Source organism: Pleurodeles waltl, chromosome 5 (assembly GCF_031143425.1).
Source record: "Pleurodeles waltl isolate 20211129_DDA chromosome 5, aPleWal1.hap1.20221129, whole genome shotgun sequence".
NCBI classification, from domain to species: Eukaryota; Metazoa; Chordata; class Amphibia; order Caudata; family Salamandridae; genus Pleurodeles; species Pleurodeles waltl.
In genome coordinates, this window is record NC_090444.1 from 157,412,741 (window position 1) to 158,527,058 (window position 1,114,318).

Below are 1,114,318 nucleotides of genomic sequence, written 5' to 3' on the forward strand. Positions count from 1 at the left end.
CCTCACCGCCAAATCCAACCTCCACGAAGGTATGAAGGCCGTTGCCGAATCGATGAGGAACAGCAAACTGAAGCTGAACTCAGACAAGATGGAGGTCCTCATCCTCTGCACCAACCCCTCAGCCTGGGATGACTCCTGGTGGCTGACCACTCTGGGAGCAGCCACAACACCCACTAACCACGCACGCAACCTGGGCATCATCCTCGACTCAACAATCTCCATGACCAAGCAAGACAGCGCCGTCTCCTCATCCTGCTTCAACACCCTCCGCATGCTCCGCAAGATCTACAGATGAATTCTCACAGATACAAGAAGAACAGTCACCCAAGCTCTCGTCAGCAACAAGCTTGACTACAGAAACACCCTCTACGCAGGAGCCCTGGCCAAACTCCTCAAACGATTGCAACGCATGCAAAACGCCTCTGCACGCCTGATCCTCAATGCCCACAGCCACATCACTCCCCTTCTGAGAGACCTACACTGGCTCCCTGTCAACAAAAGGATAACCTTCAAGCTCCTCACCCACGCACACAAGGCGCTCCACAACACCGGTCCAGCCTACCTCAACAGACAACTCACCTTCTACACCCCGTTCCGCCAACTCCACTCACCCGACCTCGCCACTGTCCCTGGCCCCCGCATCCGAAGAGCGACTACCGGAGGCAGATCCTTCTATCACCTCGCCAAGACTTGGAACACCCTTCCCTTGCCCCTACGACAGACCTAAGATCTGTTGACTTTCAGGAAGCGGCTCAAAACCTGGCTATTTGAGCAGTAGTAGCACCCCCTCAGCGCCTTGAGACCCTCACGGGTGGTAGTGCGCTTTACAAATACACGGATTTACTGATTGAGTCTACAGGTAAATCAGTGGCTACCACAACTTTCTTTGGACCAGTAACCCCCTCCCCCCCCAGTTAAGATTCACAACAGCCATGGGGTGGCTAAGAGTGTTGTTATGAGCATCAGTCACTTGGTACTGCTAACCAAGTAGATGTTGATCAGGGTGAACCATTTCTCAATCAACATAGTGACACTGGCTCCTATATCCCTGTAGGCCTCAACCTCAACACCATTTATTAGGGGAAGTTGCTTGTACTTACCTATATTAAGGGGACAAGCAACCAAGGTGGCAAAGTCAATACCACCATCAGAGACTAAAACAGCCTCTGTGGTCTCCCTAACAAGACCAACCCCAACTATATTTCCAATGGTGAGCCCAGCTACACCCTTTGATTGGCTATTTGTAGTAGACTTCCCACCACCACTGCTATTACTAGGGGCACTAGAGGATGCAGTTGGGGTTGTGGTAGTGGGAGCCTCTGTGTCTGTGTTTTCTTTGGACAAGTGGAATAACTTGCCCAATGGCCTTTACTTTTACATAAATAACAATTCTTTTGATTGTTAGAAGAGGATTTGGACCCACCTCCCCCAGAGGATTTTTGTGGGCCTGATGAAGACTCAGAATGATTTTTATCTTTGTCCCCACCCTTGTCAGAAGACTTACCATCCTTCTTCTTGCCATCCTTGTCACCACCTGTATGAGCTTTTATGCTCATTCTTGTTCTGACCCATTTGTCTGCTTTCTTTCCCAAGTCTTGGGGAGAGATCAGATCTGAGTCTACCAAGGACTGATGCAACAAGTCAGACACACAGTTATTCAAAGTATGCTCTCTCAGGATTAGATTATACAGGCTTTTATAGCCAGTCACCTTACTGCCAGGTAACCATCCCTCCAAGGCCTTCACTGAACAGTCTACAAAATCTGTCCAGTCTTGAGAGGACTCTTTTCTGGTATCTCTGAACTTTATCCTATATTGTTCAGTGGTTAAGCCAAATCCATCTAAGAGTGCATCTTTCAAAACTTTGTAATTGTTGGCATCACTTTCTCTGACAGTAAGGAGCCTATCCCTACCCTTGCCAGTGAACAATAGCCACAATATAGCAGCCCACTGCCTTTGAGGGACCAACTGTACCATACAGGCCCTCTCAAGTGCAGCAAACCACTTGTTTATGTCATCCCCCTCCTTTTAAGGGGGGACAATCTTGTGCAGGTTTCTTGAATCTTGTTCTCTTACAGGATTACCATCAATAACACTGCTGCTGCCACCATGGGGAACTAACCCCAACTTCTGTCTTTCCCACTCTACATCTAGAGATTCCCTGTCTAAGGCCAACTGCTGCTGTCTCAGCTTCAGTCTGGCCTCTTCCAACCTCAGCTTTCTGAGTTCCCTGTCTAGGGTGTTATCCTCAGGGTGGGAGGCTTGGGAATTTTCTGACACAGAGGTGAGATGGGAATTAGCAGAAGTGGACCTGTCTCTAACTGCCTGAACGCTAGTTACCTGGCCTTTTGGAGTGAAAGGTGCCCTACTGATGTGTGACCCCCTCCCACTACCAGCTTCACTAGATGGCCTGTTAGCTGACAGGTCTTTGGAAGAACCCTCCCCAGAGTCTTCAGGGCCTTCCCCTGAATCTTCCTGGGTACCCTCCTCCTCTACCTCCTGTTCCTGGGATAGGCCAGACTGGTTCTGGCCACTTTCTAGGAGAAGGCTAAGGATAAGATCTTTGGTAGGGTTCTTACCAATGCTTAAACTTATTTCTATGCAGAGACCACTCAAATGTTTAAAGTTTAAACTGCCATAGGTTGCCTGGACAACTTTGGGAGTGGCCTCTACTAAAGACATAGTGGCAAGAAAGAGTTTAGGACAGAGAGAAAAAGTTTAGAAACTTTTTAAAGAGAAGAGAAAAACTTTTTGAAACTTTTCCAAACTTTTTTCAGAAAGAGAGTTAGACTGTTTAGGTTAACTGTGTATATCTTTAAGTATTTGGAATATGTTTTTCTTATGAAAAGCACCAATGACAAAGTGGTAAAGCAGTTACAAGTACTTATCCCACAGCTGCACCACCAATGTAGGAGGCTGGCCTGGCTTCTAGTGGGTACCTGATGGTACGTACACTTTGTGCGAGGTCCAGTTATCCCTTATTAGTAGATTAGTAGTGTTCTAGCAGCTTAGGCTGATAGAGGTAGCTATAGCATAGCAGCTTAGGCTGAACTAGGAGACATGCAAAGCTCCTACTATACCTCTTATATCATAAAGGTACTATATCATAAGAAACACAATACTCAGGGTTACTAAAAATAGAGGTACTTTATTTTAGTGACAATGTGCCAAAAATATCTCAGAGGATATACTCCCTTAGGAGGTAAGTAAAATACACAAAATGTATACACAAACCAAAATCAGGTAAGTAAAACAGTCCGAAAGTAGTGCAAACACTGTAGAATACAATAGGATGCAATAGGCCTAGGGGCAACACAAACCATATACTAAGAAAGTAGAATGCGAACCACAAATGGACCCCTAGGCTAGTGCAGTGTGTAGAGGATTGCTGGGAGTGTAAGAAAACACTAAGGGTGTCCAAGATACCCCACCCCAAGACCCTGAAAAGTAGGTGTAAAGTGATACTACTTCCCCAGAAACACACTAAACTCGTGATAGGAGATTCTGCAAAGTCCACAACAGACTGCAATGCACTGAAAATGGGTTCCTGGACCTGAGGACCTGCAAAGCAATGGGACCAAGTCCAAGAGTCGTGAAAGTGGTCGGGGGGGCAGGAGCCCACTAAACCCCGGATGAAGGTGCAAAAGGGCTGCCTCCGGATGGAAGAAGCTGAAGATTCTGCAACAACGAAAGGTGCTAGGAACTTCTCCGTTGTGCAGAAGATGTCCCATGGAGTGCTGGGGGATGCAGAGTTGTTTCCTTGGAGAAAGACCACAAACAAGCCTTGCTAGCTGCAAGGGTCACAGTTAAAGAAAAAGGGTGTTGCCCGGGCACAGGAAGGACCAGGAGGTCGCCACTTGGAAGAGGAGACAGAGGGGGCCCTCAGCAACACAGAGAGCCCATGCACAAGAAGACAGCACCCGCAGAAGTACTTGAACACAAGAAAACTGAGCATGGTGGTCGTCTCAACACTACAAAAGAGGGTCCCACAAAGCCAGTTGTCAACTCAGCGAGTTGAGCAATGCAGGACAGAGTGCTGGGGACCTGGGCTAGACTGTGCACAAGGGATTCCTTGCAAAACTGCACATAAAGCCCTAGCAGCTGCAGTTCATATGGTGCACAGGATTACTGTCTGGAGAGGGAAGGCAAGGACTTACCTCCTCCAAATTTGGACAGTTGGACCACTGGACAGTCTGGGTCACTTGGGTCCACCACCTGTGTTCCAGGGGCCAAGTTCATCAGGATGAGAGGGGTCCCAGAGTACCAGTGAAGCAGGGGGAAGATTCCGTCAACCCACAGGAGATTTCTTTGTGGCTTCCAGTGCAGGGTGAAGGCAGGCAGCCCTCAGAGCATGCACCACCAGGAAACATTCGAGAAAGCCGGCAGGATTAGCCGCTACAATGTTGCTGGTAGTCTTCTTGCTACTTTGTTGCAGTTTTGCAGGTGTCCTGGAGCAGTCAGCGGTTGATTCTTGGCAGAAGTCGAAGAGGGAGATGCAGAGGAACTCTGGTCAATTCTTGCAAGTCGTTATCTGAAGAAAAACCCACTGTAGAGACCCTAAATAGCCCTCAGAGGAGGATTGGCCACCTAGTCAGGTAAGCACCTATCAGGAGGGGTCTCTGACGTCACCTGCTGGCCCTGGCCACTCAGAGGCCTCCAGTGTGCCCTCACACCTCTGGATTCAAGATGGCAGAGGTCTGAGACACACTGGAGGAGCTCTGGGCACCACCCCTGGGGTGGTGATGGAGAGGGGAGTGGTCCCCTTTCTTTTGTCCAGTTTCGCGCCAGAGCAGGGACTGGGAATTCCCTGAACCGGTGTAGACTGGTTTATGCAAGGAGGGCACCATCTGTGCCCTTCAGAGCATTTCCAGAGGCTGGGGGAGGCTACTCCTCCTCAGCCCTTAACACCTATTTTCAAAGGGAGAGGGTGTAACACCCTCTCTCAGAGGAAATCCTTTGTTCTACCTTCTGGGACTGGGCTGCCCGGACCCCAGGAGGGGAGAACCCTGTCTGTGAGGTGGCAGCAGCAGTAGCTGCAGAGAAAACCCCAGAGAGCTGGTTTGGCAGTACCTGGGGTCCATAGTGGAGCCCCAGGGATGCTTGGATTGACACCCAATACCAGATGTGGCATGGGGGGACAACTCCATTATCTTAGACATGTTACATGGCCATATTCGGAGTTACCATAGTGAAGCTACATATAGGTATTGACCTATATGTAGTGCACGCGTGTAATGGTGTCCCCGCACTCACAAGGTCTGGGGAAATTGCCCTGAACTATGTGGGGGCACCTTGGCTAGTGCCAGGGTGCCCTCACACTTAGTAACTTTCCACCTAACCTTCACTAAGTGAGGGTTAGACATATAGGTGACTTATAAGTTACTTAAGTGCAGTGTGAAATGGCTGTGAAATAACATGTGCGTTATTACACTCAGGCTGCAGTGGCAGGCCTGTGTAAGATTTGTCTGAGCTCCCTATGGGTGGCAAAAGAAATGTTGCAGCCCATAGGGATCTCCTGGAACCCCAATACCCTGGGTACCTAGGTACCATATACCAGGGAATTATAAGGGTGTTCCAGTGTGTCAATTAGAATTGGTGAAAATGGTCACTAGCCTATACTGACAATTTGAAAGGTAGAGAGGGCATAAGCACGGAGGTTCTGATTAGCAGCGCCTCAGTGACACAGTTAGTCACTACACAGGTACACACATTCAGGCCACAAACTATGAGCACTGGGGTCTTGGCTAGCAGGATCCCAGTGAGACAGGCAAAAAAACCTGACATATATGTAAAAATTGGGTGAACGTGCGAGGCAAGATGGTACTTTCTTACACTCCCATATCGGCATGTGGGGTCTCGGACTGCTGGGATGTAGATGATTTTACAAACTGCCTCTGAAATTGTGATTTGTCTATCGAGACCCCCTCCCCTTCAGACCTCCCTTTCATATCCTCAGTTTGTTGGACACTATGGGCATGATTTAGATCTTGACAGTCACACCGCCAAACTGCGTCGGGTCAGCCACGGACCCGAGAAGACCTCAAGTCGACAGTCCTCCGCCCATCGTATTTAGATGTTACAGTTCTGTAAGCGGATTGAATGGTTACGGATTACTGACGAAGGGAGACAGCGGCAGGTCCGAATGGCAGGGGCAATGGAAAAGAGGTAAGTGACACACACACACTTCAAGTTAGCCATATGTGCACCACCGCACTACACACTACACAACACAACACAACACATCCACACAATAAGTCATTGCCATTCTGACACAACACAACCCATAAATGCAGAAAACACACAATGACATACATATATGCCACATCATACATACACCATTGACACCCATACACACAAACCACAACAAACAACACAATTACATATTCAGCTACACAAACACACTCACACACATGCACAACTACACACATCACAACAGCCACACAACAACCACACTCACCTGAATGTGCCACACAGCAACATAACATACACAACATTGGTCTCACATGCAGACACAACCACATCACCCACTCTAGCTCCCTCCACCTCACCCAGCCAAGTGCATTGCATACACACATACATGTACTCACTCATATACACAACAAATGAAACAAACCTACTCATACAGGTCCCCTTGCAATGCGCACACATGGATACCACTGTCCAGTGTGAGTGTACCATCACTGTGGTGTCAGCATTAATTTTGCAATGAATGATGACGCCACAATGAGTGTTGTGTATGTTTGCGATATACATGCTGTGCAAGTGTGCCCCTGGCCACGTGTTACACTATTGCCTACCCCACATATGCATGTCACAGTAATTTAAAACAATACTGTGACACGTATATGCCTGCGGTGGTCACCATCTCCCCTGAAGTACCCATCCAACATACCCTGGTAATGTGGTGTCCCTACCTTCGAGTCCATCTACAGGGATGGAGGAGGTTGTGTTTTCCCTGTGGCAGCAATGATGGCAGGTCTTGTCCAGTCGAAGACAGGGCAAGAAGTGGCAAAAAGTTGAGTTTTCACCCTTTTTCTCCCAATCTACCAACTCAGACATTGAGGTTGGACTGCCACTTTTGCTTTGGTGGTAAGGCACATCCAAATCTGCAAGGCGGAAAGGGTGTCTGGGGTCCGGCTGGAAACCCGTTTTCCCTCTCCTGCCATTGACGCGGATGGTATTTCTTGGTGGAGACGGCGGTTCCAATGCAGGCTTTCGTCTGTGGGACTGCCAGCATTTAAATATGGCGGGCGTACTGTCATGACAGCAGACTGGTTTTCAGTCGAACAGTCAATGGTGGGACATTTACCGCCAAGATCTAAATCAGGCCCTATGTGACCAGTCGCTGTTCTGTAAAGCGAACTGTCATTGCTTAACATTCTACATGCCTGCCTGCTATGCCTACATACCCCACTGTGTTTTGCTCTGTTTGACTAAAAAGCAAAAAAATGTATATCTTTCAAAAATGTTGGTAATTGGCTACCGCTGTGAAAAATTTGAGTATGTGCCACCTAGCGACACAATTGGAACACATTCAAACAACAAAAAATGAGTGTGGGACCCAGCTCTGGGCACGTGTGTTCCACTTAGGGTGTCACTTGAAAGCAACAAAAATTGTTAGTTTGAATGCTAAGATAAGTCCCAGCCACCAGTAATCATTCTGGACTTATTCTAGTGTGTTGCTTTTTGCTCACAGCAAACCACAAATAGGGAGCAACCATATGCTAATCAGTCTTGTCCTGCTCAAATAGGAGCCATCCAGACAGTAACGCTAGGCGACACCCCTTGTGATCAGCATACAAGACAAGCAACACCACACTGGTTTTAACCTTGTCGGGCCTCATCGCTAAAGTGCAGCTTGAAAGGTATGGCACTGTGAGCCTGACACCTATGTCTGAGCACATAGGGTGTGTTAGAAATGGGGTGCTTGATTGGCAGTCAGGTTACCCGCTGTCCAAGCAAGAACCCTCACTCTAGTCAGGGTAAAGAAGAATCACCCTCAGCTAACCCTGCTCCCCCCCCCCTTGGTAGCTTAGCGCGAGCATGCAGGCTTAACTTCACAGTCTAGGTGTAAAGTATTTGTACCATCACACACAGTAACTCAGTGAAAACACTACAAAATGGCACAACACAGGACACAAAACAAGACCAGAACAACAAAAATCCAACATACACAAGTCAAGTTAATAATTTTAAAAGCAAAAAGAGTCTTAAATCCTTTAGTAAACAGGAAAAACATTATTAGCATTCAAAAGTACCTGTGTAGCACCAAAATAGTACTCACGGGCGAGTGTGCGTCAAAAAAGGTTAGAGATGCGTCGATTTCTCACCTGCAAGCGAGACTGTGCGTCGTTTCTCCTTCTCTGGTTGGCGTGCGTAGTTTTTCATCTCCGCAGGAGAGCGATGCGTCGATCTGGGCAAGCACTCGGGTCCAGGCAGGCGTTGTGTCGTTTTTCCGCACCCAGCAAGGTTTGCGTCAAAAATCCTGCCCCACGGTATCAGCAAAACCAATGCAATGTGGGTTGCGATGTTATCAGCCTCCGTCAGCGGGTGTTGCGTGTCGTTCTTCCAGCTACGTGCGTCGATTTTCCTGCCACGATGCCGGTGGAGCATCGATTTCTGCTGCAAAGCCGGCGGCGCATTGTTTTTCAACCGCGTCTCGGGAGGTGCATTGATATTTTCCCCGCACGGTGGTCTGTGTGTGGATTTTCAGTCTTGTTCAGCCAGGTTCACCTTCCGAGGCCCCAGGAACTGGATAGGGCACCACTTGGCAGGGCAGGAGTCTCAGCAGAGAGTCCAGGTGCTGGCAGGAGAAGTCTTTGATGGCCCTGAGACTTCAACAACAGGAGGCAAACTCAGGACCAGCCCTTGGAGATTTCTTCACAAGCAGGAATGCACAACAAAGTCCAGTCTTTGTCCCCTTGCACAGGCAGAAGCAGCAACTGAAGGATAGCTCCACAAAGCACAGTCACAGGCAGGGCAGCACTTCTCCTCAGCTCTTCAGCTCTTCTCCAGGCAGAGGTTCCTCTTGATGTCCAGAAGTGATCTAAAGTCTGTGGTTTTGAGTGCTCTTCTTATACCCATTTTGGCCTTTGAAGTAGGCCTACTTCAAAGGAAATTCTTTCTTGTTTGTGAAATCCTGCCTTGCCCAGGCCAGACCCCAGACACACACCAGGGGGTTGGAGACTGCATTGTGTGAGGGCAGGCACAGCCCTTTCAGGTGTAAGTGACCACTCCTCCCCTCCCTCCTAGCACAGATGGCTCATCAGGATATGTAGGCTACATCCCCAGCTCCCTTTGTGTCACTGTCTAGAGAGAGGTGCAAATGGCCCAACTGTCAGACTGACCCAGACAGGAAATCCACAAACAGGCAGAGTCACAGCATGGTTAAAGCAAGAAAAATGCTTACTTTCTAAAAGTGGCATTTTCAAACACACAATCTTAAAACCAACTTTACTAAAAGTTTTAAATTGTGAGCTCAGAGCCATCAAACTCCACATGTCTGTCTGCTCCTAAAGGGAATCTACGATGTAATCATTTTTAAAGGTAGCCCCCATGTTAGCCTATGAGAGAGAGAGGCCTTGCAACAGTGAAAACAGAATTTGGCAGTATTTCACTGTCAGGACATATAAAACACATTAGTATATGTCCTACCTTAAACATAAACTGCACCCTGACCATTGGGCTACGTAGGGCCTACCTTAGGGGTGTCTTACAGGTAAGAAAAGGGAAGGTTTAGGCCTGGCAAGTGGGTACACTTGCCAAGTCTAATTGGCAGTTAAAATCTGCATACACAGATACTGCAGTGGCAGGTCTGATCCATGTTTACAGGGCTACTAATGTGGAAGGCACAACCAGCGCTGCAGGCCCACTAGTAGCATTTGATTTACAGGCCCTGGGCACCTCTGGTGCACTGTACTAGGGACTTACCAGTAAATCAAATATGCCAATCATGGAAAGCCAATTACATACACATTTTATACAGGAGCACTTGCACTTTAGCACTGGATAACAGTGGTAAAGTGCCCAGAGTAACAAAAACAGCAAAAATAGAGTTCAGCACACATCAAAAACCTGGGAAACATAGGCAAAAAGTTAGGTTAGACCACACCAAGGATGGAAAGTCTAGCAAGTGTCCCCCCAGCTGAAAGTGGGGAGCAACTGCCCAACCTCATGGGAGTTCTCATCACTAAGGCGGAAGAATCTGGACAGACCATCAGCATTGGTGTGTTCTGTACAAGGGCGGTGTTCCACCGTAAAGTCCATCCCCTGTAGGGAAATGGACCACCTCAACAGTTTTGGATTCTCACCCCTCATCTGCATTAACCATCTACGGGGCCTGTGGTCGGTGTAAACCCAGAAGTGAGTCCTAAACAAGTAGGGTCTTAGCTTCTTCAGCGCCCAGACCACAGCAAAAGCTTCACGTTCTATGACACTCCACCTATGTTCCGTGGGAAGTAACCTCCTGCTAATGAGGGCTACAGGTTGATCCAGGCCCTCTTTATTAAGCTGTGAGAGTACTGCTCCAATACCATACTCTGAGGCGTCTGTTTGCACAACAAACTTCTTGGAGTAGTCAGGTGCCTTCAGCACAGGTGCTGTGCACATGGCAGCCTTCAGGGCATCAAAAGCCATCTGGCAAGACTCAGTCCAGGTCAACTTTCTGGGCTGCTTTTTGGATGTCAACTCAGTCAAGGGAGCAACAATTGTGCCATACCCCTTGAAAAACCTCCTATAGTATCCTGTGAGACCTAAAAAGGCTTTCACGTCAGTCTGGGTCTTGGGAAGCTCACAAGCCAGAATGGTATCAATCGCTGGCTGTAGGGGTGCCACCTGGCCACTCCCCACCTGGTGTCCCAAGTACACCACAGAATCCTGCCCTAATTGACACTTGCTTGCCTTAATAGTGAGGCCTGCCTTTTGCAGGGCCTCCAACACTTTTCAGAGGTGTTGCAAGTGTTCCTCCCATATGGAACTGAAGATAGCAATGTCATCCAGGTAGGCGGCACTGAACTCATCCAGTCCAGCCAACACCTGCTTGACCAACCTCTGAAAGGTGGCAGGGGCATTTTTCATCACAAATGGCATCACCTTAAACTGAAAGTGCCCATGTGGGAGTAGAAAATGCAGACCTCTCCTTGGCCCCCTCAGTCAAGACAATCTGCCAATACCCAGACGTTAAATCAAATGTGCTGAGGTATTTGGCAGCTCCTAACTGATCTATGAGCTCATCAGCTCAGGGGATGGGGGACATGTCAGATTTTGTGACAGCATTGAGACCCCGGTAGTCCACGCAGAACTGGAGTTCTGGGGTGGCACCAGGAGCAGCAGCCTTTGGGACCAAAACCACAGGGCTAGCCCAAGGACTGCTGGAATGCTTAATAACCCCTAGGGTTAACATCTTGGATACCTCATCTTTGATGCTAGCCCTGACCTTGTCAGTCACCCTGTGAACCTTTTGTTTAAGGGGTGTACTGTCCCCAGTGTCCACATCATGTGTGCACAAGGGTGTGACCCCTGGGATCAAGGTAAACAGTGAGGGGAACTGTCCCAACACCTGGCGACAGTCCCTCTGATACTCTGCAGTCAGGGAGGGGGAAAGGGTTCACTCCCTCCACAGACCTATCTTTCTCTCCTGCAGACAGGAGGTCAGGAAGAGGCTCACTCTCCTCCTCCTCCCCATCATCTGTCACTAGGAGCATGGACAACTCTGTCCGCTCAAAGTGTCTTGAGCCGGTTAACATGCAGGACCCTTAAAGGGTTTCTGGGAGTCTGCAAGTCCACCAGGTAGGTGACTTCACTCTTGCACTCCACCACCTCAAATGGCCCAGTCCATTTGTCCTGGAGAACCCTAGGATCCACTGGTGCCATCACCCACACTTTTTGACCAGGTTGAAACTCGACCAGAGTGGCATTCTGGTCATACCAGTGTTTCATATCCTCCTGGCTTGCTTCTAGGTTCTCCTGTGCGAGACTCCTGAAGCGGGCAGTCTGGTTTCTCAGAGCCAGCATGTAACTGAATACATCCTGGGGGGGTTTACTAGGAGCTTTTTCTAAAGCCTCCTTTACCAGACTTAACGGTCCCCTCACAGGGTGGTCATAGATCAGCTCAATAGGACTAAAGCCAAGTCCCTTTTGAGGCACCTCCCTGTAAGCGAACAGAAGGCATGACAAGAGGACGGCCCACTTCCGCCCCAAGGGCTCTAACAGGCCCATGAGCATTCCTTTCTCTCAACCAGACCATTGCTTTGGGGGTGGTAGGGTGTCGTGACCTTGTAGGTTACCCCACACACCTTCCACAGAGACTTCATATCTGTTGATATGAAGCTGGTACCCCTATCGGACACCACTTCCTTGGGGAACCCTGTGTGGGTAAAAACTCCCATCAAGGCATGGCCCACCACAGGGGCAGTGATTGATCTTACAGGAATGGCTACTGGGTGGCATGGTCCACCAAGACTAGGATAAACCTGTTGCCCATGGCTGTCTTGGGATCCAAAGGCCCCACAAACAGTAGACCGGCAAACAGTTAACCAGTGGTTATCACGGTCAGTCTCTATTTTTATATTGTGATGCCTTCTATGTTGTTTTAAATTTCGAAAATCGCATTTTACCTCCTTGCTGCCTTTTAGGACCGCCATTTTTATTACCCTTCTGGTGCCGTTATAGAGACGCCATTTTGGGAAGGGCTCTAGTTGTTTTAGTTGCTCTTTCTTGCCTAATTAGTTCCCTATTTAAAAGCCGATGAGTCAGGCGCGCAGCTGACCAGAAAACAGTTAAGCAGTGGTTATCACGGTCAGTCTCTATTTTCATATTGTAACGCCTTTTATGTTGTTTTAAATTTCGAAAATCGCATTTTACCTATCAGGATGCCCGTGTTCAGTGGCATCCGATAGGCATATCTTTTTTAAATTACTCAGCTGACGTTAAGTTAGTGGCCTCTCTCCTCCTTGCTGCCTTTAGGACTGCCATTTTTATTCCCCTTCTGGTGCCGTTATAGAAACCCCATTTTGGGAGGTGCTCTAGTTGTTTTAGTTGCTCTTTCTTGCCTAATTAGTTACCTATTTAAAAGCCGATGAGTCGGGCTCGCAGTGGATGTGCGCAGCGGGTGCACCGCTGGCACACCCAAGGTGCGCCTAAGGCAAGCCAGTCTGGGCCCGTCCATGCCCGGACGGGCCCAGGGGCCAGAAACTCTACCCTAACTAATTCAGGTAAATTGACTTACTCCTCAAAGGAATTGTTAGACATTAGGAGTCATTCCAATCATTTTGGTAAAGTATGTCAGCACTCTATTCATCCTGATTCGCCTATTATAAGATGTGACTCCTGTCAATGGCTCCCTCAGCTTAAACTGAGCGTGGGCACTGCTTGGTCTGAGGCTTCATATCAGTGATGCAAGCACTATGTGAAACAAAAAAGTGGAGTCAAACTACATGTTCAAGAGTGCCACAGAACTCTTACAAGACTAGCAATGGTGGAGGCGGTCTTCGAGATGTAGAGTACAGGTTCCTTCCTAGACAATCAATACATCTTGAACCTTGCTGCCAGAAGAGTGGAACTCACTACACTTTCCATTGGCGTTATTAAAGACTGACTGGATACAGAGCAGTATTCTGAAAAACACTTGACGTCAAGGATTTGGACATCAGTCCAAATCCATTCTTCAAAAACACCATTGCACTTGTTATTTCACAAAGGTTCCCGCAGAAGTGCCTGTATCTGTGTCCCATTTGGGACCAGAGACTCAGAAAACAGCCCATTTGAAAATAGCCAGTCTTAGGAGTTGCGCAGACAGGTTTAAGATCACTTGGGATGGAACAAGTACTTCCATTTCAACCCCTTTAATAATATTCTTGAAATATATGTGTGTTGTGTTTATGACCACTGATACAGTACTTTTCTTCTCTAAGATTTGTTGAGCCTTTCTCTTAACTAATATCAGGGGCCATATTGTCAAAGTGCTTCCAGAGTGTAAGGGCCTGAACATGTATTGTAATGCTCCCATGGCACATTGGTATTACAGAAGAGGCTACAGACCGTTGCATCATATTTATCTCAATAAAGAAGGTTCCCTAATCGAGCCAGGTAATTACCAACTTATTATCCTGTCAGGCGCCAAGCCTTAATATTATGCCTCATTAAAATTATACAATATACCATGGTGGGCCATGGTTGGGTATCTCAGACCATGGTTCCATACACGATTTTGGCGTGCAAGTGGCACTGTGGATAACATACTTTCCCTTTCAGTGCTCATCCAGTAGCATAATCAGATACGTAATGGCGATCTATAGACTTGTAAGCTTAAAAAAAAACATTTGACCTAATTGACAGGTGCAGGCTGTGATAAAAGTTGAAAGACTTATATCAATCCTTACTTAAGACAATTTAAGCCTCTATCAAGACACCTGGGGTCAAGTTTAGATGGGGAACAATGCATCCCTTAACAAAATAATAAGCTCCAATAGAGGTCTAAAATAGGGGCACATAATAGCCCCTGTGTTATGTAACTCCTATATGGCATTGATTTAAAAAAAAAATATTTTTGTTCAATTTAAAATCTGTAACAGTGGTGAATTACGGGTATATTGTGGACATATTCAGTACAGAAACCAGACTCTCGCAACAGTAGTAGTAAGGATCAATGGTACCAACAAAATAATTATTCATAGCCATATTTTGTTAGGTTATTGAAGTACAGAATATGTTGGCATGCTATAGCGTACACATATCACCAGCACAAAATAAAATGATTAAGGAAGGAAAAAATAGAATTTGAACCCTAAACAAAAATTAAACCCCATACCCCTACCTCATTCTTCCACCTTAATAGTTACTTGCAAATTATCAAACTGGAATGGCATGATCTTTAACGTGAGAAACTGTTGTATGTTTGTTATAGGCATAGGGTGCCTGTGGATAATATATTCATACTGGTTCCAGCCCGCACACCAAGTGAGGGCAAAAGCAGCCCAGATCTTGACTACTCCGGAAAGAGGGCAAGCATATAAATAAAGAAGAACTTAACGCCAGTAATGTACATTACATCACTTGGCTTCGATCAATGGTGGGGCATCAACGGTATTCTGGTGGAGGAGGGTCTTGCACCATCTTTCCCAGCTTCATCAAAGTATTCTATGAGTTTGTTACAAAAACTAGCCTTTAAGACTTTTTTCCACTTTGCATGTGTGCTGTACAATGCAGAACACATGCAAAGTAGTATATTGTAAACCCAGGATGGGTGCACCATAAAGGCACTTCAGGTGCAATTTAAGGCTAATAACTTTAAGGTAAACATTCAAAAGTTAGTTGTTGTTTTCCGCAAAAGCGGGATGAACAAGGAAATTGTTTTTGGTATAGTAAAGAAGTAGTCACTCTCACATATACGTTTCCGGGAATCAGGTTTCATGACATTGATAAATACCAGTGCTATCTTGATTTCCTGAAATTGAAAGCAGTGTCATTTATTTTCTCTATGATATGGATAGTACAAGAATAGTTGAGCCCCTCTGCGATAAGAATCTAGAATTTCCAAGGGTCAACATTCATCCCAGCTCTCACGTACAGGTGAAGGAATTCTTCTGAAGATGTAAGGTCTAGCTTGACCTAGAAACATATAACCTGATCAAGAATTTGTTTCACCTTCTTTCTTCTTCTAGCAAGGGTCAAATTGGCCTAGAAATTGAATTAGTTAAGCAGTTACTGTCCTTAAATACAAGAGTTTTACAAGTGTGGGCTTGTTAAATAGCACCCAGTGCTGGTACCTTAAAGTCTTTGTTCAGGTGGCAACTGTGAGGTGTATAAGTCAATTTGATTATAGGCATCTACCTCCTAAAACCCCATTTGATGCTCAGGAAATGCTTGCTTCCTGTGAGGCATCAATTCCACAGAATAAATTTAAAGCAATTTTGAAAAAGCAGTTAAAGATAGGAAAGACAGAGGCAGAGGTGTCTGATCGTAGGTTTGGGAATACTATTGTGTAGCACAAGAGTAGTACAAGATTTCACATACTACAAAATGTAGTTTGTGGATAGGCCCCAAAATCTTTAAAGCAATTGGACAGTGAAGAAGAAGAAGAAAATGAATCTGATGAGAGTAAAGATGTGGATTGTGTGGTAAGATTTAATGAAGAAATCATGAATGTGATGAGTGAAAAAGGTTTTGTAAGCCTATTTGCGAAATGAGCTTTGGAAGAGTTAAGATGGACATTGTGGGGATTTCTGTGCCACCTTATACTATAATAAATAAAGAGACGTTTATCAAAATGTTGTGAGAATATTTAGAACCTCCAGACATAAAAACCTGAAGGTTTTACTGATGAACCCATAGAACTACTACGTTTAAGAGAAGTGTTTAAAAACAGAAAGGTAGTGAGGAAACTGTAAGTGTCTGTCAGTGGAAGAATTTAGGGGAACTGGACATGATGTTGGACCCCAAGAGCCGAGAACCTGTTTTACTAGTGAATGATTGCAAATTATTAGAAATACAAATTTGTATGAACTCCCTGTAGTATGAGGTATTTACAGGTAAAATTTGCATTTTATAATGGATTGGTATATCACACTGACTTCCAAGAAAATGCTTTGCCTTGTTTACATAAGGTGAAGAATATACCTATTTTCATGAGAGAAGTCAGAGTTGAACTGGATACATTGAAAAATGATTGGGTCATTGAACCAATAGAGTAATCTGACTGGATTTCACCTTTGGTGGTGGCCAGATGAGGGAATGGCAAGGTACGCTTTTGTGTTGACCCTACGGAATTAAACAAAAATATTCTTATTGATTAGTTTGTTCTACTAGAAATCTAGGGAATTTTTTCAATGACTAAGGGTATTAAGTGGTTCTCACCAATACATTTAACGGCAGTGCACTTCTGCACAAATACAGTAAAGAGATGACAGCTTTCTTTTTGCCATTTTCTGTTTTCAGTTTTGCAGAGTATCCTTTGGATTAGCATTGGAACCGGCTATTTTTCAGAGATTGAATGATAGCTTTCAACAATTTATACATTATGTTCTTCCAAGATGATATATTGATTATGGGCAAGGCAAAAGAAGTGTAAAAGAGGTTTTAATAATTGTACAAACAAAGGAACTCGCAGTTGAATTAACGAAGTGTAAATTTGCCAAACTAGATGTCACTTACATATGTCATGATCTTAACAAGTATTGTATTAAAACAAAAAGGGAACTAATTCAGGACTTCTCAAATGAACCACCTCCAAAGTGTAAAGATGATGTTCAAGCATTCCTTGCATTCTGTGAATTTTATGTGAACTTTTTGAGGACTTTTGCAGAGAAAACATATGACATAATACAGTCATAAAAAAAAACAGGGTACAATTTCATCTGAATCAATCTAGTCAAGATGTGTGTAATAATATGAAGGACATAAGTAGTACTCTTTCCTTACAATGGATTGACCCGAATTTAGCAACTATAGTGGCTATGGATGCAGAGGCATAAATTGTATATGCAGCCCCAGAAAAGTCATGAGTCAATAAATCAATTTGTAACTAGATTACGGAAATTGGCTATCAGGTGTGAATTTGGTGACATGACGAAAAGATAAACAGGGATTAATTAATTGTGCAGTTGAAGAACAAAACATTGCAGGGAAGGTTATGGGCTGCAAGAAATCCTACTTTACAAGAAACGATTAGCATGCAAAAATAGTAGAAGAATCTGACTAGTATGGAGGAAAAGCTGCAAATTGATGCCAGGAAAATTGAGGAACTCAATGTAGAAGGCAAAAAAGAAGGTGCAATGAAATCTTTTAAGGGCACATATGTCAAAGAGAAAAACTATGCAGAGAAAATAAAGGACAGACCAAGTAGAATTTACAACAAACTGGCAATTAAGGGGTGTTACAGATGTGGTAGTGTGGTATATTCTGCTGACTTCAAGGAGATGCTTTGCACGTGATAAGGACTGTCCCAGATTTGGGGAAAGGGAACATTTTGCAAGAGTATGCAAAGATGTGTCCAAAGGTTGAGTGATTTGTGTAGATGGGGAAGATGACATTCCAGAACGGCCACTTTGCATTGAAAATAGAGGATATGCAAGAAAGCACAGATCGAGAGCGAATTTTAGTGAATGGTCAATCATCAATCAATCAGCATTTATAAAGTGCGGCTTATCACCCGGGTGGGGGGGAGGAGCTCAAGGCGCTAGCTGGGGGATGCTGGTCCGTCAAAGAGCCAGGTCCTGAGGTCCTACCTGAACTGAGCCAGCAAGGGGGACTGCCTGAGGTGGAGCAGCATTGTGTTCCAGGCCTGCCCGGTTAGGTAGGAGAAGGATCTTTCTCCTGCCGTGTTCTTCCTGATCCTGGAGATGGTGGCGAGGGCCAGGTGAGCAGAGTGGGGTTGCCTTCAGGGTGTGTAGAAGGAGAGGCGGTGGTTGAGGTAGGCAGGTCTGATGTTGTGAAGGGCCTTGTATGCGTGTGTCAGGAGCTTGAAAGTGATGCGTTTGTTGACTGGGAGCCAGTGTAGGTCTCTCAGGTGGCCGTGGTGGCAGATGTCCAGAATCAGTTTGGCTGCGACATTCTGTATTCTCTGAAATCTAGTTTGGAGTTTTGTGTGGATTTTGGCATAGAGAGTGTTTCCATAGTCGAGTTTACAGCTGACGAGTGCGTGGGTGACTGTCCTTCTTGTGTCGATGGGTATCCACTTAAAGATCTTCCGGAGTAGGCGGAGCATGTGGAAGCATGCGGATGAGATGGTGTTGACTTGGTGGGTCATTAAAAGTGACGAGTTGAGGATGATGGTGAGGTTACATGTGTGTTTGGTAGCAGAGGGGGCAGTTCCGAGGGGCCACCAGGAGTCACCCCATGCAGTGGTGGTGGGGCCCAGGATGAGGATCTCCATCTTGTCTGAGTTGAGCTTAAGACAGCTGTCTCTTATCCAGTCGGCAACTGCCTTTATTCCGTTGTGAAAGTTCCCTTTGGCAATTGATGGTTTGTCTGTGAGGGAGAGAATGAGTGTGTCATCGGCGTATGAGATGATGTTGAGCCTGTGGTGTCTGACGATTTTGGCGAGCCGGGTAATGTACAGGTTGAAAAGTGTGGGGTTCAGGGAGGATCCCTAGGGCACTCTGCATCTGGTTTCTGTCGGCATCAAGGTGAAGGGTGGGAGTCTGAGTCTCTGGGTTCAGTCTGTGAGAAAGGATTGGATCCATTCCAGGGCTTTGCTGCAGATGCCGCTTTGTGTAGTCTGGTGCACAAGGTGGTGTGGGAGAAGGTCTTGAAGGCGGCGGAGAGGTTGAGGAGGATGAGGGCTGCTGTCTTGCCATAGTCCACTAGAGAGCGGATGTCATGCATGGTTGCAAGGAGTGCGGTTTTGGTGTTTGGTTGCTCCTGAATCTGGACTATGAGGGGTCAAGGATGTGGTAGGTCTTGATGAAGTTGTGAGCTGTGCATTGATCACTTTCTCAATTACCTTGGCTGGAAAAGGGAGACGTGATATCTGCCTTTACGGTTGACCCAGGATCAATGTATACCATTATTCCAAAAGCTTTAGTTTATAAATTGGGCCCCAGCACTACTTTGCCATCTTGTAACATATAACCCAAATGCCTAGATTATATAGAGGGGAAGATTGGCTGTAGATAAAAATTTAGATATCGCAGGACGGTCCTGCCATTTTGACGTAGGTTCAGCAATATGATTTACACATCATCCTTGATCCCAGATCCAATTACAAGTTTTAGTTATACAGGTCAAGGAGGAACTAGAAGTTATATTGGATACATTTGTGTATGTTTTTAAGGAGAAAATTGAAATATTGAAGGGCTATGTACACAAAATCAGACTTAAAGAGAGCGCAATGCCAATAAGACGTAACTTAAGGAAGGTTCCCATTGTGGTTTGGGATGAAAATGTTAGTCGACATGTAGAATAAGGCGATCATAGAGGCTATAGAAGCCTCAGAGTGGCTTTCTCCAGTGGTGTTCACAAAAAAGGAGATGGTAACCTAAGATCTTGTGTTGACTTGAGGAGCTTGAACCAGAGCATAGTGATAGAAAGTTTTTCTCTTCCAAGTATATCTGAAATTGTTTTGCTACTAAATAATGCTAAATATTTCACTAGGTTAGATTTAAAATCGGTGTATCATTAGATCAACTTACACTCCAAGTATCATACTGTTTTCATCACTATGGAAGGGGTATTCCAGTTTACTAGACTTCCTTTTGGTCGGCATCAGCATCAAGCGTTTTTCAGTGCATGATGAATAGATCGTTTAAAGTTATGTCAAACGTTCATTTCTTCCAGGACAATACTCTTGGTTTTGATTTAACGAAAGAGGAACATAACTGTGTTTTGGTTAAGGTGCTGGAAGTATTAAGGGAAGCAGGTTTAACACTTAGTAAAGAGAAGCATCTTTTGTTATTGAAGAAAACTGAGGCCCATATTTATACTTTTTTAGCGCCGCATTTGCATCATTTTTTGACGCAAAAGCAGCGCAAACTTACAAAATACAATTGTATTTTGTACATTTGCGCCGATGCATCAAAAAATGATGCTAATGCAGCGCCAAAAAAGTATAAATATGGGCCTGAGTATCTTGGTTATACCATTCCAGGATGTGGAGTCAGGCCCAAAGAAGAGTTGGTCAACTCTATTACACTTGCACATGAATGTCATTTAGGACAGTCACCTACTAAGAAGTAAAGGTTTTGGTGGCCTGGCATGGATAGTGATGGAAAGGAATGGATTGAAGGATGTATATTACAAAGAGGGAGTGAGAAACGTTTCAAGGTTGATGTTGAGGGCATGGATTACTTAAGTAATTGAGAAAGTGCCTGGATGAAAGTGTGTGTAGTTTTATTTTATTGGTCCTATGGATTATTTATGTGAACTCAAACATTTTGCTGTGGTGATGGTTGATGTAGTTTCAAGGTGGGTTACAGTCGAATGTTTGAATAAGTTAACCTTAGAGAGTGTTTTTAGAGTGTTTGATAGGATATTCATGAGAGAGGAATATCCTGGGATCATCGTAACTGATAATGGCACAAAACTCACATTCACAGTGTTGGACAGTTTCCTAAAAGAAAACACAGAATTAGACATGTTTGCACATCTTTGTATAACCCCAAAAGCAATGGCTAGTTGAGTGGGCTAACTACAGGGTACTATAAATAAGCCACTCAGTTGAAGGAAGGGAGTTTAGGGAAGCTGTCGAGAAAATTATGTGGGTGTACAACACCATCTTGAATGGAACCAGGGGCAAGACGCCTTTTGTGAGCATGTGGCACATTTGTTAAAGAATTGGCAAAGATGGAATAAAAGGAGAGTGATGCTGTATTGTAAAAGAAGTGACGAAGTTCAGAAGCGATGAGAATGAACATGCATGCAGTTGTTTCATTTTGGAGTATGCGGAAATGAAGGACCTGGAGTGAAATGGAGTAAGAAGGTCAATGATGGGGAAAAATTAAAAGAGACAGGAAAGCGAAATGGTAGAAGAGTATTGCCGAGGGTGGATGATTGTCAATTTGCATGGAGATGGCCACAAGCAACCTTGCATCCCTGACAGATGTCATGAGTTTGTAATGAATTGACTCATTAACTATTTCAGTTATTTCTAGAATCGTGTTTTGTTGTGTTTGATATTTGTTTGAAGTTTATGTAGTTGTTCGTTTGGTGCAGAGTTAAACTTTGTTGGAATGAATGGGGATGTGGTTAGATATGAATTATCTTCTTATGGAGCAATCAATTAGATATGAATTATAGAGCAATCAGTGAAAAGTATAATTTTTAGATTTTCTGCAGGCGAGGGAGATCCATGTGGCAGGTTTGTGTAATAATATTTTATTACATTCATCTCTGGCTCTGAATATCACCTCACCCTTCTGTTTCAAAACAAAGCACCCTAGCACCGTGCCCAGGATTTACAAACATTCTGCACAGTGTTTGCTTTATAAAAGAAGGAAACCCGGGCAAAAAATGTTTTCTGTTATTTATTTTCCAGCGTGTTACATGGGTGGTAAATGGACATTCCCATGAACCCACCCATTTATTTTGATGCAAAACCCTATCTACTAACATTAGTAGAGAGGGTTTTGCACCAAAAAAATACTGCACTTTAAGGCAGGCGTTAAAAAAGAGAAAATCTTACATTTCTCCTAAAGCTTCCCACTTTGCATGTGTGCTGCAATGTACAGCACACACCCAACGTGGGAAAAGTTTTAAAGTTAGTCTATACATAGAGACATATTTATGACAAAGTCACACACCGCAGCTCAGCAAGTCACCTTCCTGTGATGCGTGACAGGGAAAGGGCAGGAATGTACTGTATTTAATTGCGCTGGTGCTGTTTTGGCTGCCTAGTGCCAACGCAGGCACCTTTGCATCATTGTGCAAGGGTTCCTGCGTTGTAAGGAGGATTGTTTTTGTGCAGGAAGGGACACCTTCCTGCACAAAAACAATCCCAAGGCATTTTCCTCTGTGTGCTGCACAATGCAGCACACAGAGAAAGAGGAAGTACAGAAGAGAAATAAAGATATTTCTCCTCGTTATGCCTCATCTGGGAAGTTGTCGCCTTTCGGCGCATACCCAAGCCTACCACTTTTGGTAAATATGGGGATGTGTCAAAATCCATGGCTGTTGCGTGGGAGCACCCACGCAAAACCCATGGGACGCCTCCCAGGGGCAGAGTAACGCAATATAGTGATCTGTGGTGCACTGCATTACTCTGGATTTATCAAGCCACTCAGGGCCACGCGTGGCTTCATAAATCGCATTTCGGGCTCGTGCAGCACATGCACCACGTTGCATGGTGCAAGAGCGATGCAACCCCACTCCTAAAAATGCTGCATCGTATTTTGTACTGGAAGGGTACCATTCTAGTACAAAGCCTATGCTAGACTCACCACACACCCTTGGATTATGACTCAAAGGTGTGTGCATGGCACTCAGCAGTCTGGTTGTGTGCCGGTGTTAAGGAGAGTGGCATATCTATGTAGATACGCAAATCAGCATTTTTAGGTGCTGTGCTGCTGTTTGTATTTACATTTTGTATATCTGGGACTTCAGTTAATAATCATTGGAGAAAACAAAAGTATAGTCATACATAAACACAAGGTGGCGCTGTTACGATGCTTTCAGAATAGAACTGGAGCAAGACTTGCATATCACCTGCAAAAAAAGTCTTTAGTGATATGCCACAATGACAGTTGGAAAACAGACTAGCAAAACGCATCGTGGCTCATAGGTGTTTCTTTACATTTACGGGATCAGACACCCCATGACATTATCCACCCTAACACATGCATTTTATGCTGGGCGAATGCCATTGTGCCCACAGTTATACTGTTTGATAACAAAAGGTGTCTCGACATTAAATGGTGATAGATTTCAAGAAATCCCCGAAGTAGTTCCTTGGCAGGAAAACATTCTGACGCCAGCAAGGATAGGTGATATGGTATATGAAATCCTCTCTTCTTTTTTACTTCGCTGTAGGGCGTAATTGGGTTTAAAAAAAAAAAAAAAAATCCGCTCCATAGAACTAGAAAAAAATATGGCTTTTGTGCCCAACCTGAATACAACCATTTGCAATGCAGTAGTTCTCGAATGTGCTTGAGTCAGAGCTATTGGCGTTGTAAATGCATAACTGGACTTTTCATGCCACATACGTTGGTTAACCCTACCGCATAACTAGGTCATCTCTGCCACATAATTCGAGTGACACTGCATATCTAAAGCAGTTGCTAAAATGTGAAAACATCACGGAAAACTACAAGTACCAGAATTCAAAGCGTAAAATCAGGCCAGGGCTGGCTACTCAATGCTGACATGTGATCTCTGAAAACTCGCGAAGCACTAAACTCTGGCAATTCACTTGTTGGCGACCTTTATGTTACATTATATGTGTTATATGACACACATTCACACTTAAAAAATACACATCCTATTGGAGACCGTATGTTGTTCATGCCGACACGAGCAGCTCATCTAGCCGTATTTTACTTCCTGGCATTCTGGGGCTTGAAGTCTTGCACTTATGATTGAAAACAAAACTACAAATACCAGATCGTGGTGGTTAAAATAAGCAACCTGTAAATTACTGTGGTCTGACACAGAACAACTTAGGTGGTATGACAGTGTATGTCTCATTTGGAGCCATACCGTTTAACAGAGGAAGGGTAGATCCACTTTAACAAATCGTGAACTCGTGGGAAAGATGGGTTCACAATGAAAGCCTGCCATCGGCCTTGCTAAGGAAACGCCACATTACATTTTTTAAGAATTCTAATGAAAGTAAGCATCTTCCCGGCTGGATAGCCTGCAGCATACCCTTGTGTACGTTAACATCATAAACAAGAGTGAGTTATCAGTGCCCATCTGAGCCCAGACGTCCAGTGTCATGTGAGAATTCTTAGACTAGTCCTGAATTTTTGGCCATCTGCACTTTACATCCTGTTTTTGATGCAATGTTTACAATGTTGAGATCTAAAGAGGTCCTCGAAAGTGAAACAATAAGTCCCAGAAGTCAGTGAATCGATGGTTAAAAAGCAGGACGGTGAAGTTGTCACCCGTGAGGGGGGCGGAAGGAAGTCTTGTAGTGCCCAGGAGATCTCTCTCCACCTCCCACCCCATCTTCGTTTTGTACGTCGAGTGATTGCCAGCATCTGAAAGACCCAAAACTGTACCCCGAGTTAAGGATGATTACCGCTTTCTTCTGCAAATGGAGGGTGGCAAAGCAGGAGAAACTCGAGGGGGGAGAGGGCATTGTAAAACTGCACGGCGCACTACAAATGGGAATCATCCCTCCCAGGGGTAGGTCATATTTCTGGTGGGGTAGGGGAAGTAACCACTGATCTGGCTGGCAAGTCCTTGAATTTAGAACACTGTTAAATGTGCAGAATAAGGCAGCTTTGTCCCATAGAAACAATACCAACCCCCTGCAGAACACCACAACACAAATTCCTTATGCTGAAGCACACCACTGACGCGTCTCAGTGCATCCAAAAGTCCACGCATATGCCTTAGTTAAACAATTACACGCAAAAGTTCTGGAACTGCATATGCTGCAATCGAAATCCCAGTAAAAAATTAACACCCGACAATGACATTCAATTTCCTTCTGGGATGAAATAAAATACATATGGGCTGAATTTGTCACCACCATTCAAGTTCCTAATTTCCCCTTGTTGTGCAGTTTACCTTTACCGCGGCAGGGCGCTTGTGAACCACTTCTCTCCCCCGGGCTACAGAGAGTAGCGGGAAGCCCCCTCACCGTCCAGCAGGAAGGGGATAATCCACCCAAACACCTCTCAATCCCACAAGCACTTGTGTCCTAGAGGTGGCCTCGAATGCGCTCCAAAACTGAAACAAGCACAAGGCAGTTCACAGGCTGCAGATGGGCTGCGGCATCATGGCACCGAATTCCTGCAGCTGATAAAAACCCGCCCGCAATGAACTACAGTGTAAGCAAATACTTCTGAGGAGGGTTAGACACATCCATTTTCTTCACAGCTTTCTGGGCATTATAATAAATTTTGCGAATTTCTACACACTTCTTTTCCTTTTCACTACCACCCTTCGTTGAGTCCCATGACACACTTCCATCCTTACCCCAGTGCAGCCACCCTGGAGACAATAAAGTATTGTCCCTTCTTTCTCTAAATACTTCAAAAGGGACGTCTCCTGTATTTGTGTGACAAGAAAATCCATGTGCATACAAAAATATCTTTAATATTTCTTTGCAATTCCTTCCAGCACTCATTTCCAACTGAATGCATTCCTTGACTCCCCTATTCCATTTTTCAACAGTACCATTTTCTTCAGGGTGGTACAATGGTCACTTTCTGTGCTTTATTCCTTTCACAAGCAAAAATTCCCCCATCTAAGCAGACACAAATTAAGGACCGTTGTCCGTCAATATGGAATTGGACAAACCTTCATGACTGACTATTTCACTCAGGAATTCAGTAACTTTCTTAATTTCAATACTACTGACAATTCCTATGTCTGCCCAGCGAAAGAAAAGATCAATCAGTATTAATAGATAATTAAAGGCTCCTCTGGACTGCAAAAGTCCAACTATAACCACAGCCACCACGTCCAAAGGTTTGGATGCAGGATCTCTACAACTCATGGGAGGATTTCTCACTTTATATACTTTCCATCATTAAATCCATCCTCAGCCACCAATAGTAATAGAGACATATTCTTGCCTTGGTCTTGCTCATCCCTTGATTTCCTCGATTACCTAAATTAATGATTCTTTCCTTCAACCCAGTGGGTACAACAAGTCTTAAACCACGTAAAACTACCCCACCATCAACTGACAATTATTATTTCACTTTCCAGTAACTTCATAAAATGTGATCCTTTTCATCTCTGATTTCCACCCAGTGCATAAAGCCTCACTCACTCATTGTAAGACTGAATCATAGGCAACAGCTCTGATCTACTCCTCCTACGACGATCCTTCTGTGACACTGAATACTTTCACTTCCTCATTCTCCTCCATATTTCCTTCCTCAACTACAGAACTGAATGTTGAAAGACAGTCAACCATCTTGATTTTAAAACAAAAACCCTGGAGATCCACAATCCATTTGTAAATCTGCATGTATATCATGTCAAGCCCCTTTTTAGCAAGTACCTCAACAAGCGGTTTGCAGTCAGTGTATATGGGGAACTCTCTTACTCACATAACATTTTTAGATTTTCTAACTGACCAAAAAATACACACTTACAGCTTTCCTCTTAATCGTCGAGTATTTCTCTTTCACCCTACGCAACAACTTTGAGATGTAGGCAATAGGTCTAAGTTCGGCCTCTTCTCTCCTTCTTTGCATCAAAACGGCCCCAAGAACCATATGTACTAACACATTTTGCGATAGACACAGAATGGGATACACCTCTTCGTACGTCAGTCCCGAAGTCCCTTGGTTTGCTAGCATTATCATTATGACACAATCCTTCGCAGGATTGAATCAGCTCAGATTATCAGCATCAGCAAATTCTCTTTTGATGTTCAAAAACTCTCTCCCACACTCATCATCCCTCACAAGCCTGGTTCCTCTCTTAAGTAGTTGTCTCATATTGAGTATTTTAGATTGCAAATTTGGTAAACTATTTGCATGGAATTCCACCATTGCCAAGTATGAGAACAGATCATCTTTTTTTCTGGACTGTGCAGATTCACTTTAATAAGTGATCAAGACCCTTTTTGGAAATAGTCCATCAGCATTTACCCTGTGACCTAGGTACTCAATTTCATTTTTTTCCAAAGGAATATTTACTCAACATGAAATTCAGCCCATTATCTCTCAATACACTCAATACTACACTGACCCGCTCATTGTGTATCTGTTTGATGTCACTATAGATTAGGTAGTCATCTTAGAAGCTCTTGACACTCAACACATTTCCAAACAACTGGTATGTTACATGCTGAAAAACAGCGTCAGCTGACACTAAGCCAAAAGGTATACGCAAAAATTGATAAGTGCCATACCGGGTTATAGAAGTGCTATAGTCCTTGAAGTCAGGATGCAGTCCAATCTGGTGGAAAGCTTCAGTCAAGTCCAAGGTGGTGAAGTACTTAGCACCATGTAGTTTTGTGAAGAGGGAAATGGTCACTTATTACACATCTATTGAGAGCCCTGAGATTCACACACAACTTGATCTTGCCAGAATGTTTCTGTGCAACCATAATGGGGGCAACCCGTTCAGAACTCTCAACAGGTTCAATCACACCCTCTTAACATAACCTCTTAATCTCAACTTCAACAACAACTCTCATGGAAATAGGAATGGAGTGTACCTTTGCAACAACCAGCATAGTCTCCTTGCTTCAGTTTTATTTGGTATACCTAACCATTCAAGCAAGCCATATTTTTATAGAAGACTTCAGGGAACTCATCACGAAAACTAGTTGAATCATCCCCTTTCTGAACTTTAGGTTTCTGTACATTACATATTTGCAAGTCTTATATATAGTCTTCCCTTATCATAACAGGAGTAGGGGGATTGGGATCCAGTATAATCCCTAGCTCTCTCTGATGTGGCCAACTTAACACACTATCACCTTTCACTGGAACATATACTTTCCCTCAAATTGCATTAGTTTTGAACCTCATATCAGATTCAAGGTACCTCTAAGGTCTATAGTTTGTCCTCCATGGGCCTCGGGCAACACCTTCAGGATCTTTCAGACTGATCTTACCACTAAGTTCTTTGTCAAAATATTCATTAGCAATCAAAGTGAGCCACGCTCCAGAATCAAATAATGTCTCATTTTTCAAATCTTCCATCACAACCTCATCTTTTGGATGTTTCTTAAACCCTTCTTTGGTAAATACAGACAAAATGCAATCATCTACAAATTTCACTGATTCTTGAGTGATTCTTTTGGGCTACTGGCAACACTTTGCAAAGTAACCCTTCTTGTTACAAATTTTGCATATAACATACGATGCACAACATTTCTTGAATGAAGCAAAATGTCCTAAGTTACCACATACCTTTGAATTTAGTTTGTTGTACCTGTGTTTTGTGCATGCTATCATCCTTAGTCTTACACTCATCTTCTTTCACATCCAGTTTGCTAGCAGCAACCTCTTTACCCTTTTCCAACTCCCCCACACAAGCTAACATATGTTCAATGCATTTGGCAATGCAAATTGCTGTAGGAGGCTGGCCCTCTATGTAGTGTGCAAAGCTAGGCACTGTGCAGGGGGTCCGGGCGACCACACGTTAGTTTACAGAGGTAAAAACTCGACCACATAGTGCTCTAATTTTTATGGTAGCTTGGTCAAGCAGTTAGGCTAATCTTGGAGAAGTGCAAACCATTTGTAGTACTCGCAGCATCAACAAAGCACGACACACAGTCAAAAGAATAACGCAACACCAAATTACAAAAATACATACGATTTTTATAAAATTGTTAAGACCAAGACCATCAAAATCGGGTAAGTACCTTTTAAACTATGAATTTTGAAAGTTTAAATAAAGTTAGTCTTTTTGTGCATAATTATGTGCCATAGGAATCAATGGAGAAATACTTTGAAAATTCACAGTGAATCAAGCACTGCATTTACCATTGTCTCTTTTTGCAGGTATGTTGAGTTCATCGATCAGTACCCTGGACCAGCTGGAGAAGTTTGGGCGAATCCCTGTTCTGGTGGGAGCAGCTGCAGAAAGTCGATCGAGCTGGTGCCAGGCCACTGTGGGGCACCACTTGGAAAAGCACTGCACAGATGGACTTTAAGGTAAGTCCAGTGGGTCCCATTGGGGTGTCGAGGTGGCCAGGGGGGTGGGGCCCTTGGAGCACAGCTTGATCTTTGGTGTAGGGCACGGGGCAACGGATGCAGAGAGAATCAGTGAGCCCAGAGCTATGCGCAAAGGTGCCCTTGGAAGCAGCAAGTAGGTCACTTTTAGGGTCGCTTGCAGGTCAGCAGGGGCACTCTGATGGGGGGTCTAGGTGGTTCCTGAAGTCCCTCGACTGGGCCTTTCTCCTGGACTTTTTCAGTCCGGAATGGACTGCCCCTCTGGGTGTCCAATGTGAGGTGACCAGTACCTGGGGCTATTGCACGGTCTGGACACTGGAGGTCGTAGTTCCACCATACTTGGCACACTGGTAGGTTTTGTACTCACGGTACGAAGGGTGAAGTTTGGTCTGGCTGCAGTATTCAGTTCCTCAGTCAACAGCCAGTCAGTGAAGTGGCATTCACTGGTTCTTTGATTCCTTGGGGTTGTAGAGGGATGCCTTCACTCTGGAGGGAGATCTTTGGCGATTTTCAAACAGTTGAGGTTTGTACAGTCTGTCCGATGTCCAAGCAACCCGTCCGCAGTGATTGTCAAGTCTTTTGAGAAGCAGGACATCAATTCTCGAGCCTTGGGTCTTCTTTGTTGCTGGTCTTCTTTTGTCCTTGGAATCTGATTTCTTGGTCAAAGGTTTCCCACTAAATACTGTATTTAGTGGGTGTTTTAATGGGGAACCTAGTATTGATCAATGGGTCATCTACCTTAGGGTGGCTACACTCACTAAGTGACCACCTCCTGTGGGCAGAGGTCACTTCCCTACACCTGATTGGCTATTTTCCTTCCATGCAAGATGGTGAGGTCACCTTGCATGCAACACCTTAGGGGAGGTGCAAGCCACGACTGACCACTCCTCCTGCCCTTTCCCACCTTTGCTCCCGCTAAAAGTGGAGGCCTGCAATAGCCATCTGCTAGCAGGCCTGGGGGTCAAGTTTCAAGGGTGGTAAGCCCTTTGAAGCTTGGTAGCAGGACAGTACACGTTCCTGATGGAGAGGGTGTTAGCACCTCTACCCAGGACGGGCTTTGTTCTGCATCCCAGAGAGCAGGATCTCTTACCCCAGGGATTCAGACTCTTGTCTGGTGGTGGCAGGTAGGTTGTGACAGGCCAGCAACCATGCCAGGGTAGTTAGCTTTTGTAGGGGGCACCCCTAAGGTGACCCCTGGATACATTTTGCAATCAATCCAATGCATGTACCAATTAAAGATTTATCATTCTAAGGTGTTTGATACCAAACAACTCAGGGTTCAGGGTAGTCATTATGTAGCTGTGAAACTCGTACTGACCAGTGTCCAGCACATGCATTAAAATGGCTGTCCTGTTCACTTACCATGTCCCAGTTTTGGCAAGGACACAGTAGGGGCATAGTTCTCAGGCATCTATACCCACTCATACCATATTGGGCACCCTGCCTTAGGACTGGAAGGCCTGCCAGAGGGGTGACTTACCTATAGGGCGTGCAGTGTATGGTGGATATGGCACACAGGCTGTGTGCCATGTCAAGTTTGTCTTTTGGGTTTGCAACAGGACACCCAGCCTGAAATGGCACTGCTGGGTGCACCTGAATGCATGGCCCTAGAGGGTGGCACAATCAGTGCTGCTGCTGCCCTCAGGGGCCTACCCTTAGTACCCCATGCCCTGGGTACCTAAGTGACATTTACTAGGGACCTATAGTGGAAGCTAAAGGTGTCTCCAATTGTGCCAATGCATCCCAACAGTTTTGGGGAAAGAGATGAGGCCCAGTTAACCTGGTTAGCAGGGGCCCTGGGCGCTAACAACTTTAAGGCTACATCATTTACCAGGCAAAATGTGGGGGGACTAGCCATGTAAAAAGAGGCCTTTTCTCACAATTACTTCATGTAAGGAAGGATAATCTGTTATCCACAATTCATGCCTGATCTGGTCACTGCGACACATCAGCATAAACTGATTCCTGATACGTTATTCTAACGTATCTCCAAACTTGCAGGTGGAAGCACATTTTCTCAAACACATCACACACTCTTCCACACTCTCATTAGACCTTTGTTCTCTCATGCCAAAATTACACAGTTCAAGTATGGTACTATCCCTCTGGACGATAGTACAAGTCTAATTTCTTTATGCACATTTCAAATTCATTTAAATCCACCTGCCCATTTCCCACCAGTTGCGTGGTTAACCTGGAGTAGTAAGAAAAAAGGGTGAACATGTAATGTTTTGCATGGTGCAGACTAAAGAGTATACAAAATGCACACAAAAATTGCCTAAGTATGATGCGAGAAATGCAAGGTTTTGTCAATAACTGCTATTAAATTGTACTTTTTTCCTTCGGCATGCCTATCGCCGATGCAGAAACAAAGCACAATGGGGTTCCGGGGGAGGGGAATCTGCCGAAGAATGAGGTCTCCCCCCCGGGGTGTTTGGGGAGGGTGGTACAGCCCGCGACGGTATTTGGGCTACCTTTGGGCGTTTGGGTAGGGGGTATATATGGTGCCATTTTGTTTGCCGGCCAACATTTTGTCAACAGGTGACACAGTGGGCGGTCTGTTTTTGTGGGAAAGTTTTTTCTCGCGCTGGGGCGGATTTTTGAGCATTTTGTGCACAGCTACAAAAATATATATGTATATATATATATATAAATATACATATATATATATATATATATACATATGTATATTTATATATATATACATAATACTAAAGTAATACACGTACAATAAAAAATAAAAAAATAAACCACTGATACGCGGTATCCCGGGTAAAGTAACCCTTCTGCGTTTTATGTTTTTTTTTGCATTGTAGAGGCTTACCGCGAGTGTGCCATGGAAGGCGACTGCGTGAAGAAGGCACTGGCGCTCTTAGAAAAGGCCAGGCGCATGGACCTCGTTAATCGTGAGGCCCTCTCTGCGTTGCGCCCGGCTCGTAAAGCGGCGCAGTGGGTCGCGGCTGCGGTTCTGGCGTGCTCGCCGCCCCATTCCCCTATCAGGGCGGAGCAGGTGGGTAGGCAGGGGCGGGCCCTAGGGCAGGCCTCAACCCCGAAGGCAGCCCGCGTGGTTTTGATGGCAGCTGGCATTAGGAAGGGAGGCGGGGCGTTGCTGCAGCCTCGTAGGGGTGGAGCTGGCGGCGTGAGGGCTACAGAGTCGAGGCCTGGGGGGGTTGGAGGACACCCATGGAAGAGTAGAGAGCGGGGGGCCAGCGGGGGGATTATGGGACCAGCCAATGATCGTGGGGTTTCGGCGTAGGACATAACTAGTGCCAGTGAAAGGGAGAAAGGTGGGGAGGGGTCAGGGGGGTGGGGATTAGTAGTGCCAGACAGGGGCTTTTGGTTGATGAGAGCCAACAACGGGGCCTAGATAGCCCGATCAGTGGGGGAGGGGAGGAGGCTCTTGACCAGGATGCGGATTTTGACCCCTTGGTTCCCATTTCCAGGAAGTGGCCTACCATTCTAGAGTGGAGTGCCACAGACAGTGAGGGTGAGGGCCAGGTGGACAGCCATGGGACCCAGGGGGAGAATCCCTCTCCCCCCCTCCTCGCTGTAGATTTCCACTGCGCGTCTACGGGGACCAGACGCCCAGGCGGGAAGGTAAGTCACAAGTAGGTGCACTTGGGAAGCCGAGTGCGTCGGGGGGAGCCTTGGGGGAAGGGCATCGGGAAGGAGTTTTGCCAGGGGCAATGTTCATACCGGCACATTGTACCTTTGTTGGCAGGAAGGGAATCGTCGGCGTGCTGAGCCAGGTGAGCCTCGAGCAGCTCTGATACCCTGGCGGGAAGAGCAGACGGAGCCTAGGGCGGCTGACCGGAGTTCATCAACAGGCGGACAGGCGAAGAGGATTTTGGCTGCGGATGCTCCTGAGGGGCGGTGTGGAGGTATGGGTTTTGCGCCCGCCGGCATCGCCGCCTCTAGGGTGCAGCATCTAGGTCCATCAGGTATGTGTTGGGGTCCTTCCGCGCGGCTCGCGGATTTAGGTGGCGAGTGGCAGCCAAAAAGGGCCCTGGCAGCGGGGGTGCAGAGAGTGGACCTATGTTGCGAGGAGGAGTGTGTTTTGGATTTTGAGTAGCGCACCATTGAGGAAGAGGAGCTGGTGGACGAAGGAGAGGAGGACAGTTGTGGGCGAACAGTGGGGGGCTTGGGGGTGGGGAGGGGCCCGCTAATGTTTTTCCTCAGTCATTTCAGGGGTCTCGGCATGTGCAACCATGGTCGGTTGGAAGGGCATTGGAAGGAGCCCAGATGGCGATGCGGAAGGCACAGGAGCGGCCACCATCGTTGACTTCAGGTGAGGAGGGGAAACAAGGTAACATGGTATCGGTAGCGGTGGAGGCAAACGAGGATGGGGAGAAGGGGCAGGGCATTTGGTAAAGGGAGTTTACGTGGCGGATGCGGCGTCGGGACGGACAGAGGGGCAACAGCACTGGAACCGGTCAAAGGGGAAAACAGGACTCAGGCGGTAGCTGTTGGGGGGGTTCAGGGGAAGTGGGTGCAACAGCGGTTGGTGACACTCAACAAGGGGATAAGGCAGAGCAGCCAGTTTCTAAGCAGGCACATTTGCCCTATATGGGCACTGCTAAGCCTTTGGGGGCCCATCTAATGCAGTCCACGAAAGAGAAGATTTGGAAAGGGGAATATGTAGAGGCGCTCAAACTCCTGCACAGGGAGGTGCGAACAAAGGAGGGTTCAAAGGAAGAAGAATTTGAGCTAGCTAAGCGGCAGAAGGCACCCGTTAACATTGAGAATTGGATGGCGGCATTTCTAATTTTTTCCCAGCATCTATTGTGAGCGCTTTCCGGAGAGGTCAGTCACACTGTTTAAATACATGTATATAATACGGAAGGCACAACTCAACTATGGACGATATGTGTGACGGCAGTACGATGAGGAGTTTAGAGCACGTATGGCAGTGGATCCGTAGGTAAAATGGGGGGAAATAGATGCAGATTTATGGCAGCACACCATGGGCCTGGCCAAATTTGGTAAGACCATCTTTACAGCCAGTGGGCTGCCCATCACTTATCGGCCCTTTCGGGAGCACCCCACCCAAGGGGTGGGGAATGGGAGTGCCAATCAGGCAGGGTCAAGCACATCCGGCAGTGGACAGACGGGGGCATGCTGGGACTACAACAAAGGCATCTGCTCCCGGGAATATTGTAAATTTCAGCACAAATGCTCAAAATGCTCAGGAAGACATCCGCTCATTCACTGCTGTGGGCAAGCTTCCACTGGAGCTACGGCGGGGCAAGGACAACGGACGTGGGGAGGGCAGCAGTCAGGAGCGAGTGGTTGGGACCAGAGGTTTAGACAGGGCCCTTCTGGAAAGGGCTCGTACTCCGGTTAAGGTGGACAGACTGGCTCTGTGGTTGCGCATATACGACAAAAAGATTGACGCAGACTTGCTGCTTCGGGGTTTTTCACAAGGGTTCCGGTTGAGCTACACGGGTCCGCAGGAGCGGCAGTGGGTGGAAAATCTGCGGTCGGTGAGGGGCAAGGAGGATCTGGTCACACACATTGGAGAAAGAGGTGGCTGAGGGTTGCATGGCTGGCCCTTTTTGTCAGTGGCATTTGCCGAACCTTATCGTGTCCCCCATTGGCGTGGTGCCCAAACGGGAAAGAAGGCAGTATCGATTGATGCACCATTTGTCCTGGCCGGAGGGCGCCTCGATCAACAACTTTATCCTGGAGGAGTTCACGAGGGCGTCGTACGCGTCGATTGACGTGGCTATTGGCATGGTGGAAGAGTTGGGGCATGGAGCGCTGATGGCCAAAACGGACATTAAGTCAGCCTTTTGCTCGCTCCCGGTCCACCCAGATGATTCTGAGTTGCTGGGAATTCAATTTTGCGGTTGCTGGTATGTGGACAAGGCTCTTCCCATGGGCTGCGCAAGTTTGTGTGCCCTGTTCAAATGTTTTAGCACATGCCTTCAATGGATTTTCATGGCAGCTTCTGGCCATGTCCACCTGACGCATTACCTTGATGACTTCTTTTTTGCGGCGGCGGCTAACTCTCCGCGGTGCACGGAGGTGTTAAAAACATTCTAGGAAATAATGGGGGACCTTGGTGAGCACTTGGCCCCCGAGAAGACAGTGGGGCCCGGTACGGAGCTGTCTTTTCTGGGTATTGAGTTGGATACGGTGGCAGGGACAGCTCGACTGCCGGAGGAAAAGGGGGTGGACATGATCCACAAGACTTCACACTTGCCGAGGAAAGACAAAGTAATGGTTCATGAGGTGCAGGTCCTGTTGGGCCACTTAAATTTTGCATGCAGGGTGGTGGTGGCTTTAGCTTTATCAGGAAAAACCCTGCCCAATCACCATGTACGTCTTAAGGCGGGCGTTCGGGAAGACCTCCGGATGTGGCTTTCGTTTTTGGAATCTTTCAATGGCATTCCGATGAGGGCCTGGCAGGAGTGGGAATGGGATGTTCAGATATTTTCGGACGCAGCCGGGGTGACAGGGTTTGGCATTTATTGGCAGGGCAGGTGGTGTGCAGAAGAGTGGCCGCTTGAGTGGAAGAATGGAGGGCATAGCATAGCCTTTTTGGAGCTACTTCCCTTTGTTGTAGCAGTGTGCCTGTTGGGGGGTGCCTTGGAGCACAAGAAAGTTTTGTTCAGGGTGGACAATATGGCAGTGGTACATTTGGTAAATAGGCAGTCAGCAAGGGAGTCCTAGGTTCTTCACCTGCTTCGGGTTTTTCTGTTGCAGTGTTTAAAAAATGATATTTTGTTTTGGGTGCAACATGTGCCGGGAGTGAACAATGACATTGCAGATGCTTTGTCTCGTTCAAAGTGGGACAGATTCCATGGGTTGGTCACGGGATCGGCATTGTGCAGGACGGTGATGCCAGAAGTTCTCTTGAATATAGGCACTCGAGGATGCTTCAACTGGTAATAGACTCTCTGGCGCCTTCCACGTGTCGGGCATATGCGAATGCATGGGAGGAGTTCAGGCAGTCGGGAGCACGCAGGAGGATGTGGCCTGAGGATGCGGTGGAGGATGTGGTTCAATTCATTATGACATTGATCGACAAAGGTCAGTCGCGGGTCACTATAGCGGATAAGCTTGCGGCATTGGGTTTCATGGGCAAGCTCTTATGGGGTTAACAGCCGACGGCGGGGGAATTAGGGCAGGGAATCTTGGAAGGTTGGGTGCGGGAGGTGGGCACTTCGGGCCGTCGACAGCACCCGCTGGATTTGCGCATGTTAAAAGACTTGTCAGTTAACCTGCGGGAGGTCTGTTTTAACGGGGAGAGGTTCTCCTTTTTCAGACTCTTATGTCTTGGATGTTTTTTGGTGCTTTTCGGGTGTCAGAATTGCCTGGGTCTCAACACACGCCAGGTATTTGCTGGAAGGATGTTCAGCTGGGCGGCCAGGGAGTGGCATTGTGAATTAACAGCTCAAAGACGGACCAGAGGGGCTCCGGGGTGGTTGTATTTCTCAGGCGTTACCCAGTGACTGCTATATACCCGTTAGCTTTGGGTCAGAAGTGGAGTCAACAGGCTAGCGATCAGACGGGTGCTGTATTTCGGTATGTTGACGGGAGCAGGGCCACTTCAGCCCAGTTGTTGGCAGTGATGCGAAAGGGGCTGGAATCCCTGGGTCAGTTCCCCCTCCATTTTGGCACACACTCATTTAGGATTGGGGTGGCGACGGAGACAGGACAGAAGGGTTGGAACAGGGAGGCTATCATGTCTTTGGGGAGGTGGAAGTCGGATTGTTTCCAGAGATATGTAAGGGGGCCGGAAGCTACAGGGGGGAACAATTGCTAACTGTTTGTTTCTTTTTCAGGTGTGGTGGCAGGCCCTGAGGCGGAGTTCATTCACATATGGGTCATCGGCCACTCCTTTGTGAAATGGGCTCAGCGACAAGCACGTCGGACGGCAATGGGGGAAAATTTGGGGTTAGATTTACATCGGTATCATGTTCGTTGGTTTGGTAAGGACGGTATGCGTTGGGAGGAGCTATTACCGCGCTTGCAGGGGGCACGTGGGGGGGGCCTGCCCGGATGTGTTGTGTGTGCATTTGGGAGAGAATGACTTGGTCATGAGAACGGGGTTGGATCTTTTGAAAGTTATGAAAAGAGATTTGCAGACTATTCTGTCACAGTGGAGTGGCTCTCACGAGTTGTTCACAGGATTTGTTCCACGTCGGGTGTGGAGAGGGGTGAGAAAACCAGGGGCGGTTGAGAGAGCGAGGCGTAAGATCACTAAGAAGATGAGAAGTTTCTGTCTAGACAAGGGCATTACTTACACTGAACACAGAGACTTGCATTTTGAAGATGTGAAATTTTTCAGGGACGATGGGGTCCATTTGTCATTCATGGGGATGGAACTTTACCTTTTGCAGTTGAAGGACACCTTGAGGATGATGTTCAGGGAGACCTAATAGTTGGGGGGGCAGAAAAAGGCCATGTGGCTTTTTCTGGTGGCATTGGCGAGGAGTGTTTGCAGCCAACAAAACAAATGCGGATAGGCAGGATGGCATGGCAATTTTAGATAGTGTGGGGGGGGCAGCAGCAGGTCGCGACGGGCAGGAAAGAAGATTGACAGTGTTCAGGAGGCAAAACAAACTGGCATGATTGAGAAGGAGCTAAAACAAGAGTTGAGAGGGGTGGCAGGAGAACCTGGCAGGAAGTGGGGAGGTTGGGGTAGGAGAGGGGGAGGATTGTGTGGTTAGGTGTTTTGATGTCTAGTGAGGCTTTAGTTTTGTAAGGCAAAGGCCAAGGAATTTTTGTTGTAAGTGCACCTGTTCCAATAAAGCGGCCTTTTACACACAGCAACAGTGTCGTGGTCTCGTTCCCTCCTCCCCAGAGGTACTTTTCCCTTCATAGATGTTCTTACAGTTTAATAGGCATGCCTATCGTCAACAGTAAACGCAGGATTAACAAACAAATAAATAGCAAATGCCAAGTGTGCTTGTTACCTTACATCTCCGGACATGCGTATCGCCGAAGAATGAACAAGCATACACTAGGTTCACTAGCCGTGCCCTTCGACGATGTTACTATTGAGAAATACTTCAAATTTATCAGGCCTGCCTTTCACTGACGTGAAAATAGGCACCAATAAGCACAGGTGTGCTCATCGCAGTTGAAAACAATAGATGAACATTCTGAACAATTATGGCTGCCCATACCTGCTGTACGTGGTTTCAAGAGAATATAGGCCTTGTATTTCCAGTGTAAACTTCAGAAGAAAGTTGACCACACAGTTCTTACATCGGGCAGAATCTTTCGATGAAGGTGGCTCGCATCAGTTGGATGATAGACTCATCAAGTAGAAGCTCATGGGGTGGGGCTAAAATGTAGAAGTTTAAATGATGCAAGTATTGGACCTGTAAGTAAACGTTTTGCTGTACTTGCGGACGCTCCACTGTGCAGTGCAATCCACTGAAGTACAGTCCTTACTTGATAAAGCGTCTAGTATATTTATGAAATAAGGAAGATGTTTCCTAGTACATTTTAGTCAAGTGTGAGATAGTTTCCTTGTAGTCATTCCTTGTTTCTTTGTAACATTATTGAGTAATGCTTGGCTAAATCCTTGGTACAGATCCAGTACAGTTAGTATTTGCAGTTCAATTTACTTTACTGATCATGATATCTATTCCTCATAGCTACTTTCACCAATACTTATACACTAATGGGATCAAATTCACCTTTTTTCTTTCGCTAGCACCATTCTCTCTCCCTTTAAACAAATCACATTCTTACAAGCATGTATTCTTTTTTCTTGGTGACACTCTCTTTCAGGTTAGCCTATTGTATAGGCAGAGGATCATGGGACTATTATTTTCTGTCTCGCCATCCTCTTCATCTTTTTTATTACTGGACCAAAGGTTCTATCTCACGCTGCTTTCTCAACCTCCACTCAGTCTTACTATTTTATTGCTCAACTGTTTGATTCAAGTATTACTTATCATTTAAAGCCTTGAAAAAGTCCCAGGTGAACTAACCACGAGGGGGCGAAACACGTGTCGGCTGCTTTTCTGTTACATGTTCAAGATTTCTATATGGAAATAAAGACACTTAAGTTTTACTATCATTAATAAATGCACTACAAACTGAACACAAGGATTTGAAGTCTCATTATTGAGGAAGCATTTTTTTCAACATTGACACTTTATATGGGTGGGCTATCTATTTTCGTGGAGCTTGACTTATGATTTGGGGCAAACTGGTCCATACCCCTATTGATAACCCACCTAACAATTGAGAATTGGGCATTTACAAGGATGGGAGGATTGGACATTCAAATTTGACATTTGAAATACTTGAATTATGTGTTTATGTGTGTGTGTGCAGAATATTCCAGTGCCAGCCAGGGCTGAGGCATTCTGTGATGCCATCACTGGAATGATGGGCATGGTGCTGAGTTAAAGGAGGACACATAACACTTGGTAGAGAGATGTAAATATGTGAATTTGAAGTGAATGTTAGATCAGCAGCTGTATCTTTTTTAGTTACTATTTCACGTGTGTTCTGTCTACACGTAGGTTAGCATCAATCTGGAAGAGACTCTGGCATTCTGACTGAGACTGCAGGAATGCTAAGGCTGTTACATCAATAGTGCAATTACTTTACAAACTTGAAAAAAAGCAGCTCATAAAATACTAACTCATGAAGGAACTAGATTGTAGCAGTTTTTGCTTTTATATGTTATTTTTCTTTCTTTTGCTGATTTTGTCTCGTGCACAGCTAATTAAAGGGTTTCATCCCATGTGGCTAGCAACCATAGGCCTTTTTCAAATCTGTAATATATAATACAGTTTGCAAAACACATTTGAAAATATATATACCAAGATATAATAGGCAAATCCTAACCAAGTATTGGAGTAGTGCCCTGAGGTGACCAGCACTTTTGAACACAATTCAAACAAGCATTTGCAATGCAATAGGTCTCGCATACATTTCGAACATGTTAAAAGTCATCTTTTGACAACAGCGCCCACGAGCAAAAACAAAAAAAAAACATGAGTGAAAACTGAGAAAAGATGACTTAACAAAATAAAATAAAGTTAGCTTTAAAAAACAAAACTTTGCAATTTTGTTTGTCCTGACGGGCGCGTTTTTGACAGTCACACGCCTTCTGTTTACAGGGCACTGGAAGTTAGAACAAAATAGTACCTCAGTCACGTCGGGAGCAGCGGACGGGCACTAATTAAGTTGAAATCAATTAGTGCTTGATCCCTGCTTCACACAGAGGAACAGAAATGATGCCAGACGTGTCTTGGCGAATTACGGGGCTGCAAAGAAGAGTGCCATGCAAACCAACAAACGGTGAGTGAAAGACGGGCTCCAAGCCCATTACTGAACACAAGTGTCGCACATGCGCTCGTAGGCTCGACCCTAAAAACTGCACAACAGAAACTCATGTGCACCGATGTTTAGCATTCTTTATTCATAGTGAAGATAGCACTGCAGACATGTGATACAGATTTATATAACACAATCATTTTTCAAAGCAAAGTTGGTAACGTACTTGTGGAATGGAAACAATCCTTAAACTAGAGAGACAAACATGTGGTCCTGGTTACTAGTAAATGTTATCCATACTTTGGACAAAGGAAGCATGTTAGAACCATAAACAGAATGTGCTAGGAATTATTGACCCGGGTGCTGTGGACTGTTTCTTATTCACAATTGCAGAGCAAAGTAGTGCAAACATTTGGCTAAGAACACAAGATATAAGTGAGGAGGGGCAATAAACAGGACCTAGAAGGACTATGGTAGATAATCTAATCAGAATGAGTTTCCTGTTAGCCTGAGTGTGTGACTATGTAGAAGCATTATACAGAGAATTGAGAATTATTATATGTACATTGAAGAATTGATAGAAGAGGCAACAAAACGTACAGAGTAATTCCTGTTTCTAGCAAAATCATTTTGAGGTCCTGAACCAGTAATTAGCTCCTACAAGTGGTGAGGTCCCTAAAAAAAAAAATCTGAAAGGGTTGTCAGATCTCTTACATACTACAGCCCTCACATGTTTGTATGTTATAATTAAAATCCTCGGTGGGCCAGTTTATTGAGAATCATGACTTCCTAAAAGTAGCAGTTAATACATGCTATGTTTGTGTATCCAGTCTGTGATGTGGTGTGTTATGAATGGAGTGTGTGAGCCGTGTCATTAGTCCTGTTGTTATGAGGAGACAGACAGTGCTGCAGATCATACTGCCCGAAAGAGGAAATAGTTCCAGATGTATTTAGTGAACCTTGCTTGGGAGGTTGTGAACGCCACTGTGGAAAATGTGTAAAATGTCTGTGTGTCGCGATTGTGGAACTGGTATTCCCAGGGGCTATACTGTGTGTGGGGTCTAGAATAGTCATAAATATAAGTTGGGAAAAGTAAGAATATGGATGGATGTTTAGTCTATATTAGATTGAAGTTGCCCTGACTAGGTTAGTGGTTTATTAGCTAAATGCCACCCAGGATGTAATTGTTTAAAGTTGTGTGAGCATTGCGACCCTATGGGATGCAGTGAAAGTGGTTTTCAGGGGTGAGTTATCTCTCACACCGCAGCCTTTGAAGGAGTGAATAAACTTCGCCAACAAGAATTAGAGGCTCAGATACGAAAAGCGAGGCATGCAATAGGGAGGGGGTTCCCACAGGACTTTAAGGGACCTACGTCAGATGCGGGGTGAGCTTGAACACCTCTTAAAGAAATTGGTGGCCAAACAGCTACTTTACATTATTCAAACAAATTACAAAAAAGGGGACAAGGCAGACAGACTCCTAACGCACAAGTTACTCATCCACTCTACCCGCAACCACCTTAGAGAATTAGCATACAAGGAGAGTAGCCTTTGCCGAGAGATGGAGAAAATCCTGGAGGTTTTAAGTAACTATTACACTCCTCTGTATCAGGTCCAACAGCTTGACGCCCAAAGACAGGATGATTATCTGAGCACCTATAGTCCTCTGAGCACCTGTTGCCCGGTTAGAGTCATTTTTTTTTACTCTAACTGGGCCGTAGCGCCGGCTAATGTCAATCCATAAATAAGGCGCCCGCCAGGCGCAATGGAATGGCATTAGCCGGTGGTAAATTCTTTGACGCAAACCAGCACTGGTTTGCGTCAAAATGTATAAATATGGGTCTAAGTACTATATTGGGCTGTTATTTGAAAATGAGTACCTCCCTGATCCAGTGCTTAATGTGTGCTGGTGGTTGCAGGTGATGGGCATCGGCACTTGTTTTTGAGTGTCTGCAGTTATTTGTCATCATCACAGTTAAACCCAGAGTAACAGTCAGAAAAGGAAAGAAGAATTAGGAGTTGACAAACAGGAAAACGATGTTGGGGGGGCTGGGATGAAAAAGAATTAGATACTGCTGATCAGAGAGTGCAACTGGGCTGCTCATTGTTGATTTCATCTGCAGCTGCACCGTATCCCGCATGGCGACTGCTTCTGAACAAGGCATCTATTTTGGAATGGTATTCTCCATATTAGAACATTGGAATGTTGAGAGTTCCGCTAGAGATAATGGAGTAGCTCCAGGCTCCTAATGGCTGGTAAAAGCCCAGAGCCTCCACATTCCAATTATCCTTGTTCACAGCAAAAAAGGCCTCCTGAAGCCCGGGGGGGGGGGGGGGGGGGGGGTGGTTCAAACCCCTCAGGCTCTGTGAGGCCCTTGTTTTATTAATTACAACATTCTGCCCTCAAGCGGCGGAATGTTCTAATAGCCTTACGGCCCACTGTAGCGGGTTATACCTTGTTAAAGGCCCTCACCTTCAACTTAGGCCTTTAATGCTAGAGTGGGACTTTAATGGCCGGTATAGCCCGTTAAGGTGGGTTATAAGACTATAATCTGCCATTTTTTTACCGTTCCAAGATGGCCAACACATTGCTTCTAAACTTGGTGGCAATGATGGAACTTTAAAACAAAGATTAGGCACAAATACCATCCCACCACAGCCACCACTCTGTGTCTTTTTACTACTACTTTTGCAAGATTTAGGTGACATATTTCTTCTTTTTTCCTACTCTTATTCTTTTCACTTCCCTTGCATATGACTGTTGAGCTTGCATGTATCTTTTATTGTCGATCAGTAAGAGAGTGAAGGCAAGAATGAGTCTGTGAGTGGATAAATGGATGCATGTTTGCAAGGATGAGTGAGAGAATGTCTGTATGGTTAGTTGAGTGCCAGTGTCTGAGGAGGTGGTTTCAGCTATAAAATAGACCTACTGACATTGGCAATACTTGTTTATAGCATTAGACAAAACTGTGTTTTTTTGCCCTAGTCTAGCATAAAATAAACACTTATTTTTCTATGTAGCGCTTCATAATGTGAAAGGTTGGAAGGGGTTAGAGCTCCCGCCCCGCAGAGCGATGCGTACCTCAGCCATGAGTGCTTAACTCACTGAAGCATCCTGCCAGCACACACAGCCGCTAGCCTGGGTAACGTTTGTATTGATGAAGCAATAATTTCTCTAATGTGTGTCTGTGATCCCTTCCAAAATAGCTTTTATCTCCTTTTCACTAAAATGGCTCTTCTGTATGTTTACTTTAGCAAAAAAAAGTAATTTGACCTTAAATGAACCACAATTCTAGGAAAACGGCTCATGCCGAGGGAATCATTTAAAAAATCGATGTGCATTTAAAACCTCAGCTTTTACGTGATCTTGCTTCAGTATATTACAGAGGATAATGGGCCCGTCCCTTCGGATAATACAAGAAACTGGATGAGGCAGATTCTGGGGGAAATAAAAGAAATTGGAAATAATGGTTAAAGTTGATATAAGTTCAGGGGTGCAGCTTTTTTGCAGAGGAGGACAAAGCCGGTGATTTATAATGTGCAGACCAGGTTTTCCTGTTCCTCCCAGTGCGGTTTAGAAATGGAAATGCACTGTTATTAAGCTGCAATAGAAAACGTCAGCAGGCCGAGCCACTGAGAAATTAGTAAATCGTCAGCCTGAGGTCTACGAACCCCATAAGGGGAGAGTTGCTCATTTTTGGAATTCACAAAAGGGTAAAATCTGGAAACTTCAGCCATTCGATGCCTTTCACAACCTGAAAAGCAATTTACTCCTTTCTTTGGCGAGAGTAAAATTCAGATCAAGGTGGATGAAAACATGTAAATTTTTAAGTGCTCGTGATGTTCGCTTTTGTGGGACACATTATCTCCTTCAATCAGTCTCATTGCCAGTACCTCACATGAATTGCGAATGCAAGGTAGGACCTTTGTGTTTATTTTTCCCCTCTGACACTTTTAAGTGAAAGGCGAAGACATTTTCAAATAATTTGGAGTAATTTTACTTCTTTAAGTTACTATTTTAAGTATGACATGACATTTTATTTCATAACATTTCATGGTAAACTACTATTACCATGACATTTTATGAAATACAATGTCGCAATTTGCATTTCTGCACCTGAACATGTCTGTGTGAATAAATCCATTTATAAAGTGTTTTTTTTAATTGGAAAAGCAGTTTTGCGCTTCTAAATAAGGTTGTTTTTGTTCGTAATGTTTGTGTAATTCTGTTATTTTTGAGAATCAGACCCATTAATTGTTTAATTCAAAAACAAATATTGTGAATGGTGCCTCTGCACGTGGGCAGGAAATGAATGGAATGTATGCATAGGCAGGTGCTGCATGCATAGGTGTAGACTGGCTTTATAGCACAATGATGCCTTTCAGCAGCTTCTAGTTGCTAATCAAACAACAGTAAGCATGCTGGGGCCTGTAGACCCATGCTCACAGTGGGAAAAATACAGAACAAATCATCATGAGAAAGAGGACTGATTTCTGCAGTGTACTCTAGGCGAGAAGACTAAATAACAGCTACATATTGCGCCTTTTAAACCACCACTGCTACAGGTGAAATTGTATGCCGATGGGCAATTTAAGACAATGATTTGTTTTTAATTCAAGTATGATCGAATCCGATGAACGTTTAAAACCTAGCAAACCTAACTCAATGTAATCATTTTCCTAGAAAAACACATTTTTGATTTGAAAGAATACAAATAGTGTTTGATAAGTGATACAAAATGTTATTTTTTATAGAAACGTGGCACATAGACATTATATAAGTGCAGGACTCATGCACCAATCCATCGCTTCCTTCCATTTACTTAACTCGGTATTTGGGGGTAGAGTCGCTCCCTACTATCTCACTGCGTTTCTCCTCACCACCATTAGGCCCACAATTAATAGTTTTTTGAGGGATGGGGCTTCATCCCCCCCCATATGTTCAAAAGGAGTAACTTTTCTGTCTCCTCTACCTATGATTCTGTGATTTACCCGAGACATTCCTGCGCTCCCTCTCGAAATGCCCACCCAGATACAAAACCATAGTGTGTGCTCAACGTTCCCCTACGATTGCATTCTCTAGTTTAACTGTCAGTGTTGGTATTCTCAAGTTTTGTCAATAGCTTTCTAGAATAATAGGGTGTGGGTAAAATCCGTGGCTGTACTAGCTGGAACTCTGCACTGATTTTTCCACGCGGCTCAAAGGGCTCCTTCCCCATTTTTCATCTTCTAATGTGCCAATGCCATGCTCCCAATCACTTCTCAACTTCTCTAAGGGGTTTAGAGAATTATGAACTCTTGTTTTGAGGACCAGGAACATAGGCCCAAATTTAAGGATAGCCTTGCGCCATCTAACACCACACTAGCATCATTTTTCTGTCGCTAATCTGGTGTTAGATTGCCAAAAACGCCACACCGTATCTACAAAGTAGTGCAATGCATGCATTGCACCACTTTGCACCCCTTTGCGCCATATTATGCATGCGCCATGTATAATGTATTCCAAGGGGATGTTCCGGCACAAGGAGGTGCACAAAAATGGCGTAATAAAATCCACAAGATTTCATTGCACAATTTTTGGCGTAATTTTTTGCTTTCAGCAGGCATTAAAAGGGTGCCCTCATTGAAATCAATGGGCCTCCTTGCACTTTGCCCACTAGCGTCAGAATTTTCGACGCTAATGGAACAAAGCGCCACAATAACATTTAAATGTTGCAGCTATTGTACCTAATACCACCATGGTGCACATATCTTAAATACAGCGCACACATGGTGACGTTAGGAGGATGAAGGGGGGCGCAAGAAAAGTGGCTCTTCACGACGTGAAGCGCCACTTTTCTTAAATCTGGCTCATAGTGTTTTTCAAAAGCAGTTCAGAGAGAATGCTATCCTATCTGGGAGTAGTCTTCTGTGATTCATATGGGATGCAAGTACGTATCTGTGTCTGCCAGTTCATATTCTCACCTGGGTGACTCTAGGGGTACTGGCCCTCCTCCTTCCCTGGCGTCTCCTAATTTGGTAATTCCGATGTGATCCCATTTCAGGAATATCATCAGATTTCCCATTTCTTTTAGCATGCTGTTATCATAAAGTGGTGTTTCTTTGGTCAGTACTTACTCTAGGCACAATAATTTATTTGTTTTGTTCCATACTTTCAATACTAATGTGCGTGCGGGCAGCGTCTTAACTGTTTTGGCCCTGTAGAGTGCCCTGGGGTATCCCTTAGGTCCTACTGCATGTCTATAAATCCACAGGGCTGGTTCCTCCTGAGATTCCAACCTGTGTGTTGATCAGCACTAGCTTGGCCTCCCAAGGGTATTTGTGTATATAAGGGCAATCCCCCCATTATAGACCCTCTTGTCAGTTTATTGAATGCTATGAACTCTTCTTTCCAAATGCACAGGAGATGCCTAACTTCCACTTCCAACTTCCTAAAGAATGCAAGAGGGATTGAGTGTAGATTATTTCACAGAATGTCTAGAAATGCTAGACTATTGTTAGAAATGGGGTCTTTGGTTGGCAGTCAGGTTACGCCCTGTCCAAGCAAGGACCCTCACTCTAGTCAGGGTAAAGGAGAATCACACTCAATTAGCCCCAGCTCACCCCTTGGTAGCTTGGCATGAGCAGGTAGGCTTAACTTTAGAAGCAATGTGTAAAGTATTTGTACCAACACACACAGTAGCACAGTGAAAAGACTAAAAAATGACACAACACAGGTTTAGACAAAATAGGTAATATTTATCTAAACAAAGCAAAACCAAACAACAAAAATCCAACATAGAGAAGTCAAGATATCAATTTTCAAAAGAATAGGAGTCTTAATCCTTAGAAAACAGTGAGAATGCTGTTGTTACACAAAGTACCTGGTTAGCGTAAAAAATAAAGACGCACGGGCGAGCGTGCGTTGGAAAAGGGTAGCGATGCATCGATTCCTTACTCGCAAGTGAGGCCATGCGTCGTTTCCTTCTCCAGTCGGGTCGGCGATGTGTCATTTTTCTCCCTCGCCAAAGAGTGATGTGTTGATTTTTGCATGGGGCACCTAGGGTCTGCGCACAGTCGGGTTGACTTGGACGCCCAGGGACGATGCGTGGAAAATCCGGCTGCACGGTGTTCAAAAGCCACACTGCGTGGGCTTTGCGCCATTATCAGCCTCCATAAGCGGGTGTTGCACATCGTTTCTCCAGCCGCACTGCGTCGATCTCCCAGCTGTGATGCAGGTGGAGCGTCAGTTTCAGACACGAAGCGGGCGGCGCGTCGTTTATCAGCCACGTTGCAGGAGGTGCGTCGAAAATTTCTCCGCACAGCGTTCTGTGCGTGGATTTTCAGTCTTGTCTGCCAGCTTCACCTTTCAAGGGCCCAGTGACTGTACAGGGCACCACTTGGCAGGGCAGGAGTCTCAGCAGAGAGTCCAGGTGCTGGCAGGGGAAGTCTTTGATGGAACTGCCACTTCAACAACAGAAGGCAAGCTCAGTTCAAGCCTTTGGAGATTCTTCTCAAGCAGGAATGCACAACAAAGTCCAGTCTTTGTCCCCTTTCACAGGTAGAAACAACAACTGCAGGATATCCCAAACAAACCACAGTCACAGGCAGGGGCACCACTTGGCAGGAGTCTCAGCAGAGAGTCCAGGTGCTGGCAGGGGAAGACTTTGATGGCCATGAGACTTCAACAACAGGAGGCAAGCTCAGTTCAAGCCCTTGGAGATTCTTCTCAGGCAGGAATGCACAACAAAGTCCAGTCTTTGTCCCCTTTCTCAGGCAGAAGCAGCAACTGCAGGATAGCCCAACAATGCACAGTCACAGGCAGGGGCAGCATTTCTCCTCAGCTCTTCAGCTCTTCTCCTTGGTAGAGGTTCCTCTTGATTCCAGAAGTGATCTAATTTTCAGAGGTTTTGGGTCCACTACTTATACTCCTTTCTGCCTTTGAAGTAGGCAAACTTCAAAGAAAAGTCTCTCTTGTTTGTAAGATCCTGCCTTGCCCAGGCCAGGACCCAGACTCACACCAGGGGGTTGGAGATTGCATTGTGTGAGGGCAGGCACAACCCTTTCAGGTGTGAGTGACTACTCATCCCCTCCCTCCCAGCACAGATGGCTCATCGGGATATGCAGGCTACACCCCAGCTCCCTCTTTGTCACTGTCTAAAGGAGAGGTGGAAACAGCCCAACTGTCAAACTGACCCAGACAGGGAATCCACAAACAGGCAGAGTCACAGAATGGTTTAAGCACGAAAATGCCTGCTTTCTAAAAGTGGCATTTTCAAACACACAATCTAATTTATTTTTAACTAAAATACGTATTTTTAAATTGTGAGTTCAGAGACCCTAACTCCATATTTCTATCTGCTCCCAAAGGGAAACAGCACTTTAATAATATTTAAAGGCAGCCCCCATGTTAACCTATGAGAGGGATAGGCCCTGCACAGTGAAACACGAATTTAGCAGTATTTCACTGTCAAGACATATAAAACACATTAGTATAGTTCCTAACTTAAACATACACTGCACCCTGCCCATGGGACTACCTAGGGCCTACCTTTGGGGTGCCTTACATATAAGAAAAGGGAAGGTTTAAGCCTAGCAAGTGAGTACACTTGCCAAGTCGAATTGGAAGTTTAAAGCTGCACACACTGACACTGCAGTAGCAGGCCTGAGCCATGTTTAAAGGGTACTAAGGTAGGAGGCACAACCAGTACTGCAAGCCCACTAGTAGCATTTGATTTACAGGCCCTGGACACCTCTAGTGCACCGTACTAGGGACTTACTAGTAAATCAGATATGCCACTCATGGAAAGCCAAGTATACATACATTTTACATAGGAGCACTTGTACTTTAGCCACTGGGTAGCAGTGGTAAAGTGCCCTAAGTATCAAAAACAGCAAAAACAGATTCCAGCACACATCAACAACCTGGGAAACAGAGGCACAAAGTTAGGGGAGACCACCCCAAGTCTAACACGTGTCCCTCCCAGCTGAAAGTGGGGAGAAACAACCCAACCTCATGGAAGTTCTTATCACTAAGGCGGAAGAATCTGGATAGACCATCAGCATTGGTGTGTTATGTGCTAGGACGGTGTTCCACCGTAAAGTCCATTCCCTGTAGGGAAATGGACCACCTCAACGGTTTTGGATTCTTACCCCTCATCTGCATTAACCATCTGTGGGGCCTGTGGTCGGTGTGGACCCAGAAGTGAGTCCCAAACAAGTAGGGTCTTAGATTCTTCAGTACCCAGACCACAGCAAAAGATTCACGCTCTATTGCACTCCACCAACGTTTCCTGGGAAGTAACCTCCTGCGAATGAAGGCTACAGGTTGATCTAGGCCCTCTTCATTAAGCTGTGAGAGTACTGCTCGCATACCATGTTCTGAGGTGTCTGTTTGCACAACAAACTCCTTGAAGTAGTTAGGTGCCTTCAGCACAGGTGCTATGCACATGGCAGCCTTCAGGGCATCAAAAGCGGCCTGGAAAGACTCTGTCCAGATCACCTTCTTTGATTGCTTCTTGGAAGTCAACTCATTCAAGGGGGCAACAAATGTGCCATACCCTTTGACAAACCTCCTGTAATAGCCAGTGAGGCCTAAAAGGCCCTCACCTTAGTCTGGGTCTTGGGAGGCTCCCAAGCCAGAATGGGGTCAATTTTTGGGTGTAGGAGGTGTCACCTGGCCACTCCCTACCTGGTGACCCAAATACACCACTGAACCCTGCCCTATTTGGCACTTGCTTGCCTTAATAGTGAGGCCTGTAAGTGTTACTCACAAGTGGAATTGAACACCAGGTATGCTGCGCTGAAGTCATCCAGCCCAGTCGACACCTTGTTGACCAACCCCTGGGATGTGGCAGGGGCATTTTTCATCCCAAATGGCATCACTTTGAATTGGAAGTGTCCATCTGAGGTAGAAAATGCAGACCTGTCCTTGGCACCCTCAGTTAAGGCAATCTGCCAATACCCAGACTCAGATCAAATGTGCTGAGGTATTTGGCAGCTCCCAACTGATCGATGAGCTCATCAGCTCGGGGGATGGGGTACGCATCAGTTTTAGTGACCGCTTTGAGGCCCGGTAGTCCACACAGAACCGGAGTTCTGGAGTGGCACCAGGAGCAGCAGCCTTTGGAACCAAGACCACAGGGCTGGCCCAAGGACTGCTGGAAAACTTAGTTACCCCTACGGATAACATCTTAGACACCTCATCTTTGATGCTAGCCCTGACATTATCAGTCACCCTGTAAACCTTCTGTTTATGTGGGCACAAGTGCGTGACCCCGGGATCAAGGAGAACAGGGAAGGAAACTGACCCAATACCTAGCGACAGTCCCACTGTTGTTCTGAGGTCAGAGAGTGGGAGAGGTTCACTCCCTCCACAAACCCATCTTTCTCTCCAGCAGACAGGAGGTCAGGAAGAGCCTCACTCTCTTCCTCCACCCCATCATCTGTCGCTAGGAGCCTGGACAATTCAATCTGCTCAAGGTGTGGCTTGAGGCGGTTCACATGTAGGACCCTTGAGAGATTCAATAATGAGAAGTACTGCATAATACCTTAAAAAATTGTTAGGTGTTTACAGCTGGGTGCTAATCCCTTGGCCATTTGTATCAGACAGGATCACAATGTAAATTGAGTCCTAGTGACCCTTTTGAGTTTTCCCGTTGGGCATTTCCCATTTCAATGTACTGTATGTGTTTAATGTTGAGACACCGTGTTGTGTAATTTATGTATTAGTTAGTAATATGATGTGATATTATTTATGTTTTTATGTTATCATGTTGAGGTACACACTGCTTTTTGAAAATCAATTAAATAAACATGGGAAAGTAATTTACCCTATTAACCAAAAGTGAGTACTTTGGTCAGTATAATTAATGATTTGATTTGTCCCTGCCTGCTATTGCTTGTGATTATGCTTAGTTAGTACCCTGAGCAGGTTGGGGTTATAGGGTACTCCCCTTCTTCTTTGTGAACAAGGTGTGGCTTGAGGCGGTTCACATGTAGGACCCTTAAGGGGGTCCTGGGAGTCCCCAAGTCCACTAGGTAGGTGACTTCACTCTTGCACCTCACCACTTCAAATGGCCCAGTCCACTTGTCCTGGAGCACCCTAGGCTCCACTGGCACCATTGCCCACACATTTTGCCCAGGCTGAAACTAGACTAGAGTGACATTCTGGTCAAACCACCATTTCATGTCTGCCTGGCTTGCTTCTAGGTTCTCTGAAGCAGGCAGTCTAGTTTCTGAAGGCCAGCATGTAGCTAAATACATCCTGGGGAGGTTTATTGGGGGCTTTCTCTAAGCCCTCCTTCACCAGACTCAAATGTCCCCTGACAGTGCGGCCATACAGTAACTCAAAAGGACTAAATCCAAGTCTTTTTTGAGGCACCTCCCTTCAGGCGAATAGAAGGCATGGCAAGAGGGTGTCCCACTTCCGCCTCAAGGGCTCTGACAGGCCCATGATCATGCCTTTTAGTGTGTGGTTGAATCTCTCAACCAGACCATTGCTTTGGGGGTAATAAGGAGTGGTGAACTTATGCGTTACCCCACACTCCTTCCAGAGACTTCATATACGTAGATGTGAAGTTGGTACCCCTATCAGATACCACTTCCTTGGGGAACCCCATGCAAGTAAAACCCCCCCATCAATGCGCGATCCACCACAGGGGAAGTGATTGATCTCAGAGGAATGGCTTATGGGTACCGGGTGGCATGGTCCACTAAGACCAGGATGAACATGTGGCCCATGGCTGTCTTAAGATCGAGAGGCCCCACAATGTCAATACTGACCCTTTCAAAGGGGGTACAAACCACTGGAAAAGGTTGGAGGGGAGTCTTGCTTTCCCCCCCACTCTTGCCACTTGCCTGACAAGTCTGGCAAGACCTGCAACGAGCATCTGAGTGCCTGCACATTAGGGGCCACTAAAAGTGTGTGACAAGCTGTTCAAAGGTGTTGTCCTGCCCCAAATGTCCAGTTAAAGGCACATCATGAGCCAGACCCAGTAAGAAGGCTCTGAAGCACTGTGGTACAACCAGCACACAGGCTGACCCAGGCTCAGAAACCTTAGGCTCACTGCACAAGAGGCCATCCTCCCAGTGAATCAGGTGAGAACCTTGCTTCTTGCCAGCCGACTGGTCTGCAGCCTGCTGCCGCAAACCCACTAGAGTAGGGCATGTCCTCTGTTCCTCACAGAAGGCCACCCTGATGTGTCCCCCTTCCTGCTGCCACTGTGACAGCTCAGGGACCTCACAATGTCACCAGGGTACACAAAAGTGTACGCATAGAAGTTCATATATGATATCAAGTAACTCGAATTGAAGTCTAAGACACGTCACTGTAAATACTTGAATTGTATCCCTTCCAAAGCATGGGAGGTCCAAGAAGGCAGCTGAAACGTGTTTGGTCATCCAGAGTTTCTGTAGGCTGTGAGGATCAATATATATGTGAAGACAAAAGGTAAGAAATATTTACAATAACAGGGATGCAGGGCCTTATATATTGCTACATAGTGCTGTACTTAAGAAGAACTAGATGTGTTGAATTTGCACTTAAGAAAGATGCATAGATGCATGTGTGACCAAGAATGCCCTCCCCCAGCTCAGACACCTGTTCCTCTGCCTCCTCCCAGACAGTGGGAACTTCTGGGGCTGGTTTCCCAAGCCCCTTGCCCTTCCTCTTTTTGCCAGTCCCCTGGGCGACTGTTTCAGGCTTCAGGGGCTTCTGACCATCCTGATGGGCTGCCATTGACCTGGTGGATATGCATACCCACTCAGGCAGAATCAACATCTCCAAGTGTGACCTGTGTTCCACCTCCTTCCAAGGGGAATCTTCCAGGTCATTGCCAAGCAAACAATCCACAGGTATGGTTGGACTCACAGCTACCTTCAAGGAACCTGAGACCCCCCAATTCAAAGGGAACCTGTGTCATTCTGCACAGACGCTCTGAGTTTTCCACTGCAACTACTTTGTGAATTACACAGGGATCTATCTGCTCTTGAGACACCAGGTGACTCCTCACTGTAGTTACACTGGCTCCTGTGTCTCTCAGAGCCTCCACCCTCTGTCAATTAATAGTCACCTACTGTCTTTACTTCTTAGTGTTCTCAAGCACGAAGGTTCTCTGGACCATCTCACTGTCCCCTAGCGAGACAAGGCTCATCTCTGCTGACACGCACCCACCTGGAACCAACTTCTCCCCAAGCGCTACACTAGCCAAACCCAGTAGGTGTTGGTGTACTCTTTGGGCATTTGGGGTCCCCCTCACATGACCCACCTGGTCACATGCATAACACTTACAAGGGGGACCCCCTTCCACAGGTTTCCCTTTAGAGAACCATGGTTTCTTTTCACGGGGGGGCTGGGAATCCTTACCCTGGGAACTAGGTTGGGGCCCTTTATAGAACTCCCCCTGTCTACCCTTCCCCTTCCCCATTCTTCTGAGAGGGACCCTGCCCACCCTTGGCGTTGTCTCCCTCATATCTCTTCTGGACCCTGGTGCTGTCCCAGTGGTCTGCTTCCTGTGCAAGCTCCCTGGGGTCAGTCAGCTTGCTGTCAATTAGGTGTTATCACAGCTCTGGAAAACATAAATTGTACAAGTGCTCACAAGCAATTAAATTGTAAAGTCCCTCATACGTTGTCACTTTACTGCCCTTCACCCCACCATCCAGTGACCATCCAGTGACCTGCAAAAAGAATCAACACATTCCAACCATGTTTGGGATTCCTTCTTCATATAGGACCTAATCTTGTCCTTATTCTTCTCAGGGGTGAGACCATACCTTGTGAGTAGGGCATCTTTCATGATAGAGTAGGTGAGCCCCTGAGGATCCCCTAAGCATGTCAGAGTATCCCTCCCCTCTACCTCAAAGTGCTTCCACAGACTCGCCCCCCAATGAGCTTCAGGGACCAGATTCATAGGGAGAGCAGACCGATACCCCTTGAACCACAAGAATATGTCATCTTCCCTTTTGTAATACTTTATAAGGTCCTTAGGAATGTGCACCCTCCTCTCAGGCTGCACTGTGATATTGCTGCCACCATCCCTACTGGACTGGCTCCTCTGATCCAACTCCCTCAAGCTGAGCTCTTGAGCCAGCAGTATCTTCTTTTCCTGTATGGTCATCCTCCTTTCTTCCTTCTCCCTTTGCGTCCTAAACTTTTCCAACTCCAGCTGGTGAGCCGTCTCTGCCTGTGTGTCCTGTAACTCTTCAGGAGTCAGACCCTTGGATGACACACTGCTACCTGCCCTGGAGACTCTCTGTGTGGATTGCACCTCCTCACCCTCATCGTCCTCCACCAACTCTGTGTACACCTCAGCTTCCGTGGCTGTCACCAACGCCCTCAGTGCCTTCTGCAGTTCCTCCTTCCTGGTGGAGCCCTTAATGGGACAGGCAAGATTTTTACAGAACTGCCTCAACTGAGTAACTGTATAGCTCTCCAGTTTCCCTAAGTCAAAAGCAGCTCCAGCTGATGCATCTCCAGATTGAGACATGATGAAGAATCAACAAAAGTGGAAAGTTCCAAGGCAGAAAAAGATCAGCAGAAATATGGAAGTAGGGGAAAAAAATACAAAAGAGAAAAAGCAAAAACAAGCTGTACGTGGTCACGTAATGGTCTGCACTGAAACAGTAGTGTACACTTAATCACTGTATGTCAAGTACAAATACAAGTTCAAATCCTCACCGCTGATCAATGTTAGAAATGGGGTCTTAGGTTGGCAGTCAGGTTACGCCCTGTCCAAGCAAGGACCCTCACTCTAGTCAGGGTAAAGAAGAATCACACTCAGTTAACCCCCGCTCACCCTCTTGGTAGATTGGCACGAGTAGGTAGGCTTAACTTCAGAAGCAATGTGTAAAGTATTTGTACCAGCACACCCAGTAACACAGTAAAAACACTACAAAATGACACAACACAGGTTTAGAAACAAGACCAAAATGACAAAAACCCAACATACACAAGTCAAGATATGAATTTTGAAAAGCATAAGAGTCTTAATCCTTAGAAGACAGTGAGAATGCTGTTGTTGCACAAAGCACCTAGTTAGCGTCAAAAATAAAGCTGCACGGGTGAGAGTGCGTTGGAAAAGGGTAGCAATGCATTGATTCCTTCCTTGCAAGTGAGGCCTTGCGTTGTTTCCTTCTCCGGTCGGGTCGGGGATGCATTCTTTTCCTCCCTCGCAAGAGCGCGATGTGTCGATTTACGGGCGGGGCACCTCTGGCCGCGCAGTCGGGTTGACTTGGACGCCCAGGGACGATGTGTGGAAAATCCAGTCGCAGTGTTAGAAAACCTCGCTGCATGGGGTTTTTGTCGTTATCAGCCTCCATAAGCGGGTTTTGCGCGTCGTTTCTTCAGACACGTTGGCCCTCATTCTGACCCTGGCGGTCGGTGATAAAGCGGCGGCCAACCCGCCAACAGGCCGGCGGTCCAAAATATGCAATTCTGACCCTGGCGGGAACCGCCAACACAGCCCGCCGCATTAACACTCCGACCGCCACGGCGGAACAAACAAACAGCGCGGCGGTCACCGCCAACAGCCAGGCGGCAGACAATGTACCGCCCACCCTATCACGACCCACCAATCCGCCACCTTTTACGGGGCGGGAGCACCGCAGATAAAAACACGGCGGAAACAGACTACGAACGGGAAAACGCTCACCTCCACATACTCCACGCGAGATTCCGGCAGTATGGAACCCGAGTTACAGGTCATCCCCGCACTCCTATACCTGCTCCTGTACCAGGAGCACGCCCGGCGGCGCGGAAGACATCGGTGAGTACTGCACCTACGACACAGGGGAGGGAAAAGATTACCGGCACACACCCACCCACCCACACCCACTACAACACACACATCAATGCATTCCCACAGATCACTGTCACAACCCACAAACCCCCCCCTCCGAAATAATGCAAAGACCAAAAGAAGAGATCTTAAACGGGCAGATATATTGAAAAATGGACAGCAGTAATCCAAATAAATAAATAAACTATGTACAAAATATATACATCTACTATATGTAGTCCAACCACTGTCCGTGGACCACAGAGGTCCTGAGCAAAGGGGCAAGGCCCAGTCCCACGACAAGAACTCCACGGAGAGAACACTGCAGGGGCATCAGAAAGAAAAAAGGACAGGCACCTCAGGGGGAAGGGAAGGGGGGGCACCTCAGCCACTTGAGTACACGACGCCAGATCCACGAGGGGACTCCATGACCACTGGGCCATCCTGGGGAGTGCAAAGCCACAGTCCATACAGTCCATACAGTCCATACAGTGGGTGGCCTGCCCACTGGGCCATCCTGGGGAGAGCAAAGCCACAGTCCATACAGTCCATACAGTGGGTGGCCTGCCCACTGGGCCATCCTGGGGAGAGCAAAGCCACAGTCCATACAGTCCATACAGTGGGTGGCCTGCCCACTGGGCCATCCTGGGGAGAGCAAAGCCACAGTCCATACAGTCCATACAGTGGGTGGCCTGCCCACTGGGCCATCCTGGGGAGAGCAAAGCCACAGTCCATACAGTCCATACAGTGGGTGGCCTGCCCACTGGGCCATCCTGGGGAGTGCAAAGCCACAGTCCATACAGTCCATACCGTGGGTGGCCTGCCCACTGGGCCATCCTGGGGAGAGCAAAGCCACAGTCCATACAGTCCATACAGTGGGTGGCCTGCCCACTGGGCCATCCTGGGGAGAGCAAAGCCACAGTCCATACAGTCCATAACAGACTCCACTGCCACTGGAGGAGGCATGTTGGCCAGAGGACATCCTGCAGCCCTGCCCGAGACAGATCCTGCCCTGCCACGTCTGCCAAAGGGCCAGCGGTTCATGCCTGGAAGGGCCCAGTTCAGCGGTTCTTGAGACGGCGGTCCCCAGCGGAGCGGTGCTGGAGACGGCGGGGCCCAGTTCAGCGGTTCTTGCCTTGAAGGGCCCAGTTCAGCGGTTCTTGCCTTGAAGGGCCCAGTTCAGCGGTTCTTGCCTTGAAGGGCCCAGTTCAGCGGTTCTTGAGACGGCGGTCCCCAGCGGAGCGGTGCTGGAGACGGCGGGCCCAGTTCAGCGGTTCCTGCCTTGAAGGGCCCAGTTCAGCGGTTCCTGCCTTGAAGGGCCCAGTTCAGCGGTTCTTGAGACGGCGGTCCCCAGCGGAGCGGTGCTGGAGACGGCGGGGCCCAGTTCAGCGGTTCTTGCCTTGAAGGGCCCAGTTCAGCGGTTCTTGCCTTGAAGGGCCCAGTTCAGCGGTTCTTGCCTTGAAGGGCCCAGTTCAGCGGTTCCTGCCTTGAAGGGCCCAGTTCAGCGGTTCTTGCCTTGAAGGGCCCAGTTCAGCGGTTCTTGAGACGGCGGTCCCCAGCGGAGCGGTGCTGGAGACGGCGGGGCCCAGTTCAGCGGTTCTTGCCTTGAAGGGCCCAGTTCAGCGGTTCTTGCCTTGAAGGGCCCAGTTCAGCGGTTCTTGCCTTGAAAGGCCCAGTTCAGCGGTTCTTGAGACGGCGGTCCCCAGCGGAGCGATGCTGGAGACGGCGGGGCCCAGTTCAGCGGTTCTTGCCTTGAAGGGCCCAGTTCAGCGGTTCTTGACTTGAAGGGCCCAGTTCAGCGGTTCTTGAGACGGCGGTCCCCAGCGGAGCGGTGCTGGAGACGGCGGGGCCCAGTTCAGCGGTTCCTGCCTTGAAGGGCCCAGTTCAGCGGTTCCTGCCTTGAAGGGCCCAGTTCATCGGTTCTTGAGACGGCGGTCCCCAGCGGAGCGGTGCTGGAGACGGCGGGGCCCAGTTCAGCGGTTCTTGCCTTGAAGGGCCCAGTTCAGCGGTTCTTGCCTTGAAGGGCCCAGTTCAGCGGTTCTTGCCTTGAAGGGCCCAGTTCAGCGGTTCTTGAGACGGCGGTCCCCAGCGGAGCGGTGCTGGAGACGGCGGGGCCCAGTTCAGCGGTTCTTGCCTTGAAGGGCCCAGTTCAGCGGTTCTTGCCTTGAAGGGCCCAGTTCAGCGGTTCTTGCCTTGAAGGGCCCAGTTCAGCGGTTCTTGCCTTGAAGGGCCCAGTTCAGCGGTTCTTGAGACGGCGGTCCCCAGCGGAGCGGTGCTGGAGACGGCGGGGCCCAGTTCAGCGGTTCTTGCCTTGAAGGGCCCAGTTCAGCGGTTCTTGCCTTGAAGGGCCCAGTTCAGCGGTTCTTGCCTTGAAGGGCCCAGTTCAGCGGTTCTTGAGACGGCGGTCCCCAGCGGAGCGGTGCTGGAGACGGCGGGGCCCAGTTCAGCGGTTCTTGCCTTGAATGGCCCAGTTCAGCGGTTCCTGCCTTGAAGGGCCCAGTTCAGCGGTTCTTGCCTTGAAGGGCCCAGTTCAGCGGTTCTTGCCTTGAAGGGCCCAGTTCAGCGGTTCTTGAGACGGCGGTCCCCAGCGGAGCGGTGCTGGAGACGGCGGGGCCCAGTTCAGCGGTTCTTGCCTTGAAGGGCCCAGTTCAGCGGATCTTGCCTTGAAGGGCCCAGTTCAGCGGTTCTTGCCTTGAAGGGCCCAGTTCAGCGGTTCTTGCCTTGAAGGGCCCAGTTCAGCGGTTCCTGCCTTGAAGGGCCCAGTTCAGCGGTTCTTGCCTTGAAGGGCCCAGTTCAGCGGTTCTTGAGACGGCGGTCCCCAGCGGAGCGGTGCTGGAGACGGCGGGGCCCAGTTCAGCGGTTCTTGCCTTGAAGGGCCCAGTTCAGCGGTTCTTGCCTTGAAGGGCCCAGTTCAGCGGTTCTTGAGACGGCGGTCCCCAGCGGAGCGATGCTGGAGACGGCGGGGCCCAGTTCAGCGGTTCGTGCCTTGAAGGGCCCAGTTCAGCGGTTCTTGAGACGGCGGTCCCCAGCGGAGCGGTGCTGGAGACGGCGGGGCCCAGTTCAGCGGTTCCTGCCTTGAAGGGCCCAGTTCAGCGGTTCTTGAGACGGCGGTCCCCAGCGGAGCGGTGCTGGAGACGGCGGGGCCCAGTTCAGCGGTTCTTGCCTTGAAGGGCCCAGTTCAGCGGTTCTTGCCTTGAAGGGCCCAGTTCAGCGGTTCTTGAGACGGCGGTCCCCAGCGGAGCGGTGCTGGAGACGGCGGGGCCCAGTTCAGCGGTTCTTGCCTTGAAGGGCCCAGTTCAGCGGTTCTTGAGACGGCGGTCCCCAGCGGAGCGGTGCTGGAGACGGCGGGGCCCAGTTCAGCGGTTCTTGCCTTGAAGGGCCCAGTTCAGCGGTTCTTGCCTTGAAGGGCCCAGTTCAGTGGTTCTTGCCTTGAAGGGCCCAGTTCAGCGGTTCTTGAGACGGCGGTCCCCAGTGGAGCGGTGCTGGAGACGGCAGGGCCCAGTTCAGCGGTTCTTGCCTTGAAGGGCCCAGTTCAGCGGTTCCTGCCTTGAAGGGCCCAGTTCAGCGGTTCTTGCCTTGAAGGGCCCAGTTCAGCGGTTCTTGCCTTGAAGGGCCCAGTTCAGCGGTTCTTGCCTTGAAGGGCCCAGTTCAGCGGTTCTTGCCTTGAAGGGCCCAGTTCAGCGGTTCTTGCCTTGAAGGGCCCAGTTCAGCGGTTCTTGAGACGGCGGTCCCCAGCGGAGCGGTGCTGGAGACGGCGGGGCCCAGTTCAGCGGTTCTTGCCTTGAAGGGCCCAGTTCAGCGGATCTTGAGACGGCGGTCCCCAGCGGAGCGGTGCTGGAGACGGCGGCCATTCTATGGCCAACTGCTCATTGCCTGGTGGTGCCCTCCTGGGCAGCGGGGATGGTGCTCCTTCAATGCCCACCTGGGCTGTGGGTGGTGGGGCCCTCCTGGCCAGCTGGGCTGGGTCCTCCCTGGGCAGCGGCTATGGGGGTGGTGGGCTCCTCCTGGGCAGCTGTGACGGGTCCTCCATGGGCAGCGGCTATGGGGGTTGCGGGCTCCTCCTGGGCAGCTGTGACGGGTCCTCCATGGGCAGCAGGCCTGCTGCCTGACTTCTCCGCCTTGCTGCCCTTGCCCTCCTTAGTCGGGAGTCTGTGGCCCTTTCCTCCCTTTGGAGCTGTGGCTGTTGACGGTGGCTAGCTACTGTCCTGGGGGGATATAGAACCCGGGCTCCTGCGGCGGCCCTTCCGCCTTCTGCTCCTCTTCCCAGGGGGTGGGCTGGCTGTCCCCTTGCTGCTGGGCAAAGATCCAGACCTGCGGGCTGGTGGGCTCCAATACCCCTGCACCCTTGTCAAGGGGGCTGCAGGGCTGGTGGTGGCTGAGGTGCTCTTCTTACCCCGACGAGAAGGAGGGGGGGCTCAGGGTCAGGAAAGAAGGTAGCAGTAGAGAGATAGATTTTCTTGGGACAATGGATAGTGGTAGGTACAGTGGGTATGGGAGTGGAGGGAGAGGATGTGGTTGTAGGCGAGACAAGTTTGCTGTCTTTGGGTGCAGGTGCAGGAGCGGGAGGCTGTCGTGAGGTGGATGGCTGTTGGGTGGGTGGGTGGCTGCGTTTGTGTGGTGTGGAAGAGGGGGTGACACAGTGGGAGAGGACACAGGGGACGTGTAAATGGCAGTGGGGGTGGTGACTGCACGTGTGCGGACTGTACTGGAGGGTGTGCTGGTGATGGAAACACTGGCTGATGGTGAGGTGAATGAAGGTGTGAGTGTAGACGTCACAGGGAGGGAGGAGGGAGACGAGGAGGTGGGGGTCACAGAGGTGGTAGTGACTGTTGGCATGTCTGCATCGGAATGTTGCTTGTGTGAATGTCTGCGTGATCTGTGGTGCTTATGTTTGGATGAGCTGCTCTTGGGTGTTGAGGTGTGTGCAGGCTGGTCTGATGGTGTGGGTGGGACAGGCAGAGGAACAGGAGACTGGGAGGAGGGAGTTAGTAGAGGGAGGCAGGAGACAGGGACAATGGCTGCCGTCAGTGCTGAGGCCAGAGCCTGGAACGATCGCTGATGGGCAGCCTGACCCGAATGAATGCCCTCCAGGTACGCATTGCTGCGATGAACCTCCCTCTCCACCCCCTGGATGGCATTCAAAAGGGTAGTCTGCCCAACAATGAGCGTTCGGAGGAGGTCAATGACCTCCTCACTGAGGGCAGCGGGGGTAACAGGGGCAGGGCCTGAGGTGCCTGGGGCAAAGGAGATGCCCGGCTTCCTGGCAGAGCGGGCACGGGGCGAACGCTGAGGGGCTGCTGGGAGGGCGGAGATGGTGCGCTGGGTGGCGGCTGTACCTGTAATGGCTGGGGGCACGGATGGTGCCACCCCCGCAAGGGAGCTCCCTTCCGAGGACGTGTCCGTGTCGCTGCAGGGTCCAGTCGTCCCCGTTGTGGAGCTCCCCTCGCCCTCCGTCTCACTGGTCCAGTCAGACTCTGTGGCATGGCCCTCCTGGGCCATGTGAGATGCAGCTCCCTCCTGCCCCGATGCCACTTCTCCTCCGCCTGATGATGCTGATGCACACAAGCACAGAAAGACAAACAAAAAGGGGGGGGGGAGAGAAATAAAGAGATTTTGAGTACATGGATCACCGGTACAGTTAGCGGACATGACAGACACAGATGCCCCCTGCACTAAGTTGCGCACTTGGGGTCCGCTACGCATTCCGTGGAACATGCCCTACACGCCTAGAGTTGACAACTGCACCCATGGATGACACTGCCCAGGGATGGCTGTACTGGCACACTACTGAGGGTGGTGGCTGGGGACACAGGGGCTTACGGGGGTGCCCAGCCTACAGATATCGCCCTGGCCTAGGGGGACCCACAGCCCTCCTCCCCCACCCAGACACCTCCACTGCGCGACAACAGAGTAGATTATGCTTGTACTCACCCCCTTGTGTCTGCTGTGCTGCCCTCACGCGCCCATCCAAATCAGGGTAGGCCACCGCCAGGATCCGGAACATCAGGGGGGTCAGTTGACGGCAGGCACCCTGCCTACGTTGGGAGGCCATCCCCAGCAGAGACTCGGCGGTCTTCTTGGTCCCGCGGCGGATGTCCTCCCACCTCTTGCGGCAGTGGGTGCCCCGTCGATGGTGGACCCCCAGGGTCCGGACTTCCTTGGCGATGGCACGCCAAATCCCGATCTTCTCATGGGCGCGGACCTATGTGACACGTACAGGGAGGGAGAAATACCACGTTCAAGTTTGTCTGCATTTTCGTTGCCAGTGGCCCAACGCCCCCCATCCCCGCCAGGCCCCCCGCCATGCCCAACATGCCCCCCATCCCCGCCAGGCCCCCCGCCAGGCCCCCCGCCAGGCCCAACATGCCCCCCATCCCCGCCAGGCCCCCCGCCAGGCCCAACATGCCCCCCATCCCCGCCAGGCCCAACATGCCCCCCATCCCCGCCAGGCCCCCCCGCCAGGCCCAACATGCCCCCCATCCCCGCCAGGCCCCCCGCCATGCCCCCCGCCAGGCCCAACATGCCCCCCATCCCCGCCAGGCCCCCCGCCAGGCCCAACATGCCCCCCATCCCCGCCAGGCCCCCGCCAGGCCCCCCGCCAGGCCCAACATGCCCCCCATCCCCGCCAGGCCCCCCGCCAGGCCCCCAAGCCAGCCAGTGGCCCCAAATCCATATTGAATTAAACTCACTTGTTGGTCTGGAGGACCGTAGAGTAGCGCATACTGGGGGAGGACCCCATCCACAAGTTTCTCCAACTCTTCTCCAGTGAAGGCAGGGGCCCTTTCCCCAGGCGCAGCAGCCATTGTCCCTTCCAGACCGAGGTCACAGCAACACTTGCAGTATAGGTCCTCTCCTGTGAAAGTTCAAGTCGCGAGTGAATAAGTAGATAGAAAATGGCGGTCACGCCCGCGGCGGTGCGTACCGCGGCGGTGCGTACCGCCACCGCCGGCGCCCTTTGCCATTGGCTCCTGAAACCCATAGGCTTCAATGTTAACCAATGCGGCTTCGTGCCGCGGTCTTCGACCGCCGACCGCCGCGGTGTGCCACGCCAGCGCATTGACCTCACATCCCATTGTCACACTTCACAGGTCAGGCAGCCGCCATTTCGAGGGTCCACATGGCTCAATTTCAACTGCGTCACACAGGCCTAGGCCTTGCATAGCCACTCAGACACGCCATTCACTGCATAGAGAATCGTTTACTGTGCAAGCTGTGAGTACGTACCTGTGGGTTGCTTGACTGTGTGCTCCATGTTGTCCTTCCTAGGCACCGTCCGCTGTGTTTGGCGAGGAGACGGATGAATCCTCCCGTGTACAGGCCGCTGGTGGACCTGTCGACAATGGAAGCACGCCACATTATCCTGACCTACCGGCTTGACCGTGCCACTATACATGAACTGTGTGCCCAGCTGGAGCCCGACCTGATGTCCCCCATCCGCCAACCCACAGGGATTCCCCCTCTGGTGCAGGTCCTGTCAGTACTCCATTTCTTGGCAAGTGGGTCATTTCAGACAACAGTGGGAATTGCTTCTGGGATGTCTCAGCCCATGTTTTCGAAGGTGTTATCCAGAGTGTTGTCTGCCCTGATGAAATACATGAGGAGCTACATCCTTTTCCCTGAGGTGGGCGAATTGGCTACAGTGAAGGGTGATTTCTATGCCCTTGGACATATTCCCAACGTCATTGGTGCCATTGATGGGACCCATGTGGCTTTGGTTCCCCCAAGAGACAGGGAGCAGGTGTACAGGAACAGAAAAAGTTACCATTCCATGAACATCCAGGTGGTGTGTTTGGCTGACCAGTACATCTCGCATGTAAATGCCAAATTCCCTGGGTCAGTGCATGACGCCTACATCCTAAGGAATAGCAGCATCCCTTACGTGATGGAACAGCTAGAGAGACACCGTGTATGGCTATTGGGGGACTCTGGGTACCCCAACCTGTCGTGGCTACTGACCCCAGTAAGGAATCCCCGGACCAGGGCAGAGGAACGGTACAATGAGGCCCATGGGCGTACTAGGAGGGTGATCGAACGCACCTTCGGCCTCCTAAAGGCCAGGTTTCGGTGCCTGCATATGACAGGTGGATCCCTAATGTACTCACCTAAGAAGGTGTGTCACATCATCGTGGCCTGCTGCATGCTTCACAACCTGGCTTTGCGCCGCCAGGTGCCTTTCCTGCAGGAGGATGGTCCAGATGGTGGTGTTGTGGCAGCTGTGGAACCTGTGGAGAGTGAAGAGGAGGAAGACGACGGGGATGAAACAGACAACAGGGACAGAATCATTGCACAGTACTTCCAATAGGACACAGGTAACAATTCAAACATAATTTAGTAAATGTAAAATACTCTCCTGCATCTCTGCTGCCTGTCTATTTGCCCCAGTGTATGATGACTGAGTTGTGGCTTTTCCCTCCCTATTTCAGATCTGGGGTCCCCACTACGAGTCCTGTGCTTCGTTTCCCCATGGACTACAGCTTTGGGGCAGCTGTTTGTTGACTTCACTATGTACAAGGACATATTTGCACTGTCATGTCAATTACAATATTTTGAAATCACAGCCAGACTCCAGATAGTTTTGTGCAAAATAGGTGTTTATTTCAGTGCTCAAAATGGGATGGGTGGTTTCAAGTGGGTGTGGGCTATGGTGAAGGAATGTCCATGGCAGAGTCCAGAGTAACAGTCACACAGGTGCATTGTCCATAGGCCTGTGGAGAGATGGAGCATGGGCAGTTCAAGGATGGACAGGGTGACAATGTGGGACAGTGGGATGACATCAGGTGGTATCCTTTGCTGGCGCGGGTCTTGACATCCTACTCTGTCTTCTTGCGAGATCTCAGGGCCCTCTTGCGGGGTGGTTCTTCTCCTGCAGGAGGTGGGGGTCTGGTGGGCTGCTGTTGTGCGGGGGCCTCCTGTCCACTAGCGCCGGCGGAGGTGGTTGGCTGTTCTTGGTCCAGGCTAGTGGCAGGGGCCCTTTGTTGTTGTTGAGTGTCCGTCCTGGTGTTGATGAGTTCCTGCAGCAGCCCTACCATGGTAACCAGGGTGGAGGTGAGGGCTCTGATGTCCTCCCTGTACCCCCAATAGTGTTCCTCCTGCAGTACCTGGATCTCCTGGAACCGGGCCAGTACCGTCGCCATCGTCTCCTGGGAGCGGTTGTATGCTCCCATGATGGTGGTGAGGGCCTCGTGGAGAGTGGGTTCCCTGGGCCCGTCCCCCCCCTGTCGCACAGCTGCCCTCCAAGTTGCCCTGTTTCCCTGGGCCTCTGCCCCCTGGCCGGTGTGCCCACTACCACTGCCCCCAGGTCCCTGTTGTTGTTGGGGTGGTGGGTTATCCTGGGTGCCCTGTAGTGGTAGACACACCGCAGATTGACGCGCCCTGGAGACAGAGGCATGGGCCCGCTGGGTAGGAGCTGTGCTGGTGTTCCCAGAGGGGTTTGGGTCTGTAGTGGCCTGTGCCTGTGTGAGGGGAACCGACTGTCCAGAGGTCCCCGATGGTCCGGGCTGGTCATCAGTGTCCAGGTCGACAGAGCTGCTGTCATCGCTGACGGCCTCTTGGGTGGGGGGTGTGGAGAATTCTGGGCCCTCCGTGGCGGTGTGTTGGCGGTCGGGTCCTGCAGGGGTATAGAGGTATGGTTATAGTTTCAATGTGTGCCATATGGGTGTATCTGTGGGTTCCCGTGTCCCCAAGTGCTGGCATTCGTGTGTGGGGGCTTTGGTGAGGGTGGCTTGTGGGGGGGATGTGTATATGCATTGGGCATGCTTTGGTGATGGGTGTCCATGCTTAGTGGACGCATGCAGGCCTAGGTTTTGGGATGTGTGGGTTGTGATGGTGAGACATTGGCAGGGAATAGGTGTGCTGGGGGTGGGGGTGAGGATGGTGGTGGGGGTGAGGATGGTGGTGGGGGTGAGGGTGGGGGTGAGGATGGTGGTGGGGGTGAGGGTGGGGGTGAGGATGGGGGTGGGGGTGAGGGTGGGGTTCGAGGATGGGGGTGAGGGTTGGGGTATGATTTGGCATGCAGGTGGGGGGGAAGCAGTATTGAAGCTTCAACTTACGAGAATCCATTCCTCCGCCGACTCCTGCGAGGCCGTCAGGATGCAGGATGTTCAAGACTTCCTCCTCCCATGTTGTAAATTGTGGGGGTTGAGGTGGGGGTCCTCTGCCAGTCTTCTGCACGGCGATGTTGTGCCTGGATACCATGGAACGCACCTTTCCCCGTAGGTCGTTCCATCGCTTCCTGATGTCTTCCCGATTTCTGGGGTGCTGTCCCACAGCGTTGACCCTGTCGACAATCCTCTGCCATAGCTCCGTCCTCCGGGCAATGCTGGTGTATTGGACCTGTGTGCCGAAGAGCTGGGGCTCTACCCGAACGATTTCCTCCACCATGACCCTGAGTTCTTTGTCTGAGAAGCGGGTGTGTCTTTGGGGTGCCATGGAGTGGTGTGTATGATGTGTGGGGTGGAGTATGTGTAGTTAAGTGTGTTGAGTGTGGTGGTGTGTGTTGTTTTGTGTGTGGATTTTGTGTGGGTGATGGTGTAGTGTGCCTCTGTGTGATGGTGTTCTGTGATCGCTGCTGTGTCTCTCACTGCTTCTTTTTGGATTTTGGTCGAAGGGGTTTGTGGGTGATGTGGGTGTGTGTTTTATATTGTATTGTGTGTGTGGGAGTGGTGTGTGTATGTGTATCAGGTGTGTGGAATTCAAATCGTCCAATGTGGCTGAGTTTTGTTCGTTTGTGTGTATTCTGACCGCGGCGGTGTGTACCGCCAATGGAAAACCGCGTTTGAAAGACCGCCGCGTGGATTCGTGGGTCGTAATGGCATGGGCGTATTTCTGTTGGCGTGACGGTGGAGGTTTGGTCACCTCCACTTTTCCGCCGACCGCTGGTCTGGTGGTCTGTTGTGGCTGTCGGATTTTCGGAGGTTTGGCTACTGCGGGTCAGAATGACCGTGGCGGATTACCGCGGCGGAATTATGGAGGATTTCTGACCGGCGGTAGGCGCCTTTTACCGCCGAGGTCAGAATGACCACCGTTGTGTCAATCTCCCAGCCGCGATGCAGGTGAAGCATCAATTTCAGCCACGAAGCAGCCGGCGCATCGTTTATTAGCCACATTGGGGAAGGTGCATCAAAAATTTCCCTGCACGGTGTTCTGTGCGTGGATTTTCAGTTCTTGTCTGCCAGCTTTACCTTTCAAGGGCCCAGGGACTGGATAGGGCACCACCTGGCAGGGCAGGAGTCTCAGCAGAGAGTCCAGGTGCTGGCAGGGGAAGTCTTTGATGGCCCTGAGACTTCAACAACAGAAGGCAAGCTCAGTTCAAGCCCTTGGAGATTCTTCTCAAGCAGGAATGCACAACAAAGTCCAGTCTTTGTCCCCTTTCACAGGCAGAAGCAGCAACTGCAGGATAGCCCAACAAAGCACAGTCCCAGGCAGGGGCAGTACTTCTCCTCAGCTCTTCTCCTTGGCAAAGATTCCTCTTGATTCCAGAAGTGATCTAATTTTCAGGGGTTTTGGGTCCACTACTTATACTCCTTTCTGCCTCTGAAGTAGGCAAACTTCAAAGGAAATTCTCTTTTGTTTGTAAGACCCTGCCTTGCCCAGGACAAGCCCCAGACACACACCAGTGGACTGGAGACTGCATTGTGTAAGGGCAAGCACAGCCCATTCAGGTGTAAGTGACCACTCCTCGCCTCCCTCGCAGCACAGATGGCTCATCAGGATATGCAGGCTACACCCCAGCTCCCCTTGTGTCAATGTCTAGAGGAGAGGTGCAAACAGCCCAACTGTCAAACTGACCCAGACAGGGAATCCACAAACAGGCAGAGTCACAGAATGGTTTAATTCTAAAAGTGGCACTTTCAAACATACAATCTAAAAACAAACTTTACTAAAAGATGTATTTTTAAATTTTAGTTCAGAGACCCTAAACCCCAAATTTCTATCTGCTCCCAAATGGAATCTGCACTTTAATAATATTTAAAGGCAGCCCCCATGTTAACCTATGAGGGAGATAGGCCTTGCACAGTGAACTGAATTTGGCAGTATTTCACTGTCAGGACATATAAAACACATTAGTATATGTCCTACCTTAAACATACACTGCACCCTGCCCATGGGGCTACCTAGGGCCTACCTTAGGGATGCCTTACATGTAAGAAAAGCTTTTAGGTGTAGCATGTCGAATTGGCAGTTTAAAACTGCACACACAGACACTGCAGTGGCAGGTCTGAGCCATGTTTACAGGGCTACTAAGGTGGGAGGCACAACCAATGCTGCAGGCCCACTAGTAGCATTTGATTTAGAGGCCCTGGGCACCTCTATTGCACTGTACTAGGGACTTACTAGTAAATCAAATATGCCAATCATGGAAAGCCAAGTACACATACATTTTACATAGGAGCACTTGCACTTTAGAACTGGATAGCAGTGGTAAAGTGCCCAGAGTATCAAAAACAGCAAAAACAGAGTCCAGCACACATCAACAACATGGGAAACAAAGGCAAAAAGTTAGGGGAGACCACGCCAAGGATGCCAAGTCTAACAACTATTATTTTAAGCATGGCTGTTCAGTCCAGGAATGCTAATGGTAATGATCTCCAATCTCTCATATCATTTTAAAATGTGTCTAGCAGATTACATAGGTTATAGCAAAATACCTCCTCCAGTTCACTGGTGATGCATACCCTCAGGTACGTGAAGCATCTTAGGTATACGGTTAGTGGGTACTCCTGGAATTTTTGCAGCGACCATCCAGTCCAGGATAATAGAAGGGATTTCTCCCAATTCATCTGGCATGGAAAATATTTGTCAAATATCGTGAAGACTTGCATTTGTCAACTCAGGCTGTGCTACATAAAGGAGCAGAGCATCCACATATAACAATATTTTCTCATCAGATTAGTCATACGATCATTGGCCCTTTAGAAGTGGACCCTCTTAAATCCAGCATGCCAGGGGTTTCAGAGCCAGCAAAAAGATCATGCAAGACAGGGGAGCCCTCTGCCTTGCCCAACACGTTCCAGTTAGAAAGCGGAAATTGTCATTGACCTTCCCTGGCCACAAGCTTTGGTAACAGCAAATTTACCCACTGCCTGTATTGTGGTCAAATGCTATACTTGCTAGGGGTTCAAGTATTTAGGACCACTCCAAGGTGTCAAAGACCTTGGTGCCGTCAAGTGACGTAACTACCACCAGTTCTGCCAGCCTATTTGTATATTTCATGCATACATAAAGCCACCTTAGATTACGTCTGGTGCTCGTGCTGGGCATGAAGCCAGATTGGCCTGGATGTACAAGGAGGGACATTACCTTTCTTAATGGAATAGCTAAACCTTTGCCAGAATTTTGATCTCCACTTTAAGAAGGGAGATGATTCTATGTGAGGCGCTGTCATCTGTGGTTTGTCTTCTTTGAGTATTGCTACTATCATGGCGAGGCACTGAGCCTAGGGCAGCAAGGCCTGGTAGTAGGCGTCTGTAAACATCTGGAAGTATGTGGGGGGTATATTTACTTGTTGTCCCCTTTTAGACCTCCTCAGATAGACCTTTAGACCCCTGTGCCTTACCGGATTGCAAGTCTCTAATTGATTCTGTGATTTCATCTGCCAATATGTCAGCATCGAGGGCCATCCAATCCTTCTGTGAGAGTCTAGGTATTTTAATGTGCCTTAAAAAGATACCCATCTGTATCATCTTACTTTGAGACCTAAAGGGGAGTCGGTAATAATTAGCAAATTTCTGCATGGTAACAGTGTTGCTTTGGTTCTTATACCCTTCCCAGTCATCAGCTTGTGCGCCCAGTTTTTACTGCATTCTCTGTGCTCCAACCATGCTAAAGTCTCCCACTTTCCTCTGGGAGGAGAAGAAACAAATACGCACCTTGCTTGTTGCCAGGGCTTGATATTCTTGCCGCTTCGCACAGAGCTAGCGACATTGTGTCTTCGCATTGGTTGACAAGTATTCAGTTTGAAGTGTAAGGATATCTGCCACAAGTGGGGTTGCCTGTTTCTTTTCTTGCCCCTGCTATAAACGAGATGGGCTGGGCCCTGGTGACTGTCCTGTAGGCCTCCCATACCTTTATATGTGCTACACCTTGGGGACATTCTCAGAATAAATATCAGGTCTGGAGCTACTTGAACATCCCACAAATGTCCAGAAAGCATAGTAATCTCAAATAAGTTATACTGCATGCATTGGAGTTGGGAAGCATTGGAATATCCCCTGAATCTGGAGGAAAAATCTTGAGGGTAAATCACTGGAAAAATCTCCTCCATCTTATCATCCCTAAGAAGCAAGGAATGTCTCCAGTGGAATCGCTATTGGTTTTGCCATTTTAGGTAAATCACTAAAGAAATAATCTTGTATACCACATTGCCTCTGGGATGGAAGCAGTTCCTACAGAGGAATCACCTCTAGTTTTAGAATTAGATCTATTACTATAACAATCTCCTCTACCATAGTGACCTTGTGATGGATACATTTTCTCTTGTGGATTCCCCTGTGGTTTTAGCCTCTACAAACTCTAACTCATGTCCAGAGGGGTCCCATCTCAGATTTGACAGCCTGGCCGTCCAACTGCTGGTGTAGCAGAGACCTTCATCTGCTATATCAATGCAGCTGGGCCTCTTGTGGCGAAGCCTGCCTCAAGTGCAGTATGATTTTTTCTCTGAAGTGAGCCACGCCATGGAGAAAAATGTCCATGGCAGTAGGACAACCATGTCTTTATGGCAAGGATACATATACAGCTATTGTGATAGGCACTCAAAAACTAGGAGTACATTTCTAGAGCCCACACAGAAATTCTCCTGACTTGCAAGGAGTTCTCTCCCACAATGAGGGTCATAATCAAACATCTCTGTACAAGACAGGGATGGTTCCATCTGTGTCAAGCACAGGACCGTTCATGCCACTTCCTCCAGTATCACCCCACTAAGTGGATGTGCCTCATGGTAGAGTCAGCAGTGGGGCCACCCTGTGTAACTCTTCATTCTACTGCACCAAGAATAAAGGGGTAAAACATTGAGGAAAACAGAAATGACATCAGCTGCGGTCCGTCCTTTAGGGTAGAGGGGCCATGCCCCCCCACCTTTTGCCCCTCAAGAAGAGTGCGTGTCAGGCTGAGGAAAGGTCAGCCTGACAGACACTCTTCATTTTCAGATCAGGCAGCCAGGAGCAGACATGCGCGATTTGTGCAGACTCCTGGCTGCCTGAGCTGAACTTTGCTGGGCTGAGGAGGTCACAGCTCCTATGGGTGTGACCTCCTCAGCTCAGCAAAGGTGCCTCGAGGCCCTCCCCTCGGTGACGAGGGGAAGCGTCACCCATTGACTCTGACCTGGGCACTTCAGGTTTAAGCCCTGAAGCGTCCAGGGCGAGTGTCAATCAGTTACACCTCGTCACAGAGTGGGGAGGGGTCAGAAGTCTCACTGACCTCATCCCACTCTTTGACAAAGTTGGGATGCTGACTTTCCTCACAGGCTGACCTAAAGTCAGCCAATGAGGGAAGGCTGCAGTCCCAACCCTCCTGGGACCTCCGAGGCAGAGCGGAAGGTAAGTGTGTGTGTGTGTGTTTTTTTAAATCAATGTCTGGTGCGTGCGTGTATGTTTGAATATTTGATGAGTGCAGTGAATGGATGTGCTTGTGCGCGCATGTTTGAATGAATGAGTGTGAGTGAGCTTCCCGACTGCCCCCCTCCCTCCTAAAATTACCGGCTGCCACTAAATGACATCTTCCTCTTTTGTTGAATGTCTAGTTACTACTCTCTTTTAATCCAGCCCCTAGGTCTTAATAGGTACTTTTGTGAAACAACACACAGATTAAGAGGAGACTCGACTCAGAGGTGAGAATTTGCACACTGCATTAGAATTTCAATGGAACGGACAGATAATACTGCCACCTCGTCCCAAGCCAAATATTACCTTTGGTAGGAATTGAGCCTCAGCCAATCCAACTGAAACAAAACCATAACTATTGAAGGGTTATTTACCAAAAGCAGAGCTAGCTGCATGCTGCTTTCTAAAGTACAACCACACTCAATGCTTTGGAACAGCGGTTCTTAAACTTTTGACTTTTGGGTAACACCATTGAGTCATTACTGGAGTTCGGAGACCCCCAGTTAAGTCATTATTGAAAGCCTGGGACCCTCGAGCTAAGCAATGTCTGTGATTTGAACCTCCAAACAATACACAAAAGTATGCACCTAAGAAATGCTCACATATTGAAATATTTTGTTGAATTCACAATCAAATATAGAAAACATTTTCGCTTTTTTAAATTGTGCTTCTGTATATGTACATACTTCATTAAAGTATTAATGTTAACATTATTTAATTTTGTAAAACAGTGGCGGGAACCCTCAGTAGGCCTTGCAGAGCCCCAGGGGTCCTCGGACCACAGGTTAAGAACCACTGCCTAAGACCTGTAAGTGCTAAATTTATGAAACTTGATCAAGCATCTCATTTTATTACCTTACAGCTAAAGTGCAGAAATACCACAACCAACATTCGCTTAAAATGCGAATTTCTATTCAGAAATGAGCTGCATCCCCTCAATGCTGTTTCTCTGGTGCTGCGTGTAATGTAAGGAGTGCAACCAACTACTATTCATCTCTTTAATATTGCCTAATGACATCATCCCATTTGCTTCTCGTGCTCTCAGAGCAGCATCCATCTTGCCAGACAGAATTATGAAAAGGTCGAAGAGGGACAAAATGCTGCACATTTTCAAGCGCACTTAAATCAATTTGACGTGCCCTGCTTTTGTGGAGGTCATTTTCCCCACCTTCCTGTTTCTGCTGCCAAAATGCCACTGCTCTTTTGTGCGAGCTTTTCAGTAGATTCATTGGCCCTTAAAATATACCGCCCCGGTGCCACGTTGGCACAGCTTCTTTAAAGTTTCAAGTTCCTCGGTGTTAAAGCCTCCACGTTGGGCTTCCTTTTATGCATGCATGCCATGGCAGGAATGAACATCACTCTTGAGCCAGGACATGTTAGGATGATGCTCTGTGTTACTCAGTACAAACACCGCTCTCTTAAATTGCCTGCGTGCCCTCCTCCCAGCGCCTCTTTCCTGCCAACCTGCCATCTCAGCCTCAGATGAAACATGGTGTACTTTTCATTAACACCCTGTATGGAATGCTGAGCCTGGATCAGCCAATTAAAATGCGTCCCTTGCTGGCGCCAGCTACTGCTGGGAAAGAACACTCCTAACACTGACTATTTTTCTAAACCTGTTAATTCTCCTCCTTAGATCAAAATTGAGTTTCTTTCCAACCTGCCCGCACCTTGCCCAAGCTGTATCAGTTTTCTTCCTTGTTGATGTTTTTCCTCTGCTTTTCAAGACCCAGACCTTCCCTGTTCTCTCCTTGCCTTCACCTGATCTCTCTTTTCTTCTTACTTGCAGTGAGAAACAAAAGGTCATTAAATACTCCCCAGGCCCAACTTGCTTAAAATTCGGTCCCTCCATTTGTTGAAAGGGTGGAAGGTGGACTTTCAGATTAAAAATGTGTTTTTGGTTGCCTTGTTTTTATCTCACTTTTTCCTCTGATTTCAGGAGCCAAGCTAAACAACAGTAGTTTGAACTAATGAATAGTTGTTCAGTTTTCATGGAAACATTTTTTTTCGTTAGTTTCACCATAAGGGAATAATTGGTTTCTGGCAATGTGGAATCCCATTCTGTACGAGATAACTTCTGACGGCCATGCAACTGAAAGCTTCCTTTGTGCAATGCCCAAGAAAAATAGTGATGACACCTTATGGACAAAGTGCTGGTATTTGATTGGTTCCCACTTCTTGGGAACTGTGGGCAGTGTAGTGTTTGTTTACATTGCATGTTTTAATTGGGCATTACTGAGCTAGTTAGTTTCAGATGTTCTTATCTACTCGTAGACCCTAAGCTTATTTTGTTCCTTCTCATAGAGTTAAACTCTCAAGCAAATCGATTTCCTTTTGTCTGCTAAAACCTTCATTTGGTTCTGCCTTTAGAGGCTTTACTTGCTGACACCTGCTGCTTAAAATTCCCCCGACCTCATACAAATCCTTTATTCCCTTAAAGGGATCTGAATCTTACTCAGTTTGCTTATGGCATTCTTTAAATAACTTATCTCTGTAGTTGCGATTTTGGCTTGCTTTGGACTATGTCCAATCATGCTTTATTGAGGTGATTACTGATTTACAACTAATTTGATTGTGTTGAGTTTGTAACTTTGTTGATCTGCTAGTAAACCTTTATGGTTTGCAAATCTACTTTTAGCTGTCGTCCTTGTGGGGCAAAATATGCCTCACTGTCTTTGATATAGTATTTTAGTTTAACAACCTTATTTTCACTTTATTAGGAAATACAATGAAAAAACAGAAATACATATATAAAACAATATGTTCCTCCACCAGAAGCAGGCAATGCGATACATAAGTATACACAAATATACTAAATATATATAAATATTGGCTACGGGTGATGATCCTAGGATATACCATACAGAGAAAACTGAGAAAATGATCATTCAGTTTATAACATATTCCCAGCGTGAGTGATCTCTCCAGCAACAGCTTCCTCTCGCACCCGGCCTCAGACCAATTTCACCCTATCTCAGTCTACAAGGCCTGCAACAGGACCTGCATGCTAACGCCTGTCATTCAGAGTTATCTTTCACATATGTCAAAAAGGGGGTCCATATGCTATCAAAGCACAGCTTTATGTCTTGTACCACAGCTGTCAAACTCTCCATGCACATAAGTCCCAGATTTTGACCCACCACAGAGCCGTAGTAGGGATCTCTGGGCCCTTCCCCCAGAAGGCAATCACCTGTCTTGCGGCCAGAAAACAGTGTGTGATCAGTTTACCTGAAGGGGGGTTGAGCTGGTAAAGTCCCTCCTGATCCTGCAGCCCCAGGAGCACCTGAAGGTGGGTGGGGAGTGAGCGTAACATTCAGGATCTCAGAGATTTGGAGAACACCTGCTTCCAAAAATCGGCAACCACTGGGCACTCCCACCACATATGTGCCGGAGCCCCACATCCCCGGCAACAAATTTTGCTCGTCCCCATCATGTATGGCAGACGAGACAGGGTGAGATACCAACACAGGAGCAACTTATAAACACTTTCTTTATATTGGATACATATTGAGGTCTTAGCCGCTCTCTGCCATAATGCGCCCCAGTAACCTTTGTCTATTTCCATATCCAGATCTTTTGACAACTGTACAGTATATCCAACCTGAGTAAAGTTAAGGGGGTTTCCCACACTCTATAGAATCAAGAAATAGCGTTTTCCTTTTCCCAGCCACTTTTTCCTTGTCCCCACCACTCAAAATATCTTCTAACAAATGTGTCTCCCATGTCCCACGTTGGATATGGTTGGCCTATCGAACCCAATAGATTAGCTGAGCAACTCTGTCTAAGTCAGTGGGAAGTAATGAGAAATCAGTCTGTAGTCTTGGGGACGCCATCCACATTTAAGTCTTGAAGAGTGAGGTCTGCACCCCTGTTCCACTGTGGAATCTCCTATCCAGTATACCTGGTAAAAAGTCCATGTTACCAAGAACTGGGGTGTGTGGGGGTATAGCCTAAACTGTCAAGTTCGGACAGCCTTCCTCCAATGGCGTAAGGTGGCCACAGTAGAGGATTACAAGCTGCCAACAGAGGGAAGGCTGTGTTGCGATAACCACGGTAAATGATTAAGGAGGGGGGCCTGCACAAGAGCTGTTCTACTTGAACCCACAGCTTGCACAGCCAGAGAACCAGTTTAATACCGGAACAATTTGTATGGCCATAATGTAGTGAGCCACATTCGGGACTCCCAGTTCGCCCTTCCACAAGGACTGATTGAGGGCCGCTTTAGCAATTCTAGAGGGTTTGCTGTTCCATATAAAGGTCCATAACTTCTTCTCGATGAGTGTGATCACTGCTTTCAGAATCTGAAGCGAGAGAACTGTAACTGCATATAAAAGTCTCTGTGAGAAACTAATTTTGGGGCAGCTGACGCTGCATATCCAGGAAGTCTTCTGTCAACCCCATCTATAGAGGTTCTTAAAGAGTGTCCAGGAAAGGCAGGATGTTAAAGAGGAATACATCAGAAGGGTCCCACAGTATAGAAGCCCCTAAATACTAAAAATTGTTATGGGTCCATGCAAAACCTCCAGATATGACCTGCTGTTGGAGATCAGTCGTCAAGGAACTCACCCCCATACCAGTAAATTTTTTGTATTTGATTTGAAAGTCAGATACCTCCCTATTCTCTCAGTGTGGCTTCAAGTGCGTATAAGGAAACCTTGAGGTTAGTCAGAAAACAGAGTGTGTCATCCATGGAAATTGTGATTTGTAATTGTTTATCACCCATAGGAAGCCCTAGTAAGTCTGGATTCACCTGGAGTTTCTGTATAAGAGATTCAGCACAGAGGGTGAACAGCGCTGGTGACAGGAAGCACCCCAGACGGGTCTCCCTGGATAACATAATTGGGTCTTTGATATTGTTGAACTGCTGCTTTTAAGCCTCAATTCAAGATAAATATCGTCCACTCAAGGGCAGTTTGTATTTGAATTTGCACCAGAGATCTGCACGGTGTAAACCCTATCTGGCGCAGCTTCACTCATTGAGGAAGCACTTCCGTCTTGTCAACAGATTTTGCAGCAGGCTTCAAGGCAATCACTTGGGTGCTTCCTTATCCTTCCCAGCTCTTGGACATGGGTTTGAGAAGATGGGAACCTGAAATGAATTAAAATAGGCCCCAGGCCTAAATGTGTCTACCAGATAATTTATAAGTCCATATTTTTGTTGAAAGAAAAACTCCACTAGATTCTACCAAGAAGATCCAGCATGGAAGCTTTATAATAATCCCTTGGATGAAACAGGAAACACCAATGGTGGACTACCAGGAATGCTCCAGCTAGATTGTGGGATCTTAAGGCCATTGTATTGCTCATTGAGGAAGAAGCAAAGAAGAGCATCAGCAGCAGGAGGCAGGTTGTTAGAAATGGGGTCTCTGGTTGGCTAGGGTATGCACCTCAGACAGCCAGAACCCACCCACTATAGTCAGGGCGAGGGAGTTACCCACACCCAAGATAACCCCTGCTCACCCCCTTGGCAGCATGGCACGAACATTCAGGCTTATCTTAGAGGCCATGCGTAAAGCGATTGCACAACACATATAACACGCGTGATGCAGTAAGTACATCACAAAGAAAACACAACACCCAGTTATATAAAAGTAAATGGTATTGCATAAAACCTTATTAGACCAAACACAACATGTATCAGTAATACCCTGGTACACAAGCAGGTGTCAGAACATTACACAGGTTACTAGTACTCTGCGAAAATAGGCAGTAGTCAGGTAAACATATTGGTAAACATATTGGTAAACATTGGTATTCTGCAACACAAGCAGTAGTCAGGTTGTCATTATCTCCAAAAAAGGCATATGTCAGAATAAACACATTATCAGGAATGCCAGGACATCCTCATGAATGTACATACAATGAGACCCTCATATCTGGTGCATGTCCTCAGAAAACGTTACCAACAAGGCACATGTCATAATGACGACATTATTATAAATGCCAAAACATTGTCAGCACTGCAGGTAGGGAGTAATATGCACGTCATCAATATTTCCTTCCCTGAGTATAGGTCAACCCTCCCCATGCCTTTACTGTAGCCCCTAAAATGCTTCTCAGTGCAGCACCACCCGAAGGGGCATAACTAATTGTTCCAGGTCATGACGCACAGCACACTAGAGGTAAGACAGTATACTGTATACCCGTGGAATATAAGACATTCAGTGCCCATCTTACAGTATATACGGTAATACTCGCAGAGGGAAGCAGCCCGCTCCTGTCACGGGGGCTGAAACCACCGAGATTACAGATTATCCCGCCCCATGCCCCGGGATTGCCCCTGGCAAGGAAAGGACAGGGGAAAAGCATACACCCACCGCTGAACTCTGCGGTGTAGAGTCGCAGCCACAGTGACCTAACTGTGGTACAGACTCTCCCAATGGCATATTGCAATTGAGGGGAATGCTGACTTCCCCTCTATCATTCCAGGTTGCCCGTGGACTGATCCAGATGACGTGTGAGCCAATAAAATGGTGTGAGGCTGCATGTGCGAAAGTTAGAATAGAGGACAAGGCATAGGCAGTACACCAGTACAAAAAATTCAATGTGTTTCGAGTGTTTATTTATAAACCTGTTATCTGGGTGGCCCTTATAGTGTTGATGAGTGGATCTCACAAGCAACACAACACTGGCGACGAGGGTTTGCACACTGAACCCTGCCTGTATCGAGGAGGGCACTGTGAGTTCGGCCCCCGACCGAGTCGCGGCTCCGTCTATTTTGGTGGCCCCACCCACACGGGGTGAGCGTCTGCAAGGAGGTGGCAGAACAAAGTGAGGCCTGCAGGCATTCGACGGAGTGCCCGTCTCATCTCCTCTGTCAAAGGACACACGCTGAAGAGGTCAGTCACCCCGGGGGGCCCGATATGGCAGCTGCTGTTCCTCATGTTGCACACGGTGTAGCTGGTGATCACTACATGTTCTCTGGCCAGTGGGGAACGACGCTCTGAATCCCCACTAGCTTTGGACACCTGGCCTGGCACTGCCGTGCCAGGCCAGGTGCAGCAAGGAAGGCACTCCCATCCAGCTGGTTTGCAAGTGATCCCGAGAGTGATAGCCTGTCCCTGTAAATAAGGGGATCTGTCTACAGAAACTAATCAAAACCTACCTAGTGAGCATAAACGTGAGTTGAGTGCCAAACACAATACAACATCATACATCACCATGGCGAACATACCACCAATTGAAACATTTGTCATAGAGGGTGCGCCATTAGCCCATCCTCGAGGTGGAAAGACTGGGTGAAGAGTGTCTTCCTATTTTTCTGAGGTACGAAAGTAGAGAAGGCACAAAAGCGGGCAATGATCCTTCACCTGGGTGGAAAAGACATTCATAGAATTTGATGGTTGGGAACCACGCCACTCCGGCAGTGGTTGACACAGGGGCCTCAATCAACATTATGTCTGCAGATGTTTACCAAGGGATGGAGCCAAGGTCTGTTTTGAAACCCCCATCAGTCAAAGTGTTCGCATATGGTCAATCAAACCCTTTGAAGATCGGGGCAAGTTCAAGTCGAAGATCTCCCACGGATCGAGGTCCATTGAGCAACAAGTGTATGTGGTAGATGTCGGTCACGGCATGTAACTGGGGTGTGGTTTTGCTGAATCTCTGTGCATAGTGACATTTGCATTCAGAGTGCACGAAGAGTCGATCGCAAAATGTTACAAGAGTTCCCAGAATTATTCAATGGCATTGGCTGCCTAAAGGGCCGAGAGGTCAAGCTGCACATTGACAAGACTATCCACCCAGTGGCACTACGCCATCGCTGCATCCCTTTCCATCTTAGACCGCAAGTAGAGCGATAGCTCGACAAACTGGAGGCCTCTGGCATCATTGAAAAGGTGAAGGGGCCCACGCCCTGGGTCTCCCCAATTGTTGTTGCCAAGAAGCCCAAGCAGCCTGGGGAGGTGCATATCTGTGTGGACATGAGGCTGCCCAATGCGGCCATAAAAAGGGAAAGACACCTCACACCTACTATAGATGATCTAATAGGAGAGATGAGTGGAGCCCTTTGGTTTTCCAAGCTAGACCTCACATCTAGATACCATCAGCTTGTGCTTCATGAGCAGTCGAGATATATTGCTACTTTTTCGACCAATGTGGGGCTGCGATGCTACCGGAGGCCGAACTTCAGAATATCCAGTGCTGAGGAGGTATTCCAAAATGTCATCCACAAACTACTCACTGATCTTCCAGGTGTCATCAATGTCAGTGAAGACATTCTCGTCTATGCCCCTGCAGTGCCAGAACACCATGCTTAGCTGAGAAGCGTTCTCCAGCGGATACAAGACTCAGGCTTGACTTTGCAAAGAGGCAAGTGCAAATTCTTAAAGGACAAGTTGAACTTTTTTGGGCATGTGTTCTCTGCATCTGGCGTCGATCCTGACCATGCAAATGTCAGGGACATCCAGGACGCTCCACCACCAACAACAGCAATGGAAGTCTGCAGTTTCCTGGGAATCGTAATCTACTGTGGCCGATTTATTAATAAGGATCTCATGCTGCTGACTCAACCGCTGAGGGACCTTACCAAAACCGCCCCTCCATGGGCATGGGGCCCGGAGCAGGAAACCGCGTTTCAGGAAACAAAGAAGGCCCTATCGGCAGACACCACTCTCAGATATTTTGGCCCTAAAAAAGAAACTACTGTTGTGGTCAACCCTGGTCCTAAAGGACTTGGGGTGGTGCTACTCCAACACTGGAATGAAGTCAAGTGGGCTCCAGTTGCCTATGCCAGCAGGTCTCTCACCATAACTGAACAGCGATATTCGCAAATAAAAAAAATAGCGATTGCCATCCATTGGGGGTACAAGCATTTCCATCTGTATGTTTATGGACACCCATTTATAGTTATGACTGACCACAAGCCTGTAGTTTCCCCTTTTAGAAGGACAGCCTCCAAGCCTCCGCCCCGCATTCAGAAATGGATGCTACAGTTTCAGGAGTATAACTGCCAGATTGTATACAAACCAGGATCCCATAATACGACTGATTACTTATCACGACACCCTCAGGCAGCCACCGAAGAGGAAGAAGAGGTCAACAAGGTAGAGGAGTATGTCCGATATGTATCTGAATGATCTAAGTCCCTCCCTATTTCCACCGACGCGATCCGCCATGCCACTGATAAGGATGAATGTCTGCAGAATGTGCTAAGTGACAAGCAGTGGTCGCTTCTTGATCCAGAATCACGCTGCATCATGGAAAGTCTGCACCACCTATGTGATGAACTGACCATAGACCCCGAGGAGTGTTTCCTTCGTGGGCACCGTTTAGTCATCCCCTCCAGCCTGACAGACCAAGCGATCAAATTGGCTCATGCTGGCCACAAAGGCATGGTTAGAACCAAGAACCGTCTAAAGAAGGTGGAGGCCCTCATGAGGTCATAAAGCTGGTGCCAAGCTGCTGGCAGTCCTAGCCCTCCGGCTCCGATAGAAACCGAGCAGGGACCCTGACAACAGTGGGAATCGACCAGTCTTGACTTTAGTAGCCTGCCGGATGGTCGGCATATGTTAGTGCTGACTGATGACTATTCCAAGTATCCAGAAGTCAAAATTATTCCAGCACTGACCGCTCGTGAGGTCATTATTTTCAAACTCGAATTTTTTTTAGCCAGTCATGGCATCATGAAGGAAATCAAGACTGACAATGGACCTCCCTTTTTAAGCCAAGAGATAGCCTCATATCTAACCTCAATGGAGATCCTACACCAGTGCTTAACACCTCAATAGCCTCAAGCCAATGGAGAAGTTGAGAGATTAATTCGAACTTTGAACAAAACCATTTGGATTGAGGCTACCTGTCAAAACAGTCTGGAAATGGCCATCTACACGTTCTTACAAAATTATTGGCTCACTCCACACACCACCACGGGATGTGCGCTGGGACATCTTCTGATGGGTGCCCCAACCCCTGGATGAAGGACGAACTTATGAGCGACGTAAATCAGTGAATGACAAAGCTATTAGGCGACGAAAGGCTCAGGTCTCAGATATCCAAGTGGGGGATTCAGTACTTCTGAAAGATCAAAACTCCCGGAGTAAGTTTAGACTGCCTTTTGATTCCCTGCCGTGGACCGTGGTAAAGAGGCAAGGCACTTTGATTGTAGCCCGCCACGGAGCCGAGGAAGTCACCAGAAACATATCGACATTTAAGCAGCACTATACTCCTGTCTGTTTACCGAGGTCACCACCCACAGCAGAGCCCCTCAGAGTGAACCGAAGTCTTATCCAGAAGGAACACTGCCTTACCCTACCCAGTCAGAAGACCTGGGGACTACCGACCGAAGTATCTGTCCAGAGGGCAACACCACTGCCGAAATGACTGCCAGTCCCTCCTCACCTCCTTGCGACTGAACCACCCGCACCCGGTACAACCTTCGTCAAAGCCCGGTGCCCTCTACTCGGCTGCGAGACTATGAGGTGTGAACTCACTGAGCGCTGATTTTCTCCACTAACAGGGTGGCTCCTTTCTTGCCCTCGGGTGAAGACTCGAAAACTGGTGTTTCTTCTTTTTGTTTGTTTTAAACATTTTGGAGGAATGTAGAGTTGCGGCCGCAGTGACGTAACTGTGGCGCGGACTCTCCCAATGGCATATTGCAACTGATGGGAATGCTGACTTCCCCCCATCATTCCAGGTTGCTCGTGGACTGATCCGGGTGACGGTGTGTGTGTACAAGGGACTTAGAGGTACATTAAATGTGCCAATCAGGTGTAAGCCAATTATACCAAGTTTAGAAGGGAGAGCATGTACACTTTAGGACTGATCAGCAATGGTAAAGTGCTCAGAGTCCTAACGTCAACAAAAAGGGGTCAGAAACAATTGGTGGCCGAAGGCAAAATATTTGGGGATGACCCTGTAAAAAGGGCCAGATCCAACACAACCCCCCACCAGCCTAAAGCCAGGGGAGACCAATCAATACCTTGATGGGTTTCCCTGCTTGGGGCGATAGAACATGGACCCTGGCCCGCAACTGCAGATCTACGCCAATCTGAACCCAGTTAGATCTGTCTGTCTATGCTTCCCAGACAATCGAAGCTATCCCATGGGGCCTCCCTAGTTATATGTGGCCAGAGCCAGGCCCCAGGCCAATCTCACAAAGGCTGGCTGCATGTCCCGTCTTGCGTATAGCAAAGTGTGAAAAGAATCGCCCGAAGGTATACTGCCACTGGAACTCATGCATAGAGCAAACTTTTGACAGCCGTCCTCCTCCACATGGAAGCAACTATCTGCAGCTCTGGCTTCCTCTTCAGCCACACTTATCAGGGGAGCACTTCCGGGGCCCGCCATGGCCAACCGGACTGCTACCTTCTTCTCTGCACTGAAGCCCAGCCGGGGGGAGGCCTCTGGCATCTTTGGCTGCAGTCCGCTACTACGCTCTTTATGGTGGCCCAAAACATCCAACAGGAAACTCCCGGCGGTGAGCTTTCTCCCATGTGGAAGCCTGCTTGTGCCACGAGGGCACCAGGCAGGGTATGCCATGATCACGCTGGAGGGGATGCAGCCAGAGAGCTCCGCAACACTCTTCTCTCACCGCAGTCCTCTTGGACAGGGGAAACGGTCACCGTAGGTGACACGTCAATACTGGGATAGCGGGGGCGACCTCCACGCGTTTCTGGTATACTGGGGGTCCAGTTCAGCCAGAAGTTATAACGCTTGCCTCATGCTAGGAAGCATGAGACAAGAGGGGAAGAGAGCGTTCTTCATGTGCTTAGGGAGAAAATAAGGAAAGCACTGTAATAAGAAGATACACAGCACTCTTAATGCACTTCTGTCTGAGGTATAGCACTCCACAGGCCCCTGAACTTTAGTTCCAGGACCAGGGAACCAGGCAGCAGGTCTTGGGAGAGCGCTGGGGCACATGGGATCCCAAGCAGAAGGCCAGCACATCAGGGTCCTTGGGAAATGTTGCAGTCCTCCTTGTGCCTTAACAGGTCACAGGCCAGCACCCCTACAGGTCAGTCCTGATGGCAGTCCCTTGTTGCAGCATAACAGTTCCTCCTGGCAGGTCCATGCAGTGTCTCTGAATGTGGGAGAAAGCCCACTGTAATATACTAATTTTGCACAGCCTCCACAAAAGGAGGAGAGGGGGTTCCAACCAGCACTAACTGGTTCCAGGACTGTCCCCTTTCTCCTCCAGCACTGGCTCCAGACATCAGCAGGAGGTAACCGAGCCCTTTGCGTGAGGCCAGGGCACAACCTTTACAAATGCAGGTGTGCCCCGCCTCTACCTCTCCCAGCCCAGGAAGACCATTCAGTATGCCGATGCACTCTTGTGACACCTCCACCCTCCCTATGTCCAGGCTGTCTGAAAAGTATGCACAAAGCCAAACTTGGATTGGAGTCAAGCTGCAAAACACCAGCCATAAGCACAGAGAAATGCCCACTTTCTAAAAGTGGCAATTCTATAATGGTAATAAAAAAAACACCTACACCAGTAAGCAGCAGTTTTCATTACCATTACAACCATACCAAACATACCTACGTTGCCCCTCACAGATGAGATAATACCACTTAGACACCAATGCAATCCTATGAGAGAGGCAGCACTCACAGTAGTGAAAAACCAAATAGGCTGTTTGTCACTACCAGGACATGTAGTACATAAAGACATATGTCCTACGTCTAGCATACACAGCACCCTGCCCATAGGGCTAGGTAGGACCTAACTTAGGAGAGACTTATATGTAGTAACAGGGGAGTTCCAGGCCTGGCAAGTGAAGATAAATGCCAGGTCCCTGTGGAAGTAAACTGCGCACCCAGGTTCTCTGGTAGCAGACCTGAGACAGGTTTGAAAGGCTACTTCTGTGTGTGGTGCAAGTTGCACTGGAGTCCCACTAGTAGCATTTCATTTAGAGGCCCTGGGTATAAGGATACCAATGTACAAGCGACTTATAGGTAAATTAAGTGTGCCAATCAGGTGTAAGCCAATCGTACCAAGTTTAGAAGGGAGAGCACATGCACTTTGCCACTGATCAGCAATGGTAAAGTATCCGAGTCCTAACATAAACAAAAAGGAGTCAGAAAAAATAGGAGGAAGAAGGCTAAATGTTTGGGGGTGACCCTGTAAAAAGGGCCAGGTCCAACACAGTTCCCAGACATTTCATGGCTCCAGACAGGCATCTGGAGCGAGGAAGAGTTATTAAGAAAGAAGAAACATTATCTAACTGAAAACCGTTTAATGAAAACCTTTGCAAGAGGACAAACATCCTGTTCCTTTCAACCAATCTACCGTATGGCAAAGGCAGGGGACTTTAGTGGTAAGGGACAGGGGATGAAGCTGAGAACTTCCTTTGAAAAACTTTATCTTCCCTAAATATTCTTCAAAAGCATATTTTTCTAAAGGCTGAAAAATAATTGACACGGATCCTTTTTTTGAAACAAGAGGCCAGTGGGACCAATTGGGAGAGGGGGTTGGGGAGTTGGGGAGGGGATAGGGGTCACAATAGTCAATTAGTAAGGCTACCTAATGTTGAAGTGCTGGTGCTCACTCCCCATACCTATACGTCCTTAGTAAAGTGCCATTATGTGTCCCCAGGGCCTGTAAATTCAATGCTACTAGTGGGATTGTGTCACCCACATAAGTAGAACTTTAACCATGTCTCAGGCCTGCCATTGCAGAGCCTGTATGTGCAGTTCTACACTGCCATGATGACATGGCAAAATAACTCTTTTGCCAGATCCTAACCTTCCCTTTTGCATATATTTATCACCACTAAGGTAGGCCCTGGACAACCCAAAGGCCAGTGTGTAATGTATTTTAAAGGCAGGACATGTATTTTTTAGTTCTACATCTGCCAGTGAAAAACTTGTCTTTAACTACTGCATGGCCAATTTCTCACATAGGACAACATTGGGATTGCCTTATACATCTTATAAGTGTAAGTTAAAGTCTGGAAGAAATATACTTTTGACATTTGGTGTCACTGGAATCACAATTTAAAATCACAACTTATGGTGAATTTGAATTTTACATTTTAATTCTGAAAATGCCATTTTTAGAAAGTTGGCATTTTCTTACTGGAGCCATTTGGTGCCTGCTTCCTGTCTCTGATCACTTATCTGGGGTGGTCGACAGCAGGGCTTTGTGTATTCCCCCTAGACAGCCACACACAATTGGAGCTCAAGTGTGACTTGACAGGCCCCTCTGGCAGGTTAGAAGGAAGGAACTGGCCACAGCCTCACTTACACCTGAATAGGCTGTGTCCTACAAAGGGCTGCATACCTCCCTCTAGTGAGTATAGAACCAGGGCAGAAAGGGCAGGACACCTGTGCACTTTAAAGGCCTGTTTTTAAAGTCTCACCCACTTCAGGGGCCCAACTGGGTATAAGTCCTGGACTTCTGACACCATCACTTCAGTACACTTCTGAACCTGTGACTACTCTGCCAGGAAGGCCTGCTGTGCTGCTGAAGGACTGCCCCAATGCTGGACTGCTGCTTTGCTGGACTCATGCCTTGCTGTGCTACCCTGCTTCCTGCTGCTTCCTTACCTAGGTGAGAAGGAATGGACCTGCATCAGAGTGACTCCAAGAACTACCTTTTTGGCCTCCTGATCCTAAGCCTCAGGGACATAAAAGGCTTCCAATCACTCTGTTCCTGCACCTGGACTCTCCCATCTATGAGTCTGCCCTGCCTAGCCACCCCAGTCCTGGAACCGTGGAAGTGGGCCTAAGGTGTTTGCTCCAGCGGAACTGACGCATCATCTGCTGCGGGAGCAAAAATCAACGTATCTCAGCTGTTGCACGGAACTGAACCAGTGCATCACCACACCTACGTGAGTCAGGACCGAAGCAACCAGACTTGCATTACCCCTGCACATCACATCTTTAAACCAGTGCATTGCCTTAGGAACTGATGCTGTAGCATTTTTCTTGCCGCAATGCCCTTCTATCACCATTTGGCGCAAGTCCCATGTTGTCACAAGCTCCTGTGCCTGGATCCTCAAAATCAGTGCATCAGGAACCCACACTGTAGCCTTGTTGCATCTCAGACCCGTCACATCTCCGATGCAATGCTCCACAACCAGCATTTTAGGTACTTTTGTTCAGCTGACCCAACTAGGTACCTGTAGCCGGCCCACGCTTCATCACGGTCAGCCTGAACTATTGACTTTGTCCTGTCTGGTGCAACCAGATATCCCCAGTTGGTGCTTCTTGCTTCAAATTACTAGTCTAAAATGTAATCTTTTATAATTCATAACTCAAGTTCTACTCATTGGATTTTTGTCACTTTGGTCTTGTTTTATGTTTTAAATTCAGATTTATTTTTCTAACCTCTTTGAAGTGTTGCACAAATACCTTACACACTGCCTCTAAGTTAAGCCTGTGTGCTCTGTGCCAAGCTACCAGAGGGTGAGCAAATGCTATTTTAGGGTTTGCCTGACACTTACCCTGACTGGGATTGTGGTTGCTGTTTGACAAAGGTTTACACCCCTGTCAACCATCAACCCAATTTCTAACAGAAACCCTATCAATATCTTATTAAGTATCACTATTATTAGTGCCCAAGAAGGGAGACTTGGGAGAGATGCAGCGCGCTTCACAACAGAAACACTAATCAATCAATCAATCAAACGTATTTATACAGCGCGCTACTCACCCGTGAGGGCCTCAAGGCGCTGGGGGGGGGGGGGGTCGCTGCTGCTCGCAGAGCCAGGTCTTGAGACGCCTCCGGAAGGCGAGGTGGTCCAGGGTGGTCCTGAGGTGGGCGGGGAGGGAATTCCACATCTTGGCTGCCAGGTAGGAGAAGGATTTCCCCCCTGCAGTGGTTCGGTGGATGCGAGGGACGGCGGCGAGAGCGAGGCTGGTGGAGCGGAGGTGACGGGGTGGGCGTGTAGAAGGTGAGGCGACGGTTGAGGTATTCGGGGCCCTTGTTGTGGAGGGCTTTGTGTGCGTGGGTGAGGAGCCTGAAGGTGATCCTTTTGTTGACGGGTAGCCAGTGCAGGTGTCTCAGGTGGGCGGAGATGTGGCTGTGGCGGGGTACGTCGAGGATGAGGCATGCAGAGGCGTTTTGTATGCGCTGAAGACGTTTCTGAAGTTTTGCGGTGGTTCCTGCGTATAGGGTGTTTCCGTAGTCCAGGCGGCTTGTGACGAGGGCGTGGGTCACAGTTTTTCTGGTGTCGGCGGGGATCCAGCAGAAGATCTTTCAGAGCATGCGAAGTGTGAGGAAGCAAGAAGACGAAACGGCGTTGACTTGCTTGGTCATGGTGAGAAGGGGGTCCAGGATGAATCCGAGGTTGCGTGCGTGGTCTGAGGGGGTCGGTGCGGTGCCCAGGGCCGTGGGCCACCAAGAATCATCCCAGGCGGACTGGGAGTTTCCGAGGATGAGGACTTCCGTCTTGTCTGAGTTCAGCTTCAGGCGGCTGAGTTTCATCCATTCTGCAATGTCTTTCATTCCATCCTGCAGGTTGGTTTTGGCGGTGGCTGGGTCTTTGGTGAGGGAGAGTATCAGCTGGGTGTCATCGGCGTAGGAGATGATGTTGATGTTGTGTTTGCGTGCGATGTTGGCGAGGGGGCTCATGTAGACATTGAAGAGAGTAGGGCTGATAGAGGAGCCTTGTGGGACGCCGCAGATGATCTCAGTGGGATCCGAGCGGAAAGGCGGGAGGTAGACTCTTTGGGAGCGTCAGAGAGAAAAGAGACGATCCAGTCCAGGGCCTGTCCTTGGATACCGGTGGAGCGGAGGCTGGTTATTAGGGTGCGGTGGCAGACGGTGTTGAAGGCAGCCGAGAGGTCGAGGAGGATGAGGGCGGCTGTTTCTCCGTTGTCCAGTAGGGTTCGGATGTCGGCGGTAACTGCGATGAGGGCGGTTTCCGAGCTGTGGTTGGCCCGAAATCTGGACTGGGAGGGGTCAAGCAGGTTGTTGTCTTCGAGGAAGTTGGTCAGTTGCTTGTTGACGGCCTTCTCGATGACTTTGGCCGGGAAGGGGAGGAGCGAGATGGGGCGGAAGTTCTTCAGGTCGTTGGGGTCCGCCGTAGGTTTCTTCAGGAGAGCGTTGACTTCCGCGTGTTTCCAGCTCTCAGGGAAGGTGGCAGATGCAAACGAGCTGTTGATGATGGTCTGGAGATAGGGGGCGATGCTGGCGTCGGCTTTGTTGAAGATGTAATGTGGGAAAGGGTCCGAGGGGGCACCGGAGTGGATGGTGTTCATGGAAGTTTTGGTCTCTTTGGCGCTGATGGGTGTCCAGGCGTTGAGGGTGACGGCTGGGGCTGTGGGTTCCGTGGTGGTCGGCGGGATCTGTGGACCGAAGCTGTCACGTAGGTCGGTGATCTTTCGATGGAAGAAGGTAGCGAGGGAGTTGCAGAGTTCTTGTGAGGGTGTGATGGAGTTGGAGCTGGCGTTGGGATTGGAGAGATCTTTGACGATGTTGAAGAGTTCTTTGCTGTTGTGGGTGTTCTTGTCCAGTCTCTCTTTGAAGGATGCTCTTTTGGTGGCGCGGATCAGCTGGTGGTGTTCGCGGGTGGCGATTTTGAGGGCTGACATATTTTCTGCGGTGTGTTCTTTGCGCCAGGTTTTCTCGAGGGTACGGCAGGTTTTCTTGGATTCTTTGAGGGCGTCTGTGAACCATTGAGGTTTCCTGGTGTTGGTCTGTCTTGGGAGGCGTCTGCGGGGGGGCGAGGTTGTCAGCGCAGTTGGTGATCCACTGTGTGAGACTGAGGGCTGCGTTGTTGGCGTCGGAGGTGATGGTAGGTTGGTTGTGGTTGAGAGTGGAGAGTAGCTGTTCTGTGGAGATTTTGTTCCAAGGTCTGTGGGTGATAGGTTGTGTGCGAAGGTGGTGAGTCTTGCGTCTGAAGGTGAAGTGGACACATCTGTGGTCGGTCCAGTGTATTTCGGAGGAGTGGCTGAAGGATACGTGGTTGCTGGCGGAGAAGATGGGGTCGAGCGTGTGTCCAGCGATGTGGGTGGGGGTGTTCACCCGTTGCTTGAGACCGAGGTTGGCGAGGTTGTCGAGCAGGGTGGTGGTGTTGGTGTCGTTGTTCTGCTCCAGGTGGAAGTTCAGGTCTCCGAGGAGGACGTAGTCTGGCGAGGCTAGGGCGTGCGGGGAGATGAAGTCTGTGATGGATTTGCTGAATAGGGCGCGTGGTCCAGGGGGCCTGTAGACGAGAGTTCCTCTGAGGGTGGTCCTGGGGTCGGTGTGGATCTGGAAGTGCATGTGTTCGGCGGCGAGGAGGGTGTCTTTGGTGGAGGTAGTGACGTTGATGGAGCTCTTGTATATGATGGCAATTCCTCCTCCGACTTGGTTGGTGCAGTCTTTCCTGGCGATCTTGTAGCCGTCGGGGATGGCTATGGTGATGTCGGGGGCCGATGAAGCGTTCATCCAGGTCTCAGTGATGAAGGCGACGTCCGGTGCGGTAGAGTCCAGGAGGTCCCATAGTTCAATGGCGTGCTTGTGGACGGAGCGTGCGTTGATGAGGATGCACTTGAGGTGGTTGTTGGAGCGTGGACTGCTGGACGGGATGCAGTCGCGGTGGAAAGTATGCTTGCAGGTTTGACAGGCGAAGGGTCCATGAGTGCGTTTCGGGCTGGCTTGGTAGCAGGTGGTAGTACGTCCCGGGTTGAGTGCGTGGAGGGAGGCGGCGTCGTAGCAGTGCTAGGGGTTTTGGGAGCGCTGGGGGCCAAGGGTTCTGGCGCTGGGCGCGGTCCAGGTGCGGACGGGTGCAGACGGGCTTGCCTTTGGCAAGCCAGCGGCCGCACAGCGGCCGCCATAAGAAGGGGGGGGGAGGAGGGGGAGAAAAGCTAATAAGAGATGTGAATGAGGGGTAGTGAGCCCTTGAAAACCAGAAGCAAAAACAGAAGCAGAGGAGGGCTGTTTGTAAAAGGGACAGAGAGCTTGACAACAGATCTCAGAAAGGAACATAGAGGAGAGATGCATGTGAGGGGACGGATAATTTAATTTGCACAAAGGGAGGCTGAGGAGAGGTGTGTTTCAAGGGTGGCAAAGAGCCTGAAAAGAGGATGCCCAAAGAATGAATGAATTAATGAATACATTAATGAATGATGGAGTTTTATAGAGTGCAGCAGCAGCTCCAACCGGAGCATCCAGGCACTAGTTGCCAAAAAAGGCCAGAGTCTAGCAGAACCCATTTATGGACCAAGAGATTCCATGAAGAAAATGTAAAAGAAGCATTTGCAATGCAATGTATCTCGCATTTGCTCGAGTTAGAGATATTAGTGTTGTAAATTCCTAACTGGACTTTTCTTGCCACATAAATTGAAAATTAAAAGTAAAACAGTTGACATAAGCGAGCTGATTCAAAGCGCCATGGCCACCATGAGCGCGAAGGAGAGACACAAAAGGAAAAAGAAGTTCACTCACAGTCAAACATATCAGCAAACGTGCAGTTATCCATGTAACAGGGTCGATGGCCAAGGCGGCAACAAAACTGCCCCAAGGAGGGACAAACGTAAAGCATTTACCAATGATAACTAAGGATTTTTGAAAGGCAAGCCTGTGAACGAGTGATAGTGATGGGTGTGTGGTGGGTGAGGCTAAAAGCCCACAGATAGATTACAACAGGCCAGAGCGCTTGCGCTCAAGACCTAAAAGAACGAAAACCCAATGTCAATCACCCCATTCTGTCTATTAGTCACTTATAACTTACTATCCCATTAAATCATATATAGTAAAGAATGTGAGACATGCCATTTGGATTCATTTTTATGAATTTTTGTGGTGAGGGGAAGTAAGCAACTCCTATATTTTGAGGACCCTTAAATCAGTGGATACAGGAGACTGATGTAATTTTGCAGATTTGATCAGTCCATCACATGTACCCAGTATAGGAAGAGGCATTCACACTATTCTGGTTCCTCCTGCAATATTAGGAAAGTGTCGATGATGACGCAGCTAGCCAGTTGGTAGACATAAACCACCATGGTGGTCTCTTACGTGAGGCACTTCCTATAATTGTAATCAACATTCCTCTATTTTGAGGTGTAGTGTCAACTGGCACCAGACCTTTAGGCTCTAAACATACCCGCGGAAGATACCCGGACTAAGCTGTACCTACTCCATCACTGATCTGTACGTATTCAAGACCTGTTCCGCCACCTGTCAAAGTAGGAACAGGCAGCACGAGAGCGCTGGTGGCCGAAACACTAAGGCCCATATTTATACTTTTTTAGCGCTGCATTTGCGTCATTTTATGACGCAAAAGCGGCGCAAACTTACAAAATACAATTGTATTTTGTACGTTTGCGCTGCTTTTGCATCAAAAAGCGGCGCAAATGTGGCACTAAAAAAGTATAAATATGGGCCTAGCTACCTCAGACAGCCAGTGGAACACAGGGGGTCATGAAATGTCCAGACTCACAATCTGGAAACTAAAAAAAATCAAAGAGCTGTGAGCACCAATTTCCATAACAGATTTTTTGGCGATGTCAGCCTCAACCAACACTCCAACAGTTCAGAAAGAAGTTGAAGATTTATTTTTGACAGCACCAGTGAACAGTTAACAGTATAGTTCCTCCAAACACCACAGGAACAGGCGTCTAGCTCCCAATTACTATTTACTGAATGCAATCGTGGCTGGAACCGGTCCCTCCTAAAATCATGTTTCAGTACAAAATCAAGAAAAAACGTATGCAAATATGAGCAAAGAGGTCAAACAAGTCCTGAAATGGCATTGTTTTAAAACTACAACTTCCAGATTCTAAGTATCACAAGTCATCTTAAAGCGGCAGGCCACTAATGTCTCCCTGAGCCCTCACACCACCCTCTTGCTTGGAACGGGACTCTTACAAGCGTGGCTGATGCTCGGGCTTCTGCTTTGCTCTTAGATTTGAAAGGCTACCCCCAGGAGGTCCGCCTTACGTCTCACCTAGCTAGTCAAGCTCCTGGCACTGTGCTTAGAGCCTCGTTTTGTCCCATTCCCATATGAACAGCTTCCCTGTAGCTTTAACCTTGGGTGGTGCCACTGTTTTTGAGCGTGACCACCACCCTCTTCATCACGGGCACTGTTTCTAGTCTCGGTCCAGGACCATAACGTAGGCTCCTGCGGTGCTGGGGGCAACCCTTCAGGGACCACCCCATCCTCCCCCCAAGACCCCACCTGCCCAAGTCTAGTTAATATTTGTGATCTATGGAAGACTCCGCGGCCCCCTTCTTCACATTCTGCATGGAGGAGGCTTCATTTTCCATTACGCCGCTGTCTCAGTCTAAAATGCATTGTGGGTGTTGAAGACTTTGTTTGCTTTCATTAAACCAATTCGACTATAAGGGCGGGTTTAAAGCCAGGACTGGAACCAGTGTGGGTTAGGACCTGGTCCCCGATCATGATGTAGAGGTAAATTCCAATCCCCGCGACAACAAGGGCACGCCATGGACAGGGATTCTGGACAATGCGGAAGACTGCACCCCAAACATCTGCCATACGCAAATGTAGGCAGGTCAAACCTGCGGATATATACAGTAGGAAACGGCAGTAAGTTCTGTGCTGAATTCAGCACGGGAAACGGGGGACAAGTTCGTAAATTCTCACTTTCCAGCTGAAAACTCAGAATATGAGGTATTATTGAACCCTGTAATTACCACGCCCAGCGGTGTCGGTATGTACCCAAAGCAGTAAATACCTCACCCTTCAGCCCCCACTTCATAACAGAGCCATGGAGTAAGGTTGGCAAGTTATTGTTTCGTCACTCACCAAAGCAGTGACGTCCCAACTGTCATACAGGCGACACCAGCCCTGTAGCAGGACAAGCCTTGCTGTGTAAACAGGATTGTCCCAAAGCAGGACTCGACAGCAGCCAGCCCCACCCCCAGGCCCCGGAAACGCCGTTGTGACAGGTGGAGAGTTACCCACACTGCAGAGACTCGGGCACAGCAGGGCTCAGGTGAAGCTGTTTTGTATAGGGCGAGGAATGTTCTGAATGAATGCACCTGAGAAATGCAGTACAGAAAAGGCCTCATGCACCAGCGAGCACTGCAACTGCATTAACAAGCGTGGAACAGGCAGTAACACTTCACGGTGCCCGATGGATTGTACGCTGATGCATTGCACTGGTCTCTGATGAAAACCAATCAAGACACCTGAGAGTGGTACCGTTGCCAAAACTGTTATACAGTAAAATAATTTTATACTTAAAAAGCAGAATGTCTTGCTGCATTTTAGCCACAAGTAATAATGGTTTAAACTCTCCAAAAAAGTTCTCCGTAGCTCTATACTCAACAATAAAATGGTGGCATTAGAAGCGAGATTCTGAAAGCAACTGGAATTTCCATCAGGGGTAGCGGACTCCTTCTAAACCAAACACCTGTTAAAAACACTGTACTCCTGCAACTTCACACACCAAGGAGAACAACGGGCATACCCACCCAGCAGGGCCATGTGTCACAGCCTGAAGCAAAAAGGGAGAGAGAGAGAAACAAAGCGGGCCCCTTCTGTCACTTCCTGCTGATAATTGTGGCATTTTATTGTCCCATCGGGTTCGCGCGTGACAGTTCAGGACTAACTTATACTGCCTCTGTGTCAGGCACATTTTAAAAACACACTTTTATACCAATTTGTCTGAATGTATTAAGGTGGAATGAGAAACAAGCAAAAGGCAGTGTAATTATGTTATGGTTATATAGCGCATACTCCCATAGTCAAGCAGTTATTAGGCGTAGAGAACAACATGCTACTCCTATGACTGTCTGTATGTGACCCAACATGGTCCAAACCCAAGACCTTCAGGTTGCAAACGAGCCTCAGCCACGATGGCTTAACCCACCCAGCTATCCTACAGGCGCAAGTGGGTATGTAGCTCGGGGCTGGCGAGGTCAGCAGCACACCATTCCCTGCATCAAAACACATAACAAGCCCTCCTCAATGCAATGCTTAGTTTCGGGAACCTCGTGGCTGGAGGGCCATGCTGCGTCGTGTTACAATCTCTGCTTTGTCCACTTTTCTTACTCTATGCACCGCTTCACTGCAGGGAGTTGTGTATATCAGCGCATAACCCCAATACATCCCAACACAAACAGGCATTTTTGCCTCGCATTTCAACAAAGCTCTAATGAAGTTAGCAGAGCAGTCTGAGAAGATACATGGCCCCAATAAAGGAGATAAGCAATGCCCTGTGTGTGATGTCATGAGTGCTGACAGGGAGGGGCCCTGGGGAGAAAGACTCTCTGCGATGCAATGCGAGGGAATATGGTGTTTGTATAGTTAAAATAAGCTTATTTTAGGAGCTGTGTTTGTTTAGTAAAATAAGCTTATTTTAGGAGTCGGGTAAACTAGGAGAGCACTGAAATAAAGCCAAAACAAATGTCAGTGCCATGGGAGAAGATGGGAGGAACGTAATGCTGCAATAAAATGCAGGCAGCTACCACCCTAAAACACGCACAGTGAAAGGAGACCACCAAAGAAATGTAAAAAGAATAGTCTGTCACAGCAACAGATAAAGAAACCAAAGTGGAACAACACAGTAATTGGTCACTGCACTGAAACAGAAAAAGGAGGGCGAAAAAGACAGAACTGACCACTAGCGCGCAATAATTTTTAAAGGAAATTGCAACCAACAAATGAAATTGCTTTAACCTACTGTATAAGTATACTTAAGTATACACCAGGTCGAACGCTTACGTTCAACCTAAAAAGACCAAATACAAAATGATTTCTCTTTAAAGTGCTGGATTTTCAAACAAGCCTTAAAACGGTCTCGGAAGTAATGGTTCGAAAGTGATAAGGAAGAGGATTCCATGTCTTAGGAGGAGGCAGATTGAGAGATGAGTATGATGGGGACAGAGAGGCTGATATCAGGATGCACAAAAAAAGGAGGCAGAGGAGAGATGTGTGTGAGGGGGATGGAGAGCCTGACAACAGGATGCACAAAGGGAGGTGGAGGAGAGATGCGTGTGTGTGTGTGTGTGTTGAGGGGGCAGACAGCCTGACAACAGGATGCACAAAGGGAGGCAGGGAGTAGAGCTGTGTGTTTCCAGTGTGGTAGAGAGTCTGACTACAGAATGCACAAAGGGAGGTGGAGGAGAGATGCATGTGAGGGGGGCAGAGAGCCAGACAACAGAATCCACAAAGGAAAGCTGAGAAGAGATGCGTGTGAGGGGGATGGAAACATGACAACAGGATGCACAAAGGGAAGGAGAGGAGAGGTGTGTGGGGAGGGACAAGAGTCTGACAACAGGATGCACAAAGGGAAACAGAGGAGAGATGCGTGTGAGGGGGGAAGAGTGCCTGACAACAGGATGCATAAATGGAGGCAGAGGAGAGATGCATGTGAGGGGGCAGAGAGCCTGAAACCAGGATGCACAAAGGGAGGCAGAGGAGAGATGCTTGTGCAGGGAGGGGGCAGTGAGCCTCACAATAGGATGCACAAATGGAGGCAGGGAGTGGAGAGGTGTTTCCAGGGTGGCAGAAAGCCTGACTACAGAATGCACAAAGGGAGGCAGAGGAGAGATGCGTGTGGGAGGGGCAGATAGTCTGACAACAGGAAGCATGAAGTGAGGCTTGCGTCTTTGGGGTACAGTGAACTTGATAAAAGAACGCGCAATGGAAGGCTGAGGAAAGATTGTTGTGTAAGAAGAGGTGGGGGGGCAGAAAGCTAGACAAAAACGTGCCTAGGGAGGCCAAAGAGAATTCAGCTTGGGATAGTCCCTACAATTAGTTTGCTTTCTAAACATCCAGGAATTCTGAAAATACATAAATACGCTGAGTGTAGTTTGACGTACGTTGGCATTCTTTAGGAAACATTAATGTTCATTTGACTATCATTACTGTAGATTTGTCCTTATTTTCCTCGAAAAAGAGAACAATATTTCAACACAGCAATAACGATTCAACATGGTCGTGGCATTTTCCATTTACTAGTCAGTAGCATTTATCTTGAGCTTGTTTACTTTGTGTGCTGGTCTGCGGCCCAGTTCTAAAAATAATAAAAAAATAAAAAGATGTCCCTGGGTGCCAGATTCCCTGCACTTTACATAAGTTCTTCCTTCTGCGGTGAAGGTTGACAAATTACAGCTGCGTTTTAGCATATCCTGCGTGTGGTCTCAGCTAAGGAGACTCATTCATAAATACCCATGCTACCTCTGCTGCTACAGGGCCGCAACGCGCATGCGCCAAGCTTAATTGCAGTTCTATTCGGGTCCCAAAAACTTGTTTATGGAATCGCAATGAATTCTCCTCAGTGGAGAGCCACTGGTACACTGCTCCTTCTGTGACGCATGTCTTGTACCCCATAACATTGACATTGTGGCGACGGGGTGGGGAGGTGGCAGGGTAGGAACTTATTTACCGGATGTCTTAACCATAACTTGCCTCTGTGCCAGGGGTGAAAATCTTTCCAGCAATGAAAGTATAATGTTTTGATTAGAAAACTCACAATTTTATGTCATGATTTCAGACATAAACTCTAAATATGATTCTCCGTTTTATGAGCAAAGAAACGTTAACTCTTTGTGTTGAATTTTTTTGCTTAAAATCTGCATGACGTAATTGACAGCAGAGCAGAGTCCAGAACGTAAGGTAACATTTTGTAAAAAGAAATCATAAAAATCCATGCCTAAATATTTGGAAGGCATCCTGCTTTTTGGCAAGTCTAAACAATGCGTATGCTTGGAGAGAACATTAATTCCACGGTGTGTCTTCCGTAGGCCTGGAAGTGTGCCTATACATAACGTAACGTGTATTTTGTAAAGCACACTTTTATCTACTTTGGAAGGATGAAGGTCTGAGTATGGTCCTAGTGGAATGCAGACCTGTGACCATGAGGTCAAACAAATATTCCTGGAGCGGAGGCATTAGTCCACTCCACCAGACCCTGACAAAACTACCACGTGCGGTTAGGGATGCCATGAAGGCTCCACTTATCAGTGACCTTTTAACATACGCCCCTTACGAAAACTGTGGACATATTCAGGTCGAACCGGCATTTAAACACACTGCCATGTAAAGAAGTTCATAGTTTCTCGCATTTTCATTTTGTAAGTATTGTGCTTTTCGTAGCTTCGAGGGCATCACAATAGACCCATCCTAAGCAGTGGCTAGGTCTTGCAAAAAGCAAAGTAGTAAAAGTAGACGCCATTTTGTAAATAATCTCAGCAACTTTATCAAAGTCACACTTTTCATATGATGTACAAAATACTTTGAGATTTAGGCAGTTTGCACATAGTTGTGCTATGTTTCGTGAACAGTTCTAACTACATGAATTCGTCTGCGGAAATGATTTGAAGGTTTCCTTTCCTGTGGCCACCCTAGTGTTTTAAGTAGATAGCAATGCTTGAAATCTACCACCAGACCCTGCTCTTTGCGAAGGATGCCACACAAGCCTAAGCTACACAAGTAAGCAGTTCCCATGCCAAGCACCTGACCTAGCCACCACTTCACACCCAGAAAGTAAAGAAAATCAACAACTTCTCTACCTTCCAAAATAGCTACACAATACCCAGGCAGCAGCAGCATCAAACAGAGCAGTCTATGAAACACCAAAAACCATCCCAGAAACGCTCCTTCCACCACAATATTCCAGTAACAAGGGCCTACTAATACTTATGCAATAATCTGACCAGAGGGACAAGACAGAAATCTCACCAACCCTCAGACCCTCGCCCAATCTCACCGACTCAAAATCCCTCCCCTATATCCTCCTTGACCAGCCATTAGCAGGACACCACCACTCAGATCTACCAACCCTCCCTGATCAACACACCAAGCGCCGCGCCAAACAATGCTAAATCGCTATGCAAAAGCAGAAACTACATCTACGCGCTACTGATGAATCTTAAACTAGACTTCCCTTTCATCACTGAAACCTGAGTAAGTGATGATATGGCCCCCATTCCTCTAAAACCAATCCCAGACAGACGCCTAACAATCTTTAGAACTTGGCCAAATGGGAAAACTGACGAAGAGCTTCTGATGAGCTACAAAAATAGACTTACCATATTCTTAATTAAGACTTTGCATTCTCAAGATGTGAAAAAATGCTAATTCGCTGCTCTCCATCAGTGCCCTGTTTAGTCACCTTCTTCCTTATATTCCATCTGCTGTCAACTAACCCTGCTTTTGCAGAGGTGCTGGTGGACTCTATAGTAGACACGTTGATGAAACATGGACTTTGTATTCTAGAGGACCTCAGCATCTGGTTCCATAAGGCAGGATTGAGCTGCACATGTGGCCTCTGTGACAATGCAAATAACCAGATAAGTCATTGAATAGGTCCACTTGGCAGGCGACACCTCCTTTGAGGTCAGCCACAGGAAACACTGCTGTCATTTAGAGTGATGCCACTTAATCCAAGTTAAACTTAACCTTCCTTCAGAATCCGAGCTCTCTCAGAATACAATACAAACATAACATATAGATCACTGAAAAACCATAAACTAATCTTGAGACAACAAAAACCCTCTGCTTCGGTCTCTTCTGAGACACAGATGCCAGTAAAACAGTTCAGTCACTGGCATTTGGTGTGGCAATTACTTTCAAAATAGCACACCAGAGCACCACAAAAGGAAAACTTAATGGTGTAATCCACAAGTAGAACTACAAAAGTAAAACATAGATCCCTCAAAAGAATATGGCGGAAATCCGCTTAACGTGATTGCAAAAAGTGATCCCACGGTCAGTAAGCAATCCACAGCACTTCTATCAGAAAGGAGAAAATATCTCACCCAGCACATCACTAATGCAGCATGTCATACCAAACAGAGCTTTAAAATAGTCAATTAATTTTGTAATCCTACCAGTGCCCAAACAAGTATAAAAGACTATTAGGGGCTCTGTGGCATGTTAGCAACACACATTATTAAAGAAAGGTACTACGCTTAAATCTCAACTTTCATTCAAAGGCAAACAACAGATATAAATCATCACCCTTCCAGTCCAAACTGGTTATGAGTAATACACAACTTAAACTTGTCATCCTACTGACTGTAAAGAAGAAAAGGCATAAACTTGGCAGGTACCCCCTGGTTACCACACATGCAATACCAGGCTTTGACCTTCACACGTGGCATTACATCGTGAACCTTTACCACCCATTTTACTTTTTTTTAGCAGTGGGGGTTAGCTGCCTGCATGGGGGTTGTGCGCAGAGCCTCATCACAGCCTATGTGATTGGCTGGCCTCTAGGAACGCTCCCTACAAGGACCGGGGGGGGTTCAGGGCCCCCCTACCCTGACCACTTATGCGTTGTTTTAGTTTACTTTTTAGGACACGGGGTCCCAGTCTCTGAGTGCTTTAATTGCAGGTGAAATACTTCTGTTCATGTTAGGACCATCCAAACAGAGGTCAGTCACTTGAGACGGGTCCCTGGCCTGAGGAACCAGCCAACTAGACTGCTCCATTTGTTGTGTTTTTTTACTCGGTACTCCCTCTGTAGTAGTGCGCTGCTAGATATCTATACATTTTGAGTCCAAATTTTTCTAAACGTTTGAACAGACGTTTTGGCTTTAGCGTTGTTTAAATTTCCTATGTGAAGCTGCATGATGAAAACATGTTTTGGGACCCCAGGAGGGGTCCCAAAATGTGTTTTCCCCATTCATTTTTCCATAGTAACTTTAGACGCAGCTACAGCCCAAACATCTGAATGGAGTTACACCACATTTGTCATAAAGCTAGATCTTGGCTTGGTCCAGAAAGAGTGCATTTTGTGATTTGGTGTAAATCTGTCTATCAGTTCTTGAGCAATTATTGGTGTATATTGCACGCTTCAGAGGCACTGCAGACCCGACAGAGCTCATGCTGGGATCTGCTGAGTCCTAAAAAAGGCAAAAAAAGACTTAGAGAGGGTACCCACCTTGGGACAAAATAGTTTTTTAAAACATTGTTTGCAACAAATCTGTGGAAAAGTTCAAACAAATATATAGGGGCTCCAACACTACTATTAACCACCCCCCAGGTGGGCATTGGTCCGGGGGAAGAAACAGAAATACTCCTTTTGGGGAGGGGGGCACATGCTCGCCCCTCCCTGACCCACTAGTAGGCCTCAGGAACCCCATCCCCCAGGGTCATCATGTGAAATAAAGAGAGAGGGGTTTCGCAGTTCTACTCCCTGAGCCTCAAAAGAACCTGGGAACTCCATCCCCGGGGCAAAACTTAACTTCAAAGGAATGGGGGGGGGGACACACATGCCCTCTCCCCTTAACAAATAACTTTTGGATGCAGGGGATGGGGTCCCTGGGACCACTATTGTGGTCCCTTAGTTTAAAAAAAGGCCCAGGGGAATTAGGTCCCCCGAGCCCTTAGTGGATCAGGGAGGGAGGCGACACGCCCTATTCCCTTAATAAAAACATGCCCAGAGAATGGGGCCCCGTCGCACTTAGTGGCTTGGGGAGGGGAGCCATGTGTCCCTCTTGCCTTCATAAAAAGCAAGTGAGATGGGGCCCTGGGGCTGAAAGTGCCTCAGGCATTGGGGCCCTGCACCAACCTCCCTTTAAAAAAAGGCCTCAGGGAATGGGGACCCTGGAGCCCTTAGTGGATAGGGGTTGGGAGCCACACACCCCATCCTCTTAATGAAAAAAGCCCCAGGGGATGGGGACCCTGTGGCACTTAGTGACTTGGGAATGGGGCCATGTGTCCCCCTCCCCTTCACAAAAAACAGAGGCCCAGAGGATTGGGTCCTTGGGACTCAAAGTGCCTCGGCAGTGGGGCTATGCACCCAACTCTTCTTAAAAAAAAGGCCCCAGGGATGGGGTCCCCGGGTCCCAAAGTTGTTTGGGGAGGGAGCTTCGCCAATGGTTCAGACGCAGGGTCTGGCCCCTGAAGGCCATGTGTAGTGGGGGGTTAGCTGCCTGCAGAGGTTGGATGCAGGGCATGGTGGCAGGCCGGGCCCTGCAACCAAGTCCACACTTCACACATCCGAAGGACAATCCTGAGCTGTGCATGGCGGAAGGCTGCCTGCAGGGGGCTGGCTACAAAGTATAACTCGTGCCCTGAGGTAACTGTAACTTTGGCCCTCGCCATGGACTGCTAAATACCCCACCACGTATTACATCACTCATGACGTCTTCCTTGACATCACTGATAATATCACTGCAACATTTGCAGTGAAATTATTGAAGGGAACATTGTGGGGGCACAAGTTAAAGTTACCTTAGGGCACAAATTATAGTTACTTGAGATAAATATAACTTGTGAATTGCAGTTGTTTTGTATGTTGTCACTGAAGTTTTCACCTAACTATAACGTTACTCTAACCTTTGGTTAACCTTGTTATCTACCAAACCCTAAACCCAAAAATTACCCTTACCTCTACCCACCCCTAAAGCCCCATAACACAAGTACCTTCCTTTACCTCTACCCACCTCTAAACTATAAAATTATCCTTACCTCCTTTTAACTCTATCCACATCTATACTCCAACAATACCCTTACCTGTCTTTACCCACACCTTTAACCCTTTCTTTAAAAAATAACATAGAATATTATGTTATTAAAAAAGTAATAAGGCCTTGTAAAGTGTTGTATGATAAAGGTACAAATACTTAACTATTTGGTAAATGCATGACTGGTAAAGGCAAGTGTGGTAAAAGTTCTGTTGTAAAAGCTGTTTTCAGAATTCATCGTCTGTATTTCAGACACAGACAAGGTTGGCGATGTCATCTTGCAGCTGTGTACCTTATATCTGATACCAATGATCTGGTCCTAATCCTAGAAATTGTCGAAAAATCATCTGTTTCTAGCATTTCACTTTTTCTCTGTCTTCAAATGGCACATTTTTGCTACACACATTTTAAAAAGCCTAGTTTCCATAATCCTCGTGGAACACTCATAGGTACGTGGTTGTGTATCACCAATTCAAATATTGAGGCCAATAATATCGACCTGCATTCAGTATTGAACATCAGCAGATTGTCAAGGTAAGCATAAATAGGGAAGTATAGATTCATCATTAACTCCATGTTAATTTATTTTGAAAAGAGTTAGTATAAATGCATCTCAGTGTTAAAACCAGGTAGCCCATTCATTAATCACAATCACACCAAGCTTTTACCCCGTGGACTGGCTACATTATAGACTGTAGGGCTGGTTTAGAGTCATGTCTGTAGCAGATCACCACTGTCCTCCTTATTAGCCTCAATTGGTATAAGACCTTCGTGCTGCATCTCCTTCATCCAAGTGTCCATGTAAACAGATGCTGCCCCCTAAAGGCATCTCTGCAAAGCTCATGTTCACAGTCTGCAGGGCTGAGTGAAAGAGGTTCTGCATGGGCTGCTCGAGACATCGCAGGCTGGTCCTCATTGCACCTCATATTTGAGGTACTCCTTCTTCACAATGTTCTCTGCAAATTGCCCAACTGCTGCTTGGAATAAGAGGTGTGGAACAGCAAATACCTGCACATACCAAAAGAAAGGGGAGCTGTCAGAAACCAGCATTTAATGAGCAAAAAGAAAAGTTTTGGGTTCGTAATGAGAGAAAGGAAAGGCAGAAAGCATACAGGCAAAACTGTGAGATGATTCATAAAGGCAGGTTTGCATGGGCAGGTGTCACCTCTGTGCAGCAATTATGCTATGCCTGCTGATTTGTCTATGTACATAGGTGTTGGTATCTGGGGACTGTTAGAGCAGTGGTCAGGAACATGCAATGAAAATCAGGCGAAACCTGGCAAAGTTGTAAATTTGTGGACATTCCAGACATAGGTAATACCTCTCCCATACTTGTCTGCACTTCTAACCTTGTCTGCACTTCCAAACCCATACCTGAACGAACCCTGTGTACGTGGTGCAGAAAGTATGGGAAATAACAAAAGTGCCACAAATTTGAATACGAGTACCTGCAAATTAATAAATTGTAGACTTAGTCCAAATTCCATTTTAGAAGATATAAAAAAATTCCCTGGGACTATCCATGTAAATTTAGGAAAACCACAGATTTCAAATCTACAGACTCACTGTTAGGCCCCAGGTGCAAATGAACGTTAAAATTTTTCTATTTTTCTCAACCTAAAGAGTGTTTTTCCATTTGGTAACTAGCCTTCTCCGAAAAACCCACATCTAACCTGTACACTTATGCAAGCTATAGCAAAGTGGCCACTCTTTTGGTGGTCAACCCCAGTTTTTCACTTTTTTGGGGCTCATCAACTAGTAATCTTGAACTCTAACACTTGATCACTTCTAACCAGTGCCTTGTTTATGTGCTCTGACCCCTAAAACATGTAAGAATTTGCTTAAAACCTATTTAACTTTCCGATAAGGTCATAGTGCGCAGAAGTATACCCCTGGCATGAACAGTTAATTACCACTTGTAGACTGCAGCACCTATTGTGCCATCCACTCCAGTGGCAGTGAAAGCATGGTCTCTGGTCTACCCTGTGGCAGCAGCAGCCTGAACCCTGCCACATGAACTGGTCAAAATCACCATTTTGACAGGAAGAAAACCCTGATTTTAAATATTAGATGCCACCACTTAGCACACCTTGCTGCCCATAAGAAAGTTGCATACCATTAAAGAGTGGAACATGTGTCACATCAGAAAAGGCATGTTCTCCCAGTGGCTAGGCCCAAGACGACATTGTCAATGGTCAGATGGTAGCTAGCACATAGGAAAAGTAAAAACATAAATTATGCACTTTCATCTATAATTTTTAAACTGTATCAAATACAGACCCCAGTCAAAGACTTATTTTTATATTTAATACAATTTCAATCTAATGGTAAAGTCAGGTTTTTATATGGAAAATGTAACTTTTACAAATTTACCCTTACCCTGCCTAAAGCAGCTGGAGGTTAATTTGCATTAGATCTACAGTAGCTGCCCAGCCTGTGCTTGGCTGGAGTTTGCTGTGAAAGAGGTGTGGAAACTGCTCCCAGAACAGATACAATGACCTTGGAGTGAGGTGTTTTCTTCCTCCTGCAGGAAGATAAGCTGGGGTGGGGGCAGGAACTTAATTAACTTTAAAGGGGCATTCCCTGTGTCAGGCAAATATTAGTTGGCACTTGGGTTTGGTGTGAGCAACTGGCAAGCTGGCACCAAGCCCAGTGGGAGGGAAGCTACCTCCAGAACCTCTTTTGAGTGACCGTAGAGGAGGCATCTGTTCATTAACCTGGCCACTCCTCTATGTGGGCACACAGATTCTGAACAAGGGGAAAAGGGTTTCTCCATCCTGGATTCTGAGAGCAAGGAGTACTGTGGGATCCTTTGCAGTAGGGAAAACAGGAATACTGAAAAAGTGGTTTGAGTTGCTCCCAGGAACTTTACTCCATTGGTTACGCAGTGTATTGGAGTCACCCCTAGACACTAGCTGGTGCCATGCATAAATGTGGCACCCCAGGGCATCTCCACCCACAGAACACTTTCTAGACCTGAGGAAGATCAGAAGTGTACTGGACCTGCTATCTCTGACCTTAGAGCAACCATGAAGGACTGGACCTCCTCCCTCTTGAATTTAGGACAAAGAAGTGGACTTCAAGTGTCAGTTGGTTGACCTCTTGTGGGGCCACAGGGACACAACAAGCCCCTCAGGTTGTCTGGGCACCAGACAAAAAAAAGTTTGGGAACATTGAAAAAGATTTCCTCCAGAGCTTCAGCAGGAAAAAGTATCTGATTGGCAGTTGCACGGAGTCAACTTGAATTTCAGCTTCATCCTTGGCACGGCTCAAAGCCGCTCCGAAAATACAACTAAGTCCCATACTGCATTGGGGATTGGAAATTTTTCAGCAAAAAATCTCCAAAGCTCCGTAGCTCCAGCTGGACCAGCAGGCTGCAAATATCTGGCCTTTGCTTCCATACAACAGCTACATTTTCAGCAGTGCCGGATCAAGGAGGATTTTTCTTCTCAAACAGTGACAAAGTTCCTTTCTGAGTTTGGACTTAGAAAGTTTTTGAAATATTTTTGTGTTCTAGACTTTCACCGCCACCAATCCACTTGTATCAGACCAGGGCTTCTTAGTGGGTGGACTCAAAATGCACCTAGGTCCCTGTCTAAAGCTTCATTAAGGCTTTGCGCTTTTTGGTGATAGTTTCACTTAAATCTTAACAAATCATATCTCTGGTTTCCCTTATAGGATTGTTGTGTTTTGGTCTTACTTGTCTCATAATACTTTTCTCTTTATTTTAAAACTCGTCTGACTTTTTCTACTGTGTGTGCACTGCTCAAATATTTTACACATTGCCTTACCTAGAAGCCTGACCACTTTGTGTCAGGTTACCACGGATAGAGTAAAGGTTTATTTTATTAAGTTTTTGTGACATCTACCAGATGGTGGCCTTATCCTTTGAGTTGAACATGTGTCCATCCCAACTAATAATCCACCTTCTCAGAAAAGCATCATTTGTATGTGTATATGTATGTAGGTATTGGTATTTGTAAAGCCCAAACCTAGTTTTAGACTAGCAAAGTACTGAACCTGGGGCACAGCCCTATGAAAGATATAGTTATTGGGGGAATTTCAAGCGTAAGCTCTTGGGTCAAGGGTAGTGCTCCTTGACGAGGTGTGTCTTCATCTTTTTCTGAATTGTAGCTTTGTTGGTACTCATCTGAGTCTTTTGCTATATTTTGTCTCTGTTCTGGGTATATACCTGCTCCTGGGTTGGGGTTGTCCTCCAGACATGGCTAGTTTGTTTGCCAGAAAAGCTGGGGTGTTGTTTTTGAGGGCTTTATAAATGATACAGCTGTTATTAGATATAGTCTGGACTAGAAAGGCAGCAATTGTAGGTCTTTTAATTGGGGGTCAAATAGTAAAATTTCTCTAAGCTGTTGATGAGCTGTGCTACTGCACTGCCTCTCTCAGATGGTAGAGGAGTAAGGCTTGTATAATTGTTCTGAAGTCAAAGTTCAGGAAAATGGGTTGACTGTCTTCAGGAAGGAGTGTCAGAACCCATCTTAGCAATTAATATCAACAATTGGAGTAGGATGGTAGCAGAAAGCTTTCTATTTTCTCAAGAAATTCCAAGCAGCGTTCAAATTAGGATTGTCCCTAGTGTGCTGTCCTTGTAGTGTAGGAAATTCTGCTGGTGGATTCTCCTCCTTCACAGTTCGCTTCAATTGAAAAACCTCATTTAAGTGTAGCCAGGGTCACTCCTACAGCTCTAACTCTTGCAACCATTCTCTGCCAACAGATTCCTTCTTACAAAACCTCGCAGGTACCCACTTGTATGATGATATTTGCAGCCATTGCACTTGGAAGGCTGCTGAAAGCTTGGGACGTTCAGCACTGAGGTAAGCAAGCTTCTAAAAATTAATGTCTTGTGCACGTGGGAATAAGGTAGCTGTCCTCTCACTCATCCTCCATGCACACCAGGAAGATGTGCACTCGTTCTATGGCACAACAACTGAGGGATGGGAAGTCATTCTAAGTGACTAAAGGTAAAGTAAACTAAAGTAAGGTAAACTGAGGTGGTTTCTAAACTCCATCATCTAAATGCATAAGTAAATGATGAGAATCATATAACTTTTTATACTAGGGCCACATGTCATCTTTTCCCTTATAGGGACACATGACTGAATGAATGTAGGCTTGACACTGAAGAATTAATATGTGGAATTTGTATAATGATACACTACATCGAATATGCTTTATAGGCTCCTAGGGCCGACTTTAAGAAAAGTGGTACTGCATCCAATACAGTGCCACTTTTCTTGCACCCGCCCCCGTGTCTCCCTAACATCTCTATGTCTCTGCCGTATTTAAGATACAGCACACCATGGCGATAGTTAGAACAATAGCATAAAAAATGTTGATTCTAGTGTAGCAAAGTGTAAGAAGGCCCATTGATTTAAATGAGTGTCATTTTAACGCCTGCTCTGAGCAGATGTTAAAAATTACAGAAAAAATGGCACAGTGATATATTTTAAATTTCACTGCATCATTATTTCGGGCCTCCTAACGGGGGAACAACCGTCCTGCAAACATTATGCCGGGTGCAGGCATAATGTGGCGCAAGGGTTTACAGAGTGGTGCAATGCATGCATAGCGCCACTTTGTAAATATGGCGTGGGGAAAAGGCCACCTGAGTGCTGCCTTAGTGTAAAAAAAAGGATGCTAAAGTGGCGTTAAAGTGGAGCAAGGCTCTTAAATCTGCCCCTTAGTCCTCATTTGGAGTGATCGCCTTTTAGCCTGCAACGTGAATCAGTTTGCAGTATTGATTGGGTTCATGTTGAAACCACTTTAGTCAATAGTGTCAAATGGCATGGCAGTGATGCTATACGGATTGACAGTTCTTAGATGAGAGAAGGAAGACAGCGTGGATTTCAGAAATCACATATATGTCACTTGTGACCAAATACTTTGAAGCCTGTATGTTTAAAACAAAAGCTTTTATTTACTAAAAGTTGTGCACAAAAGCACAATTTAGTGCTGCATTCACACACAGGCCTTTAAAATAGTTAGTAAATCAACTCTACTTTTTGCATTTCTGGAGCACCCTCGGCAAACTCTAGCAAACAAGGTCTAAACATTTTTTGAAGTTGACAGTACGACAATCCTGACCTCACTAAATGATTAATTTTTCTCTAAATCGTACAATGTGTGAACACACACCCTATTTGTGCATGATGAGTACTGCATTATTTATAGGATATGAACATACCTTCTGGACAGTATGTCAATACTACTCGTGATGGAGTAGCAATGTTTAAAATACGAATAATTAACAAATTCTTATCAGTCCATCCACAGCAGGGAAGACCAATGTGATCCAGTCCCAAGATTCTGTATAGGGATTGTCCAACCAGGGGAAAAACATCATCTGCCTCTTTGTTATGCTAATTAAGTATTAGTTCTGAACGAGATGTAGGGGAGACAGTTAAAAGTAAGGGCATATATTTTTGTTGCATAATTTGTTCCTGTTATAGCACATTTCACTCATCTACAAAGATATGTCTCTGCTGCTGTCTTCCCAAGAGCTGGTGCACTTTCTGGATGCAAATGCATGTGTGATGCCTAGGATTTGTTTTGGAAGGACACTCTTCCAGTACAAGATACCATGCTCAAACAAACGTTAACACTTTGTTTGTGTGTGCTGGACAGTGGGAAAAGTTTACAAAATAAGATGCTGCTATTTTGGACCTGGCTTCAGAAGGCCTATTATTTTTGCACAAGGCTCTGACTTCAAATGTTATTAGATTGGAACTTTGCACCTAAAACCATGGGTGGTAGCATCAGAATGTCCATGTACCACCCATTGGACAACCCCTTGCCACAATGTAACACATACCGCTACTTTGTGTTACTTATAAGTAACTTTCCAATGCAAATAGACTTTTGCACCAGTTGCATCACTTTCTTGGCTTTGCAATTAGTGTAAATAAATCTGGCCATTACTATTTACATTGATCTTTACCTATGTACCTATGTGAAGTTTTGCAAATCAGCATCGTGGAGTATTTGTTTCATTCATTTAATCTAATCATTTGTTGATTCTATGTTGCTGTATTGCCAAGGTCCTATAATAATAACTTGTTTTTAGGTTTAGTCTGCACAGCACTTGTGCTGTGTTTGTGAAATCTGTTGTATTCAATATAAATCTTAAAAGGGGGCTTATATCCCACCCCCTGGCTTTTCATTGGTTCCTGTGCTTGCCAATTACTTTTCCTCCATTTCTATTGTTGTAGCATACTATTTCCTGTTGTCCCTCTCGTATATTTCTCTTATCAGTGTCCTGAGGCCCAAGTACTGTTTTTATCTGCTTTGCGGGAACTTCTTTAAAGCTGTCAGCACCTCAGCATGCTCTGCACAACAGGCACTCACCAGTCCCACCAGGGTTGAAGCAGGGACCCACTCAAGTGCTTTGCAAGTCTCTCTCTTAAGCACGATCGCAATGTGCACTCACTAGTCCCTTCAGGGCTGTAGCAGAGACCTATGCTAGTGCTCTGCATGACTCTCTTAAGCGTGATCTCAACACGCACTCACCAGTTCTCCTGAGGCCAAAGCAGGGACCCACTTTTGTTTTTTGTGATTACCATAAGAAGCGAGCATGTGCATACGTGATGCTCGGGTTCCTTCGTGCATGACACGCCATACGGTTCCATCTTCCTGCTCTGTTTTCAACAGTGTAACTAAAAAAGTCGTACTCTCCCTGCCCTCCAGCTCCCTCGTGCCACTTTACCCTTTCCACTGCTTGTGGTCCCTATCACCTCTCTCTCCTCATTTTTTTCTTCAACACATCAAAGGACTAATACTCTCAATGTAGCATGGAGCCTCTGAATAGCAGCCCAGACTGCAATAACTGATGGAATGTTCAGAAAGTCGAGTGTCACAAACTCTGTGTGGCTGTAATTTCCACCAACCAAGAAGTCACAGTCAGTGTTCTGCCAATCATCACTTTAAGTTTTGAGGCATTTGAGTCAATATACTACAACACAAAGTGAGCGTTTCTCAATTTATGTTTTATTTATTGAACTCTTACGATCTATAACCTCCCAAAGACATTCTTTCTTCTTTAAAAAAAAAATCCAGAACTGTGTTAGGGAAGGGTTGCATGGGGGATTTGTTTTGCAGTCCGCTTTTTATGTCATTGGCACTATTGTTTCCTGGTGCTACTGCTGTAATGCTCTGATGCCTGCGGAGACGCAGGGAGCGTGAGCAAAGCAGAAAAGGCATCTGGCTGACGCTCAACCTAGCCATCTTTTGCTGTAGAGCACCACCTACGGTATCCACAGAAGCAACAGGTAAGTACGAGTTATAACACAGCCGAATTCAATCATGGGTCAGGATTTGTTCTGGAAAGGGGTTTTTCCTAAAGTGGAGATTGTTCAAAGTGAAGATTCTCCATTGTGGTATCATCAGAAATTTGCTATCCCATTCCTTTTTCATCGACAAGATGAACTACCGCATTGCTGTGCCACTTGTTTGTGTCCTGATTTGTTCCTGAGAGTTCCCTGACTTATCTGCATGTACTTTTTGTGCCTCCGCAACACTTGCTGCTGTCTGACCCCACCCATGCAGCCTCTGCTTAGATCCTGGTCTGGTGTGCCCCTCTGCAGTCCTTCTGTAAACCTTGTGCCTGACTTGCAGAAATTCTGTGTGACCACCGCTCCCTGCTGCCTATATGTGTGTTGTCCTGCCTAACCGGCTTCAACGGCTCCCCTCCACTCTCTCTGTATGGCCAATCACCCCTCTGTAGCTTCCATCGTCCTGTAGCTTTTATGTGCAGCTCTTACCGCTTCTGCATTTGCTGGTGCCCCTCCTTCCTGCCGTCCCCTATGCATCCCCACGCCTCTCTCGCAACCTCAGCATGCCAATCTGCCCAGCACTTTCTTGGTCATTTTTATCCTATCCTACAACTTATAATACCTTGGTGGTCACCCAGCTTGTCCTGCACCCTCCTTCTAGTCTCCCTGCCCCAATCCCTGATTAGGACAAGGGCTGGGCCGCTGGTGGCTTAAATAGTCAGTGGAATGCCACAGAACAATGCACTAGTCTATAACGCCCTATATACAGCTGCACACACACCTGCTGCCCTATTTCAGCACAATTAGTGCTGCACCAGCATGCCTTCATCACAGCTCCATTTATTATTCTTTTCTGCCTCTCATCCCAACACCAGGAGCCTGCGACAGCATTTGAACCCACCTGTTAGGGGTAGTAATACATACTTTACTCAGTTGCTTGCCCACGCATTTTCTTTGCACCATTTTATTCTCCATGGCTCAGACTATTGTAATGTTGTCCCTTATTCTCCTAGAGTGTGCCACATTATTTTTATTACATCTATCAGTGAGCATTCACATCTTTTGCATGTCACACCCGTACCTTCTGGCATTCAAGTACCCATGTCTAAATATTAGTTCACCATATCAGTTTTATACCTGCTCACCAAGCTAAAAAGTACAACAAAATATATTAATAATCACATAGACTAAAAGTATTGCATTTACCAATGCTTGTTATATATAAAGCTTCCTACTGCATGTCTGTCATTTCTAAGTGCTGTAACGAGCAGGTGTTACTACTCCCCCAATGCACATTTACTAACCTAGGAAGAATGAATTATACAGTTGAGGCTGTCTGAAGCTTTGAGTCGAAGTAGCCCAGATCTGACTTGTCACACTTTGTGCCACGGCGTTTTTCTTCGTGATTCTCCCATCTTGATAAAGCTCACAGTGTGCACTGTATAAAATGTATGCTCCATTTCTTGTAATTTTCCTCTTTCGTCTCTACAGCTCTGTGATACGACAAGTTGGCAATAATGTGGTAAATACATAAATAAATATCAAGTTGAAGATGCCATCTATTTTTCCACCATGAATTTAAAAGTTCCCTCACACAGGGATGGTGTTCTCCCACCCCCCCCCCCCCCCCACAACCTGTTTACAAGTTGTCAAGAAAGTACTGATCTCACCATCCTCTCCTTTACTTAGCAATTGTTGGCAGGATCCACACCAGCTTAGATGTACCACAGGAATCTGTGGTGCTAACTGACCTTTCGGTCCACACTGAAGTCTCCTGTGAACTGCTGCAGGGCAGACTGAAAGGACTGATTCATAGACCTGCTCTGCAGTGGAGTCAGAGGAGCTGCAGTGTTGTCATCCGCTTTTATTGCAAAAGTCAGCATGGCTATCTTGTGTCTTCCCAACACTACGTTATAAAAACGTATCTCTATTGTTTTTGGACGTAGGATTTCCTCATGTATACGGATGTCACATGGGGAGTGTAATCCATTATATTACCTATGCACCCAGGGGTGGTTAGCAGCATGTTTCTTCCTTTCATATGCTTGTGGGATGGATTATTTGCCACTTACCCCTCCCAGAGGTACAACTTTGAGACCCCTGGGTTTTGCCAAGGGCAACTGAGAGGGACACAAGAGGCTTTGGCCAGGTCATTGTTGTTGGGGCACACTGATGCTGTGTCTCTTGCCTAGGAGGCTGTGCAGGAAGCTACCCCAGAGGGGTATCTAGAAAGCTAGATTTATCATTATCTGTACTTTACTACTAATTAAGGGGCTAGCTACATGAAAACCGGATCCCATCTTCTCTGTAACTCTTTAATCTACCCAGAGACTTTGTCAGGATCAAGCAGTACGTACCACTGCTCAGTTCCAACATGGAAGATCCTGGAGCTGTGGAAGAAAGGGGGAATGGTCTTCCAGTGAGACCCGAGGACTGTCCTCTTTTCCCACCACTAAATCAAGCAACAGGAGGTGGGACAAAGGTTTGTCGGAGCCTGGCCTCTCCTCCCACCATGCCAAAAACAGCCTTTAAGCATAAGGATATTTTTAACCAAAAAACATCAAAACTCACAGTCCATCTGAAAAAACGTGGCTCCTGGGCAGAGGAAACATTTGTAGACAACAGCAGAAATCAATATCACACAATATAAAATTGAGGTGATATTATTATGTGAATAAAAGCACACCAGATGTATTATCGAAATGACAATGTTAAAAATATAAAATGAGGGGAAAAAAACATTAGACTCACAACGTTTTGAAAAAGATTAATTGTTCTTCGCAACATAAACACTCACCAATCCCGCAGATTGATAGATTAAGGGCCTCAGCACGACGCTGCGCCAAATTTTGTATCGCATCTCTGCTTCTCTTCAGAAATGCAGTGATGCGCTGTATTTAAGACAATAAGGCACACCCCTGTGTTTTCCCTAGTTCTGGCACTAAATTTAGCAGCCTAGCACCAACGCAGACACCCTTGAACTACAGTGCAAGGGAACCTGCATGGCAGGGAATGATTGTTTATGTGCAGGAAGGTGTCCCTTCCCGCACATAAACAATCAATAATGACGATTTGTTACTTCTATGTGTGCTGCAGGTGATGACGCAGAAATTAAGGTTTTACATTTATTAGCGCATAAACGTAGTGCCGCAATAATCAAGTGTGACTTTAACCGAACTAATAAAGATTGTACGGGGACAAATGTGCCCTCAGAGTAGTTCGCCAACATTTATAAGCGTGCTTTATATAACGTGATGTATTAGAATTGTACTAATCTGACATAACCGTAAACGTGTGCCATGATTTGCTTGTTTGAAATGTTTTAACTTAGCATAACTTTAGTGGAGGCTTCGGCCTAGTTGCCTTGTCTCACGGTTTAGATGCTCGTGTTTTTCTAATGTGCTAATAAAACGTGTATTCTTGCTTGAAGCTGTACTTTTCCAGTGAGATCGGTTCACATGCTTATCTTTAAGGTTTCGTGCCAGCCTGGCATCTTCTTCTTTGCTCCAAGGTCAATCTGCAGGTGCAGATAATGGAAGCTCTGAAAGTGAGTTAATTGGTAAAATATGTTGCAACTTACGTTCCCGACTCCAAGGATAATGTATGCCTAGGTAGAAGCTTGTGAATTGTTATTTTTGATTGGACAATTTGAAGCCAACCTATGAACCCTCCAATGGAAGACCCTACTGGATTTGAACTGTTGTTTATTTAAACCTGGTGCACAAGAAGAAAGCGGACATTACCCATCGGACATTGGCCATAGCCATTAGCCATTACCCATTACCAGCCATTACCCGCCATTTGCAGGACATTGCAGCCATTATGGCCCATCTTGCCGACCTCGTCATTTTGCCATCTTCTACGATGCCAATTGATGTTCGACGCCATTTTGAATGAGACTTCAATGCTTTCTCTAATCGAGAGAAAGAGACTTTAAGTAATTCTCGCCCTAGAGACTTTAACTTTGATTTGCCCCTTTGCATAAAGTAGTAGTTTTGTCCTTTTATCTTGCCGCTGTGAGGCAATTGCCCCGTCCACCCTGCCCCTTTGTCCCCGTCCCATGCTGATCGAAACCGGTACCTGTGAGACGAAGACTTCCTTGAATGCTGATTGAATTTGGTAAATATGAAAGGAAAATGTACAATTGCATTGTGTTTCTTTTTAGGTAACCAACTGCTGATTTTTGATAAGAGCCCTAGTTAGGAGTTTTCCAAATCAATGTTGCTAAATTGTTTTTGCATGAAGTCCCACATGCAGATGCTAATTTGAGGTTAGATGAGGATTCATTTGTTGCACGATGCAATTTGAGACCTTGTTATGCTGACTAATGTATGCAATTAGCCCATTACAGATTATAGTTTTAGTGGTTTGCGTTGCTATTATCGAATGCATTGTTATTCAAATGCTGCATAGATTGCATCTTTTTCGCCGTTATGGACAGCTATTAATGTTCATTTACATATATCATTTGGTGTTGAGACACATTTATATCGTGCTAGCTTTGTTAATATAGGGAAATAAATTCATTAACTTTGAATGAACTGGTGTGGTTATTCATGGCCGAAAGGTCATGGTTCGCCGAAATGTTTTCTGGATTAATTGTGAAGTGTTATGTTGATCAGGGCATTGCTTATGTTCGTTATTGATTATTGATTTGATTAAATTGACTAATCTCGGGTGAAGAGAGCCCCACTTGGTCAAAAGATTCATCGACCCAAGAGCGTCCAAATACAGGTAATTTATTAGGACGGAACGCTCTATCAGTACATGGTAGCAGAGGACGGTTTCGCCCTTTGGGACCCCACTCGAGAGGTATATGGTGTTGAATTGAAGGTTTCGCCCTTTGGGACCCCACTCGAGAGGTAACGGTTTCGCCCTTTGGGACCCCACTCGAGAGGTAACGGTTTCGCCCTTCGGGACCCCACTCGAGAAGTATATGGTGTTGAATTAGATTTTTCTTGGGTAAAACAGATTGAGATAATGATGATGCCCTAAGTCCCCCGCGACTTTCCCGGGATCTCGGAGCTTGCGAATGGAGAGAATGGAGGTGTGAAATCGGCGTTGGCAGTACTAGTGACGGTATGAGTGAAGTTAGGATTTTGCGCTTGCACAGCTTATTGCCGCAGATTGTTTGAAAAGGTTGCGAGGATTTTAGAGAATAGCGGAGGTGCGACTCCGAGTGTGAGAGTAGGGAAGTCGTCGAACTTCATGTGCATGTGGCACTTTGTGCAGAAAAAGGTCCACGTGGTTGTTGTTGTTGAGACGGGCCCTGCGAGGTCAAGAGACTCCGGAGTATGTTGAAAAGTGTATGAGACACTTGTTTTATGTTGTGGTCTGGTCGGTTTAATAGGTTGACCGGGCGTGGTCAACGAGTCGGTACGTGTGTTAAGGGAGTGAAAGAAAACTTCGACTTCGGGCTTTGACAAATTCTAAGTGCACTAGAATAGATCATTGACAAGTTGAGAGCAGAGTCTGCGGGTCAGATTTGCTTGCGAAAGTGGGGACCGAGAAAGATGGAATAACTGCCGAGGCTAGTGAAAAATCCCTAAGGTCCTGAAGCGATTGTGTTACCCTTCCTGTAGTAAACCGACAGATCTGTTTTATTATTATTTGGTTGCTCGCGATACATGCTAGAAATTGTTACGAGAAGGGGCTGAGTGAAGGAGGACAAGCCGCGAGGCTTTGTCAGCCGCAGTGTGTGTGAGTGTGACGTCACTAGGAGCCGCGCTGGGATAGGTTGGTTGCAGAGAAGGGCCGCGCACGGATTGGACGCAGTCCGTGGGGCTCGATTGGAAGGGGAAAGGCAAGCGAAGAGTATTCCGGGAATTAAAGTCACTTATTGATTACAAACTTTGTGAAATAAAAGACGAGAAAATGAAATTTTTTAAAGCATTAAAGAGTGCGATGAAGGGGGAGTCTTACATTAAAGCGAGCATAGGAGGGGAGACGCCACCCGAAGGTACACCAGCTTACATTGTAATGGAGGAAAGGGGGGTAGCTCCGTGCCTTTGGCTAAAGCAATGGCACAAGCTGACAGAGAGACATGGGAGCGTAGCGTTCCCGATCCATGGGACATTCAATATAAGGATCCTAGAGAATTTGAGATTCGCGATGTACGACATGAAGGTACCTCCAAGGCCAGCACAGTTTGAGGCTCTAGCGATTTGGGAACTAATGGCTAGACAGCAACAGCAAAAGAAGTTCGAGGCCAGGATAAGAAAGGTAGAAAAGACACTAGCGGACGCTAGGTGGGATAATGCACAGAAGGTGTGGAGGTCAGATATATTGCAGGGGATAAAATTGTTTCCCGCAATTGTTAAGGAAGAAGAGGCGACAGGCAAGAAAGCTACCTGTAAGACAAACAGGAGGTGTTCCAAAGATAGAGAGGACGAGGAACAGTTAAGGAGAGAGGAGGAGTCAGAGGATGAGGAGTTCATCATGCAATTGCTGAACGACCGTCCACCACCTTATGCAGAGAGTGAACAAGGTCCAAGTACCAGTTCTGCCCCTCCGGCACCGGTACAGAATAATGAAACTCCGAATTCAGAAACGCCATCGGGATCTAAGGACCCGAGTTTACTGTTTACCCCGCAGATACCGCAGGTTAGGAGAATATATCCAGATGTGCCTATATTGAAACCAGCAGAAAATTATCAGCCGCAGGTCCCAAGGTACTACAGCAGTGACAACAGTACGGGAATGATTCTAGATCCAACCGTAATGGGAGTACAGAATGGTCGCAACCCAACATTGGCACAAGCTGAATCAACCCAGCTTTTGATGCCTCAAAAGCAGATGCAGGGGGGAACCGCACATGCTCAGATGACGGGGAGTCAGACGGGCATGCCGGCAATGATGACCCATAGTGTGGGAATGAACATGCCTCAGAACATGGGGAATGGACAGAACCCAGATGCGATATCCCTACCCATTACTGTAGGTCCACCGGTACCTTTGTACATTCAGCCTAACTCAGGTATGAGCGGTCAAGGATCAGTGGTGCAGAGTGGGACGGAAAGGAGGTGCATAGAAAACACTCCAGAGACAACTCCGATAGCGGCTCTGCCAACTGGATCTGGGTCCTTGATGGAGTTTAGTCCCATATGTGCTCAGTCAACAGTGGTGAGGTCGAGTCCCCCACTGATGATACCGCTATCATCGAACACTGAAAAGTTGCCGCAACCATCAATGGCAGTCGATGTGAATGCTACACTGATGGGGTTGAATGAGCAACAGCTGACACAGTGGTTCAACAGTCTGAATTCCACACAAAGCTCAGCCAGTGGGAAGGGAGAATACTATCTGAATAGGGTCAGGTTGAACATGGAAGCAGAAGAATTGGTGGAAGGGACTATGGGTTTGAATAGGTTAGAGTCCTACTCTGAAGAAGAGCTGAGGTATCTATGTCCCAGGATTACGAGAGAAGTGAACAAGGTACATAGAAGGTTGCAAGAAATAGCTGACAAAAACGGGGTTGAGATAGACAAGACAAAACACTTGAGCAGGAGCTATAGATTGGATTTCGGGACCACAGACTTTGAACACATGAGGTCAGCAGGCATGAAAACGCACCTTAGAGAATTGCTGCAGAGTGCACAAGTGTGGGGGTGCTTAGACAAATGGGAAAGTAGATGGGCAAGGAAAAAGGAAAAGAAGAAAGACAGTGTCCCAGAGCATAAGGAGAAAAGACCACAGAGTAGTGATGCAATAACCATGTTACCAATGAGGGAGACAGCAGGGGGAAAATTAATACATGTACCGTGGCACAGAAGCGACATTCAGTCTTTTACGGATGATTTTCCCAAACTGAGAGAGAAACCGATTGAATGGTATCAACAGACTGATAGGTTTGTGAAGCTTGCAAAATGTCTTTGGGAAGACCTGAACACCCTCTTTGAGATTGTGGTTCCGGCAGATTTGTGGGAAGACTGCAAAAGGGCTGTAGGTTGGCCGACAAGTGAACCAGAGAGAGACAGGGATACGGGTGCACCATCATCTATGGTAATGAGCTTGTACTATAAGGTGATTGAGCATTTGAAGACGAAGGTTGCCGCGAAAAATGTGGATTGGCAGAAGATTGATCGGACTGCCCAAGAGGCTAAAGAGTCGATTCATGGTTACTATGAGAGGTTGTTGAAGGTGTTCAAGAACTACAGTGGCACGGAAACAATAGAGGCGAAGGACATGCTTCATTTTGTGTTTAGATTTGTGGAAGGGCTGAGACCAGAGATAAGTCAGATGATAAAGACGCATTTGATTTGTTGGCAGTCGAAACCGATTGATGAGGTGTTGAATTATGCGAAATACTGTAGCGACGAAATTGAAGTGAAACAGAAAAGGTTGAAAGAGAAAGTGATGATGATGCAACTTAAAGCAGCTCAGACAGGTTTGCAAGGGTTGCAAGGGTTCCAACAGCAGGTACCGCAGCCGCAGCCGCAGGGAAATATGGTGTTTCAGCCACAGGCGAGAGGCAGAGGCAGAGGAGGCTTTGGGAGTAATGGTCCGGATTTGAACACTGTTGCGATTCCGAATGGTGTGCAGGCAATGAAAAGGGTGATGCCGTGTCACGTGTGCGGAATCGTCGGGCATTGGAAACGCGAGTGCCCGATGGTGGTGCAGGAAGGTGCAGGTGTTGGTCAGCAAAACAATGATGTCAATGCATTCCAGACAATGAGGGGACCGAAAATGAGAGGTCCAAACCCAAATTTCCAGACCATAAATCAGCTGCAGGGATTACAGCCCATGCAGCCGCAGCAGATGCAGATGCCCCGTATGCAGATGACGCAAATGCAGCCAATGCAACAGCAGTTTCCCATGGTACCTAATCAGCAAATGCAAATACCTTTGGCACCAGTGAGTCAGCAGCAAGTGATGGTTCCTCCACAGGTCTCGGGTCAGGTGATGAATACAAATGGCACAGTACAACAGTTCCCATTACACAGTGAGAATGGAATAAACAATGTATGGGAGAGTGAAAGTTCAGAAGAGGAGGGAAATTGTGTGCTTGCAGCATCCTTGGAAGTTGATCAAAAGGGTCCGTATGTGGAGGGAAGAGTTATGGGTCATCGTGTTTCATTCTTGGTTGACACAGGAGCCACACGTTCAACTGTTAGGAGCATTGAAGTACCAAATTTGCCACTCTCAGGGAGAACAGTTCAAGTAGTGGGAGTAGCAAACAGGCACCTGACGAACCCAATCACAGATCCAGTACAAGTCAGAATTGGTAACTATCAAGGATCACATAGTTTTGTGGTATGTGACTCAAGCCCGATAGCACTGTTAGGGAGAGACCTATTGTGCAAATTGGGATGTTCGATTATGTGTTCGAATGATGGAATTAGAATTCAGACGAGCAGTGATGGGGAAGAAGAGGACAGTGTAGAAGGGGATGAGATGGAAACTGTCGATGAAGAATATCCTCTGATTAACCTTTTTCCGATGATAACTGAAGAAGATATTCCAGCTGAATTACGGGAAACAGTCGGAAAGGAAGTGTGGGATATGACAGGAAAAGAGGTGGGATTGGTGAAAGGAGTGGAACCAGTGAAAGTGACCATAAAACCCAATGTAACCTTTCCCCAGACCCCACAATACCACATGGCACAAGACACCCTCATGAAAGTCGCCCAACTCATTGACGAGTTTGTAAAACAGGGAGTACTGAAAGAAGTGTTAAGCAGTCCATGTAATTCACCAATCATGGGACTAATAAAGCCGAGTGGAAAGGTCCGAATAGTGCAGGACTTGAGGAAAATAAATGACATCATAATTAAATGCTGCCCTGTAGTACCGAATCCAGCTGTGATAATGTTTCAAGTCCCTTGCGATGCCGAGTGGTTCTCAGTCATTGACTTGTCACAAGCATTCTTTTCGGTGCCTCTTCATGAGGACAGCCAATTTCTCTTTTGTTTCAAATTCTTAGACAGAGTTTACAGTTGGTGTCGAATTCCTCAAGGGTTTTCTGAGTCACCGTAAATTTTCAATCAGATTCTAAAGAAAGACTTGGAAGCGTTAGAATTGCCATTCGAGTCAACCCTAGTACAGTACATTGATGACTTACTCATTGCATCTAAGACAGAAAGTGGCTGCACAGCCGACACCATTGCTCTACTGAACCATTTGGGAAGGAATGGACACAAGGTGTCTCCTTCAAAGTTGCAGTTCTGTCAGAAGAAAGTAAAATACTTGGGTCATCAAATAGAGAAAGGGTCACGGAGAATAATGAAGGAAAGAATAACAAGTATACTTCAAATGAGTCCACCAAAGACGAGGAGGGAGGTGAGGAAGTTTTTGGGGATGGTGAGCTACTGTCGCCAGTGGATTCCCAACTTCTCAACTCTAGCAAAGCCTTTACTGAAACTGACCCAGAAGAATGCCTTGGATGAAATTGAGCTGAAAGGAGATGAGATGGATGCTTTTATTGAATTGAAAGAATGCATGTGCAGGGCTCCAGCTTTAGGTATGCCTGATTACACAAAGCCTTTCACATTGTTTTGTCATGAACGTGATGCATGTTCTTTGTCTGTCTTGACCCAAGCCCATGGTGGCATAAACAGACCAGTAGCGTATTTTTCAGCTACTTTGGATCCGGTCGCAGCAGCACTGCCAGGGTGTTTGCGCGCCGTAGCAGCAGTTGGTATCAGCCTCACTCAGAGTGAAGGAATAGTGATGGGACACCCATTAACAGTCATGGTCCCTCACTCAGTTGAGATACTTTTGACCCGCTCCCGAACGCAACACATGACTGGAGCAAGACTCACAAGGTATGAAACAATAATTCTGGGCTCACCGAATGTGCAGCTGAAGAGGTGCACTACGTTGAATCCAGCAACCTTGCTTCCCGGTGAAAATGCTGAAATTGAGAACGCTGAAGACGTCGAGCACGACTGCCTTCAGGTGACTGAATTTTGCACAAAACCCCGACCTGACATTAAGGATACTAAGCTTGATGAAAATGACCATATTATTTTTGTTGATGGTTCATGTCTAAGAGATGCATTGGGAATATTGAAAGCAGGATATGCTGTATGTACTGTAACAGGTGTCTTGGAAGCGTCCTGGCTTCAAGGAGTCTATTCCGCACAAGTAGCAGAGCTTGTAGCCCTTACAAGAGCATGCCAACTGTCTACATTGATGAAGGTTACCATTTACACTGACAGTCAGTACGGGTTTGGAATTGTGCACGACTTTGGGCAATTATGGTCACAGAGAGGTTTCCTGACCTCTTCAGGGTCCCCAGTGAAAAACGGGGAGAGAATAAGGGAATTGTTACACGCCATTCAGATGCCAGCCGAAATTGCAGTGGTAAAGTGTAGTGCTCATACAAAAGGACAGGACTATGTTTCCCTGGGAAATGCATATGCGGATCAAGTCGCAAGATTTTGTGCCTTGAACTGTATATTGCTCAGGGATGAATGGAATTTGATAAGTGAGCCAGAGCTCGAACCAGCTGAAGCATTTGCCTTGAAGGTCGTGGATACAATGGATGAACTAAAAGCATTACAGAATAGCGTCAGGGAGGATGAAAGAGCTTCCTGGATTAAGTCACAATGTACAAGGAGACCAGATGAGTTATGGGTTTCAAATGAAGGAAAATTTGTTTTACCAAATAGTCTCTTATCGCAGCTAGCGCGGTTCTATCATGGGCAGGCTCACCTAGGGAGAGATGCCATGATAAGATTGTTCAAAACTGATTGGTTTAACCCCAGATTCCGTCAAGTTGCAGAAGCAGTTTGCCATCGTTGTGTCATTTGTCAGCAGATGAACCCAGGAAAGGGAACGGTTGTGAACATGAGCCACATTGGCAGGGCGAGTGGCCCGTTCAGCAGAATGCAGATGGACTTTATTGAGATGCCTGTGCATGGAGGTCTGAAGTATGTGTTGGTGATTGTGTGCATTTTTAGTCACTGGATTGAGGCATACCCCACACGTAGAAATGACAGCCTTACAGTTGCAAAACTATTGTTGAGGGAGTTGATACCACGTTTCGGATTCCCGATCTCTTTAGAATCAGATAGGGGAAGTCACTTCAATAACGAGGTGATAAAGTTACTTTGCGCAGCGCTGAACATTGAGCAAAAACTGCATTGTAGCTATCGCCCTGAAGCCTCAGGACTGGTGGAACAGATGAATGGTACACTGAAATCAAGAATGGCGAAAATATGTGCATCGACAAATTTGAAATGGCCTGACGCATTGCCTTTGGTGTTAATGTCAATGAGAAACACCCCTGACAGAAAGACTGGATTGTCCCCGCACGAAATTCTCATGGGCAGGGCCATGAGACTTCCTGCAGTTCCCGCAAACGCGCTTTTGAATATTACAGATGATATGGTGTTAGACTACTGCAAAGGTCTGGCTGACGTGGTTCGCTCTTTCTCTCACCAGGTGGAAGCAACCACCTTGCCACCGATCCAAGGTCCAGGACACACACTGAAAGCAGGTGACTGGGTCGTGATAAAGAAGCACATGAGGAAGTCGTGTCTGGAACCCCGTTGGAAAGGCCCTTTCCAAGTGATCCTGACGACCACTACCGCTGTGAAGTGTGCGGGAGTTCCCAACTGGATTCACGCCAGTCATACAAAGAAAGTGTTGTGTCCCACAGATGAGGAAGTTGAAGCGCTGAAACTGCCAGTACCTGATAACAAAGTGCCGAGCGCTGAGACAGAGCAAAACAGAACTAGAAGCGAACAGGCAGAAATAGAGGAGAGAGAAATATTCTCTGAGGACGAAACAACCGATTCACTTGGGGAAGACCAAGGAGAAACCTCAGACAGCGACGAAGCAGCTGAAGGTAACAAAGAGCCTGAAGCAGCTGAAAGTGACAAAGAGCCTGAAGAAAGTAACGGTGACAAAGGGCTCGAAAGAGGTGAAGAAGCAGGAGAGCCTGATCAGAGGAGGGCTTTCCCAGAAGCAGACGGTACAGAAAAAGAAAAGGAAAACCTGATTGACTCCCCAGAAGGAGGGGACAAAGCAGAACAGAACGAAACTGTTCAAACTTCCTCAGAAGAGATCGCAGGTCCATCAAGTGGACACAGTGCAAAGAGGAGACCAAGTATATCACCAGAAAAACTAAGAACTAGAGAAAAGTTGAATGACAGTGAAGGGCCAAGAGTGAAAGAGAAAAGAAAGGAAGTGTCTGTCGTGGTACCAACATCAAGTGAAGAAAAAGACTTGGCCAAAGAGGAAAGTACCAGTGAGGCAGAATCAAAGAGAGATGCAAAATTGAAAAGGAAAAGGATACCAAACAGGAGATATTCCGGTCCAGAATGGGCATATGTAGTCAATGACGATTGGACCGACGAATTTGTATCTCTTAGCCTCGAGAACGAAGAAGAAGAGATACCAATAGAAAAGAAAAGTTTTATGGACACTATTGATTGAAAAGCTGATAAATGACATTGCTTGCTATAATCTAACGTGATACAACCAGCTGAGACATTGCTAAACCGGATGAGACATTTGCTAACTTAATAAGACTTTGATAACCTGATTGACTCTTAAACCCGATTTGAGACAACGTTGCTAACTGATAAAAGACTGAGTTATTGCCGAATTGAGACAAATGCTGCTAACCGATAAGTGACTGGGCTCCCGAAGAAAACTGTGTGAACATTGCGCTCGTTCAGCTTTGTAACTAATTGCTAAATCGTTTCTTTATAAGTGCTTCTAGCTCTCTGATTCTATACAGATCATGACTAAGTACGCTACACAAAACAGTAGAGTGAAATATTGTAAATATGCGTGTATAGGCTTGATAACTGCATGTGTACTAATAATAATGGCAATAGTGCTTGCAACGCGTGGTAAGGGTGAGAATGAGAAAATTGATGCTTCTACTTCTGCTCCTGTTACTGTCACTGAACTAACCGCATTGAAAAGACTAGAATTAGATGAGAGACACTTGCATGATAAGAAGGAACTTTCGTATAATGTTTTCTATCGCCTACTAACAGAATATGTTGAGACTATGGATGCGAAAGATTGTTATGTGTGTACACAGATACCGACATCGGTAACGGAAGGGGTGACTTATCACCACATGCCTCTTACATATGGGATTACATGTAGTTTAGTAACTTCTAGATTTTATGGTCAAACTAACATACAGTATTTTTATTCAAATTATGATGTTACCTTTGCATATGTTCCTATAATAACGCAACTAAGCCAGATTGCTAAAGATTGGGATGCTAAAATAATGAGGGAATTTTTCGAGCCAATGCAACCTTTTGAAACAGCTCACGCTCATAGGGAAAACCTTACCTGCTCGCTCTCTGCAGTAGAAATAAGCTTTTTAGATCGCACAGATGATAGAAGGGCACAAATGAATGCGAAATTAGAAAAGGAACTAAGTAAGAGGACTTCAGTAGATAATTATGCTTTTGCCGCAGTAAAAACACAAGGAAAAATAGCTTTAGACGCTTGCCATGTAGGGAAATTTTGTATATATCGTGGTGAATCTTATTATGATAACATTTTCGTGGGAGCGAGTGAATGTAAACATACGTTTATCTTTAAGGCCAAATGGACATTCATGCTGAACGGACTTGACCCTGTCATACCTGGTGTATATTACATTTGTGGGCATAATGCCTATTATCGTCTTCCAAAGGGATGGTGGGGGAGATGTTATTTGGGTATAGTGTTCGCAAAGGTTTATCAACTGGATGACCTATCGGTGATTCCAAAGACGCCTGGATCTCATCGTATCCAGAAAAGAGAGACCGCAGCTGCTGTGGTAGGAGATATATTTGGAGCCATGATTCCTTCATTGGGAGTTGTGTTGAATTCCATCAAAATAAGAAAGTTGTCTACTATAGTGGATAACATGTTGACAAAGTTTTCAGGTGCTATAATCCTGATGGATGCTGAACTTGCAGCAGAAAGAGCTATGACTCTTCAAAACAGGCTTGCCCTACACATTCTTTTAGCAAAGGATGGCGGCGTTTGCAAAATGCTTGGTGCGCGTCACTGTTGCACGTATATACCAGACAACAGTGTGAAGATTAAAACAATGCTTGCAAATCTAACAAAAGAGAGTGCAGACTTGAAGGAATTGAAAGAACCAGGAGTTTGGGAGAAGGTTGGAAAGGGAGTTGCTTCAGTGGGAAATTGGCTTGGTAGCATATGGAATGGAATATTACTAAAAATAATACAGGGAATACTAATAGTACTAATTTGCATCTTTGGGATTTGGGGAATAAAGAGGGGAATACTAATGATTATGGCAAGAATTAAGAGAAGGAAGGAAGAGAAAATGATGAAAAGAATGGCAGAAGAATACAAGGCAAGAACAAGGGGAACTAAAAGGCAAAGAGAACTGACAGAATTTTAATGGAATAAAATTTGTGGGAATAGTTTTGTGTGATGACAAATAGTCATCAGAGGAGGGATTGATGACGCAGAAATGAAGGTTTTACATTTATTAGCGCATAAACGTAGTGCCGCAATAATCAAGTGTGACTTTAACCGAACTAATAAAGATTGTACGGGGACAAATGTGCCCTCAGAGTAGTTCGCCAACATTTATAAGCGTGCTTTATATAACGTGATGTATTAGAATTGTACTAATCTGACATAACCGTAAACGTGTGCCATGATTTGCTTATTTGAAATGTTTTAACTTAGCATAACTTTAGTGGAGGCTTCGGCCTAGTTGCCTTGTCTCACGGTTTAGATGCTCGTGTTTTTCTAATGTGCTAATAAAACGTGTATTCTTGCTTGAAGCTGTACTTTTCCAGTGAGATCGGTTCACATGCTTATCTTTAAGGTTTCGTGCCAGCCTGGCATCTTCTTCTTTGCTCCAAGGTCAATCTGCAGGTGCAGACAATGGAAGCTCTGAAAGTGAGTTAATTGGTAAAATATGTTGCAACTTACGTTCCCGACTCCAAGGATAATGTATGCCTAGGTAGAAGCTTGTGAATTGTTATTTTTGATTGGACAATTTGAAGCCAACCTATGAACCCTCCAATGGAAGACCCTACTGGATTTGAACTGTTGTTTATTTAAACCTGGTGCACAAGAAGAAAGCGGACATTACCCATCGGACATTGGCCATAGCCATTAGCCATTACCCATTACCAGCCATTACCCGCCATTTGCAGGACATTGCAGCCATTATGGCCCATCTTGCCGACCTCGTCATTTTGCCATCTTCTACGATGCCAATTGATGTTCGACGCCATTTTGAATGAGACTTCGATGCTTTCTCTAATCGAGAGAAAGAGACTTTAAGTAATTCTCGCCCTAGAGACTTTAACTTTGATTTGCCCCTTTGCATAAAGTAGTAGTTTTGTCCTTTTATCTTGCCGCTGTGAGGCAATTGCCCCGTCCACCCTGCCCCTTTGCCCCCGTCCCATGCTGATCGAAACCGGTACCTGTGAGACGAAGACTTCCTTGAATGCTGATTGAATTTGGTAAATATGAAAGGAAAATGTACAATTGCATTGTGTTTCTTTTTAGGTAACCAACTGCTGATTTTTGATAAGAGCCCTAGTTAGGAGTTTTCCAAATCAATGATGCTAAATTGTTTTTGCATGAAGTCCCACATGCAGATGCTAATTTGAGGTTAGATGAGGATTCATTTGTTGCACGATGCAATTTGAGACCTTGTTATGCTGACTAATGTATGCAATTAGCCCATTACAGATTATAGTTTTAGTGGTTTGCGTTGCTATTATCGAATGCATTGTTATTCAAATGCTGCATAGATTGCATCTTTTTCGCCGTTATGGACAGCTATTAATGTTCATTTACATATATCATTTGGTGTTGAGACACATTTATATCGTGCTAGCTTTGTTAATATAGGGAAATAAATTCATTAACTTTGAATGAACTGGTGTGGTTATTCATGGCCGAAAGGTCATGGTTCGCCGAAATGTTTTCTGGATTAATTGTGAAGTGTTATGTTGATCAGGGCATTGCTTATGTTCGTTATTGATTATTGATTTGATTAAATTGACTAATCTCGGGTGAAGAGAGCCCCACTTGGTCAAAAGATTCATCGACCCAAGAGCGTCCAAATACAGGTAATTTATTAGGACGGAACGCTCTATCACAGGATAAAAGTATTTCTCCTCGTATGTCATGCTAATGCCACCCCTGGGGTGGCGTTAGTTTTTGACGCTGCCTCAGGTTTACAATTTCTCATAAAACTGGGGCAGTGTCAAAATGCAATAGGTGTTACGGTGGAACACCCACAGCAACGCTTATTGCACGCCCCTTTCACGCTAAGTGATGCGTGTAAAGGGGCCATATTTACCAGGTGGTATTAAGCCACAAAAAGTGACTTAACACCGTCTTGTAGATATGATGCAGGGCATTGCGCCACCTAGCTTCACTAGAAGTGATGCTCCTGTGGCACAAGGGGCCTGCAAATAAGCCCCTAAGTGTATTTAGGTTATAATGTAACTGAGATATAAAAGAAAAGTGTGCTATGAAACAAAATACTGATGTGTTAAACTAAAAACCAATACACAGATTTATAAAAAGAAAAGATAAACACTGCAAAGAGCATCTGTTAAAATATAACAGACAATATATATATATATTAAAATGCTTCAGTGACATCCTATACACTGTCAAAAAAAAAGTACAATTGTTCTCTTTTGTTTTCATTATAGCAAACTAAACAATATTGTACAGTATTAGATCAATATTTATCTGTTTTGTATCAACTAGATCTAAACTAAACTTATTTAAGAGCAAATCATGTAGTCTGGAAAAATGCCTAATGTGTGACATATTGAACCTTGGGGTTTCATTTAATACATTGGAACCTACAATTCCAGTATAAAAGCCTGTCTTCAGGCTTGTGTCATTTCTAGTCTCATGTAATAATGAAATGACGTGGCTGCTCAATTACAATAGCATTTTACAGTTGAGCTGTGATGTCATAATTGCTGAGCCAGCGGCTCAAATGTGAATGAGATCAAAGAAAATTACAACAGCAGCAGTTTAAACAACAAAAAGGAGAATTTCTTTTTGGTTTTCTGATCTATTTTTCTAAAATGAACAGTAATCTCTGCACATTCTCAGCTACATCCCTTTTTCAACTCCCTTACTTTACAATGAATTGATATATTTTCACAAAATAATACAAACTGCTTTTTGGTGTGTTTAATCTCACACTACAGGTTCCAGATTTGCTCTTCATGTCTGCAACCATACACCAAGGGTTTAAGTGGTTTGCAGGAAGGGTAATGACTTGGCTATGTATTATAAGAAATAAAACACACTCAGCCACACACTGATCGGATATTGCAAGTCAGCTCAGAATTCCATTACCTTACAGAGGAACTCTGCTTTCTGCTTTGTTCTTCTATGTTGCAACAGAACTCCTCAGTGACTTGCCAAATACCCATAATGCACTGCAAGAGGTGTTTTATATCATATATCACCAGAACTCATTAATTGCATTATATGTATATTACAAAATGTTGCCTTTTGTGTACTCAGGTCACAATATAAACATGCGGAAAATTGTCTTCCTTTGCAAAAGATGGATTTTGGCTCCAAAGATTGCGAACCGGGTGACTTTCCATGAACTAAATTCGCATCTTTTTGACTACCTTGACATACTTAGGGTGGACATAAAAATGTTACACTCCTAAGAAAATGATTAGAGAAGTCACTGTAAAGGTCGCAAAGAACAGCAAAAATGTAAATGGTGATGATCCAAAAAGACAGCAGCCCTTGTTTTGTGGTACCGTTTGGGGGTCCTGCACACACCATGGGCAAACGCCATGCCCTATGCACAGTGTCTGCTCAGCATGGTTTCATATCATGCTGTGCATTAAAAGGCAACTGAAATGACAATGAGAGTGCAACACAGCACTTCAGAAAGACACTGTGGGTTATTGGCGTTCTGGGGGAGGGTTGGTTTCCCACATGCTACCAGGTGGTAGTCGACCTAAAATGATTCTGCAGCAGTATGGCAGCACACCCTCACCCTCAGCGCCAGTGATGAACAATAAAGAACATGAATTGCATGTTACACTTTTCTTTTTTATTGTTTCAATGGCTGTGGTGAAAAATCAAAATACAGAGCTGAAGACTACACAATCCAGAATGCATTTGGCTCATACTACATGCCAACACAGATCAACCAATCGTTGTGTTTATCAAGGCGTTCTACTTGCACAGGTCAAGGTATGTATGCAGGCTCCGTGCACAGTGCCCCCTGAACATGGCCAAAGACCACAAACTGAAGACCACATACTGTGGGCCACTGCCAAGAGGCATTGTGGAAGATCATGTCAGGCCTGCAGGGTTATCAGGGCCCTTGAGGTGAACTTAGTTGACCAGGAGGGGTCCCAGGTTCTGGCCAAGAAGAGCATTTATTATGTGCCTGGAGAACAGAGACAAACGTCAAGCTGAAAATAGGCCTTTTTAGTGAGCAAAAACTGAGTGGCACTGATTCACTCTGTAATGAGCCATCAGTAATATCTTTGCAACTCGTCCTGGCTGGGAATAAGTATCAAAGTGGGGAGCGAGGGCTCTAAATAACCCTCAAAGGTCCCCATTTCAGAGAAAGAATCAGTCTGGGTACGTTTACCCTTTCGAGAACACCTGGCCATCAATATAATGCTGGCAAGCATGAATTTGATAGCATTTTAAAAGGAATACCTACAATGTTTGATGTGTTAGATATGTTTGGATCTGCCATTTTTAAAGAATAATTGTGAGGGTTCAATGATTTGTTAGCAAGAGGGGGGTGCTGCATTAAAAAGGTTTGAAGACCATTGCCCCAGGGGTACTACTGGTCCTGGGAGCACTTTGAATGGTGAACTGCTCACATTGCATGGCCAAGGACAATGCCCTGTGAACTGTGTCTGGCCCTACACCTGAAGGGTTTTTAAAGGAACTTGTAAGATTTTTCACAACTTAGGATAACATGTGACTTTGCATAGTACCGTAGCATTCCAAGACTTATGCACTTTCAACATAGGTGTGCAAGGGCACAATAAATCCTCTTGTTTTAACACATTTTCTGCTGTTTGCTAATCTGCATTTAAGTTTCCAAAACAATTCTACCTCACGTGTTCAATCCTTTCATGCAGATTTGTGGCAGCTGGGGCAGTGAGGGGAACAAAGGCACTGTTGGGTTAACAAACCCTAATTTCTCCAGTTTAATTCATTCTGAGATTGTGGCCACAAGCTACATAAAGACAACTGCTGGGCGAAATGATACATATCTTGGCAGGCAGACGGGGTCCTGTTTCTCCGTAGGCTTTTCTATTTTTGGCGTAAATATATGTTGCGGTTTTTATGTACATTCAAATTAAAAATGTGTATGGATAGCTGGGCAGGAAAATGTCAGTTCAGTTTTGTGGCTTTAGAATATCTAAATGAATTTGGAATCTGACTGTCTGACATTTTGCACCGTTCACCATTTTCTAACCACTGCAGACCTGGAAAAGTTTGCACTTCTTGCTGTGAAAAAATAACTCCTGGTACCATTGTCAGGGCAAGGTGGTTGCCGCCAACATCAGTGAGGTCCCCGAGAAGAAATGACTGTCTTTCGCTGCAGGGTCAGCGTGCTCTCCACTGACAGTACTCCACTATTTTTCTTTCAAAGCAAACTTAGGGTCATAGGGCATTAATGTAGCTCTACCGTATAATTATAACCTAAACGCTACGCTGGTACCAGTGTGTACTGTCTATGTAGCCACTGTCTGACCTCACCTGATGGCACCTTCCTGCACAAAAACAATCCTGAGAGGCTTTTTCCTCTTTCTGTGTGTGCTGCAGAATGCAGCACTCATAGACAGAGAAAAAAAACGAGAAGAAATAAAGATATTTCTCCTCGTTACACCTCTCCTGAGGACGCGTATCTTTTTGGCGCATTCCCAGGTGTACCAGGTTTGATAAATCTGCAAATGCATCAAAAACCATGGAAGTTGCATGGGAACACCTAAGCAACGCCCATGGAACGCCTCCCTTGCACAGAGCAAGGCAACGCAGCAATTTGTGCTGCCTTGCCTTACTCCATATTTTTAAAGCCATTCAAAGCCACACAAAGTGGCTGTGCGTGGCTTTAAAAATATGACTTAGTGGTTTGCAGCACGCATGTACCATGTTGCATGGTGCAAGCATGGCGCACACCGCTCATTAATATGACCCTGAGGCCCATATTTATACTTTATTAGCGCCGGATTTGCGTCATTTTTTGACGCAAAGGAAGCGCAAACTTACAAAATACAATTGTATTTTGTAAGTTTGCACCGATTTTGCATAAAAAAACAACGCAAATGCGGCGCTCAAAAAGTATAAATATGGGCCTGAGTGTTCTAACCTTCCCCGATCTGTCTCTTAGCGGCCCTCATGCCCATACTCCATGATTTAGTAGCAATCCCTTTTAAGATAAACAGGCTTATATAGATTACATAAAGAGAAAGAAAATCCTGCCCTATTTACACCATGTCCAACCAGACATCATCCTGCTATAGGAAACCCACCTAGCACCAGAGGATTGTTAAAATCTGAAAAGAGATTGGGTAGGGAGGGAATATCATGCACATAAAACCATACGTATAGCGACCCTGCTCTAACATCTAAGCCCTGCAGCAAAGGGAATCTAGTTTATAAAGACCTACCTCTCAAAATTCCATTGGTATGGATGGCTCAAAAAGGGCACTGTATATTCCTTAAAACTAATATAAAGCATCAAACATTAGTGTTAGGTTTGATTTATGCCCTATTGGGGGACAATAGGGACATTTTCCAAGCATTTATCAGCAATTCTACTTCACTTATCTAGAGCAAATGTTTTAATTGGTGGAGACCGTCTGATCACCAAACAGTGCAACAAACTCAAGACAGATGCCTACTGGAAACACTATGGATGACCACTCATTTTGCACACCATCCATCAACAATGTTGTGCTAAGTGCCCCACAGAGCTACCATGGGCAGACAGATTTCCACCCACCATCCCAAAGTGTGACTAATCATGCCAACCGCACGGCATAAGAACCCATATTGACTATTTCTTGGTAAAGCTTTCTCTTTTAAACTTTTTGGCATACACAGACATCTCCTCAAATGGTACTTCAGAATGTGATGCAATGAACTATGTAAATCTTTAGGCCTGGTTAAACCACATTGGGACCTTAACACATCGTGTCATAAACTTCCCACTGATAAAAAAAAATTATGTACTATATACTACAATATGTCCAGCAGAAAACCAACCCTCAGTATCCTCTTCTCTATTAGGCAGCCGGTAAGGCCAGTGTACGGGCTGAATTAAAGTGCAATTCTGCACCTATCAAGTAGAAACTCAAAGCTGAGCAGCAGGTCCTTGAGGAAAAGGTCCGCACTCTAACGAGGCACTAGCAGATAACACATTCCTCACTCACTCCTAAGAGGATAGTATGACCTGAAAGCTGTGTACACCTTGCAAACTCAAAAATGTCTGTCCTGCCTCAGCAACATCATTTTGAAATGTGAGAAAAGGGGTGATGCCTACTCGCCTTTCAGTTGCACCAAGAGGTTACCTACGCTATCTGAGCACAGTGAGACACCAGGAGCCATTTAGCTGCCCACTCGCTGGAGATACTTTCGGAGTTTTATGATTTCTACAAGATCTTCTATTCTGCAGACTGTTAGGATCTCTCCCAACAGAAGAGGCAATGTTTCTATTCACTGAATTTGACATCTCTGTCTCCAGGTGTGGCCCAACAGCTAGAGAGCAATATCACTAAATATGATGTAGGTCAAGTAATTGATGTTCTTCCCACTTTTAAAATGCCCAGAAAAGTTGGGTACCCAGTGGTATTATATAAAAACAATAAGCAGCAAATGGTACATCTGCTGCGTAAATTATTATCATTAATACAGGAAGGGAATCCCTCCACTTCCGATGTTCAATTAAGCCAAGATCACCCCAATTCTTAAACCGGACAAAGACCCTCTAGAATGCACACATTTTAGTCCCATAACCCTCATTAAGCTCAATATCAAGCTACTCCTCAAGGTATTAGCCAACAGGCTGAAAACATTTGTGCAATCGGTGAGCCATCCTGACCAAGTTGGATTCATTCCACCTCGCACATTGGTGCTCCATTTGAGGTCACTAGTCATGTCCTTTTAAAGGTAAATGATGACGATGATGAAAAGGCAGCGCTCTCACTTAACAGCGAATAAAGATATTTGACCGGGTAAAATGGGGTTAGCTGTTTCCAGTCTTGTTGTATATGTGGATTGGGCTAGACTATTTGAAGTAGGTGAAGTGGCTTTATTGGAGTCCCAAAGCTGTGGGAACTTGTAAGAGTTATATGAGTTTGCTCGGATCATAAGGCAGGGCTGTTCCCTTTTGCCACTGCTCTTTGTGCTGGTTTTCAAACCACTGGCAATCAATCAATCAATCAAAGAAACTTATCGAGCGCACTACTCACCCGTGAGGGTCTCAAGGGGTGGGGGGGGGGGGAGATCACTGTTCAAAAAGCCAGGTTTTAAGGCCCTTCCTGAAGAGTAGGAGGTCCTGGGTCTTGCGGAGGTGGGTGGGGAGGGAGTTCCAGGCTTTGGGGGCCAGATAGGAGAAAGATCTGCCTCCAGTGGTGGTGTGTTTGATGCGGGGAACTGTGGCGAGAGAGAGGTCGGCAGAGCGGAGGTGGCGTGTGGGAGAGTGGAAGGTCACTCTTTCGTTGAGGTAGGTTGGGCCGGTGTTTTAGAGGGATTTGTGTGCGTGGATGAGGATCTTAAAGGTGATCCTTTTGTCTATGGGGAGCCAGAGGAGGGAATTGAGGTCTGGTGAGATGTGTTCATGGCGGGGGAGGTCGAGGATGAGGCGTGCTGCTGAGTTCTGGATTCGCTGTCGTTTGCGCTTGAGTTTGAGTGTGGTGCCGGCGTAGAGGGCATTGCCGTAGTCTAGCCTACTGCGGATGAGTGCGTGGGTGACGGTCTTTCTGGTCTCTGTGGGGATCCATTTGAATGATTTTTTCACTTTGCAGAATGTGGTAATTGCCCTCAGACCGTACAAGGGTATTAGAGGGATAAAAACCCAAGCGAGGGAACACAAAGTCCTCTCAGTGGAGAGGGTTGGGCTCTGCAGCCTCTATTGGTTGTCTCACTGCTCTTGTCTCAAGATTCACAACATTCTCGGGATACTGTATTAATTGGGGGAAGTGTGAAACTGGAGATGTAACTAGGCGAGCTGTGATATTACCGATAAAGGGCCACATTTTAAAAACATGTATGTAGTTTAGCAAACCAGCTTGCTGCAAATTGTTCTATCTCAAAAGGCTGTTTATCTTCGGTCTCATTTCTAGGGCTGACATTATTGTGTTAAGTGGGATGAAGGGAGGGGTGAGAGTGTCACGGGGACAGTGGTTCTGGGTGGGTAATTGAGGACTTAGGGGATGGTACAGGTTGATATGATTAGATGGAAGCAATTAGTGATACTCTGTCTTAATTTGCAATAGAAGTAGGGATAACCTTGGCCATAAAATGTGATCTATTGACCTGTGGATCTGAATTTGACTGATGTCACCATCTAAAAATTTGAAATGTGTTTCTGTTGCACAAATTATATAATTGCTTGTATGTGCAATACTTTTGGACTGTTTAATGGTATTGATATTGAGTAGATTAAATGTGTTTCACACATTGGGTCAGCCTATGGTTTTCATTTATTTGTACAACTTAATATTACGCACTATTTATGTGACTTTGGCTTTGCGGTTATAATAAAGTTTTGAAACTTTTCACAAATTGGAGTTTTGTTTCCGTGGCCAAATGAGTCATGGTGTTTAAATTTGTTGTTGTATTGATTGAGATTGGAATGATGAATGTATTTGATGAACCACACTGTTCACTGGGTCCAAAGATCCCATCGACCTCAGTGAAAGCGTTTTCTAATCATGACCTGGAGAAGAAAACGTGTTAACAATTGTGCTGCTTTGCATTACTTTACATCGAGGAGAGGTTTCATGGGTGGAGCATGGGTGTTCCAATGCACAGGCCTAAGTATTTTCACTCAAACCCAGAGTTACTAAAGGCAGTAAGTATGGTTTGCACCAAAATGGTGTGCCTACCAGAGACTGGCATAACGAGGAGCTATGTTTTCAGTGACTTCCTCTTTCTTTATTTGATGCATTCTGCAGCATGCATAGTAAATGGAATATACCTTTAAGGATTATTTTTGTGCAGGAAGGTATTCCTATCTACACAAAAAATAATGCTGTCCATAACGCAGGCAGCTTTGCACTATGGGGCCTGAAGTGTGCCAGTGCTATGAGAGAGCAGAAGTGCTCCATATCCTTGTAGATATGGTGCATTTCTACTCTCTCTCTTTCATGCAATGTAGCACAGAAAGTTACCTTTCTGCACGGTACTGAGTGAAAGGTTAGTAAATCCGTCCCAAAATCTTTATCACCATGAAACTCTAAGTGGCTTCATCAATTAAAGACTGGTGAGAAGGCTTGTTTCTTCTTTATCCCTCTGTCCCTCCACCACCCCCATATTCTCTTCACTTTCAGGTAGCAGCACCTTAAGATCAGCATTAACCATAAAGGCACAGTTGTTTTTGTTTCTGTAAAAGGTGAGTCCAGGGGGTGGCTGGGAGGAGTCCAGCAGGGTTGCATTCAGATGCAGAGTTTTGATCCTCTGGACCATGGGTATTCAAAATATGGCCCGGAGGACGCATGCGGCCCCCCTGACCTTTGTGTGTGTGGGCCCCTAGGCAACAGGAGCACAGGGCTGATGTTGTAACAATAAAAAGATATTAGGTAGACAGGCAATCATTTATTTCAAGGCTAACTGGTGTTAAAGAAAGAAAGGAAGTAACTAGGGAGCCCTGAGGTTCACTTTGGAAACAAGTTCTTACGGCAAAATTGTAAAAATAGGACAGTCGCGGCAAAATTCACAAAGTGTATTTAGTTAACTTGCAGAACCTTATAACCCAAGTACAATTTATTATATCAGTGCACTGAGAAGTATTCATTTAAAAGTGATAGTTTTCAAACATGAATTTAGAAATAGTAATTCTTCCCCCTACCCTGATAACAACGGCAATAGTGAATTAAAGATGCAAGCCAGTTTTTATGTGCACTTTTGGGTGACCTGGGTTCCTATTATATATGAACAACATTATAGTTTATAAATTAAACACAGGAGTACAGTGCACACCCTGAAAGTATGTATTTCTTATATGTGATAATGAAGAAAAAAGACAGAAGGTGAAATTAAACAATTGCATAGGATCAAACAATTTTGACAAGTGGGGAAGCCAGGATTAATCCCATGTTTTCTGGTTTTACAAAGTTCAATTCAGCCAATAGATACATATCCTTCGATTTGCCTACACCTACCTTATTGCTGATCCCCCCAACACCCTGGCCCAACCACCACCCCGCTGGCATTGATCCGGCCCTCTGGCACATCACAGCTCTAACCTTTTGGTCCCTGGGAAAATGTTTGTGAGTACCGATGCTCTGGCCTCTGGGCTATCACTCTGAAACCATTTGGGTTTCAGAGTGATAGCCCAGGAAAAAGAGGAAAGGAGAAAGATCAGTGGATAATGTCAAATGATGGCCCAGAAGAAGGGGCATTATGTGGGGACTCATACTTTTGCTTACAAATGCACAGACAGCTTCCTCAGAGCTATGGCTCCAGGGAAAGTGGAAACCTATGGGGACCTGTTTTGTTTCCTCAATACAGCCATAGCCATACTGCCAATAGTGCATTAGTGGTGCAGGTACTGGAACCAGAAGTGTAAGTGGCCAGTTCATCCCAATTATGGGTGTATTATTGTTAAAAAGTCAATTCGGGCCATTTTTCTTGCTAGCATTAGAGCCCAGGTCACTCTTGCTGTTCTTTGTTTTTATTCAAAGGCAGAACGTCTGCTTTGGACCTCAGGCATAGGGATGATAGCCCAGTGGAGTGGGCAGAGCAGACAGCCTACGCTGCAGGGGCATAGATATAATTGGTGCTGCAGGTGCAGTGGCACCAGGGCCCAGTGGTACACGTGGCAAACTAAATCCTAAGTATGGCTCTCTCTTTCTGTCCTTCCTTGCTTGCATTAGGGCCCAATGCAGACTTGCAGTGGTGCTTTCTGCCTCACAGCAGTGGCCTATGGGGGTGGAAAATTGAAGCAGATGAGACACCTTTGTTTGGGCGTCAGAGAGATGGTAGAGTGGGGGTATGGAGCAAGACGGTAGCCACTGGTTTCAATAAATAGCAGAGGAGATAGCTCTCTTCGCAAGACAATAGCTATCATTAGTGAAGAAGATGCAATGGCCCTGGGGCTGCGGAGTCTGAAGGGCCCACTGCATCACATTTATAACTGTCTTACAACTTTTAAAAAAGGGTACAAGGACTTATATTCTTTCTAACATAAGGGCTGATAGCACCATTGCTGCACAAAAGGGGGACATGTGTGAGCTCATCTTTTTCTGATGGGGCAGAGAGCCTGTTTTAACATTGGAGTGATGGCCAGGCATGATGGGGAAGGTAAAAAAAAAAAGGGCTAAGGAGACAGCCTGTACTCAGGGCCGCAGTTATTATTAGTGCAGCAGGTGCATTCGCATTGGGCCCCAAAAGTGCGAAGGGTTCACAACACTCCGATTATGGGGAGCAGTATTTTGAGGTCAGTTAGTGTTTTTGTTTGATATATTTGCTCTATTATAAGTTTCATGTGCAGTATGGATTATGAGCTATTGGGAAATAACCTTATTAAATGACTTCATAAGCCCCGCCCCTGTGTTCAGCCCTTCCACTGCTGCTCCACCAATCCTTGCCATAAAGTTTTAGAGGGGGATCCAGACTTCAAAACATTTTGCATGGCGGGATCAGAGCAAAAGGTTTGAAGACCTCGGCTTTATTACATGGTAACAATGGGGAAACAACTTTTGTTTCCGCTTTTGCTACCTCAGAGCAGTGGCTAACTGAATTTAGCTCCAGTTATTCATGCTAAAGGCTTTCTGTGAGCACTATATATATGTATATATATATATATATATATATATATACATACATACACACACACACACACATATATGTATATATATATATATATATATATCAAAAACTAAGTTGTCCTCATGTGAAAGCGCACTCCCAACAGGTTATATAAACGGGAAGAAAAAGCAAAGCCAGCAAGTCACAGTGAATTCTTTAAGCAGTTTCATTAGTCCAGGCCTTAAGTTATAAAATCATCTCTGGACACGTGTTTCAAGGTCAATCCTTTCTTCAGCAGAGAAAAATATAAAAGTGTTTCACCCTCGTAGGTGCAGCCAGTGCTGGAGGTGTTCCAGGCATTTCTTTCTTACTGAAAAGACCAGCATGGCTTCAGCTTGTCTAATTACAGGCACCTGATTAGTCTCTTTAAATACTGGTCCGCCCCAGTGGGCCTCTCAAGTGAGCAGTGCATGCTGGTTGTGGTGGTCCTGCAATTTTTTCATTTTGCCCCAAGTGGGTTGCTGGAGCCAAACGAAATAATGAACCCAAGTGCAAAACCTTTGTAGGCGAATCCAAAGTAAAATTGTCAGATTTGCTGTGAATTACCCAACCTGATTGCTCTTATGTGACAATCCTTTATATAACCTGTTGGGAGTGCACTTGGGGCAAAATGAAAAAATTGCAGGACCACCACAACCAGCATGCACTGCTCACCTGAGAGGCCCACTGGGGCGGACTGGTATTTAAAGAGACTAATCAGGTGCCTGTAATTAGACAAGCTGAAGCCATGCCGGTCTTTTCAGTAAGAAAGAAATGCCTGGAACACCTCCAGCACTGGCTGCACCTACGAGGGTGAAACACTTTTATATTTTTCTCTGCTGAAGAAAGGATTGACCTTGAAACACGTGTCCAGAGATGATTTTATAACTTAAGGCCTGGAATAATGAAACTGCTTAAAGAAATTCACTGTGAGTTGCTGGCTTTGCTTTTTCTTCCCGTTTAATTAACCTATTGGGAGTGCGCTTTCACATGAGGACAACTTCGTTTTTGATATATATATATATATATATATATATATATATATATATATATATATATTTATATATATATATATATATATGTATATATATATATACATACATACATATTACATATATACAATTAGAGACGTGTAACTGAATAGCAGGGATGTTTTTTCAACAGGTGGTTCAGAATGACATCAAATAAACAACAAGAGTGAAGCTCGTTATCTAATTAGTCACTCTTAACCTCAAGGTGAAAAACATTTCTTTCCTTGACAGTTACCCATCTTTGCTTTTATGTTTTGCATGGGCCCTTTAATCCCTCCACCAAATGAGAGAGCTATACATGACATGGCCTCACCAGTGCCCAGTAATACCCATATTAAACGTGGTGTCTTTCCACCCAAATCTACCGCCCTTCCCTCTACCATCCAATTTTTAAATATGGTACCTACAATCCTGCCACCCTCCCAACTGCCCCTTAGCATTAGCCTCCACTCTCCCAATATTAAAAAAACATACTTGGGCCAGATTTACTAACCTTTCATGCAACGCAACAGAGCAAGGGAACTAGCTGTGCTGCATTTCATGAAAAACAAAGAACACAAATGTGCCATATTTAATAATATATGGCACTCTTCTGCTCTCTCCTTGCCCTGGAATACTTGTTGCAGCGTAGCACCAGCACAGGCACCCTTGCACCATGGTCCATAGGTACCTGCATTGTAGTCAGTATTGTATTTGGCTGGAAGGAATGTCTTCCAGCACAAAAGCAATCCTTAGAGGCGTATCCCCCTTTGTATGTGTGCTGCTGGATGCACCACACATAAAAAGAGGAAGAAACAAGAAGAAAAGATATTTCTCCTCTTTACGCCAGCCTCACGAAGTGCGTCATTTTGGCACAAGCCCAGGTTCACTTTTCTTAATAAATCAGGACTGAGGTCAAATATATTGGTGGATGCACAGGAACGCCCATGCTCCACGCGTGTAATGCCTCTCTGATGCAAAGTAACATAAGGTAACGCAATGAGCTGCCCTGCCTTACGATTTAGGGGAAATGTGACACAAAGCCATGCACATCAAGATGTACATATCTTTGTAAATCCCGATTAACATTTTGCATCACGGCTGCACAAAAAAGTGTCACAACCATGATGGAAAATGTTAGTAAATCTGGGCCTATGTACCCTGTCCCCAACTCCACCTCTTCTGCATATAACCTATATGACCTGCCAAAATGAAAAACGTGGGTCCAAATTTAGTAATTTATCATGTGACACAACAATTAAATTTGTTGCAAGAGGAAAAGCAGAACCACATCTACTGTACCTGGCCTCAGTCTGCTGTCATCCCCTGCGATAGCACCCTAAGAATGCTCCCTGTGTGATGCACAGACTCCCACCATGCTACTGAGGTGACATTGCACTGTCTAGCATAGGATTTGTGAGAGATGGAAAGCCGCACAAAATATTTTTTGTTCTGACAAAATTGCATCTTTCTAGTGCAAAACACCTTTTGTGCTGGATAGTAAATTCCATGTGCCAGTTTGCATTGCTTTGCACAGGCGCAATGCCTAAATATTGGCCTGGTGTCCTGCTACCCATCCCCATCTTCATTTACCTTTCTCTATGACAAAATTGGGGGGAAACAGGTTCCTATCAGCCATCCACGCACTTCACCATCTCTTTGCTCCAAAGCAGAAATGTGTTATTGGGAAAAAAAATGGCCCTCACATGCTGGGCCTTCTCTCAGCATGTGCAGGTCTGCAGGTCATTTCTTTTTTGTCCCGTTCACGACTGCCCGACTTTGCCTCACAGCCCCGAACAGGAAAACAAAAAGTGCATCGGAATGTCCACCACAAATAGGGAGCACTCTCTGAGGTCCTTTGACCTGACCGAAGGCCCAGTGCCTGATTGGCTCTCCTTCAAAGGTTTCTCCACCAGCGGAAACACAATGGTTCCCCCCCAACTCTGGTAGCGCAGCGGAGCCATAAGTTTGGCGGACAGGATATCCGCAATGTAGCTGATCTTGTCTGCTAAACTCTATATAAGCTGTATTTTGTAATTGATTTGACTTTGCAACAATAGCAAACACTTTTCATCGCAAATGAGGTTTTTTTTAACCGTCTAGAATGTGCTCTCATGTCATTGCTGCTTTTCAAACACCTTCTAGGTCTCTCTGTAGGATACTTCTGTACTTTTTGACAAATAGGGTTTTGAGGGCGTTTTTGAAGGTCTTTGAACTAAAAAAGATGTTTGGAAAATAAATATTTTTTAATAGGTCAGTCAGTTGTCTAAACGTTATTGAATACTCAAGCTCTGCTGCGGTTTTATACCTCCCACTAAATAGCTATACATTTTGTGTTAAATCTATCAATACTTTGCACCAGTGCAAAGTCACCAAAAGTGACGCAAAGCGTCATAAAGTGTTAAGAAAGTATCAGAAATTCCCTGATGAAAACACAGTTAAAGTGAAGTTAAGGTTATGAAACAAAACCAAAATAAAACTTACATTGGCCAGCTTTTGCTAGGTGGGCAAACCCTAACTGGCTTCTACTACCTACTGCTCACAACACATGACATCACTGATGAGAGAGCTCATAAATGATGTAATCAAGATGTCATCAGTGATATAACGTACCTTATTTTGTTCAAGCTTGTTGCGTATGAGCACACTTCACCTCAGACTCTTGAATGTGACAACAAACAGTGTATGATCAGGTCTTAACTAGTCACCACACTGAGGGAGAAAGAGGATGAACATCCCATGCATGTCCTCCTAATGCATGCATGTCCTCCTGATTATACACAATCCCAAAGAAGAGTGTGGGTATTAAGTGACCAAAGGTAAGAATGCATACAGGTCACTAACGCGTTCGCCTGCAGGGATGAAAAAGATATTGAGGTGTTGCCTCACCCACAACTTCTTGTGGCATTCTTCTTTATCGGTGGCCCCCCACACAGGAGTAGGAGAGTACAACTCAGGTGGAATCAACCATAGAGTTCTTACATATTTTATTTTTTAGGACAAATACAGGTGTAGTAATTAATAATACATAAAAGTGCACCTAAAAAACCTTCCTTTATCAACAGGAGCCCTTGGTAAGAATAAAACAAAAATCTACCTGGTTCAGTGGTGGAATTAAAGGATCACCTAGCCACATGTGGTTAGGTGATCTATAAAGAACTCCCTTTATGGTGGAGTCTGATTTACAAGTCTTAACTAGGCCTGGGCAAAATTTGAATTACAACGGTGTTATACCACGTCGCATAATTACACACCATTTATGGAAACAATTTACTGCAAACACAAGGATGCAAATGACCAGAGGCTGGTGCTCGAGCCACTTGTGTTTTTCTTGTTACTTTTTTACTGTGAAATGGCTCTTAGCATCAAAAACTGAAAAAATTATGCCAGGATGCTTTTCACTTTAAAATCTAGGGCTAAAGGATGGATTTGCAATTTGCATAATCATAATATTTTGCATAATTTTCCCAAAATTCCATACAATTAGGCAAAAGAGAATTATATGAATTTTCCATACCCCTAGCCTCAACACCTCACAAAACATTGTTTGAAATAAATGTTTAGAATCGTTCTTGGTGGTCTGTATTAGATAGTTGTTGGAAATGGCCCTTTCAGCAGGGTTATCCCAAACCTTTTGTCTTTCTTCTCCTATTTTTCTGACCCACTTTTTGTTGACTTTAGGACTCTTGGCACTTTACCACCGTTAATTAGTGCTAAAGTGCATGTGCTCTCTCCCCTAAAACTTGGCATGATTGGCTTACACCTGTTTGGCATATTTAATTTACCTGTAAATCCCTTGTAAAGTGGTACACCATATACCCAGGCCCCTTAAATTAAATGCTGTAGTGGGAATGCAGCACTGATTGCGCCTCCCACAGAAGTAGCCTTTCAGACTGGTCTCAGGCCTGCCACTGCAGTGCCTGCGTGCGCAGTTTACTGCCACATTGACTTGGCAATTCAAACTACTTGCTAAGGCCTAATCTCCCTTTTTACTACACCTAAGTCACCCCTAAAGTAGTAGGCCCTAGATAGCCCTATGAGCAGGGTGCTGTTTATGTAAAAGGTAGGACATGTACTTTCATGTTTTACATGTCCTTGAAGTGGCAAACAGCCTTTTTCATTTTGTCACTACTGTGAGGGATGCTCCTCTCATAGGTTGGCACTAGGAATTCCCTTATATATTTTTAAGTGGTATTTTCTGAACTGAAAGGAGTAGTGTGGAATGGTAGTGAGAAATCCTGCTTACTGGTGTTGTTGGATTTTACATTACTATTTTAGAAATGCCACTTTTTAGAAAGTGGACATTTCTGTGTCAGCATCTAGGGCATAGTGACAGCTACACTTTGTGCATACATTCCAGACAACCACAACACAGGAGGGGCTTGGTGTGACAGGAGAGGCATCTGCATCAATCTGCATACTGATGGTCTTCCTGTGCTGGGAGAGAGAGAGGCAGGGCACATTTACATTTGTATAGGTTGTGTCTCTGCCTCACACAATGGGCCGATTTACCCCCTACTGATGCCTGGAGCCAGGGCTGGGTTAAAAAGGGTTGAGTTACACTTGAAAGGGTTCCTTTGAAGTTACCCCTTGAACAAAGACATTTTGGAGTATAAGTACAGGGGCTCTGACCCCATGATTTTAGAACACTTTTTGGAACTGGGATGGACTGGGACTGACCTTCTGTCAGAAGAACTGCTAAGCTGCACAAGGGACTCGTCTGGACTGCTCTTCTATTGTTGCTCTGCTGCTTGCTATCTGCTGGGTGTCATAAAGGACTCACTGGGTTGCTTTTTGCTGTGTTGCCCTAATGCCAGCTACCCCCTGACATTATTCTGCCCAGGTACTGTGTGGGACCTTTAACCAGACTCTGTTGGCTACATTGTTGGAGGACTCCTGGACAGCCAGGAAAGACTACCAACAGTATTATTTGCTTATGTGTTGGCCCTCCTCCCTGCCACACCTCTGCCCCCTCCAAGTACCCTCTCAGGAGCCCAGCGCATGGGGAGCGCTGTCCTCAGCTCCTGCCCTGTCTCATCAAACCCAGAGCATGGGGAATGCTGTTTCCTGCCAGCAGTAAGTGCATAGTGAACGCATTGTTCATAGCTCCTGACCTTTTGGATTCAAATGCATGGTGAGCGTTTTAGTGGCTCTCAGCACATATGGAGGACTTCATTCTCTTCCCTCATTTCCAGCAGATGAAGAGCGCTATACACTGCCCTGAGGGGCGTGTGAAGGGTGTTCTTTGACTCCTGTGCCGGAGTGGAGTCTGTGCCTACTGCTCCCACGCCCCCCTGTGTAGCTCATTGCAGCATTGCAGGAACCATCACACTTGGATCAGCGCATCGACTGAGTTGAAGCGACCACCGTAATATTGTGAAAAGTGGCAAACAGCCTTTTTCATTTTTTCACTACTGTGAGGGATGCTCCTCTCATAGGTTGGCACTAGGAATTCCCTTATATATTTTTAAGTGGTATTTTCTGAACTGAAAGGAGTAGTGTGGAATGGCAGCAAGAAATCCTGCTTACTGGTGTTGGTGGATTTTACACCGTAATATTGGAATCCCCCTAAGGGTGTCCCCCTCTGCTGGAAACGTGCTGCACATGTGTTTTGCTTGGTGTGCACAGTGCCTCTCTGCTGCTCGTCGGAACTCTCCTCAGGGTGGCCCCCTCTCTCCTGGATATAGCTGCCCCAGGGACGACACAGGAAGAACCAACCCCGACCTGTCTACACCATCCTTAGGGGGTCAGAACACAACATGACCCTGAAGTACCAGTGCCTGCTCCTCTGGCTGCCTCGAGTCTACCACGCGGGCCCAGTAGCTATCCCCAGAACCGCTGCCATCTCCCTGAGGCCGAGAGTGAAGTTGACCCCTGAAATGTGGAGGTACCGTTACCACTGCGGGCAGGCCCTGGCCTGGGGGCACCTTGCCCCGTCTTGTGGTTGGGGATAACAGTGTCTTTGCGAACTTCATTTACCACCAGGACCCAAGAAGCAATGGTCCACCATGGACCAAATGAACCCTTTTCTCTTGTTGGGGTGCATCCATACAGATCGTAATCAGTACGCAGAGGCTCTCCGGCCCTACCTGGAGTCTACCATTACCGTAACGCTGCTAGTAGGAGCGCCGATGCACTCTGCCCCTGTCAGCTGGATATTTGTCTCACAACCGGTTGCATTACCTACAATGAAGTTATGGGGAACTGGTGATATAGGAGGGATCCAGGTATACTTTACAAATGATTTAGGTCATTACTATCCTAAGCACTCGTGTGTCGGTGCGTTTTTCTACAATCGTTACCTTTTCATGGCATGATGGAATGTCATGTGCCAGGTTGCCCCTTGTACTCTTGGGATACAGAGTTACGTTGTGATAAGGGGTACAACTGTACCATGCTCCTGATCTATTGTGTGTTTCATCCTTACCAACCAGCATTTGATACCCTGATGTAGGAGTGTATTCTTGCTCCGACAGAATAACAGGTGAATTATGTTGTCTATGATCAATGATACATATCTACAATATAAGATACATGTTTTTTACAATCTTGTGTGGAGGCTCTTTTGTGGTGTATTTACTGTGTCCCTGGTGTGAGTGTGTTTCGCAAATGCTTTAGGCATGACCTCTGGAGATGAGCCTGACTGCTCTACGCCAAGCTACCAGAGGGGGAGCACGGGTTATCTTTGGTGTGTAACTCCCTCGCCCTGACTAGAGTGGTGGGTTCTGCCTGGTTAGGTGCAAACCCTAGTCAACCAGAAACCCTACTTCTCACAACAGTTCTAATGTATTTAAGTGTACATATAATTACGTCCATGCGTGTGCTGGTACATCCTTTTCTAGACTAAATTACAGGTTCTCTGATCATTTACATTTGAAAATCTGACCCCTGTCCTAGTGGCAATGCCGAGGTGCACAATAAGTCACCTTAACTTACCCACAGTTCGCACTATGCTGTGAACTTTGCTATCTATGAACCCGGCGTTACCACAACGGTGTTATCGCACAGAGCGAAAGAGTTTAATGTGGACTGGAAACTGAAAAACCGATCCAGCCCTTAAACCACTTTCCTTCGTATGTGCAGACACTCCTTAAAATCGTTTTCCCTAAAAATGATTAATACTTATAATTAATGTCGTGAGTTATATATATAGATGATGGTTCTGATTAGCACCATTCTTTTTTTATTACTTAACTAAATACAGCCTTGTCAGACAGAATTATTGGGTTTCCTCACAGTTTAAACGGCAGTAAAGCTGAATGGCACTTTACTGCCCCTCCAAGCACTAATGAACCAATATTTCATAGTAATTGGCATCAAAACAGTTATGCATCAAGCCATTCAGAGAGGAGGGCGTGCTCAGGGCATAACTCCGGTTTAGGGATTCTGGTCCATAGATGACTGTTTCCTGGTGTGAGTATGCTTTTGTACGTCCCCAGAGGGCTTCTCCAACACCCATAATAAATCCAGTGAACTGGGCTTGGCAGAGTTAATGGGGGCTGTTTTAGGCTCGTTTTGAGAAGTCATACATTATTTTTAAAAAGCGCTGCACTTTGATAGTAATTGATGGTAATGTGTAAGTAGTGCTAATGACAGTGGGCCCCGATTAATCAAGTCCGAGATTCCAAAGTTGCAAATTACCTCGGTGTCGTAAATTTAGAGGAGTAGCCCAATCACTGTTGCGGAAATTTGCATTTGTTCACGTGTACTGTTTATTCCTTAGTGGTAATATTTTTCCCTATAGAGTAACCTCTTTCCATACATCCTAGAGTGTTCCCCTTTCGCACCCTGGCTGCATTTACTAATGGTTTTCACAGGATTCGTTTTGTATGCTTTCCAGGGTCGGAAACTACCCACAAATTCTTCGCTGATGAGAGTGTTCTATAGCGGTGGTCCCCTACCTTTTGACATCTGTGAAACCCAATTTTATCATTACTGAAACCCGGGGATATCCACTAAATAATTATTGGAATCCGGGTCTCAACCCCCCCCCCCCCCCCCCCCTACTGAGTCATCAGTAGCAGCCAGAAGTCCCGTGTAAACATTGTTGATGATTTGAAACACAAAACAATAAACAATACAGAAACAAGCATTCATCAAATACGAACACAAATGACACCACATTATATTTAATTTGCAAACAAATATAAATAAATTAATGTTAATAGGAATTTTTGAGCTTTTCTAAATTCAATTGAAGCCACACATCGTCCATACTATATTCTGTTTTGATGTTCCTGCAATGCCCCCACGAATACTAATTTCATTTGTAGCCTCCTATTTCAAATTCCTTGGCATTTACAGTACGTTTTCAAATTTAAAATGTTCAATTGTCCTTTTAGCCACTTTATTTATATCCATTAATCTGTTATTATGTAATTTTCTAAGCACTCACAGTCCCCCGAGGAGGCTTTGCGGCCCCCCAGGGGTCCCCTTACCACAGGTTGGGCACCACTGTTCCACAATATTAAGATACTTCGACCCCGCCACACACCCCACATTCGCGCCACTGCGCATGCACGCACACAGGCATAAAATCCAACGTTCTGGCAGACTTCCCAGGTTCATAAGTGTCACTCATAAAATTTCTTTAGTCACTGTCTTGTAATGTAATTTATTAAGTCACTATCATATGAATCTGGTATCTGCATACCAAAATCCAGCAATCACACGATCTGTCCCCAAAATTAAAAGGAATGACTACACAGATCTGGGAATGCAGGGCCCTTTGCTTTCTGGCTTCCACTGGTTCTGTGGCCAAGTTGGTTTCCCCGATTCTACTTCAGCAGCCGGTGAAACTGGATCTAGCACCCCTGGGCCCAGAGTCATCCCTTTCAGGGTGTGTGGTTTTGGGATAAGCAGACCCAGAAATTCTGGCCCCAGAGACACTGGACAGACTTCCTCTCGGAATTTTCGCTCCAGATGGAATATCCCAACTTGTAATAAGGGCCGTGGTCGGTAGCCATCAGCTTCTTTATTAAGATCGGGGTAAAAAATTCCAAAGGAATAATGCTCCAGAACTAGAAAAGTGAGCTTTTATGGGAAAAATCACACAGGTTCAAGGAAATTTGACCAGTCCAGTTCAGATTTAAGTAAGTGAGTAACATACACATGTTTGTTAATTCCCAAACATTTTAATAAGGTTATGTGTGTAAATTGTACATGATCTAAATTGTTCTTGCAATTGTTTGTGATTTTCACAACCAAAATGCATTCGGGCCACAGACACTACTCAGTCTTAAATTGTTAAAAAAAACAAAAAAACAGGTGCCATGGCCCTCGTGGGGAGGCCACTGCAGCGTGCACAACTCATTGCCTCTGCCAGCGCCGCCAATGACAGTACAAACATAGCTACCAACATCACACTTCTGCAGGTATGACGATTCAGCCTATACCAGGTCCCCAATGCTGTAAGAATGGCTTGGGTGGCATGCATTAGCCATTTTCAACAAATATTGAACTAATAAACAACTATTGTTGTACTCATACTTAAATAAGACAAACAGCGACACCCTGTGGCAGACTGTCTTGAGTGCCCGTGGTGGCAATTAAGAAGTAGGGCGTAGGAAGAAAACATTGCCAGTGATCAATGACAACCAAAACGCTTTCTGCTAGTTTACTGCATTTTTCAAAATGAAGGAATAGTTCCTCTTTTGGAGAAAAAATTATAACAATATCCACAGTAATTGTCTCAGATTTGCCCAGGGAAAATTTCAGGCTTTTTTTCCATATTGAAATGGGTCTAGAATAGTGTTAAAAAACAAAATGTCCTCTACCTTTATTCAACCTGATTTGATATTCTTCAGTACTGGAATGCCGTGAAACTCCCCATGAGTATGCCCATATTTAGAGAGTGTAAACCTGAATATGATACATGGCTACTTCACACTTCAGGCCCTGTCAGGCTTCCTGCACTTGAATAATTTAAAAGGACCTTTTCCCATAGTCAATTAGGGTGACATTCTGTAAGGTGCTAATCTCAGCTGGAATGCCTCTTCCCAACTCATACAAATAGCCTTTGCTAACTGATTACTCTTATTCATAGTTATGTTGAATCTTTCTACTACTCCATTGTTTTCTGGATGGTACAATATGTTTTTCTTGCTTTCTATACTAAACCCCTTCAGAAAGTCTGCTGATTCCCTCAAGCAGGACTGCACTCCAATCGCAGTCCACAATAATCTGCTGAAAATGTCCCTCTTGAGCACTCTTCTAAAAATGTTATCACTTCACTCAAAATGATGTCACCTACACAGAAGACATCTTGGGCCATCTTGAGAAAAGACCCACAAGTACAAACAGGTATGGTGTACATGTTCACATCTCAACGGCCCCAAATTATCAAGAGCTTCCACCACTGGTGAGTTGGGTCATTTACAACACTGTAATGGGGTGTTCTAGTTTTTAAATTAGTGGCATTATTGAAACATTCACTGCATTCCCAGATGAGTTTCACAATTTTCAAATCTACTCAAAGTACAACAAACTTTTTCTTTGGAATTCACTATATTCAGTCCTACCATGTACTTTGCATCATGGGTTAAGCTAACGCATTTTAGTGCTGACGTCTGCATCACCTCACTAAAATGAATTAGTCATGCATCAGAGATAGAAAAAGGTAATACAACAGGCAACATCATTATAACAAATGGAATTGATGAACTTAAGAAACCCGAAGAACTGGTGTATGATGAAATGAACCAAAAACGTGAACTAACTATAATAAATGACATAAATAATACAAACGTTACATGAAGTAATGAGCTTAATATATCTGTTTACATGCAAGTAAAAATCCCCTAGTCTGAACAACAGCCATACTTGCCGAATGAGGTTAAAAAACTCATAATAGTTGGGCAGCAAGACGGAACACCAGGGCCAAAAGGCATACCACAAGCAATCTTTAAACAGGACCCTTAGTTCTGGGCAAACGTGTTATGTGCTTTATATAATGAGCCCCGATTGACGGGCTCTGTTCCGATGAGCTGGCGAGGCTCTATAATAAATCTGTTTTTTAAGGGTGAGGATAGATCCAATCCAGCTGAATACAGGCGTATAGCACTAATAGACTCAGAGGCTAAGTCCTATGCCTCCCTAATTCTGGCAGACCTCATTGAGTGGTCCAGTAAGAACAACATGGTCGCAGTTAACCAGACTCGATTGAAAAGAGGCCTCCGTACAACTACGAATATCCTAGCAGTTTCCTTAATTGCAGATAAATGCAAGCAAATGCGAAAGAAATTACACCTTTGCTTTGTTGACTTTAAAGCAGCAATCAACCGTGTAGTTCGCAGGATCTTATGAAAAAAATGAAGTGGAACTTTCCAGACAAGATCCTATGAGCTATTGAACAACTATAATCACAAACCTGGATTCAAGGCAAGTTGGGATGTGGCACAAGGCTTTCGAGGAAGATTGCTACAGAAAAAGGCCTAAAGCAGGGGTGCATGTTGGCACCTCATTTTTTTAACTTGCTCATGGCAGACTTGACATCAAAGTTTGATCAGGTAAATTCCTATCCATCGCGCCTGGGTGTCTATCACACTTGTCCTATGTGGATGATGTTGTACTGTTCAGTTTAACAAAAGTTGGGTTACAAAGGTTAGTCACCGCACTGAAAAAGAATATCAATGTCAACAAACTGGAAATCAATACAACTAAAACTAAAACAATAACCATTAGGTCCCCAGGCCTCCAGTTAAGATCCACTTGAATGAGACAATTCTGTAGAAAGCCAACAGCTATAAATACCTGGGAGTATGTATAGATAACAGAGCAAACTGTTCTGAGCAAAAACAGTCCATGTCAAAGAAAGGGAATGCACTAATCTTTCGCACAATTGCTAAGAAATTGGATGTCCCCTCTTCTAAACTCTGTATGCAAGTGTTGCAAGGCCAGGATGCAACCCTTTTGGACAACCTGCAGGTCAGTGCTTTAAAGAGGATATTTGGTCTTCCCCAAAATGCCTCCACGCCGCAGAATTTGGGGTTGCACATCAGGTATTAGGAAAAATGTACACCACCACGTGCTGGTACAAAACTAGGTTAAATCAAGGTAGCTTATTAAACAACTCATTATGGACAGCACTAAAAAATTATCCACAAGCCAGCTAACATAAATACTGCTATACTTCATGAAAATTGACAAAACTAACTGAACTCTGGAACAAAAACCTGCCCTTTTCGATCTTCAGGCAAGTGGCAAAAAGCTGCAAAAATGCACATGTATCTGAATGATAAAAACAGATTCAGCTATTGTTTGCATGCCTGGATGGTGCTTAAATTCCAGCCCCATATATAAGTCTTACATACTTAGAACACATAAAGAGAAGGTTGATTGCTATTAGTTGTGGCCAATTACCATCGCTGGCATGCCAAACGACCTGGAAATATAGCGGCTCAACATCATGTAGGCTTTGTGGAGCCGAGAAGGAGGACTTTATACATGTTGTTTGCACATGTCCCTCCTTACCTATGCCATGTGTTATTCTACTACAATAGGGCTCTAACGCTAGAGGCATATGTACATGCAGGGCAGTGGTAATAGAAAATCTTAATCCTGCTGACCCTCAAATGCTGATTAAATATTTGTCATTGCATGATAAGGCAGTACAATTTAAATCTGAATAAAGTACAAGCGCTTGTAAGTGTGGACAGACACCATCATACATGCCAAAATTTTAGAAGAGAAAAGTGGTGAAATATCTATAAAGAAATGATGAGAATGTATTTCCCCCACTGACTTCTATTGGGGCCTGAATCGGGTTACTGTTATGTATGGGATTTGCAAGTCTGCTGCTGCAGGATCAGATATTAGATACGCAAATGTAAAAAAAAATCCCTCACCTGTTAGGAGCACGGAAAAAGTGCTATGGCAGGCAGAGAGAGCGTGATGCAGGTGCTGCGCACTGGCCTGCAGAAGCAGGTTACTGACAGTGCATCCTCCGAGTTGCACAAGCCCAGGCCCTGTCAGCTGAAGCCCGCAAAAGAATCGGGTTTTTACATGCAGGAATCGGGGGGCAGGAGACTAGCCTTGAAATCGGTAGTCTCCTACCTGAATCAGGAGGGTTGGCATGTATGCACCATGCATAAAGATTACATAGATGAAATATTGAAGAGGCTGCTAGCCAAGAGCACAATCGGGCTAACCTTGGCTATCCTGTTAACAGCCTGTGGCAAAACTAGATAGAAATCCCTGACAATTGTTTGCATTAATTAGATGGTGGTTTGATGTCAGCGATATTGCACTTCATCCAGTTGATTTTATTGCCCTTGTGACTCCTGACATTGCCTTTGCAACCCCTGGCCTCAGAATTGTTGTAAAATTGTATATATTTTTTTATAAACACATATTCTGCACATCAACCCGCCCACCCACAAACAAAGCTAAATACCTCAAACCTCCAAAATTGTACTCACCCCTACTAAAACCTATAAACTACTATACCAACCCTATTCTACAAGAACTAACATAGATTAAGCTATAAAAACATTTTACACTAAAAAAACTATATACAAGAGGAAGGGAAGAAAGGGTCCCTGTAGCTCATCTGGGGCATGATTGTCTCACCACGGCCTGCTTGATTTCAGTGAGTAGCAGAATCACATTATCCATCTTATGCTCAAGCCCTGCCACTCTGAATTTAAGGTCCGAAATTTCTTTCTGCATATCCTGCTCAAAGATGCCAGTGGGTCCTGTGTGCAGAGAGTGGCATAATGTGTTGTCCTGTGTGTTTGCTGGTGGATGTGCTCCAACCAGTCCTGCAGAACCATCCTGGTCTGCTACAAATGCCTTGCCTTTGGTAGGCCTGTCCACTGTAGATGATTCCTGTGGAAAGACACCCCATTTGCCTGATGCGTTCTCCACTCCAAATTTCTTAGCCATTACCCAATATGATTTGTTGACAAGCCAGATGTGGCAGCACTTTTCCTCTCAGAGAAAGTGCTGCCTCTTGAGCTCCAGAGTCACGTTACCTGTTTAAACAGAAAGAAAAACTGTCATAAAAAGGGTAAGTAGGAACTGTTATAATAATGATCATATGTTAATTCTATCTTCAAACATCACATGTTGCACTTCCTATACCCCAAAAATATCTTGAAGGTCTAAGTGAGCATAAATCTGTCTAATAACTATAATCTCATAATTTACTACTGCCAAAGTACCAAGAGTGAGAAAGGGCCTCTTAAGACATGGTTACCCCCTACCTTTTGCCTGGGTTTTGATGTGGCTTCAAGGTTGTTAGAGCACAGGGCCCTGGCCAACCAGGTTTCCTGGGCCAGATCTCTTTCCCAAAACTATTGTGATGCATTGGCACAATTGGTAACACTTTTATCTGCCTAGTAAATGGTACTTAGGTACCCAGGACATGGGGTACTAAAGGTAGGCCCCTGAAGGCAGCAGCACAGATTATAACACCCTCAGGGACCATGCATCCAAGTGCACCCAGCAATGCCATTGCAGGCTGTGTCCTGGTTCAATCCCTAAATTCAGAACTGACATGGCACCCGCCTGAGTACCCTGTCCACTACACATTGCATGTAATATAGGTAAGTCACCCCTCTAGCAGGCCTTCCAGCCCTAAGGCAGGATACACTATTCTGCAAGTGCGGGCACAGATGCATGAGCAATATGCCCCTATTGTGTGCTTGCCAAACTTGGGACATAGTAAGTCAAAAGAAGAGTCATTTTACGTTCATGTGCTGGACACTGATCAGTATGAGTTTCACAGCTACATGATGGCCCCTCTACACCCTGGGTTGTTTGGTACCAAATGAATCAGAATGATAAATCCAAACTGGTGGATTTATTGCAAAATGTACACAGGAGCCACCTTAGAGGTGCCCCCTGCAAAAGCTAACTACCCTAGCATGGTTGCTGGCCGGTCACAACCAGCCTGCCACCACCAGACAGGATTCTGGAGCCTGTGCTCTCTGGGTCCACAGATTAAAGCCCTTTCTGGCCAGAGGTGTTACACCTCCTCCCCCAGGAATGTGCACAACCCTACCAGCGAGCTTCAAAGGGCTTACCACCTCTCAAACTTGACCCCCAGCCCTGCTACTAGCAGCTGATGGCCGCCCCCATTGCAAACCCCCACTTTTGGCAGGAGCAACAGCAGGCAAATGCACAAAGGACAGGAGAAGTGGCCACTCCTAGCTTGCACCACGAGAAGTGGCCACCCCCAGCTTGCACCACCCCTAAAGTGTTGACCTCTCCATTTCATTTTCCTCCATCTTGCATGGTTGGAAAATAGTCTTTCAAGAATAGGGAAGTGACTGCTGCCCACAGGAAGTGGTCACATAGTGGGTGTAGCCACCCTAAGGTAGATGACACACTGGTCACTACTAGGCAGTCCCCCAAACGCCCACTAAATGCAGTATTTAGTGGGCACCCATAGACCTACAGATCAGATTCCAAGGACACAAGAAGACCAGCAACAAAGAAAACCCAACGCTCGAGAACTGCATTTCTGCTTTACAAAGAAAAAGGCACCAAACCCTGCTTGCTGCACCCAGGACACGACAATCACCGCTGAAGGGTTGCTCTGAGATCGGGCATACTCTAAAAATCCCAAGAGGACCTCCACTCTTCTGAAAATCGCAGAAGATCTCCTTCCAGAGTGAAGGCATCACACTTACAACAAAGACCGGTGAAGTCCAGTTCACTGACCGACTGCTGAACAAGGAACCAGGTGCTGCACCTGGACCAAATTTCACCCGACAGACCTGAAGGACAAACCCTGCAAATGTGCCAAGTTTGGTGGCACTGCACTCTCCAGTGCTGAACCGTGCAATAGCCTGGAGTACTGGTTACTCAACATCAGACACCAAGAAGAAAAGTCCACAGCGGACTCTAAAATGACCGGGAGGAAGCCCCAGTTGAGGGACTTCGGGAACCACCAGAACCACCCACCAGAGTGGCCCTACTGACCTGCAAGGGACCCTCAAAATGACCTACCTCCTGCTTCCATGGGCACATTTGGGCACAGCTCTTGGCTCATCTATCTTCTCTGCACCCAGCCTCCCTGGGCCCTGTACTGGAGAACAAGCTGTGCTCTAAGTGTCCCTCACCCCTTGTGACCTCTAAACTCCAAGGGGACCAACCGGACTCGCCTTGAAGTCCACCTGTTTCCTTCTTTTCCAAGTGGTCCCTCGCAGTGGTCTGCACCGGCTCCAAGGATTTTTCTGCAGCTCTTCCCACCAAAACCGGAAATTCCCAAACTACTCCGGCTCGCCGCAAGGACTTCTTAAGGACCTCAACCTAAGATCAAAAGGAGACATTGGGAAACGCATTGCCTGATTTTATATGCATTTTTAAAGTATTCTTCCATTAAATCCTATGGTGCGTAATTAGGCAAAAAAAATGCTATATTTGCTAAGCTTTGAAAAATTCATAACTTAAAAAGTACTTACCAGATTTTGTTGATCTTGGTCTTAAAAATGTTATAACAAGCTGAAGTAATTTTGTAAATTGGTCTCAAGTTATTCCTTTGAGTGGGTGTTTTGATTTATTGATACTGTGAGTACAACAAATGCTTTGCACTTCTCCAAGATTGGCCTAACTGCTCCACCAAGCTATCATAAAAATTAGAGCACTAGGTCATCTAGTTTTTACCTCTGTAAAACAATGGGTGGCTGCCTGGACTCTGCGCAGTGGGTCTGATTTTGCACACCACATAGAGCCGGCCTCCTACACCAAGGCTAAGCAAATGTAGCTTGATGCAAATGCACCATCTTGGCTCATCTAGGTATGACCATGTCAGTATTGAATATGTCAGTGGTTTCCAACCTGTGGTCCGGGGACCCCTGGGGGTCCGCGAAGCCTCCTCAGGGGGTCCACAACTGCTAAGAAAATGAAATAATATTAACAGATGAGGTCCCCAGCTTTCAGGGGGTCCCTGGATTCCAACAATGATTCAGTGGGGGTCCCCAGGTTCCAGTAATGACAAAATGGGGGTCCACAGAAGTCAAAAGGTTGGGAACCACTGGAATATGCTACATATATGGTACAAATTTCATGTTTTACTGATCATTAGTGTCCCTTCTGAATCCTGCAATGGCCTTGATTACATTGGTATTAGCCAAAGTAAGATGAGCAAGGTCTGCAAAGTACATGTATTATGTCATAACATTCGGTGCCTGATATGGCAAGGACCCATATCTGGACACATTGCTACCTAGACTTAACATGTGCCAGGTATTAGATGTAAGAATGGATGGTGGATAATTCACTCACATCACAGAGAGATGTATGAAAAATATCCTATATGAACTCCTGTAAGTCCATGGTGGACCATGCCACTCTTTACATACTCCCAATTTAATAGCATATGTCTCACTACACAGCCTAGTGACTGTCCCAGTGTGTCAGAAATGAATGTCACCTTGCTGCACACCAGCACTCAGCACATCCATTTGATGAGTGTGTTCATGCATGTCCTACATCTCATCTGCACAGGTATCTTGTGATGTAAATAGTTATTGCTGTCTAAAGTGTTGTCCTGTGTGTGGTAAAATTTGGAAGACTGTTGGATGACTATGCTGTGCAGACATCCCTCCAGTCTAACACACCTTGCCATATCTTGAAGATGATAGGGGATAGACATTTTGATGTATTCACCATAGAGTATGGGGAATTACACAACATGAGTGAGACCTTCAAGTGCATTACCATGTGTGGAATGTTTAAATCTATCCTTACTACATTTTGAGGCTTATTCACAAGTCCCTCAGCCCCGACAGAACCTCACTTTTCGTGGGGGTCATGTGGCGCTCACATCAGGGCCATATTTAAAAGACTATATGAATCCACCCTTCATGGTTTATTGTGACCTTGTAAACATAGTATTTCTGCTATCACTGTGGTGTGAATTCTCCCCTACTGTGTGGAGCAGCCATACACATCAGACAGAGATTCCAATGTGAGCAACAGCAGCCGATCTGTGGATCTGAAATGCATTTGTTAGCTTTCCCACCCCCAGTCATATTCAACTATGAATCCACTACCACCTATGTCATTGCTCTTCGGTCAGACCATCAATCATGTGGTCCCTCATTTTAGCAAATGTATCCATCTTGACATTAGACAGAGGCAAATATGCATCCAACAATTAACATCTACATTTCTGTCCAAATCTTTATGTTACAAATATTTTATTTAGTGTAAGGTATGCACATTGAACATGGCATTGTACAAAGCATCCAACATCATACACAATGCTTGCACTACACAATAAGCATTCAGGATGACACTCACTGGTAACATCCAGATCCTTGAAGCTCTCCACCTCTTCACCTGTGTAAGGCTCAGGTACACCTACAAGACATAACATGATACGTTGCACTGTGATTGTAGAACATATACACTGTGGTCAAGTGCAGCACAGTACATATTAATAACAACTCTTCTGGTTGTAACAAATCAAATGGGTCATATGAAATGCCTCAATAAGGGAGGCTGATGTACACACATATATGATGAGCCAAAACATGCATCAGGTGGGCACATTGCACCACCAGTTAAAATAACTCACTACTACAAAATTTCACAAGGGTAGCAGACTTTCATGGCTTTCTGCACCTAAAGAACTCACAGACCACACTCAGCAAGGTATAGCAATACCTGTGCCTTAGTCTTTTATCTACATGCATATGACTACACTATATATCCATCACATAGTAACCATCCTTGTTCCTTCATTTAATGGAGATCAGTATCTGTCAGTGGTGTATGGATCTAGACACTGATCATATATGTCCTGTGCACCCCTAAAGGTTAACTTTTGGAAATTGAACATCAACATGTATGAAATATGTTCAGATGTGTAAAATCCTACCTGTCAAAACTTTGGCTAAACCTACCTGTTAGAACAGCTCTTGAAAGAGCACATACACCAGGGCAGCGCAAGTTAGCAGATCCCCTGGGGGCAGGCCATGAAAAGGAAAGGTGCACACGCCTGTTTGCATGTGCACTGTGTTGCAAACAGAGAATGTTCAGTAGGTATTATAGGGCCAATGGTCAGTGTGGGCTCATGACAGCCCAGTGTTTGAATGCCTCAGTTGCATGCTTCGCCTATAAAACAATGTTTTGGGGGGGCATGGCACTTTTGTTCTAAAATATATGTGATCCACAGACACTATGAGCACAAACCATCAATATGGGCAAATGAGACCCATCAAACTATGTGTACTTATCAACACTTCATCTAACTTGGATCCCAATGTAATGCAGGGGGTCACGTTACTGGCTGATGACATCTGCCTAGCAATGTTTCAGTTGGTGGGTTGTCCAGTATACGTCAAAGAGCCACTTCATGTGTTACTGGACCTTCTCCCACCTGAGCCTCCGTGCCTCCATCTTTTAGCCCTGGATGACCCATCCACCACTAGATACCATGTTGGGCAGGAAGTAAGCCATAGGAACCCACCAAACCCCTGAGCATTCATAGTACGTGCCATTCCAATCCCTGACATATCCCTCCCCAAGCACAATCTGCTACAAAACAAACCCCCCAAAACCCAAAATACTCACAACTACCCCTAACAACAATGGTACCCCTAACGTCATACACCCAACAAAACACAGCACAACACAATAAAATAAACAATTACAAAGGACAATTTCCACGTTAGGGACACTACAGGGACAGCAGACAGTACAACAATCTCCAACAAGACCACTTCTCTCTCCAGCACAATCAAAACACACCTTCTCACAAGCACAGACCAATGGACTGTGAGAAAAAATGAAAATGAAAGTAACTTCACAGTTTGTGGTTTGCAGCATGGCTGACCTATTGTATCACTTCCTGTGCAGATGCGTCACGTTTTCAGCTAATGCACCATATTTTTTGACGCTTCCAGCCAATGAGTGGATTTCACACAAGGCCTGACAAAGCACCCTGCGGTAATTCAGATGCGCTGGGTGGGATGTGTCATTTTTGTCCGACACAATTGCTGTAAAAAACATGCATTAGGCTAAAGTGTCTTTATTTTTTACCCAATGGTGCAAATGTGTGTTTTTCTGTGTAGTGTGATGTTCAATGCATGTAAACATTTACAGGAATTACTGTGTTGCCTGTGAATGGTAGAGGTGACCTGCTTACTGTCTTTGCACGTGTGTAATGTGTGTGTTGTTAGTGGACATATGTGAGACTATACGCATTACTAGGATCATACTACAAATAGGGCCTATCCCTATGTTTGTGTAACAGCACACTTTACAAGAGGTCCCCTGTGTGCCAAATAAGTATTGGCACCAGATTACATTGCTGGAGATACCCCCAGGAATGATACAAAGTTGCACGGGCCTGGGCTCAGAGCACCAACATCCAAGACAGTGCAGCCTTCTGCCAATCTATGTCGTGTACCATTGTGCAGGCAGGAGGCTGTCAGGCAACTTGGGGAGAGGGTTGAAGGGTTAGTTTCCCTTGCAGGAAAGTGCAGTGATTTTCTGGACTCACCTGGAAAGGGATGTATGAATGGGACCTTATGGCCCCATCCCCCCTCCTGGGGGCTCCCATGAGGGGACACACTGCCAGCACACCTCCAGAAGAGTGTCATTTTGAAATTTGCTTGTAGATATGTCTGCATCAGTTCTGCATGTTTTTTTTAAGGGGGAACACCTACCTTGCATATCATTGTCATTATCTGGCGCAGCCTGATCTGGTGCAAGTAAAAATTGACACAGGAGTGAGAAAAGTGGTGCTAGAGGCCTCTAGTGTCACTATGTAAATATCTTGCTCTGAATGCTCAGCCGCTGCATCAAAAAACATGAAGCAGCGGGGGTGCAAGCTCCTTTGCCTCTGGACCCTCATCTTACATACATCGAACAGTCCAAATCAGATTGATTTTCACATTACCCTGGGCCAAAGCACCCCTGCACAAGAGGGTGCACCCTCTGTTCATACCACAGCCAGTATAAGTGTCCCTGTCTCACAGCTTTGCCATGAATGTCAGCACAAGCATGCGCAGCACCTTCAGGCATTTCCAGGGACCTCAGGGAACCACAAAGAGTGTGCAAAAGCCCATTGTGCATCTGTGGCACTTCTACCAAACAGCATCTGGTGTGAATACCATGGCACTTAAAATGCTGTTTTCAATTTGGCTAGCATGTGGAGGTGCCCAGGATAGTCAAATTGTCATCATTTGGGGGCACATGATTCTCACTCATGCTGATGGTGCAATGCTAGACCATCATACATGTCTTGGCGTGTCCTTCGAAATATTGAGGACAGCAAGGCAGCGTACATCACACCATTACTACATTCTGCATCAAGGCGGCATTGCTAATGCGTAGCAGTGGGTGTTCACATGCAACACCCACATAGTTTGACACTGTGACAGGTAATGAGACTCATATGGACCTGGCATAGTCCCAAACTTGTCAGACATCCCCAGTAGAGTCTGAACAAGGATGTATACATTGATGTGACCTTGGTTCATCTGTTTCCATGTGTCCTGCATTCTGTTGCTGACACTGGCCCTGTAGGACTATTCCATGAACGGTTAATGTGCAGGAAAGTGTTGAGAGAACTGTAATGTAAGTTGACAGCAGATTGGGTGAAGGTATGGGCCTTATCTACAGCCCCATGTTGGCATCCATAAGTTTACATGAGTTATCCTGATTATCCATGGGGGTTGCCCAGCAATAACGCACTGACAACGTCCCTGTGTAATGGTTTACACCCATTACACAGAGTAACACTAGGGAGCCTCTTGGGGTGGCTTCATTTACTCTGTAGCTATGAGTCCATGATGAGCCAAATGGCTAGACTTTGCATGGCCTCATGGATATTGTTGAGAGGCTTGTGCCACCAGATGGCCCAGGAGTGGTGTGACACCAGTGCCACTGGCCTGTGGTACCTAGGCCCATATCTGTATAACTTCCTAAGATGCCTTTTGGTTGCAGTACACCTACGCAGGAAGTGACCGACATTGTGTGTTTCAGCCACTCTACAGTGTAAGTGGCATGCAGGGGGCAAACTGGCTCTCTACATTTGCTATGTATGTGGCATTATTGACCCATGTTGATATGTGCATACCAATGGTTACCAGAGAGCTTTCAGAAACACACACCATAACATGTTGTACTACACAAACATCGGCTGTCTGGCCTTGTGTTATAGAGGACGTGTGTTGCACATTCACATTCCAATGGCTGCTTGTCTTTACCCACAGGCTTTCTCTATAATTTGTGGATCACGAGGTCAGCTTGTCTAGACACTAGTTAGGAGTAGTCCAATCATAAATATGTTTGCCATCACAGTATGTGTCTATAATGTGTGATTACTTTAAGTTGGGTGATGGGTATACATTCAGACACAATGTTCACCTACAAATATCTTGGGATGCATCCGTACCTGGTACCTTGGGTGAATGAACCTTGCTTATTGTGATTTCTGATGGACACATGTTACATACTCAGCTTCTTGGTGTTGTGTTTTCAAATTCGCACTAAGACTGCACTCATGGGAGTGAAGCCATTGTTTGTATCTGAGTGCAACTCACCAAATGGGAGACTACATCACTACTTTTTCCATTGGCATATTGGCCTAGTGGGGCAGATGTGGGCACATTGTTACTAGGCATACACTCTTGCACTGGCAAAGTATAGTATTTAGCACTTTTATGTGTGATATCAGATCTCCTAATGGATATGATATGTGGTTGCAGATTTGTATGTTATATAGGTAGACTGTAGGGGTTGGACTGTGTTCCCATGCACATACTATGTGCACTACTTCACAGTCATCATACAATGAGTAAACTCTACTATCCTCAACAACTATACGGCTGTACAAATGGCTAGCTGTACAAGAGACACACACAGTAATAGCATACTATCTACGTTAACACATCATGTTTATTGTGGTTGGCAATGGAGGACTATTTGGTACAGGTTGTTGCCAAGCACACTATTTTGGATGTACCAGATGTTGTTCAGCGATGTTTGTCACATATAGCTACATGTGTTTTCTGTGTGGCAATTACTAACAGATGTGATGTGAGTGTTCAGATGTTTACTGTGACTATGAAGTTAACTTGCCTAAAATCTGGTAGTGCTCATATATTTATTTTCATATATGTACACGGTTTCATTTGGTCATAATCTTGTGACATTGTAAAAGCCACTCACGCATTGGTGAAAACATTTTACACTGAATGGTCCCCCTGCCGTGTTCCTGCAACTGATGGGACATTTTGTTGTTGCTCCTCATCATCTTTCACTAGCTTCTCCTCATTGGCATTGGCCCATGGTACATTTGTCCGCACACAAATATTGTGCAATATGCAGCACAAGAGTATGACTTTGCATACCATTGGTGGCGAGTAGAGCAATCGCCTCCCAGACATATCCAGAGTCCTGAAACAGGACTTGAGGACTCTGAAAGTCTGTTATACCATGGACTGGGTCCTGCTTAGGGCATGATTAAAGGTCTGCTGGGCTTCTGTTTGGGGGTGTTTACAAGGAGTCATCACCCAGGGCTGCAGACAATATCCTTGGTCAGCTGCAAAGAAAGGAAGGATAAAATTAGTAAATAGTCATGACAGGTGATGGCTCCACATTCATAGACATTCTGTTATGTGTCCTAATTGCCAATTGTATGAGACGTGCTATGACATTGTTTGGCATACACTCAAGTTGAATTTAGATTTGACTGACACTGTACTACATATACAGGTGTACGGTCCTCTGTGCTACTTCCTATTTGTGAGTGTCAGTGCCATGAAGGTGGTGATTTGTCACCAGTAAGGAGCGTCAATGAGCCACTGAGGAGGCAAATCTCTCACACTCATCTGTTGCCTCTGTTTATGACTACTATTTACATTGCTGTACTGATACATGTCAGAATTTTCTACCTGTAGTTGGGGCTGGTGATGTTGCATACTTCATTCACACAAATTTGGCAGTGAGAGTTGGAGTCCCTTTTGTTCAGTAGTTACTCCCCTGGGGAAGGTAGTGAGTGGATGTCAAAGTGGGTCATGATAGTGTACACATGGAAGTGCACTATGTCTACTATGTTGACAGTACACAATGGGTTTGAGATAAGTTGGAGTCTTGTGCTGTACAGTGCAATTGGTACACTAACTACACTACACTGGTACTCTGCTTGGGGAGAGTGTAGGACATATTTTCCACATGATTCAGTGTACCGGGTTTGCTGCCTGCACTGTCAGACAATATGCGGCATTGCTCCAAGACATGCACATTATTCCCAAGGTGACTGTGTGCCTGCCTGTCCAGTGAGATGTAGTTAGTGAATGAGGCTATACCTTGCTGCACAGTCTGAAGCCTTGGAGGACTAATAGAGTGGTTTGTGTGCCACAAAATTGTGGGCACATTGGATGAGATGTCTGTATATGATGATCACTGTAATTTCGTATGATACACATGATCTTCAGAGGTTACAATATGTCTATGCTTCTAATTTCACAGGTCTGGGATCCATCACATACCTCATGACCATGGGACACAAAGACAAAAGAAAGCGAGCCCTTCCTTTCAACACGGTGTTTGGACACACCATTTCACATAGTGTAGCATCAGTGAGGATGTTTTAAAAATGTGGATGCACACACAGGGACTCATTTACCAGTTATTGCCATAGGGCAGCACAGGATGTCACTTGACTGCACAACCCAGCATATAAAGGGAAAGGCTGGAATATGCCATATTACTAACATACAGCCCATCCATGGTCCGCCTGCATACACACCATCACATATTAGTGACTATCGCCAACACACAGTCTTGCTCCATGGTGCACGCATGTCAGCATTGTGCCCTCAAATAAGTTTTGCTTTAGGGGACAGATTCCTGCACCAAAAACTATCAAGGGATGCAATTTTCTCATTCTATGTGTCCTGCAGAATACAGCACAAATAGAAATTAGTAATGACAAGAAGACATGTTGTTATTTCTCCTCATTAAATCTCCCCTGGGGCAACACACTAATTGCAAACAGTCCCAGGGTCACAGATCCTTGGATCTGTGAAAATGTGTAAGATCATCATTGGTGTTGCATGAGAAAACCCACTGCAAGGCCCATGGAACACATCCTTGATGTAGAGTGAGGCAACACTGCACTTTGGTCTGGCTTGCCTTACTCCATATCTATGAGGACATGCTAGTGCCCACAAGCTGTCTTTGCATTGGTACATATATATGAATTGGGGACCTCCTCCACCAGAGCATAATGGACCTGGATGATCCAGCAGCACCGGCCACTTGTATGTGTGGTCCACAGAGACGTAGGCGGTCTCAACATGTGTAACTTGTTGCACATATGCCAGGTAGTATGGTGCAAGTATGAGGGTCCACACCTGCTACTTATGCATTGTCTCAGTCACCAAACACAGAGATGGCTATTTTGTTATACATTACTTACTGTTTTAGGTCAGTCATGTACTTCAGATGTACTTACCAACCAGTAGGCCATTCCCATATCTCCCATTCTGGAATTGCTAATTTATGATGGAATTCCAGAAGATGACGCAATCATGAGCACTCCATGGGTACTTTGCAATGACATTGATGAAGAGGCTCTGATGGTCCACGATTGCCTTCACTTTCATGGAATGCGCGTGGTTCTGACTGCAGTACAGTTGGGCTGTAGCAGCAAGAGACACCAGTTGCACATGGATGCAGTCCATTGCCCCCAACAGATGTGGAAATCCTGCAATAGCATAAACACCTTGCTTGTTTTCCTGTTGTTTCTGCAGTGTATTGGAGAAGATGAGGTACTGGGGTGTGAAGCTTATGATTGCATCCAGGATGGAGGGGAGGAATGTCGAGAAGAACAGCTGGGATACTCCTGACACTCTGGCTGTGGTGGGTTTGAATGGTCCAGTCACCAATCTCATGCAGGAGCTGGGCAATGGACTCCCTCCTGAGCCTGTAATGAGCAATGAACTCCTCCTCCATGAGGCCAATGAGGGTAACCCTCTGCCGGTGTGTCCGCTCCTTTCTCCTGCACAACCTCCATAGTGCAGGTGGTGGTGATAGTGGTGATGATGGTGGTCTTCTTGGCGCTCCAAGCTGCAGTAGAAGTAGGTATGTGGTGTCCTAGAGCTTTCCAGAGTGATTTGGGTACGTTCTCCTTGTGTACCAGTGCAAATGTGTCATTTTTATGCCTGGTATGATGATGCATTCAATTTTTAAAGCTATTGAGACTCTGTGTATCTTTTGCTAAAGAAGTATAATTTTGAGATTTCCTTGTAGATATGTCTGCGTCAGTTCTGTGTGTTTTTTAAGAGGGAACACCTCATTGTCATTATCTGGAGCAAGTAAAAATGGACACAGGAGTGAGAAAAGTAGCGCTAAGGGCCTCTAGTGTCACTATGTAACTATTGAGCTCTGACTGCTCCACCGCTGCGTCAAAAAAATGAAGCAGCGGTGGCACACCCTCCTTGTAAATATGCCCCTCTGACTCCTCAGCGAAGCAGTGGTGAACAGATCATACAACTTTCTCTCAGTTACACAAAGTCTCAAACATGCTAAGGCAGACAAGAAGATGCAAGATAGGTTTCAGTGCATTTGTTGAAGCAATTGCATCTGATTATAAAACGTATGAGCTGTGATTATTAGGCAGATGAAACATAATACAGTAATGATTGTGACCATTAGAGTAAACAATATAAACAGTCCCCCCATTCTGATCTAATCATAAATCTGGTGATTCCTACCTACACCCTAATGTCTAAACCTGAGAGCACTGTGGTGTTAGTGTCAGGGAGACCAGATCCTCGGGGTCTGCGCACGTTCCCAACATGTCCACCACCAGACAGATCCTAGACTCTGATAGAATAATCACAGAGACTGAGAGAGTCCAAGCGGGGGCAAAGAGGATTAGGATGGGAACAGCTGGGAAGGAGACCTGTAGGAAACAAAAGGTTAAACACACACAATATCAAGATTATATCACATTAATCTTTACTAGACTATGATTCTAAGCATTGTCATGCTGTAACCATGGACAACTTAAGCATGGACTAAATAACTAGGCCTCAAAACATTTGTTACCTGGGAAGGAATCAAGAATGATTAATACAACTTCTCAAATGAATCTCTTAATGAAAAGTTACACATTGACTAGGAACATAAGAACCGTCTAGAATTATGTTTTCAAAATCAAACATGGTCTTTTTGCATGAGGACAAGAAAATAATCTGAACGTTTTCTGGAACACAATAGGAGTTGTATTAAGGGACTTATTATGCACATATAATGTAACATCTAGAATTTTAACTCTTAGTTTTAAATGCAGAAACATGAATTGTGCACATTGCTGATCAATCGCGATCTGAAACATCAAGTTTTAAAATTGTGAGAATAAATCACGCGTCTTGCCGATTCAAATGCCACCTTGTAAATGCCAAAAAATGGTTACGCACAATGAGTATCAAGAGTTAAAACACAAGGAATGAATTGCGCGTCTTGCCGATTCGAATGCCACCATGTTAATGCCATGAAATGGTTGCGCACAATGAGTATCAAGAGTTAAACACAAGGAATGAATCGCACGTCTTGCCGATTCGAATGCCACCCTGTAAATGCCATGAAATGGTTGCGCACAATGAGTATCAAGAGTTAAACACAAGGAATGAATCACACGTCTTGCCGATTCGAATGCCACCATGTAAATGCCATGAAATGGTTGCGCACAATGAGTATCAAGAGTTAAACACAAGGAATGAATCACGCGTCTTGCCGATTCAAATGTCACCATGTAAATGCCAAGAAATGCTTGCGCACAATGAATATCTAGAGTTAAACACGAGAAATGAATCGCGCATCTTGCCGATTCGAATGCCACCATGTAACTGCCAAGAAATGGTAGCACACAATGAATATCAAGAGTTAAACACGAGAAATGAATCGCGCGTCTTACGGATTCGAATGCCACCTTGTAAATGCCAAGAAATGGTAGCGCACAATGAATATCAAGAGTTAAACATGAGAAATGAATCGCGCGTCTTGCTGATTCGAATGCCACCATTTAAATGCCAGAAAAAACAAACAGCACATTCACACGCACAAGGTAAATTCTCTCAACATGAAAATTAGGCCCAAGAACTCGAATGCCTTCGAAAACAGGATCGGGGGCCCAGCCCGACCTCCGTCTTACCGCCCTGATCAAGGATCACCAATACAAGGAAGGGCAAGGCCTGGAAGATCAAATTAGGCCTCTGGAAGAGGAGCTCAGGAAGTTGCTGCTGCTCTGCACCGGGACCTCTGAATAGTGAACACGTGGAGCTGGGCTGGCTCCCTTATATAGAGTCTGGCCCAGCCCACAAACCACACCCAGTCATGCTGCAGAGAAAGCTTCTAGAAGGCCCTGGAAAGGGACCACACCCTGACACACTCTGAAAACTTGCAGCAATACATTGCAAATGAACAGTATCTATAAGCACCTTGAATATAAGTCTTCAGGATTAAACTCTGCAATGCAAAAGGTTAAACAACAGCATATCAGCATAATGCATGAATTACGTTATCTCATAAATGCTGGGTTTTTGCATTCCAGTCGCCCGTAGAGCGCGCACTGCCCTGATGTTGACAGTTAGCTCTTCTGCCTATCGCAGTCTATGGGAAGAGCCTCAACCCCATACCTGAAAGATGGACAATGGTCTGCCTGTGGTCTGCAGGCAATCCTCCCGGTTGGCTGGAAAGAAAAGGCCAGGATCAGCAAAGCTGTCAACAAAATGGTGTACACTCTCAGATGGCCATGGCTGGAATGCCTTTGACTCGCCTTAGACATATGTGGTGTTTATATAGCACAACATGTTGTGTTCTAAGAACAGGCCTGATCTGATAATATCTCTATGATTTAGGGTTGACTCCATCACTCTTGGAGCGACAATACTAGGTAAACTATTGTGTACAAAACATAACAGACTTAAGAATGGCACAGAATGAAATGTGTGCCAAGGACTGATAAGTGTAAAACACGAACAACTAGGCCTTCTCAGAATGCTAAAATATAAAACAACAAGCCAAAGAGTGAGCTGTGATTAAATATAATAAAATGAATAAAATGTGTATGCATGTTAAAGACACAGGCTATGAGCCTAAAGCTAAACTTATACTCAGCTTGTCAAAATGTACATTATAAGTAGCAATGTGAGTCACAAATCTTACTTTTATCCCATGCATTGGGGGAAAAAAACATTCCAGCAAAAAGTCACAATCTGAGAGACCAAAATCACATAAGCGACATCTGGTCTCTTCCCACAGCAACCTTGATCACTCAGCAACAAGTAACTCTTATTCAACCAGTGTTTCAGTTACTTTCGAATGAAAGGGATTGGAATACCCTTCAGAAGCAGGCTAAATTCGTAATGGATGTGTTACATGTGCAGTGCAAAGCCATCTGTTTGCAAACCATAGAATGGCTTAAAAACATTTCACATTCTCTGCTGCTAAGAAAAACCTCTTTGTCACGTTTAGACATTTGTAATCAAAGGGCAGCTCCCACACCTCATGGATGTAACTGTCTCCTAACTGCTCAAACCTGCCTACAGCAAAATGTTTCAGAAACAAATTGAATTGGAATGTTGATATTGGCAGAGAGGTCACTCCATGTATGTCCAACTCGACTGCATAATGGCCCTAAGCTGACTCTGTCCATGGTGTAAAAGTAACACGCCATTTTGAATGACATCAGTAGCAGAAGACTCAATGTTGTTTAGTGTGTAAATACGGTTAGACAATGGTTTCATACTATTACCGACAACGACTAAAGCTTTCTCTAAATTGTCCTTGTCTATTTGCCTTAAACATGCAGCATCTTCCACTTGCGAAAACTTCCCTATTTCAATATATACTGCATATAAGAAAAGCTCTGAGCATGGCTTTCTGGGACCTAACAAGAAGTCTTGTAAATCTACATCTTCAAAAAAGAGACTAAGGTGTTCTTTTACAGCTGTTACTGTGGAAGATTGTAACCGTTGTTGACTAAAGTTTACCAATGCCGCATGTGGTGACAATACCAGAGTGTTGTTTGATGAAGTAACAAGGGTCAGGTGTGCTAGCTCTAAAAAAACCATGTAGAGTTAACAAAACGTGCATGACAACCATTTGTGTCCACAGGCCATCCGTTGAGACCTGAAAGTGATGAATTAAAGGTATTGTTCTGAACCCAATCATTGAGCTGTTCTTCTGTGACATTTAAAATCTTTTGCCAAAGAGGGAATACTAAGCGCATTCATTTATTTTATTTTTGCTAACCCTAGGCAAGTTGTTTGCTGTACAGTGTCATTCAGAAATATTATTTGCAGTGGAATATGGCAAGTTCTAAATAAAGCTTTTTTGCCTTGTATTTGCCACTCTCTCGTTCCGCACACACTCTTCAAATCAATTGATTTCTTCCAATACTCATAACCTTCTATAGCCAACTAGGTAACAAAGGAATCTGAATAAAAATGTGGGTTTGGACAGCAATATTTTTCTTGCTTTTGAAGGAGGTAATTTGAAATAGTAAGACACAGCATTTTTAACATCATTCCCAGTAAAATAAAAAAAACTTTTCCACAAATGTTTTTGAACACCCCACTGGTGGAGTCAGACAATGTTCCCACTGTGTATAATTATAAACAACTCTTGGGGTATTGGCTCAGTATAGACAAATGGTGTCCATAATGGTGATAACAGAACATTTCCCCATAATTTGCGGTATTCATGTAAAATCTTCAGTTTTAAATACAGCGTAATATTCAAGCTCAGAAAGCATCAACTGTTTTTACATCCCAGTCATCAGAAACGATCCCAGGTGTAATAATATAATTGACTGACACTTTAAACACTGTCAGGACTAGAGCAGTGCTCAGTCTAGCACCCAACCCCCAGCACTCCTGTGGCAGCTGTTCATTTGTCTGTGCCCACTTGTGTCAAACCTTCGTGTGGGACAGTTCATGAGGCAGTCCTCTTTACTGTGGTGGTAGTCCCACTGTTTCTATAAACGCTAATGTAGGGCTGGTGATCATCGTATATCATTGTATATGTTATTGCTCCTTTGATGTTCACATGTCCCCTTGCAAATGTGCATAACCTTTTTTTCCAGGCTTTGTGCAGTCAGGTAGAACTACATTTCCCATGTTCCCCATTGGCAGCCATATTGGGTGTGGCAGGCTATTTAAAACCAGCAGCACCCTCCATACAGTGCTCAATATTTTTCTGGCACCGTCCGAGTTGGAGCTCTTCCGCTCTCACTTAGCTGATTCCTGGAGCAGTCATCACAAAGATACCAGAGTCTCCGCGCTGGCAAAGAAAGGTTGCCTTAGCCTCCTGCTGCATTCTAGCTGGCACGTTCTGCTGTCTAATGCTCAAGTACAGCCTGTGTTTTGGGACTGAGATTTGTGCATACAGCTGTGCGAGAAGAGTGCAGGTATTTCTGGAAAGAGAGAGGTGATTGTAAATCATATTTTGATTTTCAGTAATCCAGTTTGCACGCAATACATATTGCTTATGAATATCTCATACCTTCATGAGAGTTTATTGTTTGTGTTTTCATTTACTATTACTGTTTTTGCTGAACGAATGTGAGCTTTCGGCTTGGGGAGAATTTGCATATCGACAGGTGCTAAAGTTGGAAGAGCTGCAATTTTGTTCTATGTTTATTCTATCCATTGAGAACTTATTAATAGATACTAAGGAAGTCATCACGACCCTGGAAGTCCTCTGATGTGGTGGTTGCGCCACGGTCAGACCGCCAGCACCGCCAGTTTTCCTCCACAAGAACCGCTCTGGGGATTACGACCCACCGCCAGCTTTTACATGGCGGTAGCACCACCATGTAAAGGCTGGTGGAGACGGGGTGCAGGGGGCCCCAGAGGGGCTCCTTCACTGCCCATGCACTTGGCATGGGCAGTGCAGGGGCTACCATGAAAAGCGCAACGGGTGCTGCTGCACACTATGCACTGCAGCATTTCCACCGGCTCAATCATGAGCTGGTATCAATGTTGTAGGTTTTCCACCCCAGGGCCAGTGGGCAAAAACACAGTTTCCACCTGCTGGCCCAGGGGGGGATTCACAATGGGGCCCGCGGGAAGGCGGCCGCACTGGCGTCAACCTGACCGCAGGAGTTTGGCGGATGGCCTTTTCCATCCGCCAAACTCATAATGACCCCCTGTGTCTCTAAAGAAACGTTTGGTAGGCCTAATCGAACACACTGTATAATCATTAGTGCATCACTCTCTATTCAGAGATAGAGATCATTTGATAAGGAACTAATTGCTTCATACCATATGAGAAGAGTTTTCTTTTGAATTCTAACATTTTACTTTTCAGATATCCTTCCCCACTGTAACTATCCTATTCCCTTCCCTTCACCTGGCCACTCTAAGACTCTGCGCTATCAAAGCATTCAGAGTTGGAGGTGCCCGGAGGTGGGCCTCGTAATGTCTCATACAGATCCTGAGGAAGGAAACTGTTTCCCTGACAAAAACATATAGAATTTGAATAACTTCTGTGGGGCTGAAGATATCAAATGGTATTTTATCCCAAACAATCCCATCAGGACCTGGAACAACTGAAATGTTCACAAGGGACAAGCCTCTTTGGACTTTATGTCAGGATAAATAAGGCTTTAAAACCTCATCCACCAGTTCAACAGCAGAGCATTCAGGAACATAATGACCATGTATCAGTAGATAGAAAACATTGACAAACCAATCCAAAGAAGAAAGGCAAGCAGTATCAATAGTATCCACAGATAGTTCCATGGACGGACCAAGTAAATATGTTGAAGCCAATTGAAAAGCTTATGTAATTTTGATACAGGCACCGAAGCTGTAGCTGAAGATTTTGAAGAAAAGCTGTCAATGTTTGCAAAGTAATCAGAAGCAATATGTGAAAAAACTGGAGCTGGTCGAGGTGAAAGTGACCTGGTAGATGTACCATAGGTTGTTCATCATAGACGATTCCTTCCATTTCTGTTGCATCGGAAAACTGCAAACATATATTCTGGACATTTCTTGTCAATGAAGTGGTGACAAAATGTCATTCTCCACCCTCCCCAACTTCGGGGAAATAATTTCAGCATGGTTTAGTGCTTGAAGAGGTATATCCTGGATGGTAGTGAGAGGGAAAAGGGAACTACCTAGGAATCCTCATGGTCTACTGTGCATGATTAGCCACATGATGCAATTTGATGCTGTCAACTGAAACAAAACCGCTGTCTTTAGAACCAGGTAGCAGTGGTAGAATAACAGTTCTGGTACCATGTATTCCTAGAAATTTAACCAGTGCTTAGTAAAATGGGCCAAACTCCTTCTTCACAGGTATCTTCTCACAGACTAGATCTCCAAGTTTAGGAATCCAGCCTGTAGATGGTGGCAAATCCCTCATTCCCAAGGTGGCCGCATGCGCTGAAGAATTTTCATCACACAACTGTTGTATTTCCTGCAAGAAAATGACACGTTCATTTATGTCAAAAGGTGTTTCTACCACCACTGAGGCAGGGCCATCAAGATCAGGGGTGTACATAGGTAGCCCAAACAGGACTTCATAGGGGGTGCGTCCTCCCAAAGTCCTTCTAGGCATAATATTTAGTGCTCTCTGGACCGCATACAAGTGATGGAGCCAACTACGACCTGAACCTAGTACCCTAGCTGTTAAGGACTGCTTTAAGTCTCGGTTCTTCAGCTCAACAATCGAATTTCCCTCATAATGATTTGGAAAGAAATAATGCATCCCAACACCCATCGTTGCCATAGTGTCCCTGAATTCCCTAAAGGCAAAGGCAGGGCCTTGACTCAAGTGTAGTGCTGCGACTGAATAGATCGTGATGAAGACTTGCAAATCTTTAATGACAGTTCGAGCATCAGCTGATCGTTGTGGCCACACCCATAGAATTCTAGAGCATGAATCAACAGCAACAAGAATATATTTGCATGCAACATCTGGTTGTACACGGCCACAGTTGCCCAGGTGCACACACACTGCAAAGGTGTATTGGAAATTAAGAGAGGTGTCTGCAATGGGCATTTTACGGTTTATTCTTTCATTTGTTAGCAAATGTCAAAACTAAGGACATACTGCTTGATCTGTTTGTATAGACCAGGCCACCAATAGCGCTTCTGTAGTAGTAAGATGGTAGCCGCCACCCCAGCATGGGAAGAAGCAACACTCTCATGAGCTGCTTTACTCAGATCTCGTCTGTGGTCTTGGTTGGGGATCAGGTGATCTCCCACCCTGGGGTAGTTGCCAAGGCAATGTTTTGGGCTCTTAAGTGGTAGGAATATTTTGCAGGATATGCTTTTGGTAAGGGCTTTCCGTCAGCCAAGGCTTTCACAGCAGCCAATGTTTCATCATCCAACCTCGTCTGAGAACGAGGTATCGCAGCAACAAAAGCCACAGCTACTGCAGATTTGGCAGCTTCATCAGCCAATGAGTTTCCTACGATGTGTATTCTACAACGTTGATGACCCAGTATAATGAATGCGTGTATGTCAGTGTGTGAATGAATGCGTGTATGTCAGTGTGTGAATGAGTGTGTGTGTCAGTGTAAGTGAATGGGTGTATGCCTGGTGCGTGTGGGTGTCTGTGTGCGTGTATGCGGAGAGGGGGGTGTGGGGTGAGAGGCGCTGTGACTGTAGTTGGGGTTAGGGGGAGAGGGTAATGTGTGCGTGTGTGGCTGTGGGGGGTGGGGTCAGTTGTGTGGTGTGTGCGTATATAGGGGTGAGTGGATCGGAGAGGGATGGGGTGAGTCTGTGGTTGGGGGGCGTCAGGTGAGTGTTGGTGGGAGAGTCGCCTACCGGTGACAGGGAAGGAATTCCCTGTCACCAGTACAGCCTACCACCAAGGTTTTCGTGGTGTTGGTAACACCACGAAAACCATGGTGGTAGGCCGGCTCATAATGCCATGGGCAGTACTATATCGGCCACCGGGCTGGAGATAGATATCTCTGGCCCGGTGGCTCGTACCGGCATGGCGGTATGAGTGGAGAAGTGGCGGGTTGGCTGCAGCCAACCTGCCAATCTCATAATGTGGCGGTATACACCGCCATCCTGTTGGCGGTGATATTGCCACATTAACCGTGGCGGTAAAAAAAAAAACAGGGTTAAAATGAGGCCCTTAGTGTTAGCCTTCCCCAGAAGGTTAATTTAATGGTGTGCTCAATGTCTTCCTCATTTTGGATCCTTAATCTATAAACCCTTTTGGGTGGGGAGACATGTCTGTCCGCAGTTTCAACTTAAGGAAGTTGTTAGTTGCTGTCATATCCAGAAGCAAACTTTTGTGCCCGCTGTTGCAGTGGCAGTTGGTGGCAAATCACACTGGAGGAGCGCAAAAAATATACATATAATAATTTACACAATAATATACACATTAATATAAATATAAACATAAAAAACACTCTTACCTAACACTGCCACTCGATGTTCTGCAGTACGTCCTTGCTGTTCTGCAGCATGTCCTCTGAGTGTGAATCCCACAGCCAACTCTCTCATCCAATCAAGACACTGTTCTGATGCTGTTAAGCAGCATGAGTAAAGCATCTTGACTGGCTGGAGTGGGCCGGGTTCACACTCCAAAAGGCACTGTAGGCCTGTGCCTGCTCTCCAACCCAGCTGTCCAAGACAGCAGGATTTGACAGGTTTGAATTGTGCATGCCAGTTTGGCCGTAGCAAGGAAGCCGTCCACCCCAACATTCGCACTTCAGACTTAAGTGGCCACTCCTCACTGCTGCCAATTATTGGCAGCAGTTGTGCATTGGCCTCGCTCTTCTGCCCTCGCACTCCGTTTGCTGTGCAGAAGGCATCAAAAATAAAATGGTAATAAAATCATTTTTTTTTTATGCCTTTTGCACAGCAGTGTGGGGTGGGAGAGGGGCTGCCTGGGGTCTGTTGCGCTGTCTAGCAGAGTCACTGCCCACACCATGAGCTTCAGTAATCCTCTCCGTACGTGTGGCATGTTCAACCAAAATTGCCTAAACCTTTTTCTTTTTGAATTGGTTTTTTTAATGGAAGTTTCTCTTCCTTTTTGACCGAAATCTCCGAAGAGCATTGTGGCTCCTATTTAAGGTTCACGTACTTGTTTTGGTTGTCTGACCATCCTCCTCTCTTGCTTCATTTGTCGAGTGAGTCTTGAAAGGAACAAGATGGGCGTGTATCAGTATATTGATATCTGTCAGGAGGTTTAAATTATCACAATTTCTAAGATTGTATCTTTTTTCTGAGGTCTCTGAATGTGGAGATTCTCCTCTTTGGTTTCTTTTATCTTTATTAGATTGTTGTTTATCCAGGTGTTTGTTAGAGTCCTCCTGTAATGGCTTAGTATTATCCTTACCAGAATTACTTTGTAATTGTGGTTCGTTTAGTCTGACCCCCCAGACTATCCTACCTATACTGGTATAAGTTTCAGAAATAATCTTCAGAAGCTTGCATTCTTGATCATGTTGAGAGATGTCACTGAGCTGCTGGCATATTGCCAAAGCTGCTGCTTCTCCTTTAATATTACTTAAAATAATTTAGGAGACTGTAGCAAAGTTGCCCATTACATTCATACCCAAATGCAGGGCAGGGGCTTTCCTGTGTTCATTTTGAATTTGTTTTAACATTTCTGGGAGATTCGCAAGTGTTGTGGTGTATCATGCATAGTGGTATAGTTTGCAGTAAATACTGAGCCCCAAGTGGCACAGTTGTCTATGGAGGGAACCATTCCAAAAAGCAAGTACATTGAGAGAATTCTATGTTTTTTGGGGGGTCTCGTATGGGGAAACACTGCTTCCAGTTAATTTGTTTTTTGTTCAATCCAGAACGGAATTTCCTCTCATTTAGTGGGTGCTTTACCAATTATTGTATGGACAGTTACCAGAGTTATCCCTGTTACAGCCAATTGAGGCACAGCTGGAACTGCCCTCATTTTGGCAGTGTTTAATGTCCACATTACAAATTGTCACATCTATATATATATATATCAGCAAGATTGCTGTATAAAGTACATAATTCTGCTACTGGCATAATTTGTTCATTGGGATGTATATGTAGCCAGTACTGGCCATGTAGGCCCATCATTGCTTAAGGGATCTTATCTAACGTGTTGAATTACATGTGAGAGGGCACCTTCAAACTAATTTTTGGGTATTCTTGATAAGTTAGAGGTATTTCTAAATAATGCTTAGCTCTGTAAGGTGCAGGTACATTTACAACTGTGTATGTATGAAATGTATGTGTGTGTGTTGACTGCAGGAAAGATGACCCATGAGTAAAACATTTCTGTTCTGTACGAATCATATGCCTTTATCACAAATGTAACATCCCCACCCTCATCAGGGAGCCCGTTAGCAAGTAGATACTGTGTGACTGGTTATCTACAGTTTACTGTTACATTTACTGGTTCTGAATCCACCATATCGAAAGATAAGAATCAGAGTGGGTAACATCAAACGAGGGATCCTTTTAAGGTTCAAGCTTGAACAACCTGCAAGCTAAGATAAGTACTACCTATTTAGCTGAGGAGGATTGTTCCTCCACAGACGTCTCCATATAAAGGTAATTAGGGTACCTTTAGCATGCAAGAGAGCGGTACTCAATAGATCTGTTAAATTTGTGCCTGCCCAAACGTTGGTGGCGCCATGTCGTAGGACTCTTACCTTGAGGATAAGACTGCTTAGTTTAGGGCGGCAGCACCACAGAGTGTGTGTGACTGAGTCAGTCCCACAGTGACTGAAAGCTGTCGGACTGACTTTGTCGGCTAGCTAGCAGCACCTCACCCAAACCTAGAAAGTAAAGGTAATTTGTGGCAGCCTAGAAACATGACACTCTGACTCCTCAGGGAAGTCGTGGTGAACAGATCATAACCCTTTCTCTCAGTTCCACAAAGTCTAACATATGCTAAGGCAGACAAGAAGAAGCAAGATAAGTTTCAATGCATTTATTGAGGCGAGTGCATCTGATTGTAAAAATCATGCACTGCTATTATTAGGCAGATGTAAAATAATACAGTGATGATTATGACCATAAGAGTAAAAATATAAACAGCAGGACCATCCTGATCTAATCATAAATCTGCTGATTCCTACCTACACCCTAATGTCTAAACCTGAGAGCATAGTGGTATTAGCCCTTCTGCCTATCCCTGACAAAGGGAAGAGTCACAACCACATATCTTAAAGACGGGCAAGGGTCTGCCTGTGGTCTGCTGCCAATCCTCTCAGTTGGCTGGAAAGAAAAGGCCAGGATCAGAAAAGCAGTCAGCGAAATGGTGTACACCATCAGATAGCCATGGCTGGAATGCCCTCTACCCTCCTTAGGCCTATGTGGTGTTTATATAACAAAACATGTAGGGCCATATGTACGAACACATTTTCCCATAGACACAAAATGGGTAAAATCCTTTGCTACATCTGGCCCTTAGTGTTTTAAGAACAGGCCTGACATGATAAGTCTATGGCTGAGGGCTGACTTTGTAACTCTTGGAGCGAAAATATTAGGTAAACCTTTGTGTACAAAACATGACAGCCTTGAGCAAGGCACAGAGTGAAGTGCATTCGAAGGACTGATAAAAAGAAAGAAGCTGTGCTGTCTCAGAAAGTCTGCTTATAAAATATAAAACAACAAGCTGAAAAGAGAGCTGTGCTAAAAAATAAAAAAATGTGTATGCATGTTAAAGGCAAAGGCTATGGGCCTAAAGCTAAAATAATGGTGCCAAATCTAGGTGCTAAAGAGAATCCACAACATAGCCAGACTCACAGTACAGAATGGATCAAGAAATCACTCTAACAATTCAGAAGGTCTAAAAGAATATTTAGAGGTGGGATGTGAGATCACATATAGGCAGTAATTATACTGCATACTGAATGCTGAATATCCTGGATCGAGAGTATGGTCCAAGGCACTATTATGGGGAGGGCCCCACAGATTATGTACCTCTTAAAAGTCTTTTTAAGGACACTTCAAGTGATTGGAGCCTCCGAACTCATCCCGACTTCCAGGTCTGTCATCCAACAGATAATCCAGCCGGTATGACTTTAAGTGTTACAAAAAGTCTCTGGGTCTTGAGGAAGAGGTGAGTAGTTCTGCATGTATTTCTTTACATTTGGGGGCTCTTCCTCTGCCCCACCTACTGGTTACCAATCTTTTTGCCATCAACAGGGTCTGGGATATCAGATTCCTGTGTGGACTTAAATTTCTTTCATGTACCCCAAGAGGACAACCTTAGGATCCAAGGGCCACACTCCGTCCACCATATTTGCTTGTGCTGTCCCCACCTCTATCAAAACGTGTGGTTGTGTATTGCAGGTCCACACCAAGAGCTGGCTTGTTTAGGCTTGTAGAACTAACCTAAACTACACAATTAGCTAGCGGCCTGGGGCTGAACAAACCTGTGGTTGCCCACAAGACAAAGTCAGAAGGCTCTGACATTTGTGCTAAACAGAGAAGCTATGCTGAACAGAGGCCGTAGGTGAACCAGGCTGTATTTCCTGGGCCAATAGCAGGTTGGGATCTCACTATCGGAAGGGAACCTACCTTGGACTGACCTGGCCTGCACTAACCTGCGCATCAGAGCACACCCCATCAGTCATGCTCGACCCAAGGGCAACGAGTGGAGACAGGGTGACTGGTGACTGAGGATTATGGAGCAGCTGTTTTGACACTTGCCCTGGGCAGACCCAGCTAAGCTGGGGGGATACAGCAGCAAATGGGCCCAGGGCCATCTTAAGGATTTTGAGTGCCCAGGGCCGAACATATTTCAGGGGCCCCTGTTCAGAACAGCTTTGAATTCATGGTCCAATTTCAGCTCTTTCATGCCTCTTTAGCCGGGCCACTGACAGTGCACAGGCACACTTATCTAAATTCTAAAGCTGTTTCATTTAATAATTAGGGATAGTGCTATGTTTTCAATATTGTGGCACAGTAGCAGCTCACTAATAGTACTGCAAATAATATGTAACACCTTCTCATTTCTCATATGTGAAGTCCTTTTTTGATGCATATTTTTTATGGATATTTCATGAAACATAAACACAGCTTATCCCTGCAAAATTTCAGCAAAAGACTCTCACATACCTCTCAATTTAAATATAAATTATAGGGAAACAGTATTTAAAACCATTTGTTTAAGAATTATTCAACGTCATTAGGGTAAGACAGGCAGAACAGAACTGCTCTATCGGAGGGTGTCTGAAAGGCTGGGGCCCCGGGCCAGAGCCCACTTTGCCCATGCCTTAAAACATCTCTGAATGGGCCTCACTCTGAATTGAGAGTGGATTGAAAAGGGGGAATACAGGAAGGTCCAGCCATTGAACATTGCAATCTGCTCCTGGCAAACACATAAGAGGGCGCAGGAGTGCCTAGCCTGTGGCTGATCCTAGCCTGGCCCGGCAGTGGCCCAATGGAGACCTCACGGTCGCTTCTGTTTAAGATAAGAGGCTCTCTTAGGGGGCCCTTGCCCCACCTGTTGAGGGCTACATTTGTCTACTGACCCACCAGAGGAAGACAATCATCAGGCTGCTGGGTTTAGGCCCGACCACTGCCTCTGCTTTCGACAGACAGCTGGCTGAGGATACCAGCCTACCCTCTTCCTTCTCCTGCTCCCTCACCTCCCCTTCCTGCTATCCTGAGGTGAATATCTGCCACTCTACATTGGCAACTCGTAGACTCGGAGGGGGCAAAAATGGTGGAACTGTAACCCGGAACCTACACCTGGGCTGCAGGCTTGACTTTCTAGAAGGCAGAAGGGGAGACAGTCCCAACTGGAGCCCCAATATGGTCAAAGACAATACCTTGGGACTGGGTCAAAAGGCCTAAATTTATAAATTCACCAGGCCCTTGCAGGCCGGAGAGTGGGATGATCCCCTATCAGACGATCTGGATCCCTCAGTAGAACCTGTGCCCTCCAAGATGATCCTGAAGGCAATACAGGAAACACAAAGATACTTGAGGATAAAATAGAAGGAGTCAGTAGGGAGGTCTCTCTGCTGCACCAGGATCTGCTAAATCTGGCCAGTCTAATCGAGCAGGCAGAAGATCAGATATCACAATGGAGGACCACCTTCAAGCTCTCACTGCAGATTTACACAAACTCAAAAACACCACACTGGAACTTGACTGCCAAGTGGAAGATGCCGAGTCCAGGTCCTGATGGAACAACCTCAGGTTGGTGGGGATTCCTCAGGGTCAGGAGGGTCACCGTCCTATGTAATTTCTCTTGGACTGGGCCCTGGACAAGGACCTATCCCCTTATTTCATCCTGGAGTGAGCTCACTGTGCACTGATGCCCAAGCCACCACATTGGTCTTTCCTTCTCCCCATGACAGTAAGGCTCATGAACTTTGCAGATAGGGTGCAAAACTCAGAACACATAAAGATGTGTATTGCAATTCCTCCAAATGACTATGCTTCCACAGACTATACCACCAAAGTACAGCAACAACTTAAATCCTTCTAAGAAATGAAGGAAAAGCTGCAAGTACTACTTCTCCAATACATGTTGCCCTACCCTGCAAAACTAAAGGTGATCCATCAAGAGAAGTTACATTTTCTTGAAAACCCCTGAAATGCCTGGAAATGGGAAGAGGAATTAGTAAACACTCGAAGTGTACACAACATGAGCGGAGAGGGTGGGAGAGTTGGTGTGGTGGGGAATGCAAGAACAGTAAGCCAAAAAGTCAAAGACATTGACAACTGGTTTTGAAACAGCGCAGGTTCAGGCAGAGTGGCAGACCTGATTCCACTTACTCTAGTCGGGATGAGGTAAGCAACACGGAGGGGAGGTGGGTCAGTCTCCCTTGAAAAGTGCTTAGTGGGGAAAGAGAGGAATCTATTCCACTGGTTTTATTGCTAATCATTATACACTACTGAAAGATAGGAACAACTGCAGTCATCAGTGTTCTTCGACACAGATAGAAGTTACCAAGTTAACATTCGAGGAGGACAGATGGTTCAGGTTTGGAAGTATGGGGTTGAGGGGGCGTTGGCTTGTTAGTCTGAAGATGGCAGAACATGGCTCTTCAGTCATGGCAGGGTAAATAACTTACAAGTGTTGCTTAAACTATAGAACATGCTAAGGCAGCTGAGTTTAAAGTCAATGGAAGTTAGTAGCTTGAACAATAAATTCAAAAGAGGACCTTGACTGCAATACGTCAAACCCCATGGCCCAAAACTGATCCCAATTGACAGTAACTTCACATTCTATTCCAGCGCACATGGGTCACACTCCAGAATAAATTACTTCTTTAATCTTGTGGTGGAGATTCAGGGGGTTCTGAGCTCCCCCGTAATCCGGAGATGTCTTCTGATCACTCTCCAGTTGAAATATCATTAAAGTGTCTGCCAAAGTTAGAAGACAGCCACTGGCACTTAAACTCTTGGAGGTTGTTGGACGGGCACTTTTCAGAGCCGGTCCAAGAGGGAACACAAGATTGCTTAAATTTAAACAGCGCCTATGTCCACTTGGCCACTATGCTATGGAAAGCTTTGAAGGCGATAATAACTGGGAACATAATTTCATCCAGAGTCGGTCACATTAAGGATGTGGAAAGGGCCATTTCAAGCCTCAAATGCTTGCTCACTACACTAGATAAACGGTATATACTTAATAGGGGAGGGGTAACTCTACGACTGCAAGGTGACAGCATTGTCTCTAAAAGAAAAAACAGGCAAGTTAATTTATTGGTTGGCCAACTGAGAAATAGAGCTTAGGACAGTTGCTGGCATACAGGACCCCTCGAGGGCCATGATAACCACCATCAGCACAGGAATTACTGGAAGCAATCAAATCTATGCCATCGGGGAAATCCCCCAGGCGAGGAGAGTAGTCACCCCACATGAGGTCATTCTCAAGCCCACAAAGGAAGTTACTAAATGTGCCTCCTACATATCTAGTTCCCTCATCAACACTGAGCCCAAAATAATGGCTAAGGTCTAAGCCACCAGACTGTCCGGAACAATGTCATCTCTGGCTAGTCTGGACCAGAATGGTTTTATGCCACCTCAGGAAACCATGCATTGTCTCTGGCGCATATAGGTTGCCCTCACTTATGTCCAGAAATATCCCAAACAGCTGTGCTGGTCACAACTGATTTCAAGAAGGCATCTGACTCAGTGCCCCAGACCTTTTTAGACTCACAGTGAGGGCAGAAACATGTTGGCGTCCAGAGACAGTTAGGGCAAATAGACTCTTATTGCTGTCCCAGCATTTTTAATCATACCCATGGACACCACTAATAAAAGTGAATTGTATCGGTAGTCCATGCGGTATTTTTAACTCTATCTGGATCCCTGTTATTGTCCAGCAATTTTTATATAAGACCTCCCACTGGCATAGGTCTTACCAGCAGGTTGAGTCCACTCTGGTGGCGTCCTACCAGGGTGGGGAAAGATGGTCAATGATGAAGCATGACCTAAAAAGTATATGAAACCACCTCTTCCATTAAAGAAAATTCCACCTCAAATAACCTAGCCTTCCCTGAAGGCATCGGTGCTCAGCAACAAGTCCTTCTAAGCAAAGTAGAATAATTGTCCCTGTCTTGGTTCCTCTCCGCCACACCATTTGTAATTGCTATCCCCAGAATTATTCAGATCATTATTATTTATAAAGATGCCTCTGGCCTCAAAGTCAATTGGCATAATTTGATATTAGTCTCACTGACAAAACCCGAAGGGATCAAGGCATTTACTGTCCCAAACCTATAAGTCATAAGTGGTCCTTTCAAATAACTGGGTAGGTATATTACACTAACTATAATGCAATTACTGCTTAAGCTTAAACACCAAGGTGGTCATTATGACATTGGCGGTGACTGTAAAAGTGGCAGTAATACTGCCAACAGACTGGCGGTAATTACCGCCAAATTATGACCATGGCAGTGATAACACCCATAGACAGCCAATGTACCACACCAACAGTAAGGGCGTAAACACCACTGACCAGGGCAGTAGCCATCAACAGCCAGGCGGAAGACAAGGTACTGCCTATCATTTATGACATAGCAAACCGCCAGGATTTCTGGGGCTGTACCCACGCCATCAAAAGCCTGGCGGAAACACATTACAGAAAAGAAAAGACTCACCAACAGAGACACAGACAAGATCAAGGCCGCCATGGAACCAGAACTTCAAGTCTTCCCGATGCTCTTCTACGCCATGCTCCACCTGGAACACCAATGCCGACGAAGACGATGACGGTGAGTACAGCCACCTAGCACACAAGAGAGGGAGGGAGGAAAAGGAGAGTGACACACACACGCACAACACACACCAGACACACACACCATACACACAACCAGCTGCAGAGCAAAACCTTTCTTTCTCACAGGACACACATCATATAAATGGAAGGACTACAGTTATCCAGAACTGATAGTGTAATTTGATGCAAACAGCCACCATATTGTCCATGTGAAAAGATATACATGAGTCACTGTTCAGAAAGGGCCAATGGCCAGTCCAAAGTACAAAAGACCCACATTGCCACAGGGCACAGTCAAGGCCCAACTTGTTCCCTGACATAATCTGCACCACACTGTTGGGAATGGGCAGGCACCTCAGGGGGAAGGGGAGTGGGAGGCACCTCAGCTGAAGTGGGGTACATGCCCACTGGTTTTAGAGGGGGCTCCTTGCCCATTTCACTTTGGTGGGGAGTGCAAGGTCACAGTCTCTGAGTTGGGGTACTTGCCCACTGGTTCTGGAGGGGGTTCCTTGCCTATTTCACTTTGCTGGGGAGTGCAAGGTCACAGTCTCTGAGGTGGAGTACTTGCCCACTGGTTCTGGAGGGGGCTCCTTGCCCATTTCACTTTGCTGGGGAGTGCAAGGTCACAGCAGTCTCTGAGGTGGGGTACTTGCCCACTGGTTCTGGCGGAAGCTCCTTGTACAACAGTCTCTGGGGGGTGGCCTACATGCCCTCTGCTGGAGGTGAGGGCTGCTGTGTTTCAGCTGGTGGTGAGGGCTGCTGAGTGCCAGCTGGAGGTGAGGGCTGCTCTGTCCCAGCTGGAGGTGAGGGCTGCTCTGTCCCAGCCGGAGGTGAGGGCTCCTTGCCCACTGCTGTTGGAGGGGAAACCCTGCCAGCCTCTCCTGGAGGTGAGGGCTGCTGTGTCCCAGCTGGAGGTGAGGGCTCCTTGCCCACTGCTGTTGGAGTGGAAACCCTGTCAGCCTCTGCTGGAGATGAGGGCTTCTGTGTCCCAGCTGGAGGTGAGGACTGCTGTGGCCCAGCTGGAGGTGAGGGCTCCTTGCCCACTGCTGTTGGAGGGGAAACCCTGCCAGCCTTTGCTGTAGGTGAGGGCTGCTGTGTCTTAGATGGAGGTGAGGGCACCTTGACCACTGCTGTTGGCGGGGGGGGGGGCTCTTGCCTCTCCTAGTTGGTGGAGTGGGAACCTTCCCTTTCCTGGGTGGTGGAGTGGGATCCTTCCCTCTCTTGGGTGGTGGAGTGGAATCCTTCTCTCTCTTCGGTGGTGGAGTGGGATCCTTTACTTTCTAGCCTCCATGACTAGGATGTGCCTCCACTGTCCCCGTGGACTGTTTGGCTGAGGTGCTGGGCTGGGTTGTTGTGACCCTGCTTTTACGGGCAGGACTATGGGGTCGTGTAGGTGGGAAGAGGTAAAGTTGGGCAAGGAAAAGCTTTTTAGGGACGGTGGGGCGGGATGAGAGAGGAGGGATGAGGGATGGGAGTGGAGGTTGAGGGAGTGGTTGCTAGAGGTGTATATCTGCTGGACTTGGGTGCATGGGCAGAGTGCTGATGTGAGGTGGATGGCTGTTGGGTGTCTGTGTGTGTGTGTTTGTGTCTTTTAGGAGGTGGGGGCAGACAGGGTGGGAGAGGACACAGGGGACGCGTGGATGGATGTTGTGGAGGTGTTTGCAAGTGAGGTGTGTGCGCTGCTTGGTGTGGTGATGGTGGCGGTGGCTGTTTATGCAGTGTATGCAGGCGTAAGTGTGGATGTGACAGTGAGGGGGGAGGAGGAGGAGGAGGAGCAGGGGGAGACAGTGAATGTTGCTGTGTGTGCTACTGCCTGTTGTCTGTGTGAGAGCTTGTGGCCTGAAGTGTGCGGCCTGTGTTTGTCTGTGCCACTTGTGTGATTGTTTGTGTGCATGCTTGTATGTATGTGTGCATGGGATGGGTTTGGGGTTGAGGAGATTGGGACTAGGAAGTGGAAGTTGGAGGGGGCACAGTAAGAACAGAGACAATGGCTGCTATCAGAGAGGAGGCCAGAGCCTGGAACGATCTCTGTTGGGCTGCCATTACACTGTGAAAGCCCTCCAGGAATGTATTGCATTGCTGCATCTGGGAGGACAGCTCCTGGATGGCATTCACAATGGTTGACTGCCCTAGAGAAATGGATTTCAGGAGGTCAATAGCCTCCTCACTGAGGGCAGCAGGGCTGACTGGGGTAGGGACTGAGGTGCCTGGGGAGAAGGAGATGCCCACCCTCCTGGGCTAGCGGGCACGGGCAACTCAGTGAGGGGCTACTGGGAGGGCGGTGCTGGTACGGGGGGTGGCAGCTATACCTGTAGCTGGGGTGGTCCCAGAGGTGTCCGCCACCACCAGGGTAGCTGTTTGGAGAGAGAGACCACCCAGCAATAGACTTTATTTGTCATATGTGAAAGAAACGGAAGTGATGGCACTCCTATATAGCAACAAAACCTTTGAGTGTATCCTATCAGTCTTCAGACTGTCCCTTGAGTTAAGTTCAAAGCTCTGAAATGGACTGCATGGATGACGGAGTTAACCAAACTGACACCCTTATGGGTGGGTATTTTGTGGCCTTATCTTGGGGCAGGACTGATATTACCACATTGGTGAATGTGTAGGCATCTTCAACACATCAAATCATATGCCGATCTATGTGTTGAGTTTGAACTGCAGATACTCTACACTCTTGAGTACTATAAAGAGACCCTTGACTCCAGCCCTGACATTAATCTGACTAAATCTAAAAACTGTCCTACAGGGTCCTGAGAAAAAGAAAGTCTGACAACTCTTTAGTGCATTAGTGGGTAATACACCAGATCTGTTCAAACTCCTGAGAGACAGAAGGTCTGTTGACCTTGCTATTCTGGAGGATGATGAGTTACCTTAAGCAAAATTGCATCCAGAATAACAGCAAACTTGGCTAGGCTGGCTTTTGTGCAATTTAAATATTTCCATAGGATTTTCTATACCCTAAAACGATTATATACCATGGGCACATCATCTGATGCAGTGGTTCCTAATGTTTTGACTTATATGGACCCCCAATTAAGCATTACTGGAATCCAGCGGTCCCCACTGGATCGTGAATGGAACCAAAAGGCCCTGGCCTATGAAATTGTGATGATTTGAACCACACCACAGTACATAAATATACAAAAAAATGTGTTCCGCAAATAAATACACAAATGATTACATATTTTATTTAATTCACAAACAAATATAAAGAAATAATTTTAAATGGAAAGTTGCAGCTTATCTAAATTCAATTGAAGCCACCCATTGTCCATACTGCAGTACCTTTGATGCACTTGCACTGCTCCCACCCATCACTCAGAGGACACCAAGTTAAATTTTAGTCTTAAGTTTCAAATTCCTTCAGATTTACAGAACATTTAAAATTTTCAGTTTTATATTTTGCTCCTTTTTTGTTTGCACTTTATCAATCAGTTAGTGGTATTTAATTTTCCAAGATTTTACAATGTTGGAATCGGGATGAAGAAAATGCTAACGCTCTAAAGTGCACAAAAGAGGTGGGCCCTTCTGGACTCCTCCAGAGTTTAATGGAAAATAAACTCAATGTTTGCACACATATGGCCACCAACCAGTATTTGAATGCTGTTGTTAAAACATTTCCAAATCAATATGAACTTTGTGTTACTGCTGTTAATGTTTATGGGGTGCTTGTCATTGCATACAGTTTCTGTAAGCACAATGTTTTGCCTTTCCTTCAAGTTGTTCAAATCACTGTCCACTGCAGGACTTCCATTTCCTCAGCATAGAAAACCCATACAGTTTTAGTGTAAGAGCATTTTTCAGCTCCATTCCATAAGATCATGAATGGTTGCACGCGTTCATCTCAGGTCTGAAGCACAATTAGCCGCTCAGTTTACACTTACTCAAAATAACGAAAACAAATAAAAAAAAGACCATAGTCATAGTTAGAGTCATCTCAAGTAACTAGAACTTATGCCCTAAGGTAACTATAACTCACCCCGCCATGCACAGTTTTCCCATCAATAATGTTATTGCATATGTTGCAGTGATATTATCAATGATGTCATAGAAGATGTCATATGTAACATGTGGAGTGACTAGCAGTGCATTGCAAGGGTGCGAGTTATAGTTACTTTAGGGCATGAGTTACACATACTTTAGATAACTAAAACTGGTGAATTTCTATGTGTTTTAGAGTTTAAAACTTTACCTTGTTACTGAACATCTCTTCTAACTATAACATTACTTTAACCTTTGTTGTTTTCAGTGAAATTGTAGTTTTTTTTTTTTTACATAAACTAATATTTTATTACCATACCTAAAGCCAACCCTTTGGTCAGGCACTGTGGCCAGCCCTCTCCTCACAGTCGGCCAATCCTACATTGCGCACAGCTGTGTGGCAGGGGGAATCAGTCACAGGGCTTGGCCTGCGGCCAGACCTATTGGTCAACCAATGGCCAACTCTCTCTCCACCTCACCCAATATCCTGTAGATAAAGCAGATCTAACCTCTTGCTCCAAAAAGTACCAATATTTTTAATCAGATGCATATTTCAAAACTACAAACAATACAGAGTTTATTATTATGAATTACTATAGAATAATATGTGATATAGGTGGTCATTCCGCACCGTCAACAGGCTGGCGGTGCTTCAGGGGCAATTCTGACCGCGGCGGTAAAGCCGCAGTCAAAAAAGGGAAACCGGCGGTTTCCCGCCGGTTTTCCCCTGCCCCAGGGAATCCTCCACGGCGGCGCTGCAAGCAGCGCCGCCATGGGGATTCCGACCCCCTTCCCGCCAGCCTGTTCCTGGCGGTTTACACCGCCAGGAAGAGACTGGCGGGAACGGGTGTCGTGGGGCCCCTGGGGGCCCCTGCAGTGCCCATGCCACTGGCATGGGCACTGCAGGGGCCCCCTAACAGGGCCCCATTAAGATTTTCAGTGTCTGCAAAGCAGACACTGAAAATCGCGACGGGTGCCACTGCACCCGTCGCACACCAGCAACTCCGCCGGCTCCATTCGGAGCCGGCTTCATCGTTGCTGGGGCTTTCCCGCTGGGCGGGCGGGCGGCCTTTTGGCAGTTGCCCGCCTGCCCAGCGGGAAAGTCAAAAAGACCGCCGCGGTCATTTGACCGCGGTACGGTCTTTTGGCAGTCTCCGCCCGGCGGGCGGTGCCCGCCGCCCTCCGGGGTCGGAATGACCCCCATAATGTTTTATTAAAATATATGTCTGTGACTTTTTTTACATACTTTTATGATTTCATTTTTGGGCTGAAAAATGAAATGTGAAACTAAGTAGTCAGAGATATATTATTGTTTAAGAAAAATGCGGCACTGCAATTCCAGGTGTAGGGCAAAAATTCCAGCCTGGGAAATGCTTTTACAAAATATGGTAAATTCTCCTGGGGTCATGGTTACAATGACCCAGGAAAATTATGTTTTTTTCTAGTGCTGCTGGGGGGCCTGCAGAACTCCCTGTACCCCACCCAGCAACATAAAAAAAATGTGATGTCCTTGCCCCTTCTAGGGACATCAGCAAAGACAAACTATATGTAAACAGCCATCTCAGTGCATTGAAGGATGCTCTTTGAAGGAGCTGTGAATTTTAAATGAGCGTCTGTAGCCACTCATTTATTATTCACTTTTTCTTTTATTTTACTTCTTTCCTGGGTGCCCATGTTCCACCCAAGACACTCGGGCCTGAATACGACCTTGGTGCATAGGATACTTTGTCACAAATGTGAAAAATGTGACAGACAAGTTCCATTATATCCTCTGGAACTTGTAAAACCGCAGGCGGTATATCCACAACATTTGTGAGGGATTATCCCATCTGCCAAGGTCATACACTGGCATTTTTCTTAAAATTTTAATTGGCGAGCCCTGGTGCAATTCCGGGGCACACCACAATTAGTCCCCTGTGGGGTGTTGCGGTGAGAGGCCAAAGGCCCCTCATAGCCCTGTTGGCTCTCTGCTCCTGCAGGAGTCAGCATATTTTTGTTTTAGGTGGCATACCCCGGTACCCACCAGAGGCATGCCACAACTTGTCCTGGCATTTTTTTAAATGGGTGCCCAGGTGCCCACTCGGTGCACCCCACAACTAGTCCCTCATTGGGAGCTGCAGGGGGAGGCCCAGGGCCCCTGCAGTACTGCCAGCTCCTCTGCTTGCACCCATGGTGGGTGCAGCGGGAGCAGGCTATACACCTACCCCTCTGGAGAGGTTTTGTTTTGATCCCATGAGGGGCAAGAAACTCAAATCACATCCTTGTCTGAGTGTGTGGACAGGGAAATGTGTTGTTCTCCCAACAGCTTCGTCCTCCCACCCAGTGGGAGAACAGTAGAGGCAGACATAGAGGTCTGCCAACCAGATTTAAATGTGAGCGGACCTTTGGTGTAAGGACAGCAGAGACTGTTACATCTATGCTGTAGTTACACCCCTCTGGCAGCCTGACAGAAGTTTATTTCTATGTCTGCACACCTAATTTAGATGGGTGGAAATACAGGTATGTTTTCACTGTCTGTCACCGCCAGGAAAACCCTAGCAATAAGGGGCAATGGAAACTACAAAATGCCCTTCTCATCATGGAAGATAACTCCCATGGCAAGAGGGGATTGTCTTTTTTTTATTTGTTAAATCAAAATCTTGCTTTGGTGCTGTGTTTTAAAATAATAAAATTAAAAAATTGGAACTGTGCCATACAGCTCCGCCATGTTTGACAGAGCTATAAGGCACAGTTAGGCTGTCGGAGGGGTGTAACTATGGAGGAGATGGAGTGGTCTCTGATGTCATTACACCAAAGATCTACCCACATGTAAATTGGGTGGGTGACCATTATGTTGGTGGAAAGGATAATCTGTTGCCAACATATAAATTAGGCCCTTTGTCTGGCCCTGGGCCTCAGATCTCACTGTGCCTGTTTTGTAGATCAGTACATGATGGTGGAAGGTTCTATCCCACTTGCATGGCTATTATTGGGTATAATAAATTGTAGTGGCAAGTGAAAGTTTGTTTGCCTTTCAGAACAGGAGCTAGAGTGGAACCCGCCAACTTTGGTGTGTACTCTTGGCCTTCCATTGTGTAAGGCAACTACAGCAGATCTCTGGTACATGTACTCACGACTTGTGTGAGGCTTTTCTTCACTTCACATTGCAGGCTATAGTGTCTATGTGGTCGCATCTGTTTCTCAGGTCTTGTGGGACACTGAGTGCAGAAAACAGATGATAAGGTGCAGATGCAGGAGACATCAAACTTTGGGGGCATCTCCCTCTGCAAGCCAATATTTAAAAATGTGAGTTCCTGAAAGAGTAGGCAGATCTAACATTATATCTTTCACTAAGTATACTGTAGTAAAAAAGTGACTAAAGACCTTTCTTTGTTGCTTGATGAATGGGACTGTGTGTTGCTGGACTCAGGTCCGCCGGTGATGATCAGCAACCTAGACCATGACATTCTCTTGCATCATCTAAGCACAGTGGCAAGACCGATGAAAGAGTCCCTCGCATGTTTTAGATCAATACTTATGGATAGGAATTTAGAGCAGGTTAGGAAGAAGCCTTTTCAGTCTTTCTGCCCATCATTCGAGTGCCAAAGAGAATTTGGCTATCCTTATAATGTAATGAAATCCTGTATCTTCTTTGTGCTGTTCTTAGAGCCTCAAGGGTCGGGTAATATCTATGCAGAAGATAACCAATTATGCATTTGGTGATGGAGACACCTTGCAGGTAATGCACGGTTGGATTGATACGGAGAGGCTGGTCCCTGTCTGTAATGGCACACAATCACCCCAGTATTTCCCAGTGGCAATAATTCAGTCATCACCTTTACTTTTTCCGCCACATGAGTGGTAACTAAGGGATGCAGAGCAATGAGAGCATGTAGCCTCCTGCTTCCTAAGGACTAACTGGTGTTCATTTATAGTTCTGACTTGATTAATCATTGGTACATAACCGTAAAAAGCATGGCAAACTGAATGAAAAAATTGCGGTCCACTTGTAAACACATAAACGGTGCCTTGGGTGTCTAGCAAGCCTGTAAATATTTTTCCATGGTACGATTTACAAATAGTTTAAAGACATTTACTCAAAGCATTAAAAATAGTGTGCAAAGTTGCACAGTTGGCTGTTGACGTTCCACAAACAGAGGTGGTATTCTTTGCCGGCCTGCAGACACTACCGACTCCACAGACCACAGATGACGTTTCTAAGGTGATATTTGAGCTGAAGTACATAAATATAGCACCAGAATGTATCCCCTCCCACCTCTCCCTCACAACAAAATATAAAGGCCTATCATTCATTATTTAGCAGCGAACATCACCAAGGCTGCATTAGTTAGTCAGAGGTCTTTTCATCCGGAGTTCTTTATGCACAACAAAGGTACGGTTGGTGTGCTTCCTCTGCAGCCCGCGTCTCTTCTATTATTTTGGTTAAAAATGTTAAGGCTCCCAGGATTTTGTCATCATAACTATGAATAGCGACCCAGGGCCTTTAAGAAGTGCCCAGCCTCGCCTGGAATATTTCTTGGACTGTTTGATCGCTGGCAAAAATGTCTTGAAGCTAAATAGGTGATCTTGAAAGCAACACCAACATATCCTGACCTCAGTTCCAAATTAACATAAATCGCAGATCACTATCCCAAAATTACGACTGTGCTAACCAATCAATAAACTACTTACATACGATGGTCTGATGGGAGAAACGGGGCTAAGCAGTAAGTATGTGAAGCGGAAAGCACATTTGACAGGAAGGTCATGGGCGATCCATAAATGATGCTTCTAGTCGTGTCTGCCACTCCTAACCTCGGGGGTCTCAAAGGATCTGCTCTGCCCACTCTGCTCTTCAACATATACCTACCTCAGCGTCCTGACCGCAAACATCCTATCTTTGGGGCTCCCATTCTGTAGTTAAATAAGTGAAGTGCTGATTGGACTAAGTCTCCAGGTGCGTCCAGGCACATGACGTGCACCCTTCCTACGTAATTCAAGCCATGAACAAATGGTTGTGCAGGACTGCTTCAAATGTAATCCTTCTAAAAGCGAGATGTTTGTGTTCAACTCTATCAAGAGAAGAATGCACTTGACTGTACTCTCCTTGTGGGTGTATGTACTAGAAGGACTTGGAGGCCCTTCGTTGAAGAACCCACACTGCCAAGTCCTTGTTGCTGCCTGACTAATCTATGCTATTAACTCATACATTACAGTCCCCTCGTCTAGGATGAAGCCCAGAATTCAGCATATCCTCTGACCGACACCTATGGTGCTTAAACCAGTGGTTCCCAACCTTTTGACTTCTGTGGACCCCCACTTTATCATTACTGGAACCCGGGGACCCCCATTGAATCATTATTAGAATCCGAGGACCCCCTCCACTGACTGCTGGGGCTTAATTTGTTAATAATATTTAATTTTCTAAGCAGTCGCGGACCCCCTGAGGAGGCTTTGTGGACCCCCAGGGGTCCCCGGACCACAGGTTGGGAACCACTGGCTTAGACAATAACACCATGGACCTTAACTCATTACATCAGTTTATTACAATCCAACAAACCTAATTCAAAACCATCGGCTAATTGCAATCATCCTACCATAGCCATGACTCCTGATAAAGAAGAGTCAGCATGATACCTGGACTCCAACATACATGCAGTTGACACGCGCCTGCTTCAAGGACCTCGAATATGGAAAGCGCTAATGTCAGCGCGCAAACCTATCCTAAAGGATCACACCAAAGGCACACCAGCAGCGAGGACCGGGAGACCAGGAACAGTGTAGTGCCGATGCAGACTTTAGTGCTCCCCGATTGGACCCGTCGCTACCATAATTATGATCAAGTTCAATAATTAATGCTGAAACATTCTCAGAAGAATGCCAGACAAAAGAGGTTGTTTGAATTTTAATGTAATGACTTATTATGCAATATACATGAAATATGCCATCAGTAAGTTAGGCAGCAAAGGGTACAGCTCATAAGTACAAAGAACTCAATACAGTTCTACACGAAATCTGGCTTAGATTCACCCTTTAAAGGTGGGGAAAATGGGTTCCTAGGGTACAGAAATGTATATGTCCTTCTATAGGGTTTTAGACAAGGACTTTCATACATTCTACACAAGTACATAATTCTCAGGATATGCACCAATAGGGAACAAGCAAGAAAAATCATTTTACTTCAGAATACATTCGGAGATTCTTCCATAGTAGTATTACATTGAAGTTCAGTCACTGTCACAGTTTATTCGAGCAAGCTAGTTGATACATTGTATATCAATAGCCTGAGAGAGTTGGGTTGTCCTTTGCTAGATACACTTCAGGAAAAGTCTCTGGGAACGCTATGTTTATTAGTGTAAAACTCAGAATTCTTTATGTTACAGAAGTAGTCATCACGTGTAGTGACATTGATGTAAGGGGGAGGACAAGATAAACACAGGGGCTTATTTACAAGGAGCTTGCGCCGCCAATGTCTAAACATTTTTCATGCATTGGCGGTCAGTCAGTACTCCATATTTAAAGGTGATGCATCTAGGCCGATGTGTCACTTTCAGTCCACTTGCATCGAAAGTTACCTGCGCTGGATCCTGCTGTCCAACGTCATTATTAACGTATGCAAGGTAGGGGTTCTTGCGTAAGTTTTACCTCAAACCTCACGCATGGATATTTACAACAAAAATGAATAGTGACATTGTGGATGGGATTTCACCGCAAGTGTACATATGCATCAGAATTCCTGCACATCTGTAACCCAGGCGTAGGAAATGACACATTGGCAGTGGAACATAAAGAGAACTCAGACAGAACAGTCTGGTAAGCACAAAGGCAACATGGAGCTCCTCATCCTGCATCTGGGAGTGGCTAGGAGAAGACCACATGAGCAGCCACCCCAACCATATGTACCTCGCTGCGCAGGAGACGGGAGCGTGTATATTGGCAGTGGATTAGCGTCCTTAACGTAAGGAAGGTTGAGGTCATCACCCACTACCAGATCAAGAGGCAATAAATTGTCAGATTGCTACACCAGATAGTACCTAGACACCAAACAACAACTGGCCAGGTCACCAAGCTCATGGCGGTGCCCCACATGTTGGGATCAGGGTCTTTCCAGATCACCACAGCTGCAGTGGCTGGCATTTCCCAGCCATCATTCTCTTCTACCCTCAATACTGTCCTGGATGCCATCATATCCTTAACACCGTAATACCTCATCTTCCCCAACACACAGCTAGATTTAAAACAAGGGTCATGGACTGCACACATGTGTATTTTGTTCCTCCAGCAACTATGGCACACATATACTGGAACAGGAAACACACACACTCCATGAACGTCCAGGCCACTGTGGATCATTGTGGCCTATTAACCAATGTCCTGGCCAAATATCCTGAGTGTGCATGATGCAGATATCTTTCGCCACTCCACCATCAATGACAGATTGCAGAATGGCTAATATGGGAATGGCCTACTGGTTGGTAAGTACAGATGAGGTACAGTACTGACCAAACAACAGCAAAGGTCGAATGACCCAATGGACACATTTGTGTGTGTCAACTCACACAGGGCCTTATTTTCAACATCATTGTACTGGTCAGTGATGCAGGGTCTTTAGCTTAGGTACCCTGTGTCCAAAATAAAGAGTATTAATGTACCACAACAATGACATATGGCACATTCCTGTTCTCAATGCATGTGCGCGCAAAACTTGGTACTTGGTGCTAACACAGGTACATGTGCATCATGATGCAAGGGTGTTTGCATTGTTGCCACAATTGTCTCTGTGCAGGAAGGGATACCTTCCTGCACATAAATATTAAGGCCCTCATTACAACCCTGGCGGTCGGTGTTAAAGCAGCGGTAATACTGCCAACAGGCCGGCGGAAAAAAAATTGAATCACGACCATGGCGGAAACCGCCAACATAGACAGCAACTTTAACACTCCGACCGCCACGGCGGTAGAAACAAAAAACGCGGCGGTAACCGCCAACAGACAGGCGGAACACAAGGTTCCGCCCACTGTATTACAACACGCCTATCCGCCACCTTTTCCGGGGCGGTACCAACGCTATCAAAAGCACGGCGGAAACAGGACTTGGAACGGAAACCACTCACCTCTCGACACCCAACGAGGAACCAGGACGCCATGGAGCCCAAACTACAGGTCCTGCCCATGCTGGTCTACCTCCTCTTGTATCAGGAGCAGGAAAGACACCGGCGATGACCACGGTCAGTACTGCACCTAGCACACAGGGGAGAGGGGAGGGAAAAGAGAGTGACACACACACGCAACACGCAACAACCCCATCCCCCACAACACCATACACACAAATACATGCAGCAACATTACATATACACCCCGTCAACCCCTGGCAGAACGCAAGGACAAAAGGAAATGATTGTAACAAGTGTAATCAATAAAAACCAGATAGGGCAAATTCAAAACTTAGTATATACAAATATGTACACCAACTGCACAAGTCCAGATATAAATTAAATAATTGTCCGTGGATCAGTGTCCCAAAATGCATGGGCCTGACTCGAAATGGAGAGAACACTGCAGGGGCATCAGATGGAAAATAAACAGGCACCTCAGGGGGAGGGGGCAAGGGTGCACCTCAGCCGGATGAACGGATGACGCCACTGCTCCACGAGGGGGCTCCATGCCTACTGCTGTATCCTGGGGAGTGCAAAGCCACAGTCTCACAAGTCTTACCAGTGGGTGGTTTGCCCACTGCTCTATCCTGGGGAGTGCAAAGCCACAGTCTCTCAAGTCCTTCCAGTGGGTGGTTTGCCCACTGCTGTATCCTGGGGAGTGCAAAGCCACAGTCTCACAAGTCTTTCCAGTGGGTGGCTTGCCCACTGCTGTATCCTGGGGAGTGCAAAGCCACAGTCTCTCAAGTCTTTCCAGTGGATGGTTTGCCCACTGCTGTATCCTGGGGAGTGCAAAGCCACAGTCTCTCAAGTGGATAACAGTCTCCACTGGTTCTGGAGTGGGCTTTGTGCCCAGAGTGCTTCATCCTGCCAAGGACTGAGGTAGTGCATGTGATTCAGGAAGTGGATGTGATTCTCCACTGGTTCTGGAGGGGGCTTTGTGCCCAGAGTGCTTCATCCTGCCAAGGACTGAGGTAGTGGATGTGATTCCCCACTGGTTCTGAAGGGGGCTTTGTGCCCAGAGTGCTTCATCCTGCCAAGGACTGAGGTAGTGGATGTGATTCTCCACTGTTTCTGGAGGGGGCTTGGTGCCTAAAGTGCTTCATTCTGCCAAGGACTGAGGTAGTGGATGTGATTCTCCACTGGTTCTGGAGAGGGCTTGGTGCCCAGAGTGCTTCACATGCAGTGTGGCAGGTCCCATTCCCTCACCTGGGTGTGTGTGCCACGAGATTGCCTGGGAACAGGTAGCAAGATACACCATGGAGGCAGAGACACACTCCACCCTGCTACGACTTCACCTACCACCTGCAGGTACAAACAGTGCTGGGAGTCATGCCTCATGTACGCTGGGCAGGGTCCAGGACATCTCCTGCAGCCTCGGACGGCTGCCCACTGGGGATGATTGCCATGTCAGCTGTGGTGGCACTGTCTGAGCACGTCGCGGGGCTGGTGGCGGTGGTGGTGGCGGTGGTTGCGGCGGTGTCTGTGGCGGAGGTGTTGGCGGTGGTGCATGTGCCTGCACCTGTTGAGGGACACAACAGGACATCTCCTGCAGCCTCGGATGGCTGCCCACTGGGGATGATGCTGGGGACTGTTTCTGAGGCAGCAGACGTGCAGGTGGTGGTGCTGGTGGCAGTGCAGGTGGCGGTGTCCACCGCCGTACAGGTTGATGTTGTGGTTGACAGAAGGGGTGACTCTGGTCCCTCATCCGGAGCCACTGTGCCCTGTCCTGACCTGCTCTTTGGCTTGTGTCCCTTCCCCACCTTTGATGTTGCTGCTGGTGCCTTGCCACTGTCCACTTTTGGCTTGGAGGAGCCCTTGCTTGCTGGTAGGTGCGGCTTCTCCCTCTGGCATGTGGGCACCTTATTCACCTTAGAAGGTGGCGGAATGGCCTGCTCTTTGGCCTCGCTAGGTGCCACACTGGCAGCCCTGATGGCTGGCACCCGCGATGAGATCGGAGTTGCTGGGACCACTGTGCTTGAGTATTTGGTGGCTGAGGTGCTGGGCTGGGACCTGGACAGCTTGGCCCTAGGGGAAGGACGGGGAGGGAGGTGTAGGGAAGAGGTCAAAGTTTGTGAGGAAGAGTTTCTTAGACACACTGGGACGGGAAGATGGAGGGGGTTTGGGAGTGGAGAAAGAGGTAGTGGTTGTACGAGGTGTACGTTTGCTGAATTTGGGTGAAGGTGCATGGGCCGGAGGCTGTTGTGAGGTGGATGGCTGTTGGGTGGGTGTGTGCCTGCGTTTGTGTACTTTGGGAGGAGGGCTCACAGACACACTGGGAGAGGACACAGGGGATGTGTGAATGGTAGTGGGGGTGGTGAGTGCACGTGAGCGGTGTGTGGTGATGGGCGTGCTGGAGGAAGTGGCTGAGGATGTAGTGCATGCAGGTGTGAGTGGAGACGAGACAGGGAGGGAGGAGGAGGACGTGGAGGAGGGGGACACAGTGGAGGCATTGGATGTTGGTGTGTCTGCATGGGGATGGTGCTTGTGTGAGTGCCAGTGGGATGTGTGGTGCTTATGTTTGCCATGTCCACTCTTGTGTGTTGATGAGTGTGCATGCTGGTCTGATGGTGTGCTTGGGATAGGCTGGGGTACAGGGGATTGGGTCTGGGTGGAGGAAGTTGGAGCGGGAGGCTGGACACAGGGACAATTGCTGCCATCAGTGCTGAGGCCAGAGCCTGAAATGTTCTCTGTTGGGCCGCTTGGCCAGAATGAATGCCCTCCAGGTATGCATTTGTTTGCTGCAAATGCCTCTCAACACCCTGGATGGCATTCAAAATGGTAGATTGCCCAACAGTGAGGGATCTCAGGAGGTCAATAGCCTCCACACTGAGGGCAGCAGGGCTGACTGGGGCAGGACCTGAGCTGCCTGCGGCGAAGGAGATGCCCACCCTCCTGGGTGAGCGGGCACGGGACACATGCTGAGGGGCTGCTGGGAGGGCGGTGCTGGTAGGGGGGGGTGGCAGCTGTACCTGTTGATGCGGTGGGCACAGAGGTGCCCGCCACCGCAAGGGAGCTCCCATTAGAAGAGGAGTCGCTGTCGCCGGTGTATGCTTCTGTCCTCGTCGTGGAGCTCCCCTCACCCTCCGCCCAACTGGTGCCTTCAGACTCCGTTACTTCCCTCTACAGGGCCATGTGGGATGCAGCTCCCTCCTGCTCCGGTGCCACTGCTCCTCCGCCAGATGATGCTAATGCACGCAAGAACAGGGTGACAAAACAAAAAGGGGGGGGGGGGGGGACAGAAGAGACACATGGTCAATGCATGCAACACCACTACCGTTGGCGGACACAACACACAGGGAGCAGCCCTATGCACTAAGCCATGCACTAACAGTGCAGGGGAAAAGCACATGCCCAAGGGGGACTCTGTCTAGACCCATTTCATGCACAGCTGGAACCCATGGGAGCATGACTAGGTGTAGAGGGCAAATACCACCTTTGGGGTTGGAGTGGGAATGAGCCTGCAAAACAATGGATCTACCTTAGCGCGTCTGCCCTGGCCTAGAGGAACCCACAGCCCACCACCCCCACCCAGACACCTCGTCAAGCGCGCAGAGTCAGCTGAATGAGAGTGTACTCACCCCCTTGTGGCTGCTGTGATGCCCTCAAGCGCCTATCCAACTCCAGATATGCCACCACCAGGATTCTGTACATCAGGGGGGTCATGGTGTGACGGGCACCCCTTCCACGTTGGGAGGCCATCCCCAGCTGGGCCTCCGCCGTCTTCTTGCTCCAGCGGCGCAGGTCCTCCCATCTTTTCCGGCAGTGGGTGCTCCATCTAAGATAGACCCCCAGGGTCTGCACTCGCTTGGCGATGGCACGCCAAATACCCTTCTTCTGGTGGGCGCTGACCTAGAGGAAAAGTGAAGTTAGAATGGATGTTACTCTCCAGTACAGTTCTTCTCACACATTGCCCACAAACCTCCCACCCTGGGCCAGACATACATACACACACACTATCCTCACATGCCGTCCAGTCCCCCCCTCTTCCATCCACGACACTCCATACAATCATGAGCTATCCACCATGCTCACAGTGTACTCACCTGTTTGTCTGGCGGACCGTACAGTTGCATGTACTGGGGGAAGACCCCATCCACTAATTTCGCCAACTCTTCTGCAGTTAAGGCAGGGGCCCTTTCCCCAGACATTGTAGCCATTGTCGCTTCCAAACACAGTTCATAGCAGCACTTGACGTGTAGGTCCTCTCCTGTTGAAGGTCAGGTATCAAGTGAGGGAAATGATAGAAAATGGTGGTCACGTCCGCGGCGGTGTGTACCGTCACCGCTGGCGTACACATCGTCATTGGCTCCTGGAACCCATAGGGCCCAATGATAACCAATGCTGAATTGCGCTGCGGTCTTTGACCGCCTACCGCGACGGTATACAACGCCAGCGCAGTTACCTCATTTCCCCTTGTCCCACCTTACAGGTCAGGCAGCCACCATTTCAGGGGGCCACATGGTAGGCCAAATAACTGTGTCACACCTATTTAGGCCAGGAATACGGACAGACAAAGGCACATAGAGAAAATGTAACGTGTTTTCTAAACAGCCTTGTGATACCTAAGTGTTGTATGACCCTCTGCTCACCGTTCTCCTCCATAGGGCACATCCGCTGGGGCAGGTGATGAGATAGCGGCATCCTCCAGTGTACAGAACCCTGGTGGACCTGTCAACAATGGAAGACAGACACATAATTATCACTTACAGACTTGATTGTGCAACAATCCAGGAACTGTGTGCCCAGTTGGAGCCTGACCTGATTTCAGCTATCCGCCATCCCACAGGAATACCCCCTCTAGTGCAGGTCCTGTCTGTACTCCATTTCCTGGCCAGCGGGTCTTTTCAAACAGTAGCCATGGCATCATGGATGTCCCAGCCAATGTTCTCTAACGTGTTGTCCAGAGTGTTGTCTGCCCTGCTGAAACACATGCGCAGCTATATCGTTTTCCCTCAAGTGGAGGATGCCTTGGGACATATCCCCAACATCATTGGTGCCATTGATGGTACACATGTGGCATTTGTCCACCCCCACAGGAATGAACAGGTGTACAGAAACCGGAAGAGCTACCATTCTATGAATGTGCAGATGGTGTGTATGGCAGACCAGTCCATCTCCCATGTGAATGCCAAGTATCCTGGCTCAGTGCATGACGCTTACATTTTGAGGAATAGCAGCATCCCTTATGTGATGGGGCAACTCCAGAGGCACCGTGTGTGGCTAATAGGTGAGCCTAAAGTCCCCACACAGTTTCATTTGCTGTCTGGGTATGGGAGATTCACTAATGTTTGGAGTATGTCTAACAGTTGTCACTCGATATTTGCAGGTGACTCTGGTTACCCCAACCTCTCATGGCTACTGACCCCAGTGAGGAATCCCAGGACAAGGGTAGAGGAACGCTACAATGAGGCACATGGGTAAACTAGGAGGATAATAGAGAACACCTTCGGCCTCCTGGAGGCCAGATTCCGGTGCCTCCATCTGACAGGTGGCCCCCTATACTACTCACCGAAGAAGGTGTGCCAGATCATAGTGGCCTGATGTATGTTGCACAACCTGGCTTTGCGACGGCAGGTGCCTTTTCTGCAGGAGGATGGGCCTGATGCTGGTCTTGTGGCAGCTGTGGAGCCTGTGGACAGTGAAGAAGAGGAGGCAGAAGAAGAAGATGTAGAAAACCGAAACAACATCATCATGCAATACTTCCAGTGAGACACAGGTGAAAAGATGGAACTGCTTCCCACATCTCATACTATTGTAGGACCTAGCATAAGTCTGCCTTTTTACCACTGTGTATGGACCCTGACTTGTCATTTTGGCTTTCCATTTCACAGATCTGGGTCCCAATTTGCACCCTCTGCTACGTTTACTCCTGGCCTACAGCTGTGTAACATTGGTATGTGAACAAGTACATTGACATTGCTATACTCCAGAGATTTTGAAATTACACATTTGTGAAAGCACAGACTGACTCCAGATTTTTGGGTGATTCAATGGTGTTTATTTCTGTGCAAATAAGTGGAGGGAGGTGTGAAATGGGCTGGGGTGATGGTGGAGGAATGTCCATGGCAGAGTCCAGTCTCTTGGTCTCACAGTTGCATTGTCCAATGGGGCATAGGCAGTGGAGCAATTGCAGTTTAATGTGACAAATGGGACAGAAGGGTGACATTCAGGAGGGTCTTATTTCCTGGTGGGGGTCTTGGCAATGTTCTCTCTATTGTTCCTGGATCTCAGGGACCGTTTGTGGGGTGGTTCTCCTTCTGCAGGTGGTGGGGTGCTGGTGGCCTGTTGGTCCTGTGGCGGTGCCTCCTGTCCACTAGCGCCGGCAGAGGTGGAGGGCTGTTCATCGTCCAGGCTAGTGTCAGGGGCCTTTTGGTGTGCCACTGTGTCCCTCATGGTGTTGTCAAGGTCTGACAGCACCCCTGCAATGGTGACCAGGGTGGTGTTATTGGACTTCAAGTCCTCCCTGATCACCAGGTAGTGTTCCTCCTACAGCCACTGGGTCTCCTGAAACTTGGCCAGTGCCGTGCCCATGGTATCCTGGGAATGGTTGTAAGCTCCCATGATGTTGGAGAGTGCCTCATGGAGTGTCGGTTCCCTGGGCCTGTCCTCCCCGTCGCACAGCAGTCCTACCAGCCTCCCTGTTATCCTGTGCCTCTATCCCCTGAACCGTGTGCCCACTGCCACTGACCCCAGGTCCCTGATTTTCTTGGGTTGGTGGGTTTGCCTGGGTTCCCTGTAGTGGTTGACACACTGCTGATTGATGTGTCCTGGGGACAGAGGGATGGGCCCGCTGGGTGGGTGCTGTGGTGGTGTTTCCTGAGGGGGGGAGGTTTGTGGTGGCCTGTGACTGGGTGTGGGGAACCGACTGTCCCGAGGCCCACGATGGTCCGGGCTGGCCAGCTAGATCCAATTGGACAGAGCTGCTGTCATCACTGTGGGCCTCTTCTGTGGGTGGGGTGGAGATGTCTGGACCCTCCTGTCTGGTGACGTTGGGTAGTGCTCCTGCAGGGGTGTAAAAGCATGATTATTGCATCTGTGTGTGTCATGGTGTGCAATGGGTGGGTGACCATGTACCCCAGTGCTTGCACTCCTGTGTGGGGGCTTGTGTGATGATGGTTAAGGGGGGTGTTATGGGTATGTGCAGTGGGCATGCTTTAGTGATGGGTGTCCATGCTTTGTTGTGGACACGTTGGAAAACATAGGCTGGGACATCCCTGATGCCATGGCCACTGTTGTTTGAAATGACCCACTTGCAAGGAAATGGAGCACTGATAGCACCTGCACTTGAGGGGGGATCCCTGTGGGATGGCGGATTGCTGACATCAGGTCTGGCTCCAACTGGGTACACAGTTCCTGGATTGTGGCACGGTCAAACCTGTAAGTGATGATCAAATGTCGCTCCTCCACTGTCAACAGGTCCACCAGCGGTCAGTACACTGGAGGATTCGGCCATCTCCTCACATGTCCCAGCAGACGGTGCCTAGGAAGGACAACAGCGACCACAGAGCCAAACTCAGAGGTATGTACCCACATTCTACATAGAACACCATTCATACACAGAATCTGGCCTGTATTTGTGTTGTGCGACAAGGCCTAGGTCTGTGTGACGCAGTTGTGAATCAGGCCATGTGGGCCCCTGAAATGGCGGCTGCCTGACCTCTAAAGTGGGACAATGGGATGTGAGGTAACTGCGCTGGCGTTGTAAACCGTTGCGGTTGGCGGTCGGAGACCGCAGCGCAATGCTGCATTGGTTAACATTGGACCCTGTGGGTCCCAGGAGCCAATGACGATGTACGCCGGCGGTGATGGTACGCACTGCCGCGGACATGACCGCCATTTTCTATCTGTTCAATCACTTGATACCTGATCTTCGACAGGAGAGGACCTACACTGCAAGTGCTGCTGTGACCTCGGTCTGGAAGAGACAATGGCTCGTGCATCTGGGGAAAGGGACCATGACTTCACTGCAGAGGAGTTGGAGAAGCTCGTGGACAGGGTCCTCCCCCAATACACGCTACTCTACGGTCCTCCAGACCAACAGGTAAGAACACAGGAAGCACGTTGTATGGGCTATGCCTGTGTGGAGAGGGCTGGTTGTAAGAAGGAAGGGGGCACAGTTCTGCGTGCATGAAGGACTGCGAATGCATGTGCCACATGGCAAGGCTAGGGATGTGGGCCACTCACTTCGACGGTGCAGTTGGTAATGACTTCTCTTCTTCCCCTGTACATTTCATGTAGGTCAGCACCCACCAGAAGAAGGATATTTGGCGTGCCATCGCCAAGGACGTCCGGACCCTGGGGGTCCACCACAGACGGAGCACCCACTGCCGGAAAAGATGGGATGACATTCACCGCTGGAGCAAGAAGACGTCGGAGGCTCAACTGGGGATGGCCTCCGTGGGAGGGGTGCCCGTCGAACCATGACCCCCCTGATGTTCTGGATCCTTGCGGTGGCCTACCCTGAGTTGGATGGGCGCTTGAAGGCATCACAACAGACACAAGGGGGTGAGTACAACATCATTCAGCGAACTTTGCGTGCAGTGAAGGTGTCTGGGTGGGGGAGGAGGGCTGTGGGTTTCCCTAGGCCAGGGCGAGTTCCGTTGGCTAGGCCCCTCCGTAATGCAGGCCATGTGGAACCCCACCCCACCTCTGTAGAGTGCCAAGTACAGGTATACATGCCCCTGTGTCATCTATGTGTGCAGATGTCGACCATAGCCATGTAGGATATATCCCAGGAATTGCATCTGTAGATCCCAACAGCGCGGCGTAGTGCAGGGGGCTTCTGTGTCTGTATTGTCTGCCAACGGTAGCGGTAAGCCATGCACTCAACCTGTCTTTCTTCTGTCGTCCCCCCCTTTTTGTGGTCTCCCTGTTCTTGTGTGCATCAGCATCATCAGGCGGAGGTACAGTGGCACGGAGCACGAGGGAGCTGCATCCCATATGGCCATGGAGGGCCATACCTTGGACTGGGAATACACCAGTGGGACGGAGGGCAAGGGGAGCTTCACGGCGGTCACAGGATCAGCAACCAGCGACACTGACTCGTCCTCCGATGGGAGCTCCCTTGTGGTGGTGGCAAAATCTGTGCCCCCCACTTCTACAGGTATAGCCGCCATCCCCCCTACCAGCACCGCCCTCCCAGCAGCCCCTCAGCGTTCGCCCCGTGCCCGCTCACCCAGGAGGGTGGGCATCACCTTCCCCCCAGGCGCCTCAGCCCCTGCCCCTGTCACCTCTGCTGCCCTCAGTGAGGAGGCCATTGACCTCCTCAGGTCACTCACTGTTGGGCAGTCTACCATTTTGAATGCCATCCAGGATGTAGAAAGGGAATTGCAATACACAAATGCATTCCTGGAGGGCATTCATTCTGGTCAGGCTGCCCTTCATCAAACCCTGCAAACTCTGGCCTCAGCACTGATGGCAGCCATTGTCCCATCTGTCTATAGCCTCCCCCCTCCAACTTCCTCCACCCAGACCCAATCCCCTGTACCCCAGCCTATCCCAAGCACACCATCAGACCAGCATGCACACAAAGGAAGCTCAGGCAAACATAAGCACCACACATCCCACAGGCACTCACGCAAGCATCACACACACTGCCTCCACTGTGTCCCCCACCTTGTCATCTCCCTCCTCCCTCCCAGTGTCGTCTACACTCTCACCTGCATGCACTACCACTACAGCCACTACGTCCTGCACCAGCACACCCACCACCACACCACGCTCACGTGCACTCACCACCCCCACTACCATTTACACGTCCCCTGTGTCCTCTCCCAGTGTGTCTGTGACGCCCCCTCCCAAGATACACAAACGCAGGCACACAGCCACCCAACAGCCATCCACCTCACGACAGCCTCCAGCACATGCACCTTCATCCAAAGTCACCAAACGTACACCTCCTACAACCACTACCTCTTCCTCCACTCCCAAACCCCCTCCAGGTACCCGTCCCAGTGTTCCTAAGAAACTTTTCCTGACCAAGCTTGACATGTTTCCCACCCCCCCTCCAAATCATAGGTCCCCTACAAGCACCTCAGCCAAAAAATCTCCGGGACCAGTGGTGCCTGTTGTTACAGGTATGTGGAGTGCACCGGCCACCAGGACAGCCAGTGTGACACGGAGCCACAGCACAGCCAGCCCCCCCCCCGTGAAGCACCAGAAGTTGGACAGTGCCCGGCGGGAGAGGGGGAAGACTCCAGCCAGCAAAGCCGGTCATAAGGGTCCCGGGGGGAGTGTCGACTCAGCTGTGACTCCTCCCAAGGTGGGGAAGTGGCAGAAGAAATCTCCAAAGTCTGGGAGGAGCAGCACGGCGGAGAAGACCGCCATCATCCCCGCTGCCCAGGAGGCCACCGCCAGCCCGATCGTCACTGGCCAGGAGGCCACCGCCAGAGTCAGTGCCCAGTAGGGCAGCCCGATCGTCACTGGCCAGGAGGCCACGCCAGAGTCAGTGCCCAGGAGGGCAGCCCGATCGTCACTGGCCAGGAGGCCACCGCCAGAGTAAGTGCCCAGGAGGGCAGCCCGATCGTCACTGGCCAGGAGGCCACTGCCAGAGTAAGTGCCCAGGAGGGCAGCCCGATCGTCACTGGCCAGGAGGCCACCGCCAGAGTAAGTGCCCAGGAGGCCACCACCAGCCACAGCCCAGCTGCCCAGGAGGGCCCCAGCAGCCACAGCCCAGCTGCCCAAAGAATGACTGCCAGCCCCAGCCCAGCTGGGCAATGAAGGACCGCCATGGCAAACTCCGCTGAACAGGGCAAGCACTGCTGAACAGGTCAGAAACTGCAAACTCAAGCACTGCTGAACAGGGCAAAGACCGCCATGGCAATGCAACGCTGAACAGGGCAAGCACCGCCATGGCAAGGTCCGCTGAACAGGGCAAGCACCGCTGAACAGGGCAAAGACCGCCATGGCAAGCACCGCTGAACAGGGCAAAGACCGCCAACGCAAGCACCGCTAGCCCATGGGCGGCAGGGGCAGTGACGCAGCTGGGACCGTCACGGGGTGAGTGATGCACTCTGGGCACCAGTCCCCCTCCAGAACCAGTGGAGACATGCATCCACTCCATCTGTCCTTCACAGGATGAAGCACTCTGGGCACCAGTACCCCTCCAGAACCAGTGGAGACTGTCATCCACTTGAGAGATGTGGCTTTGCACTCCCCAGGATGGTACAGTGGGCAAACCACCCACTGTAGAGACTTGAGAGACTGTTGCTTTGCACTCCCCAGGATGGTAAAGTGGGCAAACCACCCACTGTAGAGACTTGAGAGACTGTGGCTTTGCACTCCCCAGGATGGTACAGTGGGCAAACCACCCACTGTAGAGACTTGAGAGACTGTGGCTTTGCACTCCCCAGGATGGTACAGTGGGCAACCCACCCACTTGTGAGACTTGAGAGACTGTGGCTTTGCACTCCCAGGATGGTACAGTGGGCAAACCACCCACTGTAGAGACTTGAGAAACTGTGGCTTTGCACTCCCCAGGATATGGCAGTGGGCAACCCACCCACTTGTGAGACTTGAGAGACTGTGGCTTTGCACTCCCCAGGATACATCAATGGGCATGGAGCCCCCTCGTGGATCTGGTGTGGTGTACTCATCCGGCTGAGGTGCCCCCCCTTCCCTTCCCCCTGAGGTGCCTGTTGTGTTTCTATCCGATGCCCCGGCAGTGTTCTCTCCGTTTTGATCAGGTATCTGGTGTGGGCCTCGCTCATGCATTTTGGGCCTAGTGGTCCAGGGACAATGAATGGTGCATTACCTGCACTACTAATCATGATGTATATTTTGTTTAATGTGTATGTATATATATCTGTATATAATTGGGTACTGTATTTTGATATATTACAATGGTTCCACTCATTTCCTTTTGTCTTTGCATTGTTCCGGGGGGGTCGGGGGTTGTTACTGTAATGTCTGGATATGCATTGGTGTGTGTGTTGTAGTGGGTGAGGGTCGGGGTGGGGGTTGGGATGTTGGTTGTGTGTGTCCCTGTCTTTTGCCTCCCCCTCCCCTATGTCGTAGGTGCAGTACTCACCGTTGTCTTCGCCGCCGGCGTTGATGATAGTCGTATAGGAGCAGGAAGACTAGTGCAGGAAGAGTATGGAGTTCCGGCTCCATAGTGTCGTCGTTCCTCGTGGAGTGTGTAGAGGTGAGCGTTTTCCCTTTGAAATGGGTGTTTCCGCCGTGTTTTTATCCACGGTGAATCTGCCCCGGAAAAGGTGGCGGATTGGTAGGTTGTGATACTGTGGGCGGTACATTGTCTCCCGTCTGTCTGTTGGCGGTGACCGCTGTGCTGTTTGTCTGTACCCGCCTTGGCGGTCGGAGTGTTAAAGTGGCTGTCTTTGTTGGCGGTTTCCGCCACGGTCATAATTCCAATTATTTTTACCGCCGGCCTGTTGGCGGTCTTTAACACCGTCCGCCAGGGTTGTAATGACCCCCCAAGTCCAAAAGCTTGTCATTAAGAAGAAATTGGGTAAAAAAAAAACTAAATGATATTGGAAATGACACATCAGCTTATTTCCAAGCAATGCATCAGAAAATCGACGCTTCAGTAGGAAAAGTGATGAATTCTGATAGGAAGTGATGCTTTTGATGAAAGGGTAGGAAATATGAGGCCTCAACGTGCAACATGACGCCCTTGATGTTTGAGGCAGAAAGTGACATTTGTGCCTCAAACGAGTTGCTTGAGAAGCATGCGTCATAAAACGTTATGCTGTGGAATCGCATTTTACAGTTCTTAGGTATGCTATGCCTGGTGGCCCCTGTGATACACAATGACAATCTCTGCACAGGCCTATCATTAAGTAAAGAGGCCTACAAATGTAATTCGCTACTGCTAGGAACGCATTATGTTGCAAGGCTTGCTCTCTGAACAGCCACCATGAAATATCATCGTCATTGCATGCTAACTGAAGCAATATCCCTTCTAGAAAGTACCAGTCTGAGTACGTGATGTTCTCAAGTTCTGTCACAAGATGGACCATGTGATATTAGGCACGTAGACCACCTTGTGTAAAATCCTTGTCTATGCTTTACATTGCTATATATGGTGTGATAGGAAAGAACCACCTTCCGCCATAATGTAGAAATAATCATACGTCAATGCCTAAGAACCAATAGAACGTCAAATTATGTTTGTGGTTTAATGTTATAAAAGATCGTGTATTACTTCCTTTAATCAGGCTGTTCGTGTACAACTAGTACAGAGCATCCTCCATGTACATGTCTTTCTATTCTATCGCTAATAAATTCTTTATGTTTATCTAGAAGAGCTGGCTAACGTCGTTTGTATCTGGATGGGTGCTGAATAATTAGGCTTCTACAATGCTTCCTTACGAAAAGTGACACTTTTGTCGGAAAAGTGAAGCTTTCTTCCAAAAAATGTGAGCTTCCGTTGTAAAAGTGACGCTTCCTCCAAAAAACATGACGCTTTAGTCTGAAAAGTGATACTTCCATGAAAAACGTGACCCATCCACCCTAGAAGTGATGTAATGGCTCAGACATGCTGCAAACCAGGTGAAGTGTTAAGTCTCTTCTTCACTTTAGAGTCTTTGTCTCTGTGCTGGCTGCAGGAGATGTGTGGTGTGTGCTTTGTGAAAGTGGTGTGTCTTTTGGTCCTGTTGGGCTGTCTGCTGTTCTTTTTGTCTACGTTTAGTGCCCTTTGTGTCTTGTAATTGTATATTGTCCATTGTATTGTTGGGTGTCTGTTTTTGGGGGGTTTTATAGTTGTTGGGGTAAGGGAAAGGGGAATTTTTCTGGGTGTTGTGGGTTTAGAGTAGGGTTTCTATTTTGGGAACCTGTGGGGCGTGCCCAGAGCCAAAAATATATCAGAGGAGGAGCTTGAGGTCCTACTGTGGTTGATGTACCACTACTTGCCTAAAATAATAGGCACTGGAGGCTGGGTCACCAAGTGATACCCTACTCAGGAGAGGTGGCAGCGTTGGGCCAAAGTACAGAACCAGATGGCCCGAATATTCAACATTCATCAGAGCTTACACCAACTAAAATATCATTGGGCAGATGTTGCCGGCTGAGAGGGCGGATCTCCTTGACCACCTGGGGATCGAAGTTGGTGAACCTACTGGTAAGTCCAAAAATTACAAAATTTTGTAACTGTGTGTTTGTTTATGACAAATTTAGTGATTGAAGGAGTATATGTCCTGAATTGGCTGCAGGGCAGCACTGCAAGCATTCATGCTGCACAGCTCTGCATCTGAAGAAAATACCAGGAATGCTCATAATATGTAGGAAGATGAACTTTTCTTTCTTTTACATTAGGGCTTGTGCACAAATGGCTGCCATGTGCCAAGGCAGGCATCCCTGCACTATGTTGCAAAAGTGTCAAAGTTGAAGATATGTGTGCTCTCTTGCAAGAAGGGTGAACTTCCTGCACAAAAAAGGGATGTGATTTTAACATTGTATGTGTGGTGCAAACTGCAGCACACATAAAAATATGTTAAAGGATGAGATGTAATTTGGCATCATTGCGCCTCCCTCATACCTCCCCTGAAAGGGCTTAGGCTGATGACACACTCCCAGGTTTACATCATGTAGAAAATAGTGACATGACTCAAATGGCATTGGTGTAACATGGAGACATCCATTGTAACGCCCTTGGCACAGCTAACTATTGCAGTTTAGTCAATGCTGCCACCTGCGCTGCATTGCCTCACTTCATATCTACAAGGTCATGAAAAGCAACACTGGTTTGTATGAAGTGGCCTTGTAGATATGGGTCTGAAGTGTGCTCCACCCTCCGGTTATTGAGAGTGTCATTCATGTGCCACACAGGGGTTTGGAAAAAGCCACCTATCATGTATCATTATGGTAGAGATGTACATATTTAGGTTATGATGCCATGATACGCTGCATGACTGATGTCTAAAAATGACATGACACAGTGGTTTGTTCATAGTGGCCGTACATTTGCAAAAAACACATCATGTGGTGAGGTCTAGGCCTACAGGTGCTATGTGAGACAGTGGAAATTGTTATATCAGTATTGACATCCAGGGGCTTAGTTAAAAGCCCTGGCACCAATGGTGTGTCACTTTTACATGGGTAAAAGTGACACACAGGTGGCGCAAGGGGCTTGTAAATAAGTCTCCCAGCCTCCTGCACCTCATACATAGGTGTCAAGTACTGTGTAAGAACCCTGCAACCTGGGAAACAAACATCCATTATCTAGGCCTTCACACTTAGTCCTATGATACATGGTCAATGTGCTGGCAGTAGCAAGCATGAGAATTGTCAATGTGCTGTGCTACATATGTACACAGTGTAGATGTTCAGCATTCACACAGCATTGTACCTTTTCTTGTCTTGCAGGCGGATGTGCAAACTACACCTGTGGTGAAGTTGACAGATTTCGGAATCCTAATGCTACCAGTGAGTGTCTCCTGATTATCTACACAGTTATGAATGTCTGAGTTCATGTATGTTGTTTTGCAGGGAATGTGTAAGATGCATCATAAGTCAGCTGAAACAAGCTTTTGCTGGCATGTTGATACACCACAGTAGTATGCCAAAGTGGCATGTACAGTACAAAAGGTAACTTTGCATTGTAGTATAATACCCTATGTAGCCAGGCACACATGATGGTTGTATCAGAACCAGAGGTGCTGTTGCTGTGCCAGCTAATTTGATGCTTATGGGACATGTACCATTGCCTCGCCTATGTATCTGATGTGCATTACTGAAAAAGTATGTGACACATAATATGGACAGGAGATGACTACCAGTTACCCAAAAACTCTGACAAACTTATGGTATGGCACAGTCTGATTGATTGGAGGCTTGCTAGACCTTAATGCATCACAGTATGCTATTTTTTCTGAGGTTCTATCTAACATGTACCAGTGGTTTAGTGTCTAGACAACGTAAGTACTTCAATGGAGCCGGCTGACCATGTAAGTAGGCTCCGCATCGCTAAACATGATTCCGTACTAGTGTAGATGCTGCTGAAGTATTCCTGATGTGGCATATTCAACATGTGTCATTCATTATTGCTCAAATAGTGTGTGAATCACATTACCAATGTGTTGCAGTAAGTAAGTCTACTGTCCATAGCAATGACACACTTGGCTTCACCCCTAACCACTCGTTTATCATTAAGTGTTGCCACTGTCCTCACAGCATCATGGGTACATGTGCATCACTTTGAATACTGCGTATCAGTGATATGTGACCTAGGGTGACTGAGGATCAATATCAAAATGGCTTTTTTAGAACAAAATATGTTCAACTGCTCCACCACAGGGAGTACATGCTACACCCGGGCCTAGCTCCAGTATGGACCAGCAGGCCAAAGATGACATTAGGCGGAGGATGGCAAGTCTTGAACTGTAGATTGCCACTATCTTGTTGAAGACAGACAAACTAACAAAGTGTGCAGACACGATTTTGGCCCAACTTTAGTGGACTTGGATCTGTTGCCCCTTCCCTGTATTTTTTTAATTGTTTTTACATCCGATGTTTGCATAGTGTAGTACAGGGATTAGTTTAATGTTAGGATATGTAGTTTTTAAGGTTATTTAACTGTTAGTATTTCATAGTTGTTAGTTGGGCATATGGGTGGGTAGTTTATTTAGCGGGTCGGGTTTGAAGTTTAGTGTCTGTATGAAAAAAATAAACATTTTGAAAAATATACAAAAACATATACATTTGTTTAAGTTTCAATGTTTAGTTAGTTTATGCATAGGTTTAGTGTATGTGTGTTTCAAGTCCTATTGTGCATAAAGATGGGTAGGGGGTTGATGGTTAATAGGTCCGATGTGGTTTATGTGTAGATATTCATAGGTTAAGAATAGGTAGTTTAGGTTGTTTGTAGGATAAGGTAGGATAGGTTAGTTAGCTTAGGTTAGAATAGGCATAGTTAATTTTTGTTTTATATATTATTATGACAGTACTGTGTATAATAAACGTCTGGGAATGGCTTACAATACTGCTTCCTTACTCACATTGTGGCAGTTGACATATATGACTTTGCTGGATTAGGCCCATGATGTTTGCCTCCATTACATGACTTCTAAACATGGTTGACTGGGTCAAGGACAGAGACTGGTGAGTTAGATCTAAGTTAGATCTGGAATGACTGAATGGGTTGCCCCATGTGGCTGTGGAGCAGAAGAGGCATTTCTGCGGTGGATGGACAACATGCCAAATACAGGTTCTCATCCAAATGTTGTTCTGTGTGCCATAAGTGAAGCTTAATGTAATGTGACGGCAAATGCTTGATGCACATCTGAGTTGTCAGGTATGTGTAGGCTCACATATTGTTCCCCTGAACTTCCTCACTCTCGCTTGCAACTATTATTCTACACATCATGGTAGATTGTTGGCTAGCATGCATTCATATATCTGCCACCTGGACAATCACATATTTCTGCGTGACAGATTTTATTTCTAAGAACTTCATACATGTAATCTTCGGTGATTACTTGCTAGTACAGATGCACATATATTTCACATACACTTTTAGCCTTTCCCTGGTCTGACTATTTCATTTGTCAATTGCATGCAATCTGTTTTGTGAATCTGTAGAGAATTATGGGCCACCACAAACAACATGGGATTCCCCATCTTGTATTCACCAGACATACAACAACTGTTTGGGGGAAGTGATTTTATTTACAAGTGGACATGGAAGCAAGTTGAAAATGGCAGTCTATGTTTCAACAACCCCACCATTTCATCCGAGCTAGGGAATGTCCATACAGAGTCCAATGGGGGATCCATTACAATGTACGTATGTGGAAGAGGAGTGTTTCAGTGAGGAAGAGAATGGTCAAATTGCCATTATGGATGAAAGCCACATTGGCCATACTAAATTGTTTGAGGTCAGCAGGTGTGACAGCAAAATGAGGTCAGTAGCAGTTGTCACATACACTGGAATGGCTGAACACCAGGCAAAGGAGAAACAGCCATTTTGGCACAGAGAGATGCAACCAGGCAGTTTTACATTTGGATTAGTTTAAGTCCACATCTTCCTCCTCTGATGCGTGTGCTATTTCCTGTGAGGGTGGTGTTGTAGGTGCCTGAGGCAAAGGAGGCACCCACACATCATGGGGGTGAAGATGTGGATCCCATGTCCACAGCAGCATTTCTCTGTGTCAGAAATTGAGGCAGCACTGCACTGAGGAGGGCCTCCATGTTTGCCAGCACAGCACCAACATCATGGTGTTAGGCACCCATAGTGGCGATGTATATGTCCTGCTTCCGTTCCATGGATTGCAGGATGCTGCGTATTTCCCCCAGCTGTTTGGCAACCTCACTGGTGCCACTTTGGCAGGGCAGTTGTTTGTGACTATGCCACCAATGACATCAGCCAGGGACTGTTGGAGTCCACAGAGCTAAGTGTAGGTGCCTCATATAGTGGACAAGAGGGCATATTTATACTCTGTCTGTGCCGACGGGGCATATTTATACTCTGTCTGTGCCGAATTTGCATCAAACATTTTGATGCAAATTTGTCACAAACCTAACACCATATTTATACTATGACGTCCGACCTCGCGAACGTCAAAATTCCTACGTGTGCGTCATTTTCTGGATGCAGGAAACCGCCTTGCGTTAATGACATGCAAGATAGGCGTTTCCGTCCCAAAAATTACTTTAAGGCCTGTGCGCCTTATTTATACTCCTGCGTCATTTTGACGCACAGGAGGGGGCGGGCCTTAAAAAATGGCGCACAGCCTGATGTGCACCGTTTTTTAAAGCATGGGTGAGGGCAGGTGTTAAGGGGCCTGTGGGCTCACTTCCATGGTCTGACCATGGAAGCAGTCCAGAGGTGCCCTTCCCTGCCCCCTTCCACCCTCACCCACCCCTGGAGGACACCCATGGATGGGGGGACCCATCCCAGGTAAGTAGAGGTAAGTATAATTTTTTATTTTTTTAAAGTAGCATATCTTGGGCCCCCCTACATGCCACTGTGCCCAACGGCCTTGCCCAGGGGACACAAGTCCCCTGGGTATGGCCACTAGGCAAGGGGGCATGACTCCTGTCTTTGCTAAGATAGGAGTCATTTCAATGGGGGTTGTGCATCCAAAAATGGCGCAAGTCCGGTTACAGCGCTGATTTTTTACTCTAACCTGACTTGCACAATTTTTTGACACACAACCCCCATTTTTCCCTACGCCAGCGCTGCCTGGTTAGAGTCATTTTTTTTACTCTGACCAGCCCGCAGCACCGACTAACGTCAATCCATAAATAAGGCACCCACCTGGCATATAGGAATGGCGTTAGCCAGCTGTAATTTTTTTGACGCAAACCAGCGCCGGCGCTGGTTTGCGTCAAAAAGTATAAATATGGGCCAATGTCTAGCATGTTTCGTTGGACTCCTACCACACAGTGCTGAAATTCTACTTGCGGGTCTTCAGAGCCCAGTGCTGGGATTAGTGTGGCAGGTGTTTGTGGTCTGCTGGGTGGATCCTCTGGAGACTCTGGTATGCTGTTGGCCCTTCTCACAGCCGGAGATGTTGTGTTGAAGGTGTCTAGGATTTCCCAGAGGGTGTCTTGATCTAGAGTTGGCAGGCTGTCATCCTCATCTAGATCGTCATCCTGGGCAGGCAGCTGTTCAGGAGTAGTAGGTACTTCCTCTGCAGTGTGAGAGAACAATGTTAACGGTATCTTAGGTCAGATGTTGACATGATTAATGTGAATGTCTTGCAAAAATGTCTAAATAATTATAATATTGCAACATTGAGGCATGGGAAGTATGGTGTCCAATTTGCACTTACATTGCCTTTCAGATGGCAGTATCTCTACAATCTTAATACAACAACTGTGTGACTGACAATGCAGACTTTTTTGTCATAACACATAGTACAACACAGTTACACAGGTCACTAGGCCTTCCATTTCTGCAGTTGAGAGGCGATCATGTCCACATTTGACAAGGCAATTTGCATTCTTTCATGTGAAGCCTATGGCGACTGTGTCTTAACATGTGGACACTATTTCGGGTCAGAATCAAAATAATCCCTATCGTAGCTGCTTTTCCTGTGGCCATCATCCTACCCACTGCTCCTGTGCAGGTAATGTGGAATTTGTCCAACATGTATGAAGAGTCTGCCATCTGAGTTTCCTACTGTACACTATGGCACTGTGCCTTGTTGTGCTGCCTTGCATGCACATTGTGCATTCTTGTGGGCAAGGGTTGATACACACCAAAGAAACATTGAGACAGCATGAATCAGTGATGACATGTGCTTCCCATGTATTTCCTATATCTGTGTTCGCCGATTGAATGATTATATTCAATTTTGTCAACATCAATGCGTGACAGTGGGCACTGTGTCTCAAACATGGGGCTGTGGTAAATGTCACACTAAGTAAGTTACTGGGACAGACACTCAGCCAAGTTAAGGTTTACAAAATGTGGGTGTCTGCATATATTGACACATCGTTTGGCATAGGACACCTCTCTTGTACTTGTACATGTCTCCTCTGCAATTACTCATTAGGGCAAGGGACTCAACTTACTGCCGCACAGTGAAGTAACCCACATCACAGATTGACTCAAATGCCTACAGCATCAACAATATGTGTGTCCAGAGTTCTGACATATCTTGCTGTTTTTGAGGCCTCTGGATCAGGCTGTACCCCACATGGTAGTGACTTTTTTTAGAAAGATATGTGTCTCCCAGTTTTATACATGACTGTGCACATCCATCTCAGTCTCCAGCCTTTGCTGACTGGTGCCCTTTGTGGTGGTGGACTAGTTTTGAATTTCACTTGACGGGTCACTATTTCACATCGTTCAACTCAGACATATGTGGCATTATGAGACAATTTGCATTCAGATTCTGTCCCGTCAGATGCTACATCTTCATCCATGAGCACCTCACATGTAGAATGTGATACCCCAATGTAGCCTTACATGCCATCCCTTCACAGCTGCAACACAGGTGTGACACTGTCAGACACAACAGCACATTTGTACAGGTCTGGCTATTTTGCAATCAACTTTTCCATTCTGACCACCTTGCCACACCATGTCCCCACATTCAGACACAGTGGTTGCTCTAACTACTCAGGCAGCAATTACTATCCACTGCACACCCATGGGCCCACCAGGAGAGGACACCAGTTAAAAGTAATTTTTCCTCATTACGCCTCCCCTGGGGAGGACGTAGGCTTTTAACGCATTCCCACAAAGTTATTTCTCCCTGTTACGCCTCCCCTGGGGCTGCGTAGGTTTTTGACACATTCCCAGGTTTATGAAATCTCGTAATTCTGGGAATGTCAAAAATGCCATGGGTGCTACGAGGGAACACCCACCGTAACACCCATGGCATGCCTCCCTATCGCAGTGTGAGGCAATGTAGCAACTTGCGCTGCATTGTCTCACTCCATATCTACAAGGACATGTTAAGCCATGCAGACTGGCTTTACTAGGCAGTGCAGATATGGATCTGCAGTGTGCACCACCGGACCATCATAAAAGTGACGTTCCAGTGGCAAAAAGGGGCTTGTAGATAAGCCCCTCGGTCTGGCTTTTCATGGCCTTGTGGATATGGAGTTAGGCAACGCAGCTCAAGTCACTGCGTTGCCTTACTTTACCTCACAGAGGCATTCCAACTGGTGTTGCAGTGGGTGTCCCCACACAGCACCCAAGGATTTTGATACATTCCTTGATTTACAACATTTTGTTATCCTGGGAATGGTTCCCCAGGGGAGGTGTATGGGAAACGCAACAAGGTGATATTCCTTTGTTTCTCCTCATTTTTTAGCTTTTTCTATGTGTGTGCTGCATTCTACAGCACACATAGAAAAGGGCAATGCCTCTCATGGTTGCTTTTGTGCAAGAAGGTGTCTCTTCCTGCACAAAAACAATCATCCTTGCAAAACAAACCGCCTTGCACCACAGTATAAGGGTGCCAGTGTTGGCACATGAAAGCCATTGTGCACCAGCACAGGGGACAAGGACATGAATGTGCCATATCTTAGAGATGCAGTGCATTCCTGGCCTTTTATTTGGTCACAGGGCAACACAGCAAGAAGGCTTGCAGCTCTGCCCTGTGCAGAAAGGTAGCATATGAGGCCCATGGTTATCGTGACCCATATTGTGTATTACATTGCACATGCCAGTATATCCTGGTTGACTGGTGATGCCCTTCACACATGTAACGTTTAGAAGTGTCACAGGCTGAATAAACGGTGCAACATATTACTGGACAGTGAGAGTGGCATTTCAATGTAATTTAATGTAACATGGTCCAGACTCCGGCCTATTGCCCTGCAGACAGCACAGTGTAGCGCTGGGACATAGATAACAGCAATGCACAACATGACTTTGTTGCCCACATTACCCCTTGCTGATATTTATCCTATGTCTGTGGTTGTCCCTCCTGTGTTGCACTGTCATATCCAGGGACTCCAGCCACCAACTCGTCTGGAATGTCAGCTGCTACCCACTCCTCCAAAGCATCCAGCTTCTCCTGGGGCGCGGGGCTCTGTCCTCCGGTCTGCATTGCTGCCTTTAGGTTTTATGCCAGTCTCTCCTTTGTCCTGTGCATATAATCGTGCCACCACTTCTTGCAATCAATGACAGTCCTTTTTGTTTGTCCCACGCTATTGCCCCCACAATAGCCTGCCAAATGGCTTCTTTCCCCCATAGTAGCAAATTAGAGGTCACAAGTAGCTGATGTTGGTGCTCTGTCTCCTAAGTGATCAAGATTTCATATTCCTCCTCACTGAAATTCGATTTCCTCTTCTCTTCTCTTTCTCTTCTGTGAATCTGTCTGGATATCCTGGCTGGTGATGGGGTTGTTGTCCTTGCTGCTGATGTATGCTCCACGAATGCCTTCAGTGAAGTTTGCCATTGTTTTCCCACCGATGCATCACTGGTATTTTTGACTCATTCCACAAACAAAAGTGACCCATGACCGATCTGCATCACTTTTCATGCCACAAGTCATACCTGCATCACTTCTGCAGCAGTACCGTCAGATTTTCCTGCGACACGATGCACACAGATGCATCATTTTTTCTGCTGCAGTCAGGTTCATTGCACCATGGTGCCCCATATTATAAATATGGCGCTTCCACGGCATAAAAATGTGATATACCGTAGCACAAATATTTTTGACACATCATTGCCGCCAACGCAATGATGCGTCATTTCTTGTAAATGAGGACCCCAGTTTAGATTAGAGTAAACTCAATTCATAAGTGGTTGGTGAGGGAGTGTGTGAGTGGATGTATTTTTTTTCCACTGTGCTCCAGATCCGCTGCAAATTTACACTGGGGACCAGGCTGAGACAAGAGGTAGATCCGCAGACTGGCCTAAAAAAAACTTTTAGGCAAATATTGGCCCTCGAGGGGTCCCTCTGGTACCCATCCATCAGTTCTATGGGGTTGGGATACCTCTATACTGACCCCATATGTAATTTTTCATTTTTATAGACCCAAGATGATGCACAAAATAGCGGCTGCAACTTTTCTTTCAGGCTGTAGCCAGCCAATCAGGGCCTTGCTTTGGTGCGAGGAGCCACAAAGGATCTGTGTCCCCACATAGCTATTTTTCTTGTTCCTCTAATAACGCCATCTGTCCAGCAGTTCGAGCTGTAGTCATGCCTAAAATCCTTATGGGAAATTGCACAAAGAAAATACTTTTTGGACTCACCTTTTTCTTGGCCACCGCTTGACGAATCACCCGAAACTTTTAAGATAGCAGCTGAAGTAAGGGGCAAACTAGTTTTGAAAATGTTGTGAATATCTGTCAAACACCACCAAAGTTATTGGCAAAACAAAAAAAAGCTTTCCCTATGAAGACTAGGTACCAACTATAACTACCTACTGGTGACTGCCAGTAGGTAATAGATATATATATATATATTTATATTAATTACCTACTGGCAGCAAGGACAACAACTCCATCACCAGCCAGGATATCCAGACAGATTGACAGAAGAGAAAGAGAAGAGAAGAGGAAATCGAACTTCAGTGAGGAGGACCTAGTTTCCACAGATAAAGAGTTTTTGACTTACCTATATCTTTGGCACCGTTTGACGAATTTTCCCAAAAGTTTCCCACAAATTGCTCTCTAGAATCATGGTGTGCATGGAAAGTTTTGGGATGATCAGTCAAGCAGGGAAGGGGGGGGGGGGCGGCAGGTTAAAAAAAAGTGTGTTTCCCATGTTAATTCCCATAGACTCTTGAGACACACCTGCAGCAGCCCTAACTGCTTGACGGAATTACACCAAATTTAGCAGAGGAAGCTTTTGGTATGCAGATAAGTCTTTATTTCATTTGGTGTAAATTCGTTCAGTAGTTTAGAAGAAATTAAAGGAAATCCAAATTTGTATATCTACGGTCGTTACAAATTCATGAGTTCTGCCGATCTTGTGCAGAGACCTAATTAGCATTTTTTTTTAATTCACTGCAAGAATCGTGACTATTCACAAATGTAGTCATGGATTTTTTTTTAAAAAGCTGGCGCGGTCTCTATTTTGCCCCTGGGTGGGCCAGGTCCCGTGGGCATTCACAAAATATAGAATGGAGGGGTACATGGGCTCCCTCTCCTAGGGTTTATCATCAAAGCCCTAGGGACCCCCACCTCCCCATGCTAATGCCATAAGATGTATGCTGGGGGGCCCACACGGCACCCCCCGCATCCCAGGGACCACCACCTCCCCAGGGCAAATAGTCTTTAATGCATGCCAGGGGCCCATGCGGCCCTCCCGTGGCCCGGGAGCCGCCACCTCCCTAAGGCAATAAATGTTATGCATGAGGAGCCACACAAGGCCCCAGGGACCGCAACCTACACCGGGCAATGCACATAATGTATACTGGAGGCCCACATGGCACCCCCACACACTAGGGCAATGCAGGTTGTGTATGCAGGGGGGCCGGTGCAGCCCTGAGCCCCGGGAACTGCCACCCCCCCCGGGAAATGCACTGAATGTATGGATGGGCTTTGCACCCCCCCACGCCCGGGGGACTGCTCCATCCCTGGAGCAATGCATAGAATGGCACTCTGGGGGCAACCACCACCCTGAGGCAAGATCTGAAAGTAAATAATAGGGGGGTCCTGCAGACCCTCCCAGGGCCATGGGAACCACCACCTCCCCAAGGCTACAAATTAATTTAACAAGGGGGTCTGTCACAGACCACCTGCCCCAGTGGCTCCTTACTTGTCAACTGCTGCTATGACTCAACCCCCGCCATACACGGACGAATGGCGTGCGTGGTTCAGTGTTGGTGGTTATAGGGGGTTGGCCACAGGGCCTGTCGCCAATAACCGCGTGCACGGGCACGTGGTGCAGGATTGGGTTGGTTATAGTGTAGGTAGTTGGTCGCAAAGCCTGGCTACAGGTCAGACCCTGTGGCCAACCCAGACTACGGTTGGATTAACGTATACTAATTAAAATTACTGTACGTTAAAAAAACTTTAGAAATTCACAGGAAAAAAAACAAAGGTTACAGGGACATTATAGTTAGGAAATAGAATTTTTTTAAAAATGAAATTCAATTAAAAAAAAAAGTTACAGGGATGTTATACTTTGGCGCACATTGTAAATGTGCAAAACCATAGAAATTCACCAGCTATGGTAAGAGTTTTCAAGTAACTATAACTTGTGCCCTAGAGCAACTATATCTTGCCCTCTCCATGCAATGCTAATTATGCCAGATATTACAGCACTCATAACATCATTGATAATATCACTGTAACAATTTGCTGCAAAATTGTTCATAAAAAAACTGTGCATGCGGGGCCGCAAGTTCTGCTTGACTTAGATAGTGCCATGACCAACAGGCACCAAATGGAAGGGAAATGGGATGAATATCTATAGGTGAGCAGGAGCATAGTTCCATGGGGTGTTTGGTATTTGGGGTGTTTAGAGTGTGACAAGCCCCAAATAAATACGTTTGGCTTAGTAATTCGATCTGGGGAGCCTGAGTCGGGCCTGCTATGTTAATTTTGATCTTGTCATCATGATTAGCCTGAGAAGTTTTAACTTGTTCATTTTTTGGATCCAGAACTAAAATATATTTAGGCCAAGATTTACAAAGAGTTTGCATCACTTTTTTTGACACAGCCTGACGCAAAATCCTTTTTTGAAATTTACATAGCCATGAAATGAGTGGTTTTGTAAGAAAAAGTAACACAAATCAGTGCATTGCGCTGCCTTGCGTTAGTTTGCGTGAGGCATGCGTTCCATGGAAGGTACATAAGTTTACCCCCATGCATCTACTCATGGATTTTGAAGCAAACCCACATTTATAGAAGCCCAGATTTACAGTGGTCTTGTGCATGAGTTGCATCACGTTTTTGGTGCAGCCCTGATACAAAATCCTTTTTAGTATTTGTAAAGCCAATCAAATGTTGATTTGCATGGCTTTGTAAGAAAAAGTATTGCAACGCAGCAAGCTGGCTTGCATTACTTTGCATCAGGTATGCATTCCATAGGTGGTGCATGGGTGTTCCCATGCTACACCCTTGGGTTTTGACACAAAGATGGTGTGTCTGCCTGATGCTGACGTAACAAGGAGAAATATCTTTATTTCTCCTCTTTATTTCCTCTTTGCATGTGTGCTGCTGAATGCAGCCCATATACAGGGAGGAAAGAGTCTACAAGAATAGTTTTTGTGCAGGAATATACCACTTCCTCTGTAAAATCTATTCTGACCATAATGAAGACACCTTTGCATTATGGAGCGAAGGTGCCTGCAATGGAGCTAGGCAGCCCAAAGTGTCCCAGTGCATGGAGAGAACAGATCAGTGCCATTTCTTTGAAGCTATGGAGCAGTTCTACTCTCTTCAGCATACGCAATGCAGCTCAGCAACTTTGCTTGCTGCACTGCATTGCACCAGTTCTCTGTAAATATGCCTATTAGTGACTAGTTGAGCAAAAAAAGTAACAATTTGGTACCCACATAAGTATTCCTGGAATGAATGCAAATGTACTACTTTTTAAAATTCATAAACATTGGCAGTAGTAGGCTTGGAAAACTACACCAGTTTCAGGTTTCCAAGCATATTACAAGCAATCAAAAACTCAAAATGTGATGGAACGAATTCTTGCAAATAGTCTAACCACTGGCAATCCCTCTGGGTAGAATTCTAAACCACTCTTGTTTGTCCACTATGCCAATGTAGACAGAGAGCCTGATATAAGATTTAGCTAATGGAGTAAAGGCAGACAGGTTGGCGGGTGACTTTACTGCTTTTACTCCACTTGCCAAATTTAGAGAAGTCTGGAATCCCGGAAAATATCTCAATACATTGGCAGGAACCACCATCATAGCAGTTTTTCTGAATGAAGGAAATGTTTAACAGAGCTCCATTAAGAAAGACAGCTGGCCATCAAACTTTTCCAAAGTTTTTTATTTAAAAAAAACCCCTTCCAGAGTGAATTTTCCTCCGTCAGCGCAAAACCTACAGTCCACTCACTCAAAACTGGGGAGACAGACCTTGAGTTTGGCAGACAGGGTACTCTGTTGCAGCTGCAACAGAGTATCTGTTCGTAAGATCTAAATCAGCCGAGACCCACCTAATGCAAATCAGTACTGATCCTGCTTCTCATGGAAATGGTCCATTCTGAACCTTGGTCACCTCACACATTCACCCTGTGGCCAACAGATATTTTAGCTGGGAAATTTGAGATTCAGACACCGCCCACCTCCAATTTCTCAATGACCAAGCTACGCCTCTGTAGATGAGTGTGACTTGGAGCAGGAAAATAGCTAAATGGGCTTGTTGGATCCTTAACTTGGTAGATAGTGCAGCAATTTACTTTGTTTAATCTTACTTTCACAGCTTGCAATGTCTCCAAAAACTGCCTCATAGTGGAGGTAAGTACATATGTCCTTCCTGAGCGAGGCCAGCAAATTAGTTTTTTTCTGGCATGAGGTAAGAGAAAAAAATAGTATGTCATAGGCAAAAATAATGACCAGTGGCAATCAGGGAAATGGTCACCATTCCTCAACATACACTGTGAGAACGCTGCAAAGTGAGATGAGCTGTAGATCAGTGGAAAGTCAGAGTCTCTCCTCCAACCTCATGCCTTCTCTGGTACCAACAGACCCATAGAGCACGCTTAGAGGGTTGTATTGTACCTCAATTCCGAGCTGTAAATATTGTGGGTGAATTCTAACGTGGAAATAGAGCAGAGAGCAAAATATTGGGGGAAATTATATGTATTTTTAGGGCCAGCGTACGACCTCTTGTATACTTTTAAGTATACTTCTTCTGTGGCCTCCCAGCTATTTCATTTGTTAGTTTCAGTGTCATTTAAAAATCCTTGCTTGCTAGTGGTCAGCCATGCCTATTTGTCCCTCCTTCTTCTATTTGGGAGCAGGGACTAACTACTGTATAATTATGCTTTGTCCGGTGTATCTGGTCTGTAGGGGACTTTTTTTAAACATTATTTCCTGCTCCTGTCCAGGGAAGCTTCCCCTTTCATTTGCAGAGCATTCTTCCTCTGAACTTAGCTGTAAACAAGGCTATAAATCAGGCTGTCATCTTGGTCACATTTGGTCTTTGTGGGCTCCCTGCACCCTCTCTCAGGTGCCTGGCTCCCGCCCTTCTTTGGCTTGGATTTTCTTTACCAAGTGTGAGTGCCTGTGTGCTGAGAGCGAGGGCAGAGTATTGCTTGTAATTGCTTATCGCCTCGGCACCCAGATCTACCAGGGCTCCGCAATCCTTAGATTCAGTGCCCACTTCTGCTCCATACTGGGATCCCACTAGCAGGTCCATCAGTGCAACTCATTTCACATACTCCAAGCCCTCAGCTGTGCCAGTGCCAGAACCCCACAGGCTGTCTGCCAGTGCACCCCAGTTCTTACAGTCAGTACACTCTGCTGTTCCAGTACTGGGACCTTGCGCGTAGCTCAATCAGTGCACCTCAGTTCACATACTCCAAGCCCCTCAGCCATGCCCGAACCCCACACTCAGGTGCTCATTCCGAAGTTGGCGGTAACCGAACCGCCACGCTGATGGCGGTCTTGTGATCGCCAGCAGGGTGGTGGTGCAGACCGCCAAATAACAAGTAAGGTGGTGAATCCAACGCAATACAGACAACTCACCGCCAGCCCTGCCACCGCTGACAAGCAGCATCCGCTGGTGGAAGACAACTTCAGGCAGGAGGCAGCCAACGTCCCGCCCTCCATATTCCGAGTAACCACTCTGGCAGGATATCCGGTGGGGCCATACCGCCATGAAACACCTGGCGGAAACAGAAAGTATAAATGGCAACACCAACCTCCAGGCACAGAGACGCCGCCGCGGCTGCCATGGAAAATGAACTTCTAGTCCTCCCAGCGTTGTATCTCGCCATACACCTTCAGGACCACTGACGACGACAAAGACGACAATCGTAAGTATACCTAGCACAGAGGGGAGGGAAATGGCAGTGATACACTCCCCCACAGAACACACATCACCCACACACACAGTGAAGGCCACACACATGCGCACACAACATACATCAGTGCCAAATACCCAATACACACAAAGCCATGCAGATATGTGCCAAACATACAGCACAACACCACCAACACACCCCAAAACCACACAATAACAACCACCCCACAAACACCTCAATGATGGCATAGACGGGTATGTTGTGTGACACCACACATACACACACACCATGAACTCCATGTAGCAATGACACACAATCAATAGCTGTGCACACGCATCAAGTCAATCATACAGGTGACACAACAAGTACAACCAACAATCAAGGAAATGCACACATCCACTAGACACACAGACGCACACAACACCCCATACAAACACACAAGCAAGCAGACACACACATCACAACATCCCCATGGCCTAAACCATCTACCAAGCGCATGCAACATCACAGACACAATCCACACACAGACATCACACAACTTTGCAAACAGATGTCACACCACAATGTCGAAGGAAACCAGGACAAGCATCTCATCTTGCCAACCAAAGCAATGTGAGCAGTTGTACTGAAACAATAAACTGTGTACAAAAGAGTCTGTTGGAAATGGCCCTTCTTGCAGTGTTATCCCCAAACTTTTTGCCTTCTTCTTCCTATTTTTTTAGGTCTGTTTTTGCTGGTTTATTGTCTCTGCGAACTTTACCACTGCTAATCTGTGCTAAAGTGCAAGTGCTCCCTATAGAAATCGTACTTTTGATTGGTTTATCCATGATTGGCATATTTGATTTTTCTAGTAAAGTGCACTAGAGGTGCCCAGGGCCTGTAAATCAAATGCTACTAGAGGGCCTGCAGCACTGATTGTGCCTCCCACATTAGTAGCCCTGTAAACATGACTCAGACCTGCCATTGCAGTGTCTGTGTGTGCAGTTTTAAACTGCCAATTCGACTTGGCAGGTGTACCCACTTGCCAGGCCTCAACCTTCCCTTTTACTACATGTATGGCACCCCTAAGTTAGGCCCTAGGTAACCCTATGGGCAGGGTGCAGTGTATGTTTAAGGTAGGACATATAATAGTGTATTTTATATGTCCTAACAGTGAAATACTGCCAAATTCGGTTTTCACTGTGCAAGGCCTATCTCTCTCATAGGTTAACATGGGGGCTGCCTTTAAATATCCTTAAAGCGCAGATTCCCTTTGATACAAATGTGGAGTTTAGGGTCTCTGAACTCACAATTTAAAAATACATCTTTTAGTGAAGTTGGTTATTAAATTGTCTGTTTGAAAATACCACTTTTAGAAAGTAGGCATTTTCTTGCTTATACCATTCTGTGACTCTGCCTGTTTGTGGATTGTCTATCTGGGTCAGTTTGACAGTTGGGCTGTTCACACCTCTCCTCTAGACAGTGACACAAAGGGGGGGCTGGGGGGTAGCCTGCATATCTTGATTAGCAATCTGTGCTGGAGGGGATTGGAGGAGTGGGCTCTCACACCTGAAAGGACTGTTCCTGCCCTCACACAATGCTGTCTCCAACCCCCTGGTGAGTGTCTGGGGCCTGGCCAAGGAAGGATCTTGCAAACACTTGAGACTTTGCTTTGAAGTTTGCCAACTTCAAAGGCAGAACTAGGTATAAGAAGAAGACCCAAAACCCCAGACGTGTAGAATCTTTCTGGAATCAAGAGGAACCTCTGCCCAGGAGAAGAGCTGGAGGAGGAGTACTGTCCCTTTCCTGTGTTGCTTTGCTGGACTGGCCTGCAGTTGCTGCTTCTGCCTGAAAAGAGTGGAAAGGGTGAACTTTGCTGTGTGTCCTGCTTGAGAAAATTCTCCAGGGGCTTGAGTAGAGCTTGCCTCCTGTTGGAACACTCAGTGACACCAAAGACTTCAGTTTCCTCAACCTGCAGCACTGGGGACTGTGTGCTTTGTGCTGTTCAAGAGGAGAAACCACTGCAACGCCGCCAACCGTTAGCCTGCACCGCGACCTGCTGACGCCACACGGAATGTCATTGCCCCGCTTTGCACCGCGACCCTGGTCTCACCGACGCCTTCATCGGACGACTTCACCGAGCCGCTGCTCGCACCGCGACCTATTGGCCCTGCACTCCGGCATCACCTGCTCACACCGCAGCCTGGGCATCCCCGACGCTGCCTCTCCTTATGACACCGGCGCCGCTGCCTGCACCGTGGCCTGTGGACACTGCTCGTGAGGTACATGAAGCACCGTCCCATCCTGCACCGCAGCCCCGGACGACCGACACAAGCACCATCTACTCCTGTGTCGTCACCAGGCATCCTGCCTGCACCGTGGCCTGTGGACACCGCTTGTGAGGGTCACAAAGCACCGTCCCGTCCCGCACCGCTGGCTTGGGCCTACCAACAACAGCGCTTCAGCAATGCCACCTCCGCTACCTGCACCGTGACCACCACACGTCGCAACGCTCCGCTTCACACCACAGGCCTGGTGTCATCAACACTGCTGGACACCGTCACCGAGCCGCTGCCTGCACCGTGACCTGTGGGCACCGCACGTCGCATCATCCCACTTCACACCACAGCCCCGACTCCATCCACGCCGGCGCACCTGACTTCTTCAGCCTGGAGTTCAATCTGCAACGCGTGTGACCTTAAGGGCCCGACGACACCTGCACCGACTCCGGACCAGACACCGCGCAGTCAGTGACACCGCCTCCGGAGCTCACCGCGAGGATCACAACACCCTGCAAATCCAAGGTACTGTTTGCGGGTCTTCCCGACACCTTAGCTTGCCCGCAACGCCGCAGCCTGCCTGAACTGTTGGTTTTTGTTGATCACGACGCCGTGATAGCCCCAGGTGGAGCTATCGACTTTAAGGAACTGTAGTTTTGAGTAAATCTTGCATAATTCATATTTTTCTTACCGTATGTTGGATTCTTGACGTATTTGGTCTGGTTTTATATAGATAAACATTGGCCTATTTTTCTAAAACTGGTGTGGTGTCCTTTTGTAGTGTTTTCACTTATTACTGTGTGTTATGTTCCAAATGTTTTACACATTGCTTCTGAGGTAAGCCTGACTGTTCGCAACCAAGGGGGTGAGCAGGGGTTATCTGAGCGGGTATTTCCCTTATCCTGACTATAGAGAGGGTCCCTACTTGGACAGGGTGCAAACCAACTGCCATCTAGAGACCCCACTTCTAACAGTGTCAATGGAAAGTTCAAATGTCCAATTTTGCAGGACACATTGCCCATCAAGAATGGCCCAACCTGACTCCTGACTGAAGCTAGGCCTCTACTTCATAGGGGCAGCAATGGGACAGACAGGTACCTCAGGAGTGTGGGGGTGGTGGGGAATGCTTGGAAGTGGAAGGGGCACGTTTTGGCGTGGGCTTGGGAGGGGTGACCTTGGCACTGGGAGGGGTGGATTTTTTGCTGGGTTGAGGAGCAGGGGAAACACCAGAGGGGGTACCCAAGGAATGGGAGGTGGAAGGGCCTGAGAGGGGCAGGGGGACATGCTGTTTACGAGGAAGACAGGGTGGAAGAGGAGTAGGAAGAGGTCAAGGGTGGCAAGGAACACTCTCTTAGGTACACGGGGCGGTCACATGATTGAGGGAGAGGAGTGGAGGTAGAGGGAGTGCTCGTCTGATGTGTCTGTGTGCTGTATGTGGATGCTGGTGTGTGCAGTGTCTGGATTTGTGTGGTGGCTGAATGTTGGGTGGGTGAGTGGATATGAATGCATTTCTTGGGAGGGGGCAGAGATGCAGGAAGAGGGAATGGGTGATGTGTGAGTGAATGTTGAGGTGGTGTGTGCAAGTAAGGTGGATGTGCTGCAGGTGGCAGAGACGGTAGTCGTGGTGAGTGCGGATGTGGTGTGTGGGGTGTGTGACTTTGAGTCTGCTGTTGTGGTGATTGTGGGGATCACAGGAATGACAGCAGGACCAGTGTGTGATGATGCTGTGCTGGCAGGTATAAGTGGCGATGTCACTGTACGGGAGGAGGTGGTGGGACTAATGTCTGATGTTGTGGCTGCAAATGTGTGTTGAGTGTGTGCATGCCTGTATAAACATTTGTGAAGGCCATGTCTGTCTTTGCGCACCTTGTCTGTTGTACTGGGTGTATGCGTGTGTGTTGGTGTGCCATGGACGGGTGTAGGGAGAGGGCTTGTGGATTGGGATCAGGTAGCTGGAGGGGAGATGGAAGATGAAGGGACACTGGCTGCCATCAATGAGGAGGCCAGAGCCTGAAACAATCTCTGGAGGCTAGACAAGGCACTGTGAATGCCTTCCAGGAATGCATTGGTCTACTGCGTCTGGGATGCTAGTCCCTGGATGGCATTCACAATCGTTGTCTGCTCCACAGAGACAGACCTCAGGAGGTCAATAGCCACCTCACTGAGGGCAGCAGGGCTGACTGTGGCAGAGGCTGAGGTTCCTGCGTCGAAGGAGACGCCCACCCTCCTGGGTAAGCGGGCACAGGCAACTGGGTGGGGTGCTACATGGAGGGCGGTGCTGGAAAGGGGGGTGGCAGGCAACAATGGTGTTGGTGTGGTACCAGTAGGGTCCGCCCCTGCCAGGGAGCCACCATCAGAGGAGGATTCTGAGTCAATTGTGGTAGCTCCTGTCTCCACCGTAGTGCTCCCCTCGCCCTCCGTCTCACTGGTCCCCTTGGCTTCACTGCTGGCCGCCTCCTGGGTCCCGTGGGCTGCAGCATCCCCACTCATCGGTGCCCTTCCTCCCTCGCCAGATGATGCTAATGCACACATAGACAGAGAGAGGAGAGAGAAAAGGAGGGAGGCAGAAACAGAAAGGGAGGAAAATTTTAGAACCTACACATCCACTTCACATACAAACAATGCAGATAACAGTCCCTGCCTGACAAACATTGGACAATTTAGCAGTCTTTACCAAAAAAAGTCATGCAAGCTATGTCCAAACCCTTAACAATCCTGCAGATCGAAACTCCAGCATGAAAACAGCTACATGCTCATCAATGCCACAATCATTACTCCTAGAATCAGCCCTGGACTATAACCAATCACATGTCATCCGCTCCAGGATGATATTAATCTAAGGAGAGAGGAATCAAGACACTAACTATCTGATAGGAATGTGAGGAGTACATGTGGTACAGAGGATCCATTGACACAGGAAGTGATGCAACTGCAACCATCACGTAACATGCCTGTCATTACCCATCTACAGTGCCAGTATTGCCACTTCAAACTACTCCAGTACACGCAAGGATGGAGGATGCAGCCATTAACATGATTGCAGACTTGAGAGACCATACCTACAGCTGGACATGTGTCACTGTATCACCACTACTCATCCTACATGGCTCAACATAGCGTCCATCACACACTCCTACCTGATGGGTGTGGCAACCAGGACTGTACATTCCCTATATCACATCTGACTACATTCTTTCCAAGTCCAAGGAGGGTGACAGTGCACAACCATGCAGTAGTGACCTGACAGTCAACACTTACCCCCTTGTGGCTGCTGTGCTGCCTTCAAGCGTCCATCTAAATCAGGGTACACCACCGCCAGTATGTGGGCCATTAGGAGGGTCAGGGTCCGATGTGCACCCCTCCCTCATTGGGAGGCCATCCCCCAGCTGGGCCTCCGCTGTCTTCCACACCAAGCGACACAGGTCCTCCCACCGCTTCCTGCATTGGGTACTCTGCTGGCAATGGACCCCTAGGGTCCGCACTTCCTTGGCAATGGCTAACCACAACCCTTTTTTCTGGTGGGCGCTGACCTGATTGGGGAATATGAGAAAAGGGGGGACATGATGTAAATGATAACAATCCAGCAGTGAGCGCAGGTGACACACAACAAACACTGCTGATGGACACTGGCAATGTCCCACACATATCATGTGCATGCTACACACCTGGTCAGTCATGACATGTGAATGTGCACACACATACATCGTCAAACAACACACAACTCGTGGGACCATGGATGTTGTACTGACCTGTTGTCCTGGAGCTCCATACAACTGCCCATACAGGTGTAGGACCCCTTCCACCAGTTTTTCTAGCTCCTCTGTTGAGAAGGCTGGGGCCCTTTCCCCTGCAGTGTGTTCCATCGTTGCTCCAAGAGAGAAGACACAGCAGCACACAAAGTGGAGGCTTGTATCGCCAGAATGCCAGGAGTCAAGTGAGCTGTCTCACACAAAATGGCGGTTACGACCGCAGCGGTCATGACCATCACCGCCGGTGGCGATCTTCATTGGTTGCAGTCTTCCATTGACATCAATGTTAACCAATGAGGAGTTGCACGGCGGGTCTGACCGCACTCTGCTATGACGACTTCCGCCGGCGGAACAATGTCACTTCCAGCAGTCCAATGCATGACGGACACACGGATGCCATTTTAGTTTGTGACATTACGGTCCTGATTTTACACACCGTAATTACCTGCCTGTCGACACAAAATCAGACTTCAGGTCTGACATGGTGAATATGGACACATGTAGTACGTGTCTAGTGAAATGTACCAACTTGGCAGAACAATTGTCAGCATTTTTGACCAGTAAGGTAAAACACAGGAAAGGAGTAGTTGTACATGTCCTGTATACGTCCATCCACACAGTAATCATGTGCCATCGTCTTTTTAGGCATAGAGGGTAGAGTAATGTGTAATGACACATTACAGGCAACTTGCATGACTATTACATAATGTCTGCCGTGTGTCATACTGTATAGCCTACATTGTGACAGGTATCCTGATTGGTGTTCGTATCCCTGCACAGATTTGGCCAGAATGGAGTGACGAGGAATGCACCAATTTTCCGGCCACTCGTTGATCTGGAAACCATGGAAGAGCGCCACATCATCCTGACCTATTGACTGAACCAGGGATCAGGGAACTGGTCGCCCAGTTGAAGGCAGACCTCCTTCCGGGTTTGAGGAATCCCCATGCCATCCCTCCAACAGTCCAGGTGTTGTCAGTTCTGCATTTCCTGGTGAGTGGCTCATTTCAGAGCACAATGGGACTGGCTGCAGACTTTTCGCAGCCCCAGTTCTGTAAAGTGTTGCAGGATGTGCTGGATGCCCTACTCAAGCATGTGCACAGGTACATTAGGTTACCACTACCTGAAGATTTTTCCACTGTGAAAGCAGCCTTCTACAACATCTCAAATGTCCCACATGTAATTGGGGCCATTGATGGGACTCACATTGACCTGGTACCTCCGAGGTTCAATGAACAGGTTTATAGGAACAGGAAGAGTGCATATTCACTCAATGTACAAGTGGTGTGTCTTGCAGACCAATACATTACACATGTGAATGCTAAATTCCCTGAATCAGTACATGATTTCTACATCCTGAGGAACAGCAGTGTCCCTGCAATGATGTCACAGCTACAGGGAGAAAGGGCCTGGCTCATAGGTATGTGTACTGCTCTCCATGTCCGACATCTATACCCCTTATGACTCAGTCAGCACTCCGCCTAGCAATGTTACCCATGGCCATGTTTCCTTTCCCACATAGGTGACTCCGGATACCCCAATCTGCCCTGGCTCCTGACACCTGTGAGACATCCAACTACATTAGGGGAGAACAGGTACAATGAGGCACATGGCCGGACGAGGCGCGTGATTGAGCCTACTTTCGGTCTCTTGAAAGCCAGATTTCGTTGTCTCCATGTGTCTGGTGGTGTACTACAGTACAATCCAGGAAAAGTCTACAAGTTCATTGTTGCATGCTCCATAATCTGGCCTTCAGAAGGCACGCCCACTGTTGGAGGAGGGTTACGTTAATGCTGGAGCTGTGTTTGTGGCCAGTGACTCTGATGCTGAAGGGGAGGTAGACGAGGATGAGGCACATGACAAGAGGACAGAAATGATTTGGCACTACTTTCCTTGATATACAGGTATGTCTGCATTACATATCATCAGTGCATGGGAGATGTATTGTTGAAGGCAAACTGTAGGCAGTATTGGCATGCATCAATGTATGTGTGGGGACTGGAGCCTTACATATTGGTTAATGACCTTGAAGGGTAGGTGACTCACCATGAGAGGTAGTGGAAATGCAAAGGTGCTAAGTTAATTTGTGGTATGCTGGTGCTATTGCGGTACAGCCTTCAAGTTGTCCTGAAGGTTTAGGGTCCTCAGACTGCCTATTTGGGGTTATATTAGGGGGACTTCTCACTCTTGTCCTGCTGCATAGGCATATCATGCTTTGACATCTGCTGGGTGTCAGGTACCCGTTCATGACTACTAAGGAAGTTGTGCAATTGAGGATGTTACCTATGTATCATCTTCCTGTACCACACGTGTGTGAATGCCAATGCAGTCCCTTACTTATGGTGCAACATAACTGCTGGGACACACATCCTGTGTTTGTGGTCAACTGCTATTGATTTATGACTGTAGATTACATTCCTTACCACCTTCTACCTCATTTCAAATATTTATCCCTCTTCAGGTGACATCTCTGTTTGCAGTTTGCTTGCTGATTTGCCTGATGGTGTAGTTGGCAGTGGATGTTAAAACAAAATGGATGTACTTACACACCTCCTGGAGTATCACAATACATATATAACTTGGACATCTGTGTTTTGTAGACCTGTGTATTATTTTGTTGTTCTTCAACATATTTTGCAATACTAACAATAAAGAGACAAGCACCATGACTTGTGATTGTAGTTGTTATTTAGTGTTGCATTTCACAGTCCATAGGAGTGGGGTAGTGGTCTAGGTGATGAACAGAGTGGGTGTTCCAGCTGTTACGTTCATAGGTCCTGAGACCATTAGCCTCGGAATTATGTGACCTTGGTGTTGGACAGCCAACAGGGTCTTACAGTGGCACACAAGGGTGACATTTCAGAAGAGGAATCACTTCCTGGTGAGGGGATTGGTCAGGACCTGGGGTCCTGCAGGATGTCTGGATGGGCGACCTCTTTTATGGGGGGGTTCCTCAGCTGCAGGGGTAGGCGTGCTGTTGTTTTGTGGGTCCTCCTGCTTTGCCTCCATCCCAGTAGCAGTTGCTGATGTTGAGGGCAGTGGTGTTGACTGCCTAGTGGATGGGGCCTGCTGTTGGGTGGAGAATGTCCGCTGGATGCAGTTGAGTTCCTTGAACTCCCCTAATATGGAGGCCATGGTGGCATTGTGTGCCTGCCACTGCTGCCTGGCCTCCTGATGGTAGTCCTCCTGCAGCCTTTGTGTGTCTTGCAAGGTGGTGAGTATCTGGGTCAACTGGTCCTGGGTTTGCTGGTAGGCTCCCTGGACCCTGGAGACGGCCTCCTGTTCAGTTGTGTCCTGGACCACCCTTGTCCCGTGCACCGGCTGCCACCGGAGAGGTGGTCTGAGTTGTGGCCAGGTTGAGGTTGGTGGTGGTGGACTGACCACTCATGCCTGATGGGCCAGGTTCATTGTCTGAATTCGAACTTGCATGTGGCTCCTCTTCTATTGGTGCTGCATCCAGGCCTGGGCGTCCTGTCACTGGGCTCCTCTGTTTTGTGTCAGTACTTGGGAGACCTGTGAAATGAGAGGTATTGTGTCAGATGATGTTATTTTTGCGGTGACACACATGGTTGTATGCCGTCATTTACTGTATTTGCAGGGCAGTAATGGCATTGACAGTTTCCAGTCCACTGCTTGTGTTCCCATCAGTGGAAGATTGCAATGGTCCTAATTTGCAGTACAGTTTACATTTGTCTTGCTACTGTCATTGCCATGTACTGATGTGCATTCCTACCACATATTGGTCATGGGGAGTGACATGGTTTAACATGCAATTGCAGAGATGTGATATGGACGTAGCAGTCAGGCAAGGGTAGGGAGTGTTGCATTGTGGTAGTTGTGGTACTTTCTGCTATGTGAGGCATAAATGCACTAGGTTGTGCTGTGAGGGAATTGCGTCAGTGGAGAGATGTGGCATGCAAGTGTGGATATAGGGCCAATGATGGGATTGTGCACGTTCAGGTGGTTTGAGGGGTTGGGAAGGTGGTGGGGGTACATGCTGTGCACAGGGACATGGTGGCCAGTGAGTACAGTGGACTTACCAGTGTCCAGTCCATTAGTAATTCCCATCAGCCCTTCAGGATGTAGTATGACCAGGACCATCTCCTCCCACGGTGCCATTTCTGGGGGAGGTGGTGGTGGCCCTCCACCAGTCCTCATGACGGCCACTTGGTGCCTGGAAACAATGGCCCGCACCTTCCCCATAAGGTCGTTCCACTTCTTCCTAATGTCCTCCCTTGTGCGTGGATGGTTCCCCACTGCATTAACCCTGTTGACTATCCTCCGCCATAAGTCCTTCTTCCGGGCTATGGATGTCTGCTGGACCAGTGCTGCAAACAGTCTCGGCTCCACTTTGACTATTTCTTCGACCATTACCCTGAGCTCCTCTTCTGTGAATCTGTTTTTTTTTTTTTTTGTGGTGCCATGGTGCTTGTGTTGTGGGTGGGGTGTATGGTGTGCAGGGATTGTGAGTGTGCTGTTTTTAGTTGTGAATATGTGTAATGGTATGTGCGTGTGCTCTGTGGTGTTTGTGTGCAGTGGTGTGTTGTGTGCTGCGCGTTTAGTATGATGGTGCCTGTGGTATCTAGGTGCAGTGCCTCCTTTCAGTGTGTCCTTCTCTTGCTCTGTCAGGGTTTCTATTTGCAAAGGGTTCTGGGTTTGCATGGGGGTGTGTTTTGTAGTGCTGTGGACAGGTGTGTGTATGTGTTTCAGGTGTTGCTATTGGTGTTATCCTATCTGGTGCAGTGTTGCTGCGTTGTTGGCTAATTATTTTTCTGCGACGGTTTGGACCGCCAATGGATTACCGCCATGTTGGTTTCCGCGTTGCTGATTTGTGTATCCGAATTTGGTGGGCAGCATTTTCTCGGCGTGGCGGTGGTGAATGTGCAACCACCTCCTCATTTTCGTCGTTTGGGCCAATGGTGTTGTTTTTCTGATTCAAAATTTGGCGGTGTTGTGCTGGTCACTCGCTGGTGTTGTATTGGCTGCCTTTTGCAAGGCGGTCTTTGGGTATGACCACCAGACTCGGATTGAGCATGTCAATGTCTGCCAAAGCACCTCAGTTCTTACAGTCAGTACACATTGCTGTTCCAGTACTGGGACCGCGGGCACAGCTCCATCAGTGCACCTCAGTTCACACACTCCAAGCCCCTCATTCATGTCCATGCCAGAACCCCACACATGCTGTCTGCCAGAGCACCTCAGTTCTTACAGTCAGTACACTCTGCTGTTCCAGTACTGGGACCTCGCGCACAGCTCCATCAGTGCACCTCAGTTCACACACTCTAAGCCCCTCAGCCATGCCCGAACCCTCACATGCTGTCTGCCAAAGCACCTCAGTTCTTACAGTTAGTACACACTGCTGTTTCAGTACTGGGACCTCAGGCACAGCTCCATCAGTGCATCTCATTTCACACACTCCAAGCCCTTCAGCAGTGCCCGTGCCACAACCCCATACACGCTGTCTGCTAGAGCACCTCAGTTCTTACAGTCAGTACACACTGCTGTTCCAGTACAGGGACTTTGGGCGCAGCGCCATCAGTGCACCTCAGTTCACACACTCCAAGCCCCTCAGCCATGCTAGTGCCAGAACTCCACACACGCTGTCTGCCAGAGCACCTAAGTTCTTACAGTCAGTACACACTGCTGTTCCAGTACTAGGACCTCGCGCACAGCTCCATCAGTGCACCTCAGTTCACACACTCTAAGCCCCTCAGCCATGCCCGAACCCTCACATGCTGTCTGCCAAAGCACCTCAGTTCTTACAGTTAGTACACACTGCTGTTTCAGTACTGGGACCTCAGGCACAGCTCCATCAGTGCATCTCATTTCACACACTCCAAGCCCTTCAGCAGTGCCCGTGCCACAACCCCATACACGCTGTCTGCTAGAGCACCTCAGTTCTTACAGTCAGTACACACTGCTGTTCCAGTACAGGGACTTTGGGCGCAGCGCCATCAGTGCACCTCAGTTCACACACTCCAAGCCCCTCAGCCATGCTAGTGCCAGAACTCCACACACGCTGTCTGCCAGAGCACCTAAGTTCTTACAGTCAGTACACACTGCTGTTCCAGTACTAGGACCTCGGGAGCAGCTCCATCAGTGCACCTCAGTTCACACACTCCAAGCCCCTCAACTGTGCCAGAACCCCACACACGAATCTGCAAGAGCACCTCAGTTCTTACAGTCAGTACACTCTGCTGTTCCAGTACTGGGACCTCGGGTGCAGCTCCATCAGTGCACCTCAGTTCACACACTCCAAGTCCTCAGCCGTGCCAGAACCCCACATGCACTGTCTGACAGAGCACCTCAGTTTTTACAGTCAGTACACCGTGCTTTTCCAGCACTAGGACCTCGGGTGCAGCTTCAACAGTGCACCTCAGTTCTCCCCCAGCGAGGTCATTTCCTTTCCTATACTGGGAACCCGCTCACAAACAGTTACATTACAGCAGCTCAATTTGAATATTCAGTCCCACTGCCAAGCCAATGCTGGACCCAAAAGAGCAAAACACAGCTCAGCCAGTGCACCTTAAGTCTAACATCCAACACCAATATTGATGGGAACCACCACAGCTCCACCAAAATCCATCAATTCTAATATTCAGTGCACATTTCTTCTCTGTACTAAGGCTCACACACACACACGCTTAAGGCATCCTCGCTTCAGAGGCATTGCCACTCTCATACTGGGCCCCACTTGCAGCTTCACCAGGGTATCTCTAGGCTAACACTCAGCAACACTGTCACGCCAATATTAGGGTCCACACATAGCTCCATTATCATATCTCACTTATGACATTGTGTGCCCGTTACTATTCCAGTACTGCAACCCACATACAACTGTCAGTGCATCTCAACCCTAACCTGAAGCGCCCCATTTTTCCAATGCCAGGAATTACATGGCACTCCATTTCTCATTCCTCACCCCCTGCCTTTCTGTTGTTCCAGCACGGGCCCGTGACACAGCTCTGTCTATACCCCCAATCCTGATTTGAAGTACCCCAAAATCGCTGTATTGGGGTTCACACAGAACTCTGCTAATGCACCTCCTGCTGTTCTGCAGTGCCCCAATGCTGTCCCACACTCGGACGTGGAGGAGCCAATTAAATCTATTCTTAGCTGCCATCTTTATTTGGAGGGTCTGTTTCGTCTATATCACCCCATTCTTTCCTTTACTCTGTTAACTCTCAATGTTTTCTTTCTCTTCCACTTTTCTTTTTCCAGCTCTTAAAATCCATGTTAACAGTTTTGCTCTTTCTTTCAACTGTTTATTTCTACTACTCTCCCTTTTTCATTTATTTCCCTCTTCCTCTTGCTACCTCTGCTTTCAAACTCGCAAAAATGTGGTTATTCTTTCCTTGTTTCTTCTCTTTTTTCTTCATCAGGCGTTCATACTTTCACTATTTTTCTCTTCCCTTCATTCTTTCTTTCTTTGTCTTTATTTTCTCTTTCCTTTGACTCAGTATTCGTCCTTTCACTTTTTTTTAGATCTTTTCTCCTTCCTTTCTCTGATTTCTTTGTATCTTTATCTGTCAATTCCTGTTTTACTGTAAACCCTCTTTTTCCCGTCTGTATGTCAAAGCCACAAGTTATGTCCGTGGTGTGTCAGTACATACATGCTCTGGTTCTTTCGCTGCTTGTTTCTCTCACCATCTCTCTTTTTCTCTAATGTTCATTTTTCTCTTTCTTTTCACACTTCTTTCAATATTTTTACCTCTTTATCTTTCATTCGCTAGCTTCCTTCCCTTCTTTTGTCTCACACATTTGCTCTATTTCTTCTCTTAATTGTGTTTTAATTTTCTAATTCTTTCTTTCCCTTCTTTCTTTTATATCTTTGCAACCCCTTCTCTTTCTTCCTTTTGTCTGTTGTATTCCTTTCACTTCTCTTTTTTTGCCCCATCTGCTTTCTCTCCTGAGGCCTAGTTATCAATGGAGCAACAGGTGCAGTGGTACCAGGGTCCAAAGATCTATGAACCTCACTCAACTCTAATTACTGCTGTAAGTTCCTACCGAAACTGTAGTCAACCATTTCCCTTTCTTACTCCAAGACCCATGACACAGTTACTACGCCACTTATTCCCTCCATCTTTACTCCTGACTCTCTCTTTCCTTTCACCCTCCAATTGTCCCAAATTATATTTTCGTTTTGGTGTTTTGAGCATTAGACTCTAATGACAAAAGGTTTATTTCTGGTAAAGGTTTATATGATAATTGTATATGTTTTAAGATAGATTAAGAAGGTAAATGGAAGTGCTTTATTTAAATGCTGGGCCACTGGAATTATATGGCAGGAAAAGACGAAATTATGAGGCAGGGTAGACCAATTAATGTGGCAAGAAAAGTCCAGTTATGAATTTACAATGCCAATACCTCTAACTCAAGAAAATGTGAGACCTATTTGTTTTAACTTTTGTCCAACATTAGCGTAGTTCAAAATAAAGTTTATATAAATATTGTTGTGCTCTATATAGTTTGCAATAATATCATAGTTTATGTTTATAGTTAATATTTTCTGTAAGCATATATCTCATTAAATGTTTTTAAGCTTATTTAATGTTTTCAGATATCAGGGTTATATTGGGGATTAGCATTGGAAACGATTAATTAAAGGGATTAAAAATATATTTCGGGATACAAATGTAAGTTTGTTTTGTGATTGTTAACATTTATTAGGGTTATTTTATTTTGAGCTGTAAATAATGTCTTCCCGGGGTCTGGGCTATGTTAGGAATTTGGGAGGGATGTGGTTTATTATAATTAACTTTTTTAAATATATTGTTTTGGATTCCAAATGATTTTGTGTCTGGGGTAATATTTACGTTTATTGAAGTTTAATTTGGGTTTGCATATATTTTGTTGTGTGTGCTATATGTTTCTAAGTGGGTTTGCAGTTGTTATGGGGATTGGGTGGGTTCTGTATTTCATTAATATATATGGTATATATATTCTGTTCTTTTTAAATAATGGGGTATGCTAATATTTTTCTGTTGTGTTTTGGGGTGCAATCCAAGTTAAGTAGTGTGAAAAGGCTCTGGTGTTTCTAAGGAATAGTTTGTGTAGTGATTACATTTATATTATTCTAATAATATTATTTTCAAGGGGTTATAGTGTAATGACTTTTTTTTTTCTCCCGTTTTGGGGGTACATATACTTAAGGGTGAGTTACCATGTTTAGGGTAGATATATTTATGGGATACTAATATATTTACATTTCTAGTAAATGTTAGGGTTTATATTGGTGTGGTTGGCTTAAGTTTGGGGTGCAAGGCTTAGTACTTCATGCATTCCTGAAATTAACAGTTTGCTTTTTCTACTGCTTTTTTAATACTAATTGTGAAACATTTTACCTTTTGAATTGTATTCAATGTTTGTTGTTATTGGGGATGTATTACTAAATTGTCACCCCTTCATTTATGCATGTACACCACTGTCTGTAGAATTGGAGCTAGAATAGTAAATCTCATACCAGGTATACACAATATATGGACTTACCCTACTATTAGGCCAAAGTTAGAATAGTAAATATGCCACCCCTCAATGTATTCACTTAAACCAATGTTTGCTGGATTGGAGTTAGAATAGTACACTTTGCACCCTTACTCCTCAATGCATGCACTTACCCCAATGTTTTTTTGGATTGGAGAGGGAATAATACATTTGACCACCCACAATTTATGCTATTACTCCCTGTATTTGTAGTTTGGCATTAGAATAGTATATATGACCCTCTTAAACTATGCTCTTACACCAATGATTGTTGGATTACAGCTGGAATAGTAAATTTGACCCTCTACAATTTATGCATTTACCATTTTGTTTACTAGAATGTAGTTAAAATAGTAAATCTTAAGCCATAATGTATGCACTTACAATGTATGCACTTACATCACTGTTTGTTAGGCTGAAGTGAGAACAGTAAATCTGACCCTATCACTTTATGCCCTTACCTCAATGTTTGTTATGTTGGACTTATAGTAGTAAATCTGTCCCTTCCATTTATGCATGTTCTGCTATGTCTGTAGGATTGCACCCAGAATATTAAATCTACTTAAACCCAGTATTTGGTGTTTCAACAATGGTTGCGCACAAGTTTATTTAAAGCATTTTAATTCTGTATGTTTTGTATTTCTTTTAAAATATTTGTTACCAAAATAGTTATTTGATTTATTTTTTCAATATACATATATCATGTTATTATTCATTTTTCCTGTACAGATACCATCACCTACAACCTTCCTGCCAGCAAACAGGGTAGGTACCTGCAAAAGGAATGAAGCCCTTCAACATTTTAACTTCCCAATTCCCCCACACTACTTCCCTTTTCTGACCCCGGGGAAGCCAAGTTGGTACACTTTTAACAGACAACATCCACAATATTGGTGCCGTGGGTTTGAATAGGGTGTTGGTCCAATAGAGTCAGGGCATGTGCTTGTTGTGCGTCACATTGGTGTGAGTTGAGAGAGGGCTTCTGGAATGAAATTTAACACTTCAATATATCTGGGACGCATCAGTTCACTGAATTCTTTAGTGAGGATATTTAGTAAAGACGACCAGTCAGCCTCAGAGGACTTAAGTCTATACGACTGTGAGAAGGTGTTTTTTTCCTTGCCAGCATGACCCACAAAAATATTTAGTAAAGACGACCAGTCAGCCTCAGAGGACTTAAGTCTATACAACTGTGAGAAGGTGTTTTTTTCCTTGCCAGCATGACCCACAGTTGGGCCTGCCAATCCCTCGTCATTGGTAATGTTTGCTTTCCCATTAGTGCTAGCTTAGTTTGGGTGGTTGAGATTAAGGTCAGATACAGCTGACCTAGCAAGCCTGTTCCTGGCTTCCTCAGGATCTCTACTTTGAACACCACTCCCACCTCACCAAGGCCTCCTCCTAGGAACTGATTAGTTTAGGTCAGTATTTCTGTAAAGATAGCTGTTGTCTTGCATCCCCTCCAGCAGGATTTCATTATTGTTCTGTCTCATGCTACAATTTTTTATGGGGTGTGGTACCAGTATGTTAGCAATCTGTCGAGTGTTTCTCTCCCTCTGACATTACTTATGCCAGCTCACCCTCCCAGCGTCCATTGCTAGGCTCCGACCCATAGGACTTGATCCTTGAATTACTTTACAAAGAGCTGGTGTCACATATTTGGCATGACATCCTTAATTTAGTCACCTTCCAACTTGGTGAGCACCCATGAAGCTCCACCCCTAATTGATGGTTGCACTTCCAAGTGTCGGACTTGGAAATATTGAAAGCATCCTTTTCCAGTAGGCTATACTGCCTCTTGACCTCCTCAAATTAATTATGAATATGACCGTTATCAAAACCCATCTATGCCTCCCTCCAGCATCTAACTTTATTTTTTCCATAGTCAGGGTGAATTCTGTATTAAATTAAAGCATATGGGCATGATGAGGAGGGGAGTCTGAGGAGTGCCCCACAATGCAAGTGTTGTTCTAGTAATGGACATGGGCCCTCTGTGATCTCCCAAGTCCGGAAGGGCTAGTCCTACTTGTGAAGTGGGCCAATAGAGGTGTCTTCTAGCCATCTTCTGGCTCTTCCCTTCCCATACAAAGTCTTTGAATAGAGACTGGAACTGGTTGATCAAGGATGGTGATAAAGACAGTGGGATTGCCTGGAACCGGTACAAGTACAACAACTTGGGGAAAACTCTCATCTTAATGATGGCTGTCTGTCCCAGCAAGGAGAAGAGGTTTACATGCCATTTACAGAGGTCCTTTCTCAGTTTTTTCAACAAAGTGACATTTTTGAGCATCATGGTCTGAGACAAGGAGGACACTATTCACATGCCCAAGTAGGTAAGCACCTCAGTGTCCCACTGGATAGGAATCAGTTGCTGTATGGCTTTCTCCTGAGGTGAGGTTGGATTTAGTAGCAGAGCTTCAGGTTCAGTGAGGATGATCTTGAACTCCAAAAGCACTCGATGTATGTCCAGAATGGGGCAGTGAGGTCAGAGCTCTGTTAAACCACCATGATGTCATCAGCAAGCATCATCAGCTTAAAGATGTGCCTGGTTATCTGTACCCCTTTAATGCGTTACCTAGATATGACAGAGGTTGTTAGTGCTCCAAGAGTTTGCTGGCAAAGGGGGAAAAGGGGAGACATGGGACAAACTTGATTTGTTCCATGCTTGATGTTGATTTGTGCCAAGTTTATGACCCTAATGTGGACTTTTGGTGGGATTGGTAGTTTGCCAATAGACATTTAGTAGATCACACTCCAGAACCCAAGAAGTGTACTACTTGAGTCATCAATGTCTAATTTACTGTGTCAAACACCTTTTCAGTATCCAGCGAGAGCAGAAGGAGAACATTTTCTCTGGGTGTGCTACAGGACGGGTATTAGTTCCACACTGACAACCAGCATAAAACCAGACTGTTCTGGTTCCACTATGTCTAGTAAAAGGGCCCTATGCCACACCACTAGTATGCTGGTGAAAATATTGATGTAAATGTTGAGTAGTAATATAAGTTTGTGTGAGGCTCAGAGAGTTGGATCCTCAGTAGGACAGGGCCAGTGATCTGAAGGGCATTTTATAGAAAATGGTGGAGCAGTCATATAGGCCCAGGAACTTCCCAGATTTGAGTCTATTTGTAGAGCTTATTAAATTTTCGTGGGCGATAGGGCTATTGAGGGACTCACCCTCTCCTGTGTGATGGGACTATTGAGGGATTCAGCTTGGTTTGCAGCTATCCTAGTGCCTAAGGGGAAACTCGTTCTCTCATTGTAGAGATGGTGAGAGAAGTCCCCAAAGGCACATGCTACTGCCCTTATCTGTTGATGTTTCCCCAAGGCCATCTTTGATTTTTCTTACCCTGACTTTGCCTTTCGTAAGATGCTAAGAGTTTGTCTGGCTTACTGCCAGAGAAAAAGTGTTTTTGCTTAGTCCTAAGGAGGGAGTACTGTATTTTAAGTCTGGTGCATGTACATTGTACCTTATTACCGCCACCTTGTATCAGTCTGCTGGAAGTAGCAGTTGCGCTCAGGCTTCCAATGTGACCAGTTGGCATTCTAATTTCCATCTGCTCTACACTCTAGTCTGTTTTCACAGCTGGGTTGCCGCTGAGGTGCATATGTTCCAAAGGACTGTTTTGAATGATACTCATGTGAGGCAGTTGAGTCTAACCCTACATTATTGTCCACCATGAAGTTGTTAGATTTTAATTTACGTAGCAGGGTTGTACAGGAGAAAGTCATTTAGATCCCTATTTATATTTTGCAGGAGAAGGTGCTCCGTCGCAACAGCGATGAAGTACCTTCTTGGCCAAACTTAAGGTCCATCCTCTGCTGACATACACTTCCAACAGCCGTCAGAGATAGCGGTGTCAGAGGTTTGCCCATTTGCTCACCTGCCCTATTTAGAGTGGGCAGACAAATGGCCTGTTTTCACTCTCTGTCACTGTCAGGTAAAACCTGGCAATAAGGGACAGTAAAAACTGTAAAGTGACTTCCATGCCATGGTAGAAAACTCCAATGGTGAGGGGGGTCATTGTTTGGTTTATTTTCAAATTGACAATAAATATAACATTTTCTATTAAAAATAAAAAAAACACTGAAACTTTGCTGCATGGCTCCATCATGTTCACATAAATCTCCATCAAACTTTCAATGCATTTACAGGAACCAAAATTATGGCAGTTGCTGTCAATGAAAGAGATGTCCCCTGAGCCCGTGGACATCTCAAAATTTGGCAGGGGGCACTCCCTCAGGGAGACGGGCTACTTTATTCCATTTCGACGGAGTTAAATTCCTGTCCCCCAAACTCTAAATCAGACCCTTAGTCTCCGTGTAGACTCTGGCCATGGGGTAGTGCCGCCAATATTGTGAATGTGATTGGTGCCTTGCTAGACATGTTGATATAGTCAATTGAGGAACCGTCAACCAGTGATTATAAATGCAGCCTTATCTGGAAGTGGTCTAATCTTGAGTTCAGCAGTGTCACACATCTGGTGTGAATGATCTCTAGCGCCTCCCATAACTTTATTAAGGTCACCTCCCAAAATAAGCCACTCCTCTGAGTGTCTGAGAGATCTTCTTCCAGAAATTCTTCTTGACTGACGGGAGCATATAGAGTAGTAATTTTACAGGTGGTAGCCCCTCATTGTATCACTATGCTGAGGGATCTTCCAGCTTAGTACAGTATGACCTTTAGTACATTTCCCCGAAAGCCCTGACAACACAATATTATTCTATTCTATTCTCTTCCATTCTAACATTTGTACCTCATAACATTAACCCTAACTAGAGCGATGCCTTCTGCTTTAGTAACCTTAAGTATTTGCTACCCCCTGCAGCCTAAAGGACCTATCCACATACTGCATTTTGTTGTACATTTGTAGTATTACAATTGTATTTCAAACATACTACAAAATGCTATTCACATATGTACGTGTGGAGTTCTATCACTACCTCATCTATCTTTTTCTTTACAGAGTTCTCCACCCCATCTACCAAGCATCTGCACATATACGTCGAAGTTTTTTTAGCAAATGCAGGAGGTACAGAAGGGAGTAGCTGGAAAATGGGAAATACCTAATATTAAAGTGGAGGAGTTAAGAAAGGAGTAAGGTGGGGCTAAGAGTAAAAGGTGCAAAAGAGTAAGCCCATTCTTAGCTCCAAACTGCCCTTCTAAACTTACTACAGGCACAAAAAAAAGACAAAATAGCAGTAAATCTGCTCCAGCTCCGACATGGGGTACGTCCAGCACCACACATGGTCAGACCCTGGTGCTACAACACCCTCTCATCGAAATCATTAAAGCCAACAATAGCTGCAGAAACATATTGGCAAATAAAGCTCATTTGTAGGCCGGGGAGACATATTGTTATCTTACCTTGGGCTTAGTTCCTGTCCATTGGTTACTACTGGTAGGCTCCATTGTCACTCTAATTTGTTTGCTTCTTATTCCGTCTTCTACTTGAGTTTGCCCCTCCCCTGGAGCATGGATGCATTACTATGTCCTCCCACTGCGCTCTTGTTCAGGTGCTACTTTTTCTTTATGTTTAAACAATGGACAAGAGAACTTGTGTTTTACCACAGTATGTCCTCCCACTGCTGGCTTGTTCCGGTGCTACTTTTTCTTTATGTTTAAGCACTCTACAAGAGAACTTGTGTTTTCCCGCAGTCTCCCTGGTGTTTCTCTGCCCCCTGCTGTGCTCCATGTTATTCTCTCTTGGCTGTGTACTTCTCCCCATGATGCCTTCTCACATGTGTGCTTTTTCTCCCAGCTCCATGTTGCTCTCTTTTGCCTGTTTGATCCCCATCCACGGCCCATGTGGTGCTTGCCCCACCCATGCTCCCATTTTGCTTCTTCCCCTGCCACACCCCCGTGTTGAATCTGTCCCTGTGTTTGTCCCCCATCGGCAACTCAATTTAGCTTCCACCCCTAACTTCCACATTGCTTCTGCCCCCCACCTGCACCCTCATGTTGCTTCTGCCCCTCCTTTGTCCACCATCTGTTTTTTAATTTAAAAAAATGTTTTGCACATTTTAGTTACCAGTCCAACTCAGATGGGTAACTAAAAAGAAAACAAAAGTGGCTGCATCGTTTTGTAGGCATGCATGCATAGTGCGTGCACCTACAAAATTATGTGGATGCAGCATCAGAATTTGTTTTTGCATCAAGAGAAATGTAAGAAGAAATGTATCTTCATCTCAAATAACTGCTGTTATTGTAGGTACTAAATGGTACTAGGGATTTAAACAGCCCTAGAGTAATTGACAGAGATAAAAAAACAGATGGGATAGTTGGAGGACAAAATTCTGAACTGAAATGCCAAATGATGGTAAAGATGCATTAAATTATCTACAAAATAGCATTGATGACCTTTACTCACTTAATCTGAGTAGGAAAATAGAAGGCACTTGGAAATATGACAAGTAGCAGGTCTACCCATATTTGAGAAATGACTAGTACACCTCATAGAACATTAACTGTCAGGACAACAGATTAGGTACATCTAATATCTGGAGAACAGTGACATTTTCAGATACATCATTTAGCTCTGATGACCTGGAAGAAAAAGATTCAAGTAGTTTTGGGCCATCATATGCACATTCACCAACTATAGAAAACTTTTAGGATACAGTGGCCAACAGAAAGGCAGTAGCAAGTTGAGAGGAAGTGGCAGAGGTTGGCAGAAGGGACAATACCAACGTAGAGAGAGGTAGACGAGGAACCAATCTTTCAGATGATAAATAAGGGCCCAGAAAACACATCTGTATCACCTTTGTTTCAATATTTTCTCCCACTTACTTGACCATGATTAAACTAGTGTTGTTGAGTGGGGCCTAGGTTTCGCGCTGACTGAAAGTCCCGGTTTCTTTAAGAGCAAGACTGACATTTAATTTTTTTTTTTAGGTAAGTCAGACTTAGGCATTCTTTCAGGGACAAACCTTGTAACAACAAGGGATGTATCTGCAGCCACAAGGGACTGATCTCCAGCTTCCTTCTACTTTTTACCCACCCTCTCATCTCATGCCAGTCGAGATCCTCAACTTTGAGAATTTAGTAATAAAACAGGTAAAAGTACTATAATTTAAAAATACGTACATGCATTATAACATCACTAAAGCAGAGAAAAGGGTTTTGAGGAACTAGAGCCTGGAGATGAAATCACAATCAAGTCGTTTGACAAAGGTGGGGCAGTAATCATTCAGTACTCTAAAAAGTATGAGAGTGAGATTCAGAGACAAATAGACATTTAGGAACACTATAACCAATTCATAATGATCCACTTCATAGTATTCAGGATGAGGTCAGGTGTGTTACTGATTTTGGATTGAGCCTGGGAGTTATTACTGGAAAGGGACATGTATGTTACTTCTTAAGCCACATCCCAGAACCCCAGTTGTATACACATTACAAAAGATACAAAAGAAAAGCTATGAACTCAAAGCACACCGGTAATCTTGGGCTGTAGTTCAGAAATCGGAACAGTAATGCAAATTTGATGATTTGTATATAAAACAATAGATACCTAAGATAGCCTTGCAATTGAGGGACAGCATGGATGTCAGCTGTTGCACTGGAAGAACCAATTTTGCAAAGAATAAACATGTTATTCACTCTTGACACTGAATATCCATATATAGTAACATCCGACAAGAGCTGGCGCCGGCAATCATAAAGAAAACTTTGAAATAAGATAGGGATAAAAATATCTCTATTAATTATATCTTACAACTGTCTGAAATAGATTTAACTAAGAACTACTTCCTATTCAAGGACTTCTTTCAACAAAGGAAGGATGTTGCTATGGGAGTCTGTTTTGCTCCACACATAGTAACCTTGTGGTGGCTTAATTAGAAACTAGCAAAGTCATATGCCCCTTTAACCCACACCGTTCCAATTGCATTGTATGGCAATGATATATGAACAACATCTTTATGGTATGGGACAGCAAGACATTGTTATTATTGGAGTTCTCCAACTGGTTTAATAAACAAAGCACAGATTTAATATTCACATGCTATCTTAACCTCTTACGGAAACATGACAATGATGCACCTTACAAAACACTTTAATAGAAACCAACTGTAAAAATGTCCTTGCACACAGTCACAAACACTAGCCACTCACCTCACTGCCTATCACTCTCTCCTGCATACTCCTCAACACCTGATCACTCACTAAACATGCTACAGAGATCTGAGACCTGCTCAACCACCATGCTCTGGACCTGCCATCCTTCACGGAAATCTGTCTGACTCCCAAACTGGCCCCCAACATTGCCACAGTTATCCTTCCTGGCTCCACGGTCGCCACACAGGAGAGACAACACAAGCATGGTGGTGGAATTGCCATGGTTTTCAAGGAATCCACTAGCTGCATCACAGCCGGGACACAACCTCCAGCAACCTCGAACAACTGGCTTTCAAGCACCACATCACAGCCAACTTCACCATGAGCAGCACCCTCATCTACAAACTCCCATTCTCCAACCACACTAACACCACTGCAGACTTTATCACACCCCTCATCCTTGGACTAACCTAAGGAGTGAAAGGAACCACTCACTCTGCCTGACCAGATATTTACCACCTTCAAAAACATCTCAGTTAATGAGCCCACACGGGTCACCTGGACCGACCATGCCCTCATCTAATTAACCATATCCGTTCCGCAACACCATAGAACTACCACTGCCAAGCCAGACCATTACAAACACCTGCCCGCTAACAGTAGCTGCCTACCCAATGACTTCCATCTAAAACTTCAACAACAGACTAAACGCCTGCACGGACACTGACTGAGTTCTCCTCAGACCCAACAAAGCCACAAACTCCAGGTCACAACCCAGCTGGTACTCTAAGGAACTCAGGATGATGCATTGCCACTGAAAAAAAACTGAAGTGCTAATAGACAATGCAAATAAGAAAACACCTTCAAATCTGCCCTCAGATGCTACCACCACAGATCCGTGTAAACCAACGTTCCACACTCACTGACCGCATCAACAGCAGCAAGGAGATATTAACCAGCATGGAAGATTTGGCCACCCCAGCAGCCTGCTCCACCACCATCATCCCCTCACAGGACTTCTGTACTCTGTTCTGTCAGTACTTTTGGAGTAAGATAGTCAGCATATATGACAATTTCGACTCCCAACTGGAACTGACAAACCTTGCTTCAGGACTCCCCATCTCTCCCAAGGAATCAACATTGACCGTACGGCTCACCGTCTCCATGGATGAAACCGCCTCCACCATGCAGTCCATCCACTGCTTGCTTCCACCAAATATTCGCAGAAGGACTCAAAGACCGCCAGGGCTGTTTTGGAGTTTGTACCGCCAACAGGCTGGCGGTACAAACTGGGGCATTACAACCGCGGCGGAAGCGCCGCTGTCGCACCGCCGGGACCGGCGGTTTCCCGGCACTTTTGTCCCCGCGGTTGTAATCCCCCAGCGCTGCCCAGGGGATTACGAGTACCCCTCCCGCCAGCCTTTTCATGGCGGTATGAACCGCCATGAAAAGGCTGGCGGAAAGGGGAGTCGCTGGCATGGGCAGTAGAGGGGCCCCCTGCCACGGCCCCATGGAGCTTTTCACTGTCTGCATAGCAGACAGTGAAAAGCGCGAAAGGTGTAACTGCACCCATCGCACCGCCGCAACACCGCCGGCTCCCGTGTTGCGGCCGAGATCCCTGCTGGGCTGGCAGGCAGAAACCAGGTTTCCACCCGCCGGCCCAGCGGGGATCTCCAAATAGACCCCGCGGGAGTGCGGCCGCATTGGCGGCCGCCGCCCGCCAATGTTGAAATGAGGGCCTTCATCTCTACACCCATTTCCAAGACACATGGAAGCATGTCACAGCACTACTACTACTCAAAAAGTCTTCTGTGTACCCAACAACTCTTGCCAACTACAGACCCATTTCCCTACTACTGCATCTTGCCTAAGCCATGGAGAAACTAATCAACAAACACTTAACCAACCATCTCAACATGCACCAACTCTTTAACATCGCCCAATCCAGCCTCAGCCGTCATCGTCGCTACAGATGTCATTCATATGATACTAGACAGAGGAGATACAGAAGCCCTCATGAATGAAAGAGGAATCCAAGGACCCTCTTTCCACTGGATATGCTCCTTCCTGATGGGAAGAACACAGGCAGTCAGTCTGACCACCTACTGCTCAGACGCCCACAACCTCATCTGTGGAGTACCGCAAGGTTTCTCCTTCAGTCTGACCCTCTTCAATGTATGCATTTTTTTAAATGTGTTTATTAAAGGTTTTACCTGCTTCAGTACAGCATCTGAAAGTATAACTCCAAGCATGTTAATACACGAGCAAATTTTTTAAATAAATGATATCAATGTGGTGAAACAGTTAGCACCACTGGGTTGCCACTGAAAAACATCAACATCAAGTGCTTAAACAATAAATTGCAGAGAGAAGAAAGTGAATAAGGAAAACTCTTCTATGTTTGCATGATCCCGCAAGCCCACATCATCCACTCCCACAACGTTGACAGTCTTTCCTACTCGATGAAGACCAACTGTCTAACTAAACCCCTACAGGACTCAGGGATGTGGAATTCCTATCGCCCGACACCCAGGACATCTTGTTTGGGGTCAAGGGCAACAAGTTTTTATGTTTACTTTGTCCTTGGGACAAGTAGGCCCAACCCTCTGCAGCACAAACCCTTTTGCTGCCTGTTTACAGAGAGTGGAACTCTATGCTGTTCGAACTTGTATTTATGGTTCATTATTTGAAAGCCTTCATTATTAGGGTGAGTGCTGTAAATAAATGTCTTAAGGCTACACTTCACTACTGACGTTGGTTCCAGTACAAAAAAAACAAAAAAAACGTGTATACACATGTTTGAAAAGTTTAGGCTATGAGGCTAAGTATAATGCTCCCAGAATGCTCTCTGATTAGATGCAAATGAAGTGTCATTTAGTAAAATGTTTTGATGCATGCTAGTATTTCCCAAAAATATTTCTAATGGAAAATCAGTGTAACCATTTTCAACACGATTATGGGAAGCATGAAAATAAACAAACACTGACAAAGCCAACTGATCTGAAATATTTTTATAAGTCTTTTAGTTTCATCAATGCGTGTCTTGTTTTGACATGGCTTTTGAAACACTTTATTGTTGTGGGAGCTACCAGGCCCTCAACATTGTAACAAACACTGGCAAACCCCCCCCTCCAAAACGTTTTTGAACTCTAAAAGCACACGTTGCCACCAGTGGCATAACAAAGGCCCGCAGCCGCCCTTCAGCACAGCACCTGCCCTGAGTGAGTCTGGAGAGGGGGCTCCTCCATGTTCTTTGCAAAGGGGTACCCTCCAGTTTTTTTACGTCACTGATTGCCACTGTAGTTCCTGACAATGAACAAAACTACTTTGTGTGCCAATATGCTCCTTGTGGAAGAGCAGAATGCGATCACTCACAGTAAAGCCAGCCGAAAGAGAGAGAAATAGAAGTTTAATAAAAACAAAATGTCTTTGTCAACACCAGACCTAATTAGGGACCAAGACCCACATGTAGGTAGCTTTTTGTATGTCGCAAACAGCGACTTTCGCTGTTTGCGACATGCAAAAAGCACATTGCGATGCACAAACCCAGTTTTGCGATTCGGTAACCTGGTTACCGAATCGCAAAACGGGTTTGCGACTCGCAATTAGGAAGGGGTGTTCCCTTCCTAATTGCGACTCGCAGTGAAATGTAGGATTGTTTTGCGAATGCGGGCAATCCAATCGCAGTTTGCACCCATTTCAAATGGGTGCTAACACTTACGCAAAAGGGAAGGGGTCCTCATGGGACCCCTTCCCCATTGTGAATGTCACTGTAAAAAAAAATTCAGAGCAGGCAGTGGTCCTGGGGACCACTGCCTGCTCTGAAAAAATTAAACAAAAACGTTTCATTTTTCGTTTTTGTAATGCATCTCGTTTTCCTTTAAGGAAAACGGGCTGCATTACAAAAAAAAAAAAACTGCTTTATTGAAAAGCAGTCACAGACATGGTGGTCTGCTGTCTCCAGCAGGCCACCATCCCTGTGAGGGCCGCCATTCGCAAGGGGGTCGCAAATTGCGACCCACCTCATGATTATTCATGAGGTGGGCATTTGCGAAGCCCTTGCGAATCACAGACGGTGTCAGGGACACCATCCTACATTCGGATTTGCGGGTCGCAAATCTGAACCTACCTACATGTGGCCCCAAATTCTTAAAGAAAGTCACAAAAGTGCACCCATGGTATATGTCGTACCCCTATAAAATATTTGTGAACTGTATTTTAGCATGGGTAAATACGCATGTGTAGATTTGCTCATGTGAAAATCTATTGAGCATTTGCAAGTTCATTTTCCCTCCAACCACTTTCTTCCCAACCCTGGAAGAAGTTCTAATTCTGCCATTGTCAGGAGTAAATGTCCAACCTTTCTTATTATGGGAAAATATTAGAGAGAAGCTAGTGAAAATCTTTAAAACATGCAGGTTAGTAGGTTTGCAGACTCAAAGGCATTCCAGCCCTGGAACTATTGCTTACTGCTTCCTCCAGCCCCATTATGCAGATCTGCAGAAAGGTGGCAAAATAAGGAAATTGCTACAGTAGGGATTGAAACTGCAAGAATTCAAGCCCTACTGTGGTAGTAGCCCTGGCATAATCAGAAAGGCTATTATCAGAGCTCTTACAGAATGAGATTGCTGCCATAATTTGGCGCCACACTACATGGCACCAAAGGGACAAGTAGATATTTTTACAGGACAAGTAGATTTGAGAAGCAACCTGTCCCCTGGACAAGTAGATATTTTAATAAATTCCACACCCCTGCAGGACAGAAGACTTGCTCTTTCAGAAGAACCCAACAACATGGGACTACACATGGTATCTGGCCAAACTCAGACCCCCCCCCCTCCTGCCCCCACCAACCATGCCAAGATCCTTGGGATTGTTATCGACAACCAACTCAACATCACATCCCAAGTCATCTCTGTCACTGCTTCTGCCTTCACAATAGACCAAGTCACACTCAACCTGCCACACCGCTTGCACATTACATCTTACTTCAGAGAGCTCCATTGGCTCCTCAATACACAAACAAGTCCAGTTCAAACTCCTCACACACACTCTCAAAGCTGTACAAAACAAAAGCCCAGCCTAACTCAACAGCCAAATCTCTTTCTACACACCCACCAGACTCCTCTGTTTAGCTGGACTCCTGCTCATACACAGCCACAGAGACAGCAGTCGTTTTTTTTCCTACTTCACTCTCAAAGTCTGAAACAACTTGCGGCTACACATCAGAGCCGCCTTTTTCATCCCTTCCAAGAAGCTGAAGACCCATGTCTTCATATAGACCGACTCACCAACCCTTACCCAGGCTAAACATGCACCTGCTTTCAGCACCAGGCACGCACCCCTATTGGGTGATAGTGCGCAACTAACATAACAAGTAATATAACTTGCTCTCATACAACAGTTATCACCCTAGAACACTTAGAGATAAGTTGCCCAAGGGGCATTTCCTACAGATTAGAAAATGCTTTTGCCACAGGAATGACTTTTTCAGAGAAACTGAACCTCTCAGTATCAAATTGGTGTAGAGAAGATACCCATGAAAGTAGTAGAATGAGAATGAAAACATGATTATGGTCTTCGCTTGAATTAAAACCAGCAACTCTATTAAAACAATAATTAAAGACACTGGCATTTGCTGGGTGAAAATAAGGGAATATGAAGTGAGAGCATACAGAAACCACACAAGACAAAGGCTATAACCACAATGTGAGGTCTTTTTCCAGCTGTAGGTTACTTCAGATGCAGGAATTGCAGAGCCTGCAAGTTTACAAGTAACTTTAAAGTAATTAAAGGTAGATATGGACAAAGTTCAATTACTGCCACAAAAGAAAAAAGAAAAATGTGATTTTTTTAGCTAAATTTGAGGTTTGCTGGGGATTCTGGGAAAGAAAACACTGGAGGATCCATGCAAGTCACACCTCCCGGGATTCCCTTGGGTGTCTAGTTTTTAGAAATGTTTGGGTTTGGTAGGTTTCCCTATATGGCTGCTGAGCCCAGGGCCGAAAACGCAGGTGCCCCCGCAAATACAGGTAGTATAGTATTGGATCATTTTGAAGTGTTCACATAGTGTTTTGGGGCATTTCCTTTCGCGGGCACTAGGCTTACCCACACAAGTGAGGTAACATTTTTATCAGGAGACTTGGGGGAACGTGGAGTTGAAGGAAATTTGTGTCTCCTCTCAGATTCCAGTACTTTGGCCAAATTTTGAGGTTTGCAAAGGATTCTGGGTAACAGAACCTGGTGAGAGCCCCACATGTCACCCCATCCTGGATTCCCCTAGGTGTCTAGTTTTAAAAAATGCACAGATTTGGTAGGATTCTCTAGGTGCCCGCTGAGCTAGAGGCCAAAATCCACAGCTAGGCAATTTCCAAAAAGCACGTCAGTTTTCAATGTAAAAATGTGATGTGTCCATGTTGCGTTTCCTGTCGCAAGCATTAGGCCTACCCATGCAAGTGAGGTACCATTTGCATCGGGAGACTTGGGGGAACACAGACTAGCAAAACAAGTGTTATTGTTCCTTGTCTTTCTCTACGTGTTTTCGTTCTAAATGTAAGACAGTGTATAAAAAAGACGACTATTTGAGAAATGCCCTATAATTCATATGCTAGTATGAGGACCCCGGAATTCAGAGGTGTGCAAATAACCACTGCTTCTCACCACCTTATCTTGTGCCCATTTTGGAAATACAAAGGTTTCCATGATACCTATGTTTCACTCTTTATATTTCACCAAATGAATTGCTGTATCCCAGGTATACAAGGTAAACCCTTTGCAAGGTGCAGCTCCTTTATTGGCTCTGGGAAACAAGAGTTCTTGATAAACCTACAAGCCCTATATATCCCAGCAACGAGAAGAGTCCAGCAGACATAAAGGTACATTGCTTTCACAAATCTGACAGCGCAGGAAAAAGTTACAGATTAAAACGTGGAGAAAAATTACAATATTTTTTTATTTCAGCTGTTATTTTCTGTAGGAAATCCTTGTAAGATCTACACAAATGACACATTGCTGAATTCAGAATTGTGTCTGCTTTTTAGAAATGTTTAGCTCTCCGTGATCCAGCATGGTTTCATACCCATTTCTGTCACTAACTGGAAGGAGGCTAAAAGCACAAAAAATAATAAAAATAGAATATGTCCTAGTAAAATGCCAAAATTGTGTTGAAAAAAGGGGTTTTCTGATTCAAGTCTGCCTGTTCTTGAAAGCTGGTGAGTTTAGCACTGCAAACTCTTTGTTGATGCCATTTTCAGGGGAAAAACCACAAGCCTTCTTCTGCAGCCCTTTTTTCCCATTTAAAAAAAAAAAAAAAACTAAATTTTCCCTGTATTTTGGCTGATTTCGTGGTCTCCTTCATGGGAGCCCACAAACTCTGGGTACCTCTAGAATCCCTCAGATGTTGGGGGAAAAAGGACGCAAATTTGGCGTGGGTAGCTTATGTGGACACAAAGTTATGAGGGCCTAAGCGTGAACTGCCCCAAATAGACAAAAAAATACCTGGCAACTGAGGGGGAAAGGGCCTGGCAGCAAAGGGGTTAACTGGTGGTATATCATTAAATATTTGTACAATCCATAAATATGTATTTAACTGTTATTGTGTTAGAAAAATATTAACATCCTATAGTCTTTCCTTTCACACCAGGAAGATTGTCACCAGGACTGTAGCTTCAGGGGGCTGTGTGGGGTGCTACACTCCCCTAGTAAATGAATTTTCTAATAAATAGTTGGGTACAGATGCTTTCAGTCGGGTATGGTGAGATGTCTGCTGTATTTCACAAGAATACTTTACATACATTCAGACAAAAAAGCACACACACACTCAGTTTTTAAAGTCGTCAAAAATATTGGTAATTTTACAAAAAAATTGTGTTTTCCCTCACTGAGTACCTCTACCAACCCACATTTCCCTCACTTTCCACTACCCCTTAGACCCCTCCCATGCACCCTGCTTGTCATATAACGTATTGTAACAAGATATGCCAGCCTGACTGTCGAAAAACTGAAGCTCACGCCCCCTCACCAGTCTTACTGACCGAGCTACACCCCTGATTGTCACATAATTCACTTTGCAGTCAGAGAAACAAAAGTGAACTCTAATCTCCATGTTTAAGGAATAAGCAGTAATTTGTCTGAAGATAGCCTGACATTTGGGTGGTCATTACGAGTTTGGCAGTCCTAAGACCACCACGGTGGCAATCGCACCGCCGACTGCCCAGCGGAGAAGACCGTCATATTATGAGCATGGCAGTGTTCCCAACAGAACACAGCCAATACACCACCAGTATCGCCAGTGCAGACGGACCGCCACGGCTGATGGAAGGCATCTCCAGGCCAGTGGAAACCATGTTTCCGCCATCCATATTATGAGGTTGCACACCGCCAGGATTTTCGGGGAGGTCTCTCCGCCACGAAAAGCCTGTTCGAAACGAACAACAGAAAAAGGAAACACTCACCTTCTGGAAAACAGACACATCCGCAGCCACCATAGAACCAAACTTCCCACTGCTCTTGCCGGCCATACAACTCCAGAACCAGTGACGAAGACAACCACTGTACACCCACTTAGCACACACTGGAGGGAATGTGATTGGTAAACACCCACACACAACACACAACACACCACCCTGGTACGGCTACTGTGGGCCACACACGCGCAAATATACACCCGTTCCAACACACAAACACACCATCCATTGGCAGAGAGGCACGCTGCACACCTCCAAAGGAAAACACATACTGGCAGCAACACATAACAACAGCACACAACCAATACAAACAATAACACTGCCAAACAATGTGTCATGTCACATGCCACATCCACACAGCATACAAAGTACATCACAGATGCATCACAACATACACACAACTATCACACAATGCCACACAACACCAACACAACACATCACAACAAGTCCAAAGCACAACTCACCCACACAACTCATGCTGCTACACAAACACATCACATACACAGGACACACACACCAAATCGAACATATGCCACGCATACATGTGGAAGGAAAGGCAGGACAAGTTTGTAATCCTCGACACTAACGGTCCACTGGTGCAGATATAATAAATATATAAAATATAATGTCCAAAAAACTATGTACAAAATGTGCCTACTGGCCAGTCCAATTGTTCATAGTGCCCAAGGCACACTGGGCAATGTCTCTAGGCCCTTCTTGACATCTGACTGCAAAGTGGCCTCCACATGGCTGGGGCATCAATGGGGCAGGCAGGCACTTCAGGGTGATGGGGGCTTGGGTTTGGGAGGGGGTTCCTTTGTTTTGGGTTTAGAGGGAGTTGCCCTTAGTTTTAGCCTGTGGGTGAAGTTCTTTGGTGTTGGGAGGGGTGACCTTGGTTTTTGTGGGGGTAGAAGACTATGTTGAGGTAGGGGCATGGGCAGTACTAGGGGGGCCAAAGGGGGGCTGAGAGGTGGAAGGACTGGGTTTGGGGAGGGTAACAGGGCACTTGGGTGAAACAGGGACTGGGCCAGTGGGAGGGAGCATAAATGGAAAACTCATAAAGAAATCTTTTTTTAGGGACACACTGGCGGTCATGGGAAAAACATTTGGGAGTGGAGGGAGAGGGAGTGTTTGAGAGGTGTGTACTTGTATGTGCCTTGGGTGCTGGTGCGTGGTTGGATGCCATGTGTGTGCTAGATGTCTGTTGGGTGGGTGAGTGCAAGCGTTTAGGTGTACTGGGAGAAGGGGGGAGGAGATGCAGGGAGATGGCAGGGTGGATGTGTGAGCGTCTGTTGGGGTGGTGTCTGCAGGTAAGGTGGATGTGCTGCATGTGGGGGTGTTGGTAGTCATGGTGAATGCGCATGTGGTGTGTGGGGTGGATGTATGGGGGTCTGCTATTGTGGTGACCGTGGGCATGAGGGGACTTGTGGCTTGATCTGGGAGTGTTGATGTGCTGATAGTAGGTTTGAGTGGTGTAGTGTCTGAGGGAGAAGGTGGTGTGGGAGTCTGTATAGGGAGTGGATGTTGTTGTGTCTGCATGTGTCTGTTCTGTGTGCATGGCAGTGGTGGGGCTTGTGGTGTCTGTGTCTGTGTTTGTCTTTGCGTACCCCGTCTGTTGAGGTGGATCAATGGTGGTCTGACTGCGTGCTCTGGACGGGAGAGGGGTGTGGGATTGGGCACAGGTAGCTGGGATAAGCGGAAGACTAAGGGACACTGGCTGCCGTCAACGAGGAGGCCAGAGCCTGAAAGGATCTCTGCAGGGCAGTCAGGGTACTGTGAATGCCTTCCAGATAAGCATTCGTCTACTGCATCTGTGATGCCACTCCCTAGATGGCATTCACGTACCATAGAGTTGGACCTGGGGAGGTCAATGGCCTCCACACTGAGGGCAGCAGGGCTGACTGGGGCAGGTGCAGAGGTGACTGTGGTGAAGGAGACGCCCACCCTCCTGGGTGAGCGGGCATGGGCAACTAGGTGGGGAGCTACAGGAGGGCGGTGCTGGTAAGGGAGGTGGCGGACAAGGATGGTGCTGGGCTGGCCCCAGATGAGCCCGCCAGGGAGCATCCATCGGAGGAGGAATCCCAAGAGGATGTTGTAGATCCGGTCTCCCCCGTGGCACTCCCCTAGCCCTCCATCCAACTTGTCCTCTCGGCCCTGCTGGTCTCTCCTGGGTCCCGTGGGCTACAGCTTCCCCACTCACTGGTGGCCCTTCTCCTTTGCCTGATGATGCTGATGCACATAAAGACAGAGGAGGAGATGGAGGGTGGGTGGGAGAGAAAGAAAGGGTGCAATGGGTCAATACCTACCCATCATTCACACAGAGTAACAACCTCAGATTCTGCTGGTATGCCATGGCTTTGCATGCTTTTACATTGACATACACAACTGTGGGAAATCATAGGGGGAAAAGCTATGCAGTTAAAACCTGCTAATGTGGGAACATTGGCACTCATTGACTTGATGAAACGTCATACAATGCACAGTAGCACAGTACTTGGCACAATCCCATGGTCATTTACATAGACATACCCTGTACTCCTTACTCCACCGATTCCTGCATGGCAAGGTAGCATGCCAACAAATCTGTAAATAACGTGGCAAGTAATAGCTTGGCCCCCTGCAGCCATCTACACCTACAGGTTGAGGCAGCCGTTTGAGAACTCACCAACTACCTCTGTCATACTGGCAGACTTTTACTGATGGCAATGCCCTGACACATCAGGTATACTGATGCTGATGGAAGGAGCTGGTCACTCAAAAGATGTGAAAGGTGTCCAGACAAACTCAAACATGGAAGTAAGCCCTCTCATAAGTCACTGTCTGCATGGTTCTAGCACACATAATCGAGAAGAATCGTGCCAGGGTGGCTCATACCCATAGTCAATGTGCAACTACCAATGATCTACACTACATCTTCCCACTAGTAGGCTACCCAAACCCATACATGCCTACCATTAGCGAGGTGCGAGTGTGTACTTAACCTCTTGTGGCTGCTGTGGTGCCATCAAGAGCCCACCCACCTCAGGGTAAGCCACCGCCACAATGCGGGCCATTAGGGGGGTCAGGGTCCGATGGGCACCCTTTCTTTGTTGGGAGGACATCCCCAGCTGGGCCTCAGCGGTCTTACGGGCCCAGCGTCTCAGGTCCTTCCACCGCTTTCTGCAGTGGGTGCTCTGCTCGGCATAGACTCCCAGAGTCCGCACTTGCTTGGCGATGGCACGCCAAATCCCCTTCTTCTGATGGGCGCCGACCCGCATGGGTGACACAGACAGAAGGAGAAAGTCATGTAGAGTTGCATCACAGCAACAGCAGTGGACTTCACACATCAGACACATCTCATGACCACACAAAAGTGTCTTTACGGCACTAATGCACCAACTCCTTTGCCATCTGCATGCATCTACTCCGTGTGCGTCGTCCCAATGCCTTTCAACCCCACACACATCACTATCAGACAGGACAGGAACATTGGACTCACCTGCTGCTGTGGTGCCCCATACAACTGTCCATACAGGAGTAGGACCCCATCTTCTAGTTTCTCCAGCTCCTCCTGGGTGAAGGCAGGGGCCCTATCTCCTGCAGGACATGGCATTATGGCTCCCAGAGACAGTACACATCAGCTCACGCAGTGGAGATCTTGCCTGCACGAGTGTCAGGAGTCAATTGAGGTATGCAATAGAAAATGGCAGTCACGGCCACCTCGTACATGACCGTTACCGCTGGTGGTGATCATCATTGGCCCCAGTCTCACATAGGCAACAATGTTAGCGAATTAGGAGTTCCACGGCGGTAGAGACCACCTACCTCCATGACGACTAATGCCAGCTGAATTAGGTCACTTGTATCTGTCCTGTTCTTGCAGGACAGGCGGCTGCCATTTTACATGTAGTTAGTGTATTGTAGGTGAATGATAAGTGCATCATGGTTGATTTTTAGTGATGTGAATAGATTGACTATGTTCACACATCACAGCAGGGTTCACACATGTGATATTCATATTCAGTGTAGTTAGAAGTACTGATTACTATGACATGACATGTGCAGTCACTTGCTACCTCATAAACAGGGTAACCATATCTATATGTTCAAATGTCACATTTTTCCGGGTCGTTCGTTTCTGAGGCTAGGTCCAACAAGCAGGACCGGTGATTACTATTGTCACCTTGAGTCCTTGAAACGTACCACCCAAGGAACCTGATCTCGACTAGGGGTCGGGTACCTGTGTTAACCAGTTAACTTCAATGTAAGTGACCGGTATCTATGTATCCTTGTCTGTGATACCCACTTTGAAGAGGTCTGATTATTTAGTTGTATAGGTCCTGATGAAGCGTCAATGAATCCGGCTGGACCAATAGACGCGAAACATGTCGACCAGAGTACAGAGGTTCTTTTAATGTTAAGGACTCTCTACTAGATTCATAACCTTTGAAAGGCTTTGAGCACAATCCTCAATTTTTCTTTCAAGCTTTTCTATTTTAACCTTGGTCTTCATCCTTGTTATATCAGTTTGATTAAATGATGGTGTTTAGTGGATGAATAACCAATTTTAACCTCTTTATCATTTTTCGGTGGTGACTTTTAAGCATTACGATTGGATAGTTGAACGTACCAGTCACTATCACGATAGTTCTGCTGAGAGCCCCCCATACTGGGGTGCCCACTAGGCATTGCAGCGCCAGCCTGGTGAGGAGCATTTCCCAATGATGATGCTAGCCATCCAATGTGATGCTTGAGGGTTCCAGCTCCTGAGATCACAGGTCTCCTGGTGTAATTGCTTTGATTGGAACAGTGTACCTATATTTAATTACTATTGATGGGAGATTGTACACTGGACCATAACACTCCCGGTCCCTCCTCTCCTTGTTTTGTGTTTCAAATGTCACATACACCTTATTACCTGTGGGAATACGGTGTTGTTACATGGAAGTGTCAAATATTTTGTGTGTGACAAGCTGTCTGTCTGGGGCTGCAACTGTCATCAACAATGGCATACACGCATGACCAAATTGATTCAGTGTACTTCAGCATTATGTCCACAGTACTCTTGTGTGCTACATGTATAGAGTTCAGTGGCTTGTGAATTGTCGACATCAACTTGAGGCTATTCCTCTCTCCTATTCCTAGATACCGTGCAATAGTGAGAATGACACATGCATCGGTGTCCGGACCCTAGTTGACCTTGCTACCCTGGAAGAGAAACACATCATCCAGACCTATCGTCTGAACCGTCAGACCATCATGGAGCTTTGTACCCAGTTGGAGCTGGATCTCTTGGCTGCCATACATAATCCCTATGCCATCCCTCCCACAGTACAGGTGTGCTACACTTCCTTGCCTCAGGCTCATTTCAGATTACAGTGGGCTTGAAAGCAGGTGTGTCACAGCCCATGTTCAGTCTTGTGTTGAAGAATGTACTGTGCGCTTTACTTAAACATCTGGATAGCCACTGTTAAAGTTGACTTCTATGATGTGGCACATATCCCTCATGTGATAGGGGCCATTAATGGCACCTACATTACTTTGGTACCTCCCAGGGCCAATGAACAAGTGTACAGGAACAGAAAAAACTTTTACTCCATCAATGTCCAGGTGGTGTGTCTCGCTTACCAGTATATCTCCCAGGTGATGGCCAAGTTTCCTGGTTCTGTGCATGACTCGTACATTCTGAGGAACAGCAATGTCCCATACATGATGGCACAACTACAGAGAGAGAGGGCCTGGGTCATTGGTATGTATCCAATAGTATGTGTGCACTTGTTATCTCACCTCTCTTCAGATTCTGCCCTGTCTCTCTACTGGTATTGTGATTGGTCAAACCTTGGCTACCCTAACCTCCCGTGGCTGCCGCCACCAGTGAGATACCCATCCACAGATGGGGAAGACCGTTTCAATGAGGCCCACAGCAAGACGAGGTGTGTCATCGAGAGGACCTTTGGGCTACTGAAGGCTAGATTCTGGTGTCTACACATCTCAGGAGGTGCCCTGCTCTACAGACCACTAAAAGTCTGACAGATCGTTGTTGCCTGCTGCATACTACACAATCTGGCCCTGAGATGTCACATCCCATTACTGGATGTTGAGGAGGTTGCAGCTAGACCAGTGGCTGATGATGGTGACATAGATAGTGATAGGGAGGCAGATGATGAGGATGCAGCTGACTCTAGAACAGAGTTGATGCAACAATACTTCCAATTAAATACAGGTAGTGTTAAGTGTGTTGTATGTGAACTGTACTACTGTCTGCCTTGTGACATTGTCCTCCTGGTGTGTGCCATCAGTGGAGGTGTTAAGTGCAGCTATCTCTCTGTGTAGGTTTGAGGGAAAACATATTGGCCATCAGGGGAGGTGTTATTGTTCTTACGTCAGAGCTATTTTTACTATGCTGTTGTCTAGTATCACATCTGCAAAGACTTGGGCACGCTGTATGTTGCCTATACTGCTATGTCAACTGCACTATGACTGCCAAACATAGTAGTGTTATCAGTATTGCTACTTATCCTTACTGTACACAATGGATGATTAAAGAACATAACTTTTACTGACAGTGGAACTTGCCTTTAGTTGAGTTACGTCAGCTGTGAGGGATGGACCAATGGGAACACATGTCTGGAAAATGTGGGTCTGCCATGGTAATGTGTGTTAACATTCCACTTGCCAATTCGCACTAGGGAGGTCGACAATGTACTGCATGTGTGTTGAGTGGGCAACATTGACTCCTAACGTGATGGTTGTCCCTGTCTTGGTCTATTTGCAAGTCTGTTGGGTGGTGCAACTCTGGTTCCTGCCTTGACTGGTGGCTCCCTTGACACATGATTTCAGAATATGTCTGTTCTACTGTCATACTCACTGCACATTGCTCCCCCTTCTGCCCATCTTTCAGACTTTTTATGGTCAATGGGTTAACTGTAATGACATTGTACAACAGAAAATCTTACTTGATACTATAAAGACAGGTAAGCAGTAGCTGTGGTGTTTATTGTGATTCGCAAGTGCAATGGTTGATGAGTAGGGTCATGGTGGATGAAATCATCAGAGTAGTTGGCTCAGCTGTAGGTAGTACAGGTCCAGTGTCCAAGGGGCAATAGGAAAACGGAGACATGACAGTGGGCAGTCAACAGGGTGTCTCAGTGGCACACAAGGGAGAATGTTCAGAAGAGGGTCACTTCCTTGCAAGTTCTGCAGGGTGTCTGGATGGACAACCTTGTTTGCATGGAGGTTCCTCGGCTACAGAGGGAGGGGAGATGGAGGTCTGCGGGTCCTCTGACAGGGACTCCATTCCACTAGCTGCAGCATAAGTGGATGGCTCAATTGGTATGTGGCTAGTGGAAGGTGCCTGCTGGTGGGCGGAGGACGCAAACAGGATGGTAGTAAGTTCCTTCATCACCCCAGCAATGGAGGCCATGGTGGCACTGTGAGCCTCCCACTGCTGCATGGCCTCCTGGTGGTATTCTCTCTGCAGCCTTTGGTTCTCCTGCAAGGTTGAGAGTATCTGGCCCATCTTGTCCTGGGATTGCTGGTATACTCCCAGGACTTGGGAAATGACCTCCTAGCCAGTCGTATCCCTTGGGGGCTCCATCCCTTAGCCCACAGGTGCTCCCCCAGTGCCCCTGGCCCCCTGTGCCTCTGGCACACTGTGCCCACTCCCATTTAAACCAGGACCTTCATAGTCTTGGGTGTGAGGGGTTGACTCTGCTTCCTGTACTGTGGGGCACACTGCTGATGGTACAGTCCTTGGAACACAGGTTTGGGGACGAGTGGCTGGCTGTGCTGTTGTTGCCACTGGGGTGGGAGACTCAGATGTGGGCAGGGTGGGGCTGGTGGTGGACTGACCAGTTGTCCCAGATGGGCCAGGTAAGTCATCTATGTCCAGACATCCACTGGGGCCTTCATGCTGGGGAGGGGTGGCTGTCCCTGGCATTCTCTTTAGGGTGGCAGTGGCAGGGGTACCTGTGGATGGAGAGGGAGAGAGTTACATTGTGGAGGTGTACTTGCTAGTTTCATAGTCTGATGCATACAGTGGCAAACATTGTTTGTGGGAGATGAATTGTGACATTGTTTCCATGTTCCATTGAGGGTTGTGGATAGCATTTCTTTCATTGCCATGTAGTAGTATGCAGTCCTAGCATCCAGTATGTGTAGCATGTGCAATGGTTTTACGTGCAGGTGTTCCACTGTGAGGCAGGAATGGCATCTTTTCATGTGTATGGACTAATGCATTGTGGGAGCTGTGGTGCTTGCCTTTGTGAGTGCTATCAATGCACTAGGGAGGGACTGTGTGGGGATAGTGGTAGTCGGGTGGTGTGGCATTCAGGGGAGGGGCATCAGGTGATTGAGGGGCAGGAGTGTGAGATGGGGTGAATTGGGGAGAGATGGGGTGAATTGGGGAGTGATAGGGTGGTGGGGACGCATGCTGTACATGAGTCATTGGTGCCAGAGGAGTGTTGTTGACTTACCAGAGTGCAGTCCCCCGGTTATTCCAGTCAGGCCCTCTGGATGCCGGATGTCCAAGACCTTCTCCTCCCATGATGTGAACTCTGGGGGAGGAGGGGGGTCCACCACCAGTCTTGTTGATGGCAATTTGGTGTTGTGAAGCCATGGAACGCACCTTCCCCCGTTGGTCGTTCCACCTCTTCCTGATGTCCTCTCTTGTACGTAGATGGGTGCCCACTGAGTTTACCCTTTTGACGATCCTCCGCCAGTAGTCCATTTTCCTGGCTATGAATGTTTGCTGGACCTGTGCTCCCAGCAGTTGTGGCTCAACCCTGATGATTTAATTGACCATGAGGGGACATGGTGGTAGTGATGTGGTTTCGGGGGGTGTTGTGCACAAGGGTGGGATGTTTGGAGCTTGATAGGGTGTGGGTGGTGCTTACTTTGATGTGCTGGTGTGTTGTGGTGTTTGTGTGCAGTTGTGATGTGCATATTGTGTTGATGGAGCAGTTGTGTGGTGTGCGATGCGTGTGAAGTGTATATGTGCCTATGGTGTATCAGTGGTAAAGTGATGGGTTTGTGGGTCTTCGCTGTCTGTCTGTGGTTGTAGTTGCAAAGGATTGTGAGTTGTGTGGGGGGGTGTTTTATAGTGGTGTGTGTGGGTGTGTGTAGTGTGGATATGTGTGTCAGGTGTTGGATACTCAAACTTTTGCACCGCTGATGGTTTTCCACCATGCAATGACCACTTTGCTGATTTGTGAGTCATAATATGGAGAGCAGAATGTTGTCGGCGTGGCGAGACTGGTGGTGGGACCGCCTCTCTCCAGCCTTCAGTCGGCCTGGCGGTGTCAGAATTGTGGCTGTTTTTGGGCAGTCTTAAGTATGTGACTCATTATACGAGGGTCGGGATACCGCCATCACTGGTGGTATTCTGGCGGCCGCCACCACAGCGGTCTTCAGTTAGCATCGCCAAACTCGTAATGAGGGCCTTGATGTCTGGCCTTGATCACTCAGCAAATGTAACAAGATAAAGACAAATTCAAGGCACCATTATAGCTTATCAATCTTCTGAATTCCAGCATGGCTATTTCCGAGGGTGCTGCAGCACGTCCCTCTCCCACTACACTCCTACTTCCAGCACCTATGATGGAGCTACAATACACAGAGATCGGTCCATGGTGGCTAGTGTTTGAAGTGGTGAGACCAGACACAAGAGCCTCAAAAGTTTAGTGACCAAACTCAGTGACACATGTGAACTAAGAGGCCTGGCAGCATCACTCTGATGACGAGTATGACAACCATAAGCTGCTACACCATTGGCTTGGACTTGACAATGTTTGTGTATCCTAACTTATCATGACATTTTAAGTATTTGGGTTGACACAGAGAACGCACCCATATTATATCAACATTGATCATTATGTAATCAGGAATATTTGTACTTATCTAATATATGTAGACTTTACTGAGGGTGTTATGGTTTTCCTGTTTAGATAGGTGTACAAACATTAAGTGGATCACTTTTGATGCACCACTTAATTGATCTATAATTTTACCACACTAACAAACCCACACTCTTTCAGTATTTCAGGACTCACATAAGATGGTTGCTGAATCAATGCTGATGCTCTTTACTGGTTGTACCAAGATAAGAGCAATCTGCTTTTCCTGCGTTTTAAAGCATTTTCAAACCACTGTACAGAATATCTCCATAAGTGCTACGTAAGCACATTGATTATTGAAAGGGAAAGAGCAGAAATGCTCCATATGTACGAAGATATAGGGTATTTCTGTTCTCTCCTTGCGCAGGCACACTGTCTGCTGCCTAGTGCCAATGCAGGCACCGTTGCACTGAACTGCAAGGGTTCCTACTTTAGGGGCAGGTTTCTTTCTGTAGAGAAAGGAACACCTTCTTGCACAAAAACAATTCTTGAAGGCATTTTTCTCTTTCTGTGTGTGAGACAGAGGAAGTAACGAGGAGAAATAAAGAGATTTCTACTTGTTACCTATTACTAGGGAAAGCTTATCATTTTGATACATTCCCAAGTTTACAAGCTTTAGTAAAACTGGGAATTTGCCAGAATCCATGGGTGGATGCATGGAAACACCCAGGCTCCACCCATGGTCCATCCACGCTCCATCAATGGAATGCCTCCCAGACTGAAATGTAACATAACATAATCCCCTGCTTTGCGTTACATTTCTTTACAAAGCCATGCAAGTCAATGCAAATCAATCAATCAGGATTTATAAAGTGCGGCAAATCACCCATGAGGGTCTCAAGGCGCTGAAGTTGCTAGCTGCTTTGCGGTGTTCTGTTCATTCGAACAGTCATGTCTTGATATTTTTTCTGAATTCCCAGAGCCATGCGGTGTTCCTGAGGTGCAGGGGAAAGTTGTTCCAGGCTTTGGCCGCCAGGTGAGAGAAGGAGCGTTCTCTGCAGTTGGATCGGCAGATCTAGGAGGAGTCTGTGTGGAAAAGGGAGGCGGATCGCAGGTGTCTGGTCGGTGGTGGAAGGTCATTTGTTTGTTGATGTATGCTGGTCCTTCATTGTGATTGGTTTTGTATGCTTGTCAGCATCTTGAACTGGCAACTCTTCTGGATTGGGAGCCATTGTAGCTTCTTGAGGTGCGGGGAGATGTGAGTCTGTCTGGGGAGGTCAAGGATGAGTCTTGCAGCTGAGTTCTGTAATGTCTATAGTCTCTCCAAGAGGTATGCAGTGAGTCCTACATAAAGAGTGTTACAGTAGTCCAGCCTGCTGGTGAGGAGGGCTTGAGTGATTGTCCTTCTGGTGTCAATTGGGAGCCACCTGAAGATCTTACAGAGCATGTGTAGGGCATGGAAGTAGGCGAATTAGACTACATTTAGCTGTTTCTGCATCGCCCTCTGCATGCCTTTGTAAATATTACTGAAGCCTTAGTGTTGTCTTCACGTTGCCTTGCACAGCGCAAGGTCAATGCTTGATAAACGTGTCCCTAAGACTAGAAAGCTTCTCTTCTGAAAATGAGGATTAGTTGAGAATGTCTTCTTACAAGTTGAGGGCTCAGTTCCAAACCCTTTGCAAACACTTGTTTGCATAGGGATCAGAATTATCAGTTGTGTGATAAATCTCTTCCATTTATCAGGTGCCTGTTATTACAGGGTTACCAAGTATGAGCACTGTTGGGCCAGCATTGTACACTTAGATTCACATTTAGATACTTGTTGCAATCTGGTTTGTGAGCTGAGTAAACACATGCATTTTTGTTGCACTAACTGGGGTCCATTTGGCTGTGTTTCTTTCACCACTCACTTGCCTGTATTTAGTATTGGATTACATACAGCAACAGCTTTATAGAAAGGGGTTCCAGTAGATGAGATCACCATCCAACCATGGACAAAGAAACATTTTTATCTTTTTTTAGTTTGTGTCCAGTTGATGTGGTTTAGGGCTACTGCTGTGTAGAGATACCCCTGGTGAGAGCTTCATGTTTTTACAGTGTGCTCTTTGAACAGCCATGCACGTGGCTCTGTAACATGGCAACCTCTACATGAGTTTGAACTGACTACTCCGCTCAATTTGGAGCGATGGATTTCTAGTTTCCCCTGCATCTGAACGACCTTTCGCTGTCTCTCCCACTTAGTTTTATGCCAGATGGCATTTCTGGCATGAGGAGACCCCTTTATTTGTTCTGGATTGGAATATCATCATCTTTGCAGGTGTGGTCCATGAAGATATTTCTTTACCGCCGGGGAACAATATTTTAAATGAACTTGAAATTAAGGAAAACAGGCGACATGTCTGATTGTACATATTTGTATCATATTGTATAATTCACTTCACTTCCACCTATGAGCGCCCGATCATCTGCACTGTTGCTACATCAACCAAGGTGAAACCATGAATACATTATTTGTACTTTAAAGATCTCCATTGTAGTTTTTGTCTAATGAATTTGTTGGACAAAGATTCTCATGCAAGGTTTAGGCCAGTATACGAACGAGACCCACGGAGCTGCTATTCTGATTCTTACAGACATCAATATCAGCACGCTTAAATCACAGGCCCGTGCATCAAAGACAGTTCACTGCAACCACAGATCCATGCATCAATAACTGCAAACTACAACCACATCACCAGACATAAGTAGCAACATGCTTCAACCACCGACTTATGCATCAGTGGCACCATCCTCATCCACATATCTATGCATGGTTGTTTGACATAACCCTCAAGAGCAACATTACTTTGCTTAACCTTGCCCCTCGAGAGGCAAGTGAAAACGAAAACCCTGACAGTCTACTTCTAAACACTTTCTTCAACTAAACGAGTTTGATCTACAGTGAAGGTTTTTGTCTCCAAAAAGCTGGTGGAATTGCCGTTCACCACTCGAGTGTGAAAGCTGACTTGCACCTTGTACCTGCGTAACCACTACCAGCAACACCACACAGACTAAAACAACTATGCAAACTGAGTTCCCAGCCTGGGTCAAAAACAATTATGTGATCTGCAAGGATATCCACTCAAATACCAGAGTCATAAATAGCTGAAGTTGAATGTCAGAAATTTGTTGCCAATGGATTATACCTACATTTTCAGTAGTCTTCATAGAAATTGAAAAAAGATCACAGGAGTACTTCAAGAAATCTAAAACAATCATAGATTTTCTCTGGTGTGTAAAGTTTAATCAAGAAGATCTTTGACAAGGTAGAAATGTCTTACTCTGTAAATTTATTGCAAACGTACATTTGAACGTGTATTTGAGTTAGCAAGGAAAATATGTTTCTCTGTGCATAGGTATCCCCCTACATTGGCATTAAATAAATGAATAGCCCATCCCAATTCATCTTTGCAACTGTTCGTATTCCTTCCTCTGATAGCCAAACCTTGGAAAACATAGGAATTTGTGGGTGTTTGTCTGCTTATGTAAAGTGTACCCTAAGGATTACCAAACATCTCACTCTAACCCTACACATGCAATTAGGGTATCCCACCATACTCTCAGAATGTGTTTCCACATTCCTCATTCGTGTGGATCAGGATTGTGAATGTATATTGGTCAAATCCTTTTTAAGCAACCAAGTTCAATATAAGTGTACACAAAAATTAAGATTTAGTTCTAAACAAACATAACTATCTTTCACACCAGATCCATATCTTCCCAGACCTCCGCAACACTAACAGCTCATCCCTCGTTTGACCAGAGACTCAAAAAGCCTAAAAGTAAAAAAAAAAATTAAAGCCATCTTCACCTAAACCCTTTATAGTCTGCAATAAGCAAATCACTCCCCATTGTAATGTTTCAGGACTGGGCTATCGTCCACTACTTCAAAATATTTGTCTCATCCACCGACTTACTCAGCGTGGCCTCCACCCAGCCAAAGTTACAAACAAATGAATAAAAAGTTCAAGCAGGACCATTAAAATGTATCTCAGCTCCACAGAAACTGAGCCTCAATAAGCAATGGTAAGAGATCTTCAAGCACAACTTGGATTGCGCAGCTGAAGTAAATGCTGACTAAAGTTGCACTTTGATTGGGCGGTCCAGCTGAGCATCAGTTGAGTCAGACTATCAAATCCATCATATGTCTGTAATTACTCATTTAAAATGCAAATACACTCTTGAAAAAGCATAATATCCTGCAAAGCCAATCGCCTCAGGAAAATGAGATTTACTTGAGCATTGTTTTGATAAACTGCTGATCTCTGTGTACTCAGCTAAGGTCAGCATTTCATTGGGGTTGTTCTCGCGGTTCAACGTTCTGTGAATAAGTGGTTTGTGAGAGTTGTTTTTTTTACTTTTTGTCATAGGTCCCATCAGTCCACCTTGTTCACACCCTTAATGCACAAAATGCTTTTAAAAATGACACCTTGCTGATGAATAACTCAGATGCCTTATTTTACATCTCACCTACACAGTGCATGTGCTGTGCTGAAAGACACATCATTTACAATTCAGTGCACTTTCAATCCACCCACAGCATACCATTAGTTGTTTTCGTTGTCACACTCATTTACAATCTTTTGATTGCTTATTTCCCGTAGGCTTCCTTTCCTTTCTTGGGTTAGTTCCTCCCTGGAGCATGGGGCAAGTACATGTGTTTTTCCTTGTCTTTGTTCTTCCTCATCTTTTTGCAACATACTATTTTTTATTTAATTTATAAGCGTTTTGGTATTATCCCTGAATGTGCAATGTGCTTTTCTACTTTTAGCACAGGCATACAGTTTCTTATTTATGTTGCTTTCCCCATAACTGCCATCTCTATGGACAATTTAGTTACTTAAACCCACAACTATACTACTCCAAGTCACTCTACTCTGTGGCTCCTCCACTCTACACCACCCTACGCCACTCTAATCTGTGCCTCTCCACTCTGTGCGACTCTATGCTACCCCACTCTACTCTACACCACTACACTCTACGTCACTGCACTCTATACCACTCCACGCCACTCTATGCAACTCCCCCAATGCCACTTTGTGTCACTTTACACAACTCTACCCTGTGCTACTTTACAGAACTTTACTCTATGCACTCCACACCATGCCACACTACACTTTGCCACTCCACTCAAGCCACTCTATTCCAATCTATGCCCTTCTCTCTTCACCACTCCATGCCACTATATATCAATCAATCTTATGCCACTCTACTATACATCATTGTACAAAACTTCAGTCCAGTCCACACCACTCCATTTTATGCTACCCCACGCTACACTACTCCGTTCTATGCCACTCCACTAAGTGACACTCTATGCCACTCTATTCCATTATACAGCACTGTATGCCACTCTATACCACTTTAATCTAAGCCACTCCAGTCTATGCCACTCTACTCTTTGCCACTCTACGCCACTTCATTCTATGCCACTCCGCTCAACGCCTCTCCACTCCTCTCTACCATAAGTCACTTCACTGTATTCCACTGTACTCTATGCAACCTTACAAACGTTTAGCCATTCTGAACAGCAGCCACGGCTAAAATATAACAGCAAAACCAACAGCTGTCACAGAGGCACGACCTACTGGCTTTACCAATGCTTGTAGCCTATGCTTGGCTGGAAGATGGAGTGAGTCTAACAAGACTGATACTGAGCATTGGTGAAAACAGCGGGGTCAGGCATCCGCTATGCCATATTACTAATACCGCGTTTTCACTGGCCTTGGCTGAATGGGAAATCACTCGCGGCGGCTTTTTATAACAGCATTTAAAATCCAAAATGTATTTCCAGCATCAAAAAGTTGTATAGAGTTCGTTGTCGTATTGAAAATCCAAGTTTAACAAGAAAGTAGCCCAATCAAAGTGCAAGACACAGTGCATTAAGGTTTTTAATTCACTTTTTATAACTGCAAATCGTGGAAACTCACAATAAATAAAAACGTACATTTAGGCTCACAAAACAGACTTTTTGTGGACCTAACTTTGAAGGCAAATGGCAAATGTCACCCCCACGGGACAGTGCAGTCACCGGAGTGATGTTATTTCACTGACTCAGCCACATACACTGACTCATCGACTATTTCTGAAATTTCCCTTTCTTTTTAATTGACGAATGGAAGACTCGGCTGCATTCATCAGCGCTGTGCCCGCCCAACAATTAGCACTGCAGCCTGCAATTACATAAATAATAATATTGACATGGTGTCAGAAAATAGCTTTTCTGCCAAAACCCCATGTTCTGCCCTAATAAAGCGCAGTTTCCAAAAACCATGTTTTTATGAAGGAAGATCTGTGTAGGAAAATATGAATGTTTTCTAAGCATTTATGGTGAATGTGATGGCATTTTGGACTGCCAAGAAATACATCATGTTAGGAGGTGCTTGAGAACATGCAGCAGCTGTTCCTGTTAGATGCAATCAACTCCTCTCATCACTCAGGAATTCTCCAATGTGAATGTACCGCCTTCCCTCTGGAAGTAAGGCCTACATCTTCACCAGCCTGCCCAAATAGGCACTCTCCAGTTCCTGCACTGAACTTGTGACATTTCAAATTAAACAGTGTCTTCATTTTTTCCACCCACTTAGCCATTAAGCACGTGAACCAGGTGCGGCCCGTCTTTTAGGGCACAGGTGCCACGCCCCCCCACTTTTTGCCCCTAATGAAGAGTGCTGGTCAGGCTGAACGAAGGTCAGCCTGACAGGCACTCTTCATGTTCAGGTCAGGAGGAGCAGACATGCGTGGTCTGCGCAGACTCCTGGCTGCCCTGAGCTGAACTTTGCTGAAGAGGTCACAGCTCCTGTGGGCGTGACATCCTCGGCTCAGCAAAGGGTCCTCAAGGCCTTCCCCTGGGTGACGAGGAAAGCGTCACCCATTGACTTCGACCTGGGCAGTTCAGCACCCAGGGCGAGTGTCAATCAGTGACGCCTCGTCACAGAATGGGGTGGGGTCAGCAGTCTCACTGACCCCATCCCACTCTGTGACGAAGTTGGAGCTGCTGCCTTCCCTCACTGGCTGACCTAAGGTCAGCCAGTGAGGGAAGACCGCAGTCCCAACCCTCCTAGGACCTCCAAGCTGAAGATAAGTGTGTGTGTGATCTTTTTACATGAATGTTTGGTGCATGCGTGCATGTTTGAATGTTGATGAGTGTTGTTAATGGATGTGCATGCGTGCGTGCGTGCGTGTGTGTGTGTGTGTGTGTGTGGAAAGAATGAGTGTGTGCTTCTCGTCCGCCCCCCTCCCTTTAAAACTGCCGGCCACCACTGATGTGAACATCCAGTGCTTAATTTGTGCAGTTGCTCGGACAGGTATTTATTTCAACGGATTGGCACTTATTTATAACAGTCCATCACATGGTGGCGCTGTCTGATTTTTGTGAGCAGGGCAAAGTATTCAATATACTTTTAAAAAACATAAGCCAACATGTAGGTTCAGGTCATTTTTACAGTACAAGGTAACCTGGAATAATCCATAATGTCACACTTGCATTATGCGATAATATTTGTGCTGGCGGGCACAGTGGATAGAGTGAATCACTGCGGCCTCCTCAGAAATTCCCCGGTACTTACGTTCTTACAAATTAAGTATTGTTAACTTCAAAGGCTTTCTCCTGGACAATCTTTGCTGGGACTTTACAATTACATTTGCCTTTAACCAGTGGTACTGAATCCCGCTTCATGTTCTTCAATAAGCTATGAGTTTTAAGGGAGGTTTATAGTGGAGGGTCTGAAAACTTAGGCCTTTTTAGATCGGAGTTTGGGTCGCCGAGCACATTTTTGGTGGGTCACGAAAATCCAAGCAATAAACAAAGACACCTTTAAAGTCTGTATTTATCTTATCACATTTGTTGTTCATTTAAAAACAGAGGCCAAATGTCAGGCTATGCCTTCTAAGAAATTGTTTTTGTGATGTTAAATGGGGATTGGTCTTTACAAACTCCTTTCACTTTGCAGTGAGAGAAAGAAAAGCTGAGTGAATAAGGTGGCAATCTTGCTGTGCCATAGCAAGTAAGAGGGGAAAGGCAGCAGGATGTCATATTTTAGTACTACACAACAAAAGGTACATGCCTGTAAATGAACTGTACACATTCAGCAGTTAGGAAAGTAAAAAGGATGCACATTTTTCTAATCCTGCAATGTGATGGAAACAAAGAGTTCAAGAGGATCAAGGCACTTTATTTGGTGATGCAAAAATTATAATTATTCATTGAACCCACAATTTGCAGATGTTCTCATTTGTGTGCAATATAGTTTTATCAGTAAAACAGTACGTCTGTGCAGGTTTAGTGGCCATTTCAATTGAAAATATGTTGCCTGAAATGACAGAATGCTACCACACCATGCTTTAGTTACATCAAAAAAAATCGCATGCTTTGCATCCATTAAAGCTAAATGGGTCGCGAAAATTTGTTGCTCTAAAAACTGGCTTTTGGTTCTATAAAGTTTGAGAAGCACTGTTTAAGTGATTTAATATTCTACACACTGCAATTAATTTAGCTACTTATGGCCTCATTTACAAGCCCTGTGCACCACCAATGTGTCACTTTTTTTTAACACAGTGGTGGCGCTAGCACTGCCCTACACTGCTCCATATTTACAAACTGACCCATTTGGCCCAATGTGTTAGCTTGTAAAGCCCTGTGTCACATTATTCCTGCACCAGATATAGGGGGTCATTCTGAGTCTGGCGGGCGGCGGAGGCCGCCCGCCAGACTTCCCCCCTCCAAAATACCGCTCCGCGGTCGAAAGACCGCAGAGGGTATTCTAAGTTTTTCCCTGGGCTGGCGGGCGGTCGCCAAAAGACCGCCCGCCAGCCCAGGGAAAAACTCCCTTCCCACGAGGATGCCGGCTCGTAATCGAGCTGGCGGAGTGGGAAGGTGCGACGGGTGCTGTTGCACCCGTCGCGTATTTCACTGTCTGCCAAGCAGACAGTGAAATACTTGTAGGGGCCCTCTTACGGGGGCCCCTGCAGTGCCCATGCCAGTGGCATGGGCACTGCAGGGGCCCCCAGGGGCCCCGCGACCCCCCCTACCGCCATCCGGTTCCCGGCGGGCGGACCGCCGGGAACTGGATGGCGGTAGGGGGGGGTCGGAATCCCCTCGGCGGTGCAGCTAGCTGCGCCGCCTTGGAGGATTCCAAAGGGCGGCGGTACACTGGCGGGAGACCGCCAGTGTTGCCGGTCCGACCGCGGCTTTACCGCCGCGGTCGGAATGCCCTTGGGAGCACCGCCGGCCTGTCGGCGGTGCTCCCGCGGTCATTCGCCCTGGCGGTTTTTACCGCCAGGGTTAGAATGACCACCATAATGTGTGCATGGTGGACGTTCCCATGGGAAAAGCCACGCAGAACTGATGCAGTTAAAGTTACATTTCACTGCGTCATTCTGCGACTTTCACTTCCTCAAAATGTTACCGCCTGCTCAGGGCAGGCGTAAAATTGATGTTGTTTTTTTTTTTCTATGGGAGACTTCTCAGATTGCTGAAGTTGTGTCACTTTAATAACACTGCTCCAGCAATGCGTGAGATTAGTGCCAACAGATGCGGCTGAATTTCTGACGCATCTCTGAAAACGTGCGACATGGAGCTCTGTATTTTAAATACAGTGCATCCATGGAGTCATTAGAGAATGTGGGAAGCACAAGAAATCTGACGCATCAATGGCAATACGTCAGATTCTGGTAAATGAGGGCCCCCAGTGCCCCCACCCTGTTGTAAATTGAGTAACTAAGTAAACACAATGCATTCTTTCTCCAGCTGTGTGGGGAAAACAGTTGTCTTGTTTACAGATACAGAATGACCATTCCAGGTAGAAATAGCCAGTACCTGCATCCCAGAGTAGCAACCAGCGTATCAAATGTACATGAGTGAAAAAAGTAGGCGGTACCAAGAATGGCATGTCCTGCAGGATATACTGGAATCTCGGCAAGGACATTATTTTATACATCGCTGACTTCCCCTTATAATGAAAGCCGGAGCTTTTGCCAATGTGCCACATCTTTCTTAGAATGCTCTACTGCCTCTTGAAGGTTATATTACTCCTCAGTGTTCCTCATGTTATACATTTCCAGGTACCAGAAGATGCACAATGATGTTGACAACGGACAATGAAAGTTGACCCTCAAAATCCAGGTTGTAAAGGGATGCAAGGCGGAATTAGGCCAATTAATGAGAAACCCACAGTACACTGCATGCATATTAAAAAACCTCCAGGACCCTGTTGATGGAGTCCTCCAGGTCCGCTAAAATGAGCTGTAAATTGAGCAATACGCTGTTCCTATTATCAGAGTAACCACCTTCCCAATTTAATTCTGTAATTAGGGCATCCTATCTAATCCAGCACACTACTGGCCCTTTGTCAGAGCTGCACCACTTATGCAATGTCCACTTATTGATGTCGCCTGTCAATATATTTTGTTAGCACATGGTGAATGTAATATGGGGAGCATGTTGTTTAGGTGTATACCCAGGAGGTACACAAACCCCCAATAAGATGAAGTATAGTATTTGATATTTTAGCCAATCTGGACTCAGCAATCAGTGTACAAGTGTGTCTGTCCTATTCTGGGTCAATTGCAGTACACTTGATAACTTTTTTCGTATCTGGGTACAGATAAATTATTTAGCTGCCTTGCTGAGGTAATAACCAGAGGTTAAAAGGATGTTGTAGTTAGGTGAAAATGTCAGTTAAAACACAAAGGGCCTGATTCTAACTTTGGAGGACGGTGTTAAACCGTCCCAAAAGTGGCGGATATACCACCTACCGTATTACGAGTTCCATAGGATATAATGGACTCGTAATACGGTAGGTGGTATATCCGCCACTTTTGGGACGGTTTAACACCGTCCTCCAAAGTTAGAATCAGGCCCTTTGTGTTTTAAATTAACAAAACCACTGAAATTACCCAGTTATAGTTATCTCAAGTAACTATAACTTGAGCTCTTGCCATGCACAGTGTTGTTATCAATGATGTCATTTCAGGTGCCATTAGGGATGTTAACAATGTAGTCACTTAACGTGTCATCAATGATGTAGCATGTGAGGGTCCAAGCAGTGCATGGCGAGGGCACGAGTTATAGTTCTTGACTGTTCACTGACATTTTCATTTTCACCTAACTATAACATCCCTTTAACCTTTGTTTTTTCAGTGAATATATAAAGGCACACTCTTTGGGTAAATGACTGGGTTTCTGCCAGAGTTTATGTTATTTCACTCAGCTGAATGGTGGAAATGCATTTTGGGCCCCTCTTTTTCTTGGTCCCTGTTTGCCAAAGCTGAGGTGGATGAGACTTTTTTTGTGAATTCTTGTGAAGAAAAAATCTATTTCTTATGGAAAGGTGGTCCTAACTATAAGAACTCAGTGGGTGGAAAAAACAAAGGTTAAAATGCTGTAATAGTTAGGTGAAAATGTCACTTAAACAATACATGTTGAACTAAAAAGAAAAAACACTGAAATTCATCAATTATAGTCAAATAACTATAACACGTCGTGAAGCAACTATAGCGCGCGCCCTGCGCCATGCACTGCCTACACCCTCACATGTGATATTACTCGTGATAGGTTCGATTTTAGGGTGGACAACCACTGATGACATCTGAAGCTATACCATTTGTGATAACATTGTGCACAGCAGGTGTGCGAAATATGAACATTCCAGTGTTGGTGTTTACTTCCGGCTAAGTGCTGTCTGTATACATGCTTATCTTATATGGAATAATGCACCTGGTTACACGAGACGCCCTTACGGTGCCTCCTTTCACCCTATTAATATGTTAGCACTCTAAAGTGGAATGAGCTCTGTAAAAAATAAGAATGAGCCCTGCTCACTCCCCTTTTCACTGTGGTTGTTAACGTTGACACTCACTCATCCTCTGTCGTTGACAGCAAACACCCAAAGACCACACAGCAGCCTGGCAACCCTTTCATCCCGAAGACATCTTCCCAGAACCAAAGAAGAAGCTGGGCCTGGGGGGGGGGGGGAGGGGGGCTTGCAAAGAATGACTCAGACAAGGTGTAGTGCCCACTTACTTTCAGACGGGTGCCAGCCGGGGCCGGAGTGGTGATACGACCACTCTGGTATTTCCGAGGTTGGTTGCGGGCTTTGGGGGCTGCTTTAAGAACTGAGTGGGCACCAATGACCCATGCACGCCCTCATTGCCCCATTGTAAACACGGCTTCCGTCAGTGTTGGGTAGAACATCTTTGCCAAGGCTCATTTTGGTTTCGAGTCCAGCCCTGATAGCTGTTGCAGCACAAACTAAGCACGTGTCCCGGCGCCTTTCCTCTCCCCACGCGCAGGTGATCGGGAGCTCTGTGTGGCCTTTGATGTTGCCAGGGGTGCCAGCACGTGTAACCATCCTGTTGAAGTATTTGGCCGGAAAAAGAGACAAAACCAAGGAAGACGTGTCAACCCTGATGCGGGTGAGTCGAACAGAAATAAACTCTCCATAGCAAGTTATCAATCAGTCCCTCAGCCAGCCTGGAGGCTGTCGTGTTTGTTTTTGGTTTGGCTCGGCAGACCTCACATACCTCATTTCCTGTCCGGGCCCTCCAATAAAGAGGGCGTCATAGTGCGCTCTTAAAGGGCACAGCATGAAGGCCAGGAACTGCAAATAAAAGGGGGGAGCCCCGGCTCCACCTTCAAAAGACACTTTATGGCTTTTTATAAAATGAGATCTGCCCTTAATGGACCTAATGCTTCAACGTCTATCCCCCAACCCTAAATCAGACAAACCCATTTCCGGAAGAAAAAAAAATCGTCTCAAAGAAGTTCTGTTACGTGGGAAAGTCTACTTGTTTACCGTCATCCGGGTTTTTTTCATTACTGGCCAGGAGAAGTTCTGTACAAGCAAGTATTCCTTAAGTAAGGCTGGTCAGCGACCTACAGAAGAAATTGTGTGCTTTTTGCATTAGATTATGTCTCTACGTGTTATCAATGCTTAATCTATACATAAAAACTTGAAATCTCCTCTGAAACACGCGGCTGCTGCATTTAAATGAGCGAGCACAGAATACTAAAGCAGCGTAATCCTGGAGCCATCTCGGGCCTCTTCAATCCATTTGCAGACACCCCCTGCCCCTTCAGCTCACTCTTGCAGCTTTCTCCCTTTTGGGTCTCTTTTCCATATTTCTATTCCTGCGCCTTTCCCACATGTCTCTTTTGCTCGCAGTAAATGCCAGACGTAGACCGGCACCGGAAACCACCGGCTCAAATTAAGTACCGCTTTACATTCCCAGAAACTCTGAAAAGAAAGGTGTGCTCATTGGATGCACAGACCACTACATGTATATAGTATGCCCTTTCATCTGCCTGCAGCAAACACACAGGCTTCACTTGCCTGCACCCTTCAAACGACAAAAGGCCCGGCTTTAAGTCTGAGAAAACTTAAAAGACACAAAAAGCGGACGAAAGATGGGGTTGATCAAAGGGTAGTGCAATCTGAAATTTGTGTTAACGATTCGGTATTTGGAAGGGGCATGTTCAGGGCTTCCCTTCCAAATACAGAATCGTAGTGGTATGTATGAATGTTTTGTGATCCAAATTACAGTCATATTTACCATTGTAAACAGAAAAGGGCCCCCAAGAGACTACTTGTCCTTTGTTAATGTTGAAAAAATAATTCTTTTTTATGAGCAGGCAGTGGTCCCGCTGCCTACTCTTAAAAAAAAATGAAGCTTAAAAGTTTCATTTTATTTTTTGAAACGCATCCTGTTTTCCTTAAAGGAAAATGGGCTGCATTACAAAATATGATTTATTAAAAAGCAATCACAAACATGGTGGCCTTCTGACCCCTAACAGGCCACCATTCTTGTGATGGCTGCAATTCCTACTTAATATTTATGAGGTAGGTCATTTTAAGAGCCACTAAGAATCACTATTTAAAACGTCAACATTTTTTGTACATTAGGAATTGCAATTTCCTAACAGTGATTCTGTAAAAATCACAATTAGAAAATCACAATCCCTAAATTCTGTACATATGGCCCATTCTGATCAGACAAACACTCCAGGAATGGAAGATATGGCCTTAAGTACAAAGCATTTTAGCTGGTCAGTTGGGCCGTTTCTGATCGCAAAAATGCTTTTACATATGCTCAAAACACAAGTTGCAGTTTGGTAACATCTTATCAAATCACAATTTGCGTTTGCGGTTCGGTGTTTGAAAGGGGTGTGTTTTGGGTGTTGCTTTCAAATACTGAATCTGAAATGGACGTATTGCAGTTTTTCAGACGGAATTCCGGTCTAAAACATTAATACTTTACCAACAACTTGAAGGAGGTGGTAACCCATTCGAAAATGGGAAGCGGTACCAATGGGACCCTATGCCCTTTGAGAATGGAAAAACAATATTTTTTAAGAGCAGGAAATTGTCCAAAGGACCACTGCCTACTCTGAAAAAATGAAACTTCAAAGTTTCATTTTCTTTTTTTTAAACGCAGCCTGTTTTCCTTTAAGGAAAACCGGCTGCACTTAAAAAAAAAAAATTAAAAAAAAGTGTAATTAAAAATAAATCACAGACATGATGGTCTTGTGACTCTGGCAGGCCACCATCTCTGTGAGGCCTATCATTCCTAATGGGTCATAAACTGCAACCTACCTCATTATCGTTTGTGACGTAGGTGGATTTGCGACCCACTAGGAATTGGTATTTGAAAGATGTAAGTTTTCTTACATCAGGAATTGCAATTTTCTAATATTTGGTAAGAACTGTAACCAGGAAATCGCAATTGTAGTTTTTGTACATGTGACCCCATAATTTGTTCAGGTGACAGTCAAGACACTGTGTCTTAACACCAGAGAAAAATAAAATCCAAAGTGCTTTGGCATTTAAATGAAGGAACTGTGAGGATCCCAATGGTCATCTGAAAAATATGTGTATGCAATGCAGACTACATGTAGGGTTGAGTTGGGGAGATTATTGTGCACACTGTGAAGCCCTTAAGCCAGTGATAAAGGGCAACTTGTTGCCTTTTTTTAAATTTAAGACTGGCTGTCACGAGAGCCCATTTGTAGTGAGATGTTCTAGTTATTTAGGATTAATTCATCTGGCACTGCCAGAAAGGTCATGGAACATATTGGATTTCAAGCCATTTCTGTATTTTGAAAGGTTTTTTCAGGCAATGATGCAGGAGGAAGAAATTACAGATGCTACCTCTGTGTGAGTGGACCCGCCTTCTTCAAAAGCGCTCTGTCCTTGCAGGGCAGATGGAATTTTTTTGGGAAGGGAGATATGCACAAGGGCAGTGTTGATTTACATGGCCATAACAGTTTCATGAGGTCATCTTGGGAGGGACCTTTAATTACTTGGTGTGCAATGCACATGGTTGTTAAGTAGACAGATGGCACTCAGACTCTGATGGAAAATAGTCATCCTTAGACAGTTCGACCTTTAAGCCTTATAGGTGTGTTGGGTAGGGGGAATGCGAGGGGGCTGAGGGTAGGATGAATGAATATCTACTTATCCAGATTTCTTCCTGTCTGCGCCTATCGGAAGATCTTTCAAGTCAAGATTGTCTGTTAATAGAACCACAAAACCCTTACATTGTTTCCTCTACATCCATTACTGAAAAGTAGCAGAGGTCAAAAACATTTGAGGGTATGATATGTCTAAAACAATGGACTGCAATCCCCTTTTAAGACCCTGGGCATAAATATAGAGAAAGTATATAAAGTTGCAGAACTTCCATTTAAAGGGAAAAAAGGCCTTCCTATGAAATAGAAGGTCTAGAACTGTCCCTTGCATATGTGGCATCAGTCATGCTAGTTAGCGAATGGCCATTTTAATAGCCAGCCTCCTTGCTGCAGTGGTTGACATTTCTGTAGCTAGGATCAGACATAAACAGGCATCAAACATAAAAGTGTTTTTTTCCTGTATGGAGCAGAAACTTGAAGAACAAAGGTGACCACCACCAACAAAATCCAGACCCTCCTCAACAACTGTCTGAGGAAAATCCTCCAAATCCACTGGCCAAACACCATCAGCAACTATGACCTATGACAGCAGACATCCCAACTTCCTGTTCATGAAGAAATCATGTAGACTGCGACTGGATAGGTCACAGCCTCAGCAAACCTGCAAACACACCAGGCAAAATGAGAAAAGGAAGACCAAGAAACACCTAGCTTTGAGGCCTCAAGGCTGACTAAAAGAACATGGGTTACACCTGGAGTCAGACTAGAAGAAAAGGCCAGGACAGAGATGGCTGCAGAGTACCGGTTGTATGGTGTATAGCCCAAGAGGGGTAGCAGGCATAAGTAAATTGCCGCAGTGCTGACATGTTTGCAGGAGTAGCTGACACCTGCACTAGTAGTGTGAGAGCCGTTACCAAATCTCCTGGTAAAGGATTGTTGAGGCGTTCCATTGGTGGAGCATGGCTGTTCCTGTGCATCTATCCATGGATTTTTGTGCATTACCATATTAACAAAGACATATTAACCTGGATATGTGTGAAAATGTTACACTATCCCCAGTGATGCTTAACATGGAGAAATATCTTTATCTCTCCTTTTTAGTTCCTCTTTCCACATGAGCTGCACTTTGCAGCACATACAGAAAGAGGAAAATGCTGTTAAGGACTGTTTTTGTGCAGTGTGCTGATCACTTACCATTTGTTGGCTTTCCTATTTCTCTCATTTCCTTGATTTCCATTGGTTAGGGCATGCGGTTTCCTGTTGGTTTCCTGCCTCCTTTCATGTGTTTGTGATTTCTCTGGAGCATGGACCAAGTACCTCTTCCTTTTGAAGTGTTCAACTGTTGCTTTCGCTATCCATTATTCCCCATCTCTGCCCTCCTCCTGCTGTGCATTGTCCTTCCCACCCTGCTGTCCATTGTCCCACACTCCTCAACTCACATGTTGCTTGCCACTCTCCCCAACCACCCAGAGCTGTTTTTTGTATATGTTGCACAGCAGCCTGAGGTGCTGTGCAACATGGCTTAAAGGAAAAAAGTGCTTTTAACTAACGACCACCCTCCTGCTGCTGCTTGTTGTCCCAAACTCCCCCACCCTTCTCCCTTGTGTTGCTTGCAGCCCTCCCAACCTTGTGTGGTTTGTTTTTAGTTTTTTACATGTTGCACAGCAATACGGGATGTTGTGCAACATGGCCTACGGGGGGAGGGGGTGGAAGTGCTATGACGCAGTCAAAGCTGGTCAGTAATCACTTTTTTTTTTTACTTTAAGCCATGTTGCACAGCAGCTCGAGCTGCTGTGGAAAATGCAAATATTTTTTTTTTTGACAAAGTCAATAGACCTCGCATAGGTAAATAGGTAAGCAATACAATGAATGGCTGGACGTTTTACTCACGAATAGTGCGACTTGGCATCTATTTTTATCCAGACCTTGGGCTTACCTTTTCTCTATTGGTTCCTTTGACACCGCCACCTTCCTGAAGAGCTAGAAACACGCCGAAGTCAACGCCCTGCTCAAAAAACCCAAGGCAGACCCCATAGACCTCAAGAACTACAGGCCCATCCCCTCCTCTCCTTCCCAGCGAAGGTCATCGAGAAGATAGTCAACTATCCTGCTTCCTGGAGGACAACAGCTCACTCAACATCTCCCAATACGGCTTCCGCAAGGACCACAGCACCGAGACCGCTCTCATCGCCGCAACCCACGACATCAGGATCATGCTCGACAAAGATGAAACCGTGGCCCTCATCCTCCTTGACCTCTCGGCAGCCTTCGATACCGTCTGTCGCCACACACTTCGCACACGCCTCCACGACGCCGGGATCCGCCACAAGGCCCCGGACTGGATCACCGCCTTCCTCTCTGGTAGAACTCAGAGAGTCCGCCTCTCTCCGTTCCTGTCGAAAGCCACCAAGACCATCTGCGGAGTTCCCCAAGGATCCTCTCGTAGCCCAACCTTTTTTAACGTCTACATGGAGCCGCTCGCCAACATCATCCAATCCCACAGCCTCAACATTGTCTCCTACGCGGATGACACCCAACTGATCCTCTCAATCACTAAGGACCCCGCGACCGCCAAGATCAATCTCCACAACGGACTTCATGCCATCGCCAACTGGATGGAGATAAGCCGCCTCCAACTGAACTTGGATAAGACTGAGATCCTCATTCTCGGCTCCAACCGCTCAGCATGGGACGCACCAACTCCCACCACCCACGCACGCAACCTCGGCTTCATACTAGATTCATCGCTCACCATGACCCAGCAATTCAACGCCATCTCATCCTCATGTTTCAACTCCCGCCACATGCTTCACAAGACCTTCAGATGGATCCCCATCAAAAACAGAAGAACGGTCACCCACGCCCTCGTCAGCAGCAGACTGGACTACGGCAACACACTCTACGAGGGAACAATGGCCAAGCTCCAGAGAAAACATCAGCACATTCAGAACGCCTCCACACGCCTCATCCTCAACCTCCCACCCCACAAACACATCTCAGCCCACCTCAGAGACCTTCACTGGCTTCCTGTCAACAAGAGGATCACCTTCAAACTCCTCATCCATGCTCATAAGGCTCTCCACGATGCAGGCCCTGCCTACCTCAAGCATCCCAGCTTTCACGTTCCCACCCGCCAGCTCCGCTCCGCCAACCTCGCCCTCGCCACCGTCCCCTGCATCCACCGTACCACAACCGGCGGCAGATTCTTCTCCCACCTCGCCGCCAAAACCTGGAACTCCCTCCCCGTCAACCTACGTTTGACCGAGGACATCCTGACCTTCAGGAAACGACTCAAGACCTGGCTATTCGAGCAGTAGCAACCCCCCCTGCACCCCTACCCCGCGCCTTGAGACCCTAACGGGTGAGTAGCACGCTTAACAAGTGATTGATTGATTGGTTATAATGTTAAGATAACAGATTTACTGTTTTCTGTCTAATATTGTATTGTCTGCTGATATGCAAATTCACTTTATCATATTGCCACAAGTTAGAAGTATGTCATGTGTCCGGTTTTCAAGGAAGAGGATTGCCACCTCGCTATATTTCATCCAATCACTATTGTTCTCTTGCCGAGCTTTTCCGATACAAATCAAACCAAGACTACAGTTTCCAGAATGGATTAGATTGTCAAATGAAAGTGTAGGTCTTGAAACCGGACACCCTAATGATATGGAACAAGGTGGTAACCCTTCCAAGGATGAACGTCCAAATGGGGATGTCACAGATGCTCAATTAGAATCCAGCAGGCTGTCTCTCTCTGTGGACCAGGCCTCTGGAGCTTCCTTTATTTGCACCTCATACTTGCTTTTTAGGGCTGCACTCCGGGAAAGGTCTAAAAACCCCTCTTCACAGTATTCTCACTGGTCTAGAGTGCCCACCTCACCACAATACCTCTCCCCGGGGATGCTGTTTTGATCCCTTTGGTATTTTACGCACTCAGTGCCCTCATTGTAAAGGTAGCTGTGTATCCTCGGATGCTGGCTAGATATTCTGTTAGTAGGTTCAGTGGTTCGACTCCTCCGGGGGTTAGCATAACACTTTATAAATGTCTGAATAAAATAGAACTACACCACCAATGGAGAGCTTGAGTACCTCTGACAATGGTGTCGTGGTGGGTAAACTTCAGTGTGTAATCTCAGTTCTGTCAAGACGTAAACGCAAGTGGCTGATGATCAAACCGTGTCATGTGCTAAAGCGGATTTAGGCAGGCAAACCTTACATGAGAATCACAAGAACATAGATGTAGAATATAGATGCACCAACTTTACTCCTGCTAAAAGTATTCACACATTGCTGAGGTGCATTTAGACTGCTCAGGGGAGTATCAGGGTGACTCAGTGTATGACTAAGCAGTATTTCACTAACCTCGAAGAATACCTTCCTTCATATCGATTTTATATCGCTCCAATGCAGGGTGACTTGCAGGTCTGGGCTTTCTTGCCACGAGTCATTTTTATGTGGTGTATTGTTTCGAAGCCAGCAGAGACTACAAGTACCAGGATGAGCTTATTTGTAAAGGAAAAGACCAGGATTGAGTAAATTATGCTCTAATATAAAGCCATATGGCAACACCATCTTTACACTAATCTGACCTCTTAATGCACACTCATGGACTCTGCAAGAACTACAGAAATTCTACTACGTATCCCTTTATTTTATGGCTAAAAAGCGCTATGACGTGGTCAGCGCTGGCCATGTCTTAGCGTTTTTTTCCATTGACTTCAAGCCATGTTCCACAGTAGCTCGCACTGGGTGGTGCAAGCAGCAGTGGACTCCTGATTAGGGCACTGACACTTTTTTTTGTTTAACAAATTAAGCACTGCCTGTGTCAATTAGAGCAGAAAGAGATGTAACACACCCTGCACTTGTCACTACTTCGCCATTCGACTGGATTCTGCAACCGGTGAAGATTTGACCTATGGCATGAACCAAAGGTCTCTATTCTGCCTCACAACTACTGCAATTTGTAGGCAACCATTCATCTGTAATTTGTGAGGCTTCCCAGCGAGTTCCCTTCTGGCTCCTGTCATTGCCAGTGAAAAGTAGAAACAACTGAAAGGATAAAGTGCTTTTTATTCAGGGCCAGGACGAGACAACCTGTCTGAAGTGGAGAGGGTCGCCCAGATGTCAGAAACAGAATACTCAGGAAAGATGACATACTCAAGTCAGCACTCCAGACGTGGCTTTTAGCCGATTCAGAGTTGCTGGATCTTTGGTGATCTCAAAAGATGTACTAATATTGGAAAACAGGTCTATCTTTACTGTACTAATCTATGCCTGGGTGTGCATGCATTGGTACATTTAAACAAGCCCAATTAGCATTGTAATTTTTTTTTCTTTTTCTTTTTTTTGTTTTTTACACGCAGCACTCAATCCAGCACCACCAGCCATGCAGTCGAGTAGTGTGAGCGCGTCTGGGCTTACTTGGCCTTTTATACTTTATTGACAAGGGGATGCGTTAGAGGTTCGATGGACCTTTTGACTGCACTTAGAGTGACTCACCATGGACACCAATCTTACCCATGACTTTAACAAGTAACAAGATGACAAATTCAATGAATCAATTTCGGGATGTCTGAGTCAGTTCACACACCATGACCTATGTGGCCATGAATAACCAACCACACCTTTTCAAAAAGTTAGAAAGTTTATTTCCCTATATTAACAATGTTAGGATTACGTAAATCAATCTCAGTACCAAATGATAAGCTTATACAAACATAGGCTGACCAAATCGGTGGAAGAATCTCAATTTAGATAAAGCATTTATCATCAAACATTTAAGGGTTATGGTACAAACTAATAACAACAATAACTGTGAGAGAAATAGCATATATTTGTCAGCAGACAAATAAAACAATCCCCTATTAATAATTATTATGACAGTGACACACTAACTAACCCTCTAATTTGAATGGCATGTTTGGACTTCATCCAAATAGAAAAATAGACAAAACCATAATTTGGAAAACATCTGACAAGGGCTCTACAATATTAGCGGTTAGTACTTGAAATAAAGACAAAATCTACAACAAGAACATCTGCACTTGTTATACCTCTACTGTGTGGATCACCAAGCAGCGACTTCTTCGTCAGTGGGAAACCCGTCAAGTCTTCACTTGGCAAGGGAAAAGTGAAAGGGGATTGGCTCAGCCACGAAGGGCTCTAAGTTAACTGAACCAACGTAGCAACGGCAACAAACTATGGGAAACAGCATTAATATTAACAATCAATGGTAATAGTAAGTACGCAATGAGGCTAAAGGAAAAGGAAGGAAGGGCATCCGGAACTCTATCTGTTAATTCTGCTCCTTAATTCTGCTAAATCTCTTCGAGGCAGTCGGGATAAGTCAGAGTCATAAAGTAGTTTCTGGATCTCTCATTGGTCCATACATAGTGTGTTTTCAATATAACCAATAAACATGAATTCCTAAATCTGTGATATAGTTAAACAGTCTTTCACACATCGATGATTGGCTCCTCTTCTCTCCTTCCCATCACCAGTTGTACTCATGTAACATTTTATTGCAAACATAACTCCAGTCAGTAGTTCCATTGTCATGTCCTGGGAACATCAGTTTCTCATGCACAAAAGATACAAATGTATCTATGGTTGGGACATAGTAGTACAGAACAAGGGTCTCACAACAAAGCTTGAGAAATCAGTTTGTTCAACGTTGCAATATTACATTTTGTCAGCACTGTGTGAACAAGTGTATTTTCTCTACTGCGATAAAAAGCATTTACGAACATTTATTTATGCCATGAAGCTTAACATGAGGCCTTGTCGACTAGGCCCATTATTTCACCATTAGTCTATGCCTAGTGATTTTAAGCAAAATATTTCATTAATACGTTATTATGATCCACATTTTGTTATAGAGGTGAATATTATTTCTAAAAAGTTAATATAAATTTTTATTAATGTCGTACACGTTATGGTTACCACCTAGGGGGGCACATTCCTCCAAAACAAAAATAGATTTTACTATTTCAACATAATTCATGGTAATTCAGCATGGCTACTCATTGAAATATGTATTAATACTTATTTAGGCTTTCACAGTAGCACATAAATGAAGCTGGGGTAAGCAAGCCCAGGCCTGACACTGAAACAGCTCAGAGGGGGGCCAGGCCAGAATAAGTGCTATTTTTTATGCCAAGTTGAAATTATCTGCACAAACATGTCATTTCACTGCATTTTAGAAAGAGTGCACTATTTCCTGCGACTATATCGCCTGTGGTAACAAGAGTCTGTGCATTTCAGACCTCACAGGGAATAGTAACTCAAGGAATCCACTGGCGTTTAAAGAGTAATGGTAAACTTATTGAAATAGATATTTCTCTATGCTGGGCCCCACTTCCAAACTGCGCATGCGTATAGCACTTCGCGAGCCTCCCAGACTTACTGCTGCCAACCTAACCTGCTGCAGGGGGTTCTCTCACACAATGCGCACGCACGTTTCAGGGCCTTAGAGGATATTATTAGATTTTGGAAGCAGGAAGGTAAATGCAGCTCGAAACCATTAACATGGTGTAGCTTCCTTGCTCTGCGGGCATCCCCGGGTGGGCTTTTCTCCAAACCCCGAGTGAGCGCCAGTCTGGAGGGGGGCACGCTGGATGAGAGTTCAACACCAGGAGCAACATCTGCCATTCATCAGTGATTTTTATTCAACTGCTGGCAGTGTGAAACTGGAGCTAAGGCGAGGGTTTATAAATGCAGCGCACTTTACTATAGCTGCTGCCCCCATCAGCTGCACAGGCATTCGAGTTGCAATTGCTAAACGTTTTGCTGAAATATAAACCTTTCTTAAACTCATGTGGTTAAAAAAAAAGTGTTGCACGTAAATCTGCTAAACCTCTTGAAAATTCGCTTAAATGTCTAAGTAATTCACTATAAAGTCACTGAAGTGGGGGATGGGAGGGGGGGCTCCTACAAATAGACAGAGAGGAAATGGTCTCAGAGGCTAGTTAGTGTTAGTGCAGAAAGGTGCTCCTTCCAGCACAAAAGAAGGTCTGGAGCACTTCTGCGCTCTCCAGGTGTCGCAAAGCAGAACGTTTTGCTTTCAGCGCTGCACACTTCCTTGCAAGTACACCCCTCATTTTCAAGTAAAGGTGACATTGAAGCAATGCTGCAACAAAAGCCAGCTCAAATAATCCTGAAGAAAAACCATACAGCGCATTTTACTATAGATTTGCCAACAAGCAGGCTGGCATATAATGTTAAAATGCATTACAGACAAGCAGGGAGCGAAAGAGGAGATTAAGGGGCAGCAGAAAAGGAGGGGAATGTGGATTGGCAGGGGTCCTAAGTGAGAGAAACCACTTTATTTTTGTGAAACAGCCAAGATTTTGTCAAAGTCTTTCCCCAAACAGAGAGAGGGAGAGTGTGTGTGTTTTTTTTCTCTGTGTGTATAAATTCCTGGTGAAATCGGGCAGACACCTCACCATACCCAAGTGAAAGCAACCGTACCCAACTATTTATCACAAAATACGTTTACTGGGGGGAAGCGCCCCCACCTCCCGAAGCTACGCCCTGCTGTTTTGAAATAATTTACAGAATTGCCATGTTTTGTTCTCAACCAATAAAGTCGCAAAACAGGCCTCAACTTATCAGACTCCAAGCGGTACCTCCCCAGCCTCTCCTGAAGTAGATGCAGGGAGAGGGATGTAGTGGCTCCTCTAGTCCACCTGTAGGTAGGTTGTTTTTTGTTGCCGGCTTTCCACCGCGGGCGACGTGATCCGCCTTACGGGAAGTCTGGAAAACTAATGAAATATGGATTAATTGAAACTAATGATCTGGAGGTTTTAGGAGAATCATGAAGGTGTGGATCCCTAATGAAGTCCTATTGTAAGGACACAACGCAATGGCTGGACTGAGGAATTGTTTTGGAAGATGCAAGAATAAATAAATTAATTAATTAATTGAATATAACATATACCCGTTTTCTGGAATCAAGGGACTGAATGTGGAAGGAGTATACATTTGGGCTTTTGATATAATAGCATCTATACTGCAATCATGGATTGAATTGTGCATTTGGTTACTTTTGAAGTGGTCCCCTCATTGCTGTATGTATTTGCTGGTAGGTCTTCCCTGCTGTAAGGATAAGACACAATCACAGGAAACAATGCTTAGTTCCTGTCAACACTACTCTCATTGTATATGCAGGGTGGCAGAATGTTATCTTTTCTGTCTCAGAATACACAGGTAGCATCCCTCTCCACATTCAAACAAAGTACACTAAGAACACCCAGGTCTTTTTAAACTTCAATTGTACCTCAACCAAGCAATTTCAGCAGTACAAAAACAAGACCTTGATATCCATTGATTATGCCCAGGCACAGACAGAGGGAATAGTAATTGTGGGTGTTTATTTCGACTCCTAATTGGGTGAACGTGCTACCCTAGTGCTGTCTAGTTAGATGATGTATCTGTGTGTCCTCATCCACCACTGTCACACCGTGGAACTTATGGACTGTGTGCAATCCCCACAATGGTAGATGAGGCAGAAAGATTCAGCCATTCTGTTGGAAAAACTGATTGCAGCATGTCAGAGAATATTAATCCAATTAGCGTTGCTGATAATTTTAAATTGTGAACCATTGGCATATCTTTAGATCCCACCTGTACAGAAAATTAGACCTACATTTCCAAATCTGGACTGCTGATTTTTAATCGTAAATCTCACAAAAAGTACTGCTTTCCAGTGAGTCACAGTAATTCTGGTTTGGTAATGCAATCTGAATGGTGATTGGGCAATCATAACTGAACATTGCTAGTGTTTCTGAAATGATATACCCTTTCCTGTGGCCACAGAGGAAAGGTGCACTCAGCTTTTGTCTGCGCACAGTGGGGTCACATTACATGGTTAGGGTTTCGGTAGAATTCGGTGGGTTTTTGGGGTCAGAATTGCCTCTGGCCAAACTCAACACCCAGTCTTCACAACCCTGACTCTGATGTTGTGGTCTTTTGCCATGTGCAGAAGTCATGGGGCAAAACCTAACCCCACCATGTTCAGCCTTCAGCCATGCACCACTGGCAAAGAGGGTGGTCCTATCCACGCCCTGTGCCATGTGCTCCTGGACTCAGCCTCAACTGAGGCTTCAGTCATTCTCTTTGACCACAGGGTGCAAGCCACGGCCTGTACCTGCAGATGCCCAAATCTTCTACACCCAGATCTACTGAACATTGCATTTAGGAGTGAGCTGTTGACACTGGGCACAGTGTTCGGCCTTTGAGTACACCGTTTGCCATATTCTCTTAGTAAAAACGATAGACACAGGTAAATAACCTCAGTGTTTACAGGCAGTTAACAAGCCTCAATCAGCCTTTGCAATAATGAACAATAAATTAATGGACATAGACAGTTATTAGCATTAAGCAGTACGAATGGGACAACAATGACCATGAACAGCCCCAGGTAGTAGAGCTCATGAATGAGATGCTCAATGGTCTTTGACTGTAATGAGCATCTGTTGCTTCAGCCTGTAATAAGGCGCAGCATTGGCACCAATCTATCATCAGTATCAATGGCCCAAGGAGCATCACTATCATCAGGCAATTATGAGCATAAATGAGTCCAGACATTAATGATCCTAAAGAGCCTCAGGCAGTCAAGGTCATAATTAGCCCAAGGCACGGATGGATGACATCATTTAGTAATGAGCATTTTTCTTAACCAAATCAGATATGCACCAATACTGGCATCTGGCTTTAACACGAATCCATAGCCCTAGGCAAAAGGACTCTCAGTGGACCCAGGCACCGATGAGCCTCACTGGACCCCGGTTGAAATAGTTATTAAACCCTCATGGATTTTGCACTTTAAATAAAGCAAATAACAACTTACTTACCTCTGGTAACCATCTTGCTGATGGATACTCTAACTTCAGATTCCTAACTTTCGAGTTCCCCGAGGCATCAGACAGGAAGCTCTTCCATTAATTGCTGTCATCATGCTATCGTCATCAGAGTCCACATTGGTCTTCTTCTGGCTCCAGAAGAGTCAGCACGGGGCTGTATATAGGCAACACCTCTGCACACTGACATCAGTTAGTATCAAAGCACTACACATCTACAGACATGGAGCATCAGTACAGATCAATAACAGTCACAGCGTGCACAATCTAATCTGGAACCTTATTAAATCTAGAAAACTACTCCACAGAATCAGGAGAAAGATGGACAGTGAGGAATCTGCGGTTGGGTAGAGTATCCACTAGCAAGAGCGTTACTTAAGGTACGTAACTTGTTTTTCTGATGAATATTTGCAGATTTCTTACTTTTTGAATAGATACCAAAGTAATACCTCCCAAAAGATGGAGGTAGCTTGCTTTATACTAGGAAATCCTGAAGGACTGAGTGAGCAGAATGGCCCTCTCTGCAATCCTGAAAATCAGGGCAGTAATGTATGGTGAAGCTCTGGATGTACACCCAAAGTCCTGGCCAAGGCTGTGGTGGCGGCATGAACTATGGTGGAATGAGCCATAGGTCCTCAAGAGGCTTCTTCTTGGCCAAGGATATTTTTATCCAGAAAGGAATCCATCTGAATAGGGCCTATTTCTGGACTCCCTTTCACTTCTTCACACCTTAGAACCCCATATAGAATTGGTCAACTCCTTGGTACAGTTGATATAAAAGCTGAGACCGCTCTTGGGGTCCCGCAGATGAAGCTTACCTTCCTCTTTAGTGGGCTGTAATGGAGAGAAGGATGTAGGAAGCATGACACATTGCCCCACATGAAGTGTAATACTACCATTGGTAGATCGGATGCTTGAGTCCAGGCTACTAGGCTTGTTCAGAAAGATGATGGTATGTAGTGGTTGTACCCACAGCCTCTACAGCTAAGTGACACAGCACAGAAGAAACTCAATGAGGAAGACCCCTTTTAAGGGTCAAAAATCTCAATGAACAGCTTTACATAGGTTCGAAAAGTGAGCATATCAAGAAGGTCGGAACCAAGTTAAGGTCCCATTGTGGTGTAGAAAAAAAAAAAAGAAGCAGAGGAAATATATATGTAAGCTTTTTTAAAACATGCATAACAATTGGTAGCCTAATCAGGGAGGGCTTATCATAAAAAAACAGAAAAACCAAGACAGTAGCCAAATAACACTTAACAGTACATATGCCCAAACCATGCTGGACCATATATGTCAACCAATTCTCAGAGTAAACAGACTTCATTGGTAGGTGGCATGCCATCAATATGGCATCCATAACCTTTACAGGTAGGTCAAAACCTCTCAACTGGTTCCACACAATCTGCATGCATGGACTTGTAGGTGGTGGAGCCCCGCTGTTGGCTTCTGTCCACCACAGATGTGACAGAGTGGAAGGCAAATGCTCTGCAGCTCAGAATACTGCACTCTCAGAGCCCAGTCTGGAGCATGGGTGTTGCTACCATTGGTGCAGCAGGTGCAGTGCACTGGGGCCTATTAAACCCTGATAATTCCTGTATTTTACTACCCCAAAAATAGTGAAATGGGCCATTTTCCTCGCTTGGACCAGGACCCTGGCATTATTGCTACGGTACTGGTCTGGTGCCATCAGGATGACCTTAGCCTATTCTCTCCTGATCTTCTTCAAAACTCAGAGATAGTGGCAGAGATGCAAATGTGTAGAAGAGTCCCATGAAAAGTGGAAAATGTTGCCCAATATTCCATGCTAGAAACTATGGAGCACAAAAGGCTCAACAGTGAATGTTTATGGTAAGATCTACCTAAGGCAGGCCTTACTCGGCGATGATGCCTTGATCTGCCTCTGGGTGGAGACACTAGCTATGGTCTGCTAGATGGAGGATGCTGAGCTAGTCCACCCTGGCATTCAGGGATCCAGTCAGATAGCTGGCAGTAGGCGAGATCCCCTGAAGATCCTACCAGCCCACAGTCTCAATACTTCCGGTCAGTACACCCATGACCCCTGACCACGCTGTCTGTCGCAGTACCACATGGCAGCCATGTTGCCAGTCAGAACTTTGCGACGTGGCTCCTCTTGATAGAAGGCAGAAAGGCATGAGAGCCATATGGATGGCACAAAGCTCCAGAGGATTGATGTGATGCCTCTGTTCAATGGAGAACTCAGGCTTCTGAACTACACCTCATTCAGGTGGTCTCCGCAGCCCACAGTCACTGCATCAGTCAATGCTGTGACCTCTGGGAGCGAAAAGGGAAGGGCATAACCTTAACTGACAGAAACCACTGGTCTAAGGTAACTGCACACCATTTGGGTATGTAAAAAGATATTCTGTCCTTGATTGGCCACAGGTGACTCATCTAAGGTGGAATCAGAGTAGTGCAGTGTAGTGGTAGCAGCGAACAGGAAGGCAGAGCTTCTGTCAAGCTTCTGTGGGCCCTGTCCGCTTCTGCTACCATGTCTCCTGCAGCACTGAAAGGCATCAGCAGGCTGTTGGATGGGCTGGGATACTTTTCTTTGGCGACAAGCCAGGTCCCAAGAGTGACCCCTGAATTTCCAGACTTGATGGTGGAACTGGGGAGTCAGAGATAGAAAGCCCAAGAAGGGAGTCATAGCATGTCTATCTCTAAACTGATACAGAGATTAATCCACTTGTCGCCAGCGAGTCAGGAGACAATAAAAGCATTTCCACAAGGGACATCTGCACATCTCAGAAGAAACCCATGGGACATATCCAAGAGTGATGACTGATTACCACACTAGCCTATGCAATGTGTGGTGTCCAGACCAGCCCGCAAAATATGCTTTGATGCATCCTGGTCATCAAAGACTGTCGGGCAAAAGGGTTGTGAAACTCCTTGGGAAGAGCAGGCAAGATCGTGTTATGCATAACCCAGAGTGTTTGGGTGTATCCGTCTGGTAAACAGACTGCATTCAAGCAGCTTAAGGCCATGCTGGCAAGCAAAATACTCTCTTGCGAAGTGTGTCAATGCACTTAGATTCTCTGGTAGGTGGAGCAGTAGGAAAGGCGTTCAGGTTTACCTTGCTGGCTGAATCTCGCACGACAAGACTTTCTGGTGAAGGATGCGGAGTCAAAAAGGCAGGTTCACCAGGCGCAAGTCAATGGCACTTCACTATAAGACAACATAGAAGCAGTGCCAAGCAGGCACTTTCCCACATCACAGCTAAGGCATCTGCCGGGGCCTCACTGAAAAGAATGAAAGGTTCCAAAAGTGAAGTGAAAAATCTCTGTCAGTATATTGGCCTTAGTTTCAACAGAAGTAATAGGCAGTTCTAAAATCTTTGCTACCCTGTGAACAGCCACAGCAGTGCAAGCACTTTCCTTGGTAGATAGCCCCAGTGTGCCCAGGTTGCAATCAAGTTCCATTTCAAGTGAGGATAAAGTCCATCATCAGTATTGAGTATGGTCAGTTTGCCAGCCCCTTCCTCATCATTTCCTTGAGTTTTGGGACTCTCCCATACATGTGTGTAAATGGCAAATAAGGCCTTGGGGAGCTAATAATACTGGTGATGAGGCAAAGGCACTGCCGGATGATCATCAAGCAATATTGGATTAGCCTTGGTGATTTTCCAGCCAGACATTGGTCTGGATCTAATGGAATTGCATTGGGGTCAGATCCAGAACTGCCATCTGTGAAGCTAGGGCTAGTGGCAACTTCACTGGGGTCAAAGTAGCTTTAAGTGGAAGCATGGTCTGGCAATGGCGCAAGGCAGGACAGTGTCCAAGTGATGTCAGTCTGCAGTGGGGAAAGTGCACACCAGCAGGGGTTTGACAGAGGCCACAGCAGACCCCTAGCACCCCAGAGAGACCTGGAATTGTCCTGAAAATTTGAAACATTTCCACTTTACAGTCCTTTACCCAACTTAGGGTGCATCGGCTCCAACTGTAGAATGGGGTCAGAATTTGAGGATCTGCACTGAGTGAATACTTACTGTGCAACACCTCCCAGTGCTGATTTATAATATTTCCTTAGCCTCGACTGTACTACTTGCAGAGTGGAAACAAGCAATTGTGGTGCCTCTAATCAATAAACCTGATGTGGATTCTAACATACTTTGTAATTTGCATCCAATTTTTCTGCGCTCTTTTTCAATAAAGGTTGTTGAATTGATCAATTTAAGAAAGATTGTGGAGGAGGATTGTTCTGCTGTCTTCTCCTTTTATACTTTCCCACTGGATTTAACACTCTCTGACCTCACACCTTTCTACACCAGTATAGGTCAGCTGGAAGTGAAAGGTTTTGCAAAGGCCCCCATAGCATCTTATAGTCAGAATACAACCGAGACTATCTCCATTTTGCCTTTCTATCCATGTTCTATTTTTTTGCAACATTTCACAAGGGTCCTCCCTCACCTTCACTCTTCTTAGCCTGAGTGTCTACTCTTTGCATGTCCTTAGTCATCCATGTGTTTGTGCTACACAGATAACACGGGTTAGCGAGTGTCTACTCAGGAGTGTTTTATGCACTGCATAACTACTGGTGCCCAGTGCATACTCTACAATTCATTAGAATAAAAGTGACAGAGCGGTGGTCTCAAACACACAAAACGTGATGGAAGGATGCTTACAATAAGTCAAACCACTGGCAGTCGCTCAGAGTAGCATTCCAACCCGACGTTGTTTTGCCCACCATGCCATCTCAGATTAGTCCCAACCATATACAAATCAGTCTTAACCCTGCTCGAGTAGATGCAGTCCCATCCAAACTGCCAAGCCAAAGCCACTTTGAACCAACACACAAGCAACCCAAGACTGGTTTTGCCCTGATTGGGGTGCTTCAGTCGGATGTAGCTTGGTTTTAGTGGTACAGTGAGTAAGCTTGAGGTCTTAATCATCTGTGGTGTTTAATTAGTTTGGTCAAAAAAACAGTAGTCATCTGAAATAGGCACAACTCTTCATCCAGTTAATTTTAATCATAATGTAGGGATTCTTTTCAATAGTAATATTTCCATCAGGACTCAAATTAATGAACCAACTTTTGTTTGTTTCCTTACTTTGAAAGTTCTGTATAAAGTATTCCCAATTCTCCTTATTTATTGCCAGAAATCCATAGTTCAAGAATTAATCTCGTCCCAATAGGGATGTGATAATTCTCTGTACCTGTCTCTGCCTTATGGTACAACAACAAAACTGTAGATGATTTATAGTGGTTCTTAGCCCACCGCGAGCTGAGACTGTATTTAAACAATGTTACACCTGCATTGGCATCCATTGGTGAAAAAAGCTTTCATTAAGTGCGTGTGTCTTTGCCATAGCTAACAGCTGCAACCAAACCCCTCGTAGACAGGCAACCCCAAGCTGTGCTCAGGCCTTGTGTCCAACTGTCCACAGGCAGCCAACCCCATGCACAGAGCACAAAGTGGGGTTGGCTGCAGCTCAGGCCCTTTGCCTAACCCCCACTGGTGCCCAAACACCCCCAGAGCCTTGAGACCCTAATGGGTGAGTAGCCAAGAACCCTGATTGATTGATTGATTCATTGAACCATGCGCAAGCCAGGGGTAGGGAGCAGGGCCTGCAGCCCAAACTACAACAGGAGCACATGGCTGAATACAGTATAAGGAGTGTCATTTTAAGTGAGACAGAGCTACTGACTTTGTCGATGGTCTAGAACTCCAAAATATAAAACTTGGGCCTATTGCTTTATGAGGGGGGTCAGAATAGCACAGGTAGTGTCTTTGTCAGAAAATGACCAATAGTTTTGATGAAAAGACATTTAATTAATTTCAGTGTTTGATAAAAGTGGCTGTCATACAGAAATGTAATAAAGCATTATTAAAAAAAAAATCAGCATGTCTTTGAATCTTTTTTTAACATTTTTCAAGCTACAAGTACAGCCATACAACCAACCACAAGGGGACTCTACACTCCAGATGAAGAGCATAGAGGTCCAGCTAGGAGTGCTTTAAAAACATGATAAGCTCTACTGGGATCATTGAGTCAATCACCCAGGAGACTTACTTTTTTGTTTTGCTATGGGGCTGCTGTACTCACTGCAGCCCCCCCCCCCCCCTGCAACATTAAATACATGTTTGGTGGTGGTCCTGCCTCTTCTAGGGGCACCACAAGCCTGCAAATATGTTATATATTAAAATGCCCTAGAGCATTGTGGGGCTCCCTCTTGCTAGAAACGGTGAATAATAAATGAGCATCTCCAAGCTCCTGCAGGCAGGGCAGGCATGTTTGCTTCTACCTGGCGGGAGATTTAAAAATGCTCCCGCAAGGTAAGAGCAAACATGTTTTCCTGTCTGTGCTCCTGCGGGCAGATAAATTAATGTGTCTTGGGGTGGGCTCCCTCAGATACAGTCTGTGTGCTAGCCCAGGAGATGTGGTCCCCAGGGCCTTGTAAGGCTCAGGAGGGGGGTTTCATGCCACAAATCCCACTATTTATTGTTTGGCCCCGGGGGATGGGGCCCTGGGGGCCCTTTTGAGGTTGGGGAGGGGGGCTGTGAACCCCCCTCCTCTAATCATTGTTTAGCCCCAGGGGTTAGGGTCCCCTGGGCCCATTTTGGCAAGGAGAGGGAGGCTGTGCAACACTTCCCCTTCAAATATAGTATTTGGCCCCAAGGCATGAGGTCCCAGGACCCATTTAGGCTCGTTGGGGGGGCACATGCCCTCCGCCTTTTCAAATAAAGATTTTGGCCCAACTGGATGGGGACTTAGAGAGGGCTTGAGGTTCCACAAGACGAAATGGGCCCCTATGGTGAATAGACCTGAAGAAAACAACCTCTGTTTTATCCGAGTTCAATTTGAGGTAATTCACACTCATCCAATTACCAGCTGTCTTTAAAGGCTCCCAAACTCCTTCTCATTGAATGAAAGCATCAACTGTGTATCATCAACATAGGAATTAATGCTTACCCATGCCATGGACGTCAGCTGCAGCATCCACTTTCCTGTGATCTAGCAAAACCTATAAATTGTGTCAAAAGTTATTTTATCAAAAACCGTTTAGAAAATGCTTACAAGCATCTTAAGGCTAGCCAGATCAATATTGCATTGCTTTATTCATGCTGGCAAAATCCATGTACAGTAATAGCCCATATTTTCCCACACATAAAATTTATAGAAGGAATGGCTTGATAGTCTCAACAATGATAATTTGTTTCTCTCCAGGCACATCAACAGATGACCTAATGAGTGAAGCCGGGTACAACCCAAAAATAGAGAAAGCCTCTCCTCAATATTTACACAATTGCAATCTAAGCATTTGTTACATAGTGTAGAATTTGTTTTATATGGTCAAGAGTAGCTGTTCAATAACCCTTAACGCCTCTTAGCTAGTTTTGGTTAGAAACTCAACAGATAAACAAATAACAGTTATAATCAAACAAATGTATCCGAGAAACACTAGATTTGTCTTGGAGCTTTCACGGATGCTACAGAGAAATACCACGGTTGTTTTCTGGGTAAAGTCTGGTAGATTTACAGAACAACCATTCAGACTTCAGACTCGGTGCCAGTAATTTTCCACTTGCATTCCAAGTTGTTTACACACTCAAAAATAAGCTCAAAAGCTATAAAATAGCTAATAGCTTTTTACAATCTAAATGCTATAGCAAAGGTCTCATGTTGGTAAGTTTGTGTGGAAATCCAGCCCTGCTAAAATTTTTACTCACAGCGAGACCTTAGCTAAGAAGGCTATCTTTTGCATCACTTCTAAAGATTCATGGCTGCAATTTCAGACTTTCTTGAAATAGTCTAAAAGATAATGTCCCAATGTCAGATCATCAGTACCAGGCTCTGAAGAAACATCATCATCTTATTAAAAAACTAAGCAATAAACGTATATATTCCTAGTTTTTAAAAATACATTTTGAAGCAGGCTGGAGAATTTACAGGGTGAAACGATTCCACTAATCAGCAACTTGTAGAGCATGAACTGAAGGAGGACGTTCATAAGATACATTTGATATCCCAGTATCAGCTGAAACAGTCAGGAACCAAAATGCACAAAGACAAGGACATAAGAACAAATTAAACACAATTGGACGCAGAAATTTTAACCATCCTAAACAGCCCTGTGACAAAGCCTAGCTATCCTCGTCCATTCTTCAGAACGTTTCAAACTACATTCTACTACTTTTTAATCCACGGGTTGTAATAAAAAATATGCAGAATGTATATACTCCCTAATCTGAACCTCCACTGTCACCAGCACCTTAGGAGCCTGCACCATCCTCAGACACTTTTGTTTACAAACTGTGCAAGAACATCAACCAGCTGTTCAGAAAAAACACTGAACTGTTGTTGAATAATATTGTCTGCCTCATGAAATGAGAAAGGAGAGTTAATCTACCATGGGCAAACAGTCAAAGAATCTATCATATGTGATACATGCATTACACACTGACATACTCCTAAATGGCAGAAAATTCTCAGAGGCTGGCAAATGTTTATGCAGGCTGTTGCAAAAATGATATTCCTTCTTGCATTGTAGGTACTGTGACTAACAGAGAGCTTTTAGATTCAGGGAGCTTTGCTCCCTGTTATGTGTTATGCTGCTACTTCGGCGTCCCGGCATAAATTTATTTCTCACTACAGGTTGCAAGCGGGAGGTGCTTCCTCCACTGCATTTGCAGATCATGTGTTTTCTGTGGTACATAATGTCTGATTTTTGTGTTCTGCATTGATTAAACACTTGGTGTTGCACTTAAAGTTTGGTGTGTTTTTTTGTCTATGACTTGTTGAACCAAAATGTATGAGCTATGGTATTGGCTCATGCAGTAAGGAAGATGTACGAGGAGGTAATGCCCGGCTACTTACCAGTAAACTTCATTACTCCGAGTACAGGTCTTTTTGCACCTCAGTTCTGAATTCCCTTACCCCGGGTCCCATCCTGCATTTTGGTTCTTTTAGCCTTGGAAATATTGGATGTGGTTAGGTGGGGACTTCCTGTTATATGGCATGCTGAGATAGGGGTGACCATATTGGGTGTATTTTCTGGCTGGTTAAGGTAATCAATTTCTGTGGGAGCAGAGAAGTGAAGGAGAGAAGTGGCCCAATGGTACATCAAGGCCTGCAGATTAGCAAGGCGTGCCCTGATGGATGGAATTAAAGGAGGGATCAGAGCTCCAATACAGGTAGCCAGGAGAGGAAGGAGAGAAGTGGCCCAATGGTACATCAAGGCCTGCAGATCAGCAAGGCGTGCCCTGATGGATGGAATTAAAGGAGGGATCAGAGCTCCAATACAGGTAGCCAGGGCTTCTTATAAAACCACATTAGATAAGGGCCAAGGAGATCATGAAATAGCCAAAATGGCAGTCACTACTGTTGGCATCAAAAGGGGAAAGGTCGCCACTCTTTTTGGTATGTTTTGGCAGATAAGTGTCTTCAACCTGCTGCCCCACGATCTAGTAATGTTGCGGCTGCCACCTGGGTTGATCACTTCACAGGTCTTTATGCGCGTGATCTGGGGCTGAATGAGGTGGATAATCCATTAGCTATTGGACCCATAGCGAGTCCAGTAAGTGTAATTTAGGCCAGGTATGCCAGGTTCATGGTGTTTTTAGCCCGGTTACTGTGAGTGAAGTTGCTAATGCTACAGACTGGATCACCCCCGGGAAAAGGGCTGGTCAAGGTTCCGGGGGACTTGTTGAAAGTGAAGGAGATTTGGAGCCCCTACTTTGCCCTGTATTTAAACAACATTATGAATGGGCTTTCTATGCCATGGGTAGGGGCTGAGATCATCCCAATTTACAAAAAAGGGCCAAAGGTCCCTTATATCCAATTATTGCCCAATTAGTCTCATCAACAGCTCACAGAAGTTTTTCAGTCAAATTCTGTTAAGCAGATTACAGGATTGGATAGGGATGTAGGTGTTTTGATGCCCTTGCAAGCTGGGCTTAGACCAGGGACTAGCACTATTGACCAAGTGCTTCAATTGCAACTAATCCACTGGAAATGCGTTACTTTGGAGGGCGGTCTTCTTAATGTAATCTTTGTTGATCTCCGGTTAGCATTGGACCTAGTCCCAAAAGAGGCCCTGTGGAAAGTTCTGATCAGATTTGGTGCCCCAAAATATTTAGTACATGTTATTAACAGGCTGCATATGGGCAACTTCACACAGCTCAGGTGTGGTTCTTTGGTGGAGCTGACAGACTCCATCTCAGATACTTGGGATGTTAGGCAAGGGTGCGTTTTAGCCCTGACCTTGTTTTTGCTCTACCTTTATGATTTGGTGGCATATTTAGAGCATTGCACACAGGATGCCCCTAGTCTGGCCAGCAGGAAGGTTCCGGCGCTCTGTTTGCGGATGACAATTTGCTGGTCTCGAAGTCCCCTATGGACATCCAAAACATGTTGGACCAGTTTGGTGTCTTCTGCAGGAAGAGAGGGCTGAGGTCAACTTTGATAAAACCAAATGCAGGGTTCTGAATCGCTGCCATACAACTCGATCACACCCAGACTTTAATGGCGTTCCTCTGGAAAGGGTCCATACCTTTTAATATTTAGGACTTACTCTTAATGAGCTCTTTGGCTGATCACCTCAGATCCATAAGTGCAGACTTAGGCTGGAACACTACACAGGAGGTATTTTGAGGGCTCTGCATGTCTCTAGCTTTCATCCTATAACTCCTGCACTACAAATTTACAAACAACAGGCTCTAGGGAGGTCATTATATGGTGGGGAACTCTGGGGGCATAAGGACGCAAGTGGCATGGAATTGGTGGAGAATTGTTTTTTGCAGCTCCCCACCAACCTTCCTGCCAGCACTCCACTTGTCCCCCTCTGGCTTGATTTAGGAATCAGATCCCTTGTCCACAGTAAGACTCAGATTCTTGTTGTACTGGAGGAGAATATGGACCTCCATAGACATAGCACCCTACTGGATGGGTTTAGATGAAATCTTAAAGCTCCCGGGGGCTGTAAGGATACCATGGTGGGAGTTCATCAAACGCTGCTTAGTATAGATCGGGTGTGAAAATCTCTGGGAGAGCCTGGAGTCTGCTTGCAGTGTATCAAAGTCCAGACTCTAGGGGATGTACTGGGGATTCGTGGATGAAGAACTCCATAGGACCAGGAGGGTGGGCTTCCTGACAGTAACCTTTTTGGAGTTCAAAGATGCCCTCACACTGGAAGCCTACATGGATGCAATTGAGCCTCCTGTTGCTAGAATCCTATATATTTAATTGATGTTTTAGATGTTGCCAGTACAAACTTTTCAGCGACATGGCGTCGACCCACTTCCGATTCAGATATGAGCTGTCCGTTTTGTCCCGAGACCAAGGAATGTATAGATCATGTCCTGTTTTTTTGCCCATCATACCATGCTTACAGGAGGGTGTGGATCCAGCTGCTGAGCCGCAACATGGGTGTTAGGAACTATAGAATTGTATCAGGGATTCTTAGATCTAACACAGCCCCACCAATTGTTTTTGCTGCCTCCCGGTTTTTTAAAATACATGTGGAGATGCAGACAGAAAAGGGTTGATTAGTTATAACGTGATTAGGTTTGGAAAACTTGTATGCATCTTGTGTCCCTATTTTACAACTGATGGCCATGTATATGCTTTTATGTGGCCCTACCTGGATCAAGAGTTATTTGTCTGAAACTCATGAACTTAAATTCTCTATAGCATCATGAATGATTGTCTTTTGTATTCTGCTATTTCCTGTTATTTGTTTGGATTTCTTTTATTATTTATCAAGCTGATTTTAGTTGTTTTATTTTATTGTTGTAATTTAAATGACGTGCTTTGATGGCAATTTGCAGAGTAACGAATTGAAATAAAATGCTTCTAGATTCTTTAAAAGATCTTGGCTCTCAGCCAGGTGCTAAACCAAAGAGTCCTTTGCCAGTTGTTTTTCAGGCTTATTCACCCATGCCCACATCACTTTTCTTTCCACTAATAGGACCAATGAGAACTGATATGTTTAACTGTAGACCCAAGAAGAAACATTTCAAGATAAAAATGTGGCTACCTGTTAACATTATTTTAGGTCTCATGCATCAGGCTTTTGTTATATATCTGTATATATATCTATATGAGTGTTTCATTTTCTAATTCTGATTTCCTCTCTGTACCTTAAGGATTTCAGGGCCAGATGTACTAAAAATGGATTTTGTAAAAGGAGTTGGAAATTGCTCACTGACGTTTACCGAATCTACTCTGTTTTTGCGCACCGACATATGTACTAAAATGTACGTAGTGGGTCGCAATTTGACATACCTCACTAATATTCATGAGGTAGGTCGAAAATTGCAACCTGCTATTAAGCCAGCCGTCAGCAGATCACAATGACTGATTGTTTTTAAATAAAGCAATTTTCTTTAAATGCGACCCGTTTCCCTTAAATGTAAAAAGCCATGCTTAAAAAAAAAAAACATTAAAAAAAATATATATTTGTTTTCAACACTCACAAATGGAAAATGGGTCCACTCAGGACCCCTTCCAGTTTTCGAATGCCTTACCACTGCCTTTCAGTAGTTGGTAAAACATGAATGTTTAACGACCGGATTTCAGTCAGAAAACAGTAATAAATTCCAGTGTGATTCAGTAGTTGGAAGGGATGCCCTAAACATGCATCTTCCAAATGCCAAATTGGTAGTGGATAAGTGCCTTGCCAATGTGCATTTACTTTAGGGCTCCTTTTCTCCCCTTTCTGGGTTCTGTTATTCTTAGGATTTTTCACCGTGAATTTGTAGCTACCAGCGCTCCAGATGATGTTGGTACCACTTTTGGTTTACTTGGCATTATTCTGTATTTTGTACTTCTACCTCTACTGTTTTAGCATTGACCTGTTGCCAGAGCAATCCCTATCGGCTGCCACTGTTGTTTTTCTTATGTGATAGCCGGCTCCTCCCTGAACCCCCCCTCCAATTCCCCTTCTTTCCTGACACCAGGCACTCACCCTCTTCCACCTCCTTTGTCTTTTCTGTCCCCCTCCCTGCCCTTCCACCCGGTTACTATTAAGGCAATAAGTTGATCAATGCTCCGGTTAACTTTTGTCAGAATATTGTAGGCATTTCTGACTATAAACCCAGCCAGCATGCTGGATTTTGTTTCTGTTGAGCCTTACAATTGTATGCAGGTGTCCTCCTGTGGAACCTTTTAGGTTTATATGGTGATTGCCTATTTATAAGCTATTATCCTATTTTTGATACATAATCAAGAAATGTTGCAAACCTCCCCTCCCCCAGTCCAAAATACCAAATTGGCATGTGGCCGCAAACTCAAAATATATTACCAAATCACAATTTGGGGTTCTTACATACCAAAATTCCATATTGCAGTTGCAAGTGGCCCAATTCTGCAAATCAGGCTGTTTACTAATGCAAAAAGGCTAGGTACATCTGGCCCAAACTTCAGTAACAGCTGTATTTGAGCACTTTTGAAAATAATAAAGTTTTCGTATTTCACAGTTTCCTTTCTTTTTCAAATCAATGGAGGCTTGATATTGGAAAGCATCAGACACTTTGTGCTCAAAATGTCACAAACACACACATTAAAAATATGGTATTTGCCTGTCTAAAAGAAGTACTTTTCAAAATTTGTAAATAATGGATTGTTACTGATATTTTAATAAAGGGTTTTATTCTAAAACTACACAATAATACAGGTTCAGGATTACACAACAAATCAGGTTAATTTGTTTTACATTTTTGACAAAATGTGTAAGCACTTTGTATGCTTCTGTTGCACCAAGTGAGTTTTTGTTCACATATTTAATAAACATAAACAGTCATTTTTGCCAAGATCTTCTGAGTGCAGTTTTAAGAAGTTTCTAAACTACATGCCCTCAGAAATTTTACTTACAAAATAGAGAGTACCCACCACATGTGGCAGCCAGATTATCATGGACTGGCACTTTATTGTATTCAAGCATTTTTGTACAGATCTGCTGGCAATGTGCACACATGGACACAGTTGGCAGGTAAAATGTATGGTCATTTTGGTGCCAGCATTTATTTGCCAAAGAATACTGCAACCATAATGACAGCTGTGTATGTGTGTGATATATGTTGTGTGCCAGTGTGTCCCCATCCTTGTCAGTCCCACTCGTGTCCCTGACATATACATTTCACAGCGATAAAAAACATTAATGAGAGATGTATATGTCTCAAGTGGTTCCCACGTTCTGTGCAGTGTCTGCCTAATGTACACTTGTAATACGGTGTCCGCACCTTGCAGTCCATCAATAGGGGGGGTTGTGTTTTCTCCATGGGTCTGTGGCAGCAGCAATGGCAGGTGTTGTCCAGTCGAAGACAGGTGGGAGTGGGAAAAAAGGTGAGTTTTCACCCCCTACCCCTCTCCAATCTGCCAACTAAGGGGGGGAGATCAGATCACCACTTTTTCCTTGGCGGTAAGGCACATCTAAATCTGCACTGCGGGAAGGCTGGCAGCGGTCCTGCCATCATCACCTTCTCCCTTTCCCGTTGTCGACGTGGTTGGTGTTTCTTGGAAGAGGCGATGGTTCAAGTGCAGTCTTTAGTCTATGGAACTGCCAACAACTAAATACTGCAGATGGACAGTCACTGCAGCGGGCGGGTTTCCAATCAAAGAGCCAAAGGCAGGGCCAACACCTAAATCAGGCCCTAAGTATATATTATGCTGTGGAACATCTAGAAAACTTAAAAAGCTGCCAAACACAGTTACTGTGTCCTTATATAAAAACAAAGCTGCCCAATGAGTTCCTTACATATGGCAGGGAGTCTGTGACAAAGATAAGAGTAAGAAGCCTTTTTTTACATGAATCACAGGGAGTGTATCAATCGAAAAAACACCTAAAAAACTGGCATTGCATTTTTTTGGGCTGCTGCAAAAAAATTGAGTATCACCAAACTGTAATTTTTTCAGTGTTTAAAGATAAACAAAATCTGTCTAGTGTGGCTGATTTGGGGTACATTTTAAAATACAGAGAACACCACCATATTCATGTTCATAATACATGGTTCTTTAAAATGCTTTTAGGATTTCAGGTTTCCATTTGTGATAAGGTTATAATGACCGCTATCTTCCATATCAGTAAACAAAAGTAAATAATGTTCACCTTGCCCCATATCACTCTCTGGAAACATAATTTGCCCCATAAATGTGTCTCACTTATTTAACCTAGACTGAGATATTCACAATCAAAACTGCTGACTTCAAAGCTTGGTGTGTGAGGCTTTGCAGCCATCCAAGCCCCATCATTGAATAGCACAGCATAGGTGATGTCATAGTGGTTGAAATGAAATGCATTTGAGGCCTACTCCCCACTAAAGGCAGAAATGTAATCAAAGCCTATAATCAGGAGCTTCTGAAGATTCTAAAAAATGCATTTTGTTTCTGGTTTAAATGTGTCCCCGCAGGTATGCTCAATATCTTCAAAACCACTCTCTCAATAGTGTTCTTGATGTTTAATAGTTGCAACTCTTCAGTGTGTGACAATCTGAAGCTGGTCAGCGGTGATGAGGCAAAAAATCTTTGTTGCGGGAAACGTTCGCCGTGAGATCAATCCTAATAAAAAGTGTTTATCTTGGGGAAAAACTGAATGTATTTGGCTGAGAAGGTCAAACTAGTTGCAAAGCTGGCTCCCCTTTACAAAACATTCAATACCACCCTTCAGATCTGTAGCTTCAAAGTGAAAAATATGTCTTTATTGATGGGCCCTATAGATAGTTAGGTATTTAGGTTGTCATTGCAGTAATTGAGAATACTCTCAATATAGACTGAATATGTATATATTATCTTTTTGGTAATTAGATGATCACCCAAGGCGATGCCTACTTGGTTAGAAATAGTAGCAAAGGGGTAGGATATCAGCACAACTTTGGCATCCACAACTATTTTAGACCCATTTGCTTTTGTTATTTTACAGACCAGTTGTAAAAAGAGTATTCCCGAGATCCATATACATGTATGAAAGCTCAGATTGAAAGAACTCCATTGATGCCAGAAGTGTTAAAGCCACTAGAGGTGAGACCTCTGCTAAAAAAAACTACTTTCAATGATGGTCTGAGTGGGTATGAGGGCAAACAAGTCTAACACCCACTTGGCACGTTCTCTGAAGGCACAGTGTAAACAGGCCATTGTTATTGCTTTTTGAGTTTAGGAATTTGTACAAGGGCATGTGTTTTCCTGTCTCCGGAAGACCTTTCTGACTTTCTGATCTTCTTTCGTGAAAAATGTCTAATGTTTCACAGTAAAGGTAGAAAGCCTCGTTGTCAGGAAATATATCTGGCAAAACGTTTGAAGGTTAGGTGATACAAAATGATGTCTATTTTTTTAATTCTTCAAGAGCTTTGAATTCTTATCTCCTTCACCCAACTGTAAAATGTTTCAAGCTATCCCTACTCTTTGCACCTTTGCTGTTCCATTTTAAAACATGTTCTACCTTGTAGGTACGTGCAGGGCGTTTTGTAAATCCGCACTGTAAAAGCCACCTGAAGCAACTTTGCTATCATAATCTTGTAAGTGGTAAACAAAAGCAACTTTAAGCTCTACCCGCACCACAATAAATAACTAATTGCTAAACATCTGTTGATAAACCTTGCTAAGTAGAACAAAGCTTAGACACTCTAAAATGATCACCCTCTTGTAGAAGGGCCTTCTATACTTTCGACATGACTCAATCGCCCTCTTGCAAACAGCTAAACCATTCTACGGTGTCACCGATTCTGGTAATAGACTTGATATTCTGATGGTAGTTAGCATTATAAACACTAGAAATGTCTGTAATACATTCACATAGCAGTACGTGTTGTTAGCTGTGAAATACCTCAACATTTTAGAATTCGATTTTCTGTTAATTGCTCTATTATCACAGTTTTCATTTCTGTGTGCATACTAATAATAAAATAGTCAGTTAAGTGCTGTTTTAACAATCTCTGAAAAGGCTTGTTCAACAATTTTTTCCCAGCATCCATTTGTAGTTTTTGAGGTGTTCGTCCTTTGCTAAAAATGGACCTAGAGGCTGCAGCAACACCTGGACCAGTCTTGGCTTCTAGCAGCTCTGCAGAGGTATACATGGATAGAACATCTACGGCAGTCAACATACATTCTCCACCATGACTATTATGCTCAGCAACATTCTGAAGACAAGTTAGATCTGCTTGCCACTAATAGCCTAAATCCTCCATGACTTTTACTCTTCTCCTAAACCGGTTTATGTAGAGAACCTGCATCTTCCCCGGATAGTCACTCCTTCACTAAAGTTTCCCAACAAGCTCTTTTTAGCACAGATCCTTTTAATCAGAGCTTCAGCACTTCCAAAACGTCCAAACCCTTTTTTTCATAATAAAGATTCCTTAGTGCACCAGCCATCTTACTCATATGTGCAATCCATAAAATGAAAGACAATTGTGTTGTGTAAGGCTAATTTAGTAAAGACAATGAACTTTAAAAAATGGCTATCGGAAACAAATCATTTACATTTTCTAAAATGTGTTTGCAGATGATAGGGATTATTACATTATACTGACAGCTGGTCACCGGGCCTATCGCGTTGTGTTCAGAGCAGGACACCTTGTGCATTTATTACTCTGGTGCTGACTGATGTGTCGACGTAAAGCCACCAGTTTTGCTACTTTATTTTATAATATTAATAGCATAAAATAGGCTATCCCTCTCTTCACGCCTGTAGTGTTGTATGTATACATAGTGCACTTGTGGCATGCATTAGTTTACATATTTCTCTGTTAAGTAGTACATATCCTTTATTACTGAAATAATCCACAAGCAAAATCTCGAAAGCACCTTACATTCGGGCCATCGGCGTTAAAGTCAATCCATTTATATGGTACTTTTAAAAATGACAATATTGATACAGTGTACGGAAACAGGTGTTTACGCATAGGTTAGGATTGCACATTAGGCTATTGCACTGTAGAGTATCTGGTGGAGCACAAAACTTCAAATATTTCAAAGTTGCAGGATGTACTTAAGCTATTCTTTCTTTAAGCAACGGGTATAGGAATTTTGCAGTGACTACTTATCCAGGCCTTATAAAAGACTCCGGGGCCAGATGTATCAAGCTCCCAGTTTGCATTTCTTAAATAGCAAATTTTAAGAAATCACTATTTTAGAAATGCAAAATGGGATGTATCAAAATTGGGAGTCAGTATTTGCGATTTCTTAAAATTCGCAAACGCAATTGGCGATTAGCAAATACCGAATCGCAAATCATTTGCGATTCGGTATTTGAAAATCGGAAATTGCGAAAACGGCAACATGGAACAGCCTGATGACATCACAACCAGGAAGCGAGTCAGCCCATGCTGTTTCCAGGAGCCACACCCACAGGAGCAGGCAGGGAGACACAGCCCAGCACCAAGGAGCCAGCCTTGAGATCCAGCCAGGAGCAAATTGCAACATGGCCACTGATGGGAAGGTGAAGGGCAAGGGAGACAGGAAGCACAAGCTCAAATTCAGTGAGCAGGAATTGGAGGTGCTCACTGAGGAGGTTGTCAGGAACCATGACAAACCCTTTGGGGGGAATTCACTACAGCTCCCTGAAAGTGAGAAAAGGAAACTGTGGTTGGAAATCCAGACAAAAATTTGTGCAGTGGGAGTTGCGCAGCACTCTGTGGAGGAAATACGCAAGAGATGGTATGACCTGCGTTCCTGTGCCAAAGAAAGGGTAGCCAGCAGGCTAAAGGAGGCAAGGAGCACCGGAGGAGGACCACCCACCCAGACACCGTCCACACCAATGGAAGACAGGGTAGAGTCCACACTGCTTCCAGAAGCCGTCAGTGGTGTCACTGACATTGACACCTCAGGGACACCCAGCACCAGCAAAGGTAAGGGCAGTAATGATGCGTATCCCCATATGTGCATGTACAAATGTCCCCTAGAAATAGCTGTTAGCTTGATGCAGCGTTATAAGTAGTCCATGCCACATCTTACAATGCCTTATGGGAGTGATAGTCCACAAAACTTAGGTCAATAAACCACATTAAAAGCAACTTGGTGTTCAGCCACATAGAGAAACAACACACAAGTCACAGTGATATGATGTCAGAGTACAAAATGTACTCTTGTGCTACTTATTGTGAGATATAAATAAATGACATGCTGCACATTGTCGTTGCAGATGTCACAGGCCCTGCTGCAGCAGAAGGTGGAAATGTAGGGGATGTTGAAACACAGCCACAGTCCAACACAAGGGAGTCTCTCAGTATTGCACCAACCAGACGCAGGGCAAGAGTGTTACCTCTCCCCGAGTACAACCTGGACTTAGGTGAGATGCCGGATGAACTCCCCACACCACTATCAGAGGATAGGTCCACAGGAACACAGCAGTCCTTGCCCCTGCATCAGTCAACTCCCCTCAGGAGGCATCACGATGCAGACAGACAGTGCACAGAGGAAGGAGAGGGCCAAATCTTTCGCAGCCTTGAAGCTTCCATGCTGAAAGGGCAGCACCTGCAATGAAAACACATGAGGTCAATGGACAGACAGTTGGGGGGTCATTTTAACCTCAGCGGTCTTTTCCAAAGACCGATGAGGGACCGCCGTGTGGAAGACCGCCAGTGGTGGCGGTTTGCCGCTTGGCCTATTATGACCGTTGGCAGCTCTCCGTCCTTTTACGGACGGAGAGCCACCAACAGCCATACTGGCGGGCGGCGGGGAAGTGGAGGTTGCTCCACCTCCACTGCCACGCCAACAGAACCCCTCCCAGCGAATCACGTCCTGTGATTCGGCATGGTGGTGTTCTGTTGGCGGTGTGGTGTCGGCGGAGCAGCCCCCATGGCTCCCGTCCCCTCCTGGAGGATCGTCGGACCAGGTAAGTCGATCGTCCGTGAGGGGAGGGGGGGGTTGGGGGTTGTTGTGTGTTGTGTGCATGCGTGGGGGTATGCGTGTGTGTATGTAGAGGGGGTGTGTGAGTGCGTGTTTGCTTGCTGGGGTGTTGTGTGTATGGGAATGAGTGCGTGTATGTCTGTAGTTATGTCTGTATGGATGTGTGCGTGTATGTTTGAATGTGGAGGTGCATGTCTGACTGTGTGTGGATGTTTGCATGTATGTCGGTGTGTGTGCGTGTGTGTTGGTGGTGCCTGTGTGCGTGTCGTGTGTGTATGAGTGTTGTTATGTTGGGGGTGGGGAGGGGGGTCCTGCCACCTTTGGGGGGTGGCAGGGGTGGTGGGGGGGTAGGGGAGGGAGTCAGGGTGGGGGTGAGGGAGACCCCTATCAGTGCCAGGGAAGGAATTCCCTGGCACTGATAGTGCTTACCGCCATGGATTTCATGGCGGTTTCAAACCGCATGAAATCCATGGAGGTAAGCCGTGTCAAAATACCGTCGGCGGTATAGTGATGGCCGCCGGGCTGGAGACCATGGTCTCCAGCCCGGCGTTCGTCTCCGCCCTTGCGGGCGGGACGGAGAACCGGCAGATGACCATGGCGCTAACCGCCATGGTCATAAAACAAATAAAAGGACCGCCAGCCTGTTGGCGGTCTTACCGCCGCTTCTCCGCCTTCCGCCAGGGTCGTAATGACCCCCTTGGTGTCATTCAATCAGAACATGGGCGCAATGAGCAAGCAGTTGGAATCACTGAATGAGGGACAGCAAACAGCAGCTGAAAACACAAAGGACCAGACAAATGCCATTAGGGACCTCTGCACTGAGATTCAGCAGGAGCTTGTCAGCCACCGTAGGCACCATCACCAATTTATGAGATGGTTTGATGGGTTCTGCAGATCAGTCAATCGGCTTGCTAGCTCAACTGCCATGATGTCACGACGTGCTGTGGGCATAAAGGTGGAGATGGCACACTGCAGTCTGGACGTTGCACAGGGCTTGGTGCAAATAACCAATGTCCTGGATGCAATGCAGACAGCACGCAGTGCTAGAAACAGCAACCTGGGTGATGGAGATAGCAAGGAGTTCTCTAGCCTCAGCAGTCTTACAGCCCATGTGATGGACCCTGGCATCGCAGTACCAGACAATACTGCCAGTGAACCCACTACATGTGGTGCCAGTGAGCCCACTGAGCACTCAAGTGGAGTGCGTGGACGTAGGAAGTAATTTTAAGCCCTACAGGGGACCACCGTAACATGTAGCTGTACAGTTATACTATGATGCTAATAGTGTGACACTTATTTGCACATGGTAGCCTATGGTTCATGGCTATGTCCTATTGACACATACGAGACATAAAATTGCAGTGGTGTTGTCATTACTTACATCAGAAATGTTTGTGCGTGATGTCAGCATATCTTTGCCTGCCCTCTGCTGCACTGGTCCTGTCTACTGGGTGATGGGCTGGTAAGGGATCACCATCTTCATCTGAGTCCGGCTCCATTGGTTCAACACGTATGCCCCTTCTCGTTGCAATGTTGTGCAACATTGCACATGCGGCCACAATTTTACAGGTCGTCTCTGGGCTATACTGTAGTGCCCCTCCTCTCTTATAGATGCACCTGAAGCGGCTCTTCAGGAGACCAAAAGTCCGCTCCACCACACTGTGTGTTGCCGTGTGTGCAGCATTGTACCAACTCTCTGCAGGCATTGCAGGGTTCAGGTAGGGCGTCAGTATACAGGCGCACACTGCGTAGGCACTGTCTCCTGGAATGAACAGAGGGTTAAATGAGTAATGTTGGAATCTGCACTCAGTGTAACTTCAATGCAACATAGTAATCTATTACTTTACCCAGTAGGTATCCTTCACCAAACTCCCCAGCTAGCAGTCTTGTGTGAATCCCACTGTGGCGAAAGATGCACAAGTCATGTGTGCTACCTTGGTATCTGGCCACAAGATCGATAATGATGTTTGAGGCATTGCTAATCACCTGTATGTTCATAGAATTATGGTTTTTACGGTTGCGATAAACGTACTCGGTGGCAGATGGTGGACAGATAGCTACATGTGTCCCATCGATGTTACCTATGACATGTGGGAATTGTGCAATCTGATAAGAATTGATTTTCGTTTGCTGTAATTCCTGTGGGGTGTTGGGGAATCTTATGTGCTCTTGTATTTTGCTCAGCATGGCATAGAAATGATTTGAAGAATCGTGAGAGAGCACTCTGTGAGACCCATCCTGCTGCTCCTATGACCCTTTGATAGCTCCCCGAGGCTAATAGGTGCAGGGAGCATAATACCTGCACATGGGTGGGTATGCTATTGGTCCTGTGTGTGGTACGCTGCAGTTAGGGTTGTAGATCAGCTATCAGGTCAAGTAACATGGCTGAGCTTAACCTGTACTTCTCATATATCTCCTCCTCTGTCTGGTCAAAAAGGGTTATGCGCACTCTAAAAAATGTGCTCCTGTCTCCTCCTACCTCTCCTCAAACGTGCCAGGATCCTCATCCTGCTCGCCATCGTGCAGCCATTGTGGAAAAGCGGCTGAGTCGTTCTGGGCCTCTTTACATAGGTTGCACTTGGTTACCACCTGATTTCAATTTGTGGCAAATTGCATGTGCAAAAGGCCATTCTGTTTTTCACAATTTGAGAATTTTTGAGGCATCCCATTGCGACATGGTTTTGCGTGTTGCAATCTGTGTATTGCAAATTGCACCAGGATTTTGCGGATCAGTTTCTGCAATTCGCTAAACTGTGTTGCAGTTTGCGTCTCGCAAATAGTGAGTCGGTATTTCATGTCGCTATTTGCAATACGCTGATCGCGACATGCAAAACCATGTAATTAGCTAAAAATCACAATTTTTGCGATTCCGTATTTTCACACTGCGAATGACTTTCATACATCGCAGGGACCATTTTTGCATTCGCAAACAGCTGATTTGTGCAATTTGCACCGTTTGTGAATGCAAAAAAGTTTAATACTTCTGGCTCTCAGTCTGTGTCCTGTCATTCTGTAACTCTTCCTAAATGTTAAGCATGTAGACATAGGTAACATCAACAGCTTGTCATAGCTATTTTTTATTTTTAAAACAGTCTTTGTTAGTCAAACAACCTTGAAGACATATCTTTCTATAGCTCTTTCAATCAATCTTTCACCAAAAGGTGACCTTGCATCCACTTATGTTTTCTGCAAGGGTTGCATGCAGATTAAATCTCTTTGAATGGTTTTGACAAGATCTAAATCATATTGGCTTGCACATTTTTTCCTATAAAATTATACAACAACCTTACCAATATGTAAACTTTGTGAGGTACTAATAAAAAATATATACGGCGAATAGTTTTGACATGTATGAGGTTTGTATACACTCATGAGCATCCTGTTGAGGTTCACTTATGTTAATGTCCATAACAGAGCATTTAAAAATAGTGCTTCAGACAGGCCTTTAGAACATTGGCTGAAAAACAATCAACCTTCCAAATGCCATCATAAAAACAGTTCTTACACGTCTCTCTGCTTGGGTAGTGGAATTTTCATTCAATTTGAACAGAATAAGCAGAAACAAATACAATGGATGTAATGGTTAGCTGTGGATCCTCAGCCCACTGATTTCAGCTGATGCTTTTTGCAGCTCAGAAAGAAATACAATCATTCCTTAATATTAAAAGTAGAATGTGTATATATAATATATTATATATACACATACACACACACTTTACTAGGAATGTACGACAGCAGCATTAGGAATCAGCTCCCCCCAAAACACCTAAAATTCATAAAACCAGGGAGTTAGCAACATTTATAGATCCTTCAATGATTTCCATTTCAGTAAAGTTGTTTTCTGATTTTTTTATTTATTGGAGGCATCACGCCATTGTTCAGCCTCAATAGGTAAAATCAGCAGCTGCACATCAGGCATAATAACTACTGGCAGACCTCTTCCTCAAACCTTATGACATATTGGCCCAGATCATTAAATATCAGTTGCTGAGACTCCTCTTAATGCGATGGCTGTACTAATTACCATTAGTATTCACACCATCGGCACATGGCAACTTTTTGTCGCAGTAGCTATAGCTCTTCATACTTTGGGTTGATCTCTTTCATATATAGAAGCATGGGCTTTGTCTCAAGATCTCCTTATATATACGCACCTTTAGCTCCAAAAAAAATCTTACTTTCAATGATAATCACATGGGCCAAGAGTGACGTTACTTCATGGTTATGACTTCCTGAGCATGGCCAGCTTCAGAAGAGGGTGCAATAAAATTTCAAGGTGAGAGGTCCTTGCAGACATTTTCAGGGCAGGACTTCTGGTTCAGAACTCATGGATGACATCACTTCCCAATCAGCAGGACTTCTCGGTTAGGGATTCATCTGTGACATCACATCATGGTATGTTGGAATTTATGGGTCAGGGGTCACTTCAGGGATGGTGTGGTGGCAATTAAATTCCCAACTTAGTGGTCACTGGTGCTGATGCGGTCATTTTTGGGGTGAGAGAGTTCCAGGTCAGACGTCACAGATGACATCACTTTCTGGTCAGATGGGCCTGAAGTGACACCACTACTGGGGAGGGAGTATTAGGATGTCGCCATCTGTCATATTACATCACACACAAAAATTGGTGAAGATGTTCCTTCTGCTTTCATTTTGGAAGCGATGCTGTCACCCACTTTCGTGACATGCTTCATCACCAGGCATGCTTCTATACTCCCTGTGCCATAATGAATAGGGGTGGAGTTCAATCGTATACTTAAAGCTGCATATTACAGTAAGGAATCTGGTACTAAACAATTAAAACTTTCTTCAGGGATACCCATTTAGTTAATCCTGGGTTCCTCAGACAGGATTAATACCTTGAGATGGATAATGTCTAGGTATTATCACTCAACCATTAAAGAATTGTATGTCAACATGTTTCGGGCAACCCCTAGACTCCACTGAGGGTCAATGGCCTACATCAGGACTGCGAGAACCCTCTATTTATTCACTGTCCTAGAGTATTAGTTGTTGTTTCATCACAGACAAAGTGTTAGCCATACAACACACAAATACCTTCCTATTGTATGTATTGTTAACAATGGAGCTTTTCTTCAGTCGTCCAATTAGAAATTCCTGACCTGGGGAAGGAGCGGTAGTATGACCCATTAGTCACACATTTGTGAAGGACTCAATGCCTCTACTACTGTCGCTCCAAACCCTTCACCAATCAGGTGTGATGCGGCAATAGAAGAGGCGTCAGACCCTTGACGAATGTCTGACTACAGGGCGATGCTCCTACTTCTACCCTGGGTTAGGAATTTCTAACCAGACGAATGGAGAAAATATCCATTGTCAACCACATACCAATAGTAATGAAATGAACTGAAATGAAATACAATTTATAAAGCTCGCAAATACCTGAAGGTGTCAAGGTGCTAAACCCAAACAGTGAGAAGTAAGACAGTGACCAGCGGCAGCCTAAACAAAATGAGTAAAGAGCCAGGCTTTAAGACTTCTCCTAAACTGCATATGATTATCAAGTACTGTAATGTGGTGAGGCAGGGTGTTCCAAAGTTTATCTTTGGCATAAGAAAAAGATCTGCCACCCCATTGTGCACAGCAAATTCTGGGCACAACAACAGTCTTACCCATGACAAAGTGAATGTTCCTCTTGGGTGAGTTGCGCTGAAATTTAGATCTAGAAAATTAGGACCCAGATTGTGTAAGGCCTTGTATGCTAGACACAAAAACGTAAACATAATGCTTTTCCTCACAGGAGCCAACGCAATTCATAGGCTCCTGAGAGACTGATAAATGCGAATGTCAAGAAAGAGCCAAGCAGCTGCATTGTGTACAGTCTGACGTTTGCTGAGAGAACCTTGATTGATATTAAGGCAAAAGGCTGCAATAATCCAGCCATGAAGAGAACAAGGCAAGAACTACAGTTTATGGAAAGAAACTGGAATGTAGGAAAATATTTTCTTCAAAGATCTAATGATATTAAAGCACGAGAAAACAGCATGACTGACTTGGGAGTCATAGGTAAGTTTATCATTAAAAATCACTAAGATTTCTTTTAGCAGACCTATGTGTAGAAGGGGGTGTGCCAAGAGCCGCAGGCCACTGGATATATGTCCAGACAAAGTGCTGCCTGCCGAAAATAAGAACATCTGTCTTGTCTGCATTTACTCCTAAACAATTTTTTTCATGCAGTTGTCTATTTCCCACATGGAGTTCCTGACATTCAAAGCAACTGAATGGACATCATCAGTAATAGATACAATAATCCGCGTGTCGTCTGCATCTGACAAGACATGGAAACCAAAAGCCTAAAAGAGCCTAGCAAGGATGCACAGTTTAAACATAGTGGGACTTCACAGGGCAACGAATAAGGTTTCGAAAAGAAATGTCAACACTTTACTGATTGGGTCCTATCTGATTGAAAGGATCCTAATAATTTAAGCACCTCACCTTTAATCCCCAGCTGAGAAAGGTGGGAGACTAAGCGAGGGAGAGACAGTGTCAAAGGCTGCAAGCAGATCTAACATGATGTGTGCTGCAGGATCAATAGCATCCAAAGCCGACCTGACACTGTCCATCGCTGCCACCAGCGCCGACTCAGTGCACAGCTCGCGTTTGAGCACTGTTGAGAAGGGTTCAGGAGCTCATTCATATATAAGAGTCATCAGTTCCTAACTGAGATGTTTTTCAAGTATCTTAGCAGGCGTAGGCAACAAGGATATAGGGCAATAGTTTTTGTAACTTTTGGGATCAAAATGATGCTTTTTAATAAGAGGAATAACTATTGCTTCATTTGACACCCTCGGGAATCAGCCAGGCTCTACAATAAAGTTGAGCGCTGTAGTCACGGATTTGGCCACAATATTAGGGACCAGTTCCAAAATTTGTAGAGGACGGGGATAGAGAGCTGATCCTGACTTAATGTTAAGAATGAGGGCCTTAAACTGTGAAGTGAAGAGGAGAAGGTGGACAGAATGGTTTCATTAAGTATCTCTGCAGATCAGGCAGCAAAGCTTGACTGGTCAAGATATTTTATTGAGAGAATTCAGAGTAGATATTGCATATCTTTTTTTGAAAAAAAACCTGCCAAATTGTCACAGAAAGACTGTGAGACATCTGGATTAATGGGACAGGAAAGCATATTAAATATTCTGAAGAGATCCTTCGATGAATTATGGACATTATTCATTTTAGAAGTACTCGATTTAGATTTTGCCTCACAAATAGGACATTTATAATTGTGAATTAAAGACCCGTCTTTTGCATTTTCATGAAGATCATAGCCTGTTGTTGCCTTTTTTCGTTCTAAAGCTTATGGTTATCTGAAAACCAGGGAACAGCGGGTGTTGTCCCTGTGATGACTTACAGTTTTAGGAGGTGCTATGGTATCCAAAACATTACTGAGCCACTCTGAATATTCTGCTGTGCCCTGGTCGGCATCCTGGTAGAGAACGGGGGATCTTGCTGTTAGCGCCCTACTTAAATTTTACATCAGAGATGTTTTTCCAAGCAGGGGTCTTGCCATTTGGGCATGAGGCTCTATGGTGATCTACTACTGTGAGCAATTTGAGAAACAAGTATACTGCCTAGTGATAAGACCCATTGGATGGAAGCACTTTCCCAGCGTGAAAAGTAGACTGTATGACCAGGCACATGAGCTGGAGAATTCACAATTTGCATAAAGTCAAAACTCGCCATGGGGTCAGAAAGCCAGATTATGTCCATGCAGTAGGGCGCCTCAAGATGGAAATTAAAATCCCCCAGAATCTTAATATTCATTTTAAGCAGGAAAGGTTCTAAAAAGGTGTCTAGTGACCCCAGAGGACAAAAAAAAAAAAAAGCAGGCCTAAAATTGTAAAAGTATCATTAATGTTTTACATTGAATGTGAAGGCCTCACAAAAAGAGATGTGAAAAGCACAACAGTACATTGAAAATTATTGCTGAAGACCCCGCCTAATTTGTTCAAGTGATTCTCCCTAGAGATGGCATTTCCAGCAGGGAAAGCATCCGCTAAATCAGGACCTGAATGGTCCTGAGCCCATGTTTCAGTTTTAAATATACAGTCAGGATTATGAGACTGAATAAATTCCTTGAGTTTAATTTTATATTTCTCTAGAGAGCGAGCATTGATAAGAAAGCAGACCACGTCATTACCAGAATTCAAATGCCCGATTGAGGATATCCTCTGTGTTTACGCATTGGAGAGGCTAAAAAAAGTGAGACTTTTCAGGCAAGTATGGAGGCCATATGTTAAACAGGTGACTCTCCTGGCAGAACCCAGTGCAGCTAGATTAAGGAGAAAGCAGTGTAAACCCTTACTTTCCTCCCGAAGCTCCAGCAGATGGTCGCTTATGAATATATACAAAGCTCTAACCGGGTCTATTCTACAGCAGTGGTTCCCAACCTGTGGTCCGGGAACCCCTGGGGGTCTGCGAAGCCACATCAGGGGGTCCACGACTGTTTAGAAAATTAAACAATATGGTCCCCAGCTTTCAGTAATTATTCAGTGGGGGGTCCCCGGATTCCAGTAATGATTCAGTGGGGGTCCCTGGCTTTCAGTAATTAAAAAGTGGGGGTCCACAGAAGTCAAAATGTTGGGAACCACTGATCTACAGGATCCAGGGATTCTGGTGCACAGCGCAGTCACGCAATTAGAATGGGGTGTGGCTGGGCCGTGACCAACGCATTGGCTGAAAAAAAGGGGGTAGAAAATAAAAGCCAACTGGAGCCTAGCAACTCCAACTTGCATTCATAAGCTTCCTTATAAAGCAAGTTTACTTAGAAATCAAAACAAACTAAAACAAGTGCGAAGGCGTTCAATAAAAATATAAATTAAAATATAATTATTAATATGATAGAATGAAGCTAGGCCTAAATGCAGTTGCTTTGTAGTTATGAAGGCGGTTGAACTTTGCATAACATAAGCTGCCTGTCTTGCAAACTTGCTGGCATTAACACATCCCTTCAACAAATGTTTCACTAATAACCTCTGCATAAAGTAAGTGTTTTAAAACTTTCTCGTCTCAAACAATGGAAGCAGTATTAATTCTATCCTTTTGCTTGTTTACCTGATTTGGAATGCACTGACGTTTATAAAAATATGTAACAAAATTGCATCTTATATGAACGGCACAATAAGTGAATGTGGCGGGAGAGGAAGTGGCTATTACATTCATGTATGTGTTTTATTGTTACAGACACAAACTATGCATGAGAACTTAAGTTGATGTAGCCGATCCCTCTCTGACGGTGAACAAGTTCATTATGTTGAATTGCAACATGCCAGGAAAAGAATTACATTTATTGTATACTGTTGCATTTGGAAAATGTCTAAAAGTGTCTGAGGGAAAGAGTAAGGGGTTCCTAATGCAGTGTAGGATAGCTACGAGAGGGTGCTGCTTAGGGTCCTGGCATTGGGGCATGTCGCATGTGCTGTACACTCTGCTGTAGAGTGGTCCCGTTGACTATTGCTTGAGAGGGACGGAGAGGAGAGCTGGATAGACTGTTGCACTGCAGCCTGATAGCTGAAGCTCATCTGCCGACAGCTGTGGGAAACTGTATTAGTGATAGAGAATGGAATACCTTTTTAATGTTTTAACAACGCTCTCAGACTGTTATAATACAACCAGGCAAGTTACTGACTCATCGTTGTGGAGAATTTCTGCTGTTTGGACCGAGACAGTAGAACAAAGACAGATTTAGGACACGCTTCATGCATCGGCTCTGTATATTTCAGTTTACTAATACATTCATTATTACTATAATAAATACTTTAAAACCTTTTCCAACTCTCATCACTGAATGTTAGAAATTGTTAAGTATAATGTATGTTGCAGCTTATTAATATACCTAACAGCCACCGAACAAGATCCATAGCAGGGCATAGAAGGAAATAAATAATTATCTATAAAGGTACTAGAGAGCAAAAGCATTGACATCTTTGGCCTGTCCATTGGGGTAGGAATGGTAGTAAGTTTGACTTGTACAATGTTTACAATCATTCCGTTCAACGTAACAAGGAGTCTCCTACATTACAATTACTCGTCAAGCATTTTTCTGCCAGACCAGATAGTACTCCACTTATAATTGCTGGTGATTTCAATACTCCCTGTGAGCCTCTTGATGGTCTGAAGTCTGCAGTTGGTCTTGAAGATGAAGCTAGAGGTATCCCTTCACTGGAATGTAAACCCTTATCGTCATGGCCAGTCTCCGCTATTCAACTTGTATCTATAACTTTGAATCATGGTATGAGGGCATGTAGTGGGAGGTTCAAGTCTGATATACGTTGTGCCTATACTTTTCACAGGGGAGATACCAAAAGCAGAATATATTCTTACATCTTCATATTTGGCACATGGCTATTAATCCTAAACAGATCTGATAGTGATCATAATCCACTAAGGCTCAAAATGGATGGAAGTCTGTCAGGAAACTCCAATGTGCTTGGAGTCAGGTCACAGACAATTGTATCATTAGGCAAGAACAGAAAGTCTATTAAATGGTCCAAACTTTGTCTTAACAACAGAACCTTAATTGAAATCTATGACACCTTTAGTGCTATTTCTAAATCATTATCAGAGCACCCCTTTGATATATCTTTGATGTTAGGCCACCATGAGGAATTTTGCAAGGTCTTACACCAGCTTTGTACTTAGGATCTAAGTAACAAAAAGGGCCCTCCCCTGGAGGCTTCTTCCTGGTTCAATAAGGAATGCCGCCAGGCGAAAGGGCAATTAATCAAAGCAGTCAAAATGGGTTCCCGTGAGGCAATTTCTGTTGCCCGAGCACACTATAAATGCATTATTGGATCCAAAAACAGAACTGGATAGACAGTAATTGGTTAGCTTTAGTTGCTGTTGCCGGAGAAAACAACTCCCAGACATTCTGGCGTATTTTCTTGCATGGCAGCGCTACTACTTTTACCCATCTAGAGCTCTCAATCGAACCACAGCAATGGGTTGAACATTTTGCTTACATTTATGCCCAAACTAATGCAGGGCTGATCCCAACACTAATAGTGCCATGAGCTTGGGAGCCACTGTTATCAATGGCTCTATTCGCTTCACCCTTTCTGAAAGTCTTAGAGATATCCAGGCCCTTGAATCCTGGGAAAGCTACGGGTACCGATCAAGTCCCCAGTGATCTGTTTCATGCTGAGCCTACTGTATGGGGATCATATATTAATGCTCTGTCTAATTAGATACTCACAGGAGGAAAGATTCCCGAGTCCTGGCATGGTTCTGAGACTATACCTGTGAACAAAAAGGGTGACGGGGTGCTCCCAGCAATTATCGTCCCATCAAATTCATCAATAACCTTCAGAAGATCTTCTGTCGCCAGGTTCTGGCTAGACTCTTGGAGTTGATTTATGAGGTCTCTATTGTGTCCCCTTAACAGACAGGTGTTCGTGCCAAGGTGAGCACGACAGATCAGATTTTTTGCTTTGACCTAATCATCTCGAAATATCTCAGCTTCTCCAAGAGTCATAGCCTTTATGGATCTCAGGCCAGCCTCAGATCTTGTGCCTAGACAGAACTTGTGGTCCACCTTAGCATCCATGGGGCTAGATCAGGTACTCTTTGACACCTTGGTAACACCTTTGCCTAAGTCAGATGGGGACTGGGTAGTGAACTGACTGACCGTATATCTGTTGAGCGCGGGGTGTGCCTAGGCTGTGTACCCGTACCAACACTATTTTCAATGTATGTAAATAATGTGGTGGAGTATTTATGTAATTGCGTTCACGACTCCAAGACTGGGAGGGTGCTAAATACCTGTGCTGCTTTGTGCACATTACAACCTCCTACTCTCACGAACCCCATCTGAGCTACAAAACTTGTTGAATAAATTCATGGAACACTGTGACCTTCGTGAGTTGGAGGTGAATACTCAAAAGACAAAGATTGTGCTATTTAATTCCAATAGAACCTGCAGAGGCAGGTCTATATGAAGGGATCCACTCTTCAGGTGGTTGAGAAATTTAATTATTTGGCAATTAGAATTGACAAATTTAAGAGATGGAACTCCCAGTTGTAAAAAAGTGAAGTAATACTGCTACACAGTGCAGCTGCAATTGCTAAGAGGTTTAAGGTGACCACCCCCAAATCTGACTCTCCAGCTACTTGACGTTTACAGGACTAAAGCCCAGGCTGCTGCACTGTACGGGGCAGAAATCTGGGGGGTTGCAAATTATCAAGGGATATCATGAAAGGAAAATAGTTTCATGAGAGCTTTTTTCAGTCTTCCTCAGGGTACCCTAATTATTCCTTTATTTTTTGACACCAGCCTAAAGACAGTCGGTGACCTGGCTGCATTGAAACCCCTTTTATACTGGGCCTGACTGTGATCTACCCCAAAACGTTCCCATTATAGTGTAGGAGCAGAAGAAGTGTTGAATATGTGTAAGTCCAATCTCCCACCTTGGTTCCTACACGTTACACTCTACCTTTACGACTTAGGCCTGAGGGAGTATTGGAATAATACCTTGCAAATTACCCCCAGCACCAATGCTATTATAAAACATGCCTACTGGGACAGTATTACCATTGGCCAACATGGTCAGGCCAAACTGGGAGTATGATGGCTGATTTCTTATCTACAAGCCCACACCCGCCAAGGACCTATACATTGACATGATCCAGTGTCCCTTGGCTCACACGTAGTTGACTAAATTCAGGTTGGGATCACTATTAGTAAACACATTTATAAATAGATGGAAAGTCCATTGTACTGTCATCAGCGTGAGCATTTTGTAATTATAGGATTGAGGAGGTTGAACATGTCCTTTTTTTTTGTCCTGCGCATGATAGGCAGAGGAGGATCTGGCTTAACCCACTCTGCAACTCCTTGGGTGTCAGACAATACACTGAGGCCTACTGTATTTTATGGTCTGACACTAGCCAACTGTGGGTATTCGGCATCAGCCGATACTTGTATATGAGGTGTGGCTACTCAAGAAGAGGGTGGGAGAATTGTTTTGAAAACATCATAATATAAATGCTCTTTTTTCCCCTCCTTTTACACACTGTTTTTGATTTACTGATTAATTAAGTGGGCGCATTGTGTACTGTATTTTCCAACTTGCACTTATTTGTTTCCATCGGCCTATTTTATGCAGCTATTTATTTACCTGTTTTTAGTATCCCTATCACTTTGGTAGCTTTATGAGGATGTTTTAACTTTAATTGTTTTTATGTGAACTTTTTATGTCATAGATACTTATTGATCTGTGTAATGTTTGATAAAATTGTTTGTCTTGTTTTATGGGCCAGTACCCTAAATAAACAGTTTTGATGATGACAAAATAAGTAAGTGGTATTAGAGACAAAACTATATGATTACTGATTTGATCTGACTGAGATATCCCCGGGTTTTAGATGAAAGACCCACCAAATATGGTTACCAGAGGATAGTTAGGGTGCACGGGACCTATAAGCTGCAAAATATAACAGACGTCAGGGAGCAGGATAAAAATGCTAGTGCCCAATGCCCAGAGCCTGATTGCGAAGATGGACGAAGTACGAGTTCCAAAGTAGTTGCAGTCGGCGGTTGCAGAGTTGGTGAACAGATTTAACAGGTGTGATAATGTATTAATAGGGCCAATACGCTGAGAGATATGTGGAAACAATGTTTTTGTTGCATGTTAAAGTTTGAATTGTCGTGAGAGATTTAAAGTTGTGAAGTAGATAAAGAGGTAATCGGACTAAGAAGTAGTTTAAGATCCTGGGATAGATAGATAATCACATAACTGCTAGGTAAAGTGTAAATCATGAAACGTTGTGAACATTACACATAGATAGAGACTTAAGAAATCTTTGTTGTGACTGTACTAATGGTAAAATTGTTGGTTGGGAAACCTGATGAGCAAAGCTGACTCATCACTAATTAGGTGACTTCCCACAGGTCAAGAAGTCATCCAAGTGAATAGTGGATTCTTGTATAATAAGGAATCGAAAGCTAGTTCCCATAGTTGAGAATGTATCTTTCGATTTCTTTAGAAGAACCAAACAAGATTGAAGTACTTTTTGCATTGTTAGTAGTGAAAATATTTGTTTATTGTTATGACAAAGAGAACTGTAAAGGAGGATGAGCTGCTACATGGAGCGAGTTGTGATGTAACAGTGTGCAGCGCTGGTACTGGTCAGTTGGTGAGCGGTCGTACTGTGGTTGGTCAGAAAGAGAAAGGTTGGTAAAAAGTGCATTGCTATTGGAGGGTTGTGCATTGAGTCCTATTGTGATTGAATAAAAAGTGGTGTGTGTGTTTTGACGTATATGAAACAGATTTCGGAAACATTTTGAATTGAAGTTTTATTAATTAACATGGTGTGGGAGGGACGGAAATATGGCTTCGGAGGCTATGTTCTTTGAAGAATGTTTATTTAAAAAAAAATTGTTGTATAAAGTCGGATGTTTATAACTGTTGAACACTGTTCTTTTCTTGTGAGCCTTGAACGAGGTCAGGTGGTAATGTTCTTCTCCTTTTCAGATTCCTCAATGTATGCCCGCCAATACCCTTGGAGGAAGGGAGAAACAACGCGTTAATTATTCAGGTACTTTATAATTATATTCGGCCATCACCAATACTCCCAGTAGTGCTGAGGCATGTGGAAAAGGTAAAGCAACTCAATCTAGGCCCGTTTTACTCCTTAGAGATTGTGAAGAAAACAAAAAGAAAATCACTCCACATCTAATCAACTTAGCGTATTCTATTTCTTCAAACGCTTATGTTTGTTGTATCGTAATATATCCTATCATGAGTGGTGTCTGCATCCACTTGGAATAGTGCCCGTGAGATATGGGAGAATGTGAAATAGCCGGAAGGTAAAGGGGATAAGGCGCACTGCGTTTACTATTGTTTTTCCCACCCAAACATGCGTCTCAGGCTGTTTATCAGTGGCAATAGCTGGCCCCTTCCCCAGTCACTGCTGGTTGCCACAACTCTCCATGAGGTGTGGCGGGTGTTTGCATGGTGTCCGGTATTGTCGGGCTCCACCAATCTTAGCACAACACATCTCTTCCTCGTCTGGCAACTCTCTGTCCCTCTTGTGCACAGGGCCCCTTTGCAGTGGTCTTCCTCTCACTGTCGGATTCCATCCAGGTCTTCTCTGCTCTTTCTCTTGCTCTGCAATTCAGCGTCTCCTCTTTGTCCCCGTCTCCTCATTCTGCCTTCCTTTTTTATTTCCTGCTTCTTCCTGGGTTCGCCGCTCCTTTCCACCCCTTCCGGTTCATTACTATCCTCCAATCGAGGTTCTTGCTTGGTAAATAGTCTCTGGGTCTCTGTGGCTGAAATTGAAAGCCCTTTGTTACTGTTGTGGGCCTTTTTGGAATGTGAATGTTCTGACAGGCATTTTCTTTTTTTTTTCCTTTTAGATGCCCTTCGAGTCGCATTCCGGGAGCATGACCCAGGCTCGAAGGGAAGATGTGTCAGGTAAGGAGAGGGTTCAGTTTGGCTGTTCTTCACACTTATGTAATCATGACATTTTTGAAAGCCATTAGAATAATAAGAGGTGATGTAGTGAATCCAGTTAGAGAGGGCGAGGAGACTCCTCCTGAGGCTACACCAGACTATCATATGATGGACGAGCAAGGATTACATACATGTCTGGCTTTGTGAATGGTACAGGGTCACCCAAAAAACGAAACCACTGAGATTCCCAAGGTGGGGATCATTCAATCTTGATATCATTGGTAGACTGAGAGAAGTTTTATGTGATTTACAGCCGCCTCCAAGACTCATGCAATTTGAGGCTTCATGTGAATAGGAAAGAATGGCATTAAAACACAACAAGGAGAGGTATGAAAGAAGAATGAAAAGGGCTGTGAGAAATTATGCTGATGTAATTTGGGATCATAATGCTCAGGTATGGAGGAAAGGTATAGCTAAAAGTACTCGGTTGTATCCCTTACGCACAAAAGAAGAATTAAACCAGACAAAGGACTGCAAAAGGCCCCCTAGAAAAAAGTTGGAGAGAAGCAAAGGACGAACCAAAGATAAATACTGATTCAGATTCTGGAGATGATATATTTGAAGGGATGGTGTTCACACGTCCACCATCATATACAGAACCTAGGGCCAGATGTATCAAACTATTTTGCATTCGCACCAGTGCGATTCGCAAACTTCCACTATTTGCAAATGCAAAATTGCCTTTCACAATGTATGAAAGTCATTGTAGTCCCATTTTAGGGAATTATAATTTTTAACAATCCCCTAAAATTGCAAATCTGAATAGGGAATCGCAATTTGCAATTCCCTAAATAGGAAATCGCAAATAGGAATTCCTATTTGCGATTCCCTATGCACATGTATCAAGCATTTCCTATATGCGAACTGGGCATTTAGGAAATGCAACTACCAGCAACTCCAAGTTGGTGGTAACCATGTGCAATTAAAAAAAGAAAAATGCATTTTTTAAAGTGCCATGTAGCGCACACGCACCTGGGCATGTGTGCACTTTACATGTGCACAATTTTTGGGGGGGTTCATCTAAGGGGGCCTAGGCCCTCAGCACCCTTGGTTTTGCATTTCCTAATTTGCGAATTCCTTGAAGTAAATTAGGAAATTAGGAAATGCAAAACCATTCACACCTATCGGCCTTCAAGGCCCATAGGAACGAATGGAGTCTCATTCCGCTATTAAGGAATTGCTATTTTATTACATTTTATTTTGCAACAAATGCAACAGCCCCTGTAGATCCTGAACTATCACAGATTACTAGGCAGATGCAGACTATAATGCCTGTGACAAAGCCTTCCATTTGACTCAGAGACAGCTAATTGCTACACAGCAAGTTGGTATGCCTCCCCTAACACAGCAAGCAGTTAGATGAAGTCCTGCTCAAATCGGAACGCCTAAGATGATACCTCCAGCAAACGAGCCAGTTACGTTGGTCACTGTAGCAGAGACTACTGGGGTAGTCACACAATCGACAGAACCCATACAAATCATGCCAACTACACAGACACAGAACGTGGACTGGGGATATTCCTGTAGCTTGGTTTGTCCTGACTTTTCAGAATTCACATATTGTTGTGTGTACTCCACCATAACATATCCAAGCTTTAAAAGAAGGTAGTTGGTTTGTCTTTACGACGCAGCTGAAGGGAGTGCAAGAGAAAGATGGGTTTCTCAATGGATCGAAGCGGTCATTCGGACCTGTGCAAAAGTGGAGGGTGTAGAAAGCCCGAGTACTAATACAAGTGAAGAGGCCGGCCCAGTTACTCAAAAGGAAAAGCCAGTGAATGTGCCACAATTGAAGGTTGAATTAGAAGCAATCCTATGAGGGTGTTTAAATCTTGAACACATTGAGCAGCATCAGGAAAAAGAACTGGTTTAATTATGTAAAGAAATTATGAGAAAAGCAGCAATGGTGCATGATCAATTATCCTGACTGGCAAATAAATACGATGTGGACATTTCTAAAAGAGTACCATTGCAGAGAAGCTTTAGAGTACAATTAGATGACAAATCAATTGACAACCTGTTCTCCAGGGTTGTAAATTCATCTCACAGAATTAATTAAATGTTATTCAGTCACCAGACTCAGAGCCTCCAAGAGAGCCTGCTGTTAAGGTACCATCACTTGTGGTAATGACCAAATTTAATGAGGCCATAACATTTTTTGAAGGAAAGAATACCATCTAAATATATATATTATGTTAAGTTGAACAGAATACAACAGGAAGTTAAGGAAATGGTGCATGAAGTTTATGAACGATTGAAGAAGGTTTTTCAGCAGCATACAGAGCAGACTCATTTGGATCCAGGAGAAATTGTTTTTTCCCATTACAATATTTGTGCTTGGTTTAAGACCCGAGATATGTCAGCATATACAGCAGAATGTGATCTGTTGGCAGATGAAGTCTTTAGACGACATTCTGAAATATGTGCAATATTGTAGTAATGAGCAGGCGATGAAGCAGCGGAAGATTAAGGAGAAGTTCATGACAGCACAGACCAGGTTTGCACAAAGGGGTTTTCAGAATTCGTCAGGCGCTTAGAATGTTGCTGCAGTGGCATAACAAAGGTCTTTACGGCCCCCACCGTGCTGGAGGGCCCGAGCTCCAGGGGTCTCCCGTCCCCAAGCACAGCACCCTGGCCTCAGAGCTCCTGAGTGAGTCCCTCCATGTTCTTTGCAGGGGGGGGGCTCAAGTTTTTTTATGCTACTGTGTTGCTGCCGTTCTGGGTGTGAGAGGGGTGTCGTTGAATGGAATTCATTCAGGAGTGCAGGTGTTGCCAGGAAGAGGCCGTACCATCGATTCACATACAGGTATTGACGTTGCAAAATTGAAGAGGATGACTACTTGTCATGTATGCAATAGGGTGGGGCTTTGGAAATGCGAGCGCAGGTTTAATCCAGATAGAAATCAAAAATAATCAGACGCAAGATGTGAGTCAAGCACAGTTGTCAAATGTCCCCATGCAAACAGCACAGATTCATGCACAAAATCAGACTCCATTCATACCGATGCCGCAAGCTCCTGTAATTCAACCTGTTTAATGAGAACCAGTTACCAAGAGTGAATCGAAATGTGGCACGGACTCAAAATCCCAATGTGATTCAACAATTCCCAATGATTGATAACAGCTGGATGCTTAACTCCGGCACTTCACAGTGACGGTGACTGAGGGGGGAGGCAGACTGCATGCATGGTGGAATCTTAAAGGTAGACCAGAGTGGACCATAACTAGATGGAAATATGAATGGCCACCAAGTAGCATTTCTTATTGACACAGGAGCTACCCATTCCACTGTGAGAACAGGGGAAGTGCCAGACCTACCCCTCTTGGGAAAATAAATACAAGTTGTAGGGGTTGGAACACACAAGTTAACAATCCAATTTCAGAAGAAGTACCTGTAAAGATAGGATCTTTTGAAGAAAAACATCAATTTGTAGTGTGTGATTTGACTACTGTAAATCTGCTAGGAAGAGATTTGTTGTACAAGTTAAATTGCACCATCAATTGCACTCCAAATGGAAATGACTTTCAAGCACATAATGATGATGTTGAATTGCAATTTGACCCAGGGGAAACAGAAGAGTTCTGTCCCATGATAGTTCTATACAACTTGCCTAATGAATTAATTGAAAAGGCTAACCCTGAAGTGTGGGATGTGACAGGGGTGGAAATTGAACTGATCAAGAGCGTTGAGCCAGTACAAAAAAACAAAGCCAGATGGAGTCTTTCAAAGAACACCACCGTACCCAATGACTCCAGAAGAAATTGAAGGGGTTACACCCCTGAATTACAAGATATTAGAGAAAGGCGTACTGAGGGAATCGAGTGGGAGCTCATGCAACTCACCAATCATGGGAGTAGACAAGCCCAATGGCAAGTTTGGGTAGTACAGGATTTGCGAAAAATAAATGAAACCGTAAACCCATGTTGTTGTCCTGCTGTACCAAATCCAGCCACCATACTTTATCAGATTCCATGCACAGCTGAGTGGTTCACAGTGATGATTTGTGTCAGGCCTTCTTCTGGATACCTTTACATTAGGACAGTCCATTCTTATTTGCCTTTGTGTTCAGAGAGAAGGTATTAACATGGTGTCATGACCCACAGAGGTACATGGAGAGTCTGTCCCTTTTTACCCAGATACTGAAAAAGAATCTGGAGTCTTTGACCATTTAGTTGAAAATTGACATAAGGTTTCTCCCAGCAAATTGCAGAACTGTCAGAAGGAAGTGCAATACTTAGGACACATAACTGAGAAAGGTGTGAGAAAAGTGTCCTAAGAGAGAGTTGAGATGGTTTTGAAAATGAATCCCCCAAAAAATCAAAAAGTCGTCAGGAGGTTTCCTGGATGGTTGGATGCTGTAGATAGTGGATACTCAATGCTTCCCTGGTGGCAAAACCTCTATTGAGGATGACACATAAGGATGTAACTGATCCAGATCCAAAGGACAAAGAATGCATGAAGTCTTTTCCGGAGCCGAGAGAAAGTCTTTGTCGAGCCCCAGCATAGGGAATGCCAGATTATACAAAATAATTAATCCTGTTTTGCAGTGAGAGAGAGGGCTGTGCTCTCTCGGTGTTTAACCCAAATTCATGGAAGTTACAAAAGACTAATTGCATCCTCCGACTCTCAACCCTGTGCTGGCTGCTTTGCCTGACTGTCTGAAAGCAGCGGTCGCAGTAAGTGTGAGTCTTGAGAAGTGTGAAAATATTGTGATCAGATTTCCTTTATCATGGTTCTGCATTCGGTTGAGGTGTTATTAACAAGAACTCACAAATTTGTGACTTACAAAATAAAAGCAACATTTTCTATCTGGAAGTAATGTGGTGTTAAGGAGGTGTCAAGTTCAAAATCCTAGCACATTGTTGCCCATACCTGAAGAAGCTGGATTTGACTACTTTTACCATGATTACCTTGATGTCCCTCACTTGCGCACCAAACCCAGGCCTGACATAAAAGATGAACCCTTGAATAATCCAGATTTTGTACTGTTTGTTGGTGGCACATGCTTAAGAACGAAGGATGCTTGAGAGAAGCATATGCAGTATACACCATTCAGGAAACAGTTGAGGCTTCATGGCTGCAAGGAATTGTGTCAGCACAAGTATCGGAAAGAATTGCCCTTGCCAGACCTTGCAGTCTGATATCCAAAATGAGAATGACGATTTTGACAGACAGTTAATATGGGTTTGGTGTGGTCCATGACTATGGGCAATTATGGTCACAATGAGGGTCCATGACCTCAGCTGGTACGCCCATTAGAAATGGGCAACAGGTGAAGGATTTATTGCAAACCATGCAGGAACCAACATAAATTGTTGTAAAACGTGCAACACATAGGAGCGATTGGAGCTTTGTCACCATCGGAAATAGGTACGCTGTTGAAATGGCACGCTACAGTGAAACTATGTCATGTGGATCATACTTGACAAAGAGCTATGAGGGAAGTCTTCTTGTTATGACTTTGAGAACAGATGACAATTGGGATGAACTGAGGTGAATGCAAGAGGATGTACCAGATGAGGAGAAACAAGGTTGGATCTGGACAGGGTGTAGAATTGATTAAAACAATGTACGGGTGTCAATGGATGGGAGACCAATACTACAAGAGAGTCTACTTATCCCAATGATAAGTTATCTACATGGTCAGGCCCTTAAGGCAGTATTGGTGTAATCTCAGAGCACAGGCAGAAGAAGTGTGCAATCGGCGTGTGACATGTCAGCAGATGAACGTAGTTAACAGAACATATTACACTGAGTCACATAGGGAGGTCAGGAGGGCACTTTAACTGAATGCAGATGAATTTCATTGAGATGCCCATCTGCATTGGATTGATGTACATCCTAGTGATTGATTGTATCGTTACTCCTTACCCAACGAGGAGAAATGATAGTCTCACTGTAGGGAAATTACTTCTCAGGGAACTGATACCTTGGCACAGTATGCCTGTTTCTCTGGAAATCTGATTGAGGTACTCACTTCAACAGTGAGATTATTAAAATGTTAGGTGCAGAATTACAAATTGACCAAAAGCTCCATTGCAGTTATAGTCCAGACGCTTATGGAATTGTGGAGCAGTTGAATGGCACCATTAAATCAAGACTGGTGAAAGTTTGAGCATCCACATACTTGAAATGGCATGATGCTTTACCTTCGGTATTCATGAGTTTGCAAAATACACCTGATCGAAGAACTGGTTTGTCTCCGCATGAAATTCTAATAGGGACAGCCATAAGATTACCTGCAGCTCCAGCAAATGCACTTTTGAATATTACAGATGATATGGTACTCGATTATTACAAAGGACTGGCTGATGTAATGTGTTCTGTATCTCACAGGTTGAAACTGACTGAATCTCCAAACTAGGACCAGTGCCACGACTTGAATCCTGGTGATAGGTGGCTGATTAAAAACCATGTGAGAAAGTCCTGTTTAGAGCCCACTTTGAAAGGCCCCTTCCAGGTGATATTGATCACCAACACTTCTGTCAAGTGTGCTGGGATTCAGAACTAGATGCATGCTTCGCATACCTAAATAACAAGTGATCCACATGAAGAAATAGTGTTATCAGAATGATTAGAACCAAGAGCACTGTCGTGCGCACCACTGTCCTTTGTAGTGAAGAAACTCAAAATTGTGATCAGAAACAGCAGGAAGAAAGTAGGGGTGAATACATTCTAACAGGTGAATATATTCAGTTGCCAATTGTCTGACAGAGTGAAGATGGAGAGATAATAACTAACTGCTGAAGACGAATATCTTGAATCAGAGGCAAGGCAAGAAGAGCAACTGGTGACCCAAGAGAGGGTACAAGTTCCGGAGATTAAACAAGGAGGAAGCAATCTGATGAGAGCTGGCCTCAGAACATCAGAAAGAAACAAAAATTGAGTGTAAACCCTGAATCACTACCACTGAAATCAATAAAGGAAGAGGAAGATTTGAGTGGTACCAATGATGGAGAAGGAGAACTAAACACACACAGAAGATCAAAAATAGCTTGAGTACCTTGTCAGAGATACTAATCACTTGAATGGACTTACTATTTGAGCCAAATCTTGAACATTCCTATCTCTGATATACTTGACTGGAGCAAGGAACTGCAAGAACCTCCCTGAAATAAACAAGTTCTAAGATAAGTTAGCTAAAGACAAAAGAACTGACAAAGCATTAATAAAGAGAAAGAACTGTGCAACAAAAGAAGATTTTTTTTAAAGATTACCTATCCCCGAGTTTAAGAAGGAAAAAAAATAGGGTTAACATTTTAGAAGAACACGGAGTAGAATTAGGGATTGTTTAACAAAGATTTGGTTTCTAAAATTAATGATAACTAACTAAAAGTTGAAAAGAAGACACATATATATAAAGAATTGAGCAACTGAACAAGTTGCTGCTGACACTAACAAATTGCTGGTAGTGGGTAAAATTTTAGAGGCGTGTATTGCAAACAGAAATTGAGTTAAGGTGTTTTTAGGGATTTTACTTACACTTATATTTGTGATAGGGATAGCAATAGTTTTAGTTTGTGCCCACATGTAATCTTCAGCTGACAAACAGGTTTCTTATCATCACATTCCCCTTATTTATGCTACATCTTGCAGTATTCTCCTTAGTTTAGTATATATACTGCAACATTTTGAGTATTACTGTTCACATATCGAGATGGTGCTTTCTAAAGTACCATTAATGAAAGATATAAATTTACACACACACTAAAACATTTTTCCCTATAAATACTATTATAGTACATGAAAAGAACCGAACTTGTTCAATGAGTTTGCAACAGACAGTTTTCATACAAATGTTAGAAGAGAGAAATGAGAAACCTGCAGAGAGTGATAATAAAAAATAGGATGTACAAAGAAATGTGTGGAAAAGAGAAAATGAGTTCAGAAAGAAGGGTGGCTGTATCAAAATTTAAATGAGAAGAAAGGACAAGAGGAAAAATGTGTGTTCAAAAGAGGAATACGTAGAAAGAAAATGCCAGTAGCAAATAGTTATTGTAAACATACATTTGAATTATCAGGTGGAGAATGGCAGATTGTACAAGAAGATGATCCAACGATACCAGGAGTGTATTTTTTATGTGGGGGATATGCATATTTTAGGTTGCCTGCATTTTGGAAAGGGATATGTTATGTGGGATTGTTATTTCCTAAAATGTATCATGTACAGTCGTCAAAAGCATTGACAATGACACCAGCATACACAAGGTACACACAAAGTGCATTAGATATTCTTTTAGCTGAAAAGGGCAAAGTCTGTAAGATGCTGAGAATTGAGAACTGGTGTGGTTACATACCAGATGAGAACCAGAAGATAACAGCATATGCTAACAATATAGCTGATTTAGAGCTTGATTTAAAACCTTTAGAAAATCCTGGTAAAGCACAAAGCCTTTCCAAGGGATTTGCAACAGTTGCAACCTGGCTAAAAGGATTAGGAGGAGGCATTCTTAAAACTATATTAGTACCTATTATAGTAGTAATGTTTGTCTTTTGGCTACACTAGGCATATATAAAGCTATTAAAATGCTATTAATCAAGAAATGAGAGAACTCAACAAGAGAATGAGAAGCGATTTGAAACCCAGTGACAGAGTAAATGTAGAATATAAGAAAATAAGAGAGAAAGAAAATTGGAAAGAGAGAGGTACGAATCTGGTAATAATGGATGATTACAAGAAATGCATTTGTTGAAGTAAGGTTATGATGGTTCCGAACCATCAAGGGGGGACGGACGCAAAGGTGTTTAATAAAATTAAAAATTAAACTAAGATTATTAATAGGAGAGAATGAAGCTAGGCCTAACTGCAGTTACTTCATAGTTATAAACGTGAATGAACTGTGCATAACCTATTTTGCCTGACTTGGAGACTTGCCAGCATTAACACATTCCTTTAACAAATGTTTCACTTATAACCTTTGCATGACTTTCAAGCGTTTCAGAACTTTCCCATCTTAAATATAGGAAGCAGTATTAATTCTATGCTTTTGCTTGTTTACCTACTTTGGAATGCACTGATGTTTATTAAATATATAACAAAACTGCATCTCGTTTTAATGGCACAATAGAGTGAATGTGGTGGGAAAGGAAGTAGATATTACATTTATATATGTGTTTTATTCTTACAGAAGTGAAAACTATTCATGAGAACTTAAGTTGATGTAGACTAGATAAGTTACTGACTCATACTTGTAGAGAATTTCTGCTGTGTGGACCGAGATGAGTAGAACAAAGACAGATTCAGGACACACTTCATGCATCTGTTCTGTATATTTTAATTATAACACAAACAACAGGGGTGGAGAATGCCTAAAGTGCCCGCACATCCAACTATATGTAAATACAATGTCTTTGAGAAAGGTCCTTTGTGACAGCAAATATCAGAGATAGGGTGGGTGCCAACCCGGTAGGAACACTTGTCCACCAAAGTGTTCAGAGTTACTGACTGCGAGGGCAGTCAGGAATGACGAGTAGGTATATGGAGTACCAGGGCACACCGCAAGCAGTCCTGTGTGATGGATCCGAGTGGTCGTAAAATCAAGGTCGAGGACAGCGACTTAGGTGCAAGTAGAGTTTTATTGACAATGTGCAAAGGTAATGCCAATAATCAGGCAACAATCCAGTGTACAAGTCGTCAAATGTACAGCAAAACAGCCAACACGTGTTTCGTCTCCTAGACTTTGTCAAGGCTGATAAAGTGCTGATCAAAAAGTGTTCGAGAATTGGAGAGAAAGTCCACCATCCAAGGCAGATAAAGGACCCAGCCCTGTTCGGCCAGGGATATCCAAGTGGTAAGGAACGAAAAATGGCCCTGATAAGCCACGTCCACCAAGTGTGACCGTGCCGGTTCGCGTCGGTATTCGGAATACCACTTGACGAGATGCGTTGGCCAAAAAGCAAGGAGGGAGAAAATAAAAGCCAACTGGAGTTCAGTAACTCTAACTTGCACTCAGATGCTTCTCCCCCTAGGGGGCAAGTTTACTTGGAAATGAAAATGAACTAAAACAAGTGTCAGAATCCCTTTCAGAGGGCCACAGGGCGCACAAGGGCTACTGGGCCCAACTGTGGTTGTGGAGTCCTTTTGCTCCTGTACTCCTGGGGCCCGACCAACTATGGATCCCATTCAGCTGGGCCAAGAACCCCTTCTGCACTTGATTCTCAGTGGTAGTTGTGGTCGAGCAGCCAAGACTTCCTCTGGGGGGATGTAGTTACAGGACAGTGAACACAATTCATAACTCAAAGTGCAAACAGAATTAACAATACTTTAATGTCCAGCCAAATTCTTGGCTTTTATAAGGAAAAGTAGTAGTTTATTTCTAACTCTCCACAGAGAAAGAAATGACATTCAAGTGTAAGAACACAATTCCCCTTGTGGCCGGGGTGCCAGTAGTTGTCAGGCGAATCCCTGTCGCACTCTTCATTGTGTAAGGTGTTCAGGGTTATTTCCCATTCACTGTGGCAACATCAGGGAATGCGTACTAAAGGGTTCTCACTTTTGGCCCTTTAGTAGTTTAGTCAAAAGTATCTCTGGTGCCGCAGCAATGTTAGCAGAGAGTTCTCAGGGCACAAGTGGCCCAGTTCAGGTCTTACCAGCTCTTGCAGCACAGAAGAGTTCAGCGATGCAGCGGAAGACTTCAAACGCACACCAGTGAGTCCTGCTCATTTTGGAGAGGTTGGGCCGCTCGTGGCCCACATTGCAGTACCTGGGGGCCGGGACTCTCTCTTGAGTGGCGCTCCTTAAGGCCTCTCAGATGCCGGAGAAGATCCCTGCTTGCAAAGACACAGTTAGTTGACTTTGCTTAACAGGAGTGAAGGAATCCTTTCTTCAGTTCCTAATTGGGGCCAGAGAGGGTGTGATGTCATCCACAGCTTCTCTAACGGTCCTCATTGGTGATCTGGGGGGCATTCCTTTGTGAAGTGCCGGTCCAACCACAGAAAGCAGCCTCGGTTTCTCCTTTCGGTGCTGGCACGAATCCTTTGGTCAGGCTGGTCCTGGTAGTCCCTCCTGGCATATTCAGTTGCCACACTACGTGGTGATACAGGCTCTTACAGCCTCTGTCCTGTGGCCTAGACAATCACAAGTCTTGGCAGTCCTTGAAATGGAACTTTACCAGTGGCCCCCTCTGGCATACGGGGTCATGGCAGTATGGGCGTAGCAAGACCTGCATGGCACTCAACACTCTGCTCAGTCTACGGCGGCCTTCTCCTGGCATACAGGGGGTCACTGATTTTGTTTTTACACATAAGCAATGGTATGACTGCAGTTCAGCGAACTGCTCACACCGGGAGTCCTCACGGTGGGTCTCCCCAGTGTGCCTAGCTCCCTCCAACAACTTCCTCTTTCTCACAGGGCACACTGGTCTAGGAAAGCAGGCAGGAGCTGGTGCTCCAAGCTCCAGGACAGGTGGCCTTGGTTTCCCTGGGTGATGCAGGGAGGCTAACAGGCCTTGACCCCTAGTCCTGTCACAGGCAGAAGTCTTGCAGAGCTTCTCCTCACAGAGCCCGTCAGACTGCTTGGCAGGTGACAACATTTTAGGGGCTCCACCTCTCCAATGTATAGTCCTTTTCCAGGCACTAAATGTGATTGAGGGTCTGGGTCTTTAAAGTTTTATGTTGGGGTTCTGCTTCTTTTTAAGTGGGCACTTGTCCTTTTCGTCTTCCTTCATGAAAGAGGTCTGACAGCAGGCATGACTCCGAAGCTGATTGTCCACAACACAGTTCCTGGGAGTGACCAGAGCTCACACCTGGATGTCAGCCACAGTGAAATGTGCATCACAATGTTAATCACAGACCCCAGCCCTACTCTTTCTGATTCTTTTATCATCCCCATGCCCCTTCCTTCTGATCTATCACTGATTCATAGCGCATAAAAGAAGTCTCTTCCTTTTCCCTTCAGTGTGTCCCCACCCAGCTCACAGCAATGCAGCAAAACATAACTGTATGAGTTGATTCCTCTCCTCTTCATGTCTTTACCAGGCACGGCTGGCCCTCCCAAAATGGAATCCAGGGTCCTCCATACAATGTGCCATTGCTGGCACACTCACTCGGTGTACTTTCACAGTGCACTTTCAGTCCAGCACTTTTACTCTTAGTCTGCATGCTCTGTTCATCATGGAAGCTTTCTATATTTAACCAGGATGTGCTCTTTATAAACACACACACACTGCCAGCATACATCCTTACTATGTGCAGGCTGCGCAACACTTCAACCTTCATACTTTACTCCATGCAAACACATATACACTCAACACATGCTTTATCCACACATGCACTGCACAGTAATGCATCTTTCACGTAATGTATTCCCCTCTGCATACATACCCCCAAACATGTTCTAACCACACATGCAATGCACAGTACCGTTCCATGCCTATACTGCCCCCTTCACGGGCACACATATAGCTAACTCAGAGTGCTAATCCTGTGCTGCGCGGCTCTCCAAAACGTACCCGATGTTAGCCAAGGATGACAATTGCACAGCAACAGACCTTTTAAAAAGGTGAGTGAGCCTGTAGGCCTCACTCCAGTGACACCGAGTAAATAGGCTCTGTCCACTACAACTGATCACTAAACGCCATGCTGCTACCACTGCACTTGTGCTGCTTAACTCCTGGTGAAGATGGTAGCCTTCCACCACTATGAGGGTAGTGCTCTGAGCCACCCTTCCCGATCTGACAAGACTACAATGCATGAAACAGGCCCATGTCATGGTGCACATGCATGATCCGTGTTTGCTTATGCCAAAACAATCAGCATTAGGAATCCCAATAACAGTACAGTTGAGCACTCAGGGAAGGGGTACATGACTTTAAAATGCAGAGGACTTTTCTGTCTGAACAGCCAGCGTTAAAAAAGCAAACCAGAAACATAACAATAATGACAAACTATCTCATCCATGAGGGTACATACTAAAATCAGGAGACGGGCACCTACATAAACCAGCACTAAATGCTATACAAGGAATTTAAAAATGAAAGTAAGGTAATTGCATGATGTATGACTAACACTTTGTCTATGACAAAACAACAATTGACTCACTAGAACATTAACCCTGAGTTGCATATTAGGATTGGCTGAAACATTTTGACATATAATTCAGTGATGGTAGGTTGACAATGCTCAGAGACCATCTGTCTGTTGTTTTTAATCCTGTTGTAGGAACCCGCGATTAAAAAATTAAATTGATTGGGTTCTCCTTAAGGCAGTTTTAATTGCTTAGTACCAGATCCCTATCTCTAAGATACAGCTTAAAATATATAATCAAGTTCCACCCCTGTTCAGTATGGCACTGGATGTGTAGAAGCATGCCGCCCTATAATGAAGTATATATGAAAGTGGGGGAAGACATAGCTTACAAAATGAAAAAACTTCACTAGAAGGCAGAATGGACTTTTTCATCAATCTTTGTGTGTGATATATTTAGAGCTGGGAAGGTGATTGATGATCAGCTACTTCTCGGCTCCCTGTGTGTTGTATACACCTCTCACATTATGCAAAGCCACCCACTTGTTAGTTTGATGAAAGGTATCCTACTTTTCCTCTGACATGAGGAAAAATCGACCGTGAAAGTCCAGGTTTCCCTTTTGGATTTTTCTGATCTTGAAAATGAAAATAACCAGTACATCTTTAATAGCTAAACTAAACATGCTAAGTCATGAAAATGCAAAAATGCACTTCAGTAATAAAAGGGTTAATTACTATACGTGATCCATGTAACTTGCTAGAATGAAGCCACATTTTCTTTTTTACTCGCACACAATATATAGATACGGCTATAGAGATGGTATTGTTAGGGATACAACTAGGGCACAGTTTCATAAAGATATTGCTTTAACATACTTTTTTAGTATGCTAGAAATTCAGGAGTAAATCAGGATTACAATTGGCTTTTTCCTGAAATTCTTGAGTGAGCCAGGACCAGGGGCTCTGGTATGGAGGGGTAGCGTCGCCCCACTGCCGAAAGGCAGCAGAAAAATAAAACGATAATAAAAGCATTTTATTAACATTTTATTTTTCTGCTTAGCCACTAGCAGGCCCCTGAGTCTAGGGCGGGGCAGGGCCAGCATCCTCTGCGTCAGCAGGAGGAGGAGGAATGCTAGGTGCACTCTAAGTGTGCATGCCAGTTTGGCAATCCTTCTTATGCCGGCCAAACCAACATGCACACTTAGAACTCTCCATTCGAGCTGTGTTTAACAGCCGGCTGGAGAACCAGCGCAGTCTCCCACTCCCTAACTGAGCGGCATTTCAGCCCGCTCAGGCCAATCCCAGCGCTTCACTCATGCTGGGTAACAGCATGAGAGGAGCGTCTGGAATGGTTGGGAAGGTTAGCAAGAACAGAAGAACCGAGGGAGCTGGAGCAGAGGAACATGAAGGGCCGGCAGCTGCAGGTATGTGTTTTTTTTTATTATTATTTTTTTTTTAATACCACCCATCTTCCACCCCACCCCCCGGCATAAGACGCCCCTGGCCAGGAGTACTGCAAGAGGAAGTCACACCAACTTCTACAATAATCTTTGTGAATCTGCCCAACATTTCCAGTGAAGTTTGGAAATCATTTTTTTTGTTTCAAATTACAATCAACTAGCACAGAGTTCTAGATTTTGGCAGATTTCTCACAGGGTATCAAAGAGAGGGAGGGGTCAAAAGAGAGTTTCCTATTTTATCTCCCATGCAAAACTTGTTGTCTGCTACAAAAAGGGGCTGAATATAATCATTCCAAATGAGGATGAAAGTATATCTTTAGCCAAAGGAGCATATTTGTTTGGTGTGAATCAATTCAGTTTTGTTTTTTTTAAAGAATTTGAGTTACAAAAAGGGCGTCATGCAGTCTATAAAGGCTTGATTTGAGAAAGACGTTTGTTTATCTTGACCATTAATTCTCAGATACGTCGAGGATCAGAATCCTCGTAGGATAATGCATTTGACAATTAAACAAATGCAATTGGAAGAGGAAGTATTTTTTTCTTTGTACAGTGCAGGTCTGCAGAAGATTTGAGCTTCAGGTGCTCTGACTGCCCGACAGCCACTGAGAGTTACAGGATGCAGAACACTGAAGACCTCCCTGAAGAAAAAAGTGAGAAGGGTAATTGTGGAAGCATTTCCTAACCCTAGGGTGATTTGGCGGGGGCAGTGAAATAAGTAAAGGCAGATAAGGACTCCAAATTTTTTTTAAATGCCACTATTTTTTACATGGGATTCACTAATCTAATTTGAGGTCCAGTAATCAGTAAAATCACAGGTGTGTCCGCATATTTGTGTAAAAAAAAAAGAAAAAAGTGGGGGTGTTTTTTTGCAGATCCAGTACAACAACAAATTCATAGTAAGAACGTGCCTAGGAAAGACCATTGACAGTGAGCACTATGAATGAATTTAAAGCTTATAAGCGTACTGTCACTCACAATGGAGCATCATGGTGCTAAGGTTGAATCTGATACTCCGAAGAAAGGGAAGATAAGAGGACGTGGAGGATAACTAAATAATGGAATAGCAGAGTGCATCAGGGTCCGGGAAGTGTCAGGTCTTCAAAAGCTTTTTTTGAATAGGGTTTCCGATTCTGTAAATTTCAAAGGGGTGGGAAGTTGGTTCCATGCCTTGGATCCTAGAACAGAGAGCGATTTACCACTTCGAGTTTTTAGTCTGAATTGAGGGGGCTTGAGAAAATTAGCATGGGAGGATCATAGAGTTCTATTGGTTATGTAGTGTGTGAATCTGGCAGTCAGGTATTTCTTTCCAGTGGCTCTGAGTGCTCTAAAATATAAGGATATTAAAGAGGAACCTTTTATGTACTGGTAACCAGTGTAAAGTTTTTAAGACAGTGGAGGCAGAACTCCATCTGGGGAGTTTAGGCACAAGTCTAGCCACTGTGTGTTGCACCATCTGGAGTTTGTGGCGTATTGGTTTCAAGGCTTCTACTTAGAGACTATTACAATAATCAAATGTAGAAGTGATGAGAGCAAAAGCAACTGGTTTCCTGGCAGCTAGTGGGAGAAAGTCAAAGAGCTTTCTTAAAGACTTAATTAAGTTGAAACTCATTCCTGCCACTGCAAGAGCTTGAGGGCAAAAAGAGAAGGAGGTGTCACATTTTGCTCCTATGTTCCTTGCAGATTCTACTGCTGTGGGAGGTGAGGGCATGGAATTCGGCCACCACCGGATTGGGGAGAAAAGATTGGATTTGCTGAATAACAGGATCTCGTTTTATCTGTGTTGCATTTTAGATGGCTAGATTGCATCCACAGGATGATTTCGGTGAGGCAGTTTCTGAAGTTTAGTTCTGAGCCAAGGGACCCTTTCTCCAGCAATAGAATCAGCTGAGTATCATCAGCATATCATGCAGTGGCAATCTGAAAGAAGCTATCAGGGGGATTTATATATTGAATAGTGCAGGGCTGAGAGATGAGCCCTGTGGAACTCCTGGTGCTACTGATCTTTCTGTTATGGTAAAAGGACCAGGGGTGACAGCTTACCTGCAACAGGTTAAAAAAGATTTGATCCAAGCCAGGGCTTTGTGAGAAATGCCAGAGTTCTTGATTCGTTGAAGGAGTATGGAGCATGAAATGGTGTCAAACGCAGCGGAGAGATCAAGTAAAATCAACACCACATTGTTTCCCATGTCCAGGGTCAGTTTTATGGTGTCAGAGAGACTTCCAGCAGGACTGATTCAAAGGAACTTTTGGGGCAAAAGCCAGATTGCTGAGGATGATCCGCATTGGAATTTTCCAGAAAGGAAATTAGTTGCCATTAACATATTTCTCAAGCATTTTGGTTAATGCAGCGAGCAGTGAGACGGGGCAGAGGGTTAGACAGTGTGGTGGGGTCTGCAAGAGATATTTTTGCATGGGTTTCACGAGTGACAGTTTCCAGTCTGAGGGGACCGCAGTCATTGATAGTGAGGTGTTGACAATGTCAACCTTATGAAGAATGGCAGGGTGACCGGGGTTGTTGTGGGAGCCTGGTTTACACGAGAGGATGGGCTGTTATGACAGTGACAGTTAATCTCCTGAAAGGATGCCAAGATTGAAGTCCCTGCCTTTAGGGGGGTATCTAATAAAACACGATCAGAAGGGGTCATGTTGGTTAAAAAGCCCCTTGGAGTGGCCTGTATTTTCTCTTCAAAGAAAGAAGAGATATTGGGAAGGGGGAATGTCTCTAGCCAGTACCTTTGGTTGTAAAATAGATTTTGAGATATTAAAAATAATTTGCGAATTAAACTGGGCCTCTTCAATCTGTGTAGTGAAGTATACTTTTTGGGCTGCCTCAATCTGGGCATGGTAGGCTTTTTTGTTCAGTTTTAGGGCTAATTAGGTCCTCGGGCTGTGTGCCTGCCGCCATTTGCATTCTAATTGTTTGCAGAGTAGCCATTGCTTTGCTACAATCCGAGAGAGCCATGGAGCTGAGGGGTGGGATCTGTACTTCTTAGCAGATTTTACAGGGGCTAAATCATTGGCTGTATTTTTAATCCAATTATTAAATAAAGCAAGATATTCAGCTAGGTTCGCCTTGGGAGTCGGAGCAGAGGAGGAAAGACGTGAGGTTAAGTTAGGATCAGTAATCATCTTGCCACATTTACATAGCGTGTGAGGGCCCATCGTGGTTGACAGGGGTGGACTGTCTGGGTTATTGAAAATTCAAAGGGGCATCAGGTTGTCATCCGACCGAGAGTGATGAATAGGGGCTTCTGCTACCAGATTGGGGTTGTTAGAGCAAACCCCATCCAGGGTATTTCCTGCGACATGCGTGGAAGAAGTTACTAGCTGATTAAGGCCAAAAATGTTTAAGGTATCAATAAAACTGGATACATCAGGGTTGCTGCTGATCTCAAGGTGGTAATCCAAGACTCCAAGAATAGTGAAATTTGCATATCGAAGTAAAATGAGTGCCAGTGCTTCTCCCAAGGAAGCGAAAAAAGTAGATCCTTGGGCCAGAGGACAGTAGATTAGACTGCCTGGAAAGGATTGAGTGGGGCTGATCTGAAAACAATAGCCTAGGCTTTCTGCTCCTTTCAGGAAGTTTAGATCAAAAGTGCACCATTGAAGTGCATCACTTAAAATGATGGCAAGGCCACCTCTGCATTTCCCACCTCTGTCTTCCCTAAGAATAGTATATTATAGAGGAAGAGCAAGGACAGTGCCTGGGTTATACCATTCTTTAAGCCAGGATTCTGTAATAAAAAAAAAGTGTAAATGGAGGTTCTTGATCAAGTCGTGGATCTCTTGTGCATGTCTGCTAAGAGAGTGGGCATTAATAAGCCTGCCTAATAATGACTTATTCTTGGGACTGTGGGCCTGAAAAGAAGCAAAATATGGCTCTACTAAAATACCAAACTCACATTTTGAAACATAATGGACCCTCGATACAAGATGTGTCCCAAACGTGGCTACAGGTAGGAGCAAAATGCTTACAAGATTTCAAATAGTTTGAAGAAAGAGAATTACCTGGGGTGACATGGACAGGGTCATCTAAGACCTGACAAAAGGCCTAGCTACAAGCCAGGCAATGTACCTAGAGTAGCTCGTACATGGTTGAAGGTTATGCACAGTTGTTTTGGTGTCACCGGGCCTAGCGAGAAGCCACACGTTGCAGCATGGCATGGAAAGCCAAAGCACTTACGCACCCTGTGCGATGACATGGGCGGCCATTTCCAAAGGCCACTATTAATAACAGAACGCATACAGGTACGTTACAAAGCCCAGGAAGGGTTGAGGGTGCGGTCTGTTGCTAGCCCCTGTTGTGTATGGTCAAATACTGTGCTTAGTACAGTTGAGCTTGCAAGAGGTTTTCAGCAGAGCTCAGCCAAAGAAACTTTGAGGAAGACCCAAAACCGTGCTGGAGGACCAGCAAGAATAATGAGAGGTATTACTAAACCACTATAAAACAGTTCCAATACAAGCAATAATGCTCTTGTATCAACTTGACGGATTGCTTTTTATGTAATAAAGCCTTATAGGAGATTTGAGGAATGCAATCCTCTGCAGCTGAAGAAAATGTGTTTTTCACAGGTGAATTAGAAAGATGTCAGAGAACTCTAAAATAGTTAATTCTTTTTTTATTTCTCCATATCAAAAGTGGAGCGTTCCATACTTATGAAGAATTATGGTCGTATACTATCTTGAAAAAAACATGCTTCTCTGCAAAGAGCAGGTATATTAACTGAATTAAAAGAATAGTTGAAATGATCTTTGAAAGTCTTAAACAGGAACGTCCTCCTCTTTCTACATGAAACTCATTAAATGTAAATTACTATCAGGCTTTGCATAAGGTTGTAGTGAACTAGGATGCTCTTTGGCAGTGCTTTATCACTTCATTTATATGTATATATCCTTTCCCTGGAAGGTTAGATGTAAGGGGTGCATCTCCAAAAGACACAAAATATACTACACACATCTGAGATGGTGAAATGGTAATTTTGCCTTATTGTATGAACCACATCTCACAGAACCCCTACAACAAATGTTTAAAGTGTAGATGGAGGGGACAACTGTATTGCCCATCATACTCCGCCTTTCCGAGAGGTAAGGCCATGCCCAAACCGCTGCGGTGCTCGCAATCAGGAATCCAGGACAGGAGGAGGAGCTCTGTGCCTGAACAGCAGAACACTTCACGCGCCCCGCGGTCAAGACCTTAGTGACTTATCTGTTGTACCCCAGTGTTAAGGCCCTGTAAAGAGAGAAAAGCAACAACTGTAATAAAAAACATAGCCTTCTATATTAAGGTAATGCGCAGGCGCTTAATTGCATGAACATAAAAGTTTAGAGAATTCAACTTACCTGATGGCTTTCCAACTTCAAGGAGTCCAGAGTACAGGATTTCCAAAGGGAGAGAAAGAACAAGAGAAAGATTGTTTTGGTACATTGCTCGTGAAGTAACGAATGCAACGCCCTGCATAACCGACATTAAAGCAATACGGAATGTACGCTTCGTGCAGAGACACGCTGTGCACTAAAGAAAGAGTGTGAGGATGTGACTCAAACACCCAAGTGAGACTCAGGGCCTAAATTAGATCCTGGCTGGCGGCAACGGAGTAAATTACTCTGCCGTCCTGGTGGAGGTACTGTCAGCTATAGAAATGACTGCCAAGCAGCAGATCATTTCTTAAAACAATGCCAGGAACCGCTGTCACAGCGATTTCTATCAATGATTTTTACAGTTTGGTGCAGGGCTCCGTCAAAATGACGGAGCCCAGCACCAAACTTGTTTCTTTCCTTTTTTCAATAGGAGAAACCCAAACCGGGATTTTATTTTTGAAAAACAAATGGCGAGGGGATAATTTTGTGTTTTTTACAGTCCCTTACTGCCAGGGTGTGCCACGTAGTGGCAGATACTAAAAACAACTGTACGTTCATCCATTCTAATTAGGTGGATGGACATAAGCCAATTCTTTAACTGCGCTTACCACGGCCGGCCGTCTGAAAAGATGGAGTAGTCACCACTTTGGCCAAACTATGGTCCGCCTGCATTTAAGGAGGGCAGACGACCATGTTGGCTCGGAGGGAACACAGTCACTGTTGCAACAGAGTTCCCTCTCCGCCAACATATAATTTAGGGCCTTCATTTCCTCCAAGAACGGAGAAGGGAGGTATTAGTGTTGGTAGCATAGTGTGACATTAAGGGGGAGAAAGAAGAGGTCCTTGTGGTAACCCACGCCTTATGTTTCTTCCCTTCCTCAGATGATACGAGAGCCCGGGTGGGTAGAGTGAGAGACAGTGGATCACATAACAAGTAGAGTAGTGGGGCTCATAAGGGAAATTGTTGTTGACTTGTTTTCTTTATCCACAACCCTCCCGTGAACACATGCAAGGCATCAGACGGCTACTGGTAACAAAAAACAAGAGTCAAGCAGGCTCCGGCAAGGACCTAACCTCACCAGTAGGCTCCAGACTATGCACTCTTTCTTCTTGTCCCTTCTCCTTGTTTTCTAGCACACTTTCCCTCACTGTCCTGGTACTAGCCTAATATTTTGTCATGGCTGGTTCAGGGAGGTGTAGCCAAGGTAGGTTCAGCAGCTCTGCAGATGCCCGTTGCTCCTTTAGGACACCATGCACAATGTTTTTTTTTTAGTTATATAAACACATTTTTATTGTTTTTTTAAGGGAAAGAAAATGCAGGGAAGACACACCTTCCGTCCGCATAACATTAACAACATATAGACAGCTGGAAAATTCTCAGTACAACACCCAAACGCACTAATGTCCTGCTATTGTTATGCAACAAATATTCTACATCCCTCATTGTTCATTGGGGGGGGGGGGAGACCTAAACATTTCCTCCATACCTTTGTATATTTGTGAGGGCATCCCCTCACTTCATGAACCGTTTTATTCTATCTTGCACACCAGTCGACCCCACGCCTCCATTTCGGGAGGGATGGTGCAGTGGAGGAGTTCCAGCTGCCTGCAATGTCTCGTTTCACCACCATCAAGGCATTTCCCATGAATGTTCAGTCAGCTCTCCACCCCTCTGTTCCCTCTACTATACCCAATAGGACCATCGCTGGGGACATCTGTTGCCAGCCATAACCTCATGAAACCACCGCATTAAGCTCATAAAGTATCTTTCTCCAGTATTTTACAATGCAGCGGCATTTCCAAACCACGTGAAAGAAGTCTGCAGAGTCCTCTGAGCACTTGGAACAGCGGGAAGTGGAATGGAGTCCTGCTCGATACAGCCGGACAGGAGGTATGACCCATACAGAAAATACATTTGTATCAGTCACATTCTAGATGATATAGATATTAGTCTTGGCACCATCAGTGCACATCCTACCAGTCTGTTTCTTCAAGGGGGCCCAGCCATTCCTCCCATTTAGCTCTGAGATGGTCTAGGTCCCCCGGAGCATGATTAATTAACATTTTATGATTTTGGGGCACAACTTTTTTCCCCAAAGCCCCCATGAGCAATTTGGCCTCCAGTGGACTATATTCAGGTAATGTGTCAGTGTGAGACAGGTGTACATTAAGGGCATGGCGAAGCTGGAGGTATTTATAGAATTGTGTATGCGAGAGATGATGCGCGGTCTGTAGGTCCTGAAAGGACCGCATAGATCCCTCCCCCCACACATCTCCCAACTGTGAAATGCCCACCAAGTCCCATTTCCTGAACCCGCACAAGGTAGCCAATTCCTTCAGCCATGTGCCCTGCAACAAGGGGGTCTGCTGGGTGATGACGTTGCCCTAATCTGTATGACGTAGGTCCACACACCAGGGAAGGAAAACCACTCTAGTCACTGAACCTAATTTGTGGGGGAGCCGGGAGCCATAGAGGAGATCTAAAAATTTGTGGGAAGCTAAGTGTGGTTAATTCAAGTTGATATACCGGGTCAGCCCAACCCCCACTAAAGTAAGGGTTGGCCATGCCCATCCCTCCGTTGTACACCCTCCTCTGGCAGTGTTGCAATTCGGTGTCTAGTTCCACGCCACAGAAATGAGGTTGCTACTCTATCTAGTGGTAGGAACCAGGAGCGTGGGACTGGAATTGGGAAGTTCAAAAGCACATGTAAGATATGCAGCAGTATCATCGTTTTGTACAGTGCCACACAGCCCAAAGCATTTAGTGGTAATGTTTGCCATCGCATTAGGTCCGCATTGGCCCGAGATACCAGCGGAGTAAGATTCAGAGACCATGTCAGCTCTGGCAGGAGGGCCACCCAGATACCTAAATATTAGGCACCACCTCCTGCCAGGCAGAGCACTGCCATGATGGTGCCAATGACACCAGCACCGACTTGGCTGGGTTAATTCAGAGCCCCGATGCCTCCTCAAAGCAACGCAGAAGATGAAAACTCCATGGGCCAGAATCTCTGGGTTCTGCCATATATAGGAGGATGTCATCGGCATAGAGAGCCACCTGATCTTAGTATGCGTGATCCCAGCTCCACCCTCGGTACAGTGGATCTATTCTGATCAGTTGTGCTAGAGGCTTAATGACCAGGACAAAAAGAAGGGATAAGGGGCAGCCCCGACGCGTCCCCCGGCAAATAGGAAAGGCAGGAGATAAGATACCATTAATCTGAACTCGAGCCATTGGGTTAGTGTACAAGGTGTGAAACAATCGACAAAATCGGGGTCCCATGCCAGCACGCAGCAGCACCAGGTGCAGATACCCCGAGTACACTGTATCGAAGGCCTTCTCAAAATCAACAAAGAGACGTGCCAAATCAGAGGGCAATTGGTGACTTCATGCCAGGGTATCATGAAGACGATGCACACAGTGCTGTGTACTTCGATTAGTCATAAATCTACACTGATGAGGATGAACTAACAGTGGCAGGACCCGCTTAAAGCAGGACGCAAAAATCATGGCATAGATTTTTATTTCACTATTAATAAGGGAGATTGGCCTGTAATCAGAACACCGCGGGGGTGGTTGAGTTTTGGGAAGCACTACAATAGTGGCCATGTCTATTCCCTCTGGAAAGGAGCCTAGTTGGTCAACATCATCTAAGGCCTTAAGGTGAGGCGCCAGGTCGTCTCAAAATACTTTGTAGTACTCCGATGGAAACCCATCGGGTCTGGGAGTCTTTCCGGTTCCCAGTGAAGAAATTGCCTCGCTTACTTCCTCGCTTGTTATGGGTTCATCTAGGATATCTGCTTCTGCCTGGGGCAGTTCAGGGAGGGGAACGCCCGTCAAAAACTAACAAGCATGATCTGGATTAAACATCGGGGAGACCCTGTATAACACCTTGTAATAGGAAGCTAATGTATCTGCACACATCTTGCAGCTTGGTAACCGTTTCACTGGGTGTATCAAGAATTTCAGGGATGATTCTAGAAGAATGGTGGAGCAAAACCAACCAGTAAAGTCGTTTCCCGCTTTTGTCCCCACCACCCATATACTCGGGCATTAGAAGCACGCCAAAGGTGTTAAGCAGCTTCCAAAGAGTGATCACGTATTTCTTCCCATATAAGCAAAAGCTGCCGGGTTACCTTATCACTCGGCTGCGTAGATTGTTTAGTTTCCAGCTGGATGGCTCAGGTTTCTAATTGGGTGATGTGTAGCATCTGGGCCTTTTCTTGAGATTGGAGGAGTCCCTTGGCCATACCCCGCACCACCGCCTTGCTCGCCTCCCAGAGGGTACCCATCGATGAAACTGAGTCTGTTAAGAACAAAGTATTCCTGAATAACTTTCTGCAATTGTTGAGTATAGGGTTTGTGCCACACATTCATCCACCACATCGGGCGGACCACTGCCTGAGCGGATCCCACCACAAACCGGAGTGGCGAGTGGTCTAAGATACCCCTAAGGAGAATCTCAATGTGAGTGAGGTGGCAGAAGTCAGTGGCTGGTAGGAAAACAAGATCTATTCTGGACTGCGTACGGTATGCTACAGATGTATGAGTAAACTGACAGCACAGAGAGGGCCAAATCCTCCATGCATCACACAGCCAATGACAGGCCCGAGGCTGCAGGCTGCCTATGACTCGAGGGGGGTCCCGTCATATCCCACAGAGGGTCAACAACTGTGTAAAAATAGTGATCCCTTGGGGCAAATCTAGGAGCAGTTTGGTGAGGTCATGAAGAACTGTGGGAATGGCAGCCGAAAGGTCATATACACTTACAGCATTAATGACGAGTCCTTCAACTGCCCCGTCAGGACCGCCCTTGTTGATCCCGCTGTATCTAAATGACTACCATAGTGAAGGAGCGGTGAAGCATTACAGCTACCCCCCTCGATCCATGAACAAACCCGGCATGATAAACCTGTCAGAGTTAGGAAAGGACAATGGTCCCCAAGAAGGTGGGTCTCTTGCAGCAGAAGCATATTGGTACGTTTGATCTTATACCATTAACGTTCCATGAAATAACTCGTAGTGGACCCATCATGTCTGTGTGCGCCAACCAATGTAACGCCCCGATGAGGCTCTCTCTCGGTCTCGGATCAGATGAATGGGATTATTGCCCTGATATTTACCATAGTGCCTAATCAATAGTGGTGTGCCTAAGTCCCTGTGCATTTGATATAATGAACAAACAAATACCGATCCTCAACAACAACAGGAGCTGCACAACATAGTGCTGAGGGACAGCTAGACACCGACCTGCGCTGCTTTCTGTGCCTCCTAGAACGCGTACGTTGCTGTTGATTTTTGGAACGTATTAGCTTGTTATCCAAGTTTGGTACCCACTGGCCCAGTGGGGAGCCGCGGCCATAGGCCAGTGGGATCTCCGTTAGCCATGTCCAGGCCACTGTGGGAGTGTTAAAAAAAAAAAGTTTTTATTGTCGTGAACCACTCTAAGTATAGCAGGGAAGACGATAAGGTACCTCCTTTGCCCTCAACTTCTGCTTAACCTCTGCATAGGACCTGCGCTGTTGCTGGACTTCTCTGGTGTAATTCAGGAACAGGATTTGCTCTGTTATAGCTCAGCTCGCCCCTAGAATGAGCCTCCTGCAGCATTGCTTCTCTGTCTTTGTAACTGAAGAACCGGAGTATCAGCGGTCTTGGCGGGGATCCAGGAGCAGGCCTAACCTGTAGAGCCCCTTGAGCTCACTCTATTGCAAACCAAGGTGTGAGGCGGTTTAGTGGCACCCAGGTTTTAAACCTGTCTCCCAAAAAGGATGCCATGGATGAGGCTGCTGTATATTCGGGGATGTCTATTATTCAGATGTTATTGCATCTTGAGCGATTTTCAGTGTCTTCAGACCTGCGGTGAAACTCAGGCGTCCAAACCAGCAGCTTAGACACTTGAAATTTAAGAGCATTCACTTCATCTTCCACACTGGATATTCTGGATTCATCCTCCGTAATCTTTGCCGTTGCGTTGTGGAGTCTTGCCGCACCAGTGCCACATCAACTCTGACCCCCCCCCCCCCCACCACATATTTGTCTCTACTGGTGTTTGGGAGGCATGAATAGCCTGGAGAATGGTAGCCAAGTATTCTGCGGGTAGGGATTTTCCACCTGGCCCAAAGCCCCCTATAGAAGTCGAACCCGGGCCCGTGGTGAACTTTTCCATGCATGTTTGCGCTGAGATAGATCGGGCCGGTGTATCCTTGCCCACTGTGACACTCCCTAATGTTCGGCAGTCCGCGACGGCAGGAAGAAGGATTCGGGCTAAGTCTGGGTGGGCTCATCTGCTGGATTCCACAGTTGAGTCGCGCAAGAGCTGTGGTCACTCCTGCCTGGGGAGCTGGTACCATACCCTCCCATGTTTCATTTGAGCCTCATGGATTTCTTCGTCCCTCTGCCGGGTTGTGATTGCCACATATGTTGCACCTAATGTCCGTAGGTAGCGTCTCTCCCTTACTTGAATCATCCACTCGCCTTTCTGGCTCAGACCTGGACCGCAACATTGTTTATTTGGGCAATGGTGTACCGCGAGTGTTGCTGACATCATCGTTCCCCCGTTGCTAGCTGAGCACCGTCTCCAGTGTAGACCGTTAAGGTGGCGGGGCAGGCACTGGGGCACCTCGATGGCCCTCTCCGTGACCTACGTATGTTCCCACAGTAAGGGGGTGACACTGCGTCCCGCTGAGTGCCATCGCAAAGATTGACCCTGGGATGGCGGCTCGTTCCCCGCACCAGGGGGGCCACACCCAGGGATCACAGCCCTGCCTCGCTCCCCCATTCACCTTCTCTCTGGACCAGAGCTCCCCAGTTCATGGTCAATCCGAGTGGGCCGTGTTCCCGGCAGCACTCCGGTATCCGGCCCGATTGCAGGCCTCGCCAGCAACCGGGTCTACACGGTCTTCAAGTCTGCTTCGGCCTCAGCTCTTTTGTCAAGTTGCACGTCAGTCCTGCTCCCACGGGCGCTCTGTGCGGCGGCCAGTATGGCCCTCGTCGCCCCACCTCCGGTAGTTCTCACCAGATCTTGCCCACCCTCACCGGCTGAGTGGGCTCCTCAGTCGTGCTTAGCAGTGACCGCCATTTTATGGGATGGCCTACTCCTCTGGGAATCGGCACCTCAAGAGCCGTCGGTTACTCGGTTTCTTCAGCCGATCGCTGCTCCAGCGTGCATGAAGTACCCTGGATTTGTCTGTGTCCAGGGTGCGGGGAAAAAAGGGCGCTAGCAAAGGGGGATGACGGAGGGGTCTGGAGCACTTCTAAAGTGCGACCGCCATCTTGACACCTTGGCCATGCCCCCATGCACAATGTTAGTGCACTGTTTCTGACACACACACTCCATGCATACACTGAACCAGATCCAGGTGATTGGGGGGTTCTTGTAAATTGCTCCTAAAGCATGGAGCAACCGCGCACCCCACATCATTCAAACTTTGAGGCTTTGGACACTGTTACAATACTATCTTCTGCCAGCCTGCATGTGTGGGTGGGTGGGTGCAACAAGCTCAATCAATTGGGCAGATTTCACATTTGCAACAACATTTCACAACTTGGTATACAGGACACAAAGCATAAACTGCAACCAGGACATCATAATTTATGATGCATAATCCACATACGAGGTATACTGATGGGCTGATACAAGGTATATGAACTCACATCTGGGATTAGCGATGCCATTTGGAACAACACAGGGCTGAGTGACATGAACAGTGACAAACATTCATGGGGTTTTCCCTCCTCAAGGATGGGCATCAGAGAAGCAAGGTTCAGACAGGGGCAATGGATAAAAGTGATGTATGAAGCAGACAACAATAAAAATCTCATAGTGGGATAATCTGACTGGGTTTTGATGGTGAGTAGGGTAATAACAGCACGGGATACAGCCACAATGAAGAACTCAATACAATATTTTCAGAGGTTTCCACTAGATGTGCAGGCCCAAGGATGCAGATTAATAGACAATGGATTTTTTTTTATAGAATGATTCCCCATTGTCCTGGACCAGTACTCCAAAGGCAAAACCTTTGAGTCCACTGGCAGTACAAAGCAAAGAGTTTAGCAAAATCAAAAAGCCTTAGAGTGGGCGCAGAGGTTAACACCAGGTTTTATTTGTACTAATACATTTTCAGACAACATTACTGGAAGGTTTCAGGGCGTATCTTCTGACATAATACTACAAGGGCTTTGCCATAGCGACGTATTCCAGAATCCATTGTCTACAGTATCCAGCCATACCCAGAAAAGTAAGTACCTACAAAACAGTCAGTGGACAGGACAACTTGTTAATTGTTTCAATGCAGTCAGGTGACACAGGGTGTTCATAAGCAAAGATTTCGTGGCCAAGGTACAGCAATCTGGAAGACAAAGCTGTAGTTTCTCTTGTGAAGTCCTGTGTCCCTTTTCAGCCAATTCAGTCAGGAGGTAGATTGAGTCCAGTGGCATAAAGTAAAATACCAAAAATAAATCATCAATTTATTAAACCGGAGTAGAACGCCAAGGGTAAATCAACATGTCTAGGTCCTTTTTTAAAGCTTAGGAAAACAAATTGAAGGAGAATCTATAAAAGATTGATGAAAACTGTAAATCTTTGAGAAAGCCTCTGCCACGAAAGTGGAGAACCTCAGAATGAGAACGTGAATAGCAACTGACTCTTTGCATTTTGGGATGGATAATAATGGCTATTAAAGATCTTCAATAGTAATCCAATGGGTGATCACGGGGTGCGGAAAACAATTGTAGCAGGGTTAGAACCCCAGAGTCATACTATTGATCATGGGCAGGTCTTGTAAGAACATGTAGACATTAGCCATACCTACTCTGCATATCGGCAAAATCGAAGCATTACAATAGGCACCAAAACCCCTTGTTTAAGCAAATCAGCTATTACAGGACAAATCCCTGACTCAGCCTCTGGTTCTAGTGGGTACTGAGAAATCATATGTAACTTTTCCTTTGGGTGGGCCTTGATTTTCACTGGTGATATGAAACTCACCTAATTGGCCCTTTTGGACAACAATGGATTACGTGAACGGGAATATACGTCAGAACGACAAATGCTGGAACCACGCATGCCTGAACAACGTGGTCGGAACAATGACCACGTTGTTACCACTAATGCCTTTACCACGAATGGCTTAACAACGATTTTTCGTGGTAAAGGCATACATGGAACGACATGCATGGTTCCAGCATGCGGCCCCCACCCCTAAAAACTAAAACTACCCTAACCCCCTAAAACCACCCGACCCTAAAACTACTGCGACCCCCACTCCTGCAACCTAAAACTACCCCAACCCGCCACTAAAACCTAAAACCACCCCAACCTTCCACCCAGTCACTAAAACCTACAACTACCCCGGCCCTCCACCCGTGACTAAAACCTAAAACTACCCGGCCCCCCACCCCTGCACCTAAAAGCTAAATTTACCCTGACCTCCAACCCGCCCCTAAAAAACAAACTACCCGACCCCCCACTCCCACCTCTAAAACTACTGTGACCCCTAACCCCCACCCCTAAAACCACAAACTACCCTCACCCCGCCCCTAAAACTACCCCCCAACCCTACCTCAGCCCCACTTACCTGACTGCGTCCTCTCCTGATCTCGAGTTTGTTTTTCTCTGCCTTAAGCACGCATTTTCATTGTTCAGGACATGCATGGTTAAGGGAGAGAAAAACAGAGTTGTTCACAAAAGCGTTGTTCCCCTTTTGTGGACAACGCACCTCGTTTTGGAGTCATGGTTTAGGCTGTTTTCATGTGAACGGTACTTAGGAAAGTAAATTGGTTAAATCTGGAGACATTTCTTTGTCATTTCCGTTACATTGACAATTAATGTTCTTGCATAAAGGGGAGGGGGTAAATAATTTCCAATTGGCTGGAGTACGTATCGATCGACTTTGGGGTGCAAAACAAGGTTAATTTGCAAAGTCCTAACAGATTAGCTGGTGAGGTAGGACAAAGTAGAAAGGAATGCTTATCACTGATAGGTCCCAGGGTGATACAAATTGAGTAAGGAATGTGATGGGAAGCACATTGGTTAGAAATACTGACTGCGCCTATGAACAAACCAAAGAGAGGTAATAAGTGGTACTCAGAGGTTTTTAAGGCAGAATGGCTAGCGCCATTGTCAATGAGGCAAGTGGTGCATTCACTATTAATAAGGCAATCTACAGAAGAGCCTTTCTGGTCTTTTAGAATTAATGTGTTCATGACACAGTTGGAACCTCACAGGCTGTCCTGAAATTCAGGATTCAAATTTTGAGTAATTTGGTGAAATACAGATTGCTGAGCATGACCTGGCACATTTGACAATGCATTTGGACAATCCTGCTTTCAGTGTACCAGAATACCACAAGCAAAATAGGATCCTCCATTTCCCGGGGCTCCCCCTCAGTCCTGTCCATTTCCCCTTCCAAAGCCCCTTTCACCTTTCCTTATTTTGACTCCTTCTCTTGCCCCCCGCCCCCTTTTGAGGGGCTCTCCACCCTCTTCTGCGTATTTTACAATTTCAGTTTTGACTCAACATTCCCTTTCTTTCTCGAGAAGAAATGCAGTGTTTCTCAAGGGTAACTAATTTCATAAATGTATTTAGTTTGCATCCATTACATAGTCTCATAAGTTGGCTTTTCACATTCAGTAACAATGCCTGCACAAAAGCTGCATCTAAAGACTCCTGAGACATCTTTGACAGATGGACTATACCTGAATATTCCAACAAATCCTTAAGCATGTTTAGGTAATGTGCGGGTGCTTTGCCATTATTCTGATTACAATTCAGGATATTTGTCCAATCAGTTTTCATTGAGCACAGATTCTCAACCACTTTGAACAACGCATTCATTGCAACATTCACTGCCCCATCATTGCCTGGGTCGCGCCTTGTCATGCCTTTTTTCTAGTTCTAATTCTTTTTGGATCAGGGTTGGGTATTCTCTAGGGAACTGCTTTTTAATAATCATTAAGTCCTGGAACATGGACCATGATTCTAATCCCGCCCGCTGGGTAGTCCCTCAAGTGAAGGAGGGTACTGAAGACCAGACAGGGAGGGATCCTAGTCACTGGCGTTACTAAAATGTGGAGAGGGAAAAGTTCTCCTAGTCAATCAATCTGCTATCCTTCTCAAGCTTTGCCTGGTAATTGTAGGGCTGCAATCTTGGAGGTCCTGACACCCCGTGGGGAAAGATCACACTTGACCTATGGACCGATGCACAGTAGTGCTCTACTGTCAGTCAATCTGATCACAGTGCATGCATACAATGCTCCATTCGCTGGAGATCCCGCAGGCACTGCTTTATTTCTAGGTGCATCTGTGGCTGCATCCCTCCCGTCCCTGGCCTCTTCAGCCAGTATGGGGAACATGCCCAGCAAATCCTCCAACCATGGGGTTTTCAATCTGGTTCTCCTTCTCTTGTGGTTCAATGATCAAATAGGGTGGAGCTGGAGCACAAGACCGAACTCTGTCCCTCATGCCATTGCAAAAAGAGTGGCTATCGCTCAGCATCTATCTTAATTTTAGCATCCTTTAGTTGATTTGTAAATTCCTGAATCTCTCATTATCAAATGTACAATGTTCAGGATAGGAGTCCTTGCCAGTTCGGAGGGTGCTCGCTAGGTTTAGATTTTCCAGTCCCCATCACAATTTATTGTTGTTCACCCACACACAGATAACAAGGGTCTGCCAGACTTTTGCCTACAGTTCATCCTCTGGAGGGGTTGGAGAGGAAACGGAAAAGTTGATGCCTCAGTAATTCTAACTAATCTCGTGGAGAGGAAAGATATCGTACAGTCACCCTCAAAGGTCTTGCTTTCCCGTGATCTTTGGTGGGGTACCTGGAGGAGCTAGCGGAAGGGTTGGGGGGCTATATCAAAGGGTCCTTTCCTCTTACACAGTCATCCTTTAATGATCTGTGGTTTTATTTGTGGTGCTCCTGCCTATGTTCCTTCTCTTCTGCTCTATTTCTAGAGCCTGCTTGCTCTAAACCATGGATTCACATAAGCCCTTTCGTTCTCTGGACCCCTTCACATTTGTTTCAATGTGCTTAGGGTGTCTGTTTGAGTCACCAAGTCAGCGCTGTCCCATGCTCCACACTAGTTCCCCTGAACAAAGTTCTCCCATTCATCTGGCACCTGTGTGGAGTCTGATCTAGCCCTTCACTGTACACTGCACATAAACAGTTCCTGGCATACAATTCAGGAGGCTGTAAAAGAAGAACACAACACTCGGATAGACTATAAAGTCTAACATCCGAAGGCAAAATAGCCAATATACTAGGAAAACAATGACAGTTGCCATTTCAGTGGATCAATTGGAGCTACTAATTAAAAAATCCACACATACAAGGATTATTTTTACAGTTTTTTCTCAATCCAAATGAGTGGAAATGAGAGCATGTGATCAGTGTTCCAACTAACTGATACTAAACAGTGAGCAGATGCTAAGATCTTCTCACTGGAAAGAAAGTCCTTGAACTGATGCTGAAGTCACAAACGTACACTGACTCCATTGTTTTCTAAACTTCTCGCTTCGTGGTGCCACTCCTCAGAAAAAAGCTATGCTTACTATACAGTGCATAACATGTGCAATTGTATAGGACACTGAATAAAATGGCTGTGGTGCATTAGAAATGTTATGCAACTTAGTAGGCATTCTAGGATTTTAGTGCTCTGGAGGCTGACACAAAAATGACATAATATATTAATAAAATGTATCAGTACATGTTAAGGTATACATGAGCATTAGCATTTTTCGTAATATATGTAATGCTGTTAAGGCATGAAAACAAACAATTCTACTTTTTCCCTGCATACCAAGATGGCAGCTTCAACCTACCACACGCCTCAGAGACAAGATCCAGTCATTCTTTGAGGAAAACATGGGTTCAGTTTGGGATACCTTAGTTTAGTGGGAAGCATTCAAAATGTATATAAAGGACATCTGCATAAATACCTTATTTGGATTCAGACTGGTAGTTTACAGGGCGCTAAACACTCTAAAAGAGGGAACTGAAAACTCTTAAGACAGAAGTATAGGTTAGCTGCCCTGGAGGGTAGCATTTACACAAAAGGAGGCCCAGTATGGAGCTACTTGACAGATTGTGGATCTCTGATGCAAAGAATACACCAGCAGGCAGCATTCAGAGGCCAACAGGGCAGGCAGCTTACTAGCCAGATTGGCCCCAACTGAAAGTACAATCACTGATCCCAGCAGAGAAACAATGAAGGGCGTAGCTTCGGGGGAGATGTTTGGGGTGTTACACCCCAAACATAGTAAAAGCATGTTCTCATAGTTTGTCGTTGTTTGGACTCTTGCTCTGGGCAAGACTGCTGGTTAAAGGATGACCGTACTTTTGTTTGTAGGCGACTACGCCTTTCCTACAACAAGTCGTAACTGTTGTCCCAACCTTACCGGCTCACTAGCAGCACCTCACCAGGAACACAATGGTAAAAGGTGATTTGTGGCAGCCTTTACGCATGGACTCGAGAATAAGACATCTCAGGGAGTGTCGTGGTTAAATGAAGATCACCCCTTTCTCACAGATATATCATGTCTCATACAAACACAGGCAATGACAAAGATGCAGTAAAGTTTCAATAGTTTTTATTCAACATAACTGCAATTTGCAACAAGTTGCATGGGCTGCAATGATTAGGGTGATGAATAATGCAAGGAACAGTATTGTGAAGACGAGAGTCATTATTACAAAGACCCCCACCATCTTGCAATGTATAAGAAAGACATACGAGATGTAATATGTCCTAATACCCTAATGTGAAAGGCCTAACCTCCTACCTAAAGGAGAGCTGGGTTTGTTAAACCTAATCTGCCAATGCCATGTCCATGAGAGGAGCCTCCAACCCTTGTTACCTTGGAATGAGGTCTCGATCTCAGACTCCGATGGGACACGAAGAGTGGGTCAGCGTCAAGACGACTGCAGCATCGGTATCAGCGATGGTGGCGATGCCCTCCTGTCTGAATCCCTCTGATTATCTGTCTAAAGTGTGATGTATTTATACAGATCTACAAGGACCCCTGACGTAGGTGTGTTCCCAAACAATAGATAACAGACATGCTTGGGACAGCAATTAATATAAACAATCCCTCAAAAGTATAGAGAGGGAAAATCCTTAGGTGTGAACACCTACTGTTTGTTTGTCTCTGTTGCTTGATCTTGACGCCTTAGTGCGGTGACACTGATAATGTAACTCATAACAAGTGGCTTAACTATAAACAAGGCAGCCATCTTAGAAGAAATAAATAAGTAAATGTGCTAAGACAGAGCAAGCTAAGTAGGTTAAAAGTCACTAGGTGACGGGGGCACGAGTCTGCAAGCCAAAGGCTAAGCTAACTCCTGTTATCCCATTAAAACGAAGTAGGATTCACTACAGTTGAGTACAGCTGCAGTCAGTCGGGTATGTTGAAGTATCTGTCGGTTTCACCAGGAATGTTTACATACAAACAGATAAAAAGGCACATACTCTCTCTCTCTCCCTCTCTGTTTTTTTCAGTCCCCTTAAATCTTGGTTATTTTACAAAATATAGTGTTTTCTTTCACTTAGTACTCCTACCAATCCGCAAACCTCCCCCTTTCCATTGCTCCTTAGGCCCAGTTTTGCACCCAGTTTGTCCTATAATTTGTTTTAACATTATATGCCAGTGTGATTGTTGTGAAAATCTGAAGCTCACCCACCCTCAATCTTACAGACCAAGCTACGTCCCCGAGTATTGCATGAACATACAGGTGTCAATAAGATCTTTACTTCACAATGCTGTACTCACTCCTCATGGCATTCTACATAACAAACAAGTTATTAACCGTCAGTAATGCTCTCTCTGGTTGCTCTGTGTAATCGCAGATTCCTCACCTTTTGAATATCCCCAGGTGTTACACAGACGTTTTTTTTTTTTTTTACAGTACTTACTCCTGTGTGCTGGCATATGGCACCATGGGACCCCGTGGCTACCTTGCAATGCCTCAGGAAGTGATGACTCAAAATTGCATCTAAGCACTGCCCTTGAGAGCCAATTACAGTTTATCTTGAGCTTTTCCACACCCTCAAACATGGAACAACCATAAAAGACTGGCGATGACACAGTGCCAAATGTAACTTGGGACCTATTTAGAATCACAGGACTGCTCCCCACAGATTGGAGGGTGGGGAGCAATTGGAGCAGGTTAGAGTATCAACCAGAAAGAACCTTGCCTACGGTAAGTAACTTTTTCTTCCCATGGATGCTTATAACCACAGATATTTCACCATCTGGATACCGAAGTAGTATCTCACAAAAGGTGGAGGGTCTGAGCAGTGGATTCACACCAAGACCTTCCCAGGACGTGAAAAGACCCTCCCTGCAGACTTAACTGTGAAGGCATTATGCTTGGTGCACATATGCAGAGACTCCCTTGTAGCAGTCTGGTAGATGTTTAGTACTGGAACACCCATCACCAATGCAACCTTGGCTTGGGTGAAATGAGCCTGTAGGCCCTCAAGAGGCACATTCATCTCTAGGGTATGGCACAATTTTAAGCAGAGGACGATTCACCTAGATGTAATTTGTTTCTGCACCACCCTTCCATTCTTAGCACTGCTAAAGCCCACAAAACGCTGGTCATCAACTTGGTACTCTGTGCACTGAATGTGACAAATGAGAGCTCTGAGTCCAGCCAGTGAAGACTTGCTACCTCTTTAGAAGAATGCAGAAGATAGAAAAGGGTGGAGAGGGTAATGAAATGGCCCACAAGGAATTGCCACACACCTTTTGGCAGAACTGAAGCACATGTTTGCTGCACCAATTTGTTAGAAGATTGTGTATGGTGAATGCAATGACCGCTCCTGCAGCTCACTGATATTAGGTGCAGAACCTGGACCTGGATAACAGAGCATGGTCACACAAGCACAGAACGCTGAACAGGTGCTTAGTGTTGTGCACAACCTCTGCCACCACAACATCCTCTTCAGTCACAAAAGTGCAGTACTGGCTGCTGCACAGCTTGTGAAGGCTGTGTCAGCTATAGGCAATACCCCAAAGATATTCTCTTGACTTCAGGTACTGATGGTGAAACTAGCTAGTTGAAGCCCTCAGATCAAAGGAGGATGCTATAAGCCTTGTTTGTCCTTGAAGTGTTCAAACAAAGAAGCAGCTTTTCACTGAAAAATCTGGAGCCATACCTGCATGTCCTCAAAGAATCTTGTGGCCCACATCCATAAATTGTGTTGGATCATCTCAAAGGTGGTCCACTGCATATCCGACACAATCCATTGCATCTATGCCAGTTCTCAAGATGTGCTTGTCTGCATTTTGACAGCATTGGATTGTCTATATAAGGCTGCGTGAATTGGGCGTGGAAGATGGCAGCTGCAACCTGAAGAGGCTCTGCTGAACTGCCACAATTGTCCGGCCTCATCCGACACTGGCAAGGACTGAACGCATGACGCCCGGTACCCATGAACACTTAAGATCAACCCTGACTCCCAGACGTGCCCCGCTGCACAATACAGGGTTGGCTTCACTCTGTCCAGCTGCGACACCTCAGTGGCCGAACGCAGATCCTCACAGATCACCCTCAATGAGTGAGGCCTCTTCTCTCCATGTGCTGAGGACGACGCCCTCTGCCTAGTTAGTAGCTGCATGGAAAGCAGGAGCCCCAGAGGGAAAATCAGTTGCACATGGAGATGCCAACAAGCGCAACGCAGCAGGCGAGGCCCTTTCATCCCCGCCTTATGAGACAACACACATTATATTCGTGGGGCAGTGCAGAGACTGCGGCCCATAACATGACTGATTAGGTCACAGTACTTTTCTCCCCCAGCTTGACATGGACTGGGCCCAGCTAAACCGAAGTAAGGAGGAAGCAGTGGATCCTTGGTGGCCTAGAATGGGGGTGGCACAGTGCCACCTGAGACCACATGAGACCACAGGTAAGCCGGTAACTGAGGCCACTTCTCCCTCCTCTGCAGACACTGTTGTTGGAGGCATCCTTGGCTCTCGCTCCTACGTGTCTGATCTGTGTGGCCGGCGGGCTCTGCCCTGTCGGGACAAATCATCCCAGCATTGCAGCAGCAACGGGCCCCAGTAGGTTGGCTGTTCATGCCGCCACGCAGAGACAGGGTGAGTAAGCGGTGGCTGGAATGCAGTGTGCATTGTGGGGGCGCTCATTGCGGCAGCCACCATGGGAAAACAACAATCCATATCTGCAGTTACCCCATCTCCACACCTGGACAGTAGTGCTGACTGCATTCTGGTGACTTCAGAAACAATTAAGATGAGAACGACGCTAGCACTGGCCCACGGCACACCCAACGCAGACAGTGCTGCTCAGATACTAGAAGCAGTGAACTCCTCCAGGACCTCACGGATGGCCAAAATCCACACCTTGGTGCCGGAGGTGGGCCTGCTCCACGAGGACGAGAAGAAACCTGGGGGAAAACATAACTAACAGAGTCTGAGATACAAAACTACAGCCACAGGAGGAGGATCTCCAACACGTTGTACCAGAACTCACATACAGCGTCCGGGAGCTGAAAAACTGAGCTTTGAAATCGATCAGGAATGGCCGGCAACATCTCACTGGCTATGTCCTACGAGTATGTATGTATCATGGTTCTGGATCAAAGATAGTCATGAGGCCCAGACGCAGTGCGGAAGTGGTGCCAAAGTGGAGGCCAGTCCTGGAAAGGATCTGGGCAAACGCACCACAAGAACAGTCAGTGCTAGAGCCGAACCCAAGAGTAAAAGTCCATCTGGGGTCCTTGTGACTCCATGGGGCAAAAAGGCACTTGAGGCAGAGTGGGGAATCATCCTGAACAGTGGTAGCCTGACAAGGGACATGCCGGGACAAGCACTGGAGCAGGCTTGTAGTATTATGAAAATGGCACTAAACTATTGAAATTTAGCTTGTTGACTGTACTGCATGTCCCCGGTGTATAAGGGGTGAAATGGAGAAGAGTCCTGCTTGGACTTCTTGCACTTGTGCTGCCATTTATCCTTGGCCTTTGTGCAAGTTGAAAACAAACGCATGGGAACAGGGCTGCAACTTGGAGAGGGCTTGATGATCAGTGTGCAGCCTGCCTATCTTTCTGTGCTCTGCAATGTATAGTTTCACCTTCCCACTCACTGATGGCATTAAGGTGTCTCAGTGAGCACTTGTTGCATGACTACATCATGCCTAGACTCTAGACACCACATACAGACAACCTGTGGATCCATGACAGACATTTTGGGGGAAGCATTGTCCGTTACACACCGTGAGTAGAATAAAACCAACGAAGCAGAGAGCAGAGCTCGGCGTCTGTTGTGGAAGGGCAGGTAAAGAAAATAACTTACATCAGTGTGCAGAAGTGTTGCCTAGATAAAGCTCCACTGTCCAGTCCGGTGGCTTTGCAAGATTGCTCCAGAGTCATCTGCTACCTTCTGCCAGAACATGGGAGCATTTATCATGAAGGTTTCTGGATCCAGTCTGACACGGGGGATATTCAAAAAGTGAGGAATCTGAGGTTAGAAGTACCATAAAAAATATTCACAGGAAACCATCTTAAGGGTATTATCACATGATCAGAGAGAACACTGGGATAATCCACTTACATTAGCCAAAATCAATTTAGCAATGTCTCAACTCTCCTGTGGTGAAAACAATGGGCAGTGATGGCTTGCATTGCGGCTAAGACTAAAACCTTCTTACCTCCAACTACCTGTAAAGTCATAATTGTGGTTCTACCAAGACAAAGTTGTAATCCACTGGACTGATCCTCTAATCACCCTCTGTTGATGATTAAGCTGGATTGGAAAACCTTGGTAATTACTGGCTAGACCCATTTCTGATACTACCTGATGGTGTATGCAGACCACAGCGAGTCTGCCTGGCTGAAGCTCCTCCGCCCATGTCATTGTTGGTGTCTGAGACTTCATGGAATCAGGAGTGACTTCCAGTAATATGGAGAAAGATCATTTGGTACCATGTTTTATGTTTTGGGATGACTGATCTCAAGACTTTTGAATCAAATAAGGTCTTGAATTCAAGACCCACTCAGTGTTAGAGCAGTTGACAGCATTTCTAACCCTTGATTGGGGTACTTATCAGGGTGATCCGCTGCCCCCTTGTTGTTTGCCCACACAATGAAACCTGGAAAATCACATGAGATGAATGGGCATCATCTTTCTGTACGTGGATGTCTGTGTTCATACGTCATTGGCTTAAAAAGAATGATACAGCATTTGGGGATGTTAATGATCTTAACATCAAAGACAGTAAATCCTGCCTTCTTTCTCTTATTCCTCACAGCTCACATATGTTGGCAATGTGATGTAATTTAGACTTGGGGTGGAAACCACATACCTTTAAATATTAACTTATAGTCAACGGGAGGATGTCATATCTTGGAATGTTACTAAAGCTATTTGTAAGACATTGGGTTATTGGTTGAGTGGGGTGGAAGCCTCACTTAAGCAACAACCACAATCCTTCTCAGGGTGAACCACAAAACTCACTATATTAACCTGTGCTTAACCCTCTGGTAGCATGGCACAGTCAGGCTTTACAGTTGGAGGTAATGTGTAAAGTAGTTAAGCAAGCACACAAACCATAATAAATTTAAAACACAAGTTAAATCCCAAACTCAAAAACCAATTAAAAAAACAGGCAATGTTTTAGTAAATAAAACAATACCGGAACAGTAAAAATCCAATCAATAGAACCGAAGATATTGAATTTTAGGCAAACCTTGCCGCAAAAAGCACAAGGCACCAACTGTAGTTATCTGGTCGAGCTGCTCTGGGACAAAGTCACAATTTAGGCTGATCGTGAAGCAGCGCAGGTAGGGCACACAATCGAGTTCGAGCACTGGCAGAAGAGTACAGCTGGCTGGGACAAGAAAATGTAAACTTTCGAAAAGTGGCATTTCAGAATTGTAACTTAAACTATGACTTCACAATTACAAAGGATTTTAAATTGCAATTAATCTGAGTGTACACAGCACATCTCTATCTACTCCCAATCTTGAGTTAGAGCTCATTAAATTTAATAAGGTAACCCAGTGTTAGTCAATGGGACAGATAAGTCTTACAACACTCAAAAATAAATTTAGCAGTTTTTACTGCCAGGACATGTCAAATTTAGGTACACATGTCCTGTTTTTTTTAAATACCATGCACACTGCCATATGAGCCTTTAGGCTTACCCTAGGGGTAACATAAGTATTACAAAGAAAGGAATAGGCCTGGCAAAAAATGGCGTCTTTAGTGGGTGGCACAATGAGTGCTGCTGCCCACTAGCGGCATTTAATGTGCAGGACTGGGTACATGAAGTACCAAATAGTAGAGATTTACAAGTAAATAAATAGTAGGGACTTACAAATAAATTAAATGTACCAATCAGGTAGATGCCAACTGTGTCATGTTTTAGGGAGAGAGCACAAGGACTTTACCAGTGGTTAGCAAGGACAAAGTGCAGAGTCAGCAAAAACTGGTTCAGCAACAGAAAGCAAAACATCTTAAGGGCCAGGTTAACACTACTACAGTTGCCTGAGCTTCATTTGATTTTTAAAAAAGACTTCCAGTGTCTACAATGGGCAGCCATTTCTGAAATGGGCGTCAGTGCCCCAGCTTTCATACTATTTGATCACAAACCCAGGATGACAACCAGAACTTGTTGCAGAAATTAAATGCTGCATTGGTTGGCCTTTAATTGGTATCAGGGAGGCACAGGCTCTCATTTGTAAATTACTTATGCCAATTTAAAGAGACTTGCTAGGTGGTTCTAACTTTGAGTCCAACTACCTAAAGGCACCACTCCATTGGGCAACAGGCTGGTTACAATGTGGGTATCAACACAAAAATGAAAGTCTGGGGAGCACCCTGTCTTAAGAGTGGCCAAATGTTCCTGGAAAAGATACCATAGTATGTTGGAGCTTAATGCAGTGTATGTCCAGAGATACCCTTGTGGGTCCATTTCCAGATTCCATGAGATGAAGGTGACTGCAGACTTAAAACACTGGGTCAACACTGGGTTCACTGGACTGTGAACCCAGTGGGAGATTTTTTACAAAACTTGAGAGCTCTAAACATTTTTAAGACTCAGAACTAAATTTTATAGGCAATTTTAAACCAGTGCATCATTAATGAGGATAGCCAGACTTATATGGCTGTATGAGTCATCAGAATCTGCCACCAATGCAATGCAACAGATGCTGTATGCATTGGATAGTTTCAGGATACTAGTGACTATACTGTACTAGGCAATCAGGGGAAACAGAAATATGACTTGGCTGACCTACAGGGGGAAGTGGAAACTTAATTCTGGGTGTGGTCTGTCAGATCATGAATGGGTTGCAGAACTGATTTTCACCACTACGGAATTCCTTCCATTTAACTACGTATAGCCCATATATCTAACACAAAAGCAGCTGCGCAACATGTATCCCAGAGTCCAGAATTCCTGTCCTAACCATAGGGGTGAAGTGGCAATCCTTTTCCATATGGTGAGGCTTTTTCCAATGCTACAAGCATTATGGAAAGCAGGCTTTAACCGAAAGGACTCTCACTTGTAGCCGCAAGGTGTTCCTCTTCAGACTGATGCACCACCTAAAACTGAGAGGTCTAGTAGTAGATTCATTGAGTTTGTGCTCCTGTTGGCCCAACGGTCAGTGGATCAATAGTTATAGTTAGGACCTAGTTTCCAACAGGAAGTGTTTTTTGTTTTGCCAATAACTTTGGCGCCGCTTGTCGAATCTTCACTAAATTTTCCAAACTAATACGACAGTCAGTTCAGTTGCTGGCTTGAAAGTTTCAGGGTGATCCGTCATGGGGGGGCTGAGAAAAGGGGGGGGGAGAAACATGTTTTCCCCGTACATTTTTACCATAGGGATTTTGAACACGACTACAGCCCGAACCACTGGACACAATTACACCAGATGTGTCAGAAGGCTAGCTCTTGGCCCTGAAAGCGGTCCTTTTGTGTTTTAGGGTAAATCAGTTTTTGAGATATTAGAGTTAAAAAAATATGGATATTTAGTGATGCAGATCATCCGCGGATCCAACTACCTCTGTGCTGATATCTGATTGGCTGCCCACACGTCAACAAGGAAGCGTTGACAGCCATTTTTGGACTCTGCTTCAGCAAGGCCCACAAAAAAAGAAAGAAAAAAAAAAGTGGCAAGGGTAGGGTCACCTTAAGCCCCTAGCATAGGTCTAGGGGGCCCCTAGGAACCCTGCCAGAACTAAAAAACATTTTTTTTTTTTTTTTAAAGTCTCACACAGGGCCAGCCACCTCTCGGGAACACTGTAAAATAAGTATGTGGGGGTGCTCACTCACAGCTACTGACACACCCACACAGACACACACACACCCACTCACAGATGCACTCAGGCACCCACCGACAGGCCCTGCTCAGGTACTCACGTGCCCACTCACAGACCCACTTAGACATGCCCTATGGGGTTGGGTGGTTATAGGGCTTGCCCTGCAGTCAACCCCTGGGCCGTGCATGGCAGAAGTTAGATTAACATATAGTAATTAAAATTAATTTACGTTAAAATAACCATAGACATTCACTAAAATAACCAAAGGCTACAGGCACGTTATAGTTAGGAAATAGAATTTAAAAAAACATAGAAATTCACTTTAAAAAAAACAAAGGTTACAGGGACGTTATAGTTAGGTTCTGAATGTATTCGCACAAAACCACAGAAATTTAGCAGTTATAGTTAGTTATTTCAAGTAACTATAACTCGCACCCTAAGGTAACTATAGTTCATGCTCTCGCTATGCACTGCTAATTACCCCAGATATTACAGCTCTCATGACAACTTTTATAACATCAATAAAAATATCAAGTAAACAGCAGTCAAATTATTGTGAGGGAACAACAAAAATCCCACCAGCGAGAGTTCCAACACTACCACCTGTAAAAACAGTATCACACATCTGGGTGTTCCTACTGTAATGGACATGAAAAAAACAAAACTATGACTGTGAAGTCCGTATACAGCCAACGTGGTCTTCACATGGTAAAACCATTTGGAGTTTTCAACCTCCTGCACAATAGGTCCACTCACACATGTTGGGTGAAATGTGGGAACACTGGCAGCACTTTTGCCATTTGCTGGACACACTGCAGTTTTCAGTCAAGAAGAGTAAAAAAAAAAAAAAAAAGTTTCATAACTTGTGCTTTGACATTTGCAGAGCATTCTTAGTATTCAATCATGTGGGTTTCCCAGATGCCACATCACCCTGGATTAATCTAAGTTTATACTTTTTAGAAATGTCTGAGGCCGGCAGGCTTTCCTGGGAGCAGTTAACCCCAATCCAAAGACTACCGACATCTCCTAGGCAAGCTGCCACTGCTGACAACTCCTAGGCAAGCTGCCACTGCTGACAACTCCTAGGCAAGCTGCCCATCTAAAACATTTACTGGTGTCTAGCACATGGATCTCTGCTCACACCCACTGAAAACCCATGCATGCCAGGCTGTCCTGTAACTCAGGGAAACACACATGGGGATCAAACCTTGGCAGTGATCCCTTCCTGGGTGAGGAACACTGACCTTGTTTTGAGGGGCAACTTGCTGAAACGTTTACAACTGTCAAGTTCAATGTATTATCCTGATTAGTCATTAAGAACAAGGGAAGTCGGCACCCAATGATAGAACCTTAGGATATGTATATGTATTAAAAAAAAAAAAAAAAAGTTTTGTTGTGCTGTCGGCACAGAGCCTGGGGGTTATAGTGTGACCAAATGAAGGGTACCCTAAAATAACATTCCGCTTTTAGTTGCTTTTCAAATTTCCAAAATTCACTGCAAATAGTTTATCCCCCGTGGACACTTCAAACCCAGGCAAAACCTATATGTGTGGTAAACCCACATACTGGAAATGCAGAAAAACACAGGTGGCAATTTAGTCTTAGTAGGAATATGTTCCTGCAGGAGTGAGTCTGGATGGAATTACCATGATTTGAAAAGAAATTCAAAAACAGCTTACAAAATGGCATGTTCTATTTGGTTTGGCAGCCAACTAATCTGGGTAATGGAGTTCTGGAATCCAGCAATAGAATCCTTAGGAAGTGGAGATGTTAAAAATGAATGGTTGTGATGTTTTGTACAACCCATAGAGGATACCTGTGACAAGACTTGAACTGGCATTTTGATTTTAGTTGCTTTCCAAATTTCCCAAATTCACTGAACCCAGTTTATTGCCTCTGGCCGTTCCGCACATATAAAAAAAAAAACATACGGGCCCCACATTCAGAAGATCCAAAACACAATTTGAGGTCAAGCATTGGCAGGAATGTGTTTGGGGGCTGGAAGGAGACTTTTGGAAAACAAGTGCTAAAACTTTGACAAACGTCATGTTCTAGGTGTTCTAACAGCCAGCTAGACATGGTAAGAGAGGTCGTCTGGCTTGCACCAATACATTCTGTTGGCAATACATAATAAGAAAATATATAGTTTTCACATTTTCTATATAGTTTCAAGTTTGATATCTTTCATGATATCAATAGTGTATCACGAAGAATAATTCTGCTACAGTTTAACATTCTAATTGGTTGTACAGACTACATTCCTTACAAAAACCCACACATTTTGTCAGACTAAAGACATTCCGGGCACCAGTCCCTTGGTTAGCATTCCAGAATTTATCTTTGTCCATTTGAGAAATGCAACAAAATAGTGAGCAAATCTGTTACAAAAAATGAAAATATCTCTATGTTTTATGATATCTTCAAGCAGCAATGAGAGAGTGTGCGGCTCCACAAGGACTACTTTCTGGTCCGAAAGTGACGATTGAGCTGGATGTAAAAGCCACCCATGCTCCACAATGTCAGTTTCTTTCTTGAGCCTGTCCACACCATTGGAAGCAGAGCCCAACAATAATCAGAGATATCAGTGTGCAGATCTGTAGTGTGGGACTGGTTTAGATGGGGAAAAGAGACAATTTCACAGAACGGGGAGGAAGAAGGGCAGTAAAAAATCTGCAGTTTGATAGAGCATCCACTAAAAAGAGCGTTACTGAAGTTAAGCAACTTGCTCTTCTGAGGGATGCTTCTACCTATAGACCCTCACCTTTAGAATAGATACTAAAGCAGTAACTCCCAAAGCGGTGGGTTAGTGGAATGGGCTCAGATAAAAAGTCCCTTAGGACTGAACAAGGCAACTGACAGTCCTTCCCCTTCAGACCCAGCTGTCGAGGCACCTGTACTTCGTGAATGGGTGTACTCATGCCCACATCACGGCCGGACATCAAGAATAGGCACTCAGTGTGCTCAGACAGAGGTAATCTCCTTGGCACTAGTGGAATATGCCCTCAGTCCTTCTGGAGGCTCCATCTTGGACAGTAAGTAGCAGATATGAATGCAGAAGACTTTCTACCTTTGCTGGCAGGAGCATGCTAAACATGTGTAACTACAACAACACAAGCTACGAACACATATGCATGTTGCCACTTTAACCCCTTCGCTGACAGGCCTTTTCCCCCTCAGGTGCCAGGCCTTTTTTTTGGCTATTTGGGGCAGTTCACCCTTAGGCCCTCATAACTTTTTGTCCACATAAGCTACCCACGCCAGATTTGCGTCTTTTTTTTCCTATGGATTCTAGAGGTACCCAGAGTTTGGGAGTTCCCCGGAGGAGACCAAAACATTTGCCAAAATACAGCAAAAATGTTTAAAAAAAAAAAAAAAACAATGGCAAAAAGGGCTGCAGAAGAAGGCTTCTGTTTTTGCCCCTGTAAATGGCATCAACAAAGGGTTTGCAGTGTTAAAAAACACCAGCTTCCAGGAACAAGCAGACTTGAATAGGAAAACTACATTTTTCAACACAATTTTGGCATTTTACTGGGACATACCTAATTTTTCCTATTTTTTGTGCTTTTAGCCTCCTTCCAGTTAGTGACAGAAATGGGTATGAAACCAATGCTGGATCCCGGACAGCTAAACATTTCTGGAAAGTAGACAACATTCTGAATTTGCCAAGGGGTCATTTGTGTACATCCTACAAGGTTTTCCTACAGAAAATAACAGCTGAAATAAAAAAAGATATTGAAATTGAGGTGAAAAAATAACAGCCATTTTTCTCCACGTTTTACTCTAACTTTTTCCTGCGATGTCAGATTTTTTTAAAGCAATATATCATTACGTCTGCTGGACTCCTCTGGTGGCGGGTATATATTGGGCTTGTAGGTTCATCAAGAACCCTAGGTACCCAGAGGCAATAAATGAGCTGCACCTTGCAAAGGATTTTCATTCTACACCGGGTATACAACAATTCATTTTCTGACTTATAAAGAGTGAAAAATAGGTATCAAGGAAACCTTTATATTTCCAAAATGGCACAATATTAGGTGTTGAGAAGCAGTGGTTATTTGCACATCTCTGAATTCCGGGGTCCCCATATTGGCATGTGAATAACAGGGCATTTCTCAAATAGCCGTCTTTTTTACACACTGTCTTACATTTGGAAGGAATGTAGAGAAAGACAAAAGGCAATAACACTTGTTCTGCTATTTTGTGTTCCCCCAATACAAATGGTACCTTGTGTGGATAGGCCTAGTGCTTGCGACAGGGAACGCAACATGGACACATCACATTTTTACATTAAAATCTGACGTGCTTTTTGCAAAGTGCCTAGCTGTGGATTTTGGCTTCTAGCTCAGCCGGCACCTAGGGAAACCTACCAAACCAGTGCATTTTTGAAAACTAGACACCTAGGGCAATCCAGGATGGTGTGACTTGTGGGGCTCTCACCAGGTTCTGTTACCCAGAATCCTTTGCAAACCTCAAAATCTCACCCAAAAAAATTTTTTTCCTCACATTTCGGTTACAGAAAGTTCTGGAATCTGAGAGAAGCCACAAATTTCCTTCCAGCCAGCGTTCCCCCAAGTCTCCCGATAAAAATAGTACCTCACTTGTGTGGGTAGGCCTAGTGCTCGCGACAGGAAATGCCCCAAAACACAACATGGACACATCACATTTTCCCAATGAAATCAGAGCTGTTTTTTTTTTTGCAAAGTGCCTATTTGTGGATTTTGGCCTCTTGCTCAGCCAACACCTAAGGAAACCTACCAAACTAGACCTAACGGGGGAGGGGCACCTGTGTTTTTGGTCCTGGGCTCAGCAGCCAGGGAGGTGTGACTTGCGTGGATCCCCCTGTGTTTTCTTACCCAGAATCCTCAGCAAACCTCAAATTTAGCTTTAAAAAATCTGATTTTTCCACCATTTCTCTGTAGGATCACCGCACTGAGACACATTTCTTACCACCCAACACTGCCCTCAGTCTCCTGGTAAAAATGATACCTCACTTGTGTAGGTGAGCCAAGTGCCTGTGAAAAGGAAGAGCCAAAAACATGTCAAAATTGAGGGGAACCAAAGCGGGTCCAAAAGGTCAGTTTGAAAAAAAAAAACATTTTTAGGCTGACAAGTGGGGCAGAATTTTTATCGGTATAGATGCGACAATGCTGGGTGGTAGGAATTTTGTAGATTCCTGCAGATTCCGGAAGGTTCCATCACAAAAATGCGTGATTTCCAGCAAATTTGGAGGTTTGCAGGGCATTGTGAGTAAGAAAATGGCGTGGGGTGCATGTGAAGCACACCACCCTGGACTCACCCAGATGTTTAGTTTTCAGATGTGTCTAGGTCTCGTAGATTTTTCTACATAACAGAGTCCCAAAGTACAAAAAGTGCAGCCCTCACCATTCCAAGTGAGACTATTTTGAGAGTTAGAGAAGCTCTCAGGGCCAAAATGTAAAACCAAAACGCAAAATCAAATGTTCTCGTGCTTGCCGTGGGATAAGATGTTTTAGTGTGCAGAGGAGAGCTGAAAGACTGTTACCCCCTTCAGTTGGGGTGGGGACATAACCAGGCCCATACTGGTTTGCAGCCACCACCCTACTATTTTTAATGAATTCCCTGGCATCTAGTTGGCTTTCGCCCCTCCCCCTCCCTTTCCAGGGGAATGGATCAGGAGTAACTGCCCCATCTGCCCACCAGTCAGAACAACTTTGCCCCACTTATTATTTTACCGCCACCCTCTTTTTCTTTTAAAAGAAATCTTTCCTGGTCTCTGGTGGGCTTTGTGACCCCCTTGGGGGCAGATGGACCTTTCAAAAATAGGCCGATCTGCCCCCAAGGGGGGCAGATATGGCCAACAGTAATGTGCCCCCATGGCCCAGGGGCTGCCCTCCCCAAACAAAACACACACACACCAATCCCTGGTGCCTAAGTGGTTTCTACCCCCCCCTCCCGGGGGCAGATCGGAGAAATAAAAATATGCCGATCTGCCCAGAGGGGGGCATAAATAGCCTAAAATAAATTTGCCCCCCAGGGGAACAACCCTTGCCTAAGGGATGGCTCCCCTTGCGTAAAATTGACAAAAAAAAATCCCTGGTGTCTAGTGGCCTGGAGCAGAAATGGCCTAAAGATAATTTTGCAACCAGGGGACCGACCCTTGCCTAAGGGGTCGCTCCCCACATCAAAAAATAAATAAATAAATAAATAACCCCTGGTGTCTAGCGGTTTCAAAACAATGAAAGTACTGGGTTCGACCTACTTGTTCGCCATAATTACACAGATGACATCCATCCCAAGGCCTTCGACCAGGTGAAAGCCATTTTAGATGTTTTAGATAGTGTCATGCTGCCTTTCACAGCCCCCATGTAACAGATTGTATTTATGCAACACTTACACCAAGGTGCTTTACTGGCATGTTACAAAACTTGGATAAAAAATTACGAGAATCAAGTGACAATGAATTAAAAAAAAAAACAGTTGGCTGTTAGGGAACAAAGGCAGTGGCAAAAAGAGAATTGGGACAGTCACTGATGCGGCCTTTATCACATATTTCAATGAATAAATAAGGTCGTATCTATGAATAGAAGATTGAATATATATTTTATTAACATAAACTTTCGCTGGAAAGCTCTGAATGCGTTAACACAGCAGGCACATTGGCTTCAATGTTTGGCATTTGACAGTCGGCAGAATTGCACTTAACTGTTAGACGTCTGTCACAGCACTGTGAACTTTCATGACAAGGCTCAAAACCAGACTTCCTGGCAGTAAAGTTCATTGTTAGATTCTGGTCATTTTGGTTTATATACTTGGCAATCAGAAGGGAGTCAGGCTGTGTAGTGTTCTGGTCAGTCATGCCCTTCTTTTTGATTTTAGATACACTTGTGTCTACGGTGTCATTCACGGTTTCCAGTTTCTCTCTGAACTCGCACTTTGATCCATTTTTGTAGAGTCCCCTTTGGTTTGCCAGCTGCAGAGTGCGCTCTGACCCAATCAGGAAAGAGCAAGGTGTTATGAATGAACCGTCGCTTCTGCACACGAAAGGCGAAGAGTGTGTTGCAGTTGTTAAAGTCCTAACATTCTCATCTGCACAGTGAAGACTCTGTCCATCCATCTTGTTTAAACTTTCATTGGTCGGAAGCTGATGCACTGAATGGAGAAAGAAATTTCTGGGCAGAGAATTCGGCATGATGGGCCTTTTGATTACCCCTGCTGAACAGCTGCAATGCTGAACTGGGTGCACAATGAGCTCAGAGAGGTCTGGTAAAGCTGGACTCCTGGAATGTTTAATTTGCAGAAGACTTCCAGATGAGGGCACACACTGATAGCAAAAGCCATCACCCAACTGCTGACATGAATGGGGGTTCCAATTCATTCGCCTTTCAGGGTATCCACCTGGGCAACCGCACTCCCTGTTTTGTGGTAGGAGCTCGTACATGCTGTGCTCGTCAACAGATGTCTGCAACATAGCTGAACAAGACTCTGCTTTGTGGTCTGGATTAACTTCTACTTTGTTATACGGTGCAAGTACGGGGATGCTTGCATTCTGGGGTCTGCCATTAGGTAGCTCTGAGATTGCATGTGGATCCTCATATGTTGTCTTCTCCAAAGTAGTGTGACTATGCGAAGCCAGAGGCTCCAACTCATAATGCTCATGTTCGACATCTGATGTCGGCACTCTTGCATCCAGCTGATATTTGAGTCCAGAATGCAATTTGCTTTGAACCTGTTCTCCAGTGCCCGAAGACAGAGCCTGGGAAAAGGCTTTAAACTGTAATTTTTTTGGGAGAGGAATTTGACCACAGGTTCCCTGGGGCCCAAGGCAACGGCACATGCACTGGAAAAAGAAGGTTGCGAATGCCCAGCTGATGCACATTATTAGCATCATGAAGGTACCTAGCTGGGTGTATGCTAATACGGTGGAGGGCATCATCATAGCTCCAGCGACAAAAGTGGTCAATGCAGCCATTGCAATAGCAGATCCCATGCGGCTCAGAGAGAAGACTACTTTTCCCTCTCTGTCCGGTTCAGGAGCTAAACGGTAGGCAACCCCGTAATGGACAGCAAAATCCACAGATAAGCCAACAGCTACAGAAATGGTCACAGATTCTAACACATTTAGCTCCCAACCGAGCAGGACCAAGGAACCTACTGTAACAAATATGGTTCCAGCGATTGAAATGATTGCATACAGACTTATAATGACATTCCATGTCGTAACTAACATTACGCTGAAGGCAACAGCCACTGACAGCCCCATCGCAATTAAAGTACCATCTGAAAGACTGTCCTGCAGGTCATAGAATTCTAAGTTGCTCACAAACCAACCGTGACTGAGACCCGCAGGAGCAGTTGCTAGCTCAGCTGAGATCCAGGAATCCACTTCTTTGTAAAATCGATGCATTTTCTCATAGGCTAGTGTGAAAAGATAGGTGCTTTGGAACTCCAAAACTACAGCTCTGATAGTATCGTTTCTATCAAACCTAGGACCTGGAGTCTTGCTGTCTAAATGGTATCCAGTACTTCTTTCAATTTCCATTATTGCTCTCTTTATGCAAAGTTCAAACACTTCTTGTTTAAAGGGAAATTTTGTCTGGCTGCAGCAGGGGTAATGAGAAGGCTCATCACAGTCATTTTCCATCCACTGTTTAAAAGTCTCGATGAAGCAGCTGGTGAAGTCTTGCTCATCTGGTTGGTGAAAAAACGTTTGGTTCCTCAACTTTTGGCAAAAATTATAAATCCAGATCTGTGATTCTTGGCTTGCTATATTAAAGCTACTGTCCAATTTCAGCTTTCCTTTACTTTTGGGGTTCAAGGGATCTCCGTTGTCTTCTGGAGACACACCCCAAATTATGGTGATGGGCATATGAAGTTCTTCTCCATGGTGGACACGTTCAAACATGAAAAGTTTTTTGTATTCCGCATCATAACGCTCAAAAGGATGAGATGACCTAAAAACCTGAAACTCTGAAAGCTCTAGTGAAGGCAGCTTCATCTTTGGATTAATACATACAATATATGCACCACCAACAGTTAAGGCAAGAAACCAGAATAACCAGATGTACCGAAATTTGATGACAATGCATGGTAGAACTTTTTCAAAAAATATCCGAGATGCTTCGGAGACTGCAAAGAGAAGGTCTTGGAACTTTTGGCACAAAAGTGTCCAACAATGTTTATGGTTGTATACATGCTGCTGAGGTTTTCGAAAGCAATCAAATACATTGAGAAGATACCGCTCATGGAGCACGACTACTGCAGGTAGCCACGTTACCATTAAAACATAATTCACCAATATGGCTGTGCCGGCATAAATACCAAAACACCGAATTGCAGTGATATTGCTCACATAATTGGCATAAAAGGCAGCTGCGGTGGTAAAGCTGGTAACAAACATAGAAAGAGCAGCATGTTGCAGGGTGATGCTAACTGTTTCAGATGTTTCAGCATGGGGTTTGTCAAATTTTGTGTAGTTCCACACGTCACACAGGACAAACGCATCATCTGCTCCGATTCCAACAAGTATAATTAGTGCAGTAAGGTTCATGAAAGGAAAGAACTCAAACTTAAATACTACTCGATACAGAAAGTAAGACACAATTAGAGAGCTAATTATTGCAAACATGGTCATTAGCGTGATAAACATGGACCTAGTATATACACACATGACTATAAGAACAATTGCAATGGCAATAGCAGGATACACAGTATCCATTAAAAGATAATCCTGGAATAAACTATGTTTGATCCCAAACTCAATTCCTGTGATGGTGGTTATCCCATCCGAACAGTTCCAGTTCTCAAAATTGTCCAAGTAAATGTTCATCATGCTCTCCCCCTTTTCTGTTGGTGAGAAAAGCATGCTGTACTTTAAAGCTGGTACGACATAGTCGACTGTCTTTGGGCTTAAGAAGTCTTTGTCCACCAAGTAGTGAAGAACCTGGTAGACGGCGTTGTACTTGGTACATTTACGAGGCACGTTTGTACACTTCAGCTGGTCTTTTCGCTTGGATGCCATATCCCAGCAGTCTGACCCCAGGGTACCATTGTAGTAGTATTTGGCACATGTGCGAAGTAGCTTCACAGTATGGGAAACATCACGCTCTACAATTTTCTGACAGGATGATCTGTTATTAAGAATCGCAATATAGTTTCCGAGTGTCCAACTAGGGCAGCACGAATCGGGAGTAGCTCGCTGGCACAGATCACCGAACTGAGGATGGGATCTAATCTGTGAGAAGAGAAAAATATAACTTGATTTCAGTTAAACGTTGTGAGTATGTGTTAATTTACGGAGGAAACTTAGTGGCACATTAACATTTTAGTAGACACTATACATTATTTGAAAACAATTTTAATTTACAAGCAACCATAAACCAGGACAATATCTGTTTTTTATTTATTTTTGTTTTAGTATCTGGGAAGGAGTGACAAACATTTGACGATATCCTGACACTGCGTGGCCCTGGATTTAGAAAAATACTCACAAAAATTATTAAAAACTTAAAAGAACAATGGTAGTATGGAAAACTAAAGAGTACATATATAAAGGGTCCTCAACACCTTTTCAACCATCTTATATTGGCCTATTGCAGACCTAAATTTAATTATGGTGTATCTGTTCTTGGTAAGGCCCTCTTTCCCAGTGGGTTCAGTTTACAGTAATGAGCTACAACTACCCAATAAATAAAGACAAATACATTGTCACGGATATACTTAAATTTACAGGAAGTCATGTCAGAAAGTATACAAGTGAACCTAGGAAGTGAGTTACTACATATTTATTTGTATTGTGAACATATTAGTTAGATGACTAGCCAACACGTGTTTTGCTCAATACTGGGGCTTTGCAAGACTGTGGACAGTAAACAGACAAGAACATAGTTGGAGGCACTGGTCATTTGGTATTTGTTTACACACCATGGGAAACTATCCGATCTTCAGTAATTTCATAAACCTTTAAAGAAAGGAATCCTATCTCAGCTGTAGATGCGTCTCATTCCAAAGCTATGGCGCCGAAATTTAGAATGCTCGACCTTCAAGGGAAGTTTGCTTGAATCGTGGAATGTTAAGAAAATACTGATTTTGCGACCTCAGTGCCCAAATATTGTTTGTAAAAACCTACCAGACAAAGGATTGTGGCACAGATAATAAACTGTTTTATGCACAAGACACAATGATTTAAAGTAGTATAATGTGGCCAGAGCAGGTGTGTTAGAATCCAAATGTCCCATGTTCGATGTCATTGTTTCTGCAGCAGTTTGTTAAGTCAAGCTTTATAAATGGTTATTAATGGAATGTGAAATAGAGGACATTGTAGCAGTCAAGTCTTGCAAAGATGAAGGCATTAATCAACTGAATTCTTTGTTAATTAGTAAAAAGAAACAGGCGCTTCAAAACTGGAAGATGAACTGGGCAGGAATTGGCGAACAAATTAACCTACTACTCCACTGTCTAATATTGGTTTAACTTTTTAACCAAGCTTTTATGATGTGGGCGTGTCTGGGCATCTGTCCAAGGAAGTTGGGAAAGAAAGAAAAACTCCAGACAGTTCTTTGACAAAACATGACCAACTTTTGGTTTTAAAGTGGGTAGGAGCTATCCAATATTGTAATTTCTACAAGCAGTTACAAATGGTTCAGCAGCGTAACTGGATGTCCGATGCATCGCAGAGAGAACTTGGGTGTCATTTGAGAAAAGCCAAGTGACTGAACTCAATGGGCGAATGGGACAATATATAAATGAAAAAGTAGTTGGGCCCTCTGTGGTACTCTATTAAACATTTAAATCTGAAGCATAGGGACCTACCTTAACTTGTATTGATCATTCAAACTGAAAATTTAGAAGCCACAAAAATACTGTACTGCAGATACCAAAGGTCACAAGATGCTGTTATATCATCTGGTGATCAACACGATCAAACGCCGCAGAGAGGATTTAATTAGACTAGCCCCATTAAAGTAGAAATACTATTGGTCTAGATTATCAGATAGTTGCAATTATGTACTTTGGGGCATGACATCATCAATCTAGTGGAAAATTCAGCTGCCACTAATAATATAGCTGGAGAAAGACATTTCGACAAACTCAACATAGCCTCAAGTGTAACAAGGTTACCTGCCATGAAAGGTGTAAACCCAACTGTTTTGTGATCACGTGTAGCCCACCAGCTTGAAGCAGCAGTAGCGAATTAGGACTTTGGCACTTAATAGAACTACTGTATAGCTGCTCTTATTTTTATGCTAATTATCTCCCTATTTGAAATGTATTTGTCAGTGTAGTTAATTATTGATAATACTTTTACTCTTGGTGTCAGGTCCACCGCCAGCAGAGTGGTACCGTTCAATGAGTGGTACTTTACCAAACTTCCAATCTGTGGTACTGAAAAGGACCTTTCCCAACCCATATGTATGCGTTTCTACCAGAGTGTATGGCGGGCCCTATCTTGTTAGTTTGGTAGAGAATATGCAGTGCCCATTGCATTTCCTCACTATACACTGTATTAAACACAATTGTGATTAGTAGTTGCAATTTTGAGTTTTTGTCTTTAAAAAAAGTGTATGTACAAAACAATGCATTCAAGCAATGTCTGTATGCTCAAACACAGAAACACACATTATAAATACTCCAATCTACTTCTCCCCTTAATGCTGCAAGAAGTAGGTCAACTCATGCATAGGAGCCCGATCTCAGATGACGATTAACATTCCGACAATTTGCCTCATATTGCTTTTTGTAATGGGATTGTGTAAGTGGGAAGACTCGGGGGTGGGGGGGAGGGGTTAATACATACTTCACACCAAACTGTGATTGTTAAAATGAATGTAGATATTTGTGGAGTTCGGGTGATTTACTATTACTGGTGTTACACATAACACAAAAGAAATGTTTTTTTTTTTTAAACCATAGGTGCTGATATTTTCCCCAACCGAATGAATCTTTTTTGGATGTTTGGGGTAGTCTGCACTCAAGTCTCCATAACTTTTTTCCCCCGACAAACTATATTCAGGTGGAATTTGCCTATTTCTCCTTACATGCTGGGATTCTACCCAAGTTTTTTTTTTGTTTGCCTGGATGGAACAAGAACATTTTCAAAATGTGGAAAAATGTGGGACTTTTTGGAAAGACTGTAAAAGGAGCTATGCAAAGGGTGTATTTTTTCCCCTTGAAAGATGACAATAACAAAATGCGTCCTGTGCTAAAACCACCTTTTTCCTTGCTCTCAGGTACAGAGAAGCAAAAAACATTTCTACTAGTTTGTGCAATTTGTCATCTTTTTTGTCACCTCTATCTACAAGACGTTTGTGATGAAAGTAGGTGTGAAAATCTACTGGTTTTGTCAAATCAACTAATCATTGCAATTTAAAAAATGAAAATAAGTAGGACAAAAAAAAAAAAAAAAGTGACAACTTTTTCATCTGCAATTTTTCCCCAGTGGCTAATATACAAAAATAATATACTGTTCATCAGACTCTTCTGGTGGCAGGGATGTAAAGTGTTTAACATTGTGATAAACATAACCATCATCTAAGCTGTAGCTTATAATTATTTTTCATTGTGTACAGATTATGCATCATAAGGTAAAATCGAATGATCAAAAATAGTTATGACTGAAACCTCTGCATTTTTTAATTTTACCCAATATAATGAATCCAGGAATGATGGTAATTTGCACAACTCTGATTTTGGGATTACCCATAATGTCATATGAATTAGAGGGCACTTTACAAAATGATTGTTAATTGAAAAGAACAAGCATTCTACGAATCTGCGTTCCCACGCTACCCCCAATAAGAACACTACCCCACTTTTGTGTGGCTAGTCCTATTGCCCGGGCCAAGAGGGGTCCCAAAGTGCAACAAGAACAATAGCAGGCATTTGCTCTTCAAATTTAACCATTCTGGAGATGTGGCTAGTTGCAGTATTTGGGGCTGAGCTCAGATCGCACACAGGAAAGCAGATTAATTCCAGACATTTCTGAAAACCGGACACCCTGGAAAGTCCAAGTTATGTGACTTGCATAGATCCTGCTTTCTTACCCAGAATGCCCGTAAACATTAAACTTTGGCTAAACTCATCGCTTTTCCGCACATTTCTGTGAGGGAAACTTTGGATTTTATGGCAAGCCACAAAATTCCTGCCACTCAGCTGTCCCACACTTTACTCGATAATAACTGTACGCTCCGCTTGTGGGAGTGGATCAAGTGTTCTCAAGAGGAACAGGTCAAAATTTAGGATTAAGTTTAGTCAATATGGTGTTAATGAGGTCTTCAGATGGTTATAGTTTTGGTTATAGTTCCTAACATGAGCGTTAGGTTGACCCAAACATAGAAGGTAGCTTTCCCCCAACTGGAGAGTGTGGGAATGGTGGGTGATAAAACTTTGCCCACTGGCTGAAAATGCTAGAGGTTTCTGTAACCAAAATATTGACAAAATAGTATTTTTCTCCCATACTTTGATATTCACAGGGAATTGTGGGTCTTCAAATGGCTGGGATCCATGCAAGTCACACCATTCCATATTTCCCTGGTCCTCTAAGTTTCATGAAGTCCCAAGGCTGGTAGGGTTCCATGGTTGTTGGTCGACCCACAGCTCAAATACTGCAGACATTCACCATGGAAAGTAAGTGGAAATTGGGATTTCTTTCAGAGTAATTTTGACATATGGGGCCAGATGTAGCAAAGGGTTTTACCCATTCTGTGTCTATGGGAAAATGTGTTTGTACATATGGCCCATGGAGTGGCAGAGAGGGGATATACTTGTCTGCTCGCTGTATTTGCCGCACCCTATGGCGATACTCTTTCCTTCTTGGAAGACTGCTTTCACTCTTTTCTTATCCTCTGGTAGCTTCTTCATTAGCTCCTCAATCTTGTCCCACTGTTGGTGGCCATATATGTTGAGGAGAGTGTTTGAGTTCGCTATACGCCAATGCGTTGCAGCCTCTTTCCATCCTCCTCCCTACGATGTCCAGCCTCTTGCTTTCTTTCTCTGGAGGAAGGCCTGTGGAGGTGTGCGCATTACTCCTCCTTCTGACAATAGTGACAATTATACAGTCTGCCACTGTGTTCCCCTAGATGTATTTGGGGTCCTTTAAAGAAGGTTTATACTTCTTTCCTATCCTTGGTGTCACACCTTTAGTTGACGCAGGTTCTTTGACAGCCTCCTTGCCTTGGTCCAGTGTGCTGGGTAGCACTGGGAGATACAGATTTCCCTTGCTTGATGGCATATGAGTTTTCCAGGAGAAAATATGAGTCTCCCTTTTCTTCCTCTAGAGACACTCCATACGTTTCAGCTACCCTTTTTATCAGCCTATTGTAGAGTGCAATGTTGTCAGGGGGTGAAAGCCTTGAGGGGTAGTTGCTGATCTTCTTCTGAGCTCTCTGTGTTGAGGTGATTCCATTCATCCTCTTCCACTTCGGGGTCATAAAATTCCTCCTCAGCCTCCTCTTCGTGGGGTTCTGGTGTCACGGGGGCCTCTAAGGCAGCCTCTTCCTCTTTGATGTGTGTGGTAATGGGGGGCTTACTAGGAATCCTCAATTCCTTTAGTTGCATTGTCAAAATCCTTCTTGTGTTGAACGACCGCTGCCATTTCTGCCTCTCCTTCTCTACCTTTAATCCCCTTTTGACATCCTGCATCAAAGAGGATCTCTTTTTCAGAGTAGGTGTTTTTTCATCAGATGGTCTGGAGGTTTATTTTGGGGTCTCTGGAGCCGTGGTGGTTTTCATCGATTTCGACCCTCTGCCTTCATTGGTATCTCTGGGCTGGGATCCATGGGCATCCTTTGTTGGTGGCTGATCCTCGTTTTCTTGGCCATCAGGGCTGTCTTGTGTGACTTTCTTGGGGATCTTAGCCTCCAAGATTTTCCTTTTCTCGCCTCTTTTCAACGCCCTTTATCGCTTTCTTTTCTGCAACCCCCTTGTGGATTTCTATGTCTGATCCTCCGTGGACTGATTCTGCGCCCCCGATCTGCTCTTCATCGTTGCTGGATAGGCCCAGGTCCTTCAGAGATGCTTGTGGATTCTGGTTGTACATTGCTGTGTAGCGCTCTTCCCTCTGGTTTCGGCGCACCCTGAGTGTCTTTTGCATGAATGCAGTGCAGTGCAGTCCTTGTGGTCTCTCGGCAGACAGAGGATGCAAGCTTTACACGGCTAGCGCTGTCGCATTTGTGAAAGCAGTTCGGATAGAATTTAAATGAGGTGTTTTCCATGACCACTACCTTGCTTCGCTCTCCAGCCTTGTGTGTATTCCGGCAGGGTCCACCGCCACAGTGCGTGAGTGAAGGTCCCCCTTTCTCTTTACCGGTTGCCTTTCGTTCAGTAATTTTCCCCCCCAAAACTCCACTTTTCGGGGTTCGTGGACTTTGTTTAAAAAAACTTTAGAGTTCCTCCTTTTGCTTCCAGACCCAATGGTGTAAAAAAGAATCTTAAAATGGCTGGCTACCACGCACAGGAGCTTCTGGGGTGTCGTCTGATGTCACACAGGGGATGGACCAAGTACCAAATGGTGGTCGACGATGCCCAAGGAAGAGGGGTGGGGGAAGGGAAACCGAGACACCTCCAGACCCAACCACTAGACTCCCTCGCCCGTTACTCTTTTTGTATCTGTTTTTTCCACTGGATTTTTTTTAGGTTTTTGTTTATATAATTCATTTAATTGTCAACCCTCTCTGTGGTGGTGGTGGGGGGGTTGGATGCAGGGCCTGACCTACAGTCATGCCCTGCAACAAACAAGGTGCAGAATGCCAACCCATGCAAATGATAGCAGGGCTTAGCCAAAGGCCAGGCCCAGCACTCAAAGCAAATCAACATGAGAAGCCGAACCGCACTGTGCACAGCTGTTGGGAGACCGAATTAATGATGCACCTTAGCTTATTCTATACATGCAAAATCAAGAAAGGGATCGGCTTAATATAATAATTGTAATTCTCTACAGGAAGTGGCACCCTTAGTTTCCGGCCAAAACAATCTTTAAAAGAAGCCAGACAAGCACACTTCATTACCCTTCTGCAATAGCCCCAGTAATTACTTTTGAAGTGTTCCTACGTCAGGACAAGAGAAACGTAACCCGGAAGTAAGCTGGATGCTGAACCCACTCACCCACCTAGCAGCTATAAAGGGACAGCTTACCCAGCATCCTTCCCGTCATTTCTCCTGTTGCATGACAGATGAGGATTTGGAGAATGGGATCCCTGACGGGCTTGGGTACAAGAAGTCGACTAGCTCTTGGTTAGGCATCACATTTGTATTTATAGTGGTATAGTGGTAAATTGAGCAACTATCAACTATCAATGCTGCGTGGGATTACCTGACTTAACGCTTGTATTTTGCAGTAGGCAAGCAACACCTACACAAGTGTTTCTGCCTTTTGCACACCTACCTGCAAACTCGGTGTCAGTAGCAGAACATATTGCAGTGCAGGCTGGGGGTGAGAGAAAGTATTTCTCGGTCTCCCATTATCTGGGCCATGCAGCAATATCAAATGAGCAATTAATTATGTTGTCCTAGACCTAGAACTGTGATGAGGATGACTAGGACTATGAATAATGACTATTCTCGGTATGCAAGTGGGACCTTCCCCAGCATTCACCTCCACTACAAGTGAAAAAGAACTCAACCCATATTGGGAAATCAACAAAAATGTTTACCTTGATATTTAATGCCTGCATGAAGAAACCTTGATCCGTTTGAAATGCTAGGGTCAGACAAAAATTAACGATGTGGAAATATACCACATTGGACTGGTTAAACCTATTGCCCAAGTATATGTTTTTATTCGTCAGAGGCTTTTGGCCCTATGTAAAACATTCTACCAGATTAAGGCAAAAAAAAAAAAAAAAACATACAGCTATTGCTGACCTCACTTCTCACGGATGTGCATCCAGTAATATGGAAAAAATACACACTGGCCCCTTTGTTTAAAAGCTTAACCTTGACCATAATATCCTTAATAGATTGTCCTACTTGACAAGCCCTCCGTCGCCACAAAAAAAAAAAAAAAAAAATGGAAAAATTAGAATTTGCTCAATCACATTCATTTCTTGGAAATGAAAGCATTTTAAGTAATTTTCAATCTGGTTATAGACAAAAGTATGAAACATAAACCACGCTGGCTGCTGCTCTGGTCCAGTCAGATGAACGGTAGCATGCTGTATTCAACCTTCTTGACACACTGCTTGTCATTCTGGCTCACGTCTAAGGGATACCTAAGGAGATATTCCAAATGTTCCTATCCCAGTGAAAGAGTGATGAAGGGTTTTCTAGAGTCCATGGGGACTGGAATGTCCCTTCCCCCCCCCCCCAACTTTTTTTTAAACTCTTTTTATTCAAACGGAGCGTGTGGTACAGCAAGTATACACTGATACAGCAGATATTTGCAACGGTAGTTACTGTCCACAAAGGAATACATGATCTGCGGCATTACAGCACTTTTACGGCCTACAGTAATGTCTGGTGAAAAATGGAACCACAGCATCCCCACTGTTGTGACTTCTTCCTTTTTATTAAGACCTAGTGTCCACGGAGCCTTTAAAGTTGCACTTCTGCCCCCAGATTTTCTCCCATTTTTTGAGGCATCCCAGCTCTGATAAACGATCTTCTCTGCCCTCTGACACCCGTCTAGATCCGATTCCCACTCTATCAGTAGCAGTGGAACAGACATGCCCTAGGACCATGCAATGTCACATTTGGCAACCCTCATTGCCAATGTTGCCCAAACGTTTGGGTGTTTTGGTCAAGTTTAATCACCTGCTATTTGCAGTAGGATCCACTTGTCGTTCATGGGGACGGTATGTCCTAGGACCCAAGAGATCCTGTCTACTAATGCCCTACAGTAAGATTGTACCACTGCGCATGCCAATAGAATATGAAAAAAGAAACCCTCCTGCCCACAGCCTCGAAGGCACAAGGGGGTGGCGGCCCCCCTCTTAATTTGTGCAGGAGGGGCCCTCGAGAAGTAGGATCTACGTAGGATTCTTAACCATATGAGCCGAAACCTTCCATGTATAGCTATCTCCCAGGAGCTCTACAATGCTTCAGTCAATCACTGTCATCCAACACATCCAGGTCTCGAGACCACGCCTCCCGGAAGGACACCAGAGGGTCTGGGGCATTACTCACTAGTTTCCTATGGATTATTGAGATAGCCTAGTATGGTATATGCTCTGTAAGCAGTCTGTCCTCAAGAAGGGTGGCGGCTGGTAATCGTTCCCGTTCTACAATATGGCATCGCAGAGCATGACCTAGCTGGAGGTACTTGTGTCTTTTAGACTCGGCCAGCTCATATTCCTGCAAGAAAGTCTCAAATGGTAGGAAGGATTGGTCTCTCCAGATATCACCCAGTCGCATGATTCCAATCAATCCCCGTTTGGAGAATCCTGTCAGCCTGCCTACTTCCTTTAATAGATCACTGTCCCAGAGGGTTGTCATTTCAGTAAGTACATCTTTCCAACGCGGTGCACCGTTGTCTTCTTCCATACCCATACCACCATGTCGGTGTGAGCTGGCAGCACACACTCCTTGCGTCACTGGTAAAGTGCTGACACATGCTCCTTCTTTCCCATCACTGCCCTGACCAATCGATATGCCGGCTCCTCACAGTCAGAGAAGACTACCATCTGCAAAGCCCATTAATCCTTTTGTGCTGCTAACAGTAACCGATAGGCCTCCATTGTACACTCCTCTCTGGAGTTTGCATTGGGCGATGCATGGGGTTGTACCATTCCAAAGGCGGAGATGGAGTGCCTGGTCGATCTTCCAGAAAATTTCCGATAGGATCTGGAATAGTGTGTTCTGGAAGATTTAGAGGCGGCGAGGAAATTACATTTTATAGAGCGCCACTCTGCCCATCAATGACAATAGCAGAGACCTCCAATGTGCTACATCTTTATGAAGGCAGTCTATCTGTGGGAGTAGGTTCCTTTTAAGGAGGTCCTGCATGTCTCTAGTGATGTGGATCCCAAGGTACTAAAAGCTGTTCAGCTCCACTGGCGCCTCACCGTGTGGGGGAAGACGTGGGTTACCACATGCCAGCGGAAAGATAACGAATTTAGACCAATTTATACTATATGCCGAGTGGTTTCCAAAGATGTGGAATACTGCAGGATCCTGGCAACTGAGAAGGTTGGTTGGGTAAGGTAGAGCAGCACATCATCACCGCAGAGAGAAATATGCTCCTCCCAGTCGCCACCCATATGCACTCCCAGTGGGTCTTGACGCAGCCATGCCGCAAGCAGCTCTAGTGCCAGCGCAATTGTCATGGGGGTGAGAGGGCAGCTCTCTCTCATGCCCCTGTGTAGGGTGAACACGCGTGACACTTTAACCCTTGCCAGTGGCCTTTGATAAAGGAGTTTATCCAAGTTACAAAATTTAGGACCAAATCCCAATCTTGACAGATATGTGAAGATATAATTTCATTCGAGGCTGTCAAATGCCATTTTGGCATCTAAGCCCATGACAACTGTTTTCCCTGCACTGGGGCTACTGGTCATATACAGTGCTCTGTACAGGTGGCGCATGATGTGCCTAGTGCTTCTATGGGGCATGAAGCCTGACTTGTCAGGGTGGATTACTGTTGTAATGATATTACGGAGCCTGTTTGCAAGGGCCTTCACTAGGGCTTTGGCCTCAAAGTTTAATAAGGATATTGGCCTGCAAGAGCTACATTTTGTTGGTGGTTTACCTGTCTTGTGTATGACAATTATTGTTGCAATACGTTGATCTTTTGATAGAGAGAGTTCCTTCCGCACTGCCTGGAATATGCCTAACGTGTGGCCACCTTGCATACTATTCTTTTATAGAGCTCCACTGGTACCCCTTTGGGGCCCACAGCCTTCCCTGACTGGAGGTCTCTTATGGCCACTGCTATCTAAACTACAGTGAGGTCTGCATCCAGGGACACCCTCAATTCACTAGAAAGCAGCCGAAGGTTAATATCGTTTAGGAAATACTCACAGTCACTGGCTGCCATTGTAGATTTGTATAGATCCTCATAATATGTGGCGAATGCGTTAGCTATGCCAGTTCTGTTAATGTGAAGCCCTACCCCGTCACTATCTATTATCTCAAGTACCCAGGACCAGTCTTTGTCCCGCTTATCTAACCAGGTCAGAAGTTCTCTCCCAACGTTAAACCATAGACCTCAAACCACTGACAAACTCACGGGACGTTTTTTTTTTTTTTACTCCTTTTCTGATGACAAGCAAACTTAGCTGCATGTCAGGCGAGAAAAAAAGGTGATTTTTGTCCAGCGGTGGACCACTATCTTTTATCCAAAATGAATGCACGCAAATGGGCTGACAATTTATAGGTGAAAAAATATGTTTTATTTTGCGCACCACACTATTAGTGAACTCAATACTAAGATGAACTTCCCATACATTCTTTGGAGATAGGCAGACGTTTACAGTTAAAGATTTTTTTTATTTTTTTTTAAATCTGTGTTGTCTCTGAAAAAAATCTTCTCAAATAGGGACTGAAATTGGACTTTTTGGGTCAAGCATCCATAACAATGTAAGCTGTCTGGTAACAAAAAACCTACTGTGCGCTCACCAAGAACTTAAAGTGGATTAGAGCAGTTGAGTCATATAATTTTTTTTTTTTTTGCTAATACTTACACAGCATCACCAAAGTCCGCACATCCTAAAAGCAAGACTTACGAGCTGGACCTTTCTGCCACTCAGACCCAACAGCCTCTATTGCAGCTGGGTTGTCTAATTTTTAGGAAGAATACAAGAATCAGTGACCGTGCTTTCAAAGTTCTAAATTGACTACCTATCAGTAGACAAATAGAGTTCAAGGTGTTGTGCTTCACATACAAATGTATTTCTAAAATAGCGCCAACATACCCCTGCAAATAAGATTCACATTATACCAAAATGGGCACTCCGCAGTCACTCAGTCATGTCATTTTTCTATGAAATCAGATTTAAAATAAATGCCCTCCGTTCAGGGCACTTCAACTTTTAAATGCTCTCCCCACTGACATCAAATGGATACACCGCACTGCTCTTAAGCAGTTCCAAAGGCCAATAAAACCCTACCAAATTCATCAATATTCTCACAATTAGTCACGTTTCTTGCGATGCCAGTTAATTATGGCGGGTTTCCAGTGTCCTGAGGTGATCTGAAAAAGTTACTTACCTTCTTAAAGGATCTTTCTCGTGGATACTCTAGCTGCCTACAGATTTCTCACCTTTTGAATAGCCACAGGTCCCAGACTGGATCATGAAACGTTGCAATAGCTCACATTCACCAGTAGGTGTCACTGGCTCTATGTCAGTGCTGGAAGTAACACAGATGTGGATCACTGGAGCCATATTCTGCCACCCTGGTGATCTGTTGCAAATTCCTCATCCATACTTCACAAGTACTTAGAGCAGAGGTCTTCAAACCTTTTGATGCCGTGACCCGCTCTCAAAACACTTTAGGCCTAAGGACCCCCCTCCTGACAAAAAGTTCTAGAACCTGGTACTCCTCATCGACAATCATAAACATCCCCAATTCTCACTGCAAATCATTTTTTCGTTGAGGAAATAATATGAAACAGTGTTTAGCAAACCACAGGTCAGTGAGTGTTGGGACGTGGTCAAGGGTGTGGCTAAAAACAAAGGTCCTCATTTATGAGAAATTGGCGTGGGGCAGTGCCGCAAGTCTTCTTGCTACATTGCACTAGCCAAATATAAAAGGGCAAGTATGCACTGTATTTATGAAATATAGTGCATTCCTGTCCGTACCCCATGCGCACAAATGGCGGCTATGCGCCAACGTAGGCAGGATTGTTTTTGTCCAGGAAGTGGCACCTTCCTGTACAAAAACATCCTGAGAGGTGTTTTCCTCTTCCCATGTGTGCAGCAGAGTGCAACACACATGGAAAGAGGAAAAAAGTAGGAGAAAGGACGACATTTCTCCGCGTTATGTCTGTGTAAGTTTTTGGCACTGCTCCAGTTTACGTTGTTTTGTAAAACCTGGACAGTGTTAAAATCCATGGGTGTTGCATAGGAACTCCCACTGCAACGCCCATGAAACACCTCCTTGACACAGAGTAGGGCACCGCAGCGGCTTGCACTGCTTTGACTTACTCCATATCTATGAGGCCATGCAAAGCCGCTTAGGGTGGCTGTGCGTCGCCTCGTAGGTATGACTGAGAGGCTTGTTCTGACGGAGCCCCAATAAAAGTGATGCTCTGGTGGTGCAAGCCTCTCATAAATAGGTCCCAAAATATTCTGTCCGTTTTTTTTAGGTCTTTCACCGTCAGGTACCTACATATAAAATAACAGGCGGCTTAAAAGAAAAATAAATAAAAGAAAGTGGTTACTCATTGGGAAATGCACTTCAGTGCATTATGAAACCTATATTAGTTAATGCACTGCAGAGGTCTGTGTGTAACACAGAATAATATTTTGGTTGGTGCAGTGGAGAATAGTGACTTGTGCATTTTTAGTGCCACAAGGTCACAGCCTGTGACAGAAAGCACTGTGAAAATGTAAGTCATTATTTTATATTTGCATTACGCACTGTCTAAGATAGGCCACTACAAAATGCACAAAAAAGGTTTAAGATAAAATGGTGTTTCCAAAATGTAGATTTAAGTAATACCAGACCATATGTAATACATTTTTTTAATAGCTGTCCCGTCAACACACCCTCAGGGGTATTAAGCACTATTTATATACAATTACAATTAAAAGCACACACTTACCAGCCCAGTTGTTAACTCTTTGCACTCACTCAAAAAGAACAAATCTTTGTCATCACAAAGCTTTGAGTGATTGAATCATTTTGTATATTTTACCATTTGCAGATCAACTCGTAGCTCACATTTGCATTTCATTCAGGAAGCAGGCGCCCTAGCAGAAAGGATTCTTTAGCTATCTGTGCAGCTTCATGTCACTGCACAGGAGACTCAATTAATAAAAATTCAGCAGAAGCATTTTATGATGGCTGAGGGAATGCACGACCCCCTTACCAGGACTCCACGGCCCCCCTGGGGGTCGCGACCCACAGATTGAAGACATCTGACTTAAGAGGAAGAGACATCAGCATCGATGTGCTATGCAAGGAACTAAGATGGAATCATTCATTTTCAAGAGTTTATACCCATCCTTCAGAACGTGAAGGTGGGTGGAATGAGAAGTCTGCAAGTATACAGAGCATCCAACAGAAAGATCATTACCAAAGGAAAGCAACTTTTCCTTCTGATGGGTAATGTACCTGCAAATTACTCACCTTCTGAATAGATACCAGACTAGTACCCTCTTCCCAGGTTGTGGGTCTGAAGGAACGGTTAGACAAGTAAATCCTGCAGCATAGAATAAGCAAAATGGCCATCCCTTTCCACTTCCTTGTCCAAGCAACAGTGCTTCGCAAAAGTGGTAAAGGAGGCACAATTCACTGGTGACAAATCTCCGCTATGGGTGCTTACCTGGCAAGTAGTGATTTTGAAGACTTTGCTCCAGTGGAATGAGCATAGATTCCCTCCAACAATCCCTTTTTAGCAAAACCATAACATTTTAGTGCAGAGGACAGTCCACCGCCAAAAGGCCCTCTTGTAAGTCGCCTTGCCCGTGTTGCTGTAATATTCTACAAAGAGATGGTTGCCCGATCTGAGCTCTTGTCTCGTCAATGTAATGACGATGTTCTGTAAGTGTCAAGCCGATGTAACTATGGAATTAAGAGTATGCGGGGGAAACGCATAGTGAAGAGGGAAAAAACTCATCAACTGAAATGCATCCTCCAAGGTTTCCTACAATGGAACTGGAGAGCACAAAACTGTGGCAGTAGACACTGCACATTCTCACAAGTGCACCAGTGGAGAGCCTCAAAGAGAGATGATGGTCTAGACCACTTATAGATGAAGATACCACCTGTAGTCTCCAAGATGACGTCAACTCAGCCTGTCAGCTATGGTGAGGTGGTAGCCTGACAGGTAGTTGGTGATAAGCAAGGTGATCTTTCAAGATCGGGATGCGCTGACCAAAAATGGAGGGTAGGAAGTTTTTTTTGAGGGCCAAGCAAATTGCCCGCAGCTCAAGGAGGTTGATGTGCAACACCTGCTTCTCCAGAGACCAGAGCCTCCTGATCACAAGCATCTTCAGATGTGCACCCCACCCCAAGGTCATGTATCCGTCACTACTGTGGCCACTGGTGACGGTTGGCAAAATGGACTCTCTGGTGTTAGATTCTCCTCTTCTGACCACTATAGCAAATGCAGTGCAGTGTTTGGGGGAACTGTTGTAATATCCAACAGACCACTATGTTGGAAACAGAAGGACCTCCAGAGAGCCCTCATATGCATGCATGCGTGACTAGTAGAATACAAGAAGCCAGCAGGTCTAGCAACGGAAGAACCATCAGGACTAAAACTCAAGCTTCCTCCCAAAATATTGGAATCACAATATGAATGTCCAGGACATTTTGGATAGGAGGGAAAGCCTGTATGGATGCTGCGTGGTGTACTATGAAAAGGAGGTACTAAGAGGGCTCTAAATGCAACTTGGGCAGGTTGATGGAAAATCATGAGGCAAACAGCAGGGATGATGTGGTCTTTAGATGGTCTGGCATCAGCTGTGGTGAGCCCGAATTCAGAAGTTAATTGTTGAGGTCCAGGAACACGGATATCCATAACCTTCACAGATGGGCTACATTCTACAGGTCGAGGAACACAATCCAGTCGTCCAATGCCTGTGCCAAAAGTACCTGAGTCTGGGTCAGCATCTTCTATTTTTCCAAATGTAAAAGTTCAAAAGCCTGAGATCTCGAATTGGAAGTAGACCACCATCCTCTTCAGTGCCATCTGCCCAATCTCCTGCTGCAGAAGCCAAAGGTGATCCTCCGACTGAAGTAACTGAGGGGAATAAACTTAGAGAGGCCTGTTGGAAGAAAAGGGTATATCCCCTTTCTATAACCAGAATGATCCGCTGGTCCTTAGTAATAGCCACCTGGGTCCATAGAAAGGAGTATACCCTCCCCCAACTGGCTGTGTTTGTTACCTAAGAAGGAACTAAAGCAGCTTTACAAGGGATATGAGGGAGGATGAGGAGGTTGCTGGGCATGTCTGCCTTTTCCTCTGCCCCTGCCATGCAGGAACAAATGGCTCGGCTGTTCAAAGAATTTAAAGAGCTAGCATTGGTGAAAGGGGGACCCTTATAAAACAATACCAAAACTTCCAATGTTGTGTGTAGTCTTGGGGTAGAGACACTAGTACGAAGTATCGGGTGGTTGCCCTAAACAGCTCCAGGGCTGAGTCAGCTTATCCACCAAACAGGGGAGAACAATCAAATTAAATATCCATGAGACGTGTCTGCATGTCTCCAGAAAAGACAGTGGAGCTCAGCCATGCATGACGTGTTGTGGCTACCAATCAGCCAAAGGCCCTGGATTTGAGTCTACTCTGTCCATCCTGCCTTGAGGCAACCTGGTCATCTCTTCTACAAACTGCCTCATTTGATGTTTGTCATTTCCTACACTGCCTGGTTGTACCTAGCGAACATAAGTGTGGCATTCATGGAGAGCAGGGCTAAACTTCCCGCAGAACGGACCTCCACTCCCCCTTCCAATTTCTTAGATTCTCTGTCTGGGGAAGCGGTGGGAAAAGTCCCAGCATTCTGCTTGTTGAAGGAAGAAGCCTCTGGAGCCAAGCTTTCTAGAAGGGAAGTGTCAGCAAAAAGGCAGAGTCCCATGCAGCCAGTCTGTGCCAGCAGACGTTCGGTCTGTTTACTGCCAGGACAGAAGTGGGTTTTCCTCAAGCCACCTTGATGAGTCAAGCAAGGGCTTGTTAAAAGGCAGCAGCAGTTCCTATGCTACGGATGTGGGTCGTAGTACCTGTTAAGATGTAGGACAGTTCCTACTGTGGGTATAGGCAGTGCTAACATCTCGGCTGCCTTCCTCAGGGCTACATGGGAGTAGGCTACTGAGGAGGAGGCGGCCCTGAGGAACACTCCATCTCTGTTTCCAGGAAAGTATCAAGACTGCTGGCTTTTTGTAGTTCAAAACAATCCACTGTATCAGAGGGTCCATGGGGCAGCACGTTGGCTCCCTCACTGCTGACATTATCATGATCATCAAAAGGTGTTACTTGTGGAATCTGGATGTGGTTCGAATCAGACTCAAAGATATCAATTGTCTGCCAGGACTGTTGACACTGGGATCCCTTCCAGCATTGAGCCCTTCAGCCAATCTTTGCGCTTCCCTACTTAATCTCATCAGAATGGCCTTGGTTTTCAGGGCCTGTTCCTGTGGAGGTGGCAGCCCCAGCTACAGTGTTGACACGGGAATCAGCGAGTATGGAGGACCGCAGGGGGCTTGGCACTTGTGCGGCTTCAGCAAGCGTCAGTGGTGTACCGTGAGGAGGGCCTTTGGGATCCAGTGGTACAAAGGTCGACCCTGCCAGCAATTTCCCAAACGGAGCCACCAACTGCATAATGGGGCACATAGATGCACCAGAAGGGGGTCGTTCCATTCCTGAGGATCATTATCAAGGGACGAGAAATCTATGCTGGATTGGTATCCGGAGTAGGTGATAGAGCTAGAATTGCATCAGGGCTGGGCCGGGCAGAGGAGCCGGCATGGACACTGCAGGAGGCAGTAGCTCTGTTGGTAAAGGTAGCTAGGGTGGAGTGATATCTACCAGTTCTGGCACTGAAAAGAACTCCCCTCAAAGTGCAGAATATTGAGTTGCCTAACCTTGTGAGAAGGACAGACCTTGAGATGAGGCGTCTCCCTTTCTCTTCTTCTTCTTGAGCTTCCTTCTCTTCAGACTACCTGGAGGATGGAGAAGAGCGTGACGGCGCCTGACCTCAACTGTGAACAGCGTTGGACCACACGCCTGTCATGTGCGCCACAGAAGGCTTAGCTTCATGCTCTTTGACAGCCTTACTGTGCATGAGGCTGCGTTTCTCACATGACTCGTGCTTCGCACCCAAGGACCACACGCAGACCTCGTGGGTGATTCAGACGTGACACTGGATGTGACGCAGGTTGCACCACTTTATACTGGCCTTTTAAAGGCGACATCCCAAAAGAACAGCATAAGAGATTTTTGGTTGAAGAAAAAAGTTGAGAAAACATGAAAACTAATGGAGAGCAACTCTGACTCCTGCCACAGAAAACGAGAACTAACATTGTGGCAAAAGAGTACCGCTATATGACTCCAGGATGTGACATCAGCGCTGTTTCCATCACCGAGACGGAGCCAGCCCCACCTACTGGCGAGGGAGATCTACTCCGGAGTGACAAAACCTTTGATGGTTCATAATCAGTTATAGGGCATGCTTTCACTTTGGTGAGTGCAGATAGTTAGCTAACATCAAGATACACAATTTAACAATATTCCTCCATGACACACCACACTAGCAAGGGATTAGGTAGTTCAAAACTACCGCAAAACAAAGGCTGCAAATCTGCACACTTCTATTTCTAGGTGTTTACTTAGAGAACACCACTGCTCTTACTTTGTGAAACACAGACCATTTTACAAGTGAGAAGATTACAAGAATCATTCTTGGAAGCATATTCTGTGAGGTCCTTTTGCTAGCTCTTCCAATCTGACACTAGACACAAAAAATGTGTTCACCACCCAAAGTCAAACTTTATCTTCACTGGCTGTATTAACTAAGTCTTGCCTTTGAGACCTACTGGCTTTGCCGATGCTTTTTGGTGATGCTGAGGAGCACTGGCAAGATGAGATGCCTTTTTTTTATGATGGTATTTAGTATCAGCACAAAAAAAGCGTAATAATGAGGAAGGTGTCGGCAGTCGCGTTATTCAGGAGGCACACGAATGCGTCACCACACCAACACCCCGTACAGAATAACACAGGAACCATTTTCTTTTATATTTTATTGACTGATTTGAGATGGGGGATCCACGTAAATTGGTCAATAAAACATGTAAGTTTGTGAAAAGTGCTTTTGTGGAGGGCCAGCAATGATTTGCTGCCTGGCCCTGCAAAAAAACATTTTAAAAAAGAGCAGCAAGGGTGGGGGCAAAGGACGAGTGGGTGGGGGGAAGCAACAAGACGTGGGTATGGGGAAGAAGGAGCCTCACAGTAGTCTGGGGGCAGAAGCCACAAGGAGGAAAGCAACACGTAGGCAAGAGGAGAACAACATGAGACAAGGCTGACCAAGCCGTAAAATAACAGCCAAGAAAATGAGTGACAAAGCCAATCAATGGTAAGCCCTGGGCGGGATGTCAGCACCTGTACGTTTTGGGTCAGCCCACAATAAATCTTTTGCAAGCAAACATCTTGCAGTGCCTGGTAAGCTCGGACTAAAAACCTATACCGCGTAATTATAATGTAACACAGCAAAAATAAAACACACTTGACCGACCTGTCTAGAACAACAAACGAACATCTAGCTACACCGAAAACATCCTTCCCCACCAGGGCACCGGCATGAGAAGCTAATGAGGGCTCCAGTGACCCTGCTGTTCAAGCCTCGCAGGAGCCCCTGCTTCCGCTGTCAACAATTCTTGTTTGGAGACAGTTTGGTGCATGTGGATTCTATCAATTTGTGAAACTATTTCTCAATAATAATGAGCTGGGGGCTCGCCGCAAAAACTGGGATGATTCACCTCTGATTGCTTCCAGAGGAATGCTGCACACAGGAGGGGGCTCGTCCGGGGGGCGCAGGGCATCGAGGCGAGCCCGCCAGGGGGCGCTGGTCCTCGCTTGGAGGCAGAGGGCAGCCCAGGACAGAGGTGCCATTAAAGTTAATGTCCGCAGGTACAGAGGGTCACCTGCAGGCGACCTGCTGCCCACGCACCGCCGCCACATGAAGGGAAGAGGCGGCTCCTGTCAGCAGGGGAGAGAAAGCCATCGGCGCGCCAACCCAACCTCCAGCGAAAAGAAACTTCAGACGCATCGAAACGCAGCAACATTTGCCGTCTGCGAGTCTGTCAAAGTAGATTTGTACAGTAAGCCCATTTGGGACCCCCGAAACCCCATGAGAAAAAGAAACTACATTAAACAGATGTCCGCCTGCCAGATGGATGACTGGTGACATTCCCCAGAAGCATTCCTGGAGCCCTTCTCCACCCTCCGCAGCTCCGAGACACTCCGAGCCGAAGAGTGCTCGTCAGCCCACAAAGCAGAGTAATGGCCTCTCCGAATCCAACTTCAATTCCTCTTCTCTCTTCTGTTTCTCTGAACTGCTGATTTTTACTCATTTTACGGACACTGTCAAACTGCTCCACAAGAAATACTTCCTTCTCAAAGTGAAGAACAGGAGCAAGCCGAGCTCTGAATGTAAAGCACAGACACTATTAGTGTATATTAATGCTGTCCAGGCTGCAGATGGGCCTTCTGCAGGCCGATGCGCTTACACGTTTTGAATGCACGCAAAGGAAGCCATGATGTCTTAAAGAAGGTGAAGCTCGTGGTGCGACTTCTCTGATCTGATGAATCTATTTATATATGTGAATACTAGAAATGATTAATTCAAATGATAGTTCTTTAAATTCACAGTTGGTCGCAAACTTGGGTGCAGGCAGGAATGCGCACCACTGCTGGAATGGACAGGATAACATTTCTGAACGAAACCTATAACAGCATAATAAATGGAATTATGACATGCTTGTTTATTAACTTTCTATAATTCGCTGATGGTTTTCTGCACATTCGTGTATGCTTGTAGGAACAAAACAGGAAAGTAATAATTTAGACTAAATTCGACATAACTCAACAGTACTGGGTGAAATCCGTGAAGTGGACATACACTGGCGGGCCATCAGCTCATTTAATGATAGATACTCTCAGAGGACAGAAGAGTACCCATAAATGCAAACCTATGTGCCCTAAACCAAACCATCTGAAGATGAAACTGGGCTCTTCTCTCTTCACACCCCTCACACTTCTCTCCATCAACAGCCCCTCGAGAACAATTCCTTTCTGAAGCAGGTGCTCGTTCCAGGAATAACTCCTAAATGTGAAGAAAGAACTTGGCGAGAAAGAAGAGTTGGGAAAGACCAAGACCAAATTCCATAAATGCATACCCGAGTAAGACAAAGCAAAACGTGTCTTTCAAACCACGAAGACCACTTGCCATGAGTTCACAATATGTAAAACGGGACAGGCAGCCAACAATCCCCAAAGGCCCATCCCAGCAGTTGTGCAATGGAAATATTACCCTTTCTAGCTTCATCAACAACAAAGCTGGGAGTTTTATTGACATTCAGAAATGTCTGTTGCCTAAAAAGAAACAAAGCAGAAGCTTCTGTGCTGACCACTGACCACCACCAATCCGAGGACCAACAGAGACTTCCAGCTAACTGCACTATTGAGAACATTGAACAAGCAAGACCCAAGGCTCATCAACCGTCGAAGGGAACATACTGAGTTAGTGGCCCATTCTAACTTCTATTTACAATAAACTATGGAAGTTGCATGAAAACCGACGGATTCATTACACAGCAGTCAGATTCTTGTTCCGTCTGGTGCTACTAGGCAGGCCAGCTAGTTTCAAAACCACTGAACAAAGGAACTCCCGTGCCGCCTGCAAGACATGGAGAGGGCATAGGAAGCATCACTGGGATTGGTTGAGCCTTTCTTGTATCACAGTATTTTCAAATTCTCCAGGGAAATGCCTCCACCACAAAAGTTAAGATGCCATGGATTTCCACAGCTGGAAACCTCAATTGTGCCACAAGTATGTTGATACCGCTAAGATGTGACTGCAACCCTGAGTACAGGGCACAGGCAGCAGGGACGGGTTCCACAGACCGTTGGCCATACACAAAACTCCATCAACAACATGAATTTGTTCACAACAAAGCCTCTTGTGATCTAATCATTTCTTCTAATTCTTGACCAACTTTTTATGTTCATATAGGATTCTAGGCCACAGAATCTAGGAAAGTCAAATACATGAGCACCTTTGTTCAGACGAGGACATAAGGTCCATTATCCAAACATGGATGTCTGCAAAACAGGACTACTTTAATGCACAGTATGTAAATATCATTAATGGCAGAAAGATAGCAAGGATGCTCTCTAGTGAGCTTTTGTCTGTTCTCATTTTGCAAGTCTACTCTTAGGTGAGGGGAGGCAGGTGTGAGGTCTCTTGCCTGGCATTGTGGTATTAGCACTTAGATTTTATTTTCCGCAATCCCCAACAATGTTTTTCAAGAATGAGACGAATATGGCAATGCGGTTCTTCTGCAAGGAAACACCTTTCCCGGGCGCAGGCCTCAGGAGACAGCCTGCTACAGCTGGAGAAACACCAGCCTCTTTCATCTCTCAAATGGGTGTCATCAGGAGTTTAACGTTTATAGCAATGCAATGATTGGCATTTTACAAATATACTTCAACTGTTTCACTTTCCTTCAAGTATATCAGGAAAATATAGCAAATATATCTACACCAGTTTGATTGCAGATCATTCAAAATAGAAGACATGTGCATGTATCAAGAGTGATAACGATACTCGCCTCAAGAGCTGGAAGATGTGACCATGTACACTCAATGGTATTGGCATTACATTATTTCCCTGGGTCCAAAATACAACAACAACAAAAAAAAATGTTTTGATCCTAGTCTGCAACCCCCTACACAAGAATGGTCCGAAATCACCACTACAATTATGACAACACTCGCCCGAGCGAAGCCTGTGATACCTATATTCGATAATAATGTCATTACCTCCAGCTTATGAAATGAATGCTTTGTAGACACACCGAAAAACATGGCTTTCAAAATAACATTTGCTTTACATGTCCTCAACTAAGTTCTTCTCAATATGACAGGCTGCCCCCTCAAGGCCTAGGTAACAAGCGCGTCTTCCAAGCACCCCACAAATAAGTAAAATAAACTTGGAAAGATGGGGCTTTGAGCTGAGCAGCTCATTATGGATCTGACAAAGGGTATATAGATTGGAAATTAACATCCAAAAGGGGTGTGGATAACCACAAGTTGCAAAACTTAATTTAGGGTTTTACTTGTTAACCATATTCTGCTAATGATATGAAATACATCACCCACACGCTCATCCTCTCTAGGCGGTCCAGATACCCAATAAATCACTGCCAAATCATTTCACCACTAATGTTATCATTCCAACTTGATCCATTTTTGGTGCTTGGTTTCCACATCACTTAAAGGCAAACAGAATGCGAAAGGGAACTAGCATGGTTGGGGGTGGGGTGGAGGGGTTGGCTACACGCTGAACCTTACTCAAACAGTTCGCATCTTCCCACGAGGTAAAAGTGATCCCATATCCTGGAATAGGAAAGTCCAATGATGTAGGCACACAATTCTATTTAGGGTCCTTGGTTTACCTTCCCAAGCACCTCAGTTGGGTCTTATTTTCTGAAACCTCTACAAGGAGGTTCCACCTCCTAAACACAGCGATGTGTTGGAGCTAAAGGGCTGCTTCTTGAGGCAGTTTGTACATGTTCTTCTTTAATATTTGTGGATGAAGGTATAAGGCCATCATAGACCCAATATCTCTCTTGTTCCGAATAAGCTTTCCGTTCTGTCATCAATGCTGCAGATTCCAGAGACTATATAGATGGGCAGGAAGCGGCTGAACTTCTCATCCACAAAACGTCCATTAAAGCACACTAATGTGGGCTTGCTGGTCCACAAACTCGCCACCAGTCCGGTCAAGGTCAGATAAATGAAAATAGCAGCAATCAACTTTAAAACCCTTACGGCTCCTTTACCAGTCTGGAAGGGATAGATTCAAGTCGCAGGGCAACAGCTTCATCGACTAGTTAACTATGATGGACAGGAACAATCTAGCCACCTTAAACACAGAGGCAAACTTAACGACAGCATATATGTCGCCACTACATCATCAGACTTTAATGAGATGCTTCACGTGGCAGCATTTTACAATTTTGATGTAAATCAATGTAATTTATGGACCTGTCTCTTTAGCAAGCACAGTAGGACTGCAGAAAACTAAAACCAGCAAACACCATTTAAATTCACAGCTGAAACAGCAGCTGTAAAGAGAGTATACACTATTATGTCAGATGTTGAGCAGAAGCCTAGCAAACCATAAAAAATAGCTGTTTTAAAAACAAAGGGTGAAGTACTTTCATGACAATAAAGTGGGCGCTTCCCACACCTACATCGATTAAAGAAAATGAAAGTACTGGAATAAAGACCCAAGCTTGTTTGTGAAAAAATGAACAATATGTTTGAAGGGACAAACATAAAATGTAAACTAACACCGCAGGACGCGTTCCCAAACTGCGTTATTGAATGCTGAATGTGATAATGCGTTGATCTATATGGGATCAAGACTTGACATTTTCGGAAAGTGCGCGCCCATGTCGACAGATGTCAAATGTCAGAACTCCCTGGCATTTCACAAGAAGCGGACTTCCGACTGTTAATGTTTGTAAACCAAATTTAGCAGCCTTTACACATCTGCATCTCGTTAGCTGGGGCAGCAGAACTCACCTTCAAACGCATGGGCCGGACCAGCTGCAACGCTGGAGCCGAGCTCAGATCTAAACCTGCTGCAGCCCTCGCCGGGGCAGTCTTGGGGGGATTAGGGGGGCTCTTTTATGTTTTCATCGCGGACGAGGCGGAATGGGTCACGTCTGTTGTTTATGATGATACCTTGCACATTTATGGCTCTCAGAGCCAACATGTGTCCAGAGATGCCTTGTTTGCACGAGGAATTGCCCCTTTCCAGTTTACTGTTTTGTGCCCTCTCTGTGCTGCAGGAAGATGGTGCCACCCAGAGGTACCCGCCTCATTCCCAGGGCTGTCTGAAGGAGGGTGAGATGCACAGCTTGAGCCTTCAACAGAGATGCAGCTGCATACTCAATGTGTCTCTGGATAAAGGTTGCACGCGCCCCTGGGGTCTGAGCTTGCACCAAACTGTTGCTATTTTGCCAGTCTCTCTACGTCCTCTCATTGCTCCGGGCTTGCACATTTCTTAGCAAAATGTGGAACATGGAACTGTGAGATGAACGCCGGGCACCAGGAACCCTAGAGGTCGGAGCCTTGCGTGTTCCGAGCATTGCTTAATTTGCGCTTGTTTCCGATGCTGAGCACCGGCACTTATTTTTGAGGGCCGGTGCTTGGTCTACTGCCTCAAGCATTTGCAGCCAGCAAAAGACACGTTTGGGAAAGACGGAGGAAGAGAAAAACGAAAAAGCGTCACAATGAGAGAAAGCAGAAAGCTGCAGGTGTGAGTTGAAGGGGCAGGGGGGATGGTTTTAAATGGATTGAAGAGGTCGGAGATGGTATCTGTGTTCGCACATTTAATTGCAGCAGTCGCGTGTTTAAGAGGAGGGCTTTGGGCACCGGCACCTTTGTATTTACAAATTAAGCACTGGTTCCGAGTCTCATCTAGACCTAAGCCACAGACCAAGTGAGCGGATCTTACAGAGCATCTCACTGGCGAGACTCATCAGGGCTGAAACTTGTCTGGGGTTACCTGTGCTCAACTTCAGCCAAGACAGCCCAGGAGTGAAGGTGGCCTGACCCTTTCCGGGCATCACCGCAACACCCTCGCTTATGGTTAACTCTGGTCAGCACAAGAGTGGTAAAAACAGACCGATGCAAGTATTTCCACCCATCGCTCTTAATAGAACTACCGGTGGTGCATGAAGCAGGCTACGCTGGTTGGGCATAACCCAAAAAAAGGAAACTTCTGTAATTTCGTGCCCACATACATGCATTCTTTGGCAAGTAAAGAAAAGCCAAGAACAGTGGAAAGTTTTCTGTTAACTGCAACAAACAGCAAGAGCGAGGGCTGGGCAGTGCATGTATGGGGAAGAGTTGCTAAGCATGTGTTTTTCACTGTTCCTTACTCTGTGGCCAGCAGACGTTTGCGGCTGTTGCAAAGTCAGCCAAGATAACTCCAAGTAAGCCCCTTTATTGTTGAATAATTCATTTCATACAATGACACGAGAACGGAGTCTTTCCAGATGACTTCTCCATAGGCATGTCTAGATATTCAGAGACACTACTTGAACTGGCTCAAATAGTTAAGATATTAGTAGAAAATGTGCCTATTATCTATCAGATTTGCTACATTCCCTATCACTGCTTGAAAAGTCATTTTCAGCAACTCTAGTTGTACTTCTGTTTAGACTAGATGGAATAAACCAATACACAACTCCTGCTGCTCGATCATATTTAGACACGGGCTGTGAAACTCAAGGGAGGTAGCATCACCACTGATAGCGACTGGCTTCTTAACCCAGGTCTCCTGTACGCAAAGGAGGTCATGAAAAGTGATAACGTTAGACATTTTGCAAATAGTCTGGATAAAGTTAAGAAGAGATGGCTTTCACTTGGCTAGAGGATGCTGGAATTATGGACCTGCTGTGTAAATGCAGAGGGTGCTTAAATGAGACGTTCATGGCCTTCATATTTGGGATTCCATCGTGCTTTGTTTTAAACAAGATGTGTTTGTAGGACGGATATTTAAGCTGTATTCTTTAAGCTATTATGAAGAGAAGCTGATGGCACACTAGCTCGAATATATCCACACGTTTAAGCCCCCCACAAAAGGATGACAATCTGCCCTAAACCCTAAGGACGAACGTTGCAGGTTTTCTTAGATAAATTGCTTCCTTCAGGTCATACATCGGAATTACTGCTGGAGGAAAAAGTCGGTAACCACAAACCGCATTGGATACTCGCAGTTTCACTAAAATAAAATATAACTCAGATCCCCGGCAATCCCGTTTAACCCTCTGAGAGCTGAACGTAGTTCGCAAATACTGGGGTTCTGTACCCCTGCAGGGCCTCGCACGCCACAGTGGCCCTGACTTGTATTTGACTCTGAAGACTAGAGGAAGTCGATTTGCATTTCCATCTTTGAGACTAAGGAGGCCAAACTCATCCTCCTATAATCAGTGTCCAAGAGATGCAGCCAATCAACGCTTATGTCAGCTTTAGCTTGGGGAAATGCCCTTGTACCGCCTGACTTTCATTAACAGACAGAATTAGCAAGTGCAAGCAAGGGGGATTGAGAACATAAACAAGACACTTCAGAATCTGCTCAATCCATTCCTCATTCAGAAGTTATGTCTGCTTCAGCAGTGGTGACTTGTAAGTGAAGTCACCAATTTTCGTCCTTCCAGTCCCTGCAGACTTTATCTGCACGACAGCCAGCGCACAGAGAAGTAAAATAAATAAATACATACATAATTTTCTTTATACACACAGACACACCTACCCACCCGCTTCAGAAATCACCAGCACATCTTTCTTTTTAGCGGACGCTCTAGTAAGCATACCTACCTTTAAATTATCTATATTGCACATCGATTTGATTGCTTGCAAATTCCACAAGTTCTCCCCATCTGCAGACGTAAACACCACACGTGAATAGTGGTCACCTAGGGACAAGAGTGAAAGAAAGAAATGTTCATAAATCACACGGGAAGCAGTGGTTTGAGAAACTGACAAATGAACTTCCGTTGTTTTTGGCAAAACCCCAATTACTTTAACAAGAAACACATCTCAGCTTTAGAGGTTTTCTAAAAACAACGAATTAAAGAACTTTCACGAAACTCTCCATAAATTCCACTAATACAATCAATTAAACTGCACCACATCAAATTGGTTCTAAATCAGTAGTGTTGTCATTTCCTGGAACCAGGAAAATGGATACTTTTTCCTCGTCTCATTAAAAACATCACTCTTGCAACGTGGTGGAAAAGTTTAAAAAAAAAAAAAAAAAAACTCTCAGAACTATAGTCTATTTATGTGTTTGATCTACACATTTAGCCATACTCGTTTGCTTAAAAGAGGAACTAAAAGATAAGGTCAGTTAGAAAAAACCCCGAGAAATTAGAGGAAGAATTAAAATAAATATATTAAATAGCCTGTTTTACAAAAGGCTTCTTCATATATCACTATTAAACTATTTTTAAACTGTTACTTTGAACACTGTTGGCAAATTATTTTACCACACATACGCAAGGAGCTCTTTAAAGCAGTCCATTTAAACGTTAGGAAATCAGTCCTAGGAAGACTCCTCAATGCATTCAATGGTCAGTGTCCTGGTTTGGACTCAATGGGTTCCATTTACCGACACAATCTGTAAAGATGCAAAACTACACTCCTATACCACTTCCTTCATTTAAAAAAAAAAAAAAAAAAAAAAAAACTTTTACAGAATTCACAAAGAATTCTCAAGGAACCACTGAAATGGTAAAATCACGTGTCTAAAGCACTTACAACTGAGTTTGCAAAATTTGCTTTTCTTTTCTCGTCCTTATGGTGTGCCTTGCACCCACATGAAATATGTGGCAGAATCAAAATAAATTTATTAAAATAGCCTATTTTACAAAAGGCTTCTTTACAAATCACTAATAATTAAAAAAAACAAATGTTAGTCTGTATGTTGGTACACTTTTGGCAAAGTATTTTACGACGCATACGCAAGTAAATCTAAAATTTCAACAGAAGTATATTTAGATACAAACATGACATTAAGTGCTAAACTGGATTTGTGGAATTCTCCCGTTTCCATTTGAAACGGTTTTTCTGAAAGCTGTCCCCTTATTTCAACTGGCCGCATTCATTTTCCAAACAAATCATATCTGACATGTACCAATGACACTTTTCCAAGATTGTAAGTGTCAACCCTCCTGCTTCTGGTGGACGGTTGTGTTAACAGAACACATCACTGGAAGGCTTCACGTAGGATACTGTGCTCACTGCCACAAGACAGGCAGAGATACAGATATGGAGACAGAGTAAAGATTGGCTACTAACATGCTCAGTGATGCACATCATATGCACGACAACCGAGCCACGAGGATTTAAACAGTATGTGGAATGAGAGATTTGAAATATGAAAAGATTGACATTACAAATGAAAACACTGGAGCATAAGTAGGAAAAATGTTTAGGGATTGTGGGCTGATTTTAGATGATGCACTAGAAGACTTCCCAGGTGAAAGTGAGAGGACCAGTAACAGTGAATGAGCTCCAGAAGGCCGAGGACATGCAGAAAGGACACTGGCGGGTAAGCAATAAATCAGGGGACTAATTTAGGTGTGCAATGGGGAGGCAGGATAGGCCAGAGAGTCTCACTGCCAGTCACATTATACGGGTCCTAAGCTCACTGCTGATGCGCAATGGTTGCCAAAACGGAGATAGCCACTGAAAGAGCTTCTTAGTATAGATGTTGCTGCATAGTAAGATTGGAAGGACTAGGGATGCAAAATATCACAAGGAGGGCACAGACATGCAGAAGGCAGACTAGGGGTTTCTGGAGACAGAGGGAAACGCACAGGTAGGGAGTCTATGACTGCAATCTCCACCTACATGGTGACACATCCTAGCAGGGCAATGTGAGGCGAGTTAGTGTCTGCTGAACTTACTGGGGACATCGCAGAAGAAGCTATCCTTATGGAAGTTCCAGTCCGCTTGCCTCTTCTCTCGCTCCCCCGGCCACCTGTCATCTTGGTGACTGAAATTGAAGGAACATTATATAACCATTACATACAGCGATCATATTACTGGTATGATGTTACTGTAAGAGTGTTTCTCGAAAGATCGTTTAAGTGTCCTACCACACTGTGGGAGCGAGGACACACTGACTCACTATACAATCATCGTAAACCACTTGGAAACAGTAGAAAGAAATACAGCTCGAGTAAGAATATGCAATCTTCTATACATCACAAATCACTGAAATCAGCACGTGAATATATCCCATGTCTTTTTTTAATTAAACTTCCACAGTATACACTTAATCACCAAGCGATGGATGTGTGGTGGAGTCTACTCAGGTGAAGTTGCACATGATTTTACACCGGATCCGATTTGTTGACCTCCCAGTACAACATGGTGTGTCTGGGAGGCTGCTGAACAAGTTACTTACCTTCGGTAGCGCGCTCCGGCAGAGTCTTCACCTTTAGAGTATCCTAAAGAGCCAGACTGCATAGGGAACGAGTGCTCCTGCATACCAGCGGGCGGTATCGTCTCTCTCCTTGGTGAGTCCATACCGCCCTGTAAGTGACACAGAGAGCCACACAAGTGCCACCCCTCTGCGCTCTCAGTTTCTTTCTTTATGCTCCTTCCGACAGGTATTTGGAACTCCATTCGCAAAGTGACCAGTCTTCAGACTGTTCCAACATTCTCCACCAGTGTGTCAGCGATACAGAGTCACAGCAAAACCACAAGACGATACCTATTGACGCAATACTAAGAAAAATCTGCTTGTCCAGTCTGGCATCTAGTGACAGAGTAAATGTGAGGAATCCACAAGCAGAAGTAGCCATCAGAATGCACATTTGTGTAGGGTAAATAAAGTTGCCGATCGCATTATGGACATGCTGGGCTACCGCCAGGCAATACAAACTGCCCACTCCTCTGCTTGTGGGAATGCTCGTCTTATCACATACAACAACATTTTGAACTCCTTGGCTTAGTTTAATTAAAAGGCTTTTCACTGCCAAACTCTGCCCTTCCAGACAAGCTATCAGCATATTCACGTGGGTATCAAAGGCAACACCTGTAAAGAAAATATCAAAGTACAGGCAGAATCCAAAGGATCAGTCTCCCGCCGTTCGCCTGAGAACCCAAGATTATCTCGAGGGTCCCCCAAGGATCATCTCTCAAGCCCCAACCTCTTCGACCTCCACCTAGCTGACACCGTCCGATCGCACACGCTCAACATCATCTCCTATGCCGATGACATCCAGTTCAACCTCTCACTGTCTGAAGATCCATTCACCACCAAAGCCAACTTCCACAGATGCATCAATAACATTGCACACTAGATGAAAGACAACTGTCTCAAACTCAACATGGACAAGACGGAAGGCTTCATCTTTGGGAACACCACCTTGCCAGGGAATAACGCATGGTGGCTCAGGGAACTTAGCTCACCCCCTGTCCCAACAGGCCACGTCTGCAACCTTGGCATCATCCTTGACAGCAAGCTATCCATGAAGAACCAAGTCAACACAGTCTCATCCGCCTGCTTCCACACTTCCGCAAGATCTTCAGGTAGCTCCCAATAAACACCAGAAGAACGTCATGCAGGCTCTCATCACCAGTAGACTGGACTACGAAAACGCACTATACATTTGCACGCCTCCTGAAGAGACAACAGACAATATAAAACTCAGCGGCAAGACTCATACTCGACCTCTCCAAAAGAATCCACATCACACCCCATCTCAAGTAACTACACTGATTCCTGATACAGAAGAGATGCCAGTTCAAGAGGCTGACCCATGTTTACTTACAAGACCTTGCACAATGAAGGACCAGCATACATCAAAAAATGCCTGAACTTCCACCAATTGATCAGATACCTTTGATCTGCTTCCCTCTCCCTTGCAGACATCCCAAGGATGTGCTGAGCCAACAGCGGAGGACGCTCCTTCTCGCACCTGGCAGTCAAGGATTGGAACGACTTTCCCAACACCTCAGGACCAAACCGTCGCTCCAGTGATTCAGGAAAGACCTGGATGTCTGAATGATCAAACCTCCATGCAGCACCCAAACTTCTCTAGCCCCTTTTGGACCCTCACGGGGGGTTTGCAGCACTTTCTAAATGCTTGTTGATTGATTTTAAGTTGTTCATGGTGTGTTTACGTTTAACAACCAACACAGGAAGTTTTAGGTGAGTGCACCCTGAGGGGGAAGAAAGAGGACTTTGGCGAGGACTCTGTTGGTGCGACTCTGATCATCAAATATATTCAATGCCTGCTTTTGAATAGGGTAGCCCTTTCTGTGCATACGCAGCAGACGTTCTAGTTGGAGCTAGTCCAAATGATACCACATACAGAGCAAATATGCACCTTCTCACTCATGAGACAGACAGTAGGACGCTCAGCTGCTATACGCAGCTGGTTACATGATGCAGCACTTTTATATAGGTGGCCATGCAGCAAAAGCAACCTGAGCAGTAGGACATAGACTAAAGGTGAAAAAGCATAGGCAAATCCAATAGGTCTCACCTATACAAGAGCTATTGGCTTTGGCAATGTGTTTTGCTATGTTGTACATTAGTGTGGCTGCTGTTCAGTACAGCTAAAAGTCAGTGGCGTGGAGGGTCAGAGTAGAGTGTGGGAGTACAGTGTTGTAGAGTGGATTTGTTGGAGTGTCAGAGTGGAGTAGGGTGAGCAGAGTGTCGCAGAGTGGAGTAGGGTGAGCAGAGTGTCGCAGAGTGGAGTAGGGTGAGCAGAGTGGAGTAGGGTGAGCAGAGTGTCGCAGAGTTCAATAGAGGGAACAGAGTTCAGTGGCAGAGTGTGTAATAGAGTGGGATGGGGTGGAATAGAATGGACTGGATTGAGGTAGTGGGGAGGATTGGACTGGAATATAGTTGGGTGGATTGGGGTAGAGTGGGGCGTATTGGATTGAGGTAGAGTGGCATGGATTGAGTGGGGCGAAGTGGTGTGGGGTGGACTGAAATGGGGTGAGGTGGACTGGATTTGAGTGGGGTGGATTACATTGGATTAGGGTGGGTGGTCTGAAGTGATAGGGCTGGGGTGGATGTGATTGAGGTGGATCGAATTGGGGTGGAGTGGAGTGGATGGGAGTGGGGTGGACTGCACTGGAGTGGAGTGGCTAGGATTGGAGTGGAGTGCAGTGAACTTGACCAGAGTGGGGTGGTTTGGAACAGAGTGGGCTAAGTGGGGTGGGGTGAATTGAACTGGGATAGATTGGGTGGGTTGGAGTACAGTGTAGTGGATTCAGGTGAGTGGGGTGGGATGGATTGATTAGAGGTGGGGGCTGTAGTGGAATGGAGTGGATTGGAGTGAGGTGGATTGCATTGGAGTGGAGTGGCTAGGATTGGGGTGAACTCGACCAGAGTGGGGTGGTCTGGGTCACAGTGGGGTGGTCTTCTGGGTCACAGTGGAACGGAGTGGGGAGGACTGAACTGGGGTGGATTGGAGTAGTGTGTGGTGGATTGGAAGTGGGGGCTGTAGTGCGATGGATTGGGGTGGGGTGTGCTGGAATGGAGTGGGATGATTGCATTCAGGTGGGGTGGACTGGAGAGAGGTGGGGTGGAGTGGGCTGAAGTGGATTGCAGTGGGGTGGATTCGAGTGAATAGGCATGGGGTGAACTGGATTGGGGTAGGCTGGATGGACTGGCGTGTGGTGGGGTGGATTGGAGTTGAGTGGATCGGAACGGGGTGTACTGGAGTGAACTGAAATGGGGTTGGGTAGGGTTCACTGGGGGTAGGGTGGATTGGAGTGGGGTGGATTGGGGTGGGGTGAACTGTGGTGGATTGGAGTGGGTTGGATTGGGTTGGTGTGGATTGGATTGGAGTGGGGTTGACTATGGTGGTTTGGAGTGGGGTGAACTGAACTGAAGTAGGGTGGATTAACGTGGACTGGATTGCACTGGAGTGGGCTGGATTAAAGTGGATTATACTGGAATGGGATGGATTGGGGTGGATTGGAATGGACTGGGTGGACTAGGCTGATTGGAGTGGGATGGGTTAGGGTGGGATGGGTTGGATTAGGATTTGTTGGATTGGAGTGGGGTGGGGTGGATCAGGCTGGAGTGGGGTGGATTAGACTGGAAGGCGGTCGTCCAGAGAGGGGAGGATTGCATTTGGGTGAGGTGTATTGGATTGGAGTGGGGTAGATGGAACTTTACAGAGTTGTGGTGGGGTGGATTGGATTAGTGTGGGGTGGACTGGATTGTAGTGGAGTGGACTGTAGTTGGGTGAATTGGGATGGAATAGGTAGATTGGATCGGGGTGAAGTGGATTGTATTGTAGTGGAGCAAATTGGAGTGGAGCAGGTAGCTCTGGATTAAAGCGGGCAGATTGAAATGGATTTGAGTGGGGCAGGCTGTTTTGGATTGAAGCGGGGCAGATTGTTTTGGACTGGTGTGGGGAAGACTGAAGGAGGGGGGTTGGAGTAGGACAGGTTGTGTTGTATTGGAGTGGAGTGAACTGGAGTGGGGCAGATTGTTTTGGATTGGAGTGGGGCAGATTGTTTTGGATTGGGGTGCAGCAGATTGGAGTAGGGCATATTCTGGATTGAATGGGGCAGACTGTTTTGAATTGGAGTGGGGCAGATTGTTTTGGAGTGGAGAGAATGTGAGGGGGGAAGATTAGATTGGGGTGGGGTTGGAGGAAGGGAGTGGGGTTGAAATGGATTGGGAGTAGAATGGATTGGTGTAGGGTGGGGTGTATTGTAGTGGGGCGGATTGGAGTGGGGTGTACTGCACAATTAGGTGTTAAAGCATAATTTCAGAAATTACACATAAGAAACAATGTTTTGCAATATTTAGAACAAGGTAATAGTCATCTTTTGAGAACAGCGCCCACGAGCAAAAACCAAAGAAATGATGAGCACGAAGTAAGAAAAGACTTGGCAAAATAAAACGAGCATTTGCAATGCAATCAGTCTTGCAATTGTGAAAGTAAGAGCTCTTGGTGTTGAAAATGGCATTTTTTTTTTCACTTTTGTTTTTTTGTATGCAGTGGAGTAATGATATTTGTATTTTGCCATTCGTATGACCTTGCAGCACTGGAGAACCATAAAATGGGAAATAGGCTATGAGGGAGGGGAGACAAGAGTAATATGCTGGCTGAGGAAAAAAAGTCAGTAACATCATCATGGAAAAAGCAAACTCTCAGAGAATGCAAGATTAAGTAAAATATGTGAAATGTAAGCAGGAACAACATGGTAACATTAACGCTTTTAGAGTTATAATTGGTGGGCTGTAACAAATCTGCAACATTTACGGTTCTAGTGTGCATGAACCAGGGAAAGGGTGTAGTACCACAGGCTGTCCCTAGGTGTCCCTTGGTACCTCCTTATGTCACATAAGGTACTTTGTTATACACAGAAAAAAGTGCTTATTTTCTATTGGAATTTAACAACCAAGTGCTTTACTTTGTAGAACGCCCTGTTCCTGAAACTGTTCAATCTTAAAAAAACATAACCAGTAGAGTTTATTTGCAAAACTCAAAAACTAAAATAAAAACACCAACAGTGTTAAAAAAGCAATTTGGACTAAAACACACACACAACATAAGCAGGAAGTTCTAAGCACAGCAACATGAGTTTAAAAAGAACAAACCACATAGCTAAGTGAGCTGAAAACTCCATGTAAAAATGTATGAAATGAAGCTGCACGAGACTGCCGCACCGAGTGTTGACTGCAGGTGGCGGTGCCGTTTTTGCAAGTGTATTATAAGTTTAAAAGCACCTGCTGTTGCCATTTCTTACCACCATCTATTTTCAGGCAAAAATAAAAATGTCAACATAACTCCATGCTTAATGTTCTTTGTGGAGAGAGATCGGAAATCTGTCTAGTGGAAGTTTTGACTACGCAAGGTAGCGCAGAGAGCTATTACATAAATTATGACAAAGCAAATCACAGAAAACACGCAAAGATGATGATTACTGTGTCGGAATTGTAGCAACCTGAGCACCGATCGACTGGGAATTCCATCAATATAAGCACAGAATCGGAATCCTAGCAAAAACAAAACGTTCCAAAACCAATAATAAAATTGTTTCAAAACGAGTGAATTGCATATTTAAACAAAATAAACAATACAAGTAAAATACAAGCCAGCATTTGTAATCCTATGCAAAAGCAAACAGTCACAAAAGCATTTTGAAAGACAGGCCCAGGAACGAATGAAAGTGATGGGGGTGAGATGGAAGGGGTTAAAGCCCACAAAATCGATTACAACATGTCAAAGAGCAGTTAGCTATTAAAAATAAAAAATCTTTGCAATTTTGTTGGTCTTGCTGGGCATATTTTTGCCAGTCACAAGCCTTCCGTTTGCAGGGCACTAGAAGTTAAAAAGAACCAAATAGTACCTCAAACATGTCGGGAAGCATCAGACGGGCACTGATTAAGTGGAATCAATCAGTGCTTGGGTTCCTGCGCTACAGAGGGGAAAGGAAAAGGTGCTTGGCCTGCAGTGATGAATCACACGGCTGTAAAGAAGAGTGCCTCGCAAGCCCCAAAATGGTAAGTGACAGGCGGGCTCCAATCTCTTTACTATACTCAACAGTCTCGCAAGCGAGATGCATGCGCTAGCGCATGTACTTGCAAGCTCGACCCTAAAAAACCCTGCTAGAATTCAAACCTTGAAATAAAGAATTGCTCGGTGGTCATGTCTACAAACTAAAAGAGAACTGAGAAAATAATATCCAGAGAAACTGAGATTGGAATATGGTTCTCTAGAGCCATGAGTCACATAGGATCATTGCTATAGTTTAGTAGCAGAGACTGAGGGAGGTGCATTTGAAAATGTTTAGAGGTGTCTGTGTGCACCAGTGATGGAGTCAACATCACAGCCCCAAGCTTAAAGGAAATAGAGTGCTATTTCACTACTCATTTGCCACAGGAAAGTCACACATAAGTGCTTTAAATGGACCACTGGAGACCATATGACTAATGTCACCTCTCCCAGCTGGCCTCCCCAACCCAGAGGCGCTGCATCCATCACCACTGTTAACTCTGGTCAGGGAAGGAGAAGAGTCTGCCACTGACCACTGCATGTTGTTTGTGGTCTAGTCCAAAATCTGTGTGTGGTCACAGAGATTCCCCGGATGCTGTAACCACTGGGGCTTCAGGTCCCACTACAAAGCCTGCATAAGTAGCCAGGGATGCTTGACCTGCAGGAGGCATTTCCTGCAGCTTCAGAGTCATCCTCACTGAGATTCAAAACGAGGATGAAACCTCGGGATCATAACCTGAATGTCCTAGACTCTCCTCTCTGGGGGCAAGGCATGAAACTGCACTGTACACAGAATAACTCAGATGAAAGGAACATTTGTGAAGCAGTAAGGTGTGATTTTAGGCAAGCGGATAGTGAACCCCCAAAGACAAGAGTTTCGACAGTCTGGAGGTGGGTGACAACTGGCTGGGGTGAGCCAGTCTTCAGCAGCCAGTCGGCAAGGTAGGGGAATACTGAAACCTCCTACCTCCGAAGGTTCACCCCAACCACAGCCATTTCTTTCATGAACACTCAAGGGGAGGTGGGTGAGGCCACAGGGGAACACAGCAAACCGAAAATGCTCCTGCCCCACCAAGAACTGCAGAAAGCGATATGGAAATAATCGTTTTGCTGGTCCAACACTGTATTCCAGTCTCCAGGGTTGTGGGCAGGGAGGACCTAGGCTAGAGTGAGCATTTTGAATTTGTCCTTCTGCAGAGAGGTGCTGAGAGGGTTAAGATCTTAATTAAGGCCTCTGCCATCAGCATAAGAAAGTAGGGGAAGTAACATCTAGTTCCTACTTTCAAGGCTAGAACTTTCTCTATGGCCGCTTTGGCCAAAAGGGCCTGCACTTCCTGCTGGAAGGTGGCAGATTGTTTTCCGTCAGCTGCTGTGAGGATGGTGGAAGATGCGTCACAGTTAAAATACAAACAAATGTCAGGGTGTAGGCCTGCTGGACAAATTGCAGGACCCACTTGTCTGAAGTGATGGCTTGCCACCCCGGGAGAAAATTTCAAATCTTGCCTTTAACAGGATTGGCGTGCACCTAAAAGAGCACACTAGGGAGGTTTTGCAGTGGGTTGGAGAAGGGGATTAAGTTGCTCACTGTCCACGTTGTCTCTAGGAACGACAGCTTTGGCCACGAAAAAACAATATGGTTTGCTGTAGTGATGCTGAAATCCCCTACCATAACCACAGAAGAGGCCAACCTGCTTCCGAAGCTTATGCGTTCAAGCCGGAAGGCCCAAGAAGCTTACTGTGATCCCTTTAAAGAGCTTGAGGCCTGGGTCTACCTTCTGACCTAGGAGACTAGAGCCATCAAAAGGCATGTCCCGTAGGGATGATTGGACATCCCTGAAGAATTCTGCAGACTTCATTCAGGCATGTCTTAAGTGCCACATTGGTGCCAGCTGCCCCACCCAGGCAATCAGTAGCCCAAACCACAGCGAACCGTGGATTTTGCTGTATCACAGCCATCCTGAATTTCTTGTGTAATGGTGGGACTCAAGTCCTCCAGTACTGGAAGTAGTACCTGAGCAATGGAATCTGAAAGGGCATGACAATCACAGCCCAATAGGAAGCTGGCATTGAAAGACCATAATGCCAGGCTAGTGGAGGAGAACATATGTTTGGTAAAGGTTTCAATCCGCTTGGGGTTTCTAACCGGTGGGTGGTAGGTAAAGTGTTGGGGTTTACCCTGCTTATAGACGCTTGCACCCCCAGGCTTTCTAGTTTTTGATGTTGCTTTAGAAATGTCAGGTTACCCGGGGCACGGCACTGGAACATTACTGTTTGCCTATTTACCACTTATCCAGAACATGGTTTGCCCAAGTCCCAAGAAGCGCGCCAGAGAGGGTCTCATTGAAAAGCAGAAGAGGCTCAGTAATAATTTGACCACTGCGGAGAACTTCATAAGAGCATTGTTTTTCACCTTCATAGTAAGCAACAAGAGGTCAAGAACCTCAGCCATCCTTCAGGTCACTACTGTAAACAAGGTGTTCTCTTGCGCTTTCTTTAGTAGCCTTCCCAGGTGGAGGGCCAGACCAGTGTCCGGAAAAGTATACAGTCCACTAGCATCTTGCAGCTTTTCATACCAAGTGCCCTCACTATATGCTTGAGCAAGTTCATCTCCATCATAATGGTCATCAGAGTCTGTGCCAAAAAGACTGTAGGCCTTTCCTAGAGGTAAGGGTAAAGTATATGTCCGACTGGTTGCCGGAAGGCTGCAGTATAATCAGGGAGCTACTCAGTCCAAGCGGAGTAAGCTTGGAGTAAGACAGCACTATCAGTTTTGTTTCAATATCCAGCATCAATGCTCTGAGGTTTTGCAAGGGTTGGAGTGTCAAGATCAATGTCAGTACTGAAGCTGATGCCTGTAACGGGTCCAGCCGTTCCAGCGGGCTCAAGGGGGGACTCGCAGGCAAAGTTCTAGTTGGAGGTCCTCACTGTTCCTTGGGGCCTAGAAGCACACCAGAGGGAGCTGGCAGCATGCCACAAAGATGCAGCAGTGCTTCACGGCACTTGTGGACTCAATGTGGTGTCTCCAAGGGGGACCCAGAAACTTGGGTTGCCCCGGGAATAGAATCAGAATCGGCTAGAGGCATGTTTATGCCCTCATGCCTTCTCAGGAGTTTGAGAGTAGCCAGAAGGGCCTGAGACCCATCTGGACTTCTTATGCTTCCTTTTTGACTTACTTGAGGACTTCGATTGCACCAAAGAGCTGTAGTGGGAAGGTGACTTTCACATCAACCTTGGTGACATACAGCTTTGCCTCGCAGCCGCGAGTGGCCTTTTGATTCATCAAGGTGCACTCACCACAGGTCTTGGAGTCGTGGTCCAACCTCAAGTACAAAAGACAAACCTGGTGGGTATATATCACAGACATTTGCTTCCAACAAACCCTGAAGATTTGAACCCTGTGGTTTTAAGGAAAAGACCTTGCACACCCGTATTGAAAGTCAATTTGAGAAAGCAGTCTATTAAAGAGACAAGGTATAGCTCTGGATCCAAGTCTAGTGGTCATAGAAAGAAAGAGCAAGTTGGCTCATGAATGGGGCTTACATGCGGCTCTACACGTCACTTCAAGAGCGGAATGTTGTCGGCACACAGCAGCACACTACAACTTACTCATAGTGGTATTGTTGAAGATTTTCTAGATCCAGTTTGATGCCTGGGGAATATTCAAAAGATGAGGAATCTATGGTTTGAAATATCTATCAGAAGCTGTGAGGCACAGAAGGTAGCTGCTAATGCCAAAGAGGGGCAACAAACTGTTGTAACATACTGCCTCATTATGCATGCCTGCAGAGTGTAGGAGATGGAACAACCCGGAGTATCCAGCAACCAACGGACGGGTCTACTGGTCTCTGCAGAGGGTCACCAATACTAGCAACTGTACTCAAAACCTGCAAAGCAGTGACACTGAGACATCTCAATAGCATACACTGTATTTGAAACAGGACACCTGTCAGCAAGGTGTCCCAAGGTACACAGGAAGGGAGCAACCCCAAATTAGCAGCCAAGGGTGCCCCAACTTGCACAGGAGAAACATGCCAAGCATTGCGGCTAAAAAAGAAAGACATTTTTGCTATTGTACTAGCACATTAGAAGACACAGAAGTAATAACCGAAAAAGTAAAAAAAAAAACACAACATCGCATCAACTCTCATCTCCTTCAGTGCTGTGACTGGAAAAAAAGAAGTCTGTGCTCTAAAGTTGCACAGTGCAAAGGCAATAAGGAACACACAAATACCACACCAGCAATTCCCATGAACCTAGGGCGACATACCAATTCACTCTTAGTCAAAAAACATGAACCAATGGAAAATACACACCAGAAGCCTTGACCCTCAAAGGGGTGCCAGAGCAGCTGACATGTATCGGGGAAGATAACCCACAGGCAAGAAGCAATGGGTACCACGTTAAAACCCTCAATCTCTTGAACGCCCTGCAAACCTATCAGTCGAAGATCAGCGAGGAAAGAACAGAGACAACAGCAAGAGGACATCTCACTTTTGCAAGGATTACCTATTACTACAGCTCAGAAGGTAGAGCTGTCAGAAAGGGCCTCGCTATAATAGCTGGCCAAAGCATACAATGGTAAGTAGGATCATGGAAGACTGTGGTCGGAGATAGGAGTGTGAGGATTTATTAACACAAATGGGAAGGAGCCCAAGGCCACTAATGGAAAGACAATACTAAGCCCAGACTCACAAAGAGAATAAATCTAAAAAGTACAGTGTGGGCTGAGGACTCACCCTCACCCAGGACTGTGACAAGAACAGACAAAGTGAGTGACTGTGCAAGAAATACAGGACATACAACATGATTGTGGGACTTATGAAAATGTTACCACCCCAATCTGATGACTCGTGAAAAAGCAGGAGCCAAAATACTAACACCCTGAGGGAAGTGTCATGTCGACTTAAGCATATTATCCCCTCCCCCCGGGGAGGACTGGAGTGGAACATCTGGTGGCTAGCTGTCACAATTCTTATGCAAACCTTTGCAAGGTACCCAAAAACATAAATTCAAATAAATAACTTGCAATGGTTAATACTTCCTACCTCTTTGCTTGTTCATCAGCATACTTGAAGGGATAGTTTGCTAATGTTGCCTGGTACCCAGTGTTTTTCACCATATTGTTCCACGTGACCAATCTCTGGCCTATCGCTGTCCCCCTTGGTTCAAAACCCTACAAAACAAATATAAATAAAAGTCACGTATTGCATTTCAGATTCAACAGCGATTTAGTCCTAGTAATAAGTACAGCAAGTGAGATTCATAATGTCTGTTTTAATACTTCTCGCATGTTGGAGGTGCAGGGACCATATACAGTGCGCCAAAATTTGAGCAGCCACTCACAGCTAGGACGGTCACTACAGAAAATCTTTTTTTGCCACAAGTTCGTGGAATTTCTACGCTAGGAGTTGGTACAGCCATGGGATGCACACATTCCCCACAGTATGTCCCTGACACTATTTCCTCTGAGGCTTATGCTTTCCGTGCAAATTTTATTGAGCCTATTAAAATAATCTGCCAATCATAAGTAAAGCAGGACAAGAGGAGTAGCACTGGTAAAAGCAGGAAGTCTTTTGTTAAGAGTACCAGAGTGATTACCTAGGTGAGTAACCGTTCCCTACTTTCATGTCTGAGCTTTCAGTGCCGGGCTCGTTGCCAGTAACAGCAGATGGCTGAGTGAGTTCAGCCACACGAGTTTTAATCCCAGCAAGGTCAAGTCAGTAAAATGAGTAGCATCGAACTGAGCAAAAGTAATAACTGTTAGTTACAGTTCTGACAAGCACCAAAATGAGAGTAAGAATTCCTACAAAAAACAAGTTAACATTATTATCATGACACGACAAGGTGAACACCTCGAAGGCTGTGATATTTCAAGTTCGGTATCAGTAACCAGACTGAAGGTCTGCTAGCCAAGTTGGGGAATGGCTCTAAACCTGTTTGTGCTCGTAAAATGAAGGAGTAAGTCTGCACAAATGAGAACAGGTTGTAGAAAGTTACTGAAGCTGCATTTCTTCTCCAGTCGAGTGGTCGTGAGCACCATAGATATACATCCCTCCTTGCACTGAAGTACGGCTGAATGTCGAAATTATGGAAAATTCAGGATACAATCCAGAGATGAAGAGCATGGCTGGTTTATAATGGACATATGTCAAAAGTTATCATCTCCTCTAGGTATGAACAAAACAAAGAAAGTCAGAGGATTACTATGAAGATTCACGAACCCCATGAATTGTCCTGAAAGTGCCGACGCCAAGGAAAGAACACCGGGGGAGACAAATTGTAGTTGAAATGGAAATCTAGATCACATCCAGATCAACAAATGAAGTACCTCTTTTCTATTGATAAAACTTGTTTAAAATGGTGTGGTTCTGAATCGAAGTGCCTGGAGTTCAGTGGCTTACTAATTCCCCTGATTTAGGAAGTTAGTACACAGGGGTGGGGTAGCAGATTACATTTGAAACCGTTTTGCCGGCCTTTATCGTGACTGTTGCAAGAAATTACTTTATAAGTTACAGCATTCTTCAGTCTGAGACTGCACAGGTCCACATGCTGAGCATATTTCTGCTATCTAGTGGTTGGCACATAACATCAAGTAGTATCCTAAGGCGGAGGCAGGCCAGAGGATGAAGTAGTTCTCAGCACAATGTAACCACTACTTGCTCACCTGTAAATCTTTTCTTGTATTAACACCAATAAAACAATTTGTTGTGAAAGTCTGACCAGAGCTCTGAGCTGCATCTCTACCAGTTTCGTACAAAGGAGTATTTGCCACAGAGGCAACAGCGAATCACTGTTCTCTCGATGAAAGTGATGGCTGTTTCTTTCGTAAAGAATAATAAGATTGTATATGTAATACAATCTATAAATGCCTGTATTAGAATTCAGCAGCTACATATCAGAGGATCCATAAGCAATGTACCTAGCCTTTCTAACCTTCCATTTTCTTGTTCACATAGTAAATTATGGCACTTTTTTCATGGCTTTCAGGTCTGGCATTAGCAACGACCTTGATTTCACTAAAATACTTATTTATAGGGGTTTTCAGCCAGCCCTCTTTATCCATTGGTCTCTGCACTGTCGCCCACATTGTATTGAAGTCCCCGAGCAGCATGGGGCGTTGCGTCGGCCCACCCCCATTCTGTGTGAGTGGGAGCATCCTGCTGAAGCACAATGTCATCCCCTACAGAGAGTAGCCCCCTTCAGTGTCAGGACTTCTGGGCCCTTACACGCTTTTACAAAAAACATTCTCTCATTTTATTTCTCTCCCGCTCTTTTCTTTTTTGTTTTTACTTAGCAAGTACCTGGAGAACACTGCATCCCATACAGATGCTGCTTGTAGACTTGATATTTGTAAGTAGATTTCCAACCCATTCACAGATGACATCAAGTGTGTGCGCATGCATGCACACACGTGTGAACACAAGGTGGGCTATCTGTGAATACTTTTCGAAAACTTCACTAGAAAAACATCTGCCTATACATGCACACGCATGGATGGCCATTTTTTTCCTTCAAGTTAGACCTCACCATCACAATCTTGGTGAAGGACACGAAGCGACCAGGAGCAGTGGATCCTTCAAGATCAAGGCCTCCTGCAAGCGTCTGAGAAACCCGTTTCCTTATCTGGGTGTAGAAGATCCAGGTTACGGTGCACTGAAGTGTCTCCTGTCTCCTGGGAACAGTGCAGGCGGCCGTTTCTGGTCCTGGGCACTGACCCTGGTCTGAAGTCTCCGGTGACTTGTAATGTGGAGTTGAGCCCGTCCATTCTGTGGGTGGTCTCCATTGAAGTAGCCATCTAGAATAAACTATCCTCCAGAAACCTGCTCTGCCCATACAGCTAGGCCTGATTTCTCAAGGATGGAAGCTGTCGAGGATAGCACCAATCAGGAAACCAAGAACGCAGGCACAGTGTGCCATGCTGTGTTAGATACATTTAAAGATTTCATTTCGGGGAACAGGATGCGTAAAAGGAAAGAAACACTCTGAGGTGTCAGCCTCATTACAGCTAGCCACCAGATGTTCCACTCCAGTCCTCCTGGGGGGATCAGGAGAAAACCAGGGGCAATACAGCCACTACCTACTGTGCTGATCCATTTCCTTGAGAAAGAGAACTTTGCACTGATTCCTCTGGAACAGCACTTATGCTCTTAGGAGGTAACTCAGCTTTAGCTACCTGCCTCACTGGGATGCATACCATACCAGCATTCCTTCTTTCAGTGTTTGTGGACTCCATGGTGCACAGTTCACATTCATCCGACCACTTATACAAGTAGCAGCTGCAGAAGAGTATGCACCCATTTCAGCTGCAGGATGTGCCTCAAGTTGTCCTCCAGTCTTTCCTTTGACTCCTTCCTGGGTGCTCGGAGTGCAAAAGTTGAACGCTAGAGACTCTAGCAGATTCTCTTCTCATAACCTTGGTGTTGCTACTGTGGGCTCCATAGCAGCTCGGCTTCCAGAGTGCCCACAGCAATCGACTCCCTCACTCAGCAGACTTCATCCAAGATACAAGAGCAATCTTGGTCCCAGCCGCAACTGCTGCTCCGAACAGTGGAGGTCCAGAAGAGGTCCCGTTTGGGAGAGATAGACAACCACTGAGAAACATGTACTGGTAACCAAGAGTCCCTGCACCCATAATGGCCAAGGTGTTTGAGATACTGTCCACTGTGACGGGCACCATCCTGACAGAAGGAAGGTACTTAAGCCTGGGTGGATGCAATGGTGCCCATTGCCCCTAAGCAAAACTTGACCGAACATTAAAGCATCAAGTAGGCCCCAGAAAATGGGAACAAACCTTAATCTGAACTGGTCTAGCCTTTGTGTCCAAAAATCACTAGATCAATCAATTTTGGTCACAGCCGATTCCCAGACTGGTGAAGTAACATCTTTCATCATGGACAGTGAGATGAAGAGTCTACAGACGTGCAGGAAAAAGATCTTCCAAACCGTCTGTCTCTAACGATTGAGGTTCTGTCACTGGGAACTTATGAGGATCATCCCACCTACATGTTCAGTTGAGGATGTAACTGGCAGAAACAATAGTGCAAACATCTCGCAGCCACGGTAGCCCACCTGAGTAGGATAGATACATTCTTCTCCAGGGCCACCAAGCCATTAAGAAATGGGCCTAATGCAATTATATCCCTCTGGTGTGTTATTCAGACACATCTGGCACCTTATTCTGTTTCTCCCAGGTTGATAGACAGAGCTTTCAAGGCAAACTCATCCTGCAGCCAGAAACTGCCGATTGTCTAGTGCCTTTTTAATGTACATAACATAGGTCAGGTGCAAAGGTTTGCTTCAAGCTCTATCGACCTTGCAGTAATCCACAAAACTGCACAAGGGCTGTATATTTTCTTCTGTCTCACTCTTCCTTCGTTATGAAAGTTTTGTCAGAGTTCTACCTAAATGAAGAACTATTCTGCTAACCTTCTTTTCCAGTCCTCCCATGCCTCCTTGGCCAAGATCCTTCTTGGACATGAAACATACTGTGTACTTTTATTTTGACCGAACAATAGGACTTATGTTCTCCAGATCAGCCTTTTTTTTTACCCTTGGGAGCAATGTTGCTGGTCGAGCAGAAGAAGGCACCACTTCCAGATGAATAAAGGCATGCAGCACCTGCTGTGCAGTGGCATGCTATAGTATGGGTAAGGTGGAAGTGCATGTCTGGCAGCAATCTGGGCTACCTCACACTCATTGTGCTGTTACTATGCTCTAGAGTCTTCCTCCTGTAGCTTTGCAAAACTTGGCCAGGAGGTTCAGAACGTGCCACAGGTGATAAGAAATGAATCAGGATGTAAGAGCAGAACAAACTTGTCTTAAATTTTAACAGTAATAAGTGTATGTGTGTGTGTATACATATATGTATACATATACACACACACACACACACACACACACACACACAGTGCACCTACACCAACAATGGTATTATGGGGACTATCGTTTTTAAGGCTGTATAGGATCTTTCCTATTATGAACACCGCCTGCTGAACCCTCTGTCATTAGTATAACACAAGGACACTAATTGGCTCCTTTGTCAAACAGAAGCGAAGTGGCGAGTGGACTCATACATGTACGGACAAAGACATTATGGGTACGTCGTACTGGCACTTGATCTCCAAATTTCAAACAGTTATAGGAACTCCTTCAGGTCCTGCCAGGAACTGCCGCAAATTGAGAATGAGGAAGAGCCTACAGACAGACTAACATCATGAAGGCAACGTTATCTACTCTCATCAGTATTCTAGACTATGCCATCTTTTAAAGGATACGTTTGTTTAGAAAGTAAGGCAAGCTATACCTAAAGCCACTCAGAGAAAAGTCTTTTGTGGGTTGGGAATTAATTTTGACTCCTTTTTCTTGACTGCAAACCTCATTTTGTGCAGAGGGCACAATGACCTTTAAATAGGTCATGATTTCATGCACAAAAATAAGCTACCTCCCCCCACTGTCAGGAAAAACTGATATACTGATGAGGTATGATCCTCTTGTATGCTACTCCTCTTAAAAAATAAAATAAATAAAAAAGCACTATCCCCTCTCCTGTCTTACTTCATGTTCATTATTGCACTTGTTTCGCCTTGATGGTGCCTAAAAAGATCCGGATATTACCCGTGAAACTCAATGGGTCAAAGTATGGGCAGACACGGAGGCTTGCTTGTGGAGGTGGTCTGACATCTAACACGAAGCCTTTTGCTGAACAGCTTGCTGCAGATTGAATTAGTAATAGCCTTGATCAACTGTAAAACTAAGCCTCCTGTTTGTGCCTTATGTACAAATTTGCAAGTAGAAGTATATTGTTGCTATAGACATAAATATTCTGTTAATGGGTACAGGGATGATAGTGCTCAGCATTAATCATTCAGTAATGTATTTTTTTGCTTTAACTGTGTGGCAGTAGTTCTACAACTTTATTCTCTGGGTCATGACTAGTGTGGTGTGGCCGGTTCTATCAAAGGGAGGCCACCTGCGAACTCATGTCATACAAGCACTGAGGAAGCACACATTTCTGTTAATAATGCATTTCCCGTGCTCCATCGCCATCTTCTACAAATATTTTTATCAGGAAAGCTTTTATAATGTTGTCACAAGATTTTTTGCGTTTGTACGGCACAAACTAGGAAATTGTGAAATGCATTTGAAAGTAACAACAATGTGAACTCACCAGCAATGGATCAGAGAAGTCTGGAAGATCGGGCACTAAAATTCCAGCCAGTGCACAGACCACTATTAACAAGGTGCACATGCCCAAAACTACCACCGGCCAATCAGCTATCAGGGCAGAGTAACTACAATGAGAAGAAAAGACACTTATCAGAGTCATGTCACGAAAACACCAAAATAGGATTCTGAAACGCTTCACTATACATATTTAGCATTTTTTGTTAGCCACTGTCTGAAAACAAACGGAGTCATTTAATAAAGCGAGTAACCCGCAGTTTGCGTTACTGACTTACACCAAATAAAATGCTATCCCTGCACTCACAGGGTTCACATTGACATTCGTTCTACCGAACCGTGAATACTGTCAAGTTAGGGACATCTCAAGCAGGGGCCGTTGGAGATTGTTATCCTAAGAAGAAAAGGCTGATGAATGCACTTACTAAATAGCTTTGGAAAAATATAGCATGAGAAAAGAGAAATACTTTACTGCAAATGAACTTCCAAGCAGGGTGGCTGCTTCTGTGGGGTGGTTGATGTTTGGGGCATTACAAGAGCCGGTGTGTTGATCTCAGCAGAGCTTTGGTGAGGCATGCCTAAGTAAGGTATTTATGGTTTAAAAATGTCTGTGCCATTTAGTACATGCTACCGGTAGGATCACTGTGGGCTCATGTTGCTTGTGCACATTTCTTATGACGAATGGGGCGATGAGGTAGCATGCTGGGGACCGCAAGTTCTCTTGCGCAGGTTCAACGTGTTCGACCTCTTTCCCACTCAAGATGTAATCAGTCGGGAGTCTGTGTGGGGCATCAATTGTCACAGTGAACATAGCAGGTGCCCTCATCGCTACAGACAGCCTTTCCCCCTTCAAAGATGAGACTCCCAATTCAGACTGCCCTGGGTGCTCCTGTGAAACCCACAGCTTTTCACCCTGGTCCACTGTCCGCATGCTCTGCGCATGTGGTTTATGATGTGCACTTCCATGAACTGAAGGAGGTGAGAGTCTACACTTTAAAACACGAAAACCAAAGAAAAGTGAAAACAAAGGTAATAGGGTGCGTGGACCTGGTGTGAAGTTTCAGCATTTCAATTCTACAGAACAAATCTCCCAACAGGACAAACATATCGGAGGCTGCAAACAACCACTTCATTGGTCTAATTGAAATTCCAGAGACGGATCTTGCATCAAGGCAAAAATAGGTGACCAAAGAGGACACGACTGGCAGGGGAAGGCCACGCTACCCTAACAAGAAACTTAGGGCACTCCTTTGTCGAAGAGGAGGTAAAATATCACAATAAAGAGGCAAATCTTTGCACTGGTCGTGGTACTGACAACCCGCCTACAAAGCTGATTATCAGCAAACTATAGATGCTTGGCACACAATGTTAGGAGTGGTCTACCTTGCAACAGAGGCCAAGGTGGGCTGGTTAAGTAGGGGTTAGTGCAGGCCCACTGTCAAGAACTGAAGCAGATGGGCAGGAGTGGCTGGAGTTGGAGAGCCAGCTAATTCCGTATGTAGGCAAGCAGGTTAGAGTGAACGGACATACACACACGCCTCTCGTGTGTCAGCACACACTCTTAAAGGGATGGGAGAGTGCACCGCAAAGTGCCCTAAATATGCTTGCACCATTAATTCACACTAGAGGTCCTTTAGAAGGTAATGTTGATATCATCTCCGTAAGTAAGGTAAAGAGGCCCTAGATATAAATTTGCAGATACTGGTCCAGTATTTTAAAAGTGCAAAATGTGCCACAAAAACAGTGAGAAAAAACCGGTCTAATTGTTGTCAGTGTTGGCTAATTTTCTTTTTGTTGCCTGACCTGCTTTCTTTGCCCCAGTCTGACCTTGCTCTATAGTGGTGCAAAGCATACATAAAATATTTATATTAACTGAACATGGGACTTAACTATCTAGTTCGAATCTTAGAATGCAAAATATGTAACAAAAGTGTTGCTACATAAACAATTTAAACCTGGTACCACATGAAAACTGGAAATCTGAAAAACAACTCATGTCTAGCTACCAATGACTAAGCATAAAGTTTCTTTCTTTTCGGTGGAGTTTTGCAGCTTGAAGAATTTTCTGGATTCACGTGCTGTGCATTATTCCACCATCCAGTGGGTGGGTCTGGAAATGCCTCCAAAACTTGTTGTCCTTTCTTTATTTTTGTGTTTGTGGATGTTGGGGGGGGGGGGGGGTCAACATACCTCCATTTGGTGTCCCTTGTGATGTCATCCCACTCTCTCCAGCTTCCTCTTCATTATCTTCTTGGCGGAGGTGGGTGGGTTACTTGTGAATCCAGAAAATTCTTCAAGCTGCAAAACTACGCCGACTGGTAAGAAACTTTGTTTTGCGGTGTGAATCTTTTCTGGATTCACCTGCTGTGCACTGACTTTGAACGGATGGGTTGAAGATGAAAACTGATTACTAAACAGATGTTGCAAATTTTTGTGTCCCACTTGAGCTTCATTATTCATTTGTACATATATGCAGTAATGTTTAGTGACTGTGTGAACTGATGACCAAGTTGCAGCCATACAGATGTCTTGTAACGGTGTATTTGCTAGCAAAACAATAGTTGTTCCTTTCTTCCTTGCTGAGTGAGCTCCTGGAACTGATTGCAATGGTTTCCCTGCATTCTTGTGACATAATTGAATATCTTTTGCTATCCATCTTGCAATTGAATTCTAGGTTACTGGTCTTCCTAGGAATCTGTTTGCAAAGGAAATAAATAAAGAGTTGTTTTGGTTTTCCAAAGGGCTTTGTTCTTTCAGTAGAAAACACAATAGCCTGTCTTGCATCTAGTGTGTGCAATGCTCTTTACACATGATTCTTTTAAAGTTTGAAAGAAACGTGGTATTTGTATAGTCTGATTTATGTGGAATCGTGAAGTTACCTTAGGTAAGAATTGAGGATCAGTTCTTAACACAAGTCTGTCCTTGTGTATTTGAAAATATGGTTCTTGTAAGGTGAGCGCCTGCAATTCACTTACCCAGTACAATGAACTTATAGCCACTAAAAAGGCCGTCTTTAAAGAGAGCATTTGTAGATCTGCCTTGTGTAGCGGTTCAAAGGGACTCCTCATTAACTGTGTGAGGACCACATTTAAATTCCAAGCAGGGGCTGGTACCGTTTTTGGTGGAGCGATCCTTTTTGCCCCTTCTGAAAATCCTTTTACTACTGGTGTCATGAATAAACTTCTCTCTATGTGTCCTCTTGCGTAAGGCACTATCGCAGCTAAATGTACCTTTAAAGAAGCATAATTTAGATTGCAAACTACAAGGTGCATTATATTTTTCAGCACTGTCTGTTCCTTTGTATTCTTTCTTAGAATACCTTATTTATAACACTAGCTAAATCACTTTCTAGTTAATGATTTCCTTTCTTCTTTCAGGACAGCCATTGTCTTTTCCGGCAGCTTTAAACGCCCAAATTCTAAGTCCTCAGGAGCCATGCTGAAGTTAAAGGATTCTGGCTTTGGATGTAGAATCCTTCCCCCATTGATAACAGGTCTTATTTCTTTGGAAGTTTTATTCTCCCTTGTGCCAGTTCAATCAGCTCTGAGAACCATACCGGTCTTGTCCACTGTGGAGCAATTAGAATTAGTAGCATTTCGCTGATCTTGCATTTTCTGATCACCCTGTTTATCAGAGGTAATGGGGGAAAATCGTATGCAAATCTCCCTAACCAGTTAATCAATAGTGCATTCCCCAGTGATTGGTTGTACGATCATCTGGAGGCAAAGCATTGACATTTTGCATTCCAAGGTGTTGAAAATAGATCTGTTTCTGTAGTTCCCCATTCCTGAAAGATGCTTTGAAGAAGGGACTGGATGACTTCTTATTCGTGAGAGCATGAAACTGGTCTGCTCAATCTGTCCGCTTTAAGATTGTTCTTCCTTGACAGGTGAACTGCTAAGTAGGTCCATCTTCCTTTGGATTGTCCACCTCCAAATATCTTGTTTTTTTGGATAGCGGTAGTGATTGTGTTCCCCCTTGTTTGTTGATATAGAAGATGGCGGTTGTATTGCCTGTTTGAATGAAAATTGATTTTCCCCATATCTCTTTCTTAAAGGCTTTTAAAGCTAGGAACACTGTTTTTAGTTCCAAAATATAGATACGTTGAACCGCTTCCTGATCCTTCCACACTCCTCATACTCAGATTGTCCAAGTGTGCCCTCCCATTCTTTATGCAAAGTGCCTGTTGTGATGGTCACTGTAGAAGTTGCTCCCAAAAATGTTTTCCACCGAGTAATATGTGCTCTGTTCTACCACGCTATATCTTCTTCCACTTTCTGTGCGACAACAACTAGATCTTCCCAACTCCCTGTAGCCTGTGACCACTGATATTGCAGCCACTCCTTTGATGGTCTCATGTGAAGTTCTGCATATGGAATCCAAGGAACGCAAGTAGCCATAATTCCCAGCAATTTCTCCAACGCCCTCCCTATCAGAGCTTGCCCGTTCTGGTAGCACTGATTTTCCATCAGTAGGGTATGGATTCTCTTCTCGCTTGGAAAACGTTTCCTTGGATAGAGTTGATCCTTACTCCCAGAAACATTTTCTCCTGCTCTGGTTCTGCCGATGATTTCTCCATATTTATTGAGAATCCCAAGGTGAATAGTGTTTTCATCACCTTCTGCATGTGTTCTTTCCATTTTGTACATGAATTTGCTCTTATTAGCCAGTCATTTAGACGAGTATAAACATGAATGCATGGTCTTCGCAGGTGTGCTTTCACCGTCACAAGGCACTTTGTGAATACCCTTAGAGCTGATTTTATTCCAAAGGCTAGAACTCTGAATATGTAATGCTCTTTGTTTACCACAAATCTGAGATGTTTCTTGTATTCTGCATTCTTTGTGATGTGCAAGAAAATGTATTTTAAGTCTACTGTTGCCATGCCATCTCCCATTTGTAGTTGTCTCTATCTTGTAAAGTTGTCATTTTGAATTTTTGTGTTTTTATTAATTTGTTTATAAATCTCAGGTCCAGAATAGGTCTTAGTGATCCATCTACTCTTGCTTTATTGACTACCTTTGGAACCTGCTCTATTGCATCTTTCTCCAGTAAATTGTCCACCTCCTTGAGTAGCCTGGCTGCATCTTTCTCCCGTAAATCATCCACCTCCTTGAGTAGCCTGGCTGTTTCCTCCTTTGAAAGAGCTCCTGCCTTCGCTTTTCTTGGTGGCGTTGTTCTTACCAGCTCTAGGCAATATTCAAAATTTAATTACGTTTATAATCCATTTATCTGATGTGATCTTTCTCCACTCCTGAAGAAAGTTTATTATTCTTCCCCCTACTGATGTTTTGTATAGGACAGGGTGTTCCTTGTTTTCCTCCCTCAAAGATGTTGTTTGAAGGCGCTTTTGAAAAGCCTTCCAGTCACTTATTTGAGTGAGTAGCCCCTCCCTGTGGAAGTCATCTTCCACGGGTCCTGACACAAAAAGGCTGTTTTTCCAGATTGTACTGCCAACTTTGCTGCGGTTGTGTTAACTGACCGGCTCCCTCTAATGTCTGATGTGATGTGCTTGCTTGGAAGTTAACCCTTCCTGCAGGTCTTCTTGAAGGTGTTGAATTAGTCAGATCCTTTCATTATGGTCTCTTTTTAAGTCTTGCCTACCAGACAGCGCTAACTATCAGTTTGCGAAAAGATCTATTAAGAGCTTACAGTGGGTCTAGATTCTTCTACATGCTTAGCACTGATTGGCGTTATTGTCACTCACTTGCTTGCTTTTTATTAATTAGCTTGTGTGGGCTTTCTCTCCTCTTATTGTGTTTCCTGTTACCCTGAAAAATGGTTTAATTACCAGTGTCCTTGCTAAGATTTCAAGTGCTACTTTTTTCTTTTCTCCCGCACACCACTCCAAAATGTGCTCACCTTTGTGTGGTTATCCCCATCACGGTGCCTTCTCGCCCTAGTGCTTCTCCACACGAGCTCTCGACCACATTTACCTCTCTCATATCCCAGCACTCCACACTGCTCTTTCTATGTGTAATGTACATTTGCCATCCTAGCAAACTCATTAGAAAGTGGGCTACTGTTTTCTGTTCTGCCTGACCATAGAACATAAAAGTATTTGGTACATTTGAGAAAATATGGTTCACAAATCAGCCTGGGTAACAGACTTAAGATAACAAATGCTCCCTGTGAAGAAAGGCAAGATAGAGGAAAATTGTATAAGAATCAGTCATTGGAAAGTAGGAGCACTTCACTACTCTATCAATGTGGAAGCCAAGCTCAGGGTGAAAGAAACTTGTTCTGTACCATGACCTAGTTCTGGAGACCACAGATCAAGTGACGAAGGGTGGCTTAGCAGTTTCAGCTTTAAATTGGTTTAACTTAAGGCAATTTGAGTTCATGCAATTAGAAATGGTTTTAAGAATGTGCAATATGATGAAAAGAACGGGATGTGCATTTTTCCAGTGGATGCACCTCAGTGGCCCCCTTTAGGGGTGTACCTCTCTAGCAGAAGGATCTACATTACATATCTGCAATACAAGTGTTTTTTCAAGCAAAGGTTGAAAACACGCATGCAAAGATAATGAGTTAGGCTATCGCAAACTTGTGTGATGGTTACACTTTTATATTTTCTAATTGTCAACATATGCCATAAAAAAGGGAAAACACAAATCGTGGCATCAGCTAAACCTGGTGGCTACATGCTTTCAATACACATTTTGAATACAAAAAAAAACAATTACCATCACAGAGTTAAGGTAGAACAGTATGAGTGCTTCAGAAAAGATGAAGAATAGAAAGATAAAAACACATTCGTCGACTTTAGTGTTGGTCCACCAGCCCTGGCACTGAACTGCACTTCTTTTTAGGCAGTGTAATTACATCAAATGCTGTCACTCAGTGCAAGAGAGCATAAGATAATGACATAGAGATTATCCTTTTTAATATCTGTAAGCTAGAATTAATGCAACATTAGGCTTTTTAGAATCCTTTGTAGGGCATATTTAAAATATTCTAGGATCAAATAAATAATGCTATATTACAAAGGAGGCATGAACGGAGTGTAAATGTAAGATTTGTGAGACAAAAAAATGGGTTTAGAATCCACGGACTCTAAGGCAGGGTTATACTGGAAAAAATAGACATTATTAAATTGTTATGGGGTCTTCCCGCTGCGTTTTTTGGAAACTACATTTCCCCATGTGAACCCCAACAGAAGAGAAGGTGTGAAATTAGAGATACTGTGCAAATACAAAAAATAAAATTCAGAAAGTAAGAGCTTTCCTGCCACTTCGCTAATCCATTTTACTTTCTGCATTTTATGTTAGATCTAAAGCAGTATTAACATGGATTGTAGTGGGGAATATTGAAACCCAAGTACTGATGACAGAATACTGTTACCACAATACTGAGCGACAACTACTGAAAGGGAGATAAGGATTTGCTATACTTAAATTTCTTAAACCCACATAAGTTCCTTGAAAAGAATACATATATATATATATATATATCGGGGTGTGGAATTTATTAAAATATCTACTTGTCCAGGGGACAGGTTGCTTCTCAAATCTACTTGTCCTGTCAAAAGATCTACTTGTCCCTTTGGTGCCATGTAGTGTGGCGACAAATTATGGCAGCAATCTCATTATGTAAGTGCTCTGATAATAGCCTCTCTGATTATGCCAGGGCTACTACCATAGTAGGGCTTGAATACTTGCAATTTCAATCCCTACTGTAGCAATTTCCTTATTTTGCCACCTTTCTGCAGATCTGCATACTGGGGCTGGAGGAAGCAGTAAGCAATAGTTCCAGGGCTGGAATGACTTTGAGTCTGCAAACCTACTAACCTGCATGTTTTAAAGATTTTTACCAGCTTCTCTCTAATATTTTCCCATAATAAGAAAGGTTGGACATTTACTCCTGACAATGGCAGAATTAGAACTTCTTCCAGGACGGGGAAGAAAGTGGCTGGAGGGAAAATGAACTTGCTAATGCTCAATAGATTTTCACATGAGCAAATCTACACATCGTATTTACCCATGCTAAAATACAGTTCACAAATATTTTATAGGGGTACGACATATACAATGGGTGCACTTTTGTGACTTTCTTTAAGAATTTGGGGCCACATGTAGGTAGGTTCAGATTTGGAACCTACAAATTGCGAGTCGCAAACCCTATTGTAGGATGGTGTCCCTGACACCATCTGTTATTCGCAAGGGCTTCGCAAATGCCCACCTCATGAATAATCATGAGGTGGGTCGCAATTTGCGACCCCCTCGCGAATGGGGGCCCTCACAGGGACGGTGGCCTGCTGGAGACAGCAGACCACCATGTCTGTGACTGCTTTTCAATAAAGCAGCTTTTTTTTTTTTTTTGTAATGCAGCCCATTTTCCTTAAAGGAAAACGAGATGCATAACAAAAACGAAAAATTAAACATTGCCACTGCCTGCTCTAAACAAATGTTTACAGTGACATTCACAATGGGGAAGGGATCCCATGGGGATCCCTTCCCTTTTGCGAAAGTGTTAGCATCCATTTGAAATGGGTGCAAACTGCGGTTGGTTTGCGCCCGCGTTTGTGGTCACAAAACAATCCTACATTGCACTGCGAGTCGCAATTAGGAAGGGAACACCCCTTCCTAATTGCGAGTCGCAAACCCGTTTTGCGATTCGGTAACCAGGTTACCGAATCGCAAAACTGGGTTTGTGCATCGTAATGTGCTGTTTGCACGTCGCAAACAGCGAAAGTCGCTGTTTGCGACATGCAAAAATCTACCTACATGTGGGTCTTGGTCCCTAATTAGGTGTGGTGTTAACAAAGACATTTTGTTTTTATTAAACTTCTATTTCTCTCTCTTTCGGCTGGCTTTACTGTGAGTGATTGCATTCTGCTCTTCCACAAGGAGCATATTGCCACACAAAGTAGTTTTGTTCAGTGGCAGGAACTACAGTGGCAATCAGTGACGTAACGAAACTGGAGGGTCCCCTTTTGCAAAGAACATGGAGGAGCCCCCTCTCCAGACTCACTCAGGGCAGGTGCTGTGCTGAAGGGGCCCCGGGAGGGCGGCTGCGGGGCCTTTGTTATGCCGCTGGTGGCAACGTGTGCTTTTAGAGTTCAAAAACTTTTTGGCTGGGTTTTGCCAGTGTTTGTTACAATGTTGAGGGCCTGGTAGCTCCCACAACAATAAAGTGTTACAAAAGCCATGTCAAAACAAGACACGCATTGATGAAACTAAAAGACTTATAAAAATATGTCAGATCAGTTGGATTTGTCAGTGTTTGTTTATTTTCATGCTTCCCATAATCGTGTTGAAAATGGTTACACTGATTTTCCATTAGAAATATTTTCGGGAAATACTAACATGCATTAACACATTTTACTAAATGACACTTCATTTGCATCTAATCATAGAGCATTCTGGGAGCATTATACTGAGCCTCATAGCCTAAACTTTTCAAACATGTGTATACACGTTTTTTTTTTTTTTTTTGTACTGGAACCAACGTCAGTAGTGAAGTGTGACCTTAAAACATTTATTTACAGCGCTCACCCTAATAATGAAGACTTTCAAATAATGAACCATAAATACTAGTTCGAACAGCATTATGTTTTGGAAACACATTACCTCAACTGCAGAGAGTTTCTCTCTCTGTAAACAGGCAGCCAAAGGGTTTGTGCTGCAGGGGGTTGGGCCTACTTGTCCCAAGGACAAAGTAAACATAAAAACTTGTTGCCCTTGACCCCAATCAAGATGTCCCGGGCGATAGGAATTCCACATCCCTGTATATATACACACACACACACATACATACATACACACACACACACCATAGAATAGGTGAGGATGGGTGAGCCCCCATCCCTTTTTAGAAAACATATATAAAAAAGCATTTGCAATAAAATGGGTCTGGTGTTTGCTTGTGTTAAAGCTATTAGCGTTGTAAATTCCTAACTGGACTTTTCTTGCCACACAAACTGAAAATAAAAAGTAAAACAGTTGACATAAGCGAGCTGACTCAAAGCGCTGCTGTGAGCGCAAAGAGAGAGATAAAAGGAAAAAGAAGTTTGCGTGCAGTCAAAGTTATCGGCAGAAGTACAATTATCCATGCAACAAGGTCGACGTCCAAGGTGGTAACAAAACCGCCCTAAGGAGGGACAAACATAAAGCAGTTATCAACGAAAACAAAGGATTTTTGAAGCGCACGCCCATGAATGAGTGATAGTGAAGGGCGTGTGGTGGGTGTGGTTAAAAGCCCAGATACATATCAACACGTCGGAAAAGCAGTGCTTGCGCGCTGCTGTGCTCAACCTAAACCAAATGTTATACAAAGAAGATATGTGTTTAGATACATCAAAGTTATTATGCGGACCACAGATCCTGTAAAGTAAGTGTGATAAGTAATACAAATAATCTAACAGAGTAGCCATATCGCTGAGGAAGTACAATTTACTATGTGGCTGCATGATCTGGAATGCAGCTTTAAAATACCTCTTTGCGCTTTGGTAGCTATTCAGCAAAGGTTACCACAAAACTACTTGGATTTTTTATTTTTATAAATTTTACGAGGATCTAAATACCTTTGACTGGAAAGAGAATTGTTTGTTTAATCATAAAAATCAAAGTTTTACAGACAAGTTTTATAACTAAGAATTAAATTACTCTCACATCAAAATCTTATCTGGAGCGCTGTTTAGACTCTTCTTAAGTGGTGTCTCGGGAAAAGCAGAGTGCTTCCTAGTCTGTTTTAATCTTGAAGCTTTTATTTTCTAGATTGCAGTCATAATGCACTTATCTCAGCCTAAAGTGATAACCCGGGAGAAGGATTTCCATATGCTCCCACTTTATGACATTTGTTAAACCCTCTGAGGAGACTGGCACACTTACCTTTTTGGCAGCTTGCATGGTTTTACTGGCCTGAAAAACAAACAAAATTCAAAGTTAGCTAAAGTACAAATATACTATATAATGAAAGGTATGGATTAGTCACAGCCACTGATGTTTTTGCTGATTACGATGTTTAAACAGTGACCTGCTTGCATACAATGCATCACATCAGAAGCAGCAGGGGTGGGTAAGCTGTTGTACCTGACATTACTAAGATGACCTTGTTGAAATGAAATGTCCATGTGTTGCTTAAACCCACAGGTACATTTTATATTGACGTACAAAATTTAAAAAACGGAATGCTTCGAATGGGACATGGCAGTGAAGGTTTGCAGCAGCCAACATTTATGGAATAGTATGATTTTGGTCTTTTTCTGAACCGTGGTACCCCTGGAGGGTTATCAGACAATGACAACCTCTAACAATCTTCGTGCCTTAACTATGCTTAAACCCAGTCATCTTCAGATACCAGCTAACAATGAAAATATACTTTGTCAGACTGGATCCACCAGCACCCCTCCCAATATTTAGTATTAATGAGTTTAACACAGGGCCACAATCAACAGGTGGTTCAATCAACTCAACAAATTATAAGACCTAGTTGTTCTTGTCCTAAAGCCCGAACTGCGGGGGACGGGGTATCACTTATTATTCACAGTGACTTTAACTTTAGAGTAGGTGATGTCTAGCTACTTGAGGCCTAGCACAGTAGAAAAAAAATGAAGTACGGGGTAAGCCTCGGCCTCGCATGTTCAAGCCAAAGCAATAACTTCTGGAGAACATCGCCAGAAGGTTCTGCGGTGGCAACAAGGCCAATTCCAAAAAACATTTGGGCACCTATAGTAAATCTACTAGGCTCCTACAGCCTCAAGAAAACGGAGGTGTCAACACTGGTCCTCAAGGTGGACCCAAGGCAAAATTTCAAAATATCAAAATGACGCAGTTACAAACAACAAATGGGAATCATTTGCACGGTCCGAGTTTGGTCTGTAAACTGTCTGAGCACAGGACCTTCATCATCAACATGGGACCATTCCTGTACTAGTTCCCTGTCCTATCACAGTCTCCACAAAACAACATTAGATGTAAACTATTTGAGATTCACGCAGTGGGCTGGGGTAACCTGTAAGTGGGTTAGCGTCACAGCCTCACACACCCATTTATGCCTCCCATCTCCGCTACAGTCTCTTGTCCTCATCACTGCCTCTTGTCTCTAATATTTTGCAAAGCAGGCCTTTTTCGATTATCAAGAAAGCATTATGATACTCTTTCTTGTGTCCCTTGTAGTACACTTTGTCCTCTTTTCAATAATTTGCGCCCCTTGAGCTGCTGGCTCATTTCAGCTCAGCTTATTCCACACTAAACATTTTTTTTTAACTAGATTTGATACCCATCTTTGTTTACTTTTTGGGTATTGGCCAACAAGGTGACACATATGGGTGTATTTTGGGGTCAGAAGGGTTGACTTCGATAACACTGTAGGCTAGCCTCATACTCGTCTATCTAGACAGTTGTACAATGCGTGGCTAGTCTGGGTGGCAAGCCACATCTATCAGGGTGGGACGGTAAGCATGAGAGGTAAAATTATATTAAACAGTGGAGCCACCAGATCTGTGTCTGGACAGGTAGCGAAGGCGCCGTGGTAAGTCCGATTTCCCTTATTTGAACTACACAATGATCCATGCAAAGGAGAAAATACTCTTGCCTGTGAACATGCTCCAAGTTACTCAAGAATGGACACAAGCCAAGAAGGCTCCACATCTAGTGTCCCTTCCACACAGTCCCAGTGCCAGGGACTCTCCAGGGACCCCTCAAGTCCAATAGGGTTCAATCACAAAAGCGAGGTACCAATTCACCCAATTTTTGTTTTTTATCCCATTCCTGGAGCATATCTGCTCAAGCAACTTGATTAGATGTATTGTTCACCTCCGCTACTACGAGGGTACTTCTGTGTCATTTTTCTTTCAATTCTCCATGGAGAACCTGGCTTTCTAGTTATTTTCCTGCTTACAATGCCCTCCCCCACTGCTAACCCCACCCTGCATCACTGATTGTTTCATTATCTTTTTTTAACAGTGTTTATATCACAGCCTGGCAGCTGCAACACTGCTACCGGGCTGCTCGCATGCACCACTTAACCACTGTTCTCCTCACTCTCCTCCTGTTTTATAAATGTATGTGTTTCTTGAAAAATATTTTTGCTAATTAATTTTGCAAAGGCCGGATAGCTGCACAGTGCTACCAGGCTTCTTTTAATTTGTGTGACAATTAGTGCAAACTTTATTATTCGATTTACAATTCCTAAATGAACGGTGATCATCTTGCAACTGTAAGTAAAAATAATAATTCCAAAATGACCACCGATGCTTCAGTAAGCACGCACATGCATGGGTGGATATATTGGAATAGTTTTAAGAAAAAACATTCTTGGATAGCTCCCCCGCATGAGTATGCATGAAGGGGCAGACGCCTTGGAATGTCTTTTTGCCAAAAGCTCACAGGAAAAAAAATCAAATCCTAAATGTTAGCGCGCGTGCACTTGCACACCAATGGTAGCCATCTTGCAAATGTATTCTTTTAAATGTACTTTTGGGATGGAAACAAGCAATCAGAAAGACAACCGATTTATGCCCCGTTATAAACAGCGACATTAGGCTTTGCTGACACTTCTTTTAGTAATGTGGCACAAAGACCAAAACACACCAGTGCAATCTTACTGGTAATCTGGGGTCCAGCCCTGCACTAAACGACGTTTTATGTTACAAAAGATGCATTCAAATTGTGCTAAATTTTATCTCAGTACTGCAGGGCCATCTTTAAGCTCTGGTGACGCCAGAAATCACTCAACTTTCCATGTCAAAATGTCCTGACGGCCTAATAGCACTGTTATTCACGGCTGTCAATCTACAAAAGCAAATACTGATCCCCGCCCTAGCAAAGGCATCAAACGCCAAGGTGCACACCCCCTGCCCCCACATAAGCTTTACTTCGCCCCGAGACATAACAGAAAATAATTGCCGTGTTCTGCTTACAGGTCTGGGGAAGGGCTTTCTGACAATACGGTTCTCCAGTTGGGAGAGGTGAAAGGTCACACCTGCCATCATTAAATGTTGTGCTTCAAAAAGCATGCACACAAATGCGGGCCTACCAAAGGAATTCCGACGCTGTAACCAACACCGTGCAGCTGCTATAACGAGGCCTTCGTTATTCCGCCTAAGAGGCGACGCTATACCCCTGAAAGCAGCTCCGAGAAATCCGTTCGTTCTGCCCTGGGAGGAGTGCGCCTCTTCTAGGCGCCGCGTGAAGTCGGCCCCTGCCTTCAGGGCGCAGTTCTTCACTGCAAAACCGCATTTACCCGCTGCGCCACTTCACTCTCGAGGAGCGGTTACAAGGAAAATACTCCTCTATTTCCCTGCTCGGGGGCTATCATTTCACTCTGCCCCTTTCTCTGGGCTCTAACGCACATGTATTAGTCACACGAGCCGCCGCGGACGAGCAAGAACATTCCGGGCTTCTGGCTGCTAAAACATTCAGCGCTTCAAAGCGCAAAGGCGGGGGTGATTTATTGGAGCAGTGATGGTAAAACATTTACCGTTTTACACCCCGTGGACGTTAAGATTTACTCTGCTTTAATTATATGGCAAACGTTGAGACTGATGCTCATGGCGGATTTTTCTACTGACTACAGCGCCTGGTTTCTATGCCTCTAAGCACGGCGTGAACGTGGTCACTGCCCGGCAAAAAAAAAAAAACTACTTCACTGAGAAAGGCGTGTTTCACTGCCATACACCACCGAGGTAAACCCTGTACCTGGAAGTCCAAGCTTCCCCACGACTAAGCACGGGTCCTGCCAAAAAGCAGCAGAGCACACGTGCGTGTGTGTACATGCAAGCGTGTAACTTTCATTCTTACACAGGGGGTGCTCGGACATCTTACTTCCAAACACTGCTGGGCGGGGGCAGCAGACGCCGAAGTGCAAGATTCCCTTGTCCAGGTACCAAAGGGGTGACCCCGACGAGCGCAACCAGAGTGACAAGGCAGCTTGAGAGGTTTTGTGCTGGTGCAGAATACATAAATACTTTAATGTAATAAATAATAATAATAATACATTATTTAATAATAAATAATAGGAAGGTGCATAACATTTAAGCGGTACACGTCTAGAAAAACCCTATTTAGCCAATATTGGAATACTGGGTCTAAACCTCAATGCCTCAATTTTGAGGCCACCTCTGGCGCACTGTGTCCTACTCTGAAAGTTACATCAAGAGTACTGTGTCCCGCTCTGAAGGTATCTTACCTCTCCTACCTTCGGAGGCCGCCTCTGGCGCGCCCTATCCTTAATTCCAGATGCCCTTTGGACATTTCGTGCCTGGTGCTGAAGCTCTCACCTGGAGTGTCGTGCCCTGTGCCCAAGGCAACACCTGGCCGTTTCTGGCTGGCACTGGAGGCCACATCTGCAGTGCTTGCCCAGGGCAGGGGACCACCTCTGCCACACTGTGCCCAGCCGGAGGCAAGGCTTCAGCAGTCATCTAAAATACCGTGTCTGGCACCAGAAAAGGTCCCTGGGGTAGGGGAAGGGAGGGCGATTAAAATATATGGATGCAAGCATGTATAGCGAATGAATGGACCGTGCATCAGGAATGGATGCTGAATAGGCAGGTGGTGGGTGTTAAATGAAAGATTAGCAATGGATGCGGTATCAACTGAGAATGATTGGGTGGAGGTAGACGAGTAGTCAATGGATGAATGCTGAATGCATTCTGCGTGCCGCATGAATTGTGAATGGACGATGAATGATGGACGAACTGAGGGCGGTGAGGTGACATTTAGTGATGCAAATATGGTGTGTGGCCTGGGACTGGGAGCAGGGGTGCACATTAGCAGCACTGTAGAGTGCAGAGAGGAGAGGGCAGGCAGCACGCCAAACTGCATCACTGTGATGAATCGGAGAGACACGGATGCCTGACAGCAAAGGTAAGCACAGACCTGCGGCCACACCAGGCAGCGAAGCAGGGGATGCAGGGACCAATTAGATGGGAGGAAGAGGGGCAAATGACGGAATCCGAGAGATTCCAGTGGCTGAAAGCGACTAGCTGCCACGAGCAGGTAATGGAGTGAAAAAGTAAATGGGACCCTGAGGTTCATCTACCTACTGTGCATACCGGAAGCCAACACATTGACAAGTGACGAGCATCCCTCACGAAGCATCCGAAAGACGGGGCAGACAGAAGTCACCCTCCAGAGGCAATGGCTCCCAAAACGTGACGGTGTGTTTAGTTTCAGGAAATTAAGAATGCCGGATGCACGACAGCGCTGCCCCACGCGAGCCTTAGAAGCCCCATGTGCTAGTGTTATGCTCTATTTCGCTGTATTTGTGTTACCAATAATATCACAAAGTAAAAGAGGGTATATAAGTCTCCCACGTTTGCTCTTACCCACCCACTCTCAGTTTTTCAGTCAGCTAGTAAGGTGCTTTTTTTTTTTTTTTACACCTCCAACTAGAAACGGAACAGTAGTTTGTCCTTTGCCTTCCCCGTTGTTTGGGTGCTATAAGGGGTAGATTGGTTAGACAGTACTACCCTTTCTAGATTCTGCACACCGTTAGAAATGGGGTCCATAGTTGGCAGTCAGTCTGCACCCTGTCCAATTAGGGACCCTCACTCTGGTCAGGATAAGGGCGATACCCGTACAGATAACCCCTGCTCACCCCCTTGGTAGTTTGGAGCAATGTGTAAAGCATTTGCACATAACACACAGTAATACAGTGAAAACACTACAAAAGGACACCACACCAGATGTACAAAAAAATAGCCATTATTTATCTATATAAAACAGGACCAAATACCATAAAAATCCAATATACAATAAATAAGATACAAATTTTGCAAGAATTACTTAAAAAGACAGTTCCCTGAAGTCAATAGCTCCGTCTGAGGCTATCACGGCGTCATGAACAACAAATCCAACAGTTCTGGCTGGCCGCGGCATGGCGGGCTCTGTGCAGTGTCCACGGGTCGCCTTGCAGACAGGGACGCCTGGTGATGACACAAGTCTATGGTGCTGGCATTGGCGGACCAGGGCCGCGGTGCGGGACGGTGCTTTGTGTACCTCACTAGTGGTGTCCACAGGCCAATCTGCAGGCAGTGGCGGCGGTGTCAGCAGGAGCGTTGTCGTGAGGGATGCCCAGGCTGCGGTGTGAGCAAGGCGATGCCGGCGTGCAGGCCCACAGGCCACGGGGAAAGCAGCGGCTTGGTGGCGGCATCAGATGGCAGCATCGGTGAGACCAGGGTTGAGGTGTGAAGTGGGTGGGTACGGCTCAGTGCGGTGTCAGGTTACGGTGCAGGCCTGCGGCGTTGCAGTGGTTTTTCTTCTTGAACAGCACAGAACACACAGTTCCTAGTGCTGCAGGCAGATGAAACAGAAGTCTTTGTTATCCTTCAGACTTCCAAGAGGAGGCAAGCTCTATTCCAACCCTTGGAGAACTCTCTCAAGCAGAATGCACAGCAAAGTTCACCATTTGCTTTCTTTTAAGGCAGAAGCAGCAACTGCAGGCCATCCCAGCAAAGCACACACAGCAAAGGGGTAGTGCTTCTCTTCCAGCTCTTCTCCTTGGCAAAGGTTACTCTTGATCGAGAAAGATTCTAAATGTTTGGGGTCCACTACTTATATCCATTTCTGCCTTTGAAGTAGGCAAACTTCAAAGGAAAGTCTCTGTTGCTGACACTATCCTGCCTTGCTCAGGCATTGCCCCAGATACACACCAGGGGGTCGGAGACTGCATTGTGTGATGGCAGGCACAGCCCTTCCAGGTGTAAGGGACCACTCCTCCCTCCACTCTAGCCCAGATGGCCCATAAGGGTATGCAGGCTACACCCCAGCTCCCTTTGTGTCACTGTCTAGAGGGAATTCTCAACAGCTGAACTTTGAGTCTGACCCAGACGTGGAATACACAAGCAGGAAAGAAAATGCCCACTTTCTAAAAGTGGCATTTTCAAACTGACAATCTAAAACCCAATATTACCAAAAGCTGCATTTTTAAATTGTGAGTTCAGAGACACAAATCTCCACATTTCTATCTGCTCTCAAAGGGAAAGTGAACTTTAAGAATATTTAAAGGCAGCCCCAATGTTAACCTGCGAGAGAGAGGCCTTGCAACAGTGAAACCCAAATTTGGCAGTATTTCACTGTTAGGACATGTAATACACATCAGTACATGTCCCACCTTTAACATACACTGCACCCTGCCCATGGGGCTACCTAGGGTGTACCTTATGGGTACCATACATGTATAAAAAGGGAAGGGTTAGGCCTAGCAAGTGGGTACACTTGCCCAGTTGAACTGGCAGTTTAAAACTGCACACACAGACACTGCAGTGGCAGGTCTAAGCCATGTTCACAGGACGACTCATGTGGGGGGCACAATCAGTGCTGCAGGCCCACTAGCAGCGTTTGATTTAGAGGCCCTGGGCACCTCTAGTGCACTTTACTAGGGACTTACCATTAAATCAAATATGCCAATAATGGATAAACCATTCAACAGTACAATTTCTGTAGGGGACACTTGCACTTTAGCACCGATTAGCAGTGGTAAAGTGTGCAGAACCTGTCGTCTCCCTTTAACTTTTGTCCCCAGTATGGAGGTTCAGAAAAGTTGGCATGCAAGACGTTTGCTAACTACGCCAAGTGAATGCCAAATTTGGCACAACTTCATCTCTTGCATCAAAAGTTGAAAGCCACATTAGAAGATTGCCTGAACAATAACAAATACATTGGATAAAAAATCCTGCTGTACATAAAGACAGTGAAAATCACCAAGAGCTGCATGATCATCTAGAAAAACAGAGAAAGGCAGAGTTCCTTTATAAGGTCATGGAATGCTGAGGTGACTTGCAATATCCTTTTAACATACGGCAGAGGGTATTTTATTCATTATAACACAGGGCCACACTATCACCCTTTCCTCAAATTGCCTAAATACTCGGTGACTTGCTCTTTCACATTCTTTGCAGAAAAGAAGAATAAAATCAAAATCGGTATTGTGAAAGTAAACAGACCAAAAAACATTTAATGATTTTTGCAAAAAGATATTAGAATCAGGTTAATGTAAATGAGATTAAAAAAAAAAAATACTGTACCTCAATATGTGGAAAAACTCAGATTCTAGGTTTCTTATACAGCCCTATAGTGTTTAAAAATTGAGCAGGTTGCGATAAATCTCTTTCTTATCAACACTTTATTTTTAGAAAAAGATATCACAAAAAGGGAAATGAGCTTCCCATCTAACTTGTTAAAACCACAGCTTTAATTCTGTACGTGACATGTCTTTCCCCCCGTCTCTGGCAGAAGGCACTGACATCAGAAGATAATTGTTATAACTCATTACAGCTGAGAAGCTATGTCACTTCCTTGTTACAGGTGACTAGAAATGTTAGAAGTCACCTGTATTAAGGAACTTCAAAAATGGCTGAACAGAATTACACCAAATTTGGCAGAAAGCCAGATCTTTACTCCAAAAGTGTGCTTTTTGTAATTAGTGTAATCCTGTTCAGCCACAGGGAAAAAAATGGTGAAACCTGCATTCTGATTAGTCTGGCCCACAAGATCGAACAATCTAATTGGCAGCTGCAACATGAAGAAATATGCTGCAGCCTCCAATACAAACAAACACAGATGGACAGAATGCAAAACCAATCAAACATTCACCCCTAGTCACAGATCTGGGTTTAATCCACCAATTCTTTTGCTCACCATGCCACCCCAGTTTGGACCTAGCCATACGCAAAAAATAGTCTTGACCCTGTTCCCTGTGGGAACGTTTCAGCCCGAACTTCCAGGTGAAGTCCTCCCTGGACAGGAAACAAGCATCCTGGGACCAGCTTCAGGGTATCACCCTTCATCAGTTCTCACGAATCAACATTAGAAGTGTGAATACTCTCCGTGTTTCGTTTTGATGTCTGTGTGAAGTGAACCCCCAGCAGGAAGGGTGCACCAGTTTGGTAAAGTTAACGAGAAGGTCATGCTCGCGCTGCATACATTGTCAAACACAGGAATAAGACTCGTCAAAGGACCTTGCTTACCTGACATTTTTGTGACAGTGTGGAGTGGATACTCACCAGTAAAGAGAATTCCAATGCAGTGAAATTAGCACAAAGGTAATCAAAACCAGATGGGAGGAGGGGTCATCACAAGCTTCAACAGGAGGAAGCGTGATGTAGTGTGATGGCCAACCAAAATGTTTGCGGCTGGGATTAAAGGCAAAATCGAAACAGAGGAGGGGCCATCACACGCTCTAATAGGATGAAGCGTGACGTAGTGTGATGGCCAACAAAAATGTTTTCTTAGTGAAACAGCCTAGGAGGGAACTAAGCACACAGAGGGAGGAACATTTAGACAAATGCACCAACAAAAAGGAAGCATTTAAGACAAGCACAACAAAGAACGAATGGCAATAGTGGGCATCGTTAAAATCCCATAGATTGACTACAGCATGTCTTGCAGACAGCGCATGTGCGCGGCCTAGGCTTGACCTAAAAAAGGTGAATATAATACCTGAGAAGAGCTGTGTGACCATATGAATTTGGAAAAGAGGGTGCAGTTGCTGAAGTATGGCATATTAGTAGGACTGGATTAGATAATTTGTTTTTAAATATTATTTATTTACCAACCAAAGTTACAGTTAACTTTTATTAGCAGAAGATTGAGCCTTTACATAAGTATGAATCCTCGTGAGACTAGATCTGTGGTCACATCTAAGAAACAGGAGTGGAAGAATTAACAGTGAGAAAGAAGCTATTTTAAAACTCCATTTCGAAGCATCCCTCTTGAAATGCTGGAGTTCTTTTCTGCAGTTTGTAACTTGTGTCTTACAAAAGGGAGCCACTTACAGGAACCACGGAAAGTGTTTTTACTGGAAATCAAGATGTCCACATCATTCACCAACCAGCTCTGTAGCATCTCCCTGGTTTTATTCCCTCAAGGTCTATGGAAAAGAACATGTTTCACAGTCAGTAATAAACTGTCTCTCTTTGGATTTTTTGTTTCATGAACTCATCACCTACAGTCCAACTCACAGTGGCACAGGCAGTCAACTTTTCTTATTTGACTAAAATGCAGATGTTTTCTAAAAATAATTGCAACACTACTCCTCCAATGTCAATCATTGTAGCAGAAGTTGGTGGGGAATACACTTACTACTTTCTGCTACTAATAACCTGGCTGAATGCTCACAACTGCTGGTATTTAGGAAACGACAGAGACCTACAGACAATGTAAAATGAAAATACCCGACAGGTAAAGGTGAGTGGCAGTTTGAATACCGTCCTTTAAGTACGGACTTAACTCGCTGTGTTTTCCATTGCCAAAAACATTGTTAAACAATCTCGCAGTGTAGGCCTGTCTGCAGTCCATTTTAGCACATGTGCTAGAGTAGTCGCTGTTCTGGAACCATACTCAAGACAATGAAGAAGTACTCCACAACACTTCTCTCTTAACTATATACTCTTCGTGCTTTACAAAGTTTCAGACAAAAGCAGGACTAGACATAAGAACAGTAAAAATGTATGTTTGGATAGCAGCAGAAAGTAACGGGTACAACAGCAACGTACCTAGACATGGGAAAGATTGTGATACATGTAATTCAATAAACAAACAAGCTGATTTCTTTTTGGGGACTGGCAAGGAGTAAACAACTCCGAATGAAAGGCATAATGTCTTCCCAGATTAGACATCACAAGGATGAGGGAAAATGTGTTTCAAATCTGCACTTCCACCAGTAAGCTATCTGGCAGCCTAATAGCGTTTGTAGCTATGCTATTGTGTGCTGATGGGTTCTGCTCCCTTGAGATGCAAGGTGGGTAGAAGTTTCTGCGGACAATACTGAGTACGTTAAGCAGACCATGCTCTAATGGACTTTCACTTTAAATATTATAGGGTAAGCTTTACGGAGCATCACTAAGAGAAAGCAGCGTTAAAGTGAAATCTCTGGACCACCCTCTTACAGGGCAAACAGTGAAGGCTTAGGGCCTTGGTAGTGGTGCCCATGGAAGTAAACATTCTCTGCCAAACAAGGAGAGAAGACATGGTGGCTTAGTGAGGAGGACAGGATCCATACCCTTACTTCCATCCCAAGCCAATGACGAACCTCCTCCTTGCGTACAGGTGGATTGCTTAGAACCTCAGCCCCAAGAGCCCTATCTTCCAGTGAAGATGGAGTTTCAAGAGTACAGCCAACTGGTTTACCTAATCGATTGAAAGCCACAGGTAGTCGATCTACTTGATGGGTATAGACAGAATGCGTGAGGAGTGGCCAAGAGCCTATCAGAAGCCTTTAAGGAAACACTGTGAGGAATGGATGTTTTAGGGTACCACAGGGGAATAGCCACCGAATACAAGCAAGTGGCAAGAGCTACTGGAATCTATCACCCCACAGAAACAGTGAGAAGAAACGGCTGGCAGTGAATATTCACTGGAGTGAGGGTGGGTAACGGTATTACTGAAGTGAAAAAACACATTAAGAATTGCCTGTAACTGAAAATACCCAATAAAACTGCGCACTTTACTTGTACAAACCAACAAGTTTAGCCCAACTATTGTTACCTGGGTGGACAACTGCCTTGGGAAACCACCATTATGTACTCCAATGTTATCTTCAGGGATGCTTCAGCACTCGCTGCTAACCTCAGCAAACTCAAGTTTCATCTGCTGTCCATTCTTCTTACCCACCAGTGAACCCGAAGATCTTCATGTGGCCATATAAGATGGTTACACTACAAAGCCTCAGTCTCTTAGTAAGTTACAGACACATTATTTCAAGTGTTAGGCACTTGATGTGCCATAGTGCAAGGAAGCAGTGCTTTGATTCTTTCTGACCCGATCCAAAGCAGCAGGTACGTGTAGATGGATGCAATGGGAGACATTCCACTGCCAAAACAATCTAGTGCCACCCACAAAAACACGACCCAAAGTAGCAGGTAGGGAGACAACATGGTGAAACTAGTGACAACGCATTAAGAGGACGTATAACGCACAGGACATGAAATAGCAGAATGGCAGCTAACAATGTGAAAAGTCCTACTAATAACAAGAAACTGCACTGAAAAGCCACAAAACTAGTAACTATGTAAACCTTCATGCATCTGAAACCCTGAATACACAGTGCATTGGGACAATGAAAGAAGTGTTCACGTTCAATGTAGAATCACGCCTCACTTTACACCTAAAAATTGGAAGCGAAAATACACTAGAAACCCCAATTGTAGGGCTCTTAAAGAGCATTATAGAGAGCACTTAAATCTAACAAGCAGTGTTCCAGCGGTCCATCTGTTGAATCAAGCAACACAAGTAAACAAATTCTCCCAACCTATAATATATGTTTCTGTATTTTATTCTCCGCAATAAATCGAGGAAGTGGAAATATTTCAAATGCAACCAAAAATACACAGTACCATTTGAGTCGTGGAGGTTTCACCAAAATAAGCAGCCTTTGTTTTAAAGTCGGTTGCTTTCACTTTAAAATATTTCACGATATGATGGGGAAAGCGTGTTGCAAGAATGGCACCAGCAGAGGGTATACAATGGAACTATAAAAAGATGACTGGATCAGCAGTACAAGGTACATTTGTTGTACTGCTTTATATTTACTAAGTAAAATATGTTTCCTTGCCCTTTCTAATGGGATGCAGCCAAACAGCGTTTTTGAATAAGATACCAAAGGCCCCAAACCTATTGTCCTCAAGCACCTGAAGACAAGGCTGCTTAAAACCTCCCACAATCTGCGCTCTGAATTACCGGTGCTGATTACTGGCGTCTGGTGCGGTCACATGTATGGATATTATGCCTGAGACGAAATGTATGTATGGTGTCTGTATTTGTTATTCTTTGCAAAGTTTAATACATACATAAAAAAACGTTTACAGTGACATTCACAATGGGGGAAGGGGTCCCATGGGGATCCCTTCCCTTTTGCGAAAGTGTTAGCACCCATTTGAAATGGATGCAAACTGCGATTGGTTTGCGCCCGCGTTCGCGGTCACAAAACAATCCTACATTGCACTGCGAGTTGCAATTAGGAAGGGAACACCCCTTACTAATTGTGAGTCGCAAACCCGTTTTGTGATTCGGTAACCAGGTTACTGAATCACAAAACTGGGTTTGTGCATCGCAATGTGCTTTTTGCACATCGCAAACAGCGAAAGTTGCTGTTTGCGACATGCAAAAAGCTACCTACATGTGGGTCTTGGTCCCTAATTAGGTCTGGTGTTAACAAAGACATTTTGTTTTTATTAAACTTCTATTTCTCTCTCTTTCGGCTGGCTTTACTGTGAGTGATCGCATTCTGCTCTTCCACAAGGAGCATATTGCCACACAAAGTAGTTTTTTTCAGTGTCAGGAACTACAGTGGCAATCAGTAACGTAACAAAACTGGAGGGTGCCCCTTTGCAAAGAACATGGAGGAGCCCCCTCTCCAGACTCACTCAGGGCAGGTGCTGTGCTGAAGGGGCCCCCTGGAGGGCGGCTGCGGGGCCTTTGTTATGCCGCTGGTGGCAACGTGTGCTTTAAGAGTTCAAAAACTTTTTGGGGGGTTTTGACAATGTTTGTTACAATGTTGAGGGCCTGGTAGCTCCCACAACAATAAAGTGCGGACCACTGCCTGCTCTGAAAAAATGAAACGAAAACGTTTCATTTTTCGTTTTTGTTATGCATCTCGTTTTCCTTTAAGGAAAACGGGCTGCATTACAAAAAAAAACAAAAAAACCTGCTTTATTGAAAAGCAGTCACAGACATGGTGGTCTGCTGTCTCCAGCAGGCCACCATTCGCGAGGGAGTTGCAAATTGCGACCCACCTCATGATTATTCATGATGTGGGCATTTGCGAAGCCCTTGCGAATCACAGATGGTGTCAAGGACACCATCCTACATTCGGATTTGCGACTCACAATTTGCAGGTCACAAATCTGAGCCTACCTACTTGTGGCCCCAAATTCTTAAAGAAAGTCACAAAAGTGCACCCATGGTATATGTCGTACCCCTATAAAATATTTGTGAACTTTATTTTAGCATGGGTAAATACGATATGTAGATTTGCTCATGTGAAAATCTATTGAGCATTTGCAAGTTCATTTTCCCTCCAGCCACTTTCTTCCCAACCCTGGAAGAAGTTCTAATTCTGCCATTGTCAGGAGTAAATGTCCAACAAGTCCAAAACGTGTACACACGTTTGAAAAGTTTAGGCTAAGAGGCTAAGTATAATGCTCCCAGAATGCTCTCTGATTATATGCAAATGCATCAACACATTTTACTAAATGACACTTCATTTGCATATAATCAGAGAGCATTCTGGGAGCATTATACTTAGCCTCTTAGCCTAAACTTTTCAAACATGTGTGTACACGTTTTTTTTTTTTGTACTGGAACCAACGTCAGTAGTGAAGTGTGACCTTAAAACATTTATTTACAGCACGCACCCTAATAATGAAGGCTTTCAAATAATGAACCATAAATACAAGTTCGAACAGCATTATCTTTTGGAAACACATTACCTCAACAGGCTGCGGACCACTGCCTGCTCTGAAAAAATGAAACGAAAACGTTTCATTTTTCGTTTTTGTTATGCATCTCGTTTTCCTTTAAGGAAAACGGGCTGCATTACAAAAAAAAAAAAAAAACCTGCTTTATTGAAAAGCAGTCACAGACATGGTGGTCTGCTGTCTCCAGCAGGCCACCATTCGCTAGGGAGTCGCAAATTGCGACCCACCTCATGATTATTCATGATGTGGGCATTTGCGAAGCCCTTGCGAATCACAGATGGTGTCAAGGACACCATCCTACATTCGGATTTGCGACTCGCAATTTGCAGGTCACAAATCTGAGCCTACCTACTTGTGGCCCCAAATTCTTAAAGAAAGTCACAAAAGTGCACCCATGGTATATGTCGTACCCCTATAAAATATTTGTGAACTTTATTTTAGCATGGGTAAATACGATATGTAGATTTGCTCATGTGAAAATCTATTGAGCATTTGCAAGTTCATTTTCCCTCCAGCCACTTTCTTCCCAACCCTGGAAGAAGTTCTAATTCTGCCATTGTCAGGAGTAAATGTCCAACCTTTCTTATTATGGGAAAATATTAAGAGAGAAGCTGGTAAAAATCTTTAAAACATGCAGGTTAGTAGGTTTGCAGACTCAAAGGCATTCCAGCCCTGGAACTATTGCTTACTGCTTCCTTCAGCCCCAGTATGCAGATCTGCAGAAAGGTGGCAAAATAAGGAAACTGCTACAGTAGGGATTGAAACTCCAAGTATTCAATCCCTACTATGGTAGTAGCCCTGGCATAATCAGAGAGGCTATTAATTGCTGCCATAATTTGTCGCCACACTACATGGCACCAAAGGGACAAGTAGATCTTTTTACAGGACAAGTAGATTTGAGAAGCAACCTGTCCCCTGGACAAGTAGATATTTTAATAAATTCCACACCCCTGCAAATGGCAATACCGATGCTCATTGACACACTCCTGTACATGTGACAATATGGTCTATTCCAGGTCAGCTGAGCTATGAGAATTTGATGGATGTGCTGGTATTTTTTTATTTATTTATTTATTTATGGTCTTTAAATGCTCTGCTGATGTCTTGTTTAAACAGACAGATGTATTGTTGGAGCATACATTTTAGTAATGCTTTTATAGACCCATTCAGCAGAAGGTGACATTTTGTTTCATGTTTTAAAGCCTGACATAGAAAGCCGCACTGACACGTATTTTAAAAATGTTCCGCTTTCATCTGTTTCGGTCACAATTGTGCCCACTTGAGTAAACAATGTGCTAACGTGATTTAAATGATGTCAAAGTATATTTTAAGCATTAGAGTAACTGCTAGTATTGAAACAAAATTAATCATTATAGTGTTTAGAGTGTGATTTATGAGTTTAAATAGACCTGCACATAAAAATAAATGCACGTCTTTGTCATATCTAACGTGATGTCTTAACCAGTTTACAATTTTCTGTCTTTTCTATGCTGTCTGATGATATATTATTAATGTTGAAATTATAAGTCTGAATATTAGGTGTGTTTATAAACGAATATATGAATGCATTTATATTTCTTGCGTTAGCATTCCTAGGCATGTAGAACTCGTATTTTCAGTCATAAAAGCGATGACTCATTGGTCTTTCTTTAACATGAACTTTTCCATTAGGTTTCATTCTCATGAGTAGCAATGGGTTCTTTGTTCAATTATACAGAGACCTGCATCTAAATGACCTTGGTTCTGAAACATTTAGACCTGTGGACTAAACATGAAATAAATTGTTTCTATTGGTTTTACATGGGAAGATGAAGAGTCCATTGTATACCCTGGGAATAATTCATATTGTTGCAACTGCCATTAAAATTGTAATTGACTGTTGGATTTACACAGAAAGAGGAGAGGACTTCAGATCAAATCTGAGAAAATGTTGAACTGTTTCAACTTCAATTCGTATTGTAATTCTGATTGGACATAGTCCCTATTACGTGATGTGGGACCACTGAACTGACAAATCAGAACTATTGTTCTTTTTAATATAGAGATTGGACTTTGTAAGTTTCAGTTAGTTATCGTCAAGAAATGTTGACTTTGTGCAGCTTGTGTTCTGCACTTTCCTGATGATGCTTCTAACGGACTCTGCTGATGATCTACATGCTTTGCTGATGAAGAATCCTTAAATGCTGACCTTATGAGAAGCATATCTCCCTGTTGATGCTATTTCCCTTGACATGCCCTTTTTTCTAGAATAGAAGCTAGCATGCTAACACTCACCTATTTTATTTTTCTAGTTAGTTTCTTTTAGACCGAGAGTGAATATTTTCCAAATTATTTTTGTCTGCATGTGTTAATCTGTTCCCACACATGCATGTCCTAATTTGGTTAGTTGTAGGGACAACCTATGTCCAACCCCAATTTGTGATCTCTGTTTAATTTAATTTGACAAATGCTAACAGTCTGATTTGAGATCTGTAGCGCAAATAATCTCTTTAATGATATGTATTATTCTTCTTGAATGCTTAATTGTGTAGATGCTAATTAGATGAAACTTGTTTCGCTGTTTTGGGCAACCAATGGTGCTGACTTATCTTTACAATTTGATATTGCACACAGTTTATGTGACTTTAACTTTGTGGATGTGAAATAAAGCCTTAAAACCTTTATTGATTGGACTTTTTCTTCCAGGGCCACATTGATCATGGTGTTTAAATGTGTTGGGTGGGTTTGAATTGATTGTTATGGTAAACCACACTCCTTACTTGGCCAAAAGATCCCTCAAGTGTTTCTATTCATGTGTGAGATGAGAAAAAACATTAACAAATTTAGTAGCAGAAGATGGTTAGGTCCCATAAGAGAGGCAACCATATTTTTTGTTCAGTATGAGGCACATGTTATTGTTTAGTTCAAAATTTGCCCACCCTGTAATTTATTCTAAGGCTAGTTCGAGAGGGTGATGAAATTCCAGCATTGTGTTTACAAGTGTTGCGCTGCATAAGTATAAGTAGGGATTTGTGCTTTCAATGCTTTTTGCTACAGATTGCAGTGAAGTGTGATGCTGTGAAGTGTTCTGCACAGTCGTCATACTCAAAGTGATTGTGAGGCTTTGTGCTCAACAATTGTTCACGGTTGTTGTTGATGGGTCCGTTGAGGCCTACGATTTCGGGATAACGCACAAGTGTAGAAGACACTTGGTTCATTTAGTTCAGTGAGGCACGTTTCATGAGGCATCACTGACAGTGCCATTAGTTTTTCTTGAGTGAGTGAGAGTTGTTGGTTGGTAATAGGTGAATCCTTAGTGCACAGGGAGGATCCATATCAACCAGGTTGAGAATTGCTGGTCAAGTTTCACTCGTGTGTAATTGAGAAAGTCATAGTCGGAAGAGTAGCCGTAAAGTAAGTGCTAGAACCCTAACTGTAGTGTGCAGACAGTTTTTGTTTTTTGATTTGCTGGCAAAATTTAACATTAATGTATGGGTGAGTAATTGTGTGAGAGAATTGTGAAGCAACTGCAGCTGCTCAATGATGTGAGTGTGACATCATTTGTACCGCGCTGGGATAGGTCCTTTGGTGAGGAGGCCACGCTCATATTGGTGGACAGTACTGCATTGCCATTGGTTGAGAACTGCTTTACAAGGATTGTGGGATTGAATTTACTTCCTGCTTTCATTGAACATCGTGTTATCGATCAGATTTGTGTGAAAATGAAATTTTTCAAGGCTTTAAAGAGGTGTGATGAGAGGAGAAGTGTTTATTCCAGTCAGAGCGGGTGAACAGGTAGCACCAGAAGGAACACTAACATATGAAGTGTCAGAGGCAAAAGGAGTTTCAGCATGCATTTGGGTCAAATAGTTGTGCAAGGTCACTGAGAAAGAAGGTTCATTAGCTTTTCCTTGTATGAAACTCTTAATTTGATAATTCTAGAAAATCTGAGAAGAGTACTGTGAGAATTAAAACCTCCTCCAAGACCCGCACAATCTGAAGCCCTTGCTATTTGAAAACCTGTTGCCAGACAAAAAGAAACAACAAAATTTGAGAGTAGAATGAAGAAATCAGTTAAAACATTAGCAGAAGCTAGATGGGATGCAGAACAGAAAATGTGGGGAGCTGAGATATTAGATGGAGTAAGAATGTTTTCAGGTATCAGAGGAAGGTAATGGGAGTACAAAACCTAAAATGAGAAAGAAACAGAGCTAAGGCAGAGCAGACAGCGGATGAGGGTAAAAAGACAGCTAGACTTGAAAGTGACTCAGAAGATGAGTTAATAAATCAGCTTTTAATGAATCGTCCCTGCCATACCATGAAGTTGAAGGAGTAGTGCAGAATGTAGCCCTAAATGCGTCGACAAGCTCCAGTTTCACAAAGCCCGATTCAGGTTGCTCCAAGAACACCTATAAAATCAATGACTCAAGTGCCCATGATTGATCCACCAGATCCGGACGTTAGCACAGCATAGCACATTACAAGCCCAGTTACTAATCAGGAAATGCCAAACCCTCATGTGGACTAAAAAGGTGTCTAAACCTACTGTGCCTACACCTGTGCCAAACTTTAGTGAGAATCAGACTATGCCAATGTATACACCAGTGCAGACAACACCTAATATTACCTCGAGTCAATCAGGGCAGACCTTCAGTCAGTTTTAACATGTCAAAGTGCTGGATTAACAATCCCACACAATCAGACAAATTTGACAGGACCCGATGCATTAACAGTTCCTGAGAATGCAGGTCCAGTGGTTCCATTATATGTTTCAGGTAACCCTGGAAGTAATACCCAAACAACAAACCCCGTATCTGCAGAGATGTCTCCATGTACGTAAACACGTTTTTAATTAGTTAATTAAAGCCATAAACTTTTCCTTCCACATAAAAACTTAACAGCAATTTTAGTGTAATAAAGCAATTACAGATCTTGAGTTTAGAATGAAATGGTATATAAGATTTCCTTCCACATAAAAATTTAAAAAAAGATCTTACTTAGTGCTATAAGGCATTAATAATATTAGGGCAACAGAACAATCTTTGTCTAGATAAGGCAAATAAAGCGAAAAAAGAAAAAAAGTCCTGTGTTTAAAATGAAATGATATATAAAATGTCCTTCCACATAGAAATTTTAAAAGAGAGCCGTAATAGACCAATGAGGCATTAGTAAACATAAGACAAGGTGGGAAGAGACCTTCTATCGATTTTATTTACACCTACTCAAGTCTGATGGTTAGTACCAGACTTTATTGCAGCACATGCTAAGCAACCCAAATGAACTACCTAGAAGCCTTCCCTTCTTTAAGATGGTCAGAGTAGGTTATAGGGATTTTGTTATCATTTCCGACCTCCCTATGACTTGGTTATTTCGAGAGGCTGTGATTTTGAGCGAGAAAATTTCCACAAATTTAACCAGCCTAATGTTCAATATTGTATTTCAAGGGTTAAAAGCTGCAATTAATGCATGTCTGCAGGATCTAATTCTTAAATCGTTTAATTCTTTTTTCAGTAAGAGTCTCCTTTCAACCGCCAAAGCTGGACAAATGCAGACCACATGCACCAAGTTTTCATCTGCTAGATGACAAAGACGGCACTCCTGGGAGCCTACTTTCCGCTCCTTCTTCCATTTTGGCATGAGGTATAATGTTGGGACTTCACCCAGCCTAAGTCTGAGAAAGGATTGCTTGATTTTCCGTGAGTAGGAGCCAGCCATCAGTAGTGATTCTTTAAACGTTTTGTAGGAGTTAAGGATCAACCAATTATGCTCCCTTTTGGTAAATGAGACCCTATCTTCTAGCCAGCTCTGTAATTTACTTGCTTTACTCGTGTGATTTCATGTGATATGAAGAGATCAATATATTTAAACAATTTGGAGATGGAAAGAATGGCTTTGTTTGTCCCAACCATGGCTCATACACAAACTGCAGACCCTAACCAGATATTAAATCAAGCAGGACCTATAGTAGATGTAAAGTGTCAGCAGGGAACTCCATTTCCTAACATGCCTACACCAGATCAGATTGCCAGTGTGCATTGCAATACCCCACAAAGTATGACCTAGAGAAGCAATACTAGTTTGAAAGGTTTTTCAGCGCAACAGTTAACTGAGTGCACTGTGAGCCAAAAAGGAGCAACAGGTTCAACAAGTAGTAGTATTCGAACAGAACAGACCCCAAAGAGAGAGACAGAATAGTGAATGTTCCCAGATTAAAATGAGAATTAAATGAGTTAATAGAGGGAACATCTGAGATGGAACAATTGGAAGCACACACTGAAGATGAATTGCGTTTCATGTGTAAAGATGCTACACAACGTGCAGAACTGACCTATGAAAAGTTAGTAAAATTGGCTGAAAATTATGACGTGGATTTAGAAAAGTCAAAGCCCTTAAAAAGGAGCTACAAGTTAGAATTCAGTACCAAAGACAATGCAAACATGCGATCACTCAGCATGAGAATGCACATTAAGGAATTCATTACAAACATCCAAGTTTTATTAAACAAATGAGAAACTTTTTCCTATGTCCATTTAAAAATGAAAAAAGTACACTACCTAGTATGTAAACCAGAGCAACTCCCAAGCCTCAAACATGCAGGCAAGAAAATCACTTAGATCAGTTAAAGTGGATGAAAAAAAGCAGAGTAATGGGAGGACAGTCTATGAATTACCTAATGCAGTAATAAAGTGAAATAAGAGGGATTGATAATTGAGGGAAAGGTAGCTATCGGTAAAAGTGAGCTCAACTGACTTAAAAATCCCCATTTAAAGGGCACTGCTAAAGGACATAGCAGGTACCTTTTTTTTATTTTTCCCACATGTGAATTCCCAGCTTAACATGAGGGACTATTCTACTAGCATGTTGATCTAGAAAAGATCCAATCCTTGTCAATTCTGGGCGTGTTCAAACCTTAAATAGAGTAACAATGAGCCCAGAATTAGCTGATACCTGCACTTTCTCCCGTCAAAGTTCAATAAGGAAACCTCCTTCACGATAAACAGAAGATGAAAACAATGACTCCAGAAGGCAGCCTCGAGATGTTGGCCAGAGGTTTTTGCTAAACTCAAGACAAAACCTGTGGTGCACCAGACGCTTATCATTAACTTCTGAGAATTATTCTTTTTCAGTACATTTATAAAAGCCCTTGAAATGACAAAGGAAGAGTCTATGTGGTATTTATCTGGTAGAAAAACAGACACTGGGTTACATTTCTATCCTGAGACAGAGGACGGAATTCTTTTAATAGGAGAACCAAACTGTACTATTGTCACTTTAGCACTAGTTGAGAGCACTTATCCAGGAGTTCTTTAAGGGTGGGTGTTAATAGGTTTCCTGGTTCTTAGACATATGCATTTTCTTAAACCCTTGCATTCAACTCACCCACCTCAATCAGCATTAATACTCAGGCGCTTCCATACTAGAGTGGGGGTTTATTATACCGAAACTGAAGCATTACCCGCTAATGTTCCACTGAGTAATTTTTGATATCTTTTGAGATAATTTCAGAGTACAGGGAATTAAATGTCTTGATCTACTTCAAAGACCCTTTGCTCAATGGAGATTAACTCAGTGTCTTCAAATGAACAAGAAGACTATACTATATTTCTCTGTAATCTAAGAACAATTAGTTTATATCATCTACCAATGCCTACAGTGCATTGTACCCGCACACAGAGCATCGAGAAGTGGGAAGAGGTTGATGCTTGATCTTATGGGATCCTTGAGCTGGACAGCATTAAGTCAGGTTAGTGTTTTATTTAGCATAACTTTCACCGAGGCAACAGTGTCATGATGCTTAAAGAAACCAAGTTACAAGCAACATTCAGTGACGGAAAAAAGGGGTAGCTAAAGGTACAAAGGAAACAGCCAGGTTTTCAATAATTTCCTAAAGGTCTTGCAGATTAGACTTTATGTAGCTTGAGGAGTAACGAGTTCCCCTTCTATTCAGCAAGACTAGAAAACACTGCTATCCAGTGTTTTACAAAGATACTGGGGGATACTTAGGAGAATTATCTTTGGATCTTATTATTCAAAGCAGCCCAAAGAGATGCAGTTTTCAACTCGAATAAAAATAAGTATTCTCAGGTTTTGTTGTAAGTATATTAACTTAATGCCCTTGTATCCCATTAGTAGAGAGGCAACTAAAATCACATACCTGTTACTTAAACTAAACGATGTGGCTCGCCCCCCCCTCATTGATCCGTGCGTACGGTCAACAATGCTCTGTGAAACGTTTCTGATTGAAATATTACACTAAATAAATAATTTTAAAAAACATCTACTAAGTGAAAAACTGTATTGAGCCCCTTACTTTGGCATAAACCGAGGACACTTTATTGCTCCTTCTGTGCCTACAAAGGTTGGGTTTCTGTGGCTCCTTAGTATAGTATATTATTTTTTGGACACTGGTCAAAATATATGGTGGTTCTACCTTACTATACCTCTGTCCATAGATGGTTTGTATCTGCCTGTGAAACTGCATCTATTCATACACACACTGCAATGCATGATGCATAAATCAGCTATTGAAGTATCACTAGGGTGACCAGACGTCCCAGAGTTCCCCGGACAGTGGCGATTTTCAAAGGGCTTTACTTAATTTAAAAATGTAAAAACATGTCCCGGTTTCTTGGGACAAAGGTCAATTGATGCTGCAAAGGAGAATTGAAAGGTATGCTTTTGTTAAATAATTTACCTGTTTCAGGCAGCGCAGGAAGACATTGGCTACATGCATGCTGCAGCAGAGTGGAAACAGAGGTGGGCAGGACTCAGGGTAGAGGTTAGAAGTCTTGCTGTAGCTAAAGGTATGTAAGTGTACCTTGTAAATATGTGTGTTCTCTCTCCCTCCCTCCTTTTTATGTTCCCTCCCTCCTTTTTATGTCTGGTCTGTCCCGGTTTTTGCTTCTCAAAATCTGGTCACAGTAAGTATCACCACCTCTGGATGAGGAGAACCATGCATTGTGCATCTGTGAGCCATCAGAAAAGAGCTCGGAGGATTATTTATAAAGCTAAAAGGGCCTTGGGTCATGAGCATAGCTTCTGGTAACCCTTGTTGAATGCAGCTAAATAGGTCTTAACTGTAGGCTAGCATATAAACACTGATCCTTCGATTCCTTTGCTAGAATATCAAGACATAGGGCCATATGTACAAACACATTTTCCCATAGACACAGAATGGGTAAAACCCTTTGCTACATCTGGCCCATAATGAGCTTGTCGGTTGATCGTTTAGCTATTTCTAAAACTAGCAAAAAACACTGTTGCCCCTCCTGCGGTTTCCAAAGAACTGATGGCATGAAAACACTCACTCTGAGCAATGGAATGCAGCCGAGAAAAGACCAGGGTACCATGGTGAAAGCAGAATGGGATAAATTCAACTACCTATAGAAAAAAGCAATTTGGAAAGCAAAATCTTCAAATTATTCTAAAGTTATTTAATTCTAAGATAAAATCTCTTAGAAATACATTTCCAAACACACAAGCGCCATTTTATAACAATATACAACAACCTAGTTCAGATCTCCCAAATACCCAACAGCATTATAGATCCTTGCGGGGTCTACTCTGGGCGAAGTTCTGGACGAAGTTACTGAACTGACCGTTCTGTCCGCCTTAAACCACCTGTTACTTTGCCAATTCTATCATCTCCGTGGCTTTGGTTTCATTAGACCTCTCAGAGCTTGACACCATCTGTCATCAGACTCCGATGCCCAGATTGTCTGCCTTGCGCTTAAAGGAAGTAGCTTCACCCTGTTTAGATAATTTTCTTTCAAAGTAATCCTTTCAGATATTTTCTCCTCCCTTCACTTCGGCCAGGCACTTCCAGCATGGCACTGTCTGAGAATGTTTTCTCTTGCCCATGCTGTTCAATTTTTGCATGTTCCAGTTCGCTTACTTTAACTCATGTGGGTTTGAATTATTCCTCTATGCTGTTGACATTCACATTATTGTAAAGCTAACAGGCTATTAATGTAGTGTGGCAGACAAAGTGGACGATTGCGAGATTGGAAGAGCTAAAACCACCTATAACTTAATGAAGGGAAAGCATGGATTGACTTAATCGCCTCAAATCTAAGAATGGGTCTTCAGTGAAACTCTCTTTAGTCCGGGTCTAGATTAGTTAACACGTTCACTCAAAGTGGGAACAGATACTCCAGCCAGCTTAGGAAAGCCAAGTGCTCATTTATTAAATTACCTTGGCCGCGGTCTTGTCATGCCTTCTGGACCTGGTGGGTCCAGCAGACAAAGTACACTGCAATGAAGATTTTTTTTCTTTAAGGCATGACATAAGCAAGCAGAATAAAAGAGCCACGTGACCTTTGAGTTTACAAGTTTTCATCAGAACATTCTATTTCACCATTTTGGGTCTTAAAACTTGTCAAATCATAAAAATGTATAACATAAACATGCTAAATGGTTATTTCATAAACGTCTTGCAAACCCTGAATGGAGAAAACAAAGTAACGCAGAAATGTTTTGAAATGTAGTTTATCTGTAGCCAAGGTTACAAAAGAAATCCAGAGTTGGCCCAGAAGACTATGGTTAATATCGGCTGGGTAGCCGTGTCAATAAATGTTTTAATTGGTCCTAAAATCTCAGTGGTCACGGCTTGCGACTCCTTCTGTATGGGATATGGCAACTGTATTATTGAAATGAATTCCTGAAAAGTGTTCAGATCATGCATATGATATGGAGAGTTGCTATCTGACCACAATTTTACACTTTCAGCAAGCTCTACTGTCTCGGATACTCACTCTGGAGTACAGATTCAATTTGGACAGGCAATGTTGTAAAAACTATCTGCCAAGGAAAGCTTTTACTTATATCTTTCCAGTTCACTGGGTACTGTCTGGCATTCTGCTAAAGATTATTGAAACATGGAGAAAATATTGGGGCTGCGGGTCATTTACGTCTTCTGAGCGGCCCTTTGAGAGAGTAGCTAGTATCCTCTCGGAGTGATTGGTCGCCAAACTGTCCCTAACCTCTGGGTAGCTCATCTGAATATACTGGCGAGACTTAGATATTGCATTATTAGGTGGACGCGGGCCTTTATTGGATTGCAACTCGTAGTGGCCATGCAGGATATTCCCTATACTGGACAATGGTATAGGGAGCACGCCTCTGCAGAAGCAAGCAGGGCTTTCCGAAACATGAGAATATAAGGGGAGAATGAATGCTATACCAGGATGTCTGAGTAGAAAATGTAATAACTGTCTTCACCGCCTATGGATTATCATCAACTGTCCACTGACTTCTACTGTAAATTGGGATGTATCGCATAATATATGTTTGATTGGTATAGAAAGTGCTATTGCTTCGTTATATGCTTTGTCTGCAATAATATGTCATTAAACTGGTGTTGAATGAACATTAAGCCATGAAGATATATTAAGAGAAAAACAGGTTATTTAGTGATAAAGATTAGACCCTGGAATGATTTCTCAATGCTTCCATGTGACCCACAATCCTTGAAGAGACCCTGGCCTGAACAGATCCAGATTCTTCTGCACAAAATAAGGAAAATAAAGGTGCAATGTCCTACCATGACATCCAATGGTAGGTGGGATCTCCGCATCCTTCCCAGACAGACTTGATACCGGAAATCTCCTCCTCTGCCTTCCTTTACAGCCACTGATGTCAGGCGGATTTAGGCAATTTGTTCAATGTAATCATTAAGATTACAATTCTAAGAATGCACCATTTAAATCAATGAAAACAACTATTGCATACTATGAGACATGGGGGAGGGTTGCTACCCTTTTCATTGCTGTGTTCTATTAGCCCTGTGGAAGCCTTCTGCTCCCCTCCCACTGGTAGGCCATGCATTTACAGAGCGTGGAGCCACATGGAATACATTAATGGGAAGGTATACTGCAACTGCTGTTAATTTTAGGGAATACATTTCTTAGTTGTGTGAATAATTATCATGATCGGGGTCCAGAACCACTGAATAATTGCTTAAAAAAATATTTGAATCACAGCTTCAATACACTAGTTGCTGAAGTGGACTCAGGACAGTACAAAGATGTGCATGGTTATGTATGCTGCACTGGAAGTAGCCGAGCACTCGTTTATCAACACCTAGCTGCAGCATAACCGACTTGTTGCAAGCTTAGGAGCTATTCCCTACCCAAACTCCCTCCCTTAGCCCTGCAATCTCCTATTCTGCACCACCACTCCAATCCTACTACAGTCCTGGCTGTCCCCACTCCTGATTTAGTAACCTGAATCATCACTCCTTTACCCTCTCTCCACCCACCCAACTGGGAACGCTACTCTCTTCAATCATCTTCCCATTGCTTCATTATTACACAGTATTGCAGATGCATTTATTCAGGTCTCCATGCTCAACCGCACTGAGGATGGAGCGCAGGAAACATTTCAATGGCTTAGCAGGTGGAATGTAATTGACGTGATCTGTGGAACGTCAGCAGGGGTGCAGGTACAATCTATAGGACTAAGCATTATGTGGACCGCTGAAGTGAGTGTTTGAAGAGTCTACTGAGCTATCCAGGAATAGGAATGAGTAACCTTGGGCTAGGGGGGGGTTGTACAACCAGTCAGTAAATGGTTTGAGGGGACAAGCGTGGAACAGATGAGGCACAGCCGACACACAAGTAATATGAGTAGCCAAGAAACCCCACCAAGGAAGGCAGTAATAAGAGCAAAATAGTCTGTAAATATGTCCCCCCATCCCCTCCAGTATAAGTTAAAGGAGCTCACAGATAGTAACAATAAGCGCAACCCCATAACACGGAGGAATTATACAACCAATCATGGTTTCTATTAGGAGTACATTCTGCAGTGGCAGGGAGCAATTCACTGCAATGGGCATCAGTCCACCGGCCAATGTATGAGGGTCCACTTGGGAGATGAGAGGAACATTCAGTAGGAATCAACCCATAAGAAAGGGCTTTGTATAACCAGCACATAAGGATGGGCATTAGAAAACCAGCTTTAGCATTTGACCAAAACAGAATCTCAGAACAATAGCACTGGGTGAACACTACGGCATATGCCTGAAGAGTGGCAGCTGAGCAACCATCATACAATATTGTTAGAATAAGCGGCAGAGTTTCATGCCTAGGAGTCACTGAGAGCAGCAGTTACTGCTGGGCATCCTAAAACCAGCTGCAGTGTACATCTGCGAAACCCATTCAGGACATGGAGTCAGTATATTTGCCTTGACATGGTAGGCGCTCTTCTGGAGTACATCCAAGACCGAGAGACAGTGCCTGCCCTACAGAATCCACCTGCGTACCCCAGAGGCTGCCTCTGGATGTCCCTCCCAGCCCCTGGGGTCGTCAGGTCTGCTCATGGTGGCATCATCTTAGACGGAGCCAAGTCTTTACAGCAGCTCCTTATAGCCCACTCTGCATCTCTTGCGCATGTCTTTGGCTCTCCACACTCATCCTGTTGCCTCATTAAAAACCTCACTCTAAAATCCTCCAACATACAGCACTCTTTTGGTTAGCACTTTATACATCCCATAAATCGACTCATCCATTTTATTTTTGCCAAATATGGAGATAATATCTGAAGAAAATAGCACCGTCCCTCGACTCAGGTGCATCCCGTCACTTTGTGCTGTGATAGGTGTGCAGTGTGCACCTTTGTGCCCTTTCATACACAATATACAAGATGCACAGAAATTATCAGTTCAGTCCTGCAAGAAACTATTGTGTTAGCATCAATCACAACGCATGTACAGTCCTAATTGCTAACTACTGTAAAACTGTGCACTCCCAGACCCTAAAGTCTTCAATGACCTCCCAAGCCTCTAGCATCACACACCCCTAAGCAGTGCTTAATTTGTAAATAAAAATGTGGCGGTGCCCAAGCCCTCCTTCGAAAAACACGGCTGTTCCAAATAAATGTTTGAGCACTGAATACTGAAGCAGCGTAATCCGGAAGCCATCTCGGACCTCTTTAATCCATTACAGCCACTCCCAGCCCCTTCCGCTCACTCTTGCAGCTTTCCACTTTCTCCCTTTGACGCTTTTCCGTCTTTTTTCCCTCGTCTTTCCCATGAGTATATTTTGCTCGCAATAAATGCTTGAGGCGCCGGCCCCCAAATATAAATACAAGTGCCCCCACCGGGAACCACCGGCTAAAATTAAGCACTGCCCCTAACGTCTCCAATGAAACCATTTCCCGTTTCCTCTACCTCACGCAGTCCATTATGCCTGTGTAGTTCATAATTCTTCCCCACTGACTATCCAGTTACACTAACGTTACCGCAGCCACAAGATGGATCAGTTGGAAGACACCCATCTCAGGGCTTCTTTAACTCAAACTCTCCGCTTTGCCCTGGGGAAGCATCCTCCTTGTTGATAGATTTTCCTTTAAGTGGTGATAAAACTTTGCTTTATGTCATCGACTGCAGTCGAGCATCACCTCGGGTTCTCGTTCCGCGGATCTCCCGCGGCTCGTCAATCAGGCACTAAATGTAGCAAGAAAACTGTGAACTGCATATTCAAAGCGCGTCCACTGTAGCAACCTGCCAAGGCCAACATCCACACCGACGAAAAGGAAGCGCAAAACTAACTCACTGTCATAAGGCGTCATTTAGGGGAAAGATTGATTTAAACTGGAAGCCACGCCACAAGTCTGCGCAGCAACCGTACACAGTGTTCCTCACCGCAGCATCCCAGACAAGGGCCACAATCTGCATCATCTTTGACTAATCCCAACCGGTGCAAATAGATGAAAATAGTAATTAGAAAGATTACGTCGTGCACTTTTACACGCCCGTGATTTCAGACCGTACTGCGTGGCCACGGGAGAGCAATGCAGGCGCCAAGGACCACGCATTTGGTGAACCACCTGCCGTGGCAGATGCAGAATCCCTTTAACCAAATGCTTGTGGCAACACACAGGTGATTGCTGATCGCTCAGGGGGCTGCAACACACAGCAGTACTACAAAAAAACTTTTTTTTTTTTTTTTTAATTGTAAATATCTTTACTCTTCCTTTGTTAGCAAATGACTCGTACTTTTTTGCATGCTTCCAGCACGTTCAACATTTATACAGTAGATCTCTAACAGAGCCCACTCCTGCTATGTGCCCTAATTTACTGCAAACTCTGACCTGATCAGTAGAGTCTATTCCCTGTCGTTTTATTCCTTTTCGTTGGTGTCCCCTTCCTCTGACTGGCACAGAAGGACGCTCAGCAAACCATGGAGGCCCACATTCCTGATTTTCACATTTCTACCAGGTGTTGGTCCTTAACTCCCCGGAACACCCTTTAGACACGAGCTCAGGGAAGAGCACCCCAGGAACAGAGGGTGGTCTTTCTTATCACATGCCTCGTCCATAATGCCCAAGTCCACCTCCACAGCTGAACACGTAAACACTTATCTACAAACAAGCACTGACATAGCCAATGGATCTGGCTTCCTTCAATAAGTTAAAGTACACCCGCATGCACTGCCCAGTCTGTGTGGGTGAATCTGAGAATGAATCCATGATTGGATGAATGTGAGCACGAATGGTTGCGTGCATGGATAGATGAATGCGTTACAAACTGCAGGGATGCGTGAGTGACAAGTCCAGGGCACCGACTGGTGGCTGCATGAATAGAAACCTGTATGTATACTGGAATACATGAGTGACTGCAATGATGAATAGGTTCATGTGCAGATGGATGAATTTATAAATGGTGACAGTCTGGAGGTGTGACTTGGCAAGAAGTGAATACGATGCAGTAGACTTTTGTACCTCAATCCCCAAAACACTGTTTGTCTCCCCTCCACGTTTTTATACGTGATTGTCTGTGAAACCACTAAAGCGAAAGTGGTGTCCACAATATGTTAAAACCTGAACCTTTGCTTTGCACCTCTGTAGGAGGCTGGCTCTCTATGTAGTGTGAAAAACCAGGCACACTGTGCAGAGTCTGGGCAACCACACGTTGGTTTACAGAGGTAAAAACTAGACCACCTAATGCTCTCATTTTTATGGTAGCTTGGTCGAGCAGTTAGGCCAATCTTGGAGAAGTAAAAGCATTTGTTGTACTCACAGTATTATTAAATATGGAGACACTCAAAGGAATAACTCAAGACCAACTTACAAAAATACTTCAGACTTTTAAGACCAAGATCATCAAAATCAACTAAGTACTTTTTAAGGTATGATTTTTTAAAGTTTAGAAAATGTCTTGATTCTGTGCATAATTGCGCACCATAGGGATCAATGGGAGAAAACTTTAAAAATACATAAATCAAGCAATGCATTTACCACGGTCTCCTTTTGCTTTTAGGTCGAGGTCGTCAGGAAGAGCTGCTGAAAAGTCCTTGGGGCTGGTGCAGGACTAATGCGGGGACCACTTGGAAAAGCAATGCACAGGTGGACTTCAAAGTGATTCCGGTGGGTCCCCTTGGAGTGTAGAAATTACAAGGGGTGGGGGACCCTTAGAGCACAGCTGGTTCTCCGGTGCAGGGCCCAGGGAGGCACGGGGCACAGCAGACAGGTGAGCCAAGAGCTTTGCACAAAGGTGCCCTTGGAAGCCCAAGGCAAGTCACTTTGAGGGTAGTTTACAGGTCAGCAGGGCTACTCGGGTTGGGGGGGGGGGGAGGGGGGAGAGGAGATTCTCACATTTCCCGAAGTCCCTTGGCTGGGGCTTGCTCCTGTTCCTTTTCAAGTCTGGAGTGGACTTTCCTTCAGGGTGTCGGACATTGGGGGTCCAGTACCCCTGGCTAATGCACAGTTCAGCCACTGCAGGTCGCAGTGCCACCAAACGTGGCACACTTACAAGATTTGTCCTCCGGGTCCATCGGGTGAAATTTGATCCAGGGTGCCCATTAACTGCTGCAATGAGTGGGAGTTTAGGGGAGTACCTAGTAGTGACCAATGGGTCATCTACCTTAGGGTCGCTACACCCACTATGTAACCACGGCCTGTGGGCAGAAGCCACTTCCCTATCAATGATAGGCTAGGTTATCTTCCTACCATGCAAGATGGAGAAAAATGAAATGGAAGGGTCACCTCGCATGCAACACCTTATGGGTGGGTGAAAGCTGGGGGTGGCCCCTGTCCTTTGTGCATTTTCCCGCTGTTGCTCCCGCCAAAAGTTTTTTTTTTTTTTTAACAGGGGCAGCCATCTGCTGCTAGTAGCAGGGCTGGGGGCAGAGTTTCAAGGGCGGTAAGCTCTTTGAAACCCTTTTATGTAGGGCTGTGCACATTCCTGGGGGAGGAGGTGTAACACCTCTGCCCAGGAATGGCTTTGTTCTCTGGACCCAGAGAGCACCGGCTCTTAACCCAGAGTTCCAGAATCCTATCTGGTGGTGGCAGGCTGGTTGTGACCAGCCAGCAACCATGCCAGGGTAGTTAGCTTTTGCAGGGGGCACCTCTAAGGTGACCCCTGGGTACATTTTGCAATATATCCAATACTGGTACCAGTTTCGGTTTAGCATTCTGAATTGTTTGATACTAAACAACTCACGTTGCATAGTGCCCATCATGTAGCTATGAAACTCGTACTGACCAGTGTACAACACATGCATGTAAAATGGCTGCTCTGTTAACTTATTATGCCCTTGGTTCAGTAGGAACACAGCAGGGGCATATTGCTCATGCATCTAAGCCCACACATGCAGTATAGTGCACCATGGCTTGGGGCTGGAAGGACTGCCAGAGGTGTGTCTTACCTATACTGCATGTAGTGCGTAGTGGAGAGGGCACACAAGCTGTGTGCCAGGTCAGTTTTTCATTTTGTGATTGCACCAGGACATGCAGCCTGCAATGGCAGTGCTGGGTGCACTTGGATGCATGGTCCCCGAGGGTGGCACAAATCTGTGCTGCTGCCCTCAGGGGCCTACCCTTTGTACCTCATGCCCTGGGTACCTTAGTACCAGTTACTAGGAACTTATAGTGGCAGCTGAAGGTATTGATAATCGTGCCAATGCATCACAACAGTTTTTGGAAAGAGATCTCGCCCAGGGACCCTGGTTAGCAGCGGCCGGGTGCACAAACAACTTTGAAACCACATCTAATACCAGGCAAAAAGTGGGGGCTAACCATGTCAAAAGAGGCACTTTCCTACAACTTGTGCAAGCATTCCAGGAAAGAGTGCACTTTAAATAATAAAAAACAATACAAATGATAAGAATTACATATAGTTGTGGTCTTCCGGAGTGTATAAAGCCAGCATGAGTTCCATAGGAGATTCATTATCACATAGACTGAGGTATGTGGTCTTCCGGGTAATGCGACAAGGGAGGCCAAATGCTCGCAAAGATCACAGAGGTCGATACATGGTCAGAAACATCTAGCTTCACACATTGGACAGACAGTACCCAGCATGGCATGCAGAAAATGCTTAGCACGCAAGAGCTCCATCAACAATCAGCATACAGGATGGAGCGGCACTTTAGACAGGATCCACTGCTTTCACCCCGCAGCCTATTTCCATATTACATGTGATCTGCTGAGGTGGCCTTTGGCATGACAGGGCCCTATTCGTCCCCTTCTTTTCTTCATCAGCATGTCCCAGGGCCACAGAGATTAGAGACTGTCACTGTGGATGTTTAATTAGCCAAACAGGCTTGGAGTTCTGGATGAAACTAGATCCTCAAGATGCAAATGACTTATTTCTGGCATTTGCTTCAAGGATGCCTCAAACCTCCATTCACCCTCCCTGGTGGTGTAAGTGGAGGAGCCACGGTGGTGTCTCCAACCTCACACACTTCCCTTGCAACACAGCAGCTCTGGGCAGGACCAGCATGCGGGGGGCTGTGCTTATCCCTCCTGATGCTGCCAATGAAGCGCTTGTGAAATGGGGACAGACGAGGTGGCACAGATACTGAACATGCCCATTATTCCTCAATAGAGCTGGAGCGCTAGGGGGCCTTTAGCTGGCCAGAGCACAGCAGGTGCAAGGGAAGCCAGCTGCAGGGGGCTGTGGCAGCAAGAGCACAAGGATGCTGTTCAGTCACTAACCAAAGTGGAAAAGCTAACTCTACCACTGGTACTGAATCATTATTTTGCTCTGAGATTTCGGGTCATTATGTGCTACTGGGTGTTCTTTAGGACTTGCCATACATTTTTACTGTTAGTCTTATATGTTTTTTCCCCCATTTGAACCCTCCCCAACCTTTATTGGGAAAAATGGAACAGCACGTAGAAGCAAAAACACAACTTTTAAAGCGTTTGCCAAAATAATGTCAGAGTCACAGTCAGTGCTGACAGATTTAGAAAGGGGCGTGATGTTTAAATATGGAAGGACTGCAAGACACCGACACTAAAACTTTGGGGATACAAGCGGACACACTTCTCTATGGGGCATGTGAAGTACTAGAAACTCTCCTCGAACTGTCAATCTATATGAAAATCAAGAAACCCAATGCCATGAAACTATTAAATAATTTGACATAGTTTAGATAAATCTTTCAGGACGCTCTCAAAAATGTTCATTCCTCAACCATTAAAATTAATTCAAAGATAACTTATCAATTATAAGGAGAGAATGCTACTTCAATCCAACTTCTAGGAGTTTATAAATTACACCAAACCAATCTTCAGTCACTGGTGAAATACGAGCTGCCACATCAATCATAAAAACTGAATCAGTCCAGCCAACACGTTTCGTTTCCCACCAGAACCTCAGCAGGGCTTAATTCTTTCGTTAATGATCATATTTGAATTCTCCTGTATCTGCTCGTAAGGCACAATTCATTATCTTGCTTAGATCTCTTCTGTTCTCCTGGGCAAACAGCCAGTGGAACCAAGTATTCCCAATGAAATCGTTTTTGACGTTATCTGAATCTAAGGTGTGCTCCATCCAACACGCACCTCACATGGCGATGGGGCAGTGTGTTCTATGTTCGAGAGCCATCACTTGTATCGGGTTTGGCACCATGGCTTTTCTCCCCTCCCCCCTAACATCTTGTCCTGCGCTGAGCTAATCCCCTGTATTCCTCTGGAGTATATGCTTTGTCCATCACCAACACCCCATACCTAAAAATCACAGGTATGATATTTGAGGATTTTTCTCTCTTGGCAACAGGTTCTTCGGTTATGTATACCAGACTTAATTGTTTTCTATCTTTAACAGCATCTAGATATCGAAGATAAACAACTCGTTCTCCTCATGTAGGGCCACACACATATACCAAGGACCTAACTGCCTGGAGCCTCTCCTAAGTGCTTAACTTAACTTCTGTTAACACACCTGATATAGTAGACACTGCCTTCAAACGCTGCCCATTCCAACAGCCATCTGCTCTTCTCTATACCTTATCTCATAAACGAGACAACCGCAGCGCACCATAATGGCTTCACTGATTCACTCAACCAATCAGATCTGCCTCCTCAAGCTGGTGTCCTTGTTGCTGCTTTTATATTGATGATGTACTTGCACACACTTGTATCCCTTATAGAAGGCCTGGCTACTTATTACTACATTAGCTAAAACTGGCACCATCAGGCTTGGAGGTAAGAATCCATCTAGAACAGGCTTCTCCAGCGAGTAGCTCGTGAGCTACTGGTAGCTCTCTAGCTACCTGTAAGTAGCTTTTCTCCATCTAGAACAGGCTTCTCCAGCGAGTAGCTCGTGAGCTACTGGTAGCTCTCTAGCTACCTGTAAGTAGCTTTTCTATGTGCAGCCCAGTCTACTAAATTAGAAGCTTTTGCTTGGTTGAAATATAATGTGTACCAAAACTGAGTCTGTACTATAGATGAAAATGTGTGTAGTTATAGAACTCATAAGCTGTTTGAATAAAAACGCTGAACTAATATATTTAAACCCGATTTCCGAGTAATACATCATGGAATATTGGCAGGACGTAGTCCTAATATTATTTACCCGGTTGCCAGGCACACCATAGCTATGTTTATTATTTATTACCCAAGGAAAGGTATTCAAAACTGGTTATGTATTTTTAAATTACTGCTGGGAACCCTGCCTATTGCACTGAGGTGATCACTGCTAGCAATCTTGCAAATGGTGGCCAGTAATCTAATATTGTCTGATGTGGTCACTATTACAACACTTATAATGTTAATAGCCCTGGATGATATTCATTGAAATTAAGTAGCTCCTTTTACTGAAAAGGTTGGAGACCCCTGCTCTAGATCACAGACATATAGCTGTATACTGACTTCACATACCAGGGTAAGTCCCACCAAAACCTCTCACACGATCTACTGTGCTTAATGTTCTACACCCAGTACAACTAAATGAAACCTACCTAATTGTTACTAAATCTTATTGCTAACTGCTACTTACTTTCTATTGAATAATATCACTAAAATGCTCACTATTTTGTTTCATAAAATCTTTAACATGCTTTCAAAAGGTCATTCGGACCCTAGACTAGCTTGCCATAAGGAGTTTGATCCTTCTGTCAATATTCTAACAGAATTTATTTACCATTCCAATGATAAACTCTGAACTAGTGTTATATCAACTTAAGTTAATACCTTGAGAACCCATTGTAATTACACAACCAGTTGTAACGGCCAGAAAGCACTTGTTATAAAGAGGACTGCAGTTCAGCGTCTTTCTTATACAGGCCACGGTTGAGATCTTGTTAGAACATTGGCATTTGACAGCATGCTAGTTTGTAGCTCTACAATATAGATATGTGTACAACTTAAGAAGTAGGCAAAACTGGGCCAAAAAGTAGCAGAAGTACTTAAGGACTTCAAGACTGCCTTAAGAGCATTAGCAGTGAAACATGTCCCAATATGTTTTGAACGAGGTGTGCTTCTACGCCATGGACTTACTTTTGTCAAAGACTTGCAGATGTGCCTGCCAGATCCTCAGTACATAAAACTCAACCTTTGTGCAATCTTACCTGGGAGTAGCAACAACCCCCTGAGAAGGCTTGAAGAAATATTCACAGATGCTGGCTGTGCAGATCCAGCCACCACTGACTCCACATAGCTATCCACTCATATCCTTCTCCGTTCAGCAGACAGAACTCTCTCCCACTGTGGAACTGAACACCGGAAACGGAAGTGTCTTTGCTGAGCATCACCTTCATGTGTCTGAAGCTTCGAGACAACAACTGAACAAATCATAGAGCAAGGAGTCCATGAATCTCGGATTTTCTTTTTAAAGCAAGCCTGGAATATTACCAGCTAAGCAATATTTGCCAGAGTACCAATGGCCCATAATTCATCATGCCAAAGTCTGTGCGCCTCCATCTCCTGGAAGACGCATTCAGTTTCTTTTTCCTGCTCGTTAGCACTGGGATCGATATATGGGGCAGAGGCAATGACAGTCGGACATCCTTTAAAGACAGGGGGTTTGGAACTAGGAAAAGAGCCATAAAGATGTGCACCCAACACTTCTCCAAGCTTTCCAAAGTAATATCCTCCCTAGAGGATGATGGACTTTGCATTATTCGCACACAGCACTTCATCAATACTTATGCTGCTATTTAGCTGTTTTGGAAAAAAAATTAAGGTTTTGGTTGTAACTGATATTTTAAGGTTTTTCTACAGGTGTGGCCCTGCTTCCAGAATTGAAACATCTATTGGAGGGCTGCTGAAGGTGCTTGGCCTGCACTTCTAAGAATACATTTTTAAGGTTAACTCTCTTAAAGGACAGATGATCTAACCCCATCTGCACATTTTTCAAAGCAATCGATCATCCAACTCCTACACAGATCTTAGTGGGTGTCGATGCACAGGATTTAACCGCCAGGTAAAGCGTCTGATCTAACGCAACAGAATCCTACATTGCTAAGTGTGCAGGTATTAGTGACTAGCTGGTGCATCTAAACTCTTAGCTCCGGAGTAACAATCTTCAACCATGACATGGAGAATAAAGAGGGGCGAGCAGCTAAACCCCTCCAGACGGCCCATTACCGCACAGATACACAAAGGTCTGTAGTTTGTTGGAAACATATTGGCCGCAGTTTATTGAGGGATTATTTACAGCATGTCAGCCCTTCTTTTATGAGGGCCATAAATCAATCATACGTGTTGTTGTTAAGGGCAATAAAATCATTATACCTTTGATACATTTGTGTCATAATTGCTTTCCTTAAACAACTTTCTCATTAGAAGATAACTATCTTATTACATGCCGCTTGCTCTTTGTTTTCAATCAATCTCCTGCGTTGTCCGTTATTTTTTTAGCTAGGAGGGTACTCGTATTTTCGTTTAGGCTTAGCTCGCTACCTTGTTTTGGTCCTTGTGTCCCGCTCTCCAGTGGACCCGGGCTGCGAGTGCCGTGTTACCGAGTACCTCCCCTGACTGCCTTACCCTGCCCAGAGGCATCCCAAGGTAAGTAGCCTTGCCACCCCGCTGCGCTGGGTGTGGCCTTTGTAGTTCTTTTATCCTTTCTTTCCGCCACGCCGCACTTTGGGTTATCGCTCAAGGGCGGCTCCCCCTTTGTCTGAGTTAGCTGCAACCGGTGAGCCGTAATGCGGCCCACAGGTTGTCCCAAAAAACTTCCGTCCCCTGCCTGGATAGGTGTACCCCGTCTGATGCAAAGTATTCCGGTCTTTGCAGGTTGATTAGCCCATGTCTGATACTCTCCCAGCCGTTTTGGATGCAAAATGTTTTGGCTGCAACGTTTAGTTTCTTCCGTGATCTGTCCAGTGCGCCAGTTGATATGGCCCCCCTCCATCGTTGCCTGGGAATGATTTCCGACCAGATCAATGTGGTCCCACCCATGCGTCTGGCCGCTGATGTGAGATTTAACCTCATGGTTTCCATCAGGACTTTCCTCCCCAGTTGTGCCAGTTCGTTCCCCCCCAGGTGGATTACCAGGACGTCGGGCGGGGGCTGGGAGGCCATGAGTTCGTTGATTCTGTCCATGAAGTGCTCCCACCTCATGCCTGGGAAACCGAACCATTTTATGTTTGTCCACCGTGGGCGTTGCCCGCTTGTGAGGGCCAAAGATTCCCACCAAGATTTTGTTCTGTGAATGAAGGAGTGACCGACCACCCATGCCGTTCTATGTGTACCTGTGGGTGGAAGGGGACATTGTGGGGTGACTGTTAGGGTATTTAGGGGCAGTTACCTCCTTGTTGCTCCCTAATGTATCCTTTGTAGGCATTGGAGCGCCATCTACCGATTGCCTTGATGCCTGGTTCTGACATGCTGTGGCGGGCTGCTGTGGTGGCTGCCCCTATCCTGAATGAGTGGGTGCCAAAATTACTGGCGTGTAGCCCCACACTGGCCAATGCCCTCCTGAGTATTGATTTGAATTGGAATAGGCTCAGGCACTCCCCATTCTCGTGTGTTAGGAGTGCTCCTTGCGTTTCGGGGGGTGAGCTGTAGTAGCTCCTGTGTGTTGCAGACTGGACATACTTTGCGATCGTCTATGCATTTCAGCTCTATTTTTGCCCCTTTTCCCAGTTGGTCTGTTTTGGACTTTCTTAGTATGATTAGCATCTGTCTTTGGCCTATATGCACGTTGTTTCTCCGAATTCCTGCATTCTCGTGACCTGTTTTTGCCGGGGCCACTAGCTCGCTTATCCTGAACGCCCTTTTGGGCCAAGGGAGGGGGGCAGCAGATGGGTTCGCTTTGTTGACGATATGCCCGCCCTGTACACTGGAGGGTCGCGTCGCTCTGATGAGCGGTCCCCTCACAGTGCTTCTTCGGTCGAGGCTCGTTTCCGACGACCAAGGGTTGGAGGATCACTTCGCTCCGGTGAGCGGTCCCCTCAGGTGGTCTTCTGTGTGGGTTTCGTCGGTCCTCGCGTCGTCTTCCTCTCTTCCTCCTCTTGGCTGCCCGGTCACCTGTGTTGACCAAGGTGCCGGGCAGCCCCCTTTTAAGCGTCCTTGATGCGATCCCCTTATTGGCCGCTTGCTCCCTTGTTGGCCCCACTCCTTTGCGCTTCCGCCCAACGTTGCCCCTACGATGGGGCCAGAAGGAAGGGGTGGGGGGCCTTCCGCCCCCCCGAAACCTTTTGTTTTGCGCGCCCATTTTGGCACGATTTTCTTGCTCAGGGCCGCGGTGGGGTTTCCGCTCCGGCCATTCTGAGCTCCCGGCGGTCGCGGGCCTTCACCCCGAGGCAGCGTCAGAGGTCAATTGTTGTTAGTCCGAAAGGGTGGTTGGGATGCAGGAAGAGGGAAAGGCAGAAAGAACGCATTGAGCGATGGCTGCGTGTTGTGCTACACAAGCCACATGCTAAAGCTGGCCAATCTGGGTAGAGGGCATTCAGAGACGGGTTATTTTTGTGGGGCATAGAACTTCCACTCACGTCCATGTGATGGGTCTGCCTGTCGGGATAATCACGTCTGTGGGCAGGGAGGTGATAACCCGGCGACGCCTCATTTGTTCAGCAGCCCTTCTGCATCCTATGAGCCACAAAGGATGGCTCTCCGGGTCTTCGGGGGGCTTGCAGCTTGTGCTACCGAGTGTAGAGGGCGGGGCAGAAGGGCTCCGAAAGCTACGGACTCTGAAACGCGGCCCTACTTGTCACATAAAGGAACGGGTGTGTCCAAGAACATGCTTAATGCACAGGCGAGCACAGCTGCCGCCGAAACGCGGGGAGCGGGACTGGGGCTTAGGGGCTCCCGGGTGTCTTCCCGCAGCTCTGGGCAGGGAAAGGATGGTCCACTCAGGCCTGAACGTAGGAGCCAAAACTGTAGCTGAGCAGTACGGACGGTACCACTGCAAGTAGCCGTGCAAACCTGTTTATTTATTTTTCCTCGTAACTCTTGTACCGAAGCAATAACAAATGTAAACCGCACTGGAATGCACGTGAGGCCGGCGGGAGTTTACGGAACCCCAACGCCTCTGTGTAATTGCCAAGCATACTCCAGGCCTGCTGGCCCCGACACCCGGAGCGGGGGCTGACAGATGGCTCATCTGAGGGTACCAGATAGGGATCATCGCCCACGGACACCACACAAGGAAGCAGCCGCAGGGGGAGAAATGGTTCAAATACCGATCCCTTTTCACACATAAAAATGCAAGACAAAGCCTGGGCTGGATACTTACCAGCGGATGTCATATGTTGATAACCTTTGACCCCGGTGCAGGTATCACTCTTAACAGGAGAGACTGCTGCTCCTAAAGTTAATTCCCTGCCTTTAGACACTGCACATCTAGGGCTGCGGAACTCCTAACATTTTCCACTATAAAAACACGAACATTATGGATGTAAGTGCTGGTGCGCAGAAACAATAGAAAGTATATTTGTATGGCATCTACCTGTGTTATCGGAGAACAAAACAATAGCACACATTTAAATCCGACGGCACTTTTTTTCTCAAAAATTCATTTTCGGAAAAAAGACATGACTGATGCATCTGCAAAGTTTCATTTTGTTTGTGACCAAATTGACCAATCTTTGCTTCTTAATTCACCTCTATATCTGATTAAAGTAGTTGCCCACCTAAAGAGCCGTCTTGAGTTTGTTTCTCTGGTAATTGTTTGTAAAGCGCAAAGACAAAAATGCAAGTCAACTGGGAAAATATCTAAAAACAAACATCTAAAAACAAGCACTTGCAAAGTCAATAGGTCTGGCGTTGTCTGCCAGTCTGTTGGTTTTGCGAATGCGCGTTTTGTATTAGCATGGCTTTAGTAAAACCTGATGTTGGGGGAGCTGCCAGGCTCTCACCAAAATACAGAAAAATAGTAAAATATTGTCTAAAGCAAAAATATGTATATTCTTTTTTGTCTTAAAAAGCACACGTTGCCATAGTAGCCTCTGGCATTAAAGGAGCTACGCTGTGTGTGGATGTACACCTTTGTGAAAGGGCAGAATGCCATCACTCACACTGGAGCTAGCCAATGGCGGGAGCAGCCGTGCTGAAGACGTAAAAGGCAGAATGTGTCAATGAACGGTAACACCACACCAATGTTTGAAGAGGGCTTGCTCTAAACCTCTAAATGTAAGTAGTTATAATGTAATTTTAGTAAAATCAAAAGATCTTGGCTAGCAAGACCTAAACATAGGTTGTTTACTGCATCAAACTTCACATCGCAGGTGGCAGTTTGCACACTGAGACCTAAAAAGTCCTAAAAGGCTAAAGAATTGTTGAACACGTGCTACATAAAATGTGCAATATAATATTTTTAAACCTGTAAAAGCGATGCAAATTAGGGCAGGCACGAAGGAGGATGTAAACAGGCGGCTGTTCAGTCAACTTCAAAAGTAAACAAAACGACGTCACAGCTAAAACTAGTTGGGGCTTAAGCTCGTCATTGAGACTGAGCACTTCCTGCTTCGTGTGACTGCTTCCAAGCGCTGGGAGACACGGCAGAAACAGGCACCTCAATGATATCTCTTCAGTGCCTCAGGTAGGCCGGAAATGTGGGGAGCCCAGGGGCATTCGGATTCCCTCCATGTGTCCAGTAATGAGCTCTCCCAAAGGGGCTGGGCCACTTCTAGTCCGCCACTCACCCACAGGCGAGGGGGAGGGGCATGGGAAAAGCATCTTAACCGCACAGCTCCTTTGACACTTGTAATGCAGAGGTCACGAGAGCAGGAGCCTGAAGCAGTCACCAGGCACAGCTACAGACATCCTTTCAATAACTGGTCATTTAAAATAATGAAGCCGGTGGGTTAAATGGGATGAAAAGCTGGCAAGAGGGGACGCTGACAGCTGACCGCGCACTACTGAATATACAAATAGGCGGATTTTAAGTCACCTTTTAGCCAAACAAAAACACACACGTAAAGCCTCATACGTTGCTTTTCCGAATCGATTACATGGCCATTAAAGGGCAGTCCGGTCAGTTTCGTACAACTCCTTTTACAAACTCCGCCTACGGATCCGCTTTAGCCCAGTTAAGAGTGTAAACATCGGAGGTGCCCCTGAAGGCCCCTGAAGGCACGGATCTCGGTTTTGTAGTCATCTGGGTGTTCGTAGGGACCCCCCCAATGACTTGTGGACACGGGGGCTTATGACAACTAACATGCTATCTGGCAACAGCAATGGTTTGGGAGGGGCGGGGGCTCTGGCACGTCATTCACAGCAGGCATCTTTCATTGATATGGCAGCGGGAGCCAATAGACTCCCACAGAACAGCATTTACAAAGCGCTAGAGACGAACTCACCCGAACAGGACTAGAATCCCCTACGGATGAAGGGTGCACGAATAATGACAACTCGTTCACAGGGTTTCGTGTAATCTAGGAGCGGATCAGAAACCAAGAAATTGTTTCCGGGGCAGGACCTTAGCTCTCAGCAACGCTGCAAACTATTCGAATAGACGGATTCTACACAGCAATGCAGGACCTGCGACAGCACCGGCGGGAATGAGGCGGATGGGACTCCATGACAGACAGTGCACATCACCACAACACCGCCGCCAGGGAATGTGCATCCCAGGAGGAGGGAGCACATGTAGGGATGTTTGACATGATTCGCGGCCAGGATTCGTGCAGTTATGGCAACGTATGCAAGTATAAAACCATGAGCAAAGTGAAATGATCACGCACCTGTGTGTGCGCGAGAAAAGGGATGTTTACCAGCGGGAATGCGCAAGAGAGCATGTAGGGGAATAAGGTTGAGAGAACGCAAGTCCAGCAACAACATGTAAGTCTACTCCTACCCCACGGCAGTGTTAGGTTCTGCTGAAGCACATGTACCGTGTGTATCCTGGGCTCAGCTAAAGATGGATAATCATGGTTGGGCCTTTGACCCGGGCAGCTCCAGCTCCTGGCCTATACTCAGTGGGTCAGCTATCTGAAACACAGGCACGGATGATCATTCCTCCAGTGGAACTGGAAGTCACAGTCGCACCTTGACAACCATCATCATGGGGAGATAAAATACAGGGGGATTTTTGGGATGAGCACCGATCCTGTGTCCCAGATTTCTGAAACCGAGAGGGATAAGTAAGTATGAGTAGTCTCCGAGCACCTGCACATAGTGAAATACTTTATTCCAGTACCCAGCACAGTACCATCAGCACAACCTCTCACACACTGCCTCTGGGTTCGTACAATAATGCACATACAGGAGTGAAAGCACCAAAGGTGTGCTCTGGGAACACTGCAACAATCTGTAGGCCACAATCACCCTGCACAGCAGCGCTAGGCTTGCACGGGCCGCTTCTTGTGATCTCAGATGCACGGGTTGGATGCTAGACAGAGGTCATTGTGCGCACACCTGCGGGCTAAGCGCATCTGTTCCGGAGCTGGACCAGTTTTTGATGCGGCCCTTCACAGGCACAGAATGGAACAATGTGCTTCAAAGAAACAGATTATGTACAGAGGCGCGGCACACCTGCAGCCCAGCCCATCCCTCGCCAGGTGAGTAACCACGGCAGGGCTCGCCTGCACGAGGCACAAAGAATGAGTTTCTAGCAGAAATGTGGGATGTATGTCCATAAACAAGGCTAACTACCATCAACAGTACGGCCGAAGCACCCCACTGCGAAACAAAAGAAGAGTAAGGCCAAAAATGAAAATAATTTGTCACCTTTCCCCCCAAAAAACAAACCCTGAAGTCACTTCCTTCGGCGTATCAAAATGGAACCAGCCAAAAAAATAAAAAAAACATTCTACACCGCCTTCCCCACCAAGTGGAACACAATCAGGACCACTGGAATTATGCTGCAGGGGAGGTCTAAATTACGTGGAAGGATGTAGTAAATCATATGTCAAGAAAAAATGCAATTAGGAGGCATAATGCAGCACATCTTCTGATAGTATTACCCCATTATTTTGTCATTTTACAAATGTTAACACTTACTGGGCAACTGTTTCAACTCATTATTACTAGTATGACATCATAGTGCGGCAATAAGCAACAGACTGATGACCAGTCAACCTTTGCAAAGGGCTTTCAACTGCTCAGTAACAAGAGTTGCTGTTTTATCAGTAACTTTTCATCTATTTGAGCTAGAAACATTTTTTGTTACAATCTGCAGCTTATGCAGCAAATGATGGAAAATGTGGCAAATCCATAATTTTTCCGAAGAGGCCATGGCTGCAAAATTGCGTAATTCCTCTGGCCACACAAATAACAGACCAATCCCCCCTTTGCCAAGTGGAACACATGCCATACAAATGTAATTAGACTTTGCAACCTAAATTGTAGAACTGTAACCCATTTGTATATGATCCTATCCTGTTTTTTTTTTTAATTTCGTGTCTGTCCTGTGCATTGCATCATGACAAAAAAAAGTAAATATACATATGTGTGAATATACATTAACAGTGAACGGAAAGTCTGGGAAATCTTAAGGGAAAGTGAGGGATCATTAGCACACAAAAAAGAATGCAAAGAAACAAAAGAGAACGGCGGAGAGGTAAAGGTGGGACAGACGAGGAGTATTCAGGTTTAGCTCTGGGTATAGAAGACAACCAGATCGGTTAATCAAAACAAACAAAAGGAGGGAGAACACAGCAGATGGAAAGGCAAAGGCAGAAAACAAAGAACGTATTTATGTTTTTGATTCTCCAGAAGGAAGGCAGCCAAATGAGCTGTGAGTCTACTTTTGAAGAGCAGGAAGGAGTATTTGGCCTGGGACCATTGGCCCAATGAGAGATCTCCCTCACAAATGACCTGGGTCTGCACGGATCCAATGACGTCTTCCAAACATATGCACGACTTTGGTCTTACCTTTTTGGATCTGTACCATTTTTGAGGATCAGGCAGCCTGTCACGAGATCTCGCCTTGTTTCATGTATTCATTAGAGTTCTTTACTAGCTGTTGAACCCGTGCAGAAGAGACATCCTTGAAGTTTTACAGGGTCAGAGAGAAACTGTTCAGAGCCATCTAAAAAGTACGTAATTTGATTTTTTTTAAATGGCTCTCTCAATGAAGAGTGCTACCACTTTTGCCATGTCATGACACACCTTTTTTTTAAATGCGTTTTTGTGCCTGTTTGAATTAGATTTTTTTCCTCTCTTCAGGATAAACTCCTGCCATCTTGGAAGAGTAACTACAAAAAATAATAATGAAAATGGCAGCCAGGTCAAGCTGTAGGCGTGCGCACACTTGGTGACAAAATATCATCACATGGAGCCTCCACACATGCGAGGTCTGAACGGAGGATAGGATGCTTGTAATAAGTCTAACCACTGCCAATCACTCAGGGTAGCGTTGCAGCCATCGTCCTTTTGCCTGCCAAGCTACCTTAGATTACACCAAGCCACATGCAAATCATCATCGCCATGCCCCAGTGGGCACAATTCAGCTTCAGGCCGGGCCCTCTCTGAACCGGAACACAAGCAACCCAAGCCAGTTTCATGTTGACTGGGGCTCTTCAGTCAGGTGTAGCTTGGTCCAGAGACCGTGTGCCAGGGACCCACGTCCAAGCATACCCTCGGCCACCCAGGGCGCTGCATAAAGCACACACAAGGTGACTGGAGGATGCTTTCAATAAGTCTGGTCACTGGCAATCGCCTGGGATAGCATTCCAGCCCATCGCTCTTTTGCCCAGGACATTGTTAAGATGCAAGGACACTGCTGGTGAAAGGTATCAGCCTTCCTAAGTGAGCCTGCCATAACCTGATCCAAGCGCATGTTCTAGGCAGCTCGGTTTGTACGGAGGATCTTTGCAGCTTGAGAGGGATTACACATCTGTCCAGAGGCTTCCAAGTCTTACTCCACAAGAAACCAGCAAAGGACACCACGTTGCATATTCATACAATACATATGTTACACGGTCCCAAAGTGCTGGTGATCACTTGAACTATGATTAGACTACCTAAACATGGAGAAGGTCTGCATTCTAGGTAGATATGGCTACAGTTTGGCATTTAATGTGAATATTACACTTGATCAATGCAAGAATTGTAAGTTTCTTTCTGAAAGTTGCAGGTTTGAAAAGGGCCGCGTCAGAGGTCTCTCCCTCCAGCACTGAGATTATTCCACATGGCCACCCTTCCTTGTGAGGTGCACCGCAGCGCGCATCGGATGTACACGAATGGCTCCCGGCACAGGCCACAAGGCCAGCTAACGCAGCAGCGGCATGTTCCAAAGACATGGTTTGTTTAAAGGAGGCCGCGGGCCCGCCGCGGGGGTGGCACCGAGCTGCTTGTGTTATCTTTCCCTCCTCAGATGTGGTTCAGGGCGCCACGAAAGACAAACTCTGGAAAACCTCAGAGTAAACCAGGCGCAGGCTGAACAGAAGGGCCCTGTTCCGAAGCAGGCTGTCCGTGTACGGGCCTCCAATGGCTGGCAGGACCGCGGCCCTGGAACAGCAGGCGGGCTGCAAATTAAGGCAAGGTCTGTTCTGCGCGGGCAGGATTCAAATTGGATCTGACACCAGCGGATAAAGTCGCTGCGACTTCGGTCCTGCTTTCTCTGGAGATAATCGGCAGAGATAGAAAGAACAGACATTTTCAACGTGGTGAACGATAGGGGCCCTCATAAAGCTCGGTACGTGGTCATCATAGGACAGACAACAAAATAAAAACTTAAAAAGAAAAACGTCATGGAGGCAGGCAGCCTGTTAGCAGCAGCGAGGATGCCGCGGCCAGGACTGGGCCATTCAGGAGAGACGGAGAGCCGCCTAGTCCTCGCATCATGGTTGAAGGACCCACCATCCAGGCCTTGCCGGGTCTTACAGGCTGATGCTGAGTAACACCAAGACTGGAGTCTGTGGCCAAAGAACTCCCAAGGAGGTGAGGAAGGGAGAGCACGAGAGCATCTGCAGGCCGTCTTAAGGTCGCTTGCGGGATTTCATCCCATAGGAAAGAACAGATCCTCAAACTCTTGGGCACCATGATTGACCCACTAAAGAGCCTGACTTCAATACTGAACGGAAATATTTTTGCTCTTTTCAAACAGAATCTGCACTACGTCACATACAAACTCACTTTATCATGGAAGAGCTTCCTAAAGATGTGCAACCATGACCATCCTCCAAGAAACCTGTCCACCCTACTTTAACATCTGGCGCTCCATCGCTGGAGCACCAGGAAGGTGAGACCCCAAGGTCATCATGCAGACTTATTTTGGAGTCTAACTCTCATCGGTCACAGCAGGCGGCACATCCCTCTTTCAATGGCAACACCCAGGATCCTCAGAAAAAAAACAAAAATAGGGACTATTGATCTTATGCCATTGTCCGCTCTGAGATGAAACGCGCAGAAGCTACCCTCAAGCTTGTCTTCTCAAGTGCTGCACAAGCTTCTCTGCTCAAGTGTAACCATCACCTATCACCCACTGGCACGGTCTGCTCTGTCACAAACCGACTCTTCACTCTTTCAGGTCCACTCAGTGTACAAAGCCTCCCATGCAACATGCTTGTTGTCCAGGATGGCAGTACTAGGACCCTACCCGTATGCAACCGCCTTAAAAGAAAGGTGTCCCTTGGTCAAGTCAAAACAACCCTTTCCAAAACAACCACCATTCACCAAAAAGTTGGGCATCCTGCAGTAGCACGCTATGCTTCATGGAAGACACTCAAGAGCACCGATTTTTAGGAAGGAGAAGTACAGGAATAAGTGTATTCAGGAAGATTTCCCGTGCTTGAGCAGAGGGAAGGAATTCAGTGGAAGTCCCATACTTCACATTAACACTCATGCAACCAGTATTTTATTATTGCTTGGGGGTGTATTCATTCTTCCTTAGGACACAAACATCTGATAAACCACCGGGTGGATTAAGAAAGAACAATGACAATGTACTGTGCACCTTCATACCGATTCAGGCTGGTGTAGAGCAGACGTGCAGAGCCTTAGGTCAGGGTATCAAATTCATGCAGATCTAATCAACTGCTGGACAGGTTTATAAACTCACTACACCACTCTGCCCGTAAAAAACATAAAAAGGTCATTGCACCGACAGTGACACTTCTCTACTCGACATCTCTACTAGACGGTAAGCTGAGGAGAGGTTGTCGGATGGAGGAGACTCATTGGCTGGACCTTGATAACCGTAGTTCCACTTACACGTAGACTGAGCCTTAAGGTTCCACCAGAAGCAGTGGAGAACCCACCTCGATTGGCACCGCATCTCCAACCCTTCTAATCACAGGTGAAATGACTCCATGACAAAGGAACACGCCTGCGACAGGGTTCAGAGCCACAGACGGGGACTACAGGGACTGTGATAAATTGCATTGCGCTCAGTTACACAGATGTAAGCAAACAAAGAAACGTCAAGGCCGGGGATAACAGAAGAACTTTTCAACACTTCTTTAAGCTTTTACAATGCGCTAAGTTCGTTTTGCCTTATATAGCCAGTACCGTCTTCGGCTACACTAGACGACTGACACTACACACAAATGTAACGAGATGCTACCTTATTTCTGGATGTATTATGTCAGGTTGGGGGATTCCGAGCAGACTAGCCAATGAAAATAGCTTAAACTTCAAATTGGTTTTGATGGGTATCACAATTCTGCTGTGAGAGAATACGTGTCACGAGGCAGATTTTTCGCAATGAATTATACTGAAACAATATTGTCAATGTTTTTTCTTTAATGTCTCTATAACCACACACAACACGTCTGCATTGAACTATCCTCTTACAAAAAGTTTATGCTTAGGGAAGGGTCTGAATGGCTTTTGACTGTGGAAAGGAACCAACCATCCTACACACTAGGATGCACCGTAGCATGTGAATTAACAAAGAAAATAAAAACTGTCTTTTATCCATTTCAACAATGTGCATTCCGTATGCACCTCAAATGTCTGTCTTGTGTAAGGATGGATTATCATCTCGAAAGCATGTGAAAACAATACATTTTTTTTTTTTGTAATATTTTTAATGTGTTCATGAAACTGAAGATGCCTCCTCTTCCGGCCACACCCAGGTGCTGCTATGTGAAGCCTCTCGTGCAACTCCTCGTATGTAAAAATGACACTTTGTATCCAATATCTGCAGAAATCAGGATACACCAATAAGTCGTGCTAATTCTGAGTAATATGCTTACTGACTTACAATCATTATACCTGAATTTATTTAAAAGGTGCTTTTGTGCAGAAATGCCTTTTGTATAAAAACAACAAAATTGCATAAAATTACATGAACAAAATAAATTGAGAGAAAAAAACAGAAAAAGGTTTCTTCAAATATTCTGCCAGCTCCTTTTCCTTTCTGCTGCTCATTAGAACCGGTCTGATACCTATATTCTGGAGTCTCTTCTTTCATGGCTCTGTTTGACTAGGTATCAACCTGTACGTCTACCTGCTGTCTCAGAAATATCACTGAGGAGGTAGAATATGGAGGTCTTATCAGCCTCTAGCTAGCTTTGGACAAGATGTGTTCAACTGTGTTTCCTTTGATTGTTTCGTAATGAGGACATTTCAGCCAAAAGTGAGGCAGGTCCTCGGTCAGGCCACAAACAGTCTTGGAGGCCCCTAGATTCCTTTTCTTTAGCTGGTTCCCCGGAGGAACAGCTCCCCTTCTGGACATATCCCATAGTCTCATCTTCTTTGGAGATGTTAATTTCGTCAGATAAGTTTGAACATGCTAAGAGATGGCAATGAGGTCGGATTGTCCTGCTGGATGAAAAGTGTTAAAGCCTCTGAGTTTTGATTCAAATGAAAGTTTTAGAAAAAGTTGTTTTACTATTGTACAGACTCTTATTTGGTATACCATCCAAGGTGCCTGCTGCCAAGAAGAGGTCAAGCCGATGTGCCTCCTAATCCAAAGACAGAACATATTTTGATTTGGTATACAGGGAGACAAGTGCCTTCCAGGCACTGCACAACACAGGTCCAGCACACTTCAACCACCGCCTCACCTTCTACGCAGTGCTTGAAATGGAAAAAATAAAGTGCAGGTACTCTGTGCCAGAGTACCTGCTTCTTTCCGAGAAGTGCCGGTACTCTGCAATTAAAAATATTACGGTTTTCTTGAGAAGTGCCGGTACTTCCCTTCTCAAAATAAAAAAGTGCCGGTACTCAGTACCGGCCCATTTAAAGCACTGCTTCTATGTACCCAATAGGCATCTCCGTTCTTCCCAGCTCGCCCTTGCAGCCGACCTAAAGATCCAGAAAAGCACAGCAGGAGGAAGATCCTTCTCCTACCTAGCAGCCCGGACATGGAACACACTACCTCTCAAGCTCAGGCAGACCGCATCACTGAGGCAGTTCAGGAAGGACCTCAAGACCTGGCTCTTCGACTGAGCAGCACGCCCACAAACAGCGCCTTGAAACCCTATGGGTTAATTAGCCGCACTGTACAAATCTCGGACTGATTGACTGATGCACTGTTCACTAGATTGTTTCCCAGTCTATATTTAAATTGCGACATTTCACATGTATTTAGTATGGAGCTTTATCTGATTCCCAGTTCCAAAAAGATATTGGTAAAAGTCGGCTGGTAACAAATAGCGTCTTCTGATCTTTTTTTGTTGGTGCCTATTTTTATTGTGGTGTTATCCAGGCAAAACTGTTTAGCACCATAAACAATTTGGCTTCCGATCCTGGCCTGCAGCACTTTCTCAATCTGATGCCCCAAAAAAAAAAAAAAAAAAAAGAGTAACAAGTGAGCAGGCACACCTACCAATGGTACTTAATGAGGCCTCCGATTTCTACATTTCCTTTTGAATGTGTGTGGCCCACTTCAGGTTACTAGTTATAATCAGTCCCAGGTATGTGAAGGTGTTGAGTCCTTCAATGTTTGTGTCTCCAATGGTGAAAACTTTATCCAATTATTTCTTTAAAAAAAAAAAAAAAAAAAACTTTTAGAAAAATTGTCTTTTAACCAATTTTAACCTTTTGTGCAATTGCAAGCTATCCTCCATCCTCAGCAAGCAGGTTTTAGAACATATCACGGCACGGAGGTGGCAAAGTGCTGGAAGATCCTTTGCAGGAGGGAGAGTTTGGGAGGCTGGCACCCTTGTCCTTTTACATCTGTCTGCCGCATTTGATACAAATGCGGTAGGGTGAATGGTATTTTGTCTTAGTAGCAATCATCAATCATTAAAACGGTTAAAATCATTCTTGCCAAATTGGATCCTATCTGTGGCCCTGTCACCTTGGCAGTCTAAGACCAAAACCAAATATGGTGTCCCTCAGGGTGCATTGTTTCCCCATTTCTGTTTAACATTCGTTTAGCAAAATTGATTTAAGATAATGGAGTCAGCTTTTACATGTAGGCAGATGATATGCAGATCATTTTTGATGTGCTTCATACTAAGGATAGGACTCCAAATAAGTCTAACCCGATCCTAGCATGTACCCTTATTCTCTCTAACATTCTGCAATGGATGGCAAAACAAACTTTAAGCTTAATGCCTCGAAGATGGAATATCTAATTATTAAACACTCAGTGACCACACTTCAACCAATCTATCACCTGGCCTGATTTAGTGGGTACATGTCCACCACCCACAAAAGTTGTTTGCAATTTGGGCATAAGAATTGATGGGGAGGTTAGGTGAACTTTCAAGTGTCAGCACTTGTTGCCAATTGTTTCTGGGAACTTAAATTGCTAAAGAACGCACTGCCTTTTATGTACAAGGTCATCCATATGCCAGTGCGCTCATGATTGTAAGGTAGGACTACAGAAATTCCTACTATTTGGCCCTTCCAGGTGAGCTGTTTAGAAGACTTCAGTTAGTCCAGAACACCGATGTCCACTTACTTAAAGGCATTCCACATGGAGAACACATTTCTCCAGCCCTCTGAAACCTCAGTTGGCTGCCAAATGGGGCAAAAGTTTTGTTCAAGTCCTTAACATTGGTACATAGGATGTTACTGGGCACTGCACTGATTGATTTTAAAATCAAGTCACAGTCCTAGGCATCTTTAAGCGCTCTAAGGTCCTTCAGCGTAATTGAGCTCCTTGTCCTCAGAACCAAAACAAACATTTTTGGGGACTGTGCTTTCTCAGTGATGGCAGACAAAGAATGGAACAACTTACCCGACACCTTTCGCAGTGTTCCAGATTTACTAAGTTTCATTAAACTCCTAAAATCATACTTTTTTAAATTCACAATAATTCTTGCTTTAGCCTGTCTCATCTGTTTTCTGGTTTTGGTGTCATGAAGCTTGCTTGGGAGAAATACAATACAAAATCGTCTTTGTTTTCTGGCCGTTTATCTTTAGTCCATTTTCCGTGCAACATTTTTCTGTAGCTATTAGCTCCCCCCCCACCCTCTGAGATGGAGGCAGCAAGGAGGGAGCTGTCTGTATAAATGAAAGCTGGTATCTAGAAACCGTCGACCCATAGCTGATCTTGGTAAGCTTCTATAACCTTCTGGTAGATGTTGTTCATGTGGAGCCACAAACAGTGACCGGTTTGACTGCAGCAGCAACAGGGATGTGTCTGTTGAAGATTCGTTACTTAAGATACTGCACTGGAATTCAGCGTAGTTATGAGGGATTACATGGCTGGGTCTGGGCTCATGCCTGCCAACTGGTTCAACAACCTGTGCCTCGGCACAACGTTATAGGCCGATATGAAATCAAGGAAAGCCACATAGAGGCTTTTTAAGTCGAACCTACCAGGCAATGCAAGCTGTCTCTTTGCAAAACAGACATTATGTCGGCTTTCCAAGAACATAAAACGGTTTGGACCCCGCCCATTGCTTACCGGGGGCTGTCTTTCCCGTCACTCACTGGGCGTTCTTTTTGTCAAATTTAGTTTCTCCCTCCCATGAAGCATGGTCTCTTTGGCCCTCTTTTTGGTTGGCTGGTGTCTACGCTTGCTTTTAGGGAAGCAAGTTTTTTGTTTTGTTTAAGCACTTCATGAGAGTCCATGCGGTTTTCCCGCTGTCTCCCTTGTGTGTTGTTCTCCCCCCCAATGCACTTCTCTCCCCGCCTCACCTGCACTTGTGCTGCTCTCGCCTCTTCGCTTCTGTCCCCCAGCGCTCCAAGTGGCTCTTTCGCTCATGTCAACCCCTCGTTAATTCTCCCCTTACCATCTCCATTATGAAAAAAAATGCTTTTGCGCTATGCTCTGCTCCCCCTTCATTTACAGATTCATCCTAGATTGGCAAATTAAAAATCATTTTTTTCTTTTTCTTTTAGCCATACTAACTAGCAGCACTACAAAAATATAACAAATACTGGGAAACAATCCTTCCCGCTATGTGGAGATATTGTTTCCTTAGTTAAAAAGGTGAACCAACACTGGTTGGTAATAAGTATTTACCAGGCACAGTAGACATAATCCTCTTAAAATGTGAATTTTCATTGGGGTTTTTTTCATTCAAAATTGCATGCAACCTTCTGAGAAAGCGGTCGATAATTATGCCGTTTCCTGGAAGAAGGGGACGGAGCTATTCCAGAACAAGGTCTAATTTAGAAGACTCAGGACTTGGCAACCGAGCCCACATTTCTCTGGCTTTTCTTAAACAAGAGCTTCTTATTTGTTACTGCGGAGGAGACGCCTGCCAAGTGGCTAAAAGTACACTGTCGAAAAAGATAAAAGGCAGCGAAAGATTTCCCTTTTCAGTTCGCAACTTTTACAGGCTACAAGTTGTGCGCAGCAGCGTCCGAGTCCCTTTTTCACGGTGTCCATTTTAGAGAAAAGGTTCGAGGCGCTGGGGCCTTCTGAAAACCCAGAATGTGCGAACACAGGGCACCTTATGTTTTAATCAAGCCCAACAATAAATCAAAGGCCTGGAAGCCCAACTCTGGCCCTGCCAAAGGACCAGGCCATTTACTTTCAATTGACAAGCGCTGGCACTCTGCTAAGGACAACGGCCCCCACCACTGAGGACTTTCCCAGATGCAGGCAGATGGAAAAACCATTAGTAAACAGGTTACACAAACACAGAATCACTACTCGTTAGTAATGAACTGCCAACCACACTCAGAGCTTTCAAACACACTCGCAGCGACCCTCTGCCGGGTTTACACGACCACAAACTAATTTTACAATTTTTAAGGGGATAAACGTTGTGGAAGAGACTTGCAGTGAAGTTAGGGTTTAGGTAACAGACCTAATATCCTGGGATCCAACGACAGAGCAACCCCCCTTTGTCTTACAAAAACAGAGAAAACATTTTGGGATCCAAGGATATGAAGAATCCCGAACTGCCATGATCTTCATTCAGATGGGGCCACCTAAAGCAAGGTTCAAACAGAAATTCCTTCTCACCCCCTATTACCCCCACTGCGCAAACTATTCTTTTGTTTGTAGGTCTCAGGGTGCAATTTCTCGGTGGCCATCTTTTTCTCTAGCCAATTCAAGTGATGGAAAGACGATCGTCACCGTGCAGTTCAACAGCAGAACACATGTCCACTTGCGTGTCCCTGAAGAAGGCCTGCGCCAGATGTCCACGAGTACCAGCTCACCACTCATTTTAGGAGTGGGTTTTTCTCTTCTTGAAGGATCGAGAAATTAATTAAGCTTCCAAAAGGGCTGTGCGTTGGAGGAACAGGGGAATGAATATGTTTATTCTGCTTTAACTAGTGTGATAGAGGTGGAAATACACTTGATAGTGACTATAGTGTTCTTAGTATGCATGATCCTTCACATAACTAACATGTGGAAGCAGCCACCAGAAGATGACTACCAAACCAATGCGTCATGATAACAACAACAAAAAAAACATCATGTTACTAAAGATTCCTTCCATGTTATTCCTGTACAGTCACGTCTCTTCCCATATACTAACTCCGGTCCAAAACTACAGTGATGGTTAAGCCAGAAGTTTGGAAGAAAAAAGGGGCGGAGACTTGGAGAAGGGTGATAGTAATGTGATTAAAACATGATTACGAGTAGCTAAATCACCAAAAAAAGGTAATAAACCTACGCTTCCCGGGAATCTAAATAGAACGCCATAAGTGCTCTGAAAACCAAACTTTTCAAACGGGGCTTCAATTAAGTCTAACATGGCTTTGGGATTGACAGAACAATGTTCTAAATTCATCTATCCATCAGTCTGGATTGTAACTTCCATACTGACAGAACTTTACTTTTCCTTGCTTGTGTCTTCACTGGTGGAAGGTGAAATGCATTCCTTTGAGTCCTAAATAAATATTCTGAGCGTTACACGTACTGGCTGCCATACAGACTTTCATATTAGAAATATGCATGGAACACGCTACTTCTCAAACTCAATTATTACAAATGAGGCAATCCCATATAAACCTTAGAACTGGGTAATTTAAATAACAAATACAAAGTAGGTCAACTCAGGGGAAGTATATACCTAGACTCCCGCAGCATTTAAAAACAAAGGCCTCTTAAGAAATTTTTTGGTCAGATGAAATAAAAAAAGTTACATGACCCAATTTGAGGCTATTAAAATTTTAATATAAGAGGCCTTTATTTTTAAATGCCGTGGGAGTCTAGGTATATACTTCCCCCGAGTTGACCTAATTTGTGTTGATTACTTCTCAAACTCAGGCAGACCGCCTCACTGAAGCCGTTCAGAAAGGACCTCAAGACCTGGCTCGTTGATGGAGCAGCACGCCCACAAAAGCACATTGAGACCCTATGGATGATTCACCCGCTTTAGAAATCATGGATTGATTGATTGATATGCATGTGGAAGTAATCGAGGTGACCTTGACAAACCTCCATTAAAATGCACCATGGGCTAAAAAGTACCCCTGAATTTGTTGCAGCAAATGGAGCTGAATGTATGGACAGTGACACCAAATTTGAGTGGGTCTCTTCAGGTGTGCTTGAGTGAGGCCTTACAGAATTTGGGAAGTTTATCTAAATGAAGAATATCTTAGTGACCTTTAGCGATAAATACATGGTGGGGAAAAGGCCATAGATTAGATGCTGAAGTGCACATCTCATTCTGGCAGAAACACAAGCCCAAAGTATTTTGCTTCCCCGTTTGTGAAGTTTCCTTTTTGGGGTTGAGAGGTATTGAAATGTTAACAATTCCTAGGACAGTCAGGATTCTACTGTGATGTATTTTCATGTATTCAGTGTGTCAAGTGTCTATTTGGCCTAATAAATATATGTAATTAAATGACCCTAATAACAGATATGAGGTCAAACAGAGATAAAGTAATTTCTTTTTGTACGAAAAATCTCTTTTTAAACTTTTTTTTAGAGACAGTATACATGAAAAATTAATCTGCAAGTTATTTAAAATATGTTTATATACGCATATCGCCCCTTTAACCAGTGAAATTAGGAATATATTCATGTAATGTAATGTAAAGAGGATTTATAGAGAAAAAATAATACCCTCCAAAAATGGGCTTCTAGGTGCTGAAACCAGACATAGGAAGAATGAGAGGACTGTCAAAAAACAATGTTTTTATTTCTTTGAGAAATATCGTCTGAGTCTGTATGGTTCTGAGCCTCAGTGGTAGTTGATTCCACAGACTGGCCCCTACAACTGCAAAGGAAGCGCCTCCTGTATGACTCAGCCGGTATTTGAGAGGGATAAGGCAACGAGATTTGGAAGCGTCAGTGTTCTCGCAGGAAAGAGACATGGAAAACAGCTACTTACAAGTAAACATTTCAGCAAACAAGACTACGGCCTAGACCTATGCCCTTGTCCCTGTCACCCCTAAGCATAACCTTAGGCCAACAATCTGCATCATCACCTGGTCCCCCTGGAACTGTTGTCAATATTCACAAGGGAAAAGGGTCCCTTTTACGAATGGGTTACCATCCGATTTGGGGGTGCCAAGAATTAGTATTGCATATTATTGATATACGTCACATCATATTACTATCTAGAAGGAAAACTACCACAGCACACCTCTTGCAAATGGAGATTCGTTAAGGAGTCTCAAAAACGTACTGACTCCTAAAATACCTTTAGTACATTGTAAAAACGTTTGCAAACAGCACTTCAGACTGTTTGCGACTTTAAAACATGTTTAGCAGATCTGGCCACAGGCCATAATTCAAAGAGTGCACGGGTAGTATTTCCTCTAGCTGCTGTTGAGACTGCTCAAGTATTACTGCGAACTTGAAGCATTAGGAAGTGTTGGGCAGCTCAATAGTTTGCATGTTTTTTTGTTCACATAACTGTGCTGGAGCAAGAACAGCCGCCAAAAACCCAAGACAGTAGAGGTGAAAGCAAAAATGGTAGAGTGCAACTCATCGAATGATGATTTTAGTAAAAGGTCCAGGAGAGAAGCTTTGATTGCGGTCTAGCCCTTCATTTTGCAAACAGATTCTCCTGCTGACAATACGAACAAGTTGCAATGACGTGGGTCACCGTATTTTGCAAGTTAATCATTATTTGCCATACTTTCACACTGCCCAAAAGGCACAGGAAGGGACTTCTGAATTCTTTGTATGAGCGAATGTACAGAGGCTCACAGGATCCAGAATGCTAATGATTCAGATGTTGAGCGTCAAACGCTGCCTGTCAAAGGAGGCAGTAACCCTAATATTGATGACTAATGGAAGCTGAGAAGTTCCATAAGTTTAGCTTCATAGACATCCACTGAAGCTAGAAGATGCTGCTCCTTTGTCACGCTCCATTAGTTTGCATCTGTAGAAAGAAGGGAGCTTTACACCTAGCCATGAGCTACTATCAACTTTCCTCAGGATTACAGAGGGAAGGGAGGTAGAGCAACCGCTCCTGTCCAGAATCGCTTTAGCTAACTAGACTGGCAAGCCTGGATAGGTCTCCAGGATGACTCAGGTCTTCAATGCAACTCGGAGTTTTGTTTTTCCTTTAGTTGTGTGGATGCAGTAATTCTACAGAGGGGAGTGATGCAGATTTTTAACTGGACCTCACAGATGCCCAGTTTAAAGCTTACCAGAGCTTGCAGGCAACATCTGCAGTCTCAAATAGTCCATACTCTGTAATGATGCATCTATAATACCTTGCTCGACACCTGCAGTACTACACACATCCGTATGCAGGATCAGATTCCAAATAAGCATGCAGACACGAGAGAAATGCATTTTAGCAGTTTTATGAGAAAACCCTATTTTACACTCTTATTATGTTTGAGTGAGTTTGAAAACATAGCTATCTAAACAAACCTGTTTACAATATAGATACAGTGGTTTTTAAGTCGGCCCTCTTTCAACCACTGGCTTTTTTGTACCAGCCTCTTTAAGCCATTAACTTTGTCAAACACGTTTTGGCTCAGTCCAGAGAAGTATTACTCTCACCTAATGCTACTGGCTATTTGGAGACATCATTCCGCCTTCAATGGAGTAAGACTATGTTATGTCTCCCAGCCTCAACCTCTGTTGGTTTCTAGCTGTGGATGTGCAGAGATGTGTACTTGGGTATGCCACCCTTAATATGAGTTAGCACATAAAACTCAGACCCTACTTCCTTTGCCAATGCTTGCTCTTGGTTACAGGTTGAGCACCACAGACTGCAAGAAGAATATTGACAGATTAAGTTTACGTGCCATCAGGAGCCAAATTCACCTGTCTGCAGTTACAACGCATTCGTTAAATGTTTCTAACACCAACATTTACTCTAGTTAATCATGCTGGTAAATTATTTTGTAAATTTTGCTCTTATGATTGTACCAATGTCAGTGCTGTTCAACGCCATTAAATCTTAGCTTTACAAACAAAATATGAACTGTTTATTGCTCAGATGGGGAGGAATGGCGGAGCGGCTGCTACTAAGATATGTGTACACTAAGCAAGGCAGTTTACGTTAGATGGCCAGCAGTCCAAGTGTCATTTCATGACTCCTACCCCGACTATCTTTTCTACTTGCACAGGATTATCCTTCATACTGAAGTCTAATCCAAACTCCACCCACATCTTCCCTTTCACCGTATGACTGGACTGAAATTGATGAGGGTGGTTAAGTGTACCTTTACCAATGCCTCTCTTCACAAAATGAACACACAGGCGGGTCTAAAATGAACACTTTTTGTGAGTATAGATAGGTTTCTCTGCTCGCAATGTGCCCGCTGCAGGTCAGGCGCATTCATCAGCACTAAAGGTCCAAGTGATGTGCCATTGTTGCTATGTATACACCAAGAGTAAATGCAGGGGACTATCTACAAAGGATAGAAACATCTCAACCAGGTTCTCCTTTGTAAAGAAACTGCTGCTTCCTTCTCCAGAACTGCGCTGCAGTGGTCCTATTCTTCACTTATTGGTGAGTTTTTTTGGTCCATCGAGGCTAAAATGCAGCCCTTACCTTGGCAATCTTTTTCTTAATTTTTTTTAATAAAGCGTTTTTTCACTCATCGATTGTGGACAACTGGAGTCTGCCACTGTTTCACACCCGGCATTATATCCCTTTCTGGTAACTATCCTCCTGCAACCCACTCTTAAGAATGGCTTAGCACAAGAAATTCTCTATTCATGCCCCAAAGTCTACCATCTACATCACTTAGGGTTCTGACTTCACCACACTATTGGACTACTTGCCTTCAAGAGCGTTACACCAATGGGTGACATGGATCCACCTCAAATCAAATGCCTCTAAAACTGAAATAGTCATTTGTGGCAACTGGAAAACCTATGACCCTCTCCTCGCCTAGCCCAAAGGCTACGACCACTGCCAAAAATAAACTTACAGCAAGAAACCTCAGAATTACCATAGACACCAAGATGACAATGAGTGCACAGGTGGATAAGTTAGCCAAATCAAGCTTTCTTACAATGAAAGCACTGCAACACATCTTCCCACAACTAGTATTTCCTCACAAGGCTCAAGCTACCATCTCTTGTGTACAATTTAAGATGCATTATGGTAATGGCCCATACCACGGCTCACTTAAATCAACTATGGCAAGATTAAAGAGAATTCAGAGCATTGCTGCTAGACTCATCCTACATGTAAGCCACTCCCCTGCCTTGAAGTCCCTACACTGGTAACCAGCTGCCAGAAGACCAGTCTTCAAGCTACCTTTTACCACACACAAAGCAATACATGGCAAAGGACCACTCTTCATCAGGAAGAAAATGAACTAATTCATACAACAAAGGAACCTATGCTCGAGAATGGACCCCTTCCTCAACATTCTACAATCAAGAAAAAAACAGGTGGAATATCTTTCTCTTTTCAAGCAGCCAAACTAAGGAATTACCACACACATGATCCACTGACAACCATCTTAACTCCAGAAGATTAGTCAAGAGCTAGTTATTCCCCTCATGAAAACTATACTCACAATACAACAGTATTCACAGACATGACAAATGATGCTTCTCACAGCATAGAGATGAAGTTGCTATTATACGTGACATAGTACATTGACTATGCTTTCTATTATAAGCAGATACATTTACATAAGGGAAAGAATGTACATTAGCCCACAAGATACATGTGTATATAAGACAACGTCATAAATGCCGCTACAATGTACATATAGGTTAATATATAGAGATCTGCAATCAAAACCTTAAGAAATGTCATCAATAATTTGCTTACTTCATCACAAGATAAATGTGCACAGACTACGGAACTATTGCTGCCTATAGGCACATATGGGTATTTATATACATGCAGAGATGTGGAATTCCTATGTCCCGACATCCAGGACATATTGTTTGGGGTCAAGGGCAACAAGTTTTAATTGTTCTTTTGTTCTTGGGGCTAGTAAGGCCAATCCCCTGCAGCACAAACCCTTTCAAAGCCAGTTGACAGGGAAGGGAAGGGTCTGTAGTTGAGGAAATATTTTGTATATATGTCCATGCTGGTAAAACTTGTATTTATGGTTCATTAATGCAAAGCCTTTATTATTAAGGTGAACACTGTAAATAAATGTTGTAAGTCTGAACTACACTGCTGACAGTGGTTCTGGTAAATAAATGTGTACACACACGTTTGAAAAGTTTAACAAAATGAGGCTACATGTAATGCTCCCAGAATGCTCTCTGATTAGATGCAAATGTTTGCAGAAGCCTGTAAGCCAGACTGATGATTCGTTGCTTTCAAAATAAAATGTTCAGAAAAAAAAAAATGCAACTAGGAAAAAAAAGCGTTTCTAAATTACTGTGAAACTTTAGGTACCATTTCTTTAAAGAATCATTTAGTAACGTGTTGATACATGCTAGTTTTAAAAAAATATTCATAATGGAAGATCAGTGTAACCAGTTTCAACAAGATTATGGTAAACATGAAAATAATCAAGCACTGGCAAAGCCAACCAATCCGACATTGGTTGTCAGTCTTTTGGGTTTCGCAATGTGTGTCCTGTTTTGAAATGGCTTTTGGAAAACTTTATTGCTGTGCAAGCTGCCAGGCCCTAACCATTGTATCAAACATTGGCAAAAAGCAAAAATATTTCTTGGTCTCAAAAAGCACACACTGAAACAGCAGTTCCTGGCACTGAAAAAAACTACTTTGTGTGCCAATATGCTCCTTGTGAAAGAGCAGATTGCTATCACTCACGGTAAAGCCAGCTGACAGATGGATAGAGAGAGAATTAGAATTTTAATAAAAACAAAAAGGTCTTGATTAATGCCAGACCTAGTTAGGGGCCCAGTCCTTGAAGAAAGTCACAAAGTGTACCTATGGTATATGACTTTGCATTACTGTAGAATTATGGCTTTCATGAATTCACAAGAACTTACATAGGTAGACCAGGAAATCGTACTCCTAGAAAATACTTGTGAACTGTATTTTCGCATGAGCAAAAATGTATATTTAGATTTGTTCATGCAAAAATCTACTGAGTGTTTACAAGTTCACTTTCTCTCCAACTACTTTTTTCCCAGCCCTGGAAGTACTTCTACATCTGCCCTCACCAGGAGTAAATTTGCAACTTTTCTGAGTATTGGAAATGATTAGAGACAAGATAGTGAAAGTCCTTAAACATGCAAGTTAGTAGGTTTTCGTAGACTCAAAGACATTCCAACCCTAGAACTATTTCTTACTGCTTCCTCCAGCCCCAGCATGTGCATCTGCGAAAAGGTGGCAACAAAAGGAAATTGCTAGCATTCAAACACTACTATAGCATTAGCCCTGGCATAATCAGACAGGCTATTATCAGAGCTCTTATAAAATGAGACTGCTGCCATGCGTCGCAGCACTACGGGGCAACAAAGGGACAAGTAGATTTTTTATTTTTACAGGACAAGTAGATCTATGAAGCAGCCTGTCCCATGGACAAGTAGATATTTTATTAAATTCCACACCCCCGTAGATGGGTTTGCCCTAGCCAATAAAACCTTAAGTGATCTGCTATATATATATATAAAAAAATCCTCCTTTCAACCTTTGTCCCATCCCTCTTCTCTCTGATTCTGATACTCTGATTCATCCCACATCTTACCACTATGAACCCAAAAACATCCTTCTCGAACTTTCATTTCTTTTTTTTTTAAGCCAAGTCACCCAAACTAACAGGCACACATAAACACTACTTCGATTTCAGATTCAGATTTATAAAATTATTTGGGTAGTTAATTGAAACCATTGCAATTAAAAAAAAACCTCTAAGTACTGTAAAATTAATCAAATACATCAATAAGATTCAATTCGCAGTCATTTGTTCATTAGCAGTTAAAACTTCAAGTTAGTATGCAATATACAAAACTCCAAATACAAGTACAAATAATTTCAAGTAAGGCAGCTAATATTCTCTCCCAATAAGAAAGAGACTTTCTGTGCAAAAGTGATTCACAAATTGAGGGGCGGGGGAGGTGTTCTTTAGGTCGTGCCTAGACAGCGCATATATGCTGTCTGCAAGACCTATTGGAAAGAGTAAAGGACCTTGCTCCCGCCTGCCACTGCCTGCCGGTTACCATAGGTTGAAGGCAGCGTTGCTCTTGTTTTGCTGCCTCCTAACTGGTTTGGCAGCCAATACATCACTTCCTGTTCTTGGCTGAGGAGCACCAGCCAAGTACAGTTTAATTACGCCTGGATTGTTTTTCTGTTGCTTGGATGGACTATTTTTTTGTTTCCTGCCTCTATGGCGCGGTCAAGTTTTAAACAGCGAGACTGCCCGCTGTACAAAACTTGTTCTCCTTTCTTTTCTCGCCCTGTCACCTTTTGTTTCCCCCCCCCCCCCCACCAATACACACCTCTCCCATGGCTAGAAAAGTCCAGTTAGGAATTTACAAAGCTAATTGCTCTAACTTGAGCAAATGCAAGACCCATTTCATGGCAAATGCTTTTTTACCTTATGTTCTGCCCTACCCCGTAGGTGCGAATTTGTGATTGCAGAGCCAGAAACCCCCTTTACAGCCCTTTGGGAAAACCATCTACACAAAAACAACTTAGCACTTCCCCTTTCAAATCCCTTCCCATCATCCTATCCCTTTTCTAAACTCACACAAAATCAAGAGCCCAAACCTAACACAACTAATGCAAAAAATAGTAAAATAAAATAAAAACGAAACTACTATTAGCATCTAATCTTAGGTTCCACAGTACCTGGTTATCTGCCGCAAACATGTCAATGCCTCGTCAGGGGTAATAAGCGCTATATAAATACCATTTACAATTACCAATTACAACAAACCCTTGAATTTGTTTGTACGTAGGAGCATTCCACCAACGAGTTTCCACTCAACAACCAATGTACATTAGACCTACATATATTGATGGCATTATTACTTGGATTTTCCAAACAGATGCCGTAGTTGCTGTTCACCAGGCGCGGAAGTTGGTGGATTGTCCACTGCCTTAGCCCCTCTAATTTCTCAAACCTTACTGTAATGATTTGTCATGCTGTTCCCCTCTTTAAAGAGCAAAAGCTAATCAGGCTCTATAGTTTGTTAATTTTACTAGCACTGTTTTTAATTTTACTAACCCTTGACTGTATCCCCTGTATCATCTCTACATCCCAAGACCTTGCACGCCCACCAAGTCCTTTTTTTCTAGCTCTCCTAAAATGACGTGTTTCTGCCTCATTACAAATACTTCTCTGAACCCTTTCCCCAATCCAGTGCTCAACACAAGCTGCCGATCCTCCATCAGCTTGAGCCAACTTCGCCACTCATCCACTCCGTGGACGGAGGATCCACCTCAAAGCATGATCCGGCCATGGGCCTACGCACCTTGTAATATTTCTTGCAACGAGCTGTAAAATAACTTGATTAAAGATGGCTATGCTGCCTATTCAGTTTAACCTTTACAGTAATTATTTTGATCGTAGTTTTAGAAAGGTTTTGCAAAAACAGACTTTGCATATGTGCCTAGAACCTTCTCATGGCACACTGCTGCAACATATTTTACGATCTGGTGCCCTTTGGGAGAACGTACAGCAAGTGGAGAGTGCTAGATGTGAAATGTGCTGTGCTCTGAAGGGTGTATATCTTTGCCACTGTACGTTTATGTAAAAGGAAATTATTGAGAAATAGGATTAGTGCAGCATTATTAAAAGCTAAACCTAAACTGGTTTTAGTGACCTGTTTTGTAAGCTTTAGAATTGTAGTTTTCACTACACAGGCCTAAAGTGTGCATATGTCTGCTTCTCACAAAAAAAAATGTATTTTTGATTGCAATCTGTTGTATTATTTGGCGAATAGCACTGTATAATTCACTAATATATATTTTAAAAAAAGTGTTAATAAAAACCATATAGAAGGCATGAGTTCATAATCATGCATTTGTGCTTTCATTTTCTATTGCCTATAATGCAATAATTTAATTTATTAAGCTACTGTTGCTTCTGCGTTTTTCATATTTCCTCATCTGCCAGTTACTTAGCTAGTTGACCCAAAATGCGCATATAGCCTTTAGCTTTGAAACAGAAAAGACATGCTTAGATCCACATTTATAACCACCTCTACATAGGAAGGATATTGAAGAAGTTTGCTCTGCTCCCAAAGGTAGAAGCAGAGTTTTACAAAAAAAATAAAGAAATCAGAGACCTTAAAAGACTGTTATGTGCTCCAGCCTTGGGAAGGGTTATCTCGGTGGACAGGTGCATCAATGATCACAGCCTAGACCTGCTCCTTCCACGAGAAATCATGTGCCAGAGCCTTCGAACACGGACTGCGGGCCCACTGCAGCATCACTCACACAACGCTGTGATGTGGACTTGACACGTGTCTCCGGATTGGTTATAAAACAGCAAGTGTAGGTGCCATCACACAACTACAGCAGCCCACACCGGGATGAGTACCTCATTAACAACACACTGCAAGACTTGTAAAGCCTATCGTGGCGCAACCTCCATAAGGATTTATAGCAAGATGTGTTTATTCTAGCACGTAACTGTAACGTGGGAGAGACCTTCCTGGGAGCGCTGTAATGGGACAGGACAATCAATCTGTCAATCTTGGTCTACGAGGATAAGCCAGTAATCCCGGGGACCCTCTATGAGGACTGCTTCTTGTTTTGTAGGGGTGAATGTTTAATGCGACGCCATATTACACCTAAAGGTGACTTCAAGAGGTTAATGTCTTCTCATCAATCACCCAGGCATAGCTAACAGGAGTTTGATAGTTGGATGGTGGAGCAGAGCAAGATTTTCACACCCTCTCACCTAAAAATTTGCCAGAAAGTGCGATTCACATAAATGGTTTTCAAACTTGCATTCACAACCATATGAGTCCAACTTTGTTTTTTGTCCCTATTGACAGTAACGATGTGTAACAGATAAATGTTGACAGAGCTCACTACGAGAGAACAAACACCTGAAGATGGACAAACTGCTACGGAAGCGCATTCTTGTTCGAGACACAGTGTACCTCAAAGCTCTGATGCGGTGACAACATTTAACCAAGCTAATACATGCATGCGATCAAGCCACAATAAGGAGGGGACCAGGACAGCACCGTGAGGGGCCCCGAGCAACAGACTAACCAATGCAAAACTGGCCTGAAACGAAGATTTTCAGTTAATGATAAACATCTCAAACAGAATTTATTTTGCAAAGTGAAAGAACAACTGACAATTATAAATGAAACATCATTAATGGTCCCCATACGGAGTACGCTAGATCAGTGGTTCCCACCCTGTGGTGCAGGGACCCCTAGGGGTCGGCGAAGCCTCCTCAGGGGGTCCCTGACTGCTGACCAAATGAAATAATATTCACAGATTAGGTCCCCAGCTCACCCAGTGGGGGTGTCCCACGGACTCCAATAATGATTCAGTGGGGGGTCCCAGTGTTCCAGTATTGATAAAGTTGGGGGTCCACATAAGTCAAAAGGTTGGGAACCACTGTGCTAGACAGATTAAATGCGAAGCATCCCAACCATTCTGAGGAACACTATTTGGTGAGCTAGTGGTGTGATTCCTCCCTAGGTACTTTCTGGATTTATGAATCTGAGCAGATACCTGTATAGAAACTCCAAATGCTGATTCCTCAACGCTCTTTGAAAGAGGGAGACAGATCCACTCAGATACAAATCCAAAATACCTAAGCCTGGAGGACTCTCTGGCATCTGATAAAAAGACTGGCTGGGCAACCAGGCCAACACTTGATCTGCTTGCGCAGACCGCATCCATCACCAACCCAAACGGCCCAAAACAATGAGCACCACAGGAGAGAAGGCCGAGGCAGCAGACATCCTCAACCCTCATATATATCTACGACTACATGCTACACCCTTTGGGGGACCAAATGAAAATAGCCAATCATTAAATTATTTTTAATGCAAGACGTGTAGATGACCTGAATTCCCTCTGTCCACCGGAAGCTCGCCCTTCCCTAAAATAAGACAACAAAAAGAACTACTATGCAATTTATAACTTAGCCATGAACACTGAAACATAATACAACAAACCACCCCTAATAACTCCAAACCCAAAGGGTTGATTGGGTGGAAAAAAGCAAGGCAGCTGGTGGCAGTCGAGCTGGGAGGTGGCTAGTTAAGAGGGTGCTTGACCTCGGCTCCCCCACCCTCCAATCATCCAGGCCCCTCCCTCTCACCTTGCCACCAGAAAGCTAAACTAAGTTAAACTTTAGCATACATCCCCTAGGATCAAAAGTGGCTGCCTCAGGTGAGGCTGCCATGTACAAGCGAGCCTCACTCCACAAACATGTCTAACCCCATTCAGGGTGAGCCTCACTTCATTTATACACCTTTCAGGAAAACCATACGCAAGACACCATATTGCTTACTGGCAAACCACACACAACGCCATGATGTTTAAATATTTATAAGCCTGCAGTCAAAGGTTTATAAGTGTAATTGGTTTCGCTTTTCCAACTCAATTATGGCTCCCTCAGTATATTTTCTAACAATATATAAAAAAATTGACATCATCTAATTGCAGTGGGAGTAGAAGAAAAAATCGTAAACCCAAAATGAACCAAAAAGTCTCACAAAAATTCTGGAAGCCTTCCCAACTGTAAAGGAGGGGTCAATCTTTTAGGGAAAATGAAAGGAGGCTCATGAGCTGTTGATTACTCACTAATACATATTGAAAGGCCTGAAGCCGGTCTGGAAAACCTTACGGGATACTGCTGGATTTCAGGAGGGTGATGCTCTGCGCTCACTTCCACCATCAGTGCCCCTCTAACTTTCATTTCTGTCCGAGATGCTCAAAGTGAAGGCATTATCAAGGCATCTATCGTCTGGTCACTGGAGGAGCTGGAGGAGAGTGGAGTGGGTTGAGGATGCCCTAGAAGAGGATGAAGGGATGTGAACTACAGAGGAACCTTTGGAAATTGGCTTAAATTGGTGTGGAGGCAAACGGGGGTCGTGCCCCTCACCCTCCCCAAGTAAAACAACAGGATTAAGTGTATGTGGGGAAAGAATACACTTGTGAGGGTGACTTCATCAGTAGTGATGTCATGCACAGTTGTTTTCATCAAGCGTGAAGTGCCAGTAATTCATGCTGTCAAATTATGTCAGAACCACATAACAAGTCATTTAGGTCACTGTTGCAAAATGAGTATTTATTTCAACAAAAGAAAAGCCTCAAAATTACAATAGATTCATTTATGTTACTTTATTTAAACGGATAGGTTAATGTATACATTCGCTGTTACACGTTCTCTGGATACAATTACTGCTTAATTTCTGAAGCACCTCTGCTCGGTCACACATGCAGAAAGATTGTAGACATCAGGGTTACCTTTTGGTATAAATAATGCATATTGAAAAACAAGCATACCCCAGAAAAATGCACTTAAGCGACTCTTGTAACCCACTATAATTCTATATATTTCTATTTTTTGGCCCTGGGTATGCAAAGTTGGCGAACCTCAATTCGCCCAATTCAGGTTTTCTTTTTTTTTTTTACCAACCTCTGGAACATTCCAAAGTGTATACAAAAACAATAACGTGTACAAATATTCACACAAAAAAGTTTGTTTTCAAAGAATAAAAAATTCTCATAAGACTCTTTGCAAACCGACTAATAGAATATACGAAAATTTCGTAACAGCATTAGGTTGCCAAAGTGTAAACGCTGCACATGTCCTAAAGCAGGATTTAAATTCTGCATCTCAAGTGAACATGCGTCTAAGAAATGGATTCCGACAAGGAGGACAGAACTGGGTCTACGCCCTCTTGGATATCAACAGTGGGAATGAGGTTGCACTGAATGAAGCCAACACGCCAGTCATGCAAGGCGCTTCACAATGCATCACATGTGCAAGCGCAACTGCTTAAATGCACGCTCGGGCCCACCGTGAACACGACACTTTTAAACACACACCAGCAAAGTGTAGCGTGCTATCAGGGTGGAAGAGCACCCCCTCCCCCCGCCACCGGTAAGTAAGCGCTACACAATCTGCAAATAATGTCTCTTTCTACAGTTTTACATCCTCAGACCGCAAGGTCTTTCAAAGCCCCTAACCCTTAAAACTCTGTATGAAACATTCTGCTCGACTTAAAGCTATTCTCTCTTCTATTAAATGACACTCTCCGTACCGTTTAACTTCAGCATGCCTGCTCTTTCGGAGCATAACCTACTTTAAGATGCATGCCTGTCTGCCATATTCTGTTATTGCATTTTTGCCAATTGCCCACATCTCGCTTTATCAATCACGACGTCTTCTTTGAAACCAATGTCCTGAAACCCAAGAATAATACATCTCCTCGAGCCTATCAATTCATCCCACCAACTATCTGCATAAACCTATACGCGCCTCCACTAATAATCACGCCTAACCTCTATTCAATTAATCTACTCCAAAAAGCAACAGCTGGGATAGCCTTAGTTTCAGGAGTAGTGGGCTACTTGCCCCAAAGCATGTATGTGTCCTTCTATAGCATGAATCTAGCCATTGGAGTCCACTACAAGGTCAACAACAAGCCTAAAGGCAGCGAGTGATCGGGGGTGGTCTCAGGTAGTAAGTGTCAAGTAAATGCAATGCCAAGATTCGGTTCATGAAGTCCTAAGTAACTCTAAAACCAAACAGATGCATTTCAAGGCCGAAAGAAAGCATGGCCTTACGAGCCGCATAAGGTATCAGGCAGGGCGTGGAATGCACCTCAGACTTATTTGCACCTGAAAATGGCTCATTTACTGTACAAGACAAATAATTATTTTGGCAAACATAGCATGATCCCTCAGAATATGACCTTCAAACAAGTCCAAATGTTGGAATGTTCTGTTTCACGTTGTCCTCCAGAAATGAAAAGCCGTGCTGATATTTCACAGATGAAATAATAGCACTAGAATAGCAAGCCAGTCGAAAACAAAGACAATTGTCAGTCTGGGTGACCTTACAATGCGTGAGCAGGCTCTCTGTGAGCCCCGATTTGAACGCATTAGTTTTACAGGAATACACTGGATGAGCTAGAGACCACTGCCAAGAAAATATCAGCCAGGATGAACTCGCCACTAAATTATTACATGATCAATAAACTGATGTAAATTCAAAAAAATGTTCGCCGGAAACCCACAACCTGTGGGGTATGGGGGCAGCAGGCAGGAATAACTGAGTCACAAGGGCAGAGTCACGAGGAGAACAGTCGGTGACAGTCACTGTCTAGGCATCTCCGCTCTCAATGGGCGTGTACCAGTAAAACTACTGTGGCTTACAGGTCGCAGGTGGAGCCCACTTTACAGAAGCATAGGGGAATACGGCACTTACTGTGGGCGCCTCTCTGCTCTCTGATGCTGCCACAAGAGGTGGTCAATGCACTTGCTGCCGAGAGCTGGAGTAGGTGGGCATGAGATCAAATCACTGCAGGTACCTTAGATGGTTGATGTACTTGTAGTAGATGATTGCACTCGAAGTGGAGCTCTCAGCAGGAGAGCTCAGTGTCTTAATCTGTTTCTTGCAGGTGGTTAGCCTGTAGGTCACGATTACCTATTTGGGAATAAAAAGCTCACCGGGTCTGCGTTACAGTTATCCCTGCCGTGTAACTTGCCACAGGTGAACTTGAATTCTTTAAGAATTCAACTCGCTCAATGTTTCGATTGACTAAAGTTGACAAAATCAGTATCACAGAGTTGCATAACAAATCCTATGGTTAAGTCACAAACAATTATTTAGTTTCATTTGAGTGTTCGAGAAATGGTCATTATTAGAGTTATTACATCTAGAGGTCAGGATATTTAGAGAGCTTCCGAAAGTAAATTGCTTTCAGATCTTTGTTTAGGTCCTGGAAGCTTTGAAGTGACTCGCAGACAGCATCCCTGCTTCCGCTGAAGGCCATTCACTCTGGTGACCAGAAATAAAAGATCTGGTTGTACGTACAGATCGTCAGAAAGTAAATCGCTTTCAGGGCGTGGTTTACCTCTTGGAAACTTCTGAGTACTTTGCAGAGCGCATCTCTGTTTCCACTGAAGACCGCTCAGTCTGGAGACCAGGAATGGAGGTTCTAGCTGATCAACCTTTGAACTCTGACAGCAGCCTCGTAGCCCGGAAACACTCTGGACCAAAGGAATTATGGACTGAGTGCTGCGCTGGTTGGTGTGGCCTGGTAGCGGGACGCAACTGTCCCCCTGCTACGATCCCCTTTCTTCGACCTTCTCCAAGCAGGCGGCCGCTTCGGAAAGCGAAGCACACAATGGAAGTGCCCCAGAGACAGCACGCCACACTGGTAAACACAGCGAGGCGCAACGACTTTCCAGTATAAGAATAGCCGCTGCAATCCAGATGGGCCCCACTTAATACCGATAATTTCAACATCCATAAACCACGTGGTTCAGGTTCATTAGCTACATCCTTAATGCAAAACACCTGCAAATCCAGAAACAGTTCAGGATAAGACACTGGCCATGGCCGCAACAAGGGAGGAGGGAAAAGAACTTGGATAGAACTGAACTACGCAATTTAGCCTGAAGATGGAAAACATAGGAATAAACAAAGCCAGTCTTCTAATCATGCAAAAAGAAACAATTACATCAAGCAATGAGCGTTGCTCCGCAAGTCAGGAAAACTATTTTTAGTTAAAATGTTTTCTTTTTCACTTAACCCTATTAAACAAATCTAAATACAGAACATGTGCCCCCCCCCCCACCCTCCGATGTTGTTTAGCCGGGCCAACACTCTGCAGTGCAGTCGACTCACCTTATATTGGCAACGTGCTGCGGCACAGGCTGATGCTGAAAATGGTCAGGCCACTGATGATGGAGACAAAATGAGGGGGAATGTTGGAAACAGCAGGCAGTCTGGTACATGGGGGAATGATTCTGGCAAACAGATGCTGCTGAATACTCGGTGTGGGTCTGCAGGCAACAGGAAGTCATAGGAGAGGGAGCCATGCTGCCAGCCAGTGAATGACAATCTTGCGGACTGTTGTGGCTGGTGAAAGAATGATGGTGTGGACAATGGTGAAAGCACGGGGAGCTCATGGCTGCAGTTCTTTGGTTGTCTAGAGGCAGAGAAGATGGCTTCACTGTGCCATTAAGATGCAGGCATCCATTAGGACTCACTTTTGCTCTTGGAGCGTCCTTGGCTGCGAGCAGGTGGGCTGCTGAGTCTCCGTCGCCGGTGGCTGGGAAAGAGAGGCTGGTGGCATTGGATGGGATGCTGCCATTGCCGAGGACCACACACTCACTTGTGGCCATCCTCCAAGTCCTCAAACAGCCAGGGGTGGTTCTAAGGGAAAATAACATAAGTTTTGCATGGGGTGGAAACATGACTTCAGCAACTGTCAGTGTAACATTTATAAACAAAGGCTATATTAGAAAACGTCTTAATAAAGCATGACAGGCTGCTGCTGAGAGACGTTACAGGCATTAAATGCTCTTTGCTTGAGTTGTTGGCCTAAGGCATTGAGCATATAGAAGTAGAGAGGTCAATTAACAATCAATGAGCCAGAACAGCTATGTTATTAGAACATTTTATCCATTGATGGCAGAATGTTTTGCAATTAATCATGCAGAAACAGAAAAGGAAACATTTGGATTTTATCTAAACAGTTTATTGACCATCTCTGAAACGACTTTCTCAATGGAGTTAGCAATATACCATTGTTCTAATACTGGCTAGGATCACTCAAAGTTATCTTAATAAGAGACACACGTCTTTATCGCTTCCATGTGGTGTTCTTCAGGGCTCTTCACTGAGCCCTACACTCTATATTTACATGGCATTCTTGACTGCATAGATCCACTGACGACACACAACTTATTGTGCCAATCAGTGATGGCGTTGAAGAAACTGCACATTGTTTTAATAATTGCTTAGGAGCTACAGTAGGCTGGATGAATAACAGTCTTGTGCTGAGCTCTAATAAAACAGAGGGTTTGCTGCTCAGTAAAGACACCACATTTTGGAATCATTCATGGTGGCCACAAACACATGGCCCTTTTCTATCCCAGTACCTTTGGTTTGAAATCTGGGTATGTTCTTTGATGCCAGTCTTTCTTTTAATACAAAAGCTAACTTTCTTCCTTCTGCTATTATCAACTTTGTGTTCTTAAAAACTTTCTTCCTTTCACACCATACAATTTGCAAAAATCAGTTGTTACTGCTTTGATTCTATCAAGATTGGACTATTATAATGCTTACATTTGGGCATTCAACAGTGCTCCTTATGTAAACTTTAGAGTGTGCAAAATGCAGTGGCACAACTTTTAAAGAAAATCCAGACATTTGAGTCAGTGTCTGAGGCACTGCAGGAGCTCCACTGGCTTCCTGAAAAGAAGAAGTTGTGTTTAAAGCCTTATGAGAGTACACAAATCACTATATGGCAAAGCCTCAGCCTATTTTGCTAGGCACTGTATCTGGTATGTTCCAATGATACCCCTCTGTTTAGCACTTTCCAGGTTTATTAATGTTTCTAGATTTAGAAGAAGCTGCTGTGGAGGTTGAGGTTCTTTTGTCTCAATTCTGGAACAAGCTACCCTTTTTGTTGAGAAGTCAGCCTACCCATCTTTGCTTTAGGAAGCTTCTTAAAACATGATTGTTTTCTCATCCTTAATTCTTTGTTCGCCATTAGTAGTTGCTCTGCTTCTCTGTTCCTCTTTCTATATATGTGGACTTAGCGCCCCAATGCCGTTTGGTATTCATGCGCTTTATAAGAATTATCAATAACGAATCACAGGTAATCAATGTCAAGAACTCCATGCGTTAAATATATATATATATTATAAATAGTCAGCAGTCAATGCTTTCTCTCAAGTTCAGATGAATATCATCGAGGAGCACCTAAATTATGTTGAAACTTTTAGACTGACCTAAAATGTACCCACAATCACAATTGTCAAGAGCATTCTATAGTGAAAGTTACAGACCCACATTCCTAGATAGAGGGTAGTTATAAAGCCCCATAACTGTTTTCTCTTCATAAATAATGGCATTGGATGGAGTCAGGGGTGTGGAATTTTATAAAATATCTACTTGTCCAAGGACAGGATGCTTCAGAAACCTACTTGTCCTGTTGCAAATTAAAGCCTCTGTTTTGGTGCTATACAGCAAAGTATCAAATTATGGCAGTGTTCTTATTGTATCAAAGCTCTGACAACAGCCTCGCCAAATATGCCAAGGCTCTTATGTAAAGGCTTGGATGTTAGCAGGTCTCTAATTTTCCCATCTTTCTGGAAACCAATGTAAAGAGTGACAAGCAGTACTTCCAAGGTTGTAATACACTGCATGTCATGTCTGTGCACTCCCACAAACCTACATGTTAAGGTATTCAACAACTCCTTCCAATCGATCCCACACGGGAAAAGGTTGGGAATTTACTTTAGACAAGCACAGAGTAAAATGCATAATTGGGTGAAAAAAGGAGGTAAAGTGAAGGAATTTACAATCACCCAGCAGATTTTCACATGAGAAAATATGTCCATGCCTACGTCGAATTCTTGTGAGCTCCTAAAAGTCGTAAATCAGTACCTATATGTGTACTTTTACCCCCTAATTTACTTTCATAGTGCTCCTATTGCTGCTCTGGTGCTCTTTCATAGATTATCCATTATTAATTTATTTTTCAAGTATTGGCAAGGATCAAACCTATTTTACTTAAATGAAGACTCAGAGAGAAGGGTTTAACACTGCACACTAGTTTAGGAAAAGTTTTTTCTGTAGTGCACATTTTAGCCTGAAAGATAACAAAGACCAATCCTCTTCGTGTATTTGCACATAATCAGGGAGCATAACAAATAGTCTCAAATTGTTAAACGCAAGGTGAGGTCACAGAATTTGCTTAGAATGGTCACCCTAATTGTAGACTTTTGCATTAGTGAATCATATACACAAATATGAGCATCTTCTGCATACAGACAAGTCTTGGGTTAGTGGCTGACAAACCTCTTTCACAGACTTGTACCGTGCTACTGTAAATTGACAGCCAAAGGGTTTGTTCCGCGGGAGGTTGGCCTTAATTCTCCAGAGGACAAAATAAACATGACAGACCTGCTGTCCTTGATCTCAAACAATATGTCTAGTGTGTTGGCACATGGAAATGCCACATCCCTGAAGGAAAGTATCAAAGTTGAAGGGAGACCCTAAAAGTGTGTTCTTCTATTAAAACCTCTGTAAGGACTTTGTCGTTGGCTAGTGAATGATATCACCTAGGTTTTCTAAATTTGGAAGGCAAATAGTTGGCTTGATACAGTAATGTTTTGCATGAAATGGAGGCATTCTGTTGACAAAAATGACAACATATTAAGTAAAAGGAATACTCAGTTAGCTGCCCACAACAACATATTTTTTATCAACATTGTATCAACACTTCATAAAGTAAAATTAATTTGAGTATTACAGAAGATGGAAATTTAAACGAAAAGTGTACACTTACATATATTCGGGTAACAAAGTTGAAAAAGTTTCACAATTTGCTGGCTGTGGTAAACAGGAAGCTTAGCTCCTGCCCACTCCTTGCTCCAATCTAACATAAATATCCGCCGCAAGTGGCTGCTTAAGTACATAAGCTAGCGAGTTGTCAGGTTTTGCAATCTTTAAGTCTTGCAGCTTAAGTAGTAGTTATTTATGGTGGGGTTTTATAGAAGCGCTGCGTGCCACTTTTTAGCTGGTTCCGAATCCTACCAAGAGTAACAGAGAAGGAATGTCCGACAGATTGAGTCCAACCGCTAAGAGAGTGCCTAGTCTGATATCCAACGCAGCCTCCTCGTACAGGAGGTTCTGCTGAAAGCAAGCTTTCATATTTCAAACTTTACTGTAATGCCGGCACCAAGGCTAGGCCTTAAGACTTGAGCTCAGTGTGTTCCAAAATCTAAGGTCTTAACTGCCAGGGTCCCTTGTTGTTTTATCCAGGTGTTTGCTTTTTAGGTAATTAGATGTGCAGCTGTTGAACACGAGGAGTGCATGGGGTGTTGTTTTAGAATTAGCTTGGCCATTTGAACCAGTAGGCCTGTACAGAGCTATAAAAGTAATCCTTGCTTGTACTGAGAGCTAGCGTAGAACTTTCAAGGCGGACTTTATAGGGTTTCCTCTCCATGTTAAGCTTAATCTGGCTTCTTGGTTTGGTACCTTTCAATGTAGTCTGTATTGGGACGGGAATTGCTTACAACTCACCCAGAAGAATATCCTGGTAATAAAGCAGGAGCTGCATGGGCCAAGCCAGTGTCAGGGCTACGTGAAGAGCCACGTCTTCCGCTTCTTCTGATACTCATGAATGAAGGAGAAGGCTCTAAAGTGCAGAGGCCAGTCATTCCAGGCTTAAGGTGGGAGGTGGAAGAAAGCTTGACTCCCTGATCTGGTTCTCTATGTGTGTGTGCAAGGCGTGGGTGCAAATAAAAGTCTGGCTGAATGGAAATATCTATTAGTGTTGCAGAAGTTAATGCGGTTGTTATGGTACGGGGGGGCCAATGTGGAATAAGACTTTGCATGTGTGCCTGAGGACCCTGAAGAGTGCTTGTTTGTGGATTAGTAGCTTGTGGAGCTCTTTAAGGTGCAGGGCGATGTGAGTACGTGGAAGGAGGTTGAGGATAAGCCTGGCCACAGAGCTTTGTATGGTCTTGAGTCTTCTACCAAGTTGAGCGTTGATTACAGTAGAGAGGGCATTGCCATATTAGGGCTTGCTGGCAATGACAGTTTGGGTGATGGTTCTGCCAGTGTTAGTAGGAAGCCATTTGAAGATCTTCTTGGGCATTTGGGAGTAGGAAACTGAGACTGCATTCACTTGGCCGGTCATGGGGAGTTGGTTGTTTAAAACTATTCAGAGGTTCTTTGCGTGGCCTGCCAAAAGGGGTGTACGACTGAGTTAGGCAGGCCATCAGGTGGACTTCCAAAGTAAGGTGTTTTTGCCAAACATTATTACTTCCATCTTCTCTGTGTTGAGCTTAAGGCAGAAGATTTTCATCTATCTGGTGACTTCGGTCATGCAGGTGGAGAAATTGGTCCAAGTGTTTGGCATCTTGACACAGAAGAATCCATTTATGTTTGCAAGAGTCTACTCTTACTATTGCCAAGGCTCTTGTCAACTCCCCCCAAGGTACGGTTGGATGAGTATGAAGATGGTTTTGAATAAGAGTTGCAGGTGGAGTACTTGGACCACTGCTTTAGGGTCATGGATAAATGACAGCTGCATCAAAAATGACAGCCATGTTCCTTATTTTTAATACTGTAGGAGGCGGTGCTCCGAGGCTGGAAGCTTTGATTTCTGTTCTGCCCAAGACCAAATTCTTCCATTCGGACAGACGAAGTTCTCAGTCTTCCAGTGAAATACATGGTTGAGTTTAAAGGCGAAATCAATCTGGTTTGTAGACTGATCTCCAACTGACAGCACACTTAGTACATATAAATATATCATGCCACATTATTGTGCATGTAAAAATGCCAATATAGTCTATCATCACTATGTTAAGATGCTTGTGTAGTTGGAGCATTATACAATGACCCACCGGGAGTGCTGATAACATGTTTACCACAATAGGAAGTGACTGTGACAGCAATGTACTGGGTGACAGCAGGTGAAGAGGTAGATTCAAAGAACAGCATGAGACACACAGCGTGTGCAAGGACTGCTCCCTTTCTCGGTCTCCGCAGGACATCATGTTTCAAGTTACAAGTCATCATACACAAATGTGGTGGGCAATGGAAGTATAAAGGGTAAACCTTCAGAAGGCTTCATCTCATCTCATGAGAGCCAAGGAAAGGTGGAAGGGGGTGCAGCTAGTGAGACAGTTCTGCGGGAACAGCTGAGAGGGTGATGTCCTGGGCCGCAGCACGGACGGAGTGCAGTCCGGGGTTACAGGGTACAGCGCCAACAATTGACCAGGTACTGTGATAAGGAGCCTGTTTTAACCACATGCCCTAACCTGGATTGCCTTTGTGATTCTACCATGGAAGGAACGTTAACATTTTTCATATGTAGTCCTAAAGGGTTTTTTGGGGAAGGCAGAGCAGCATCTCGAGTGATGGTGATAGCCATAGCTGTGGGAGCCACTGGGTGTCCCGGTGTAATCGTCATGGCCCACTAACACTGCAGAGGTGTGCAATCCCTGCATCGTTATTTGCAATACAGCTCACGGTGCACTGTTTGCAAGTAAGCATCAATTTTATTTATGGATTGTATTATAGCGCAGACTCCACTCAGGTGGGTTTCAAAGCACTGTGCAGTCTGATATCCAGATAGGCCAGCAGGACATAATTCCACAAAGGTAAAAAGGCTAACAATGGTGCATTTGATAACAGGAGGATGCGTGCTACCATGGACATATTTAGTACTGGGTAAGAGAAACGGGTGGTTTGGAAAAGCAGCATCACAACTAATTTTGGTTGCAATCAGATGAGCGCAAATATTACAGGGGCACTGAACAATTAAGTCAAAACTTGGCAACCCATGGAGTCCATTCAACAGCAGAAGCCAGAACATGTTGACATTAGCAACACAGAGAACTGCTCAGGCCAAAAAGGAGCATGGAGAGTCTGATAGGGGAAAGATTAAAGTACACAATCGAAGAAATGTATACCGTAGAGAAGAATAGATAATAATGAATACAGAGTGAAGGAGCAGTCCTAAAGGGCGAGGGAAATGTCAGGAAACTAGGCTGGCTCAGGGGTTGGGACATAAAACACCAAGCAATCAACACTGCAATGTTACATAATGGAACCACTCCACCGTGGACTTCAAGGTCATTAGAACGCAAACTTAACTTCGTTTACAAATTATTAGCACTCCACTGTGGAGCCTATTACAACATGGTAGTCCAAACTCATGAAAACGGGCCATGCACACCCCATCCTCGAGGCTCTTCATTGGACCCTGGTGCATGCCACTTCTGAATCACAATGTATTCTTATAGATTATGGTTATTAGCACACCACTAACCCTATGCAAAGAAGTTAAGATGAAAAAAAGAAGTTGGGATCAAAACAAGCCTCCGTGATACAGTAACAAAAGGACAGTGGGCACGAGGAGAATAAATAGCTCAAAATAAGGTGCCCCTACCAACCACTGATGGCCCAGCTGAGCTGGCAGGAATACAGGAAAGATCTTAACACTTGTATGTGGGAATTCTACTCACAGTCAGGGACAGGGTCCCATGGAGCCCCAAACTGCCACGTCCGACACACAAATTCACTCTCCCCTGGATGAGTCTATCAAGTGGATCTACTGTTGCCCTAATAAAACCAAGGAGACTTCGGCATCAAACAGTCTGCACAGTGGAACCTCTGTAGATACGGACCAAGACAACACGCCCAAATACAACCAAGGAGACTTCGGCATCAGGCGGTCTGCACAGTGGAACCTCTGTAGATACGGACCAAGACAACACGCCCCAATACAACCAAGGAGACTTCGGCATCAGGCGGTCTGCACAGTGGAACCTCTGTATATACGGACCAAGACAACACGCCCCAATACAACCAAGGAGACTTCGGCATCAGGCGGTCTGCACAGTGGAACCTTTGTAGATACGGACCAAGACAACACACCCGATAAAACCAAGGAGACTTCGGCATCAGGCGGTCTGCACAGTGACACCTTTCTAAATATGGACCAAGACAACACGCCTCAATACAACCAAGGAGACTTCGGCATAAAGCAGTCTGCACAGTGGCACCTCTGTAGATACGGACCAAGACAACACACCCGATAAAACCAAGGAGACTTCGGCAGCAGGCGGTCTGCACAGTGACACCTTTCTAGATAAGACCAAAACAGCACTCCCCTATAAAACCAAGGAGACTTCGGCATCAGGCGGTCTACACCTTTCTAGATACGGACCAAGACAACTAGTTGTGTCAACACGCACCATTCTGAAACACCATCTTTAGACTGCACAGACATCTTATTGTTACTAAAGTATAACTCATATTATATACAACAGGTCCACATTCTAGTGAACTTCAGACACAAAGTAAAGGATAGAAAAAAAGACTTAAGAAGCAACAATCATCATAGCAGTGTGGAATATTTTTAAGTACGCTGCATTAAGTCCATCTCAAATAAGAGGATCTTGGGGAATTGTAAATGTATTTTCGCTGCAGACCTGACAGAGGATAGACACTGGGTTGCTCGCAAGCATTTAGGGCCAGATGTAGGTGGGTGGCAAATTGCAACTCGCAATTTGCTATGCAGAACGGTGTCTCAGACACCGTCTGCGAGTCGCTATGGGGTCGCAAAGACCCACCTCATTAATATTAATCAAATTGCGGCCCCATACCGACTATGGGCACTCGCAAAAATGGAGGCCTGCTGTAGTCAGCAGACCTCCGTGTCCGTGACTGCTTTTAAATTAAGCAGGTTTTTTTTTCAAAGTGTAGCCCGTTTTCCTTAAAGGAAAACGAGCTGCACTTAGAAAAAAAAAAAAGAAACCTTTTGTTTCGGACTTTTTCAGGGCAGGTAGTGGTCCCTTGGACCACTACCTGCTCTGAAAAAATAATTTGGGGTCCAGTCACAAAGGGGAAGGGGTCCCATGGGGACCCCTTCCCGTTTGCGAGTGGGTTACCATCCACTTCAAGTGGATGTTAACTGCGACTCCATTTGCAACCGCGTACGCGGTCGCAAATGGAATTGCATACCACTGCAACTCGCAAATAGGAAGGGAACACCCCTTCCTATGTGTGACTCTGAAATGCATTTTGCGAGTCGGTTCCGACTCGCAAAATGCATTTCTGCATAGCAAACACACGTTTGCGACTCGCAAACGGCGATTTTAGCCGTTTGCGACTCGCAAACTGCTTGCTACATCTGGCCCTTATTTATCAGCACTCTCTTTGCCTCTCACAACGAATCTGCCTCAGGCCGTGGCCGCCTCCTTTCTGTGAACTTCGTGTGAACAGTGGGGAAATGGAGAAATGTCCTTCAGCAGAGTCAGTACATCTGGGAAAGTTGAACACCAACGGGGGGAAAGTGGAGCCGAGCGCGCCAGCTCAGGGTGACTGTTCTCACTTTAAACGGTTTATTTTCACTTTCAGAGATGTGGAACTGGTAACGAGGCAAACTGCACATGCAAACACAGACGCCAGCTAAGGAGGATAACCTTTTCTCTGGCGGAAACATCCCTCCCTTTGTTAAACAACATGGGATAATCTTTTTAGCAAATGTTTCCCACCTCCCCGCTCCCTAAGTGCCCGTTTCGTCGTGAATTGGGCCCAAAGTGCGGATTCCATTGGGGCACAGGAAATGCAGCGGGTTGCATTATCATGCAAAACCCCTTCAAGTCAACAAGGCACTGAAAGGCCCGAGGTGCAGCTTCCTCCGAGGGCACAGACCGCGCACCCCACTGGACGTGGCCATCTTGGGCGGGTTTCTGCTACAAAACCCTGTCAGATGAATCGGCGAGGCCTGGACATGGTTGTGAGAAGGTGCAAAACGTATACAAAAAAACACAACCTAAAAAAAAAAGAAAACAACATGAAAAAAAACCGGCTTCAAATCTGCTGGTGTATTTTCTACAATCTCTACCAAACCCAAGTTACGTCAAGCACCCTAAGAGGTCAAAATGCAGCAAAAAAAAAAACAAAGAAAGCAATCTAGTTGGCAAGCCCTGCACCAACAATAGAAAATAAAAAGAATTATGGAACGCCCCTGTGATTGGTGATGCTTGGGTTCGGAGGCCGGGTGTAGCCCCTTCACTGCGGCGCCGGATTTGAAGCTAGGGGTGAGTCTTCGACATGCTGTCGCCTCTGTGTCTCAGGCTCTGTTAGGGGGTCAGGGCTGGATTAAGGTGCACTGTAGTGGAGGAGGGTAGAGTAAGTGACCCTGGGGCTCAATAACTGGGGTCCCCCAGGCTTGGAAATTCCCCTGATGCACTATTGCGTAGGGGCGCGCAAAGCCGCGAAGTTCTTCTCCCACAACCCCAGATCTGTAGTTCCGTTTCCTGCGCGTTTGTCTTGTCGTTAAAACCAGAGTGTCTGCGCCGCTGGAATTCGTCAAAAAAATATCGCCAGCATCCATTCAATCTTAAAGTAGTGGGGAGAACTTTAAAATGTAACTCGCCACAAAAATGGCGCATCATTTTTAGCGTCAAGTGCAGTTTGTGAGCAGAAACTTCTAAACGGCAGTTTGCTTCCATAATAAAATCTTTGCAGAAGACCAGCTTTCTGTGAGTATTAGCACACCTTCAAAAAACCTGTAGCACCTGCTATAATTTGATGCGTAAATAGTGTTCCAGTATTCAGAAATATACCTTTTACAGATTTGTTTGTAAAAATGGGGAAGGGGTGTCGTACGAAGGCCCAAATGTTTGATTTACTATGTTCTCCATTTAGACAATACAAAGCTTTATTTTTCATCTAGGGAGGAGTCTGGAAAGCCAAGCCAGGAAGGGCCTGGGTTCCATTAATCCTATAAAGACGTAGACGTTTGAGAAGTAGTTTGGGGCTAACACTGCCCACTGTGAAGAGACTGACAGCTTGAAGGGTACCGTGCCAGCCGGCCGGCCCCACGCTGGAGAAAGTATGACTTCATTTCCTGCCCTGGCAGCTGGATCACAGCGCAATTTGCTGTGACGTCTTGTTTCCAGGTGCGAGGGCGCTTGGCGTGTGAATTCAGTCTCACAGTGAGTCCTGGCTAGTTCTGGCCAGTATTACTTGGTAAGCCAACCAAGCGATCCTGCCTGGGCCAGATTTGCCACAGAGTACAGCAGCAGGGTGCCAAGGGCCGAACAAACGACTTATCCGTGCTTGGGCTGGCGGTGGCCAAGACTTCTGGTTTTACAAGTTACATGATGATAGTGCTACTGATGAGGGCTTACCGCCAGCCTGCTTCATCCATTGGTCTGTTGTTGTGTCAGTCACATCTTTCTTCCTGGCACTACAGGAAACAGCATGGGTTAAGAAAAGGCACCCCACTTTCGCCACGTGGTAACTTCAATGTGCGTGACAGCAAGCTGCCTTGTCACAAGGAGCACATTAAAAAACTGAAGTATTTCTCATCAGTGCCAGAAACTACTATGAAAAGTACGTATTTTTGATTCCAGAAAACTCTATTACTTTTTTTAGCCACAGTTTTTTATTTAGCAGAACAGGACCCCAACAGCATCCCCAACAATAAAGTTTTGCCAAAACTCATGACAAAACCAGACTAGCACTGACAAAGCCAAATGTTTGACAGCGAGCGGCACAATTACTGGCCAGCGTGCGAAATTAGGATGTGGCCCGTGTAGGAAGGACTTCGTGTTGGTGCGCAAGGGTCCTTGCACTCACTGCAGCGGCACCTTCAACCCCCCCCCCCCCCTCCCTTCCCCCAATCTTTCCCGGGTAAATAAACCTTGTGCTCTCAAGGGTTCTGCTATCTGCCTAGTTTCATACTTCATAAATACCATCTTCGGTTTAAAAAAAAAAAAAGTTACTTTGGCTTCAGGAGGGCACAGAGTGGTCAGTCAGGCCCTGTGGATGTGGGGGCGGGTGTACTCTGCTTTACAACAGGGCCAAGGGTAGAGTGCTGTGGCAATCACAGCAACAAAGATTAAAAGCGAAGAGCACAAATGCCCCCAACAGGGTTTGGATCAAAGAATGGTCGGGTAAGGACCCCTCATTCACACCCTTCGGCGAGGAATGACCGACTCTTTGCAGCGATCACCACCTCCTGAGGGCGCCTCATATCAACACCTGAGAAGTCCATCTCGGGGCCCAGCAAAGATTTCCATAATTACAGTGCTGTGCACCTCCCTTGCCCTCGAGCGATACCCACCTAACCAACAACTAGAAGTATGTCCTCTGCAAATACTAAGTTGTATATGTAACAATGAGTACTCTCGGGTCAGGTCACCTGGACAGAAATCTAATAACATGAAACGCCGGCCCCTGCTTCTTTGAATACAATTCTTACGTATGAGGGGATTCAAAGCTCCATCTAACGAGGGCCTTCATTGCGCCTGGGGGTGAGCGGGTGTGCGCACACGCGGGGGAGTGCATCGAGGGTGACCAGAATTTTAAAGCCAAAAACCGGACATTTGACAAAAATAGAAAAGGGACAACACGTTTTCTTCAACGAAGCGCCCAGAATGACAGCGTTCATCAACGCAGAGCTACAGAAGAGGCACTAACACTATAAATCAAATGCTGTTTTTAAAGCCAGTGTAATTCTGGTTAATTAAATTGCTTTCTGATAACATCTGCACAGTATCTCTGCTTTGAAAAACAAAACAAAAAACAAAAAAAAAAACGTATTACGGTTTTCAGGCGCATCTGCGGCCAGCTGGTGAAAAACCGGGACTGTCCTGACAAATCCGGGACGTCTGGTCACCTAAGTGCATCACGCTGACCGGGCCCACGTCGCAGGCCCCGGGATGCTGAACCCTCAACGCTTCCTGCGCCCGTCCGGCCGCGTTTACACAGTTTACCGACCTGCCGCTCGGTAAAGAGCCCCTTTGTAGCCTCCGAAACAAAACGCCAGTGTCCCAAAACGGCCCTTAAAAGAAGGCAGTGGTTCTACCGTGCGACAGGGGCGTGCGCTGCCGGGGGCCCTCAACACTCCGGCCTGGGTACCCTTCACCGGACGGAAATATACCGCCGTCGCCCCGTCTACTTCTGTCCCCGGGGCACTTCCCTCTACCTGCCGCCACTCCTGAGCGCTCCAGGTTGTGAAGCCCCGCAGGCGGCTTCTCTCTGCAGCGGGGGAGTGCTGGCGGCAGGGTAAGGGGCTGCTCTGGGGCAGCCTACAGTACAGGCGCTATTTTTGCTCTTCAGTGCGCTGTATGTCCCAAGTCGGTACACAAGCAAGTCAAACACGTTGAAGAGAATCCTTAATTTAGGGGCGAATGTCCAAAGAAGAAATACAAAAAAAAAAAAAAAAACACACACACAAACCTAAACGTGCGCTGAAAAAAAATCTAACTGCGAAAATGATGCAGTGTCTGTTTTAACGTAGCTAAGGAGAAAAGTCTGTGTAACCTTATTTTATGTTGACACACAGACTGAGCCCCCTCTATGCAGTTTATGCGCTAACGAGTATAAACTGCATAGAGGGGGGTCAGTCTGTAGGGTTTTATATATATATATATATATAACTAGGCCAATACGTTTAGCGTGGGGCACAAACCCATATTGAGGTTTTTAACCCTTTACGCAGGGCTCTGGACTTACTTTCAAGTTACACCGCAGCAAAAAAATGCAAAACCACACAGAGGCCCACGTGCAGCTTTATAAGCCTGCGGCTCATAGAGAAAGTAAGTGTGGTGAAAAAATAACAGCTATTAGATGCTGCCTCTAGTATTTACACTGCCCCCCACTCCCCCCAGGACGCCACCGCAAACTAGGGGTGCAAGCAAGGCATAGTGGGCAGATGCCGGTGTTTGTGGCCCACGTGCAACTGCTTCGCAAGGCTCCAACCTGAAATTAAAATAATCCTTTTTATGCAAAGGGTGGAATTAAAACCAGGGAGGAAGCCTACCCAAAAGAGGGCCCAGCTGCTGCCTCCGGATTATGCAAACAAACACATGTAACATGGCATTCTGAGGCCAGAGACAAACCGCTGCCTGGGAAGTAAGCACATGTACTTAACGAATTCCGACCCAGGAGTGTTTGTTTTCCAACATGCCTGCGAGCTCGCGGCACAATGCTGCTGAAACCCGGGCATCCCAGCCACTTGGCCAAACTCTTGCATCTCTTAATTAGGTTTCACGTCTCCGGAGCCTTTTTGTAGAACATGCAGGGGGTTCTAAAATGCGCATATTTATCAAAGGCTGAAGAACCAATCTCTTGTGTGACAAATCACACATCAGTAAGAGCTCAAAACCACGCGGCGTCATGTCGAAGATGCCTTCTTTTCATGCCAGAAAGGAGTGTAACATGCACGTTGTCCCCAGGACCCCCAAGCTTACCCAGGTACTCACAGTGCAAAAATGTAATAGGTGCCTGACAGTTTATGTCAGTCCTCCTCCAAGACAGTCACACGCAGCGTCTATAACATGCAAACTCACCTTGAAACAAAACTGTACTGCTAAGGAAAACATAGATTTATGGACCAACCCTCACACAGCACAATCGCAGCTCTAAATGGAATTCTGACTGGGCAGCGCCAAGAAGGCATCTCTGAAAAACTCCGACACTTCACTGTCAATCCGTGGCTAGACGCCAGGCACAACGATTGCATTATATCGGATAAACACACAGCAGTTGATTCTATACTGTGTAGATCTAAGGCATCGGAATCGAAATACAAAAAAAATGCAGCACAAGCAACAACGTCGCATTCAAAAGACAGAATCGATTTTGCCTGCTTTTGGCACCTTATTAAAATCTATCACACACACATTCCCATTCTCGTCTGAGGAGTCCGGAGCCAAGGAAACTTGATACTGTAAAATAAACAGCGTCAACCTCATTAAACGCACCGCGTTGTGCTCGCTTGCAAACAATAAAACAAATCCCCAAAACTTGTTTTCATGTGGATCTGCATTAGGCGTGAGCTTTTTCTGTAGAACAAACTGTTCAGATGAAAAAAAAAGTCAGTTGCATAGTTGAAGCTCGCTGCTGTAGGCAGAAAAGAGGCTTGCAAGCCATGAGACAGACACTGTGGCGCCCTACCTTCGCAGCTGATCCCGTTGCCGCGGACGCACAGCTGCCCGCCAGGGCGCTCTCCTGCCCGGTGTAGCGTGGCGGCAACAAGTTGTGCCCGGGAGCGGCCCGCAGCGCTGCAGACAGAGGCAGGTCTGGACTGACAGCGCGCGCCGGGTGCCGGGTGCCCGGGCTCCAGGGAGCGCGCGCCACCCGTCCGCGCGCGGGGCGGAGACCCCCCTCGCTCCGCCCCCTCCAGCCCCGCCACGGGGGCCGCGCTCGGCGGCAACAGCTGGGGCTGAGGTGACCCGACGCGAGGTGGGGCCGCCGGGATACTGAGGTGACATGTCACTCCCAGCCCCCTTCTGCGGGAAGCGGGTCAGTAGAGGCCGCTGGCACTCACCCGCGGCTTTGATCTCGGGTCAGCTCGTGCACGGAAGGCCGGCCCGCGCCCTGCGCGCGGCTCGCGCTGGCTCGCGCCGCTGTCACCTCGGCACCGCCGCTAAGGACGCAGCCGTCACGTTATGGGCGCGCAATTTGAATCATCCTCCTGTGACTCTACACCAAGCGAATCCTCGCCCTCTGGCTTCAGAACATGTGCTCTGCAAACACCTTTCTGATTACGTATCGAGTGAGTAAACCACTTGCTTGTGGTAAGACTATTTGTAGAATAATTCTCGCCCCGTTTAAGCCCGAGTGTACTTTCCTATGGTCACTCGTTCAAGGCGTCCACTGACCTCGAGAAACACTCCGACCCCCGCTATCGGACCGAGAGCGTGACACCGTGCGTGACACGAGAGTATAACAGGCAGGCGTCAGTAAGCAGTGGCAAAACATAGACCCTCGACCTCTTGGCTGAGTGCGAAGGCCACTCCCCATGTACCTTGCAGGGAGGGGCCCCTCAAGTTTCCTTACGCCACTGTCGGTAAGGGTAGGCGAGACCAGACTCTTGCATCAGTTTCTATAAATCAAACCTAAAAACTGCGCATTTCAGTCACCCAGGCTACCCACTTGCAGCTCCGAGATATCAGGGGCGCTGCGCCGCAAGGGAAATGAGAGAGATGACGAACAAGAGAAATCTGGAGAAAGGCAGACAACGTCAGAGGTGCAGGGAGTGAGGTCAGGGTGACACGGGCAACAGGAGAACGACGGAGCTAGAGAGGAAAAAGACGAGAGGAAAAAGACGGGAGGAAGATGCAGAAAAGACAGTGAGAGACAGAAGATGGAGGGGGCCCCCATACAGTGGAGAGACAGATAAGTCTAATATAGACTGAAACGCCTGGGAGAGACAGTCAGAAAACAAAGGCAGAGAGAGAGAGAAAGCCCGTGGAGCAGTGAGAGGTTGAAGTAGAAAGAAGGTGAGAGAGAGAGAGACATGGGGAGAGAAGGACCGACATAATTACTGGGAGAGTTAAGGCATGGGGAAAAACGAGAAATACTGAGTGAGAAACAACAAGAGAAAAAGACCGAGAGTAAAATCAACATACAAAACATAGGAAGAGAGAATTAAACGGAGAGGTAGACACATCCCAAAGATATTTTTTCATCTTTCTGTCTATATCGCTAGCTCCATGTCAATCTCTGTCTATCGATCCATCTTTGTCTACTGCTGTCTTTACCTCCATCTATCTAGCTGTTCACCTTTCTACCAATATTTATGTCAATCCGCATATCTCTATGGTGTGTCAGGGGAGTTCTACTCAGATTCTAATGCTAATTAATCGAATACAACTGTTTCTTTTTTTCCATTAAGTCCAATCATTAAATGGTTATGTTCCAATACAGAGGAAGTTGAGGTTTGCACTTCCCATTCTTGCACTGAACTTAGGAGGAGGCTATAGTCGACAATGTCAAATGCTGCTGACAAATGGGGCAACATTAGGGTAATGAGGACACTGGATGCCAGAGAAGGTCATCAATGTCTGTAACCCTAACCACTGCAGATTCTCCGATACAACTGTAACCACTGGAGATTCTCTGATGCCACTTCTGTTTTCCAAGAAAGAGCGAAGCTGGTTTACCACATGTTGTTTCATTAGTTTCTCTACTGCTGGCAACGGTGTGATTGGACTATAGTTAGGAAGGAGTACAGAGTCCAAGTTAGTTTTTTTCAGAAATGGTTTAACAGCTTCCTCAGTTTATTAAGGAAAATGCCATACTACAGTGACACATTTATAATATCTCCGGGAAGCTTGAGGTACGAGTCTGACTGAAAAGAGGAGTAAGTAATGCCATTAAGAGCGGCTGTAGAAAGTGATAGGTTAAGCAGTGAATGTTTTGCCTGTACTTAGGGAACGTATCTGGTTATTCTTGTCTGGCAAGAACTGCTAGAATTGACTACATAAAAACTTAGATGATTTCAATATGGGTGACAGCTGACAATTCGTAAGATCATCATCTAGAGAGATAATTCAATCATATAACTTTTTTGGGGACTTTTCCGATGGCCATTTTATAATTTTCCAGCTGGCCTTTAAACAGTCTTTTTATTTCAAGGTTATCATAATGATGCTATTTGTGTTTTATTGATCTAGTTCGGTAATCGAGTGGAAAACCAAAGAAGCTGTCTGGATAAAAAGTAGGTTTTAGAGATGTTTTCAGGTCCAACCTGATTCACTGCCGATTTAATCGAGGAGCGAAACGTAAGAGAGACAGAAATAAACAAGCATGTTCAATGCAACCGTCTCATTTGTTCGAGTTAGAGCTATTAGCGTTGGAAAGCAAAAAAAAAAACGCGACTCCAGGCTGAAAACATCATGCCCCGTATGTTTTTGGTACTTTACTGCTGCTGTGTAGGTGGACTAAACACCGGAAAAGGCATGATGTATGCATGCCTTTCACAAATGAAAGCAAGCGGATTTTAAAAGGCAAGCCCACAGACCAACGTAAGTGACTGACGTGGTTTCAAGCCCAAAGAGAGATTACAGAATGGACTGGATGGAGCATTTTGTGCTCGGCCATAAAAAGGGAGGTAGTAAGAGGGTCTTCAAAACAGTCAAAAGAGACTTTATTAATCTGCCTAAATTTACTTCTAACCAGAGAATGAGGGGAATGGGTGTGAGAGCTCGCCCAAGAGAATGCAGTGCAGGAGTGGTCAGTCCAGCACACAGGTTCACCTTGATGGAAAATAATTTATTAAGAGACAAAACAAGGCTCAGGTTGTGTGTCCTGCTACCCAGGACCAAAATATGTTGGGTGTTCTAAAACAGTGGTTTCCTGAGCCCGCATCTGCTGCCTACGATATCGTGCCCTGAAGATGAGGTAGGGTTCGATCCCCCAAAGTGCTCAGAGGCTGTGAGGACAGGCCAGGAGAGGCCCGACGTGCTCTAAGGCAGTGGTTCCCAAGCTTTGACTTCTGTGGAACCCCACTTTACTGGAACCCGGGTACCCCCACTGAATTATTATTGGAATCTGGGGACCCTCCTCCCCACTGAGTCATTACTTAAAGCTGGAGACCTAATCTGTTAAGATTATTTAATTTTCTAAGCAGTCGCGGACCCCTATGGGTCCCCGGACCACAGGTTGGGAACCACTGCTCTAAGGGGATGGAGCAGTCCCGCAGCACAGGTGCTCTAAAATAGTAGTTTCCTGAGCCCGCATCTGCTGCCTACAATATTGTGCCCTAATGCTGGGGTGGGAGCCGGTCCCCCTGTGTGCTCAGGGGCTGTGAGATGGGGACAGGATAGGTCTGACGCACTCTAAAGCGACAAAGCTGTCCCACAGCCTGGGTGAAGACTGGGCCAAAAATGGCCCGTCTTAGACAGGTTGAGGCAGGGCCACATCTCTAACATCATCATCCATGGCCTACAGCGTTTAACTTTGGAAAGTTTTCTCATTGGTCACTCATTGTGCTATGAACTCTACTGGGTAAGGTGACGCTTTATAAATGGGCAGGAGGAAGGAGAAAGAAAGCCTCCATAGGGTGCAGAAGATGGCAAGAATACATTGGAGGCTAATGCAGCACAGAACTGTGTGGCTGATGATACTGCATAAAGGAGGAGGAGTCTTTGCTTAATGGCTAAACTTCACCTAAACACCCTGAACCTAGAAGGAGGCTCCCGGACAGCTTAAAAAAAGAATAAGTCTCTGTCCAAGAAACTGCTGACTGCATCACTAAATCCTGTGGATGGCAACGAAGCAGGATGTACAGTCAGAGAGGGTGTTGCTGGGTCGGGCACCTCTGACCCAGTGCCAAAAAGCAACAAATTAGAAAATGTTTCCCTTGTGAACTCATTCACTATGGGTATAGAACCTGGAATTACATGCTCTAACCGTTGTAGCCTGTTAACCCACCCACATAATGTTCACAAGGATGTCAATGTGGTTAATCCTGTGGTAAAGGGAAACAATAAGGAAGCCCAAGGAGAAGCAACCAAACGCCAGTTGTGTATGCCATACCAAAGTGTCCTCTCAAAGAAATGGTTAAAAACTTGTCAGTGTCATCTCTGCTATGTGCTTAATTATAGAGGAGTCAGTCAACAAAACTGACATAATACACTTACTTCAAAAAAAGCAAAAGAGGTACTGGATCCCAGGTGAATGGGGAAGCAGCCCACTAGGGTACTGTAGGAGGCTGGCCTGGCTTATAGTGGGTACCTGATGGTACGTACACCTTGTGCCTGGTCCAGTTATCCCTTAATAGTAGATTAGTAGTGTTCTACCAGCTTAGGCTGATAGAGGTAGCTATAGCAGAGCAGCTTAGGCTGAACTAGGAGACATGCAAAGCTCCTACTATACCACTTATATCATATAGCACTATATCATAAGAATCACAATACTCAGAGTTACTAAAAATAAAGGTACTTTATTTTAGTGACTATGAGCAGAAAATCTCAGAGGATATACTCCCTTAGGAGGTAAGCAAAATACACAAAATATACACACAAACCAAAATCAGGTAAGTAAACAGATAGAAAAGTAGTGCAAACACTGTAGAATACAATAGGATGCAATAGGCCTAGGGACAACACAAACCATATACTAAGAAAGTGGAATGCGAACCACTTAGGGACCCCAGGCCTAGTGTAGTGTGAAGAGGGTCCCTGGGAGTGTCAGAAAACACTAAGGGTGTGCAAGATACCCCACCCCAAGACCCTGAAAAGTAGGAGTAAAGTGACCCTACTTCCCCAAAAACACACTAAAGTCGTGATAGGAGATTCTGCAAAGACCACAACAGACTGCAAAGCACTGAAGAAGGATTCCTGGACCTGAGGACCTGTAAAAGAAGGGGACCAAGTCCAAGAGTCACGAAAATGTCTGTGGGCGGTGGGGAAGGGGGTGGGGGGGGGTTAGTGGGCCAGGAGCCCACTAAACCCCAGAGGAAGGTGCAAAATGGCTGCCTCCGGGTGGAAGAAGCTGAAGATTCTGCAACAACAGAAGGTGCCAAGAACTTCTCCTTTGCACAGAAGATGTCCCACGGAATGGTGGAGGATGCGGAGTTGACCACAAACAAGCCTTGCTAGCTGCAAAGGTCGCGGTTGAAGAAAATGGGTGCTGCCCGCGCCTAGGAAGGACCAGGAGGTTGCCACTTGGAAGAGGAGACAGAGGGGGCCCTCAGCAACACAGGGAGCCCACGCAGAAGAATGCAGCACCCACAGAAGTACTTGAACACTGGTTCAAGAAAACTGAGCACGACGGTCGTCTCAACACTACAAAGGAGGGTCCCACGAAGCCGGTGGTCAACTCAGCGAGTTGAGCAATGCAGGACAGAGTGCTGGGGACCTGGGCTGTGCATGAAGGATTCCTTGCAAGAGTGCACAGAAGCCCTAGCAGCTGCAGTAGACAAGATTACTGTCTGGCGAGGGGAGGCAAGGACTTACCTCCGCCAAATTTGGACAGATGGACCACTGGACTGTCGGGGTCACTTGGATCCAGCTCCTGTGTTCCAGGGACCACGCTCGTCATGATGAGAGGGGACACAGAGGACCAGTAAAGCAGAATTTTGGTGCCTGGGTTAGCAGGGAGAAGATTCCGTTGACCCACGGGAGATTTCTTCTTGGCTTCCAGTGCAGGGTGAAGGCAGACAGCCCCCAGAGCATGCACCACCAGGAAACAGTTGAGAAAGCAGGCAGGATTAGGCGCTACAATGTCGCTGGTAGTCTTCTTGCTACTTTATTGCAGTTTTGCAGGCATCCTGGAGCAGTCAGCGGTCAATCCTTGGCAGAAGCTGAAGAGGGATATGCAGAGGAACTATGGTGAGCTCTTGCATTAGTTATCTGAGGAAAAGCTCACAGGAGAGACTCTAAATAGCTCTCTGAGGAGGATTGGCCACCTAGTCAGGTAAGCATTTATCAGGAAGGGTCTCTGATGTCACCTGCTAGCACTGGCCACTCATAGGCCTCCATTGTGCCCTCACACCTCTGGATTCAAGATGGCAGAGGTCTGGGACACACTGGAGGAGCTCTGGGCACCACCCCTGGGGTGGTGATGGACACTCCCGTTTTCTTTGTCGAGTTTTGCACTAGAGCAGGGCTGAGGGTTCCCTGAACCGGTGTAGACTGGTTTATGCAAGGAGGGCACCATGTCTCAGAGGAAATCCTTTGTTCTGCCGTCCTAGGACTTGGCTGCCCAGACCCCAGGAGGGCAGAAGCATGGCTGTGGGTTGGCAGCAGCAGTAGCTGCAGTGAAAAAACCCCAGAGAGCTGGTTTGGCAGTACCCGGGGGTCCACGCTGGAGCCCGGGGACGCATGGGATTGGCACCCCAATACCAGATTTGGCATGGGGTTACAATTCCATGTTCTTAGATATGTTACATGGCCACATTCAGAGTTACCATTGTGAAGCTACATATAGGTATTGACCTATATATATAGTGCACATGTGTAATGGTGTCCCCGCACTCACAAAGTCCAGGGAAATTGCCCTGAACTATGTGGGGGCACCTTGGCTAGTGCCAGGGTGCCCTCACACTTAGTAACTTTGCACCTAACCTTCACAAAGTGAGGGTTAGACATGTAGGTGGCTTATAAGTTACTTAAGTGCAGTGTAAAATGGCTGTGAAATAACGTGGACGTTATTTCACTCAGGCTGCAGTGGCAGTCCTGTGTAAGAATTGTCTGAGCTCCCTATGGGTGGCAAAAAATAAATGCTGCAGCCCATTGGGATCTCCTGGAACCCCAATACCCTGGGAAACCTAGGTGCCATATAATAGGGAATTATAAGGGTGTTCCAGTGTGCCAATTAGAATTGGTGAAAATGGTCACTAGCCTATAGTGACAATTTTAAAGGCAGAGAGAGCATATGTTCGGAGGTTCTGATTAGCAGAGCCTCAGTGACACAGTTAGGCACCACACAGAGAACACACATTCAGGCCACAACTATGAGTATTGGGGTCCTGGCTAGCAGGATCCCAGCGAGACAGGCAAAAACAAACTGACACACAAGTAAAAATGGGGGTAACATGCCAGGCAAGATGGTACTTTCCTACAGGTACATTGCCCTAATGAAAGCCTTAAATGTCACCAGTCAGCGATAGAGGAGGTCACAAGGCAAAGGGCAGGCAAAAGTCAAGACCAGCCAATTTCTACTTCTGGGGGCACCATTGTGCGCTAAGAATGATGCTCACCAAGATTTGTGGCATTCCCCTACTCCTCATGGTTTGGGTATTAGCAAGAGGTCCCTTTACTACACACAATACTCAAGATGGAAGACTTGGTTCAAACCCCTGAGGGGGATCAACTGTCTTTGAGAAACAATACTGGCCACATGCCAGAAATGCATCATCCCGGCCCTGTGCCACTATGGGAAGGCAATAGATGTAGCATACACATGAAAAATGTCCCTAAATTATCACCAAGAAAGCAATGAAACAAGGATATTATTTAATAGGGTCACCCACTGGATTAGATAGAATAGAAACTGTCAGTCTATAATAAGGTCTGACATTCTAGCTGCCAATCAGCACTATTACAGTGATGAATTTGACTATATGTCTCTAGATTTAGTCAGTGATGCACTTGGGGCTGGTGCAGTAAACTTAGATCAGCGTACTTCACCTCCTAAAGGGTCAATAAGTTCCTCTCACCAGGAAGGAGGATGGTACAGACCCTTAGTGGCCCTATTCTGATGTTTAATTCAGTGGAAACAAGACATGGTGATTCTAGACTGTACAACCCCCAGGGGAAGGTGGTGTTGCCAGGTCATGGTGGGAGGAGGGATTGCCTTCCCAAGCCAGGGAGATCAAGTTGACCCAAGTGGGCAAAAAGGCTGGAAAATTTGATGGTAAAAATTTGTCAACCGCTCTCAATGAGATCTCTAGATTTGATTGATCCACTATAAGCAGCCAGGAAAAGCCTCAAAATTCTATCCTGGAACTTAGCAGGTCTTAAATTGAAACTCAACTGTGAAGAATGGGGGAACCTCATAGATGAGGTTGATATATGTATTTTCCTGGAGACCAGGGCCACAGATTTGGTGCCCGGGGGTGGGGGGATGGAAGGCGGGACAGGACTGCTTCACAAATTTTAGCACTGGGGCGTCTCCCTCTATAGCCGGCCAGGTTGTTGGATGCATAATCATTATAATCATTTGGATAAAACATAAATGAATTGTTCCATTAAAAACATCACTTAAAATATAAAGACAGTTTTTGGCTTTAACACTCTCAACTGTCTAAGGGAAGGAATCTATTATTTTGGTAAATAAATACAATAGATTAACCGCTCAGACCCAGGACTCACCTACAATTTTGGCCCTGAATGAGTTCCTAGAAAATATTGAGGATGATGGCTGTCTGCTACGTGCTGGGGACTTGAATGTCACCTACAAACCTCTTGAAATGTTGTCAATCCTCACTGAGGACGAGGAGTGGGGGATCCTTCAACTGATCCAGCTTAGCTTTGTCAGAAATACCAAAGTGGCATTTCAAATAGCATCCCTTGCTTTAAAATATGTCCTAAGAGCCTGTATTGAATGCACTCACTGAGATCAAGATCTCAGTTACACTTTTAAGCCAGTAAAGTGTCAAACAAGGATTGATTACTTTTTGTTGGACACTTTGTATTTGTATCTTTTAATTAACATGTAGGTAATAAAGCGTTCAGATAGTAACCGTGATGCCTTGGCACTAGAATTGTATCACATTTTCAGTTCATCAGACACCAATAAAAGTGACCAAACTTGACCCTACAGTGCTGAGCAACAAAAGAAGGGGTAAGTGGTCCACAATCCCTCCTTGTGTCCACTTCCTTTGGGGAGGGGGGCACACTCCTATCCCTACTGGTCCCTGTCCTCCAGACCAAGATGGAGGATTCTGCAGGGAGGGGGTCACTTTAGCTCTGGACACCTTAGGGGTGGTCCCAGCTGAAGTGGTCACTCCTCCTTGTTTTTCCTAAGTTTCCTGCTGAACTGGCTGCCAAAAGTGGTGGCTTGCCCAGGGGCGGGCATCTCCACTAGCTGGAGTGGCCCGGGGCACTATAACACGAGGCCTGAGCCTTTGAGGCTCACCGCTAGGTGTTACAGTTCAAGTAGGGGGGAGGTGTGAAGCACCTCCATCTAGAGCAGGCTTTGTTTCTGGCCTCAGAGAGCACAAAGGCCCTCACCACATGGGGTCAGAAAATCATCTGCTAGCGGCAGGTTGGCACAGACCACTCAGTCCTACACTAGAGGATTGGGTAAAATACAGGGGGCGTCTCTAAGGTGCCTTCTGTGTGCATTTTTAAACAAATCCCACACTGACATCATTGGGGGTTTACTGTGCTCAGAAGTTTGATACCAAACTTCCCAGTATTCAGTGAAGCCATTATGAAACTGTGGCATTCGTAATGACAAACTCCCAGACCATATACTTAATATGGCCAGACTGCACTTACAATGTCTAAGAATGAACTTCAACACTGTAGGGGCATATGGCTCATGCAGCTATGCTCTCACCTGTGGTATATTGCACCGTGCCTTAGGGCTGTAAGGCCTGCTAGAGTGGTGACTTACCTAAGCCACAGGCAGTGTTTTGTGGGCATGGCACCCTGAGGGGGATGCTATGTAGACTTTGCCTTTTTTTTCTCCCCACCAACACACACAATCTGCAATGGCAGTGTGCATATGTTAGGTTAGGCGTCCCTTTGGGTGGCACAACACATGCAGCCCTTAGGGACACTCTCTGGTCACAGGGCCCTTGGTACCTTATACCAGGGACTTGTCTGTGTGCCGGAGGTGTGCCAATTGTGGAAACAATAGTCCATTTTTAGGGGGGAAAAAACACTGGTGCTGGGGCCTGGTTAGCAGGATCACAACACACTCTCAGTCATGTCAGCATTAATATCAGGCCAAAGGTGGGGAGTGGGGGGAGGGAGGGTAACAAATGCCAGTTTCCTACACTACCATACCACACAAATAGCCATGTACACATATGCACAACTTCATTCAAACCTTGGAGGATGTAATAGCCCTCTCAGGGCTCAGGAAAAAATGAAATTATGAATAAGCATAAACACCAGAAGGGCACCCTATGAACTCTATAGAGACAATTAGTCAAAAATAGGCAAGATTTCACCAAGAATGTGCTAGTCCTAGTAAACAATATGCGATATTGAACCATATTCAGTGTCAGAGGCAGCTACATCAAAACAAGCAAACCACAAAATGAAAATATCTCAAAGGAATATAAACTAGGTTAAATATATTTATTTTATTGTAATTACTGGGGATGTTCATAAAGCACAAGCCTAGCCCCAGAAGACAGTGGAAACTGAGTATAGCCTAAAGATACCTGACCAACGGGCAAGGATACAAAGACTTTCAGGAATGCTGAAATTGAAAACTCAGAATAATATTCATACAAATATACACAACATTGGAAACACAGCATCAAGGAGGGACGAGGTGTAGGAAAGAAGAATTACACTGTAGGATGGTGGGAGAATCCTAAGATGTTGTTTTCCTGAACTGCACCAATGAAGAACCAAGTCTGAGGTGGAATGAGGGATCATTCCAGACTCTCGGGTCCAAATGCATAGAAAGAGTGACGCTGAGAGTCTTTTAGTCAGGACTGGGATCTTACTAGTAATGAATTCATTGGACATCTGGAGTTTCAAGGTTCACTCATGTAGAGTGGGATATAAATTAGATTAATAACAGGCAACCGTGTAGTATGGTTCAATGCTGCCATTGAGTAGATCCTATGACATCACAAGGCTGTAGACCAAGCGGTTTGTAAATGCCATCAGAACCTCAATGTTAGAAATGGGGTCTTCGGTTGGCAGTCAGGTTACCCCCTGTCCAAGCAAGGACCCTCCCTCTAGTCAGGGTAAGTCACACACAATCCAAATTATCCTGTACCCACCCTCTGGTAGCTTGGTGATGGGCAGTCAGGCTTAACTTAGAAGGCAATGTGTAAAGTATTTGTGCAAACACTCATGCAATAACACAGTATAACACCACAAAAATACACCACACAGTGTTTAGAAAAATATATATTATTTATCTAGTTAAATGCAGGTCAAAACTATCAAGATTTGATAAGTACACGTTAAAATATCACTTTAGAGAATGATAAAATGAGTCTTTAGTCTTTAAAAAGCAACAAGTGTCTCTTACAAGCACAAAGTACCTGGTTTGCGTTCAAATTCTCTGCAAGGGACCACAGACGAGGAGATGCGTGGAAAACAGGGAGGTGTTCGTCAGTTTCTCCGGGTGCACACAATGCGTTGATAATTTTCCAGGGAGGGAAGGCTTTGCGTCGATTTCTGGCGCGCTGACTTGGATCCTCTTCGGGTTGCGGGGTTTTCAGGCGCCCTGGGGACGATGCAAAGAAAACCTGGGCATGCAGGATGAAGTCACAGGAGCTGCGTCGATCCGGTGGGCGATGCAGGGAAATTTCTGTCGCACGGCAGGCACTGCGTTGATTCTTCTTGCAGGAAGTCGGGCTGCATCTTTGGGCAGCCAGGCAGTTCCTCTTGGCAGGTTGCAGGGTCTGGTTCAGAGTTTCTGCATCAGTGGTATCTTGTCCAGAAGTGTCTGAGTTGGTAGGGTCAGAGGCTCTGTTACAATACCCAAATGTGCCTTTGAAGTGAGGGAGACTTCAAAGAGTGGCTTACAAGTGCACCAGGCCCCCTTTCAGTTCCATACTGTCTGCCAGGGCCCAGTAGGGGGTTTGGCAGTCCATTGTGTGAGGGCAGGCCACTGTCCTTTAAAATGTAAGTGTCGGGCCCTCCACCCTCCCAGCCCAGGAAGACCCATTCAGTTTGCAGATGTGTGCAGGTGTGACTGAGCATCCTGTGTTTGGGGCTGTCTGAGTGAAATGCACAAGGGAGCTGCCAGGCGTGGATTATAAGGCACAGAAGGATTTAAGTGCAGAGAAATGCTCACTTTCTAAAAGTGGCATTTCTAAAATAGCAATATTAAATCCAACTTCGGCAAGATTTTGTATTATCATTCTGGCCATACTAAATATGACCTTGTTACTCCTTTCAGATCAGAATCTACCACTCACAGTATATGAGGGTAGCCCTAATGTTAGCCTATGAAAGGAGCAGGCCTCACAGCAGTGTAAAACGAATTTAGGAGTTCTACACTACCAGGACATACAAACTACACAGGTATATGTCCTGCCTTTTACCTACATAGCACCCTGCCCTACCGGTTACCTAGGGCCTTCTTTAGGGGTGACTTATACGTAGAAAAAGGGGATTTTGAAGGCTTGGCAAGTACTTTTAAATGCCAAGTCGAAGTGGCAGTGAAACTGCACACACAGGCTTTGCAATGGTAGGCCTGAGGCATGCTTAAGGGGCTACCTATGTGGGTGGCACAATCAGTGCTGCAGGCCCACTATTAGCATTTAATCTACAGACCCTGGGCACATGTAGTGCACTTTATGGGTACTTACAAGTAAATTAAATAAGACAACTAGGTATGAACCAATGTCACCATGTTTTAAGATAGAAAGCATATGCATTTTAGCACTGGTTAGTGGTGATAAAGTGCGCAGAGTCCTAAAACCAGCAAAAACAGTGTCCAAAAGTGGAGGGAGGCAGGCAAAAAGTTAGGGGTGACCAACCTAAGGCTTTCAGGTCTAACACTCAAGATGGTAATACAGGACCACATTACATGTTACACATTATGCAATTTTTATATTGTACATTTACTTTTGGATAGTTAGGGTGAAAGAAATGTTTCTGCAAAGTCCACCTAAAATGGGCAATGACTGGAATTAGAGTATTTAGGTTTTATTTTTCATGAAAAAGTTGTTGATAAAGCAATGGTGAAGACCAGTGGATTTATGGTATATTTTAGTTAGTCTCTATCCCATAATTATTGATTTACCACATTTGCCACATAATTAGCACCACTGTTTGCAGATTTCACAAAACTGCTGTCTTTAGCTCAAATACATAAAAGTAATACTGCCAGAGAACGTGACATGATGCACATTTTTGTAGTATAATTTAGATAACCTTGCTGTGAAATGAGTCAAATATTTTTGATATTTCATGGTCCTTTGAAAAGTGTGAGAGTATATACATATATTTTACCTAATGACAATCACCAGTAGGTATAGTTATGTCCTAGTTTCCATAGAAAAAGGTTTTTTTGACTTGGCTAGATGTATGGCGCCGTCTGACAAATCTTCATGAAATTTCCCAAAATAAGTGTCCTCTAGGGTTTTGTTCTACATGGAAAGTTTCAGGGTGATCCGTCAAGCATGGGTAGAGAAGAAAAAAAAGGGGGGGGGGAGGGGGGGCAGTGTTCCCCATGTTAATTCTCATAGAGATTTTAGACACGGCTACAGCCCTAACCGCTGGACGGAATTACACCACATTTGCCAGAAATGTAGCTCTTGGCCCAGAAAGCGACCTTTTTTTGTTATTTGGTGTAAATACGTTCTGTAGTTTTGAGGGATTAAAGGCAATAGAAATGTCTATATCCAGGGATGCAGAGGCTCTGCAGATCCCAGAGATCTTAGGCTGAGATCTGATTGGCTGCTAACACTTCAACCAGGAAGTGTTAGCAGCCATTTTCAGACTCAGCTTGAGCCAAATCCCAAAAGAAAACGTAAAAAAAAGGGGGGGGGCAGTGTAGGAATACTTTAACTCCCTAGCCTTAGTAGTGGGGCCTCCCACAGACCCTGCCAAATGAGCTAAAAGGAAAGTAAAGGAGGGGGTCCACGCAGACCCCCGACCCCCAAGGATCACCACCTCCTCGGGGCCAATTACTATTTTAGAAAAGGGAGGGGGGTGTGGGACCCCGATACCGGGCCACATGTGGCCAGGGACCACTATCTCCCTGTGGCCAGCCCATGCTTTGGAAAGGAGGTGGACCAGTGGGTTCTTTTCGGTCATGTGCTGCTGAGACCAGAGATCTTGTTCTCCCTTTTAAAAACTACAAGTATGTAAAATGGCCTATGAGTCCCGCCCTTTTGGCCCCACCCCATAACCATTAATAGTATGCAGCGTCTTGCTGGCATTTTCTCAGGATGGTGGACAGCTGACTAAAAGGATCCCATGAGCACGATTCCTGCTGATTCGTTCCGCCGATTTATAGTTCCCAAAGGGCACAAGTTATAGGTACTTGAAATAACTATAACTACTGAATTTCTATGGTTTTGTGAGAGTAAATTCAAAACCTAATTATAACATCCCTGCAACCTTTGGTTTTGTAAGTGAATATACGCACAAACACATATACATACAGTACCCTTTCAGGCTTAAAGTGCCTGGCGTGGTAAACAGCTTTTGTCATTTTTCAGCTCGGCATAGATGGCACTTTTTAATCCTATGCTTAAAAACTCTACTAGAAAAACAGACAACTAGGTGAGCTGATTGAGTGTTGGTAGTGTTGCAGGGTGCTCCATATAAAGGAGCTGTTCGCCATCTAAACCTGGGAACTACCCATTTATATATTTATTACACAGTGGCGGTCACCACTGTATATTTATAAATAGGATGGCGCATCCATAGGAAATGGATTATTTGGTTTGGTAGTAACTTTGAAGATCATCACAAAACTCTCCCAAAAAGAAGTTAATCCACTTCAGCCCGAAGGTTTTGAAGTGATCTATTGAGCTTGTTTACTTAATCTGTTGTTGGGGGTGAACTCTTTTTTTTTTTTTTTTTTTTAATTCTTGCAGCACAGCATGCTCTGCTTTATCTTTAACTATGGCGACCGTACACACCACCACCTCCTGCCCGTCGTTCCATTTGTTATTGGTAGTTCACACTGTGATTTAGTATTTTTTATTTTTATTTATTTTAACCGTTTTGCACGTGGCGCTTATGTTTTCAGTCAAGTCCTTCCTGTGTTTCTTCTCTCTCTCACTGGTGAATTTGTGCCCTCACCTCTATGCATTATGAGACCAAACTTACGTTGTGCCAGCTTATGGCTGATGTCAAAACGTTACAGCTTTGTAAAAGGTCACTACAGCTTTTAAAACTCATTCTTACTCAGACCCCGAAAGAAACTGCTGTGTAGGTGTAAATATGTACCTGGACTGACGCTCAGTCTGGCATGTTCTGCATTTTGGACAGTCGCTGTATTGTGTCCTAGATTATCGCTGATTCAAAATATATATTTGAGATAATCGACAGAGTAACTAGGCAGATTCATGGGCCCGGAGCAGAGACCAGTGTGCATCGGCTTTGCCTTTTATCCGTCATGAAGTCAGTGTTGGCGAATGGAAAATAGGCTCTATGGTTACAAATTCTGAATGCGCTTTCACGCAGCTTTGTATATTTACTCGCCATTTACAGAATTTGCGCACAAGGTGCAGACTCTGCCTTTCATCTTTCGGAAGAAAATTAAATGAGTATTAAGCAAAACAGTTCCAGACACTAGTACTGCACTGTATTGATAAGGACAGTGTATCGGAAAGTACCTGCAGTGCGCTACACAGGAGGCACGTTTGGTGGCACATAAGAGACGCAAGGCCGAGGGCTCCCGCGAGAGCAGCGATGTACTGTGCGAACAATAGCCGCATCATATATTTGATGAAACGTGCACTTTACCTTCTTTAGGGACATGTGCCGTAATTGCAGATGCTGGTATTCTCCGACTCAATAGTTATTCCAAACCTAAACACATAGATAAAACACATTGTCAATTACAATGCCAATAGCTCTAACTCTCGCAAATGCAAGACCTATTGCATTGCAAATGTTTGTTTACCCTGTCGTCTGCGTCGCTCCTGCAGGAGTGAGAAGCTCTCACAAGTCCCCCAGTCGCTCATGCTGATTGGTTTGCCACAACATGAAGAAAAATGTGGTGGCCACCATTACAGGACACAGGGACTTGATTCCCACGTCGTGAAAATGAAAAACAATAACCTATAAGGAGGCAGGGTAGGGGGTACAATGACCCTTTTCACCATATGGGGGGGGGGGGGGGGGGTGGGGGGGGGGTCACAGAGGGACCCCACCTGGGCCCAAATTAAAAACAAACAAAAAAAGATGGGTTGCCGCGATCCTGCGGGTGTCTAGCAGGTGCCTGGGTGATCCCCTTACTCCTGCAAGAGTCCCGCAGTTCAAAAAACTATTTTTAAAAATTGGGGTTGGTGTCCTTTGAAGCTGGTCAAGTCCTGCGGACAACCCCACGCCACATACAGCCAAAGCCATGGGCGTCGGTGAACTGGCATAGTTACACGTAGCAATGAAATCTTACTTTACGTTAAAACAAATCCTACAAATTCACTGGAAGAAAACAAAGGTTAAAGTTAAGTAAAAAATGTCAGTTTAAGTGTAACAGAAAAACCTGAAATTCACTAGTTATAGTTAAATGAAGTAACTATAACTCATTCGCTTGCCATGCATTGCTTACGACCTTGTATATTACATCACTCACACGTTCAATTACATCACTGATGACAATTGAAATACCATCATTCATGACATCACTGTGCACAGCGAGGGCATGAGTTATAGTTTCTTCAGTTAACTTTAACCAGTGATTGATTGTCAGTGTATTCTTAGTTTCAAATGTTATGTTGAACTGACATTTTCATTCACCTATAAAGTCATTTTAACTTGGAAACTGATGTTGCTCTTTCATAGTAGGGTAGATGTGAGCAATTCTCTGTATTTTAATTACTCCACCCGAAGCATGACGAATGGTTTTGATTGGTGAGGATTCTGGGAGACTAGTGTGCAGCAGTTTGTCACTGTTGATGAGAGAAGACTATGGGTGGATTAGAAGTTCATAAGAGGAAGAAAAGCTCAATTTTGTTATTTAACAATATCTTGAACCGTGCTGGCTGGGCTTTTTCTTGATTTGGTCCTTAAAATGGCAGAGATGAGTCAATCATAAAGCCTGCTTGACTTATCAGAAGATGAAACAATGGTGAAGGCATCATTTCACTTCATTATTTTTAGCCACTCATGGAAGAGGGACATATCGGTTTTGCCATTAAGGAAGAAAAACTCAGTCTTGGGGTGAGTTTCAGAACAGACGTAGTAGAGACATTCAGGAGGAGGACCTATATGTGATGCTGCTTATGAATGACAGGTGATGCGAGAGCAGGGAAGGATAACTGGTTGCAGCATAAGTTCAAGGGAGGTAGTGGGATGTGGTTAATCGGGGGAGCAGGGTGGGTTTACAGAAAGGAGGGGGACTAAGGGGGGCTGGTGCTTGACAAATAAGGGGCACGAGCTGGCTGCAAAGCGGAGTACTAAGGTCACTCTCCAGAGAAGTCTGGTCACTTCTAAGAAAGGCCATTACTAAAAAAACGTGTTCTTGTCCAGTCAAGTTGCACAGCTAAAGTATTATTCATGAGGGAGATGTATAAGCAATAGTTGCATCTTTACTGAAATGTTGAGCTTTTCTCAGGCAACCAGAGAGGTTAGAATCCAGACATTAATTACTGTGGTTTGCCTGCATTCTAAGCTCAGTGAAAGACTAAAGCGGGCCATGGAGTAAGCAAGGTGAGATGCTTTGTATAGTTGCTTGTCAAGAGGCAAGTTTGAGGAGGATGGTGCTTAAAAAGACCTGACAAACATGCAAATTGTCTATCTACGCTCAATGCACTACTGCATGCCATGGATAACTGAGGGTGGGTAAGTTCACTGCACAGGACAATAAGAGGTCCCGTCCTGGGCAGGGACTTACCATGGTGGACTCAGGTGGAGTCAGAACTAAGGCCCCATGGTAAAGTCAATGCCTAATCTACCCAGAACAACGTCTACCTTGGAATATCATTGTTCGGCACAGCACTGCTGTTATAAATTGAACCACTGGCCGTTTTTTAGCATAATCCACAATATGTTTTATAAAACATGCTTTCATGGTGGCTTTGAGGTGGAATGTCACCTGAATACGTGTTGCATTACTGGCATTGATTAGGCAGCAGTCTTAAGTTTTGGAAGTAACAGACAACGAAATGCTAGTGCATCCCAAGCGTTCACATACGGTCAAGACTCAGGGTAACCTCACCAATGCATAATAGATATTCTACAACTTTAAAAGAAGGTGCAATGAGGGTCATAGCTGCCAGATGCACATCGAATGAGAGCTCACCCCCACATGCAGCCATTTTTAGACAGGTTTACATATAGAAGGTACATGGGTTGTCTCTGACGTGGCTTGTCTCAGTATTTGGCTATGATTGTAACCGACTAGGAGCCAAAAAATGTAGTGTACAAATATTACACAGTTGTGTGATTTACCAAGAATAACACTGTTGAACTGGGTAGATGGAAAATCCCACTACTGCCAAGAAGAATTTCCACAACGGGATGGAAGCCGTCGCCGCCTGGATGAAGGGCAGCTGTCTCAAGTTCAACTCTGACAAGACCGAGATCCTCATCCTGGGACCATCCACATCAGCCTGGGATGACTCCTAGTGGCCATCGACCCTCGCACCCCGCCACCCCAACAAATCACACATGCTACCTCTGCTTCATCCTGGACTCATCGCTCACCATGACCCGCCAAGTCAACTCAGTCGCATCCTCCTGCTTTCACACACTCAGACTTCTACGGAAGATCTACAAATGGATCCTAAAGAGCTGCCGCAAAACCGTGACTCATGCCCTGGTTACCAGCATACTCAACTATGGCAACGCCCCCTACGCCGGTACCACCCTGAGGAAACTAGAGGCACATCCAAATAGCCTCTGCCAGACTCAACATGGACATTCCCCGCTGCAAACATACCTCCAGTCACCTAAGAGATCTCCACTGGCTTCCTATCGAGAAGAGAATTAACTTTAAGCTCCTTGTCCATGCTTACAAGGCCCTTCACGACCTAGGACCCGCCTACCTCAACCACTGCATCGCCTTTTACTCCCCCACCAGACCTCTCCGCTCAACAAGCACTAGCCACCCTACCCAGCATACAGAAGACCTTGGCTGGTGGAAAATCCTTCACCTACCTCGTGGCAAACAGCTGGAACACCCTGCATCTCAGTCAGTCAGCATCGCTCTACATCAATTCAGGAAGGACCTTAAAACCTGGCTCTTCAACTGAAGCTCAGAGGAAAAACCCCTTTAGAGCCTTGAGACCCTAACGGTTGAGTAGTTGCACTTTATAAAGCCTGATTTGATTTAGATATCAACGAACAGCAAACATCTGTCTGTCCGAATCAATACAAATGGTGTTTGGTAATCAGCTCAACAACAAATCTTAAAGAATAGGGCCCCTACTCCCGGGCTCTTCTTTCACATATTTTGTTTTTCATCTTTCATTTGTCACTCCTTATCTTTTTCCATTCTTCATGTTCTAGTTCCACTCAACAGCTCTTTCTACCATTGTCTATCTTTTCCCCGCCTTCAGACTATCTCTTCAACCTGCCCCATCTTTCTCTCTCTCACTTCTGGTTTATCCAGTCTCATCGTTCCTCCTGAAGTCCCGCCAGTTTTAGGTAACACAATATTGGAAAAACACCTCCAAAATCGGGGCGATTGTTTGACAATGTAATAATTTCCCAATTCCAATAATTGTACCTATGCAATAAAATTATGGAGTAATTTCAGCAGTTTGAGAGAGATTTGGCGACAACTTTAATTTCCTGCCAATATTATTTAATGATGTATCATTCAGTGGAATACATAAAAAAATTCAGGGACACTCAATCAACGAGGGGTGTCTTCTGGTGGCAGGGGGTCCTGTATCAATTGCCTACAACCTATTTGAATTCTGAATGAGACTGCAGTTGTCCAAAACTCCACACTAACCACTGCTCCCTACAAACGTGCCCAATGACTCCGTTTTTAGGTGGGCCAGTCTTGATATTTTGGGACTGTGAATGCGGTCATGCTGGTCTTGAATGAAGTGTGAAGAATGCATCTGCTCTAAACACTGAACCATCCTGTGCACACAGGCCCATAGTCTAACATTCTCTCTTTAGGATTGAAGATTCTGATGCTGAGACCTATCAATTTAATTGGAGGGACAGGACCTTTCTAAACTCACAATAGCACTCATTACAAACTTTTGCTTTTGTCTCAATTAATCAATCAGTGACTTCTAAAGTGTGGCTGATCGCCTGTAGGGTCTCAAAGCACGTTTGTGGGCGTGCTGCTCAATTGAAGAACCAGGTCTTGAGGTCCTTCCTGAAGTGCTTCAGTGATGCGGTCTTCTGGTAGCCCAAACACCACTTGGAACGTCTCCCTTCTGCATGTCTGTCCAGTGGCCAGAAACAAGTGCTGCAGCTAATGCCTGTGCAGGATCTCTGGCCATGAGATCAGAACCAGGATCAACTGCAGGGGACTAACGGTAAGTGCTGACTTAGCGATAAGCAGGTTTGAGGCTCCCGCCAGTGACTTTCTAGACAGTCCTGGTGACACTGCCAGCATTGGTCACGTGTCTGCTTCTCATATCCATTGAGTCTGTTCTCCTGCCTCCTCCTGGGAGCATGCACAGGCCCCACTAGACCTTTCCCGTCTGAAGTGGTAGCCATAGAGACATTCTGCACATGATATGTATAGGAAGCACCTATCTGGATCCTGCCTGGACTACCCTGCGTTGAAGGCAGACTTTTATAGGGCAAGTCTGCTGTGAATTGGCATTTGGAGGTCATGCATCAATTGTGATTTGTAGGTCATGATCTGGCAGGTCTGTGTCAAGAGAGAAGCGTGTTCAGTGATTAAGAGGTATTTAGGATTTATTGTCACAAGACATTAGGAGTCTTGGAACAGTGGGGTCTCTTTGTTCACAAGACACTTGGGAAGGAGAACAATGGAGCCTGGGTTGGAAACGGCAACACTGGGATGTAGGTTTTCTATATTCAGGTATTCCTGTCTTTGTGTTACTGGGAGGGCTCACCATTCTCCAGATTAGGTTTGGGGGTTACGGTTGTTTGGGGGTATGTCATAGGAGATGCTGCCACACACCACAGGTACTATCCAGGCTGGATGAGAGCGTACACAAGCGTGGGCTGGGAACTCAGCAGGTGTTACGACATATGAGGAGGGATCTGGGCCAGCTAGAACTTCCCACTTTTAATGCTTGTATTCACACCCCCCCTCCCTTCAAAATACATCCTTGTCAGAAAACCCTGTAACACTTCTTACCATCCATTTGGAGTTGTCTCTGAAGTCGAACAGTGTTCAAGGATGGGTACCAGAATTGGCATGGGTTTGGCTTCATGCAGAAATGCTACGTAGAGAGCAGCTGCTTAGTCCCTAACAGAAACATAACCTCACTTACAAAAGTAGAGCAACAGCTGCTCTTAAAATATGACCATCCTTGTAAAAGCGGATCCCAGAGCAGTAATGCACAGGGCACTTGAACATGTGTTGCCGCTCTTATTCCAATGGGACTTGACGTCACTCCGAGCAGGAGCACACATGGAGCTTGGGTTCTGGTGTGAAACATTATAGGAATTCCGAGAACGGGCATCAGGCTGCCTGTGGAAAACACAGTGGGAGTCGCAGAACTGTGGTGCCATTATTACATTTTGGGAAACAGAATATTACTGGAACACAATCATGCCTCGTAAAAGGAGTCCTATCATTTCGCATTAGCATCACTTGAGAATGGACAAAGATGTGCGTTTTTCAACTTGTGGCCTGCTAAGTCAATGGAAGGGGGTGGGCCATGAAATGCTTGCCACATACTATTCCAGCAGCAGGCATCAGCAGACTCACCAAAGCCTGTTTGTTTCGACAACAAAAGCACAAACAGGCTCCGGGTTCCTGGCAGTGGCCGCGCTCCCCCCATATCTGAGAAGTAGGTCAGGCTTGGTGGCCATCGCCGGCACCTGCGCTTCTCCTTCCGACTGCCCTCTTCTGTGCAATACTGTACCCTTTGGGGGGCAATGGGGCATGATGCACTGGGGCAACACCGAGGAAGTTGCGGCGGCCAGAGGAGGGAGAGCACAGAGCTCTAGGGGCAGATGTGAGACAACATCTAACTCGTGGTACAGGTCTCACCAGCCCAGTCACACCCTCGACTCCATCTACAACTGCTGCCCTAACAGTTGACTAAGTGAATGAAGTCAGTCACAACCCAATATCGCGATAATGCCTGGAGATTCTGCAGCACCCTGAAAGTAGAAGATTCCCTATTTCTGAACAGTGTGCAGCAGGGGTAACCCCAGCACTGATCTGCAGCCTCCCCTCGCTCTACGGTGAATTTTAACAAAATCACATACATTATTAAAGCCGGCCAACTGGTGCGTGGTAGGGGGCTTCACCCCCCTAAACAGTGCAAGTGCAAACTATCATTCGGAAACACAGTTTCCATTGTGAGGGAGGGAGCTCAAGCAATAAAGATCTGATCTCCACGCGGGCTAATCATTAAACAGGATGAACTTTTTATGCAACACGATTCCTCTCAGACTCTCTGCTCCCAATCCGGTTCTTTTTCGGAGAACTCCAAGGAAAGCCGAGTTTTTTTCTGTAGCCATTCCCAGAGGTGGACTTTCACGGCCCGCGGAGTGTGATGTCGGGTCAAGCGGGGTGTGGCCACGGCGGATCCCATAAACCGACTGTTTTTTTGGAGCAGGGACTGATGCACACACGGCAAGAAACGGCTTCAAAGGCCCCGGGCCAGAGGGAGGGTTCGTGCATTCCAGGTTTTACAACCCCGGGCAGCCCGTCACTCGTGTCATGCCTGGCATGCTGGCAGCCCCGGGGCACAAAGCTCAGTTTCAAGGCAGACGCTGGAGATAGCCCCAAAGGGACGCGCCGGGGTATTTTTAAACTCGTTAATTGTCCTTAAAATGGAGGCAACATATTCTAGGTGTCCTGGCAGGATCAAAACAAGAGACGTCACAACAAAAGCCGTGCACTTCGAAATAAACATGTCAAACACAATTATTTGCCTAAAGTTAAAAAGGCGAACGCGTACTTAGTTTACTGAAACAGCTGTTTGATAGCGGTTTCTAGATAGCTCGTCTTTCGACGCGCTGTAAATCACAGGTACTCATTTACACCAATGTAACGGTGCTCAATTTACCTAACACCGGAGGGGTCGGGGGGGGGGGGGGGGGGGTTGGGGGCAAGGTTCGGGTGCCGGGATTCAAACGCATGACCTGCTGATTACTACCGTGTTAAGTGCGAGACATCTGGACGAGTTCTGATGCTTTTGGAGAGGATACATGTGACCCTGGCAGGGTTCCTAACATAGGCCACTGATAGTGCCAAAGGGACAGAGAAGGCGGCCAGGGAATATAGCCAGAGGCAAGAGAAAAGGGAGTCCTGCTTTTCAAATGCTCCCAACACTTCTCACGGGAAGTGTGTTCCAGAGGGAGGAAGCGAGCAGCGAATGCACGACAACCTTCATGTTGGATTTTAAACAGAGCGAAGGTCAGGTGGGCAGTCAGCGGGGCACAAAGAGTGACTCTTCCGTAGGGAATGATTTTGCCCTTGTTCACTATGGTTATCAGGGCGCAGGGGGCACGGAAACCCTGGCTCTCACGGGCAGCCAGGGGCGTCAACAGAGCAACTCATTCCGAAATGCCTGGAATACGTTCAATAAAACGGGGCGTCCAGAAAGAGTGCGCAGTAGTCTAGACTGCTGACTGCCGACGCGGTCACAGCTGAGGTGTCCATCACAAGAGCCCGGGGAACATCAACAGAAACTGCGGAGACCCGAGGGCCCATAGGCAGTTCAGCATAGCAGCCCGAGCCCACTTTCAAGGCAATGAGAGGGGCACCACCTGGATTAAAAGACCAAACTTCAGGGACACTTAGTCCCATCTGCCACCAACAATCAGGAGCTCAGTTTTCTGTTTAACCCCTCTCCCATTCAGTCATATCCATCTATGTATATAACTATACACGTTAAAAAACAAGAAATTGTTGTTTCGCTAATATATTTGGCACTGTTTCCTCAACCTGTATGGAATCTGCCAGAAGCTTGGCCCATCCAAGATCAGGTCATTATTTTCAAATTTCGTGCCGCCCCGGCGACTGATAGGATTCCCAGAAGGGAATGAACCTGGCGGGGGAAATTAGCTACAGATAATGTGAATTTAACACAAGAGGGCATTGGAAGGAGTATTTATTTTATTACAGGTTTTTAATTATGAACACTTTGGAAAACAGAGGGCAGACACTTTAAAATAATATAATAATATATATTTGATAATAGTGGGACGTAGCAATAATAGAGAGCAAAATGACTTAATAAACAGAGGGGATCATAGAAATAAGGGTTAAAGTGTTAGGATGGAAAGTACACAGGTCAAGAAACTCAGTTTAAAAGGAGGAACATCAAGGAATGGACGAAAACCCAAAAGGGAGCTTTCATAACGAAAAATAAAATAAGTTTTTAAAATACAGAGCTTCATAATATACCTCTTCATATTTCTAACTGCTGTAAGTGATATCTTCTATTACCCAATTTCTGGTACTAAGAATACTTAAAAGTACACAAAGATGTAACAAATCAGAAATGCGTTTGGGAGATAATCTATCATCAAAACAAACCATCAGTATCAGAGGGGAGGAGGCTGGCTTCGGTATCAGCTGCCCGATTACGATTACAAACGACGAGATACGTCAGAGAGGCGCTTCAGCGGCTCATCTGCAGCAGTGGTATGTCTATCCTCGCCCAACACAGAGGGCCACGGCTGCTGTGGAAACAAGACACCTGCTGGTTGAAACAAGGGGCAACTGCAGCACTCGGACTTTAACACAACCCTTAACATTGCCAATATGGGCGCTGGTATACAGTGGCGGCCCGTCCTTTAGGGCGGAGGGGCCACGCCCCCCCACCTTTTGCCCCTCATGAAGAGTGTCTGTCAGGCTGAACAAAGGTCAGCCTGACAGACACTCTCCATGTTCAGCTCAGGCAGCCAGGTGCAGACATGCTCGATTTGCACACACTCCTGGCTGCCTGAGCTGACCTTTGCTGGGCTGAGGAGGTCACAGCTCCTATGGGCGTGACCTCCTCGGTTCAGCAAAGGTGCCTGGAGGCCCTCCCCTGGGTGACGAGGAAAGCGTAACCAATTGACACTCTCCCTGGGCACCTCAGGTTTAAGCCCTGAAGTGCCCAGGGCGAGTGTCAATTAGTGACACTTCGTCACAGAGTGGGGTGGGGTCAGCAGTCTCACTGACCCCATCCCACTCTGTGACGAGGCTGGGAAGGCAGCAGACCCAAACCTCCTGGGACCTGGAGGCTGAAGGTAAGTGTGTGATGTTTTAAATTGAATGTTTGAGTGTTATGAGTGTTGTTAATGGATGTGCGTGCATGCATGCGTGTGTTTGTGAAAGAATGAGTGTGTGCGATATTTTAAAATGAATGTTTGGTTCGTGCGTGCATGTTTGAATGGTATGAGTGTTGTTAATGGATGTGACTGCGTGTCTGTGTGTGAAAGAATGTGTGTGTGTGTGTATATCCCACCCGCCCCCCTCCCTCCTAAAGCTGCCTGCCGCCACTGCTGATATAGCTGGACTACCAAAGTCAGAACTATAGCAAGACAGCACTGTAATCAGTGCTTAATTTGTGCTTGTTGTTTCCGGTGCTGAGCACTGGCACTTATTTTTGAGGGCCGGCGCTTAGTCTTCTGCCTCAAGTATTTCCTGCGAGCAAAAGACACGTTTGGGAAAGATGGAGGAAGAGAAAAACGAAAAAGCGTCACAATGAGGGATATCGGAAAACTGCAGGTGTGAGCTGAAGGGGCAGGGAGTGGCTTTAAATGGATTGAAGCGGTCAGAGATGGCATCGGGATTACGCTGCCTCAGTATTCTGTGTTCGCAGATTTAATTGCAGCAGCCGTGTTTAAGAGGAGGGCTTTGAGCACCGGCACCTTTTTATTTACAAATTAAGCACCGACTGTAATCATGTACAAACAAGTATGGGCAGGATAAATGTAAAGATGCATCTAGAGATCTGTTCCAGAAAATGCAAAGTGACAGAAAGCTGGAGCACAGTAACGCTGCCTCATTAAACACTAAGCTACATGTTGTTCAGATTCATCAAAACCGAGATCTGAAGAAACGTGACAAACAAAAAGAATACATTATTGGAATGAACTAGTCAATATTTTCCAAGTGCAAGTAGCTGAACAATTATCTAAATCACAACTCTTCAAGACCAGATAAAGTTCCGGTGCTGCATGCACACGGTGTCATGAATGTAGGCCACAAACTTCCAGGAGAGATGGGGGTAACATGGGCCCTATTGTAAGAACGGGGGTCTTTTCCCACTAGTGTCCCAGGGCCCCTGTGCTGAGGACCCCTTTAATGGGTCCAAGAACATCCTTTTAGCACTACACTCCGAGTAGCGAGACAGATCCTTTCAAAGCTTCCCCAGGGGAGGCGCTGTGCTGGCTAGAGACTAAGAAACAAAAAAAAACTTAACAAATAGCTGTCCAGTCAGTGTTTTTTTTTTTTCTTCACTAAAAGGAAAAGTACTGTCTGCACACACTACTAAACACTATGCAGACATTTACAATATCGTACAGGATAGTGTCGCGTGGGCTCTCATTATCCTAAATGAGACCACTGGATTTCTAGGCAGCAGGATCGATAACGGTGTGGGGGACTGAGTCTGACCCACGTGTAAGGAACTCTGTCACCCTAAATCCGGTTGTTGCTCCGGCTAACTAGCAGTGCCTCATTTCTCCCACTGGGAAGAAATGATTGGGCAGCCGAGCGCATGACATCTTTGGAACTTCTCAGGGAAGTCGTGGTCACTCAGATCCAAACCAACTCTCTCATTCACAATATGGTCTCATATACAAATGACAAAGACAGTATAAGTTTTATATAATGTTTTAATAAAACGACTGTATTTTAGATATTAAGGCGTGAGCCGCAATAACCAGAACAATACAACATAGTAGGATGGATATAGTAACCAGGAGAGTAAAACATAGAAATAAAGCTATCATAATTCCTAACCGTTTCTACTCTCCCTCTGCTTGTTCTATTTAGAGCACAGCATGTTAAGCTTTCAGCTTGCCTTTCTGTATCACTAGGGAGACGGATACACTCATACCTGAGCAAAGGCCTGTGATCTTGGTTCAGCATCTGCAACGAGGCAGTCAGCGTCAAGTTGTGGTTCCCTGGTCGGAATCTCCCTCTTACGTGTACTGGGACAAGGAAGTGATTTTATAACTAACATGTCAGCGAGATCACAAAATGTCCCTACGCAGGAATGCAGAGTCTAAACTCTTACCACGTCTATCGGCAATGTACCAGACTGTATCCTTGACTGAAGCACAGAGTAAACATGTTATGGAGAACTCTAGTGCAGAGTAGGCACAACAGTGTGATATGAATAAAAAACAACACCGTAGAACTGGCTATTTGAAAAATAACAGTACGAAGCCTAATAAAAAGCATGTAGAGCAAAGTGCACAGAGGCTCTAAGCTATTAGCAAATTAATAAAATATATTCAGGGCAAAATGCACAAAGGCCTAAAGCCTGAAGCTAAAGCGCAATGAATACGTAAAACTAACCACACTACACCCTCCCCTTGTCGGTAGCAAGTGGTTCCAATAACATAAAAGGATGCCCTAAACATAAACCAAATCTAAAACAAGTATTTCGACAAGGTGAGAAGACAATAAAGTCATAAATTTAGGTAACATGTGAGCACAACCAAATTCAAGATAGTGTCAATTTTGTAAAAATCCAATCATCAGACAGAAGCAATAGAACGTAGGAGTTCCTCCACCTCGATATATGTCAATATCGGAAGATCCACGCCACAAAGTACCATCGAGCAGGTGTGATCCAAAGCCCCAAAACCACTCAGGGCGGCACCCCGTGCAGGGCCTATGAAAGAGACAATACCATCTTCCTCCAGGAAGGGAATCTCATAAACTGCCTCACGAAGCAAGCGCATCCGTAGTGCACAAGTCTGGGAATGAGCCCTCATCGGGAACATCAACAGATCAGTATCGACCATTGGAGGGCGCTGCAATGAGAGACAGAGAGCCAGTGTGATGTTCAAACGAGCACCAAAGGCATCGAAACACGGGTTGCACACAATCCAAAACCGGTCTGAATGACAGAGACCAGTTGCACTCCAAATGTCCCAGGAGTGTTGCTCCAAAATGCTGCATCATGCGTTCACGACACAGCTGCGCTGATGGGAGCAGCAGTACAGGATCTCGTCGTGACGGGACAGCCATTGCGAAAAAATAGCAATAACAGCAAGACTCCAGCCAATAAAGCCAAAGTAATCGGGAAACCCCCAAAAATGCTTCCGAAAATAGAATGTATAGCCGAAGGTATCAAACCGAATATGGAAGAGAAGGTATTAGCAAAACCAACACCAACGACTTTGAAAAAATGTGCAATACCAGCAGTGCTGGATGCATTAAATATACGTCCCACAAGTTCACCGAAGTGAGTCGGAAAGTTAGTATTCAAAAGGGACTGTATCTCCGCCGATGACCTTGCCACCTGAAGTGCGTAGGTCTCGCTAGCAGATGTAAGGGCCACATGCTTTTGAAACAATAAAGCTTTTAGCCGACTCAACTTGTCGAAATCAACCTTGGAAGTAGCAATATGAGGCCAGATGTCCGCTACCTCCCTAATTTGAGTGGGGGGAAACAACACATTCCCGCAGCACGTAACGGCCTTGTTGACAACGACGATGTAAACTATTCCGGCACGCATGCCACAGCATTGTTCGCTGTTAAGAACAATGTAACTGCCGTTAGAAAGCACCTGGAAAGTGTTTTTAATAACCGGGACTGGAACTCCCTTCAGATAACAAGCTAAGTTAGCAATCGAAGCGTTACACGCCCCGTGCAAGGACAGCTGTTTACAAACCATTGAATGGCTGACAGAAGCTTCGCATTCGCTGCCGCTAAGAAAAACCTCCTTCAAACCATTAACACATCTGTACTGAAAGGGAAGGTCCCACACCTCGTGTATGTAACTGTCTCCCAATAGTTCATATCTACCCACCGGAATGTGCTTCAAACACGAAGTAAATTGCAAAGTAGAGATAGGCAAATTAATAACCCCATGGATCAACCATTCAGCTGACGGAATCTCAGCTACCGTGAAAGGCAGTTTCTCTAATTTTTGAATATTTAACATAACATATGTCGCTTCCTTTTTAGCCATCAGTTGTTGTTGACGAGTCAAATTAAAAGAGATAAAGATCTCTCTGGCACGAACGTGCTGCCATGGAACGCGACCCGCCTTCAAGGTCTGAAGAGTCCAGCCCAGCTGCATGATGGATCGTGTCTGACTCTGCCCATGATATAAAGAAGACATGTCCGATTTAATAATGTCTATAGCAGAGGACACAATGCTGTCAATCGTGTAAACACGTTCAGAAAGGGTATGCATGCCATTATCAACAACAGACAAAGTCTGCATCAGATTTGCTTGATCAATCTGCCTCAACCGGGCTGCAGCCTCTTGTTGTGAAAGCTTCCAAATCTCATTATAAACCTCGTATAAGAACCTTTTCTTCCGTGGTACTCTGGGACCTGACAAAAAATCTTGTAAATCAGTATTATTAGACAGTAACATGAGATGTGACTTAACTGCATCCAGCGTGGAGGACTTCAACCATTGCTGACAAAGCTTCCCCACACTGTATGTAGTTATAATATCAGCATGTTCTGGTGAAACGTAACGAGGGTCTGCCCTACTAGTCCTGAACCCCCCTGAAGAGGTGACAAAACGTTGATGACACATATTAGTGTCTATAGGCCATAATAACCACCCGCCTGGATGTAACGATGAAGTGTTAAGTGTATCATTCTGGACCCAATGTGTAAAGTCACTGAAAGTAGCATTCACATAGTGCTGCCAATTTTCTAATTTAGAAGGGACAGGTATACTAGGCAAAGTTAGTTCCTTAATCGTCGCTAAGCCCAAACAGCTAGTCTGTTGTACTGTGTCATTGAGGAAAATCATCTGCACAGGGATAATGCATGCTCTAAATAACGTGTCCCTGCCTCGCATTTGCCAATTTTTCGTACCCCAAACACTTTTTAAGTCAACAGTTTTGAACCAGTATTCATATCCCTCGACCGACAGTTTAGATACAAACAAATTAGAATACAGTAATTTAGTATCGGTCAATAACATTTGCTTATTAGAATACGGTGTAACTTTAAAATAGTAGGACCTAGCATTACGCGGATCATGCCCAGTAAAATATGCAAATTTGTCATAATACGTTTTTGAACTCCCTTGTGGAGGAGTCGAGCAATGTTCCCATTGCACATAATTAAACATGGACTTAGGGCTACTAGCTTTATGAATAAAGTGGTGTCCATAATAGTTGTAACAAAACATGTCACCATGATTATCTCTAAACTGGTAAGCATCTTCATCGTCATAGACAGTATAATATTGCAAATCCGTTAGCATAGAATCTACTGTCTTCACATCCCAATCATCAGAAACAATGCCCGGTATAACAATATCATTCATAGACAATTTGAGGACATACGGTATTTGAATCAATTCAGTGGGACCATATATATCAAACATTACTTTATCCCACACAATTCCATCCGGAACTGGTATAGCAGATATGTTCACTGTGGACAAGTCTCTTCGAACCATATGAGACGAAAAATGTGGTTTCAACACAGTCTCCACGTGCTCAATGTCAGATCGATCAGGAAGAAAATGACCATGTATTATTAGAAAAAAGTAACCACAAATCCCAACCATAATAATATAGTCATCACGGCCAAAAATAGCAAAAATAGTTCCAAGGAAAAACAAAATATGTTCGTTTAAGCCATCCCAGCAGCCGTTGTGGACCGTGGACAGAAGACATCGAAGACGAAGAGCCGGACCCATCATTATCAGCGTCGTTGAAGCAGCCAGAAGCAGTTCTAGCAAAAGGTGCAACTCTGAACGAAGAAGCAGACGGAGGCTCCCGCCGTGGCACGCTATAAACCACATGTTCAGAAACATCAGTAGAACGTACAGCAATTTGATCACAAGATTCCATATTAATCGCCGTCGGTGGAACGATCGCAAGATCATCATCCACCCTCCCCAAGCTCGGAGAGGAAACAGTGTCGGTGAAAATCACCTGCAGCGGGACCTCATCCCCAGTAGTGAGAGGGATTCCGGAACTACTGGGTGTCCCTCTTGGTTTGCTGTGCAGAATCGGCCACATGTTGTAACTTGACATTATCAATGGAAACAAAGCGATTTCCTTTGGCCCCTCGCAGCGGCGGTAAAATCACAGTTCTCGTGCCGCTTACCCCTAACACAGGGACAGGTTCTCGATAAGAAGGACCAAATTCCTTTTTAACTGCGACCTTTTCACGCACCAGATCCCCAATCCTGGGTATCCAACCAGTAGGTGTTACTGGCTCATCCTTAATTCCTGAGGAGGCAGCATTGGCAGAAGAGTTATCTTCACGGAATTGTTGTAAATCCTGCAAAACAGTGACACGATCATTTATGTCAAAGGGCGTATCTGCCGCCTCCACACCAGGACCATCTAGATCAGGAACATACATTCGTGTTCCGAACAGGCACTCATATGAAGTACGACCCCCCAGTGACCTTCTAGGCAAGTTATTAAGTGCTCTCTGTACTCCATACAGGTGGGCTAGCCAACCACGACCCGTACCTATAACTGGCCGTTAAGGACTGCTTTAAATCACGATTTAAACGCTCCACCACAGAATTTCCCTCGGGATGAAATGGAGACGAGAATTGGAGTTGGACCCCCAACGAAGCCATGGTGTCCCTGAATGCCTTAGAGGCAAAAGCAGGGCCCTGGTCCGAATGAAAAGCCGCAACTGCAAATATATCGACAAAGATGCGCAAATCTTTAATAACAGTGCGAGCGTCAGCCGAGCGTTGTGGCCATACCCATACAAATCTGGAGCACGAATCTACAGCAACCAATATATATTTGTATGCACTATCTGGTGTCAGCGGACCACAATGATCCAAGTACACACACTGTAATGGTTTGTTTGAAATCAGAAGGGGCGTCTGCTGCGGGCGTCTAGCCGACAATGTCTTAATTTGTTGACAAATGTCACAACAAAGGACATACTGTTTCGTCTCTTTATAGAGACCAGGCCACCAGTAACAAGCCTGTAAAAGTGAAATTGTGGCAGCCACCCCAGCATGTGCAGAAGCCACCCCCTCATGTGCTGCAGAAATCAATCGAGGTCTTTCAATTTTATTGGGAATTTCACGTACACCAATGCCTGGAATTGTAACAGTAGCATGTAGCGCACCATTCAAGCAGTAACTATATTTTGAAGGAAATCCCTTAGGAAAAGGCGTGCCATCAGCCGAAGCCTTTATGGCAGCTGAAATTTCTGTGTCTGGTTTTGAACTCGAACGAGTCACTGCGGCTACTGTGGCGACAGCCACTGCCGATTTCGCGGCTTCATCAGCCAAAGTATTCCCAGCAACGTGTATTCCAACGCGCTGGTGTCCAAGAGTATGCACAACATGGACATTAGGAAGCGTTTCCTTTAGATCCGCAACCTTACCCCACAACATTTTATGCTTAATGGTGTTGCCTTTAGAATCTCTGAACCCATTCATCTTCCAATAGTGTAAATATTCGTTGAAAGACTGCACACAGTAGTAGGAGTCACAGACCAGCAACGTTAAAAGTGCCGGATCCGCGTGCTCCAATGCTAACAATAGAGCTTTGAGCTCAGCCAGCTGTGCCGTGCAATCTCCCACGGTTTTAGTATAAGTATGTCGGGGGCAGAACACTTCCCCCTCCATAGTGCCGCTCACCACCGCACATGCAGCAGAATATTGTTGTTTAGTCCCAACCGCCGGTTGCGCAGAGCCATCAGTATACATGACCACTTCATATTGGTCAATAGGCAATGTACCAGCAGGAACAGGGTATTCTATTTCGTATTGAAGAAATTCTTGAGTCTGCAGTTTAGGGTCAAATACATAATCTACATCAGTGGCTGTCAAAGACGTAGCCCATTGTATCCATTGCGGGTGTAGAGCCTTCGAATTAGGAACACTCGCTTTAGTAACAGCCTCTAAGGCCGGAACCGGGGAAACGACAACAATGCGTTGACCCTGGGCCAGCGGTCTTTCTTTAATAACAGCCATCTGTACTGCAGTGAGAATTTTCTCAGTTTGCGCAAAACGTTGCTCTGCAGCCGAATACAAGTGAGATTTGTATGCAATCGGGACAGTCTCCCCTTCATTAAAGGTGACATAAGTAAACCCAACAGCCCCAGGTATTACCCTGATCACTAAATGTGTCTTATTGTCCCGAGTGTGTAAGTGTTTAACTGCTAAAAGATCACTCTGTAATTCTCGCAGTATGTGTGTATGTTCAATCGTCCAAAGTTTACTCGAAAAATTCGGGCGAATCAACCCGTATAATGGTTTTATACGCGTTGCATATTCAGGAATGTAAGTTCTGCCAAAATTCAGAAACCCCAACAATGACTGGAGCTTCCGAACCGTATTAGGAGGCTGCAATAAAGCACATTTCTCAAAAAAATGTGGCGTTAAGCTCTTGCCCTCACTCAACTCATATCCCAGGAAAATGACGCTGAAGAAAGCAATCTTTGATTTCTTAAAATTGAACTTATAGCCAATATCTGCAAATCCCACAACAATGCGCGATACACACCTTAGATGTTGCAGAATCTCAACATCTGTCAGATATATGTCATCAACATATGATAATGCTTCAGGGTCGAACTCATGCAGCATTTCAGTCACACGAGCCGAAAACAGTCCTGGGCTATTCTTATACCCCTGAGGCAAACGAAAAAAAGATTCTGAGAGCCAAACGCACTAAAACAGGTATAGTCCCGACTCTCGGGCGCTATATTCTGGCAGAAAAATCCATTCGAGATATCCAATGTTGTTTTGTATTTTTTACGCACTATATTATTCATAAGCGCTGCGCTATGTGAATTCTGTATTGCATATGTGCGTGTATGACTATTCAAATGTCGGTAATCCACCACTATCCTATATGAATGGTCCGGTTTAGCAACTGGAAACAAGGGATTATTCATCGGCGAGACACAGGGCTCAATAACACCCTGATACTCCAATTCAGTAAGAATTTTCCTAACCGATGCCCTAGCCTCAAATTTGATAGGATATTGCGGTTGTGGCTGAGGTTCGCCCTTTATCGGTATTACATGATAAGGTGATTGTCTGTCCCACCCCACGTTATTTCTATACAAGGCGGGAGCCTGTGCTAGAGCCCATGATTCACTATAGGACTCCGCGAGTTCTTTTGGAACAAGTGGTGAGAAGGAAGGTGTAATAACCTCCTCCCCAACTGGACAGTCGCGAACAAAGTCAGGTGGCCAATCTTGTTCGGCCAACAGAACATCATATGATTTTACCACATGGTCCCAAAAAATGGCGTTTATAACACGGTCAATGTCCCCTTCCAATCGCAGAGTTACTTCATATACTCTATCAGGATCAGAGACTCGCATATCCGCCGTCTCGACTTGTATGAAGTCATCAGTTGCTTTCACCTCCAGATGCTCTAGAAGACTCCGGCGAACTATTGTGACCTCTGCCGCGCTGTCTAACAGTGCTAACGCCCATGTCTTGTTCGTCAAGAGAACTCTCTTCTTGAGCGGCATGTCTAACTGAGACAGCTGCCACTTTCTTCTTTTTGAATTGCTGTTTCTGTTGCAGCGGTTTCTCTTCTTGTTTAATAGAAACCTCCGCTGAGCGTTGTGAATCCTGTCTCGGTTTCGCGTACTCCGTCCTCCGATCTGACCGCCCACCTCTCTCACTTCTCTTTTCCGAGGAGTCCTGAAAGGAACGAGATTGGCGTGTATCAGTATATTGATATCTATCAGGCGTCTTCAAAGTATCCCTATTCCTGAGATTATACTTATTCTGAGGGGTCTCCGGCTGCGGAGACTGCCCATCATCCTTCTTAGGTGTTTGCTGTTTCTTTTCCCAGCGCTTTTTCGAACCCTCAGGTTGTTGCTGTTTAGCATGATCTTTATTATTTTTACCCTGTAACTGGGGTTTTTGTGGTCTAGCCCCTAGGCTATCACGACCAATACTAGAATATGTTTCCGCTATTATTCTCGGAAGCTCCTGCTCCTGTTGAAGCAGCGGAACATCCCGAAGACGCATACGCACTGCTAGTGCTACTGCCTCTCCTTTGAGATTACTCAAAATAATAGAAGAAACTGTGGCAAAATTGCCCAGCAACTGCATGCCCAAATCCAAGGCAGGGGCAGCCCCATATTCTTCCTGTATCTGCTTAAGTACGTCCGGTAAATTAGCTAATGTCGGTGTACCGTGTGCCGTAGTGTAGAGCGCGGCAAACACCGTGCCCCAGGTATTACAAAGGTCCACTGGAGGAACCATCCCGTACGGCAAACACATCGTCAAAATTCTATGTTTATCCTGAGGTCCCGTATGGGGAAATACTGCTTCCAGCGTATTAATTTTTTGCGCCAGCCAAAACGGAGTCTCCTCTCGTTTAGCCGGTGCTTTACCCATAACTGAGTGCACAGTGGCCGGATTAAGACCCGGAACCACCGCCTGTGGGTGCGCTGGAGCAGCACGCGCTGCATTCGTATTTAATGTCTGCATCACAAACTGAACTAATCGTCTATATGTATCCGTTAATTCTGTATATAAACGACGAACTTCAACCACTGCCAATTGAGCAACCGCAGGATGTGGTGTATATGTGGCCAATAAAGGCCAGGTAGGACCATCATTACTCAGTGGACCTAACCTTACTTGTGCTATTGTGTGTGGGAGGGCGCCATCAAGCCAATTATGGTGTTCTTGATAAGATAGAGGTATTCCTAAATAAGCGTAAGCCCTGTATTGTCCAGGGGCATTCGCAACTGTGTATTCGTGAAAAGTATTTGTTCCCCCATCCACTGCTGGAAAAGCGACCCAAGAATAAAAAAGTTCCGTTCTATAGGCTGCATGGGCGTCCACCACAAAAGTGACTGGACCCCCCTGGACTGTCAGTCCATGTGTCAATAGATGTCCCGTGAGCGGATGTCGCATATTAACTGCGATGTTCACTACATTAGGATTCGCCATTTCATAAAAAACGGCTGCAGGCCAGAGAAGGCACACCAATATCGGGGTTATTTCCTTTCAAAGTTCAAGCTTGAACAACCGACCACTAAGCAATAGGATGTACCCAACCTGTGGTGGCGGAAACCCTCAGCCCCACGGACGTCTCCGCATACGGAACCGAGGAGTCAAAATATATAAGAGACCGAGAGAGTCAGTCGGACCCAAACATTAGAGCCAGACCAAACGTTGGCGGCGCCATGTCGCGTGGGCTCTCATTATCCTAAATGAGACCACTGGATTTCTAGGCAGCAGGATCGATAACGGTGTGGGGGACTGAGTCTGACCCACGTGTAAGGAACTCCGTCACCCTAAATCTGGTTGTTGCTCCGGCTAACTAGCAGTGCCTCATTTCTCCCACTGGGAAGAAATGATTGGGCAGCCGAGCGCATGACATCTTTGGAACTTCTCAGGGAAGTCGTGGTCACTCAGATCCAAACCAACTCTCTCATTCACAATATGGTCTCATATACAAATGACAAAGACAGTATAAGTTTTATATAATGTTTTAATAAAACGACTGTATTTTAGATATTAAGGCGTGAGCCGCAATAACCAGAACAATACAACATAGTAGGATGGATATAGTAACCAGGAGAGTAAAACATAGAAATAAAGCTATCATAATTCCTAACCATTTCTACTCTCCCTCTGCTTGTTCTATTTAGAGCACAGCATGTTAAGCTTTCAGCTTGCCTTTCTGTATCACTAGGGAGACGGATACACTCATACCTGAGCAAAGGCCTGTGATCTTGGTTCAGCATCTGCAACGAGGCAGTCAGCGTCAAGTTGTGGTTCCCTGGTCGGAATCTCCCTCTTACGTGTACTGGGACAAGGAAGTGATTTTATAACTAACATGTCAGCGAGATCACAAAATGTCCCTACGCAGGAATGCAGAGTCTAAACTCTTACCACGTCTATCGGCAATGTACCAGACTGTATCCTTGACTGAAGCACAGAGTAAACATGTTATGGAGAACTCTAGTGCAGAGTAGGCAAAACAGTGTGATATGAATAAAAAACAACACCGTAGAACTGGCTATTTGAAAAATAACAGTACGAAGCCTAATAAAAAGCATGTAGAGCAAAGTGCACAGAGGCTCTAAGCTATTAGCAAATGAATAAAATATATTCAGGGCAAAATGCACAAAGGCCTAAAGCCTGAAGCTAAAGCGCAATGAATACGTAAAACTAACCACACTACAATAGAAGGTGGAAATGGCTTGGTGAAACCTTCCAAAGAGCTCCAAAACCGACGGGGGTGCACCCCAAGAACAGGTCCTACATATCAGGTAACCCCCTAACTAGACCATGTATCCGTTGTGCTGGACACACTACTCATGAACTTCACATTAGCAAGCATTATACTCCAAAACTGGAATACCCTCCCAAAGGTGCTAAACATGACATAATATAGTGACTGCAGTTAATACAAGTCAGGCTTACTGTCTTTGTCCCAGTGTCACTATTAAAAGTGAAATTATAAGGTCAAAGGCAAAGCAAGCAATAGTTAAAACATTTCAGGGTAGTACAGTCTCCTAATAACATTCAACATTATGTGGAATGATTTACTGTTACTACCGTTATTGCCAATAAAGCATTCCATGTTCATTAATGCGCAGCGTATGAGTCTTTCTTCTAGCTTTACACTTGTTGCAACTTCGCCTCAGAAACAAAGGCCCCTGCGTTCCACAGCGATAAAACCAAGTCCCGGCTCAGGGAGTGCTTGCTAAAGGTAAGGAAAGCCTCCCCAGGCCACTCTTCTGTGTAGATGGGAGACTTCAGGCGACATTCTAGATTGTAATGGAGAGGTCTCCCGTGGTACCTGTTGCCCTCCTGGCAGTTCCCAGAGCCAATCTCACAAGTTGGTGGCGCACATGCCCTTTCCTGGGAACCACAGAAACAAACATGCAACTTTGCTCAAGCACCTGAGAGCCTTCTCAGGTGCTCTTTTGGCTCTCAGGCTTTCATGTGTCTGCAAAGAATTATTTCTAAAACGAAAGGCAGTCTTGGGAGCTGTACATATTTTTGAAGACCCAGGTGCCAATGCTTCTTCAGTTGGGGTACCGGGGATCATGGAACCCCAGGGGATGAGCCGGGGCTTAAGTCTGTGCGCCTGGCCACCACTATTGCCTGTGCGAGCTTAGGAACCAGTAGTCTGTGTTCCTGCTCATGGCTGGATTGCTCAGTGCATTGCTCTCCCAAGACACAGGGAGCGGGGCAGGCAGTGAATCACCATGCCACGAGGGCTCCTGCCATCCCCTTGAACTACCGACCACGGAGAATGCAGCAAACCACGGTACCCCTGAGGCACTGCCCTTGCTGGGGGCACTTTGAGGATCAGGGGAGCGCTAGGTGCGCAGGTTTTCAGTGCAAACAATGGAGTGCAAGTCCCACGCGTGCCACTCCTCATGGGAGCCAGGAAGACAACAAAGGGATTAGTGAACCCAGGGCCGTGGGGGTCCTGCCGGAGGATTTAAGCAAACTAGAGGAGGAAGTCAACTGCTGCTTTCTCCACCACGTTGCTTCAACCTGGATTGGATTTTCAGTGTTTTGCTCACTGTGGGGTTCTAGGAATGTTAATTAATGATCTTCTGGCCCCTAAAATCTTAGAAAATTCCTGGAGCCTATTTCGCCACTGCTGTCCCTATGATGAGGGAGAGCTCAGGGCCTGCCCTCCTGCCAATCAGTTCTCACACCCAGGACCTGTTCCTCTATCTCGATCCTGGTACTTACCTTAGCCCAGGATCTTTCTCTACCAGCGCCCGCAGACCTACACTCCTCAAGCCCCATGGCCTTCTGTCCACTTGCAGGGCGCTTCAGTGTCCAACTGGTGTAATGAGAGGGGGTTGGGGGTCATCCATCTATAGGACCAGCCCACAAAAATGTCAGGTGTACCCTCTCTTCAGGGTTCCCCAGCAAGTCCACCTCCCTACGGTCCCACAGAAGGAGTTGGGTGGCCAGTGTCCTGCAGAACCCGGTGCTCCACAAGGTCTCTCCTGTGTGCAGGGGATTTAAGGTGGAGGTGAAAAGTTCTAAAAAGTGGGTATCACTCCCAATCAACAGATGACACAATTACTCCACTCTATCCAATCCTCCTGCACAGCATCAGGAACTCTCAGATTAAAGAGTCAGTAAATGTAATATTTGCTCTCTTTTAGTTCTCAGTTGAGAGCGCTGCCGTCTGCAATACCTATTGATTAAAAAATACATCGATTGGGGTTTGGGTCAGCCCACATTGGCCACTGAGTTAGCTCGGTCAGTCTCGTCAGTCTCTTCAGCTATTTGCATCAGACTTTGTCAAAAACATCTTGGCCCAGCCCAGAGAAGCATGTTTTTCTCACTGCATGTAATTGGTTGTCAAGTGTATCATTCTGTCTTCTAGGCTGTGCACCTTTGCAATGCATGATACACACTCCTGCCTCCGCCAGGATGACAGTGCCATTAATGAAATAAGAGGCATGTCAGTTATCATGCGCATCCTGTATGTGATGTGGCCTAGATTATTTTTACAAAGAGCAACTTTATAGTTTAATAAATCAAAGACGAGAGGTTTTTGCACAGCGCAGAAAACTCACAAGTTTGAAGGTACTCTAATGTGTAATACTGTACAAAAAAGGAATGTCGAGTAGTGATTGCAGATTTTCCAATTTCATGCTGTGCAATTCAGCCACTAGATGACTATCTGTTTCTGCTATCAAATGTTAATGCTTTGTCCTTAATTCTTGAAAGAGGCGGTGACAGCGCGTGGGTGACAAACAGAACCCCATTTCATTTTTGGGTGGCTTCACATAAAGCAAACCTTGCCCACAGAGATATGAACGCTTCACAACAAACACAGACTACTTCACACTTTTGTATTTTTATGACACAAGCAGATTTGCCAGATTACAAGGATGTGGAGGTTTGGCCTATGTTACATGGTCTGCAGATGTAGCCACTAGGCCACATTGCCTCCCCTGAAAGCTGGCTCGTTTTGGGCTTGAGGTTCCAAGAGGAGCTTGCGCTGAGCCACAGCCAACCATCTCAAGCCCGGTTCGAGATTTCAGTGGCTCGCCCACCCCTAACTAACACCAATACTAGGCTCACCACAGATAGCATTAAATATATTTTAAAATTCCCACTCGTTTTAATTTCAGCTGATTGATATAGCATCATCCAGAAGGCCAAGCTTCCCTCATAGCAGGCTTTGATTTACAACAGGGCAGCATGCCACTGTAGCAGGGCTACTACTGGAGTGCTGAAGGGATGCTAAGGGAATGATCATCTGCACCCATCCGGCCCAGGAGCCCTGGATCTTCTAAACCTTGTAATACACCTACTATTACATACTCAAGAGATTTTCTCCTTAAACTTCAAGGTAAGCCTTTTAACAAGGGCACCCCTTTTCATTTTTCTAACAAACCACACACTGGCTGTAAATACTGTGGCCCGAAACTCATACCAGCAGTCATAACATATTACTCACCTACTATGAGCCAGAGTAGAACACTTAGCAATCGTATTCTGAGCACTGCTACCTAATTAATATCAGAACTTTACATAAAGAGTAAGTTAAATTATTAAACTTTATAGATACTTACAAAACCTGATGTGTTATTTCATATCGAAACTTGGTTCAATCAAGTCTTAGGGCCAGATGTCACCATGGCCATTCCCCAAATTATTCCACTACCTAACGGGACTGAGAAGACAAAAAGGAAGTGGGCAGTGCTGTTGCCTACTTTGAATATTTTTCATGTTCTTTGGAACAGTACCCTGTTACATCCGCCAAATAATTGTTTTTTTTACCCTCAAACCAAACGTAAATAAGTCCAATTCAGGTATGTCGATGCTATCTTACCCGATAATCTAAGATAAAGTGTCTACACAGGACCAGAAACACATGTTAACCTCATGAACATATGAGGCAATGTGTCCCAACAGAAAATGGTTCAAAAGCAATAAAACAGCATAGTCAAGCAAATCAGCCTTTAGTCAAGAAAGGACTTGAGTCTTCTAGAAATTTTAAAATCATGAATATTTATTAAATAATATAGAGCAATACAGAAGGCAAAAATAAGGCAAGGTCAAAATGCAAGGTTAATATAGAGAATCAGCATAGGGCTCAATCAAATGCAGCACAGAGAATGATATTGGAATCAAGTATCTGGGAAGAAAATGTTCTGAGTAAAAATCAAGAGACTGACAAGGGTCTGCTCTACAAAGTCGAAACAAACCAGACAAAGCTTCACCTTCAGTTTCTGGGCTTTTTATAACAAAATACAAATAAAAAAATCACACTGGCAGCACAGGTGATCATGCTGTTGCACAAGATTGACAAATCAGAATACAAACTGTAAAGCATCTTCACATAACTGCATCCGCTAAATGAATACAAAACCACCTTATAGACCTAATGTCATTTTCACCAACCATGAGACTATTTTAAACCATTGCCTCCAATATGTTCTGATCATTTTGCAATTCCTGTTGGAATTACCATTCCTTCTGCATAACCTGCCACCAAACAACCTAAAATCCCAATTACCTCCAGAAAGTAGAATAGAATGAATCAAGCTAACTTTAAGGCTGCCCTGAGCTGATTCCCCCTTCTCGATTCTGAAAATTGGGTAATCTTGGCACTCAAAAAATGTGGCCCCTGTTAAAACCATTACCCTTACAAGAAATAACCCCTACTTCCCCGGTACTCCAAACAACCTTAAAGAATTAAAAAAAAAAATTAAAAAAAAAAAAAACTCTGTAGAAGTAAGAAAAGGACCTGGAGGAAACACTGATATTACACATCCTTAATACCCGATGCAAGCAATTCCTCAAAAAATATTTTACCATTATTGCCCATTTTAGCAATCCTAGAGCAAACAAAACTGTTATCACAATCTTCAACGCCCTATGCGACAATCTGGCCTCCTTCTTTAGAGAGAAAATTGGGATCATCCACAGGAAGTTTCCTCCTAATACAACTGATTTTGTGCAAATTCTTACCGCATTGTTGGGTACCTCTCATCACCACTATCTTGTGGAATTCTCCGCATTTTCTGTGACCCAAATTACTAAACTTTCACAGATTATCGAATCTAGGCGACCACTAGATCTATGCACTCCCTAAGACATAAACTAGCTTTGAACATAGTCCTGAATCACCAAGATTTGTAGTCTCTCTCTTACTTCAGCCATCGTTCCATCAACTTGTAAAAGGACCAGAAACACCCCTCTTTAAAAAAAAAAAAAACAATAAAAACCACTGCTCATCCTTTTAACATCCTAACTACAGACCTATTTCTTTACTTCCTCTTCAGACCAAAGTCAGAGAAGCAAGAGAATAATCAACTTCTTCAATACCTGCACTAGGCTTCTTGTCTTGACCCATCTCAATTGGCCTTAGACAAGCCTGAGTACAGAATCAGCTATTCTCGCCATGACTGTTACTCTGCATATTATCCCGGATAGAGGTGGCTCTGCCGTCCTGGTCTTTCTAGACTTCATGCAGCATTTAATCCCTTGTCCCATTCAGTTCTCATAGGCAGGATTTTTAAGTTTGGAGTTAGTTGATCTGCCCTTAAATGGCTATAGTCTTTACTGTCAGACAGGCAACAAACTGTTTCCTGTCCTGCCTTTATTGCCAAGTCAGTTGTCTGGAACTGTGGAGGTTCCTCAAGAACCCTTATTGAGTCCCATTCTATTTTTCTATTGGCAAATATAGTCAGTTCCTTTGGATTCAATATAATTTCCTATGCTGATAATACTCAATCACCACGATTTCTAAGAACCACTAAACTTTCTGTCTGTAAATGCATGGTTTCAGTAGCCAAATGATTGGCTCAGAATGATCTCAAACTCAATTCTCATAAAACTGAGAAAGTTCTATTTGGCAAACAAGCCTGGCTCTTTGTTACCGTGTTGGTGGCCTGAACAACTCTTTCTTCCCCGGTGGAATCAGCATGGAATTTAGGAGAAGTGTTCAACAATAAATTACTTTTTCCAAACGTATCAACTAGGTGGCTGCCAATTGCTTCCTCGCCCTACGTCTACTGTGGAATATTTTTCCTATGATACCCGTGTCTTCAGGGAAAACAACGGTAGAAGCACTCATCACTTTCCATGTTAACTATGCCAATTCACTTTATTTTGGTCCCCCCAACTCTAATCCACCAACTGCAAACTGTCCAAAATGTGGTGTCAACACTTATTCCTAAGTTTCCTACATTTCCGTTCACTAGAAACCACCTTTACCATCTCCAAAGGCTCCCAGTTCAGAAACAAATTCACTTTAAAGCGTGAAATCTACGATCTAGCTCAGTAAACTATCTGAAAGTTTCTACAATTAAGAATAGTAAATTAGGAAACAGATTCTTCTTATATTTAGCTGCCACAGCATGGAACATTCTTTTTCTACATCTTAAATCTTTGCAAAATCACCTAGCAAAAAACTGAAATGTGGCTATTTAGCGGCTCCTAATCACCCAGTCCCCAATGAAAGTATCAGGCTGCAAGCTGACAATACTGATACCACCAACAGGTATGCTGCAAAGCATATGTAGAGGCAATTAGACTGGTTTTAATGTACTACTACATGAAACATAAGTTCTGCATGACTGTGTTTGTGTGCGCTGTCACAATGAAACCTGACCTATTGGTTTTACCAATGCTTGTTTCAAGTGTACCCATCCTGACTAGGAAATGCAGGTTGATAGGCTCCTCCACAGCTTTAGCAAATCCCTGAGGCCATAACTTGTTGCTCAATATTAGGACTAGGCATTATATTCTGGATAGTAGGATATCTCTTAACATCATGATCACTGTTAAAAGTGTCTTTGAGATTATTCACAGGAAAAGTCTACTTTTGTAAGTATTATTTTGACCCATCATAACATCATCCAAACCAAACAAAGCCAGTTATTAGTGGCTGATGAGGAATTTAAGTATCCGGCAAAAAAAAACTGTAGACTGCTTTATAAGGCAATTTAAGCACTAAGGAAAGGCTGTCTTTAGATGGTCATAAAATGCTCAGTATCGCTGGAGATGTCAGAGAAATAAAGAGTTCTTGCTAGTAATTGCTAATTGCAGTCCGGCAAAGATCTGTGAACCAGTGCCTAACCAGGCTGTGTCGCAAAGCATCTCTCCACAGGAATGGAATGGGTAGGCAGCAACTAATGAGTCCAGGCCTTTTCATATTGGACTGCCCACATCAACAGTCACATACAAACCACCTGATTTCAGTTTGATTCATAGTGGCCATACAATATTTCACCTGCACTGCTATTCCTCTGCTACCAAAACTATTTGATAGAATTTGAAAAAAATCTTTACAATGAGATTGTAAGCACATAAAAATAAGTCTGAACTACTGTGTTTTAAAGAATCCGGGGGAAAAAGAGGGCCTTTGAAAACATTAGAGGTGTAAAGATTATATTACTTAATGTGTCAGCATCTGTTCATAACATAGTGCTATATATTCACAATGTCGGCATTCTCCTGCCATCTAGTGTTGGGCTCGGTGTTGCAACCTTTTTTTTCAAAGTAGTATGTTTCGAGTCACAAGGTCTCACTGACTCCTCCTCTGGTAGTTAGTTTAGTTTAAGGATTTATAGAGAGCGCATGGCTACCTGGAGGCTTCCCAGCGCTAGGACAAGACTAAAGGCCTGAAAGAAGGCCTATGTCGTAAATAGTAGAGTCTACAGTTTCTTACGAAAGGAGAGCTCTAGGTCATCTTGACTGAGCTCCAACGGAAGAGAATTCCAAAGGCTGGCCACTCTAAATGAGAAGGATCTGCCTCCATCTTGCTTTCTTGACCCGCGGAGTCTTGATTAATGGAGCTGTTGAGGACCTAAGCTATCTCTGCGGAATGTAAACCATTACAATTCGCCTGAGGAAGACCGGACCCTTATTGTGCAGGGCTCTGTGCACCATGCACACAGCTTTGAAGTTGACGTTGTTCAACAGGGAGCCAGTGAAGAGAGACTAGGTATGGTTTAGCGGATATATGTCTTGGGATGTTCATAAGTAAGCATGCAGTGGCATCTGCAGTCTCTTTAGTACATGACGAGGAGAACTCAAGAAAAGAGCATTCCCATAGTCTAAACGTGACATGATGAGAGCCTGGACAGTAATTCTTTTGGCAACAATGGAAGTAGCTTAAAGACTTTTCTAAAAAGTCTTAATAGGCTGAAACAAGTTGCCGTAATTTTTTTGGAGTGATAATCCATCGTGAGACGAGGATCCAGCCAGAAGCCCAGGCTCTTTATATTCTCTTTTGACAGAGGAAGGTCTTTCAGTCCTTCTGGAACTGAAACAGGAGATCTAGAGAGGGTAAGATTTTCTACCAGCATAACTTCTGTTTTATCATAGTTGAATTGGAGTTTACAGTCAGCCATCTACCTGGCAACAACTTGGAGGCAAGATGTTAAACTTGTTGAATCAAACTTGATGTTGGTAGAGAAAGAAAAGACCAACTGGGTGCCGTCAGCATAAGAAACTAGCGAGAGAACGTATGGTTCCACGTTCTCAGCCAGTGGTGACATATAGATAATTAAAAAGGATTGGGCTCAGGGAGGAGCCCTGTGGTACCCCACAAATGAGAGAGAAACTGTCGGAAAGAAAAATTGGACTTGGTCAAGGACTTGGAAGGTCCTATCTTTCAGAAAGGAGGAAATCGACTTCCAAAGTGATCCCCTTGATACCTACATGTGAGATTCTGTGAAGCAGCATATTATACCGCGCTCAAATCTAATAGGATGATTGCTGCGTATCCCCCTGAATCTAACCGTTGTCGTGTATCTTCCGTAACGGTCAGAAGGGCTGTCTCAGTGCTATGCTGAGGTCTAAAACCCATTTGAGTGTGATGAAGAAGCTTATTGTCTTCAAGAAAGCCTCCCACTTGTCTATTGATATGTTTTTCGATTATTTTCGATGTTATGGGAGGGAGTAGAGGCTTGACAATCGCGCGTTTCCAGTGAGGCGGTATCCGGCCTCTTGTTAAGGATTCATTAAGGACATTGGTCAGAACAGGAACCGTAATGTCGGAGCCTAGAGCCAAGCTATGAGGGGGAGGCCGGGTCCAGTGGGGATTCAGATTTTATGGTGCATAGCAAATTAGATACAACATCTTGCATCAGTGGCAGGAAAACTGATAGTGAGGCTCTAGTGCTAAGGACTTCCTCCTGACCTTTCATATCAGCTTTCTGAAAGGACCTCTCCGGGAAGGTTGCATGGATGTCAAGAATTTTCTGTTGGAAGAAACATGCCAATTTATTGCTATGTTCCTTGGAAGCGTCTGTCCAATCAATGTGGGGAAGCTCCTGAATCATCTCTCTAAATATAAGGAAAATTTATTGTGGAGAATTAGAGGACTCTTCTATTTTGGTTGTATAAAAGGAGGCCTGTGAGGATTTAATTTCTGCATGGAAGCTACTAATCGCTTTCGTATATTTATGTTTGCAGGCGTCATCATAAGATTTCCCCCACTTTCTTTTTGAGTTGTTTCAATTCCTTTTTTAGCTGCAGCAATTGGGGAGTGAACCATGGCGCTTTCTTATGGTATAGTTTTTACAGGTAGTATAATATCTAGATAGGTAGAAATCCACTCTTTAAATTTAGCCGCCGAGCATGGCAGAGGGTCAGAAGGGTTGGATCGGATATTTTCAAGGGTGGCAATCCATTTATTACGGTTCAATTGTGCCCACTGACGACCGGTTTGCTTATTTACCTGTTGATATCTGCGAGAAGATGAGATGGAAAGCGTGAACGTAATTAGAAAATGGTTCGACCATAACAGAGGGAGAGGTGTCTAAGCTGAAAGGTCACCAATATTGCTGAACACCAAATCAATTGTATGGCCTTTAGTGTGCGTGGGGCTGTTTACCAACTGTGTCAGGTCTAGTGCTGTAATGTCAGAGAGCAAGGTTTTTGCGGCTGTGTTGTTCGCCTCATCCATGTGAATGTTAAAGTCCCCGAGGATGGTAAGGTTGGAATTCCTACAAGCTAGATCCGCAACCAGTTCTGGGAAAAGCATGTATAAACCTCTCGTAAGGGCCAAGGGGACGATAAATCAACACTCCCGAGAATGTAAATGTAGAGTTTACTGCTAATGAGAAGGACAAACTTTCACAATCCGGTATGTGCAAGGACTAAGCAATACAATTGATGGCATTTTTTTTTTTTTTTTTAAATAAATGATGGCTATACCTCCGCCCCTTGTGTGTGGTCTATCTAATCGATGTATTGAATAGTCTTGGGGCAAAGCCAGGGTCACATCGGGGGACGATTCCTCGCAAAGCCAGGTTTCTGTTAAAAATAGGGTCTCTGGGGCATAGTCACTCAACAATGAATAAATATGAAATTTATGGGCAGGTAAGAAACGACAATTAACTAATACAAATTTGCCAGCAGATTCCTTGCGTTTCCCCTAGGACTGCCATAGTCCCAGCTGAGGAGCCCATTGGCAAGTATTAGAGGCCTTAATCGGGAGGGCTGGATTAAAAGAATGTCGACAGGAATCCAAAGTAGATTTACTAAGTGCACAAAGTTGATTGATAGAATAAACTATGTTATTTTCGTCATAATGGGCAGCATTTCTGGCCCCTTGGCCGGACGCAGATGGGCACAGACGAGAGCAAATGGGCTTGACTTAGGTGCGCCTTCGGAGCATCTGCCGCATAGCGCCACTTATAAGGATCCGAAAGGCAGCAGGCAACACGACTAGACCGCCAATCAAAATGGCAGGTCTAGTCGGGACCAGCAAGGGGGGGGGGAGGGAGGGATAGTGATTCGGGAGGGAATTTAGAAGACTGGAGCCCTGACCCCGATAATGGAAATATCCTGGTGGGCCCAAGTAGAGCGCTAATAGTGCATGACTGACTTTCTTAGGGAGAACCAATATTGAAAAGTTAAAAACAATGCTAAGAACTGCTAATAATTAACACATGCCACTGAACACGGGCATCTAGAGACAGCAAAGTTAAAAAATGAAAGTGACTGACGTGACATGGGCGTGGTTAGAAGCCCAAAGAGGTTACAGCAGGGGACAGAGCACCTTGCGCTCGCCCCTAAAATGGCACAAGTATAATAAGAGCAATTTTAAAACCACACAGTTTGTTACACGTTATACAGTCAGAGTAAAAGAGCAATAATCTAGGCTCTAAGGTCTGCTGCCTGTCCGCCGCATAGCACCCCTTATAAGGGGTCCGAAAGGCAGCAGGCGACGCGACTAGACCGCCGGTCAAAATGGTGGGTCCAGTTGGGATCAGAAAAAGAGGAAAAAATGGCGGTTCAGGCTGCAGTCCCGACCCCGATAATGGAAATATCCCCGCTGGGACCAAGTAGGGAGCTAATAGCGCATGACTGACTTTCTCAGGGAGAACCAATATTAAAAAGTTAAAAACAATGCTGAGAACTGCTAATAATTAACAAATGCCACTGAACACGGGCATTGAACAACGGCAAAGTTAAACAAGCATTTAGCATTGTAAACTCCTAACCGGACTTTTCTTGCCACATAAATTGAAAAGTAAAAGTAAAACAGTTTCACATAACTAACCTGACCTTTCTTGCCATATAAAGTGAAAAGTAAAAGTTACACATAAGCTAGCCGACGGCCACCATCAGTGCAAAGCGGACACACAAAAGGAAATAAAAGTTGCTTGCAGTGAAACCTATCGGCAAAAGTGCAATTATCCATGTAAGCGGCAAAAGTGCAATTATCTATGTAACTGGCAAAAGTGCAATTACCTATGTAACAGGATCGATGTCATGCAAAGAGCTTTACTACTGCCCAGTGAGATCGCGCTGCAAAATAAAGCGAAAAAGTAGTGCAGAAACCAGGCTGAAAACATGGAGCCTCGTATGTTTTCAGTAGTTGGCCGGTGCGCGCAAGAAGGGCTAAACACCAGAACAGGCATGACATATGCTTGCCATTCAAAGGCATGCCCACAAACCAATGGAAGTGACTGACGTGACATGGGCGTGGCTAGAAGCCCAAAGAGAGATTACAGCAGGGGACAGAGCACATTGTGCTCGCCCCTAAAATGGCACAAGTATAACAAGAGCAATTTTAAAGATCAATTTTAAAAGCACAGTTTTTTACACATTATACAGTCAGAGTAAAAGAGCAATTACCTAGGCTTCAAGGTCCGCAATGGCAATGACTCCATTGTTATATTGTTTTTCCCACAGTGGGTGAGAGTAGGTTTGGAGTAGTAAGTAGGACAGTATACCGACCACAAGTGTTGTATAAATAACTGTATAGGTTGACGATATCTGTAGAAAACACTGGCTTCTGGGGAGGAAGGAGCAAGCATGTGACACTACAGCACTAGATACAATAAACAGGTGCTTACAGGGTAAGTACAATAATCCATTTGTAGCATATGTGGCTGTATATACACATGGTCTGCATCGACTGTAAAGCAGTACTCTCTTGAACAGTGGCTTGCCAGTGGATGATGCAAAGCTCTGAAACAGAGTCTTATGGACTGGATGACAAACTCTAACCTTTCGCCTTGCAAGAATATCCAAACAATAAAATGTCTGGGGCGGACTTCACCATACCTTAAATGTAGGGAGAAACTGGAGGGGATGCTTGGTTCTGATAACGTCCCCACCAGGAAGTCGTCATCCTCTCGGGTGACATGCATATCTACCTTGTGGTAGGCAGATGTGCACTGAATGAAACCATAATGTGCAATTGCATCATCCGGTGAGTAAGCCCTAACAGGGATCTGCCCTAGGTCGGGTTCCACTGATGACTCCATGTCATGGTTCTCCCAAAGATCATCTGTAGGGTGTGGGTAGACGGGAGCCCCAAAGTCTGCTGGAGAGCTGAGACTATCGGAATAAGAGCTGGAGTCGGAATAAGAGTTAGGTGAACCCTGAGGGGAAGTTGAAGGAGTTGAGGGATGAGGAGGTAGAGATGGACGAGGAGGGCTTGCAGCCTTTTCCTCTGTTCTCTTGGCAGACGCAGACTGTAGAGGAGTGTCCGGCTGTGGAGTGTACTTGAAGGCAGTCTCAACTTTTTAGGCAAAGTCTTTTTAGTAGCAGAGATCTTACCTATGCAAATCTGAATAATGATACATCGCTGCATGCCACTGAGCTCCTGTTGATGTTTCTTGACAATGGGCCTCTCCTCAGAGTTGGCCGTGTATAGTTTCAGAGCAGCCACTGATTTTGGCATCAACTGTGCCTTTGGCTAAGATGTCTTGGTGCCAACGTGTACTCTTGGACTTGAAGCCAGATTTTGGGGGGGGGGGAGGAATGTGGAAATGAGAACAGAGTGTTGATGCTTTTTGTTGGATCCCATCTTGGCTCTGACGCCTTTCATCGGTGCCGTTGCAGGCCACTGAAGGACGAGGGCGCCCAAGCTCTGGTGATGATATCCAGAGCAAGTGGAGAGAAGAAAAGGAAAACAAAATGAAACTGGAGTTGCATACTTATCAACGGAAAGGAAACAACAGGTCCCAGGACCATGATGCTGTGTCAAACACATCGAGACCAGAAGTAACGTTGATACACTCTGAACCCAATGGCAGAGAAAAACAATTTAACAATGGAGTCAGTGCCCATGCGCACTCACTAAAAGAGGAGGAGTTGTCACTCAGACCTTGTGACTCAAAATACTTCTTTGAAGAAAAACAAGTTGCAAAAGTGCGTGCCCAACACTAGGTGGCAGATGTATGCAGAGCATGTGTACCTGCAGCTACACATGCTCTGAAAATGGAGACTCTGTGCATTACCACAGTGAAAACCTGCACTACCTATTCGCGATTAGGATGTAAAGCAGATATTGCTTGTTTGTTTGTCTTTGGCAGCTCGAACAGCCAAAAATGAAAACAAGCATGGGTACTTTTCAGTTGCTCTATTTAGATACTTACAGTTTTCACATGCACACTCCAGTTAGCTAACACTGGGAGGAAGGTGCGAATATCCATCCGTAGAGTCAGCTTCAGCACACTGTTTTGTTTTGTTTTTTTCTTTACGGTGAGCAACAAGTACTCACAAGTTGAAAAAGATAAAAAGTTCTTGTGTCAAGAAGTGACAATCTGGACTGCTGCAGTGACCACAATACACCCCTGGTCACTGCCGCACGCCTTCCTGCGCTTGTTCAGTCGAAGGAGGAGATTAGGACTTTAAAAAAAGGGAAAACAAGGGACAGTACCTTACGCATGTCATGAAGTGCAGTGCCTGCTAAGCCCCGCTTAATTCAACCTCCTCTGAAGTACCAAAGAGACCTGGGCATCACTTACATACAGGACCACTAACTGTAGCTCTATAAGCATAGACAGCGCTGGGGGGACTTTGAAAATACAACTTTTCTTAGCATGAAAAGCAACTCTGATGGAAAGCGTCTGTCACTTTTTTGGTTTGGTCTAACTGTTGAGTAAGCTGTTGGAAAAAAAGGTTTGCATCGGCAACGCAGCTGTACATAAACATGATTTTTAATCAGTGCACATGCAGCTCGGAGGGAGCCCCATGCTCCTTTGTAAAAACACGGCAGCTGGAAAAATAAGCAGCCTTCATTAAGTTCCAGGCATCTGTTTTCCCCTCGTTTTGCCCTACTAATTTGAGACATTATTCGGAGTATTTTGCCAATGTTGCACCTGCTAAGACATTGAAATACAAACAGAGCCTGCCACACGCAGGACCCCAGCACCTGGCTAAGCAGCCCCTGCGCCCCCTTACACACACCCTCCCCAGCCAGCACTTGGCTCACCCAGCCATTTCACTGAGCTGGCAGCATCATGTATGTCAGCCAAAGCAAATATGAAGGGTGGGCTCCATCACCACATAATGACGCCGGAAAAGCAGCACTACTGCAAAACATTTTCCAAAAACGCAGGCAACTATGAGCTCAAAACAAATGGGGTTCTCAAAGTTGGCAAGCTTTCTTTTGCTTGGAAACATTACAGATTTTATAAATATAATATCTCCTGGTCATGTCCTCTGCAAAAACGTGGGGGTGATTATCCAGAAACACACAACAAAAATTAAAGCATCCAAACCCTTAAAAAAAAAAAAAAAAAAAAAAAAAAGGATGTGAAGGTGTGTGAAGTTCTAGAAAAGCAGAAATATAGCTATTAAAATATGAACATGTATTTAATAGACTGATTAAAAAAAAAAAAATGTGAGACCCACAAAAAGAGGGATCAATGGAGAGAAAAATATGTTTTTAGGTCGAGGCACGCAAGCGCTCTGGCCTGTTATAATCTATCTGTGGGCTTTTAAGCACGCCCATCACTATCACTTGTTCATGGGCTTGCCTTTTAAAAATCCTGAATTTTCATTGGTAAATGCTTTACGTTTGTCCCTCCTTGGGGCAGTTTTGTTACCGCCGAGGCCATCGACCCTGTTACATGGATAACTGCACGTTTGCAGATACGTTTGACTGCGAGCAAACTCCTTTTCTCTTTTGTGAACCCTCTTTCGCGCTCATGGCGGCCAACTGTTTTACTTTTAATTTTCAATTTGTGTGGTAAGAAAAGTCCAGTTAGGAATTTACAACGCTAATAGCTCTAACTCGAGCAAACGCGAGACCCACTGCATTGGAAATGCTTGTTAATGTTTTGACACCTTTCGAAGTAGCACTCGGGTGTTAAACTATCACCACCCAGGTTGTTGTACTTATTTAAACCAGTGATAGATAACACACCCTTGCAGAAAATATTAATTTAAGTCTACATTTGTAAACAGTGTCAAACGGGGGCTGTCCCTAAAGCAAACAATATACAGCAGTTTATGCAGGAGGCTTAGCAGTGTATGTACTGGGACTAGAAATCCCCCTGTATTGTACAGGAACGCACACCCCTGCCTGAATGACCCAACCACATGTGAAACTGGTATCCTGGCTTTTTACTGGCTCCTGGTAGTGTAGCGTGTGCGCTCCAGTGTAAGCCTGTTCATGGTAATGCCAAGGTCCAGAATTGGCTCTGTAACCTGGCGAGGCAATTCACAAATGCCCTTTTTATCAACATCAGGCTACTATCCACATCCTGGTTTGTTGACAAAGTGGTGGTGGCAGCATACCGATTTTTGTGACTAGTCTTAAACAAACCTTTTTTTCCTGTGTCAGAGAGGAATGCAGCCCCAGTCAGTAAAAGTTATATTTTAGTGTGAAAGACCATTCTTTGACATTTACTGTGTGGGTACATAATTGCCATGGCGACCTCGCAAGTGCACCCACTTGCCAGGCCCTAACATTCCCTTTTATTACCTGTAAGTCACCCCTAAGTTATTCCTAAGGCAGCCCCCAAGGAGGGGTGCATTGTATTTAAAAGGTAATTATCAGGACATGTACTGGTATAATTTACATGTCCTGATAGTGAAAAACAAATTTAGCAGTATTTCACTATTGCAAGGCCTATCTCTCTCATAGGGTAACATGGGGATTCCTTTAAATATCTTTTAAGTGTGATTTCCCATTGGGCGCATATAGAGATTTGGAGTTTGGGGTCTCTGAACTCACAATTTAAAAATAAATCTTTAGGTGAATTTGGATTTTAAATTATAAGTTTGAAAATGCCACATTTAGAAAGTGGGCATTTTCTTCCTTAACCATTCTGTGCATCTGCCTGCCTGCTGAATACATTTCTGGGTCAGGATGACAGTTGTGCTGTTTGTAAATTCACTCTAACCAGTCACACAAAGGGAGCTGAGGTGAGCCCTGCATAACCTGATAGGTCTTCCACAGCTAGAGTGGTGGGAGAAGCGGACACTTGCACCTGAATAGAGCTGTGCCTGTCCTTAAAATAATCAGTCTCCAACCCCAAGAGTGTCTCTGGGGCCAGGGCAGTTAAGGCAGGGTCTTGTGCACTACAAATACTTTCCTTTGAAATTTGCCTGCTTCAAAAACAGAAATAGGTATAAGTACTGGACCTCTGACCCCACAAAGTTAGGATCGTTCTGGACTGAGAACATTCTGCCAGGAAGAAGAGCTGGATGCTGTAGGAGGGACTGCCACTCTGCCTGTTGATCTGCTGTGCTGGCCTGCTGCTTGCCGCTTCTCTGCAGGGAGTAAAAGGACTGGACTTTGCTGTCTACATCCTGCTTCCAACGGTTCTCCAATGGCTGGAACTGAGCTTGCCTCCAATTAAGAGGTCTCAGGGACATCAAAGACTTCATCTGCCAGCACCTGGGTTCTCTTGCTGAGAGTCCTGACTTGCCAAGTGGTACCAAATCCAGTGCCTGGGCCCCTGGGAGCGAGTTCTGATTTAACAAAGAAGAAACAAGCCGATCGACTCCACAGCGACTTTGGAACCGGTGCCGTTGTCTGACTCCGCGTCGCTGCCTGTACAAGAGCCTTGGTCCCCACTGAGTGCAACGACCATGACCGATGACACAGGGCCCGTGCGGCGGTAGCACCTCCAAAGTCCCGCCACAGCATGAGTCCCGCGTGCTGCGTCACCGATGTCCATGAGACCCGACTCCGCCACAGCACATGTGGCCCCCCATAGTGGGATTGCGACACCGCGAAGTCGATGCCTCGCGTCTTGACCTGCTGGATTCATTGACCCCGCCTTGTTGTTAAGGAACGGATGCGTTGCCACTGACATTGAATCACCTCCTCTGCAACCATAAGGAACCAATACCTCAACTCCCCTGCCTAGAAGTAAGGAACTGATGCCTCACCTCCCCGGTAGCAGTAAGAAAACAATGCCCCACCGGCTCCTTCGCGCCTCACCTGTCCTACCCCGTGCAACGTCTTTGGTTCCTTGTTTTCAAAGGTACTGTACTTGGGGTCTGTGCGACTACGTGACCGGCCTGCACTCCCTAACGAATGGCATCAGACTGTTGGGAATGACTCTGTCAAGATGTCATGATAGCCCCAGTTGGAGCTATTGTATTTCTAAGCACTATACTAAGAATTAATCTTTGACAATTCGTATCTTTGCTTGTTTATGTTGGCTTTTTGTCGTTTTGGACTTGATTTACTCAGATAAATCTTGGCTATTTTTCTAAACTGCTGTGGAGTACTTTTTTAGTGCTTTCAGTGTGTTGTGTGTGTGTGTGTGTGTGTGTGTGTGAGAGAGAGAGCGAGAAAAAGACAGGGAGAGAGAGACCAAGAACAGGGGTTATCTTAAGCTGTGTGACTCCCTTACCCTGACTAGAGTGAGGGTCCTTACTTGGACCAGGTGCAAACCACTGCCATCTAGAGACCCAGTTTTTAATAGGCTGCCAATTAGGCTACTTTGTTAATTTTTAAGAGAGCTGCAAAAGGGTGTGCAATATACCCTGTCCAGTAAGTGTAGATACTGCAGTGTGAAGAATCAAACAAATGATTTAAATGTCTAATGCTCAATTTTCTCTGGAAAATGAGTAAATATGTAGAAAATGGTTGCTTTCCCCACTGAATTTGGCATGTTTTGGAATTTACTGCATGTTCTCCCTTGATAAATTTAAGCAGGCTTAAGCTGCTGAAACGTATCCAGGTAAAACTATGGATGAGGTAAAACTATGGAGCAAGATGAATTTGCTGATCATCTTGCCATACTTTCCCATCACCACCCCCACCTGTCATCAGAGCCTTAGTGTGTAGGTGTGTCCCATTATCAATCTGCGAGTATCCTGAAACCTAAAGGCAAGACCAGAAAACACTTATGTAGTTAGAAAAACAGCTGTGCACAAGTGCTCTCTAAGAATGAGATTACTAAATGCACCTTGTTTGTGCTTCCTTCCAGGTTGTTCTTTTATAAAAAAAAAAGAGCCAGGCATGTATTTTGGTTGCTGTCTGGAGGAATAGCAAAACAGCATTGATAATGGGAAATAAAGTATGCATTATTAGTAACTGTCATCATAAAGGTAACTTTATCCCAATTCTACGTCCTGGATATTTCCCATCATGTTTAAATTGTGGGTAAATTCCATAGTAAAAAAAGAATCAGGAAGTGGAAAGAAGAGAAAGGCAGCATTATGCCATTAGTTCTAGGCAAACAAGTTGAGAACTTCCTGGCCACATACTTTATTGCTTCTGGACGAAGTACGAAAAGAGTAGTCACGTCGGTAATCATGTAGGCAGGCCACACAGCTGTCCAGCACGTCTCTAACATGCATATGCAAGGAGAGAGCCACTGACACCTTCTTGGTCCTGGTGAACTGAAGACTGATGTTTGACTGTTTAACAAAAGACAACGCATGACGCTATCCATCTAGCAATGACGACCCTAGCAGTTGTTCAGCCACAGCTGGTGCTTCCAAAGGTTTACCAATGTCTTGCCTAACGAAAGCATGATGCTGGTTCAATAATGCATGCCTGTATGCAATGTTTTCTGAGTCATGGAAGCATGGACATGAAGAAAGAATATCAGTAGAATAACCTCTGCACTCAAGAAAGCGACGTTCTGAGAAACACCCTATCTCTGTGAAAGACTGTTTAAAGTTCAAAGAAGCAAGGGTCTTGCAGCTCAGGTATGCCACAGATGATGATATAGTCACTCAAGAGGAAGACATCTCTGAAAAAAATGTAGTGTCCCATCAGCCTATCGTCTCCAATCTTTGTGTAGCAACCTACCCATCACCAGGTTTAGGTTCCAGAAGGCAATTGCACTCCTCGCCAGAGGCCACAAATGCATTTGGACAGTCGGATGTCATTTGAAAAACTTAATGGGAATAGAAAAGGACCATCTAGGTCTGTTCATGCAGGCTTCAATGGTTACCAGTTAAGTCTTCAAGGAGTTCACAGACACTAAACAGAAGCCAGACATTGGGGAAAACAGCATGACATCACATGAGCAGCTTCATATACTTCGCTAGTGCCCAGTGGTTGAACCTCAGGCATAGGCTTTGTCCTTAGTTCATGTGTATGATGTCCTAGCAGCTTTCAGAATTCCCACGTTCTCCATCACGAGGTGTGCAAAGGTTAGCTCTTCACAAGCTACGCACTCAAATGGAGCAATTGTAAGGGTTGACACCAAGCTCGTCCTCTCTGCACAGACACAGGAGTCCCTCCTCTAGGAAGGGGTGTGTGATTTATCTAGAGAGAGAGAACTGCTCAGAGGACTTGACTTGACTAAGCAAAGGAAGAGCCATTAAAATGACCAAGTGTTCTGGGCCTTCTGTGATCTTCTGTAATACTAGCAGATTCGGGTTTGGAGGAAAAGTATACAGAAACTCGGATAGCTGGCGCAGCGTGTAACTGCACCGGAGCTTGCTGGAACACTGCCCATAGTAGCAGGAATATTTTGAGTGACAAAAAGTCTGTGTTCATGGACGAATCTGACTTGTTCCACCCAATCCCACTCAAACATAGGAGGTATGTGATCAATATCAGAAGGTTAGGACCATGGAAGGCAAAACTGTGATCTGCCTTTATTTGTTGCCCGGTAGCTCGTCTTGAGGACTCTGGCCGGGGTAACAACACAACCAAGGATGACAATGCAAAAAGCCTCTGGAATCTCCGGGCAGTCATGGTCTCATTGCCATCTCTGGAAGAGGGAGAATTTATTTTATTCTTTCAAGGTTCGGTTGTTCCCTTATGCCGATGACACCCAGCACCTTGGATTGGGAAGGTATTGGGGCTGGAGGGGCTCCAGCCCTTGGCTGAATGGCACAGGGACCGGTTTCACATCTCTGGCATCAGCCAAAAAACACGGGATCATCACAGGTGCCAACCTCTGCAAGAGCGCTGAATTGACCATTTAGTCACAAGCTTATGCTTTGATGGGATTAAGAGCCTTTGTGAACATTTTGCCCAGTCAATCATTTCCTTAGTAAGGCTCTGCAATTGCAGATTCCATATTTCAAAATGGAAAGAGCAGGTGACAGACTGTCCATGAAGACAGCAGAGAATATCTGTGCAAACGGCGGTGATGTGGAATATTTTAGTTGAGCAAACCATCTTCGTTTTAGAAGGCCCATTGGGACTTTGCTGTCTGCCTCGGTGCCGAGACATATTCCAAGGCGTAATCTGTGCTCTGCACTGTGCTAACAATGCACACTGGCGAGAGAGGTTTGAGAGAGAAGGTGCTTCACGATTGTAAAGGGGAGGCTTTGCATTTATGAAACAAACTGCTATACGTGTCCAAGGTATCCGTTCCTGGTTAAAGAAGAAATCCTTCCATAGGTAGGAGCTTAAATTGCTGATGCTTTTTTCATTGTAAATCTCCCTCTGACATTCTTATATGCTGCTAAGTACAGCTGTGATTAAGGATCCACGTGCTCGGTTAACTGGGGACCTGGCAAACATACTTGACTGATATAACAGTTCATACTTCACAGGATACTTGCTGCTTAGATCAGAGGTGTTGGGGGGCTGAAAGGAGGTTAAGAGCCCATAACCCAATGCACCTCACTGTTTTTGCAAGGGATTTGCTGAAGTACTGTTTAAACCTTTCAGTAATGGCTCAAGAAAGCACTTTCCGGTTCTGTATGGCGTGTACCCCCCTCTGCACCCCTCCGTTTTAGCTCAGACTGCTTTCTTCTTCACAAAAGCCCTTCCCAGTGCAGGGACACTGCTCAGCTCGCACAATGTTTTATTTGATCTGGGCCGTGCTGAAAGCCTCGATATAGACCGGAGGCCGACGAGGCGAGGGAAAATTGTATTTGAGCACAAATCTAACGTTTATTCACTAGTCTGCTTTCCTTTGAGGGGCTGCCCGAGCTTCGGCGGCGAGAAGCCACTCTGCTCCCCGGCTCTCGGCAAACAGATGGGCCTGGGAACGTCTCCTGCGTTCAGGGTGATCAAGGCGCCGGCTTCTCAGCACCAACCGCGCCAACTTTGGACGCAGGTGTCAAATTTCTCCAGGAACCTCTGATTTCACGCCCAATCGATGTTGTGCCTGCAAAGAGAAAACCTGCCTTTAAGAGAATTAATTCGCGGGTCCTGAACAGAGAATCAAATAGTTTCCACAAACCGCGGTTTAAGAGCAACAGTCGCGCGCCGTTCATCTTTTTAACACTCCACTTGGTGACGAGTGACAGGGCCGGGAAATAGCTGTGCCCGAAAGAAAGTTCCCAACCTCTTGGCCGAATTATTTTGAAACATAATGTTCACTTTTTTTGCAAAGGTACTTGACAACAACCGCTGTGCAATGCAACCTCTTTCAAAGAGTCTGCTAAATGTTGTTTAATCCCTCACTCCAGCGACTTCAAGAACAGAACTGAACTTTACTCATGTTTTTTAAGGGATGTTCTGGAACAGTCTCAGAAGATCTCGTGGTCTAAACAGAGGCGTTAGATCAGTTTCAGCATACATTTTGTTTTACATCTTACTCTATAGTTTGTGCGAGGCTTTTAGTGGACGGTGGACATCCAAAGAGCTATTTAGCAGAACAGTGATCTGCCAACGATCTCAAGGTGAAAAAACATTTACAGTTCTTGGGGGTACAGAATTTACTTTTCGAGGGACACCTACTTTATGGAGGCCAAACCGACCAGGCCAATATGTTCGCCTTTGAGTGTAACATGGAGGCGGGTGGGGAAAAGCACCCCATGCAGAGAGCACCAAGGAATGCAGAGGGAGAAAAAAGGGAGACAGCTGGAAAAAACATGCACTCCTATGGAGTGCTTAACCCACAAAAAATGCAGTGCTTTGAAAGCAAGTAGTGGAAGCTTAGAAGACAGCCAATCAAAAAAGATGGTAAGAGGCTATGCTCATTGGGAGCGCAAGCACAAGATTGGTAAACCTGGACATGAATAACAAGCAGGCAAACAAGAGTGGCAGGGAAGCCAACAAATTATACGCAATCGACAGGCACTAAACCCCTGTATTTTCTTTCTCCCAACAGACAGTACGTATGCTGTCTAGTAGGCAAGACCTAAAAACTGGTCCTGCTGGGCCATTGCTTCCTGCATAAACCTTCTAACCAGATCACTGCATAGGTACCTTTCTTTCATTTGGTACTCGAACTTCTCACCAAATCTCCATCTATGAAAAATGATTGAGGAGGACTGGCCTTGGAACCAAGAATGATTGACACACTGGCTCCATGTGCATAACTGTGTTATCAGCATCACTTGACATTCCTGTAAAGGTGCAGCTCTAACCAACCCATTTTACCTACGTCATCAGCAACAACACAAATGAGAACAACAAGCATTTGCAATACAATAGGTCGAGCATTTGCTTGAGTTAGAGTTATTGGTGTTGTAAATGCATAACTGGAATTTTCTTGCCACATAAATTGGTCAAACCTGCAGCATAATTTGGTCCTCTCTGCCACATAATTCCAGTGGCCCTGCATATAACTAAAGCACTTTCATTTACCTTCTTCCTCTATCTGCAGCAAAAAGTGAAAATATTGCTGTTATTTATTACATTTATATTATTATTTTGGTGTCGACCTAAAAAGTCCTGCTCATTTATACCCCTCATCCCAGTATCACTTTAAAAAGTGCCTTCAGTTTTGGGACCTCTTTACAGTTGCATTACATGACCTTTGAAAGCACCCCTTTCCCATTAAGAACCCGCCCTACAGCACAGGAAAGTATATTTTATATTTATGTACATGTTTCTCTCTAGGAAACAAATAAGGATTCAAGAGATCAGGGCTTAAAAAATGCAACATGATTGGAATCCTTCTAAAATCAAGGTGTCCTCTTAAAATAACTGCTCGTTTAAGAACAAGGTCTGTGATATAAACATGCTTTTGTATGAAAACGAAACAATCATTTTTTCATGCTACAATTCGATTAATTTTACACCCTGTTTGAATGACATTTTCTTCTGTTTTGCTTCCTGCTTTCAGACAAAAGTCCTATAGTGGCATGTCAAATGGCCATGCTACCATTGTCTGAGCAAAACTGTAACCTATATTAGTGAACAAACACAAAAATGAGCAAATGAAAACCAGCAAGTTAACTTTTCCAAAGTGAAAGACAAGGTAATGCACCCCAAGTGTTGCAATTTTAATAGCTTTTGAGCCATTTGCACTATAAACATTTTATGGATAACATCTGCTTATTATGCAGCAGATGGCGGGTTGTGTGGGAGTGTGGCAAATTCACATTTGTGCATAAAATGCTATGGGATCACATACGTTCTGTTCTCCTGGGTTTCAAGGCATATTTGTGCAGCTCTGGGTGCATGGCTCTATATAAAGTGTTGTATTATATGTGTGTGTGTCAATAATGGAGCAATCACGCGCCTATGTCGTACCACAACCTTCTGCCTCAGGCTCTCTCATCCTTCCCAAATGCTGCAGTGTTACTAGAGGTTCTGTCATGCCCCCCATCCCCATGGCATTGCTTCTCCCTTCCTATACGAGGGCTCTGTTCAATGCTCGTGATGGGAGAGTAAACACCAGCACAGTGATGGTAGCAAATGTCTCACTGGCTATCGAGGACAGAGCAGAGACAACGTTCTCCGTCAGGTGTCTACAGTCAGACTCAAATGGGAGAGGGCAAGTGGTGTAGTTTGAGACACCCACCATCACACCATTCAACTGAGTGTCAGAACAGTACGACTGATCTGCACCTGACCTCCTACCATCACATCCCTAAGACTCCTGGTCGCCAGGGTGAGGCTGGGAAAGCTCCTACTTGACTGAGAAAGCAATGTTTGTGTCAGCGCTGTACCAACGCAGTAGTAAGCAATAGAGATATTAGCTCATGAATCATGATCATCGTTTTCAATAGGAGTGTATAAAACGTGCGTGGGAGCGGAAAACAACAACGAACAACAATCTTCTCTTTACTCTTTCATGCATTGTTTAAGAAACCGTAGCAAACTTTAATAGCCTAGTAGACAAAAAGAAAAACAACGTAACACAAAAGAAACAAGGCTCCATTTTCAGTTAACGGCCAGAGACAAACTTTGTTAACAAGAATCTTAACAACAACCACTTGCGATTGTGCCACGTGACACTACGCAACACCACAGAACAAGTCGCTGATTAAAATGGAATAGAGTCCTTCAATGAAAACCTCCTAACAGGAAGAAGCCACGGAGAACAATGAAGAAATTAACCTGAAGAAGATAACGTAGCCCGGACAACCCAGAATGGAATATTTGAAGCCAGCTTTCAGCATTTGCATGAGGAAACTGAGAACAAGAAAACTCATAGCTCAACAACATGCTATATAAACTGTTAGGGAAAGCAGTGAGTATACAAAGAATGGAGGAAAGTCACTGTCTAAGATGACCTGCGATCACACAGATAGGCTATTTATTACTCGATACGCCAACGTGTGCCTCCCTACAGATAAAAACTGTTGAATGTGTTTACTCTAATCACAGGAACTTGTCACGATCATGAGAAAAGGGCTAATTAATTATTCACGCCAAACCTCATAGAAGATGTGATTAACCAAAACAGTTATTGACTGGTATCAGCAACAGGCTCTGAACATTTTACATCATTGTCCCTAATCAGAAAGCAAGATTTTATGATAAACACGAGTCTATCACAGCAGCAAAATTGTGGCTCTCCTTGAACACCTTTCTACAAACTATGATCTACATAGGAAACAAGTTTGCACTCTATGAAACTTGAAAGCGGAACGGCCGCCACAGAGCGCGAAGGAGAGACAAAAACAATGTGACGTACCTGGTAGTCATGACACGCGCTCAAATATCGCTGATCGAGTTCACGCTTTCTGAAACTTCTAAGTGCCATGGCCGCCATGAGCGTGAAGGAGAGAGACAAAAGGAAAAAGGAGTTCGCCTACAGTAGAACATATCGGCAATCGTGTAATTATGTATGTAACAGGGTCAGTCACCAGGACAGCAACAAACCCGCCTCAAGGCGAGGCGGATGTAAAGCATTTACCGACAACATGAAGGCAGTTTTGAAAGCCTATGGAGAAATCATAGTGATCGGCGTGAGGTGGGCGTTGTTAAAACACACACACAGATAACAATAAGGTGGAAAGCAGCGCTTGCGCGCTGTTACGCTCGACCTAAAAATAGTAAATGTATATTCTGTAATATAGAAAGATAATTGATGCCAAATCTGCAGCATGGTAAAGAGTGGTCCTGAAAAAAGTAATGGTAACTAAGGCATTTTTGTAATCAATTCTTACTCCAGCAGAAAGATGTCCAAGGAGGTAGCAAATGTCAAAAAGGGGGTCGGGGAAACACATGACAAAGAAACATTTAAACCATTAAATGCTGCAAGAGTGCATGCCAAAAAGTGCTTTCTCTTTGGAAAACCAAGCAGCAAAGCTTGGAAAACATGTGAAAGTACACACGTTTGTTTGCTAAAATGTTCAAGAGCATAGAATTCTAGAGAAACCTATGCATAATCACTTAATCTAGAGCATATTGAGCAGTGTTCATTTCCAGGGTATCCTTTTTGCTAATTCCAAGCAGACATTTATGCACAAAACAATCCATTTGAAGAGAGTCTGTTTTGCAATTGCCAAACTCTCTCTGGTCACTGCCGAACATTACAAAGACCTACCCATTTAGCGAAGTGCCCTTATCTAGGACTGATGCGCGAGTTGGGTGGGCTGTTCTGCGTTCTTTCTGGATGCAACATACAGAACGTCCCTCTAAACCCCTGCCAACTGCTATAAGAAATTTCAGAACAACCTCATGTTAGAAATGATTTACTCATTCTGCCCTTGCCCTAGCTACAAAGATAAATAAAAACAATCTGCACATATAGCCTGGCACCCATTAAGTTCACTGGCTGGCGTTACTTAGATCAAGTTAAATGTCTTCAAATGCGTATTTAAAAGACAACAAATGTAGCAGCTGGAAAAAAGGAAGGTTATCATCATACTGGGCAGCCTGTTAGACTTAGCTGGAGTTCTTTTTGTCAATCCTTTAAGAAATTGTAATACAAAAGGAAAAAGCACAGACCTTATTGCCTTTCAAAACCAGAAATATGTGCTAAAATGTTGGCAGTTCAAGCAATGATGCCATCAAGCACTGTCAAAAGTATGCACTTACAACCTTAGGAGTGAGTCGGGACAATCAGCTTTCAGTATTTTGCAAAGCACAAAATCTCATCCAATGTTCAACGTAGACTGTTCATATACTGGGCCCTGAAACATGGACCAGCCTTCAATACATCAGTAAGATCGCAGTCAGTCCATCTCAGCATCCAAGCATGAAGGAACAGGCTGCAGAAGTTCAGGTGATGAATCCACTTGTGAAAGACTGACAACCCCTCTAAAGAGGAACTTGTAATGGGAGGCAAACGTGGAGATCCAAGTGGTCAACATACCAGGTCCTCCTCCTAAGGAAGTCTGGGATAAATATCATGGCACTGCAGCTTCCATAAAGACTGCGGAATTGGGTGAATACAAAAATAAACAGATGTGGGTGAACATCTAATCCCCTGGCATCATTTACAGCAACGATGCAAGCTGGGAAAATGTCCTTGAGCAGAATACACTGCAAATCTCGTTTTTCTGTAGGGGAACCTAGTCATTATGGAGGTGGCTCACTTGCCAAAGAGGACTGAAACACCTCTTGCTGAATTCTGCACTTGTGAAATCTCATGGACTATGGATCCCTAGAGGGCCATCCCATTACATGTAAGAACCTATATACTCTGATGCCCAGCCCCCTCACCACCATGACCATATCCTTTCTTTCTGTCCTTTGCAAAGTATTACTTAAAGATCTGCCAGGCATTTTCTTGGTGGCAGCGGCATAGGCTGGGACCTTGATAAATACTTTACTAGATTCAGTTAGAATGAGGTGAACCCAACTTCAGACCTTCTCTAACTCCACTGGTCTCCTGGACACAGTTGCATACTCTATCCAACATCTAAAGCCTATATCTTTATCTCATGTGCTCACAAAACCTTTTTGAAGCCGGACTCTCTTCATGCCCATAGCAGATTCTCACCTGGTCACAAAGGTGGACCTTATCACCCATGGTATATTCATGGTATCCGAAGGCGGGTGGTGCAGGGGCGTCAGGAAGGAGGGCCATAAGTTTTGCTTACCGTTAAGTCAGGTCCAATTACGAGAAAGCCGTACCACAAAGCTGACTGGCTTTTAAATGGAAATGCTGGAAATGCTGGATGTTATTACAGAGTGCTGGCACTGATTACTTCAGTCTGCGTGTATGCAAAAAACATGCAGCGGCAGTGGACTGTTTCCCTGTGGGCCATCAACTGCTGCTTGCCTAGAGAGACAGTAGTCATCTTGGATCTTCAGGTTTATCCTGTGATGCGTTGTCTCCTTTCTAGGCGATCATACTACAATGTTCCTGTGGCCAGGACCTCGTTACATAGATACTGGACTTCAATATCAAGCCCTCTTGTTTGCTAAAGGATTGTAAAATAGTCATTGTGGACTACAGAGAAGTATTCTGAAGTTGTGTGTAATTGGAAAAAAAAGAAATCTTTGAAACATTTCTTGCACATTTATTTTGAACTCTAAAGACTGGGTTATAATTATCTGCACTCTTAACACTAGAGTTGTATATTCTGCTAAGAGTTCCTGTGAATATATATCAAGAGTAGGAAACCATAGGGTGTTGTTCCTAAGTCAACTAGAAACCATACTTACCTTCGATAAAAGAGCACATAGTGACACAGCTTTAGGCAGTTATTCTAAATATAGGGAAAAGTTGAGTTTAAACTTGTTTAAAAAAGTTGTTTATCTCTCGTCTTTAGCTTTCATAAATACCTAACTACTTACTTAAGTATAGAGAATTGGTCGTATAGAGATATTGCTAAGGTATATCTATTTACAATTTTATGTCAAGACCGGAGGCTCCTATTATGCATTCTTATCTTGCTTTAATTAATACAGCAGCAGTCAAGAACTACAAATCCCAATGGACTTAGCGACAAGCTACCAATGGGAAGAAAAAAATTAAGAACAATAGGCACCAATAGGGTAACAGTTGACACTATAGAGTAGACACTTGACTGCAAGCAGCCCTCTTTTCTTGCTGCTCGCAGTCAAGATAAGTACTTTTTTACTGTTATCTCAGATACTTTATTTACAGTATATTATATGTGTGCATATGTGACTTGTTTTACTTTTAGTTTGGAACGTTCGTTCCGCTTTTTTAGTTCGCACTCCGTGTGTTTTGATATCTAGAGCCTCCCGCTCCCCCGCACTCCCTTCTTCTCCCCCTCAAGCGTCTGTACTACACGCATGCGTTAACGGTTCTAACCGTCGTGCTACTTTACCATTTGGGGTCTTCTCTTCATGCATTTACATTGCGCTGTCCAGCAAGTCGAACTTGCTGCTTTCTGCCTGCTCCTTCGTTCCAGTAACAACAAAACTCTATCTGCCTAGGACCGCCCTAAGACGCCCATTCTTCTACCAAAGGGGCGCGGCTCCAATTTTCCTTTCTGCTTCAATCAGACAACATTCTACCAGTGCACACGCCTCAGGGGAGTGTCTATTTGTTTATTCCCGCCCATTTTCACTCCCATTTTTTCTTAACCCTTTTTCTACTGGTTTTCCCTTTCTGACATTCAGGTGTTTGCCTTTTAACAATGGAGATAGATAGTTCTCCTTTAACCCCTGATAATAATGACGATGGGGAAGCTTTTAATCAGGATTTGACTGATTTTATTCAGTCCTCTGTACAACAAGCTTTACAAGCTTCTATGGAAAAAATGTCAAAGAATATTGAGCATTCCGTAAGGAATATGATGTCCAAAACCTTACTGGCCCATTCTGCAGGGGAAACCAAAAAACACAAATTGTCTCCTATTATAAAAAAAGAAGTCTTCTAGTGGCGCACAACTGATGAGTGAGGTTTCCTCACAACAGATTGAGGATTTAATTCCTCCCAGGCCTCCACGAAAGGAGGGGATTATCTCCACTAATGTAAATAGCTTGAGTTTGCATTCTAAATGCAAATTAAAAACGAAAAATCATTGATAAAGCGCCCCAAAAGATCATAATCTCAAAGATATTGGACACTGATGGTGATTTGGACGATTTGGTCCAATCTGATGCCTCTGACAACACTTCCTCTCCTGCTCCTCCAAAGAAAATAAAATTATCCAGTTCTAATTTCCACTCTATTTTGGATACCGAGGGAATTCCCATGTTTGATCCTACTCTGATACATCATCCCAATTCAACCGAATGGCTACCTGCTTCCCACGTCGGCGATTACATTTCTTCACAGCTTCGTCTCCCCTTAGACAAACAATCTCGAGCAAAGTTAAAATCTGAATGCCCCAGACCTTCCCTACCATCTCACATCACTTCAACGCCTTCCATCGATCAATCCTTGATTACCTTTTTTACGAAATCTGGAAAAGACCCTCGCAAGGGGGTAGATAAAGGTTGGATAACTTGCCAGGACAAATTACTGGATGTGGTTTGGCCTCTCGCTCGTAAACAGCCAGACTAGACAATTCAGATATTAACCCTACAGACCTTTCCCTTTGTGTTCAAAGGGCTTTTTGACTCTTGGGCAATGCAAATTCGGCCATCATTCACAAAAGAAAGAAAGGATTACTCCTTAAAATAGACCCCAGGCTTGCAAATCTTGCTACCTTTGATCCTGGAATACAAGCAGAAGGCCAGCTTTTCGGGGATTCTTTTATTAAGGATCTTAGTCGTTACGTTTCCACCATCTCGTCTATTGACAAGGCTCAACAGTCTCTGAAGAAAGTGTTTAACCAGCGTGTTTTTTGCACGGGTCGGTAGAGGCAGGAGCCACTTTACCGGCCGTTCCTACCATAACCAAGGTTCAAGAGGCTCCTTCAACCCTTCCTACAACATCCAAGATTACAAGCCCCAATTCTACCCACAGAGGTCCAGAAGTTTCCACGGCCACGGACAACAATACGTCAGGACAAATAATTCTCAAAGTAAGCCAGTATTTTGGCCTTCCCGTGGGAGGGCGCCTTCGTTTGTTTCTCCCAAAATGGTGTTCAATTACAACAGACCCCTGGGCGCTGGATACAGTTCAGGGTTATTCCATAGAATTCTACTCCCCTCCGTCCCAAAATGTTTTTCCTCCTCCAAGATCCATGACCAATCTCCACAGAAATTAAAGTTCTTTTGCAGAAAAGTGCTATTCACTTTCTCTTCCCGATCCCACGGGGTTTATGAGCTCTCTCTTCCTTGTTCAAAAGAAAACAAGAAGTTAAGACCCACATTCAACCAATTTGTAGTACATCACCATTTCAAAATGGAGACCATAATCCATCTCAGGGATATTTTACTTCAGTACGACTGGCTAGTAAGACTAGATATAGAGGATGCCTTACGATTCCCATTCATCCTTCGCACAGGAAATTTCTACAATTCCAATGTCAGTCGAAAACTTATCAGTTTTCTTCTCTTCCTTTCGGTCTTTCCTCAGCCCCTTGGTGTTTTACAAAAATAATAAAACCAATTGTCGCCTATCTCAGATCTCTAGGTATCAGACTTATAATCTATCTGGTCGATATCCTTCTTATGAACCAGAATGTCCAAACACTTTACTCTCATCTCAAGCTCACCTGTTCTCTTCTTTCGGAGCTAGGTTTTCTAATAAACTAGGAAAAGTCTCTAATGATCCTTTCCCAACGAATATAGTTTTTAGGCTTCCTAATAGATTCCTCCTCGGCCACCCTTCATCTTCCTCCATCAAAGGTATCCCCAATCAAAAAAACTTCTTCACACTCTCCTCAAAGACCAGATCTCCCTCAGATCGTTAGCAAGCATAGTAGGACTCCTTTCTTCCTCTATCCAAGCCATTTTTCCAGCTCCTCTTCATTATCAAGCCCTCCAATGTTTGAAAATTCTTTATCTCCGCAAAGGCCTTGCCTTCTCTGATCTGATAAAATTAGACACAGACTCTCGTCTGGAAATTCAATGGTGGATACACCATTTAGACCCCTGGAACGGCAGAACCATCTTCCCCTCAGCGCCCGATCTTGTGTTAGAATCAGGTGCAAGCCTAACAGGTTGGGGCGCCCGTTGTGGTTCAATATCGACTGGCGGTACATGGTCTCCAGTGGAGTCCAAACTGCACATAAATTGTTTAGAGATGCTTGCAGGCTCCTTTGCGATCAAAAGTCTAGCAAAGCACAAAGTGCAATGTTCCATTCTTCTTCGTATGGACAATGTATCCGCAGTTCGGTACATAAATCATCTCAGAGGAACCAAATCAAAACCTTTAGCCCAACTAGCAAAAAGCCTTTGGGAATTTTGTCTATCCCACAACTTTTCTCTTCAAGCGGAGTACCTCCCAGGTTCCCGGAATTCCATAGCACACTGGCATTCCCGTCACCTCAAAGATTCCAGCGATTGGAAACTCCATCCCTCCATTTTCCATCTCCTCTCGAACAAATAGGGTCCCGTTCCACACAGACCTCTTTGCATCCCACCTCAACTCCCAATTGCCGCATTTCTTCAGCTGGCGTCCAGATCCTTCGGCTGTGGTAACAGATGCTTTCCTACAAGATTGGTCTCCGACAACCAACTATGCCTTTCCTCCATTCATCTTAATCAACAGAGTATTAGTCCAAGTCAGGCGCCAGAAAGCATCCTTGATCCTAGTGACCCCTTTTTGGCAGTCTCAAGTTTGGTTTCCCCCTCTCCTCGAGCTATCAACAGACTTTCCAGTTCTTCTTCCTTCTTTCCCATCTCTTCTCCTGAATCCAGCAGGGTCCCCACACAATCTGGTTCTATCCAATTCTTTAACGCTCTGGGCTTGGAGGGTCTCAGGCCTTCCCAACAAGCCTCTCTTATTTCGACAGAGGCTTCAGAATTCATTAACAACGCCTGGGTTCCTGGAACAAGAAAAGCCTAAAAATCAGCTTGGTCTCGATGGACAAGCTGGTTTGTGGGAAAATGTATCAATCCCCTTTCAACAAATATAAATCTAATCATTAACTTCCTGGCCGCAGAAGCCAGTTCAGGTAAGCCATACAGGACGGTAAATCTCTATAGATCAGCCATTTCCATGCACCACCAATATATAAATGGCAAACCCAACGGTGAACATCCGTTAGTCTGCCGTCTATTAAAGGGAGTAAAACTTTCCAAACCTCCTTCCTCCAAATTCACACACCTGTGGGATGTATCTATAGTGTTGAACTTCTTTATTTCATGGCCCGATAATGTAGATCTTTCTTTAAAAATGCTTTCAGCAAAGTTAACCATACTATTATGTCTTATTTCTATTAACCGTGTGCCTCTGGAGGTTTATTCTCGACAGTTTACTGCTACAGGAGTGTTATTTCATATTTGCAAACGCACAAAAACTAATCTACATACAGTTATTTATCCTTTCCTTCCTAATTAATCCAAACTCTCATTTCATTCCATAAACCCCATAAACCAGTGTCTTCCGCTACGCTTGCCCGTTGGGTTAAATGGGTAATGTCCCTAGTAGGGATTGACACTTCCACCTTTGGAGCCCATTCTTCTAGGGGTGCCATGGCATCTAAAGCCTTTTCAGTAGGCTCCTCCCTTAAGGACATTCTGAGGTCTGCTGACTGGTCTAATGACAATGTTTTCGGAACCTTTTATTGTAAACCTATTCAAACTGCAGCTTCATTGGTAGTTGATATGCTTTAAACTAGCATAATAGGAGCCTCCGGTCTTGACATAAAATATAGATTTTCCTAGTAATTTATGAAGGAAAGTCTTAATTTTATTAAAGACACAGAGGCGAGTATTATCCCACCGCTTTTACCATTAACATGTTTGTTTTCCCTCCCTTTTAGCGAACCCAGCATTACCGCCTTCTACATCATGAGGACTACGGAAGGTCTTCCACCTTCCACCTTCGGAATTCCAGGTTTTCTTACCTTCAAGACTCCCAAGTTTCTCCACAACTTCAATGGATTATTTCCTGTTGCCAAGAACTTTTGTCAACTATACTGGCAATCGCTATTATTGGTTCCTTGTTACCTTTGTTTTATTATACTAGTTGACTTGCTCACACAAGAAAAGAGGGCTGCTTGCAGCCCAGTGTGTACTCTATAGTGTCAGCTGTTACCCTATTGGTGCTTATTGTTCTTACGTTTTTTCTTCCCATTGGCTAGCTTGTCGCTAAGTCCAATGGGATTTGTAGTTCTTGACTGCTGCTGTATTAATTAAAGCAAGATAAGAATGCATTATAGGAGCCTCCGTGTCTTTAATAAAATTAAGACTTTCCTTCATAAAATACTAGGAAAATCTACATTTTAGTGACATTTAACATGCCAATTACAAGTTACCACATTTCTTTGTCTTGGTACATTCTCATGTCCCTGTGGAGTGCATAAAACCAGTCGTCCACGGGAAGGCAATGGGTTATGGAAAAAAAAAAAAACTTACAAAACTAAGAAGGAAGCTATTGCAGCCTTAAAGGTGTGTCTTCTTAACCTAGAATGTAGGTTCAGACGAACTAGTGACCACAAACACTAATATAATTTGGGGAGGATTCAGATATCGTGACAACAGCATCTGGCACATGAGGACAAGCACCAATGGTTTTCAGCCACATCTTTATTTATGTCTGCTGGGATAAGGCAGGTAGGCAGGCTTCCCCACTGGCCAGGTCAATGTGAGGACCCTACCCATCATGTGGGAGACATTCTCTACCAGGATGGGCCTCTCCTGTCGGCCTTTATGAAATAGCTGAGGTTTTTGGCTCTATTTTTGTGTGCTTTAAGTCAGTAAACCAATCATAATGACGCTGAACTACAGCACATTCTCAAAGACCTTCCCTTGACCTTGTCCACCACAGAATCTGATCGCATTGATCAGATGACCTCTATAGAGGTGATTGGTCATGCCATCTCCCAACTTGCATCCACATAAAATGTCTGGACCAAACAGCTTACCCATCAATGCCTTGCTTCTAAGGTCACTCAGTTTCAGCATGATAACGTTTGGGGCTGTATACCAGATCTTACCCCTTGGATCTGAAGGAGGCAGTCGTCCTAAAGCCAGGTAAACCAGTATGTGCTTCCTATATGCCTAGATCCCCAAGTAATTTTGAGGTCAAGGTCCTTGCCAATCGCCTTCTTTCATGTATTCAATCCCCTGTTTATGCAGATTAGAGAGGGATCATGTTAGACCTCGTCCCCCGCTGAAACGTATGTCTCCAAAATGAACTTGCACCATCATCTTGACTGACAGGGTCACTGGGACTTATACTAATTGATTTGGATAATGCTTTCATTCGGTCAACTGGAAAACATCTATACAGTGCTCGCAAAGACGGGCTTTGATTCTTGTCAACTATTCAGTCTTACACATGACCAGCTGCTCTGGCACAAATCCACAGTACTTTGTCTACCCCTTTCCCCATCGCCAGCAGCACTAGGTCGAGTTCTCTTTTCTCCCTGTTATTATTTGCTTCGCTACTGAGTCTCTAGCCGCAGTACTGCGAGGATGAGGAAATCCAGGGTTATTATGGGAGGCAGGAGTAGAGAACTGAGTCTCATTATATGCCAACTATCTGCTTATACCTAGTCTATTCTTTTGAATCTAGTCTTGCATGCATCAAACAATTTTATCTCGATTTACAGACAAGTCAATTGATGCAAATCAATCTTTATCTCAGTTTGTAGCACCCCATCTAGCTTGTTAAGGGACCCTAAACCCGGGGCAAAATCAGAGGATTTTACTAATCTGGGTATCCACATAATAAGTTCAGCTAACTGGTGTTAGTCGGGGAATCTGATCCCTCCCAACAATTCCCTTTGTAAAGCTTTAGAGCACTCCCTTTATCCTTGTGAGCATTATTATCGCAAAATTGGTTTTGCTGAGAAAACTATTATTTACTCTTCAAAGCTGCCCACACCACCTTCCTCCCACCGCACATAATCGCTGACTTTCGTGCTTATTGCCATCTAGTAATTAACAACTGACTGTTTAGTGTATGATCAGATGCAGCTTACTTACCATTCCAAAAGATGGCTCATGGGAGACTGTTCACCCCTAATTACCTGTATGGCGGGACTCCCAGTGGGCATTTCCTTTGTCACTTAATTGATATCCAACCTATGGAAAGAATCACTGCATTCAATCAGATGGGATGCCAGACTGACCAATGAGACCCCGCTATGGATAGGGAGAAGATTAGCTCATGTAGCCTCCTTTCAAAGTTCACTGAATGGAACCACTCGGGTATCTCACAAGAGAAAGATGTTCCAGTAGATGGGATTCTGTAATCTCTGTATAAATGCCTGACTGTAATTTCTTTATAACTGGCGAATTGTGACACACCTAGTCACCAATTATAAAGAAAAGACGTCAGAACTCGACTATCATAAGTTATTACATTTAAGTTCTGACGTCAAACTGACTATTGCCCCAGCCGAGATGAGAGGCAGGTCAGGTCATGGAGCATAAATGAAGCAGCTGGTTAAAGCAATGAAAATGAAACATTGCTTTTCTTTCTTCTGCTCTATTTTTCTAATTTACAAGGACAAGCAGAACGAAAATGTTTATTTTTTTCACTCCTTAGAAAAAAGAGAAAAGCTAGAATCATTCTGCTTGTTTCTACACATTCCGAGCTACTTCAGCTTTTATTTATTTATTTTTACAAAAACTGATTAGTATTGAACAGTTACTAATATCTGTTTGCAACAAATATTTACAGGTTTTTGATGTGTTTAATTTTTCAAAAGAGGTTTTAATTTCATTTTTCATGTTTGCAACTATGCTCACTCTTTCATATGAAAGAGCTATGTACCAAGGTTTTAAGTGGTTTGTGAGAAAGGTGATGGTGTGTACATGTATTATATGGGATAAAGTACCCCCTGGTGTACATGATAAGGATACTGCAAGTCCCATCAGAGTTCCATAACCTTACAATGGAACTCTGCTTAGGCCTCTATATGGTTATTAAACTCCTCAGTGACTTGCAATATCTTTAACACATATATATATATATATATATATATACACACACACATATATATTCTGCATTCACTCGTTCTCTGACCTGAAAAAAAGATTTTGCTACTCATAAATCACAGTTTTTCATTTTCTTCAGTTACACCAAGGATGACATCACCCCATACACAAAAGATACTGGAGAAATTGAGGAATTCAGTCATATAGAGTCCAAATCATCATGGGAGCTTCGGAAGGTAACATGTTCTCCGGTATTTACAGGTCCATCGCCATTAATTCCCCTGACTCACTCTATTCCTCGTGAATGGCCTGAAAGGTTAAGTTGGGTACCCCATCACATGAAAACTGGTGTGTCCACTCTTGAAAACTAAGGTCCACTCTTGAAGTGAAGGTTGAATAAGGTGGAGTACGCCCGCTCCGTGATCTACTTCACACCAACTACAGTTTAAACAAGCATTTGCAATGCAACGGGTCTCGCGTTTGCTCGTGTTAGAGCTGATAGCGTTGTAAACTCCTAACCCGACTTTTCACTGGTAATGAAACCTATCGGCAAAAGTGCATTTATGTACGTAACCCGAAAAAGTGCAATTAACTGTGTAACAGGGTGGATATTTTGTAAAGCGCTTGACTTCTGCCAAGCGAGATCGCGCTGGGAAAATAGAGAAAAAGTAGTCCACGAGCCGGACAGAAAACAGCGAGCCTCGCATGTTTTCTGTACTTGGTCGATGCGCTCGAGGAGGGCTATCCACCGGAAAAGGCATGACATGCATGACTTCCACTAATGAAATCAAGCACATTCTAACAGGCAAACCCACAAGCCAATGACAGACACTGACGTGACGTGGACAGGGCTCCGAGCCCTTTTTAATTACTAAAGTGTCTTACTTAGCGAAACGCATGCGACGCAGGCTCAACCCTAAAAATGGGACACAACTCCTCCTCAATGTGCTATAGTACAGAACCTACTTTTACCATAACACCTGGGAGTGTCCAATTATCCAGGTATTCTGAAAAGAAGTTCTCAGTATACAGAGTCTTGAGTTGGCCACTCCCAGTTACTCCCAAATGTATTCTTCTGATGGTGCCAATCACTATGCTAAAGCCTTGTTACAATTACAACTGATGATAGCTCAGCAGGACTAGCTCAGGACTGTAGACCAGCTGGCTCCTCTCCCTGCCCTCAATATGAATGTACACAGGGCATGAATAAATGTGGGCTTCTTAACCCCTTCGCTGCCAGGCCTTTTCCCCCTCCTGTGCCAGGCCTTTTTTTGGCTATTTGGGGCAGTTCGCGCTTAGGCCCTCATAACTTTTTGTCCACATAAGCTAGCCAAGCCAAATATGCGTCCTTTTTTCCCAACATCCTAGGGATTCTAGAGGTACCCAGACTTTGTGGGTTCCCCTGAAGGAGGCCAAGAAATTAGCCAAAATACAGTGAAAATTACGTTTTTTTCAAAGAAATTGGAAAAAGTGGCTGCAGAAGAAGGCTTGTGGTTTTTTCCCTGAAAATGGCATCAACAAAGGGTTTGCGGTGCTAAAATCACCAGCTTCCCAGCTTTCAGGAACAGGCAGACTTGAATCAGAAAACCCAATTTTTCAACACAAATTTGGCATTTTACTAGGACATACCCAATTTTTACAATTTTTGTGCTTTCAGCCTCCTTCCAGTCAGTGACAGAAATGGGTGTGAAACCAATGCTGGATCCCAGAAACATTTCTGAAAAGTAGACAAAATTCTGAATTCAGCAAGTGGTCATTTGTGTAGATCCTACAAGGGTTTCCTACAGAAAATAACAACTGAAAAAGAAAAATATTGAAATTGAGGTGAAAAAAAACCAGCAAATTTTCTCTACGTTTTACTCTGTACCTTTTTCCTGCAATGTCAGATTTTCGAAAACAATATACCGTTACGTCTGCTGGACTCCTCTGGTTGCGGGGATATATAGGGCTTGTAGGTTCATCAAGAACCCGAGGTACCCAGAGCCAATAAATAAGCTGCACCTTGCAGTGCGTTTTCATTCTATAATGGGTATACAGCAATTCATTTGCTGAAATATAAAGAGTGCAAAGTAGCTATCAAGAAAACCTTTGTATTTCCAAAATGGGCACAGGATAAGGTGTTGAGGAGCAGTGGTTATTTGCACATCTCTGAATTCCGGGGTGACCATACTAGCATGTGAATTACAGGGCATTTCTCAAATAGATGTCTTTTTTACACACTCTCTTATATTTGGAAGGAAAAAATGTAGAGAAAGACAAGGGGCAATAACACTTGTTTTGCTATTCTATGTTCCCCCAAGTCTCCGAATAAAAATGATACCTCACTTGTGTGGGTAGGCCTAGCGCCCGCAACAGGAAATGCCCCAAAACGCAACGTGGACACATCACATTTTTTGAAAGAAAACAGAGGTGTTTTTTGCAAAGTGCCTACCTGTAGATTTTGGCCTCTAGCTCAGCTGGCCCCAGGGGGGGCAGAAATGGCCTAAAATAAATTTCCCCCCCCCGGAGCGATTGACCTAAAATCAGCCAATCTGCCCCCAAGGGGGGCAGAAATGGTCTAAATACAATTTGCCCTCCAGGGGAGCGACACTTGCCTAATGGGTCGCTCCCCATCTCTTAAAAAACAAACAAACAAAAAAAAATATTTGCCCTGGCGCCTAAAGGTTTCTGCCCCCCCCGGGGGGGCAGATCGGCCTAATAATAGGCCGATCTGCCCCCAGGGGGGCAGAAATGGCCTAAAATAAATTTGCGCCCACCCCCCAGGAGCGACCCTTGCCTATGGGGTCGCTCCCCCTGCGTGACATTGGCGCCCAAAAAAAAAAAATCCCCGGTGCCTAGTGGTTTCTGCCCCCTTGGGGGCAGATTGACCTAAAATCGGCCAATCTGCCCCCAAGGGTGGCAGAAATGGTCTAAATACAATTTGCCCCCCAGGGGGAGAGACCCTTGCCTAATGGGTCGTTCCCCATCTCAAAAAAAAAAAAAAAAAAACACACAAAAAAAATTGGCCCTGGCGCCTAGAGGTTTCTGCCCCCCCCACCCCCTGGGGGGCAGATAGGCCTAATAATAGGCCGATCTGCCCCCAGGGGGGGCAGAAATGGCCTAAAATAAATTTCCTCCCCCCCCCCACCCCTCTCACCCCGGGAGCGACCCTTGCCTACGGGGTCGCTCCCCCTGCGTGACATTGGCGCCAAAAAAAAAATCCCTGTTTGCCTAGTGGTTTCTGGCCCCTTGGGGGCAGATTGAGCTAAAATCTGCCAATCTGCCCCCAAGGGGGGCAGAAATGGTCTAAATACAATTTGCCCCCCAGGGGAGCGACCCTTGCCTAATGGGTCGCTCCCCATCTCTAAAAAAACAAACAAACAAAAAAAAACACACAAAAAAAAAAAAATTGCCCTGGTGCCTAGAGGTTTCTGCCCCCAGGGGGGGGCAGAAATGGCCTAAAATAAATTTGCCCACCCACCCCCCGGGAACGACCCTTACCTACGGGGTCACTCCCCCTGCGTGACATTGGCGCCAAAAAAAAAAATCCCCAGTGCCTAGTGGTTTCTGCCGCCCTTGGGGGCAGATTGGCATAGCAAAAAAACGGCTTATCTGCCCCCAAAGGGGGCAGAAATGGCCTAAATACAATTTTCCCCTCCAGGGGAGCGACCCTTGTCCAAGGGGTCCCCATCTGTAAAACAAAAAAACAAAAAAAATCCCCGGTGCCTAGTGGTTTCTGCCCTCCTTGGGGGCAGAAATGGCCTAAATAAAATTTGCCCCCTAGGGGAGCGACCCTTGCCTAAGGGATCGCTCCCCACCTAAAAAAAACTAAAAACAAAACAAATGGAAAAAAAAAAAAAAAAGATCCCTGGTGCCCTAGAGGTTTCTGCCCCCCCTGGGGGCAGATCAGCCTAATAATAGGCCGATCTGGCAGAAAAGGCCTTCCTAAAAAATGCCCCCCATTGGGAGCGACCCTTGCCCAAAGGGTCGCTCCCTTATGTCTATTTCAACAAAAAAAAAAACACATCCCTGGTGCCTAGTGGGCGTTTCAAAAGCCGGATTGCAAGCAATTCGGCTTTTGAAACGCTTGGAGAGACTTCAAAGGGAAGGAAATACATTTCCTTCCCTTTGAAGCCTCTCCTTGCCTCCCCCACGTGATCGAAAGAGAAATACAAAGCATTTCTCTTTCGCACAGCGCAATGGGGGAGGCTCCTGTGATTGTCAGCGCGCGCTGACGTCACCGGGGGTTGGCGGGGGGGTCAGGGGTGGAAGGGGAACACTCAGTGTAAGAGTGAGTAAATCAGAGCAAGAATGAGTGTGTGAATGAATGAGAAAGTGAGTGAGGGTAGGGTTGAGTGCAAGGGAGTGAGAATGAATTAGTAAGTGAGGGCAAATCAGTGATAATTATTGAGTGGGATAGGTGAGAATGAGTGTGGGAGTGCGTGTACGTGAGCTTAAGTGAGAATGCAATGTTATGCTTGCAAGTCACTTCTTGGCCCTAGTATACCAAACGTACATCCTGGTTCATGGAGACACCCACGGAAAAATACTGGCAGTGGCATGTTGGAGACAATTCTTAACATGACAGGGATCTGTTTCAAAATATGAATTAATAAATGGCATACTAGATGTAAAACTTGACATATGGGACATCAATGGACAAAGCCTGGCGCTAACATAGTGGATGTAATTCTTTGTATGGGGCACCCACAGAAAAAGTCTGGTGCTGGCACACGTGAGGTAATTCTTGGCATACTGGTCACCCATGACAAAATACTGTTTACAAGTATACTGCAGGTAATTTACGGCATATGGAGCACCTGTGACAAAATACTGCCCCTAGCACATTGGAGGCAGTTCCTGGAAGGAAGGAGGACAGCCCTGGCATATGGGAGGGGTACAACCATGATAAGATGCCATCCTTAACATACTAGATGTGCATTTTGACACAAAGGCCATCCATGTTTTATAGATAATATTAATGGAAAAATTATGGGACAGGCATATTGTATATAACTGTTGGAATAAGGGGAGCATCTATGGCATATAATAGGGGGAAACCTTGACAAAACACTGCCCTTGGCACAATGAAGGTCGTTTTTGGCATACAGGTACAACTGTAGCACATTTTGAAAAAAAGTGTTCAACTCCTAGGGAGCATCCGGTGTCATTGGCTTGGCACACGAAGAAGGGATATATATTTCAGAGCCCATGGATTTTTAGAACATTTTTGTGAAAGTTTGCTTTAAAATGCTCTACTACTTTAGCACAATTGGTCGAACCTTTCTTGGAGGCAGAGCCCAGCCACCCTCGAACCCGGCTCATTGGTACCGTTCACTACAGTTTAGGGCAAGTATTGAGTTAGACCCCATCACGTTCAGAGATCATGTCAGCACCCTCATACAGGTGTATCCAAAGGAGACCTTTGTGCTGTGTTTTTATATTAATACCACAGTTCTTATGGAACTTCAGCAGTGTCAGTTACTGTCATATCACCCAGGTTAAGTTCAAGTGAGATCACCTCCTGGGAAGAATCTTAGTCAAAGGTCATATGACGTCACGTCCTTTGATGTCAATAAGGTCAAGGGGTGTGTGATGTCACTGCTGCTAACCTGGCGACTTGGTGAACCAACGTCCATGCTTGAGCTTCAGAATCGTTCCACTTGTACAATGTTCTTTATTATCTGCATGTAACATGAGGTTACTGGAAAAAAGCATTAGCCAATATTAGCGGCCTTACTGGTTGAAGATTTTTGTACCAGTTTGAACTAGCCTAGTCACCTGTTGCAGGATATAAAAACCTTACGCCAGAGGGGTGACGTGGCTGTTCATTTGAATCCTTTTAGCAGCTGTGGGGCAGCGTTTTTTCGCAGATTCCTAAGCAATCCCTCATCCTTGAAAATACCCGCTGTTATTGAACGGACCTTTCGCTTCCTAAAAGCGCACGATACTAAAAGCACCAGATTCTGAAAATTCTGTATGCACAATGTCCTGACCTAGTCCTAAAACCGCTGCCCACCTGGCATTTAAACATATTCTAACTGCAATTAGAATTCCTCGATAATGCAAGCATTAAGTTCACTGTCAGTAACTAACAGCAGCAAGAGCATCGCTGTACGGAAAAACAAAACGTATTATTTTTTTAAATGCACTGCAGTCTAGCACAGTGCAAGGTCACAGAATACTGTACGGTATAGATGTATAAAGCTACACGCTTCCATCAATGTAAACCAACTGCGCGCACCCACCCAGTGCGAGCATTTTCATTTGTATTCAGAGGCCGTGCACCTCATAAGTTCTCACATGTAGCACCATTAAGAAAAAATCGTGACTAACGTAAAGAACCTTAAAAAAGGAGAAAGAAATGCGAACTTGATCTACACTGAAGCCCCTTAGAGAAATGGGCAATGCAATGCTCCTTTCAAGGAAAACTGTACCACAGCATCTCATTTCTAGAAATGTGCCCCTGTGTAAATCCTTAGCACATCTGCTGCTGCCGATCAAGGGTGCTGGGGCGTTTTATTTTTTTTGTTTACTGTTTTGGAGGGATAGGAGGGATTACAAAAATCATTTAAAAAAAAAAAAAAAAAAAGAGAAAGTTTACCTGGCTGCTGCTCCCAACCATCTCCGTTGCTCAACTCTTTTTGACAGTCACTGAGGCACAGGCTCCCAATTCAGACGCTGCTCTCATGCTAAAGGAAGTGTAAGAGCAGCACTGGAATTGGCCTGAGCGGACTGGTTTGAAGCTCGCTCATGCACAGGGAGCCTGTGCCATTTCTACAACCTGCCTGTGTAACACAGCTGGGTTGGAGAAATGTAAGTGCGCATGTTCCTAAGACGGCCAGTCAAACCGACGTGCACTCTAAAGTGCTCACCACTCCTCCTCCCTATGGCCCAGCCCTCCCTAGACGAGCTGTCAGACAGCGACAAATAAAATGATAATAAAACTATTTAATTATCATTTTGTTTGTCACTGCCTGACTGACAAGGGAGGTGACGCTCCTCCACCATTACGGAGAACCGCCCCTGCTTCTTTCTCTACTCATTAGATGTCTCCAGTGGTAGATGGCACAGGAAGTTTCTCACCCATAGACATTCACGATGAGCAGTTTGCAGTCAGTACACCAGGACAACCCTTCCCTCAACATATCTGCATCTAGCCTCTCTAAAACAGACATTTTGTGGAATTCCCTTGGAGGGACGTGTTCTAAAATAGACTGTTCCTGTCCAAACAAATCAGTACGGACTTTAAAAAAATACCATTAACAGCAAGTTAAGAACACTCTTCAGATAATATCTCCATGAATCACCTGACTTCCAGTCACCTTATCCGCTTGTCTAGCCATCCAGCCCAAAATGATTCATCAACCCAAAGAGTTAGACCTAACCTGCACCTCGATTACGCCAACTTGTGGATCACACTCCCTTGCTCTATAAAGTGCTCCTCTAGCTTCTTGAGCTAGGTGAAAATAAAACTGCGTAATTAAAATAATTTTTTTTAACGTTTAGCACTTCTTGTGTTTACGGTCATAAATGTATGGATTAAGATTCAAGGAGGTTATGGTGAACAGCCATCAACTTGTCAATAAAACTAGATGGCTTTCTCATTTTAGTTGTTTGGGAATCAGCAGTATGCTCTCAGGCCTATATATTGACTCTAATATGAAAACGGTACGGTAAAGTGCCAGACGTGTGTCTAAGTGCAGAATGTGATTTTGCCTCCAAACAAATTAATGAACTAAAACAGTCATTACGATGAGGGAAATACAACTTTAAAAAATGTGTTTCTGTGAATACTTGAAATCTCATTTTCAGGTTAGCCAAATAGAATACAAGGAAGAAATGACAAACCTCAGGACCGTCCCATGGGGTTCTCATGGTGCTTCATAAAACCTAGATAACATAAACATGATGTAGGACACCGCTGAGTACCTATTCGCCCTGATGAATGACAACAGACTATGTTGAGTCTGTAAGCCACCACATGTTCACACCCAGATGATTGCCAAGGGCGATGTGATCCAAAAACCTTCTTAACCAACAAGTAGAGAAGAAGAAATACGTTTGACAACAATACAGAAGAAACAGAATCAGTGCTAAGCAGAGCACCTATATAGTCTCTTCTCAGAAGATGCCATAGTTTGACTATTCAACCAAACTCAGAGCAGACCACTGCGATGCAGCTTGACTGCTGAAAGCCTAGTAATGCACAGTTTTGAGAATCTCCCTGAAGACCACATCAGAATCAAACTGAAAAAAAACTATGGATTAACACCATCCATGTCAGGCTTTGTTCTCTTATTTAAAAAAAGAAATCTGGAAACCTGGGCGTTTAAGGTTTTTAGACCACGATCAATCTGTGACCACCACACATTTAGATCAATGTTTCCTTCTAAAAAAACATACTATCAACCAAAAGGTTGACTTGCCACAGGCCAATCCTCACAAACAGTCCTTGCAGCTTGCAACTGCTCAGATGAATTTGAAGGCATACTGGTCAGAACCGAATTACCAGGGTAAGGGGCAAGCAGGCATCACAGATGTCAAAGGTGGCAATGTACCATTCACGTTTTTTGGGCTCCACGCTCACCGCTACACCCACCCCGTAGCACTCCATGTGGCAGTCAATCTATCATTGGCAACAGCAAATACATTTATGTCACTGCCCCCCTCATAACTTGAATGGCTACAAATTCCAGCCATACATTTTTGAAAGCCTACTGGGTCATTTGCTAGATCCTAAAGGCAAAGAAAGCAGTTATGTCACCAACAACCTTGTAAGCTTGAAGGCAATGTGCAATTTGTTAAAAACAAAATAAATAACATTTAAAAAAGTGCTAGGCCCACAATGTTTTTAAAATCAGAATTGCACCAACCACAGTCGCTGCTGGACTGTTGCTACCCACAGTTTATGCAGCTATGACCAACCCCACCTGCAAGCAGTGACAGCTGGGCATTATTTTAAAGTGGGGATGTTAAGTACCCCCAACAAATAAGGTACTACAAACAAGTGACGGACAGATTTTTGGGGGTGATTCTTTTGGGCAAGGGTGGGGGAGCTCCAGCTGTATTTAAAAAATATATATAATAAGAAACCAAAAATGCCTTTCTTGTGGAACCTGTGACCTAACCATAACAACAGGCTCTATCGCCACCAGAGTACTGTTAATGTCACACGTTTGCTGTGAGGAACAACACGGAGAAGAAATGGTGCAGTCCAAGTTCTTTTACTGTACTCTGACAGACAGCACACGGCCGCTCCTAACGTCAGTCCCAGCTCTGCAGAAACTCCCCGAGTGTGAGATTAACGCTGGAATGACACCAGCAAGATTCTATTTCAAGGTTCTAACAGAGGTTCTGGTAAAGAACCTTGCAGAATATAACACCATCTTCCCCCTTAAGAACACAAAGGAAAACGGAAAATGAAAATACAAATGAGAGAGCAAATACAATCAAAAGAGCAACATGAACATAGCAAGAACACAAAACTTAAATAAGTTCAAAACATATTACAAATTCTAATGAAAACAATTATACAAAGTAAAACAAAGAAACAACTATAATCAAATCACTCTAGAATGTAATTCTGCAATTATCTGGGCATATTAATATTTCTTCTGCCTTCCCTCCTGGTGAAGACTGAGGTTTCAATGGTGTCAGATACTGCTTCTTGACGGACACTGGAGGACCCCCTTTATGGGCCACCCACCCCAACCACGGAATTTGGCACTTCACCGTGGATAACGATGGAGTCCCTGCCACCCAGGATACCTAAACCCGAATTGGACCCTGGCCTCAGAGCCTCTTCACCCCTCCCACACTCACCATCAAGCCACCATTCACCACTCCCATTAGAGATCACCGTGGGTGCCTCTACCACACCATCCCTGTTCTTGACCAAGGCAACATTCCTCTTGCTCCACCACTTCCCATTTTCTACTAAAATGGCATAACTGGAAACCATTACTACACACGTGACTGGGAAACATGGAGAACCATTCTTTATCTGCCAATGTGGTCTCTTATTTTTCACATCTCCCACTTGAAATGGTATGTCCTTCACTTTATTTAAAACATCATGTCTCACTTTGCTACTACTTTGGCCGCCTTCTACTTTGTAATACACTGCCTCCATACCCGGTATCCTTTTACCAGCCTTGGTCTAGTCCAGTACCCAAACTGCAGACATATCACAAGAGGAGTGCCTGCCTCTCAACATGAAAAATGGGGAGACCCCATGGAAACCTGTGACGTGTTACTGTAGCTCCATAATCTCTCTTGTACAGACTTCTAAACATCTTCTCAAGAAGCCAAAGCCACTTGTGTGGTTTCCTTCAACATTCTGTTGACTTTTTCCACCATTTTGTTCCTTCGTGGGCTGTAAAGAGCAACAGAAAGATGTTTAATACCATGACGACTCACAAAAACTTGCATAGCCCCAGACTTAAATTGCACACCACTGTTGGTAACTAACGTTTGGAGAAAACCTTCTTTCCTAAAAATGCTGAGAGGAACCCAATGACAGCCATGGTGTTGTTCTCCCTCACAAACTTGCATTCTACCCACTTAGAAAAGTAGCCCACAACCACCAGTGCATATCTCAAATTAGCTGGTAAATCGTACATTGGACCCACAAAGTCCATGCCCAGCTTCTCCCAGGGGTCATGAGGAAATTTAATCAGGCATAAGGGAGTTCAACAGACCTCTGAGGATTTGTCAGCCTGACTACACCCACTACACTTACCAACTATCAGTTCAATTTCGTTGACCATACTAGGCCACCAATAAAAACTGTACTCTTTTCTTGGTGCTTGTCCTTCCTACATGCCCCAATGTGCCAATTTTATCAACCTTGCTATAAGGGTACTTGGAGGAATCAAAAGACCTCTGCGCAGCACCAACTCATCCACTATAAACAACTCCTCCTTGATCTTGCAATAAGGTTTAAAGTTTTCACTCACATTTCTTTCATGAGGCCGCCCAACAAAGATGAATTTCTTTAACATGATTTGGCAATTGTCACATATAGCACATTCTTCTCATTGCTGGAACTATACCACTTCACCAGTAGCCACAATCCCACCCGCTGTGCCAACCACACATTCAACCTCTTCATCTCCTGGCACCTCCTCACTACAACTGAATGGGCATCTGGATGCGAAGTCTGCCCGCAGGTTTTTTGCTCCAGGAATGTGTTTGACGTCAAAACTGAGATCATACATTCTTGCTAGAAGTCTTACCAATCTAGGTCTAGGTTCGTTCACATTTTTTCAGATAGTGGGTAATCTAGGGGTTTATGATTCGGATTGAGGGAAAACATCCATCCCCACAGGTACGTCACAAAATGCCTACTTGTCCACACACATACCAGTACTTCTCTTTCTATGGTACTGTAGTTCCGTTCCGCCAGAGATATGCTCCTTGAAACAAAAGCTACTGTACTCTCCTCTCCATAAACCATTTGGGAAAGAACATCAAGCCCTACCCCAGTAGCGTCCACCGTCACAATGGACATTAAATCATCCCTGAACAATTTAAGTGCAGGGGCCTCTACAATAAGCTTCTCTAATCCTTCCAATGCCTCACGTTCCACAGTTCACCCATCATACTTTTCATCTTTGTGTAAGAGTTTTCTGAGTGGTTCAGTTTGAAAGACAAAGTTTTCTATGAACCTGGAATAGTACTCACAAAGGCCCAAAAATGACCTCAATTGGTCTTTAGCTGCAGGCTGTGGACTACATTTGATCGCACCTACCAAATTAGCTTTCGGCTTGATGCCTCCTGCGGATAAGACATTGTAGGAGGCTGGCTCTCTATGTAGTGGTGCAAAACCAGGGACACTAAGCAGAGAGAGTCCAGGCAACCATATGTTGGTTTACAGAGATAAAAATTGGATCATCTAATGCTCTAATTTTTACGGTAGCTTGGTGGAGCAGTTAAGTCAATCTTGGAAAAGTGTTGTACTCACATTATCAATAAAGCAAGACACACAAAGGAACAACTCCACACCAATTTACAAAAATACTTCAGATTTTAATTTAAAAAATTTAAGACCAAGTTGATCAAAATCGGGCAATAATTTTTTAAGTCATAATTTTTCAAAGTTTAGCAAAAATAGTCTATTTCTGCGTACTTACCCACCATAGGAATCAATGGGAGAAAACTTTAAAAATACATATAAAATCAGGCAATGCGTTCACCAATGTCTCCTTTTGCATATAGGTCGAGGTCATCAAGCAGTCCTGTTGGCCAGCCAGAGGAGTTCGGGCGCTTCCCGGTTTTGGCAGTAAGAGTCCTTGGAGTTGGTGCAGGACCACTGTGGGGGAACACTTGGAAAAGCAATGCACAGGTGGACTTTAAGGTGAGTCCAGTGGGCCCCCTTGGAGTGTAGATGTTGCAAGGGGCTGGGGGCCCTTTGAGCAGAGCTGGTTTTCTGGTGCAGGGCCCAGGGAGGCCGGGTGCAGAGCTGATAGGTGAGCCAGGAGCTGTGCGCAAAGGTGCCCTTGGAAGCAAGAAGCATGACACTTCGATGGTCGTTTTGCAGGTCAGCAGGGCCACTCTGGTGGGTGGTTCTGGTGGTTTTTGAAGTCCAACGACTGAGTCTGGTCCTCTTGGAGTCTGGAGTGGACTTTTCTTTTTGGTGTTCAATGTTGAGTGACCCGTACCCCACGCTATTGCACTGTTCAGCCACTGGAGGTCGCAGTACCACCAAACCTGGCACACTTGCAGGTTTTATCCTCATGGTCCGTTGGGTGAAATGTGGTCTGGCCACAGCGTCCAGTTCCTTGGTCAGCAGCCGGTGAGTGAACTAAACTTCATTGGTCTTTGGGTCTTTGTTGCAGGAGAGGGATGCCTTCACTGTGGAGGAAGATCTTCGGTGATCTTTAGAAGAGTGGAGATCTTCTGGGGATTTTTAGACTCTGTCCGATGTCCAAGCAACCCCTCAGTGGCAATGTCGAATCCTGGGTGCAGCAGGCAGGGTTTGGTGCCTTTTCCTTTGTGCAGCAGGAATACATGGCTCGATCCTTGGTCTTCTTTGCTGCTGGTTTTCTTCTGTCCCTGGAATCTAATCTGCAGGTCTAGGGGTGCCCGCTAAATACTGCATTGAGTGGGCGTTTAGGTGAGTACGTAGTAATGACCAATAGGTCATCTACCTTAGGGTGGCTACTTCCTGTGGGCAGAGGTCACTTTCCTATCCCTGACAGGCTATTTTCCTACCATGCAAGATGAAGGAAAATGAAAGGGAGAGATCACCTTGCACGCAACACCTTAGGGATGGTGCAAGCTGGAGGTGGCCACTCCTCCTGCCCTTTGTGCATTTTCCTGCCGTTGCTCCCACCAAAAGTGGGGGTTTGAAAAAGGGACAACCATCTGCTGTTAGCGGCAGGGCTGGGGTCGAGTTTCAAGGGTGGCTAGCCCCTTGAAGCTCATAGGCAGGGCTGTGCACATTCCTGGGGGAAAAGGTGTAACACCTCTGCCCAGGGAAAGCTTTGTTCTCTGGATACAGAAAGCACAGGCTCTAACCCTAATGTTCCAGAGTCCTGTCCGGTGGTGGCAGGGTGGCTGTGTCTGCCCAGGAACCATGCCAGGGTAGTTCGTTTTTGCAGGGGGCACCTCTAAGGTGACCCCTGGGTACATTTAGCAAGCAATACAATACTGGTATCAGTTTGGATTTAGTATTCTGAGTTGTTTGATACCAAACAACCCAGGGTGCAGAGTGGCCATCATGTAGCTGTGAAACTTGTACTGGCAAGTGTCCAGCACATGCATGTATAATGGCTGATGTGTTCACTTATTATGTCCCAGGTTTGGCAGGGATACAGTAGGGGCATATTGCTGGTGCATCTATGCCCACACATGCAGTATAGTGCAACCTGCCTTATGGCTGGAAGGCCTGCCAGAGGGACGACTTACCTATATTGCAAGCTGCCCTCAGATCCTTGGTGGAAAAATCTTTGGTGCCACCCAGTTGTGCCAACATCTCATGAATCTCAAAGTGGAAACAATCCACTAAAATATTTTTATAAAGTTATCTTAGATCAACACAGAGCTTCATGTCTCCATTCTTCTTTTTGGCTATGACAATGGGGGACTGAGATGAATCCACAGGTCCTATAACTTTTTCCCAACACAGGTTAGCTAAGTGATCTTTTAACTGGCTCCTAACATGTAAAGGAATATTCCTAACTCTATGCACGACTGGTAAAGCATTCTATTTGAGCAAAACTTCATGTTTAAAACCCATGACTACCCCTAATCGGTCTTCGAATAGTGTTGTATGTTTATCCAATAACTTAGTGACAGACAACTGAGGTGTGACAGGTACGACAAATTAAATGGGACAGTCAATGCCAGTCCTCAAACCCATACCAAATGCACCTGGTCTCTCATGCCAATATATTGTAACCTTTTCTTGCAACATATATTTTCGTAGAAATGGCTCTTATTTTAAAAAGGCAACAGTATCTATAAAGTCACCGATCAAATCAATGCTGTGTCCTCCAAGCACTACAGTACTGATGCAATTTAACCCCCATTCCGCACAGTATAAAGTATCAGTGATGGTAGTGATTGGTGACCCTGAGCCCACAGTAATCTTTAATTTGACTTTGCCAATGCCTATCTCACAAACAGGGTCACCTCCCTTGGATGATATTTTGCTTGTCTCCACCGTTTTAATGGAAAGTAGAAAGGAGAGACTCTGCTGTCCAATTCTTCCTCCACTGAGTCACCTTGACTTCCTGTGCTCTCATTGTCCTTGGGAATGCAATCTTCTGAACATTTTTGCAAATTCTTGCCAAATGCTCACTTTTCTAGATTTTAAACAGGTTTTCCTACTGGCAGGGCAAATCTTGGCATTAGCAAAATGAGTGCTAGAATAACACCTAGAGCAGACATTGGAATTACTTGGTGACTTCCCTCCTTTCCGTTTGTCTTTTATCGCACTGTAAGTTGACTTAGGTTTTGAGGTCACAGTATTTACTTGCTCAAACACGACCAGTTCCTTTGCACTTTAGTTCTTTAGATGCCTGTACCGTTATTTCAGTAGCCCTGGCTATTTCTAAAGTCTCATGTAGGTTAGGGTTATGACAGCACAAACGTTTCTCTTGAATGTGCTTGCTGTGGCAATTAACCATGGTTTGATCCCTGAAATAGTTGCCCAAATGGCCATCAAACTCACAAGAAGAGGCCAGGATTCTTAATTCTGCAAGGAAAGCATCAATGGACTCAAACTGAGCTTGTCTTCTAGGAAAAACCTGCACCATTATTATTGTGCTGGTATCATCCTTGAAATGATTTCCTAAGTCTGTTGACAGCTTCGACGTAGGTATCCCACTCTGTCTCAAGAGGAGGATCAGTTGCAGGTAGATGGTTAAATATGTCTTGCCCTTCTGCACCCAGGCAGGTATACAGTAATGCAAACTTCCTTCTTGCAATGAATTTGTCTCCATCGTAGCTATCAAAAAGCTGTCAAAATTCCCATACCATTGTTTCCATTGACATTTTTGAACTCCTGGTTCCGCTATAAACGGTGTGAGAATATTGGTATTTTGCACATTGGAAGACTATATGAAATATACCAAGTACAAATGTGCTACTGTGATAAGGTTATCACAGGACAATTTAAAGAACAGGGAGGTGTAAAAATATGAATGCCACCAAAATGTGCCTATGCGCTAGACAAGCAAAACGTGCAGGTAGGACAGCGTGCCTGTCACTAAATATGCATCTACCACTCTACAAAGATGGTCACCAGCTAAGCTGGTCCATGAAAAAGTGTGGCTGTTGCTGAAATACCACAACAGGTGACTGACATGAAATAAAAGCGTGCCTGTTGCTGAAAGGTAAAGACAGACAACTGACATGAAATGGAAGCGTACCTGTCGCTGAAAGGTAAAGACAGGCAATTGATATGAAATGGAAGCGTGCCCGTCACTTAAAGTCAAATACAGGCAAATTATGTGAAATAAAAGTGCGCCTGTAGCTGAAAGTCAAAGACAGGCAACTGTCAAAACAGGAAGAGTTCCTTTTGCTGTATATAAATATCACTAGCACAGTAATAAGTATTAATTTTAACGTAGAGTCTTTTCTCAAATGATGGCCACTGTATGTGGTCAACGTGAACTCTATGGCGATCAAACGTGTATCAAAACTTGTCAGTGTGTGCTCCAGGAACCAAGAAGAACAGTCAGAGCGTGGCGCTCAACGCAAGCCTTAGAGTAGAGCAATGGAGGTTTGGTGAGCCGCCACAGCATGCAACAGTCCTGAGCGCGCACTGGCAGTTAGGGAGGGTAGATGAAAATGAGCGCAGCCCCATTCCAAATTAGTGAAAATGTCCCAGAGGAGTCACTGAGCTGCCACCCTTGTTGAGATGAAAATTGGGGAAAACTTGCGAGTCACTCACCTGCCTTTAAACACTATATAGAAGATCTTCAAAAATAAAGCACAGTCGTACCGGTGCTATCTTAAAGGAGTGGGTAAAGTACCCTGTGTCACCAAAAACGTGTTGTGAGAAGCAACACAGAGAAGAAATGGTGCAGTCCAAGTTCTTTTATTATACTCTGACAGACAGCACACGGCCACTCCTAATGTCAATCCCAGCTCCGCAGAACCTCCTCAAGCACAAGATCAATGCCGGAATGACACCAACAAGGTTCTACTTCAAGATTCTAATAGAGGTTCTGATAAAGAACCTTGCAGAACATAACCAGGGGCGGCTCCTCCATTAGGGAGGAGGAGTGTCCCCCTCCCGCCAGCAGCGGCAACTGCAAAACCTTTACAAGAAAACTATATAAACAGTGTTTATTATTGCTTCCTTGTAAAGGGGCGGGCCACAGAGGTGACGAGCAGTGAGGGGGAGTGCGTCTTGGGCCGGCCAAACATACATGCACTGTAGGCTCTCTCCAGCCCAGCAACACAGTTGCCGGGCTGGAGAGAGGATGCACAGGCTCCCAGTCTGCCTGGGAGCAACCTGGCTGGGCGCTCCCAGCCAATCCTAAAGATTGACCGCAGGGCAGGCTGGGACCCTGTGCCTGCTGAGGAGAGCAAGGTAAGTGTTTCTTATTATTTTTTTTTATTTAATTTTTATTCCCACGGGACCTGGCCCCCTGCTCACCCCTCCCTGCCCCTCCCTCCGCATGCTGCCCCTTCCGCGAGCCACGACTGAGAACAACGTTGCCTATTTGATGTCACTCAAGATCAGCTTGATGGAATCAAAGCAGTAAAACTGAAAGTATTTCCTATGAAGGATAGTTCAGTAAATGAGCAAAATGATGGGTGTCTTGCCACAGAAATTATGGTTAGTGCTCCAGAAACTACAATCAGGACACATTTTTATGAGTTCTTAACAATCTGACTGACAGAGTGAAATGTGCTTCTAACACCAGCAGCAGTCTGCTAGTTAACTCCCTAGAGATAAAAGTTCTAATGAATAACTACAGTACTAGCGTTTTGTTTACAAGACAAAAATGAGGCAGTCCTGAATGCCATTTTGTTGGAATAGGAGCTATGGAATTTAAAGCTGTTCCTGAGGAGAAACCAGAAATAAATGAGCAATGGACACGTTAATTCATGTATGAAACCAGCAGGTAAAAAATGTGAGGGGAGGTAAGGGGTTTTAGTAATTTGAGGCATAATGATTTAGGGGCTACAAATAGCTAGAGAGAAGTCTGCACATGTACAACATCAACTTTCTACATTAGATGACACATCCTCTCTATCCCTAATTTTTAAATAGTAACATTTAGGTCGACAACCTTTGTGTGTAGTCGGGTCTGCTACCCATGCAGAGTTGGGTGCTGAGCCAATTGAGAATGATTTAAAAAAAAAAAAAAAAAAACTCAGAAATTCATTCACAATAAAAAAAAATTCAAGTGAAATTATAGTTCAAGGAGGTGCTGAGACTGTAACTTGCGTTAAAAAAACCCTTAGAAATTCACAGAAAAAAATAAGGGTTAAAGTGGCGCTATACTAAGGTGTTGAAATGAGATTAAAAACTATGGTTTAAGAAAACCCCCCAAACCACTGAAATATCCCAGTTATAGTTTTGTCAAATAACTATAACTTACATCCCCACCAAGCACTGCTTATGACCTCAAATAATACATCGCTTGTGACATACTGTCAAACTGTAAGTGAAACATACAACTTGCCATTCCTAACTCCACTATGCTGTTCATCGTGTCCTGAAAAAGTTTAGAAATTAGGCTGCTAAAGTAAACTTGTATGGTACTGTGGCTCTTTGGGGGCAAACCTCGAGTGGAAGATAATGTGGGAGTACCACGGTTCCCAAAAAATATTGAAAAAAAATAAAGGTGGGAGGGGGGGACGGGCGGCTTAGGGTTGGCCAGCCTTAGGGGGTTGTTGCAACCTCTGGTGCACACAGTCAAAGGTATTGCACAGCGGAGGATCTGTCTGAATATGATAAGAACAAAAAGAGAACTTAATTGGAAAAAAAACACAAGGGCTACAACAATGTTATCATTTAGTATGGTAATAAGATCTTAATTGAAGTAAACAAAAACCCTTAGAAATTGGATGAAAAAAGCAAAGGTTAAAGTGAAGTTGTATTTAGGTGTTGAAATAAGATTAAAACTACTGTTTAAAAATGAAAAAAGAAAAAACAAAATCACTGAGGTTCACCAATTATAGTTTACTTAGCCAACTATAAATTTCAACCCCACCATACACTGCTTATAACCTCACAGATAACATTAACTCATGATATATTGTCTAATTTTAAGTGAAATTTACAATTCGTTGCTTCCAACACCTCTATGTTGATTAATGATTCCAAGAAGCCAGCACCTAGAGACAATTCCTATTATAGTAGTATATTTCATACATGGCCTATTTATTTCCTTGAAGCTGAATACTCAGGGGAAGAGCCCCATGGTTTGTTTGGTGTACTTTTGTGATCTCTTACATATCAATGCAGCCAACTACCTCCTGCACGGCTTTGGTCTTGTGGTTCAACATCTATAATAAAAGTGAATCAACTGCTTGGGGGCCCTTGCTTGGTGCAAGAGGCATTGCACATGAACAGATGGGTTTCAAGCAAGTGTAGTTAGCCTCCATGTGACCTGCTCTGTCACAGCACTGCAGAACAGTGAAAGTCTGATGCTACGGGATCATAGGTGGCATCAACAGGCATGTAGTGTTTCTAAGACCAGCATCCAGTGGGAGACCTTTGAGAATCACAGACATGGGGCTGCCCAAGAACAGTATCTTCAGGAGTGAGGGCACACCGACAGGCCTACGGGACGTCAGCACTAGTACCCGAGTGATGAGTGGAGTGATTGCCGAGCCTAATGAACCCCTTGGACTAGGCTCCACACAAGGAAAGAGGGCGTGGAATAGAAAGATCTAGATTTGTAGGATGGGCTGATTGCACACTCCAAGTCACCCTGCTTTGGCCATCTAGCAATCAGGATGCCAGAGATAAGGTCCGTAAACATTCAAAACATAACAATGAGTAGCATTGAAAGGTTGATCTGGGTTCTAATGAAATCAAGGGACATGGAATCCCTTCATTTGATAACAAAAAACAGCATTAATTGGGTTGCATCAATCCTATGGGATCCCTCAGCTCCGGTGCCAATGCAACTACTGCACTATTGATAGCTGCACCCGAACAACAATTTGTTTTTAAATAGAGCTCAATGCCATACTTTTGTAGCTTCCAAGCACTGGAAATAGTAACATGATGGTACTATTCTAATTAAACTCACAAGGAGCCATCATTAGGGAGGCATGTCAAGAGCAAAAAATGAACAGCATAATTAACTGACACATTTCAGGACAAGATGGTAACATCAGAAGGGGTGCTACTCATGCCTCCCTAGATCCTTTTGTAACAGAACCACTGGCAATAAACGGTCATTATATGCCAACTGCTCATATTTCTCTAGGCCCTTTCCTCTAAGAATACTTAAGTGGGTTGTGAGCCCAGGTGATGGAGGTTGTTGGAGTGAGCAAATAAAGAGGACATCAACAGCAGACTGAGAACACAGCAGAACATGTTGTGCATCCTATGGTCAGACAAACCCTACAGGAGCCACACAAATGTAAAGTTTCTTACCTGTAGGTGCAACTTTGCAGCTTGAAGAGTGCATTATTTCGCCTTCTATTGGTTGGGTCCAGAATTTCTACTCTTTCATTAAATATTGGTTCCATTTTCTTTTTCTACTGTTTTTGATGGTGGGCGTCAACGGAACCTCCATTTGGTGCCTCCATGTGACGTCATTGTTCTTCCTCCGATGGTCCCACCTTAGGTCACCATCTTCAGATTCTCTTTTTTTCCACTTCTTCGATCTTCTTGATGGACATAGGTGGGTTGCTTATGAATACAAACAATTCCTCAAGTTGCAAAACTACACCTAAAGGTAAGAAACGTTACGTTTTGCAGCATGAATCTTTTCTGGATTCACATGCTGTACATTGATTTTAAAGCAGTATTAATTACTGTAGTAGCTGGGCTGACGTTGGTTATTGACTTATAAACAGATGTTCAGCACCTTTTGTCCAACCTCAGCTTCCTAGTTCATTTGAATGCCAATGCAATAATGCTTTGTAAATGTGTTTGACATAAAAACAATGGTTGCACCCTTTTTCCTTGTTGAGTGTGCTCCAGGTGCTATTGGTAATTCTTGACCTGCATTACTGTGACATTAATGAATTATTTGTGCAATCCATGTTGCAATTGTGATCTTTGTAACTGGTTTCCCGAAGTAGCTTTTAGAGAAAGATGCAAACAATCGCTGAGTTTTCACGAAAGGTTTTGTCTTTTCAATATAATACGTAATGGAGCATCTTGCATCCAATTTGTGCAATGTTCTTTCAGCTTGTATCTTTGGATTTTGAAAGAAACTTGGAACTTGAATAGATTGGTTAATGTGAACCTGTGAAACCACCTTTGGTATAAATTGTGGATCTGTTCTCATGACAATTCTGTCTTTGTGAATTTGAAAGTAGGATTCATGAATTGTGAGTGACTGTAACTCATTAACCCTGCATAGGGAAGTAATAGCTACTAAGAACAAGGTCTTCAGAGTTAGCACCTGTAAAGTAGCTTTGTGTAATGGCTCAAAGGGTTCTTTCTTGAGTTGTGTAAGAACTAAATTTAGGTTCCATATGGGTACTGGTACCCTTCTTGGTGGTGCCATCCTCTTGGCACCCTGTAAGAATATTTTTACCCACATTGCTGTGAAAAAACACCTTTGCATGTGACCTCTTGTACAGGCCACTAGTGCAGGCTGATAAACTTTTCAAGATACATATGTAAGCCCTCTTGTGAAAGTTGGGTTAAATATTTTAACACTGTCATACCAAAGTGAAAATCTTTTCCATTTTGCCATATATTTTCTAGTTATTGGCTTTCTAGCTTCCCTTAATACTGCCATTGTTTTTTACAGCAAACTCATGTGTCTGAATTTCAAGTCTTTAGGAGCTATGCCGTTAGTTTGAAATATTCTGGTTCTGGGTGCAGTACCTTTCCGTTTTCCATTGACAGCAGATCTTGTAGTTTTGGTAATGTTTGAAAGGTTCCTTGAGGTAATTGTACTATCTCTGAGTTCCAAGTCTGTCTTGCACATTGCGGAGCAATTAAAATCAAGGTCATGTGACTCCTTTTGCATTCGTTGATGACCATGTGTAACAGTGGAATTGGGGGAAAAGCGCATGGAAATGTCCCTGACCAGTTGATTGAAAGGGCATTCCCCAGCGACTGCAGGTGTGGCGCCTGGAGGCAAAGTTTTGGCATTTTGCATTCCAAGATGTTGCAAACAGATCTATTGCTGGAGTACCCCACTTTTGGAAGATGTTTTGCACCACATTTTGATTGAGCTCCCATTCGTGAAAGCATGAGGCCTTCCTGCTCAGTCAGTCTGTCTGCCTCACAATTGTCTTTCCCTGGCAGATGCATCGCTTCAATCTCCACGTTCCTCTGAATTGCTCATTTCCAGAGTTGCTACGCTAACCTTGAGGGGTGGAGAGTGAGTCCTCCCTTATTTGTTGATGTAAAACATGGCTGCTGTATTGTATGTTTGAACTAATATTGTCTTCCCTTGAAGATGTTCTTGTAATGCTAGAAAAACAGTCTTTAACTCCAGGACGTTGATGTGTTGTACCACCCTCCTGATTCATCCGGATTCCTTGTATTTTCAGAGAGTCCATGTGAGCTCCCCAACCTATATGTGAGAAGTCTGTGGTTATCATTACTGAAGGAGTTGGTTGCAGAAATGGCCTTCCCTGTATAATGTTTTCTCTGTTGAACCACACAATCTCCTCCTGAACCTTCTGCTTACAGCCACTAGATCTTCCCAACTCCCTGTCAATTGAGACCATTGATTTTGAAGCCACTCCTTGATCGGTCTCATATGCAGACTCACATATGGGATCAAGGGAATGCATGATGCCATCTTTCCCAATAATTTCCCCAAAGTCCTCGCTATTAGAAATTGCCCATTCCGACAGAGGAGAATCTCCTTCAGAAGAGACTAGGTACTCTTCTCGTTGGGGAACGTCTTCCTATGAATTGAATTAAATTAAATCTTGCTCCCAAGAAACTATTCTCCAGTTCTCATTCTGGAGATGACTCCTCTATGTTTCAAGAGAAACCTAGAGTGTACAGCATTTTCATCACCAATGGAATGTCCTGTTTGCATTTTTACTAACTAACCATCTAGGTATGGATATACATGTATTCATCTGAGATGTGCTGCTATTGAAGCTAGACACTTTGTGAAAATACATGGTGCTGACATCATTCCGAAGGCTAGTACCTGCCCTACAAGTAACTAGTTCTTTAAAGTTTTCTCTACCTTGATCGAGAATACTTTGTAGCATGGGCAGATATTGGTTTCTTGCCTGGCTTGGCTGCAGTGTCTCTAAAAGGGAACATGACTGGGGTTTATCCTCCTCCAGTTGAACATTAAACTTTTCTGCTGCATTTTTAATGACTGTTATACATGTCAATATCATCTGGGGGTTAGGGTTCTGATGGATAAATCAGAACTTCCTCCTCGGGTAACTCCCCCTCAACATCTTCCCATTGTGTTTCCATATATTCACCTTCCTCTAAAGGTTGATACATTACTTGTTCCTCCTCTTCCTCATAAAATATTTCTTCTTCTTGAAGCTCCAGTGTTAGAGGAGGTTGAATTTCCTCTACTTCTAGCTCCGAAATCATCTTCAACATTGACGCCCTTTATGGGATCCTGAACCCCTTTAGGCTTTCGTCGAACTCCTTTTCTCTTTTGTATCAATGAGGCCATTTCGGCCTCTTTTTATTCTTTTGGATTTCGAGGTCCCACTCTTCAAGTGTTTCCTCTTTGACGTTGAAATCTCATTCGCCAACTGCTCAAACTGAGCTTCGGTGAACCATCTGTGGTTCAAAGCCTTTCGACGACGAAGCTTACTTTGCATTTTTGTCTTTTGACAAAGCATGCTTTTTTGGAGTTTTTTCTCCTCCAGAGACCCCTCTTGAGGGCTCCGTGGGACTCCCTTTTGTGGAACGTGCCTGCAACGGCGAGCATTACGACGCCGAGGCTCCCTACTGTGCACACAAGTCTGATATCTTCGACTCTGGAGCCTCAGCGGAGGTCACTGACTCTGATCTCTTTTCGGCCCTTCTTTGGCATGATCTTCCTATCACCCTCTGGGTTTCTCTTTCTGCATCCTCAGCGACATTTTCCTCACCGTCACTTGAAAGTCCTAGATCTTTAAGGGATGGTGTAGATTTTTGGCCTTGTAATGTGTGATGAGCCATTCTTTGTTTCGCTCTCACCCTCTGCGATTTCGGAGGAAACACGGAGCAGATGTTACAATCTTCACTCTGGTGGCCTAGTGTAAGACCGAGATTACACACTGGATGCTTGTCCATCTGTGCATATTTGTAATGGCAATTTCGGCAGAATTGGAATGGTGGTTTCTCCATCATGCCATGCGGGAGTTTCCCGTCCGGGCATTCTCAGCAATCCGTCAAAATAAAAAATTAAAACATTAAAATCTTGCTCACTCTTACTTCGTCTATGGTCTGCTCACTGTTGATGATGTTCTCAAGCTTTGATAACGTTCTTGCCAAAATTTTCCATTACTTCTTCAAAGTTTTCCCTTGAGTTGGAGAGGTTTCTGCAAAAAACATTCAGACCCAACAGCGGAAAAAATAGAATATGAAGATGGCGACTTAAGGTGGGAAAATCCAGAGATAGTACGACAACGTTACAAGGAGACACAAAATGGAGGTTTCATTGATGCCCACCAACAAACAGTAGAAAAAGAAGATGGACTTAGAATTTAATGGCATAGTAGAAATTCTGGACCCAACCACTAGATGGCAGAACAATGCACAGCATGTGAATCCAGAAAAGATTCACGCTGCAAAATTAGAAGTAGTTTCATCCACACAGATCAGTGTACCACAAATGCATCCATTTCCTGGGTTCCAAAAGCATCTAAATGCTTGGGACCTACCAGTGTTTCCGTTCCATGAGATCCAGCAGCACCTTGTCACATCATGTTGAGGCCCAGTGGAGCCTGCTCCTCAGGGAGCGGGTCACGGAAACAAGGGGTGAGTGGAAGCACCCAAGAGTATGCAAATCTCAGAGAGCTCATGACACAGCCAGAGAGACAGGTGCACACAAATGTGGTTGGAAGTCTAAAAAGCTGCCTTCCTGGAAAGGGCGGGTGCTGTTAGGGCCCCCAAATGCATAAGCCTGCCTCTCTGCAGAAGGATGAAAATGGCCTACGTGCCTGAAGTCGTCATCACTTGACACTGCTGCCTGCCATTTTAAAAACAAACACCACAGCAAGGGGAACAAAATATATATACATATCTCTCTCTCTCTCTTCCCCCTTCCACTTCACTACCCCAAACCCCAACCCCCCCCCTGCCACACATGTAGGCATTAAATAAAAAAACCTCAATGGGGAATAGATTGACTAATAGTTATATGACACCAGAAAATATTGGGAGGTCTGGGACGTCAAGTTGGCTGACAGACACTAAGGGCTTCTGGAAATGTCAAAGATGTAAAGCCTGCCACATGCTCTGAACAAGGCAGGCTTTGCAACACAGAAGGGAATGTTCAGGAACATTAAGGAACATATGTGAGACAATGTTTGTGGTATATGTCTCCTGCAGAAAGAGATATGTGGGTAGCATAGTTAATAAACTGAAACTCTGGATTCTTCAACATTTGTGAGCAATACAGAACAGAGACCTCCCCTACATTAGGTCCAAACACCTCTTGGGAAATGCATGATGGGAAGCATCCAATAGGAGCTTTTATGGGATCCAAAATGTGATGAAGAAGCCCCCTGGAGGCAACAGAGAATTGAACCTACGAAGAATAGAATCTAGGTGAATCATCCTAATGAGGGCTGACCTGCCATATGTATTGAATGTAGCATTGCACGGGCTCCCATTGACCCAGGGAACACTAACAGCGAGGCACTTAAGCACATGGGAGCGGGAAGAAATGCTGACACACTGCGTTTTTCTCGGAGAGAATACTAATGACACCTGCTGATTTTGTACATATGCATGGGTTACCCGACACCTTATTCTTAACACAAGTTTATTGCATTATGTTAAGCAACTCTGGGCACCAGATGGGAGGGAGCCTGAGAATATTGAACTCTTGAAGGCTCTACACACCATGGGGCATGGCAGGCATTTGGTACGCTGGTTGTATTGGGGACTACAAGCACATTCCCCTGGAGACTTTACAGATCATATGGGAGACAGATTTAACACAGAACTTCACAGAAAAGGAATGGGGGTTTCTGCTGGAATCTGCGAGGAAGGTTTCCCGCAACTCTACATTCAAATTTATCCAATTCTCTATAATATACAGCGCATATCTAACTCTGTGTAGAATTAACAAAATGTTTCCTGGGGCTGCAGCGGAGTGTCCCCGCTGCCATATGGTAGATGCGGATTTACTACACACACTGTGGAGCTGTCAGGCGTTGTCTGGGTATTGAACAGACATTGTGCGGTCTCTCGTAGACCTTACAGGGCATCGCCACTGGCAACAAGCAGACAATTGTATACTGGGCTTATACCCCTATCCCCAAAAAACAAAAACCAACACTCTTTACGGACCTTGTCCTACCATTGGCTAAACGACTAATAACGAGACATTGGAAATCCCCGGTTGCACCGCTGGTGTTACACTGTCACGAAGAACTCGCTAAATGTGGGCTGGCAGAGAGTGCAGCGCTATGTAGGGAAGAATACAGAGGTTTACGAAAAACTCAAATTTCTTTAGAATGGGATATGTTATTGGAGTGGTTTAAGGGTTAACTGATGAATCTGACATGGACCACAATGAGTGATACGCAATCTTAGTGGCAAGTGTTACTACTATCACAAACCCACTCCATACGCGTGACATTCATGACATAGTTGACCATATTATCTAACTGTGTGTGTTCTAGCCAGTGCCAAATCACACAGAGAATACTGAAGTATGTAAACATAGTTATTTTAATAACTCTTCATACGCCTATGTGCAGACCTCAAGACCTAGTCTTGAAACACCTGTTATAGTGTAATTGGTGATTCAGAACAGTTGTGGGGACATGGGGAATAGTGAGGATGGGGCTAGTTGTTTATTATGTTATGCCGACATTACTTATGACGATTAACTTACTTTATTGTGGATGTAATTATACTGCTATGCGTACACTGGTAGATGATGGACAATTAATATGTCCAAGAAATTGTATGATGTTGGCTGCATTGAAAAATACAATAAAGCTTGTGGGGAAAAAAGTCAATTATGTCATATTAGATGTCATGAATTAGCAGTGCCTGATTGGGCATGAGTTTTAGTTACCTTAGGGCACGAGTTCTAGTTACTTGGGATAGCTATAACTGGTCAATTTCTGCGATTTTTTTAAATTTAAAACATTACTTTGTTACTGAACATTTCCAGACACCTGTATACTGGGCCTATACTTTTTTTTTTTTTCAAATATATTTTTATTAACTGTTTGCTGTTTTACATATGTAGGTCTATTTACAGTAACATTTTGTCTTTATTGTACATTTCTACTAACTGAGCCGCATCTCTGTTTTGCCTTGCTTGCAATGTGTTTCACAATTACCTGTTCATTTCAATAATATTATAATATTTATACATCATTGTTTCCAGCTCTTATTCAGACCGTTTTTATGGTGTCAGTTCTTTCAGTGCCCCTTGTTACCTTTTGTATTTTGTGACCTTATAACAGACTTAACTCAACTTCAAACTGTAAATAAACTTATTGGCTTATGTGGGTGGAGCTGCTTAATTTCTAAAAGGGAGGATTATCAGGGCGTTTCTTGTTATGTAGGGGTGGCCTATGTTCCGCTCCCTTCCCTCCTCTATCTTTGTAGTTATTGTGTCCTGTCCCCCCGTACTCTCTCTCTCTCCGCATCCGGCCTGGCAGGGCGCCTAGTATTCCTCCCGTCATGGTTACAGGGACCTTCCCCTACGATCATATCTGTTGGCCATTTCAGCTAGCTCATCCCACCCCCTCCGGTGCTATTGGTCTCTTCGTTAGGTCGTCCCAGTTTGTCACTAGGTTTTCCCACTCCGAGGCGATGGGGGTCTGGCGAACTCCCCTGGCCTCTTCGGCTTTAAGGACCTGCAGCTCAGCCCTGGACCATCTTGTGACATCGCTTCTCCATTCTGTCAGAGATGGGTGTGCGGGAGACTTCCAGCCCTTCGTAATCAGTCTTTTATATAGGGCTAGGGACAGGTCAAGGAAGCGACCCCCAACCCTGCTCCATTTGACGCCGGATCTAAGGCCCAATAGACACATGGCGGGGGTTGGCCGGAGCTCTGTCCCGAACAGCTCCGTGAGGATTGCCATCATCGCGCCCCAGCCCCTCTGGAGCATCGTGCATCCCAAAATCATATGATCAAAGTCGGCCTCACCGTCCCCACATCTGGGGCATGTCCTGGGCACCCCCCCATATATGCGGTGCAGCCGTTGAGGAGTGAGGTATGTTCTGTGTAGGTAGTTGTATTGGATGTATCTCAGCCTTGTGTTGCGTGAGATCATCCTAGGATAAGCTAGTGCTCTGGTCCACTCTGACTCAGACAGATCCCGCCCAACTGTCTTCACCCATTTTTCTCTTAGGGAATGCAGGGGGTCCACAGCTGCCTCTTTTTGGGCCCGGTATATTTTTGCAATCAAGTGTGGTTCCTCTCCTGCTGTCAACAGGAGGTGCAACACCCCGTGGACAGTGGGTTCCGCGTTGATCGTGTCCCAATGATCTTTCAGGGTGTGCACCAGCCTTCTGAAGAGTAAAAATTGTCCTTGCGGCACTCCCCCGCCCCCCATCAGCGAAGCTCCTCAACACCCCCTCTCTGAATAGCCCCCCCACTGTCACCATCCCTGCTCTCGTCCATGGTCCCAATCCCAGCCCCCTTCGCTCCCCCACTCCCTGGTCCAGAGCGACGGTCGCCAGCGGCAGAGCAGGAGAGTACGGTGGCCCCACCCCAGTCCTTTTCTCGCACCGTTTCCAGCATTTCATCGCCACATTGCACATTATGTTGTCTCTTATGGGGGCAATCTTCCTGCCTGCCATACTTGCTGCTATCCGAGCTGTATCTATTACTCCGTGTGCGGTAGCCAGGTCCAGCTGTCCACTGCCCGCCAGCAAGCCGGCCACCCATTGTAGCTGGGATGCCAAGTAATAAGCCTCGAAGTCAGGGGCACCCAGACCCCCCAGGTGTGTCGGTCTACAGGTGGTCGAGAGCGCCGTTCTCCTGCGACCCTCATCCCATATCAGCTCTCTGAGCAGAGCATTCAGCTCTCGGAACCATGCAGAGGGGACCTGTAGGGGTAAGTTAGCAAAGTAGTGGAGGAGGCGTGGAAGCATAATCATTTTTGAGAGCGCCACTCTGGCCATTATTGTTAGTTTCAATGATCTCCAGAACCCCACCGAGGAGCGCAGGGATCTGAGTGTCCTGCCAAGATTGCCGTCTCTAAGGTCGCTCAATTCGTGAAATATTTGTATGCCCAGGTATTTAAAAGTCCGCGGGGCCCAGTTTACATCCGCTGGGCACGCATCAGGGCACGCGCTGCCTGACAGCACGGGGAACACAAATGTTTTCCTCCGATTAAGTCGAGTCCGGATAAGCTTCCGAAGTCTTCCAGTATCCCCAGTGCCCACGTGAGTCCTCTTGTCCCGTCCCTCAGGTAGAGAAGTATATCATCAGCATACAGAGAAACGATATGCTCAGTCGGACCCCAAGGGATTCCCTTGCCCATGCCTTCACACCGCAACTGCGATGCCAGGGGCTCAATTGCCAGGGCAAACAGCAGTGGGGATAAGGGGCAGCCCTGCCTAGTTCCCCGGTATACTGGGTATGCACTGGAAATCGTCCTTCCGGTCTTAACTCTTGCTAGGCGCCACTGTCGTACTGAACCACTTCTCCAGGAATCCAACAATGTTCGCCCCTTCGGCCCCCTCCGGGAGGCCCACCACGCGTACATTGTTCCTTCTGTTCCTCCCCTCCGCGTCTTCAGCTCTCTTTTCGAGGCACGTCACTCTGTCAACCAGGGAGGTCACTTCGGCCGCCAGGTCTTTCTGTTTTGGTGCAATGTCCGCCAGTGCGGTTTCTGTCTCTTTGACTCTGTCTACCAGTTTGTGGTGGTCCGCTCTCAGTAGGCTCACCTCAACCGCGACCTGGCTGATCTCCCGCTGCAACGTTGCTTTTGTGTCCTCAATCGCTCCGAGTATTTTATCTAGAGTATCCTGGACTTTGACCTGCGTGTGGTCCTGTGTGCCCGGCTCCCCGCTCTCCGCCAGAGCCGCTGTGTCCATGATTCTGGTCTTGTGGCGGCTCTTGGGGGACATCAGACCGGCAGCGGGCCTCGCCCCAGGGGTCCCGGCAGCGGCCCCAGCGGTGTCTATAGTTCCTCTCCGGGATGTCACTCCCCACTCACCATTGGCCACACCTTTGTTCCCGGTTGATCCTCAGCTGGATCCCTGCACCCTATCAGGACCCGCTGTTTTCGGGCCGTGGCGCCGGGGGCTCCGCGCCGACACTTTCTGTTTAGCCGCTAGTCTCTTCAGCTCCGAGCTCTATAGTACGTGGTGGGCTCGCGTCTGTCACCCTTCTTCGTGGCTCAGTTTTGCCTCCCACTTGCTTTCCTTGCTGCACCAAAGACACTTCTGGGCACCCTAAGTCACCCCTCTGGGGCTATTCCCCTTGGACTGTTCACAGTCCTACTCGTTTAGGGGTCTCCGGCTCTCCAGGGCGCCCGGGGGAGTCCGCCATTCCATCTACTGGGCATTCCACGCACCGCTCACCCCCGGGGCGTGATCCGCCACTCACCGGTTCCACCGACTGATCCTTTTGCCCCGCTGGCTTGCTCCTGTCAGTTAGATCCACCTGCCCCGGACTCCAATACAGCACCCAGGGGTCTCAGGTCGGCGCGGACCCGGGCCGCTCCACTCCGGCACCCAACTCCAACGGACCATCAGTCCCGCTACAGTCTCACCAGAGTCTACAGGGGTTCACCAGGGTACGTTTTCCTCTACTCACTCCGCTTCTTCCGTGTTTGCCAGGGCCCAGAGCTCCACCTCCAATCAAACAGCCTCGCGGTTTGCTCCCGGGACGCACCGTCACCCCAGCGTCGCGTTGCTCCAACTCTCTCTCTCGGCCTCGCGCCGTCCCCAATCCTTTCAGGGGGGCCACGCCCGTGTCCAAGAATAGCACCACAGAACGTGTCTACAGTTGGGCCATCGGGCCCCAACCGGCAACTCCGCTAAAGCGGGGGGGACTCCTCTGCGTCCCCCGCTGTCCTCGGGCCGACCGCCCTCGAGCCGCCTCGGTCCGCAGCCCCGCCCGGGGCCACAACCTCGATCGCGGGCCGGCTCCCGTATTCTCCTGGGGCCACCCACCTCCAGGAGCGCTGCCTTGCCGCACCCCGACTGGGCGCAACCACTCTCGGGCTCTCGGGCCCCTTCCGGCACTTCCGCAGCCACAGGGGGACTCGTCCGGGGTCCCCCGCCGCCCCGCTCCGTCTGCCCTCACGGCGTGTCGGATCGCGGCCCGACACGAGGCCGCGTGCTCAGGCCTCCGGCCCCTGAGCTCGCCAACGGGCCGATTTCACCCCCCGGCACTCTCCGGGGTCGCCGCGAGGGCCCACACTCACTCAGCCACTTCCTCCGGCTCAGCCCCTCCGCTCGGACCTCGACAGGCCCGGAGAAGGCGCGCTTTCGAACGTTTTCTCGCCGGCCCCTCCGGAGCGAGAAATTCAGGCGTGCGCCATCTCCGGGTCCTTCTACTGGGCCTATACTTCAGTGAATTTCCAAGTTTTTTTTTTAAACAGATCTTTTATTCACATCTAACTTTAACTTTGATTTTACCTTTGTTCTTCAGTGAATTTCTAGGGTTCTGTCTAATATAAGTAATAATTTATTACCATACATAAAGCCAACCCCTGCCCGGGCGCAGTGGGGGTGTTGGCCCCAGGGTCTGCAGCCTGGCTCTGCAACCAACACACCACCCCCTCCACCAAAGAGGAGACAATCCCACGCTGTGCACTGCCTTTGGTCATGTGTGGCAGCGGGTTGGCCACAGGGCCTGTGGCCACACCCTGTAGCCAACATCCTGCAGGCAGGCAGCCAACCACACGCTGCACACGGCCCTGTTCCCAAACCAAGTAGTCTGCAATCTTATGCTACACAGAGCCTTTGGGGTGTGCAGTGTAAGGTTGGCCTTTGAGCCCCTGGGACCTCCTACATATTAAGGGGCGTGAAGCCCCTCCCCTAAGCCTTAACTGCCCAATGCCCTGGGTCCAAACTCCAATTTAAAAAAAGGGGCAAAGGCCAACTTTTAAGGTAAAGGGGTATGAAGCCCCTCTCCCTGATCCTTAATAGGCTCCAGAAACCCCATCTCCTGAGGCCAAATACAATAATAAAAAAAGGGAAGGGGGGAATGCACAACCGCCCCCCTGCCCCCCAAGCCGTCTCAGCCCCTGGGACCCCATCTCTCTGAGGCAAATATAACATGGGGAAGGGGCAGAAGGGCCCTCCTCACGGAGCCTTATTAGTCCCCAGGGATGACATCCCCTGGGGTCTGTATTAAATATAGATTGGTACCCTTGTGGTAAAAGTATTCTTAGAATTTTGGGGTAAGGGTATAGGGCAGTAAGGGTATTTGTAGGGTTTAGAGGTGAGTAAGAGTATAGATTCATAATGGTATTTTTATGGTTTAGGGGTGGGTAGGTATAGGCTTAGTGTGGTATGGGTATAATTTAGGGTTTAGGGGTGAGGCATAGGGTGCAAAAAGTTATTTTAAAAAAGGGGTGTCCCCCCAATAAAGAAGAAAATAAATGTGTGAGAGTGTGTGTGTGTGTATATATATATATATATATATATATATATATATATATATATATATATATATATAATTATTATTTATTTATTTCCTTTAAGTGGAGGTGGGGCCCTCCCTCACTGAGCAGGAAGCTCTTTTTGGTCATCCAGGATTTCACTATGGATGTTTCGCCATGCAATACAACCTGTTCTATTCTGCCATGCAGCACATGGTAGATGTGGGGATTAGCAGTACAGGCACAACAGAGCAGACCTGAATGGGGAAATTTACATGGGGGCGAAGTATCCATTATAAAGGAGCTGGAATACGTGGGAAGCTGTATTTCCAGGGTTGGAATGTACCATGAGCTAGTGTACACCCACCACCTTACACACTTAAGGGAATTCACCAACTCCTCTCTAATCTCGTCTCGCACTGGAAATTACTGGAAATTTACTTCAAACAAAGGAAGGAGTAAAATGTTTTCTTGAGCTGGAAAATGGAATGTAGAGAAATGGAAACAATTGCTCAGCAGATTTTTACATGAATAAATATACATATGTATATCTGCTCAGCAGAAAATGAAATTCCCAAAAGTTTGCTAAGAGTATGGTTTCCAGGCCCAGGTCTGTAAACTCTTGTAAGTTACTGAAAGTCGTAAATCTGCACCTATGCAAAAACATATCTGTGGCTGCTCTTGTGATTTCTTTTATGAATCAGGCACCTAATTTATTTTCATGATGCCCACAGTGTTGCCCATGATCGTTTTTACACTGATTCTCTATTAATTTTTAGGCCGAGCGCACAAGCGCTTTGACCTGTTGTAAGTGTTGTGGGCTTTTAGCCACGCCAATCACTTTCACTCGTTCGTGGGCTTCCTTTTAAAAAAAATCACTTGATGTCATTGGTAAATGCTTTACATTTGTCCCACCTTTAGGCTGTTTTTGTCACGCCTTGCAGACTGCCCATTACATGGAGTGTTGCACGATTGCTGATATACTTCAGAGTGGGTGAACTATTTCTTTTGTCTCTCCCCTTTGTGCTGCATTGTGGCCATGGCGCTCACAGCACGAACAGGGACAATAGCGTGAACTCGATCAGCAGTATTGGACCGCTGGTCACGTTGTTCACAGTTACCTAATCACAGTCCTTTCTTGTGGCTCTCCCCTTAAAACACTTGAAATTGGTGAATGCTTTACCTAAAACAAAAACCCTCAAAGTAAAACCGTCTCTCCAGGCACAGTCGGAGAGCCGATACTACAGTATTCACTGCACTCAGGAAAACTCGACCCATAATGCTTTGCAGGGCATTACTTCTACAAAACATTTTTGCTCATAACTCAGCCTGTGGTGGTCCTAGGACAATGGGACCACCTTCAAAACATTGAACATAGTGTGCTCTTTCTGTCTACATAATCTCTCAGTTCCCACACTGTTAGTGGGGACTCCAAAATAATAACCCTACCACCATTAATTTTCTTATTAAGTTTACTCATGGCTGGAACTTTTGTTTTACAGCTGAGAGAAGTTATGTTGTATGGGCCTTTTTTTTAAATATTATTGCAATAGTCCTGCTAGCCTTAAAAATGTGTAATGCTCTATGTCTTCTAGGGGCTAAATATATGGTTAAACTGCATTACTTTCTAACATTCTTTTTTCATGTTATTATGCTCTCTAAGCATAATGATACTGATACTGATTATATGCTTAGATGACCATGTTTTTTCCAAAAGTTATTTTTAATATGGTGGTCTCTAGGGGCTGTTCTGAGCATTGCAGTCAACATATTATATTCGCTGCACGAAAACTCGCCCCATAATGCTTTGCAGGGCATTACTTTTATAAAACGTGTTTGCACATAACTCAGCCTGTGGTGGTCCTAGGACAATGAGACCACCTTCAAATCGCTCTGTCTACATCATCTCTGGGTCACCACACTAAGTTAGTGGTGACCCCAAAATAATAACTCCTCCCACCATTCAGTGTCTTTTAAGCTTTCTCGTGGCTACAACTTTTGTTTTGCAGCTGGGAGAAGTTTTGTTTTAAAGGCCTTGTTTGTGAAATCATTGAAGTAGGCCTGCTAACCCTAAAAATGCCCTCTCAGGGGCTAGGCATATGGTTACCCTGCATTACTGTATCCCGATTTTTTTTTCATGGGGTTATCCCCTCAGGGCACTAACAATATGGTTACATGACCATGTTTCTCACAAATTATATTTTTGTTATGGTGCCTTCCATGGGCTGTTTTGAGCATTACGGTCTAATGGCAAATGATAAAGGTTTATATGATAAATTGTATATGTTTTAATAATCGCTCCTTGTTATAATTATGACCATAATTCAGGCTAACTTAACATCCTTATTACAATCTGACTGTTTACACACTCTCGATATGTCTGGGTGACCCTTCTAGCTTATTTCTCCTCTGTAGCTGCCCTGTGTCTTTTTTTGGAGAATTGAGTTAGCCAGCCAGCAACTCTGATGGTGGGGTGGTGAAAGTGTATTATATTGGAATTAGCATGGCACATTTAAATTAAGATGCTAAATGGCAACATTTTACATATTTGCTGCTTATAGAGGAAGTAAATTGAAGTGTGTTAGTTATATGCAGGGCCACTGGAATTATATGGCAGGAAAATACGAAATTATGAGACAGGATTGACCAATTTATGTGGCAAGAAAAGTCCAGTTATGAACTTACAATGCCAATAGCTCTAACTCAAGCAAATGAGAGACCTATTGCACGGCAAATGCTTGTTTCAAGTATTGACACACATCAAGCACATTTTACTTAAAACAGGACACAGAGAAATGGTATCTAAAACAGCACTACCGTTTAACAAATCTTTCTTTTCAATGTGTCAATTTTTTCTGTGTTCATTTTATTTTGAGTGCTAACGAGCGGCAATCTTCATAATGTATTTGTACATAACTGGGAAGCAATCCTGGAGCATTACAAGTAGCCTCAAATTGTTACATTCTGCAAACACGATTTTTACATTGGAAAAGCTGTCAATAAAGCAAACTGTGAGCTCAAATACATTGGCAATAGTGAATCGTATTTACAACACAAACAACTTCTGCCCATGAACACAAATCGTGCCTCGGGTTGTAGACAAAACTCTTTCACAGTGCCATAGCATAGGGCTATAAATTGGCAGTGAAAAGGTGCGTGCTGTATAGGATTAGGCTTGCATGTCAAGTACACAAAATAAACATGAAATCTTGTTGTCCTTAACCCAAACGATACATCCAGGGAGTCGGGTGACAGGAATTCCACATCCCTGTGTGGGGAGCTCTGATAACTTTGAAAACAATGTAGACTCCTATATATCTACCACAAGATCAGGCAACGCCAAGTAATATACTCCCTTTTGAGGCAGGCACTGAAAGTATTAATAGACCCAGCTCGGAGGTGGGGTGCACAAGGTTGCACCTGACAGGTGGGACATAGTCAACAGTAGATACGTATCAGTAAGAATAATAAGGATTTCTGCCCAAGGGTCAGAAAAGGGAACTGGAGAATAGCTGGTATCATGGACACGTGGGTCTACCACACTACATTGCAATGATGCCATCCCGTATAGAAGATATCTTGGCCACCCAAGAGAACAATTTACGTGGATGCCTGAGCCCCCTTTCTCCCATTGTTATGTCAGAACTATTACTTCTCTATGGCAATGGCTTCATGGTATCGGACTCTGTAGCCTATTTTCTACCATTAAAGGTGTTTATTCGTCTCTGCTCCGCACACCTTTACAAGAAAGCTTGTAAAGGTTTATGGACTATTTCTGCACTTGATGTGACAATTTGATTTCTAGGATGGAGCCATGATTAGAAGCACAAAAGAACACTGATTTTTTAAAATAATTTCTTAAACTGGTGTAAAACTCAAAATACTACGAAGAATACCTGTAACAGAAGAATTTCTTCACCGATGGAGTCAGGAGCTGACGTTAAGAATGAAAGAACGAACACCCACCCACCTCTCTCCCAAGGAGGGTGCAAAAAAGAAGGAACGAAATGAGTATCACACAGTAGTAGCAATTTAACACAAGACGTCAGAGAATCAGAGGTCAAGACACAACAGCTCACGAATAACCTAAACACTGGGGCACTTAAGAGCAAAACGTCTAATTTTCCATTAAGCTGAAGACTGATATATTTTTTTCAGATGCATGAAAGGGACATCAGTGCACATCGACTCCTTTCTTTCCTACACAAAGCCGAACGTCTCTCAGCACGGGACTCCACCAAACGTTCATTTCCTCCGCCTTGTGTTGTGATGTAGGTCTGCTAAACATGGACCTTTTGCACATTACTCACTCCCTTTGTAGTGCAGAGGATGGTGCCGGCCTCCGATACCGTCGGCACATTCTCGTCGTGGATATTAGATCTGCTCTGTTGACAGGGTGTTGTGACAAAACTGTTTGTATCTGTTAAACTGAAAGCTCAGACTCTCAGTAAGTTTGTTGTGGGCGGAGTAAGTCAGGAGGCAGGAAGGCCAATCACTGCGGCCTCCGTGCATCCCGCCGGACGCTTGAAAGCAATAGCCAGGGTGACGCTGCCCCTGGTGTGCTGTCATTAAAAGAGCAAGAAAACATGTAAGACCGCTGACTGCAGAATCAGGTAAAATCTCTCATGTACATAAAGGTGAAGTGAACGCTTAACAGAGACTCGCAGCAAAACGTCCCGATGAAAAGCAGGCGCCGCCATACTCCGTGTTGATAACCAATCCTTTGTGCCGGCTGAGGCTGGTTCTAATTGGTGGGAGCGTGAGGAGGGAGGAGCGTTTTGGTGCAGGTGTCTTTCAAAGGGAGGAGCTCGGAGTTCTTTTTTGAAGGTGAAATGACATTGGGTCAGACGGAGGCTCGGCAGGAGGGAGTTCCAGATTCTTGTGGCACTGCTAGAGAAGGATTCGTCCTCCACCCCAGACAGGTTTTAGAGCTGACTGTGGAACAGGGATCGCACTGCTTGTTGCCACCGAGGAACTCCGGTCTGGACCAAGGTGGCTCTGCAGCTCAATCAATCAATCAGGAATTTGTAAGGCGCACTACTCACCCGTGAGGGTCTCAAGGACGCTGTGGGTGGGGGGGTGGGTGCTGCTGCTACTGCTCTAACAGCCATGTCTTGAGAAATTTCCTGAAGATAAAGAGGTCTTTGGTCTGGGACAGGTGGGTGGGAAGAGTATTCCACGTTTTGGCGGCGAGGTGCGAGAATGATCTACCAGTGGTTGTAGTTCTGAAGATGCGTGGGACGGTTACGAGGGCGAGGTCGGCGGAGCAGAGATGCCGGGTCGGGGTGTAGAAGGAGAGTCGTCTGTTGCGGTATTCTGGTCCGGTGTTGTGCAGTGCTTTGTGAGCGTGCGTGAGGAGTTTGAAGGTGATTCTCTTGTTGACTGGGAGCCACTGCAGGTTTCTCGGGTGGTCGGTGATGTGGCAGTGGCGAGGGATGTCCAGGATGAGGCGTGCAGAGGCGTTCTGGATGCGTTGCAGCCTCTTCTGGAGTTTGGCAGTGGTTCCTGCATAGAGGGCATTGCCGTAGTCCAGCTTGCTGCTTACGCGGGCTTTCGGAGGGTGGGGTCATGGATAGTGAGGGGTCCAAGATGAATCCTAGGTTGCTTGCGTGGTTGGTGGGAGTCAGAGTGGTTCCGAGAGTGGCAGGCCACCAGGAGTCATCCCATGCGGAGAGGGTGGAGCCGAAGATGATGACTTCCACTTGTCGGAATTGAGTTTGAGGCAGCTGCTCTTCATCCATTCGGCGATGGCCTTCGTGGAGGTAAGTCTTGGCTGAGTCTTTGGTGAGGGAGAGGATCAGCTGGGTGTCATCGGCGTATGAGATAATGTTGAGGTTGTGGGATCGGGCGATGTTAGCGAGCGGGGCCATGTAGACGTTGAAGAGGGTCGGGCTGAGGGACGAACCCTGGGGTACGCTGCAGATGATTTCAGTGGCCTCACCCAGTCCAGGGCTCTGTCGCGGGTTCCAGCACTGTTGAAGCGTGAGCATAGGGTGTGGTGGCAGACAGTTTTGAATGCGGTCGAGAGGTCCAGGAGGATGAGGGTCGCGGTTTTGCCCCTGTCCAGTATGGTTCTGATGTCGTCGGTGGTGGCGATGAGGGCGGTTTTGGTGCTGCGGTTGCTGCAGAATCCGATTGGGAAGGGTCCAGGGTGTGGTTCTCCTCGAGGAAGCGGGTTAGTTGTCTGTTGACGGCCTTCTCAATGACTTTTGCCGGGAAGGGGAGCAGGGAGATAGGCCAGAAGTTCTTGAGGTTCTTTGGGTCCGCCTTGAGTTTTTTTGAGGGTGTTAATCTCAGCGTGTTTCCAGCTCTCCGGGAAGGTTGTGGGCTCAAAGGAGCTGTTGATGATCTTCCATAGTTGGGGTGCGATGACCGAGCTTGCTTTGTTGAGGATGTGGTGAGGGCAGGGGTCAGATGGAGAGCCGGAGTGTGGATGGTGTTCATGATTTCGATGGTGTCGTTGTCGTTGGTCCAGGAGAGCAGGAGGTTAGTCGGAGGTGAATCTGTGGTGTTGGTGGTTGCCGGGGAGGGGGAGATCTGGGTGCTGAAGCGGTTGTGGATGTCTGCACTCTTGCGGTGGAAGTAGGAGGCTAGGGAGTCGCAGAGGTCTTGGGATGCCATTGGAGCTGGAGTTGGAGAGTTCCTTCACGACGTTGAAGAGCTCCTTGTGGCTGTGTGCATTGTTGTTGATTCGGTCTTTGAAGGCGGTTCTCTTGGTGGCTCAGATGAGTTGGTGATGTCTGCGGATGGTGTTTTCAAAGGCTGTGAGGTTGTCCAGAGTCTGATCTTGGCACCACTTTCTTTCGAGTCTTCGGCAGCTTTGCTTAAATTCGTGGAGGTCTGCGGTAAACCAGAAGGCCTTTCTGACGGCCTTTCTGTCGGTGCGTCTGTTGGAGGGATTCTTGATTGGGGCAAGAGTATTGGCACAGGTGTTGACCCATTGCCTGAAGTTGCGGGCAGCTGCATCAGTGTTGGTGGCGTAGTTGGGTGGGTTCTGGGAGAGGGTCATGATAAGTTGGTCTTCGGTGACCTTGTTCCAACTGCGGTGGGGGATCCATGTCTCAGTCAGGAGCTATGATAATGCTAGATCCAAGTGTGGCCTTTGACACTGTGTCACATACTACCCTTATCCAGAGGATAAAGGAAGTCATAATTATTGGGGAAGCCAGTAAATAGCTGGAAACCTTCTTGGGAAATAGGAGTTTCCAAGTTTGCGAACACAGTCTATATATTCAGCTATCCATCCTTTAAGGCGTGGAGTCCCACAGGGCTCGTCACTGAGACCCACACTTTTTAATTTTTATGTTCTCCCCTTCACACGGATAAGCCTCAGTTTCATATGCAGATGATACACAGATCATCATGGCTCTCACACCTAATGTCAGTCTAACTTCCATCCTACTTAACTCATGGCATAACCCCTTCGCTGTCAGGCCTTTTCCCCCCTCAGGTGCCAGGCCATTTTTTGGCTATTCGGGGCAGTTTGCGCTTAGGCCCTCATTACTTTTTGTCCACATAAGCTACCCACATCAAATTTCCGTCCTTTTTTCCAACATCCTAGGGATTCTAGAGGTACCCGGAGTTTGCGGGTTCCCCTAAAAGAGACCAAGAAATTAGCAAAAATACAGCGAAAATTTTGTTTTGTCAAACAAAAATGGGGGAAAAGGGCTGTAGAAGAAGGCTTGTGTTTTGTTCCCTAAAAATGGCATCAACAAAGGGTTTGCAGTGCTAAAATCACCATCTTCCCAGCTTTCAGGAACACCCAGACCTGAATCAGAAAACCCAATTTTGCAACACAATTGTGGCATGTTCCTGGGACACACCCCATTTTTACTATTTTTTTGTGCTTTCAGCCTCCTTCCAGTTAGTGACCGAAATTGGTGTGAAACCAATGCTGGATCCCAGAAAGCTAAACATTTCTGAAAAGTAGAAAAAAATCTGAATTCAACAAGGGATAATTTGTGTAGATCCTATAAGGTTTTCCTTCAGAAAATAACAGCTGAAAAAAAAAAATATTGAAATTGAGTTAAAAGAACAGCCATTTTTGTCCATGTTTTACTCTGTAACTTTTTCATGCGATGTCAGATGTTTGATAGCAATATACCGTTACATCTGCTGGACTCTTCTGATTGCGGGGATATATAGGGCTTGAAGGTTCATCAAGAACGTTAGGTACCCAGAGCCAATAAAAGAGCTGCACTTTGCAATGGGTTTTCATTCTATACCGGGTATACAGCAATTAATTTCCTGAAATATAAAGAATGAAAAATAGGTATCAAGAAAACCTTTGTATTTCCAAAATGGGCATAGGATAGGGTGTTGAGAAGCAGTGGTTATTTGCACATCTCTGAATTCCGGGGTGCCCATACTAGCATGTGAATTACAGGGCATTTCTCAAATAGATGTCTTTTTTACACACTGTCTTACATTTGGAAGGAAAAAATGTAGAGAAAGATAAGGGACAATAACACTTGTTTTGCTATTCTGTGTTCCTCCAAGTCTCCTGATAAAAATGGTACCTCACTTGCGTGGGTAGGCCTAATGCTCGCGACAGGAAATGCAACATGGACACATCACATTTTTACATTGAAATCTGACGTGTTTTTTGCAAAGTGCCTAGTGTAGATTTTGGCCTCTAGCTCAGGCAGCACGCAGGGACACCTACCAAACCTGTGCATTTTTGAAAACTAGACACTGAGGGGAATCCAAGATGTGGTGACTTGTGGGGCTCTCACGAGGTTCTGTAACCCAGAATCCTCTGCAAACCTCAAAATGTGGCCAAAAAAAACACTTTTTCCTCACATTTCGATGACAGAAAGTTCTGGAATCTGAGAGGAGCCACAAACTTCCTTCCACCCAGCGCTCCCCCAAGTGTCCTGATAAAAATGGTACCTCACTTGTGTGGGTAGGCCTAGCACCCATGACAGGTAATGCCCCAAAACACAACATGGTCACATCCCATTTTCCCAAAGAAAACAGAGGAAAGTGCCTAGCTGTGGATTTTGGCCTCTAGCTCAGCCGGCACCTAAGGAAACCTACCAAACCTGTGCATTTTTGAAAACTAGACACCTGGGGAATCCAGGATGGGGTGACTTGTGGGGCTCTCACCAGGTACTGTTACCCAGAATCCTTTGCAAACTTCAAAATTTGGCCCAAAAAACACCTTTTCCTCACATTTCGGTGACAACGTTCTGGAATCTGAGAGGAGCCACAAGCGTTCCCCCAAGTCTCCCGATAAAAATGATACCTCACTTGTGTGGGTAGGCCTAGTGCCCGCAAAAGGAAATGTCCCAAAACACTATGTGGACACATCAAAATTATCAAATACTACCTGTTTTGGCGGGGGCATCTGCGTTTTTGGACCTGGGCTCAGCAGCCATACAGGGAAACCTACCAAACCCAAACATTTCTGAAAACTAGACACCTGAGGGAGTCCAGGGAGGTGTGACTTCAGTGGATCCCCCAGAAAGCCGCAAACTTAGCTACAAAATGTCATTTTTCCCACATTTCTGTTTGGGATCACCACAACGGGACAAATTTCCTACCACCCAACGTTTCCCTCAGTCTCCCGGTAAAATTGATACCTCACTTGTGTTGATGGGCCAAGTGCCTGTGACAGGGAAGAGCCAAAATAATGTCAAAATTGAGGGGGAACCAAAACTAGTCCAAAAGGGCAGTTTGAGAAAAAACATTTTCAGGCTGACAAGTGGGGCAGAATTTTTATCGGTATAGATGAGACAATGCTGGGTGGTAGGAATTTTGTGGATTTCTGCAGATTCCGGAAGGTTCCATCACAAAAATGTGGGAAAATGTGCGATTTCCAGCAAAGTTGGAGGTTTGCAGATCATTGTGGGTAAGAAAATGGTACAGGGTGCATGTGAAGCACACTACCCTGGACTCACCCAGATGTTTAGTTTTCAGGTGTGTCTAGGTCTTGTGGATTTTTCTACATGGCAGCATCCCAAAGTCCAAAATGTGCAGCCCTCACCATTCCAAGTGGGACGATTTTGAGTGTTAGACAAGCTCTCATGGCCCAAATGTAAAACCAAAACACAAAATAATCGAATGTCCTTTTGCTTGCCGTAGGACAAGATGCTTTAGTGTGCAGGGGAGAGCTGAAAGACTGTTACCCCCTTCAGTTGGGGTGGAGGCATCACCATGCCCATACTGGTTGGTAGCCACCACCCCCCACAATTTTTTTTTTTTTTTTATTCCCTGGCATCCAGTAGGTTTTCTGCCCCCCTGGGCAGTGAATCGGGGTAATTGCCCCATCTGCCCACCGGTAGGCAGAACAACTTTGGCCCCATTTATTTGGGGTGGGGGTATAGTCATACCCCCACCCTCTCTTTTTGAAAAAAAAAAAATCTTCCCTGGTCTCTGGTGGGCTTTCTGCTCCGCTTGGGGACCTTGATGGACCTTCCAAAAATAGGCCGATCTGCCCCAGATATGGCAAACTGTAATGTGTCCCCATGGGGAGTGACCTTTGCCCAAGGGCATGTCCCCTTCCCCCCCCCCCAAACAAAACACACACCAATCCCTGATGCCTAAGTGGTTTCTGCTCTCCCTGGGGGCAGATCGGCCTATTAGGAACAGTCCGATCTGCCCCGAAGGGGGTCAGAAATGGCCTAAAATAAATTTTCCCCCCAAGGGGAATGACCCTTACCTAAGTGGTCACGTCCCATCTGTAAAAAAAAAAAAAAAAAAAAAAATCCCTGGTGCCTAGTGGTTTCTGCCCCCTTGGGGGCAGATTGGCCTAATATAAATAGAAGGATCTGTCCCCAAGAGGGACAGAAATGGCATAAAATAAAATTGCCCCCCAGGGGAGCGACCCTTGCCTAAGGGATCGCTCCCCATCTGTAAAAACAATTTAAAAAAAATCCCTGGTGCCTAGTGGTTTCTGCCCCCAAGAGGGGCAGAAATGGCCTAAAGTACATTTGCTCTCCCCCAGCCCTCCCCCTCAACAGTTGTAAATGCACTATATAAAACATCTTAATTGAACTGAATTGTTTAGTGGGGAAGTTTGAGGTGGAGCAATTGAGCGTTTCTTGAATCTGTCAGCGCCTGAGATTTTCAGTTTCTTTGAGAGTTACAAGGGTCAAGAAAATGAAGAACTTTATGAGTGGTGCAGACGGTTTTACTTTGAGCTCTTGCCTCTATGGGAAGCAACTGAAGAAAGCTTAGAATGGGGGAGAATGTGATAAAATGTTATGTGTCCTATCACAAAGAGGGCTGCTGCAAGTAGGACTCCTCTGAGCGGACTTTGATGAACGTTGGGAATACCAGACAGGAGTGCAATTCCCTAGTCGAGTCTGAAGCGCACAAGCGCTTGGACAACAGAATTAAGGTCTTGTGGCCGATTCCTCAAAGCAGTCTTAGCTGAAACCAGGCACTCGTAGCCATGGAAGAGATACTGATCTCGAGGTTAAGATATCTGTCAAGGTTGAGTCCAAGAGATTTGGCATTCTGAATGAGGAAGGGGCATATATGTCAATGTCTGGGAGGAGTTCCATCCAGTCTTGGATCGAATAGTTCAATATTTGCCCAAAATCAAATCTCCAATGTCCCACTTCCACTAGAAAGGATCAATCACATTTGGGTTTGTCCAACTTTAGTGAACAGCGTTATCATTTATATGGTAAGGATAATCGCAGGTATTTTTCTGCAGTGAGCCTTGTATTGTTAGTCCTAACGTCTCACTTCATACATATTTATTGGGCATCCATAGTTCAAGAAATTTTGAAAGCACACAGTAAAAGGCAATTTGAGCTTTCAGATGCTTGAGCACCCCTTACTATGACTACAACAGGCCCCTCAACACAACCACCAATTCCTTTAGCGAAATCCCTGTTCCTCACATCTACTGTAGATCCCGGATATGGAGCAGGGGTAGAGGGAGTAAGTAGTAAGTAAAGGAATTCCACCCCTTTTACTTTCTGAAGCCTGATTTAGAAGCCTACACTTCCATAACCAAATTGTGGATGCTGCTCCAAGCTGTTCAAACTAGAATACCCCTAAATATGGGCCGGAGATGTAATACCACGACCAGACCACTCTACATTTGGGACAGACTGGCGGGTGGTGGTTGTGGAGGAGGGGGTTATAAATATATGTGTGTGTGTATGTACAATAAATAAAAGAACAACCAATACCGTTTTTAAGAGCCATCACAAGTGATAGTATCAAAGCACTACATAGTTTTAAGTGATCTAGACAGAACCTCAGTGTCTTCTCTACAACCAGCCTCTAAAATGTGGTATCGCCGTCCAAATATTTACCAGAGTAGCAGAATGGAAAACGTCACAGAAAAACACAAATCGTGTCCATGTGCATCTCAGTGTATGGTCTGTCAGAAAGCAGACAGCTGTTTGCTGTTTTTCCTTATCACAATGAATCCAGCAGTCTTCTACACCAGCAGTTCATCACTAGAGAACAATGGTTCAAAGGACTCACAGGTAGTAATTATTTACGTGCTTTGGCACCCGTAAATAAGTAATCAATGCTGGCAGCGTGAGGCAAGCAGACAGGTGTGTGTTTCAGAAGAATCTGGCTCTTTGGATGGAGGGGGAGGGGCTTGGGGTGCAGGCCTGGTCTTTGAGCTAGTGCCGGTCAGTGCCTGATGGGCTGTCCACCAATTGCTCCCAAACTTGATCTGAGCATTAACATGCAATGCACTTCACAGAAGGAGGAAGCTGCGAAGGGAGATGTCTTGAGTCAGTGAAAATGCAGATTTTAGTGTCACAGCTTTGAATGCATAGTTCGTGTTTGGGGGGGGAACAACTTTTGCCATGTACGTCTTAAGAGATACATGAGGCTATTTCCACACAGTGGTGGGCAGGGGAGAATATAGGGGGTGGTGACACAGATGTAAGCCTGAAAAGCTGCCAAATGAGACCTGGATGTCCAACTTACCTTCCCACTTCCTGCCTCTGTTTATCCCCAAGCGCTAGACTGGGTCTGGAAATGTAGCAATACTTCTCCTGAACCAATATGTGGGGTCAGCTCTGTCTCTGTCTCTGCGTTAGTTATCACCCAGACATGATTTCAGTGGAGCCATTAAATGCAACCATTTTGACTGGGCCTGAGAGGCAGAGAGAAGGCCAGTATTTATTTGACAGAGGATCTGTAGTGCAACAATCTAACTTGGAACTCTATTTTCTAGATGACTGCAACTATTCCTCGGGACAGGAAAGTAAGCAGAATCAGCAGGCACAATATCCACCACAAAGAGCATTACTGAAGGTAATTTTTTCTTCTGGTACATTTGCATGCAGATTTATCAGCTTTTGAACAGCTACCATGGTAATATCCTTCCCAGGTGGCGGGTCTGAAGGAATGACCATAGCAGAAAGTCTTGGAACACAGAACAAGTAAAATGGTCATCCCTTCTCACTTCATAGTCCACAAAATATAGTTTGGCGAATGTGTGAAATGAAGACCATGTTGCCACACAGCATTTTTCCACGATGACACCAGTTTCTAATGCCGAAGAAGATGCTTTCACTGTAGTCGAATTATCTCAGATTCCTTCAGAGGGGTTCCTTTTAAGCAAGAACATACCTGATTTTAATGTAAAATACAATCTAATGGGAAAGGGTTCTCTATTGGACTGCTTTGCCCTTCTTGTTGCCTAAATACCCAACAAAAACGTGGTCATTGATCAAAGCCCTGGGCCTGCTGACAGTGGCAGACCACCCTACAAGAATCCAGCATAAGTGACCTTTCCTTCTCTTTGGCATGAGGCGACAGAGGGGACAACATGGGAAGCGCAATGGGCTGCTCCATATGGAACAGGTTAACTACTTTTGCAAGGAAAGCCCTTTATATTCTCAGGACCAGCTCATCTGGGTAGAAACAAATGAAGGGAGGCCGGACACACAGCACTTGCAATTCACTGATGCATGAGCAGATAAAAGGAGCTCAGGTGTCACTACTGAATCTCCAGGCATGTAAGGGAAAGAGGTCCACTCAGAGGCAGTTTGGTTGATGGACATACGCATAGCTGCATAGGCTCTGTATACCACACCCTCTTCAGTCTGCCGATCACAGTGGCATGAATTCGGTCCTTGTCTTACTTCCTCAAAACACGACATGGAATCGGGGGCTTGGGGGAAATGTGTAGTGAAGCGGAAAATTCCACATCAACCAAAACACGTACTGCAAGGCTCCCTGTAATTGAAAATGAATGACTCTGAACTGTGAACAATGTGCATACTCAAGCATGGTAAAGAGGTCCAAGTGAGGACTGCCCCTCAGACCGGAACTGTCCTGAACCTCTTCTGAGTGGAGGCGCCAATCACTTGTGGTCAGAAGGTGATGCAGACTCAGGCTGTGAGTTCTGGTATTCAGAGAGCCTGCTAAATGGTTGACGACCAATCAGATCCCATGTGCATATCCCAGGCCAAGAGTTTGAGCTTCCTGACAGAGAAAAGACCCTTTCCCCAACCTCCCTTCATGATCACATTCCACAATGCAGTTGTGCTGTCTATCACAATCTGGACGGACAGACCGTGAAGGGAGGCCTGATGAATCACATGCCATTTGAGCATGTAGTTGCAGAATCCACTCTTCTGGGCGCCAGTGTCCTCTGATTTCCTGTTCATCCAGACGTGCACTCTATCCCAAGGTGGATGCATAAATCACTACTGTGGCCATTGCTGGTGGAGAGCAAACAGACATGCCCTGCACCAGTTTCCCCTCAATGGCCCACAAGTGCATTGCTGTGTTCAGGGTGATTATGATGGAGTCAGACAAATCATTCAGGTTTTGGATCAGCTGCAAATGTAGGAATCAGTGGAGGGCCCTCATGTGAGTGTGGGTGTGTGACCAGCAGAATGCAGAAAATGCAGAAAATCAGCAGCCATTCTAGGCATGGAACTCTCAGGACTGGCACACAGGCTGCCTTACAAAACAAATGAATCATATTACTAATGCTCCAGATCTTCTGGGAAGCCAAGCTTGGAGAGCTATTGCAACCAAGACTGCCCTTTTGAGAGAGCTACAGGTGGGACATGGGTAGTGTAAGAGACTGGATACTTATTTGGGTAGTTGACTAACCAACTTAAGGAATAATCACAACCCTTGCCCATGTGAAACCTCAGCTTCAGTAAAATAATATGAGCGCTACCCGCTGGTAGCTATGGCACAGAACAGACAGGCTTAACTGAGGGTAACGGGTAAAGTATTTATGTGGTACAAAATCAGTAATAAAGTCAAAATGCAAAACAATAATAATCCTAAACCTAATTACCAAAAGATAGTAAAATGCAAAAAAATGAAACCAGAATGACAAAAGGCCAGTAAGGGACACAAAGCATCAATAGTAGTGAATGGTTGCAGTGGACAGGGAAATCCAGTAAGGGACACAACATGTCAATGGTATTAAATGGTTGCAGTAGATTGGGACCCCCACTGGAGAGCAGGTCAGATACACCAACCAGGTTCATCCTAATCAAAGATTTTACTGTCTGACTTAGTGCTTTAAGTCTCAATTCACCACAGGAGCATACCTCTAAAGCTCCCCCAGGACACCTCAGGGGAGGCACTTGGAGACTCACAAAGTGTAAAGGAGGAGGCTAAAAGCAAGGTCCAGTTGCCATTGGTCATTTGGAAGAAAGGCCTGTTGTAGCTTGTTGTTTCCCTGTTGCTTTAACAGGAGGTCAGCCTTATGACTCTTGGAGTTCACTTCTTTGTCCTGGTTACAAGAGAGAGCAGGTCCAGTCCTTCAGGGCTCCTCTCAGGTCACAGACAGAAGGTCCAGTCCACTTCAGTTCCTCCTCAGGTCCAGAAATTGTCCTAAAGTAGTTGCCAGGAGATGCCACATTTATGCTTGGACATGAGCAATTGGATTTGAATGACTCCTGGACACGCCCTTACCAAAATGGTAAAACTTCCTGGCATCAACCTTAACCACTGGGCATTTTAAAAATGGCAAGAGTCTTTGGCCACACACAACTTGCGGGGGGATGGGTATGTGTGTGTGTGTAATAGCAAAAACAGAGGGAGAGATGTCTGGCAGGACAAAAGCAGGGATTTCCAGCAACTAGACAGTAGAGAACTGTCTAGGCATCCTGTTTCCTTCCATTCAGCTGTTACGTATAAAATGCATAGACAAAAGTCTGGTAGGATAAAAGCAGTGTTTTTCAATAACCAGACAGTGGATACACAAAAATCATCTTGTTTCCTTCCTGCAAGTTTATCCTTTGTGTTATATGTAAACCTACCAAGACTTATCAAGCATGATTTGACACTCCTGCAGGATCTGACACTGTAATGTTGAAAAGGTTGCTCACAGTCTCACCCTTCAGCGGAGCTCAAAGTGACTTACTGTGTAGCTCCTCTGAGGCATTTTACACATTTTCACACTTATTTAAATGCAAATCTCTTGCTGGGAAAATTTGGGAAGCAAATGCAAATTGGCCTCCAGGAGCTTCAGCTAGGGAAAAGGTCAATTTCTAAAATGTACCTTTCCTTAATATTTATTAAAAATCCAATTTCACTGTTGAATTGGATTTTTAAAAACTATTATAATTTGTTGTTATTTATTTTTTTGTAAGCCCAACTCCCCACATACAGGATTAGTATTTGAATCTATACTCTGGGTTTCTACATAGGACAGCTAGGCATGCCACAATGAGAATAACTTTTGGGTGCTACTCACTGAAAGGACATTTCAAAATTACATATCTACATGTCCTATTTTGAAATATCATGAATCCTGCCTTTTGGGGTACAAGGCCTACACAGGGGCAACGATATTAAAAATTTAGGTTTTTATCTGTCAAAAGGCGAAAATTTTAACAGGTTGAATTGCATTTTTCCATGTTTGTACTGCCACTGTAGGTGATGGCACAATAGGTGCTACAGTCCACTAGTGATATTTAATTCCAGGCCTTGGGCACACTTTGTAACACATATTAGGGACATATAGGCAAGTTAAACATGTCAATTAAGAGTATACCATTTTCATCATGTTGAACGGAGGAGTGCAAGCACTTTACCACTGGTTAGCAGGGGTAAAATGTGCAGAGATCTGCAGCCAGTTAATACAGGGGTAAAATGTGCAGAGATCTGCAGCCAGTTAATACAATTAAGGTAAAAATCAAGGAGTACACCATAACATAAATATGGTCACGTTCTACAGGCAGATTGATGTAACAGTCCAGGTCAAACAGCAAGGGTGTTATGGCCTTTATGTAGTCCAATATTAGCTGAGCAAGCCCGCTCGAGCAGCCAATCCACTTTGATCCACAACCTTCGCAGATGTTTAGCAACCACTATCATCACTGTGGTGAAGACCTGAGGTAACAATGTCAATCCGGATCGGAGGGTGGTAAAGTGGAACCTACCACGAATCACAGGTGCATCCTGAGTGACTGCAGGATTGGTATGTGGAATTACGGGTCCTGCATGCAGAGAACACAATCCAGTCTTCTGCTTCTAGCACCAAAAGCACCTGAGTCGGGGATAGCATCTTGAACTTCTCCTTGTGAAGGTAAAAGTTCAAGGGCCAGACATCCAGGATTGGAAGGAGGCCGCTATCATTATAGAGAATCAGACATTCCAGGAGTAGCACCGCTGCCCAATTTTCTGCTTGGGACCAACTCCACTACTCCTTTTAGCAACAGGGCTGCCACATCCTGCTGCAGAATCTGAAGGTGATGTTCCAACTGACGTAACTGAAGGTCTTTCTGGATGGGTAGGGCACATCCCCGTTCTATAATCTGTAAAAGACACTGGTAGGATAAAAGCATGGTTTTTCAGCAACTAGACCGTGGCTAAACAAAAATCACCTTTGCATCCTGGTTCCTCCGTGTTATATGTAAACCTACCAAGACTTTCAGGACCTACTTTATGAGCGAAAAGTTGTTGTGAGAAATCAACCCTTCTCTTCTTTTGGGGCACCTTCTTGGACTCTTTCAATGAGTTGGAAGATGGACGATGATTTGGAAAATGAAGAGGAACATGAGTTCAATCCTGACGATACCAGCATCAAGCCAGTTGCTCATCCTGGGTGCATGTGCCATGAAGAGTTTTGGCCTCCCACATCTTGATTGCCTTAGTGTGTATGAAGCACATTCTTGCACAACTTCAAATCTTGCTTCAGCCACAAGCACTATGGGTAGAGGTCGGGGAACTTGGATATCAACATTTGTCAGTGACAGTAGCAGCAAGGCATTAACCTGGGCTTCTTCAGGGGAGTCATTTCTAAAGCACTACACAGCTGAAGTATTTTGGAGAAATAAATCTAGCTGAAAACCTTGAAAAATCATGAAGCGAAGAGACAACTCCACATCAAAGCATGCGAAAAAAGGAATTGAATTAATTGCACTGAGGTGGCACTATATGGCACAAGTACTATTATGTTACACCTGTAACTCACCCAGTGTTGCACTGGAGACTGCACCACCTACCAGCATGGAAAATTTAGTTTTCTGATCCAGTCTGCTAGCTGGGGATACTGAAAAGGAAAGGAATCTGCAAGCAGTATTCAATGTGCTTATTTTATATACAGAACCATGTTTTCACTTCAGTATTAGTTAGTTCTAGGTTTTGCTGTGCCCTAAGCACTCAGACCTTATGAAATGTCAAGTCTGGCACACAATAGAATTGAGATAAGTTTTTCACAGCTCAAAATAGGTTTTAAAAGATAGTCTCTGCGCCATCCACCACTGCTTTCCAGACCTTCTCTGACTCAAGTCCAGGCGATCATTGGGGTGGTCTTTGTACCTCTATTTGAGTTTTCAATCTTTCAAGATATGTTTGTTGTTGCAGAACCACTTTCCCAACTTTGTTGAACACTATGTACTGTGACAATCACATTTTGCTTTGCCATGTCTTGAAGGTCTGTGGTGCCCACTGTATTTAAACTTGGGGTTCCACGGATGAATTGAGTCCTTTCCACCAGATTTCTTGATACAAAGACATCATTGAGGCTCTGACACTGGTTTTGCCAAAGGTACCCCTACAAGACTTCATTAATGACCTAGACTTAGGGCCCTTTCAGACATGACTTAGCATAGAGAATTTGCTTGAAATGCCATTTAATGCTGGAAACTCTGCAGAGTTGCCTAATGGAGTCTTACTCCAGGTGTTGCCACGTGATCTTAAAACCTTCATTTCAGGACCTATCTCCGAACCTCGTACTAGGCAGGGTTCTCACTAGCGTGGTACAAGTGTTGCCCATGGTAATTTTGGGATCTTAACTTCGGAGCTTCACCTGTTGTTTCTATAGGTGAAGTTCAATATCTTAGCTGTGTCAGTACCTAATACAAGGCAACTGGTCATGTCAGAGTTTTCACAGCCTGGTCTGTCAGGAGGGCCTTGTTGTGAAGTTCAACTGAGAATCCTATTTGGTGACCTTAGACTTGGCTTTGGCACATGTGCTGTTGAAGTGAAAGGCATACAACACTGAAGAAATCAGTACTACTACTAATATAAATCTAAGTGCTGATGCTTTTGAACTTGTAGCCAGTCATCATCAGCAACCTGGTTGGGTTATATGTATGAAGCACTAGACTGCATTCTAAGTGCAAATCAGCTACATCCTTGTGCAATGATTATTTTGTACATTTGTGAAAATTAATAAAATGTTGAAAATCTGTATTTTACAGTTATACAGCATGACATAAGATGCCAAACTGGGGATAAGATTTGAAAAAAAAATAATTAAAAAGGAGTACACAGCAGTATTCGGTGTTCATTAAACGGGGACCTTAACTTAATTGGTTTGTAACAGATAAAAAAAAACATCTTCAGAAAATGTACTGTCCAGGTAAATAAACTTGTATTTTCTCTAAATTCAACATTGACTAGCCTAGTTAATTAGACACACTTGTCACTGCTACACTGTTGATTTTTTCATTGTCTAGTAAATGATTTATCCGACCGACACCGTCTAACTTAAAGGAATGTGTTGCTAATGCCTCCTTTGCGGTTGTATGGCTTAAGCACACATTCCTTTTTTTCCCCCCGAATAACTTTATTGGGAGTTTCTTTGACTTACAGCTTTGTCATAATAAATATGACATTCAATATTAGGCAAATGTAATCAACCATGCATCCCTTTACCACCCAAGTGATACAATGCACTGACTTTTAACACATGTTGCATTACAATGTGGGTCTCAGCCACACATTTATGTGATATTTTAAAACCGCCCTCCTTTTCTTTTTTCTTAACTCCTAACCTTCCTTTACCTCTTTCCTCTGGCGAATTCTTAAAAGCCCTATTACTCTATGCCTCTACCCAACCCTTAACCCAAAAAAATTATCATACCTTTGTTTACTCCTAAACCCTAAAATTACCCTTTCCTCCCTTTCTCTACCCAACCCAAAACCCTAAAATCTCTAACACCCTTTACCTCTATCCAGCCCTAAACCCTAAAATTACCCTTACCTCCCTTTCTCTACCTGACCCCAAACCCTAAAATCACCCTTACCCTCTATCCAGCCCTAAACCCTACCCTAAAATTATCCTCGCCTCCATTTACTTCCACAAACCCCGAATCCTAAATTCACTCCTACTTCCCTTTACCTCTACCCACCCCCTGAATCCTAAATTCAACTTTACCTCCCCTTTACCTGTACCCACCTCAAAAAGATCAACCTAGCTCCAGTACCTCTGCCCATTCCGAATCCTAAAAATCACTCTTCCCTCACTTTACCTCTATCCACACCTAAACCCTAAAATGACCCTTACTTCCTTTTACCTTTTCCCACCCCTGATATTACCCTATCCTTCCTTTACTTCTACCCATCCCTAAAACCTAAAGCCACCCATACCACCCTTTACCTTCTTTCCGCACCTTACCCCTTTATTTTATTTAAGTAACAAAAAGATGTGTGTGTATATATATATATATATATATATATGTTTACCTTCGTAGTAAAGTACCATGTGGTAAAGGATGCGTAGCAAAGTTTAAAACCTATACTATGCACTTAGCTGTGCGGTAAAAGTGCTAAGCTTCAGCATGGTAAAGGGTGAATGTGTTGAATGCTCAGCAGGTTTGAAGGATGAGTCTCATAATTAAGTAGCTCAGCACAGAGAGATGATTGTGCACAGCAGCACGTCGAGCACAGCTTAAAATATAACCTCAGAAAAACTGCTAGTCATAGGGGGAACATAAAGAAAATTATATCGATGTGCATTGTTCTGCTTCGCAGGCAAGACGGCCACTGTTTACCTCTTATGACGCGAATGCTCGGACAGTGAGCAAACGGGTTAATCAGCAGCCAGTGCCCATTGCTCAGAATAGAGCAATGCAAACATCCTGGGCCTCTATTTTGAGAGGGAGTCTATAAATAGGGATGATGGAAAATTTCAAACGTGGAAAAACAATCCAAAATATAATATGTGCTGCTCAACGTCTTTGGAAAAATTCAGCAGATCTTGGTAAAAGCGTGACGTTTGGGACAGATCACCTTGGTTCCACACTCAGTTGTGGCCCAGATGGAGCACTAGGTTGGTGTGAGCTAAACAACAGATTACTGCAAACAGCAGCGTGGCGCTAGCCTCTATTCACGTCTTCAAACTGGGCGTGAACTGCTTCCACTTGTTTTCACGAGTCTTAACTTTTTTTTTTTTTTTAATGACACCAGATGTTGGAAATGATTTCTAGAGAATTATAGTAAGAAACATAAATACTATCTTCCAGTGGATGTCGGCGTTATTACAAAACAGCGGGGCACTAAATACATTTACATTACATACATTACACAAAACACATTTACAATAAACAATTTAAAAAGAGAAAAATAAACTTCCACTTCCCTTATCCTGCAGCATGTCCTCGATGCTCTCTAGTCCAGGGCTCCAGACAGCTCTAAGCGTAAGGTGATGTCTTAAAACCAACTACTTTTTCCAATCCAGACGCTTCTCTCATGCTGTTAAGGAGCATGAGAGAAGCATCTGGATTGGGCTGGAGCTGGCTGGCCCAGCGCTCCTAAAGACACTGGAACCCTCTTCTGGGTGGAGAGGTTTGAATTGAGCATGTAGGTTTGGCCGTAGCAAGGTACCCGCCAAACCCACAGGGGCACTTCAAAGGGGCCACTCCTCATTGCTGCCAATCAGCAGCAATGACGCACTGGCTCTGCCCCTACACTCTGTTCAGCAGAGAATACAAATTAGAATGGTAGTAAAATTGTGTTATTTCCATTTTATTTTCACTCTTTCTGAAGCAGTCTGGGAGGTAAACCTCAGCCGCTCGTATGGAGGAACTGCTGCTGCTACCTTCACCTCTTGTGATTCATGTATTCCCCGCCAACTCTCAATGTTGGGAATCAAGTACAAGTTCCTTACCTTCAGTAATGCTCATTCTGGTGGATACTCTATCCGCAGAACCCTACCTTTAGAATATCCCCAGGCGCTAGACTGCCTATAGTAGATTTTTCAACATAGCAGTTTCAAATCAATAGGTGGTATTGTGCGATTCCATGTCAATTTTGTTCCACCCCAGAAGTGCAGGCTGGAGCCGCATACGAGCGATAACCAAGAACGCTGATGTCAGTTCACTATCGAATGTGTAGCCCAAAAAACTATTATCTCTACTGTGTGCAGATCTCTAAGCTGATGCTTTGTTAGACGTTAAAGAGGCCATTCCACACAGGGGCAGGGAGGGGGGCTTCTGCAGTTGGAGTAGCCATCAGAAATAGTTTAACTTGCATTTCTGGTGGATACGTCTAACTGCAGATTCCTCACTTTAACAATAAATATCAAAATAGTACCTCCCCATGTGATGGGTCAGTGGCATGGCTCAGACCAGTGCTTCATTTTTAATAAAGTAAGTGCCTGTGCCCAAGCTCTGCTCAGAATTAAATATCAGTGTGCCAAATATCAAGGCTGTGTAGCCTTGGATCCACCCCAGGTGTCTTTAATCACTGCCACACACTCCCTGGCCCATTCATCTCGCTCATGTAGTCTCCTGTTTTCTCCTCTGGTGATGACTTTACTGTTTGTCCCCTTTGGTTGTTTTTCCCTCTGTTGCTTCAGTAATTGTTTGATGACAAAAAATAGGTGCCAGTCCTCAAAAATGAGTGCGGATGCCCCCCACCGGCAACCCGCAGCCGATACAGAATCGAATGGCCAAAATGCCCTTCTCATTGGCCCTGGCTGTCAAGGCAGTAGTGCTTCATTATCATGTGCACTGAAGCTCACATTGCAGCCTGGCAAATATCCAGTACAGGCATTCTGCAAGCCAACACAGTGGTAGCAGCATTAGCCATGGTGGAACGGGCCCCTCAGTCCATCTGGAGGCTGCATCTTGGCCAGCGCGTAAGAAATCGTTATGCAGAGGACTATCCACCTGGACAAGGATCTTTTCTGCATTACCTTGCCTTTCGTCATCCTGGAGAAGCCCAAAAGAGTTGATAGTCTATCTTGTCTCTTTGGCATGAGCGATGGAAAAACTCAATGCACTTTTAGGGTCAATGAGTTAATTTCAGGCACTCGTCCAGCTAGTAATGTTACAGTTCATATATTTCACAGTATATAATTAGTATTCATTATAAGCAATCTCATCATCCCTATTTCCAAATTCGTTTCATGTAGATTTTATTGTAGTTCCTCACAGTCCATGTACATGCCCATATGGCATCCACAATGATCATTGTAATTTATTTTCCAAAGTCCAAAGAAGGAGCGTACTCACGAAGCATGGTGTAATATAACTAAATTATAGGATATTGGTCAGAAGCAAACAAAGGGAGAAGAATCTATGGTTAATTATGGTGGCCAATCAATTATGAACAAAGAATTCATGACAGTATAAGGATTATAATTTGGAAACAAGGGATCTAATAATTAATAAAGCCCTGATGAAGTCTAGTGGGCGATTTCCCTGACGAAACACGTTTGCTGATCTGAAGAACACGAGGCTGATGTAACATGGAGATTTAACGTGAAATGTATCTGATTTGAATGGATACTTAAAGGACTTATGTTGGACTTTGGAAAATAAATTGCAAGGATCATTGTGGATGCCATATGGGCATGTACATGGACTTTGAGGAACAACAATAAAATCTACATGAAATGAATCTGGAAATAGGGGTGGTATTATAGGGCAAAATTCTTGTGAATAGTAGTTTAATATATACTGTCAGAAAGGATGGAATAATGAGATTGCTTATAATGAATACTGATTATACTGTGAAATATATGAACTGTAACATTACCAGCTGGGCGAGTGCCTGAAATTAACTCAATGTAATTTATCAGTAACTTGTTGCTGAGACAGAGGGTCTTTTTGGGGGCATTCACCCTGCTCAGTGCACCTTCCAGACTAGTGAATCAAGGACAGGAAGCGCCTTATTACTCTGTGAAAACTTCCCTAATCAGATTATACACTTTGAGGGTCAAAACGATGTGAGTCTCTCCTTCGAGGGGTAATGCGGAAGAAACCTCACCAAAAGTGTGAGGGGCTGACAGACATGAAAGGGACTGAAAAACTTTGGATGATTGGCTGCTCTCATCCTCAGCACCAGTTTAACATCAAAGTAGGTTGTGTAGTGCAGCTTGAATAAAAGAGCTTGAAGCCTGGAGTTACTGCGACAAGAAAGATAGTTTTCAGGGGCATGATGCATAGTGGGCAGCTAAGCATCAGCTTAAAAGGAGTGCACATCAGAAAACGGAGGACCAAATTAAGATTTCAAAATGGCATCACAAAGGGTTTAGGACGCAACATTTAACCTACCTCTGCCATCACCTTTGTGAACACCAGAGTGGCACTGGTGAGGCTGAAGGCTCCTGGAGGTCCAAAGCTACCATTCTGTCACCTGGACCCGAGGAAGAAGGAATATGGGCCAGAGTGAAAGTTTTTTGTATTTCAATTCTTTATTTTGTTTTTGCCAATAATAACATATGTAAATCATATGTGTCACGTTTCACATGAAACAGATGAATTGATTTAACATATTGCAAAAAACAAAAAATACCATGTCCAAAAGCTTTACCGTAATGCAAGAAGTATAAGGACTCAAAAGGGACCAGCATCAAAAAGAAGTATGAAGCATAATATTGCACTTCACGTCATTAATTTGAGAATCAGCTATCCAGAATTGGTTGGACTATCAGCATTAGTATCAATCCCTCATCAGTTACCATTCCTCCCCAAGCCAGCTCTTCCTCCTCCAATGTAGGACCCCTCATGATAGAAGAGTTATGAAAAGAACGTGAATATCTACGTGGGAATCTACCTCCTATGACTTCCATGATCGGTTTATACTTTCCTAATTATTAAACCACATACTGCAATTCGTAGATTGTCGCAGGTGACTATTTGTCTAGAACTATTAGGGAAGAGGTATGTCCCCTCATACCCAGTTTTCATTTCACCCCTAAGTGGCCTTGCATCCTCTGTATTATACTGTAGGTGATCTCCACAGTTTCGACCGACTAGTCAGTAATCAGTATACATCAACTATATCCCCATTTTAGCTAAGATTAGTCAACTTTAAAACAGGGCCTAGATCCTAAAACTCAATAGCTCAGTTATCCTCAATCTTTCCAGCAGCAAAGATCCCTGTATTCTGTCAGTTATACGTATGGCGAGATGGTCACATCTCTTTACCTAGGAAACTGTTCCACACCTCCTAGAACTGTGGCATTCTGTCATTTAGCCATGCAATCACCCTTTCATATGCAGTCACTCTGCACATTTCTTCTAATAGTTCTCTCTAAGTAAGAACCAACAGTTCTTTCCAGTGTCTCAAAACGCCCATTTTTGCCAACGACAACAACGCTGTCGCCACACATCTTCAGGTGTGCCGGGGAACAGACAGTGGTTGGCTGACGTTCTGGGGTAGAGCGATTCTAGTAGCTAGTGGCTGTGCCAAATTCAGTTTTTACTTCAGCAGAGACAGAAAAGGATTCCAGTAAGTCAAGTAGGGACAGTTCCATAGGACATCGACATAATCATTGCCTGGGCCCCTGCATTTTCAGCAATTCAATAGGTTACTTAGTTTTGCTCTTCATACTTGTGCCAGTGACCAAAGCCATTGAAGCAGGACCTTAAAGTAACCTTATTTAAGTATGGCCTCTCTTAGGTAGGCGTCATGGTCCATCATTTGGTCCTTCCACTCTTCATTGGGGAATTCAGTATGAAGGCATTCCTCCCACCACCTGCACATCATAGGCAAAACTTTAATGGATAATAAACTCCGTATTAGGGTTGAGTAAAGTCCACAAATACCTTCTCCAAAGTCTTTCCACGTCATCAGATAATGTAACAAAGGTATAATTGGCAGTGTGAGTGGTGTAGTCCCTAATGCTGATTTAATACAGGAGGAGAGTTTAATGTATCTCCAGTTCTGAGAACGTGCAAGGTCAAATTACTCATATAGTAAGCGACTCTCAGTGAGGAGAGCATCAAGACTATTTAGCCCCTTGAAATTTGAGTATCTTGAATTTTTCCTTCTAAAGGAAGAAATTCCAAGGAAATAAATCTAAAATATAGCACAGGACTCTGCCCTTTTTCGTCACTAGGAAATAGGAGAAACAATATCCAGATCAGAAATACAAGGCCGTTTTTGCCAAAAGAGAATGAACTTTCTGCAGCAAAATAGACAAATGCTCCTTCGAATCAGCTCTGCAGTGGGTGGGTGGAAGATTTGAAAGAGTAGAAAGTAATGGTAGAGCATAACCTCACTGAACTATTTGTAGGACCCACCCATCTGATGTTATCGCATACTACCCCTGGAAAAAATGGATGATTCTTCCTTGCACAGAGCGGGTAATCAGCTGCTAATGGCAAACAAAAGTGGTCTAGTGTATGCTGACAAAGGGACAGGGGTCTGCAAGGCATGCTGTCCATCTAGGTCTAGACGTTGTCTGCTGGATCCAAGACCCCTGAAGGACTGGGGTGCCTGTTGGTCTGGTGGTTGGCATTTGCGCTGCCTGTACGCAAAATCCTGGCAATGCCTCAAAAGGAGCCAATCTAGCTGTTTTGTCATAAGAATGAACTGGGGCAGGTTATGTTGGAACTGTTCCAGCACTTAACTTCAGTTGAGGTCAAAGTGCATTTGGTTCAACTTGGAAAGCACAATAGATCTGTATCTTCCTTCATCGTGAGTGGCATCAACATAGCAGAACTAGTGTGGATCATGGTGCCAGATGTGAAGTTGGTTCCAGAGACAGAGATGGACCTGAAATGGGCTCAGGAGGCACACATTGCACCGAGGACAGATCCACCAGCGGTAACCCTACTAGAGCTCTCTGCAGATCTGTGGAGTCGGAAGTGTGCCAAAGATTTGCAACATGACTTCTTTGAAAACCTAATTCGGTTTCCATGTCTCCCACTACCCCAGAAGTTCAGGATGCATTGATATTGCCTCCTCGGCAAGGGACTGGAAGTGGAACCGGCAGGCACCTTGATGTCCCCACAACTTCGCAGAAGGAAAGTGGCGAGGCTGGGACAAGTCCCACTTGGCCTTCTTACGCTTGTTAGACTTAACACAAAGAGCTAGAGTAGACACCCCTTAGTGAGGGAAGACACTCTTGGGCTCACACCCCCACTACCTCCAGGTTTAGCAAACCAGCCTGCACCACCTAATCCTAAAGGGAAGAGGGGCCCCAGCCCAGGCGTCGACATGGACGCATTAGATAAGTTAAAGAGGTCTTTCATGGCCCAGAGACTTCCGTCTGATTTAGATGCTCAAGCACCCAGACCTTCAGGAATTCCCTCCACCTCAATCTAACACTCCTCCCTGCCCGGGCACTCCCCATCTGTTTCGAATGGGGACCAGGATGTGGGGTCCCGCCGTTGGCACCCCTCTTCCCAGGCTCCTACCTCTGAGTCCCCAGCTAATGATACCCACCAGGAGACATCTGATATGCTTGAACCCAAGCTGCTGCTGCATCCCTGTTCAGCTGAGTGGAACCTGGTTGACAAAGTTGCGACTTATGTCCCAGGGCGGCTCCGCAAGCCGTTGGATAAGGAGGTCCACAACTGCCTATGAACCAAATGCCCCTGCCTGTCTCTGGGTGATAAGGCAGCGATGAGTCTTGAGGCCGAGGAGCGCATGGTCACTTTCCTGGAAAAAGTTATGCGCAATCCCAAGAAAGGGATAGACAGGTCCTAGTGGGCTTGCCATGACAAGCTTCTGGATGTTTCAGGCCCGCTCACCCGTATCCTGGATATGGCGGAAGATGCCAAAGCATCTGACACCCTTGTCTCCCCGGACATAATATCAAGCTGGGCCCACGGAGGTCTTATCTTTCTGGGGAACACAAACTGCGGCATACCAAAGGAAAGGCAACGTTCACTCCTCATAGAAGTAGACCCCAAACCGGGGGACCTAGCCACAAACAGGGCTCCATTGCCCAAGGAGATTTGTTTGGTGACCTGTTTGTCTGTGAGCTGGGCAAGTTTATGCACACCTTTAGTTCAGTGGACAAAGCACAGACGTCCATTAGGTGCATCTTTACGCCCTGGGTTTTCTCTGGGGCTGCCCAAAGCAGGTGGCGCTTGGTCGGCCGCTCGCATCCTCCAGCACCCAGCAGAGGCTACGGTCAGAAGCTAGGACAATACCAGGATGTGCCCAAATTCGGATCCTTCTATCCTACCATACCCTACCCCCAGGCATAGGGGATCAAGAGGTGGCCACAGAGGTGGTGGCATCCACAGTTCCTCTCAAGGTGAGTGCAGAGCCATCTTTCCATCACCAGTTGGGGGGCCAGGGTATGGATGTTTCTTCCCAGATGAGTCACTCACCCCTGCTGCATGGGTGCACCAAACTGAGGAGGGGTTCCACATCATGTTTTTCGGCTCACCTATCCAAAGGAAGCCTCCTTTCCCACTAGTCTTCTTGGCAGCAAACATGGTACTGGTAGAGTCAGAATTGCTGCACAATGGCACGAATGTAGAGCCTTCTCCCCATCTGGTGGGGTTTCTCTGCAATATATTCCTCGTGGACAAAAGGGGCGGCGGCCAGCAGCCGGCCATCAACTTGAAGGAGTTCATTGAGTGGTTGGTATACTGCCACTTCAAGATGGAAGGGATCCATCTTCTACGGGACCTCCTTCAACTCAATGACTGGATGGTACGTCTCAACTTCAAGGATGCCTGCTTAACTGTTCCAATTTTTCCCCTCATCATTGGTTCCTCCAATTCCAAAGATTGGGACAGACGTTTGAGTTCACGACCCTTCCATTTGGCCTTTTGTCCACCCCCTGGTGCTTTACAAAGGTAATGCGGCTATGGTGGAATTCACAGGGCGTCTGCCTCATGTCTGCCTAGACGGCCACCTTCCGATGGATCAGTGCCCTCAGGCCCTGTTGTCACACCTACAGATGGCGGTCTCCCTCTTGGATCCCTCGGTCTCATCATCAACGGCCCAAAGTCAGTCCTTACTCCGTTCCAATCGCTAGTGTACTTGGGCCTAGTGGTGGACTCGGTTCAGGCCACACTCAGCCTCCCTCCCTAAAGGTGACCAAGATCAGACACGAGTCGCTCTGGATGGTGGTCAGACCGTTGACTTCCCTACAACAGAATGTAAGGGTAGTAGGCCTGCTGTCATAGTCGATCCAAGCCATTTTCCTGGGCCCTCTCCACTATCTGGCCCTGCAATGCCTCAAAGCTGTCCATCTCCAGAGGTCTCCCTGACAGCCAAGGCACGCAAGGATATTCAGTGTTGACTTGACCACATGGAGGCATGGAATGACCAGGCGATATTTGGATCCCTCCCCAACAGTCATAGATTCCAATGCCAGGGCTCGTGATGGGGAGCGACTTTAGGGGACTTCTCCACCGGAGGACAATGGTTATCTCAAGAAAAATCTATGCACATCAATTACCTCAAACTCCTATCGGGCTCGTTCGCGGTCAAGTGCTGGATCAAAACCCAGGTAAAATGCTGTGTCCTGCTAAAAATGGACAATGTTGCAGCAGTAAACTACGTAAACCTCTTAGGGCACTCGCTCCAGAGCTCTCTCGGATCTGGCCAGGTCCTTTTCAGAATACTGCCCCGTGAACCAGGATTCGGTGGCGGCAGAACACCAACCAGGGAAATCCAACCAAATCACCGACTGGCACTCCAGACATTTGAGAGACACCAGTCTGACAGCTCCACCCATTACTTTTCCAAGCTCTTCAGGCCATCTGGGGCCCATTCTCGGTGGATCTCTTTGCATCGTGCCTGGATCACCAACTTCCCAGGTACTTCAGCTGAAGCCCCGGTCCTGAGGCGATATAAAGCCCTTTGTTCATTACATTCTATGTAAACGGAGTTGGATTACACTATTAGTATTACAAGTATCTAGTGTTGCCTTATGAGTATATTCTATTCATACACATTTCAAGAAATACTGGTATAGTATTAGACACCCAGTACTGTTTATTATAACACTGAGCTATGAGCTTTGTTATTCTACTTCTTTCCTAAGCCCTGCTCTGCATTATGCAATTCAATCTGCCTTAAAAACTCCTGCAATATCAGGGTAAGGAAAAATGAAAACGTTCTATTGCACAGTCTTAGTTCCAAAGAACAGGAAATTTTGAGGCCACTACCAGCAATAGTACTGGATTTGAATTTGAGGAGACCATGCAAAGATATGCAAAGATCTGAAAGAAAGGTTCACACCCAATATTAGTGTTACCCTGAAGATGAAATGATTGGAGGACAATTAATGGTCAACACAAATTTCAAAAGAATTCAGGAACAATTAGACCAGTAAGACATCTAAAGTTAGTGAAGAATAAGCTCCTTAGTTTAAAGAAGGTAATGAAGACAAGGTGGATAGAAGGAGTAATGAAGTACACAGTATTGCCACCAATTATGTAAAAAGTGATAGCGGCAGAGAGAGGAAAAACTGTCATGCTAACACAGTGCAAGTTTGGGTTATGTTGCCAAAGGTCCGAGGAATGTGAAACAAACTTCCACACCTAAGGAAATACGGTTATGTGAGCGATTTAGAAATCGAAAGTGGAAAAACCAAAGACATGAGTTTAGTCACCAGAAGTGTTAACCGCATAACTGATGAGCGTGATCCTGCCTCCCCAACCCAGCCCTGTGCTGAGTACTGGGGAACCAAGGTATGAATCTGAAGGTAATGGCTGATTCAGGGTCATCCTACCCTATAATTACCAAATAATTTTGTGATAAGAACATTAGTCAAGTGGTGAGTGAGCTGCGAAAACCAGATGTCAAGCAGTGTCCTTTGACAGTAACACCATTAATTTTAAAGATTAATTTACAGCTTAAGTATTTTCACATGCAGATTAGCTTGGATCAAGATATATGTTGCTATTAAATGTTTATGTGTGCTTAGTTGGCGCTTGAATCCTCGTGCCTTGAAACAAGCGTTAACAGAAGATGATAAATCTAGGAATTAAATCATCCAATAATTAGCATTTGTATTCAATAATGGGTTAGGTAAACTTGTTGGGTTCCAACATAAAACTTTCTTACATGAACATGGCAAACCAGTAAAACAAAAATTGAGGGTTGTTCCCATTTGTGTGAGAGTAGAGTCATATATATCAAATGGCAGGCAGAAAAAGATATTAGGGAAAACGTGGAATTGTCACAGTAAGTTTTTCTCATTGTATTGACTAAGGAAAAGGGTTGTAATTTATTTACATTTATGTGTAGATTTAAAAGCTATTAAAATGTATATTTTGATTGCCAACCATCCACTGGCAAACGTAAATGAATTCACTCCATTATTAATGAATGGTGTTACCTTTCTTTCAAAATTTAATTTAAAACCTGCTTATCAGGTGGACATGACAAGAATCCAGATTCTTAACTACATTCATCACTCCTTTCGGGTTATTCTGTTTTAGATGTATGCCATTGAGGCTTGTGATCATTTCATTTGTATTTCAGAGAACTATGTTCTACATATTTTTAAAGGCATAGTTGGGCCACTGTATTTCCCCAAAATGCATTATACCCAAGGAAGAGGTACACTGTATGCCCTAGCTGTTGATTACCAGAAATAAAGTGGTACAATTAAAGGTCTGTGTGGACACTACAATAAATCCAGGAGAGACTTTGTAAACAAAATAAAGCTCTGCTATTACTATTGCATAATGATCAGGAATGTGTTTGGCATGAACAGCAACAATCTGTTTTCAACAAAATGAAATCTGCATCCTCTCTGAAACCTTTCTGCACTGTGAAAATCTGTGCAATAACCGTAGATGCCAGTGCGCATAGCTTAAGTGCTGTACTGTCCCAAGTTACACACCAACACATAAATAATGGTAACAGAATGACATTGAGGACTCTGTCTTCGACTAAACACAGGCAATCTGTGGTAAAAAAAAAAAAAAAAAAGGTACTTTCTTGTGCTTAGGCCATCAATCACTTTAGGTATTATGTGTGCAGACCAATTTTATTTTGTAAATTAACCACAAACTTCTTGAAAACATCTGTCAAACGGTGGCGGATAGCCACTTATCCCAAAGCACTCTTGTGTTCCAAGCTTCAAGATGGCAACATCAAATTTACATTTATTCTGGAAAGAAATAGTATTGCTGACCGCTTGTCATGTGTAACTTCTGATGCACACAAATATTATGAAGCTGGCAAAGATGATTAGATTGATGCATTATCTGCCACCCATGATGTGGGTGACTAGTCGTTTAGGGAAATTACTGAAGAAGAATGAATTGAAGCTGCCAATAATGTCTATTTTAATACAAATAAACCACTTGGTTGATAATGCTGAATTTTCTTTAAGATCTTTGCAAGGACTTATTTTGTGTTTCAGCCATATTGCTCATGAACTCAAAAGGTGACTTGTGATTTTGAGATAAGTTTATCCCTCCAAAGGACATAAGGTCAATCTTAAACAAAAGTCCACATCAGGGACACATGGGCGTGTCAGCACTGAAGAATTTGTGAAGCACCAATTTTTGGTGGCCTGGTTTGGACAAGTATGATGATAACTGGGTGAGACTGTGTGATATAGATACATCTAGTGTCAAAAATACCCTTACTTTCCCTCAACCCAAGTCACCTGTTTAATAGTCAAAAATGGCATTGCAAAAACTAATATTAGATATTGTTGATTACCTCAGAACTCTTTCACTGCTATGGTTATTCATCAACTATCATTTTATGTGGCCGGAAATAACATTTGTCATGCATACTACCATTAAGATTATCTTTGAGTTTCTTTCTGTGGTACTTTGTAAAGGTTTTTTCTAGGTCCTCAATAAAGAACAATAGTGTACATCTGAACTCAGCAGAAATTAATGAACTCCTCGAAAAAATATGGTAAAATGCATATAAACAGTGCTTTATATGGCCCACATTCCAAGGGTCAACTTGAAAGTTTTAATTGATACCTAAAGGGCAGCATCAAAATTGCAGTACTGACTAATTATGTGTGAACCAACACCACAAACGGCAGGCTCTAGGCAGACAGGATTAGCCTTCTTGCAACTATGGGAGTTAGCTCATTCTTTTTACCAAGAGGAAGGCATCCGATTTCTCAAATTAGCGCCTTGTGGCGGGTAAACAGTGGATTGACAAAGACTCAAGTTCTTGTTGTCTTTAAAACACTGAAAAACGAGTTCAAAATAAGCAAGAACAATAAAAAATAAGCATGATTAACGTTACAAAAATAACACTTCAAAAGTAAAAGCACATGATTTGTTCAGAATAAAAATATGTGGTTATGATTTCAAAGTATGCTCCAATTTTACCTATCCTTTGAAAGTCAACAAACTGAACAAGGGCAGTGCAGTAACCTAATAAGGCAAGTGGTGGAATATGAGAACAGTGGCTAAATGGAAAGGGTGTAATAATCAGAGTAAAATGTTGGAGGCTTTCCAAAGACAACAATTTATCACTTGGTCAAAACTGGAAATCAAAATGACAGCAATGAAGAGTTGGTTACTGAAAAGATGGAGAATTCTCTGAATGTTTTAGTCCATTTCTCACCAAACTTTAATGAGGAGTACACTACTGATAGTCAAGAATCAACCTAAAATTCAAAAACAATCTTGGAGAGGGACTCATATGTAACCTTTCCAGTTTCTTTACTTTCATTCTTTGTTAATTTTTAGGCTTTTTTTCTTAGCTGTCAAAAAAAGGGTAGGATGTTTTAATTTGAAATGTATCTTTATAGTTGTACTCCTATGTAGTCTTGTAAGAAAGAGTGAGTCACATTAGAGGGTATGCCTATTGTCCCTACCACTGCCTGTCCCTTCTTAGAGTGTTCTATCTGCAGCTGTGTTCAACATACTAAATGACAGATGGATCTTAAGGGAATAAGGTGCCTGGTTATATGCTACATGCAATAAACCTGTTTCCTAGACCATTACAGTGTCTTCCTTTAAACATCTTGCTGGGAAAGAAAAAGCACAGAACAGCAGACAGGCAACCCCAAAGTGATCTAGACTTCCCATGGCACACTAGCACACAACCTTATCCCAGTGGCCAGCGCAGACTACTTTAGGCAGAGGCATCCTAGTGGCCAAGGTTCCTTTACCCACTTTCAGATGGAAGATCAGAGGCATTCAGTTGATAGCACTGACCTGGCCCACGTGGAGTTGGAGTGTCCAAGAACTGCGATGTTGGCCCGGAAATTTCTTCTCTGACAGATGATCTTTTCTTTATACCAGGTGAAGTGGATGCTGAAAATGCTGAAATCGGCACACCAAATCCCCCTCGCTGAACCTGGGTCAATGAGGATCGTCTAAACTGACCTTCTAAAATACCAACACTACTGGTGCAAAAGTGTGCGGTATAGTACAATGAACAATGGATATTTCCTCCTAAGGATTAAAGCAAACCAAGTAATGGGAGAGCACCTTCAGCATGAAAAGTTACTGTCTGTCATATTGGGGTGAAATTACCATTGGTGGTCCTTCAAGGACGACTTGTTCAAAACCTCTTCCTGTATGCTTAACACACCTGGCAGGTGTGCTCCGAGACCACTGCCACAAGTGGAGGACCTATGAACAGAGGTTCCGGGTCTACCCTTCAACCTGTTTTAAATAGTGGTTCAGTGTGGTGTTGTCCAGTAGAACATTCATTACTTATCACTCGACCTGTAACAGAAGAACAACGTTGGAATCATAGTGGATGGCTTTGAACTTCAGTACAATAATGTTCTAGCACTGTTCTGCCATCAACCAGAGGCTGTGAGAAGACATCTTTTGAGGATGACTTCTGCATCTTAGGGAGGAAGCATTTGTCGCCAGTCATCTGCATCAAGGGGAGGGGGGGTGCAAAACAGCCTACTGATAGGAAGTGATGGAAAATATCCTCAGCAGAAAGGCAGCATTTCTAGAGGAAACACTGAAGAGCTCTCATTCTCCCCAAGCAAGCAGAATACACAATGCATTACTGCTCAAACAGTGGAGTCCTTCAAAACAGACATTCACTCCAGTCTGAAACAGGGGAGTCCTATCCCAAAAATCCAAGATCCTCTGGGGCAGAGTAATGGCCAGCATACCAAATATGTCTGCGCAGCTCAGATGAAAAGGCTGCATCTGGAAGAAGTGGGGCCTCTGATGGCAGACAGAAATATCCAGCCAATGAAGAACTGCCAGAGTATGTGCCACCTGGAGAGAGCTCAGCAAGCTGTTAACCAGAAAGCTATTCAAGTATGGAAATACATGAAAAGCAGACATCACTACCTAATATTTTGGTTAAGATCTGATGATTTGTTTTGGGACCAAAATGCAGGACCTCAGTACTGCGATCCACTACAAACAACAGGTAGCCTCTTAGAGCTGGCTGGATTGGGATGTGAAAGTAGACATCCTATAGGTCTGAAGATAGCATCTTGTCTGTTGATGGATTATAAGGGACTGGACTTAGGGACAACCATTTGAACGAGTACTGAGTGAGGACAAGATTTAGAATGCTCAGTTCCAGAATGGCCTCTTGCTCCATGACTGTGGTATGGTTTGATGAACAAGTTTAAGTAGATGAGGAACATTCTGGAAAAGTGGCCAAGAAGGGCAGTACATATCCCTTGCAAATTAGATGGATCACCCTATGATCAGCTGTAATGGTCCTGCAATTATCTGCAAAAGTGGGGATCCTCCCCTCAACCGAAATCTGATGAGTGGGAAGGTCAAACTAAATAAGTTTTGTAGCTGCAAAACCGACAGAAGATGTTTATCTATACAACCTGTATATAAAACATAAAGAAGTGAAACGCATGCCTCTAAAGATAAGATTGACAACAGGAAAAGCTGCTTTGTATTTCCAATAACTACTATGCCCCCGACCGATCTGTAGCAAACTTAAAAAAAAAACATTAAGTGAGCCCTTTCCCTGATTCTAGATTGGATGTAGTCATTTTCAGCAGCAGAGAGCCATCATCACCACTAGGTGAATTTGTTCAAAGTCCTGGACAGCATCTCATGGCCTGCCGACACATGGAATATCAGTTGCATGTAAGGTGCCAAACGTGCCAGTGACAATTGGTCTGTCCAAGACTGCCACACCACACAGTTAAGGGGTATTGAGGACGGAGCCAAAAAATAAGGCCTCAAGCCTCTGAGACAATGCAGTAATATCTAAATAGCTATTATCATTCTCTTACAAAAGGTTTATGTATGAAAAGTATATAATAAATACACTTTTATTGCAAAATATGAAAAACTGGGAGTGTGTTCTGGTTGTAGGAGGCAGGATGGGGATACACAACTATCTAGAAAACTCGCTCTTCAGATGATGGCTTCTTAAGCTGTCTGACTCTCAACACTCCTTATTTGAATGAGAATGGCTCATTGTAGGGAGAAGTGAGACACACCTGCCTGTTGTCCCTTTCTTTGGAGAGGGCACACTACCAATTCCTCTAGGGGCTTAGAGATATATACCCAGGTGTGTTACCTGAGGAGTAGGGTTTACAAGATTGCATTAAATCTTACAAGGAATTGCATGCCCTAACTTGTTAATACATTTTACTCAATAATGCAGGATTTGACACAAGCTGTGCGGAAAGACCATTGATCATCAGAAGCTGATTTATATTTTGAAGAGTCCTATGGGTTTCAAATGGAAAGTTCTCAACTCAAAAATTGGATGCCAAACATTTACCTAAAATTTAACCCAGACAAGACAGAACTCATTCTCTTTGGCCATCCCAATGAATCCACAATGTAACAACTAGTTATCAGAACTGTACTTTGCTGACTTCCCTCCACGCGACCCTTGAAGTCTCTGGGCATCTGCCTAGACTCCACCTCTCCATTTCATCACACATTAATGAAACAATACATTCAGCAAGAACAACTCTCCTCTCCTTAATACACTTGCTTCAACCTAAAGATGTTCACTTAGTCTTCAAAAGTCAAGAAATGCAACCACATCATGTCTACTTTACATTGGCTTCCAGTCAAAGCCAGAATTAAAACAGAATGTATCTGTATCACATTCAAATCTATTCACATGCAAAAATCCGCCTGCTTGAAGCTGCAGTAAAAATCTAAAGGGGCCGGGGTAGGTGATAGGGGACCTAAAATCCTCAGGAGAAAAATGAGATCTTCAGACTTCCAAGAAGTTCAAATCACACTCAGCTGCCATCCAGTCCTCCTTTGGTGCAGCTCCCTCTTTCTGGAACTCCCTATCCGAAGACTACTGTCGTCTTAATGGCCATCTTCAATTCCACAATAACGTAAAAATCTACCAGTTTAAACTCTATCTTGACATACAATCCTCTTTGCCTTCCTGTTCCCCACTACTCTATTTTACCTGGACCGAAACACTGGCTTTTTACATCACCCTTACCCCCCACTGGTTTCTTTCCTATTTCTTCCCTCGAACATAACATCCGCTCTTACTTTGATGGTGAGTTTAATGGAAGTTGTAATGTACTGATCCTTGACTCCCATTTTATTTTAAAGAGATTTTGGTCACCGCAGCTCTGGCGGATCCAAATTTCTACTCATTATTCCTTATGTGAAGCACACTTGTGGTTATCTTGTGTAGAGGTAAGCTGTAGAAAATGTGAAATGAATAAATAATGGACACCTACAGAGGTGTTATTGACAGAGCTGCTGCAAAGTGACACCATGTGATGACTTCTGAGAAGCATTACTTGGAATTGAGGGGACTTCACATTTATTCCCTTTCCATCCAACCCTTCCCCATCTTTTTTATGCCTCTTCAAATACTAAGATGCCAAGTGATGTTGATTTCATGAATAGGGCACATGTAACTCAGGGCACTTAGTAGTGCTGGACATACAAATTAGAGCTCTGACCAGTAAAAGGGTCTACACTCTGTGCCTATTTACCATATCAATATTCTAAGGCACATATTCAGTTACCTGGGGGAGGAGTCTCAGAGAGCTTATGAATTGCACAGCCAAGCAAGAATCATTCTCAACAACTTTCTCCCAATCCTCACATTTAACACACACAGTAGTGGCAAAATCCCAACTTGGAAGGTCAGAGTGAGTGTAATATTTTCAGTGGGGCCCAGATTCCTCCTTTCCCACTGAAAATATACAAGATCTTAACCTCAGGTGTAGGTGTGGGTGAATATCTACAAGTATAGACCAAAATATCTATTTACTCAGAACAGAACTGGATCAAAAAATCTAGTTACGTAGCACAGAGCATTCTGGGACATAAGATGAAGTATTTATGAACAGCATAAAATAACCTACCATGTATACAAAGGGTCCAGGAAGGCATGGTTGGGGCTGTGAGAAAGTCGCAGAAGATGCATTTGAAGTTCCGAAAATTCCAGATAGTCCTCACTATCAGACAACTTTATGGACAAAGCACTGAAATGCAAACAACATTGACATTGTTTAGCAGGGATGATGCAATCCCAAACACTTGTAATTAAGCCAGCAGTGATTTTTTGAACAAATTAAGAATTTGATGACAAAGGAAGAAAAAGTACAGCAGTGTACAAAACAATAGATAATTTAATTGTAACAAGTGTAAATTTGCAACCCTTCCCTCTTCCATGGCTTTGACATCAATGGATCTCTTTTGTGTTATGTTTAATCTATTTTTGTTTCTGTCTGAGTTAAAGTGTTAACAATTTCACAGCATATCTTTAACAAGAGAATCTTATCTGCAGATGCAGCAGGATACAACAGAAAAAACAACTTTGGTGGTTTGCCGAGAAGGGATCAAAGTAAAAAAAGAAGTAGATGGCAACAGCTACAGGTGTTTAAAAAATGATAGGGAGTTCTAGCTACAGAGTGGTATGTACAAAAATTAACAATACAGAGAATGAGAAATCAACTGATTAAAATTTATCAAGCTTACAATGTTAGTTGCTGCGTGTTCAATTGCTGACACGCAAAGTACACTGTGATACTGTAATGTAGCCAATACAAAGGATGCCGCTGCTACCTTGACAGAGTTGGCAATTTCCAATAATGCCCTATGTACAGTTACCTATACTGTACACTGTGGTCTCAAAGCACTGCTACCTTGCACTCAAAGTATGCAGGGGCACGCCTGAGTCTTTTTATCAAATGTTTGTAAAAATTGTGCTTTAAAATGTGCCACTTGACCACATTTTCTCACAGGAAACACCCCCATCCACTCCACAAATTCACTTTTATGAGGTCTTGCTCACTTTGCTTGCAACAATTAAGGGCAAGTGTTACACCCCAACTATTTTGAAGACCATGCCAGCATCCCAAACTATGCAGTATCTTAAATGGACCTTGTCTGTGTTATGTTATATTAATTGTGCAGTTTTTATGGAACTTCAGCAATGCCCGGTATTGTGATGTTATCAGGTCATTTGGCATGACTTTCTGGGATGATTCAGGGTCAAATAATCATTTGATGTCACTTCTTGTGATGTCATTGATGTCAAAGGGTGTGTGTTACTTACCTACCTCTTGCATGTTGGTGGTCATTTCAGCATTTCATCCTAAATGCTGTGCCATCTACAGAGCACAGCTCTCATCCACATGTACAACACATGATAATACACATATCTCCTATCTCCAAGCTCTGTGCACCTTGATTTTGAACTATCTTCCCTCCTTTGTCTTTCGCTGTAGTCTTTCCTTTCAAGTTAACATTTACTGGACCACAGCTCTCATCCTCACACATCACCTAATAGTCCCTATGTGGATCAGACCTACTGGCACACCTACCCTGCAATGCCCAAGACCATGTTGTGTGCAGTGCAGGGCCCCCTCGCCAAGCACCCTCGGAATACACTTTGTCTGCTGTGACAAATACCGTGACCAATACCGGGAAAGTCATATTACAATGTTCCCGTCTGTCAGGTGCATGGAAACATTTTAATACGGCAGGGGGTGAGGCCACCGGGATGACGGCAGTCTCATTACCACAAATTTAGCGTTTGGCTCGTCTGACAGCCAAACTCGTAATGAGGCCCTAAATTCCTAAAGTATGCACCTGCCCACTTCCTCAGTTAATCTTCGGCCTTCTGGTCACAATCCCTCTGATAAAAATAAATATAGACTGTGAAGCCATGTCTTTTCCTTTGCGTCAGCTAAACTTTGGAACAGTATGACAACCACTCAAGAATATTTCTGAGCTCCCTATCATCAAGAAGAGACTCACAACTTGGCTTTTCTCCTGAACACTAGCTAAGTATTCATCAGTCATCTTGTTTACATTCTTACATTTGCATGCTCCACCAATAATAAATAAATAAATAAATATAACTTAAGCTTCCAAGAGGAAATATGTTGTAGTTTGTGACTTCATTCTTGATCTTAAAGTAAAGACTATGTACGCAATGGTATATAAAGAGGCCTCTTTGGAAAAAGCTCAATGCAAAGCTATGTAGGGCTTTGAGAGACCTGAAGGAGTCATTCCTGGCTACAGGAAGCTAGTGCGGAGCATACAGCACCAGGTTGTTACAGTCTCAAGGCCAAAATGGACAGGACCCTAACAGTTAAATCCTGATCCACTAGAACGTACACAGGAGTTATTCATGTTGACACAAGGAAAAAGGCTATCAGCATAACCAAGAATGAAAGCGCCAAAGCAATAAAGGCTTGACAGCAATGAGGAAATCAAAGAAAATGGAAGATTTGCCTTATCAGTCTTTTATGATGGAAGGAACACTAGTAAAGTTAGTTAACTTGAAACGTGTAGTGCTGCCAATAAATGGGATCTGACACACACTGGGTGTTTTACTTCTGGGAGACTGAACTCTGGGGGGCAGTAGTCTAAAAATACATATATAACAAGAATTTAAGTTGAGCATTTTCAACAGGATAATTACACTGCTGCTGCACATAAACATCTGCATACTACTATGTATTTGTTTACTTACCAGAACCTCTTCATCTACTCACACAGGATCTACGTCAATTTATAAAAGGGCTGACACACCTTTTTAAATGACAATACATCAAAATAGAATAAACAGTCTACATTCTTGCCTAAATTCACTAATTGTATTTCTGCCTTCAATTCTTCACTACCTTCTGTTGCCTTCAGGGTGACTTTGAGCTGTGCAAATACCAAGTAAAGATTTACTAATGTGTGTCAGTTTATGAAAATTCCTGGGACCTTCTCCCTAAAACGATTTGAAGATAGTGCAAAGAATTCTGGATGTTATCTTTTGTCCTCTGGGAGCCAATGAAGGTTTTAAAGGGGTGGCATGATTGTTATTTTTTTTAATCTTTACTTTTTATTAGGTTTTTAGATCTTTGCACATAAAATGTTAAAAACAGATGTTACAAATCTGTCAGAACAAGTAAGCATAACTGGAATTATAGGTGTACGGACTACCAAGTGTTAGGAATATGAGTAGCGTGAATAGGGAATTTAGGAGATATTGAGACCCTCCAAATGAACATGCTTAAAAAAACATTAAACTGCAGTTCCAAGTCCTTGATATTTTCTTATCTCTCAACGTGGACCAGCTCAACATACCATAACATGGTCATCTTTGCTGAGATCAATACAACACAACTCTTGGTTTTCTTTCTTTTAGAGTTTTATGTTGTGCCTCCTTGAGGTACCAATGCAGACATACTATGTAGCGATAATCCTGTCGGCAAACCAGGGTCCCTGCAAGTTCAATTTTGTGGTTCAAATGTAAGAGAGAAGACTCTTAGTATTCTTAGCTGCGGCTGTAATTTTTGACAGTTTGTTTTACTGACTGTAGTGGTCTTGGGGATGATCCCAGTTCAACTGACCAGGCAAAAGTTGCATAAGAATCTGTTGGGTTTCCTATAAATCGTATAGAACTGCTGAGACATAAAAGGGTTTCAATCACCCAAAGAAAAGATACTTACCTTCAGTAGCAATCTTTCTGATGGCTACTCTGTCTACCTACAGATTCTGTACCTCTTGAATATCCCTGGCGCCAGAATGGATCTGGAAACTTTCAATACATCATCGGCATCAGCGCTGGGCACCGATTCCATGCTAGTACAGGCTCTGACACCACGGGGGCCATAAATTCCCCACAGCACCTTCACATCAGTTACCCGTCCATTTGTGCCCTTCAACACAACTGCCAAAATAGGATCATAATCGATTGGAGACTGTGCAGCACAACAACCTAAATTTGGACTTTTGTTAACAAAATCTGTCTATGACTAACCTTCTGAACAGGAAAATACGGGGCAAGAATGTGTATGTAGAGTATCCACCTATAAGATCACTACTGAAAGTGACTTTATTGTGATGGATACTTCTACTTGCAGATTCCTCACAAAGCAGTACCTCCGCAGCACTCAGACCCGAGGGTTGAAGGAATGGTTATATGAGAAAATCCTGCAGTAGTAAACGTGCAAATTTACAATCCAAACAATAATATTTGTTGTAAATGTGAAGTGATGCCCAAGTCATCACATGACAAATGTCCGCTATGAGGACACCCCTGGCCAAGGGTGACATAGAAGTATTTGCCCTGATGCAATGTGCATGGATTCCTCAGGAGGCTTTTTTTTATTTTTTTTTATTTATTTTTTAGCAAGGGCAAGCCACATCTTGATGAATAAAAGAATCAAGGGGCATAATGTTCTCCTCTGGACTGACTTACTACTTTTTGTTGTCCGACAGCAGGCTGATAGTCAGACCTCACCTTGTTAGTGCAGTCAAAGTAATAGCTAACCACCATCCTCGGGCTCCTGGCTGTGTAACCTCTCCTTCTCGTTGGTAGGATGTGGCATTGAAGAAAAAAAAAAAAGGTCAGGAGGGTAGCAGATTGCCCCAGATGGATAAGGGTCCCCGCAATAGGGAGGAAGCAGATCTGGTTTAAAGCAACAGCTTATAGGAGAAAAACTTGTGAATGGGGTATGGTTGTTTGCAACTCCCTACACATTTTGCTAATGTATATGCTACATAAAAAAAAAACAGTTTTAAATGTGAAAAGCCTTGCCGGCAACTATGATAGGATTCAAAGGGAGAATGTTAACACTACATTTGCATTCCACTATGGCACAGTCAACTGGGTATGTGGAAACAAGTAAGTTAGGCCCTTCAAAAATCTTGTCATAACAGGAGATTTGAAGATGGAAGTTTGGCCTGGGAGGCCGAAAAAGCTCAAATGTATCCCCTGACGGTGCCCACCTGCTTAGCCAGCAAGAGTGCTGTCCAGAGAATCACTATAAGGCGAGACTATAAGGGATTTGCATTGTTTTCAGCACCACAAGCGACAAATCTATTCCACCTTACACAGCAGACCCACTTAATGGAATGGCAATGCACAGACAAAATGATATCCGGAGGCCAGTTAAATGTCCCCAATTAATGCCCAGGCATGAAGATGGAGGATATGGAGGTTAGGGTGCAGGACCTGTCCCTCTGACTGGGAGATGAGGTCCACCCTGAGAGGAAGTCGAATCAGGGACACAGGGAGAGGTGCCGAAGGTTTGCATACTACACATTTATCTGCCAGACCGAGGCAATAAGAATGGTTTGGGCCCGGTTCTAATGAATCTTCCTCAACATCAGAGGAATTAAGGGTATGAGGTAAATGCACAATTTAGTAGAAAGTTCCACATCAAACAAAATGTGTACCGCATGCCTCCCTGCAATGGACAATGGATGGCATACAACGGGTGTCAATCGGCATTGGCGAGGGTGGCAAAGAGATCCATCGGAGGGGTACCCCACATGGCAAAGATGTATTAAACCTCATTTGGATAGGGACGCCACTCGTGGTGTGCAAGATGACACTGATTTGGATTGTTGGCCCGGATGTTCACAGAGCCAGCCAGGTGACTGGCAACTAGCCAGATTCCTTGCCCTTGTACTGAAATCAGAGACTCTACGCCTCCTGACAGAAAGGGGCAGGCCCCACTTCTCCCGGACTACTGACATACCACGCGAAATAGCATAGTCTGTTACGGTATGGACAGACTTGCCATAAAGTGAAGGGCAGAAGGCGTTCAGCAGTAGGCAAATCTCCTTCTGCTCAAGGAGGTTGATGTGGAATACTTCTACTCTTCTGATCCCCAGTTCCTCTATATGAGCACACCATCTGAAGGTTGATGTATCCGTCACTACTGTGGTCACAGCTGGTGGAGGGTAGAAGGACATCTCTTCAGGACAGATTATTTTCTACTGAGTCAGGTCTTCCCACACCATTGGGGGAGATCACCACCATATCCAATGGTTCTGTCCCATCCCAAGCTGGAACCACTGCATGCAGTGCCACCACTGGAGACCCCTCATGTGCCAGCATGCATGATCAGGGGTTGTAGGAAGCCAGCAGACCCAGCAGGTGTAAGACCATCAGTCTGTCATCCAGAAACACCACCAAAACAATGGAATCATAACTTAAAGGTCTCGATCTTCTGGGGAGGATGGAAGGCTCGCCAGTCAGCCATATCAGTGGACAGGGCAGCGAGGAGGTGACCAGACTCATTACTTTCATCCGTGTCATGCTGCACAATGTTGGGACTGTCCATAGGATCAGAGTCTGACCAAAAGATGGTATACTGTTTTCTCATTTGCTGCTCCTGTATTAGGCACTGGGATTCCTTTTTGAATTATGTATAGGGTCCCAAAGGGTACCATGGGACTCAAAGTTGATTCAGAGGGGACCGATGCCCATCTAAACATGTCAAACATTGATGAGGGAAAAAAGGCAGGATCTGCAGCTGAAGCCAAGAACTCTGGTTAGGCCTGAGGTGGCAAGTGGTAATAGTGTGGCACCGGAAAGCCCACTGAAGGCCTGGTGGAGGCTTTTGTGGTGCTGCTGGGGCTGATCACACCATCGGTATCATGTTCTCTAAAGGTGGAATAATCACCAGCTCTGGGTTCGACTTGGAATCCATAGGAGGTGGGGGTGCCTTGAGGATTTACCCATGGAAGAAGATTTTGTTCCTTCTTCCTAAGTTTGTGGCGCTACTCACTCTAGGGAATGGTGGTGACTTCGATCTTGGCTGGGACAGCTCTTCCCGAGGTCAGGCCATAAAAAAAGATTGGCCTCACTCTCCTTGAGTGCCTTAGGATGCATGCTGAGGCAGGAGTCACACAACCTCGTGTCATGCTCTGACCCCAGACACCAAAAACATGAATCATGAGAGTTCATATTTGACATATGGTCATCGCAATCTCTTCAGGGTTTAAACACAGGATGAACTAAACGTTCAAGAAGAAATCTATCTCAAACAAGAGAGTGAGTTCTGGATGCACATCAAAGGGTGTGGAAAAAATGTACAGAAATCAGGGTGCTGAGGAGTGTGAGGGGGTGCTTTCTGGCTCCAGTGATATCACTATGGTATCATATCCAGTGCCAACATGGAGATGGTGCCCACTTCCGGAGTGGAACAGCTACTGAAAGTTTCCCAATCCATTCTGGCACCTGAGAAATTGAGGAGGTGAGAAACCTTCAGACAGAAGTATCCATCAGAGGTATACATGCCTAATGCCAAATAAGATCATCATACTGGTCTTGACTGTTTGAGTCAAATGTAAATGTGAGTGTCATAAGAACACAATTGCAATTGTAACTAAAGGGTGCAGAAGCACGGTGAACAGTAGCAGTGAACGACCAGTACCCTAAAGATCTCTGCATGGAATAGATTTGGTGAAGGGAGTGGCTTTGGCTCAGACTTGCTTATTTCAATCAAACTGAGTTATGAATGCTTCAGTTCCTCTCTGATGTCATCGGCTAAGGTGTTTATCAAGACGATTTCCTCGGCGGCTCTGTCGATATGTTGTAGGTTCAGGTCAGTAAAAGGAATAAACTGCCGCTAGGCGTTTAGTAGGTTGATGGGACTTAACAGGGGACTATACCTGTTTTTAATGACAAAATACCACTATGGCGATTAGCTAATCAAGTAACAAAAAACACTTGCAGCTCCAGTGTTAGATAATGCGTTTGGGCATACATAGCAAAATGAACAGAACAAATATCAGCCCCGCATTTTAAAACTCAACAGCATGGTATACTTTTACTCCATAAGGAGTCCAGGGGTGAAAAAGAAAAAGAGGCAAGACCTCTAATAGAAAAAGAAAAAAAAGGAAGGACTAATGAGAAATTAAAGCAGTACCACCCCACCCCAATCCACCTTTCCCCCAAAGTACCCCCAATCCTCAATTCTTGAATGAATCTCACCTCGAACCCCAAGTTACCCCCACACAAAGCACATCTGAGCACGGTAAAATCATCCCTCTTTCTGTTTGCAACTCCTTTAGGAAAGCCATGGCCAAATCTGCCTGGGAGAATATGTAAGTCTTTCCATGGCATTCCACTCTTGAACTAACAGGAAAATCCACTGAAACCACAACTTTGCTTTCTCTTTCAGGCACTCATCAGGAAATTGCTGAATGGAGATTCTGGTTCCTCTAGTCCTGAGAGTGCATCACAAAAATCACAGTCCCACCAGTCTGGGCATTGCTGTTTCACGTTTAAAGGCAATCTGTGTAATTACTTGACTATTGAAGAAACACTGTCGCACTACATCCGTCAACCCAGCACGGACCCAAGCACTCTTACATCTGTGCTTCTTCTCACAATCATCAACACTTCTATTTTGGTATCCAGCTTCAGCACCACGTCCATGGCACTCTTTGTAAAACAGTTCAGATCGTGTGTTTCAATCATTGTCACTGCTGTAAGGGTATCCAGGGCTCGAATATACTGTCAAATTTCCCAACTTTATTCAACCCCCAGCACCTGACTGTTGAGACCCTCCACTGACCTCTTCACTGTATGCACTGAAGCATATAAACTGCTGATTTTTAAATGCTGTGACGTAGAGCCGCAGCACCCATCCTCCTCTCATCTCTCCCTTGTTCTGCAGCCTCTGGAATCAGTGACCTCTCTTTGGGTGTTATACTGCATGTGATGAATTATTCCTTTGCTCTCTTTTTCACTCTCATCTTTTCAACACCAGGGGTCTCCAGATGGCAGTTCTTCTACCCCACCGGGCCACAGCAAGCGTTTCCAGGTAGCTATAATATCTAGTGTGGAGACCTCAAGATGCTGCCTCAGAGCAGAGGCTGTGGTGCAGCTGAATGCATGTCCTCCTAGCCACTATGTTGTTGGGAGCCCTGGTTGCAACTCGAGGGAGTACCTTCTCCTTGGCTTACCTTCATCTCCTTACGCCTTTCCTTCAGGGAACATTCAGCACTTCAGTTCTGGCTGAATCCAGCGTTCAGAAAGTCATAACCCATGCTTACACTAGGGTACATTGCTGCGCTCATCCTTCCCAGTCTATCACAACCTGTGGCAGGCCTCCAACAGGCCTCCACCAGTGGCACTTATATTATCCCAATCCAGTGGGCTCTCTTATAAGCCACAGAGAGCTTTGAGCATGCCACAAAAGCCTCACCACTGGCTACACTCCAGCTGTCAGGCTACTTATGGTTGGAAACAAAATTACATCCGAGTTGTGGCAAAACTCATGCATCAGCCTTCCATGGTGCAGTCATGATTTAGGTGCAGCAGCACTGTTTCAAAGATCCGTTGGGTCAGCCCAGCCGTACCCAACTCATGCAGCTATTCCAAGTTTGCAAGACAGGGATGCCTTTCTCCAAAGATGAAGGGACCGAGACAACCTGAGGAATGTGGGCACTCCCAGCTACGGTCAAGGACTCAGAATTCACGTAGGTCAATCTCCATGGATGGCTAGGGAAGACCAATTCTGGATGTTGATCTGCCTGGAGGGGCAGCAGATCAAATCTACACAAGCCAGCTAAAGAGCTAAAACTGCTTCAGTAACAGTAGTCACTTGGACAACAGCTAGCGACTGATGACAAGCAGCATAACTTCAAATTTTCTATTCCCCCCCCCCCTACTCATCCCTCACATTATCCAGCATACATCAGAAAGCTTCCCATAAACAAAGGTACTAAAACGTCCAATATTTATGCTAAAGATCTACACCATGACAGTGTGGCTCTGCATATTGTAATGTGGAGGTGACTTTTCTTTTTTTTTAAATCAACTTTACTGAATTTGCACTGGAGGACGGCAGACAAATGACTCCTTTTATTACCATATACTGGCTTTTTCTTGCTGAGGTTGGTGCATTAAAAAGATAAAAGTGGAACTTGTGAGAAGATCGAAACAAGTAAATAAGAGGTTCAGTGTTCAACGTGTGATCTGCCAGGATGTTTTAGTAGACAGTTTAGAAGCAAGGATGTGTCACTGAGAACTTGAGCAGAATGTGGTTGTTTTGCCATCAGTATTCAAGCAAGAGTCAATATTTAATAAACGTGTTGTCAAAAAATTAGGGCCTTAAGCTATTTTAAAAATTCTTTTTTATTACACTTTTGAATTAAAGAGTACAAAAATATAGCAAATTTAATTATCAAGAAAATAGCGCAGCTCAGATTTGTTTTTGATTTCAGTGTCTACCAAAACATATGGTCTTAAACAGCGATAAAAATGGATTCTAGTCATACACCCAACAACCTTAAAATGGCAGGTGCGTCACTGGATCCTAAACTTCCAAGCACCATTATGCTAGATGCCATAATGATGCACTCACTTTTCTTCACTAGGCCAATCCCATTTGATGGTTTAGGTTAATGTATTGTAATAAAATAATCCCCACCATAAACCTATAAAATATAGCCTTGTCCCCGTATGAAAATTCAACGAATGGTGCGCATGTACTGAAATGATTTACATATCTGAACATGCAGAGTTAAGTTCCTTTTTTACTAAAGTACTTTATTTTGCCATTTTTTTGGATATCAGTTCTGTCAACTTGCAGAGCTGAACTAGAGTTACTCTTGCAGCAGTCAACATTTTTATTAAAGGTCTAGGTTATAGTAAACCTAGGTACTGTTACCTCGAATGTTTTAGCTCATGCCAGGAAGGTTCATGTCTCCATCGTGGCAGCGTTCTATCTGGAGCCAGTTGGAGGCTGACAGTGACACTGGCAGACAGACCTCAGCAGGAGTCTCGCCAAAATGTAAAATTGGAGTAGCATCTGTCACTTACCTAGGACACGTCATAACAGGTGAGGATGTTTGGAGTAGCATCTGTCACTTACCTAGGACACTTCATATCAGATGAGGGCTTGCTTGTCACCTGATATGACGTCCAAGGTAAGTCCTACGGACTTGAAGGGATTAATTTCCTATTAATCTACCACTTCAGTATGTAGGCCCACAGGGCCCTAGGAAAACTGCATTTCAATGACACACCGAAATACTGGGTGGATTGGGGACCGTGTAAACCTCAAAGTCTATGAAGCAATGTGTCCCTAGCAGCAGTAAACTTGTATAAAGAAAAGTGTGGGAACTGTGATCTTGAGCACAATGAGGGCTGAGGTCAGAGTCAGAGAGCGTGAGTGTGGGGTCAGCAGCATGGCTGAAAAGCAGAAAATATTTTATAACTATTTAATTGCCCCTTATTCTACAGGTAACTGCATGAAAATATACCGCACACACTTTAAATGAAAAATAAATGCAACTTACATTTATTTGGGTGAAATGCATTGTTCTGGTAGGAAAGCTCAGTTGGTTAATACGGTCACTTCAGATGTCTGTGGGTGTAACCACAGTGAATTGAATCATGGTCGGTGATGCCTATTTATGACACTAACAGGTCCAAGCCTGTGACAGAAACCTCTGTGAACATGCAAGACATTAACTTTAAAAAGGTATTTCACAAAGATTAACAAAGGTCGCCCACAGTATAAATGGACTGTTTCAAAAAGATTGTTTAAATGTTTAAAGTGGTTTCAAAAGTTTTGTTTTTAGTACTACGCTGACTGCACATAGTGCAAATATTTTTTATAGGCTTCCATTAAAAGAACAAATGTCAGACTCAATCAATTAAAGCCTAAACTGGCTCATGAGCAGCTTTTAGATTTTCTGATTAAGCTTTGCACACATTTACATTTCTTTCAGGGGCAGTGAACCCGGAAATAAGGCTTGCTTCTTCTATAGCCGGTTCTCCCTTATCTCACTTCACAATAGAGACCCTCCTTATCCTCCTATAACCGGCAACAACTTAACCATTCAGCGACGGTTGTTTTATAAATAAAAAGTATGGGAAGCGTTTTGATTAAATTAATAAAGCTTGGTAACGTCTCGGCCACTGGTCCCTAGAGACAAGATTCAAAAAAGCATTTAAAATAAGCTATTAGGAAAAGACTGACTCAAAAAGCATTGGCAAAGCCAACAGGTCTCGTCTACGCAAGAGCTATTGGCTTTGTCAATGTGTTTTAATGTGGCTGCTGTTCAGCATGGCTAAAAGTCATTGGCATAGAGGAGAGTGGTGTGGAGTGTCAGAATGGAATGGAGAAGAGTGGAGTAGAGTGAATGGCGGAGAGTGTTGTGTATTTGTTAAGGAGAAAATGAAATGTGAGGAAATAGCACTACCAAAGACAGTAGAGAGCAATGCAGTGTGACACGTGGTTAAAGAGCACTATATGTCTTGGTTTCATAAAGATGCAATGTAGGTTAAAGTTCACCAGAAAACCGAAACATGAGTTCAGCAGGTTTTCAGTTTAATAGAAAAACATGTTTAGAAGCCTTGACAAGATTATAATCACAGCACACAAGCAGAGTCCATTCTCACTGTTAATTGAGACATGGTTCAGAAAATGTTGGTCAAAGATGACTTTTGTCTAAATCATACAAAGTCAGATAAGAAGTCTTGGGAACAGAGTATTAAAAATAAACACACTCGAAGAGGTAAATGTTTCATTAAAGCTTTGTTAGACCTATGATAAGGAGAATGTAGAGAAAAGGTTCAATTTTTTAAGAATGCTGATGGTGTGATGTTTATGAAAAAGTATATTATTAACTCATGTATTCTTTGATCTGTTGCTGGCTATTTTAGACAATTTTGTTTAGGTCATCACTTTTTCAACCATATAAGCAGCTACCTGCAAGCAGCAAATTGAGATCAGCCTTTTCAGGTCCACAGAGGTGAATGATCTCCCTGCCATAATAAATAAACCTACTTTTGCCTTGCCATTAGAAATCTGGTCTATTTTTTTTCCAGTTTTCCCCCAACATTTGTGGAGTCGAGTCAAGAGTCCTGTTTGCCCTACACTGACTGCTGTCACAGGAAAACCTTCTACCTCTCGCTGCGTAGAATACTGCACAGTTATGACAAGGTAAGCAGACACTGTGTTACCTAAAGGTTCTGCCTATTCACAGGGGTAAGTATGACCAGAGATTGCCATGTTTAACGTGAGGACAAAGCAGACTCTGTTCCATGTTTGTATATTATAGGACTTGTTTCTTTGGCAATGGTAAATGTGGATGAAATGTAAATTGGTTATCGCATGCAAGATTGTGTATGAACATTGCACAATATTAGGCACGTAGTCGGTACAGAGTTTTTTCCCCAATGTTAAGTTGGAAGCGATCAACTGTGGGTGACTCATAGTTATGAGTCCATTGTGTGTTTCAATATTTTGACATAGAGGGATGGATGAAAGGCTGATGTCTCTAAAGTTTACCTCCAGTAAGAACAGGTCCACTGATGTCTGGAAGTCACTCCATGGCCAATGAGGCACGTGGTTTGAGGGTTGTCCTCTCTAAAGCATGGAGGGAAGTCACCAATGGCCACTGACCTAGTATATAGTTTAGAGTAAAAAAGTGTGATTGATTTTAGAAATAAAGTGTTTATATTTGTTTAAATATGTTAGTGATGAATGTGTTTATGTACATGTAAACATAAAGGTGGCCACAGAGTAATGTTGTTTTATAATGTTATGATGCATAATGTATAACTAAGAAATAAATTGACTGATTCCCTAGCTTGTGAAGGCTAGTACAAAACTTCAGGAAAGGAAGTTTTAAATAGGTAAAACATCAAGTGAATAAATAAAAAAAAACTAAAAAGTTATCATCAAAAAAGTTGTTAGAAACACTGGGACTGTGGAGACTCCACTAGAATATATGGGAAAAAACCTTTCCTGGAGATCAGAAAAGGCTGCAGAAATATTGTAAAGAGTGGTTTAGGCTACCCAGAAACACACGCACCCCTGGCCAAAGGTAGGGATATTTGATGATAAAATATTAGAACATACTACCACGTACCTTAAACGAAAATATGCAGGAGTTATGTTACAGAAGCAAAAAGCCACCTTAGCCTTGTGGTGTCTTGTGTGAGGAGCCTAAACACACTTTGTACCTTGTCTGCTTCCCCACACCCATATGACTCTACAAGTCACTCTCTCAAGGTACCCGGTATTTATTCATTAGCACAGTTACAGGAAGCTGTAGTGGGATTTGAGAATCCAGAGGTTGTGACCCCTTCACAACCTCCGAAGGTACCCCCTAATGTTGCCCTACAGATATCAAGGCCAAAACACACAAGTACGCCCAAACAACAAACAAGTGCGGGTGATTCTCAGGATAACTGGAAGCACAGTTCACGTTACATTTAGATCAGGTCTCTCCCCAAGAGGTTAGAGACGAAGGATGGGGGTCCAGGAGACGATGATGATCAGTCACATAACTCATAAGCAAAGTCACATTTGTTACAAAAAAAGGGCCATAACAGGAAGGGTAGTCAAAGAGGGGGAGTCTACTCCACAAAGGAGAGATGCAGATGATGCAAGGTGAAATGATTATGTAGATAGGGCTGTTGGTATGGCCTGATGGTCCGTAGCTCGAGAAAAAGATAAGGACGTTATAAAGACCGAGGATGATTTGCTACCTTGGAAAAAGGAGAATGGAAGAGTTATAATTACACCAGAGAACATTCAGAAATGGTTGTCACAAAGTGAAGATAGAAAAGATGAGAGAAATGCAGGGAGAAAAGGACACTGCAATAATTTATCAGAACGATTTAAGGGAAATTTTGGGAGGATGGCAAACAGAATAGAATCAGTATATAGGTATACAGATGACATGGGTGAAATACTTCAATCTCAGGAGTATAGACGCCCCACCTAAAACTTCACCTGAGAAAGGCCACTCATCAATCTTAATGACAGGGATAGATCAATGGGGTCACCCAGTCACACTAATATGTTTATAAGGATAACTAGAGAAGGAGCGCAGGGTGCTTTCTCTAATATTACAAAACCCCAAGTGACAGAGCTCAAGCAGTTATGGTTTCAGGAAATGCATGGTCAGCCAGATCCCAGAAAAGGGTCTTGTGAAATTGCAGGGGGATTGATGCTACGTGACAGACCAATATCACAGCTGAGTGTTCAACCTGCTTCATAAGGCAGTGATCTCACCCCCAATGAGATAGTTGCCCAAGGAGAAAACAGTTGGTATAATGTTGTACCCTATGCAGATAATTTAGCAGGGTGAACTGAAGGCATAGCCCCGGGGATGAGTCCATGGCCAAGAGAAGGGTTCTTTGAGGCACAAGACATCGCAAATGCTGGTATCCTCTAGACAGATTATCCCTATATGCGACAGAATCTGCGCATATGGTAAAAGTATGCCAGACAGTATAATCCACAACATCCCTTTACCCCAGTGCACCATATACCCTTGATACGTAAGGCACCAGCAGCACCTCATTATGTTCCATGGCCACAGATGGATAAGGGAAACCTGGTTGTTACCACCACTTACAGAGGGAACAGGGACATTGATTAGGAACTTTGAAAAACAAACTGCAGGTGTTACCCTGGCAATAGTGGATTTAAACAGGCTACTGAGCTCCCTTTAAGGAGATGAAACCAACACGGTCTTCCACAAAGTTGGGAGTGAGAAATGTCACCTTTACTGAAACCAGATGTGATGGGCCCCCATTTAACTTAGTTCAGACAGATGTCTGGGACCAGCAGAGGAAAAATGTATCCCGATACGCCAGACATTGGGTCCCTCATGGCTCAATCAATGCAGCCAAATGAGGGTGCAACAGAAGGGGCTGTAGTAGTAGCCACTGCTCAGATAACTGCGATATCTGTGGGTCAGGCCCCAGAGACCACCCAACAACAGTACCCTCAACAGCAAAATAATGGAAGGGCACAAGGAAGTAATTAAGGAAGACAAGGAGGTATGGGGGGTGGGGTAGAATAGATGGCTCAGACTTGCCATTATTGTCATAAGTATGAACATTTCATTAGAGACTGCAGGACCAACAGATGGGATGAACAAAATGAAAGGACAGGGGTATATAATCAGCCATGGAATGCAGTAATGCAACCATAGGCAAATCCACAAATAATATATGTACCCCAGCCACCACAGCACTCAGTAACGCCTCAGATGAAACAAGTACAGCCACAGCAAAGCTATCAAGCACCCCCAACAGTGACTCCACCCCAAGGTGGACAAGGAGGTGCAATTGTGAGAGGAGGAAATCCTTTCCAAACAAATTATGTGGGAGGAAACACACAATGAAGATGCCTACAGAGTAGTCCCACGTGCCCAGTATTGTCAGTGATGCAGATAAAGAAGCCACTGTGACGGCAGCTAACAATAATAGGAGATATGCATTTCTCAGATTCAGGAGCAACTCGATCTTGTATCTGAGAGGGAGATCTTTCAATCTCTAAAAGATCAATGGACAAAGCAGGACTATTTGGGGCGGCAATGAGGGTTCCATTCACTAAACAAGTAGAGATGGAGTTAGGATTTTTGATGGCAGCTTACTATTTTCTCTGACTGCCCCAGCTAATTTATTGGGATGATATCTTATAGCTAAACTAAACATGAGTATCTATTTTGAGCCTGATGGTACTATGATCTGTCCACCCCTGGAATTCCTCCTTCCGGGATCATGGCTGTAACAGTAGGTTCTTCTACTGAAGATCAAATCAGAGCTCGAGCCACTGATATAGAGATATTTACCACAGTGATATACACAATAGTAGCAGAAACACCAGAGCTATTGGGAAGAGAGATTCAGTTAACCAAGGAGTTCCATTGCTGACTACAGGGACAGGATTCTTGGATACCAGACAGCAAGTTGATACTACAAATAGAGGCCTTAGAAATAACACTAACCTATGACACTCTGATAGCTTGAGATCATAATCACATCCTATCAGCATGTGTTATATTCAGTGAGCCAGGTAAAACGGTCAAGGAAATACTGGATGAGCAGCTATTTGATGATGAGCCTAAGAAAACGACTATATTGTTTTTCAGGCTAACACACTGTTAAGAACAGTATTGGAAGTAAGGACGCCCACACCAGGTAGAGCATTTCATTCTGTCAGAGATGCTAATCTTTCCCAAGTACCTGCCACCCTGTTCAGAATGTTTAAAAAGGGTGCTATCCTGCCTAGGGTGAGGCAGTATCTCCTATCCAAAGATGCGGATGAGGGCATTGCCCCCACCATACATGTGTTACTAGAGAAAGGAGTAATTTATCCTGGAGTGTCTCCTTGTAACACCCCAATTTACCCGATAATTAAATCTAAGGTTAATACTCGGAGTAAGGTTCAAGACCTGAGCCCCCTGATGATGATGTGCTACCAGAATTTTCAACTGTTCCCAACCCTTCCATTACTTTGACAAACATTCTTCAGGATGCTAAGTTTTTCTTTGTCCTAGATCACTTTCTTTATCATCCATCTTCATCCAGACAGTCATTATTTGATATCATTTTCCTATTGCGGAACTCAGTATCTGTATTCTCGTTTGCCGCAAAGGGTATTGTGAATCCCCAAGTATTTTCAACAGAGTGGTGAAAAATGACCTGTCAAACTTTCAGTGCAACAGTACTCTGTTGCAATACATAGACGCTATATTAGTCTGTAGCCCCACAGAACAACAGTGCAGAAAAAATACTACAATATCTCTGCTGGTCACTCTCACACAGAAAAGATCTAAAGTGGAGAAAGACAAAGTTCAGTATTGTCAAGAGGAGATTCACTTTCTAGGGCAATTACTGTCAGCTTCTGGTCGACGAGTGATCCCTGAGAGAGCAGCATCTATATGCCAAATGACCAAACTAAAGACTGTTAAGGGAATGCAGAAGTTCCTTGTGCTCTGTAATTATGTGAGAGAATGGGTATTTGACTACAGCACTTTAATAGCGCCCCTACTCACCTCTATTGAAGAAACAAGAGAAAGACAGGACAAAATAACATGGACATCAGAAATGAGAAGACATTTCCAAAGATTGAAAACTGAGATAACAAACGCCCCAGTTTTAGGGACCCTTTATAACACCAAAGAGTGTTACCTTTTTTGTCATTGCAAAGGTCAAGTGATGACAGGTGTCTTCACACAAAAGTATCCTTTTGGAACACAGATTCATTGCATGCTTCCGTGGTTTGTTGGACTTGGTAATGAAGGGACATTACCCCTGTCAACAAGCTCTTGCCACTGCAGCCTTTGCAGTACTGAACAGTGCCCCCATTGTCATGGGGGCACCTCTGACACTATACGGACCATGCAGTTTTTGCTATCATTCAAAAGGCTAAGACTAACCTAACCACACAGAGTATCAGGGTATGAGGTAATTTTGTCACTTCCATCCTTCAAAGTTGCAAAATGTCATACGATGAACCCGGCAACATTTTTTGCTCACCGTCTAATGGACTCTGAGGATGATGCACATGACTGTGCTACATATGTCCCTAATGAACCCAAGCAGTAGAGGATCCCATTTCTGATAGTACTGTTTATTTGATGGATTCCCCACTATTGATCAAGACACAGGAGTAAGATATACAGGTGCAGTAGTAAGAGCACAGCAGCACGATTCCTCAGACACACTCCACATAGTTGAGCAGCTAACACTGCCAGCACATTATTCTACACATTTTGGTGGTATTAAATGCTTTATACATACCGGTCTCCTACGTTAAGCCTGAATGCTTATTTCTTAAGCTACCAAGGTTTGAGCAAGGATTCATTTACTGAGACGTAATTGGCCCTATTAGTGATTGTAGTATTATTACTAGCTGAGGGTGAATACCCCCACCTACTCATGACCCACGTTTCTACATGTAGGTTGCAGGGGTTGGCTATAGGATTAGGCCCTGTTCCTAACCAGCTGTGACCACCTGTGCAGAGCATGCCATCTACCCATTCTGTGCTGTGCACAGCCTTCAGCCAGGCTTGATACCCAAGTAAATTAAGGTGTGTGCAACAGGGGTTTGTTGCACGGCTTTTCTGACCTTACATTGGAAAAGGTTAGGAGTTTGAAGGACACAGATGTGATGTTTATGTAAAAGTATATTATTAACTTGTGTATTCTTTGACCTGTGATTGGCTTTTTTAGACAACTGTGTTTAGGTCATCAGGTTTTCAACTATATAGGCAGCTACCTGCGAGCAGCAAATTTAGATCAGCTTTTTTAGCTCCACGGTGGTGACTCATCTCCTGGCCATAAGTAAACCTACTTTTGCCATGCCAAGAGAATTCTTGTCTCTTTTTTTATTCCAGTTTTCCCCCAACATTTTGAAATGGCATAGTGTGAAATCACATAGGGCCATTACACTGGAGCAGCATAGAGTAGGGTGGACTGGTGTAGAGTGGACTGGCGTAGAGTGTTGCAGAGTATAGTGACGTAGTGTGCAGTGGCATTGACTGCAGTGACATGGAATTTACCGCCATACAATGCAGCACAGTATATTAGAGTGGTGTGTAGTAGAGTGCTGTGGCGCAGAATAGAATGTTTTATCAGAGTAGAGTGCAGTGGTGCAGAGTAGAGTGCAGTGGCGCGGCGCAGAGTGGTGCACAGTGGAGTGGCACAGAGTAGAGTCAAGTGGCACAGAGTGCAGTAGTGTAGAGTGGTGCAGAGTAGAGTAGCCTACAGCGGTGTAGAGTGCCATAGAGTGCTGTGGCATAGAGTTCAGTGGCGTAGAATGGAGTAGTACAGAGCAGAGTGGCGCAGAGTTCAGTGGTGGAGAGTAGAGTGTCAGAGTACAGTGGTGGAGAGTAGAGTGATGCAGAGTAGAGGGCACTGGCATAGTTTACAGAGACAGAGTTCAGCTGTGTAGAGTGCAATGGTGTAGAGTGCAGTGTCCTAGTGTGAAGTGGCACAGAACAGAGTAAAGTACGTAGAGTGCAGTGGTGTAAAGTAGATTGTTTCAGAGTAGACTGAAGTGGCATAGAGTAGAGTGGTGCAGGATAGAAAGCAGTTGCGTAGAGTGGCAGAGTTTAATGGTGTAGAGTAAAGTGGTGCAGAGTGGAGTGGCACAGAGTGCAGAGTAAATCTGAGTGGGGTACAGTGGATTCGCACAGAGTGCAGGGGCATAGAGTTGAGTGCTACAGAGTAAAGTACATTGGCGTAGAGTGTATTGGCATAGAGTGCAGTGTTGCAGAGTGGTGTAGAGTACAGTGGCATAGAGTGGAGTTGTGCAGAGCAGACTAGTGTGGCCTAGAGTAAAGTGGTGTGGAGTACAGTAGCGAGGAGTGCAATGGTGAAGAGTACAGTGGGGAAGAGTGCATTGCCATTGAGTAGAGTGGTACAGGGTAGGCATAGAGTGGAGCAGGGTGCAGTAGTATGGAGAGGTATAAGTGGAGTGGTGCGGAATAGAGTGCAGTGGTGTGGATTGGTACAGAGTAGAATGGCGTAGAGTGGATTATTAATGGTGTAGTATCACACTGCCATTACAGACAACACATTATCTATTGAAATGACCATTACATTTCCACAGACATACAGTTTTACTAATAAAACTATACAGTGCACAGATGAAAATGTGTGGAAATTGCATTACCTAGTTTAATGATTCGTTGTGATCACTTTTGAGTATTTGTTTCCAACACACTTCAGAAATAACAACAAAAGTGCTTAATTTGTGCATTCATAATTCTGATATATTCTGATAGTTCATTTAAATGTTGTGTGCTAGGGAAAAAAAAAAAAAAAAAACTCTTTCCTACCCCCAGTATCCAGCAAGATTGTCACATAAATCCTCTCACTTTGAAGTCAGAGAAAGAAAAGGAAACAAGCAACCTTACAAGATAGTGCCTGCCATTTGACCTCATTCTTTGAATGCACAGCAAATGTGATGAGATAAAAACAAGATTTAAAGGAATGTTAACAGAGCGTTTGTGTGAGAATACGGAAAAAACAGTTTAGGCAATGGGAGGGACGAACTGGCCCTGGACAGTCTAAAGCAAATGAAGCAAGCAAATGGAAAGCCAGAAAGTGTCAGTTACAAACCACAAAGCCAATGATAATCAATGAGCAGAATGCATTCCTAGGGCAACTTTCTGAAAGTCCCCATTATGTTTTCAGCAAACCAAACAGTTGTGCTGTCTGGTAGGCTGCGACCTAAAAAGGGAGTTTGAGATTGGACATTAGAAAACCATGAACGTTTATTTGAAAAAAAATTAAAAGCACACTGCAGAAAATAGTAGACTGCAGATGTAGCAGTAAAGTCATTAAATTACATAGAAATCATGAGCCATGTAGGCCATCAAATGCAAAATAATAGGATATTGGGCAGAAATTAGAGAAATGCTAAGTCTCATATGTGCATCAAAATCAGTAAGACATCGGAGGGCATCCCTAGAGTTTCAGGAAATGTCTCTGGCCCACCGTGAAATACAAGAATTTAAAAACCGTGTTCTTGCATAGAAATTACACGAACTGCAAAGTTAGCATAGTACCATCATTACTCGAACAAATCACATTTGCACATTTTAAACTATTAACATAAGCCTATCACAGCAGTTGGAAGCCTAGTTACAGGACAGAAGTAACTTAAGGTTCCTAGTCACAAAGAACAGGCAGAAGACAAGTCAATGCAGCAGTGCCATGTCCCCCAACACAAAGAACATGGAAAAGACAGGTGGAACAGCATAAGTGCACAGTTCCTTTAACACAGAGAGCAGGTGCAATCAGCCTCAATATCAGTGCTCGCTTCCAAAAGCACACAATTGACACGTATAGTGGCAAAGGGAGATCTATTTCAGACGAGCTCCTTGCTTACGCCCGGGAAAGATAGGGGTGACTGCAACACACCAAACGGACAACCAGTCTCATAAAGAGCGACCACTCCTTAGCAAGCACTGCTCGCCAACAAACAGCAGTTCCACTCTACAAGGGAAACACATTAAAATAATGACAATTCACCTAGTACATACAGACTATACCCTGAACTGGTGGGCGGCCTTTACAATAGGTGTGCTTTATGTCAGTCTCACTGTATTAACCACAGAAAGACAACCATGTCATGAACCAAGCCAGTCATCTGCATGGTATAAAGACAGACCCCTCCAGCTGGCATTCCAGCCACTGCACCAGTTATCACAATAGGAACACGCCATCAGTAATACGGTGCAGAACAATGGCAGCCTTTCTATGGAAAGCAGTGATGTGGCGAATCCGGCTACTTCTTGTTAAGTACTCCACTCTCAGACGTCCAGTGGCTTTAGCCAAATGGTTATACCACTTCTCTACACCTAAGTCCCAAAAACTGTAACACAAGTACTCAAATTATTTTTTTTATTTATGCACACGCCAAATGAACACCAGCATGTAATATCACAAGACAAAGGTTATCAACCATCCTTAAATCAAACATCAAAATCAAACATCAAAATCAAGTTAAACAAAAAAAAATGCAATTCAATTCTCAACCTTTTAAGTGATGGAGAAAAGACTAAGCAGTAAAAACTGCCTATCTTCTATGTACCCTAGTCAACCTCTGGACATCCTAAAACTAAAGAATGAATATTACTCCGGGTTAAACTCATACCCGTTCTCTTCGAAAATAGAAATAACAGGCTTCAGAGATGCTAACAGAAGAATGGAAATATCGATGGCATTGAACACCAGAGCCTTGCTGCCTGTTCACATTTCAAGGTGTGCATCACAGACAATTTAAGGCATGGGCAAAGAGTGCAATTGCCCAGTGCCTCCACCTTCCAAGGGGGCCCATTAGGAACGTGAACTTCCTTTCTATTTGACCTCTGTCTATTCTATTTTTTTTAATGTCAACATCTTTTCCCCTGTACCTTTCTCTATCCCTACCTCTGACACTGTGTCACGACCCATTGTCATCTTAAGAGTTTTTGGGGTCCCAGGCAGAACTGCTGAAGTTATGTTCCCTTCAGCTCTCACCAGCTCAGGGGCTCCTAAGACTACCTACATGTTAACAAGAACTGGCCCACGTGACAGCAGCATCTTCAAATGCCATCCCTGTGCTCATGCCTTCCACACCATCATCCTTAAGGTAAGACAACTAAGGCAATGCCACCCTTGAGAAGCTTATCAATCTGGCCACGGGGAAATAGTGTAGTCAAGTACTGATGTGCAATATCTGGTGTTCACTGACTCTGCAAATAACTTTTTTGGGAGATAGCTGAGCTGTCCACGTCCCGTGCCTCTGGCCTGCACTGTGCATGCAAGCATCCAACTGGGTCAGGGGTGTGGAATTTATTAAAATAGCTACTTGTCCAGGGGACAGGTTGCTGCTCAAATCTACTTGTCCTGTAAAAAGATCTACTTGTCCCTTTGGTGCCATGTCGTGTGGCGACAAATTATGGCAGCAATCTCGTTATGTAAGAGCTCTGATAATAGCCTCTCTGATTATGCCAGGGCTACTACCATAGTAGGGCTTGAATACTTGCAGTTTCAATCCCTACTGTAGCAATTTCCTTATTTTGCCACCTTTCTGCAGATCTGCATACTGGGGCTGGGGGAAGCAGTAAGCAATAGTTCCAGGGCTGGAATGCCTTTGAGTCTGCAAACCTACTAACCTGCATGTTTTAAAGATTTTTACCAGCTTCTCTCTAATATTTTCCCATAATAAGAAAGGTTGGACATTTACTCCTGACAATGGCAGAATTAGAACTTCTTCCAGGGTTGGGAAGAAAGTGGCTGGAGGGAAAATGAATTTGCAAATGCTCAATAGATTTTCACATGAGCAAATCTACACATCGTATTTACCCATGCTAAAATACAGTTCACAAATATTTTATAGGGGTACGACATATACCATGGGTGCACTTTTGTGACTTTCTTTAAGAATTTGGGGCCACATGTAGGTAGGTTCAGATTTGCGACCTGCAAATTGCGAGTCGCAAATCCGAATGTAGGATGGTGTCCCTGACACCAGCTGTGATTCACAAGGGCTTCGCAAATGCCCACCTCATGAATAATCATGAGGTGGGTCGCAATTTGCGACCCCCTCGCGAATGGCAGTCCTCACAGGGATGGTGGCCTGCTGGAGATAGCAGACCACCATGTCTGTGACTGCTTTTCAATAAAGCAGTTTTTTTTTATTTTTATTTTTTTATTTTTAATGCAGCCCGTTTTCCTTAAAGGAAAACGAGATGCATAACAAAAACGAAAAATGAAACGTTTTCGTTTCATTTTTTCAGAGCAGGCAGTGGTCCGCAAGACCACTGCCTGCTCTGAATTTTTTTTTACAGTGACATTCACAATGGGGAAGGGGTCCCATGGGGATCCCTTCCCTTTTGCGAAAGTGTTAGCACCCATTTGAAATGGGTGCAAACTGCGATTGGTTTGCGCCCGCGTTCGCGGTCACAAAACAATCCTACGTTGCACTGCGAGTCGCAATTAGGAAGGGAACACCCCTTACTAATTGCGAGTCGCAAACCCGTTTTGCGATTCGGTAACCAGGTTACCGAATCGCAAAACTGGATTTGTGCATCGCAATGTGCTTTTTGCACGTCGCAAACAGCGAAAGTCGCTGTTTGCGACATGCAAAAAGCTACCTACATGTGGGTCTTGGTCCCTAATTAGGTATGGTGTTAACAAAGACATTTTGTTTTTATTAAACTTCTATTTCTCTCTCTTTCGGCTGGCTTTACTGTGAGTGATCGCATTCTGCTCTTCCACAAGGAACATATTGGCACACAAAGTAGTTTTGTTCAGTGTCAGGAACTACAGTGGCAATCAGTGACGTAACGAAACTGGAGGGTGCCCCTTTGCAAAGAACATGGAGGAGCCCCCTCTCCAGGCTCACTCAGGGCAGGTGCTGTGCTGAAGGGGCTCCCTGGAGGGCGGCTGCAGGGCCTTTGTTATGCCGCTGGTGGCCACGTGTGCTTTTAGAGTTCAAAAACTTTTTTGGGGGGGGGGGGTTTGCCAGTGTTTGTTACAATGTTGAGGGCCTGGTAGCTCCCGCAACAATAAAGTGTTACAAAAGCCATGTCAAAACAAGACACGCATTGATGAAACTAAAAGACTTATAAAAATATGTCAGATCAGTTGGCTTTGTTAGTGTTTGTTTATTTTCATGCTTCCCATAATCATGTTGAAAATGGTTACACTGATTCTCCATTAGAAATATTTTTGGGAAATACTAGCATGCATCAACACATTTCACTAAATGACACTTCATTTGCATCTAATCAGAGAGCATTCTGGGAGCATTATACTTAGCCTCATAGCCTAAACTTTTCAAACATGTGTATACATGTTTTTTTTTTTTTTTGTACTGGAACCAACGTCAGTAGTGAAGTGTGACCTTAAAACATTTATTTACAGCACTCACCCTAATAATGAAGGCTTTCAAATAATGAACCATAAATACAAGTTCGAACAGCATTATCTTTTGGAAACACATTACCTCAACTGCAGAGAGTTCCACTCTCTGTAAACAGGCAGCCAAAGGGTTTGTGCTGCAGAGGGTTGGGCCTACTTGTCCCAAGGACAAAGTAAACATAAAAACTTGTTGCCCTTGACCCCAAACAAGATGTCCCGGGCGTCGGGCAATAGGAATTCCACAACCCTGTGGGTGATGGATCAGTAGTCAAAGCACTGTGCTGCTAATACACAATATACATGCAGGAGTATTCTGGGTATAGCTTTGTTGTCCAAGGCAGTGTGCGTGTCAGTTGCTCTGTTGGGTTGTCCCAGGGCAATGATTTTAGTGTACACTGTGTGATAAGTACTTGTCTTGGAATATAGCTCTGGTGCACTAGGTATACAATCTTCATGTGCTGTGGTTATGCAGGCATCTCTGTAAGTAACAGTTCTACTGACTGTCGTGCAATTAGCTGTTTAAGCAGCATCCTTGCTGCCTACGTCTAGTCACTCATGTGTAACACTTCGGAACCCTTGTGTGTCATGTCTGTGATACAAGGACCGTTAATGACTGCACTCTTTAAAAGGGGCATTGCCTGTGTAATTTAGGGCGTGGCTTAAGCATATGAGGAAAATGTTACTTACCCCGTAATCATCTGTTTGTGGAATGTAGTGCTGCAGATTCACTTGCTTAGCATAATTCAGCTGTCTAGTTTTGGGCTCGGAAGTGTGCAAGTTGTTTTTCTCTGAAGAAAGCCTTTTGAGTCATGAGGTAGAGTGACTCCTCCTCTTGCTTGTAATATGCATGGTCATTGATGCCATTGTTAGATTGTTTTCCCACAAGGCAGGTGAGGATGGAATGTGAATTATAGTGTAGTATAGTAAGATGTCCAGACTAAATAAATGTGTGATAACTTATAAATTAACTGTAATACTCACATGTCTGGGGAGGAGTGTGGGCACATGTGAATCTACAGCACTACAAGCCACAAAGAGATGCTTAACACATGCTTACTGGATAAGTAACATTTTCTATTCGAGGTATGCGTGGCTGTAGATACACAGACTTAGCATAACTGGAAAGCAGCCCTCCTCAATAAGTGGTGGCTAACCTGTGGGGGTTACAGTTGTTTGAAATAGTATACGTAAAACTACTTGGTTGACACTGGCTTGTTGACAAGTCAGCACATCTACATAGCAATGTATGTGGTGTAGACCATGTAGCTGCCTTATATATGTCAGCATAGGAATATTCCCTAAAAAGGCCACTGTGGCTTCTTTTTTACCAGTAAAGTGAGCTCTAGGGGGATAGGTAAAGTTCTTTTAGCTTCAGCATAGCATGTTTCAATGCATTTGACAATTCAACGAACAATGCCTGACTTAGAAATGGTCTGTCCTTTGTAAGGTTTTGAAAAAGTAATAAAGAGTTGTTTTTCTAAATGATTTGGTTCTATCAGTATAATACATAAGGGTTCATTTTACACCTAGGGTACATAGACCCTTTTCTGCAACTGAGTCAGGTTGGGGAAAAAATACTGGCAATTCAATAGATTGATTAAGGTGGAATGAGACACCACCTTTGAAAGAAATGTAGGATTGGTACATAGTGCCAGCCTACCTCTATGTAGCTGGAAGAAGGGTTCGTCTAAAGTTAATGCCTGAAGCCCACTGGCACGTCTGAGGGAAGTGACTGCAACTAGAAATTATACTTTCCAGGATAAAAACTGGAGGGGGCAGGAGTGGAGGAGCTCAAATGGAGGGCCATCAATCTTGTTAGTACAATATTGAGATTCCAAGTAGGGACAAGTGGCACCCTAGGAGGAATGACTCTTAAGGCCTTCTAAGAAGGCTTTAATTCCAGGAATCCTGAATGAAGAAGTGTGTTGTATGTTTTGTAGATATGCAGCCGCTGCCGCTAGTCTTACATATGTAAAAGCTAAACCAATAGAATGTAAATTAAATAAATAACATACAATGTCCTGAAAATTGGGGTTTAAAGGATCAATTTGTTTGGAATGACAGTAGAGAACAATTCTTTTTCACTTTGTGGCATACTAAGCACGAGTAGTTGACCTGTGTGCTTCTTTAAGAATATCCATACATGGTTGTGGTAGGTTCAAATAATACAATTCTCAGACTTCAGGAGCCAGATCGCAAGACTGAGGGACCTGGGGGCCTGTTCTCGCCATGTTTCTGCAAGAGAAGGTCCTGCCTGCTCTGCAGTACTTTGTAGGGAAGTACTGATAGCTCTAGCAGCGTGGTGAACCATGGTTGCCGTGCCCATGTGAGAGCTACTAGTAAGGGTGAAAGACGTCTCCAGAAGCTTGCGAATCACAAGCGTAAGCAGTGGGAGAGGTGGAAAAGCATAAGCCAATATCCCTGACCAACTTATCCATGGTGTGTTGCCCTTGGACTGTGGGAACCTGTAGGTGAAGTTTTGGCATTTTGCATTTTCTGCTGTGGCAAAAAGATCCATTTCTGGGTGACCCCCAACTCCAGAAGTATGGGAGCAGGACTTGCAGGTGGAGCTTCCATTTGCGGACTTTTTGACCCATCCAGCTGAGAAGGTCTGCAAAGTCGTTGTCCACTCACAGCAGGTACTCCGCTAGTAGGTGAATGCTGTAGCAGAGAGACAATTTCCGAAAGTTCTGGGCTAAGTGAGAGAGCTGAGGAGACCTGGTGCCCCCCCACCCCCTGCTTTTGGAGATTGTACATGACAGTCATGTTGTCTGTTTTGATCAGAACTACCCTGCTAACTAGGTGGGGAAGGAAGGCTTTGAGGGCTAGATGAATAGCTAACAACTCCAGGTGATTGATCTGGAGATGTTTCTGGCTGAGTGTCCAACATCTCTGGACGGTGAGATCCTGTGAATGCGCCCCCATCTGGTGAGGGAGGCGTCCGGTGTTACGGTTCTGGTTTGAGGAAAAGCCGTCCTTTTAGAAGACCGCTGGTGTTCCACCACTGCAGAGAATGGCAAGCTTGAGGGACAACCAACGCTAGATCCTCTGAGTGACCCTCCGCTTGAGACCATTGATGGGCTAAGCACTCTTGCAACAGATGCACGTTGAGTCTGCCATGTGGTACTATGGCTATGCATGAAGCCATCATACCGAGAAGACTCATGACTGCCCTGACTGATACTTGCTGATTTAGCTGAAAAGAGGAATAAGCGTCTGAAACGACTGAATCCAGGCCACATTGGGGTTGGCTATCCCTCTTTGTGGATATGACTGCACTGATGGTGAATCTTAGTTGATGAAGTAAATTTAAGGTGACCTGAGTGTGTTGGAAGCACTGCTGACGACTAGCAATTTGACCAGCCAATCGTCTAACTACAGAAAGATGTTTATGTTTTGTCTGCACAGGTGAGCAGCTACTCCTGCAAGAAATTTTGAGAAAATGCTGGGGGAGGTTGTGAACCCGGCTGGAAGCACCTTGAATTGAAAATGATGGTTGTTTATTACGAACCTGAGATCGGCGATGCGCCGGGTAAATGGGAATGTGCAAATAGGTGTCCTTCAGGTTAAGTGCTGCAGTGAAGTCGCCTTAATGTAATAATAGGTTGATGTCCTGAAGAGTGACCGTGTGAAAGTGCTCTGAGAGAAACTGATTGAGGGGTCTGCGGTCCAAGATTTGTCATAAGGACCTGGTCATTTTGGGAATAAGAAAGTAGAGTAACTGTTGATGTTCTAGGGAAAGTTTGTGTTTGCGAGGTGGCATGTTTAGAGGTGTAGAAGTAAGCACCAGATAATAACCACGTTGGATACTATCCAACACCCACTGGTTGGTTGGATGTTCAGCCAGGCCGTAAAGAGCCTTTGCAGTCATCACCCCCTCCCCTTGCCCCATTGGTATTGTGTGATCGGGACGGGGGAATAATTGGCAAGTCAGGGTTTAGTGGTGGTGGCACACGATTTGATTCAACTACCGTTGCCTCTTCTCATGGAATTAGTGTCCTCTATAAGAGCCTCTATGATCCCCTGGGCGAGGTGGTGTGTGCCTGGGGACGCTGGGAGGAGGTAAAGGTCTGTGGGGAGGTGGTTTTGGATCCTCCACGATAAGAGGAATGACGAAAGGAGCCATGCTGCGATGGAGTCTGCAAAGCCCCATGGCCTTAGCTGTTTCATTATCTTTTTTGATTTTTCCAGGAGTGAGTCGACCTGGGAACCAAAAAGATGCACCCCATCAAAGGGAAGAGCAAAAAGGTTTTGTAGAACTTCAGGCTTAAAAACCTGAAACCCTCAGCCAGGCATGTCATCTTAGGCGGTCACTGGAATTTATGCCTCTAGCTGCGGTATCAGCAGCATCAAGGGTGCAACAAATTTTAGTATTAAAAACAAGCTTTACCTCGGAGGCAATCTGGTATGCTCTTTTCTTCTGCTCCTCTGGGAGATGTTGGATGATCTCCTCTATCTCGTCCCAATGAGCCCTATCATAGTGGGATAGGAGACCAACTGAATTAGCAATCATCTAGTGGTTAGCAGACTGTCCAGCCACCCTTTTTCCCCGTTGCATCTATTCTCTTGCTCTCTTTATCTTGGAATGGGGGGCTCACCAGATGTTTGTGAGTTTGCTCTCTTAATGCTGTGGCAACTACAGGTCAGGTGGAAGTTGCACTTCAATATATGTGGGGTCACTGGGCGCTGCTTCATATTTTTTGTCTATCCTTGGTGTGATGACTGGAGCTAACAGGGTCATTGAATATGGCAGTGGCACAGCATAGCAAAGCATGCCTTTAAGCATCGGCAGATATTGTGTCGAGCATTGGGTTGAGGAGAGCATTTCAAAGAGAAAATCATCCTTTAAGGGCTCGGGATGTAATTGAACCTTGTGCAAGGCGGCAACCTGCTTATCAAGTCATGGTAGGTGGTGGTATCATCTGGTGGAGAGGGTTTAGTGGGATACAGATCTTTGTCCATATCATCAGATGGCTCAGCACTGTAGGAGTCCCATGGATCATCCTGTGGTGTGATGAGAGATTTGTTTCCTCCCTCCCCTCTGTAGGAGTGAATGGAAGCCTCTGGAAAGTATTGTGCTGGTTCTATTGGTGAAAGCGTGTGGTGCACAGCAGGAGTTGGTGATGGACTGAGGTGCATTGAATTTGGGCATCCAAAGCTTCTTGGAAAGATAATTGTCTTTTGGCTGCCTGTTTCCCAGGAGGAGGTCTTGCAATGATACTGTCAGTGTCAGGGTGTATCATGATAAGCTTCTGTCTTGAGTCTATCTCCTCCTGTAGCCTTTGAAGCACTGGTTCGGAACTCTGAGTATGTTTTCAGAGTGTGAAAGATTTCTGCTCAGACATTGAAATTTTTAGTGCCGTTATCTTCGGTGCGAGGGTCTTAGGTCCGAAGATGGAATGTTCAGTGCAGAGATGGATCGGTATTTTGAAGCTGAAGGCTTCGACTCCAAGGGCCAGCTCGACTCCAATGTGCAGGAGTATGCAGCCTGTACTGTTTTTTCAGTGCTAAGCCGAGGCTGGGAGTGTGGATACAGCAGGTCGGTGCCGACCATGGCCCAAAGGCAGTTGTGGCCCAACAACAATTTTTGGCCATTCAGAAGTAGGTGGGTGACCATTTGTGGCGGTCTGCTGGCGTTGGAGTCGAGTTGGAGGGGACAGAGTACTCATGGGTTAACCTGGCATGAGGTCCCACATCTCCAGGTCAGAGCCGGGACTGTCCCCGGGAGGTGACGGAGGTTCCCTCATCCACAGTTGATGCCTGGGCCTGAACGCCCTTAGAGAGTCTTTGGATCTGTAGACGCTTGGTGCATCTTCTGAGCTGCTGTAGGACATCTCGAGATGTCTAGCTCTACAGTCACGCAAAGTCTTCTTCGATTGAAAAGAGTTGCAAGCCTCACATTTCGTTTTTCCTCAATTTATGGGTGCTTGGTGTGGTAGCGAGGACAGAACTGAAAGGCTGTCCATTCCATCACTGGGTGGAAATGGTGTAGAGGGAACTTCAAATATAGAGTCCGCCCGAAGGGGGAAGACCCACGAGGGGCCGCAGCCGATCTGAATCACCCCGACAAAGTCGAAGTCAATGAAACAGACGGGAGAGATGGAGAAGAGCCGCAATCGAAAAAAATACATACAATAGCGTTTCTAAAGACAAATGACGATGGTGTCGAACCAGAGCAGAGGAGCACGTCCGAACCATACGGCAGAAGAAAACAGTCTAACGATGGAGGTGATGACCATGCGCATTACCAGCAAGAGGAGTCACTCTACCTCGTGACTCCAAAGAATTTCTTCTAAGAAAAACAACTTGCAAACTTCCAAGTCCAACACTAGATTGCAGGATTATACTAAGCTTGTGTATCCACGGCCACAGGACCTTAAACACTAAATTTGTGACTTTGATAGTGTGCCTACCAACCGGTATTTTGGTTCCTCTCTGAGCTTTCTGCTATTGCATCCTGATCTAGAACACAACTGAACTACATCTAAAACCAGCCAGGACTAATGATTTAGTCAATGTTTGTTAGCAGTTTGAGTAATGAGTAAAAACAATGATTTTGTTGCAAATAATTAATACTGAAAATGTTTCAATTCTGAAATTGTGAAACTGCGAATTAAACATTACTAAGGCCTGTTGAAGATGTAGTGGACTTCAGAGTTTCTCAATCACTCCTGTTATGTTCACTCTATGTTAAGAGATGTATGCCCTTTTCCTCTCCACACCTCGAACTGTACATCTTACACCTCACTTCTTTTTTAATCAGCTCCTGCTTTTCATTGTCTACTGAATGCACTTCCCCGCATCTCCTTCGCTTCACCACCCCCAAACACCCAACGCACTCTGTAAACTCTGTATTTTGTTTTACTATTACCTTGTCAATATTTTGATAGCTGGGTACCTCCTTCATACACTTTTGTACAAAATCGCAATTGCAGCTGGAACACGTGTCCATTGCACTATGGACTCTGCTAAGAGGAGACCGATTGGATGATTTTGTATTCTGAACAACTTTCTGGCCCACTGACAGTCACTGCCTTCAACTTCAACTCCAGAGCTCTCAACCGTGCGCCGGTGTAAACACCTGGAGGCGGCTCAGTTCACAAAGTATACACAATACAAGAGTAGCAGGCTACACGAAAAGAAATAAAAAACATACCTCCTGAAAATAGCTAACACTTTTAGAGAATGCGAGATTAAGTAAAACATGTGTAATATAAACAGGAGCTAAATCCTGGCCTGGATATCATTAACATGTTTTACATTCATTATAAGAAAAGGGATCCGTGTTTTTTCCAGTAAAGTTAAGGATATGAATAAAGGGCTCAACAGGATCTCGTGACCATTTTTAATTACTGCCGGGTGTGAGACCCAGAAGAATCGTTCCCACCTAAAGCCCTGCCTGCACTGTCCAAAGAGAGACAAAAAAAAAGATATGTCTGTGCGGAACGGGGCACAGGCTGAGGGGCAAGGGTCATCTTGGGACTATGAACGTGATATGGGAAGAGAGGGACCAGGGATAGTAGGGAAGCCTCGGAGGATAAAGTGCAAAAAGATGAGACATCCCTGCACTCAGAGAAGAGGGGCAGTATAGGCCACCAATACCTCACCTCACTGGAGAAATGAAATGCAAAATCCCCACCTCCTGACCACGATATAGGTGGAGGTACATGGGCGGCCGCTAGCAGTAAGCCAGCAACTGGGGGATGAGTAACAAGGAGGGTAAAACAAACCGCAGTTAGTAGGCATGTCAGAGTAAAATGGCATCTGAGCATGGGTCAGAAGGCAGAAGCAGTAATAGTGGAGGAAAAATAAGATGGGGGTCAAGTGGCACAAAACTCCAAATGCACCTGCTGCAAGTTGGATGGGGACAGTCAGCTCAGAGGGAGAGCAGCCAGGACGCTGAGGAATCATCACAGTTCAGTCTATCTAATGAGAAGCCGAAGACAGGAGAATGGGAAGGGAATTACTGCGCAAGGGAGGTGAGGGGTAAGCGGAGGCCAGGTAAGGAGGCAGTAGTATTGGCAAGACAAGATACAGAAGCAGGTGAGCGAAGGACAAAAAAATCAACATCTGGGTGTTGTGGGCATGAAGAACCCAATATGGGAGCTTGCATAAATGCATGTCTATGGAATGAAAGAGACACATTTGTTCTTAACACCAGCTGGTCTCTAACGTGAAACGGTTAAAACAAAGGCCTGTCGGGACGCAACGCGTGAAGTACTGCTCACAGATCAGTGTCGCTCATGTGTAAGGAAGTAACGAACCAAACCTGGCTGCACTTGTTTCTTTTCAGAGAAGAAAAAGTTTGGGGGCCATCAAGGAGAGTTGGTTATGTCTGAGTGAAGGCTGACTGGTCTTCCTGGTGCTGTGCCACAAAGGGAGGATTAAAGGCCAAGAAAGTGGTCACTAACATCCTTCACGCTTGAATAAATACATTTGGAAAAAAGTTGGGTGCGCCATGCTGGGCTTTCTGTATGAGGATGAAGACTCCTCAAATTTGGAAATGTCATTAGAGAATGCTTCCCAAAGTGCTCTTGCTTAAGAATCAGTACTATGACGGCTAAACCACCAAGTATAGCTTTGAATGAGAATACGTTTCCTTCTCTCGGAGGAGGGCACTGGCTTTGCTCTTCTGAGGAAGGAGATGGCACTCAGGAGCCAATTTTGAACAATCTCAATATCCAAGAGGGCCTGATAAAAGGAGAAGGAATCCATCAAGTCGGAGGCTTGGAGAGCATAACATACATGTCCAGTAGCCTTGTGTCAGTGTCTGCCGATGTTCTAAATCAGGCGTAGACTGGAACCTAAAATAAGCTCTGGCAAAATCATGAAACCAGCCCGCTCTAAAGAAGACCACAATACTTGTGCCATTGGGGCATAGGCAATGGCATCCAACAATGCTCTGAAGCAGCCCACAGACTGCAGTCTACAGGAGAAATGCCAGATTGGCAGAGTGACCTATCTGCCTTAGTCTTTTTACTTTTTTGGGACCAGGAGTTATTATGTACAGAAAATAAAGAGGCTTGGACTGAATAGTTCAATTTGTTGCCTGCCTTCTGCTCTTACTGCAGAGGCCCACTGGTGAATTTATTTTAACTGCCAGCCAATTAGTAACAAAGTAAATATTTCTGGCTCAGGTCGCAAAGATGGAGTTGATAGCGAGTCACAAGAGGCAGTAACGCCCTAAAGCATGCCAGTCCTGGAACTGGAATCTTGGTCCACTGCTCCCCGGGTGATTTACTTAAGTCAAGGGTACGGGCTGTGAAGGCACAGCAGTTTTGAAAGTGCTCAGAAAGTATTATTGAAACAAATAAGATGATGTTGCTGCTAACCCAGTAACGTAAATTGCTTTCAAATTGTATGCCTTGGCTGCGGTATCAAGCAATTTCCCATACCTGAAGGCAAAGGCTGGGCAACACGCTGCATGTTTCAAGGACTTGGGACCCGCTCAGTGTAGGCACACTTTTTCTCTCTTGCATTGAGGACTACAAGAAGAATGCTGGCAGGAGTTTCTGATGCCCAGAGTGTAAGAAGACACCGCATGAGAAAACTCTACAGCCGGGTGGCCAAGCTGGTAGCTGTGGAATATGTGGGCAAAGGGAACCAACTCTCCCTGACACCCCCAACCCCCCCACAGAGCTGTCAAAGTGAACATGTCAAGAGAAACAGAAGTAACCGACGAAGGAATTCTGAAATAAGGACATGGTGGGTGCTGCTTTGTGTAGTCAATATCAGAGACGGTTTCATCTCCAGCTGTGAGCCATGCAGGCAAAAAAAAAATGGCAAAAAAAAGATCTCATTGCCATTTTGTTTTTACCGGCGCAATGCGCACCAACCCAGAGGCATGCTGGCCGTGTCCAGACAAGAGCAGTGCCTGGAATGGACGTTCCAAAGTGTGCATGCCACTTTCGCTAGCTGTATTGTGCCGGCTGAAGTGACATGCACACTTTGAAGCTCTCCACCCAGCTGCCGTAAAGGAGCTGGGTGGATACCAAGCACAGGCCTCTAGGGCCTGAAGAAGCGTCCAGCAGGTCACTCCATCCAATCAAAGCGCTTCCCTCATGCTGGTTAACATCATGAGAGCAGAGTCTGGATTGGTTAGGTGAGCTCTTCTGGCATTGGAAAAAGAGAAGAGCACCAAGGAGGATGCACAGCCCATTGGTAAGAACAGTTATTTTATTTTAAATGTGTAATGCATGTGTGTATAATGCATGTAAGTGTAATGCATGTATGTGTGTGTAATGCATTTAAGTGTAGTGATTGTGTTTATTTTGTATTTGGTGTTATGGTTTGAGTTTTTGGAGGGAGGAGGTGTTTTATTTTTATTTTTTTGGGAAGTGTTGGGCACTTGCCCCACCACTTTTGAAGGGTACAAGCAGTCAGTGGTCAATGTACAATTAAGGGAGCAACTTGTGGCCAGCGGACAAAGCTGCCAAGGCCTACAGCTTAAGGTAATGGGAATGAAGAGATGTATATAGTTTTAGAGACAGTGTAATGTCTAAGTGGCTTTTTCTAAAGACTATCAGAAATCTCTATAAACAGAAGCAACAACATGATTCTCAGAGACTTTATGTGCCCCACCCATTTGCTGGCCTAAGTACTTACTTGCTGCTTCTAAGCAGGTGGTGCTCCTCACTTTACTTGTTGGCTGTGAGATTAGTCTGACTGCATCATTACAAGTGATACACCAAGAGTGGTTCATTAAGCTCCAACACAAACCAGCACATATGTATTTATCCATGGACACCTGCACACATGCAGTCACTAATTTCAAGATCAACTTACCAACCAAGACAGAAACTACCATAAACAACAAATCCGCATACAGAAACTGGAAAAACTGGCACTGAGTACCACTACGAAAAAAACACCTATCAATATATGACCCTATTTTAATATGCATACAATATTTGGCACAACCTAAGAGGGAGGAGTAGATAATGAAATATGGTGACTTAAAATTGCCACCTCTCCAATGGAAGTCAGTAGGGAAATTAAAGAGGGAGAAAGTTAAAACTATTTTTTGCCAGACAAAAAATCAGGAGAATCCTGCCTAAGTCAGGAGTGAAGGCTATGTTCAAAAGACAAATCTATGTAAATGCGTGCCCTATGTAGTTGGCCTGCTGGCAGTCATCAACTAGCAACAAGAATTAAACATGTGCAGTCTGATGAAAATTCACTGCATAGATTTGGACACACCTAACACAATCAGACAAGTTAAAATAGGCCTTCACTTACTCTTCTATACTTCTAGGCACTGAAAAAATGCATGAACAAAACTGATGGGGTACTGAGGGCACTGGTAATTGGAAAAGAGAGAAAAACACACCTTTAAGCAAGGTTTACTGGAACCACTGTTAGAAATGTGGTAGCTAAGGAGATTGGTCACAGTGGTTATTGGCTCACCTGCAGGGAAGTTGAATTAGAGCACATACTGTGATGAAGCCATTGTGATAGTTGCTAATAATCAAAACTGATCACATTTATTAAACAGACTGAGGCACACTTATTGAGTTTGATGGTGGCTGGCAAGGGCTCTAGATTACTACACAAGATTGTGGGATGCGCTTAGCTAAAACTTCAACTCGGCTCCTCTAATTTGGGCTTGTACAATCCTATTCAAGCTAGGCATTTGTGTCACACCATTTTAACCCCCATAGGTGCTGTGGCCCCTGCTCCATTCCAATGCAAAGCCCCTTTAATGGTGTTTGGGCAGTTCACCCTTAAGCCGTCATCATTTTTTCCACAGACATATGCAGGCCAAAATGCTTCCTCCTCCCCCCCACCCCCCTCACCCGCCCCATACCTTAAGGATTCGAAAGGTACACCAGTATTGTGGATTCCCCAGGAGGGAAAACAAGAAAACAGCTAAAATGATGTAGCAACATTTTTGGATAGTGGAAAAAAGTGATGCGCGTGGAAGTGTGTGTTTTATTTTCTAAAAATAGCATCAACATAAGGTTTGCTGTCCTAAGATCATCCTCTTCCAAGCGTGGATAAACAGGCAAGTTGTAAAAAAAAAAAAAATATATATATATATATATATATATATATATATATATATATATATATATATATATATATGTATATATATTTTTCTTTTTTTTTACAACCAACTTTTTATTAATTTTGGAAACAGTGTACTCACATTGTGCTCTGACATTAGCAACAGCAGGGTTACATTGCAAATCTCACATTGCGTTACTGGTCCACCAACATTAAATTTTACATTACAATAGTACTCCATGGTAGGCCCACCATTTCCCCCATATTTTGTCATTTTTTTTCCGGGCTCCCATGGGCAGCATAGATCGGCTTTTCTTGGTGCGCACACCAATCCACCCTCACCCTCCATCCCGCCAACAAAGGACTTCTGGGTTGCTTCCACATTCGGGCTATGTCACTTTTAGCTACGAGGCACGCCAACCCTAAAAATATCTGACCTGCTCGGGGACCCCCAATTCTTCCAGTAGCCCCAGAACTGCTAATTCAGGACTCAAGTCTATAGGGCACCCTAGTACCGCCACTATTTCTTTACCGATCCATTCCCAGAAGGGCCTTAGCCGAGGACAACTCCAGATCACATGGAAAAAGTCTCTCCCGAGGAGGCCACATCTGGTGCGGGTTGAGAGTGTCTTGGTAGACATTCTTGATAGTCTTGCTGGGGTTATGTAAGTTGCATGGAGACAATTAAATTGTATCATCCGCAGCCTAGCGGAGATAGCTAGTTCTCTGGAGGCCATGGATGCCTCCCGCCAGTCATCGTCATCTAGTTCCCCAACCCATTGTGCCCATTTCTGTCGCAGGTGGTCAAACCAGTCAGGGGCATTCGTGAGTAGTGACTTATAAATTTGGGATACTGCTTTCTTCCCCAGTTTCCCGGTTAGTAGTTTCGCCTCTAGTGGGGTATAATCAGGGAGTTTGGTATCTGAAGGAATATGGGCCCCCAAGGCATGTCACATTTGCAGATATTGGAAAAATTGTGTCTTGTGCAGTCCATACTCTTCTTTTAGGTCTTGGAACAATAGAAGGCTACCCCCCTTGTACAAGTCCCCGAAGTAGGTGATCCCTATTGAGTCCTAGCAGTGAAACCCCTTGAGTGTTGTAAGTTGGTGTAGCCATTCCCCATGCCACATCGGAGTCATTTGAGTAAAGCGCCGTTCCCATTTTATTAAATGTAGGGCTGCCCTCCAGCAACCAACAGCAATCCAGGTACATGAAGCTGTTTGGGCGGGAAGCCTGCCTCCATAAAGCATTCCCAGCAGACTGCCAAAGCCCACTACATTGATTTCAAGCCGGTACGCAGGGTCATCCCAACCCCCTGCGAACCAGTTGTTTACAGATACCAACTGTGCTGCTAAGTAATAAACATACAGATCCGGGAACCTCAGTCCCTCCTCATACGGAGACTTCCGTACAGGCCACATTGTGTCACCACCCCGCCCCCCCATTCCATATAAAATTAGTTACTTTAGATGTGAATGCTCAGAACCACTCCCTTGATAACTGCAAGGGATAATTTGTGAAGGCATACAGATATGTAAAAATATTTTTATCACAGTTATTGCTATTTTCTAAGTGGTAGTTAATTTGTCCTGTTTTTTTGTGGTTTCAATCTACTTGCAGTTTATGGACGATCAAAGGGAGAAAAACAATAGGTGAACCTAGGAAGATATACATTCCCAAGGAGTAGACAAAAATGTGAATTCGGTAAAGGGCTATGTATTTGATCACTATTTTTTTCCAAAGAAACTAATTGTTCAAATAAAAAAAAACTAATGAAGGTAAGGAGGAAAAATGAAAGCAGATGACAATGTTTTTTTTTTACTCCTCTGGCTAATTTACAAAAGTAATATGCTGTCATAACCGTCAGACTATTCCATATATAGTATTTCTTGGTTGTCTAAGTGACACTCTGTGCCAATGAGTGAGCTGCAGCTTATAATAAATTTTCATAGTATACCCACAATGCATCAACGCTTTTGGTAAATTCAAATCAATGAAAAAGGGGTATGAAGCCTATACATTTTTTTAATGTACCCATGCTACTGAGCTTAGGAACAGTGGTTACTTGTACAACTCTGAATTTGAGGTTATTGATAATATGTACTTCAGAGTCGTAAAATGTGGGGGGGTTTTGCACACTGGTTCATATTTGGAAGCCAAAAGCTAAAAGAAATTCAACAAATATTATCAAATGTTCTATTATTCTGTGTTCTCACACTTCTCCCAATAGAAACAGTACCCCTCTTATGTGGTTGGCATTATCACAGGCAACAGGAAGGCCGTACGTGAAATAAGAAAACATCAATATCGTGCCTTTCAAACTGACCCATTCTGGCAGTGTGGGCAGCTGTGGTATTTGGGCCTGGGCTCGGCTGGAGACACCATCCAAACCAAGACATTTCTGAAAACTAGATATCCAGGGGAATCTAAGGAAGTGTGACTTGCATGGATTCTATTATGTGTTCGTACCTAAAATGCCCAAAAATGTAAAACTTTGAGTAAAATCACATGTTCCACACATTTCTGTGAATGAGTCATAGAATCTGCAGAGCCCCACAAAATTCTTACTACCCAGCGATCCCACACCTCTCCTAATAATATTGGTACCCCGGCTGGCTGGCTAGGCCCATTGCCTACAAGAGAAACCAATCAAAACTTGGCCTGTGTGAAGCAAGGTGATGTCAATGAGGTCTTTACGTTTGCAGATTTGATCCATCCACACATACCAGGCACAAATTCAATCGAGAAAAACAGGTTGGTAAGACTCTGGCCATTGGCTGGAAGTGCCACAATTTTCTGTTGCATATATTTGTGAAAAAATAGCCTTTTTTGGCCCTTTAACACTCTCAGAGCATTCAGAGCAAGGAAACACGCTGAGATCCACACAAGCACCAACACATTGGATTCTCCTATGTCTCTAGGTGTCAGAAAGTCATTTCGGATCAATGTATGCTGGTATGCCAATGATACTCAACTAATCTTCAAAATCACAAATTCATCTGTTGATGCTTCCCCTCTCATAGATGGCCTCTTAGCTTGCATATGTGGCTGGGAAGGCACGGGCTCGAACTTAACATGGATAAGATAGAAATTCCTATAACTAGTGACAAGCCTTACCTCTAGCATTCATTGCTTTGTCTCACATACTTTGTACTTCGTCATCAGCTTGCCAAATACACCAAGAGTTTCGGTATCAAAATATAGTCTTCCTTGCACTTGGGATAATCAAGTACCCTCAGTGGTTACTGCATGCCACTTGAGAGCAGACAAATTTCTGTATCCTCTTGATTCGGTTCAAGATTACACTGTTGTAATAGCCCATCTTGAGATCAATATATTGTCCACCCCCAACAAAAACTTGACTCCACGTAGCAAAACTTGACTTCCCATGGCACAAAACCAAGCAGCCTGCCTGGTTATTGATGCCTAAAATAACAGCTCAGCTGCGCCTAGCCTAAAAGCGCTGCATTGGTTGCCAATGAGCTTCCGTAAGCTTCCTAAAGCATACAGCAGTGGGATTACAGTGCTTTTTGTCATCAGTTTGCCTAAGTAGCCCTTGTTTAAACTAAGCCAGTTTGTATGGTTAGGCCTTTGTGCTCCAGGCCACTATGGACTGAGGTCCCTTGCCAAATTATCTGCAAGACATACCTAATTACGTAATACTCAGGTAAGGTCGTAAAGCTATTTCCTTAATTCGATTCGTCTCATTTTGAATTTTCATCAGCTTTAGTGCCAAGAGTCTGTTCGGTGACACTTCATATAATAAAACAAAATAAAAATCCTTGTGCTCCCAATCTGAACCTGGATTTTCTGCCCTCCAAGGGGAGTTGAGCTGCTGACTAGATTTGTTTTCTAAGAGCGTGAATGGACTAGTAGTTCTTCAAAAAGGAGTGTCTTCAGCTTTTCCTAAACTGGAGCAGGGTTGCAGCAGTTCTGATGAATACTTAAATGTCATTCCAGATCCTCAGGGCATAGATTGAGAAGGGTTGGTGTCTGTCTTTTTTAAATGTCTGTAATTCTTTGACTTCTGTCTTTTGGTTTTCTATCTGTGGGTGTGCCAAGAACCACTGGTGAAATATGATGCTGTTGTCGGTGACTAGATTGCCAAGGGGTTCTATGTAGATGTTGAAGTGAAGAATCCTCAGGCATTCTACAGGTGATAACACTCTCAGAGGACCTAAAGGTGCTAATGTGAACCACCCAGTGTCAACTGTATATATAGGAGGTGAACCTGTTAAGGACACTGAATCCCATATGAGATGTCAAGGTGTGAATGAGACTTGGATAGTAAACTGGCAAGAAATACAGCGACATAAGAGGCAAGAACCATTTTTATTTATAGTCGGGAGGATGGTGGGTAGGTAGCAGTCTCCATGCTGCAGCATGATTTGAAGCTGGATTGATAGTTGTGCATGAGCTGTATGGTACTGATGGGGACCTGAAGTTGTATGTATTTTTAATAGTCTTGCTGATGAGGGGTAGGTGATTAATAGGCTAGTAGTCTGCAAGGTCGACAGGGCTTCGTGTGGGTTTCATTGGGAGTGGGAGGATCTAATCCACGTTAAGAACATCAGGGAAGACATCTTGAGTGAGAGGCATTAATGATGGTGAACGGGGGGTAAAAGTTTCTTCTGAAAAGGCTTTGATGAAGGACAAGGGGAAATATATATTCAGAGATGGAAGCTTAGGCCAGTGAGGTTGGCAAGAGACCGAGGTATGAACGAAGAGGATGTTGATGGCATTGCACTGGTTAGTGGAGAACAGCATAGGACAGTCAGACGTGGGGTGATGCAGTCCTTCAGTGCCTTGAACATTTTTTTTTCTGTTGGCAGCTAAACAATGTATTGGTGTAGTCCTCGGATTGGGCTGATAGGATGAACTGTCTTCAAGTTATGTGGAGATGTGTTGGTAGCTGAGGTCTTTGAGGTTCTGATTTTCCTCCATTTTCCTTACTGCCTTCGAATAAAATATTTATCAGAAAGGTTTTTGGAGTACCTGAATGCTTTGCATTTGGGAGTTTTAGTTGGAGGGTAAATAGCCCATCATTTTCCAGAAATGTAATGGAGTAGGACAGAAGGGTTTTAACATCAGGTACAGAGGTGGCAGGGCGAGAGAAGAGTTCAAAGTTTAGGTTGTCGATGGAGAAGTCTTTCGAAGATCTGAAGGTTTGTAGTTCTCTTTAGAGTTGACTTCTCTGTTTTGGTTCAACCTTAAACAGGATAATGGGGATGTTTCTGATCTTGTCTAGTGGTATGAGTGGGTTTCACTGGATGGTTGTCAATGTTGAAAAACAGAGGTTGCGGATGTGGCCTATTGAACATGTTGGTTGGGTGACATACTGCACTGAATGTGTTGAGGAGGGTGTGTTGCTTTTTTTTATGCTTGAGTTGTCTGTGAGATTGAAGTCACCGAGGGTGATATGAGAGTGTCAGATCGAGAACCAGGAATTCATCCATGAAGTACTTATTCGTTCCAGGAGGCGTGTAACTGATGTGGTAGTTGGCAGACTGTGCTGCAGAGAGTGGTAAGTGGCACTTTAAGAGCTTCACGGAATTAGATGCAACTTGCTTGTCTGTGCTTCAGGGCCAGAAGGACGTATGGATGACGGCGAGGCCTGTTTACTTCTGTGGTCTTCAAAGTGGATGCCGTAGCCTGTGGCAAGAGGTAACCCGGGATGAGATGGGGTAGAGCGTCAAGGTTGTTACATGGGATAAGATATGCAATGTCTGGATGTATGGAGTACAGCAGATCATTTGTTGGTAAGAATGAAATGGAGAGTGAGTTCTGTAAAGTGAGAGTGTAGTAGTTACTTGGATGTGTATGAGGTTGGGTCTATGTTCTGTCAGGATGGCAGGAGTGTTTGTTTGGTAGGATGCATGTAAATCCACCACAAGTCATGCTGCAAACTGATTGCTACAGCTAAGAAACATGGGCTATGGAAACCATGCTGTGCATAGAATGAAAAGCATTACTCTGACCTCAAAAGTGGTGGCTTGCAAGAGGAGGCAGAAGACCTCTGGGAAAATTACAGAAGAATGCTTGGTAAAGTTGTGAAGGAAGAACAAGTAGCAGCTTTACATATGTCTGCTGATGGCATTCTTCCTAGGAAAGTTGGCTCCTCTTTTTTGTGTGCGGAATGTGCTCACAGAGTACTGTGGAATGTACCTTTGTTTTTGGCATACCGTAAATAAATGCACCAGGCAATACACCCAGCTAGGCTTGCTTTGTACATTGGTGCCTTTGCTCAGCCATACCTTGGCAATCCAAATAATAGTTTGCTTGGTTTTCCTGTCGGTACGAGAGCAATCTACACAGTACATAATGGCTTATATAAATGGTGCAAAGCCCTTTCAGCGAGAGACTGGTTTGGGCAGAAACACCCTGTAAATCAAGAAAGTGATCGACATGGAAAGACGCAGCAACTTTGGGTAGGAAATAAGGGTGACAGGCACTGCTCTTCCTTTCTGAATTCACCACAGATGCTCCATGGAAAGAGGGGGTGGAGTAAGTGTGGGTGTTCTGTGGTTCGCGCTCTGTATGCCGCCCAGTAAACAGCTTCAAGATAAGCCTGTCCATGGGGCACAATGGGGTTGACTAATGAAACGGAGAACATGGAAGGGTCCGCTCGAGTGGAAGGCACCAAGATTATATTTTATAAATCTGCCAAACCAGAGGAAAAGGCCTAACAGCAATAACGTGTCAACTCAAGCAAGTAGCGCTTTGAAGCAGACGCCCAGAGGTCCTGCAACGAGACCCCACTGTTACTCTGCCACCCATCTGACACTGAGCGACCAGGAGAGGACCGGACAGTCTGAGAGGCCTCAGATCTGATGCGCGATGATGGAGCAAAGCGGCACTGCTGGAAATTATGAGGCATGGAAGAGGCTTCCGTGCTCCAGAGCATCTGTTTCAGATGGCGCCAGAGAAAGAAGCCGGAGAGGTCTCCACACAAGATGACAATTGGATCATTTATTGCAGTATAGGGCCCCCGGGGAGCTACTGTCCCAGGGTGGACTTATACCGGACAAATGAAAACATTCCAGTTCAACGCAGGATGTTCCATTACTTGAAGAAAGGCAGGGGTGCAAGAGAGCCAGCGAGGACCCTCCAGCCCTCGCTTCTTTTCATCTTCCTCAAATGATGTGCGACAAACTGCGCTTTGCTATAACTGGGGCACACGTTTTGTGCGGAGCACCGCACCGGTGCAGCCCGGGCGAGCGGCAGAAGACGCGCACTGCGGATAAATAACATTTCCTCGGCACGTCTCCCAGCGAGAAGAGCGGGAGCGGCGTTTTAAAGGCGCGTCTTGCTCTTCAAACATGTTTTGACAAGCGAAGGGACAAACATTTCTGTTTCTTTCCTTCTGAAAGGGTCTTGGCATGCACCCGGCTGACGAACCGCTGAGGGCAAAGTCTGTAAATAGTTAAGCGCGACGGCTTTCATAACGTCCCAAAATTACGCGCTGCCCCAGGTGCTGAATTCGTTTTACAATAGCAGCTGATCAAAGGGAGCTCCTTCTCGAAAACCGCGTCTCACCACAAGGTTATTTCCGGCTCTTCCATCCAGCAGTGCGCCCTGTTGTTTTCATGGCACGGGACCACAGAAAATGCGATTTAAAGGAATGTATTAAGTTAAGGGCTTTTGCTAACATTTACTTATATGGTGTGAAGCACGCGTTCATTACCCATGTACAATTTAAAACAGACTCCCTGAGCCTCAGGTCTGCAAATCTTGTTAAACATTGCCAGCTTTATTTTGGAAGCTCGACCAAGAGCTCTCTGAGAGACAGCACTGCAAGCAACCGTCACACCCAAGGCTGAGAACGTCAATGTCCAACAAATCTTTTAGGCCCATTCACACACTGGGCGTTATATTTGCTGCCCCAGGAGATGCCTCGGTGATTAACAACTTCCCAGTCATCTGGAGAGACCAAAACATAATTAACTTCAAGATCAACATACCAACCTATGACACCTCTAAGACAGCAACTACCATAAACAACAAACCCGCATACAGAAACTGGAAAAAAACTGGACCTCCAACACTTAAGCCCCACCGCGAAAAAAAACAGAAATCAACAAATGACTTTAGGGTGTATCCACCCTCTAAAACTGGATTTAACCGACCAGATACCAATAAAGGTCACTACTAGAATTAACCCCCAAACCACAAGGATTTATCATAAGATTAGAAAAATTAAAATGCAAACTAACATCCATTAATGCAAGTGGAGAAAAACAAGAGATGAAAATGACACTTATACTGCAACACTACACGGACATGCAAAGCAACTATTAGACCCATAAAAAGACAACACTATTCCACATGCATAATTTAAGCTTTGCACTCACCAAAGGAACTCCACAAGATTCTAGCAAAATTCTGCAATCCGAGTGCAAAACGCAGAGACCTACTTTTACAAGACTTCTGCGACAAAATCTCTATGGAAATTATTTCAAAAAGTGAAAATGTAGAAAACTACCTGAGGGAAAACAAAAGTAACATTTCTCTTAAGCATGACTGCACCGCCATAACAATGTACACCAATTTGTATGATATTAATTAGATTATCAAAGCAAGCAGGATATTGTGATCACCTTCAGACACATATCTTCCCAAAAACTTTTCAAAGATATCCGTCGTGCAACCGGTGCAGGGGAAGTAGCTAGAAACTTACCTAACAAGTCCTTGAAATTAGGATTCTTTTATACCCAAGATCTAAAACGTTTTACAACAGCGTACTCTTTAAGAAGATTAATATAGACCCTTCTGGTTCAGCAAACTACAGGCCAACTTCAAGGCTGGATAAACTATCTGAAAGTGCAGTTGCGTCCTCCGTTACTAAGGAGAATAACTTCATATTGAATCAACAATCTGGACTGAGACAAGGCAGAGGCAAAGTCAGCCCTCAGCTCTACATAGGATGACTTAAGACTCAGTGCCTTACTACTTCATGAATTATCTGCAGTATGCATCTGACATTTTTCACCACCAAATGATGGTTAAAGATTTTGTCATCACAGAATATTCAAAGACACCCTAAAATGAATTGCCTGATATATAAATGTCAGACAAAGCTATGTTTCAATGTCACCTTTCCCATCTGCCCCTCATGTCCAACACTGTGGCATCTCTCAAGGGTCAATTATCTCTCCTCTCATACCGAACAATTATCTAACCCTTCCCAGGCTCGATCAGATTATTCAGCCTTACATTTTACAACTGTGAAGATGGTACACAAAACACTCCAAAAATGGATGGCAGAAAATACCTCACAAGTTAAGGCCTTATATGCATCGAAGACAACTAACTGCTGAAAGCTCTACACTGCAACTACAGAGATAATGACCTGCAGACAATGGTACAAACAGCAGCCTCAGTAAGGGCCAAGGAACTTGATGCCCTGCAAGGTATTTCAAGAGAAGTCAGAAATCTAGGAGGAACCATGGGCTCTGATTTGACTCTGGTGCCACATTTCAGTGAGATCGCAAGAAGCACCTTTGGCACAGTTAAAACACTGACACATCTTCAGTTACCTTGGATAGCCAACATTACTGCTATTATCAAAATTGTGATCTCCAAGATCAACTGTGGCAGTCGCTGATACCTTGGCACCCACGTCGCCCTTCATAACCTGCAAAATTCAATGAATCCAAAACGTTGCCACAAGACTCTTCCTCCACTTCCACTTCACAGAAAGGGACACCAGTCCTGCAAACACTTCAATGGCTACCTGTAGATAGATGTTCATTGTTCAAAGCACTATCCATTGTCCACAGAGCCTGGGGTGCGTCAAAAACAAAGACAACGCGAGCCACAGGGCAGGGTGAAGTGCTGGAAAAGCAATGAGTCTGTTCCTTACTGCACAGGGGAGGTAATGCGTCGATTCCTTCCTTGCAGGTGAGATGATGTGCCGGTTCCTTACTGGCAGGGGAGGTGATGTGTCAATTCTTTCCTCGCATGCAAAGGCGATGCGTCTATTTCCAGACACGGAGCCTTGGTTCCTTATTGTAGTTCAGGGTTGATGAAAAATTGGCGCCCAGGGACGATGTGTTGTAAATCTAGACGTACTGTGCTGACAGAAATGCAGTGAAACAGGTGCAGCATTGATTCTGCAGCCACGAGACAAGCACTGCGTCAATTCTTCAGCCAGGAGACAGACGCTGCGCCGATTCTACAGGTGTGGCACATTGATGCGTGGAAATTCTCCTTCAGATCACCAGCTTGTACTTCCAAGGGCCCAGGGACTGGAGTTGGCACCACTTGGCAAGTTAGGACTCTCAGCAGAAGAGCCCAGGCACTGGCAGATGAAGTCTTTGATGTCCCTGAATTCTCAAAAGGAGGCAAGCTCAGTCCAAGCCCTTGGAGAACCTTTGAAAGCAGGATGCAGTAAGCCAAGTCCAGTCGTTTCACTCCCAGGACAGAAGCAGCACGCTGCAGGCTAGTAAAACAAAGCAAAGGCAAAGTGTCAATCCCTCCTACAGAATCCAGCTCTTCTTCCAGGCAGAATTTACTCAGTCCAGAAGCATAACCCCTGGTCAGCGTGAGAACCGCTCCCCCTGCGCAGGACCACCTGTTGCTGCTGCTGCCCTTCATCCTCTGAGCCTGCCTGAATCAGAGGTGTTCAAGGACCTCCTCCGCCCGTAGGCACTCGCCTGCACCCCATCCTTGGTGGCCAGTGGTGGCCTTCTGTCTCTTTTTTGTCTCTCTTTTTCCTCTATTTTCGCTTTTTCACTTTTTGCCTTTCTTTTTCCTTTTTTTTCTTTTTTGTGCCTCTTTTCACTCATTGCATAGTTTTTCCCCCTTCTTGCCGCTCTCTGCGATTCCCGTGCTCCACTGCTTCCCCACACCCTCCCAGTGCCGTGTTTCCCAGCTGAGCGACCTCTCCCACCTCCCTCCCCTTCTTAGTGGCAGCCGTGCCAAAGGTAAATCTGTTTGCACCAAGGCCGCACCCCGGACCCTAGTTCCCGCACCATCCATTGGTATGACGCAAGCACCCTGCACGCCCTGAACTCCGGAGGCTCCGCCACCTGCCATAGCGCCTCACCCAAGGACACTCTTGGCCCGTTCTCCTGCCGCAACTGCACCTTCACTTGTCCACGCACACTAAACCTTCCCTCCACAGGGCCACACAGACACCTCAGATGTATACTACTTTCCAGGTTTGCGGCTGACGGATAGGTCGCGGCGTTAGGACTACATACAGAATCTAGCTACGGTAGTTCCTCGGCTTGCATTGTCCCAAGGGGCCCGTTCCTTAATATAGGGGGGTCTAATCCTATTTAGGTTTTTATTATCACCTCATGTAAGTTCTACATTTATTATTTATTTTTTCATACACCTTACACTCACTCTAGTTCACTAAGTGAAGCCTAGGAGTATTCCCTTTTGTATTTGTTTTTGGTCCTGAAGAAACACCAATTGATCTGTAGGGACAATATAGGCGTGAAACATGTCGACCACTAACTATGGTTATAGGATGAACTTTCCTTTCCCTACTTCTTTTTCTTCTTGGTAAAGTGGAGGAACATTATTTCCTTGTTCACTCCCTTTGTTTTTAACCTTGACCTAGCTCCCTTATTAATAATAAACTTATTGATGGCAGGGTCTAGAGACAATTTGAATGCACTTTCTCTAGCTCTTCACTTTTCCTCATAGGTCTGAGTCTACTCCTGCGTCTAACTACGGCACGTACCAAAAAGGTCTCTGGCAAAGAGCCCCCTAGAGAGGGCCGTCAGACACTGCAACGCCAGTCCGACAAAGAGCAGGCAGTATGATGAAGCACAACACCTACTGGGTGTGTGAGGGCTCTGACTTCTACTTTTAGTAGTGCCTTCCTGACCTGTGGTTATTTCTTTGGAACAATGTACTTTATTAAGTTGTATACTACTCAACACCTGCTCCTTCATCAAACACGCAATAGACGTTTGGGACCTCCTCGACTCCACTGCCCCCACGTCGCCTTCTTCATGCCGACCTGGATCACCACCTCCTCAGCACCGGACATCGCCACTGACATCCCAGACGGCTACAAAATCATACATCAAGACCATGTCAACCGACCAGCAGGTGTCGCCATCATACACAGAAACTCACTTCGCCTCACAACCAGCATCGATGCCCAGACATCCATTGCTGAACATCTGCACTTTCAGATCCAGACAATTCCAAACACCACCCTCTGCGGCACCCTCATCTACAGACAATCCCCCCCTCGGAACCAGTCCACCCTTCTGCAAAGCCCTGGCCGATTTCATCATTCCCCATGCCCTCGACTTATTGGACTACATACTCCTCGGCAACCTCAACTTCTACTCCGACAACGACAGCAACCCAAACAACTCAACCCTTATTGACAACCTCGCCGCCCTCGGACTCAAGCAATTGGCCAACTGCCCTACGCACTCAGCAGGACATACCCTCGACCCAGTCTTCTCCGCCGGAAACCACATCACCTTCTCACACACCTCCAAAATCCACTGGACCGATCACCACTGCGTCCACTTCACCTTAACCAAGACAGTCGAATGGCACCTGGCACACCGCCCCCTTCGCAGGAACTGGACCAAAGTCTTGGAAGCCCAGCTCACCACCGCTCTCAGGCACTCCCCACCACCTTACACCACAGACACCAATGCCTCGGCCCACAACCTCCACCGATGGACCTCTGACTGTGCCAACACCCTAGCCCCACTAAGGAAACCCGCCTGCAATCAACACAACAAGAAACCCAACTTCTTCTCCTCCGACCTCTAAGAATCCTAGAGCGCATGCAGACTCCTCAAGAGAAAGTGGAGAAGCAGTAAAAGCCCAACAGACCACAAAGCCTTCAAGGAAGCTGTCACAGCACACCACCGGTTCATCAGAGCAGCTAGAAAATCAGCCATTCAGGAGAAAATCAACACCAACGCACACAGCAGCAAGGAACTCTTCACCATAGTCAAGGAATTCACAAAACCTGGCATGGACTCCACCGATATCTTGCCCTTCGAGGAACCCTACAATAACCTCCCCACCTTCTTCCACTGTAAGATACAAGACATCCACAAGGGATTCACAAGCAAATAACCACCACAGACTCCAGCCACCAACCAATCATGAAGCACTGGACCCTCCTCACCCCAGAAGATACCCTGAAGCTTATGAACTACATCCACTCTAGGGCATCCTCAGGCCCATGCCCCCACCACATTTTTAATCGAGCCGGCACCAACATTGCACCTGAACTATGCTGCTCCATCAACTGCCACCTTACTAGACACCTGAAAATATGCGGACATAAATCCCCTACTGAAGAAGCGCTCCGCAGACCCAATAGATCTGAAAAACGACAGGCCTATCTCACTGCTCCCTTTTCCAGCCAAGGTAATTGAGAAAGCGATCAACACTCAATTCACCGACTTCATGGAGACCAACCACATCCTCGACCCCTCCCAAGTCTGGATTCAGGAGCAATCACAGCACCGAAACTGCACTCCTAACAGCCACAGATGACATCCGCACTCTACTGGACCAGGTTGAGACAGCAGTCCGCATCCTTCTCGGCCTCTCCACCGCATTCAGCACCATCTCCCACACCACTGTATGCACCCGACTACACGACGCCGGCATCCACGGCAAAGCCCTGGAGTAGATCCGATGCTTCCTCACCGGCCCAACCCAGAAAGTCAGACTCCCACTATTCACCTCGATGCCGACAGAAACCAGATGCCGAGTGCCCCAGGGATCTTCCTGGAGCCCACTTCAACCTTTACATGACACCGCTCGCCAAAATAGCCAGACACCACGGGCTCAACATTGTCTCATACGCCGATGACACAGCTCATTCTCTCCCTCACCGACAAACCATCAACAGCAATAGAGAACTTTCACAATGAAATGAAGGCAATCGCTGAATGGATGAGAGTTAGCTGCCTCAAGCTCAATTCGGACAAGACGGAGATACTCATCCTGGGCCTAGGCACTACTACATGGGATGAAACCTGGTGGCCTAGCACCCTCAGAACTGCCCCCTCTCCTACTGACCACAAACCCAACTTTGACATCAACCTCGACTGGTCAATCTCCATGACCCGCCAAGTCAAAACCGGCTCATCCGCATGCTTCCACACTCTCCACCTACTCCAGAAGATCTTCAAGCGGATACCCATCGATGCAGGAAGGACAGTTACCCACGCACTCGTCAGCAGTAAACTTGACTACAGCAATGCTCCATATGCCGGAATCAATAAGAAACTCCAAACTAGACTTCAGAGAATACAGAAAGCCGTGGCCAGACTGATTCTGGACATCCCCCACCACAGCCAGATCTCCCCCCACCTGAGAGACCTACACTGGCTCCCCATCAACAAACGCATCACTTTCAAGCTCCTGACACACGCATGCCCTTCACCACAACAGACCTGCCAACCTCAACCACCGTCTGTCCTCCTACACACCCTCCAAGCAACTCCGCTCTGCTCAACTGGCCCTCACCACCATCCCCAGGATCAGGAAGAACACAGCCGGAGGAAGATCCTTCTCCTGCCTCGCCGCACAGGTCTGGAAAACAATGCTACTCCACCTCAGGCAGTCCCCCTCACTGGCTCAGTTCAGGAAGGACCTCAAGACCTGGCTCTTCGACTGACCGCGTCCCCCAGCTAGCTCCTTGAGCCCCCCCCGGGTGATAAGTCGCACTTTATGAATGCTGATTGATTGACTGATTTTAACTATGTGGTGTCAGAGGTCTAGTACTTATACCCATTTTTGTTTTTGAAGAAGGCAAACTTTAAAATATGTCTTTGTAGTGCATACGTCCTTGCCTTTCCCTACCCTGTTCCCAGTCACACTCTAGGGGTCACAGGGCAGGCACAGCCCTAGTGTCAGCTCCTCCCACAACTCTAGCTCAGGAAGACCAATCAGTCTGGTGATGGGCTATCAGGATATGCAGGGCACACTGTAGCTACCTTTGTGTGACTGTCTACACTGAATGCTCAAAGAGCCCAACTGTCACCCTGACATGTATTCAGCAAACAGGCTGAGGCACAGAATGGGTAAGGAAGAAAATGCCCACTTTCTAAAAGTGACATTTTCAAACTTACAGTTAAAAAAACAACTTCACCAAAAGATGTATTTTTAAATTGTGAGTTTTGAGACACCAAACTCCAAATCTCTACCTGCTCCCAATGGGAATTCACACTTAAAAATATAGTTCACGGCAATCCTCATGTTACCCTATGGGAGAGAAAGGCCTTGCAATACTGAAAAACAAAATTAGTAGCATTTCACTATCAAGACGTGTAAAATGCACCAGTACATGTCCTACTGTTTAAATACACTGCATGCAAGCTGCCTTGGGCCTAATCTAGGGTTGACTTACATGTAATAAAAGGGAAGGTTCGGGCATGGCAAGTGGTTGCACGTACCAGATCGACATGGCAGTTTAAAACTGCACAGACAGGCACTGCAATGGCAGGCCTGAGACATGTTTATAGGGCTACTCATGTAGGTGGGACAATCCGTGCTACAGGCCCATTAGTAGCCTTTGTTTTACAGGCCCTAGGCACACCTGGTACGCTATACTAGCGACTTACTAGTAAATAAAATATGCCAATCATGGATAAATTAATCACCAATCCACAATACAATTTAGACAGGGAGGATATGTACTTTAGCACTGGTTAGCAGTGGTAAGGTGTCCAGAGTCCTAAAGCCATCTAAAGCAGCTCAGAACAAAATAGGAGGAAGAAGGCAAAACGTTTGGGGATAACTCTAACAAAAAGGCCAGGTCCAACATCAGTGTTACCTTTCCCCCAGATAATATATTCACAATGAGGAGGGTGTCTATACTCAGCGGACCAGTTTTTCAGATGCATAGTGAGTGCCATTTGCACAAGTGCCAAGGTTGTGTATGTAAAAAATTAAGCTGACTGATTTGTTAGAGGTTCCAGACCTACAATGGATCATAAGTCAATAAGCATAAGCGGTATGCATGGGGCACACCCAGTCCCTCCATTCTGCTCAATGTCATAGGGCTGGTCTGGTCACCTTGTTTTGAAGGGGCTTGAATCCTCAATGAGCCAGTGGAATAGGCCTTTTGGCATCCCCATTACTGGGTATCAAGGATAACAAGTGCCTAAGAGGTCTCCTGCTGCATTGGTGCAGGATCCAACACACAACACATCTGCAATCTTGGCTCTGACATAGATACTTTGAGGCTCAGTAGAATGTGTACTACATGTGTAGTCTGACGAAAGGCTGGTGTCTATGACTGTGAACTTGACAACCACAATTCGAATTAAGCTCTGAAATCAAACAGGCTGTGAGTCATCAATAATCTGTAACAAACTGTTGCAGGAACCAGTCACCTGCCGGATAACGTGGTCATGGCACAAGCAATGAAATCAGCTGACATTCAAACAAAATTCACGGGACACAGCAAATACTCTGAATGGGGCGCATCTCAAAATATGTTGCATTAAGGGAGTATACTGTTTGCCTCAAGCAATCAGAGGTGAAGGAGAGTAGCCACCATGGATTTTGCCTCTTGCTTGGGGATGAATGCCCTTAATACACAAGTGACTTCAATGCATGTGATAAGAAGAAGAATTTCAGAAAACTGTGCAAACTCGGAAGTACAACGAACACTCATTCTTCTCATGGGACTTTCAGAGGCAGTGCCTGCACGTCACGACATATGTTTCAGGAGAAGGCAAATAAAAGAAAACCAGAGCGTGATTCTGCAGTGCTGATCGCTTGCACAACCCTCAAAAAAATTCATGAGGTTACAGAAAAAGTGTTGAATATTAACCACAATGACACCAGGATCCCATTTATAGTGCCATTAATGTCATGACAGATGCTGAATTTGCTGCGCTACACAGGAGCATTTTGTTCAAAAGCAGCTGGTGTCAAGATTCATGTGTGTGGTTAAAAAATGCACCTACCCTGCAGGAAATGCCCAAAAGTTACTCTTCATCATAAAAGGTGCTAAGTTGACTGACATTGGTGTGGTGGAAGCTTCTGCAGGCATCAGATATCTGTTGAGTTTTTACCCAGCAGTTAAGCTTGGGATGTTGCAGTTGCTCCATAGGCGGGAGTCAAGACATCGGAAAACAGAGACTTAGTAGGTGTGTTTCCAAAGCTGTTCTAGGGCTAATGAAGATTAACAAGCATCGAATATGTGTTCATATTGATTAAGAAATGAAGTTTCTGGCATCACATTTCAGCTGAACTCTATTCAACATACCAAAGTAATCAGAGGTTGCGAATCGAAGAGGTGTCCAGCAAAATATAATTCACCCTGTTGTCAGTCATCACCTTGGATCTCCCAGATTGTTCGGGTTTCAAAAACGTAGCTGAACAGCCTTATTCACACCTGCATGATCACAACCCAATCAAGCCATTCAAAGGATAAGACATTTGGTGCCAAGAATCATGAACATGATCCTTACAATAAATTGTGCTCAAATATTTTTAAAGTGAGATATGAATATAGGTTTATCAACAACGAGTGATGGAAAGGTCGGCAAAATACTTGATCACATTTGCAACATTTGGCATATTGTCTGCGGCAGATGATTTGCATGAACTAGGGAAAATTGTACATTGTAATGTTCAATATGTAAAATATAGGACCAACATTTTGGTCACTGGGAAATCTATGCAGGAACATGACAAGGCACTTGTGAAAGTCTGTTCTTGGTGACACCAACATCACATTAAAAAATGTCAAGAGTGAGTTTTGACAGATGGGCTCTGAACCTTTATGGACATATCTTTTACCCGCAGAGCAGGAGGCTTAAGCATGGTAAAGTAGATGCTAATACAACAGTACCAACTCCACAAAACCTGTCAGCACCTCCCTCATTCTTTGGCATGGCCACATATTGTGCAAGGGATATCCAAAACAATGCATCTGTCAGTTCGTCACTCACCAAGAACGGAAAAAGAGTTGAAATAATTATGTCAATCTTTAAGTTATTCCAGCCCAAATTTCAAATGACAGCAAAATGGCTTTACCCATCTCTACTTAACACACAGAAACTGCAGCGAAAGCCAGCCCACTAGAGCTTGGTGCCATCCTTACCAAAAAAGATCACACATTTGAAGCTCCAGCATAGGTCAACTGAAACCTAGTCAAACCTATGTTTGCTTACTTGTAAGTGGAAAAGGAGTATCGAGCAGTTGTGTGGATGTGTGCATGAAAAGAAAGAAAGAAAGAAATTTACTGTAGTCAGAAACCAGTGGGCCCACATCGCCATATTTTGAAAACTCAAAGCAAAGATGCTGTCCAGAATAGAGAGGTAGAGTTTACTGGCTGCCAACATATTACTTATTGCTTCAGAATAATTCACAAACCCAGAAAATAACACAATCCGACTGACTACTTCTCACTTTTTCTGCTATAGAATGTGCCACTAAAAAAAAACACATGTGCAGAAACAAAACACGAGATGCACTGTCAAGCATACAAGGCCTGGTGCCATGAGTAGTAGTGAAACTGTACATGTCACTAGAACCGAGCCTACTTTCATCACAGCCATCAATGAACTCAACAAGAACCAGCCACTGAGATACTTGAAACACATTAGGAAACTCATAAGCACTGTGCCCTCAAGGAACTCAAATTGTTTCTTAATGTTCATGGTGAAGGGGTTCAGCATTGGAGGTATAGGTTTGATCATCTCGATAACAAGCAATCAAGATGACACATATTGGGTTTTTCTCTGGAACAGTTTGAGTTTAATTAAACAGAAGCACTGTAGCTCCTAAGATGATACTGCATGAAAATGTATGGTGGAGAAAATGTTCGACGACTGGCGTGTTGGTCAGTCTTGGAAAGGACAGGCCACCTGAGCCTCTTCAGAAGATGTGTCTAGTGAAGGAAAAGAGGGACTGTGTTACTGGCAAGTTTTATGGACCCACTGCTTCAGGACAGGATCTCCTCATGCTAATGGACAATGTTCCAGATTTCCTGCAGTTTTGCCTGTATCCAGCATGGGTGCTGATGTTATAAATCTTACACCACACATATTGCCAAGGCGTCAAAGAACTCCCGGTTCTGAAGCACTCTGTCAGATATGAGGAATTACTGGGCTACAACTTCAGGCACAACAGTAAAGTCCCCAGCTCATGTGCTGATCTAATTGACACAATCCACAAGCTCAACCTGTTGCGATCCTGGTCAGGAGGAAATATTGAGTATTCATGAGAATGAAAAGATTTGTTTGAGGGCATATGCAGATCAAAGTAGGATAGCAAAGTCTTCTCCTCTGTCTACAGGACTTGCAGCTAACCAAATCCAAGGGCTCACACAGGGATGTCACTTCAATTAATCCTTACCCTTACAGAATACTTGATGTGAAGGGGTTCATGCTTACAGTGTGGAGAAATGGTAGGACCATGCCCCTGACCAGTTTGTAGTTCTGACCTCTCAACTGACGTGTGTGCTGCATCATCAGAAAAGCATGACTAGGGCACTGATAAGAATGACTTCCCTAAGGAAGAGCTGCCTTAAGAAACATTTTTCCAGAAACATATTTAATCATGCAGCTTCCTTATCCGTAACGGACACCTTGGATCCCTTTTTTACCTGGGATCCAGACTCCTCGCCCGGTGTGTCGATGCATTCTAGAATCTCTTGCAGAAGTGGCTCTGTAGCTTCGTCACAACCAATGTGCCCCTCTTGTCAGAGCCAAGTCCCTCAGAGATTCATTACTGCCACACAGTAGACGAAGGGAACTAGTAGTGTAGATTGCGGAGGGTGAAGTGTGATGCTGAGAGATGTGCAAGTAGTGCATTGCGCACCCATCCATATCCACTGCATGTGATCTAGAGCAACGAGGGTCTGAAGATGAAAAGCAGGGTTGCTTGGGCAGCATGTTCGTGTCTGGAAATCTGAGACCATCTCATTTCAGCTTACAGCTATCCTGTACATAGTTACAATAAAGTGTTTTTTGGAGTCCAGCATCATTGCGGCCTTTGTTGCAGACAACAAACCCCCCCTTACATCGATTTCAACACTGCCTGCCTCCAGAGCAGAGATGGGGAGTTGAGGCCAGCAGGACTGAAAATGAAGACGGATGTTTAGCACTTTGTGGCACACATATTAATAAGACCAATCCTCCAGAACAATCTGTTTTATCTGCCAATGGACTTCACCTGCTCACCGTGCATGCTGCTGTCTCCGATCATGAGTGAGATTAACAAGAGATGTTGCAGAATAAGCATTGTGCATTCTGCTCCAAATGAGACCTACTATCCGGCTGTCTCCTATTATTCGAAACGCCATTACAAGAAAAAAAAAAAAAAAGTGGCACCGTGCTCTTCTAGAATGCTACTTTCAGGCTTGCTTACACCCAATTCTCATAACGTTGAGCTCTTCTGTTCTAAGGCCACGGAGATAGTTCTCAAACAAAAGATAGTTAAATATCACTGAGAGGCAGTAGCATCATACTGCAGGAAAGGCAAAACGAGCTTCAAGGTTCCAGGACTCCTGAACCCTTATTCAGGGTATTTTGAAACGGTGGCTTTGGCACTTGAGATAAGTCAGTGTGTAGTGATCGTTGAAAACACTGGAGAGCCACAGCAGGGAAATCTCAATTTTCAAGAGGAACAGAACTGAAAAACACTTTGATGTTCTTGATTGGAGCAACGATCTGGAAATCTTTCTCTAAATGTGAAGGAAAACATAGACGACCGCGGAAGATACTTCTTGGGTTCTGGCCACAAGCTCCTCGGAATCAGAACAAACAGACTACCAAAAAATGCACTGGGCCAGAAGGTATCAATGCTTTCTTTGTGGTCTCACTTAATGCAAAGCTTTAGTGGCAGTCCATTCGACTGGTTTGGCTCGTAATATGCTTTTGTTTGCTTTACAAAAAAAAAAAAGAACTTTGTTTAACTGTGGATCATTTTGAGAATCTTCACTGTTTGATACTTTGCACCACTAAACTAATGACATTAATATTTAGCTGCGACTGCTTTTACCAACAGAAAGCGTGGACGTAGGCTTGACATGCACTGGGATCTACTGTGGATATAATTACACTTTAACAAAACTAAAGGACCATGTCGACAACGAGCACTAGAATTTTATTCTAAGACTTGCCCACTACTCCTGAAGAAACTGAATATAAGGGGGATACTATCAGCATCTACTCACAGCTCCTGACAACTAGCCAAGCCTATTCGTAAACATATAGGCACTGAAATTAGGGACTCCAATGTAATTGAGTTACATCTCGTTTTTTTTTTTTTACTTTCATGTGGAAAACAGATAAAAGAGCAAAGTAAAAGTTCATGTGGACGAAACGTTGGCTGTCATATTTGTAGATCATAAGAAATGTCATAGCTATTGCTGGATGGACATACAACTTAAAGCAAACTCACCACACACAGTATCAATTAGTTCATTATTGACATTCACTACATGTTGCCAATAACTTATTTGAACTTTTTCAGATAAGCCCAACACCACCACCACAAACTATTATTCAAATCTCACCTAAAAATTGTCATAACTCAGACAGAACCTAATCACCTTTATGCATAAAACCATATTGTTGGCAAAACACAATAAAATTAACTGCTGTAAAGCAAATGCCAGCATGTCGTATAGAAACATGCGGTTAAAATTAGCATCCCAACATCATAAGAACAACACGGACTACAAAGACGTGGATTGCAATCCATATATAGAAAATACTAGGTTCAGCCGAAGCAATGGCTAATCTATGCCAAATTAAGGCAAATAAACCCCAAAAGACCTTGGGCAGACCCCATCAGTGCCCACAAAACAGCACCATGACCTTTACTTTCACACTAGAACAAAGAAACCACTTAAGAACTCAAAAACACACACTCTGCTAATTACACTCAACCACAAAAAAGACACGATCAAATGGTGGCTTCTGGACATCAATGGATAGCCTCTCAAAAACAGCATGGATGGGCACCTTTGGAGATAATGTGCTGCTATGGTAGAACAATGGTGGGTGAGGCGCTACAAAAGCAAAACAACATATCAGCCATACAGTGCCATAGATGGTTTATTCCAGCTTCCAGCTATTGTAAATGTTTTACCAACATGTTGTTTAACGTGTTTGTTGCTTCACAGGCCTTCGTGGGTGCGCTTCCCATGCCATTATTGAACAGTAATTATGTATTAGCAGTAGTGGTAGCTGAAACATGGAGAATATGGTATCTGCAGTCTTTAGATGTGAGAATAAAAACTCAAAAGAGGCACACAATGAGTAAGGTCATCTAGCTTCAGATTTCAATCGTAATATGTACATTTTGAAAAACAATACAAAAAAAACTCGCTGATTACCTCCAAATTATTTTCATTCAATTCCAAATTAGCGGTCCGTATGCCAAATGAACACTGAGAGGAAACTCCACATTATATAGACAATGGAAACCTGTTGAAGAAAGAAAGAAACAAGAATAAAAATGTAACATCTATTTTGACTCTGCTCACCTTACTCCAGCAAAGCATCAATATTTTAATGTTTTGTATTATGTTCGAAATTAAAGTACTGTGCTGTGCACTGATATGAAATGGTATATGCATTTACTACTTTTACTTTGGAGTTTTATAAAGTGGTTGCAAGCCACCTAATGGCCACTTCAGAGCACTATGGAAGGAGGCAAGGGAACAGAAGGAGGCACTCCATGGACAGGAAGAAGACAAAATACAATGAGACCACGTGATCATTAAAGATGATGAAGTGAATGGCGAAGGTAGAGAATTTGGAGGATCTCGGTTCAGTCTTTATTAGGTTGTGCCTGGGAGCCAGGAGGTAAGTTTAGGGCATCTCTGAAAAGGAAGGTTTTAAGTAGTCCTTCTTGAACTGGAAATTATTTTCCTGGTTACTTAAGGTCGGGGTCGTCGCAGTTCTGTAAGTGAGGGTTTATAGATTTTCCTCCATGTTTCAGTCGGTTCTGGCATGTGCTGAATGAGACTCCTTGTGGACCGATAAGCTGTGACCACATTTTGAAAGTAAGTAGACCAATCTCTATGCAGGATGTTGTGCATGATATACAGTACCTTGAATTTGACCCTGTATTATGCAGGGCGTGAGTGATAATTCTTCAAGGAAGGTGAGATTGGATCAAATTTCTAAAGATCAAGCCAAATTCTCACTGCTTGTTATTGTATCCTCTGAAATGTCTGGATTTGAGAGCGTTTTAAACCCGAGAAGCCATTTTTGTATTAGGATTAGCACTATCTTTAATTCAATTAGGTGAGAACTAAGGACAAAGCAAAGGCATGTATATTAGAGCATTGAGAACTGCATTTATTGCTGGACCAAAAGATATTTTGTTAAAGATTATTCCAGCATATTTGAATGTTGTCGTTAAGCATGGTGATAGTCCAAATACCACAGGACATTTGAAAGGCAGATTTAGATCTGAGCAAGGCCAGATGTTGAATTTGAGGACAGACCCCGTACTTCTTGGTGGTCACACAAGACTATGTGAACATGACCTAATTTGTCTTTGATAAATTGCTATAATACTGTCGGCCATCAAAATCTTCCACATATTCCTCTCTAAAGGTGACTTGGCGATACCACAGCCGAGTCTAATTTTGTAAAGGATTCCTTAGAGGAAATGCCTCGTGCTAACAGCTCCTAAACCAAAAATCTGTGTCAAAATTTAGGTGTTAGGGGACTGTTGGTTTCCTTAGTCCTATGTTTCCAACGTTGGTGAGGAGCTCTTCTATTGAGAGGTCAGTATTCCACAACTCCTAAAAAAATCTTGGATTACACCAGTACTTAAAGAATGTTCTTTCCATCTTACCCAGCCTGTTAACTGTAAATCAATAAGCAACATTCCTTTCAAGCTTATTACTGAAAGAGAAGCTGACAGGCAATTCAAAGTCTACTTTGAACAGAATGCAATTTATAGGGACTATTAGTCCATTTTCGGCTTTACCGAGGTAGAGACACAGCATCACTGACTGCAGCATGCGCTGCTACAGGTACTAACCAATAAGAGATAGTTATGTTGTCTATGTAGGATCTTTGTTGCCTTCTGCCCCTTTGACCACAAGATTCTCTTGTATCGCCTGAGATGCGAGGGGTGCCAGGGATGGTTTGAGATTAGTCTCTATTCACATGCTGCATAACCCTGAAGTTAAAGTCTCTGTCAAGCATGGCTTAAAATCCACTTTCACTCCTAGCATGATTTACATTTGTATGACTTTCAGTTTCACACTTATTCTAAGAAGCCCATTCTTAAACTGGCACATAACTTTGCTTCTTAATCTTCTCATTTTCATCTAAAAGTCTTTGCTTAGTTATTGCTGTGTGCCACCCTTCTAATACTGTCTAACCAACTTGACTAATCAGCTTATCACAAAGAAGAGTGTTAACAGTATTGGGGAAATCACGTGATGTTTAATTCCTTGTATGTCTGCTGGGAGGTTATACCAATGTACACATGCACGGCATGTAAAGTGTTTTCTGTCTACCTTTGCCCTTTTTATCCTTTGGGTTAGGAGCAACCCATTTCCTTATAAACGTACATTTCAGGAGGATTTGTAAGGAACAATTTTCCACGGTCTGCCTTGACAGAACAACTGTTGACCGACAATTATGTGAGCAGAGCCAGAGGGACGAGGGGCTTTGGCTCTGACCACAGGCTGGAAGCCAGTAGTACAAGTTTTGATAGGACCGACGTTGTGTGTTTCCACTAAAAAGTGCTTGCCCTCCACAAAGCTGCGTTCATTGTTTTTATTTATCGAGATGCCTGAGCTTGAACTTTCAGAGGCACACAGATGACACTGCAAAGCTATTAAAGTTTCTAGATAACTAGATTATTTATATTGGTTTTCTCTGGCAGCAGCACAAATGGGAGGAGGTAGTTGCTTTTTTTTTTTGGTGAGGGCAGTCAGGGTCCTGCGCACATTCTGGAATGCAGAAAGATTACTTTTAACAGGTGATCAGTATCATTTTGTGACTATCTACACTTAATAAAACGAGGAGGGACACACATGAACAAGTACATTGTATGCATTAAGCATCCAATAAGCTGTAAATTAACCCCTTAGAAACTACCTATTAAGGGTTTTCATTAAAAAAAACGGATACAGAGAAATCATGCATAAGAACAATTGCCATATTTTCCTTTCAACTAAAAGATCAGATCAAGCAGTGACACCAAGCACCCCTGTCACTAAAAGGTAGGCACCTCTCAAAACTGTTATAATCAAATAAAAGGACAGGGAGATTAATGGTCCAGTGTACAACCTCCCTAGTGATAATTCTAAACGAGAGTACACTGTTCCACAGAAGATAATGGATTCCACTAGGCACTCCTATAGCTGGAAGCAAATACCCTCACACATCCAATGGATGTCATGCTTCATCATAGGGATTGCTCAGCGTCAGACTGGCACTGCAATGTCTAACGAGCCCAACGCAAGGGGGCACTTTGCCGGAGATCTTTACTGATAGTCTGTGCCGTAGTTTGAAGAATGAAGGGATGAATTCAACCCCACATATCAGGAAAGGGCAGGAGAGAGAAAAAGGGATAAAATTGTCCCAAGAACCCTCCCAAAAACCTACAATTTATTGATAAGCGAAAGGTCTTGGTCAAGGTTAAAAAATGCTAGGGAGTGAAAAAGAGGTAATGCTCAGCCACTCTAACAGCAGAACAAAGATGGGAGGAGAAAACTATCTTCAACCATCATAACAGGTCAACATGTTTCGCACCAAGAGAGTCCATATACGGATCAGGTGGCGCTTCATCAGGAACAATAATGAGTAGTCAGTAACTTAAATACTTAAGATGGCAATCCAGAGGGCTGATGCACTGAACAGGGACCACTTTCAGTATGTGCTTTGTGCCCCTTTAATACACATGCAACAGTGCTGGAAGGTCTAATGGCCCATCTTGGTCAGCATTTCCTGTCCCCAAGAATCAAGAGCTTGCCATAGCACCCACTTCCACAGTCTGGAAAACAAACTCAACTCCTTCTTGTGTAAAAGGCCAGGTCAGGGGTATTCAAAATGGATCCCAATGGCTTCCTTTACTCTGGTTCTCTGGCACATATCATGCATGTACCACACAGGCTATGCACCAAAAGATGCACGTAATTCACTTTGATGTCAGCGCTATGAGTCAGGTCAGTGCACAAAAGTGGAACTTTACATAAGTAGGCCTCTACACATATAAAAAGGTCAGGCCACAGCTACGGATCCACAAAACATGGTATGCAAGCACTACTGCTCTATGTGCTAAACCCATGAAAGGGGCAGTAGTCCACTGTCTGTCAATGACAGTGCACCTGGTGGACCCCTCATGGTCACGACAGGTCCAGGAACTCACTCATATCAAGAGACAGGCATGGGCCACAGTGCACATACTAGATTAGTGCCACACCAAGGATGAAATACAATTTTTGTTTAAAAAAGATACCAGATACATGCAGTCGGGTACTCAGGACACGCAAACATGTCTGTATAACATGCAGTGGGCATTTTTGTCCCAACATCAGGTAAGGCTACAGCTTTCAAGCAAACACAAAGTACTACGCACGACCTCAGAATATCAATCACCCCACACCTAGTGTGGGAAAATCTGGCGAATTAATTATGTAATGGCGTGGGGTCTACATCTGGTCCAAAAAGTTTCTTCCTTAAAATTTTACCACATGGCAGTAAATGCCATAGCCGATTTACTAATGAATATGCTTGTGTGGTTAAGACTAGAAAACTGCCGCCTGGTTTGTTTTCAAGGGAAGTGCAATGCCTAGATCAAATGGACAAGTCTAGATTAAAAGGTACGTGTTACTTGGTGTGCTGCCCTAGGGTATGCTGTCTGCAATTATTCTTAAAATCAGCTGTTAATACACAAGTAAATCTGGGCACCATATGTTACCCACGTCTCATGCGTGATCTGCTTTCGTCAATACACGTATGAGCAATCCTTCAGAAAAGTTCAAACTATGTTCTTTCTTTTTTTAAGCTGAAAGACATACTATACCTGTTAAAAAAGTGGTGCCACACGACTGGTTCCCTGGTTCCAATGTCTATACTAAGCAACAAAAGAGCTCTTCATAATGCATCTTTCGAAACAAGGTTATGAAAGGCACTGGAGTGACAATTTAGGATTAGAAACAATCTTGTTCAGAAGTTTGGCAGGGTATGAAGGCTTTCTGTAGCCATGGGAACCGGGCATTCAATGGTCACATAAGTCAGGTGAGTACTGTACTAGCTTGGTAGCTCAGCCGTCCTTTCCAAACAGGCCAAGACAGCACTCATAGCATTCCAAGTCCCAAAGTCAAAAATGAACAGGAATGATTTTAACTGCAGCATTTTAAACGCTAAAATATCATTTAAGTATCTGACGCAAATCACCAATTCGATTTTATTTTTTCTTTACTACAGCAGGTTTAGAAGTGATGAAAAGAGCAGGGGGGAATCAAAGCAGGTGTAGGAAAAACAAGACATGCTCACATTGAAATGTAATTATGAAAAAACCTGCATGATGATGTGGCACTGCTAAAGCTGTGTAATTTGCAGAACCCGGCTGCCAAGAGTGTACCAGGTTTTCAACACCCCCACCCCCAAACACACACCCCTCCCACCCCCATCAATTCGTGCAGTGTCTTACATAGGGAGGGGGCGTACCAATTAAGGCTGAATAAAGTTGTTTAAGGAAAAAGAGACATTTCCTGTTTTTACAAAACCTTCAAGGAATATTTGTTTAATGGCTGCTGTGGATTTCACACATTTAACCTTTGGGGTTAAAGGTCTCGAGCGCCCCTACTGCTTTCCCTCAAATTGCCCTCATGACCCATGCAGCTCTCAGTAAAGTTATCTACCATGTGAGAGCCCTGGCTTTCCAGCACGTAGACGCACGTCAGCGTAACCACCCGTAATAGTGACGCTGAGATACTTTCCCTGGCTGTAAAATCGACCGAGGTGATAGGAGGAGGGGACGCCAATTGGGAGATAGAAAGGGCCCCTTAGGAAAACCTGGCTCAAGGTATGCTGTTAGTTTTACATTCATCCACCATTCTGGGGCACACTTATTTCGCAGATTCTATTTCCATGATCAATGTAAGCTCGGGCAGGCTCCACTCGCCTTTAATACAGGACCTGCAAAGCCTCTAGAGGCCTCTGCTCGAGCAAATATGCTAATTAGAAAATTATTAAAGAATGCTTATGTGTTTGATTAATGAAAAGTTCATAGAGAATTTAATTGTAGAGAAAATAATGTGCACGTTTGAAAATGTGCCCACGGGGCATGCCAGCCACTTATACGAGATTATACTAATATAACTGAAATTGTGTGAAATAATGAAAATGTATAAGAATAATGTAGTGATATGCCATATCGAAATGCATAACCTATGTTTTATATTGATTTGTAGAGTTAACTTAAACGAGGATAAGGCCTAACCTTTTTCCCAGGCCTCACAAGAAGGGCTGAAATACTAACGTGCTGTAGAGAAGCAAATGCATGGTCTGACCCTGAACTACCCGATGTTAAAGTTGCTTAGCTAGAATTTTCTGCAATGTACCGGCGGACAGGAGATGATGAAGACAATTTGATACAATTATGTGTAGAGTAGGCTAGATGTACTTTCCCAGGATTTGAACAATGGAAGAACTGACTGAAGAGGAACATGCAACATTTTCGATACCTGAAGAGCCGGATGATGAAGACATCGTATGGTGGACAAATCTGCGTCTTGTGAAAGGACTGATATAAAAATGTATGGCTTTGGTAAATTAACATTATAGGTTAAAGTCATATCTGCTGACTGACTGACCAATTGGAAATTAGGGGGAGGGACTGGGAGACCCTAATAAAAAGTCATGACAAGGGGCTAAAACTTCAGATGTGAGGGGAGAATTGGTGACATCAGGAGACGCTGTTCGAGATTCTGTCGTTGGGCTCATACTCTTGAGAGCCTGATGCTATGCTGATCTTTTGATGACCTAAAGACGAAGACTGCCTTTGTTGCTGATCCATTCTGTGGATATGTAGCTATGAAAATGTGACTTTTCTTCTAGGTACCAACTGCGCTGTTTTTATAGTTTCCTTGTAGAAAGAGGTTTTCAAAATTCATGTTTTTCCTAAATTGTTTTGCATGAAGTCTAACATGCTAATGCTAATCTTGGTTAGGGAGGCTTCTTAGGGGTGACGTTGACTGTGACAAATGACTGAAACTATTTGCAGAACTCCGTTTTTGATGCAGTGTATTCATTTATTGGCTTATGTTGAAGCATTTGAGCATATGTTTTCTTAAGTCTTGATTAGATTATGGTATTGATGTTTCATTAAGCAACTAATACTGAACTGATTGAATAAAGTTTGATCTAACTCGTTGCCTTAGTATTGTAACCAATAGGGAAATAAAAATTGTTAAACGCTTTACCGAGTTGTGGTTATTCATGAATATATAGTTTTAGTTGTTTTCATTGAAATGTTATTGGTTGGTTTTGCTGATTATTGATGCCATTGATCACTACATAATTGGGATATTCCATGCGATCCAAAAGGTTCATCGGCCTATACGCATCCCCTTGTATGTTTACTTACTAAGGACCAGGTGCGCTAACACCTCCATAACACACACAGTTCCCGCGGTGGCATCGGACGGCTGAACCACGCCTGGCTGATATTAAACGTGTCAGTAAGGGCAGCTTATCAGTGCGCTTCATTGCATTTCTGTGGCCGCCATTTTATTTATCAGTTGGTAATTTTACAGCGGCTAAGACCCAGGGGCGACAGGCAGGGTGCCTTACACTGGTACAGTTTCACAAAACCAATGACAGTAAATACAATTGGGGTGCCAGCAGAAGGTATATTAAAAATGCCAACATTTTGAGGTAGACCATTAAAAAAAGAGGCAATGGCATACAAGCACAATTATCCAACCCTGAGACACATCACATTCATAGGTGCTGAAGTAAGGTGTTTTTAGGTTTCCTTTTAAATGTTTCATAAGATGATGGTTTCACAACACGTGCTGGATTGGCGTTCCAAGCTCGGAGTGCACTTCCCGAGAAGAACAGCTTCAGTACTTATTTCTTCTTCAAAGGTGGAGTTTCATGAAGAAATGTGCTGGACCTCTGTTCTGGCCCTGGCCTCCTAAGATGACCAGTTTGTGGGGCAGAAGTTCCAGAGGTCCCACATCTAGTGCTCTATGAAAGTTGAGTTGTTACCAGGTGACTGATTTTAGTAGGGTAGGTTGAATTTAGTAGGGTGATTCATTTTTTTCCAACTGATACACTTTGATAAGTAAAGAATCGTTCTTGTTTGCATTTTATTGAGCTTTTGTGTATGACTACTGCTCTATTGCCATTTTTTCCAGTTCTAGCTAGGCGAATAATAAAATACTATTGTAGTTAGTAACACTAAAGACCTTGGGCTCTAGCGGTCTGACATTGGTCACAGGTAATGCACAGTATTTTGATACTAGCTGCTCCGCAACAGCCTACGATGATGCACTCAGCTCTGAATGGAACAGTGTTCAAATTTGAAAGGTAGCATGTCTTGATTGGCCATGCATTATCACAGGTGCTTACTAGAGGAGGGTAAGCTAACAAATTAACAGGGCGAGTCGAGCCAGATAATTTTGTAAAAAATTGTCACTAAATGGGTATCTATTTTTCTCCACTTTTTACTTCAAATGTTCATGCTTTGTTTTTACCTCTTTATGCATGGGGTTAGAGCTAGGGTCGCAAGCATAAGTCTCATCACCAGCAGGCAGGACTATGGCAACACTCTGTATGCCAGATTCTCCTAACAACTCCTACACAGACTCCACAACACTGCAAGACCCATACTCTACCTCCCATGCCGCACTCATCACACCACACCTCAAGAAGCTTCACTGGCTCCCTATTCACTAGTGCAGACAATTCAAACTTCTCTTGCACACAAATACCAGAACAGCTGCATACACTTTCACCAACCCACCAGACACCTATGCTCTGCCTCACTCTCCCTCGCACACATTCCCCACATCCACAAAAGCAAAATTGGATGTAGTTCATTCTCCTATACAACACCCAAAACAAGGAACGACCCCCATCAAAACATCAGAGCGTCCTCCTGACTTCTTGAGTTCCACAAGAAGCTGAAGCACTGTCTCTTCGTGTAAGCACCATGGGGATGGCATACCTGCTCAAGCACCTGTATACCCTCTCGGATGATAAGTGCACTACACAAATTAATATAGTATAATATAACATGAAAGCTCGACTCACTATCGGCTCAAGGTTCCAACAGGACCTTGATATGAGCCAGAGACAGGCTTCAGGCTCGAGCCTGGCTTGAGCTTTCAGTGGCTCACCCACCTCCAGTGTTTTCAAAAAAGGATAAAGAGTGCCATTTCTAGTGAGTCATTTGGTTGGGACACAGGGTCTCCTCCCCCAAGTTGTTAGAGACATCGACCTGGAAGAGGCCCCATCTGGTTGGAGATCTTCTACAAACCAGTACTAGTATTGAAAACAATAGTATTGTTAACGTCAAATTCTGACAAACGTTTATGGATCAATTATTGGTATGGTTCTAGAACAAGTGATATGGTAAACCTCCTTCCACAAATCACAAAATGGGCTCCATGTTGCTTTATCTTTAGGTATCAAAACAATAAGATCACTCACACACAAATTATCTGAAAGCCTCATATATTTGTTAAAGGTTTTTGTACAGCGCTAGAAGCCTCATCTTGCTGTTTTGTCAAAATAGAAGTTCTGCAGCCGAGATAGGAATTTAGGATAGTGACTAACTTGATGCAAGAAAAACCCCTAAGCCAATAATCTTAAACTATCATCTGTTTGCTAAATATTAGATGAATAGCAGCCAGAACGGGTTTTCAGGTGTTTACTAGATCACAGATGTTGGGTTCAATCCTCAAATTAGGAAAGATGGCATTCCAGGGTCTGGAGCCCTGACTTCCTAGTGACCAACCGCTAAGTTTAGCTTTTTCAGACAGAGTTTACTTCAGTGAATGAGATAAGATGTGCTTGTTGGGGATAAAGTCATATGCATGGTTTTGGAGAGCTATGCTGCCTTGCATTGCTATCTTTTCAGGCGACATGTGATTTTCTTCCAGGGATGTCGATATTCATACTTGCCCACAGTAGCTTTTACTTTTGTCAAAATAACAGGAGTGTTCTGAAGTCAGAGGAGTACTTAATGTGCAGCTTTTTTAAGTAAGAGTGGCTACTCCCCTTTCAACTAAGGCTATCTGGTACTTGGCGATAACAGCATTAATACTTTCAGTGAGCACAGACCTTAATACCTATTATCCCTTTAAGGAGATTGCTTATCCCCCTCTCTACAGGGAGAATAAATAACGTTTTGTGTGTGTAGGCTACAGTGTGCGTTTGTGGGGACTAGTGTGGTCCCATTTGTAGCAAGTTGTGTGCTGCAGAAAATGGTTGTGTGTTAAGCTGGTGATGCTCATGCGTGACGAAGAAGGTAGCTGTAGCAGTCGCATAGTTGCAAGCCTTGTCCTGCGCTGCATCTATCCTGGCCTTTATGGGAGCCTGAACCCCACTACCCTGCCACAAATACTTCCCGGAACAAAGCCTTGCCCAAGGCAACATTGCGGATCGGAGGCTGCAACAGACTATCTACTTGAGGACCAGTAAATCCCAGGGTGTGTGGGGCGCACCGTCCTAAGCTGAAACATAATCCGGAGTGCTGGGATTCCAGTAAGGACGACTCAGCCACCAGGAGGGTGCAGCGGACTGGAGTACTAAGTCGCTCTTCCCCACTCCCTCAGTTACAGCGAATGCCACTGTGCCTGTTTGCCTCCACCTTACGCCTCAACCTCACCATATGTTGGGGGGCCGGGGTCTTTTTTCAGGTGTGTAATGGGACCAGCTGCCCTAATTAGACCTACGGAGGCCCTACCCAACAGCCAGGGTCTTGGTGTTCATGGAGAGGGGTTGTGTACGAAGTGACCCGCCCTCCTTCCTCAACTTGCAGCCATAGCGACCTGCGCCTTTTCTGCCACCCCTTCACGCAACGGATCAAGGACCCCCGGGGGCCTGAATACCAGCCACCCCGTGTTAGCCCATGGTTGTTGCTAGGGGCTCCGATGTATAGCGCACACCCCCACCAGCACGTTAGAGGTCTTTGTGAATGAGTGGCATCCTCCCCAGTTGATCGGGGAGGGTCCCACTCTGTTGAGCTACTATAAGGAGTCTGTGGGCCATAACACTGAGTCACGCTCGCTCCTCCCCACTCCCTTCATGGACGTTTTTGCTGGCTCCCTGCTCAGGAGAGGGGAGCAACAGCAGTGGGATCAATTTGGATTGAGGGCAGCTACTAGAGGACATGTGGCTGTTGCCTAGCAGGTGGGGGACCCACTGTTACTGGGGAAGTGCACACAGGAGGCGTGATCACTTAACCTTTGCAGGGACAGACATTAGGCCATGTTTTGCACAGCCCTGCAGCGAAGGGGGGGGTGGAGGGGAGATACTGTGCGAACCTTCCGGCAGGACGCTACTGGGGGGCTCAGCGTCATGACGGTGCACCCTACAGGCTCCAAAACAGGAGACACCCAACAGACTCCCAACCTGTCTTTGGTGGGGTCTGCTCCGGCACGGAGGCTCCTCAACACTGACCATATGTTGCAGGACACCAATGCTAAATTCATGGTGCTCATTGCTGCTATGCAGAGCTTGCAGGTGACTTTGGACATTCTAATCATCCACATGGGTCATATGCATGAGGAACAAACTGAAAGCGAGATTGTCCATGCATGATGCAACCATAACGGAAATGCATCTTGTTGTATCGGAAACAGACCAAATTAGCTGCCCTACAACAAGAGGTGGACCTTCTGAAACGCAAAGCTGAAGACGCAGAAGGAAGATTGGGCTGGAATAACATTTGGGTAGTGTGCCTACCCAAAAAGATTAAGGGACCGAGTATGGACCTGTAACTGGAACAATGGCTAAGACAAGCAATCCTAGGGGGGCAAAACCTCCACCTTCTTTTCAGTGGAATGGGCGCACCGGGTACTAGCTAGGCCACCAACGCTCTAAGCACCCCTGTATCTGGTGGTGGCGTGCCTATTGAATTACTGCAAGAGGGAGAATATCTTCTAGACTGCTCACACCAAAGGCCCTTGGCAGGTAGAAAACCATATATACAATATTCCCAGACTACACGGTTGATGTGCAGAAACGTCGGGCGTCTCCTATTACACCATGAAGCTTAAACTCCGACAGCTGGGGATGGGGATCAAATATGCATTGATTTTTCCAGCTGAACTTCGATTCTTGGACGGTGAAAAGGCACTTCTTTTCCAATCCGCCCATGAGGCATGGGACTGGTTGGAATCCAAAAGGAAACATCCTCCATCGGCTCAACAGAACACTGAGTAGGGCTAGACTCTGGCAAAGAACCAGCTAAGATCGGCCAAAAAGTACCACTCCCACCATTTCAGGCACCAGGCAGCGAAAGAAAGGGCGCACGTGGTAGCTACACTGGTAAGGGCGCGGTGCTCTGGCACCAGTGCTGGTGCTTTGGATACTTCAGAGACCCAATCCATGAGTGGCTTCCTGCAGAACAACCTCCCGGAGACACTGCAAGAGGGGCCTGAGGTCTGATCTTCTCTGAAGGCTTTGTTGTTACCATATCCTTTTTTAGGCATAAAGAAGAATGCTGCCGTGACTACTTCAGATCCAGCAGCGATGACCCTGACGTACAGTCGCAGTGGGCTGGGGTGCACCTTGTATTGGCTAGAGGATACAATGGTTGATTTTTGTTGAGACAAACTATGGTTGCCATGTATTACTCTTTACTCTTTCACATTTTGCGTTATACAATTTGTGGGGTTTATAGCCTGTTGATGCACTGATGCGCAGCAGCCTGCAGAAAGGAGTTTGAAGTACTGCTGGAGGTTGAGAATGCATGTGAGTGGTTCTGGATACTGGCGTCTTTCTTTTGGCTTCTACAACTTGGGCCAACCTACAGTTGTAAATTACTTTTCCCATGGTCGTACAAGAATATAAGTTAATTACATGGAATGTGAGAGGTACGCAACATAAGATTTATGCTTACCTTAGGAGGCGCAGGGCCCATTTTGCCCATGAGACGTACCTTACGTCACTGGAACTCCCTAGATTGAGTAGACGGTGGCGGGCGGTGTATATGGCACAACATACTCCAATTATGCAAGGAATGTGCTGGTGTGGGTGGCACCTGGGCTCTAGTTATGCGAGGGGTGTGCTGGTGTGGGTTGCCCCCAAGGGTGCCCTTTATGGTATCCCACACTAAGATAGAGCCAGATGGTTGTTATACAGTGATTTGGATTAGGGTTACCCTTAATACTGGTGCCAGTATACACCCCGACCGTGGGACAGGCGACCTTTTACACGACTGACACCTGCCCTACTGATGGTCCCAGTGACAAAGACACTTTGGTGCGGGGACTACAAAGGGGTTCTAGACCTAGCGATGGACAGATCCACACCTCCCCCTACATGGGAACACAACTGCATTTTTTTTTTATTCTCACTGAGCTGGTTTGGACTTTCGATTTTTCCTGGATCTCAAAAGCTTTGACAGTCTCACAACATCTGAACACCTGGGATCATGATCTGCAGGTGGGGGAACTCTGATGACTATTGCATACAGAATGGGGGTCCATGACCGACATCTGTTGAGCACAGGACCCAAAAGGCTTAAAGCCAGAAGGCATATACACTGTTCCAACCATCGAAAAAGGGAGACCAAAAAATGGCCAGAGGAACCGCTTCTCTGGATCTGCGTTGCAGCACAGAAAAGAAGAAACTGACGTCAGCACATCATAAAATGGATTATATGGACTCCGTCAACGTCCTATTCAGTGGACAACATTGATACCAACTGCAGAGGTACTGCTGAAAAGTTTTTCCAGATCCAGTCTGGTGCCTAGGGGGAATCGCCATTGCCAAAATGTTTGCATTACCGCAGTTATTTAATTTCTTTGCGGCCCCCTCTGTTGATTATCCAAAAGACCTTCTTTAAAGATCTACAGAGCATTCTGACAAGCCTGATTATAGGGCGACGTGTGTCTCTTAATAAGTTATTTACCTCCTTTGAAAATTATTAAGAACAATATTATACTGTGGCACAACTGCAGTGGCTAGACTCAAATAAGCAGGAATCTGAGATTAACTAGCGGGACAACCGGGGTACAGATAGTGTATTATTGCATACAGCTTTATATATATGGGGACAGTATGCATGTGACAGTGAGTAACACACAATATGCACCCAGTCTCCAGATGTGGGCTATACCGGAATGCACAGGCTTGAGGGGAATGCAATGTGTCAGAGACTGGCAGGAAGCGGGGATTGTGACCTGGGTGATGTGATGTCTGAAGAGGGATTCTGTGCCTTTGATGCCTTAGCATTAGAACACCGGCTGGGACCAGACCAGTTCTGACTATACTCAGCCCTTAGGGGTGTGATGCAGAACATTTGAGAGTTTGACCGGGAACAACCTCCTATGAGGGCACCTCTGGAGGCAGCCCTGACGGGGAGGGGGACTTACACTAAGACTATCATGCACCTATAATCCATGCTCTAAAGTAGACCTGCTGGGGGATGTGCAAAGCAGGGGGGGGGGGGTGGAAATTGGCACTGGGGACTGGTATTCCGGATAAACAGTGGGACTGGTGCGTCCAATCAGTCAGGCAGGTGATGCGCAATGCACAGTTTCATCTCATTCAATTCCAATACCTCCACCATGCATACCTCACCCCACAAAAGATTAGCAAGATGTCCCCGGGTGCACCTAACACTTGCCCCAGGTGCAGGTCTGGGGACACAGATTTACCTCACATGGTGTGGTCCTGTGAGGTTATACGCCGCTTCATGAACAAGTGATGCAAGTGTTATCGGAGGCGACGAACTGTCTGTTCCCACCGGATCCAATTCGGTGTGTGCTTGATATTGGGTATATCACTAAGAAAACAAACTAAGGGTCTAATGTGATTTCAGAATCTGGCTTTCATCTTAGCCAAACGATGCATCACCATGGCCTTCCTTCCTCCAACGCAGAGTGGTGTTAATGTATGCCAAATGTGATTCTGTTACATACGCAAAGTAAACATGAAATGCACTAAAGATATTTACAAAACAAAAAGCTGGTAAGGATCACAATAGACACCTCAATCTTCATGTACACCCCTTCTGTACCCCCTTCCTCTTAAGAAACATGTGTACCTGGTTGGTGGAGGAGGCATTCAGCCCATTTCCTTTGTCTAGTGTAGGTTTCTCCTGCACCGGGAGAAGTGACCCAAGCCTGAGGTCATCATATTGACCAGTCAAAACAGGTTTGACTGTTGACTCTGCAATCAGAGGCCAGCCCAATCTAGTAAGCAAGAGGCACTTGACGCTCATTCAAGTTTAATGAGCCTACAACAAAATTTGGAACATTGCAGACCCGCTGGTTGATAATTATACCCTCGAGAGATGTACAAGTACTGAACCTCTGAGCTGCTAGTTCATTTTAGTCAACCTAGCAACAAGAAAGCAGGTTCATGAGTAAAGAACCATGTGCAGAATCTCTTCTGGACTGCTAGCCTCCCTCTCAACTAGACCTAACCCTAGGACGTTAGAGTGGTTGTCATGCTGCTATGATTAGGTGAAAGCAGGAAGAATATCTCTCTTTAGGGGCAGAGTTGAACGAGACACCATCAGCATAAAAAACCTTATACTTTGCAGGATGGCACCCATGTTTCTTTGGAGGTCATTTACAACTCCCAGCTCTTCATCGCTAACTCGGGAAGTACAATCACATTCGCTTTAGCCCCAACTATATAGCAGAAAGTGACCTATGATAACAATTCCATCAAAAAGTAATGTCACGTGACATCTCTGAAGTGAAGTATAACATAAATATAATAAAGTATCCAAAGCATAAAATTCCTTTAGTTTCCAAGGTTACATTAACTAGTATTTTAACGGCGACACTACATGATCTATGATGACTGCTTCACTTGTAGGATATTTTGATAAAGTCTTCATACACCTAGTAAAAGCTGGTAACTGCAAGTGCCTACCTGGCAATCTCATATAATCAGGCACTGCGTATTCACTACTGTCTATACAAAAATATAGTGCTGGAAGATCCTCGTTCGCCTAGTGCAGCTTCAAATATTCAGGTGTACCTATGCCCACTGCAGGATTATTGGAGTAAATATACCCTCTGAAATGCACATTGTAACCTTGTGGCGCCCTCGCACATCTCCTCTTGTCTTGCAGCATCACCGTAAATGGATCCAACATAGATTTGAGAGAGCTATAAACGCGGGGCTCATGATATCCTTTCAGTGTGGCAATATCTTCATAACCACATAAGGCATTAAGTATTCTTGTGTGCTAGAGCATGCTAGTCATGTAATATTTCTCACAACAGACTCTTGCACCTGCTCACATCTGTACAATTCTTCATTTAGCGCACTGACAAGCACCATGGTTAGAGATGGATATTTTGAAATTAAAACACAACATTAAGTTTAGGAGATGCTTGGCTTAAAATCACTTGGCCCTCTCTGTAAGTAATGATATAATTAGATTTAGCGGTTTTAGTTTTTAGTGACATTCGCTAGCTACCTTACCAGGAAACCATTAAACAACATGAACAGGACATTACAGTATTGACAACGTAATAACCTTATACTGCAGAGCCATGTAACTACTAATAAAGCCCATTTTCTAGGAGTTAAACAGTTACTCCTCCTCATTTCCCCACCGGCACCCTTAAACATATTGTTAATCTGGAGGGCTATTTGGTGGGGGTTGGGGGGTAAAGGAGAAAGGGTGATGCCAACCCTGCAATGAACAGAAAGCCTGGTTTCTTCAGCTAGGATGAGGAAGGGGACACTCAACTGGCTGGTTGGGCTTTCAAGGCTCTGAAAGAATTCAAGCTTTCAAAAAAAGTCAGTAAATTCCAACATCAGTATACGTCCCCATCCAGAGTACAGCTCCCTAACAGAGGTGGCCGTGGCCGAGGAGCCCCGAGACTTCAGTGCAGCACCTACTGCCCTGCAATATCCCTCACTTAAGGCATATCTCTTTTTCCCTGCTTAGAACTTGGGATGGGGATGCAGGGGGAAGAGTCACTCTTTCTTCCAGCATGGAACTAGTTAACTAAAGATGGTTGGGTTGTGCAGACCACTGAAGGTTCGCATATAGAGTTCTATGGATTCCACAATAAATGTATGCCACCTCTGGTCTTTTTGCGGGAGAGAAGCACTCTAGTAGATGCTGAGGTTGCAAACCTCACGACGGACTATTGTTTGGTTCCAATTACAACTAAGGGTTTTCTAAGCAATTACTTCCTGGTGGGAAAAAATTAGAAGGGTTTGCTCTGGTAAGGTTTTTATCCCCAGAAGGCTATTGTTTATCACTTCTAGAAGAATTACTCATGGCTCATGTCTTTTCCAGATTTTCTGGATTTCCCAAAGCTTTGAGCAGTAAAGTGTTTGCAAGAATACAAATCCATTACACTAGAACTCCGCCTGGAAGGGTGGTGCTGTTCCTGAGCTGGATCAGAAAGTTCTTCAGGGCACTGTCCTCTCCAAACATAGCCAGGTGGATACAATAAGTTAGGGCCAAGGTTGGTATCGATAACTCCCATCTAGGAGTCTACTCTGCAAGAATTGCTATGGCATCCAAGACCTTTTCTTTCGGCAGCACACTGGAGGACCTTATAGAAGCAGCATATTGGTCCACAAATCATACCTTTATGAAGTTTTATTTTAAGCTGGTGGTGGGTATGGCTTCTCTTGTAGTAAGTAAACTTCAAACATTTATAATCCTTGCTTCTGTCCAGACATAGATTAAACAATCTCCTAGATGGCTAAATGGAAAGCTTTGGTTCTAGTAGGGACATGCAGGAGAGGATTAGATCTCCCTGCTCCTATCTATGTAGTGGTGTTCTTGCCTCTCGTGAGAATGTTGATTCATAGGGATTAGGTACTTTTTCTGAACTCTGTGGCATTGTTTGAAATCTATTGAGGTGTCGTTTTCTAGGACATTCAGTTTGGTTGTGTGCAGTTTTGACATAGTTCTCTCTCTTTGTGGTGACCGGTGCAGATCAAAGACAAGTAAAATGAAATAAGGACAATCACATGTCCAATGGCTGGTCACATGAAGAAAAGAGCAAGTGACAAGTGGAGTGGGACATTTTATGTTAGACTGTGTACTGTGACTGGTGGTTAATGTTGATGACCTATTTTCGCGCTTCAGTGTAGTTTTGTTTGTAGACATGATGATTTTCAGCTGCGCTGTTAAGGCTGAAACTTGCCGTTAAAGGAAGATTTTTAATGTTCTCCAACATCCGCTACAGAGGTGTTCATTTATTTTCCGCCTGGACCTTGAATGCTGAACATGGAAGAGGTATTGTTAAAAATATTTTTGAAGCTGCACTAAAATAACACTTTTTGTCATTGCTGAGATGCAATATGTTGGAGATGGTACAGTAATCTGCCAAGTTTCCTGGGTCTGCAATTCAACAATTGGAGTCCGCTTGTTACAAATTCTTGGCAGAAACACAATTCTCACTGAGCACCACAGAGAAGCACTGCTAACATCATGTACCTCGACAGTGATCCCTAGCAGGCCACAACCAAGCCTTGTGTAAAGTAAGGGGGAAGTGGTGAATATTGAGCCAGAGCAGATCTGAGGACCAAGACACATCAAAACTGGTTAAAGTATCTACAGATGTTTAACAGGGGCGAGTGTCCAAAGACAGATGCAGACTTTTAGTACTATCTGCAAACTATTTAACCATCTCTACTCTAAGTTCCGTTTCAGTTTTTTTTTTTTATTATTCACGAGGGTGTCAGCAATCAAACAACTTTTTCATTCAGTGCTGGGTACACCGGAATCCCTCCGCTGGGTGCGGCTCTGTCACTGGCCCTGCAATATTCGAGAATTACACAGCGAGCTGTTTGACCTGCATACACGCTAAAGGGGAACCAAATGATGTCTGTTTCAAGTCAAGGGATCTCTAGCGTTTTATTAGCTCGCACCCGGTCGATTGTATCTGCTTGCTTCCATGGCGCTTTAATACCTCTGCAAGAGGAAGTGGTCGGTTTGAAGTTGCATCTGGGAATGAGGTAGACATTGCAATCCGTTGTTTGTTCATTCATTTATCTTCAAAAGACTCATTCAGAAGTTGTCTTCCTTTCTTGTTGTGAGAGCTGAATAGGCGCTCAATGCGAGGGTAGGTGTGTCATGGCAAAGATGAGAGAGAGCAGTGGGGGCTGCTTGGTTAAGATGCTAGTCACTGTTTGCGAAGAGATTTGTACTTACTTTTCTCAACCACATTTTCTTCTGTTCAGCAGCAAGAAGGTGAAGAACAAAGCTCCAACGTCCCTTGTTTACTCCACCAAACGAGTTCCCTTTCACTGTGATTAACATAGGGCTTTTGAAGCTTTCCATCAAACATTCCTTCATTCATTAGACAACCTCTATTCAAAAGAGGACATCAAAGCCCCTTGGTTTGGCAGTTAAGTCATTCTCAAACAATTTTATAGGAGCCCCGTATAAAGCGGGCATGCAGCGCCGAGGGCACCCTCCATCTGCAAAACACACGCAGGCTTCCTGGGCTTGGGGATTCCACCATCAGTGCTGATGCAATGTGGTGTTATACCCGGGCAGGTAAGGGAGAAGCAAAATAAAACCTTCCAGCTAATACCAAGAGTTAGGCTCTAGTTAGCCCTTCCTTGAATTGTGATCAGACCAACAAGGTGGCAGCGGTGACCTGGCATTTCAACAGGCAGCGCTTGTTCACTTCCAAGTCAAGCCCACTGGTGTGTCGTGGTACCAGGCTGTGGTGGTACCACATGTATGCCACTGCTAAGGGTTTTTATGCCTTTAACTCTCCAGGATAGGACCAGAGAAAGGAGCTTCTAAGGTACAGTTACAATCGATTAAAAGCTCATTGTCTTAGATCTCGCAGTGAAAACAGTTCAGACAATAACCGTTCCCTGCACCCAAAGGGTGCGCAAGGGGGCGCTGTCGAACCTCTGAATCCACTCATAGAGCCACCATTATGAAAACTGTCATGACTTTTCAAAATGCCTGTCGGAGCCAAAACAAAGACAGGAAAACGAAGAGAAACTGGAATGGGAACACAGAGAATGAAAGCTCTCCCTTAAGGAAAGGGAGGGATTCCTGACAGGCGATCTGAACGTTTCTACAAAGAGTTTTAGGGTGCATTACTGTAAAGAGCCCCCTCTTCTTTTTTTATCTCCTCATAAGCGGAAAGAGCTGCTAAGCTTCCTGGTACTCTAACACATGCAGCAATAACAAACTTCCAATGGGAAACAGCAGCGTGCCAACTCCATTCTGCTGCATGACTAACTTTTTTACTTAAGGGAAAAGCTTAGACAGAGGTTTCAGCGACCAGACTGGCATAGATTATGCAATACAATATTTATCCAAATCGGCAAGATTTCAGAAAGGATAGTTGACCTTTGACAACAAGCATCTTTTCTTCACATCACAGAGCACTGTTTGCAAATTCATAACTCAATTGGAGATGGATTCCTCGACATACAAAGGACCTTAAATATGGTTTAACAATTTTTCCGACCGATTGTGTTACAGTCCAAGTACATTATTTAATATGGTGATCATGGAGACCTCCTAAGACAGTGTCTACTGGTCAGTGGGTGGCTCTCCTGACAGAAGCATTGAGCTAGCCAGTGGTACCCAACCTGTGGTCCGGGGACCACTGGGGGTCTGTGAAGCCTCTTTAGGGGGTTAGCGATAGCTTAGAAAAGTACGTAACATCAACAGATTAGGTCCCCAGCTTTTAGTAATTACTCAGTGGGGTGGTCCCAGGATTAAAATAATGATTCATTGGGGGTCCCTGGGTTCCAGTAATGATAAAGTGGGGGTCCACAGAAGTCAAAAGGTTGAGAACCAACGAGCTAGGCCACATCAATGTAGATGCTTAGATTCCCTTTTATGCTAACACTACTGGCACATGCAGTATACAGTTCAATTCAAATTGACTCTGTCTTCAGAGAATTAACTTTCTGTATGCAAATTTTATTTTTTAAGCAAATGAAGATATTTTTATTCCAGCATTATCAGGACCAATAACAACATTATCTATTTGCTCAACATTTTGATGCGTTTCTCACTTGAAAAAACATAAATCTAGAAACGATAGCCAAGGAAATGTTGCCATGAATGCCTGGAGTCTTTGCATCCCCACACAAATTTGGTATTACAATCAGCACAATCAATTATGAAATATTAGCTCAGATTACAAAACTGTGGAAGAATCACAGTTTATGATGCACTGTTAATTTGATGACAAACTGAGGACAATAGTATAAAACTATGCATTTTTTTAATTCTGAATTAAGTAAGGAATCTATTTAGAGCAAGCTACAGCCCTCTTGCCTTTACTGGCTGTCCTGTAGAACACTGTGCATTTTGGCATATTTTTCCTAAACCTGGTAATTCCCTCCTGCACAAGAATATGACTGTCATGACTTCGCTCCCAACTTTCTTTCTCTGTTTCTCCTGAGGCATGGGTGTGCCAGCTATGTATAGATTAAACATTTTTTTATGGGTACTGACTAGAAATAAAAAGTAAAATGAGGAGGAGCACGAAAAAAAAAGCCAGCAGCCCGGTATCACTTTGAAGCTGACAGACCCTTAAACTATAATAGCAATTTAAAACAAGCATTAGCATTGGCAAAGCCAATAAGTCTCGCCTATACAAAAGCTGTTGGCTTAGGCAGTGTGTTTTGGCATGTTGTACACCAGTGTGGCTGCTGTCCAACATGGCTAAAAGTTAGTGGCGTGGAGTGTCAGAGTGAAATGGGGGAGTAGAGTGTCAGAGTGGTTTTGTTGGAGTGTCGTAGAGTGGAGTAAAGTTCAGTAGTTCCGTGGCAGAGTGTTGTAGCACGAAGTGGGGTGGGAAAGAGTGAATAGGGTTGGAATACAATGAAGTAGGGTGGAATAGGGTGGAGTGGATTGAGGTAATGGTGCAGACTGGAGTAGAATGGGGTGGATTGGACTGGAGTAGATTGGGGTGGATTGAAATGCGGTGAGGTGGACTGGGGTGGATTTAAGTGGAGTGGATTGGCTTGGGTTGGGGTAGTTTAGATTGGAGTGACTGGGCTCTGGTGGGGTGTACTGGATTGCAGTGGGTGGACTGGATTGGAGTGGGGTGGATTCAACTGGAATGGGGTGGACTGGATTCACTGGATTGGATTGGGGTGGACTGGATTAGAGGGGGTGGATTGGTTTGGGGTAGGGTGGAGTAGAGTGGGGTGGTTTGGGGTGGAGTGAATTGAAATGGGGTGGGATGGATTGGGGTGGGGCGGGCTGGATTGGGGTGGACTGCAGAGGAGAAGAATGGACTGGGGTGGATCGGATTAGGGTGGATTAGAGTGGGGTCTGTTAGACTGAGGTGGATTGGAGCAGGGTGTAGTGGATTGTATTGGGGTGGGATGGATTGCATTCTGGTAGGGTGAATTGGAGTGGGGCAGATTGGAGTGGGGCAGATGGGTGTGGAGTGGACAGGAGGGGGTTGATTGGGGTGGACTGGAGTGGATTGGGGTGGATCAGATTGGGGTAAAGTGGATATCATTGGGGTGGGGTGGGATTGATCGGATTGGGGTGGAGTCGGGTGAAGTGGATTTGAGTGAGGTGGGTTGGACTGAGTAGGGTGGATTGGATTGCGTGGGATGGATTAGGGTGGGGTGGATTAGAGTGGTGTGGGTGGATTAAAGTGGGCTGGATTGGGTGGGGGGACTGGATAGGGAAGGAGTAGGGAGGACTGGCCTGGGGTGGAATGGAGTGGGATGAATTGGACTGGAATGGGGTGGATTAATTGGAGAGGATTGGACAGTATTGGAGTGGGGTAGATTAAAGTGGATTGGCGTGAGGTGAATTGGACTGGAGTAGGGTGGATTAATGTGGACTGGACTGGAGTGCAGTGGATTAAAGTGGATTGTATTGGAGTGGGATGGAATGGGGTGGTGTGGATGGATTGAATTGAGGTGGACTGAGTAGCAGTGGACTTGACTGGAGTGGGTGGACTGATTGGATTGGACTGGAGTGGTGTGGGTTGTATTGAAGTAGTATGGGTTGGATTGTAGTGAGGTGAGCTGATTGTAGTGGGGAGGATCGGATTTAGTGGGGCGAACTGGAGTGGGGCAGACTGTTGTGGGTTGTTTGGGATTGGTGTGCGGCAGGGTGGAGTGGGGCTGGTTGGAGTGAAGCAGATTGTTTTGGATTAAAGTGGGGTAGACTGATATAGACTGAGGGGGGGGCGGTTTGGAGTAGGACAGATTGTTTTGGATTGGAGTGAGGCAGATTGTACTAGGGTGGATTGGTGTGGGGCAGATTGTACTAGGGTGGACTGTCTTGGAGAAAGGTGGATTGGATTAGTGTGGGGAGGATTGGATGGGTGTGGGGTGGATTGAAGGGGAGTGGGGTGGATTGAATGGGAGTGGGGTGGATTGAATGGGAGTGGGGTGAATTCGTGGATTAGGTGAATTGGGATGGAGCCAGGTGGACTTTGACTGGGGTGAGGTGGTCTGGATGGGGTGAGGTGAATTGTTTTGGACTGGACTGGGGCAGGTTGGAGTGGGACAGACTGTTCTGGATTTGAGTGGGGTGGATTGGAGTGGGGCAGACTGCAGTGGGGCAGATTGTTTTAGATTGGAGAAGACTGGAGTGGGACGGATTAGAGTGGGGCAGATCATTTTGGATTAAAGTGGGGCACACTGGAGTGAGGCGAATTAGAGTGGGGCAGATCATTTTGAATTGGAGTGGGGCAGATTGTTTTGGATTGTAGTGGGGCAGACTGTTTTGAATTGGGCAGACTGGAGTGGGGCTGATTGTTTTGGATTGGAGTGGGCTAGATTGTTTTAGATTGGATTAGGCCAGGTTGAAGTGGGGTAGGTGGGATTGGGATGTATTTATTTTGGATTGGCGTGGGGCATATTGCTTTGGATTGAAGTGAGGCAGATTAGACTAGGCAGACTGTTTTGGATTGGAGTAGAGCAGATTGTTTTAAAGTGGTGTAGATTGTTATTTATTGGAGTGAGGCGAACTGCAGTGGGGTAGCTTAGAATGGGGTGGATTGGGAGGGGTGGGGTGGATTGGTGTGGGGTGGACTGTAGTGGGGCAGATTTGAGTGGGGTGAATTGGGCTGTACTGCACGATTTTGTGTTAAAGCATCATGTCAGAAATTACACATAAAAAAGAAACAATGTTGCTTTGCAATATTTAGAACAAGATAATCATTGTCTTTTAAGAACTGCGCCCACAAGCAAAAACAAAAGAAAACATGAGCCCAAAGTGAGAAACTACTACTTGGCAAAATAAAAGAAAGTTAGATATCAAAAATAAAAATGTGCATTTGTTTTTGTCCTTCTGGGCACATTTTTGACAGCCACACACCTTCTGTTTGCAGAGCACTAAAGGTTAAGAAGGACAAAATTGTATCTCAATCACGTAGGGAGCAGCGGACGGGCATTGATTAAGTTGAATCAATCAGTGCTTGGTCCCTGTTCCACATAGAGGAATGGAAATGGTGCCAGGCCCGCAGTGACAAATTACGAGGCTGTAAAGCGGAGTGCCATGCAAGCCAACAAATGGTAACTGACATGCAGGCTCCAAGCCCTTTCCTGTACACAAAAAGTCTCGCAAGCGAGACGCATGCGCTAAGGCACGCACTCGCAGGCTCGACCGTAAGAAAAGATGAGCAGAGCAGGGAGGGGCATAAAGCACAAAGAAAAGGGTGGGGTGGCATGAGGAGATAGAAAGCAAATGGGTCCTTAGGAAAAAAAACACCATTAATGTAAGTGTATGAATGTGGATCTACTTTTTATGATGTTTTTATGCTCGAAACGTCAGGGGCTGGTACCATTCTGATAAAGAACCCTGTTGACTTACAGGTGAACAGCAGCAGCAGAAGGTTGAAAGGGTCTGTCCTAAAACTTGCTGTAGGTGAGACTTAAGCTACGCTTGTCAACACAAAATGACAAACCCAAAATATGTTTACTGAACACTAAGAACCTTAGTTTAATGTATACGGTTTCCCTATGGCGTGCAAGCGAGGTGCAAACAGGTTAACTGCGAGAGTTACTTTGAACTGTGGTACACTTAACTTCCCACCGCAGTCCCCTGATCACAGACCTGCACCAGAGGCCTCTTACTGGACATAATTCTTATTTAACGAAACAGTCCCCTTTCTTCTAAGAAGAGGAAATTATTAAACAATTCTAAGAGAGCATTTCCGCCTTCCTAAAGGGCCTAAGAAACAACTCTCTAGATTAGGACAGAATGGCTCTTGGAATTTAGGGCATTAAGGCACTAGATGAAAGCGCGACCAGTAGCGGTGCGGCTCATTAAAATGTCAGACATTACAGTACAACAGGAAGCCCGCAATAATTATCAGACAGGCGCGGGGCAGCCGCAGAGACTTGTTGATTGTTGGGATCTACACGCTAAATAAACTACAGGCATCTTAATACAGGAAACACTCGCTGCTACCGGCGTGGACTTGGCAGACAGCCACGGCAGAGTTGGATTTCCCGTCTCCTTGGAAGGTATTGTGCCTTGCAGACCTCTTAATTCGCAGTTCTTCGGCTGCATACTAAAATAAACCATTACTTTTCGAGGCGAGTTACACATGCAGCACATCTTGGCACAATGAGATATACATCTGTGGAAAATACCAAAGTTGCTGGTACTGTGGGGATTAAAGGAGACAGATGACATGTTCATCAGTATTAGAGATTTAGGGAATATATGGAATAACGAAACAGCAGAACAGGACCACTCCATTCACTGTAATCGTTACCTTAACTTCTTTTAGCGCTGTGAATCGTGGATGGTTCTCTTTCTTTGCACTAGCTTATCATGAAGAATGAAAACCTAAAGTTATGGTGCTTCAACGTTACATCGGTACTTTGCCACTTGTGTCCCGGCCAACTCAGAAGTGGGTAGTTATTTTTAAATTTGTATTAATTAAATGTGCAACCACTTTAACACAAAAGCTGGGCATGGGTTACTAACAGTGCTTAGTCTGTGCTTGTTGTTTCCGGTGCGGAGCACCCGCACTTATTTTTTAGGGCCGGCGCTTAATCTTCTGCCTCAAGCATGTGTAGCGAGCAAAACACACATAAGGGAAAGATGGAGGCAGGGAAAAAGGAAAAAGCGTCACAAAGGGAGAAAGCAGAACGCCTCAAGAGTGAGCTGAGGGGGCAGGGAGTGGCTTTAAATGGATTGAAGAGGCCAGAGATGGCTTCAGGATTACCTTCCTCAGTATTCCGTACGCGCACATTTAATTGCAGCAGCCCCGTGTTTAAAAGGAGGGCTTTGGGCACCGGCACCTTTTTATTTACAAATTAAGCACTGGTTACTAAATTAGTGGATATAAAACTACAAATGGTACAGTATTAGTCGAAATGTTTTGGGCATATGGGCCACTGAGAGGCTAGCAAGATCATAACGCAGTGGAAGGACAACTGAGAACGCTGTTACAGTCATTCAGTCTGAATGAAAGCAGCCAGGGCTCAAATTGTAGCAGGTTTTGAATTCTAGTAATTCTCTTATTTTGCCACACTTCCGCAGACCTACTCACTGCGCTGTGAGTAGCAAGCAGCACTAGTTTTGGGGAACGAATGCTCTTTTGAGTCTGTGCAAATCTACAAACTTGCGTGCTTTGGGGGTTTTCACCAGCTCTTCCTTAATATTTTCCAATACTGAGAAAGGATGGAAATTTACTCCGGACAAAGGCAGAAGTAAAACACTTTCCAAAGTTGGGGAAAAAAAGGGTTGGAGGGAAAGGAACATATAAACGTTGAGCAGATTTTTTATGTGAGCAAATATACACATGAAAACATTTGCAGTTCACAATTATTTTCCAGGAGTACCATTTCCTGGCCACTTTTGTATATTCTTGTGAATTCATGAAAGCTGTAATTCTGTATTAATGCAAAGACATATACAACAAGTGGACTTTTGAAAGTTGCTTTAAGAATTAGGCCCCTAACTAATTCTGGTGTTAACCAAGACCTTCCATTTTTTTCTTAAATTCTATATCGATCTATTGGCTGGCTTCACAAGAAAAATATTGTCACTGAAAGTAGTTTCATTCAGTGCCAAGGGGCTACTGTAGCAATCTATGCTTTTTGAGAGCAAAAAGTATTTTTGCAATTTTTTTGTTTAAATGGTTAGGGCTCAGCAGCTTCTACAACAATAATGTTTTACAAAAGACACGCCATAATAAGACTGACAGAACCAAAACGCTGATCACTAAAGTCTGACTCACTGGCATTGACAATGCTTGTTTATTTTGATTTTCCCATAAGCCTGTTGAAACTGGTTACACTGATTTTCGATTATGATTAATTTTGAGATAATACTAGCACCCATTGAAAACACTTTACTAATTGATGCTTCAAAGACCGAGTCACTAAACTTTCACAATAGATTAGCAAAAACAGTTTTGTTTCTAGTTGCATATTTTTTGTGAACATTTTATTATTTAAAGCGAAGAATCATCTCTCTTGCTTTCAAGCTTCTTCAGATACTTGTATGTAAACAGAGAGCATTCTGGAGGCATTACACATAGCCTCATATTGTTAAACTCAGTAAAAGTGTGTACACATTTTTATACTAGAACCACTCTTAGTAAGTAGTGCAATGCAAGCTCACTGTATTTCTTTAGAACACTCACCCTAATAATAAAGGCTTTGCATTAACAAACCATAAATACAAGTTTGAACAATATGAACATATGGATACAAATATTACCTCAACCGCAGACAATGCCTTTCATAGATCCATACTGTGGTACTGTAAACTGACAGCCAAAGGGTTTGTGCCGCAGAGGGTTGGGCCTGCTCGTCCAAAGGACACAAAAAACATGTCAACTTGTTTTCCTGTACCCCAAATTATATGTCTTGGGCATCGAGCTACAGGAATTTCACATTCTTGACTGTCACTTTGAATTCCTTGCTTCTTATTCGCATATGTGGGCTTTCCAAGGCTGAACCTATTTGTAACACCTTTTGGCTTTGCTAATGCTTGTTGTATTCCCCCTTCTGTCTTAACCCCTTAAACGCTTCCTGTCCCTTCCAAGTACTGGGCCATTTTTGGCTATTTGGGGTCGTTTGCACTTAGGGCTCCATAACTTTCTTTCCACATAAGCTGCCCATGCCACATTTGAGACTTTTTTCCCAACATAGTGAGGATTCTAATGTCACGCAAGGTTTTGCGATTCCCCTGGAAGGGACCGAGAAAATAGGCAAATAATAGCTAAATTATGATTTGGGAGGGGGGGGGGGGAAGTAAATAGAAAAAAAGTGAGTTATGACCCCCCCCCCCCCAATCAACAATGATAATAAATAGAATATTATACTCTGCACATAGCATATTACTCTGTGCATATTGTTAATTCAATGCTTTTATTCATAAGCATTAGTTATAAAAGTATTTAAACAAACCCAAACTACAGTTTTAATTCAAAGACTGACTGTGTGAAGCGGTGAAGATCAAAGGTACGAGGGTCCAGAAGAAACACCTCTGCTATGTAATAAGAGATTTATGATGGCACTTCAGTAATATATGTCTGAATCTGGGTTAATAACTAACTTGCAGCAAATAACGTATTAGTATGCCACATTTATTTTCAGTGCCATGCCAAAAAGTATATATTGTGATTATTTTGGTTGGTTGGAAATGTCTGATGTCAACTCGAGAAAGACAACAGAAGTATTATCTGTAATTGCATAAAATATAACAGTTAACAGTGTTTCCCATATATTTTAGTACTACAATCCAATTTTTAGAACAATTAAACTTTTGTGACTCACCCAGCTTTAATGGACGTCACATGAGTGAGGTTTTTAATGTAACTAAAGCATTGTGTGGTAGTGCACTGCCTTTTACAGAAAGCCCATTTTCCACTGACATGACCACTAAATTTGCACAGACGTAGTTTTACTGACAAAACTATACTGCACACAAACTATGTGTGGAAAGGGTGCTTCAGTGAATATTTATCATTTGTGAATCACCAAGTAAACGTCTTGATTTGTTTGATCCTAATAAAATCTTTGTTTACATCGCCTTCCTTTCACACTCCCTGTACCCTCGCAAAATTGTCACATAATTCACTTAACTGTTTTTTCTACGATTGCAAAATTTGAGGAGTTTGTAAACACCAATCCCCATGTTAAAAATAAAAAATAAAAATAAAAAATCACCAATTTATCATTAGACATATCCTGACACCATACCTCTGTCTTTGAAGTGCAGCTATTGTGACAACATAAATACTGAATTTACTTATTGCTTGGACTTTTGATACCCACTAAAAATAAAATTGGCTCACGAACCACAGTTTGGGAAATGTTGGTTTATAGGACTGATATAATGACATTTTCTGACCATGTAAGAAACACTTGCTTCTATGATTCCTGCACCACATTTGCTGGTTCTACCTTTTTCTTACCTATCAGGCTGACCAAACCTGGACATTTTAAGCAGGCATATGAGTAGATGACTGTAATGATTAAATAGCTATTTGTTCAGAGATAGAATATCTAAGTTTGGAAATAGGAGGCACAGTGTGAAGCTAATGTACAAGGGGGCGTCAGCGTCCCAGAACCCAATAGGACTGGATCCCAAAAGTGTGTTCAATACTATGTATTACATCCTGACATCTCTGATTTTCTCCTTCAGTTTGCACTTAATAGAGCATACCGATGCACAGTGAGTTCTCTATCCTTAAAAATCTTCTAATTTTTTCCCATGCAACTTGTAGCACCAATTCTTTGTCAGGTCTTGGGGCCATATGTACAAACACATTTTCCCATTGACACAGAATGGGAAAAACCCTTTGCTACATCTGGCCCCTAGTGTCATGTGAAAAGAGCTAAGGATGATCTTCCGGAAAGGAGGCAATTTTTCTAATGGAGGCAATACACACGTGGGCTTTCCTCTGTTTAGTTGTGGCACTCACACTTCTGGTCATTTCTCTCTGATCAGTGCGAACTCCACTTAAAAGTATGCCTTGCCACCTATTACTTAGAAAGTTCCTAATTAAGGTGACCATTATAAAAGGTCTACTGTTGGGTTGTAAATATGGCTCAAACATAGTGCATCATTCTATCTTTTAAAAGCCTACCTATTTTTAAATCTTGGTGGCAGGCTTCGGGTGGCAAACTCATAAATATGTCCACTTGCCTGAAGTTTTGGGGAAAAGAAAAGGTTAGTCAGTGGGACTTCCTAATGCTCCGCCTCTTTAAGTGCACTAGGATGTATCCAATTTGGCCCCACTGCCACGGCTATATTAGTTTTGCTAGTTATAGCACATCTACACATGGCCTTAACTCACCGCTCTTACTTTCCTATAAACAGCCACGTATGGCTTTCATTCTAGAAAATGCTCAATGGTGTTCATCACCAAAGCGAACTTTTGCGTTCTCCCTTACAATTCAATTCTTCTTCTCTTCAGCTCACTAATGTACCTTCAAATGCTGTGGGTTCTTTTCTACTACTTTTGGCTTCTATTAGTGCCTAATGTTTGGGCATTAGATCCACCAAATCTAATTACCTTTATCATCAACTATTGTGTGGATTTCAACCACACCATTTTATTACCTTTATGGACTTAAAACAACTGTTATGTCCTCGTATTAAGCTCTGATGCACTTTCAATACCAGTGCTTTTCAATACATCGAGTAATATCTCACCAGCTGTTCCATCTCTCATGGATACACTATTTGGCATAATGCTATTCATATGTGCAGGGCACCTGACACTGCATTGCAATGATCCTTACATTAAACCACGCCTCAAAGTGATCTCATGATACCATGTGTGTTAACAGGGATCAATGCCATGTTTTCCCTATTAACAAACCCTGGTTCACACATGGTCTCGCTACTGCTAGCTTCTCTGACAGATGTTCAACTAAGGAAACTCAGCATGCCCTAGGTTGCGGTTCCATCACGGGAATACGCCAGTTAAATGAGACAATTTAAGTCTCTCAAAAACTTATTTACAAGTTCATATCGCGTTTACAATAAATCTTTATAAGGAAAATCAGGATAAATCTTCATAAGGAAAACAAAGTTTCGGAGGCCGGCAATTCGAAAGAGCTTTTTGCCTGGAGGCCACAATGGGCTTGAGAGTCACTCCTTCAAACTAACACAGGAAACATGGTAAAGCTAGACTTTCTATATAATGAATTCGAGAACAGAACGAAAAAGACCCTAGTTGAAAGAGAATTGCCAAATCTACTCCATAGTTACAATTTGTGCTGCTCACAGAAAGAAGGCAATGACTTGCTCTAACTGGCTTGCAGAACGGCTGCTTGGGCCTCCAAGGAAACGCATAACAGCAACACTGTCCATGGGGTGGGCTTGTGGCCAGCAGCCATCCTTCTAGGAAGCTGCTGAGCCAAGACAATCGCTGAAACAAAATATACATTCAGAAGGTTTAGCAAAGTGCTGCTGAAAAGCAAAGAAACATGGTCACCAGGTCGCGGGCCACCAAACAGAAGGCTTTGACAGAAGTAGATACGATTATAAGCCCAACATAGCCATCTTAAATTTCAAAAGTGTGCATCTTTCTTGGCACCTACATGACAAACCTGTGTTAGGTCCAGAGACCTGTAGTACTTTTTAACAGAGCCAATGTGATTTGTGAGCAGAAACAGCTGCAGCCTGGCATCAGCAAACGGAGGCTTATATTTCAAGGGCTTCACAAAGTGAAAAGTAACTTACGTATGAAGAACTTCACTAGAACGAAAACCAACATACTTAACGTGTGTTTTATAAACCTTCAGAGAATAGCAACAATAAAATTACACCAGCCTCTCTCTGTTCAGGGGCAAGGGGATTAGTAATTTTTTTTTTTTTTTTGAGTCGCTTAGGTTTTTTAACCAATGAACACGCTTTTCCCTCAATTTGCATATGAGGAGGCACAGTTTAGCCAGAGTGCTACGGACGAGCCCAAACTGATTTTTGTTACTTTATTCATTGAACATTTGACCAATAAAAAGGTCAGTTATTTAACTATATTATGGGGTGTTGGGCCACCTCATTTCCAGATCCACCTAGTGTGTTGTACTAGAGGTGACCATTATTTTTTAACAGCTACCTTTTATTCAATAAAAAACAAAGTACTTCACTGATAATTTCCAGATTCACATAGAGGACAACCTCAACCAACAGTACTTCCTAGATGCTAGATCTAGACACATTCACAAGACCAGTCAGTGACTTTAGTTGTTCCAACTGTACTTTCAGATTCAATAATTACATCAAAAAACAATTCAAGTGCACAGAACAAACCGCTAACCCACTGGCCCAGTTTGTCAGAAAACAATCACCTCGCAGATCCACACCGCCTTTTAAACTCTGGTATCTGTCCAAAGAACAGAACTGATATGCATGATTTAATTCAAAGCTGTAAATCACAAACCCTGGGTGAAATGCTGGGCTGATTACACCTGCAGACGTACACACGAAAAATGTAAATTTCAGCTTGCTGTAGAAAGACCTAACAACAGACTTGAAACACAGGAGGTGGCTCTACTGAATATTCACAGATTGAACAGCTACCACCAGGCGCAGAGAGAGATCTGATGCGATCATTCTACTCTCCACCACACGAACCAGCTATTTTGCCTGCACCAGGCTTCTCCAGCAAGCAGCTCATAAGCCACTGGTAGCTCTCCGGCTACCTAGAAGTAGATCTTCAGTGTGCAGCACAGTCTACTAAATTAGATGTCCTCAGTTAAATTAATAGATGTATTCCAAAACTGACAAGTGCGTATTTGAGACGAAAATGTATGCATTTTCAGAACTCATTAGCTGATGTTTGGATAACTGTTGAATTACAAAAATATATTTAACGCTAATATTTGAAAGATCATTTATGGTTATAGATTTATAAGGTGCATGGCTACCCTGGGGCTTTCCAGCGCTAAGTGAGAGAGTAACAAATACAGCATGAAGCAGTATTGGGCTGATGTTACAAAATTTATAGTGAAAAAAGCCAAGCTTTGAGCATCTTCCTGAACTTTGGTTCCTCTTCCAAATGCCGTAACTCGAGGGGCACTGAGTTCCAGAGTTTGGAAGCCAGGTACGCAAATGATTTATCTCCCCATCTGGCCATCCGTTATCTCTGTATCATGCAGTACTGGGAAGACTTACTACTAATAAGCTTGGTGTCAGTGGCATTTTATGCATTACTCATGGAGAGGCATTCCACACATTGACAAAGTTTTTCTTTTTTTTACATTACTGCTGGTAACCCTGCCTAATCAACCGAGGTGATCACTGCTCGTAATCTACCATACGGTGGCCACTAATATAATCTTGGCCTGATGCCCTCACTAATACTACACTAATAATATTAGGAGCACAGGATATTTTTTTATTGAAGATGAAAAGCTCTTATTACAGAGAAGGTTGGAGACCCCTGATACAACCAACCAAGAGTTGAGCAAAAACCTGTACTTACTTGACAGCTTAAAGACTGTGGTGAAGCAAAATTCAACAAACAAGGCATCCTCCAAAGGTTCCACTTTCTCCATATTAATGCAATTTGAAGAACCAGCCCAGCAGTAATAACTGTACATCAAGAGTCAATGGACAAAATGCCTTGGGTCTGGAATACTGCATTCTTGTTATAAGTTCTAGCATGAAACAAAAACAAAAAGGTAATTAAGGGAATGCTTATATCCAAGGCCGGCTCCATGGCGATGCGACCGGTGCCACCGCACTGGGTGCTGACTTCGGGTGGGAGGCGCCATGTCTGCAGGTATATTCCAGTTTTAAAAGCACCTGATGTGGTGTTCCTTGCCTCCAGCAATTTCAGGCAACAATAAATATGTCAAGATAGCTCAGGTGATTAATGTACTGCATGGAGAGAGATCAGAGTTTTCTCTAGTGAACATTTTAAGGTAGCATAGACGGTTAATAAACCTGCTGTCAAGAACAAACAAGTTACTTACCTTTGGTATTGATTTATCTAGTAGAGACATATTCTAGTAGCAGATTCATTACCTTAGGATTTCTCCGGGTCTCAGACTGGATCTGGAGATTTTTTCTTCGAGCAGTACCCTTGCGTGCCGTCAGGTGGCGTTGGTCGACTTTGCATCAACCGCTGGAGTCGTGGTCGCCGTGATGACGTCGGGTCAAATATAGGTGCCACCTCAGCGCGTTGACGTCAGTTTCTTTTCACGACTTTCCACACCAAAAGCACAAAGCCATGAAGAACACTGAGATGGTGCACCAGAGCTAAGGCCATTATAGAGGGGAATCCCTGTCCCTAGAAATCAGTTTGCAAGCTGGGAGGATGGGTGGGTCGGTAAGGAATCTGCAGCTAGAATAGCTCTTTACCAGATAAATCGTTACCGAAGCTAAGTACCTTATTTCATCTGATAGAGACTTCTAGTTGCAGATTCCTTACCTTAGAATAGATGCCAAGGCAATGCCATCCTCGGAGGTGGGCTGCGAACCAAAATCATACTAAAAAGTCCTGTAGGACCAAACAACCAAAGTAGCCGTCTCTGCGGACCTGACGCCCAGGACAGAAACTCCGCGTGCTAACACTGTGGTAGCAGTTTCAGTTTGCGCCCGAAACTGCGCTGTGTCAGAAACTGCGCTGTGTCCAGAATGGCTCCGGTGAAAGGGAGCATCTGAGAGGGAGTCAGGTGTAACTTTGGCATGTTTATAGTGAACCCCAGTGAATGCAGGAGGTTTGCCGTAGTCTGAAGGTGGGAGAAGACTTTCTGGGGCATGTCTGCCTTCAACAGCCAGTCGTCGAGGTGGGGAAAGACTGAAATTCCCGACCTGTGCAGATGAGCTGTGACCACTGCCATCACTTTTGTGAACACCCGAGGGTTGCTGGTAAGGCCAAAGAGGAGCACAGTAAACTGAAAGTGCTCCTGACCTACCACGAATCGTAGGTAACGTCTGTGGGCAGGCAAAACAGGAATATGAAAATAAGCGTCTTGCAAGTCCAGCGCCACCATCCAGTCTCCTGGGTCCAAGGCAGAGAGTACCTGAGCAAAGGTCAGCATTCTGAACTTCTCCTTCCTGAGGAAGAGATTGGGAGTTCTATGGTCGAGGATAGGACGCAGGCCCTTGTCCTTCTTGGGCACCAGAAAGTAGCAGGAATAGCAACCACAGCCTACTTCTGGCGCAGGAACCCTCTCTATGGCCCCCTTGGCTAAAAGAGCCTTAACTTCCCCACAGAGAAGTGCCAAATGATCCTCAGTTAGAGGGCCAAATAATGGAGGCATGACCGGAGGGGGAATCTCGAAGGGGAGGGAGTAGCCCCTTCGGACGATCTGCAAAACCCACCTGTCCGTTTTGATGGGGCAGGTGATGGCTTATCCTGCCACCAACTGGTCTGAGGTGGGGGGACGGACTAGGAAAGTTTGGAGGCTGCAGCCAGGGAGGGGGTGGACTAGGCAGATCCCCATGGGATTCCGCGTCCCCGGCCGCGTAGGGGCTGTACAGCATGCGTGGCAAAGTGGTTAGGGAGAGGATGCGACAGGGAGCCCCTTCCGTGTCCACGAAAGGGGCGAAAGGCACACTGGCGGGGGGCCAGGGGCAGTGGAAAGGGAGTGAGCCGCAGTCCGGGAGTCCTTGAATCTCTCCAGTGCCGTGTCCGCCTTATCTCCGAAGAGATGCGAGCCATCAAAGGGCACATCCATGAGGGTCTGTTGGGCATCCTCCTGAAAAAAAGACGTTCTTAACCAGGCGTGGCGTCATAATGCCACTGTCGACGCAACCGATCTGCCCAGAGAGTCAATCGTGTCCAGCCTACATTTAATGATGTACTTAGCCGCATCTCTCCCATCTGCAACAGCCTGGGAGACGATCGCACGGGCCTCCGCCGGGATCTGCGAAGAAAAAATCTCCAGATCCAGTCTGACGACTGGGGAAATTCTAAGGTAAGGAATATGCAACTAGAAATCTCTATCAGATGTGTACCATGCAGATCACAAAATGAAAATAATGCAAAAAGGTCAGTGGTATAAGTTGAAATCCTAATAAGGAACAGTAAGCTATTAAGTGTCATCAAAAAACTGCATGCATACTGCAAGATATGGATTAGAACGTTATAATTTTTCCCTCAGTCTTTCACTAGCCTAATTTTGCAAAAAAGGATTCATTTGGGAAGAAACCAATTCTTATTGTTGAAGAGAACTCCTAACCATGGTGTTACACTTTAAATTCTTAGTTTGTGCTTCCCCAGACCAAGCAATTTTGAACTATACAGCCTACCAGTATGGCTGGCATGCGACTCCTACACCTTGTAGTCGTCTGTCATATGTAACATTCCTTATACAGTGATTTACACACCCCTGATTAATTGTCTCTGTGTAATGTGTGTGAAATGTGAAGTGCTCTAACCCCCTACACTGCATCTAAGAGGGAGTGGTTATGGAGACATGAAGGGCACTGTTAAAAGGTGGTAGAAAGGGAATCCGTGGCGGAGGTGGTCATTGGGGGCGCCAACAACCATTGTCGGACAGGGCGCCACTAGTGCTAAGGCCAGCCCTTCTTATATCAATCCGCTACGCTTACTCTGGGTAGCATTCCATGACACTAATTTGATGCTCTTTCTCTGGCATTGCAGAGGGGGACAGATCAAACTTTAGTCTTGGCTTTGAATTAAGTGACAGTGCAGCCCAAACTGCCAGGCTTTGTGGAGGCTCAAGGAGAACATAAGTAACCCCTACCGGATTACAGCTTTACTGTCTCTTTAATGGAGAAGAACAGTAAGTGGACAGGCATAATAGCACTAATACAGGAGCCATCAGATACAAAGGGAGGACAAGAGAAAGCAGAGAGCCTCGTGAAGTAATGATCCTCAATGTGGACTGGAGTGGAAAGGACTAGATGAGTAATATCTATCATTTTAAGGCTAGGTTAAGTAATGCATGGGAAAAATGACTAGTTAGCTATAAGCAAGAAATTAGCCTGAGCTGCAGCTGTAGGCTTCGTTGGATATTTCTCAAGCTAGGAGTCCATGCTTTCACAAGGAGGTGGAGGAGTTATGTAGCTTGGGCATGCATTTAGAAACAGCAGGACTCAAGAGGGAGACTCCAAATTACATTCACTTACGATTTACATTTATTTCCCAAAATACTCAAATTAATATCCGCTAAAAAGAATCTTTTTGCTTGTATATTCCCACCCCAATGTCCTCAAAGAGCAATGCTAGGTGAACGCATGCCCGATTCCAGAGAGCTAATATACTATGTACTTCAAGCGTTAGCCAGGCTTGTAGTGTTGCGTAACAGTCAATACTTGACCAGTGCTTTCCCCCATTTATCTTACACTCGATAGCAGCTGTCACTGCTTGTGTTACTGAAAGAATGTGAATGTACGTGGGACGCAGGTGTTCTAGATTAGTTCTCCTACTACAATATGGCTGATAGTCAATATAGTTGTCACAGCATGTCATGAAAAATTTGACAGCAACATAAAACCTCAATCTTTGCTGCTGTCCCACGGGAAAATGGACTGCAACACATGTGCTGTACAGTTTGTTACACCACCAGTATCGACGGGGTTCTTTTCTCAAGTTCACATTGCAAAGAATTTGGCCAACATCATAATTTAGAATAGGCTGAAAGCTTGGAGGAGATCACGGAGAGACATTATCAATCATAAAGTGTATGTATTATTTGTTGACATTGTGGTTTATCAAATGTAAAGCCATGTGAAGCATAACTACATGCTCGTCCTACTCCTTACTTCATTTACGGCAACTGGATGTTTTTAAAGAGTTAGGAAGCAGGTTTTTTTTTGGTTTTTTTAAATTGTAATCTAGAGCAAATCCTTACTACAACTCAACTGGTTACATGTGTAAGTAGTGTTTTATACATTTATATAGTAAATATTTATAAAACATCAAAATAAACAGACAAAGAAAATGCTCTCAATACAATGCTTGCTTAGACCCCAACAAATTATTTCTGTACAAATATTTCTAAAACATTCCATGCGAGAGGAAAGTCTCCAGTTTGTATATTTCATAATGTCAAAGAAAATGTGTTGCTACAAAGGAGTCAAACTGACTCACAGCCAAACAGACTTCTTCAGCTCAGAAAAACAAAAATTAAAAAAAGCCCTTATTTACTTATTCTCTGTATTTTGGACCTCTCTTCCGGAATTAAACTTATATTTCAAGTACAAAGAAAAGGGGCTGTGGTAGCTGAAACAACATCAACATTTTTGCAACTTGTTGGAACCAGTGCAGGGCGGAGAAGTCCGAGGTTGGGGGCAAAAGTCGAGCTTCAAAAACATAAAACTAAATGCCGTTTTACATCCGTTTTGAAAAAGAAAAAAAATCCGAGCAGTTTGAAGCCAGTCAGCCCTATAAGCATTTATGCTCCTCCTTTTTTACTGTGAGAGTGTTACCCATAAACTTGATAATGGTTTGTTCAGTATTGTTAATTCTTAGGCTGCCATAGCCTTAATCATGGACTAGTAAGTAAGTATTTTTAATGTACGGTTAATTAAAACCTTAACAACGTAACCATGATATCAAAACAATAATTAAAACCAAAAAACTTCATCCTAAAAACGAAGAATGGAACAAAAAACAAAGTACAAAGCAGCACTAGTGTTTCATGGCCAAGCGCTTTGGCGCCCAAAATAAGAAAACAGAGTGCAAAAGGAAATAAGGGGATATCCTAAAAGTGCTTCAGATATTATAATGTAGCTTTTGCAGAATGAATTATCCAGTATCAAAAAAGAATTTACTTTGAATCAGGTACTGTCACAAAATAGTGTCCGGAGAACAATTTAAGGTCATTAGTCATATCTGAAACATCCTAATATAGGAAACACATACCATAAGCGACAAGGTTATTATAACATGCATTGTGATGCATTAGAGAGAAAAGTGAATGTGTAAAAAACATTAAAGAAGGCCCCCTGATTATACGCAGAGTAACTCGAGCAATGCAGCATTCGTGGTAGATGCCCCAGGAAAAAGAGCCATGTGCAAGTAAGCAACAAGCATTTGCAATGCAACGGGTCTCGCATTTCTCTGAGGTAGAGCTATTAGCAGTTGTAAACTCCCAACCGAACTTTTCTTGCGTCATTAAATGGAGAGAAAAAATGAGCGTGATCGCGCTGCTAAAAAATGGAAATGGAAACGGTATCGCATTTGCTTAAGCTCGGGCAATTAGCATTGTAAACTCCTAACCGGACTTTTCTTGCCACATAAATTGAAAATGAAAATAAAACAGTTTCACACAACTAACAGGACTTTTCTTGCCATATAAACTGAAAAGTAAAAGTAGTGAAAGCTATTGGCAAAAGTGCAATTATCTACTTAACAGGCAAAAGTGCAATTAACTATGTAACAGGGTCGATGTCATGCAAAGCGCTCGACTTCTGCCAAGCGAGATCGCGCTGCGAAAAAAAGAAAATAAGTAGTCCACAAACCGGAGGGAAAACAGCGAGCCTCGTATGTTTTCTGTACCTGGTCGCTGTGCTCGAGGAGGGCTAACCACCGGAAAAGGCATGATGTATGCAGGCCTTCCACTAATAAAAGCAAGCAGATTTTAAAAGGCAAGCCCACGAACCAATGAAAGAGAGTGACGTGACATGGGCGGGGCTCCGAGCCCTTTTCTAACTACTACAGCGTCTCGCTAGCGCATGCTATCGCAGGCCGACCCTAAAAGGGGATATCCCAAAAGTACGTTTCATTATAAAAGTGCAATTTACAAAAAGTGCCAGTACGTGCACCAAAAGACCCCGAAGTGAGGTAACAGCGGCCCAGAAGTACCCCCTCAAGGATTAGCTAGGGATCTAACGATTCAGAGCAGCGCTGCCAATAAGCCAAGCTTTCTCCAACTAAATCTGGTGTGTCCTGGTCTAATTTCAACGGTTTTCAGTCAAGGTCCGTATGCATATCGGCCAATGTGCACTATGGGAGTTAAGTGAGGGACTATGGGAAACCGGCACTAAGTGTTCCGACTTCAAAATTGCAAACTAGGTTCATAAATGCAGAATTTTTTAATTTGTATGAATCGTTATAGCTGGCAAGAAGGTAAATATAGTCTACTTAGGTACTCTCCACGGAATAATACATTTTTGACAATTGTTTTTGAGAAAAATCCACACTAAGCAAATGTTTCTGTTTTAGCATTTCCAAAAACTATGAAGCTGTGTCTAACGTTTATAATTTCGTCTATACTGGAGCATTCTTACTCCAGATAGCTGTTGTTTTTTTTTTCAACAACCTACTGAATGTTCTGCTATTTTTCTATGGCCAGAAATGTCACCTGTAATGCAACTGCAGATATGTCAACAATATTTTTTTGACATTGCCTGTCAATTTTTCCATTATAGGATTCAACTGAATAACATTAGTTCTGCCCCATTTTACACTGAAGAAAGCCCTCATTGACCACAAATCATATGAATGATGAACTTTTTCTCTTGTCTTGGCAAGAGCACAATCATTTTAGGTAGAGGAGGTTAAAACAAATGTGAGCTACACAAACTGTGTTTAATGTTCAATTTAGGAAATTTTGGCGTTACAGATATCTGTTTTTGATGACACATTTGTTCAGCACTTTAACAATCATTTTGATGTTTCTCTTACTTGATACGAATCTTTATAATTCTAGTATGTGTCCAGGACGTTTGCACCTCAGATAGTTCCCTTACTCTGTTTTCGGCATGTGCTGGTGACGTTTGATAACGTTTTGAAATGTTATTATCCCAACATAAACCTTGCTTGAATTAGGAGGAACCATAGTTTGTCATTTTCTGTTTTCAACATAATCTGTATGACATTTTGTTTGCCAAGGATTCAACTGTACAAACAGCACTGAACATTATAACTTGGTCGAAGTTATTTCCCTTCCAAGGACACCTTTCAAAGGAAGAGTCGATACCTCGCCAGCCTTTGTAGGGCATTTTAAAAAAACAGGCTGCAGCTGAGAGTGACATTCCCAATAAAATCCAATTATGTGATTAAGCTCAAGTGTAGGCCCAAAATCTGCTCTGTGATCTTCAAGGCATCTTTAGCATATTTTAGCAATAATTCAGAGTCTGGAAAGGTTTATCAGTTGTAATCATTAATAAGTTCTAATGCCATGAAATGTGATTATTTAAAAGGCGCAGTAGATAAGTGCATCAGAAGGTGAACACCAGAAGATGAATACAATCATGTTACTGAGATCCAGACCATATATTAGGAAGTGTAATAGCAGTGGCAGCCAAAATAACTAGCCAAGGAAGGCTGTGCAACTCGCACAATGTAGCTGTGATCAGAAAGGGAGTTCAGAGGGGTCATAAAGAGAGTTCGTGGGAGTGCAGGATGGTAGGAAGAGGCTCCTCATTGGGATAACTGCGTCAATTATCAGTGCATGTTCTCAATGAGAGGACAAGTACTCTAGGTTACATATATGTAGCAGACTACAGCCTACTGATACTGGGGCTGAAAAGACTAAGAAAAAATGAAGTTTCAGTTTAAATACATAATCGTGCAACATGCACGGATTATATGAGACTCTCAGTGCAGAGGAATACCAATCTGACGACAACAAAGCTATACCTTCTCTGCAGCGAGCTAAAATAAATAGGTGGCTGGGGGTGTTCTCCGGTATCCTTGCTATAACACCTTGGACAAAAAGAGCCTGTTAATAGGAAAACATATACACCTATCGAATGCAGAGATTAAGTCTGGTAGGTCAGGATACAGAGATGATTTACCAAAGCATGGGACAGGCTAGTAAAAAATCGTTTTATTAACTCTCTGCTAACCAATTTTTCTCTTGCACTAAAAACAAGACGCACAAACATTACTACATGGAAGCATGTCAACACATCTCGCTTCAAGTAGAAAGTTTATCAGTGCACGAAATGTTACCAGCTTTGGAGTCTCCTATTTCGAAGGACAGCTCCACATTCTCGGAGCCATCACAAACACATCAGGCTCCTCTACAAATCTAGATCAAATCACAGCCAATAATTTGGCATCTATCTAATTAAGATTGAGCCTGTTGGCTAGTTCGTGCACAGGAGCAGTCCTATTCAAACACTTGTAAACTACAAAGAATTGAGATTGCAGCGCAACTAAAAGTTGACAGTTAGTTAAAAGCCACAGATAAAGGTGCAAATCACATTTTTTTTTAGGCACGAAACTAGGACACTAGCTGGATTTATAAGTCCTTATACTTACTGTTTTGTTACCCCTCTCTCCCCCCCCCTCACCCCTCCCTTCACAACCCAACAACCCAACTACCCAAACCAAACACCAGGAACCTTCCATGATCCAAGTGTGAGATTACCAGAGCGTTACCTACCTTTGCAGAATTGTCAAAGGGAGTGAATGGTACGATAATAATATACATTGAAGAAGCACTGGCAAAGCCAAAAGGTTTCAACTTTGCTTTTTTTTTTCTATCTAAATGGTCTCTAAAATATTAGAAATGGGGGGCGTGGCCAAGATGGCAGAGTGAACGGATGAATTGCTGGGTTCTCTGCCGTCTGGCCCGTAAACACAGCATAGCGGCCCGGGAACCCCCCCACCCCCCCCCCCAGCCACACCCAGATACATCAGAACACTACCACAAAGGGGGTGCCGGAAGGGAGCAACACAGCCCTGGAGCGGGGCCCGCGGAAGAGCTGGTATCTGCTGAGCCAGTGAGGAGGTCTGGGACGCGCATGCAATGCGGGCGGTCGAGACCTGGTCCTGGACCTAAGCGCGCCAGGGAGAGAAGCCGATGGGTGGAGGGGGCATCTGAGTGCCCAGACAGAGGAGCGAGGGGGCACGGACCCTGCACCGACAGTGAGAGGTGAGAGGGCCCCGAACCAGGACACCTGAACGGCATCACGGATCGGGCCACAGGGGAGTGGGCATGGGGACATGGGGGCATGGTCTGGGCCTAGCAATTTCCACAAGGTGCCGGCCCTGGGCCCCCGAGCCATACCAGCCAGAAAGGAGACCTTGAGCACAAGGCACCGGGGGTCCCCCGCAGTAGCCAGGCACCATAGGCGGAGGGGCACAGGGCAGGCCCAGGCGCGCCCCTCCAAACCATACATAACAGTCACGAGCGAGATGGCCCGTAGAAAGGAATAGAGGAGCACAGCACTGTCGCTGGTGGTAAGAGCCGTGCGACAGAGGGCAGTCAATCGGCGGCGGCGACCAGACTGCGGTGGTGACCAACATGGGTGGATGTGGCGTAAGGGGACTACCTTTCCCAGGGTGTTTGCACAGAGGCCCCCTGCACTTGGCAGGGCACAGGGATTGGATGACTCCAGGGGCCGTGTCCGGCCTTCCCCGCCTGATGACCTAAGCTGCAAGCAGAAGCAGACAATGGACTCCTCCAAACCTAAAAAGGATCAGTCGGTCCGAGAGATGCTGACCAGATCCACACCAGCGCAGAGCAAACACGTTGACGCTCCCTCATAACCACAGGCGATCACAGACAAAGGAGATGCGAGGGACAATGAAATGGCACCAGTTACAAGGAGATTCCTTACCTCTCTGTTCAACTCCCTGAAGATGGATCTCCAGGATCTGCGAAAAGATCTTTCTCAGGATATGCGCGAGCTTCGCATCGATCTCACCTCATTGGGGGAGCGGGTGTGATAGAAGACAACGTGGTAACCAGAGGTGAAGAAGTCAAACAAATACAACAAGAGATTCTCCATTTGGGGGAACAGCAGGAGCAACTGCAGATCATGACAGGACCTGGAAAGCCGCTCCCGCCGTCACAACATACCAATTAGAGGTGCTCCTAATGGGGCTGAGGGTGACAATATCAGAAAGTACACTACAGCCCTGTTCCGATCACTTCTGGTTCCAGAGAGTAAACAGGAGATCTTACTGGACCGGGTTCATAGAGCAGGCCGACCAGGGGGGACTGGGTCTCACGCGCCAGACATTCTAGCCTGCATCCACAACTTCAGACCAAAGAAGACATTCTTCAAAAAGCGCAAAATCAACCTCAGATCCAATTTAGGGGTCATACTTTGCTTTTATACCAGGACCTCTCTCTGCTTACATTACAGAGGTGGAGGGAGTTTAAACCCATCACAGACTACCTCTGATCTCAATCCATCTCTTACAGCTGGGGACACTTACAGCTGGGGACACCCCTTCAGGCTCATATTCCGATGGGATGACCAAACACAGAAGTGAAGTCATTTCATGAGGCTAGATAAATAATAAGCATGGGGGAAGACGCTCCTGGACAGCATTGCCGCCGGTGCCAACACATAGCCATCGTCTGTCGCCGACCGCTTGTGAGAAGGATCCACAGGGCGCCCCGGGGGCCCTGGCCCGACATGCACTGACTAGGGCCTGGGCGGCAGAGCCTATGGACTGCTTACCCAGACCTCACGAGACACCCTTGAGCTTTGTTCGAAGCCCCGTCTATAGTGGACCTCATATAGAGGACTTGGTTATTGTTAGATGAGCACCTGTTGCACCATCCTGTTAATGATAGTATTCGCCTCCCGCATGCGATGCCATAAGACACGACCGTCTGCAGACACCTACATAGGCACACAACACATTATTATCCCCGGATCCTGGCTACCCACAACACACAGTTGTCTTAGCCTTCCCCTTCACACTCACATATCTGACACTTAAGTGCCTAACGCTCAACGATCGAGGCCTCAACAATCCCACGAAGCGGCTAGCGATCCTCTCCCTCCTCGAGCGGTCGGAGAGTCACATATGCTTACTACAAGAGACACATTTGCTATCCAAAGATACCTAGCGAATGAGCTCTAAATGGTTCCCTCAACAATACTGGTCCTCGGGGCGGAGGGGACACAGCAGTAATCGTGGGAGGTGATTTCAACTTAGTCATCGAGAACGACCTAGACGGGTCAGGGCTCTGACAAGGGCAGATGGGCGCTCTCTCCCCGGTGGGATTTCACTGGCTCGCAGACTCTGACTTAGTGGACATATGGAGGAACGCAAATCCAAATCTCCAAGACTACACCTTTTTTTTGGCAGCCACAAAAACCTATATGCGCATAGACTACTTCCTGACCTCTTCAGTGTTCCGAGCTCGTGTCCAGGCGACTACCATAGAGCCACGCGCTCCATCAGATCACGCACCCATTACTTTAACAGCCCAAATTGATATGAATCACACATGAGTCCCCGGTTGAAGGTTCCAGGATACTATCATACAGACACAGGGTACGGTGGACTTTTTGAGACGCACAATCACAGACTATCTTAGCCGAATCCACGACGAGCACACCTCCTTAGCGACAATATGGGAAGGTTTCAAAGCAGCGGTGCGCGGAGAGGTGATCTCTCCCTCTCTCTCTGCAATGGAAAACAAACCCGGAAAGAACAGAGGGCGCTGCTTGAGCAGAAGGTAGCTGAATTGGAACGCTCCCACAAACGCATGGGAGCTCCAAGAGTCTGGAGGCAACTTGAGAAAGCACGTCTCCAACTGAGACGGTTAACTTGGGATCGAGCCGAATATGCCAGTGCACGGCTCAAATTAAATTAAGAGCACAACTCCAGACCAACACCATCAAGATGGTATGCTCCTCCTCTCTGGGAGAAGGGCGCACAGATCCACAAATCATGACTGTGTTCTCTGAATTTTACCGAGCGTTATACACAGCAGACACCTCCATCAACACAGATCCCTCCATATATCTCAATAACTGCACACTCACTCCACTCTCACAGAGACCCAACTCTTCTTGACAAACCAATCCAGATAGAAGAAGTGATATCCGCCATTTCCCACCTCAAGATAGGGAAGTCACCTGGCTCAGATAGCTACATCCCATTTTTTTTTATAAAACTTTCTGCTCCAAGCTGGCCCCAATACTCACAAGGCTCTTTAATTCCTTTTCAGAGACCAACACCCTCATCCCTAGAATGCTAGATGTGATCATCATTGTAACTCCCAAACGAGGCAAGGATCCGGAGGAGTGTGGCTCCTACCGGCCCATCTCACTCCTAAACATAGATGCCAAGCTGTTCACTGGCATCTTGGCACAACGCTTACATGCCCAGGTTAGTTGACCCTGACCAAGCAGGTTTCATACCACACAGACAATGCAGGGATAACACAAAGCGACTACTACATCTTATAGACAAAACACATAGGTCGCACAGAGAGGCTCTTCTCCTCACAATAGACGCAGAGAAGGCGTTCGACAGAGTGCACTGGCCCTACCTCTTTGGGGTGCTGGAACACTTTGGTGTTGGACCGACACTCCTGAAATAGATAAAATGTGTATAAAAAGAGCCCAAAGCGGTGTACGGGTCAATGGTACGCTGTCCTCGCCCATCCCGATTCAGCGAGGAGCGAAACAGTGCTGTCCACTCTCCCCAATTCAATTTGCCCTTTACATGGAGCCTCTGGCGCAGAGATTACAGGCCAATCCCCTTCTAACTGGCATTAAATTTGGGGGCAATTACCACCTCATTAGCATCTACGCAGACGTGATCTTCATGCTGTCAGAACCTATGGTCTCACTACCGGCTCTAACTGATGCTCTACACGAATTCAGATCCACATCGGGCTTCAAGGTGAATGTACAAAAATCGCAAATTCTGAATCTTTCAGTCTCCCCCCTCCCAAGAAGTGGAGTTACACTCAAAAATCCCCTACGTTTGGATGTCATCGCATGCCCCATACCTAGGCATTGAAGTGGCAAATATGACTACCAAAAACAGCTCAGAGGAACTATGGTGCCCTCTCCAAAGCCTTACTGAAGGGCTTGGAGGTCTGGAGCAAACACAAACTCTCATGGTTAGGCAGAGTAGCGGCAATAAAAATGACAATCCTACCATGCATTCTCCACCTATTTCAAACAATCCCCCTCCCCCCGCCACCTCCACCTAAAACCCTGGCTACACTACAATCTGCGATACTCACATTCATCTGGGACCGGAAACTTGCACGCATTCCGCACCGAACCCTGTATCTTTTAAAGACAAAAGGGGGGCTGGCGGTCCACTGTCTTCTGAAATACTACCAAGCGGCCCAACTGCGGTTCCTGCTAGAATGGAGCTGCCCACTAACCGAGAAACACTGGTGTTTTATGGACCAAGCAGTTGCAGGGTCACATATTTGGAAGGAGCCCTGGCTGCAACGTAGACACAGGACTGTACTCCTCCCCTGTCACTAGCACGACACTCTAGGTCTGGGACTCAGTGGCAGTCAAGAACGGTCTGACGTCCTTTCCCTCCCCCATTACACTGATTTGCACTAACCCAGACTTTGCCCCTGGCCTGAAGGCGGAGGGCTTTCAACGATGGCATGACACGGGATGCAAGAGGGTGGGGAGCCTATTCGACCCAGACGCCATCATACCCTTTGACCGCCTAAAAGGGAGGCAGATAGAATGACATACTACCAGGTTAGACACCGTGTGCTCCAACCAACGGTCAAGCCCCTAGTGGTGAGACCACTCACAGCATTCGAGGAATGGCTAATGCTTAAAAAAGATAAGCGGCTGATTTCCGAACTGTATGAACACCTTACAGCCGCCACATCAATACCCAAAGCCAAGAGACAAAAAAAATGGGAGTCGGAAGTGGGGAGGGATCCAACAGAAGAGAAATGGGAAGAAATACAATACAGGGCACATCACACAACCCACGTCAGGCGCTGAAACAGCCTATAAAATAGCAACATACTGGTACTACACCCCTGCGAGAATCCATACATGGAACCCCACTAAAGCTGAATTTTGCTAGAGAGGGTGAGGAAGCACGGGCACACTAATACACCTATAATGGTACTCTCCCAAGCTGAAAAGATACTGGAGTAGCATCCTAGATGAAATGGACAGAGTATTACACACAGCGATTCCCAGACTCCCAACATACGCCATCCTTGGCTTAGCCAACCCCCTCACTTTCCCTCTACGATCCTTAGGAGGATGTCAAATTGCCCTTTCCCTCAATGCTGCTCAACAGACGATATTAGCTCAGTGGGGCACGGACAGAATTCCAAGCTACACCTCGTGGCTGCTCAAACTATGATTTATTCTGGGGATGGAGAAACTTTCTCTTGCAGCAGAAGTTTCCCCATTATGGGCACCCCTTATACAAATGTTCGCTACAAAATTCAACGAAAGCGCATGCCCTGCATATATAAGAACCCTACGCCTGCTGAGGGACAACTGATATCATCAATTATATCTAGAGCTACTGGCCTAGCCACTGGGCTGGAAGGGGACCGGACAAATTAGCTAACACACTTGTGGGAGTAGGATTTGGGGAGGTCCTTGACATAACCATAGGGAGGAGTTTATCAATTTTTCCCCACTTGTTCTTGTTGACTGTTTTTGTATTTAGAACGCACATGCAGCAATGATTATAATGTGACCCTCTGAGGGAAACCTTCATCAGATTACATGTGCTCAGAGTGCTATTAACGCTGCTGGCCTGTAAAGTTGAAAGCATATAGCTGTGTTCCTTTTCTTTCCTTAAACCAAAATATCCATAAACAGATTTGATCCATAAAATATTAGAAATATGTTATAATGTTTGTTTTAAATCTGATAAACCGTTAACAGTTGTTTATGTTGTGATGCATGTTGATTTAATAAACACAATTAATAATAGTTCATCAAATTTAAAACAAACATTATTACAAAATGTGTCTATTATATGTAATCCTGTTAGATAGAAAGAAGAAACAAAGGCGAAAAACCTATTGGCATGACAGCATGCGGTGAAGAAGCAAGAAGACGAAAGTGAAAAAATAAGACATTACTGCTGCCTTTGCATTTAACTCCCACTATTTCTTTTGATGATTACTATTATTATTTTTGTTAATGGTACCACACGCTGCAGATGCTAGCGCGCTCTTTGTTGCGGTTCAGTACGCTTTGAGATGTGCTAGGCTTTAATGCATACGCTTTTAAACGTCTCCCTGGACTGCAGTCTATCAATAGCCAAACTTTGCTTGTAAGGAGCACACAGTGTCTACAATGCCACAAACCCGCAAAATGGTGATGCTAAGTGCTATGAAAAAAAGAATTACGGAATATTTACTGCCAAAAAATCCAAGCAGTGACGTCACAGTGTTATTAGCAAAGTGCAAGAGGAATCAAGGAGTTATTTGAAGGGTGGTGGGGTGGCCATTGTACCTTTGCACCTCACTTGTAGGCCTGCTGTCCCCTACTAAGAATTCCATATTCTAAAGATGGACCGACCCGTTGGAGCACAAATTAAACAATGAAGTGCTAAAAGATTATTTCTGAACCTGTTTCACTGGTATATGTAATTTGCACGGTTCCCACATCAAGGGCATTAAGAGTATATTAAGAAACAGCATAACCTCCACAAATATAAAAACAATTACAAATCCTCATTGTTACCACATGTGATGTTTACAGAGCTGTGCTTGGGTATACACACACACACACATATTTATGTATATACCCATATATATATATATACATACATATATATATATATATATATATATATATATATATATACTGTATATATATATATATATATATCTCTATCTCCCACCCGCCCAGGTTTATAGCTCTGTGGGTTGAGGATCCTGCGCAAACATGGACATGTGACAGGTTCTATATGTGCAGGCAGTGATGATGCAGCATTTAATTGTTTCTAGGGTGATTCAAAGTGAGTAACGTTGCCAGTAGGTTTGCAATATGTCCTGTATTAATGGTTACTGCCAGTTATCGCCAGGGCCACTGGAATTATGTGGCAAGAAAAGACAAATTATGAGGCATATTGGAGCACATTTTGTTGCTGTACAACTTCACTATTTCGGCCGTTTTAAACTTGGTAACACTATATGGACACTTGTTTCCCCCCCATTATTACCAGTTTAACATCCCAATAAGCAACAGAAAGGTGACCAGTCCAGCTTTGCAAAGGGCCTGCCACTACGGGCCAACATGTCGCTACATATTTAGTAACTTTTGAACCGTTTGAGGTAGAAACTATTTTTTTTTTTTTTTATAATTAGCAGACTATGCAGCAGATGATGGATTATGTGGCAAATGCAGCAAATCTATAATTATGCAAAAACCACTGCGGCTGCACAGTCACTTAATTCTAGTGGCCGTGGTTATAGCGCGTGGTCATTTCTTACGCAAACATATCTACACTCCATGTAGGTTTTGAAGATCACCCGTAGATTCCTTAATTGCTGGAAACTGCCAGATATTCTTTTTTGGCCTGGGTTTCCAGCCATCCGGAGAGAAGGAAGAATGACCAGGTCACGGAGGGGCGTCTGCGCACGCAGCTGCCCATGTGTGCCCTGGTGCCACTGGGACAGACCGAGACGAGAGTGCAGCTGGACGCGGCAGTGTCCTCCCGACACAGCTGCCCAAGCCTGGATCATTTAGTCACCACACTGGACACTCATTCCTAGCTCGCCACTAGCCCCAAGGGGTCCTCGTTCAAGCACATGCCCTCCTCGAGGCGGGAGCACATACGGTGCTTGGCAAGCCTACTGCCATTAAGGTACTGCCCTGTGCTGCTCATTTCATGGACCTCCCACAGACATCATGGGTTTAACGGAGCTCTTCGCAGTAGGGTCACAACGCACTGAGCTATCTTTAGCAGGTCGGCCTAGAGCACCCTGCCCATCTCACAAGGGCACTGGAGGAGGATCCAAGACTTGAAGGTTTGCCACCGTAGCACCTCATAAATAAGACATCCTCTCAGCCTCGCAAAGTTGCGCAGACCATTCCAAGGGAATCTGCACATTTGCACTGGCAGCTAAAGGGTTTTGCCCAAGATCACACAATTGGTGCCAAGTAGAGAAATCAGGATTTGAATGTATTGTGATTTATGACTTGAGCTGGAAACGTAAATATCTTAGCACAAGCTCCGGATTGCAGTGATTGTAAGACGTGTGGGGAAAGAAGAAGACAGCATGCGGTAAAGAAGAAAGACGACGGCAGCAAAAAAAAAAAAAAAAAGAAGAAGACAGCAGTGAAGAAAGAAGACAGAAAACGGCAGCGAAGAAATAAGACGCCACGAAGAAAGACGCCGGCATGCAGAAAGAAAAAGAATTACCTTCAGCATCGAAGCCAGAGGAAAACCGCTAGCCAGTGTCCAACGGGAAGTGACCAGAAGGAGTACTTAGTCCGAAGGCAACCCGACGGCATGAACGGCTAAGAAAACGAAGACAACAGGAAGTGAAGCAGGACTACGTGCTGGCCTATCAGAAGCACGTACATCAGAGCAACGGACTAAGCCAATGGTAAATTCAGGTAAGTAAGGGGCTGGAGTTCAAAGCCCCTTTTTAGCTTTTTTTGTTAATAGATTTTACCAAGCAGCGCACAAGCACACATACAGGCGTAACCAAAAAAGGAGTTTTCCAACTACTGCTCCTACCAGAAAATTTGGTGAAAGATCTACATCCTATAGACATTCTATACTGCACTGCCTTCTTGATAGATACATCAAAGTTTAGTACCCAAAACTAGGGGCTTGGTCTCTACCAACTACTTTAGAATGGGAACCTAAAATGCCACTGAGCTTTTTGAGACTGTGTACAACTGCCCCTTCTTGCCAGAGACACACAGATAAGCTGCAAATCATTTAGGTTAATATGAGACGTTTAGTTGTGTTCTAAGAGGAAATTCACCAAAGGACCTACATATTTATTTGAAAACCGAAGCAACAGAAATATCTGGCCAAAAAAACAGCAAAATATAAATATAAATATATGTGTGTATATATATATATATATATATATATATATATATAGCAAATTATTTAATGGGTAAATTTCACTCATTTCAGTATTAAGAATAGGATCATCCTCCCATGACATCTTGAGAAAAATTCACAAAATTCAAAGATTTACAAAATGTATTGCAGTGAAACATGTACACAGTAGTCAGAAAGTATCCATGATAACTACGGAAAGTTCTTATGCGGATTAACGTTGTTTATGGCAGTGTGTTGAAATAAACTGCTTTTACCCTCATCCCTCTTGCTGGTAGCACCTGTGCCTAGAAACACAAGCAAAAGGATGAAAGGTGCCACACCACAAAGACCAGAGCACTGACGCCCAATCACTACAAAAGTGTTCTTTATGGAAGTACGGAATAGAAAGTGTAATTCTGTGTTTTTTTTCTATTTTACTTACATGTTTTTTTTTTGGTTTTTTTTTGCTGTACCGAAAAGGCCCCTCACTTGAAATTGGGATTACTTTCTCTTTACACGTGAGCACAAAAATAGTATCTATATTAAAGACAGTAAACTTGAAAAAAGCAAATTAAACATAAATCGAACTGAGTTCCATTCATTGTTGCTGAACAAACTGAAGGACCACGGGCACTTTGTTTGGCATCAACAAGCCTTTCCCTCAAGAGTTAGTTTGATGACGACAGACGTCTGTGTGCCACATAGCCCTTTCCAAAAATGCAATTGCACCTAGCTCTAGAAAGTACATCAAGAGCGCTTCACATCACGTGTAGGCAATTCTATCAAGCTCTATGTGGGTGGGAGAGATATTATTTTTGTCTTTCTAATCTGCGCAGTTTATTGGAGAAATGCCGTCTAACTTGGTTACTTTGTTGTAAAATATAACGCTAATAAGAAAAAGATTTTTTCACCCTAGCTGATAAAAGGAACGATCGCCTTTTGACGCTCCAACTGAAGAAAACTGAAGTTTTTGATTCCATTTTCACAGATGTAAAAGCCAAACATGTTATCGATTTCGGATGGGATGTACTTTGTAACAGACACCCTGCTGTGGAGGAGCCCAAAACATCATTTATGCACAGTTTGCTAAGGTTGTGTTTTAAAAATAGAAAAGCCAGACCTCTTTGGGCAAACACTCGTGTAAGGAACACTAGAAGTCAGTCTTATATTGAGTACATTTAGCATTACACAAGACCAAAACAAAGCATGGTTCTACATATGAAGTTAATCGTTAGTTAAGCAAAGTGTTTGAGCTCCAGAACTCATCTGAGACCCCTGTGGAGGTGAGAGCAAGCCCACTGGTGGCACAAGGGTAATGTACCCTCAACACTGGATCCCCGATCATCAAGGGACCCAACATATTGAACTGAAAAATTTAGAAGCCAAAAACTGAACCTCTGGGACCAGCTTTTAATTGATCCAGCAGGAGGATAGGGGCCAGGAACAAAGAGGTCACACAAATATGAATGGACTCAACTTCCCTTGCTCTCAAGGGTACCCAGTTACTAAAAGGATAGCTGCTGAAGCAACCGCAAGGAGCAGCACAGCGTTTTATAAACCCACAGCATCAGGAGATTGTGGTTTCACCGTGGATGCTAATATCAGTCTCCTGACTCCTAGAACCTTCTCCAGCACAAACAGGAAAACAAAGGGTGAACTTACCAAGCTGTGGCAGAACAGATGGGGGAGGTAGGCGGGGAAATAAAACAGGTCCAGCGACCAGGTACTTCAGCTCTTTAGCAGTGGTGAGGAAATACCCAATGAACATAGGGAATCTATCAGTGACGTCACAGAAAAGAGACTTTAGTTGTAGGCCGATCAGACATGTCATCTTTTGCCCAGGGGACATTTCTCTTGTTGTTTTTTTTTTTTGCAGATCGGCTGAGAAGAGAGCAACCCGTATAACTGTGACAGAGTGATCCTCGTTTTTTATGTCTGCAGGTAAAAATAACATTCTTGAGGAATTTCACTTATCTGGCGCTGGGATATCATTCTTTTTTTTTGTTAAATCCTCGAAAGCTACCAGTGATAGGTGGGCATTATATTGGTTTGCTCCTATACCTGAGCCCCTGCTGCTTGCAGGTCGTGCCTACTTTTTCATCATCGAGAACTGCTTACCTGTACATGCTGAGCAACCCTCACTTTGTGCCTCGTATCTCACTCCCATGCAGGAGACCTCAGCCTTCAATTAAGCATCCCACATATTCTGAGAGCCCCTTTAGCTCCTTACTCTTGCCTGCTTACTCATTATTAAAAGCTACATCCCCACTTGCGCTAACCTCCCGCTCTGTGCCTTGAGTCTTGCTCCTGTGCACAAAGCTGCAACTTTCTATTAAGTGGCTCCTCTTCAGTGATGGAACTCTGTTCCGTGTTACCTACTGCTCCCGGTCTTGAGCATCCTTAAGAGTTTCAGTTGCAGTGGTTTATAGTTTCTGGCTCACTTTGGGATTTTATTCCCTCAGTATTCTCTCTAGGAAATTGATGATGCACACTGGACTTTTGAACAATTTACCCATGCTACAGTTGGGCTGACTCCTCCTCTAGTCAAAGAAACCTAAGACATACTATGCTGTCCTTTGCCTAGTGCAATATTGCATGTTGCTTCATTAACAATGGTTTCACTTTCAGGAGGATTTCGGGAACAATTTTGTGTGCCGGGAGTCTGTACTTCTTTTGCCTTCAAATGTTTTTTTTTGTTTACCTATTTTTTTCTCTTGATCTGTTTAGACCTTTTTTATTATTTTCTACTACTGTACCATACATATACATACTTATATTTTTTCTTCTCTTTTCATTCTCTCTGCTAAATTTATATTTTTCATTTTTATTGCTAAAATGCAAAGTGTATCGCCATACCCATTTTTTCTGCCCTCACTTGGAGAACCTCTTCTACCTTGGGCCAAATGGAACAAAGGTATTCATAAATTACTTGCGAGTATGTGGTCCGAATATGCCTTCTGACAAAAAAACACATCCATGTTACTCCACTGTTTAGGGGCGGAGGGGTGAGAAATAGCTGAAAATGTACCTAATATTGAATCTAATGATGATGGTGATGCATCAGTCTCTTAACAAGTTTGAGAGACCTATCAAATGGTTGGATGACAATTTCTACCCAAAGTCTCTAATTTTGAAAGGTTCTTATTTTGGAAAGAGAAAACAGGTTGTGATGAATCAGTGGAGTATTTTGTCACAGCCCTGCAGAAGCTGGCTTTTTCCTGCAATTCTGGGATCAACAAAGAAGAAAGGATTAGAAGGCCCATTTATGTTAGAGTGCAAATGTGATAAGATTTGTGAGGAAATATGGTACAAAAATGATCCCTGCTTGAATGCGGTACTATTTGTGTATCGAAGAGAGTAGAACACTGTTTGCCATGTATTCAAGAACTACAGAAACACAAATATGCCGTCCCCAGGGTAAATATGGTACGTCCAATCAGAAGAAACCTTCTACTTTGGGCAAAGAGAAAAATCTTTGTTTTAGGTGTGGGATTCCCAGTCATTTTGCTCATCTTAAAAACTCCCCAGCTTTAAAAGTAAATTGTAAACACTGTGATAAGAAAGGACACTTTACCAAGTGTTGCAAATCTAGTACTCCCAGAGACAATATTTGTGAAATTGGGATGAGTCTTAGAAGTTGTAAATATCAGTTGTGTTTCTGGCATGATCTGAGTGAATCTATGCGACTAGGTGTCCCTTAAGGGCATCACAGTTACTCTGATGATGGATTTAGAAATTCTGATGAAGATTTTGCCAGATGCTTCCGAGGGAAGGTTGACCTGAGGGATCCTGCTGTCACGCCCTACAGTAATGGCAGAAAGCCCACTGAGCTAGGTGGCTATTTCAAAGCAAACATTGAATTTCGAGGTAATGCAGTAGAAGGGAAAATGTATGACCCTGCAAAGGGAGACACTGGTTTAAGTTGGCTGCATCAGAAATTTTTAGGAATTTATATAGAACCGAATGCAGAACCTCAGGTTCAGCTAAAAAAAACAAAAACTTAACACTTAGGCAATGACATCTGACAGTGCCACAGCCGATTTTGAGCTTGAGTTTTAAGAGATCTTATCAGGTGAGGTGTGGGAGAGGTTATGTGCACAGCATTCATTTGAAAAAGATTGTGGTTCCTGTACCATGCAAAGTCAGGAAAATCCTTATAAACTAGCAAGAAGCCGTGAAATTGGAGCTAGAGCATCTGAGTGCAGAAGGCATAATTGAGACAGTAGACCCTTCCCATTGTGGTGGCTACAAAGAGCTTAACAGAGATCAGGTTGCAAGTAGATTACAGGCATCCCAATAAAGAGGTAGTGGAGAACAGATTTTCCCTGCCAAACATTATGGAAATGGTGGGTAAACTGATGGGAAAAAAAGAGAGGGATTTAGGGAAAACTCGAAAATCGACACCACAACCTCAAAAGATATGCAGGATTGGCCCATAAATCCGGAAAAAACAGGACATGTTTTTGAAGTCTAGAATAAATATCAGTAATGTCTACAAATGGATTAAAATTGCATATTGTAGAGTTTTTTTCAACATACTTGTTTCTCAAACAAAATTGAAAATAGTATATTGTCTCCCAAGCAGTCTTTTAAGTTTTAAGCCAAACGCAACAAATACTTGGTTTGAGAATGAGTAGATTGAATAAAAACTCTACAATACAACATCCTTACTCCATTTGTAGACATTATTGATATTTATTGTGGATCTCAAAAACATGTCTTGTTTTTGGTGTACTGAGGGGAGCTAAGTTTTTCTCCATTCTGGATCTCACATCAGACTACCATCAGATGTGTATGAGCAAAGACTCAAAGAATTTCACTGCATTCATAACACCTTTTGGAGTTTATCATTTTAATAGAATGCCTCCCGGTCTCTGGTTAGCCACCTCAATTTTTTTTAAAGGCTGATGAATGATATGCTAGGGAATGTTTCAGGAGTCTCATTTTTCCAGGCCGCTGTCTTGATATTCAGTGACAGTTTTTCTTCTCACTTGAGCACAATCGCAGAAGTGCTAAGAATCTTCCGCTCAAAAGGTATTACACTTAAAGTCAGTAAAGGTAGGTTCTTCTGCCTGAGACAACCTATCCAGGACATACAATTTTCGCAGAAGGAGTTAAACTGAAAGACGATCTGGTGAAGACTGTTTCTGGTTTACCCCTCCAGAGAAGAAAGAGGAGGTGCAGGCATTTTTTGGGATGGCAGAACTTTATAATAGGCTTGACCTTTGCCAGTCACACCTGTGCCCTTCGAGGACTGTTAAGGAAGGGGGTACACTTTGACTGGGCTGAGGAGTGTCAAAAGGAATTTGAAAATATTAAGGAGGATTGTCATTAGCACCTCATTTGAAGAATTGTATCCTTGGCTTAACATGCTATGTTGTTACCAATGCTAGTGAGAAAGGTTTTGGGGCAGTTTTTAAGCAGAAGCAAGACAATGGAACGGTCATTTATATCTTTGCCTTCAGGTCTTTGAATGTGGCAGAGTGTAATCACTCTACATTTGAAAAAAGAAGCCTTAGTGGTGTTTTGGGTCCTGAAGAAATTCAAACAGTTTTTGTGGGGAGGTACGTTTGTGACAGACCACAAACCATTACAGGAAGTTTTCGGTAGACGGGGTTTGGACTGTATTGCGCCTCAGATCATAAAATGCTTCAATTTTCTTACGATAATGGCATTACTCCTAGTCCTACTCCCTCGCCTTCCTTTTAACCAATGAGGCCTCCCGCCTCCCCCCTAGACCCTCCCTTCCCCTTTTAAACCCCCCCCCCCCACCCTTATCCCCTCCTGTACAAAAACCAAGCCCAAGCCGCAACTCGGCCAGTCCGTACCGGGAGGGCGGGAGGGAACGGAAAAGGAAGGCGAGGGAGTAGGACTAGGAGTAATGCCATTATCGTAAGAAAATGGAAGCATTACCTCCCGTCCCTCCCTCGCCTTCCTTTTAACCAATGAGACATAGCAAGAAAACACACAGGAGACGGACAGCGAGTTGCAAGACCTTTATTTAATATCCTGCATCAAGATCACCCCAAATACCTACCCCCATTATCTCATAGAGGATAAGACCCGGTGACCTAATACCGACTCCAAACTACCCAAGTCCGACAGCCTGTAATGACGCACAAATGTCGAAGAAGAAGCCCAAGTGGCGGCCCTGCAAATTTCCACCACAGACGTCCCCTGAAGCTCCGCCACCGTAGCCGCCATACCCCTGGTAGATCTCCCCTGAATCCCTTGAGGAGGAACCACCCCTTTCAAGGAATAGGCCAACAGAATCAACGATCTTACCCACCGACTCAAGGAAGCCGTGGAAGGTTTCTCACCTTTGCGTGCCGGACCAAAATTAACAAACAGCGAATCCCCCTTACGAAAAGGAGCCACCACCCGCAGATACTCCAATAAAACCCTGCGTACATCCAACGAATGCAAACGGACCTCCTCCCTTGGGAAGGGATTTGGACAAAATGAAGGCAGGATGACCTCCTGACGCGAATGGAACGAAGAATTGACTTTCGGAATAAAGGAAGGCACCGGAACCAGAACCACCCTATCGTGAAAAATTTTACAAAAAGGAAAGGAACAAGCCAATGCCCCCAATTCCCCTAACCGACGAGCCGAAGTAATGGCTACCAAAAAGAACGTCTTCAATGATAGATGGCGCAAATCACAGTCCCCCAATGGTTCAAAAGGGGCATCCGTCAACACATCCAAAACCAACGAAAGATCCCATGAAGGAAAAGAACGTACCGGGCGAGGAAACAAATTAATAAGCCCTTGAAAAAATCTAGGCATCAAGCGCCCTTCATCCTGAAGATTACGCCATGGCCCTCTGAATGCCTGAATAGCCGCCCACTGCACCCGTAGAGATGCCACTGACAACCCTAAATGAGCACCGTCCTGCAGGAACTGCATCACCTCAAAGATAGAAGCGCAGGTAGGATCCAACTCACGACTTAAGCACCAAGACGAAAAAACCTTCCACTGTCTACCATAAGAAAGTAAAGTGGAACGTCTCCTGGAAGCCAGTAAGGTAGAACTCAAAGCCACAGGTACCCCCAGACCCGTCAAGCCCCGTCGTTCAACTTCCAGGCCGTCAAGTGTAACCTCCTCAATGACCCCAATGGGAGGCAGGGAAACTCCAGGGGAGACGGACAAAGAGGCAGAGGCCACATCCTCCCGTCCGCCATCAGCCTCAACAACGGGAACCAATTCGCCCTCAGCCAAAGTGGCGCAATTAGGATAACCCTGGACCCCAGATCCCTTACCCGTAACAGAAAAGCCCTGAGCAGTTGAAACGGAGGGAACGCATACAAAAGGCCCTTCGGCCAAGGACATGACATCCCGTCCACCTCCCAGGCCTGGGGACACCGAAACCAGGAGCAGAAGCGATCCACTTTCGCATTCTCTGCGGACGCAAACACATCCAGCACTGGAAGCCCCCAAAGTCGAACCAGATGCTGAAACAGAGACTTCTGGAGGGAGAAATGTTGAGAGGAAGGAATCACCCTGCTCAGCAGATCCGCCCGAACATTGACCACCCCCCGAATGTACGTAGCCCTGAGAGAAGGAACCCACTCCTGAGCCCACACAAAAATCTCCCTGTCTAGATTGAACAGAGCCCTCGACCTGGTCCCCCCTTGCCGGTTGACATAAGCCTTGGCCACTAAGTTGTCCTTGTGAACCAGAACCGCTGCTCCCCTCAGGGAACCCTGGAAATGGACCAGAGCCAGGAATACAGCCCTCAATTTGGGCCAATTCGACGACCGACTCGCCTCCCGAGGGGACCAAAACCCCTGAATCTGAGCCGACCCCATCCACGCACCCCAACCGGAGAGGCTGGCATCCGTAGTCACCACCACGGGTCTCAGAGGCGACAAAGAAACCCCTACCCTCAGATGGGCTGCATCTAACCACCATTGCAACTCTCTGCGAATCAATCCGGACCCCGGAACCATGTCCTTCAGAGAACCGGACCCTGGCGCCCACCTTCTCAAGAACCATGTCATCAAGCACAGGAGATGGAAACGTGCCCAAGGAACCAGAAATATCACCGACGCCAAATGACCCTGCAGACGCAACCATAGAAGAGCTCGGGGTGCAGACAGCAACAATACCTTCTTCACCAAAGCCTGGAGTACACCCAACCTTTTTTCTGACACAGTCACCAAACCTAGAAGAGTCTGAAACCGAGCCCCCAGAAAAACCAGATCCTGGGACGGAACTAAGTCGGACTTCTCCCAGTTGATTAAAAACCCGTGGTTTTGCAGGACCCCCAGAACTTGGGCCACCTGCCTCTGCAACAGGTCTCGCGATTGGGCATGAATCAAAATGTCGTCCAGATAAGGATGCAGAAACACCCCTTCTGAATGAGGCAAAGCCACCAGGGGGGCCAGCACCTTCGTGAAAATTCGAGGAGAAGATTTTAGACCGAAAGGTAGAACGCAAAACTGATAGTGCTCCTGACCCACAGCAAACCTCAGGAACTTTTGAGAAAATCTTGCCACAGGCACGTGTAGGTAAGCATCCTGCAGATCCAGTGACACTAGAAAGTCCCCTTGCCTGACCAATGGAAAAATAGTCTGAATGGACAGCATGCGGAAATGCACTGTCCTGATCTAAGTATTCACCTCCTTCAGATTGAGCACCGGTCGAAATCCCCCTGAAACTTTCTGCACAAGAAACAAGACTGAATAAGTGCCCTGACCCCATTCGTCTGGCGGAACGTGGGAAATGGCCCCCTTGACCAGCAAGTCCCGCACTCCGTCCAATAATGCTCTTCTCCGTGACCCCCCTGAAGGCAGAGGGGTGGGACGTACCCCTGAATCTGGAGGAACCACCACAAAATTGATGACATAACCATTGGCCACAATGTCTAGTACCCAATGATCGTTGACACTGTCCTCCCAAGCCGAAAGAAAGTGACTCAGTCTTCCCCCAACCGGCCCTCTGCCAGGCCCACAGTGATTGTCAGGACCTCTTCTTGAAACCACACCGGGCCGCAGGAGCAGACTTCTTAGGTGAAAAACGCGGCTGAAAACGCTGTTTCCTAAATGAAAAGGATTTAGCATCCCTATTAGGAGAAGATCGGGAATGCTTCTTCCACCCTTTACCCGAAGAAGAACCCCCTTTATAAGGCAAGGCATGCTTCCGCTCCTTAAATGCCTTGGAAAGCATGGATGGCAATTGCTCCCCAAACAAGCTACGACCTTCAAACGGCAGTCTCAACAAGGCCGCCTTTTCCCCTGGGTCAGCCTTCTAGGAACGTAACCAGAGGGACCTACGAGCCCCAATCAAAGCCCCAGAGGCCAGAGCCGAAGTACGGACCACATCCGAAGACACATCAGCCAACAATCTGGCCTGCTGCTCCATACCAGCCAGGAGCTCTGAACATTCCGCCCCTTCTTGCACAGCCACCGCCAGCCTATCAAAGTCTTGTACCAACGACTGTGACGCATAAGCAGAATAAATCCCTGCCCTCAGCGCCAGATTCTCAGCAGTAAATGCCCTCTTAAGACCTGAATCCACTTTACGGTCCGTGGCATCCGAAAGCACACAATCCTCCGGATTGACTGCCGTTTTGCCAATCAGAGTAGCCAAAATTGAATCCAGGCGTACCTAAGGAGGCAAAACCTCCTCACCCTCAAGCAAGTAAAGTTTCTGAAGGAATCGTGGAACTTGAGCCTTATCCACATCCTTCCACTCACGAAACACCATATCCTTCACAGGTCCCTGAAAAGGCATGGCAAACTTAGAAGGAGTCTGATATTGAGGAAATAAGTGAGAATCCGAGTTTGCAGGTTGAAACACTGGGAAACCCAAATTGTCACGAACATGTGCCATCACTTCCCACATTTCTTCTCTGGAAACATATTTCCCCCCAGAAGACGTAGATGGGGCCTCATCCTCACTATCCGATGAGGACTTCCTTGCCGCTACTGATGAATGCGCAAGCTTAGACTGACCAGTCCTGGCCACGCCTGCTTGAAGCGCCCTGGTAACAGCCACCTCAATCATATCCTGCACTTCCTCTTTGGACATGAGGGGAGTACCCCTGCCTGGTAACTGTGAGCTCTCAGGAGTAGCAACGCCAGCCGCACCTCCCTCCTCAGAGGAGGAAGAAGAGACAATCCTACGCCTTTTTGCTGGAACTTTAGGCATGGTTAACATTCAAATAACACTGACTCTCACCTAAAATCCTACCCCATATATAGGAACCTGGTCCTCCCCCAACAGGGATCCACCAATCCCTAAAAAGGTCAAACCTTTGGCTAAAAACCATAAAAACCACGGGCAGAACGCCCGTCCTACCTGTAGAGCCATCACAAATCGAATTCCCTCAGTTCCCCGCGGCTCCGCGGCGCGGAAACCGACGCCCCAGCCACAGAGGGCCGGCTGATCCCGTCAGCCGACCCCCAGTACACGCCTCCCGAGCAGCCCTGCTGCTCGTCAAAGACACGACCAGCCGCAGCACTCCTCGCGGAGCTCCGCGTCCAGAGGAGTGCCTCCATCGACGACCTCCAGGCCCCGCCGTGCAGGTAAAAAGGGAAAAGAAAAACGTCTAGCGTGGGCTAGACAAAAGAACAGGAGGGGATAAGGGTGGGGGGGGGGGTGTTAAAAGGGGAAGGGAGGGTCTAGGGGGGAGGCGGGAGGCCTCATTGGTTAAAAGGAAGGCGAGGGAGGGATGGGAGGTAATGGCTACTAGCAATGCAGGATTACAACTTTTCTGCTGAATACATTCCAGTGGTTGAGAATAAAACTGCTGATTGCCTCTCTCGCCTTGAGAAGGATGGTCAAAATAAGGGGTGTTGGTGGAAGGAAGAAGAATATAACGTTTTTGTGGCTACTGGAGATTGTTCTTTCGAGAGTGAATGATTGGAGGAGATTCAGAAAGATGATGTGATCAAACAATTTGTTTAAAATGTGGCAGAGATGAGAATCTGGAGTTGGCAATAACTTGGAGGCTTTAAAAGAGTTAGAAGTGTGCTCCCTTTATGCAACAGACTTTTACTGCAGGGTGACAGATTGGTATTCAGTGGGTGTGAGAAGACGTTTGATGAGTCTGGCAAATAGTGGAAACCAGATTATTCATTAAACAAGAACGTTTGAGGAGTGTGTATTGGTGGCCAGGCTTGGATTTTCAAATTTAAAGGGTTGTCAGGGAATGCTGGGAATGCAGATTGAATGACAATCCTCAAGAGGTCAGAATGGCACACCCATGGTTTGTCTAAAGATCCCAAGTAAGGTGTGGGAGGAAATTGCATGGGTACATAAGGAATTTTGAACAAGTATGTGCTGGTGCTAATGGACGAGTTATCAAGGTGGCCAGATGTTAAGGTGGTGCATGATATATCCACACTGGGTGTGTAACATTTTAGCAGGGATGGGGGTTAGAGAAGGCAGTCTGTGTTGTATTCTTAATGATAACAGGGTGCAATTACCGTCTGCCATTTTTACTAGAATGGGGAACTGGGCACAAGAGAAGTGCTTTATATCATCCCGAAACAAACTGAATGGTAGAACAGTTCAACAGAACATTGAAAGAAACCATTTAAGTTGCAAGAATGAATGGGATGGATTAGGTCAAGGTGGTGGAAGGAAAGGTGAATGAGTACAGGTTCACACCGCATTCTACTACAGGTCTAAGGCCAATATGTACGAACACATTTTCCCATAGACACAGAATGGATAAAACCCTTTGGTACATCTGGCCCTAAGTCCTTCTGAAGTGTTTTGCAAATGCATGTCTAACGCCAAAGTTTGTCCCCATTGGGTGAGAGCATACAGTAGTCAATCTTCCACAATTGAGGAAAGAATCAGTGAAGGGAGGACTAGAGAAAAACAGTTGCAGAGGGATAGAAAAGAACGTTACGATGCTCGTAAGGCTGTCAAGAATGTGAATGTTAAGACAGGCAACATGGTTAAAGTAAAACGGTCTAGGAAAACGCCACAAGGATCTCTATATAGTGATCTTCCTAACGTTATTAAGGTGCTCAATGAAGCCACAAAACTAGATGATGGGAGAATTTGGAATTTTAACATATTAGCCATAAATAATTAGTTATTTTTCTTTTGTGTTTTCTTTGATCTTTGTTTCCCCCTTTATGTAGGTTTTTGGGTGTGGGAGGTTTAATTTAAAGGAGTAGTGGTGTAATATGTGGGCATTAGATCGGTCTGCTACAATGTATTCCCCTAGATGTATTTTTGGTATTTTCTAAATGGAATGGTCAGAATGTTATGTCTTGAATATCCGACAGTGGAGCTCGGCGTATGTGGATGGAGTTTCTCCGTTCTCTAATAAAGAACGTCCAATCTCATCACGGCCCCTTGAAATTAATTTGTGGATACTTCCCACTTCCTCTTTTTGAGTCGCTGACCGCCTGATTCTTTTCTCATTTGTTGCTTTAAAATGTTCCCTCCACATCGCTTGAGGGACAATACTCTCAATTTCTTTTTCCATTTCAAGTGCAACACAGCATTTAAGGTAGGAACAGGAGTGGGGGGGGATGCTGGACGCTTCTAAGCAACTCTTCCGAATGCTGGGGTAGATAGAAGTCTCCTCGCCATGGATGGTAGAACCCACAGGTCTGTCGCATGGACTGTGGGGAGTAGTTGTTTCTTTGTGCTGGGAATCTGCGGTCATGGAGAGCTTGGTCGTGATGCAGAAGGTTTTTATAACATAGGAATCAAAACAGGACCACAAGAATATTGTAGCCTTTGCAGGGGTGTTGAGGTTCTTGTTGCAGTTCAGTCTGATAATGGATTCTATGCTACAAATGTACTGCGCTCGGCCTCTCATAGTTCAGCTATTCCTGCCACCAGGCCAGACAGATGGATGCAACTCTACATGCAAGGGATGATCCCCTGAGATGTAGACTGTTCTTTCACCTTTTGGTCCAAAGCCAGATGCCTTTGGGATATTCATTGCAATGTCTGGCTATCTTACGGTCCTGGCCACCTCAGAAAGGGTGCAACAAGGTCTTAAAATACAAATAAAAAGAATGGAGAAACAAGTTGCACACACCATCAACCAGCCAGCTGGCCTCCTGGTCGGTGTAAATTAATGCATATAGTCAAAATTAAAATCCTTTTAAAACTCTACTGTCTTCATGTGAATGTTTACTTAATATAATTACTTTTACTGAAGCAGATAAACAGCCAAGATGCAAATCTTTAAAACTAAAACCAACTCCCCTGCAGTCCAAAAAGGAAAGGCAGATCCATTCCAGAAATTCAGCATTTTCACATAAATCAAAATTACAAGCAGTGAACAGAACGGGTCACTCATTTACAAAGCCAATGGATACCCTGAAAATCTGACATGAACCCGCCCCTCGTGGAACGCAACATTACAAGTATAGCAGGGTTTGTGTGCTACTAAAATAAACACAGCAATAAGGATCCACAGTGTAAATATACAGGACTTCCACATAGGACTGTCTCAGTGCAATGATGCAAGTGGAAAATCGGTAGTGACGTACATCAATGGGGCAGTGCGTCCGCATAACTAAAAGGCTGTGTCGAATTCCGAGGGGCCTGGGAGGTGCCATTTTGAATATGGAGTCATTTGCCACACAGGCGCGCTTGTGCGTAAACTGATCCCAGCCCGGCATGCTCCGACGCCAGCACAGGGCACGGTCAGCGCAGAGTCTGCCAAGAACCATCAGATTGGGCTTCTGGTGACGACATTTGTTTTTCCTGGCACAATACTTGACATCTGCAATCCCCTGGCTGGAGATGCACCGTCCACACAGGACTTCGGAGTTGGCGCCCTGTGTTTTTTTTTTTTTTTTTCATTCTGCAAAACTGCATCGTTACAAACACTCAGTTTTGAAAACGGGGACGAATCTAGACATTTGCTTTTAACTTAGGTCTCTGGGGGCATTAGGCCCGCCTGAGTGCACTTGGACATATGGTTTTCGTTAGCAGTGCAACCGAAACGAAAACATTTTAACGGTTGATCTCCGAGTATTTTTAAGTTAATGTGCAACTTTGCTGCGAAGCTATTTAAGTGGCGGTATCGGTTGCTTTTTGGCACGCTGCCAGCTCCGAGAACCGTTTCTGAGTAGAAATAGTGGGTCTCAGAAGTGTGGAAGTGGACCTAGCATAATGGTTTTCTCTGAAACAAAAATGCCAACAGGGAAAGCGATCAGACTCGTAGTTCAATACCGAACATTAAAAATATTAAATATTTCGCGCACAGCTCGGCAGAATGGCCCAAATGACTACTTAAAATGTAATTCATTAAATCAGTTCTTTCCGTTGCCCAAGATCAACCTGGCCTACAAGCAGAAAATGTCAACTGATGACGCTGAAGAGAGTTCCCACACTCCCTAACATAGTGGTCTTGAAAGTTTTATTGACGCCCCCAGTGGAAATACATATACCGTGCCCCCCTACACATTTTTTCACAATTATTCTATTAAATTGGCAATGCTTAAATATGTGTAGACTTATTTAAACATTGCAGCTAAGTTCTGTTACCGTTTTAAAATGCAATTGAATGCATGCATGATACCAAACATACTATTCTGGTCAGTCAGGCCTTACTAACAAGTGTTCACATAGTGATTATTAGAAGTGGGAGTGGGGTATAAATGACCAAACATTTTGGTGATGGCCCATTACAGGGCGGTTTAATTTTACAATTATTTTTCCCAGGGTTCAAACTTAAAACAACGCCCTGTTATCAGCGTAATGATTCTTTTGGCAGGAGCCTGGCGCCGCCCCCCAGTTTGAAGACCCCTGCCCTAAACCCATGTTCGAGCATAAGTCTATGAGAGCTGGCGTGAATGGACCGGTACATCACAGACGACTTAGGCGCCCTGAAATCTGGAAACTGGAGAGGAACTGAAATCAGACCTCCAGCCTCCACCTGGGTCTGACAGGACCTGACTGCCCACATCACCCCAGCTCTGACGTCACTGCACCGGACCCCCCGAGGAGAGAATGCAAGTCAAGACTGGATGCACCCAGACTCTGGGGGACATGTGGGTAGTGCCATGAGAAACGTACGCACCAAATAGGATCTTTCTCAACCTGCAAACCCAGGCCCAGCAGCTGCAGGCCAGACCACAGACTATTATCCAAGAGGCACAGGGATCAGGGCGGATCCATGGAAGAGAAAGGCAAATGCTGCTGGGGTGCAGGTCACAGCCCACAATGCTATATGCTGTGAGTGAATAAAAGCTAGATGATAGTAACCAAAAGTCGAAGGAAATAACTGTACTCAATCATAGGACTTTAATGTCAGTTTAGTGAGAGAGTCTCTTGGATGCGATATTTTTTCCTCAGAAATGCTTTGCAAAATGCGGGCGTTGTGATCCAGAGTCTCTTATACATTCTCTTGATGCAGGCACCACATATATACCCCACGTTATTGTCTATTACACAGTCCAAGATGTAGTCTTCAGGAGGAGACTGAAAGAGCAGCAAATCAGTAGAGTAGCCAATGCCTGGTTAGTCCTCTGCCTGTGTGCAATGCTCCCCTATCAGGCATACACAAGTCTCTACACTAGTATTCACACGCTATGGTCGTTGCTCCAAACAAATGAAACAAAGTTAATCATTGATGTTTGATTTTAAAATTGTAATTCTCATTATTTTCTTTGCATGTCTTAAGTAGTACATCACGCAAATTAAATTCTGCAAAGTGGACAAAGGCAAACCTCCAGAGACAGGCAGAAAGCCTTTGTTTAATGAAAATACAACTGAAGAAACTCAGCCAATATAGGACCTTGCCGCCTTACCGGCTGAAAGGGTCCTTAGAGCAGCTCCAGCAGAAAAGCCCTCACACTCTTCTTAAGGACAAGATCTGATATCTCCTGTGGGGTCGGTGCACCTGAACTCTACATGAAGTAAGCCAGCTCCAACCTGGCTGTAGTTCGTGCAGCACAAAATGATAATTTAAAAAACGATTAAAACTGCAGTTCTGCCGATGGCAGAAGAAGCCAAGGACTGAATGAGCACGAGGTCTGAGCTGATGTTTCACTAAAAACGAAACCAGCATTGCGAACTGTGCTATTGCAACTATTAGCAACAGTAAATTCACATCACTGACAAGGGGATTTTTAATTTGTAGTACCCTAAAAGGCTAGAATTCACTTTTCAGTAACGTGTTAATATATTGCAAGGAGCAGGGCAGCCACGGGATACAATGAGCTGTGCAGCCAGAATAGACAAACGACACACGGAGCAGGGCAGCCGCGGGACACAAGGAGGTGGGCAGCCAGGGGACAAAAGGAGCTGGGGCCGCCAGGGGACACAAGGAGCTGGGGCCGCCAGGGGACACAAGGAGCTGGGGCCGCCAGGGGACACAAGGAGCTGGGGCCGCCAGGGGACACAAGGAGCTGGGGCCGCCAGGGGACACAAGGAGCTGGGGCCGCCAGGGGACACAAGGAGCTGGGGCCGCCAGGGGACACAAGGAGCTGGGGCCGCCAGGGGACACAAGGAGCTGGGGCCGCCAGGGGACACAAGGAGCTGGGGCCGCCAGGGGACACAAGGAGCTGGGGCCGCCAGGGGACACAAGGAGCTGGGGGAGCTGGGGCTGCCAGGGGACACAAGGAGCTGGGGCCGCCAGGCAGGGGCGTCGGAGACAATACATTTCCGGGGGGGACAGGGACAGCCTTGGGGACTTTCAATCAACCCTATACAAATCGCTCATTGTTTACGAACTGCAGGCTCCGATAAATATACACAATCATATATATTGGAAGTGAAATAGGGAGAAAGGAAGGCATGTTTACACAGTCTGAAAGTATCTTTTATTGTTATTTATATTCACAAAGTAATTAGCTCAAATGTGAAAATAACATGTTGATTAACCTTGCATCTTCATGCACCAAGCAAATCAAGGTAGGAGGGTAAAAAGGAAGAACATACCCTTTGCGCCCCACACCCACCATGCCCTTCGCCTCATGCCAATTGGAACCGCACTGGAGAGATCAAAAGCGATTAGGTACAATAGCTGTAAACTGTGCTCGGAAACCGGAGTTCTAATAACAATTCTACTCCTGCGTGTGATCTTGGGAAGCTCAGCTCCACATCAGTCATAACTAGAAGCATTTCAACTGAAGAAACTCTTGGAGTTACAGTCTATATAAACATGGATTCCCTAATCTCTGTATAAACTGCAGTCACTAATTTCTTTGTAACGGCTGTTTGTGATGCACCAAGTCACATTGTAAAGAAAAGACATTCACTGATTATAAAGAAAATACATCAGAAAATGACTATGACAGGGTTATTACAGTCGAGTTCTGACATTACAATGCCTTCTTCCAGAGCTAGCAGCCAAGGTAAAAGGCAGATCAGGTCAAGGAGCATAATTAATAAAGCTGTTTAAAGCAAAAAATTGAATGTTGCTTTTCTTTCTTCTGCTCTACTTTAATAGCTTGGAATGACAGAACCTATGCACAAAGGTTTTAAGTGGTTTGTGGGAAAGTTGGTGGTGTGACCATGTATTATATTGGGTAAAATACCCCCTGTGTACATAAGGATATTGCAAGTCACCTTAAAGTTCATACCTTAGAAACAAGCAGTGGCAAAGCCAATAGGTCTCACCTATGTAAGTTCTTTTGCCTTTGCCAATGTGTTTTAGCCATGATGTACACTAGTGAGACTACTATTCAGCATAGCTCAAAGTTAATGGCATAAAGGAGAATGATGTGTCATCGACTGGTGTGGCATAGTATCATGGAGTAAGTAGAGTGTCCTACAATGGAGCAGTAAACTTAACTTTGAAGGAACAGGGGTCCCTGGAAAAAAAATGCAACACCACTCCCATAAACAATGATATTAAAGTAGTATGCAAATGGAATGTTTTATGCATTTATTCAATCAAAATATAAAAGATCAAATGTAGTGGGAAAACATCAACAGGGGAAATCGAGAAAGACTGGTATTCGGGCATTACACAAGTTATCTGGATGACCCAATGTCGCCAATTACAATAACATTTTAAAAAGTAACCTATATAGTACAGTGGTTTGGAGGAGGCTGGCCTGGTTTGTAGTGGATACCTATGGTACTTACACCTTATACCACATCCAGTTATCCCTTATTAGTGAAATGTAGGCAGTGCCTAGACGCCAGGCTCTCTAGGGGTGGCTGTAGCCAAGGCATGCAAAGCTCATGCAATACCACTGTAGTCACACAGTACTCACACACATGAAAGAAAATACTCAGTGTTACAAAAATAAAGGTACTTTATTTTAGTGACACAAATGCCAAAAATACCATAGAGACTATACTCTCTTAGGAGGTAAGTAATACACCAATTATATACACTAGTATGCAGCAATAGCAATAGAAACAGAAAACAGTGCAATTAGTGAAAATCACAATGGTTAGAAATGGGCCTAGGGGAAACACAAACTATGTACTAAGAAAGTGGAATGCGAATGTCGGTTTCCCACCTAGGCAAGTGTGGTGTGTAGAGGGGCGCCGGGAGTATTAGAAAATACCAAAGGTAAGTAATAGAACCCACCTCAGAGCCCAGGAAAGCAGGAGTAAATCACAGTAACATTCCCAGAACACACAAGAACACGAGAAAGAAGATAATGGAAGAACCAGAAGATACTTCAAGACACAAAGGGTGGATTCCTGGACCTAAAGACCTGTGGAAGAATGGGACTAAGTCCAAGAAGCACAGAAGAGTCCAGGGAGGACAGGAGCCCCCGCTAACCCGAATCAAGGTGCAAAAAAAGAACCACTGGTGAAGAACAACAGTCAGTACTGCATCCAAGAAGATGGATGCGGGTTGGTGCAGATGATATCCCACACCGGATGGATGATTGCAGTCTGGTTTGCATCGCTGGATTCCACCAACAAGCCTTGGCACAGGCAAAGCTCATGGTTAGTGGAAAATGGCACTGCCCGGGACCAGGAGGGACCTGGTGGACTCTACCCAGGAGGATGAGTCAGAGGGGGCTCTCAGCAACTCAGAGAGCCCACAGAATACCAGCCAGCACACACAGGAGTCCCCCAGCACGGGGACAAAGGAGTTGCAAAAGGAGGCCCATGCAGCACAAAAACAAAGTATCCCACGCCGCCAGAGAACCACTCAGGAAGCTGTGCATCTTAGGAAGGAGTGCTGGGGGCCGGAGCTACATTGTGCACAAAGAATTTCATAGAAGGATGCCACACGCCTTGGCAACTGAAAAACACGTGGTGCACGGGGTACTGTCTTGCGTGAGAAGGCAAGCTCTTACCTCCACTAAAGTTGGACAGTAGGACGTCAGGACCATCTGGACCACTTCAGTCTACCACCCGTGATGCAGGATCCATGCAACTCGTCAGGAGAGGGGACCCATGCAGATGGTCATCATTGCAGAGAGGTGCCTGCTGAAGCAGGGGAGTGACTCCTTCACTCCAAGGGAGATTCGTTCATTCTTCTGATGCAGACTGAAGACAGGCTGTCCTCTGAGAATGCACGACCGTGAAACAGCTGCAGTTGCTGGTAGGAGCTGAAGTTACAATGTTGCAGAAGTCGTCTTTGCTTCGTTGTTGCAGTTTAGTTCCTGGAGGGTCCAGATGCAGTTTCTTCGGTGAGAAGGTGAAGTAAAGGATGCAGAGGATTCCTGCTGGAGTCTTGCAATCTGAATTTGAAGATTCTCCAAAGGAGCGACCCTAAATAGCGCTGAAGGGGGGGATTGGTCAACTAAACAGTAAGCACCTATCAGGGGACGGCTCTGACACCACCTGCTGGCACTGGCCACTCAGATGCTCCCAGAGTTTGCTGCCAACTTGGAATCCAAGATGGCAAAACCCAGGGACCCTCTGGAGGAGCTCTGAGCACCACACCTGGGGTGGTAATGGACAGGGGAGTGGTCACTCCCCTTTCCTTTGTCCAGTTTCGTGCCAGAGCAGGGACTGGGGGTACCTGAACGGGTGTAGACTGGATTATGTAAGGAGGGCACCAAATGTGCCCTTAAAAGCATTTCCAGTGGCCTGGGGAAGGAAGCTACCCCTTCCAAACCTATTTCCAAAGGGAGAGGGTGTAACACCCCTCCCCCAAAGGAAATCCTTTGTTCCACCTTCCTGGGCTTGAGCTTCTCAAGCAACAGGAGGGCAGAAACCTGTCTGAGAGGTGGCAGCAGCTGGGGCTGCCTGGAAAACCTCAGAAGGCTGGAATGGCAATACTGGGGGTTCTCTAAGGAGCCCCCAGAGTGCATGAAATCATACAACCAATGCTTGCAAAAGCCTTGGGGTATGATTCCAACATGTTTGATACCAAACATACCTATGTTCGGAGTTACCATTATGTAGCTGGGAATAGGGAGTGACCTATTTCCAGTACACGTGTAAAATGGCATCCCCGCACTCCTGAAGTCTGGGAAAATGGTCCTGGAGGTACCTCTGCTAGTGCAGGGGTGCCCTCACACACAGGTACTCTGCACCCCGCCCTCAGGGCTGGAGGGCCTGCTATAGGGGTGACTTATAAGTGACCTGGTGCAGTGTAACTGGCAGTGAAAGGGTGCATGCACCTTTTCACACAGGCTGCAATGGCAGTCCTGCAGAAGCCTTTGCATGGGCTCCCTATGGGTGGCAAGAGAAATGCTGCAGCTCATAGGGATCTTCTGGAACCCCAATGCTCTGGGTACCCAAGTACCATATAATAGGGACTCATAAGGGGGCATCAGTATGCTAATCTTGGGTGAAATACTGAGTTACCAGTATGCAGCAAACATAATTTAAGGGAGAGAGCATAACTGTTGGGGTCCTGATTAGCAGGATCCCAGTAGACACACTAAAACACACTGGCAAACAGGCCAAATGTGGGGGTAACCAAGCTAGAAAGAGGCTACTTTTCAACAAGGTAAGCATCCACACTAATGATGTGCAAGCTTGTATACACCCACTTTTACATGAATGACTCAAATAGTGAATCAAGAAGTCATTAGCTCATAGTACCTATGCTTATGCCAACTTATGTACAATATCACAAATTCAAGTCAAGGTACTTTGGCTGACGATATTTCAAACCCCTAGACAAGTATCAGGATCATCCTTAGCCTTCGTTAAGCTGGAGTTAAAAGGGTTACAGAGTGCTTGTAACCAAAACGGCCAAGATAAATCTGACTCACGTCTCATATGAGTGACAAGGCAATCAATGGAGATCTGAATCTCTAATCAAGCGCCAATGCCATAAAGTAGTAGTAGAGTGGAGTAGTGTCACAGTGTAAAAGAGTGTCAGAGTGGAGTGGCAGAGTGTCATAGAGTGGAGTGGCAGAGTGTCTTAGAGTGGAAAGGCATAAATATGAGTGAACTGGAGTAGAGTGAAGTAAAGTAACGTGAACTTGCATAGAGAAAGTTGGGTAGAGTACTGTTGAGCATAGTACATTGATGTGGAGTGGCATAGAGGGTTGTGCAGTGGCGTTGAGTAGAGTATCGTAGATTGAAGTGGCACAGAGTGGTGTGGTGTGGAGTGGCATAGAGTGGAGTAAAGTGGAATGGAGTGGCGTATAGGGAGTTACAGAGTGGAGAAAGTGTTAGAGTTTAATGGAATAGAGTGTCAGAGTCTAGTATCATGGAGTGTAATGTCAGAGTGAAGTGTCAGAGTGGAGTTGGGTGGTCTAGAGTGAAGTGGGATAGAGTACAGTGGTGCAAAGTAGATTGGTGTAGAGTGTGGTGGTATAGAGTGTTGGTTTTGAGTAAAGTGGTGTAGAGTGCATTGACGAAGACTGCACTGGTTTAGCGTACAGTGAAGTAGCGTAGAGTGGTGAAGAGTAGAGGGGAGCAGAGTGGAGTGGCACAGCATAGATTGCAGTGGTTCAGAGTGATGTGTCAGAGTGATGCAGTGCATGGTAGAGTGGAGTGGTGCAAGGTAGAGTAGACTGGTGCAGAGCGCAGTGATGCAGAGTAGAGTGGCATAGAGTGGAGTGGCATATAGTACATTGGTGTAGAGTGCAGTAGAGTGGCATATAGTTGAGCGGTGCAGAGTAGAGTGCCGTGGTGCAGAGTAGAGAGGAGTATAGTTCAGTGGCAGAGTGCAGTGTTGCAGAGCAAAGTGTCATAAAGGGAGGTGGTGTAGAGTAGAGTGGCATAGAATGCATTGGTGTAGAGTGCAGTGATGTAGAGTAATGCAGAGTAGAGAAGAGTGGCTTAGAGTACAGTGGTGCAGAGTAGAACAGAGTTGCATAGAGTGCCGTGGCATAGAGTAGATTGCTGCAGAGTACAGTATAGTGGTGAAGAGTAGATTGTTGCAGAGTGGAGCATAGTGATGTAGAGTGCAGTAGCATAGAGCAGTGCAGAGCAGATTGGAGTGGCACAGGGTGCATTGGAGTGGTGCAGGGTAGATTAGACTGGCATAGCAAAGAGTGGAATTGCGTAGATTGCAGTGGCATAGAGGAGATGATTTCAAAGTAGAGTGAAGTGCCTACAGTGGAGTGGTGTAGAGTAGAGTAGATTAGAGTGCCGTGGTGCAGAAAAGAGTGCATTGGGACAGAGTACAGTGGCACTGAATACAGTGGTGCAGAGTAGAGTGGCGTGGAGTTCAGTGGCAGAGTGTAATGTTGCAGATTAGAGGGTCGCAGAGTACAGTGGTGTATTGTAGAGTGGCATAGAGTGCAGTGGCGCAGAGTACAGTGGCATTGAAAGCAGTGTAATAGAGTGCTGTGGTGCAGAGTAGATTGGCATAGAGTGCAGTGGCATAGAGTGCATTGGTTTTGAGTAAAGTGGTGAAGAGTGCACTGGCAGAGTGCAGGGGTGTAGTGTACAATGGTTAGAGTAGAATAGCATAGATTGCAGTGGCATAGTGTAGAGTGCTGCAGAGTAGAGTGATGTGGAGTGGTACAGCATAGATTGCAGTGGCGTAGAGTAGCACAGAGTGGAGAAAAGTGGTATAGGGTGCAGTGGCATAGGGTAGATTGTTTCAGAGTAGAGTGAAGAAAAGATAAAGAAAAGATAATATACTTCAATATGCTTAAGTATGTAACGATAACAACAACATAAATAATAACGCTAGGCATAACAGCCCAAAATGAAATATGGCTTCTCCCTGTTAGCCACGCTATAATCAAGCCCTTCATTACCTAGATAAAAAAGCATTAAGCATAAATCTTCAAAAAATATACCCTTCTAAAACCTAAATTGTTGTGGGAAAGGGTAAAATCTGGGCCCAATTTCGACTTCACTGTTTCACCAACTGGTGTGATCTTAGGCAAATACTGTGTTTCTAGCCTGCAGGCACCAGGCTGAGTGGGACTCTGTTTCCTCTTTAGATCTTCCTCATTGTTCTGCAGCTCCTCTTAAAGGCCTCCTGCAGTGCTCCTCGTCAAAGCGGCAGCAGATGATGCAGACGGTAATCATCCAAAACTCTTCTACTCCTCGTGCCCTTTGTTCTTATGAGCACCCTTAATGCCCACAGCTTTGAACAGGACAAACAAAACGGCAGAGGGCCTCCTGACTCACCTTCATTCTGTTACCATCAGATTGGAGGATGGTCCCTACAGGGCTATTATAAGTAGCGCTTTTGTGCGCTAATGGCCCTCTGAATAATAGATGTAAAAGGGGAAATTATTTTGTCCCCTTGTCCCCCCCACCTTCGTCCCCCGTGTCCCCCACCCTCCAAAATCTGGGGGGGGGGATACGTCCCCCATGTCCCCCACCCTCCAAAATCTGGGGGGGGATACGTCCCCCATGTCCCCCACCCTCCAAAATCTGGGGGGGGATACGTCCCCCGCGTTCCCCACACTTCCTACGCCCATGCCGCCAGGGGACACACCGAGCTGGGGCCGCCAGGGGACACACCGAGCTGGGGCCGCCAGGGGACACACCGAGCAGGGGCAGCCACGGGGGACACAAGGAGCAGGGGCCGCCGGGGGACACAAGGAGCAGGGGCCGCCGGGGGACACAAGGAGCAGGGGCCGCCGGGGGACACAAGGAGCAGGGGCCGCCGGGGGACACAAGGAGCAGGGGCCGCCGGGGGACACAAGGAGCAGGGGCCGCCGGGGGACACAAGGAGCAGGGGCCGCCGGGGGACACAAGGAGCAGGGGCCGCCGGGGGACACATGGAGCAGGGGCCGCCGGGGGACACATGGAGCAGGGGCCGCCGGGGGACACATGGAGCAGGGGCCGCCGGGGGACACAAGGAGCAGGGGCCGCCGGGGGACACAAGGAGCAGGGGCCGCCGGGGGACACAAGGAGCAGGGGCCGCCGGGGGACACAAGGAGCAGGGGCCGCCGGGGGACACAAGGAGCAGGGGCCGCCGGGGGACACAAGGAGCAGGGGCCGCCGGGGGACACATAGAGCAGGGGCCGCCGGGGGACACAAGGAGCAGGGGCCGCCGGGGGACACATAGAGCAGGGGCCGCCGGGGGACACATAGAGCAGGGGCCGCCGGGGGACACAAGGAGCAGGGGCCGCCGGGGGACACAGAGCAGGGGCCGCCGGGGGACACATAGAGCAGGGGCCGCCGGGGGACACATAGAGCAGGGGCCGCCGGGGGACACATAGAGCAGGGGCCGCCGGGGGACACATAGAGCAGGGGCCGCCGGGGGACACATAGAGCAGGGGCCGCCGGGGGAGACACCGAGCGGGGCAGCCACGGGAGACACCGAGCGGGGCAGCCACGGGAGACACCGAGCGGGGCAGCCACGGGAGACACCGAGCGGGGCAGCCACGGGAGACACCGAGCGGGGCAGCCACGGGAGACACCGAGCGGGGCCGCCAGGGGACACACAGAGCTGGGGCCGCCAGGGGACACACAGAGCTGGGGCCGCCAGGGGACACACAGAGCTGGGGCCGCCAGGGGACACACAGAGCTGGGGCCGCCAGGGGACACACAGAGCTGGGGCCGCCAGGGGACACACAGAGCTGGGGCCGCCAGGGGACACACAGAGCTGGGGCCGCCAGGGGACACACAGAGCTGGGGCCGCCAGGGGACACACAGAGCTGGGGCCGCCAGGGGACACACAGAGCTGGGGCCGCCAGGGGACACACAGAGCTGGGGCCGCCAGGGGACACACAGAGCTGGGGCCGCCAGGGGACACACAGAGCTGGGGCAGCCACGGGACACACAGAGCAGGGCAGCCACGGGACACACCGAGCAGGGCAGCCACGGGAGACACCGAGCAGGGCAGCCACGGGACACACCGAGCAGGGCAGCCACGGGAGACACCGTGCAGGGCAGCCACGGAAGGGCAGCCACGGGAGACACCGAGCAGGGCAGCCACGGAAGGGCAGCCACGGGAGACACCGAGCAGGGCAACCACGGAAGGGCAGCCACGGGACACAAGGAGCAGGGCAGCCACGGGACACAAGGAGCAGGGCAGCCACGGGACACAAGGAGCAGGGCAGCCACGGGACACAAGAAGGTGAATTTTCTATAATCCCCTAATTTTGTCCATAACCGTCAGTCTTGGTCTGCAATCCTTTTCTGGTTCACAGGGCGAGCTGCAGTATGTGGTCCGCCATCTCCATGAAGCATTACAAGTTCCGGGTGCTGGGGCACGCCCATAAAAATAAATTATACACCTGCCCCTCAAGAGTGGACAGGAATTAAAGCTCAAGTACGAAGTTTTAAGTGAAATAAATATCCCTCTGGGCCGCCTCAACGCTGCTCCAATTTGGAAACAGTTGAAGACTCATTTCTTTAAAGAACATTATATCACATTGCATTGACCTCTCCTATCACTCTTTGACTTTATGCTTGTTTCTGACCTATACAATGTTCCAAAGCCATGTGGCTAGGTTTATGCAATAAAAATATCACACACATATGCAGAATCTATACTACAGCATTGATACTGAAAGTACGGCCCGGGGGCTGCATGCGTCCCATCATGACCTTTCCATGTGGCTCCTTGTTTAACAAGAGCACTGGGCTGCTGTTGACTCAACTAAGCACTCACAATAGTAATACGTTAAATAAACAGGCATTTATTTAAAGATGTATTGGTGCTAAAGAAAGGAACTAACCAGGGAGTCCTGCACTTCATTTTTAAACACATCTTGCTGCAAAAGTGTAAAAATAAGACAGGCTCTTCAAAAATCAAAGAGTACATTCAATTGACACCCAGAACCTTTGCACCTTAATACAACTGATTATATCAGTGCATGGGGAAACATTAGTTTAAAAGTGATAATTTTCAAAGATTGATTTAGAAACTTTAATTTCCCCCCCTACCCTGACAGCAATGCCAATAGTGAACTAAAGAAGCAAGTCAGTAGTGTGCACTCTTTGGGTGGCCTAGACTCCTATTATACACAAACAACGTTATCATTTATTAATTCAAACACAGGAGAAGGTTTCAAACAGCACAAATCCTGAAGTCATGTATTTCGAGGTCCTAATATATGATAATGAAGACAAAAGGAGAGAAAGTGAAATAAAATTGCCTAGGACAACACAATTTGTATAAGTGGGGAAGGCAGGATTCAGCCTATTTTTTTTTTTTTTTGGTCTCACATTGTTCAGTTCAGCCACTAGATGTATATGCTTCACTTTCCCTACACCCATCTTACCTCCAACCCTCACCAACCCCTGTGCCTGACTACCACCCCGTTGGCACCAATGCGGTCCTCAGGCACATCACAGACCAAACTTTTGGCCCCAGGGAAAATGCGCGTAGCCATGGTCTATAGCTTACTCAAGGAGGTGGTGTGGGCACGCACAGCAAAACAATGAGCTCACTCAATGAGGTTACTTCATCACCCAGCACTTTACATAAAAAAAAGTTTATTACACAAAATACTGATACACAAAAAAATAAATAAAAAACAGAAACCAGAACCTGGCTCATGATTCTCGGGCCTGTGGTCTAAGGACACCATCAAGCAGTCTCACCAGTTTCTGTTGCTACCACTTGACAGTCACCAGTTCTAGTGGGTAAACCTCACAGGAATCCGAGATCTTGGTGTTTGTACCGACGAAGGTCTGTGCTACTGTTCAAAGTGGGTAAGATTTTTATGAGCTTTCAATAGACTACAAATGAAACTTCTCAGGACACAGTGCATTACCGAAGACCTACTGAACACGCAACAAATAAAGCCTGGCAAGCAAACGGTCTCAAAAGCTGGGTGCACAAGCAGCATCCGGTGCCCACTGATGGAACATGAGTCATGGGACACGGAGTCCAATGACCCACAGGGCTACCTCTGGGAGCTACTGGTGGTGGTAAAGTGCCACAAAAGAGGCACACAGTCCTTTAAATTTAAAACCCAAATCATAGTTGAATTTCTTCATTCCCACGAATTCAGGTGCACTGACTCCAGAAGACAAGACAAAGCTGAAAGAAAGTCCTGTACGAGCCATCTTAATTGGCTTTGTTTGAGGTCATCTCTCATCTAGTTACCCCTCAGGATTCAAGCAGGAAAGCAGCATGCGCATTCTCAGATCCCCTCATTTAACCTGGCACATAGATTCGTCCTAGGTAGGGAGATATTTTGGAACAAAGTACTGGTCAAAATGACATATATGTATCCTTAGAGTTGGTCCATCAACTTTCCTGCACAGCTCAACATTTGGAAGTCTCCTCCAATTAAATAATCGCATGGTGACTGCATTACCAACTAATATGAGCACCATGGTCCACAGAAGGTACTCCTGGGTTGATTGTAATTGGCCCAGTAACGGTAGTGAAATCTCTTGTTGATGCTAATCAAACTGGCGGATGGGGAGGGGCTGCGAGATCTCCAGCAGAGGCATGGGACCAAGCTTCAATGGAGGGGGCCTTGATGCCCTGCAAACAGGACACTATCAATCTAAAGCCTAATCCCAGGAGGGTGAGGATTGCGGAAGAACAAACGGATTCCCTGCTGCATTCTGGCAAAAAGGGCGAACTCTCCCAGGTCACCAAACCTGGGATGACTCATGCAAAGCCATCCACATTTCAGCTTGCCTTCCACATGTGAAACCCAAAGTGAATCCATTCTGCCTAAGATGCTCAATCTATGACACACAAAGTGCACAGATCCTTCCACACATACCCAAATCACACTTAAGTGAATAACCAATATTAAGGGGAGCTGGCAGAACATTTCACACAAGGAGGGCGGCATTTATTTATTTAGGATATTTGATGAGCGCAGCTATCACTCAAATGAGAGTCTTGGTACGCAGGGAGAGCACAACCAGATGATGATCCGCCGAAGGATCTGGAATGTTCAGGCAGAAAAGAGCCAGAGTATTAAGGCTTTTATAAATGTAATTACAGAGTGTAAAGAACCAATCTCTAAAAGGTGTTTATTGCACAGGATGTGTTCCTGGACTCAAAGCTGCAATGCCTCATTTTGAGCACCTAGAGCCAGGAGTCACAAAGGTGGCTTTGTTGCCTGATCTTAAATTACAAGAAGATACATATGTTTTTTAATTTATCTGCTAAGAAACTGAACCGGTCCCATAGAAGATTCTAAGCTTCATGCAAAAAGTCCTGAAGCAGATATGTTTCTCTCCAAAGTCCAATAATGGAGAACAGTAACTGCTCTCTGAAAAAGGGGTGAATTTTGGATACCCTCAACCTCAAAGCACCCCACTAGGATTCTCAGTCCTTTGTTGGATCAAAACCTACCAGACAGTGCAGCTGTCTGGCTTGCTAATTATTAATTATAAAAATTATTGGGGACATTCTGAAAGCTGGCCTAGGAATAAATTTCACCACCGCTTACCATTGGCTCTGCGGTTTGTAACTCACACTTGCTTGCTTTATATTTGCTGGCTTTATTTGCTTTAGATTGTGCACCATGTCTTTGTTCCTCCCTTTGAGCATAGTCTGTTTACTGCATTCTTCCACAAGTCCTCACTTTCTGTAAACGAGCCTTTAAAGTTTGTTCTTATCTTATCACATGTGCTGACTATTCAAACACAGAGGTCAAATGTCACGCTCTATCTTCCGAGGAAGCTTTGTGTTTAATTTTCTTTCTCTGACTACAAAGTGAGTGACAATCTGGGGAAAATGTATTTTTTCTAGCACACAACAAAATGTAAATGTCTGTAAATGAACTGTTTCAGAATATAGCAGATTTAAGAAACCACAAATGAAGCACATTTGTAGAAATTCTGAAGCGTGTGGGAACACAAATCTTTTAATAAGATCAAAACTAATTAATTTACTTGGTTATTGGTTCCCAACCTTTTGACTTATGTGGACCCACACTTTATAATTAGTGGAAAGCAGGGACCACCACTGAATCATTATTGGAATCCGTGGATCCCCAACTGAGTCATTACTGGAAGCCGAGGACCCAGGTCTAAACATTGATGATTTGAACCACAAAACAATACACAAAAATACAGAAACAAGCATTCCATCAAACACATGTACAATTGATAACACATTTTATGTAATTTGCAAACAAATAAAATTAAAAAAAACATAACAATTTTAACAGGAAGGTTGGAGCTTTTCTAAATTCAATCGAAGCCGCACATTGTTCATGCTATATTATTTTGATGCAACTGGATTGCTCCCACAAATCACTCGGAGGATACTAATATAATTTTTAGCCTATGATTTCAAATTCCTTGACATTGACAGTACTTTTTAAAATGTTCAGCTCTACATTTAGCCATTTTATTTATATACTCTTTATTAATCTGTTATTATTAGTTAATTTTCTAAGCAGTCACGGACCCCCCAAGGAGGCTTTGCGGACCCCCGGGGTCCCCGGACTACAAGTTGGGAACCACTGCACTTGGTGATGCCATTTCCACAAATTATTGTTTGTGTGCTGTATAGCTTTATCAGTAAAACTGTAGGTCTGTGCAAATATAATGATCATTTCAATTGAAAATGTGTTGTCTATAATGGCAGTGCACTAATACACTATGTATACTCCACTCCATGACACTTTACGTCCCTCACCTCTACGTCACTTCACTCTAGGCCACTCTACTCCACCCTACCACACTCTATGCCACTCTACACCATGACACTTTACTCAACAACCCTTCACTTTATGACACTACCTGTGTCTCTACACCGCACACCTCTATGCCACTATACTCTCCTCCACTCAATGCCACTTTACGACTCCACTTTATGACACACCACAACACGCCACTGTATCTCACTCCACTGCACGCCACTCCACTCTATGACCCTCAACCCTTCTCCACTCCACATTACTCTACAACTCCACTCTACAACACAACATTCCACTCCTTCCCACTCCACTACACGACCCTCTATGGTTCGACAATCAGCTATACGACACTCAGCTCCACCCTATTCCACTCCACTTTAAGTTCCTCCATGCCACTTCACTCAACTCCATGACACATCACAAACTCCCTATATGCCACTCCACTTCACTCTATGCCAGTCTGTGCCACTCCACGCAACTCCAACCTACGACCCTCCACTCTATTCCATTCTATAACCCTAAAAATCCATGACACACTACACCACTCTACGAAACTCCACTCTCCTCTATGCCACTAATTTGTATACATGCTTTTTGCCATTTTGCACAGAAAAAAACCCAATCTACATATTTAGTTATAACAAAGTGGAAGCACTAAAGGTGTTTATTTTAGAAAAACAATACAGTTTCATCTCCTCAGATGAGACGTATCCTTTACACATATACACTCCGAGTTTCCAAAGAACTTAGGTCATTTTAGCTGAGACAGCGAAACTCCTTCACATGTTGCTTACATGACATCATCAGTAAAGGTGAAAGGGAAGGGTCTAGTCTACAGCTATTATAAAACTAAAGCACCAAGTATGGCACCTTGCTAACTGTGCACTGAAATGATTTAGGAACACCCCGTGTAGGTGCATTTGTACCCATGTTCCTTGTAAGTGAGTTGTCACTGCTGTCAAGGAGCACTGTAAATACTGTAATTAGTACCTGTGGTACTCTTTTTTTTTTTATAAAACCTTAGTAGGATAGGATAAAATGCTGTGATTTCCTCAACAATATCCATTTTAAGTTGGGTGTAGATTGCCTACAGGAAGATTACGTCACAGAGCTATCTTAATGGCTACATCTGTAGCAAGCAAGAAGATAATCTCTACTTCTATGTGTTGTGGTCTGCAGGTGGACAGTTCCACACTCAGAAGAACCAACTCTACCTTCTTTCCTAGGTTGGTATACTGATCAACATTAAATTGGATAATACACCACCTGATATTTATGGTGCTTAGAAATGGCAGAGATGCAGCATAAAGCGCTACATAAAGCAACTTATTTATCTGCCAGCCAAGTGTATTAGCTGTTCACTGGACTTCATGTATTAAGGCACCCATTGAAGAGATATGCCTCCAGCAGATCTAAGTTTCCTATACTGGTAAAGTAGATAAGATGATTAACATGTTGGTTATACAGGCCATTTTCATTATATTTCTACTGACTCAACATATTTTTTTTTGTTACAGTCCTTATCTGGGATGGCAACTCATCCCCAAAGAGACAGGCAACTTGTGCCTACAAATAATCATAGCCCTTCCCCCTCTCCCCTTCCCCCAACACCCAAAGCATGGTATTAGAGTTCATCAATTATTCAGAAATCCTCACTATCCAGCAAGAAAACACCCATGAATGCCACTCAGTCACAGGACAGTAGCATAGTAAGCAAGACAATGAAGCGAAAGAGAATTACTCAATACTTAAAGTTGATGTTAAATAATCAAGGTGTTATCACTTTGTCCCTGTTCCTGACGTTCTCCCATACCTTTAAATGAATATCAAACATGGAGAGCATGCAAACAATACAAAGATGAAAAGGAGGCTGAACACATGAAATATTTAGTTTGGAACCAAGAAATGGAGCAAAACTATAACAGAATCTGGAGGGTATTAGTCTTTTCTGCAGAGATGGAAGGGAAGTACAGATATGGAACAACAAAGTCCTGCTGAAAATAGACTCTTAGGTCGAAAGTCAGGGGTTGGGGTGCTAGGGGAAGGGTACAATCAAAGGATTTCAATTAAGAGAGCATTATGCAATACTTTCCGCAGAGGACCAACCCTAAGAACCAGGAGGATGAAGACCAGGAAGTCCAGGAGGAACAGGCAAAAGAGTGGGAAGGCGGCAGGTGGAGGAGGTCTAGAAAAAAGACCAGAAAAGCCCTGCATAGCAGGGCAAGGAAAGCAAGTTAAGGAAGGTCATAAGGACCAGAGTGTGAGGACATAGTGAGTAGGAGGTCTGGGAGATGAATCCTGGGAGGCGGAGGATGGCCACTAAGAGTATAGTGAGGGTAAAAGGGAAGACCATAAGATCCAAGAGGACGAGGAGGACCATCTGAAGCAACAGAGCTAGAAGTAGCAGGGCTAAAACCACAAGGAGGATGAGGACAAATATGAGTATCAAGAGTAGAAGGGCAATGAACAGTAGGACTAGGCGAGCATGAGAACCAGGGACAGGACAATGATAATTGAGAGGATGCTGCAGAGGACTTCCTCCAAGATGACCAGGAGGATGATAGCCAGGAAAACCAAACTAATTAAGAGTAGGAGAAGAAAAAGGATGACGAAGAAGAGGGCCTGATGGAGGAGGACAAGGAGTAGTGACAGGATAAAAAAAAAGACCTAAAGAAGGATGAGGAGCTCAAGACAGGTGGGATGGTTAACACCCCCAAAAGGGTCACGAACACCAAAAACAGGACTAATGGAAGGACAAAAGACCAGGAGCACCAAAATAAGGGCATAGAATAAGAAGACCAAGATGAAGATCAGACATACCAGAACAAATACCAGGCTGCAAGGGCAAGGGTACGGGTAAACTGGGTGACCGCCCAATCCTTTGCCTTGCAAAAGGGAATGAGACAGGGCTATCCCCTTTCCCCTATGCTCTTTGCCCTGGCACTGGAGCCACTAGCGGCCTGGATATGTCAGGATCCTCTGGTGACAGGAATTAAGGGAGGGGAAGATGGGAGGAGTGAATCTTTCTGTATGCAGACAACATCACACTGTATGCCACCTAACCACGAAGCAAGGAGAATAGGTTGATCCACATCTTCCAAAAATTTGAGCCTTATTCGGGATACGAAATCAACTGGGATAAGTCCCTTGTTTTCACCCTGGCGGGGATAGCCCCGTGCTCCCTGCAAGTTGCAGGGCAGCGGTGGCGAGTGGAGGATTCAAATACTTAGGCATGCACATTACACGCTCGGTTGACACTTTTATGGAGCAGAACTTGCGCCATTTGGTGGAGCGCCTACGCAGAGATGTGGCGCATTGGAGTGGGCTGCCAGTATCCTTAATGAGGAGGGCAGTATTATTCAAAATGATGGCCCTCCCCCATCTAGTGTATTTTCTACAGAATATGCTCTTTTGGGTGCCACATGAAATGTTCAGGGAAATTAATTGCAAACTACGCTGACTTCCGTGGGGATGGGGGTACATCCAGAACATCTCTGTCCAAGCTCCAACGCGGAGTGTTCGAAGGCGGACTGGCAGTGCCCAATATTTGCCTATACTACTGGGCAGCACAACTATGCACTATAAACGACTTGGTTTTTGTCGCAAGGGAGGACCCAGCATTTCGAGCAGACAGAGAGGTAATGGGAGATCTATGGTGATTGGCGAAGGGAGCAGCTACCAATACACCTGCAAACAGTCCGAGCATGGAGGGAGGCAAGCAAATTTCTTGGCTGGGGGGGGGGGGGGGGGAGGACAGGCTGACATGCCGCACACCTATCTGGAGCAGCAGACTACTGTGAGAAGTAGGGAAATTGCAAGGCTTTAGACAATGGGGGGTGATTGGCATAGACCATTTGAGAGACATCTGGAGAGGGGGGGGGGGGAAAATCGCTCCTGCCTTTTGTAGATCTGGCAAAAGAGTACGGCATGAGCAATTCCGAAAGTTTCCAATACTTGCATCTGAAACATGCATTGGGAAGTCATATCCCAGAGGGGGAGCAGCTGCCGGAGTCTGCACCATTGGAGGACATGCTCCTCTCGGAACCCATGGCGACTGGAGCCATCTCTATAATCTATAAGAAGTTACTCTACAACTCTCCTGACCCCTTGCAGAACATCCGGGTGGCATGGGAAGGTAATATTTGGCTTATCGAGGATGATAATTGGACAGAGGTGATACAGAGCCCTAGAGAAAATCATCCGAAGTACCCATTTCAGGTTAGTACAACTGAGAATCCGACCTAGTGCATATCACTAAAGGATGTCGCTGCACCGCCTGGGGAGGTGCGCTTCGGATCACTGTGTTAGGGGGTGTGACATGGTGGGATCCTTTTTCCACATCCTATGAGAATGTCCCATGATACAGAAATTCTGGAGGGAGAGGACACAAATTATGTCTAAGATACCGCTGAAGCCCAGGTGGCTGCTATTACACATTATGGGGGAGGAAGCATGGCCCAAACATCAGAGAATCTGGATGTGTGTGGCGGCGGGCGTGGTCGTGGGTGCCGAATGGGTCTCCAGAGATCCCTAACTGGCAGAGAGATACGGACTGGTGCCAGCTGGTGGAACGGGCCATTTACCAGAGCTGTGGTTGCCTGAATAAGTATGAGAAAGTATGGTCTCAATGGTCGACATAGAGAGAGATGCAGAATGCTAACCGATGGAGGAGGCGGGGACCCAGAGGAAGGGAGGTCAGGGAAGGGGGAGCCGGCCACCTACAAAGCTTGAGCCGCATTGTGGGAAGATCTATGTGCCTAGGTCACCTTGCGTTGTTGTACCTGTTAGGGCCACTAGGTTACTTGATTGTAATGACAATATCCCATAAGTTCCAAACCATGCATTGTATGCTGAGCATCGTTTTATCAATAAAAAGTTTTTTTTAAAACAGAACCAGAACCACTGAGGATCAAATAAACCAATATAACTAGCAGACGTAAGAGGATGACCAGTAAGAGGATCAGGAAGACAAGGAGAAGGACTATGGCCACTAGGACTGGCACCACCAAGGAGTCTAGTAGGACCAGAAGATGAACACAAGGAATAGCAGGAGAAGACCATAAGGTTTAAGCAAGGGATGATCACGACAAAGGAGGACACGAGAAAGACCAGGATCATGAGAACGAGGATCCCAAGAACCAGGAATACTGAGATCAAAACACCAGGATGATCCAGAAATTCCAGACCAAGGAATCAAGGCCACGAGAACCAGGACTAGAAACAGCAGTAGGTCCAGCACATGAAAGACCATTAGGAGGACCTGTAGGAGTACTACGGCCACCAGGACTAGGAGAAGGAAAGTGGTGGACCAGGAGGACAATGACCACCAGATAGTCCATCAGGATCATGGCGCCCCACAGGACAAGGATCAGAAGTGAGTCTAAACCACACTATTGGGACATGCTTTTACCGATAGACACCACGTCTTATGTAAACATTTATTAGTTATGGCTTTTAGTCCATGCCTCCTTTTAATATTCTTCACCTTTTTCTGCACAACTAAAACACTGACCCTTGTGGTGCAATGTGGGATCCGCAGCGTAGGGGGAAATACAGCCCATCAACCTCCTCAAATTCATATTTATTAAATCTCATTACCATGTGTGTACTTGTGCGGCATACATTCTTTAGGTCCCCATGCCAGGTTTTCTAAATCCAACCTCCAAATATAAAGTATTTTTAACAAAGGTCCAGACCCACCCAGCCAGCCCTACAAGAGGCATGCTCCTCCGTGGTCAATGCAGTGAACATAAAGACAATAGTGTGTGTGTCATGAAGAGTGCGAAAACCTGGCTTTGTGAAACCATTCCAAGATAATGAAAGACTTGGTGTTTTATAATGGATGTACATATCTCACATTGTTACCAGCTTTTTTAAAAGAAAATATACGGGGCAACAATAGATCATGCTTCCCTGCTCCGTCACAAAGTCAAAGCTCCCTCATTTCAGCAGCCACAATCCACTATGCTAAAACCATTAGGGCAACCGGGATCTAGAAAACAGCAGAAATTCAGGCTTAATTTATTATGCGCTAACAGAAAAAAATCAGCAGTACCATGTCAGCCACATCACCAGACAGCTTTGCGGACACTAATGATCGCGGCCTTTCCCTGAACACTTTGTGAGTACTGGCAGAACCAGGGTGGAGGGCGTTGTTCATATGAGAAAAGGTTGAAGACGAGGAGCGGTGGGAACCCTTCAACTAGCCACGAATACTCATCCACTGACCTCTGGCCCTCATATATCTTGAACTGCTAAGAAAAATGTAACCTTTAGCAACATGAATCTCCCCATCTTACGAAGGCTATCCGGCAATAAAAGCGAAATTTTGTTCCAAGTCCAAATTTAAAAAAAGGGAAAGTTCAACATGTGCTGCGCATAAGACTTTAAAGATGCCTGCGAGTCCTTCTGCCCAGCAGCCAGGAACGGCCTGATCCTTCTCACAGGAATGCGTCTCATCCTTAATAAAAAACAAATGTTTCCCTGCGTTGCCCCTGAGCTGCAAAACAAACCGTGGGCGTGGGACACGCAGATGCAGATCGAAGGCATAAGTCAACACTTCCTTGTCACATCTGAAGTGATCCGACCCGCAACAACTGTACACACAATCATTACTGGGTCGTCTAAATGAGAGAAAACGACTTAGTAAATATTTGGTACCCATGCTACTGCTTCTCAGAGCCTCGCCTCTATTCCCGTGCATTCTCAATCAACGCGCAGGAGGCTTCGCTGATGCTCCTGAGGTTTCAGAACTGAAAACCTCCAGTGTTTGCCTTCAGCTCCACGTAATACATGTGGAAAACTTTGCATCGTTTCTCGAACTTAGCCAGAAACTCAGACGGCTGAGCACACCCTACGAACCTGAGGTCAGACTATCTACTATCCACTTGTAACGCGTCACTGCACACACGAACAGCGGCATTACAGTGCCTTGGGCGGACTCAATACTGGCGATAAATAACACTTCGTGCTATTCTTTTTAACGAGGAAAGGAATGAAAAACTTATAAAAAGCTGGAAATTATCACGGCCTTTCCCAACACCTTACAGGGATTAATCTGGCCTTGACACTGTTGGTGACTGAGCGCGGCTCATCTGTCAACCCGGAGCAGAGAGGCGCGATTCTGAACCTTTGACTGAGTACGGATTAGGTACACGAAGGCGTGTCTATAACGTCACTGGCACTGCTACTGAATGGGTCTGAACACTTCAGGGGCTTAAAAAACTGTGCAGATTCGGTGGCCCAAATAAACAAGCCACGTTTGAGAACGACGTGTTTGCAGCACCCGGACATCGCACAGTTCTAGAAGTATTTGCGTTTAGAGATGAAAAACTCCAGATATCCTGAATTCACAATACAAGAAATAAAAAAAAAGTAGATAGTGTTCTTTATTCACCATTTTATCAGTTCACACGGCACAGAATTGGTCGACCTTGCAACTGCTGCACGCCAATCCATGGATCAATGATGGACGAATACCCATACTGCGCACATACTCTAAAACATCCTTTAGTATTCCTGCAGCTCTTGTACCGAAAATGAACAGAATCTCGTTTCACATTCATTGTAAGAACTGTGCAGATGAGAGGACAGGGTCATGGGAGCACGCGCTAACCCGGAGGCACCAAACATGATGTTTCTTTCTACTTTTGGAGAATGTGATCCTGTGATATTTAATGTGAGGGGTCTGTTGTCGGTAGGTGGTTATCTGTCAAAAGCCAATAAACGCAGGATCCGAAGTATGCCAAGCCCAGTGTACACTGATTATAGGTGGATTATCAGACATCACTAGAGATCTGGAACAGAAAGCCAAGCACTTTGCTCCTTAATAAGATTCACGCAGGGAGCTACACTGGGGCAGTGAATACACTTCCGTGAAGGGAGCAGGAAGGCTCAATGTCTCCTTCTCTGAAAAGGACGCAAAGAATTAAACCTGTGGTAATGCACCTCATCCGTGACCAACATGATTTCTGTGGGATTCAAAAGGACATCCTCCCTAATGAAACTGAAAACACGCCAAGAATGGGTGAAAAAAGAAACAAATCAATGGAATACAAAATGGTGTAATGATCGCATACAAATGTGTTCTACATGGTGTGCTACTCTACGGAAGGGAAACTCGTTACAGGACTCATACAACCAACCGGGAACAAGGCTCCTGGTACCCACACTTCACATTCTGATGAGGCCATCTACATAGGGAGGACAGCCCCCATGCGGTCACAGCATGCAGTTCCAACAGCCACCCTCCAAACACACCACTGCCATAAGCTGCAGCTGTGAACAGGGAGGTGTTATGCAGACAGACTGTGGATACAAGCGGAGCTGTGCACATTTATAGGACCAGTTTTTAGCCAATGGGCTGGAGACCGACGATACCGCAGTCCATTTTTTGCATGATCCATTAAGCCAAGACAAACTATACGCTCCCCTGAACAAAACAAGATCCAAACTAGTACTGAACATAACCGTTCCAAAGAGACAGGCGAATGTTCAATGCCACGATGGGTGGGTCTAGGAACTAGACGTCAGCCACCATGGTACAAAAAAGGTGATGAATGTACTTTTGATTGAACCTCCACCACTGGTAATGGCCCTGTGCGCACTGAGGTGCATCTTTTTTTTACGTTGAGCACAGCAGTTCGCATGCGCTGCTTTTCCGACCTATTGATATGTATCTGGGCTTTTAACCACGCCCACCTCACGCCCATCACTATCACTCGTTCGGGGGCTTGCCCTTCAAAAATCCTTTGATGACATTGGTAAATGGTTTATGTTTGTCCCTCCTTGAGAAGGTTTTGTTACCGCCTTGGCCATCGCCCGTTACATGAATAATTGCACTTTTGCCAATAAATTTGACTGCGAGCGAACTTCTTTTTCCTTTTGTGTCTCTCTTAACGCTGGTGCTAATGGCAGCCGTAGCGCTGTGAATCGGCTTGCTTATGTGAAACTGTTTTACTTTTCATTTTCAGTTAATGTGGCAAGAAAAGTCCGGTTAGGAGTTTACAACCCTAATAGCTCTAACTCGAGCAAATGCGAGACCCGTTGCTTTGCAAATGCTTGTTGCTTACTTGCACATGGCACTTTATCCTTGGGCATCTACAACGAATGCTGCATTGCTCGAGTTACTATGCGTCCACCACAGGCAAATCAACCTTGGCCTGGCCCCTTTAGAGACACCCCAGCCTAAAGTGCTAATTAGTCCTCTCACTATTTCTAGGACGTATTCCCAACTTGAAAGGTTTTGAAGGAAGCTGACTTTGACCTTCTTATTACAGTTATTAACCAAGGATGCCAGTTCTGCTAAAGGCATCACTTAAGTTGAACCGGACTTAGTACGCACAAGGATTTGACATCAGCGTGGAGTCAACTGGGCAAACAGGATCGAATTTATGAATATACCTCATACTTTATATGAATTTACGAATACACCTCATAAAGAGATAGTTTTGTAAACATTAGGTATTATTTTATTTCGGGTTTTTGTTAACTCAGCCACCCATTTAGTGGAATTAGAATGCTAATGGAGTTGAAGTAATTGTATGAGCTGAAGTCGCAGGGTGTCCCACTCAGACCTTCTGCTACGACCTCTCATTATACTCCAGCTAGAGTTCACACTGAGGTCAAAGCCTTGAGTGTGCCAAGTCCGGAAGTATGGGGCAGAACAGTCTTGGGCGCCTGACTGTTCGGACTAGAAGAAAGTTACTGTAATCTGGAAGAAAAAGGTTGCACGAAGCTGCATATGGCCACATTCTTTATAGACAATTTACAGTAATTGGGACAGTTCTAAAACAATGCACTTAATGAGAGATGGTGGTACTTAATACTGGAACATTAATTTAAATGAAAACAATAGTTTATCCAGCAAATATATCAGCTTTGCAATTAAGATACGCACTTGTATGCAAAAATATTTTATCTTAGGACTTAAAGCCTTGGCTACCAATATTTTCTGATTCTTCTTTAGGTGGGTCCTGTTTGACTGTAGCTGTTTAAAAAGAGAAACCTCCCGAACAACAAGTTGTAAGCAACGCTGACGTTTCCCACGCAAGCGTAACCATGCTCGCTGGGACAATGACAGCCTTTTTACGTGCCTTAACCTTAACCACGCATGTGCCAAACTACTCATCTGCGTGGTTACGGCACAGAAAAAAGCAGAGTAGATTGGGAGATGACGCAGGGTGGGGTGAATTTAGGGCTTAGCGTGGGGGGTTGGGGTAGTTTACTTAGGGGGAAAGTTTTAGGGCTCAGGCCGGGTTGGGGGGTTCAGGGTAGTTTACTTAGGGGGGAAGGTTTTAGGGCTCAGAGCAAGTGGGGGTGTTGGGTAGTTTTGTTTTATGAGGCAGGGGTGGAGGGTCAGGGTAGGTTTTTTATTAGGGTTGCGGGTGGGGGGGGTCGGGGTGCTTTAGGTTTTATAAAAGGGGATGGGTTAGGACAGTATTTATTTTTAGGGCTCGTGGCGAGTGGGGGGGTCGCAGTACTTTATTAGGGGTAGGGATTGTTTTGGGCCTTGGGAGTGTGAGGGGGGGTTTGTATGATAGAGCCATGCATACTGTTTCGCATGCCATTTCCACACACCTTTACTAGGCATGCTTTTACAACAAAAATAGTTATAAAGGCATGCGTGGTAAATGCATGCATGGAAACAACACAAAACTACACGGTTGTGGCTCCGACCGTGTTGTTAAGGCATGCGTCGTTCGTGCATGCGTGTTTTCATCAATCATTTAAAAATACTTTTTATTGTGATTACTATCCTATGCTGGGCGTTTTGGAAATTATGAAATAACTTTCTTTTAAATGGTAATTCCAGTTTGAATGCAATTTTATGAAGGGATCAAAATAAATTGTACACCTCACTAAACCACTATTGTCCTTATACAAGCACTCCTATTTGATTTGGGAATCAGGGCAATTTCTTTATTGTACTGTTAGAAAGGATGGGGCCTGGGATCATTTTCATACAGAAAGAGGGGAAGAATACATCTTTAGTAACTTAAATGGCAAATCATGTGTAGACTCTGACTAAAACATCAGAGGAGATGGCAAGCAGTGGTACGGAAATGTAACTTATTAGCAGTCCTAGTTCTCCGCTATGGTAATATTCATTGGAGACACACACTGTCTCCAATGACACACTGAACACGCTGAACAGGTGAACCCATGCGCAGGATCCCACAGCAGTTTTATATTAACTTTAATTACGTACCTGGCTACAGTCTACATTGACAAAATGGTAGTTTATTTTTTAATTTAAAAAGAAATCGATTATAATAAAAAGGTATGAGGATATAGAAGTGGCTAGGGGTGATGTGACTGTTTGGGGTGATGTGACTGTTTGGGGTGCGGCTTGAGCCAGCATAAATTCAGTCAATGGCAACTGGAAGGCACAATGCATCCACGTGGCAACCTTTTAATTGATCTACCTCAGTAGGAAAGTATGGCTTGATGTGGAAAATAACCTTTCTCTGTTGTGCTACAATATTGCGACCCAGTGCTTGATTTGTGCTGGTTGTTTCTGGTGCTCGGCACTGGCACTTTTTTTTTTTTTTTTTTACAAAAGCTCAGCAGAAGGAAGCACTCCGGGCCTATGTGTTTTTTTTTTTTTTGGTACAGCCAAGTCTTTACTAATTCAATGTATCAGAAAACAAACCAAATCACACTTCCAGGTCAAACTTACCAGTTTTGGGTGATCTGCTATAGTTAAAATGTCACACACATTTAAATGTGACAGAAGGCAAAGGTGGCACTGTTGTTCGACAGCAGTTGTGGGTGGTGCCAGGTGTAATGGAATATCTTGGCCGCTGACATTTAGATTTTTACAAATAAAGCTCGGCTGTGACCTCATCTAGGATTTCCTTCAATCTACTAACTTACATCTCAAATGCGGAGTTGTTTAGATTTCCTTTGACAAAAATTACACCCCGCTAGAGTATACAACACAGGAAGTCAGACAATACAAATAAAGAGAGAGAGGGAATTCTATGTCAGGACCAGAAGCTTTGGATTATGCTTCACTTTCTTTACTGATAACAAAACAGCAGCCAATCAAAACACAAAACTACTTTGCCCAAGATCCTCAGTAGTCCATATTCCATCAATTATATATCTGACCTATGCACATATGTCTCTGAAATCACAGTCCTTCCTCTTTCCTTGCTGCTTGCAGCCAGAGATAAGTAGATCCCTGTATTTCTTATTCTAATTAAAGAGATTTTTATTTTCCGATTCCGCCATCGTGACTGTGCTGTCCTATACATACTTAGTGGTTTGTTTGTGAGTTTTATCGTATTATTGCTCAGCGGGGATTAAAACCAGAGCGTCGCTCAGTGCTTCCCAATTCTGATTCCAGCGATGCAGACTTCATGCGGACTTCTGGTGCATCAGCCTTCTTGTTGACTAAAATGCCTGGTGGGGCGCCTAAATATGTTTGGGCCTTACCCTCCACTCTACACTGTGCCCGATTTGGCCGGTTTAGCGAGCGCTGTCTATTACACAGGGGACTTTGTCCTCTTTCAATGTCCATCCTCGCGCATGCGTGCAGAGCCTTTCCACACGCCTTCTGTTATCAGCTAGGCCCACGTGCAGCACTGAGGATCGGTACAAGGTCAGGAATCATCCCCTTGAATGCCCGATGGGGCGAATCAGCATTCCAGGGCTCTGCTCTAGGGAAAATTATTGCAGGTGCTCCCTCCACGATTAAACAAGGCTGAATAGAAGCTTTGCCTCCCACCTTTCTGCAAGGACTTAACTCAATAACCTGCTGCGGTTCCCCCAACCGCTCCTCTGAACTCCTTCATTCCTCTTGCATCCCTGCCAAGGCATCCTACACCAAAGAGAACGAATACTATCAGGAGTACCTTGATATCCCATATGAACACCAATGGAGGAGAGATTGTTGGAGAATCTGGGGAATCATGTCCAGGACTCTGTAAATAAAGCCCTCATTAAAGCCCTGAAGTCTTTCACCCACCCACTGATGAGGTAAGGCATCGAGAACTGCAAGGGAGACACCTCCTGAGTCATTAGCCAGAGACAACCAGACATCCGATTTGGGAACTGCCTAGAGAACTACATTGGGACCAGTCTCCCCAGCAGACATTCTCGCACACACAGCAGCCTCAGTCCTGATGGACCATGAGTATGACACCGTTGCTCCACAAAGTTCCTCTGGAACCCTCTCAATGCCGTCTACACAGGCAACGGAGGTACCTTCCTCTGATCCCTCCAACTCATCTGACTTGGGAGCAAGATCAGGGCGACCCCAAGCTTCCAGGTAAGTGGAAGCGCAAATCTAGCCATCTAGAAGGCGACGTCCAAGTCCAACGCAGTGTCTTTTGACCCAGAAAATATTGTACATCCACGCTCTACTGAGTGGGTGCCATGTGTGGAGGTGGAACACTATGTGCAAGACAGATTAAGAAAAGGTTTTGACCGGGAAATACGTAATACTCTACTTTCCAAATGCCCTCACCACTTTCTTCTGGGCAAAGTCGCAAATAAGCCAGAATTGGATCCCCAACATGGCAACATTCCTTAAAAGGTTTGCTAAAGACCCCAAGAAGGGTCTGGATCGTGCCTGGAAGGGATGCCAGGAAAAACTCCTTGACATTTCTGGCCCCATCACCAAAATCCTAGAATTCACAATAAAGACCAAAGAAACCATCTCCCAATTGGACCCGGAGACAGTGTTGGAATGGGCTCAATGAGCCATATGTCTCTTAGGCAACGCCAATTGTTCTATGTCCACTGAGCGCAGGAAATCTTATCTAATGCAAAATGACCCTAAATTGGTTGAACTAGCCTCTATGGAGGCGGGCACTCTGGTGAATGGACTACTATTTGGAGACAAATTTGTGAATGATCTGGGTAAATACGTGGACACCTTTTCTGCATTAGACAAGGTCCCAGCTTCAATGAAAAAGATGTTTAGTGGGGGCCTTTTTACCAGGGTCAGATGCTATCAAGGTTGAGCCCCAGGCCATGGTTCCTCTCGGGCGTCAGGAAGATGCCCTCAAAGGGGTAGAGGTCCCAGCTACGCCACATCAGGATTCTACCCTACCCGGTCTCGTTGAGGTTGAGGTCGCAGTTTCAGAGGCAGCAACAAAGGTGGTTTCAGTACCACGGACAATACCCCTTCAGATGAGTGTTATTCCATTTTCAGAGGTTATTATGGGTGGGAGGATACAGTGGCACCTCTCAGCATGGGAGTGCATTGCCCAGAATCCATCCGTCTTGCAAACTGCTCAGGGATAGAGTTCTACTTCACTCCTCAAAAAGAGTTTCCTCCCTGCTCCATTCATTTTCCCCAAACAAAGAGCAGTTTCATAGATGTAAAGATTGGTTCACTTCTTCACAAGCAAGCGATAGCCAGCACTCCTTAGCCCTCAGGTTATGTCAGCACAATTGTTTTGGTGCAGAAAAAAGGCAGGCGTTCCCACCTAATTCTCAACCTGAAATCTTTGAACTGTTGGATAGTGTACCGCCATTTAAAAATGGAGGGTATTCATCTTCTAATAGATCTCCTGCAAGAGGGCAAATATCTTGTGCGTCTAAATCTCAAAGACCCTTGTTTATCCGTTCCCATATATGCCCCTCATCGTCGTTTTCTGCAATTCAGATGTCTAGACCAATGTTTAGAATTTACTGTTCACCCATTTGGTCTGTCACTGTCCCCTTGGTGCAAACCAAGCTGTTACGTCCGGTGGTGAATTGCTCAGGGAAAGAGGCGTCCATCCAGGTTCACCAAGACCTGGGGTTTCTCATAAATTCAGACAAGTTGATCATGCATCAGTCTCAGACTATAGAATTCTTAGGCTTTCAGGTAGACTCAGTCAGAGCCCAGCTGCTGCTACGCTTGACGAAACAGACCGTTATCAATAAAGAGTTGAGGAGAGCCCTTGCCTCTCTCTAACTATATAACTGAAGACCAGTGCTCATTTGGTAGGTCTGCTAGCCTCTTCTATCCAGGCGATCTTTCAGAGTCCTTTTCACTATCGGGCCCTGCAAAGTCTGAAGATCTTGCATCTTCGCAGAGAGCTGTCATATAAGGAACAGGCCCAGTTATCGAAAAAGGCCAAAGCGGAGATAACATGGTGGTTAGACCATATGGATACATGGAACGGCAAAGCCATCTTTGCATCTGCCCTGGTGATAGTGATAGAATCCGATGCGAGCCATTGGGGCTGGGAGGCTCACGGTGGTTGGGTGGAAACAGGGGGCCGTTGATCCTCGGAGGAACGGAGAATCCATATCAATTGCCTGGAGCTTCTGGCGGGGTTTTGTGATGAGTTCTCTCTCCCCTCGCAAGGCCAGCTGCTGTATTCTGTTGCGCCTGGACAACATCTCAGCAGTTTGGTACATACATCGCCTGGGAGGGACCAGGTCATGTGTTTTGGTGGAGATAGCCAAGGACTTTCGGCATTTCTGTCTCCAACACCACATATCCGTGAAGGCGGAGTACATTTTGGGACGTTCCAATATAGTAGCAGACTGGAACTCTTGAGTTTTGAGGGATGGCAGCAACTGGACGCTGGATCCACAAGTGTTTCTCACACTGGAGAGACAATGGGGTTGGTGTCTGATCGATTTCTTTGCATCACGGCTGAATTCCCAGCTTCCACGGTTTTACAGTTGAAGGCCTGCCCCCCCTGCAGAGGGGTCAGACGCTGTCCTTCAAATGTAGCCGACCTGTCTTCTCTACGCTTTTCCAGGTCTCCATGGGTCAGAGGGTACTCTCTCAGGTGAAGAGACAGGTGGCAGAGATTATCCTGGTGACACCTCTCTGGAAGGCCCAGTCTTGGTTTCTAGTGGCAATGTCAATGTCATGTGCCCTTCTGGTTCGAGTTCTACTCTCTTCTTCTCTACCTCTGGACTTCCTCATCCTATGACAGTGGCAAGGCAGTTGTCACTCATGGCATGGAGGCTTTCCGGAGACGATGGCAAATGCCGGGAGTTTCAGAAAACACATTGATTTTCTTATCCCAATCTTGGGCCCCCTCCACACATAAATGCTATGAGGATCCCTGGAAGAGATGGTGTTTGTTTGTGCGGTGAACACAGGGTTGATCCCCTGGGGGCTAGCATTAGTGTGATCGTCAATTTTCTTTCCGAGTTGGCATTTCAGGGTTTAGCTTATAGAACCATCAGTAATTTTAGATCCGCTGTTCCAGCTGGGCATCCCCATCTTGACGGCAAACCGGTGGGTGTGCACCCTCTGGTGCGCAAGCTCTTAAGAGGTATCAGAATGGTCAAACCTCTGCAACCAAAGTATTCTATTTTATGGGATGTCGACGTACTGTTACGTTTTTTGAGGGGTTGGCCTTGTAATGAGGATCTTTCATGCGAAACTCACCCTTCTCCTTTGATTATCATGCAGACGTGTTGCAGATGTTCATGCTCTGGACTTAGCAGGTATTCACTCCTTCTGGAGTTTCTTTCATTGTTTCTAGATGAGCTAAGACTGCATCGTATTGCATTTCGTATCCAGCTTTTCCCCATAATCAGAAATTATGTGTGGTGAAATGTTTGAAAGCCTATGAGGATTGTACTCGGGGACTTTGTAGAGATACCCATGATCAACTGCTCATTTCTTTACAGCGTCATTTTAGACCAGTGTCGGCGGCCACATTGGCCAGATGGATTAGATGTTATTAGGGTAGGCTGGAATAGATATTTCTAAGTTTGGAGCTCACTCTGTTCGGGGGGCCTTTGGCACAGGTTCTCGTTTAGAAGACATAGTGGCCACAGCAGACTGGTCTTTCGGGCTCTAACTTCAAGTTATTTTTTCCATAAACCAATTGATGATGTAGCGTCTACAGTGGTGAATCAGCTTTGAACTAGCATAAGCCGAAGCCTCAGTTCCTGAAAGAGAATAAAAGTAATTCTAGCTATCAAGTCAAGAATTTTCAATTCTATTAAGGAGGCGAGGATTATCCTACCAGTAAGGTGAATTTAGTATCTGTTTTTCAGTAATGTGATGATTTTTATACATAATGACATTATTATCATGCCCATTCGTTTGATTTTGATTGTGGTCTAGTTGGGTATTATTAACATGTTTCATTTGTTCTCAGGTTTGAGCAACAAGGGTAAATAAGTGACCATGAAGATTATGAGCTGAAAAGCTGCGTGTCAACGCTCCAGCCCAGTTGGCGACAGTGGATTAACGTACCTGGTGATGACTCGTAATTGGGGGTTCCAGTTTCGTTGGAAATCAGGTTATGTTCTCAGTTGGCAAAGAAAGAGGAAGGACTGTGCTTTCAGAGACATATATACATGGGTCTGACATATAATTGATGGAATATGGACTGTTGGGGATCTTGGGAAAAGTAGTTTTGTGTTTTGAACGTTTTGATAAGCTGCTGTTTTGTTATCAGTAAAGAAAGAAGCATTATCCTCGCCTTCCTGTCCTTAATAGAATTGAACATTCCTGGTGCAATAGCTAGGATTTTTTTTATTGTGGTCTTTCTCTGATTTCTTCCTCCAACAGAAAGGGCGGTTCACAAATAGAAACAACAGTAAGTTGAGAAACTGGTATACAAACTGGAGGCGAATAAAAGTTTTGCAGTCAAAAGCAATGTAAAGACACCGAGTGAAAACAAATACGATCAACGTTCCTAGGGGGAGACTAACCCAAGTACCTATATTAGTAGTTTTATTAGACAGGCATATCTTCAACATCACTGGGCAGAACATTCATGCTCCCCGGATCCCATAATACCAGCTAATACACCATGTACTTAATAAATGGGTCATAATCGAGCTCCCACAGCTTCGCAATCACAAAAACGTTTCTTCACCAATCTATACATAGTCCACATCCTTTTCCCTCACAATCGAGTGGAAAGAACCCTGATCCATCTAGAGAATGTTTGGTGTTTTAGGTACACAGTTGGTTGCGATTTTGAAAAGGCATATAGGCATTAGCAAAACCCTTTAGCCCAGGCTTCCATTTTGAATTTGTCCGCCAGCATGGCAGAAGGAGAGGATACTGCCTTCTGAATGCAGTTACCCACACAGAAGAACCACAAAAACAAAGCTGTTAAATAACTGTTGTTTTGGGGGGATTCACGCCCCCATCATGCAATGTATAACTGTAAGTTGTATCAGAAATACCAATACCAATTTTTTAAAAAAACATTTTAAGAAAAAAAATAGAAAGCTACAGTTTTTGTATCAGCAAAGTATAAAAAGGGCAATGCCCAGAAATGTATGTGAAAATGGTATATGTACAAAGTAAATCTAGCCAGAGAGCTAGAGTGCTGAACATGGATCATTTTGAGCAAATGCAGAGTATTTATGGGTGTTGATTCCATCACGATACTGGTTATAACATGCTAGCTTGGTCACAAATCTCTGAGTTAGTCAGCCAAGCTTATGAGGTCATAACTGGTTGAGCAATCACTGTGAGGCAGGGTTGGGCGGTCAAGTGAGGTGGTTGGGCAGAGAGAATGTTGATTAAGGTTGGGCACTCTACTGAGTTCCTGTAACCTGCCTTCTACAATAAATCTACAATCTATTCATCTACATGAACTGGTTACTTGTCTCTTGCTTACACTGAGAGTACCTTCTATTGTTAACAGTGGTGTTCTCTAAAATAGAGAGTCTTCAGCTCCATTAGGATTTGCTCGAAGCTGTTCTGATCCCAATCATTAGATATGAAAAAACAAATTTAAGTAACTTCTGTTTAGGGTATGACGAAATAGTGGGGCTTCTGTCTTTCTAAAAGGCGCACTGTTAGATTTTATTTGCTGCCTTTTTGGTTCAATTTTCCCTTTTTCCATTAATTTCTTCCACTAAAAAAAAATGTTCATGGGTTGTAGAGGCAAGATGCATAAGTAAGTGGAAGTGCCTACCAATTGCTCCCCACCCATCACCGCAAAATCGAAGCTCAGTCTCAGCCAAGATTCAGGAATCAGAACTACATGGACGGTCAGGAAATAAAAGTGTAGTCAATAAATAAGTGAAAGGTCTAGCAACACTTTCAGGCAGGTAAATTCAAATTTGTTCACCAGATGTAAGATGCTGTGAACAAAATGGCATGAAAAACAAAGTGATGGATGGAAAGCTTGAATTAAACTCAGCCACTGGCAATCATTCTGGGCCACACCCCAATACAATGTTTTTGTTGCCCACCATGCCACCTTACTATGGGCCCAGCCATCTGCAGATAAGTCTAGTCTCGACCTTGCTGCAATGGGAGCAGTCCAGCCCGAACTGTCAGGCCAGGTCCTCCATGAACTGGAACACAAGCAACCCAGGACTGGTTTCGCCCCGATTAGAGGTCATCAGCCAGGTAAAGCTTGGTCCCAGTGTTCCTACTTTTTGACTAGTGTATGTATGGACATTTTCGGGGTGATTCTTCAAGCGGGGACCGAGAAAAATCAGGGGGGGCAAAAATACAAAATGGCTATGCATTTTCCATGTGTTCAATCAAAAGTCGCAGACTCTACCGTACTGGAATTTTTTAGTTTCTTTGACATAATAATGCTCCAGGAAACGTGGGCCCAAGTCTGTGCCCCACTCCTAGGATTCATAGAGTTTGACAAACTGGCACAGAAAAGTATCATCTACGGAAGGGCAGAAGGAGGCTTGTCAATTTATATCAATTCCAGTCTATCTGTAAAAATCTTGGCAATTGCCCCAGTGAAACCGTGGACTCTGGCCCTGCACCTGAACAACTGGGTGCAGAAACAGGGCGAACTATTGATTCTTGTAAATCTCTATATCAATCCAAAGAGGAAGGCCCAATCAGTGCAAAATTTTATCGCAAGCATTCCACAAGTAAAAAATATATGTCATTCATCATACTTGTTGCTCACTGGAGACTTAAACTTGTTTCATCCCCCAAGCGAGGAGCATGCTGAGGCCATAGGGCCACTCCCAGACCAATACTTGCCACATCATAAGCGCCGAGATAGGACCGGCAAAAAAAAAATAACAAGAGCACACAGTCTGGCTGGCCTTATCACTCTGAATGGCCGTTTTCCCGGCGATACACCACCAACGTGGACAAGCTCAACCGATAAGTCAACCAATACGCCGGTAAACGTCCCACTGTATCAGCAGGTGACGGATTTGAGAATCTCACACAGACAAGAGAGCGACCACCAACCTCAATTAATCTGGATTGGGGCTAATAAGTGTAAACAAGAACCTGCAAGGGTCCTGGTGGAAGACGCCAGGACAGAAAATGTAAAGCATTTGAAGACGCCAATGGAAACCTTAAGCAATTTGCCTGTGGAGACACTAACTTGAAAATAGCATGGGAAACACTGACCAGCTATCTGGTGTTGAAATACCCAGATAAAGGCTCCAGTAAGGGAGCTTGTATAGGGCCCTGCAAGCCTCCAGTACTGCTGAGACACATCTGCCTGATGAAAAACAAAATCAATGGAACACTCAGGCAATTGCATCGTAGTGAAGAGAACCCAAATCTGCTTCAATCTCTGCAAATAGCGTGACAAACTGAAAAAAGAAATATGGACTTTTAAACGGAAAAGGCAAGAAACCCTATGGGCAAAACCATCCCACGCCGCCAAAATAAAAGATTCAAATAAATTTTGGAAGCTGATCAATGATATAGATAAAGGTCCAAGGGCTGCTTGCAATGCAACTATAACTGAGGATGACTGGGTCAAGCAACTAATATTGCACTTCTCAGGAAGTACGCTAAATCCAGTTGACCAAGTACAACCTGAGGAGATTTTTAGGGAAACCATCCTAATTGATCCACTGGAGTATACAGTTTGCACATTATCTAAGCTCATCAAGAAATCAGTTCAGACTGCACTCCTGGAACAAACAAAATTACCCAAGCCATCTTTAAAGAGCATCCGACATGGTGGGTTAAGTTTCTGGCCAGTTTGCTCAACAACATTCTGGTAGAAGGGTCTATCCGGGAAGTTGGAAGGGCTTGATTATTCACCCCATCTTCTAAAAAGGAGCAGCAAAATCCCCAAGTAACTATGGTTTAATAGCACTATTGGATGCGGACCTCAAGTACTTCTCAACTTTATTATTGCAGGATTTAGAGACATGGGGATCAAAAACAGATAGGCTACAGCTGAACCAGACTGGGTTTGTGAGAAAGCTAGGTACACTGACTAACGTCATGGCTGCAGGTTTAATTCTCAATAGAACAAAGTCCACTGTCACACCACTATACATGTGTTTTATGGATTTCAAGGCAGGATTTCATAGTATTGCATGCAAAAAACTCTGGACAAAGCTCCAGCAGTGGGGAATCCCGAGTAAACTCCTAAGGGCAATCCAGCTGCTTTACACAGACAATTGGATAAAAGTCAAGGTTGGCGATGGCACTCATCTTTCACGGGCAGTGAGAACATTTAGTGGGTTGAAGCAAGAGTGCATTCTGGCCCCTCTCCTCTAACTTGTACATCTCTGACATTTCTCCAGCGCTGGCATCACCTGCTCGAGCACCCCGCTCTGTAACATCTTGTATGCAGATGATTTGTTTCTACTCAGAAACACCTAGATAGGTTTGCAGAGATTGATCAACAGTCTGGCAACCTATGCTGCTGATAACAGCCTTGTGATCAATCTCAAAAAAATCTTTTAGAAACAATTATAATAAAAATCTATAAAACTGTGTTTTGACTGGAGAGATCAGCATCAAAAGTCCAAGTAAGGCTTGAGTTCTCACTGAACAGGCAGGACCTGGCCAGGCCAGGAGCATTCATGGAATGCTGCCATAAGCTGAGATCCGCTCAAGAGGGCACACTGGCCAGTCTGGTCTGGTCTGAAATCAACCTCCAAATAGGCGGGGATGCTTAAAAGAAATACCTTGATGATAGTATTAAGATGGCAGGGCTGGGTCAATTATGGGCTTTGGACACAACCCCCCAAGAATTTAAATGGGTAGTAAATAAAATTGTAAAGCTGCCAAGTTGGCTAGAGGACAAAAGAGAAGTTGCTGAACACTCACATGGATAGTTGGTGTTGAACTCCTACAATGAACAAAAGGCTTCCTGTCTCTCTACTCTCTGAAAGCCAAACAGAAATTTCTCTTGTTGAGGCTGGGAGTGATCCCTGCATTGGACGTCTTACCAAAATGGCAGGAAAAAGATCAATGGGGGGACATATTATGCCGTTTGTGCCATCAGGCAAATGAATTGTTGCTGCACATTTTATGCATTTGGCCCCGACTGGACCACTCACAGAGGACCCTACTAAGGAATGAGTTCAAGTCAGTGGGGATTAGATCATGCAGACTAGCAGAAATAGAAGCGCTCAATCCTCAGACCTTAATTCTTTATGTCCGATTAATGCAATTTCTTGATATTTTCAAGGATATGGTTAAAGAAAAGCCTGTTATTCAGCCCAAGGATATGACTCTTATAGAAGTGTGGGTAATTGAAGGGCTTATGAAAAGGTTGTGTCACAAGGGAGTAGCAGGCTCATTCAACCCCCATGTCCTCCCTTCTCCATATTAGGGTCAGCAAGATAAGACTTACCACCTGAATGGCCCACAGACACCACAGGCTGCTAAGGGCTATGAGCTTCATCTAGCCCTTATCCTGTCTCGTTGCCTTGGGCCCTTAGCAAAATGTATTAAACCAGTGCTTTCCTTCTCTGTATCAGGGTCAGCTAGAAGAACAAAAAAAAAACGTACCTTCCAAAGGGCCCACAGATGGCACAGGTTGGTAGGGGCTATGAGCATCAACCAGCACTAACCCCATCTTGCTGCCTTCGGGCGCTAAGTAAATTCTACATTGAGAGGCACCACTTGCACCTTACTTATTGCACTAGCACTTTGTGCGCCCACTTGATCAGCTAGCTGACTCATGACAGTATTTAACCCCTTAGCTGCTGGGCCTTTCACCCCCACCAAGTGCTGAGCCCTTTTTTGGTTATTAGGGGTAGTTCGCACTTAGGCCTTCATAACTTTTTGTCCACATAAGCTATGCATGCCAAATTTGCGTCCTTTTTTTCCAGCATCCCAGGGATTCTAAAGGTGGTCCGAGTTTGTGGGTTTCCCCTGGAGAAATCCAATAAATTAGCCCAAATAGTGCTTATATTTCGTTTTTTTCTCTCCAAAAAATGGGAAAATGGGCTGCCAAAGATAGCTTGTGTTCTTTTCACTGAAAATGGCATCAACAAAGGGTTTGCAGTGCTAACATCAACATCTTCCCAGCTTTCAGGGACAGGCAGACTTGAATCAAAAAACCACATTTTTTAACACAATTTAAGCATTTAACTGGGACATTCCCCATTTTTACTATTTTTGTTGTGCTTTCAGCTTCCTTCCAGTTGGTGACAGGAATTGGTGTGAAACCAATGCTGGATCCTGGATAGCTAAACATTTCTGAAAAGTAGACAAAATTCTGAATTCAGCAAGGGGTCATTTGTGTAGATCCTACAATGTTTTCTACAGAAAATAACAACAGAAATAAACAAATATTTAAATTGCGCTGAAAAAACAGCCATTTTTCTCCATGTTTTACTCTAACTTTTTCCTGCAATGTCAGATTTTTGAACGCAATATTCTGTTACGTCTGCTGGACTCTTCTGGTTGCGGGGATATATAAGCTTGTAGGTTCATCAAGATCCCTAGGTACCCAGAGCCAATAAATGAGCTGCACCTTGCAATGGGTTTTCATTCTATACCGGGTACACAGCAATTCATTTGCTGAAATATAAAGAGTGAAAAATAGGTATCAAGAAAACCTTTGTATTTCCAAAATGGGCACAAGATAAGGTGTTGAGAAGCAGTGGTTATTTGCACATCTCTGAATTCCGGAGTGTCCATACTAGCATGTGAATTACAGGGCATTTCTCAAATAGATGTCTTTTTTACACACTGGCTTACATGTGGAAGGAAACAATTTAGAGAAAGACAAGGAAGGGGCTATACCACTTGTTCTGCTATTCTGTGTTCCCCCAAGTCTCCCGATAAAAATGGTATCTCACTTGCGTGAGTAGGCCTAATGCACGGGACAGGAAATGCAACATCGACACATCACATTTTTAAATTGTAAACTGACGTGTTTTTTGGAAAGTGCCTAGCTGTGGATTTTGGCCTCTAGTTCAGCCGGCACCTAAGGAAACCTATCAAACCTGTGCATTATTGAAAACTAGACACCTATTGGAATCAAAGATGGAGTGACTTATGGGGCTCTCTTACCCAGAATCCTTTGCAAACCTCAAAATTCGTCCCCAAAAAAAAAAAAAAAAAAAAACTTTTCTTCACATTTCGGTGACAGAAAGTTCTGGAATCTGAGAGGAGCTCCTTCCACACAGCGTTCCTCCAAGTCTCCCGATAAAAATGGTACCTCACTTGTGTAGGTAGGCCTACTGCCCGCGACAGGAAATGCCCTAAAACACAACATGGACACATCATATTTCCCCAAAGAAAACAGAGCTTTTTTTTTTCTTTTTTTTTTACAAAGTTTTGCAAAGTGCTTAGCTGTGGTTTGTGGCCTCTAGCTCAACCGGCACCTAAGGAAACCTGTGCATTTTTTAAAACTAGACACCTAGGGGAATCCAAGGTGGGTTGACTTGTGGGGCTCTCACCAGGTTCTGTTACCCAGAATCCTTTGCCTAGTGCCTGCGACAGGAATAGATCACACAACGGTCAATGTTGGTCCTTACATGAGGGCAACTGTTGACCCAGGGGTGATCCGTTCCTGACGCAGGCACAAAGTACCGGCACTCAAGTGGGGTAGTGTTTTTATCAGAACAGGTGGGGAAACACTGGGTGGTAGGAATTTTGTGGATCCCAGCATATTCCTGTAGTTTGTGTGACAGAAATGCAAGAAAAAAAATAGAGTTTTTATAAAACATTTCAGTTTTGCAGGTTATTCTGGGTAAGGAAACTTTGGGGAATCCCCACAAGTCTCACCTCTGTGGACTCCCCCGGATGTCTAGTTTCCAGAAATGTCTGGGTTTAGTATGTTTCCCTATATGGTCGCCGAGCCCAGGACCAAAAACACAGGTACCTGCCTTACAAAACCAGTTTGTTTTGTGACAGATAATTTTGATGTCTCCACAATACGATTTGGGTGGTGGAATTTGGGGCTGAACTAAACTGGGGAGCTCCCAAGAGAGCACTCTCTCTGTGTGCTTGCCGCCGCATGCACCTGCTCTTTGGGTTGGGCTAACCCACTATTGTCCCATTGCATAGACTGTGCTTGCGAAGGGACAGCAGGACTGTCCTCGTCACCTCCCTCATAATCACTGGGAGAAGAGTTATCGAATGGGACTCACTCCTAGAGTCTGCACCATTGTCCTATCCCTCAGATGCGGTCTCAGCATCTGCTGTCTCAGTCTCTGATCCTATGTGATCAGCAGCCATCCAACGAGATGCCATCACTGCTACTGGCTAAACTGTTGCTCTAAAACACTAACCTATGAAGACAGTAACAGAATTGCTGGTGGGTGGGTGTGTGTGTGTGTGTGTTAGATACATGCAACAGTAGAGGTCACCTTACCTTCGTTTTTTCCCCTCAATCAGCACGTTCTTTCAAGACACTCAAAAAACACCTTGTCACATACCAATCGTCACAGTCTTTAGCACCTCTAACGCCCAGTCTAACAATCATTAATGGTGCTCCCACTCCCATGACCTCCTCCTCGGATTCCCTCACTACCACCCAGCAAAAGTGCCCTTTATCTCTCCATAGCCACCCCCGCACATACATTTCATTTGTATCATAGCGCAGGTAATGGCTGACTTTACTAATGTACTCAGTTATTTACATAAAATACAGATTTAATCTTTGCAGTAGACATATAAACCTTCTGCGCTACTTTGTGGCATCAAAACTGCCACTAGACAAAAGTCTGTTCCTTTTGGAGCAGAAACATAATGACAAGACTTACTTGACTTTTTTATTGCTGTCTAGCCCTTTAATCGTGATAAGTGCCTAGAAGCTTTGGTTCGTAACAATGGAGGTAGCATGGACAAGAAGCATGGGTCTTTTATAAATTGTTGTGTTTTAAATTGTCAAATGCATGTTTCTAATTTGATTTTATTAGCAGTAAGTTTATGCCTACCATGTAATGGTTTATGGTTTTAATTGACTAATAAACATAACGTAATCACATTTGCCATAGAATTCTTTATGATGGGCTACAGCAAAAGCTGCACAAATGATTTACACCAAGTTTGGCAGGAAGCTAGATTTCGGTCCGCATATTGTGCTTTTTGATATTGGTGTTAATCCGTTCAGTAGTTTGAAAAATTAAGGTTAAAAAATAATTCTATATTGGGACGGTTGGGTTTGCAAGAAGTTCAAGAGACTCTTTGAGGAGCGCCAATACAATAGAGCGTTTTTTGATTGGGCCAGGGAGCTTTAGTTCCTTTGGGCCATCTCACTCCAGCAGGAATCAGACTCCCGCAAGAGTGAGTGCTCTGATTGGCTGCCAGCAAAATTTGAAAAATGTTGTTGGCAGGACTCAGACCTTAGTCCTCTGTCCTGAAGTAAAAAAATTTAAAGTAATACAAGAGGGCAAGGTAGGGATACCCCAAATCCATAGCCCTCCGGGGACAGAGGGATTACCCTCACCGCCAGCCCCCCCCCAAAAAAAAAAAAAAAAATCTGCAAAAATTGCTGCAATGCCATATAGAATTAAAAAAAAAAAACACAAAATGGCAACCAGGCAGCATTCTTTAAGTTTATGCCCCGGGGACCCTGGGCAGTAATCAATAAGAGGAGGGGGGGGGCTGCCTGGTCCCCCTCCGTTAGCCATTATAGGTGTGGGGGAGCCCACACCTGGACTGGAATGAAATTACTTAAAATGAAGAGGGAGCCTGCGCAGATCCCTTCCCCGAGCCACTTAAGGATCTGGGGCAGATTACTTTAAAGGCCGGGAGGACACGCAACCCTCCTCCCTGAGCCATTAATGGCCCTGCAAAACGCATCCCCAAGGGCTAGCCCACATGGTATGTCCCAGGGAGCCCATCTCAAGGACATAGCTGTTTCCCAGCTCGCACCAGCACAGGGAAACCTGTGCTTGCTTTCGCTTGGTGAGAGCATTTTCAAAACTTCCACTAAGAGGGAACAAACACAAAATATGTTCCCAGCCAGAGGGAGCTTTGAAAATGCTCAGATAGCTGGAATCAGGCTTTTGCTCTGTTTCCCTGCCCACTCTGATGCAGGCCGGTAACCATATCATAATACTGCTCCCATTAAGAGGAGCCAGCATTGCTCCAGGTGGCCATTGCTAGCAATGCCAGTTTCTGCTGCATGCAGCGAGCTGACTGGTGCTGCGAAGGCTTTGGGTCTCCTGTACCAAGGCCCCCCAATAAGTGTATACTGGGTGCCCTGGGTGGGCACTCACATTTTAGAAATGCGGGCCCCGGGTCTCCAGTGTAGATACTGGCTCGGGAAGGGAAGCTGTGTGGCACGCTCTCCTCTATTTAAATGAGTGGCCCTCTGGGAAGGGGTCTTCAGGACCTAAAAAGTCCTGGGTGAGAGGGTCATGGGCCCCCCTCCACTTTAAAATAAACGGCCCTGAGGGATGGGGTCCCCAGAGCCTAATAAGGCTTTGGGGGGGGTGGAGGGGGAGAGCAAGCAGCCCCCTCCCCTTTCATAAAAAAACAGGCCCTGAGGATGGGGAGGGGGCCAAATAAAGCTAAAAGGGGGGCATTTGGCCACTGTCCTCTTAAAAATAAAACAAAAGGCCCTAGTGTCCCTAAGGCCCAAGGGACTTAATTGGGCTCGGGGAGAGGGCGCATGTGGGCCCTCTCCCCCTTAGGACTTGTGGGCAACTCCCCCCCGCATGTGCAAGGCAGAAGCATGACTGGCACTGTCCAGCAGGCTCAAACAACACATTTTGCCGACAGGAGCCAGCATTCAGAAGCTCAACCACGAGTTGTCTAGAACTCGAAATGACACCTATTTGGCTCAAAGAACTCTTGCTAGAAGTGAGAGCAGGGAGGGTGAGTAGGAAGGGAACAGGCAACATAAACCAGAATGAAAGTTAACTTGTGGAGAAAATGAAAATGTCACTTACCCAGTGTACATCTGTTCGTGGCATTAGTCGCTGCAGATTCACATGTTTGGCACAGTCCGCTGCCTGGTGTTGGGCTCGGAGTATTACAAGTTGTTTTTCTTCGAAGAAGTCTTTTTGGTCACGGGACCGAAGGACTCCTCCCTCTTTGGCTCCATTGCGCATGGGCGTCGACTCCATCTTAGATTGTTTTCCCCGCAGAGGGTGAGGATGGAGTTGTTTGGTATAAATAGTGCCCATGCAATGGAGTGAATATGTATGTATGATAAGAGTTTCTAATAATTATTTACAAATGTTCAGATGTTTAAGGTTTATGATCTACTTCTAAACGGCTACAGGCTTCCCGGGGAGGTGGGAGGGTACATGTGAATCTGCAGCGACTAATGCCACGAACAGATGTACACTGGGTAAGTGACATTTTCAGTTCGATGGCATATGTTGCTGCAGATACACATGTTTGGCATAGACTATAAAGCAGTTACCTCCCCTAAAAGCGGTGGTTTAGCCTGTAGGAGTTGAAGTAGTTTGGAATAATGTTCTTAGTACAGCTTGGCCCACTGTAGCTTGTTGTGCATTTAGTACGTCTACACAGTAGTGTTTAGTAAACGTATGAGGCGTAGACCAGGTTGCAGCCTTACATATTTCGCTCATAGGAATGTTTCCTAGAAAGGCCATTGTAGCACCTTTCTTTCTGGTTGAGTGTGCCTTTGGTGTAATAGGCAATTCTCTTTTGGCTTTAAGATAGCATGTTTGAATGCATCTGACTATCCATCTAGCAATGCCTTGTTTAGAGATTGGATTTCCTATGTGTGGTTTTTGAAAAGCTATGAACAGTTGTTTTGTTTTCCTGATTAGCTTTGTTCTGTCAATGTAATACATTAGTGCTCTTTTGATGTCTAATGTATGTAGTGCCCTTTCAGCCACAGAATTTGGTTGTGGGAAGAACACTGGCAATTCTACTGTTTGATTTAAATGGAATGGTGAGATTACTTTTGGCAGAAATTTTGGATTTGTTCTTAGAACTATTTTATTGTTGTGTATTTGAATAAATGGTTCTTGTATGGTAAATGCCTGTATTTCACTTACTCTTCTGAGGGATGTGATTGCAATGAGAAATGCGACCTTCCAGGTTAGATATTGCATTTCACAGGAATGCATGGGTTCGAAAGGGGGACCCATGAGTCTTGTTAAGACGATGTTAAGATTCCATGAAGGAACTGGTGGTGTTCTTGGTGGTATAATTCTTTTTAGCCCTTCCATGAATGCTTTAATAACTGGTATTCTAAATAGAGACGATGAATGAGTAGTTTGTAGGTAAGCAGATATTGCTGCGAGGTGTATTTTTATAGATGAAAAAGCGAGATTTGCTTTTTGCAAATGTAGTAAGTATCCTACTATGTCTTTAGTAGAGGCATGTACTGGTTGTATTTGATTGGCATGGCAGTAGTAAACAAATCTTTTCCACTTAGATGCATAGCAGTGTCTAGTGGAAGGTTTTCTAGCTTGTTTTATGACCTCCATGCATTCTTGTGTGAGGTCCAAGTGTCCGAATTCTAGGATTTCAGGAGCCAAATTGCCAGATTCAATGATGCTGGGTTTGGGTGTCTGATCTGTTGTTTGTGTTGTGTTAACAGATCTGGCCTGTTGGGTAGTTTGACATGCGGTACTAGTGAAAGGTCTAGTAGAGTTGTATACCAAGGTTGTCTTGCCCATGTGGGTGCTATCAGTATGAGTTTGAGTTGGTTTTGACTTAACTTGTTTACTAGATATGGAAGGAGAGGGAGAGGGGGAAAAGCGTACGCAAATATCCCTGACCAATTCATCCATAGAGCATTGCCTTGTGATTCGCGGTGTGGGTACCTGGATGCGAAGTTTTGGCATTTTGAGTTTTCTCTTGTTGCGAACAAATCTATCTGGGGTGTTCCCCAAATTTGAAAGTACTTGTTCAGGACTTGGGGGTGAATTTCCCATTCGTGGACTTGTTGGTGGTCTCGCGAAAGGTTGTCTGCTAGTTGGTTTTGTATTCCTGGAATAAATTGTGCTATTAGGCGAATGTTGTTGTGAATCGGCCATTGCCAAATTTTCTGTGTTAGGAGGCACAATTGTGTTGAGTGTGTTCCTCCTTGTTTGTTTAGATAATACATTGTTGTCATGTTGTCTGTTTTGACAAGAATGTATTTGTGTGTTATTATGGGTTGGAAGGCTTTTAACGCTAGAAATACTGCCAACAGTTCTAGGTAATTGATATGAAATTTTGTTTCGTGTATATCCCATTGTCCTTGAATGCTGTGGTGATTGAGGTGTGCTCCCCACCCTGTCATGGAAGCATCTGTTGTTATAACGTATTGAGGCACTGGGTCCTGAAATGTCCGCCCTTTGTTTAAATTTTTGCTGTTCCACCATAGAAGCGAGAGGTATGTTTGGCGGTCTACCAACACCAGATTTTGAAGTTGACCCAGTGCCTGTGACCATTGTGATGCTAGACACTGTTGTAAGGGTCGCATGTGTAGTCTTGCGTTTGGGACAATGGCTATGCATGATGACATCATGCCTAGAAGTTTTAGCGCAAATTTTGCTTGTATCTTTTGGTTTGGAAACATAGCACTTATTAGCTTGTGGAATGCCTGCACTCTTTGTGGACTTGGAGTGGCAATTCCTTTTGATGTGTTGATGGTTGCTCCTAGATATTGTTGTGTTTGACACGGTTCTAGGTGTGATTTTGTGTAGTTGATGGAAAACCCCAGTTTGTGAAGGGTTTGTATGACAAAAGTGGTGTCGTTTGCGCATTTTTTTACTGTGTTGGTTTTGATTAGCCAGTCGTCTAGGTAAGGGAACACATGTATCTGTTGTCTCCTGATGTGTGCTGCTACTACTGCTAGACATTTTGTGAACACTCTTGGTGCAGTTGTTATTCCGAATGGCAACACCTTGAATTGGTAATGTATTCCTTTGAATACGAACCGTAGGTACTTTCTGTGAGAAGGGTGTATTGGTATATGAAAGTACGCATCCTTTAGGTCTAATGTGGTCATGTAATCTTGCTGTTTGAGCAGTGGAATGATGTCTTGTAGTGTGACCATGTGAAAATGGTCCGATATGATGTAGGTATTTAGTGTCCTGAGATCTAATATTGGTCTCAATGTTTCGTCTCTTTTGGGAATTAGAAAGTACAGGGAGTAAACTCCTGTGTTTTTTTGTTGTACTGGTACTAATTCTATTGCATCCTTTTGCAGTAGTGCTTGAACTTCTAGTCCTAAAAGGTCTAAATGATGTTGTGACATTTTGCGTGTTTTGGGGGGGATGTTTGGTGGGAAGTTGTGGAATTCTATGCAATAGCCATGTTGGATTATTGCTAATACCCAATTGTCTGTTGTAATCTGTTGCCAAGATTGGTAGAATTGGCTTAGTCTTCCCCCCACTGGTGTTGAGTGAAGGGGTTGCGTGACTTGAAAGTCACTGTTTAGGTGGAGGTGTTTTTGGAGTCTGGAATCTTCCCCTACTCCTTGGGAATTGACCCCCCCGATATCCCCTGAAACCTCCCCTCTGGAAGGAACCCTGATATGGTGTGGTTCTTGATTGTTGGCTGGTGGTGTCTGTGGGTTGGCCACGAAACCCCCCTCTAAATGGAGTTTTTCTGAAAGAGCCTCTGCTCTGCGGGGAGTAGAGTGCGCCCATGGCCTTGGCCGTGTCTGTGTCCTTTTTAAGTTTTTCAATGGCTGTATCCACTTCCGAGCCAAACAGTTGTTTCTCGTTGAAGGGCATATTAAGGACAGCCTGCTGGATTTCAGGTTTGAAGCCTGAAGTGCGTAGCCAAGCGTGTCTCCTTATGGTGACAGCAGTGTTGACTGTTCTTGCTGCAGTATCGGCTGCGTCTAGTGAAGAGCGGATCTGATTGTTTGAGATCGTTTGTCCCTCTTCCACTATTTGCTGCGCCCTTTTTTGGTATTCCTGGGGAAGATGGTCTACGAGAAGTTGCATCTCGTCCCAGTGTGCGCGGTCATATCTGGCCAGCAGCGCTTGTGAATTTGCGATGCGCCACTGGTTGGCTGCCTGTGATGCCACTCTTTTCCCTGCCGCGTCAAATTTTCGGCTTTCTTTGTCCGGAGGTGGGGCGTCGCCAGATGTATGTGAATTTGCTCTTTTGCGAGCTGCCCCTACTACCACAGAGTCGGGTGGTAACTGCGAAGTAATAAACACTGGGTCTGTGGGTGGTGGTTTGTATTTCTTATCCACCCTTGGGGTGATGGCTCTTGATTTTACGGGCTCCTCAAAAATTTGTTTTGCGTGCCGTAACATCCCTGGTAGCATTGGGAGACATTGATATTGGCTATGTGTAGCCGAGAGGGTGTTAAATAAGAAATCATCCTCTATAGGATCGGAATGCAGTTGGACATTGTGGAAGTCTGCAGCCCTAGCCACCAGTTGCGAGTATGAGGTACTGTCCTCTGGCGGTGACGGCTTTGTGGGGTATGACTCGGGATCATTGTCCGGCACTGGGGTGTCATACAGGTCCCAAGCGTCTTGATCCTGATCGTCATGACTTATGGTAGCTTGCGCTGGTGAGTGCATTTGTGGCGGTGTTTGTGCCGGCGATGCCTGTGGAGGAGAGGGCGGAGGCGTGACTTTTTTAACCACTTTGGCTTGTGGTTGTGTGTCATCCTTTGGAAGTCCGATCCTTCTTTTCCTCATGATTGGGGGAAGGGTTGATATCTTCCCTGTATCTTGCTGGATGCACAGTCTCTTTTGTGTGTAGTCCGATTCTACACTTTGGAGCTCTTGTCCAAATTTGTGCATTTGGCGACTTAGTCCTTGTTCCTCTGAGTAGGATGAAGGTGTGGTATTTTTCGGCGCCGAGAGAGAATCTTTTTTCGGTTTCGGCACCGACAGAATATTTGTTCCTTTCGGCATGGATTCTCGGTGCCGATGTTTTTCGGTGCCGGTATCTTGTTTTTGTCTCTCGGAGCCGCTTTCTCGGCTCCGAGGTTGCTCCATGGCGGTCCCTCGACCGGAGTCGGGTGTCTTCGCTATGGGCGTGCCCTTTTTCGGCCCCTTCGACGGGTCGCCTGATTTATGGGTCGAGCCATGGCCTGTTGGCAGTGGCGTCCCCTGGGCTTTCGGTTTGTCGATGGATTTACTTTTCGACGTCTTACTCACAGTTTGTTGCTGTTGTTCGACGTCGGAGTCTCCGGATTCTGATTCCGGAACCGAGAATGTTTCCTCTTCGTCGTCGAAACGTTGTTTTGTCGACGTGGACGCCATTTGGTGACGCCTGGCTCTTCGGTCCCGGAGTGTTTTTCTGGACCGGAAGGCTCGACAGGCTTCACAGGTATCCTCCTTGTGCTCGGGGGACAAGCACAAGTTACAGACCAAGTGCTGATCTGTATAAGGATACTTACTGTGACATTTTGGGCAGAAACGAAACGGGGTCCGTTCCATCGGCTTCGATGTCGCACGCGGTCGGGCTGACCAGGCCCCGATGGGGGATCGAAACTGCCCCAAAGTCTTCCGATGATCGGTGTCGATGTACCTAACTATCCCGATACCGAACGGAACAATACCGACGCTTTCTTCCGAGATTCTGACTAACTTTCCGAACCGAAACACGGAGCGAAAAGGAATACGTCCGAACCCGACAGCGGAAAAAAACAATCTAAGATGGAGTCGACGCCCATGCGCAATGGAGCCAAAGAGGGAGGAGTCCTTCGGTCCCGTGACCAAAAAGACTTCTTCGAAGAAAAACAACTTGTAATACTCCGAGCCCAACACCAGGCAGCGGACTGTGCCAAACATGTGTATCTGCAGCAACATATGCCATCGAACATATAAAATCTGCTTTTCACAAGCCACTCGGGTCAGAGAAGAACTAGGCTATGGCTGAACACAATGAAACCTACAAAGTATACACCCTGCTGCAGGTCCTAGCTAAAACAATGAAAGCAAGTTAATTCCTCTTTCACCACACCATATTGCCACTAACAAAGAAAGGGGATATTGCCCGGAGGGAAATTCGCGGAGGCCTCCTTGTGTACACTAGAAGCAGAAAGTGTCTCTGGGATCTAAGAAAAGTAACTGCTTACAGGGATGAGGACAAGTCACACACTGTGGCATTTGGGTACCTTTTAAAAAATGGGGAGGTTATCAATAAGAAAATACTTCCGGTGGATACTACAGTCATCCCACAGATTCATCACCTTGTAAATACAATCTGCTGTCAGATGGCGCTATGCCAAGATATCAGGGTATATTTGCCGCCGACTGTTATCCGGACCTCAGCCCCGCCTTCACTTTCTTCACACCCCATTGAGGCCTCTGGGGAGGAGCTGAGAGACACTAAACGACAGAGAATCATAGCAATTGATATATTTGCATACCGTGTGGTCTTATTAGTGAGGACATTAGATCATCAAGGGAGGAGGGCGGGAGATGAGGTATCCGTGGACAGAGATGGCATCCACCAGGAATACTGTTATCGAAGATAAGTTTCTGTTCAATGATACATATTCGTACTGATTCCTCACCTTATGCAGCAGGCCCAAAGCAATGCCCAGTGTGCAGCAGGAATGAGTAGTGCCATTCAAACAAGAAAGTGATTTAACAGCCCTGGCACAGTGGGCAGTCTGTTTATGTGTGTGCTAACTACTGATGTAGGTGGATCTGCTAGGGCAAGGAGAAGATGGGGCAGTGTGAGCTCAGGTGGCAGGAAATGGGCAGCTTGGGCGACAGGGGCAGGAAGCACATGAGGCACTGTACGAGCCAAGTGGGTAGTCTGTGAGCAGAATGGGCAGAGAGGAGGAGCAGGGGGCAGAGGCAGCTGTTCCAGTGTGTGTGCAAGGCGGCACTATGCGGCCAGAAGAAGCCGAGGGCACTGCATGAGTAGAAGGGGCAGAGAGAAAAAATAGCATTTTGTGAGAAGAAAAGGTTGGGGTCAAAGAGGTCAGGATGTGAGCAAAGAAGACAGTGCTTGAGGAGAAAAAGTAACAGAGCAGGGCAAGAAGTGGAGGGGCAATATAAGAATAGAAGGACAGAGTGTGAGCAAAGGATGCAGTGTGTCAGCACAAGGGTCGAGGAGCAGAGAGAGAAGTGTATGTGCAGAATGGTCAGGCAGGTATGATGCATGACTGAGCAAAGAGGGCAGAGTGAGTAGAAGGTGCAGGGTCAGAAAATGTGGCAGTGCATGGACCAGAGGAGACTGGAAACGGGGAGGCAGTTTGTGAGCAGGAGGGACACAGAAAATAGGAGGAAGTGTGTGAGCAGGAGGGACACAGAACAAGGACACAGAGAATAGGAGGTAGTGTGTGAGCAGGAGGGACACAGAGAATAGGAGGCAGTGTGTGAGCAGGAGGGACACAGAGAATAGGAGGCAGTGTGTGAGCAGGAGGGACAGAGAATAGGAGGCAGCGTGTGAGCAGGAGGGACACACAGAATAGGAGGCAGTGTGGGAGCAGGAGGGACAAAGAACAGGAGGCAGTGCGGGAGCAGGAGGGACAGAGAATAGGAGGCTGTGTGGGAGCAGGAGGGACAGAGAATAGGAGGCAGTGTGAGAGCAGGAGGGACACAGAGAATAGGAGGTAGTGAGTGAGAAAATGGACAGAGGGCGCAGACTGGGCTGAAACTAGGGGAACAGTGTTTGAACAAAAGAGGCAGGGAGCAGAAGTGGGGTGTGTGAGCGCAGGGAGACCTGCGTGCACCAACCTCATTGTATCCCACCAGCAATTCTTCCACAGATATAAAAACAGGATTACCTGCCCAGAGTCCTAAGAATAATTTTGTGAATCTGGTTGCCATGTGTACAATGGCTATATTGTCGTCAAATGCTCAAAAGTGGTTCAAGTCAGTGTTGTGATACCTAGGAAAGATCACTGATGTGTTGAAAATCAATCTGTTGTTCTTAAATCCCCAAAAGTATTGATGTACATCAGAGATTAACTGTGCAGTCAAATTTGGGTAAACTTCTAGACCTGCCGCTCTGCAAAACTCAAACACCATCCACACCTTCAACTCCGTCTAAGTCCACTAAAACCTACAGGCAGGGTGAGGTAGATCTGAACCTCAGTGGATCATTCTTCTGCCGCTCACCTCCCAGGCAGACCTGGACAACTTCACAGAAGGCAGATTGAGAAAAATGAATTGGCGCCGAGCGCCAGACGTGGGCAATACCCACGCTCGAGCTGGAATGCAGCAAATGCCACAGGGGGATGTTACTTCACAGTATCCAAAACAGACAGCCATCAACCACCCGTTGCCTTTTTCCTGGGGGGCCGACACGGGTTTGGAGATGGGTTTCAGGCTTCTAAGCCCTGGCATTCTCAGTTAGCTTTTGATCACAGAGGATGAAGAATTTTACAGAGTCTAGAGCTAATAAACCGTCACAGGATCGATATTTTGAAAATGAAGGAAGCAGGACAGCTCAATGACTCATCTGAGCTTGTGCACACCCTTCCTCATGGCCACAAGGCAAAGAATTCACATGCTGTCTATCACCCAACCTGAGACACACAAGCAGCCATAAGGTTTGTAGAGATGCCTTTCCTCTCTTTCTCATGCATATACATTCAGGTTAATTCACTTGTATTTGGTCGATTAAACACTCCAAACAACACTGACAAAGCTAACAGGTCTCGCTTTTATGTGCCAAAGCACAGGAACACAGGCATTCACACATACATACGCTACATACACAAAATTGTATTTATCACATTAAAGCCACCCTGGGGGGAAACGCAGGGAGCCCTTCAAAGTCAAAATGCTATTTTCCCCAGAGAGCTTAAAATCCTTGCACTAGTAATGAGTACACCCCTAATATATAAATATACTTCTTTGAGTGTTTGTCTTAGTAAAGTTGTGTTCAGAACAGGCCAGTCTTCTACCCTTAAGGAACTACGTTTAACATGAAGCTTTGTTTAATAAAATACCCGGTGGTCTTGCCAAGGGTGCTGTTAAGGCTTGGTGGGGCGAGGCACCGTAAGAGTGTTTTATGGCAGTACTAGAGTGCAGCTGGCCACAGCTATCTCTGTGGTGCTCCCATGGATCGGCTACTCTAAATGTATGGATGGGTAGCCTCCAATGGTGTGTGCTGCCAGTTTCCCAGGCATGTTGGCTGGGAGTATACGGGTGGGCTAAGGGTAACTCCATGTTAAGTACAATCTTTTCTTGAGGCCAATGACACCAGGATCACCAGAGGTCCACTGATAATGAATATCCTGCTCTGTCTGCCTCTTCAGACGTGCAGAGGAAAGAGAACACAGGAAAGCCAGTTTACTTTTTAGGTCAAGTCTAGGCAGCACGCTTGCCCTGTCTCTTGACTTGTTGTAATCTACATTTGTGGGCTTGCACCATGCCCATCTCACGCCCATCACTTTGATTCGTTCCTTGGCCTGCCTTTTAAAATTCCCACGATTCCGTAGGTAAATGCTTAACGTTTGTCCCGCCTTGGAGACTGGCCCGGTTACATGGATTATTGCATGATCGACCATTTACCTTAGTGTGGCGCACTACTTTATTCTTCTGCCTTGCTGCTTCATGCTGCGTGGCCATCTGTTGTTTCTTCCTCTTCCTTGTTTTGGGCATGCCGCCGCTTCTTTGTGGTGTCTGCCCACAAGGGCTGCAAGCTGGAAGGGGGGGCTCCTAATATATATGTATATATATTTTTTTAAAGTTCATATAGTGCTACCTTGGTCGGAGGAGCACTTTACACGAGTATCTGAACTTTCATATAGCGCAAATTCTATCGGGGGAGTGCTTTACATGACTACCATTTATGTACAAGTTTAGCAGGGGGAAAATATACAAACTGGAGTATTTCAAACAGAAAAAAGCACAGCCTCAACGCTGCTGTCCTGGCACAGCAGGAGAGCGGATACTTCAATATTCACTGCACTCGGGAAACTCGCCCCATAATGCTTTATTTTCATTTTTTTGCTGCAGATAGAGAAAAAAGTAAATAGAAGTGCTTTAGTTATATGCAGAACCAATGGAATTATGTGGCAGGCAGGACCAAATTATGCGGCAGGGTTGACCAATTTATGTGGCAAGAAAAGTCCAGTTATGCATTTACAAAGCCAATAGCTCTAACTCAAGCAAAAGCAAGACCTATTGCATTGCAAAAGCTTATTAAAATAGCCCGGAAAAACGGGTAAGAAAATACTTTTACATTCTTGCTTTTGAAAGAGTAATCAAAGGTGGGGGATGCGTTTGTAGCACTGGGAGGGTGCTGTAAATGCCAGGAATCACATTATTATTTTGTTATATTCTAGACTCGAGTTGTGGATCTGCAGCAATCGAACTGTAAGGTGCTCTGCATTTTAAAAGGCTGGCTGTGCATTTTAGCTGAGTGGCAGTGGTGTCCGAGTATCCACATGCTTCGTACCATTGCACTTTTTCCTCAAAGACCAGGGTCTTCTGCTTATGGTCTCACTAATGGTGCCCTGTGCTGCTGGGTGTGAGGAGATGGGAGGCAATGGTGAAGCGCCTGGCCCTTCAGACTGCATCTGAACTAGGACGGGAGGAGAGAGCGGCCGGCTGGGACTTGGTGCGTGACCTCCGCTAGGGGCGATGGAGTGGCCACAGCAGCTGGGCCCAGAGAGATGTGGATGGTTTTTATCATGGTGTTAATTCTTCTTGTTGCCTTGTTCTCCATCTCCTTTAAAATGGCCATCTCCAGAAGAAAGTAGCTAGCAGCTTTCACCAGCAGCTGGGTATACAGAGTGGGCTGCTTGTATATCCCTATGCATGGTTTCTAAAGTGCTGTGTATCCCAGATTTGCTGAGTCTGTTTTGTAGGCTCCACTATGGTTGTGTACATAGTTGGAAGTGAGTTGTAATCAGACATGCCAACATACCGGATTCAGGTGGAAGACTCCAGACTTTTGAAGCCAAAATTGGTTTATTTTAGATGTCTTCTGCCTGAAATTGCCTCTGCTCTAGTAGAAGTCAATGGGGAAAAATACATTCTCCAGATTATTATTTTTTTTTAAATCTCCCACTTTTCTCTTCTTAAATGTTGGCATGTATGGTTGTAATTATACAAGAACTCTCAAAGTAATGATGCTGATTCAAAACCTTTATTATCAGTAATAAACCTAGACCACAGTGACTGACGAGAACAAAAATAACCAGATATCAACATACAAGCAAAAACATATTAGCACTCAGCACCCAATGTAATGAATACCTCCCACTGACCACAGATGCACCTCACCTACTCACCTAACCTGAAACCAGTGGCAAGTCAGTTGTCATGGGCACCATATATGCGGGCACACTTGTAATATAATGTAGTAACTCGATAGTCAAAGGTGGTTTTTATACAGTGCACATCCTGAGCCATTGCACTTCAAGGTGCTCTCAAATGTGATGGAAAAGGAGGCACAGTGGAATAACATAATTGCTTTGGATCACATCATTTGGTCAAGTCGGGATTCATCCCCCGTTTCCTGGGTCCCCAGTTTAGCCACTAGGTGGGTATCTTGTCATCCTGTTTCACAACAAAGGTTAGTTAATGCGTTGTCTTTCATTCTCCGAGGAACTACGTAAGTGCGCTGTATTTTCATAGCACTCACTACTGTTGAAGTACCCTTCTGACTGCACAACAGAGAGGCCGGCCCCAATTAGCATACTTTCTCTCCCAAAGGCTTTAATATCAAAGATCTACACTACAGACAACCTCAAGCCAACTTAACACCCCAAGCCTCGTTGTGAAACACCGGTGTCTGCTGTATGCCCCTCCTTTATCTGTTCAAGCAGCACAAGGTGTAGAGAGTCCTTCCTTCAAAGCGCACGTCGGCTTTGATAAATGGTTGTAAATACAGATAGCATGGGAGTGTGCACCTTGCCCTCCTGATCACGAAAACTCCCAGAGAAGGAAAGTGTTTCAACAGTTCCCCTTATGTGACGGAATCTAGCCAAGCCCCTTCCCATCTAACAGGCCATCACTCTTGCTGTAACAAAAGTGCACATCTGATGTTTGAACAGGGTCGTTTCTCAGGCTCTGGAGGTCGAAATGCAAATGAAGCAAAAAGGACTTTGGGACTGCAGGGATTTCTTTTTAACGCTGATTCGTATACATAATGTATTTTAGTCTAGCTGTTAATGCACTTTATGTAGAAACTTTCCGATTTTTAAAGACCTACATTAATTTTGTCCTACTTGTACATGTTGGAAATCATTTCTGACTTCATAAATTTACTGTATAGGCCTCTCTAGTTCCTATTATAAGGTATCTCGTTTTTATGTGAAACTCAAACTCTAGAATGGGTTGAGGTTTGCAGTCTAAAAACTAAGCACATCTATAAAAAGGTTGTCCGCTGGACGCAGTGCATTTGTAACAGGGCACAACACCACAAAGTCATCCAAGCCCTCCTCACCCGCCAGCATGAAATGGACACAACAGGTTAGGCAATACATTAAAAAAACAAATTAGTTACAGGTTCATGTAAAACAAAGAATGTCCATCAGGGCTAGTACTACAGTACTTAAAGGTACGCATACACACTCCACTCACGATGTATCCCACTTTTGTTGCAGGACTAAGACCCACCAGTTCAACTAGGGTGCACCTCAAGTCTGCACCAACAGTTGATTTCACAGAGCTTGAAACCATCTGTGCCTCTGGGGCTCCCGAGTCCTGTGCTGGGACTCGTACACACTGTGACTAAGCTTTGTCTCTATCCTCAACCGTGCCAACTATCACAACTCTTGGACTCCTGCAGAACTCTGCCAAAGTCCCTCAATCCTGCAGCAGCATCCGCTATTTCAGTGCTAACACTCACTGTTCCTCACAGACTGCCACTACTCATCCAGAAGCTGACTGAGTACCACTTTGACAAGGCTGCCTGACAGGTAACATCGTCACACCTATGCAGCACCTTGACACTCCAAATAGTAACTATGTTCTGCTGCTGGTTACTTTTCAAAAGTAAACAAAAAAGCATGTTTATCTCGCTGCCTTAATAACTGCTCTTTTTTATTCTATGTAGCTGGCATCAGGAAACAGAGAAAAAAAGAATTCTGAAGTTTACCCATCTGCTATTTCAATGGGAGATGTTTAAGATGATACCGAACTATGCTTCTGTAGAAAGTCCTTATGCGTTTGCTTGCAAGGTTCCTCCTTAATCATATGACTAAAACTGTTCTCTGCATGTAATGGAGACACCAGGAACCTAACTCCAGGTGGCAATCTGCACCTTTGAAAAAAATGCTGCCAGGGAGACCATTTTCACAAGGTTGAACATTAAATGCAGCTACGTCAATAACAGAAAACGATTTTGCTATCCACAGTTTTGTAGACAGTTTCAAAGAGATGTTTGGTATTATACACACATTTCATAAATATTAGTACATATAACACCATCTGCATTCCTGAACACAGTGGAGAGGCGAATTGCTGTAAAATCTAGTCTTCCAAATTAAATGAAGGCACTAAAGAAATTGAAAAGAAAAGACAACAACCTCCAGAGTGCCCTGTTAAAGTATGTAAAAATGCATGTAGCCATGAGCATCACATACTGCTTTCAAACACACAATGTCACTTGAAAGTCGAAAATTAAAGATGGAAAGAGAATTAGAGAGTGCTCAGACTGGAAACTAACAATACATTCCTCATGACTGCCTTCCTCCCATCTGTGCTTCTGCCAGAGAAAAGCACACACTGCAAATTATCTTCTTATCCACCACACTTTAACAGTATTAAGGAGCCATATGTGTGCCAATCATTATCTCCACTCCCTAAAGATCAACCTCCATCGCGCAGCAAGCTTCATACATGTTGTGATACTTCTGTAGGCAGCCATAATGGTGCTGGCTCAGGAAGCTGGAAAAACAAATAAAATAACCACGACTGCATGGAGAAGAATCACTTTTTCTGAGGAAGCACACAACTTCTGCCCAATCAAAACATGTACACCTGTCCACCAACATGTGGGTGGAGCCAAGTCTCCTCCCTGGAGTACTACTGAAAGCTCTTTTTATCACAGAAGGTGAGACACATCTGCACGGTCAAACCAAAAATAAAAGACAAAGTGAGGAACACACACTGATTACATATAAAAAATAGAACAAGTTGGTACAGAGACATGTCATTCCGTACACAATACAGTTTCCAAAGTCTGAAATCTGGGAAGGGCGTGCTGGGAAAAACAAAAAAACGACATTAAACAAGCTACAAATGCTAAAGGGCTAACAAACAGCGTTATGCAATTTAAAACGTAAAACAAACAGCATTTTTCAACATTAAAATATTTTGGCAATGGCCAAGGAGGCAAGTGCGTGGTAGAGAAGATTGGCTGAATCACTCCTCTTATTATTGAATCTCAAGCCAAACATGAGATTTGAGTAGGAGGACTGGGCTACGCTTCGAATTAATTTAAAAAAAACACAACAGGCTGCTCTTTGATCTGAATAGTTTCCATGCATATTCGAAATTATTCAATAATAGCCCTGCTTGCAATATATCAGATCACTTCCTTGGCAGCAGGGACTATTTATTGTTAGGAGCATTTCCGGACCCTGTGGAAATAGAAAACGAGCTGAGCATGGAATTGTGAAATTAAGTAAACAAGGCAAATAGGCATATTTATTCCAAGCAAGTTTTGGCTGCCTGCGACCTACTGCGCATGCACACAACCTATTCTGAAATAAGCACTGGCAAAGCCAATAGGCAAGCTGATACAATGGTTATTTTTCTTTAATTTTAGTTGCAAGACTATGCCACAAAAATGAAACGACCAAAGTAAAAACATGCCACTGCCCATAAATGGAGGCTATATGCTTGCAATACAAATTTGACATTTAAGGAAAATAAACATCGCATACAATGTTAATTAAATAGTACAAGTACTTCAATGCTCATGGAACAGGAAAAGAAAACATTTTTAGATTTAATACGCAATACAGGAAAATATAGTTGACACACCAAAGGAAAATACAGTTAATGGCACAATGAAAACCTATTATTTGCTTTGAATTACTGTAACTTGAAGATGCAGTTTAAAAACACAAAGATGACAAAAAAAATGAAAAAGGATACAGAATGGATAGACAAATGGTAAATGAAAGTATTTGGTAAGAAAGTGAACTTCCATTTCAGCGGATGTGCATGTGTGATCAAGTCAAGTGCCATCTCGCACAGTGCAAGGGACTGCTATCGTTAGGCCAGCCCTAACAAGAAGTGACGTAACAGAAGATCACTTATTCCCAACTGCAAATAGACTACTAGTTGGTTATGTGCCCACTGGACATAATCCCGCTCCCTGATATACCTCCGTAAAAAAATTGTTGTCCAGAGATTTTCATTTTTGATTTGTGTTCTTGGATCATTAGAGAAGTAACTTAGCTTGGGTAGACATTGCTGAGCTAAATTTGAGCCAAATTTTCCTGGACAACATTTTTAAAAATGGCAGATGTGTTGCAGTTATGATGTAATATTTCAGGAACCATGACACCTATCTACTTCATTTTGGTGTCAAATAGGTTTTAGGGGTCAGTAGTCTTATAGAGACAGAAAATAATGATGTGTTTTTCTTTCAGGTGTTCTGTTGATTCAGATTCCTAAAGATGAGCAAAGTGAGTGGTAGCAGATGATCTTTACCTCCTGACAGAGTGTTACTAACTACAAAATCTGAGGACTCCTTCAACAAAGACAAATGTGTCATATGCCAAACTAATCTGAAAGAAAAGCGAACATCAACTGCAGCTGGACAGAAGAGAGTTCGAGATGCTGCAGAAATACGACAAGAAGAAGTTCACAAAAGGCTGAAACTGACGGGTGAAGAGGATTAAATATTTTCTCATTGTAACAACAAGTACTACAAGTCTAAAACTTTGGGAAAAAGCCTAGAAACAAATTTGCCAAAAAATAGCAGGAACCAGTGATTCACAACAAGAATCCGAGTCTTCTGAGACAGCGACGACAACCAAACAAAATGCCCATCCACTTAGATGATCGATGACTACCCTCATCCACCTCCAACAACTGATCAAAAACCAGAGGATCATTTGTGTGTTGCCTGTGGTTTAGCCAAAACATGGGCCAAAGGGATTTATGAAAGAACAGAGTATGAGAGTCTCAAAAGGTAAACATGTTTTTATCTGCACCTTGTTTCTTCCAAGATGAAGTTTTCAGCCGAGTAGCTGATCTAAACATCGATATGAATGTATTTACAGCGGATTTGTATGCCCAACAGAAATGCATGCCTGCATACATTCGAAAATATGGGAGGGTCATACGGGACTGTCGCTCCTGATGGTTAGGCCTATCATATGCTTGAAAATTTAGGGATCCCAGTGAAGAGTTCCTGGAGGCACAATCCACTAACTGAAGGTTTGTGTAAAAAGAACACAAACTCAATGTGTGATCAACTGAAAAGGGAGAAGACCAGGTTTCTGGGTTAATTTAGATCCCTTTCAGAGCTGGGATAGCTTGTGAGAAAAAGGGGTGTAAATGTGAAAAACGAAAAGATTCTTTGCTTTTAGACCTTTACCTTTTGGACCTCTGATGTAATGGTCTTTGTAAGGTGTCAACCTTTTAAATTGAGATCAGCTGCTGCAGACAACTTGAATATGGGGTCCTTAACAGGTACTAAGAGACAGCATCTTGGGCAATACTAACTAAAGAGTTTTATTGCTTGGTTGTAATACAAGTTCCAACAGCAGAATATACAAATATTCACATGCTCAGAAGACATTTTATTTAGGAGATTCTATCTAAAACAGATTTTGCTGGAATTTCATTAGTCCACCAAAGTTCAAACTATAGCAGTAGCAATCCAGTATAACTTCATTATTGAGGTATTTACCTTACCTTTTTCTGTTTTCCTTTTTTATTGCTTGACAACATCTAACTCCTAACTATGCAATTTTAGGCCTGGTTACAGAGAGCTTCCGCTTTCTGGAAAAGTTTGTATCATCAACTATTCAGAAAAGTTCAACAAAAAAGGTATAGAGAATGTGTGCTGGGTACCCCCGTCAGCCTTGCGGTTTTACCACTGCTTGGATGGACTACCATTGTACTCCACGTCATTGAAGATGGCCGCAGTATGAATTCTCATAAGCTTTTGGTAATAAGGCACCAAGTAATCCTTTTGCTACACCACAGAAACAATACGACGTGCAGCATGTAATTAAAACCCATGGGATCTTTATTTATTTACATTGTATTTGCTCTGGCATATTAATTGCTGATTTTCATTTTGCTTACCTGATGGATAGCCATTTGACCTGGAATACTCATAAATTGCATTGGATTACAGTTCTCACACCACAATATAATCTAAACCTGCAAGGCTGCTGAAGTAGCCCTTGCCCTTAAATTCTAAATGCTAAATTGTCCACAACCGCCATCAATAAACAGCATCACATTCTTAATCTATTGCACACTTTCCTCGGTTCAAGATACCCACCCTTTGGCACTTTTCCCTGTTTCATCACACAATCCCATTTGAAAATCTTCAGAACAGGTGAGCGGATTCCAAATGTGTGGTCGTAATTTTCTTGTATCCCTAGAGAGTGCTGTGGATTCTTTTTTCACATCCTCAGCTGACAAATTAACTACCTTACCTTTAACTAAGCCACCCCGGAATATATTTAAGTATTTGTTTCCTACCTCTCATTATTGCAAAAGGGAAAAGCCCTGTAGCCTCAAACACTGTGGTCCTGTATGGTCACACCATTTGAATTTTCTATCTAGCAATGGCACCCTTCAAGTCCCCGGTGAAACGTTCCACCTTGCCATTTCCACTTGGATTGTACAGCTAGGTGTCCTCTGGATAACATCTACATCCTTCAAATATTTCTCACCTTAATGTATGTGAGCTGTACAGCATTATCAATTAAAGAAATTAACACTTTCTCCTTGCAAACGCTCATCAAGGAACTAACACTCTTTTAGTGTATGCCTTCTCCATCACATGCACCTAAGGTTACCTGGAAAACACATTCATCAAGAAAATACTGTACTTACGATATTCTCCAACACAGTCCAATATATCACATGATGTCTAAAGCTACACAAAACAAATGGGCACTGTGGCATTTATAATCACAGGTGTTTTATCTCGGCGTTCAAAGGCTTATACGACAAGGAACAAATGGTGCAGTCTCTTACAGTTGTCCTACATCCACATCCATTTTAGGCCTCTTCTATGCAATCCGTACAATTCCCAAGAGTCTCTCGTGCCATTGAACAATGATGGTGTTTCTTTATGTTCTAGAAGGAATTCTTTTCTAACTTCTCAGAAGTGCCCATTTCGAACAACAACAAAAAATATATATATATATCATTGCACACTTCACAGAGAGTCTTCTCACTTTCTAAGGTCACTGCACAGAGCCACAAGTTAATCATTTTCCAATTCTTTATCTCTCTCCCCGATAAAAGCATCCTGGAAACAAGATATGCAATGATATTCTTCCCTCCTGGCAAATACTCCACCTAATACCCAAATTCTTATAAACGGAGTGACTTTCGCATAGGCACTCACCAACCCACTGGCCATAAAAATTATGCTTAGTTTTTGATGGTCACAATTAAAAACTCTTTACCTTAAATAAGAGCTCTGAAATATTCAAGAGATCACACATGCTAACTTCTCTCATTTTATTACAGTGTGCGTTTCCTCTGTGAGAAACAAATCTCTACAAGCAAAGGCAATCACTACTTCTTTGCTTTTCCCATCACACTGTGATAAAACAGCGCCAAATCCTTCTCCACTTGCAACAATGGTAAAAATAATTGTTGACTGTGGGTTGAAGCCTGGAAGTGCTGATATTTCTTAAATGGCCTCTTTCATGCTCACTAAAGGTTCTTGAAAATCTGACCATGTAAGCTTGACCTGAGCCTTCAGAAACTATCCGATATATTTTGTCCTCAAGTTTGTCAACAAACTCAGCATAAAACTGCAGCAAACCTAAAAACGATCTAACATCTCTATTCTGCAGTGGGGGGGGGGGGCATCTGACAGCATCCAACAACTTTCTTTTGGGTTTGTTTCCTTTTCCCAGTTATTGCATGATCTAGATGCGTTACATTTTCTCACGAGAGTTTGCATTGCAGATATTGTACATTCAAACCATATTTGCTCAAGACGTACAGCACTCTCCCCAGTCTGCAATCGTGCTCATTCTTGTCCCTTTCCCATGTTTAAGATGTCATCCTGGAACTAGGGAAAACTCTTCATACTTCACAGCAAATTGAGGAAAAGTCTTTGAAACACTGCTGCAGGCCGGACAGCATTCTTTTAAATTGAAAGCATCTAGCAGATGTTATAAAGGCTGTGCATCTTTTGAAATACGCATGGTAGGGAGCTGAGATATGCTGCAGATTAACCTACTAAACCTTGATGCCCTTCACCTATGTAAGCATGTTAGAAACTGGGAACCTATCTGCTAACATACTAATATTCAGGTCTCGAAAGTCTACACAGGGCCTAATCTTTCCTTCGACCAGGTAAGACAACCATTCAGAGGAGGCAATAGTTTCAGCCTCTATTAATTTCTTCAGATACCTCCTCCCTACTTAATATGAGTACATTTTGGCTTTATATATTATTATTAGAGCACATTCCCCGGGAACGATCTTGTGCCAAAACCCATGCAATTTGCCTATTTTCTGAATAAATACTACAGGATTCTTGTTTAACATGATTTCCCATGTTGCTTCTCCTTCATCCACTATTAAAACTAGTTCCTTGCTGTTACAATCTCAACCAATGTGCAAGACTATTTGGCCTAGTCAACCAAGTACAGGGGGGCCCTTCTTAGCTACCTAGAGTTTTGACTGTTGTTTTCCTGTTCTTGAACATAAAAATATCAAGCTTTTGAATCCCAGCATCTCTATAAACTCTCCACAATATACCCTTCAGGAATAATGACAGATTTGGTACAGGGTAAACTGGAGCCTGCAATTACTTGTATGAGTTATCTCCCAATCATCATAAATAAAGCATGTGGGATTGTTTTTTTAAGTTATTCAAAATATTCAAAGCAACCCTTTGTTTTAAGTCAAAGACCTCACCTTTGTCCACATCATCACTGATAAACAATTATTCCTGCACTACACTGCTTTCATTTACAGACACAATCAAAACCCCCATCTTACCATGGACTGCATTTCTGCTTAAGTGCAGGAGAACGTTTTCTATAAACTTAATTAATTAATGAAATTTTGCATCAGTAACAATGAGTACCATCATTCCCTGTAACTTTTTTTTGTCTCATTGCCCTTACTGCCGTTTAATCCACATCGTTGCAACTTACTGTTTAACTTGACAATTACATAACCACCTGTATCCATTTTTATGGCTTTAGTGCATTTCTGTGATAACTCCTTGAACAACCGTGAGTGTAAAAGCAAACTGACCGGTCTGTATTGTTTTATATTTATTGTTCAGATTTCACGGTTGGCATTAGTGTGATGTATTTAGTTAGAGCTCTTGTGTTTGTAGTGATAGTGTTTCAGCTACTTCCAATTAGTTTGTGTTTTCTTTTTTGCTTAAAAAAATGTGATGGTGGTGTGCATGAACTGGGGCTTGGCTGGAGGTGTGTGTGGAGTGACGGTTGGCTGGTGGGGTGTGTGCATTGGTGCTTGGCTGGTGGTGTGTGTGGACTAGCGCTTAGCTGGTGTTTGGTGGACTGGTGCTTGATTGGCAGTGTGTTTGAAATGGGGATTTTGCTGATGGTGTAAACTGGCTTCTAGCTGACAGTGTGTGTTGACTGGCTTCTGACTGGTGATATGTAAGTGGCTGGCATTTGGATGGTGATGGGCAGACTACATAGAGCTTTTTAACATTAACTATTTTGTTTCTTGCCAGTTTTATTTCTCCTTTTTATTCCAGTGCAAAACTTCTATTTTCTTTTGCAGAGATTCCGGTTTGCCGTTTCGGCACTGGTAGAGCTGCAGTTTGTGTAGTTACATGTGTTTGGTAAGAAAACGCTTTTTGTAATGTTTACTCCAAATGAGTGTCACCGCCCTGCTTGAATGATTTTTTTTGTAAATGGTGTGATAATAGCAGCATATTTAGCTTCTGTTTTATTGGATGTGAAAGTGTCCTTGGATTTGTGCACAATGTGTATTGTGTTGTGTTGTCTTGTGTGTAATTTTCTTTTGTTTTTCCTTTTAGTGAGATATAATTCATGTCTGCCCAGAGTGTGTGGAGGTGATACTGAGTCTAACTGTTTCTGGGCAGTGAGTGGTATCACGTTTGAGTATATAGGTTTTGCATGCTTTGTATTTATTGACTTTTCCTTCCAGATTACTATATGCTGGTAGTTTCTGGTTGAAACATCCACACTTTGTTTACTACTTATTTTACACAGTGATGATTATTGTTGACTCATTTGCCATGATACTTTTATTAGTAGGGATTATGGCTAGGCGCAGGATTACTGCTCATCATGTTGTTGGTTTGCTTTTTAAATCTTCCTCTGGCCATGATCCGAGACGGACTCTGCATTTGAAGGAAAGGAGGATGACAGATTCTGGCAGTGAATTTTCTGTCAGAGAGGAATCATCTGATGATGAAGCCACATTCAATGCAGAGGAAGTGCCTATTTTGGAGGAGGGCACTGGTATGCCAATACTGCAGCAAGAGGCATCTGGATTGCAGATGGCAGAAAGGCTTTCCATTGGAAGAGCTGAAGTCTGGGTTGCCCCAAACATGGTGCAGCCTGTGTTACCAGCTTTTACTGATGTCACAGCGTGTACAGTGAATACAGGAAACTTTTTGCCCATAAATTTATTTCAGTTGCTGATGGACGATATACTTGTGGATGAGATTGTTGAACAAACTAGTTTCTATGCTAAACAGTACTTGAGGGACAACAGTGCCAGACTTAAGCACCGCTCTAGAGGTAGCCTGTGGACTGCCACAAATCTGCTTGTGTTGAAGTAGTTCATGGGTTTAACTTTTTTGATGGGCTTCATAAGAAGTTGTCACTGTCTTCATATTGGGCTACTAGTCCCTTCATGGCAACAGCTATATTTCCAGGAACCAACCATGAGTCGTGACCGATATTTGCTTCTGCTTCGGATACTGCATTTTGTTGATAATGCTTCAGAATTGCCACAAGATCACCATGATTGTGGCCACCTCTTAAAGATTCTGCCTGTCTTTGATCACTTCTTAGATAATTTTTCAGTGATCTATGTTACAGGGAAAGAAATAACTGTAGATGAGTCTTTGGTCCTGTTAAAGGGCTGTTTGGTTTTTAGGCACTTCATTCCTAGCAAGAGGTCAAGTTATGGAATTAAGATGCATATGTTGTCAGAGGGAAGTATTGGATAGGTCTATAATTCCAAGGTGTACACTGGTAGGAATTCCACTATTGACCCCTCTGGTTGTCCTTCCACCTTCGGAGTCAGTGAGAGAATTGTGTGGGAACTTGGTATAGGACTTTTTAACAAAGGGCACAGTTTATATAAAATGTACTCCATAGAGTACATCTAACATAATGAAATCTATAAAATCAAGACCGATAAGCAAGTAAGCCTCAATCACACTATTCAGGACTCCTAAAATAACCTCTTTAGGTACATCCATCCTGCACGAAGTACAAGACTTAATTCCCAAACTGCCATACACATCTGAAACATGTACACATCACAAGCATGACCTCAGAATATGAATACATATAACAGAAGCTGCAACACAGCATGCAGCAGACATGTGCAAGAACCCTATAGGATGCCACACCATCCAGATGGTCCTCTGCACCCATCCCAATATGCCACGCCATGCAGGAGGAACCCCAACGGTCTTCGCAAGTAGCCTCATATATCAGAACAAGTAGAACCACATATATGAACTGGGGAACTGTACACTAACACTATATATCACAACCAAACGCATATATTTAACTATCAAGTACATTAATTAAGTTCCTAATCTTAAAGCGAAATATACACTTTACACTCAAACCTACACACTCTGAGTAACAAGAATATCAAGAATTCCAAAATAGGTATCAACCAAATTGATGAACAGCAACCTTTGGATTAGGTTTCCTTCTTTTCTTCAAACAGCAACCTTGTCTCTAGGACTGTTCATTTCTAAATTGCTGGAACAGTTCTACACTTCCACTATTATGCACACAACCAGCATCCAGTCCCGGGAATATGGACAGCCCTTCGGGCTTCAGTAACTAGAATGCACATGGACAAACTCAGCGCAATGCTTTTTTAATTACATTTACCTCGCTCCTATTCATCCTCACTCACTACTGGCCCATGTGCCATTTTTGCAGGCATTGAAGAGATCTAGGGCTATGAATTTGTTGGCTGCTGCAAATGATGCAATGGCCCAACTTCCTTACTGGTCAGCGCTGTCAAGTAACAGTGCACAACAGACAACAGTCCTTTTAACACCAGTTGGTCAGTCACCACTAGTATGGGCTCTGAATGCACAAAAAATCTCCTTACAATCCCAGGACCAGCATTTGCTGGATTCTTCATCTCCCTCTCTCATGCTCTGCACAACTTATTTTCAGCCACTTTTGCTCAATCTGTGCCCTTCTCACTAATCAATTTCATTCACAAAAACTGCATCCTCTGTTCTTTAAAATGTTCAGTAAATGAATGTCCTTTGCCCATTTACTGCAACTTCTCCTTACAGCTCGTTTGACACATCTCGTACCACATCCTGCACAGTGCCAAAGTTTAATAAGTCACTGCAAGCCTTTTCAAACCTCCACCTTCCCTCCTCATTGGGCTCCTCCTGCCGAGCATAGCATGCTGAGGCTACTCGCAGGAGGATTTTAGAATAGGTGGCCCTAAACCACATTTTCCTGGCCTGGTGGCCTTCTTCCATATCGAAGTATATCTTTTTTTCTCTCCGGAATGGTTCCATGCCAGTTGCATAAATCTAGGAAATCGGTTCGGATATCATGAACTACAGTTGATAAACAGAAAAAAAGCTTGCAGTACAGGTTAATGTGTCATCATACCTCAGGCTCCATCTGGTCATTTCCCCCCAAGTAAAGGTCACGCTCTCTTGCAGAAAATATATCAGAAATCCTGAGGACATTAACAATCATGAGACATAAATCATCAACATGCAAGTCTGGGGAGAGGGACTTCAACAGCAAGGTTGGCACAGAGAATGACCTCATGTAAGGCCAACACACTCAGAGTGTGCTAATGAAGCTACCGGGGGCAGGTAAACAGAAGCAGGAAGAGCCTCTGATCACGGGCACCATCTGAGAAACACATACTGAAAAAAACAACAGGTATGCCAACACAGGCTCAACTTAAAGGTATGTAAAAACAAAACAATGTAAATTAATAGAGGTGTGTACAGCATGCAAAATTATTTAAGAACACTGCTCAGAATATACCCTGGAGAGCAAGATGGAAGAATAATAATAGTATGACATTTGTTAAACTAATAAGTGTTCTGATGATGCTCGTTTGTGGCAGTTTCTGGACCTACCACATGAAATACCTAAAACAATGGAAGTAAATGGGCTCCTGTTTTTTTAGAAAACATTTAAGGATGTACAAATGATTTACCTTAGTATGAAAAGATCCAGCACACATGAAATAGAATATGCAGCACCCAAGCTCTCGGTGGACGCTCCAGTAGTCATTGGAAAATCAGGAGTCAACGCCACCACTCCAATGAGCTGCAGAAGAGAATGTATTTGTTACTGTGAGCCCTGCTGCCAAGTACTTTTCACGCAATACAGTTTGACATTGGCAATTAAACAAGTAAATTCTGTCTGCATGGATGATCTTAAATGGCTGCTTTCAACTTTAGCTTTTCCAGAAAAAAAATTATTAACATAAAATTAAAATACAATTTATCCGAAATAGTGGGATGGCTCATTCACCAAAATGAGACATTTTTTAATTATTGAAAGTTATAGTTAATTAACATGGCTAAAATACCATAACAATGAAGTAACTAGCAGATAATGCCATGATTAAAAAAAGTGAAGAGCCGTGGACTGACACGTTACTATACCCACCAGGCTCAGAGACCCCCAGGGGGAGAAAATCTCACTTTTTCATGTTTAACAAGGGTGTGGAATTCCTATAGCCCAACACCCAGGACATAGTGTTTGGGGTCAAGAACAATATGTTTTCATGTTATGACCTTGGGACAAGTAGGCCTAACCCCCAGCAGCACAACCCCTTTGGGTGCCAGTTTACAGTAATCACATTATGGGTCAGGGAAGGACGTTTTCTGCAGCTAAAGTAATTTTTATGTCCATGTGTTACTGCTCTTTGAATCTGCATTTATGGTTCATCAATGCAAAGTGCTTTAAAGAGTGCTCTAAGAAAATGTTGTAAGCTTGAACTGCACTATTAACGGTGGTCTCAGTTTAAAAATGTGTAGACAGGATTGCACAGTTTACCAAATTGAAGCTCCCTGTAGTGCTCCCAGAATGCTCTCTGAATAAATGCAAATATTTGCAGAAGGTTGAAAGCAAGATTGATGATTCTTTGTTTTCAAATAAAATGTTCACAACAAATGCAACTATAAAAAAACATTTCGATAAACTACAGTAAAATGTTAGGTACCATTTCTTTGAAACAGCATTTAGTTAAAAATGTTGACGCATGCCAGTATTTCCAAATAATATTGATAAAGAATAGCTGTATGACTAGTTTCAACAAGATTACTGCAAATATGAAAATAAACAACCACTGGCTAAGCCAATGGGTCCGTCACTGGTGGTCAATCTTTTGATTTTGTCAATGTCTGTCTTTTTTTAACATGGTTTTTGTGAAACTTTACTGTGATCGGAGCTGTGGGCCCTCACCATTACAACACACATTTGCAAAAAGCAAAAATATTTTTGGTCTCAAAAAGCACACACTGAACAAAACTACTGTGTGTGCGCCAATATGCTCCTAATGAAAAAGGAGAATGTTGTCACTCACAGTGTAACCAGCCCATGGCCAGCTAGAGAGAGAGAGAGACAGATTTTAAAGAAAAACAAAAGGTCCTGGTTAACTCCAGACTTAATTAGGGGTCCCATTCCTAAAGAAAGTCACAAAAATGTACCCATGAGATATGTGTGGGAAGCTGGCTCTGTATATACTATATCAAAATGAGATATAGTGTGAACAGAGCCCAGGGGTTCCCCAAGAGGCTTGACAGAGGCAATCATGATAATACTAATGCTCTATTTGTGGTAGTGTGGTCGAGCTGTTAGGCTTATCAGAGGGTAGTGTTAAGCATTTGTTGTAGACACACAAGCAATAAGTGGACACACACTCAATGACTTAACTCCAGGCCAATAGGTTTTTATATAGAAAAATATTCTTTGGTTAATTTATTTCTAGAACCACAAGATTCATTTAGCAGGTAAGTACATCAAATGAAAGTTACTTTGCATAGTAATACTTAGGACTTTGAATAGAATCAATATTGTACACAGTTTTCTTCAAAGCGGCAAAAATCTATTTAAAAAGCGAGCACTGCAATTTTCAACACTTCCTGGGGGGAGGTAAGTAAAGTACAGTTTCTGAGGTAAGAACCACACTTACGGGTTCAGTCTCCGGGGCCTAAATAGCCCACCGTTGGGGGTTCAAGGTAATCCCAATCACCTAGCACCAGCAAAACAAGGCTGGTCAGTTGCAGAAGTCAAACAGGAGTCAAAATAACGTGGGCGCCTATGGAGACAGGGGGTACTCCGGTTCCAGTCTGCTTGCAGGTAAGTACCCGCGTTGTCGGAGGGCAGAGCAAGCGGGTTTGTAGGAGTACCAGAGGGGCCCCAAGTAGGCACAAAAGCCACACCCTCAGCGGCACGGGTCGGCCGGGTGTAGTGTGCAAACAGGGTGTCGGGTTATCTATAGAACTCTATGGAGGGACCCGGGGTCACCAAGACGCTGCAGGAAGGCACGGGGGTGAGGGCCGCCTGCTGGTCGTTGCTGCACCAGTGGTCGGATTCTCATAGGCCTGGGGGCTGCAGGTGCAGTGCTTCACCAGACGTCGGATATCTTCGTCCCGGCCAGTCGCGGTCAGGGGGGTCCTCGGGGTTCCCTCTGCAGGTGTTGTCGTGGGGGTGCAGAGAGGTCATCCCAGGGTGGACACGTCGTCGGAGTCGCCTGGGGGTCCTCTAAGGATAGGTGGTTTCTCTGGACACAAGCCAGGTGCATCGGGTGCAGAGTAGTTGGACTTACGCTTCTGGAGTGAGGTGAGAGTCCCTTTAAAGCTGGTTTCTTGAGCTTCTTTTTGGACATGTCCACTATCTACTGGAGTTTCTTGGTCCTCAGTGATACAGGCAATCCCCTGGAGGCTTTTCAGGGGTCGCTGGTCTGGCAGAACGCGTTGCTTATTTTCTTGCAGCTTTTTGAAGCAGGAGACGAGCCGGTAGGGTTGGGCCGAGTCAGTTGTTGTCTCCTCCTCTTCAGCTCAGCAGTCCTTCTTTTCTTGAGGATGTCAGGAATCTGAAGAGCTGGGTTTGCCCCTAAATATTAATTTTAGGGGTGTGTTAGGGTCAAAGGGCAGTAGCCAACGGCTACTGTCCCTGAGGGTGGCTACACCCTCCTTGTGCCCACTCCCTCTGGGGAGGGGGCACATCCCTATCCCTATTGGTCCTACTCCTCCAAAGCAAGATGGAGGATTTCTCAAGGAGAGAGTCACTTCAGCTCTGGTCACCTTAGGGGTGGACCTGGCTGGAGGGGTGACTCCTCCTTGTTTTTTTCATTATCCCTCTGGACTTGCCGCAAAAAGTGGGGGCATATCTGGGGGGGGCGGGCATCTCCGCTGGCTGGAGTGCCCTGGGGGCATTGTAACACCAGACGTGAGCCTTTGAGGCTCACCGCCAGGTGTTACAGTTCCTGCAGGGGGGAGGTGTGAAGCACCTCCACCCAGAGCAGGCTTTGTTTCTGGTCCCAGAGAGCACAAAGGCTCTCACCCCAGGGGGTCAGAAACTCATCTCTCAGTGGCAGGCTGGCACAGACCAGTCAGTCCTGCACTGAAGGACTGGGTAAAATACAGAGGGCATCTCTAAGATGCCCTCTGTGTGCATTTTATAATACATTCAACACTGGCATCAGTGTGGGTTTATTTTTCTGAGAAGTTTGATACCAACTTCTCAGTATTCAGTATAGCCATTATAGAACTGTGGTGTTTGTTTTGACAAACTCCCAGAACATATACCTAATATGGACACACTGTACTTACAATGTCTAAGAATGGACTTAGACACTGTAGGGGCACATTGCTCATGCAGCTATGCCCTCACCTGTGGTGTACTGCACCCTGCCTTAGGGCTTTAAGGCCTGCTAGAGGGGTGACTTACCTATTCCACAGACAGTGTTTTGTGTGCATGGCACCCTGAGGAGGATGCCATGTCGACTTTGCCTTTTTCTGCCCACCAACACACACAATCTGCAATGGCAGTGTGCATGTGTTAGGTGAGGGGTCCCTTAGGGTGGCACAACACATGCTGTAGCCCTCAGGGACCTTCCCCGGTCACAGGGCCCTTGGTACCACTGGTACCTTTTACAAGGGACTTATCTATGTGCCAGAGGTGTGCCAATTGTTGAAACAATGGCACATTTTTAGGGAAGAACACTGGTGCTGGGGCCTGGTTAGCAGGGTCCCAGCACACTCTCAGTCAAGTCAGCATCAGTATCAGGCAAAAAGTGGGGTGAGGTAACTGCAACAAGGAGCCATTTTCCTACAATATGTCTTTGTGTTAGTGCAGGTTTACAGCTTTCATGAACTCACAAGAATTTACACAAGCAGGCAAGGAAATCATACTCCTAAAAAATGTTTGTGAACTGCATTTTAGTATGAACAAACATTCATGTGTTAATTTGCTAATGCGAAAATCTATTGTGCGTTTACAAGTTCACTTTCTCTCTAACCACTCTTTTCCACAACCCTGGAAATAGTTTTACTTCTGCCCTTATCAGGAGTGAATTTCCAAACTTTCTCAGTATGAGAAAAGATTAGAGAAGAACTAGGGGAAACCCCTATAACATGCAAGTTAGTAGATTTGCACAGACTCAAAAGGGCATTCCAACCCTGGAACTATTGCTTACTACTACCTCCAGCCCCAAAATGTAGATTTTCGGAAAGGTGGCAGAATGAGGAAATTGCTAGTATTCAAACCATACTTTAGTAGAGCCATGGCATAATCAGAGAGGATATTATCAGAGCTCTTATATAATGAGATTGCTGTCATAATGTGTTGCCACACTACATGGCACAAAAAGGGACAAGTGGATTTTTGTTTTTTACAGGACAAATGGATATTTTATTAGATTCCACAACCCTGCACAATACCCAAAGAAGTGTGGGAGTGGCTGAAGATAGAACCCCAAAGTCTGAACTGATTGAGAAAACTTGGATAATGCCCAGCAGATATCAAACTGAACAAGCGAACTGGCTACTTGCCCCAAATGAAACAGGAATGGGCTATCCAGACTCCCAGCAATGATTGTCGTCCAAGGGGATGCTACTCTGGACACAGACTACTCCAGGGGACAGGGCTTGAGTTGGGCAGACTGGGGTCCACCAAACGAGGGCCAGTCATGCTCATCTGAAAGATACTTAAACAATAAGAGGTGTCTGAAATACCACATGACTCAACAGAACAGCGTTAACACTTTCCTTCTGGCTGAAGGAGGAAAAATAAATGCAGCGACAGGGAGTGGGAGAAGGCAGACGGAGTTTATCACATACTTGTAAACTAGCGGGATAGGAGTTGAGCCACATAGAGATCAACAATCATAAAAACACTGTAAGAGCCCTTGGCTGAATGGATCTGGAGAAATGCACAGATATACGGTTTTAGATGGGACAATGACCAGAAGGACAGAGTGGCTCTGTATGCTGATGATATGCTTTTATTGTCAACAGTCAAAGGCTTCCTCAGTGGAGAAGTGTGGCTCAATGGTTAGAGCGGCAGACCATGATGCAGAAATCTGGCCCGGGACCAGGGTTCAATTCCCGCCTCGGCGGGTCTTGGGCTCAATTTCCTCAGACCTGATAATTCTCGCATCGGTGCCTAATCTAATTCATGGGTCCCACTCTGTAACTCTGGGCAATAGCTTGCTTAATCTCCACAACGGCCCCAACAGCGCTGGGATGCCTGGCTTCACCTTGGAGGTTGCCCAGGAGTGGGCACCTCACAGGGAAAAGCCAGGAGGGGTTCCACAGCGGTATGCGTACAGCGTCTTGAGACCCTAATGGGTGAGTAGTGCGCTATACAAGTACGAAGTTTACGGTTTACCCTGCTTGATACAATTGTTGAAAATATATAATGAAGCATCATACTGACAGTTAACTGCGAGAGAACAACATATGTACACGCCACTCCCACTCTTCCAGAATGCTCAGTTTTAAGTAGCTGACAGTCCAATCTTATATTTTGTCATGTACATTACGCAAGGCCAAAATTAGCCTGGGATACAAATGTTGCTCCAATTTCAATTTTGAAACACACCCTTACTGATTTTCAGTCATGGGTCCCATTACACTTAATTCAATTGGACTCGTAATGTTCTATTAGATGGTATTCCTACCCCACTCTCTCTATATTTTACAGAACTAGCCTTACGTCCTCCGAGGAGCCTTCCTTCAAAATTTCGAGTCATTAGTCTAAAGATTTTTTTGGGTAGCCAAATACCTTAAGGTATCTCACACAAAATACACTCTCCTGGAATACTAGGGTGGCCTCGCTGCCCCAGCCTTATGTTTTTACTATTGCGTGGCATGGATGGTACAAACTGGAGATTGCCTTTTCGGTAAGCAACATGACTTCTTGGAGACTAGAGTTGCCACTCTTACAAAGGCAAGACCTCTAGTCTTACTATATATTGATTCAACCCCCTGTTTTTCTTCCACAGGTCACAAAGTAGGGGTGTGGAACTTATTAAAATATCTACTTGTCCATGGGACAGGTTGCTTCTTAAATCTACTTGTCCTGTAAAAAAATCTACTTGTCCCTTTGGTGCCATGTAGTGCGGCGACAAAATATGGCAGCAGTCTCGTTATGTAAGAGCGCTGATAATAGCCTCTCTGATTATGCCAGGGCTACTGCTATAGTAGGGCTTGAATACTTTCAATTTCAATCCCTACTATAGCAATTTCTTTATTTTGCTACCTTTCTACAGATCTACATACTAGACAATCGTTCCAGGGCTGGAATGTCTTTCAGTCTGCAAACCTACTAACTTGCTGGTTTCAAGGATCTTCACCCGAAGGTTGGAAATTTACTCCTGACAATGGCAGAAGTAGAAGTTCTTCCAGGGTTGGGAAAAAAGTGGTTGGAGGGAAAGTGAACTTGTAAACGCTCATTATATTTTCACATGAGCAAATCTACACATGCAGATTTGCTCGTGCTAAAATACAGTTCACAAATATTTCCTAGGAGTACGATTTCCTGGTTACTTCTATAAGTGCTTGTGAATTCATGAAAGCCCCTCATTCAAAGACATATACCAGAGGTGCACTTTTGTGACTTTAAGAATTGTGTCCCTAATTAGGTTTGGCGATAACAAAGACATTTTGTTTTCATTAAACTTCTATTTTTCTATCTATCGACTGGCTTTTGCTGTGTGTGAGTGATCGCATTCTGCTCTTCCACAAGAAGCATATTGTCACACAAAATAGTTTTGTTCAGCGCCAGGAACTACTGTGGCAATCAGTGGCTTAACAAAACTGGAGGGGGCTCCCCTGCAAAGAGCATGGAGGCCCCCTCCAGACTCACTCAGGGCAGGTGCTGTGCTGAGGGGGGCCCCCTGGAGGTGGGCTGCGGGGTCTTTGTTAACGCCACTGCTGGCAATGTGTGCTTTTTGAGACCAACAACTTTTTTTCTTCTAGTCAGTGTTTGTTACAATGGTGAGGGCCTGGCAGTTTCCACAACAATAAAGTGTTACAAAAACCATGTCAAAACAAGACACTCATTGACAAAACCAAAAGACTCACAAAAAATGTTGGATCGGTTGGCTTTGCCAGGGCTTGTTTATTTTCATACTTCCAAAAATCTTGTTGAAAATGGCTACACTGATTTAACATTACAAATATAAGTGAAACGTTTCTTTCCTACTTGCATTTTTTTATGAACATTTTATTTTGAAAGCAATGAATCATCACTCTTGCTTACAAGCTTCTGCAAACATTTGCACCTAATCAGAGAGCGTTCTGGGAGCATTATACTTAGCCTCATATAGTTAAACTCTTCAAAACGTGGTACACTTTTTTGTTTTTTAAACTGGAGCTATTGTCCAGTAGTGCAGTGTGACCTTAAAATGTGAATTTACAGCATTCACCCTAATAATGAAGACTTTTCATTAATGAACCTAAATTCAAGTTCGAACAGCATTAACATATGGACACTCATACTATCTCAAATGTAGACAGTTCCCTTCTCTTTAAACTGGCAGCCAAAGGGTTTGTGCTGGTGGGGGTTGGGCCTGCTTGTCCCAAGCACAAAATAAACATAAAAATGTGTTGGCCTTGACCTCAAACGATATGTCCTGGGCGTCGGGCGATAGGGATTCCACATCCCTGAATATACTCATGTTTTCTGTATAAAAACATGAGTATAAAAAAGTTTGCAGAAGCTTATAAGCAAGAGTGATGACTCTGCTTTCAAAATAAAATGTTCCGAAAAAATGCAAGTAGGAACAAAACGTTTCACTACAATGACATTTTAGGTGCTATTTCTTTGAAGCGTCATTTAGTAAAATGTACCGATGCATGCTAGTATCTCCAAAAAATATTCCTAATGGAAAATCAGTGTAGCCATTTCCAACAAGATTATAGGAAGTATGAAAATAAACAGGCACTGGCAAAGCAACCGATTCAACATTTTTGTGAGTCTTTTGATTTTGGCGATGCATGTCTTGTTTTGACATGGTTTTTGTAACACTTTATTGTGGTGGGAGCTGCCAGGCCCTCACCATTGTAACAAACACTGGCAAAAAGAAAAAAAAGTTGTTGGTCTCAAAAAGCACACATTGCCAGCAGTTAAATAACAAAGACCCTGCAGCCCCGTCCATGGGGCCACCTCAGCACAGCACCTACCCTGAGTGAGTCTGGAGGGGGCCTCCATGTTCTTTGCAGGTGCGCCCCCTCCCGTCTTGAGGACTGAAATTGCAAGTATTCAAGCCCTACTATGATAGTAGCCCTGGCATAATCAGAGAGACTATTATCAGCGCTCTTACATAATGAGACTGCTGTCATAATTTGTTGCTGCACTGCATGGCACCAAACAGACAAGTAGATTTATTTTACAGGACAAGTAGATGTAAGAAGCAACCTGTCCCATGGACAAGTAGATATTTTAATAAATTCCACCCCCCTGCTTCTGCTTTCCCTTCCTGTTTCTTTTTTCCTTCTCTTTTGTACCTGCATTATTTTTCTGCTTATCTACTCCCTTCGTTTCTTTCTTAACACAAGCCTCACTATCCTTCAATTTGGACTTGACCAGTTAATCCTCATTTTTTCATGTCTTGGTTTTTGATGGATATTGAAATTGTATCTTTCAACTGACAATATGTCCAGTGATACTGAAGGAGTATATATCTTTATTTTAATTTCTTGCAGTTTAAGACTGCTGGTTTTAGGATAAGATGATTCTATGCAAGATTGTTTTAGTTTTACTAGATATGTTCTGCTGTAAAATTAAATACAAGCATTACTGTATTCCCTGCAGCCCTGAAGAAACGGAAGAACAAACAAACGTGTTGGCATCCACTTTTTTCCAGGAGTGATGTACTACGTTACAAAGCATCTACACTTAACATTATCAATGGAAATCATTTAATGGATTTATATACATTTCATGATAAGTCTATGATACATACGTCCTATGATGTAATTTAAATAAATATAAATCAGATCTGTAATATTTTGTGTTTTATTATGAACGTTCTTTTAATAATATCAACAATACAAGTGAACAGTTGAACTAATTTGTGAGTAATTGTGGTTCTTATATTAATGGTAGATTTCTAACTTATCTTTCCACTACCCTTTAGTGTACAGGTCTAATATTTGCTTGCATTCCCATTAATCACTTAAAATCGCTAGGTTGAGCCTTGTGTCAAGCTCAGGAAAAGTTTATCATTAGTATTATAAGCAGATAATAACATTACATAGTTCATAGGAAGCAACACAATCAGATTAGGAATGCTCTGGAAAACGACTACAATCACTAGTCTGGGTGGTTTGTTTGATCAACCAAGCCCATGTAGTAATTTGTTCAATCTATTCATGACATCCAGTGAAGCAGATAGTCTTCAATTGTCTGTGAGACACTTTTACTTGTAGTTTTTTTTTTTGCTATGCCTAGACTGTCATTAAGATTAAATAATGAATTTATTGTTGATGGAAACAAACATTACAAGATATCAATCACACAAAAAATCATAACTCAAATATGAAAACATAGATGCAGAATAAAACTTTATTTTAAAAGCCTACTGCTCTGTTTCCATCAGCCCTGTAAAGGGAAACTAAAAAATAAATTCACGACAGGCAGAGCAGACTAGCTTTTGTCCCAATTAACACCGAATGTAAACGGAACTAAAAACATAAAATACAAAGAAAACTGCTTACTATAAAAATAGAGCACCTAATGATTCAGCAATCTGCAACAGAATAAGGATAACTGCAGAAAATTATACAAGATCGTTCACTTAGGGCATGATTACGACCTTATCGGAGGGGATTACTCCGTCATAAATGTGGCCAATATCCCATCCGCCTAATTACAAGTTCCATAGGATATAATGGAGCCTGTAATACGGCGGATGGGATATCCATCTTGTTTGTGACTGAGTAATCCCCTCCTCCAAGATCGTAATCAGGCCCTAAGTTTTCATTTGCACAGCTTTTAGGGTCCAAGCAAGCAGGCACCATGGGTCATATTACCCTAAGTGCCCGGTGGAGAAGAGGGTACAACGTGCATGGGCATCCACTTCCTGCATTACTGGACAACTTTGGCATTGCAGAATGGACTGCAGATGCTTTTGTGAACACTCCTCTAATGAGGATCTTGGAAGATACATGTGTGCTGGAACTATCTCACAGGGGCTTTGCCTATGTACCATAATAATTTATGTATGCATATGATATTACTATAGAGCGATCCTAGACAAAAGGCAGCAGAGGACTTATTTCTACACATAAGGGTGTACATATATACACGTTTCAAAACGATACCATAGAGAGCGGTTCTTAGATTGTTAAACAAACCCTTCAAGCCCAACTTGAGCTTTTCTTTAAATGCATTTTTTTTAAAGGCTGAACAGAACTGTACCAAATCACAAAAAAACATGCTTTATGAGTAAAGTTATAACTTTTTGACAAATATGGTTTTTTTTTTTCATTTTCTCTGTCTCAGAGAGCACATTTTCCTGTGCGATATAACATAGGTAATCAACATTTTGGGTCCTTCCCTCTTTTTTTCCTAGACCATCATTTGACAGATCAGTGTAGAACTTTCCATGAAGGAGCCAAAGTGTATGTACTTTTTTTTCCTTTTTTTTTTTTTTTTTTAAATCAGGAACATTTTGTGAACATTCATCAAACGGTACCCAAGTGATTAGCAAAACAAACAGAGCTATCTATACCTACACAGTGAGGTTCACCGCTCCGTAATTAACTAAAATGGAAGCAGGGAACTCTGGACAGTTCCCAAGTTTAGATGGAGAGCAGCTCCTTTATATGGAGCATCCTAGAACACCAGATGCACTGAATCGGCTAACCTCAAATCTTTGGTGTTATAGCTACATTTTTAAGCATAGGATTAGTAGAACTAATCCTATGCTTAAACACTATGGTCTAAAAACCCCTTGAACATCTGAACAGACACCCGAATAGACATCACATTTTGTTTTTTTGACTTCATAATATGACCCGGATGTCACTAGTATCACAAAAGAAAGTTCATCAAATAAAAGGGTGAATTTTATGGTAATAAACTGGGACTTTCTGACATCATAAAACGGTTTCTTAATATGTCTTCCACAGACTCTTCCCTCCTCCACCCCCCTTTACTCATCCCAAGCCTAAATCCTATTAACATATACTCCCAATTAACACTTCTGGATTCTTTCCTCCTCCACCCCTCCATTACTCCAGTCAATCCAACTAACAAACTCATTATCCGCAGCTCAAATTAACTCATAATAATACTAAAACTATACTCATATTTCCCGATACTAATCCATCACTATTTCTTGTTGGGTTCCAAAGTAGCGTGCTACTCGCCAAAAAGCGCTTCAACGCCTCGTCAGGGGTAGTAAGCGCTATATAAATACTATTACAATACAATATCACAATAAAACGCCCTGCGGTGAAAATACAGCACTCTGACATCGCAATAGGGCTTTCATGTATGACAACAGGGCTTATAACAGCACAAGACAGATTCATTCCATTATAATAATGTGTTCATACTTCACAACAAGGCTTTATTGAATCACAAAAACATAATTGTTATATCAAAAAGATTGAAGAACTACTCAAAAATAATAGTTACCGGAGTACTCGAGTTGTCTGCCTTATTTAATCTCTTGAAGGAATGATTTTTAGGGTGAAGCGCGCGCAAGCCCTCTGGACCATGTTGTAATCTCTATGTGGGCTTCTAACCACGCCCATGTCACGCCCGTCACTTTCATTAGTTCGTGGGCTTGCTTTTTAAAAATCGATTCATTCCATTTGCGGAAGGCATGCATACGTCATGCCTTTTCCGGTGTTTAGCCCTCGTCGAGCACACGGGTAAACTACTGAAAACATACGAGGTTCTGTGTTTTCAGGACTACTTTATCTTTTCATTTCCTGCGCAGCGCGATCTCGCTGGGCACAAGTCGAGTGCTTTGCATGTCATGCCGACCATCGGCTCACATATGTGAAACTGTTTTACTTTTCATTACTAGTTTATGTTGCAAGAAAAGTCTGGGTAGGAGTTTACAACGCTGATAGCTCTAACGTGAGCAAATGCGAGACCCGTTGCATTGCAAATGCTTGTTATTTTTATATGCGTGCTGCAGAGGTATTCCCCTTGATCCTGGGTACTAGGTTCAATAAACAGTCACCACTTTCCCTTTTGTTGGGAATAATGACATTATTATTATTCAAATGTGTCCTTGCACAATAAGGCTTTCTGTAATCACAGTGGACGATTACAGCACGCCATGAGTTTACACTGTGTGCTCATTGCATCAACACAAGAATTCCTGACTTCAATATGGGGATGGTGAAAACAGAGTGAGACGGTCTGCCACTATATCAGGGCTTTAAAGCAACAAAACCGTATTTGTTGGCATGGCATAAATGCCTCCTACCATCACCGTAATACTTCCAATCAGAGTCAAGTTTAGCATCCGTTAGGGTAACAACAAAATATCTGACATCGCAAGTGGTCCACACCACTTTTTTTGTATTTCTTTTTTTTACCTTACAAGTTACAACCGGATTTTCTGCCATCGCAGAAGGGCTGTCCGACAATCCATTCAAACTCACTAATTGAAACAAAATAGACCTGTTGCTTACAAAAAGTCATGTTATACTACATTCGAGCTGGTCCCTCGCTAATCGTTATCAGTTATTTGCTCTCTCACGGCTGTCATCTCTCTTTTTAACTTCCTTTGATGTTTTATCTCCGGTCCATCGTTCTCGGGAAGGATGGAGGGCTGTCGGGATAGATTCTATCCTGTGATTTAAAAAGAACACAAAAACTTCAGCGCAAGAGTAAACTCACAGGACTATGCTAACATCGCTCACACGTTTCGGGGGGAGAGATGCACCTTATTTACGCTAATTAAATCACTGACTTCACAAAGTTTGCAGAGGGTGATATAAGCCCCCCCCCCCCCCCCCCAAAAAAAAAAAAAACAGGGACAAAAATTCAAGTCCGTGGAGCCTGCTTACCACTATGAAGCAGCCGCGAGACGCTCATCGGGGGTGTTCCGCACCCGCCTGCATCCGGCGGTAAAGGATGCTCTGCCCCCTGTGCGCGGTGCTTCAGGAACCGGCCGGGCTCGGATGCTGCGAGGAACGACAGAGCACTGGGCCAGGAGCCCCCGGACGGAACAGCATCGGCCCAATGCAGCCAAACTCCAGACTATTCAACAAAGCCCCACTTTCTGGGTTCCCGCAGGCTTTAGGAGGCGGACTCCACCGCCAGACTCCTCCAAATGCATCCCCCGATACAGAGCCAGGGGCTCCCGCCGGCTCAGGGGCGGGCTTGCTGCGGGGACCGGGGATGTGCAGTACGTCGGGAAGTCGCAGCCGCCTTTCCCAGACAAAACACGGGGCGGCCAACACTTCTTTCCACTGCCCGGTGCGGCGACTCTCGTCCCTCCCTCCCCGAGCTCGCTGCGAGCGTCCCGGGCAGGCACACAGGGCGACGGGCCGAGGCCGGCAGGGACATAGAAACGGGATGGGAAGCGGCGCCAGTGCAGCGCTGCGCGCGGCGGCCATCTTAGCCGGGTAAACACCCGCGAGGTGCAATAAGGAACCGTAGAGTTTTAGAACTTCTCCCAATTTGCCAGCTAAGGCTCTGGTGCTGCCTATTTTCCCATCTTGCCTGAGCTACCATTGCACAAGCAGGGACAGCTCGGAAAAATATATTGAATTGTTTTCAAATTAACATTGAAAGGCTTTTTGTGTATGTCAAATGTTAAGTTTTGATCCTATGAGGATTTGGGTCTTAGAAGTACTTATAATCTCTTTTATTAAACGAATTTCCGTCTACTCTTTAAACATTTTTCCACAAGTTGTGAAAGTTGCAATAAACTGAAATTTGAGTTGCAGGGGTGTGGCAGAACTCACGTTTTCGAAATTCTTACGAATGATGACATCACATGACTCAAAATGACAAGATATGACATCTGACCCAATGACATCACAGCAAGTGACGTCACAGGAAGTCATCTTTCAAATGCTGCTTTCAACTTTCAGCATTTTTTGGCTCGTTGCAGATTCTTTTCAAATGCTGTTATGAAATAAAAGGCGTATAGAAGGAGATATTCATCAATGTCTAAATAGCACGATATACAACCAGGGGAAATATGTTTAAACACAGCTTTCCGTCTTGACCAAATTGTGTGATGCTACACAATCAAGTTTTTTCACTACCCCTCATATAAACCGTGTCGGATCTGGCACCATCTAGAAGAAATTCAATTCAGGATGTGTGCTTGTAAAAATGACCAGCAGGGTAAGACACTCGAGGACGTTGAATGAAAGCAGGTTTATTCTGAAATAGGTCGTATAACAAGTCCTACACCAACCACGTCCTTATCTCTTCATGCCATCTCTCTCCCTCCGTCTCAACGGCCTCTTCACTCACGCCTCCCACATTCCATTTACCAACATTCCAAATTTTCCCTATTCTTACGCTCGTTCTGACTTTCACATTCTTATGCTCGTGCCAGAGGAACCTGATAGAGCGGTCCGTACTAATAATTTACCTGTATTCGGACGCTCTTTAGGCCGATGAATCTTTTGACTAAGTGGAACTCTCCGTACTCTATATCGATCAATTGCATCAAATCAATAATCAATAACGAACATAAGCAATACCCTGATCAACATAACACTTAACAATTAATCCAGAATACATTTCGGCGAACCCTGAACTTTCAGTCAGGAATAACCACACCAGTTTATTCAAAGTTAGTGAATTTATTTCCCTATATTAACAAAGCTAGCACAATATAAATGTGTCTCAACACCAAATGATAAACATAAATGAACATTAATAGCTGTCCATAACGGCGAAACAAGTGCAATCTTTGTAGCATTTGAATCACAAGACATTCGATAATAGCAATGCAAATCACTAATACGATAATCTGTAAAGAGCTAATTGCATACATTTAGTCAGCATAACAAGGTCTCAAATTGCATCGTGCAACAGAAGGAATCCTCATCTAACCTCAAATTAGCATCGGCATGTGGGACTTCATGCGAAAACAATTTAGCAACATTAATTTAGAAAAACTCCTAACTAGGGATCTTATGAAAATCAGCAGTTGGTTACCTAAAAGAAACACAATGCAATTGTACAATTTCCTTTCATATTTACCAATTACGATCAGCATACAAGGAAGTCTTCGTCTCACAGGTACCGTTTCTCGATCAGCATGGGTACCGTTTCGATCAGCATGGGACGGGGCAAAGGGGCAGGGGTGGACGGGGCAATTGCCTCACGGCGGCAAAATAGAACTACTACTTCATGCAAAGGGATCAAAGTTAAAGTCTCTAGGGCAAGAATCATTTAAAGTCTCTTTCTCTCGATTAGAGAAAGAATCAAAGTCTCTTTCAAAATGGCGTTGCAGCAAGATGGGCCATCATAGCTACGGTGTCCTGCAAAATGGCGGGTATCGAGCTGGTAATGGCTGCAAAAAAAGGCTACTTTCCTCTCGTGCACCTGGTTTAAATAGACAACAGTTCAAATCCAGTAGGGTCTTCCATTGGAGGGTTCATAGGTTAGCTTCAAATTGTCCAATCAAAAACAACAGTTCTCAAGCTTTTACTTAAGCATACATTATCCTTGGAGATGGGTACACAAGTTGCAACATTTTATACCAATTAACTCACTTTCAGAGCTTCCATTGTCCGCACCTGCAGATCGACCTTGGAGTAAGGAGAGAAATATGCCAGGCTGGCACGAAACTTTAAGATAAGCATGTGAACGATCTCAGTGGAAAAGTACAGCTTCAAGCAAAAATACACGTTTATTAGCACATTGGAAAAATACGAGCATCTAAACCGTGAGACCAGGCAACTAGGCCATAGCCTCCACTAAAGTTATGCTAAGCTAAAACATTTCAAACAAGCAAATCGTAGCACACGTTTATGATTATGTCGGATTAGTGCAATTCTAGTACACCACGTTATATAAAGCACGCTTATAAACGTTGGCAAACTACTCTAAGGGCACATTTTGTCCCCGTACAATCTTTATTAGTTCGGTTAAAGGCACACATGATTATATCAGTACTACGTTTAAGCGCTAATAAATGAGAACCTTCATTTTCTGCTTCATCAATCCCTCCTCTGATGACTACTTGTCATCACACCAAACCATGCCCACAAATTTTATTCCATTAAAATTCTGTCAGTTCTCTTTTCCTTTTAATTCCCCTAGTTTTCGCTTTGTATTCTTCTGCCATTCTTTTCATTATTTTCTCTTCCTTCCTTCTTTTAATTCTTTCCATAATCATTATTATTCCCCTTTTTATTCCCCAAATTCCAAATATGCAAATCAGTACAATTAATATTCCCTGTATTATTTTTAGTAATATTCCATTCCAAATTCCCCCAATCCAATTTCCCACTGAAGCAAGTCCTTTTCCAACCTTCTCCCACACTCCTGGTTCTTTCAATTCCTTCAAATCTGCACTCTCTTTTGTTAGATTAGCAAGCATAGTTTTAATTTTCACACTATTGTCGGGAATATACGTACAACAGTGGCGTGCACCAAGCATTTTGCAAACGCCGCCATCCTTTGCTAAAAGAATGTCTAAAGCAAGCCTATTTTGAAGAGTCATAGCTCTTTCCGCTGCAAGTTCAGCATCTATCAGGATTATAGCACCTGAAAACTTTGTCAACATGTTATCCACTATAGTAGACAACTTTCTTATTTTGATGGAATTCAGCACAACTCCCAATGAAGGAATCATGGCTCCAAATATATCTCCTACCACAGCAGCTGCGGTCTCTCTTTTCTGGATACGATGGGATCCAGATGTCTTTTGAATCATCGATAGGTCATCCAGTTGATAAACCTTTGGGAACACTATACCCAAATAACATCTCCCCCACCATCCCTTTGGAAGACGATAATAGGCATTATACCCACAAATGTAATATACACCTGGAATGACAGGGTCAAGTCCGTTCATCATGAATGTCCATTTGGCCTTAAAGATAAACGTATGTTTACACTCACTCGCTCCTACAAAAATGTTATCATAATAAGATTCACCTCGATATATACAAAATTTCCCTACATGCCAAGCATCTAAAGCTATTCTCCCTTGTGTCTTTATTGCGGCAAAATCATAATTATCTACTGAAGTCTTCTTATGTAGCTCTTTTTCTAATTTCGCATTCATTTGTGCCCTTCTATCATCTGTACGATCTAAAAAGCTTATTTCTACTGCAGAGAGCGAGCAGGTAAGATTTTCCCTATGAGCGTGAGCCGTTTCAAAAGGTAGCATTGGCTCGAAAAATTCCCTCATTATTTTAGCATCCCAATCTTTAGCAATCTGGCTTAGCTGCGCTATTATAGGAACATATGCAAAGGTAACATCATAATTCGAGTAAAAATACTGTATGTTAGTTTGACCATAAAATCTAGACATTACTATACTACATGTAATCCCGTATGTAAGAGGCATGTGGTGATAAGTCACCCCTTCCTTTACTGATGTCGGTATCTGTGTACACACATAACAATCTTTCGCATCCATAGTCTCAACATATTCTGTTAGTAAGCGATAGAAAACATTATATGAAAGTTCTTTCTTATCATGCAAGAGTCTCTCATCTATTTCTAATCTTTTCAATGCGGTTAGTTCAGTGACAGTAACAGGAGCAAAAGTAGAAGCGTCAATTTTCTCATTCTCACCCTTACCATGCATTCCAAGCACTATTGCCATTATTATTAGTACACATGCAATTACCAAGCCTATACACACATATTTACAATATTTCTTTCTACTGTTTTGCGTCATGATCTGTATAGAATCAGAGAGCTAGAAGCACCTATAAAGAAACTATTTAGCAATTCAGTTACAAAGCTTGTTAGAAATGGGGTTTTTGGTTGGCAATCAGGTTACCCTCTGTCCAAGCAAAAGCCCTCACTCTAGTCAGGGTAAGTCACACACTATCCAAGATTATCCTGTGCCCACCCTCTGGTAGCTTGGCACGAGCAGTCAGGCTTAACTTAGAAGGCAATGTGTAAAGTATTTGTGCAATAAATCATACAATACCACCATATAGCACCACAAAAATACACCACACAGTGTTTAGAAAAATATATAATATTTATCAGGATAATTGTAGGTCAAAAAGAATAAAGTTGCAATGGAAAATTGTAGAAATATCACAGGGAAGTGATATAAAGTGTCTTAAGTCTTTAAAAAGCAATAAAGTGTCTTTCAAGCACAGAGTACTTGGTTTCTGGTGGGAAATCTCCTCAGAGGGCCACAGGAGAAGAGATGCGCGGAAAAAGGGGTGTGTGCGTCGATTTCTCCTCAGCACACACAGACTTGCGTCGTTCTTTTCCACGCGGGGAAGTCGGGCGTCGTTTTCCGGCGCGCAGACAGTCTCTTTTTGTGGGTCGCGGGGATTACCAGATGTCCCGGGTCTGTGCGTGGATTCTCCTGCTTGTTTTCCGGCTGCGCGTCGTTCTGCGGGGCTGCGCGTCGAAGTTTCGATCTCACGGTAGGCGTCGCGTCGATTTCTCCTTGGAAGTCGGGCGGCGTTGTCCTTGCGAGGCCGTGCGTCGAAATTTTGGTCTCACGGCAGGCGTCGCGTCGATTTCTCCTTGGAAGTCGGGCGGCGTTGTCCTTGCGAGGCCGTGCGTCAAAGTTTCGCGCTCACGGTAGGCGTCGCGTCGATTTCTCCTGGAAAGTCGGGCGGCTTTGTCCTTGCGAGGTTGTGCGTCGAAGTCTCGATCGTCCCGAGGGCGTCGCGTCGATCAGCGTCGGTGTGCGGCGTTTTTCTCGCCGCGAAACAAGCTGTGCGTCAAAATTTTCGGCGCACGGAGCGTCCAAGTGAAAGGAAGAAGTCTTTTTGGTCCTGAGACTTCAAGGAACAGGAGGCAAGCTCTATCCAAGCCCTTGGAGAGCACTTTCACAGCCAGACAAGAGTTCAGCAAGACAGCAGGGCAACAGCAAGGCAGCAGTCCTTTGTAGAAAGCAGACAGGTGAGTCCTTTGAGCAGCCAGGCAGTTCTTCTTGGCAGGATGTAGTTTCTGGTTCAGGTTTCTTCTCCAGCAAGTGTCTGATGAGGTAGGGCAGAGGCCCTGTTTTATACCCAAATGTGCCTTTGAAGTGGGGGAGACTTCAAAGAGTGGCTAAGAAGTGCACCAGGTCCCCTTTCAGTTTACTCCTGTCTGCCAGGGTCCCAGTAGGGGGTGTGGCAGTCCTTTGTGTGAGAGCAGACCCTCCACCCTCCCAGCCCAGGAAGACCCATTCAAAATGCAGATGTATGCAAGTGAGGCTGAGTACCCTGTGTTTGGGGTGTGTCTGAGTGAATGCACAAGGAGCTGTCAACCAAGCCCAGCCAGACGTGGATTGTAAGGCACAGAAGGATTTAAGTGCAAAGAAATGCTCACTTTCTAAAAGTGGCATTTCTAGAATAGTAATATTAAATCCGACTTCACCAGTCAGTAGGACTTTGTATTACCATTCTGGCCATACTAAATATGACCTCCCTGCTCCTTTCAGATCAGCAGCTGCCACTTCAACAGTGTATGAGGGCAGCCCTAATGTTAGCCTATGAAGGGAGCAGGCCTCTCAGTAGTGTGAAAACGAATTTAGGAGTTTTACACTACCAGGACATATAACTACACAGGTACATGTCCTGCCTTTTACCTACACAGCACCCTGCCCTAGGGGTTACCTAGGGCACACCTTAAGGGTGACTTATATGTAGAGAAAGGGGAGTTCTAGGCTTGGCAAGTACTTTTAAATGCCAAGTCGAGGTGGCAGTGAAACTGCACACACAGGCCTTGCAATGGCAGGCCTGAGACAAGGAAAAAGGGGCTACTTAAGTGGGTGGCACAACCAGTGCTGCAGGCCCACTAGTAGCATTTAATTTACCAGCCCTATGCACATAAAGTGCACCTTACTAGGGACTTATAAGTAAATTAATAGTCCAATCAGGTATGATTCCAGGTTACCATGTTTTAAGGGAGAGAGCATATGCACTTTAGCACTGGTTAGCAGTGGTAAAGTGCGCAGAGTCTATAAACCAGCAAAAACAGTGTCCAAAAAAATGGAGGGAGGCAGGCAAAAAGTTAGGGGTGACTACCCTAAGGCTGTCAGGTCTAACATGTGTCCCCCCCAGCTGAAAGTGGGGAGAGCTACCTGACCTCCTGGGAGCTCTCATCGCTAAGGCGGAAGTACCTGGAGAGACCATCAGCATTGGCGTGGTCAACCCCTGGGCGATGTTCCACCGTAAAGTCCATCCCCTGTAGGGAAATGGACCACCTCAAGAGTTTTGGATTCTCACCCCTCATCTGCATGAGCCATCTGAGGGGCCTGTGGTCTGTCTGAACCCGGAAGTGAGTCCCAAACAGGTAGGGTCTTAGCTTCTTTAGTGCCCAGACCACAGCAAAAGCTTCTCGTTCAATAGCACTCCACCTCTGTTCCCGTGGTAATAGCCTTCTGCTAATAAAGACTACCGGTTGATCTCTGCCCTCCTCATTCAGCTGTGCTAGGACTGCCCCTATGCCATGCTCTGAAGCGTCTGTCTGCACGATAAATTCCTGGGAGTAGTCAGGGGCCATGAGTACGGGGGCCGTGCACATGGCTTCCTTCAGGGCGTCAAAGGCTTTCTGACAAGCCTCTGTCCAATTCACCAACCTAGGTTGCTTCTTGGAAGTGAGTTCTGTCAAGGGTGTTACAATGGTACCATAGCCCTTGACAAATCGGCGGTAGTATCCCGTGAGGCCTAGAAAGGCTCTCACCTCCGTCTGTGTTCGGGGTGGTTGCCAGGCCTTGATAGTTTCAATCTTGGCCTGGAGTGGCTGCACCTTGCCACCACCCACTAGGTGTCCTAAGTACACCACGGAACCCTGCCCAATCTGGCACTTACTGGCCTTGATGGTCAGGCCTGCCTGTTGCAGGGCCTGAAGCACCTCCTTGAGGTGAAGCAGGTGTTCCTCCCAGCTTGAACTGTAGACAGCTATGTCATCCAGGTAGGCTGCACAGAAGGCATCCTTGCCAGCTAGGACCCCGTTAACCAACCGTTGGAAGGTAGCGGGGGCATTTTTCAACCCAAACTGCATCACCCGGAACTGGTAATGGCCATCCGGGGTTGAAAATGCGGATCTTTCCTTGGCCCCCTCAGTTAGGCCGATCTGCCAGTACCCTGAAGTAAGATCAAACGTACTCAGGAACTTGGCAGCGCCTAGCCTGTCCACGAGCTCATCAGCTCGGGGGATGGGGTGAGCATCAGTCCGGGTGACTGAGTTGAGACCCCGGTAGTCCACACAGAACCGGAGTTCTGGCTTCGCACCTGGGGCAGTAGCCTTAGGGACCAATACCACTGGGCTGGCCCAGGGACTACTGGATTTCTCAATGACCCCTAGAGTCAACATCTTGGAGACCTCCTCCTTGATGCTGGCCTTCACCTTATCCGACAACCTGTAAATTTTGTTTTTCACAGGGAGACTGTCACCTGTGTCAATATCATGAACACAGAGGTGGGTCAGCCCAGGAGTAAGGGAGAACAGGGGGGAGAACTGCTCCAACAGCTCATAACAGTCTCCTTTCTGATTTAGAGTCAGGGAGTCAGACAGAATGACCCCGCTTACTGACCCATCACCTTCTTGGGCAGAGAGGAGGTCGGGGAGAGGTTCACTCTCCTCTTCCGTTCCTTCATCTGTGACCAGAAGCATGTTGATCTCCGACCTCTCAAAATGAGCTTTTAGTCGGTTCACATGGAGCACCCTTAGGGGATTCCTAGGGGTTTTGAGGTCCACTAGGTAAGTGGCCTCCCCTTTCCGCTCCTTTATTTCAAATGGGCCAGACCAGCGGTCCTGGAGAGCTCTGGGCTCTACTGGCTCCATTACCCACACTTTGTCTCCAGGTTGAAACTCTACCAGGGTGGCCTTCTGGTCATACCATTGTTTCATCACCTCTTGACTGGCCTCAAGGTTATCTTGGGCTTCTTTCCAGAAGCGGGTCATCTGGTTGCGGAGGGCCAACATATAGCTGACCACATCCTGAGGGGGTGTCTTTGGAGCTTTCTCCAATCCCTCCTGGACAATGCTTAAGGGTCCCCTGACAGGGTACCCATAGAGAAGTTCAAAGGGACTGAACCCTACCCCTCTCTGGGGGACCTCTCTATAAGCAAAGAGAAGGCATGGTAAGAGGACGTCCCACTTACGCCTCATGGCCTCAGGGAGGCCACCAATCATGCCTTTCAGGGTCTTGTTGAATCTCTCCACAAGACCATTCGTCTGGGGGTGATAGGGAGTGGTGAACTTGTAAGTTACACCACACGCATCCCACAGAGACTTCATGTATGCAGACATGAAGTTAGTGCCTCTGTCAGACACTATTTCCTTGGGGAATCCCACACGGGTAAATATCCCCATCAGGGTTCTGGCCACCACCGGTGCAGTTACTGTCCTTAGAGGGATTGCCTCTGGGTAACGGGTGGCATGGTCCACCAAAACCAGGATGAACCTGTTGCCTAAGGCAGTTTTGGGGTCCAAGGGACCAACAATGTCGATGCCCACCCTTTCAAAGGGGGTGCCAATGACAGGAAGTGGAATCAGGGGGGTTTTAACCCTTTTTCCTGCTTTACCACTGGCCTGGCAGGTAGGACAGGATCTGCAGAACTTGTCTGAGTGTGTCCTCATTTTGGGCCAATAAAAGTGGGTGACAAGCCTGTTAAAGGTCTTGCCCTGCCCCAAATGTCCTGCCAGGGGAATGTCGTGAGCCAGACCCAGTAGGAAGGTTCGGTAACATTGGGGGACCACCAGCACACGTGCTGCCCCAAAGCCCGGAACCTTAGGCTCACTGTAGAGGAGATCATTCTCCCAATATAGGTGGTGATCGCCAGAGGCGTCGCCGGCTGCCTGGTTTGAGGCTTGTTTCCTCAAACCTTCTAGAGTGGGACATTCTTTCTGCGCCTTGCAGAATTCCTCCCTGGTGGGTCCACCCTCAACTTGCCAGCCAGCAAGCTCAGGTAAGTCACCTAGGGCGGCAATGTCTTCCCCAGTTGGCTCGGAAGCCTCCTCCTCAGGAGCCCCGTCAGCCACTGTGGGAACAGCTGGGGCCGGTTTCCCGCACCCCTGGTCCCTCCTCCTGGCAGCTCTCTGGGCCATCGTTCCAGGCTCCAGATGCCCTTGACTTCCCTCTCGGTCAGCCATGCAGACCCACTCAGGTAACCCTAACATCTCCAGGTGAGACCTGAGCTCCACTTCTTTCCAAGCAGTGTGCTCAAGGTCATTGCCTAACAGACAATCTACAGGCATGGCAGGACTCACAGCTACTTTCAGAGTACCAGAGACCCCCCCCCACTCAAAGGGAACCAGAGCCACCGGTAGGTGACTCTCGCGATTGTCAGCTACTCTGACCTGGTGGAATGTATTAGGTATTATCTGCTCTGCTGACACCAGCTGACTCTTGATAGTAGTCATACTGGCTCCTGTGTCACGCAGAGCCTCCACCCTCTGCCCATCAATGGTGACCCACTGCCGGTACTTGGAAGTATTTCTGGGCATGTGGGCCTTGGGCACCATTTCTCCTTCTCCCAGGGACACTAGGGAAATCTCTACCTGCTCCCCAAAGCTAGTTGGGTCCATCTCCCCCCCGAGTGCTACACTAGTCAACCCAGGTGCCTGTCCGGTAGTGGACGGTGCCCTCTTGGGGCACTGTGGATCGCCTTTGTAGTGACCATATTGGTAACACTCCATGCATTTGGGGCTAGATTTTCCTGACTTGTCAAATGTCCCTGGCTTTTTCCCAAATCTGGAAAAGGAAGGGTTGCCACCCCCTCCCTGGGAATTCTTTTGGGGGCCTTTAGAGAGTTCCTTATCTGTAAGTTTATCTCCCCCCTCTTTCTTCTGTTGGGAACCCTGACCACCTTTGTGGGAGTCCCCCCCAGGTACCTTTTTGGACACTCTGGTGCTAACCCAGAGGTCCGCCTCCTCAGCAAGCTTCCTGGGATCAGTCAGCTTACTATCCACTAGGTGCTGGCGCAAATTTGTATAAGTAACATTAAGCATATGCTCTCTCAGGATCAAGTCATATAAACCTTTATAATCTGCTACTTTGTTGCCCCGCACCCATCCATTCAGTGCCTTACTAGAGAAATCAAAGAAATCTACCCATGTTTGTGTGGTTTGTTTGGTGCTGTCCCTGAACCTCTGACGGTATCCCTCAGGGGTCAGCCCAAACTTGGCAAGTAAAGTGGCTTTCTGGAGTGGGTAGGTGTTTTGATCCGGTGGATCCAATGTGAGAAGTGTGTCCCTCCCCAATGGCGGCACATAACCCCACATAGCTACCCCCCATTGCCCTTCAGGAACCTCATGAGCCCTTAGTGCAACTTCATAAGCAGCTAACCATTTATCTATGTCATCTCCCACCACAAAACTGGGCACCACATTTTTGGGTATACGAACCTTCTTTTCTCCAGCAGGTCCTGTCTGTATGCTGCCACCATTATTGCTGGATTCAGACTGTCTTGCCTTGATCTCCAGCTCCTTGAGACTCAGTTCATGAGCCAACAATAGTTTATTTTCAGCCAAAGCTCTTTCACCTTCCACTTGTTTGGCTGCTCTTTCAGCTTCTGCTTGTTTGGCTGCCCTTTCAGCTTCTGCTTGAATCTGTTTGGCTGTCCTTTCAGCTTCAATCTGTTTTTCTGCTCTTTCAGCCTCAGCTTGTTTGGCTTCTCTTTCTGCCCTCCTTTCCTCCTGTTGCGCCTCAATTTTCAGTTTTGCCATTTGCAATTGGAACTCCCTTTCCTCTCTCCTTTCCTCTGCGGTCAGGCTTTGCATGGAGACACTGCTCCCTGGTCTGGAAGGGTGCACAATTGCAGTGGTAACACCATCCATAGATAGTGAAAATCCTTCTGAGGGGCCATTTTCTGGCTCCTCTTCCTCATCATCCTCTAAATGGGCTTCTGCCCAGGCCCTCAGCGCCACTTGAAAGTCCTCCTTTCTGGAGGCCCCTTGGGTGGGTACCCTTAATGCCCTGCAGAATCCTCTTAGTTGTTTGACCGTGTATGTATCCAACTGGACTAGGTCAAAGTCCCCTGTCTGAGACCCAGTCAGAGACATGTTGAGTGAGGATTTAGTTTTTGAAAATTGTCAGGAAAAAAAACGGATTTTCAAAAAGAGAAAAAACCAAGTTGACCTTCAACTGTGGGTAGGTAGTGAAATACTTAGCTACTGTATGTCACTGCACAAATACAAGTCCTATCCTCACCGCTGATCACCAATGTTAGAAATGGGGTTTTTGGTTGGCAGTCAGATTACCCTCTGTCCAAGCAAAAGCCCTCACTCTAGTCAGGGTAAGTCACACACTATCCAAGATTATCCTGTGCCCACCCTCTGGTAGCTTGGCACGAGCAGTCAGGTTTAACTTAGAAGGCAATGTGTAAAGTATTTGTGCAATAAATCATACAATACCACCATATAGCACCACAAAAATACACCACACAGTGTTTAGAAAAATATATAATATTTATCAGGATAATTGTAGGTCAAAAAGAATAAAGTTGCAATGGAAAATTGTAGAAATATCACAGGGAAGTGATATAAAGTGTCTTAAGTCTTTAAAAAGCAATAAAGTGTCTTTCAAGCACAGAGTACCTGGTTTCTGGTGGGAAATCTCCTCAGAGGGCCACAGGAGAAGAGATGCGCGGAAAAAGGGGTGTGTGCGTCGATTTCTCCTCAGCACACACAGACTTGCGTCGTTCTTTTCCACGCGGGGAAGTCGGGCGTCATTTTCCGGCGCGCAGACAGTCTCTTTTTGTGGGTCGCGGGGATTACCAGATGTCCCGGGTCTGTGCGTGGATTCTCCTGCTTGTTTTCCGGCTGCACGTCGTTCTGCGGGGCTGCGCGTCGAAGTTTCGATCTCACGGTAGGCGTCGCGTCGATTTCTCCTTGGAAGTCGGGCGGCGTTGTCCTTGCGAGGCCGTGCGTCGAAATTTTGGTCTCACGGCAGGCGTCGCGTCGATTTCTCCTTGGAGGTCGGGCGGCGTTGTCCTTGCGAGGCCGTGCGTCAAAGTTTCGCGCTCACGGTAGGCGTCGCGTCGATTTCTCCTGGAAAGTCGGGCGGCTTTGTCCTTGCGAGGTTGTGCGTCGAAGTCTCGATCGTCCCGAGGGCGTTGCGTCGATCAGCGTCGGTGTGCGGCGTTTTTCTCGCCACGAAACAAGCTGTGCGTCGAAATTTTCGGCGCACGGAGCGTCCAAGTGAAAGGAAGAATTCTTTTTGGTCCTGAGACTTCAAGGAACAGGAGGCAAGCTCTATCCAAGCCCTTGGAGAGCACTTTCACAGCCAGACAAGAGTTCAGCAAGACAGCAGGGTAACAGCAAGACAGCAGTCCTGCACAGAAGGATTTAAGTGCAAAGAAATGCTCACTTTCTAAAAGTGGCATTTCTAGAATAGTAATATTAAATCCGACTTCACCAGTCAGTAGGACTTTGTATTACCATTCTGGCCATACTAAATATGACCTCCCTGCTCCTTTCAGATCAGCAGCTGCCACTTCAACAGTGTATGAGGGCAGCCCTAATGTTAGCCTATGAAGGGAGCAGGCCTCTCAGTAGTGTAAAAACGAATTTAGGAGTTTTACACTACCAGGACATATAACTACACAGGTACATGTCCTGCCTTTTACCTACACAGCACCCTGCCCTAGGGGTTACCTAGGGCACACCTTAAGGGTGACTTATATGTAGAGAAAGGGGAGTTCTAGGCTTGGCAAGTACTTTTAAATGCCAAGTCGAGGTGGCAGTGAAACTGCACACACAGGCCTTGCAATGGCAGGCCTGAGACAAGGAAAAAGGGGCTACTTAAGTGGGTGGCACAACCAGTGCTGCAGGCCCACTAGTAGCATTTAATTTACCAGCCCTATGCACATAAAGTGCACCTTACTAGGGACTTATAAGTAAATTAATAGTCCAATCAGGTATGATTCCAGGTTACCATGTTTTAAGGGAGAGAGCATATGCACTTTAGCACTGGTTAGCAGTGGTAAAGTGCGCAGAGTCTATAAACCAGCAAAAACAGTGTCCAAAAAAATGGAGGGAGGCAGGCAAAAAGTTAGGGGTGACTACCCTAAGGCTGTCAGGTCTAACAAAGCTGAACGAGCGCAATGTTCACACAGTCTTCTTCAAGAGGCCAGTCACTTATCGGTTAGCAGCATTTGTCTCAATTCGGCAATAACTCAGTCTTTATCGGTTTAGCAAATGTCTCATCCGGTTTAACAATGTCTCAGCTGGTTTTTTTTTTCACTTTAGATTGTAGCAGGCAATGTCATTTATCACCCTTTCAATCAACACTGTCCATAAAACTTTTCTTTTCTATTGGTATCTCTTCTTCTTCGTTCTCGATGCTTAGAGATACAAATTTGTCAGTCCAATCATCATTGACTGCATATGCCCATTCTGGACCGGAATATCTCCTGTTCGGTATCCTTTTCCTTTTCAATTTTGCTTCTCTTTTCGATTCTGCCTCGCTGGTACTTTCCTCTTTTGTCAAGTCTTTTTCTCCACTCGGGGATGGTACCACGACAGACACTTCCTTTCTTTTCTCTTTCACTTTTGGCCTTCCTCCGTCGTTCAAACTTTCTTCAGTCCTTTGTTTTACTGGTGATATACTTAGTCTCCTCTTTGCACCATGTCCATTTGTTGGACCTGCGACCTTTTCTGTAGAAGTTTGAACTGTTTCGTTCTGTTCTGCCTTGTCCCCTCCTTCTGGGGAATCAATCACGTTCTCTTTTTCTTTTTCTGTATCGTCTGCTTCTGGGAAAGCCCTCCTCGGATCAGGCTCTCCTGCTTTTTCACCTTTTTCGAGCCCTTCGTCACCTTTACTTTCGTCAGGCTCTGTATCACTTTCAGCTGCTTCAGGTTCTTTGTCACCCTCAGCTGCTTCAGGCTCTTTGCTACCCTCAGCTGCTTCAGGCTCTTTGTCACCTTCAGCTTCTTCGTCGCTGTCTGAACTTTCTCCTTGGTCTTCCCCAAGTGGGTTGGTCTCTTCGTCCTCCAATAATATCTCTCTCTCTCCTGCTTCTGCCTGTTCGCTTTCAGTTCGGTTTTGTTCTGTCTCAGCACTCAGCACTGTTTTATCAAGCACTGGCAGTTTTAGCGCTTCAACTTCCTCATCTGTGGGACACAACACCTTCTTTGTGTGACTGGCGTGAATCCAGTTGGGAACCCCCGCACACTTCACAGCGGTAGTTGTCGTCAGGATCACTTGGAAAGGGCCTTTCCAACGGGGTTCCAGACACGACTTCCTCACATGCTTCTTTACCACGACCCAGTCACCTGCTTTCAGTGCGTGTCCTGGACCTTGGATCGGTGGCAAGGTGGTTGCTTCCACCTGGTGAGAGAAAGAGCGAACCACGTCAGCTAGACCCTTGCAGTAGTCTAACACCATATCATCTGTAATATTCAAAAGCGCGTTTGCGGGAACTGCAGGAAGTCTCATAGCCCTGCCCATGAGAATTTCGTGCGGAGACAATCCAGTCTTTCTATCAGGGGTGTTTCTCATTGACATTAGCGCCAAGGGCAATGCGTCAGGCCATTTCAAATTTGTCGATGCACATATTTTCGCCATTCTTGATTTCAGTGTACCATTCATCTGCTCCACCAGTCCTGATGCTTCGGGGCGATAGCTACAATGCAGTTTTTGCTCAATGTTCAGCGCTTCGCAAAGTAACTTTATCACCTCGTTATTGAAGTGACTTCCCCTATCTGATTCTAAAGAGATCGGGAATCCGAAACGTGGTATCAACTCTCTCAACAATAGCTTTGCAACTGTAAGGCTGTCATTTCTACGTGTAGGGTATGCCTCAATCCAGTGACTAAAAATGCACACAATCACCAACACATACTTTAGACCTCCATGCACAGGCATCTCAATGAAATCTATCTGCATACGACTAAACGGGCCACTTGCTCTACCAATGTGGCTCGCGTTCACAACCGTTCCCTTTCCTGGGTTCATCTGCTGGCAAGTGACACATCGATGGCAAACTGCTTCTGCAGCTTGACGAAATCTGGGGTTAAACCAATCAGTTTTAAACAATCTTATCATGGCATCTCTCCCTAGGTGAGCTTGCCCATGATAGAACCGCGCAAGCTGTGATAAGAGACTGTTTGGCAAAACAAATTTTCCCTCATTTGAAACCCATAACTCGTCTGGTCTCTTTATACATTGTGATTTAATCCAGGAATCTCTCTCATCCTCCCTGACGTTATTCTGCAATGCTTTTAGTTCATCTATTGTATCTACAACCTTTAAGGCAAATGCTTCAGCTTGTTCGAGTTCTGGCTCACTTATCGAATTCCATTAATCCCTGAGCAATATACAATTCAAGGCGCAAAATCTTGCGACTTGATCCGCATATGCATTTCCCAGAGAAACATAGTCCTGTCCTTTTGTATGAGCACTGCACTTTACCACTGCAACTTCGGCTGGCATTTGAATGGCGTGTAACAATTCCCTTATTCTCTCCCCGTTTTTCACTGGGGATCCTGAAGAAGTCAGGAAACCTCTCTGTGACCATAGTTGTCCAAAGTCATGCACAATTCCGAACCCGTACTGACTATCAGTGTAAATGGTGACTTTCATCAATACAGACAGTTGACATGCTCTTGTAAGGGCTACAAGTTCTGCTACTTGTGCAGAATAGACTCCTTGAAGCCAGCCCGCTTCCAAGAACCTGTTACAGTACATACAGCATATCCTGCTTTCAATATTCCCATCCCATCTCTTAGACATGAACCATCAACAAAAACAATTTGGTCATTTTCATCAAGCTTAGTATCCTTAATGTCAGGTCGAGGTTTTGTGCAAAATTCAGTCACCTGAAGGCAGTCATGCTCGACGTCTTCAGCGTTCTCAATTTCAGCATTTTCACCAGGAAGCAAGGTTGCTGGATTCAACGTAGTGCACCTTTTCAGCTGCACGTTCGGTGAACCCAGAATTATCGTTTCATACCTTGTGAGTCTTGCTCCGGTCATGTGTTGCGTTCGGGAGCGGGTCAAAAGTATCTCAACTGAGTGAGGGACCATGACTGTTACTGGGTGTCCCATCACTATTCCTTCACTCTGAGTGAGGCTGATACCAACTGCTGCTACGGCGCGCAAACACCCTGGGAGTGCTGCTGCGACCGGATCCAAAGTAGCTGAAAAATACGCTACTGGTCTGTTTACGCCACCATGGGCTTGAGACAAGACAGACAGAGAACATGCATCACGTTCATGACAAAACAATGTGAAAGGCTTTGTGTAGTCAGGCATACCTAAAGCTGGAGCCCTGCACATGCATTCTTTCAATTCAACAAAAGCATCCATCTCATCTCCTTTCAACTCAATTTGATCCAAGGCATCCTTCTGGGTCAGTTTCAGTAAAGGCTTTGCTAGAGTTGAGAAGTTGGGAATCCACTGGCGACAATAGCCCACCATTCCCAAAAACTTCCTCACCTCCCTCCTTGTCTTGGGTGGACTCATTTGAAGTACACTTGTTATTCTTTCCTTCATTATTCTCCGTGACCCTTTCTCTATTTGGTGACCCAAGTATTTCACTTTCTTCTGACAGAACTGCAATTTGGAAGGGGACACCTTGTGTCCATTTCTTCCCAAATGGTTCAACAGAGCAATGGTGTCGGCTGTGCAGCCACTTTCTGTCTTTGATGCAATCAGTAAGTCATCAATGTACTGTACTAGGGTTGACTCGAATGGCAATTCTAATGCTTCCAAGTCTTTCTTTAGAATCTGATTGAAGATTGACGGTGACTCAGAAAACCCTTGAGGAATTCGACACCAACTGTATACTCTGTCTAGGAATTTGAAACAAAAGAGGAATTGTCTGTCCTCATGAAGAGGCACAGAAAAGAATGCTTGTGACAAGTCGATGACTGAGAACCATTCGGCATCGCAAGGGACTTGAAACATTATCACAGCTGGATTCGGTACGACAGGGCAACACTTGACTATGATGTCATTTATTTTTCTCAAGTCCTGCACAAGTCGGACCTTTCCACTTGGCTTTATTAGTCCCATTATTGGTGAATTACATGGACTGCTTAACACTTCTTTCAGTACTCCCTGTTTTACAAATTCGTCAATAAGTTGGGCAACTTTCATGAGGGTATCTTGTGCCATGTGGTATTGTGGGGTCTGGGGAAAGATTGCATTGGGCTTTACAGTCACTTTCACTGGTTCCACTCCTTTCATCAATCCCACCTCTTTCCCTGTCATATCCCACACTTCCTTTCCGACTGTTTCCCGTAATTCGGCTGGAATATCTTCTTCAGTTATCATCGGGAAAAGACAAATCAGAGGATATTCTTCATCGACAGTTTCCATCTCATCCCCCTCTACACTGTCCTCTTCTTCCCCATCACTGCTCGTCTGGATTGTTATTCCTTCGTTCGAACACATGATCGAACAACCCAATTTGCACAATAGGTCTCTTCCTAACAGTGCTATCGGGCTTGAGTCACATACCACAAACTGATGTACCCCTTGATAGTTACTGATGCTGACTGGTACCTGTTCTGTTATTGGGTTCGTCAGGTGCCTGTTTGCTACTCCCACCACTTGAACTGTCCTCCCTGAGAGTGGCAAATTTGGTACTTCACTGCTCTTAACAGTTGAACGTGTTGCTCCTGTGTCAACCAAGAATGAGACACGATGACCCATTACTCTCCCCTCTACGTATGGACCCTTTTGATCAACTTCCAAGGATGCTGCGAGCACACAATCTCCCTCTTCTTCTGAACTTTCACTCTCCCATACATTGTTTATTCCACTCTCACTGTGTAGTGGGAACTGTTGTACTGTGCCATTTGTACTCATTACCTGACCCGAGACCTGTGGAGGAACCATCACTTGCTGCTGACTCATTGGTGCCAAAGGTATTTGCATTTGCTGATTAGGTACCATGGGAAACTGCTGTTGCATTGGCTGCATTTGCGTCATCTGCATACGAGGCATCTGCATCTGCTGCGGCTGCATAGGTTGTAATCCCTGCAACTGATTTACGGTCTGAAAATTTGGGTTTGGACCTCTCATTTTCGGTCCCCTCATTGTCTGAAATGCATTGACATCATTGTTTTGCTGACCAACACCTGCACCTGCACCTTCCTGCACCACCATCGGGCACTCGCGTTTCCAATGACCGACAATTCCGCACACGTGACACGGCATCACCTTCTTCATTGCCTGCACACCAGTCACAACAGTGTTCAAATCCGGACCATTATTCACAAAACCTCCTCTGCCTCTGGCCTGTGGCTGAAACATCATATTTCCCTGCAACTGCGGCTGCGATTGCGGTGCCTGCTGTTGGAACCCTTGCATCCTTTGCAAACCTTGCAGACCTGTCTGAGCTGCTTTAAGTTGCATCATCATCACCTTCTCTTTCAACCTTTTCTGTTTCACTTCAATTTCGTCGCTACAGTATTTCGCATAATTTAACACCTCATCAATAGGTTTCGACTGCCAACAAATCAAATGCGACTTTATCATCTGACTTATTTCTGGTCTCAGCCCTTCCACAAATCTGAACACAAAATGAAGCATATCCTTCGCCTCTATTGTTTCCGTGCCGCTGTAGTTTTTGAACGCCTTCAACAACCTCTCATAGTAACTATGAATCGACTCTTTAGCCTCTTGGGCCGTTCGATCGATCTTCTGCCAATCCACATTTTTCGCGGCAACCTACGTCTTCAAATGCTCAATTACCTTATAGTACAAGCTCATCACCATAGGTGATGGTGCACCCGTCTCCCTGTCTCTCTCTGGTTCACTTGTCGGCCAACCTACAGCTCTTTTGCAATCCTCCCACAAATCTGCTGGAACCACAATCTCAAAGAGAGTGTTCAGGTCTTCCTAAAGACATTTTGCAAGCTTCACAAACCTATCAGTCTGTTGATACCATTCAATCGGTTTCTCTCTCAGTTTGGGAAAATCATCTGTAAAAGACTGAATGTCGCTTCTGTGCCATGGTACATGTATTAATTTTCCCCCTGCTGTCTCCCTCATTGGTAACATGGTTACTGCCTCGCTACTCTGTGGTCTTTTCTCATTGAGCTCTGTAGCACTGTCCCTCCTCTTTTCCTTTCTCTTTACCCACCTGCTTTCCCACTTGTCTAAGCACCTCCACACTTGTGCACTCTGCAGCAATTCTCTAAGGTGTGCCTTCATACCTGCTGACCTCATGTGTTCAAAATCTGTGGTCCCAAAATCCAATCTGTAGCTTCTGCTCAAGTGTTTTGTCTTGTCTATATCAACCCCGTTTTTGTCAGCTACTTCCTGCAAACTTTTATGTACCTTATTCACTTCCTTCGTAATCCTGGGACATAGATATCTCAGCTCTTCTTCCAAGTAGGACTCTAACCTATTCACCCCCATAGTCCCTTCCACCAATTCTTGTGCTTCCATGTTCAACCTGACCCTATTCAGATAATCTTCTCCCTTCCCACTGGCTGAACTTTGTGTGGAATTTAGACTGTTGAACCATTGTGTCAGCTGTTGCGCATTCAACCCCATCAACGTAGCATTCACATCGACTGCCATTGATGGTTGCGGCAACTTTTCAGTATTCGATGACAGCGGTATCACCAGTGGGGGACTCGACCTCACCAGTGTTGACTGAGCACATATGGGACTAAACTCCATCAAGGTCCCAGATCCAGTTGGCTGAGCCGCTATCGGAGTTATCCCTGGAGTGTTTTCTATGCACCTCCTTTCTGTCCCATTCTGCAGCATTGATCCCTGACCGTTCATACCTAAATTAGGCTGACTGTACAGAGGTACCGGTGGACCTACAGTAATGGGTAGCGATATCGCATCTGGGTTTTGTCCATTCCCCATGTTCTGAGGCATGTTCATTCCCACACCATGGGTCATCATTGCTGGCATGCCCATCTGACTCCCCGTCATCTGAGCATGTGCATTTCCCCCCTGCATCTGTTTTTGAGGCATCAAAAACTGAGTTGCTTCGGCTTGTGCCAATGTCGGGTTGTGACCATTCTGTACTCCCCTTACGGTTGGATCTAGAATCATTCCTGCACTGTTGTCATTGCTAAAATATCCTGGGATCTGCGGCTGATAATTTTCTGCTGGTTTCAACATGGGCACATCTGGATATATTCTCCTAACCTGCGGTATCTGCGGGGTGAACAGTAGACTCGGGTCCTTAGATCCCGATGATGCTCCTGAATTCTGACTTTCACTGTTCTGTACCGATGCCGGAGGGGCAGAACTGGTACTTGGACCTTGTCCACTCTCTGCATAAGGTGGTGGACGGTCGTTCAGCAACTGCATAATTAACTCCTCATCCTCTAACTCCTCTTCTCTTCTCAACTTTTCCTCGTCCTCTCTATCCTTGGAACACCTCCTGTTTGTCTTACAGGTATCTTTCTTACCTGTCTCCTCTTCTTCCTTAGTAATTGCGGGAAACAATTTTATCCCCTGCAATACATCTGACCTCCACACCTTCTGTGCATTATCCCACCTAGCGTCCGCTAGTGTCTTTTCTACCTTCCTTATCCTTGTCTCGAACTTATTTTGCTGTTGCTGTCTAGCCATCAGTTCCCAAATTGCTAGAGCCTCAAACTGTGCTGGCCTTGGAGGTACCTTCATGTCGTACATCGTGAATCTCAAATTCTCTAGGATCCTGATATTGAATGTCCCATGAATCGGGAACGCTACGCTCCCATGTTTCTCTGTCAGCTTGTGCCATTGCTTTAGCCAAAGGCACGGAGCTACCCCTTTTTCCTCCATTACAATGTAAGCTGGTGTACCTTCGGGTGGCGTCTCTTCTCCTACGCTCGCTTTAATGTAAGACTCCCCCTTCATCGCACTCCTTAATGCTTTAAAAAATTTCATTTTCTCGTCTTTTATTTCACAAAATTTGTAATCAATAGGTGACTTTAATTCCCGGAATACTCTTCGCTTGCCTTTCCCCTTCCAATCGAGCCCCACGGACTGCGTCCAATCCGTGCGCGACCCTTCTCTCCAACCAACCTATTCCAGCGCGGCTCCTAGTGACGTCACACTCACACACACTGCGGCTGACAAAGCCTCGCGGCTAGTCCTCCTTCACTCAGCTCCTTTCGTAACAACTTCTTGCATGTACCGCGAGCTACCAAAAATATAAAACAGATCTGTCGGTTTACTACAGGAAGGGTAACACAATCGCTTCAGGACCTTAGGGATTTTTCACTAGCCTCGGCAGTTATTCCATCTTTCTCGGTCCCCACGTTCGCAAGCAAATCTGACCCGCAGACCTACTCTCAACTTGTCAATGATCTATTCTAGTGCACTTAGAATCTTGTCAAAGCCCGAAGTCGAAGTTTCTTTCACTCCCTTAACACACGTACCGACTTGTTGACCACGCCCGATCAACCTACTAAACCGCCCAGACCACAACATAGATCAACATACTCCGGAGTCTCTTGACCTCGCAGGGCCCGTCTCAACAACAACAACCACGTGGACCTTTTTTTATGCACAAAGCGCCACACGCACATGAAGTTCGACGACTTCCCTACTCTCACACTCGGAGTCGCACCTCCGCTATTTCTATGAAGTTCGACGACTTCTCTACTTCTACACTCGGAGTCGCACCTCCGCTATCCTCTAAAAGAAAAAATTCCTCGCAACCTTTTCACCCAACCTGCGGCAATAAGCTGTGCAAGCGCAAAACCCTAGCTTCACTCATACCATCACTAGTACCGCCAACGCCGATTCCACACCTCCATTCTCTTCATTCGCAAGCTCCGAGATCCCGGGAAAGTCGCGGTGGACTTAGCCCATCATCATTCTGTCAATCAGTTTTATCCAAAAAAAATCTAATTCAACTTCTCGAGTGGAGTGTAAAAAGTCGAAACCGTTAATTTAACACCATGTACTTTAAGAGTACGGGGTCCCAAAAGGCGCAACCGTCCTCTGCTACCATCTACTGATAGAGCGGTCCGTACTAATAATTTACCTGTATTCGGACGCTCTTTAGGCCGATGAATCTTTTGACTAAGTGGAACTCTCCGTACTCTATATCGATCAATTGCATCAAATCAATAATCAATAACGAACATAAGCAATACCCTGATCAACATAACACTTAACAATTAATCCAGAATACATTTCGGCGAACCCTGACCTTTCAGTCAGGAATAACCACACCAGTTTATTCAAAGTTAGTGAATTTATTTCCCTATATTAACAAAGCTAGCACAATATAAATGTGTCTCAACACCAAATGATAAACATAAATGAACATTAATAGCTGTCCATAACGGCGAAACAAGTGCAATCTTTGTAGCATTTGAATCACAAGACATTCGATAATAGCAATGCAAATCACTAATACGATAATCTGTAAAGAGCTAATTGCATACATTTAGTCAGCATAACAAGGTCTCAAATTGCATCGTGCAACAGAAGGAATCCTCATCTAACCTCAAATTAGCATCGGCATGTGGGACTTCATGCGAAAACAATTTAGCAACATTAATTTAGAAAAACTCCTAACTAGGGATCTTATCAAAATCAGCAGTTGGTTACCTAAAAGAAACACAATGCAATTGTACAATTTCCTTTCATATTTACCAATTACGATCAGCATACAAGGAAGTCTTCGTCTCACAGGTACCGTTTCTCGATCAGCATGGGTACCGTTTCGATCAGCATGGGACGGGGCAAAGGGGCAGGGGTGGACGGGGCAATTGCCTCACAGCGGCAAAATAGAACTACTACTTCATGCAAAGGGATCAAAGTTAAAGTCTCTAGGGCAAGAATCATTTAAAGTCTCTTTCTCTCGATTAGAGAAAGAATCAAAGTCTCTTTCAAAATGGCGTCGCAGCAAGATGGGCCATCATAGCTACGGTGTCCTGCAAAATGGCGGGTATCGAGCTGGTAATGGCTGCAAAAAAAGGCTACTTTCCTCTCGTGCACCTGGTTTAAATAGACAACAGTTCAAATCCAGTAGGGTCTTCCATTGGAGGGTTCATAGGTTAGCTTCAAATTGTCCAATCAAAAACAACAGTTCTCAAGCTTTTACTTAAGCATACATTATCCTTGGAGATGGGTACGCAAGTTGCAACATTTTATACCAATTAACTCACTTTCAGAGCTTCCATTGTCCGCACCTGCAGATCGACCTTGGAGTAAGGAGAGAAATATGCCAGGCTGGCACGAAACTTTAAGATAAGCATGTGAACGATCTCAGTGGAAAAGTACAGCTTCAAGCAAAAATACACGTTTATTAGCACATTGGAAAAATACGAGCATCTAAACCGTGAGACCAGGCAACTAGGCCAAAGCCTCCACTAAAGTTATGCTAAGCTAAAACATTTCAAACAAGCAAATCGTAGCACACGTTTATGATTATGTCGGATTAGTGCAATTCTAGTACACCACGTTATATAAAGCACGCTTATAAACGTTGGCAAACTACTCTAAGGGCACATTTTGTCCCCGTACAATCTTTATTAGTTCGGTTAAAGTCACACATGATTATTTCAGTACTACGTTTAAGCGCTAATAAATGAGAACCTTCATTTTCTGCTTCATCAAACCCACATAGAGGATACCACACCATCTTCCTCATATCAACTCGAAAATAAATAAATAAATAAATACATAAACAGCGTATTAACGGAACTACACATTAACAACACCTAAATATTAATAACACTTGAGCAATAAGTACATTATGTTACATGCAATCCGACACAACCCGCCTGAAGTTAGCATCACAAAATCTATGAAGAAAGTGCAAAGCTCAATGTTCACGTTACATAGTCTTTGAACCATAACGGTGTTGATGCATTTCTCTTCGGTCGAGTCTCAGTTGGATCTCGTATGCTAGGAACACTTAAAGCATTTCGAGCCTCTCGAGCAGTAACATCTGTGTGACCTACAACAGGCCTCAAACATTTGGCCACTCTATTCAAGTTCCAAATCCTGTGATCTTCCGTTTTCACAGCATTCTTGAACAATTTTATGACTTTAAAAGGACCTTTAAATTTAGATGATTTCCCTTCCTTTCTAGGGGACTTTATTTTAACATAATCACCTTCACACAACACTGTCCTCTTTACAGCTTTACGCTGGTCATACCACGACTTTCTTTTCGCTTTCACCTCTCTCTCTCTCTCTCTCCAACCTTCAATGTTACCCACCTGATCACTGACTTCCTTTCTTTTCTCCGTTACCCAACTAGGTTCCATCTCACTGTAAGGTGCCCTACCCTTAAACAATTGAAAAGGAGTGACCCCTGTGGTGGAGTGTGGCGTTAAACGATATTCTCGAACTTTTTTCTTCACATCACCCTCCCACTCAACACCATTAACTAGCGCTAATTGCATGCATTGCTTCAACACCTTAATAAAGCGTTCAACAACTCCATTGGACTCAGGGTGATAAAGAGCTGTTCTCTTATGTACTACATTTCTTTCTTTCAAGAAGGACTCCGTTGCTTCAGAAACAAACTGCACTCCATTGTCAGTTAACAAAGTACAGGGGAAACCCTCTCTTTCAAATAGATCATCTAAAAAATTAATGATGTCCTTTGATTCAACAGAATTCACGAATCTGACTTCTGGCCAACGTGAAAACATATCAATGCAGACTAATATATATCGGTCAGTAGAATTCAGTCTTATTGGACCTAAAATGTCCAAAGCTATATCAACCCAGGGACCGGAGGACTCTTCACGCATGACCATGGGTTGAATCCTACACTTCAATACTTTATCCGAACACCCACACTCTTGACAATTCCTCACTGCCCTTTCTACCATCATGTCCATGGCAGGCCACCAGTAGGCATTCCTTAATCTCTCCTTTGTTTTGGATATGCCCATGTGACTAGAGTGAGCACAATTTACAAGTTCCATTCTCAAGTTAGTTGGGGGAACCAACTTACTGCCTCTCATTATAAGCCCTTTCACCACAGATAATTCATTTTTAACCTGACAATTCTTCATCTACTTTTTCTTTGACACCCCAACCATTAATGACCTTATCCAGCACTAGCTGCAACGTGGTATCTTTAGACAATTCATCCATCCATGTTGATTCTGAAATCACTCCCTCTGTAACTAAACAAACTTTTATCTCCTCATCAGCCACTATGTCTGCAAAACACCCTCCTTCGAAAATCTCATCTTCTTTTCCTGTGTTTATACAAAGTCTTGAAAGACAATCCGCCTGAATATTTAATGTGCCAGGCATGTAGGAGATCACAAAAATAAATTCTTGCAGTGCCACTACCCACTTTCTGATCCTATGAGAAATCAACTCTATTCCTTTTTTAGTAAATACCTCTATGAGAGGCTTATGGTCCGTCACTATCTGAAATTTATGTCCCCACAAAAATTTCCTCAGTTTCCTCACTGCCCAAAAGACACTAAGCGCCTCTTTTTCAACCACAGAATAGTTGAATTCTGCTTCCTTCAAACATCTGGACACAAAAAGAATCGTTCTCACTTGACCTTGTTTTCTTTGCAATAAAACCGCACCAAGCCCTTTTGAGCTAGCGTCAGTCATCAGAATGATATCATCACGTGCATCAAAACTTCCTAAATCTGCTGCTTTATCTAGGCTGGCTTTGATGTCTTGATACTCTCTTTCACATGCCTGATCCCACTTAAATTCCGCTCTTTTCTTTAATACCTGTCTCATGTTATAAGTTCTTTCTGCAAAGCATGGGACAAATTTATTATAAAACTCCGCCATCCCTAAAAACTTCATAAGTTCTTCCTTATTTTGTGGACTTGGTAAATTTTTGATAGTATTGACTAAACTTGTCTTGGGACGAATTCCCCTTGCCGAAATTTCATGACCCAAGTATTCAATGTTGGGAATGTTTATCTTGTACTTCTCAGCCTTGAGTGTCAGACCATTGTTGCGTAGCTTCTCTAAGACCATTCTCATTCTCGTATTGTGTTCCACTAGATTGGTCCCTGTGACAAGTAGGTCATCCTGATATACTTTCACCCCTTCCATGCCTTCCAAAATTCTTTCCATGACCCTCTGAAAGACTGATGCTGCTGAAATTAACCCAAAAGGCATTCTTAGGAATTTAAAGGTACCAAATGGTGTGATAAAAGTGGTCAGTTCCTGAGAAGACCTATGCAAATTAATCTGATGGTAAGCAGAAGTCAAATCTAGGGTAGAGAAGTGCTTTGCTCCACAAAGTGAACACAACAACTCAGTAATATTTGGGAGTGGATAGTGATCTATTATGACATTCTTGTTTAGATCTCTAAGATCAACACAGAGCCTAGCGTCACCATTGGCTTTCCTTGCCATCACCACTGGTGCCACCCATTCTGAAGCTTCCACCTCCTGAATAATTCCACTCGCAATGAGTTTGTCTATCTCAGCTTTCATTTTCTCTCTTACCAATAAGGGAACATTCCTTACTTTCGCTGGCCTCGGCTGTGCTCCTGGTTTAAGTCTGATTCTATGTATATAGTTCTTAAGACAACCTAAATTCTTGCTAAATACATCTGGAAACTCTTCCACCCAACCACATAGGTCTTCCGACACAGATTGAACCATATGATTTTCCTTAAGTCTTACTGGGGGATCTTCATTTGGATCAAGCAAAATTCGAAGATCACGTTGATGAAACCAACTAATTAAAGAGTCTCCTTTTTCAGAAATGTATATCTTTGCAGGAATTAGGCGTTCTTTGAATTCTATACTTCCCCAAAAGTAACCCAACAGTTTTATTGGCTCACCACCATATCCCTTGGGTATCACGTCTGGTTTGAATAGCTCAACCGACCCTTTTAAATTCTGATCATAAAATGTTTTTGGTACTAATGTGATTTTTGCCCCAGAGTCGAAGAGAATTTTCAGAGATTTACCGTTAACCAAGATTGACTCTACGGGACCACCAGAAGACCCAACACCCATCTGCAAAACCTGGACCACATTCACCGCTTCCTTAACATCTGTGTCACTATCACACCACACTTCTCTTATTTTTTTTTCATTATTCTTCATCCTGCAACACTTTGCCAAATGTCCAACCCTACCGCAACTTCTGCAGAGCATTTTTAGGGCAGGACAATCTTTGTTATTGGCCATATGGCCGATATTCCCACACCTAAAACACTTCCCAGTAAAAGTTTTCTTCGTCAATGTCATTGCTGAATCTCGAGCACCTTTATTGTCAGTATTATTGCATCGTATCACTTTCACAGAAGCTCCTTCTTCTCTTGTTGTGTCCGACACAATGGAGTCTTTACGAAGGACCTCAACACATTTCTTGGAGTGTTCACAGGGTCTGGCCAATACTAGGACTTCATCTAGGGATGGATTATCTTTCTGCCACATGCTCTCTTTTGCTTTTTCCAAGGAGCACCCTAGCATGAATTGATCCCTTAAACGTTCTTCATAAGTACCTCCAAACGCACAAGTGGAAGCAAGTCTTCTGAGTTCTGTTATATACTGTTCCATTGTCTCCCCTTGACGTTGCATCCTCTTCCCAAACGGGTACCTTTCTAGAACAGTACTCACTTTTGGTAAAAAATGTAAGTCCAGTTTTTTCAACGAAATCTCAAACTCATTGAGACCATTTGAATCTCCATCAGTGAGCTCCGGAAGATGTTCAAAGACTTCTTGGCCCTCAGTCCCTAAACAATGCATTAACAGTGATGTCTTCCTTTCCGCACTCAGAGAAGTACCACACACCCTAGCATAATTATTAAAAACCTTTTTCCACTTCTGCCATGGAATTGGTGGATCCCATGGAGAGGTTAAAAAAAACGGTGCAGCGGGTACGTTCTGCATGACTTTGGATTAGAAATCAAGTAGTGTGTCAAAATTCAACGTCTGGTGACTCCTCGAGTGCTGCAGCACAAGCGCAGACGTATTGCTCTGAAGAAGCAGCGCACTAAGAAGAACAAGGAGAAGGCATCTGAGTATGCCAAACTTCTGGCTAAGAGGATGAAGGAAGCCAAGGAGAAACGCCAGGAACAGATTGCGAAGAGACGCCGGTTGTCTTCACTGAAAGCTTCCACCTCCTAGCTCCGAAAGGTGCTCAAAGACACAGCATTCCCAAATATTTTATTTTCAAAATCTTAGTGAAAAACGTGTTGAATCAAACAATGTTACAACATTTTCCTGGAAAAAACAGTTGCTGGAACTGAATCCATTAAATTTCGTGCTTCTGCTAAGACGCGATGGCCCAGCGTGTCCTAGTTACTGTTGCTAAGTGCGAGGTTCGTGCTTACAACACGAAGGCTCAACACGTGATGGTTACCGTTGCTATGCGCGAGACGTGTGCTTCCTGAAAGACGCGTTGCTTAGCGTCGCCTGGGTCGCGCATGAAAACTCTCGCGCCGTAACAACTTACGGGCGGAGAGCGAAAATTATATACAGGTACAAGCGTAAAGTACCTTTGGTGACTGAAGTCTCACGGATCGTGTTGTCAGGACTGCCGAGACCTGTTCTTCACCGTTAGGAATTTGCCTCTCTTCATTTTCTCGGTGGATCCTCGTCGCCAAAATGTAAGAATGACCAGCAGGGTAAGACACTCGAGGAGGTTGAATGAAAGCAGGTTTATTCTGAAATAGGTCGTATAACAAGTCCTACACCAACCACGTCCTTATCTCTTCATGCCATCTCTCTCTCTCCGTCTCAACGGCCTCTTCACTCACGCCTCCCACATTCCATTTACCAACATTCCACATTCTCCCTATTCTTACGCTCGTTCTGACTTTCACATTCTTATGCTCGTGCCAGAGGAACCCACATAGAGGATACCACAGTGCTATATGAAACCTTCACTTACATATGGTTAAATAGACAGTAATACATGTCAATAGACCCGATTCAGGCAGGAGACTCCAGATTTTTTTAAGCCAATTGCAGCTTCTTCAATATTAGTTAATGAGGCAAATACACTCTCCTGAATATTTTTTTTTTTAATCATCCACTTTGCCCTTCTAAAATGTTGGCATGTATGTTAATGTTGCTCCACATACAACAGTATTCACCATGTATATGTTGGCTCGTCTGACCTTAATAAGTAAACTTACAAGGGGACGCAAATAGGTTGATGAACCTTTTGACCAACTCTTGAGATGTTCCCACCACAAAAACCCAATACTAGCACTAATCAATGACCAATTTGTACATTTTCAACAATAATCAATACCATCAATAATCAATGACATTAATAATCAATAGGAGTCAGTAATTTGTCACACACCATGACCTTCCAGTGATGAATAACCACACCCTTTATGTAAAAGTTAGAATATTTATTTCCCTATATTAACAATGCTAATGTCACATAAGTTAATCTCAAAATCAAGTGATACACATACAGAAACAATACTGGCTGTCCGAATCTTCAGAAGAAACGTACCCTAATCAAAGCTTGAGCTACTACACATTCTAATATCACAGTACAAATTAATAGAAAGAATAACTGGGCAAATGATATCACATACATTTAGTTTCAGCAAAGAAAAGACACCAATTGTTATTTCTTAAATCAAATTTAATTAGTGAGAACCTTAACTAACACCAGATTAGTATCAGCATGTTGGGCTTCATATAAAACAGCTTAGTCAGCAGAAATTTGGAAAACATCTACCTATGGCCCTATCAAAATAGCGCAGTTGGTACCTAGAAAGAAAAAGCAAATAAACCTAACATACACATGGGTACAAGAATACCTCTCCTCAATTGGATCGGCAAGCTAAAATAATCTTCGTCATCAGGACATCAGTTCAGTAAGCAGATATTCAGGATTCAGCATCAAAGTTCAGAAAAGGCAAAGTCTTTAAGCATTAAAGTAAGTACCTCTCGGTCAGATAGAAAGGGCAAAGTGGGCAAAATGCAGTATCTTCTTTTGGTGCAGTCCCGTTAAGTCAAATTCCCTAAAACTACTTCCCAAGTCCCTATCGGTCAAGGGATCGCATGTTCACACTTTGTCCAATAAAACTAAAACTTCAAATCTATGAATTCTACTGGTTCTCCGTTCACATGTTCAGGATTGGTCCGTTTAGTAATGTCCTCATCATCCAGCTCATCAGGTAACAATATTGTTGCAGCTTCTTCATTGTTCTCCTCCTGAGAAAGTCACTCTCAAACACATTACATACATTTTGTTAGATTCAGCAAGAACAGCATCTTCTAGCAGTCGGTTCTCATGGGAAAAGACTTTAGCTACGAGCACATTTAGGGGGTTATTCTAACTTTGGAGGAGGTGTTAATCCGTCCCAAAAGTGACGGAAAAGTAACGGATTTACCACCAGCCGTATTACGAGTCCATTATATCCTATGGAACTCGTAATACGGCTGGTGGTATATCCGTCACTTTACCGTCACTTTTGGGACGGATTAACACTCCTCCAAAGTTAGAATAACCCCCTTAGACAGTACAGTGGAAATTCACAGTTTAATTCTCTAGGACAGCCATTTTATTAAACTCTAAGAAATACGGCTTGACATGAGGCCATGCAACTAGGCCAAGATCTCTGCTATGTTAAGACTTCTGATTAATAAAGCTAATACATAATGCATAACCCTCAATATAATATATTACTACATTAGTCAAACGTGCTCAACATTTCATATTAATAAGCCATTAATTAGTACACTTCGTGAACATTGGCGGCCACTCATCGTGATCACATTTTCAATGCATGGATTATTTTTCTACGTTATCACACTTGCTACGCAAATCCATTACTCAGAATACATCAATACTCATTCATGTTTCTATTAAGACACCTGCTTTAGCAATCCCTCCTCTGATGACTAAATGTGTCATCACTCTAAGCTAACACTCACAAATGTTTGTGTCAGCTAAAATTCTGTCATTTCAATCCCTTCATACTTTTGTTCCCTTGTCGAATGTTCCCTAAACAATTTTTCCCTTTTCTTTTCTTCCCTCCACTGATCGATAATCCTTTGACTTCTTCAATTTAATCCTTTTACATAATTTACATACTCCCCATATTCCAAATAGGCAAACCATGACAATGAATATTCCCTGTATAATTTTCAATAGTATCCCATTCCAAGTGTTGCTGAGCCAATTTCCCACTGAAGCAAAACCTTTGCCAATCTTCTCGCAAACACCTGGTTCTTTTAATTCTTTCAAATCAGGACTTTCATTATCAGATTAGTAAGTAAATCCCTAATTTCTTTACTGTTATCGGGTATTAATGAGCAACAATGCCTAGAATTAATCATTCTACAAACTCCGCCATTCTTCCCTAAAAGAATGTCTAAAGCAAGACAATTCTGAAGAGTCATAGCTCTTTCATCAGCTAATTCAGTATCTATCAGAAGTATGGCTCCTGAAAAAATTGTCAGCATGTTATCCACAATAGTAGACAACTTTCAAATCTTTATCGAGTTCAGAACAGCTCCCACTGAAGGAATCATTTCCCCAAACATATCACCCACTATACCAGAAGGAGACTCCCCCCTCTGTCTCATATGATGTAATTCAGTCACTTTCAGAAACTTTTTCAAACCATCCATTTGAAATATCTTTGGGAAAGCTATTCCCAAGTAGCATGTCCCATAACATCCCTTTGGAAGACGGTCTTAAGCATTAGGACCACAGATGTAATATACCCCGGGAATAGCTGGATGTTGACCACTCAACATAAAAGTCCATTCACTTGTTCCCACAAACAAAGTGTCACTAAGCAATTTATGCCTATATATACAAAGTTTCCCTACATGTTGTGCATCTAAAGCGAATTTCCCTTGTGTTTTAATTGCACTATAAGCATAATCATTCTTGTTGGTCCTTTTCTCTAAGCCTTTTTCTAACTTCTTCTTCTATGCTTTTCTCCTGTCTTCTGTGTGATCTAAGAAGCTCTTTTCTAAAGGTGCAAGCAAGCATGTTAGGTTATTCCTGTGAGCATAAGCCGTGCCAAATGTCAATGTAGGCTCAAAGAAACCTCTAACTATTACTATGTCATTATCCTTAGCTACTCTACTCCAATACCTAATTATAGGGACAAATGAAAACATGACATCATAATTACAGTAGAAATACTAGATGTACTCCTGGTTATAGAATCTTGTTAGTAACAGACTACAACTTATCCCATACGTCAACGGCAGACTATGGTAAGTAACTCCTTCTTGTACAGATGAAGGAACCTGCATGGTGGATTTGCTGTGATTGCACTTTTCTTTGTGCTTATTTGCACGTTGGCACTCATTTTTACTTGTCTTTCACTTTTATGCAGGGCGACTGATTGACCAACTGACACTGACAATTTGTCTTCAGTTTGTAAGTGACATTCCAGCACTTCATAATTTTTTGAATAGGAGAAGTAGTTTTCTGGGTCCTGCGAAAGCGTCACAGGATCATTTATTGACCATAAAAAGATGCGAAACATGTTGACCATAAATAGACAGGATTAGGCACACTACCCTTCCTTCTTTATAGAGTATAGTGGGACATTATCCCCGCGAAGACTCTGTATGTTTTTAATCTTGGCCTGAACCTTTCCTCTGATTCATTAAAGTGATGTTTTAGGCTCAGAGCTAATTTTATCTTGCTTACGCTCTCCTTCACTCGCACACCCTTCTTTATCCTTAGAGTCAGTTTTCGTTACAGACCTCCACCTGGCAAATTGCCTTCGGTTGAGTACCATCCCAATTTTTGGGTGGTCTGCCAGACATTGCAGCACCGGTCTGACGAGGAGATAGCCCAATGATGAAACCTGTCACCCTATTGGGTGCTTGAGGGCTCTCCTGATATTAATTATATCCCTGACTCTCTTCGCCCTTGTCTTCCTATATAGTTAATAGGTTCGTTGTCTTTTGGAACAGTGTACTTTTCTTTATAATAGGTAATTTTGGGAGACTGTACAATGGACCAGTAATCTCCCTGTCCCTCTCTTGTATTTAATAGTTTAGAACAGCAGGTTTGCTGTGGGACTTATATGGGTTCTATTTGAGAAGCCTTTCTTCATAACTCTATCCCTTTTGACCATTGACTTTGGAGAATTTCTAAGGTCTTAGTTTCGATGATGAGATAGTATCCGCGATCTTACAAGCGCCCTCGATCCTCAACAATGAAGGCTCTAACCCCACGGGAAGTCTCAAAGAGGACTGGGCTAAACTTTCCTCTTTAAAACGTGAACTAATCAAGACCATAATGCATGGCACCATAATGACGGATTATCTTAGAGCAAATATCGCTCCCAATGGCCTCCTGGTTTCAAACATGCCTAGGATTTTCCTACACGATCTGGCGTTCAGAAAAGATTGGGCGCAGATCGCATGAAATTGTACCAGATATTGGCTAGTTCTGATCATTAACTCCTCAAAACGTTTAGCGGAATCCATTATGGTGCAAATTAATTGCAATGAGAGCACCATAAAAACGACAGTCACGTTATCATCATTTAAGAGCTGCCTCCTTGAAAACGAGACGAAAGAGTTTCTGACTCAACAGAAGATCTCAAAATTGCAAAAAGATATCAGGAGGTTCGATCGAGAGAAAGTATATCCTTATATTAAGGAAGATTATGATGCTGATGCTCAATCCCGTTCATCCGATGAATCCACTGTGTCCAACAAAAAAACTCGCAATTACAGCATCAGTTCTTCATCTGATGGATGGAGCACTGATGATAGTATGCAACCACCCCTTTATAACCAACCACAATACCCTCCCAATCAACCTTTCTTCTGGCAACCGCCTTACCCCTTTTTTTAACCTCGCCCTATGTTACCTTATGTGCCTTTTTTAGGCCGCGGCCAGGGCAGAAGAAGAGGCAGAAGGAGAGGCAGAGGCAGACGGGTCCATTGGAACAGAGAAGAGCCACAAATGGTCACTCGGAGTCAGGGCAAGAACCCCCCACCGAGGACCTAGTGGTTAATTTATCCAATAGACGACTCTCAACATACGAATCAGCAGCCTTGAACAAAGGCCTAGGTTTTGTCCCGACACCCTCTGAGGATCCTTTCCGTCTGAACTGTGAACTCTCCCAGTTCTTTAGGAAAATACGACTTCATTTTTTCTTTTTGGAACGTCCTGTGACATCTGGGAGTGATGATACTGGTCTAAGGAAACCATCCACTTTTGTTCCTCCATCACACTCTCTCCCAGTTGAGGTACTGGCTTTTGAAAAAGCTGTTATGGCGGATCTTGATTCAGTCCACCCCAAGAGGCCATTTTTGAATTTACCGTCTACAGAGAGGAAGGCTTTGAAAGATCTATCTCTGGATCAATCAATAGTGATTAAGCCAGCAGACAAGGGAGGTGCAATTGTAATTATGAACACCTCAGACTATAGGCATGAGTGCCTACGTCATCTGAGTGATACGACTCATTATGCCCCCCTTGCTCGCAATCCTACTAACGATCTTCACACAGAAATCAGGAGTATGATTGAAGAGGCCCGTAGCAACTCGTGGATCTCCCCTAAAGAAGCTGAGTTCTTCGACACGGCACATCCTCGTACTCCATATTTCTACTGTTTGCCCAAGATACACAAGGGTACCTTCCCTCCTCCAGGGCGTCCCATTGTATCAGGCATTGGTTCAGTGTTAGAACCTCTGTCTGTGTTTTGTGATTTCTTCCTCCAACCTTTGGTGAAAGATTCTAGTACTTTCCTCAAGGACACAACACACGTCCTGAACCTGATTGAAAACATCAACTCCAATACCCAAGTTCAAGCCCTCATCACTCTGGATGTAGAGGCATTATATACCAACATTCCTCAGAAGGTCACTTTACAAGTGGTGGAGTCAGCTCTCCTTGCTAGTTCATGGTCATCTCCTACTCCGGTCCACTTTGTGATGCAATGTGCGACATTAGCTATGAAGAGGAACTTCTTTCAATTTGAAGATTCCCTGTTCCATCAGATTCAAGGGACATCAATGGGCAGCACGTTTGCACCTAGTTTGACTTGTTTGTATATGTATAACTTTGAGAGGATGTTTATATTACAACCATCCAATCCATTTCACGATAACATCAGACTATGGCGGAGGTACATAGATGATATCCTCATCATCTGGAAAGGGTCCCATGAGGACATAGACAACTTTACTCACTGGGTCAACACCTTGGACCCATTTTTTAGATTTACCGCCCACTCTTCATCTACACAAGTTTCCTTCCTGGACCTTGTGATTAAGATAGACAATGGCAAGCTCACTACCAACACCTTCCACAAAAGCACTGATCGTAATAGTTTACTTCTGTACGATAGCCATCACCCTAAGTCCCTGCGTGATAACCTACCTGTGGGCCAATTCCTAAGGTTACGTCGCAACTGCAGCTCAATCCAAGCTTTTGACATCCAGTACCTTGAGCTTAAACAGAAACTCATTGATCGACGTTATCCTAAAAAGATTATTAATCCCGCTTACAAAAGGGCTCGTAATAATCATAGAGACGTTCTACTTGCACCCGCGCTTAGAGAACCGGAAAATCGACTGACATGTGTTTCCACGTACACCCCACTGTCCAACTCTATTAAGAAACTCATTAATAAACGTTGAAATATCCTACAGAGTGGCGGTATTCAGATCCCGAGGCCCCTCTTTGCTTTCAAAAGATCTCCTAATATACGAGATTTAATTGTCCATACTCGCCCTCGCTTACATCTTGACTCGGGAAAACAAACGACTCTGTGGAACTTGCCTCCGGTCATTGGGCATCACCCGTGTGGTTCTTGCAATGTCTGTCCTCTCACTAAGCGCATTGACAGAGTGGACCTTGATCATTTGGTACCTGGTATCTGAATAAGCATACCAATTGCAATACACGTCAATGTATTTACTTGATTTCCTGTCCTTGTGATTTGAAATATATCGGGATGACAACTCGCCCGGTAAAACAGCGAATCAATGAACACCGGAGCAACATTAGATGCTCCCGTATTACAACGAAACTTAGCTCACACCGAAGCTAAACACGGTCCCAATGACATGTGGTGGATTGTGTTACAGGTACCGAGATACAATAGTAACAATCCCAATTTTTTATTTAAAATTGAACAACGATGGGTGTTCAGACTCAAAACCTATAGTGAAGGTCTAAATTATGAAATTCCCTGGAATTCTTTGACACTCTAGAACGTGACTACAGTTTTAAAACAAGACGATTTTTTGTTCGCCACCAATCGTTGGCTGCTTGCTACCCCAGGATTTTTTATGACTTATATATTGTTTTATGATCTTGGTAAGACTAAAACAACCTTAAAATCCTCACTTGGTGGGGGTACTTGTTTTCTGAGTTGTTTGTGGACTAGGACTCCCCACCCCTGGAAGGGAGCTTAATATCCAGATTTTTGAAGTGTAGTAATGAGCCACATATTTGGTTGGGTGATTGCAATTGGATTGCTTACGCTTGAATTACAAGTTGATCCTGGCTTCGCAGTCGTTTTTACTCTGGATAAAATTACCACTGGCAAGATGGCCGCCAATATAGTACACTTGGTGTCCTTCTTTTACCTCTGTGCCAATCTACTATTTTTCACATCATCTGGTTTTTCTTAGTTTATTACCAGGAGATTCCATTACTTCTACTTAAATATATTCATGTACTGTCATGATCATTTTTATTTAAAACTGATTGAGCAATAACGGGTTTTTCCTTGGTTTTGGCACGATTACTCCAGTGCCATTACTTTAACGTGGACTTTTTTGCCCTTTTCAAGATGGCCGACTGGCCAGAATTAGGGTCCTTTTTCTATTTCCACGACCCGGAGCAACCGGCTGGTTGCTTCCGGATCAAGACGCGAGTAGACGCGTCTCTACAAACACATTTAATCATCCCGAAGATGCCGTTTGAGCGTCTGCAGGCGTGCGGCGCGGGGCAGGTGTACCAGCAGGACTGGGAGACGGTAGAAGTAAGTTTGTTAGGAGGCACGGGGGTTCTGGAGCCTCCCCCCTTTTTTCCACCAGGTTGTAGTTATGCCTTTTTACATGTGTACGGATGTACGTGCTAATTTCAGGAGAGTGTTTACACCTGACTTGGCACACTTAGGCTTCTCCTAGCTTTTTACTTGACCCCTTTTACCTTGCCATCTCCATTTCGTTTCTTCCAGAGTGAGTTCTCCTCCATGCACAAGGTCCTAAAGTTTTTTTCCCTGGAACCTAGGACCTGCATTTAATGTAGGGATTTGATCTCATATAGGAACAAGACTTTTTATTTAAGCTACAGTTTCGATTGATTGATGTCTGATTTCTTGACATTACTAATCTTAGTTCATGAATGATGTGACCAATTCAAATTGATGTTTTTGGCGCTTCCTCTATGACCTGCTAATTTGTACATATTGACGTGCAGTTGTTTGTTACTATGTTGTTTCTATGCCTAGTAATACCTCCTGGGTTGAGGCTAGCGCGGTCCTAAGAAGCTCAATCTTGAATATGGGATGGTAAGCCCTTCCAGTTATTTTTAATTGTGGCACCTTGGGGGTGGATTTGCTGTGATTGCACTTTTCTTTGTGCTTATTTGCACGTTGGCAACAATTTTGACTTGTCTTTCACTTTTATGCAGGGCGACTGATTGACCAACTCACACTGACAATTTGTCTTCAGTTTGTAAGTGACATTCCAGCACTTCATAATTTTTTGAATAGGAGAAGTAGTTTTCTGGGTCCTGACGAAGCGTCACAGGATCATTTATTGACCATAAAAAGACGCGAAACATGTTGACCATAAATAGACAGGATTAGGCACACTACCCTTCCTTCTTTAAAGAGTATAGCGGGACATTATCCCCACGAAGACTCTGTATGTTTTTAATCTTGGCCTGAACCTTTCCTCTGATTCATTAAAGTAATGTTTTAGGCTCAGAGCTAATTTTATCTTGCTTACACTCTCCTTCACTCGCACACCCTTCTTTATCCTTAGAGTCAGTTTTCGTTACAGACCTCCACCTGGCAAATTGCCTTCGGTTGAGTACCATCCCAATTTTTGGGTGGTCCGCCAGACATTGCAGCACCGGTCTGATGAGGAGATAGCCCAATGATGAAACCTGTCACCCTATTGGGTGCTTGAGGGCTCTCCTGATATTAATTATATCCCTGACTCCCTTCGCCCTTGTCTTCCTATATAGTTAATAGGTTAGTTGTCTTTTGGAACAGTGTACTTTTCTTTATAATAGGAACCTGCATACATACAAAGCAATTCTTTGCATCCATCGTCTCAACATACTCACTCAATAAGCAATAAAACACATTAAAAGAAAGTTCTCCTTGCGCATTTAGTACCTTCATGCAAATACTTCTCATCTAACCTAAACCTCTCTATTGCTGTTAGTGCAGTAGTTGCCTCAAAAGCAGAAGTATGGTTGGCTTTCCTCTAGTCAAGAACAGTCATACCCACAATCAATTCCACAAACAATATTCCACATACAATCGCCAAATCAATACTCATATATCTACAGCGCCTATCCTTCCTACCGTGCTGGCTAATGTTACTCATGATCTGTAAAGAATCAGGAAGCAGAAGAGAAATTTAGAAAAAAACTTGCAGCAAAATCAAAACAAAACCCCAAATCTTCTTTCAGCAGTTATTTACAGCTCTCAGTCTCACTTCCAGGATCCTTTGTCAAAAATCGGTTAGCAGCTCGTCAAAATCAGGTTTAAAAAGTCAAATCAGGTTATCAAAGTCTTTTCCGGTTACTTCCAACAGAATCTTTCTCAAACTTTTTTCTCAGATTGATTCAACAGTACAGCTCATCAGCTTCCTTCAAGTGCCAAAATACTGACCCGGAATGTCTCGATCAAAACAAAAGGACAAAAACTCTTGCTGCCATTCACTTGTAGTTGCATACGCCCATTCAGGACCTGCGTATCTTTGACTTGCTATTCTCTTTCTTTTCAACTTTCGATCACCATTCAATTCTCCTTCACTTAGATCTTCTCTCCTTGTTGTATCTACTTCTTCCTCCATTGTTGTTTCAACAACTACTTCCTTTCTCTTTGCTTGTGACTCCTGCAACTTGTCTCCTTTCAGTGGACCCTTTGTCAATGTTCTTTTAAGTGTTGAGCTTGTAACAACTCCATGTTCTATGGTGTTTTCTCTTGACGGATCTGCAACTGGTTCAGGAGGAGTCAGATCACAGTGACTTTGATCCGCCATAACTCCTTCCCCCTCTGGGTCTGGTAATTGCTCTGTTTGTCTCTCAAAATCATCTGCTTCTGGGAAAGTCCTCCTTTGGCTAGGCTCTCCGTCACCCTCCTGGATGTTTTCTCCTTCATCTCTCACAGGAGTGACTGAACCGTCCTCAATGGGCTCACATCCGGTCTCAGTTCCCCTTCGTTGTCTGTTCTGACTTGTTCTGTCGTTGTTGGTACTCTCAACAACTCTCCTTCATGGTCCAGTGGACATGCCACTTTCTTCGTGTGGCTGGCGTGGATCCAGTTCGGAACTCCAGCGCACTTCTCAGCTGTGGTAGTTATCAGAACTACCTGAAAAGGTCCCTTCCAATGAGGCTCCAAACACATCTTCCTCATGTGCTTCCGGACCACAACCCAGTCACCGGCCCTCAGATTATGCCCTGGTTCATGGTTCGGTGGCAGTGTCGTGGCCTCCACCTGCTGAGAGAAAGAGCGAACCACATCAGCCAGACCTTTGCAGTAGTCCAACACCATATCATCTGTAATGTTGACAAGTGCATTTGCAGGCACCACTGGCAACCTCATGGCTCGACCCATAAGGATCTCATGCGGCGACAATCCTGGCTTCCTGTCGGGTGTATTTCTCATTGTCATCAGAACTAAAGGCAATGCGTCGGGCCATTTCAGATTCGTGGACGCACACATCTTTGCAACTCTTGACTTCAAGGTACCATTTATCTGTTCCACTAGTCCTGATGCTTCAGGGTGGTAACTACAATGCAACGTTTGCTCATTGTTCAATGCTGCACACAGTAATTTAATTACTTAATTGTTGAAGTGACTTCCCCTATCTGATTCTAAAGAGATCGGAAACCCGAAACGTGGTATCAATTCCCTAAGCAGTAGTTTTGCTACTGTGAGGCTGTCATTTCTTCGTGTAAGGTAAGCTTCAATCATCCAGTGACTAAAAATGCACACAATCACCAACACATATCTCAAACCTCCACATGCAGGCATTTCAATAAAATCCATCTGCATTCTGCTGAATGGACCTCCTGCTCTTCCAATGTGGCTCAAATTAACCACTGTCCCTTTCCCCGCGTTCATTTGCTGACAAATGATGCTACAATGGCAAACTGCTTCAGCAACCTGTCTAAACTTCAAGTTGAACCAATCATGTTTGAACAACCGAATCATGGCATCCCTCCCAACATGTGCTTGACCATGATAATACCTAGCCATTTGAGACAACAGACTATTTGGCAAAACCACTTTACCCTCTCCTGAAAATCACAATTTATCTTGTCTTTGCACACATTTCATTTTGTTCCATGAACATTTCTCCTCCCTGTCAACATTTTCATATCCTCCAAGGTGTCAATTACTTCCAATGCAAAACTTGGACATGTTTTATCTTCTTCAGGTAACAATTCCTACTTATCTTTGAATGATATACAGTTCAATGCTCAAAACCTTGCGACTTGATCGGCATATCCATTTCCCAATGACATGAAGTCCTGCAACTTCAGATGTGCACTGCATTTCACCACGGCAATCTCTTCAGGCATTTGGATAGCATGCAACAAATCCTTAATTCTCTCTTTGACCACAACCGGCCAAAATCATGGTCTATTCCAAATCCATACTGACTATCCATATAGATTGTAACTTTCAGCTGAGCAGAAACATGGCATGCTCTAGTAAGGGCTACCAGTTCCGCTACCTGGGCAGAATACACTCCTTGAAGCCAAGAAGCTTCCAGAATACCAGTAATTGTGCACACTGCATATCCTGCTCTCAGTGTCCCTGTATTGTCTCTTAGACAAGAACCATCAACAAAGATAATTTGGTCATTCTCTTCCAATAGAGTATCTCTAATGTCAGGTCTCGGTTTGGTGCACAAGTCAGTTACTTCAAGACAATCATGCTCAATGTCTTCTAACTTCTCAATTTCAACATTTTCATTAGGAAGTAAGGCTGCCAGGTCCAGCACTGTACATCTTTTCAATGACACATTTGGTGACACTAGAATACTTGTTTCAAATCTGGTCAATCTTGCACCAGTCAAGTATTGGGTTTTCGTCTTGGTAAGTAGGATCTCAATAGAGTGATGGACCATTATTGTCAAAGGATATCCCATCACAATGCCCTCACACTGTGTAAGGCTCTGTCCAACCGCTGCAACTGCGCGCAAACAACCTGGTAAGGCTGCTACAACTGGGTCCACAGTAGCTGAAAAATATGCTACTGGGCGGTTTACACCTCCATGGACCTGTGTCAAGACAGACAAAGAACATGCATCACGCTCATGACAAAACAATATGAAAGATTTTGTGTAATCAGGCATTCCCAAAGCTGGGGCCTTGCACAGACTCACTCTCAATTCAGTGAATGTGTTCATTCCAGCTTGGTCTAACACTATGGGATCAGTGACTTCCTTATGAGTCAGCTTTTGTAATGGCCTCAAAATGATGGAAAAATTGGGAATCCATTGGTGACAATAGCGTACCATCCCAAGAAACATCCTGACATCTCTCTGTGCAGTCGGAGGATTCATCTGCAATGTGGTTGTAACCCTTTCTCTGGATATCTTTCTCAATCCCTTCTCAATCTGGTGACCCAAGTATTTTACTTCTTTCTGACAGTATTGCAATTTAAGCAGGAACACTTTATGACCATTCTTTCCCAAATGGTTCAGCAAAGCAATTGAGCCATACTTGCACTCGTCCCTTGTTTTGGATGCAATCAGCAAGTCATCAATGCACTGCACCAAGGTCGATTGGAAAGGCAATTCCAACGGCTCCAAATTCTTTTTCAAGATCTGATTAAATATAGAAGGTGACTCTGAAAACCCTTGAGGAATTCGGCACTAGCAATAAACTTGATCCAAAAATTTGAAACAAAAGAGAAATTAGCTGTCCTCATGAAGAGGCACAGAAAAGAAAACTTGTGACAAATCAATCACAGTGAACCACTCAGCATCACATGGAATCTTAAACATTACCACAGCTGGATTTGGTACCACAGAGCAACATTTGACCACAATCTCATTTATCTTTCTCAAATCGTGGACAATTTGAACTTTCCCACAGGGCTTTTTGAAACTCATTATCGGTGAATTGCATGGACTGCTCAATACTTCTTTCAGAACCACTTGTTTCACAAAGTCTGCAATTATTTGGGCGACCTTCATAAGGACATCTTGTGGCATGTGGTACTGGGGAATCTGAGGGAAAACTGCATTCTGCTTTACAGTTACTTTAACTGGTTCAACTCCCTTTATCAGACCTATCTCTTTTCCGGTTAGATCCCACATCTTCTTCTTAACCGTTCCCTGTAAATCAGGGTGAAGCTCCTTCACTGTAAAGATTGGGAAAAAAACAATCAGAGGATATTCCTCATTTGTAGTCTCTCCCTCTATCTCTGGGGCTTGGTCATCTTCATCATCACTATTTGTCTGAATCTCAATTCCATAATTTGAACAAGTAATCAAGCATCTTGTTTTACACAGCAAGTCTCTTCCCAGTACGGATACTGGACTTGAATCACAGACTACGAATTTGTGCAATACTTGGAAGTTGCCAATTTTAACCTGAACTTGTTCTGTAATCGGGGTGGTCAAGTACTGATTTGTTACTCCTACGATCTGAACTGTTTTACCTGAAAGGGGCAAGTTCAGGACTTCGGCACTTCTTACTGTAGAGCGCGTAGCTCCTGTGTCAACCAAGAATTAAACTCTGTGACCCATGACTTTTCCTTTCACATAGGGACCCCTCTGATCTACTTCTAAGGAAGTTGCAAGCACACATGGGTCCTCATCTGAACTTTCGCTCATCTAATCATCGTTTATTCCATTCTCACTGTGTAACAGGAATTGGTGTACTGTGTTATTATTTTGGCTAAATCTCTGACCCGTGACCTGTTGAGGAAGCATCACCTGCTGCTGTTCCATTGGGGCTTGAGGTATATTAATTTGCTGTCTAGGTACCATAGGAACCTGCTGCTTCATTGGCTGCAGCTGTGTCATGTATACACGTGGCATTTGCACCTGCTGCATGGGCTGAAAATTCTGCACTTGATTTTCATTATTTTGAAAATTTGGATTAGGACCTCTCACTCTCGGTCCTCTTATATTCTGAAACAAATTGATATCATTACTCTGCTGAACAACACCTTCCTGCACCAACATTGGACACACCAATGTCCGATGGCTCTGCAAACGTGACAAGGTGACAATTTATTAATTCCCTGCACATCATTCTGAACCACTACAGTACCAAAATCAGGACCGCAAGTCACATTACCTCCGCGACCTCTACCTCTCATCTGAGGCTGAAACACCATGTTGCCCTGCTGCTGCTGTGGCAACTGCTGTGGAAAGTTCCATTGCATGCCTCTCTGAGCAGCTTTAATCTGCATCACCATCGCCTTTTCCTTTAGCTTTCTTTGCTTCAACTCAATCTCATCACTACAGTATTTTGCATACTGCAACACCTCATCAATCGGCTTTGCCTGCCAGCAAATCAAATGACTCTTAATCATCTGGCTAATTTCAGGTCTCAGTCCTTCTACAAATCTAAACACAAAATGAATCATGTCCTTCGCCTCAATTGTCTCTGTACCCTGTAATGCTTGAACACCTGTAACAATCTCGCATAATACGCATGTATCGACTCCTTTGTTTCCTGCTGTCCTGTCAATTCTCTGCCAGTCAATATTCTTGGGCGAAATTCTCATTTTCAAAAATTCAATCACGCTATAGTAGTATTTCATTACCTCGGGAGACGGTGCACCTGTATTTCTATCTCTTTCTGGTTCGCTTGTTGGCCAATCTACACTCCTCTTGCATTCTATCCACAGATCAGCTTGAACCACTATTTCAAATAAAGTGTTCAAGTCCTCCCAAAGACATTTCACAAGTTTCACAAACCTGTCTGTCTGTCTGCTGATACCATTCTACTGGATTTTCTCTCAACTTTGGATAATCATTTGTAAATTATAGAATATCATTTCTACTCCAAGGGACATTAATAGAATTCCCTCCTGGAACCTCTCTCACTGGTAAAATCTTAACTGGATCTAGGCTTTGCTGCACATTTGCAGTCAGCTCCACAGAATCCCCTTTTCTTTTGTCTCTTTTCTTTACTGATCTGCCTTCCCATTTATCTAATGCTCCTCAGGTCTGGGCACTTTGAAGTAATTCCCTAAGGTGTGCCTTCATTCCGGCAGATCTCATGTGTTCAAAATCTTTAGTCCCAAAATCTAATCTGTAACTCCTTTTTAAATGCTTTGTTTTCTCTATTTCTATGCCATACTTCTCTGCTAGGTCTGCTAGCTTCCTATGCACATTGCTCACCTCCCTTGTAATCTTCGGGCACAAATATCTCAACTCTGCTTCTGTGTAGGATTCTAACCTGTTCACCCCCATAGTTCCGTCAATGAGCTCACCCACTTCCATGCTTAACATAGCATAGTTTACATACTCCTCTCCCTTAGGATCACTCTGCGGGGTATTCAGCTTGTCTAACCATTCAGTCAACTGCTGAGCAGTCAAACCTTGCAACAAGATGTTGCTGGCTTGAACAGGTGTCACCTGCTGTGCAACTGCTTTCTTATTCTGCGGTGTCAGCAATTTCAAGATCTTGCCAACATTAGACCCTACCATAGTATCTGAAAGTACTCCAAATGGACTAAGGTCTAACAATGATCTTGATCCGTCAAAAGTCTGTCCCACAGGAGAAACTACTCGAGTATTTTCGTTAGGTCTTCCCCCATTACATTCTGTGACATGGCACCCTGTTTGCATACACTAGGTTTCTTCTGTGCAAATAGAGGTATGGCTGGACCAACAGTAATAGGTAAAGATATAGCATCTGGGGTTGGTCTAGTGGTTATGTTCTGTGGGAGAGTAGCTCCCATGTTCTGATTCATCATTGGAGACATATCTGACTGAGTCCCTGTTATCGGAGTGAATCTCGGTATTACCTGCAGCTGCACTTGGGGCAGTAAAAGTGGAGTTGGTTCTGTCTGAACCAACATCGGTCTCGGATAAACCTTTTCCATAGGCACCATTAAGTTTGAAGTCGTTTCCATAATGGGCACATCAGGGTAAATTTTCTGAACCTGTAGCTGTTGCACCAGAGTTTGTACTACGGGAGTAGTAGGCGCATTAAGATTACCCTGCATCACACTCTGTGTCAGGCTAGTATTAACCTGCACCAGACTCACTGTCCCATTAACCTGTGTCGGAGCTGTAGGATCAGCACTGGTACTTGGACCATTCTCACGTGCTGTATACGGTGGTGTTCGATTTCTCAATAACTGTAAAATAAACTCATCATCATCTGATTCTTCTCCCACTGTTGAAGACCTTCAACTCCCTACTTTCAGGCGGGCTTCTGTTTGTCTTTCTAGTAGCTTTCCTTCCTTCCTTCTCATTGTCTTGAGTAATCACCGGAAACAACTTAATTCCGTGCAAAGTCTCCATCCTCCAAACTCTCTCAGCACTGTCCCATCTAGCCTCTGTTAATGTCTTTTCTGCCTTTCTCATTCTCCTCTCGAATTTCTGTTGCTGTTGCTGTCTGGCTACTAGCTCCCAGATTGCTAATGCCTCGAACTGCGCTGGTCTCGGAAGGGGCTTCAATTCATATAGCACCATCCTTATATGCTCTAAAACCCTCAATTTGAACATCCCATTTGTAGGAAATGCTAGGTTCCCATCCTTCTCTGTCACCTTGCACCATTGCTTTAGCCAAAGACATGGCGCAACACTCTTTTCTTCTATTACAATGTAAGCTGGTGTACCTTCTGGTGGTGTATCCTCATCTATGCTCGTTGGAATATACGTATCTCCCCTTAAAGCACTCTTTAAAGCCTTGAAAAATGTCATCTTTTCGACCTTTTTGTTATTTCAAATCAAATCAGGAAGTGACTTTTAATCCCAGAGTTCCCTTAACCCACTTTCTCAACCAATTGCCTCTCACAAACAGCTGCCAATCCGTGCGCGGCCCTTCTCACTAACCGACCTATCCCAGCGCGGCTCCAATGATGTCACACATACTGCGGCTGACAAAGTCTTGCGGCTTGTCCTCCCAGACTTCGATTCACACAAAACTAATGCAAAAATTGCGAGCACTAAACCCAAAATCCAAAAAAACAAATCTGCTGGTTTTCTACAGGAAAGGTAACACAATCGCTTCAGAAACATTACGGATTTTTTACTGACGGCTCTTCCCGCACTTACAGTTACTCCTTCTTTCTCAGTCTCCCAGATTCGCAAGCAAAATTCGACCTGCAAATTTTACTCTCAACTGATCAGTGGGTCTGTCCTGGTGCACATAGGACTCGCCAGATCTCAGTCGAAATTTTCTTTCTCTCCCTTTAACTCAGACTTGTCAACCACACCCGATCGACCTACTAAACCAGACAAATTACAACATAAAACCAAGTGTCTCATACACTTTCCAATATGCTCTGGAGTCTTAGATCACGCCGGGTCCGTATCATCAACAACCAAGTGGATAATTTTTCTGCACAAAGCGCCACACACGTGAAGTTCGACGACTACCCTACTCTCACACTGCGGAGTAGGCCCACTCCATCTACAACTTCATTTGGAGTACACAAACTCCCTAAACCCTTACAAACATCACAATTCACCTGTGATTTTCATGAGCTGTGCAAGCACAACACCTACTCCATTCACACTGTCACTAGAACGCCGAGAACATCCTCAAAAACCATTAGCAGGCTCCAAGATTCTGGGAAAGTCATTTCAGGACTTAGGGAAACATTTTTCCTCCAATTAACATCATTGAAAAATAAAATCCAAATCTTAGTACTAATGAACTCTCAGGAGACACGATCATTAAGCTACCACTGCTACCATCACTGTTAATCGCTATATCTTTCTGCTACTATCTCTGGGACCCCTATAATAGCCTATTAAGGAGACAACCTTTAATCTTGCAACTATCTCTGTTAATATCTGTTATTCTATACCGGATATCTATGATGGGCTCTTAAAGGGACAAACCATCACCTCTCTTTTACCATCACTGACGAACCATCAATCCGCTATTCTCTCTGTTAGCCTCTGCTATCATGCACTGGGTCTCTACGACGGGCTCCCAAGGGGACGAACCATCAGTCTGCTACCATCACTGTTGGCGCGTCTGACCTTAATAAGTAAACTTACAAGGGGACGCAAATAGGTCGATGAACCTTTTGACCAATGCTTGAGATGTTCCTACCACAAAAACCCCATACTAGCACTAATCAATGACCAATTTGTACATTTTCAACAATATTCAATACCATCAATAATCAATGACATTAATAATCAATAGGAGTCAGTAATTTGTCACACACCATAACCTTCCAGTCATGAATAACCACACCCTTTATGTAAAAGTTAGAATATTTATTTCCCTATATTAACAATGCTAATGTCACGTAAGTTAATCTAAAAATCAAGAGAGACACATACAGAAACAATACTGGCTGTCCGAATCTTTGGAAGAAACGTAACCTAATCAAAGCTTGAGCTACTACACATTCTAATATCACAGTACAAATTAATAGCAAGTATAACTGCGCAAATGATAACACATACATTTAGTTTCAGCAAAGAAAAGACACCAATTCCCTAGATCGATTTTCATTAGAGAGAACCTTAACTAACACCTGAATAGTATCAGCATGTTGGGCTTCATGCAAAACAGTTTAGTCAACAGAAATTTGGAAAACATCTACCTATGGCCCTATCAAAATGGCACAGTAGGTACCGAGAAAGAAAAAGCAAATAAACATAACATACACATGGGTACAAGAATACCTCTCCTCAATTGGATCTGCAAGCTAAGATAGTCTTTGTCATCAGGACATCAGTTCGGTCAGCAGATATTCAGGATTCACCATCAAAGTTCAGAAAAGGCAAAGTCTTTAAGCATTAAAGTAAGCAATCTCGATCAGATAGAAAGGGCAAAGTGGGAAAAATGAGGTCTCTTCTCTTGGTGCAGTCACGTTAAGTTGAATTCCCTAAAACTACTTCCCAAGTCCCTCTTGGTCAAGGGATCGCATGTTCACACTTTGTCCAATAAAACAAAAACTTCAAATCTATGAATTCTATTAGTTCTCCATTCACATGTTCAGGATTGGTCCGTTTAGTAATATCCTCATTGTCCGGCTCATCAAGTAAAAATATTGTTGCAGCTTATACTCCAGTCAGTGTCTTTGTTGTTCTCCTCCTGAAAAAGTCAGTCTCACACACATTACATACATTTTGTTACATTCAACAAGAACAGCATCTCCTAGAAGTCGGTTCTCATGGGAAAATACTTGAGCTACGAGCACATTTAGACAGTACAGTAGAAATTCACAGTTTAATTCTCTAGGACAGCCATTTTATCAAACTCTAAGAAATACAGCTTGACATGAGGCCGTGCAACTAGGCCAAGATCTCCGCTAAGTTAAGACCTACGATTAATAAAGCTAATACATAATGCATAACCCTCAATATGACATATTACTACATAGTCAAACATGTGCTCAACATTTCATATTAATGAGCCATCAATTAGTACACTTCGTGAACATTGACGGCCACTCATCGTGATCACATTTTCAATGCATGCATTATTTTTCTACGTTATTACACTTTATGCGCAAATCCATTACTCAGAATACATGAATACTCATAAATATTTCTAATAAAACACCTGCTTCAGCATATACTCATGGCAATGTTAGCAAGATATTGGTATTAGGGAAAAGGTCAGGTTTCTTCCTTCTCCCTCTGTCTCCTGTCCTCACAGCAGTCGCTGCACCTTCTTGTCACCACTTACCTGCACTTTCTAAGAAGCCAATGACCACATATACCCTATCTGTCCACACTGCCCTTAAATAGCCCAGTCCCCATCTCTTTTTCCAATTTCCCCCTCTCTCAACCCACTTTCTCCTATCCACAGCCTGAGGTGGACTCTGTTGTCTCTCATCACACACTTGCCAGCAGTTCCCACCATTTCATTTCATCCCGGCTCAGCCATTTCTCAGAGCAGTTCTTGCACCCCAACCTCTTTCTACTCTCAAATGCTCCTTCTTTCTATTCCTCTAGCCTTTTCTCTCTGTACAACACAGAGTTATGTGTTGAAATGTTGCTGTGCCAAATGAACTATCCCATTGCTGTATTATTGCAGGGTGGTCTCATGGGAGACCCCGCGTACATATTACCTGGTGGTTCACTCCAGGGTGTGCTGGAGTTCTAAAAAAAAGGAGTGCGGGGAGTGGTGACAGCAGTCATGTCCAGCCGCAAACAGTAAGATGTATCTGCATTGTTCTTTGTTGTCCTGACCGGCCTGCTTGCCCTGAGGCCTGCGCATGCGAGACCCAACAACAGCTGCACATTGGCGACAAGGCGGGTGTGCGAGCTCCGCCTGCCCATGTAATACAGTCAAAAGCAGAGCTCCAGTGACCCGCAAAGCCAGGATACCAAGAACAGAGGGCTGCAACACATGGGCCAGAACGACCAGACCTCAACACACATACTCGCTCATCTCAGAGGCATAATATGCTGCTTCCCACCAGAGGGCACAAATCAGCCATGAATTCAATACATCATGTGGAACAATGCTGTGCCGGGTCAATCCTGCCACAGGTGGGTGTTACTGCTAATGATACTTTGTGCATCAGACAGACAGAGCATAGAAGGGAGGAGGAGTGCCCCACCAGGCTACAACCAGACCTCACTGCAATGCCTATGAATATCGCACCCCACTATCAGCACAAACAAAAAAAAGGAAAAAGAAGAAGAAGTAAACACAAAAAAGTCTCTGTCTGGCGATTGTCCCAGTTTCTAATGGGACAGTGCTCATGCCGCAAGCGAAAAACACCACAAGATGCCCCCAAGCCAGACCACAGCTGGGACACAATCACAACCACACCAAAATGGACACCATCCCAGCCACTGAACCATGTACCATCGGGTGGGCACCATCTGCACTTGCACTAAAATGGAAAGACTGGATGAAGTGTCTTCAGTTCTATTTTGAAGGGGCAGATCTTCCCGCGAAGTGACAAAGAGCCCTCCTGTTACATTTGAGTGGGAAAGACATTCATAAAATATATAAAACATTAACAGAAGAAACACCAAAATCATACACCACTCTACTACGTGGCCTGAACAGTCATTTTGAACCGATGGCAAACAGAGACTACGAGAGATTTGTGTTCCACCAAGCACACCAGAAGAATCTCTTGACGTGTTCCACAGTAGATTAAAAGAGTTGGCCCGCACCTGTGGAATCTAGGATGAGCAAGAAGAGAGACACGGACAAATAATACAAGGGAGTTTACCCACAAAGCTATGAGCAGCAATCCTCCACCACCACTAGAGAGCATCTTGACCTTGGAGAGATCAAAAGTATTGTGGGAAATCAGGGCCTCTCACATGGAGGCTGTGCTCCATAAACCAATCAAAACAGAACAAGTTAATGTCTGTGCTTGCTCAAATACTACCACTCAGAAAGTGCTTTCAGACAAGCACAAAGAGTGTGGATACTGTGGGGGTGCTCCTCGCCAGCTCAACAACTGACCAGCAAAGGGGCAGTGCTGTGCTGCATGTGGGAAACAATCATTTTGCAAAACCCTGCCGATCCTCCAAGCCCAAAGCCGCAAAATAAGTTGTCCAAGCGGTTTCTGAAGATGCCAAAGGACCGGAGAAATGGATATTGGTATGGAGGACTACGTGGTCCACACCATTTTACCATTTTCACCATAGGAACCATGCCCCCAATTTGTCATCCTCCTCCAAAGTGCCAAATCAAAATAGGAACTCAACAACTCACCACAACCATTGATACTGGCGTATCCCTTGAACTGATGTCAGAAAGCACCCATTCCTCCTTAAACAAACACCACAGGTTGCCCCAGATGTGCGGAACCTGCAGCAGGCTTCATACATATGCTCTGGAGCTGCCCCCAACTTAACGCATTCTGGGAAGAGACTTTTGCAAAAATTTCAGCTTGTACTGATAGATCATTAAATAAATCTCCGGCAGTGGCTCTACTAGGGGACTTCCCACGCCCGACAGCCCTTAAAATATCCAACAAGTTTATAGACCTAGCCCTGATCCTGGCGAGACGAGAAATAACCACAAACTGGAAGTCCCCAACAGGCCCACAAATAACCAGATGGCAAAACTCATTAGAGAAGTGGGCAGACGCAGAAGGAACGGTATTGCTACGCGAGGCACTACGAGAGCTCAGGCCCAGAGATGACGCCTCCCAATGGGATTCAATTCCGGAAAAACTAAAATCACCAAATGCATCCACCATAGAAGCAAGTATAACCACCTCAGACTCCGACACAGACTCAAATGCTGCACATGAATCCTAATGCTTTGCGAGCGAGGAATTTAGCAACTAGCCCTATTGAGACTTGCCACTGTGAATTACATTATATAAAAGTTGAAGCATGAGGGGAGGGAGGGGGGAGTAGCAGTTTAAGTAAAGTAACCTCTATATCAATGTTATTGCTATGTTCAAAAATTATAATAGAACTTTAAAAAATATATATATATAACAATCTCATGGTGACAGGGCCCAAGTTGCATAAGCCAACCACTCTCACATTGACACAGAGCAGCAGTACTCACAAGTAGAGAGAAATACATTGTTATGCATTGGGCCTACAGACATTTTCTCATATATGTATATGGTTACCTTTTTGTTGTCACAACTGACCACAAGCCACTAAGTCCCCTGTTCCAAACCACTCCCTCGCATCAAGAAATGGATGTTGCAGTTACAGGAATGTGTCCTGTAATAAAGGGTGGCAATGGCAAACATGCACCTCCCATAAGTGTCCCTCAGTATTTATGGCAGGTTAAGTGTATATTTGAGAAGTCTGCCGGCGGTGCTGTATGGTTGGCTACCCTGCCCCCCCATGGGTAGAGGTATGTATTCTTCAATACATATTATTTTTACATATTACAACCAACGCACACAATACAATCGAAAAGAGTCCAAAACAGTATTTCAAACAGTTCTGCGTTGACAAATATTATTTTATTTCGAAATTCCAGTTCCATTTATGCTTTCTGTACAATTCTTCAATTAAGTTGGTTCATACTTGATAGGCAACAAGAGTTTAGTCACAAAGTGACTTTATCAAGGCTGTACGGTATAGAAATCGACATATATGCATGAGCATGGTTTAGAAATATTTTAGAAATACTTATGCACCAGCTAAAAAGTGAAATAATTACCCAGTGACAAATTAATGCAAAAAGTCAGGGATATTGCGTGCATACTATCACCCCAAAAAGGGATAAGTGTGTAAATAGATAGAGCAATGTGTGCATGCAACAAACGTGCAGATGTTTACTACTAGGAAAATATTGCCCGTGACACGAAAAGCTGATAGATAAGTGTCAGGATAAAAAACACCTTATGTGTCTGACAAAAACTGGGGAAAAGAAAGGGTCAGAAAGGTCCACTCATTCGCCGGCCTTAGTGCACTCAGTCCCCAGATTGAACAATAAAGAGTTGCAATAATGAGCTAAGGTACATTGATTAACCTGAAATTCAATAATATTCAAGGTGTCATATCCACGGACTGTCAAATACGTAAGTAGTAACGGCTTGTGTTCATACACCAAAGTACATAGAGTACTCTGTTCCAACACGTTTGCTAATAGTCAGTAACTCCAAGGTGTGAAGAGTAATCAATTAGGTACGGGCCATAATACGCCCATATCTGTGGGTAGGAAAACACAAGGGGCCAGATGTATCAAAGGATTTTGCATTCGGAAACGGTGCAAATCGGTATATTCCACCGTTTGCGAATGCAAAATCGCCTTTCATGATATATGAAAGGCATTCGCAGTACAAATATAAGGAATCGCTAAAAAAGCGATTCCTTGCAACTGCGACATGAATTTGTGGGTCGCATTCTGAGAATCGCAAATAGCAGCATGAAATTGCGATTCGCATTTTGTGAATCGCAAATTCCGTCTCGCAATGCAATGCATCAACAAATCGCAAATTGCGAATATTCGCAGAGTGGCCTTTTGCACGTGCAATTTACCACCAAGGGAAATCAGGTGGTAAACAGGTGCAACCTATTTAAAGAGGCCCAGAATGACTCAGCCTATTTTCCACAATGGCTGCACTCTACGTCATGGCGAGCAGGATGAGGATCCTGGCAGGTTTGAGGAGAGGGAGGAGGAGACAGGAGCGCATTTTTTGAGTGCCCATTACCCTTTTTGACCAGACAGAGGAGGAGATATATGTTAAGTACAGGTTAAGCTCAGCCACTATACTTGACCGGATAGCTGATCTACAACCCATACTGCAGCGCACCACACACAGGAACAATAGCATGCCCACCCATGTGCAGGTATTGTGCTCCCTGCACCTCTTAGTCTCAGGGAGCTATCAAGGTGTCATAGCAGCAGCTGGAGGGGTCTCACAGAGTGCTCTCTCACGCTTTTTCAATGCATTTCTCAATGCCATGCTAAGCAAAATTCAGCAGCACATAAGATTCCCAACACCCCACAGGAATTACTACAGACAAAACATTTTTGACGCACATTCAGCGCAAACGTTGCCTCGTATTTAAACTTTGACGCCCGAGCCCGCGGATGCCAAAAGTCCGCCATGTGTGTAATTTTTGGGATGCGGCAACCCGCCTTGCGTTAATGATATGCAAGGTAGGCGTTCCCGTCCAAAAAATTACTTAAACGGCTGTGCGTCGTATTTATGCTTTCGGGCAAAAATGGCGCATGGCCGGGAGGCGGAGCCGGAAAATGACGCACAGCCCGATTTGTGTCAAAATTTAAAGCCTGGGTCAGGGCAGGTGTTAAAATGGGGAAAACACACCTGTATTTTATCAGAACACACAGAAGCAACAGCAGAGCAGCAGAGCAGCAAAAGGGAGACAGGGAGGTGATTCTTATCCAGCGTGCACGCAGACGCAGAGCCCAGCAGCTACAACAGCAGCTACCACAACACCAGCAGGGACCCCAAAGGCAGCGCAGAAGGCAGGAGAGGATATTCCGCCCCAGAACAACCCTTCATGGCCTCAGGGAACACAACATCATCCAGAGGTACAGGTTGAACTGGCAGGCCTTTCAGCAGCTGCTGCGAAACATTGAGCCGCAGTTGGCACCCACTTTGCTGACACCCCGCACCATCCCAACAGAAACCAAGCTGCTTGCCGTACTTCACATGCTGGCAAGTGGCTCTTTTCAAACAACTGGTGCCCTGGTTGCCGGAATATCACAAACATCATTCTCTGCCTTTTTGCCCAAAGTACTGGATGCCATCATTGGACTTACACCCCGCCACATCTGCTTTCCTAACACACTGCAGAAGCAGCAGGAAACAAAACAGGGGTTCTACCTCATTAGTGGCTTCCCACACGTCCTTGGTGCAATCGACTGCACACATGTACGCCTTGTGCCACCTGCTGCAACTGAACACCTCAACTGCAACAGGAAGCACACACACTCTATCAATGTGCAGGCCATTGTCGATCACCAAGGATTGATCACCAACATTGTGGCTAAATATCCTGGGAGTGTCCATGACTCATTCATCTTCCGTCACTACACCATCAATGAACACTTCCAGGATGGACGGTATGGCAATGGACTACTTGTTGGTAAGTACAAAAACCTACTTATATACACACTGCACAGCAACCCTCTAGGACACACAACACATTCTCCACAACAGCAACATGTCAACAGGAACACACTGAGGTCGTGACATCGCTAGCCATGTTTCTTAGGTCACCATTGAACCTGTCACACATCGGAAATTAGTGTACAGTCTAATGTTAAGACGTCAAAGATCACAACGTGTGGAGTGGGTTGCCTAAATGTCACCTTGCAAATTGTAAGTGTCCCAATGACGTTTACATTAATCCATTACATAAGTCTAAAGGTATGGGATGTCCAGGGTACATTGATATGAACGTGTTAACAACACTGTCAAAATGAATCTGTGTATGGAACTATCATCTCACCCCCAGTGAAGACACACGGACACCTGTATCACAAGTCACAATGCTAGGGAGGGCACACTGTACTGCAAATCCCAAAGCATACTGCTGACAAACGGTCAGCAGCCAAACACTCGTTCAGCCAAGGAAACAACACGATGCAGATGGTACATCCTACAAGCCTAGGATGCGACATAATAACACAAAAGAGTCACAGACAACACAAGACAACTACTGCCATGAAAGGTGATTTCAATGGGGCTAGCTACATCAACATGATCCCCTTCATTTTCTCTTGCAGCTGATCAGGGGTATGGCATCCAGCCATGGATAATGACACCTATTGGCAACCCGAGTACTGCAGCAGAGCGTGCCTACAATGACGCACATAGGAGGACACGCACCATAGTCGAGAGGACCTTCGGCATCCTCAAGTCAAGGTTCCGGTGCCTCGACATCACTGGTGGTAGCCTCTTATATTCCCCGGAGATGGTCTGTAAGATAATCCTAACATGTGCTATTCTGCACAACATTTGTATCAAAAGGAACATTCCCCTCCTGGAACCCGAACCACACATGCCTGAAGAGGAGGAAGAGGAGGATGCTGGCCTGCAACATGAGGGGGAACTACAGAACTCGGCCGCTGGTATATGCAGGCGGCTACATATCGTGAACAATTTGTTTTAAATATAATCACCATCACCACTTTATGAACTAATTTAAATAAACACCTAAAATAATCACCATATCATCGTTTGGCTATTCATTTTTGCACACCTTCATCTCTAACTATCAGAATAAGATTGTTGCCTCACGGAGCATTGCTGATATACCGATTAGGACACTGAAAATCCCAGAGCTAATGTGATGCGTAACATACAATGGTCACATACACACACACTGTAAATGACATATATCATGTACATTTCTCCTTTGAAGGCCAATAGCAGAGGACCACACCTATTTCACACATACATGTTGAAATCAAGGTCCAACGCAGCATATGGCACACAACTAAGACACCATCAATCAATAAGGGGAAAACAAGCCTCATACATGAGGCAGTTGATGTGCTTTTTCATCAGTAACAGGAATGTCTGACTAGACTCTTGACAGCAGTAAGTCCAACTGCATCCAATATTTGCAAGGACTATCTGTGACCAGAGTTCCATAGAAGCAGTACATAGACAGCACAAGTGCCACACATATGAGCAGCATTGCGCACATGACATTCCATGTACATGTCAGCCCATTTCCGAACTCCTGACACTCCCATGCACCTGGTCACAACCCACCTGTCTGAAGAGGTCCCTGGAATACTAAGATGTGTACCCTGATATTCCCTCCTCTACACACACAGCTTGTCAATACAATCTAGTGTGCTACACCCTTTCCTATGGTATGCCATTGTCATAGAACATCTGAGTGCATGGACGTCAGGTCAATTAATACACTGGCTTCTAGTTTCCAAGCCCTGTTAGCACCTGTAGATTGCTTCCCGTGTGAAAATGTCTGTTGGCCATTAGAATGCAAATCTCACCTACAGGACTTGTGAGAAAGAGATGCAGCCCACACCTGTGATCACCTCCATGCACACCACCCATTACAACAAGCACTGCCCCTGCTGATGCCTGGAACAGCATAGGAGTTGCCATTTTGTCAAATACACCGTTAAACATTGATACTAATTAAGCCGTGTAACACAGCCCTTGGGTTCATTTGTCACCTTCAAAAACACAGGACATACACAGTTAGACATGTCAGCTGTCTAGTTCATCCTCCAAACAGTCTTAGTCAGACCACTGATTATGTAACTTGTCAAATTGCTGTATCCTAATTCACTCTGTATTCTGTCAGCCTGACTGGCATCCGTCTGTGCGTCACACTAAAGTATCCCTGTGTCTACATATGTACAACACTTGCGTTAGCAAACCTCTCATTCATCAGGGGGTATTTGGGCATGTGCTTCTTCAATGCATACCCCAATACATTGTATAGCATCATCTGCCTTTTAACTGTACCATATGAGTTAAATCCTCTGTGAAAACCAAAATTCATGGCAAATCCCTTGTCTGGGTCTCATTTATGCATGAATGACAAAGTGTGACAGTGTCCCAGGGCCGTATGCAGGGATTGGGTAGGGGGCCTTCAGCAGAACCAGCAACCTCTGAAAATGTCCATGAAAAATCCACACATGTCAGGACCCTGACAGTTCACACACAGAATTACATTGCTCACAACATATTGATGGGCCGTGTGTGGTGAGTAGCTGCCAGAATAATCAGCACAGAGGCTATGATGTTCCCAGATGCAGTGGGAATTGCAGAGGCTAACCTGTGTACAAATGTTGTAATGACACCTGCCGGAACATGACACCTGAGACATTATCTCACTCAGCACACCAAGGTTGCCCTGTTGACTGTCTCATTACACGTCTTTAGTGACAGAGTGGGACCATCCCCATGTAGGTTCTCATGTCCACATCCACATTACTCACATTGATCAACAAAGGATACTCAGTAGATACAGGAATAGCTGCCACTGACTCATGATGAGTCCTGGACCGAACTGTGACAAATTACACCCCAAAAAATATACAGGGTCAACATTGGACCACACACATGAACAAGACACCTATGTGCAATTGATCACTGGAAATATGTGTGCCTCGTCTGCTGGTCCACCACAGCCACTTGAGAGTTGTGGCTCACTTATATGACCTCAACTGTGGTGTCTACGTTACCCTAAATCTTGGAAGTCCACATTACGGATGTTGCTACATGTATGACTAACACATGTCCTCTCTCATTTCCACAATGACTTGCATCTAAGGTTTGGACACATGGACGTCACATTCATACAAGCATATGTGCAATAATGCATCATGTGATACACACACACTTGGTCAACAAATACATTAGTTGCCACAGCACACACATTGAGCCAAAGGCATTTAGGTATTGTACATGTGTGCGTCACATTGCTATCCTCTCCTGATGCCAAACATGCCCATTTTGTGCAATACATATATGTAGGCCACACATATGGCCATCTAGTGCGTCTACCAACCGTAAAAATACTGTGAAGGAAGTAGCGGATCATGGTCCGCTGCAGTATGATGTCACACATGTGAACATACACCATCAACACCATAGTGGGTGGCATCAGGCTATCTCTGATGTGTCCCAAATGTAACATAATATAAAAACAGAAAAAAAGCCCAAAACCAGTTCATGCACTGAAATTTTGACGTTGCTAGCGTTATGCGTCATTTTTTGTACACCAATACTGATTTTGCATCATTTTTTTTTACGCACAGGAGTGAACATTAGGCCGCATCCAGATAATTGTACAGGCTATTTACTATTATTTGGATGCGGGCTAATTTTCACTCCTGTGCGTCAAAAAAATGACACACAAACTGTATGCGTGAAAAAAGTATGACGCATAACGCGAAAAAGGGCGGACATTTTATACAGGAAGTGATGTAATAGGATATCCTGTTTACAGATCATGTACAGTGGGTGTACTTTCACTTTCACTTTGCAGTCTATGATTCTTCTAGACTGTGTGGCTGTGTAGAGAGTGGTGTCCATAGATGTTGTGCTTTTGTGTCCTGTGTGCTGTCTCTATTGTCAATTTGTGAAATAAATATTGTTGGTGTATACTGTCCTACTGTGTTTTGTGTACATTTTTCCATTTATCTAGTATTTATGTTGTTTGTGGGAGTCTGTTGTGGGTAGTGGTAGTTTGGGGATAGTTGGGCTCTTTTAGTGGTTAAGTTTACTTTTCTTCTGTATTTGTACCCCTACTTTCCCCCTTTTCCCCTTTCTATTTCTTTAACCCCTATTCCCTTTCACATTTCTACAATGTCTGGTAGGCCACGTCTTGGCAGGATGGGTGAAGAGGAGTTGGGGGGCTTCATATGGCTTGTGTGCCATTTCTTGCCACTGATGATCGAGGCAGGGGGCAGAGTGATACAGGGGTATCACACAGAGGTGCGCAGAATCCGGTGGGGAAAGGTGCTGCTTTACCTGCAGCGTGTGTATGCCAGCCAGAGGAGTGACTACCAGCTGAAGCACCGGTGGGCTGACCTCATCACCAGGGAGCAGGATCTCTTTGACCACCTGGGCATCGTGATTGGTGGCCCTGTTGTTGAGTACTAATCATGTAAATGTGCACGATTAAATGCTCTGTAGTGACATCAGATGATTTCTACTATGTCTGCCAGCTAAGTTGCTGACTGTGTGTAATGCTGGGGAAACATACTGGGATAATTGATGCACTATGGGAAGGATCACAATTGCTAGCTGTCAGGTAGCTCGTGCTCAGCAAACTTACAGGATACTTTTCCGTGAAGTAAATTGGTGCTGCCTTTGTGTCAGACAACCAAACAAAATAGGAGCCATTCATGTCTATACGTATAGGGCACATTTGCCAGAGAAGTAAAGATGTACCGACATATTGGCTAACTTTGTTGATGCAATAGCTAGACTGACTTTAGAATCACTACATGATGCAGAAAATGAGTGCTGGCTTCACGTCAATTGATTATAGTAAAGTGGCTCAGACATATGTCTCATGTGAGTCTGGTGAGTGTGTAAGGAAAGCGTTCACGGAAGTACTATGAATGTTAGGGATTATTGTGGTCCTTCATCTGGATACATGTCAGATCTGGATTTGAAAACATCGTGAAAAGGTGTAAGGTGCCCTCAGCTAACATCTTAGAATGTTTGTTGGAGTTAGTTGTGCCACATGCCAATTAGGGATGGCAGTCCAAAGGTATGCACATGGGTTCACATCTCCATGGTTGGTGCAAATCACCATAGCTGGGCCACATCAAATGAAGAAACTGTAACAACATGAGGGCTTACAAAAGTCCCTGTCTCTCTGTACATTGTACCTATGTGTAATAAATGTGTCATGGCCACATCGTCTGTTTCACTGGTAATGCAGTCCTCAAGTAACCAGGCTTTGGATGTCTCTCTTGGATGCACATGATGAGACGATTACACTCCATATTTTTTTCTGGTCACCAATGACGGGGCATGTTTGCCACCACATGATAGTTAGAGCCAATGCATGTGTGCAGATATGTGTGTAACTGTCACAGGAGACCCATGCTATGTACAAGTTGCCCGTGATATATCAGATGCAGTATCATCATGTCTGAATGGCTGCCATTTCCTTATTCAGCCTACACATTGTATATGTTTATGAAATTGTTGGTCTGTGCACAGATTTTGAGCACATTTCTTCCTTCCATACCTTACAGGTGGACTGGCACCCTACACTGTGGGAGAGGTGGCTACATTTGAGGACCCTGACCACTCCAGTAAGTGTTGATATGTCTGTTATGTGTTGTGTTTGCTGGTTATGGACTCCTGTGTGTTGAACGCATAGCAAGGTGTGATGCGTTGGGCAATCATTTGTCTTGTTCCATGAGTGGGATTTCAGGTTCTCAAATGTTTTGAGTTGGCCAATGCGTATCCTATTGTATTATCTAGGGATTGTAGGCCATTCCTGTAGGCACCACAGTGAGTACTGGGGTGAGTCATGTGGATGACACTTGTATCAACAAGAGTCGCACTGGAAGTCAGCTCATCTTTAGTCAGCCTGTCAGACCCACATTCTCCAAGATTGGTACAGCAAATTGCTTTCCAATAGACTTCTGGTTCCCTATTTACCAAGGTACTTATTAAACTGTAGGTAGAACCTCCTAGCAGCATGTACTTCCACATGTAGTGCTACAAGTATGTGGAACTTGAATGCAATGGCCTAGGTGTGCATGCTAATCATGATCATGGGTGTTCTTGCAACTCTGTGTCTGATGTAAGTCATGCCTTACTGGAAGTATATGTTGTGTACCAAGCTCTGCATTTCCTGACATGTGTGGCACTATGATTGGTCTAGGGTTTGCAGACTCCTAATTGTTGATAGACCTTACCTGTGGTGTGTGTGTAGAGCCAAACACGTGTGAAGTTTTCTATACACTCCTCGGTGTCCATGTTGTTTGAAATTGACAGTTGTTTATCCACCCCCCACCCTCAAACACAGGCATGGGTTTGTGAATGGGGTACCTAGGACTGATGCTACCAGTATGTTACACACATATGTGAAAAAGTGACTGTTTGGTTGGAACCTAGTATACACACTCAGGTTTGGCACATGGGTACTATACTGGCAAGTCCTGTTACAACTTGCAGACCATGTGGCTTTAGTTTTGCATTCCGTACACTGACATTTGTAGCCCAGGTATTGGCAGAGGATATGCAGCGTGATTGTTAGCTGATAACTGGCAGAACTCAGATGGCAAGTCAATGCCAGTTGTTACCCATCTTGTAGGTTATGGATGTGCTTTGTGTGATGTGACCTTTGTAGGCTGGCCTGCCATGTACTTCCTCAGGGACAATCAATGATCTGTATTGTGATATGAGCTGTTACAAGTACAGTAGATGTATTGTCTGATTGACTTCTTGTGCCATTTCACACAATGCAGTTCCTAATGTAGATTATTTGCATTTGTCTTCACAGCTGCAAACATGACTCCAGACCAGGTCCGTGAGTTCCAGCGGCGGGCCATGAGATACCAGCACATCCTACTGGTGGAGTCGGGGTTCAGGAGGATGGCCCATCGATGTCGCCATGAACGGGCCTTTGGGGCATGGAGGGCCTTCCCACAGGGTGGCCCTACTTTGCCCATCACAGCCACCACCAGCACAACCACCACTTCAAGCCAGGTGGCCCCACCCACAGCTGGGACTGTTGTCCCTACATCTGCCGGACTTCCAGGCCCCAGCATTGCTACAGGTGCAGGACAGCCCACTGGCCTTGGCTACACACACACACAGACCTCCTCCACCGGTACCCAGACTGCCCCAGCTCCATCTGTTGACCCTGCAGCATTCCACAACATGGAACGGAAGATGGACCGTGTGCTGCGCAAGTTAAGCCATCTGAGCCGGGATGTGCGCCACATTAACTGGCGTGTGAAGTCGATCAAGAGGACCCTCCGCAGGGCCAACCTCTAGACTTTTTTGATATGGACATGATTCCCTCCCCTCTCTCCTCTTTCCTTGTTCTTATACTTAGTGGGCTTAGGGGGCTTAGTGTTAGGTTAGTATACGCTGTTAGTTTAGTTAGTGTTAGTGGGTGGGGGGTCCTGATTCTTTCTATTTTTACTTATTACGTGTGTGGGTGGGTGGGGGGCTATGTTGGGGTTCTTGTGTGTTTTTAAAAAAAAACATACAAAAAAAATATTTAAAAAAAAAACTTTACAAAAACAAATATATTTGTTTAGTATGGGATAGTATGTGTTTAGGTTAGTATGTGTTGTCCTCCATGTGTCCCGTCTCATAAGGGGGGTGGGGGAGGATGTTTAGAACGTTTTGTGACATGTGATAAGTAAGTTTAGCTTAGGTTAGTTAGGGACAGTTGTGGGTAATGAGTAGTCAGGGTAGATTAGGGTAGGTAAGACTTTTCCCTCAGTTTCCTCTTCTGTGATGAGCATTTAATAAATATTTGGTTAACCCTTAACAGTATGTGTTAAATGGTACTTGATCCTGGGCGTGGAATCAGTGTACCTGAATGTTGTTCTATTTCATTTGTGTCCTATGCTACAAACAAATCCCAACTGAGCTGTAAGATTGGCAGCTACCCCAGAGCTACCTTGCAAAGTTTCCACCCTTCGTTGCAACCACCAATCAAAGTTAATATGGATCACAATGTGTTTCTGTTGATAAGTGTGTTTTCTACGTCACAAACAGTGCTTCCAGACTTGGTATTGGGGGAACAGTTTTAGGTCTGACTGCAGTGTGATGATCAAGGACACCCTTATAAGATGAGTTCTCATAGGCACTCTTGTATTCTTGTCTTCATGACTCACATACGTCATTTGTGACACAGTTCAGCATGAGTACCTATTTGTATGTAAACTCAGATAGCTTAATTCATGCAGTTTTTGTAGTGTTTGCTTAGATTAGTGTGCACTGTTATATCTGTTAGTATTGCATGGTGACAACATTTTGCTGCCACTAGTTTATGACTTAGATATCCCTTGAGGAAGCATTATTCTGTCCAACACAGCATGATGGTGTATGGTTTCCCACTTCATCAGATATGTCCCTCAGGTTGGGCAGAGTATGATGCAATCATGGGCACTGTGCAGATTTATCTGACTACATAATATCAGGACAGTTGTATTGACAAGCTACGTAATTTGACAGTAGGCACATTTCAGTTATCTACTGCACAGTTGATATGTCACATTACCCAGAGACAGATTTGTTGTGTAAGTGCTATTTATTGAAAAGTGCTGTAGTGCTATCTGTACATTGTCCATGATTGTGAGTCCATTAGAGTGACATCTTACATTGTGATCCTACACAAGGGGTTACGGAAATGCTTTTGACATGTTGGGGTGATGTTTCAGACAGTGCAGAGGGACAGGATTTGCCAATGAGTAAGAGAGAGACAATCACTGGGCAGGCTGACAAGATATACAGTGGTTAGCAGAACAGTCATTAAGTAGAGTTGTTGCAAGACTGGCATGTTACAAAGCGCAGGACCTTGGTAATTGTTGGCCATGTGGCAGGGACTAGTGCTTCCGGGTACTTTTCCGTGTGAAGGTGATCTGTTCCATGTCTTCTATTTCTGATGTGTGTGTTGCCTCCTCTGTTCTTGGCGGTGGTGGTTGTGAAGGGGCAACACACACCTCAGTGTTAGAAAACGTGGAGTCAGACATCCCGGTCGCTGCTACCTGTGAAGGTCTTAAGGGCAGTACTGCAGCAAGGAGGATCTGCTGATTCTTAAGAATAGCAGCCACATCACGATGGTAGGCAGCCAGGTCGGCCCTGAGGGGTTCAATGTTGCATTTGTGCACGCGTTGACAGGATTGCTGTTGTAGGTGTTGGGTCAACTGTATTACAGCTGTGTTGATCTCCTTCTGGGTTTTTTGCTGTTCCTGCAAGATAGATGTTCGGGCTTGCATAGCTGCTGCCTGATCTGCAGATGACATCATGCACGAACGCACCCCCTCTAGGCAGGCTGCCATAGTTTGTATCCCCACCGCACCTCCTTGGCCAGCTCCCGCTGTACCCCAACTACAGTTCTCTCAAAGCTGGTGCCTGTGTCATCTGAGTCCTCAGCTGTATTGGAGCTGGCAGGTCTTACAATTGGGGTGGTGGGTGGATCCTCTGCGATTGCTGCTTGTTCTGTGCTCCTCCTTGTGACTGAAGGTGGGGTCTGGAGGGTTTCAAGGACCTTTTGGATAGTCTCCTGGGGAATGTTTATCAGCTCGTCATCCATGTCATCAGGGTAATCTGGGACAGGCATATCCACAGGAGATCCATCTTCCTCTGCAATGAAACGGGGTACAATTAGTGTGTCTGTGTTGTGGCATGAGTGATGTGACATGCCTGCCTTGTGATGATTTCACATTGTGATCTTGTTCCGTGTTTATTGCTCCAGTCTTTCAGATGGGCATTCTCCCAGGCCTATGGCCCACCTGCATGTCACATGTATGTTATTAAGTTATTAGACTTGTCGGCATCATCGCTTCTAGGTGTTGGTTTTGGACAAATAGTGAATTGCCACCTTCTTGTCCTACTCAAGCCTCCGTCTACATCCATTCTCATGGTGAGACCTTTCACTGGCTGTGGGTGTTCGGATGGCACTGGCAGCACACTTAACAATCTGGACCTGCCCCAGTCTCTGATCTTTCACATCCACTTAAATGTAGTTGACATGTAGCATATCCTATGCATAGCAATGTTATGGCACGATATGGATGTTGGCATTGGTAATGTGTACAGCTGATGTTGGGAATGTGTGGTACATTGGATTGCCCTGATAATCGTATCAGTGTCCTATTTCCTCCTCTGACTGTGCAGGTGTATGTCAGTGACCAGTTACATGTTTCCCCCCCTCAATGCTATTGTCTGAGCAGTATGACATTTTGGATGTTACATTGTGACCCAGGCACAAGATGGACCCTGACATATGCAGCATGGGTATGACCTTAGTGCTGTGTAGCTCCTATTGTTGTTTACATTGGCTGATGTTTGCAAAAGCTATGGGCATTGGCATTTGACAGTACTGGGGCCTTTGTCTTTTTTCGGGGGATTGTTGAAGTTGTCATCCTCAACCCTCTAATTTAGGTGTGTATGATCCATGGGGAGGTTACTGCCATTGGCTACTTGAGCTGCACACAGAGCGGAGGTGGTAGTGGCAACTGTTGTCGCAGTTACATTCCAGTTGTCGGTATGGCTAGAGGTTGTTAATAGGGCCCTAGTTAATGTGGGGGGTAAGGTGGCTGACATGTGCCGGGATGTCAGTTTGACGTTGTGCCCTTCCCTCCTGGCGTGGCTTTCCCTTTGCTCCATCGTTGGCATGGCAGCATGCCCCCATGGGACTGTTGTTGGTGTAGTGTAATGGTGTGCCCCAGCTTCTGTCTGTGCAGGCCATGCCCCCATGCCGTGCCCCTTTACCCATGCCACTCCATGTATATGATGACTTACATGCAATGTGTAGTAGGTATTCCCCCCCTGGTTGCAGTTGACATTAGTGCATTTCAATTCCCCATGCGACTTACCCTGCATGTGCGTTGTCTCCTGGTAGTCTGCGCTGTCCTGTCCTTGAATCCCTGTGACGATCTCCTCAGGGATGACGGCTGCCACCATCTCCTCCATGTGGTCTAGGGCCTCCTGGTGTGCTGGACTCCCACCTCCAGTCTGCAGTGCTGCCTTCCTGTTCCTGGCCATCTTTTCCTTGGTCCTGCGCTTGCAGTCATGCCAGCGTTTCTTGTACTCGATGACAGTTCTGCGTACTTCTGCCACACTGTTGATCTTGTCAACAATTTGTTGCCATATAGCCTCTCTCCTACTAATTGGCAATTTTGAGGTGACAAACAGTTGGTGCTGGTGTTCCGTCACCTCTTTAACCAGAATTTCCTGCTCCTCATCACTGAAGTGACACTTTCTTTTCTTCTTATAAGTGTCCTGGTTCTTGTGTGGGTCCTCCTGGCTGGTTCCTGGTCTGTTGTCATCTTCCTGGGGTCTGTTGTGGCATCTGAGATCCATTTTGGCTCTCCTCTGGTGAAATGGCAGTGTTCGCGGGGTTATTTGACGCTATTGCGTCAAAAAACGGCGCATATCCGGTTTGCGGGGTCGTAAATCGACCCACAGTCATTTCCGCCGCGTTAACGTCGTTTTGCTTTACGACTTGACGCTGCGGTGTGCGTCAAAATAAATGACTCCCACCTGTGGTTTGCGCCGCCGTGCGCCAAAGTATAATTTGACGCCCGCACGGTGCACCAAAATGGCGTTAGCCGGCGGTATTATTTTTGACGCAAAACTGCGCCGGCGCAGTTTTGCGTCAAAAAGTATAAATATGCCCCTCAATTTCTACCAGATTGCCCGATTCCCACATGTAAGAGGCGCCATCGATGAGACACATGTAGCTATCTATCCACCATCGGTCACAGAGTATGTTTATCAGAACCGTAAAAGTACACATTCCATGAACATACAAGTAATTAGCAATGCCTCCAACAATATAACGGATTTTGTGGCTAGATACCCAGGTAGCACACATGACTCCTACATCTTTTGGCACAGTGGAATATACACAAGACTACTTGCTGGGGAGTTTGGCGAAGGATATCTACTTGGTAATGTTATAGTTGACAATGTCGATTTGATGTATATGTGATGTCACAGATAACAATTACTCAGTTTACTCTCCTGTCATTCTAGGAGACAGTGCCTAAGCCGTGCGGTCGTTAATACTGACGCCCTATTTGAATCCTGCAACGCCAGCTGAAAGGAGGTATAATGTTGCTCACAGGATAACCTGCAGCGTTGTTGAGAGGACCTTTGGCCTGCTGAAGAGCCGCTTCAGATGCCTACACAAGAGTGGTGGGGCACTCCAATTCAGCCCTGAAACAACATGCAAAATCGTGGCTACTTGTGCCATGTTGCACAACATTGCAACAACGAGGGGCATAACTGTGGAACCCACCGAGCCGGACTCAGATGAGGGTGATGATCCCTTGCCACCCCTTCAGCCAGCAGACAGACATCCTGAGATCACGCGCAACCATTTCTGATGTAAGTAATGACAATACCACGTCTATTTTATGTATTGCTGTAGGTAGCATCTTTATTGCCTTGACTTCAGGTAATATATGTGTGTGATTAGGACATAGGTATGCACTATACACAAACAGGTGCAAATGACAGTGTCACACTATTAGCATCATAGTATCACTGCTCTACTAAATGTTATGAAATTCCCCTGTACCCCTCAACATTACATCCTACGTCCACACACTCTACTTGAGTGCTCAGTGGCCTCAGTAGCACCTCTTGTAGCGGGTTCAAAGACAGTACTGTGTCTGGTACTGCAACGCCTAGGATCCATCACAGGGGCTGTGAGACTGCTGCGTCTAGAGAGCTCCTCACTATCGCCACCACCAAGTTCGCTGTTTGTAGCACTCCGTGCTGTCTGCATTGTCTCCAAAACATTGGTTCTTTGCACCAATCCTTTTGCAACGTCCCGACTGCAATGTGCCATCTCCACTTGTATGCCCACAGCACGTCATGATACCAAGGCAGTTGTGGTCGTGAGCCGATTGACAGATCTGCAGAACCCATCCATACGGCCCATCAATTGATGATGGCGCCTATGGTGGCTGAGATGCTCCTGCTGCATCACAGTGCAGAGTTCCCTAATGGCGTTTGTCATTTGCTTTGCGTTTTCTGCTGCTGTTTGCTGTCCCACATACAGCTTGCACATGTTTTCATTAAGAGACTTGAACTGCTTGTGCATTGATCCCATGTTTTCATTGAGAGACTCAAACTTCTTGTGCATTGATCCCATGTTTTCATTGAGTGCATCCACCTGCTTGTGCAGTGATGCCACGTTGTCATTGTGAGATTCAAACTGCCTGTGCATTGCGGCCATGTTCTGATCGATTGACACCAACTTGCCTGTGCATTGACCTCATGTGTTTACATTGCAGGTGCAGCACTTTCAGCATGGAAGCCTCAAGGCTGCCAAACAGTGATGGGCCCTCACCTTCCTCTGTGCACTGTCTACCTGCTTTGTGATGCCTCCTGAGGAGAGTGGACTAACGCTGGGGCAGGGTCTGCTGTCTGTCAGTGTTTCTAGCCTCACGGGGTGGTATGGGTACTTCATCCGGCATTTCATCAGAGTCCAGGTTATACTCAGGGAGAGGTAGCACTCTTGCCCTGCGTCTAGTTGGTTCATGTATGAAGGACTCACTGGTGTTTGAGTCAAACTATGATTGAGTTTCTCTATCCCCCACATTTCCACCTTCTGCTGCGTCAGGGCCCAGAACATCTGCAACAACAATGTACAGCATGTCATTTTTGATTAGTACTCAAATAGTTGCGTAATAGTATTAAATGTACACTGGCACAGTATCATTGAAAGTCTTTTGTGTTGTTTCTCTATTTGGTTTTACACTATCTTGCTATTTATGTGGTATTTGCACTTTAGGGGTGTGGACTACCACTCCCATAAGGCATTGTTGTGTTGTATGTAAGATGTGGCATGGACTACTTATCACACTGCATAGTGCCATAGCTATTTTCTAAGGGCCATTTGTACATGCACATATCGGGAAACACATCATTACTGCCCCTACCTTTGCTGGTGCTGGGTGTGCCTGAGGTGTCAATGTCAGTGACACCACTGACAGCTTCAGGTAGCAGTGTGGACTCCACCATGTCTTCCATTGGTGTAGACAGTGTCTTGGTGGGTGGTCCTCCTCCGGTGCTCCTTGCTTCCTTTAGCCTGCTGGCTACCTTCTCTTTGGAAAGTGAACGCAAGTCATACCATCGCTTGCGTATCTCCTCGAGGGAGCACTGCGCAACACCCACTTTGCATATTTTGGTCTGGATGTCTGACCACAGTTTCCTCTTCTTACTTTCAGGTACCTGTAGTGAGTTTTTCCCAAACAGTTTGTCGTGGTTCCTGACCACCTCCTCGGTGAGCACCTCCAATTCCTGCTCACTGAATTTGATCTTGTGCTTCCTGTCTCCTTTCTCCTTCATATTCTCATCAGTCCTGTTTGGTCCTGGCTGGCTCTCAAGGCTCCTCCCTGGTGCTTGGCTGGGTTTTTCTGCCTGTGGGTGGGGCTTCGGGAAACAGCATGGGCTGACTCACTTCCTGGTTGTGATGTCATCAGGCTGTTCCGGGTTGCTGTATTCGCAATTTGCAAATACCGATTCGCTATTTTTTGCGAATCGGTATTTGCAACTCGCAAATTGCGATTGCGAATTTTAAGAATTGCCGTATATAGTACTCCTCATCCAAGATGGCTGCCATACTTTTGTGTCTGTAGGGATTGTTTGTCCTACCTCGATTTTTATGCTCCTTCCTTATTTTGACTTCCGGCTCGCTCTAACATGGATTCCCAACTGCACTCGGTCGGAACAGTGAAGACACTGTTCTCGTCGAACTTCTGGTAATTTACATTAACTAGACTTCGCGTAGGGTACTATCACTCTGTGTAGCTTTGGCTGGCAGCGTATACTTGGCTACGTTTGCTTGCACACATTACTCTTGTGATTCTTTGTGGGGTAGCCACGATTTTTCATGAGTTTCACAGCGCACCCTGACTCATTCTGTTTATCAGGGTGCGCTGTAAGAGTGTGCACCGCTCTTACTGTCTGTTTGTGACAATACGATCAATGTGGGGTTTTTGACGGTCCGGTTCACCGTCTGTTCTGACGGATGCACTTGTATTATAGTTAGCGACGCAGGGCATGTTTCTTCCCCCTCCTTGTTAAAGTACATGAGCATAGTACAGAGCTCGTGTGTGTCGCCTATACTTCAGCTATGTTTTTGACAAAAAGACCATAGATTTGCAGAACTTTCCGTATGCTTCTAAATATATGCAGGGGCTCTGTAGGGCAAACATATACCACTTATGGTCTATTTATCTGTGTTTCCTCTTCTGTCAACTCATTTTGTGTTTTTTTGCCCGCAGATATGGGTGTACTATGGCCTGTACCTAATTGATTACACTTTACACCTTGGAGTTAGTGGCTATTAGCAAACCTGTTGGAACAGAGTACTCCATGTACTTTGGTGTATGAACACAAGACGTTACTACTTACGTATTTGAAACTCTGTGGATCCGGACGCAACTATACGATGCCTTGAATATTATTGAATTTCGAGTTAGTCAATGTACCTTAGCACATTATTGCAACTCTTTATTGTTCACTCTGGGGACTGAGTGCACTAAGGCCGGTGAATGAGTAGACCTTTCTGAGCGTTTCTTTTTCCCGGTTTTTGGCAGACACATAAGGTATTTTTCATCCTGACACTTATCTATCAGCTTTTCGTGTCACAGGCAATATTTTCCTAGTAGTAGACATCTGCATGTTTGATGCATGCACAGATTGCTCTATTTACACACTTATCCCATTTTGGGGTGATGGTATGCACACAATATCCCTGACGTTTTGCATTCATTTGTCAATGGGTAATTATTTCATTTTTTAACCAGTGCATAAATATTTCTAAAATATTTCTACACTAGGCTCATGCATATATGTCGATTTCTATACCTTACAGCCTTGATAAAGTCACTGTGTGATGAAACACTTGTTGACTGTCAAGTACGAACCAACTTTATTGAAGTATTGTAGAGAAAGCATGAACGGAATTTGAATTTCGAAATAAATTAATATTTGTCAATGCAGAACAGATCTGTTTGAAATACTTATGAATTTTTGACTCTTTTCGATTGTATTGTGTGCGTTGGTTGTAATATGTACAAAGAAAAGTTACAGGAATATGACTGTCAGGTGGAGTATCGGCCAGGCTCAACCAACTGAGCCGATTACCTGTCCCAATACCCCTGAGCAGGAACTCCAGCCGAAGAGGGTGATGCAGAGGTGACAGAAGCCTATGTGAACTTCATCACAAAATGCTCTTGACACTACTGATATCTCTGGCACCATTACAGCAAGCCATAAAGGAACATGAGTACTTGCAAGTTGTCTTGGCTGCACTTAAATCAAATAATTGGCAAGCTCTCAAGGCCCAACTGCCTCAAAGGACTCCGGAAGCCAGGGAAACCTTGGAATCACTACTACAAGTTCAAAAAGAACTATTGACAAAAGCAGGAGGGTGCCTTTTGAGAGGACCTCACCTTGTGATCCTCAGTAATCTAACACACCGAGCATTCCAACTAGTGTATCATGAACATCAAGGGATCACCAAAACCAAGAACTGACTCTGCACCAAAGTTTGGTTTCCAGGCATGGAATCCATGGTTGAACAAGCTAGCAAATCCTGTCAGTGGTTCCAGGTAGCCGGACCTCCTGAGCCGTCTCCTCCAGTCATAACAGAAGAAGGTCCCCACCCACCATGGGAGTCCACTAGTGTTGAATTTTGGACATCTCCCTGGTGGATGACACGCCCTAGTCATCATCAATGACTACATAAAACATCCAGAAGTTGAAATTATGGGTTCACAGTCCGCTCCTGATGTGATCACAAAACTGGAAAAGGTAATTGCTACACATGGCATCACAAACAGTGTAAGAACCGACAACCGTTGCACCACTTGCAAAGGCAAGAATTTGCAGAGTACTTAAACTTCTTAGTATCCACCACCGGAAGGTAACACCGAGATGTTCTCAAGCCAATAGGGAGGTGGAGCGGTTCATGAGGACCCTCAACAAAGTGATCCACATCGCTCATGCTGACACCCAGTTGGTTGAGAGAGCCATACATAGCTTGCTACGTGAGTATCACCAGACACTTCACTCTACAATTGAGTGAGCCCCAGGAATTGCTAGTATAGGGCAGATAGTTACAGACACCACTCCACATTACCCCATGTGGTTGCCACTCTCCATTGATGATTCTGAAGTATTACACCAAAGGAGGAAGACCAATCAATGGGCCAGTACACTGCAGTGAGCCCGGCCAAGCTGGATCCAACCCAGAGACTGGGTTTGTTTCAAAGACCGGTATCCTGGGACCACGTTTTGGCTACCTTTTGAGCAGAGAGCCAGGCAAGTCATTAGAAAACAAAACACCTCAATAGCCACCTGTCAAGGGGACGAGACCATCATGAGAGGTGACCTAGAAAGTAACTTAAATCAGGATGAAGGCCAAGTCTCTTTGTTTGACAACACAAGCTGGACAAATTCACCGGAACCCTCACGGCTGGGTCCTGAGCCAGTGGTTCCTGTATCCCCCGGATGCTGGCCTGCATATCTTAGTATGGGTTGAGAGACTGATGTGACTCAGCCAGAGGGCGAGAGCAGCCTTACATAACCCGACAGCCGTTACGCCCATCCCACATATCACCTGAGGCACAACCTAGCTCCATCCTTGAGTTTGGCCGGGATCCTGTCATAAGCTGTAAGAATGTATGGTGTGTACTGCAAGAAGGAGGGTAACTGCAATTTGATATGCTATGTTGTATTTGTTGATGTTGTTTGTTTATTGAAACTGGGGAGGAATGTACTATCCCATTGGTTTATTACTACGGGTGGTCTTGTGGGAGACCCAGCGTACACAGTACCTGGTGGTTCACTCTAGCCTGCGCTGGAGTTGTAAAAAACAGGAGTACAGGGCGTGGCAACGACAGTCACATCCAACCGTAAACAGTAAAATGTGTCTGCATCATTCTTTGCGGCCTTGACCGGTCTGCTTGCCCTGAGGCCTGCACATGCAAGACCCAATGACAGCAGCAGACCAATCTACGTCTATGTCTATTTGGTTTGTTGTTTATATTTTCTTTTAAGAAGCATACCATTGTCTTGTGAAAATAGTCCTGTGTAAATCCTCTTGGATGAAAAAAAATAATACTACACATATATGGAAGTAGGAAGGGAGAAATTCAAAGAAACATGCGTGATCCATGTGCCTTGCACGGTGCATTCCTTATCTACACAGTAAAAGATTCACCCTAGACTGGGAGCAATGTATTTTCAACAAGACAAGATATGTATTTTCGTTGAGGTATTGAGGAGCGAGCATGCTTTTCCATGCCTTCTTTCAAGCACTGTTGATTATTCTATGTGATAGCTCAGCGGGTTAAAACCACATGCAACTGAGACAAACATGTAACCTGCAGGCCAAAGGTTTGCATCATAGTGAAGGGGGACTCACTGAAGACAGCACAACTGAGTCAGGTCAATGGCTTTACTTTGCGTAAACACCATGCTTGTCATTAACAGTGCCCCAGGACTATGGAGAAGCAAGTACGCAAGTTACAGTACCCATGTACAAACAGTTAACAAGGGTGTGCTGGGGGGTGCTTTAGTGATAGCAAGCAGCACCCACCCTACTCAGGTTCCTTTCCAGGCACAGCATTTGTATGAAGTATTGCTTCCCAGAGCAGGTAGCACTGGGGTTGTTTGGAATCTAGAGCACCCATAATACATGCACAATGAAGTGTGATGTCCATGCACCTGACTCTCATTAGTTATCCTGTATCAGTAATCATAGCCATGAAAGGACAGGTCCTGACTAGAAACCTCCCTGCCTCAAACAATAGAAATTGTAGTCCCTCCCCTCACGCTTACCATATACCAAACCTGCATTCTTAGCAAGGCCCTCAGTGAATTTCTAAAGGGAGCTCTATCTCCATCCTGCCTCACGTCAGTGGTTGTTCTCTACCCTCAAGCCATAAGAATGTAGACAATAAACTTCCACTCTGTGGAGCAGCTTTCCTCAAACCCATCCTGTGCAATGCTAAATAAGGGGTATTCATAATGGACCCCAGTATTCTTTCCTAATTGATACTCTGACCCAAATATTAAGGGCTGACATCATAAAACACCTACTCCCACATTTACACAACCTCTTTTCAATGCTGCTTTATTTATCTGGTAAACAATCTCATGTTGGTATAATCATGAGGTTACTGCTTCTTTTGAGTGCAGCCTAAAGCTCTTGGTAATTCCCTATATATGCAGCCATTACATTAAACGTCCAACCCCTGAACAGATCAGCTGTTCTTGATAACATGGTGGTCTAACAGTAGCCCAGCAGTGAGATTGCTGTTTGCCTGATTATAGTGTTTATAAAAAAGTACCTAATTTAACTCTATCTCACAGGCAAATAACGTTGTTTCTTTCTACAGTTTTCCACCCTCAGATTGCATGCTATCTCAAAAAAGCCTTCACAATATTCATAAAATCCCAGCATGAAAAGCTGACCTTGACTTAAAACCTAAAGACATAAAATTTCTGATTGACGACTTTCCTTTTTCTTTCAAATGACTTTCTACTTCCATTCTATTTTCTGCATGCCTCCTCTTGCAAAGCCTACTTTAAGTCACGTGAATGTTTGCCTTCATTTCTATATTTTTGCAAATTGTTCACACCTCCTTTCAAGATCACAACCTCTCATTCTTGGAAAGTCATACCTCTGCAACCTAATAATATTATATCTCCTCTAACTCATCTAATCCATCAGCCATCTGCATGAATTTACACATCCTCCACTCATATTCACACTTAACTACTATTAACTACTACTAACTACACAAAGCAATCAGAGTAAATTCATGGAATAGTTTCCTTGAGAGCACTAGGCTAATCGCAATAACCAAAAATAAACAATAGCTACTGGATTAACCCCTAACCTTAGGTTTCTAGAGTACAGCGCTACGTGGCATGAACTGCTTCAATGACTTGCTTGGGTAGTAAGTGCCATATAAATGCCATATAAATTACAGATGTTACAGTTACAATACAGTACAATACAAAGTGGGCTCCTTCCTCCCATGTAGACAAGCCAGCACATGCAAAATTCATGGATTGGTGAAGGACCGGGTTGTAGAAGACTGGCAGACAAATTTAAAACAAGCATTGTCAAAGCCAATAGGCCTTGCCTTGCATCCTATTGACTTTGACAATGGTTTTGGCCATGTTGGCTAATAAAAAGGAAAAAGTCTGCTTCATCATTTGGCAGGGGCATGCACCGAGCACACACATGCTTACAAAAGGATGCAAGGATTGTTTAGTAAAAGAAGAAAAAAAAGTAAAGTGAGAGGTTGCGGGGGTAAAGCACACAGGTGAGGGAAAGAACCCAGATGAGGTGTGGGGGGAACCAACATAGACGGCGGAATCACAAAGGTTGGGTAAGCAACAGGACGTATGGTGGAAGCATCAGAGAGGGTGGGCAGAAGCAACACAGGGATGCATGAGGGAAGCAATGCAAAGTGTACAGTAGCGGGAAGCAACATGTAGAGCACAAAAAGGGAAGCAAAAGGAGACCGAGCAAAGTGGAAGGAAGGTGGAAGCAAAATAACAGTAGAAAGAAGTGCTTAAAGAAAAAAAAGGTTTCCAGAAAAGCAGACTCTTGTGCAAGCATAACAAGTTAGAGAGATGGCAAATAGGCTATGCTCCACGCAAAGGACAAGGACTTAAAGGACAAGCTAAAACAAATAAAACCATTGAATAGAAAGCAAGAAAATAAGAGTGACAGAACCAAAAGCCAATGGAAAGCAATGCACAATAGCAACATAACCCCAATAAGTCTTTCCCAACCAGACAGCTATGCAGTCGGGCAGGCTTTGCGTTAAAAAGGGGTGACAGGAGTCATTTGGCAAACAGGCTTGTGTTGATTCATTTATAAATGGGATATGTCTCTTGTAATTGACTATTCTAAAAACACCAAACCACTAAAAATGATCTATGCAATGCTCCAAAGCAGTAACCCACTGAGCAATGCACATAAATACAGTTCAGTAATCTGCATGATGCACAGGGGCAGCTCTTCCATTAGGGCAGAGGAGCGTTTCCCCTCCGCCAGCAGCAGAAGCTGCATCCCTTTCAACACGAAGGGATAATAAACTAAGGCCCTGGTTTATACTTTTTTAGCGCTGCATTTGCGTCATTTTTTAACGCAAAAGTGGGGCAAACTTACAAAATTCAATTATATTTTTTAGGTTTGTGCGGCTTTTGTGTCAAACAATGACGCAAAAGCAGCGCTAAAAAAGTATAACTCAGACCCTAGGTTTATTATCCCTTTGTGGTGAAAGGCGTTGGGCATTGGTGATGACAGCCACTGAGGGGAGTGCACAGAGCACTCCCCTCAGAGCGCATGTGTGTTTGACCGGCCGTCTCGGGCCGGCCAAACACACATGCGCAGTAGGCTCTCTCCAGCCCGGCAGCACAGTTGCCAGGCTGGAGAAAACCTGCACAGACTCCCAGTCTGCCTGGGAGCGCCCTGGCTGGGCACTCCCACCCAGTACTGATGCTGCTCTGAGCAGGGTTAGGATTTGCCGCAGGGAAGGCTGGGAGCCTGTGCCTGCAGCTGGAACACCGAGGGACAGAGGAGCGGCGGCGGCGGCAATGGAGGAGGTAAGCTTTTTTACTTTATTTTTTTTATTAACTGTCCCCCACCACTCCTCCTCCTTCCCCGCACACCGCACCCGCCCTGCACCTTTAAATAGGAGTGAGCCGCAACTGATGATACACACTCTTTGCATCAAGTATATTATCCCTCTGGTCTACTTTATCATGAGAGGAAACTGCCACAAGCAAAACTCCAATCTCTCTCCAGCAGGAACATTAATCACCAGAGTTACTTTGACATTTTTATTGTTGCCTGAAAACTGCTGGACACACAAGGAACTCTGGAGCAGGTACTTTTTAAACCTGTGTTATTTGTAAACACAGCGTCCTCCGAGGTCAGTGCCAGGCGTGGCTGCAGCAGTCGCTCTGCCTTAGAGCCAGCCCTGATCACATGCTCTTGCTCCATTTGAACACATACTGTCCCCTTTGCTCCCTTTGCCCTCTCAACACACACTGTATTCTCTCCTCTCTGCGGGTGTGGAACAAAGGTTGCGCATGTTTAAAACCTTTTCAGTGAGAACTGCAGTTGGACCTGAGTTGAGCATTCAGTAATTCAAATTCAATCACAAAGTAAACTATAAATGCACAGACAGAATAACAATTACATTTGACACAGCCAAAGTACTTTAGTCTATTCAGTTGTTTGCTCTGACACCCTCACAGATGATTTACTGCACTTTATAAATCCTGATTGATTGGTTGCCTGGCAGCCACTGCTTGAAATGGAGAAATAGAAGTGCAAGTAGCCCATCTCAGAGTAGCTGTTTGCTTTCGAGAAGTGCTATTACTAACCAACTAAAATTATTGCACCTGTGCTGAGAAGTTATGGTACTGCCTCTCTTAAAAAAGGGCTAGAACTCAGTACCTGACAGTAACTGCCTATTTAAAGCACTGCTAGGAGCCTTCCTGAAGGCGAAAACGGCGCATTTTACAACATATTTTTCATTATATATTCAATTGTATCAGTTTTTAAAGCATAGTAAATGATGACCTTACAGTGCATTGGGATACTGCAATCTTTATTGGGGCTCTTCCATGATTCCCTCACTATCACCCTCTAGTAGTGCCTCTCCTCTCTCCATAGCCTCTTGCTCACATGTATTCAATTTGTTTTATAGCGCCTCTCTTATCAGCGTAGGGTGTTGAAGCACTTTACCTCACACACATACAGAGACAACAAATCACACGTGTGTAAATCAGTGTATAAAATATTACATAAGACAAAGGGGACTACAAGGTGTAGGATTCACATGTCACTCATTCTGGTAGGCATTCTTTAAGAGTGCTTGGTCTGGGGAAGCTTAATCTCAGGATTCCGAAAGTAACACAGCATCTAGGGTTGACTTTACTAATAATTTATTTCTAGCCAAACAAACCCTTTTTAGTAAAATTAGGATAATAAAAGACTGGGGAAAAAATATAACTTTCTAACTTGTCCCATGCAGTTTGCATGCAGCTCTTTGATGGCAGTTCATAGCTCACTGTGCTAGATTATGATCGTAACTTATGAACTGCACAGCAATCTCTGTGTAGGAGGAGTAAGGTTGTGTAGTAAGGATCTCTGTGACCAACTCAGTGTCCCACTGGCTTATGCATATTAAAACTGCTCTATGATCTGCATAGTGCATGTTCGTTGTCGTTGCAGCAGGCATATTAACCCTCTGTGCTACATTAGAGGAATCAAAACTGCCACTAGACAACACTCTGATCTCTCTCCAGCAGGCACATTAATCATCAGAGTTATCTTGACACTTTTATTTGTGCCTGAACACTACTGGATATAGAAGGAACTCTCCAGTGCTTTTAAAATTGCTGCACTGATAAAAAACTGCTCCCCCCCCCCCCTTGCAAAAGCAGTCCCGACTATTCCAGCCTCCTGGGGAAACACCCGATGCCTGGTCTGGCCATATGACTACACAGTCGGGGGCGTGGCTTGAGCAGCCAACATGGTGGACACTCCAACTGAGCTCCACTGCTCACAGCGTTTATCATTCAATTTTCCTCCCGGTTGCCAGCCATGAGCACACCTAACCAACCTTCCCGCATGTGTTGTTACCATTGTTGCTTCCATTGATGAAAATGCCATTGGCGGGGTCGCGGCGAGAGGCTGCGACCGAAACTCACTGAGACCTGATAGCAGTGCCACGGCCAATGCTGTGCGAGAACAGACAGGACGCTACTGAGCATGGCGTTACGAGTATATTGAGTGCGACTACTGATTATTACTGGCAGCCCTGGGTAACAAGCTGAGCGGAGCATGGGGCCAAGAAAGTGCTCGGATACTTTGCTGTGGCCTGGTGGCTTGAGCAGCGGAGGGGGAGTTTGACTGCCGGAGCAACCTTTGCCTGTTAGACCGAAGGGATCCCCTTTTGCCGCGGTTCGGAGAGGCCTGACTGGGCCCGCTAAATCAGATAGGGAGATTCCCCCCCACCCAGAGCTTGGAACTGGAACTTAGCGCTGTGGCGCAGACCCCTCTCCGACTCCTCACAGTGGATTATACCTTTTTAGCGCCTATCTCACACCAGCCAATATCAATAGATATTACTGCAGAGCAGATGCCGCTTGTCTGCGGTGTGCACACATAGACGCTGAATTGCTGAATATGCTTTGGTCCTGACCTTGCTTGCATACATACTGGGCTAACATCACAAAATGCCTATCTGCATGCACCGAACGCCCAGACCTGCACAGGTTGAAAATATGTCTCCTGGACCTGTATCGCAAGTGCAAAAAACATAGGGTTACTTCCTGTTTTTTAGACCTGGGCTTTATTGTTGCAAAGCGCCTTATTACCCTTAGATGAAAAATCCCCTAAACCCCCGATTGGGGCTTGGGAGCGCTCACTTGTAAATTGGGTGCAGGCTGAGGGTGTGGTTCTACACCATAAAGAAAAGCTTGGGTTGAGAAAGAACCCCATTGCCCCTTTAGGGACACTATATTATCAGACTTGTAGTCTGACCACACACAAAGATGGATGGCAACGTCGATGCTGTGACAGGTGCCACGGATGAGTAGACAAACGTTGGGGTCAACTATTGTGGTTGACTTGGTCTATCACGACGCCCCTTGCACCTAACAACTCATTGGGTTATTAGCAGGCGGTAGCTCATACTCCGTCTCATGAAGATAGCGGATACGAGGGATGGTGATAGGCCATTTGGTCGTGAGGGCCGTTAAGATGTTCCACTTGGGAGGAGGGGCGCTGTTGGGTGTCTTTTGCAATGCATGAATCTGTGCTTTAGGACAGAATGTACCACCTTAGATACTGTTTGTTACACAATGCATACCATGCGAACATGCGGTCCTTTTTTTGAGGTTGTTTTAGCATCTCCTCTATTGGCTACTCTTACTGAAGTGCACCCTCCGCTATAACTCGATCGCATTATCAGAATAACGTGAATACTATCTTATTTTATTTACTTTACATGCCATTATGGTCCACAGTGTGTACCATGCTGTTTGACATTTCTCCTTGATTGTACTATACTGTTAGAAAGAAAAACAAAAACGTTAATAAACAGATTCAAACAAAGAAAAAAACAAGTACACAGTTAAGGATGCATACCCACACATGATCTGGGGAAAGTTGCAAGCATTCACTTTTGTGCAGTTTTTTTTGTAATGTTATCATAAATGTGAAACTATACATGTGAAAGTATTATTACATTTTTGGAACTCTCACCCATAGTGGGATGGGCATATCCTGGATCATTGAAGGAGGGTCATATTTGGAGTCTAAGTTGAACTCTGCAATATAGTTGAACTCTCCAATATGACCCTCCGTCAATGATCTAGGGTATGCTACTGGAACACTGCAATATGGCTGAGCTCTGCAATATGACCCTCTGTTAATGATACAGGATACGCTGCCGGGTCTCAAGGATGGGGTGCTGAAGATGGGTGGGGGCCAAACAGAAACACACTGGTATGTTTTTGTATGTAAAACCATCTGCATGTATATATTTTCTTTTAATATGCGAGGCGCCATCAAAAACACACATATAAACCACCCCCCTCCTTCTCTTCCGCTCTGTTCTTCCCAGGGGGTTACTCATCTCTGACCCAAATGTACGGTCTGACTTGAATAGACGGTTTTTTTCTTAGTCATATGTGTAGATCATGTTTGAGGAAAAGATATTCCTTTAGGGCCTTTACTTGAAGATACTCTCACAGAGCATGTTTAACAATCTTACATTCATGTCACCAGGATCTGATATTCGAATACCCCATGCGGGTAACAACCAGAGGCAACAGACATGAATGACTGTTTTCAGGACTAAACTCTTGAACATAGCTGTGGTGATAAAATGAGAATGAACACCGATGATCAGTTCAATTAAGCCGTTTCTTTATTGGCCACAGTCATCGACTGCTCTCTACAACTCTCCCCTCTGGAATGCCTCCGAGGATCTCTCATTCCACATTCCACGTATAGAATGGAATGTAGAATGTATGAAATCACCACAATATCTTCCTTCTCCATACAAAATGATAACAACTGAACTTAAATGCATTTCAAAATACATAAGTAAAATGATAACAACTGAATATGAATGCAGTTCAACATACAGAAGTAAAAGCTTAATCACAATATCTAGTAGGTTTTTAAATAATCCTCTTACTTCTGTGTGTTAATAATTCTTCATTGTTTGCTTTCAAACCAGGTTTGTTTTTTGATTTTTGTTCAACGTGTTTTTTAATCCCACTTGGCTCTTCAATAACATTGTGAGATCTCCCCCTAGTGCCACCACATAATCTCCCTTAATTTTCACTATTCTGTTTTTATTCCACCACTCGTGACCTTTGATGCGTACTTAGTTTTTGGAAACAGCATCTACTCTCTCTGGACTTCTGAATTTGGACAACCCCTTCGCCACGTGAGTAGGATCATTTACTTGTATCCAGTCACCTATATTAATTTTGGTTCTTTCTACCCATGCATTGTGTTTTGTATCATAGTCTTTCATTTTATTCTGAAACTTCTGAACACGAGGTCTAATGATCTAATTTAAAGACTTAGCTTTATCGGCTTTGGTCTTAACTTCTCTTAACCAAGCAGGACACAGCTTAGAGGCCGAAACACGACCTCGCACCACTTCAAACGGACTTACACCAGTAACCGCATTTGGAGAGGAACAATGTGACCACAACATGTCCTCCACTCAGGGCCAGCGTTAGCAATGGCGGCGTCCTGTGCAACAGTCTTTTTTGGTGCCCACCACCCCATGACCACCTCCTCAGAGTCCCTAACTCCCACCCAGAAAATGTGACTGTAGGAGGCTGGCCTGGTTTGTAGTGGGTACCAAGGGGTACTTACACTCTGCACCAGGTCCAGTTATCCCTTATTAGTGTAGAAGAGGTGTTCTAGCAGCTTAGGCTGATAGAAAAGGTAGCTATAGCAGAGCAGCTTAGGCTGAACTAGGAGACATGCAAAGCTCCTACTATACCACTGGTGTCATATGCACAATATCATAAGAAAACACAATACACAGATATACTAAAAATAAAGGTACTTTATTTTTATGACAAAATGCCAAAAGTATCTCAGTGAGTACCCTCAGTATGAGGATAGCAAATATACACAAGATATATGTACACAATACCAAAAATATGCAGTAATAGCAAAAGGAAGTAATGCAAGCAATGTACAGTCACAATAGATTGCAATGAGAGCACATAGGTATAGGGGCAACACAAACCATATACTCCAAAAGTGGAATGCGAACCACGAATGGACCCCAAACCTATGTGAGCTTGTAGAGGGTCGCTGGGACTGTAAGAAAACAGTGAGGGTTAGAAAAATAGCCCACCCCAAGACCCTGAAAAGTAGGTGTAAAGTACACCTAAGTTCCCCAGGGAGCACAGAAGTCGTGATAGGGGAATTCTGCAAGGAAGACCAACACCAGCAATGCAACAAAGGTGGATTTCCGGACGAGAGTACCTGTGGAACAAGGGGACCAAGTCCAAGAGTCGCGACATGGGCAGATGCCCAGGAAATGCCAGCTGAGGATGCAAAGAAGCTGCCACCGGATGGTAGAAGCTGTGGATTCTGCAAGAACGAAGAGGACTAGGAACTTCCCCTTTGGAGGATGGATGTCCCACGTCGTGAAGAAGCGTGCAGAGGTGTTCCCACGCAGAAAGACCGCAAACAAGCCTTGCTAGCTGCAAGGGTCGCAGTTAGGGTTTTTGGATGCTGCTGTGGCCCAGGAGGGACCAGGATGTCGCCAATTGCGTGAGGAGACAGAGGGGGCCCCCAGCAAGATAGGGAGCCCTCACAGAAGCAGGCAGCACCCGCAGAAGTGCCGGAACAGGCACTACGAAGAGGAGTGAACCGGAGCTCACTCGAAGTCACAAAAGGAGATCCCACGACGCCGGAGGACAACTCAGGAAGTTGTGCACTGCAGTTTAGAGTGTCAGGGACCCAGGCTTGGCTGTGCACAAAGGAAATCCTGGAAGAGTGCACAGGAGCTGGAGCAGCTGCAAATCACGCGGTACCCAGCAATGCAGTCTAGCGTGGGGAGGCAAGGACTTACCTCCACCAAACTTGGACTGAAGAGTCACTGAACTGTGGGAGTCACTTGGACAGAGTTGCTGAGTTCCAGGGACCATGCTCGTTGTGCTGAGAGGGGACCCAGAGGACCGGTGATGCAGTTCTTTTGGTGCCTGCGGTTGCAGGGGGAGGATTACGTCATCCCACAGGAGATTTCTTCGGAGCTTCTAGTGCAGAGAGGAGGCAGACTACCCCCACAGCATGCACCACCAGGAAAACAGTCGAGAAGGCGGCAGGTTCAGCGATACAAGGTTGCAGTAGTCGTCTTTGCTACTTTGTTGCGGTTTTGCAGGCTTCCTGAGCAGTTAGTGGTCGATTCCGTGGCAGAAGGTGAAGAGAGAGATGCAGAGGAACTCTGATGAGCTCTTGCATTCGTTATCTAAAGAATTCCCCAAAGCAGAGACCCTAAATAGCCAGAAAAGGAGGTTTGGCTACTTAGGAAGGAGGATAGGCTAGCAAGACAGGTAAGAGCCTATCAGAAGGGGTCTCTGACGTCACCTGCTGGCACTGGCCACTCAGAGCAGTCCAGTGTGCCAACAGCACCTCTGTTTCCAAGATGGCAAAGGTCTGGAGCACACTGGAGGAGTTCTGGGCAACTCCCCATGGAGGTGCAGGTCAGGGGAGTGGTCACTCCCCTTTCCTTTGTCCAGTTTCGCGCCAGAGCAAGGCTGGGGGATCCCTGAACCGGTGTAGACTGGCTTATTCAGAGATGGGCACCATCTGTGCCCATCAAAGCATTTCCAGAGGCTGCGGGAGGCTACTCCTCCCCAGCCCTGATACCTTTTTCCAAAGGGAGAGGGTGTAACACCCTCTCTCTGAGGAAGTCCTTTGTTCTGCCTTCCTGGGCCAAGCCTGGCTGGACCCCAGGAGGGCAGAAACCTGTCTGAGGGGTTGGCAGCAGCAGCAGTTGCAGTGAAACCCCAGGAAAGGTAGTTTGGCAGTACCCGGGTCTGTGCTAGAGACTCAGGGGATCATGGAATTGTCTCCCCAATGCCAGAATGGCATTGGGGTGACAATTCCATGATCTTAGACATGTTACATGGCCATGTTCGGAGTTACCATTGTGACGCTGTACATAGGTAGTGACCTATGTACAGTGCACGCGTGTAATGGTGTCCCCGCACTCACAAAGTCCAGGGAATTTGCCCTGAACGATGTGGGGGCACCTTGGCTAGTGCCAGGGTGCCCACACACTAAGTAACTTAGCACCCAACCTTTACCAGGTAAAGGTTAGACATATAGGTGACTTATAAGTTACTTAAGTGCAGTGGTAAATGGCTGTGAAATAACGTGGACGTTATTTCACTCAGGCTGCAGTGGCAGGCCTGTGTAAGAATTGTCAGAGCTCCCTATGGGTGGCAAAAGAAATGCTGCAGCCCATAGGGATCTCCTGGAACCCCAATACCCTGGGTACCTCTGTACCATATACTAGGGAATTATAAGGGTGTTCCAGTATGCCAATGTGAATTGGTGAAATTGGTCACTAGCCTGTTAGTGACAATTTGGAAAGCAAAGAGAGAGCATAACCACTGAGGTTCTGATTAGCAGAGCCTCAGTGAGACAGTTAGTCATCACACAGGGAACACATACAGGGCACACTTATGAGCACTGGGGCCCTGGCTGGCAGGGTCCCAGTGACACATACACTAAAACAACATAAATACAGTGAAATATGGGGGTAACATGGCAGGCAAGTTGGTACTTTCCTACAGTGACCCTCATCTCTTCATAGCCGCCAATTCACATACATTCATTTATTTTAAAGCGCTTGTAAAGGCTGGCTTTACTCATCCACTCATCTATTCACATCGAATATAATACTGTTCTTTGCAGCATGCATATTAACCCTCTATGCTACTGTATGATGAGTCAAAGCTGCTGCTAGACAATACTCCCATCTCTCTTCCTAGCAGGAACATTAATTACTAGAGGTATCTTAACATTTTAATTGCTCCCTGAAGGCTGGATGCACAAGGAACCTTTCAGCTTGTGCTTTTAAAATGCAAGTTTCTAAGTTATTGCTAAACACAGCACCCCCCTGAGGTCAGTGCCCCTCAATCCAGGTCAGCACCCGGTGCAGCTGCACCGCTCGCACTGCCCTAAGGCCGGCCCTGCCTCCACTGCTTCATTCACTTCTATTTTATTTTGAATCGCCCATTGTATATATTCAACCAGTGTGCAATTAATTTTTTCAACAAGACCATTTCCTTGAGGATGATAAAAAGCTACCCGCTTGTGTTGGTTGGCATATTTTCCCCAAAATTATTTCATTTCTCTAGATATAAACTGTACCCCATTGTCAGACACTAATTCTTTAGGGACTCCTTCCCTGGCAAATAATGTCTTCAAACTTTTATTAACCGCATTTGTATTGAGTTCCTGCATTAACTCTACTTCCCACCCTTTGCTATAATAGTCCACCACCACAAACGCAAATCTAGATCGTCTTGCTAGGGTGCTAAAGGGACCAATAAAATCAATGGCCAGCTTAATTCAGGGTCCCGCAGGCAAAATACTTGGTGTTAAAGGTGTTGGTTGAGTTTTCAACACTTTGTCACTGTTTGCACAGATCACACAATTCCTCACACACGTAACTATTTCAAGATGCATACCTGGCCACCAATAACACTCTCTTATCTTTCTCTTAGTAATAATTTGTCCTAAATGTCATTGATGACCAACAATAATGATTTTATCTCTTAAGCCTCTGGGTGGTATGATTTTATGGTTCCTCCTCAAAATATCATTGTTCTCTACCGATAATTCGTCTGCAACTTTAGTGTAGGCTTGTAAATTTATTGTCAGAGAACTTTCCTTGGGCCAACCATGGGTCAAATAGTTCTTTATACGTACCATATCTTCATCTTTTAACATTTCCTCGTACCACTCAATCTCCATAAAAGTGTTCCCATCACACACATCTACAACCGCATTCAAACACTCTTCCTCTTCTTCATCCACCAACTCTATTTGCTCGTCCAAATTGATTGGTGAACAAGACAAATAATCAGCCCTGATATTTTTCCTACCAGGAATATACTCTAATTTGAAATCATACTGTAGTAGTTTTGCACTCAATGTAGCAATTCTCGGAGTGTGTCCTTTGATAACTTCTCCACTAAGGATGTTCACTAAGTTTATGATCACTCTTGAGTGTAAACCTTCTCCCCCAATGTAGTTCTTGAATCACTCAACAGCCAAACAACAAGCCAATAACTATTTTTCTATCACAGAAAAAACTTTTTAGTTGATTCTCAAAGAACGTGATGCAAACCCTATAGTTTGTTCATGATTGTTTTCGTCTTCTTGGGATAACATTGTCCCCAAGCCATTGTTACTAGTGTCTACAGTAATAGTGCAAGGTTCAATAGGATCAAATGGCGCTAAAATTCCTGCCTCAACTATGTCATTTTTAAGTGCTCTAAATTCTTCCTGTGATTTTGCATCCCACACACATTCTTAATTTTTCTTGAGGAGTTACCATAAGTTTGCTGTTTTAGAAGAAAAATTCTTAATGAATTTTGAATAAAATTCACATAAACCCAGAAAAGATGCGACATGGTCTTTTGTTTTTGGTTCAGGTTCCCTAAAGATCGCTTCTACCAAACCTGGTCTTGGTTTAACCCCATTGTTTGAGATAACATGACCTAAACACTCTATGCTGGATTTAGCAAACTCACATTTGCTACTACACCATATTTTTGTAATCTTTGTAAACCTTTATTCATTGCTTCATCATGGGTACGTTCATCCTCACCAGCGATCAGTATATCATTGTGAAAAGTTACGACACCATCAATACCCTGAAGTATGTTTTCTAAAACCCTCTGAAAGACAGAAGCGGCAGACGCCAACCCAAAAGGCACCCTATTGAATTGAAAAGTGCCAAAAGGTGACACAAAAGCTGTGCAATGCCTTGAAGTTTCGTCTAACTCAACCTGATGATATGCTGAAGATAAGTCTATTTTATTGAAAACTTCTTATCCAGCAAACGTAGATGTGATGTCATCAATACATGGTAAAAGATGTGAATCAACCTATATGACCTTGTTCAGACTACGCAATTCAATACAAACTCTTAATTGTCCATTTTTTTCTATGTGAAGACCAATGGATATAACCAAAGTGATGACTCTATAGGTTCTATAACTCCATGAACAACCATTTGTTTGAGAATACTCTCTAAATCCTGATGTACACTGAAGGATACATTTCTCAATTTATGCTTTACAGGTGTGGCACCATTTTGTACTTTGATCTTATGTTTGAAACCTGTGATCCTGCCCAAATTATTACTGAACACCTTATTGAACTTTTGTAACGGAATATTCTTGGGTTGTTTGTTTTGAACTACCAGTGATTCATCATTTAACTCATCGGTAACTAATGAAACTTGAACGCCCCTCCCCGGTCTTAATATCATACCGAATAACCCCTGTTGATACCACCCGAGTATATTCAAACCTTTTTTACCTACATAAACTTTCCCAAGAATCACTTTGTTTTTATATTTCATACATGCTTCAAAATAACCAATGAGTTCTATTTTTTCTATCATACGACATAGAGTTTCTGTCAGAGGGTAACAAGGTATTTTCCCCATATGCTTGTAATAGCAATTCTTCAGTAATTATGGTCATCCTTCCCCCAGAATCTATCAATAAGCGTAGTTTCTTCCCATCAACCTCAATGTTTTCATGAGGGTTTAAGCAATTATGTTCACCACATTGGACAACTAGTATTGCATCTTTCTTTGGGTTTACTTTATCGCTAGATCTTTCATTTGGATCCAGTTCTTCAATCATATTCACTTTATCAGGTGTTTTACTACCCTGACAAACTTTGGCAAAATGCCCTATTTTCCCACATAGTCTGCACTTGACATTTTAAGCTGGACATAGGCGAGCGTTGTTACCATGTCTAGGATTACCACATCTGAAACATATTTTCCTTCTGCTGAAGAATTCCTCTTTAGTTTGGTTCTGTGTTGGTCTCTTGGTTTGTTCTTTAGTGTAATTGCTGAAGTTCCCTATAATTTTGACTGCGCTTACTCCAACATGTTCTTTTTGTGATAGTTCCGTGCATGCTTTCTGAGAAATTTCTATACTTTTTACAATTTCCACTGTTTCTGATAAAGAAGGATATTTTAACGTTAACAGGTTTTCTTGAACTTTCTTATCCCAGCAGTGTACCACTATTTGATGTGAATATGTTGTGCCGTAAAGCTTTCAAATTCGCATTTGGAAGCTAATGTACGTAAAATTGCTACATAACTGTCAATTGATTTATCTTGATGTTGTGCTCGTGTGAAAAATGTATGTTAATTTACTATCAAGCTCAGTTGAACAATAAACTGCTTTTTGAGTTGTTTTACTGCAAGTTGATACTCATCAATATCATCTGCTTCACCGTCCGGTAATTCGTACAGTGGTAAGTGTTCATAAACGTGTTAGTCTTCAAACCCTAAAAGGTGTTCTAATAAAAATCTTTTCCTCTCTGGGCAATATCTATTACCACCTATAGGTCCTAAATATTTAGTGAAAGCCCAATGCCAACTTTTTCAAGGTATTGGTGGGTCTCTAGGTGTTTGTAAAAACAGTGGTTGAGCACTAGCGCTCTGCATAATGGCTATGATAAGGTGTTGTAGTAGTATGTCAAAATAAATGTGATCAACACTGCTTCCCTTCTGCTTTGATAACATGTTGTAGTAGTATGTAAAAGAAATGTGTTTAACACTGCTTTGCTTCTATTTCAGTGGCTCCCTAGTTCTGTGCTGATCGCAGTAAAATCCGCAAACTCCTGAGTATTATGCGTGCTGATCGCAGTGAGTTTATTCGCGGGGTCGCATTAAAATCCACGGCTCATGAGTATTATGCATGCAGGTCACAGTGGGTGTGTTGCGTGTGCAGATCACAGTGAAATCCACACATTTCTGTGAGGGGTTTATTATGTGTGTGGATCGCAGTGAAATCCTCTCGCTTCTGTGAGGGGTTAGATCGCCATAAGAGTCATTAAGTATTATGCGTGCAGATGGCACATTTCTGTAATGGATTTTGCCAAAGTATGTCCGCCGTACGTATTATGCACGCGGATTGCAGTTTCCCAAAATGTGGCTGGCGTGCGTATTTGTACGTGCCACGTACCTGGGTGCCTCAACGTACGTAGGGCTGAACGTACGTAATATGTAACCTGATGCTGGACATGCTTTAATGCACGTGATGCTTGACACTTGTGAGGCTATGTAGCGAGCAGAGGAGACCATTGGGGTGCGGAAGTAACAATCACATATAAAGTTGTGAAATTTAAGCGAAATGAACGCACAAGATGGGTCTCTGACACAGAGACTGTCAAAACTTCACAATAAAAACAAGCAACTGGCCTGAAACCGTATGGCGCAGTCTTCAAGCTCTTTACACTTGTCATGCTTGATGAAGGAGAATCTCTTGAGGTCCCGAAAAACTGGAAGTGGGTTCTTGACTGTGGCCAGCTCGTCACCAGATTTTGTGGTGATAAAAATGAGAATGAACACCGATGATCAGTTCAATGAAGTTGGATCTTTATTGGCTACAGTCATCAACCGCTCCGACTGCTCTCTACAACTGTCTACTCTGGAATACACCAAGGGTCTCTCATTTTGCGTTCCATGTATAGTATGGAATGTAGAATGTATGAGATAACCACAATCGCGCAGTCTTCTTTCTGTGTTTATTGTTTTACTGTGATGCCGGCAAGTCCTTGGGGCCCTCCTTCGAGAACTCTGCTGATGGCCCAAATACGTGAGGCAAACACTTATAACCACAGCGCGCTCTCATGGTGGGCCAGCAGAGACAGGACCGAGCGGGGCACCATTAGGTGAGGCAGCAGCATGGTATCCTTGATGATGTACGCACGGCAACACTTTGCCTTCATTTTCCTAATATCAGCATTGTGATAAGAATGCCTGTTTTCATGATAATACTCAAATGCGCTGGAGCACCTAACTGACGGTAACCTTACTCTTGACATTGCAACCCCTTTTCTTCAGATGGGAGTGTGTGACTACATGGCCATGCCACCTTGCCCCCTGAGAAGCATTACTAATAAACCTAATTGGGTAAGTGCAGATGCGACTCTACCTACATGTGTTTGCATTTTCCCATATATGCCAATATATAATTTTTTTACTATGGTGTGCAGTTCACTTTGATGTGCCATTATGTTTACCCGCCATGGTATTCCTTTGACAAGCTCCGCAACATGTGTACGCACAATATTTTGGCCAGCCTGCATGCAAACAACAGGTTGTTAACATAAAAAACACAGAATTACGTGCTTTTAGGGCTAGAGCAATGTTTGTACTAGACGTTCATGTGCGTTTAATGATCATTCACAGGCTCATGATTTCAGAGCGGGCCCTTGATTGCAAAGAATATTTCTTGTGCACACTATGGAAATTCACTAAAAAGCATAGAAAGCATGCCTTATAACATGTGGTTGCATGTAAACTATGTGCTCATGACTGTGTTACCTAGGACATGGCCCTTGACGCCACAGGCCCTCCCCTCCTATTCATTCTCACTTGTACACATGAGAATGCCAGCATCTAGAAGAGGGCATTTAGCTGGATAATTTTGTGTGAGTTATTTTTAACGTTTTGTCTTACAGGTTTCTGTTGTCCTGCCAGTAAATACTCCCAGGCAAGTTCATAACCTCTTCTCATGCAAGATGTTAGCATTGCGTGTTTTCTGCACATGGTTTACTTGACTATGTGACAACACCAGGGTAAGTGGATACTTTATATATCCTGATGAAAGCCCAGGACCTTGTGTAGGCCAGCAATAGGTGCTGAAATATGTTGATGGCGTGAAATAGGGTCGTAGGACCATTAGAGCCAAATCACCCCTCCATTTTTTGGATTTTCATCATACCACAGAGGGTCATCAATGAAAGGATGCCTTGGGCCCACAATAGGTATTTTTAACATTAGATCCCCCAGCAGGCTCTTTCAAGAGTTCCTGAAATATGGTTGAGCCCACCCTTGCTTTTAGGAGCCGAGGCAGATCCAACAATGAAGCATGTCACTACTAGAGCTGGTGAAGGTCACTTATAAAGAAAACAATCTTTTTTCCCTGTATATGCCTAGAGTGTAATTCTAGAAAGGGATCTCTTTTTGTTCATCTTTTAGAGTGGCTGAGAATACTAATTTTGTTGTGGTAATTGTTTTGGGAGAGTGCATTCCTCAGACCCCCATCAAGTGGAAATTCTCTTTCTTTTCCTCCCAAGTGACAAGACCTGTTTAGGTCTTGATTCACTGTAGTAAGTGCTAAACAAAATTCTTGTCCTCCCAAGAGACAAGAACTGTTTAGGTCTTGATTCATTGTAGTTAGTGATAAACAGTATTCACTGTGATCCTCTGATGTCACTCAGTCATCACAAGCAGAAACCTGACAAAATCTTCTATTATCAACCCAAGTAGGGGAAAATAAGTACAAGTTTACGGATCCTGAGAAGAAGGTCTTGGGCAAGGAAATGGTAAGACACCAGGAGCATCCAATGTGCCGTTAAATGCTGAAGATGTCACGAAAAACAAATAAAAACATGTCTGTAGAAGGAGATAATAGACAAAATCAACACTGAATCAACAGATCCACATGATGTTGAGAATGATAAATACAAGTTCAAAACCTTGAAATTCTAGGTACTTAAGTGTGTTTATAAGCACACACACACTAAAGCATAGCAACTCGTGTTAGTTCCTAACCTCAGCTGTATCTCAAGCTGTGGGAAATAAAAATTATGACCATCCTTAATATGCCTGGAGTGGAAGACATGAAGGAAGGTCTTGAGGTAAGAGGACTCTAAGGTAAGAGACAAAAGAGTTGTAATTGAAGTACTGATGGTTGTTAAACGAGAATCATCATGATTGTGAAGAATGACTAAAGTGATTTGTTCACATATTAACATTGATCTATGTACATGATGTTGTGAGGGCTAACAACTCTCTAATGGTAGAGCTGACACATTGATTTTCAACTACAATAATCATAATGCATTGTAATTTTTGATGATGAAGGGCAGATTTGTCTGCACAGTAGCGTAAGAGCTATGTGTCTCCACAGCATGACTAATGTCACTTCTCATTGGTTTCGTCAAGAGCACCTAGCACAGCAGTTCAGTATCCTCACACAACATTTGCAGATAAACAGTGTGCTTCATTGTATGGTTTCAGCACACTTGTTCCTTTCTACATGAGGCCGCCAGCAGTCAATTTATCCTAGGATGTCAGGAGATCCTGCTGTAGCATATATGCTTGCTTAGGAGTGTGGGTGTCCAAGGAGAACTGTATATGCTGCTCATTCACTCTCTGCAAGGAATCCATCACTTAGCAGAGTATTTTGCTAAAGGGTAACTGAGAAATGCCATGCACCATTCCTACTGTCCCCTGAGTGGTGCCTACTGCAAAGAATTCTAGCCCTGCTAACATTGTCCCAATGTTGGGTTCCAAGGTATCCGTAGCGATGAAAATATATTTTGTATGATTGACTGTGCATACTCTGGATCTGAAGCTGACACATGTTTTATGTTTCAAGCCTGACTTTGTCAATCCTGGCTTTTATCCTGTATTACTGCGCCATTTGAGGTCATTGATTGATGGCCTTTTTCCATCCTCATGCTACATAGTTTGTTGTAGCAGAACATGGATCTCGCATAGCATGATATAGTGGGCTAGCAGGCTCCAGCCATGGTGGTGTACTGCAGAATGGAAGTATGAGCTGCTGTAATCAACCTGCTGTTATACGGTTCTTACAAATCAAGTAAGCTTGTGTATCTGATCAACATAAATGTCAAAGTATAGGGACTCAATCTGTCTATACCATCAGGATATATTGACATGGTTCCTAGCTAGCTCATAGTGTCCAATCTGAACCACCAAACACACTGGGGTACCAGATAGAACTTGCAACCTTGAACATGACTACTCAGATTCCCAAGGAAATCATGGAAACAGATCTACCCTTTTGCTCTTACAGTGCGTACCCAAGATGAGACACAAGAACAATGCATGAAGAAATGTAATTTCAAACATTTATTGCAACAATGTTATTCTTGCGTTAAAAACATGAGCTGTGATTATTAGGCAAACGAGACAAAGCATGGTAACCAGCATTACGAAAATGGTGAAAAAGATAAACAGTTCAACCATGATAACTACACTATCGAGAGCATAGTGGGAGTACCCTCTGCCAGATCAATGTGGCTAGCCTAATCCCCATACCTGGCCTCTCATACTTGTGATTGGGTGTTTTTTTACAAAATGTGTTATTTTTCCCATGTGGTAAATATTGCATGCACTAAATAATGCAAGCATCAAATAGGTTATGTGGACTACAGACATGCAGTATTCAACACGTGCTATATAATACATCTGGTTTTTAACTCATGATGAGATGATTCATTGAAGTTATGCAATATTTACCCATGCATGTGGTAATTACCAATATGCCTAACTCATAATCAAGTTCTAAGAGGTTCTAAGAGGATTGACTCTCCTAAAATATAATAATGCTATTTTGTTGCACCTGGCCCTCTGCGAATGGTCACCCATGAACATTTTGCTTATTTCCCTCCACTTTTTACTGAATTCATGTTTTGTTGGCATGAGGATTCTGTGCACTTTACCACTGCTAACCAGTGCTAAAGTGCTTGTGCTCTTTCCCTTAAACATTGTTTTATTGGCTTATACCTAATTACCATTCCTTAATTTACGTATAAGTCCCTTGTTGAGTGGTGTACATTATACCCAGGACCTGTAAATTAAATGCTACAAGTGGGCTTGCAGCAGTTATTGTGCCACCCACTTAAGTAGCATTTTAAAACATGCTCCAGGTCTGCTATTGCAGCCTGAATACAGTTTTAAACTGCCATGTCAACTTGGCATTTAAACCCCCTTGCCAAGCCTTAAACTCCCCTTTTATTACTTATAAGTCACAACTAAGGCAGGTCCATGGAGCGGGAGCTGTGTAAATAAAAGTCTGGGCATGTACATTTAAGTTTTAAATATCCTGTAAGTGAAAAACTCCTAAGTGTGTTTTTCACTATTGTGAGGCCTAACCCTCCCATAGGATAACATTAGGGATTCCTTATTACATTTAATAAGCTGTAATTCCTACTTGGGAGCAGGTAGATATTTCATGTTTGGTACCGATGAAATTGTAACGAACCCTCTTTAATGGTAAAGTTTGATTTTTTATTAGAATTGTTAAAATGGCAGTTTTAGAAAGTCAGCATTTTCCTGCCCTCAGCCTGGAGCCTGTCATGGGTCACATGATTGGGTGTAGCTGACAGTTGGACTTTGTGAATTCTCCCCAGACAGTCTGACAAAAAAGGGTTAGGTGTGCCTCAATGGGCCATCTGCTTTCAGGTTAGGTGGCGGAGCTGAGCACAGCCCCACTTACAAATAAATAGCCTGTGCTCTGCCTTCACACAAAGAGCCTAACAACCCTACATTTTCACTGCAGCAAGCTGGGAGTCAGGGCAAGGCTGTCAGGAAATCCCAGTGCCCTTCAAAGGCATGCCTCTAGAAGCTTCTCCCCACTTCAAAGGCACAACTGTGTAGAAAAGGACCTCAGATACCAACTCTTCCGTTCACCAATGGACCTACAGAAGGACTGCCTACTGCTGTGACCTGCTGTGCACTCTGCCAGGTTGCTGCTCTACCTGGAACAGCTGTTTGTCTGCCTGGAGCCTGCCTTGAACCCTCAGAGGCCAGCCCTGTCATTGAGCCCTGCATTTTCACCTGCACCCAGGGTTGCCAGAAGTGACTCCAAGGGCTAGCTTGCTGACCTCCTGTTCAGAGCCCCAGGGACATAAAAGGCTCTCACCATTTTGAACACTTAAATGTGTCCTACCAGTCCTGGACCCTTGGCTGTGGTGGTAAAGGTACCCAGAAGGCCAAATCCTAAAACTGAGCACTCAGAAAGCTTTGGCCAAAAACTGCACTCAGAACAGGACCAACCTGCTTGCCTATCTGCCTGAGGTGTATCGCTGGTCGGATTTACTTTATTGCTTCTCCTGCTATGTTAATCTCTGAAGGAGCAAATCCTTTTCAACATTCCTTTGCCAAAGGGGTACCTGACCTCATGGACTGTCTTCGGCTACAGCCCTCTGCCTCGTCCTGCTTAAGATTCTTGATTTCCATTGCGGTGACTAAGTCTTCGATGCAGATTTGACCCAAGACCATTCGATGACCAAGCCCTCTCCTGGGACACCTTCTACAGCCATGCCTGCTAAACTTTACCTTCTCAGACACTTTCTTTCAGAATTTCTTGTAAGTCCGAAGGTAAGCGCTGACTGGGCCGAATCCACTTCTTGTATCCGAACTGCGCTCCATCTCAGTAAGCCATATTTTTTTTTACTTTATCCCGGTCTTGTGCCACTAGATGTCCATGGTTGGAGCTTTGACCTTTCAGGCACTAGTATTTACTACAAACATTAAAAATTAATTACTCCTGCTCTACTGATTGGATTTTTGTCATTCTGCTGCCAAATAATTTACTAAGATGTACTCTACGTTTCTAAATTGGTTTGGGATTTTTCTTGAGTTGTGTTTTTACTCTATTACTTCTTGTGTTCTGCAGAAATACTTTACACATAGCCTCTAAGTTAAGACAGAGTGCTTTTTGTGACAAGCTACCCAGGGTTAAGCACAGGTTAATTTGGGGTTTGCTTGTGCCTTATCCTTAAAAGGATTGTGGTTGCTGCTTGACCAGGGATCACACCCCAGTCAACCAGTAACCTAATTTCTCAAATTGCTGTTCAGGAGTGTGGACCAGGACTTATGTTTGTGCAGTACCATACACTGATTGTGTTACGCAAACATCTCAGATAAATAACATGACTTTTTAAAGATTCTCCTTGATTGGCCATATGTTTTTCCTTATTCCAAATTAGATTTCTGCGTCACATTTTCTGTGCCTGTGACTCTTGCCTGCCAAATTGTAGTTGGATATTGACGCCACTGAGAGCTACATTATGGCTGGGAGGAGGAAGTTGTGCAGGGAGAGGGCACTGAAAATCCCATAAGGGTATACGAAGTTTGAGTACAAGATAGCCCTTGGAGCCTGGGAGGAAGTCTGCAGAATGCAAGCTGCAGCACAGAAGAATGATGATAAGGAGGATGCAATGGATGAGGAGGAAATAGAGGCTGAGGAGGACTGCTTTGCAAAAGCTCTAGGACTGGAGAGAGAAGCTTCTGTTTCCCTTGGCCCCTGACTTAGAGGAGAGTGGGCGACCCACAGGAGTGCAGTCCCCTACTGGGGCCAGCACAGGAAGCAGTATGTGTTCCCCTGCCCTACCCCTTAATGTCCAGGGAAACAGGAAACCAGAAGGAGAGGGAGGTGTAAGGAAATGCCTCCTTGGCATGGTTGCCCCCTGACTTTTTGCCTTTGCTGATGCTATGTTTACAATTGAAAGTGTGCTGAGGCCTGCTAACCAGGCCCCAGCACCAGTGTTCTTTCCCTAACCTGTACTTTTGTATCCACAATTGGCAGACCCTGGCATCCAGATAAGTCCCTTGTAACTGGTACTTCTAGTACCAAGGGCCCTGATGCCAAGGAAGGTCTCTGAGGGCTGCAGCATGTCTTATGCCACCCTGGAGACCTCTCACTCAGCACAGACACACTGCTTGCCAGCTTGTGTGTGCTAGTGAGGACAAAACGAGTAAGTCGACATGGCACTCCCCTCAGGGTGCCATGCCAGCCTCTCACTGCCTATGCAGTATAGGTAAGCCACCCCTCTAGCAGGCCTTACAGCCCTAAGGCAGGGTGCACTATACCATAGGTGAGGGTACCAGTGCATGAGCATGGTACCCCTACAGTGTCTAAACAAAACCTTAGACATTGTAAGTGCAGGGTAGCCATAAGAGTATATGGTCTGGGAGTCTGTCAAACACGAACTCCACAGCACCATAATGGCTACACTGAAAACTGGGAAGTTTGGTATCAAACTTCTCAGCACAATAAATGCACACTGATGCCAGTGTACATTTTATTATAAAAAACACCCCAGAGGGCACCTTAGAGGTGCCCCCTGAAACTTAACCGACTATCTGTGTAGGCTGACTAGTTTTAGCAGCCTGCCACAAACCGAGACATGTTGCTGGCCCCATGGGGAGAGTGCCTTTGTCACTCTGAGGCCAGTAACAAAGCCTGCACTGGGTGGAGATGCTAACACCTCCCCCAGGCAGGAATTGTCACACCTGGCGGTGAGCCTCAAAGGCTCACCTCCTTTGTGCCAACCCAGCAGGACACTCCAGCTAGTGGAGTTGCCCGCCCCCTCCGGCCAGGCCCCACTTTTGGCGGCAAGGCCGGAGAAGATAATGAGAAAAACAAGGAGGAGTCACTGGCCAGTCAGGACAGCCCCTAAGGTGTCCTGAGCTGAGGTGACTCTGACTTTTAGAAATCCTCCATCTTGCAGATGGAGGATTCCCCCAATAGGGTTAGGATTGTGACCCCCTCCCCTTGGGAGGAGGCACAAAGAGGGTGTACCCACCCTCAGGGCTAGTAGCCATTGGCTACTAACCCCCCAGACCTAAACACGCCCTTAAATTTAGTATTTAAGGGCTACCCTGAACCCTAGAAAATTAGATTCCTGCAACTACAAGAAGAAGGACTGCCCAGCTGAAAACCCCTGCAGCGGAAGACCAGAAGACGACAACTGCCTTGGCTCCAGAAACTCACCGGCCTGTCTCCTGCCTTCCAAAGATCCTGCTCCAGCGACGCCTTCCAAAGGGACCAGCGACCTCGACATCCTCTGAGGACTGCCCCTGCTTCGAAAAGACAAGAAACTCCAGAGGACAGCGGACCTGCTCCAAGAAAAGCTGCAACTTTGTTTCCAGCAACTTTAAAGAACCCTGCAAGCTCCCCGCAAGAAGCGTGAGACTTGCAACACTGCACCCGGCGACCCCGACTCGGCTGGTGGCGATCCAACACCTCAGGAGGGACCCCAGGACTACTCTAAGACTGTGAGTACAAAAACCTGTCCCCCCTGAGCCCCCACAGCGCCGCCTGCAGAGGGAATCCCGAGGCTTCCCCTGACCGCGACTCTTTGAGTCCCAAGTCCCGACACCTGGGAGAGACCCTGCACCCGCAGCCCCCAGGACCTGAAGGACCGGACTTTCACTGGAGGAGTGACCCCCAGGAGTCCCTCTCCCTTGACCAAGTGGAGGTTTCCCCGAGGAACCCCCCCCTTGCCTGCCTGCAGCGCTGAAGAGATCCCGAGATCTCCCATTGACTTCCATTACAAACCCGACGCTTGTTTCTACACTGCACCCGGCCGCCCCGCGCTGCTGAGGGTGAAATTTCTGTGTGGGCTTGTGTCCCCCCCGGTGCCCTACAAAACCCCCCTGGTCTGCCCTCCGAAGACGCGGGTACTTACCTGCAAGCAGACCGGAACCGGGGCACCCCCTTCTCTCCATTCTAGCCTATGCGTTTTGGGCACCACTTTGAACTCTGCACCTGACCGGCCCTGAGCTGCTGGTGTGGTGACTTTGGGGTTGCTCTGAACCCCCAACGGTGGGCTACCTTGGACCAAGAACTAAGCCCTGTAAGTGTCTTACTTACCTGGTTAACTTAACAAATACTTACCTCCCCTAGGAACTGTGAAAATTGCACTGTGTCCACTTTTAAAACAGCTATTTGTGAATAACTTGAAAAGTATACATGCAATTTTGATGATTTGAAGTTCCTAAAGTACTTACCTGCAATACCTTTCGAATGAGATATTACATGTAGAATTTGAACCTGTGGTTCTTAAAATAAACTAAGAAAATATATTTTTTCTATATAAAAACCTATTGGCTGGATTTGTCTCTGAGTGTGTGTACCTCATTTATTGTCTATGTGTATGTACAACAAATGCTTAACACTACTCCTTGGATAAGCCTACTGCTCGACCACACTACCACAAAATAGAGCATTAGTATTATCTATTTTTACCACTATTTTACCTCTAAGGGGAACCCTTGGACTCTGTGCATGCTATTCCTTACTTTGAAATAGCACATACAGAGCCAACTTCCTACATTGGTGGATCAGCGGTGGGGTACAAGACTTTGCATTTGCTGGACTACTCAGCCAATACCTGATCACACGACAAATTCCAAAATTGTCATTAGAAATTGATTTTTGCAATTTGAAAAGTTTTCTAAATTCTTAAAAGACCTGCTAGGGCCTTGTGTTAGATCCTGTTTAGCATTTCTTTTAGAGTTTAAAAGTTTGTAAAAGTTTGAATTAGATTCTAGAACCAGTTGTAGATTCTTAAAAAGTATTCCAACTTTTAGAAGCAAAATGTCTAGCACAGATGTGACTGTGGTGGAACTCGACACCACACCTTACCTCCATCTTAAGATGAGGGAGCTAAGGTCACTCTGTAAAATAAAGAAAATAACAATGGGCCCCAAACCTACCAAAATACAGCTCCAGGAGCTTTTGGCAGAGTTTGAAAAGGCCAACCCCTCTGAGGGTGGCAACTCAGAGGAAGAGGATAGTGACTTGGAGGACAATTCCCCCCTACCAGTCCTATCTAGGGAGAACAGGGTCCCTCAAACCCTGACTCCAAAAATAATAGTCAGAGATGCTGGTTCCCTCACAGGAGAGACCAACACCTCTGAAATCACTGAGGATAGCCCCAGTGAAGAGGACATCCAGTTAGCCAGGATGGCCAAAAGATTGGCTTTGGAAAGACAGATCCTAGCCATAGAGAGGGAAAGACAAGAGATGGGCCTAGGACCCATCAATGGTGGCAGCAACATAAATAGGGTCAGAGATTCTCCTGACATGTTGAAAATCCCTAAAGGGATTGTAACTAAATATGAAGATGGTGATGACATCACCAAATGGTTCACAGCTTTTGAGAGGGCTTGTGTAACCAGAAAAGTGAACAGATCTCACTGGGGTGCTCTCCTTTGGGAAATGTTCACAGGGAAGTGTAGGGATAGACTCCTCACACTCTCTGGACAAGATGCAGAATCTTATGACCTCATGAAGGGTACCCTGATTGAGGGCTTTGGATTCTCCACTGAGGAGTATAGGATTAGATTCAGGGGGGCTCAAAAATCCTCGAGCCAGACCTGGGTTGACTTTGTAGACTACTCAGTGAAAACACTAGATGGTTGGATTCAAGGCAGTGGTGTAAGTAATTATGATGGGCTGTACAATTTATTTGTGAAAGAACACCTGTTAAGTAATTGTTTCAATGATAAACTGCATCAGCATCTGGTAGACCTAGGACCAATTTCTCCCCAAGAATTGGGAAAGAAGGCGGACCATTGGGTCAAGACAAGGGTGTCCAAGACTTCAACAGGGGGTGACCAAAAGAAAGGGGTCACAAAGACTCCCCAGGGGAAGGGTGATGAGACAACCAAAACTAAAAATAGTAAAGAGTCTTCTACAGGCCCCCAAAAACCTGCACAGGAGGGTGGGCCCAGAGCCTCTTCACAAAACAATGGGTACAAGGGTAAAAACTTTGATCCCAAAAAGGCCTGGTGTCATAGCTGTAAACAGCATGGACACCAAACTGGAGACAAGGCCTGTCCCAAGAAAGGTTCCACTCCAAACTCCCATCCAGGTAACACTGGTATGGCTAGTCTCCAAGTGGGATCAACAGTGTGCCCAGAGCAAATCAGGGTCCACACTGAAGCTACTCTAGTTTCTGAGGGTGGGGTGGATTTAGCCACACTAGCTGTCTGGCCGCCTAACATGCAAAAATACAGACAGCAACTCTTAATTAATGGGACTAGAATAGAGGGCCTGAGGGATACAGGTGCCAGTGTCACCATGGTGACAGAGAAACTGGTTTCCCCTGGCCAATACCTGACTGGAAAAACTTACACAGTCACCAACGCTGACAATCAGAGAAAAGTACATCCCATGGCAATGGTTACTTTAGAATGGGGAGGGGTCAATGGCCTGAAACAGGTGGTGTTCTCCTCAAATATCCCAGTGGACTGTCTGCTTGGAAATGACCTGGAGTCCTCAGCATGGGCTGAGGTGGAACTAAAAACCCATGCAGCAATGCTGGGTATCCCTGAACTGGTGTGTGTGAAAACAAGAGCACAATGCAAGGCACAGGGTGAAAAAGTCGAGCTGGAGTCTGGAAAAATGGCCCAGCCTACCAAGAGAACAGGAAAGTCAGTTGGGAAACCAACTGCAACACAGCAAAAGAAAGGGAACCTCTCTTCTCAGGAAGAAGTTCTGCCCTCTGAGGGAACTGAGCCTTTGGAGCTTGAACCTTACCAGGTTGAGCTCTTAGGCCCAGGGGGACCCTCAAGGGAGGAGCTGTGTAAGGGACAAGAAACCTGTCCCTCTCTTGAAGGCCTTAGGCAGCAAGCTGCTGAAGAGTCCAAAGGCAAGAAAAATGGAACACATAGGGTCTATTGGGAAGATGGACTCCTGTACACTGAGGCCAGAGACCCCAAACCTGGTGCCACTAGGAGAGTGGTAGTGCCTCAGCTGTTCAGGAAGTTCATCCTAACATTGGCCCATGACATTCCCCTTGCTGGACATTTGGGACAAACCAAGACGTGGGAGAGGTTAGTCAACCACTTCTACTGGCCCAATATGTCCAACATGGTTAAGGAGTTTTGCCTCTCCTGCCCCACCTGTCAAGCCAGTGGTAAGACAGGTGGGCATCCAAAGGCCCCCCTCATTCCACTTCCAGTGGTGGGGGTGCCCTTTGAAAGAGTGGGTGTGGACATAGTTGGTCCACTAGAACCTCCCACAGCCTCAGGAAATATGTATATCCTGGTAGTAGTGGATCATGCTACCAGGTATCCTGAAGCTATTCCCCTTAGGTCGACTACTGCCCCTGCAGTAGCCAAGGCCCTCATTGGTATCTTTACCAGAGTGGGTTTCCCTAAGGAGGTGGTGTCTGACAGAGGTACCAACTTCATGTCAGCATATCTAAAGCACATGTGGAATGAGTGTGGAGTGACTTATAAATTCACTACACCTTACCATCCACAAACTAATGGCTTAGTTGAGAGATTCAACAAGACATTGAAGGGCATGATCATGGGGCTCCCAGAAAAACTCAAAAGGAGATGGGATGTCCTCCTGCCATGTCTGCTTTTCGCTTACAGGGAGGTACCACAGAAGGGAGTAGGGTTCTCACCCTTTGAACTTCTGTTTGGTCATCCTGTAAGGGGACCACTTGCCCTTGTTAAAGAAGGCTGGGAGAGACCTCTCCATGAGCCTAAACAGGACATAGTGGACTATGTACTTGGCCTTCGCTCTAGAATGGCAGAGTACATGGAAAAGGCAACCAAAAACCTTGAGGCCAGCCAACAGCTCCAGAAGTTTTGGTATGACCAAAAGGCTGCACTGGTTGAGTTCCAACCAGGGCAGAAAGTCTGGGTTCTGGAGCCTGTGGCTCCCAGGGCACTCCAGGACAAATGGAGTGGCCCTTACCCAGTACTAGAAAGGAAGAGTCAGGTCACCTACCTGGTGGACCTGGGCACAAGCAGGAGCCCCAAGAGGGTGATCCATGTGAACCGCCTTAAGCTCTTCCATGACAGGGCTGATGTGAATCTGTTGATGGTAACAGATGAGGATCAGGAGGCAGAGAGTGAACCTCTCCCTGATCTTCTGTCATCAGACCCAAAAGATGGCACAGTAGATGGAGTGATCTACTCAGACACCCTCTCTGGCCAACAGCAAGCTGATTGTAGGAGAGTCCTACAACAGTTTCCTGAACTCTTCTCCTTGACCCCTGGTCAGACACACCTGTGTACCCATGATGTGGACACAGGAGACAGCATGCCTGTCAAGAACAAAATCTTTAGACAATCTGACCATGTCAAAGAAAGCATCAAGGTGGAAGTCCACAAGATGCTGGAATTGGGAGTAATTGAGCGCTCTGACAGCCCCTGGGCTAGCCCAGTGGTCTTAGTCCCCAAACCTCACACCAAAGATGGAAAGAAAGAGATGAGGTTTTGTGTGGACTACAGAGGGCTCAATTCTGTCACCAAGACAGATGCCCATCCAATTCCAAGAGCTGATGAGCTCATTGATAAATTAGGTGCTGCCAAATTTCTAAGTACCTTTGACTTGACAGCGGGGTACTGGCAAATAAAAATGGCACCTGGAGCAAAAGAAAAGACAGCATTCTCCACACCTGATGGGCATTATCAGTTTACTGTTATGCCCTTTGGTTTAAAGAATGCCCCTGCCACCTTCCAAAGGTTGGTGAATCAAGTCCTTGCTGGCTTGGAGTCCTTTAGCACAGCTTATCTTGATGATATTGCTGTCTTTAGCTCCACCTGGCAGGATCACCTGGTCCACCTGAAGAAGGTTTTGAAGGCCCTGCAATCTGCAGGCCTCTCTATCAAGGCATCCAAATGCCAGATAGGGCAGGGAACTGTGGTTTACTTGGGCCACCTTGTAGGTGGAGGCCAAGTTCAGCCACTCCAACCCAAGATCCAGACTATTCTGGACTGGGTAGCTCCAAAAACCCAGACTCAAGTCAGGGCATTCCTTGGCTTGACTGGGTATTACAGGAGGTTTGTGAAGGGATATGGATCCATTGTGACAGCCCTCACTGAACTCACCTCCAAGAAAATGCCCAAGAAAGTGAACTGGACTGTGGAATGCCAACAGGCCTTTGACACCCTGAAACAAGCAATGTGCTCAGCACCAGTTCTAAAAGCTCCAGATTATTCTAAGCAGTTCATTGTGCAGACTGATGCCTCTGAACATGGGATAGGGGCAGTTTTGTCCCAAACAAATGATGATGGCCTTGACCAGCCTGTTGCTTTCATTAGCAGGAGGTTACTCCCCAGGGAGCAGCGTTGGAGTGCCATTGAGAGGGAGGCCTTTGCTGTGGTTTGGTCCCTGAAGAAGCTGAGACCATACCTCTTTGGGACTCACTTCCTAGTTCAAACTGACCACAGACCTCTCAAATGGCTGATGCAAATGAAAGGTGAAAATCCTAAACTGTTGAGGTGGTCCATCTCCCTACAGGGAATGGACTTTATAGTGGAACACAGACCTGGGACTGCCCATGCCAATGCAGATGGCCTTTCCAGGTTCTTCCACTTAGAAAATGAAGACTCTCTTGGGAAAGGTTAGTCTCATCCTCTTTCGTTTGGGGGGGGGTTGTGTAAGGAAATGCCTCCTTGGCATGGTTGCCCCCTGACTTTTTGCCTTTGCTGATGCTATGTTTACAATTGAAAGTGTGCTGAGGCCTGCTAACCAGGCCCCAGCACCAGTGTTCTTTCCCTAACCTGTACTTTTGTATCCACAATTGGCAGACCCTGGCATCCAGATAAGTCCCTTGTAACTGGTACTTCTAGTACCAAGGGCCCTGATGCCAAGGAAGGTCTCTGAGGGCTGCAGCATGTCTTATGCCACCCTGGAGACCTCTCACTCAGCACAGACACACTGCTTGCCAGCTTGTGTGTGCTAGTGAGGACAAAACGAGTAAGTCGACATGGCACTCCCCTCAGGGTGCCATGCCAGCCTCTCACTGCCTATGCAGTATAGGTAAGCCACCCCTCTAGCAGGCCTTACAGCCCTAAGGCAGGGTGCACTATACCATAGGTGAGGGTACCAGTGCATGAGCATGGTACCCCTACAGTGTCTAAACAAAACCTTAGACATTGTAAGTGCAGGGTAGCCATAAGAGTATATGGTCTGGGAGTCTGTCAAACACGAACTCCACAGCACCATAATGGCTACACTGAAAACTGGGAAGTTTGGTATCAAACTTCTCAGCACAATAAATGCACACTGATGCCAGTGTACATTTTATTATAAAAAACACCCCAGAGGGCACCTTAGAGGTGCCCCCTGAAACTTAACCGACTATCTGTGTAGGCTGACTAGTTTTAGCAGCCTGCCACAAACCGAGACATGTTGCTGGCCCCATGGGGAGAGTGCCTTTGTCACTCTGAGGCCAGTAACAAAGCCTGCACTGGGTGGAGATGCTAACACCTCCCCCAGGCAGGAATTGTCACACCTGGCGGTGAGCCTCAAAGGCTCACCTCCTTTGTGCCAACCCAGCAGGACACTCCAGCTAGTGGAGTTGCCCGCCCCCTCCGGCCAGGCCCCACTTTTGGCGGCAAGGCCGGAGAAGATAATGAGAAAAACAAGGAGGAGTCACTGGCCAGTCAGGACAGCCCCTAAGGTGTCCTGAGCTGAGGTGACTCTGACTTTTAGAAATCCTCCATCTTGCAGATGGAGGATTCCCCCAATAGGGTTAGGATTGTGACCCCCTCCCCTTGGGAGGAGGCACAAAGAGGGTGTACCCACCCTCAGGGCTAGTAGCCATTGGCTACTAACCCCCCAGACCTAAACACGCCCTTAAATTTAGTATTTAAGGGCTACCCTGAACCCTAGAAAATTAGATTCCTGCAACTACAAGAAGAAGGACTGCCCAGCTGAAAACCCCTGCAGCGGAAGACCAGAAGACGACAACTGCCTTGGCTCCAGAAACTCACCGGCCTGTCTCCTGCCTTCCAAAGATCCTGCTCCAGCGACGCCTTCCAAAGGGACCAGCGACCTCGACATCCTCTGAGGACTGCCCCTGCTTCGAAAAGACAAGAAACTCCCGAGGACAGCGGACCTGCTCCAAGAAAAGCTGCAACTTTGTTTCCAGCAACTTTAAAGAACCCTGCAAGCTCCCCGCAAGAAGCGTGAGACTTGCAACACTGCACCCGGCGACCCCGACTCGGCTGGTGGCGATCCAACACCTCAGGAGGGACCCCAGGACTACTCTAAGACTGTGAGTACAAAAACCTGTCCCCCCTGAGCCCCCACAGCGCCGCCTGCAGAGGGAATCCCGAGGCTTCCCCTGACCGCGACTCTTTGAGTCCCAAGTCCCGACACCTGGGAGAGACCCTGCACCCGCAGCCCCCAGGACCTGAAGGACCGGACTTTCACTGGAGGAGTGACCCCCAGGAGTCCCTCTCCCTTGACCAAGTGGAGGTTTCCCCGAGGAACCCCCCCCTTGCCTGCCTGCAGCGCTGAAGAGATCCCGAGATCTCCCATTGACTTCCATTACAAACCCGACGCTTGTTTCTACACTGCACCCGGCCGCCCCCGCGCTGCTGAGGGTGAAATTTCTGTGTGGGCTTGTGTCCCCCCCGGTGCCCTACAAAACCCCCCTGGTCTGCCCTCCGAAGACGCGGGTACTTACCTGCAAGCAGACCGGAACCGGGGCACCCCCTTCTCTCCATTCTAGCCTATGCGTTTTGGGCACCACTTTGAACTCTGCACCTGACCGGCCCTGAGCTGCTGGTGTGGTGACTTTGGGGTTGCTCTGAACCCCCAACGGTGGGCTACCTTGGACCAAGAACTAAGCCCTGTAAGTGTCTTACTTACCTGGTTAACTTAACAAATACTTACCTCCCCTAGGAACTGTGAAAATTGCACTGTGTCCACTTTTAAAACAGCTATTTGTGAATAACTTGAAAAGTATACATGCAATTTTGATGATTTGAAGTTCCTAAAGTACTTACCTGCAATACCTTTCGAATGAGATATTACATGTAGAATTTGAACCTGTGGTTCTTAAAATAAACTAAGAAAATATATTTTTTCTATATAAAAACCTATTGGCTGGATTTGTCTCTGAGTGTGTGTACCTCATTTATTGTCTATGTGTATGTACAACAAATGCTTAACACTACTCCTTGGATAAGCCTACTGCTCGACCACACTACCACAAAATAGAGCATTAGTATTATCTATTTTTACCACTATTTTACCTCTAAGGGGAACCCTTGGACTCTGTGCATGCTATTCCTTACTTTGAAATAGCACATACAGAGCCAACTTCCTACAGGAGGGCTGCAGTCTGGCTCTGGCACAAGCAAGGAATGTGGAAGTGGAGAGATCCCTGCAGGAGAAAAAACTAACTCTGGAGTAAAAAAACTGTTGTGAGCTCATGAACTGAGTCCAAGGGAACTGGATCTTAAGCTGAAACAAGCCTCAGAATTGAGCAGAAATGGTGGCAGCATTACCACTGTGTCCACTGGAGAGGTGAGGGACCACATACCACCAGACCTGATGTTCAATTACATGGGAGGAGATGACATAACTAGATTGTTTTTGCATAACCCTAAGGATACACAAGGTCCCAGAGCAATACTGGCGGGATGAGGGGTGGCTTATGGAAACACATGCCCACAGTAGGGAGGGACACACTTGTCATACTGGAGGTGGGTGACCAGACAAAGTATGCCCTCATGAAAGCTACACTTGTTGCCAAATTTGTCTGACCCCTGAGAGGTACCACCAAAGGTACAAGGACAGCCACAAACTCCCAAACCAGCTAGATTTTGTGGATTACTTTACCAATGCACTCGATGTTCGGTGAAGTGAGTTAAACACTTTTAAAGGGCTGTACAATCTAACAATCTAATTGCAAGAGAGCACATGTTCAGTCATTGTTTTCCATAGTTATGCCAGCTCCTAATTGACTGCAAGCTTACTTACCTTACAGACCTTGCAAAGAAGAAAGACCTATGGGTGAGTATCAGAGTGTCTGAGAAGGTACCTGGTGGTAATCCCAAGGAGAGTGGTTCAGGTTCTCCCCAACATAGTGAGGGGTGCACAGTGACCCAAACAGCTCCCAGACTAGTGGGGGGGGGGGAAGGGTCCCAATGCTCCTCTTAAGAATGGGGCTGGGGTTCTGGTGGGTGGAGGCCTAAGGCATCCCATTCCCAACCCCAGAACTTGGATTGCTCTCATTTGGGGTACAAGAAAAGGGACCAGGTCTGTACCAAGAACCCACCAACTGGTGAGAGCTCGACAGGATAGGCTTATGTGGCCTTAGGAAGAGGCAGTCCCCAGGGGCAGGTTGTAGAACATGCCCTGGTCTCTGTTAATTGAGAGATAGACTCAGAGAGTAAATTGGTGATTTCCGAGGGTGAGGGTCTTCACCTCCACCACGTGAAAGTGAATGGGGTTCCAGTCACCGGGGCCAACTGGACCATGTTAGTGGAAAGACCGGTTTTCCTGGAACAGTACACTGGTCAGGTGTACAGGATAACCCAGACCCAGGGGCAAATCCTTGTCCGCCCAGTGGCCCTGGTATCCCTGGAATGAGGTGACCCAGAGGAGTGTCACAGCTAGTCCCTGCATGTCCATAGACTGCCCTCTGGGGAATGAGTTGCCACTGGTGTCAGAGGAACCAATTGGGGCAGCCGCACAGGGCGCAATGAAAGCTCTGGCATCTGAATGTACCACAACCCAAAAGGAGGCCTAGATGGAGGAGCAGGGGAAGAAAGGACACACTCCTAATGCCTGTTCAGCCTCAGGATACAGATTCATGACCAGTCTCAGGCTACCACCCCTGGAATTGTGAGAGGGAGAGTGGAGAAAAGGTGCCTAACACCTAGGGCTGTTGCCCTCCCACTCTGAGAAATCCCCCGGGGAGGACTGAGACCTGGCTCTTAACACTGACAGCTATCAGTGGCCTCTGTTGATTGCTGTCCTTATGGGCAGAGTTTTCCTTGGGTTGGGGGACAGAAGTCCGATCCAAGCAATGGAATGGACCACATCACTTTGTTGGCCACAGTGGTACTGTCTAACTACTGGGATGTATCTGTGAGCAAATTAAAGTTAGGTGCTGTACAAATGAGGTGCCCAGGTGAGGAGACGGGTACCCCATGAGTTAGTTCAGTGGATCAGGAAAGAGTTGGCAGAAAAGTCCAACTGAATTCAGAGGGGCGTAGAACTGGCATAGGACTATGCAGTAGAGGGCCAGTGCCTATGTTTTATCGCCTAAACATGGAAGCCCATCGAGGCATTGATTAGTCTTCGCCAAAGGGGTATTCAACCTTGTGGACTGTCTTTGGCTGCAGCCCTCTGTGTTGTCCCGCTGGAGAATCTCAACTTCCATTTTGGCGACTAAGTCAGAACGTAGAAATATTCACCACAGCCAGAGACATCTTAAGGATTTTTTGGGCCCTGGGCCAAACATATTTTGGGGGACCCTGTTTGGAACAGCTTTGAACTTATGATAAAAATTCAGCTTTTTTATGCCCTCTTTGGCTAGATCACTGACACGGCACAGGCGGACTTGTCCAAATTCTAACTATGTTTCTATCTAATGTACTGGGATAGTGATGTGTGTTTTCAATATTGTAATGTAGCAGCAGCTAACTAATATTTTTGCAAATAATCTGTGACTCACTCCCATTTCTCATATGGTAGGACCTTTTTTGATCTAAAAGGTACTTTTTATGGATGTTGCTTGGTGTCGAAAAACATACAACATTTTTCTGCAAAATGTCTGTAATACACCACCCCCCACTCATTACCCATATTAAAAATAAATGGAAGGAAATGGTATTTCTAATAAATATCTGTGTTTGAAAATCATTCAAGGCCATCAAGTCAAGACTGTGTTGAGAACAGAGGCAAACTGTCAGAGGCACTCTTAGAGGCCGAAGCCCAATTTGCCAATTTTGGACACCTCCTGCAGCCTTGCCCTGCTGAACTTTACCTTCTCAGACACTCTTTTTCAGAGTTTCTTTTAAGCCAAAAGGTAAGCGATGACCATGCCCTACCTACTTGTTGGATGCGAACTGCGCCCCATCGCTGTCAGACATATTTTTTTACTTTGACCCAGTCTTGCATGACTAGATGACTTGGGGCCAGATGTATGAAACTGGCCCATTGCGATTCGGTAATTGCGATTTTTGAGAAATCGCAATTACCGACTCGCAAAGGGCCATGTATCACATTTGCGATTCGGTAATTGCGATTTCTTAAAAATCACAAATGCAATTACCGAATCGCAAATTGCGATACTGGCCCCATTCGCAGCTATGGGCCTGTTGCGAATTTTTTGCATTTCCTAAATTGCGATTTCTGAAACAGAAATCGCAATTTGGGAAATGCAAAAGGCCAGGGTGCTGGGGGCCTAAGGCCCCCTCTCCTGCACCCCCAAAGTTTTTGTTTTTTCCATGTAAAGTACACACATGCCAAAAGGGCATGTGTGCTTTACATGGCAAATTAAAAAATGCAGTTTTACTACATTTTTTAATTTTGCACCAGGTTACCACCTGGTGGCAGACAATGGTATTTTGCATGTGCAAAATACCATTCTGCGAAAAATCGCAAATTGCTATTTTTTGCTGAATTGCCTTGCGACCTGGAATTTGCGAAACGCAAATTTCGATGCGCAAAATCCAGGTTGCAATGAAGAAAATTGCAAATGTTTTTTTTTTTTTTTTGTGATCTGCAAATACCTTTGATGCATTGCAGACCACGATTTTGCACTCGCAAACGGCCGATTTTGCTGTTTGCGAGTGCAAAATCATTTGATACATCTGGCCCTAGATGTTTTTGGTTAGTGCTTTGACCTTTTAGGCACTCATTGTTATTACAAACTTGAAAAATTAAATACTCCAGTTATACAGATTGGATTTTTGTTGTTTTGTTGTCAAATAATTTATTCAAGTTTACTTTATTTTTCTTTGGTTTGAGATTTTTCTTGTGTTCAGTTTTCACTTCATTACTGCTTGTGTGCCTCATAAATACTGTATACATTGCCTCAAAGTTAAACTTGACTGCTCTTTGTGCCAAGCTACCCAGGGTTTAGGACAGGTTAATTTAGTGACTTTTTGTGGTCCACCCAGCAAGGGATCGTGGCTGTTGCTTGACCATGGCTCACACCCTAGTCAATCAACATCCCAATTTCTCACATATTTCAAGGCAAAAAGGGCTACTGACTTCTATAACAAAATACTTTCTAAAGAGATGTTTTTTTTATGAATAAATAATGAAAGTGGTGTGGTATGTTTTAGTGGGCTCCAAGCTCCTGTTTATAGAAGCCATGTGTCTTTGATTCCCTATTGCGATCATATTGATAGTGGCGTTTTTGAAGCTTTCAAATTAAAAAAATTGCTGCATAATATTTTTTTTGTTGGTTTTATCCTCTTTTCTCTATATTCATGTTGGCAAATGAAAGGCACCAGCACCAGGGAAACAGGTTGACAACTTGAAAACCAGCGGGCTTAGTTAGAGGCATAGCTTGGTCAGTAAGATTGGGGGGGGTGAGCTTCAGATCAATCACACTGGCACATAATGTTAAAATAAATTACATGACAAGCAAGGCACATGAGAGGGGCTTCTAAGGCACTGGAAAGGGAGAGGAATGCAGATTGGGAGGAGTACTAAATGAGTGAACATAATATTTTGTATAATAATCAACATTTTTAGGGCTTTCAAAACAGAGGTGAGAGAAAGTGTGTGTGTGTTTTTTGTCAGTGTGTGCATGCAAAAATTCAAGGTGAAATCCGACAGACACCTCACCATACTTGACTGAAAGCACCTGTACCCAACTATTCTGCAGAAAATACATTTATTAACAACTCCCCCCGCCAAACACCCGAAGCTACGCCCCTGGGCATAGTCCTTCGGTTTGACTCTCTTAAAATCCCTTCCTTTGCTGACTTAGGACCCAGTTCACAAAGTTTTCCTTCTCTGAGATTTACGTCAGTAAATCCGGGGGTACGCGTAGCTACTACTGAGAGCACTGCAGGCAGCTACCCGCCTTATATCGTAAATAAGCACAAGGGAGCGACAAACTGCAAAAAATTACTTTGAAAACACTGTTGGTAGGAGAAAGGTGAACACCTGAAAATCAAAATGTAATTTTGCCTGGGTCTCCGAAATGTATTTCCCTGAGGTGGGAGATTGTATTGTAACACACAATTTAAGTCAGTAGTGAAACGCAACAAGAAAAGGAAAATTCTCAGTTTATCGGGCCTTCCAAGCAAATTAAGAATTAGTAGGGTCAGTGAAGGAAAGACACCATGCCGAGCTTACGGTAGTTCCAGCACATACCACAGTTTGTGAAACTCAACTAAGTCTAAATTTACACACCAGCGGGCCTTCCCCTTGTTCTCTTGTGCACTCAAATATTACCAAGTGTAAATTGACTTGTACTCCTTGTGCCTGAGAATGGCTCCTGCTATTCCGGTCACAGAACATTAAATATGGCCCTGTACTACAGCATCCATTTTAGGACATCCTCATTCCTCACTCCTCATCCCTACTTCTCATTCATCATCCCTACTTCTCATCCATCATCCCTACTTCTCATCCATCAAACATCATCCCTACTTCTCATCCATCATCCCTGCTTCTCTTCTATCATTCCTACTTCTCATCCATCATCCCTATTTCTCATCCATCATATATCATCCCTACTTCTCATCCATCACCATACTTCTCATCCATCATCCCTGCGTCTCATCCATCATCCCTACTTCTCTTCTATCATCCCTACTTCTCATCCCTGCATCTCATCCCTGCTTCTCATCCATCATCCCTACTTCTCATATATCATACACCATCCCTACTTCTCATCCATCATCCCTGCTTCTCTTCCATCATCCCTACTTCTCATCCATCATCCCTACTTCTCATCCATCATACATCATCCCTACTTCTCATCCATCATCCCTACTTCTCATCCATCATCCCTACTTCTCATCCATCATCCCTACTTGTCTTCCATCATCCCTACTTCTCATCCCTGCGTCTCATCCCTGATTCTTATCCATCATCCCTACTTCTCATCCATCATGCCTGCTTCTCAGCCATCATCCCTTCTTCTCATTCATCATCCCTGCTTCTCTTCCATCATCCCTGCTTCTCATCCCTCATTTCTGCTTCTCATCCGTACTTCTCTTCCATCATTCATACTTCTCATCCCTCATCCCTGCTTCTCATCCCTACTTCTCATCCATCTTCCATCATTCCTACTTCTCATGCCTCAGCTTTAATCCCTACTCCTCATCCATCATCCCTACTCCTCATCCCTCAGTCATACCAACACATTTTCAGTTTTGCGAAACACACCTTCACACTGATTGGCTGGCAACAGCCAATCAGAGTTACGAGAGAGGCCTGCATTCTATTTCATTCAAAAACAGCCTTCTAATTGCATGTGCTGGGTGAAGACAGAGGACAGGCCATAAATCAGCTCTTGGAGAAAGGGTTATACAGTTCATTGAAAATTGTTCTGGTTTCAGATAAGAACAAAACAGCTCTCAGAGATAAAAACAGCCTCAGATTTAAACATTTTATTTGTTACAGATAAAAATGAAACCAGAAAAAGTTTGGATGAATTGGATTGCACTGTCACCACAGTTGATTTTAAACATTTTCTTTCTACAAATGAAACTGAAACCAGAAAGGTTTTCAGTTGAACTGTAGATGACCTCTATAACCCTTTCTCCAAGAGTTGATTTATGGCCCAAGCTGGGGCTCCTTGTATTTCCCAAACAAGCAGAGCTTTTTGCAGAGGCCTGTGTAAACAGAAAAAAACACTTAGTTAAATAAAAGGAAATATTGTGCAGCCTTGAATTCACTGGAAACAAACACACAATTGAATTTCATCTTCTCCCTCTTCATCCACCATGTGCAATGAGAAGGCTATTTTTCTGTTAAATAGAATGCAGCTCTCTCTCATTACTCTGATTGGCTGTTTCCAACCAATCAGTGTGAAGGTGTGTTTCACAAAACTGAAAATGTGTTGGTATGACTGAGGGATGCGGAATGAGGAGTAGGGATGATGGATGAGGAGTAGGGATGATGGGTGAGGCATGAGGAGTAGGAATGATGGAAGATGGTTGAGAAGTAGGGATGAGAAGCAGGGATGAGGGATAAGAAGTGGGGTTGCTGGAAGAGAAGTAGGGATGATGGAAGAGAAGTAGGGATGAGAAGCAGGGAAGAGGGATGAGAAGTAAGGATGATGGATGAGAAGCAGGGACAATGGATGAGAAGCAGGGATAATGGAAGAGAAGCGGGGATGATGGATGAGAAGTAGGGATGATGGATGAGAAGTAGGGATGATGGATGAGAAGTAGGGATGATGAAAGAGAAACAGGGATGATGGATAAGAAGTAGGGATGATGGATGAGAAGTAGGGATGATGGATGATGGATGAGAAGCAGGGATGATGGAAGAGAAGTAGGGATGATGGATGAGAAGCAGGGATGATGGATGAGAAGTAGGGATGATGGATGAGAAGTAGGGATGATGGAAGAGAAGTAGGGATGATGGAAGAGAAGTAGGGATGATGGATGAGAAGCAGGGATGATGGATGAGAAGCAGGGATGATGGATGATAAATAGGGATGATGAAAGAGAAGCAGGGATGATGGATTAGAATAGGGATGATTTTTGATGTATGAGAAGTAGGGATGATGGATGAGAAGTAGGGATGATGAAGTAGAATCAGGGATGATGGATGAGAAGTAGGGATGATGGATGAGAGGCAGAGATGAGAAGTAGGGATGAGGAGTGAGGAATGAGGATGTCCTAAAATGGATGCTGTACTGGAGGCGGCCTCACTTGTCTCACCTTCTCAGGATAATGAACCAGATGCTTATGCCTCTGTAATCACAAGCTGGCTCAGCTTTAATTTTTGGCACACTTTATGTTGTATTGCAACCATAATTGTAGACATGCTGTAGAACAGAACTATACATTTATTTAAGTCATCTACTGCAATTGAGTTGTGAACAGCATGGAGCAAAAAAACATTGGCACAGCTAATGGGTCTTACCTTTGCAAAATCTATTGGCTTTGTTCATGTTTTTTAGCGAACAAAAAAAAATCACCAGGGTAAACAACAATTAACATTGGATGGGGGTGCAGGTAGTAAAAGACGTGGGGGGCAAGCAACAAAGAGCTGAAACTGGGAGTGTGGGAAAGGGACAAACCATGTGGGATGGGGCGGGTCAAGAAAAATAAGCACGGGTTGAGAGTGGAACAAGCAACAGCTGACAACAAGAACATTGACGATGGGATAAAAACAAATACTTCATGACAAGCGCTAGCAGCCGAAGAACACCAATAAAGACATTAATCAGTATTCGGTCCATGCTTCATCATAAGGCTAAATGCATGAAGAGAAAGTGGCGCCTACACGTACTGACCAATGAGAAATAAGGAAATGAGAGCAAAGAAAAAGCCAAGCAATTGTAAGTAATGGGGGGGCTAAAAGCCACTTTTTAGATTATTTTTTTTAGGGACACTAGATGTCGCCAAGCAACAGAGCATGGGTACGTCTGCAAGTGAGACCTAAACATGGGAAAGATTGGTAGGCTACTCTTCCTAGCAGTTAAAAAGGCCTGCCCTGCAACTATAATCTCTTCGTTGTCAGAACTGTCAGTCCTCTACAGCTTGGGAAGATGAATGCAGTTACTCTTGCCAAAACCTGCATTTTCATAGCCCCAGTTTGTGTCTCACTCTATTGCATGGAAGAGCATCGGCACACATGCACAATCTTGGGATCAAATCACTACATCTTACTATAGGGAATTTGAGTCCAGGGCTAGCACAGTGCACTTGACTGTACAATCTTCTTGTAATGCCCTTCCCTGTGGCTCCTTAAACTGTTTACTAAATCATGCAGGTGTAGGAGGCTGGCCTGGCTTGTAGTGGGTACCAATGGTACTTACACCTTGTGCCAGGTCCAGTTATCCCTTATTAGTGTAGAAGAGGTGTTTCTAGCAGCTTAGACTGATAGAAGGTAGCTATGGCAAAGCAGTTTAGGCTGAACTAGGAGACATGTAAAGCTCCTACTATACCACTGGGGTCATATGCACAATATCATAAGAAAACACAATACACAGAGTTACTAAAAATAAAGGTACATTATTTTTGTGACAATATGCCAAAAGTATCTCAGTGAGTACCCTCAGTATGAGGATACGTTATATACACACGATATATGTACACAACCAAACTTAGGTAAGTAATGGCAAGAAAAGTAATGCAAACAGTGTAGAATTACAATAGATTGCAATAGGAGCACATAGGTATAGGGGCAACACAAACCATATACTCCAAAAGTGGAATGCAAACCACGAATGGACCCCAAATCTATGTGAGCTTGTAGAGGGTCGCTGGGACTGTAAGAAAACAGTGAGGGTTAGAAAAATAGCCCACCCCAAGACCCTGAAAGGTAGGTGTAAAGTGCACCTACTACCCCCAGAGAGCACAGAAGTCGTGATAGGGGGATTCTGCAGGAAGAACAAACACCAGCAATGCAACAACGGTGGATTTCCGGACCTGAGTACCTGTAAGACAAGGGGACCAAGACCAATAGTCGCGACAGTGTCGAGAGTGGGCAGGAGCCCAGGAAATGCCAGCTGAGGGTGCAAGGAAGCTGCCACCTGTTGGAAGAAGCTTGGAGTTCTACAAGAAAGAAGAGGACTAGGAACTTCTCCTTTAGAGGTTGGATGTCCCACATTGCGATGAAGCTTGCAGAGGTATTCCCATGCAGAAAGACCGCAAACAAGCTTTGCTAGCTGCAAGGGTTGCGGTAGAGGTTTTTGGGTGCTGCTGTGGCCCAGGAAGGACCAGGATGTCGCCACTTAGAGGAGGAGACAGAGGGGGCACCCAGCAACTCAGGGAGCCCTCACAGAAGCAGGCAGCACCTGCAGAAGTACCTGAACAGGCACTTGGAAGAAGAGCGAACAGGAGTCCACGCGAAGTCACAAAAGGGAGTCCCACGACGCCGGAGGACAACTCAGAAGGTTGTGCACTACAGGTTAGAGTGTCGGGGACCCAGGCTTGGCTGTGCATGAAGGAAATCCTGGAAAAGTGCACAGAAGCCGGAGCAGCTGCAAATCATGCGATACCCAGCAATGCAGTCTAGCGTGGGGAGGCAAGGACTTACCTCCACCAAACTTGGACTGAAGAGTCACTGGACTGTGGGAGTCACTTGGACAGAGTTGCTGAGTTCCAGGGACCACGCTCGTCATGCTGAGAGGGGACCCAGAGGACCAGTGATGCAGTCTTTTGGTGCCTGCGGTTGCAGGGGGAAGATTCCGTTGACCCACGGGAGATTTCTTCAGAGCTTCTGGTGCAGGGAGGAGGCAGGCTACCCCCACAGCATGCACCACCTGGAAACAGTCGAGAAAGCCGGCAGGATGAGGCGATACAAGGTTGCTAGTAGTCGTCTTGCTACTTTGTTGCGGTTTTGCAGGCGTCCTGAGCAGTCAGCGGTCGATCCTTTGGCAGAAGGTGAAGAGGGAGATGCAGAGGAACTCTGGTGATCTCTTGCATTCGTTATCTAAAGAATTCCCCAAAGCAGAGACCCTAAATAGCCAGAAAAGGAGGTTTGGCTACCTAGGAAGGAGGATTGGCTACCAAGAGAGGTAAGAGCCTATCAGAAGGAGCCTCTGACGTCACCTGCTGGCACTGGCCACTCAGAGCAGTCCAGTGTGCCCCCAGCACCTCTAAATCCAAGATGGCAGAGGTTTGGGACACACTGGAGGAGCTCTGGGCACCTCCCCTGGGAGGTGCCGGTCAGGGGAGTGGTCACTCCCCTTTCCTTTGTCCAGTTTCGTGCCAGAGCAGGGCTGGGGGATCCCTGAACCGGTGTAGACTGGCTTATGCAGAGATGGGCACCATCTGTGCCCATCAAAGAATTTCCAGAGGCTGGGGGAGGCTACTCCTCCCCAGCCCTGACACCTATTTCCAAAGGGAGAGGGTTTTACACCTTCTCTCTCAGAGGAAATCCTTTGTTCTGCCTTCCTGGGCCAGGGCTACCTGGACCCCAGGAGGACAGAAACCTGTCTGTGGGGTTGGCAGCAGCAGCAGCTGCAGTGGAGACCCCGGAAAGGCAGTTTGGCAGTACCCGGGTACTATGCTAGAGACCCGTGGGATCATGGAATTGTCCCCCCAATGCCAGAATTCCATGATCTTAGACATGTTACATGGCCATGTTCGGAGTTACCATTGTGACGCTATACATAGGTAGTGACCTATGTATAGTGCACGCGTGTAATTGTGTCCCTGCACTCACAAAGTCCGGGCAATTTGCCCTGAACGATGTGGGGGCACCTTTGCTAGTGCCAGGGTGCCCACACACTAAGTAACTTTGCACCCTACCTCCACCAGGTGAAGGTTAGACATATAGGTGACTTATAAGTTACTCAAGTGCAGTGGTAAATGGCTGTGAAATAACGTGGACATTATTTCACGCAGGCTGCACTGGCAGGCCTGTGTAAGAATTGTCAGAGCTCCCTATGGGTGGCAAAAGAAATGCTGCAGTCCATAGGGATCTCCTGGAACCCCAATACCTCAGTACCATATACTAGGGAATTATATGGGTGTACCAGTATGCCAATGTGAATTGGTAAATTTCGTCACTAGCCTGTTAGTGACAAATTTGGAAAGCAGAGAGAGCATAACCACTGAGGTTCTGGTTAGCAGAGCCTCAGTGAGACAGTTAGGCATCACACAGGGAACACATACAGGGCACATACTTATATGTCCCAGTGACACATAGACTAAAACAACATATATACAGTGAAATATGGGGGTAACATGCCAGGCAAGATGGTACTTTCCTACAGCAGGGAAGTGGTCTCTTTCTCTTGCAATTGGGCTTGGGAACCCATGTATACAATGAGTTAATTTGAATTCACAACAGCAATATAATGTAGCCAATGGATTCAAAGAACCCCAGCATGGTTCAATCTGGAGATGGTTTCTTCTTTTTAAATCTTTCATTGAGCACAATTTCAGAACAGAATTTTGTTTTCCTACTTTTACTCTTCCACTACTTCAGGGACACTGTGGAACTTCTGTTAGTATTGTTTGGTTATGGCCAATTTGAACCCTTTTTATATGTGTAAATATTTTACAGCCTTGAAAAAGTCGCTCAGACGAAACATGTGTCGGCTGTATTGCCCATTCAGGAAGGCTTTGAATGACCTTACAAAAGAACACAGAATGGACTAAAGATTCAGGAGTATATTTATCAAATAGTCGCGCTGCAAGCCACCTTGCTGTGCTACACTGCGTGACAGGGAAAGGGCAGGAATGTGCCATATTTAACATTATATAGCATATTCCTCTCTTTCCCCAGTGCCAACATACAATGTGCTGCCTAGCGCCAATGCAGGCACTCTTGCTCCATGGTGCAAGGGTGCCTGGGTTGTCAGAAGGTTTGTTTTTGTACAGGAAGGGGCACTTCTTACACAAAACCAAACCCATAAGGTATTTTCCTCTTTCAATGTGTACTGCAGATTTGCACCTTCAGTATTCCTCCTAAGCAGTTGGTGAGCCATGTCCTTGAAGTAAGGTGCAGGCAACCCCTCCTGCAAACTTGTTGAATTTCCCCATGCTGTTTGTCCTGAACCTGGAAAGAGTAGTTGGCAGTCATTACCCCAACCCTGGTGCCTCTAAGTATTCATCTGGTCATCAATGTAAGACTCCATGCTTTTGGCCAGAAAATCTTCACACATTGACTGGATATCTCTGCCCCATTTTTATACTCAAGGTGCAGACAGACATTGTGTATTCCTGCAGTTGAGATCCAGGTGTGGCTCGCAGGAGGGAAAAGGGGCAGCGTGTGGCAGGGAGGGTGAGGGGAGAACGTCCCCCCCAAAAATAAACTTGCCTTTTTTCCACGCCGCTCCATCCGCTCTACTCTGCTCCGTTGTGGCAGGCATCGGCTCCCAGCCTGCCCTGCGTCCAATCATACCACTGCTTTCATGCTGTTGGCAGCCTGAAAGCAGCGGTAGGATTCGAAGGAACGCCCTGAGATGGCCGATCAAACATACATGTATACTCAGGGAGAGTGCTGTGCACTCCCACTCTGTCCCCGTCACGCTCATGGCCCGCCCACTTTTATAGTAAAAACATATTAAACAGAGTTTATTATGTTTTTACTACAAACGTTTTGCAGCTGCTGCTGCTGGTGAGCCGCCCCTGTTCAGATCTAGGACCAGTAATGGGCAGTTCTGCATGTTTGCTGTTTTCATGCAGTCTGGTCCGGCCAGAGTGTCAGCATTAAGGTGCTGGGAGTCTCCTGTCAGGTGAAGCCTAAAACAAGAGCTCAAAAGGTATGTGGCCTACCCTACTCATGTACTTGCTAACCTGTAGGGAGTAGACCTTCCAGAGCTTCTAAGGGACCAACTTCTCCTCTCCTATACACTTGCTAGTCGAGTCCACTACAAAGATCCCTGGAATATCTGAAAGAGACCTCCAGCTCAGGCCAGCTGTCTAAGTTCTCCCTGACCCTCCATCGTAGGTAATGTTTGGATTCTGTAACATACAAATAGGAAGTCAGTGTGGCCATGGCTAAATGTATCACACACACTTCAGTTCTTCCTCTTATGTAGACAAGTTCAGACATGTTACATTTATGGATGGGCAAAGGACCTGGCTGTGGGGAATGGCAGACAAATTTAAAACAGGAAAAGCTGGTAGGCCACACTCCCTTTCAAGTAGAATAGCAGCTGATATTATAATTTTTCCGCTATTACTGTTAATCTTCTATGTACCCAGTGAGATGACAATAGACACTTTTCAAAAGAGGACCCTCTGACCACAGAAACCCTCTTTGGGTTTCACTCCATAATGCAGACCTTTCTCCCCTCCAAGACTGCGTAAAAGAACATTTAATGAAAGAAGCATCAGTGTAGCAAATTATATGTACCAGGCTAAAAAAAGAGAGGGAGGGTCGGGAGAACAATAGAGGAGCCTGGGGAGTGCGTATTAAAAAAATAGTGGGATGGATAAGGTGTCAGAAGCAATGACAATCTGGGGAGTGGCAGAGCAACACAAAGAGCGCAGGAGGGCAGGTATGTGAAGAGGGAAGCAGCACACAGGGAAGTCATTGAGGAGAACCGAATCTGAGCTGAGGAAGATAAGACCATGATAAGATCAAACTCAAGATGCGGAAGAAGACAGCGTATAAGAAGCAAACAGATGAGATTGAAAAGAAGCCTAGCAATGATACCGGACTTTACCGCAATAGGTCTATCGACAACAAACAGGTAAAGCAGGCTATTTGCAAGACTCCAGTTCTTCCAAAGACTTAGGGCCGGATTAAGAGCAAGGTGGGTGGCCCACCATCCTTTAGAGTGGTGGATATTATCTCCTCTACTAGTCTAGCCAGACTCCCGCTTACCATCCTAAAAGTTCAATGCCGATCCATCAGTGATCATTATGCCTTCACAAGAGCCACTGCCACGGATGCTTGTGTGAAGGCACTGAAGGTTTGGTACATGGCTGTCGTCTTTGAGGCTCCTGTGCACCAAACATTTTTGGTTTTCAAAAACAAACCAAGGCGGAAATTTGCTTCTGAAAAACAAAACAAAATGCCGCCGACACCCTGGGAGTATATGTATATTCCCAGGGTGTAGTGGTCCATTGATTTGTGTTTCTGTTCATGACCACCAGGTTTTACCTGCTGGTGACAGGCCAAAAAAACCAAAGGACATTAGTTCATCCAGTCTAAACAGGGCGGGTGGGCTGATTCTTGTAGCCATACTTACACTGCTGAATTTGCATCGATTTTAATATCATGTATTGATCATGGCTTCTAAAGTAGTCATATTTAACCTGGGTATAGTATCTGCTTCAGGGTGAGACTCCTGATTTTGAAGCCAAAAGTGAGCTTGTTTTAGCTTTTCGCCTGAAAAAACTTCTAATTTGAAGGGAAGGGAAATACATTTCCCTGATGTTCCTCTGTAAATTTCTCACATATGGATTTTCAAACACTGGTATGTATGCAACAGACATTCAGGCAAGGCTGACACTGATCTAGTGCTGCAGTGGGGGTGAGCTCATGCTTTCTGACAGCAGGTTCTAATGAAATGAAATGTGTCTAGTTTGAAGGTGGTTTGCATTAGCTATAACATGGAACTCAACAATTGTTTTGCAGAATGAACTAGCAACATTAATCTTTCTCTCTGAGATCCTAGCCCAGAAAACTTGAACTTGGACTCACTCTACGAGGTCACACTAGGCTTTTAATATTAAAAACATGTTTTGTTGTTCACCTCTCCAGATGTCCCTTAATAAACCTCACTTGAAGCATTCTCAGGGACAGTGTACTATAAGCAAGACATCAATCGAGATGAATGTTAGCCTTACTCAAGTCCATCAACACATTCAGGTGAGGCAGCTACCAGGGACAAGATGTCAGATATGCCGTGTGTATGATAGCACCATTTCCCTCCCTCCATCTTTCTGTGACTTGCCAGATCTTCCAAGTCCAACATGCATGTTATTGTCAGGACTATGGTCTAAATAGGAAAACAAAATGATTGATATTTTGCGTTCTTTGTGATACGTAAGGCTGTTCTTAGTGTTTAGTGTTGTTTGGGTTTATGTCCAATCGTGATGATGACACCATTTTGTGTACAATATAAACAGTGTCAAGAAGGTCACTGGCAGTGTTTTTAAATATGTATCTGAAATGAATATGGTGTTAGTACTGAAATCCCCACTCACCTTTCACATTTTTCTCTTGCATCCCTAAATCACTGTATTTTCTGTTCCTCCCTCTTTTCTTCCTAGTTCCCACCTCGCCACCTCTCTGCATGCGTCACAAGTGCATCCCATTTCATGATTGGCCATTCTTTCGTCCCCTCATAGCCATGCATTCTTTCTCTTTGCCTCTCTGGTAATGCATCTTGTGGTGGGTGCCCCCGTATGATATCATGCCTACCAATTTGTAGGGGCATGCACCTGCATATCGGTTATCAGATTCTTGGTTACTTGGTTGTAACTGAGCACATGCTCTCAAGTTCCTTCTTATTTATCCTTTTATACCACACCTGCCATTTGGGGTGATTGGAATATGTGTGTGACGTGGGTGTGGGGTCATACACTACATCCCTCAGTAACTTGGATTTTAACCATAGTCAATGCGGAACTAGATAGGAAGTCAGCTTGAATAGTTCACCAGATATAGGCCCTGATTTAGATCTCAGCAAAGAGCATACTCCATCACAAACGTAACGGATATCACGTCTGGCCGATTACGATCCCCATAGGATATAAATCGATCATAATATGGCAGACTGGATATCCTTCATGTTTGTGACAGAGTATTTCCCTCTGCTGAGAGCTGAATCAGGCCCATAGTCCTTCAGGCTCCGGGATAACTAGGGATGTGGTCTCAGGATGTAGTGGCGACTTTTGATCTGTGGGGATCTACCACTGTTCACAGTTGTTCCATTCTCCTCCATCTGTGCACCTTGGCCAGTCATTAAAGGAAATGCTGGGACTGCATTTGCCATTCCCTTCCCTTTCTGGGGCTCTTCTCCCACTCTAGGTCAATCGTGTGGTAATGATTGAGGGGTCTCCCTATTGTTAGATCCTCTTAGTCTTTGAGCATTGATACTTTTCCAATGATAACTGCACATTCCCTACTTGCAGTGACCATGATGCCACTTATTTACATGACACGCCAAGGGTCACTCTCGAAGGAAGTCTGGAATTGCCCCAGGGTGTTCATCGTTGACCAGCATTATATTTTCTTCCTGTAGGCATAGCCCTTCTGTTCTCAGCAGAAGGCATTATTGTCTTTCACTTGTCTTATTTGGCTTATGTGGCAGGAGCTGCCAGGAATGTGGCTTGGATGGCCCTGCTAAATTTTAGAGATGCTCGAATCCATCAAGTGGTACAATGCAGAGTGTTTCTATGTCTACAGATAATTATGAATATCAGATTTTCTACATCCTGTATATACACGCTGATCTTAAGGTCTTGTTGAGTGTCTGTATAAATCTTTCCATCCAGTGGATGGGGCTTGCTGGGCTCCAGAGTAGTCACACTTTTTTTTAAAGAAACAATTTCATTGCTTTATATTATTGTTCTACACTTCACAATGGTTTACAACAATGATTTAACATCCACAGCTTAATAACCATATACGAGTAGTCATACTCTGTGGAATTTAGGTGCAGCCCTATCTCTGGAAACCCTGGACAGTTATCGGGCAGGGATTAGGCTTACCTGGCTTTTATTGAAGTCTCCTGACATTCAAGGGACCACCGGAGGAGAGGTTGTGAGTTGCCATGAGATGGAAGGACGTTCTACAAAAAACATGCTGATACCAAGATGAAGTTGGCCAACCTGCCAGGACACTTGGTTGCCTGGCTCTGAGTGGTCATGCTGGGTTGCCATAGGGATTACAAGGAGTACGCATTGTGTGTAACATTCCAAAGTGGGAGGGGCATATTGGAGCTGTTTCCCAATACTCTTCTTGTACCTAAGGCCTATGGTACAGGAGACCCGCCCATAGACTGACAGATTGGTTCTGCAACCCAACCTTCAGTTGTGAATGAATAGAGAATTGGGCGACAGTCCATTTCATGATGCCCACCAAAGAATACAAGAAAAACATAAAAGGAGGGGTGAAGAGAAAGATTTTGTTCTACCAAAATGCTACTTCCTAATAGGACAGATGTGGATTTGGATTACTCAGGGATCCATCTACATTCAAAAAAGTGATTATGATGAATCAGTAGGATAGTTCTTCTTATATGAGGTACTTACACCAGCAGTCATGATAACTTGGAAAACAGGTGTACCCAAACCAGACATCAGTGGTGTCTTACAGGTGATTTTAGCTTACAGCACCTGAAAGAAGACAGTTTTGATTCTTTACAGTTTACAACTGAAGTCCACAAGTAGGTCAGTCATAAACTGAAGAGACAAATAGGCAATAGGAATTGATAGAGTTAGGCAATGATGACTGGGGAAAGGTGATGACTTATCTGTTAACAATATCCAGAAATACCAAATTTGGAATATTACTCCATCCATCATCCTTTTATGTTGCTAAAGTTGCCTTACGTGGGAAGGGTATGCCCAGCTGTGGGTCCCGTGCTCACTGTGCCACTGGATTCAAGCTAGCCTGGCTGATAAAGAGCGATACCCTAAAACCGGTCCCAGGATGCTTGTTTCTGGTCCAGTGTCCTAGTCATGCAGTGACGACTGAATCAATAACTAACATCAATAATCAAGAAACATTCTATAGAAAAACAGCTCAAAACCATCTACTCATGAATAACCCCAACTCAGTAATGAGTTAAACAATTTTTATTTCCATATTGATTACAATTCTAAATAATCCGTTAGTTCAATCTTTATTCAATCCACTCAATTATTAGTTCGTTAATGAAAAACATCATACCATAACTTGAAGAAAACCATATGCGTAAATGCATCTACATAATCCAAGAATACCAGCATTAATAGCAGAGTTCAGCAAATAGCTCGTCAGTCAAGTCTCACTGTCAACGTCTCCCTTAACAGCCTACCTAACCAAGATTAGCATCAGCATGTGGGCCTTCATGCAAATACATTTTAGAGAAAAACATTAATTTGGAGAAAAAAAATCTATCTGTAAAGAAATGGCTCCCTGTTGCAGTTACCCCCCACTTTTTGCCTGATACTGATGCTGACTTGACTGAGAAGTGTGCTGGGACCCTGCTAACCAGGCCCCAGCACCAGTGTTCCTTCACCTAAAATGTACCATTGTATCCACAATTGGCACACCCTGGCATTCAGATAAGTCCCTTGTAACTGGTACTTCTAGGACCAAGGGCCCTGATGCCAAGGAAGGTCTCTAAGGGCTGCAGCATGTCTTATGCCACCCTAGAGACCCCTCACTCAGCACAGACACACTGCTTACAAGCCTGTGTGTGCTAAGTGAGAACAAAATGAGTAAGTCGACATGGCACTCCCCTCAGGGTGCCATGCCAGCCTCTCACTGCCTATGCAGTATAGGTAAGACACCCCTCTAGCAGGCCTTACAGCCCTAAGGCAGGGTGCACTATACCATAGGTGAGGGTACCAGTGCATGAGCACTGTGCCCCTACAGTGTCTAAACAAAACCTTAGACATTGTAAGTGCAGGGTAGCCATAAGAGTATATGGTCTGGGAGTTTGTCAAACACGAACTCCACAGCACCATAATGGCTACACTGAAAACTGGGAAGTTTGGTATCAAACTTCTCAGCACAATAAATGCACACTGATGCCAGTGTACATTTTATTGTAAAATACACCACAGAGGGCACCTTAGAGGTGCCCCCTGAAACTTAACCAACTAGCTGTGTAGGCTGACTGGTTCCAGCAGCCTGCCACACTAGAGACATGTTGCTGGCCCCATGGGGAGAGTGCCTTTTTCACTCTGAGGCCAGTAACAAAGCCTGCACTTGGTGGAGATGCTAACACCTCCCCCAGGCAGGAGCTGTGACACCTGGCGGTGAGCCTCAAAGGCTCACCCCTTTGTCACAGCCCAGCAGGGCACTCCAGCTTAGTGGAGTTGCCCGCCCCCTCCGGCCACGGCCCCCACTTTTGGCGGCAAGGCTGGAGGGAACAAAGAAAGCAACAAGGAGGAGTCACTGGCCAGTCAGGACAGCCCCTAAGGTGTCCTGAGCTGAAGTGACTCTAACTTTTAGAAATCCTCCATCTTGCAGATGGAGGATTCCCCCAATAGGGTTAGGATTGTGACCCCCTCCCCTTGGGAGGAGGCACAAAGAGGGTGTACCCACCCTCAGGGCTAGTAGCCATTGGCTACTAACCCCCCAGACCTAAACACGCCCTTAAATTTAGTATTTAAGGGCTACCCTGAACCCTAGAAAATTAGATTCCTGCAACTACAAGAAGAAGGACTGCCTAGCTGAAAAACCCCTGCAGAGGAAGACCAGAAGACGACAACTGCCTTGGCTCCAGAAACTCACCGGCCTGTCTCCTGCCTTCCAAAGATCCTGCTCCAGCGACGCCTTCCAAAGGGACCAGCGACCTCGACATCCTCTGAGGACTGCCCCTGCTTCGAAAAGACAAGAAACTCCCGAGGACAGCGGACCTGCTCCAAGAAAGGCTGCAACTTTGTTTCCAGCAGCTTTAAAGAACCCTGCAAGCTCCCCGCAAAAGGCGTGAGACTTGCAACACTGCACCCGGCGACCCCGACTCGGCTGGTGGCGATCCAACACCTCAGGAGGGACCCCAGGACTACTCTAAGACTGTGAGTACAAAAACCTGTCCCCCCTGAGCCCCCACAGCGCCGCCTGCAGAGGGAATCCCGAGGCTTCCCCTGACCGCGACTCTTTGAAACCAAAGTCCCGACACCTGGGAGAGACCCTGCACCCGCAGCCCCCAGGACCTGAAGGACCGGACTTTCACTGGAGGAGTGACCCCCAGGAGTCCCTCTCCCTTGACCAAGTGGAGGTTTCCCCGAGGAACCCCCCCCTTGCCTGCCTGCAGCGCTAAAGAGATCCCTAGATCTCCCATTGACTTCCATTACAAACCCGACGCTTGTTTCTACACTGCACCCGGCCGCCCCCGCGCTGCTGAGGGTGAAATTTCTGTGTGGACTTGTGTCCCCCCCGGTGCCCTACAAAACCCCCCTGGTCTGCCCTCCGAAGACGCGGGTACTTACCTGCAAGCAGACCGGAACCGGGGCACCCCCTTCTCTCCATTCTAGCCTATGTGTTTTGGGCACCACTTTGAACTCTGCACCTGACCGGCCCTGAGCTGCTGGTGTGGTGACTTTGGGGTTGCTCTGAACCCCCAACGGTGGGCTACCTTGGACCAAGAACTGAACCCTGTAAGTGTCTTACTTACCTGGTTAACCTAACAAATACTTACCTCCCCTAGGAACTGTGAAAATTGCACTAAGTGTCCACTTTTAAAACAGCTATTTGTGAATAACTTGAAAAGTATACATGCAATTTTGATGATTTGAAGTTCCTAAAGTACTTACCTGCAATACCTTTCGAATGAACTATTACATGTAGAATTTGAACCTGTGGTTCTTAAAATAAACTAAGAAAAGATATTTTTCTATATAAAAACCTATTGGCTGGATTTGTCTCTGAGTGTGTGTACCTCATTTATTGTCTATGTGTATGTACAACAAATGCTTAACACTACTCCTTGGATAAGCCTACTGCTCGACCACACTACCACAAAATAGAGCATTAGTATTATCTCTTTTTACCACTATTTTACCTCTAAGGGGAACCCTTGGACTCTGTGCATGCTATTCCTTACTTTGAAATAGCACATACAGAGCCAACTTCCTACACTATCTAAGTGAGAATTCTATAATCAGTGCAGTTGGTACCTAGAAGAAAAGGCACAAGTTGTCAGTCACATTTTCATAGCTACCTATCCAGGATGGATCAGCAACAAGTCAGTCTTCGTCTTCAGGTCATCAATTAGTCAGCCACGTATCAGACTCCCAGACTCACAGAGTATGAGCCCAACAACAGAACCTCAGACAGCGTCTCCTGACGTCATCAATTCTCCCCTTGCATCTGAAGTTTTAGCCCCTTGTCATGACTTTTTATTAGGGTCTCTCAGTCCTTCCCCCTAATTCCTAATTCCTAATTGGTCAGTCAGTAGATATGACTTTAACCTATAATATTTGTTTACCAAATCTACCAATTTTAATATCAGTCCGTTCACAAGATGTGGATTGGTCTGCTATACGGTGTCCTCATCATCCGGCTCTTCAGGTATCAAAATTGTTGCAGCTTCTTGCAAGCGCGGTTATTGTTTCTGCTCTCTGTGTGCGAGGCCTAGGAAGACTAGGCCTTAAGTTTGGCTAAGTTAACATTACAAATTGAAGTAAAACATAGGTTATACATTTCAATGTGACATATTACTACATTTTTCTCATATATTTTTCATTATTTCTTACAGTTTCAGTTATATTAGTACAATCTCGTGTATATATGGCGGTCATACCCTAAGGGCACATTTTCAAACGTGCACATTATTTTCTCTACGATTAATTTCTCGACACATTTTTCATTATTAAGCACATAAACATCATTAATAATTTTCTTAATTTGCATATCTGCTTCAACAGGAATAAGGTCAAGACTGATTTGCATATGGCTGGGTCCAAACTGGGGTGGCATGGTGAGCAAAACAACAATGGATTAAACCAAGATCTGTGAGTGGGAGTGAGTGTTTTAAAAGTTTCAGCACTCCAACCATTGCCCTTTTGTGTTGCTAAAGTTGCCCTCAGTGGGAAGGGTATGACCAGACGTGGGCCCCGTGCTCACTGTGCAACTGGATTCAAGCTATCCTGGTTAATGAAGGATGATAGCCTCAAACTGGTCCCAAGATGTTTGTTTCCAGCTCAGTGAGGACCTGGATGGCAGTTCGGGCTAGACTGTTCCCTTGGGAAATAGGGTCAAGAATTATTTGCATATGGCTGGGTCCAAACTGGGGTGGCATGATGAGCAAAAGAATGATGGATCAAACCCAGATCTGTGAGTGGGGGTGAGTGTTTGAAATGTGTCAGCACTCAATCCAGAATTCATTTGTGTTGCTATTAGAATGACCCCTATCAAAATGATCTAACTCCTGCTAAACCACGTAAAGCATTTAGTCCCAGCTTTAGAAATTGCCCTACTTGTAGCATGGTGGAGACGGATTTTCTATATATGGTATGGAAATGCTCTAAGCTGAATAAAAAAGGCTGGCCCAAACAATGCACTCACTTATTCAGGAAGACCAAACTTGGGTTGTTGAGTGGAGACACCCTTTGACAACATCCAGAGTCTTATTCATCTTGTGGAAAAACAAAAAGAAACTAGAAGTACTAATGTGACTTAGACACAACTTTCAACAGGATGAGCTGACCCTGTCTAATAAAGGTAATTTTAATGTTTGGCATGGGAGAGACATTCCAAACTATTGTAATGGCAACCCCGGCATGAGTAGCATTGAATGGGTCCTTCTCCGGATCATTTAAGTGAGGCAAAGGAACCAGAGAGATGGGTTCCATTAAACCACTACTATTCAACTTAACCATTGATCCACTTGTGATGCGGCTAAGGTCAGACTCAGGGGTAGGGGTAATTGGTAATAGAATTTGCAAAAGTGCAGCACACCATCAGTCACTATTGGCCTCATTGAAAGTGTAACTGACTTTGGAAGGGCATCGGCTAAAAAGGATATGCTGGAATATTAACAGATAAATGTCTGAAGTGTGACTTTGTACTAGCATGTCTGCTGCATATGATGTGGGGCTGCCTAATTCTGAAAACATACTAGGATGATGTGTTAGGTGAGATTAAGGTATTAACCAGCAGGCAAATCCCTGCAACTTGTATGCTGGGCCTGCTGACCAAACCAAAAAAGATGTTGGCTTGTAAAATTTAACAATTCCACACTTGGGCTTGTCAAACGACAGATAGCTAGGAAAGAAAAATCCATTAACCTGCATAACATTAAACACTGGAGATCAGAATTGTTCAGCTGGGCCGTGACCTCACAGTGGGACACTATCCTGTTGAAGTGGACAGCCAACAATGATATAACACCTCTTAGACAGCATTCCATAGAGATAACTAAGAGGTTCTGGTCAAGGATTTTAAAGGATTTACTGTCATACGAGACAAGCAGCACTAGAGGGGTCATTTAGAGTTTGCCCAGTTGTTCTCTGTTCCACTTCAGCAATGGAGGCATATATTTCACTGCTCTGGCAAGCAACAGCTCATCATATTGAGAAATGTCTGCCTGCCTGGCAGAGATTGCTGTACCTTCGGAGGAGCCACTGCAGACTGTGTGAGGTACTTAGACTGATAGTCCAACGTCTGTGGAGCTGTTGTTCTATGGTTTCTACCAGCAAGCGCTCAGTTGCAGGAAACAAGATGATTGCCTGATTCTAAAAGGAGTGTGAGGAGCGTCAATTTAGTAGACATGGTTTTCCGCCACAATTGTGGCAGAACACACTGTTCACTAAATGCATAATTAAGCCAGTTTAGCCACATTTAACACCACTACCAAGGTTACAGGAGCGGTGGAGACCACTTGGAGGTACAGGACTCACTCAGGCTGGGTCCAGGTACATGTTCAAGATTGTGGGAGCCTGCTATGTTCTGTGGCTCTGAATAGGAGGGCAGCAAACTAGCCCTTGGTGCCACTTCTGTAAGTCCTGGGGGCAGGTAAAGATGTGGGGGTCCACAGTAGGGCTGGCATCTGAAGGTTTAAGACAGGCTCCAGGCATCAAAGCAGTCCTTTGACAAAGCAGGTACAGCAGCAGTCTAGCATAGTGCACAGCAGGTCACATCTGCAGGCAGTCCTCTGAGAGTTCTTCCACAGGTCCAGTTGTGAACTGAAGAGTGTGTTGGAGAGCCCTATATTTATACTCTGGTGCCTTACTCCCAGAAAGAGGGAAACGGGTCAAGAAGGGTTATTTGAAGTTCCAGGAGTTTCCTGCTTCCGACTAGCTGGCTGCACTGTCAATACAGGGTTGTTAAGCTTATTGTGTGGTGGCAGAACTCAAGTGTAAGTGGGGCTGTGCTCAGCTCCTCCCCAATCCTGCCAGTTGAAAGACCATTCATGCCCTGCCAATCCCACTACTGTGTGGCTGTCTGGGGTGAATTTATGAAGACTCAACTGTCTTTTACACCCAATCATGTGACCAAAGGCAGGCAAAGGGCAGGAAAATAACAAATTAGTAATTGGCATTTTCAAACTTGTAATGATAAATCGGACTTTACCATTAAAGACAGTTTATCATTACAAGTTTCAACCATAGTATAGCTACCTCCTCTGGTTTTGGAATTACAACGTATTCAATGTAATAAGGAATCCACAATGTTATCCAATGGGAGAGGTAGGCCTCATAGTAATGAAAAAACGAATATGGGAGTTTTTCACTACTAAAACATGTAAACTTTAAAAGTACATATCTTACCCTTTTAATTACACAGCACCCTGCCCTATGGGCTAACTAAGGCCTACCTTAGGGGTGACTTACATGTAATAAAAGGTGTGTTTAAGGTTTGGCAAGGGGTTTTAAATGTCAGGTTGGCATGACAGTGGGGCAGCATATTCAGGTTGCAATGGCAGGCTGGGGACATGTTGTAAAGTGCTACCTAAGTGGGTGGCACAATAACTGCTGCAGGCCCATTGGTAGCAATTAATTTACAAGCCCTGGGTATATGGTATACCACTCTACAAGGGACTTATATGTATATTAAGTATTCCAGTGAGGTACATGCCAATCAAATCATGTTTCAGGGAGAGAGCACAAGCACTTTAGCACTGGTTAAAAGTGGTAAAGTGCACAGAGGCCAACAAGCAAAAATACAGCAAAATAGGAGGGGGAATGAAAAACGTTTGGGGGGTGACCCTTTAGAGAAGGCCATTTCCAACACCCTCTGCATCACAAAGCACCAAATTAAACAAGATGAGTGTGCAAAGATGAACCAATGTGAGCATGGATAACACTATTATGAACTCTTTGTTTATGTGTGATGACCCTTGCAAATATGTTATCATCCTGAATGAATAATCATTGATGAAAAAAAGATTGTGATGGGCAGGGTACTCAGATGGTCTGATGACAACAGAGCATAGTGGCAACATACCTCTCAGTAGTCCCAGCTGCGAATTCATGTTACATAAATGATAAACTGAATGGATTGTCTGTTTTACATTTTTGTGCTTGTACTGCAATATGTTAGATTGCAAGCTGGAAGGCTTTCCATGGGTGGAGCATGAGCTTTCCCATACTTCCATACCTGGACTTTGGTGCATTCCCAGATATGCTACAGCTAGTAAACCTGGGAATGCGTCAAAATTATATGTCTTCTCCAGTGAGGTGCAATAAGAAATGTCTTTATTTTTCCTTTTTACTTTCTCTTTCTATGTGTGATGCATTCTGCAGCATGCATGGAAAGAGGACTATGCCTCAAAGAATTGTTTTTGTGCAGAAAGATATCCCTTCCTGCACACAAACAATCCTCTCTGTAATGCAGGCACTCTTGCAGCATGAGTGCCTTTGTTGGTACTAGGTAGCACATAGTGAACTAGCGATGGGAGAGAGCAGAAGTGTGCAATATCTAAGTAGATATGGTGCATTTCTGCTCTCCCTTTCATGCAACGCTATGCATCAAGTTGCCTTTCTGTATTTCATTGTGTGAAATAGTAGTAAATAGGCTCCTCAGTCACAATGTTTGTCAAGCAGAGCAGCTGTTGCATTGAGCAGTGCTTTCTGCACTGGACTGAGTAACTGGTTGATCTTGTCATTGAACAATGCTTACTGCAGTGGACTGAGCAGATGCATTCAGATGCTCGTCTAAGATAAGGAAGATAGATTCTTTACACATATCTGGAAATCTATCTCATTTTTTAGGTCGAGCCTAGCAGGTGCTGCGCTGTTGCTTAGCGACCCGTTGTATATACTTTGTGGGCTTCAAGTCCAATATTTGCTTTTCATTTATCAATTTCAGCATATTTTTAAAATCTTTGCTTCTAAGTGGTTAATTTGTCTTCTTTGTCCCTCCTTTTCATCTGTTGTTCACTCTAATGGAGCACCGCAGCAGAACTTGTATCCTTCCACTTGTCCCATTATAGTAACTGTAAAAGGGACTACGTTTTCCTTTGTTCAACAGCACTGGACAAGAGTGCTGAAGTGTTTCTGTTGCTCCGACTTCCTTTTATGAAAATAGGGCTGCAATTATTGTGGTACCGTGTATGATTTTGGAGGCTGCACAGCTTTTATTTTTTCAGCACAGCGACTGCTTCACTGCCTCCGCGCTTCATGTTGCAGCCGCGTATCTAACTTAGTTTTATCTATCTACTACACGGTACCTGGTTTTCTTTTCTATTTTCAAAAGTGAGCCAGACCTCACTGTATGTGTATTCTCTGTGTCCTCAGCTCCACCTAACCTGCAAGCCAGTAGGTTATCATGGGTCACTAGAGCTGTTATGCTGCATTGTGTTATGCCAAATCAGCCTCCTGCAGTGGCTCACTGAGGGTGTGTCTAACTGCTCCTGTCACGATTGCGAGGGTTGGTGGGGAGCCAGTGGCATGCATGCACACTTTATTTTTCAGATATCTCGATCTTCTCAGTGACGCCGAGATTGATGGCGCTAACACAGACTGTGCAGCACAAATTTTTTGAATTAGTGCCCGCTTGTTATAAAAAACACCACAACTGCCATGCAGTCTTCATGTACAGGCCTGCATGGTGACCAAGCTGGGGAGGCTGAGATGTGGTACCGCTGCTCGCCCTCATGTGTAACAACTTCGGAGATATGCGTCGGCCGCAGATTAGGAGCTGGTGACCTGTCACAAAGGTGACTTTTTTCTTTAGGAAAAAAATTATGTTTGTTGTCTGGTTTGCTGACTGAAGCAGGTTTGTAGCAGCTGATGACATCTTAATACAAGAGACACGGCCTGGTGAGCAGATGCTGGCTTCCCTGTAAGGAAATCTCACAAAATTGTAATGGATAACTAGTCTAGAGAGAAAATTGGAGAGTTTTCAAAAGGTCGGTGAAGAAGAAAGGCTTGTTGGGCTAGGCTTGAGTTAGCCACCCATCAGGGAGAGCCATAGGCATGTGCCTCTGAAAGGCTGACATATTGCCTTCTTCGGTCGAGGGAAGGCGGCTGTCTAAAAGTCGTTTACTTATATTTTTCTTTAGATCCGTGTCCTGAAAAGGTTATTAGCAAATTTAGGAATAGGTTGTTAAAATTTTCCACCTTGCTGTGATGTAGGTGCACAGAAAAGTAGCTTGCATTTCAAATTTTCACACTGAGAATAGTGTAGCCCAAATTCCAGCACTGTGGTGAGTTTTGCAGTGTTGTCATTTTTTTAGGTTGAACCTAGACAGTGCTTGCGCCATCGCTTAGTAACCTGTTGTATATACTTTGTGGGCTTCAAATCCACCCATTGCTTTTAATTTGTCTATTTCAGTGTCCTTTAAAAATCCTTGCTTCTGAGTGGTTAATTTATTTTCTTTGTCCCTCCTTTTCATTGGTTGTTCACTCCTATGGAGCACTGCCGTAGTACATGTAGCCTTCCACTAGTCCCATTGTAGTAACTGTAAAAGGGACTCATTTTTTCTTTGTCCAAAAGCACTGGATATGAGCGATCAAGTTTGTCCGTTGCTCCGACTTCCATTTATGTCAATAGGGCTGTATGTATTGCGGTAGCGTGTGATTTTGGAGGCTGCGCTACTTTTGTTTTTTCAGTACAGTGCCCGCTTCATGGCTGCGACACTTCTATTTCAGGAGCATGCCTAACTTAGTTTTATCTATCTACTACACAGTGCCTGGTTTTCCTTTTCATTTTTGACGGTGAGCCGGACCTCACTGTATGCGCATGCTGCTTGTTCTAAGCTCCACCTCTGCTAAATCCCACATGGCATCATGAAAGGGTGTCTTCAGGCCACGGGTCTCCTTAGAAGGAATTGGCAGGTGTGCCTAAGTCTCTTTAGTATTTGGCAAATGCTGTTAATAGCTTGGACGTCCCATTGTCCATATAGGTGCATGTGGCGCAGTGAGCTAAAGGTAATCCACTGTCTTGAACCCAAAGGTAAGAGCATCATGCAACTGCTCTTTTCTTCTATTGACTGTCCAGCTTGAACGTGAGGTGCTGAAGCTATAGAGCCTTTCCTCTTGCTCCACCTCTGTACCCTTGAGCACACTCCTCGTGGCTGACCGCTGGGATGCCACAAGCCTTAACCAGGGGTTGTCATCTTGGGCACCTCAGAACCGGGCTAAAGGGTACAGGCTAGTCGCTGACATATCAACCAATGTGGGCGTACCTAATCGTTCCCCGTGCATCTTTCAGGGTTTCATTTAAACTCCTCAACCCATCTCTAATTTAGGCAATTTTAAAAGATGTAGTTTGGCTTGAGATTGACCTTATCCAACGTAATCAACGGCTACCACAAAATCTGCTGCATGGCTGAACACTTAAAAGGTCCCAAAGGTGAGACCTATAGGCTGTGTCAATGCTTGCTTCAGACTGCAGCAGTTGCAAAGTATTTTCCTTAGTCTGGAAGTATATTCCTTACTGCAACATGGAAAACAATTATGTTATCTTACCCATGATCTCAATCTGTGCATATTTATAGAGACTTCTTCTGAAAAAAAGGCAAAGGGATCAGCCAGTATACAGAAACAGGAAACAGTGACAATAAGCATTAGGCCAACTGAGTACTCAAATGAAAGGCACTTTACAAGATTTTAGAGTTAATCAATCATAAAAAAGTGAATTTTCTTGTTGGTGCTTGTGAAATGGTAGAAGGGTTACAGGGAGTGGAGCTATCAGAGGGGGACTTACTGGCTATTACTCGGTGGGCCAGAATGAAATTAACACCTGCAAAGCTAATCAAAATGGTTAACAGAGAGGTATGACAAAATACACAAAGTACAGGAAGCGGAAGAGGAGACTTTGGTGAAGGGGTTTGGGACACCAAGGACCGGCTGAGAATAAGGACCTACCCCACATCATTGTACCGGAATCGACCAGCAGGAACTTGAGCAATAGATAGGAGGTCTGTAATGAGGAAATACACATGCTGAAACACAACTGAGGTAAGAAGTAGTAGAATATTTATTTAGGGCACTTCACCCATCAGGAACCAGGAGCAACTGCCCATAGCAACTGCCACCTGGCTCAAGAACCATATTCACCCTTTTAAGTTTCTTGTTCTAGAATTCGATATTCTACATTCCCTAATCTAACACTATGTAAAATAAGCAGCAGCATACCACATTTCTCCATCCTTTAACAATTTTTTTTTAAATGAGCTTCAAATAATAGAAGCACAAGGATGAAAACACAAATTCAAATGTGATACAATAACATTTTGTCTATAAAATCTAGTTATAATACAGTACACAGTGTAACTTTAAGAAAATTACTAAACCTAGATTAGCTTCCTACAATTCCATCTCAAAGTTTCATAAATAGTAAATCCATGAACTGTAATCCCACAAATACCTACATACCTCAAACATACTCTTTAAGATATGATGGATATTTACATTTGCAAGTACCTTTCCTTCCTGGCACCTTTTCTTTTGTCAAAGTATTTCTACTCCGATTTAAATCCTCATCTTGTGCTTTTACAGTGTCATATATCACTTTTTCAACTTCAGTATCCATTTTTTAACACTACAATATGACTTTTATTCCACACTGTGCCATCTTCAGTTTTAACAGCATTGTTGAAACACCTGACCCCTCTAGTTGGTCCTGTGAGTTGTGACTACTGCATACGTCCTACAGGAGCTTTAATTCTTACCCAATCTCCTACTTATACTGCAGTATTAGTTTACTGCTCTCCTTTTGTCAAAAAACTATTTTCTTCTGCAAGCTCAGTTCTCCATCTTTCCACTTACCCATACCATTTTATTTTATCCCTTTGCCCCATTCCATCCAACCTGGAGACAAGACAGTGTTGGGAGCTCTACCTTTAAATAACTCAAAATGAGACTTTCCTGTCGACGTATGTGGTGTCATGCGATGTGCCCTTGTACACTTTTGTAACTCATCTTTCCAATTTAAAGTATTCACCCTAGATAACTATGTTTTCTTTAATTACTAGATTGAATCTCTCCATAGCTCCATTTGTTTCTGGATGGTTAATTGAACACTTTTGATGCACAATTCAACAAGAACGTCCTCCATCGTTTTTGACAAAAATTGATGACCATTGTCCAAAAGAAGTGACACAGAAAAACGTTCCCTCTTAAATACCTCCTTAGAAATTTGATGACAATATTTGATGTTATCACTTGTGCACATGTGACCGCAACCCATCTGGAGTATAGATCAATTAACACTATTAAATAAGGTGTGCTTTGTTCCCCTATTAACGGGCCTACAATATCTATAGCAGCTTCCTGCCATGGATGATCTGTTAGTCGATGATATACCATTGGCACTACTCTGACATTCAACACAATCTCTTACCTCATGGTCCGTACTCAAAACTATTCCCAGTCACCAGAAATTTACCCTTGATCTTTCCTAGATGACCCTGATGTGCATCTGATATTAAACCTTTCATTAAGCTCAAAAGGTGAAACAAATCTTGTCCCCCTCAACAGCAAACCTCTGTCAACTGTTAATTCATCTTGTATGGAAAACCAAGATCTTGTCAGTCCCTTTAATTGACAATGAATTGCTTGCATGATCTCAGTCAAATCATCATTCTTCCCAAACTATTCCTTCTAAACCTCTTTTGTCAAAACACCAAAGGTGATTTCACACACATCAATATTCTCCTCCAAATGTTGCTCTAGTTGTTTTTCATGCATTTGTGCAGACACCAATTTAGATAAACAATCTGCTGATAAATTGTTGACACCAGATAAATGTTCCCCTTCAAACTCAAAGTCCTGTAAAGCTAATACACTTCTTCTGATTGTGAATGATAGGAAATCCAAACCTTTCTTCTGGAAACTTTATTGTAAGACTTATGATCTGTGCATACTTTAAATCTCATTCCCCAAACCAAATTAAGAAATTTGTTCAAAGACCAACAAGTGGCCAAGGCCTCTCTTTCGATTACAGAATAGTTAGGGACATATTTATACTCTGTTTGCGCCGAATGTGCGTCAAAACGTTTGAAGCACATTCGGCGAAAACCTTGCACCATATTTATACTATGACGCCCGACCCTGCGAATGTCAAAATTCCTCTGTGTGCGTCATTTTCTGGATGTGGGAAACCGCCTTGCTTTAATGACATGCAAGTTAAGCGTTCCCGTCCAAAAAAGGACTTTAAGACCTGTGTGCCTTATTTATACTCCAAAGTCATTTTGACGCACAGGAGGGGGTGGGCCTTAAAAAACGGTGCCCAGCCTGATGTGAGCCATTTTTTAAAGCCTTGGTGAGGGCAGGCGTTAAGGGACCTGTGGGCTCATGGTTTCTGACCAAGGAAGCAGTCCACAGGTGCCCTTCCCTTCCCCCAGGGACATCCCCTGCCACCCACACCCACACCTGGAGGACACCCATGGATGGGGGACCCATCCCAGGTAAGTACAGGTAAGTTGAGGTAAGTATTTTTTTAATTTTCTTTTTAGTGGCATAGGGGGGGCCTAACTTGGGCCCCCCTACATGCCACTGTGCCCAATGGCCATGCCCAGGGGACAGAAGTCCCTTGGGCATGGCCATTGGGCAGGGGGGCATGACTCCTGTCTTTGCTAAGACAGGAGTCATTTCCATGGGGGTTGTGCGTCAAAAAATGGCGCAAGTCCGGTTAGTGCCATGATTTTTTACTCTAACCTGACTTGCACCATTTTTTGACACACAATCCCCATTTTCCCCTACGCCGGCGCTGCCTGGTTAGAGTCATTTATTTTTACTCTGACCAGCCCGCAGTGCCGGCTAATGTCAATCCATAAATAAGGTGCCCGCCTGGTGCGTTGGAGTGACGTTAGCCGGCGGTGAAGTTTTTGACGTAAACCAGCGCCAGCACTGGTTTGCGTCAAAAAGTGTAAATATGGGCCTTAATTTCTACACCATATAAACACCTTGAGGCACACACAATCAGCCATTCTTTCCCATCTTTCTTTTGTTTCAAAATTGCACCAAGCCCCTTTGAACTCGCATCAGTGACAATACATGTTTCCTTTCCTGGAATACATGCTTGTAACTTGAGCACCTTTCATAATTCATCTTTTAAATTGACAAATTCCTTCACCCAAACTCTTTATTTATTACCAGCAGACCTCTCAAGTATGCAGATTTATCAGCTACATTTGTTGATGAATTTGCAATAATATTCCAACATTCCAAGAAAAGAGATAACCTTTTCATTTGAAGATAGAACTGCCATATTTACAATAGTGTTCCACAACTTCTTTTATATGCCCCTCCCTCACCAGAAATTAAATCACCTAAGTAATTTACCTACTTCACCAAGAATCTACATTTCTCTTGTATTAAGGTCAAACTAGCATCAAGAAACTTCTGTAATACCTGTCTAACCCTGAATTGTGTTCAGTAATATTGTTACCACATATCAACAAGTTGTTCTGGTAGCATTTCACACCCTTAACTTCCTTAAGTATCAATGCCATCACTCTCTGAAAGATGAATGCTGCTGATACCAGCACAAATGGCATCTGCATAAATTTGAATGCGTCCATGGGAGTAATGAAGGATGTGAAGTTTCAACCAATTCCAATCGATGATATGCTGAGGTAAGATCCAGCATTGTAAAGTACTTTGCACCAGCCAATTTTGACATAGTATCATCCATATTTGGAAGGAGAAATTTGTCAACAATGACTTCCTTATTTAATGCTCTTAAATTTACACAAAGTCTGATATGTCAATTTCTTTTTTTAGCCACAACTATGAGTGTTAACCACTCCATAGCGATGTTATGATAGTCAATTAATTTTTGTAATTCTTGATCTACCTTCTCTTGAACTGACACAGGAATTTAGCCACAATGGCTGCTACAAGTACAACCCCTTTCTTCAATCTTATCTGATGTTTGTATCCCTTCAAACAACCTAAGCCTCCCCTGAACAAATGAGGATATTTTGTCACAAAATGTACTGGGTTTGACGCCATCTCTTGTATTTGCACCTGGGGATCAGCATTAGGTTTGAATGTGAAACCTAGTAAGCATTGATGAGGCCATCCAATTAAATCATCTCCTTTCTTTGAGACGTACATTTTCTCAAGAAAAGATCTTTCAACTCAATACACACATTGAAAAACCCACACATACTTATGGGTTGTCATCCATAACCCCCTGGACTTATGTCCATTGCCTGCTACTTGTTTTGATTCTCAAACCATTGTGTATAAGTCTTCTTTGAAATAATGGTTAAATGTGATCAGGAATAAAATTTCATTTTTATATTGATCCAAACAGTCATCACAGTTCCACTGGGATGTTCCCTCTATAACTTGAAACACAGCTTCATGTGTGACTGTTTTAACACATAACATTTAAAGCTGGACAATATTTTGCATTGACCCTATGGCCACTCCTACCACATTGATAGCATTCACCCACAAATTTCATCCGATCCACTTTCACCACACCAAGTTTGCTTTTCACTTCACACACAATCTCTTCAACCTTATCTGGTAGTACAGACTCTTTACCCTATTCAATCCCCAATTCTGACACACATTTCATCATGTGTTTGACCCTTTTTGTCACTAGAACTACCTCTTCCAAAGGTGGCTCATCCTTCAGCCAAAGTTCCTCTCTGATTTTATCACTTCTGCACCTCAATACAAATTGGTCTCTTATCGTTTCTTCTGCTGGCCCCCCCCCCAAATTTGCAGTTTTATGCCAGTTTCCTGAGACTTGTTACAAATTCCTCGACAGACTCATCCTGTTCACTTAGTCCAAAATGGCTGTCATTGCGTCAGTCACATTTGGATGCTAAGGTATGCCTGTCACCGTGAGAAATTAATTCAGCAGTCAGCAGCTTCAATCAGGAACACCAATTCTATACCTGCATGCCGGCTTACTTGCATGGCGATTCGTCTGCACGCCGACTTACTTGCATGCTGATCCGCCAGCCTTCCAGCGGTGTGCCTATCTCCATGACAGACAATTTCCTCCAAGGTATTAGGCCACATACACACTAGCTATGTGCTCACTTGAATACTTTCCTGCCACATCCATAATGCACACCTAATATGCGCCAACTTGCCCCAAAAGGTTTGCCTGTTACAGTGACAGACGATGTGCACATGTGAATTGTGTTTAATCCTCACCTCATTTGCGCTTCTGTTTATAGGGCAGAGCCTGACCACACAAAATGGTGGCATGCACGCTGTCTTGCATGCTTTCTACTGCCAATCTCCCATGTTTCCTTGTCAGGGACTGCGTTGTCTCTATGGTTGCATATAGAAACCAGTATGTATTTTTCTATAGTGAAACACCCTTTCCCTCAGCCAAACCTTGTTACGTCTCAGAGCTCCCTGCAGCCAACTGTCTTTTTTCGTGTAATAAGGGCACAATCGCAACGCAACTGGACTACACTGACACCACACAGTGCGGCCCATTCTGAAACTCCATGCTCCTCTCCTTTACCTTTGGCAGCAAATCTTCCCAAGAAACTATTCTCCACAGTAGGAATGCTGCTTGAGATGTTGTTGTGTCGCTGCTCTCTGATGGTCCTTCCAATTCTTTACCTTTCACTGAGTATTGGTTAAGACAATCAAATACCTCCCTGATGTTGATGTACTCCCACTCTTTAAAAGCAATCCTGTAATTGTTGTAAAAGTGTAATGAGCAAATACTCATGCTGAGACATGATTGAGGTAAGAAGCACTGGAGTATTTATTTAGGACACTTCACCCATCAGGAATCAGGAGCAACTGCCCATACCAATTGTCACCTGGCCTAAGAACCACATTCACAGTTATAAGTGCCTACATTCTACATTCTCTAATATAAGCAGCAACATACTACAAGTCTCCTGAGGAAGGATTCCCATAGAGAGGTCCTGACCTGAGTCACGCTCCTGGAGGAGTGTGGCTTACCGTGGTAAGTGCTCGGGCACGAGGGTGACGAGCTGGACCGAGAAAGCCAAAGCCATAAACTTTTTTAGGGAAATTGCTGCCAATTTCTTTGTCAAAAAAAGAGACCCCATAGTACATGGGGTTTAACTCTTTCTCACAAGTACCAGGATTTTTTTTTCTTCAATGCTATGACTTCCAAATGAGAAAATACCATCTGGGGGAACTAATTCCCAGAATGATTAAAGAAAATACTTAGAGCTAGCAAAAGGGTCAGAGAACCAGAGCAGGAGAGAATACAGGTGTCAAGAAAGAGAAAAGAGGCACCACTAAATTAACCCAGAACTGGAGAGATACTACTGACACCGAGGAAGAAAAGGGAAAGAAGAACAGCAGATTAGGAGGAGTAGGAAGACAGCAGGGGTAGTTAATGTATACTTCATACAGAGAATTACCTGTGGCTTACTTTTTTCTCTCCAAGGGAATCCAGACAAGAACTCTCACTGCCTGAAAAAGGGGAAGAAGACGAACAGTGAGGAGAAGACGCTGACACGATTATATCCCACAATCCAGGTCAGACCATCTCAAATTTCACTAGGAACAGAAGCTAAGAAGATGAAGCTACAAAACTAAATAAAAACTTTAGGAGACTGACCCTTATCCCAGGTTTGTTTTCCGTCCTATTATCAGTGGACCTACAAAAGTGCCACAGTGCCATGGCAACTAATTAGCAAAGCGGTACTGTCACTGGTTTTCTTGGTAATAGCAGGAATTCTATATAGGCCACTGTAATTTATAGATTGGAACTAGGCAATCCTCTGGGCAATCAGGAGCTGCCATAGGCTTTCTTATGGGATGTTCAAAATGGGCAGGTGATCCATCGCTTTTGTTTAGGTGTTTGGATTTGGTCATACCCTTGGCCACAGGCTTTTGTTCTGTTATTGAACCTCTCAGTTCACATGCTGGTCTTCTGGGACTGGTTTGGTCTTGGAAGGATGAACACAGAGTCCTCCTTTCTGCATTTACGTTTATGTGATTCTATGGTTGACACTTACACTTACCTTTACAATGTTTTCTGCAGGGGGAATGACGGAGAGTGATACATGGAGACCTGTAGGGAAAATGAAGAAGCGTCTCTTCCTACCACTAAACAACATGAGCGCCCTGCAATCCTAAGGGCTTCATTTATATGGGAGGACTCCAACATAGGCCACCTTTCACATACCCAACCACTACATACACACACCTCTTGCATTCAGGAAATCTGGGGACCCATTAAGTACAGAATACATAGATTTATACAAGGAGATTCAGTAGCTATCAAGTTACTTGAGGGACACATAGTAAAACAGCTGTGTAATTTCTTGAACCCTCTAGTATGCTAGAGCTGCCACCAACAGGTTTCTTTCCCAAGGCCCTAGCACTGAGTTATTCCTCTTAGCAGCCCTGGACAATTGTAAGATAGATTATGATGCTGATGGTGCCGATACACTGACAAAATGTTAGTGACACTGATGTTACCATCCTATTGGAGCAGAAAGGAACCACAGGGATTACTGGATTTGTGCCCTCCTGGTTCAAATCCCTTTGCTTCCACTACTTTCAATCAGTAATTCTAACTCAATTAGTGGCTTCCCAATCTTCTTGGACTGTGGGTTTCTGCAAAGATCCGCCCTTTCATCTTATGTCTTCAACATCTACATTGGGCATCTGGTGAGAATCATCCAATCAGAAGGTTTTCATTTCTGATTGATACTCAGGATAAACAGCTATTATTAATTTGGGTGAGACCTGTCATCATCAACACGGTTCCAGTTAGGTATTAAACATGCTTGTGAATGGATGGACAGCCTCTAGCTCAAGTTGAACTCAGACAGATCCCAGGTGTTGGTGGTTGCTGGGTGGGCTGATGTCTGACTGGACTTCTATTGCTGTTGGCTACCTCCAGTGAAAACCTTGTGTAACCTGGAGTACAATGTGGCTCTGATCTATCCACTGTTACTTAGGTTACTGCAGTTGTCCATAGCTGATCTTTCACCTGCGAATGTTGAGGAAGATCCTCCCTCTTGGACAAAGATTATGGCAAGCTCTGCATTACTGGCTACGTGGTTTGCGATGCAATTACATTGTATCTCAGCCCATACACCTGTCGCCTTCAAATTAAAAAAATGCTACAGAAGCATTCTGCAACACATTAAATAAGTTAGCATTAATCATTAATATAATAAAATATGGTGTACACCACACACTTTGCCATTAGGACTGGTATGTGCAGTTCACTATTACATATGTCTCCCACCTCTGACAGACCCACTCTTTTATTAGTCTAACTATAACTTCAGTCACAGAAAGACCTCTTTGGTGTTATGACTACTCAGTATCGCTCCCGTTTTCTGGCAACTGTCATTGAGGTAGTGGCCGCTGCAGCTCTACCAGGGCAGTTGAAACTTCTCAACTCCCTCACCCTGTCCCCACTACACTACAGTGCACCAAGCCAGTCTGCCACCTGGCAGAGAATTGATGCTGTATTGGCTAGATGACTAGTCTAGCCAATGTGCCTATCTTCTTTGAATATTATTTTTGATACCTGAGCTACCAACTGCCCTTCCTGAGCAATAGTTTACTATACTTAACACTTGTTGAGGGATTCCTTAATTCTAATGCTGCCCTTATGACATATATACTTGTTATACTTGTCCTGAAAAGGTGCTGTTAAGCTGTTAGGATGCCCTAATAAGGTGTGTGTGTGCGTGCTATATACATATATATATATAACCATGCTTCCATAGAAAAAGCATTTTTGACTTAACTATATCTTTGGCACAGTTTGATGAATCTTAAAGATTTTTTTTTTAAAGTGCTACGGTGATTCTTATTGCGCATGGAAAGTTTTGGGGTGATCTGTCAATTAGGGGCTGAAAAAAAGGGGGTCACAAATTTTGTGTTTTTTAATGATGTTGTAAAAGATATCATGAGTGCTGTAATATCTGGAGTAATTAGCAGTGCGTGGCAGGGGCGGGAGCTATAGTTACCTTAGGGCACAAGTTATAGTTACTTGAGATAACCATAACTCTAACTGCTGAATTTCTACGATTTTATGCGTGTAAATTGGGAACCTAACTATAAAGTCCCTGTAACCTTTGTTTTTTTAAGTGAATTTCTATGTTTTTTTAAATTCTATTTCATAACTATAATGTCCCTGTAACCTTTGTTTTTTTCAGTGAATTTCTATATTTTTTTAACCTTAAGGGCCAGATGTAGGAAGGGTTTTACGCGTCGCAAACAGCGAAAATCGCTGTTTGCGACGCGCAAAACCCACATCGTGATGCCCATTTCCATTTTGCGAATCGGTAACCTGGTTACCGACTCGCAAAATGGGACTGCGAGTCGCAAATAGGGAGGGGTGTTCCCCTTCCTATTTGCGAGTCGCAGCGCAATGCAGGATTGCTTTGTGACCGCTTGTGACCGCGAACGTGGTCACAAAGCAATCGCAGTTACCACCAGTGTCACACTGGTGGTAACCCATTCGCAAAAGGGAAGGGGTCCGCATGGGACCCCTTCCCCTTTGTGAATGGCCTTGAAAAAAAATTCCACTGCCTGCTCTGAAAAAATGAAACTGACACGTTTCATTTTTTCATTTTGTAATGCATCTCGTTTTGCTTTAAGGAAAACAGGCTGCATTACAAAAAAAAAACTGCTTTATTTAAAAGCAGTCACAGACATGGTGGTCTGCTGTCTCCAGCAGGCCACCATCCCTTTGAGTGCTGCGACTCGCAAGGGGGTCGCAAATTGCGACCCACCTCATTAATATTAATGAGTTGACCCCCTTGCGACTCGCAGATGGTGTCAGGAACACCATCCTTCATTGCGACTCGCAAATTGCGAGTAGCTCAGACTCGCAATTTGCGAGTCGCAATGCAGGATTTTCCTACATCTGGCCCTAAGTAACTTTAATTACTTTACGTTAATCCAACCTCCGCTGCACATAGCCGAACGGCCAGGCCCTGAGACCAACCCTCGATTACCATCCAACCCCGTGCCACGCACAGCCTTCGTCTGTGCGCAGCAGCGATTGTCTGCAGGGCCTGGCCCAGGTTCAGGCCCTGCAGCCTACCCCCTATAACCACCAAGGGTGGGGTAAAAAAGTGCATTTTCCATGTTAATTCCAATAGGGATTCTAGCCATGATTACAGCCCGAACTGATGGACAGAATTAGACCAAATTTGCCAGAAAGTTAGCTCTTACTCCAGAAAGAGCCCTTTTTGTGATTAGGTGTGAATGTGTTTGGTAGTTTTGTAGTTATTAAAGGAAAATGAAATACAGATATCTAGGGAAGCTGATCCTCCGTGGACCAGATGGTCTCATGCTGGCATTTGATTGGCTGCCAACACTTCAGCCAGGAAGTATTGGCAGCCATTTTGGGACTCAGACTCAGCCAAGTCCCAAAAGTAAAGTAAGAAATAAAGAAAAGGGGTAGGATAGGAATACCCTGACTCCTTAGGCCTTGCCATGACCATCTTGTGCCCTATGTGAGGTGGGTTTTACTCACCTGTCTCAAGTCACCCTTCCCTTGTGGCGCCTCCCTGCCCCCAGTATTCCAAGTCATGCTTTCCTTATGGCGCCTTCCGGTCTCGAGCACTCCATGATTTCCTTCCCAGGAAGCCTGAATCATTGACCCTCCTGTTCTGTTGGTATGCAAGTATAGTCTATTTGGCAACTGTAGGTATCACATGTCTGTTTAGGATAGTTATGTTTCCACTGTGAACCATTGAATTGTACCATCATGCACTGTTGCTTAATATATTGCTTCAGTCGTTAACCCAGGTTAGCTGACGTAGGGGGTAGGGTTGTACCTAAAGACATGCAGCCCGTTCTACAACCCGCACACTTTGGCGAAACTAAAGATTCCACCAGTATGTCCTCCCTTCAAAGTGCGTGCATGTCACAGTAACCACTCCCATCACCATGCGGTTGGCCCTGTCGGGGAGGTTTTTTAAGGGCTAATCATAAATTTGATGCGATTTGAAGTCAGTGCCAGTTGCAATTCATGGTAGAACCTGGAGCCTTTCCTTAGACACAGCTAAGATAGATTTTATAATATCCTATATTCGGTGCACAGCTGCTAACTGGGCTATTCCACTCATTCAAAATAGTAGCCCAGTCTTGCATTTTGAAAACTTTAAAGAGACGATGCATTGTCTCTTTGCTAAACACATCTTTGTTCAGGCTATTGATAATGAGTGATTGAATTTATGTCAGGGTAGTAAGGATCTTCTGACTTATATTATGATGATTGGTAGACTAGTTACCGAAACCCTATGTCTAGAAGAGAAGTGAGCCTCCCTCTTTTTCAGAGGTCCAAGAGATAAATCAAAAGACTCTTTAGCACACATTGTGAATCTCCCATTAGACTGTTCTGAGTTTATTGATTTAGTTGTCCGGTTAGACCATAGGTTGTCTGAGCATAAGGCAGAACGCACTCGAGGGGAACAACGACCAGAGTGAAAAGAAATAGAGACCAAGAATCAGGATAATGAGCCACCTATGCAGATAGGGGCCTTATGTGGTCCTTTGACTACAGAGAAAAAAGATTGAAGAAAAAGTTGAAATTAACGTTTGTATTGAGGTAAGGCAGGATACTTCGCTCTTGAGAGTATTGTCAAACAAAAATAGATTTGAAAGAATGTTGCTGTAATGTCTGGTTCAATGCAGGAAAACTAGAGATCCCGGCTGACCTAAAGTTTAACCAGTTGGGTAAGGTCCTAGCGCAGACCTCTCAGTTTTTGGCAAACACCTCACAGAAAATTCCACAACATTTTACTATAGTAGTCACTTTAATACTTTCACCTCAATAGCATAAGGTATTACCTATGCTCTTATAATCTGGGGCTACAGGGAACTTGTTAGATTTAACATTGGCTAGTTCCTTGCATATACCACATGTTAAGAAAAGAGAACCTGAACCAGTTATAGCTGTAGATGGCTCAGAGCTTTCTTCAAGAAAGATTACTTATGAAACTGTTCCTATTACCCTAGTATGTGAGAATGGGCGCACTGAGATGTTGACCTTTGATCTCATAGACACACCCACCTTTGGTGCTAGATTGGGGGTCCCCTGGCATCAGGTTCACAACCCCTTCATTATTTGTTGATTTTGATTTCCTTGCAGTCGGATTTATGCTCTTTCAGAACCTGAGACAAAGTACCTGAACATTATTTTGGATGAGTTATTTGCCCTATGATCCCTCCATCATTCCACCTCCCCTGCCTCTTCATCACTCTTTTTCATACCGAAGAAGAATGGTGAGCTAAGGGTGTGCACACACGATAGGGCCTTGAATAAGGTTTCGTTTAAAAACAGATATCCATTGCCCCTGATTCCAGTCTTGCTACAGGTCCAGAAGTCCACAGTGTACACCAAATTAAATTTGAAAGGCCTCATCCATGGAAAAGAAGGCGACAAATGAAAAACAGCCTGCAAACCAAATGTGGGCTATTTGAGTATACAGTCATGCCAGTTGGGTTATGTAATGCTCCCCCAGCATTCCAGTATTTTATAAATGAGGTTTTGCAAGATCTACTGGACGTTTGCGTAGTAGTGTACATCAATGACATCCTCATTTATTCCCAAAACATGACAGAGCTTGCAGCACATGTTAGTAAGGTGCTGCAAAGACTCAGAGAACATTACCTTTTTGTTAAACTGAACAAATGTACCTTTCACACTCAATTCTACCATACTTTGTAGAGGCAGATGCCTCTTTGGTTGCTGTAGGTGGTATTCTGTCACAACACAACAGCACCACAAGACACATGCATCCAATAGCATTCTTTTCTAAGAAGTTGTTGCCAGCTGAACAGAATTATACAAGAACTATTAGCAATTAAATTATGTTTCCAGGAATGGTGAAAATACCTGTTGTGGGCTCAAGATACCAGTAACGATCATAAGAATCTCCAGTTCTTGTGATCATTAAAAGCATTGAACCCTAGACAAGTAAGGTGGTTGTTGTTTTTCAGTGAATACAGTTTCATCTTTACCTTCCAGGCACACAATAGACTAAGGCAGACCTGCTATCCAGGTGGGATCTCTCGCATCAGACTTCTTAGGAACAGGCACCACAGAAAATCATAACACCCTTAAAACATAGTAGGTCTGTGCGAACAAGAGTCATTTTTTAACAGGATTAGGCAAAGCATGAGTTAGGAGGACTTACATTCTTGGCTAACTAATAAAGATAATCTTCCTTGATCATGACACCATTTTAGTTATTCCCACTAAAGAATTAAGGCAAGAATCACTAACTTGGTGTCAGGACACTCCTCTAGATGGTCATCCTAGAATTCACAAAACCTTAGCTAATTATCAGCAATGCTTTTGGTGGCCAACACTGTCCAAGGATGTGCGCGATTATATCCAGACCTGTACCATCAGAACAAGACCTTTCACACCGCCCCTGTGGGTCTCTTAAGAATCTTGCCCGGACCCCAAGATCACTGGCATACTGTAAGTATGGATTTTATCACAGAATTGCATAATTCCAAAAGTTACAATACTTTTCGAAGTTGTTGACCTGTTTTCTAAGATGGCACACTTCGTTGCCTTAAAACAAAGACCCATTGCCAAAACTCTTTCCACCCTGTTTATGCAGCATATCCTGAGGTTCATGGCCTGCCCTCTGCCATTATTTCCAAAGAGGCCCACAGTTCATTTCCTGGTTTGGTCGCAGTCTTTGCACATTGGACATTGATGCTCGATTCTCATCCGATTATCTTCCACAAACTGATGGGTAGACAGAGCGAGTAAATCAGGTACTGCAACAGACACTGCAGTGTCTTTTAACCTCAACTCCTAAAGAGTAGGAGTCATTGCTACCTTTTGTACAGTTTGCATACAGCAATTCACAGCATTCTGCAACTGGGATATTCCCCTTCTATTTTGTAACACGCACTAATCCACAAATGCTACCATATTCGGCCTGGGGACCACGACCTTCCAGAGGCCTGGCCAATTTTTAACAGGTTTCAGCCCCGTGAACCACCACCTCTCTGGGGCTGGCCCTGTCCTAAAGAAAGGAGGGGGGCAACACAGCCCCTTCCTCTAGGAGCCATTAATGGCCCTGGGGACCGCCACACCCCCAGGGTCATCTCCCTACGTCCTGAGGTGTCCACCTTTAGGACATAGAAGGTTTAGTGTTGCTTGGCTGGAGTTATCAAAGCTCTTGCTAGCGAGAGCAAAATGGAAGTATGCCCATAGCGGCTGGGAACAGGAAAACTGTTTCCACTCACTGGGAGCGGGCTTTTTATCTCATTTCCTGCCTGCTGTGAAGCAGGCAGGAAAACAGATGAAACAATTGCTTTCTGCATGCGGGAGCAATGAGACCAAGGGGGAATTGAAGCCCCCCACCTCCGGTTTACCAAAATCTGTCATGACTGTGATGAGAGGGATCTTTCCTGTCCTCTGCTGGTGAGAGCAGAGTTCATCCTTCATCCCTTTATTTACCACCAGTATTTAAATGCGCAAAAATGACCTAGAAGCTCAGTCCTTTTGGCCCCATCCCTTATACATTAGTGGTATGCATCAGTCTTCCCGCCTTTTTCCAGCTTGATGGAGAGCTTACCAAAATGACCCCTGAGCGTTTCGGATGCAAAGGAATAGGAGCACATCTCCACCAAAAAAGCACTTACTTCATGTAATTAAGAGGAAGTACCCTTGTTTGGTGGAGATTCTACTCATTTTAGTCTCATTGTCTTCTCTATACGAGGATTCATGTTAGCAGGTATTTTATTAGGAAGATGCTTGAGGAATGGTCACTCCAAAATTACACCAGACATGCTCACTGGAGGCATTCCCTTGAGGTCCTTCACACAATGGTAGAGCAAAATGTGCACTATACATTTATTCAATGAGGTAGCCCTTACTAATTGTCAGTAGAAAGTACTCCAGAGAGGTGGTGGCCATGTATGGCCCAGGGTTAGGTGCCTAGCCCCTTCCTCCTGTCCTCCATGGTACATTTTGCTGCCGCTCCCTTCTACCATCTATGCTCCTGCCTGCCCTAGGTGGTCTATTGTGAAGCCCTTTCCCCTGCCCTCTCTTGTCTGTGTCCGGGCGTTTGCGACCGCTAAAATGCATTTTGCCATGTACAAAAGGCAAAATGTGACTTGGTAACTTGTTACTAAATCACATTTTGCTTTTGTTATTTGGTACTAGGAAGGAGCATGTTTAGGGCGTCCCTTCCTATCTGATGTCACATACCTGTATGAGGGATTTCAGAGGGATTCCCTCGTCTTTTGCAGTACCTTCCAAAGTCCGAGTCAGTAGGCACGGCTACAAAGAGGCTAAGTGCAGCTATCATAGCCTCTGCACCTCTCAGCCATGCCTCCTTATCTGATGCACTTTTTGTAAACGAGGGGAGAGAAGAAGTGAGAGAAATAGTGAAAAGAGCAGACCAGCTCCTTCCTCTCACCCACTTTCCAATGTATGTGCTTTATACCTACTTGAATATGTTTGGGGCTTGGAGGAAAATGTGGGAAATCCTTCAGAGCTTTTGGCAAGCAAAAGGTTGCACAGCAGCATCTAAATTCAATAAGGGGTCTTTTGGGTAGCTTTCTCAAGGATTTCCAGGAGAAAGTAACTGATGAATGAAAACAATGGTAAGGGTAAGTGAAGAAAAAAAGAAATGCATCACAAGTCCTTCACATGCAGAGAAGGAAGAGTCACAAAAATAACACAGCATTATGGCCATCAGACTGTCAGTCATAGACTGGATTAGGTTTTTAGTGTGTTCAAAAGCCCATATTACCCAGTCTCAGCCATAGAGACATGCTTTTCAATTTGTTTTATTTAATGCCAATAAAGTATCACTTGATAATGAAAAATCTCAGGAATTGAAATTAGGAGTGAATGAAAGCTATGTATTCCTGAAATGGACCTGAGATCCTGAGTTTAGGAATCGGAAACATCTGCAGCACCCTAAATTATGTAATTCTCCTAATGCCAGGTGATTCTCAGAAAGTTTTTTTCAATTTTTTGAGGACACTGATAGGAAGCCAGAAAACGAGATACATTCAATTTGTAAACAAATATGATTCTATTGTGCATGCCAACATCAATTAAGACAGGACCCCTCAATCATGGATGGGCCTCTGCTTAGGGCAAGAAAGTCCCAAGAACACAACTATGAAAATCGTAGGAAAGGAACTTGGACCTTACTTGATTTTTAGGATGTGGGGAGCTGCTGTATTTGGGAATGGGGTTCCTGGGACCTAGGGAACAAGGCAACCCCAGATATTCATGAAAACTAGACATCCATGGAAGTCCTGGTTGATGAGGCGTGTATGGATTTTTTAACTTGTTTCTATTATTTTCTATATATATAATTGACAAACAGGTATATCAAACCATAGCGTCTGGTCATGTTACATTACAAAAAGTTAGTGTACAATTTTGACATCTGCACTATATACCTTTGGGTAATTTGAAATAGACACTATGCTGGCTTCATTTAGAGTACAGCCAGATGAATTAATTTTCATTCTGATCCAAACCAGTATGGTCCAGACAGGAGTAACAGAACCTTCTCCCACGTGAGACGCTCCCTTCCCCCTCCCGTCTGAAAGAGTATCCAACTTTGCTTTTTCCTACAGGACAATAGTTTTATTTATTGGTGAATGCTTTAAATGGCAGGAATACAGTTTGCTTTTGATGGGTTCTTCTAGCCGCGCACCATTCCCTCTATGATTATATGAGACTGTTTTGGGTAATTCAATCTTTCATCTAGGACAGCTCAGTGTAGGGTTCAGTGAAGGTTCTTTGCACCAGAGGCCTGGATCACAAACCTCAGAACATCCTTCACCCACAAGTTACCAAAGGGACCCAGTCATGAGGCCGGAAGGGTCAAGGTCGCCACTCATCATCTTTCCCATGCTCCTCCACAGTTTGAAGTAGTCCATTCCATTATGCCTTTATCTATTGCTTATGCAGCCCTCTCTTGTAATCTCTGAGGAGTGCCTCATTCTCTGCATCCGTCCAATATTCCATCTTTTGTTTCCATGTGGCTACCGAGGGTGGAAATGAAGACTTCCATCTCATTGTTATGGCATGTTTAGTTAATATGAGTGCCAGATAAGATGTGACTTGTATGGATATCACCAGTATTTACTTACCAGGCAAGTCAAACTCTGGTTCAAAAAACAGATTTTACAAACATTTCTTCAATGGAAAGTTTAGGAATTTGTGGGGAACATCAGAATCCCAACTACCCGTTTCCACACTTCTACCAATAGAAACAGTACCTCACGTGTATGGGTGGGATGCTTGCAACAGACAGGAAAAGGCCAAAATTGTGACTGTGTGAAGTCAATATAGAGTTAAAATTGTTTCAATGTGCAGACATTAGCTATGGAAGATCTCCCTATCAAAACATTACATATTATCTAGTGTTTAGGTCCCTACTCAAAATCTTTGAAAACGAAAACATGTCTGATACCCTCACATGCAGATGCAGTGAATCCAGGAGAATACAGATTCAGGGGAATTTCAGGGGAGGTTTACTGACTAAAGAAAACTACAATTTTGGGGGTGGGGTGGGGTGGGATCGCTGGAAATCTGAAATAAATCATGTTCAAAATGTTTTCGGAGTTAGGAAATTAGAGCGAGGGGTGTCTCACACGCAGCAACAGAAACTTTAGGATGTGTAAATGTTGAAAATGTATTGTTGTGATAGGTTTGTATACTGTCCAGGGGCGATAGCTGTGACCAAAAGATAGTACTTAAAATGAGCATTACCCTTTCATTTGCTTTCTAAATTTCCTGAATGTGCTGCATCTAGTCTAATGCTTGTGGAGACCCCAAAACAACAAAAACCTCTGAAATGCCTCACACTCAAATCTTAAGAAGACCCATCAGAATACAGTTATGGGTCACACCTTGTTAAGGATGTGTTTCTGTGTGAGAGAGAGTGGAGGGAATCAGCATGTTTTGGGAAACATTGCTAAAAACACGACAAATGTCATGTTCAGTGCATTTTCCTGACCAGCCAATCGGGTGAGACAAGTCTAGGATTAAGCAACACAAACCTTTTGATGTTTAGATCTTCAAAATATAGGGGTGTGGCAGTTTTCCATAACAGGGGTGATATCTGTGACCAAAAGACAGGTACCATAATCAGCATTACATTTTCACTTGCTTTCAAAATGTACCAAATGCACTGCACTCAGTGTATCAGCTAAGGACATCCATAGCCAACAGTAGCCTTATACATGTCGGGTACCCTCGTGTTTAAGAGACCCAACGTAACAGATGTTTGTCTAGCTTTGATAGGGATATGTTGCTGTGAGAGGGAATCTGGAGGGAATTGCCTTGTTTTGGAAACAGTTACTAAACATCTGACAAACGTCTCGATCAGCTCATTCCCCTGCACAGCCAATGAGGGCAAAGGATGTCTGCTCCCAAACAATAGAAACCTTAGATGTTCAAAATGTGTGCTTGTGGTAAGTTTCCACATGGCCAATGGGTGATGACGTGAACAAACACAGACACCCCAATTTAGGATTTTGCCTTCTGATGCTTTCCAACTTCCCAGAATGCACTGCACCCAGTTTGTCACCTGTGGGTCCCACGAACCCATTGACAAAAATCAAATATGTTTGGTACTCCTGCTCTCAGGCTACATTCCTGTTAGAAGACAACTTGAGGGAATGATCATGTTCTGTGAAAAAAGGTGCTGAAAATCTGCAAAAATATAATGTTCAATTAATTGTACAGGCTACCCTGTCAGGACAGGACAGGCTTGTATCACTTAATTCCTTAGGTAATACAGAATTTACAGAGTATAACGATTTTATACTTTCCGTATAGTCTTGATTTTGATTTATGTTGTCAGATGATCAGTGTTCCATAGACATGAATTCTGCCACAATTTAATAATCTGAATTTATATTGTAAACTAACTTGGTGCAGAATACGTTCCTACGAAAAGCTCACTCGTATTTGCTGGACTTAACGTACTCAGGGTAGCATTTACTTAGTCAGGTACCACAATTAGGGTTTGCCCATTTATGAAATGCAATAAAATATTGAGCATTTAAAAAAAATATATATATATATCCACTTTTTACATTATGTCTTCAGGCTTGAATGCAGAGTTTACATCAATACATAACCATGGATGTGTCGAAAAATTAGCTCCTAAGAGCAGATACTAGCTGATTTCGGATTACAAACCAAATAACTCATCTCATAAAGTTAGGCTCATTCTTCCCAGCAAAGCATCAAAAACACATCTGCTTCACATTACCAACCCATTGGGAGCCTATTCCCAGATTTACTACAGCTAGTAAACCTGGGAATGTGTCAAAATGCTCTGCCTTGCCCAGTGAGGCGTAATAAGGAGATGTGTCTGTATTTCTCTTCGTTACTTCCTCTTTTTGCAGCACACTTCCTTATCTACTAATAAACTACTAAATATAACTAATAAAGTCAGGTTATTTCAACTTCTAAAACTGTTTCTTGGCTTCTGGCACTACTACAGTATGCTGCAATATTTATTCAATCACACAAAATCCCTAGGTGTTTTTCCATATACCAGTATGTAATATGCATTTTTCCATACACCAGTATGCAATTCACTGATTGTAAATTACAGAAATGTGTTAGTTTAGCGATGTACATCCCCTTTATCAGATGTTCAGACCACACTTGTAATTTTAGGTTGCATGTTTCTTAGCAGTCTCTATGTCATGACATATTGTGGTATCTAAAATGTAATCTGCAATTATTTGTGCAATCTTTGATTGGAAAACACTATCCAACCCAAATTTACAGTGCCTCGCTAACCTGAGGAGCACATCTTGGAGTGTAGTTAAATTCCTTGTGTCATAACCTAGGATGGTTATAAGATATGGAATATTTTCTGCCAAGCACAGCTGAAGTGCATTTCAAAAGCATCAACAATCCTACCTGAAATTGAATTTTGACTGAAATTAAATGGGCTTGTGGTGGAGTTGGCAGAATCAGCAAAGCACTGTACAGGGAAAGATTTCTGAGCGCATAAGTAAACATTTTTAGCAGGACCAACCACTACCTTTAATCTAACTATGTTCAATCTGAGCTGACCACAGACCATACCTTAATTCCCAGTCAGTCTCGAGGAGGGCATTACTTCATTTCACATTTATTTTGCATTTCCTGTAGGATAATACTTCATGCCTTTTCCAATAGCGTTCTCGTTTTTTTTGTTTTCTTTTTACGATTTGCATCTTGTTTTCCCCACTTTTGTGACAGTTTTGATGATTGCATCCTGGTGTGGTCATATGAAGTTAATTTCCTGAGTGGGCTATGCAGTGTTTTTTCATGTTTGTCTGCAGGCATAATAAGGGGTTAGCTAAGTTAAAGGAGAAATCCTCCATTACCAGTCATTCGCAATCGGGCCCAGTAGATAGCAAGAGTGTAAGCTGCCTCCTAAACCCAATAGTGATGGAACAATTTTCAGAGTGAGGGGTGCATCACTGAAGTCCTGGGGATCGTGAAACATCCAAGCATCACACGAAGAACAAGTACAGCAAATGGACCCCGTCCATTCCTCAGAAGAATGGTAAGGGTGTGCTATGTAGCTTGTGGTAGATTTTAGAGCACACCTTGTAAATATATTATTAAAGCATAGGGTGGTAGCACACTGTCATTTAGAGACAGCACATTTTCTATTGAATTAACTACTAAATGTGTACAGACATGCAGTTTTACTGACACAGCTATAAAGAGCACAAATGATAATGTGTGGAAATCAGGTTTCAGTGACTATTTATCATTTTAGCATCACCACGTAAAGTATCTTGCTTTGTTTTGATCCTTTTACAAACTTTGTTTCCATCACACTTCGGAGTTATGAAAGAAAGTTCTTCATTTGTGTTCTTAGGTGCAGATATGTTTTGAAATATTTGTACAGCTCATTCACAAGTATTTCAAATGTGTTGTGTGTTAGAAACTAAATGACATCCAACAGCTTTCCTTTGACACTTCCTGTACCACAGTCAAATTGTCACGTAGCTCACTTTGCAAAATCCTTTCACTCTGCATTCAGAGAAAGAAAACGCCAATCTCCATTTTAAAAGAGTGAGTAGCAATTAGAAACAAGCATTTACAATGCAACGGGTCTCGCGTTTGCTCATGTTAGAGCTGATCGCGTTGTAAACTCCTAACCCGACTTTTCACCTATTGGGCAAAAGTGCATTTGTGTACACAACCTGAAAAAGTGAAATTAACTATGTAAAGCGTTCGACTTCTGCCAAGCGAGATCGCGCTCGTAAATGAGAGAAAAAGAAGTCCACGAGCCCGATGGAAAACAGCGAGCCTCGCATGTTTTCTGTACTTGGTCGCTGCACTCAAGGAGGGCTAGCCACCAGAAAAGGCATGACGTATGCGTGCCTCCGACTAATGAAAGCAAGCAGATTTTATTAGGCAAGCCCACAAACCAATCAAAAACACTGACGTGAAGTTGTCAGGGCTCCGAGCCCTTTTCTAAATACAATAGCGTCTCGCTGCGATACGCATGCGCGAGCGCATGCAACGCAGGCTCGACCCTAAAAAAGGCCTGGTATCTGACCTGACAAGATAGAAAAACAACAATGAAAGAGATCCTTATTGCTTATTCACCTTCTGAACTTCCACATGGTTATTTTGGGGTCCTGCAGCAACCCTGCACACCCACTTGGAGCACCTATGCTTAAAGCTTTGTTCTGGTGAAATTTATGCCCCTTTCCTTATCCACTGACTTTGCATGCAGCAGTCTCGCTGCTGCTGTCTTGGGCTAAGTCACACGCATTAATTGTGGCCGGAAGAGCTTCTCTGATACAAGAGCTGTGTTGTTTAACAGTCCTGAGTAAAACAGATTGCTTATAATAAGCACATACATCTTTTTACCATGAGTACTGTCTCCCTGATAGCTAATGTGTTATCCTCTTGTTATGCCTTGGTCTGGTCTCTGTGAATGTGCTGCTTGAGTTATACAGTTAAAAGTTATAAAACCAGCTGGCTGAATGCATTACCTTTATACTTTTATAAACTTTTGGAAGGAAAGTTTACTTCTGTCACAGACTATAGAAGTATCTCCTATGTGACATGAAGTGTCATGTTCCAGAATTTGTTTCATAGTCAGAAATGTCCAAGTTAAACATGTGTTTCCACTAATGCTGGTCTCTCTGTTATACTTGCTGTTTTGGCTTTTTAGGATGCAATCGAAGTCATTCTTGCCTTCGCAACATTTTCTGTGTTATTTATTTGACAGCAGCAGATTGAACACAGATACATGAATTGATAAGGGACCTGTACATATATGTACAAAGTGACATTTTTTCTTTAAAACGTAGAACGATTTGTTTTAACTTTTCTATTCCATACAATACCTGGTTACCTGATGTTTCCAGTTACCGAGGATGCCACTGGGTTTTAATTTCACAGTCTAATGCATTGTGGTAGTTGCAGCACTGGTGCCCCTCAGTTGCTACAATTGAACTGTCCTACCTGAAACCTCCGATTTGTAATAAAAAAGTAATGGACCAAAACAATGAGTCCTGGGGGAACAGTAATTCTTCTGATAACTTTAATTTTATGGCAAGACCGGAGGCTCCTATGGTGCTTTAGTCTTTTCTTTATTTTTAATAGCAGCCGCAGTCAAGAACAAAACTACTGATCCCATAAGGCTAATCAAAGCGGCCAATGAGGATCAAAAGGTAGTTCTAAGTAATGCACCAATCACTAACAATCCATACTAATAATACCTATCTTGACTGGGAACAGCCCTCTTTTCTTGCTGCTCGCAGTCAAGATAAGTACAACTTCTCCTTATATTCATTGACTACTTTATACTTGTTTGCCTTTTACATATATGTGTTAGTTAAAGGTTATCTATTCGTGCGTTATATGCCTTTTGTATTAGTTTGCTGTGCCAGAGTCGGCTTGTAGCCGCATGTTATTTCCTTTATTTGAAGCGCGTGTCGATTGCTGCCGTTATCGCTAGCTGGTTTCCCTCAGCGCACGCCGTTATCTCGACCTCCCGCTGAGGAGAATTCCATAACCGCCTCACACGCTTCGCTGGGCGTGTCCTGTTTAGAGCGGTTTCATCTGTTTTCTGCGGCTGCTTTTTCAGCAGAGATCTTTCCGTCACGCCTCATTAGAGACAGCCTCTCCCGGTTCCCAGCACGTTTACTGTCACGCTTCAGTAACTTTATTTACTTACCGCTTGCACAGGCTTATTCCTTTTTCTCTACCTCCTGCCAGCGCCGGACTCCGCGTTCTGTGGAGGTTTTGGTTTTTCTGGCAGCTTGTCTGATCCGCCCAGAGGCGGGGCTTTCTCCTCACTCTCACTTAGGTGAGAATTTTTAACCCTTTCTTTAAGCAATTGTTTCTAATCCCTTTTGCTCATTTCTCTAGCACCATGGACAGCTCTAACCACCCAATGCTGTCTCAGGAGGAGGAGGAAGACGTCCTCAAAGAAAATCTGAATGACTTTATTCAGTCCTCAGTGGAATAGGCTATGGCAGTTTCGTGGCAGAAATTATCAAAGAATTTAGAAAATTCTGTAGTCAATCTGGTGTCAAAAACCATGCTGGCCCAATCTTCGGGGGAAGGCAGAAAGTGTCACAAGCCTTCTAAAAACATTAAAGCTACGCTATTGGCAAGTGACAAAAGTTCACATGCGGCAGAGGATGTGGTTCCTCAAAGGCCTCCGATAAAGGAGGGGTTATTGAATAAAACGTCTAAAAAATGCATGGTTAAAACCAAACACATTACTTCACCAATTTCTATATAAAATATTATGGACACCGATGACGAAGTGCAAGACCCTAACTCGGATTCGGATACTTCCGACAGGGACGTTGGAGATGTCATCTCCTCTCCTCCTCCCAAAAAAGCTAAAATTGGGTCACAAGACTTTGCTGGTTCTTGCACAATTCTTGATGCTGAAGGGGTGCCTATGTTCGATCCGGCTAACATCCAGCATCCTAATTCGACGGAGTGGTTCCCTACGGACCATGTTGTAGAGTATGTGACGGCCAGGTTGCGTACCCCCTTAGATAAACAGGTGCGTGCGAAACTCAGATCTGAATGTCCTCGTCCCGCCCTTTCCTCTAAGATTACTGCAACTCCGTCTATTGACACCTCTTTTATTACCTTTTTTACTAAATATGGCAAGGACCCACGGAAGGGGGTTGATAAAGCTTGGTCTTCTTGCCAAGATAAACTGTTAGACGTGGTGGGTCCCCTAACACGTATATTTGACTTGGCAGAAACTGCTCGCTTGGAACAAGCTTCGGTCAACCCAGCTGAACTCTCCTTGTGGGCCCAATGGGCCATTTGCTTACTAGGGAATGCCAACTCCTCCATCACGCACGAGCGTAGGAAGGGCCTCCTTCTCAAACTAGATCCGAAGCTGGTCAACCTGGCAGGTGAAGACCCCTGGGTCAAAGCAGAGGGTATGCTTTTTGGTGACTCCTTTATTAAGGAGTTGAGTAAATATGTGCCAACTTTTCCGTCCCTCGACAAAGCGCAGCAATCTTTAACAAATATGTTTTTGGCACATGTTTTTGCCAGGGCCGGCAGAGGCAGGAACCGCTTTGCCAGCCGTACCTATGCAAATCAAGGGACTGTACGACGAAACAACAACTGCAAAAAAAACTACTGCCTTAACAACGAGGTCGGAACACCGACCTCGTTGCTACTACTAATGATTTTACCACGAATGCCTTAACAACGATATTTCGTTGTAAAGGCATTCCTGATAAAATCATTAGCAATAGGCACCATTCACCCTACATCCCTCACCCCACCCCCCCAACCCCACCCCAAAACCTAAAACCCCCTGACCCCCACCCACTCCCCAAAACCAAAAACGCCCCACCCCCCAAAACCCACCCCAAAACCTAAAACCCCCTGACCCCCACCCACTCCCCAAAACCAAAAACGCCCCACCCCCCCAACCCCACCCTAAAACCTAAAACCCCCTGACCCCCACCCACTCCCCAAAACCTAAAACGCCTCAACCCCCCCAACCCCACCCTAAAACCTAAAACCCCCTGACCCCCCACCCACTCCCCAAAACCTAAAACGTCCCACCCCCCCAACCCCACCCCAAAACCTAAAACCCCCTGACCCCCCACCCACTCCCCAAAACCAAAAACGCCCCACCCCACCCCAAAACCTAAAACCCCCTGACCCCCCACCCCCTCCCCAAAACCTAAACCCACACTTACCTTCGCCAAGTCCCTTCTTTGTACCTTAACCACGCATGTTCGTTGTTCAGAACATACGTAGTTAAGGCACAAAAAACCGAAGTCGTGGTTAAAAAAAGCGTTGTTGCGCTTTCGTTAACCACGACCTTCGGAAAAAAAAAGTCGTAAAAAAGGATGTTTCCCAATCAAGGTTCCCGTTGCTACTACGGCAACACAACAGCTCAAGACTACAGGCCACAATTCTACCCCCAAAGGAGGAGGGGCTTCAGGAAAAAGGGGAACCAGAAGCACAGGTTCTCTTCACAAGCCGGTAAGTCAAACAATTGTTTCTCATATTCTAGGGGGTCGTATTTCAACATGCCTGTCAAAATGGAAAGAACTCACATCAGATCCTTGGGTTTTAAATACTGTTCAGGGATATGTTCTAGAACTATTTTCAGAGCCTTTTCAAACTGTTTTACCTCCTCCTCCTCATTTCTCTCTCCAAATGATGAACCTAATTTCCTCAGAAATTCAAGCTCTTCTACAGAAACAAGCGATAATCCCTTGTTCTCTGGACCCTTCAGGGTCTGTCAGCTCAGTTTTTCTGGTCCAGAAAAAGAACAAGAAGATGCGACCGGTTATCAACCTAAGACAATTCAATCAGTTTGTTCTTTATCGACACTTCAAGATGGAAACCATCCTACATCTCAGGGATACCTTACTCCAAGGAGATTGGATGGTAAGGTTAGACCTACAAGACGCATACCTCACCGTACCTATACACCCGGACTCCCAAAAATTCCTTCAATTCCAATGGGCCGGTCAGACTTTCCGTTTAACTTCTCTTCCTTTTGGTCTGTCTTCCGCTCCGTGGTGTTTCACAAAGCTAATGAGACCGGTAGCAGCCTTTCTCAGGGCTCGAGGCGTCAGATTAATCATCTACCTGGACGATATTCTGATCAAGAATCAAAATCGCTCCTCTCTTCTTGCTCAGGTGCACTTTACTTGCACGCTACTTTCAGATGTAGGCTTTATCATAAACTACGAAAAATCTTCCTTAGAGCCGATCCAAAAGATTGAGTTTCTAGGTTTCCTGGTGGATTCAGTTTCGGCTTCTCTTCTTCTTCCTTCTTCAAAGATAAAAACTATCAAGTCGGAAATCCTCTTCATTCTTCGCAATTCTCGACTTTCCCTTCGATCCCTCGCAAGAGTCGTAGGACTCCTCTCTTCTTCAATTCAAGCTATTTTCCCAGGTCCTCTCCACTACCGAGCCTTGCAGAGACTAAAAATCCGTCATCTCCAAAGAGGGTTAGCTTATTCAGATTCCATAGCGCTAGACCAGGACTCTCGAGTGGAACTTCAATGGTGGATAGACCATTTAGACACCTGGAACGTCAGGACTATCTTCCCATCAGCCCCAGATCTTGTATTAGAATCAGATGCAAGTCTTCTGGGCTGGGGGGCCCGTTGTGGTACAATCTCGACTGGAGGCTCATGGTCTCAAGAGGTGTCAAAACTGCACATAAACTGTTTAGAGATGCTTGCCGGCTCCTTTGCAATCAGAAGCCTTGCAAGAGACAAAGGGTGTCATTATGACCCTGGCGGAAGGCGGAGAAGCGGCGGTAAGACCGCCAACAGGCTGCTGGTCTTTCTTTTTGGATTATGACCATGGCGGTTTCCGCCATGGTCATCCGCTGGTTCTCCGTTCCGCCCGCTGGGCTGGAGACCTGGGTCTCCAGCCCGGCGGCCGTCACTATACCGCCAGAGGTATTTTGACCCGGCTTACTGCCGTGGATTTCCTGCGGTTGGAACCGCTATGAAATCCATGGCGGTAAGCACTATCAGTGCCAGGGAATGCCTTCCCTGGCACTGATAGGGGTCTCCCCCACCCCCACCCGACTCCCTCCCCAACACCCCCCACCACCCCTGCCACCCCCCAAAGGTGGCAGAACCCCCTCCCCACCCTGACCCCCAACATCACAGAAACTCACACACACACGACACGCACGCAGGCACCACCAACACACACACGCACACACACCGACATACATGCCTACATCCACACACACAGTCAGACACGCACACCCACATATAAACATACACGCACACATCCATACAGACATATCCACAGACATACACGCACTCATTCCCAAAACACGCAACACCCCCACAAGCATACACGCACTCACACACCCCCTCTATATACACAGACGCACACCCCCATGCACCCACACAACACACAACACCCCCCACCCCCCTCCTCTAACGGACGATCGACTTACCTGTTCCGTCGATCCTCCGGGAGGGGACGGGAGCCATGGGGGCAGCTCCGCCGACACCACACCGCCAACAGAACACCGCCACGGCGAATCACAGGATGTGATTCGCTGGGCGGTGTTCTGTTGGTGTGGCAGTGGAGGTGGAGCAACCTCCACTTCCCCGCCTCCCGCCAGTATGGCTGTTGGCGGCTCTCCGTCCGTAAAAGGACGGAGAGCTGCCAACGGTCATAATAGGCCGAGCGGCAAACCGCCACCACTGGCGGTCTTCTGCACGGCGGTTCCTCAGCGATCTTGTAAAAAGACTGCTGAGGTTGTAATGACCGCCAAAGTTTCCTGTTCTGTTCGCCTCAGAATGGACAACATTTCCGCGGTCCGTTACATCAATCGCTTGGGAGGCACAAAATCCAAGCCTTTAGCGGAATTGGCAAAAGGGTTCTGGGAATTTTGTCTCCAAAACAGGATCTCAGTTCAAGCAGAGTATCTACTGGGCAACCTCAATGTTGTAGCGAATTGGTACTCTCGCCATTTCCAGGACTCCAGCGACTGGATGCTCAATGTGCAGATCTTCAATGACATTCTCCACAAATGGGGTCCCTTAGACATAGATCTCTTTGCATCACGTCTCAATGCACAACTCCCGAAATTCTTCAGCTGGCATCCAGATCCACTAGCTCTAGCATTCAAGGCTTTCTCTCAAGACTGGTCATCTTCCCTCAATTACGCCTTTCCTCCCTTCATTTTGATTTCAAGGGTCCTGGCTCAGGTCAGACGCCAGCAGGCCTCAATAGTACTCATAGTTCCCTTCTGGCACTCCCAGGTGTGGTTTCCATCTCTCCTGGAACTATCAATAGAACCTCCATTCTTTCTTCCCCCGATCCCGGACCTTTTAACCAATCCTCAAGGTCTATGCCACAATCTAATTCTCCAGAATGCTCTCACTCTCTCAGCCTGGAAAATCTCAGGGAATCCCAGCTTGCCGCTTCTATTTCGACAGAGGCTTCAAATTTCTTGGACTTGGCAAGAGCTCCAGGAACAAGGAAAGCATAAAGATCATCTTGGGCTCTCTGGCATAGCTGGTGTGTGGGAAAACAGGTTGATCCCTTTACAGCAAATATAACAATGATTATTCATTTTCTGGCAGCAGAAGCTTGCAAAGGTAAATCCTTCCGTACGATTAACCTGTATAGGTCGGCTATTTCTTCATCACATGCTTTTTTCCAGGGAAAACCTATTGGAGGACACCCCTTTGTGTGTCGCCTTTTAAAGGGAGTAAAATTTTCAAATCCTCCGAAACTGAAATATAGTTCGTTATGGGATGTTAATACTGTGCTAAAATTGTTTGTATCATGGCCGGACAATACCTTGTTATCGTTGAAACAGCTTTCCGCTAAACTGACCATTCTTTTATGTCTAGTGTCTTTCAAACGTTTATCTGATGTTAGAGCTTTGGAAATTACAGCTCTTCAGTTTACACCTTCTGGTGTTTTGTTTAATGTGTTTAGACGTACAAAAACTAATCTTTCTTCAGTTTTTTACCCCTTTTTTCCAGATCACCCTAAACTTTGTGTAGGTCAATGTTTAAAAGTTTATGAACAACAGACAGCTGGTCTGAGGAATTCCTCCTCTACCCAGCTCCTGATATCTTTCAGGAAACCTTTCAAACCTGTGTCCTCTCCAAACTTAGCATGTTGGGTCCATTGGGTTATGTCTTTAGCTGGCATTGATGTCTCCGCCCTTGGGGCCCATTCGGCTAGGGGGGCCATGGCGTCCAAAGCTTTTTGGGCCGGTTCCCGCTTGGAGGATATTCTCAGGTCGGCTGACTGGTCCAATGACAATGTTTTTAAGGTTTTCTATTGTAAACTGATTGAACACGCCTCTTTTAATGTGATTAATACGCTTTAAAATAGCATAATAGGAGCCTCCGGTCTTGCCATAAAATGTAGATTTTCCTAGTAATTTATGAACTAAAGTCTTCATTTTATTAAAGACACGGAGGCGAGTATTATCCCGCTGCTACAAAAATTAACACTGTAATTTTGTCTCCCTCCCTTTCCGCATCTACATCGGGACAACAGTCGTCTTCCTAAGGATCCTGCCTTCGTCTCTTTGGCCACTTCGTTCTTTGCCACATCTGCCTCCACGATCTTCCAACCGTTCAATCAAAACACCCTTCCAGAGTTTGCTCAAAGACTGATTTGCCTTTTTCAAGAACTTTTAGCACTATGCCTAGCTATCTGTATTTGTAGTTTCATTATTCCTTTGTTTGCTACGGTTTAAGCTCGCACAAGAAAAGAGGACTGTTCCCAGTCAAGATAGGTATTATTAGTATGCATTGTTAGTGATTGGTGCATTACTTAGAACTACCTTTTGATCATCATTGGACGCTTTTGTTAGCCTTATGGGATCAGTAGTTTTGTTCTTGACTGCGGCTGCTATTAAAAATAAAGAAAAGACTAAAGCATAACACTTGCCTCCGTGTCTTTAATAAAATTAAGACGTTCCTTCATAAATTACTAGGAAAATCTACATTTCACACTAAGAAGCTCCTACAGTACAATTTAAGAAAGAAATGTTAAACATCAGACCAGAATGTAGAAAATAACAGTGATTCTACAAAATGTATGTGAGAATACTTTCTGAGGAAAACTTGAGCTAATGTAAAAGCAAAATGGCTCTGTTCCACATGTATGAGGCAATGCATTTGAAACATGTAGGTTAAGTGCACAAATGCATATAAGAAGGATTCTCAATGCATTATCTAAGCCAAAAGATATGTTTTTTCTACGCAGAGTATAAGTGCACTGATTCTGTTTTGTGCTTCTTAGGTCCACACCCACATACGTAAACAAACACAGTACATTCTGTTTACATCATAAACTCAAAGGTCACGGCACACACAGCCATGTTCAATCAATACCATGAGCTTAGACGCCAGGTGGCAGACTGCTCTAGAACATTGAATGGTTAATGACCAAAACATTGGATTAAAAATATCATGTGACATGAATATTGTGTCAAAAATATTCTGACTACCACAATAACGTGGCACAGAATATCTAAGTGATGAATATTGGTTTTTGGTATATAATATCATTTTTTAGAAAATTGTTGTATTTAATGTTGTTTACTCTGATATAGTTGCAATGATTTTTTATTGTAGTAACTTGATATATATTAGTTAGTATATTTATTTTATCTGCTGGAATTTTTAGTATAATTTATATTATTTTTTTAATATAGTTTGTAATTTCAAATGTGTATTTTTCATATAATTATCAATTTATAATGTATTAGTGGGTTGTTGCATTCTTATGGGAACTGGGTGGGAAGTTATTTTAACATAAATAAAATTAATTTAGTTTTAACGTTAATTATCTTTTATTGTTAATTAAATATTGAATTGAGTATTAATTATATAAATTGTTTAATTCTTATGTTATTTGTTATTTGTTATTTTACTTTAAATTTTAGATTTATCTTAGTAATTTATGTTTTAATAGAGGGTTGTGTTTGTAGGGGAACAGGGTGGGAGGTTAATTAAATTACTGTTAAGTTAATGTACATGTTATGTGTTAATTTATATGTTAACTATTTTTATGGTGAATTGAATATTTTATTGCTTGTTTTTAATTGTTTACTTAATTTTTATTTCGTTTACTTAGGTTTAAATTGTAAATTATAATGTATATTTAATTTTTTGTGCTGCTGTTAGTAATTTATATTTCATAGCAGAATGTTGGGTTTGTAGGGGAATAAGATGGGAAATTAAAAAAAATACATTTTTTTCAAATGAATTGTTAATCCTAAGTACTTTTATTAATAATTAATTATGTATATTTTGTTTGTTTATTTTTTAAAGTATGAGTTTAATTTGATTTATATATTTATTTAGTGTTACTTTTTTATATTAATATGTGTAAAATGTAATTTTTAAAATTTAAAATAGTATTTTGTATTTTTTTTAAACTATTTTAAAATATTACATTTTTTAATTGTATGCTTTTTTATATAAAATATGGTTAATAAATTATTGGTGTTTGGTATGTAAATGTTTTCTATAAAATTAGTTTGAATTCCAATTATATATGTATTTCCTATGAAGTCCAAAATGTCCCTACTGTTCATTAGACTGGAGTGGGAATAGTATATCTGTCTCCTCTGAAGTCAAGCACTTCCCCTACTGTTGCTCTTACGATACTCAGTATATTGTAAGTTGGAATGTGTTTATAGGACATGATGATACATGACACGGATTTTAGTTCTAGGTGGACTTTTTGTTGACACAGAGGGTTAGTACTCATTAGAAACGGTTGTGCAGTTAGATTACTTTGCATTTATGTCACACAGTCCATGTTGGGTCATTGAATATTACCTAGCCGACTCCCAGCACATTGTCTTAGCAAGTGGTATTGGCAGGCAAAGAATTACAGCTGACACAACTATATTGGATGCATTTGATTACAGCGGGGGGGGGTCACCTCTAAAATATAGTTCACAGCACAACAGGTGATACACGGAGGTGGTCCATAACTATAAGAGTCTTCTAGTAATTAGGAACTTATCTCCTTTGTAGCTACCGGAATTTAAAGATGGTGAAATTGTGTCCTAGCATGGGGACTAGAGAACTAATTACAGTTTAGATTGGAAGGTGATTGACGCATAAAGCAGGCACATGGTCTTAGATTTTTCCTTCTCTCTTAACAAAGGTGCATTAGGCAGAGGACAGCTGTCCCGATGAGACCCGACAGATTACTAACAGGTAGAAATGCCGATGTTATTTCCTCTGGTTGATTGTTTTACTGATACATATGGAGAGAGTTTGTATACGCATAGATACTTATCTCCATGATAGTGACTAATGCTACAACCGGGGGCTTTGCACAGTGTCCATGTGTTTGTTTGTATATACATATGTTCTCTCTATTGAGCACTGCGTTGTCAGCACTATTATCACATTCTATATACTGCAACTAATTTTATATAAAACCAAAAACCAAACCTAAGAATGTGCCATGTACTTATTTGCTGAAATGTATTTGTTTTTTTGTCAGATCATTATTGTTTTTCATTTAATGTTGAGTGAATGAATAAGGTATGGACAATACCCGAGAATCCTATAGGAGGTATCCCAATAAAAGAGTCCCGCGTGACATCGATAGCATTAAAGCATCCTGCATGGGCAGCCCTAAACCCCCACTGTGCCTGGTACAGGAGAGCAAGTAAAGGCTGTGGATCCAACCACACAAGGTCCCCGCAGCTCCCAAGTCCTCATCTCAGTCTGAGACTGGAGAAAAAAAAAGGAAATGTGCTGGAAAAGCTAAGCTTTTATAGCACCCGGTAGGTTGGACGTGTTTGTTTGTCCTTTCTAGTATGTTTCTTCTATCGCAAGGTGGGAACACCTCATGAGTGATGATTGGAAGGAAGGATGGTAGGAATATTGTGCTTACAGCATTCAATAATAAGGTTGATGACCCCATTTCACCAAGTACGCAGCACTCCTTTTCTGCATTTTTAAAGATCAACCTAACGCATTTTGGGAGTTCTAGTCCTAGTTCACTTTATTTGAAGCACTTAAACTAACACACTTGTGAACAATCATTAAAAGAAAACTGCAGGCAGGGAGCATGGCACCTCTGGTGGCACAGCCATCACTTAGCCTGTTCATACTTCATAGTGTTCTTCTTTAAAAGCTAATATTCACTATCAGGCCTTTATTGGGCAAAAGATTATAGGGGGTTTACTTAAAAGCCCCTTGCTCCACTGTTGTGTCATTTGTTTTGATGCAGACTAAGAAGTCCTCTACAGTGCGTCGCATTTACAAATTGGTGCAATGGGACCATTGCGGTGGGTTGTAAAGGCTTGCATCACATTATAGCTGTGCGAGGCATAATGTATGTAAGGTAGGTGTTTCCATGTAAAAAGCCATGTAGAACTGGTGCAGTGAAATTTGCAACATTTCACTGTGTCATTCTGCGCGTTCACTGCGTCATAATTTTAACTCCTGTCCAGAGTAGCATCATTTTTTTATGCTAGTGCCAGAGATGCATCAGAATTTCTGATGTATCTGTGAAAATGTGAGCCATGGAGCTCTGAATTGCAAATACAGCGCAACCATGGCGTTGTTAGAGGGACGCACGGCAGCAAAATAAATCTGACATATCTAAGCAGATGCGTCAGATTTTTGTAAATGAGGCCCTATATATTCTACTTCTTTTTCCCTTAAAAATGTATTCTGCTGAATGTTGGAAGGAATAATTTTCTGTCCCTTCTAGCATATTAATTGCCTAGTCTCCTGAATCATGTTTCCTAATTCAAGAAAACGACTATTTAAATGTCCTTGTTTATACTGGAAGCCTGCAAATCTGGGTTCTAATTCCATTGTTATCACGTACTAAAAATCACGTGTCTGTTAACAAATTACTGTATCTTCTGTAACTCAGTTTAATTCGTAATTAATTAAAAATGTCACTGAAAGTTGAATTGAAGCAATGTGTATTAGGACTTGGGTAACAGTGCTATTATACTGAGTATAAGGGTTATTGCACTGGATGATACTGTGAAGTAGCAGAGTAACTGCAAAAGATAGAACTACAAGGTCCACAATGCAACGAAAGAAAGAGGTATTGTAATAAAGCAATGCACCTGAAAGCCGCTAAGGCTGGTTTGCTGGCAAGCACCACCGTTATAGTTTCGGATTTTATATTATCATGGTTTTTTGCCTCACCCCTTCTTCAGACTCAGATTTTGTAATATAATTTCAAGCAAACACAATGGATACAAAAAGTTTTTCTATATAATAGGTTTATGGTGCTCTTGCTGAGCAAAAAATGTTCAATGTACATTTTTCTGCCTGCCATGCCGTGTAAAATAAGTTCTATAAAATTCAAATAACCTTGAAGCAGCAGGTGCATTAACCCACCAATCAATGTTACTGTCATTGGAACCTGTGACCTATAGAATATACACAGCTGCCCATCTGCCATGGCCACGCACTGCAGCAGACACTCAACCTCCTCAGCTAACTCACTGAGATTTTAGCGTTTCCATAGAGACTTTCATGACTGGATGGATGTGCAAGGTTTCACAAATGGTGTTTACTTTTCAGAATATCGCCTACATTCCCATTCCTACCCTAAAGCACTTCTTCTCCTTCTCCTCTCCGGATACCTCTGAGGTCTGCTCCCAATGCACCTTCTTCTTTGGTTGAGCACACTTCGGTACTCTTGGGGAAACCTCAGACTCGGTGCTGTCAGAACAGGGAATAACTAGGCCCAGTGGGTTTTCTGACTCCCTCACTGGTGCTGTAAAATGTATAGAATTTGAAGCAAACCTGCTTTGTTCATAAATGTTGAGGCACCTAACACAGCTCCGCCACTAGATGGCACCAGATACTGAAGCTTCTGTGGTTTGTTTCTAAAGAATATATTTTTTTTAACGTAAAGACAGGCTTTTTGACATGCTTGCTCCGCCTTCCAATACAGGGGGCTCCTAATACGTTGCGATGGGCCTTCGCCTGATTTACCCGTACATTCATCCTTAATATTCATAACACCTGCAATGACGACGTCACGCTGGTTCCCTCTCAATGCAGCAGAGGGTCCCTTAAAAAACACGCACTCAATTTCATACACAAAGCCAACTGGATTTCAGGAGAGCCTTTGCCAGTCAGCATGAGCACCTATGACATCCCCAATAAATAATAAAGTTTTACTCCTGGCAGAACATTGTACGGAAAGTGTCAGCGGTAACTGGCCTCGCTTCGAGTCTGTTCTCCTATCGACTAGGCTCATGCTGCCATCTAGTGTCAACATACGTTAAATGGGCATTTTCAGCAAATTGGACTGGGACAAAAAATCGTGCGTAGAACGAAAATGATGCAGAAGACGTTAATAATGGGCCAGATGCATGTCCATTTTTATTTGCGAGTCTTTAATTGCGACTTTTGCGCAATTAGAGACTCACAAATAGAAACGTACAAATGTGTCTCAGTAATGACCCATCTCCTTAATATTCATGAGGTAGGTCGCAATTCGTGACCCTATTGGGAATAGCCACGATCACAGGGATAGTGGCCTGCTGGGGACAGTAGACCATCATGTCAGTGACTTCTTTGAAATAAAGCAATCTTTTGTTTCTTAAATGCAGCTTGTTTTCCTTAAAGGAAAACGGGATGCGTTTAAAAAGAAAAAAATGAAAAGTTTTCTTTTCAGTTTTAAGAGCAGGCAGTGGTCCGTGGGACCACTGCCCCCTCTTAAAATACATTCTCTCTATCATTCTGAAAGGGGAAGGGGTCCCCTGGCACCCCTTCTCGTTTGCGAATGTGTTACCACCAACTTAAAGTTGGTGGTAACTGAGAATGTTTTACGACCACATTCAGGGTCGCAAAACATTCATACATGGCCCTGCGACTCGCTTTTAGAAAGGGACACCCTTGGCACGCGCTTCCTAATAGCGACTTGCAATTCCTGTTGTGTGAGTTGGTAACAAGTTACAGACTCGCAAAATAGGGCTAGTACATTACCAGAAGCCTTTTACCGGTCGCAAATGGCCTGATGAGCCGTTTGCGAATGGCTAGACTGCTTTATACATATGGCCCTGTCCGTTTTTTCTCCAATCAACAAACTCTATGTAGCTAGATGTTATGTATAGTTATTATCTTTTTGTCACTGTCGCTCACTTATGGCACTAGTAAACTCTGAGTCCAGTGCTTTATTTGCAAAATAAAAAGTTAGTATGAAGGCTCTTCTCAGAAGGCCAGTACACGTTGAGCCAACTATATTGTCTCCCCCCGCCTTGGGTACCCACCAATAACTACGCCACACATGGAGCTGTGTGTTACATGTATTTATTTGTCTGCATGTAACCACAAACTCAACACTCCAAACCTGCATTCACTTCATTACGTTCCAACACTTACACAGCTCTTTGGAGCCTTTCATGAGCCTAAAGGGTTCCGTCATCTATAACTCACAACTCTACACCAACCATTGCCCCGACAGTACTGTCAGTGCCAGTACCAACACAACTACTGGAAGGGTGACAGTTTGGACTGTTCCAGGACCCCAAAGCTATAAAAGATGCCTGGACGACTGACATCATCAATGTTAATGTATACGTAACCACTGTTGATATGCTCACCTCAAAAACAGATTATCAGTGCCACCATATGGGGAATTGTCATGAATACCAGTGCTGAGCACCGGCAAACACCTGCTCAAATTAAGCATGGTCTGCATCTCTTTTCAGCACTGCTAAAGATGCGACTGCTGCTCCTTAGCTGCACTCCTTCCCACAATATCTGGCATTAGCTTAAATCCGAATGGGTCCTTGCTTAAGTCTATGTAGCAGTTCTGCACCAGGTAAGAAAGCAGTATACAAATGTTACAATACAATGCAAATTACATCAGTCAAAAGACAATTAAGAGTGCCACATAAGCAGCTGTGTTTGAGGCAAGTGAATTTTGTCAGTCATGTACTTATCACATGAACAGTTTTTTAAGTGGTGGTATTTGAATTTGTTGGTGGTAAAAGATGTGGTGGTAAGTTAATTAAACATCAACAAATTCCACAGTCTTCAATGTTAGCACCATAATGCACCCTACTATGTGTTTCTCCATGTTTGCAGTGGTATTTAAAAAAAAAACATAAAATACTTCTGAAGCAAAATCTGTTTAGATGTGCTGGCCAATTCTGAAAAAATCAAAGATACAGAGCTGATGATTATATCATTCGCATTTACTATTATCTCTCACAGCAAATATGTACATCAACATATATCAAAAATATTTCTTGAGACAAAAAAAACATGGCAATAACAGAGAACAATAGTTCCATAAAGATTGATATTCTAGGCCTTCCCATAACATTACATCAGAGATGGTCTTATGAAATCATTGCCTCAGTATAAATAGCCTTTGAACTGTCCCCAGAGGACGGAATCCTTGATGAAACCCAAGTACACCCAGGATCTACACATTAGAATCCTCCATCAGCTCAAGAAATGACATGAAAGCACCCTAAAACCCCCTTCCCAGGGCCTACTTAATGACAGCTGAAACATTCACACTGAGCAGACGTATGCAGTGAACGTGCGCAGTGGGCGTGCCAAAGGCAAGCCTGTCTGAGCATGTTCGTGTCTAGACCACGCCCAGTGCCATGAAACCTGGTCAGATCACCGTCCGGCGATACTCTGGATCACTCCTTAGGTCACTAGACCTCGGACACCTTTCTCCCAAATGCTGCTGCGGTGCACCTCCCACCATGGTAGGATCTTTCACCTGTACCCACTGCAAGTTCTTCAGCAGCCACCCTCTCACACCCCCTACACAAATACTAACAACACTGTCAAACACACCCTCCCCCACATTTACCACGCAAGAACCAACAACGCCTACACTCCCACCCTCATCACATGCCATAGCAAATCCTCATGCCAATACCCACTCACATGCATGCTTCTCAACACACGAACACTTAACAAACACACAATCAAAATGTGGGACCTTCTGAGCAATGATGCACCTGACATCCTCATCATTACAGAGACCTGGCTCAACCCCACATCGGCTCCTGACATTGCTACCGCATTCCTAGCGTTCTACAAGATCTCTCGACAGGACTGCCTTCACAAGCCAGGAAGAGGGCTCACTATCATCTAAAAGGAATCCATAAAATGCACAACATTGACAGAGAACGCTACTCCATCCATGGAATACCTGCACTTCAAGCTGCAAATCTCCCAAAAATTCACCCTGAAAGGAACCCTTGCCTACCAACTACCTGGATCGCGAGCCACTTTTACCAACCTCATCACTGACTTTGTCGCTCCGCTCACCATCAACTCCAGGCCTGCATTCTCCGTGGTGACCTCAACTTTCACCTGGAAGACAGAAACAACCCCTGCTCCACAGCACTCCTTGAAAGCTCGAGCAACAGCAGAGTCACCCAGCTCATCACGGAACCTACACATATCACAGGACACATACTGTACCCCATCTTCACCAAAAGTGACAGCATCAAATACAACTCCACTACACAGCTCACATGGACCGATAATCCATGATCCAATTCCAAATCAACAAACCTCAAGTCAACACCCCTACCAGGTTCAGCAGTCCAAGCCGCATGTGGGGCAAAATCACAGAAGCAGACTGGCTCAGCACTGATCAGCCTAGCCCCACAGACAGCCTTGACAAGGACATCAATAACCTCAACAACTGGATCAAGAACTGCGTGGGCTCCCTCGCACCCATCAAACCCAACAAGTATAGTAGATCAAGCAAGCAGGCCAGCTGGTACACAGAAGACCTCCAAGACACCAAGGCCCATATTTATACTTTTTTAGCGCCACATTTGCACCGCTTTTTGACGCAATAGTGGCGCAAAGTTGCAAAATACAATTGTATTTTGTAAGTTTGTGCCACTTTCGCATCAAAAAGCGGCACAAATGCGGCGCTAAAAAAGTATAAATATGGGCCCAAACGACTTGTAAACAGCTAGAAATGAAATGGAGAGCCAGCCACAACACCACAAACAGAACTACGTACAAGGCTGCACTCAGGCACGATCACCAGCAAATTAGAGACACTAAGAAAAAAACACAAGTGGACCACATCGAAGGAAGTTCCAACAGCTATAAGGAGATCTTCTCAATCATCAAGGATTTCACCTCACCCTGAGCCACTTTCAACAAAATTGCTGCCTCCCAACAACTTTGGAAAACCCTATCCAACTTCTTCCACAGCAAAATCGCAAACATCTACAGCAACTTTGCACACCAACCCAACCCCAGAGACCTCATTGCTAACTACCCACCAAGAACCAAGATGGCTACCTGACCGAATGTACCACCGTCACCAGAAACAACAGAGTGGCATCCATGCGTACCATCCACTCAATCAATCAGTTTTTGTAAAGTGTGGCTACTCACCAGTAAGGGTCTCAAGGGGCTGAGGGGAGAGAAGTGGCCTCATCCGAAGAGCCATGTCTTGAGGTTCTTCCTGAAGATGGTGAGGGACCAGACCCCAAAGGGCCCATGCCCCCACCACATCTATAACCTGGGAACATCACCAATCAGCACCACTCTAACCCACATCATCAGCACCTCCATGATGTCCGCCACTTTCCCTGATGAAGGAGCCCACAGCCTACTTGAATTAATTGAGCACCTTCCAACCCATCTCTCCGCTCCCCTATCCAGCCAAAGTGATTGAGAAGTCCATTAACAAGTAACTCACAACTCACCTCCAACTTCACCATCTTCTAGACCAGACAACACACAATCAGGATTCAGAAAAAACACAGCACAGAAACAGCAACATTCAAAACATCCAGACAACATTCAAAACATCCTGGACTGAGGAGAAAAGGGTCCCTCATCCTGGTTGACCTCTCCACGGCCTTTGACACTGTCTCCTGCAACACCCTCATAAAAAGACACCATGAGATTAGCATACAAGGATCTGCTTTTAAACGGATCTGTTCCTTCCTCATAGGAAGACCCCAAATGGTTAGGCTGCCAACCTTCACATCAGAGGCCAAGAAACATGTGCGGTGTCATACAGGGATCCTCCCTCAGTCCCACTCTTTTCAACATTTACATGACACCGCTGGCCAACATCATCCGATCATAAGATAACACTATCATCTCCTACGCCAATGACACCCAACTCATCTGCTCCCTGACGGACAAGACAAACACCAGCAAAATCAACTTGACCCACTGCATGATGATGGTAGCAGACTGGATGCAAACCAATTGCCTTAAGTTCAGCTCTGACAAGACAGAAGCACTCGTCTTCAGCAACAAGACCTCTCCATGAGATTCCACCTGGTGGCCGTCAGAGCTAGGGCCAACACCCACACACACAGACCACACAAGAAATCTCGGAATCATTGACGATGACAAGCTCAACATGAAAGCTCAAGTCAACATAGTGTGCACCTCCTGTTTCCACATCCTACGCATGCTATGAAAGATCTTCAAATGGTTGCCTCAGAACATCAGATGGACTGTCATGCAACCACCCATCACCAGCAGGCTGGACTACGGCAATACTCTCTATGACGGAATCTCCAAAAAACTCCTACACAGACCGTCCAGAACACAGCTGCAAGACTCATACTTGACCACCCAAGCAGCACCCGCATCACAATGCACCTCAGGGAGCTTCATGGCTCCCAATTCCAGGCGTTGCCAATTCAAACTTCTCACACACACACATACAAAGCCCTACTCAACGCACACACTCACTGCGTCCTCAAAAGCAAAGGAGCTCTCTCATTCTCCTACATCACACCCAAGACATGGAATGACCTCCCTCAACACATCAGAGCCTCCTCTTCACTTCTTGAGCTCTGCAAGAAGCTGAAGACCTGGCTCTTCATATAAGCACCTTAGGAGCATACACCTACACACCTATCCCATGCTCCTTAATACCCTTTTGGGTGATCAGTGCACTATACAAATAAACACATCATAACCTAGCACTGCAGATGAAACACAAAGAAGGAATTCAGGCAGTGGCAATGTTGAATAGTCTTCTACTCTGTGTCTTAAATAGAATCCAAACCTCCTGTCACATAATACTGGGCCCTGAACCAAAGCCTGGCATTTCTCGCACCTGTCCTTCGGCACTTAGTGAGTTCCCTCCTCCCAAAAAGCATGTGAAGAGCCTGGGGATCAGTCTGGATCCCCTTCAGACGCTAGACCTGCAGGCTATGAACATATCTACTACTTGCTTTGCCTCACTGAGACTTCTTAGGAAGATTTTTGTTATTCTTCCAGCACTGGCTAGAAGACTCATTGTGCAAGCTGTTATTCTTTCAAGGCTAGACTACGGGAATGGCCTTTTTCTAGGTTCCCCAGTATATGTTAAAAAGAAATTACAAAGAGTTCAAAATGCTGCGGCTCGTTTACTACTGAACATCCCAAGAAGTTCTTCTGTGAAAAATGGATTGGCCTCCTTGCACTGGTTGCCTGTTGTACAGAGGATCAAATTTAAGGCTCTATGTCATATCCACAGGTCTTTGCATGATAGAGGACCTATGCTCCTTAGGAACTTGGCCACTTTTTATAGGCCGAATAGAGATTTGAGATCCACTACTCTTGCTTTAGTAACTGTACCGAAAATAAAGAAAGCAAGATGGGGTGGGTCCTCTCTGATGTTTTTAGGAGCCAAATTGTGGAACTCGCTGCGTCTTAATCTTCGGCTAATGGAGCAAGAACTGAAATTTCGAAAGGCCTTGAAAACTTGGTTATTCTAGGTCCAGTTGTTTTTATTCCTTTCTTGTTGCGTATCACTCTCTTCCCCTCTGTGGTTAGGGTTTAGTAGCGCTGGGAAACCCGCGGGTAGCCATGCGCTCTATAAATTGTGTAACATAACATAACATTAGTTGAGGAGATTTAACATTTTCTAACAAGATCGGGTTGTGCAATGTTCAAAGCACATTTACAATGCATACAGAAATGCAAGCTAGAAAAGAAGAATAAACCAAAATTTTTGATAATGCTTTCACCCTTCTGGTGATGTAGAAGGTCACACCCTTGCAGGGAGGATTTATTATTCATATCTAAAGATTTGATGTCAGACACTGTCCTGAAAAAAATCAAGCATGACATCATTGTAAGTTTGACAGATAATTTCTTCAAAGATAGATTTTCACTATCGGACCTCTGTAAAAGAAAATTCAAAACTACCTTGACATCCAATAATGATGAATATTGAGGGCGAGGAGTAATTTTAAGTCGAATAATGCTCTACATAGTAGGAAATGTGTATCTATGGGCTCTCCTTTTACTCAGATGAGAAGCTCTGCAAGCTTCACTCTTGGTAAAATGAGTTACCAACAAATTCACAACAATTACTGGAGGGGCAGATATGGGATCAGTTTGTTCTTCCACACACTGGGTAACCCAGACAGACCATGCATATTCATGGCTGGATTTACTGGACTGAGCCTAAGAGTCTCTGCTGATCAACCAAACTTCCTGCAAAAGGCCTGGAAAATTCCCAGATCTCCTGAAATCATTCACCATCATCTGAAGATGGACCTGTAAAATACTGATGCCAGGCCTAATGGGTCAGAAGCGATGTGAGGGAACAAAGGAAATAGTTTGGATAAATCTACAGAGAGCTCCAATAACTGTGGTAATCAAACCTGGCCTTCCCAAAGAGGTCTCACCAAGACATTGGATCATGGATACTCCCTCCTTCTTGATCTGAACTAGAGATATAAGAATCGTAGTGAGAGGAGGAAAAGCATAACCTTGAAGGTCTGCTTCTAGATCTGATCTCCAAAGGAAGAACTAAGGAAGTTTGCAATTATATTGGGTGGCAAACAAGTCTACTTGGAGGGGACCCCAAAGAAGATTGATCTGATGACACACTAACAGATGAAGAGCTCAGTCACACCTGTTCTGCAAAAACTGTGACTTTCCAATCTTTTACCAAGTTCGCTATTCCTGGATGACAATCCACCTGCAACATGATATTTCTGTCCAGCCAGTAAAGCTAAATCTGTGGAGGAAATGTTGTCCATCCTTAAAAGGATGCAACGACTTACATTTGTTTTGGACACAACTCTAGGCAGCAAAAGAACTGTTGAGCAACTCTAAGTAGTTCATATGAGATTAATTTTCTTTGAGTCATCTCGTTCTTTCTGTGATGATCTGTTCACACCATGCTCCTCCATCCCAACTTACTGGCATCTGATTCTGACATGGTATCGGGAACTAAGCCAAAGATAGGTCTTCCATTCCATGCCTCCATCTCAGAGAGGCACCTACCCAACTCCTCCCTTACGTCTTCTGTAAGGGAAATCAATGTTGAATATTGGAGACCCTTCCTCAAATGCAGCGCTTTCAACCACTGAAGCGCTCTATAATGAAGTGAGGCTAGAAAGATGCCCTGAGTGGTTGTGGAAAGTAAACCAACAATCTGAATCATCTCCAGTATGTCGTCTATATATAGAATGATGAAGTGCTTTGCTTCATGCAAATCCTGGGGCACATTCTTGTGTATGAAGTGCTCTCAGATGAATCTTTAGTTCCAACTGAGGTTAATATCGAAATTCAAAACACTTAAATTATATGAAGCACATTAGGCTTCACGAGGATGACAGAGAGTTTATATTTCAAACCACAAAGAATTATTAAAGGACTAGCAAAGTTACAAATTTAGATCATCAAATTTGTCCTTAATCATTAATCAGTACATGAACGGAGTAGTCAATGTATAGTTCAAAGTAATTCAAAGTTATATAAGCAAAGACAAACTATTATAAAGCTGTCTCAAAAGAACAGACATGTAAAATCAGTTCTCCCATAATGAGAGAACCCTACAATGCTAAGTCGAGAAAGGTTCTGCTAATAAGCCAGGAAAGAAGGGTTCTGTCGTAAAGTGATCTGCAAAGCATCTGTTTTGAATACAGGTGAAGGGAATCTGCTCCAAAGGCATCTGAATCTCCGTCTGCATTGCATTAGTATAGTTTTTATTTTTTCAGCATTGAACTGTGGTTCATGCCAAGCATAAAGGTCCTTGTCCATAGAGGTTGTTCCGCGGCTGTATGTTTATTGGCTCCCTCTGCTCAGCTAAATGTTGCACAAAACTCAAGTCACATATTTGGAAATTTTTCATCAAGTGTAATGTTAAAAAATTTCCAGACTCTGGATTCTGGTGGCAATTCCAAAACTCCACCTGAATATCTTCCAGTTCTATATTTGTTTAATTTGAATTTCCCTTTTATTTGTTCATCCTGTCCAGAAGCCACTGCAAAGGAGCATAACGTTTTTTCTCTCCAAAACAGAAAAGTTCAACAAAACAACTAAATAGTCTCCTTTGCCTCGGGTCTCTCCTAAGGCAAGAACTGTAATGACCTGTGGAAGAAAGCCAAGAACTATTTGCATGTGAAACAATAAATTCTCATGTACCAATGAGAGATCTTCAATGGTCTGTGAGGAACCACGGTTCCAGGAACATAGGTATGGACAGTTCCGGTTTTGGTACTGGGTCTGCATGATGGCTTACAACGTGGAAAAATTGAAATGTGCCACTACAGATGTGTGTAAACTTGCACTCTCTCAAACAATATATCACAAATTATTTTCAAAGAAACACATAGGCCCATATTTATACTTTTTTAGCGCTCCGTTTGCGCCGCTTTTTGACGCAAAGTGGTGCAAACTTACAAAATACAATGATATTTTCTAAGTTTGTGCCGCTTTTGCGTCAAACAATGACGCAAATGCGGCGGAAAAAAGTATAAGTACGGGCCATATTTTCAAAAATATACTGAGTTCGTGGTACTCGCGTTTGGATTGGCAATACTCGGAAAGCGAGTTGTGCCTCTGTGATCGTACAAGAGCCACAGACCCGGAAAATGACTCATGCCACTGTAGCAATGTTCATATTGAAGGAGGAGTGGAGGAACAATGAATCCTGAAACATCCAAAAAAACAGAAAGGGGCATCTAATTGGCTTTTCATTCCACACCAGATAAAAACAAGCCCGTTGTCTGTATAATACTGTATTATGAAAGAGTCGCACATTTTGGAGGACAACACTTTCATTTTCTCCCCAAAGACCAAACCCACCAGAATCATGTGCTAAGATAAGACCAAATTATGTGGCAGAATTTTCTTAATTATGTGGCAAGACAGGGCAAATTACGAGGCATAACATAGCACATTTTGTGATAGTATTACCTCATTATTCTATCATTTTACACATTAACACTACCTAGGCAAAGATGTCACCTATTTAGCGAAAGCCTGACACTGAAATACAACAATAAGCAGTAGAAAAATAACCAGTCAATCTTTGTGAAGGGCCTTCCACTGTGCAGCAATACCTGCTGAAGCATTTTAGTAACTTTTGATCCATTTGTGGCAGATTTTGTTTCTGTTAAAATCTGCAGCTAATACAGCAGATGATGGACTATGTGGCAACAGCGGAAAGGCCATATTCACGCAGAAAACACCACAATCACAAGATCATATCATTCCAGTTGCCCTGTCAAAGAGAAAGGCAAGTTTCCGCTCTTGTAAAAACATCTGCACAACAATTTGTACACAGCCAGCAAGCAGGAGGATTTAGGGCTGTCATCGGCTGTGGTAGAGCAAAATGATGATGTCTTTGAAGAGGGAACTTTAGTGAGTGCAAGACCAGATAATTCCGGACAAGGACACTTTGGGGCATAGTAACAAGAAAATGGCGCATTGGTCCCGATGCGTCACTTTTCTTGCATCGCCCCTGACCAACCTACCAACACCATGGCTGCGCTGTACTCACAATATGGCACACCAAGTCGGTCATTAGGACATTGCATCAAAGTTTTTGACACTATTGTGGTGCTTTGCTGCACTAGCGTAACAAATGTTGACACTAGTGCAGCAAAGCAAAGGCAGCCCTATTGATTAAAATGAGTGCGTCATTTTACCGCCTGCTCTTAGCAGACATTAAAAATTACGGAAAAACTGGCACAGAGAAATGTTGTAAATTTCATTGTGCCATTTATTTGGACCTACTGCGTCAGAACGCCCCCCTGGCACAGGCATAATGTGGTGTAAGGGTTTACAAAGTGGTGCAATGCAAGCATTGCATCACTTTCTAAATATGGCGTACGAGAAAGACCTCCTTAATGCTGCCTTAGTGTAAAAAAAATGTACGATATGGTGGAGCAAGGTGGCACTAGGGGCTTGTAAATATGCCCCTTAGTGTGGAATTTTTTCACACATTCCAAAGGAGAAAAGGAAGAGAAAGATGACATCATTTGTGTACCCAGGTCAGGCAGCATGGAGATCCCGCATTTGGCACATGACTGCATAAAGCCAACCCTCCCCCTTCTTTTTTAAGAAAAAAAGGCTACATACACCTCAGTGGCTAATCATAGTGTGTTTAGGAGACTGCTTAATCTGTTTCTGTGACTTAAATTGTGTTTAGAAAGTATCTGCATCACTTTTGTTTTACATGAAAAAGTCAAATATCTGGGCGCGCAGCAAGCAGTATTTCAGGGTTTTTCAATCCCTCCCTTACCTGGAAAGTAGACTCTTCTAGTTTGGAAGTGTGGATTCAGCCTGTCTGTACCCAAGGAGATTCTGAATAGAGCAGCAGCTCCCTCCTCCCTTCCACAGGGGCTTGGGCTTCAGTTAACCTGGTAATTATAAAAGTTTCTATTGGTTATTGCATATATTGTTGTGATTGGTTGCTGGGATTAGTATTTCTTTTGGTTTAAGGATTTGGTTTGGTGTTGTGATTGGTATTAGGGTTGAGATTCCTATTGGTTCATTATGTTAGGGTTGGTGTTGTTATTGGTACTTGGGTTGAGATTCTTATTGGTTCATGGTTTTAGCATTGATGTTGTGATTGGTACTAGTATTTCTATTGGTTCGTGGTTTTAGGGTTGGTGTTGTCATTGGAACTAGGGTTGGGATTCCTATTGGTTTGTGGTTTTAGGGTTGGTGTTGTGATTGGTTGTCAGGACTAGGGGTGTGATCGGTTAATAGGGCTGGATCTCCCATTGGTTGTGGGGTTTAGAGTTATAAATCTGATTGGTTAGGACTAGGTTTTTATTGGGTAATAGGGCTTTTTAAGCCTAAGGCGCAGGGCGTTTCAACCTGGGCGTCGAGGCTAAGGGCGGAGAGGATAAGGACAGTTGCCTGTTTGGGCCTGGTTAGGACTGATTGGGCCTAGGGCCAGAAATGCTGCCCAACTTACCATTTACCAGAAAGGACCTTAGGGCCAGATGTAGCAAAGGATTTGCGCCTCGCAAACGGCAAAAATCGCCGTTTGCGAGGCGCAAATGCCTCTTTGCTATGCAGAAATGCATTTTGCGAGTCGGAACCGACTCGCAAAATGCATTTCCGACTCGCAAATAGGAAGGGGTGTTCCCTTCCTATTTGCGAGTCTGAGTGGTATGCAATACCATTTGCGACCGCGTACGCGGTCGCAAATGGCATCGCAGTTACCATCCACTTCAATTGAATGTTACCCCACTCGCAAAATGGAAGGGGTCCCCATGGGACCCCTTCCAGTTTGTGACTGGACCCAAAAATATTTTTTCAGGGCAGGGAGTGGTCCAAGGGACCACTCCCTGCACTAAAAAATACCGAAACTAAAGGTTTCGTTTTTTTTTAAGTGCAGCTCGTTTTCCTGTAAGGAAAACGGGCTACACTTAAAAAAAACAAAACTGCTTTATTTAAAAGCAGGTCACGAACATGGAGGTCTGCTGACGTCAGCAGGCCTCCATGTTAGCGAGTGCCTATACTCGCTATGGGGCCGCAATTTGCGACCCACCTCATGAATATTCATGAGGTGGATCATTGCGACCCCATAGCGAGTTGCAGTCGGTGTCTGAGACACCGTACTGCATACGAATTTGCGAGTTGCAAATTGCGAGTCGCATGGACTCGCACTTTGCAACTCGCAAATTCGTCAGTTGCTACATCTGGCCCTTAGTCCCTAAACATCATTCAACATGCAAACACATTATCAGCAAAGGCATCCAACTCTTGAACCACAAACTGACCTCAAACAGATTGCAATGTCTCATCCACCAACACAAAACCCCATATACCACACCTATACACACATTCACCACCCCTACAACAGTGACATCTTCATTCTCACACCAAACACTACTCTGTCCATTCCCACTAACACAACCTGCCATCGCCCTCACAACACAAAACCACATTATACATTACTTTCAGCCATCCAGACACACACTCCCTGTTCATACAAACCAACAGCACTATCCTCTATTTGCTCCTGCCAGACCCTCTTGTTCATGACAAAACCTAAACCCAGCCTTCCAACACACCATCTACAAACACTCTCTCCCGCTCTTCACCATTTACACACAACAATACAATCCTTACACTCCACTCCACCAAACATATTACCTCTTCCAGTGATCAAAACTAACACAAAAAACCCTAATCCACATCCATTCCCTCTTACGCACCTCATACACTCTTCTCCAAAACACATCAACACCCCCTGTAATATTCTAATACCACTCACCAGCACTAACTCACATATACATTCTTCACAGAAAACCACTACATCAATATCTCCTCTCACTATTCCACAAAAACAAAACAAAGCACACATATCAGCACATCAAAAATCCACAAATATTCATAATACTTTCCATCTCACCCACTCCCACCCTCATGATTAAACAAATAATACAGATCCTGCCCAATCTTTACTCCAAAATTCTCACTCTCCACAAACATCTACCACAAGCACCCAAACACAGCAACATTCATTCACCCACCTCTTACCCATTGCACAATTTAGAGCCTTACATTATGATCCACATGCTCCTCCACCACCACAAACCCATACTTATTCCACACTAAATAGATGCAAACAAAATAAACAACATGCCACTCTTAACAACTTTGCATCCCCTTCTCTATTACACAATAAGGCTACTCTACAAAAAAAACCTACACTTATCATGTCACTCTCAGCCATAAAGCCCACCACCAACACACAAAGACCCAACAAAATGCCTCCTAAGACTGCTGGAAGAGGAACACTATGTTGAAAAACAGGATTATTGTGACCCTCACACAGTCATCACAACTAACAACACACCTGCTACAAGCTCAAAATATACTTCTCACCCTTCACCCAAAACAAAACACCACCACCACAAACACTCATTTTCTAAACTGCCTTCTCATAAATGCTCAATCACTCTACAAAAACAAGCACCACATCTACGACCTGCTCACCGGCACACAACCTGATTTATTATTCGTAACAGAATCATGGTTGGGAGATGACATGTCCCCAGTGCTGCATGAAGCCGTTACGTCAAGGCTGTCAAACCATAACACAAAACTGTATAAGCAACAGAGGAGGTGGACTAGCTACTATATTAAAATAAGCAATAAATCTCAGTAAAACAGACAACATTTCCATACAAGGTTGTGAGGACCTCCTCACCTGATGCAACCCTACACCAACTTCCTCCTGTAACTTTCTCCTCCTTTACAGACCTCCTCCTAACAACTCAACATTCCCAGTCACTTTTCTAGGTACAGTCTCAAACCTTATTACATTATACGCAAACCTATGCATTATTGGGGACCTAAACATTTGGTTTGACAAACCCAATATGCCCCATCCAAAAGCTATCACCACTGGCCTAGTCACATTGAACCTACATCAGATTGTACACAATCCCACATACATCGCTGGACACATCCTAGATGTCATTTTTGAAAAGCCTGAACTAGGTATTGTTCAAGGCATCATGCCAATGACATAGTCAGACCACTATTTGATAACTTTCCAACATCAAACACAACAAATCAACACACCCCATAGCAACTTACATACATGCATCTATCGACAATGGAGCAAATTCAGTTTTAAAGACTTAGCAACACAACTAATCTCCAACACAGATCTAGACACAATTAATTCTGTTCCAAAGCTTTATGAGTGGCTACAGGAAGCTTCCAATATCCTAACAGAACTCAAAAAAACTAAACAGGATAAAAGAAAACCATCACCTTGGAGAAACACAGAACTTAAGAAGATGAAGCAACAAATTAGAAGTTGCAACGGACCTGGCTCAAACCAAACAACATTCAAGACAAACTTCAGCTACACAAACTTTACAGAATATACAAATCATCAATCAAAAAAGTTAAACTAGGTACTACTCAGACAGAATTCTAAATTCTAAATCTGCAACTAAAGGATTTTATCAAATTCTCACTAAATTTCGAAAACCTAAGAACATGGAAGGAAGTCATCCCACTACTCAAGATTTCACAAACATACTGGCAACTCATTGCACAACCAAGGTAGACACATTGGACTCCTATTTAAAACAGAAGAAAACCATCAGCACCAACCCATGTCCTAAAAACCCCTCCAAGAGTAAACCAACCCAGACTCTGCACTCCATCAAACAAACATCACGAGGTGAATTTATGGATTTGGTCAAACCAAACAGGCCTTCCAGTTGCCCTTCTGACCCTTGCCCACCACACATCTTCAGGGACATTCTTTTATCTACTTCTGCTGCCACACCTGTAAAAAGAATCATCAATAACTTGTTAACTACAGGAATTTTTCCTGAAGACCTGAAAAAGACACACATATATTCGTAATTAAAGAAAACAAACCTAGACCCACAGGATCCCAACAACTACAGACCAACGACAAACGGACCTTTCCTGGGCAAACTGATAGAAAGAGCAGCATTTACCCAGATGTCACAATTCATTAAAGACAATTCCATACTTTCAGACTACCAAACTGGATTCCGCCCAGGAAAAGGCACTGAATCGGCACTCATAGCAATCTGGGATGATCTTAAAAACACAGTCAACCGCAATGGAGTTGCTGCACTACTTCTCTTGGACCTCTTAGCTGCCTTTGATACTGTTGACCATGATTCCCTAATTCAAAGACTCCACGAAGCCGGCATAAAAGGGACTGCTCTGGACTGGATTACATCCTACCTTCAAAATAGAACTAATATTATCTATTCTCCCCCCTTCTCATCCAAACCCTACCTCACAAAAGCAGGGGGCCCCCAAGGATCAATCATCTCACATATGCACTTCAACATCTACATGATGTCGTTACCAGAATTGATCAATGATTTTCAACTCGCATGCTACAACTATACAGATGGCACACAAATACTACTTAAATTGGACTGCCCCAAAGACATTGAAAACTCACAAATCTTCCGTTGCCTCAGAGCCGTTGATCAGTGGATGACTTGGAGCCATCTCAAACTGAATGCTTCCAAAATGAAAATGCTCAAATGTGGCAACTGGAAAAATTGTGACCCACTGTGCGCCTGGCCTGACAATCTCGGACCAACTCCTGAAATAGCCAAGGAAGTTAAAAACCTAGGAATTACCATGGACTCCAAGTTAACAATGAATGCCCAAGTGGACAAATGAGCACAATCAAACTTCATCACCTTGAAGACTCTGCGACACATCTTCCCCCTTCTCGGATTTCCACACAAGGGCAGACTACTATCTCTCTTGTACTATCCAAACTGGATTATGCCAACGCCCTCTACCAGGGATCATCTCAATCTATTATAAAAAAACAACAACGTATTCAGAACTCAGCTGCCAGGCTACTATTACATATACAGCCACAAGCCCACATCCCCCCTCCCTGGAGAGCAGCACTACACTGGTTACCCATTGCCAGAAGATCCACTTTCAAGTTGCATTGTATTACCCACAAAGCTATACATGGAACAGGACCACTTTTCATCAGAAACAAAATAACCACGTACATTCAACAAAGAAACCTCCACTCAAAATTGGCACCCCACCGTAAAAATCCACCATACAAGAAAAAGACAATAGGTGCCACATCCTTCTCTGTTCAAGCAGCCAGATCCATGGATAACTATATTGCCTTCAGAAGTTTACTGAAGAGTTAGCTCTTTCCTTCATATCCACCATATTCAAACAGCAATGGACTGCATATGCCTGTGTTGATAAATATTTATAATCTGATTGTGTGTATATTCTAGCTATGTATAGTTCTTTAAGAAATATTTATCATTACTATTTCATAATAATAAATTATATACATACTCTTTAAGCCTGTTTATCAAATGTATATTTACTCACAGTTAAATATATATGTGTATGTGTGTGTGTTTATATATATATATATATATATATATATATATATATATATATATATATATATGTGTGTGTGTGTGTATACATATATATGTGTATATTATTCTATTCTTGACATGTTCATAGATCATTGCATAGCTCCTAGATAAGTTGTTATATTAGATACTTATGAATCCCTGCTTTCTTTTTTATATCACAATGAGCAAATGTTATCTTAACTATTTAACAGCAAGCATGTCGCTATTCAAAAATTGAGGAAAGATAAATGAATGTTAGAAAAGTACATTTATTAATAACTTCAAATATTACAAATCTTAAAAGTATGTGTTTATACAATACTACTTTTCTTCTCATATTATATGCATTATTACATTCCTTGCACATATATTCCCTTACTATGTATTTACATATCTATCTATTTATTACTTTAGTCCTACTGTACTAGAGAAAAATGGCCCTCATTACGAGTTTGGTGGTGACAGGAGCGCCACGCTGGCGGTGGCGATCCGACTGCCAACAGGCTGGCGGTTGAGATCGCCGTACTATGACTGCAGCGGTGAACAGGCCGGAACACACCCAGTAAACCACCAGTGCCGCCAGTGTGGGCCGACTGCGGCCGTTGCCATCTTCAGGCCGGTGGATAGGACCTTACCGCCCACCGTATTTTGGCTCAGCACACCGCCACAATTTCTGGGGCAGGCTGATCTCCACCCAAAGCCTGGCAGAAAGGAACAGTAAATAAGGAAACACTCACCGTAGGGACACAGAGGATGCTGCCGATGACATAGAGCGTGAACTGGAGATCTTCCAATGTTAGTACATGAAATCCACCTACAGGTCTTGCAGTGCCGATGAAGACGACAAAGGTGAGTATCCCACCTACCACACAAGGGAGGAGCGGGGACAATTACGCACCCACATGCCACATACACACCCGACACCGACTGCCATGTCCACACTCAAATATACGCACAGCAGCACCTCTACCCATACACAAACACACACATACGCACACTCAGACTACACTTACGCACTACCAGAACACACCACGCCCAACACACGTCACTCACATACCAAACTATACCAAACATAAACATTCAACAACACTCATACCCAGCCACACACAAACTGATCACAAAACCATGGCCGACACAGACATGAGGTAGAAGACAGGCATACCAGACACACATACGGCACACAACCACAAGTGCACCCACACATACACTGGTACCATACTATGATGCCATTGTCCATACCACTCACTCTACCCACACCATGCACAGCAACTGAACACACATCACAATCATTCACACACACCATCCACACCAACTTCCAAACCCACCACCACACATAGACCATTTCACACACAAATACAGACAGACGCAAAGCTAGGAACAGACGTGATGTTGCCACACAATCACAGTACACATGGCACAGATGAGGAAAAGCGAGCCACATACCTGTGTACACGAGGCAGCCATTGTCAAATGCAGGACAACTTAATCCTATTGCACCAACGGGGCAGGGTGGGTAGATTTATTAATTTCAACAACAAAAGGGGAAACAGCAACTATGTACAAAGATACCCATTTGGCATTTCATTGGTTCACGTCCATGCAGCACAACAGTGCCAACAAGGCCCCAAATTGATTCCTTACATGACGGTGGTCTCCACAGGGCAGGGGCATCAATGGGGCAGACACCTCAGGGCGCAGGGGGAGGAATTGGTGGTGGGGGCTCAGGTTAGGAAGTGGGGGCTTGGGCTTTGTCTTGGGAGGGGGGGCTTGGCCTTAGAAGTGGATGGAGAAGGAGTGGATTTAGACCGGTGGGTGGGTCTCTTCACAGGTGTCTTCTTGGAGGTGGAAGGGAAATGGGAACCATAAGGAAGGTCTAGAGAGGATTGTGAAGCGGAGGGACTGGGTTTGGGGAGGCCACAGGAACGCTCAGGGACAAGACGGGGTGGGCCAGGAGGTTCAAACAGGTCAACGTGGGAAAGGAAACATTTTTTAGGAGCAAGTCGAGGGGCTGTGGAAACAGGCGTGGGAGTGGAGGTAGAGGGAGTGGTCATAGGATGTGTAAGTGTGCTGGATTTTAATGCAGGTGGGTACTGAGTCTGCCTGTGTGTGGTGGATGAATGTTGGGTGCCTGAGTGGGGGTGTTTACGTGTTTTGGGAGGAGGGGGGGCAGAAAGGGTGGGAGAGGACAAACAGATCATGTGAATGGATGTTGTGGTGTCTGCATGTCATGTGTGTGTGCTGCAGGTGTCTGTTATGGTTGTTGTGGTGAGTGCGGGTGTGGTGTCTGGGGTGCATGTCTGGGTGACTGCTGTTGCGGTGCCTGTGTCAATGGGGGCAGAATCTGGGAGTGAGGATGCATGTGGGTGTGTGTGGTGAGGTCACTGTAAGGGAGGATGGGGTGGGGGAGACAGTGGAGGACATGGCTGTTGTGTTTGCATCTGTCTGTTGAGTGTGTGCATGGCTGTGACTTGTGGTGCCTGTGTGTGTCCTTGTGTGGCGTGTGTGTTGTTCTGTGTGAATGCTGTTTGGCTTGTGTGCTTGGGATGGGTGGGGGGAAAGGGGTGCTGGATGGGGCGTAGGTGGTTCGGAAGGGGTGCAGAGGAACTAGGGCCACTGGCTGCCATCAAAGAGGAGGCCAGAGCCTGAAACGATCTCTGAAGGCCAGACAAGGTACTGTGAATGCCTTCCAGGTAGGCTTTGGTTTGCTGCATCTGGGATGCCAGCCCCTGGATGGCATTTATGATGGTTGTCTGTCCCACAGAGATGGTTCTCAGGAGATCAATAGCCTCCTCATTGAGGGCAGCAGGTCTGGCTGGGGCAGGGCCTGAGGTGCCTGTGGCGAAAGAGATGCCCACCCTCCTGGGTGAGTGGGCACGGGCAAGTCGGTGGGGAGCTACTGGGAAGGCGTGCTGGCGGGGGAGGGTGGCGGAGGAAGATGTTGTTGGGGTGGTCCCAAAGGGGTCCGCCACCACCAGGGTGCTGCCATCGGAGGAGAAATCAGAGTCTGATGTTGCAGTGGTAGTAGGCTCCCCCGTGGTGCTCCCCTCGCCCTCCAACTCACTGGTTCCCTCGGCGGTGGTCTGTGTCTCCTGTGTCCCGTGGGCTGCAGCATCCTCACTTGCTGGTGCCTCTGCTCCTTCTTCTGATGATGCTGATGCACACAAGGACACAAGAAAACAGAGAAGGGGGAGACATAGAAAGGTATGCAGACTTTGAGTAACTCAACTTTGATGCAGGAAAGCACATATGCAGTACACCTCAGTCTGAGACCTCACCTTCCCATAGCCTTTGCACTACAGGAATGTGCCGTTGATAGGGATTACACCTGCCTCTTTGGACTACACTACACTGACCGTGGTGCCCTACAGATTCACTGTACATGTCCTGCAAATCCAACTGAGGAACCCATTCAATGCTCAGATGTATTGAGTACCACTATGTCACTTTGCTAACAACAAACAAACAAACAACAAACAAATGATGACAAACAGGCCATAGTCAAATAGTTTTATAAGCTGTCTTTATTTATGATTAAGGGTTGTTCAATGTTAGAAATACGTGGTTTCAGCTGTTCTTTTTCCAATGTTCACCTCCGCCTTCTTTCTTCACAGGAGGGCTCGCAGGAGGCACATGTGGGAAGAAATGGAGAGAGAGCGGTAAGTGTCCGGGTGAGTACTGGTGATTACTTTATTTCTCCTCTCTTTCTACTGTTTATTAGATTGTTCTCCTTTTCCCTCTCTTCTGTTTGTTCTTGATTTTCCCTGTAGTTTTCCCTTTTTGCTGCTTCTATCTCTGAGTCTGTTTGCTTTCCTTTCCTCTGCTTTACTCTTATGTCTTTCTTTTTTTTCCTCTTCCCTTCCTGTCCGCAGGGTCGATGTAGATACAACAAAGTAACTGACCAAACAAGAATTTAAAAATAAAAAAACAAAACAAATTACAAGCTTCTACTGGGGCAGTCCTTGCTTCGATCTATTTTTGGGTTCAGGGTGTCCCGTTTTCCCTGTTCTCGTTCTGTCTACACCTTTCTCTCTTTCTTATAATCCTTGGTGCCCAAAATAATATAAATGGAAAAAAAAAACATGGGGGAAAAATCTACACACCACTACCAGCCCATTCATTTGGCATATAACCTTACTGTATCATCTCCTTTCCTCCCGTCACCTCCCCGACAAGTAAGCCCTGTCCACGCACCTGCAGAGGCCACGCTCTCCCCAGAACGTGGCCGGAGTTTGGGCGCACTGCCTCCTGGACCTCTGTAGCGTCCTTGGTGCTGGAGGTGGTCTTGGGGTCTCCCGTGTTCACCACGAGGAAAGGTTTCCTCCAACCTGCTCCTGCTGTTCCTCCCACCGCTGCCCCTTTCTCCGAATTCGCCTCCTCCTGGGTTCGCGTCGCTACTGTTTTTTCCCGTCTCCGTCTTCCTCTCTTCCTCCTCGTACTCGCTGCGCTCCTCGGAATCGCCACCCTCTGCCGTTTCAATCCTGGTGGTGGCACGAAGTGGCTGTTGCTGCCCGCCGTCACCCAGAAGCGTCAGCAGATTGGTTCCTGCCCGGAGGACTTCCGGGTCGGGAATCCGCATAGCGTCGGTGCCCCAGGGGTCCGGCGGGTCCGACTGATGTGACGGTCCGTCACAGTGTTGTTATGGTGACATATGTGTGTTGTCCCTCCCTAGGTACCGACCCATGTGGAGACTGAGGAATGCTCCGCTGTACTGGCCCATAGTTGACCTGGCAACCACGGAGGAACAACACATTTTACTGACCTACCGTCTGAACCGAATGACTATACGTGAACTGTGTGCCCAATTGGAGCCAGGTCTACAGCCAACTCTACGTAATCCCTATTTTATTTCCCCTACTGTGCAGGTTCTATCTGTGCTACATTTTTTGGCCACTGGGTCATTTCAAGCGACAATGGGCTTGGCAGCAGATGTGTCACAGCATAAGGGGTGTCCTGACTGCCTTGCTGAAACACCTCCACAGCTACATCAAATGTCCCCAAACTGCTGACTTGACCACTGTGAATCTGCTTTCTATACCATTGCACACATTCCTCGTGTGATTGGGGCCATAGATGACACCCATATTCCCTTCATTCCTCCCAGGGTAAATGAACAAGTGTACAGGAATAGGAAAAATTATCACTCAAATAATGTACAGGTGGTGTATCTTGCAGACCAGTACATCTCCCAAGTGATTGCAAAATTCCCTGGATCTGTGCATGACCCTTACATTTTGAGGAACAGCAGTGTCCCACTCCTGATGGCAAAAGTACAAAGAGAGAGAACCTGGCTTGTGGGTGAGTGAGATGTGAGAGTGCAGTAGCTAGTAAGCTCCTTTCCTACTCTTTACCCTCTACACAATGGTGATATGTGCTATGTGTACCCACTCTTCCCAGGTGATTCTGGCTATCCTAAGCTGTCCTGACTGTTGACACCACTGAGGTATCCTAGGAAAGGAGGTGACAATCACTACAATGAGGCACATGGCAGGACAAAAAGAGTCATCAAGAGGACCTTCGGCCTACTGAAGGAAAGATTCTGGTGCCTGCATATGTCAAGTGGATCCCTGTGCTACTCCCCAAACAAGTTATGCCAGATCATCGTGGCCTGCTGTATGCTGCACAATTTGGCACTAAGAAGGCATGTACCTCTACTGGAAGACGAAGAACAACCTGATCCACCGGTGGAACCTGAGGGGAGAGAGGACAGCGATGAAGAAGGGGAGGAGGATGATGTGGACACCAGAACTCGCCTCATTCAGCTGTACTGCCAATGAGTTTAAGGTACATTTTGCCCACTCTATCCCACAACATTGCCTACGTAGAATTGTGTTCAATTGACAGTTTGTGCAACCAGTGCTGGAGACACAGCAGTATGTGTGTGGTTCAATGTGTGTACTGTCAGATACCCCTTACTGCTTCAAGTATTTGAGGACTCCTAAAGATAGTTCACACACAGAAGTCATAGTTTCCTACCTTCACATGTATGAACTGGTTGGACATGCTGTGCTGATAGAGGGTATGTGCCAGGTTTGCTGTCAGTATTTGTCACTCACCATCTCATCAGAACTTGCACACCAATGTAGAGTCCCTCACAATGTAGGTGGCGGTAACCTCAGCTGATGTAGATGGCCTTCTAGTTGTACAAATGTGCAACGCTGCATTTTGGAGTTACTTACTGGTGTGTAGCGCAGCTGACATATGGTAATACTGGTCAGTCAAGAAGTGACAGTACTCTGGCAATGACGTACAGCTTTGGGCACAAAGCAGGTACGTGTGTCATGTAACAAACTGTACCTACATGTGTGCTACATATCTGTTCCTCACAGGTCTTTCTATGGTGGGATTCCCTTTGCCATGCCTTGTACATGGAGGATTTAGACATTTCTGGTGCAAGTGTTAGGAGCCCATTTCACAGATTTGGAATGAAACATACCTGCAAACTATCAGGCTAGCCAATTCCAGGTACTATTTCAACATATTACATTGATAAAGTTGTTACACATGCATGCAAAGTGAATAAAGCACAAATACATTGGGTGTGGCTGTACAGTGTTTATTAAGTGAATCAACATAAGGGATGGGGAAATGCAAGGGAGTGGACAGATGGTGGACGAAATTGTCAGTTTGGTGTTCACAGCTGTTGTTAGCAAAGGTTCAGAGTCCATTGGGCCATTGGAAAATGGAGCAATGACAGTAGAAAGTCAACAAGGTGTGTCAGTGGCACAAAAGAGAGACAGTTCAGGAGAGGATCACTTCCTGGCGATGGTTTGGGTCTTGGCTACAGTCTCTGAAGGATGTCTGGCTCGCCGGCCACATTTGCAAGGTGGTTCGTTGGCTACAGAGGAAGGGGTGCTGGTGTCCTGTGAGTCCCCTGGCAGGGCCACCAGTTCACTACCAGCAGCAGATGTGGAGGGCTGGGATGTCCCGTGGCTTGTGGAAGGGGCCTGCATGTGAGTGGAGATCTCATGCAGGGCTGCTGTCATGTCCTGCAGCACCCCTTTGATGGAGGCCATGGTGGCATTGTGGGCCTGCCATTGCTCCATGGCCTCCTGATGGTGTTCACTCTGCAGCCTCTGAATCTCCTGCAATGTGGGCAGGATCTGGCCCATATTGTCTTGGGATTAATGGTATGCAGCCAGGACTTGGGAAATGGCCTCCTGGCCAGTGGTTTCCCTGGTTTGTCCCCCGCCCCTTGGCCCACAGATGCACTCCAACTAGGCTGGGCCCCCTGTGCCTGTGACCCTATTACAGTGTGCCCACTCCCACTTGCACCAAGACCTCCATTGTCTTGCCTGATGATGGGTGGTGACTTCGGTCCCTGAACAGGTGAGCACACAGTAGCTGACCCAGGGACACTGGTTTGGGGGCATTGGGCCACAGCTGTAGGTGGTGGCTGAGTGGTGGGGGTCTGTCTGGTGGGCTGGGTGGGGCTTCTGGAGAGTGACTGACCAGAGGTTCCAGATGGGCCAGGGTGGTCATCCAGATCCAGACATCCTGCTAAACTGTCATCACTGGGGCCTTCCTCTGCTGGGGGACTGGCACTTCCTGGCACCTGCCAGTAGCAGAAGTACCTGTGAAGTAGAAGTACATTTTATTATGTGTTCTGCGGGGATTTGACTGTGTGTCAGCTGGGTGGCAGTAGTGTTCACATGCTTCAGAGGATATGGTACTGACAGTCAGTTAGTTGTCGATGGTGGATATTGCATATGTGTTATGCTTTCACACATTAACAGTGGCATGCATTTCCTTCTGTTCATCTCCTCTGTCCTGGCATTCCCATGTCCCTGTCAGCATCTGCCACCTGGTTCTTGTGCTTACATCCCCATTCATCTACATGCAGGACTCCCTTTAGAATGGGTGCAGTGCATAGTTATTAGTGGGATGGGTGATGCATTGTGGGACTTGTAGTGTTTCAAGAGTTACATGCAGGGACTGGTGGCTGTGTGCACATTGTTTCTGTAGGTGTTAGTTGGGTGTGTGGGCATGTAGGGGATGGGTGTGGGTGGTTGATTGGGTGGGATGGATATGGGATGGAGTGTTTTGGTGTAGTTACAAGGGAAGGGGGAAACATGCTTTTCAGGCGCAGGTGGTAGGAGGGGTGTGTCAGTGAATTGCCAGAGTCCAGTCCTCCTGTGACTCCAGTGAGGCCCTCCAGATACAGGATAGCCAAGACCTTCTCCTCCCGCTCAGTCAACTCGGGGGAGGTGGTTGTGGACCACCACCAGTCCTCTGGATGACAAGCTGGTGTCATGATGCCATGGAACGTCTCTTCCCCCGTAGGTCGTTCCACCTCTTTCTGATGTCGTCCCTTGTGCGTGGATGGCTTCCCACTGCCTTCACCTTGTTGACGATCCTCTGTCATAGCTCATTTTACTAGCTATGGATGTCTGCTGGACCTGTGCACTAAACAGCTGTGGCTCCACCCTGATTATTTTGTCCACCATGGTCTGCAACTCCCTGTCAGTGAAACTGGGGTTCTTAGGAGATGCCATGGTGGGTTATGTGGGTGGATGTGTGCTGTGGTTTAGTGGTGTTGTTTGGGGCAGCGGGGTGTCTGAGTGACTTGGTGATAGGTGTGAAAATATTTGAAGGCGCTGTTGTGGAATGCGTTTTTGTGTGTTTGTGAGTTGTATGAGCTGTGTGGGGTGTGTAAAAGTGTCTTGAGTTTGTGGCGTCACTTTCCAGTTGGTTGGGAGTTGTGTTGCAGGAGGTAGGCATAGCTAGGGATTGTGGGTATTGTGGTGTGTGTTTTTAAGTGGTGTGTGTGGGTGTGTGAAGTGTATGTATGTGTATCAGGTGTGGGTTTTCAAAATGTCCAATGTGGGGTGTTGTTGTTGGTGAGTCTATTTGATGGGCGCGGCAGTCTGTACCGCAAATGGCATACTGCTTGCTGTGCTGATTTGTGAGTTGTAATTGGGAGGCCGATTTATTCTTGCTGTGGCAGTGGAGGTTACAGAGGCACCTGTTTCCCACCGTCATTCGGCCTGGCGTGGTTGGATACCCGGGTATTTTCTGGCGGTTTTTGATTTTGGAGTCGCAATACGGTGGTAAGTTTCCCGTGTCCACGGCGGTCTTTTGCCAGCAAACAGCACGGCGGTCGGTGGTAATTACTCGTAATGAGGGCCTATGTCTCTATCAATCTATCCTCCCTCCCCACTCTGACTCATCCCAAACCCATTCTACTACTTTCGTCTCCAAAATAACCCGGCCTAAGCTCTTCCCTCCTCTACCCCACCTAGCTAACCCCAAACCTCAGATAAGTACCATGATCTCCCAAATAACCCTACTAAATTCTCCCTCATTTATCTCACGTTTGACTCATCCAAAACCCCTATTGCTACTATGATCTCCCTAACCCCTTTCTACAGACTCTTCCCTCCTCTATCTCTCCTTTACTGAGCCCAAGCCTCATCCTACTACTATAAACTCCCAAATAACACTTCTGGATTCTTCCCTCCTCTATCTCAACTACTCTATTCAGTCCAACTAACAAACTCACATATCCTCTACTCAAAGTAACGAATAATAATACTAATACTGTACTCATATTTCCCTATAGTAATCCACCACTAATTCCTCTTTGGTTCCGGAGTAGCGTGCTACTCGCCGAAAAGCACAACGATGCCTCGTCAGGGGTAGTAAGTGCCACATAAATACAATTACAATTACATGTGGAATGTGGAATGATCAAGGACCTACAAGCCCTGCATTCAAAAGGGTACCCCCAAGTAGAAATGGAAAAGAAGAGAAGGCATGAAGTGGAGGAGGAAACAGAACAACAGGAGGTACTTCAAGCTGCAGAGAAGGAAGAAGACCCGAAGTTGCAGATGTTCTCAACATACTCCATTGCATTTCCGGAGCGAAGAACAAAACCGTCATATCTAGTGCTATGAAACAGCACCTAAATAAATCCCACAAAGTCTTCTTCCCAAGTTTGAAAAAGTGAAGAAGAGCACAAAAAAGATAAAGCATTATTTCAAAAAGTTTCAAAAATATATAAAGTAAAAAAAATAACATGTTTTTAAAAAAGGTAAAAACGGTTTGACTAAAAAAAGTACACAAAAAAAACAAAAAAATGCACCGAATGCAGTAGAGTGGTCCACCTATGGTGATATGGGTGCAGCGTCTGATCTCCAGGTGTGCAAGGCCAAACACCTCACTTATGACATCACCGCTGTCAGTGGTAATGTCATCATTGTCACCTTTATTCTCATGAATGATGTCATGTGTGATATCCTAAGCAGTGAGACTGGTGACGCTGAGTTGACATATAACTTGATGGATTACATATATAAATTGGACGTGTCAGGAGATTTCCTAATAGGCCAGTGCCTCTGAAAGGCCACATGTGTGGGGCAAAGTAAGTTATGCTTGTAGGAGACGCATGTTTCTAGACATGCTGGTATTTCTGAGGGGCGGTGAAGCTGGGGAACAGTCATCATCACAGTTTGGGGAGTCACAAATTGGGCGGGCTTTAAAGGCTGACTGAATTAGTTTGAATTAGGCATGTGATGGAAAAATAAAACTTTCAGCTATGCTGGTGTGTCTGAAAGGTTGGTAGAGCCGAAGCGGAGTCATTCACATGTCAGTTAAAGCCATTCGAAAGCTGGTGAAAATTGGGAGGGGAATTAGCACTCTAGTTCTGCTTTGTGCGCCTTATATCAGGTGAAAATAAAATACAATTTGTGTACGTAATACCTCCTTACACTAACTGGAACAATCCTAAACATATGGTTAATTAACATCTCCCTTTTTAAGTTATTATTCTTCATTTAATATTCTACTTTACACAATTGCTCATGAAACATGTTTTTACATTTCAAAAGCAAATTTCATGTGTTGTCAACCCCTAGAAACTTGTTCTTGATCAACCATAATTATCAGGTTTTATTTTCAGATTAATTTGTTGTATCTGACCGGATTTTATGTACACAAGGACCGTGACCACTATTTCACATTCGTAAAAATTATTTTTGCAATAAAACACCCTATACTATCTACAGTATTACCTCCTCATAGGGAATAAGCACGAATTTTCTCAGTTATTGCCAAAAGTATTCACCATTTCCTTCATAGGGGTGGGGGCAACATTTGTTAAGGGGTCCATAACATAAAGCAGAACATTATTCACACACAAGGAGATAGATAACCTACTCCCACCCTCCAGATCAGCCCCATCCATAGATGTTCTGTACTGAAATAGAAAGCCAGGCTTGGGTTGCACAGTCAGGCCCATATTTATACTCTGTTTACGCCAGATTTGCGTCATTTTTTTAACGCAAATTCGGCGCAAACTTAACTCCATATTCATACTTTGGCGCTAGACCAGTCCAGCGCCAAAGTTATGGAGTTTGAGTCACTTTTTTGGACGTGAAAACCTACCGTGCGCTAATGACATGCAAGGCAGGCGTTCCCGTGCAAAAATGACTCTAAGGCATGTGCGCCTTATTTATCCTCCCGCGTCATTTTGACGCACAGGAGGCGGACCTTAAAAAAATGGTGCCCAGACGGATTTGCGACGTTTTTTAAAGCCTGGGTCAGGGCAGGCGTTAAGGGAGCTGTGGGCTCATTAACATGGTTTCCGACCATGGAAGCAGTACACAGGTGCCCTTCCCTGCGCCCAGGGACACCCCCTGCAACCCTCGCCCACCCCTGGAGGACACCCATGGATGGTGGGACCATCTACAGTAAGTAAAAAACATTTTTTAAGGTGGCATGGAGGGCTTAACTTGGGCCCCTCTACATGCCACTGTGCCCAATGGCCATGCCCAGGGGACATAAGTCCCCTGGGCATGGCCATTGGGCAGGAGGGCATGACTCCTGTCTTTGCTAAGACAGGAGTCATTTCCATGGGGGTTGTGCATCAAAAAATGACGCTAGTCAGGTTAGAATCATTTTATTTACTCTAACCTGACTTACACCATTCTTTGACGCACAACCACCAGTCTTCCCTACGCCTCCGCTGCCTGGTTAGAGCCATTTATTTTGAGGCTAACCAGGCCGCAGTGCCGGCTACCGTCATTCCTTAAATATGACACCCGGCTGGCGTGTTGGAATGGTGGTAGCCGGCGTTAAACTTTTTGACGCAAACCTGCACTGGCGCAGGTTTGCGTCAAAAAGTATAAACATGGGCCTCAGTGTGGCTATCAACCGTGACAGGAGTCATGTCTGAGTGCCAGCCTAGTAGGGTGTTCAATTTCCCATTGGAATGAACGTACTCAGAAATGCAGCAGACCATCTACAGGACAAATCCATGACCTCAAGCGATGCAGTAGAAACCCAAGACACAGTCAATCAATCAGTCAGGATTTATAAAGTGCGGCTACGGTATGCAGGCACTGGAGGTTTATTCGAACAGCCAGGTCTGGAGGGCCATTCGGAATTTCGGGAGTGAGGTAATGGCCCATGGTATTTCTGGGCCTGTTATGTGTTCAAAGGTCCATACTTTTGGCTCAGTTTGCAAGATTCTTATGGGAGAAATACAGTTGTGATAAAAGCACAGTGACACATATTTGCCTTCTGTATAGTCTTGTACAATTGTATCTGTGGATAAAACGGATTTTATTTTGCTTCCTATTGCTAGACACTCCTATATTTCCATCTCAAAATTGCTGACTTGATGTTTCTGCTATAATCCGTTTTGACATTAAATAAATGCAGAAACCTGAGCTCCTCTGGGCCTAGGTGTGTTGAGTAATACACTTTTGATATTTCAGATTTAAATTTGTTAAAAGTCAGCACTATCTTCAGTATCTTACATATGTTCATTTCATGCTGCTCGCAGGACATTTGTCATTAACAGTAATCTGTCTTTAATGAAATGTTCTGAAACTTAATTAAATAAGTCTACAAAATCATTACCATTGCAATCTCATCACATGTGAATTGTATACGCACCTAAGTTCCTGTAGGAAAAAGTGGGCCCTTTGTGTGGCTACAGTATGCTGAAGACTCTTGTATACTCACATGTCAAAAATAATAGACCATGGACAAAATCTTCGTTAAGTCTAATTTCATATCTCATGAATAGGAGTTCAAAATGTATGTCCTACTGCATGATTTGGTTATAGTGTGGTTTGTCTGTGTCAGTGTCTCATTGGCATGGCCATGCAATTGCTCACATTTATTTGCAGGTTGGCCCGATTTTGCCAGTTGCTTAAAGGAGGTACAGAAGTAATACAAAGAAAACCGAGTCATTTTTGGTTCTCTGCTAATGTCTGAGGAAACTCTGATCAAGGCTGTCTGAAATGTTCTCAAGTCTCAACCCACAATAGCCTGGGGGGCTGGTTTAGAGTTTGGCAGTCAGGTGTACATTGCCAGGAAAGTAATACCAAAATGTGAGATGTCCACAGGCCCAGCAGACATCTCTTCCATTTACAGGAAACCCCCACCAAGGGGGTTCCTGTCAATGGATTGATAGTTTGATGGCTCCGTCACTATGATGGAACCATGTGGCAAACTTTCTATGTTCTTTTTATTTTCAAAGACAAAATCCTAAAGCAGGATTTTCTTTCTGAAAATAAAAAACACAATGACCCCCCTCAACATGGGAGGTTCCTCTCATGGCATGGGGGTCATTTTACAGTTCTCTCTGTCACTTTTTACCTGGCCATGATGAACAGTGAAAACTGACTACTTGTCCACCCACTCTAAATAAGGAGGACAGACAAATGGCCAAAACTCGGACTGGCTCTTACTCTGTTGGGCTGTTGGAGGTGAATGTCTGCTGCAAAGACAGTGTAGTTGCTACCGTTGACATACTGAAGGTCAGTCCAACTCTAAATGAGTTGTGCGGACCTTCAGTTTGGCAGAGAGGTCCTCCATTGCAATGGAGTACCCTCTCTGCCAAAATATAAATCTGGCCCAGAATTTCTCCTTATGTCATCCAAGCACAGAATACAATTTTTCTTTTAAATGTTCCAGCAAAGAAAGGCTTCCGATCGTAACTCTCGCCCTTAGTAAAATCTCTAACCTCACTTCCAAGAGCCAAGTTGCCAAGTTTAACATTTACCTCCTTCATTCAATCAAAATATCAAGCATCTGATCTCTGAAAACTACCTGACAACTGCTGCTCAAGCTTTAGCCATCTTCACATCTAAAATGTGACTGCACTTTAAAACTAGATTCATCTCAACAAAACAAATCAACCACCACAACATTGTTTAGTGTACACTAGCACCATATTACAGGATTAATTACGTTCAAATCATGCTCACTTATCTGAAGGACTCTACACTGGAAAAAACACTATTATTCATCTTCTGCAGACTATGAGATGTAAGATGCCAAAACTCCTTCGAGGTGCTCAATCCTTGCTTCAAAACCTCTAGGAACACAGCTTCTCTGGTGCAGTGTCTTCTGTGTGCAACTCTTCACACCTCGAGATCAGGACTAAGCCCACTCTTCTCCCATTCAGGAAACTTCTAAAAACTTCTTCCGCTTCTCTCTCTACTTGAAGTAAGACAGACCTCTTCGTTCCCATATTATCTATGTTTTTTCATCATAGGCTTCCATTTACAATACTTGTTCAATGCTACATCAGTATGCTGTAACGTAGTTCTTCAAATATATTCTTTATATAGAGCACCCTCATAGCTCCTGCAGGTGTGCTACATACATTTGTTAAATAAATAAAATAACATGTCTTACTGGAATGGCAGGAGTGCCGCTGAAGATAATGCAATGGCAGATACATGTCTTTTGCTCCAACATTCCAATCTATGTCATTCTGTTTCTCCTATAATTTAAAACTTTCAGTAGTCAATAGGTGGAATACTCTAATAGGATTATGACACTTTTGTTTCAGGCAATACTATTGTTAAAGATATGTTCCCTTCTAATAGACCCAAGTCTATTACTCAGGCAGAGAACCTTAACGAATGGTGAGGCCACTGGATGTTGTATGCCATTATAGCAAGAAATATCATCTGATGTGAAAAATATGTCCTAAATATCGTTTATAAATAGGTCATCCCGTTGGGTGTAGGGTTTCTACTATCAATTCAGGTGAAACAATACTTTGTAAACACTGTTTAAGGCAGACATTTATGCTGGATATATTCTCATAACGTTCTTCAGGTACCATACCCCTCTGACAGGGGTCTCTGATGCTACATTGGAGTGATGCTTTATGGGAAACGACTGAGCCTAAAACTGCTACCTGGCAGGTGCTATGGAACAGACAGTTCATGGGAAGGCAACTCAGCCCCCATTCTCCTGGAATTAGTCAACTGAGTACCATTAAATTGTGTAGTAGTAACACCTGGTGTAAACACTGTTTGGAAACAGAGGTGCGGCCATCTTCAAGAGATGCTATGCAGGAAAATGTGCAGAACTTGGTGCGTGACAGAAAGTATGAACATGGCGAATGAGCCATCACAACTCCAATCACGAAAAACTAGAGACACCGAGGCAGCCATCGCAATGTAAAAAGCATCATTATATCATTTGTTGTCAGAGGTTTTCTTAAAAAAAAGCACTAATAACACATCACTTTTTACTCAAGTCAGAATCCTGAACCAGGCAGTACCAGTACAAGCCGGATACGACTATCTGCAACTCCCAGGACTCTGCCCTGACTCTACGCCAAGGTACACACCGATAGTTTGGTCCTTTGCCAAGAGATGACCTCATCAAGGAAAAGCAAGTCACTATGAACATGTGTGCTGCTGCGGTGTTGCGGGGTGAAAGGCGAGCGGCGCAGCCAGGAGGGTGAGGTTTAAACTTCTTTCCTCACATGCGTTCAGCGTTCATAGGATCTCATCTGCAGGTGAAGCACAAGGCGGGAGTGTAAGGAGCGTCCCGTGGTCTGGAAGGGTAGGATGGATCAAATGCAAAGTTCTGCTGTTCAAGAACAGCGCATTCACAATGACCTTGCAACAGATGAACGTCTTTGTCCGGTTGCTGAGGAGGAAGATGCAACATTTATTTTGGGAATTCCTGCAGTGCATGGATAACATTCTGTTTACATTTTAGAGTTATCGCTCTATTTCCTCTCCTCATACATCTATCTCCCTCTTGTAAAAAGGGTGCATTCCATTGTACCCCAATTATTTAGCTACCATAACCGCCAACTTACCTCAACCTGTTTGTGGATGTGAAGTCACCAAAACCCTTGGGGAAGCGGAAGTGACGTCACGCACTCTTTGACCCAGAGGATGACATCAGAGGATTCACTCGTTGATTCACACCTATCTGCCTGGAAGCCTCTAAATAACTGAGATGGGCAGGGGAAGTGGCAGGAGTGGAAACTATAGAAAAGATACAGGAATCTAAGGGGCACATCTACAAGCCCCTTGCACCCCGTAGCGCCGCTGTAGTGTCATTTTTTTTTTAACGATATGGCTGCGCAAAACAGGCCCTTTCCCTGCGCCATATTTACAAAGTGGTGCAATGGCAACGTAAGCATTGCACCACTTTGTAACCCCTTGTGCCACATTATAAATTCACCATGTATAACGTATGCGAGAGGGGCGTTCCCCCACAGAGAGGCCCAAACAAATGGTGCAGTGAAATTTACAATTCAAAATTCTAGCGTCATTTTTTAACACTTGCTCAGGGCAGGCGTTAATATGATGCTAGTGCATTAGCCTGTCGGCCTCCCTGTGCTTTGATAGTCCACCAAAGCACCGCAATAGTGTCAAAAATATTGACGCTATTGTTTTAATGTGCGCCATGGTGCGCTGTATTGTAAATACAGCGCTACTATGGTGTCGTTAAGGGGGCACAGGGTGACGCAAGGACACTGGTGCATCTGAGCTGATGCACAAGTTCTTTGTAAATATGTCCCTAAGAGCCTTGTACTTTGTATTTCTGCCACTGTATCTGTGACACATTAGCAGTGGTTTCAAGTGCCCCTAAGGAGCAAAGCCTGGCGACCCTTCATTGATGTCCAGGAATATAAGGCAGACTCCTTGTCCTCACAACTTAACTCATTTGAAAGGACAGAATTTAGGAGAGAAAAAAATTCACGTTGATACTGCCTAGAAACATTAAGGGCCATATTACAAGTTTGGCAGTCCGAGGACCACCAAACCTGCGGTGGCCGTCAGACTGCTGCACTCCTGGCAGTCCGTGTACCAGATTAGAACCCTGGTGGTCGGACCGCCAGGGGACCACCACCACTGCCGGGATCATGGATCCCGATGGGGTGGCGGCGGTTGGAGTTGTGGTCAGCCACAGCAGGACTGTGCTGATCGCGAGTCCTCTTTCTACCAGCCTTTTTATGGCAGGGTCCTCACCATGAAAAGGCTGGCAGAAAGCCAGTGCTGGGGGCCACAGGGGGCCCCTGCACTGCCCATGGCATGGGCAGTGCTGCGGACGCCCTGCCAGCACCCTCGGAATGTGCATTGTCTGCTGGGCGGACAGTGCGTATTCCGAGGGTGGTATTGTGCGACGGCATTGGTCTCGGCTCCCCTAAGGGAGCTGAGGCCAATGCCATGGCACTGTTTCTGGCTGGCTACGCGGTGGACACGTTCTAATATGTTACTGACAGTCAGCCCAGTGGAAACATCGTAATATGACTGGGTGGGGGAGGGTGCCAGCACGTCGGCAGCCTCCTCCCCGCGGCTTTGGCGATCGGCTCATCCGACCACCAAAGTCATAATTAGGTCCTTAGTAGTAGAAGACATCAAATATGTGTAGTGAGATATAGTGTTGATGAACAATGTGCCCATTGAAACATTAGAAAATGCCTTGCAGAGATGCACCCTACATCTTATTCGGTTGTCCCTAGTCTACCAGTGGATTAGTGAATGCTTTGGAAGGGTAAGTTACCATAAGGTTTCATGCCTAACATTGTGGAAATTACTCCACTGCTATGTCAGTTTGAATAATTTCCACGATAAGACAAAACACTGGGAGTCAACAGTTATGAGAGATGTCAGGCGGAATTCTCGTGCCTTCTCTTTTTAGGGCTGGCTACGAAGAGGTTTATTTTGAGAACTCATGTTGTCACCACTTCTAAAAATGACAAGACGTACAGAGCAAGATTGGGTTTAAGTCAGAGCTCTCGACTGAGAGGTTTTCATGTGATTGCGAATGCTGATCATTCAGGCTATGGCACTTCGAGGATGGTTACATTGTTACATTTGTGTACTTATTAGATTTTGGTGATAAGACATCAAGTAGCCCTTTTGGTAGACTGCGGTTAGCAGTAAGGTACCAGAGTATCAACATTAAAATATTGACCTGCAATGATATCAACAGCAAGATATTGACTTGCACAATATCAGCAAGGTAATTAGATGTGGAGTTAGATTGGTAAATCTACACTTCCCTAAGTATGCCTACTCTGACAAAATTATACAAATCAATAGAGTGGTCTATATTATTGCAGGTGGATATTGCTTAGTCAATATTATAATATACTACTGCAGTTAGCCTGTCATTGAGAGTCTGTGTGTGCTCTTTGAAGTACATACTTTGATGGCCTATCAACATCTTAAGTGCCGATTTCGGACCATTTTGTTTAGGAAGGGGTTATTGATTGGCTGCCTTAGGCTGTAATATTAACGTAGTGGGCTTCACCAATCCTCCTTGAGTCTTCATGTTTTACTTTACTGTCATGTCCTGATGTTAAAGATGCAACAAAAACTCTGCTCTTTGACTATGTTTCACTGCCATTTCCACATTATTACCTTGTCACAAGCACTTATTGAGGGTCTCTTCTTCTGCAAGCCTCTCTCACTCTACTTTTTTTCTCTTGAGACAGTTTGTCTGGTGACAATGATCAATACACATTTAGTAGCTTCCCCTTCCTGAGGGTGTTGTTCTCTTTCTGCTCTGGAGGTAGGCTGCAAGATGCATGTACACACCAGTGACACGTCTCATTTTTTCACTCTTTGCCCTTCTCTTGTCTCTAAACTCAGAGCATCTGAAAGAAATCCACAGTAAATAGGAATACAACTCTATTTAGGATCAGGATAGCAGAACATCAGGATCAGATGTAGGTAACGTATAACAGATGAACAGGAAGCTCATACCTCAGCCATGAAGTAATTGTCAGTGCACACGTCAGTGCACACATACGCATGCATGCACCATGACATACCAGCTGGTCAAAGCAGAATCTTGCTTCAGTCTGGGAACGAGACATAGAATATCGATATTTTGTAACCTCCCTCCCTGCCACCAACGCGTCTCACTTATAGCAACGCTAAAGTGTCAGCCAATAGGAAATTAAGGTAGCTAGCCATATTTGAAATAACTTTTCTACATCATTCAGGGTGCACTCCATGTCGCTGTGTGTAACAGCGTGAGGTCAGTCAACCTTAGACTTGTTAAGGGTGCAAGAGCTACCATTAACACTCACTTCTGCAAAGTAAGAAGAGACATAGGCAAGAGAGCTCAGTATCACCACTAGTGACATTATCAACCAAGAGGAAACCACTCCACAATAAGCCCACAAGTAACACCCTCAGGTTTGATGAAGAAATGGTTCACACAACAAGGCTAACTGGTCTAATGTGAGGTTAAACGTGGAGTACTCACACAGGGAACTTACACTAGAACACGGATAAAACACAATAGAACTTGCACACCACATGGAATACCAAGGCATGACCATGCCATGGTTTAACCATGTGTGAGAAAACTTGCAATGTTAATGAGTCCTTGATTGCTTGCCACAGTGTGTCATCAGGACTGATATCACTTGTAGCAGACCCTTAATCCTGAATGGATTCTGATCCCCATTTCGGATTTGTATCTCGCCTTAAAAAGACAGTGGTGCCACAGAGAGGCAGACAGGGCATGCATTTCATTGAATAAACACTGTCTACAGGGGAAACTGTTCCTCTTTCTATGTCTCAGGGAAGAGTTCATAAGCGCTAGTATCGAAAACTCCACTTTCCAATTCTTACCAGGTACATACTTGACCGGAAGTCTAACTTGTCACCCTGTTGGTAAATTTGCTAACACGAGGGAGCTTTTCTGGACACGTCTGATCTCTGACTGATAAGATACTTTTGTCATAATAAGCTTGTGGGTGACCAACAGTAGAGCATGTTAGCTGGTGCTAGGTGGGCTGCATTGGCTCTCCAAGCAATGGCGGAGGATGTAACTTTTGCATGATCACTTACCAACTGGTCCACCTGACCACTGCTTGTGCTGCACTGTACTTCCGCAAAAATACAGCACTATCCAATGAGAGCACAGTTCACCCGCTCCTATCTCCCCCACCAACAATAAAGAGTCCTGGTTTATGCTATGCTAGTGTGGCATTCCACACACTGCATAGGATTGGTTTGCTGGCTATCTTATGGCAGGCCACATTGGTGCTCCACACAATAGGGCCTCATTGTGAGCGATCTAGCTATTTGCGATAAATGCAATAACTGCTGTTAGTGCGCATGTCACAATTATGAGATTTGGGATAAAAGGCATTGAGTAAAGCCTGGTAATATTTATCAAGGGAAAATATCAGGTATTTACTCAAACATGAAAATTATGTTGCAATAAGCATCAAACCCCGCATTTATTCTGCAAAACTGGTAATTGGGTGGTAGTTGTAGCAGCCATTAAATTTCAAGTCAGCAGAGTCAAATTTTATGAGGTGCGATACATCACACCAGCTAGAGGGCTACTCCTAATGAATGCTTAGGAGCGTATGCAAACCCCAAATTCTCCATCTACATGAACCTGCAGAATCCACATGAGCAGGTTTGTTTGCACAATGTCTGACCACAAACACGGACAATTTGTGGAAACTCATTATAGAGATTCCCACCAATCCCTCCCCGCTACAACAATGTATCCCAGAGATGGATGTGCAAGTATGTAATACACATCATTTCCATATAGTCACTCAGGGAGTCTCATTCAACAATTTTGTTTGACAGAATCTTAAAGCACTGCTATTCACAATTTCTGGTAGCTTACTTTAGAGAGTGCGACTATTCACTCTTTCCACTACCGCTAATATCTCCTTATGTGCCGTATAATAATGTATTATGCCACACACTGGCTTGCCTTTCTTTCTCACACTATATATGACTAACTGTAATGGTTGCCAATGTCAATGATAGGCAAATACAGTAACTGGGATAACCCGGTACCTGTAAAGTTCAACAATCTTTTGGGCAACTTTAAAATCTCCCCAAAAGACACAATGAGAGTAAAGCACAAAAGCTGTACTCCGAAAGAAGTAGAGATGAGTGTTAATGAATATTACAGCAAACACAACAAGATATGTGAGGATTAGTGGGACCGAAAGCAGAAAACCAGTTAGAGTCAGTTGTTAAAGAGCCAACACTTCAAGGTGGTGTTAACCTCTTAGCTGCTGGACCTCCCCACCCCCCCCCCCCCCGCTGCTGAGCCCTTTTTTGGCTATTTGGGGTAGTTCGCGCTTAGGCCTTCATAACTTTTTGTCCACATAAGCTATCCAGGCCAAATTTGGGTCCTTTTTTTCCAACATCCTAGGGAGTCTAATGGTACCCAGAGTTTGTGGTTCCCCTGGAGGAGACCAAGAAATTAGCCAAAATACAATGAAAATTTAGTTTTTTTCAAAAAAATGGGAAAAAAGGGCTGCAGAAGAAGGCTTGTGGTTTTTTCCCTGAAAATGGCATCAACAAAGAGTTTCTGGTGCTAAAATCAGCATCTACCCACCTTTCAGGAACGGGCAGACTTGAATCAGAAAACCACATTTTTCAACACAATTTTGGCATTTTACTGGGACATAACCCATTTTTACTATTTTTGGTGCTTTCAGCCTCCTTCCAGTTAGTGACAGGAATGGGTATGAAACCAATGCTGGATCCCGGAAAGCTAAACATTTCTGAAAAGTAGACAAAATTCCGAATTCAGCAAGGGGTCATTTGTGTAGATCCTACAAGGTTTTCCTACAGAAAATAACAGCTGAAATAAAAAAATATTGAAAGTGAGCTGAAAAAAAACAGCCATTTTTCTCCACGTTTTACTCTGTAACTTTTTCCTGCAATGTCAGATTTTTTAAAGCAACACACCGTTACGTGTGCTGGACTCTTCCGGTTGCGAAGATATATAGGGCTTGTAGGTACATCAAGATCCCTAGGTACCCAGGGCCAATAAATGAGGTGCACCTTGCAATGGGTTTTCATTCTATACCGGGTATACAGCAATTCATTTCCTGAAATATAAAGAGTGAAAAATAGGTATCAAGAAAACCTTTGTATTTCCAAAATGGGCATAAGATAAGGGACAATACCACTTGTTTTGCTATTCTGTGTTCCCCCAAGTCTGCCGATAAAAATGGTACCTCACTTGCGTGGGTAGGCCTAATGCTCGCGACAGGAAACGCAACATGGACACATCACATTTTTACATTGCAATCTGACGTGTTTTTTGCAAAGTGCCTAGCTGTGGATTTTGGCCTCTAGCTCAGCCGGCACCTAGGGAAACCTACCAAACCTGTGCATTTTTGAAAACTAGAGACCTAGGGGAATCCAAGATGGGGTGACTTGTGGGGCTCTGACCAGGTTCTGTTACCCAGAATCCTTTGCAAACCTCAAAATGTGGCTAAAAAAACAAATTTTCCTCACATTTCGGTGACAGAAAGTTCTGGAATCTGAGAGGAGCCACAAATTTCCTCCCACCCAGCTTTCCCCCTAAGTCTCCAGATAAAATTGATACCTCACTTGTGTGGGTAGGCCTAGCGCCTGCAACAGGAAATGCCCCAAAACACAACGTGGACACATCCCATTTTTTGACAGAAAACAGAGGTGTTTTTTGCAAAGTGCCTACCTGTAGATTTTGGCCTCTAGCTCAGCCAGCACCTAGGGAAACCTACCAAACCTGTGCATTTTTGAAAACTAGAGACCGAGGGGAATCCAAGATGGGGTGACTTGTGGGGCTCTGACCAGGTTCTGTTACCCAGAATCCTTTGCAAACTTCAAAATTTGGCAAAAAAAACACATTTTCCTCACATTTCGGTGACAGAAAGTTCTGGAATCTGAGAGGAGCCACAAATTTCCTCCCACCCAGCTTTCCCCCAAGTCTCCCGATAAAATTGAGACCTCACTTGTGTGGGTAGGCCAAGCACCCGCGACAGGAAATGCCCCAAAACACAACGTGGACACATCCCTTTTTTTGACAGAAAACAGAGGTGTTTTTTGCAGAGTGCCTACCTGTAGATTTTGGCCTCTAGCTCATCCGGCACCTAGGGAAACCTACCAAACCTGTGGATTTTTGAAAACTAGAGACCTAGGGGAATCCAAGATGGGGTGACTTGTGGGGCTCTGACCAGGCTCTGTTACCCAGAATCCTTTGCAAACCTCAAAATTTGGCAAAAAAAACACATTTTCCTCACATTTCGGTGACAGAAAGTTCTGGAATCTGAGAGAAGCAACAAATTTCCTTCCACCTAGCGTTCCCCCAAGTCTCCCAATAAAAATGGTACCTCACTTGTGTGGGTAGGACTGGTGCCCGCGACAGGAATAGATCACACAACGGTCAATGTTGGTCCTTACATGAGGCAGCTGTTGACCCTGGGGTGATCCATTCCTGACGCAGGCACTAGGTGTAGGCACTCAAGTGGGGTAGTGTTTTTATCAGGACAGGTGAGGAATCACTGGGTGGTAGGAATTTTGTGGATCCCAGCATATTCTTGTAGTTTGTGTGACAGAAATGCGAGAAAAATAGAGTTTTTATTCAACATTTCAGCTTTGCAGGGTATTCTGGGTAAGAAAACTTTGGGGAATCCACACAAGTCACACCTCTGTGGACTCCCCCGAATGTCTAGTTTCCAAAAATGTTTGGGTTTAATGTGTTTCTTTATTTGGCCGCCGAACCCAGGACCAAAAACACAGGTGCCTGCCTTACAAAACCAGTTTGTTTTGCGATAGATAATTTTGATGTCTCCACTATACGCTTTGGGCGGTGGAATTTGGGGCTGAACTAAATTGGGGAGCTCCCAAGAGAGCACTCTCTCTCTCTCTCTGCTTGCCGCCGCATTCACCTGCTCTCTGGGTTGGGCTAACCCACTATTAACCGTTGCACAGACTGTGCTTGCGAAGGGACAGCAGGACTGTCCTCATCACCTCCCTCATAATTTACTGGAAGAGGAGTTATCGAATGGGACTCCTCCGACTGAAAAATCACTCCCAGAGTCTGCGCCATTGTCCTATCCCTCAGATGCTGTCTCAGTATCTGATGTCTCAGTCTCTGATCCTATGTCAGAGCTGTCCTCTATAACCCGAGTGACGGCAGCAGTCATCCATCAAGATGCCATCTCTGCTATTGGCTAAACTGTTGCTCTAAAACACTAGCCTATGTAGACAGTCACAAAATCGATGGTGTGTGTGAGATACGTGCAACAGTAGAGGCCACCTTACCTGCGCTTCTTCCCTTAATCAGCACGTTCTTTCAAGACACTCAAAAAACACCTTGTCACATACCATTCGTCACAGTCTTTAGCACCTCCTGCGCCCAGTCCAACAATCATTATTGTGCTCCCACTCCCTCCTCCTCGGATTCCCTCATTACCACCCAGCAAAAGTGCCCTTCATCTCTCCATAGCCGCCCTCCACCCCGCACATACATTTCATTTGTATTATAGTGCAGGTAATGGCTGACTTTACTAACGTACTCAGCTATTTACATAAAATACAGATTTGCTCTTTGCAGTAGGCATATAAACCTTCTGCGGTTCTTTATGGCACTAAAACTGCCACTAGACAAGTCTGACCCTTTTGTAGCAGAAACATAATCACAATACTTACTTGACTTTTTTATTGCTGCCTAAAAGCTACAGTTTAAATGCGTCAGTTGAAGTATGTGCATCGCTTTGAAGACGCAAGCTGCAACTGCAAGACAACTGGTGGCAAATATATATATATATATATATATATATATAGATATATATATCACTTTTATATGTGGGTCTGGTTTTCCTGGGGGCCGATCGCAGCCCCCAGGGAAACCACACACGTATTGACAAAAGTGATATATATATAAATATATAGATCTATCTCTCTATATATATATCTATCTACATGGATATATCTATAGATAGATCTATAGATATATATGCAACGCGTTTCGACCCTCACGGTCTTGGACCGTGATCAAGACTGTGAGGGTCGAAACGCATTGGTGTTAGTTTGTTTGGGGTCCTGTCATGAAATAAAAGTAACCTGCTGTAATCCTGTGAGTGCTTCAATTTTGACTCAATTGTCAAACTGGTGTGAATATTATTGATGGGAATAGGTCCTTCCCATATGCAGGCACAGACACGTGAAGAGCGCGCCTTTTTGGATCTGTTGGAGTTGTTATATATATATATATATATATATATATATATCTATAGATCTATCTATAGATATACCCATGTAGATAGATATATATATATCTATCTATAGATATATCCATGTAGATAGATATATCTACATAGATATATCTATATATATATATATAGATCTATATTTTTTTTAGTTGTTGTATGGTTTCCTTGGGGGCCAAAATGGCCCCAAGGAAACCCTACAACAACTAAAAAAAATATTGCCCCCACAGGGGGTCGCCCTGCCCACGGGCTACCCATTGTCCATTTCTTTAAAAAAAAAATAAAAAAAAATATTTAGCCCCGGGGGGCGGGGGGGGGGGGGGTGCAGGGGGGGGGCATTCCCCCAGGAGACACCTACCTTTTTTTTTTTTAAATATGCCCCCAGGGGAGGGGGCCGGCCCGTTTTCCGAGGGGGCCGACCCCTCCAAGTGAAATCCCTGGTGCCTAGTGGTGTTTCCTGGCCCTGCGATCGGGGGCCAGGAAACACTTTCAGGAAGGCCTCGTGAGAAAGGGAGGCCTTCCCGAACGTGGGGAAGGCCGTTTGTGGCCATTTTCCCCATCGGAGCAGGAACCGGCCGCAAGGCCGCTTCCTGCTCCGATGGGGAAATCCACAAAGTGAAGCGCTGACGTCACAAAGGGGCGGGGGAGACACGGAAAAGCTTCTGTGTCTCCTGGGGAATAAAAAAAAAAATAATAATCCTCGGGTGCGACGCATCAGAGGATTTATTAACCCCCTCCCTGGTGTCGGCCACTGGTCGTGACCCCGCACCAGAGAGGTAGTGCGGGCGTCGACCAGTAGCCGACGCCCACATCCAAGGGGTTAAGAAACTGAAGATGATTCTGTGTTGCCTGGAGATGAGGACACAAAGAGTTAAGGGCTTCTTTATTCCATCCTCCCTGCCAAACACAAGGGTGGATCAGGAGGTTAAAAGAGGCTGATTTTAAGGGATATAGGTGGTCATTATGACAATGGCGGTGACTGTTAAGGTGGCGGTAATACTGCCAACAGGCTGGCGGTAATTACCGCCAAATTATGACCATTGCGGTGATAACTCCCATAGACAGCCAATACACCACACCAACGGCCAGGGTGTTAACACCATTGACCACGGCGGCAGCCATCAACAGCCAGGCGGAAGACACAGTACCGCCTACCATATTATGACATAGCAAACCGCCACAATTTCCGGGGCAGTACCAACACCATCAAAACCTGGCAGAAACAGAACACAGAAGACGAAAGACTCACCATCAGAGACACAGAGAAGATCAATGCCGCCATGGAACCGGAACTACAAGTCTTCCTGATGCTCTTCTACGCCATGCTCCACCTGGAACACCAACGAAGACGAAGACGACGACGGTGAGTACAGCCGCCTAGCACACAATGGAGGAAGGAAGGAAAAGGAGAGTGACACACACACGCTCAACACACACCATTCACACACACACCATACACACAACCAGCTGCAGAGGAAAACCAAGGTCACATGACCCACGCCATAATAATGCAAGGACTAAATTTAGGTATAACTGATATTGTAATTTGATGCCAACAGCCACCATATTGTCCATGTGATAAAAATAAATAGGAGTAAATGTCCAGAAAGGACCAATGGCCAGTCCAAAGTACAAAAGGCCCACATGGCCACAGGGCACAGTACAATAGGCCCACATGGCCACAGGGCACAGTCCAAGCCCCAACTTGTTTCCTGACAAGGGGCATCATGTTGGAAATGGGCAGGCACCTCAGGAGGAAGGGTGGTGGGGGGCACTTCAGCTGAAGTGGGGAACTTGCCCACTGGTTCTGGAGGGGGCTCCATGCCCATTTCTAATTGCTGGGGAGTGCAAAGTCACAGTCTCTGAGGTGGGGAACTTGCCCACTGGTTCTGGAGGGGGCTCCATGCCCATTTCTCACTGCTGGGGAGTGTAAGGTCACAGTCTCTGATGTGGGGAACTTGGGTTCTGCAGGGGGCCCCATGCCCATTTCTAATTGCTGGGGAGTGGAAGGTCACAGTCACAGAGGTAGGGAACTTGCCCACTGGTTCTACAGGGGGCTCCATGCCCATTTCTAATTGCTGGGGAGTGCAAGGTCACAGTCTCTGAGGTGGGGAACCTGCCCACTGGTTCTCGAGGGGGCTCCATGTACAACAGTCCCTGGAGGGTGGCCAACATGCCCTCTGCTGGAGGTGAGGGCTGCTGTGTCTCAGCTGAAGGTGGGGGCTGCTGTGGCTCAGCTGAAGGTGGGGGCTGCTGTGTCTCAGCTGAAGGTGAGGGCTGATGTGTCTCAGCTGAAGGTGAGGGCTTCTTGCCCACTGCTGGTGGAAATGTTATCCTGCCTGCCTCTGCTGGAGGTGAGGGCCCCTTGCCCACTACTGGTGGAGGTGTTACGCTGCCTCCCTTTGCTGGAGGTGAGGGCTCCTTGCCCACTGCTGGTGGAGGTGTTACCCTGCCTGCCTCTGCTGGAAGTGAGGGCTCCTTGCCCACTGCTGGTGGAGGTGTTACCCTTCCTGCCTCTGCAGGAGGTGAGGGCTCCTTGCCCACTGCTGGTGGAGGGGGCCTCTTGCCTCTCTCAGTTGGTGGAGTGGGAACCTTCCCGTTTTTGGGTGGTGGAGTGGGATCCTTCCATTTCTTGGGTGGTGGAGTGGGATCCTTCCCCTTCTTGGTTGGTGGAGTGGGAACCTTCCTTTTTTGCCTCCACAACTAGGAGGCGCCTCCACTGTCCCGTGTCATGTCCTTTGGGTTTCACCACTCTAGTCCTCCCTTTCTGAGGCAGATGTGTGCTCTTAGTAGGAGTGGCAGCTGTCACACTCTGGGGCCCCTTCGTGCCAGCAGCTGTTGATTTGATGGGAGCAGTGGCAGACTGTTTGGCTGAGGTGCTGAGCTGGATCGTTGGGACCCTGCTCTTACGGTCCAGACTGGGGAGGAGGGGGATGGGAGAGGTCAAGTTGTGGCACCACGAAGACCAGCGGCGCCTCACTTACGGGCTGCTGTCAGATCGGCGGTCCGCGTCTTGGACGGCCGTTTCTGCTGTGGTCTGCTTTGTGGCTAAACCTTTCCTTTGGGCACTGTTTACGCTGCCCTCACTCTTGACCCTTTTAAGTTGCTTACCTGTTCTTGCCATTTTCCTCTTTTCTTCTTTTTTTCTTTTCCTTGCCTTAGCCATGTTTCTTCTTCCCAAGAGTTTGTGTTCCTTTCCCTGCATGCTTTGCTCACTACCTTTCTATAATATGGGTATTTTTCCATTCACCTGAATGTTGTCTTTCCCAATTCAAGATGGTGTCTTCAATACTTCCTGCATGTCACTTCCCATTTGTCAGGATATAAGCACAGTTGGTCTTCTGTTCCTTGCGTTGCAAACACTTCCTTCATTGTTGTGCTCCTCACTCCCATATTCTCTGATTTTGGATTTCTCCTGTTCTTCTTCTACCTGCAGTTTGTTTCAGTTCTTTTTTGTGCCTTTGTTCTTCTTTTTCAGGAGTCCTCGATTCTTAGGTTTTTCCCAAGTTGGGTTTTTTCCTCTGGGACTCCGTCTGGAAGTTATGGCCTGCTTGGTGTTTTATTATCAGCAGAACCGTGGCTACTGGAAAGGGTCGCCCCTACCTTGGTCAATCCAGAACAAGCAAGAAACCAAGTGGTGCCCAGAGACTGGCTGATTATAGCAGTAAGAAGCACTCAAGTCATGACACAAGTTGGGCAAGGAAAAGCTTCTTAGGGTCGGTGGGGCAGGATGAGGGAGGAGGGATGGGAGATGAGGTTGAGGGAGTACTTGTGGGAGGTGTACGTCTGCTGGACTTGGGTGCAGGTGCATGGGCAGTGTGCTGATGTGAGGTGGATGGCAGTTGGGAGTCTGAGTGCATGCATTTGTGTCTCTTAGGAGGGGGGCAGACAGGGTGGGAGAGGACACAGGGGACACATGGATGGATGTTGTGGAGGTGCCTGCTAGTGAGGGGTGTGCTGCGTGGTGTGGTGATGGTGGTGGTGGCTGTTGATGCAGAGCATGCAGGTGTGAGTGCGGATGTGACTGTGAGGGCAGAGGAGGAGGAGGAGGGGGATACAGTGGAGGCAATGGATGTTGTTGTGTGTGCAAATGTCTGGTGTTTGAGTGAGTGCTTGTGGCCTGAAGTGTGCTGCCTGTGTTTGTCCGTGCCACTATTGTGTGATGTTTTGTGTGCATGCTTGTCTGTATGTGTGCATGGGATGGAGTTGAGAAGACTGGGACTGGGAAGTGGTAGTTGGAGGGATGACGGTAGGAACAGGGACATTGGATGCCATCAGAGAGGAGGCCAGAGCCTGAAACAATCTCTGTTGGGCCGCCAATCCACCGTGGATGCCCTCCAGGAATGCACTGCATTCCTGCATCTTGGATGCCAGCCCCTGGATGGCAATCACAATGGTTGACTGCCCCACAGAGATGGATCTCAGGAGGTCAATAGCCTCCTCACTGAGGGCAGCAGGGCTCACTGGGGCAGGGCCAGAGGTGCCTGGGGCGAAGGAAGGATATGCTCACCCTCCTGGGTGAGCAGGCACGGGAAACTCGCTGAGGGGCCACTGGGAGGGTGGTGCTGGTACGGTGGGTGGCGGCTGTACCTGTAGCTGGGGTGGTCACAGAGGTGTCCGCCACCACCAGGGAGCTTCCATCGGAGGAGTTATCTGAGTCAGTGTTGTCATCTCCTGTCTCCGCCGTGGTGCTCCCCTCGCCCTCTGACCCACTGGTTCTCTCAGCGATGGTGGACTCTACCTCCTGGGTCCTGTGGGATGCAGCTCCCACTGTCGCCGGTGCCCCTGCTCCTCCGCCAGATGATGGCATTCAATTGGCTAGGTGCCACAGCAAGATGAGGGCCAACCACCGCCAACTGCACCCCTCCTGGGACCCACTGAGCCAGGTCTGACATGGAATGCAACCTAGCTAGGTTACCAGATTTTGCAATACACCCATTACCCTTGAGCTGGATCACACTGCAATGTCTGACCTGGCATTAAGGGGCACCCACTAACTGACACCCACCACCAGGATCCCATGCCACCTACCAATTATTGTTGTAATGCCCACCTTACTCACCCCCTTGTGGCTGCTGTGATGCCCTCAACTGCCCACCCAGCTCTGGGTAAGCCACCACCAGTATGTGGGCCATCGGGGGGTCAGGTTCCGATGGGTACCCCGCCCTCGTAAGGAGGCCATCCCCAGATGGGCCTCCGCGGTCTTCCCGGCCCAGCGTCTCCGGTCCTCCCACCTTTTCCTACAGTGGCTGCTCTGCCTGCTGTAGACCCCCAGGGTCCGCACGTCCTTGGCAATGGCACGCCACGATCCCTTCTTCTGATGGGCGCTGACCTGCAGAGTTAATACAGACAGGAGGACACCATTACACGTACAATCTAGCCTGTCACACATATGGCCCACAAATCCCATTTCCATTGGCACACACATCACCCGGCGCCCACCATGTACACTACCACCAGACATACCACCCCCCCCAAATGACACGATGCTCGCACACACATCTCCATGCAACCTTGTCACATGCATTGTGCCCAAGGTGTACTCACCTGTTGGTCTGGAGGCCCATACAGCTGTCCATACTGGGGTAGGACCCCATCCACCATACGCTCCAACTCCTCTGAAGTGAAAGCAGGGCCCTTTTCCCCAGTCACACAGGCCATGGCAGGATCCAGACACAGGTCACAGCAGCAGTGTAGGTGTTGTCCTGTGGAAAGTCAGGAATCAAGTGAGGTTATAGATAGAAAATGGGGATCACGTCTGCGGCAGTGTACACCTCACCACCGCCGGAGATCCCCATTGGCCACTGTACTCCATAGAGCCCCATATTAGTCAATGAGGTATAGCACGTTGGCGGAATCACCTCACTTCCACCTGTCCCTACATAGAGGACAGGCGGTCGCCATTTTATGGTGGTGGGCAACATTCAGATAATCGAGAACTGCGTCATTGCTATAATTTGCACATACATTGCCATTCCCATTGTCCCATCACATTAATGCTCTATGTACAATGAGGATGTGGTTCCATTGTTCAAATTGAGACAGCTTACTCTTGTGTCCCTTAGATACCTACCACTGCGGATGAATAGGAGGAGGAGACAAGACCCTGTGTTCAGACCCCTTGTGGACTTGGCTACAGTGGAGGACAGGCACATAATACTGACCTAAAGACTGGACAGGGCCACCATCACAGAGCCTTGTGCTCAATTGGAGCCTGATCTGATATCAGCTATCCGTCATCCCACTGGGATCCCCCCTTTTGTGCAAGTTCTGTCAGTGTTTAATTTCCTGGCAACTAGTTCTTTCCAAGTGACAGTGGGCTTGGCAGCAGCAATGTCACAGCCAATGTTCTCAATCGTGCTGGCAAGGGCTTTGTCTGTCTTGGTCAAACACATGTGCAGCTACATTGCTTTCCCCCAGGTGAAAGATTTGGCCACTGTGAAGGCAGGATTCTATGCAATGGGACATATACCTAATATTATTGGGGCGACTGACGGAACACATATTGTGTTTGTCCTTCCCCGCCACAATGAACAGGTTTTCAGGAATCAGAAGAGTTTTCACTTACTCAATTTGCAAATGGTGTGCCTGGCTGATCAGTACATCTCCCACGTCACTGCCAAATAACCTGGGTCGGTGCATGACGCCTTCCTCCTGAGGAATAGCAGCATCCCAAATGTGATAGCACAACTACAGAGGCACAGGGTGTGGTTAATAGGTGAGCTTGAGTCCCCACGCAATGTATGTCAGTGTATGCCTTCAAGTGTTATCCCCATACCATTGTGTAAGACTAATGTTTGTCCCTCAATACTTGCAGGTGACTCTGGCTACCCAAATATATCGTGGCTCCTGACCCCTGTGAGGAATTCCAGGACAGGGGCTGAGAATTGGTATAATGATGCACATGGGCGAACCAGGCGGATCATCAAACGCACCTTCGGCCTCCTGTAGGCCAGGTTCAGATGCCTCCATCTGACAGGTGGGTCCCTGTGCTACTCACCCGAGAAGGTCTGCCAGATAGTAGTAGCATGCTGCATGTTGCCCAACCTGGCCCTCAGACGCCATGTGCCTTATCTGCAGGAGGAGGTGATAGGAAATGCCCCTGTGGCAGCAGTGGACCCTGAGGACAGTGAGGATGAGGAGGCAGAGGATGAGGATTTGGACAACAGAACATCAGTTATATGCCAATACTTCCAATGACACACAGGTGAGACAGTGGAACTGTCCATTCCTCTGACTTTTAATGTTTTCTGTGTGGCCGTAGCAGGATGGCATTAACTTCCTTTGCTTCTCAACATACTGTCACCTATGGCTTCTCATTTTGCAGATGTTGGTGTTATAACAACTGTGTAATGATGCGATGACTACGGACAGCTACAGGTCATTAATTGTATGCTATCACAGTGTTCAGATCATTTGCACAAGATGTGACTGTCCATAATTGCACATTTTCATCATATAAAACACTATCACTCAAGTTGTGTTCAAGGGTGTTTATTGTAGTGCAAATTATAGATGGAAAAGTGCAATGGAATGGGGTGATGGTAGAAGTAAGTCCAGGGTATTGTTCCAGTCTGTTTGTAACACAGGTCCAGGGTCCAAGGGGCCATAGGAAGGGGAGCTAAGGCAGTTCAGAGTGGACAAGGTGACAGGGTGGGACACAAGGGGGACATTCAGGAGGGTCTCATTTCCTGGCGGTGGTCTTGGTATTGGCAAGTGTCGCTGGCTTCTGTCTGGGTCGCAGGGAACGTTTGCGGGGTGGTTCACCTTTTGCAGGGGAGGGGTGCTGGTGGCCTCTGGGTCCTGTGGCAGGGCCTCCTGTCCACTAGCTGCAGCAGACGTGGAGGGCTGGTCTGTAGACTGGCTAGTGGTAGGGGCCCACTGGTGTGCTGTCCATTCCCTCATGATGTTGGCCATATCAGCCAGCATCCCTGCTAAGGAGACCATGGTGGTGTTAAGGGCCTGCAAATCTTCCCTGATCTCCTGATGATGTACCTCCTGCAGCTGCTTGTTCTCCTGCATGTTGGTAGGGATCTGGCCCATCTTGTCCTGGGATTGTTGGTAAGCCCCCAGGACATTAATGAGTGCCTCCTGGAGAGTCAGTTCTCTGGGCCTGTCCTCCCCCTGGCGCACAGCTGTCCTCCCAGTGTCCCTGTCCCCCTGTGCCTGTGTCCCCTGGTCGGCATGCCCACTGCCACTGACCCCTGGACCCTGATTGTCTTGGGGGTGAGGTGTGGACTGGGGTCCCTGGACAGGTGGGAACACTGCTGATTGACGTGGGGACGTTGGGTGGGTGCTGATGGGTACTGATGGGGGAGGTTCTGTGGTGGAATGTGAGTGGGCTGGGGTGGCCGACTGACCAGTGGTCCCTGATGGGCCAAGTAGTTCATCCAGATCCTGAAGTCCAGAGTTACTATCATCACTGGGGGCATCTTCTGTTGGGGTACTGGATAGTTTTGGCACCTCCTCACCGCTGGGATTGGCTGGGGCACCTGTGGGGGTGTACATGATGTATTATTGTTCATGTTTGTGACATATTGTACATTGTACATCCCTAGCTTCTCCTCTATCGTTGCTGTTGCCCTGCCACCTTTGTTTCTGTATGGTGATGTATGGTGTGATTGTTAGTACTCCATGCTGTGCATGCTTTGGTGATGGGTATACATGCAGGGCTGGGAGGGCTGTTCATGCATTGGTATGGCATGCAGGGCTTGGAATTGGGGTTAGTCAGATGTGTAGGTGCACTGTGTGGGATGGAGTGGAGTGATGGGAGTCAGGGTGAGGGGGTGAGATGGCATGCAGGTATGGGGGGTGATAAGTAGTAAATATTTACTCACCAGTGTCCAGTCCTCCGGCTACTACAGTGAGTCCCTCAGGATGCAGTATTGCCAAGACTTGCTCCTCCCATGCTGTGAGCTGTGGGGGAGGATATGGGGGAGGATGTGGGGGTCCACCACCAGTCTTCTGGGTGGCAAGCTGGTGCCTTGCTGCCACGGAACGTGGCTGCCCCGTAGGTCGTTCCACCTCTTCCTGATGTCGTCCTTGTTCTTGGATGCTGTCCCACAGCATTCACCTTGTACACAATCCCCTGCCATAGCTCCATCTTCCTGGCAATGGATATTTGCTGTACCTGTGCTTCAAACAGCTGTGGCTCTACCCTGACTATTTTCTCCACCATGACCCACAACTCCTCATCAGTGAAACGGAGGTGCCTTAGTGGGGACATGGGTGTTGTGTGGTGTGTGTTGTGCAGTGGGTGTTGAGTAATGTGGTGGGGTGTGGGATGTGGGGTGCGTGACGGATGAATGGATGATTGTGGTGTGTGTATAGTTGTCGCAGTGATTTTCGTGCCTGTCTTGTGGCAATTTTTGTTGTTCGTAAAGGGTTGTGGGTAATGAGGGCTTGTGTTTTATAGTGCTGTAGGTGTGTGTGGTATGTGTATCAGTGTCAGGTGTGTGATTTTAGTGTTGGCCAATGTTGTGTTGTTTTGTATTTGGGTGGCCATTCTGAGCGTGATTTTGTGTACTGCCAATGGTGCACCGCTATTGAATGTCCACTGTGGTGATTCGTGTGTCATAATGTGGTGGGCGTTGTTTTGTTGGTGTAACGGTATGGGTGTTCGTGCCGACACTTTAACACTGACCTTTGGGCTGGCGGATATGTGTTTGTGGCAGTATTCTGTCGGTTTGGTGTGTGTGTCTCATAATATGGCGAACGGATGTTTGCCTCTGTGACGGTATGTTGGCGGCCGTCTCTGCAGCGGTAAGCGGGATTTACCGCCAATTTCATGATGAGGGCCATAGTTTTGAGGCAGGTTTGCGTAACCAAAGGCCTCATCTTAACAGAGATTTGTGGAGAGTACAAAGGCTTTTAAAAAGGATATGTTTATATACTGGAGGCCAATGTAAATTCCAAAGGTGGACAGAAATTTGTTCTTAGTGAGCAAATCCACCCTAAAGGCGAGGAAACCAAGACTGGGAGCAGGGTCAAGGCCGATTTGCATATAGTTGGGTCCAAACTGGAATGGCGTGGCAAGCAAAAAAAACAATGGCTATAGTCCTAGATCTGTTACAGGTGGGGTGAATGTTTGACACTGTTCAGCATTCTGTCCATCATCTTTTCTTTTTGTGTTTAACACCCTCAGCCAGGACATTATCAGACTGCAAACTAAGAAGTGTACAAACGAAAAAAAAAGACGGCATCAGGCCTTTTCCATCTATGAACTTAGCATCTGGACCAACATCCCTGTGTCCCCCAACACTGTTCCAATTTAGGAAAGAGTTAAAGACTCCCCTCTTTAAAGAACACTACATCACAATGCATTATCCACCCACAACCCATGTTCTTCCCCTATAACTGTTTGACTTTATGCTTGTCTTGACAATCTACAGTGCTCTGCTGCCTTTTGGCTAGGTTTGTGCTATAGAAATACTGCATATATGCACACGACTGGTGAAGAGGAAATGGCTCTCAGACCTCTCCTAAGTGGTACATTTTACTTTTTACATCTTAACAATAGGTTCTCCCCTAAAAGCAAGGAGAAGAGTTTTCCCATGATCTCAGCCACAACTTAACTCCAGTGTGCACACTACTGTGTTGTATGATTTGTTTTGACTGGTCCTTGCAAATCTACCCTTATTTCACAAGGGTTCTTAAACCATTACCCTAGACATCACCCCTCCTTTAAATTTGTCACTATTGACTTAGTAACAACTGTTCCCAGTGTCCATGCAACTATATGATTCAATGCCATGACCCTTTCTCTTTATCCTAGTGACAAATCAAACATTTCTGTACAGTAAATGAGTTTTATACAGAAATTTGCCCAGAAAGCCAGTTGTAGGTTGTACATATCATTCTGATACATTTAATAAAGCCCCAAACCATAAACCCCCCATATTCAGATTTCCATATTCCAGATTTTCTATGACTGCAGTCAACACCTCAGGGACCCTTGCACACATCCAAACTAAAAATGCCTGAAGGTGATTCCTTGATCCAGAAAGGGAACTTATCTCATATATTTGTGGATAGCAATTTGCTTGTTCCGTCAACAAAAATGTAATGGGATGCCATGTTGGTTGCAGTGTTAAGAGAGAAAAAGCAAACAAAGAAGGAAAATCCATTTAAATACGAATATTTTAATATATATGCAATCAAAATAAACTGAACAATTATGAAATGTTTATCAAAGATGCACACCATGGAGAGAAGGTACACAAAGCTAAATCCAGAAATTTCTTATATCAATGCACAGTAGGAGGTATGATTCAAAGCATGGCCTAAACATGTGGTTATTAGCCCTAAACCACCCCCTCACCACTGCTCCCATATCACTGCTGGAATCTGTGGACCACCTCCAAAAGAGTTCTATACTTTGAATTTCAAAACAAGTATATATCAAATAAATACTCAAATTCTGAATTATTAAATTTACAAACAACAAAATACGAAAATCAAAATGTTTATTTTAATGAGGTGGTGGCTAGAGCTTTTCAAAATTTGTTTTTATTACTCAAACACGAAACAATATGCTAAATTTCAGCATACTACTTTTTCTTTCTTACTTCTCATACATGTGTTCTCTTTGCTGGCACAAACTAGTGCTTCAACTGAAGCCACCAACTGTTTGCTCTATTTGGGCTACTCTAACACATTAATCCAGGGATTACAAGTTATTTAGTAGCCACCAATTGCAAATTCCTTTACAAAGCATTTTATTTTTTGTATACATACTTTATTAATCTGGTACTATTTCATTTTCTAAACAGGCACATGAGTAGGCTTCAGGGACCCCCCCAGGGGTTCGTGGACCACATGTCAAGAACCATTGGCCTATACAGTCCCAAGTTTTTGGCCTTTTATTTAGTGCAACTGCTCTGGGAATGTGAATGCAGACTTAGCTATTCTGCATCAAAATGTGTCTGAGCTCACAGTCTGTACTGATACTCAAAGGTACACTGGTGAGTATGATTGCTAATGTGTGCCCCAGATAAACACCAACAGCACAGAAACATTATGTACAGAAATGCAACTCATACAAATAACATTCACTACTGTGGAAAAAGGTACATAGAACACTGTGTTATCCAAGCAGAGTACAGTTTAAAAAGAAATAAAAACGAATACGTCTTTCAGGGCTAGTACATTTATCAGTTAACTATATATTTGTTGGCTGCTACTTTTCAAGGCCCCAAAGGTCTCTTGAAACTTGCCATTGTACATATCTCTATCTCCAATTTTTGAATGCCTCCTATTTGTATACAGTTGACAGAATGTGACAGCCTCCACTATCAGACAAGTGTTACACTCTTCTGTTATACACTACAGCATAGAGCTGGATAAATGTACTTTTGGTAATTAACTTACTCTGAATCAATACATGCCAGATATGGTGTTGAAAATATTTGCTTTAGTGTAGCTGATACTATATTAGTAGTGTATCTATTTTATCGTGCACAGTGTGAGTTGGGTGTCTCTAGAATTACTTCTTTGTAATATATTGTAGTCTCTACTAATTACACTTCACTAGTACTAAAATAGAAATGTCACAAAAGTACTCTGTTAAATTCCAAATAAAAATAAGAAAGTTAGGATATAGTGTGAAATATTCAGACATATGAAACTTAAATGAAACAGTCCTCCAACCGGCCACTGCAATCAAGCTAAGGTAAGAGTACATTTGCATGATACTGATATAGCTTGGATATAGTCTGGGCACAAAGAGCCAGATTTACAACAAACTGGTGCAGCGCAATGCTGCACCAAAATCACCAGCACCTGCTGCGCCAGCTTTGAAACGCAGGGCTGTGCCATATTTATAAGAATATGGCGCAGCATTGCGCTTCCCCCTGCACTAATTTAAGCTGCCTGTGCCATCGTAGGCACCATAGTGCAAGGGTGCCAGCATTGAGGGGAGTGATTGTTTATGTGCAGGAAGGTGTCCCTTACTGCAGATAAACAATCTACAATGGTGATTTGACACTTCTATGTGTGATGCACAATGCAGCCCACATAGAAGTAGAAAGCATAATTTTTGAAGCACACATGGAAAAAGCAAAAAAAAAAAAAAGGAGGAGGAATAAAACGATTCCTCCTCGGTTTGCCATGCTAATATTACCAGATCAATAAAGTGTATATAAATAAAGTGGCTAAATGTACAATTGAAAATTTTAAAACGTATTCTAAATGTCAAGAAATTTCAAATTGAAGGATAAAAGTGATATTAGTATCCTCAGATTGATTCATGGAAGCAGGCCAGGTGCATCAAACAGAATATATTAGGGACAATGTGTGGCTTCAGTTGAATTTAGAAATGCTACAACTTTCCTATTAAAATTTTTATTTTTATTTTTTTTATTTATATTTGTTTGCAAATGAAAAAAAAATGTGTTATCGTTTGTGTATGTTTGATGAATGTTTGTTTCTGTATTTTCTGTGTATTGTTTTGCCTTTCAAATTATCGACAATGTTTATGCCAGTGTCCCCGGCTTCCAGTAATGATTTCGGGGTTCTTCGGATTCTAATAATGATTCAGTGGGGGTCTTTGGGTTCCAGTAATGATAAGGTGGGGGTCAACAGAAGTCAAAAGGTTGGGAACCACTGTCCTAGATTATTCAGCCACAGCCAGTTATACACTTTATAATGTACAATTTGTATTAAATATTGTTGGTTTACATGACTATGACAACCTGCGTTCTTGCCTATCTCTTTACGTTAGGATTTACATATTTAGATAAGAACAGTGTAGGTTATAACTTGGCAAAGTGGGGAATGAAAAAGTAAGGACGAGGATGCTGCCCCATGATTCGGATTAGAAACTGATATCTAACTTGACAACATTGGATTTTACATATCATTTAAATGAGTCTGAAAAACAAGGGGACTCCTGGAAATTATTCGTTTTTCTGAATATTATGAAGCAAAAGGCAAGACTTGAATAAAGATATGGATTTGTGATGATTTGTGAGCAGTGGTCTGTCTGATTTATATTAGATGCAGACCTGAACAGTATGTGTTGGGAGCATATTCATTTGTCCTGAAGAAGGTGGTGGAAGAATCCTCATAAAACCACTGAAACGCGTCAATGCTAATTGGACTGCTGGACCCATTGGAACAGGCCTAAATTTGAATAGGGATTGTATGCAGAAATCGATCGGCCTGTACGTACCAAAAAACGGGACAGCTTAAAGATAATAGACCAAAACGGATGTCTTTTTTTGTTTCCCCCTTGTTTATGGTGTCCTTTAAATGGTTGGTTTTTATAAAAAAAAATTATGTTTTCTATTTGTTATGGGTAGCATGATTTTGTAATTTTATGGGATTTTTTAATGAAATTAATTATTTGAGATTAATCATTGGAGTGAAAGATTGGGTGTTATAGTGTGTTATGTATTCGAGATCAATCATTGGAGCGAAAGGCTGGGTAATTTAGTGTGTTGTGTATTGATTAGTTTGTCATTTCCCCCGGGGACTTTTCCCTTTTTTACTTTTTTAAAGGGGGGAAGGAAGCCAAATACTGCCATCATCTTTTGTCAGGTAACCGTCTAGATTAGGTTTCTGTCTTTGTTCTCTGTGCAGTGATATCTTGATCTGGGTGGTACCGAAGGTTTGCCACGCCAATATGTTTTAAAACTTCCCTTATATAGTCTGGGTTCTAGGATTATGGACTGCATGATGTGTACATGCGTGTTGTCTATTTGGTGCCACAGAGTAGAAGCGTTGTCTCCGTTAAGGCGGAGGAGGGTCGCCCACCCTGCAGCCAGCACAGCAAAACATAAAAAGAAAATGGTAATAAAATTATTTTATTACAGTTTTATTTTTCAGTGCAACAGCTAGCCAAAGTCAAGTGCTCAGGCAGGGACATCACTGCTGACTAGCAGCAGGGGAGTGGTGCACACAAGGTTTAAAGTGTGCATGGCACTTTGGCCGGGTGTCTTATGACGGCCAGCCAGACATGCTCACTTAAACGTCTCCACCCAAGTTGTCTTCGACAGCTTGGGTGGAGGGCAGGCACAGGCCTCCAGTGCTCTTGTGAGTGCTGTGAGCGGCCGCTCCCTCCAATCCTGGCGCTTCTCTCATGCTGGTTAACAGCATGAGAGCAGCGTCAGGATTGCTTAGGGGAGTTGCTTCAGAGACCCCTTGCTGGCGAACTCAGGACCGGAGAGGACTGGAGATGGTAAGTGCATTTTTTTTTGTTTTAACTGTTTACTGTTTCATTTATTTTTATAGGCTCAGACTGCATTCAGGCTCAACTCCAGAGCTCTTAATTGTGGCCTGCTATAAACACTGTTTATAACAGACAATGATTGAGAGCTTTGGGGTTGTGCCTAAAGGCATTCCTGGAGTGCCCACCTGGGTCGCCCCACCACTATAAAAAAGAATGAGCCGCCACTGCCACACAGTGTATCTCAACAGAGGAATGTTTCTTTTTTTTACAACAGCCTGTCCTAGAAAATGACTTTTCCCCACTCAACATGAATAACCTATAGTATAAAATTGTGTGCTGTAGCATAATATCTTTTCAGCTACTAATCATCTTTATGTTGTGTAATGAAGGGGTAAGGGATTAAAAAGGCCACTAAAAACGATGAAAATATTTGCACATTTGGTTAAGCCCTATATTAGGTTTCATCCCAAAACCCATCATTTAGATGCAAATGATTTTAAAATACAAGTTTTTGATTTCCAGCAGCAGGTCTGCTATGAATCAGAGGTTTCAGCAGTCCATGGGTCTACTTAACTCCTAACTTTCCGACAAAATCCTGCAATAAAGCTTAATAAAATAGAGAGGAGTCAAACTTACAATCACATATTTTGTAGATGAGGTTATTCATTCTAAAATATGTTTTGAGTAGGAGTGTGTGGGGAGCTCTGCTGGCAGAGCTAACAGAGTTATTTGAACTCCGCACTTCGCTTGGAGCGCAGAGTAGTCCAAAGAAATTCCGTGAGCCCCGCCAGTGGAGCGGAGCTCACGAGGTGCACGCTGCAGCCCACTTATGGGTTGCACAGTGCAAGTGCAGACAGTGCACTTGCACTGTACAGCCCATAACTGGGCTGCAGTGTAAACCAGAGCAGAGGCCGGGGGCGTGGCTTCGGGCGTCAAGATGGCGGTCGCACTCTGAGAGTGCTCTGGACCCCTCCGTCATCCGCCCCATGAAGCTGCCGTTATCCAAATATTTGGCGCTGCCCTGAGGCGCCCGTGGGCTCCTGGACCCCAGGGATCCCCTTGAAAATCGAGCACTGGGAATATCCGAGCCGTAGACGCTGGCTGCAAGCGGATCCGAAAACTAAGATGGCGGCCGGGGCTGCGGCGCCCCGCCGGACTCGAAGTGAGGAGCTGGTCCACTGATACGGCTGCTCTGAGCGCTGTGAGCGGAGCCGGGGGCGCCGGCGCTGCGCCCCGAGACCTAGACCCTTGCAGGACTGTGGTGTGGACGGCGAAAGGAAGACTCGTGGCGGCCCGGACCCCGCTGTGCAGGCGCGCGGAGGTCCGGGAAGAGGAAGAGACAGACTGGGATGGGAGGAGGACTCCCCCGCCTGGCTTGGCTGGATCGGAGGGATCAGGATGGCGGCCGTGGCTGCGGCGCCCCGCCGGGCCCGGAGTGAGGGGCTCGCCCGCTGACGTGGCCGCTCTGGGCGCTGCGCCTCGGGACCCGGACCCGGACCCCTGAGGGCCGAGACGAGGTTGTGGAGCGGACGGTGGAGGAGAGGCTCCCGACGACCTGGACCCCGCTGTGCAGGTACGCGGAGGTCCGGGAGGAGGAGAGACGGACTGGGGTGGGGAGAGGACCCCTCCATCTGAAGTGAGCCGAGGAGCGCCGTGCGGGGCGCTTGCGTTCCCGGCCGTTGTCTCCGTGCGCCTGGGGCGAGGCGGGGTGCTCCCCGGCAGTCCACTGGTCTCCGGGGGTCGGCCCTGGGAGGCGAAGCGACACCGGGATCGGGGGTGGGGGTCCCCGCCTACCCCCTCGGAAGAAAGACAGAGCTCCAACCCAATCTTAAGAGGAGATAAGACTCAAGCGAAATAACAGGCCGGGCGGCTGAACAGCCCAAGCTTCCCCTGTTGAATATCAATGCAGCTGATCACATAGAAGAATCGATCTACAATCCTGACTGGAGCGGGGAGACCTCTCCGTACCCCCGGCCGCACTTCAGGGACGCAGCACATGCAGTGCACACCAGCCGACCCCAGCCAGGGAGACCTCCTGGGGGTGAGCTGGGACACCGGGGAAACAAAAGCCCTGCGATCTCCTGGTGACGTAGGAGAGCAGGGCGAGGCCTGAAGCGGGACCGAGCGGTCGTCCGACGACGTGATCTGGCAGAGTGAAGTGGACCGGTGACTACCGGACCCCAGGGAGGGGACTGGAACGGTGCTCGCCCGCATGCACTGTTGAGACCCTGCTGGTGGACCTCCTCCGAGACGGCCCCCTGTTGGGGCGGTTCGGGTGCTTGAAACTAGACGAGGCAGCTCTGAGAGTCGACACAAGCCACCCCCAACTTCCTGAGACAAAATGGGGAAGGACAGGGCGAACAAGCATCCCCCGGCCTCCCAACAAAAGATCGACCAGTTCACAATGCCGGCAGGCCCCAGGAGAGAAGGGGAAACCGCTAACGGAGGCCCAGCGCTAGACGGAGTGAGTGCCATCCTCCAAGCAATCCAGTCATCGCAGTCAGCCGTGGAGACCAGAATCGGGGAAGTGCGAGAGGATATGGGCCATATCAGACAAGACCTCAGAAATGCAGTGAGCCGAATTACTGAAGTGGAAGGTCGGGTCTCCCAAACTGAAGACGAACTAGCTGATCTTAAAACAAAAGTGGCCCAGTTACAGACTCGAACAAGCGAACTGCACCGCCGTGCAGAAGATGCAGAAAATCGGTCAAGACGCAACAACCTACGCTTTGTCGGATTCCCAGAGGGTGCCGAGGAAGACAAAGCTTTGGAATTCTTGGAGCGCTGGATCAAGACCTGGATACCAGACCAGGCTCTTTCACCCTGGTTTGCAGTTGAACGCGCCCACAGAGCCCTTGCACCGCGCCCCCCCCCCGGGTGGCCCAAAGCGCCCGATGATCGCACGCTTCTTCAACTTCAAAGATCGGGACAATATCCTTAAAGAGGCGAGACGCTCAGAAGATCTTCAATGGGAGAACCACAAGATCTTAATATTCCCAGATTACACCCGAGAGGTCCAGACCCGCCGCCGGTCGTACGAGCAAGTCAAACAGAAACTTAGAGCAATGCAACTCTCGTACATGCTCCTCTTCCCTGCGCGGCTTAAAGTCATCATGGCTGGTAGGGCGCATTTCTTTGAATCTCCGGAGGAGGCATGGGACTGGCTGACCGAGGAGGGCATCGAAGCCCGAAGGAGACCCCTGAAACAGGGGGGGAGCCCCCCCCGGGACGGACCTCCCCCTGTGGAGGGACCACGGAGGAGCCGGAGACGCACCAGATCTCGGAAAGGGAGGAGGGGGGACCTAGCCGTTCCCATAGGCGGGGGTGGCTGGAGACCCTAGCTCCCAGATGGAGGGGGCTGCCGTTGAGTCCCTGGAGGCGCAGGACCAGGTGCAGACCGAGGATGGCGGCCGCCTGAGCCAGTCCCCGGTGCTTGGCTGAAATGTTACATGGAGCTCCCGTCATTACGCATGAGGCTATCGATGTGACCGGGTCGCCCTGAGGGGCCTTCCGGGGTGCTTCTTTTGGTGGCCCGGCAGCTCCCTTGGGTTCGCCAGGTATGACTTGATGATGACTTCTTATTGATGATTGCAAATGATCCTACTGAATGGAGGCCACTCCTATGGCAGTCTCACTGGCTGCTATGTTTTGGTTGGGTACTTGGGCGACAGATGCTTCTGGGGTGGGAGTATGGGGAGGGGGGCGGTTGGGGGGTGAGAAGTTCGAGTTGGGGTTAGATAGTAACATTTTGACAGCCATTTTCTATGGTTTTAATATTTCACTGTTACGTTTTAAACGGTCATCCCTGTGTCCACTGACAGACACCCGACAAGGTACAGCACCCACGCAGCCCACGTCTGGTCCTCACTGACACAAATCATCTCCTGGAATGTGAACGGGCTGTTAGATAAGATCAAGAGATCCGCAGTATTCAATACCCTCTGTAGATATTCCCCCTCAGTGGTCTTACTGCAGGAAACCCACCTCCTGGGAACTAAGTGCCCTATTCTCACACGAAGAGGATTCGATAGGGTTTACCATGCGGGCTTCTCCAGGGGCTCCAGAGGAGTGGCCATCCTACTCAATCGTTCACTACCTATGGTGATTACATCTACGCTGTCCGACCCACAAGGCAGGTTCGTGGTTGCCTCTGGGGTGCTTCACGGTTCACCGCTGAACCTTGTATGTGCATACGCCCCCCAGCGGTATTCAATGCCTTCCTACTCTCACTCCGCCAGGTGGTAGCGGGACTCCCCCAGGGAACCACGTTGGTAGGGGGAGACTTCAATGCTGTTCTGGCCCCTAGACTGGATGTATCCGGTGACATTACTACTGGTAGGTCCTCCCGGGCCACGAGTCTTAACGGATGGGCCGAGAGTCTCGGCCTATGTGAGGTATGGAGAACATGGCACCCCAATGAACGTCAGTACACACATACATCAGCCGCCCACTGGACACACTCCAGAATTGACTTAGTCTTTATGCCCGCTCTAGACATCACCGGTGTCACGGGGCGGAGATACTGCCTCGGGGGGTCTCAGATCACGCACCTGTGCGAGTCCGGCTGGGTGGGACAGACCCCGCCAGACGCCCGATGTGGCATCTGAACGCATGGTACTTACAAGACAATGAATATACCCTTGAAATTAGAGACCACCTTGCTCAATATTTTGAGCTGAACTTGGGAACGGTTCGGTCCCCAGGTATAATATGGGCCGCTTGCAAAGCCACACTAAGAGGACATGCCAAGTGTCTCCTTCGTTCACGTGAACGTGCTCGAGACTCTCGGGTATCTGAGCTGGAAGCTGAAGCACTAAACCTGGAGCGCCAACAAACAACTTTATCCTCGGCCTCTACTTTGAGGCAACTCACTAGGGTCCGAGAGGAAATTAGGCACTTAGTGCTAGAATCAGCAAAACACCTATGAAGAGCATCAGCTGCCCGTATATATGGCTGGGGAGACAAGAATGGGAAACTTTTGCATTGGCTGGCCACTCGCCCCTTGGCTAATAGAATTATACCTGTGATCAGGGATGACTCGGACGCTCTTGCTACAACACCCATCGGGATTGCACAGAGCTTCGCCTCTTATTATATTATTATACACGCCTGTACGCAGAACACCCTCGGCCCAGTATTGAAAGGGAATCCCCCTCTTGAACAAATTAACTCTTTCTAGAGTTTCCCAGACAGCCAGGAGTAGGATGGATGAGGCAATTAGCCTCACAGAAATAACCAGCGCGATCGCTAGCCTGGCATCAGGCAACACCCCAGGGCCTGATGGTTTCCCGGCAGAGGTATACAGGAAGTGCAGTGATATTTTGGCTCCACACTTGCTCAATATGTATGAAGAAGCTGAACGGAAGGGCCATTTCCCTCCTGAGATCGACCTAGCTACAATAGTAGTGATCCCCAAGACCCAACCTCCGTCGCAATACTGCTCGGCATACCGACCCATTTCACTCCTGAACACCGAAGTCAAAGTGCTAGCCTCAATCCTTGCCTCAAGGCTAAGAGACGTAATCCCCACATTGGTACACCCTGACCAATGTGGCTTCATGCCTGCCCGTAGCACTAGGCACTGCATTAGGCGGTTACACCTAGCCTTGGCGCACCACAGGACCCTGTCTCACACCCCCCTGGCTTTGCTATTACTCGATTTCGAGAAAGCCTTTGACACAGTAGACTGGTCCTACCTCGAAGACGTCCTACAAAGAAACGGACTCGGACCCAGATTCCAGGGCCTGATGAGGCTACTCTACTCTAACCCGAAAGCCCGTGTCCAAGTGAACGGGGTAGTATCTGACCCATTCCCTATTGGCCGTGGCACCCGACAGGGGTGCCCATTATCCCCCCTGCTTTTTGCGCTAATAATAGAGCCTCTGGCGAAGTTGCTTCGGTAAGACCCGTTGATAGAGGGTTGGCCCTGGCCTGTTTGTCCAGAGGACCGGGTAGCATTATACGCGGACGACGTCCTGCTGTACATCTCTAATCCGGCTAAAAGTGGCCCCCGCATTTTACAAATTCTAGGTCTCTTCTCGGAAGCCTCAGGACTGATCCTAAATCCTAGTAAATCCTTACTGGTTCCCCTCCATCAGTCTCGAGACTGTGTGGACTGGCAGCAAAACATTCCAGTACGGAGGAATAGCTTTAAATACTTGGGTGTGCATGTCTCGATGCTCCCGGAGCTAACATGGGAACTTAACATCACACCATTAACCAAGAAAATTAAAAATGACCTCCAGCGATGGAGGGACCTCCCCCTTAATCTACTTGGGAGAATCGCGCTTTATAAGATGATGGTTCTCCCCAGACTCCTCTATCTCCTCCAGAATTTCCCTCTCCCTATTCCCATGAGATGGTTCAGAGAGATGGACTCACAGGCACGCCAATTTTTATGGAATGGCACCCGTCCCCGGTTGGCGCTTAAAACCTGCCAGAGAGACGTTTATGAAGGGGGACTAGGACTGTCCAACATCCATTATTATCATCTAGCAATGCAACTACTCGTGATTAATGACTGGATGGGGAGTGGATGGACAGACCCGGCGTACCGGCTAGAACTCCAGACAATGAGTTATTCAAAGATCTTTGATGCCCTATGTGGTGGGCCGATCTCGCGCGGGACCCCGGAAGTGACCGGGGTGGTATTGCAGGGTTGGCGGACGGCCCAAAAGGCGACGGGGTGGTGGGGGCGCCTCACCCAGCAGACCCCACTATGGCAGGGGACGCACTTAAGAGAAGTGGCGGGCCTGGAGGGATTCCAGAAATGGGACAGCATAGGCATCTCTACACTGGGTGACGTATGGGAGGGCTCACACATGCGTTCCTTTGAAGACCTCCAGAAAAGCTTTTCACTAAACAAGACGCAATTCCATAAATACCTACAGATCCGCCACGCCCTACTGACAGAAGTCCAGACAGGGGACAGCATACCTGAATATAGCCCTATGGAGGCGAGAGCACTGATGGGGAACCTGGGTAGGGGAGGCGTCTACCAGATATATCGTACATTAATCGCTATCACTGCCTGTTCCCTGGGGGGGCTGCGTCAGAGATGGGAGGGATGGGTGGGTCCTATGGAAGAGGTGGACTGGAACGAAGCATTGGCAGCTCCACGCACAATAACGATGACGACTCGTCTCCGACTAATACAAACCTACTATCTCCATGCGGCCTACCTTACACCCGCCAGACTGCACAGGGCAGGTCTCCGACCCGCAGCTGACTGCCCACGTTGTATGGGCCCAGATGCAGACTTTTTCCACATGTTATGGACCTGCCCAATTATTAAAGCCTACTGGGGGGAGGTTACAAAGGAGATCTCAACGGCCTTACAGATAGATGTGGGGTTGACACCACTGCCACTCCTGCTGGGGATCATGGGTGATACTGGACTGAGGAGAGCGGAACGAACCTTTCTAGGGGTGGCGTGCCTGGTGGTCAAAAGAGACATAATGACAGACTGGAAAACCAAAAGCGCACCGGCTTTGACTAAGTGGAGACGAGGAGTGAATTGGTGTGCACAGCGTAAAAAACTTGTATACGAGGCTAGAGGATGCCCGCATAAATATAATAAGGTGTGGGGGAAGTGGGAGGCCGCAACAATCAACCTTTCTGCATGATTGACTGGCTCAACACTGGAGAGAGCTGGAACAAACCCCTTTCCTCCCCCCTCCTGATGGGTTAAAGCATTCACGAAACGCTCCAACAGGGAGGTACACAATCTACTCGTTCAATGTGCTGTCTAGGACTTGGGATTGACCAATGTTCGGTGCCCGTTGGCGCCTAGTTACATGTATGTATCATTGTTTTACCTTTTTTTGCAAAACCAATAAAAAATTCTTTATAAAAAATAAAATAAAAAAAACAAGAGCAGAGGCCAAAGGGAGGCAGCCGCTGCAGACTCGTCGTCGTCGGACAACAAGGAGAAAAGTTCCCCCTGGAAGACCCATGTAAGTCTTCGGCTCTTTTATCATTTATTGTGCACACTGGTGCACAAACAAGGACTGAAACGGCAGCTTTCACTGCCTAAAGCCCTGGCTTGAATTCAGGCCAGGGGCGTAGGCAGTGAAAGCTGCCATTTCAAGCCTCTTGTGCGCCGACCTGTCCCGTGTGCACTGCACACGGGGCAGGCTGGTGCACAACAGGACTGGAAGCTTTTGCTGCCTACGGCCCTAGCCTGAATTCAGGCCAGGGACGTAGGCAGCGAAAGAAAGATGCCATTTCAGGCCTCTTGCAAGGGACAGGCCGGTGCACAAGAGGCCTGAATTGGCAGCTTTCCCTGCCTATGGCCCTATCCTGAATGCGCCCGATCTCGAAGGCGCTAAGCAGGGTTGGGCCTGACTGACCAGGCCCGACCCAACCTGCTTAGCGCTTCCGAGATCGGCGCATTCAGGACTCTGCGCGTCAGGGATCTCCCCTCTGCAGAATTCCACAGAGGTTTTTTCAACTCTGCATTATTCCGTGGAGTCGGACTTCATGAACTCTGCCAGGCCTAGTTTTGAGTTCTTACAAAATGTTGCAAGCCAAAGGTCACCCAGAGAATTTTCAGATAGGGAAGTGTACCGGAGCCCTCTAGCTCTCCTTGACATGGTTATTTTAAAATCCAGAGAATTTTCAGATAGGGAAGTGTACCGGAGCCCTCTAGCTCTCCTTGACATGGTTATTTTAAAATCCAGTTTGATTTAAAATCTACTTAAGGCTTTGACAGCCCCCATCTTTAGTATTAAACCACGTTGGAAGAAGTTAATTAAGGATTTTAGAGATGGAGATGCTCGAATTAACATTTAATTCTTTGGGGAAAAAAAAAAAAGGTAAGTATTTAAATGGTAGGGCTATCCAAGTAGTTTTACTTTTTCAAAATCTCGATATTCCAACTTGCTGCT

At 44.8% G+C, this 1,114,318-nt stretch overlaps 1 protein-coding gene across 5 annotated transcripts; it reads right to left on the reverse strand.

Annotated features, from left to right (window-relative positions):
* Window positions 1-376,925: 376,925 nt before the first annotated feature.
* On the reverse strand, window positions 376,926-876,300 carry DISP1 (dispatched RND transporter family member 1). Of its 5 annotated transcripts, none has more exons than XM_069233844.1 (12): window positions 875,796-876,300; window positions 862,457-862,569; window positions 728,829-728,919; window positions 669,447-669,566; window positions 540,473-540,538; window positions 509,748-510,278; window positions 438,232-438,261; window positions 427,386-427,509; window positions 421,264-421,391; window positions 409,643-409,731; window positions 407,550-407,647; window positions 376,926-380,573 (listed from the first exon to the last, which is right to left on the reverse strand). In XM_069233844.1, the coding sequence occupies exons 6-12, from the start codon at window positions 510,245-510,247 to the stop codon at window positions 376,947-376,949; spliced, it is 4,596 nt and encodes a 1,531-aa protein (XP_069089945.1). In that variant the 5' UTR covers window positions 510,248-510,278; window positions 540,473-540,538; window positions 669,447-669,566; window positions 728,829-728,919; window positions 862,457-862,569; window positions 875,796-876,300; the 3' UTR covers window positions 376,926-376,946. The 5 variants fall into 5 exon arrangements, with proteins under 5 accessions (XP_069089945.1, XP_069089943.1, XP_069089944.1 ...); XM_069233842.1 differs by lacking the exon at window positions 540,473-540,538 and adding an exon at window positions 608,765-608,897; XM_069233843.1 differs by lacking the exon at window positions 540,473-540,538.
* Between the last annotated feature and the right edge of the window lie 238,018 nt (window positions 876,301-1,114,318).

Bases quoted from the DNA above. Each gene is read 5' to 3' on its own strand.
- DISP1 (XM_069233841.1), bottom strand. From the start codon at position 524,884: ATGTCACCTCAGTATCCCGGCGGCCCCACCTCGCGTCGGGTCACCTCA. The intron at 438,262-509,747 runs GTGAGTCGACTG...TTTGTTTTTCAG, and splicing joins CAGCACGTTGCCAATATAAG to GCCAGTAAAACCATGCAAGC. The intron at 421,392-427,385 runs GTGAGTTCACAT...TTTGTTTTGTAG, and splicing joins ACTTCTCTGATCCATTGCTG to GGTTTTGAACCAAGGGGGAC.